The sequence below is a fragment of the Balaenoptera acutorostrata genome, chromosome 16, assembly GCF_949987535.1.
Source record: "Balaenoptera acutorostrata chromosome 16, mBalAcu1.1, whole genome shotgun sequence".
In the NCBI taxonomy this organism is placed as follows: Eukaryota; Metazoa; Chordata; class Mammalia; order Artiodactyla; family Balaenopteridae; genus Balaenoptera; species Balaenoptera acutorostrata.
The window spans coordinates 81,486,708-82,640,140 of NC_080079.1; the positions used below are offsets into that span (position 1 = coordinate 81,486,708).

General features: G+C 39.2%; 4 protein-coding genes, 1 long non-coding RNA gene, 1 other non-coding gene and 1 pseudogene across 16 annotated transcripts; 3 read left to right on the top strand and 4 right to left on the bottom strand.

Annotated features, from left to right (window-relative positions):
- Nucleotides 1–43,109: 43,109 nt before the first annotated feature.
- Nucleotides 43,110–348,433, top strand: BICC1 (BicC family RNA binding protein 1). 4 transcript variants are annotated; one of them, XM_057531575.1, is made up of 22 exons: nt 43,112–43,612; nt 145,702–145,748; nt 222,418–222,487; nt 299,257–299,336; nt 301,087–301,245; nt 302,520–302,573; nt 303,019–303,213; nt 303,442–303,693; nt 305,788–305,919; nt 308,321–308,507; nt 310,349–310,510; nt 311,111–311,307; nt 311,446–311,578; nt 312,108–312,264; nt 323,813–323,978; nt 326,620–326,659; nt 327,034–327,188; nt 333,068–333,224; nt 337,226–337,386; nt 340,067–340,166; nt 342,911–342,989; nt 345,762–345,898. In XM_057531575.1, the coding sequence occupies exons 1-21, from the start codon at nt 43,126–43,128 to the stop codon at nt 342,964–342,966; spliced, it is 3,147 nt and encodes a 1,048-aa protein (XP_057387558.1). In that variant the 5' UTR covers nt 43,112–43,125; the 3' UTR covers nt 342,967–342,989; nt 345,762–345,898. The 4 variants fall into 4 exon arrangements, with proteins under 4 accessions (XP_057387557.1, XP_057387558.1, XP_057387556.1 ...); XM_057531574.1 differs by lacking the exon at nt 342,911–342,989 and having other exon boundaries at nt 43,110–43,612; nt 323,816–323,978; nt 345,762–348,433; XM_057531573.1 differs by lacking the exon at nt 342,911–342,989 and having other exon boundaries at nt 345,762–348,433.
- Nucleotides 190,900–194,767, top strand: LOC102999329 (5-hydroxytryptamine receptor 3C-like; annotated as a pseudogene).
- LOC130705078 (uncharacterized) lies at nt 333,544–748,795 on the bottom strand. Of its 2 annotated transcripts, none has more exons than XR_009005739.1 (5): nt 748,544–748,795; nt 669,744–669,819; nt 403,742–403,831; nt 336,011–336,084; nt 333,544–333,604 (listed from the first exon to the last, which is right to left on the bottom strand). It is a non-coding gene; the product is annotated as an uncharacterized LOC130705078 (long non-coding RNA). The 2 variants fall into 2 exon arrangements; XR_009005740.1 differs by lacking the exon at nt 333,544–333,604 and adding an exon at nt 335,068–335,365.
- Nucleotides 405,147–405,253, bottom strand: LOC114236379 (U6 spliceosomal RNA). The gene has a single exon (XR_003622358.1). It is a non-coding gene; the product is annotated as a U6 spliceosomal RNA (small nuclear RNA).
- On the top strand, nt 748,785–838,026 carry PHYHIPL (phytanoyl-CoA 2-hydroxylase interacting protein like). The gene is made up of 5 exons (XM_007170826.3): nt 748,785–749,211; nt 826,193–826,389; nt 828,299–828,473; nt 832,490–832,607; nt 837,277–838,026. Exons 1-5 carry the CDS (start codon nt 749,106–749,108, stop codon nt 837,809–837,811), a joined length of 1,131 nt encoding a protein of 376 aa, XP_007170888.1. The 5' UTR covers nt 748,785–749,105; the 3' UTR covers nt 837,812–838,026.
- On the bottom strand, nt 818,786–821,210 carry LOC103013018 (HAUS augmin-like complex subunit 6). The gene is given in 3 exon segments (XM_057531361.1): nt 818,786–818,853; nt 818,856–820,045; nt 820,147–821,210. Coding segments are annotated over 3 exon segments (2,322 nt in total).
- Nucleotides 838,027–838,215: 189 nt separating the features above from the next.
- FAM13C (family with sequence similarity 13 member C) lies at nt 838,216–972,188 on the bottom strand. 7 transcript variants are annotated; one of them, XM_057531578.1, is made up of 16 exons: nt 971,864–972,165; nt 971,688–971,726; nt 971,037–971,158; nt 965,227–965,283; nt 961,548–961,743; nt 910,310–910,428; nt 892,938–892,995; nt 880,119–880,203; nt 863,918–864,128; nt 862,417–862,555; nt 857,430–857,511; nt 855,491–855,702; nt 846,270–846,365; nt 844,748–844,947; nt 843,105–843,206; nt 838,216–839,951 (listed from the first exon to the last, which is right to left on the bottom strand). In XM_057531578.1, the coding sequence occupies exons 5-16, from the start codon at nt 961,620–961,622 to the stop codon at nt 839,828–839,830; spliced, it is 1,503 nt and encodes a 500-aa protein (XP_057387561.1). In that variant the 5' UTR covers nt 961,623–961,743; nt 965,227–965,283; nt 971,037–971,158; nt 971,688–971,726; nt 971,864–972,165; the 3' UTR covers nt 838,216–839,827. The 7 variants fall into 7 exon arrangements, with proteins under 7 accessions (XP_057387561.1, XP_057387562.1, XP_007170887.2 ...); XM_057531579.1 differs by lacking the exons at nt 971,037–971,158; nt 971,864–972,165 and adding an exon at nt 972,172–972,188; XM_007170825.3 differs by lacking the exon at nt 971,037–971,158.
- Nucleotides 972,189–1,153,433: the final 181,245 nt, after the last annotated feature.

Consider the following 1,153,433-nt stretch of genomic DNA (forward strand, 5'->3'; position numbering starts at 1 on the left):
TCTCCGAGCCTTTAATACATTAAATTAGCACAGTGAGGCGTTAAGGGAGTAACGTGGGTAGCTCTCCCCAGACCCCTTTCAGCACAGAACTCTTTTTTCCAGGGGAACATCTGCAGCAGGTGTCACAGAACACAGTTTGGGAAATCTGGGTCTAAAATAATGAAATTTATCCCTCTCCTTCTGTACATTTAAGCATCAAAAATTTTGGAAGCTTCAGAGAAAGATGAAAAACAGTCTTTATAGTGACGATGATGATCCTCATCTACACCAAATGGAGGTACCTAGCTTGATCATTCCTCTAATCAAGTAAAGACAAATCAAATCCGATTTGTCTTCAAGTGACTTTTCCAGTATTCAAAACTAGCCTCACATGACTTATCACCAAGGGCATTCAAAAGACTATGTCACAATATATACGCTACCAAATGTAAAGTAGATAGCTAGTGGGAAGCAGCTGCATAGCACAGGGAGATCAGCTCGGTGCTTTGCGATGACCTAGAGGGGTGGGATAGGGAGGGTGGGAGGGAGGCTCAAGAGGGAGGGGATATGGGGACATATGTATGCATATGGCTGATTCGCTTTGTTGTACAACAGAAGCTAACACAGTACTGTGAAGCAATTAGACTCCAATAAAGATCTATTAAAAAAAAAAAGACTGTGTCACAGTCTACAGGGACTTAGTTATCAATGGGGATTTGCCAACTTCCTACTATATGGACAGCGTTGTTGGCACAGGGTGTGAGCATCAGAGAGATATTAAAGGGTCAACCCTCACTGGGAATTGTATATTCAGCGATACTAAAAGCCCAGCAGTCTCACCAAAGGAACACACAAAAGTGTTAACAGTGATTATGATTGTTATTTTTCTTTAAATGTATCTGTATTTTTAAGTGGGTACAATATTGTTATTTTTATAATAAGAAAAGTACTTTTTAATTGAGATGTAATTGACCTATAACATTATGTTAGTTTCAGCTGTACAACATAATGATTTAAGAAAAGTATTTTTTAAAAAGGAATCTTGTAACCACTTAAAAGGGCAGATACATTTTAAAAATTTCAGAATCTGAAGCTCAGAGAGGAAAGTGACTTTTCCCAAGTCATGCAGTCTGTCAGAGGTCAAATTGGAATTCTGAACTCCCTGGTCAGGACACTCCTCAGGATACTCTGAATGACCCCATGGTCACCCAGGGTGAGGCAGTGCCGGGAATGCTCCTCCTCAGGAAAGGAGTCCCCCGAAGAAGAAAAACATGTGTCTTCTGGGTGGATGGGTTCCCTCTCTCCCTCCCTCTCTGGGCAAACCGGAAGCATACTGCCAATTCCACGGATTCTCTTGTCCGTGCTTCAGGGTTGCGACCATTTCTCTCGCCAGAGGGGTGTCCTGAAAGGAAGGGGAAGGGTTTGCAATAGGAGTGTGGGAGAATTCGTCTCTCTCTCCTGGACGCTATCCTATAATCCGCGGAGCTGCTGTTTTTTTTCCCCAGGCTGTTTATTCCTGTTGAGCACCCCCCGGAAGACGTGGAGAAAGAATGTTACTTGGCTTCCCCTCTAGGGAAGAGGAGCCACCTAATGTGAAAGTTTGGGGAATCTTTGGTTGCTGAGGTTGAGAGATTGGGAGGTCTGTGGTGATTCTGGAACTCATTTTACAAAATAGACAATGAAGTAATTGATTGATTCACTGTTTTCCATTAAGACTGCATTTTTGTGGTTTTTCTTGTGGAAATAAGAGCTCAGAGGGATGATGGTATAACATTGGAGAAAGGATGTTGGAACCTCACACACCTGTATTTGCCTTCCCGTACAACTTGAGCAGTGGAAGTTGGAAAGTGGGTGATGAAATGAGGACTGAGTGCATAGATCCTCTCACAGTGACATAGAACTGGAAGGAGTACCGAGAAAGCCTTGGTGCCAGTCTCCTCAGTTTTCACATGGGGAAACTAAATTTTACAGATGAGGCAATGGTAGATATTTAAACATCCATTGAATATCTAGTATGTACTAGAGACTGAGCTAGGCATTGAAGGAACATCAAAAAACAATATAGATGAGTCCCTGCCCTCTGCAATCTAGAGACCCAGGAGGCGAAATGACAAGACAAACCCCAAACCAGAATCCAGATCTTTTAGGTCCCAATTGGTGATCTTTCTTACATCTTCCATCTGTTATACTTTAGGCACCTAAGTCTTCAATATGATTTTGGGCAACTCACTAAACATACGCAGGCTTCAGTTTTGCTAACATACGAAAAGAAACTTACACATTTATTCGTTCATTATTTATTTATCAAATATTTACTGAGAACTGTCTATATCCTAGGTGTATAGAACTCAGAATAGGATCTTTTTTTTTAACTTTTAATTTTATATTGAAGTATAGGTGATTAACAATGTTGTGTTAGTTTCAGGTGTACAGCAAAGTGGTTCAGTTATACATATACATGTATCTAGAATAGGATCTTTTAAAAAAAAAATTTATTTATTTGGCTGCGCCAGGTCTTTAGTTGAGGCATGCAGGATCTTTGTTGCCACGTGTGGGATCTTTTAGTTGCGGCACGCGGGATCTTTGGTTGAGGCATGTGGAATCTAGTTCCCTGACCAGGGATTGAACACAGGCCCACTGCATTGGGAGCGCAGAGCCTTAACCGCTAGACCACCAGGGAAGCCCCTAGAATGGGACCTTTTTGCTGAGAGTTAATTTCCATCTGTCAGTGAGCAGTTCTTTCCAAACAGTAACCAATAGGTAGCTGGAAATTCCAGAGTTGGGTTTATTTTCTTTTTGCCTTTCGAAGTTGTCTTACTCCTCCAAGTACCTGAATCCCAACTTGGATTTCTTACTCCCTCTCTCTCTCTCCCTCCCTCCCTTCTTTTCTCTCTTCTTTGTTTCTATCCATCCATCTTCTTTCTACCTGATGTGTAAAACAATACCAGTAAATTGATTTACAATAAGATTTCAAAGTCATAAAGCTGAACACTTGCATTGGCGACAGTTTGCGGCTGCTCCACATTGTGACTTTTATTTATTATTCTTAAATGAGAACTTCTCTTAAATCTCAAGATTTTATTTAACATTGGGAATGTCAATACTGGATTATATCCACCACCCTATTAGGAAAACATGTTGCTGGCATTAATCCCAAAGAGGGCAAGGTTGAGGGAGAGAAAAAGGAAAAATGCAAAATGACATGACTGATTCTTGACAAGTCCAGATAAAAAGGAAGAAAAAAGCACTGGTCATTATCAGAGCAAAAAAAGTACTGGTCCTTATCAGGGCAAATAGTGTTATCTCCCAAAGTACATAAGAATTTCCAATATTAACCAACCTGTACCCTTCAAAAGACATTTTCTCATAGCTGAAGAATCCCATTCATGTTGGCAGCTGATTAATAAAGGCAGGAATGTGTTTTCTTGGACCTCATTAAAATGGAGAATGTGTAGAAATAAGTGGTGCTCATCTGTTTGTTTTTTCAGTTCCCTTGCATGTACGTTTTTGTTTCAACTTTCAGGAGATTATTGGATGGTAGTTACTTGAAATTAGTAAGTTTATGGGCATAGTTCTAAACGCTGCATAGTAGCCCTTTCAGGGTCTTATTTCAATAAGTAAACAAGGTGAATCTGCATACTTTTTTTGAAGATCATTGTTATATCAGCATAAAGACTGACCATCTCACTGAGGCATTCCTCCTGTTAAGCTGGTAGCTCTCCCAGGCACTCTGTGTCCATTCACTGCTCATGGTGTGTGTGTGTGTGTGTGTGTTTCAGAAGGCCCTGGGAGACCTCAGCAAGTACAGGTGATGGATCTGTGGTCTAACTGGTAAAAAAGACGAGTCCTAGCTGGAGAAGCACAATCTGCACCCCTCTCTTGGTAGGATCTTGATGCTGCCAGGACTTGGCTTTTCTCAGGCTGGGAGCACTTTCCTGGAGACCAATTATGTGCCATTTCAGACATTTTCCTATGGGTGGGAAAAAATGGCAATTTTTTTAGTTTTAGTCTATCCAGAACAAGAGGATCACAACCAAACAGTAGGCTGGGAAGAAAACTGTTCTCCAGAAAATCCCACTTGATACTCCATTTCACTGTTTTGTTTTGTTTTGTTTTGACCTCGTGTCTGTACTTCTGTTTCTTCTATTGGGTTGGCCAAAACGTTTGTTCAGGTTTTTCTGTAAGCTCTTACCAAAAAAATTACAGAAAACCTGAACGAACTTTTTGGCCAACCCAATACTGTGCTGCCCATTGCAAATGTAAGTGTTTTGCAGAGTGCCGCAGATAAGTGCTTTGTATCTCTTAGCCACAATTCTTCTTTTTTTTTTTTTTTTTTTTTGGCTGCACCACACAGCATGTGGGATCTTAGTTCCCCAACCAGGGATCGAACATGTGCCCCCTGCATTGGGAATGCGGAGTCTTAACCACTGGACCACCAGGGAAGTCCCACAGTTATTATTATTATACTCTAATACTACTACCACACACCACCACTAATGATTGCTGCCACTCTTTTATAATTACTAGTCTGGGTCATCTCAATATTGTATTTGGACACTCAACAACTATAGTATTATTTTGAACCCCAGAAAATTATGTTTTAGAAGTCTGTCTTTGTGCTTCCCTGGTGACACAGTGGTTAAGAATCTGCCTGCCAATGCAGGGGACATGGGTTCGAGCCCTGGTCTGGGAAGATCCCACATGCCGCGGAGCAACTAAGTCCGTGCGCCATAACTACTGAGCCTGCGCTCTAGGGCCCGCAAGCCACAACTGCTGAGCCTGCGTGCCACAACTACTGAAGCTTGCGTGCCTAGAGGCTGTGCTCTGCAACAAGAGAAGCCACCGCGGTGGGAGGCCCGAACACCACAACGAAGAGTAGCCCCCGCTTGCCGCAACTAGAGAAAGCCCACGTGCAGCAACGAAACCCAAAGCAGCCAAAAATAAATAAAATAAATAAATTTTAAAAAAAGAGCCTGTCTTTAAGTAACAGAAAATTCAGCTCAAATTGGTGTTTAAAAAAAAACCACTAGAGTTTCACTGCTGGCAATACAGTGAACTAAGAGAACCTGAAATCTTCCCACTACAAACAAAAAGAAGTGCTGGATAATTTGTTTCTAGATTTTAAACCATGAATTCGATTTCTTAAATAGTTTTGGGCTATTCACATTATTTGTTTCATCATGGATAAGTTTTAGTATTTGTGGTTTTTGAGGAACTGGTCAGTATCATCTAAGTTGTCAAATTTTTGTGTGTAGAGTTGCTCACAGTATTGCTTTATTTTTTATTTTTTCTTATGTGCAGGGTCTATAGTGATATTTTCTCTTCTATTCCCGATATCAGGATTTATGTCTTCTTTCTTTTTTTGTATGTTTCACTATAGGTTAATTTGTATTTTATTGTTTTTACAGAACAAGATTTTGGTTGTTCTGACTTTATTATTTTTCTTTTTTTCAATTTTATTTACGTCTACCTTTATGATTTCATTCTTTCTGCTTGCATTGGGTTTAGTTTGCTCTTCTTTGTCTAGTTTCTTAAGGTCCTTTCTGTAAGCATTTAATGGTATAAATTTCACTCTAAGCATTGCTTTTAATCATCACACAAATTTTGATGTGTTGTATTTTCATTTTTGTTCAGTTTAAAATATTTTCTAATTTCCCGTGAGATTTATTTGATGCATGGGTTTATTTAGAAGGGTGTTTCAGATTTCCAAGTGTTAGGAGGTTTCCTGTTATCTTTCTATAATTATTTCTATTTTTATTCCGTTATAGTCAGAGAGCATACTTTATTTGATTTCAGTTCTTTTAAATGTGTTGCAGTTTGCTTCATGACCAGAAATATAGTCTGTCTTAGAAACTGTGCCACATGCACTTGAAAAAAATGTGTATTTTGCTGTCGGAGGCAGAAGATTCTAAAAATTTCAGTGAGATCCAGTTGTTTGATGGTTTTCGGTTCATCTACATCCTTGCTGATTTCCTATTAGTTCTATCGGTTACTGAGAGAGGCAAATTGAAGTCTTTAACTATACTTGTGGATTTGTCTGTTTCTATCGTAGTTCCATCAGTTTTTGATTCATGCCTTTTGAAGTCCAGATAAAGGTACAAACGTATTTAGAATTGCTATGTCTTCTTGGTGAAATGAGCCTTTTATCATTATAGGGTGCCCTTCTTGATCCCTAGTAAATTATTTTGCTTTGCAGTTTACTTTGATATTAATGCAGCCACTCCAGCTTTCTTTTGATTAGAGTTTGCCTAGAACCTCTTTTTCCATCCTTTTTCTTTTAACCCACCTATGTCATTACATTTGAAGTAAGTTTCTGAGAGACAGCATAGAGTTGGGTTATATTTTTTCATCTACTCTGACATACTCTGTTTTTTAGTTAGTGTGTCTCAACTGAAGATGATTTTGTGACATAGTTGTGACAACCCAAAATTTCTCCAGATACTGCCAAATCTCTCTCCCTCTCTCTCAATACTTCTCTCTCTCTCCTTCTCTGTCAGCTATCTATCTATGTATCTATCTATGTATCTGTCTATCTGCCAAATGTCTCTTGATGGGTAAGATTGCTCCCAGTTGAGTGCCATTGCCCTGGAGACTTCAATACACATCCTTAATTCATTACAGTCTCCCTTGCCAGTACATTTCCTGAAGAATGTAAGAATCTTCTAACTTGATTCCATTTGCCACGTCCTACCTTTTGTGCTGTTGTTGTCGTATATTTTATATTATATGTTTTAAACTCTAAAAGGTGTTACTATCACTGTTGATTTAAAGAGTTAGTATTCTTTTATGTTTTTCCACAAGTGTATACTCTTTTCAGTGCTTCTCATTTCCTCACAATTTTCTTTGTTTCTACCTGGGAAAATTTCCCATCTGTCTAAAGAAGTCTCTGTAGTACTTACATCAACGGTGTGCTGCTGCAGTTTTCTTTGTTTTTGTTTGACAAAAATATTTTCACTGGTAAATAATTCTAGATTGGCAGGGTTTTTTTTTTTCTTCCACCACTTTAAAGAAATCATTACATTGTCTTCTGACTTCCATTGTGTGTTCTATGAGAAGGAAACACCAAGATGGGATTAAAAATGCAAAGAAGATTTATTGGAGGAAAAAAGCCTGTGACAGATAAATGAAGAAGGAGAGGTGTAGGTAGGGAGAAACTTCAGACAACCAGGAAGTTCTGACACCTGTGAAAGAAGAGAAGGAAGAAAGAACTGGGTCATAAAAGCCTCAGACTATGGAACAGTTGTAAGAAATGCTTGGCCAGGCCAGTGGAAATCTCCCAAGCTTAAGTTGTCTGTTAGAGAAATCCACATCTACGGATGTGGCTTGGTTCTAATTCCTTCATTGTGGTCATTCATTGGCTGGAAGCAGCCCAGAGGGAGCGTGACTTGGCATGAAGGTTTCAGTGGATCTGAAAGTGCAGCAGCTGTCAATCAGGTATGCTCCCTGCAGCAGCCTTTCTTGAAAGAAGGTCTGAGGAGTGCATGTCCATGGCCACCACACATAGTTTCTTTTGAAAAGTTAGCTGTTAGTCTTAAGATAACGGGTGTTTCTCTCTCTAGCTTTTAAGAATTTCTCATTTTTTTTCAACAGCTTCTATAATATGTCCAGGTATGGGTTTTCTTTGTATTTATCATGTTTGGGGATTATTGAGCTTCTTGAATTGGTGGGTTTATGTCTTTCTTCATTACTGGAAATTTCTCAGTCATATCTTTTCAAATATTCTTTTGCTCCATTCTCTCTCCCACCTCTCCTTTTGGGACTCCATTCCATGTATATTACACTGTTTGAGTATGTCTCACATTTGGACATACTGTTTCTTTCTTTCTTTTTTTTTCTTATTAGTCATCCATTTTATACACATCAGTGTATACATGTCAATCCCAATCTCCCAATTCATCACACCGCCACCCCCACCCCCTACCGCTTTCCCCCTTTGGTGTCCATACGTTTTTTCTCTACTTCTGTGTCTTAATTTCTGCTCTGCAAACCGGTTCATCTGTACCATTTTCTAGGTTCCACATATATGGGTTAATATACGATACTTGTTCTTCCCTTTCTGACTTACTTCAGTCTGTATGACAGTCTCTAGATGCATCCATGTCTCTACAAATGACCCAATTTCATTCCTTTTTATGGCTGAGTAATATTCCATTGTATATATGGACATATTCTTTCTTTCCAGTTTAGTTTCTCTCTGTGGTTCAGTTTGCATACTTACTATTGATTGACCTTTGAATTCACCAATCCTGACTTTTATGTCCTGTTTGCTCTTAAGGCAACCTAATGAGTTCTTAAATCCAGAAATTCTATTTTTCAGTTCTAAAATATACATTTGTTTTATTTTGTGGATTCCGGTTCTCTCTTTAAATCCTTTGTCATTTCTTTTGTTTTCTTTAACATATTAGGCATACTTATTGTATTGTACTTTTATTATAACTTCATTATCCTAATCCTCTGTGGGTTTGTGTTTATTTTATTTTATTTATTTCTTAAAATATTTATTTATTTATTTGGTTGCACCAGCTCTTAGTTGAGGCAGGTGGGCTCCTCAGTTGTGGCTCGTGGGCCCCCCAGCTGCAGCACACTGGCTCCTTAGTTGTGGCATGTGAACTCCTAGTCACAGCATGCATGTGGGATCTGGTTCCCTAACCGGGGATCGAACCTGGGCCCCCTGCATTGGGAGCGTGGAGTCCTATCCACTGCACCACCAGGGAAATCCCTATTTTATTTTTTGATTGTTGATCACTGTTCCTGCTTTTTTCAATATATGATACATTTCGACTGTATGCTGGGCATTGTGTATAAAAGAACAGCAGACCCTTCTGATGATATCTTTCACTAGAGAGGTATCTTCTTTTTTCTTTTTTAGGAAAGTAAGGCTAGGGGCTAATTACCTCAATTCAGTCATAGACTGAGTTGCTGTAGGGCTGGATTTACAATTTTAGCAAGAGTCTATCAGTCCCTGGTTTGTCTCTGTCCTTTAGGACAGGCTTTTGATTGAAAGCCTGGAGTATCTATGTCTTCCCAGCCCTAAGAAGGGCTTTTCCCTCTGGACTTTTACTTCATCCAATTCTCCACAGCTCTTTGATGTCTTTAACATGTTTCTTTCCATTTATTCATTTGTTTTCAGTTGTTGCAGCAAGAGCTTTGACCTCCTGTGACCTCTCCTACATTGTAACCAGGAGCAGAAGTGTCTCTAACCTGTTATTCTTACTAATAGTATCACAACAAATAATCTTATAATGCTTCATTTCATACAAATGTGGTACAGCTATAGAACAAATTCTTAGATCAAAGATATGTACAGTTCATAATTTTAATAGACATTTAGAAATTCTCTCCTTAGAGACTGTACCAATTTACACTTCCACCAGCAATATATGAAAGTGCCTGTTTCACAGCACTGTTACCAATACTGTGTGTTAACTTTACAGGTCTTTGTGCACAGAATGACATGACCAGAGCTTTGCATTAAGAAGGTTAATTCAGTGACAGTTTGATAGATGGATAGGAAAAGGCTGAGGACAGAGTTTACTTACCCCATAGTTTCATTTTGTTTCTAATGATCTACCAAGTGAAAGCCGACTGTATTCATGCTTGAACACATTCCCAAACTTTTCCTATCAGGCTTCTTTTTAGCTGAAGTGTTGATGGCTCAAAGTCTTTTCATGGACTCAGTACAAATGTTAGGAGATTTTTTAATGGCTGCAGTATAGTACATCTGTTTGTCACGCCAATCTCAGCATTGGAGTCAGGAACAACCAGTTTTGTGATTCAGGAATAGAAGGGACAGAGATGGCTGTGGTTTCCCCTTAGGGCTCTAGCAGAGGAGACAATCTAGGGACCGTAAAGCACATGAGATGTTGTCTCTGTTCAGAAGAAATCTGTTCCTGCCTCATTCTTGGCCCAAACAGCCATAAGCCTGATAAAACAATATTGCATGTTAGTTTCAGGAATGTAACTCAGCCATTTCAGTGTTTCCTTTCTGGGTCTCTGTGGACTTCTAACCCTCATTTTAACAGTAAGACTATATTATCCTCATTTTCTCCTGCCATCACTCAGCTGTTTTTCTTTCTCCTGCGTTCAGTGAGTCATTTCCTCAAGTCTTCCCTGGTTTGGCTTCAACAATTTAGGATAATCATCAAGAGCTGTCCTCTTCTCCCCTTTAGGCTGAAATTCCTCTCAGTGTTGGAGACCTTTTGCTTCCCAGTGTGTGAGGTGGGTGGGCTCCAGCTAATATCCTTCCTTAAATCTTAGTATGTGTGCTGGAGAGAGCCCCACAGAATGATCGTAAGAAAGAGGTAACAAAATGAATGTTACAGAGAGAGAGAGAGAGGCAGACCCATGCCTCATCCAAATTGCTGATATAGATGCATTGTTAAAATATATAAACTACTGGAAGTTTGCTTCAGAATAACATGGAAACATTAAATGCTTTGTGAGAAACTTCACGCAGTTTCTATTCTGCCTTCTAGGTATTTATATTCTTTTATCTGATGTTGTTAAGCACACTTGAGTCCTTAAGTGAGATGGATCTGGGTTCAAATACAGAAACTACCACCTCCTAGCTGTCTGACCATTGGCAGGTTATTTGACCTGCCTGTGTTTTTCATTTTCTTATCGGAAAACATGGAGAGCATATAGTATCCATCTCACAGGACTGGTGGAGCAATTAAGTGAGGAAAGTCACATAGGAAGTGCTTTATAAATTGTAGCCATGATTACTATCACTCCTGTGGGAATTTAATTGATACCCACTATTTGCTCATATGTTTTTCTGGGATGTTCACATGGTGTTTAATAAATAACTAGGTCTAGATCAGGTGTTGACAAACTGCAACCTACTGGCCAAGTCTGGCCCACACCTTGTATTTGTAAATACAGTTTTATTGGAATAAAACCATATCCATGTGTTTATATATTGTCTATGGCTGCTTTTTTTCTACAGTGGCAGAGTTGAGTATTACAACAGAGACCATATGGCCCTCGACACCAAAAATATTCACTAGATGGCCCTTTGCCAAGCCCTGGTTTAGATAGTCATATTTTAAGTGTCTTAAGGTATATAAATAGATAGATGTGGACAAATGTGTAATTCTGTGTCTCAGTTTCTCTAACTGAAAAATGCATATATTAGGTAAGATGACTCCTAAATAGGATCTTTCTAGAACTATTCAGTTATCATTGTAACTTGTGGAATCTGGGAATTTGCAGTTGGTTTGTTCTTTCTGGTGGGCTCTTCTATAAGCTGTAAGGAGAGAGAAAAAGCAGAAGACAACCCTCAGTGACTCAGATGTCAAATATCATGGTAAATCACGAGAAGCGATTTATCAGAGCGGGGGAGGGCAGTTTTGTGAGGCTTTTACTTTTTTTTCTCTGCAGCCAGGTGCAGGAGATCTTGGTAACCACTGGGCCCCTTCCTGGCTGATTTAACAATTTCGCCAGTTCTTTAGCTTCAAAAAACCCCATTCTTCTGTCTCCTCACTGCCTGCCCTCCATAACACTTCCTCTCCAGGCTGGCCCCTGACTTTTTTTTTTTTTAATAATTATTTATTTATTTTTGGCTGCGTTGGGTGTTCGTTTCTGTGCGAGGGCTTTCTCTAGTTGCGGCAAGCGGGGGCCTCTCACTATCACGGCCTCTCTTTTTGCGGAGCACAGGCTCCAGACGCGCAGGCTCAGTAGTTGTGGCTCACGGGCCTAGTTGCTCCGCGGCATGTGGGATCTTCCCAGCCCAGGGCTCGAACCCGTGTCCCCTGCATTGGCAGCCAGATTCTCAACCACTGCGCCACTAGGGAAGCCCAGGCCCCTGACTTTTTGTCTTCCTCTAGCCTGACTTATTCTCCAATGGTTTCTCAGCCCTTGGTTCTCCACTCCCTCCCCCAAATGTGATGAAGGTGGGCTGCCAAGTCTCCTGGCCTCCCTCAGCTATGCCAACTGTCCTGCCTCCAGCAGGGCCTCCAGCTCAGGGCCTGAACTCCCAGCAGCAGGGGGACCAGCAAGTCCTATGAAAGGGAAATACCACCAACCAGTAACCTTGTGTCCTTTGAACTTTTGGATTGGGAAGTAGGGAAGGCTGGGAGATGTTTGACGATTTCCATTGAGCACCTAGGGAACAGCCTTAGACAGTGAATCATGACCCTGTCTCAGCTCTGCCCCAAACCCAGTGCGAAGTCCTTGGGCTAGTCCCTTATCTTCCCTGAGTCTCAGCTTCTCTGTGTAAAATGAAAACAGTTCCTTTCCTGCTCTCCTCATAGGGCTTTATGCTGGTCGCATGTATGTGAAAGAGCTTTCTTTTTTTCTTTTTAAAATAAATGTTTGATTTATATTTTTTCCATTTCAAAATTACCTCATGCTCAATGGAATATAATTCAGCCATCAAAAAGAATGAAATAATGCCATTTGCAGCAACATAACCTAGAGATTATCATACTAAGTGAAGTAAGTCAGAAAGAGAAAGACAAATACCATATGATATCACTTATATGTGGAATCTAAAATACGAAACAAATCAACATATCTGTGAAACAAAAATAGACTCACAGACATAGAGAATAGACTTGTGGTTGCCAAGGGGGAGGGGGTGGGGGAGGGAAGGAGTGGGAGTTTGGAATTAACAGAGGGAAACTATTACATATAGGATGGATAAACAACAAGCTTCTACTGTATAGCACAGGGAACTATATTCAGTATTCTGTGACAAACCATAATGGAAAAGAATATGAAAAAAAAATTGCCTGATGATTATGTGCTATAAGAACATGTGTCATTTTATGGCCACCCAGAAGCATACACACCCTTCATTACAGAACCCTGATTTCCTCTGGGAGAGTCAGCCTACAACCATTGTGTATCATCTTGATGAGATTAAAAAAATTCAGCTGCCTGTGCTCTGAAGGCCCAGATTATTTCTTTCTTTCTTTAAAAAAAAAATTTTTTTTTATAAACAAGAATTCTTAGACTCTTTTTTTTTGTTTTTAAAGTTTAATTTTTATTTATTTGTGGCTGTGTTGGGTCTTCGTTTCTGTGTGAGGGCTTTCTCTAGTTGTGGCAAGTGGGGGCCACACTTTATCGCGGTGTGCGGACCTCTCATTATCGCGGCCTCTCTTGTTGCGGAGCACAGGCTCCAGACGCGCAGGCTCAGTAATTGTGGCTCACGGGCCTAGTTGCTCTGCGGCATGTGGGATCCTCCCAGACCAGGGCTCGAACCCGTGTCCCCTGCATTGGCAGGCAGACTCTCAACCACTGCGCCACCAGGGAAGCCCCCTAAAATTTTTATTGCAGTATAGTTGATTTACAACATTGTGTTAGTTTCAGGTGTACAGCAAAGTGAATCAGTTATATATATACCTATATCCACTCTTTTTTAGATTCGTTTCCCATATAGGCCATTACAGAGTAGTGAGTAGTGTTCCCTGTGCTATACAGTAGGTCCTTATTAGTTATCTGTTTTTATATAGTCGTGTGTATACATCAATCCCAATCTCTCAGTTTATCCCTCCCCCCTTTCCCCCCTGGTAACCATAAGTTTGTTCTCTACATCTGTGACTCTATTTCTGTTTTGTAAATAAGTTCATTTGTATCATTTTTTTAGATTCCACATATAAGTGATATCATATGATATTTGTCTTTGTCTGTCTGACTTACTTCACTTAGTATGATCATCTCTAGGTCCATCCATGTTGCTGCAAATGGCATTGTTTTGTTCTTTTTGATGGCTGAGTAGTATTCCATTGTATGTATGTACCACATCTTCTTTATCCACTCCTCTGCCGATGGACATGTAAGTTGCTTCCATGTCCTGGCTGTTGTAACTAGTGCTGCTGTGAACATTGGGGTGCAGATTGTTTCTTTCCTGCCTCCTGTGGCCAGAAGGTGGGCTGTGGCTTCAGCTCAGCCCATAGAAGCTCTCTGCTGGGACTTTGATTTTGAGTGTGTGAAATTGGTCAGTGAAGGGATTGGCATTCTTTTATCAGGGCAGCAACGTCTCCACCAGGCTGCTCCACTACAAGACCAGTCCTGTAATTCCTGCTTTCTAGTCCCTGAAGCTAAATTGGTTTCTGCCTATTTCTGGTTGGAGGCCTAGCTCTCCAACTTTCCTGCATTATTTTCAATAAATTTTGTTTAAGTTGGCCAAAATTTATTTCTGTTACCTGTAATCAAAAACCCCAAATGACACACATGTTGAGAACCATTTATGGAGCACTTATTATATGTAGGGCCATGTACTTAGGGCTCTGCATCCATTATTTAAATTAATCTTCCTAAGAACTGGACATTATTATTTCTACATAACATATGAGGAAACTGAGGGTTTGTGAGGCTGAATAACCTATCCACATTTGTGTAAGGAGAAAGTGACAGAACTGGGAACCAAGGAACCAAGGTTTGAACCAAAATGTCTTTGACTCTAAACATTTTAACCTTTATACTATGTGAAAATGGTATAATAGCGAGAGTTTTGTTTTGTAACCTGTCTTTTTGGTTTAGAAATTTATTATGAACATCTCCATGTCAATAATATTCTTGAACAATATGACAATAATGGCTGCCTAATAATCCATTGTTTGGATTCACTAACACCTAACCAAATTCATATTGATTGAATTATAAAATGCACTTAATGAATATTCTTAAACTTTTCTACCTATCTCAAATTTTCTCCTTAAAATAAGATCTTAGATATGAAACTTCTGGGTTTAAAATTCCTGCATAATATTAAGGTTTTTGATGCATATTGACACAGTGCCCATCAGAGAAATCTTATCAAGTTTTGTTCCCATTAAGCAGTGTGTTTGGGTACCAACGAAAGGGTTTTTCCATGGGGAAAATTGCTAAAAAGTTACAAAGAGCTCATAAATTAATGCCCCTCTTATTTAAAAAAAAAGGTAAAATGCACTTCTAAGTTATATCTACCACAGGGAAATAATATAGAAATAAAAATAACTAAGGATCCAAATTAAGGTACAACCCGAAATGCAATTAGTATTCAAAGTGTAGGCACTGGGTTCCTATACAGATCCTTGGAGAAAGGGAATTACTTTAATTTTGAGGGTTTTTTTTAAAGGAGCGAAATCAAAGAGGGAAGCAGGAGGATGATTATGATGATGACGATGATAGAGGGGAGGAGGGAGAGGCGGATGGTCATAGTAGCTGCTTAGATTTTCTTTATTTCCGAGGCTTTGCATCTGCATTCCTGCAGGAGACAAAGGAAAGTGAGGTTTCTTAGACTTCTGGTAGCCCCTGTGGTAAGAAGGCAGCGAGGCCACCCAGACTTACATATTTGAGGCAATAAATGGTGATCAAACGGTATGACTTAAAGGGAACAAAACTCTTCTTCTCCATATACCACCCTTTTTATTCCTCAATAAATACACATTGGTTTCTTTTGTAAGAACGCCTACATTAAGATGAAAGCTGACATCTGAAAATTTTATTGCCCATCATGAAAACTCTAGCTGTAATTACGTCATAAATTTTATTCCAATCATTTAACAAGACCTAAGAGAATGAGATACAGGACTGAATTATTTTCAAAGGGACAGGGGAGCTAGAAAAGTTAAAATTATCATAATGAGGAGGAAGAGATACTTCTAGGAAGTTCTGGAGACATTTGGGAAACAGATGGGAGCTTGAGGCTTCAGGGAGCCTGGAGTGAGGGTATGAAGAGCCATCAATAGCTAGGAAGTGGGATGTATCACAGGGAGAAATAAGAATGAACTTTGCACTATTTGATAGAGTAGTACAGGTATGTTGTAGCAAATGCTAATAATATGTCAGAGTTTAATGTGAGAAGTGAGTCTCCCAGCACCTCAGTGTATTTCATTGATTTTAGGATCCATCTCAATATCTTTGAAAGTGAGATGCATCTTACAATCAATGGTGTGTCATTTGGCAGCACTTTTTTGTTTATTAATAGTACATAAAGGAATGGTGCATATTAAAATCTATGATGTCTTCAGCTTGTGTGTGTGTGCACGTGTGTGTGTGTGTGTGTGTGTGTGAGAGAGAGAGAGAGAGAGAGAATACTCTTCATAACAGGAAATGTCTGACAGAATATATGTTGACTACTTATTCCATTTACATTAATAGTTGCTATCCTCTTAGTTTTCATTTATTTTATTTTATTTTTTTTTGAGAAAGAACCTTACAGATCACTGAACCTGGTGTCTTCATTCTACCGAAGAGGAAATGGCTCTGAGGTATTAGGTGACTTTGTCCCCATCACATGTGTTTTGGGAGCAGTGGTCTGAGTGAGCATTCGCAACATCACTTCTCAAAAATCACTTATGAATTACAGGGGGTTGGGAGCCCCAGGCAGTAGGATCTGTTTGGAGCTGGAAGGACCAAGAATGGTGAGGGTTGTGCTGGGTGGAAAGTGCTCCTTGATAGCAGCAAACCACGGAAGGGGAGGGAGATGAAGACACTGATCATGGCCTGGGCAGTCAGTATGTACGAGAGTGGGGGGGCTTCCCTGGTGGCACAGTGGGTCAGGATCCGCCTGCCAATGCAGGGGACATGGGTTTGATCCCTGGTCCGGGAAGATCCCACATGCCGCGGAGCAACTAAGCCCGTGCGCCACCACTACTGAGCCTGCGCTCTAGAGCCTGCGAACCACAACTACTGAGCCCGCGTGTCACAACTACTGAAGCCCACACTCCTAGGGCCCGCGCTCCACAAGAGAAGCCACCACATTGAGAAGCCCCCGCACCGCAACGAAGAGTAACCCCCGCTCGACACAACTAGAGAAAGCCTGCGCGCAGCAATGAAGACCCAACGCAGCCAAAAAAAAAAAGTGATTCTGTTTTACTGACTTTTTCTCCTTCCTCCCTCCCTCCCTCCCTCCCTTCCTTCCTTCCTTCCCTCCCTTCCCTCCCTTCCTCCCTCCCTTCTCCATCCCCTCACTTTAAAAGGCTGTGAGGCATAAGATAGTGAATTCAGTTATCCCTTTGAATGAGCAGGGTGCCTCTTGCCTTCTTGGGCATGGAAGAGACACCTGTTCTGTGTTCTCTCCCTAACTTACGGGAATCAGTCAGAGTTGCACTTGTTATTTAAGTATAGATTTGTGCTCAGGTGGGCCTGGACGAAGCAGACTGGTCACATTTTTCCCTCCTGAAGGCCCTAAAATTGTCCCACCTCATTTTTAGCCCCCTTACTGATATAGTAAACTCCCTTCCCACAATTTTCTCTCTCTCCAATTAAATGATATTCTGACCATCCTCAGGTCTAATTGGGACACAGCTGAGTAGTATTTTCAGGAACTCTTTTCCGGTCCCCATCCTCTTTGAGTCTTGGTGCTGCCATTTGAGCCATGTGACCTTGGGAATGTGGAACCAAAGTTTGCTCATCACACGTAGGGATAGTGAGAAGATGAAATGAAATAATGCACACAAAGTCTTTTCGTTTCTCAATGTCAGACACATCACTAATATTCAGTAAATGATAGCAATTTTTATTATTTTTTGTGGTACCCCCACTTCCCCTTCATCAAGCACTATATTACAATTCTTTCACCATTATAGCAAATTTATTCTCTATAAATTATAGCTTTTAATATTAATTCATGGTATTTGTGTAATTTTGAGTTGTTACTCTCCCAAGAGTGTTTGCATTCTTCACTTCAATTTTACTTTTGCAGAGCGTAATGGCCCTTCTTATACTGAAAGAAGTTCAGTGAAGTCATTTCATGGGGTACGCTGATGGGGAGGAGAGGAGGGATGCCTTCCTATCCCCTTTCTCTCCTACTTCCACCTTTAGTTAAGGCTGATCTTATTGTCTACATAAGTATTTCCCCTGGTTCTCAATGCCTTCTTTGTGACAATCCCAGTCTTGTGTACACTGATTCTAGTCGTGGTCTTCCCGAAGTCCCGTCCCATTTAACTTATCTGTTCCAGAAAACCATTCTACACTTTTGAAAGCAGGGACTCTTTTCTTTTTCTTTCTTTCTTTCCTTCCTTCCTTCCTTCCTTCCTCCTTTCTTTCTTTCTTTCTTTCTTTCTTTCTTCCTTTCTTTTCTTTCCTACCTTCCTTCCTTCCTTCTTTCCTTCCTTCCTTCCTTCCCTTCTCTCTCTCTCTCTCTCTTTTTTTTCTACTACCACCTACTTCCTTTCTCCTGATAGTGATACGTTGGATACCCCAGCCAAGCTACATTTCGGATATTTCCACCTCGGACAACTCTCTCCCATGTCTCAAATCCTTGTTAGATTTCTCTCTCTTCCCATGTCTGTATAATAAAATGTACTCTTTCTTCTCTTTGTGAATCCAAAAATGACTATGATCATAAATCATAAGTATAGGAGACAACAGTATCCAGTAAAAGGAAGCTGTAAAGATTTTTGTCTTTTTATTGCTTTTATTCAGATTATAAAAGTAAGACAGGATGGCTTAAAAAGTTTGACGGATTTAAAAATGTATGAAAGAGAGTCTCATATAACTTCACCTACAAGAGGCAACCTCTGATAACAGTTTGGGGCATATTGGTTCAGGTTTTTGTTTTTGTTTTGTTTTGGTGGTGGTGTTAAATTTTGAGGTGTATTTAGGCATAATGAAGAAGAGTTGGTTTCCTGAAACTCTAAAAAAATTTTGAGGTGTATTTAGGCATAATGAAGAAGAGTTGGTTTCCTGAAACTCTAAAAAGCCTTTGAAAATACCCAGACCTGCTCTTAGGAATCTGCATTAAATCTCCAATAAAATCTGGTCTTCCTCAAACTGAACATTCAAAATACATAAAAAGAATTCTTATTCGATTTACTATTTTGTTTAATAACTACCATTGCTAAAGTATTGTATTGCACTATTTTCTTAATAAACAAAGTGGGGTTCAGATTCATGATAGGTAAAACAGGCCTAATCTTGAAACTTGGCCACCATTAAAATATTATTTCTGTAAGAAAATGTGTACCAGCAAACTTTGGGAAGATAATTTGGGAACAGCTAGTATTTACTTCAAAGGGAGCGAAGCTTTTGGTCAGAAGCATGCAGAAAAGGACCAGATTTGGAGCAGATTTCACTTCATTAGGTGGTAAAGGAAACCTGGCTTAGGATCCAGCTCTGGCTTAGATGAGAAAACCTTGGGCAAGTCAGTGAACTTTGCTTGGCTGTCTGGACCTTGCTAGGTAATATTGTAGCAGATATCAGCTGTATGCATGAACATTGCATTGTGGCTGCCAGGAAGGCAACAAATAATGGCTTGAGAATGGAAAATGGGACTGTTTTGTTAAAAAAAAAAAAGTGCAGTCAAGTTATTTTAGAGGAAAAAAAGAGTTGATTTTAGGGCTAACACTAGCAAAGGGCAGCAAATTAAGAACAGCTGAGTTAAACAGGCAGTGAAAGTGAAAACTGGGGAATTGAGGCTATTCCTTTACTTTTCAAAGGCAGCAGGACCTGCATTCTTGTGCTCCTCTCTGAGCACTGGCTATCGCTGCTCTCCCATAATTTTGCCTTCCAGGTGATGGCTCTGGCTGTGAGCTTGACTCTGAGCCAAATTTTAATGTCCTTGAAACTTGTCTCCCCCAGCTAATTGAGCCTGTCTTTCAGTGTCCCAGTGGCAAATTCCCAGAATGGAAAAATCTGATTGGCCGGATTATTGTCAGGTGTCCCTCCATCATCCAATCAGCTGTAACTGGAGATGCAGTAAGCGCTGGGGTTGGGAGTAGATTCTCTCAGGAAAAGCTGTGGCAGCACTGGCTGCCATCTTTGACATAACAGGAAAAGAAATGGGGCTTTGTAACTTCTAATTGTTCCTTGGCAGCTTTTATTTCAATTTAATTCCATTCAAAAAATACTCAAATCTCTTCAATTCTAAGGACATGCTTTTTCATAAGTTAATGTATCTGATATCTAGTCATGCCGCACAATCATTGTGTTCATTTAATGATGTATGTTGTAGTATTTCTTCTTCCTCCTCCCCTCCCACAGCCAAAAACTATTATTAAACTGATGAGATTTTTAAACCGAGGGAATATTGCATATATTATCGACAGGGCATCCATTGCTTTCCATGGAGGATATAATGCCCCTACATATGGGGCAGCGTTGGAAGATGGGGAAATATTACAGTGTCTTCTTTCCACCACATCTTTGTTTGTTTTTTTTTTAAATGGCAGTGCCACACTTTTATTTTTTAAAATCAATTAATTAATTTATTTGTTTTTGGCTGCGTTGGGTCTTCATTGCTGCACGCGGGCTTTCTCTAGTTGCGGTGAGCGGGGGCTACTTTTCGTTGCGGTGCGTGGGCTTCTCATCGCGGTGGCTTCTCTTGCTGCGGAGCACGGGCTCTAGGTGCGCAGGCTCAGTAGTTGTGGCTTGTCAGCTCAGTAGTTGTGGTTCGTGGGCTCTAGAGCGCAGGCTCAGTAGTTGTGGCTCAAGGGCTTAGTTGCTCAGGGGCATGTGGGAATCTTCCCGGACCAGGGCTCGAACCCGTGTCCTCTGCATTGGCAGGCAGATTCTTAACCACTGTGCCACCAGGGAAACCCTCCACCACATCTTAAATCCTGCACCAAAAGAAAAAGGAGGCTGTTTTCCTCTTTGCTATAAGAGATGAAGTTGATTAAAGATTCTGAGGTGGTCTCAGGATTTATAGCCCTGAGAAGCAAACATTTATTTTATAGAATAATAACTATCAGTGCTGACTGAGCAGGAAACCAACACTAGAGCACGTGTGGGCACAAAATGTAGCTTTGTATGCAACCAAATTCCAGGCAATTGCCTCGTCTAATTCACTCAGAATTTTTTTTTTTAATGCTTCCTTTGGAACTGAAGTTCTTTCTGTTTGGTTTCAGCCCAAAGGTGAGCATTTTTTTGAGAAGGTTAAATCTTTTCAGATGTTTTTGAGGTGTACAAAGAGGATAAGCTAAACCATCTTCTATTTTGCATACTTCTAGCTTCCATTACCCAAAAGGGTTTGAACTTTACTATTTTTATTCTATTTTGAGAGTCTCATCATCTGCTCAAAAAGTAGCTTATGGAAAACAGTTCTCAGATCAGTCCTGAAAATAGCTACTTTTGTATTTGCTTAGGTGAGTAAACTTTTCAAACTATGTGAGAGGCCCACATAAGGCCTATATATAGAAATTCATCAACTGGAGAACTGGCAGAATGAATCTATTAAAATCCAGAAAAAACTTGAATCAAGTTTTTAAAAAATAGTTAATCTTTAAAGCATCCATGAATCGGCAAAACAGAGCCTTCAAGCAAATTATTGAGGCAGCAGATATAGTGGGTCAGCTTTGATGCTTATTAGCTGTGTGTGGTTGGTTACGTTGCTTCCCCTTTCTGTGTTTTAGGTTTCTCATTTATAAGAGCATGATAATAAAAGAACTTATTTCAAAAGATTGTTGTGAGCAATAAATCAGATAATAAACCCAAAGCACATAGAACAGTAAGTGACACATTATAAGCTATCAATAAATTGTTTTCTATTCATTACATTGAGACCACCTTAAGATAGCTACAGAGCTTCCCTGGTGCCTCAGTGGTTAAGGATCCGCCTGCCAATGCAGGGGTCATGGGTTCTAGCCCTGATCCCGGAAGATCCCACATGCTGTGGAGAAGCTAAGCCCATGCGCCACAACTACTGAGCCTGGGCTCTAGAGCCTGGGAGCCACAACTACTGAGCCTGGGAGCCACAACTACTGAGCCCACAGCCACAAGTACTGAAGCCTGTGCACCTATAGCCCGTGCTCTGCAACAAGAGAAGCCACAACAATGAGAAGCCCGTGCACTGCAATGAAGAGTAGCCCCCACTCGCCGAAAGTCGAGAAGGCCCACGTGCAGCAGCGAAGACCCAACACGGCCAAAAATAAAAACAAATAATGAAATAAATTTATAAAAATAAGAGCTACAAATACCATTTAATTAAGAAATCAGCATTGCCATTTTAGTGATCACTTGGTGTTTCAACTCATTATTTTCAAACTCAATTGCAATTTTTTTTTCTTATTTCAGTGATTTCAAGTGTTTCTTTACAGTTGAAGCGACCTGCCAAATGCAGATGGATTGGACCATTTGGAAATGGGACAGTTTCTGAGTATGAGCATTCAACATGCATAGTAAAAATTCCATGCTACTCATAGACAGCACATTTGGAGATACTCTTTCTGACATTTGATATGTCTCTGGAAAAACAAAAGATGACTCATGTAGAAATAGTAGACTCTGTTGGCTCCCAGCAGACCCTCCTCGGCCTATCCACACCCCACCACCCCCAGTGTTAGCTTTGCCTAAGAACCATACAACATGGGGTATCACTGTGATGCCACCAACAGTTTTTAAATGGCTTAATACACTTCTTTTGTATGATGCTAATGGATTCCTGGTATTTCATTTTAAGGCTGGCTAGGCCAGAGCTCCACGCTTACCATCAGTGAGCATTTCACAAAGTGCCTGGAAACAAGGCAGACACTCGATTTGTTCAATGTATAATAAGCGAAGGACAGATTTCCACTACAGATGAATGTTGATTTCCATGTTATATATGTTCCTAAAATTTGTGCTGTCAACTAATTTTTTATAAATTGAATATTCATCATATTGCCTTTTTCATAGACATAATTTCAGATACCTTTTTACTCATCTACAGATATTTAACACTTAAGGTTTAAGTATTTCTTCCCTCTTGTGATTTCACAGCTTTCTAACACCCACTCCCTCTTCTCTGTAAGAAATTAATGGTATGTGGGCATCTCTTTTGAATAGAATAATCAGCTGCCCCCCAGTGTACTGCTTGCAAATTTTAATTCCCAAGGATAGGTTGTCTTCAAGTCAGGGCATACTTATAAATACGTTTATTTCACCATCAGGAGGCAAATAGAAAATAAATTTCAAAGGTAGATAATGTCTCAAATTTTATAACCCTAAAATTAGTGATTAGAGACAATACCAAGCCTGAGAAAATAAAAGATGAAAATTTTGGGTTAAATCTCTTAAATGTAACAAAAAACCTTGTTACATTTATGACTCAAAAACCAAGGTACCTATTTTTCCCTTGGTATAAATAATATGTTGGCTAGCTAGGAATGGTTGTAATTATGTGGTATACAATAAAGGGATCCATAGATGCCAAAAACAGAAAAATGCAACCAGACCAGAAATCATGTACTGGGTAAACAGCTTCCCAGACAAATGAATTTGGCTGATTTTTTAAAAAGTAGTTTCTTTTACTTTCAGTTTTATGATCTTTATGGATAGATCCAAAATCTTTATTTAAAAATTGAGGCACAAGAGTTAGTATCATATACTTCATTCCATGAAATAGTGTAGTCACATATTTAACAGAATAAATTGACCAGACTTTGGGATACTACTTTTAGGACTTTAAATACCAAGCAACTTAAAGCTAACCTTTGTACAAGTTATAAAATAGAGTAGGAAGCTACTTTCTTGATTGATATCTTGAGATTTTTTGTTTTTGCTTTCTGGGTTTTTGTTTTGTTTTCATCTCGGGAGAAAAATTTAATTCAATTTAAATTTTAATTCAACTTTAAATTCTCTTTGGTAGGAAGATGCCCAATAATTATGATTGTGAGAAATGTCTAATATTTTTAAATTTATAATGTTTTTCACCCAGAGATAATCACTCTTAACTATTATCTTCAATATGAATATACCCCACCTCTTATTCCCCCGTTTACAATCAAGATTTTTAAAGGAATAGCATGTATATAATGTTGTTCTGAAATAAATATTGTTCTGAAAGCAACTTTTTTAACCTAACAGTATATAGAATAGACATGTTTCCATGTCAATCTTCAGAAGTTCTGGCATTTCTTATTTATGTGTAGGACCCAGCCGGTCCAGGAGAATTGATGGCTTTGGAGGCATCCTGTTACTGTAGACTTGGCAAAGACATTGGCATTGAGATGTCTTCAGAGCAGTTTTATGAGAAATGGAAATGAATAAGTGGGAGCTGGAACATTACTTTGTGGATGTCTCATAATGGATTGTGCTAATAGATTGATGTGTGACAATGTATAATGTCCTCTTTGAGGATTCCTTTGAGGTGGCACTAAACTGCTGCTTTAGCTGGTAAAAAAGTGCTTGGCTAAAGATAGACGTAACCCTTATTTGCAGTCACAGTCTGATGAAGGGGAAGCAGATATCCTTGTTTCCTTAAGTATGAACGATGTATTAACCACCACAGTCAAACAAGACATCAGAGCCCAGTCAAGAAAACAAAAAACACACTAGTTATTTTTAACAAAGAGTATTGTTTTGACTATCTCATCCAATAGGTATTTTATTTATTAATGATCTGCTAGAGCACTCCACTGATTATTTTTCATACATTTCATATTTAATCATCATAACAACCCTGTAACCTAAGTATTTTTCCTATTTATTTATTTATCTATATGAATTTCAGGTGTACAACAGTGATTCAATGTTTTTTCTCAAAATATTTATTTATTTATTTGTGTTGCGCTGGGTCTTAGTTGCAGTAGGCAGGCTTCTTTGTTGCGGCTGGCGGGCTCCTTAGTTGCGGCTCACCAGCTTCTTAGTTGTGGCATGCATCTGGGATCTAGTTCCCTGACCAGGGATCAAACCTGGGCCCCCTCCATTGGGAGTGCAGAGTCTTAACCACTGCACCACCGGGGAAGTCCCGTAATATCTTCATAGATTATATTCCATTTAAAGTTATTATAAAATGTTGGCTATATTTCCTGTGCTGTAGAATATATCCTTGTAGCTTATTTATTTTATACATAGTAGTTTGTACCTCTTAATCCCCTTCACCTGTCTTGCACCTCCCAGCTTCTCTCTACCCCCCCACCCTGTAACCACTAGTTTGTTCTCTATACCTGTAACTCTGTTTCTGTTTTGTTATATTCATTCATCTCATATGTTAGATTTCACATATACGTGATGACATTTGGTATTTGTCTTTTTCTGACTTATTTCACTGAACATAATATCCTCCAAGTCAATCCATGTTGTTGCAAATGGCAAAATTCCATTCCTTTTTATTTTTTAACATCTTTATTGGAGTATAATTGCTTTACAATAGTGTGTTTGTTTCTACTGTATAAAAAAGTGAATCAGCTATACATATACATATATCCCCATATCTCCTCCCTCTTGTGTCTCCCTCCCTCCCTCCCTGTCCCACCCCTCTAGGTGGTCACAAAGCACCGAGCTGAGCTCCCTGTGCTATGCGGCTGCTTCCCACTAGCTATCTGTTTTACATTTGGTAGTGTGTATACGTCCATGCCACTCTCTCACTTCATCCCAGCTTACCCTTCATTCAATGCAATCCCTATCAAACTACCAATGGCATTTTTCACAGAACTAGAACAAAAAATTTCACAATTTGTATGGAAACACAAAAGACCCTGAATAGCAAAAGCAATCTTGAGAAAGAAAAATGGAGCTGGAGGAATCAGGCTCCCTGACTTCAGACTCTACTACAAAGCTACAGTAATCAAGACAGTATGGTACTGGCACAAAAACAGAAATATAGATCAGTGGAACAGGATAGAAAGCCCAGAGATAAACCCACGCACATAGGGTCACTTTATCTTTGATAAAGTAGGCAAGAATATACAATGGATAAAAGACAGCCTCTCCATTCTTTTTTTTAATGGCTGAGTAGTATTCCATTATGTAGGTATGTATATGTATATGTATGTAAATATGTGTGTGTGTGTGTGTGTGTGTGTGTATCTTCTTTATCTTTATCCATCTTCTTTATCCATTCATCTCTTGATGGACACTTAGGTTGTTTTCATAGCTTGACTATTGTAAATAATGCTGGCTGCTATGGACATTGGGTTCATGTATCTTTTCAAATTAGTGTTTTTATTTTCTTCAGGTATATACCCAGGAGAGGAATCACTGGATCATATGGTAACTCTATTTTTAGTTTTTTGAGGAATCTCCATGCTATTTTCCATAGTGCCTGCACCAATTTACATTTCCACCAACAGTATATGAGGGTTCCCTTTTCTTCACATCCTCTCCAGCTTTCATTATCTGAAGACTTTTTGATGATAGCCATTCTGACCAGTGTGAGGTGATTACCTCATTGAGATTTTGATTTGCATTTCTCTAATAATTAGCAATGTTGAGCATCTTTTCATGTGCTTGTTAGCCATCTGTATGTCTTCTTTGGAAAAATGTTGATTTAGGTCTTCTGCCTATTTTTTGATTGGGGCTTTTTTTTAATATATATATTGAGTCGTATGAGCTGTTTGTATATTTTGGATATTAACACCTTGTAGGTTGCATCATTTGCCAATATTTTCTCCAATTCCATAGGTTGTCTTTTAACTTCTTACTCTCTTCATTCAATCTTCTCCTGAGTTCTCTGATCATCTTTACCATCATTACCTTGAAGTCTTTATCAGGTAGATTGCCTATCTCCACTTCACTTAGTTCTTCTGGGGTTTTATCTTGTTCCTTCATTTGGAACATGTTCCTTTGTTTCCCCATTTTGTCTAATTTGCTGCTTTTATTTCTATGTATTTGGTAGGTTTGTTATGTTTTCCGACCTTGAAGAAGTAGCCTCTTGTAGGAGATGTCCTGTGTGTCCCAGCAGTGCACTCCCCGCTGGTCACCAGAGTTATAAGCCCTATATGGGCTGCATGGGTCCTTCTGTTGCAGCAGGCTGACTACTGTGAGCAGGCTGGTAGATGTGGCTGGCCCCCAGTCTGGTTGGTTGCTGGGCTCTGCCTTCTGCAGAGGCTGCTGGCTGCTGGTTGGCATGGCCAGGTTCACAAGGCAGCTGGCTGCAGGGCCCCACAACTACCTTATTATGCTGGCCCACTATCCTGGGATAGGTGGTTACAGGGCCGGGGTTCCCAGTGTCTGCCTGCTGGTGGGTGGAGCCAGTTCCTGACACAGCTGGCTCTGGGTTCTGGGGTGTCCCAAAGCTGGTGCCGGCCTGCTGGTGAGTAAGGCTGTATCCCAGGGCAGCTGGCCAAGGGGTCTAAGGTGTCTCAGAGCTGGTGTTGGTCTGGTGGTGGATGGGGCTGAGGCCCGGAGGTCATGGGGCTAATGCTGTCACTGGTGGGTGGAACTGGGTCCTGTTATATCTGGCTGTGGGGCCCTGGGGTTTGGGGGCTAGGGCTAGTGCACTGGTGTGTGTGGCCAGGTCCTAGGCCCTCTGGTGGACAGGGCTGTGCCCCAGAGTAGGCTCAGGGGTCTTAAAAAGCAGCCTGCATACTGCAGGCTCAATACTGAAGGCCTGCATACTGAATAGGGTATGTCCCTGCAGGGCTAATTGCTTGGCTTGGGGCGTCCCAGTATCAGTGAGGACAGACTGGTGGGTGCGGCTGGGTCCTGGTGCTGATAGGCTCGAGGGAGGGTTCCAAAATGACGCTCCCCAGCACCACTGTCCAGCTGGTAGTAGGAGCTCCCCAAATGGCTGCAGCCACTGTCTGTGTCCCTGGGGTGACCTCCAGGTGCCTCCTGCCTCTCCAGGAGGCTCTCCAAGATCAGGAGGTGGCTCTGACCCAGGCTCCTTTCAAATTATTGCTTCTGTCCTGGGTCCTGGAGCATGTGGATTTTGTGTGCATCCTTTAAGAGTGGAGTCTCTACTTCCCACAGCCCTCTGGCTCTCCCCAAAGTAAGCCCTGCTGCGGCCTTCAAATCCAAACATTCTGGGGGTTCATCTTCCTGGTGCAGGACCCCTGGGCTGGGGAGCCCAGTGGGGGGCTCAGACCCCTCACGCTTTGGGGGAGAACCTCTGCAGTTGTAATTCTCCTCCCAAATGTGAGTCATCTGGGGGTATGGGTCTTGACTATACCGTGTCTCCTACCCATCTTGTTGTGTTTCCTTCTTTATATCCTTAGTTGTAGAAGACCTTTTCTGCTTTTTCCCAGTCTTTCTCATCAATAGTTGCTATGGAAATAGTTGTAATTTTGGTGTGCCCATGAGAGGAGGTGAGCTCAGGGTCTTCCTGCTCCACCATCTTGCCCACCACTCCAACAGAGAAAATTTAATAAAGGAAATTGATTAAATAGTATTGAATGTAGGCAAAAAGGGAACATTAAGGTAATGCAGGTAAACACTTTCGGGGAGCAACTGTGACCCCCATGGCTGGGGGGAACAAAAGGAAGAGTTAGATGTGCAAAATCTGCAAGCTTGGAGGGTCCCTAAGAAGCTGGGTATACGACCTCCACAGAGGGGGTGCTGCCACCTGCTCTTGGTACCTCTGAGGCTGAGGCTGGTTCCAGCAGTGATGGGAGGAGCTTGAAACTGCATCTAACCTGTGCTGCTGGGGCCAAAGGACATTACTGGGGCGGTGATGACAGTGGCAAAAGGGATGGAGCAAATTCCTTCTTCCTCCTCCAGGTTTTTTGTCTCCCTCTATTGTTTCCATTCGCAGAACCTAACAGAAAATGCTCTCCCAAAAGAGAAATGCCAGTCCCAGCATCATGGAGCATGTATACAAGGGTGGGTTTGTAGCTGAGAGACGGGAGCTTAATCCCTCACAGAGAGTGCTAAATGAGATCTGGACATTCCTGTTTCTCTGGTTATGAGTTATTAATCCATAACCACAAGCAAAGAAGCCTATGAAAAGACAAGTTGTCTAACTAAGTAAGCCTAAGTTCATGGTAATTGAGTTCTCCATTAATCTATGCTTAGTAAGGAAATCCAATTGATTTTGTCAATAAACAAATAGCTGTAGTTTCCAAAATTATTTTAAAAACCTTTCTGAGAGGGCTTCCCTGGTGGCGCAGTGGTTGAGAATCTGCCTGCTAATGCAGGGGACACGGGTTCGAGCCCTGGTCTGGGAAGATCCCACATGCCGCGGAGCAACTGGGCCCGTGAGCCACAATTACTGAGCCTGCGCGTTTGGAGCCTGTGCTCCGCAACAAGAGAGGCCACTATAGTGAGAGGCCCGCGCACCGTGATGAAGAGTGGCCCCCGCTTGCCACAACTAGAGAAAGCCCTCGCACAGAAACGAAGACCCAACACAGCCATAAATAAATAAATAAATAATAATTTAAAAAAAAAAAAAAACCTTTCTGAGAGAAAAACTTAAAACTGAAGAAATTCATATATCAATTTGGTATTTTTAAATAAATTTGGGGGAAATGTTGCATTATTCACTTGATAATTTGAACAACTCTGCATTCTACCAGACATATTTAGAACCAGCATCAAACTGGTAGTAAATGGCTGTAAAGTGTAAATAGACACCATATATCAAGGGCTATTCCTCTTTTTCTGCTTCTGTTATTTAATCCCTTCCTTGAAGTAGCTCTCCTTTTAAAGTCCTTGAAAACAATCATGTAAAAACCATGTATATATGTCAAAACAGCCAGTCACTTAAAAAAAAGGGCAGGAGAGAAATCATGTTGGTTATTTTGTGCTTGAGCAGAACTCCTGATTGTTTTATTTTTTTCACTTTTTATTCAGTTTTGTTGGAAAGTAGAACATTAATTCATTCACTTTATTTAGTGCCTCCGGTGTGTTAACTTTATTTAGTGCTGGAGATATAAAGATAGAGAGATTGAGTCTGCTTTTTTTTTTTTTTTTTGGCTGCACTACCACGCATCATGCTTGATCTTAGTTCCCCAGCTAGGGATCGAACCTGTGCCCCCTGCAGTGGAAGCATGGATTCTTAACCACTGGGCGGCCATTGAAGTCCTGAGCCTGTTTTTACGGGACTTAATGATTAATAGACAAAGATGGGTATGTATACAGTAACTGAATTGTCAGATACCATGATAGAATCAAGTAGTCAGTGCCATAAAGACACTTGAGGAGTGGTCAGTTCTGCCTTTGGGATGGGGATGGATAGGAAAGTCTCCCCTGAGGAAGTGACATTTGAGTCTTAAAAGTGTGAACATGGAGATCAATCAAGTAGACAGTGAACACAGGTAAACAGCCTCCATTGATTCTTTTTCTTTCCATCCCCTGCCATTTCTTTTTTTTGTCGATCATATATAGTATGTGGAAATGTCAGAGATATTGTACCAATGGACGAGTAAGAACAAACCACAGTGATAACAGGGCCAAAAGAAAGAAGAAAGAATTCAAAAATATAAAGATTTTTGCCAAGATGAGCAAATTTTTTTTTTATTGTTGTTTTGACCTTGAGCTTTTACAATACACTATTTCCTCTTCTATCTACCTGATCACATGTTCCCTTTAAATGTTATTGTAGCCATGTTGCCTTTGGCCTTATAAAATGCAAATTATACTATGCAAAAGCAATTTTAATATAGGAATTAAATACAGACTCCATTTGTTTTCACTAAGTATATGCTATATAATCAGGGAATATTGATTGGTATAACTGATGGTAGAATTTAGCTTGGAGTTAAAATATGGCAGAAACTGAAACATATTTGAGGGAGGAATTCAATCACAAATATGTGGGGTTTGGGTGGTTTGGATTTTTGAATAATGTATTTGAACATGGGTTGAAGGATGGGTCTGGGAGTTTTTTTGTTGATTTTTAAGAGGAAAAATATCATCTAAGTGTTTAATTTATGTTTTTATTTAAAAAAAAGAATATGTAATTGGATACCTTATTACTTCAGTGAAAGGCATATGCAGGGACTGACTATATTCCACTGTCATTTGTGTTCCAGTCACCAAGACCCAACTGTAGAGAAAAGGGATTACACCTGCATATAGAGATTATGTTTTGTTCGAGTAAGAATTTAGAATAGTGATTTTCAAATGACTTCTGGATCTTCCAGAAAACATGTTAATGTGTAGATTTTCAAGCACTCTTCCTCCATCTCCCACTGTCAGATTCAGATATACCTGGTCTGGGAAGAGTCCCATAAATCTGCATTTTTAATAAGTACTCCAAGTGATTCGGGTATAGATGACCTTGGACTATACTTTAAGAAAGGCACCGTAGGGAATTCCCGGCAGTCCAGTGGTTAGGACTCGGCACTTTCACTGCTGTGGTGCCGGCTTCCATCCCTGGTCAGGGAACTAAGATCCCAAAAGCCGTGCAGTGCAGCCAAAAGAAAAAAAAAAAAAAAAAAAAAAAAGGACCATAGAAATTTCATTCTGAAATTTTTCATATATGAAATTTCATAATGCAGAATATAGAGCTATTAAGAGGCAAAAGGCTTGGAACAGTTCTTATAGATAGTCTTCTTACTGACTTCTGCTAAAGAGAGATGACTTCCCTAACTTAATTAATGCCTGTAAGCATGAGGGTGATGATTATATATGGTATTGTTAGTTATCCTGTTCTTTTTCTTCTCTCTTTCTCACTCTCTCTTTTTTAAGATTTTTCTATTTTTCATATCCTCTCCTGATTTTTCCTCCTGTCTTTCAGTTGTTCTGTATCTACATTGAAAGTATATAGAGACATTGCATACTATACTATCTCCTTTATAATCATAATTTAGCCTTAGGTCTTAATCATAATTTAATGTTCAGTCCTTATGTTGGATATCTCCCAAATCATTTTGTGTGATGAGAGCTTAAAGTAGATTCTTTAGAAGACTTTGTAAGAAGGGCTCATGGGAGCAATATTTCCTAAGTATATTCATAACAGTTTATCTGTAGCCTTGTTATACTAGTAAACAAGTTTAGCTGGATATAGAATCCTTGATATGGGAATTTTCTTATTTTTTTCTTGAATGCCTCAATTTTTCTCTTCTTGAATACTTAAAATATATTATTTCTTTGTCTTGTGGCATAAGTATAGCTGTTGGAAAGTCTAATTACAATCTTATTATTTTTCCTTATAAATGACTTCATCTTTTTTGCCTGGTAGTCCAAAGAATTTTTATCTTTTCATTTAAAATATAATACCTTTTACTAGAATAGTCTCAGGGTTGGCTATTCTAAGTTGATTGCCCTAAGTTCTGGAAATTTGACTTAAATATGTAGACTTATATCATCTTTTATTTTGTGAACATTTCTTTAAATTTATTTATTTATTTATTTATTTATGGCTGCGCTGGGTCTTAGTTGTGGCATGCAGGATCTTTGTTGCGGCATGCAACAGTTTCTTAAATTGCAGTTTTTAGTGTTGTTCTGCCCCATTGCTTTGCTTTTCTTCTTCAGAGACTCCTATTATGTGGAAGTCCCCCTCCCCTTGTTCTATCACTTTCTCTCAAATCTCTTTAAAAACATATTTTTATTTTTTACTTAAAATATTTTTCTCCTTCCATTTTCCATTTCTCTTCAGGCATTATTCATTGTGTTCATTTACTCTTTAGTTTCTTCTAATTTAGTGTTAATTTCTTAATTTAAACTTGTTTGATTCTTTCCTGAGTCCTTTATCCTCTCTTTCAAACCTCCATTTCCTCCATTCATATTAGAGTTGTTTCAATTCTGATTTATTTCTTATTTTATAGTTCCTATTATTTAAAAACATTTCTTTTCACTTGTTTTGAAATTTTAAGTTCCAGTTTTCAGCTTTTTGTAAGGATGTCTTTCTGACATGTTTTCATTATCTCTAGGGATATCTTCTACATTATTTAAATTCTCTTTCCTTTTTTTTCCCATCATAATTCAATCTCAATTTATTTCTGTTGCTCATTTTAAAGTGAAAGTAGATTTCTTTAGCAAAGAGGTAAAAACACATGGCCCCATACTCTTAAGATTTGCTTCCTCTGTTCCCTTCTTCCATTTGTGTCTTGAACTTCTCTTTCCTTTGCCCCATTTCTCTGTCCTCCTTAATTTGATCCTATTTCCAGAAGTTTCTCCTCAATACAGGGATTTGACTTGAAAGAGAGTTTTGTTCACAGGAGCCAGACTGCTTCAGCACCAACACTCAGACCTATCGCCATCCCATTGTGCTCACCTACAGACTGGATACTGCAGGACTCCCACCTGGTTTCAGCTGAGTTCAGATTAGCTTTCTGTACTTTCTAATGAGTCCTTGATGGTAGTTGTGCGGTTCTCCTGATGCTGTCCCCACTAGCCTCTATTCTGAGGTTTGAGGGAATACTTAGTCATCTAGTTTTCTTGTGTATATTCTTGGTGAGTTTTTGATTTTGCAAACTAATTGTTCTGTCTGGGTTTTTTTTGGGGGGGAGCAGGGCAGGGAAGAGGATTCAGAGAGTTTCAGAAAATAAACCACTAACCCCACCTCAATCTTCTTTTATTTATATTTTTCAGGTATATGAATATGTCTTCTCAAGTAGATTTCTCAATTTCTCTACAGAAAACAATTTTTAGAAATAATATCCACCATGTATTGAGTACTTACTACATTCCAGGTACTGAACAAATTAAATGTTTTATAAAGTATTCATTGATTTTTACAACAACCTTTGGATGTAGTTACTTTATGCCCATTAAATAAGGGTAACCACGGTTTAAAAAGCTAAAATATTTGATCCCAGTTTGGGGTAGGCAGCTTCTAAGATGGCACTAATGATCCCTGCCTCCTGGTGTTCATGTGCTTATGTGATCCCTTTCCCTCCGTGTGGACGGGATCAAGTGACTTGCTTGTAATAAACAGAGTATGGAAAATATGATGGTATGTCACTTCTGAAATTAGCCCACAAGAAGACTGTGGTTCACGCACTCACTCTCTCTTGCTTCCTTGCTTGCTCATCCTGATGGAAGCCAGCTGCCATGTTGTGTGTTGCCTTAGGAGAGGCCCATGTAGAAGGATCTGAGGGACGCTTCCAGACAACAGCCAGCAAGGAACTGAAGCCCTCCGCCCAACAGCCCATGAGGAACTGGATACAGCTAACAACCACATGAATGACTTGGAAGTGGATCATGGAGCCTTTGAATGAGACCACAACTCCAGCTGACAATTTTTTTAAAATTAAATTTTATTGGAGTATAGTTGCTTTACAATGTTGTGTTAGTTTCTGCTGTACAGCAAAATGAATCAGCCATACATATACATCCAGCTGACATTTTGACTGCAGTCTTGTGAGAGATTTTGAGCCAGAGGCACCTGGCTAAGTTATACTAGGATTCTGGACCCACAAAAATCCACAGATAATGTTTGTTGTTTTAAGCTGTTAATTTGGAGGTAATTTATTATACAGCAAGAATTAACTAATGCACAGGTCATAAAAGTAATAAGTGTTCCAGTTGACCTTGAACACAGGGGTTCTCATTCCAGGGTCTATATCACCTCTTTGTGACACTGACTTTGAGTAGCCTTTAACTTTATGAGCTACTATTTCTACCACATTGAATTTGATGGTCTTCCTGCTCTTCCTTTGTTCTATTAATTTTTCTTTAAGAGAACCTTTTCTATGTAGAAACTGCCTGTTGCTGAACTGAGTAATAAGTGAGCACTTTCTTTAAGTCATGGAAATTTGGAGTTAAAAGGAACTTGAAAATTCATATAGTCCAAACCAAACTGTTCCCAGTTTTTACAGGTAAGGAAATCAGGTCCAGCAAAATTAAGAGACTTGCCTAAAGTTACAGAATTAGTGAAAGAATGGCGATTAAAATCCAGGTCTCCTGATGTCCAGTTTAGGACTGTGAGCCGGTACGTACTGGTGGTTCTACATGGTCATAGCGCACTACCACATTCTGAACGTGGAGTAGATTCAATTTGATTCCCATTCGTTTTCTCTGTACAAAAACAGAGGGATCATGAAGGGAACAGCCGATGATGAGTAGGATATTTACTTCGTTTGCTCTTAGGCTCACCTTCTCTGAAGGAGAGGTCAACAGTCTGGGTCCAACTGAATGACTATTCGTCTTCCAATCCCTTAACCACAGCACTGGCTCCAACATGGCAATGAAGTTTCATATCCAGAGCCAACCCCACATGATTTATCTTGGCTCTTTGGACTCACTGAGAAGCATTTCCTGAGCTGGAGTGGAAGGGGCTGTGATCAACTAGTAATGTCAGCCATGAGTGGAGGTTGAGGGTGTGGTAGACTTTGTGCCATGTATTTGCCCGCTGGTGTTTCTGTAGTTTTGGGGCCTGGTCCTTCCTTTGATGGCCCATGCTTTTCCTGCTATGAACCATTCTTGCCACACAAGCTGCCCAGGAAGGCCCTCGTTTCTGGGATCTTCTTCTTCTCATGTGATGTGAGGTTTAGCACGTAAGTGACGTTGGTGAAATTTACCTTGTAACTGAGTATAGTGTTAGCAGAGGAGCCAGCCAGTTCTCACATCCCTGAAGGCTGGATGCTTTTATGGCTCCATTTCTGGCTAGATCTGAAAGTCACATTGCCAGCAACCTGCCAGTACGTCAAAAAAAAAAAAAAAAAAAATGCAGGAAGGTACAATTTTGCACATGCTTACTCTGTTGTCTTTTGCTAAACATTCCATCTTCTTCAGTCCCAGGGGCTCGTGAGGATAAATTTGCACGTTACTGTTAGTCCAGTTATCCTGGATGACAGGGTAAAATATTGGTATTGTAGATCAAAAGCACAATTAACATGTGCCTTGAAACTTGGACAGAAACTTGTAGGAGCCGTGAGGCTGAGGCTTATATATCTCCATGGGTGGTAGTTTCAACATGGCACTGCTAGCTTTTTTTTTTTTTTTTTTTCCCTTTCCCATTTTGGTAAGTGGAGTATTGGGCAATGTTGGAATTCAGTGACTGGGAAAGTTTGTTTCCTTCTTCTATTCTTCTGTCTGCTGTTTAACTTCCTTCTTCCATTTGGATTCATTCTATTCTCTTTTCAAGGACCTACGTTTTCTTTTTTCCTTTTCAGCATTGGGGTGTTGAAACCCCAATGAAAATTTTTACTTTTCATAATATTCTTTATCAGAAGCCTATTGTATTGACAGAGTAAGAGAATCCAACATGCCCTCTGGCAACTAGATAGTCTCTTCCCTTGACTTCTGGAAAACACAAAACCATTCCTTTTCTGATGAGAAAGCTGTAAAAACCTGAACATGCCTTGATACTTTGAGCTGTGGAATTTAGGCAAGTCACTTTGGTTCTATATGCTTTATTTGTACCCAGATATAAATGTGTGTGCCTGTGTGTGTGTGTGTGTGTGTATGTGTGTGTGTGTGAGAGAGAGAGAAAGAGAGATCAGTAGTTTTGTGAGCCTTTGGAACCCTGGGATCATGGGAGGAAAAGGTGAAAATTGAGCTAGTAAGAATCCCCTGTCCTTTTTCGACCAGAATAACTCTGTTATTATTAGTTTTCTATAAGAGCTTTCTGCATTAGAGTTTATGTGAAACACAGATTCTGTTTTTTAAATGTGAAAACTACCAGCATCGATGTGCCTCAGGTTCCTTCCACCTCTAACAGTTTGCATTAGCTACATGTAATCAGGCCCAGACAGGAGAGAAAGCCAGTGTGATGGAACATCATCTGTCAGGTGTCTCTGTGTTTCAGTCCCAACCACTCCAGACTGTGGGTCTCCAGGCATGTTATCCTCGTGAGGTATTAGCTCTTCTCTTCTGTAAAATGGAGATGATAGTTGTACCAACCTTATAGGATTGTGGTGAGAAACAAATGAGATAATTAAGTGTCCAGCAAATTATAAATACTCAATAAGTGTTAGGCGTTATTGTTAGTCTGAAAAGACTGAAAGACACGCTACATGGCATGCTCATCTTCCTTTATTCATTTGTGTTTATGTCAAGTAAGCCTCCTCCTAGAACCAAATATAAAGGTATTAAAATAGAATATCAAATACTTTGCTGCTCTTTTAATTTGACACTACAGGGAAATGTTATATAATTTTAGAATGTTCACTTAAGATCTCTGAAATATACTGTACCATACCATGGCTATAATTTTGGGCCAAAAAGTTGCAGTGAAAAGTTAAAGTGAAAAAAAATGAGATGAAACAAACAGTTTCTTGGATGATGCTTTGCTGAAAATCAACTTTTTCATAAGTTTTAAGCATATCTTTGCACAACTTCATTTTTCTTTGAGTTTTTAGGTCTCAGATTTTTGAACTGTGAAGTAAAAGGACTGGACCAGATAATTTTTCAGGTTCAACATTGATGCTTCTAAGTTGATTTTCACACAGTGTGGCACTCTAATCAATTTGTCTCTTTTCTCCAGACCTCTGTTTCCTCAGCTGCAAATTAAGAAGAGAACGTTCCTACCTATCAGCTGCTTTTAATTCTAGCATTAGAGTTTTCTAACTTTTCTATTTATGCTCTTCTTCAACTTGGTTACTCTCTGGTTACATAATCATCCAAACTGTATCACAAAATAATTTCTAAACATATGTTTCTATGTGCATGGTTAAAAGCTTGTTAGACTATATAGTACCAGGCAATTGCTGGGTGTTGGAGACACAGTGATATAAAGATACGTTTCTTGCCTTCAGGAACTGAGTCATCAGGTGTATAATAATGATGCCGATAAAGACAATAAATGCAAAGATAATTGCTTTAATGGGAATGAGCACAGTATTCATGGAAAAAAAAAGGTAAAGAGAACCTAGATCAGCCTGATTGTGAGGTGTTTGTGAAGGTCAGGCAAACAAAAGGGGAGAGAGTGTTCCAGCTGGAGGAATACTATTTGCAAAGCACAGAGCTCCAGATGAGAGAGCAGGACTAGACCAGGAATTACAAATTGCTCTGCACTGTTGGAGTGTGAAATGTACAAAGAGAATGAGCGGGGATTGCTAAGCGAGGGGACTTCTAAGAGCTTTGTAGGCCATTTAATTGAGTAATATCTGTCCGTGTATTGAGATTATTCAAATGTAAGTGAAATGCCAAGGTTTTAAATTAAAATTGAAAAGTAGTTATTAATATAAATTTCTGAAACTCTTACAAAAATACATCAGTTTAGGATCAATAGTTTTGTATTTTGTCTTAGAAGAAACAAATTCAGGGAAACTAATTAAGAGAATCTGGAAAAGAACACCAATCCATTTTACTTTAAAAGTTCTCAGAGGAGTTTTTTCATTAGATGACACTAATCAAAGTTTGGCGTGCATTTCTAAAGTAAATGTAAGATAACACTCCTTGTTTGTTTTTTTTTTTTTCTTTTAAAGTCTTATGGATTTTCTTGTTTTGTAAACTTGAAGATTTAAGGTGATCTTAGTTATTTAAGTTTTTCCCAAGGATTTAAAAAAATATTTTATTTATTTATTTGGTTGCTCTGTGTCTTAGTTGCAGCAGGCAGGCTCCTTAGTTGTGGTATGCAAACTCTTAGTTGCAGCATGCATGTGGGATCTAGTTCCCTGACCAGGGATCAAACCCTGGGCCCCCTGCACCGGGAGTGTGGAGTCTTATACACTGCGCCACCAGGGAAGTCCCAGATTTTTTCTTTTTGAGAGCTTTACTCCATTTAAAAAAAAACACAAAAACCTGCACAATTGATTACCTGGCATCTGATCTGTTCCTATCCTTCCGAGTAACTGAAATTTATTCTTTTCTTGAATGAAATAGGAAGATAAAGACAAACAAAACAAATATACTTAATGGAAACAAAGATTTTCAATTATTCAAACTGTGGTTCAATTTTTGTAGAAAGAGCACAGCACTCAAAGTTGTGAATTCAAGGTTCTGTTATTTATATACCACTTCAATAATGGTATTATGTATTACTTCATTACCTTTTCTATAATCAAAGTTGTACATCCGTATGGTTTAAAGAATCAACTTGTTCTAGAAGACTTGTGTAACAACCGGAAGTATAACATATGCCTTCCCCCCATTTCCCATTTCATACAGGCAACCACTTCCAACACTTTCAGCTCCATTCTATTTTTACCTCATATCTCCACATAACATGCTTATATTGCTACTTCTTGATTTTAAAAAAGCTTTAGTCATTATCTATTGGTGTTCCCCTAGAGCAGATGAGGTCTCACTTTTTTACTACTGCCTCCCCAAAGCCCCCACTACCCACATGTATACTTCCCAATCCTCAAATTCCTAATCTAGTTATATTTATAATTTAGGTTAGATCAGTATCCAGAGTTTACATTATTACAACTACATAAATACTAATTACAGCTCAGCCATGGAGAATACTGTTAATTTTTCAGCACAATGTTTTGTTATATCAATACTCGGAGTTATTAATAGTTTTCTATGAACCAATCATGAATTTAACCCCAAAGTCTCCAAAAACTTTCTTAATTTCTGAATATGTTCATAGTCAAGAATTCTATCTATTTAATCTAGAAGAAATCTCAACCCTGGAGATGTCTGACCTATTCCAATTTTTGTTCTCCTTTCACCATCATTCTGGGGAGCCCCTTTGCCTCTATCATGTGCTGGATCTCTTATTTCCCACGTTCCATGTTTTTCTCTTCATCTTGATTTACTCTTTTGTTTTGGTGGCACACAACCTTCAGCAGCTTCTTCAGATAGAGTATAAGGAGAGGTCTTTGAGACCCCTCATATGGATGCATGAATTCGTCCTCATGTTTGATTGATAGTTTTGCTGGATTCTACTTCTACGTTGGAGAAGTTTCAACTTCTACGTTGAAAATTATTTGCCATCAGGCACTGTTCCATTGCCTTCTAGCTCCTGGTGTTTCACCTACTTGGCAGGACTCCTATGTTTTCTCTGTGCCTGTACCCATGAAGCTTAGCACTCACTGGTGGAGAAAGTCAGGACAAGCAGAGTGATCCCATTATAAATTTGGGAAAATTATCAATCCCATTATAAATGACTACCAACATGAAATGGACTCTGAACAGTACCAATTTATTCTTTTAAAAAATTTTTATTGAAGTATAGTTGATTTAAAGCAGCAGCATTCTAATTCATTCTTTTACAGATGCAGAAGCTATTTTAAAACCTCTAAACACACACACACACACACACACACACACACATGCGCATACACACCCCTCTCTACTTTTCTCAAACCTCTGGCAGCTCTTCTCCCACACTCTCAACAGATAACTCTGACTTTTACTTTTTTTGGAAAATAAAACCCATCAGATGGGATGCCCTTGTGTTCCAGAGATGAAGCCTACAAACTGACCTATATTTATACTCATCTATTCATCTTTTGATGAACTGTTTCTCCTCTACTTGTATCTTAAAGTCTATTCTGTTCCTGTTTTCAAAGCCCTATAATAATGATGACTCCTTTTCTTTTTTATACATTCCATTTCTTGTCAACTGGACCATGTATAGTGGTTTTTCCAGTGCTCAAACCTCACCCATTAAATCATCATCCAACCTAACAGCCATCCAACCTAACAGCCAACCAACCCGATAAACAAGAAACATCTACCCACATTATCCTTCAGCTACTACTATTTCCTTCTGTTCTTAGCCAAACTTCTCCCAGATTGCTGTCTTTACTCCTCATTTCATTAGCTATATTCACTTCTCTACCACTCCATTCTGGCTTTCTTGCTAAGGTTCCAGTGACCTCCATCAAAACTTTTTGACCTCTCTTATTGTACAAAGATGATCACACTTTCCTGTTTGAAACACAATCTTTCCTGGGCTTACATGATAAAACTTTGTTTTGTTTTTTCTTCTCATTACTTTTTCTATTACGTTTCCTATTATACTGTCATCTACTTGATCACTTAATGTTAGAATTTGTGAAAGGCTCTTTCCTTGGTCCTCTTTAATTCTCTTCTCATTCCTTAGACGGTGGTACCCATGCATATGACTAGAATTACTACCTATAAACAAATAAATAACACATTTTAATCTATAGTCAAGATCTCTTTTCTGAACTCCAGACCCATATATCCAATTGCTTACTTGACATATCTTCGTGGAGGTTTCAATGGCACCGTAATCTCAATATATCCAATTCAAGGTCATCTTGCCTCCAAGGTAGTCAGTCCTCTTCCGGTGTTTCCTATTTCAGTTAATGGTACCTCTCTCTCTCCAATTATGTTAGCCAGAACCCTAGAGTCATTCTTGGCATTTCCCTTCCTACTACTCCATATCCAATCCATCACCCATCTAGCTGATGATATTTACAATCAAAGTGTTTCTCAAATCCTCTCACGTTTCTCCATCTTCACCACTCTAGGTAAGCTACCAGCATTTCTTATCTAAACTTCCTGGGTAGTCTCTTACTTGAACTAACTACTTCTATTAGGTCTCTCAATCTGTTTTCCATATTATAGCCACTGTCATCTTTTTAAAATGTAAATCTAAGTACATCATCCTTTGCTTAAAGCCTCTACATGGCTTCCTTCTGCTCTAGGGATAAAAGCAAAAACTCCTTAACTTGGCCTGCAGGGCTTACAAGCTGTACTCCTCACATACCTCTCCTGTCTTGGCAAACACCATCTAATTTCTCATTCTCTTGTACCAGCTATGCTGGTTTTCTTTTAGCTCCCCATGCCGCCACCTCTAACTACATGAGCTTTGCTTACACTGTGATCCAATTGAGAGCCAGTACAGCTTGGCGGCTAAGCATAGCACACTTCACACCTAATTTTCAAGGGAGATTGCCTGGGTTCAAATCCCGATTCTACAACTTACTTATTTGTGCAAACTTGGGCAAGATACTTTATCTCCTGTACCTCAGTTTCCTCAACTGGAAAATAAGGATAATTGTAATAGATTTGAGCATAATCGTGTTATTATGATCAAATGATCATTTTCAGGGAAGGCTCTTTCCTCCCCTTTCTTGCCCAGTTAATTTCTTCTCAAACTTCTGTTCTCAGCTCCAGAGTCACTTTCTCAGAGAAGCCTCCACTGACCTTTCTGACTGAATCCAATTACTTCTTTACAGCTTTTCTCGTATGTTGAGTCTCTTATTTGTAATGCTTAATATAGGTGCAATTTTATATTTTTCTGAGTGATTTATGTATTTATTTTTGGTTAACATTCTGTCTTTCTCACTGAAATGTCAGCTCCAGGAAACTAGGATAGTGTTTGTTTTTTTGTCACTATTCTTCATGCCTAACACAGTGTTCATTACTTAGTAGGTTTCCCCCCAAAATGTTTGTTGACACAAAAAACGGTAAACATCCCTGATGGAAGGCTCTTTGATAACCTCTTTTGCTGCTTAAATTAGTGTTCTGCACAGTAAGTAATAAGTTCTGAGAAGGAACACGGAGGGTGAATCAAAGACCAGTTAAGCTGTACATCTGCTCCTGGTTCTTCAGGAGGTGACTCTGAGCAGGGGGGTTCCCTGTTCAACAAGGCAGGGTTTTGTGGAGATTATGTGCCGGATACCCAGACCTGGGTTCAATTCTTGGCTCCGTTATCTGCTGCTGTGTGACCTTAATCATGTCACTTGACTTCTTACAGTCCAAGTGTCCTCATCTGTCAAATCACATCACAGTACTCAGCGCAGAGTCAATTCTTGGTAACTAGGCAACGGAACTGATAAGAATTTCACTCAAGCACAGTACATGATTATCCACAGGCTAGCCCCTTATGTAGGCCAGTAAGTCTCCTTCTGTGGTCGGTGACAAACAGCTATCCCATCCCCAGCCCCTAAAAATGTCAAAAAAAAATTTGTGCTTTTGGTCACAAGAGAGAGTAAGAATCAATGTGAACTGGAAAAACAGAGTTCCAACAGGATTTCCTGGTGCTTCAAGTGCAAGTTTGAGAGTGGCAGTGGGTGAGCTGGTGTGCTCAGGTAGGATCAGAGGTTCGTTTGCTGGCCATCACCTGTGAGGGACTGACCTTGGGAACAGAGAAAAGCCCTCAGTCCCTGACAAGACAGCCCTGCCCAGATGCCAGCGGGATCCAGCTAACCGCCACTGCAATCTCAGAGCCTCTTTTCTCCTGAGCCCTCCTTTTTTTTTTTTTTTAAATCAGCTGAATCCATTCCTTGAGAATCACATAGAAAATGACTCCCTCCTCACCTCATTCAAGAAGAAAATAAAATCCCATTCCTCACAATAAAAAGAGTAAGCCTCTTGCCCGCCTCTTGTGCAGCTGGCCACTTTGCTGGGATGAGAGGAGAAATCTGGTTTTAACATTTGGTGGAGGAGTGAGCTGCCTGGAAGCAAGGACCACAGTGATGTCTGAGAGAGATGGACGTTGTTTCTTCCGCAATCCTCTTTTTCTCCTTCCTCCTGTTTCAAACTTGTGGGACCGACCGGGGCTGTGACTTTCAGGGTGTAGTGTGCGTACGTCAATAGAAGGGGCATTGTGTGTGTACTTCGAGCGCGTTCAGGAGGGTGCTGTGCTTGAACTTGCGAGTGTCTGTGACGGAAGAACTGTGAAAGCATGTGTGTGGGACAAGATTTAGACGTGTAAGCGCAGGAAAGTGGTAGCGTGTACGTGGTGAGTGTGTGCGCGCGAGTGAGTGCGCGAGCCAGGGGCCGGCTGCCCGCCCGCCGCGGCTCCCCGTGGGCCGGCCCGGCCAATGAGCGCGCGGCTGCAGGGGCGGCGGGCGGGGAGGGGGCGCAGGGGCCCTGCGGATGGAGGCGCGGGCGGCGCGGCGCGCTCATTCCGCGCGGGCGTTGCTGGCGGGGGGCGGCGCAGCCACTGGCCGGGGACCGGGGCCCGGACCAGGGGCGGCGGGCGGCGTAGGCGGCGCCCGGGGCTGGGATGCGCAGGGGGCTCCGTGGCGGCGGCGTTGGCGTCGGCGTCGGCGGCCGCGGGGCCACGAGCTAGCGCCGCGGCGCGGGGAGCCAGTCGAGCCCGGCGGGCGAGCGGAGGCGGCGGCGCAGGCAGAGCGGCGGCCGCAGCCGGAGCCCGAGCGCCGCGCGCCCACCATGGCCGCTCAAGGCGAGCCCGGCTACCTGGCGGCGCAGTCGGACCCGGGCTCCAACAGCGAGCGCAGCACCGACTCGCCCATGCCCGGCTCGGAGGACGACCTGGTCGCCGGAGCGCCCCTGCACAGCCCCGAGTGGAGCGAGGAGCGCTTCCGCGTGGACAGGAAGAAACTTGAGGCCATGTTACAAGGTAGGCATCCACCCCGCGTTCTCGGACTCCCGGGCTGCGCCCGCGACTCCTTCCCGGACATCCCCGCCCCGCGTCCCGGCGCCCGCCGCTCCGGCCCAAAGCCGACTTAGTTCCCCCGTCCCTTCCCCCGCGGAGCCGGAGGACACCCACAGGGAGTGCAGACCTCGCGGGAGTCTCCACCCTTCCACGCCTCCCAGGTCTCCGGGCACCGAGAACCCTGTGCTAACTTGACCGGCTTCAGAAAAGCCGAAGGCCGTGTTTGTACCCGCGCGCCCAAGTGGCGTTTTTGGACTTTGGAGATGCCAGCTTTAGTCCGGACACCTGGCCTATGCCATCCGGATCCAGTCGGACCGCGCAGAGTATGCGTGACTCCCTCCCCACTCTCTGGCACTCTGGAATTCTAGCTCCGTCTCTGTTTCTCTCCCTCCTCTTGTCAGTATTCACTTCCTCCAGCTGAGGGGCCTTGTCTCGCTATTGGGAAACGCTCTGCAGATGTCAAAGCTTAAGACAGGAGTTCCCGCCCGGCACCCGGAGTAAGAGGGGCCAGCATGGGGGTGAGCGGCCAAAGCGTGGGGATTGTGTCAGGGCAGTGCTGCTGGGTTGGGGGACAGTGCGTGTTCATCGCCTGACAGGCTTATAAAACACATCTTGAGTTACACTCGGTTCATAAAAGTCTTCCCGTATTATGGGTATCTTACTTTGTCTTTCACAATTTGGGTTTGTTTTTTGTTTTTTTTTTAAACGCCCTCGTTTCTCTGGGACTTTCCCAGGCGTAACAGCTTTAACCATACAGGACTGGGAACAAATTTTGACTTTTAATGGGAGGATTGGAGTTCTCAGAGTGCATGCTAAAATGTCCAACGTCATTTTGATCTTCCCTAAAAATGTTAATTACTAGCTTACCTGTAGTCCCCAGTGTGGTTCTTTTCCATCATCCAGAGAAATAAGGTAATTTGAATGACTGTTATTCTTAAAATATTGTAGAGGGACCAGGCATTACTTTCACTAAGGGTGCAGTGGTGGATTCATTCAGTAGCTCGTATCCTTATATGAAGGGAGGATTGGAGCTTTCCAACTTTCTTTTGTGGCTTGGTGCCTAATTTACTTTGACTTTATCAGTCAGTGCATCGCAGTGTGGGAGCTGTTTAGCCCTCCATGGAAATGCAGTGGTTTTTTAGAACAATTAAACAGGTTATTTTAAGACAGAACAAGATGTTTTCCAAAACAATAACTTGGTGGAAACAAATAGCAAGAGTGTTTGGTAGGCGTTTTTGGATGAGTTACAAACTCATCTCGCTTGTTGCTTATTTTTATTGATAAACATCCCCAGTGCTTATCATGTCTCTGTCTTACTCCCTCTTTTTTTCCTCCTTAAATTATGTAACTTTCTAGGAGAGTTACTTATGTGATAAACTATTCAAATAGGAATATTGCAAAGTGGATTTGGAAATTAAAGCCCCAGTTGCCTTTCAGTAACCTATTTTAGTTATTCCATTTGTTCCGTGGTTCTTTTTTGCCTAGTTCCTATTATAAAACAAAATATTAAATTTATCCAGAAAAATATTGCTGTGAGATTGTTTGGGTTGAACTGATAACACACATACCTATCCTTTCAGCAAGTTTCTCGTTTATTTTGTACATTTGGAGGGTTGTGAAAGATGGATCTTCTACGTCTTCCTTACCTGTCTTGCCTACGCACATGCAAGTAACGACAGTGATGTTAGATCCTAGGAAGCCCTCTTGCATAACCTGAGCTTTAGAAGTGGTTTTCTTTTTTGAATTAATTAATTTCCATTTAGAATGAAACGAAATATGGGTAAGGCATTTTTTAAAATTTGAAGGCCATTCCCTTTGTAGATATGATATTCTGACATGAGATAGTTTAAAATTGCTTTGCTGTGATGAAGTTGCTTTTACAGAAACTCTTGAGTTAGTATTTCTTCAACAATGTATGTATTAATGAAATATTCACACTTCGACTCCAAAGATTTCTTGAATAATTGAACATAGTGCTTTGATTAACTTTCCAAAATCACTAATAAGTGAGTTGTGCCTTCTAAGAAAGTTTGAACACATTTGACAATAGAACCCAGTGCACTGTGTACCAACGCATTTTGTCATGCATGCTTCCTAGTGTCAAATTTTGTTAGAACCACCATGTTTGAAGGAATAAGACTAGTTTCTGAACCAAACATAATCATGTGTCTCATTGCTCGATACTAGGTGGTTAAAGCAAGCGTGGGCAACTGGAATCACTCAGACCTAGGTTCAAATCCCTGTGGAACCTTGGGACAGTTCCTGGGCACCTCCCCGTCTCAGTTTGTCCGTCTGTAGAATGGGACTGATATTAGTACCTTTCTTTTAGTTTTGTGAGAATTAACAGAGATAAAGCTTAATAAGCTAAAACTTGCCACACTGTTTTATAAATGCTAACAGCTTAATATATATCAGTTGATTTTATTATTACTAATAATAAATATTATAGCACGGATTCAAATAACTTCCAATGCCTATCACAATTTCTGACAGTAGTCTATATCTAAATATCTAGAGAACAAAAGAATTTTGCAGTTTCATAATTGAAGAAGTAAAATAGAGAACAAGGTAGGAAGTTTGGAAAGTCAACAAATATTCTAATATTGTTAGATATCCTTGGGCGGAAAGCTTTTCATTTGAAAAGTGCCAATTAAGAAAAGTCTGTATTTGCCTGGTTGGGTTTCTGATTATTGTGAATTTGGTTTTGCCATTTTTCCTCACACAATCGCCTTAAAATATGTGCAGGTTTCCAGTTTAAATCAGGATAAATAAGATTCTCTGCCTTTAAGTCTACATAGTGCAAATTGGTGATTATAATGCTTGGAATTTGTTTCCAGAGAGACTGTCCTGGGGGTAAGTTAATCTTTAATGGGTTGTATTTTTATTAGTAGAGAAATTCTTCTACGCAATGGACCAAAAATTCAGTGAGGTTAAAATATGGGCAGTAGGGTAGTGGTCAAAGAAATGAAATACCATTCTTGGATGAATCCCCAAAGAATTGATACACATAAAATCCACCAGGCCAAAAATGTAGGAAAAAAGATCACTAGTTTTTTATTTTTTGCTTTTGTTTTTTATCTAATAACTACTTTGGAACAGCCGTGCAGAGTATCTGACACTTCTGTTTGAATCTAAATGAAGATTATTGATTATATTAGTCAACAGTTTTGTAAATGGGAATTGATTTTCAAGTTTAGTTTAGGTTTTTGATGGGGATGGTAGGCCTTGGAATAGACACGACGGACAACATTATAATAATGAAGAAAAATTGTTCTTGATTTACTTAATACGGATCTTCAGAATTTAGACTTCATATTTCATGTGGGATAGTAGTATTGATTCATTTCAGTCAATTAAATGTGATTTATGGTATGTAAAGAGGGAGGAGAGTGGTCTAGAGGAAAGTCTGGGAGAAAGTAGCAAATAAATGGGTCAGAAGAGTCAGAAATACAGCCTTGGTGTTGGCCAGTGTCCTGAGAGACAAACATGGAATTTGTACATTTATACTTTTCCTTTTTTTTTTTCCTTTTTCTTCTTTTGGGGTTGTTTTCCATTTTATGATTATACTTTTATTTTTACACTGAAAAACATATACGCATGCTGTACAGTTAAAAATCCCTACATAAAATTTAGACTCATAGGCATTTTCAAGGTTCGGGATCCCTTGTATTTCATCATAGAAAGAATTGTAGTCTGGGGGCAGTGGCCTGTTTTTATGAATTGAGGTTGATGTCTGGTGGGCTTTTAGGATATTGCTGTTAAAGACATTAAGAACCATGGTTTGGGGACTTCCCTGTTGGCCCCGTGGTTAAGACTCTGTGCTTCCAATGCAGGGGGCACAGATTGGATCCCTGGTTGGGGAACTAAGATCCCATGTGCCATGCGGCGTGGCTAAAAAATTAAAAAAAACAAACATGTTTTTACATGTTCACAGTGATGGGCAGAACAGGAATCATTGACCACTGCTTGCTTGAGGAGTAGAACTAGCCACTAAAACAGCTGATCACACATTGATTAAAAGTAAGAGCAGCAGTTATGTAATTACATATCTTTTTTCTTTTTTTAATTAATTAACTTATTTTTTTGGCTGTGTTAGGTCTTCGTTGCTGCGCGCAGGCTTTTCTCTAGTTGCGGCGAGCGGAGGCTACTCTCCGTTACGGTGCGCAGGCTTCTCATTATGGTGGCTTCTCTTGTTGCGGAGCACAGGCTCTAGGCGCGCGGGCTTCAGTAGTTGTGGCACGTGGGCTCAGTAGTTGTGGCTTGCAGGCTCTAGAGCGCAGGCTCGGTAGTTGTGGAGCCTAGTTGCTCCGCAGCATGTGGGATCTTCCTGGACCAGGGCTCGAACCCATGTCCCCTGCATTGGCAGGCGGATTCTTAACCACTGCGCCACCAGGGAAGTCCCTACATATCTTTTTAATTTGGCAAACTTTAGTGAAGATTGTCTTATAATTTGGTAAATAGATAATAATCTTTTAGATGCTTTTGTGGGATCAGGGAGAGAGATGAAGTAAAAATATATGAGAATGGGGGAGTGCTGAAAAAGAAAACAAACAAGAGCTAAGCTGAATGTAGTTTTCTAGCTAAGGCTTGATTAAGGCTAATAAACAATAAGAACAAATCCAATAACTTTATGAAGCTTAATGGTTGAAAGCAAAGTGTTCTTGGCCAGATCTGGATTTGAGTCTTGGTCCTACCTTTAAATAGGGAACTTGGGAAAATTCATTACCTGCAGCCCCATTTATGAAAGGGGGTGTTAATCATCGTGCCTACATCTGAGGTGGTTGTGACCATTAAGAGAAAAAAAGATGGATGCAAAACATCACAGCGCTGGCCACGGAGTAAGTGCTGAATAAATCACTAATAACCATATTTATTATAAACCATAGTTCATAAAATGCACATTCTCATATTGAAAATGAAAATCAGGTATACTTGAAAATGAATTAAATGGTTTATAATAAATGAACATTCACAGCTATCTAAATATTTTTATTGGCCTTCCTGGTAGCTCACCGTACGCCCAGTGTATTAGCCCCTTGTAAAGGTGGAGGAGCAGGTATGAGTAAAGCTGTACTGGATGCGAGTGTGGAGTTTTCGATTTTGTGCAGGAGGAGAGGGCTTTGCACTCTCTTTAGCTGTCATTGTTCTTGCTTTGAGTATTTTTCATTCTTTGAACGGTCCGGAGCCCGTCACTTCTAATATTTTTACTAGAGACTAGCCGCAAAAATCCATTAATCTCCATTGTAGTTTGATGTTGCTCTGAACTTGTCATTCACTGGTGTCTCGAAAGAGAGTTTTTCAAAGAAAATGTTGCGCCTGGGCTAACGTGTTCTGTTTGCTCACCTGTAAGATGGGGACCATGACGGTCCTATCTTCCAGGGGTGTTGTGAGCGCAGAACGAGATGATGTGTGTGAAAAGTGGAGCTCAGTGCCGGGCACGTGGTGTTTGGTGGACGGTACTGCAGCAGCCCCGTGCCATGTGATGCATAAGGATTTCAAAACACTGGAAAGCAAATGCTTGCCAGGTTTTTTTTTTTAAAAACAACTGCATATGAATCTTTTCTTTTTTTATTCAGTGAAAGTCTTCTTCCAATCAGAAAAGTGTATTAGGACAAGTGTAGTAGACTCAGAGAGCAGAACTGAAGGTTCAGATTGTTTTAGAAACGAAATGAATAAAATCCATCAGAGGTTGTGTAGCCTGGCGGTGAAGAGTTCAGGAACTGCTATCAGCCTGGCCTGGGTTGGGGTCCTCACTTCACCTCTTGCAGAGCCCCACGAGGATGCTGTGAGAGGCTGTTACAGCCCTGCACTCGTGGGCAGGGGGTCAGCGCTCTCCGTCAGTCTTATCTCTGTGAAGACTTCGGGGGTTTTGCTTAAGTTGATCATTGATAAGTTAAAACATAGAAAGGGCTTGTTATATCGATGATTTTAACAGGCAGGAATGTATTTATTTGGCTGTGACTAACAGAAAACCCAACACAGAGTGACTTAAACAAACCAGGGGTTTATTTTCCTGTTGAAGCAAAAAAATCTGGGACTAAGAGGGCCAGGCCCCAAGAGCTGCTCAGGGGCTTCAGGGAGCCCAGCAACCTACCCCCTGACCTCGGCCATCCCGGCTGATGGCTTTGGCCTCATTGGTGCAGTCCGGCCAAGGCTATGCCTTGAGATGCGCCTGTGGTCTCTGCAGGGAAAAGGGAGGGAAACAAAAATGTTTTTTTTAAAAATTTTTTATTCAAGATTTTGCCTTTTTGTGTGACAAAGAATTCTGTCTCCTGGAACTTCCATCTGTATTTCTTTGGCTACTCTTTGCTACAAGAGATTCTGGGAAAGCGACTTCTTTTCTAGCTTCTCTTGTAGAAGCAGGCAAGGAAGAAGGGAGTCAGAATGGATGCCGAGTGATCCAACCCGTAGTTTCCCCACAAAGGGCAAAGCAGAGAGCACTGTGACAGAAGTTCCAAGTTGTGCCTGATGCAAAAGCTTCCCTGTGTCAGAGACTTTGGCCTGCATTGATAACCCCTAGAAATCTAGATGATTTGGTAATGCTTATGTGGGTGGAATTTCTTCTTGGCATAGTCCGGGAATAAACCTAATTCCCAAAGAGAAAACAGCTTTGATCATGGAAAGCAGTTCTCATGTTGTTACTCCTTTTACAAACAAGACCTAGGACCCCTAAGTACTGTAACTGTCTTTTTCTCCTCCACTGTTTTCTGCCTGTCAGGTGTTTTTTTCATTGAAAATCATACAACACAAAACAAATGTCCATTTTACCTTTTTTTTTGTTTGTTTAAAAGAATTTCACTTATTTATTTATTTATTTATTTTATTTCTGGCTGTGTTGGGTCTTCGTTTCTGTGTGAGGGCTTTCTCTAGTTGCGGCAAGCAGGGGCCACTCTTCATCGCGGTGCGCGGGCCTCTCACTATCGCGGCCTCTCTTGTTCCGGAGCACAGGCTCCAGACGCGCAGGCTCAGTAGTTGTGGCTCACGGGCCTAGTTGCTCCGCGGCATGTGGGATCTTCCCAGACCAGGGCTTGAACCCGTGTCCCCTGCATTGGCAGGCAGACTCTCAACCACTGCGCCACCAGGGAAGCCCCATTTTACCTTTTTAAAAATTTTTATTATTTTAATTTATTTTATTTTTTTATTGAAGTATAGTTGATTTACAGTGTTGTGTTAATTTTTGCTGTACAGCAAAGTGACTCAGCTATACACATATATTCATTCTTTTTTATATTCTTTTCCATTATGGTTTATCCCAGGATACTGAATATAGTTCCTAGTGCTATACAGTAGGACCTCGTTGTTTATACATCCTATATGTAAATAGTTTGCATCTACTAACCCCAGACTCCCAGTCCTTCCCTCCCCGACATTTTACCTTTTCTTACTCTAAGATATACTTTCTCCCCTCCTACTTCCTCCCCTCCCACCACCCATCTCAGGTTGCTTTTAGAATAGACCGGTTCAATGTAGCTCTGGCTTCTGCCCTTTAGGGTTTTCTTGGAGTGGCCACTGCAATAGCATCTGGCCAACGAAGCCAGAATTTGTTCAGAAGATGAAGTCATTTTGGAGGCAGTTTGATAATAAAATTATCATCAGATTTGTGCCATGTTTTGCTGTTTGAAATTGTCCAGAATGATGAGCTAATAAAAATACCAGTTGGCTCATCCTTGGTTCATTCTCTTTATTTAAAAATCTAGTTCTTTAAAAATGCATGGGATAATAGTGACCATGACTATTCCTTTATGTAAAATGCTTAATAAACTACCTGGGATGAGGCACAATTTTTCTTTTAATTTATATTTTAGTTTTTTGGCTGTGTTGGGTCTTTGTTGCCACGTGCGGGCTTTCTCTAGTTGGGGCGGGCGGGGGCTACTCTTTGTTGTGGTGCGCGGGCTTCTCATTGCGGTGGCTTCTCTTGTGGTGGAGCACAGGCCCTAGGCGTGTAGGCTCAGTAGTTGTGGTTCGTGAGCTCTAGAGCGCAGGCTCAGTAGTTGTGGCGCACGGTAGCTTAGTTGCTCCGCGGCATGTGGGATCTTTCTGGACCAGGGCTCGAACTTGTGTCCCCTGCATTGGCAGGCAGATTCTTAACCACTGAACCACCAGGGAAGTCCTAAGGCACAATTTTAATGCTAACCTATCATGTCTTTTGCAGTGTGGGGATGATCTTGGCAAGAAACCCTTGTTGTTATGCTGCAAAAGCCACCACATTTGATTTTTAATCCTTATGGTATTAGTATTTAGGGAAGTATCCAAAATGCACAAACCATTAATAGAAACATTTTGTAGATGTTATACACTTATAAATCCATTTACTACCTAATAAGCTACTAATAACTGTGGTTGATGAAAGCATTTATATTTGTAACACATATTAAATCCTGTTCCCATTTATGATGCTAGCATATAAAAAGATAATGCTCGCTTTCTAGCTATAAAGTAGTTTCTCTGTTACAGTGAATAAGGTAAACCACATATTAGTCTGCATACTGAGTTGATCTGGAGCTTATCTCTCTTGTATAGGAAGATGCTTAAACATAAGATTTGAAAATTAGCCATTGTATTTTTTTTTCAGATTATGAAAGTAATCAAACTTATTATAGAATACTTGAAAATACAAACAGATATAAAAAAGAAAAACCAAAAGTCACCCCTAAGTCCAGAATCCAGCAATAACCACTGATAATATTTTGGGAATTTTTTCCTGGTCTTTAAAAAGTACGCTCACACATAATTTATTTTTGCAACAGATATTGAGTTCCTACTATATGTCAGGTACAGTGTTGGGCTTTGGGGGTGCAGACAAAACCAAGATAGATATGGTTCCTACCCTTGTGTGACTTGTGCCCCTTAAATTCTAAACTGGGATCATACTTCCCTTCTTTTTCACTTTACATTGTATCATGGATATTTTCCATTTCATTAAAGATTCTTGAAGAACATGGTTTTATTGTTATTTTAAAAATTTTTATTGGAGTAGAGTTGACTTACAATGTTGTGTTAGTTTCAGGTGTACAGCAAAGTGAATCAGTTATACATATATATATATCCACTCTTTTTTATATTCTTTTCCCATATAGGCCATTACAGAGTATTGAGTAGAGTTCCCTGTGCTATACAGTAGGGTCGTATTAGTTATCTATTTCATATGTAGTAGTGTGTAATGTCAATCCCAATTTTCCAATTTATCCCTCCCCCGCCCCTTACTCATTGGTAACCATGAGTTTGTTTTCTACATCTTTAACTCTATTTCTGTTTTGTAGATAAGGAAGAACATGGTTTTAAATAGCTATATAATATTACCTTGACATGTCATGATTTGCTTAAACATTATGATATTTTATAATGTTTTTAGGTGGCCAGGTGGTGGAAAGAACCTAATGTTTCTACTCAGAATGTCCCAGATTCAGGTCCTGGCTCTATCATTTATTGGTTGTGTGGCCTGGGGCAAGTTAATAATTTCTCCGAACCTCAGTCTTCTTATCTCTAAAATGGAATGAATATCATTTCTAGGTTGTGAGGGTTAAAAATACTGTATGTCAAGCATGCACCAGTGCCAGATGTAGTGCATATACTCAAGAATTGTCAGGTGATGAATGTTAACACTGCTGCCCCAAATACTTTTGCCTAAAAACCTTTTTTTTTTTCTTTCCATCCTTAATTATTCTCAGAGGAAAAATTCTTACTAGTGAAAATTTTAGCTCAAAGGGAATAGATATTTTTAAGACTTTTGATAAAGTTCGCAAGAAAAATTTCTGGAAAGATTCATATCGTAGGCAGAAGAGACAACAAATTTGTAGGCTCTCTTCTCCTTGTACCTGTGATCCCACATCCTGGCTTATTTGAGCTGGTGGTTGTGAGAAGTTAGGAAATAATTGAATCACCAATCTAGAGTTAGAGTTCTGTTTGTTTCTTTCATAGCAAACTTTGAATTATGTTTATCATACCTGAGTAGCATGTCTGGGAGTCACTAGTTCTTAAAATCTGTGTGCATAAAAATCACCTGGGGAGATTGTACAAAATGGCAAACTCTGGGCCTCTCAAGAGATTCCAACTCTGTAGGTTTGAATCTGTATTTTGTGGTAGGAATCTGTATTTTGAAAAGAATCTCGTGTGAGTCTAATGTAGGTGTTCCCAGGAGTAAACTTTGAGAAATATTGCTAGATAGTTAGATGACGGTGATCAAAATTAAGAATGTTCAGGCCCTTTTCTTTCTTTGATTCCCTTTACCCCTTTTTTTAAAAAAACTTATTTATTTTTGGCTGTGTTGGGTCTTCGTTGCTGCGCGTGGGCTTTCTCTAGTTGTGGTGAGCGGGGGCTACTCTTCGTCGCGGTGCACGGGCTTCTCATTGCAGCAGCTTCTCTTGTTGCAGAGCACGGGTTCTAGGCACGTGGGCTTCAGTAGTTGTGGCACGCAGGCTCAGTAGTTGTGGCGCAGGGGCTTAGTTGCTCCGCGGCATGTGGGATCTTCCCGGACCAGGGCTTGAACGCATGTCCCCTGCACTGGCAGGCGGATTCTTAACCACTGCGCCACCAGGGAAGCCCTGATTCCCTTTACCCTTGAACCTAGTACTTTCTCCATGTTATTAAACCACCTTGAAGCATTTTAGTCTAGGAGCATAATTTATAACTGGCACAACGTTGTTTAGAGAGTGGCTTATTGTAAGGAACTTGGGGGAAGAGCGCAACCCTGTATATTTCTGTGGAGGGGATATACTGTCTTTATTACGGCACAGCAGGCTCAGAATGCATTTAGTTGTCCTACAGACTCCTATAAAGTCAGGTGTAACAGACATCTGTTTAATATATTATCAAATAACTTAAGAGCACACATTTTTTATTGCAGAAATTTAAAAAGCAGTATGAGGGGAAACTTTTAAAAGAAAAATAATCATTGGTAATCTCACCTTCCTAACAGCTATTTTCATTTTTCTGCCTTGAAATGTAGTCCTTGAAATACAGTCCTTGACTATTGGCATAGGGGTTATGTAGCTGTTGTTGTAACATTGACTACTGTTTTGTATTCAGCATTAATCTAATATATTAAATGTTTTTGTGTTTCTAAGCAAGTTTTCAGAATTAAAATTTTAGGGTTGGATAATGGTACCTTTGATCAAAAAAAATTTTTTTTGCAGTTATAGACTACCTTATGGTGAATGCGAATTACATAGCTTTTTTCTCCTTTGAAACTGTATTCCGAGGAAAAACTTTTGAGGAATATGGTTACTGAAGAATAGCGGCGATTTTGAAAGCAGCGGCCAACTTTAATTGAGCAGTTACTATGTGTGAGACACTGTTCTGATGCTTTATGCCTGTTCAGTCATCTCAGCCTCTCATGCAACAACCCAATAGATACAGATGCTGTTTGGGTCTTTGTTTTACAGACACAAAAGCTGTAACTCCTTTATTTTATTTTATTTTTTAATTAATTAATTTTTATTGGAGTATGGTTGCTTTACAATATTGTGTTAGTTTATACTGTACAGCAAAGTGAATCAGCTAGATGTATACATATATCCCCTCTTTTTTGGATTTCCTTCCCATTTAGGTCACCACAGAGCACTGAGTAGAGTTCCCTGTGCTCTACAGTAGGTTCTCATTAGTTATCTATTTTATACATAGTAGTGTATATATGTCAATCCCAATCTCCCAGTTCAACCCTCCCCTCCCCCCCCACTTGGTGTCCATATGTTTGTCCTCTAGTTTGTGTCTGTAAGTCCTTTAAATCTGGGGCCTGGGTTTCTTTTTGGAATTCTGAGTGGACCTAGACACTGGTTTTCCTCTTGGGGTTGTTACAGAGTCATAGCTGTTACGTAGTGTGGAGACATATCAAATCTGAGTCTAGGATGATAAACTGTACTCCAAAAAAGGTTTTGTTGCTTCCTCAGTTCCCTGCCGAAATGCAGAGGGCTGTGGTGGTAGGCACAGAGGTGGTTAGAATTCTTGGTGAGAATGCAGACGTTCCAGAGGGCTGCCTTCTGCTAGCTTTGGTTAAGTTTTCTCTGTTTCTTCCTTTGTGGAACTGGGATAATAATACCTCTCTCCTAGGGTTTTTGTGAAGGTCATATGAGAATGTATGTAAAGTTGGCTTGCAGTTGGTGCCCTGTACATGGTCTACATGTTTCAAATTCATCTCTTATTCCTGTGCAGCCTCCAGCCCAGTGCTGTGAAAATACGTGTGTGTGTTTACAGAGTAAATGGCTCATGATGGATCTGGATTAAAGACTGTACCATTTTGGGCTGGTGGACCTGGCATTGACCTCATAGAACGGAACTTTAAAGCTAGGGCATGTGCTTGGCCTTAAGAAACACCAAATAGTTCTGCCTTACATAAGTAAGTAAGGCAGAGTAATTCCCTACATGCAAGGTCGTCTTTCTTCACCCTCAGTCTAGGGCTTGTGTAGAATGTTGTGTTATTAGTGATAGTGCATTAGCATGGTGTTTTGAATGAGGATATGCAAAACTTAATTCAAGTGAGGTTAATGTGGGATAATTTGTGGCTGTGTCTGATTAGTTTTATAAATTGAAATTTGTCACGGTGAATATAATTTTTCAATTTATTCGGTTACAGATTATCTTATTCTTAGAATAATACATCTCCAGATACTTGTTTAAATATGCTTTTAAAGCATCTCAGATAAGAGATTTTTTTTATGTTAGTTTGTTCATTGCACTAGGATACTCACTGAGGTATTTTGGGTTAAGGGAAATAAACCACTCCTCGCAGCAGAGCGGGTGACTGGGAACTCAAGGCAACTTGAGTTCATGACCTGGTCTTTCCACTGACACTGTCATCTTGTATAAGTTATTTAACTTTTTAGGGTTTGGATTAGATGTCCCCTAAAATCCTTTCCAACTCCAGTATTCTGAGTCTTTTGCACAGTGTACAGTACAAGCCCAGTAGTACTTGGCATGTGGTGTTAGGGTCTGACTCAGCTCTACATCCATGAGTAGCTTTGGTACAAATTTGCCTTGATCTGAACCACGCACATGAGCATTCACAGCAAACGGGGAAGATGCTGGAATGAAGACAGTTGGAGTATCTTTGGAGGAGCAAGTATTCCCAAGGCAGCTGACCACAAGCTCTGCTTTCTGACATCTTGGCAGTCAGGTTTACAGTGCCCTGTATTCTGTGGGCTAGATGTGAGCTAATTTAAGGTTTTCTGCAGTAACTGAGCAGGAATGACAGTGTAAACCATAGTTGAGACTTGCTGGTGTTGACACACTGTGTTAGATGAGCAAAGGAGATCGTATGCTTCCCCAAGTAGCATCTTTTTTGTCACATTTTCCTTCCTCCTTTGCCATTGTGTCCAGTTATCAAGTTCCACGTGCCAGGGTTTATATCTGTCATGTAAACCACTAGAGAAATGTAGCAGGGAAACATAATAGTGTTCATTAGAGTAAAATCTCAATTGAAAAGACATCTGTATGTTCAGATTTTAAGTATTTTCAGAATCGCTTTAATTGCTTATCGATTATTGAGAACTAGCAAAATATTTCTCTTGTGTTGTACAGAATACCACTAAAGCTTGTATTATCTATGTTTTGAGTTGATTCCTTTATCATATGCTGAGCTTTTGAAGTGCCATTCAAACAAAGTCAATATTTTGCATATTTGTCTTTTTTTTTTTTTGGCCGCGTGGCATGCGGGATCTTAGTTCCCCGACCAAGGATTGAACCCATGCCCCTTGCATTGGAAGCACAGAGTTTTTACCACTGGACTGTCAGGGAAGTCCCAAAGTCAATATTCTGACAAGCTTTTATAATCTTTTAAATTGCTTGATTATAATGATTTAATTTTAAAAAGTCAGGAAAATATATGTTTAGCTTTAGTATTGCAGGAGCAATCCTATAAAGAAATGTTTATTTTAGTCCGGGAGACTGTTTTTCTTAAATTAAAAAAATTTTTATATGGGAAATAGAAACCCAAGATAGCATAGACCTATAGAGTTTTAATTTTATTTTACAGGGATCTGTAATTTAGTAAAACATTGCTGGCAGTCATACTGTCACCTAAACAGAAAGATAGCTTCAAAAATATATTTACTGGGAATTCTCTGGTGGTCCAGTGGTTAGGACTCAGCGCTTTCACTGCTGGGGTTGGGTTCAATCCTTGGTCGGGGAACTAAGATCTTGCAAGCCACATGGCGTGGCCAAAAAAAAAATTTTTTTACTACCAGTGATTGAGTATCTGGGATGCATTATCTATGAAAGTTTATTTGACTAAGTCGAAACAAGTAGGCTTGAGCAAAAAATATTATTAAAATGGATTTGATTTTGAAGTTCTGTATGAATCATTAGCTTTCAACCTTGTGAAATTTGTCTCTCATTATAAATTATTCAGGAATAGTGAAGCCATTTGAAAAACCCAGTTGTGTTAAAATCATGAAGTCATGTAATGGGACTGCATAAGTGAATGAGGCCCTTTACCTTTAAGAGGAATACAATCTAGTGGAAGAGAGGAAACCTACCTGAATTTGTTAATAGAAAAGAAAAGGAGATCCCATAGAATAAGGCTGTGCTTACTTAATGTGCATCATAGTCTGGGGTTGCCTACCTCTCTCCCACAAGATGAGGCCTTGCGATAGCTAGTTTATTTGGGAGGTACTCTCAAGGAGAGGAAGTGAGGGAATAAGAGTCACATGGGGAAGAAGGCAAAGCCACTACAATGATGTATAATTGAGTTGGTTACCTCTGAGGGTGATTGCTATTTCTGGTGAGTCGCAGAGTCTGTATCCATAAATCATCCATATAAGGGACTCAAAGAATCATTTGTCTATCAGCTTCTGTCCCTCTTTGAAGAGGATTGAGGGTTGCCCCATGAGGTTTGCCCCTTCTGTACTTCTGGGTTACATACATGTGACACCTACCAGCCCCTGCATACATCCAGCAAACTCCCAGAGCAGGACATGAGAAGTCTGTCTGCTGTAAGCTTGAGGTGAGGCATTGTCAGTACAAAGTGGGTTTACATGTGATCAGAGCCATTTACTGTAGCCTGACTGGAATCAGAGATGAAGTGTAGTGGGGGTGAGATGGTGTATACAGTACAATATCTTTATTTTATTTATTTATTTATTTAAATTTATTTTTTATTTTTGGCTGCATTGGGTCTTCATTGCTGTGTGTGGGTTTTCTCTAGTTGCGGCAAGCGGGGGCTACTCTTTGTTGTGGTGCACGGGCTTTTCATTGCAGTGGCTTCTCTTGTCGCAGAACACAGGCTCTAGGCACAGGCTTCAGTAGTTGTGGCACGTGGGCTCAGCAGCTGTGGCTCGCAGGCTCTAGAGCACAGGCTCAGTAGTTGTGGTGCCCGGGCTTAGTTGCTCCGCGGCATGTGGGATCTTCCTGGACCAGGGCTCAAACCCATGTCCCCTGCACTGGCAGACAGATTCTTAACCACTGCGCCACCAGAGAAGTCCCTACAGTGCAATATCTTTATATACTTTGAATGCAAAAAAAAAAAAGGGAGACAGAGAAGTGGATGTTTAAAATGTGACATACTCTTTGTTTTAAATCAAAGAAAAGTCTTTACTGTAAATTTTTGATGACTTCTATTGTGTATGTTTCTGTTGAGTTTGCTGTAATGTGAGATTACAGAAATAAACCTTACTGTGGCCAGAAAGATGGTGGAGTAAGGAGCTCCAGAACTCACTGCCTGACAGGAACGCTGACTTATCAACAATATACAGTTCAGAAAGCCATTATGAGAATGCCCAGGCAAGCTCAAAGGCAAGAACAGCTGCAGTGAAATGGGTTAGAAAAGTGGTTTCATTTCACCTACACCAGCCCCTTTCCCAAGCCGGCAGAGCTAGCAATTGAGAGAAAAAGCCCAATATGTTGCTTCTCCCTTGGAAGGCAAAGAGAATAGTGGAACATACATTCAACCTTCCAGCTTTTTTGGGGACTACCCGAGGGATTGGTTTCTATTTTGCCTGACTTGGAGTACTGATGGGGGAACTGGCATAGTTTTGATGCCTGGAGGTTGTTGAGAACTAAAGAGAGCTTAGCAGCCTATGGCAGTGCCAGAGAACCTGCAGTACTGCAGACAGACATCAGAGGGAGTGAGAGACTCATGAAAAAGAAACCAGCAGACCTCCCTTCACCCAGCATGCCTGGAGAAGAGGCATGCTTGTAAAAGGTTTGAAAGGCCCCCAGAATCTCTAGCTGGGCTGATTGATATGGAAGTCTTCCTCTGTACGAAGCCAATCTATAAAGGTTGGGAGAGGTGGCTGTTTTTTAAGTGCAAAAATCATTAACAAAGATAACAAGGCACACAAAAAAGCAAGAAAACGTGGCTTAATCAAAGGAGCAAAATAAATCTCAAGAATCTGACCCTAAAGAAATAAAGATCTATGAATTACCTGACGAAGAATTCAAAATAATCATTTTAAAGAAACTCAGTGTACTGTAAGAGAACACAGTAAATTAAATAAGGAAAGCAATATATGAACAAAATGAGAATATCAAAAAAGAAAAACTATAAAAAAGAACCAAACAAATTCTGGAGCTGAAGAATACAATACTGAATTGAAAAACTCACCAGAGGGGATCAATATCAGACTCGGTCAAGCAGAAGAAAGAATCAGTGAATTTGAAGACAGTTCATTTGAAATTATTGAACCAGAGGAATGAAAGGAAAAAAAATGAAGAAAAGTGAAAAAAGCCTAAGGGACTTATGGGACACTATCAGAAGGACTATATATACTATATGGGTGTCCCTGAAGAGAAGAGAGGGATAAGCAGAGAGCTTCTTTGAAGAAATAATGGCAGGAAACTCCCCAAATCTAAGGAAGGAAATGAACATCTAAACTCAAGAAGCTTGAAAGAGTCCAACTAGGAAGAACCCAAGAAAGTCCATACAAATTGATCAATCAAAAGTCAGAGACAGAGGATCTTGAGAGAAGCAAGAGAAAAATAACTTGTTATGTTACAAGGGAGCTCCTATAAGATAACGAGCGGATTTCTCAGCAGAAACATTATGGGTCAGAAGGGAGTGGGATGATCTATTCAACGTGCTGAAAGAAAAAAACTTGTCAACCAAAAATGCTATATTCAGCAAAACTGTCCTTCAGAAGTTAAGGAGAAATAAAGACCTTCCTGGATAAATAAAAACTGAGGGAATTCGTAATCACTAAAGCATATGAAAATATAAAGCTCTCTGGTAAAGAAAATCCCTATAGAAGATGCACAAAAGAAAATGAGAAAGGAATCAAAGCTTGTCACTGTAAAAAATCAACAAAACACAAGGAAAGGCAGCAAAAGAGGAAAAGAGGGACAAAATACTGACAAGACTTACAGAAAACAGTTAACAAAATGGTAATACTAAGTCCTTCCCTATTGGTAATTACTTTAAAAGTAAACAGATTAAACTCCCCAATCAGAAGATGTAGAGTGGCTGAATGGATAAAAAAGAAAAAAAAGGCCAATTATATGCTGCCTACCAGAGTCTCACTTTAGGTATAAGGACATGCACAAGCTGAAAGTGAAAGGATGGAAAAAGGTATTCCATGCAAATGGTAACCAAAAGAGAGTAGTGGTTGTCATACTTATATCAGACAAAATAGACTTTGAGTCAAAAACTGACACGAGACAAAGATCATTATATAATATGAAAGGCTTAATTCCCTAAGAAGTTATAACAATTAAAATATATGCACCTAACATCAAAGCATCCAATTATATGAAGCCAACACTGACAGAATTGAAAGGAGAAGTAGGCAGTAACACAATAATAGGAGGAGATTTCAACACCCCACTTTTAATAAGAGATCAGTCATGCAGAGGTTAACAAGGAAACAGAGGACTTGAACAATATGATACCCCAGTTGGACCTAACAAACAAATATAGAACACTCTACCCAACAACAGCAGAATACACATTCTTCTTAAGTATGCATAGACCATTTTCTGGGATAGATCACATGTTATGCTGCAAAACTGGTATTAACAACTTTAAGAAAATTGAAATCATAGCAGGTATCTTTTCTGATCATAATGGATGAAACAGTGAATCAATAGCCAAAAAACCACCCCCAAAAAACAAAATTGAAAAACTCACAAATATGTGGAAATTAAACAACACACTTCTGAATAATCAGTGGATCAAAGAAGAAAACACAGGGGAAATCAGAAAATATCTTGAGACAAATTAAAATGAAAGTAATTATGTACCAAAACTATGGGATGCAGCAAAAGCAGTAGTAAGAGGAAAGTTTATAGTTGTAAATGCCTCATTAAAAAAGAAGAAATATTCAAATCAACATCTTAACTTTACAACTCAAGGAACTAGAAAAAGAAGAATAAATTAAACCCAAAGTTAGCAGAAGGAAGGAAATAATAAAGACTAGAGCAGAAATCAAAGAGATAGAGGATAGAAAAACAATAGAAAAAAATCAGTGAATTAGGAATTGGTTCTTTGAAAAGATCAATACAATTGAAAAGTTCTTAACTAGACTAAGAATAAATGAAGTCTCATGTAACAGAAATCAGAAATGAAAGAGGAAGCATTACAAGTGATGCCACATAAATAAAAAGGGTCATAAAACACTTCTGTGAACAATTATATGCCAACAAATTGGATAGTCTAGAAGAAATGGGTAAATTCCTACAATAATAGGATCAGTAATCAAGAACCTTGCAACAAAGAAAAGCCCAGAACCAGATGGCTTCATTGGAGAATGATACCAAATATTTAAAGAAGAATTGACATCAGTTCTTCTCAAACTCTTCCTAAAAATTGAGGAGGAGGAAACACTTCCAAACTCATTCTACGAGGTCCGCATTATCCTGATGACAAAATCAAAGGTTTTGATTTTTACAAGAAAAGATTTTATTTTACAAGAAAAGGAAGCTACATACTAATATCCCTGATGAATATTGATGCAAAACTCCTCAACAAAATATTAGGAGACTAAATTCTAGCAAGTTAAAAAGATTATACATTATGACCAAGTGGGATTTATTCTTGGAATGCAAATATGGTTCAGCATATGAAAATTAGTCAGTCAGTGTAGTATACCACATTAACAGAATGAAGGACAAAACCCACATGAGCACCTCAATTGATGCAGTAAGAACATTTGACAATATTTAACATCCTTTCATGATAAAAATGTACAACAAACACAATAGAAGGAAATTACCTCAATGTAATAATAAAGGACATATATGAAAAGCTCACAATTAATATCACTCAATGGTGAAAAACTGAAAGCTTTTCCTCTGAGATCAGGAAATAGGCAAGGGTGCTCACTCTCACTACTTCTATTCAAAATAGTACTGGAAATCCTAGCCAGAACAATCAAACAAGAAAAAGAAAAGACATCCAAATAGATAAGGAAGAAGTAAAATTATCTATGTTTGCAGATGACATGATCTTATATATACTTGATATTGTGTAAACCCTAAAGATTCCATGAAACCATGTTAGAGCTAATAAATGAATTCAGCAAAGTTGCAGGATACAAAATGAACACACAAAAGTCAGTTGTGTTTCTATACATTAATAATGACCAATCCACAAAGGAAATTAAGAAAACAGTACCGTTTACAATAGCATCAAAAAGAATAAAACAAGAATCAATTTAATTAGGAGGTGAAAGACTTGAACATTGAGAACTACAAAAATTGTTGGCAAAAAGACAAATGAATGGAAAGACATATTGTTTTCATAGATTGGAAGACTTAATATTGTTAAAATGTTTATATTACCCAAAGTGATCTACAGATTCATTGCAAACTCTATCAAAATCTCAATGTCATGTTTGAAGAAATGGAAAAAAAAATAAAAATTCATACGGAACCTCAAAGGACCCCAAGTAGTGAAACCAGTCTTGAGAAAGAAGAACAAAGTTGGAGGCCTCACACTTTCTGACTTCAAAACTTATTACAAAGCTACAGTAATCAAACCACAATGGTACTAACATAAAGACAGACATATAGACAATAGAGAACCCAGAAATAAACCTTCTCATTGGCAAAGGTGACAAGGCTATACAATAGGAAAAGGATAGTCTCTTCAGCAAGTGATGATAGGAAAACTGGATATCCACGTTGAAAAGAATTAACTTGGACCCTTACCTTTCACCATATATAAAAATTAACTCAAAATGGATTAAAGACTTAGGAAGATAGAAATTATTTCAAGCATCTTTTCTGACCACAGTGGTATGAAACTAGAAATCAAACACAGAAAGAAAAATGGGAAAAGCACAAACACATGGAGACTAAACAACATGCTACTAAAAAACCAATGGGTCAACAATGAAATCAGTGAAGACAGCAGAAAATACCTTGAGACAAATGAAAATGAAAACAACCTCACAAAGTCTATGGGATGCAGCAAAAGTAGTTCTAAGAGGGAAGTTCATAGCAATACTAGACTTCCTCAAGAAACAAGAAAAATCTCGAATAAGCAACCTAACCTACTGTCTAAAATAATTAGGAAAAGAAGAACAAAGAAAACTCAAAGTAGGAGAAGGAAGGAAATGATAAAGATCAGAGAGGAAGTAAATAAAAAAGAGGAAAAAAACAAAAGGAAAGATCAATAAAACCAAGAGCTAGTTTTTTGAGAAAATAAACAAAATTGACAAACCTCAAGCCAGGCTCACCAAGAAGGGAAGAGAGAGGACCCAAATAAACAAAATAAGAAATGAAAGAGAAGTAATAACCAATACCACAGAAATACAAAAAAATCATAGGAGGATACTATGAACAGTTATTTGCCAACAAATTGGGCAACCTAGAAGAAATGGACAAGTCTCTAGAAACATAGAGCCTGCCAAAACTGAGTCAAGAAAAAAGAGATAATTTGAACAGACTGATCACTAGAAGTGAAATAGAAGTTGTAATTAAAAACTCCCTGTAAACAAAAGTCCAAAACTGGATGGCTTCACTGGGGAATTCTACGAAACATACAAAGAAGAAGTTAAAACTATCTTTCTCAAATTCTTCCAAAAAATTGCAGAGGAGGAAATACTCCCAAATTCATTCTGTGAAGCCACCATTACCCTGATACCAAAACCAGACAAAGACAGTACAAAAAAGAAAATTACAGGCCGATATCTTTGAGGAATATGGATGCAAAAATCCTCAACAAAATATTAGCAAACTGAATCCAAAATTACATAAAAAAAGATCATACACCATGATCAGGTTGGATTCATTCCAGAGTCTCAAGGATGGTTCAACATATGCAAATCAATCAATGTGATACACCACATTAACGAAAGGAAAGACAAAAACCACACGATCATCTTAATAGATGCAGAAAAAGGATTTGACAAAATTCAACCTACATTCATGATAAAAACTCTCCCCAAAGTGGGTGTAGAGGGAACATGTCTCAATATAATAAAAGCCATTTATGATAAACCCACAGCCAGTATAATACCCAATGGTGAAAAGCTGAAAGCTTTCTTGCTAAATTCAGGAACAAGAAAAGGATGCCCACTCTCACCACTTCTATTTAACATAGTATTGGAAGTCCTAGCCACAGTAGTCAGACAAGAAAAAGAAATAAAATTATCCAAATTGGAAGGGAGGAAGTAAAACTGTCATTATTTGCAGTTGACATGATACTCTATGTAGAGAGCCCTAATTAGAACTAATAAATGAATTCAGCAAGGTAGCAGGATACAAAATTAGCATACAGAAATCTGTTGCATTTGTTTAGTCTAACAATGAAATATCAGAAAGAGAAAGTAAAAAAAAAATCCTGTTTAAAGTTACATCAAAAGTAATAAAATACCTAGGAATAAACTTCACCAAGGAGGTGAAGGACCTATATGCTGAAAACTACAAGACTTTAATAAAGGAAATTGAAGATGATTCAAAGAAATGGAAAGATATCCCCATGCTCTTGGATTGGAAGAATTAATATTTTTAAAATGGCTATGCTGCCTGAAGCAATCTAGAGATTTAATGCAATCCCTGTTAACATACCCATGACAGTTTACACAGAACTAGAACAAATAATCCTAAAATTTACATGGAACCACAAAAGACTCAGAATTGCTAAAGCAATCCTGAGGAAAAAGAACAAAACTGGAGGTATAACCCTTCTAGACTTTAGATTATACTACAAAGCTACAGTAATCAAAACAGCACGGGGGTGGGGGGGAGGTGGGAGGAATTGGGAGATTGGGATTTACACATATACACTATTAATACTATGCATAAAATAGATAACTAATGAGAACATATTTTATAGCAACTAATGAGAACATACTTTATAGCAGAGGGAACTCTACTTAATGCACTGTGGTGACTGAAATGGGAAGGAAATCCAAAAAAGAGAGAATATATGTATATGTAAAGCTGATTCATTTTGCTGTACAGTAGAAACTAACACAACATTGTGAAGCAACTATACGCCAGTAAAAATTAATTAAAAAAACCCACCATGGTATTGGCACAAAAACAGACATATAGATCAATGGAACAGAATAGAGAGCCCAAAAATAAACCCACACACCTATGGTCAATGAATCTACAACAAAGGAGACATAAATATACAATAGAAAAAAGACAGTCTCTTCAACAAGTGGTGCTGGGAAAGCCAGACAGCTACATGTAAATCAGTGAAATTAGAACACTCCCTTACGCCATATACAAAAGCAAACTCAAAATGGTTTAAAGACCTAAATATTAGACATGACAGCGTAAAACTCCTAGAAAAGAACATAGGCAGGCAACACATTCTCTGACATAAATTGTAGCAATATTTTCTTCGATCAGTCTCCCAAGGCAAAAGAAATAAAAGCAAAAATAAACAGATGGGACCTAATCAAACTTAAAAGCTTTTGCACAGCAAAGGAAACCATAAACAAAATGAAAAGACAGCCTACAGACTGGGAGAAAATGTTTGCAAACAATGCGACTGAGAAGGGCATAATTTCCAAAATATACATACAGCTCATACAACTCAAGAGCAAAAATACAGCCCAACTGAAAAATGGGCAGAAGACTTAAATAGATGTTTCTTTGAAGAAGACATACAGATGTCCAACAGGCATGTGACAAGATGTTCAACGTCACTAATCATTAGAGAAATGCGAATCAAAACCGCAGCGAGGTATCACCTCACACTGGTCAGAATGGTTATTATCAGAAAGTCTAGAAATAATAAGTACTGGAGAAGTTGTGGAGAAAAGGGAACCTTCCTACATTGGTGGTGGGAGTGTATATTGGTGCAGCCACTATGGAAAATGGTATGTAGGTTACTTAAAAAACTAAAAATAGAGCTATTATATGATCCAGAAATCCTACTCTTAGGTGTTTGTCTGGGAAAGGCAAAAACTCTAATTTGAAAAGAAATGTGCACCCTAATGTTCATAGCACTATTTACAATAGCCAAGACATGGAAACAACCCAAGTGCCCATTAATAGAAGTTTGGCTTAAGAAGATGTGACACCTATCTATCTGTCTACCTACCTATCTATCTATCTATCTATCTATCTATCTATCTATCTATCATCTATCTATCTATCTATATCTCACACAATGGAATCTTAGCCATAAAAAAGGATGAAATACTACCATTTGCAGCAACATGGATGAACCTAGAGAATATTATACTTAGTGAAGTAAGGCAGACAAAGACAAATATATCCCTTATGTGTGGATTCTAAAAAACAATACAAATGAACCTATTTACAAAATAGAAATAGACTCACAGACATAGAAAACAAACTTCTGGTTACCAAAGCAGAAAGGGAGGGGAGAGGGATAAATTAGGAGTATGGGATTAACAGATACAAACTACTGCATATGAAATAGATAAACAACATATGTATAACATAGGGAATTATATTCAATATTTTGTAATAACCTGTAATGGAAAATAATCTGAAAAAAATATATAACTGAACCACTTTTTTTTTTAACATCTTTATTGGAGTATAATTGCTTTATAGTGTTGTGTTAGTTTCTGCTGTATAACAAAGTGAATCAGCTATACATATACATACATCCCCATATCTCCTCCCTCTTGCGTCTCCCTCCTACCCTCCCTATCCCACTCTTCTAGGTGGTCACAAAGCACCGAGCTGATCTCCCTGTGCTATGCAGCTGCTTCCCACTAGCTATCTATTTTACATTTGGTAGTTTATATATGTCAGTGCTACTCTTTCACTTCGTCCCAGCTTACCCTTCCCCCTCCCTGTGTCCACAAGTCCATTCTGTACGTCTGAACCACTTTGCTGTACACCTGAAACTAACACAATATTGTAAATCAACTATACTTCAGTAAAAAATGGATTAAACACCTAAATGTAAGACCTGAATATCCTGGAAGAAAACAGGGGAAAAGCTTTATGACCCTGGATTTGGCAGTTATTTATTGGATATAACATGAAAAGCACAAAACACCAAAAGCAATAATAGACAAATGTTTGATCTATTTGATCTAGATCAAATAGATCAAACTTTAAGTCTTCTGTGCAGCAAAGGAAGCAATCAACTGAGTGAAAAGGTAACCTATGGAATGGGAGAAAGTAGTTGCAAACCATAGATCTGATTGAGGGACTAATATCCATAGTAAAGAACAAAAACCAATATAATTAAAAAGTGGATAAAGGACTTTAATAACCCCTTTTCCAAAGAAGATTTTCAAGTGGCCAAAAATAATGAAAATATGTTCAACCTCAAATAATCATTAGGGAAATGCAATTTAAAACTGCAGTGAGATATCACCTCTCATCCATTAGGTTGGCCATTATCAAAAAACTGGGAAATAACAAGTATTGCTGAGGATGTGGAGAAATTAGAACGCTTGTACACTCTCAGTGGGAATGTAAAATGGAGCAGCTGGTATGGAAAACAGTATGAAGGTTCCTTGAAAAATTATAAATGGAATTGTCATATGATCCAGCAGTCCTACTTCTGGGTATATGTACAAAAGAATTGAAAACAGTATCTCCAAGAGATAGCTTCACACCCATGTTCATTGCAGAATTATTTGCAATAGCCAAGAGTTGGAAGCAGCCTAAATGTTCATCAGTAGATGAATGGACAAAATATGGTATGTACATATAACAGAATGTTATTCAGGCTTAAAAGGAGGGAAATCTTGTCACATGCTACAACATGGATGAAGCTTGAGGACATTATACTAAGTGAAAAAGTGAAGTAAGCCAGTCACGAAAAGACAAATATATACTGCATGATTCCACTTATATGAGGTATCTAAAATAGTCAAAGTCTTAGAAACAGAAAGTAGAATGGTGGGACCAGAGGCTGGGGGGAGGGAAATGGAGAGTCGTTGTTCAGTGGTTATTGTGTCCATTTTGCAAGATGAGAAACTTCTAGAGATCTGATGCACAACAATGTGCATATAGTTAACACTGCTGTAGTGTACACTTAAAAAAGGTTAAGATGGTAAATTTTATGTTTTATTGACCACAATAAAAAACCAAAAAAGAACAAAATCCTGTGTGCTGTCATCTGATTTTTAACCTAATATGACAGATTCGCCTTAGGTAAACCTTTATGAACAGTTGTGATCTTTTAAAAACTCTTTAAAAGTTTTCAAAATGAAAGAGCAAAGGCACTTGAAGAATCCTAACTAGTTCTTTATCTTTCGTTAAAAGTTTCAAGAGGGGAGCACTTTGTGTATTTCATAAGGGTGAAAGCATTCATCCATTGAAACCTGAACCATGAGTATTTCCTTCTGAGAAATGCATAAAAATAAGTCAGCACGAAGGCAGAGTCCTGCGGTAACTGGAACCTTGTCATAGCATTTACATTTGGTGTTAACATGCACATAACAGGAAAAAGGATTCAGTTATTTTCAAGTTCTCAAGTCCCAAATGTGCTGAATAAACATTTCTTTAAAAAAATAAGTGTACGAAATGGATTTGTATGACTTGAAGTTTAAATGTGCTTGCATTCCATATTTAACAATTGTAGCAGTATCACTTTCTCAAATTTCCTTATTTTTCAAGTGGACTATCATGGTTTGGCTCAGCTACTAAATTAAATTATTGCCTGCTTGCACATTCCTGTTGGTTACACTATAATCTTTACCTCCATTGGAAAATATGCCCTATTTTGAATGTTTGTTTCAGGCTGCTTGGCTTGAAACACCTCTGGTTATCCGTGAAGCATGGATATATATGTGTGATCTGCATTATGAATCTAGAAAGGAAAGAATTAAAAATGTCATACACTGTGTTACAAATACACATTACTAGGGATATGAGACTTCAGAAGTGGAATGAAAAATATTCAGTACAATTAAATTGTCTTGATAATTGATTAGAATGGTTCTAGTTATATACATACATGTAGCATATATACATGCATATATATATAATATACACATACATACATATCTATGTATATGTTGTAGAATGAATTGTGTACACCCAAAATCCGTATGTTGATGTTCTAACCCCTAGAATCTCAGAATGTGACCTTGTTTGGAGACAGGGTCTTTACATAGGTAATCAAATTAAAGTGAAGTCATTAGGGTGGATCCTAATCCAGTATAACTGAGGTATTCATAAAAATTGGGGAAATTTGGACACAGAGACACATAGAGGGTAGACAATGTGATGACACACAGGGAGAACCTGGCCATCCTTCACAGCCCTCAGAAGGATCCAACCCTGCAGCACCTTCATTTTGGAATTCTAGCCTGCAGAACTGTGAGACAGTAAATTTCTGTTGTTTAAGCCACCCAGTTTGCGGTACTTATGGCAGCAGTAAAAAGCTAATATAATATGTTTCCCTATTATGCAACACATCAGGATACTTATTTAGCTGTAATACATGATTAGTCTTTGAACATTTTAACATTTCTTAGTGTATCTGAAACACTCTTAAGAAATTAGTTTCCCAGGCAGGTAGAGAAATTAAGGTTGGCCATGATGATGAAGCAGTTAGATTTGGAAAGTGGATCTAGAATCTCTGACCCTGTACTGTATAAATACCAATCAGACCGTATTCAGGAGTTTATGAATTTGTGCAGTTTGTAGCAGTGCCAGAGTCCACTAGAGACCTAAACAAATCTATTGTTATTCAGCACCAAAAAACCAACCGACCAAACAAAAAACCCTCAAAATTACACATACTGGAATTAAATTTTCTGGAGATTAGCAACAGCTGTCTTCAAATGACCATTTTTTTCCACTTCCCCAAGGTGTACATCCCTTTTTCTTGTGCTCATTTTGTCATCAGTAGAAGGGACACGAGTTCAGCGCTAGGAAAAGTGGCAGAGGAAGCGTTCCTTCAGCTTTTTCCCTCTGCAATCCATGGCATACCCAGGTTTCCCATATCCCAAATCCAAGTGAACCCATATCCGAGTTCACTACCTGGCTTACCCAGATCTCTGACTGGGGAGAATTGGAGTTAGTGATAGAGAAGAAGAAAGCTATTTTAAAATGTTAGGTATTGATACTTTTATTGTTGCTATGGAGGTTGAGAGAGGTTAATCTTTGGGTGAAAAAGTTTTATACCTACTTGAATTTTATAGATTAAGATAGTGTTTAAAAAAAGCTGTTAAACTGGCCTGATCAATGATTTTCACAGTAACTTAAAAAAAAAAATAAATTTATTTATTTTATTTTTGGGTGCGTTGGGTCTTTGTTGCTGTGCGCAGGGCGGCGAGCAGGGGCTACTCTTCGTTGGGGTGTGCGGGCTTCTCACTGCGGTGGCTTCTCTTGTTGCGGAGCGTGGGCTCTAGGCATGTGGACTCAGTAGTTGTGGCTCGCAGGCTCTAGAGCACAGGCTCAGTAGTTGTGGCGCACGGGTTTAGTTGCTCCTCGGCATGTGGGATCTTCACGGACCAGGGCTCGAACCCGTGTCCCCTTCATTGGCAGGTGGATTCTTAATCACTGCACCACCAGGGAAGCCCCACAGTAACTTTTAAAAAAAATTGTATTGAAGTTGATTGACAATGTTGTGTTAATTTCTGCTGTACAGCAAAGTGATTCAGTTATGTGTATATATATTCTTTTCCATTATGGTTTATCACACGGTATTGAATATAGTTCCATGTGCTATACAGTAGGACCTTGTTGTTTATCCATTCTATATATAATAGTTTGCCTTTGCTAATCCCAAACTCCCAATCCATTCCTCCCCTCCCCTCCTCCCCCTTGGCAACCACAAGTCTGTTCTCTATATCTTCACAGTAATTTTTCATTAAGAATACAAAAGAAACTATGTTCTATGAAGCTAGCATTCTTTCAGTCATGTCATTGACTATGTTGTCCAGTTACCTAGTAGCTCAAAATATACCAAGGTATGTCACCGAAAAGGTTTTACACTTAGTGTTGAAGATAAGACTGTACAGTTTTTGGAGTGATGAATAACTCAGACCTTTTGCAAAAATTGACCTAGTCATTGGTAAACTTTTATTATCTATTCCAAAAATGAATTTCATGTTTAGAAAATAACTAATCAAGGGACATTCTATGATATTTATGAATTTGAGAATTTTGTGACACTGAATTTTTGGGATAGAATTTTCCTGTGTGTTATCGCCATGAGTGTGTTTTCAAAATACACTTTTTTTGGGTGCTTTTATTATGTCTGTTTCCATCCTAACACTTCAAACCCACAGTTTTTAGTTATAAAATAATCTAGTCAGTTAAGAGTAATTTTTGTTTTTGTTTTTATTTTTAAGCTTTTAAATTGTGAAGTGTAATAGAGATACAAGAAATGTACCAAAAATGAATTATAAATTATTTACACCACTCAGGTCAAGAAAGAAAACATTATCAGCATCTCAGAAGCACTCCCTTCATGCCCACTCCTTTGAAGCCACAACTCTCCTCATTTGGATGGTAGTATCTGTCTTAGCTTGCCATATAATTTTACCACATGTATGTGTGTATGTGTGTATATATATATATATATATACACACACACAGAGGGATCCTTGTATACTTTGTTGGGTTTTGCCTTCTTTTAAACTTCATGGAAATACAGTTATACAATATATAATCTGTTGCGTCTGGCTTTCTCTGTCAAAATTTGAAATTCATCCATGTTATTGTATATACTAAAGTTTATTGATTTTCACTGCTGAATATTTTCTGTGGTGTGAACATATCATAGTTTATTCTTTCCACTCTGACAATCCTTGCCTTTTAATTGGACTGCTTAGTTCCACAGATATTCAATGTGATTATTGATATAGTTGGATTTAGATCTATAATTTTACTATTTTTTTGTTTGTTTCATCTATTTTTTATTTTATTTTCAGTAGACTTTATTTTTTAGAGCAGTTTTAGGTTCACAGGAAAATTGAGCAGGCGGTACAGAGCTTTCCCATCCATTCCCTGAGCCCACACATGCAGAGTCATTAACAACATCTCCCACCAGAGTAGTACAGTGGTTCCAGTTGCTGAACCTACATTGGCTCATCATAATCACCCAAAGTCTGTAGTTTACATTAGGGCTCACTTTTGATGTTGTACATTATATGGGTTTGAACAAAAATACAATGGCAAGTTCTTTGATTTTTCCTGTCCAGCCCTCTTTTGGCTTAATTGATTACTTATAAAATTTCCATTTAACTTATCTAATAGCTTTTTCGCAATAGGTCTTTCCTTATTTTTTTAATGGTGACTGTAGTATTACACTGTGCATCCTCAGGTTGTCACAATCTATTTAGAGTAATTTTTGACCACTTCATGTAAAAGGAAAGGCCTTGCAACCGTATACATGCATTTACCACCATCCTCCATCCTTTATTATATAGTTCCTCTATGTGTTATGGCTACTTAAATTATAAACCCCACAGTACAATGTTACAAGTTTTTGTTTTAAACAGCCATGTGTATTTTAAAGAAATCAAGAAGATAAATTTATTTGTGAATCTATTTACATATTTGCCTTTTTTGAGCTCTTCATTTCTTCCTTAACACCCAAGTTTCTATGTAATGTTTACCTTCATCCTGAAAAAAAATCGCTTTAAGATTACTTGTAGTACAGTTTTGCTGGAGACCAGTTTTCTTAGTTTTATTTGAACATGTTAATTGCTGCATATTTGTTCTTTTTTTTTTACCCTGGAGTATTCCATTGTATGCACATACCACAATTTACTGTACTGACAGTCATTTATGTTATTTTTATCTGTTGGCTATTATGAATAAACCTGCTGTGAATGTTGCTGTGCATGTCGTTTGATGGACTAATTTCTCTTGGATGTGTGCCTCGGGATGAAAATGATATATGGTAAGAAAACGTTTAGTTTTAGAAGATATTGCCAATTAGTTTTCCAAAGTGGTCATACCACCTTGCACTCTATTTGCAATCTAAGAGTTTCCCAGTTGTTCTGGAACTTTGCCAATAATAGTTGTCAATCTTTTATGTTGTAGTCATTCTGGTGAGTGTGTAGTATTTCATTGTGGTTTAAATTTGCATATCCTTGATTACTAATGAGGTTGAGCATCTTTTCACGTTTCCTGGCTATTTGGCTGGTCACTTTTGTGACACATCTCTTCAGTATGCCATCTTGCGTAACTCCAGTGCCTGACTCTCTAGCTTCTAGTTGAGAGGTTGTCCAGCCCATGATGTGAGTTCTCAGATGCTCCTCTTGAAATCAGCACAAGTTCCCATGGAGAAGGCCCCACGTGCTGCCCTCCTGTTCCCCACTGTATCCTGGCTTGGCAATTCTTCCATCTCTTGTTAATACTCTAGTGCCTCCAAGCAGATTAAAAAAAAATATGTCCATCTTTTTTAGTTAACCACAATGGGAGGGTCTCTATATCTGGTCTGCCACTACTGGAAGTGGAATTTCTCAGAGTTCTTTTTTTTTTTTTTCGTCAAATGATCCCTATTTTTCTAATTTTAATTTTAAGGATGTGGAGGAAAACATGCCATGAGACGTTAAGTTTTAGAGGGAATAACTTTTAAGGTAATTTATATGGAACTTCATTTGTGGTTTTGTTGCAAATTATTCCTTGGCTTTCAATGAATTTTTCATACAAGAGCTGTACTTACATTTTTGGTTTTCATTTTGCAATATTACTCCTTGATGTTTTAAGAGAAAAATATTTTGGCTAGGATTGAACTTTAAAATAGTCTAGATATATAATTATGGCAACAAGTAAAAAAGCATATTCTCTCACAGTAACTTCTTAAATATCAAAATATCTGCCCTTTCAGTTGATTTGCAATAAATAGAGTGGTTCTTTGGGTCAACGTGGATTGTGTTCTCATAGAATTTACGAAATGGAATGCAATGGACTGGGGGAGCTAGAGAGAAGATGGCAGAGTAGAAAGCTCCAGGGATCTGTCTTCCCACCTAGACAGCTGTTGCACTGGCAGAATCTGATGTAACTATTTTGGAACTCTGGTGTCTGACACATGCTACAACATGGATGAACCCTTGATGATATTATGCTAAGTGAAATAAGCCAGTCACAAAAGGACAAATATTGTATGACTCCTCTTATGTGAGGCACCCAGAGTAGTCAAGTTAAAGGAGACAGAAAGTAGAATGGTGGTTGACAGGGTATGGGGGTGGGGGAAGGGAAGTTGAGCGTTACTGTTTAATGAGTAGCTTCAGACGGGAAAGATGAAACAGTCCTAGGTGAAAACCACCTGGTGGATGGTGGTGATGGCTGCCCAACAGTGTGAATGTACTCAATGACAGTGAACTGCACACTTAAAAATGGTTAAAATGGTAAATTTTATGTTATGCGTATTTTACCACAATTAAAAATAAATAATGTAGTGATACACAGCACTGGAAAGCATTAACTCTCGCTCCTCAAATATCAAAATTAAGCCACAATTTGAATGCATTAGATGATGTAGCTATTCAAAGAAATCATATAGTGAACTATTTTCCTAAAGTGAAGCCTACTTTTGGAATGGAAGCTCATGCCTGATTTTTCTTTCTGTAGATTTAGAGTTTTATGTATTTAGTTTCTGTTAGTGGGACCCATTGTCTTGATATGACATACAGCTTTTTTAGGTGATGGACCCTCCTCCATCTAATAAAGTAAGTCCTTGACTACTTGTAAATTATTACAGAAAGCTTATTTTATTCTAGATTGTAAATTATCCAGTGAATAGTGTAAATGTGCATTCTTTTTTTTTTTTTAAATTTTATTTATTTATTTATTTATGGCTGTGTTGGGTCTTCGTTTCTGTGCGAGGGCTTTCTCTAGTTGTGGCAAGCGGGGGCCACTCTTCATCGCGGTGCGCGGGCCTCTCACTCTCGCGGCCTCTCTTGTTGCGGAGCACAGGCTCCAGATGCGCAGGCTCAGTAATTGTGGCTCACGGGCCCAGGTGCTCGGCGGCATGTGGGATCTTCCCAGACCAGGGCTCGAACCCGTGTCCCCTGCATTAGCAGGCAGACTCTCAACCACTGCGCCACCAGGGAAGCCCTAAATGTGCATTCTTAAACATGATATGGCTGTAGAAAGGATGGTGTAGGATGTGCAGTTGTAGTTTTCCTAACCACAGTACTTTTCAGGAGAAGCTTTATAAAGACTAAGCAAATGAATAAATAATTGGAAAACAAATTTCGTTGATCCAGATTATTCAGCACCAAATTAAAGGCTTGGAAACAATTTGAAAATATAGCTGAATTATTCAGAGCGTTCTTAGGTACTGCAGGCTTTTTATAAATGACACTTGTTTTACTGTAACGGTAATATATGGCAATTATGCTGCTTACTTTATCTTTGCCTTTTAGATTATTTTAGTCATCTCTTAGTTTAAAATGTATAGATGTGCTGTTGTAGTATTGGTTTTTAATTCAGTGCTTACACTTACACTTTCATAGATCTCTTGCAGGTTGATTCAAAAGTTATCCTTTGGATATATTTTGAAGAATAATTTCGTTCTTAAAGTTTAAAATGGAAACTTTCAACTTTGATTTATCCTTAGAGTATATATCACTATGGCCGTGACATGTTTGGCTGTTTTGTGACTCCTTTATTAGATACGAGTATAAGGTTTGATAATAACTTGTAGTGTTCTTCTGTATCTGAGGTTTGCTCATGATCTTGTCTCTTGGATTTGAATGGTTGTGACTAACTTGAACTAGCTTGATTTCAAAGTTTTTCTTTAAATTTACTGGATATATGTAATGGAAATAGAAAATGTCAAGAAAAGTGAGTGCTCCAGGCTCACGGTTTGGCCCAGATTCTTTAGGTATTTGTTGTATGGATAGTGCCTGGAGAGGCAGGGCAGTGCATGGGGGAAGGGTGAAGTCAGCCCTCTGGTGGCAGCTCCAGGCCTCTTTTTTCTTGTTTCAGGAAATTTTGCTGCTGCCCAAACTTGCATCTTCCACCTTAGTGAAGCAAACCCACCCACTCGTTAGTCCTGCTCTCTCTAGAAGACTCTTTACCTGTCCTTTGTGGAGTTCACTGTTTATGCAAAGAAGGTTATCAAGTCATTTTCTCTGGAACGTGCAGCATCCTCTCTGAGCCGGGTTCTGGTCAATACTGTTTTCTCCATCTTATTACATCGGGTGATGTTTTAGTGCCCTAGAGGTTTTATTTTATTTATTTTTATTTTTATTTATTTATTTATTTTTTATTTTTATTTGTGGCTGTGTTGGGTCTTTGTTTCTGTGCGAGGGCTTTCTCTAGTTGCGGCAAGCGGGGGCCACTCTTCATCGCGCTGCGCGGGCCTCTCACTATTATGGCCTCTCTTGTTGCGGAGCACGGACTCCAGACGCCAGGCTCAGTAACTGTGGCTCACGGGCCCAGATGCTCCGCGGCATGTGGGATCTTCCCAGACCAGGGCTCGAACCCGTGTCCCCTGCGTTGGCAGGCAGACTCTCAACCACTGCGCCACCAGGGAAGCCCGCCCTAGAGGTTTTAGAGCCTCTGGAGGGTTAGCACTCTAGCGAGCAGCCCAGTTGGGTTGTCCCTTATTTCAGCTCCAAGACAGGAAGCCCACACAGTGCCCAGAGCCTTGTTCCTCTCTGTCTCACTTAATGAGCCCATGACCGTCCCATTATTTATTCTGGATTCCTAAAGGTAAATGGGAATTAGCAGAGTGTGTGTATTTGTATCTTGTCTTATCTATTACATACCCTTCCTAATCCATGATTTCTTTCTTGAACCAGAATTAAACAATTAATGCTGTGTTGGTATTTTTAGTAGGGTTGCCCATTATTACCAGTATAATTCAGGATACTTCTGGGTCATGAAACCCCCAAAATAATAATATTTGTATTAGCTTATGGATATCGTTGCTGTGTCTCCGAGGTTATTGTTTTTCAAATTTCAGGGGTAATGGGGTGGCCGGTTGTAGAGCTGTAAGTAATAAGTGAAGTGTGTTGGGATATTAAAAATAGGGAGTGCTGGGGGGTCCAGGCAAACTCTAGAGGCGGTGCCTGGCCTACAGCGGACAGCTCTGCTCTGCTGCGTCAGGTCGCTGCCCTGTGGAAGTGCAGCCAGGTGTGGCCAGATCTTCCTAATGTTCAAACAGAAAGGTAGAAATTTGATTTCTCAATTTTTAAAAAATTTTATCGAAGTATATCTAGTTGAACAGTCTCCCGATTTTTATTATGGGTACCAAGTCCAGATTAAAAAGAAATATTTATGGGCCGAATAATATAGTACCTGTTCTCAGCCTTCAGTGTAGAGTGTAGGAAGCTGGCCTGTTGCTCCTCCAGGTAGTGGGTGATGCTTGTAGAACATCACCACCCTGGTGACCAGTCCTGGAGGAGTCACCTCTGCAACTCAGTATTCAATGGCTCTTGTAGCTGCAGGAAAAACCTAGCTCCAAATGACACCCACAGTTGACCACAGTTTTACCTAAAATGAATGGTCCTCTTATTATTGTAATTTAATTTGTTGTCCTGTTATCAGTGGTTTCAAATACTTAAGAAAAAAAATCAATATTAAAGTATCAGTTTTGCAATCCAGAGGATGTTTGTACTTTTTAGAAAATGATAGGCTTTAAAAAATGATAATGTATTGGCCTCCTGCCTTGTAAATGTATCAGCTTTTATTTTTATTTTTTTTAATTTTATTTATTTATTTTATTTATGGATGTGTTGGGTCTTCGTTTCTGTGCCAGGGCTTTCTCCAGCTGTGGCAAGCGGGGGCCACTCTTCATCACGGTGCGCGGGCCTCTCACTATCGCGGCCTCGTTGCGGAGCACAGGCTCCAGACGCGCAGGCTCAGTAATTGTGGCTCACGGGCCCAGTTGCTCCGCGGCATGTGGGATCTTCCCAGACCAGGGCTCGAACCCGTGTCCCCTGCATTGGCAGGCAGATTCTCAACCACTGCGCCACCAGGGAAGCCCCTATTTTATTTTTAATATGTAAGGAATGTGTCAGACTTTTAGATGTGTTTCAATTGATACCTAGGGAAATAATGGAGGATTCTTATTTTCCCCACTGGTGAGAATTTTTAATTCATTTTAGTCGAATTTTTTAAAGTAAACTTTTTATTTTAGAGCAATTTTAGATTTACAGCATAGTTGTGAATATAGTACAGAGTTCCTGTATATCCCACACCCAGTTTCCCCTTATTATTAACATCTTACATCAGTGTGGTATATTTTCATAGTTAGTGAACCAATAATGATGTATTATTTTGACCCAGAGTCCTTAATTTTATTCAGATTTCCTTCTTTTTTACCTAATGTACTTTTTCTGTTCCAGGATCCCATCCACAATACCACGTTACGTTAATTGTCACGTCTCCTTAGGCTTCTTTCGGCTGACAGTTTATCAGACTTTCCTCGTTGTTGATGATTTTGACAGTTTTGAGGAGTACTGGTTAGGTATTTTGTAGAATGTCCCTCAGCTGGGGTTTGTTTGAGTTTTTTCTCATGGTTTGGCTGGGGTGATGAGTTTTGGGGAGGAAGACCAGAGAGGTGAAGTACCGTTCTCATCACATACCATCAGTATGACCTGTCACTGTTGATGCTAATCTTGATCACCTGGCTGACGTAGTATTTGTCAGGTTTCTCCACTTTAATATTATTCTTTTAAACATTTCCCCTTTCCATACTGGATACTGGAAGGAAGTCCCAATGTGCAGTCCACACTTCAGTAGGGACTTCTGCTGCACCTCCCTGAGAGAGGAGAGCCCATGTAATATTTTGGAATTCTTTCGCGTGGGTGATTGGTCTCTTCTCCCCCTTTTATTTCTTTATTCAATCATTTATTTATATCAGTGTAGACCATGGATATTTATTTTATACTTTGGGGTAGAAGGCAGTACTTCTTTATTTTGGTGCTCAGATTGTTCTAGCTTTGGCCATTGGGAGCTCTTTGACTTGGCTCCTGTGTCCCTTTCACAGACCCCCATTGTTGTGCCTTTTTTTTTTTTTTTTTGAGCACTTTCTTACTTTCTAGCACTGCAAGATGGCTATGCTCATCTTTTATATTCCTTGGTCAGCCCTAGAACCAGCCATTTCTCTGAGGAGCCCTGGTTTCTTTTATTGGAGAATGGTATTGGAAACCAGGATCTGGTGTGCTCATTGCCACTAAATCTGTGATCTGTGTTGCTTCTAGGCTCTCTCAGCTGACAGAGCAAGCAAGGAGCTATATTGTGTATAGTAACCCGTATACACTCGTATTTATGTGTTTCTGTTTAAGCTAAACATGAGATCAGAACCGATGGCTCCAACTCTCATCTGTTACCATGTGGGTCACTGGAGCTTTTTTCCCCTGTTGGTGAACACCTGCTCCAACAATGAGAAATCTGGCTCTCAGGACCCACCATTCATTTATGTAATTGTTCAACTCTAGTATGCAGTATATAGTGGTTTTAGAATTGTTTACTAATACCGCCCCCCGTGAGAAATAATTTTATCAACAGAGCTTATGTGCAGTTCCTTTTGCCTTTACCCTTACGCACTGCACTTATTTCTAAGGTCAGCACTTCCCTCTTCCCCCTTAAGTGAGTTTATTTCACACATTTGTTAGATCCCTTTGTCACAGTCTGCATTCCATCCTGGGATTCTCCATCCTCATAAATAATTTAAAATTTGCATACATTAGGTTTTCTGTGTATGCTGTAAAGTTTTATGGGTTTTGACAAATGCACAATGTCATGTGTCCACCATTATAATATACAGAATAGTTTCACCATCCTAAAAATCCCATGTACTTTACCTATTCAACCCTCACCTCTTCCCAACCTCCTGGCAATGACTGGTGCGTTTACTATCTTTATAATATTACCTTTTTCAGAAGGTCACATGAATGTAATCACATAGCACGTGGCCTTTTCTGACTGGCTTCTTTTACTTAGCTGTGTGCATTTGATTCATCCATGTTTTTGCATGGCTTTACATAGTTCACTCTTTGTTTTTCTTAGTAGTATTCCATTATATGGAAGACAATTTTTTTTATACATTTACGTGTTGAGATTGTTTATATTTTTTGACCATTATGAATAAAACTTGCATAAACATTCTCATGCAGGTGTTTGTATGGACATATATTTTCAAATGAATTGGATAAATTCCTAGGAGCAAGATTTCTGGGTTGTATGGTAAGACCACCTTCAGCTTTATGACACGCCAAACCATATTCCAGAGTGGCTGTGTGCCACTTTGCCTTCCTACCAGCAGTGACTGAGAGTTCCTGTTGTTCTACATTTTCATCAGAACTTCGCATTGGAAGTGTTTTGGATTTTAGCCATTCTAGTAGATGTGTAATGGTACCTCATTATTGTTTTAGTTTGTGTTTTCCTACTGATGTATGATGCTGACCAACTTTTCTTTTGTTTATTTGCCATCTATATATCTTCTTTGGTGAGGTGTTTGTTCAGATCTTTCGCCCATTTTTTTTTTTTTTTTAAATTTTTCTTGTGTCTTTCCTTTTTTTTTTTTTTTTAATTAATTAATTAATTAATTTATGGCTGTGTTGGGTCCTCGTTTCTGTGCGAGGGCTTTCTCCAGCCGCGGCAAGCGGGGGCCACTCTTCATCGCGGTGCGCGGGCCCCTCACCATCGCGGCCTCCCTTCCTGCGGAGCACAGGCTCCAGACGCGCAGGCCCAGCAGCCGTGGCTCACGGGCCCAGTCGCTCCGCGGCATGTGGGATCCTCCCAGATCAGGGCCCGAACCCGTATCCCCTGCACTGGCAGGCAGACTCTCAACCACTAGCGCCACCAGGGAAGCCCTCGCCCATTTTTAAATTGGGTTGTTTTCTTATTGTTGAGTTTTAAAAATTCTTTGCAAGGGCTTCCCTGGTGGCACAGTGGCTGAGAATCCGCCTGCCAATGCAGGGGACACGGGTTCGAGCCCTGGTCCGGGAAGATCCCACATGCCACGGAGCAACTAAGCCCGTGTGCCACCACTACTGAGCCTGCGCTCTAGAGCCCGCGAGCCACAACTACTGAGCCTGCGCTCTAGAGCCTGCGAGCCACAACTACTGAGCCCACATGCTACAACTACTGAAGCCCACGCGCCTAGAGCCCGTGCTCCACAACAAGAGAAGCCACCGCAGTGAGAAACCTGTGCACTGCAACAAAGAGTAGTCCCTCTCACCGCAACTAGGGAAAGCCACGCACAGCAACAAAGAACCAAAGCAGCCAAAAATAAATAAATTAATTAAAAAAAAAATCTTTGCATACTTTGTATACAACTCCTTTATCAGATATGTGTTCTGCAAATATTTTCTCCCAATCTTTGGCTTGTTTCTTTGTTTTCTTAATTGTATCCTTCACAGAGAAGTTTTAAATTTTATTAAGTCCAACTTCCCTATGTTTTCTTTCTTAGATTGTGTTTTTGGCATGTAAAAACCTCACCGCTAAACCCAAGGTCATGTAGATTTTCTCCTATCTTTTCTTCTGGAAACTTTATAGTTTTGCATTTTGTATTTAGGTCTATGACTCATTTTGTGTTAATTTTTTTGTTAAGTTGTTAAGATCTAAGTTTAGGTTAGATAGATATTGGATATCTAATTGGATATCCAGTTGTACTAGCACCATTTGTCGAAAAGACTGTTCTTTTTCCATTGAATTGCCTTTGTGCCTTTTCCAAAAGTCAGTTGTTTATATTTGTGTGGGTCTTGTTTCTGGGCTTTTTATTCTGTTCCATTGATCTATATGTCTGTTCTTTTGCCCATTCCACTCTGTCTTGATTTTGATTTTAATTGGTATTAAGTTTTAGTTAGGAGTTGAGAAAAGAGTCAGTTTTATAACAATACTTGTGTGTTTGAGTTTTCTTGAAACATTAGATCTTTTATCTCCATCTTGTCATAAACTCTTAACATTGCACATCGTGTTTGTTTTCAAGTGATGTTGAGCATGCATGTCTGTAGGCTTCCTTCCTATCCCTGTAATAGTAAATAGAGCCTCTCCCTGACATATGATACACTTATTTAGCTGTTTTTCATCTGTTTCCTGATTCTTCACAAGAATTGAAGATCCATGAGAGCAGGACTTTGTTGTTGTTGCTGTTTGCTGCTGTATGTCTTTCGCGCCTAGGACTTGCTTGGCACGTAGTAAGATCTCAGTGACGTAGTGTAAACTAGATGAATGAAATACGGGGTCTCAAATGTATAACATCTTTGAGCAACAGGTTATTGTACAAAGGTGAATTTGCTAAATGGCTAAACATTCTAACCATTTAAGCATTAAGCAGAACTTATAATTGGAAAGGTCTGCAGTCAGTATTTTCAAATGTTACTTTGATTTCTTAAATACACTATACTGAACTTAATTTATTCTTTGTGCTGTCTCATATAATATTTTGACCAGGAATCAAGAAATTGGGCTAAAGGCCTTTTTGTGAAATGACCTAACCAAGTGATCTTATAAAAGTTATAATCTCCCTGCGTCTCAGTGGACCACTAGTTTCAGTGACTATATGATCTCTTAAGATCCCATCAGTTCCTAAAGTTGTGACTGATAATGACCTCATTTCTTGTGGCATATTATACTAGGTCTTTCCTCAAAATAATGTTCAAGTATGTAGGACTCTTATCTCTGACAGCATGTGGCTTCAGTCGACCATATTTTGAATTATTATTAAAAAATATTCCCTATACATCTGCCTTTTGTTGCTAAGTGTTCTTGTGTTTATATTTTTTCCCACTGAATTATAGTTTTATCTTCTTTGGCATCCCCGTTAAATTGATTCCCACAGGGCTTGTCCGTCTTGCAGTCTGTCGGTAGGCTTTCTCAGCACTAGATAACAGATGTTGTGCTAGGTGGAAGTCTCCTAAAGTTGTCCACATCCTAATCCCCAGAACCTGTGACTCTGTTACCATGACAAGGGAAAATTAGGGTTACAGGTGGAATTCAGTTTGTTAAACAGCTGACTTTGAAGTCGGGGGATTACTCTGGATTATCCAGGTGAGCCCATTGTAATCACAAAGGTGATGAGTGAAACAGGGAGGCAGGAGAGTTAGAGGGACACCTGTGAGAAAAACACAGTTGACCCTGATTGGCTTTAAAGATGGAGGGGACTGAGAGCCAAGGAATGTGTGTAGCCTCTAGAAGCTGGAAGACGCAAAGAAACAAGATTTTGTGCTGGAGCTTCCAGAAAGAATGCAGCCCTGCCAACACCTTGATTTTAGCCCAGTAAAACTCATTTTGGACTTCTGGCCTTGAAAACTGTAAGATTATGAATTTGTGTTGTTTTAAGCCATTAAATTTGTGGTAATTTGTTATAGCAGCAATAGGCAACTAATGCAAATACAGATGTCTAGTGCAGAGAGCACTGTGTAAATCAATTTTGGAAATTAACATTCTGAAAACATTCATAAAATGTATCAAGACAAATAATTTTGGGAGTGGGGCCCCTATTTTTAGGTTTCTTTAATGAACATCATGAATTATAATACTCATTTTTAATGCTAAAACTTCTCGTGTCATTTTCAAGGTTAGCTTTCTAGAAGTTTTGGCAGTAAAGTACAAAAATTGTAAGAAATTTGAAGGTGTCAGTCTACTGGGTCTGGATGAGAGGGGGTTCACTCCTCATGAGATAAGAGTTTTAGCTTCTTGGTTACCTACAATATTTGAGAGGAATGCTGACCTATAGAATTAAAAAAAAAATTTTTTTATTTATGTATTTATTTGGCTGCACTGGGTCTTAGTTGCAGCATGTGAGATCTAGTTCCCTGACCAGGGATTGAACCCAGGCCCCCTGCATTGGAAGTGCGGAGTTTTAGCCACTGGACCACCAGGGAAGTCCCTGACCTATAGAATTAAAAACATTGAATAATTTGTATTTGAATTTGGACTACGTTGGATGGTTTAGAATAAGGATTTTATTTTAAAAAATAACTAAAATTTATATTATGTTATGTGTATTTTAAAATAGCTAGTTTTAAAATGAATTCCATTTTCTCGACATTTGAATGGACAGATTTCTTATTGGGTGGCAAATGGGAGGCGGGATTGATTGAATTCAGAGTTGTTAATCCCTTATAAGAAGCAGAAGGAGCTATGAAGATTTGTTGAGGTCATAATAATTCCACAGTTAAGGAAAGCGGAGATTCAGAGAGGGTAGTTTAAGGGATTAGTTCAAGTTAGCTCACCTGGTTTATTTTAGAACCCTGAGCAGAACTTAAATCTCTGGGCTCTAAATCCACTCTTCTTTTTCCGTCTTGCTACACACAGAGGTAAGGTGAAAATGAGAAAATTTTAAGCTCTTGAAGTTGAACTTAATTGTTTCAGTCAATTCTGAAGTTATATACTTTTTATAAAGAGACTGCAGTATTCTCTGTTAAAATGCAGTAGCCATTATAAACATGTCAGACAAACAGGCATTCTTATTTTTCAGGCATATTCTTATCGTTCAGTTTCTGAATTTTCTCCTTTTGTTTGTTTTTTCTTTTGATGCAACCCTAAATAGCAGTAGTTTTGAAAGTATAAAGGAAGTATAAAGGAAGGGCCAAGAATCAGCTAAATGCTTATTTGTTTGCCAGGACAGCATATACAAGATAAGAATTACTTGTGCTTTGGACCCATGAAATATGAATATTTGATATGCCAAAAACGAAGGACCTAATTTTTAAAATTTAATATTAATGTTGGCTTAACTATGTGATTTTTAAAGTTCCTACATGAATTACATGTGGATTTTTTGCTTCTCCGACTTTGTTAGAATTATGTTTAATTTTGGTATAAATTCTGCTACATATACTTACCTCTTTTTCTATAATGTATATTAATATGCTCTTTTATTTCCTTATAAGCTTAATTCCATTATGTTTGTTTCTTTTTTGGCTTTGTGTCTGATCAAGAACATGACTAAATGTGTAAACTCTGAATTCATTATTTTCAGCTGGCATGTTTGACCAGCTTTTGTGATAGATACTTCAGAGTCCTTTCAAAGGTAAAGGAACAAATAATAACTAACTCACACAAAGTGGGGAAAGTAAAAATCGTTATTTTAGTTGAAATTGTTTAGATCTCGAATAATTACTTGGGGAAAAGTGCATTTTTGAGATTTTTAAAAGCATATTTTTGTTTGAATTATCTTTAGATGGTGCAAACTTCTGAAACTTGGTATAATGCACTTTCTTGATTTCCGTTGTTGTGACAACTTCATGGATATCAGATTTCTATTTTATAGTTGAATGCAGTGGAGGCTGTTGGACTCTTTGAGGTGGTTGGCCCTAGGACATGAGCAGCATACTGAATACTGCAACCTGTGGCCGTAGATAGTTCACCTATTGGATTAATTACTCCTTTGCAGCATTACTTTTGTGTCGTCTCTGGGAGAGAGTTGGTTAGAAAGTAGGACCTAGAGATTGTCATACTGAGTGAAGTAAGTCAGAGAAAGACAAATATCATATGATATTGCTTATATGTGGAATCTAAAAAAATGGTACATATGAACTTATTTACAAAACAGAAATAGAGTCACAGATGTAGAAAACAAACTTATGGCTACCAGGGGGAAAGGGTTGGGGGAGGGATAAATTGGGAGATTGGGATTGGCATATACACACTACTGTATATAAAATAGATAACTTATAAGCACAGGGAACTCTTCTCAATCCTCTGTAATGGCCTATATGGGAAAAGAATTAAAAACGAGTGGCTAGGGACTTCCCTGGCAGTCCAGTGGTTAAGACTCCGTGCTTCAAATGCAGGGGGCGCGGGTTCGATCCCTGGTCAGGGACTAGGATCCCATATGCCGTGTGGCGCGGCCAAAAAAGAAAAAAAAAAAAGAGTGGATATATGTATACGTATAACTGATTCACTTTGCTGTACAGCAGAAACTAACACAACATTGTAAATCAATTATACTCCAATAAAAACTTAAAAAAAAATTGTGTAGTAATCAGTAGTCCTGGCAGGAGTCCTAGAGACATCAGTGTAAACGGGCACACTTTCTCTTGTGATCATCAAGCTCGAAAAAGGGAAGCTGAGGTTGAGGTAATGAGGTTCTCTGTATGTGGAGTCAGTTAATTTTCAGCGAGCCCATCAGCATTCTCATCTCTTCTCATGATAATGATTAGCAGCCCCTGGTAAGGGAAGTTTCAGTGTGTGCTTGTCAGTGGGGTCTCTCATGTGAAACTAAATGTTGGCCTGGCATCTCTGGAACTCAAACGATGGCCAAATGGGTTTGGCCTCTGTTAAACAGAGTTTTAATCATTAAATGGAAATAGATGAAGTCGGTGAACAAATACAGTGGCTTCAAAGCCCTGATTTTGGTTTTTAAATAGCCCCTAACTTTGCTTGGAGGAGAGTCAAGTGAAATATTTCACCACTGGTGAACCTGGTGTTATCAATAAAGAGAATTAGTTCTGTAGATGGTCCTTGTTTCTCTAAATGTGGTGTTCTACACTAAGGATGAGAACTGTTATTCCCAGTTAGGTAGTATTTGGATGGAGAAGTAATATTAAATTGTATGTTTTTAAAAATGTCTTCCATTTATTTGCTTAATTATGGTTATTTAGATAATTTATAAAGTATAGGATGAGAAAGCCTATTTGTAAGACTGTGGAACTTCTATTTAGATGTGTTGGGGGATGGTTAATACCAGGACAAATTATTAACTTGGGATGAAAGTTATACCTCCAAGGTTGTGTTAAAAATGTGACTTTACTGTTGAATGGGAAGCCTTGATTCTAATTTTTACTGGCATGGGTATATGGATGCAAGTGGAAGATTAATTTTACTCATTTGCAGCTTCTCAAATTCTGAAATTGCGTTACTAATTCTAAAATGTTATAATAGGTCAATTTGGTCATGCATTGAAGCATTTCATGTAAGGAAAAAATGTATATTAGAGTTACTGAAATTCTTGATGGGTCATAAATCCACTTAGCATAAAAGTCTGCAAATTGGTTAAGAGTATGAAAGGGAAAAGAAAGTTATCAAGAAATACCACATACAGAACATCGCCGTAGAGTTAAATTAGCTTAATTTCAATTTGTCCTTAAAATTAATTTGATTGATAGAGCACTTGATGTAAGAAGGCAGGAGCCTTGGGCTTTCTTCAGATCACTTTTTTGGATTGCTTTTGAGTTCTTTTTTAAAAAAAGAGCATTTTGCAATATTATAAATATGTAAGTATTGTTTGCTGCAGAATCAAGTAGTATGCTTGGAGTGGTTAAGAAAAAGACAGTTTTTTTTTTTTTTTTTGGATGGTCATTGCTTGAATGTTTAGTCTCCTTTAATTTATTTAAATTCAACTCAGTAATTTTTATTTATAGCTCCATTACTAATATCACAAATACATTTGTTCAGGAAAGTGAATCAAACAAAAGATTGTACTTGAAACCTGCAGAAATGTCCTACACCTGGTTGTGTTTGCACTTCCTTCATGATCTTTCAGAGTTACTGCTACTTCTGGGGCAGATGGCATGATCGCTCGTTTTGCTGGGCTGAACTCCATAACTTGGTATATGGCAGAGATTTGGAGGTTTAGTGCAGATGCCCAAATATTAGTTGCCCTTGAATAGAAAGCATTGTTAGTGAGAGGGTTCTTGAATTTTTCCCCTCTATCTTGAACATATGAATATTTGGGGATATAGATAAAATAATGAACTAACTAAAAAATTTAATAAATTTGGTACTATCTACACATTTAAAGTACCATTATTACATAATAATTGAGCAGTATTCTAAGAAAAAAAAAATCTTAAATTACTAAATCTGCAGGTTAAAAGAGAATGTTCCAGGAATCAAAGTCCAAAGGAGTCTCAATTTTTTTTATATGTTTGTTTCTTCTCAGTCATACTCAGTTTCCATTGGTTTTTTAAAAAAAATATTATGTATTATCTTGCATTATTTTTTAATGTAACATTTTTAGTAATTTCTTCATATGGGGTGTATAGTAGGCAGAATAATAGCCTCCAGAAGTGTCCATGTCCTTATTCCTGGACCCTGTGAGTGTTACCTTACATGACAGAAGGTTCTTCAGAAATGTGATTAAGTTAAGGATCTTGAGATGGTGAGATCATCCTGGGTAATTACTTTTCTCCTGTTTGAAAAATTTCTTTTAACATTTCTTACCCTTGAGTATTCTTATTTTGCCTTCATTTTTAAAGATAGTGTCATTGGATAAATAATTATAGGTTGGCCTTTTTTTTTTTCTTTCATTACTTTTAAGATATTCCACTGTCTTCTGGCTTACTTTGTGTCTGGTGAGAAATTGGTGATCATTATTATCTCTGTTGCTCTGTAAATAATGTGTATTTTTTTTCTTTAGTTATTTTAAAGATTTTCTCTTGAACGCTGGTCTTAAGCAATTTGATGTGTATGTCTGTGTTGTTTTATCCATGTGTCTTATGCTTGGAGTTCATTGAGCTTCTTAAATTTATGCATGTATAGTTTTCATTTGATTTAGAAAATTTTCAACCATTATTTCTTCAAATATTTTTTCTGTTCCTCCTCCTTTGGAGACTCCTTTTACATGCACATTAGACAGTTTGAAGTTGTTCCACTGATGCTCTGTTCATTTTTTTCCAGTATTTTTTTTTTTTTTAATTTTGTCCTGCTTTGTTTTTTAAAATTTATTTATTTATTTATTTATTTTTGGCTGTATTGGGTCTTCGTTTCTGTGAGAGGGGTTTCTCTAGTTGCGGCAAGCGGGGGCACTCTTCATCGCGGTGTGCGGGCCTCTCACTATCACGGCCTCTCTTGTTGCGGAGCACAGGCTCCAGACGTGCAGGCTCAGTAGTTGTGGCTCACGGGCCCCGTTGCTCCGCGGCATGTGGGATCTTCCCGGACCAGGGCTCGAACCTGTGTCCCCTGCATTGGCAGACGGACTCTCAACCACTGCGCCACCAGGGAAGCCCCTTTTCCAGTATTTTTTCCCACTGTGATTCCTTTTAGTCTCTATCACTTTAAATACACTAATTTTTTTTTTTTTCCTGCAAATTGGTTAAGAGTATGAAGGGGAAAAGAAAGTTATCAAGAAATATTACTTATAGAATGCTGACATAGAGTTGGCAGTCTGTGACTGTCTGATGTACTGTTTATCCCAGGCAATGTGTGTTTCACCCCAGACATTGTAGTTTTCATCTCTAGAAGTTCAGTTAGGGTATCTTTGATATCTGATCTAATCAAATATCTAAGATATTTGAATATCTTAAAATTTTCAAATTTTCCTTGAGCTTTTTGAACACATAGTAACCATTTTTTAATGTCCTTTTGTGTTAATTCTAACATGTTAGTGCTAGTTCTGGGTCAGTTTTACTAATTGATTTATCTCCTTGTTGTGGATTGTATTTTCTTGCTTCTTTACATGCCTGGTAATTTCTGATTAGGTGCCAGACATAGTGAATTTTATCTTGTTGGGTGCTGAATATTTTTGTATTCTTGAGCTTTGTTATGGGATGTAATTAAGTCACTTGGAAAGGGTCTGACCTTTTCATGGCTTGCTTTTAAGCTTTCTTAGGTAGAACCAGAGCAGCATTTACTCTGATTTTACTGCCTACTGAGGTAAAACCCTTCTTAAATACTCTACCTAATGTCCTGTTAGTTATGAGGTTTTCCCACTCTGATTAGTGGGAGCATAAGGAGGCCTTTCCAGCCTGTGTGAGCTTTGGGGATTATTCCCTCTCATCCTTTCAGGTAGTTCTTGAGTGGTTTCCTCACACACGTGGGTTGGTCAGCTGAAGACTCAAGGGGGGGGCCCCAGCACATCTCCAGAGTTCTCTGTCTTTGCAGCCTTCTCCTCTCTGGTACTCTGCCCTGCAAACTTCAGGCATCTTGGCCTCCTTGAACTCCTGGCTGCATCTTCTCCACTCAGCGAGAGCACCAGCCTCTGCCTGGCTCCCTGTTATTTGGGCCCCAGTCTGAAAACTCTATCCAGGCAGTAAGCTTCGTATGGTTACCTGGCTTGTTTCCTGTCGTTCAGGAATCACTGTCCTTTGTTGCTCAATGTCCAGTGTTTTAAAACCATTGTTTAAAATATTTTGTCCACTTTTGAGTTGTTAAAATTGTGTGGATAAATCCGGTCCCTCTTTCTCTTGCCTGTGAGATCTTAATCATCTCCAAGCAACATTCATAGGATTGCCTTATTGTTCTTGTTAACGTCACAATGCATCTTGTTGAATAAAAACACCCAGACTTTTATTGTTTTACTTAGGGCTTGACAAATATTATGTCTTTATATATTTAGGATGATAGATGATGACTTATCAGAAGGTGTATAAAATACAGTAGAAATCTTCAGAGTTCAGTCATAATCCTGAAATACATTAAACTTCGAGTTCTAAACAGCTTACAAAACTGAAAAATGGTAGCACACTTATTCACTTTTTGTGTTTTTCTTTAAAAACTTTAATATTGAAGTGCAGCCATTAGATGGGTGCTATGTAACTGTTTTGGAATACATGAAAATTTAAATTCAGAAACAATGGAGTGTTTCCTTTGGTGTCTCTTAGTGACAGCAAACACATAATTTTCTTTGGATTGCATTTTTATGTGTGATAAAATTTTTAGTGATGTGATGAAGTTATTGAAATTTCTTGGAAAACAGTTGCCACAATTTTTCCTAATGTTTGCTATAAGAAACAGGTTGCATATTTGAACACCCAAATGCATTTATTTAATTACTAATGGAGTCCTATTCCACATTTTATTACATACAACTTTTGCTTTTGGCTTTCAAATAGAAAAAATAAAATAAAAGCTCTGTGCTATTTTGTGATAGCAATGTGATCAAAGTTTGAGGTGAGTGAAAGCTGGCTTATTTTAAGCTGATTTCACGTAAAAATCTCTTTGTTTTAGCTTTATACTTTTGTTGTATATCTAATAATTTTGGGTCATTTTCAATCTTTTCCCCTTTCTCTTTGTGGGCTGTTAAAAAAAAACAGAATGGTTTTGAAGCAAAGTCTTTCGCAAAGTGCTTTGCTCTCAGTTATTGTTTATTTGCCATGGCTCTAAATCAAGTCCATAAATGAGAAAATGGTTTTGGCTCCCTGAGTGAGGCCAGAAGTGCCGATTGCTGCATTTGAACTCCTGGGGCTCTCCTGGGGTTTGCAGGCGGCAGGCACTTTATATTGATCATCTCAAAAGCATTGGGAGCACATGCAGCAGTGTTACGGATGAGGGACCTGATCCTCAGTGAGGTCACAGGAAGCTGTCCCTCAAGTCACCCCGCTAACAAAGGGCTGACTCTTTGGAATCCGTAGCACCCACGACATTATGCTGTCTTCCAACCCAACCCCTTGGACTGCTAGAGGCAACTATTGGCTGTTCTAGTGCCCTTGTCCATTGTCACAGAGGTCATTGTACCCTCATCCAGGGTACAATCAATTGCAGTCTGTCACTTACAGTCTTGAACTGTCTGTAGGGAATTTCTGCCGCTTTATAAAAAATGGGCTATGATAACCATTTTATATGACTTTAGAAAATGTGGCTGTGCATGGCTCTGGCTGTTGACGTACTTTTAGGAATAATTGAAAAGTATCTATGAAATGACAAATTTCTTGTGTAATTTTGTCCTTTCCATTTTAAATATCAGTAGTATCAGCAGAAAAGGGGACTAGGAAAGAAGGAACTATTTAAGAATCTGGGTGCCGGCCACTTCTGACACCCTCTTCTTTATGATTCTTATCTGATTTACCTATGTACAGTTTTCGCCTCATTTTATTATAAAAGCCAAATCTTTCCAACACTTTTCAGAGTTACTGATTCATCTCTTCAGTATAATATGAATATTCCGTTTATGTTCTTGAGTTAGAAGGTGACATAACTTGCAAATGGATAGAAATGTGCACTTTAAATTTAGGATTTTATTGGCCCTTATGCTTATTAATAGGTGGCATTTCAGCAGATAGGTGCATGTGAAGGACCTCTGTTATGTCTATTATGTCCCCGATTCTAGGGACACAGTGTAAACGGGACAGACCTGGGCTCTCATCTCCAAGGGCTTGCTGTCAAGGATTGCAGGAGTCTGGGAACCTTGAACAGTTGCTGAGCAAAGCCTCTTTTCCTCCTGCCCTCAGGGGAGCTGGTCAGTTACGTGGTCTGAAAAGCCCTGCCTCTGTACACCATGTCCGTTGGGGGTTTAAGAAAGAGAACAAGCCTCTGAGTGAGAAAGCAGACTACCCCCCATCCTCACTGTAGCTGGAAAATACTGTCGCCCACTCCAAATTACCTGCCTTGGGAGGATAGTAGTAAATTCTAATGGAAAGACAAAATACTTTAGCAGGGAGCCCTTTGTCATATCAATATTATGTAGATCTCTCTTTGGTTTGGTTGTAAAGTTGATTAATATTCTGAAAGTCCTTGCGAAATCTGTGGTAGCTTCTTTGACTAATCTATCAAAGGAGGGGGGAGATGGTGTTTTTAAAACGAAGTGTTGCTGTGTAATGCTGGTCCAGGTAAGTATCCAGGGCAAAGCTTGATTTTTCTCTTGCCTGCCTTTTAAATTTTTCTCCTTTTCCTGTTTTTCTTCCTTTTCCTCTCTACTCCTCTCTCTTTCTTCCCCCGTAAAGCAGGAGGAATGAGAAATGCATGAAAAATGTGCTGTTTAAATTTCCCATCTCTGAATGGAGAAGTGTGCATATATGAATGAAATTTCAATGAGTAAAAATGTAGAGTATTGCTTTTATTATCTTTTGGGGGTGTGAACATACTAATGCTAAGCTTACCTGTGTTGCCCTTTTTTGGATCTTAACTATCGATTGATTTTGTGATTTACACACATAAAACTGTTAACTATTGTGTGTATATGTATACATAAGTCTGATTTTAACCATATTAAAATGCATTAAAAATCTGTAAATGGTCAGTGATTAAAGTACTAATTCCAGGATATCCATTTCCCTGCAGCTGAGAGGGTCAATTAATAATCAGAATGTTACTTCGTAGCATTATAGAACAGATCTTTAATTAATAAATAAAATAGTTAACACACAAATGTGGGGACTTCCCTGGTGGTCCAGTGGTTAAGACTTCGCCTTCCAATGCGGGGGGTGCGGGTTCTATCCCTGGTCAGGGAGCTAAGATCCTACATGCCTTGTGGCCAAAAAATAAAACATAAAACAGAAGCAATATTACAACAAATTCAATGAAGACTTAAAAAAAAAATGCGGTCTTATAGCTGAAAGGTGTATTCTAATTTAATTGAATATTTCCAGGGAACTGAAGCCTATACTTTTAACTACCAAATCATTAAAAATTATATTTCAGCATATATTTTTCTGGTTGAAATGATAATGTGTGTTCATTATAGAAAAAGTTAAAAAGGAAGGGTAAGAAAAAAAAGTACCTCTATTTTTAACTCTTCAGCAATACTTTTTAGTGATAATCACTGTTAATCCTTGGTTTCTCTTTACATCTTTACATTTTTTTTCTGTGACTATATACATAGGCTTATGCACTTTAAAAATCAGTATCAGATTGAGCATATTGTAAAACATTTAAAAGTTGAAGTGCTTCTAAAATTTTTCATACACTTTTCTGCCTTCTTGAATACACTTTCTTGTTTTTTTTTAAGATTACGGTTTTGTACTGTAGCAAGTCTGCATTTTATTTGTATGTTTCCTGTTCCAGTGTTAGTATATATCCTGAAGTTAGGACCCTAATATGTCCTCCATTCTTCTACATTGTGGTGCACTGTGCTGTGACATCGTTTAGCAGGTAACTAAGCTTTTTAGGAATTTTGTTAAGAGTCAGTAAGATTCAGAGAGAGGACTTAAAGAATAAAGAGTAGAATCTCTTGCTGAGATTCATGGTTTTATTTCCATCAGTCTTCTTATGGGAGGCGGATTAATGGCTCCCCCGAAGACATCCATGTCCTAATCCCCAAACGTGTGAATATATTACCATATATGGCAAAGGGACTGTGCAGATGTGATTAACTTAAATTAAGGACCTTGAGCTGGGGAGATTGTCCTGGATTATCCAGTGGGCCCTGTGTAGTCATCAGGGTCCTTATAAGAAGGAAGGTCATAGTAACAGAGAAGGAGATGGGAGGATAGAAGCAGAGGTTGAAATGATATGCTTTGAAGATGAAGGAAGAGGCTGTGAGCCAAGGAATGTGGTGGATGGCCTCTAGTAACGGGAAAAGACAAGGGAATGATTCTCCCTAGAGCCTCCGGAAGGAACGTAGCCTGGCCAACGCTGTGGTTTTAGCCTGTAAGACCCATTTAGGATTTCTGACCTCTGGAACATCTAGATGATACATCTGTGTCGTTTTAAGCCACTGAGTTTGTGGTAATTTGTTACAGCAGCCATAGGAAACTATTGATAATATATCCCCCAAACGGTGAGGTTTTCGGAGGGCAGAACTGTATCTCTTACATTTTAAAATCCAGTACAGAATACAGCGCATGCTAACTAAAGGTACAAACAAAGGAAAGAGTGAACGAATAAGTAAATGAATACTGACTTCAACACTTGAATTTTTAAACTTATAGTCTAGGGGTTGTCAAAATTGACTGGAATGAAATCTTGAGGTAGTAGGTTTAAAAAAATAGCCTTCCCTAAATTTTGAGGAATTACTCACGGGTATCTGTTAATTCATTACAACTCAGTTGTGCTCAGGGATAAATTCCCTACTTAATTAAACAGTGCTTATGAGTTTTACAAAGCCCTTGCAGCACAACAAGTGAAACAGTTTTTTTTAAAACAAATTTATTTATTTATTTATTTTTGGCTGTGTTGGGTCCTTGTTGCTGCACACGGGCTTTCTCTAGTTGCGGTGAGCGGGGGCTACTCTTCGTTGCGGTGTGTGGGCTTCTCATTGCGGTGGCTTCTCTTGTTGCGGAGCACGAGCTCTTGGCATGCGGGCTTTAGTAGTTGTGGCACACGGGCTCAGTAGTTGTGGCTCATGGGCTCTAGAGTGCAGGCTCAGTAGTTGTGCACGGGCTTAGTTGCTCCGCAGCATGTGGGATCTTCCCGGCCCAGGGCTCGAACCTGTGTCCCCTGCATTGGCAGGCGGATTCTTAACCACTGCACCACCAGGGAAGTCCGTGAAACACTTTTTTCAGGGGAGAAAGTCACCTTAATAATGAATCTTCTCAAGTCTTACCAGGAAGTGGCCAGGGACATCGAGAACGGAGCTTACCTTCTCATTGCCAGCTGGTGCAGAAACACTATCAATAGCTTTAGCCGGAAAAAGACGCTCAAGACCTTCTCCTATTTCATAGGTCATTTGAATTAGCTAAGCAAAAAGTTCTATGTCCGTAGTAACCATCCATGCCCGTGAGATTCTGGCTGCCTAGAGAAGTAATGAACAGGCGACAGTGCCATCTTGACATGGCCATTCTTCCTGGCAGTCACACACTGCGCTGCCTCTGCTTGCTTTGTTGGAAGATAACCCTTTCCAGTCCATGTATTTATGAGCAAGGCACTTCCTTGGAACCTGTGTGTTTTCTTCTCTTGCTCAGTTTTAGAAGTTTGCTTACCTGGCACTTAAGTCTATGGCCAACTAGAAGTGGCACATTAGAAGCTTGGAGAAGGGATACTTAGGCCAGCTGCTCTGACATCGTCAGCATGAAACACAGTTGAAAACCTGACGGGAGGATTATAAAAAGGTGTAAAAACTGATAGTTGTCTGGGGCTGCTGCCACTCACATCTCCGGAGGCCGTGTAGCATTGTCATTCATGTTCATGGTGATGACCTGGGTTAGACCATGTCTCTTGTGCCTTGAAAGATGTGGAAAAAGTGTTTAACATGTTCATAGAACACGTTCTATACTCAGTGGTTAACTTAAATTTTGCTGTAGTTGTTTTGCTCAAGAGCATAAACTTTAGTGTTCTATGGTGACTCATTAAGTGCCATAAAGCTGAAGTTTTAGTGCAGCTCTCATGAGTCAGCCTTTACCATAAGCCCTCAAAAACAATTTGAACTTGGGAATTCCCTGGCGGTCCAGTTGTTAAGACTCCCCCCTTCCACTGCACGGGGCACGGGTTCGATCCCTGGTTGGGGAACTAAGATCCCGCATGCTGAGTGGCACGGCCAGAAAAAAAAAACAAAACTGAACTCTTTTCTCCCTTTAGGAGAGCTGTGAAGAGAAAGAAAAGTGATTTGTCGTTTCTTAAAAGAGAATATACATAATCTCTATAAATTATATATAATGATATATAAAAATATATAATATATGTATTTCCTTTTCCTCCCCCCGTAATTGGCTTATTTGACTTTGATGCTTCAGTATTTGACTGTTTTTTTTTTTTTTTAATTTATTTTTTTAAACTCTTGCTCAGTGCTATAACCAGAGTTGTATAGCCAACTAGGACCTAAGACAGCCGCTGGCAGTGGGAGATAGACAGATAAACGAATGGATAGTTTATAGTAGCATTTTTCAAGTTCTTAGTGTCCAAGGATCCCCTGACCACCTGTGCCTGGAGAGGTGCTGAAGGCTGCCCAGGGGAGGAGTTAACATCATCTGATTCTGAAGTGAGCTTCTTTAGAACATTCAGGCAGAGGCACCTTTTAGCGTAAAGGCTTGGATGTTAGAAAGGGTATGGTCTCCTCAGAGAATACTGAGAGGTGTTATGTGATCAAAATACTGCAGGGAGGAAACCTGGGGCAAAAAAAGAAAGAAAAGGTTAGTCTTCTTTCTTGGAGTGGGAATTTTGCAGCCAATGAGATTCTAATCCCAACAACTTTCTGGCCATGTGAGTTTCGGTAACGTACCCCATTCTCTACCTTGGTTTCCTCATCTGCACAATTAATGGTGCTAATAGTGTCACTCTCTAGGAGAGCTTTCATAAGGACTAGCAGAGAAGATATAGGAGCCTCTAGGACACTTCCTGGAATTAAGTCCTCTACATGGGATATCCCTCTTTTTCTTCAATCTCCTCAGGACCCCAGGCAACCATCCCTGGTACTTTCAGCAGGCCAGACCAGACTGGCAGGTGCCAAACAGAGCCCCAGACTTCTATGGGAAAAGTCTGGCTTGGGAATGCCCTTGCATAAGCAACATTTGGTTTGTTCCCTTCAAAGAGTTCCCCTTGAGAGCATCACACCGTAAACCTGAGTCAAATTTGTTCCAAGGCCTTCTAAATCTCATTCTGTATCACACAGCACTTATTTAAATGTTCCAGCGGGTTATCTCTTAACCCCAAAGTTTAAACTGAGAAATCCTTCTGGCAAGGGTGAAAGGAAAGGAAGAAGGGTTGCTGGCCAGCAAAAACAGAATAGAAAAGAAACTTGTGCAGAGATCGCCCACATCAGCACCCCACATCCACTCCAAGGAGGCAGGAGGTTTCTCAATCCCCAAAATCCAGCCAGGGATTTTTTTAGGTAAGGGTTGGTATTTTTTGTTTGTTTGTTTGTTTGTTATGATTTATTTTATTTTTGGCTGTGTTGGGTCTTCGTTGCTGTACGCAGGCTTTTTAGTTGCGGCGAGCGGGGGCTACTCTTTGTTGCGGTGCATGGGCTTCTCATTGCAGTGGCTTCTCTTGTTGCAGAGCACGGGCTTCAGTAGATGCGGCACGTGGGCTCAGTTGTTACGGCGCGTGGGCTCCGTTGTTACGGTGCGCAGGCTCAGTAGTTGCGGCGCACAGGCTTCGTTGCTCCATGGCATGTGGGATCTTCCCGGACCAGGGCTTGAACCCGGGTCCCCTGCATTGGCAGGTGGATTCTTAAGCACTGCGCCACCAGGGAAGTCCTAAGGGTTGGGCTTGGACTTCTTTATATTCTTTCCTACTCCTGGTGCTCCATCCCCTTCTCCCTGTCTCCCCTGCCCTCTCTCAGCTCAGTGGATTATCATAAAAGAGAGAGGTAGGAATCACATCTGACTACCTTTTGTCAGAACTACATGACAATACCGGGGCCTTCCTAAAGAAGGGGAATTTCACCCTAGAGCTGCTGGGCTGTGGGCTCACCAAGCAGTGAGAGGCAGAGACTGCTCAGGTTGCCCCTGTTTTTCTGTGTTCCTACGGAAGGATTTTTGCAAAAAGATGAGTCAAGACATTGCACTTCTTAGGTTATGCTTAAGAATTCTCAGTTTGGGCTTTAACATTTTTTTTTTTTTCCTTCTCCAAAAAGCACAGGTAGGGAAATAAACCTGGATGGGCTTGGTAAAAGAGCAGTACAAGTGCTCTTTTAACTTGAAAACAAGTGTTTTTCAAGTTACACTGAAAGAGGAAAAGAGCACCTCAAGTGAGTTAAGTGTAGAATACAGTTGATAGAGTTTATATAGCCAGTGGCATTCGTTTGGAGATGTTGTAGCTGAGCATTTGTCTACACAGTTTCCTGGAGGTTCTCCAGTCTCAACCTCTTTAATTACATAGTATTGCATTCTCCTACTCGTTGCTGTTCCCCTCAGCACCGGGAACAAGTGTCCATGTCATAACATTTAAATGTCTTGAGGGCTCTATACTGCAATTGAAATGGAATGTCAGGAATCCTTCTTGGGGGAGTATTTATTTTTTATGAGTATCCTTCAAACCTGTAGCCTTGGGAATTATAACTGTAGATGATTTCTTGATCCACTGCAGTAATGAGTAAAGAAACACATGACTGCTTAGCTCAAGAGCAATGATAAGATGAATGTTTATGTGTTTGTTGGTTCTGGGAAGCTCAAAGCGCCTTCGTAGGAAAATTTAGTTAAAAACAATAGTCGCAGCGTCTAGTTCTGATGGCAGAGTAGAGAAATTATCTTTGGCTAAGGTTATCTTCTATCTTGCCTTGTAACATTGAAATGCATGCTGGATCCAGCGTGATGCCCCGCATGTGCTTTTCCTGGCTTGCTGCTCTCGTAAGTTTGGCCCTGGTAGACTTAAAGGTTCTCCAAGTTGGCCAGCCCTCGTGATGAACTCTTTGAACGTGATAGGCTGGGGGCGATGGCAGGAGCAGCCAAGATAATTGGAGCTAGGATTCTGGTGTTGAAAGAGGATGAAGTGGAGCTATTCCGAACAGATGCGGAGTGACTTACTGCAATTGATCCCATCTTTGTAGGCTTCTTTTCAAACTTTTGAACTGCTTCTTACTTTGGCTTTGTGTGTTTATCTTTCCTTTAACTTTCTAGCCATACTAGATTTGAGCCAGCAGAACTTAGAATTCTTGCTTCATTTGTGCAAATACAGTTTGGAAACTTAAGGTTAGGAAAGTTATGTGTCAATAGAAAATTTAACTTAAACCATAACTGTGTGTGTATTTCCCAAACCTGAACCCATTTAACCTGGAATCACTAAGCCAACTAGTAATTGAGCATGGACCCAGCCTAAACAGAAACAAACGGGTAGCAACTGTAGTTTTGGTCAGACTCTTCCAGATGCTCTTGCTTTATGTGAATCATAAAGAAGGATCTGAATCACCTTTGTTTGTGAAATGTTTCATGACACCATTTCCGTTTTGGGTTTGTAAAAATACTGCTGCCGATTTTTTTTTGTTCTTCTTGCATAGAAAGATTTTCTTGACTCTGGCCATTTTCAGTACCCAGCAAAGGTATCCACTTCACCAATTTCTCACTTCTTTTACCTTCATCTGTCATATCTTTGTATCCAGGACATTCTAGATTTGTTTGTAAGCAGTACATTAAACAATTTGAATTGTGAATCTGACTTCCCAGGTTTTCTTTTTTAAAAATTTCTTCTTCATAGACTGAAAGTTTTTAAGAAGGCACTCTGGTTAGTTCTGAGCGGAGTAATGAGAATTCAGAGACTTGCATAATTTTATTGGAAGGAACCTTTGTCTTTCCACTGGGCCTATCAAAGGACCTAGCTAGTGGAAATGCTTAATTAAAAACTTGTTGCATAGAACTGATACAGCCAAGCAGTCCATTATTTTTATAGATGGTCTTGATGGAGATCAGATTTTTGGAGATTACCTAGAGGCAAGAATATATAACTGCTATGGGATTTTATTATTAATCTAATATGAAAACATTATTTGTCAATTTGAACAAATTTCATTAAAAATAATGTTATAATTCTTAATATATGCATAAAACTGAAAAGCACAAAAAGTCACCCTTAAACATTTATATCTCATATCTGTATCTGTAGATAGATATTTAGCATATATATTTATATTTAAAGATGTAGAGAAAACTAGAGGGACAGTATGTCAAAAAGGATTATCTCTGGTGTTGGGAAGTGTAAGAATAAACTGCCAGAGGAAGAAAACACCGTGCTGTACATAGCTGCCTGCCCCTCCGCCCCCGTTTTGGGAGGAGAGGAAGATAAAATGTGGTGAATGTTTTGATAGTGTGTTTTTCTGTTATTTTGTGGTATTCCATCCTATGGATGTTTGGTTTGTTTTGGTTATTTGGGGAGTGAGAGAGAAGATTTGGTGCTTACTCTTAATAATTCTTCATCAGGATTAATGGAAGGAAGCCCAAACAGATAATTCACATCTGACTTTGGATTCTGTATTATCTGAAGTTTTACCTCAAGCAAAATGACAACACAACACCTGGGTGTGGCTTGAATTTTGGAAACTGCGTGTTTTCCCTTCTCGGCTCCCTCCTGCTCTTATGATACTTTCTCTTCTCCCTTGCCTGCTTCCTCCAGTTGTAGGTGGGGCTGTCTTAGTGATCGTATAGTGATGCCCTGAGCTGATTGCCTTCCCATCTTCTCTGGCATTGGGTCCAGTTTATAGCATTTTTTTTTTAAATTATTTATTTATTTATTTATTTATTTATTTATTTATTTATTTATGGCTGCGTTGGGTCTTCGTTTCTGTGCGAGGGCTTTCTCTAGTTGTGGCAAGCGGGGGCCTCTCTTCATCGCGGTGCGCGGGCCTCTCACTATCGCGGCCTCTCTTGTTGTGGAGCACAGGCTCCAGACGCGCAGGCTCAGTAATTGTGGCTCACGGGCCCAGTTGCTCCGTGGCATGTGGGATCTTCCCAGACCAGGGCTCGAACCCGTGTCCCCTGCATTGGCAGGCAGATTCTCAACCACTGCGCCACCAGGGAAGCCCTATAGCATTTTTATAAGGCGTAGCTCAGTGTTGGCATGTGAAAGTAGTCAATGGATGTTTGTTCCATTAACTACTTTTCTTGCAAGAAGATGTAGCTAGATTGCTCATCAAAAGGTAACTAGAAAAAAAAAAAAAAGGTAACTAGACTCTGCATTTCAGTCATTGAAAAATCATATCTAGCCTTTGTCATTACTGAGGAGACTGGCTTTGTAAGGCGGAATCTCCTTGCAGCTCTTGAGCCCGTCTAGGCAGTTCTCAGCAGTTAGATGATAGAGCTGGACGAGAAGGCCTAGGCATTTCTGAGGCCCCAGTGGTCTGAAAGAGGTTTTGCTAACACTTCTAAACTAATTGGATGGTTTGTAATTTTTCGGTTCTTTTTTGAAGGTATTCATAACCTAACAGATAGCGTAGGTGAGGGCTGTAGGTTTCCTCTTCAACAGCCTTACTGCCAGGTAATGTGTAACCACTAAAAAAAATTTTACAAGGAATTCTGCCTCACATGCAAGTCCTTATTCATGAGCAGGGCCCAGTAATGCTGTTTAATAAGCTCAGTGAAGTCCTAGCTCTCTGTCCTTCTGGCACTCCTACAGTCCTTGTATGAGACGTTCCTTGAGCCAGAAAGGCAGTTGTGCAAGCAGCGTGACTGACTTCTGGTCAACCCTTACACTGGAAACCCTGAGCTGAGGGTCCTGACCCAGAGGGGCTGGGCCACTGGACTTTCTCAGTTCACGTGCTCTGTTTGGTCAAGGGTTGGAATACCCTACAGTCTTTGTAGTCAGTCCACATGTTAAAAACATCACTATTTCACCCATGAAAATATTTTTTAATGTTCATTTTGCTAACTAACAAAGCCTTTGGTATTTATGAAAGAGAAAGAAAGATTCAGACACCTACTGGCTGACCCTAGAGTGTGTCCTTCTAAGTGGAGGCTTTCAGATGCTAAGGAAACACGCCTGAGTGTTCTCAGCTGGAGTAATCAACCATTCCTGGGGTGTGGGTCAGAAACAGCCGATATGCATTTGTCACACGAGCTGTGCTGAAGTATTTAACATATAATTACAGACAACACAATAGGAGGATGTTTTGTGATTATTCTTTTATGTGAGAACCAGGTTGGGAGATGCATTTGGACACAAAAAAACTGAAATATAAGGAACATTTTTGTGGTTGATGGGAAAAATTGGAAACACATTTGACGTTAAGATGGGCTGGGAAAACCTGGACACATGGTTGCCAGAGAACAGGCCCTTTCAGTGCTTTTTCCTGGGCAGAGGCAACTTGGAAGTGAGATACAAACACAGAATGCAGTCTAATAAACTTCTTCTTTGCATAAAATAGAAATGCATACTGAAGCAAGGTATACTTATAAATACAAAGTTGATTTTATGTATGGATCACATATTAAAGTGTACATAACCCTTTCACCTTCAGCAACAGTTTTTAAACATTTGGTCTCATGACCCTTTTACATTTAAAAAATTATTTGAGGACCCCAAAAGAGATGTCATTTGTGTGGGTTATAGCTGTTGATACTGACTGTATTAGAAATTAACATTGAGGGACTTCCCTGGTGGTCCAGTGGTAAAGCATCCGCCTTAAAATGCAGGAGACGTGGGTTCGATCCCACGTCAGGGAACTAAGATCCTACATGCCGCGGGGCAACTGAGCCTGCGTGCCACAGCTACTGAGCTCACGTGCCTCAACGAGAGAGCCCATGTGCCGCAAACTGCAGAGCCCACGCGCCCTGGAACCCGTGCGCCACAACTACAGAGCGCACGCACCCTGGAGCCTGCGTGCTACAACTAGAGAGAAGCCTGTGCGCCGCAACAAAAGATCCCGCGTGTCTCAATGAAGATCCCGCAACTAAGACCCAATGCAGCCAAAAATAAATAAAAAATAAATAAATCTTTAAGAAAAAGAAAGAAATTAACACTGAGAAATTTTAATGTATTTATCAGTACATAGAGTTTAAATGTAAATTCTATGTTTAACAGAGTTTAACAGTTTATCAGAGTTTAAACATGACTCCAAACCCATTGCATATTAATTAAAAAATTTTTTTCATGAGAAATTCTGTCTTTTCCAAAACAAGACTTGCAGTGAGAAAGTGAGTGACATTGTTTTATATATATATATTTTTTAATTAATTTATTTTATTTTATTTATTTTTGGCTGCGTTGGGTCTTCGTTGCTGCACGCGGGCTTCCTCTAGTTACGGCGAGCAGGGGCTACTCTTCGTTGTGTTGCGGCGACCTCTCATTGCGGTGGCTTCTCTTGTTGCGGCGCACGGGCTCTAGGCACGTGGGCCTCAGCATTTGCAGCACGTTGGCTCAGTAGTTGTGGCTCCCGGGCTCTAGAGTGCAGGCTCAGTAGTTGTGGCACATGGGCTTAGTTGCTCTGCAGCATGGGGGATCTTCTGGGACCAGGGCTCGAACCCGTGTCCCCTGCATTGGCAGGCAGATTCTTAACCACTGCGCCACCAGGGAAGCCCTGTTTTATATTTTTGCAGATCTCTGTAGTATTTCAAGTACTGGGAAACAGCTGGATTCTAATGCCTGCTGTACTGGAAAATAGTTAGTAGTATTATGAAAATAGTTTTGATCTCTCAGACCTCCCACCCCCACTGCCCCTAGAAAGGATATCAAGGATCCCCAAGGGTCCTGACAACACTTTGAGAACTTCTGCTCCAAAGTTTCAACAAGTGCCCTCCCAACCACGACTTGATTTGGTCCTTATGCTCCCCCTGAGGCGTCAGTTATAGCTCCATTTTATAGTGGAGGAAAACTGAGGTTCCTGCAGGCCTACCCTTGAGTGCGCAGCATTGTGAAAGTTCCTCCGCTGCTAGTGTGGCCAATTTTTACTTTTATTGTTTTATTGACATATAGTTGATTTACAATGTTGTGTTAATTTCTGTTGTACAGCAAAGTGACCCAGTTATATATATATACATTCTTTTTCATATTCTTTTCCATTATGGGTTTATTGCAGGATATTGAATATAGTTCCCTGTGCTATACACTGAGACCTTGCTGTTTATCCTTTCTATATATAATAGTTTGCATCTGCTAACCCCAAACTCCCAATCCATTCCTCCCCCAGCCCCCCTTCCCCCTTGACAGCCACAAGTCTGATCTCTGTGTCTGTGAGTCTGTTTCTGTTTCGTGGATGTGTTCATTTGTGTCATATTTTAGATTCCACATATAAGTGATACCATATGGTATTTGTCTTTCTCTTTCTGACTTACTTCACTTAGTATGATAATCTCTAGTTGCAGCCATGTTGCTGCAAATGGCATTATTTCATTCTTTTTAATGGCTGAGTAGTATTCCATTGTATATATATACCAGATCTTCTTTATCCATTCATCTGTTGATGGACATTTAGGTTGTTTCCATGTCTTGGCTATTGTAAATAGTGCTGCTGTGAACATTGGGGTGCATGTACCTTTTCGAATTGTAGTTTTGTCCAGATCTATGCCCAGGGGTGGGATTGCTGAATCATATGGCAACTCTATTTTTAGTTTTTTGAGGAACCTTCATACTGTTTTCTGTAGCGGTGCAGCCAATTTTTAAATGAGGGTTTTCTGATGGTCCTGCTTGTGTGATTTGTTCTTTTTCAGTGTATGTCCTTGTTTACCATAACTTGTGTCTACCTTCTAATCAAACTTAGATTTCAGAGAGAGGGAAGCATTCACCATTATTGGGGCAACTTCATGATAAGAGATGAGTTGTTTGCAGAGAGTTATTGCTTTGGGTGATTTTCCAAACGTTCGTATATGAAGTTTTCACTGTAATATTTTAATGCTTGATGACCACTTATGATAAAAACACAGGGTACTATTTACTATGGTTTTTTGAGTGTGTGCTTTAAATAGGTTATTTCAGGGCAGTCATTTTACTTTCTCACCTTATGTGGATTATGTTTCACACCTTAGAAAGGAGAGTGGACTTGGCCGAGTGTCACCTAGCCCTAATTAACTATATTTATACTCTCCACAAACTTGTGCCGTCTATGGAGGTCAAAGCAAGTCTCTCTCCCAAGCCTTTCAGGAACAAATCTGTTGTATAGGATCTGTGTTTTGAAATTTTAAACTCGCAGTAGACTTTTTGTTCCATGTACTATTCTTTTAATAGTCAGTGAAAATGAATTGTGAGGAAAGTGAAAATTGCTAGAAAAGCAGCAAAGATGGGTCCCAATTTTTACTATTATTCCATGTACATATGACTACCCTTTCAAGTTTCTGTAAGAGTTTCTAAGTGCTTACCCTCAATTCTGTATTATTCAGTGTCATCGCCTTGCTGTCTGGGAGCAGACCACACTTCAAGTAGCACCCATGTCCATTATAACCGCTGTGCCTTCTCACGTAGTTCAAACCTGGATTTTAGTCATTTTACATCCTGCTTTCCATCCTTAACCTCAGTTTAAACTAGAGAATTCTTATATATTCTTCTCTGCCTTCTCAAATAATATTTAAATAGTGTTGTACCTTGGAAATGATGTTGCAAAAGTAAGGTATGTATATTCAAAGTATATTATTAAAAAGGATCACTGCTGTTCCCAAAATATACTCAAACTTAAGTTCAAATAACATTGTTCTGGACCTTATTTTCTCACTGAACAAGATACCAGCACTGGCTTACTAGTTTGAGGGGGACAAAATAACAAGTTAGCGAGAGAAAGAGGTTATCCCAGATGGCTTGAGTTAAGGGAAGGAATGAGTGGTTGCTTATTTTTTCTTTACGGGGTTCTTAGAGTCATTTTACTGAAGACTTGTGGGTGAGGGGAGCAGCACAGGTACAGTCGGTCAGAAGGGGCCGCAGCTGAGAAAAAGAGGGCAAACAGAATCCAACAGGTCGGCCAGGGCTAGAGGAGGATCTAGCAGATAGAGAGAGATGAGATTGGTTTCCCAGCTCTCAGCTGGAGCTGTGATTGTCACGGTCAGGGCTGGGATTTCTCTGGGCACTTAACCATTTACTGGGTGCCAACCACAACCATGTGCCAGGCAGGAGCTGGTTTCTTTTCATGGAACCTCAGTTCATCCTCATGACAGATCCAAGAAGGCGGATAAGAGGACCGTGAAGCCCACGGAGGTAAAGTATTTGTTCAGGGACACACAGCTAGGGAGCAGTGAGGCTGGGATTGGAACCCACGTCAGCGTGATGCCACAGCCTCTTGCTCTTCCCAGATCAGCTGCAAATTGAAAAGATCAGGAGGTGAGACTGACGTGGGCCCACCCGAGAGCTGGAGCATGTGGGTGCTTACTCGCTCCAGTATAGTTTCCTACCAATTCCTCCAGTACTTCTCCAGATAAAGAAGCTGGATAATGAAGTATCTGTTTCCAGAAACATTTTGAAGGAAATCAGAGAGAAGCCAAAAGGGACTTAAGTTTCTCCAGAGAGGAAGTTGAGAAACTCAAGGATAGCAAACCACTAATGCCAGATGTTATTTATCCTAAGGTTTTTGGCTACGTTGCAATACTTTCTGGATCTCTGCTAGTTCTCTGCAATCTTTCTGAAGCTGCTTTGAGTTTTAAAAATATACGTACCTGAATTTGAAACCGTGGTCCTTTAATCCAAAATATGCTCTTAAAACCCTAAATTCTTTGTAATAACAATGGTGGAAGCACAGAAGGAATCACTCCAAATGATTATTTGAAGTAGTATTTTATTCCAAGTGGAAAAAATATTTCTGAATTGGCAACTGTTTCAGCTAGAGTAAGCTGTGTTTTTGCTTTAAAGAAAGATTACATTTAGTGCTCCCTTACTACATACACATGGAATGTTTTCTACTTAAATGTTTAATTATTGTTCCTTAATGGAAGGCCCAAAGGAGGTTTCACTGTAGCTGTCTTTGACTTTTCTACCTAAGTGATAACAAAAGCTTTTATATTCAGTCATAAGGCAACAAATAACGACCTAGTCCCCTGTAATGGGTATGGAGAGGTGGATGTGGGAGGCTAAGGACAGCTAAAATGTTCTCTTATAAAAAGGACTATTGATTTGTGACCTCAGTTCCCTAATTATGCTTTTTTCCCTGTATGACATTTTCAGTAACATTCCAACTTTAATATCTTTACTTTTGATCATTTTTTTCTTTTCATTTAGAGAGTGTTTTCAAGTTACTATTTTTTGTTCCTGAGACTTGAGTCAGAGAATCTCTTCGAATTGTTTGCTTTGTTTTTTCTACCAGAACATTCTGCAGCCTGCCTCTCTATTCCCCAATACAATCCAACAGCCCGTGGTTTAGCGCCCACATTGTATTCCAATACACTTCCCTAATTGATAGAAAACTTGGAATGGATTATTCCGCTTAATCTCTTTCTCTTCTTAATAAGGAGGGATGCAGAAACTTTTCTTTTTGACTCAGGCTGTTGAAAATGTTCCTAAAATAATAGCCCACATTCTTGCCTCTGTGAGCACAGTGGAAATGATTGCCTCCCGATGGCCGAAAACTTTGTAGTGTTTGAGAGCGGCTTTTCCTGATACCACTTCTCCTTAAATGTGTGGGAAATGGAGATTTGAAAGGAGTGGAGGTAAACAGCTTCTGGCGTAGTTGCCAGAGGCCAGGGGTCCGGTTGCTGTGTCCCCGTCCCCTCCCTCCGAGAGGAGCTCAGGATCCTGTGGGAGCCGGGCTGCCCTCCCCCATGCGTGGGGGAGTGACAAGCGTGCAGGATTCTCTCCGCGCCCCCGTGCTGCTCCTCACCGAGCGCCAGAGTCCACTCTGCTCTTGTGCACGTGGAGGAGGGGGGGCCTACCTCGGCAGTGCCTCTTAAGACCCTGAACGGCCAGGAAGTGGCTGTTTTGCAGTAAATCCTCATGGTACCTACATTTCTTGAGTCGATTCCTCATGGAAGTTCTGGCTGATGAGGACCTGCTGCGGCACCCAGAGCTCCCCTCACACTGTCCCACTGATGGTCGACCCCTCCGAGCCCCGCCGTGCTCCCCTGGGACCCGAGGCCTTAACTGCTGCCCTGACTCGGTCATGCCTCTGGCTTCACTGGAACTCTCCTTACAGCAGGTTTGAAAGTGAAGCTTAGTGGGTAAGCTTCCATGGTGGGAATGAGCTGCTCCCTGCTGGAGAGAAGACACTTTGACCCGACTCTCAGGTTTTGCCGGGGTGGTCTCACACCCGTGGTTAAAAGGAGAACTTTCCTTCCTAAGGAGTAGTTGTCTGTGTGTGGGCGCTCATTGGTGGCCAGCGCCGTAACAGGGGTGATCCATGTAGCAGTGGTCACACCCCAGAGCCTGGCCTGGCGGGGAAGAGCGTTTCCCTGGCTGCACTGCTCTTGTTATACAGTCCATCCCAGGCAGAGAAATTCAGGGCTGTCACTGAATGTCATCCTCTCATTGCCAGGTGATTATTTCCTTCTCTCAGGAGGGAGGTTGAGTGGGAAGTGCTCATTCCTAAGCCTTCCTGATGTTTCAAGTGATGGGAGTTTTCTAATTCCCCACCCCTGAGCCGGTTGTGAAGCGCGGGCACCTCCCCATTGCCACCTAACCTGCTTCTGGATGCCTCAGCCCCGTCGGTTGAGTCGGTGTGTTCTCAGAGGGAATGCAGGCTAACTTAGCTTAAAGGGAGTATGATTAGAAAGGTAAGTCTACAGAGCAAAGAAAGCCCTGGATGTTTTCCACAGTATAAAAGAACAGCCTTTTGGATTATCCATTATTTTGGATAATAGGCCGTTTACACTGTCGCTCACTCTTTTTTTTTTCTTTAAATTAATTAATTTTTTTTGGCTGCGTTGGGTCTTCACTGCTGTGCGTGGGCTTTCTCTAGTTGCGGTGAGCGGGGGCTACTCTTCGTTGCGGTGCGCGGGCTTGTCATTGCAGTGGCTTCTCTTGTTGCGGAGCACAGGCTCTAGGAGTGCGGGCTCAGTAGTTGTGACTCGTGGGCTCTAGAGTGCAGGCTCAGTAGTTGTGGCGCACGGGCTTAGTTGCTCCGTGGCATATGGGATCTTCCCGGACCAGGGCTCGAACCCATGTCCCCTGCATTGGCAGGCAGATTCTTTTTTTTTTTTTTTTCTTAAGATCTTTATTGGAGTATAATTGCTTTACAATGGTGTGTTAGTTTCTGCTTTATAACAAAGTGAATCAGCCACACATATACAAATATCCCCATATCCCCTTCCTCTTGCGTCTCCCTCCCACCCTCCCTATCCCACCCCTCTAGGTGGTCACAAAGCACCGAGCTGATCTCCCTGTGCTATGCGGCTGCTTCCCACTAGCTACCTATTTTACGTTTGGTAGTGCATATATGTCCATGCCACTCTCTCACTTCGTCCCAGCTTACCCTTCCTCCTCCCCGTGTCCTCAAGTCCATTCTCTACGTCTTCATCTTTATTCCTGTCCTGCCCCTAGGTTCTTCCGAACCATTTTTTTTTTTTTTTTTTTTTAAATTTTAGATTCCATGTGGCAGGCGGATTCTTAACCGCTGCGCCACCAGGGAAGTCACTGTCGCTCACTCTTAATCACTCCAGTTGAGTTCCATGGCTATGTGAGAACTGATTCTATTATATTTTTCTCTGAGTTTTATGCTCTGGATTTTTTGGCACTCCCTGCCACCAGCCTCTCCTTCCCAGCGTCAAGCAACATTTCCATTAAATTTGAAAACCTCTTCCGAATGGAGTACATACAAGAGAAATGAACCTCAGTGTATAACAGAGGTGGTGGTTTTTCAAGTTCAAACAGTGTGAGAGGAATTTTGTGTCTGCTTAGGATGGGAGTAAGAACAGAAGAATTTATGTGACAGCTATTGTATTTGATTCTAGGAAAGGTTTTAATCAGGGAGAGAGATGTGGTATTCAGAGTTTGAAGTTGTGCACAGAAAGTTCCTACAAGTGTCCTAGAGTTTTAATTTGTTTGGTTTGTTTCTTTTTTAAAATTGAGGTATAGTTTACATGTAACATTGTATTAGTTTCAGGTGTACAACATAATGATGTGGTATTTGTATATATTGTGAAATGATCACCACAATACGTCTAGTTAACATCTGTCACTATACATAGCTACAAAAAAATTTTTTTAAATAAAATTTATTTATTTATTTATTTACGGCTGTGTTGGGTCTTCGTTGCTGCGCGCGGGCTTTTCTCTAGTTGTGGTGAGTGGGGGCTACTCATCATTGCGGTGTGCAGGCCTTAGAGCGTGTGGGCTTCAGTAGTTGTGGCACATGGGCTCAGTAGTTCTGGCTCACGGGCTCTAGAGCGCAGGCTCAGTAGCTGTGGCGCACGGGCTTAGTTGCTCCGCGGCATGTGGGATCTTCCTGGACCAGGGCTCGAACCTGTGTCTCCTGCATTGGCAGCAGGATTCTTAACCATTGCACCACCAGGGAAATCCCAGATTTTTTTTTCTTGTGAGAAGGACTTTTAAGATCTATTCTCTTAGAAACTTTCAAATATGCAATACAGTATTATTAACTGTAGTCACTATGCTGTATTATTTTCCTTTTAGAAAATAAATGGTAACTTTATTTCTTGTCCTAAAAATCAGTAAAATCTTTCTACTGTTCATACTTATTAATTACAGGAGGAATAAGAATCTCTTTATAGTCTTGTTTTTATAAGGATAATGCAAAATCTTGGATAATTGTGCTTAATAATATTGAAGGTTTGGAAATTCCTTGGCAGTGCAGTGGTTAGGACTCCACGTTTCCACCACAGGGGCATGGGTTCGATCCCTGCTCTGGGAACTAAGATCCCGCATGCCACATGGCATGGTCAAAAAAATAAAAAAATAAATATTGAAGATTTCATATGTTGAGGCATCTTTTGAAGTGTTAATTGAACTATTTTTAATAATGGTGCTTTCCTAAATTCGAGTACTTCACAGAGCCACAAAAAACCTAAGTGGTAGTGGTAATATTTGTATTTAGAATATTTATCAGTTTATTATAATATTGTTATTCATGATCAACTTCTTTATCATCATAGGTATACATGTTTAATACTGTTTTAAAATACCTTGTTTCTCTTAATCCACAGATATTGATTGATATGGTTCTTGGGAGCATATATGAAAAATACTCCAAGTTTTTTAAAGAGGATATTTCAACTTTTCATGTGCCTCTTTGTGGTGTGGTGTGATGATGTTATATATTCCTATTCAATTACCGTCTATTTAGATGTCTCAAAGGCCACTTGTATTTGCTTCCGATTGCTTCTGTAATAAACTGCCACAAACTTGGTGGTTTAAAACAACACTAAATTATTATCTTACAGTTCTGGAGGTCAGAAGTCCAAAATAGACCTCTCTGGCCTAAAAATCAATGCTTCGGCAGGGCTGTGTTACTTCCAGTGGCTCTGGAAGAATCCCTTCCAGAGGAGAGAGGGGGAGAATCCCTTTCCTTGCCTCTCCCGGCTTCTAGAGGCTGCCTGCGTTCTGTTCCTTGGGTCACGGCGCCTTCCATCTTTAAAGCCAGCAGAGAAACCTCGTCAAATCTCTGACACTAACTCTTCCATCTTTTAAGGACCTTTGTGATTACACTGGGCCCACTCAGAGAATCAAGGATAATCTCCTTATTTTAACTCAGCTGTTAGCAACCCTAATCCCATCTGCAGCCCTTATTCTCCTTCCCCCTGTAACCTGATCTATTCACAGGTTTCAGTGATCAGGATATGGGGGCCATTATCCTGCCTATCGTACCACTTAAACTGCACGTAGCCAACACAAAATTCAGTTTTCCTACCCTAAACTTAGTCTTCCTCTGTTCTGTGTCTTAGTAAATCACTCCACTATCAGTTGAGCAAATAGATACCTCAGAGTTATCTTTGATTCCATCTTTTGTTTTCTTAATATGTAATCTGTCATCAACTTTGTGTATTTTGCTTCCAAGATAGCTTTCAGATCAAAGAAAGACATCTGTCTCTGCCATACCTATACTAGGGTACCTTTTAAGAGTAGGTACCCTAGTATAGTAGGAACTTCCTAACTACTCTCCCAGTATGTTTTTTTTTTTCTTTTCTGCTTTATTGAGGTATGATTGTCGCATAAAAATTGTGCAGTTGGTCCTCTGTATCCACAGGTTCACATCACGGATTTAACCAAACGCAGACTGAAAATATTTGTAAAATAATTCCAGAAAGTTCCCAAAAAGCAAAACTTGAATTTGCAGCTTGCAGGCAACTATTTATATAGCATTTACATTGTATTAGGTATTACAAGTAGTCTAGAGATGACATAAATATATTGGAGGATGCATTAGGTTACGTGCAAATACTATGCCATTTTATATAAGGGGCTTGAGCATCTGTGGATTTTGGTATTGGCAGGGGTCCTGGAACCAATCTCCCTATTGATACCGAGGGGTGACTGTATATATTGAGGTTGTACAACATGATTATTTTTTTAAAGTGTATAGCATTTGGGTATATTCTTTTGACCTCTAGACGTTTTCCACACTTTAGCTAGAGTGGTCCTTAAAAATGCAAATATGCTAGTGTCATTTCTCTTCTTAAAAGCTTCAAGACAAAAAAAAGTCTGTGATGTGGCCTCAAGATTGATCCCGTCATTCTCTGTGGTCCTCTTTCCAGTTCCCACTCTGCCTCAGGGCCTTTATGTGGACTCTTCTCTCTGCTGTGAAGCTCTCCCATCTCCCTGACTGCTCATCACCTTTGCTTTGTTAACTCACGTTCATTCTTCATATTTTGATCAATACCCTTCCTTACAGAAAACCTTCCTTGTGCTCTTTGCTCTGTGTCAAGGACTCCAGCTGAGTGTTCTCAGACTTGCCTGTAGTTTTTCTTCATAGCTGTTGTCACAGTTTGCAATTTGAACTATTTTCTTGAGTAGTTAAGTATCTCTACTCTGAATGTAAACACAAAACTGTCATATACACACCACACACGTGTACACACATAATTTTTCAGTAACTGTTCTTAGCTCTGCTATGTTGAAATTCCCTTTTCTGCGCGGTAGAATATAACATATTCCTGAATGATGTTTCAATCAGATATTATAACTTTCCATTCTCATTTCTGTGTTTAAGTCTCAATCTTGTTCTTTTTACATCTTTTGTTTTCAGATCAGGAATGGGAAGAAATAACTTCTTCCTCCATGAATTCTAGTCTCCTTAAAATGTGTGACCATCGCTGTGTTCTCAGTCCCCCTTTTGTATTCCCCGGGGTTGGGTGGATGGTATGATGCAGGGCGGAGTTAAGGTCGGTCCTGGTGTCTCTTAGTAAAATCTGGGAGGAGGGCTTCCCCAATATCTGGTGCTTTGCAGGCTGCCCTCTGAACATGTACTGTGGTGTACTTATCTCTGGGCCTTAGCCATAATTTAGGATTCAGGGATCATTGCCATGATGCTATTACGTAATTTCTCTTTGTGATTGTTAATTAATTTCTCTCTCCTTTATTGGGCAGTAAGGTTCATGGGTAGTAATCATACCTGTTTTTCCTCTTTGTTTATTTCTCAGCGTGGGTGACCAACTATTCCAACTATTAGTTTAGGACTGAAGAGTTTCTGAGGAAATAGGACTTTCAGTGCTAAAAATGGGAAACTCCCGGGCAAATTGGGGTGAATTAGTGTATTTCAGTGTTTTCTTAGCATAGTGACTGACAAAGTGGGTATAAAACGGTTTTTGAATAAATGAGTACATAAGAGTTTGACAAAGGCTAACGTGATTGCAAGATGTTTGCAAGTGTTTCTGCTTCACTCAGTTAATAAATATTCAGAATAAATACAGCTAGTCATTGTGCAACCTCACCTGTACAGTTATTAATTTCCTTCACCTTAGATCTCTAGCTTACAGTTGTACTTGGCAAGTGTTAATGAGTTATAGAGGTAGAGTATGAAAAGTGGAATTCAGTTGACTCAATGCTTTGTGAAGCAGATCAGTAATTTGTGATATTAAATAAGACTGGAGTCATGTGTTTATATAGCATTTTTTTCTTTTGATTTTGAAGAGTGTTTTGCATTAGCAAATAAGGATCAGGTAGTCTGAGTGGTCTGTTCCTATCCAGGACCGTATGCCATAACTCTTTGTGTGGTCATTTTGAAATCCAGTTTTAAAAAAATCAGCTATGATTCTGTTTTCTCAATAATTACTATTAACTGATTAGTTCATTTAATCATCAAAACTCTAGACAATGTAGGTAGCATTCCACCAATGTGACAGATAATGATATATTTCAGAGAGGTGGTTAAGACGTATTGTTACTATATATTAACAGACATACAACTTTTGTTCTGAAAGGTAGGGGTTGGTATGCTACACACAAAATACACAATATTGTTGATATTCATTTACTCCAGTTAAGCTTTATCATTTAAGAGATATCCTCACCTTATTATTTAAATTTTTCTGAAAATATAAAATGAGTTTATACATGCTAGTAATCAAAATGTAGTCACATGCAATTTTCTCTATGAGGATTAAATACTCTTAAGTAGAGTAACTAAAAAAATGCTAGTTATTTCTTTTATTCTTTGGTTTCTTAACCCATTTATTCATTCATCCACCCATCCATCCATTTAATGTGTTTTATATGTCTGCTGTATTTCAGATATGTAGATTGGGGGATTGATGGGTAAAAAAATAAAGTGATTAAAATCCAATTTCTGTCTGGGTGAAATTCAAGGTCTATAGTTGAATGTTCTTGGTAACTCCTACTGACAAGCAGTTAGCTTCACAAATATTTGCTGAGTACTTAGTGTCAGACTCTGTTGTTAGGTGCCTGAAATACAATGTGAAAAAGATCACAGATTTCCTACACTCACATGTCATATAGTAGATGTAGACACACACATACACTATACACAAACATATGCACACTACACACTATATATGTGTGGTTCGGGTTTTTCTGCAACCCGAACTAACTTTTTGGCCAACTCAATATATGCAAGTACCTATATTTGTAGAGGTATAGAAGCATGCAGTTGCATACAAACATGTATATATCATTTGGAAATTGTGTGTGTGTGTGTGTTTGTGTGTGTGTGTGTTCACTCAGTTGAGGTTGACTTCAGCAAGCAGGCATCAACCAAACATTTTTAACTTGCAGCCAGGGTCTTCTCTGGTCGTTTGCCCACTGCTTCTCTGTGGGAGAGACACAGGGATCTGCCAGTCAGCCTCTTCACAGCTATGGGTTTTATTTGTGTGTATTGTGCAGAAGAATGTTACCCCGGTGGCCTAATTAAGACCTCATGAATAGTGAGTGCCACATGGCTCATGTATAATTTGTGTCTCATGAATACTTAGTGTGCCTCAGGTGCCTTCTGCACATTTAGTGCCTTAGTGCCTTATGAATATTAGCTGTCTTTTGCATATTTAGTGTTTCATGAATTTTAGGTGTCTTTTGGTCCTTCCATCCCTTTCTGTGTTCACATGCAAATGTTCAACTTTGTCGTGTCTCATTACTTATCTATGCTTAACACATCTGAGGAGTTTTATCTATGCATCTATTTTCTTGTGTTATTGAGCAGAATTTCCAGCCCTTTTGAGCAGAATTGAATTTTCTCAAACAATACAGTAGGTGTACATCACAGATGTCCAGTTGTAAAGTTCCCTGAGCCTTGTACCAGAAGCTTCAGGGAAAAGAAAAATATTTTTTTTATTGTTTTTTTTTCTTTTTTTAATTTATTTTTTATTGAAGTGTAGTTGAATTACAGTGTTGTGTTCATTACTGCTGTACAGCAACAGACTCAGTTGTACAAATGTATATTCTTTTTCATATTCTTCTCCATTATGGTTTATCACAGGATATTGAATATAGTTCCCTGTGCTATGCAGTAGGGCCTTGTTGTTTATCCATCCTATATATCACAGTTTGCATCTTCTAATCCCAAACTCCCAATCCAACCCTCTTCCACCCCCCAACCCCCTTGGAAAAATATTTTTCATATTCGAAATTTCAGGTCAGTATCATGAAGTTTGTGGACGGAGGTGGCAATGCTGTTGGAAACTCCTTTCTGTCTTCAGGGTTTTGAATTTGGACTTGCCAGTTTTATTCCTCTGTGTTGTAAACATTTTTAATATAGTATGGTCCAAAGTTATAGTGTATGGAAATGTTATTTTGTAAGAAAAAGCGTTAGACTAAGGTAAATAGGTTTTGGGTGGCTAAGAAGCTCCATTTCATTCTGACCAAGAGTTAGATATTCATGATCTAACTCCTGGCCTTTGAGTAAACCTGGGAGCATGTTTAAGGTTAGCAGTAATTGATAGGATTGTTTGCATTTTCTGTGTATTGTGGGAAGTAGTTCATTCCTTTTCATTAATAACTGGTCAGGTGTCTCCTCTGCCACCTTCAGAGAGGAGCTCCTCTAGATTGTTTGGGAAGCCATCTTTGAACAGACTCCCCAGCCCCCACATATACTACCTAGAGAAGTGGTTGTATACAGTAGAAGGGCTTTTCCAGGGACTTCTCTGGTGGTCCAGTGGTGAGGAATCCGCCTTCCAAGAGCAGAGGACGTGAGTTTGATCCCTGGTCAGGGAACTAAGATCCCACATGCCTTGGGGCAACTAAGCCCGCGCGCCACAACTACTGAGCTCGTGCGCCTCAATGAGGGAGCCTGTGCGCTGCAAACTACAGAGTCCACGTGCTCTGGAGCCCGAGCGCCACGACTAGGGAGAGAAAACCCGCATGCCACAACTAGAGAGAAGCCAACGCGCCGCAATGAAAGATCCCGCACACCTCATTGAAGACCCCGCATGCTGCAACTAAGACCCAATGTAGGCAAAAAAATAAAGAAAATAAATAAATTTTTTAAAAATTAAAAAAAAGAAGAAATTTGCCTTTTTTTTAAAAAAAGGTGCTTTTCCAAAGTGATTGAAACCAAATAAACTTGGATAAATTGGGGAAATCATCAAAAAATATACACATATTATAAATATTTTATTATACCCTTAAAATATAAATATCCATTTACTTTTTTTTATTTTTTGTTACAGGGCCAAGGCCTTTTCTGAATATGAGGGATTAGAAACAGTCACATTTTTTAGGATTATTTATTTGACAGACATTTGGGAACAAATACAGCTGGGTCTTGGTAACAGACAACAGAGTTGATGGGAGCGGAGGTGCCCAGGGTGCACGCGTGTATCTCATCAGCCTCGAGGGTTCAGGGTCCTCTAGTGCGTGGGTCCCTTCATCTCGCAGAAGGGCGGGGAGAGCGATGGAGATGTGGAGGTTGATTAGGAGAGCTGCTCCTATTGGTGTGACACCTTCAGTTCTCTTTTATGTCTAACTTGAATTTCAAGCTGAGCTTCTCTGCTCCAAGTCAGAGACAGAGCAGGTGAGAAGTGCATTTCTTGTATCGGAGGCTCCCCTTTGTGTTATTCTGGAGCCGCCTAAACAGGCAGGGCCTGGCAGCCTGAGCAGTGGTGCCCAGCGGACCCAGCTCCAGAGGGCACGGGCCCCACGTGTGTCCTGTGTGGGAAGAGCGGATCCCGTGACTCCTGACGCTGCTTTGAATACGCAGAAGCAGCTAACATCCCACTCTGAGTGCTACACCCCGGGCTGAGCGCTCTGCCTGGCGGAGCGCATCTGACCCTCGTGACGTTGGACGGCTGAGCAGACGCTGGCAGTGCTGTGCCCCCACCCCTCGCCACTCGAGGACCAGGTAGGGTGACCAGTTGTCTTAGTTTGCCTGCACCTGAGGGTTTTCCCGGGAGCCTGGACTTCCAGCGCTAAAAACCCGTTGATGAGTGGGTCCTCCAGCCTGTGACTCCTGCCTGAGGGCCCTGCAGCCCGAGGAATTTGCTCAGAGCAGAAGCTGCCCTCCACCAGTGACAGGCTAGAATTGGGGGCGGTGAATGTCCGCCTCCAAGCCCCTTGAGGGACAGCCCTGAGAGGTCCCCTGCGGAACTGGCCCTGAGGCTGGCAGAGGGCCCCGCTCACACACCTGGACCAGCTTCCTCCTTTGCTGTCTTTCCCTCCCCCCTTCCAGTGACCCCTGGGATCAGCTTCTGCATACATGCCTTTCACTCAGCTGCTTGTCACAGAGTCTGCTTCTGGGAGAATCCAATTAAAAACATAGGGCTGGGAACTCTTTTTGCCCCCTTTTCACGTCGGGGAGGTTAGGTCATCTTGCTCAGAATCGTTCGGTGGGCGCACCGTCGAGCTAACGAGGAACTTTTCATTATCACGTCGTGTACGGCTTTGTTTCCATCCTTGCCCACTGGCCACTATTTCCAGAAAATCTAAAATTTTATTTATTCCTGTGGAATTAACAGTAAGCAACCATCAACCCAGTGGGTTGATGGATGGTATGATATTTTATCTGTGCTACACTTAATGTCAGAGGATTGAGCGTGGAGCAGAAAACTTGTTGTAGAGGAGTTTGGAGCTGTTTTGACTAAGGAGAAATCCATCTTTCATACACAGTTTCCCAAACCAGCGAGTTGCTGACTAAGGACGCAGTGCTTATCCCTTGCCCTAGTGATGCTCAGCCTGGCCTTGGCTGGAAGCAGGACGTTGACGTCTCCGACCAGATTGGATGTAAACGGCCTGCTTGTGCTGAGGAGTTGTGTCTCCTGCTTCTTGGCTCTCAGCCTGGAGCCTTCTATCTATGAAATGACTCATTATAAGGAAGTCTGTTAAAAACAAATCCCTCCCTGTCTTAGAGCATCTCTTAAAATTTCTCTTTAATTAAAGAATTTTGTTGCTTTCATTTCTAGTTGCTGCCAAGAAACGTAGTGTGCATTGAGAATGGCTGTGATACTTATGGTACTTGAATTTCTTGTCAAGATGGATGCTTTGGGGAAAGAGTGTATTTCCCTCTTATTTGAAAGCGAGAGGCTTGGGAATCATAACGGACTTAAAACTCCTTTCACGGCAAACCTACAGCCTAACTGAAAGCGCTCCAAGTTTCTCTAGTAAAAGTGACTCCCGTCTCTGAGCATTTAAGTTTCTTTCCCATTGTTCTCAATCCCTTGTAGTTTTATAGGCTCTTTAGATTACCCATTGAAAAAAAGGCAACTGCCTGGCAGATGATCCCCAGAAATAAAATGAGATTATGCAGAAGTGTAGAGTATAACCAATGCCCATGTTTAGGAATCAGTGGGGAATAGTTTACTTGGAAAAAGACGTAGAAGAATTTTGCCTTTGAGAAACTGACCTTTGACCATAAGTGCTCGCTTGCCTTTTCCAGTCCACTAATCCTTTCTACTAGTGCACTTCTGCCTTCCCTCAAAGATCTAAACAGACACTCCCTGGTTTGGGGAAATATGCTTTCATTCATTCATCACATCTGGCTCCTCATTTCCCAGCTTCACATCTGCTTCACATCCTGTCCCCTGAAGGTGCCACACACACGCGTGCTTGTTCACGTTGCTTTAGGTGCTGTTGAGTCGTAAGAGGATAAGAAATGCTGGGAAGGGTTAAACCCAGTGCGAGTGTGACTTGGGGGCCTCTTCCCTTGGTGAGACTGAAAAGCAGATTCCTTTCACCTGTTGTTGCAGAGTGAAGAGAATGGGAAGGTGAGCTGAACTGGTGCAGAGGTTGTAAGATGCAGCAAGAAGATGCCAGTTCTCTGAATATGAGGCACCTAGAGTTGTCTCAGAAAGGCTGATGTGTCCTCAGGAGTCGAGCTGTCTGCTCTTTGACCCCGTGGACACCCAGCTTCTCCAAACACCCTCCCTCCTTGTGGACTGTGGAGTGAATGAATTGCTCTGAATTCTTTCCGCACCTAGTTCTGTTTCTCAGGTCTGCCACCAAGTTTTGTAGGTTTGCTAACCGCATATAAAGTAGTGCTTAGCAGTGTTTCTCAAGGTGAGGTGGTGGTGCATGTATTTCTAGAATACATAGAGTATATTTCCCAGAACTTGACAAACCTTCGTATTTTCTGCATACCTTTTATAATTTTATAGATGCGATTTTATGGTGTCCTCAACTTCTCCTCCCTAGAATGAAAGTTTCCACGGAAAACTTTGTTAGAGGAAAAATAGTCTCTAATAAATATCTTGTTCATTATATGAATTGGTCTTATCTGGACACAGTCCTTTCTTCAGGTGTCCTGATGAGAAATACATGCAGTATTCCACATATGGCTATTTGTTTGGGATAATATTCTTTGCCCTCTCTTTTGTCATTGTTCATTTTTTTTCTTTGGTGAGGGCTGGGGGGAAGATGGTGGAGAAAGTTGGGGGCAGTTAGGTTTTGAATCACTTGATACCGACCAGGGTTCTTGGCCTTCCCAGTCAATAGAAATTGACCAGAGACCAGACAGGAAATTCAGGCAAGGCTTTATTGGGTCCCCTGCTGCAGCAGTGGGGAGCGAGTCTCCCTTGCGTGTCCCCACCTGAGGGGGGACCAGCTTGTTCCTTGTATGGGGTGGGGTAGGGCTTCGGTGGCTTGCCCACCTCTCTCGTGGTGCGGGGGGCATGCACAGTCCCCTCCTTTTGCTCCCTGCTCTTCGGAAGTGGCATTTGAGGTTTTTTTGGTCTTTTTGTATCTTTCGTCCAGAATTTGCCGGCATGCATGTGGTTATTTTTAGTCGCTTATAGTTTCTTGTATTTTGTTGCTGAAGGAGAGGTTCATCCAGGTGCAAGCACTGCAGCAAAGGGTTCCAGGTCCCAGCCTGTCTCATTCTCCCCTGAGAGACTCTACACCCTTATTCTTAAGGGGTAAGGGACCAAAGGTCTCTTCTTCTGAAACTTCTTTCTGCTGGACAGGGGCCACAGACCCTAGCCTACCCTAGAGGTGTAGAAGTCCCTTGCTAACTGTTCCAAGGACCTATAGGGACCTGGGCCACCCTCTGCTGGAATGGATTGAATTCCTTGAGCCATCATGAGCCTTCCTTCAAACTGTTGCGGCCTAGAAGACACAAACTCAATCAAAAGGTTAAATAAACAAGGGCTAAAAAGGAGAACAACAACAATAGCCATTAAAGAAAGGGCCTACCGGGACTTCCCTGGTGGCGCAGTAGTTAAGACTGCACGCTCCCAATGCAGGGGTCCCGGGTTTGATCCCTGGCCAGGGAACTAGATCCCACACGCATGCCGCAACTAGGAGTTCTCATGCCACAACTAAGGAGCCCGCCTGCCGCAACTAAGACCCGGTGCAACCAAATAAATAAATAAATAAATACTAAAAAAAAGAGGGGGAGCCTAGAGAGGGAAGGAACCAGGTGAACTTTGGGGGCGCGTCCATAACTGTTGAGCAGACAGGGAAAGCCCCAGTAAAGCCTTGCCTGAATTTCTTGTCTGGCCTCTAGGCAATTTCTGTTGATTGGGGAAGACCAAGAACCCTGGTCAGTATCAACTATCTTTAGAGAATAGTCTGCAGTGATGTTGATTTTCTTCCTAACTGTAAGTCCTTCAAATAATTTTTAAACAATTCTTCTTAAGTTTCTTTTGCTTACCTGTCCTCTTCTCCCATCACTTCCACCTGGAAGAGGGAAGGACACAGCAGCAGATCAATGGGGATTGCTTGGCCAAGGAGCATCTCCATTTAAAAAATTTGAGACCAGTTTTCCCTCCATTTCAGGGGCAGGACGGTGACAAGTACAGGAGACTTTTTTTTCTCATGGGAATATTTCTTCATACACTGTAGCCGCTTGAGTGCCTCCCAGAGAGCATTCTTGCTTGAACCAATGCAATTTTGATTGTCTTTCGCAAAATCTAGTAGAACAGGGATGGGAAGGAACACCCGCGCTTCTGTTTTGCGATTCCTTACACTTTGAGACGTTCTTTGGGCAAAGATTGGTTACGAATTGCTTCAAGATGCATCCACTGAAGCTCGAGATATTCTTTGTTCAGTGCTGGAGGTGAACTCTTTGCTCTTCCCTTGGCCCTCATTGTCTCTGCTCGTGAGTGTGAGGGGGGTTTCTCTTGGTGTGAACAGCAGCGCTATTTTGAGAAGTTGACGCTCAGCCCTTGCTGCTGTAACAGGCACGTAACATAGCACCCCACTTTTCAAAACCGTTTTTGTTGGCTCGTGATTTGTGCTCGTAAAACGTGCTTATTTGGAAGCCCCACAGCTGTAGAGTTCTGTTTATAGACACTGAGCAGGTACAGTTAAGCTGACTGCCTTGTACAGGGGAAGAGTCTGTGTGGAATCAGGACCAGGGAATGGGAAGGTGGAGGCTGTTTCTACCTCACAACAGTGGGAGGAGCTTGGCAGCACCTACTAGAAGGCAGGCATTCTATAAGACTTTGGAAGAATTTGGGCAAGATGTACTGTTTGGTACATTTGTTTTGACTTTGTTAACCTTTTTTGTTAAATTGGAGTATAGTTGATTGACAATGTTATGTTAGTTTCTGCTGTACAGCAAAGTGAATCGGTTATACATATACATATATCCACTCTTCTTTAGATTCTTTTCCCATATAGGCCATTACAGTACTGAGTAGAGTTCCCTGTACCATACAGTAGGTCCTTATTAGTTATCTGTTGTATATATAGTAGTGTGTATATGCCAATCCCAGTCTCCTAGTTTATCCCTCTGCTTGACTTTGTTAATCTTAAATAGCCTTTGTAAATAGAGTCTTTACTGGGTTTAGTTAGATATATGAGTTAATACAAATTCATAAAGTTCTTGTTTTTTCAAAGGAGATAATTTAAAAAATGATTAGACTTACGATAAAAAACTCTTAAGTGGTTTTACTTTTAGGTATGTGTGTGTCTATACTTTTTTGGGGTCATTTTCAGAGTACTGCAGCTGTAGCCCAAGAAAAATTGGGAAATGAAAAAAAATCTATAATATAGTAATCATATTCTTTCATAGCATACACATTTTGGCCTTTTGATGAACATCCCTAGTTTTTGTGTGTATATTTAAAAAATAATAGTTGTAATCATATTTCACATACAATTTTATGACCCATTTAAAAATCATGCCTATTTAAAATTTTTATTTTTACTGGATAGTTTATTATAATCATTTTTTCCTTACTGCTTCACCTTTTGCAAATCATCAAAACCATCTTTTCAAATAACTTTAAAATGTTTAGATAAGTGCCTATATCTAAATTTTCTTAATTCTCAGATGGCTTTTGCCATGCCTTTTGCTTATTGTAAATATTACTAAAATGAACACATTTGTGCTGATAGTTTTTCCTCTTTATTTCACGTTTTGGATTATATTCTTAGGACCTAGTCTCCTAGAAATAGAATAACAATTCTTTTTTTAAAAAAATAAATTTATTGATTGATTGATTGATTGATTGCTGCGCTGGGTCTTTGTTGCTGCTCCCGGGCTTTCTTTAGTTGCGGTGAGCGGGTGCTACTCTTCGTGGCGGAGCGTGGGCTTCTCACTGCTGTGGCTTCTCTTGTTGTGGAGCACGGGCTCTAGGCACACGGGCGTCAGTAGTTGTGGCATGTGGGCTCAGTAGTTGTGGCTCGCGGGCTCCAGAGCGCAGGCTCAGTGGTTGTGGTGCACCGGCTTAGTTGCTCCGTGGCTTGTGGGATCTTCCCGGCCCAGGGCTCAAGTCCGTGTCCTCTGCATTGGCAGGCAGATTCTTAACCACTGCGCCACCAGGCAAGCCCTACAATTATTCTTTATATAAACCAAATTACTTTCCAAAATGATTATGTGAATTTATACTTCACTCTGCAAGCACTATATTCTTACGCTCACGGTATTACTGAATTTCATGGTTATTATAACATAGTTTTAGAAATTATAAAACCTTGAGATAAAATCTTTAAATTCTCTGGGAAAATACACCATTTAAAAAAAAGGATGGATTCAGGTATTATATCTGACCCCTTACATATCAAGAATTTATTTTCAAACCATTCTGAAATTAACCTAAACAGATTTAGCAAAATCAGAAAGATAATCTAGAGTATTTTACACTTTATGTTTCAGGATAGGTGCTTTAAGCATGAACACCCAGAGCTTGACAGAGCATTGCCAACTGTCAACCCAGGGCTGGAAAAGAAATTTTCATTACCTTTTTAGAAAAGCTTGAATATTTTGAGACTGGTGAATAATCAAGGCCTGAGACATTTAAGTTCCTTGAACTTAAGAAAAATGAGTTTAAACTTTCCAAAGTAAACAGAGTACAAAAAGCTGCTGAGAAGATAGAAGAAAATGAATACATCCAGGCCCACGTTGCTATTACAGCAGATTCATTTTAATTGAGATAGAATGTGATCCTTAACCAAAGTTACAATTCTGGGAAGAAGAATAAAGCTATGGCTTAGGATATGACCACCATGTTTGCATCGTAAATATACGCACATATTTTATGAAAGGAAATCGAGGTAACGGTATCGGTTATAACTTTTATCCTACGCCAAAGACTATTACCTTAAAATTACTCCTCAAGCATTGTTTGAGATGAAAACCACATTTAAAGGTAGTTTTCTGCCTACTGATGAAAAATGAATTCATGTTAACCAACCATGGCCTTTAAATGGAATAAATTATAATCAGATGTTAGATTTCAATCAGCTTTAACAAAAACAAATGATTCTTTTCAGAGATGAGAATTGATGGCTTAGCCCTCAAAGAGTTTATCTTTTTTCAGACTAAATGTCTTGAGAGGAGGGCATCTGCTTAATTTCCTAAAAACAGGCTTGTGATTTATCGGCAGCAAACTGCTGAGTTTAAGAAATAAGAGCTCCCCTAAATGTTTTCCTAGGCGTTCCGAATGAGGATGCCTTGATCTGTAGTAACTTGATTATGCAAAGCCACGTTTTACAGAAGGTGGAATTGTGCAGCTGGCTGTGGAGGAAGGACCTGGTGGGGTCGTAGGTCAGATCCTCTCTGAATGACTTCCTTTGCTGTCTTGCATATCTGAACTCGTTCCATAAGCCTGTAGATCATAGACCCAGTCCTCTTGAGTGGAGGAAAACGTTCTCCAGACCTACTGAACACCTGCTGATTATATTAGCACTTGATACCTCTTCTAATGAGATACAGTGTGAGGCAGTGTTGGCTCAACAGGCCTTGAGTAGAGCAAGTTTAGAAAAGGCTGGAAGCAGTTTTCACAGTAACATGCAAGTCTGTGACTACTTCTACCATCCTTTAGTTAGCCCTGAAAACTTCTCTAGGCTGTAGTGAATTATGCTGCATATCCAGAGCGCTGGCATGGCCTTAATGCCGAGAATGACTTCGGTTGTCAGATTCAAATCCTTTACTTGCCTCAGAATAATTGCATTTCTCGGTAGCCCTGGGGTTCAGGTGAAGAGTGCAGTGGATGGCGCTGGGCAGCTGGCTAGGATGATAGAAAACCAATTTGACTGAGAGTTTGGAAGGAAAAGCACTGACATCACCACGTGATTTTGGGGATGTCTCAGTGCTCGAGACTTAACTGTGTGTGAGAATCATCTGATGTGTTTATAAAAATGCAGATTCCCAGGCCCCCACAATGATTAAGATTCACTGGGATCTGAGGGTAGGGCCCACGAATATGATTTTTTTCCATGAGCACCCGTCTCCCCCCGTGTGTCTTTGAGTTGATATAACTGCAGTCCACTGGAATATTAGAAAGCCCTTGTCCAGTTGGTTTGTTTGCTTCAGCAGGTCATTTGAGCTAGTGGGAGTATCCAGTGAAAAACAGGTAAATTTTGTGATATAGTTAAATGTATCGACAACTTAAAAGATTATGGAAAGACCATGTGAATTAATTGTCCATTTGGTAGTTCACGGGTTACTTTTGTGGAGCAAGTGAAAGTATATAGATGGTACACTGACAGAGGTGGAGTCCTCCTTGTAGTGAAAATGACAATCTTCCATAATAGTTATTAGAGTGGGAGGACAACAGCATTCTGTTGGTACAATTTCTAAAGTCACAGAAGAGTGGACAACTAGACACTCATTTAGTACTCGATTTCGTGCATAAGTAATATGAAGCATCACCAATATTGGGTAGGCCTGTGTAATTGTTCTTAATGATCTTCAGATACGTTCAGATCTGTCTGTTATGTGCAAAGACCTGTCTTCTTTTTTGACTGCTGCGGGCGTCGTCTGCCCCACTGCCTTTCCATTTGTCTCACTGTTTTCTGCTCTGTCTTCCCACTGGATTCTGTACTGCCAAGAAGACTTCAAAGCAAAAGGGCTCCTTCAGTCTGTTGCCCCTTGAGTGGTTCACTTAATGCCACCATTGTCCCCTGACATTCCTAGTGTGGTGCTGCCCAGTCCCACTCTGGGGAGGTGGGAAAGCGGAACCCACTTGCAAGAAGCCTTGCTACTGCTGTCTTTTTTTTTTTTTTTTTTGGCTGTGCCACGCAACATGCGAGATCTTTGTTCCCCGACCAGGGATCGAACCCGCGCCTCCTGCAGTAGAAGCACGGAGCCCTGACTGCTGGACCACCAGGGAATTCCCGCTACTGCAGTCTTGAAGGCTGCAGTGAAAAAGTAACATTTTCTTTTTGCTGCTGTTGTTTCATTGTCTGATACTTAGACCACTCAACTTTAACCAGAATCTTTTAAAATAAGATGTCAGTATAAATACTATGAGGTCAAGATAAGAAAAAATTAAGCAAAAGCATAATTACTATCTTTACAAATCATGGAAGAACATTAGGTCAACTTTGTACTTAGCAAGTGTAGTCGTAATGGTCTTAGGCCAGATTTTCACACTTGCCCTTTATGTTCTTTCTGTGGCCAGAGTACTGAAATTGGCCAGTATATTAAAAATGAGCATCAAATAATACATACATATGGTTTAAAAATGAAATTGTATAAAAAGGCTTATTAAAAAATCATAGTACCCTTACCTGCAACACCATGTTCTGTTCCTTAGATGAAGCCACTTTTTACTCTTTGAGCTGTTTCTCCTAGTATTGTTTCTCCATTTTCTAAATAATCTATTTTTATCGCTTTCTCTTGATTCATTTCTTTCATACATATTCTGCTGCACTCTTGTGTGGTAGAAAGGATTTAGTTGTTCACTTTTCTCCTCCCTTCTCTTCCCAATAAAGTTAAATCACAAGTTTTGGTTAAATCAATATTCAATATTCAGTGTTTATATTATGTATGCTGTTGCTGTTCCCTGACAAGCCCAGGAATATACAAAGATTTCATTTCCTTTTTTGACAGAATTTTGTTTTCCCTGGAGTTAACAATTGCCTTGTTTTTTCCCTTGAGCTTAATATTTTTATACTTATCACAGGTTCTTTCCACAACCTCTGTATCCTCTCAGTGTAGTTTTCTCCATGGTCAAGATGTCAGATAATTAGTTCCTTTTTTTTTTTCCCCTGATAATCTTCTGCCTGAAGTTGGTTGTCATGATCCATCCTTTATAAACATTTGCCTTCTGGTCTGGCTGTACAGCTGTCATCTTGGGATGCCCTTAGCATCCGAGGAATTTTTTCTGCTTCCATCCCTGGAATTCTTTTTTTTCCCCTCTTTTCTGTCTTTAACTCTCAGTTTTCTATATTCAGGAAAGTCTCTCACTTCCTTGGCTGAGTTCCTCATTTTGGTAGCATGCAACTTCGTATAGTGCCAGGAAGTAGTAGGGAAGTAATTTTTTTTTCAACTTTGCATGCCTGAAAATGTCACTGTTTCCTTCTGCTTGACTGAAATTTTAGCCATATAAAGAATTTTGGGTTGAAAATCATTTTCCCTTAGAATTTAAGGCTTTACTTCATTTTAATGTAGCTTTCTATGGCATGAATGAGAATTATGATACTGTTGTAATTGCCTATGACTTGTTATAGTCTCTCTGGAAGATTTTAAGATGCTTTTAGTTCAGGCGTGAAATTTCAGTAGGCTGTGCCTTGATAAGGGTATTTTTTCATTCATTCATATCAGCTTAGATACTTAGTTTGCTTTATCAATATAGAAACATTTTAAGTCTGGAAATTTTCTGGTATATCTCTTTGATATTTTCTATCCAGTTTATATATATATATATTTTTTTTTTTTTGGCTGCGTTGGGTCTTCGTTGCTGTGCGTGGGCTTTCTCTAGTTGCAGCGAGTGGGGACTACTCTTCGTTGCAGTTCTCATTGTGGTGGCTTCTCTTGTTGCGGAGCACAGGCTCTAGGCGCACGGGCTTCAGTAGTTGTGGCATGTGGGCTCAGTAGTTGTGGCTCACGGGCTCTAGAATGCAGGCTCAGTAGTGGTGGCACACGGGCTTAGTTGCTCTGCGGCATGTGGGATCTTCCTGGACCAGGGCTCGAACCCGTGTCTCCTGAATTGGCAGGCAGATTCTTAACCACTGTGCCACCAGGGAATCCCCTATCCAGTTTATAGTCTATCTGTTTTCTTTCTTTCTGGAAATTTGGTTAGTTGGTTTTGGACTCTTGGATTGAACTTTTTTAAAAAAGTTATATTATCTTTCCTCCTTTATTTTACATACGTATGTCCTCTTGTTCTCCTTTCTGGGAGATTTAAAAAATTTTCCAAATTTTGGATACTGTTGTGTTATTTTTGTTTTATTTTTAGTTTACAGGATTTTTTCTTGTTCGCTAAATATTTTTCTTTTAAAAATAGTATCCCATTTTTTGGAATGCGTAGTTTTTCTTCTCATTATGATAATACTGCAGGTTTAAAAAAATGCCCCTTCTCCTTCCTCTATCTTCCCCTGTTCCCTACCCTGTCCTTCCTTACTGTCACCTCCTTCTTCATCTTTCTCCTCCTCCCCCCATCCTCCTCCTGCCCTGTTCTCCTTTCCTCCTCTCCTCCTCTCCCCTTTTCCCTCTCCTCCTCTTCTTTTCCCTCTCCTCCTCTTCTTTTCCCTTCTTCTCCTTCCCCTTCATCTCCTCTTCCCCCTCCTCCTTCTGTCATTTTGTTTTGCTCTTGTTCATATTTTAGAGTGAGGCACTAAAACATTTTGCATTGGTGGGATTTGTTGACTGGTGGACCTTGCCAACAAGGGAATGACCTTGTACGCTGATACATTTCAAGGTAAATAACTGCTCTATGGCCGTCTTATCACAGTGCAGTCCCCACCACGTAGAGCAGTACCTCAGCTGAGGTCCTGAATTAGAATATCATGCATTAGAACCACACATGTGGAGCACCTAGGAGGAAATTCTAACCCTAAGTAGGAACAGTTTTCATGGCAGTGAATGGTCCTTGAGTAAGTCTGAGTCATGGACAGTATAGAAAGGAGAAGAGGCATAGATATGCACTATTTAGATCATTTACTGAAAAAAAGAACATGTGAAAAAGAAACACGCTTACCAGTATTGCTCAACTAAGGGTCTTGGCATTAATGGGTGGGACACTTCTTTATTGAGCTGGATTCTTTGTGACTGCCCTGGATGGGTGCTAAATGTCTGCACCACTGCCGCATCCTGTGACGACAGAAAACACCCACATATTTCCGAACGCGCCTCTGCGGAGTGGTGCTTCCTCAGGAGCATTGCTGTAAGCCGACTTAAGGAATTCCTGCCCCCAGTCACTGGAGAGCTCCCTTCCTCTCTGCTGTGCTGCACCTACAGCTCCTTTTAGGAAGAGGGGCTATTTTAAGTGCTCTGAGGCACATAAAAGGGAAACTAAAGTTTCTGACAGACAGACGTGGGTAATCACAGCGTTCTCCCTGCCCAGATTTTACTTTGCACATCTCCCCATGTCTTAGTCCTTCCCCATGTTAAACAGTCAGCACGGAAGCTCCCTACCGTGTCCATACTTTGAATTCCTGTTACCTGTGACTCCTGTATGATGTTCAACCTTTCAGAGTCTTGTCATGTTAAATTACTAACTTCAAAGAACTTGCAGGTAAGGCCGTAAGTTCTTTGAGGTCAAAGTTGCACGCTTCCATTTATTAAATTCTTACAGAGTGCCTGTTTGCGTTTTTGGAGGTGAAAATAGAGCCTTTGGGAGGCTCAGTCACTTGGAGTTAATCTACTAGTCAGTGGCAAACCTAGAGGTGAACCTAGTTTTCCCTGACTCCACAACTTTGATCTCCTCTTTATATGCCTCAGGTGCGAAATAAGTATTGTTTAAATGAATCAATAAATGAGTCTTTCAGCGTTAAGATGAATTGGAGTAGCCCTGATGAAAGGAAGCACATCTTTGCCCCCTCCCACCCCTGCACCCATTTTGGTGGAGGAGAATAGCAAACAGATTGCCCTGTATCCGATTTCTGCACATAACCTGAACTTTAAACATGCCTGGAACACATTTGGTTCTGATTTAAAACAAGTTGGCGTGCTCCATTGCCATGTTATTACAAACACAAAAGAAATATAAACTTCATTCTGTTAAATAACCATCCACATAAACTCTTAAATAGCTTTGGGTTGGGCCAAAGCTGGCTATTAAGGAAATGGTTATTAATGTTACATATTTTATTCAAACTACTCTAATTCCTTAACCCTCCCAGCACCTCCACAAACACCAGGCAACCTTTTTCTTCTTCCCTCAAAATGTTCCCAGGGGTTTAAGACAGATACAGCTTGGATTTCAAGCTGCTGACTCCTTCTCTTTGGAAGTATTCCTTGTTTTCGGTCCTTCGGACCTGTCACTATGCTGTCTACTTGAATCTCTGCAGCCCTCTTGGGGTAGTAGCAAAGTTATTATTCCCTGTAGTAACACAGTGACATGGAAATGTAATGCGAACCACCGTGTAATTTAAAATTTTTACAACCACACGAGAAAGAAACAAAGCAGGTGAGGTTAATTTTAATATAGTTTTCTTTAATCCAATATATGAAAATGGTATCATTTCAACATGTAATCAAAAATTATTAATGAGGTTTTACTTTCTTTTGTACTGTCTTTGAAATCCACTGTGTTTATTCTTTCAGCACATCTGGTTCAGGAGCAGCCATATTTCAAGCACTCGGTAGCCGCAGCAGCCAATGGTTATCACTTTAGACAGCACAGCTCAATGGCAAGACCCATATAAGCTATATAAAGGCCATGAACATCCTTTAGCTTTTCATAAAGCTAGAAGAGTGTTGCTTTAAAAAAAAAAAAACTAACATTATGTAAATACTCCAAAGTTGTCAAATAGTGTTTGTGACCACAGGCCAAACTAAATGGTGCTTCAGAGGTTGCTTAGGTATGAAGAAATAGGGTGTGAACACAAGACATTTGACGTGACCAAAGTTTCTGTTCATCAGTTGGACTCAAAGTCCATTGATGTATGTCAGGGTCATTAGCCCACAAGGAAGTCTTCATTGCAGGCCAATAAATTTGAAGTCTGAATAAACCCTTAGCCAGAGTTGCTTGAAGAGTTCAAGTTAGCTTGACGCAATGAATAATGTAATTTTGATGTTCTCAGATTTTGGTGAATATTTGTTTTCTTACGTTTGACAGTAACAGATGCTTTCTGAAACTATATAGCCTGTAGATTACAGAACGCTGGCCTTTGCTCCAGGCTACTGCTGTGCCCTGAGTGTGGCAGGGCCACCACCAGCTTAGATTGTCCCCAGCACTGGAATATTAGCAGAGGTTTATTGCCCTGAGAGATTTAACGTGGAAAAAAGAAATCCCCTGAAATCTGAATTTTGAGACGCGTAGTCTGGCTAGGACTTAATTGTTAGAGTTAGCAGGTATAAACTTTAAAGAGGCAGCAGTGGCCCCCATTGTTAGAAGAGATCAGGACTCCTCTCCTCACCGCCATCATTATCTATGTCATTTCTATTAGTTCTGTTGAAAATTTGTTGGGAAATGGAAAAAAAAAAAAAAAAGCCTCAGTGGATGTCTTGGATTTTTGGTGTACGTGACCCATGCTCTTAGCTCAAATTATCATAGATAATCCATCTCTTTTCTTTCAAACTCTTAGCCATTGAGCCCTTTTAGAATGTGGTAAATCTAAATATAACAGAAATATAATAGGTGTTATCCTTTTTATTTCATGTTTTATTTGATGTGACCTTTCGGTAAAAACGGCCTTCTTTTAATGTATAATTTATGTATAATGAGAACTATATAGTAAAAATTTTCTCCTTTTGATTCATGCATTTTAGAGGGCATCTCTTTCTGTCTTTTGGCTAGCTATTAAATTTGGATGTGACTCACAGAGGTTTTCCAAATATTGGATTGTTTAGTGTTTTCAGCTATGAAGTTTTCTCTTTCTTTCTTTCTCTCTCTCTGTTTCTTTCTTTCTTTCTTGGCATTCCATCCACTTTTTAAATTTAATTTTTATTGGAGTAGAGTTGATTTACAATGTTGTGTTAGTCTCAGGTGTACAGCACAGTGAATCAGCCATACATATACATATACATATACATATACATATACATATACATATACACAGTATCCATCCCTTTCCAGACTCCCCCCGCCCCATATAGGCCATCACAAGGCACCGAGTAGAGTTCCCTGTGCTATACAGTAGTAGGTCCCCATCAGCCATCCATTCTATGTATAGTAGTGTGTACACGCCAATCCCAATCTCCCAATTTATCCCTCCCCGCCCCTCTACCCCCTGGTAACCATAAGTTTGCTCTCCACATCCATAACTCTATCCGCTGTGAAATTTCTTACTGTAGGCGTTAAGTTGTTAAAACTTCTTTACTCAGTGTTAGTTGCACATAATCAGAATTTCAGTCTAGATAGTGCTAGGTTGATTAAGGCGTATGATGTTCAACACTGGGCATGATTTTATGGACTGCTTTCTGTCTCTGCTATTACATTAGTGATTTGTCTCCTTTGGTAGCTTATGTCTACATTTGACCTTTAGACTTTTGCCAGATTGCCTTACACTGTGGGCTGAAAATGAAGCTGTGACAAACCAGTAATGGTAAAAACTTGGTTCACTCTCAAATAGGCAGAAGTATTTCAAATGATTTTAACTGATTTTTTTTCCTAATTGGAGGCTATTAAAAGCTATTTATTCAAACTATTTAAAGACATTCTGAAAAATGCAGGGCTTCCCTGGTGGCGCAGTGGTTGAGCATCCGCCTGCCAATGCAGGGGACACAGGTTCGAGCCCTGGTCCGGGAAGATCCCACATGCCGCGGAGCAGCTAAGCCCGTGCGCCACAACTACTGAGCCTGCACTCTAGAGCCCACAAGCCACAACTACTGAGCACGTGTGCCACAACTACTGAAACCCGTGCACCACAACTACTGAGCCTGCGCTCTAGAGCTCGTGAGTCACAACTACTGAGCCTGCGTGCCCCAACTACTGAAGCCCACGCACCTAGAGCCTGTGCTCCGTAACGAGAAGCCACAGCAGTGAGAAGCCCGCGCACTGCAACGAAGAGTAGCCCCCGCTTGCTGCAACTAGAGAAAGCCCACGCGCAGCAACGAAGACCCAAAGCAGCCAAAATCAAAATAAACAAACAAATAAATAAATGAAAAATGCAAAGGAGGAAGCCATAAATGACCCAATAATTCAACCACTCAAATAACACTTGTTCATATTTTGTTTATCCTTTAAGTCTTTTTTTCCCCTAACATGTACATTATATGTATATGCACACATGATACTTCAATACAGAATTGATCATTTTGTACGTCTTGTTTTATAGCCCCCTCAAATATACACAATTTATTGCATTTTTGAACATGGGAATTTTTTTAACTGCAGAAATAAAACAGTATTTAAGGAAAAAAGAAGATGAGGAAAACCATCCTTAAATATCCAGCCACTGTAAAGATAAATTTAATTTTTGTCTGTTTCTTGATTTTTCTCTGTAGGCGTACATGATTTTTTATTTTTCAGGGTGAGTGAATTTGATTTTGTTCTCAGTTGACTCTGGGAAGCAGGTAGGGAGTTTTAGGAATGGTGAGGTCTGAACATCTTCCCACTTACTGTGATAAACAACCTTCAAATGACACTATTTATTACTAGAGTTTAAACTTGGAGATGTTCTTCAGTTGGCTACAGTATTTAAATGTTTTTTTACTGAGAATTGAAGAAACTTTATAAATTGACTTAATGTCCACTATTTCTTCAATCAATTCTCAGAGCTTTGCAGGCCAGTCTAGAGTGTTAGATATGATTGCTGAACATAAAAAGTTCTCTGGGAGTATATAGAAACTGCATGTTCTACATCTTTTGCTGATTCTTCTTTCAGTAGACTTGTAGGGAAGTTTTCTGAAAACAGTAATATACAAATAAAATATATGGTAAAGCTCTTTAGCATATGGATTACATCGATACAATAAGTGAATGTTTTAAAAAGTTGTTAGTAAAATATTTTTGCAGGAGAATCAGACTAGCTAAATGGTTACATTTATCTTTCAGGTGAACTTAAGGTGCAGCAACCTTCTTAGTTGCAAATGTGCTACAGTTGGGTTGTGTGGAAAAAAAAAAAAAAAAAGGGAGGAACGCCCTGAATCTTCACAGATTTTTCTTTTTTTAGATTTTTATTTTTATTTTTATTTTTTTTTTTAGTTATTTCTGAGATATACATTTTAAAGTAATAACTAGAATTATGACATAACATTATATCAGAACATATAAGATTTTTAGAAATTTCATGTAATGTCTGAAACATTTGTATTAACATATTTCCATACAAATAACCCAAAGAAAGTTTAGTATTAGTTGTTTTTGTTTGTTTGTTTTTTTATACTGCAGGTTCTTATTAGTCATCAATTTTATACATATCAGTGTATACATGTCAATCCCAATCGCCCAGTTCAGCACACCACCATCCCCACCCCACTGCGGTTTTCCCCCCTTGGTGTCCATACGTTTGTTCTCTACATCTGTGTCTCAACTTCTGCCCTGCAAACCGGTTCATCTGTACCATTTTTCTAGGTTCCACATACATGCGTTAATATACGATATTTGTTTTTCTCTTTCTGACTTACTTCACTCTGTATGACAGTCTCAAAATCCATCCACGTCTCAACAAATGGCTCAGTTTCATTCCTTTTTATGGCTGAGTAATATTCCATTGTATATACGTACCACATTTTCTTTATCCATTCATCTGTCGATGGGCATTTAGGTTGCTTCCATGACCTGGCTATTGTAAATAGTGCTGCAATGAACATTCGGGTGCATGTGTCTTTTTGAATTATGCTTTTCTCTGGGTATATGCCCAGTAGAGGGATTGCTGGATCATATGGTAATTCTATTTTTAGTTTTTTAAGGAACCTCCATACTGTTCTCCATAGTGGCTGTATCAATTTACATTCCCACCAACAGGGCGAGAGGGTTCCCTTTTCTCCACACCCTCTCCAGCATTTGTTGTTTGTAGATTTTCTGATGAAGCCCATTCTAACTGGTGTGAGGTGATACCTCATTGTAGTTTTGATTTGCATTTCTCTAATAATTAGTGATGTTGAGCATCTTTTCATGTGCTTCTTGGCCATCTGTATGTCTTCTTTGGAGAAATGTCTATTTAGGTCTTCTGCCCATTTTTGGATTGGGTTCTTTGTTTCTTTAATATTGAGCTGCATGAGCTGTTTATATATTTTGGAGATTAATCCTTTGTCCGTTGATTCGTTTGCAAATATTTTCTCCCATTCTGAGGGTTGTCTTTTCGTCTTGTTTATGGTTTCCTTTGCTGTGCAAAAGCTTTGAAGTTTCATTAGGTCCCATTTGTTTATTTTTGTTTTTATTTCCATTACTCTAGGAGGTGGATCAAAAAAGATCTTGCTGTGATTTATGTCAAAGAGTGTTCTTCCTATGTTTTCCTCTAAGAGTTTTATAGTGTCCGGTCTTACATTTAGGTCTCGAATCCATTGTGAGTTTATTTTTGTGTATGGTGTTAGGGAGTGTTCTAATTTCATTCTTTTACATGTAGCTGTCCAGTTTTCCCAGCACCACTTATTGAAGAGACTGCCTTTTCTCCATTGTATATCCTTGCCTCCTTTGTCATAGATTAGTTGACCATAGGTGCGTGGGTTTATCTCTGGGCTTTCTATCTTGTTCCATTGATCTATGTTTCTGTTTTTGTGCCAGTACCATATTCTTGAAGACTGTAGCTTTGTAGTATAGTCTGAAGTCAGGGAGTCTGATTCCTCCCTCTCCGTTTTTTCCCCTCAAGACTGCTTTGGCTATTAGGGGTCTTTTGTGTCTCCATACAAATTTTAGGATGATTTGTTCTAGATCCGTAAAAAATGCCATTGGTAATTTGATAGGGATTGCATTGAATCTGTAGATTGCTTTGGGTAGTATAGTCATTTTCACAATATTGATTCTTCCAATCCAAGAACATGGTATATCTCTCCATCTGTTGGTATCATCTTTAATTTCTTTCATCAGTGTCTTATAGTTTTCTGCATACAGGTCTTTTGTCTCCCTAGGTAGGTTTATTCCTAGGTATTTTATTCTTTTTGTTGCAATGGTAAATGGGAATGTGTCCATAATTTCTCTTTCAGATTTTTCATCATTAGTGTATAGGAATGCAAGAGATTTCTCTGCATTAATTTTGTATCCTGCAACTTTACCAAATTCATTGATTAGCTCTAGTAGTTTTCTGGTGGCATTTTTAGGATTCTCTATGTATAGTATCATGTCATCTGCAAACAGTGATGGTTTTCCTTCTTTTTTCCAATTTGTCTTCCTTCTATTTCTTTTTCTTCTCTGATTGCCGTGGCTGGGACTTCCCAAACTATGTTGAATAATAGTGGTGCGAGTGGACATCCTTGTCTCATTCCTGATCTTAGAGGAAATGCTTTCAGTTTTTCACCATTGAGAATGATGTTTGCTGTGGGTTTGTCGTATATGGCCTTTATTATGTTGAGGTAGGTTCCCTCTATGCCCACTTTCTGGAGAGTTTTTATCATAAATGGGTGTTGAATTTTGTCAGAAGCTTTTTCTGCATCTATTGAGATGATCATACGGTTTTTCTTCTTCAATTTGTTAATGTGGTGTATCACATTGATTGATTTGCGTATACTGAAGAATCCTTGCATCCCTGGGATAAATCCTACTTGATCGTGGTGTATGATCCTTTTAATGTGTTGTTGGATTCTGTTTGCTAGTATTTTGTTGAGGATTTTTGCATCTATATTCATCAGTGATACTGGTCTGTAATTTTCTTTTTTTGTAGTGTCTTTGTCTGGTTTTGGTATCAGGGTGATGGTGGCCTCATAGAATGAGTTTGGGAGTCTTCCTTCCTCTGCAATTTTTTGGAAGAGTTTGAGAAGGATGGGTGTTAGCTCTTCTCTAAATGTTTGATAGAATTCACCTGTGAAGCCATCTGGTCCTGGACTTTTGTTTGTTGGAAGATTTTTAATCACAGTTTCAATTTCATTACTTGTGATGGGTCTGTTCATATTTTCTATTTCTTCCTGGTTCAGTGTTGGAAGGTTATACCTTTCTAAGAATTTGTCCATTTCTTTCAGGTTGTCTATTTTATTGGCATAGAGTTTCTTGTAGTAGTCTCTTAGGATGCTTTTTGCATTTCTGCGGTGTCTGTTGTAACATTGCATTTTTCATTTCTAATTTTATTGATTTGAGTCCTGTCCCTCTTTTTCTTGATGAGTCTGGCTAATGGTTTATCAATTTTGTTTATCTTCTCAAAGAACCAGCTTTTAGTTTTATTGATCTTTGCTATTGTTTTCTTTGTTTCTATTTCATTTATTTCTGCTCTGGTTTTTATGATTTCTTTCCTTCTGCTAACTTTGGGTTTTGTTTGTTCTTCTTTCTCTGGTTCCTTTAGGTGTAAGGTTAGATTGTTTACTTGAGATTTTTCTTGTTTCTTTAGGTAGGCTTGTATAGCTATAAACTTCCCTCTTAGAACTGCTTTTGCTGCATCCCATAGGTTTTGGATCATCGTGTTTTCATTGTCATTTGTCTCTAGGTATTTTTTGACTTCCTCTTTGATTCCTTCAGTGATCTCTTGGTTATTTAGTAATGTATTGTTTAGCCTCCATGTGTTTGTGCTTTTCACGTTTTTTTCCCTGTAACTGATTTCTAATCTCATAGTGTAGTGGTCAGAAAAGATGCTTGATATGATTTCAATTTTCTTAAATTTACTGAGGCTTGATTTGTGACCCAAGATGTGATCTATCCTGGAGAATGTTCCATGCGCACTTGAGAAAAAAGTGTAATCTGCTGTTTTTGGATGGAATGTCCTATAAATAGCAATTAAATCCATCTGGTCTGTTGTGTCATTTAAAGCTTGTGTTTCCTTATTTATTTTCATTTTGGATGATCTGTCCATTGGTGTAAGTGAGGTGTTAAAGTCCCCCACTATTATGGTGTTACTGTCGATTTCCTCTTTTATAGCTGTTAGCAGTTGCCTTATGTATTGAGGTGCTCCTATGTTGGGTGCATATATATTTATAATTGTTATATCTTCTTCTTGGATTGATCCCTTGATCATTATGTAGTGTCCTTCCTTGTCTCTTGTAACATTCTTTATTTTAAAGTGTATTTTATCAGATATGAGTATGGCTACTCCAGCTTTCTTTTGATTTCCATTTACATGGAATATCTTTATCCATCCCCTCACTTTCAGTCTGTATGTGTCCCTAGGTCTGAAGTGGGTCTCTTGTAGACAGCATATATATGGGTCTTGTTTTTGTATCCAGCAAGCCTGTGTCTTTTGGTTGGAGCATTTAATCCATTCACATTTAAGGTAATTATCAATATGTATGTTCCTATGACCATTTTCTTAATTGTTTTAGGTCTGTTTTTGTAGGTCCTTTTCTTCTCTTGTGTTTCCCACTTAGAGAAGTTCCTTTAGCATTTGTTGTCGAGCTGGTTTGGTGGTGCTGAATTCTCTTAGCTTTTGCTTTTCTGTAAAGCTTTTGATTTCTCTGTGAAATCTGAATGAGATGCCTGCTGGGTAGAGTAATGTTGGTTGTAGGTTCTTCCCTTTCATCACTTTAAGTATGTCATGCCACTCCCTTCTGGCTTGTAGAGTTTCTGCTGAGAAGTCAGCTGTTAACCTTATGAGAGTTCCCTTGTATGTTATTTGTTGTTTTTCCCTTGCTGCTTTCAATAATTTTTCTTTGTCTTTAATTTTTGCCAATTTGATTAATGTGTGTCTCGGCGAGTTTCTCCTTGGGTTTATCCTGTATGGGACTCTCTGCGCTTCCTGGACTTGGGTGGCTATTTCCTTTCCCATGTTAGGGAATTTTTCGACTATAATCTCTTCAAATATTTTCTCTGTTCCTTTCTCTCTCTCATCTCCTTCTGGGACCCCTATAATGCGAATGTTGTTGCGTTTAATGTTGTCCCAGAGGTCTCTTAGGCCGTCTTCATTTCTTTTCATTCTTTTTTCTTTATTCTGTTCCACAGCAGTGAATTCCACCATTTTGTCTTCCAAGTCACTTATCCATTCTTCTGCCTCAGTTTTTCTGCTATTGATTCCTTCTGGTGTATTTTTCATTTCAGTTACTGTATTGTTCATCTCTGTTTGTTTGTTCTTTAATTCTTCCAGGTCTTTGTTAAACATTTCTTGCATCTTCTTGATCTTTGCCTCCATTCTTTTTCCGAGGTCCTGGATCATCTTCACTATCATTATTCTGAATTCTTTTTCTGGAAGGTTTCCTGTCTCCACTTCATTTAGTTGTTTTTCTGGGGTTTTATCTTGTTCCTTCATGTGGTACATAGCCCTCTGCCTTTTCATCTTGTCTATCTTTTTGTGAATGTGGTTTTTGTTCCACAGGCTGCAGGATTGTAGTTCTTCTTGCTTCTGCTGTCTGCCCTCTCCTGTTCTCTTTTTATTAGCTCTCCTTCAAAATCATTTCATCTAATTCAATCCTGGGTGGTCTTCCTGTTCCTCTCCTGCTTTCCAGATCTGTGCTGTCCAAAATGTTGGCCACAAGTCACCTGTGCACCTGCTGGTCTTGGACGGTCTCCTGGGGAGGCAGGGGGCAGCTTTTTTCTTTCCTCAGTGCTTCGTCTAGTTTCACTTGCTCATAGGGTGCCACGTGCAGAGGCCTCACCTCCAGTGCTTCAGAGCAGAGTTCCTCTTGCGAAATGGCTGCGCCCGACACTGCGGTTCAAGATGGCCTCTTCACAGATTTGAAGAATTATTTCTCAATTAGTTTTTGTAATTTGAATTTGGTTTTTTTCTTGCTCATATTCCACAAGGGTGAAAAAAACCCATTGCTTTTCAAAGGAATGTTTAAAGATATTCTATACTATATTTTAAATATGAAATACATAGTTCTTGTGTTTTTAGATTTGGCTGTGTAAAGAAAGCATCAGATGTTATGGAAAAGCATTTCAGAATGAATTTAAATAAGTTTCCATTTGCCCTGTGAAGAACTGAAAATCGAGCTTTTTTCCCCCATCTTTAATTCAGTAATTAACTAGACTTTCCCTGTAGTTTGGGGGACTGTAATAGTTTACACCTGTTTCAACTTTTGCTGTGTTTTTTGGCTGTGGGTTTTGCCATCCCGTATTTCTTATGAAGCAAAAATATGAAATAAAATAGGGCAAAGCATTGGAGAAATTATAATAACCATAAAAAATGAATTGTTCAGCTTAAAATATGAAATGCTTTACCTGCACATGAAGCCATGTTTCAGTAGTATTGAAGTAATTTATTCCTGGAGTTCTGTGTCATGAAAATAAAGACAGTTGCTTTCATTGGCAGGAATAATCCAGGGTTTTTACAATCAAACGATTAACTTTTGGAACATCAGGCAGAAGTCATATTGTAAAGACAGTTAGTAAAAGCCTACTAAATCGTTATGTGTGTGTTTATGTTACTGTGAGTAAAAAAGATGAGGGTGTATCAGTGTATAAGAATGTGTGAAGGCTCGATAGAACTGTTCTACCGCAGAATACAATCAGACTTCAAAGGTCAGGGCACGCCATGACATCAAGTATGGGTTGGCTCATTCCACAGGTGATGTTTCCCCCTCTAAACATAATAAAAAGAAAATCATTGGGTCAAGAAATTACCATACCTCCTATTTTTTCTTGCAATCCAACTCTCAAATGGTCTCCCTGGAAGCACCCTTTCTTCTTTAGTCCTAACAGTAGCTACCCAGCTCTAGTGTTGGGTTAAGAGTAAAATGACTAGCTCTTTAGTGCGTTGTCCAGAATAAGAATAGCTAAATTAAATTTCTAATACATTTAATTTGGATAGAGTTGTGACTGTGGAAAGATCTTAGGGAAAGTTGTTTCTAGAACTGAATTTCAATTCTGTCTTGATCTCACTCGTTGGGTGGCTTTGAATATATGGGCCAAGGTTGTAAGTTGAATGAAGGTCTGTATTGCCTATTTTGAGTCACCAGCATGGGACTTAAATATTTGTGGAATGAAAGTGAACTTCTCTTTCTTTTCTGGGTCCGTAGAATGAACATCTTATATGCCTGAGTTTATACTGAGAAAGAAATACTCCGCAAACCTCCTCCCTCCCAGTCTCTCACTTCTTCAAGAACAGTTGATATTTTAATACTGAGGAATTTAGAGTAAGTTTGAGAATGGAACTCTCAAATTTGAGCTCAGAAGGATCCCTCTTGGGGCGGGGAGAGAATACTTTTGGTGAAATGTTGCTCTCCCTTGATTGGCTTCTGTGGCCTTGACAGCTTTGTTTGGGTGGAGTCAGTAAAAGCCGTGCAGGAGACCCAGCAACCTGGGAATGAGGTAAGCATGCTCCCAGCAAGGACTGATGGCAGACTCACCATGGTTTGCACTGGAGACAGTGACTACCCCAGAGTCCAACCAGAGGCTTTTACCAGGTCCTTGTGGGCTTGGGAAATGGACATGTCTCAGGATTTAGGGGAAAATCAGGCTCAGATTTGGAGTTTCTTGTGTGTAAACATTTGGGATGAAAAAAGCCAGAGACTTTTGGTGTCAACGAGTCTGCCATCTCTGGCTCCCTCCCTCCTGTTCGCCCTCAAATCATAAGGTTGCTAAAGGTACAGGTTTCTGGTTAAGTTTTAGATGTTTTTCTGGGAACATAATTATAATTTGGGTCTAACTAAGGAAGTTCCCCCCCTTTTGTTCATCCAGCGATTGAAAGGCCATTCTATGAAGTCTGTTTAGCTGGACTTGGCATGAAGGGGCATTTCAAGGTTGTGACATAATGCGTTTGTCATGAGCAAAATAAGTGTCTAAAGGAAGTTTCTGTAATAAAACATTAATTGTATCATGAAATTGAAACTGATGAATTTTAGTTTGTGAAGAGGTTCCCTGTGGGTGAAAGGGGTGTTTATCTGCCTTGATAGGCCTTTGAAAATACGTTTGATTCTAAAATTTCTTTTAAAAGAAGAGTTCCCTCGATGTCACTAGAATTTTTTTTCCAATCTTTGTGCCCTAGTATGCAATTTTCATTGCCAAGCAATTGTGTCATCGAGCAGGGGTGCCTTTAAGCTATTTTTGGCTTTAGAGATAAAGCCAGCCCAAGAGGTAGCTGAGTTGAAGTGCCCCCAATGCATTTGTGTCATTAGGTTAGGGTGCCAACCTTTTATCTTCCGGGCCCCTCTGGCTAGGACCAACCAAGTTTGCCAGTTTATTTAGAAACAGTGAGCTTTGCTTATTTTGTTGTTGTTCAAAATTGCTTTTTATGTTCTTTCAAAAGCTTTACTTTTGGTATATTTCCTAGTTGGAGTGAAAATCATAATTTGTAGAGTTAACTACAAAGAATCTATTTGTGCAAGTGTGTGACTCACAGGCTCACGTCGGTTTCTGTGCTTATTTAGTTCATGCTGTTGATGATGTGGTATTTGTGCAAAAAGTAAAGTTAAAATGGTATTGGTGGGCTTCCCTGGTGGCGCAGTGGTTGAGAGTCTGCCTGCTAGTGCAGGTTACACGGGTTCGAGCCCTGGTCTGGGAGGATCCCACATGCCGCGGAGCGGCTGGGCCCGTGAGCCACGATCACTGAGCCTGCGCGTCTGGAGCCTGTGCCCCGCAACGGGAGGGGCCGCGATAGTGGGAGGCCCACGCACCGCGATGAGGAGTGGCCTCCGCTTGCCGCGGCTGGAGGGAGCCCTCGCACAGAAGCGAAGACCCAACACAGCCATAAATAAATTAATTAATTAAAAAAAAAAAAGTGGGACTCCTGATATTCATCCCACTTTAAAAAAAAATGGTATTGGAATTGTTAGTTTCCTTTTGCTGCTGTAACAAATCACAAGTATAGTGGCTTACAACAACATAAATTTATTATCTTACTGTTCTGGAGGTGAGAAATCAGAAATGTGTTTCGTTGGGCTATACCAAGGTGTTGGCAAGGCTGCACTTCCCCCGAAGACTCTACGGGAGAATCCATTTCCTTGCCTTGGCCAGCTTCTGGAGGGCGCCTGTATTTCTTGGCTTGTGACTCCTTTTTCCACCTTCAAAGCCAGCAGTGTAGCATCTCTGTATCTTTCTCTGCTCTGACCCTCTCCTTTTGCCGTCACATGTCCTTCTTCCTCCCTCTTCTTCTGTTGTCACATTGCCTTCTTGGACTCTGACCTTCATGCTCCCTTCTTAAAAGGGCCCCTTGTGATTACAGTGGGTCCACCTGAATAATTCAGGATACACTTCCCACCGCAAGACCCTTAATTTAATCACACCTGCAAAATGCCTTCTGCATATGTAAGGTAATATATTCACAGGTTCCAGGGATTAGAACATGACATCTTTGAGGGGCTGTTTAGCTGCCACATATTAGAATACAGTTTTTAATTTAGTATTTCTTTCTAGCTCTTGTTTTCATACATTTCCCCAAACTCTCTTTGGAAATCACAGAAACATGTACTCTGCTCTGTTTTTTTATTTTTTTAAATTTTTATTTATTTATTTATTTATGGCTGTGTTGGGTCTTCGTTTCTGTGCGAGGGCTTTCTCTAGTTGCGGCAAGTGGGGGCCACCCTTCATCGTGGTGCGCGGGCCTCTCACTATCGCGGCCTCTCTTGTTGCGGAGCACAGGCTCCAGACGCGCAGGCTCAGCAATTGTGGCCCACGGGCCCAGTTGATCCGCGGCATGTGGGATCTTCCCAGACCAGGGCTCGAACCCGTGTCCCCTGCATTGGCAGGCAGACCCCCAACCACTGCGCCACCAGGGAAGCCCTCTGCTCTGTTTTGTAAATGAAAACATGTCAATAAAATACACATTTTTACAAAATTATAGAAGATATCTTACATTTAACTGTGAAATTAAAGTTGGTGACGAAAGAATTTAGACGTTAATACTTACTACTTTTTGAGGGCAGAGAGGATTTCTTTGAATTTTGAATTCTCTACTTAACGGAATGATCTGCCACACTTATTGGGTCTTTAATAATTTTAGCAAGTGCCCTTGTTACACACACACACATACACACACTCGTGCACCTACAGGTAGGCCCCTTGACGGTATTACCCACTAGGTGTTTGGGGTACCACAGTGTTCCGGATTTCAGTTTCCAGAAGTTCTTGTTCCTGCTCGTTTCTCTGTCCTGGGCAGGGAGGGAACTCGTCCACACTGTGCCTGAATCTGAGACCTGGTGTTTGCCTTCTGAAAGGTGCAATTTGATGCTATTGCAAGCAAGATGCCATTAGCTCTTTGTTCCTGTCTCTCCACAGATTAAAAAGAAAATGTTCACAGAACCGTAAAACTTTTGCGCGTAAAGACCTGGGCTTGTCCTTTATTTATAGGCTACCATTCAGATATGAAAATGATTGTTCAAATGCAATGACCTTGAAATTAATCTCAGGTGAAATTTTGTTGTCTGGGACCTTCACCGCGGCTTTTTAACTCTCTTGTTGTTTTGTCTCTCTCGTAAATGTGAAAAAGGAGTGAGTTAAAGTGTAGTGTGTGATGCCAGCTGAAATCCAAGTAGATTATACAGTCATTGCAAAGCATAAAACTGAAATTGCTCTGAGTAGGCCTTGTCGGATGAGCCATCACTTGAAAAGGCAACCTCACGCCTGGGACTGATTACAGACAGGAGGTGCTCACAGCACTACAGCTGATTCTACTGGTAGTTGCATTTGTTCATGTATGTAGTTCCTTGACTATGAGAAAACAAGATTACTTTCATCTATGTGTGAAGATAGAGACTTGTGAGGCTTTCAGACAGAAAAAGGAGTGTGGAGTTATCTAAAGATGTCTGATTGATTGGATTAGTATTTTATTCTGTATCCATTCTGCGTTACAGATGAGGCCTATCGACAGGCACTGAGCTTTGGGGGAGCAAGGCTGGTATCTTGTTTACCTTTGTATTCTCATACCTGATACTCGAGAGTTTTTTAAATACATAGATTGAAAAACGAAACTATTTTAAATGTATACATTTTTATTTACAGCTGCTGCTGAAGGAAAAGGCAAAAGTGGGGAAGACTTTTTTCAGAAGGTAAGTCACTTTTTACTCGTGCCTTGGCGATAATTAAGGAGAAATGTACCTGTCTCAGCAGCTACACTGGAAGCCCCTGAAAGCGCCCCTTCCATAGGAAGGAGAGTAGGTTTTGATAAGATAGCTGGAGACGCTTGGGGCAAGGAAAGGGTGGTAGGCTGTTTGGGATGTAACCATTCAAAGGGGGCTCCTTCTGGGCAAATTTAATGAAGTTTTCCCTTGGAGGCAAGGAGGCAGTGAGGACTGCCAGATCTGCTGCCCAGATTATCTTCTTTACGCCTGTTTCCTCCTTCCCCAAACACGTACCTGGCCTAGGGGGCTGGAGAGAAGGAGTCCCTCACAGCTTCTTCATTTCTGGTAAGCATGACCATGGGCGAGGTAATAAAATTGGCAAAAGATGCACCATTAGACCTGCTTGCTCACGACTGGTAACCATGTCCATTCTGTCCCTGGCTGCCCTCCGGAAGTTCTGACCTTCAGTGAAGCCAGCCTGGCCAGTCATAGAGGGAAATAGGAGTGGAACTGATGGAAAATGATTTGAGATAGTGGGGAGAGCAGTTGATTAATTCTGGTTAGCTCTATTTTAAAATAAGTGTTTTATGTAAGGGAAGATGTCTGTCTTTTCAAAGAAATTGACTCGAGTTCCTGTTCTTCTTTCTTTTGTTCAGTTGAATTTATTATATTTGTGTGTTTGTTGTTGGTTTCCAGAAGGCATGTGTGTAGGAAGAAATACACAGTTTGTCCCAGAGTGAAATACAGCAGCAACTACGGATGAGGTTAAATATCACTGTAGAGGGTCATCAAACTTTTGGAAAACACCTGTGTGACCAGATGTGACTTTTACAGTCCTCCTCATTCTCTTGCCTTCTGTGTGATCTGTGTTTTTTTTTTTTGTTTTTTTGTTTTTGGTCAACTTCATCATTCATCTGCATTCTCTTCCAAGGATATTGAAAGCGAATATTTTCAGAGCTGATACTGGCATTGCCATTTCTTCATTCTGAAAATATTTGTTTACCACCTGCTGTGTTGTGCAACACACTGGAAAGACCAAAATGAGCAAGGCGTAGTCCCTGCCCTAAAGGAATTAGTCTGGTGTTTGATGATAAAGCCGCATAAATAGCAGGAAAGTCTGGGCCGTACAGGATTAAGCACTTGACTGGCACTTGAGGAGATTAAAAAGGACTTGTTGAGGTCTTTAGAAGAGTAGGAATTAGCCAAGTGGAGGTAGGCTTGGGTGGGTGGGGAGGGCATTCTAGGTGAAGAAACAGAATGGAAAAAGGCTCAGATGTGGAAGAATTCACGCAGCATTCATACTTCAAACATTTGGCCGGCATATGACATCGGAGAGTTCATAGTGCAAGGTGAGGTGTACTATCCTATATGATGAGGTACCTTCTTTGTTTGGGCGGCCTTTCTTAAAGGGATTTAAATTTTCAAAATTTAAAAGTGCTGTGCTGGCCAAATAGCATGTGCCAGACCACAGTTTTCCACCCCTGCTTTTTAGGCTCATGCTGTTGAAGTTTATGTACTGTGTCTGAATCCGCCTTCCTTGGCATTGTCTGACGTTGGTTCATGTCCAACTTGTACTCAATACTTGGGCAATTCAGAATACTCTGCTTTTAGCTGGGGCAGGCTTGCCACAAGGGGAAGAAAAGAGAAGACAAATAGCAGATTTGCCTTGGGTTGGCTGTGGTGGTACAGATAGACGCAATCTGTGGAAGGATTTTTTCTTTCTTTTTTTTCTTTTTTTGAGTTCTTCTTTAACTTGCAAAGCGATGTAAAAAGCAGCCTGTTGAGCTTTGTGTGACTCAGACATTTTAAAACCTGAATCGAAACACAGTGTATGTGGTCATAAAGGACCTTCATTCTTAGAAGATTTGCTAATATTTATCACTCTTTGCAGAGCCATATATACATTCCAGCAGTTTAAATGGAAACACATGTTTGAATCCAGGAACATGTGTGCATCCCACAAACTGTGCGTTGGAATCATAGATTACATTCTTGGTCACAGGTTAATGAAGTCTCTGAGTAACTAAATGGAGTACTTTTTAATATCCTCATTTTCTTCTTTTGTTCAATAAAGTATCTTCCTGATCGACAAGTGTCAATATAAGATTTGGATACTTACCCTGGGAAAAACCCTGCAGCTTACTAAAAGGCAAGCATCCCAAATTTCGGAAAAGTAATTTTCAGTGTTTTGACCGGACAGAAGTAGACATTATGGTCTGTCTCCAGTAGAATGAAGGAGCGGAGAAGTATTGAATTCTCCTCCAGGGACTTTCTTCTAGTCACACATCTTCCATTAAAATTAATGGCATTTTGGGAAACATTTGGGAACAAAAAATAAACCACATTGCTGGTCATTAGCATGTTTGAAAAAATGCTTTTCTTCTCCCAGGGAAATGCAAATATGAAGTTTCTATATGCTTATTGTTAGAATATATTTTGGTTTTTTACTCTGGGGTGTGTATCACAAACCAAAATTAGAACCTCTCTTTGAGCTGAGTTTAAAATTTGACTATCCTGACTTTAAAAATATCTAAGTCTGGAAGGATACCTCCTGGATTCATACTGGCTCTCCCTAAGGAGAGGATTGGAAGAGGAGGATGAGACTTGTGTATGTTACTTTGGTTTTTTTGGACCATCAAAATATATGTAAAATCATAACAATATGATTATAGTTACTATTTTCATTAGTAATTTTTGAAATTAAAAAATAAAAGAAAACTTTAAATATCTTTAAGAGTAAGAATGGGTAGATTTCTACAAAGGGTTGAAATTGTAGTTTAACAACTACTGGGATCACCAAATGTATTGTCTCAAATTTGGAGCTATAATTTGCAGTTGTTCAGTTTACTGTACACTTAGACTTTTGCCAGGAGTCACAGTTATTGTTTGTTTCAGAGATCTCCCTGGTTTTCTGTATACTGTTTTACTGTATGTGTTTAAAATGTTTTATTTACACTGATATTCTATTAGGGTAAAAGTCTAACCTGTTACAGCAGATAATGCCAACAATATCTTGCCTTAAAGAACAGTTCTTTAAAATTAGAAGCATCTTAAAAGTGCGAAAATAGGGGAATGGTTGAATAAATTTTGGTGTATTCACATCATGAAATTATATGCAATGTTTAAAAAAAACTAAGTAAATCTTTACCCACTGACACAGAAAGATACTTGCAATGTATTGCTGAATCAAAAAGCAAACATATAAATAGTATGATTGCTGTTTTGCAAAATACATATAAAAACAAGATAAAATATAGGTCTGAAATGGTACACATTTCAGATACATAAAACCATCAACAGAGAGCACACCTTTTTATTTTGTCCTTTCCACATAGTACAATTTTTAAGTAAGTGTGTACATCTTTTGTAAAATTTTTAATGAAACAATAACAAAAAGGAAAAAAAAAAGAACAGTTCTTTATTTTACTTTCATGTAACATTCTAAGGAGAGTATTCCCGCTTGGTGGGTGGCATTGTCCCAAGCTGTCAGTGAGAGACCCAGATTCCTTCTAAGACAGAGCCCTGCTGTTCCTTAAGGCACGATCTCATCTGTATGGTTAAAACTGGGTCATCACCATGGCCAGATGGGAGCTGGTGAGAAGGAGGGAGTGTGCCGTGGTCTTAAGGCAGGTCAGGTCTGGGTCTGGCATGTGTCACTTGTTCTCACATTCTCCTGGAGAAAACCCCTTTATGTGGCGTTATGTAACTGCAGTCATAGTGGTGGGAGGAGGAGCATCTGGAGGAAATACTGATTTTGCAAACGCTATTTACCAAAAGACAGATTAAAGAAAAATGAACGTGGTCGGAGGGTAATATCTCTGTGTGTTAAGGCTTTGAAACGTTTTGTATTATCCTTTGGGGATGCTCTAAAAATTTGTACCACAAATTGAGTGGCTTCCACACTAAAAATGGGTTGTCTCACCTTTCTGGAGGCTAGAAGTCCAGGATCAAGGTGTGGACAGGGTTGGTTCCTTCCTAGGGCTGCGAGAGACAATCTGGTCCACGCCCCTCTCCTGGCTCCTGGAGGTTTGCTTGCCGTCTTTGGTGTTCCTGGCTTGTGGAAGCGTCGTCCCCATCTCTGCCTTCTTCACATGGTGTTCTCCTTGTGTGTGTCTCGCTGTGTCGAAACATCCTCTTTTTATAAGGACACCAGTCCTATTGGATTAGGGCTCACTCTAATGATTTCATCTCTCTAATTACAACTGCAGTGACCCCGTTTCCAAGTAAGGTCGCGTTTGAGGTACTGGTGGTTAGGATTGCAACATATGAATTCTGGGGGACACAATTCAACTACTAATACCTTTTAATGGAGGAAATAAAGTTTGTAGAACATTTACTATAATTAGAAAAATTTGGTAGAATTGTTGTGTTATCATGTTTTGATACTCAATTTGATCTATAGATTTTAACTTCCTAATCATTTGTACTAAGTCGTTTTCTTTCCTTATAGCAAGTCATTTTTAAGTTGTCTATAACAAATACGTAATTAACATGCAAGAAAGAAAAAAAACATCCACTTAGTCATCCCACCTTTGAAGGAGAACTACTATTTATACACCCTTAGTCCTTTTTTCTATCTATATTAAAAATGTAAAGTGCTTTTTAATATTCTCTGATTGGCTGATGAGATTACAAATTAGACTCTTTGTATTGGGTACATCCCAAATGTTTTTCTATGTTGAAATTTGCAAGTTCTCCAGTAATTGTACTTTTTATTCTTTGGCTCTAACTATATTTACAAAAGGAGGGAATGGATACAACTATTGCTGTTCTCTCTAGTTCTTTGTCCACTTCTCATGGAACTTTAATTGAAACACATGGAAATGATCTGCCAGGAGTTTTACAGTTCTTTGGCCAGTTGTTCATGGCTTACTCACTGTCTGTCCTGTTTCCTTTAATCACTTCTTTTTTTCTTTCTCTTGTGAAATGACTACTTTTTTTCTTTCTCTTGTGAAATGACTACTTTTTTTCTTTCTCTTGTGAAATGACTATGGCGAGATCTTGGAGGGGAAAATGTGTTACAGTGTATTAGGTGGGGATGAGTAAAGTGATTGTATTACAAATGTGATTCATCAAAGCAAAATGCTTTAGGAATCTCGAATCCCAATGGCTGAAGAAGAGAAAATCCATTCGGCGTCATAATTGATGAAAGCCAAGTTTTCCATTACATTGGGTTATATACATTGTTTCACCACAAAGTACACATCACATATTTTAAAGTAGAGATATTTTATACCCTTAAAATGTGTCAGTTTAGAAAAGTGACCTTTGAACTATGGTTTTTCAGAAGGGCTTATCACTAAGACTAATATAAATAAGAAACTGTTTGATGGTTTATGTGGTATATTTTTATTACCCTCAAGCTCATGTTGTTAGGCAAATAGATTTGTCATTTTGAGACTGGAAGGTAGCAAGTGTTGTCTTCTGGGATAAATTGCTTGGAGGAATATCTGTCTCCCTTTGTACCTCGAAATGAGTGCATTAGTTGGTCTTAGATGGGGACCACTTGAATCTTTTTATTGGAGGGGGGGAGGCAGAAATCTCTAAGTATAATTGCTTCTACTTCCTCCACTGACCATTATTTTGTATAGGTTGAATAGGTCATAGTCCTCTGGTCATAGAAATAAGTTTTGATTTAATTACTTAAAAGTGAATTCACTTCATTATAGCCCATGATATACTTTCTCTAGCACTGAGTCTTTATGCTTAAACATTTAAAATCAAATTTGATTTAAGTGAAATTAGGATATTTAAGGTTTTAATCTCGGTATGTGTTTCAATAGGTAATATATTCACGTGGTTCACAATTCAGACATTCCAAGAGGACGTGTATATACAGTGAAGAGTATTTGACGTCACAGTTCTGAAGATGGGCTGAGGAGGCTGCAGAATGAGTGTTGATTTTGATTCCAGACTTAAATGTTGTCACCACTGGATGTCATCACAAATGGACAGTTAGGCCTTAAAGCCAACATTCAGGGACCCTGAGTTCTTATTTCTGATGACAGCATTATGGACTTGAGCATAAGTTTCATTGAGAGAGTCTGTGATCACTGTTTTCTCCTACAACTGTCTAAATAGGGGTAACTGGCACGTACAAGACTTAGAAAAAATGGACAACCCCCCAAACAGGTTATTCTGGTCATCTCTTAATTAATTAATTATATTTATTTTTAAAAATTAATTTTTATTGGAGTAGAGTTGTTTTACAGTGTTGTGTTAGTTTCTACTGTACAGCAAAGTGAATCAGTTATACAGATACATATATCCGCTCTTTTTAAGATTCTTTTCTCATATGGTCATCTTTCAGAAAGTTGTTAAGGGTAAGAATCTGTCCTGTTTTTATATCTTCTAATTTGCTCTCTGTCTTCTATCAGAGTCGAGCAGATAAGGGTTAGTGAGAAAAGATTAAGAAAAAGACTGTCTTAAGTGATTTGCTCATTCTCTCTTTTTCTTTTCTAAGTTCTGTCTTTGTGTTGACTTGAATACGAGGAGCCTGGGTGTCAAGCTCATATTCTCGAGCATGTTGTACAGTCACCTGTTGAGTTCTGTCATCATATCAGGTACTTGGCTTTTCTTTCGGCAGTCATTTCACACAACTGCTTTATGAAAACCACATTTGCTGTTTTATTCCTCTTTCAGCATCTACGGAGGTAGGGGATGTCATTGGGGTTCCTTTAAACTGTGTGTTTGATGGCAGTGAATGTACCCTAATTGCTATTGTGATTTTTTAAAGTGAATAATAATAGTTAATTTAAATCAATACCCTGTGAAAGTTTAGTCATTACTGGTTAAAATGTCTCTTGAACCCAAACTCAAAGCATTGGATCATGTGGGAAATCACATTGAGTTTATGATGAGATTACTATGTAGGCCTTAAAAATCATGTAAACATTACTAGGGCAGAAATTATTCCAAAATGTTAAGTGTCTGTCTCAGTGATGAGATTATGGTTGATTTGTATTCTTTCTGTATACTTACTATGCAGTGAACCCTTATTATTTTTAAAACCAAGATTAATCATCACCACCACCTCATGGAGAGAAACAGATCGTAATGGCTAAAGTAGGTTGAGGTTGCCCATGAATGCATAAATTATTGCCAATTTGTAGAACATAAAGTATTTTGTTGAAAGAAGTGTAAAAGGTCATTTGGTTCTGCCACCCATGAAGTACGGAAGTTCCTTCTGTATCTTCTACAACAGGTATAAAGACAGTACAGGTCTCAGATGTATATACAAGGCAGATCATTTTTAGTCAGTGCTGATTTTCAGAAAGTTTCCCCCTTTCTTTTCATCCATGTGATCTTTTTGTTTTGCCATTTGGAGGTATAAAAATTTTTTCGAAGATACTTTTTATAAAATCTGTATGTCTTCTTTTCTTCAGACTAAAGATATTTAGATTTTATTTATCATATAACTCAATTTTCAGATCCCTTACCATGCTATTCACTTTTAGGAGCAGGATTTTACATGTGGCAACAATATCTGGGTACAGTATTTTGGGTATAACCTGACGAGTACAGCTATAGTGAGGCCATGATATCCATGATACAGATGTGATCCAGAAGTAGCTAAAGATTATATAATTTTCAGGCACTGTTAATTGGTCACAGACGTGAAGAATTGGCTTTTTTTTTTTTTTTTTTTTTTGGGCCATTCTTCATCCAACTGAAGAGGAATGTTTGGCTCCAACTGTCATTACTAGGTGTATAATATAAATTAAGGATACTAGAATCCTGACTGACAGGTTAAAGCCCACTTATAGATAGCTCACATGCTCTGTCACTCTGAACTCTTGACCTGACATTTGGCTTGGAGACCATGTGGCAGTTAAGGTGGCCAGAACATGAAAGTGTGGGAAGCATCCCTTTGAAGGAGTTCACCTGGTTCTGGGACTGTGTAGTCAGAACTCCTGCATGATTTTCTTTCTTCATTACGGACTTCACAAGGTTACCTGGGAAAAGGACTCAACCACAGCATGACAGCCCATAAAATGACGGGGCCAGTGCAGTGCCTTTTAATGTGACTCCAGTGAATGCTGTGACATTTAGTAAAGAGCTTTAAGCTTGACTGCTTTAAAATGGGTTTACAGAAGAATTAGTACATTTAAAAATTGGGGGTGGTGGTCATGTCCTTTTCTTCTAGACAAGGATCTGAATGGTCTTCGATAGATTTTTTTTTTTTTTTTTTTCAGGGTCAGAGACCTAGTTGGTGGCAGCCAGGACTTGAGGAGTGCTTTTCTGACTTTGTTTGACCGTTGTTCATAAAATATAAATCATTTTCTGTAAATCGGTGATTATCATGCCGTCTTGGGGGGACTGTGCTCCTATAGTGAGAAAAGTTCTGTCTAAAGCTGTTAAGTTTTGCTGAGTAGGACTCTGAATTAGAGTCACTGTGGTGCATTAGAGGGACAGCCAAAGGGCTGAAGCAAATTAATACAGTAAAACAAATGGTATGGATTTTGTAGTCTTTTATATTTTGTTTAAACAGTCACATTTCAAAATCATATTAAGGTTGGTTGGTCTGATATTTCACTATTTTATTTTATCCAGGAGAGTTATAATAGTGGCTTATGGTCATCTCATGAATCAATCCTTTCTTCAGTTTAGGAACTCTTGCTGTTTTTTAAAGAACAGCCTTTTGCTTGATGGCGTTTAAAATTTTGCATTTTATTTAGACAAAATAGATTGCTTTAGAAGTTGTACTTTGGCTAATTCAACTCTTACCTTTTGTCTCTGAGTAATACCTTTAAATTTGTGGACTTTGGCATTTATGTGATTATATGCCTGCCTTTCCACATACCCTCCCATGAGAAAAGGAGAGGAGCCAGGTGTTTTGCATCACCCGTTTCGCTGCTCTTCCAGCCGCAGCTGACAGGCCTAGATGTGGGCCCAGACGCGATGAGGGACCTTCTGCAGACACTGGCCACGGCCTGTGTGACGGGCTCTGAAAACTCACTGCGCGAGACTTGTCTCTAACAAATCGGGGAAACTAAGACCTAGAGTGGTAGTGGGGACGCGGAGGGAAAGGTCGTGGTGTCGGGGGCGGGGGGTCGGGGAGAAGCCGGGGGTGACCGTGTGGGCCACGGGAAAATGCTGGGGTCACAGGGGGAAGCGGCTGTGAGGCAGCAGACGAAACCCATCCACAGAAGGGAACATGGAACAACAACAACCGCCAAAAAAAAAAAAAAAAGAGAGAGTGAGAGAGAGCGAGAGAACGAGAGCGAGAGAGCGAGAGCGAGAGCGAGAGCGAGAGAGAGAGAGAGAGAGAGAGAGTGAGTAATGCCTCTTGGGGAGCTGGCACAGTTTGTGATGCTTCTCAAGTTTGGCTCAGTAGGTGCTTTTGCAAACTTCTTCCCTTCTCTTGATGTGCTTGAGAAACTTTGGTGTCTGTGTGTAGAATAGTTGAACCCCTCGATGAGTATCTCAAATTAAGTTATATCATTAAAGGAGCAGTGCTCCCTAGATAAGACCTAAGATATTCTCCCCTAACGGGTCATTAAAATATGTATACAGCAGCACATATATATATATATGAATTCTATTCAGAGAGAATGTTCATCATATACTGGTATAGTATATTTTCATGTTTTACAATACATACCACAGTGTATTGTAAAACATGAAAATATACCATACCAGTATATGATTAAGACTCTTACTGAATAAAATTCATATATATGTGTGTATATATATGTGTTTGTATATATACATATATATATGTTGTGTGTGTGTGTGTGTGTGTGTGTGTGTGTATGTGTATGAATAGTATTCTTATTCAGGGTGTGTTTCTTTTTGCTCGTCAGTTGCCAGCATTATTCAAGGAATCATAAGGTCATAATTGCTGTTAATATCTTCAGTGGAAAAAGCTTGTGCTGGCCTTATTTTCCAAAAAGATTTAGCTGTGGGCTTTTTTTGTACGTTTTAGGATTTCCTCCTTCTCCTTGGACATTGGCACTAATATATTGTTTTAGTCAGTGTTATGCTTTTTGTGGGAAGTTTGTAGTCAGCCAATGTGAGGAGGGGTTAGTACAGCATACAACATTTTCTGTTTTTCTTAGTAATGGTTAGGGAGAACACTTTGTTACTCTTTGCCTCTTTAAGTAACATGATCCTTGAATTAAATTATTAAATATCCTGAATGTTACTCTCTTATTTTGTATGTTCAGCAGTTGTGGATTGTCCCAAACTAGTTCTTTTGCAGGTTTTTATTTCTTTGGAGGCAAGTTCCTTCTTGAAAGGAGCTGCCTTTTGTCACTTTAAGAGGTGAAAAAATAGATTTCATTACCGTTTTTTTCCCCCTTGGTGAAATCAAAATGATCTAGGATAAGTGTATAAGTATGTCTTTCCTTCCTTAGCATTTATTACCATTAGTACTCTTGTCATTCTAGATTATCATTCAGTCATTCAAATTTTCTGCTTCTTAATAGTTAAAGTGATGACGATTGGGAATGAAGGAATTTAGCCAGAGATGAAACCAACTACAGGCAAATATATAGAGGCTTCTGTGTTTCCTTCTCGGTTTTCTTTCTTGAGTTTTCCATCAATTACTTTTTTGAGAGAGAGAGAGAAAAAAAAAAAACAAAAAACCCAGCTTCAATTCCCATGTGGCTGTTTACTTTGGAGTTGCCAAGAAACCTTAATCCCATGTGAATAAGAAAACCGTAAACTCAGTTAGCTTGGAGTTGTTTTCTTAAATAGAACTTCTTCCTGTTATATTTGTCTATGGGATTTTCCAAGACAATTGTCCAAATCCATGTGTAAGTCAATAGGAGATGCTGTTTGAGATGCTCTGTGGCATGGTCCTTAGGTTGATAGGTTGGGAGAGCCTAAATGTTTCCTGGTTTCAGCCAGTATGTTGAGAGGGAGTTACTAACAAAATTGAGGACGTAGTATATTTTAGTATTTATTTGGAACATGGATGTTGTGTTTCTTCTCATTTGTGAGTACCACTTCACTTTAACATCCCTCTCACACATTGAAAATATGGTGTGCTAGGACTTCCCTGGTGGCGCAGTGGTTAAGAATCCGCCTGCCAATGCAGGGGACACGGGTTCGAGCCCTGGTCCGGGAAGGTCCCATATGCCACAGAGCAAGTAAGCCCGTGCACCACAACTACTGAGCCTGCACTCTAGAGCCCGTGAGCCACAACTATTGAGCCTGCGTGCCACAACTACTGAAGCCTGCATGCCTAGAGCCCGTGCTCTGCAACAAGAGAAGCCACCGCAATGAGAAGCCCATGCACCGCAACGAAGAGTAGCCCCCGCTCGTCGCAAGTAGAGAAAGCCCGTGCACAGCAACGAAGACGCAACGCAGCCAAAAAAATAAATAAATGAATAAAAAGAAAATATGGCGTGCTACCTCATACTCTGTCAGTCTGGAAACTCTGTCTTCTAGTTTCATGGGAATACTAAAGAAGAAATAATTTCTACCTTCAAAGAGCTTTCAAGCAGAAGGAGAAAGATGTTTATAAGAAAGGGTTAGAATGAATGATGAAGTACAGGCTTTACAAAGATGCCAAGGAGGCCATTCATGAGACACTTACCACCCTCCCTGTGAGCTACACACTGTGCAGGTGCAGGATCGTGGAGGGGAAACAGGCGACATCTGGTCCCTGTCCTCAAAGGGGTCACACTCTAAAGGAGAAGTGGCACAGAAGTGCCACCCAGGGTGGCGAGAGCATGTAACAGAGGAAACAGAAGAAGTGATTTGTTCTCCTCTGAGGCATCAAGAAAGGCTGCCCTCAGGAGAAAGCGTTGGAGCAGGAATTTGAAGGAAAGGTAACACATATGATTAGTATGTTGGGTAAGATTAGGTCAGGCTTTGTGGAAGAGTTTCTGAGCAGAGAGCAGGGTTGAGATTAGGTTAAGATGTCTTCTAGACCTGTGATAAAGTGACCTAAATGTCTTAATGGAGGCAAGATGGAAAGGCATTCCTCACGGAAAGAACCCCCTGAGTGCCTTTGCAAAGGCAAAATAAGAGACGGTGGAGAATGTTTTTCTGTCCTGTGGTCTAGAAAGCAAATGAGTTAAAAGTGATATATATCATTATATCATCTTTTTCTGAGTTAATTACTCAGAGTCAAGTGGAAGGTTGAGAGGATGAATAGAAGGTTTGGAAATCCAGATTAAATTTAGGAGATCATACTGTTTGTATTCATCGTCTTTAAGACGATAGCCAGGATAACCAAACATTTTGTGTTATAGTTTGTTTTGCAGCTTCTGACTTCTTTGTAAGTGCTGGCTTTAGGGGTGTATTATTACTTTTTTCTTCCCTCTACTTTCCTGGAGGAAAAATGCATTCCCAGGAAGATTAACTTTTAACTATGCTTTGAAACATGAGTTTTCAACTGTTGTAATACTTTTGGACGATAAAACTTCCAAGTTTGGAATGATGGCTATAAAATAAATAACATCATTTGACTAAGTCCCAAACCTTCTATGATAGGCAGTTTTTAAAAAATGTATTTTCCAGGAGGACAGTTGAAAATTTTGGCTTTGCAGTTTACTTCTGGCTGTGTTTTATGGGAATCAGACTAAAACTTCTGAGACCAATGATTCCAATTTGGCAAATAATAGAAAATTTGGTTCTACGTGTTCAAAATTAAAGCTTGTCTTAAAGAAATTGTTGGCTATCAACCATTTAGCATGTTCTAGTGTTAGCATTAAACCACCATTATACAATGATGAACACGTACAGAGAAGGCCAAGAATATTCGAGATCGAGTATTGTATGCAGAATAAATATAGCCAAGTCTCATTTTTTCAGGGGAAGGTTTTCTAACTGAAAGAAGTGGAATTCATGTTCCCTTTCCCATTTCCCTAACTCTACCGTGAACCATTTTAGAGTTAGTAAATTCTTAATATACAGCAGTATTCTTAACCCTCATTGGTGTAGGTTTGCCTGTGGATCTTTTAAAAGCTATTGATGTCCAAACTAAAGATTCTGATTTAATTCTTCTGGAAGGTTAAAGCTTGAGCATTATTATTATTTTTTAAACTGCCCAAGTGACTTAAATATGCAGCCAAGGTTTGGAACCACTGATACAGCATGTGGGCAAGTGCAGAGAGAAATTCTAAATTTGTGTTGGTCTCTAATGCTGATTAAAAGGAAGGAATTGTGTGTATTTTGTGTGCGTTTGTGTCAATTATGAATGGATTTCACTTTCTGTTGAGTTTCATTCTCTTAGGACTAAGTGTTCCGTGGTACAATTTCCAAAAGGATATACTCTGGAACACTAGTTCTGTATTATGTTAATAAATACTGTACTTTTAAAAGTTCCATGATGAGGTAAGTTTGAGGAATGCTGTTATATACGGTTAAAAAAGGCTCTTTCCTTCAGAACTGCTTGCAGCCACTAATGTGTTAGTTATTTGCATTTTGTGAATTTGTTAGAGGAATATATATTATGCAGCACTTCATAATACTATTTGATCATTTTTTTTCCTTTTGGTGACAAGATAGTCTGTAGAATTAAACAATCAGTGAATTATTTAGAAATTCCTTCTTTTCCACTGACCAAGATTTGTATTAGGGCTGGACGTGATACACTTATACAACGGAGACTTTCTTAAAAAGTGTATTTCCTCAGTGAGCCTCATGATAGGGGGAAGGGTGTAAATCATTGCAGAGTACATGATTCTTTCCTAAAACACATCTGTTATCATTTGATAACCATGCTCAGAATTTTTTAACATCTTTCCATTGCCTCCCAGATAAAGCTTAAATGTCTTTAAGCTTTGGCATTGAACGTTCATTACAGTCTGGTTCCTTCCTGCTTATTGACCTTTGTCTCCCAGTGCTCCTTAAACCAACCCCCCTGGTATCAACCAGTGGGATCCCCAAGCCGTGATCATTCCTGACTTTTGTGGCTGGAGATAAAAATATCTACCCACCTAGAAAGTCTTTTTCTCACCTTGATCTCTGACCCTTTCCAGTTGTATAGCTAAAAGTCCCACCATTCTGTGGCATGTTCCAGGCTGGCCCAGCCTCTGTGGACAGTTTTCATTTCTTTATACGTTACACACCTGCATCACTTTGGATTTTATTAAAAAGTTAATTTTCTTGTGTTGTTGTTCTGTTCTCTGGAGTTGATATACTAATAGTCCAACTAGTTTCTGACTTCTGAATTGAGAGAGTCAAGTATTTTGGGGTCTAACCCATTGGTCTCTGTGCATGGTTGGGGCTAAGTAACTTCTTAGAATCATGTTATTGTAGGACTGAAAGAGACCTTAAGAGATTTTCTAGTTTAGCATAGAAATGAAGAAAGACCTAGAGAATTTAAGCCATTTGTCCAAGTCATATAACTTTCTAATTGTTGAAGCTGGAGAGGAAACCCAAGTCACTCTTCTTTTCACTGCACTGACAGTTTATGTCTTTTAAAAAAATCCATGCGCTCTTTCAAGAAAAATTAAAATCTCCTGGCCTGGGCTTCCCTGGTAGCGCAGTGGTTGAGAATCTGCCTGCCAATGCAGGGGACACGGGTTCGAGCCCTGGTCTGGGAAGATCCCACAAGCCGCGGAGCAAATGGGCCCGTGAGCCACCACTACTGAGCCTGCGCGTCTGGAGCCTGTGCTCCGCAACAAGAGGCCGCGACAGTGAGAGGTCCGCGCACCGCGATGAAGAGTGGCCCCCACTTGCCACAACTAGAGAAAGCCCTAGCACAGAAACGAAGACCCGACACACCCAAAAATAAATTAAAAAAAAAAAAAAAAATCTCCTGGCCTTCTTTCTTGTTAATGGCAAAACAGTTAATATCGTTACTTAAAACAGATCAAAGTAATGAGAGAAAGTGCTGTCTTGTTCCTCACTCTTCCAACCTACCCCCAAATTTTGATGCTTTGGAGGTTCTTAGGGAACACTTGTTTGAGATGGTGTTTAGGAAGCTGGGTTTTTAAAACTTGGATGTCCCAGAGGTGATTACAGTGTGCATTCCTTCATACCATCCCCTCCTTATTATCCCTTCTTCCCTTTCCTGATGCTATGCCCTCAGTCTGAACCAATCAGTGAAGGAAAGAAATAAGAGATGTCAATATTATGAAGAACACTAAACTAGGTACCATGAGATCTGAGTTCAAGTCCCAGTGCAGTCACCAACGATGAAATCTTATGCAAGTCATTTGGTTATTGAGACTAGTACTCACTTAACAATGGAGACAGTTCCTCGTAGAATTAGTGTTAAAATCAGTTGAATCTGAGCAGTTTCAAATTGGTTGAAATTGAAAAGCTTTGAGCAAATGTGAGAGATGATGGGATTCTTCTGAGACCCTTCCATGTCAGTGCTTGCATCTTTGAGGTTGAGGGGAGCCTGCAGGGCTTTATTGTTTTAGGATGGGACCCCTTGTTTTTATTATTGTTATTTTTTTGGCCATGCCACGGCTTGTGGGATCTTAGTTCCCTGACCAGGGATTGAACCTGGGCCCATGGCAGTGAAATCAAGGAGTCCTAGCCACTGGACCACCAGGGAATTCCTGGGATGAGACCTCATGTCTTTAATTGCTTGGGGCAAAAACCACACACATGTCTATAATATCGTTGGTAACTCTTTTCAGTTTAGAATTGAGTGATAGTAACTTTTATTTGGGGATACTACTTTCTGGATTCTTATGTTGAGAAAAGATCCCATTTGTTGGTTTGTTTTTTTATTGAACTATGTTAAATTTTTTTGGTATTTGACAGTAAAAATATTTTCTTCCTTAGTGACTTTCTTTTTCTTGAGGTGCTGTTGATGGTGTTAAGTGCTCATGCAATGGAATAGTTTGCACTATTAGAAATCCTAGTCCTCCCTTGTTATGGGATGGAGAATTGTCAGGGAATGAAGGCCTGTGGCTGGGTGAGGTTTGCTACCAATAAAGAATCATCAGGGCAAACCAAAGTTTCATTTTGGATGAAAAAATATTTCTGTTCTGCTTGGCAGAAGAGGATAAAAAGAAAATCCAAGCAATTTTTTGATTCAGGGGCTGCCAGTTCTCTCTGGGTGCAAGGAACGTTTCATGTCTCAGCCACAAGAATTTGCCATTTTGGTTCAGATGTGCATTGTCTTCCCTCCTCATGCCTGCTCTGCTTGCAGCTTGTGGCTTCGTGGCTCTTGGCTCTGAGCCATGAGAGTCCTTTGAAGACCACTCATGAACTCCTTTTTCTACAGCCTGTTGGCCTCTTGGTAGGGGAAGTGGGAGCCATGAAACATGATTGTTTTGAAAGATTTATTGAATATTGAATGTGGGGCACTGTTAGGCCTCTGCAGGGACCTGATAAGACAGTGATTCTCTTGGTTGCTGATTGTAAGTGGAGGTATTTATTTGGGGATCAGTATAGGTTTGGATGTTGTAACTGACAGTTAAATTGGTACAGGCATGGTGGGGCTGTGCTGTGAGGGCCAGGGGGAGCCACTTACATAGGACCTGTAAGGTGAAGAAGACCGGGAACTTTGGGCGGATATCAGACAGGATGATTACAGGGCAGATATAAGGAAATGCGAAATGAAGAGTCTTGCTAGCATCTAGCGGTGTGGAGAAGAAGAACATGAAAGAATTAAGGATGACTTCAAAGTTTCAAATACGAAAAGGGACAGACATAGTACCGTCTAGCAGGAGAGCTGTTTTGGAGAAGCGTGCTGACTTTGAAACCAAGGTGGAGATGTTTGGTAGAGTGTCGCAGAGAGATCAGGGCTGAAAATAGTGACTTGTTTGGAATCACTTGCATTATTCCAGCAATAGTGAAGTGGTTTGTGTAAAATTGCCTATAAGCTAGGAGTTTTCTTTTTTTTTTTTTTTTTTTTTAAATCTTTTTTTTTTTTTTTTTAAAGGATTTTCTTATTTATTTATTTATTTATTTTTGGCTGTGTTGGGTCTTCGGTTCGTGCGAGGGCTTTCTCCAGTTGCGGCAAGCGGGGGCCACTCTTCATCGCGGTGCGGGGACCGCCCTTCATCGCGGTGCGCGGGCCTTTCTCTATCGCGGCCCCTCCCGTCGCGGGGCACAGGCTCCAGACGCGCAGGCTCAGCAATTGTGGCTCACGGGCCCAGCTGCTCCGTGGCATGTGGGATCTTCCCAGACCAGGGCTCGAACCCGTGTCCCCTGCATTAGCAGGCAGATTCTCAACCACTGCGCCACCAGGGAAGCCCTAGGAGTTTTCTTAACCATCTCCTTAACATTATGGAAAATAACCATTACATTTTATGGTAAGTAATTATGGAGTTTGTTTTTTTTTTTTTAAAGGAGATTTGAAAAAAATGGCTAGAAGATATCCAATAGGAAATGCGAGCATATGTGTATTCTTTTTGAAATGTGGGTCTGTATTTGGAAGAGCTCAAGCTGCAGTGAAAGACAGAAAGCTTCAGTTCTTTGTCTCCTGCCTTCATTGCTCTCTTCCTGTCTCAGGCTCCTCTCCCCTAACTCTGCTGCCCTCATTTTGGTCTCAGTGCTTCTGAGATGTAGACCAGTGTCTCACTGCCACATATGCATCAATATGTGGTCACCCAGAGTTCACAGACTTGAAAGTTCCTTCTTCCAAAGAGTCACTTGTGTCACATCAGCCTCCCCAGTGGTTCTGTGGTATGGTCGTAAAGAGAAAGGAGGCCCAAGGCTACTGTACCAGTTTATTAACAGCTGGTTATTGGGAAAAGAGCATTGGATGAGGAGAAAGAAGAGGGAGATAATCCCAGTGTTGGATATCTTTTCTAAGTCTCTGGGTCCTTATTCATTAAGGAAGGGGCAGAACCATCTGGTCTCAAAAGCTGTGATATTCTGCTTTTTTAGTGCACAGAAGTAAGATCCGTATCCATACTATGTGTTGCCAATAAATCAAGACAGGGTCCAAGTAGCAGCTCATAGAGTATATTTGTTCGTCATGGGAGATTTATGTAGCACTCTTATATTTGCCAAGGCTTTTATTTTCCTGAACTCCCCAGTAAGATAGGGCAGGAGGGAGGTCTTCAGTTGTTAAAGCAGTCTCAATAAGCAAGCCCACCATTGAAATTAATCCAGGTTCATCTTCTTGGAAACCACATGGTAATGACAAATGGGAGCATGTACAAAAAGCTTTATGCTTTGCCCCAAGCCTCATGACTAGTTCTCGTTAACTGAATTTTGGACAGAAATGGTAATTTCTCATTAAGCATAAGGAAACATTATTTTGTACTCCCCTTTCTGGTTGAGGCAGTATATAGTAAGTTAAGCAATATAAGTGTCTCAGAAAGGATTGGGTGAGAAAAAGAATTGAATCCACAGCCTAGTTTTTGTTGTAGGTTCACAACATATGCCCTACCTTTGTTTAGTGACAACATTCCTTGCAGATTTTGTTTACTATTTGTTACTTGTACCAAAATGTTTACCTGTAAACAGGTAGGAGTGTCATGAAATGTAATAACTAGTCTTGATTCATACTGAGGAATGCTGAATTGTGACTTCTTTACATGTGAAATTTTAAGGTGTTTTCAGTCATTAGATTCTAAAGAAATTACAAACTGCCTGTCTCTCCTTTTTGTGAGTTTTTAATTCCAGAGACCAAAAAAGTTTACATACGTAGCTTATAGACATTTGCTTAAATCTTAAGATGGTTGTTGAAGCCCTGGAGTAAAGTTATTCAATACATATTTGTTGATTGAGTGAATGAAATGATTTACTCATTAAAATTTTTTTTGAGTTTTTTTAATGTGTGCCAGGTACTGTGTTGGGCGTACAGTGGCGAATGATTTAGATGTTAAGTTCTGCCATTATGGAGCAAACAATTTTTACTGAAGGATACAAACACAATACAAGAAAATAAGCAAATAAAACCATGATTGATTGTAATCCATCTATGAAAGAAACATGCAAAGTACTAAAATGGGGAAAGGCTTATTAAATGGATGAACATATCAAGTAAAAAAGAACTCAATTTTTTTAAGCTAAGTAATTTCAGGGGACAGCTAAATTTTAATCATTTCCTTGGAATATACAAAAAGCTTTTTATAGTGTTTACTTCAGCTTTCAAAAGCAATCCTTTACCCTCCCACTTACACTAGCACATTTAAGAAATCTTACCCATGAAGGATACGATTGTGTTTTCTTTAGTTGTCTTTATTGGAATTCTTTTACAGTTCTTCCAAAACAGCACTACATTCCTTAGAGCTAAGCCTCAGCAGGAACAATGAAGCATCTCATTTGATGTATTATTCCATTACCTATGATGTCAAGACAGTTGGTAAAAAATTTCTTTTTATAGAGCAACCAAAGGGGGGGGGGAGGGGGAGGGAGAGAAAGACCGATTTTAAGCCAATCTAAACAGTCAGATCCCGAGGAAATGATTTAGGGAAGCTTTATCATGTGATGGCTGCTATTCATTATCTACTCTGTGTTGGACAGACTCGGGGTTTTGTTTGCCTTTTAAATCAGGGCAACACTTGGATTGTGGTTTTGCTGTCGTGCCCTTTCTTCGTGTCGGAATTTTTCTAGGGCTTGTTGCAAATTCCAAGGCAGATGTTTGTCTTCCTGAAGTTCGGGGGTGATTTGGCGCCATCTAGGTTGATCTCTTGCTTTCCCTGGAAGAACACTGTTGCTGAATAATTTCAAGCAGTGACAACTGCTGGAAGGAAGTGTGTGGTGGTGTCTTCATGCCCCGAGCTAGTCAAGTCTTGATTCGTCTTAAAGAGACGAATCATTTATAATTTTAAGTTCTAATAATATAGTAAAGCTTATCACTTGTATTTTAGGAAACCAATAGCTTCTACACTTTCTAATGAAGAATGAGTTGGCCACGTGGTTAATAATATGGTTAGACAGAGGAAGCCTCACTCTAGGGATTCTTTGTTTTTTGTTACTGTGGTAAAATACATATACCATACAATGTATCCTTTTCACCACGTTTAAGTGTATAGTTCAGTGGCATTCAGTACATTCACGTTTTTGTACCGCTTAGATTCTTGCTGTGAAAAATCAACCCATCTGAATTGTATTTTTGACATTAAGATAAGTCACTTGTTTATAGGGGAAAAAAATTTCATGTTGAATCACAGAAACGAAATATTTTGCTGGAAAGATAAAATTTGAAGTTGTAATAGCTTTGCTGCATATTTATCTCGAATAGCCAGGATTCTTAGAGGTCAGCTTTGCACATTTCAGTGAACAGTATCTAGTCACTCTAAAGCCGGCATTTAGAATTACTAAATAGTTGATAGATGCTGGGTGCCTAGGGAAAAGCACAAGGAGTTCTTTGCATTTTGTGAGGGATTAGATACTCTGCGCTTCAGGAGTCAGCGAAAATGCACAGCAGATGCTGATCGTGGCTTCTTTTTTTTCTTTTATTTGTACTTTATTTGATGCATTTTAATAACCAGTGAACTGGAATGTCTTCTGTATTTGTAGATATCCACGTATACACGCAAGTAGGTTACAATTCCACAGTGCCTGGGTGACCACAGCAGCTGCATGCATACAGGTGTGCCCGTGCTTCGTGGGGAAGCGGGTAATTTCCAGACTTGTTTCTCAGACTTCAGCAGATCTGATCACTTCAATTTTTAATCCATGCTATATCAGCGATTTTGTTTCTTTATTGGTCCTCTAACATGTTTCTACATTTCACAGTCTTTACTGTGTTATTTCTTACTCCGCATTGTGAAAGATGCTTGTGGGAAACAGCACTTGTGTGGAGCTCCGTCCATCTTCCCTGAAATGTTTATTAAGTCTCTGTGTGTGTTGTGTTCCAGGATGGAGAATAGTGACTCTGGTAGGGCAGAGGAGGAGGTCAGAGAGAGGAGTTCTAGGCTGGCGTTATTCCTGGAACTTGGTGGAACTTTTTCTGTAATGAGTTCCTGGTGATTTGAGAACACCTGCAAAACCTTTCCCTCAAGTCTGGGCTGCGCAGTCACCATTTCTGTTCCACCAGTCTGGCCCTTTGTCCTCTCCACAGCCCGTGGTCTTGCAGGAAAGTGTGGTTGACTGCACGACCCATGATTTAATTGGACAAATCAGCAAGAACACCTACGCTCCTGAAAATATGGACCATTCATTTGTATTATTCTTAGACCACAATGCCTACGAGGTGACATTGACTTTTGGGGCTTGTCAACCAGGTCTCTCTTAGATACCACTGAACAAAATTTTGTGTCGTCTGGCTTTCTCAACCAACCGGTTACCTAAAGGAAAGCCAAGTTGAATTTCTCAGCTTAAAGACTGGAGAGTTTAAATCCCTGTGGTTGGGTCTGTCTTCTGAAGGCTTTGTGATGGTGCCAGTCTCAGATCGGGACGTGAGCCTTCGAGGGAGGCGTGATAGTCTCACTCACGTGACGTCCTTGTGCATCCAAAAGCATTTGGCTGCATCCGGTGTTTGAAGCACCCTCCTTTGATTACAGAGCTCTTTGCTGTCTTCTTCCTTTGCATCTGATTTTGTCAAGCTTCCCAGATATTTCCTGAAGCGGTTTCCTCCATAGTCATCTGTCACCATCTGTCCATCAGAGAAACCTTTCCATTACCTCCAGATGCAAACTTGGCTGGCCTGCGTTGAACACAGCACTCTTCTGTTTTCAGGGTGAGTTCTGAATGGCACAGTGGTCAAGCTTTAAGGTACACTGTGTCATCCCTTGTTTCACAAAGTGTGACGGGAACATAAGAGTTTGGAAGTAATCTGAGGTGAGGAGCATTAGGGTTTGTATACAAAACACACCTCAGAATCGGAGCTTCCCCCATGGTCAAAGCTGAAACGCTGACCGGTTATGAGAAGCACAAGTTTCAGAAGATTAAAACTGTGTCAGTGGCTCAGGAAGATCACAGGTTTTATGGCTACAGGAGCCTCAACCTCAGAAGATCTTTTGTGAATTTGCTGAAGGAGACCCTGCAGTATGTGTCTGGTAGACTGTGTTGTCAACAGCAACTACTCCCAGCTGCTGTATGATTATTTCTGGTTACGTCTCAGTGTGGGAGAAATAGAGTTGCTTTTGTGCTACTATGAGTTAAAGCAATTCTACAAAAACTAGGAATTTAAAGTATCTAGGATGGGGGCTTCCCTGGTGGCACAGTGGTTAGGAGTCTGCCTGCCAGTGCAGGGGACACGGGTTCGAGCCCTGGGCTGGGAAGATCCCACATGCTGTGGAGCAACTAGGCCCGTGCACCACAACTACTGAGGCTGTGCTCTAGAGCCTGGGAGCCACAACTGCTGGAGCCTGAGTGCCACAACTACTGAAGCCCGCATGCCTAGATTTCCGTGCTCCGCAACAAGAGAAGTCCCTTCAATGAGAAGCTTGAGCACCGCAATGAAGAGTAACCCCCGCTCGCCGCAACTAGAGAAAGCCTGTGCAGCCGTGAAGACCCAACACAGCCAAAAATAAATAAATAAATTAATTAATTTAAAAAAAAAATCTAGGATGACCTATACAGCTGTGAGACAATCCTCGATGAATATTCCTTCTCCCAGCTGAGTTAGATAAGGTGGTGATCGAGCTTTTATTATTACTTATTCGTTTTTATCCTTACTAATAATTCTAGCAATAACACCACTTTCTAACACGTGGCTACCTTTTTCCTAGTCCCTATAATGTGTCAGACATGGTATTGAGGCACTTGCTGCAGAAGACATCTTGTAATCCTTGCAGAAACCTGGCGGAAGCTTTATTCTGACTTCAGGGAAAGGAAATTGGCTCAGACAATTTGACTGACTTGGCCCGTGCGCCTTGTACAGATTCCACTACCTGAGACCAAGAAGTTGTGAAGAGAGGGCAGTTGAGCTCTTTTCAGCCAAATCTTAAAAACAGTCCAGGGAGTAGCCTTTTTTTCACATTAGCCCATGAGACCCCCCGGCCGCCCCTGCACCTGGGCGCCTCTGGTTTCTTTGTGTCCCCCTGTGTGTTGCAGGCGTGCTTTGTGGCATTCCACAGCTGGCTCCCTTTAAGACTCAGAGCTGTGCATCCAGAGCCACATGAGAGTGATTGGAAAAATTAGATAAGAACAAGTATTTTCTTGCTTTGATTTTTTAAATATTCTTAAGCTTTGAAAACATAATTAAGTTTAATTCGTCTAATGTTGTCAGGAAGGGCAGTCTTTTAAGGAGGAAAAAGAAAAAGCCTTCCATGTAAAGATATTTGAGATCTGATAATATTTCTACCACGTCCTCTTGATTAAAAATTTAAGTGAAAAACAGTGTATAGGTTCTCTCCTTCCATCATTTTGACAGTATAGCATATGTTGAAAACTAGCTTTAATATGCCTATATATATTTTAAGCCAGAGGCAAAGTTACTTTTAAATGTCAATTTTTAGTAACGACGTTCATAGGATAGTATTATGTCTACACTCTAAAAGGTTGAATGTGTGTTGAAACAAAGCATTTGCTTTTTATGGACAGAAAGGGACCCCCCCGCCCCCAACCACTACCCCCCAACACACACACAATTTGTGGTACCTTAGGTCAAGGTGGAGAAGCTGATGATACGTTTTAAAGAGGGTGTGCAATTAGAACCACATTGGCATTTTGGCGGTTATTTATTTTTCCAGGGTGAACGTGCTTTCAGAAATTGCCAGTGGTTGCTAGGCAGACTTCAACAAACACAAAGGACATTACCCAAGCATCCAACCTGGCTGGTTTCTCAATTTGAGTTTTGTGATCCTGGCTGAAAATGTAGTCAACTCTATTACTGTTTGAATTTGGAATACAGAATTTTGCCAGCAGTCACATTGTCATTTGAGTCAGTAGTGAAGTGAGTTTTCTCCCCAGGAGGCCAGGTGACTGACTTGAAGTGAGGGTGTGCTGTCCAAGACTGTGGGCCAGGTCATTTGAACTGCCTCAAAGGTGAAGAGAAACTATATAAAGAAAACAACTCCATCTTGCCAGGAGGAGTGGCCTTTTCCTTTGGTGCTCTCCTTTCTGATGACTGGATTTTCCTGCTGGAGATATGCTGGCTTTTTTTTTTTTTTTTTAATCTCTTTCTTCTGGCAAATGAACAAAATTTTCACACACCCAGGTACACTTAAGTCCTTTACATACACTTAAGTCCTTTACTTAAGCAGCTTTTCTAGATAAATTTGGAGCAATGCCAGTGAAACTGAAGAAATACATGTTTTTCTGGACTAGTGATTAGACGTGCAAAGCTGTTGAAAAGTAATTGTTGAACCATAGGTCTGTACATTTACTTATCTTTGTTTTTGTTTTGCACTGACTCTCCGGGCCAAGAACAGTACTGTGCTATTTACTATGAGATGGAAAATGTAGACCAATTACGAAGGCTAAATGTTTCAAAGACAACACCTTTTAAATGTGTCAATCATGCTGGGGGCAAGATGCTGATAAATATAACTTTCCACTTTCCCAAATAGAGTCAGTATGCACGTTTGGGATGTTTATAAGAATGTGAAATATGAAATTTACCTTTACCTGTAAAAGAAGTATATATGAATAACCCACTGGGCTAAAATTCTCCATAATACACGAACAGAATTAGCTTTACCATGCTTCCTGGTGAGGTATGACTATCATATATCCTTCCAAAAAGCCGTAGGGTCTCGCAGGCTGCCTGCATTGTCTGTTTGGATATCATTACATAGAGGTGAGGCTGTGGCGATTACTGTAAAGATCGACATCCTTCTGCGTATAAACGCTCATTGCTAATAACCCTTTTCAATTTGGCCTCATGTGTCTAGAACATTTTGACTGAGACTCGCATGGTATCTGTGCGCCTCTTGCACAGAACCTCTTAGGAAACTCACAGTGGAAGTAATGGAAGTTCACAATTGTATTTTAGGCCGTGGGAGACACTTCTGTGAAAAATGCAACAGGTAGTGCTGCCTTTGGGAGATACAGGGTCTCTCTTGCCTTGTCTGTTTTAGGGAGTTCACATGTTAGTTTAAAATACAACAGAAAATGTTTCTTTTTATAAGTTTATATTCTATTTGGAGAAATAGCTTTTTCTTTTTTTTTTTCCCCCCCAGTAAAAATGCTATGTACTCGTTGACAGAAAAAAAGAGTGCAGAGAATTACAGAGCAGAAACTAAAGACAAGCCACATTCCTGCCTAAAGATACTACATGCATGTTGGAAGTATCTCTCTAGTCATCTTCCTATCATAGATAAGCCTATATATATAATTTCATTTCATTGTCATTTACTCTGCCAAATAGTCTGTATTGTGTTTTTTATAGTCATCAACTTTTCTTGTTCATAAATATCGGTTTACAGTATCCTGTTTGATGATCATGGAATCACTTAATAATTTTCTCATTAGAATACGAAAATGTTTTATTTAATTAGAAAACTAGCATTAAACGTTGAATATTTGTCTATAGTAACCGTTGAAAGAGAGGATGCCAACTTTCTGCTGTAAGAAGTTTAGTTTATAAAAGCATGGAAAGGATACCGTTTTAGGAAAGAGCAGAAATGTCAAAGTCTCTTTGCTGCTTTAGAGAATCAGAAATCCTTGGCCTTTAGCTTAGTTCAGAAATTTGAAAGAACTTAAAGATCATTCATGAGTTTAGGAAGTATTTTAATACCATAAAATACTAGTTATCTGGAATCCAGAGGAATGCGTCATAGTGGTTATAGTATCAAAGACTGTGAAGGAGTGATTTTTCCCAAGGTGACTTTCCACACTCCTGAAAACCATCATCTTCACCATAATCTGTGTCTTTTGGCTTGTCAGCACTTTGAAAACATAAGACTTTTCCAAGTCACACAACCCTCTTTGGCTGTTCACAACTACTTTTATGTCTTGTTGATGGGGTATAAAGGATTATCCCTCACCATTACAAGAATGTGTGCTTAAGGGATTTGGGGAGTGCCTTCTCAAAAAAAAAAAAAAAAAAAAAAAGAGTGTGTGTGTAATCACGGGAGAGAAGCACAGCTCTGCAAACATGAAACTGGCTGAAGTTTTCTCCAGCTCCCTTTGGTGCTTTGCTTTGACCAGAACTACAGAGAAAAGTTGACAAATGTTGCCATGATTGACTGATTTTATGAAGTGTTGTAAACTGTTCTGAGGACACACTGCATTCAGCAATGTATTTTCCAGAAATCACAACATTTTTTTCCCCCAGCTTTAGGGCACCTTGAGTTCTTTTCCAACTTGATCTAGGGTCTGCATGCCTTATTTTAATTTGAAAAGGTTTTCAGAAATAAACATGGCACAGCCAACTGCATTAAAAAAACACTTTGCTTATTCAGCAAGCCACAAGGACATCTTGAAAGGCGGTGTCATCTCTTTTGACTGAGACCTTCTACAGTAGAACATGGCTGAAGTCATCTGCTGTAGGAGTGTGTGGTACTTGGAGGTTTTAGATGCTCACAATATACAAAAATATCCCAGCGCGCATGTGTGCGTGCACACACACACACACACACACACACACACACACACACACACCCCATGCTACGTCTTTAACTGCTAGAGCGCTGAGGGACAGAATGGCTCATTGTTGTTGGAAATCTCCATTGTCTGAGGATAAAGCTACGTGTTACTCTTGCCTTTCCTCCTACTCAAGATGACCTCTGATCTCTTTGCTTCTCTCTTTCCTTTTTGCTTTTCTTTTTTTCTTGGTAGTTCCACTACACGAGATTTGAGTAGGACCTTTTCCTGTTACCCCACAGTTGGCAACTAGGACTCAGAGTGGAGGGCTCTGTGGCCCTGGCACTCTGAAGAGAGAGTCAGAAGAATTGCCAACACTTGAATCTGTACGCTGCTTCACATTTATTAAGAGGTGGCAGAGACTGCTGTTAATACCAGCAGCCACCATGACAAGCCACCCCTCTTCCCTGCAAACCCCCTACCCAATAAGAAGGTTGGAGTGGGAAGGAAGAGTTAGAGAGTCATTGGGCATGTCGGGCTGGTGGGAAATGGGGGTGGTCCCCATAAAAACAAGATGATCCCTTGGGAGAAGGGTCTTTCCAAGGAAGTCTCTCATAAACATTGGGCATGTCTGCAAGAGGAAGACTAGTGTCTTATTACCTGGTGGCATAACTATGTAAGCAGCAGTCTTGCTGATGTGCCCCAGTGTCTGTGTGAGATTTGAAAAGAGCACTGGGGAGAAACTCTCCCAAAGTTTACTGTGAGTCAGGTTGATACCCCTGAGGGTAGTTGGGCTGGAGAGCTGTCTCTCTGTTCACCCACCCATGAAGCCTGATCGCTAGGTGAGGAGAGCCCAGCATCTAGAGACCACTGGCTATTCTCCTGGTGTCGGTGGGTAAGGGGAGGCATGGAGGATGTTGGTTTTCTCACGTCAAGGAAGTGTGCAGTGGAATCCTCATGGCTGCCTCTTGAAAACTCATATAGACTCCCCACAGGAGAGCCACACCTGCAGACCTTCCCTGAGAGGTTGTCAGCAGCTGGTTAGCATTAGTCAGAGAAGCCCTGGAAAGCAGTGGTGAGAGGATTGCTGATGCACCCAGGTCAGTAAGGAGGCGTTTGCTTTTTCTTTCATCCTTTTTCTCCCCCTAAATAGCTAATCTGCACTGGCATGTGCTGCACACTTTCCATGTGTTATTTCATCTGATCCTCCCAACATGACCCTATGATATAGGTTCTATTATTGTTCATATTTTACATACACAGGAAACTAAGGCACAGAGAGATTTAGTGTCTGGAATTTGGATCGAGGTGGTCCGGCTCCCAAGGCCATGCTATAACCACCATCTTGTCATACCATCTGAGATGAAAAGATGTGACTTTCAGTTTTTTACTGTCACCAGCAGGAAGAAATACATTTTACATCCTGACCCAGTACACACCTACATAAAAATAAATAAATGGAAAAAAGTTAACGAAATAACATTTACATGTAATACAACCTGAATTTTTTCTGTTCTTTTCTGTTTCGTTAAAAAAATGCTAGTTACCACCTACTGAGTAGGTGCTCTGGAGCTTAGAAGAGGTTTGGAGGGAGGAAAGAATAGCGCCCATTCCCTGTGTGCCTTCTTTCTGTAGCTCTCTCCTCTCCTCTCCCCTGTCCACACCACCCGGAGTTTCCTGAGCTGTAAATCTGGCTGGTCACGGAGAGTGGGGTTAACAGAGTTGGTTATGAGAGTGGAGAGTTACACTGCTCTGGACTGAGTTTCTAATACTGAAAGTGACCAGAAATTGATGGATTCTTACCTTCCTGGTAAGAGATGGGGAAGAGGGATTCCAGAGAGCACAGTTGAAAGTAGTGATGTCGGGGTTCATGTTACTGCCCCCGCAATCCGTGATTTCTTTGTGAGCTGGTTATATCAGCCTTTGACTAAACGACAGTGTGAGGGGCTTGCAATTCAAGTAGGATGACCTTGTCCTCTGTGGGTCTTGCCTGTCATCCATGGAATATAGGCTATCCTCTTCTTATTCACTGCTAATGTGGGGCTGTTGGGGTGCTGATTTCAGACCTCTGTCTGTCTATTTTGTATTACTAGCCCAGAGCAGATTTTATTGAAATGACTTATTTTGCTAGTTCAGACTTATTTATGACTGCATTTATTACTTACAGCACATCATATTCATTCATTCCTCCTTGGTTTATAATTTATTTTCAATAAAACTCAGCCTCTTTATATCCTTTTTTAAAATATATCCTTTAAATAAGCTTTTGAAGTCAACCTGGAACTCCCTTTGTTAAAAATAAGTCAAGATGAAAAAATGTCTCGGTAGGAAAAGATGAAACCAATGGCAGTTAGTCCTTGAAAAAGAAGTACAAGTGTTAATGGCAAAACTTCTGTTAGAGTTAATTGAATCATGCTTTCTAGAGACCAAAAAATTACTAGGCTCCCTCTTCACCCCACTCCCAATTTACAAATTACTTCTGGAGGCGATGAAGAATGCCTGCCTTGAACACTTTCCAGGCTAAAATGATTGTGACCAGGCTCTGAGCTTTGTGACCTTAATTGCCCATTTGTCTCAGAGTTGGAGTGGAGGCCAGACTCTTCTCTAAGGGAGGCTTTGGCTTTCTTCACGTGTACTTCTGCACCCCAGTGTGATGGGTTGTTGGTCTCTCCTTTACTTGGCTCTAGGCCATCATCCTGTACTGAGAGTCTATGAGCGGAAAAGAGCCACACACGCCAGTATTGTGGAGGACAGCCACTACATCACAGACGACTTTTGATGAGGAACTGCTGGGGAAATCGCTTACAGATCTCAATACCCGCAACCTTGGTGCTCCTGCCCTGAAAAATTGGCGTACTTCTTAAGCTTTATGGACACTGTTGAGTAGTGTACAAATGTGGTTTCTCTCTTCGCTTGAGGGAAGCAGGGATCAAATTTGCAGCCCAGGACAGTGACCATTCAAGCCCTGTGGTATGAAATTCTGTGTCCCAATCCTTCCCTTGGTTTTATTCTTCTCCCATCCTAGTTTTCCTTCTGGGATTCTCTCGATTCTTCATGGGATACTTTTGTTTCATACGTGCTGTTTAATAAGACACCTCCAGTTCTCATCGTGGATCACGTACATCCGGAGTGCCATTGCCGAGTAAATGTAACATGTGTTTTGAAAGCTTTAACTTTGCTTATCTACTGCCTTAAATAGTGGTTGTAATTGAAAACAAGTTATGGCTCCAAATTTATAGTGGGAGAGCAGGACCACAGCTTTTCTGCAGACCTTGAACTCTTGTTCTAGGTTTGGCAAGGGTAGGTGTGACTAAGATAAAAGTGGATTTTTCTTGAGATAGCAGGATGAAGATGATTGGAAGGTCATCTTAATTACTCAATAGAGTTAGCTGATAGGAGATTTTAAGGAACCATCCACAGGGCCATTCCACATTCAGTAATGAATTGGGACAGAAAGCATATTAAAAAGTCATACTTGGGAATTCTCTAGCAGTCTGGTGGTTGGTACCCTGCGCTTTCACTGCCGAGGGCGCAGGTTTGATCCCTGGTCTGGGAACGAAGATCTTGCAAGCTGTGCAGTGCCAAAGAAAAAAAAAATCATCATACTTAATATCTCAGAAGAAGCGGGTGGAGTGTGAGGTGTTGATCCTGAGAAGCAAGAGAACTGTTAGCCAGTGATGTTACTTTGAGAAGCCGTTTTCCCTTTTCTAAATTAGTCTTCCCCTCTATAAAATGAAGGAGCTAGACAAAACGAACATAACTCTGCCAACTCTAAAGTTCTGTGATTTTCCGAATGCAGTTAAAATAGAACCTTGAAAAGAGCATTCACCATCACAACGTGTGTAAGTAGACATTTGGGAGTCCTGAGATTTGAGGCCCTTAGTGGTGGCTGAATTAACTTTAATCCTCACACCGTCATTGCAGTCTCTTGGCAGAATGATCGGCGTTCAGACCCAGCAGACAGGTGTTTTCCTTATAATTTGGAGTAAAGCAAATGGAAGTAATTGTGTATGCACACACATGCACGCAGCTGTGATTATAAGTTACCAAGAAGGTTACTTACTCATAGTCATATTCTTGGTGAGTTTTGATATGCCCATTGTAGCTATTTTAATAAGCATTGATTGTTCTGACTTGGAATTTTATAGTATCGTCCATTAAAAATGGTCGGTTACATAATGCCTTGCTACCTTCTATAAAGACACACCATTTTAACCTTGGAGGAGACCTTGGAGTCTGCCTTGTTAAACGTTTTTGTTTTATGATTTTGGGGAGAAGGATGTTGAATGTGGTTATTGTCTGGCAGGAGGTAGCTGGTTTTTATTTACTTATTAAAGAACTCTTAAACTTATTCTATATGTTGGGTAGAAGAGGACAAGCATTTTGCCTAGCACATAGTTGGAGCTTAGTAAGTGTTAAGTTTTTTTCCTCCTTTCCTCAAATGAGTGTTTGCTATTAGTGGAAGGCTTTGTAATTTGAAATCTGTACATAGGGAGGCTGAACACAGGTTTCCTTGACAGCCTGTTGCATACACTAGAACATTTGGGCCATGCCAATAAAGATTTTAGCCACTAATACAAGAGACAAACAGGAAGCTAATAGACTAGTCACAGTAGTGCATAGTTACAGCCTTAGAGCTAATCATTGAGTACTTTTAATAAGGTTATTGAAATGTTGTATTTAAAAGGCTGGTTATTCTCTACAATTTGGTGTATATTTAGTCAGGGTGAATGATTTTAATGATTTGTCCTGCTAATAGTAGCTGCCATATTTCATGTAAGAGATTGCATTTTCACTGAGATGGGCAGACACAAACACTTGGCCCCGAGTTTGGGTAAGTAGCCAGAAATAGTTTGGGGATTCATAGAGTTGTCTCCAAAATTCCAGGGGTATTGCATCATCTTCATGGGTCTGGTTAGTTTTCAGTTCTTTTTGAAACTGAGCCCCACTGGTGGGACAGATGCTCTGAGACTCACGCCCACACAAAGATGGTGCACCCCAGAGGCAGTAGCGGAAATTGAAAGCCGTTTTCGTAAGCATTGAACTACGCACTTCTCTTCTGAAGGGTCGCTTTATTTCCGTGAAAACGTCGTTCAGCATTTCTTCAAAGTTTGAACTCAAAACAGTCCAGCATGGAAAACACTGGAGTCCAGCCTTCATTTGCCATCTGTTCAATCCACAGGTCTGTTTGAATCAGGGTACTGTGTATCCTTAACCAAGTGTCACCGCCCCTGCTTTGTTCCAGCAAGTATATGTTTAGCCTGTATAGATTGTGACTTCAGTAAGAAAACATAGTTGTTTAAATCGTAGAAGCCCTAATAAGTTTGGTCTTTCAGAATTCTTAAAGTTCCTTGATCTGAGAATACAACTCTAGAATTCACAACCAGCTGAACGAATTAAAGTAAATGACATCTCCACACACTGCCAGGACTACTTCCAACCTTCAGTTAATTGCAGACGGTTGACTGCATCTGGGTGTGCAGACAATTTATAATCTTGACAACATCTCCACCATGACTTTCCATGTTAGACATTTATCGAACATCTATTGTGAGCTAGACACTAACCCGGGCCTTGGATTTGCCTGTAATTTAAGTGTCTCTGCTTTCTGCGCTAGCCTCACTTTCCAGCCTCTTCAATTTCAGCTTTTGTATACTAATCACATGCTGTTGCCAAATGGGCTGCTAGCTGCTCCCAAATGCAACAGTCTTGCCATTTCATCTACCTGAATGCTCTCCTTCTATCCCTCTTTTTGCCTATTGATGGATTATTCTTGAAAGGCCACCTGCCATGTTTTTTTAGTGAAGTCATCCCTGATCACGGGGAGCTGGAACTGATCCTTACAAATGTGCTATATGCACCATCTATCCCTCCTTGGAGTTTTTGTTTGCATGCAACACTGCATTGCAATATAATAGACATGCTATATCCAGATAAAGGCAGAGGTGGTTGTTTTTGCATTTTTGATATGTTTCAAAGGAACATGCACTGTGGTAATTGTTGTGTCCCAGTAGGAGCTCAGTGTCATTGAATGAATGAACATTCCTGTGATTTAAGTGGCACCCACTTAATGTACACAGTGATTTTGGAGAAGAGTGGGTCTGGGTCCATGAAAGTTACCTTAGTGCTGGAGGATTTCTTGAAAATAAAACAGTTCTGTGTATAAGTTAATTTAAATTTTGGCTTAATTAATATGCTTACAGGATTCAGGATTCGAAACATACAAAAGTGCACATACGAAGTTAAAAGATCTTCAGTCTCTTTTCCCTTCCCAGCATGTAATTAATATTTCCAGTTTTGCAACTTGCCTGTTGTCGTCGTTTAACAATATATCTGGGAACTTATTACAATTGAATGCATAAAGATGACCCTTGTTCTTTCTTCCTGCTGCATGTTACATGTTATTAACGTTATATGGAGGCAGTGTAATTGTTCACCTGTCCCCGACTGGGGAAGCTTTAAGTTGTATACAACTATTTATTGTAACAGAGATGAATTTTCAGGCATTTGCAAAGCTAGAGGAGGAGGGAAAATAAACTAGAAGAAGTATAAGATCTTGAACAAAGAGAAGGGTATTCTTTGAACATAGAGACAATTTTAATAGGTACAGTTTGTTTTATACAAATTCTTTTTTTAGTGAACAAAATAACAAAATTTAAGTTTTTTAAAGAGCCACTTAAAAACCCATTTGGTACAAGTAGCTCTTAGTTGAATATGCTTCTTTTTGTTTCCAATTTAAGTTGATATTTTATTTCCAAGGATTCTATAGGAAAATAATGTTTGTAATAATTTATATCCTTATCTGAGATCAAATTTAGTAATTGTTTTGAGATGTAATAAGCGTTTGAGAGATTAAAGACTTGCTTTCCCATCACTATTAATATTTTACTTACAGTTTTCTTAGTGCTGTCTCTGCTAATAGTAGCCACCTCTTCACTTGTGTTGGAACTTTGCTGCTTAAGATAGGAGGTTACAGTTATTCAGGATTGCTGTCTTAAAGAATAGTTTTCAATATATGGATTATGTTCTGCATATAGACATGTGAGTTTCTGCTAAATATAATAGCTTGAGCAGCAGTATCAACCATTTATTGAGCAATCACTGTGTATCATAGAGTGCTAAGTTGGTGGATTCTCCTAGGAGCATTAAATACTGGCCCTGGATTCTCCCCACCCAAAGATTTAGTTGGTGGAAGGGGAAACTTGGGGTGTTGGGCTTTTTAACAAGCTCCCCAGGGGATTCTTTGTTAATAGAGTAAGTTTCCCTTTTAAATAATGTTGGAACTCCAAAAATGTTGCCAAGAACTCTTGCACTCCTGTCACCTAGATTCCTAGTTGTTAACCTTTTACTGAATTTTCTTCCGTTTTATTAACCTGTCTAATGTAAACTTTTTTTGAAATAATGCTCCATCACCGTTAAATGCTGTGGTGTGTACCTTCCCCAAAGAAGAGCCTTCCCCTACATACTTGCCATATTTGTAATGACCCTGTAGTCTCCTTCCCCCTTCACCACCATGCTTCCCCTTCACTGCCCTCCCCACTCCCTGGGCTGTTAGATTTGCAGTCTATCCCCTTTCCTGCCCCACTTCCTTGGGTGTCAGTGTCACCATGCTGGGAGGGTAAGACAAAGGAAAGTAAGGGAGGATGGGAAGGAATGGAAAAATTGTCTGTCAGCCATCAGGAAATCAACATTTTACATAACCCACTATACAATCCACACACCCTGTTCAAATTTCACCAAACGCCCCAGTAATGTCTATCTTTCCCTTTCTGGTCCAGGATTGTATATATGAACATAGGTTGAATTTAGTTGTCATACGCATCAGTCTTCTTTAGTGTGGAACCCATTTCTACGTCTCTTCCCTGTTTCTCATGCCCTTGACGGGCTATTCATTCTATAGGGAAACCCTCAACTGGGATCACTCAGTGTTTTCCCATGACCGGACTCAGGCCGTGCGTTCTTAGCAGGAATGATGCCAGGCTCTTTAAAGTGTTATCAGGTCAAGAAAGATACTGTCGGTCTGTCCCACCACTGGGGTGGGAACTGTGATCACCTGATGAGGTTGGGGAATGCTGAGTCTGTCCACTGTGCAACCACCATTGTCCCCATTGTATTTAGTTGTATTTTGTGAGGAGGTTTTCCCATATTGTGCCTGTATCCTATTCTTCATCACGTCTCCGCCTGTAAGCCCTAGCATCCATTCATGACTCCTTCCTTTTTAGACTACCACTTGATAGCTGCTGAATGGTGATTATTTATTTTCATGATCCCATCTACATTTATTAGTTGACATTCTGTAAGAGCTTTCTTTTCTTCCTTATCTGTCAATGAATTTATCCATTTAACTTAGTATGGATTTATGAATTCTCATTTTATTCATGGGTTTTACTCTGATAATTTCATTATCCTGATACTCAGATTGTCCCAGATTTGGGATCTTTCACGTTGACCCCTGTGTTCTTTTGACAATTTCCCATCATTCCTTGAGCATTTTCCTACCTTCAGGCACAAAAAGATGTTCCAGGCTTATCTTGTACGTTCCCGACCCTGACCCCAGCCCTTGTTCTTTTGAGTGGAAGATGGTAGCTACAATCATGATCTGGGCATGAGTGGTGCTGTTGTTTCCAGGCCCTCTCAGCAGGCAGAACTAGGAAATATATATGTGTCTACATTCATACACACATGTATATCTATGACTATTTCTATATTTATCTGTCTGTATAACTTTACAAAAATGAGTTTATTCTGTTAGTTCAATTTGTAATCCAATTCCTCGGTATTCTTTCTAGCCTTCCTTCTTCTCCAGAAATTGAGAAAGCTGGCTTCCATTATCCGCAGTTAATTGATTTTATGCCCAATTAATTAATTAATTCTGCTTAATGTAGCCAGTATTCCAGCCGCTCAGAAATCCTCTTTTCTGCCACCGTTGTGCTCCCCCATTCTCCTCTCATCCTGGCAGCCAGGCACGCTGCCACCCATGTCTCTGCATGGCATTCCCTCCCCGTCACGGTCCCACTTCCTCAGATTTCAATATCTTCATGCCAGGAGGGAGGGAAAGGGAATGTAAAGAGAGGACCCCCCCCCCAACCCCTCCGCCGTGATTTCATGTGCTGTCAATGTTGAAAATCACTGTATTTAACACATTGCATACGTTATGTCTGATTTAAATATTTCAAACCATATATTCTTTTCTCATGAAGTAGTTGAGGTTTGAGAGATGTATCTTTGTTATCAGCTTGTCTTTTTCTAATTTCTTCCATAAGTGGAATAGACATAAATTCTTATTAATTGTGAGACTCTAGCAGGGTATTGATAGCTGGATTTTATTCTGATGTTTTTAATTTCCTTTGCGGTAGTAGGATGTGGTTTCCAAAATGGCCTGATCTGGTATATTGGTAGCAACCTGGTACGGTCAATGTTTTTAAGGGGAGAGATGCTTTTCTTTTCTTTTTTTAAAAAATGTTATTGGGGTATAGTTGATTTACAATGTTGTGTTAGTTTCAGGTGTACAGCAAAGTGAATCTGTTATATATATATATACATATATCCACTCTTTTTTTTTAGATTCTGTTCCCATATAGGTCATTACAGAGTATTGAGTAGAGTTCCCTGTGCTGTATAGTAGGTCCTTATTAGTTATCTATTTTATATATAGTAGTGTGTTCATTTTTAGAAAATTTTATTATTATTTTTAAATTTTTAAATTTTTTATTTATTTATTTTTGGCTGCGTTGGGTCTTTGTTGCTGCGCGCGGGCTTTCTCTAGTTGAGGCGAACAGGGGCTACTCTTCGTTGTGGTGCACAGGCTTCTCATTGCGGTGGCTTCTCTTGTTGCAGAGCACAGGCTCTAGGCATGTAGGCTTCAGTAGTTGTGGCACGTGGGCTCAGTAGTTGTGGCTTGCAGGCTCTAGAGTGAAGGCTCAGTAGTTGTGGCGCACGGGCTTAGTTGCTCCGCAGCATGTGGGATCTTCCTGGACCAGGGATCAAACCCATGTCCCCTGCGTTGGTAGGTGGATTCTTAACCACTGCGCCACCGGGGAAGTCCCTAGTAGTGTGTTATTTAAATGTATGACTTTACAAGGGCTTGCATATTGAGCTTGGATTTCTCTCTTAGTCTCTGAAGTTCTCTCATGCTTCTCTCTGCTTCTGCTTTTTCACTAAATTCAGAAGCACTGATATCAAGATGGTCCCATGTCTTTCCTCCCTTCAGTTTAGAAATGGCATTTTAAAGAGGTAACGCATCTCCTAGACCAACCCCATCCCTTTTGGGAAATCTGGAGGGAGAAGTAGTTGGGAGCCAGTGGCCTAGATTATAAAAATCAAAGCCCCAAACCTGATTATAGTCAGAAGAATCCTAGGAGTCATCTAAAGCTAAGTTCCGTTGCTTTGTGATTCATGATGATCTAAGACTTTTCATCTGTTTTTCATTTTCTGCAGATTGTTAAGTTGGTTGCTATTATCGACAGTGTTTAGGTTTAAACAATTAAAATCAAGGTATAGAGTTACCTACGTATGCTGTGTTCAGATTTTGCTCATTTGTTGGCATATATTCATTCTGCAAAAGTTATATGGCGCAAGTTTACTTCAGATGATCTCTTACATAGTGGAAAATATCTGAAGTCAGTTGGAGGGTAACAGAGGACTTTATGTAAAATTTCACTTTTACTTAAAAAATTGGATTAAGTATTATGGAATTTATATGAATTTCAAATCTGATATAATTTAGATTTTAAAATATTAGGCTTTGTAGTAGTATTCATTTGACTAAAGATTAAATTCCATAGCTTGAAGATTTCGTATAGTTATAAATGATGAAGAAATCAAGAAACAAAAGCATAAAAATTAGAGTAGAGTTTGAAGAAAAAAATTGGAAACAAAGAGAACTAAACTTTTAACTTTGAGAACTTGCATATTTTGGAATTCTAAAAAATTGTTAGGAGCAAGGGATAAAAAAAGTTTCGTCCCCTATGTTCTGAATTTCTGTTCGTTGTGTTTTCTCTGTGATGAGGTTCTTTGTGAGACTCATCGTCCTACAGCTCTGTTGTCTTGGTGTGTGGGTGGTCCCTCCAGGCCAAAATGCTGTCCACACAGTGCGTGGAAATAATCTACTAGAAGTGTATAAATGCCCCAATGGCTTGTAAAAAAAATATTAAGATAGTGTTAAAGTATGAACTTTGAAATTTTTTTCTAAAGTTATCTGCATGAATTATGCCACGTAAAATTGCTTCTTCAACAAAAGGATATTCCATTTGATTTTTCTGATTCTGGAAAGTACATTAATTTTTTTATAGGTATATTCCATTTTAAAATGCCTCAATGAAATAAACCTTTTAAGAAGGATTGTCACATGTTTTCCACTAAGGATAAAGAAGGAGGTTAAATATAAGGCTTTTAACTGAAAACGGGAGTAATTTTGTTGTCCTTTAGTTCTTACATTAGAAATAGGAAACCAGAAGTCAGCTGAATCTCCATAGCAATCATCTCTGTTTGTGAGACGAATAACACATTTCAGTCGGGATTTTGGGAAGAATTCTTGAAAAGTGGAAAAAAAGTTAGCCCAAAATATCTGGTGTGTTGACTTGAAATTCAGTCATTGATTATTTTGCATTACAATGAGAAGGTGTGACATGACCACTGATTACTTTTACAGCTTTCCTATTTGAATTCTTATCTGTGGGAACATAGGAAAAGAACGATTTTGTTGATTATACTGCAGTTTCATATGGTTAACTCTAATGTATAATGAATTATGATAAAATACAGGATATTCGTAATGATCTGGTAAGAAGATGGAGAAGATATTAAGAGTTCTGACCGATAAACATTGTCAACACATATGGAAAACCTGGATCATCAGTTACTTTTCCGAAAATTCAAACATGTGCAACTAAAAGAACCTCTTTTTTGTGCAGTGTCTAGAGTACTGCCCGCCCCATTGTAGGTACTCAGTAAGTGTTTGTTGAGTAAATAAATGAAAGATATTTTAATTTGTAAGTTGGTTTTGAAAATTCAATTTATAAGTTTTAGTTAAAAGAACAGTTTCCTTCCCCTCAGCTTCCAGCACCTGACAACCCCTGATCTGTTTCTCTCGCTACAGTTTTGACTTTTTCAGAATGTCATTTAATTAGAATCTTGTGGTATTTAGTCTTATGTCTTCTTTCACTTACAGTAAATCTTGTGAGATTCATCTAGGTGGTTGGGTATATCAGTAGTTTATTGTTTTTGTTCTGAGTCGATGTTTGTTGTATACTTTTTTGTTGTTCATTCACCAGTCCTTAGGCATTTGAGTTGTTTACATTTGATGGCTGTTATAAATGAAGGTTCTATAAAATTCACGTACAGGTCTTTGTGTGGACATATGCTTTTGTTTCTCTTGGGTAAGTGCCTTGGAGTGGAATTGCTGGCTCATATGGTAAGTGTATGTTTCACTTTATCAGAAACTGCCAAATTGTGTTGTAAAGTGGCTGTACGATTTTGGCTTCCCACCATTAATGCATGAGAGTTGCAGTTGTTCCACATCCTTGTCAGCATTTGATATTGTCCATCTTTTTATTTATTTATTTTTGGCTGTGTTGGGTCTTCGTTTCTGTGCGAGGGCTTTCTCTAGTTGCGGCAAGTGGGGGCCCCTCTTCATCGCGGTGCGCGGGCCTCTCACTATCGCGGCCTCTCTTGTTGCGGAGCACAGGCTCCAGACGCTCAGGCTCAGTAGTTGTGGCTCACGGGCCCAGTTGCTCCACAGCATGTGGGATCTTCCCAGACCAGGGCTCAAACCTGTGTCCCCTGCATTGGCAGGCAGATTCTCAACCACTGAGCCACCAGGGAATCCCTGTCCATCTTTCTAATGTTAGCCATTCTAGTGGATACCTTAGTAATTTTTCCTTGTGGATTTATTTACATTTTTCTGATCACCAGTGTTGCCGAGCAGTTTTTCATGTGCTATTGGCCATTCATGTGGCGTCAGTGTCTGTTCAACATTTTGCTAACTTTTTATTGGGTTATTTATTGAGTAGTAAGTGTTCTGGACACAGGCCCTTTGTTGGAGATACGTTTTGTAAACGTTTTTTTCCCAGTCTGTGGCTTTGTTCTGCATTTTAAGCATTTTCATTTGACTCTTTTTATATAATTTTCATCTCTGTAGTAAATCTACCTCCCCCGCTTATGTACACGTTGATCATTTTTTTTTCAGTTAGATCCTTATCATATTTATAACTATTTTAAATACCCTTAAATACTTGATACTTAAGAAAATCTGGGTCATCTTGGAGTCTGGTTCTGTTGACTATGTCATCTACTAACAGTGGCTCTATTTTTTTTCATTTTGTGTCTAGTAATTTTTAAATTGAATGTCAGGTATTGTGTGCTAAAGGACAACGGAGACTGAGGTAAATAATATTAATATCAATAAATGGTAACTTCTCTTTTTCCTTCAGGCCCTTAATGTAGGTGTTTGTGTCAATATTGTCAGTAGTTGAGCTGAATTTGAATTTTGTTGTTGCTATATTTACTATGAGTACAAAACAGGCTTCAAATTTCCCCAGTGGTGGCCTGCTGCTAACTTGAGCTTAGTATGAGGCCTGGGGCACAGGAAGGTTTTCTCAGTGTTCCTGATCCACCTCGATTTTCAGGTCAGTACTGCATACCTGGGCCGCAGGGCGCTCTCTGTGTTCTTGCCTCTTCCCCTGCAGTAAACTGCTGTTGCTTGTTACTTGGTTCAGGTTCACAGTGGGGTAGAGGGTGAGTTGATATTCTCCCTTCTCCCTCAGCCTCAGTTTTAGGCAGGCCCTCTGTGCCTGAGCCTCAGGAAAGGGGCTTTCTCAGTGTTCCTGCCCTCTCATTTTAATTATTTTTGAAATCTGTATGATTAATTTTGATAGTATCTTGTTCCTTCAACATACTTTTGATAAATTCTTTTACATCTTTAAGCATAAATGGTCTATGTCAATTATTATAATATCTGTATTATTTTGGTGGTCTTTTTCTGTAGCTTATTGTTTCTGTTATTCCTCACTACTCATAGGTTTTCCTCTCACATCTTTAGTGATTTTTTTTTTTTGATTGTGAGCTCATGTTTGTTGGAATTTTATCCATGAGATTTTTTTGAAGACTATGTTTAAATCCCTTTGCTCCAAATAGTATTTGTCTCTCTGCCTGGGAGCACAGCCTTAGCCTAAGGCCATTTTAAACTAATTTGTTTTGTTTGTGAATTCTGTCACCAAGGGTGTATGAATATAGACTTGGGTTTAAGAATTCTCAGGGGATAGGGGAGGGAGGGGGCGGGAGGTTGGGGTTAGCAGATGTAAGCTTTTACATGTAGACTGGATAAACAACAAGTTCCTACTGTACAGCACAGAGAACTTTATTCAATATCCTATGATAAATCATGATGGAAAAGAGTATTAAAAAAAGAATGTATATGTGTATAACTGAATCACTTTTGCTGTATAGCAGAAATTAACACAACATTGTAAGTCAGCTATACGTCAAAGAAAAAAAGTGTGAACACTGCTTTATTCTTTCAAAGGAAACAAAATTTAATCAAAATCCTATTTCCAAAACAAAATAAAAATCTAATTTACTAGGGAAAGAAAAAAGAGTGACGAGTCCACGTGAGGTCTGAGGAGTCAAATTTAACAGAGAAACTGCTTATAGGAAACTTGAAAAATGAATTTGAACTGCTAGATGAATACACTCGAGAAAAAAACGCTGTTGATAATGTTTGTTGTACTCTGGTGTTGTGTCTTTGTGCTGGGCAGTGGGAAGTGTGCTGCTTAGAGGGGAGTCCCAGGCACACTGCAGTTCTTAGCTCTGCTGGTCATACAAACAGAACCATGAGCTAAAAGCCACCAGCGGCCTTGGGCTTGGACAAAAGGAAATGCTGTTTTAGATGCAAGCTAGTATATATAGGGTGGATAAACAACAAGGTCCTACTGTACAGCACAGGGAACTATATTCAATATCTTGTGAGAAACCGTAATAGAAAAGAATATGAAAAAGAATATACATATGTATAACTGAGTCACTTTGCTGTACAGCAGAAATTAACACAACATTGTAAAGCAATTATACTTCAATAAAATTAAAAAAAAATTATCGGGGAGACTTTCTCTCTTTTCCCTTGTTCCACCAAGGAAAAGCCAGGCACTCATCACCATGGTCCATCATTAAGGGGGAGTTTTATTTTATTTCAACCTCTGGGGCTTTATGTGAGTGTTTTTGATGTGAACTTTATTTTCTATTCTCTGATCGTGGTGTGTTAAAATCCAGGCTAAAGGCTACCAAGTAATAATGGACATTTCTGTGGCAAATGCTTACTCCAACTTCTGCTTATCTCTTTCTGTATCATTTCTGATCTCTAAAGAATTTCCTTACGTTCTAAAATACATTTTTATTTTTTAAGATGTTTTCTACTTAAATGGCTTTATCTGAGTATCCGGTTTACCTTATTGCTGGAAGTGCAAGTTCTATATGCTATCCTCTCATCCCTCTTGCTGTAGCAGTTGATAAACTGTGTCATAATCATGTAGTTTTGAATCCTTAGCCAAGCACAGAAAAGGTGGGAGGAGGTAGTATAAAGACTTTTCATTCCGTTTATATTCAAGTGTATTTGAGCTGGAGACATCATCAGTATTTATTAGCTGTGTGACACTGGGCAAATTACCTAGTTTTTGAGTCTCTTTCTTTACCTGTTAAATGGGATAGTAATGCCTACCTTTTACAGGACTAAAGACCTGATTAAATGAAGCAACCTACAGAAAACCTCCCACTTGGCGTTTCCCATATTAGGCATTCAAATGTTAACCTCATGCTTCCTCTCAAATACCCAGTGAATTATTCAGTATACGCTTGTTTTTCCCTTGAGTTCCCCTCTGCAAGGAATTTAAAATACAGAAACCTCAGCCATTTGCTCTATTTGCTCCTATTTGCTCCTGTCTTCTCTATTTAATATTTAAGCTCCTTTGACAGATATATTGGAAGTGATAGCTTACTCTCCCTTTTCAATAATGAACTAGAAAGAGAGGTTCACAATTAGGCCAGATGGAAAAATCTCAATTCAGTGCAGCTTGACAGTTTCAAGGAAGGCACAGATGACTACTTGCCAAACTAGGATTTTATTTTCTACCTAATTGCGATGAGTTTTGTACCTCTGTGGATTATAAACAGGATACAGAAGAAACTACTCATTTATTCCCTTTGGCCTTCTAGTTCTTTAAGAGCTAACTCACAAAGAATGACATTTAAATATAGCCTAGACATTACAATTTCTCACTTGCTATTAATGATGCTTCTTTACCAAACTTTTTAAAAAAATTTTTTATTGGAGTATAATTGATTTACAATGTTGTGTTAATTTCAGGTGTACAGAGAAGTGAATCTGTTATACATATATCCACTCTTTTTTAGATTCTTTTCCCATATAGGCCATTACAGTGTATTGAGTAGAGTTCCCTGTGCTATACAGTAGGTCTTTATTAGTTATCTATTTTATATATAGTAGTGTGTATATCTCAATCCCAGTCTCCCAGTTTATCCCTCCCCTCCATTCCCTGGTAACCATAAGTTTATTTTCTACATCTGTAACTCTATTTCTGTTTTGTAGATAAGTTCATTTGTACCTTTTTTTAGATTCCACATATAAGTGATATCATATGATATTTGTCTTTCTCTGACTTACTTCACTCAGTATGACAGTCTCTAGGTCCATCCATGTTGCTGCAAATGGCATTGTTTCGTTCTTTTTTATGGCTAATATTAACATTTCATTGTATATATATACCATATCTTCTTTATCCATTCCTCTGTTGATGGACATTTAGGTTGCTTCCATGTCTACCAAACTTGTTACTGTGAAATCACCATAATGATTTCTTTATTTTTTTGTAGTGAAGATGTGAGGCACTTGAGGGAATTTTATGAAGTCAGTTCTCATTTGTTCACTGTAATCATGAAAAAAATATAGCAAAAAGTGGAAGTAGTTTTAATTTCTCTGTTCATGATGTTTTTTCCTTTAAAAATTAGATGTGTTGTCAAGTATCAAAACTTTTAAGTACTCTTTTAGGGTAGGAGAGCTGTTCCTTTTACTGCCTTCTTGTGGAATGGGTGAAGAAGAGTGAAATGGGACCAAGGCATGGAAGACAGGGTAGAGGTGGAGGAGGGGTTGGGGGGAGAAAGAAGGCTGGGCATCCAGCATCAGTCCCTCAGAAACCAAATTCACCTTTTAACGTAATGGAAATGTTTAGTTGAGTCTTTTTATTTTGCATATGAGAGAATAGAGTGTCAAAGAGGTGACTTATAAATATATAGGATTTATAGCTAGTTGACGACAAAACCAGGAGCGAAGGATACTCCTGACTCACAGCTACATGATCCAAGCAAGCTTTTTAATCTCCCTAAACTTCCTCTTCAAGTGTTAAAGGGGATCACGCCTGCTTTATAAGGTTACATGGCTGAAGTGGAGCTCGTGTGTGTGTTTATGAAGTGCTGATGTATACCAGGTGCTCCATCAATGTTTTTTTCCTTTGTCTCATCTTGACTTACTGTAAATTACTTTTTGGTGTGAACGTAATAAGTAGAAAATTGGCAGTAAGCACAGAATTAAATATTTTATGGTCTTCCACTTTTTAACAAAATGCACAGGGTGCAGACTGGAAGTAAAACTTCTTTTGGAAGATTCCCTGAATCATTTTAGCTTGAGAAAATGGAGTTTTATATCATCTTTAGATGCTCTGATTTCAGTCAGTGCATATTATTGCCTTGGGTCAGGTACACCAATTTATACAAAAAGCTGTTGTAACGACTTTTCCTTGCGTTTTCTTCTGTGAAGTCCTCTTGTTGTGGGCTTCTGATCTTCACCGAATGTCCTTATAAAAGAAAGGGAAGATATCGATAAAGTTTCACACTTCAACTTTCTGCTCAGTGTTTTTCCAGATGAATTCACAGCGCTCTGAGTCTCACCTTTAGGTCTGACCCCCGTCGCAAACAATCTTGACATTTTCCTTTAAGCACAACAGCCTGTACCCCAGTAGCCACATTTGAGCTTTACATGACTTCATTTGCCCTTTTAATGAACACGCATTCCAAGCATTGCATCAGTTTAAATGGCTGGCGTGTGTAACTCGACATTCTCTTGTTTGGGAAAACTCAGTTTTATTGATAACATTGAGTCCTGGTGTTTGTTTACCCCATTTATTGAAAGCACTTTGCTTTGGGCCAGTTTCAGTATGCAAACCAGGACCCATCAACTTGTAAAATAAGATTTCTCTTCCCTCTCTAAAACTGGGGGGGGGGGGGGGGGGGGTGTAACTAGTTCAGTATTTTTCCTGATCAGACCAGAGAAGAATTTACAAACTGAGGACTTGCGACCAGCCTTGTGGTCACTTAGCCATTTCTTTCTCCTTTACTTTAATAATGGGGCTCTAAGAAGAGATAGTGGTTAGATGTTTTCTTGAGGGATTAATAAACCTTTCTTTCGGAGTTTAAAAGGATTATCAAAAGTTTTGTACAGGAAAGGTCCAAGCTGATAGCATGTACAGTAAGGAAAGCTACTTGTCTTATAATATTCCCCAGACTATATGTTAAAAACTTCACTGCTGAAAATGAGCAATACATTATAGTTTCCCAAGCAGTGAGTATGTAATTAAAATACTTATGCTACTAAATGAAAACTCTTTTCCTATATAGTATTGACAGTAGTGCTTGCCACATAAGAAGCTTTCTGTAAGGATTGGTTGAATACATGAATGAGAGTTGATATTGAGTGTTTTAATTTGTTGTTGGTTTTGAAAATACAGTTTGATTAAAAGTTTTAATTAAAAGGATAATTTGAGCTAGGGCTCAAGGTGTGGCCTGTGGTCTGTTAAAGTCAACATCATCACTAAGTCTCCAGAGAAGAGCCTAGGAGAGGAAGATGGAAAGAGGTTGGCTCCACGGGAAGGATTTTTCCTCTGCCTCCTTCTCTACCTGCTGCTTCAAGAGAAAGGAAACACTTTGTCAGTCACTCAGGCTCTGACCAGCACGGTGTAGATCCTGTTGTTTGACAGAAAGCCTTCCATCCGGTCATCAGCTACAGCATCCCACTCGTGTCAACAATCTCCTTCACCCTGTCCACCATCCTGGAAGTGGATGCACAGCTTCAACGGATGACGTCGTTCCTGTGACTAAATATGATCTCATACAATCCATTCATCAGGTGGAACCCAGAGGAATATGAGGGCATCAGGAAGCTCAGCATGGCAACTGAGAGCCTGTGGCTTCTAGATTACCTTCGTTGAGGAGTTCATGGGTGTGGATCAGGTACCTACAGGTCTCATGGTTTATGTCAACGGTGAAGGTCCATCAAATACGAGAAGCCACTGTGAGAGGTCCCCATCTGTAACCTGGACATCTTCTGTTTCCCCTTTGATGAACAGAACTTCACACTCCTCTTCGGCCCTTTCATCTGAACAGGTGGTCATCAAGCACAGGTCCAGCCTCTGCATGATGAACCTTCTGGTGCCTGGTGGTTTTCTGTTTGTCATCAGTGCCTTCAGCTTCTTCCTGTTGGCAGAAAGATGATGACACTTCTCCTGGGCTACACCACCTTTCTGCTCACGATGTATGACTTATTCCTGGCCACTGGCACCCCCTCATCCATGTCTGATTTGTCCTGTCTATCTCAGCTTGCCAGAGACCATGTTCATCACCTACTTGCTGTACCTGGCCCCCACCCATGCCTCGGTAGCTCTATTTTCTGCTTCTGCACTGTACCGGCCCAAGAAAATGCTGCCCTATTGCACCCCAGAAAGGAAATAAGGGTCTAGGTCTCACCCCCGCTCGCCTGCCTGGCCTGAAGGAGCCAGTGGAGTTGGTAGGGAAGGTGCCAGGTACCGGAGAGGCAGAGTTAAGTGGATGCCCTGCATCAACAAGGGCCAGTAGAAATGTGAGACTCAGAAGCAGCACTTGGTGGGCTTGTGGGTGCTGTTGAGCCACATGACGGGTACCCTTCTCTTTCACCTCTCCCTGCTCTTCTCGGCCTCTTGCATCATCATGGTCATTGTCTTCTGGAACACCTCAGCAGGTGTCCACGTGCCAGCCCTAGTCTGGAGCTTCTCTTGCCTCTGGAAACTGGTCAGGCGCTCATGCCTGTCCAGATCCCAGCCCCCAGCCCTGGCAGCCACCTTGTTTTTAACCCAGGCCTTCTATGCAGCTTCAGACCAGGCCTGGATCGTCCTCTGCGCTCTCCAGAAGTCACGTCTTTGCCCCTGCATGCCATCGGCTCCCCTCAGCCAGCCCTGGAGCTCTATCTGGCTCCTCAGGAATCAAGTTCCTGGACTTCTTTTGTTGAATCATCTCCCGTCAACCCTTTTGCAGGGGGGAAAAAAGGGGACAGTTTGACTTTTTTTTTTTTTTTGAAGGTATATTTTTAGTAAAATTTAACTAAGCCTTTAATAATTTTATAGTTACTACTTTTTGCAAAGAATGACCTAGGAATTTTCCTTAAGTAAAACACTTGTGTTTGGTAGTGGAAATTAAGGATATAAGCAGTATTCCTAGGGAAACAGTATAAAAAAAAAAAAAACATTAATGAGTAACACAGTGTGACATTTGGTATGCCAGTGTTAGTTACCTACTTCTTAAATAGGTCCTAAAGACCTACCAATGTATGAAAATAAGAAAACAGTTTCCAGGAACTTCCTTGGTGGCACAGTGGTTGGGAATCTGCCTGCCAGTGCAGGGGACATGGGCTCGAGCCCTGGTCCGGGAAGATCCCACATGCTGCAGAGCAACTAAGCCCCTGTGCCACAACTTTTGAGCCTGCGCTCCGGAGCCCACGAGCCACAACTACTGAGCCCACGTGCCACAACTGCTGAAGACCGCGTGCCTAGAGCCCGTGTTCTGCAACAGAAGCCACTGCAGTGAGAAGCCCGCGCACTGCAACAAAGAGTAGCCCCCGCTCGCCGCAACTAGAGAAAGCCTGTGCAGCAACAAAGACCCAGCACAGCCAAAAATTAAAAAAAAAAAAAAAAAGGAAGAAAATAGTATCCATTAAAATGTTACATAATTCAGAATGACCATTATTTTCCCTGTATTAGCTGGAACTTCCGCAGTTTTTTTCTTGAATTATCATGGTTTCATTGCTTAAAATGCATTACAGTAGTTCTGCTTAACCCTTTTTCTGCGAAGTCCATATTTTGGGCCCTTGATAATGATTTCATATGGCATAAAATATTAATTTTCTTGGTGATTGAATTGGTTACAAATTCCTTAGTAGTCAACATTCATGGATTCACAATAAAAGTGAAGATGTGAAGGAAAGTAAGGAAGAGTACATTTGTCTATATTATTGTAAAATTTTAGTTAATGCTTTTATAGAAATGCATTGTTTGGTTACTTAAGGCTTTTCTACCGTTTTATTATAAAAATACAAAAATGTTGAAAGGATTATGCAGGGAATACCATATACCCACTACTTACATTCTACAGTTTTTAAATATTTGCTTCATCACACATGGATCATCTATCCAGCCTTCTATTTATTCATGAATCCATCTTTTTGCTGCATTTCAGACTGATGTGCAGACAGCACATGCATACCAATAACTGGCATTCAGTATTTGTTCATGGTGTTTTGTTGCTTTCAAATTTAAAATAAATGTAGCATTCACTGTGTTTTGACAGACGTATAATATAAATCCGTGTAACCCAAACTCTTATGAAGATATAAACCGTGACTTGAAAAAGTTTCCTCCTACCCCTTCCCCTCAGCCCACTTGAATATCACACCCCAGCCGTTCTGGAAACCACTCTTCTGAGTTTTTTTTTAAATCAAAGATTAGTATTTTTTTGTTCTAGAACATATCTTGAAACATACAGTATGTACTCTGTGGTGTAAGACTTCTTTCACTTAGCATAATGTTTTGGGGTTTCATCTGTATTGTTACGTATATCAGTAGTTCATTCCTTTTTATTAATAAGTTGTATTACATCGTATGGAACCCACCAAGGTTTATCTATTTCCTGACTGTTTCCCATTTTTGGCTATTATGAGTAAAGCTGCTGAGAACAAGCCATTTACTTGCTGGGTATTTCCATCTGATTAACTCAGGAGCTTAAAAGTTAGTGTATTCAAAATTGAGGTTACCCAACTGTGTCTTCTCCCCAAGTCCCTGTGTCAGTGAGTGGCACCACCCTTCAAAGTGCTGTCCAAGTCATGACCTTGACTGCTTCGTGTCCTTGAGCTCTCACACGTCATCATATACAAAGTCCTGCCAGTACTGCCTTCTTCACATTTACTCACTTTGCCATAGTGCTGAATCACGATCCTGTTGGAAGCCATCACCATTTTCATCCGGGTTGCCAAAGTAACCTAACTAGTTTTCTTGCCACCTCTCTTGGCTCTCCCTCTATTACTTTCTCCAAACTACTGTCAGGGATCTTTGAAAAAGCACACATTAGATCATGTTACTTACGTATTGAAAAATGTCTGGTTGTTTCCCATTGCTCTTAGGATAAAAAAAGTAAAATCCTGACCGTAGTTGGCAAGGCTCTGCAGGATTTGACTCTTGTCTCTTCGCTGGTTCTCACCTTTCTAACCACACTGGGTTTGCACGTCGCACGTGCTTCGCGCCTTAGGCTGTATCCTCCTCTGTCTTGGCTCAGTCTCTCTAATCGGATCATTCCCATTGACCCACAGTTCTGTTCTGGTGTCTCCCATTTTGAAGACAGACAAAAACTGCCTGTATCAGTTGGGATTAGAATTGTCTGTGGCGGCAGAAAATCGAAGCAAAGCAAAATGATCGTTTTTAAAATAAGTTGGAGGATTACGTCTCCTGGAAGAATTGTGTAGCAGGACAGTGCAGGTCTGGGGTGGTACCAGCGCTCCCCCAAGACCTCAGTAAACCAAATCGATTCTCCCTGTACAGTTTCCCACTCCTAGGTTATGGTCTTTTTATCTTCATAATCCAAGTTGGAACTTCAGAAATCACAGTCCAATCAGCAGAATGGAAGAAAGGACAAAAGACGTCCACTCATTGGATGATGAGATTTCTCAGAATCTGCTAACATGTCCCTGGGCAGAACTGAGTTACCTGGCCACACCTATTTTTCAAGGAAGGCAGCTAAAAATCGGAGGTTCTGATTTGGGGAAAGTGGACAACTGGGGTAGGTATTTGCCGTTGCCATACCTCCCTAGACCCCCACATTCCTCTCCAGCCACTGTTGTGTTTTTCTGCTGCTTTTTAGAAACAAAACTTGAAAGAGTTGTCTATTAATGATATTCTACTTCTTCAAAGCCCCTTCTCTTCTCAACTCACCCCAACTCCTGTGCTCACCCTAGTTGGTTGTGTCAAGGTTACCTGTGATCTCGGTGTTTCAAGAATATAAGGAATACGTACAAGTCTTATCTGATGTCATTTCTCAGTAGCTTTCAGTTCTTTTTCCCTTGAAGGACTTTCCCTGTATGTGGCTCAGTCTTGAGCTTTTCATTCATCTTCTGTGACTTCATCGTCTGCCATCCTTCTGGAAACTCGTTATCCTCTTATTTTTTCAGCATCTCCTATTCTACCCAATGCGTGAATGCTGGAATTTCTCAAGGTTTAGTTTTTCTGTTTTTTTTTTTTGTTTTTTAATTGTAGTAATAGATGCAAAGCATAAAATTTACCGTAAAAATTTCACCATTTTTAAGTGGCATTAAGTATAGTCACATTGTTGTGCAACCATCGGTCACTATCCACATGTAGCACTTTTTCAGCTTCCCAAAGTGAAACTCTGTAACCATTAAACAATAACTAGCCATGTTCCCCACCCCCAGTTCCTTAGAACTACCTTTCTACTTTGTCCCTTTGAATTCTCAAGGCTGGTTTTGCATCTAAATTGGGAGCACCTTGGGAATTCCCCGGCAGTCCAGTGGTTAGGGCTCCACGCTCTCACTGCTGAGGGCCTAGGTTCAGTCCCTGGTTGGGGAACTAAGATCCCATTCCACAAGCCGAGTGGCATGGCCAAAAAAAATAATAATAATAATAAATAAAAATAAATTGGGAGCACCTTTATCTCTTCTTTGTGTCCTTCCTATGCGAGAGCCTCAGTGTCCATGACCTTAAGTATCGTCTGTAGAATTCCAAATTTATATTTTTGATCAGATTTTTTCCCCTTCAATCACTAGATTCTTCAAACTTTAGCTTGATATTTCCACTTGGATGGAAATCCACTTCAACAGCTCATAGACTTTAAAAAATATATAACTTATCTAAAACTTTTATTTTCTCAGTCTCATTTGTTCTTCTCCTTTCTTCTAAGCTCAGCCATCCAGTTATTTAAACCAGAGACATGCCTGATAACTTAATAACTTCCTTTCCCTCCCCCCACAACCCCAATCAAACCAGTCAGTAGGCTTCTGAGTTCTACCCTCAGTACATGTTGATTTGATTCACTTTTCTTCGTTCTACCTTCCTAACCTTCACCACGCTCCCATCATCTCTTGCCTGATAACTGCAGTGTCCTCCTAACTCATCTCTCTCCTCCCGGTCCTGATCCCTTCAATGTGTTCTTTTAAACACAAATAGAGTCATGTTCCTTCAAGTCTTAAAACCCTTCACTGCCTTCCTAGTGCTCTTAGAATAAGATCTAAACTCCTTACCATGGCTTTCCGGGCTTTGATGAGTTGGCCCTTACTGTCCTCTCCACCTCACGTGTTGCCACTTTCTCCTTCCAGTCTGGTCTTCTTTCAGTTCCTTTAACACCGAGTTCCCTCCTGCTTCAGTGCTTTTGGGCTGTACGGTACTCCCCTCCTGCAATGTTCTGTACGTATTCTTGACATCCTTCAGGACTTGGCTTAAATGACCCTTTAGAGACCCAGAGAGATTGCCCCAGCCAGTGTTAAGTAGAAACCCTCTTATTGTTCTGATTCAGACCATCCTGTTCTTTTTTAACCCCTCCCCCATGTTAAACAATGATTTCTTCCCCTTCTTTCTTCATTTCCCCCAGTAGGTTTACTTTATTATTATTTAAAAAAAATTGTTCCTTTTCCCCAGTAGATTGTAAATGTTATCAGGGACTGTTTAAATTCTATTCCCTATGACATAGACCTAATGTTTAACACAATGACTGACACGTATTTGGCAGGCAGTACATATTTGTAAATGAATGAAAGCCAATCCCTCTCCTTGGCATGGTTTGGTTTGTGTTACCATGCTTCATACTGTGGCTCACTTTTTTGAAGGTTGCCTTCCCTCATTAACAGACTACATGGCATCTCTCTATCAGATGGTATCACTGCAACTTTTAAGTTTCTTTCTTGAAAATTCTTATGCTTTCTAATTATACATCGGGCAGGGTTGTTTGCTTGTTTGTTTCCCTGACTGTACTGTCAGCCTCCTGCGAGCAGTGGCCGTGGCTGTTTTCATCAATCATTGTTTCCCATCAGATGAGCATCTTGCTCCACACTCATCTTGTTTCGTGAATGAGCTCATAGTGGCGAAAATATACCTCACCGACTGGTTGACATTTCATACTATGATAGTTATTATACCATTTTATCAGGTGTGACTAGGTGCTGGAGATTGAGGATGTATGGAGAGAATCTTAATTTCTTGAAACCAGAATTTGGAGAGTTGAGTGATTTTTAATTGGATTCTCCTTAGATGTTAAGAAACTAAAAATTTGCAGGAGAAAAACTGTTTTGAAACTTTCATCCTGAGCATCACATGAAGACATCTGAAATATTGCCAAGTGCAATTCTGCACTGTTGAGGATTAATGAAATCCTGGTCCATCTGCATGTTTGTCTTCCCAAGTCTCCCTTGTGACATCATTAGTGAGCTTAAGCCTCCAGAGAAGCTTCTTTGGAAATTTTCATAATCAGTAAAATTCATTTTTGAAATGTGTAAATTCTTTGAATGTTACTCATAACTTTTTATGGGCACCACACATTTTCCTATATCAGAAAGATTTAAAATTACTTTTGCAGAAAAATACATTTGGAGTACAGTAGATATTTTCTACCATGCCATATAAATTCAGTGGGGTAACACTTTCTTTTTCTGACATGTTCTTGGAAGGAATGATTTCCAACATTAATTCAGGGAAGTCTAGTGGTTTTAAAAATCCTACCAAGTGCAAGGGGATTTGCCTATCACCTTGTGTTAATTGGCCTCAGTTTCCCAACAGCTTTGAGCCCTAGGCCTCTCCACCGTATACCCTCAACCAAAAGTCAGGTGCTGGGCTATAAAGCTGTCTGTTCATTCCTTCTTCCTAAGATCAAAGCCTAGCTAGTTATAAAATGCCTGGGGCACCAGCTTTTCTGATTCTGGTAGAAGTACTGTTTACTCACTCTGAGTTATTACCACAGTCCTGATATTTTTCCTTGAACCCATTTCAGGTAAACAGAAGACGAATGGATCACTTGCTGGTTATATTTGGCATACAGCGTGTTTAGTTTAGGCCATATCATATTCATTCAGACAGTGGTTTTGATATAAATGATGTGTCTGCCAACATTTTAAAATTAAGGAGATTTTACATAACCAATCTGTTTTGGTAGCTTTTCTTGAAAAATCTGGAAGGCTGGCTGTTTTGGGCTGGCTCCTGCATATGCTAGTTGGAGCTGGTGATACCAAGCAACCACCTTGGGCAAGACAGGTGGTCTCCTGTTTGGTACACCCTCTGTCACTCCCTGTTGTTTCCCTGACACTGAGGTCAAGTGTCAGTTACCATTTATCCTTGTTGTACTATTGGTTTTCTCATGGTACAATAAAATAATTCTTGTACCCCTGTCTGTCAGTCTAGGGGAAATGTGAGTGAAGGGGCAGACAGTGAATTCCAAGAAAATGAGAGAAGGTATATTTCTTTGGGGAAATGAATAACTTTTATGTGTCTAGTTTTTTCTTTTGTGGAATGTATATTTGAATTAGAAGCATGCACTATGCCCCTTAACAGTTCCTTTCCTGGCTCCTATAGACATATGAATCAGGGACTCTTGATTAGATGTATGATCCTATAAAAAGAAAGTGACTCCACCTTTGGGTCCCTCAGAGGACAGTATATTGATCTCCTCGAAGCTTACGACTCTCTTGGAATGAAATTCCCAGGTATCCTGTCTGTGACTTGTCAAGAGGGTAGCTGTTTCTGGCTTTCCCAATGATTAGGCCTTATAGGACCTGGCAAGTTCAGTATAAGTAAAACAAACTTTGCCGTAAGGATTGTATATTATAAAAAGGAGATTGAACCATTTTTAAAAATAGTAACGTCACATAACTGGCTTAAGAGAGACGATATAGCAGCTCTGAGGAGGGAAAGATTACCTCTGATTGAGGGGATCTTGAAGTTGCTTTTATGTTTCGCCTTGAACAACGGGTAGAAAATCAGCAGCAGGAGACAATGAAACCGTAGAACAGTTTGAATCAAGGAAAAAAATTGTAGGGATCAGGTGTGGATAGGACAGTGGCTAGAAGTGTTGATGAAAGTAGAGGAAACGGAGGAAAAGCAAAACCAAAAAGGTGGGTTGAGGCCTGGTTATGGACAGTCTTAAATGCTAGGCCAAGAAGTTTGCGCCTAACTTAAGGGATAATGAATAAGCACTGGCTGACTTTTGAATTAGGGGAGGGACTTATCAGAGCCTATGACTTGAAGGGGGAAAAGCCGGAAGCGCTGCCACCAGTGGTGAAACCCAACGTGGAAGTGTTCACGAGGGGCGATGATCTGGATGGAAACTTGTCTTAGATTCTGGGCACAGATTTGGAGAGAGAATCACTAGGTCTGTGCAGCTTCTTGGTTATGGTAGTGTGGGGGGATGGGCAGTGGGGAGGGAGGAGCTGGAGGGGAGGGGACGGGATAAGGTTTTGAACAGATGGAATCGAGTATGGATGTCCGAAGGAGGACCTGGTCTGGAAGGTGTATCCGATAGGATGCTTTCAGTTTCAGGTAACAGGTGGGCTCCGACAACATGGACATGCGTGGGCTTACGTTACTGAAGAGTGCAGAGGTAAGTGGGCTTCAGGAATGGTTGATCAAGAAGCTTCATGATGTCATCCAAAGCTCAGATGTTCCCTGACTCTCAGCTCTGCCTTCCACATGGATGGCTTTATCCGGAAGCTGATCCTCCTCATGGTCACGGGTGGCAGCCTGTAGGAGTCAGGCTCCGTTTGTCTTTGTTCACATCTAGTGGGATAGAGAAAACCTTTTCAGAAATTCTCTTACAAAAGCCTGAAAGCTTCATTCTCAAAAGCTTCCATTAGACCACTTCCTCCCACTTGTCTTTGGCCCAGATTAGATTACATGACTGACTATTCTTTTTATTAATTGTGGTATAAAATTTAATATCCTAACCTTTTTTTGAGGTAACATTGGTGTATAACTTTATGTAAATTTCATGTGTACAACATTACGTTTTGACTTCTGTGTATGCTAAAGCATGCTCACCATCAAAAGTTTAAATTTTCTGTCCCTGTACCGTTGACCCACTGTAGCCATTTCGCCATTCCCCCCACCCCCTTCTGCTCTGGTAAGCGCTAACCTATTCTTTGTATCTGTGTGGTTTTTTGGTTTAGATTGGTTTGTTTATTTTGTTTTTGTTCTTTTATGTTCCATATATAAGTGAAATCTTACGGTATTTGTCTTTTTCTGTCTGACTTATTTCACTTAGGATAATACCCTCAAGCTCCATCCATGTTGTCGGAGATAACTACGTTTTCTTTTTTTCTGGCTGAGTAGTATTCCATTGCATATAAATACCACATCTTCCTTATCCATTCTTCTGTCCATGGGCACTTAGGTTGTCTCTATATCTTGGTTATTGTAAATAATGCTACCATGAACATAGGGGTGAATTTATCTTTTTGAATTAGTGTTTCATATTCTTTGGATAAATACCTAGAAGTGGAAAAGCTGGGTCATATGGTAGTTCTATTCTTAAATTTTTGAGTCATCTCTGTATTGTTCTCCATAGTGGCTGCTACCAATTTACATTCTGCCACCAGTGTGTGAGGGTTCCCTTTCTCCACATCTTCTCCAACACTTGCTATTTCTTGCCATTTTGATACTATCCATTCTAATGGGCATGAGGTGATATATCATTGTGGTTTTGATTTGCATTTTCCTAATAATTAGTGATGTTGAACATCTTTTCATGTGCCTGTTGGCCGTCTGTATATTGTCTTTGGAAAAATGTCTATTCAAATCCTCTGCCCATTTTTCAATCTGGTTTTTTTGTTGTTGTTGTCGAATTGTGTGAGTTCTTTATATATTTTGGATATTAACCCCATATTGAGGATATGATTTGCAAATATGTTCTTCCATTTGGTAGGTCATCTTCTCATTTTTTGGTGGTTTCCTTTGTTGTGTAGAAGCTTTTTGATGTAGTCTCATTTGTTTATTTTTGCTTTGTTTCCCTTGCCTGAGGAGACATACTAACAAAGATATTCCTAACACTGATGTCAAATACCATACTGCCTATGTTTTCTTTTTTTTTTTTAAGCATTATTCATTTTAATTAATTAATTAATTTATTTTTGGCTGTGTTGGGTTTTCGTCTCTGTGCGAGGGCTTTCTCCAGTTGTGGCAAGCGGGGGCCACTCCTCATCGCGGTGCGCGGGCCTCTCACTATCGTGGCCTCTCCTGTTGCGGAGCACAGGCTCCAGACGCGCAGGCTCAGTAATTGTGGCTCACGGGCCTAGTTGCTCCGCGGCATGTGGGATCCTCCCAGACCAGGGCTCGAACCCGTGTCCCCTGCATTAGCAGGCAGACTCTCAACCACTGCACCACCAGGGAAGCCCGCCTATGTTTTCTCATAGGATTTTTATGGTTTCAGGTGTTACATTCAAGTTTTTAATCCATTTTGAGTTAATTTTTGTGTATGTGTAAGTTAGGTCTGGTTTCATTCTTCTGCATGTAGCTGCCCAGTTTCTCCAACACCATTTATTTAAGAGGCTCTCCTTTCTCCATTGTATGTTCCTTGCTCCTTTGTCATAAATTTATTGTCAATATATGTGTGGGTTTATTTCTGGGCTCCCAGTTCTTGCTTGATCTGTGTGTTTGTTTTTCCACCAATACCATGGTGTTTTGATTACTATGGCCTTGTGATAGTATAACTTGAAATCAGGGAGTGTGCTACCTCCAACTTTGTTCTGTTTTCTCAGAATTGCTTTGGCAATTTGGGGTTTTCTGTGGTTCCATAAAAATTTTAGGATTGTTTGTCCCAGACGCGTGAAAAATGTTGAGGTTGCGTTGAGTCTGTAGATTATACTTTGGGTAATATAGACATTTTAACAATGTTAATTTTTCCAATCCAGTGAGCATGGACTGTCTTTCCATTTCCTTGTATCGTCTTCAATTTCTTTCAACAATGTCTTACAGTTTTCAGTGTACAGGTCTTTCACCTCCTTGGTTAAATTTATTCTGAGGTATTTTATTCTTTTTGTTGTGATTGTAAATGGGATTGTTTTCTCAGTTTGTCTTTCTCCTTGTTCATTGTTAATATACAGAAATGCAACAGATTTTTGTATATTGATTTTGTACCCAGCAACTTTACTGTATTTGTGTATTGTTTCTAGTAGTTTTTTTGTAGAGTCTTTATGGTTTTCTATGTATAAAATCTTGTCATCCACAAATAGTGCCAGTTTTACTTCTTCCTTTTCAATTTAAATGCCTCTTATTTCTTTTTATTGCCTAATTGCTCTGGCTAGGACTTCCAATACTTTGCTGAATAAGAGTGACGAGAGTGGGCATCTGTGTCTTGTTCTTGATATAACTTTTAGTTTTTCACCAGTGAGTTTGATGTTAGCTGTAGGTTTGGCATATATGGCATATATACATGTTGAGATATGTGCCTTTTATACCCATTTTATTGAGTTTTTTAAACGTAAATGGGTATTGAATCTTGTTGAGTGCTTTATATGCATGTATTTGGATGATCATATTATTTTTATCCTTTATTTTGTTAATGTGGTATATCATGTTGAATGATTTGCAGATGCTGAAACATCCTTGCATCACTGGAGTAAATCCCACTTGATCATCATGTATGATCCTTTTAATGTATTGTTGTATTTGGTTTGTTGTCATTTTGTTGAGGATTTTTACATCTATATTCATCAGAGATATTGACTGGCCTGTAATTTTCTTTTTTGTGTGTTGTGTTTGTCTGCTTTTGGCATCATGTAAAATGAGTTAGGAAGCATTCCCTTCTCCAATTTTTTGGAAGAGTTTGAGAAGGACAGGTATTAAATCTCATATGAATGTTTTATAGCATTCACCTGTGAAGCTGTCTGGTCCTGGACTTTTGTTTTTGGGGAGGTTTTTGATTACTGTTTTAATCTCCTTACTGGTGATTGGTTTATTCAGATTTTCCTTTTCTTCATGATTTGGTCTTGGAAGGTGGTATGCCTCTAAGAATTTATCCATTGCTTCTGGGTTGTCCAGTTTGTTGGCATATAGCTGTTCATAGTATTCTCTTATAATCCTTTGTGTTTATGGGGTATCTGTTATCAGAGTCTCTTTTTTTCTTAGTGTAGCTAAAGGTTCGTTAATTTTGTTTATCTTTTCAGAGAACCAGCTTTTAGTTTCATTGATCTTTTCTATTGTCTTTTTAGTCTCTATTTCATTTATTTCTTCTCTGATATTTATTATTTCTATCCTTCTACTAATTCTGGGCTTTGTTTTTTTCTAGTTCTTTCAGGTGTAAGATTAGATTGTTTATTTGTGATATTTTTGTTTGTTTTTTGAGGTGGGCCTGTATTGCAGTATAAACTTTTTTCTTGCTTCCTCTTTTGCTGCATCCCATAGATTTTGGTATTTTCATTTGCCTTCAGGCATTTTTTGATTTTTCCTCTGGTTTCTTAATTGGCCCAATATTTGTTAGTAGCATATTGTTTAGTCTCCACACATTTGTGATTTTTCTAGGTTTCTTCTTATAGTTGATTTCTAGTTTCATACCACTGTGACCAGAAAAGATGCTTGATATGATTTCAGTCTTCTAAATTTATTTAGAATTGTTTTGTGTCCCAACATATGGTCTATCCTTGAGAATATGCACTTGAGAAGAATGTGTATTCTGCTGCATTTGGATGGACTATTCTGTTTAAATCTGTTAAGTCCATTTGGTCTAATGTTTTATCTAAGGCTGATGTTTCCTTATTGACTTTCTGTCTGTATGATCTATCCCTTGATGTAAGTGGAGTATCAAAGTTCCCTACCATTATTGCACTGCTGACAATTTCCCCCTTTAGATCTGTAAATGATTGCTCTCTATATTTTGGTGCTCCTAAGTTAGGTTCATATATATTCACTGTTAATATTAAGTATGTCTTTTTGATGGATTGTCACTTTTTTTTATTATATAATGTACAGTTTTGTCTCTTGTTGCCCTTTTTGGCTTGCAGTCTGTTTTATCTGATGTAAGTATGACTCTGCTCTCTTTCTTTTGGCTGCCATTTGGTTGGAGTATCATCTTTCATCCCTTTACTTTGTGCCTATGTTTGTCTTTAGAACCGAGATGATTCTCCTGGGGGCCGCATATGGTTTGGTGTTGTTTTTAATCCACCCAGTCACTTGTCTCTTTGTATTGGTGAATTCAATCAATTTACATTTAGGGTGATTATTGATAAATAAGAACTTAGTACTGCCATTTTATCTTTTGTTTTCTGGTTGCTCTATTTCTCCTTTTTTTCTTTTTCCTTGTGTTTCTGTCTACCATTTTAGTTTGGCAGTTTTCTATAATGTTTTTCTCAGTTTCCTCTTTTTCATGTCTCTGCTCTAGATTTATTTTTGTGGTTATTGTGAGATTTGTACGAAATGTCTCAAAGCTAAAATAGTCCTTTTTATGCTGAGATAGCATCTTGTCTTCATTTACATCTAGGGGTTCTGTTCTTTCCTTTTATGTTTTTGTTGTTGCAAGTTATCCCTTTTTATGTTGTGAGTTTGTTACCAAATTGAGTAGCTATAGTTTTTTTTTTTTTAACTGCTTTTTTTCCCTTTGACCTTTATGTTATAATTAAGTGCTTAACAACCTACTCTGACATAGAGTTGAATTTTTCTGATTTTTCCTTTCTGATTATTACCTTACTCAGTTTTGTGTACTTTTGCCTTATCATTTCAGGTAGAAGAGCTCCTTTCAACATTTCTTGTAAGGCGGGTCTAGTGGTAATGAACTCCCTCAAAGTATGTTTACTGAGAAGGCCTTTATTTCTCCTAAAAATCTGAAGGATAACTTTGCTGGATAGAATATTCTTGGCTGATAGTAGTTTATCTTTGAGTATTTTGAGTATGTCATTCTACTCTCTCTTGGCTTGTAGAGTTTCTGATGAGAAATCTGCTGATAGCCTAATGGGGATTCTTTGTAGGTTGCTGTCTTTTTCTTTCCTGGCTGCTATTAAAATTCATTCTTTGTCATTGACTTTTGACAGTTTTAATATAGTGTGTCTTGGTGAAGGTCCTTTTGCGTCAACAGATTTAGATATTCTTTTGGCTTCATTGACTTCGTATCTAGTTTCTTCCCCAGATTTGGGAAGTTCCCAGCTATTATTTCTTTAAATAAACTCTCTGCTCCCTTCTCCCTCTCGGATACCATTATCCTTATTTTGCCTTTCCAACACGTCTTGCCTTTCCTAATGGATAGTTCTTTTAGAATTTCCTCATTTTAAAAAATCATAGCTCTCTCTCCTGAGTCATTTCTAGATTTGTATATTCAAGTTCACTAATTCTGTCTCTCATATGGTCTGCTCTGTTTCCAGTGCTTTCTTTTCTTTTCTTCTTCTTTTTTTTTTTTTTCTGACTGTGTCACGTGGCATGTGGGATGTTAGTTCCCCAACCAGGATTGAACCCATGCCCTCTGCAGTGGAAGTGAGGAGTCTTAACCACTGGACCACCAGGGAAGTCCCTCCAATGCTTTCTAATGCATTGAAAAAATGTCATTTATTGAGTTCTTCAGCTCCAGAATTTCTGTTTGGTTCTTTAAAATTTTCCAGTTTCAGTCTCTTTGGCAAAGTATTGTTTCTGTTCATTAATTTTATTCCTGAGCTCATTGAACTGCCTTTCTGATCCTTCTTATAGCTCATTGAGTTTCTTCATGACAGCTATTTTGAATTGTCTGTCATTTAGATTGCAGTATTCGATGACTTTAAGTTTGAGTTTTGGAGGATTGTCATTTTTGTGTGTGTGTGTGATACTATGTTGTTATGGTTTTTCATGGTGCTCGGTGAGTTGTTCTTCTGCTGGCACTTTTGAAGTAGCAGACACCTTTCTTCTTTAGGTAAAGCTTTTTTCATTTGATTCTAACAATTCAGCAGGTTGGTAATTAGAGGCTTTTCTTTTGTTTTTCAGTAGGTGGTGCTATATTACAAGTTTTGAATTTCTCTTACCTGAGCTGCCTCTGGCTATATTTGAGAATTGGCACTTTCCATCCTCCACTGCCTCTCTGTCAGATGTGTTTCCTGGTGCCCTCATTGTCACTGCTTGTGCCTTTGGGGTTGGTGGTGCCTTGCCGCTGCTGGTGTCACTGCTGGGAACACTGGGATGGTGGGTGTCACCACCATGTCTAGGGTCGCCTGCGTTGCAGGCAGCTGCTGTGGCAGAGCAAGTAGGAAGGATGGGGTGATGAGTTGGGTGCCTCTGCTACATCCAGGGCTGTTGGGTTCATGGGCACTGTTGCTGTGAGTGGGAGGGGGGCTGGAGACGTGGGTACTGCAGCATCTGGAAGAACCAGGGTCGCAGGTCCTGCTGCTGCTGCCCAGTTCCCTGGCTGTAGGTGCTGCTGCAGCTGGGAGGCCAGGGCCATGTACCCTGCTTCCCCTCCTGCTACTAGGTTCTCTGGGGTTGCAGGCTCAGCTGCCATGGCTGGGGGGCCAGGATCATGGTCACTGCCTCTGCTGTTCCCCTGGTTCCACCTCCTCCATGTGTTCCAGTACACCCACCTATAGGCGTACAGATGTGTGGAAGTCTGGCATCCTGGTGTGTTGGGCAGAGGAACCTTTGTTTGAGTTATGGATGTTTCACTAGTTGTAGATTAAAGGCGAGAGACAAAGGGAGTGTCTCATGCCACCATGATGCTGACATCACTTCGTTTTAACCATTTTTAATTGTACATTCATTAATGTCATTCAGCCATCACCACCATCCATGTCCATAGTTCTTTTCATCTTGTACAAATGAAACAATAACTCCCCATTGCTTTCTCCCCATAGTGCCTGGAAACCACCATTCTACTTTGTACCTCTCTAATTTTGACTCTCTACTTTTCTCATATACATGGAATCACACAGCATTTGTATTTTTGTGACTGGCTTATTTCACCTAGTGTTATGTTTTCAAGGTTCATCCATGTTGTAGCATATGTTAGAATTTCCTTCCTTTTTAAGACTGGATGATATTCCATTGTATGTATAAACCACATTTTGCTTATCCGTTCATTCTATGATGGATACTTGGGTTGCTTCCACATTTTAGCTACTTTGAATAGTGCTGCTATGAACATGGTTGATAGTTGTACAAATATCTCTTTGAGACCCTGACTTCAGTTCTTTTGGATATATACCCAGAAGTGCTAAATCATATGTTAGTTCTATTTTTACTTTTTTGAGGAACTACCATAGTGTTTTCCACAGCAGTTGTACCATTTTACATTCTCACCAGTAGTGCATGAGGGTTCCATTTTATCCACATCCTTGCCAACACTTCTTACCTTCTGTGTTTTTTGTTTTTTTGATAGTAGCTATCCTAATGGGTATGAGGTGGTATCTCGTTGTACTTTTGATTTGCATTTCCCTAACGATCACTGATGTTGAGCATCTTTTCATGTGCTTATTAGCCATTTATATATCTTTGTTGGAGAAATGTCTTTTCGAGTTCTTTGCCCATTTTTGGATGAAGTTGTTTGTTTCTTTGTTGTTGGGTTTTTAACATGACTGTTTTTAAACTAACCCCTGGCAGTGGGAGTGGCATCACTCTTAGATAATTGGGTCGATTTTGGATCCTGGTAGACAACGTACAGTGTCAAGCTGCACGGAGGAGATTGTGCTCAGTTTAAACATGTCTGAGGAGCTAGTGAGATATCCAGGTAGAGAGAGCTTAAAAGGCTATGTGTATGAGTCTGGATTCTGAAAAGAAAGAGCAGAGGGAGGTTTTACTTCAGAATAAGTTATTCAACTAACTGATGTTGAAGCTTTTAAAGAACTATCTGGCAGAGGCAGTCATGCCCACCAAATATTCTGATTGCCCCTTGCATGTCCCTGATCCCTTTGAGTTGGCAGAGGTACATATGTAGTCGTGGCCAGTGGGCTGTGGGGGAGGTAGTGTGTTTCTCTTCTAGGCCATGGCAGTAAAAGAGTGATGCAGGATTCTTCCTGTTTTTCTCCCAAAGGGAGACTGAGGAGGCCACGGATTCCAGATGGGCGACTGTAAAATGCAAGGGCCTCCGTTTAGCTTGGGTCCCTACGTGTGTAGAGCCAAGCCCCTTGCCGACTCATGCAGGCCATTTAACATGAGAGAGGAATCAAGTTTTGTTGTGTTCACCTCCTGAACACGCTCCATTTGGAGTTGTTGCAGTAGCATAGCCTGCATGGAATTTTCTCTCTTTTTGATGTCTCAGGGATGCCATTATAGAGCTGCTGTTGTGCTGATCTGTTATTCCTCATCAGCGTCAATGCCATTGGGGATTACTGAGCTAAGTAAGATTGTTGACTTTGAGAAGATTAAGATGAGCTGGGTGGTAAAATGTATTGCCTAAAAAAGCATAAAAGTGGATTCGTGTAACTGGAGTCACTAGGCACATGAAAAATCAGAGGCTAGAAAGTTAACAATCAAAGGTTGGTAACTTGATTTTATTAAAGATATCAATAGTATTACATTTTCCCCCAATTTATATACTGTTCCACTCAAGTTACACAGAAGTTATACACTGATAGTTCAAGTTTAATAAATCTCTTAGAGATCTGGTTCATCTTTCTGAGGAATTATAATAAAGCGATACTTGGAGAATGGAATAGCCTTAAGAATCACAGGTCCTTATGTCCCAGGGGAACCAAGAAACTGGTTTTTCACTAACATTATAGGTGATCGTGAATAACCCACTCATACCCCATGAAAATTCTCCTTGGTTTGGAGCACAGATGGGGAAGTGGGGACCATGCTTTTTTTTTTTTTTTTTTTTCCCACAAAGTGTTTTTTACATTATTGAAATAGGTGCCAACAATTAGAAATCATATTTTAAAATGGGTGGGTGTGCCCTGTCCTCCCAAGCCTGTGCCAACCATAGGCTGGAACAGAAATGACAGAACTTCCCACCTACGCTTGGCCCAACTTGCCACGCACTGTACTTACCCCGCCACCTCAGACATTGTGGCTGGAGAGTTTGTTTATTATAATGCAGATATCCCCTGGGAGAGTGAATCTTGTCAGTGATTTAGTATTTACTTTCATTTAATGACTGTTCACTCAGTTCATTTATTCTATAAGCATACTCTTCAAAAATGCCATGCTTTGGATGAGTTAAAGGAGACTTTGTAGATGGAATGGCTGTGCTCTGTGCTACACCATGTGTTGTATAATTGGAAACTCTTCTTTTGTTTTTTGTTTTTGATTGAATTTTATTATTTATTTACTTAACTTTTTTTGAAGTTTATTTTATTGAAGTATAGTTGATTTACAGTGTTGTGTTAATTTCTGTTGTACAGCAAAGTGACCCAGTTTTTAACATATATATATATATATATATGTATATATATATATATATACATATGTATATATGTATATTTTAACATATATATATATATATATACACACACACACACACACACACACATTCTTTTTCATATTCTTTCCCATTATGGTTTACCACAGGGCATATTGAATATAGTTCCCTGTGCTATGCAGTAGGACCTTGTTGTTTATCCATTCTATATATACTAGTTTGCATCTGCTAACCCCAAACTCCCAACCCTTCCCTCCCCCACCCCCCTCCCTTGACAACCACAAGTCTGTTTTCTGTGTCTGTGAATCTATTTCTGTTTTATAAATAAGTTCATTTGTATCTTTTTTTTTGATTCCACATATAAGCAGTATCATACAATATTTGTCTTTGGCTTACTTCACTTAGTGGGATAATCTCTAGGTCCATCCATGTTGCTGCAAATGGCATTACTTCATTCTTTTTAATGGCTGAGTAGTATTCCACTATATATATGTACCCCATCTTCTTTATCCATTCCTCTGTCAGTGGACACTTAGGTTGCTTCCATGTCTTGGCTATTGTGAATAGTGCTGCTGTGAACACTGGGGTGTGTGTATGTTTTTGAATTAGAGTTTTCATCTTTTCCAGATATATGCCCAGGAGTGGGATTGCTGGATCATATGGTAACTCTATTTTTAGTTTTCTAAGGAACCTCCCTACTGTTCTCCATAGTGGCTGTACCAATTTACCTTCCCACAAACAGTGCAGGAGGTTTTCCTGAGAAAAGTGATTTTAAAAAGCTGAGGAAAATGATAAGAGAAAGAAGGCAGATTCAGGAAGTCCAATATCTGTCTTAATAGAGAAAATAAGTGCAGAAAATATTAATGAAAGATGAGGAGGAAGAATACTTTCTATGTCCAGAAAAAAGAAAGTCTCCTTTTCCCTTCATGATCTCTTCCTTATCTCTGCTAATTCCTTTACCAACGCTTATTGAGATCCTAAGTGCTAGATTCTAATGTTTAAAAATGAACAAGATACAGTTGTTGGTCACCAGGAGCCCAATTCATTGGTGGGATTGGCGACCTAAGCAAAGAAAGCAGCACGATAATGTTGCCACACCAAAGTGAGGATGAGGAGGGAGAGAGAGCGCTGACATTTGCCTGGGAAAGTTGGAGGAGTTTTCACAGTGGAGGGCACATTTGAGCTAGGTTTTGATTGATAAGTAAGTGCTCTCCGAACTTTCTGAAGTAAATGAGCTAATAAACCTGCCTATAGTGTGAACAGTTTGAAACTCCTTATCAGTGATTTTCAATGGGGAGAAAAAGGTAGTCTTCACCTTGCATAGTGATGTGGGACCCTAAAAACAACCTTGCAAGCTGAAACTGTGCAAAGCCCTTTTAGTAATCAATGGGAAAATGGAATGATATGCAACCTTTAAACATTTTTGTCAGAACATTAAAAAAATCTCTTCCTAACAGTCATAAATGTATAGGAAAATGAAAAAACAGTAAAATTAATATTTATTCAGAACACTATATTTAAACATTAGAAATATCGAGAATTAAGTAAAAAGCTTGTCAAGTTGCAACAGCGCTAGCTTTCTTTTTGTTGTATAACTTACAGCAGCGGTCCCCAACCTTTTCGGCACCAGGGACCGGTTTCACGGAAGACAATTTTGCCACGGACTGGGGGTGGGGGGGGTGGTTTTGGGATGATTCAAGTGCATTACATTTATTGTGCACTTTATTTCTCTTATTATTACATTGTAACATATGATGAAATAATTATACAACTCACCATAATGCAGAATCAGTGGGAGCCCTGAGCTTGTTTTCAGTTGCCACTCACTGTGAGGGTTTTGATATGAGTCCGCAAGCAATTGATTTATTATGGTCTCTGTGCAGTCAAACCTCTCTGCTAATGATAATCTGTGTTTGCAGCCACTCCCCAGTGCTAGTGTCACCGCCTCAGCTCCACCTCAGATCATCAGGCATTAGATTCTCATAAGGAGCGCACAACCTAGATCCCTCGCATGCGCACTTCACAGTAGGGTTCGTGCTCCTATGAGAATCTGATGCCACTGCTGACCTGACAGGAGGCGGAGCTCAGGTGGTAATGCGAGCGATGGGGAGTGGCTGTAAATACAGATGAAGCTTCGCTGGCTCGCCCACCGCTCACCTCCTGCTGTGCAGCCTGGTTCCTAACAGGCCATGGACCACTACTGGTCCGTGGCCTGGGGGTTGGGGACCCCTGACTTACAGTATGGAGAGAGCATCTTTTCTATGCCTTGAATTGTCAGAATCGTAAGTCTGGATCAAATTCCAACATTTCTTCTTTTGTACTTTGGAAGTTGTGAAATGTCTCCCAGAGTTTTTTTTAATGTGAGTTATTTTGCTGGCATCACCTCCCCTGGGACATCTTCATCCTTTTTGTGACTACAGCTTTTATTTTTTAATTTCAATACCTTTGTCTTCACTAAGTTCCTCTGGCTGTGTATTCAGAGTCTCACACACAGTGGTAGTCTCATTATTCCTGCTGTCACCTACTGATTCTTTTTAATTTAATTTTACTTATTTATTTTTGGCTGCATTGGGTCTTAGTTGCTGCGTGAGCTTTCTCTAGTTTTGGTGAGCAGGGGCTACGCTTCATTGCAGTGTGCAGGCGTCTCATTGCGGTGGCTTCTCTTGTTGCAGAGCACAGGCTCCAGGTGCGTGGGCTTCAGTAGTTGTGGCGTGTGGGCTCAGTAGTTGTGGTGCATGGGCTCTAGAGCTCAGGCTCAGTAGTTGTGGCGCACGGGCTTAGTTGCTCCATAGCATGTGGGATCTTCTCAGACCAGGGCTCGAAGCCGTGTCCCCTGCATTGGCAGGTGGATTCTTAACCACTGTGCCACCAGGGAAGCCCTCAGCTATTAATTCTACATCCATTGACACTGGATTCAAATTCCAATTCTAGCAGTATAATTTTTTATTTCTTTGCTGCACTTTCATCTTCGTTGGCCAATTTTCACTTTGGGTTATCCATTTTCATGTCACTTGGTTTTATCACTGGAAGACAGGAAGTCAGCACAGTTCCTTGCTTTGGTGTCTGTGCATGAACTGATTACAGACGTCCCATGAGTAACCACAGACAGACTTTGAAAGAAGCAACATGACTGATCACTGATCAACATGAGCATCTGTTATATATGAAGTGATTTGTGCACTGAAGAGCTGGCAGTGGAATTTCTATTTGATGCAACTACTCACAATCACAATGAATAGAATTTGGTAACTGGAATGTAATATTGGGGAATTGGTGGCGTTGAACTGAGCTGTGGTAACTAAAATCCATGCGTATCAAAACTTTGCAAAGCCAGGACTGTCTCTGTGGATATCTTGAGTGGATTTTCCTGCCCTTTGTGGGAAGTACAGCATCTGTAGTGCTGGCCGCTGAGTGCCAGTGTGGCCCTCTTTTGTGTCACTGTGACAACCAAAATGCTTCCCACGTTCTCCATATGTGCTTGGGGTGGGGATAGGGCCACTCTGTCATTAGTTAATTGGAATGTTGAGGGCCAGCCACTCTGCTGCTGGTGAGCAGTTCAGTGTTCATGGCAGAGCTCTGGAGCCATTTCCCCATGAGTACGTGGTGCCTTCCCTCCCTTCGTAAGCCGAGTGAGGCAGAAATTGCCCTTGCCTGGGGAGTCACGTGACTAATCGTCTAGCCGGGCTTTGCCACATGCCTGTCTGCCGCTTAACCTCTTTGAATCCTGATTTCCTTATCTATAAAAAAAGGTTTACAAGATGATTGTGAGTACATGGGAAGTGCATGTGAACATCAGGCAAATGTGAGCAGTTGTTCTGACAGTGATGAATAACCGAGATCACTGAGATGCATTTCTTGGATTTAAAATGCAATATATCAGAGGCCTCTAATGTCTCAGCAAAATCAGTATCCTCAGCTTTTCAGACACCCCCTCGTGTGAGAAGTTCACTACTTTCCCATCTCCACTTTTCAGTGTCTTCTAATTGCTCTTTTCTCGCTTTGCTCCCCTCATGGTGAAGTTCAGCAAATTGACTCCTAATCCGTCAGTATGTGAAGTACCCTGAAACAGCTTCCTCCCTGAAGATAGACCTTATTTCTCTAGTGGTACGAGGAAAATAGAGCACACAAGGGTTGGTCTCTTGGAGAAGCGGGCTGCAGACGGCGCCCAGCTGGTAGCCATTTTGAATGATGAATTTTCAGTAGTTTAGAGTATAAATGTCGAGCATTCTTTTCCTGGTCCAAGAATAAATATTTCAAGTAAAGTCAGCATAAATAGACTTGTTTCAGATTGATCTGAGATGCTGATTACTTACCTGTGGATTTTTAACTTTACGTCTGGATTGAAGAATTTGGTGAAATAAGCACATTAGTAAGAATGTTGTTGGTTTGGCACAGGTTTCCTTCATCTGTAAGATATTATCCTATAATTGCTGCAGACTTGCAGAATGTTGTACTATAGTGAACATTCATAGATATGTTCTCTTTACACGTGGTGTGCTAATCTGGAATTTGTTGGAGATGGAAAAAAATCTACTATGACTTGAGCATTGAGGAATATAAATGGAAATTATTTTTATCATGGGTGAAACTACATGTGGAATTTAAGTTATGCTTGTTTATTCTAATTTTGGCAGGTTATTTAAGGAAAGTGAAATTATTTAAATGATTCCATGTAAATCTGTGATAATTTTTTTCAATAGCTGATAGAAGTTTCTTCCAGTTGAAAAAAAGCTTCTATATTCCAGCTTATATAAACATTACCCTCCTTTCCTTCTTTCCCTCCCTTACTCCACAGAAACTAAAACCAAAATAAGAATATATGATTCCAGGGCTTCCCTGGTGGCGCAGTGGTTGAGAATCTGCCTGCCAATGCAGGGCACACGGGTTCGAGCCCTGGTCTGGGAAGATCCCACATGCCACGGAGCAACTGGGCCCGTGAGCCACAATTACTGAGCCTGCGCGTCTGGAGCCTGTGCTCCGCAACAAGAGAGGCCGCGATGGTGAGAGGCCCGCGCACCGCGATGAAGAGTGGTCCCCGCTTGCCGCAACTAGAGAAAGCCCTTGCACAGAAACGAAGACTCAACACAGTCATAAATAAATAAATAAATAAATAAAAGAACGTGAATTTCTTAAAAAAAAAAAAAAAAAAAAAAGAATATATGATTCCATGTTTATTAGGTACCTTTTTAATATAAGAAGCAGTGCTATTATTCTTTGATCAGGGAAACTACTCCCTGTTTATGAAAAGCAAATATGAATTAGAATGTTAAGATGGCTCTTTAGTTTCCAAAGCTATTATCAGCTTCTATCTTCATCAGATTTTTCATGATGAAGTACCCTTTAAAGATAAACTATAAAAATAGGTATTCTTCCTAATATCCACAATCTTAATTTTAATTGCTTCATATATTTCAAAATTGGTATTCTTAGGTCAAATACTCTTGTTAGTATAAGTATTTGCAATTCATTATATCTGAGATTAGCATAAGAATTAGGTTACGGGGGCTTCCCTGGTGGCGCAGTGGTTGAGAATCTGCCTGCCAATGCAGGGGACATGGGTTCGAGCCCTGGTCTGGGAAGATCCCACGTGCCGCGGAGCAAATGGGCCCATGAGCCACAACTACTGAGCCTGCGCGTCTGGAGCCTGTGCTCCGCAACGGGAGAGGCCGCGATAGTGAGAGGCCCGTGCACCGCGATGAAGAGTGGCCCCCGCTTGCCCCAACTAGAGAAAGCCCTCGCACAGAAACGAAGACCCAACACACCCAAACATAAATAAATAAATAAATAAAATTATAAACTGCTAAAATTTGGAGTAATTTGTTACACAGCAAAAGATAACTAAGGTATCAAGACATAATGTAAACATTAAAAAAAAAAAGAATTAGGTTATATTTTAATAATTAGTCCCCTGTAAGTAATGAGTACAGTAAGTCTAACAACAGAAATTTAAAAGTTATTTTTCAAATAATTATATTTTTAGATGGACTCCTCCAAAATCTCCTCTCTCCTTATGACATGTAGAATTGCTGCCTGTTATGAGAGCAGCTAAAGAAACCTAGCAGAAATTGGTAGGATTGAGAAGAGATTCTTCTGAGAGTGAAGCTGTCCAGAAGTTGACACTGACCTATTTGAGATGCTATAAATATATGGCGTCCAGAATTGTGAGTTAGAACAAGTCTTTAAAATATTGAAGGTATCATTTAATGTTTATTGAAAATGACTCAACATCAGATATTTGTTCTTCAAGCTTTGATTTTGTGAAGGTGGAAGCCAGAACAATAATACAATTTAGGAAAAAAAACACTAGCTGGAACTCACTTTAGGTTTGTTTTTTCCTGAGACCGAGGATAGTCATTTTCTTCTCAGAGGTTTTGTGGCTTTGTATACCTAGGCATTCCTAGCATAACTGACATCAGGGTATTTATAGATTTTGTTTCACAAGGAAGCACTAGTTCATTTTAAGCATGTTTCCCAAATTTCAATTCAAATGTCACACAACTGGAGGACATCCAACAACTTATTTTTTGGAGAGGGGTTGGTCAGTGTTAGCCACTTAATTGAATTATTCCTTGAATGCAAACTGAAGTTTTTGGACATCATCCTGATTTGCTTAAAAATTAGGGCATATCATGGGTTTCTGGGAATTGATTTCATTGTGAAGTTTTGCAGGAATTAATTGGATTGTGGGAAGTGTATATTATCCTCTTGAAAAGGTGTCAGTGTTTTCATACATTATAAGATCCACAGAATGAACTGCTCCAGTGTTCCTGTTTCCATGCTTTTAAAAAAAATGTCACTTTAATTCTCACTTCTCTCTTAAACCTGTCTGGATTTTGTGAAGACAGTGAGAGATTGCCCGCAGCTCCTGTGATAGTCGTTCCTGCTCATCTCCTTTCCCAACGTGCTGACCCTTTAGATGCACTAGGAACTTGTTACATCCACAGCCCAGTCTTCTCAGCGACTTTGACATGACTTGTGTCCACACCCAAGCTATTGTTCAACTCAAGGACATGGCCTCTGTGAAAAGGAAAGTAAGCCCTTAGGTCAGGGTCGTCTGGTAGCCCTGGGACATCTTTTTAAAAACTTGTAGAATTCACCTGTAAGCTTTCTAGCTCTTTTTTTGCCTCTAGGAGAAATCCTAGCTTTATCTCTGACCTCCATTCATTAGCTGCTTTATTAAGGTTACAGCATCCAGAATTATGAGTTAAAACAAGTATTTAAAATATTTAAGGTGTGATTTGATGTTTATAGAACATGATTCTAAATTAGTAGTTGTTTAAGCTTTGGTTTTGTGAAGGTGGAAACAGGGGCCATAATAAGAGTAAAAAAAAACTCGATGGAACTCACTTTAGGATTTTTTTTCTTTTTTTTGAGATGTAAGATAGTCATTTTTTTCCCAGAGGTTTTGTGGCTTCTCTGATTTCAGCCACAAGCTTCCTGACCTCACCTTTTCCAGTTCCCCTATCTACAATACTTGTCTTGATGACCATTCAGGCCATCTTTTTAAGCATAACATGGTAGAGACAGAGCCTCGGACTTGCTGAGTGCCCTGATTTCTGCCTCTGAACTCCCCGACGCCCACCCGTATCCTGTTTCTACCAGGGGACATGCTTGTCAGCCCCTGTTGCAGTAATTCGGCTTCAGTCCTGGGATTCCTGGAGCAGTCGCCACCCACACCCCCAGGGGAGAGCTGCGCTTCCGCCGCCTCCTCCTGAGCATGCGCCCTACTGCGACTCTGCTCTTCTGCTAGTGCTACTCCCGTAATCGGCAGAGGTGAAAACCAATGAACAGTGTGCAGTGTCGGAGCTGTGGGAACTGACTTGGAGTCACCGGAGAGGCTGGTTTGAAAAGCTTCATTGATAACTTCCTATGGGGAGTCTGACTGCCTGTGGGTAGTTACCCCGCTGGTTCTCAGAGTTTACCTGTAGCAGGTGACAGCCGAGCACAGGTCCTGGCGGACTTTGTGTCGTGTCTTCAAGTCTCTACTGCGCATGCCCGTGTGCGGAGCCGTGGGCGGCTGGAGAAAACGCGCGACAAGGTCCCTGGCTCGGCCGCGTGAGGGGGCTTCGAAGCGCCTCTGCTGCACTGAATCCCCCTCAGCCCTCCAGGGTACCTGCTCTCCCTCCTTCTAGAACTCTCTACACACACACACTCCTCTTCTGCCTTGGTCACTTTCTCCCCTCTTTCCCCAACTAGCCAACTTTTCCTTCCCCTTTAGGCCACAGTATTAATAGGTATTTCCTTGAGATAACTTTTCTTGACAGTACACTGCGGGGTGAGGATCCCTTCAGTACTCTTGTTGCCGTTCCCCATTCTGCAGCTTGGCACCCAGTACCTAATGGTGGGTTAACTAGTATTCTCCTCGCTAGACCACGAGCTCCTGGAGGACAGGTCTTGTTTGCTCTTGTATCCCTAGTGTCTAGGACAGTGCCTGGCCAGAGGTCATCAATGTGGAATGAACACAACAACGGTATTACGGAGCAATCAATACGTGCCACGCTCTGTGCTTTGGGTTTTCCACGTATTTTCTTAGCGAAGCACAACAACTCTGTGAGTCATTAATTGTACAGAGGAGAAAAGCGAGGCTGCTGAAAGTAATTTGCCCAACATCATGGCTAGAAAGCAGCAGAGCTGGTCCTTGATTCTCGAGCCAACTGCCCTTCAAGACTAGATTCAACACAGTGATGAACGTATAAAGGGATGCCGGAGAAGGCATCCATTCAGAGCTCCGTGTGGGGACTGCAGCCTTGTCAGTGACCTGTGAGTTTGGCCTTGGCTGGCCACAGTCATTGGAATTACTTTTTTTTTTTTTTTCTTTTTCCTAGTCATATGGGAAAGGTCAGCTCCAGGTGCCAAATTCCAATAATTAATAATTTGTTTTCTCTGAAAAATTTGACATTTATTGTAGCTCATTGGACTTTGGAGATCATGTGGTACAGAAGATAGAACTCTGGTTTTAGAATTAAGGATACAAAGCTTAGGATATTTTCTCTTCCTCTCAAAGACAGTGTGGATGTGGGTAGGTTGAATGTAATTTTGGGGGGCCCCATCACTTCACTACACAATAGAGACACTGGACTGGTGTGAGGTCTAGAGGGAGTGTGTGTAAAGAAGGCATTTCAACTTGATGGCTGTTACCTGCTAATAGGATATTTTCTGTGGCAAATGATTTTCTGTTACATGCTTCTGTTCTGGAGCATCTATTGGTGTTTATTTATTTATTTATTTTTGGCTGCGTTGGGTCCTCGTTGCTGTGCACGGGCTTTCTCTAGTTGCGGCGAGCGGGGGCTACTCTTCCTTGACATGCACAGGCTTCTCATCGTGGTGGCTTCTCTTGTTGCGGAGCACGGGCTCTAGGCACGTGGGCTTCAGTAGTTGTGGCACGTGGGCTTCAGTAATTGTGGCACGTGGGCTCAGTCGTTGTGGCTTGTGGGCTCTAGAGCACAGGCTCAGTAGTTGTGGCACACGGACTTTGTTACTTCGCGGCATGTGGGATCTTCCTGGACCACGGATCGAACCCACGTACCCTGCATTGGCAGGCGGATTCTTAACCACTGTGCCACCAGGGAAGTTCCTCTATTGGTGTTTAATAAAAAGAGATGATCATATGCAGGATGATTTCTGGGAAGCTCTCCAGCTGATTAAGATTTCAGAAAGTTATGTCTTCCAACCATATTTGACAAGGAAGCTTCTTTATTAAGTCTTATAGTTATGGAACCTGATGTAATTTACTGGATTAAATGGCCAAATTATTTCATTCACAAAAAGTATATAGATTATTTTCTTTCTGCTTCCCCACCAATAGCATTATAAATAGTAAGATCTTAATTTCCCATTTTATCTCTTAAGGTGCCTTAGTCACCTTAGAGGAAAATGCGCAGTCTAATTTTAGTCACTTTGAAGATATGTGTACAGTAGCTGGAGCTAACAGGTGATAAAATGTGACCAATGAGAAAGCCCTCCTAAATGGGCCTTCCTGCCCTCGTTTAGTGACTGATGAACTCATTCATAAATTTGCTTTAACTTGGCTTTCAGGACTTGAGTGGCTTTGCAGGTTATATTTTGGGGAGCCCTTTACTAACCTTCCCCCTACCCTGACCTTTCGTGATAGGAGCCAGAGCCACCTCTGTGAGTTGGCACTGTGCCAGCACCCACCCCATTGTCAGGTAGTTGCCTTTTTTGTCTGTCTGTGTCCCTGACTTGACTGTAAGCTCGTGAACACCAGGAATTGTTTCTTATTCATTGCTATGGGTCCTGGCTCTTAGGGCACCTAGGGAGGCTTTTGACAAATATTTATAGGTTGTTAAAATAAGTCAGTCTGCACAAATCCTAAAGCATGTTTTCAAATGTGTATATACACATTCTTTAAAGATAGAGGCCTTATATTCAGTACAGTATGGTGGTTAAAAGAAGGTTTTTGTCAGCAGTCTGGGGTTTTTAACCCCACTCTGCTGCTTCCCAGCTGTTTGAGGAATAAAGGAATCCACTTCCTAAGGGTGTTATGTAGATTCATTTGCCCAAATAAATCTGCGCTTGCTGTGTGCAGGGCAGAGCGCTTTTATTTTGCAGAGACAAACTATAAACAAGTAAACACAAAACAGGAGAATTTCAGACTGTGCTAAGGGTTAGGAGGGAAACGAACACAGTGACCTGGTTGGGCGGGTGCTCGAGTGGGAGGGGCAGCTGGGGAAGGGGGCAGCTGGGGCCCTGAAGGGGGGTCTGCTGGGCGCCTTCCTGGGGAGACCGTATGGCCGCAGTCGAGGAAGTTGAGGGGGGGGGTGATAATAATTTATTTTATTTTAAAATACGGATTTATGTGTCAACCCCAATCTCCCAATTTATCCGTCCTCTCCCCTTTCCCCCTGGTACCCATAAGTTTGTTTTCTACATCTGCGACTCTATTTCTGTTTCATAAATAAGTTCATTTGTACCTCTTTTTAAGATTCCACATAGAAGCGACTTCTTATGGTATTTGTCTTTCTCTATAGATAACTCATAAGGACCTGCTGTATAGCACGGGGAGCTCTATTCAGTATTCTGTAATGACCTACAAGGGAAAAGAATCTAAAAAAGAGTGGATATATGTACATGTATAACTGATTCACTTTGCTGTGCAGTAGAAATTAACAACGTTGTTAATCAACTATACTCCAATAAAAACTAAAGAGACGGATTTACAGTTAACTAAGCAATTTCATGGAGAAGACGATGAAACACATGAACAAGGACAGCATAGATGGGAGGAGAAGGGGCAGGGGCCAGATCCAGAGAGTTGGGGCAAACAAGCTTCAGGGCCAGGCCAGTCCCTCGACTTTGTAAAGACCTCACTTTTGTGTTTCAATTTTTAATAGCGATATGGGTGTAGGGAGCTATTTCTCTTAAGAAAAACAGCAGTGCCAGCACCATGATAAATGACAAGTGAGTAATACAGACACGGTGATGAGAATGGTAAGTGGCTCCTGATCTCATTGTGGGAGACCCAGTGGGGGTTGGAGGGCAGCCCAGGGTCTCTTGACCCTGACTAAAGGGGGCATCTGGTACTCAGTGCCAGCCAAGTGTTGCCATGTGGGAATGTGGGCTCCAGGTGCTAAATCTGCCACGTTTTCCAGAGAAACAGAAACGTCTCTGTGAAGTTCCCAAATTTAAAAATGTTGGCTTACATTTAAAAAAAACTTATGGTGGATTGCATAAGAATGCATCTGTGGGCTGCCAGGCCGAAACATCTGCTGCAAGCCCTTTGCTGCTGTGATTAAAGGGGATTAAGTGAAGTATGATGCATGTTAACATGTTAACCATTTAGCCTTGTGCCCAGAACGTAACCGATACGGAGGTACTTTTTATTAATTGCGCTGTTCATGCGTTTCATTGCCTTCACCATTAATTTGTTTAGTTACCTCTAAATCCATAAGTGGTAGTTGCTGTCATTTGCCTACTGATTTGTTCAGTTCTTTGCTTTTATTCATTTGTTGGGTGAATTTTATGTTCATGGTATGAAAGTACACATTAAACTAGGCTAATTTAAGTAATAACAGTGGAAAAGAATGAAGGGTGAGCCTTTCTCGGTTGCTCATTTTTCTCACATTTACTGTCGACTTCCTTTGCTCTGCAGATGCCTGAATCACTTGTTCTTGGGCTTCAGCACGTTTGGGTCTCAAGTCCTTCTGGCTAGCGTTAGGTGTGTGTAACTGCAAAAGAACTGTGGCAAAAATGCCATTTTAGATGAGGCGAAAGATGACGGGACATGCAGCCTTACGACGTGATTTCCCGTTTAGAGGCTTTTCATCAGTTTTAATGAAACACAAATGTGTCCAAAGCAAGTTAATTTTTTTTTTCCCCAGAAAAAAAACCCACTTCATTTAGTAAGGGCTAACCCACATCGTTTTGTATTACAAGGATCATGTTTGGTGTGTTGCAATCTGTTGGTGATTGCTTTATTCAGCACAAGCATCTCGGATGGTTTGGCAACAAGTTGGGTTAATTACTTGTTCATGTACTTTTTGGTCTCGTCTCTACGTTAAAATTTTGGAGCATCACAGAGAGGAACGCTGGGAGTAATAAAATATATGTGAATATTTCTAATAGATTAAAGGCTTATAAAAATGCATCTCTTTCCTTCCCCCAAGGTTTTTTTTTTTTTTTTGCATTGTTATAAGGAGATCATTTTGTTGCATCAACGTGAGGCTAAGGACTTGAAAATAATTTTTTTCTCGGGAAAAAAATCTGTAAATACAAGTTCTTAATTGAATCAATAATTTTCTCTTAATATTTGCTACAGATCATGGAGGAAACAAATACGCAGATTGCTTGGCCATCAAAACTGAAGATTGGCGCCAAATCCAAGAAAGGTAAATCCTGAGAGATGGAGACATTTTTGGTAATGGAGACTGCGGAATTCCTGCAGGTTTCCTGGGGAGAAAAATCAACCTTTATCCTTATCATATTTGTCCCCAAATATTTGCTAAATAGCAATATTTGGGGAGGATTATCATAATGAAAAATAATGTACAGCCTTTTATCCAACAACAGAATAATATTTTTAAGTATTCTGTTGTAATAGAAATGTTATTATAGAAGATATCGTGGCAACTTACGATTTCAAGGATGACTATTCATTCGGTGGCTGTGAATCATGGTCACTCTCTCCACATGTAATAATGTGTTTTCAACACATAAACTCCCACTGTGTACACTTTAGGCTTCTTGATTATGTACCAGATTTAACAGCTGATTATTTTCCCCTCCAATATGCTAGGAACTTAGATTTCCTTTTTTGATTGCTGCTTCTCCTCTTCGTCTGTTACACAGTGAAGAACACACTTGATTACTCTTTTAGGCCGAGCGTTTCCCTTGTCTGGCCTTTCCTCTGCCTTAACCTAGAGGCCACTCACTAATGTGTGGATGGTCAGAAAGGGAAATACAGGACCCTTATTTCTTCCAAAATTACATAGTATTTTCTAATGATCTGCCAGTATATACTTTTATGGATGGCTTCTCTTTTTCAAGGATAACCTCAGTGTCAAGAAACTTTGTTGTGTATACTTCATTAAAAATGCATGTAGTCTCTAGGAGATAATGGAAAACTATCACCAAGCAATTAAAAAAACAATGATTGTGTGAGCTGAGCATTATCTCTTGTGGTCTAGCTTTTTTGTTGTTGCTGTTGAGTTTTGTGTTTGCTGCCCCTTCTCCCTATGACTTTTATTGCTAAATGATACTAAACACCACAAGATTGGTCAATTTTCTTGTTTCTTTTCATCCAGATTGTCTTCTTTTAATCGCATTTTATTTGAGCTACTCATCACATGGAATGTAAATTATTTTGCAGTTCTTGTTATGAGTGTGGTTAACTGGACGACAGGGGACTGGAATTCCTACTGAAACTCTGACCTTGTTACTTTCTTATTTGTGACCATAGTGGCGAGGGAAAGGGAAGCTTATGTGCTAAACGGTGAATTTCCAAGTGGAATTCCCCAACTTTGTAGAAACCTTGCATTTGCTAAGTGCTATAGGTTATATTCTCAATTAATCTTCAGTGTGTTGAGATGTTTTATACTCATTATGCAGAAGGAGAAACTGCTGTTAGTGGGCTATCTACCTATTTGGTTGTTTGCTGCCGTACAAAAATCCCTGGCCGGCCACTCGAGTAAATTGGAACTTGAACATGAACTGGAGCCTTTCCCTGTTGTCAGGTATTTTTACTTAAAGAATGACATGAGCTTAATTACTAGCTTAAAAAAATGTAATTTGATCAGTCCCTAAAGAAAACCCCCTAGGAAACATGAATATTAAAACAATCCCAGATAATTTTGGATGGCTTATTCTCTTGCATTATCCATGCTATGGTTTTACCCCCACTATCATGAGAAACTGAGAATTGATTCATTTGTTTTTAGTTTAAAATGTGGTTACAACTTTAGAGATGTTAGATAATACGGAGATGGATAGATTAAGATAATGTTTTAGTTTCCAGTCATTGACATATTAAACCCATTCAGAATGGCCAACTATATTCCACATTATGATTATATACTTTGCTTTGAAAATAAGAATATCTCAGCACTACATTTGAGGGCATTTAGCATAATTTCCACATGGTTAAAAGTTAACCTTTGGAATTGTGCCTAAGAATTGATCCCTCCAGGCCTAGGTCTACAGACATCATTTTATTTTTTATTATTTATGAAGTGCTATAAATGTACACAGTACTGTATGATGAGCAGAATGTGCCAGAAGAGAGAGGTGGAGCTCAAGGAAGAAAGAAAAAAATGAAAAGGTTTCCTCAGAGGAAATTACTGTTGAGAATTGACTTGAGTTGCCCTTATTACTTGAAGACGCAGCTGCTGAATCAGATCTTGACTAACATCCCTGATATGTGTATTCCTATATTATTTTCTAAATGGTCTAATTCAGAGATGAAGTTTGTTTGACTACAATTCGTATTTAGTAAAAGTAAAATGAAAACGGCAGGGGGAATTTTAGAAGGTAATTATTTGCTCTTTCATCTGATCCTTTCTTATCTCTGAATGTTGTAGAGGAAAGAGTTAGTGGTCTTTATTTTAAGCCTTCTTCATTCCAAACTATTATTATTCAAGAGACCAAAGAATATAAAAGTATCTAGGGACTCATGCCATGTTTGGGATGATTATTCAATTCTAAATCCCATGGTGATGTGACGGTTTAGAATATACAGATGATCCCTAGTGTGCCAGAGAGGCAATGCAGCCATCTGTTTGTGTTGTATTTCACCTTCTAGATTTATGATGCTTATTGGTTGAATATTTGAGCCTAGACAAACATTTTTCATGGCTACTGTTACCATAGTCTGTCCCCTTCTTTACCTTACTGGAATTAGTCCTGTGTTTTTCAAATAAACTTCTAGTAGTCCTGCCCAAACTGTAATTTTAAAGTCATCAATCCTTTATCAGAGCAGCTGTATGGCTCCTTTGGTTGATGTGCTGTTAGGATCCTGCCCGGCAGAAAGGCAAAAAGCCAACAGCCTGAATTTGACATCATTTAGAAACTTAAGATTCTTCTCTAGAGATTCTGGCTCAGTAAGTCTGGGGTGGGACTGGGAATCCATATATTCAACAAGTTCCCCTGGTGGTTGTTAAGGTTGAGTTTGGGAAACAAAAATCTCACCATCCAACATGGAAATATCATGATTTAGTCACTAAGGAGACCATGCGTTCAGAAAGCAGTGGATGGAGGATGACTGCTATTGAAAAAGAGGCAGAACTGTTTGAAGGTAAACTACTCCTGGATCTTCCTCTGCTCTCTTCCCCTATCTGCCCCTGCGATCAGCTTATATTCTGGTGCCTGGTTAAAATAAACATTTCATCTTTGGGGGGGGAAAAAAAACCAAAACAGGCAGAATCCTTCAGCAGTCACTTCTCTTGGATAATGTCCATCTTGGTTTCGAAAGAACTGCACCTGCATGGATTCATTAATCTTAAGTTTCTGTCATCTTTGCAGTCAGTTAACGTGAATGAGTTTAGAACGATGGTAACCTCGTTGTTCATCGCCTGTGTGAAATGTAATTTTGGGTAAAAGACCGTCTGGTGTTTGTCCCCTCCCTCTACCCCTCTTCCTCCCATGCCACCCTTCTCCCCCTTCCTTCCCCCCCTTCTCCTTCCCTTTCCCTTTCTTCCGTTCCCCTTTAACCATAGAGAATACACTGGAAAAAAATGTACTAGGAACATTGTCATTTAGTAATAAGCAGGGCATTTTGGGGAAGTGCACATTTTATGATATAAACTCAGGGACTAAAGAATTTTTTAAAAAATTCCCTAGTATTTGAAATTATTGGGAGATCGAATCCTTATTAGAGTCAAAAAGAACTAAGAATTTAAGATTCAGTATAATGGCATTTAAATAGGGAAGTCTAGGATTGTCTTAATGGGGATCATGATGAAGAAAAATAAAGCAATACTTAGTATTTCTTCTGTATAACATAAATTTATATATATATATATATATATATATATATATATTTATTTATTTATTTTTTAAATTTTTATTTATTTTGGATGCACCGGGTCTTCGTTGCGTCACGCGGACTTCTTAGTTGTGGCATGCGGACTTCTTAGTTGTAGCATGCGAACTCTTAGTTGCGGCATGCATGTGGGATCTAGGTCCCTGACCAGGGATCGAACGCAGGCCCCCTGCATTGGGAGCGTGCAGTCTTACCCACTGGACCACCAGGGAAGTCCCCATAAATTTATTTTGAGTGGAAGAAAATAAAACTTTCCAACTGTTGGAGTCAGAATACTAGAACATTCTGCTTTCCATAGAAAGACCTGAGGTTTGTGCCTGTGAGAGCAGTATTTAAGAATTAAGGTGGGGACTTCCCTGGTGGTCCAGTGGTTAAAACTCTGTGCTTCCAATGCAGGGGGCCTGGGTTCGATCCCTGATCAGGGAACTAGGTCCCGCATGCTGCAACTAAGACCTGGCGCAGCTAAATAAATAAGTAAATACTAAAAAAAAAAAAAAAAAAAAGAAGGTGCTGGGAGTTCCCTGGTAGCCTAGTGGTTAGGATTCCAGGCTTTCACTGCTGCGGCCCAGGTTCAGTCCCTGGTTGGGGAACTGAGATCAACAAGCCGCATGGTGTGGTGTGGCCAAAAAAAAAAAAAAAAAAAATTTAAGGTGTATAATACTGTAAGAGCTTACTAACAGAATAACTTCAGGCACTCATTAAAATTTTGAATGTTTTTCTGAATCACAGCCTATTTTAAAGTAAATGCAGCTTTACTGAAGTACAAATAATATTTTGAACAAGTTTGACTGTTTCGCCAAATACAAGTCCTGCCAAAGCTGCCTTAACAAATAGATAAAAGTGATTGGTAATGAGAATTTATTGCACTGGTATTATTGTGCTACACGCTCTGTGATGTTAGATGAGTTTATTCTCTCAAATAAGGTAAACATTTTTCGTATAGTCTTCTTCTTGCTCTTAATTTGCTATCAGTCTCTTTCTTCTTAGACTGGCAAAGGTAAATGTGGCTAAAAATTGTTTAAAGTTTTATGCCAAATTCCAAATAACTAAGGTCAGCGTTAATGAAGCTTTATTGTCTTTTGTTCTGGGAAGAGTTGCCCTGCAGAGTTTAGCGATAGAAACTGTTGTCTGCAAGTGTTTCTCTTACGACGCTTTCGATGCCCCAAGACAGAGGGAATGAAAGGTGTTGACTGGGGTGCTTGATGTATTCTGTTTTGGAGGCCATTTGGCACCAAGTTTGGCCATTCTCTTCCGCCTAGAATAGACAAGAGGATCATCAAAATTCCATGAAGTTTTATTATTTTTGGTTGTCTTCCATCAGAACAAGCAATATCTAATACAAAATCTTAGCATGAGAAAAATTGTAGACTTTTCACTTTATTTTTTCCAGAGGAAAAATGTTTTGCTGAGTGCACTTAAACCTTTGTTGTGTGTTCACATTGGACTAGATAAGGATTTTAACGTGGTATTTATTGCTCAAAGGGCAGAGGGCAGAAAGGAGGCCTGGCATAGCATATGGACCACAGTATTTCCAGTGGTGGCTTGTGACCTATTAGTGTATCAAAAATTAATTTAGGGGTCACAACCAGCATGTAAAAAAACCACTTCTAGATTAGAAAACATCAGAGTGTAAGAGTATTGTTTCATGAAACCTTTAGTCATATATGTCACTGTTTATATATACAAACAAATACACACATATATTACTAGGTCATGATGTAAAATGGGTGATAAAGGTCAAAGAACATTGTTCTAGGCAGTTAGTTCCTCAGAGGGTAAAGAGTACATGCATTTTGTTCATCACTATGTTTCCAGCACCGTAACCGGTATACAGTTGGCGATTGGTCCCTCAACTCAACTCAGTCGTGGGTATAGTGGAACTATGTGTAGAGATGGGTATGTATATCACTAAGGTGTATTGTGTAGGGAAAAGATTTAGAATCACAGCCTTCACAGAGGAGTGGCATTCACTATTGAGAAAATTATTGACTAATAATTTTGGAAAGAAACTTAAGGAAAATGATCTGATGGTTGTCACTCATGGGACCCTTGAATGAGTAAAACTCTGGTACTATTCTTAGTGGGTGTGTAAATGAGACTTAAGATGCAGCCTCCTGGTTGTCTTCCAGACCGGAACTGTTTTGATTGTGGTTATTTTAATTAGGATTTGGTTATGTAATTGATACATCAATAGTAGTATTGACTACTGCCATTTGTTGAGACCTGCTGGGGCCAAGCACTCTGCTAAATATTTTACATATGTAATCTTATTTACTGATCGGAGCAACCCGTGAGTTAGGTGGTGATAGTCTCATTTTACAGGTAAAAAAACTTAAGGTACATGAAGGTCAAATAACTTGCTCAGGGTTTGACAGTAAGTAGCAGACTACAGACTTGAACTCAGATCTGTTGTCAGAACCCCACATCCAAATGACTGTACTCTAATGCCTTTTCTCACCCACAACGTGGGGGAGAAAATACCTTTCTTGATGCCTTTTTTTAATTCCAGGGTGTTCTCTCATGTAGCATACCTTTGTCAACCGTTTCCAAGAATAGCTGATTATAGTCAGTAATAACAATCAGTTTCATAATGCCTCAGTCCTTGGGAATTCCAGAGGCTTGAAGATGGGCTAAGTTTAGCATGTCTTTACTCGTATAGATGACACTTCAGTTTTCAGGGCAGTTAGACCTGACAGTTAAAAAAAAATATGAAGGGAATTCCCTGGTGGTCCAGTGGTTAAGACTCAGTGCTTACACTGCTGGGGCCTGGGTTCGGTCCCTGGTTGGGGAACTAAGATCCCAGAAGCCACGTGGTGCAGCCAAAAACAACAACAACCCCCCCCCCCCCCCCCGCGCCCGCCCCGTGAAACTGCTCCTAGCTGTGTGCATGTAGAAAAATGCCTGCTTCTGAATTTTAACTTGATATTTCCTGCCTTCATGTGCTATTTCCTTAGGAAGAGACTTTCTGATTTGTCATTAAGCTAAACAACTTCGAAGATGGATTTGAAAGGAAAATAAGCTCAGAATATGTTATAAATTGCTTGGGGGGTTTTTGCTTGCCTTTTTGCTTTCCATCTTTGATAGTAATTTCTACGACCTGTCCAGGAACCTTTGTATTTCTGCTGGGTAGAAAGATTTTGTACTTTACATTTTTGCATATTATTGATGTGACTCACCATCAGTTGGTGAATGCTAATTAGGGACCACGAGTAGGAATTCAGCCAAAGAGCTGAAAACGTTGTATGCAGTGTACTAATTGTCTGGTTAGAGAGAGCATGATGTAACTAGGACCTCTCAGAGGAGGATAGAGCCCTGGGGTATTTCTAGTTCTTGAAGCTTCCAGTATACTTAAACAATGAAAGGCTTATAAAAATTAATATGTATTTTAAATATACAATTTGTCAGTATATATCTCTTTCTACATGAATAACCTCATTTGTAGATAGTACAAAACATCCAAATATGAGATCCTTTCTGATTACGTGTGCTCTTGACATACAACATACACACACATCATTTCACAGGTGAGATGATTCATGCTCTGTGACATATTATCAGGACTCAGGACCTGAGCTTGGGTTCATTTCTTTCTTTCTTTTTAATTAATTAATTAATTAATTTTATTTTTGGCTGCATTGGGTCTTTGTTGCTGCGTGCGGGCTTTCTCTACTTGCGGTGAGCGAGGGCTACTCTTCGTTGTGGTGCATGGGCTTCTCATTGCGGCGACTTCTCTTGTTGTGGAGCATGGGCTCCAGGCACGCAGGGTTTAGTAGTTGTGGCGCGCGGGCTCAGGAGTTGTGACTCACGGGCTCTAGAATGCAGGCTCATTAGTTGTGGCGCATGGGCTTAGTTGCTCCGCGGCATGTGGGATCTTCCCGGACCAGGGCTCGAACCCATGTCCCCTGCATTGGCAGGTGGATTTTTAACCACTGTTTCACCAGGGAAGTCCCTTGGGTTCATTTCTTGATCTCTAGCTGGTTCCCTTATCTTCCCTTCTGAAGGCCCCAAGGATTAGCTTACTTGCTCATCTTATAACTGCCACAGGCTAGCTGCTCTTTCCAGTCTTTTCTCTCTTTCCTGTACCAGGGGCCAGAGAGGAAGATGGTTTTAGCTTTTCAGCTGTCCTCTCAAACTTGAAATAAGCAAATATACCTGATGGTTTTTTAGAAACATATTTTTCATTAACTTAGTAAGGAAACAAATTTGGAGTAGAATGATGAGGTTAGAAAGTTAAGTGGAAAAGTGAAAGCATTTAAAGAATAAGACAAACCAGAGACTGGGAGAAAATATTTGCACAAGATATATCGGCTATTACCCAAAATGTACAAAGAACTCAAATTAGGAAATGAACAACCCAATTAAAAATCAGGCAAAAGACCAGAACATACACCTCACCAAAGAAGATACACAGATAGCAAATAAGCATATGAAAAGATGCTCAATATCAAAAAAAAAAAAGATGCTCAATATTATATGTCATTAGGGAATTGCAAATTAAACCACTACACATCTGTTAGGATGGCTGCAGTCCAAAACACTGACAACACCAAATGCTGCTGAGGATGTGGAGCAACAGGAACTCTCATTATAATGCTGGTAGAAATACAAAGTGGTACAGCCACTTTGGAAGATGGTCTGGCAGCTGCTTATAAAACTAAACATAATCTTACTATACAACAGCAGTTGTACTCCCTGGTATTTCCCCAAATGAGTTGAAAACTTATATCCATGCAAAAACCTACACACAGATGTTTATAGCAGCTTTATTGATAATCAAACTTGGAAGCAACCAAGATGTCCTTCCGTAGGTGAATGGATACTGCCAGACAATGGAATATTATTATTATTATTATTTAAACATCTTTATTGAAGTATAATTGCTTTACAATGGTGTGTTAGTTTCTGCTTTATAACAAAGTGAATCAGTTATACATATACATATGTTCCCATATCTCTTCCCATGGAATATTATTATTAACTGTGGTACTGCCAGACAATGCAATGTTATTCAGTACTAAAAAGAGATGAGCTCTCAAGCCTTGAAAAGACTTTGAGGAATTTTAAAATGAGTATTAAATGAGTATTAAAATGAGTATTACTAACTGAAAGAAGCGAATAAGACATACTGTATGAGTCCAACTATGTGACATTTTAGAAAAGGCAAAATTGTGGAGACAGTAAAGAGATTAGTGGTTAGTATTTGCTAGGGGCTTGCGAGGAGGGAAGGATGAATAAGCAGAACACAGGATTTTTAGGGCAGCTAAACTGTATGATCTAAAATGGTAAATACATGTCATTATACATTCATCGAAACATTATACATTCATCAAAACCCACAAAATGGGTTTTGATGTCGATGTGATGTTGACGGTGGGGGAAGCAGTGCCTGCGTGTGGCGAGGGGCATATGGGAACTCTGTGCTTTCCATCAGTTTTGCTGTGAACTTGAGACTGTTCTAGAAAATAAAGTCTTTATTAAAAAAATAGTCCTAGATATTGGGCACAACACTTTATAATCAGCATTTTAAAGTGTATTATATGCAAAGATAATGTTGTATGAGCAATAACTCCTTAATGTATAAGTTTAAAAGCACCGTGAAATCTCTTAAGAACCAGTGAAAAGTTTTGTAAAATAAAAAAAAGAAAGTGAGAAGGATGATTAAATGGTAAATCACACCTTTTTGTTCCCCAGAAGGTGACTGGAGCCAAGCCATAATCTTTCTTTGTGACCTCTGTCTCCTGGGGAGCGCTCCTTTTCCCTCAGTTGTCTTCTTTTCCTGAACAGATGTTTTATTTTTATTATTATTTTTAAATTAATTTTTATTGGAGTAGAGTTGATTTACAATGTTGTGTTAGTTCCTGCTGTACAGCAAAGTGAATCAGTTATACATGTACATATATCCACTCTTTTTTAGATTCTATTCCCATATAGGTCATTACAGAGTACTGAGTAGAGTTCCCTGTGCTATACAGTAGGTCCTTACTAGTTACCTATTTTATATATAGTAGTGTGTATATGTCAATCCCAATCTCCTAATTTAAGTTTGTTTTCTACATCTGTGACTCTATTTCTGTTTTATAAATAGGTTCATTTGTACCCTTTGTTTTTGATTCCACATGTAAGTGTTATCATATGATATTTGTCTTTCTGTGTCTGACTGACTTCACTCTGTGATAATCTCTAGGTCCACCCATGTCGCTGCAAATAGCATTATTTCATCCTTTTTAATGGCTAATATTCCATTGTATATATGTACCACATCTTCTTTATCCATTCCTTCTTCGATGGACATTTAGGTTGCTTCCATGTCCTGGCTATTGTAAATAGTGCTGCAATGAACATTGGGGTGCAGATGTTTTAAGTCCATTGCCTTTAGTGAAGAAATTGCTATCCCAGGATCCCTTCTAACTACAGTTCTTTTTTCCTTGTTAAACCCTATAAGGAGGAAGAGAAAAAATGTTTGTCTACCTTGTAATAGGCCTTGTTCTAGGTGTGTTATCTCTCATAATCCTCACAATAACCCTATATGAATGACCTTATTATCCCTATGATACACGTGAGTAACTGATGGAGAGGTGGTATAACTTGTTCAGTGTCATACATAGGATTTGAAATGATGGAGTTAGGCCATAAACCTTGATTTCACAGTTCAAGGTAATTCCCTCCACTCCCTAAGCCTGAGCATAGGTGCTCATGATGAGTTTGGTCACCAAAGGAGTGAAGATTCACCAGCACGTTCATTTGGGGAAACCCAGGTTGAGAATATGTTTCTTAACTATCTCTTTAGGAAGAAATGCAATCCTAACTCCTTATACCCACACTTTAGAAGCTTGCTGGATGTCCATCTTTAAAATTTTTTTCAACCTAGATTTTTAATTTTTCTTTGTGCTTTTTGCAGTGTTTTTCCTTCCTTGTCTCCTCATTTAAACCCCATTAATGGTTTTACTAGGATTTGCATAAAATAATTATCTGGAGTAGTGGTTCTCAAGGTGGGATGGTTTTATGCCCCAGGGGACAGTGTGGAACTGCTGAGATAGTTTCGGTTATCACATCTGAGAGGTGGTGCTACTGGCCTCTGGTGGGTACAGGCCCGGGATGATACTGCAGCACACGGGACAACCACCTACAACAAGCATTATTTGATGCAACACGTCAGCAGCGCAAGGCTGAGAAACGCTGAGCTTAGGGGAGCAGGCGTGCTATTGGGAGACAGCTCTCTGCACAGCCCTGGATTCTTTTTTATTATTTTGTAATTTATTTTTATTGTTAAAATTTTTACTGGAGTATAGTTGATTTACAATGTTGTGTTAGTGTCTGCTGTACAACAAAGTGAATCAGTTATACATGTACATATATCCACTCTTTTTTAGATTCCTTTTCCGTAGAGGTCATTACAGAGTGTTGAGTAGAGCTCCCTGTGCCGTACAGTAGGTCCTTATTAGTATCTGTTTTATATATAATAGTGTGCATATGTCATTGCCAATCTCCCAATTTATCCGCCCCCTCCTTTCCCCCTTGGGAACCATAAGTTTCTTCTCTACATCTGTGACTCGATTTCTGTTTTGTAAATAGGTTCATTTGTACCATTTTTTTAGATTCCACATATAAGCGATATCATATGACATTTGTCTTTCTCTGTCTGACTTCCTTCACTCAATATGACAACCTCTAGATCCATCCATGCACTGGATTCTGACTAGACCATTTCATGCAACCCTTTGCCTTGTGTAACTGGTTTCCTTTTGCAGCATTGGAAACGGGATAGTTGATCTATATCAGTGACTCCTGAAGAAAGGGCGTACGTACGTACGTAACAACACAGTGACTCCTGAAGAAAGGGCGTACGTACGTAACAACATAGGTGAAGCGACGGAATTTCAGTAAGAGAGATAAAACACGGTAAGGGGGCCAGCCTGTGCATTTTAAAAGCTAGTTTGCAGTCAAGTTTGAATTGTATAGTTTGTGCAACTTGCACTGTTTGTTTATTCTCCATGAGTGTTTCAGCCCAAGTTTCAAGTTGTGCCTGTAGCTCCGGTGCTGGGGGATGGGCCAGCCGCCCTCCCAGTTCCTGCTGTCTGTGTCTTCCATTCCTCCTTTCTGGAACGCGTGGTTGTGATAACTGTGACAGTTGCTAAGGTTTTACGACCATATTTGAACACCACGATGGTTCCATATGCTCCTAACTTGGCCTGGAGATGGGCACCAGATTTTGATGGTTTCCCAAGCCATGTGTGGCCTCTCCCTGGCTTTCCTCTGTCAGTCACGGCACTGCTGGACAGAACTCGGTGACGTCTGTCAGGCCTGTCAGTAGCAATTAGATTATTTTCAAGAAGACTTTTGCAGTTGCAAACATGACCGAAGTACCATGTGGCATTTCTCATAAGCTAAGGAAAACAACATCATAGTGGCAGCCTCACTTCTTCAAATGGTCTTTCTGTGGCACTAAAACATGCTTTGTGGCTTATTATAACATTTTCATACAAACCTTGGTACTAACAGACGTTTTTATCAGAAGATATCAGAGAGATTTCAGGAATGAGGAGTTACATTCTCTTTATATCTTGTTGCCAGAAATTACTCTTTTTTTTTTTTCTTTTAAAGACACCAATTGTACTTGAACATTTGTTACTTTTTTAAAATTTATTTATTTTTGGTTCTGTTGAGGTCTTCGTTTCTGTGCAAGGGCTTTCTCTAGTTGTGGCAAGTGGGGGCTGCTCTTCATTGCGGTGCGCGGACCTCTCACTGTCGCGGCCTCTCTTGTTGCAGAGCACAGGCTCCAGATGCGCAGGCTCAGTAGTTGTGGTTCACGGGCCTAGTTGCTCCGTGGCATGTGGGATCTTCCCAGACCAGGGCTCGAACCCGTGTCCCCTGCATTAGCAGGCAGATTCTCAACCACTGCGCCGCCAGGGAAGCCCCTAGAAATTACTCTTAAAGCAAATATGTCTTGCCCGAAATAAAAATAAAATGAGAACACAGCATACGTATGTTTTTGGCTATTTGGTCTATGCAGAATTATATATTATCACTTTATGAAAATGGGCTCATTCTATACACACAAGCATTTTTGCAATTGGACTTTTCCTCTTAAAAAATAAGAGGATGTCTTCTGTGTAGGCACAGAAATGGTAATATTCTTTTTTTGTAGCGGTATGAAATGCCATTGTGTGTATGTGGGGTATGGATATATCATAATGTGTTTTGACACATCTGTTTTTTTTTTTTTTTTAAACATCTTTATTGAAGTATAATTGCCTTACAATGGTGTGTTAGCTTCTGCTTTATAACAAAGTGAATCAGTTATACATATACAATATGTTCCCATTTCTCTTCCCTCTTGCATCTCCCTCCCTCCCACCCTCCCCATCCCACCCCTCTAGGTGGTCACAAAGCACCGAGCTGATCTCCCTGTGCTATGCGGCTGCTTCCCACTAGCTATCTATTTTACATTTGGTAGTGTATATATGTCCATGACACTCTCTCACCCTGTCACATCTCACCCCACCCCCTCCCCATATCCTCAAGTCCATTCTCTAGTAGGTCTGTGTCTTTATTCCCGTCTTGCCACTAGGTTCTTCATGGCCTTTTTTTTTTTTTTTCCCTTAGATTCCGTATATATGTGTTAGCATACTGTATTTGTTTTTCTCTTTCTGACTTACTTCACTCTGTATGACAGACTCTAACTCCTTCCACCTCATTACAAATACCTCCATTTCATTTCTTTTTATGGCTGAGTAATATTCCACTGTATATATGTGCCACATCTTCTTTATCCATTCATCTGTCGATGGACATTTAGGTTGCTTCCATGTCCTGGCTATTGTAAATAGAGCTGCAATGAACATTTTGGTACATGACTCTTTTTGACCTATGGTTTTCTCAGGGTATATGCCCAGTAGTGGGATTGCTGGGTCGTATGGTAGTTCTATTTGTAGTTTTTTAAGGAACCGCCATACTGTTCTCCATAGTGGCTGTGTCAATTTACATTCCCACCAACAGTGCAAGAGTGTTCCCTTTCCTCCACACCCTCTCCAGCATTTATTGTTTCTAGATTTTTTGATGATGGCCATTCTGACCGGTGTGAGATGATATCTAATTGTAGTTTTGATTTGCATTTCTCTAATGATTAATGATGTTTAGCATTCTTTCATGTGTCTGTAGGCCATCTGTATATCTTCTTTGGAGAAATGTCTATTTAGATCTTCTGCCCATTTTTGGATTGGGTTGTTCGTTTTTTTGTTATTGAGCTGCATGAGCTGCTTGTAAATCTTGGAGATTAATCCTTTGTCAGTTGCTTCATTTGCAAATATTTTCTCCCATTCTGAGGGTTGTCTTTTGGTCTTGTTTATGGTTTCCTTTGCTGTGCAAAAGCTTTGAAGTTTCATTAGGTCCCATTTGTTTATTTGTGTTCTTATTTCCATTTCTCTGGGAGCTGGGTCAAAAAGAATCTTGCTGTGATGTATGTCACAGAGTGTTCTGCCTATGTTTTCCTCTAAGAGTTTGATAGTGTCTGCCCTTACACTTAGGTCTTTAATCCATTTTGAGTTTATTTTTGTGCATGGTGTCAGGCAGTGTTCTAATTTCATACTTTTACATGTTCCTGTCCAATTTTCCCAGCACCACTTATTGAAGAGGCTGTCTTTTCTCCACTGTATATGCTTGCCTCCGTTTATCAAAGATAAGTTGACCATAGACACATCTGTTTTAATAGACTTTGGCCTATGTTCTTTTTTTTTCCTACAATGAATGTCAGATTTATTTGTCCATTTGTACAGGCTTTTTTGTTGCATAAATTCTTATAAGCAGAGTTCCTAGGCCACAGGCAATGAGCAACTTTGATAATTTTTAGGATTGCCATCTTGTCCTCCCAATGACTATTGAACTCCTACCAGAAGGGACTGGCTTCTGGAAAGGAAACAACTCTTCCCTCCCATCTTCAGGCAGCCTAAATAGTGAAAAATACATTGTCTCATACACTTCCTTAATTAACAGAAAAGGTAAGCATGTTTCATCTGTTCATGGAACACTTGTTTGTATTATTCTGTGAATTGCTTGTCCTTACCTTTTGTTGGTTGATTCATATCATTTACTTATTCTAGTGAGTAGTTCATCTTTTCTTTCTAATGAAATAAAGACCTTTAAATTGTTTTTTCTACTTGGAAATTTAAGATTACTTATGCTTCTCTCTAACTGTAGTGTCCAAATGGCTCATTTCTCACTATTAATATTTATTTACAGTAATTCATGGATCATGTCTATTCAAAACTAGAAAGAAATGAATTGACCTTAAGTAGTAATAATGTATTAATTTTTGAAGGACTGTACAAAAGTATGCATGAACTTTTAAGACATTGGATTTCCAAAGTAAACTACTTAAAGATTGGATTGTCAATATTAATAGCATGGAAATTATATAAATATATAGATATACTCACACATATATACACACATACATATAGATATATATTTATGTATGTATATGGATGTGTGTGTGTTACTTGGCAAGGCATGAGAAGTAATTATACTATTATTCAAGAAATCATTGAACTCCTGAGTTTTCTTGGTGTAACAGAAATAAGACCCAGTAAGTCATTTGCCTGTATTTGCATGTATTGAGCTTTAGTTTTGTATTTTAGTGGGAAAAGTTTCTGAAAATTTTTCCATTCCCCCTTACATTCAAGGGAAGGACACCTAAATATGTTATTTTGGATTGACTTGTATTCTGTTTCTACACTGTCTCCACTTTTAGAGTGGGATCCATAAATAAGAGTATTTAGGTTTTGGAAAAATTTACTTCTTCAACCTTCAGTTGACTTAACGGAACTAAAGTCTCCTTATGCATTGCACTGTTTCAGAAGTGCCCCTTTGCTTTCTTTGGGTGGTCCTCACTCTTTCTCAAATCTGATACAGCACCAAGGAGTCCAGATTTATTTCACTTAGCTGGGAGATATATATGAACTCAGCAAAGTGAGGCTGAAGAAAGGAAAAAAGACTTCCAGCCACTGAGGATATACATGCTTGAGATCAAACTATATGCCCCTATTTCCTTTGCTTTCACCATCAAGTGGGTATATTTTAATCTATTCCTCTCGGGTTTTCTCCCTAGGTCAATGCCGAATCGATTTTTACACCATAGGCAAGTTATGTTAACACTCTCTCTTTCCACACCTGCACAATGTAGTATCTGTATAGTCTAGGTTTGGAAATTCATTCAAGTTCATTGCAGAATTTTTAGTTTTCAGTAAAGTTTTTTTCAGCCACATTGACTTATGTTCTGTTCCCCAACCCATTAAGCCATTTCACACCTTTGCATCTGCTGTGTCTGGTGCCTCTCCACCCTTTGTTCTCCAACCGGTCAACTCCTAAGTCATCCTTCCACATCCATCTCAGATGACATGTCTTCCTGGAAAGCTTCACCTACACTCCAGATGCAGTTTATACTCAGTTCCCTATGCTAAGTCAGTACCTTATGCATTTTTACATTTTGGCACTTTCCAGGCTTGTGTTGTGTCAGCCTAGACTTTTGCCTTTCCTCCTGCACTGTGAACTCATGGACCTGTGTCAGAGGCCAGCATGGCTTATTCCCTGCCGTGTGCACACTGCCTGCCAGGAGTGGAGTTATAACTTAGGAGTTAAAGTTTACATTATCATTTAGCGTTAGAACAAATTTGAAATTAATTCAACAGTGATTTAAGTCATTCTGGTATCTTTCGAGTCACTTTGGAGAAAGTGAAAAATGTCCCTGGCAGCTCGGCCGCAGTGTTCCCAGTTGAACATAAATAACTCTTGCAGCGTATAAATAATCAGACAAGTCTACTCCTTCAGTATGTCTGAAGCAAGATTGAGACAAGGACACTCTGCAGCCACAAAAGTAATTAAACATCCGTCTTTTATGACTGACCTGAGTGATTGCTGCTGCTTTACCAACGATGACTCCAACTCTGCTTTCATCCTCTGCCTTGTGTGTTAAATTTGCCAAGATACTTATTCAGTAAATTTCCCCCACTTCCTGACAGCTTCCAGCCCAAATCTGGCCACCACTTTCCTAAGACCTCCTTGGAATCACCCAGAACAAACCCAGGTTCTATAATAAGCTTCCTTCAGTTTCCTTTTCGGATGCCCCAGTCCCTTGGGTGCACTCTCTCTCCTGCTGTAGCAAGCTAAAGAAAGCTCGGTTTATTCACTGCAATTGTGTTCCTGGTGGTCTTTAGCTAGTGGGCCCTATAGTGAGTGTTGGAGGAATTTAAAGGAGCATTGATCTCAGTCTCTGCCCCTTGGAACCTTAGAGTTTGGCCAGCGTTTCCTGCCCTCTCACTTTAAACACATTTTTAAAAATGGCATTGTTTGCTGTCAGGACTAGAATAGTTCAGAGGAGGAGGAGAAGAGTGCAAGCCACAGCCAAGGAAAATATTCCTTACGAGTCGATGCTTCCTAGTGTGGATTTCCAAAGGGCAGGTAGGGTTGAGGCATTCTGTGTGGGAAAGGCTCAAAGCTGAGAAGGATCATTGTTTGTTAGAGGAAGAGAAGGTGAAAGGGAGAGAGTGGGAAGAGTTGGTGGCCAATAAGGCTGGGCAGGTAGGGCAGGTCAGTGAGGGCCATGACGTCATGTGAACCTCGTCCATCCTGTAGTCAGTGGGAAGCCTGGAGTAGGGGATGGTCGCAGGAGATAAGTGATAAATGTGGTAGGAAGGGGTTAAAGACTGGGAGACGAGCGTAGTGGATCATATTTGATCGATGGGATCAAGGAGACTTCTTGAAAGGTGAAGCAGCAGAACATGGTGGCTTGATAAAAGTAAGGAACTGGGGCTGCTGTAGCAAATGGTGTCCTTTGGCTCTCGGCCTCCCTCTGAGTTTACCTGTGGTGGGCGTCTCCCACGCATGCTGACAGCTTCCCACCTCGAGTGCTGGGTTGCTGCCCTTCTCCCCACCTCCGCCCCAGCCCGCCCCGGGGTCAGCCCTGTGGGAACTTCCTCCTCTGGTGCAGAGCAGCTTAGAAGTGCTGGCAGTGATGCTGGCAGTGAACTCTCCCAGGGACAGCCTTCAATGTTAGTGAAGGACTGGAGTCAGAAAACACACGTCCAGTGTCCCCTTCTCTCTGTGGGCCAGTGCTGCGACGTATTATTCACGTCTCCTCAGGATGCCCCAGGGGGGCGGAACCCCAGCAGTGGGTGCTCCGTGCCACTCCCTTTACTGGCTCTCCTCTCTCCTCACCCATGTTTTCCCAGCTCCCTAACTTGTGCTCCCTGGGATCGCCTCCCGAATAAACTATCGCAAGTAACACACACTAACCCAGGTTCTTGTCTCAGGGTCTTTTTTGGGGGAACCCAAGCTAAGATGGCTATCCTGGTCGATTGAACAGTCATCATGCCATGGACAAGTGGAGTTGGCCTTCTCTCCCAGTCGTTAATTAACAACTCTGTTTTTTAGTGAAGAAAATGACTGCGTTCATCTCAAGTGTATTTTATATATCAGTGCAGAAATATGGCAAGATGATTTAGAGTTCAGGGCTCATTTTGAGGAAAAAAATGCTCCAAACCATCTGCAAAAGTATTAAAATGATCCCAAGTAGCACATAGGCACTTGAAGCGGTTTCCAGGCACATTAGATTGTTGTCAACAAAGAGAAAAAATATACACTATGGGGAGAAGCAAGAAGAGAGAAAGGGTCTGGAAACCCGTGATTTTAGCAGGTCAGGAAAAGGAATGTCAGTGGGTGAGCAGAGCAGGAGCCCTGAGCTTCCTCACCTGGGTGTCATCCAGGTGGCTTAGGAATCCTAGGCCATTGGCAGCTGTGATGTGATTCTTGCCAGGTTAGCACTGACGTCAGGGAGCACTGACGATCAGTCACAGGGAGAGGACCCACCATAGGATCATCTCTGTCCATTTGTTGTGTTCTCCTGAAAGTCACGCTGAGTGGCTTCAGCCAAGTTAGGGAAAATATTTCCGTTACTAACAATATAGTTGTTAACTATGCTATGCTCCATGGGGATTCTGAAATATTTACTTGACAGTAATCAGAAGAATTTCATTCTTTTCCTATTTTTTCCTCATGATCATATTAGCATCCAACTATTTTAAAAGTCAGCCCTTGATGGAGTTTTATAGACAAATGGCAAGAAAATTGCTTAAAACTGAAGGAAGCAGTGAATCCATCCGGTTTCCATGAACAGTCATACCTGCACTCTTCAGCATTTGGAACTTGATGGTTGACTGAAAAGATGCCTGCACAGGGGTGGTCCTGTCTATTACACTGCCTTAGAAAATGAAACCCTGGCTTTACTTAGCCCTGTGTTCTGTATTGGACCTTATTCTAGAAGGGAAAGAAAGTATTTACTAATGTTTTTCTCTTAAAATCTATTAATTTTATTGAAGTGAATGTAAAGCATGGATTGTTTGTTTTCCATTTAATAAATTTTGGAGAGCTCATATGCATTATTACTTTATAATCTCATCAGTCATATGAATTAAGGAATAAAATAAAACTTGAATACTTTTTAGGAACATTTATTTTTTTTATTCAGAAGATCATCACCTCCATTGAATAAAACATCATGTATAGGAAAGTAAAATTAAGTAATGATCACATTAGTGACCTTTGAGAGAACAGCAGACTCTAGAATACAACAAGCAGGAAAGGAAGAGGCAGCAACTAATATTGAAGGGTGTCTATCTATGAAATGAAAGAAAATGGTAATAGTTGGAGTGGTTGATTGACACGTCCGTGGGTTGAGGTGAATTGAGTTTATTTTTCTTTTACTATTTCATTCTTTGCTTATAAAAGTCAGTTGATTGAACTTCTAGGCTGAGAAAGTGTAGAGAAAAGAATGCCACTAGGGAAAATAGGAGAGCAGGGCTAGATTTAAGGTGACAGGTGTTGGGGCTGAAGTCAGTTAGCCTTGGGGTATTCACCTCACTGTGAGTCCTTCTACTGACATTATTATGTTCATTTTAGTCAATAACCTGTTTCAGTGTTTGCTTCCTATCTGTAGTCCTCAGTAGACTCTGCTAGGTATGGTCACAGGTTTAATGCCTGAGGTCGTTGATTCTGCCAGATACATGACTTGTAGAAAGCTTGTCTTGGAGTATGTCCTCGATGAATGTCTGTTAAACGGGTTTGAACATATTTTCCTGAGTTTGGTGAGAAGAAGGAGAGAAGAGTAAAGATTGCGATGGATTTAAGAGACAGGGGAGAAAATTGAGTGTAAATTTCCTCTACTTTGCTCAGTCTGTTTGGAGATGAAGTCATCTCTTGGGAACATAGGAGGATGCTTTGGAGACCTGAAGAAACTGGGGAGCGTTCAGAACATCTGCTTATGGAAAATGCAATAGAGATGAATAAAAAACTTGCCAAACCAAATTAGTATACAGCTGAGGCTGCACAGTATGAATTTGTAGTCAGATTTCTTAGGACAGTTATATGGCTTTTCCCAGTTCTTTGGTCACTCAGAAGTGGAGGACACAGATTAGGGGGATTTTAGGCTGTGTGATGAGAGGGTGAAATGTTCGACCTGGGGGTGGGATGGCACAGGGAGAATCGAAGCCAGCAGGAAGCTAGAGAGAGGGCAGGGCACCGGGAGACATAATATCCTAGAGAACTTGCAGGGTTGAGGGCATTCAAGAATTGCATTGGTAGGAGATTGTAGCCACAGGAAGAAATGACCAGTTAGAAGAAGTCTTAGAAGTGGCATAGTCTGGGCTGTGATGAGATCCAATTTATGGCTGGGTTTGTGGGTTACTAATGTATAATTAGTTTCATAATTTAATAATTCTTAGCAACTTTAGGATTGTTTAGCAAAATTAAATTGGATTCTTTAAACAAGCAAAAAAGAAACTTGTTAAGGAGTTAAAACCAAGTAAGATGGAAACAGTTAGTGTCAATATGACTCTAGTTTACTGAATTCTGTGTGATTTCAAAGCTGGGCAGCCAAGCTCGTACTCCTTTAGTCATTGACTTTCATGTATGGGAAAATGACTTATGTAAGAGCCGATCAATGCTTTTGCTAGCCAGTTTTAAAATGTTACATGTGCAAACACCTCATAACTTATGCATGTTTTCCAGTGAGAATTACATCATGGGTCGAAAGAAAATAAAGGCATCCATGATTCTTAGATGTTACACAATCTAGGAACTTCATAACTTCCTAGTTATATAATTTGAAGTCATTATGTAATCTCATGGCTCCTTACAAGGGGGAAAAAGTTATATTTCTTATAGAAATTCAACAGGATGATTGGCTGAAGAACATTTGTGTGTGGGTGTAATTTTGCAAATACTCAAATATTAATTAGAATTGAATTGATCTGACCATCTCTCTGGCTGGTCCCTCTGGACCACCCCAGTGACCATCTAGGTCACCTTTCAGTTCCAGAACATCCAAAGCTGTGACCTGTGCCAGCCTGGAGCTATGCACAGGATTCCTTGGAGTCACAGGGAGTGTTCTCCACCCTCCCAGCCATTCCTTCTGTTCCAGGCCTTTGACTCTGCCTGAGTGGCCGTTTATGCTCAGCCCTCCTTCCCCTCCAGCATCCCCTGAATTGCTGTAGCAGCAGGGTCTGTTGGTGACTTCCAGGATGTGGAGGCTTTGGCTTACAGACGGGCAGTCTCTGGAGCACGTCTGCCGAAAGCCATGGCTGCCTCTGTTCTGATGAGGCAGACAGCACACCTTCAGGTCTCTGATTCTTGTACCCCCAGTTACTCATCATGGGGTCTGGCCTCCCTTACTGAGAAGTGAGTTCAGGGGGTGAAGGCAGATAAGAGTCTCTAAGGATCTGGTTGCCTGTCCTGGCTGTCTGTTTTCTCCCTTTACTAGCCAGAGTCTTATTTGAACTCAGGTCCCTGCCTGGTGTAGATATAAGCTGAAGTCCACTATTCCCTTTGAAATGCAAATACATTTTGCTCAAAATACTCCCCATTTGCAGTGAGAGAGAATCCGTAGTTCTCTAGAGCAATTTGGTGGGTGTGGGTTTCGGGAGACTTGAGTCTAGTCATTTCTACCTTATTTAAAGTATGGCCGAATTTCCTGTCCTGTGCCCTTTATTACTCATTAATGGCAAGGAGCACAGCCTTTCCTTTCGGGTTTGCGTCTTGTACATATCAGCCGTGCAAGGCGTTTGTGGCTGACTTAAATGTGTGAGGGAGCAAGAGAGTTTGCTTAGCCTGCTCTTTTCCTTGGAGACTCTGCTTCCTGGCAGCCTCCTCCCCACTGCAATCCCCGCCTCCAGGCTCTGCCCTAATGTAATTCAGCAAACATTTAAAAACATCACATGATCTCTCTGCCTTCATGTTGACCCTGGTCGCCATTTGGGCTTCCTTGAAGTATGGATCATCTACTCTAAGTTCTGGCTTGTGAAGGTACCTTTTCCCTCACCTGCCAGTCTTTAAGAGGGGAGAGGAGCAAGGTGCAAATGTATTTCACCACCGGTGTGAATACATCGTATCCAAAGGCAGAGATGGCTCCTTTGGGGAAGTGACCAGCATGTGTTTTTGTTTTTGTTTGTGTGTTTGCTTGTTTTACTTTTACAAATCCACATGATTCTCTTTTTTTTTTTTTTATTAATTTATTTTATTTTTGGCTGTGTTGGGTCTTCGTTTCTGTGCGAGGGCTTTCTCTAGTTGCGGCGAGCGGGGGCCACTCTTCATCGCGGTGCGCGGGCCTCTCACCATCGCGGCCTCTCGTTGCGGAGCACCGGCTCCAGACGCGCAGGCTCAGTAGCTGTGGCTCACGGGCTTAGTTGCTCCGCGGCATGTGGGATCTTCCCAGACCAGGGCTCGAACCCGTGTCCCCTGCATTAGCAGGCGGATTCTCAACCACTGCGCCACCAGGGAAGCCCCCACACGATTCTTGAATCTTTCACACTGTGGACCTGTGGACCCTCACCTAATGCTTGGGACCTTCCTGGCCACCTCAGGCTTGGTAGGCAGCTTGGATTACCAGTCGTGATACCATAAATTTAGCACCATCTGAGGAGATACCTTATAGGTGCTTGGTTTCCTGAAAACATGTTTTTAGGGGAAAGTTAGTAAAAAAAAAAAAAAGTGTTTTTTTTTTATGCTGAAGTAAGTTCTAGAAGACTTGCCTTATTGTTTTGATTGATGTTTTGTAACAACTTTGTGGGGAATTGGTTGCACACTCAGTGCATTATAAATGCCCTTTATAATTGGGGATGCCAACATCAACTTTAATGTAGATTGTTAGCGGCATTTTTACTTATAAAATTTAATTAAGACATTTCTACCACTTTCTCTCTCATATCCACAATGGATGAGAATCTGTTCCTTGCGTAATATAATTTTAATTAGACTGAAAATTCAGTGATTTGACCAACTCTTCCTGCCCATTAAAATTAAGTCTTTGTAGCCTCGAATGGGAAGAATTAAAAATGAGATCAGATAATACGCATGTCTATTTTCATCCAGATAAGACTATCCACGATGGGTTTAATCTTTTAACCTGTTTCAATAACAACAATTATCATTTATTGAACACCTGTTACTAAGTCAGGCATTGGATTACAGTATATGTGTTTTCTAATTTATCTCACTCTAATGAATTCTGTGACCTAACATCTCATCTCAAATGCAGGAACAGAGGCTTAGGGTTATGCAGTTAGTACGTGTCCGGACTGGAAATTTGCACCCACAGTTCATTTAGCCGGTAGTCCATCCTCTTGACGGTGCTTAGGGCTTCTGGTATAGAACCCTGGACCTGACCTGTTGTACTTGGATGACACGTGTATTTTTTTGAGCACTTTAATAGTTAAATCTTTCTGATTTTAGAAGGTGATGTTTTTATTACACGTCATAAGCATAGATTAGAGGTGGCTGTGTGACCCCCATTCATCCTGTGTCTCTTACTTACACATAAGACATTAACTGGTAGCCTTTTCCTCTGGAACAAATAACATTGGCCTCCTACTTTTTCTTTTTTTCTTTGGGTCATCATCTTAAAAATATACACCTATTACCCCGGAATGTTCTGCAGTTGTTTCTTAAGGTTGAATAACTCAATTGATGGTAAATATCTTTTAATCAGTGTACAAAGGAACAAGTTTACCCCAGGGAAAATCAGATCTTCAGACTGTTGTTAGGTAAAATGAAACTTGTTTTTTCCCCCTGGAACTTGGCAGGGTTTAAAGTCCAGGAGGAAAAGAATATGTGTGCGGGTGGGAGATTGAGAAAATGTGAAGAAGGTGACTGAGAAATGTAAACAGTTGATTAAAAAATAAGCAGAAATGTTAACCTCACAGAGCTTTGTAACTTTATCTCACTAACGTTAATGTTTGCCTTTAAAAGGTGATAGAATTCATTGTTGCTCTTTTCGGTGCAAAACCCAACTGAATTTTACGGAGAGAAAATGGAATTTTCCATGGAACAGTAACAAGGTAATATAGACATGATTAGAATGCTGATTCTGGGTATGTTTTACGTATTCACTTCTCCTTGAGAAAACTTTATGCCTAAGTGTCCAATGTCTCTAACTAGATAGTTAAAAAAACCGTTTTCATACTTTACAATTGCAAAAGGATTCATAGCAAAGTTCTGTGAAAAAGCGAGTCTCTTTTTGTATTGAAAATATAGTCTTTAGAAACTGGATTTATATTCACTTAGCAGTACACCTGAGTGATATCAGTTAACAGCTTTTTAATCAAGTAATAAACTAGTAATGTATAGGGAGATTAGATAGATAATCATGATGTAGCTAAAATAAGCATAACTCTGTAAACACCTGTAATTCTTCTAATTTTTATGGATCGCTGAGAATAGGACTTTGTGAAACAGTTACCAGCCCTTGAGGTAGTGCCTCATCCATAGTAGGTGTTCAGAATGGTGTGTGTGTGTGTGTGTGTGTGTGTGTGTGAGAGAGAGAGAGAGAGAGAGAGAGAGAGAATTGGTGCATGTGTGGTTGATGCCTGGATCAGTGGGTTGATGTGTGAATACACGAGCTTAACCCCTCCTTTTGCTGTCAGTGCAATTTCTTAGGATTCTAATAAACAACCAGTGGTTCCTCTTCTATCCCCTACCTCCTTACTCTGGTATACTTAGAGAACATGCTGGATTAAAACTAGAATAATAATCCCAGGCACAAAGTCCAAATAAATTTCAGTGGAGATTGATAGCCTCAGTATTCTAGACATTATCAGTCCCCGACACCATCAGACCTGCTTCCCTGCCTTCCCAGATTCAGCTCAAGCCGAGAGAGTCAAGTGGCTCATTGGCTGCTGCAGCTGCTACATGATCAGTCAGCCTGGCCGGGTAAATGCGTGTCAGGTTGGTCTTGATTGTCTTGGAAGGACTTTCTTTTATGCTCTAAAGATCTCTACTCTAGTACAGGGCAATGGTTAGGAGCGTGTTGTCTTAATCCAGAACTGCCTATGTTGGAATCTTGGCTCAGCTACTTACTAGTCATGAAACAGTGGGCAGTAGGCCCCCTTAAACCTCTAGATTCCTCATCTGTAAAATGGGAACACAAGTAGTAGCTACCTCTTAGGGGATTTGTATTGATGTCTACCTCAGATTGTGAGAGCTTCACTTCCAACCACGGGAAAAGTTTTTGAGTGTGGTCACTAACGTGCACAGGGGTCTGGACAAAAATGAGGGTGATTCTAACACATAGCCAGGGCTGTATTTAATTATTCACCTGCCACCCTGCTTCTTGTCATCTGCACCTGTTGGGGAGCAAGCACCCCCCTCTCTGTGACTTGTAAGCTTGGCAAGGACTTCAGGTCACTGTTTCCATCTAGGTGCCAGTGTTTAATTAAGCTCTTCAGAGTCTGTGATCATTATGATAAAAATGTTCATTCTGGAAAAGTTTGAAAATGCTTTCTGGTTAGCATGAGATTTCTGGCATGTGTTGACTGTGGTTTTTGGCTATAAATTCCTGAAATGCTGACAGAGTTGAATTTATTTTTGTTTTAAATACAATTGCTAACATTTCTAAGCGTCCATATGGACTTGATAAATACTTTGCTTCTGCTCGCTGGGTGTTTGAAGTGGATGAAGAGGAACGATTATGATTTGGGGAATCCTGAACATTTTCCTTCATTTAGCTTGATGCCGAAGTGAATTGGAAATATTCCTTTGGCATCATAATTTTGGGGTTTCAAAATCGTGTTTGGATTTTCAGGAAATTGGTGGTAACTTTATATTAGCTGAGAAAAGTGAATTTTAAAATTCTCAGTGAAGAGGCGAATGATCCATTTTTCATAGGGAGAACTCCTTTTTCAAGGGAATTCGCTGCCAAGTTGTCTGCAGTGGCTTTAGCCAGTACTTGACCTTTTGGTACATCAAGAAATTGTTTTCTTTGTCTAAATATTAAATCAGCATTTGAGGAAGGCTGGGTAGTATGTGGTATGTGGTGCAAGGGCACGAAAACAGTCGGCCATGTGTATTTCCACATCTGCAAGCAGATTTGGTTTCTATAACTGTCAGTCAAGCAGATCTCATGGAATGAATTTTCATTCTCTCACTAGTTGCCATACAAATTCTGGTTCTCCAGGAAATAAATCACAATGGCCTTTCTGATGGAGGTAGACGGTGAAAAATGATATGAGGATATATAGTACATCCAGTCTTAAGCAGAAGTCAATTGCTCTTTAAATTTCTTTTATACTGTGAAAAAGAAAGCATTTTTTTTCCCCCTAAACATGCATTGTCTGTGATGTGATAGGCTATGTTCTCTTCATGACTGTTTTTTTAAATTTCTCCCTGCAGCAGGGTCTACTTGGAACATGTGGTCTCCTGTTTGGATTCCGTTGTCTGGGGCTATTTTTTCCTTCCTGCTCCCAGAGTTACTGGAAACACTCACTCTTTCTGCATTAGCTGCCACGCAAGTGGAGGTGCCTTCAATTGGGACATGCCACACGCTGTTCAAACCTTTGAAGCCAGCCAGGTTTCACAGGGCCCAGAGCCTTCTAGGATGTTTTTCATCTAACCCTTCCATGCGCATGTCTATCTATTGAAGGGGTTAGTGTTGCTTGTGCTTAACAAATGTGTCCACTGAGATAGGAAAAAGAATACGAAATACACCTTTGAAAGTGCCTGGTATATCTCAGCCATTGTGCTAGATCACAGCCACCCAGCCAGGCAGGGATTACCACCCCAAGTGAAGATTTGGAAGCGGACCCTTGCGGCACTCTTGGGAAACTATCCAGCTAATATGTGCTGGTATTTAAACCTGTATCTTTTAGAGTCTAAAGCCTGCCTACCACACCAGTCACCTCACTGAATTTTACAGTGAAGTGAAACATTCAGGATCATCAGTGAATATTGTCAGGCTGGAAAGAAATTCACGAAATTCCAATCTGGGTCCCAAACTGGGTTCTTTGTACCATTAGGTCCCTGGATGAAAATGCATTTCTCCAAGGTACCTTGTTCTTATCCTGACTCAAAGTGACTTTATGATCTCCCTAAATTTGTCCCCCTTTCAGAGTTCCCGTTTCAGATGCTCAAGCCAGAATCCCAGGAGTTATCCTTGACCCCTCTTTCTGTCTCACCCTCCACGTTCCGTCAGGCACAAAGTACCATTGATTTTACCTGTTAAGCATCGCTGTGTCAGTTGGAGGAATGCCTGGGAGAGAAGCAGGGTGGAGGCCCAAGTTAGCTGTGACACCTGTGAAAGGAAGCATGCGGGGAGAGGAGATGGGGCCAGGAGAGCCTTAGACGGCGATGCAGACCTGACAACGCCTCTGCTGGTCCAGCGGCGGCTCTGGAGGGAAAGTTGCCTGTTATAGAAGTCCCATTTTGAGCAGAATTGACAGGATCCTAATATGCCTCTGGACTTAGTCTTTGGCTGGGGGCTCCTGGGGAAGAGTGTGGCCTGGGCTGAAAAGCTGAGGTAAATCCTGAGGCCCTGTAGCCGGAAGCAGTCGGCTAACTACACTGTTGCAGCTGCACTGCAAGTTCTATCTGAAAGGGTGGTCTGAACAGCGCCCCCCGGTGGCCACCACCTTTGCTTCAGTCTGTCCACCCCTGAGCCCCGTTTCTTCACCCACACCCCAGTCAGCTGCCTTCCCCTCTCATCTGGACTATACAGTACTCCGACTGCTCTAGTTCCACTCTGATCCATCCCTACAGCCGTTTTGTTTTGTTTTGATTTTTCAGAAGGTGGCTTTATCCAACAAACACAAATTTAAAAGTTGCTTCTTCTTGATAGGCTACGTACGTCTAGAGGTAAGACGGTATTTAAAATGGATTTGTACACGTCACATTGAATGAATTATCTTTGGCAGAATTATGGCTTATTTGCTACCACCTTTTAGGTAACTTGTAAACCAAGAACTAGAGCCCCCAAAGGAGTTACATACAAAAATACCAAAAGGTGGCAACAGGGAGATATTTTCAATAAATTTTCTCTGGTGTGACTTTTACACGGCAGGAAGTATTCAAATTGCAAAGTTTTACTTAACACGAAAGGATTTGTTTCTTTGTCCTTCTTTTTCCTTTTTCTTTTTCTTTTTGTTACAGTGTTTCCACTAGAATACAGCTGCTGTGACACATGGAATGGGATATGTTTTATTCTCATGTGGTTCCCTATAAGAATTTTTTAAATGAATGCTATCCTGGGGCTCTAGTATTTCTAACCTAAGGCTTTTGAGCGTCACAATCCCTGTATGAAGCCAGGGTTGGATGACCACCAGTACACAAACTGAGGTGTAATCCTATTATGTCAGCATTTCAAGATAATTTCCTTTCCATGATCACCAGCCCCAAGGTCTGGGGAGAAATTCTCTAGTGGGTGATTTTTTTTTTTTCCCCTGATGTTCTCTCTTTGCATTCTCTTGTCCTTCTTTAGGACTCACCTCTAATGATGTAATTAGTGATCTTGTCACACCTTTATTTTAAACCCTTAGGCTAGATTCCAGGTGGGGTCCTGAGGGAGCTGTCCTCTGTCTACCTTTTCACCTCTCATCCCGGCTCACACTAGATCCCAGAGCTGGAGAGCAGACTCTCAGAGGGAGTTTCCTGGTTGATACATTTTTCGAGGAATGCCCTTGCCCTTGAGATCAACCCGTGTGGGAGGGAGGGGTGGAGAAGAAGGCCTGGCTGGGTGCAGGGAGGAGGGCGCTGCAGTGCAGGGCCCATGACAGGTCCCCCCGCCCTCAGTGGAAGCTTTGGCGTTGGGAGGCCCTTCAGAGCCGTCCCAAGTTGGGTCAAAGGGCCAGGCCTCTAGACCATGAGGTGGATAGTCCCCCAATGCCGCGGGAAGAAGCTGTGACCAGGCAGGGGAGTTTTCCTCAGTAGAGGCTGAAGTGGAGGCAGAGGGGGCTGACCCCTCCCAGCATTTTAGGGGAGTGAGTCCTTCGATCCCGCAGGGAGATCTTCTCGGCTCCCTGCGTGGGCTCCTCTCCAGCCGCGCGTGACGTCTCCCTGCAGCCTCTGGGCCTGCTTGCCTGTTACTGATGCCGAAATTTGGCCTCTGTACACTGGTACCGAATTGAATCTTGGAGACGGAGTTTTGGGCAAAGTACAAAAGAATAACTTTATTGCTTTGCCAGGCAAAGGGGGACACAGCAGGCTAATGCCCTCAGAACTGTGTGTCCCAACCCGGGGGCGTTTGTGAGGCGTTTTGTAGTCAAGGAGTGGGGTTGCTAATAAGGATCAGGGTGCGTGCAGGGCCCACATTCCTTCAGCCCAGAGATCTTCCGGCGTCATGTGGTCTCCTGATCTGTGGTTCTCGAGGTTACTGAACTGTGACCTTCTCTCTGGAACATCTTCCATTTGGTGGGGCTTTTAGTTCTGCAGAAGAGCTCAAAGAAATCGTCATGTGTGTCCCTTGAGGAGGAGCCAGGACCCTGCCCCAAGGCTGCGCTATTGTTTCCTGACTGCTCCTCTCTCGTCTCGTCTCCGCATTCCCTCCTCTTCCTGATTAGCAGCTGTTTGAACCTGCCCTTTGGAACTCAGGGAAGGGGACACAGAAAGGCTTTTGTGCCCAGGAGCCCCACAGGGTCCTGCTCAGTTTCATTATTTCTTTCACCTGGAAACTTCTTGTTTGCTACTCTGCCTACTTCTGTTTACTCTTCAGATCTTACCTTATGCAAAACCCAAAGCACCCTATATTTCTCCTCCTTTGTGGTTTCCATATCACACTTGTCATTATTTGTTTACTGTCTTTATTCTCTATGAGAGGCATAGCCCACTACATCCCTGAAGGGGGGTATGTGGTATATACCAGGCATTCAACAATAGGTGTTGACTCACTAAAATGGGACAGAGTGTTAAAATTTTTTTTTTATTACTTTGCTTATCATATATTCTCTCATAAATAATTTAAGTAATATGTAGAATTCTGTGATTACATTTGGTACTTGCTTTATTCATTACTTCATCCAACGTAGCATGCTCTTTTTTTCTTGCACTTCTTATTCTTGTGAAAAATCAAGTACCAGATAACTTGTGTGAGTCATCACAGAGGTGAAAATATTGGTCAGTTTGGAGCATTTATGACTGACTAAATTTCCATAAAATTCAGGAAGACTACAATGCTGTCTTTCCAGTGCATATATCTGTGATTTATTGATGCATTTTTTGGAAAGTATAAATAAGCAAACAAATTTTAAAATTATCTCCATTCTTATTAAAGAAAGACTGTGTATGAAGATAAATATGTATTTACAGAGTAGTTACAATCAAGGTCAGTGTTATGATATAGAATTCTCGTGTTAATGGGAGACTTACTAAAGCACAGTACTCTTTATGATTACCTAGTACTTGACAAAAGAGAAGTGAGCCGAGTAGTTTGAGGGAAATGTAAGTCTAAACTTTTTGTCATGTTCAGCCAAGATGAGAAACATTGATTTGATTGGAGAAGTAAAGAAAAATAGAACTGGATTTACAAAACCTTGGTTTAATATTTTCTATAGTTTATTTCCAACAATTCTTACATGAACTGCAAGATTTTCCCCCTCTTGTTTGTTTTTGAGATAATATAAATTTTAGCTCCACAAACTCCTTTGTTCTTAGAATCGACCTTCCTTAAATTGAGTTTATAGTTCTGTCAAATTAAAAAATATTTATATATCATTTTCTAAGGAAATTTTAAAGTTTCTCCCTTTAAGAGGAAATAAAAATACTTTTGATAACTTTTTTTAGTACTCTGGAAGATTAGTATATAAATCCTAGGCGAGTGGCTCATGTTAAAGCCCCCTGGTTACAGAAGGCTGCCCCTTTGAAGTGGGCAGTCTGAGCAGGTGTTTGGTTATTTGCTCCATAGAGAAGTCATCCAGTTGGCCTAGCTTTGATTCTGTATCGTAGCTTAGAGAATGTGTGTCTGGGCCAGGGAGTCAGAGGGCCTGGATTTGAGTCCGCACTGGATAATGTCTGTTTGGGTTCCCTTAATCTTTCTGACCAACTTCCTTATCTGTAAAATAGGAGTACTGACTTCTACTGCATGGAGGAGCTGCAGGATTCACGTGCAGGAATCTGCAGGAAGTGCCCTGAGGAGCCCTAGCACAAGGCCCCCAGCAAATGGTAGCGATTATTATTATGACCAGTGCCTGGAAATAGCATATGTTTTGATTTCCCAACTTCAAAGTTAACTTTTGAAATGAAGGTTTATTTCCCCATTGAATTCTAAAAGTTTTACACATGTGTAAAGAAAAGACTTACAATTTAGGAATTATATTTTGGAAACTTAGAGTCTTAAAATTTTTTGGCTGTTCCCCGAAACTCCTTTGACATTTAAGAGTTGCAGGTATTTCAAAATGAGATCAGGTCTGATTCATTCGGATGATTCTGATGGTTTCTGAATTTATTTGATTATATTGAGGCTTTTTGTTCCCAGTACTTCCCTGGATTGTGTGTTTGTGTGTGTGTGTAATCAAGAGTAGATATGGAGTGCCTGGGATTTTGGTGGAAAAAACTCATCAGGAATTAATAATTTCGAAATCAGTGTTTATGTCTTTCGCTTTTGTTCTTGAGTTTTAATAGCTCCCCAGGACAGAGCTGAGAACAGAGTGCCATGGGAGTCCACAGAAGGAGTGACTAACTCATTCTGGAAGACCTCATAGAAGAAGTGACATTTGGGTTGGCTTTGAAGGGTGAATTGTTTGCCAGATAGAGAACAGGATGGGTGTGGGGTGGCTTTTACAGACCAAGGGAGCCATACGTGAAAAGGCAGAGCCCTGAAAGCACATGTATTTCATTAACGGTAAAAAAAAAAAAAAAAAAAAAAAAAAGCTGCTGGGACCATAAGAAATGACAGTGTGAAAGCTGCCCCCAGACTTGTGCGAGAGTGGCCGCCAGTGGGCAACGGTGTGTCAAGATACTGGAAGAGGATTTGGGCCAAATTGAGAAGGGTGTGTATCTTAAGGAATGTGTTCTTCACCTGGAAGGCAGTGTTCACATCTGCATTTTTTTTTTTAAACCAGATTTTATATTTTATTCAAATCACATTTATTTTAAATTTATTTACTTACTTATTTATGGCTGTGTTGGGTCTTCGTTTTTTTGTGCGAGGGCTTTCTCCAGTTGCGGCAAGCGGGGGCCACTCTTCATCGCGATGCGCGGGCCTCTCACTATCGCGGCCTCTCTTGTTGCGGAGCACAGGCTCCAGACACGCAGGCTCAGTAGTTGTGGCTCACGGGCCTAGTTGCTCCGCGGCATGTGGGATCTTCCCAGACCAGGGCTCGAACCCGTGTCCCCTGCATTGGCAGGCAGATTCTCAACCACTGCGCCACCAGGGAAGCCCCACATCTGCATTTTTAAAAACATTTTATTTTATTTAAAAAAATATTTATTTATTGGGCTATGCCAGGTCTTAGTTGCCGCACGTGGGATCTTTTAGTTGCGGCATGCGGGCTCTTAGTTGCGGCATGTCGGATCTAGTTCCATGACCAAGGATCGAACCTGGGCCCCCTGCATTGGGAGCGCAGAGTCTTAGCCACTGGGCCACCAGGGAAGTCCCACATCTATATTTTAGAGAGGTGTCTGGGTGGAGGAGGTGAGAGGATAGATATAGATGAGAGATGAGACGTGGTGACAGAAATAGGAACAAAAGAGGTTAAGAGTGGGATACTTAGGCAATAGGATTGATTTGCAGGAGAAAGGATTTTAATTAATATGGGATGTGCATGATATTACACGAGCTTTACCCTCATATTTAAACCTTTTTTTTAAGCATAGAAACAGGAGCTTTATTCTCTAATGTGCATTACACACTCAAGGGAATGGTTTCTCTTTCTGGTATCTGACTCTTTCATCAAAAGAAAATCTGTCCTAGTTGCATCCATGTTGCTGCAAATGGCATTGTTTCGTTCTTTTTTATGGCTGAGTAGTATTCCATTGTATGTATGTACCACATCTTCTTTATCCATTCATCTATTGATGGAAATTTAGGTTGTTTCCATGTTTTGGCTATTGTGAATAGTACTGCTGGGGAGGGAAAGACCAGGAGTTTGGGGTTAGCAGATGTAAATTATTATATATAGGATGGATAAACAACAAGGTCCTACTGTATAGCACAGGGAACTATGTTCAATATCCTGTGATAAACCAAAATGGAAAAGAATATAAAAAAAGAATGTATGTGTATAACTGAGTCACTTTGCTGTACAGCAGAGATGGGCACAACATTGTTTTTTTGTTGTTGTTGTTGTTGTTTTTATAGCTACTTTTTTAAAATTTATTTATTTATTTATTTTTTGACTGTGTTGGGTCTTCGTTTCGCGCGAGGTCTTTCTTTAGTTGCGGCAAGCGGGGGCCACTCTTCATCGCAGTGCGCGGGCCTCTCACTATCGTGGCCTCTGTTGTTGCAGAGCACAGGCTGCAGACGCGCAGGCTCAGTAGTTGTGGCTCACGGGCCCAGTGGCTCCGCGGCATGTGGGATCTTCCCAGACCAGGGCTCGAACCCGTGTCCCCTGCATTGGCAGGCAGATTCTCAACCACTGCGCCACCAGGGAAGCCCGGGCACAACATTGTAATTCAACTCTACTTCATTTAAAAAAAAAGAAAGAACACACACACACACACACACACACACACACACACACACACCCCACACACCCCTCCCCCCGTCCTGTTTAGTCCCATTCTGGGCAGAAGCTGCCCTGAGCAGCGTTTTGGACCCAAAGTGAAAGGCTAATGGGGAGAAAGGGTGGGCACATACTGCAGAGCCCCCAGACACCCTAGGCCTGGTGGGACATCTGGGAGGGGATGCAGCGACACCCCAAAAGACCTACGTTTCCCCACACACAGTCACAGAGCCAAGCCCTAGAAAGAGGTTAGTAACGTATTTCACAAGTGATTTTTTTTTTTTTTTAGAAGAAAAAATGTCAGTTCATTCCTTAAAAATAAGTCAGGTACGGGGAGGGGGAAGGGTAAGCTGGGCCGAAGTGAGAGAGTGGCATGGACATATATACACTACCAAATGTGAAATAAATAGCTAGTGGGAAGCAGCCGCATAGCACAGGGAGATCAGCTCTGTGCTTTGTGACCACCTAGAGGGGTGGGATAGGGAGGGTGGGAGGGAGACGCAAGAGGGAGGGGATATAGGAATGTAAGTATACGTACAGCTGATTCACTTTGTTATACAGCAGAAACTAACACAACAATGTAAAGCAATTATACTCCAATAAAGATGTTAAAAAAAAGAGGTCAAATAAGTTTGTGAAAGAGTAATTAAAGTGAAACAGCTTTTGCTCTCATTATGTTATTTCCCATCACCTTTAATCTGTTAACATGTTCTGTGAGTTCCAAGAGAACGATAATAGCATAATAGAAATCTATCTCAAAACCTATTTTTTTAAAGTCTTAGACTAATCATATCCTCACTGAGAGTTACAAAGATTAAATATGTTGTCCAAGGATTTAATAGTTAATAAGAAGCCCTTATATTTAAATCTGTGCTGTTTATTTTATGTGATACTGTTTCCCTATTGAAATCGTAGGATTTAGGGTTTGAGGCTGAGAAACAAGTCGAGGCTGACTTATCGGCTTCTGGTCTGACTGACCACAGTTGCTGGTGCTTCTAACTGAAATAGGAAATAGGAGCGAAGGGGCAGTTCTGGTTTTGTTTTGTGTGTGTGGAAGCCATTTGGGTTTGGACTTGTTGCATTTGAGGTGGTTGGTGGAGATGTTGGGCAAGCAGTTGGAATACAAAAAAGACATGAAAAGCATAGTTTGGACCAGACAGAACTGTAACTTTTTCTGTTATAAAGCGGGCCATTAAAGTTTGGATATTCAAATTTTTTTTAACATCTTTATTGGAGTGTAATTGCTTTACAATGGTATGTTAGTTTCTGCTGTATAACAAAGTGAATCAGCTGTACGTATACTTATATCCCCATATCCCCTCCCTCTTGCGTCTCCCTCCCACCCTCCCTACCCGACCCCTCTAGGTGGTCACAAAGCACGGAGGTGATCTCCCTGTGCTATGCGGCTGCTTCCCACTAGCTATCTATTTTACATTTGGTAGTGTATATATGTCAACGCTACTCTCACTTCACCCCAGCTTCGCCCTCCCACCCCATGTCATCAAGTCCATTCTCTACGTCTACCTCTCTATTCCTGCCCTGCAACTAGGTTCATCAGTACCATTTTTTTTCTTTTTTTTTAGATTCCATATATATGTGTTAGCATATGGTATTTGTTTTTCTCTTTCTGACTTACTTCACTCTGTATGACAGACTCTAGGTCCATCCACCTCACTACAAATAACTCCGTTTCGTTCCTTTTTATGGCTGAGTAATATTCCACTGTATATATGTGCCACATCTTCTTTATCCATTCATCTGTCGATGGACACTTAGGTTGCTTCCATGTCCTGGCTATTGTAAATAGAGCTGCTATGAACATTGTGGTACATGACTTTTTGAGTTATGGTTTTCTCAGGGTATATGCCCAGGAGTGGGATTGCTGGGTCATATGGTAGTTCTATTTTTAGTTTTTTAAGGGACCTCCATACTGTTCTCCATAGTAGCTGTATCAATTTACATTCCCACCAACAGTGCTGGAGGGTTCCCTTTTCTCCACACTCTCTCCAGCATTTATTGTTTGTAGATTTTTTGATGATGGCCATTCTGACCAGTGTGAGGTGATACCTCATGGTAGTTTTGATTTGTATTTCTCTAATGATTCGTGATGTTGAGCAGCTTTTCATGTGCCTGTTGGCCATCTGTATGTCTTCTTTGGAGAAATGTCTATTTAGGTCTTCTGCCCATTTTTGGATTGGGTTGTTTGTTTGTTTGTTTGTTTGTTTAAATTTATTTATTTATTTATTTTTGGCTGTGTTGGGTCCTCGTTTCTGTGCGAGGACTTTCTCCAGTTGTGGCAAGCGGGGGCCACTCTTCATCGCGGTGCGTGGGCCTATCACTGTCGCGGCCTCTCCCGTTGCGGAGGACAGGCTCCAGACGCACAGGCTCAGTAGTTGTGGCTCACAGGCCCAGTTGCTCCGCGGCATGTGGGATCTTCCCAGACCAGGGCTCGAACCCATGTCCCCTGCATTGGCAGGCAGATTCTTAACCACTGCGCCACCAGGGAAGCCCCTGTTTTTTTAATATTGAGCTGCACGAGCTGTTTATATATTTTGGAGATTAGTCCTTTGTCCATTGATTTGTTTGCAAATATTTTCTCCCATTCTGAGGGTTGTCTTTTCGTCTTGTTTATGGTTTCCTTTGCTGTGCAAAAGCTTTTAAGTTTCATTAGGTCCCATTTATTTTTGTTTTTATTTCCATTTCTCTAGGTGGTGGGTCAAAAAGGATCTTGTTGTGATTTATGTCATAGAGTGTTCTGCCTCTGTTTTCCTTTAGGAGTTTTATTTTTATTTATTTATTTATTTTTTAATTAATTAATTAATTGTTTATTTTTGGTTGCATTGGGTCTTTGTTGCTGCGCACGGGCTTTCTCTAGTTGTGGCGAGTCGGGGCTACTCTTTGTTGAGGTGCACAGGCTTCTCATTGCAGTGGCTTCTCTTGTTGTGGAGCCTGGGCTCTAGGCACACAGGCTTCAGTAGTTGTAGCACATGGGCTCAGTAGTTGCGGCTCATGGGCTCTTGGGCATGGGCTCAGTAGTTGTGGCGCACGGGCTTAGTTGCTCTGCAGCATGTGGGATCTTCCTGGATCAGGGATGAAACCCGTGTCCCCTGCATTGGCAGGCAGATTCTTAACCACTGTGCCACCAGGGAAGTCCCCCTCTAAGAGTTTTATAGTGTCTGGCCTTACATTTAGGTCTTTAATCCATTTTGAGTTTTTTTTTTGTGTATGGTGTTAGGAAGTGTTCTAATTTCCTTCTTTTACATGTAGCTGTCCAGTTTTCCCAGCGCCACTTATTGAAGAGGCTGTCTTTTGTCCATTGTATATTCTTGCATCCTTGATCAAAGATACGGTGACCACATGTGCGTGGGTTTATCTCTGGGCCTTCTATCCTGTTCCATTGGTCTATATTTCTGTTTTTGTGCCAGTACCATACTGTCTTAATTACTGTAGCTTTGTAGTATAGTCTGAAGTCAGGGAGCCTGGTTCCTCCAGCTCTGTTTTTCTTTCTCAAGATTGCTTTGGCTATTTGTGATCTTTTGTGTTTCCATACAAATTGTGAAATTTTTTGTTCTTGTTCTTTGAAAAATGCCATTGGTAGTTTGATAGAGATTGCGTTGAATCTGTAGATTGCTTTGGGTAGTAGAGTCATTTTCACAATGTTGATTCTTCCAATCCAAGAACATGGTATATCTCTCCATCTGTTTGTATCATCTTTATGGATATTCAGTTTTATTATGGCTTTAAGTAAAAGTTTCTAAGTTGATGTCCCAAGTGGCCAAAGTAGTCACTTTGAAAATTTCTGTGTTTTTTTTTTTCTAGTTGCAGTATTATTGATACTTCATGCCCAAGTATCATACTTCATTTTGTATGTGTATATTTTGTCAGAAAGCTGTCTGGAAAAAAGCTTTAGGAGAAAAATATCTTTAATCATTTTCTTTAGAGAGAAGTATACTATCTCTAACTCCTGGGAGTATTTTAAGGATTTCCTGATACCAGTAAGTATCCATGTGAATGGATTGTTGTATCTCAGTGGTGTTTTCAAGAGTTGCTCATCTCTGCCATGAGGTTATGTGTATGATTTTTTTAAAAAATTTCTGTTCTAATAGTGTCTCATACAACTCTGGCTTCATCTGCTTAAAGGTTTATACGTCAGTATTATTAGATGCTGGTTGCTATCAATATTCTTTAATTTTCTGCCATTCCTTCTACTGTTGTTGTCCAAGGAAGTGGAGCACCAGCTATTAGATCAAGAACTATTACTGCTTTCTTATGTAACAGGCTTCTCAGAGTATGGGGAGGTGAGCTAGACCCCGGAATACTCTGGGAGGCATAAAGTTAATGTGAAACAAGCAATATGAATAAAAGAGTGATATCAATGCAGAAGGCACTTTTGCTGGATGGGGATTGGTCATGGTTTCTTTTTTTTTAAGATTTTTTTTGATGTGGACCATTTTTAAAGTCTTTATTGAATTTGTTACAATATTGCTTCTGTTTCATAATGTTTTGGTTTTTTGGTCGCGAGGCATGTGGGACCTTAGCTCCCCGACCAGGGATCGAACCCGCACCCCCTGCATTGGAAGGTGAAGTCTTAACCACTGGACTGCCAGCAAAGTCCCTGGTCATGGTTTTATAGATCATTTACTCCTTGTAGGATGATGGCTCAGAGGGTATTTAGGTGTTGGGTATGGCGAAGGGTGTGTCAGAAAGGTACACAGCATATTTATAGAATGACAATCAGGCAGATTTGGCTGGAATGCAGAGTTCATGGAATAATGTAGTTAGAAACAGACTTCAAATAAGGTGGCTTGGTACCAAACTGAGGAGGACTATACAATCTCTGATTTCTTAAGAAAATACACTCTCCCAGTCTCTTAGTATGAGCCTGGCTAGGATGCTTCCGTGGGCTGGTGTGAGACTACCAGGCCAGCTCATAGCATGGTGCATACATGCTTCCAACTAGTTGGGGATCAGGGCCTCTCCCCTTCTCCCCGCTTGAATTTTTGTTTCTCTGATGCCATTTAATTTCACCATTTGGACAAATTGTTATTTTGATGGTGATTTTCAGGTAGGCTTAAAGGAAAAGATGAAGGTTGCTGAATTTCTTTTAAAATATCAACAGAAATAAAACAAGGAGACAGCAGCTGTGAAAACATATGCCAAACTTCTCAACTGTGGTCTTATCATGCTAGCTTCGGTGCAGGCTCACAATGTGTACTTCAGTTGCCATGACTACCTGCTACGCAGCAGAATCCCCCCCCCCCCCCCCCCGGTTGGTATGCTCTAGCATCAGAATTTTCATGGAAAGGAAATTTAAGACTTTTCAAAGAGTGAAGTCAGTACTTCTTTTTCTGTAAAGCAGATGGGTTATACATTTTTTAAAAATAAAAATGGTCACTACAGTTTTGATTTCCAAGTTATAAGTGAAGCCAGACTTGAAGGTAGTGTTTCAAGGGGTTTGAAATTCTGGCATTTAAATGGTTTCTCCTAGATGGTCCCCATGACAACAAAAACTGCTTGCAGGTATTGAGTATCCTCTTTGCTGTAAAATATTTGTCGCAAAAATGCATTTGATTCTTATCGCTACCTAATAAGCTGAGGCAGAAGACTTTAGCTAGTTCAAGGTGTTATATGGACAAATATTTCAAAATCATTTTTTGTTGTTAAGAGCTTAATAAAATTACAATTATAAGTGAACTGTTAAAAAACGTGAGTGATGTTAAATTGATGTTTTGTTCACTTAAAAACAAGTAAAGATTATTTCAGTTGCCAATTGGAAAATATATATCATAAATTTATGATTCAAAAATTTAAATTTCTTAAGCATAGCAAAAAATTGCTGTTTTAATACTGGCGATTTTGCAGTGTGATAAATAATGTCTCTCCATGTTCTGGCATACACCCTCTCCCCCTAATTTTTCCACCAAAGAAAAATTTCATTTTCAAGTTAATACCTGATGAAGCCATATATTTATTAAAAAATTTAATTGAAAAATAGTTTTAGTGTTTTAGTTCAGTGGCCGTTGTGCTGTGTGCTTTTTGAAGCTTTGTGAAGGATTTAGACGTTACCCAGGTATAATGAATGAAGCGTCATTTAAGGAATAAGCTGTTTTATTCATTCACCAATATCACTTGAATTTTAATAGGATCATTTTTTTCCCCAGAAGTGACAATTATTCTTCTTGTATTTGTTTATTGTTAAGTATTCTGTTTTATTTACTGACATTGAGGGGAAAGCATGAAATCTTAAATTCCATGATGAACTTTTCATGATTTGGCATCTTTATTCTTATCTTGGGTAAGAAACCATTTGCTAAGTCCCCCCTTTGTGAAATCCAGATGTCTCTGTCTGGTGCTCAGGACAGTGTCCACTTCTGGACCTTGATCCCAGGAGAAGGATGCAGGGAGTCATGGCAAAGATACTGGGAGATGGAGGACACTTGAAGGTGAGCAGGGGTAACTTCATAAGAGCTGAACCACGGAAAGAAAGTTAATTACAGCAAATGGATGGGATTGATGGCCTGGAAGAAATGAGAAAGCTAGACTAATCCTGAGAGATCTTACAAGGGTGTTTTTATTTGGTCTGTTTCCCAGATTCAGTCAGGCCTTAAATTGGATTGTCTCTTGTCTCCGGTTATGACCCTATTTTGATACATCCACATTCTTGATTAAATGTCATAACAAACCACTTCACTTCCTTTGACCACATGATGACTCTAATCTTCCAATGACTCTTCGTCCCAAAACCTTAAATTTTAGCCACAGGATGTGGTTGTCCGTGAGGTGTTCTCTGCAGCTTCACGTCTTTCACAGCGTAAACTGTTGCTGACAGTGTGGGCACTGGATCCTGACTACCTGGGCTGGAATCCTGGCCCTGCTACTTACTAGCTCTGTGACCTTGGGCAGGTTATTAACTTCTCTTGTCATAGTATCTTCCTCTGTGAAATGGGAATAATAATGGCACCTGCTTCATACAATTATATAAGAATTGATAGGGACTTCCCTGGTTAAGAATCTGCCTGCCAGTGCAGGGGACAAGGGTTTGAGCCCTGGTCCGGGAAGATCCCACGTGCCGGGGAGCAGCTAAGCCCGTGCGCCACAACTACTGAGCCTGTGCTCTAGGGCCCGCGAGCCACAACTACTGAGCCCACGTGCCACAACTACTGAAGCCCGGGCGCCTAGAGCCTGTGCTCCGCAACAAGAGAAGCCACCACAATGAGATGCCCGCGCACCGCAACGAAGAGTAGCCCCCGCTCGCTGCAACTAGAGAAGGCCTGCATGCAGCAGTGAAGACCCAATGCAGCCAAAAAGAAAAAAAAGAATTGATATATCAGAATTGTGTAATATGTTAGTTTTCTATTGCTGCTGTAACATGTCACCACAAACTGAGTGGCTTAAAACAACAAAAATTTATTTCCTTGTGGTTTTATAGGTCACGGTTCCCACACGGGTCTCACTGGGTTAAAATTAAGGTGTCGGCAGGACTGTGTTCCCTTGTGGGGTCTCTAGAGGAGAATTCATTTTCTTGCCTTTTCTGATTCCAAGAGGCCACCCACATTCCTTGACTCAAGGACCGTTCGTCACCCTCAAAGCCTTTCTATGGTGACATCTCCATCCGACTCTCCTCTTCTGCCTCCCTCTTCTAATTTTAAGGACCCTTGTGGTTATATTGAGCCCACTTAGATAATCCAAGATAATCTCCCTGTTTTTTTTTTAATTTTTATTTATTTATTTTATTTTTGGCTGTGTTGGGTCTCCGTTTCTGTGCGAGGGCTTTCTCTAGTTGTGGCAAGCGGGGGCCACTCTTCATCGCGGTGCGCGGGCCTCTCATTATCGCGGCCTCTCCCGTTGCGGAGCACAGGCTCCAGATGCGCAGGCTCAGTAGCTGTGGCTCACGGGCCTAGTTGCTCTGCGGCATGTGGGATCTTCCCAGACCAGGGCTCGAACCGTGTCCCCTGCATTAGCAGGCAGATTCTCAACCACTGCGCCACCAGGGAAGCCCAGTCTCCCGGTTTTTAAGATCAGCTGATTAGCAACTTTGATACCATCTGCAACCTTAAATAGCCTTTGCCATGTAACCTGACACCTTCACGGGATCCAGGGAGTTAGGAGGTGGAAATCTATGGTGGGCAAGTGATTATTCTGTCCCTTTTCCCTTTTCATCTCATGCTATCCTAGTGTTACAGAGTAGATGCTTATATTTTCCCACAATTTTTTTCAATCCGGAGCAGATATGTTACCACATACAGAAGAGAGGGGCCAAAGAAAGAGAGAAAAGTGGGAAGAATTAGGTGGTGAAGCTCTTTTTTGCATCTACATATATTAGAGATAATTCTGTTGTCATATCTTTATAACCATCCAAATTGACCTTCCCCTTTGGTTAGTGCCTCTGAAGGTTTGCTAACAGCAGCTAAGAAGATATGAACAACATTTAATCCATTTATCCATGAGAGGTCGTTTCCCTACTGAAACTTTTTTTTGCTTATATCCATAAAATATGACCTAATTACATCAAATATTATGATTTAGAGTGGGCAGAGACTTAAAACAATGAAATAAAATGTATTAACATTTGCGAGGTGGCTCACAGTTTACAAATGTTTTTATAAAAATTATTTTATGACACCTATCAGCATTTTGAGAAGTAAAGCAGCCCAGATCTTTCAGACAACAAAGTCATCTCTAGAGATCTGCCTGCTCCTTGCTTCTGCCAGAGGATGGGGTAGGAAAAACACCTACCTTCTTCCTTAATTAAAGTTTGGCAGAGGTAGGATCAGTGGGAAGAGGGAAAAATGAGTTCCCATTTCTACAGCCCAGGAAACTACGGGGACACACGTGATGGCTGCTCATTGTTTGTGCTTGTGTTTCTATGTCAGTCTGGTTCTCTTTGGTCCTTGATGTGACTCAGTTTGCAGGGGTGGGATGGGAGAGAGAAGCATTCTTCTCCTTTCCTAAACCAGGCCAGGAATATATTAAGCCATTGTTTTCTAGTGCAGTGTACATTTACCAGCACACTCAATGATTACATTTAATAAAAAGGGGATGGAGGGAAAAATGTGTTCTGAATTCATGGAACTCGCTAAACAAAAAATTTTAAGTCAGCTGATGTGTCAACAGCAGCGAAATAATTCATTCTCTCTTCGAAAAGTGAATGCCAATAACAATAGCCATGGTTCTGGCAACGGAATAATGCTCCGGAGGGTGACTTCCAGCTCTTGGCTGTCTTCTTTCCCTCTGTTTCCAAAGGACATTCTCCCCAACAATAGCACCAAGTGATTTATCCTTGCTCATGTCAGCCGCTGAGGTTCGAGGGACCACACAGTGTGGTTCATCGGCCAGGTCTGTCTTCCTGTGGCTGTAATTACAAAGGAAGTACTCTTTTTTTTTTAAAAAAAGAGAAGTACAAAGTGACATATTTGTTATTAAAGCCTTTTGGGGTGCTGTGGAGAAGATTACCCTTATAGCCTTGGGGTGCTGGAGTAAATTGTGTGTAATAAAGTCATGCCCATTTTCCTACTGACTTCCTTGGCCCTGAAACTTACAAGGTCAATGAAGTGAAGGAGGCAGCCCTTCCTTAATGTTCACCTTGGCTATAGCCCTGTATTAAAGATGTTAAAAGATACCGGAATGAACTTTATGTAGACCAGCTTCTAAGTCAATAAATAATTGATGTAAGTCTCTACAACTTTTTTCATTTTCTGAGAGTATATAAATTTTAAATAACAGGCACTAATGTGCTCTTTCTAAAAATAGGTATTGGAAAGCTGCTTATAGCCTTTAATTTGTATCTGTCAATTTAATTAGTCTTTAAAATATTAAAGTAATAACAGTTGTTAGCTCTTTTGCTGTGATCAGGGATCAGCTAACTACATTCCGCACGCCACATCTGCCCCGCCGCCGGTTTTTGTAAATAAAGTTTTATTGGGATGCGGTCACATCCATCATTTACGAATTGTCTGTGGTTACTTTCCTGCCACAGAGGCAGAGTTGAGTAGTTGAAATAAAGACCTTATGTCCTGCAAAGCCAAAGATATTTACTCTCTGGACCTTTACAGAAAAAATAGTGTCAACTCTTAGACAGGTAAGGTACATTACACCATACTAGGTGATGTGGGTTCAAAAATTGTTAAAGGGTGAGTCTCTAGTAACTTAGTACATAGTTGGAGAAAAGATATCCCTGAGTTTAAGTGATGGCACAAGTCAAATTTAAATTCATTTATTCATTAACTCAAATCGAGTGATTTTTGACTGCCTCCGGGGAGCCAGGCATTGTTCTAAAGTGGAAGAAGTAGAAGTAAACAAAGAAGACAAAATGTTTGCCCTCACGGAGCTTGCAGCCTAGTAGAGCAGGCAGATAATAAAGAGATGAACATATTGTGTAATGCCTGGAATGTGCTATATTTTTGTGTATATTGAGGGCACGCTAGTGGTCTTATTTGTCATTAGCAATACATTGGTTAATTTTCCCTAATATCTGAATCTCCAGTGAGGTTCAGAGTTTTAAAAAAGGGGCGGGATGGAGAATGAAAATATCTCAAACCGGTAATTCTCTGAGCTTTTTACATATGGTTCAAAATTACATTTATACATGGATATAACAAGGCAAATAAGATATACGTGTTTTGGTATGGTAGGGGAAAATTTGATTAGGCAACAGGAAACCTGCTGTATTAGTCCCTGTTTAGTCTCTTTTTGGCTGAATGGCCTTTAAGGGTTCTTAACTTCTCTGCAACATGGAGGGGACTGTACTCTCTAAGTGCTTGTCAAAGTTGAGTGTGTATCAGAATCATCTGGAGGGTTTGTTAAAGCGTAGATTGCTGTCCCGCCCCCTGAGTTTCTGATTCAGTGGGTCTGGGGTGGTGCATGAGAATTTTCATTTCTCACATAGTCCCGGGTGAGGCCAGCTCTGCTGTTGGCCTGGGAAACTGCACTTAGAGAACTGCTGCCCTCCAGGATCCTGGAGGCCCGTCCAGTTCCTCCAGTATTTTTAAGCTCCCTGAAAAAGCTTTATAGCTCTTTGAAGGAGACTAGAAGTTCCCACTAATGATTTGACCACGGTGACTACTTAATATTCAGGACTGTTTACTGAGGAAAAGCTTCCAAAGAAGTGAGAATCCTAAAATCTCTTCTTATGGTCACTTGGATTGATGTGCATTTAGTAAATTTTATATAGTTTCTTTGGGAAAATTAATGCACGCTCAATTCTAAGGGTGGAGGCCATGATTGTTCATGATTTTCTGTTTGTATCCCAAGTCCACAGTTGCAGTAAGTGCTCTGTACTGATATGTTTAATTGACCTAAACTTAGAGGACAGAATGCTTTTTTAAAATTTTTATTGGAGTATAGTTGATTTACAATGTTGTGTTAGTTTCAGGTGTACAGTGAAGTGAATCAGTTGTACATATACATATATCCACTCTTTTTTAGATTCTTTTCCCATATAGGCCATTACAGAGTAGTGAGTAGTGTTCCCTGTGCTATACAGTAGGTCCTTATTATCTATTTTATATATAGTAGTGTGTATGTGTCAATCCCAGTCTCCCAATTTATCTGCCCCCCGTGTCCCTGCCTTAATGCTTCTTAAGGTCATCTTCCTGAGTTGCTGCTGGCTTTCTGTAAAATTCCATTTAGAATTAAGGAGCATTAATTCCACTGGGTGCCAGAACTCTAAAACTGTTCATAACATGTATTGTGTCTGCAAACTGTAAGAAGTGTTTTGACACAAGAAATATGAAAATATGAACCTCTGTGTCCCAGTTTGCACAGACAATGGAACTGTGCCATCCATGATCACTACAGGACCAAGAGCTATTATGGCTGCGATTTTAAAAAAAAATTTTATTGAAGTATAGTTGATTTACAGTGTTGTGTTCATTTCTGATGTACAGCAACATGATTCAGTTATATATGTATATACTTTTTCTTATTCTTTTGTATTATGGCTTATCATAGGACCTTGAATATAGTTCCCTGTGCTGTACAGTAGGACTTTGTTGTGTATGCATCCTATATATACTAGTTTGCATCTGCTAACCCCAAACTCTCAGTCCATCCCTCTCCCCCCGCCGCCTTGGCAACCACAAGTTTGTTCTCTATGTCTGTGAGTCTGTTTCTGTTTTGTAGATAGGTTCATTTGTGTCATAGTTTAGATTCCACATATAAGTGATATCACATGGTATTTGTCTTTTTCTGACTTACTTCTCTTCATATGATAATCTCTAGGTCCATCTGTGTTGCTGCAAATGGCATTGTTTCATTCTTTTTTATGGCTGATTGATATGCCACTGTATATATATACCACATCTTCTTTTTCCATTCATCTGTTGATGGACATGAAGGTTGTTTCCATGTCTTGGCTATTGTGAATAGTGCTGCTGTGAACATAGAGGTGCATGTATCCTTTCAAATTATAGTTCTATCTGAGTATATGCCCTGTAGTGGGATTACTGGATCATATGGCAACTCTACTTTTAGTTTTTTGAGGAACCTCCATACTGTTTTCTATAGTGGCTGCAGCAATTTACATTCCCACCAACAGTGTAGGAGGGTTCCCTTTTCTCTACACCCTTCCCAGCATTTATTATTTGTAGACTTTTTAATGATGGCCATTCTGACTGGTGTGAGATGGTACCTCATTGTAGTTTTTTGGGGTTTTTTTAATAAATTTATTTATTTTTATTTTGGGCTGTGTTGGATCTTCGTTGCTGCACGCGGGTTTTCTCTAGTTGTGGTGAGCGGGGGCTACTCTTCGTTGTGGTGCGCGGGCTTCTCATTGCGGTGGCTTCTCTTTGTTGCGGAGCACGGGCTCTAGGTGCGTGGGCTTCAGTAGTTGTGGTGCACGGGCTTAGTTGCTCGTGGCATGTGGGATCTTCCCGGACCAGGGCTTGAACCCGTGTCACCTGCATTGGCAGGCGGATTCTTAACCACTGCGCCACCAGGGAAGCCCCTCATTGTAGTTTTGATAGCTGTCAATTTTAAGATGCATCACGGCCATCACAACTTTGTTGGTGTTGAAATGTACATCTTACAGTCAATTAAATAGAATAGATGAAAAATTCTATGTGCTAGATATTATGTTCCTGCCCATAAACTGGATTGAGTAGAAGATTCTTGAAATGAAACAGGTCGATCATAACTAACATTACCATCCAGCTGTTAGCATTTCCATGTGAGAAGTTTTTTAAGGAAGACCTAAGTTCTAGAAATCTGAAGGGCACCTGCTTTTTAATTGGAATCAGTCTTTATTCTTTTTTTTTAGTCTTTATTCTTTTGAAGCCACAAATATTTTCTTACATGAAGGGTTCTCACTGAACACAGCTGATTCCTATTTCATGTTTGTCTTCTTTTCTGGAAAAGACTTTTGCTTCCCCAATTTTTTTCTCTTTCTCTCTAAAAAGAAATGTTAAGGCTTTGTGAAATAGAAGCACAACTCTAGAGAATAAACTGTTAATCACAGGGCTCATTGAAGAGGTTTAAAATGGAAGATGCACACACTCAAATCAATAGCAATAGAAGTGTAGCAGGGCTACAGGCTTCCAGAAATGATTCTTAATTCAGGAAGGGCCATGGGCTGCAAATGATTAAAGTTGTTTTTCTCTTCTCCACTAATTTTTTTAAATCATCTATTCCTGTAACTTATGTAAAATCTCCTTTTAAATTTCTCTACTAGTAAAGTGATTCTAGCATAAATGGTACAGTTTCCAAAATATTGATCACACCCATTTCCTAATGTCTCTCCTGTGATTTTGACAGATGTCACGCAGCCTAATGTGCTATCAGTTTTGGGATGTTATTGGTAAATATTTGTAATAAAAATATAGATATCAGGGCTTCCCTGGTGGCGCAGTGGTTAAGAATCTGCCTGCCAATGCAGGGGACACGGGTTCGAGCCCTGGTCTGGGAAGATCCCACATGCCACGGAGCAACTAAGCCCGTGAGTCACAACTACTGAGCCTGCGCGTCTGAAGCCTGTGCTCCGCAACAAGAGAGGCCGCGACAGTGAGAGGCCCGCGCACCACGATGAAGAGTGGCCCCTGCTCGCCGCAACTGGAGAAAGCCCTCGCACAGAAACGAAGACCCAACACAGCCAAAAATAAATAAATAAATAAATCTATAAAAAAAAAATATAGATATCAAAAAAACTATGTCAACCATAGATGATTTCCTGAAATTTTAACTGAGACTTTCATTAGTAGCAGCTGGGACCCAGGTGCTGGCATTCTCTCTGTTACGTGCTGGTCGTCTTCTTGCTTGTCACGTGTGGTCAGGAGGGAGGGGAGGAAGGCCTGCCACGTGTTCATCACTCCTTCCTCTGCTGATGGAAAGTTCGATGGCCTGTGCTGGTCTCCCCCCCGCCTGATGGCTCAGAGTTATCTTGTTTTTTTCTATTTAATTTTACCTTTCAGGTGTAGGTCTTTGATCCCTCTGGAGTGTGTTTTTGTATATGACATGAGATAGGGATCCAAATTTATTTCCATAAAAGGAGTCAGTTTTCTCAGCACCAGTTTCTAGGTAATCTGTGCTTTCTCACTGATTTGTGATTTCCCTTGTTAACCAAGTTGATGTACACACACACATGCACGCTTTTCCTCCTTCCCTCATATTTTTCTGGAACTTGTTCTTGTTGTCTCTTAGATATCATAATATGTCTTAGTTTGTGGTAAGCAAAGACCTTTTTTCTTGTCTTGTCCTTGTCCTTCGCATTTTCTGTTCTCTTCTGTACTGATGTTTTCCTTTTTTCGGTTTCTTGCTTTTCCCATTTTATCATTGACAGTGCGGTGGAGATGTTGTCTCTCCGTACGCACCATGTGAAAGAGCTTATTAACGTTTGTGTTTCTGTTTCATGGGTCACCAATTTAAAAAGCAGTTTTGAGGTACTAGGTGTGTAAGAAGCCTAGATTCAACAGTTGCACACTAAAAACAGTAATATGAAAATCTTAATACACTGTCCACCACAGACGTTTGTGGCTTGGTTTTGCTTTGTCCTTTACTGCCAGGTGGACCAGTGTGTTCACCTAAAACTACAACATAGCCCTGAACAGTGTTGCCATTTTAGATTTTTGTCTCTCTCACCCCTTATCTGACTAAAAATAATTATTGTATTGGGAATTGAGAGTGAAGAACTTTGAGAGGAAGTGCTTATTTTCTTGTATTCCAAGGACAAAGTGACTTTTTTGATTCTGTTGAATAGTACTTGAAAGATGCTGAATAAATTTAGTCAGTTCCATCAGCAAACTGGATAATCCTGAGGTTGGAAACGTGGGGGTCTGCACAAGTTAGTCACGGAGGAATAAAGTACCTTTGGTCACAAGTTGTTTAGAAAAAAGCAACACCACCAAACCCTGCAGCTGTTTTAAAGTGGGCGTTTCCTCTTGGAGAGAAGTCCAGAATCTCTCGGAGTTCTATTCTGATTTCTTCGTAACTTGCCAAAGGTTGGCAACCTCTACCCAGCTGATGGTACATACTGCAGGGAGCAGGAAGGATGTCTCATCTGTGTCTGGGGTGGGTGGTCCCCCCGGAGGAGCCCAGGGATACCTCAGGCGTGGCTGGGAAATTTTCCTTCTGTGGCTGTCTGTACTGTACCGGCTTTAGGGACGAACGTGTGTGTGTGTGTGTGTGTGTGTGTGTGTGTGTGTGTGTGTGTGTGTTTGTGTGTGTGTGTGTGTGTGTGTATAACACTCTACTTGAACTCGAATTTCCAAGTTGAAATTGTTTACCTTCCAAATAATCGAGAGAAAAAAGAGGAAGCCTGAAAAGGGACTTTGGATGTGTAAATGCTTTTCTTGTAGCAGATCAGAATTGCAAGTGGGTCCCCTGCAGACCTGAGGTTTATTGCTTGCAATTCCAGACGAATTACAGTATGTATTGCAGTCCCTGTATTTAGGTTACATCTGCTTTCTCTTAAAGGTCCCTGGTAAACCGAAACTGCTAGTGAGTAGAAGCCTGACTCTGAAAATTTTGAAAAGCAGCTGTGTCCAGATCACAAGATTTTTCTTTGTTTTTGTTTTCATGGAGGAATTGTTCTGGGTTTGGTGACTGTTTATTTAAACCAAGTACAAATGCAGGGAGCTAAGTAGACAGCCTTATTTTAGCCTTATGAACTTTGGTTTGTTTGATTCCTTTTTTTTTTTTTTCTGAACTGCCAGGGCACATGTTTTAGTGTCTACCCCGCTTTTGACCTCCAGCTCTACTGTTTTGTGTTTGGTCATCTTGGGGAAAGAGGGAGCTGAGAGCATTTGTACTTAACTTGTACTCAGCCTCTGTGGTCCCAAAGTCAGTGGGGCTGTCAAGTTAAAAACAGAAAAGCTGGTTGCTCGGTAGATAGCTGAGACTTCATGTGATTTCGGTTTACACTTGGTTGGGTTTCACATTACAGTACATTTGGGGAATGATTTCTTGGGCCTGGCAACTCTGCACCACTTCCTCCATGTTGGGGATTTTCCATCTGAGGTCTTCAGGAAGAATTACACAGAGTTTGTGGAAACTCACAATTCTGAATGGACAAAGGAAGAAACACCTTAGGTTTGAGTGGATGTTTTTCCGTTACATTCCTGGATTGGATATGTTTTTTTCTTTTTATTTTTTTTTCCTTTTTGCTGTGAGTATTAAATGCCATTCTGGAAGGTGAATTTCAGTTGAGTTTTGGGGAAACCTTTGCAGCGGCGGTTGAGTCTGGATTAGACTCTGGGGTTTCCAGCGGCAACTTCCCTGCCCCGGCCGCTCCTGTCTCCTGAGCAACCTGAGAGACTGCGCCTGTGGACACTGTGCTAATGGGTCACCTCTCAGTTCTGCCGTTTTCGTCGTGAGATGATCTCACTTTCCCCGTTGGCGCTCATGAGCCCTCTGTCCGTTTTTGCCCGCCTTTGTTTTTTTCTGTTTTCCCTCTAGATTTTGTTCCCCTCCCATTTCCGTATACCTTTGCTTCTTCTCACCCTTCCAAGGTCATACCTCTTCTTGTTCCACTTTCACTTGTGTCTTCACGTCTTGCATCTTTTCCTTTGAAAAAAACGTTCCTTTTTTCTTCCGTGGCCTGTTCCGACATCATCAAGATGGAGACCTTTTTTTCAGTTCCCTTTCATCGTGTGGAAACCAGTAGCTCTTCTCGCTTAAAGACCAGTTGGAAAGGCTTCTTTTTGCTTTTCCTAAGTGGACTGGGTTGCTTCTTACTTAGAAACCACAAGCATTCCTGTGTGAAATTAAACTCGCTGTTTTGAGATTGCGTGTGGGGTTAGAAGAGGGGGACATGGTAATGTTTGGAGTCTCTGGCCTCTACCTCCCATAGGTTTTTCATTAACATTTTGTTGATTTTAAGCTATTCCTATATTTGGGACTAGTTTCCTGAGTTAACCTCTGGTTCCCTTTCTAGCAGGACACCCAAGGGCCCTGTGGGTTTGCTTTTTTCTCTTGCCCTGGTTCTACCCCAGATGTTTTCCATATGATCATACCTCTTTCCACAGAGGTTCTTGGTCATCAGGACTCTTTAGCGTCTACTAGTGTTTTTGCCAGAATGTTTTCCATAATAACTCTAGTCACATATTAAGTTAACAGTTAATTCCTTTGTGAAGAAAAGCAGGTATTTAATCAACAAAATCATATTTGCGCAAATATATCTGATTTAACACTCTGGCAACATTGAGATGCCTTCTAAAATGGCTTCATCTCACAAAGAAAAGAAATAACTTTCTAGCCTTTGTACTGTACTGTGTAAACCATGCTATCAGAACTTACCTGTCTGAAACTCTGGGACCTAATAGAGTCAGATAACATGAATTTATTAGATTTTGATAGTGAGGAATGCTTGTATGGTATTTGCAAAGGATTTTCATAGGTGCTTACATTAAAAATTGCAATTTATTTTCTTGGTGCTTTAATTTAATTGCTGTGATAAGAAAACTTATTTTGCATTGAAATAACCATATGTAATTAAAATACACACTGCTGAACATAAGTCACATGTATAATTAGATACCTCACTTTAGAATATACAAGGGATGCATATAAAATAATGTCAATTCTCTGGCCCTGGTGTGAAATTAGCCTCCACGTTGGATGTTACACTACCTGAATATTGTGGTCTGTGGATTTATATTTGCTTATGAGTGTGGACATTTCTCAGTTGTGAAATATAGATTTCAGTAAGTGCTTTGAAATCATAGCACATTATCTGTAGGAAGAGTATTTGGCTTTACCAATTCATTGCCCGACTATTGCATTTCTGTGTTTCTGTTGGAAAATGCACCCCTAATTGAGATGTGAGTGGTGAAAAGTACAACAAATATTGAAGTGCCTCTGTGTGGGCCTTGATTTATGCTTGAAAGATACAAAAATAAATATCAGAGAGTCCATTGCCAGAGTGTAGCTTATGATTAATAAATGGATGTTTTGTTTCGGAGGATGAATATTCAGGATTTCTGACTTAGGTTTCAGTTGCTTCAAGAGGTCTTGTGCACAGAGAGGGGCAGGAAGGGTACAGGCCTTTTTTTTTTTTTTTTTAAACATGTTTATTGGAGTATAATTGCTTTACAATATTGTGTTGGTTTCTGCTGTATAACAAGGTGAATCAGCTATATGTGTACATATATCCCCATATCTCCTCCCTCTTGCGTCTCCCTTCCACCCTCCCTATGCCACCTCTCTAGGTGGTCACAAAGCACGGAGCTGATCTCACCGTGTGATGCAGCTGCTTCCCACTAGCTATCTATTTTACATTTGGTAGTGTGTATATGTCCATGCCACTCTCTCACTTCGTCCCAGCTTACCCTTCCCCCTCCCCGTGTCCTCAAGTCCATTCTCTACGTCTGCGTGTTTATTCCTGTCCTGCTCCTAGGTTCATGAGAACCTTTTTTTTTTTAGTTTCCATATATATGTGTTACCATACAGTATTTGTTTTTCTCTTTCTGACTTACTTCACTCTGTATGACAGACTCTAGGTCCATCCACCTCACTACAAATAACTCAATTTCGTTTCTTTTCATGGCTGAGTAATATTCCATTGTATATATGTGCCACATCTTCTTTATCCATTCATCTGTCAGTGGACACTTAGGTTGCTTCCATGTCCTGGCTATTGTAAATAGAGCTGCAATGAACATTTTGGTACATGACTCTTTTTGAATTATGGTTTTCTCAGGGTATATGCCCAGTAGTGGGATTGCTGGTTCATATGATAGTTCTATTTTTAGTTTTTTAAGGAACCTCCATACTGTTCTCCACAGTGGCTGTACCAATTTACATTCCCATCAACAGTGCAAGAGGGTTGTCTTTTCTCCACACCCTCTCCAGCATTTATTGTTTGTAGATTTTTTGATGACGACAGGCCTTTTCTTAACTCCACACACCTAAGTCACTTCTCGCCCTATCAGAGAGGCTGGAACCCCATTCAGGTCAGTCGTTCCCAGGTATTCTGAGGAAAAAAGGAGGTGGCAGGACAGGGACCAGTATAAGACTTTGGTCAAAGATTATTTGTTGATTTAGGTTGCTCGTGGGTAAAGTTTGTTAGAACCGAGGTGCCGTAAATACCGATGTAGTCTGTCCTTAAGCCTGAAACCCCCAACTCAGGTCAGCTGCGAGCAACTGGCTGTCACGTGAAAGGCTTTTCTTTTTGCTGACACAGCAAAAGGTTTGAAGTTCTTGGAAGTTGGCAACACTGAGAAGCTGCACTCGCTGTGTCAGAAACAACCCCAGGAGAGAACCTTACGAATGGTGCTTGGTTTCCATCGCCATTCGGTAGAAGACAAAATGTCCTGACATGCATTTGCAATATGTTTTCTCTACTGTCTTAAAAAAATTATATATCCAGTTTTTTTTTAACTGGGACCAGAGCCATCATGTAAAAAAAAATTTTTTTTGACTGGCAAAATATATTGCATATTTCGTACGAGTCCAGAAAAACACTTATAGAATGTTACCTGTTCCAAAGTTTGTAGTCCCCAGTTGTGTGTTGAGCACGGGCCGCATATTAGATATTAGATTATGCAGGAGCCCTCACAATAGGTACCTAAAGGTTGCTGGATCGTTTCTCATGCCCTCCTGCCTACCAAATTCTATGAATTCTACTGAATAAAAAATGGAATTTGTGGCAGATCCTGGTAGAGGCAATTATATTGCTATCATGAGTATGACACTCAGTAACGAAGCAGTTCCTGGCACATGGTTCATTTGCTTCTTTTCCCCCTCCCCTTTGAGAGCTGTGACAAAAAGCCAGCCCATTATTCCTTCCTGTGCCTCATCTGGCAAAGGCAAGATTACTTCTAATAACCAAACTATTGGACTAGATAATAATTCCATTTCAACCCTTTAGATCATTACCAAAAGCTGTCAAGCATCAGAAATACTTCATCAGCCATTTCTTCTCACCATCTGTAGGTCCAAGATAATGAAACAAATGGGACTAGCTTCTATTATTTCTTACTTGTTGAAAATTTCTGTTGCTCTTGGGAATAAAAACTATTAAGTTCTGTAAAGTGTGATCAGAGAAAAGAAACTGAAATTAAAATAAAAACTGAGCATTTGTTCCAATGGGATTTTTTAAAATAAAAGCTGGCCACTTACTGAAAGCCCAGCTTAGATTCCAAGGACAATAGCTTTGGGCATTAAAATAGAACTGTAAATATTTTCAATATGAGCAAGATATCTGTAAAACCTGAAATCTTTGTGAAATTTTCTAGAGGAAAAACATCAGGCTAAATATCTGGGAAGTAGGCATTTTCAGCCCTTTTGCTGGAACATGGAAAGGATTAATTGATATGAACAGCTTTGGGTATTCACCATATATATTGGTATAGTGCCACAGAACATTCTTCACCCGGTTAACAAATCACAATAGGGAAAGAATGAAAACTGCAAAATCGTTCTTTCATTGTTAAGACAGTACTTTCTGTTTCCTCTTTTTCTATAGTGTGAAAGAAACTCAGTGTTGGCCCTCTGTTTTATGGAAACTAAAAATAAAATTATACCAAGAAGAAGGGCAAAGGAGTGAGAAAAATTGTTCATTTTTGAGGGAATTGGGGTCATTTGAAACATGACATAATGCTAGCTGTTTTTCATCAGTACGTTTTAAGCGAACACATTCTTAGCTCTGTTTTTGGTTTTGATCGTAAGTCCACTGTGAATTCATATATTGTGGGAAGAGGTAATGATGCTAACAGAAGCCTGGTCGTTGCCAGGTCTGAGAACGGGATTGGTTTTCTCAAGGAACCCTTATTCCATCAAGGGTGTTAAATTACTGTAGGTTACATTCTCGCAGCAGATTGGTGAGTCCCCAGGTGATGGTTTCCACTATTTTCCAGCTCTGTGGTGTGTCTGTACCCAATAGTTTTGCTTCTTGTTAAACTGTAGAACTCATATATTATGTTACCTTCCACAGAGAAGCTCACATGTACATTCCAGGTGAAATCTCATCACCGTAAATACATCACCACCAAACACCATAGAATACATTTTCTAAGTCTTTAAATACATTTATTTAAAGTAAAATTGAACGCAGAGAAATTTCTGTTGCAAAAAATGCTTTTCAGAATCTATTTTAATGGTATTTAAGTTGTCTTTATTAATGGCCTTGGGAATTACTTGTTTTAGAGTTCAAGGATAATTTTCCCCCCAAATGGAAAATCCTGACTCTCATACAGATATAAATTGAACACGTGTTAGAGATTTTATTTATCTAATTATTAGTGAGAGAACCAGACAGATGTTATAACCTCTCACAGGAGAAGCACAAATTTATATGGAATAAAGGAATGTCATACGAATTTACAAATGTTATCTGATGCTGGCTTTTTCTAATGGGAAGGAGAAATGAAGTTAATTGAATCACCAGGGGACAGAATTTATTTGCATGTCTGTAGACAACACTTGTTTTGCTTTGCTCTTAGTTATATAAAATTTAAGGAGTTATAAATAGTTCAAAGGCAGTGAAAGGCTAGCATCAGAGAACCTGGAAAGATGAGCGCTAAACCATGCATAGTTTTCCATTGGAGACTCTGGTAATCTGTTTTGCTTATCATTTCTTTACATTAGTTATGATCAACATAAGTGAACATTTGTTGGAACCAGAGGAACTTGCTGAGAAGTAACACGCAGCCTTCCTTAGGTTTTTTTCCTGAAAGGGCAAAGGTTATTTTAATTCCTTTACAGACAAAGGCTTCTTCATTCTCTGTTATAAAAGATGTGAAGTTCATTCTTTAGGGGTATGATTTAAGATTTTGTAAGGTAAGATGCTAAGAATTTATGAACAGAAAGATGAGTTTGTGTGAAACTAGATCACGCCGAGACACAGATGGAAGTCACTAACTCTGTACCAGCTGTCTATAGATGGGGCTGGGAAGAAAGTTGTTTCCTTTGTAATTACAAGAGGAGATGCACAAATCCTAGAGGATGAGACACTGACAAAAGTTTAAAATCTACGTGAGATAAACACTGAAAAATGAGCCAGTGAAGGACTTTAAGCTCCCTGGGGCCTAAATCAGTTTCCATTGGAAGGAACCGGCAGAGAAACCCATCAATATAGAGTTTTTAAAGTAAATTTATTTATTTATTATTTAATTAAATTAATTAATTAATATTTGGGGCTGCTTTGGGTCTTTGTTGCTGTGCACAGGCTTTTCTCTAGTTGCGGCGAGCAGGGGCTACTCTTCGTTGCGGTGCGCGGGCTTCTCATTGTGGTGGCTTCTCTTGTGGAGCACAGGCTCTAGGCGCACAGGCTTCAGTAGTTGTGGCTCGTGGGCTCAGTAGTTATGGCTCTCGGGCTCTATAGCGCAGGCTCAGTAGTTGTGGCGCACGGGCTTAGTTGCTCCAGAGCATGTGGGATCCTCCTGGACCAGGGCTTGAACCTGTGTCCCCTGCTTTGGCAGGCGGATTCTTAACCACTGTGCCACCAGGGAAGCCTGAATATAGAGTTTTAAAGATGATTTATTGTGATTTCCCTTGTGTGTTAATTAGTTCCATCTGTCTCTCTATTTATTTTGATAAAATCACTTAGAAAAATTTAGAAGTGTTTGTGTGCTTAAATATTATAAAAGGCATTGTGCTCCTATGGATAAGGGTTGTCGAGAGTAGATGATTAACAAATGGTTCAGGCTATTGATTCCTTAAGTCTGTCTTAGAAAAAAAGTACTAACTGAAGGAGGTGGCTGGGCTACTCTTCTGGAGACTGCAGAGCAAGCGTTGGCATGGGACTCTGATTCCTGGGAGCACGTCCTCATCTTCCAGGAGTCTGGAGTAAAGTGCCTGTATAATCCTTTTCATCAACACACTTCAAGAACTCATGGGTTTTGAAGTTCATATCAGCCACTGATAAAAGCAACCATTTCCATAATGACTGGAAAAAATTTCTTAGGAAATATTTCCATCAGGAAAGAATTGGGAGCCTACAGTCGGATGAAAATAGGTCAAATGGTAGAAGTCAACTTTTTGTAGGTGTGAGTCCAGGATTCAGTTGGAAACCAAACTCTTTTTCAAATGTTTGTTTTTAAGTTGGCACTGCTTTCCCTGATGACACTGGTTTCCCCACGTGTCTTTTTTTGTTGATTTATGTCAGAAAGAGCCTGTACGTGCTGTGTTCCCAACCTGGGATGGGCCAGTTCCTCCTCACTCTAAGATAACTTTGTGGCCAGGAGACTCTCAGAGCTGATCAAATTCAAAGCCAAGTAAGTGAAAGCTGAAAGAATGTACAAACATAGGAAAACAAAAATCATGGAAACTTGAAGAGAACAAGAGACTGTAAGAGGTGCCACCAAAGCGAGGAAATCTGGTCAGACATTGAGATCTGATTTGCAGCCAAGCTTGATGGGAATGTCTGTGAAATATTGGAGAATGCACTTGTCAGTTTTGCTGAATACAGCAAAAAATGTCTAAAGTATACAGTGGAAGTGCCAAAATCAAGATCCATAACGTTTTACATGATATATTTATATCGTGGTATCTGGCCAAAAATGTGGTCCACTTTGTTTTCTTTTGCTTCCACATCGTATGGTAAAAGAAAGAGGGATAGGTTATTAAGTGGCCGGCATTCTTTTTTACAAACTCTGGGGTCTGTGGTCAGCCGCTGCAGGTAAGGTCCAGCCTGTCTGGTTAAATGAGTGGATTGATTGTCGTGATGGGCCGTTTGTGCCAGGAGGTATACGTGGCATTAAGCTTCTGTACGTTCTCTTTTCAAAATTTTCTTTACATGGCAATTGACTTGAGTTTTTATTGTGAGATGGAAGTCAAAAGGCTTTGGCCAAACTTGCAAGTGTACTTTGGAACTTTAAAATACAAAGAGTATTAATCTCTTTGCAAGTGTACTTTGGAACTTTAAAAAACAAAGAGTATTAATCTCTTTTTAGATTAGCCCCTACAAGTATATCGCAGTATTTGAGTGATTTCATCCTTATAAACAAAGGATGAACTCAGCATATTCTTCATTGCCACAGCACATCCCCATGTATTGGTCAGACTCAGCGAAATAAAAAATCTATCGGGGCTTCCCTGGTGGCGCAGTGGTTGAGAATCTGCCTGCCGATGCAGGGGACACGGGTTCGAGCCCTGGTCTGGGAAGATCCCACATGCCGCGGAGCAACTGGGCCCGTGAGCCACAACTGCTGAGCCTGCGCGTCTGGAGCCTGTGCCCCGCAACGGGAGGGGCCGCGATAGTGAGAGGCCCGCGCACCGCGATGAGGGGTGGCCCCCACTCGCCGCAACTGGAGGGGGCCCTCGCGCAGAAGCGAAGACCCAACACAGCCAAAAATAAATAAATAAATAAATAAATAGAGTAGCTAAAAAAAAAAAGTCTATCAGAATTTCATAGGTTCTAAATGTGAAATGAAGCCAGCTCTATTATGTTTGTTGTTTCAAGGCCCTGTGATCTTTTTAATTTTTTTTTTTTATTTTTTGGCTGCTTTGGGTCTTCGTTGCTGCGCGTGGGCTTTCTGTAGTTGCGGTGAGCGGGGGCTACTCTTCGTTGCGGTGCACGGGCTTCTCATCGCGGTGGCTTCTCTTGTCGTGGAGCACGGGCTCTTGGTGCGCGGGCTGCAGTAGTTGTGGCTCGCGGGCTCTAGAGCACAGGCTCGGTAGTTGTGGTGCACGGGCTTAGTTGCTCCGCGGCATGTGGGATCTTTCCGGACCAGGGCTCGAACCCGTGTCCCCTGCATTGGCAGGCGGATTCTTAACCACTGTGCCACCAGGGAAGCCCCCTGTGATCTTTCATCAATACTTTTTTGAATGAGGAAAGATAGAGGAAGCCATTGAGTATTGACTTGTTAACATGACATGATTTGCCTCCTTACACCCAGATGTAGTTCTGTCAGATCTTCAAACTTGCACAATCAAGACCACCTCTACCAAGGATAAAAGTAATAGTTATCCAATAATGAATAAACCCTGAAAAGATAGGATGGTTACTTTAAAAATATTGGAGGTCTTGGGAAAATTATTTCCTAACATATATTTAATCTTTTTTTTCAATGTTGGTACCTAATACCAGCCACTGTAGCTGGTAGCATGAGTTGGTCAACTTTTAAAGGTGATTTTAAAACTATGACTGTATAGTCCTGAGCTTTCCCTAAGACAGCATCCCCAGAGGACAAGTTAAATCTGGTTTAGATGAAGGAAGGAAACGTTTTCAGATATAAGTGAAGCTCATAAATTTTGGAATTATTCAAAGCAAAAAATAAGCATGATGATTCCTAATAGTGGGCAGTGCCACACTGACTGGTACTGCTGAAGAGGAATTACTCACATGGGAGAGAACCAGGAGGAACTTAGTTCTGAGCACAGACCTTGTCAAGTAGGACAGGATCACATGCTGGTGATCTGTTAATCTTTGAATTGCTTTTTGCACAAGCATGTTCCTTCCTAAGCTGAGATCCCCATTTCTCCCAAAAGGAGAGAGGACAGTAATACATTTTGGACCTGCCATGTTGAAATTGAAGAGTGAGAAGTTGTTTACTGGGTGGCTGGAACCGCAGGGAGGCCAAAGCTGGGAAACCAGAACTGGAACGCGTCAGGGTGCTGGGAGAAGTTAAAGCTGCATGAGGAGATGGATTATCCAGGCAAAAGACACAGACAAATGCCAAAGGGGATACCCTGGGAGCAGAGGCAGAGAAGGCAGGAAAAGAGACTGAGGAGGAATACCAAGCAAAGACTCAGTCATAAAATTGCTGTAAGTTTAGTGGTGTTTGGGGGTACAGGTGTAATAACACATACTAATGTTTACTAAGCATGTATTAGGAAATAGGCAATTTATCAAAACCATTTTATGAGTGAGGAAACAGAGTTCACATCAGTAGAACCAGGACTCATAGCGATTTTACCTTGATAATAACCATTTGCCCACTTTAAGCTTCTGAATGTTATTAGATAAATGATCAAACAAAGAGAGCTGGAAGTGACCACAGATTACCAGAAACACAATTCCATCAAGGATCCATAAGAATTTAGCGTACTTACCCAGAGACTTTAGACGTGAGCAGCAGATGTGGAAAAAATCTGGTTTATGTGACTGTGGGGAAAATCTGTACTTGGAATGCTGTATCCTTTTCCGGACACCTTATTGGCAGAGAGATCCATTAACTTGGAAGGGACATGAAATTCACTTGAGGGTGAAAAAGCAAAAGAAATGCTTAAGGCAGTAAAAGCATACAGAAAGTGAAGAAGGTGATACATGTGTATGTGCTGATATAGCAGAAGGGCAAAAAGATCTGAGTAAGCATAAAACCCACTCCAGACTTGGGGAACAGATACATTAAGCCTGGAAATTGATCCATAATTCCCATTTTTTTTTTGGTTCCAGGTAGGGTGTTTTCCACTTTCTTCCTAAAACAGGAAAACGGGTTGGTTTTAAATTTTATGCCTTTAATTTTCTTTAATCCTTGTTTGATGGAGATAAAAATATAAAATCATTGAACTGAAATTCAGGGACCCTGAGGAAACGAAAATGGAATAAAACTGGGCAAGTTCATTAGCCTGTCTGGGAATCATCAACAGATTATGTGGGAACAAACATTTCAGTAAATCATTGCTGATCTAGAATAATCAATGGGATATCTGTGTTATCTAGGGGAAAATTTGAATCCAAAAGCTATTATTAGAAGAAAGCTTTCTTTCCCTCAGGATTGCATTATCAAATTATGACCTAATATTCTTGAGACCAGTTTAATGATTTGCTATTATGTTTTTATAGGTATTATATGGTTTAAAATGTGTAAATTTGGCTTCTAAAGGACCTGCTGGTGTGTGAACAGCATTTCACTTGCCCAAACATTTTTATTTACATTCATTTACTTATTAAACACCTTCTTCATTCCCAAAGTAAAGGTAAAGCCCAGCCTAGCTCAAAACTTTGATATTGTGAATGAGTGACATCCACATGAATGAGGTTGCACATAATAAACTCCCAGTGGGAATCCTGAAACATGTTCTTTGTCAAGGCCATGAGAATCCCCTTGCTCTCTAAGATTTGAAAACTTACCTAAGCAGCAATTCGGGATAGGCCAGAGCACAAATGAAGCGATCTAACCTTTCTCCAACTAAAATCTTGGATTCTAAGACAGCGAGTCAGAGGGGAAAAGACTTTTCTCCTGCTCTGTAAGGGTACTTCTAATGCTTCTGTACTTATTAATACTTACGTCAGAAAAGCTGGTGCCTGTTCCACGTCTCCTCTTGAACTCTCTATCAAGAGAAAAAAGCCCCGTTAAGGTTTAATCAACGGAAGCAGGTGTTACAGAGAAGCGTAGGTCCGTTGAAAGCTGCCAGCCAATCCAACTCCCATCTCTTTTCCAGGCACACAATAAAGTTAATCCACAGGGCACATGAAAATCTTTCCAGTCCACAGTAACATTAGAGTGTGTGTGTTGCTGGATGCAGCACGGAAATATTCCCTTTTGGCTCAGTTATGATTCAGCCTCACAGCCCCACTCCCCAAAGCTGCCTCCTGCTGGTTTGAAAATCTTGGTCTTTTCTGGCCGGACTGTAGGACTGCTCTCCAGTTATATTGCTGTTTAGTGTCTGGTAGTTGCAGAGGTGGTTCATGCTGCACTATGTTCCAGGAAAGACCAATCTGTGAACCAGATTAAGGCCAAATCTAGTCTTGGATGTCGGGCAATGGGGCGGGAGTGGAGAGGGGTGGCAGGGGCACTGCCTGGCAGGACAGCTGGAACTTGCCGGAATTATACAGTAGAAGAATGACCCCATGTGTGTATTTTTAAGCTTCATTGCTCCCCTTGAAATGGATTAGGGAGAGTAATTGAGTGTTGGTGCAGGGAAATGTTTTACGTCGGTAGCACATAATATTTTTGTTTGTTATGTAAATCATAATAAAATTTGGATCATCTCAGAGTTATCAACTGAAGGTGCTAGTAAGATATCTTCTTCAACAATAAAATCTCATAATTTTCAAAGCAATCCCCCCTTTCCTGCTCATATTTCATTAGGGAAGGGTTTTATACCATTAGGCATATAAGTACCATGCCACATATTTTCTTTGATTTTTAATTTCTTATTTGTCTCTGTCTTTTAACAAGTATTCTCTGAAGTACTGTTGGCCCAACTGTATATACATGAACAGTTCTGAACTTGAGAATTCAGTAATTGTTATTTGTCTTTGGAAAATATTTTTGTGAATATTGATGGCTTTTTGTTTTGAGGTTTTACCTTCATCATATATTTTACTTCAGTAACAATATGCCATGGTTTATATTTTAGTAGCTAGGAAGCTGAGAGGATATTTAAGATTTGTCACCTAAACTCCTAAAAGTGGGCAGTAAAATAGGAAATATTAAACAAAGTAGTGTGGATTGGAGACTTTTGTACTGATTAGTATGAACATAGGAGAATTTTGAAAATAGGACTTGAAAAAACTTTCATGTTTCCGTGTCTTTATTAAACGTTCTTTCCAAGCTGTCTAAACTAGTGGTTAAGTATTTAATTACAGTTGCAAAATGAAAATTCCTAAAATTTCCTGAGTAATCATTTATAATATTTAGCAGATATGACCTAGTTTAACTTTCAGAAGTCTAGCTTCAAACTCCTTTGCTGTATTTTCTAATTTATAAGTATCATTGAGAGACTCTGCTGTGAAAAATATAACTTGTAGAGATGTGATGACTTTATGCTAAATTTGCTGTCATTGATTTCCAGGTTTTAGAATTTCTCTTGTGGCCATAACGATCTAAGCTGGTATTTTGCCTTTTTTTTTTTTTTTTTTTTTTTGAGCGGAACAGTGAAGTGATGGCAAAGTGAATACATCTCATTTTAATTCTTGCCTTTCTCTTTTCAAGTGTTATCCTCTCACAAGCTGCGGAGAGCATCGGTTTTCACTAAGGAGTTACCATGCTGCTATGCAGTACATTCCTAATACTCCTTAAAAGTAAGGGAAAACAAACAGATCAAGTGTCACATCGCATGTAAAAGTTTTTCTAAAAAGCCAGGAGTAAGAGTTTATCGCATTGTTGTTTATCTTCTCTCTTTCTCGGGGCGATGCCAGCGGTCCAATAGAAGTTTCCCATTGAAAGACAAATGCTAACATAATAAAGCACATCAGAGACATTTTAATATAGTTTATATTAAAACCATAGTGAAAAAGAAGAGAAGTTGTTTGCACTTGTTGGGACAGTCTGGGGAAGGGAAATGCAGAGCTCACCCCAGTTGATGTGAGAAGGCTCTGGGGTTTCGGTTGCTCAAAGTCACTGAAGCAGCCGTGATGTGTCCTTGGTGCTGTTACAGAAGCCAATGCTGTCAGCTTTAACAGAGGGATGGAAAGGCTCTACAGACCTAAATCCGTTATGCTGTCCCACTTACTATCATTTCCTCCTCACAACTGTGTGTGGGGGACACCTGCTTTGTTCCAGAGATTGCGCCAGAGATTGAGGATTCAAACAATTAAAGTTGCTTCTCTTAAAGTCAGTTCCTAGCCGAGCAAGCAGGGGCGACTGCCCCAAAATCTGTGCCAAAGTCTGGAGGGCTGTGATGGGTGAGCCAAGGGGAGTGGGCTGTGTAGTGTGGAGGAGGAGGGGTAAGTGCTTAAGAGAGATCGGGAAGCAGATACCTGTCACTCTGGTGAAATCCAGAGTCATCTAACACCTGTATTCTAAGATGCAGTAAACAGTATGTTCTGCAGAGGATATAAAAAGGTGACACAGTGTGTCCCATCAGATCGAGGAGCTTGCAGACTTCAGGAGAATGGTAGGTTTGTGGGTGATAGCGGAGCCCGTGACAGGGCCATTCGGGGATCAACGATGATATGTATACTTCGTGCTGGAGGGACCTGATGAAAAGTGACGTTTGGGTTGACCTTAGGTGGCGCGGATTGGCCAGGTGGAGCTGAAAGGAGGAACAGTGCAGTGTCTGATGGCTTCAGGCACAGAGGCGCGGAGATGGGAGGTCGTAGGACATGCTGGTGTAATGGTGAGTGTTCAGGCTGGGCTGTAGTGCAGGTTATATACAGGCAAAGAAGGGAAGTGAAAGAGAAACGGCTGGGTGTGGTCCCAATCCTGAGGGCTTTGGAGAGTACAGCCAACAGTCCATGCTTTTACTTCTGTAAGGTTGGGGAATCATCGGAGGTTTGTGATGAGAAAGGTGGTTTGAAGAGAATTATTTTTAACAGCTAACTTCTGCTGTGTGAGAAAGTAGCACACTTTCCGTCACTAAAAATGTGGCAGTCTTGATGACAGTTTGGGAGGCGTGTTCTACAGAGAAAGCATCCTGGGAGTGGGAAGTTTTAGAATCTGTGGTCACCTACACGGCTCGGACTGTGGTGTCATCTCCACTGCAACTGGGCTCTGTAGGATGTGCCCGGCCCAGTGGGGACCCTCAGGGAACCTTGATGCAGGACAGGAAGGAAGGCTAGAAGTCTGTTCCATTCCAGGTCTGAAGTTCTTTGATAGAATTCTAGGAGTTCTTCTGAAATAAGATTTCGTATCATCTGTTGAATGAAGATCTATTTCTGTAGCAGAATGATAAAAGGATTTTTACTCTAATAAAATATATAGGATTTTTAAAGAAGGAGAACTTGATTCAGTTGTGTCTTCTTTCACAGACCTTGCATTCTTTGTTACTATTTTCTCCTGTGTCTCTTACGATAACTGAAAGAAAGTAATGCTGAACACAAATTTGGTGTCATCTTATTGGTTAGCATTCATGTGTTAAATATTCCTGAAACCGTATTCTAAAATTTTACCAAAGCAGATGTACACATTCTTTGAATGCAATTCCAGGTAGGTTCACAGGCTCCACAGGGGTAATCCATCGACCTCGCCTCCCTAATAAGAAACTCTGACTTTAGAATGAAGCCATGGTTTACGGAAATCCCACTTCCGTAGATTTGAAGTTGGCACAAAAACAGATGCATGTATGTATTTAAAACAGTGGTTTTTGGGGAGGAACATGCAAACAAATGCCTTTAGAGGTAAAAGTTGTGTAGAAGCCAAGGAAATACTAAAGAGATTTTTAAGTGCTGTTGAATCCACTCATATTTCTCAAAGGTCTGATAAACATTACAGCACATTTATCAAGGAACATCATAAGGTGCCAAGATACTTCCAGTAATGTACCGGAGTAAACATGACCATGTGGTGAAAATGCTTCGGCAGAGCCGGTGGGCGGGGAGAGAGAGAGAGACAGAGACAGAGACAGAGACAGAAATGGGGGTAGGGTGGGGAGAGAGAGGGAAGAGGAAAGAAAAAGAAAAGAGAAAACTGTATTACGGTTCTACTGTAGTTGTAAAATGGACTTGTGTTGAACAATAAGAAGTCAGTCTTTTCAAAACAACGTCTGCGAAGATCTAAGGAATATGATTTTTTAACCTACGTAAGGCACGGAGCCCGCCGCTAAAAGTTGGTGCTTTTGTGGAGAAGGGGGCAGCCCCCGTGCTGAGTGCGGGGTTCTCCACCGCCTCAGCCTCAGGCATACTTGCCCATCAGGAGAAGATGAGGCCTTGGTGAGGCAGGTGTTCTCTCAGTCTTGGCCTGAGGGAAAACAGAATGAACTCCAAATGATTTAAATGAACTTGGATGAAGGAGCTACTTGCAGTAGACAGAGTCAAGGGTTAGGCACCGAGGCACGGAAACTGGCAACAGCTGGAAGCCGTGACCGCGCAGGGGCCGAAGGGGCAAGGGGAGGGCCGAGTAGGGCAGGAGCCCCGTGAGAAGGGGACCACGACAGAGGCTGCTCATGCAGTCCTGGCCGCGGAGCCAGACAGCGACTGCCGCAGGTGCTGCTTCAGCTTCCCGGGCGCGAAGCCGTGGGGAGGAGAGACAGAGCGCAGGCCCGGGGCAGGGCACGCGGAGCATATCCACGTCCCGTTTCCAGCTCTTTGACTTCTCTCCTGAGAAGACGAGTTGTTATTGCCTTGCTGGTGAAACTCTTTGTCTGGAGGACGCTGTCCTTTGAGGTTATTATGTACTTATATTAATGGGTGGTTTAATCACCCCTGAGAATGATGTGTCCTTGCTCGGTGGAGGACATGGGAGAACTCTTTCAAGAAAGGGCACTATACTCCCACTACCAGGATTGCTCGTTTCCATTTATTTTGGAAACAATTGCTGAAGAAAAAGAGAGATGTGGCCGTAATTGTTTGAAGGAATTCCATGTGTCGTTAGTGGTGGCCATAAACATATGGGCTTCGCCCGACCCTCGGGACGCTGTTCCAGCTGCGTCTTTCAACTGCAGTCAACCCTGTCATCATATTCCTGCTCCGGTTTCACGGGGGAAGTCTGTGTTCAGAGCCAAAGTACGCTGATAAAATATTAAGGGTAATGGCACAACAACAGAAAAGAGGTAGAGTTCAGAAAATGCCTGGCAAGAAGCCTGTCTCAGAATTGTAAAGGAGAAAGAAGGAACTTTTCGAATTGAGAAAGCACTTTGTTGTTATCATTAACATTTTTAAAGGTCTCAGTTTTTAAGAGAATTCTTTCGAAATGTTGTGCTTGGAAAACAGGGAGCTCTGACTTAAATACATTTTGTTTTAAAGTATAAGGATCTAATTGGAGCAAATAGATTTCAGATTTTACTGATACAGATAACCTTTTAAGGTATGAGTATTTTTCCACATTATAAATGTATACTTCTTCATGGAAGAAAATACAGAAAAGTTTGAAGCATAAGATGAAATAAAAATTACTGGTGACCCTGTTACTTAGGAGTAATCACTATCAATTTGGTTGTTTTCCTTTTTATTCCGCTGAATATATGTGTATCTTTAAAAATGAAATTATGGTATTATGAGTCTTTGTTAATATTTCTGTTGCAGGAAGGGGGACCCCTTCCAGGGCCCAAGAGTGGGCTCTTGTCTAACACTCGGAAATGAATGGTCCGAGGAGACACACGTGCTGACAAAGCAAGAGACTTGATTGGGAAGGGGCGCCCGGGTGGAGAGCAGGAGGGTAAGGGAACCCAGGAGGACTGTTCTGTCATGTGGTTCGCAGTCTCGGGTTTTATGGTGATGGGATTGGTTTCCAGGTTGTCTCTGGCCAATCACTCTGATTCAGGGTCCCTCCTGGTGGTGCACACATCACTCAGCCAAGATGGATTCCAGTGAGAAGGATTCTGGGAGGCTGGTAGGACATATGGACTGGAGTCTCCTATCTCCTTTTGACCTTTCCTGAATTCTTCCAGTTGGTGGTAGCTTGTTAGTTCCACATTCCTTACCAGGGCATCCTGTTTAAGATAACTCATGCAAGTGGTTACTGTGGTGCCTGGCCAGGGGGGGCGGTTTCAATCAGTGTTTCCCCTAGCATTTCCAAATTGCTCTCCAGGCATTTTGCATCAATTTTTATTTCCATCAAGAATATGTTAGTTTGTCTAACTCAATCCTTATTAGACTTATAATTTCAAAAATCTTTCCCAATTTTATAAATAAAATATGATTTAGTAAGGTTTAATTTTATTCATGTTTATACATTTATTGGCCATTTTTCTATTAAGTTATTTATCCATGTCTTTTGCCCATTTTCCTGTGGGACAATTAGTGTTGTTTTTGTTTGTTTATTCCCCCTTGCTCTAGAGGACCTCTTTGTATGGAAACAAATTAAGAAGATCAAATTTCTTGTTAGAAAAAATAGGGCAGATTGGTCACCCTTATTAGGTGATGTTTATTTTCTGTGATTTTTGGTGAGAAGGCCCTACATTCTTGCTCTCAAAAGGCAAGCCAGTTTTAAAATACTGAACTTTCAACTTTTTCATTAATTAAGATATTTAAGCAGGAGTATTACCTTTGGATAAATGTTTAGTGAATTCTGATTTAGAAATTGTTGGGCCTCAAGGTAAGTTTAGATATTTTTATTAAGAATAATAAAGGACCATTTTAAAGTTATTTGATAATTGAAATTATATTTCCCCCCGGAAGATATAAATCTCTTAGGACTGAGAGATTAAGACCCTTGGTTCCTACTTACTTGAGAAACAGTTACCAAAAAAGTATGAGAAAAACAAGCACCATTCAGAATGATCCTGAGTTGGAGACAGGGGTATGACTGTTGTTTCAATGTGTGTACATAAATAACTGTCAACAATCAGCTGTTCAGCTAGTCTGTAGAAAGTGGGAAGAAGAAGGGATTGGTAGATAGGCATTTTCCAGATAATTTTCTTTCAAGCTTATTTACCAAATATTAGGTACTTTCAGTTTTTGTGAGAATTACTTTCTCGAGATCATGAACAAGATTGAAACAGTCTTTAACCCCCAGAGTTGTATGAACCCTTAATTAACTGCTCTTCAGTGCATTCTGTAAAACTTCCTCACTAGATCTTACAACACAGATGAGAAAGGTGGCGAATTTTAATGCCACCCTCAAGCTGGTAAGTTATTTTTAGAACTGAACTCCCAAGAGTTTTGCTGTTTCTTATGTAAACCCTTAATTGTGCCTCAAATATCTTCATAAGGCAGTTTCTGTTTTTTAAATTTCTCCTCTCAGTAGGCCAGAAGTAAAACAAAGAGACCATGTATGTGGTGTGACAGGGTCACATCTCCATTTACGGGACTTCCCTCGTGTACTGTGTGTGAACTCCTCAATGCATGGTTACTTTTCTGTGACTGCAGCTAGCAGCTATGCGTTAAGACTGCACGAATGGTCCCAGCTGTCGTAAGAGGGAACAGTCTGCCCTGGCCACAGATTACAGAGTTTTGGGTTTTAGACCACAGACAATACCGCTGGGACCTGCCATGTACACTGTGAACATCAGTATTCCTTGGAGAAAGAATGAAGATTAGTCACTTCTGGCTCTGAGAAATTCTTGCATAACTTGCTTTTATCTCAGTGCAGTTTCCTGGGGATGCTTTATCCTGGCACAAGCCTCCGTCCCCACTTCAATGCTCCCTCTTCTATCAAATGGACCACTGAGTATCGGACTGGAACTCGAGTTGCACTCCAGAGGGCCGGTATTCAGTCCAGCTCTCTTTTACATGCCCCTTCCTCATCCCGGGTCCTTGCATTATTGCTTTTGTCATGCCCTGCGGCTTGGGCTTTTTTTTTTTTTTTTTTAAACATCTTTATTGAAGTATAATTGCCTTACAATAGTGTGTTAGCTTCTGCTTTATAACAAAGTGAATCAGTTATACATATACAATATGTTCCCATTTCTCTTCCCTCTTGCATCTCCCTCCCTCCCACCCTCCCCATCCCACCCCTCTAGGTGGTCACAAAGCACCGAGCTGATCTCCCTGTGCTAGGCGGCTGCTTCCCACTAGCTATCTATTTTACATTTGGTAGTGTATATATGTCCATGACACTCTCTTACCCTGTCACATCTCACCCCACCCCCTCCCCATATCCTCAAGTCCATTCTCTAGTAGGTCTGTGTCTTTATTCCTGTCTTGCGGCTTGGGCTTTGTTCCTGCTGTCACAAGAGTTGACCATACAAATGTGAACGTTCTCTCTCGGAGTAACCTAGAACTGCTCATGCTTGCTGTAGACCTGTTTTGTACCAACGCTTCAGACGATTCCAGATCTCTTCCTGGCACTTAGTTTCCTTTCCTCTCTCTTCTCAGAATTCTCTTACTTCCTTCTGAAGTATAGAGCTCGGATGCCAAAGGCTTCAGGAAACTAATTGAGTTAGGCTTTGTGTTGTTAACTTTCTTTTTTACCCTCCATATTCCAAAGCGAGATCTCTCTTGTGCTTTGGATTTTTTCTCCCTCGCTCTACCTGAACAGCAACTCTGCAGTTACGCGTGAGGTTCAGGTTACACTGCGTAAGATAAGGGGGTTGATAAAACAAGGTCAGTAACCCTTTCCCAGTTCTCAACACTCCTCAAATACATCTGTCCTTGATTTTCTCATCTCTTACGCTTCGAGCTTGCTTTATACTTTGTTTGCATTTCATTGTTTTTCTCTGAGATTATTTCTGCGTTTTTACTGAGCTCCTAAAACTCTGTTTCTGATTAAATTAATAGCTTTGATAAAGCACATAGAAATCTTAACAGAAGAGAAAGAGGTGCCTGGTATACTTCCTTCCTCTCTTATGCCTTATTTCCTCCTAAAGTTGAAACATCAGTAGAGAACAATTATAACAGCATTATTATTGTATTTTGAATTCTTCTATTGCTGCTTTTGTTGGAAATGCTGGTATTTCATCAGCAAAAGCTCGTGTATATCTTCTAGCTAGCTTTGGATTTTCTCAAGCTGATAGCTCTGTCCTACCAACTTGATAAAGAGTCCATATGGTCCATCTTGGTATGTGAACACACCCTTTCCTTGTGTTCAGCAAGAACTTGCTTCAAGTGCTCGTTACCACAGTGGTGAGGGCACTTCATTACAATCATTGCCGAATAGTTGAACTGAAAAGTGTCTTGAGGAACTTGCCGTACGTTCTTGTCTTTTGATTTGCTTGTGTCGTTCATGCCACTGTGAAGTCAAGAACACCCTTTCTCTGTTGAGTATTGTTTCATTCTTCCAAATGGAATTTTGATAGGAAGTTATCTAGGGGCATCATGGTATATAAACTGATGGTGGGTACCAGTGGAAATATTTTTTTCTTGTGAAAACTAGGTTTTTAAATTTAAAATACATTTGCTTTTTCATGTCTCACTGCCCATCCCTCTTCTCTTCTAGTTGAGTAGTAAAGAGATTATTTTTTTGTTTTAAAATAAGGTAAATAAGGTTGAGCATATGCCATATCCTAAAGCAGCATAGTTGGTTTAGGGAATGCCTACAACAGGTGAATTTGTTCCTCTTGATCCCAGTTATAATATTTGAATGTTATGGCTGTTCACCGACATTTTGCCTTAAGTACTTAGAGCTTGGGCTTTTCCACCCCCTGTCCAAATATACTCCTTGCTCTTTTATTTTTATTCTAACTCAGTTTATTGGAATTCTTGTTGTCAAAGGAGCATTCCTTGAAATAATCTGGAGTCTGTATTACTGGCTACAAAATAAGCTTAACGTGCAATTGATTTCCTGTTACTCTGTTGCGTTCTTTTAAAGTCATTTCCAGTCAGGTTTAATGAGTCAGTTCAGGTTTTCCCTATCTCTTGATAAAATATATATCTTTACTTCAAAAAAAGTGATACTGGTATGTTATTTGACCCCGTATCACATTTTTGTCTAAAAAGCAAAGTCTATTTCTCAAGAAGTTAGAGGGAAACTCTTTAATTTCACAGAAAAATAAGGGCTGTGGCCAGTTGACTGTAAGTTTAGTTCACTTTCGCTGATCAGCAAAGCGACTTTCCAGCCTAAAGGAAAAGTGATCAAAATAGCAGACGTATTGGATGGTGTCTGACTTTGAATGGTGACATGGCTCAGTAGGGTTTGAGGTAGAATCCCATCTCCCTCTGGGGTCGTCACTGCCTTTGTTTTATGGCTACAGGCAGCTTCTGCAGGACGTGGCGGTGAGGTGAGCACTGAATTTCACCTGCTTTGATACACAATTCCACATTCCTAGGGTGTCCCGAACAGAAGGAAAGCCTGAGCTGCCATCTGTGAAGCTCATCTCCCTCCACGTAGAAGCAGGTTGCAATTTCAGACACATTTGTGTTGCTCTCTGCATCTTCAGCTTCTTGGAAACATTTTAGACGGTGGTGTCTTTGGTGTGAGCCACTTCATGAGATGCCAAAAAAATTGGAAAATACACCTGTTTATGAGGTTAGTTTTAGTTAAGAACCCGATAGTACTCCTGCTTTACACCAAAGAAATTCAGATTTATAAGACAGTGTAAAAATGATCTGACCAAACTCCCTCTTTTTTTTTTTTGGAAGAAGGTATACTCCAGAGATTCAGTGATCTTTCCAAGGTAACAAAGCTTGTTTATGCTGAATCGGGATTCACAACTTAGTATCATGACAGTAGAATCCGCGTATTCTCCCCACAACATGAAGGTAATCTGTAGCCTAGGTAGAAGATACTGAAACTTAATCCCTTCTCTGTGGTATCTGCTCTCTTCCCCTAGCATCTCCCTGTGTGATCCAAGTCAGCCAGTGCCCTTGAGATGTGTGGGGATTTTTCTGAGACGATGTATATTGGCTGTTCGACAGAATTCCTACTCTAGAGCCAGAGTCTTCCTTCCATAAAACATTTGGCCATACTACTTTGGAACTACTTGCCGGCGGAGGATATAGTCCCAGTGGTTGGAGGGAATTACAGAGGAAGTTGAAATTCTCTGCCTGTCAACACTGACCACTCCTAACAGTGTTGACAGACCTGGCCCCAGCCAGTGTCCTTGGTTAGACAGGTTTAAAGGCTAAGACTCTTTAGGAAGAACATGAAATAAAAGTGAAAAGAGTTCCAAGCCAGGAGAAAGTGAATTCTGTCCAGTGGTCTCTTCTTATGGATTTAAGGCCAGTTTGACACTTTTGTTTACATGCATAAATGTACCAAAAGCCATCCTGATTTTAGGCCGTGATATGGAACTTTTCCCCATAAACAAAAAAAGCAATTTTAATATGATGTCTTTTATTTTGGGGTGTTGAGGGTGGGAGGAGTGAGTTTAGTCAAACAAGGGATTTTCTATTATTTTCTCTCTCCAAGAGAACATGCTGAGAATGAAAGCATTGCTTTGAATTTTTCTGAGGCAGGAAAGTAGTTACAAATGGATCATTGGTGAAACATTGATGGCTTAAATTCATCACGTGTCAGTAGTATCTTACTTTCTGTAGCATAATAAATACAATGAAATGCCTAACATGAGTATTCTCTATAGATTTTTGCTGTGGGATAGGAATGAAACGGAAAGGATGTTTAATCTTGAGGAGAGCAGGCAAAGACAATAAAATATTCACTAATGCTTCCAGGAATGGGAATGTTTCCAAGGATAGAAAACCAGAAGAGGAGAAACCAGAGTTTGAAGAGATAATCTTTTAAAACCATAATTTAAGCTCGTATAAACATCCCAACTCTTTGAAATATTTATCTTTCTGAAAATACGGTTTTTAGCATGTTCTTATGAAAACATTTGTTGCTTTACCAAGTCCTTATGAATTTCCATATGGAGTCATAAAAAAACCTCTTTGTGCCCAAAGGTTTAGCTCTTTTGCAGGGTACACATATAAAATACCCATATCATACCCATGTCCGTACAGCTTCATATTACTTATTGAAGGTTGGATCACTGTCTGGTCTTCATAGGATGACACCAGAGAGATAAGAGCAGATTGATGGGACAGGAATCTAAAAACCCAAAATCTGGATGAATATCTGACAGTTCTTTGTATTTTTATAGAGGTACTGAAATCAGAATATTTGAAATTAAAACTATTGGGAATATTTTGGGAAGTGCAGGACATACGGTCACCTTGGTTGTGAGGTTTAGACTCCACAGATTTGGATCTCCTCTCTCTGTATTTTGCCATCTCCAAAAATAGGGGCACCATCAATCTATTCCACAACAGTTTACTGAGTATCTACTACTTATTTTGAACTGTGGAAGTTACAAAACCAGTTAAGACAATTCCTGTATTCAGAGAGCTTGAGGGTTGGTTCAACAGCAATCAATATTATTTTTAGAGCAATGTCTTAAAACTTTCATGCCCAAATCAGAGTTGTCCTTCAGAGCAATTAGTTTTGGGGGAGGAGGAGACTGCATACTTATTTCCTGTTTCTCCACCATCTTCCAACAGTTCTTTTCCTGGTTTTTATGTTTGTTAAAATAGTTCATACTTTGATTTTTCATCTCTCCATCAAGTATTACCAGAATGGGTCTGAATGAAACCTTAGTCCCTTGTGGTGCTACATGGACAAGCTTGAAGGGTAAACTGTAGCACTTACTGAAAGCAGAGAATAGTATTTCAGGATTTGAGATGAGCACATTAAGTTCAACCTGGAAGAAGAGCCCACTCACATCCTGTAGATACCTTTTAAGCAAGAGCAAAGAGGGAATGAAAACTCCAATACTACAGGCTACTTCAGCAATCTAAACCGGAATTTTGTCATCTTTTGCTCTGTACTTACGAGACTTGATTATTTAAAGCACCATTTTCCAAGTGAGTGCTGATTTGGGTCCTGGAGACAGTTTGATGCTGTTGGTGGCTAGCTACTGTGTCTCTCTTTTGTGTCCATTGATAGTTTATATTTTTGGCCACTAGATGGTGCTGTTTCACTTTGAAATAAAATGTATACATATATATTTTAATTGAGTCTTTTGCTTTTTATTTTGTTTATTGTTCCTTTGATGCAGAGATGGTGGAAAATCAAATTCCTTCTTAAATTGGATCTGAGGTTTCCTGTCCCTCTACAGATGCATAGGAATTGTAATGTGATTATCCAGCCTGTAAAGTAATAGGTTTTCAGATTATCATACCACTCAATACATAGTGTTAATTTATTTTGTGAGAAAATACATTCTTTTCCTATAGAAGCATTTTATGTTATATATACTTGGCTGATACATAAGAGATTCCAAATACACGTTTTATGTGGCTTGATCTGCTGTGTCCTATTCTTGATTTAGGAATCACTTGGGAAAACAACAAAATGCTGATTGCCGGGTCCTGGAGACCCAGGAACCTATATTTTAGTAAGTGCTACAAGCGAGTCTGATGAGCAGACATGTGGGTCTGGATTAGAGCAGCACCGAGCTCTAATCCCCCACTGCAGCAGTGAGCATTTCTAGTAGACATTAATGTCAGAGCCTACAGTAATTCAAACCAAAGTTCAAGAGAGCTGAGACCAAACTTTTGAATGTAGACAGCTCTTTATGTAAATATTGCCTCTAGGAGCCATAACGGATATAATAAGAATTATTAAAGAGAATGTTTGGTTACTAAAGTATGCTAAAGTTGGTGAGAGTCTTGCACAGAAAAGGCGGTTCCTGTTAGGACGCCTGAAGGAGCAAGCGGACACCACATCACGCAGCGGTAGCGCGGAGGCTCTCCCAGCTTGCGGTGGTTGGACAGCCGTTTTGCCCTACGTTTATTTAGCCCCTCACCTTGTAGTACTTGATACTTAAACACTTTAGAAAGTTTTAGCCAGCATTAAGGTCTTTGATCTTCACAACATCCCTTTGACAGGGCGACTGTCAGAGGAGGGATTAAAGAACAGACTAAGGAAAAGCGCCTGAGCCAGAAGCAGCCCCCAGGAGACACAGTCTGGGGCGGGGGGGGGGGGGGGGTGGGCCGGAGGTGAGGGCGCCGCCTCCGACCAGGCCCTGCTGCTGGAAGGCCTCCCCGGGGGGCCAGACGTTCCCGAGCTCTGAGGCTTCACGCGCACTCTTGTTGACTAGGATTGCTCCATCCTATCCTAAGAACAGGGAGCTTTAGAAAACGGTTTCCTCCCTCTTCCCATCCTTCATTCCTTTCTCTGTCTCTCTCCCTCCCTCTGTCTTTCAGTCACACCTTATGAGTCATGGCCTTGATGACTGTGAGGTGGAGATGGGTAGGTTAAATCACAATATGAGGATGTACGTGTAGTTCGATAAAATCTACCCCAGGTCAGTTTACTTTCTTATCCTAGTTTGTCCTGGTTTAGAAGGACTCAGGCAGAGCTGCTTGCTAATTGTGAAAGTTGCTCAGCAAACACTGGCTGACTCTGTAGTTGACCTGAGTCTATGAAGTGTGCTCAGCAGAGAAGGCAGTATGTTGTAAGCAGTCAGTAAGCTTGGCGTTATTAACGATGGTGGTGATGATGATTGATGATGCATTCTCTGTTATTCAGCTTTATCACTAAAGCTAATCGCATAGAACGTTCAGCTTACCCCCTAGGATGGTCTTGGTCTCTGTCAGGCTGACCTGTGGGGTAATAAAACACTCAGATTGTTGGGGAGACTTGAAAACCTGATTCAAGAGAGAACCCAGGAGGCGCGTCCCCACACAGGCGTTGGCTCTGATGTCTCCTACTCCTGGAAGATCAGAGCTTGGCCAGCTGCCTCCCGCCCTTTAAGCCTTCCTTTCTCAGTGCGGCCTGACGCCCCTGCCCCGTCCACAGCTGGTCTTCTCCATCCTTCGTCTTGTTCTCCTTTTTGTCATAATATTTACCTTCTAATATACTAGGTCATTTATTTATTTGATTGATTTTTGCCTCCCTGCACAGTGGACAAGGGTCTTTTTTTGTCACTCACATATCCCCCAGTCCCTGGAATAGTGCCTGGTACATAGTAGAGGTTCAGAAAATATTTGCTGAATGAATGAATGCTTTCCTGTGCAACATTCCCTGGCACTAATAAGCAATAGACATAGCAGATATTTAGTTCAGGTAGTACTAATTCTGAATAAATATTAAATATTCCTGAATGAAGATTAAGTTTTTTTTTTCTATTAACCTTGACTGGTAAGAATATCTTCTAAATTATCACATGGTTTAAAGTATGAATCCAGAGTTGGAAGACACTGGATTACAATAAACAAGCCCTGAATGGTTTTCTGGGGCAAGTTACTAAACTGCTCTGTGCCTTAGTTTCCTCTGTAAACAACCTCACAAAACTGGGGTGTAGATTAAATGAGTCCATGCATTTCAAGCCTTAGAACAGGACCTGGAATGTAGCAAAAGATGAATTAATAAACTGAATTTATAGACTCTTTACTTGTTTAAAAATAATTATATGATATTTTGCAATTAAATTTAAATAGGTTAGCCAGTGTTCAGAAGGGAAAAAAGCATCGATAAATGCACAATTTGGGTATTTTCCATATTCCTGTTTTTATTACAGTGACAACACACCTGGAATGAATCAAATATTAAATTTGTTATGTAATCTCTTTTCTTATAGTGTAACAACAGTTTTGAAACAGAGCCTGGGAGTTTCATAAGAGCCCTTTGTTTTTGATTTCTTATAGATCCCCATATTAAGGTTTCTGGAAAGAAAGAAGATGTTAAGGAAGCCAAGGAAATGATCATGTCTGTCTTAGACACAAAAGTAAGTGAATGTTAAGGACACTCAGATGTCAGAACCTTGTCTCTGCAAGGGCTACTTCATGCTGTTGTGAAAGAACCATTTGGAGAAGAAAAACCAGGAGAAAGTAATGGTGGGTTTTGAAATAAGCACGTGTGATTCTACAGTGGATTAAAGTTCTGTTTAAAATTTGAATAGGTTCTCTCATGCTGGGTAATTGAATAATATTCTCCCCCCCCCCATATATATATATTAAAAAATATTGACCTGGATTAGTATAGGGCAAGTAATAAAGATTGCAAGAATTAGCATATTTGCCTTTATGATGTCAGTAGAAAACCAGAATAATCTTCTATATAGCTCTGTGTGTGTGATGGCATGAAATTTGACAATTTCTCTTGTACATTCTGTCTCTCTACAAGTATATGTAGAGAGAGACAATAGAGAAATTAAAATATGTAAAAATGTATACTCGTTTGTGAGAATATATTTTAATAAACACGTCAAAATCACTTACTATATGCCAGGCACTTAGCTACACCCTTTACAAATATTAATTGGTTTAACCCTCATAACTATCAGCACAGAGATATTAGGGAATTTGCACAGGATTCAGTAGCTGAAAAGTGGGGAGGTGGGATTCAAATCCAGGCCGTCTGGCTCTTAACCACTATGTTTTGCCACCTGGTATTTCACTGAAGTGGTTTCTGATCTCTTCCTCTTTATTTCCTTTCCCGTTCCTTTTTGTTGCTGTTTTTTTAATTTTTAAGAAATATTCACCTGATAATTATTAAATATTTCAGGATATCCAAAAAAGGATATCTTTTTTTCTCTTTTTAGAGGTTTAACTAAAAGAAGAACTAAGTTTAAAAACCAAAGTATTTAATGGATATAAGTTTAAAATTTAAGAATTCAGAAAATGTAAACCTATTGATATTTTTAACATCTTGTTGTATTTGACTTTTTAATTTTACTTTGTAGGGACTGAAGAATTTCAGTATCAATTTTATAAATGAGAAAACATTTCATGTCAGTCTTTATAATTTTACAGCACTACATTTTCCCAAATTAAATACATGGATTCCAGTCTGACTGTAATTATTCATTATGTTTTAGAATTTTACATTTTGCTTTAATGTAACTAACAAATCTTACACTCCATATTGATTTACTTAAGCCATTTTACTGCTAAAGATGTATACTTTGTGGTATCTTCCTCACTCTTATTTCTACTGGCAAGAATAATTTATCTACTTTGTAAAATTTGACATACAGTGATAGAGAAGTTGTGAAAATGTTTGTAAATATTTTTTTATTCCGTTTTGAATTTTATTGTTAGTTCCTGTTTTCTATCATTGTTCAACGTTTCTACTAACATACATATATTCACTCTTGTAATTGTTTTCATCTGTTTTTAGTTATTTGAATTCTGTTTCATGAATAATATCTATTAAAGGAAAAACAAGTAATTTTTTTGTAATTATACCTAATTTTACTTAAATACTACTGTCCCCAAAATTATCTTGGTAAAAAGTATATCTTTCTATTTTTTCTGACAAATTTGTCTTTAAATGAAAATTTCTTTTTTATTAGCCAAGGAGAAATAGATAGAAATTGAAAAATTTATAGATTAAGATGATCTTATTAAGAAATCTGTAAGATTTTCCACTGGGTCACTTTTTGTTAATCCTATTCCTTTGAGGGAAAAGTGTTTTTTAAGAGTTGTTCCTTCCTTTTTTCATGCATCAAGAAATAATACATTATTTCCACGTAGAGCAACCGGGTCACCTTGAAGATGGATGTTTCACATACAGAACATTCTCATGTGATCGGCAAAGGTGGCAACAATATTAAGAAGGTGATGGAAGAAACAGGATGCCACATCCACTTTCCAGATTCCAACAGGAATAATCAAGCAGAAAAAAGCAACCAGGTGCTTTGTCTTTTCACGTGAACTTTTATGGGACAAATTAAAGCTTGAATTTTCTGTATGCATAACTTTTTTGGGAGATGAGAGCAAAAGCGTAATCATGAAGTTGGCATTTAGTATGGATTGTGTGTCCCTCTCCAAGGAGACTGCAGGTGCTCTTCTTTTCTGAGGAGATGAGTTGTAGATAGGCCATAAATCCCTGATCTCTAAACAGTTTGTAGAAGAGAGGGAAGGATATCATGGCAACAGAAAACGAAGTCCCTACAAAAGGCTCGGAAGTTAGGAAAGGACCTGAAAGCTTGCCTAGTCCAAGCACCTATCGATAGCTGGGATTCTGTCTGCAGCATCGCACAAGTGGCCCTCCAGGCTACACCGGATCACCTTCTGAGAGGCAGTGTATGAGTGTCTGACTTCCTCACATTGACTGAATTATGGCTCTGTTTTATACACATTTTTTTCTAGTTCTTGGGTTTGGAAACAAATGGAACTCACCTGTCTACATGAAAACGCTGTCAGTGCTTGAAGAACAGATGGTGTTCTTTGTGTTATTTGGAAGTTTTCTCTCCTCTAATCACAATATAGAAACTATGTTGGCCACAAAGATGAATACGATACAGTTTTTTCTCTGTGGGGACTAATGGTGACAGTGGGACACATACATGAAGAACCAGATAGGAAGCCATGGTAAAAAGCAAGAGCAGTAATCAAAATATTTGACAGCTGATATGGCATGGGCGTGGCCCATGAGAGAGCACTGTCCTGGAGCCCCACCCGCTTGCCCTAACGCCAAGAGTAATTCTTTAGTTGATGGATCGTAGGAAAGCCCAGGAGATCCCAGGAGAGGGCTGTTGGAGCAGCAGTTTTTTGCCAACTAGCATGGAAGTAGTTCATTACTTTGAGAACTTAGTGTGGCACTATCATTGCACATTGATATCCATCTCGTAATTCAGAGAGTTTTTATAAAAAGGGAGAAAGTGCAGTGAACATGAGAAATTGTGAAGAGGGCAGGATGGGCTCACGGGGGCTGGGAGGTTTTAGGTAAGTCCAGCAGGTGACGTTGATCAGTTGACACACATCACCAGAGCTTGTTAAAATCCAGATTCTGATTAAGTAGCTCTGGGTTGGTGCCTGAGGTCCCTCATCTTTAACAAACTCCCAGCTAGGCGATGCTGTTTTATCCTGGACGACACTTTGCGTTGTGAGGGTGTAGATAACCGGGAAAGCAGATGTGGGTTCAAGTACAATAACTCTAACTCTGTGTTTTCTTATTTTTGCAGGTATCTATAGCAGGACAACCGGCAGGAGTAGAATCGGCCCGAGTTAGAATTCGGGTAACTATTTATTACCTTCAGTTCTGTAAATCAATGTCAGCGATGTCTGCATTATAAGGCAATAAAAATACCATAATTTATCAATTTATAACCAAGTCATATGTTCAACATGTAGGAAATAGTGACAGAAATATTGTATGAATGTATTGGAGGTGTTTCTTAGAGACGTTCTGGATTTTATCTGGCTCGATTTCTCTGGTGATTTTGAAATGATCAAAAAGGCGCCTGAGGAAAAATGCCACAGGCAGCTTAAGTTACAAACTCTCAGGTTTCACAAAAGGCTCCTTTCATTTAAAAAACTTTATATCGTCTACCCAAGCTTGTGGCTGTAATAAAAGCATTATGTTTTAAAATTCCATCTTCAGAAAAGAATGAATGAACTACACACATCTCTAAATGTACAATGACTTAACTATCTGCCCTGGGTTCTGTAATCTCATTTTAGGAGCTGCTTCCTTTGGTGCTGATGTTTGAGCTGCCGATTGCTGGAATTCTTCAACCAGTGCCCGACCCTAATTCCCCCTCTATTCAGCACATATCACAAACGTACAACATTTCAGTGTCATTTAAACAGCGGTCCCGAATGTATGGTGCTACTGTGATAGTACGAGGGTCTCAGAATAACACAAGTGCTGTGAAGGTAAGTGGTTCAGGTAATTCCGAACATTGTAGGTGTACACATCATGCGAGTTTTATTTTTAAAGGATTTTAAAACTAATTTGTTTTCCAGAATTTGTTCTCATAGTACGTTCTGGGTTCTTAGAATGTGTTGAGTTTTTCCATAGCTGGCAGAAGTGCAGTAGAATCTTTCCCTTCAACGTGGACGGTTACTGTACAGGCCTACTTCCTTCCCACCCTTTTCTCCCAGGAAGGAACTGCCATGCTATTGGAGCATCTCGCCGGGAGCTTGGCGTCCGCTATCCCCGTGAGCACACAACTAGATATCGCAGCTCAGCATCATCTCTTTATGATGGGTCGAAATGGAAGCAACATCAAACATATTATGCAGAGAACGGGTGCTCAGATCCACTTTCCTGATCCCAGTAATCCACAAAAGAAATCCACCGTCTACCTCCAGGGCACCATTGAGTCTGTCTGTCTTGCAAGGCAATATCTCATGGTAGGTTTACTGAAGTTAATGGTACAATTTTTTTTTTTTTTTTTTTTTTTTTTTTTTTTTACTTCTTTGGGTACAGTGTTTGTTGCTGCCCATACTGTACCAATGTGGTATTTATGGGAGCACTTTGAAATCCTGGTCAAATAAGCAACTTACTTGGTAAAAGGAAATAAAAGAATAAGGTACATGGTGCCTCACAGACTTAATTTCATTAGATAGGTGAGTAATTTCCTTTTAGTATTTTTTTTTAACTTACACTAAGCAACAGAAGAGGTGACATTGAAATAACTGGCTGTATTTTGTGGAAGGTGGTTATTTTTATCTGACGTGTAGTATTAGTGTGCGTTTGCCAAAAAAGTCTTCTGTTTAAACAGAAAAGTTAAAAATTAACACATTGAAAATTTTACCCTCAAAGATGTAAATTTTGGTAGCATGAAACATTTGAACATTTCATAAATCTCTGATACAATTTTAAAAATGCTGTTTAAGCCATGAATTTGAGTGTCATGCATTGAAGAAAAATAAGTTATATAATTTACTACTGCTTCCAGTTTATAATTTTCAATATTTCTATCCTTCCTATATTCATTTAAAAACCCAGTGTGTAGGTTGATGTGTAGTAACAAAATAGACTGACATACTGTGGACCCACAAGTATTCTTATTAAAAACACCATTATATTCTCCTGTTGGGCTAGACCTTTAGTGACATTTGAATCCATAAGCTTCAGGTGTGACATTTGCTATTATTAACTTGCAGAATCTGTTCTTGAGAAACTTTCAGAAGATCCAGATTTGTATTGTTGATTCCATTCCTCTGACAGAGGAGAACTTGTTATAATCATTAAGGATTATGATATATAATTTTAAGAAATTAATTTTTAATTTTCTTAAAAGCCAGGCTTACTTAGGCTACTTTTAATATACGGCTAGTTAGAGAGCATATTTGTATTCAAAGATTATTATGATTACTCTTCATATTTTCTTTTTTGCGCTTTTCAAGTTCTTTAGATATTAGTTTGAGTTAGTAAACTTTTCAAGCGATCAGCACAGTTATGAACTCATATTCATACTTTGATCACACCTGCCAAAAATACAGGTGTGCAGTGAGACATATTATTATTATTAAACAATACTGAAAGATGTGAGGGAGAGATAAATTAAATGGCTTTAACTTGCATTTTAAATACCATCACCATTTTTTTTATAGCAGTGTCCTTACAAACATCACTTATCCAGAAGAGAAATGGAACATGGTGATTTCATTTTAATGCTAGTATGTTTGATGGTAACTTCTTCTGATACTTATGTACAAATCCATCAATCTGTACCTCGTAAAAATGTATGGGATCTGGTTCATATACTAAGTCGATTAGGGGCCAGGAAGACAGCATCAGAGAAAAAAAGTGCTAAACTCTGCCATGCTAAAGAGTGAGATAGTGAAAAGAAGGGGTGATAGTAACATTTTACTCCAGGAAGGAGGTAAGGTTTGAGCTGTGTCAGAAGAGAAGTAGGACTTGGGTTGGCAAAGAAGCCTTTTGATGAGTTAAGAGACCAATGTCAGAACCTGTTTAAAAGGTAGTCAAGAGGCTGGTCTAGCCTGGAGGAAGGGGCAGACGTGTACACATAAACCTGTGATTGCACCAGCAAAGCTGAGCTGAAATGTGGAGATTTTTAAAGGCTGATACATGTTTAGAGTTCATTCAGGAGACAATAAAAAGCCTCCGCTGTAGGTCTTTGAGCCAGGGCACAAGATTAGTATCCTTGATGTGGTTGAGAATGTAGTTTCTGGCGTCACTAACAAAACTGAAGTCAGAGAATGGGGGAATTTTCCAAGGTGGAGAGTAGATAAAGAATTCAGGGCCAAAACCAAACATAAGACACATGTTTTTGTCATCCAAAAAATAGTTTCTACCCCTCAACATTATTTGCACACCAGCCTTCTAAGCTGTGTGAAGGTATATAATTTAGCTTTAATACTTTGGTTTTTACTCTTTAAATCTATAAAAGATTGTATTATCTGTAGGCATGTTAAATTATTGGATGTTTTAATGAGTAACTTTTTACCTCTCACCCTTTCCACTGTGACATTTCCTAGGGTTGTCTTCCTCTTGTGCTAATGTTTGATATGAAGGAAGAAATGGAAGTTGATCCACAGTTCATTGCTCAGCTGATGGAGCAGCTCGACGTCTTCGTCAGTATTAAACCGAAGCCAAAACAGCCGAGCAAGGTTGGTTCAGAGTCTGGGCCCGAAGAGAGCCGTGTATCACCTCACGTTCTGTCTAGTGTTATTTTCGTATAAATGTGTATTTGCATATACATGGAACTGAATATTCTGTATAATATACATCGTTATGTATTATATTTAGTTATTTTATATAAATGTAAATTTGTAACAGCATTCGTTATTGATCTTTTTTTTTAATATACGTATTGGTTTTTGGAGTCCATTTGTGACCGTTATTTTAATTACCTATATGGGAAGGAAAGAGAAAACATTTTCTTATCAATTTGCAATCTGGTAACTTTAAACGTTACTAACTTGCCGGAGAGTTGGTAAGGCTAAATGCTGTGTTATGTGCCTATGTGTATGTGTACATATCCAAGGCAATTAAAAAAATACTTAGTTTACTTACTAATTGTGAGCCACTGTGCTAGCCCTGGAGATTTAAAGAATAGGCACCATTGTCTGTCATATATACTTTAAATAATGAAGTATCCCCAGTTCAGCCTTCTTGGAACTTCTCCTCTAAGATGCTGCAAAGTTTAATGCGATAATTCTGGCGTTCTTAAGTGCTAGTGAGAGTGTGAGGAAAGAGGAGTGTTCCCACATTAAAGCACGTAAGTTGACACAGACACTTTGAAAAGCAACTTGTGATCATCTGCTCACACTGATAACACGGATACCCTACCCTCAGCGATGCTACTTCTACTTATACATGCCGAAGAAACCTTTGAGTCAGCAGCCAAAGGACAAGAACGGTGTTGAATACGAAAAGCAAGTTGTGGACTTCCCTGGGGGCGCAGGGGTTAAGAATCCACCTGCCAGTGCAGGGGACACGGGTTCGAGCCCTGGTCCGGGAAGATCCCACGTGCCGAGGAGCAACTAAGCCCGTGCGCCACAACTACTGAGCCTGCGCTCTAGAGCCCACGAGCCACAACTACTGAAGCCCACGCACCTAGAGCCCATGCTCCACAACAAGAGAAGCCACCGCCATGAGAAGCCCGCAGACTGCAACAAAGAGTAGCCCCTGCTCGCCGCAACTAGAGAAAGCCCGTGAGCAGCCACAAAGACCCAACGCAGCCAAAAATTAAAAAAAAAAAAAAAAAAAATTAGCAAGTTGCATAATAACATGTACTAAATGATAACATTTATGTATATTTTAAATTATAGTAGGTAAAACACCAAACAGTTGTGCCTTCCATTTTTAAAATTTCTAAACTGAATTTTATCATATATGCATTTATGCATATGGTATATGTATAACATGTATTACTATATACAATTTTCTCTGTATGTAAATAATGTGGTATTTAGTGTCCAACATAAGAAAAAGAATCATGCTTTCTTCAAAAGAAAACTTTAAAGGAAAAGATAGGATTGATTCTAAATGAACTTGATATATTGAGCTTAAAGTTAGAGAATAGAACATTAATTTTATGTATTGTGAAGCTTTGTACTTTACTAATTTGAGTTGACTAGAGTCACTGTACGTACCAGAACGAAAAGATACAGTCAGAAGAGACTTTGCATGTAAAGATAGACTGGCACAGGAAGGTTTCTGAAGTTCAGCAAGAAGTGAGCAGAGGTCAGGGGAAAAGAGATTTTAAGTGAGATCTCTGAAACCTTGCAGCATCCCAGGGCCGTTGAATTATGCCTCACAGGCCCCGAGGCTGACTGCTGCTTTAACTGCTGTCTCAGCCACACATTTTCTGTATTGTCCACTGGAGGCTTTCCCCCTCGGGTTCACATTTCCAATTTTCTAGATGAGTCCATTGAAGAAAAAAAGAAGATGTATGGTTTGGAAATTTATTTTACTATAAGCTTTGCCACAGATATGTCATCAATGCGGAAGAGTGGTACCTCAAGGTTCATTAGTTAACTAGTAGACTGTAAATGTCAAATGTAAGTGACTATTTTTATGCAGTCTGTATATGGTGACATGTTTGATTTGTTTTATAAAGATGAGATAAAGGGGGGAAAGCTTTAATGTAAAGACAAGAGGATATAAACGAGAATGGGCTGTAGAGACAGAAGGACCCAAGTTCCAATCCTCTAGCTGCTCCTCCACAGCTGGGCCGTGACCTTGGGTAAGGCCCTTGTCCTCACTGAACATGAATAATAATTCCACCCCATGAGGTTTTGCAGGAATTAGAATATATGTGCAGCTTCCATCACAGTGCCTGGGACACAGGACACACCCAATAAATGGTAACTAACATTTTATGGTTTTACCAAAAGGAGTAAACTTAGGAAATACGTGGTTAGAATTTGCAGTTGATTTTAAAGCATCATTCATCCATTCCCTGAGTGGAATTCTTATTACCATATTCATTTCTCACCCCCCTCCCCAATTCATTGTCGACTACTTGCATGTCACTTTTTTCTTTCCCATTATGTGTTTTCATAGTCTGTGATTGTGAAAAGTGTTGAGCGAAATGCGTTAAATATGTATGAAGCAAGGAAATGTCTCCTCGGACTTGAAAGCAGTGGGGTTACCATAGCAACCAGTCCATCCCCAGCATCGTGCCCTGCCGGCCTGGCGTGTCCCAGCCTGGATATCTTAGCTTCCGCAGGCCTCGGACTCACTGGACTAGGTATAAAATTTATTATTATAGCCCTTCTCAGCCACTGGGGGATTGCTTATCCAGTTTCCTTTCTTTCTACTGTTTGGGGCTACATTTTAAAGGCTGTTTTTTTCCTCTTCAGGCCCTACTATCAGGTGAAAAGCAACAAAACTCGAATCAATCCATTCTGATTTTTTTGTTAGACTCTATGGATTTCTGTTTCCCACATTCTTTTTATTTTGGCATAAATAATCAAGGTCTGGCGGTTGTATTTTCGGTGGCTGTGTTTGTTCTTCTAAATTAAGAATGCCATTGAGAGTGAAGTGAGCCGGCTGACTGTAATTGATGTGTTTGCTCGCTCTCGCATTTGCAATATTACCATTAGTCCCTAGAGATAAAGATTATCCAGTTTGCTTTTCAAGAAGTAATTGCAGACCTGCATGAGGGGTGGGGAGGGGGGAGGTGAAAGGAAGCAGAACCCTCAGTCCCAGTGGTTAGGCCTGCCTTGCCCAAACACAAAGGAGATCTGGCCTGCGGCCACCACGGGAAACAAACCGACCTGCATTTATGTCTCAGGTGAAGAAGACAAAGATGAAAGAACAACATCATCGTGGTGCTTTAGTTCTTTAAGAAAGCAGGGTGAGCCACTTAGTAGGCATGATGTGATATGTATTGCCTCATTTACGGATTCCCATCTTGTAGGATGAAGTTCATTGCTATATTACAGTTATTCTAGGTTCATTACTTTTTTGCACATTTTTCAGTAGCTATTATATAAAAAGCTAATGCAATAACCCTCGCAGATCATTCTACCAAGTTCAGTGTTGAGACAGAAAAAGATACTCTCAGCAGTCTTTAAAATTTTTAATAGCTATTCTTGCTTTTTAAAAATGTAATATGGTTATAATATGATTAAGATTCCAAGTATCCCTGCCCAGACACCATTACAAGTAAAGACAGATTTTCCCCCTTGGACCCTAATCTCCCAAAGTTGTCCCTTCCACTGGAGATTCTGAACAGAGTTGTAATAACACAGCAATGCATGTGAGTCAGGAAATGCCAATCAGGCAACTTAGCAGGAACTGAGTTCTTCCTGTACTAGAGAGAAAAAAAGTGAGCTAAGATCAGAGTGATTTAATTTTAAAATGTTTTCATGGCTATCTCTAGCCTCTAATACTTAATGCTTTAAGTATTCCTGGGAACTTATTTATACAAACTCACATTTCACTTTAGAACATATTTGAAATGCCCGAAGGGAAATTTCATTACTAAATCAAACATTAAATCCTTAAAACAAGCAAAAAGCCGAAAAAAAAATTCTTTTTTCTGAGAAAAGTCTTCATACGCATTGAGATGGACCCAAAGATGTCACGTATGGACAGTCATACATGGTATGAAAACTGTTCCAGGTGGGCCAGCCTCTGCAAATGGACCAAAGGGAGATATTCTGTTGCAGGAAAACGTCCCCCAAGTCACTGCTAATTGTAAGTGGTTTAAAAAGAGTTTGTTTGGAAGCAGATGACAAGTGAATTATGCAGAGAAATACAAAATGGGTCTCCACGTGAGCACAATTTTGTTCATCCTGGCTAGCTGAAGTGATTATGAAGCAAGTGACTGGTGTCCGGGCCCCTGACTGCTGTCCTGGTCTGGGCACATCTGTCTTCCATTTCTGTTTGTGGGCAAGTGGGGTCCTGTGTTGGAGTTGTATCATGCAATATTTCATGTGAATATTTGAAAGAAGGTAATCTGTCACTCTTACATTTGGAACATATCAGATTATATGAATGTGCATTCCAAATGGCAATATTGAGGCCATCTGTATTTCTAAATCTTGAGTTTATGTGTATTGACTTTACATTCATTCATTACAGGTCTTTTGGGACCCACTGCCTTATCTCTCAATACTTCAACAACCCCGAACTCACTTTTGAATGCTCTCAATAGCTCAGTCAGTCCTTTGCAAAGTCCGAGTTCTGGTACCCCTAGCCCCACATTGTGGGCACCTCCACTTGCTAGTACTTCAAGTGCCACAGGTCAGTATTATTTAAGTACAATCAAAGGTGTGTATTCTTAGGAATTAATCAGTTTTTTAGTAAAATTTACTAGTAGTTCCGTTTCCGTAGGAAAGGACTATGGTTCAAAGAGTACTGCAGCCAAACAGATTCTCCAGAGTGTAAATCAACTAAAATGAAGCATAATAGAGCAGGGAGATTTTCATAAAAGTAATATGTAATCTTCAAACGTGACAAGCAGATCAGGAAAAAGAGCATGGTGTGCAGGGAGCAGTGGCAAAAGCACGCAAGGGTCACTGACCTGGTAATTAGGAAATGCACGTTCTAGTTTGACAAGTTTGCTTGGTAGTCATACGCACGTGCTAAATCTAGCTAGTTTCCTCATTTGTACAGTGAAGAGCTTGGACTAAATACTCTCTAAAATGTTGTTCCATTTTAATACATCTTCTATGTTTTTATAGTCATGTGTTAAACCTGTTAACAGAGAGGTATGAAAATTGAATTCTCAGTTTGCAGCAACAAAAATGACTTTTTTTGTTGTTACTGAAAATAATAAAATAATGCTTCTTGATTCTGAGTTTATTCCTGTCTAATGTCTGTCTTCATGAAATGCTGTTGTAGGTTTTTCTGCTATACCACACCTTATGATTCCATCTACTGCCCAAGCCACATTAACCAATATTTTGTTGTCTGGAGTGCCCACCTATGGGCACACAGCTCCATCTCCTCCTCCTGGCTTGACTCCTGTTGATGTCCATATCAACAGTATGCAGACAGAAAGCAAAAAAATCTCTGCTTCATTAAATGGACACACACAGGTAATGCCCTTCAGCAAGAGTCATGTGCTCTATGCTGTTTGTAAGAGATAAGCCACTGGTAACGCGTTTAAGCTTTCACCTGAGGTGAATTTTAGAATTGTGACCATATCTCTGTGTTGTTTTCTATTATTATTTCAGTCTCCGAATATAAAATATGGTGCAATATCCACTTCGTCACTTGGAGAAAAAGTGCTGAGTGCGAATCATGGTGACCCATCGAGACAAACAACTGCATCTGAGCAGGCAGCTACCAAATCAAACCCTGCAGAAGGTATCTTTCCTTCTGAACGTCAGCCTGCTCCGTTGATTGGATAAAGGGGATTGTAGAAAGTCTGTGGAGTGATTCTGAGTGGGTTTTTCTAACTGGTTATGATTCACCCTGCCTCAAGACTGCAGAAAGACAGTATCTTGAATGAAATTCCAAAGAACATGGTGAAAGAGCACTTTGCCATAGAAAGAACCACTTTCCCATTACATTGGACCTTCCTAAATTAAAGTGACTGTAATTGTGCAGCAGGAAAGCGTTAACTTACTAAGTGTGTGTGTTTGTAATTTTTTCCCAAGTAGAGTATTTCTTTTTATAACACCTTCATCCTTAACAATCTTTAAAAAAAACATGAGGGTCTTCAAATTTCATCTTGAGTTTTTGAGGTAGCCTGAATTTAAGGCATCTTCTCTGTAGCTGAAAGCTGTTATGCTTTTGTCTCCATAGAATTAGATTCTGATTTGTTTCCATTGCAGGTGATTGTTGATAGTAAGGTGATGTCTGGATTTTTGCTTTTTCCTCTCCCCTTCTGCAGGTTGTAATGATGCTTTTGTTGAAGTAGGCATGCCCCGAAGTCCTTCCCATTCTGGAAATGCTGGTGACTTGAAACAGATGATGGGTCCCTCCAAAGTTTCCTGTGCCAAGAGGCAGACAGTAGAACTATTGCAAGGCACGAAAAACTCACACTTACAGTATGTATTTTAATTTTAAAATCCCTTGATCCTTTGAAAGAAAGTGTATAACAGGCTGGATTTGTGTTAAACTCAATAGTTAGTGCTCTTTGGTTCAAGTGCATTTGACATTATCCGTGGGTTTTTTTCATTTCTCTTTACGATTACCTTCTCTTTTTACTTTTAAAAATGTTATTAAGAATAGTATCTGATAACTTTCACCCTTGTTATAAAACAAAATTCAACTAAGTAAATTTAATGATCAAATTGACTTTATTCAATCCATGAATTGGCAGCTTCCCATTTAGCAAATGGAAAGGAGCTCCAAAGAGCTGCAGAAAGAAGAGGTTTTTAAAGGCAGAAAGGGTGCAGGACAAGGAAGTCATAAAGAAAGGATTATTTCAGGCAAGGTCACCTTCCTTTGGGAGAAGGCAGGGGTCTATCAGGTGGGTTACCTCACAAGTGTTGGCTAGAAAATTCCAGACAGGACTGGTTAAGATTACATTCCTAGGAGAGGCTGAAACTGCAGTTAGGTTAGGTATCAGGTCTTGGTTTGCTGATATGGGGCTTAGTACAAGTGACTCCATTTTGGGCCTGTTGTCCCTTTTTTTCACAATTCTTTCCTTTTGATCAGACTTTCAGCCCAAGTGAGAGATGTGATCAAAATTTAAGGCATTAGCCCCACTCTCAGCTACCTCTCTGTAGTTTAGTTCTTATAGCTTTTACTGATCCTCTGTGTGGTGTTCACAGGTCGTGATTCTTTTTTTTGCTATTGAATCTCTGTGGTATTCACAGGTCATGACTTCAGGCTCACAATTGTTTTAGTCAGTCATTTTCTTCATTTCTTTTCTGGCATTCCAGTTATAGGGAGGTCATTTGCTCAGTGGTTAGTGGCTGCAAAAATACCTTTAAAGCTTTTGAGAGAATACAATGCACCAGGGAGACTACTATGACTGTTATAAGTAGAATAATTTCCAGTGTTTGGAGGGCAGTTCGGAGCCATAGTCCCCCAGACCCAAACCAATCAAAATCAAATAAGTCAAAGAAAGACCCTGCTGAAGGAGTCATTTTTTTTAAGCCAGGTGGCTTGCTCAGTGATCTTAGTTAACTGAGTTTCCACTTGCCCAGAATGTTAATCCAGGTTCAGCATGTAGTGGTGGCCATAGCACAGACACCCCCTTGTTCAGCTAAAAGATAATCAAAGGCTATTCTATTATCAAGAACAACTTTGGCCAGAGAATCTAAGGAATTTTGTTGGGCAGCTACTGTCTTGGTAGATTCTGCAGTATTTTCAAGAGTTAAGGAGAGATTCCTGATTATAGTTTCATTTACATTTACTCTTAACCCTGGGAGTAGGGCCCTGCTATGGAATGTGAATCCTGAGCCATGAAAGCCTCCTGGACTTTTCTAACTCTGCAATATAAATTCAGGGGAGTTGTCCAATGAAGTGTCTCAGTTTGTTTGTAGATAGTTAGGGGCACAGTTAGATAACTCAAGAGGCATTGCCCTGCTACGCGCCAGCCATCTAGGCATCCATACGCCCGAGGAGAATGATCACCACCACAGACAAAGATAAATACTGTTGGGGCACAGACCACTTCCACTAAAGTGGTGCTGTTCATGGATTCATTTGCAGGGATTGTTGCGTTTGCCCATTCAAGCCATGAGTCATTTAAGTTTTCAGTGCATTTGGGAAGTAAATCTCCTAACCTGAAATAAAAAGTTCTGAATTACAGAGGTTACCTCCCTTAGCAATGGCCTGAGAGATTCAGATGACTGCATTATCTTTCTGGGTCAATGCCAGACACAGTAAAGGAAAGAAAAAGAGAAGAAAAAGGTTTCATATTTAGTTAAAGTATGAAGTCTTGATCTGGGGTCTCAGGAGGAAGCAGTCTACCTCAGTGTCAGCTACTTCTCCAACTAGTCAGTTTGATTTTCAGGTCTCCAGCTGGTGTACAGGACCAGATGTCAGGTGGAGACTTCTTCAGCTGTGAGATGTGTACCTAAGTCTCTCAAGTTTGGCTGCCATCTAAGTAGTGAAGAGGATCTGATATAGTCCCTTCCAAGGAGGCTCAAGGACCATCTTTGTTCTTAGTGATTCCAAATCAGAAGGGTGGGAGAAAATTGGAAACATAAGTTTGGAGAATTGTGGCTAGTTATTTGAAGGGAACTAGAAGAATTCAGGATCCAGTCCAGTTTGCAGGAATATAACAAAACCTCAAAGAAAATTAATAGCACTAGAATCTAATATGTACAAAAGTATATTTTTCTCTCTACAGTTACTTCCATTTTTTAAAAACAAAAGATAATTGCAGTTAAACTAATTTGTTTGCTTTAAAATTGGCCTGAGTATTTACATAAGTGCAGCAAGAATAGTGATTATGTTGTATGAGTTCTTTTTAAAACTGCTTTGCAGGAACTTTTCATAAGGAATCTCAGATTGAACTCTTAAAAGCCTCTGAGGCCAGAAAGCCAAGCCAAGAACTCGCCATCAGATTTTACCTGCAGTACCTATAGTTTGGGTGAATTCCTCTCTTCATAAGGTCCCAAAAATAACCTGAGGTTCCTGGGCCTGCCAGGAAATGACCTTCCTTACTCACTGGGTAAGGCTGCCAGGAACCCTGTAAGCAGAGTACCAGGCCAGTTTTTTTCAAGGGCCTTTATTGGCTTTATTAAGTTAACCTTAGTTCCTTAAAGTTGTCAGATCATATCTGAGTCTGTGTACATCTCTCTCAAATATGACATTTCAGTCAGAGCTTTGGTAATATAGCCAATGTTTCCAATGTATTCTGTTACAAGGAGAACAGATTCTTATTGACCTTTGCAAATAACTAACTGTATTGCTGTGCAAAGAATACAGAAGAGTTTCCAAATTCTGGAGGGATCAGGTAGGGAGAAAAGTAAATGTTTCGTCTTTGTTTACAAAGGTATACTTTACCAAATTGCTGTAAGTCATCGATAACTTAGGAAAAAAGGTTTCCTTAAATCTGGAAAAACAAAACATTAAGGAACTAGCAATTTTTCAAACAAAAAAAATCATTAAAAAATTATAATCATCCTCCTCCTCAGTTCATTTAGTCCCATGTACAGTAATTGATATTTGTTCTGCTTGAATCCAGTTCAGTTTTATGACCTTTATGTTATCAGAAACATGCACTTGTTAAAATCCTTTCCATGAATCTCCTTGAAGATGAAGCACTTCTGTAAGAACACTTCTGCAGAAGCATCTAAGACAATAAGTCTCTGTAAATGACAAAGACTTAAAAATGCCCATTGTTCAAGATCTGATGAGATTTCATTTGATAAAGAAATGTAGTTATTTCTGTGATATACACCAGTTTACATTAATATTAATTATGACTGATAATATTATACCTGGACATATCACATCTCTAGGAATTTCACACAGCTCTGGAACACTTATATACCTATACAAATACAAAATAGAGAGGGCTTAGTATTACTTTTATTTGACAATACTTCCCATGTAATTTAACACATCAAAGAAGCTTAATTAGTTTAAGATCTCTCCTTTTATAAGGAGAGGGAACAAATCTTTTGAGATGTGTCCCAGGAGCCCTCTGGAAAATCTCAAAGTTAGTTTGAGGTCAGAAAGATTTCATTTGGGATTTGATTTGGGGGAAGTTTGTCAAAAATATCAAAAGGTTTAAAAACACTTGGTCTGGGCTTCCCTGGTGGCGCAGTGGTTGAGAATCTGCCTGCTAATGCAGGGGACACGGGTTCCAGCCCTGGTCTGGGAAGATCCCACATGCCGCGGAGCAACTAGGCCCGTGAGCCACAACTACTGAGCCTGCACTCCGCAACAAGAGAGGCCATGGTAATGAGAGGCCCGCGCACCGCGATGAAGAGTGGCCCCCGCTTGCTACAACTAGAGAAAGCCCTCCCACAGAAACGAAGACCCAACACAGCCATAAATAAATAAATAAATAAATAAATAAATAAATAAATAAGTAAATAGAATACCATGGCCAAAAATTAGTAAAAATTAAAAAAAAACAAAAACAAAAAACACTTGGTCAGATAGGATCATAGGTCACTGTGAAACAACATTTAGTTATCCATTTAACCAAAGTGACAATTGAAGACTACACAGGCAAATATAGAAAGTTAAATCATTGTTACAGGAAATTATTTTGGTAAAGCACAAAATACTTGCTTTCTAGGCAGATTACTTAAAGGTAAAGAACAACCTTTTACAATCTCTTATTAAGAGCAGACCAGTAATTCAAAATCACTTGTTCTTTTAACAGAGAGAAAATCAATTCTGATTTTGCACTTATGTACTTTTGATATTAAAACTCATTTTTTTTCCACTTAAATAAATTCATTCTAATTTTAGCCTGCTTGACCACACATAAAATTCCTTTCCCAAGATTCCTTTCCCACAAACCTTATACAGTTTGGTCTTATGTTTTCTTCTTTCCCATTCTGAAGTAACCAGTCTCACTTCAGGACAAAATTAGTTTCTTTTTCATCAACAAAAATTCCTCTCCATTCCTCATACCTTCTTTTACTGAAAACACACATCCTACTTTCCTTGCATATGGAAATGTTTCCTTATTATTTCTAGTAACTTTAATTATATATATATACATATATATATATATACACACATATATATACTATAAACATATTTATATAATATATATTTAATTTTTAACCCTAAACATCCTTTTTAGTGAAAAGAAGTAAACAATTGTGTGGCTTGACAAATTAATATTTTTTAATTTTTTTTATTTATTATTATTTTTTTTATTTTTATTTTTATTATTTTTTAATATTTTTTATAATGTCTAGAAACATATGCTTTTCCATAGTAAATTTCTCAGTGTGGCACAAAACACGTTTATTAATGTATCCAAATATCTTTGGTTTCTCTGTAAAAAAATAAAAAGGCCAAAAGTGGTAAACCTGTGTTCAGTAGTTAATGTTTTAGTATTTTATCTTATTTGGAAATGATCTGGATATTCAATGACTATCCATCATTTACTTTAACTTAGCAAAACTTCAAGGTTTTAGGTTACCAAAAAGATTTTAGAGAAACTGTTTTAAAAGTTTACTGAAAAACTTTTATCCCATTTACATCTGTAGTAATCCCCTTTTTTCTGTGGGGGATATGTTCCAAGACTCGCAGTGGATGCCTGAAACCATGGATAGCCCTGAATTCCTATGTATACTATGGTTTTTCCTATACATATATACCTATGATAAAATGTAATTAGAGATTAACAACAATAACTAATGAACAATTATAACAATATATTATAATAAAAGTTACGTGAATGTGGTATCTCTCTCTCACTTTCTCTCTCTCTCTAAATATCTTATTGTACTGTACTCACCCTTCCTCTTCTTGTGATGATGTGAGATGATTAAAATGCCTATGTGATGAACTGAAGCGAGCTGAGTGATGTAGGCATTGTGATGTAGTGGTACGCTACTATTGACCTTCTGATGATATATCAGAAGGAGGATCTGATCCTGGATCGTTGAGCTATGATGATGTTGATGGTTGGGGAATTCCACGATGGGGTGGAGTGGGGTGGCAAGAAATTTCATCACACTACTCAGAACAGCAAACAATTTAAAACTTATGACTTATTTATTTCTGGCATTTTTCATTTAATATTTTCAGACAGAGGTTGACTGTGGGTAACTGAAACCATGGAAAGTGAAACCACAGATAAAGGGGGACTACTGGATTCAATTTACTTAATTTATATAAGCACTTAATCTTTTAAAGCCACTTAAATAGAGCTCTTTTACAAATTAATTTTGGCAATACCATCCGGAGGTGGAAAATTCAATACATCTGCAAAACATACATAGACACACATAAATTGACAGTCATAAACAGAGACCTTTTGGGTTCCATTTTTAAATTACTGCTGTGAATCAGGTACAATAATACAAAATTTCACTAGTTATTAAAAAAAAAAGTTGGATTTAAGTTGTTTTCTGGTGGATGGAATAAGTTAAGTTTACCTGCTCAGATGGCTGAAGCTTTTTACTGTATTTGTGGGGAAGACACTTAAAAATTCTTTGTCCACCTAAGTTTCAAATGACCTTTTCCCTTTTGTTCATCTTCTGATAAGAATTACCTCCCTGAAGTTTGTAGAACATTTACATCTCCAAGGTACAGGGAAAGAATGCAAGTTCCTCCAAGGACTTTGGCTTCTTCCTATAAGGCCAGAATTTCTACAATAATTACAAGCCTTCTGAATAGGGGAGGTTTTAGGATTGGTAAAAGGAATAGGTGGACTTTGAACTGCCTCTACAGCTAGTTTCTAGTTTTGCAAAGATTTGTAAGATAAAGACAGTTGCTCTCAACTCCTCAAAGAATTGGGTTGCAGCCTAAATGACGTTATAGTTTGAGCCACCCATCTAACTACATTATCCTTAATTTGCTTTTTTTTTTTTTTTTAAATATCAGGGAGAAGATTTCTAACTAAGGTGGGAATCACAGGATTTCTGTGTTCTGGATTTAGAGCTGTTTGCCTTTGGAATGTTTTAGTAAATCCTTTCACAGAGGCTTTAGAGGGTTTTTCTTCCCCTCTGAGTGCACAGTTTAATTTTAGTTTAAGGGAGGAGACGTAAAAAAAATTCCCATCAGCCTCTGAATATCAGCTTCCAATTTTTGACCAACTGTTGACTGCAGAGCTACTTAAAAAAAAATCTTTTAACTATCTTGTCAGTTTTCAGTGTGGACAAGCAGTAAATATTTCTGGCAGTATTGAACAACCCCTTAGACTTAAGAGGTATTCCAGAAGAGGGTGCAAAAAATATTTTCCTCTCTTTATTGGGTACTACAGACAGAGACCCAGGAGAGCTGACTCTGGTAAGAATTTTCTCCCTTCGTGGGCTTCTGCCAGTTTTCCCAGGATCCCACCTACAGGCTCCAAGTGAGGTTTAAAATAGAGGGTGTAGCTCTAGTATCTACCAGAATTTGGCAAGGTTTTTCATGAATTTTAATTTAGTTTCCCTTAGCTGTTTAAGGGAGTAATGTAGCAGTTTATAAGAAAATCCCTCAGAATCTCATCAATTCTGGGAGGGGCTCATTCAGGGGCCCTCCTTTGAGGGTAGATATGAGGGTGTCTGTTGATGCTGAACACTCAGCCTCTGTGCACCAGTGCTGAAGCAAATCTTGGAGACAGAATTTGGGGTGAAGTAGAAGAGAACAGCTTTATTGCTTTGCCAGGCAAAGGGGGACACAGCGGGCTTGTGCCCTGAAAAACTGTGTGTCCTAACCTGGGAGGATTAGGTGAGGACTTTTATAGCAGTGGTTCAAGGATGGGGTTGCTGATAAGGAGCAGGGTGTGTGCAGGGCCTGCACTCCTTTAATCTGGCCTCAGGTGGTCTCCTGATGAGCTTCTCTGGTTCTCAAGGCTGTCAAACCGTGAGCCTCTCTCTGGAATGAGGATTGCTTCATCAGATAGTTCGTCTTCCAGTTGTTGGGGTCTTTAGTTCCGTAGAAGAGCTCAAAGATGTTGTTATGTGTATCCCTTGATGCAGAATCAGCACTCTGCCCCAAGGCTGCACTATTGTTTCTTGACTGGTCCTCCCTTGTTTCTGTATCCCCTCCCGTCCCTGATTAGCAACTGTTCGAATCTGCCCTTTGGAACTCAGGGAAGGTCATAGGGGCTGGAGTCTATTCCCTACAAACAAGAAACAGGGGACACAGAAAGGCTTCCAGGCCCAGGAGCCCCACAGGGTCCCAATGGTTTCACTGCATGACCACTAACATGTCAGACATTTGTTTGTGATCTTCTAGTCTCTTCAGAGTGGAAAGGCAATTTAGACAGGATTACTGGAGTGAGTACTCATATAAAAGAGGATAGGGAGTTCCCTCTTGGTTAGGACTCTGTGCTCTCAGTGCTGAGGGCCCGGGGTTTGACCCCTGGTTGGGGAACTAAAATCCCATATGTGCAGCACGGCCAAAAAAAAAAAAAAAGAGGATAGAGGGGAGCAGTAGTAGTTATGTCAGTCTTATTGTCTCTTGTTTTAGGTACCTCTTGTGTCTTTAATTTTTCATTAGCCTTTTTGCAATGAATCTTTCATTGAAGCTATTTTGGAATTTTGAAGCCTTTTGGAGTCTTCTGCATGCCAATTAAAATAGGTATCCCATTTTTTTGGGGGGGGGGAGTGGGGAGCCCTTGCTTTTAAGTGCACTTCTTAAATGATCTTATATAATTGGAACATTCCTCATAATGTCCATTCTAATTGTAGATCATCTTTAGTAACACTTTGCCATGTTTATAGATATTTATAGCTTCCAGGACCATAGTTCTTAGATGTAAAATAAGCAAGTGTACCAGAAGGTAGCGTGCTTAACTCTTTGAATTTTAAGGATCCCATTTCTTTCAGCTAAGCCTTTTTGGGTTTGGGGGAGCCAGATCAATATCTAAGAAGGATGTGCTGTGGGCTTGGGGATTGTGTGGTGTTTTACAGTGAACCTTGTTGCACGGAAATCTTCTTGAGGTTGGTGGATGACCTAGTGTCAAGCTAACCTGTTCCGTGACCAGCTTATTTGAACACGGGAGTCCTTGAGTTAGGTGGAGGGTACTTTATCAGCTCTTAAGTGCTTCACCCATGCCCGCGAATTTTTGTGGCTTTTTGGCTTCTGAGATTCCTATTAGTGGTAGCTTTTATCTACAGAAAACAAGATAAACACACACATGCACCTTAACAAATTGGCAGTAACCAAAGGATTTTGCTGTGTCCCAGCCAGTTAAAGGTCTCGTGTATACCACCACCAATTCCTGCCATGGGACCTTGGCCTGGGGAAAGACTTGAACCAGCTGACCTCAACAAATGAAGACTGAGGACTAGGGGCTCCACATACATGGAGAACTAATAGTTCCCACATGGATCTTGGGACAGAATCAAGGCCTGGGGGTTTCCACCAATTAATTGACTATTGTGGTCTGAAATAAAGGCGAGGGGCTTGAGTTCCCGGCAGAATCATCTGCCGGATCCAGCTGACCTGCCCTGTATTGGAAAGCCAATTAGATTGGGAGCTCAGTGCCAAGAGAGCAGAGCTCAGAACTGAGAGGAAGTTACCTACAGTCCTCAGAAGCAGTGAGAGAGACAGAGAACTCAAAAGGGTTTGCAGGTGCCACACCTGTGTTTCTCATTCCCAAAGTTTTTGGAAGTCTCCTTCAGTCCTATTACTGCTATCAAATCTGTTAAAAAAAAAAAAAATTCAACTGAGTAAGTTTAAAGATCAAATTTACTTTATTCAACAATTCATGAATCGGCAGAATCCCATCTAGCAAATAGAAAGGAGCTCCAAAATGCTGCAGAAAAGAAAACATTTTAAAAGGAGAAAAAAGGAGGGACAAGGAAGTCATAAAGGAAAGAAAGGATTATTTCAGGCAAGGTTACCTTCCTTTGGGAGAAGGCAGTGGTCTGTCTGGTGGATTACCTCACTAGTGTTGGCCGGGAAATTCCAGACAAGACTGGTTAAGATTACATTCCTAGGAGAGGCTGAAACTGCAGTTAGGTTAGGTATCAAGTCTTGGTTTGTTGATGTGGGGTTTAGCACAGGTGACTCCATTTTAGGCCTGTTGTCTCCTTTTTAGTACCCTTAAATCTTCTCTGTCATCTCTCCGCTTCCTTTAGCTGGTTGGGTTTATTTCTGGATTCTCTAAACCATCTCTTTTGCTCTGAAACTTTAGCATTCTCTCTGCTCTTCAGTAGTCAGCAGGGCAATTTTAACTCTCCGACTTTTGCTGTAAGAAATTTTCTTAGTGTGAATTCTCCTTCCTTTGGCTTTGAATTTCCAACTTAAACTATGGCTCCCTTGTTCCAAGGTAGTGAATTGTTCACTTTGGTAATAAATACTTGGCAGTATCATGATTTTACTTATTACAAATCACAGTGAGTATAAATGCATATGTTATATTAAATATAATTCTCCCTTACCATAGCACCATTAGGGATAACAAATGTGTTATCCTTACTTCTTCCATTTATTTTATTTTTTTCAAAGAGGCAGTCTATTCGCATTTTAAAAACACAAAACAGTGGAATGCTGCTGCATCGAAAGGTTTTGTTCCCATCCACTTCATCTACCCAATTTCCTCTACTGTCTTTTATATCATTACAGAATAGAGTGTGTTTAGGCAAATATAACATATATATATATTTTTAACTAAAAAATTGTTTTTATTGAAGTATAGTTGATTTCCAGTGTTGTGTTAATATATATTATTTCCTCTTTTTCTCAGCAAAATCTGTTTTGCTTTTATAAAAAGCAAAATGTTTTACCTTTATAAACTCTTTGATTAACTACCATTGTTCCCATTTTGTCCAAATCTGCTTTACTTGTGTTTTTCTTAACATGATACTAATACACTAAATTAACATTATTTATTACAGGTTAGAGAAATGATTTTGTTTTCCCTCTGTGTTGATGCATTTGAAGTATATACCTGTTCCTTTCATCATTAAATGTGTTCATTGAGTGTGTAAGTGTGAACTGATTATCTCTCATCTGAATTAAGCTGCAACCTCCAGAATGGTCTCCCTGCCTTCAATCTCTTATCAGCTCTATCAATCCTTTATTTTGTTCCAGTAATTTTTGTCACACTCTGACTTTAAAACCACCAGTGACTGCACACTTCCTTTCCTTTGCTTATGCTGTTTCCTCTGAGTTGCTGTTACACAATGGCGAACCTGCAGATGCCCTTTAATTTCCAGGTCACATGCCTGTGTGAAGCCTCTCTGAACTTTTGTCGAACAAAGTTCTTTGCTCCTCCTTTTGTATTCTAATAGTCCTTTCTAAATTCCTCTGAATTCCCCTGGCACAACTGAAGAGTGAATGATAAAAAGAAGAATGTGTGAGCAAATCAGCTCTTTGACTAATACTGTTTGTTATTTCTGTTTTACTTGAGCCTAACGTGCAGTTGGATGTGAACTTGAGGTGCATGTATAGGGCATTATAAATTCTTATAATTCAGATAATTGCCCCCCATTTTAAGAAGCACTTTCGTGTTCTTTCCCTGCACCCTGAACAGATGTTAAAGAATATTTACCTGCTGCCTTTATCATAGCAGATTTGTTAGCAATATCATGTATATTGCACACAAATGAATTGGATCATCTGCATGCCTTCGGATTGACTCAGTTTGTTTAGACTGCGTAAACATGGGTCAGGGATATCTCCTTGATGTATATAAATTAGAAATCTTGTCTGTATGTCTATTTCATATGTACTGCATACAGTGTATCATACATGCTATACTCAATGTGTGTGAATATAGATCATGAAATAGTTTCGGCACCATCTCTAGAGTCAGAAAGTCTGGGTTCAAATCCCAGCTCTACCATTTACCAGAGGTGTGACCTTGGACAAGGTACTCCCCTCGTCTGAAAAATAGGGATAATAAGACTGCCTTCCTCATAGCAGTACCGTGAGGATTAAATGAGATAATACCTGTAAATGGCTGACGGTGGTAAACCTACATAGTCAATGTGGCACCTAGGGAAACGTGTGCTACATTTGTATGTAAGGGTGGAGTGTTCAATCGTAAACTCTCTTTCACAGCAGCACTGACAGGTTGCTCTCCGATCCCGAGCTGAGTGCTGCAGAAAGCCCGCTGGCTGACAAGAAGGCTCCAGGGAGTGAGCGTGCTGCAGAGAGGGCTGCGGCTGCCCAGCAGAGCAGTGAAAGGGCCCGCCTGGCCCCACGGCCGTCATATGTCAACATGCAGGTAACGATAAGAAAGAAAAAATGGACAAGTCATCCAAATGTAGGCTGCCTAGGTTGGGGAATGGGGAATTCAGTGAGCTTTTAGCAGTAGAGCAGAAATTAAATTTAAATATATATGCAGTGCTTAGGAATTGGTTTTGCTATAAACATTAACAATGAAATGCAGGATTTAGCTTGAGAAGAATTCTTTAAAATATAGTATTAAAAATGACATAATATGGTCTATGTCACTGTGTCTTATGCAAATGACATTTTTCATCTGTTGAAAAAAATTTAGATAAATATGAGAGCTGTTATTTCTAAGCATTTACTATCTCATGACGTAGTCTTGGATAAATAGATATAATATTCTTCTATCTGTGAAATGGAGAAGATAAATTTGGTGTTCCTTAGACAGTTATAAAAATACCTAATGTGAAGCTTTAGTGTTTTGAAAGGAGATGCTAAATATTATTGATGGTTATGTTGGTTCACAGATTTTTATGATTATTTTGAACAATTTCCTCAGCAGGGATTTTCTCTGTATCATTTTCAAAGTATTAGGCTAATTACTCAAAATAGACTATTGATCATGAAATTCAGAAATCTGATTTTCATATAGATCACAATATGAAAGATAAGGATTTTGTGCTTTTAGAGATGCCTGTAAACATTTGATTTCAGTATCCGAATTACTGGGTAGACTTGCCTACTTTGTAGAAAGAGATTATCATCCCCATCCCCCCACTTCCAAAAAAGGGAAAAACTTCACAAAACCCTAGAAATAAAGAAGTTGTCACAGATATGTCAAAGAAATTAATTCATGGGACTAAATTATTCTTACGTAATTCCAGTGAAAACTACAGTACAATCCTGCTTGTCTGTTTTTCTAATCCTTTGCATTTGAACATTTTCAAGAGTTTTTAGATGAATGTTTTTTACAAAAGCCATAGCCTTTATAAAGTGCAAAGTTAAAAAAAAAGATGTTTATTACATTTTCTCTGGCGGATTTATTTTCAGTTATTATAAATTAAAGTTCTCTCATCTAAGAAGTGTCAAATTCCTTTATGATCCCTTTATAGTTTTCATCTATCTTGTGATTCTTATCTTTTCCATCAGTTATATACCTATAGTGAACCATTTTCATGTTCCTTTCTTTCAGGATGGATGTAAATGTTCTTGGTGATAGAGTTTCAATTTGAATAGATGTATTTACGCCATTAGTGAAGAAGTGACTCTTAAAATCACCAAGAAATCAATGATAATAGTTTGAAGACTTCCCTGATTGCTTTAGCTGAAGATGATCTTTGTCTCCTGATCATTCTTGGACTTCTCTATCTCCAGCTCTCTCTTCACACTTATCTCACTTTCTAATTTATTTTGTGGTTATTTCTCTTACTTATCCCTGCTAAGCCTCTATATGATTTGAGGCTATAGATTATTTTTGATTCATTGTAATATTCTTCCACAGACTGCAGCACAGTCCCTTTAGCCAGAAGGCACTCAATATTTACTGAACAAGTAACTTCAGCATCTCCCCACATCTTGCCCTTAGACATTAGTCATTACAAGTTGATTTTAACTCCCAGAATCATTTTAGACCTAGGATTTCAAAAACATTATCAAACGGTGTTATCTAAAAATCTGACTCTCCCAATTTACTGCCACGTTCCTTCTGGTTGGTCTAGGTCAGCCTGTTTACTTTTATTATTTTGGCCTAATCATTTGCAGTACATTTCACTTTCAGAAGTATCCTGTTTCAGACCGTAAATTATATGGACACCCTACATATGATGGTATAGTCCTCCTGGGAGGAAGGTCCAAAGGGCTCTTGCCAGTGGGTTCTTGACCCATCTGATAGGCCTTTGAGACATTCTTTTTTTTTTTTAACTTATTGAAGTATAGTTGATTTACAATATTGTGTTAGTTTCAGTTGTACAGCAAAGTGATTTTGGTTATACATATATGTATATATATACTTTTTAAAAAATTCTTTTCCATTATAGTTTATTACGAGAGACACTCTTAAATCAAGTCTAAGCTAGTTCCTGAATTGGCGAGTTGAGAACCCTGGGTTAGCAGATGTAGCTATATCTGGACTTCCGTCTTCAAAATGACCTACCTTGGTCCCTGTGTAGACCCGACTGTGTCATAGTCACTCATTCAACGTGAATGGGAAGAATAAAGGGTGGCATCCTAGTCCTGTGCAATAAAAGATAACTAAGTTTTATTTTTTAAATTTAGGTTTATATTTTTATTTAGGTTTAATTTTAATGTACTGCTTAAGCATTCTGATAATGCATTATTTTGAAACTTAGCATAACTGTTATTAGGTTATTCACTATACGTTAGCATATATTGGTCCTGGTGTGTTAAATATTTCATAGTAAGTAGGAATTTTTTTCTTTTTGAAGGAAAATTTCTAACTTTTGTCACTGTCATGACTTAAAGTTGGAAGTAGTACTTTATTATTATGATGAATTAGTTTTGAAAACATGTTTATCAGACTTGCATGGATTACCGTCCCATGATGGTGCAGAGCTTAGCGTTTGTCCCAGGCAGATTCATGGGCTGTAGTCAAAATCTTTTCATGAAGTTTTGGCATAACATTTGGACAGACTGACAATAAAGATATTTTCTCTCTGTTTTTTTTTTTTCTTCAGGCATTTGACTATGAACAAAAAAAGCTATTAGCAACCAAAGGTATGTGATACGTTAATGATCTATACTTTGATTTTTATTTCAGTAAACACATAAAATTTTTTCAGTGTTGATGTTGAACTGAGAAATTGGACCGTCATAAAAGGAATCCCAGAATGTTTAAGTTCAAGTTGCACAAACTTTGTTGAGGTTGAATAGATTAGCATTAGATCAATTAAGAAATAATGTATCATTTTAAAGTTTACCATTACTTTGTATAAAATGTTTTATGAGGATATTTTAAGGTATTTTGTGTTAAGAAATAATATTCAGTGATAATTTCTTTACATATATCAAAGAAACGATACTCATCAATATTTTATTTAAGAAATTCATTAAAAATACCAAGCATTTGTTTTACGTTCTGTTTTCCAAAGCTATGTTAAAGAAACCAGTGGTGACGGAGGTCAGAACACCCACAAATACCTGGAGTGGCCTCGGGTTTTCTAAATCCATGCCCGCTGAAACTATCAAGGAGCTGAGGAGGGCCAACCATGTGTCCTATAAGCCCACAATGACAACCACTTTTGAGGTTTGTAGAGTCATGCCCTACCTATTCTACCTGTCTGTTCTCTCAGCAGACGAGAACAATCTTCTCTCCTCTCCCATTCTCTATTTATAGAAGGACAGTCTATTAATGGTGATTTGTTTTAATTTCTATTCCTGTAAACGTATTGCTATGGAATTGATACACTCCAAATATATTATGATCTTTTATGCGTCTTCTCTCACAGTTGTTGATCAGCTGTGAAGGAGGTGTAAATTTGGATAAACTTGTTGTTGTTAGGCGGAGAGTGTCATAAGTGATAGAGCAGGGCTGAGATTAAGCAAAGGACAGATGTAACATTCCATAAAAAAATGTGTAAAGAATCCCTTTATCCAAGGGTATCACTCGCAAGCCCACCATAGGAGGAAAAGGCAAGTATTCAACAAAAACAAGTTCTCAGATACGAGCTAAAAATTCAGTGTGCTCAAATGTGCCAGGAACACGGCAGGAAGGATCGCAAACGAGAGCCCCAACGTTATGCTTCCCAGATGTTGGCTGTAGTGCTCAGGGTGAGACTGGGAAGCTGGTATCCTCACCACATGGAGAAGAGATCCAGAGTTCCTTGCTTCTAAGCTAGGCTATACGACTCACTCGGCAAGGCCTTTTCAGCTGGAGAGTGTCAGATTTTGGCTGTAAGCCTTTTGCGAGTGGGGTGGAGTCACAGCACGTGCACACACACTACTGGTGAGGCCGTGCAAACCCAAACGTGGATGAAAGTGATTAATCCAAGAATCACAGTGTTCAACCGGAACACTGTAGGCTGAAAAACAAATAGTGGTCAAGGGTTTCATAATTGTTAGTCTAATAACTAGCATTTGTAGATTGATCTTCTTTTCTCCACCCATTTTCTTTGTAATAAGTTAGAATGTTGATGAAAGGCAGAAGCAAACATGACATTTTTTCCTTTGTCTCTTTGAGTAAGTGAAAAAGAAAGAAAATACTATTGAAATACTGAAAAGAACAGTCTCCTGTGAATTTCATTGTCCGACTTAAAGTAGCAACCTAGCGGCTGTATTTACAGATTGAAGTGACCGTCAGCAGCTAGAATGTAGGAACCGTTGTGAAAAATCTGAGGCTCTAGGAGGCACACCCCTCTTTCTGCCGTTGTAGCTTTGAGAGAAAATAAACATCTCCTTTCACTGGCAGAGACCTTAAAACTGCTGTGCTAATTCTTAGGCTTCCACCCTATGCATTGAATACCTGCAGTCTTCCATCCTGCTCACCCTCACCTTTGGCGGGGTGGAGTGTTAGGTGGTTGATTGTGTTTCTGTAGTTTCAGAGATGAAATGTTTCACTTTAGAAATGCTAATTCAGTTCTCTTCTCAAAGACCAATAGTGTGACAGGTTGAAATGATGATCATTCTAATAACGTAGTTGTCAAGTGCAGGGGCTGTGGGGCCTGACAGCTACCACCGACACACGTACAGCTTTGATGAGTGACTTCACGCCTCTGAGCCCATTTTCTCATTGCAGTTGTTTCAGGATGATGTGGGAGAGGGCATCCAGTGCTCAGCGTGGTGTGCAGGAAGTTCTCAGCAATATTTAGCAGCTACTGTTATTTCCACTGAAGAACTTTACCCTGAAGAAAATCAAGAGCCTGATGAAAGATGTGATTCATATACATATATGAATGCTTATTGCTGGAAGTATTTCTGCACATTCAAACTAGATATGCGTTTTATATCCAAAGGAATAGCTTAGAGTGTTATATGAACACATAATGTGCTAGTAATAATTAGCAGATCACACTCATTTATTTCTTTGTGGGTTTATACGGTACATTTTCATCCACAAGCTTATTTGATACCTATAAACTCCCAGTGAGGGAAAGGGGCCCAGATCAGTTAAGTGTCTTACTTGAGGTCATGGTAGTAGTTGTCAGAGAGAGGACTTGAATTCATTTTACAAAATTTCTTTATACTCCTCTTCCTAATGGTTTAACTCAAGAGGGTACATAGCAAGGCGATATATAAATGCTGTAGAGCCATGTTACTGTACCTTAAAAGACATAAGAATCATTTGGAGCACTTAAAAATGCAAATTCTTCCTCCAGGATCTCACTCATCAGGGAGGGAGCCAGCAGGAACAGGTAATCCACATTTTCAGCAAATGTCTAGTCTGTCTCTGATGCAGCCCCCCTTCTGGAAACATTGCTCTACAGGGACGTAACGTAAGGGGGATGGCACAGAAATCATGTCAGAAGCTGGAAGACTCTTCTGCTCTGGCACTTGTCCAAGGACAAGTAGACCACTTTCTGTGGGCAGGAACGTGCAGGGTCCTGACTCAGTGGCTGAATCCCCTCCTGTGGCTTTTCTTGCTTTGGCTCTCTTGGGCTAGCCTGTTCTACCTTCCTGGCTAATGTCTAACAGCTCATTCACATTGAAAGGTAGGGGAGAGGATGTAACCAGCGAGATCAGTGCAAGGGCATTCACCATGTAATCTGCTTTTATTCACGGCCCCTTTAAACACTGCTGATGAAGAAATATAACCAAGCTTTCTTAGGGAATGGTTCTAGATTCTCCCAGGTGTGTAAGACTTAAACTTTTCTTCTTGTATCCGAAAGCCATTGAAAGGAGGTGAAAGGGCCCTTACAAAGCATGATCTGATATTCTGAAGCAGCTGCTATCTGCAGGTGCCCTCCCTTTTCTTTATTCTGTTATAGCTCAGAGGGATTAAAAACTGGGCAATTAGTGAAGATTGTTTCTTTGGGTTAGAACACAGGGACAGGGTTGGGTTGAGAAGGACCTGGGAAAAGTGAAGAGAACTTAAACAATTTTTATTAAAAGATTGACCACATCTCTGCTTGCAGCACTATTTTAAAATTGGAGCGTAGCTAGAAACACTCTTTTTCCTTAATCTTTTCCAAAGAAAAACAAAACCAAATAGACAAGTAGAATGCTGCTCTAGAGAAGCACACTTAGCCAGTAGGTCCTGATGGGTGTGGGCTGTTCGGTGTGTCGGGGATCAAGGCACATGAGTTTCCTGCTCTGGGAAACTTGCTTAAGGGAAGAAACCGAGGCTTTGAACATCTTGTTCAGATTTCTGAGAAACCAGATTTGAGCAGTTGTTTCCAGTTTTAAGGCATTTTTGAGAAATTAGCCTTTTCCAAAGAGCTCCTTTAGAGAAGAAGTAGGTAGCTTGAGGCTTATTTTTGTTTTCTTCAAGACTCAAAAGTATGACCCTATCCACTTGATGATATACTGGGACAGCAAAGGTCAAACAAAAGGCTACTTGACCTGCAATATTTGTGTCACATCAACAGAACTACAAAAGGTTTGGGATTTTCTTTTTCTTTTTGCTAGTCATCTCTTAAAGGCATTAGGAATGGTTACATATTCTCTGGAGCAAATAAAACCTGCATTGGGAATCAAAAAATGGTTTTTAATTTCCCCAGCACTAAGAGTAATGAGGTTGTCTGGTTATTTTACGTCTTACAGATCTAAGAGTGGAGGTGAGCTGCCCTTCATGATACTCTAGTTAGTAGATAACGAAGTGGTAAATATCACAAGACTATGTTTTGCTTAATGTTTTTAGAAAACATCGTTTAGCCAGGTCTGATATAGCTGTGTGAATTAAATCAGCTTAGATCTCAGATGAGTGGTTTTTTAATACTCAAAAAGAGTTTAGATATGGAAGTTTTAAAATATATAGAAATACTACATAATAATCTCATTAATGCTTCTGGTAATTACCAGTTTTGAGCATGTTCTTATTTCCCTTGCTGTATGGGATTTATCTGGTTGAAGTATAATGTTAAAGATGGTTTTAATTGAAAAAGAGCATTTTTTTTGGTCTTAGGAGCCTTCCTTTCCCTATGCCCCTTCCCACAGTTCAGCAAAGGGGATCCCATAGATGTAGGAAAAGGTATCTGTGAGATCCAGTATTCTGCAAATATTTATTATTAAGGACCTTCTGTGTTTCAGACACAATTCTAGACACTAGAGATACAATGCTTGAATATAGATTCTTCCCTTCAGGGACAGAGCTTTCTTTTTGGTGGGTAGAGAGAAATATGTAACGAGTTAACAAGAAGGCATTAAGTAATAAAAGTCCTTGATAAATGTGAAGCAGAGGCTGCTTTATACTGGGTAGTCTTAGCTGGCTTTAATGAGCAGATGATGGTTAAGGTTAAGACCTAGAGGGCAGGAAAGGGCCAGCCTTGTGAAGATCTAGGAAAAGAGTGTGTTAGGCCAGGGAAACAGCCGGCATTATCATCTTGAAGTCAGAGCGGACTGGTAAGTTCACGGAGCAAGGTGGATAGGGTAGGGCGGTGGAGCACTGACGATAAGGCTGGAGAGACAGGCAGAGACTCAGCTATGGGGCCTCTCAGCCCACGGTGAAGTACTAGGAAAGCATGGTAAGACTTTATACTTAGGAGAGGCATGATTTTGTTCTAATTTGCATTTAAAAGAACAACCTAGTTGCTTCATGGAAAATGGATTATTGGGGTGGGAGGCAAGATGGAATCAAAATGTCCATTAAGGAAGCTATTGGTGACAGTCGTGGAGATGGAGAAAAGTAGGTAGATTTGGGGTATGTTTAGATATGACATTGATAAAACTAACTGATAGATTGGATGTAGTGAGGGGAGGAGGAACGAATATGACTCTTAGAAGTTTGGCTTGAGCAACTGGGTGAATGGTTGTCACTGAGATTTAGGAATTCTGGGAGAGGGGTAGGTTTGGGTGTAGCTGGGGGAGATGGTCATCAACAATACGATTTCAAGCACTCTAAGTTTAAAATACCTATGAGACAGTAAAATGGAGGTGTCAGATTGGCAACTCTGTGATGCTAAATTTCAGTAGGGAATTCAAACCCAGAGGTAAAAATTTGAGTCATGGCTGCTGTGAAGCCTTGACAGAGGTTGTGATTACTGATTACTTAAGGAGAAAGTGTAGCGCGAGATGATAAGGAATGCGAGGACCAAGTCCCAGGGTAATCTGACATTTGGAGTAGAAAAGGGGAGGAAGATCCTACGATGGCTACAGTGAGGTAGGTAGAAAGCCTCGAGAGTGGTGGTATAACGCCCTGCAGAAAGAAGCATTACAGCCCCGCACGGTCAGCTGTGGTTATGCTGCTGCGGGATTGAATTAAGTGAGTTTAGTGACCTGAATAGTAAAGGATTCTCTTGGAATTACCCAGTAAACATAAAACTTTTAGAATCAGAGAATCTTGACTTTAATACAGTACAAAGTATGGTACCTGTAATACAGTGATTAGATAAATGAATAAAGAATGAATAAATGCAAGTTCAGTGCAAACTGTGAGATCTTTTAAATTACTATTTTTATTTTGATTTGGGGGAATTAAAAAAGTTAAAATTTCCAGGTACTTGTAATTTGTTGGAGAGATCATGTACTTATTTGAATGAGAGTAACACAGGACAAATGCCAGATTCCTCTCCACCCTTCCACTCTGTGAGCCTGGGAGCTCGATTCCTGTCAGAGCATTGGGTGTAGCTGCACCGCTTCCCTACTCGTCCTGTGTGATACAAGGCAGAGAATCTCTGCTATACCAGATGGAGGATTTGCCTTGTTCCCCAAAATAGGAATCCTCTAAATCTTATAGGAATGAATCTTTATACTGGGGCCTCTCAGAACTCCTCTGGGCACCCTCATTATCAACGCCCTCATAACGAAGGAAAAACACTTCACTGTGTGTATTTCCAAGTGTCCTTGGTAGCTGGAAGACAAAGACTAGAGACAGGTCCCATAGCCTCTTCTTGAGAATCAGCATTTGTGGGTAATGGCATTGGCCAGCAATCGAAATAAATGATAAGTGGTCTAATGTGTATTCTTTTCTCCTCCCACCCCGGGAAACCTACCTTATTAAACATTTCCTTATCTGGCTTTGATTGTTTTCAGGGTTCGTCAATGTCCCTCTCGAGGTCCAACAGTCGTGAACACCTGGGAAGTGGAAGCGAATCCGATAACTGGAGAGACCGAAATGGAATAGGACCCGCAAGTCATAGTGAATTTGCAGCTTCTATTGGCAGCCCCAAGCGTAAACAGAACAAATCAAGTGAGCTTTGACTTTTCGTCATACTTTTAGATGTAATCAGCTTGGAATTTGTTTAGTTGGTTTAGGGTAATGTTCGAGTATGAACTGTGGACTCCATGCCTTCAAGTGTTTTGGATTACTCACAGGCCACCTCTTGTGAGAAGCCTTCCCTATTTTTTTCCAGTGAAGCAGGGCACATGGTTCTCTGCTTTCACTGCATTTTGTATATGCCTTCATTTTAGCATTTGTCGTACTGAAGTACAATTACTTACTTACATAACTGTCTCTTCCTGTAGAATTTGAGCTCCACAAGTCAGGGACTACATTCATTCAGTAAACACTTACTTAGTGCCCATGTGCCGAGCATTCTTTTAGGCTGTGCCTTCTTTCTTTTTTCTTATCTGAAATATAGTTGGCGTACAATATTATGTTAGTTTCAGGTGTACTACCTAGTGATTTTACATTTGCAGGCATGAGGAAATGATCGCCACGATCAGTCTAGTAACTGTTTGTTTCTGTACAGTTATTACAATATTATTGACCATATTCCTTACGCTGTGTGTTACACTCCTACAGCTTATTTATTTTATAACTAAGGAGGTTTGTACCTCTTAATCCCCTTCATCTCACTCCCACCCCCACTTCCCCTCTGGCAACCACCCATTTGTTCTCTGTATCTGTGAGTCTGTTTTCACTTTGTTTTGTTTTGTTTTTTGGATTCCACATATGAGTGAGATCATACAGCATTTGCCTTTCTCTTTCTGACTTATTTGACTTACCAAAATACCCTCTAGATCCCTCCATGTTGTCACACATGGCAAGATTTCATTTTCTTTTATGACTGAGTAATATTCCATTGTGTGTGTGTATATATATATATATATATATATATATATATATATATATATATATATACACACACACACCACCTTTTCTTTATCCGTTCATCTGTTGATGGACACTTAGGTTGCGTTCATATCTTGACTATTGCAAATAATGCTGCAGTGGACATAGGGTGCATATATACTTTTGAATTAGTGTTTTTGTTTTCTTTGGGTAAATAGAAGTGAAATTGCTGGATATGGCAATTCTGTTTTTAATTTTTTGAGGAATCTCCATACTGTTTCCCATAGTGTCTTCATCAGTTTACAATCCCACTAACAGGAGGCTGTGCCTTCTTTCTTAATTTATTACTTCCTCTCAAATGTCTAACAGTGTCTGACACCTAGTAGGTGCTCGGTAAATGTTTGTGGAATGAATATACGAACGTCATGCCCACACGAATATCAGAATGATGAGGAAAAGGCAGGGATGTAAAGGAGTTGAGCAGAATGTGATCAAATTAGTATCTTAGACAATAGAAGAAAGTCTGCCCAGCCACCTTTGGCTACCAAAGGTGAAGAGCAAGATTTTTCAAATTGACAAGATGTAGCTAAATGACATAAACAGGAAAAAAAACGTTTAAAGCATAGGCTTTGAACAAATAATGATTAAGACGCAGCATGAGTCCAGTGGTTGTGTCTGTAACAGCACCCACATGTCTGTATAAATAGGTAAACAGACAAGAACTGACACAGTAATCACAAGATATTCCCGTAACGCCTTATTTCAGGGTTTTTGATGAATTTGGAATCGTGAAGCACATACCCTGGAGTGTTTGAAGAATACTTGGAGAAAGGCAATCTCAATGAGCATAGTAAACAGTAACAGCCAGTTGTTACCATCAATCAAGTGGGCCGTGTTGTCAAGAGTCTCAGATTTGAAAAGACCAGTCATGGTGTCGGCCACGTCTAAATAAGAAAGCACGGTCTACTCTTTCATTCCCAAGCGTACTGTCACTAGTAGCCTGGAGTCCTCCGGTTAGTCCTGGGCTAGGTCCTCCACCGCTGACAGGACAGTGGAGCTGAGAGGCAGGCTGGTGCCAGGTGCGCATCTCGGGGTGGAAATGATCTCCGTTTTATATTCCAACATCGGTTAGCTTTGTGCCTCTCTTCTTCTATCTTTATCCCCTTTCCCTGCACCGAACCCTGGATGATTAAAATTGACTGTGCGACGTAGCTGCATTGAAATTCAGGATTAGGGTTACGATAGGGGATTCATTAATTTAAAAAGATTGATTAAAAAAGCACTGTTCCTTGGCCTTTGTCCAATGTTTTAAGAGCCTAGGGAGTTTAAAAGAGAATATAGACACTGTAAGTAGTTAAGATGAAAAGAAATGTAAAAGAAAGTTGTGTACCATAATAAATATTTATCACTAAGAATATTTTAAAACACTTTTTTCACTTTTTGCTGATCTGTTTGCTTAACTCAACATATGTAAATTATTATCATTTAAACATGTAATCAATGTAAAGATATTTTACATTCTCTTTTTTTTTGTACTAAGTCTTTAAAATATGGTGTGTGGTATTTTACACTTAGAGTACATTTTTAATCCACACTAGCACATTTTAGGTGCTCAATAGCCACATGTTGCCAATGGCTAGTGTATTGAACAACAAAGTTTTAGAAAAGTTTTCTTGACACCCTTGTCAAGGTCACCAATGTCTAGGTTTTCTCTGGGTATCCCTGTTTCATCAGTTGTTCCACTGTAATTCTTCCGTAACTCCCTCTTTTTTTTTTTCCTCAAAGAAAGTAAATTTATCATTCGGACAGTAAATTATGTGGTCAGCCTGACAGTCACCTCCATGTTGTCAAGTCCAGTGGTCACTCCAGGGTGCTCATCATACTCTGCTTTGTGTCACCCTCGAACCGGTACCTCACTGGTCATTCCTCCTCAATCTTTTTTGGTGACTTTGGGGCCTTACCTTCATTTGGTGGCGTGTTCCAGGGCTCAGCGCATCAGGGCTTGGTCCTGGGTCCTTTTCTCTACACATTCTTCCTACAAGAGATAAAATATCTGTTTTTAAAAGAAAGAGAAACCTTATCAAGAAATTCCTTCCACTTGAAACATATATAGGATTTCTCAATTGGGAGATGAAAACAACCAGAGAAAGTGATTAGTGGCACCCAGTGCAATGCAGAACAAAATTCTTAGATTTGCTGAATGCACTGATCCCAGAGGAGATTAGATGGATCTGATTACCTAGGTGAGTGTCCTCTGCCCTCATCAATCTGGGAATCCCCCTGAAGCTGCATCTTTAGTATAAGAGGATAGAATTTCCACATGGATGAGAGTCAGTTGTTGGTCAGGGTGGTAGGAATGGCTGCATAGCTCTGCTAGATTCTCCAAAGCAGCTCCTGAAGAGTGTTTGAATATTTGGTCAAGTACTTGGTGTGGCTTACTAGTCTGTCACCCAGCTGTGCATGTCCTTGGGTCTGAGAACCACAGACAACATGGAGAAATCTTTGCCCACCAGATCAGTAGCAGAGCCAAGGCAAAGCTCGGCATGGCTGTCTTAGAATTTCCCCTAAGAGATGGATTTGTTTTTGTTGTAAGTTAAATCCAGGAACTCCAGCATCATTCTTTTCATTCATATGTTACTCTTAATTTTGGAAGCACTCTTATTTCATAAACTCACTGCCCAATTATGTTTGAGGGAAATGAGATTTATATGTGGTAATATCATAGTATTTCTTTGACCACAGGAAAGCACAAGTGTGGATACAGAGGGCCAGCCTGCACCTAAAAGGAGCCTGTAACTTTCCTTACCTTTATTGTGTCCTAGGGATCCTGCTTCCACTTCCCCGTTTAATTCACATCAACTCAGTTGTGAAGAGCCAGTGCTCCTGAATGCTCAGGGAGAATATGCTTAACGATTATTAACTACGGAGGCCCTGTTGCCGAATTGCTCCCTCCCAAGCGTAACCTTTTAAATGGCGAGAGCCTCCCTGAAAGCCGTAACCAGCATTTCCTTAATGAAAAGCCAGTGTTTCAGTAAAGGACTGCTGCATTTCTGCAGCTACTGATCTATTCAGCCCAAAACACTGAATCTGAACTATTTGAGTGATTAAGACTTTTAATTAAACCATGCTGTCTCTGGGCATTTACACTTCAGGCCTGTCTTCCCTCTGCCTTTCAGCGGAGCACTATCTTAGCAGTAGCAACTACATGGACTGCATTTCCTCGCTGACGGGAAGCAACGGCTGTAACCTGAACAGCTCTTTCAAAGGCTCTGACCTCCCTGAGCTCTTCAGCAAACTGGGCCTGGGCAAATACACGGACGTCTTCCAGCAACAAGAGGTCGGTGGTTATTTACTTATCTTCCCAGGCATCTCTGTTTCGGTTGTGTGTATGATGACTTCTAGAATGAAATCACTCATTTACCTATGACTGTGCTTTCACTGAGCATTTATTCAAGTCTCATAGCTTATTTTTGCTGCCAAGAAAATTGTCGCCATCTTATTTCTTACTTAGTGCTATTGGTAAACATAGGATCGCAGAAATACAGGAAACTGTGTTTGCCAAAACACCTTCACCAGTTTTAGCTAAAAGACCTAATGAGTGTCTTGATTTATAGGAACTTTTGATTCACAAATTCCCTAAGGTCAGCAACAACTCTCTATTTAATCAGATTTTACTCTTTCATCTGTTCTTATCTTTATTTGTGGCACTTAAAAGTAAATAACAACGTCTGAAATAAATAACTATGGTTGTTTGTGACACCATCCTAATCATGTTACTGAAGTTCTCACAGAAGATAATGCGCTTTTTATACATGTTAACTTATTCATTAATTTACTGTTTGGGTTTTGCCTGAACTGAGGCAGAACTAAGATGTCTTCTGAAACATCCCTACCGTGGATTTTGGCCAGACTGATCAGCCGTGGCTGTGACGCACTGGCATAAAGAAAAGAGCCCCTAAGTGTGGTTCTTTCTAATTGTGTTGTCATATTACCAGGGCACAGCTAACTCAAGGCAACAGAAAGTTAGAATAGTTCTCTAAATGTACCTGTTTTTCAAATCCTGACATGGTCCAAGTTTCATGCTAGTTGGCTTCATTTCATGTTAGATTACATGCCAGTAATTCCCTGGCATGCATCAGTCAGTAAATAATCTAAGATTTTTATTAGGCACTTTATATCATAAATCTAATGTATTGCCCATAACTTAAGTTTAATTGCTGAACTTTTTTTGTTCTTTAACACCAAGAAAAATGTTGTCATGTGTATTTTGGACTTTAGGACAATGATTTTGTTTTCTTTTCCCTAAACCTAAATTAGTGTTCATTTAACCAAGGATTTTCTAAGTTGAATAACACGTTCATCATCAGTGCATTAAAGAACTGCATTTATTTATTTAGTCTTCCTGGTTAGATGCAGGTGGCTGATTGAGAAGCTCAGGGCAGAGGTATTTTAACTTGCTCATGCACAGAAGGTTTTAGAAGTAAGTGACTAGATGTTATTCAGTGATATTCTGGGTTTGTTTTAAATCTCTATTTCCTATTTGAAGAAGCACAGAAATTTATTATGGGTACTTCTTATCTAGTTCCTTCAAAAAGGAAGAAAACATGATAATATAAAGTCAGACTGGCTTCATCTAATATTAACTGGAGCAGGGGTCAGTGAACTGTGGCCTGCAGACCTGCTGCCTAATTTTGTAAATAAAGTTTTATTGGAACACAGCCACACTAACTCAATTACCTCATATTGCCTGTGGTTGCTTTCAAGCTAAACCAGCAGAGTTGAGTAGTTGCAACAGAGACAGTACGTGCACTAACCCTAAAATAGTTATTCTCTGGCCCTTTAAAAAGAGTTTGAGGATCCCTGAAATAGTCTCCATTGGACAGAATTTCTAAAAAACATATCTCTAGATTTGTGATAAATGGTAAATGAAAAGGTTTTTCAAGATCTGGGTGTAATCTTCAAAATCAAAACAGAAAATTTCAAATTAATTTCTATATAATTTGAATAAAAAGTATATTTTACTGTTTTCAGGTGTGTTGAAATTTGGTACTATTCCCTTTATGTAGGATATTTTCTCATATACAGATATGACTTAACAAGAATCCCCCATTAAGTAACCTTGTGAAATTTAATATATTGTAACCAGGATGAAGATTTATTTAGCAACTTTCACAGATGATATGTCTGTATACATTATTACTAACTATAGCTGCCAACTATTTTACCGCTTTGGTGAGCACATTGCATTATATCTAAGATCATATTTAAGGCCCAAAACAACCCTGTGAGGTATAGGATTGTCTACTCTCAGTGCCCACAACTAGTAATGGCAGAGTCAGAACCTGAACCCAAGTCTCTCTGGCTTCAGAGCCCATTGCCTTTCTGTTCCTCCACACAGCCTTCACAAGGAACGGTGGGATTCTTGGGCTACTTCCTTCCACACATTGTTGCCAGGAAGTACATTTATACTGTTGCTAGAAATACTTCATGTATGCCACTTTCAGAGATAGTCTGCTGGGTTAAGCGAAGTGAGTCATGGGTCTGAGGTAGACTGTGAATTCTGCTATCATTTTTATGTAGAATACAATGGAAGATACCCTTTATGGTATTATTCAGTCTCTTTTTATGGAGATAACCAAGTCAGAATCTAAAACTAAGAATTATTTTCTCTCTTCTGGACAAGTATGTATTCTTCCTTTCGTCAGATCACAAAACTGCAATTTCTGTTTCCCTTTTTGCCCTGGCTGCCAGGATGCTAAGACCTTAGGATGCCTAAGTTTATATCTCAATTGCAGTAAATCATTGGCTTAGATTGTCTTCTGCTAGAATCATCACTTTCATTTTACCACCTTTATTACTTAACTCTTGTCCCTTAGGTTTGTATTGTCCCCACCATTCTTTTTTGAAAGTAGACAGAGCGTAGTTAATAAATAAAATAAGTGTAGCAATGAGTTGAATTTACGCTGAAGAAGAAAAATACTTAATATATTGATTATAGATTACTTGTTCACCCACAGATCGATCTTCAGACATTCCTCACTCTCACAGACCAGGATCTGAAGGAGCTGGGAATTACAACTTTCGGTGCCAGGAGGAAAATGCTGCTTGCAATCTCAGGTGAATATAAATGTTCTTATTCATATTTTAAAGTCTGAAGAACCTCTGCCATTGGTCTCCAGCCAATGGGGCTGGTTCTGCCCATCAGCCCCTTGCTTACTACCTGGCAGCTTTGTGGTTGTGGGTTCACTAACAGTGTGACAGATGCCAAGAACATGCCCACTCCTTTGTCAAGGCATTGCCTGAAAACCTGCCTTGACAGTGTCTTTCCTTAAAACAGATCTCTTTGGAAAGATCTAACCAAAACTGCCCTTTGCAGAACATGGGGATGAGGGAGCAGTTTAATTCTCCATTTTGCGGTTGTGTTAAGCAATGATCATTGCGTTCGTGAATAACTATTCTGGACTGGCTGTCATGCTTTAAATGCATGTGTTCCTGTATAGCAGCTGAGATCATTGCACCAGAGAAAAAGAGAATTGGTACTTCTTGTCTTAATGCTTTTTAACTTTACCCCAAGTTTTAATAGAATTTGTGAGTCACAGAAGAGGGTAGTATCGTAAAAGTAGTCACAGAATGAAGGAAAGTCTGAAGGCCTGTCTCCCAGACCACCGCCTTTGTGCATCTTTTGCATGTTCTGTGTATAAGAAAATGCTCTATACGTATTTACTAGGTACCTGCCACGTGGAAGGAATGGGCAGATGATGAATTGGCAAATACATAACAATGTACCTCAAAAAGGTTTTTAGAGAAATATGAGGAAGGAATCTGGGGGACAAAAAAATGAGGTTACTTTTTGAAGTCTTTCTGATGAAGTTCATGAATGTCAGTTTTATATGTGTGCCAGTCTCTCAAAAAGACAGAGCCAAACGTCAGGCGTGGTGAGAAAATGACGTTGCTTTTCAAAACACTGAATTTGTAGGCTATGCTTTTATGAGGTCAGCAGCGGCATCCAACTGGTGAAAGCCCTTTCTAAACAGCATTCGCTAATCGAACCATCAAACTAAAAAGCCTCAGTGGTTTTCCGTTTTCTTTCAGCAGCAGATTGCTCTTCCATTATTTTACAGCAGCTGATCAACCCCGCCCACCTCCCCACAGGAAATCGTATATATCTGAAGCAGATATAAGCAGAGTAGCCTTGAAATAGGTGTAGAAATTCAGCCGTTGAGCGGCCCGTTAGGCCTGTCCGTGGATAGAGTCCTGCACACGTCAGTTTGAGAACTCTTCCTCCGCCCTATATACCCAAGCGGCTGCATTGATGGTGCTCCACAGGGCAGCCATGGTTTCCTGTTCACTCATCAGATCAGCTTGGTTATAGTGCAAAGAACACTATATTCACATAAGGAGATCTGAGATTTGCCCCTCCAAGTCATGTACCCTTGGGTGAGTTTCCAAACCTCTTTTGGTTGTGGTTTCTTAACTGTGAAGGTGGATTGGAGTAGATGATTGTGTAAGGTCACCTTCCATTTCTAAAATCTGTCCTTCCATGTGGTATATCATCAGGCACAGTGAAAATAACCTATATTTTTAATGATATGTATTATTATTGTTCTTTCTCTTTTTTTACTATCTGTGGCAATAGGATAGTTTCCAACTTCTTTACCCTAAAGCTCAGCCTCAGAGGGTTACTTCTGGACCCAAATTAACTTTATATATTTTTACATTATTTTATTAATTTGAAAATGGAATTGACATACTACTTGAAATTTTATTAACTCAATCACCATGCCTATGCTGTTAAAATATGTCTATGGGGCCGCACATTTATACCACAGAAGTGTATGTTTCAGAACTCCATAATCTTTCACTAGAGATTTGTGGAATATCCGTGACAGTATAATGAAAATTAAGTCTTTTCTTTGTGTACCAACCCAATTCCAAACTCTCTAAAGCTTCCAGCAACAAGCAAATACTCTAAATATTTTCATAGATTCCAAGTGGATCTTCAGTACTTTTACTCTGGGATACATTGGTGATATATTCTAGGTGGGTTTTGGGGAGTAGAGTGCAAAAACAGGAGGGGTTTTGAGTCCTCGTTTAAAAAAATGTTGTCTCTAATCATCATCTTCAATGTGTTCTATTGAGGTCATGTCCTACTTCTACAGACTGCCTCTCTCAGTGAGGTTCACAGGTCCTCTTGCTTTTAAAGGGAATTAGAGACTTTGAATAAGATGCCTTATGAATGCTCTGTACAGTGGGAAGTATTTGATTATTTAAGGATGATTTTGCCTTACTTTGTTGAAGTGCATTTGTTTGAACTTGGTAAATCATTTTCTCTGCAAGGAATGAGTTTTTATTGAGAAACCCTTCATCAAAAAGCTTCTTTTTCCAATTCAATTCCTCTGATAACAAAGACATTCATTTAAAGTCTCAGAATACTTCATTTCCAGATAGAGGCAGGATATCAGGTCAGCCTTGACTTAGGTCTGTCTTGTGGTTACATAGTTTGGTTAGATACAGAGTTTGCTCAAACTACTTTTTAAAATTTTGTAGATTTTTAACTTAAAATCGGAGTTGTTCTTTCAGTATAAGGTTTTGGTTTGCTTTTAATCTTGGGCCAGAAGACATTTATTTTAATGTTATAGGAGGAGATGAGATTTATCTCTAATAGGAATGAATCAGAGAAAAAATTTCATCTTTTTTTCAAATCCACGATTTTTTGAAAATTCATGGATTTCTCTCTGAGTATTTTAGTGATTGGTTAACTAAATGTACAGGGACTCAGTGAAAGGAAGTTTAGCATCCTGTTGACAGGCTTTCCGCCACAGCCTCAGGTAGATCTAACATTTCCCGACCTATTCTTTTAGTTTGTGACTCTGTTCAGATCCGCAACAAGATCCTGAGAGCTGCCAGGATTGTGTGAACCTTGGAATTTCAAAGAAAAAGGTTGGTATTTTCTCAAACTATCCCTTAGGCTTACTGAAAAAAATCAGAAGAGGGAGTTTGCTTTCTAATTTAAAAAACAACAACAAAAACTAAAGTCTCTTCAGTAGGACTTGATCCTTGATAATCTTAAAGATTTTTCTCTGTGCTTCACACTTGGAATATCTCTATATATGTACTCTTAGAAATTACATCTTTAGGGAGTGGCTGAATTTCTTCATGATCATTTGTCCTCTCAAAAATCTAGCTGATGTGACTTTTCAGAATGAAGTTTTCAATGTCTGTTAAAAATTTTTGTCTTCAGTGGCCCGATTGTTTTCATGTGCTCATGGAGAATGGTGTTTGACTTACTCCTTTCTTTTCCTTCTCTATAGTGTGGGAATGTCCTCCTGATTCATGGGTTATTTCCCCATGAGAAAACGGAGGCCAAAGAAAGTCTCCTCATTTGAAGGTGATAAAACTTTCCCAGGCTGTGTTTAAGGGGATTCATTTATTCTCAACTCGCCTATAAGTTTGCCTTTAAATATATTCAATTCTGTCTTGATCTCTGAATTTTACGTGTTTGTTTTTTAAACAAGATACACGTGATAGGAATGTCACTGCTACTGCGTTTCTGCAGGAACTTGAAACAATAGCCATCTATACGCATGCCTGCATGTGTCTTTTGCTTGTAATATCTTCCTTGCTTCTTCAGAGTTTCTAAGCTTTATCTATTTAAAAAGTATATTTGATATCCATATAAAATATGAAGGAAAGCTCTGTTATCTACATACCTGAAACTACCAATTTCTCATATTTGTATTCCTGATACCTCGGTTGATCTCCGCCCAATGGATGGACCACTGAAGCCCATAGCATAGACCTTTGCATCAGGCAGGCAGGGTTTCAGCTCTGTCACTTAACAGGCATGTGGGCAAGTTACTTCGTCTATTTTTAAAACTCAGCTTCCTTATCTATAAAATGGAGGATGGTAATATTATCTACCCCTTAAGGAGGACTTAAATAGGACACAACGAATGTAAAATGCTTGTCGTATAATAGGCTCTAATAAATTACTGTTGGTTCTCTTCTCCCCTAAGACTTAAATGTGAACAGAAAAGAGGTGTCTTCACTCATGCGTCACCCCTATAGGGCAGACAGTTAAATTTTGGAAAGCAGTGGGGTGAAATGTTAAGGGTATTGATCCCTCTTCTAGCACTTGGGAGACAAGAGCACGTCTGGCCATATGGCTGTCCCTGGCCACCTACGACCCACTGCAACCGCCTGAGCCTCTGTTCTCATCCTCAGCATTACTGTAGCAGGCCGCAGCTTGCTGTGTAATCTCAGAGCTCAGAATGGGGTTGTGTGTGTGTATGGTTGAAAAAGTACTGAGTTCCATGCAGATAATTAAAGGTGCTGAATCACCACCCTCCCAGAGAAAAAGACAACAGCTTTAAACACATCAGCTATATATTCCGTCTACTTGAGATTGAATAAGTTTGAAGATACAGTTGACCCTTGAACCACACAGGAGTTAACCCCCATGTAACTTATAGTCACCCTTCGTATCCATAGTTCCTCTGCATCTGCAGATTCCACCAACCGTGTAATACTGTACTATTTACTATTGAAAAATATCCATGTATAAGTAGACCCACTCAGTTCAAATCCGCGCTATTCAAAGGTCAACTATATTTGCATTTGGTGGCTATCAGAAACGCTGCTTTCTAGAGTCTGACAATTCTGTTTACTTGTATGAGTTCGTTAGTAATAATTACATCAGTTGACTTGAGAATTTGTGAATGTGTGTATGGAGGGGAGGATGGGGTATTGCAGAGTCATAAACAAGGTAGGCTGCTTCCATTTTTCACCTTTCTGGTTAATAATTTTTAGTTGGGAAAAGACAAACTAAACAACCAGTACTCTGGTTTGTTTCAAATGAAAATCGAGGATCTTAGTTTTTCCCTGAAAATCTGGATTCACGTATTGGTTGTTTTCAGTTGTATGAATTTCCGTAACTGTTGCTATGTTTACTAAGTCGGTTTTTTGTTCAAAGAAACCTCCTGCTGATGCGATATGTGTCTTCACAGACCCCTTTCTGACTCAAGGAGCGTAGGCATCACGAGTCGGTGGGGCCACAGGGCTGCAGATTTTTTTTTTTTAACATCTTTACTGGAGTATAATTGCTTTACAATGGTGTGTTCGTTTCTGCTGTATAACAAAGTGAATCAGCTATACATATACATATATCCCCGTATCTCCTCCCTCTTGCGTCTCCCTCCCAGCCGGGGCTGTGGATTAACAGATCAGTGTGCTTCTCCAGTATTCTTGTGTTTAGAAGTGGGATCCTCTTTTCATGTCGACTTAAATAATTTAATGATCACCGTGTTTGACATGGATGAGTTTAATGAGCTGTAATAATTTTCTGTATCACTGGTAATACATCCTCTCATATGCCTTTAACCAGCTTTGATGGTGCCTCTCCCTTTGCCTCTGAAATGACATTCGGGATCGGTGGAACTATTTTGTATGTTTAGACTTGAGAGTGTTCTGAGGATGACATATTCCCCAGATACTTTACGAACTGCAGTAAAAACGATTTGCTATCCTTGGTTCTCTCAGCTACAAATGGCTACCTTTCATATCAGACTTTCTAGCATTTCAAAAATGTCTTGATGGTCAACTTAAAGGTTTTCCTTTTGCTACCTACTTGACTTTCCCCCCAAAACCTACCACATCACCATTTTCTGAGCTGAGCCCTACTGCCATGTGCTGATTCTGTCTCTCTCTCTCCAGAACTAAATAAAAACCGAAGAAAGCTCTTTGAACCGCCAAATACACGCACCTCTTTCCTGGAAGGCGGAGCAAGTGGGAGGCTACCCCGTCAGTATCACTCAGACATTGCTAGTGTCAGTGGCCGCTGGTAGCGGTACCGTCCAGGCACACGCCCGCCAACTCTGTCAAGTTGGACGCAGGAGATCTGTGAACAGCCTTCACTGCACACCGTCCTCAGCACTCGGGTGTCTGGTATCAGGACCAAAGCATCTTATTCGCACCTGAACTTTGTGCCGAAAAGAGAGAAGATGACATTCTTATGTCATCCTACAGAATGCCACACGAGGATTACTTTTTTTTTCCTAACGGCAATTGGACAGAATTTGCAATATGAGGGTAGGGCTTTATTTCCTGTTTTTATTTACCTATATAATAACATATGCACTGATTTTTTTACTTAACAAGAAGGCTGAGTTGACATCTGGGATGCCAGAAAACACAGAAGTTATTTTGTTTGTTTGCTTATTTTGTTTTGGTATTTGGGGATTTTTTTAAAAAAATAATCAAAGTGGAATTTTCTGGTACTGCTTTAAAATAATTATTGAGGTCTTTCAGCACTTTACACTTTCTTACTTCTTGTCCTGTGGAAATTATCTCTCTTTCTCTCGTTTTTATGTCACCTGATGTATTGGTACAAATCAGACTCCGTTAAATTTTTATTTGACATAGTAGTACTGGATTATTAGTTTTTGTGCAGAATAGTCTGTGACTTCGGGAAATGTAAGTGACTCCACTTGGTTATGGACCAGTTCTGTTCATGTATGTCAGCATCCTAGAAACACTTAGCAATGAACCTAGTTCACTGTAACAGGTGCGAGCAAAGAAAGACCAAATGGACTTTGCAATATTAACCCTTTGCAGTCATCATATTTAGCTGCTGCCTTTATTGCTAAAATGTTTTTAATGGTTGTCTGAAGGCAAAGGGCTATTTTTAGTATACTGCCACTAAAGGACACTTATTTATATCAAACTTTTATTTTTAGATATTATAAGCATACCGTACATAACTGATTAAATTGATATCTACTAGAGATTTATGGTAGAGAATGGACGGCATTCAATAACTGGAGCCCTAGATTGTCACTTTATTTAAAAAAGATAACTAATCATCTGACAAGACAGCACTGTTGCCATGAGGAGGAGAAATACATTACTGTCCTTATGTACACATTAGCTGTGCTCCATATGGTCACAGGACTTCCCTAAAACCGTATCTGTCTGCTTGAAGTAGACTTGGGTTTGTTGAGAATGGAAAGGCTTTATTTAAGTCTCCAGGGTGACAGTTTACAAAGACAGCAGAGTTCTGAAGGAGGAAAAATAAAAGACTATTTTGTAAGTGGCTAAACTCGTTGTTACAATCTTGATACTGTGAAAGTCCAAGAAATCAGGCAACATTGTTTCCTAGGTCTTTTCAGACATCTTATTATGGATTTATGAAGGGTTTTCAATCCATGAAGACAATCACTAAGTGCCTCTCTTTCTTCAAAGCAATATTATTTCCAAGTGTATTAATTTGTTGGAAAACTTTCCCATAGGACATGTGGTGACTTACCTGTACTGTAATGACTTATTTATGTTCAGTATTCGAGACTTTCTACATGGACATAAACCACTGTCACGTGCTCTCCACAGAAGGCATTAGATTCATACACAACAATTGGGGACTTTCATACAAATGTGGGATCAGAAATACTTGTCTTATTTTTTCCATGGTTAAGTAAGTCTTATCATTAAAGTAAGAACAAGAATTGGAGAGAAATTTTGCACACTGAAAAATTTTCACTTATAAAAAAAATGAGTATTGGTTACCGTGAAGGCATAGATAATGGACCTGTCATAAAATTATCAATTATAACAGCACTAAGGAGATGCCTGTTCCCAAACAGAACTGTATGTGCTTAAGGATGTAGAACTAAATCGCTCCCTTCACAAGTACAATGGAATGATCCTGCATGTATGTCACATGTATGCAGGTCATCACATGGAGCTCCCTGCCTTATATGGCTATATGAACACATCATGCTACACATTCAGCAACAGAGTAAGAATTCCAGATCAGTTTCCTGTGCAACAACTCAGTGCTCTAAATTTTATCATTTCCTTAATAAGACCTCCTCCCCAAATAAAAAATAATCATTTGGAGTCTTTCCCCCCAGCTCTCTACCATGCATTTGCAACAGGAGGAAGATGGAATGATTTGCAGTATTGAGTTGATATAGGTTTTATGAACAGTGCTTTGATATTATGCCAAAGGGAAAACTGTCCCAATTAAACCAGATTAAATAGGGTGGCTAAAAAAATAAATAAAAAACACTGGAAATTACTTTTCTCACTTTCTCTTGATGCAATGAAGGGATTATGACACTACAGTATACGGTGTTGTCAGTGTTGTATGATGCACAAAATATTTGGATTATTTGAATAAATGTTTTTAATCAATCTGTGCCTTAATAGTGACCGGTTATCTGTAAATATAGAACAGATACAGATTGTATTTTTGTGTGGGTTTTTGTCCTTTTAGTGACTTTTTTTTAAAAAATGAGAGATGGAATTAAACATTGAAAATGGGAATTTTTTCTAAACTAATCAATTGTTATATGAAAAATAAATTTATATAACCCCTTTGTATTGCCCTTTCTAGATGAAATGTGTCTTTGTTTTCTAGCTTTTCAAAAAATATTTTCAGCAGAATTGAAAGACATTTCTGCAGTAGAATTATATATGCACTCCCTGTCCTGTTGTTTTGCATTGACAGTCCTCATTTTCAACCAGAAACTAAGGCACTTTATTTTAGCCAGAGAATCCAGGACCAGTAATCAATCATTGTTTCTGTGGCCACCCACAGGTACATAGAAAAAGAGTAAGATGATGGAACAGGTTTCATTCTTGTTCATTCTTTTTTTTAATAAAGACTCAAGTCTATGACTGCTTTGACGACCTCATCCATAAGCAAAGGAGCTCCTTACTAAAGTGATGCAGGGTTTCTTGACCCAGGTTCCCATTTCAGAGGCTGACTGTGCTATCACACCGAATGGTTACTGTGCCTTGCTCTGAGATTGTATCTGAACTTATTCTCAGATGGAATTGGCACTATACTATTAATCCTGAGATTTGTCTAAATCTCAAAGAAACCCTAGCCCTCTACCCATTATGCTCCCAGAGTTATCTCCACTTAAATTACCTGTGCTAGTGGTTCTTAAAAATTGTTTCTAGCAAATAGTTCTTTTGATGATAACTGAAATATTACTTGTGAACCCAATATTAAATTATTCATCCATTCACTCATTCATTCATTATGTAAATACTTAAATGAGGGCTAAGTACTAGGCCCTGTTCTAGGAACACCAGTAAATGAAACATAAACCCTTGTTCTCCCTAATCTTACATTCAAACTGGAGAAAGATGGAACTGATGAAGAGGGAATGAAGGATGGAATACCCTATGCTTCAACACAGGCCTCCTTGCATTTACAGCATGCCAAGGGAGCTCTTGAGTGCTGTCTAGAAACCCCGGTTTTTGACAAAATGGTTGAAAGTACCCATCTCATAGAAACAGGCCTGTGCTTTCAATGCAAAATATTATTCACAGCCTCCCTTTCTCCTTTTTCTAGGTTTCATAGATTTAATCACATTCTTGAAAGGAGTGTGTAAGCCAAAAGGGTTATGACACAGCTTTGTTGATGACCCATCACTTCCTAGATTTGACTCCCAGTGACTTTGCAGTATTCAGAAATGAGATTTACCTTGAAAGAACATGAGGTCGCTTCCCCTGAGGATACTCCAAGAAGGCAATCATAGAGAATGATGTCACCAAGATGGTGACAGGTCATTCCTGACTTCACTTCCCCTAACTAAAAGAAAAACCAGCAACTGTTCATGGATAAGACACCACTAGGGAGGGGCTTGCAACAACCAGCCCTTGAATCTTGGCAGTCTGAGTTCCTACCTGCAGTGCCCAAGTAGAAGTCCCAAGCAGCGGCTTTGCTTATCTGCAGAAACAAGACGGTAGCACAGTCTGACCAGGGAACTTAGAGGAGTGCAGGTCTGCCTGATTCAAGTCCTCAAATGAGGAGTTTTTCGGGCCCTGGAGCCTGGTCTGCCCACACTCAGGCAAGGGAGCTGAGCCATGGCCTCGCCCTCTGTGGATTGTGAGTCCCCACCCCGTCTGACAGGAAGGGCTGGCAGAGCACCTGGAAGCTGCTGCATCACCCAGTAACACGCAAGCTGAGAGGCAGGCAGCAGAGCTGACCTCCAGGGCAAAGCAAGCGGCCCTCTTTGGCCAGGGAACTTGGGGCATGGATTGGCTTGAGTCACCACCACAAACAAAGAGACTTATCATGGTCCTGGAGTTGCTTCTCCCACTGCACTGGGGAAGGGAAGTGAATTCATAGTTCCGTTCATAGCTCCTTCAGGCTTCCTGATTGGGGAGCCTAGCCAGAGCACACTCATAGCCGCTCCAATAGCTCCGCTTACAGTGTCACTTGAAATCCATGAACACAATCCATGGCTGTTCCCATCTGCAGAGCAAAACTGGTGGCCTTGCCTGACCAAGATACTCATTTTACACTCTTCCCTGATTCACGTCCCCAAACAACAAGCTGTGCAGCCCCTGGGTCCTGACCTGCAGTCCTGCAAGGCAAGGTAATACATAGCCCTACCTACTGCTGAGTAAAGAGGCCAGTCATGACCACTTAACAAGCATCACCAGAGAATCCAAGCAAATGTGGAGCACATCCTATAGCCTCCCTTGGGCAGGGAACCAAGTAGCAGTCTATCCAGCTGTTCGCAGCTAGGGGCACATGCCTCACCCTGACCTTAGAGCTCAAACAGTTGCCTTGCCCCAAAATAGACCCTTAGCAGCTCCCCACCTGCCCAAGGATGTTACCAGCAGACATGCCTGGAAACCCAACTGAGCTGACCGGTGAAAAATTTTCTCTGCCAAGGTGAACCAGCAAAGTCTGGAGGAGGAGACCACTTATTCAAATATACCAGTGTAAGAAATCAAGGACCATAAAACATCACATAAATATGACACCATGCAAGGAAATTAATAAAGCACTAATAAAGGATCCTAAAAAAATGGAGCACTATTAAATGTCAGGCAAAGAATTCAGAATAATCCTCAAGTTACTGAACTACAAGAAAACACAGGCAACTCAATGGAATTAAGAAAGTAACACATGAACCAAATAATTTTAACAAAGAAATAGAAACCACTAACAAAAACAAAACAACAATAAACAAAACCAAAACCAAAAACAAACTCAAAATGGAAATCCTAGGGCTGAAAAACAGAATAAATGAATTGATAATTCAATAGAGAGCTTCAAAAGCCCACTTGACCATGCAGACAAAGAATCAGCAACCTGGAAGATAGGACATTATCTAGTCATAGGAGCAAAAGGAATGAAAGAGAGGCAGGTCGGCAGAGTAGGAATATTCTGAGCTCAACTTCTCCCATGGACACACCCAAACTACAACCACGTATAGAACAACTTTCTCTGAGAGCAACCTGAAGGCTAGCAGAACATCTCTTCTACAATTAAGGATATAAAGGAAAAACCCATCAAGACAGGTAGGAGGGGCACAGATGCAATCTAGTCAGGACCAACACCCCAATGGGTGACCCACAAGCAATAAGGGGATATCACAAACTTGGAAGTCCTCCCTAAGAAATGAGGCGTTCAAACCCCAAATAGAGCTCCTTAGCCCTAGGGACTAGAATTGGGAATATGAGCCCCCTTGGGGTTTACAACCAGGAGAGCCAGAGGACAACAAGAAACCAAAACTTGCTCCTAAAGGGGTTACTTGCTCTGAGTCCAGCATAGAGGCAGCAGATTGAAAAGCACCTGGCACTCTAGCCAGCCTGCTAAGATAGCATGCCCCCCAGCCTGTTCTGAGCTCCAGCTCCAGTCCCTCCTACCCACCAAGGCAGTAGCCCCTGGTGCACCACAGGAGAAGTCCTGGTCCATGCTGGGCTCCAGTGTTCCCCACACCCATCTATGTGGTGGCTCCCAGTGTAACCTGGGAGAAGCCCTGGCTTGCACCAGGCTCTGGCCCCAGCCGCGCCCCCCCAACACCCACCAAGGTGGCTGCCCTGGCATGCCCTGGGAACAGCCCTGGCCCATGACCACTTCAGCGCCAGTCCTCCTGCCAAAGCCACAAGACACATGCAGTCTGCATAAGGGTGCTCCTACACAAGGACATGCTTTCAAGACTGGTAGAGTAACTGTTTCATCTAATTCATAAACACAGAAAGTCAAACAAAATGAGAAGACAGAGGATGTGTTACAAATGAAAGAACATGACAGAACTCCACAACCCCCCTAATGAATCAGAGATAAGTGATTTACCTGATAAAGAGTTCAAATCAATGGTCATAAAAATGCTTACTGATCTTGGGAGAAAAATGGAGAATATGGCAATAACTTCAAAAAATTAGAAAATATAGAAAAGAGCCAGTCAGAGCTGAAGAATATAATCAGTGAAATAAAAATACACTACAGGGAATCAAGAGCAGATTAGATAAGACAGAAGAATGCACAGGTGATTTGGAAGAAAGAATAGTGGAAATCAGCCAATCACAATGGCAAAAAGAAAAAAATTTTAAAAAATGAGAATAGTTTAAGGGACCTATGGGACAGCATCAAACATACTAACAGTAGCATTACAGAGGTTCCAGAGGAGAGAAAGAAAGGGACAGAAGATGTATTTGATGAAATAATGGCTGAAAACTTCCCTAACCTGGGGAAGGGAATAGATATCTAGATCCAGGAAGCACAGAGATTCCCAAACAAGATGGACCCAAAGAGAGCCACACCAAGGCATATCAAAATTAAAATGGCAAAAGTTAAAGAGAATTTTAAAGGCAGTAAGAGAAAAATAAGGACTTACATACTTACAGCCCCATAAAGCTATCAGCTGATTTTTCAGCAGACACTTTGCAGGCCAGAAGGGAGTGGCATAATGTATTTAAAGTGCTAAAAAGAAAAAACCTACAACCAAGGATACTCTATTCAGCAAAGTTATCATTCAGAATTAATGGAGAAATAAAGAGTTTCCCAGAAAGTAAAAACTGAGAGTTCATTGCCACTAAACCGGGCTTACAAAAATGTTAAAGGATCTTCTTTAAGTGAAAAGAAAAGGTCATAACAAGAAATAAGAAAATATATTGAAAGAAAAAAAATCTCACTGTTAAAGGCAAACATATAGTAAAGGCAGTGGATCAACCACTTACAAAGCTAGTTGGAAGGTTAAAGAAAAAAGTTGTAAAATCAACCATAACTACAATAAACAGTTAAGGAATACACAAAATAAAATGTAAAATATGATGTCAAAAGCATATTTGCAGGGGTGTAAAAAAAATGTAGAGCTTATAGAGTGTGTTCAAACTTAAATAACAGCTTAAAATAAATAAACATATATGTCTATATATATGGACCACGTGGTAATCACAAACCAAAAACCTATAACAGATACACAAAAAAACAAAGAGAAAGGAACCCAAACATAGCACTAAAGAAAACCATCAAACCACAAGGGAAGAGACTAAAAGAAGAAAAGGACAGAGAAGAACAACTAGAAAATAAGTAACAAAATGGCAATACGTATATACCTATCAATAATCACTTTAAACATAAATGAACTAAATGCCCCAATCAAAAGATACAGAGTGGGTAAATGGATGACAAAAAACAAGACCCATCTATATGCTGCCTATAAGAGACTCACTTCAGAGCTAAAGACACACAGAGAGAAAGTGAAGAAATAGAAAAAGATATTCTATGCAAATGGAAATGAAATCTGTGGTAGCAATACTCATATCAGACAAAATAGACTTTAAAACAAAGACTATGACAAGAGACAAGTAAAAAAGGGGTCAACCCAATAAGAAAATATAACACTGGTTAACATATATGCACATAATATAAGAGCATTTAAATATATAAAGCCAATATTAACAGACATAAAGGGAAAAATTGATAGTAGTACAATAGTAGCAGGGGACTTCAACACTCCACTTACATCAATGGATAGATCATCTGGAAAGAAAATAAGGAAGCAGTGGCTTTTAATGACACATTAGATCAGATGGACTCTCTCTCTATATTTATTTATTTATATATTTATATATTCAGAGAGAGAGAGAACATTACATCCAAAAACAGCAGAATGCACCTTCTTTTCAAATGCACATGGAGCATTCTCCAGAACGGATCACAGGCTAGGCCACAAAACAAGTCTCAAAAATTTAAGACTGAAATCATATCAAGCATCTTTTCTGCCCACAGCAGAATGAAACTTAAAATTAATTATAGGAAGAAAACTGGAAAAAACACAAACATATTGAGACGAAATAACATGCAACTAATAAACAAATGGGTCAACAAAAAAAATCAAAGAGGAAATAAAAACATACCTTGACATGAATGAAAATGGAAACATAAATTTCCAAAATCTAAGCAGCTCTAAGAGGGAAGTTCATAGTGATAAAGGCCAATCTCAAAAAAACAAGAAAAATGTCAAATAAACTACCTAATTTTACATCTAAAGGAATTAGAAAAAGAAGAACAAACAAAGCCCAAAGTCAGTAGAAGGAAGGAAATAATATATACCAGGGCAGAAATAAATAGAGACTAAAATACAATAGAAAAGATCAATGAAACTAAGAACTGGTTTTTAAAAGATAAACAAAATACACAAACCTTTACCCAGACTCATCAAGAAGAGAGAAAGCCCAAATAAATAAAATCAGAAATGAAAGAGGAGAAGTTACAACTTTTATCACAGAAATACAAACAATCATAAGAGAATACTACAAACAATTATATGCCAACAGATTGGACAACCTAGAACAAATGGATAATTTCCTAGAAACATAAAATATTCCAAGACTGAATCAGGAAGAAATAGAAAATCTGAACAGACCAATCACTAGTAATGAAATTGAACTGGTAGTCATTCCCCCACCCCCCGCCCCAAATAAAAGTCTAGGACCAGATGGCTTCACAGGGGAATTCTACCAAACACTTAAAGAAGAACTAATATTTATCCTTTTCAAACTATTCCACAATATTGAAGAGGAGGGAACATGGCCAAACTCATTTCACAAGGCCAGCATTACCTGATACCCAAACAGAAAAAGACACTATCAGAAAAGAAAACTACTGACTAATATCTCTGATCAATATAGATGCAAAAATGCTCAGTAACATACAAGCGAACCAAATTCAGCAGCACATTAAAACTATCACTCACCATGGTCAAGTGGAATTTATCCCTGGATGCAAGGATGATTCAAAATACATAAACTGATCAATGTGATACATCACATGAATAAAATGAAAGGGAAAAAACTATATGATTGTCTCAATAGATGCAGAAAAAGCATTTGACAAAATCAACATCTTTTCATGATAAAAAGTCTTAACAAATTAGGCATGAAAGAAACATATCTCAACATAATAAAGCCCACATGTGATGAGCCCACAGCTAATATCACACTCAGTGGAGAAAGATTAAAAGCTTTTTCTGGAGCGGCTCCCGAGGCGCGAGGCTTCCGACAGTCGTGCCTGGCAGCAGCCCCGTAAAAACCCTACATAGAGGGGTTCCGAGAGCTTCCGGGTCGGGGAACCCATCCACACGTTGGGAGAGTGATGCCCCCCAAACTCCACAGAGACAGAAGCTCCCACGCTTGGGACCCTCCCAGGCCTCGCCCTCCACCGTTCTCTCTGGCTGTTCGTCCCTTTCTGATAAACGGATACAGTAGAAATACATCTACACGTGGAACTGCTCCTACAGAACACCCACTGAATGCTGGCAGAAGATGCCAGACCTCCCAAGAGGCAAGAAAATCCCCATGTACTTGGGTAGGGCAAAAGAAAAAAGAAATAACAGACAAAAGAATAGGGACGGGACCTGCACCAGTGGGAGGGAGCTGCGAAGGAGGAAAGGTGTCCACACACTAGGAAGCCCCTTCGCGGGTGGAGACTGCGGGTGGCGGAGCGGGGAAGCTTCAGAGCCACGGAGAAGAGCGCAGCCACAGGGGTGCAGAGGGCAAAGCGGAGAGATTCCCGCACAGAGGATCGGTGCCGAGTAGCACTCACCAACCCAAGAGGCTTGTCTGCTCACCCGCCGCGGAGGGCGGGGGCTGGGAGCTGAGGCTCGGGCTTCAGTCGGATCGCAGGGAGAGGACTGGGGTTGGCTGCGTGAACACAGCCTGAAGGGGCTAGTGCGCCACGGCTAGCCGGGAGGGAGTCCGGGAAAAGGTCTGGAGCTGCCGAAGAGGCAAGAGACTTTTTCTTCCCTCTTTGTTGAGCAGTGCGCAAGGAGAGGGGATTCAGAGCACCGCCTAAACGAGCTCCAGAGACAGGCGCGAGCCGCGGTTATCAGCACGGACCCCAGAGACGGGCATGAGACGCTAAGGCTGCTGCTGCTGCCACCAAGAAGCCTGAGTGCAAGCACAGCTCACTCTCCAAACCGCTCCTCCTGGGAGCCGGTGCAGCCCGCCACCGCCAGGCTCCCGTGATCCAGGGACAACTTCCCCGGGAGAACGCACGGCGCGCCTCAGGCTGTTGCAACGTCACGCTGGCCTCTGCCGCCGCACGCTCGCCCCGCATCTGTGCCCCTCCCTCCCCCCGGCCTGAGTGAGCCAGAGCCCCCGAATCAGCGGCTCTTTTAACCCCGTTCTGTCTGGGCGGGGAACAGACGCCCTCAGGCGACCTACATGCAGAGGCAGGTCCAAATCCAAAGCTGAACCCCGGGAGCTGTACGAACAAAGAAGAGAAAGGGAAATCTCTCCCAGCAGCCTCAGGAGCAGCGGATTAAAGCTCCACAAACAACTTGATGTGCCTGCATCTGTTGAATACCTGAATAGACAACGAATCATCCCAAATTCAGGAGGTGGACTCTGGGAGCAGGAGATATTAATTTTTCCCCTTTTCCTTTTTTTTGTGAGTGTGTATGTGTATGCTTCTGGGTGAGATTTTGTCTGTATAGCTTTGCTTTCACCATTAGTCCTAGGGTTAGGTCTGTCCGTTTTTTTTTGTTTGTTTTACTTAAAGTTTTTTTCCTAATAAATGTTTCCTTAATAATTTTTTCCTTATTTTCTATTTTTAAAAATTAAAAAAAAATTTTTAATAAGTTTTTTCATATTTTTATTTTAAAAAATTAAAATTTTTTTCTTTCTTAATAAATTTTTTCTTAATAATTTTTTTCTTATTTTTTATTATAAAAAATTAATAAATCTATTTTTAAAAATTAAAAAAAATTTTTTTCTTAATAAATTTATTCTTAATAATTTTTTCCTCATTTTTTATTATAATAGCTTTATTTTATTTTATTTTATTTTATCCTCTTTCTTTCTTTCTTTCTTTCTAGTTTTTCTCCCTTTTATTCTGAGCCGTGTGGATGAAAGGCTCTTGGTACTCCAGCCAGGCATCAGGGCTGTGCCTCTGAGGTGGGAGAGCCAACTTCAGAACACTGGTCCACAAGAGACCTCCCAGCTCCACGTAATACCAAACGGCGAAAATCTCTCAGAGATCTCCATCTTAACATCAAGACCCAGCTTCACTCAACGACCAGCAAGCTATAGTGCTGGACACCCTATGCCAAACAACTAGCAAGACAGGAACACAGCCCCATCCATTAGCAGAGAAGCTGCCTAAAATCATAATAAGGCCACAGACACCCCAAAACACATCACCAGACGTGGACGTGCCCACCAGAAAGACAAGATCCAGCCTCATCCACCAGAACACAGGCACGAGTCCCCTCCACCAGGAAACCTACACAACCCACTGAACCAACTTTAGCCACTGGCGACAGATACCAAAAACAACAGGAACTATGAACCTGCAGCCTGTGAAAAGGAGACCCCAAACACAGTAAGATAAGCAAAATGAGAAGACAAAAAAACCCCCAGCATGTGAAGGAGCAGGGTCAAAACACACCAGACCTAACAAATGAAGAGGAAATAGGCAGTCTACCTGAAAAAGAATTCAGAATAATGAGAGTAAAGATGATCCAAAATTTTGGAAATAGAATAGACAAAATGCAAGAAACATTTAACAAGGATGTAGAAGAACTAAAGAGGAACCAAGCAATGATGAAAAACACAATAAATGAAATTAAAAATACTCTAGACGGGATCAATAGCAGAATAACTGAGGCAGAAGAACGGATAAGTGACCTGGAAGATAAAATAGTGGAAATAACTACTGCAGAGCAGAATAAAGAAAAAAGAATGAAAAGAACTGAGGACAGTCTCAGAGACCTCTGGGACAACATTAAACGCACCAACATTCGAATTATAGGGGTCCCAGAAGAAGAAGAGAAAAAGAAAGGGACTGAGAAAATATTTGAAGAGATTATAGTTGAAAACTTCCCTAATATGGGAAAGGAAATAGTTAATCAAGTCCTGGAAGCACAGAGAGTCCCATACAGGATAAATCCAAGGAGAAACACGCCAAGACACATATTAATCAAACTATCAAAAATTAAATATAAAGAAACTATATTAAAAGCAGCAAGGGAAAAACAACAAATAACACACAAGGGAATCCCCATAAGGTTAACAGCTGATCTTTCAGCAGAAACTCTGCAAGCCAGAAGGGAGTGGCAGGATATACTTAAAGTGATGAAGGAGAAAAACCTACACCCAAGGTTACTCTACCCAGCAAGGATCTCATTCAGATTTGATGGAGAAATTAAAACCTTTACAGACAAGCAAAAGCTGAGAGAGTTCAGCACCACCAAACCAGCTTTACAACAAATGCTAAAGGAACTTCTCTAGGCAAGAAACACAAGAGAAGGAAAACACCTACAATAACAAACCCAAAACATTTAAGAAAATGGGAATAGGAACATACATATCAATAATTACCTTAAATGTAAATGGATTAAATGATCCCACCAAAAGACACAGACTGGCTGAATGGATACAAAAACAGGACCCATATATATGCTGTCTACAAGAGACCCACTTCAGACCTAGAGACACATACAGACTGAAAGTGAGGGGATGGAAAAAGATATTCCATGCAAATGGAAATCAAAAGAAGGCTGGAGTAGCAATTCTCATATCAGACAAAATAGACTTTAAAATAAAGACTATTACAAGAGACAAAGAAGGACACTATATAATGATCAAGGGATTGATCCAAGAGGAAGGTATAACAATTGTAAATATTTATGCACCCAACATAGGAGCACCTCAATACATAAGGCAAATACTAACAGCCATAAACGGGGAAATCGACAGTAATACAATCATAGTAGGGGACTTGAACACCCCACTTTCACCAATGCACAGATCATCCAAAATGAAAATAAATAAGGAAACACAAGCTTTAAATGATACATTAAACAAGATGGACTTAATTGATATTTATAGGACATTCCACCCAAAAACAACAGAATACACACTTTTCTCAAGTGCTCATGGAACATTCTCCAGGATAGATCATATCTTGGGTCACAAATCAAGCCTTGGTAAATTTAAGAAAATTGAAATCGTATCAAGTATCTTTTCCGACCACAACACTATGAGACTAGATATCAATTAAAGGAAAAGATCTGTAAAAAATACAAACACATGGAGGCTACACAACACACTACTTAATAACGAAGTGATCACTGAAGAAATCAAAGGGGAAATCAAAAAATACCTAGAAACAAATGACAATGGAGACACGACGACCCAAAACCTATGGGATGCAGCAAAAGCAGTTCTAAGAGGGAAGTTTATAGCAATACAAGCCTATATCAAGAAACAGGAAACATCTCGAATAAACGACCTAACTTTGCACCTAAAGCAATTAGAGAAAGAAGAACAAAAAAACCCCAAAGCTAGCAGAAGGAAAGAAATCATAAAGATCAGATCAGAAATAAATGAAAAAGAAATGAAGGAAACAATAGCAAAAATAAATGAAACTAAAAGCTGGTTCTTTGAGAAGATAAACAAAATTGATAAACCATTAGCCAGACTCATCAAGAGAAAAAGGGAGAAGACTCAAATGAATAGAATTAGAAATGAAAAAGGAGAAGTAACCTCTGACACTGCAGAAATACAAACGATCATGAGAGATTACTACAAGCAACTCTATGCCAAAAAAATGGACAACCTGGAAGAAATGGACAGATTCTTAGAAATGCACAACCTGCCGAGACTGAACCAGGAAGAAATAGAAAATATGAACAGACCAATCACAAGCACTGAAATTGAAACTGTGATTAAAAACCTTCCAACAAACAAAAGCCCAGGACCAGATGGCTTCACAGGTGAATTCTATCAAACATTTAGAGAAGAGCTAACACCTATCCTTCTCAAACTCTTCCAAAATATTGCAGAGGGAGGAACACTCCCAAACTCATTCTACGAGGCCACCATCACCCTGATACCAAAACCAGACAAAGATGTCACAAAGAAAGAAAACTACAGGCCAATATCACTGATGAACATAGATGCAAAAATCCTCAACAAAATACTAGCAAACAGAATCCAACAGCACATTAAAAGGATCATACACCATGATCAAGTGGGGTTTATCCCAGGAATGCAAGGATTCTTCAATATACGCAAATCAATGTGATACACCATATTAACAAATTGAAGGAGAAAAACCATATGATCATCTCAATAGATGCAGAGAAAGCTTTCGACAAAATTCAACACCCATTTATGATAAAAGCCCTGCAGAAAGTAGGCATAGAGGGAACTTTCCTCAACATAATAAAGGCCATATATGACAAACCCACAGCCAACATTGTCCTCAATGGTGAAAAACTGAAACCATTTCCACTAAGATCAGGAATAAGACAAGGTTGCCCACTCTCACCACTATTATTCAACATAGTTCTGGAAGTCCTAGCCACAGCAATCAGAGAAGAAAAAGAAAGAAAAGGAATCCAAATCGGAAAAGAAGAAGTAAAGCTGTCACTATTTGCAGATGACATGATACTATACATAGAGAATCCTAAAGATGCTACCAGAAAACTCCTAGAGCTAATCAATGAATTTGGTAAAGTAGCAGGATACAAAATTAATGCACAGAAATCTCTTGCATTTCTATACACTAATGACGAAAAATCTGAAAGTGAAATTAAGAAAACACTCCCGTTTACCATTGCAACAAAAAGAATAAAATATCTAGGAATAAACCTACGTAAGGAGACAAAAGACCTGTATGCAGAAAATTATAAGACACTGATGAAAGAAATTAAAGATGATACAAATAGATGGAGAGATATACCATGTTCCTGGATTGGAAGAATCAACATTGTGAAAATGACTCTACTACCCAAAGCAATCTACAGATTCAATGCAATCCCTATCAAACTACCACTGGCATTTTTCACAGAACTAGAACAAAAAATTTCACAATTTGTATGGAAACACAAAAGACCCCGAATAGCCAAAGCAATCTTGAGAACGAAAAATGGAGCTGGGGGAATCAGGCTCCCTGACTTCAGACTATATTACAAAGCTTCAGTAATCAAGACAGTTTGGTACTGGCACAAAAACAGAAATATAGATCAATGGAACAGGATAGAAAGCCCAGAGATAAACCCACACACATATGGTCAACTTATCTTTGATAAAGGAGGCAAGCATATACAGTGGAGAAAAGACAGCCTCTTCAGTAAGTGGTGCTGGGAAAATTGGACAAGAACATGTAAAAGTATGAAATTAGAACACTCCCTGACACCATGCACAAAAATAAACTCAAAATGGATTAAAGACCTAAGTGTAAGGGCAGACACTATCAAACTCTTAGAGGAAAACATAGGCAGAACACTCTATGACATACATCACAGCAAGATTCTTTTTGACCCAGCTCCCAGAGAAATGGAAATAAGAACACAAATAAACAAATGGGACCTAATGAAACTGAAAAGCTTTTGCACAGCAAAGGAAACCATAAACAAGACCAAAAGACAACCCTCAGAATGGGAGAAAATATTTGCAAATGAAGCAACTGACAAAGGATTAATCTCCAAGATTTACAAGCAGCTCATGCAGCTCAATAACAAAAAAACGAACAACCCAATCCAAAAATGGGCAGAAGATCTAAATAGACACTTCTCCAAAGAAGATATACAGATGGCCTACAGACACATGAAAGAATGCTCAACATCATTAATCATTAGAGAAATGCAAATCAAAACTACAATGAGATATCATCTCACACCGGTCAGAATGGCCATCATCAAAAAATCTAGAAACAATAAATGCTGGAGAGGGTGTGGAGGAAAGGGAACCCTCTTGCACTGTTGGTGGGAACGTAAATTGATACAGCCACTATGGAGAACAGTATGGAGGTTCCTTAAAAAACTACAAATAGAACTACCATACGACCCAGCAATCCCACTACTGGGCATATACCCTGAGAAAACCATAGGTCAAAAAGAGTCATGTACCAAAATGTTCATTGCAGCTCTATTTACAATAGCCAGGACATGGAAGCAACCTAAATGTCCATCGACAGATGAATGGATAAAGAAGATGTGGCACATATATACAATGGAATATTACTCAGCCATAAAAAGAAATGAAATGGAGGTATTTGTAATGAGGTGGATGGAGTTAGAGTCTGTCATACAGAGTGAAGTAAGTCAGAAAGAGAAAAACAAATACAGTATGCTAACACATATATACGGAATCTAAGGGAAAAAAAAAAAAGGCCATGAAGAACCTAGTGGCAAGACGGGAATAAAGACACAGACCTACTAGAGAATGGACTTGAGGATATGGGGAGGGGGTGGGGTGAGATGTGACAGGGTAAGAGAGTGTCATGGACATATATACACTACCAAATGTAAAATAGATAACTAGTGGGAAGCAGCCGCCTAGCACAGGGAGATCAGCTCGGTGCTTTGTGACCACCTAGAGGGGTGGGATGGGGAGGGTGGGAGGGAGGGAGATGCAAGAGGGAAGAGAAATGGGAACATATTGTATATGTATAACTGATTCACTTTGTTATAAAGCAGAAGCTAACACACCATTGTAAGGCAATTATACTTCAATAAAGATGTTTAAAAAAAAAATGAACATACGGGACCTAAGCACAGCAAAGAAAACCATCATAAAATGAAAAGACAACCTACTGAATGGGAGAAAAACATTTGCAAATGATATGACCAGTAAGGGGTTGAAAATCCAAAATATATAAACAGATCATACAACTCAACGTCAAAAAAACAAACACCTGACTAAAAAATGGGCAGAAGACCTGAACAGACATTTTTCCAAAGAGGATATGCAGATGGCCAACCAGCACATGAAAAGATGCTCAATATCACTAATCATCAGGGAAATGGAAATCAAAACCGCAATGAGATATCACCTTGCACCTGTTAGAATAGCTAACATCAAATAACAAATGTTGGCGAGGATGTGGAGAAAAGGGAGCCCTGGTGCACTGTTGGTGGGAATGTACATTGGTGCAGCCACTGTGGAAAACAGTATGGAGGTTTCTTCAAAAACTAAAAATAGAACTACCAAATGATCCAGAAATTCCATTCCTGGGTAAATATCCCCAAACTGCAAAAAGACTAACTCAAAAAGATACATGAACCCCAGTGTTCATAGCAGCATTATTTACAATTGCCAAGATATGGAAGCAACCTAAGTGTCCATCAACAGATGAATGGATAAAGAAGATGTGGTACATATACACAATAGAATACCCCTCAGCCATAAAAAAGAATGATATTTTGCCATTTGCAACAACATGGATGGACTTGGAAGATATTATGCTAAGTGAAATAAGTCAGAGAAAGACAAATACTGTATGACATCACTTATATGTGGAATCTAAAAACACAGCGAACTAGTGAATAAAACAAAAAAGAAGCAGACCCACAGATATTGAAAGCAAACTAGTGGTTACCAGTGGCGAGAGGGAAGGGGAAGAGGGGCAGTACAGGGGTAGGGGATTAAGAGATACAAACTATTATGTATAAAATAAGCTACAAGGATATATTGTACAACACAGGGAATGTAGTCAATATCTTATAATAAGAAAAAAAATAGACCTCCCTAAAGACACTGGACAATGGAATAAATGGAGTCTCCTTGGATGACTGTTTCCAAGGAACTTTCACTCTCTTGGCTATGTAAAACTTGTTATATATTATTAAATTGGCTTAGGATTTGTCCTGTCTTGAGTATTAATTAATTAAATATATTCGATTACGTTAACGTGCATTTAAGCTAATTTTGATAATACACTGAAGTTTTTTCAATGTTATACAATTGCAGTCCTCGCCAGAGGCCATGAGCCTGTTTTTTCTCTTATAATCCTGCTCCAGGTAAGTCACTTCCTTTCCTCACCTCAAACAGCCATTCAGATAAATTTCAGGCAATTTGGCTGAGTGGTGAAGAGGCTGGACTTTGTAGTTTGACAAACATGCATTTAGATCTTGCCTTTAGATCTCAGGAGAATCCCTCTTTGCCTCAGAGTCCTCACCTGTGAGATGGAAATAACACCTACCTTCTAGAATGGTTGAAAGGGTAAAGAGAGGCCCTGTGTCAATCATCCCACATAATATGTGACACATAGTGAGCAGTGCATCAACAGCAGCTACTATTATTACTAACTGGGTGTTCCTTTCACCGCATGGGTGTTTCTTTGCCCATCAGGGATCTTCATTGTGCTCAACTGCCTTCTGCATCAGGAGGAGACTCCCATTTCCTGTGCCAGAACATTAGTCATGAGAACTGTAAACTCCGGTCTCAGGGACCTGCCTCCAAGACTGATTAAGATCGAAGTCAGAACACTTTCCTGAAGGTGAAGGTCGAGGGCCTTACACTTTGTACAGAAATCTGTACTGTATTTGATTGCTCTTTATTTTGATTCTTTTAAATCTGACTCGCCAGAACATTGATAACAGAATTCTTCAAATGTGTGGAGAGGATTAGTAGCTAATTCTAAGAGTCATATACTTCGGGCCCAATTGTCATGTTCCCAGAGAGTTCTCATTACTTCCTGATGGCATTTCTCCCCCCTAAAGTCAATGCTACTCCCTGGTTTTGCCCAATTTCTCCCACTCTCATTCCTTGGGGCCCACACCACCCCAGGGTTTAATACCAGTTTCCTTTGTGTGTGTATAATGAGCTTTTCTTTTCTTCTGGAAGGAGTCATTTGCCTGGATTTGTGCTAAGTTTAGTTGTTTTCCACTTTAAAAAGTGAACTGAGTTAGATAATATTTGACCATTTCTACAGACGTGGCCAGGACACTTCAAAAACACTTCATCAAGGGATTTCACATTTTTGTTGCTTTTTAAAATACTTTGACTCATTCTGCAAGGAGACAAGTGGAGCTTGAAGTTTCCTTTCTCAAGGGTTAGGCCGTGAATGTGTTTTGGAACAGATTTTGGGAACTGGGTTCTGAATCTGACTGTGGAGGCAGAATTTCAGTGTGGGAACCAGAATCTTTAGGAAAAAATTACAGTAACTGAAATGTTTCAACTTCACAATAGACTGTTTGGATGGGCTACAAGAGGAAAAAAAAGAGTAGCTCAATAATTTGGTGTGTGTGGCCCCCTTCTTTTTTCAAGGCCAGAGGAAACAAATGACTCTGAACTCACTGTGTTCACTGGTTCTTAATCCCTCATAGAGAGGTTGTGGGAATTGGACATTAAAAGACTTTAGCAAAACATCTAGAAAACAATTTATGTTCAAACAAAATTTTCACTGAAGCACTACTGACTCTTTGTCCAAATGGCTGATGCAATTTGATATAAAGTCACTGTGAATAAAGTTCTCTAGCTTTTTAAGTTTGGTGATGTGCGTGGGTGACACTTCCTTTATTTTTCCCCCTCTTTGCCAGAATCTTTAACTGACACTAATAACAACCAAATGAAGTTGCTCTACTTAAATTCTTCCTATGGGCTGAAAGAGTCTCCACAGTGAAAAGTCAGGCTACCTTCTGTTTCACAAACCTGAGTTAAATTCCTAAATGAGGGGGTAAGTCCATCCTATTACATTTTTTCTATATTTAAAATCTTTTAAGAATACATAAAACTATGTTAAAATTTTCCATAAAACATGTTGGGACAGGGTAGCTTTAAGGAAAGTTACAGCTTTTACTTGTCATAAAATAAATTTTAAATCAGGCACTCCACTATAATGATGTCTTTAAAGAACTGACTTGTTAAAAATATCAGCGAACACAGAACTGAGTTAGAAACTGAGTATTGCAGGAATGATAAAGGTAATACTTATTTCCCTTGTATTTTAAAAGCCTAGTATATACAAACTTTTTGGAATATCCATGTATTAGGAAGTGGAAATATGAAAAATGGATCCCTTACTTTCGGTCACACTACTTTCAAGGCAGTGATAAGCTAACAAGACAGAGAAGCTAGTTAGAAAGTTAATGAAATAATTTAAAAGCAAATCTTAGGTGCATAACTTTGTGTCCTCTTCATACAGTATTTCTCTATGAAGTATTCTGTATTTCTCCCAGTTTGTTAGAAACAATTAAATCTAGGTGATACAAACATGGGTGTTATTCCAGTGCCTTCCAAACCATATGTGATTAAAATGCCAGTTTTTAAAAATTCATTTGAAAAAAATGAATTCATTTAACTAATACAGTTGTAAAATATAGTGAAAACAATGTGGCAGTATAAAGTTATAATAAACATTTCTAAATGCTTACTCTCACTTCCTGTACTTATTGTAGACCAGGAATAAACAGTTCTCAAATGCACACCTCTCCACAGACCACTCTTAGAGGAGGACTCAATTGTAAGTTTTTTGTAATAGAAAATTTTAAAATGTATTAAAAAAAGATACACACGGAATTACTGAGTGTCGTCCACATGTTTTAGCAGCTGCACCAGCCTAGAAAGAACTTGGATGTGCTTTCAAGCATCTTTAAGATGCAGTAAGTTGAATAAATCTGCTGGAGAAACAGCAAATGTGCCTCCCATGTACTCAATGTCAACGTGATTTGCTTTTGATTTCTGTTCTTTTGCCAGCCCTGTGGCTACTACTGCTGCTTCCCATGTGTTTAGTGTATTAAATTCTCCCTCTGCTGGTTTCTCCATCTCACGCTGTCCCATTTATTTATGCTTTCCCACAATTGAGGGGAAATAGCATTTTCAGTCACTTGGAGGAGAGTTTATTTTGTGTGGCAGTACCTCTAGGATCCGGCACGCTCTAGAAGTGAAAAATATCTCCTTTGATGTTTTCAAGATGGTGGCTTGTAGGGTTCCAAGGCAGAGGCTGGCAGGGCACGCATGTAATGTTACAGCATTTTGGAGGGAGGCCCATTTTCATTTTCACCCTTGCAAGGCTAATCCAGGCCACTTTGTTCGGAGCCATTCTTTAGTAGCAGACGTTAGAACTTTACCTTTTTTTTTTTCAACATCTTTATTGGAGTATAATTGCTTTACAATGGTGTGTTAGTTTCTGCTTTATAACAAAGTAAATCAGTTACACATATACGTATGTTCCCATATCTCTTCCCTCTTGCATCTCTCTCCCTCCCACCCTCCCTATCCCACCCCTCTAGGTGGTCACAAAGCACAGAGCTGATCTCCCTGTGCTATGCGGTTGCTTCCCACTAGCTATCTATTTTACGTTTGGTAGTGTATATATGTCCATGCCACTCTCTCACTTTGTCACAGCTTGCCCTTCCCCCTCCCCATATCCTCAAGTCCATTCTCTAGTAGGTCTGTGTCTTTATTCCTGTCTTGCCACTAGGTTCTTCATGACCTTTTTTTTTTCTTTTTTTCCTTAGATTCCATATATATGTGTTAGCATACTGTATTTGTTTTTCTCTTTCTGACTAACTTCACTCTGTATGACAGACTCTAACTACATCCACCTCACTACAAATAACTCAATTTCGTTTCTTTTTATGGCTGAGTAATATTCCATTGTATATATGTGCCACATCTTCTTTATCCATTCATCTGTCGATGGACACTTAGGTTGCTTCCATGTCCTGGCTATTGTAAATAGAAATGCAATGAACATTTTGGTACATGACTCTTTTTGACCTATGGTTTTCTCAGGGTATATGCCCAGTAGTGGGATTGCTGGGTCGTATGGTAGTTCTATTTGTAGTTTTTTAAGGAACCTCCATACTGTTCTCCATAGTGGCTGTATCAATTTACATTCCCACCAACAGTGCAAGAGGGTTCCCTTTTCTCCACACCCTCTCCGGCATTTATTGTTTCTAGATTTTTTGATGATGGCCATTCTGACCGGTGTGAGATGATATCTCATTGTAGTTTTGATCTGCATTTCTCTAATGATTAATGATGTTGAGCATTCTTTCATGTGTTTGTTGGCAATCTGTATATCTTCTTTGGAGAAATGTCTATTTAGGTCTTCTGCCCATTTGTGGATTGGGTTGTTTGTTTTTTTGTTATTGAGCTGCATGAGCTGCTTGTAAATTTTGGAGATTAATCCTTTGTCAGTTGCTTCATTTGCAAATATTTTCTCCTATTCTGAGGGTTGTCTTTTGGTCTTGTTTATGGTTTCCTTTGCTGTGCAAAAGCTTTTAAGTTTCATTAGGTCCCATTTGTTTATTTTTGTTTTTATTTCCATTTCTCTAGGAGCTGGGTCAAGAACTTTACCTCTTTAGGATGCTCTTGGGAATTGATTTCAATGTTCTGCTAAAGCAGAGGAATCATCCCAATACCCACAGCAGGCAGTGACACAGATACACTTTCAGTAGCAAAAAGGGAAACCAAATCCCAAACAGTGGCCACTCCGGCCTACGGCCTAGAGAAACGAGTTGACAGCTATGTGAAGAGGATGTCCAAACCAATGTGCCTGCTGGAACCGAACGCAGCGACCATGTGGAATGACGGTAACAAACCAACTACAAGCCACCTGGGGATTATGAGGACCAACTGCTCACACAGAAGGGAAAGGAACCAAATAAAACACTAAAAAGGGAAAGAGGGAAATTGGGGGAACATGCTACAGTAAGGCTTACATGCCACAGCACAAGAGAATGAAATCCCTGGTCTGTCTGTGGGCCCTGGATGTGTTCTGCTTCCAGACCCTCCAGCCATGCAGCGGAAACTGCTTCAGTCAAAAAAGGAACTCCTGAAATGACAAGGCTCCAGGAACAGGCTTCCTTTCCAAGGGCTGCTCAGGCCTTCCAGGATTTCTCCCAGTTAGCTGGGGGAGAGAGAGGGGACAGACAAGAACACCGCTGTCTTCATGATGGGAGGAATGGGGAAGATGCCACGGTAAGTTTGAAGTTAAGTGATGATCAGAGCTTGCACACAAAGTCTTCCTTTGTAAATAGATATATCTGCATCCTGCAGCCACACGTAGACAGTCTTGCTGGGTTGTGTGGGCTTGTGTGTATACAGTGCCCGTGCCAGCTTGGAGGGTCCTGTAGGGTGATACTTTCACTCCTGGCTCTCAGACCCAGGTCCGTCTATGAGTTACAAAGATTAATTCCTACTTTGTGCTTGGTTTTGTGACTTGTGATGCTTATGCCTATGTACTTCTTTTTAATGTTTACTAAATTGCAACCAGTAGTTTTATAGAAATACAGATTTCTCAGCTCCACTCTAATGACTGAAAAATTTCTGGGGAAAATTTCAGGGAATCTGTATTTTTCTACGTTTCCCAGATGGTTCTGTCACATCAGGGCTGGAAGCCCAGTCTTTGGAACCAATGGACCAGATCATTGTTAAATAATCATTTCCAATTTAACACTTTTCTATTCTAAATTGACGTCTAACACCATCTTTTGAATAATATTGAAAGATTTTGAGTAGGGGATGAATTGCAATTTGCTTTTATTTGGCAAATCCATTCTTCAAAGTGTAAATAACAAGGGGCAACTAAGAGCTCTAAATGGGGCAATCCTAGGAAAATGCACTTTTAACTCCCTCAAACTTTAAAAACATTTACTATGTACACATCAGTTGCAAGATAATCCATCCAGTAATCAGTCACAGATTTCCTAAAGATTTGTATAAGGCAGTGGTTTGAAGAACAGATTAGTGGGTTGGACACTGTCCTTGGAAGGAATAAAATTACATTATTAGAATTTTGCCCTTCCCCCAGTTCGTGAAGTCCCCATTCTACCACTTTAAAACTGAAGTTCACGTTATTAAAGTTCTTTTTGTAAGCTAAATCTAACCTCTCATGTCCTAAAGTTCATCATTAGAAGTAATGATTTGCCATATTCTGTCATTGCCATATTCTTTCTCTTCTTTTGTACACCAACAACTTTCTTCCTGTGAAGGGGAGATGTTAGTTGTGACCTATAGCAGAAAATGGCATCTGGGTGCTGAAAACACTGAGAAGGCAGCTCCCATTGTGGATCTGGGAGCCCACACTCCCCTGGGGCTTAAAACATTTCTCTTCCGGGACTGTCATGGTACTTGAAGTCCACCATTAAATCTGCCTCTTTGGGCTAAGACAGGTATGCTCCCTAACAAAGAAAAGTAAGATGTGGAGACCGGAAATATGTTTCATTGTGCCTCCTTTTATACTTCCTACCTTGCTGGATCCCTTGATTCTGGGCACAGTCAGTTTCATGGACATGCTTAGATGGGCCTTGCACTTGGTTTAATGCTCTGCTATTGCCATTTTGAAATTCTTAATACATTTTGAATAAGAGACTCCTCATTTTCATTTTGCACTGGGCCCACAAATTATGCAGCTGTTCCTGCCTCTAAGGTTGATCCAGCTCCCTATGAATGCTCAGAAACACTTGGCCAGTCCAACTTCCTTTCCATTTTTGTGGCTGTCACATTAAACTGTGCAGCAAGATGAATGAGGAGAGGTGACCTGATTTGGGGGATTAGACATAGGTCTTCTCACTGGAACAGTGATAGGGAGAATGCTTCCTTTGGCCCACTGCCCCTTCTTGGCAAGACACATAGAGCTCCCTCTAAGCCACACTTGGCCCACAGACTGGGCTCCATTCAATAAACAGCCAATTCGGCATATAATTTTATCATTATTGTTTTTGTGGAAAGTTTTAGGGAAGCCAGAATCATAAAAGAATCCTTTCTCCCTTGCCTCCTGCTTAGGCTGGGCCATGTGTGTGTGTGAAGTTAATGACTGACTTAAGGGCCATGTGGTCTGGCCAGTGACTGCCATTAAATTCTTGCTCACTCTGCCTAGTGCCTTTGCAAAGGAGCCTGCGGGTCTACTCTTCTTCCTCCTTGGATCATCTGCTTTTTTGTGATCTTTAAGCTAAAACTCACTTCTTTTTCTCCTAACCAGCTTGATACTCCCAGCAAATATCAAATGGGTCCTCACGAATAAAATTCAAGGTGGGAGTATGGGGTGGGGGGTGGGGGGTGGGGGGAAAGAGATGTTAGACTAGGACAGAGCAGGTGAGAGGAGAGGGAAAATTGTTTTCTCTTGCCTAGGGCATTGGCAGGAAGGAGGCAGTGTTTAATCAAATGAAGGTTCAAACCCTCACCCGGAATTGCTTTCTGAACCCTTTAAGTAGCCCACTTTATGTTCTAAGATATCCTGGATTTGGCATGACATGTGTCAGGGAGTAGAAAGGTCAGATGAAATAGTCAACATGACAAGAAGTCATGGCACTGAGAGGTACCGTACCTGGCTAAATTCTGAAAGTTGCGGAGATCAGAAGTGATTCAAAGGAGAAAAGGGTGATGTAAGTGTTTTGGTATTTACCAAGTGCTGAGGATTTCCTGCAGAGGGGAGTCAGTCCCTTCCAGACAGCTTTGCACTCACCAGGATCTGAAAATGGGTTGGCTGGCTTTCAACTATTTACTGAGCTTTTGCCATGTACCATGCATGCACTGTGCTAAGTACTTGACATAGATTACCTCATTTACACCTCACGATAACCTTAGGAAGGTATTAGTCAGCACTCCTTAGGTTGCAAGTGACAGAAACTCATCTCAAATGTATTTAAAGCAAAAAAGGGAATGCACTGATACATACAACTGGAAAGACCAGGGGATGCTTCAGGCATGGCTAAATCCCTGTACTCAGTATTCTTAGGAATCTGGTTTTCTCCAACTCTCAGGTTTGCCTTTCTTTCCGTGGGCTTTATTCATTAGTTCTCCTCAAGATGGCTATTAGTACCTCCAAGTTTATAGCCTATGGAAAGATGTCTTTCACATTATTCTAGCAAAAGTCCTGAAGCAGACTCTTACTGGCTTACATTGGATCACATGATGATTTCTGACCCAGTCTTTGACTTTAATTAGCCAGGCTTGGATTACATGCCCACCCATGAAGCCTACTGGTGGGTGCATCCCAAAGAGCCACATGGACTGAATTGGGGAGGAGTAGCTCCCCAAAAAAGAGGGGCTATTGTTGGAAGAAGGTGGAAGAAGTAGCAGGGAAAACAGAAAACTTCCATTATAGGGAGGCACTATTGTTATTCCCTCTTGCAGATGGTAAAAACTGATGCAGAGTCATGTTACCTAATTTGCTAGGGGTCATAGAGCCAGTGGGGGATTAAACATAGGCTCTTCTCCAGTCGGCTGAGCTGCAAAAGATCTGGGGCAACATGGGCTGATCTGGCTGATCTTAAGTTGCCTATTTGTTTTCAGAGGGGAACTGTGGTCAGAAGACTGACTTGAAAAGAGAACATCTTTCTGTCTCTGGGAGCAGACAGGATGGTGGGATTCTGTGCAGCCTGCCCTCTCCAGGCAATGCTGAGAAGTGCTGTGAGAGCACCTTGTACAGGAGAGGAGCACAGCTGAGCATGCACAGCTTAGATGTGGCAGCACCTCCTCGAGACTGCGTGTTGAAAACACTTGACCTGGGGGAGTCACATGGGGAACAAATGTGGAAAAGTGCTTTCCTGACACTTCAGCCCTCTTGGGAGATTTGCAGGCTCTGATCTCTCTAATCGCCACGGAACCTAAAGAAGCCTTGACATGGAAAATAGTGTAACGGCTGTGGCTCCCGCATGCCTCATTCTCAACCAATCAAGAAGAAACTGCAATTGTAACAGGAAGGGGGGAGAGGACATGGAATGAGCCAGGTCTCCCCATCCCACTTGCACTCCCACCCTCCATTCCCAACCCTCCTTCGGGGTGGGGGAACATGTCTGATGTACCTTTGAATTCCTCCAGGGGTGCTTTTGGGATAGTGTTTGATCACAAATGTTCTGCTGTGCTCTTCCTAGAGATCTGATGGAATTGAGCTTTGCTACTGACTAAATATTGACCATTGGATTTAGCTTACTTATCAGCTTGTCATTACTTTGGGGCAAGTTATTTGGCTTCTCTGACACTCAAGCTCCTTGTCTGTAAAATGTAGTTAACAAATATCTACTGGCCAGGGTTATCCTGAAGATTAAGTAAAAGAATTGGGGTTAACCTAGTACCTTTCAATTAGCATTGCTCAGTAAGTGTTCATTTATTCCTCCCTCCTGTCCCAGTACTCTTTCCAGGGCAACACTTCAAAAGCTGTTGGAAAAACAATAACTAAAGCTATCTGCATAGAATGACATGTTTCATAATCTGACAGGCAGGGCTCCTTGCCTCTCCTGAAGTGAATTTTTCACATAAGGTAGTTGTTGGTGCTCTCCAGCCAGACTGGAGACAACTCCAGCTGACAACTGGGTTTATCCTCCCGTGCAGAGAGGGAGAAAGCCCCTATGGGGAACTGTGAGGGCACCTCAGTAAGTGGTATTAAGGCCTTCTTAGGATTTGGGCTGGTGTTAGGTGATTTGGGGGAAGAGTTTAAAGGAAGAGGGGTTTTGCTCTGGGTTGGATGCTGTCAGGAAGCAGGGGTAATTCTGATTGGGTTTCTTAATGCATTTGATCTAGAAGGATGCAGGATAGGATAAAGCTGTGATACGTAAAAATGCAACAAGCAGTGACCCACATGAGCTAGGAGAGTGGGATGTTTGGAATTCTGAGGCTTGGACAATGTTCATGTTTTGTCTGTGTTCAGACGTGGTGATGGAATGGTCTTGTTTTTGTCTTGATCCATCACGGTCACTGAGCGGCCTTGTCTGATGTTGATGCTGTGCAAAACTGTTTATGTTGCACAGGAGAACACCAAGTTCTGGCTGTGAGTTCCAGGCAGCTGTCCCACATATTAGGGGGCTGCCTTTCTCTTTCTCATGACTTCCATTTTTTTTTCTAGTTAAACAATTTATTTGACTAATTTACGTACAGCATTGACTATTTAGTCCTTGCCAGGGATTGTTCTGAGAGCTTCCCAGATATCGACACATTTAATCCCATAATACTCTGAAGAGATTAGTCCCTTTTTTAGCCCCATTTTACAGATGAGGAAACTGAGGATCAGAGAGTTGAAATGACTTGCCCAATAAATTTCCCACAGCTCGTAGATGACAGAGCTGGGATTCAATCCCAGGCGATCTGGCTCATGAGTCAGGGCTCCTAAGAGTCACCAGTGAAGGCAAGTTGTGTTTATCCTAGAAGGCAGTCATCAGGGTCCTTTCAGCAACCCCCCTGCCCTGCACTACCCCATGAACTTTACCTGCCTGCCCTTCGGGATGGCTCCTGCAGTACATAGAGGAGGGAAGAGATTTTGAGGGGGCACTTCTCTAGTGCCCTGATATCTGGGAATGACTCTTGAGAACCAGTCCTGGAATAGCGTGGGAGAGAGAGGCCAGAGGGGGACAGAAAGAATATTAACCACAAAAAGTTCTAATGGTCCAACTATGGTTTTTTTAAAAAGTTATTTTTTGAATTTCACTCTTCTTTAGCCCTTCTCATCCCATCATTGACCCTGGATTCTGTACGTTTATTTATTCAAAATTCCTTACTTAGCACCTACTGTGTGCACACAGTGTATGTGTGTGTGTGTGACTGTGAGTAACCCAGACATTGCCAGGCCTCCTGCGGGCAGTCGACAGTCTCCCTTCTCTGCTGCACCTGCGTGGAAGAATCTGCACCCTGACACCTGTTTATACCAAAGCAAGATACAGGTCACTCTCTCTCAGGTTAGTTGTTGGCGAGGGAGAGAGTGAATCTTGAGGGCAGGTCAAGTATTACAGCCTCCCACCAGCCAGCACTCTGCCTGTGTTGCCAACACCTGAACAAATGGGATGAGACGTCCCCATCCCAGAGAGCGCTGCAACAATTCCAGGTGTTGCTCAACCAGAGTGACAGAGCGGAAGATGAACTGATTAGGCTGGGGATGGCTGACTACTGTTTTGACACTGAGGTCAGAGAGAGTGGAAAGAGGCAGATCCGTCTTTACATGGTCAGTTTATGGACAGCGTGGCATTTGCTTGAGATTTCTCTTGGCAGTGCATGCTCCAAAGGAATTATAATCAAGATGCCTCCTAAAGCTATAATCTAAGACTATTAACAAGCTCTGCTGTTTGTAGTATTTCTTTAGAAGAAAAAATGCAAAGACCCAAGAGGAAGTGGGAAACACATGTGGAAGTGGAAAAGATGAGCTCAAAGCTGGTAGAGACTCGGGATTCTGCTCCCCGGTGGTCAAACATCAGTGAACAAAAACTACTAGGAGGGAGTTCTTCTTTATATCCCAGTTAAATCTCTCCTGTTATAGCTAATTCACCTCCTCTTTGCATGCTTAGTTCTTTTGCATAGGAGAGAAGCAAAGTTATCCGTGGGAAAAGCTGTAGAATAAATACTTCATCCCTGACAGGTTCTGAACTCAGCTTTCCCTCGGTCTTCTAGAGCCTCCAGTTTCCCCTCCTACATCTACTTTTATAGGTTCCCCAACATGTGTCTGTCCCCTTCCTCAACAAATTAGTTTTGCTTTCAAATCAAATAAGGTCACCTGGGGAAGAGAGGGGAAAAAATGCTGCTTAGGTGTGAATGGCAAGAATTTCTTTTAATTCTCAAAGTGGCTGTTGGTAACTTGTCCAGAAATAATGACTTAATCTAAAGGAATGAAGAACCAATGGTGGCAATATTAGGCACCAGCCATTGTCCTTTCTAGAAAAGATTTTCAGTACGGTTTTCATAAAACTTTGAATGGTACCAGGGAACCAGGTACTTGCTTTATCCTCCTAAGAGGCCTTCTCTGTGGAGGATTGATGATCATCATTAAGTTAAATAATGGATATGTGAAGTACTTATCACAGTTTCTGTCACATGGTTAGTGGTTAATGAAAGGCAGCCATAATCATTATGATCTATTAAATTGCTCTTTACATACTTTGGTTATTACTGATATGGGTGGGGTGGTCTCAAGCAACTGAACCTGCAATTTGAGTCATGACCTTGTAGAGTAAAAGATTCAGGATAGGTTTAATGTGTGGGAGGGCCATGTGCCCCTCATCCACTCCAGGGTATCCTGTCCTCACAGGACAACTGGGTGTATGTTTGGGCCTTGCTGTGCTTTTTGTAACCGACCATGTGATCCAAATCACTTTTTATTAGTATATGACCCTGGTAACTTAGGCTTTGACAATCTGAGCTAAAATACTGTGTGAATGCCATCCAGGACAGAAATTAACAGAGCCTCAGAAACTCACATTGACACACATCATAGATGCCTCGAACCAGACACTTTTATAGAGATCTCTGTGGATTTGAGGCAAGTCATGGCCCAATTCTGACCTAATTATCAGGGAGATGAGGTTTCACTGGATCGCTTTGGGGGAAGTGAAGCCCTCCTTGCAGTGCTCTGAGGTCACTCCAGAGCACCATCTGGAAGACGGGGTTGGGACAGTTAATATTTTAAAGAATTTAGAGGGAGGGATTATAATAACAGGATCTTAATAATTATCCTATTAATATTATATTCTTTTTGCAATGTAATATAACAGAAAAAGACAGGAAGAAGAATAAATAGGAAAATATCATGAACGGCACCTTTTTGGAGGAAGCTAAGGTATTTAGGAAGATAGGTGCGCACTACTGAGAAGGTAGTGTTGATCAGACTGATAATCTTGAGTTGGAAGGAGAAATGTACCAGGGTTAGTAAGAAGAAAAGAATGAGTGAAGCCTGTGGATTCAGAGTAATGTGTACAGATTACAAAAGACCTTGTGGAGAAACAAAATGAGAGGGATCTGCAGAATATTTGAGCTGTGCAACCACAAAGTAAGGTAAGCCGAGGACACCGTGAAGGTTAATGGAATAGATGTGCTTCTGCCACGGGTGACAAGTGGGGCTCCTCCTCGTTACCAACGTGACCGTGAGAAAATCGCCTACACGGAAATGAAGTAAACAGGCATTAGAGGTGTTGCCAGAGATGGGAATTCTAGGATTTAAGAGCTATTTATCGGCAGATAGAAAAAAATGACGTTGAGGGAAATAATATGAGTTCTGTAAACAGTTAAATGGATGTGTGATCATAGGGTTCCTGGGTACATCTCACAGCCTGTTTTTTTTTTTTTTTTTTTTTTTTTACCACTTTCATTGAAGTCAGGGTAGGTATTAAGAATACTATGCAGTTGCTTATCCATATTGCTTCCCAGTTATACCTAACAGCACTGCTGCCTGAAGGAACCCTGGGACGAGGAAGTGATAGACACGTACTCTCTGAGTTGCAGTGAAAGACGAATGGGAAGTACAGATGCTGATGCTTAGATTTCCCTGCTTTTATTATCAGGAGGATGGTTTGGCTCACTCAGAAAGGAAAAGTGAGAACAGAAGAGGAAGGCCTCTGGGAATAGTATCTAAATAGGAAATGAAGTGCTTCTTTTTATTAACAGCTGAGTACATGCCTAATATTAACTCCAATTCCCCTTCCCAAAGAGGATTCTCTGATAAAACTGAGTTTGGGAACATGGTTGAACCAAGAGGTAAAGTGAGGGATGTATTCCTTCCCCCCTTGACACTGGATGGCTGGGTCGACGGAGCACAGTCTGAGTTCGTTCCTAGGGGCCGAGCCCTGGGTACACATCACAGAAAGTGGGAAGAGGAAGTGAAAAGAGGGCCCACTGGGCAGGGACCAGAAATGACAAGAGGCAAGCTGAAGTCTGCATTCCATCTGTGAAGCTCAGCACTAGCCCACTAGAAATAACAGATCCAATGAGTGATAAAAGACACTGCAATTAGATTTCTAACTTTCCCTTTTGTTGGGAGGAGCTACAGGGAGGAGTATATGGGAAAGAATATCCAATAACACTTTTTCCCCAGACGTTAGCTGCCCTGGAAATATAAAGTGATGGTCAGGAAAGTCATCCCCACCTCAACACTCCCCAGTTCCTCAGATCACAGTTCAAGTCCTTTATCACAGTTTTTAAGACCCTCCACACTTCGTTTCTAGTCTTATCTTCCAAGACTCATGACACACACTTCTGTTCAGCCTAATTAAACAGCTGGACATTCCTTGAGCACATTCTCCATGTCTATGAGTCCATGACCATGTTCCCTCAGCCTGAAATGCCCTCCCTGACACTCACTGGTTGGAGAAATCTTATCTGTCTCTGAGGGCCCAATTCAGAAGGCAGCTCCACCATGCAGATTTCTTGATTACCTGGGTAGAAGCATCTCACTCCTCCTTTGAATTCCTGTCGCTCTGTGTACCTCTCTCACATGGTTGATCAAATGCTGCCTTGTATTACAATTTGAGGATAGATGCTAGCTTTCATTCTTCTTTCTAGTTCCTCATTGGTGCCTAGGATGGTGCCTAAGATAATGAGTGGAAGAGTAAACGTCCAGCAAATATTTGCCAACATGAACTGAGTTCAAGGGTACTTGACGGAAAATAAGGAGAGGCTACAGAGAAGTGGAAATGACCAGCATTTCTCTTGTGCTGCTGTTCAGTAAATATCATTTCATACCCAGTTATACTGGAGGAGGTCCTGGAGGTGACTGAACTAAGGCAGGAAGTAGAAGGATGCAAGACATATTAAGATACAATTATTTTTTTTTCCAAATGCAGAATCTGTTGTTCTTGAAATGGACAAAATGCATGCTCTGCTGCAGCTCTGTGTCATTTCACAGCATGGCCCATCTGCTATAATTGCTCTGTGAATATTTGTGCTGATATTTGGTCTGATGTGTGTCAAAGACCAAAGCATCAAACTGGTAAGAATTAGTGAGAATAGCCTCAAACTGGAAAGGGGATATAGAACAAAAATGAAACATCAATAGAGCAACTGGGGTAGTAGCTGGCAGGTGAAGATCATTCTGGAGTGTACTGGGAGTCAGATCTGCTAAATAATAGAGTTAGCAGTGAGGACTTTCACTGGCCCGAGAAGGGGTTGGTACTAGAAACCAGGAAGTCTAAGCTCTTTTCACAGCTCTAATCTCCTCTAGCAATTAACTTCGATTGGCCTCAGGTTTTCCATCTATGAAACAGATAGATGGAAATGATATGCCACAAAGCATCTGTCTCCCAGAGAATATGGAACACACCCTGACTTTTAATTCTATTAGAACAGCAGCTCAACCAGGACAAGTACAATTTGTATCAATCCATCACAAAATTATTTCATAAGTAGCTATTGTGTGCCAGGCTGTGCAACATGTTCTGGGAATGGAAAAACGAACAAGACAGACGCCTTTTGAGACCAAATAGCATTTGATAGGATTCTAGCCAAGTCCACTTTAGGTGTGTGACATTGGGCGCCCGGCTCACCATCACTAAGCCTGTTTCCTCGTATGTAAAAATGAGCTGATGATAAAATTCAACTTAAAGGACTGTTGTGAGGATCATAGAACATGAAGATGTCTGGCACATAGGAGGTCACTAACAAATGGGAGCAGGGATGATGATAATCGTTTGACTACGCCTGAGTGACAGAGAAACAGGTATTTGGAGGGAGGCATATAGATCAATCTGAGTCACTCACATGATAGCTTTAAAAATTCAGATGAACCATGGTACATTCAGACAACGTAATATTAATCAGCACTGAAAAGAAATGAGCTGGACATGACTTCACCAAGATGGTGACACAGGTCACCCCTGATGTCATTCCCTCTCACAGAAGAAAAACTGAAAACTATTCATTGACGACACACCCCTGAGAGAATCCTAGAGCATGGGGATGAGGCTGAAGCACCCCCCGCACCACAGAGACCAAGATAGACTGCACAGAAGGGAAGAAGTGGCTACACGCTGACCACACTGCCCCCCCGCCCCCAGGCCAGCGCAGCACCGTGTGGAGAGGTCTCCCCTGAGACCATTCCTCCAGTGGGAAGAGAGAATCTGGGAGGGACTTCACCCAGCCTCCCCAGTGCTGCGGGTTGCTTGGTGGGAGCCACTACTCTCTGGTCTTGCCCCACGGGGACTGCAGGGCTCAACCACTGGGAATCTGACTGTGACGGAGAAGAGGGGAGGGGCTTGCAATAACCAGCACTCAAATCTTGGCAGACCAAGTTCCTTCCTGTAAAGCCCCAAAACAGCAGCTTTGCTCATCTGAAGAATCAAGTCAGGGGTACACTTTGACCAGGGAACTCAGTGGGGGGTGGAGGTTTGCCTGATTTAGGTCCTCAAACAAGGAATTTTGCTGGCCCTAGAGACTGGTTTGCCCACATCCAGGCAAGAGAGCTGAGTCATAGCCCCATCTGCTGCTGCGGGCATGACTCCTGGCCCCAAGAGACCAGAAGGGCTGGGGAGACCTGTGTAACTTAGCAACATTTCAGCTGAAAGGTGACTGGGCAGAGCTGATGTCCCCAGAGCAAAGCCAATATCAGGTGTAGAGGGTTCCCCTTCCACACCCAGGCAGGGGAATTAATCCACATCCTCACCCGAGGTAGAGGGTAGCTCCTGGCACCTCCTGACTTTTCCTCCTGACTGGAAAGCCAGTTCAGAAAAAGTGTGAGTTTCCTGGAGTGGACTCTCCTTGTCCCATCCAGACAGGGAAATGAGTCATGGTCTCATCTGCTGTGGGGCCTGGCTTCTGGCCCCATCTGACCAGAAGTGCCAGAGAGAACATCTGGAAGTTGGTAACCCAGCAATGGTCAAGCCAAGAGATGGGCAGGCAGAGCTGATCGTCTGCAAAGCCAAGCCAGTGGCCCTATTCAACCAGGGAACTTGGGGCATGGGTCAGCTTGAGTTAAGACCACAAACAAAAAGCCCTTAGAGCTGCTTCTACTGCTATGCCTAGGCAGGGAAACTAATTCACAGACCCACTTATTGCTGAAAACAGCTTTCTGACTGCCCAATCAGGGAACTTAATAAGAGCACATAGGTGGTTGCATAGCCCGTCCAACAGTCCTGCTTACAGCAGCACTTGAACAGAGAGCACTGCATCTAGTCTCCCCATCTGCAGAGCAAAAACCAGTGGCCTCACCTGTCAGGAAATTCAGTGCACACACTTACCTGATTCTGGTCTCCAAACAACAAGCTGTACAGGCCCTGTGTCTTGTCCTCCTGCCCTGCCAGGGAAGGGAAGCTAATTCACAGCCCCACCTACCAGTGAGTATAGTACCCAGTCATGACCATCTAAGTAAGCATTACCAGAGAAATCAGGCAACTGCAGAGCCCATCCTACAGCCTCACTTGGGCAGGGAACCAAGGTAGAGTCTTACCCAGCTGTTCTCAGCCAGTGGCACACCCCTCATACCAAGCTCAGAGCTCAAATAGTTGCCTTAACCAAAATTACATCCTAATAGCAGGCCCCATCTGCCCAAGGAAATTGCTAGCAGACACACCCAGAACCCAATCTGAGCGGACTGGTCAAAAACCGCCTCTGTCAAAGTGAACCTGTAAAGTCTGGAAGAGGAGCATACATAGATACCAATGTAAGGAATCAAGGATCATAAAAAATTAGATAAATATGATACTACCAAAGGAAACAAATAAGGCTCCAGTAAATGACCCTCAATAAATGGAGATCTATGAACTATCAGACGAGAAATTCAGAATAATCCTCTTAAAGAAGTTTAGTGAACTACAAGAACACATGCACAAGTAAAAAATTAAAAAACAATGAATAAACAAAACGAGAAGTTCAACAAAGAAAGAGAAACCATAAAAAAACAAAAACAGAGATCCAAGAGTTGAAAAATAGAATAACTGAACTTAAGAATTCAATGGAGGAGGAGGAGCTTCAAGATGGCAGAAAAGTAAGATGTGGAGATCACCTTCCTCCCCACAAGTACATCAGAAATACATCTACATGTGAACAACTCCTAGAGAACACCTACTGAACGCTGGCAGAAGATCTCAGACTTCCCAAAAGGCAAGAAACTCACCACGTACCTGGGTAGAGCAAAAGAAAAAAGAGATAAAAGAATAGGGACGGGACCCGCACCAGTGGGAGGGAGCTGTGAAGGAGGAAAGGTTTCCACACACTAGGAGCCCCTTCGTGGGCGGAGACTGCAGGTGGCGGAGGGGGGAAGCTTCGGAGCCACAGAGGAGAGCGCAGCCACAGGGGTGCGGAGGGCAAAGCGGAGAGATTCCCGCACAGAGGCTCGGCGCCGACCAGCACTCACCAGCCCGAGAGGCTTGTCTGTTCACCCGCCGGGGCAGGCGGGGCTGGGAGCTGAGGCTCGGGCTTCGGCGGCTGGATCGCAGGGAGAGGACTGGGGTTGGCGGCGTGAACACAGCCTGAAGGGGCTAGCGCGCCACAGCAAGATGGGAGGGAGTCCGAGAAAAGTTTGGAGATGCCGAAGAGACAAGAGACTTTTTCTTGCCTCTTTGTTTCCTGGTGCGCGAGGAGAGGGGATTCAGAGCGCCGCTTAAAGGAGCTCCAGAGATGGGCGCGAGCCGCGGCAATCAGCGCGGACCCCAGAGACGGGCATGAGACGCTAAGGCTGCTGCTGCCGCCACCAAGAAGCCTGTGTGCGAGCACAGGTCACTCTCCACACCGCCCCTCCCGGGAGCCGGTGCAGCCCGCCAAGGCCAGGCTCCCGTGATCCGGGGACAACTTCCCCGGGAGAACGCACGGCGCGCCTCAGGCTGTTGCAAAGTCACGCCGGCCTCTGCCGCCGCAGGCTCGCCCCGCCTCCTCTGTACCCCTCCCTCCCCGCGGCCTGGGTGAGCCAGAGCCCCCGAAGCAGCTGCTCCTTTAACCCCGTCCTGTCTGGGCGGGGAACAGACGCCCTCAGGCGACCAACACGCAGAGGCGGGTCCAAATCCAAAGCTGAACCCCGGTAGCTGTGCGAACAAAGAAGAGAAAGGGAAATTTCTCCCAGAAGCCTCAGGAGCAGCGGATTAAATCTCCACAATCAACCTGATGTACCTGCATCTGTGGAATACCTGAATAGACAACGAATCATCCCACGTTGAGGAGGTGGACTTTGGGAGCAACGATATATATATTCTTTTCCCTTTTTCTCTTTTTGTGAGGGTGTATGTGTATGCTTCTGTGTGTGATTTTGTCTGTATAGCTTTGCTTTTACCATTTGTCCTAGGGTTCTGTCTGTCCAGTTATTTTTATTTTTATTTTTTTAATATAGATTTTAGTGCTTGTTATCATTGGTGGATTAGTTTTTTGGTATGGTTGCTCTCTTCTTTCTTTCTTTCTTTTTTTTTATTACTTTTAAATATTTTTAATATTTATTTTAATAACTTTATTTTATCTTTTTCTTTCTTTCTTTTTTTCTCCCTTTTATTCTGAGCAGTGTGGATGACAGGCTCTTGGTGCTCTAGCCAGGCGTCAGGGCTGTGCCTCTGAGGTGGGAGAGCCAAGTGCAGGACACTGCTGCACAAGAGACCTCCCAGCTCCACATCATATCAAATGTCTAAAATCTCCCAGAGATCTCCACCTCAACGCCAAAACCCAGCTCCACTCAACGACCAGCAACCTACAGTGCTGGACACACTATGCCAAACAACTAGCAAGACAGGAACACAACCCCACCCATTAGCAGAGAGGCTGCCTAAAATCATAATAAGGTCACAGACACCCCAAAATACACCACCAGACGTGGACCTGCCCACCAGAAAGACAAGATCCAGCCTCATCTACCAGAACACAGCACTAGTCCCCTCCACCAGGAAGCCTACACAACCCACGGAACCAACCTTAGTCACTGGGGGCAGACACCAAAAACAACGGGAACTACGAACCTGCAGCCTGTGAAAAGGAGACCCCAAACACAGTAAGTTAAGCAAAATGAGAAGAGAGAGAAACACACAGCACATGAAGGTGCAAGGTAATAACCCACCAGACCTAACAAATGAAGAGGAAATAGGCAGTCTACCTGAAAAAGAATTCAGAATAATGATAGTAAAGATGATCCAAAATCTTGGAAATAGAATGGAGAAAATACAAGAAACGTTTAACAAGGACCTAGAAGAACTAAAGAGCAAACAAACAATGATGAACAACACAAAAAATAAAATTAACAATTCTCTAGAAGGGGTCAATAGCAGAATAACTGAGGCAGAAGAACGGATAAGCCACCTGGAAGATAAAATAGTGGAAATAACTACTGCAGAGCAGAATAAACAAAAAAGAATGAAAAGAATTGAGGACAGTCTCAGAGACCTCTGGGACAACATTAAACGCACCAGCATTCAAATTATAGGGGTCCCAGAAGAAGAAGAGAAAAAGAAAGGGACTGAGAATATATTTGAAGAGATTATAGTTGAAAACTTCCCTAATATGGGAAAGGAAAGAGTTAATCAAGTCCAGGAAGCATAGAGAGTCCCATACAGGATAAATCCAAGGAGAAACATGCCAAGACACATATTAATCAAACTATCAAAAATTAAATACAAAGAAAAAATATTAAAAGCAGCTAGGGAAAAACAACAAATAACACACAAGGGAATCCCCATACAGTTAACAGCTGATCTTTCAGCAGAAACTCTGCAAGCCAGAAGGGAGTGGCAGGACACTCTACCTAATAAACAAATAGGACCTAATGAAACTTAAAAGCTTTTGCACAGCAAAGGAGTCCATAAACAAGACTCAAAGCCAATCCTCAGAGTGGGAGAAAATATTTGCAAATGAAGCAACTGACAAAGGATTAATCTCCAAAATTTACAAGCAGCTCATGCAGCTCAATATCAAAAAAACGAACAACCCAATCCAAAAATGGGCAGAAGACCTAAATAGACATTTCTCCAAAGAAGATATACAGATTGCCAACAAACACATGAAAGAATGTTCAACATCATTAATCTTTAGAGAAATGCAAGTCAAAACTACAATGAGATATCTCACACCAGTCAGAACGGCCATCATCAAAAAATCTGCAAACAATAAATGCTGGAGAGGGTGTGGAGAAAAGGGAACCCTCTTGCACTGTTGGTGGGAATGTAAATTGATACAGCCACTATGGAGAACAGTATGGTGGTTCCTTAAAAAACTAAAAATAGAACTACCATATGACCCAGCAATCCCACTACTGAGCAGATACCCTGAGAAAACCATAATTCAAAAAGAGTCATGTACCACAATGTTCATTGCAGCTCTATTTACAATAGCCAGGACATGGAAGCAACCTAAGTGTCCATCGACAGATGAATGGATAAAGAAGATGTGGCACATATATACAATGGAATATTACTCAGCCATAAAAAGAAACGAAATTGAGTGATTTGTAGTGAGGTGGATGGACCTAGAATCTGTCATACAGAGTGAAGTAAGTCAAAAAGAGAAAAACAAATACTGTATGCTAACACACATATATGGAATCTAAACAAAGTAAAAGGTTCTGAAGAACCTAGGGCAGGACAGGAATAAAGACGCAGACGTACTGAGTGGACTTAAGGACACAGGGTGGGGAAGGGTAAGCTGGGACAAAGTGAGAGAGTGGCATGGACATATATACACTACCAAATGTAAAACAGATAGCTAGTGGGAAGCAGCCGCATAGCACAGGGAGATCAGCTCGGTGCTTTGTGACCACCTGTAGGGGTGGGATAGGGAGGGTGGAAGGGAGACGCAAGAGGGAGGGTATATGGGGATATATGTATACGTACAGCTGATTCACTTTGTTGTACAGAAGCAACTAACCCAACAATGTAAAGCAATTATACTCCAATAAAGATGTTAACAAAAAAGAAATGCTAAAGCGAGTTATTTGAGTGAAAGTAGAAGGACACTAATTAACATCATAAAAACATAAGAAGGTAGCATAAAACTCACTGTTAATGGTAAATATATAGTCAACATTAGATTCTGTAATATGGCAATGATGGTGCAGTATTCACTTTCAGCTCTAGTTTAAAAGTCAAAATATCCATCATAACAATAATCTCTTATTAGTTGCACAATATAAAAAATATGTAGGGAATTCCGTGGCAGTCCATTCATTAGTATTTGGCACTTTCACTGCCTTGGCCCGGGTTCAATCCCTGGTCGGGGAACTAAGATCATGCAAGCTATGCAGTGCGGCAAAAAAAAAAAAAAAAGTAAATTGTAACATCAATAACCTAAAATATGGGGGAGGGGAAGTAAAAGTATAAAGTTTAAGAATTCTGTTGAAGTTCAAATTTAACACACCATTTTAAACTGATAACAACCTAAGATATATGATGTAAGCCTTGTGGTAAACATAAGGGAAAAACCTATAGTAATTACATAAAAGAACATGATAAGGAAGTCAAAGCGTATTGATACCAAAAGACATCAAAACACACAAAAAGCAGGATAAGAAACAAGGAACAATGGATCTATAAAACAACCAGGAAAGAATAAAATGGCAGTAGTAAGTCCTTGCCTAACAATAATTACTTTAAGTGTAAATGTATTAAAATCTACAATCAAAAGACATAAAATGGCTAGATGGATTAAAAAAACAAAATACAACAATGTGCTGCCTATAAGAGACTCACTTTAGTCTTAAAGACAGACATAGCCTGAGACTGCAGGATGGGAAAAGAAATTTCAAGCAAATGTTAACAAAAAAAAGCTGGGGTTGCTATACTTACATCAGGCAAAATGGACTTTAAACTAAAAGTGCTAAAGAGAAACAAAGAAGGTTACTAAGTCATGATGAAGAGGTCAATCCATCAAAAAGATATAGCAATTGTAAATATTTATGTGCCTCACATTGAAGTACCTAAATACATAAAGCAAAAAACCAAAAGTTAAAGGAGAAATAAACAGCAATACAATAATAGTTGGGGACTTTAATATCTCACTCTCAACAATGGATAAATGATCCAGACAGAGAATCAATAAGGAAATAGTAGATTCAAACAACACTACAGGTGAAACTGACCTAACAGACATATTCAGAACAATCTATCTGACAATGGCAGAACACACATTCTTCTCAAGCACACATGAAACACTTTTTAGGACAGACCATATGTTAGGCCACAAAACAAATCTTAGGAAATTCAAGAAGATTTAAATCATACCAAGTATATTCTATGACCACAACAATATGAGATTAGAAATTAATAGCAAGAGGAAAACTGGAAAATTCACAAATACGTGGAAATTAAACAACACTCTTCTGAACAACCAATGTATCAAAGAAGAAATTAAAAGGAAAATAAAAAAGTATTGAGACAAATGAAAATGGAAACACAACATACCAAAACTTATGTGACACAGCAAAAGCAGTTCTAAGAAAGAAGTTTGTAGCAATAAACCTACATTAAGAAGCAAAAATGGGAAGACGGGATGAAGATGGTGGAGGAGTAGGATGTGGAGCTCACCTCCTCCCACAAAAACATTAAAAATACATCTACAAGTGGAAGGATTCACACAGAACATCTAGTGAATGCTGGCAGAAGACCTCAGACTTCCAAAAGGGCAAGAAAACCTCCAGGTAACCAGGTAGGACAAAAGGAAAAGGTAAAAGAAAGGAATCAGGACAGGGCCCTCCTCCCAGGGAGGGAGCTTTGAAGAAGGAAAGGTTCCTGCATCCTGCGAAGGCACCTCACAGGTGGAGAGATCAGCCTGGATGAAGGGGGAGCTTTGGAGCCTAGGAGGAGAGCACAGCAACTGGTCTGTGGAAGGCAAAATGGAGAGTAACTGCACAGAAGGTCAGCACCACCACCCTGCACGCCCCAGCCTGAGACGCTAGTCCATTGGTGATGGTGGGGTCTGGGTGCTGAAGCTTAGGTGTCAGAGATCAGACCCGGGGAGAGGACCAGGGTTGGCTGTGCAGAGACAGCCTGAGGAACTGAGGGTGCACTCAGAAGAAGCCTGGGCCCACCAGAGAGGCAAAGTGCCGTTGATGGTGGGTGTACAAGGAGAGGGGTGGGACCACCATAAGATCTTCCCTCCCCGTGTGTGTGCTCTCAGGCAACAGGACACTGCCTACAGGAGCTCCAGGGGCAGGCACGAGTTGCTGCCACCATTGTGGGCTCCAGAGGTGGGCACGGGCTGCTGCCACCACTACGAGACCCATGAACAGGCACCAAGCGCTGCCCCCACTGTCCCAGGAGTGCGTGGGCTGCAGCCGTCCCTAAGAGATCTGCGAGCAGGCGGCAAGCCCTGCCCCCACTGTCCCGGGACTGCTCAGGCTGCAGCTGCCCCTAGGAGACCCATGAGCAGACACCAAGCTCTGCTCCCACTGTCCCGGGAATGCACAGGCCACAGCTGCTGCTACGAGACCTGTGAGCAGGTGCCAAGTGCTGGCTCCACCATCCTGGGGGCACGCAAGGGCCACTGCACCTGCATACCCCATATCAAGGGGATAACAGCCAGCACACACTGAGAAATTGGAAGCAAGCATCCAAACTAAGAGCAGCCCCTTGATTCCGGACAAGATGGTGGAGTAGAAGGACTTGAGCTCACCTCCTCTCATGAAAACATCAAAATCACAACTAATTGCTGAACAACCATTGACAAAAAGACTGGAACTTACCAAAAAAGATATTTCAAATTCAGAGACAAAGAAGCCACAACAAGATGGTAGGAGGAACGCTTTTGCAACATAATCAAATCCCATACCTGCTGGGTGGGTGACCCACAAACTGGAAAATAATTATATTGCAGAGGTTCTCCCACAAAAGTGAGAGTTCTGTGCCCCACGTCAGGCTCCCCAGCCTGAGGGTCTGGCATCAGGAGGAGGAACCCCCAGATCGTTTGGCACTGAAGGCCAGTGGGGCTTGAGTGCAGGAGCTCCACAGGACTGGGGGCAACAGGAACTCCACACTTGGAGGGTGCACACAAGTTTTCATGTGCACTGGGACCCAGCACAAAGCAGTAACTCCATAGGAGCCTGGGACAGACCTACCTGCAGGTCTTGGAGGGTCTCCTGTGGAGGCGGGGGTCAGCTGTGGCTCACTGCAGGGGCAAGGACACTGGTGGCAGAGACCCCAGGGAATATCGATAGCTGTGAGCTCCCCCAAAGGTTCCCATTTTGACATCAAGACCTGGTCCTACCCAATAGCCTGGAGGCTTTAGTGCTGGAACGCCTCAGGCCAAACAACCAGCAGGATAGCAACACAGCCCCACCCATCAGCACACAGACTGCCTTAAAGCCATACTGAGCTCACAGCCACCTCTAAACACACCCTTTGACACAGCTCTGCCCACCAGAGGGATAAGACCCAGCTCCACCCACCATTGGGCAGGCACCAGTCCCTCCCACCAGGAAGCCAGCACAAGCCCCAGCACCAATCTCACCCACCATGGGGCAGAAACCAGAAGCAAGAGGAGCTATGATCCTGCAGGCTGCAGAAAGGAGACCACAGAGAAAGTTAGACAAAATGAGATGGCAGAGAAATATTTTCCAGAAGAAGGAACATGATAAAAACCCACAAGAACAACTAAGTGAAGTAGAGATAGGCAATCTACCTGAAAAAGAATTTAGAGTAATGATAGTAAAGATGATCCAAGATCTCGGAAAAAGAATGGAGGCACAGAGTGAGAAGATACAAGAAATGTTTAACAAAGACCTAGAAGATAGAAAGAACAAACAGAGCAGAACAATACAATAACTGAAATGAAAAATACACTAGAAGGAATGAACAGCAGAATAAATGAGGCAGAAGAACGGATAAGTGAGCTGGAAGAGAACATGGTGGAAATCACTGCTGTGTACCAGAATAAAAAGAATGAAAAGAAATGAGGACAGTCTCAGAGACCTCTGGGACAATATAAGACACAATGACATTTGCATTATAGGGGTCCCAGAAGGAGAAGAGAAAGAAAAGGGCCTGAGAAAATATATATTTGAAGATATTATAGCTGAAAACTTCCAACATGAGAAAGGAAACACTCATTCAAGTCCAGGAAGTGCAGAGAATCCCGTACAGGATGAACCCAAGGAAGAACACACCAAGACACATATAAACCAAACTGACAAAAGTTAAAGACAAAGAAAAAAATATTAAAAGCAACAAATAACATACAAGGGAATCCCCATAAGACGACTGGCTGATTTTTCAGCAGAAACTCTGCAGGCCAGAAGGGAGTGGCATGATACATTTCAAGTGATGAAAGGGAAAAACCTACAACCAAGAATATTCTACCCAGGAAGGCTTTCATTCAGATTCAATGGAGAAATCAAAAGCTTTACAGAGAAGCTAAAGCCTAGAGAATTCACCACCACAAAACCAGCTTTACAACGAATCCTGAAGGAACTTCTCTAGGCAGAAAGGAAAAGCCCACAACTAGAAACAAGAAAATTATGAATGAGAAAGCTCACCAGTAAAAGCAAACATAAAGTAAAGGTAGGAAATCATTCACTCACAAATATGATATCAAAACCAGCAATTGTGAGAAGAGGAGAGTATAAATGCAGGATATTGGAAATGCATTGGAAATTAAGAGATCAGCAACTTAAAACAATCTTGTATATATAGCGACTGCTATATCATAACCTCACGGTAACCGCAAACCAAAAATCTACAATACATACACACACAACAAAGAAAAAGCAATCCAAACACAACACTAAAGATAGTCATCACATCACAAGAGAAGAGAACAAAAGAGGAAGGGAAGAAAAAAGATCTACAAAAACAAATCCAAAACAAGTAACACAACGGCAATAAGAACATACACATTGATAATTACCTTAAATGTAAATGGATTAAATGCGCCAACCAAAAGACACAGACTGGCTGAATGGATAAAAAAATAAGACCCATATACATGCTGTTCACAAGAGACCCACTACAGATCTAGGGACACATACAGATTGAAAGTGAGGAGATGAAAAAAGGTATTCCATGCATATGGAAATCAAAAGAAAGCTGGAGTGGCAATATCAGATAAAGTAGACTTTAAAATACAGACTGTTAGAAGAGACAAAGGACAGTACATAATGATCAATGGATCAATCCAAGAAGAAGATATAACAACTGAAAATATATATGCACCCAACATAGGAGTACCTCAATATATAAGGCAAATGCTAACAGCCATAAAAGGAGAAATCAACAGTAACACAATAATAGTGAGGGACTTAAACTCCCCACTTTCATCAATGGACAGATCATCTAGACAGAAAATCAAAAAGGAAACACAGGCCTTAAATGACACATTAGACCAAATGAACATAATTGATATTTATAGAGCACTCCATCCAAAAGCAGCAGAATACACTTTCTTCTCAAGTGCACACGGAACATTCTCCAGGATAGATCACATCTTGGGCCACAAATCAAGCCTCAGTAAATTTAAGAAAACTGAAATCATAGTAAGCATCTTTTCTGACCACAATGCTATGAGATTAGAAATCAATTAAAAGAAAAAAAAATGGTAAAAAACACAAACATGTGGAGGCTAATAAACAACCAATGAATCACTGAAGAAATTAAAGAGGAAATAAAAAAAATACCTAGAGACAAGTGGCAATGAAAACATGATGATCCAAAACCTATGGGATGCAGCAAAAGTAGTTCTAAGAGGGAAGTTTATAGCTATACAATCGTACCTCAGGAAACAAGAAAAATCTCAAATAAACAACCTAACCTTACACCTAAAGCACCTAGAAAAAGAAGAACAAACAAAACCCAAAGTTAGTAGAAGGAAAGAAATCATAAAGATCAGAGCAGAAATAAATGAAATAGAGACAAAGAAAACAATAGAAAAGAGCAATGAAACTAAAAGCTGGTTCTTTGAAAAGATAAACAAAATTGATAAACCTTTAGCCAGACTCATCAAGAAAAAAAGGGAGAGGGCTCAAATCAATAAAATAAGAAATGAAAAAGGAGAAGTTACAATGGACACCGCAGAAATACAAAGGGTCATAAGAGACTACTACAAACAACTATATGCCAATAAGATGGACAACACAGAAGAAACGGACAAATTCTTAGAAAGATGCAAACTTCCAAGACTGAACCAGGAAGACACAGAAAATCTGAACAGAACAATCACAACTACTGAAATTGAAACAGTAATTAAAATACTTCCAACAGAAGTCAGGACTAGATGGCTTCACAGGCGAAGTCTATCAAACATTTAGAGAAGAGTTAACAGCTATTCTTCTGAAATTCTTCCAAAAAGTTGCAGAGAAAGGAACACCCCCAAAATCATTCTATGAGGCCGCCATCACCCTGATAGCAAAACCAGACAAAGATACCACAAAAAAAGAAAATTACAGGCCAATATCACAGATGAACATAGATGCAAAAATCCTCAACAAAATACTAGCAAACCAAATCCAACAATACATTAAAAGGATCATACACCATGATCAAGTAGGATTTACCCCAGGGATGCAAGGACCCTTCAACATATGTAAATCAATCCGTGTGATACACCACATTAACAAACTGAAGAATAAAAACCACATGATCATCTCAATAGATGCAGAAAAGCTTTTGACAAAACTGAACAGTCATTTATGACAAAAACTCTCCAGGAAGTGGGCATAGATGGAACTTACCTCAACATAATGAAGGCCATATATGAGAAACACACTGCTGACATCATTCTCAATGGTGAAAAGCTGAAAGCATTCCTTCTAAGTTCAGGAAAAAGCCAAGGATATCCACTGTCTCCACTTTTATTCAACATAGTTTTGGAAGTCCTAGGCACAGCAATCAGAGAAGAAAAAGAAATAAAAGGAATACAAACTGGAAAAGAAGAACTAAAACTGCCACTGTTTGCAGATGACATGATACTATACATAAAAAATCCTAAAGATGCTACCAGAAAACTATTAGAGCTCATCAACGAATTCGATAAAGTTGCAGGATACAAAATTAATACATAGAAATCTCTTGCATTCCTATACACTAGCAATGAACAATCAGACAGAGAAATTAAGGAAACAATCCTCTTTGCCACTGCATCAAAAAGAATAAAATACCTAAGAATAAATCTCCCTAAGGAGGCAAAAGACCTATACTCTGAAAACTATAAGACGCTGATGAAAGAAATCGAAGAGATACAAACAGATGGAGCGATATACCAAATTCTTGGATTGGAAGAATCAATACTGTCAAAGTGACTATACTACCCAAGGCAATCTACAGATTCAATGCAATCCCTATCAAATTACCAGTGCCATTTTTCACAGAACTAGAACAAAATTTTTAAACATTTGTATGGAAACACAAAAGACCCCAAATAGCCAAAGCAATCCTGAGAAAGAAAAACAGAGCTGGAGGATAGATCAGTGGAATAGGATAGAAAGCCCGGAAATAAACCCACACACCTCTAGTCAATTAATCCACGACAACGGAGGCAAGAATACACAATTGAGAAAAGACAGTCTCTTCAATAAGTGGTGCTGGTAAAACTGGACAGCCACATGTAAAAGAATGAAATTAGAACATCCTCTAACACCATACACAAAAACAAAGTCAAAATGTATTAAAGTCTTAAATGTAAGGCCAGACTCTGTAAAACTCTTAGAGGAAAACATAGGCAGAACACTTTGACATAAATCACAGCAATATATTTTTGGATCCACCTCCTAGAGCAATGAAAATAAAAACAAAAAATAAACTAATTAAACTTATAAGGTTTTGCACAGCAAAGGAAACCATAAATAAAATGAAAAGATAACCCACAGAATGGGAGAAAATATTTGCAAAAGAAGCAACTGACAAGGGATTAATCTCCAAAATATACAAACAGTTCATGCAGCTCATTATCAAAAAAACAAATAACCCAATCAAAAAATGGGCAGAAGATCTAAATAGACATTTCTCCAAAGAAGACATACAGATGGCCAAGAGGCACATGAAAAGATGCTCAACATCGCTAATTATTAGAGAAATGCAAATCAAAACTACAAATGAGATATCACCTCACACCAGTCAGAATGGCCATCATCAAGATATCTACAAACAATAGATGCTGGAGAGGGTGTGGAGAAAAGGGAACCTTCCTACACCAGTGGTAGGACTGTTAATTGGTACAACCACTATGGAGAACAGTATGCAGGTTCCTTAAAAAACTAAAAATGGAACTACAGTACTATCCAGCAATCCCACTCCTGGGTATATATCCAGAGAAAACCATATTTCAAACAGATATATGCACTCCAGAGTTCACCGCAGCACTGTTTACAATAGCCAGGACACAGAACCAACCCAAGTGTCCATCAAGAGGAATGGATAACGAAGATGTGGTACATATATACAACGGAATATTACTCAGCCATAAAAAAGAATGAAATAATGCCATTTGCAGCAACATGGATGGATCTAGAGATTATCATACTAGGTGAAGTAAGTCAGACAGGGAAAAACAAATATATCACTCTTATGTGGAATCTAATTTAAAAAATGATACAAATGAACTTATTTACAAACAGAAATAGACGCATAGATTTTGAAAACTTACAGTTACCAAAGGGGAAATGTTGAGCAGGAGGGATAAAGCAGGAGTATGGGATTAACATATACACACTACTGTATATAAAGTAGATAACCAACAAGGACCTAGTGTATAGCACAGGGAATTCTACTCAATATTCTGTAATAACCAATATTGGAAAAGAATCTGAAAATGAATATATGTATATGTATAACTGAATCACTTTGCTGTACACCTGAAACTAACACAGCATTGTAAATCAACTATACTCCAAAAAAATAAAATAAAATAAAGAAAATGTGGGAAAAAAAGAAGAAAAAATTATCCCAAATAAACAACTTAACTCTACTCCTTAAGGAACTAGAAAAAGAACACACTGAGCCCAAAGTTGGCAGAAGGAAAAAAATAATAAAGATTAGAGCAGAAATAAAGGAAATAGAGAACAGGAAAACATTAGAAAATGTTAATAAAACTAAGAATTGGTTCTCTGAAAATATAAGGAAAATTGACCAACCTTTAGCTAGACTAACCAAGGAAATAAGAGAGAGGACCCAAATCAACAAAATTATAAATAAAAAAGGAGACATTACAACAGATACCACAGAAATACCAAGGATCATAAGAAGCTATTACAAACAACTATATGCCAACAAACTGGACAACCTAGAACAAATGGAAAAATTCTTAGGAACATACAACTTACTAAGCCTGAATCAGGAAGAAATAGAAAATCTGAATAGAATTACTAGTAGGAGATTTTATCAGTAATCAAAAACCTCCCAAGAAAGAAAATCCCATGACCAGATGGCTTCACTGGTGAATTTTACCAAACATTTAAAGAAGAATTAACACCAATCTTTCTCAAACTCTTCCAAAAAAAAATCAAAGAGGAAGGAACACTCCCAAACTCATTTTACAAGGCCAGCATTATCATGATACCAAAAGCAGAAAATGACACAACTAGAAAAGAAAACTACAGGCCAATATCTCTGATAAATATAGATGCAAAAATTCTCAACAAAATACATGCAAACAAAATTCATTAGCACATTAAAAGGATCATTCACTATGATACAGTGGGATTTACCCCTGGGATGAAAGGATGTTTCCACATTCACAAGTCAATCAGTGTGTTTCATCACATTAATACAGTGAAGGAAAAGAATCATATGATCATCTCAATAGAGCAGAAAGAACATTTGACAAAATTCAATATCCACTCATGATAAAAACACCTAACAAATTAGGTATAGAAGGAACATATCTCAGTATAATTAAGGCCATATATGAGAAGCCCGCAGCTAACATCATCCTCAAAGAAGGAAGATAGAAAGCTTTTCCTCTAACATCAGGAGCAAGACAAGGTTGCCCACTCTCTCACCACTCCTATTCAACACAGTACTGGAAGTTCTAGCCAAAGCAATCAGACCAGAAAAAGAAAGAAAATCCATCAGAATTAGAAAGGAAGAAATAAAATTGTCTCTATTTGCAGATGATATGATTTTATATATAGAAAATCCCCAAGACTCCACCAAAAGCTGTTATAGTAGTCCCCCCACCATTATTTGTAGGGGATATGTTCCATGACCCTTAGTGGATGCCTGATTGTACTGAACCCTAAGTATACTTATTATGCTTTTTTTTCCCTATTCACGTACTAATGGGTGGATTGTGTCTACAGAATGGATACACTGGACGAAGGGCAGGATACTGTCCCAGGCAGGACAGAGAGAGATGGCACAAGACTTCATCACATTACTCAGAGCAGTGCACAATTTATAATTTATGAATTATTTGTTTCTGGAACTTTCCATTTAATATTTAAGACCATGGTTGACTGTGGTTAACTGAAACCACAGAAAGTGATACTGTGAATGAGGAGGGACTACTGTATATCTAATCAAAAGATTCAGTAAAGTTACAGGATACAAAATTAACTACAAAAATCAGCAATGTTTCTATACACTAAAAATGAAATTTCTGCAAAAGAAATAAAGAAATTGATCCCATTTACAACAGCATCAAAAACAAACAAACAAAAATACTTAGGAATAAATTTAACCAAGGAGGCGAACGATCTCTACTCTGAAAGTTACAAGACACTGATGAAAAAAATCAAAGAAAACACAAAAATGGAAAGGTATACTGTGTTCATGAATTGGAAGAATTAATATTGTTAAAATGTCCATATTACCCAAAGCCACCTATGGATTCGATGTAATCCCTATTGAGATTCCAATGGCATACTCTGCATAAGTAGAAGAAACAATCCTAAATTACATATAGAACCACAGAGATCCAGAACAGCCAAAGCAATCCTGAAAAAGAACAAAGCAGGAGGCATCACTCTTCTTGATGTCAAGCTATGCTCTTCAGGTATAGTAATCAAAAGAGTATGGTCCTCGATAAAAACAGACAAATAAATCAATGGAACAGGATTGAGAACCCACAAATAAACCCAAACATACATCAACTAATATTTGACAAGGAATCCAAGGATTCTCAATGGAAAAAAGACTTTAATAAATAAATGGTCCTCAAAATTGGATATTCATATGTCAAAAAATGAAACTTACAAAAATTAGCTCAAAATGGATTAAAGACTTAAATATAAGACCTGAAACTGAAGCCATGAAACTCCCAGAAGAAAATATAGGAAAAAAGCTCCTTGACATGGATCTTGGCAATGATTTTTTTGGATATGACTTCTTAAAGCACAAGCAACAAAAACATAAAAAATCACATATCTTATAAGAGATTAATATCCAAAATGTATAAAGAACTCAAATAACATCAGCAAAAACCCAAATAATTCAATTAAAATAGGGTAAAAAAAACTAAACAACATTTTTCCAAAGAAGATACGTGAATAGTTCACAGATACATGAAAAGATGCTCACCATCACTAGTAATTAGGGAAATGCCAGTCAAAACCACAATGAGATATCACCTCATGCCTATTAGAATGTCCATCATCAAAAAGACAAGAGAAAAAAATTGCTTGCGAGGATGTGGAGAAAAATGTACCCTTGTGCACTGTTAGTGGGACTGTAAACTAGTGCAGCTGCTATGAAAAACAGTATGGAGGATCCTCAAAAGTTAAAAATAAAACTACCATATAATCCAGAAATCCCACTTCTGGGAATATGTCCAAAGGAAAAGAAAGCTAACTCAAAAAGATATTTACATCCCCATCTTCATAGCAGCATTATTTACAACAGCCATTACATGGAAGCAACCTAAGTGTCCAGTGATGGATAAATGGATTAAGAAATTGTTTTATACATACAATGAAATATTATTCAGCTACAAAATGAGGAAATCCCGTCATTTGCAACAACATGGACGAAGCTTTAGTGCATTATGCTAAGTGAAATAAGTCAGACAGAGAAAGACAAATATTGTATGGTCTCACTTACATGTAGAATCTAATTAAAATTTTAAGAACTCGTAGCAAAAGAAATGAGATTTATGGCTACCAGAGGCAGGGGTTGGAGGAGTGGGAATTGAAGGAAGGTGGTCAAAACGTACAAACTTCCAGTTATAAGATCCCTCCAGTACTAATAAATAAGTACTAGGGATGTAATGTACAATGTGATAACTACAGTCATCACCACTGTATGATATATATATGAAAGTTATTAAGAGAGTAAATCCTAACAGTTCTCATAAAAAAGAGCTATAGCCATGAAAAGACATGTAGGAAACTTAAATGCATATTACTAAGTGAAATTAGCCAATTTGAAAAGGCTACATACTATATGACTTTCTGGAAAAGTCAAAACTATGGAACCATAAAAAGATCAGTGGTTGCCAGAGGTGGGGGAGAGGCAAGAGCGATACACAGGTGGAGCACAGAGCATCTTTAGGGCAGTAAAAATACTTTATATGATATTATAATGATGAATACATGTCATTATATATTTTTCCAAACCCACAGAATGTACAACAGCAAAGTAAACTCTAAGGTAATCGGTAGACTTTGGGTAATGACGACGTGTCAATGTAGGCTTATCATTAATAACAAATGCGCCATTCTGGTGAGGGATCTTGATGATCAGGGAGGTTCTTCATGTGTGAGGGCAGGAGGGATATGGGAAATCTCTCACCTTCCTATCGATTTTGTTGTGAACCTAAAACTACTCTAAGAAAGATGAAGTCTTTAAAAAAAATCCCAATGCCCTGAACAGAATCCTTTTCTTGAGTTTGGTGACTTTGAAATTCTAAATATTTCTACTCTTGGCTGGCCCTTGCTGCTATGTTCAATGTTCCTAAGGGCCAGGATTCAGTGTTTCAATGTTGAGTGTCCAGCTTCTGCTGGAACTTTGAATAGACATGACCATGGTTCATGGTAATATCCCATTATGGAGGAGGCTGAGGAAGGGTGAAGGATTGAGTGGGAGGCAGCCCATGAGAGACACTTTTGTTTTCAGCTTCCAGCTTTCCCAAGGTGCCATTTTCTGTATTTGAGAATAACAGACTGCCAGAAGTGACAAAAATTAAGACTCAGAGAGAGTAAATGACTTGTCTAAGGTCATTCATCAGTGCCAGGATTGGAACTCAAATCTAAGTTTGTTAACTCTCACTGTTCTCAATACTAACTCAATGTTAACTCTCAATATTCTCTCTATTGTGGCACCTTTCACTGAGCTTCTTGCATGGTCAATGATGGGAAAGAAAGTAGAACTTGGTGGTCTTAAATATGTATCTCTCTTGATATGTTTTGTCATCAACAGGTTCAAATAATTCTGCTGCTACTATGTGTAGCATCCAAGATAGTATGGTCCTACTCTGCATTCTAAAGGGCCTGGCCAGTCTCCTTCTGTGTACTCCCAAAGCACCTGTGCTTTTCTTTCCATCGAGCAGCAATGCACTAAGGTAAGATGGGTCCCTCCTCCAGGCCCAAGGAATGACCCATGGTATGTCTGAAGCAATCACAATCATCTCAATGACTGGCTTAGTTTTGGCCAATGAAATATAAAGATAAATCTGTTGGGGACTTGTGGGAAAGAGTTTCCTCTCTGACAAGGAAGAAAAAGGCTTCTAATCAAATTCCTTTTTATACCCCAGGCAAGGGAGAGGCAGGGAACCTCTTGTTTACTTCCTGTCTTTTGATATTTTCATGATGATAAGATGCTGTTACAGCCATATTGTGATCATGAGACAAAATCAAGAGAATTGGAGAGAAGCCACTGCATTGTTGAATTGCTCAACTTGGGAACTCTCTAGTTTCATGCTTCTTTTTATGTGAAATAATAAGACCACTAATTGTTTTAAACATTCTACTACCTACAGCGAAAATCATTCAAGCTGATTTTGAAAACTTCCTGGAGGAGATGAGAACTAGGTCTTAAAAGATACCAAGATTTACATCGGCAGAAAGGAGGTAGGGAGATCTTCTGTTGGAGGATAAGCTAAGGCAAAGGAATGGGAATTAGCTTGGCCCATGTGGCTGGTGGTGAGAGGACTCTCCAGGCTGCCATGGAGAATGCCAACTGGAATAATTGTCTCTTTCTCCGAACTCACAGTATTTACTCTTCGTGTGTGTATATCGATTTGCAAATGTTTATTTGCTTGCAGAATTTTGTCCACAGGAGGAGAAAAGTGGTTGGCTCAGGTACCTGAGATATGAGAGGATAACGCAGTCTTCTTCCAGGTCTTCATCTGCTGGCCAGGCCCCACGGGCTTGTATTGGAGAGCGGCTGCAGGCAGAAGCCAAAGGAACTCCGCTCATAGGGTGTTGCGCGAGACCGACCAATGGCAGTGCTTTGGTTTCCGGGTAACTAGACTCCACAGAGCTATGGCAGTGTTGACACTGAGGACAGCACCAGCCAGCTATGGGGGCATCACACGGTGGTGCACTGGGCCTCATCATCACCCCCTGGGGGGGGGGCCTGAGCAGCTGTGCGAGGTGAGTGGCCGCTCCCAAGAGATTTCTCTCTGAGCTGCCACAACGTGGGCAGAAGCTGAGGGAGAAAGCCTACATGAACCACGCATGAATTCACTCGAGACAGTCCCTGAGACACAGAAATAACAGCATGAGACTCTGAGGGGACTAGAGTCCTTCACTCTGCAGCGGGGGCCTGATTCTATGAAACAGTCATCACAGTCAATGTGGCTCTGCTAGGATCCTCTGGCAAGTGAGGCTAGATAGGGTTTCTCACGGTCGGCACTATTGATGCTTTGGGCCAGACGACTCTTTGTTGTGACAGCCATCCTGTGCATTGTGGGATACTTAGCAGCACCCCTGGCTTCTACTCACTAGATGCTAGTGGCACTCCTTCTCCTGAGCTGTGACAAGTGAAGACATTTACAAATCTCAAAATGTGACGAGACATTTTGAGAACCGTTGGTCCAGAGAAACATGGGAGGAAGTGTGCCTGTGCATGTGTATGTGTGTGCGTGTGTGTGTGTGTGTGTGTGTGTGTGTATGAGAGAGAGGGAGGGAGAGGGAGAGAGAGACAGAGACAGAGAGAGAGAGAGACAGAGAGAGAGAGGATGTGCATGAGAGAGAATATAATGTATCTGTTAGTTATTTACATTTATGTTTGTTGATCATTTAGATTTTCACATTTTCACTTTAAAAAAGCTTCAGTAAACATTTCCTTAGTTTAATCTGTGTCAGCATTTTAAATTATTTTCTTGTGATAAATTCCTAGACAGAATTGCTTGGTGAAAAAGTGGCAAGCTTTAAGGCTTTTTATATATATTGAATAAATGACCTCTAGAAAGATTTTTCCAATTTAAATTTGACATTTCTTTTTAATCTTTACAGAATTTAGGACCTAGTTTTACACATGGTAGCTGTGTAATGAGTACTTTGTAGTTAGTTGATTGAATGTTGGTTGTGAGTTTCCATCCCTCTTTTTTCAACAACTATCTGGGTGTGTTGGTATATGACACTTCACAACAATTTCTATGTGGGCTGGGTCTGCAGAAGGAACTTATTGCTATATGGATTATTTCCTGTAGACCCATGCCTTTTAAAGTGTGGTTCCGGAACCCATGGTCTCCACATGTGAATGTGTTAAAAATGCAAATTCTCTGGTCCCACACCTGGACCTACTTTGGGTTTTAAAATCCTTCCAAGTGATCTTCTGAAAGCTAAAATTTAAGAATGACTGTCTACAAACAATAAATGCTGGAGAGGCTGTGGAGAAAAGGGAACCCTCTTGCACTGTTGGTGGGAATGTAAATTGGTACAGCCACTATGGAGAACAGTATGGAGGTTCCTGAAAAAACTACAAATAGAGCTACCATATGATCTAGCACACCGACTCCTGGGCATATATCCAGATAAAACCGTAATCTGAAAGGATACATGCACCCCAATGTTCACTGAAGCGCTATTTACAACAGCTAAGACATGGAAGCAACCTAAATGCCCATCGACAGAGGAATGGATAAAGAAGATGTGGTACATATATACAATGGAATATTACTCAGCCATAAAAAGAATGAAATAATGCCATTTGCAGCAACATGGATGGACCTAGAGATTATCACAGGAAGTGAAGTAAGTCAGACAGAGAAAGACAAACATCATGTGATATCACTTACATGGGGAATCTAATTTTTAAAAAATGATACACATGAACTTATTTACAAAACAGAAACAGACTTACAGATATCGAAAACAAACTTATGGTTACCCAAGGGGAAACACTGGGGGGAGGGATAAATCAGGAGCGTGGGATGAACATACACACACTACTGCATATAAGACAGATAACCAACAAGGACCTACTGTATAGCACAGGGAACTCTACTCAGTATTCTGTGATAACCTATATGAGAAAAGAATCTAAAAAAGAATGACTATATGTATATGTGTAACTGAATCACTTTGCTGTAGACCTGAAACTAACACAACATTGTAAATCAACTATACTCCAATAAAATTAAAATAAAAAAAAAAAGAATGACTGCAGCCGACAATAAAAATGAACAAACACTGCTCTCATCAGCATGAAAACTGCTGTTTCCTAGACATTCCGTCTATCATGGCATCTCTCAGGTGGGAGCTGGGCAGCCTGCTCTTTGTTCATAAGAGGTTGGGAGCCTTCGCAATCTAAATGCACGTAATGCTATCTAACTCCATCTGGTGCCCTGGTTGGTCTCTGAGAGGCTCTTCCCCTGCCCACACCTTTACATATACGAAGGCCCAACGCATCCTGCCTGACAGTCCATGGCCTATGAGCCAACAGCTTGGATGATTAAATGAAGAATGATGCTTGCATGTTCAACCTCCTTTGCTAGATTGCTCATTAGATAGATAATGGTCTATCTTGGCCAGATATGAAGTCCATTGTAAGTGAGGTGGCCCATCTGTTCAGGGATGGATCTTATTAGTATAATCAGAGACCATGGGGCTCTGGCAGGCACCTTTGCCAGACAGAAGAGCAGCAAAGTCCCTGGGGCTGAACTGCATGGGTGGATGTGAGCAGAGTAGAGGAGATGATGGGGGGTTGCACACACCTTCCAAGGCTGAGTCACTCAGTCCTCCACATGGGACAACCCCAGGGCATCCAGATGCCTTCCCCAAGTGTAGAAGACACAAAGCCAGGAGGTCAATTTGGAAGGGAACTGCTGCAGTTGGCAGAGACCTTGGTGCTTGAACTCACACCTGGTTCCCCTCCTCCTCTGTTAGAAATGAGTTTCTGTCTAACAGCTTCTGACATCTGTAATCCCTGGGGCTTGCAGGAGGGTGTGTGTGTGCAGTTCCTTAATTAGACTGCACCAGCTCTTATAAGCAGGGGCTGTGCCTGTCACTACATGCTTAGCTTTACTTACAATGGGGAATTTTAAATGGGACTGACTGCACTCTAAATGCTCATGCACTAAGGTACCCCATCTTCAGGTTTCCAAGGGAACATTGGGTGGTCCTGCCCACAAGACACATGCTTCTGAGAAGCTGACTATGTAAGGGATTGAAAAACTTAATGAAAAACAATTAGTCAAAACTCTTCATTGGGGCCAGTCCAGCTACTGCTTTGTAACTGAGAAGCTTTAAAATGGTGAAATGCATCATTATTCATGTCTGGCATCTTTATCCCAGGTTGATAGCAGCCTATCTGGTGATGAGTTCAGAGAGTCAGCAGCTCAAGGAGACTGGGTTAAATTCTAAACAAGCCAGGAAGCTTTACATCCCCTCTGGCTGGGAGGCACCAACTAGTGAAAATAATCCCCTCTTATTTAAGCAGCCCAGCTCAGTGAATAAAGCAGCCATTCTAAGGAAATGGGTGCTGGGGTTACAGCAGTAATAGCTGAAGGGGGAGTCAAAATAAAATGCTCACCGTCAGAAAACACATTTGCATGACTGGATGCCTCTGTATCTGTGAGTAGCACAGCTTGGCATGAATGGAATGCGCTGGAATGAAGAAGAATCCTAGGGGTCCTTGCTGACCCTAACAAGAGTGAAGGGTGATCAACTGTCCTGGTTTTAGCAATCGAAGTCCGTGTCCCTAGAAGTCCCCCAGGCCCTGGCAAACCAAGATGGTGGATCACCCTACCTGGCTTCTGGAGGTCTTGACTCACACTCTCTTCCCAAAGAAGTCCTTCAGAGATGGCTGAATTCCTCATGAGATACATTTTAGGCAGCTCTGGAAAATAAGAAAGCCAAGTCAGCTGTTTTGATCTGAACTTTGCTTCTCCCTATGAAGTGTGTGCTCAGCGTATGAAGATTTTATATGTTTTTCCTACCTCTCAGATCTAAGGCCAAGAAGCAGCAGGTATGGTGGTCCTAAAGGGGGGCAGCTACTCGTGTTGGAAGTAGAGTCTGTCTCAACACTGGAAGCCAGCCTTCCCTAGGTCCCTTGAGGCTTTTCCAGGTGCCTGCCCTTAACTTCTGGGGTTTCAGCAAGAGGTATTAGGTGAGGTGAGGTGTCACAGTGGGGGATGTGTATTATAATGTTTCAAGAAGTTTTGGCGTCTTTCCCACTCAGTTACTTAGGGATGATGAGTTACCTCTCTCATCCCTAGGATTCTGGTCAGGCATGTTTTCCTTTAAGGGCTTATTAATGCCATTTTGGAGTTTTGACATTGTCTGGCTACAAAGTCTAAAGTTCTGAAAAGCACTTAGTTCCAGAATATTTGAAAACAGAACAGTAGAATGTGTTGAGAGTATGGTTTCTGGAGTCAGACTTCCTGGGTTTGAATCCCATTTCTTTCCCTTTTTAGTATGTATGACCTTGGGCAAGTTATTCAAATTCTCTGACCTTAGTTTCCTTACCTATAAAACAGGGATAGTAATGGTGTCTTTCTCATAAAGTTGTTGTGAGAATAAAATGAGCTAATTTATAAAACAGTGATTTTTTAATTAAAAATATCTCTTCCAGCTTTACTGAGATATAATTAACATTAATGTTGTGTAAGTTTAAGGTGTTCAGTGTGTTGATTTGATATACTTATATATTGCAAAATGATTACCACCATAGCGTTAGTTAACACTTCCATCACGTCATTACCATTTCTTTTTGTGATGAGAACATTTAAGACTTACTGTCTTAGCAACGTTCAGGTATATAATACAGTGTTATTAACAATAATCACCATGCTGTACGTTAGATCCCTTCGAACTTATTCAATTTTTTTTTTTTTAGTTCTAAGAAATTTATTATTTAACTCTTTCCATATGCATATTAAGGTAGCGTTAGTTTATTACTTACATGAATTTATATTTTATAGATTTATAATATCCACAACTGAATTTGCAAAGGGGTAATTTATAACTCAAATTTAATTTCTACATGATTTACGATAGCCATCAAGATACTAGAGTTACCATAAATATCTGATATAAACTAACAAATTACTAACATATTATAATGCCATAAAATCATTTATTTTAACAATTTTTAATTTATAGTCAAGGTACACTAGAAAATACTGGGATTTTGAATCTGACAAATGTGGATGAAAAATATGGAACGCTTCACGAATGTGCGTGTCATCCTCGTGCAGGGGCCATGCTAATCTTCTCTGTATCATTCCAATTTTAGTATATGTGCTGCTGAAGAGAGCACCTTATTTATCTTGTGACGGACAGTTTGTACCTGTAGCATAAGCCCTAACGGTTGGTTTTTCTTTTTGTGATGCAAGTGTCTGACTTAAGCTTTGATTGCCAAGGGCGCCACTTCAAAGAGGCATCCACTTCAAAGACAGCTATCTCTTATAAACACCTTGCCAGCCACGTGACTAGATAAAGAGCCAGCCTGAGCTGCCCCCAACTGCCCCAGGCTCCTCTGTTTCAGAGATTTAAAAAAATAACAGCTTGGGCTTCCCTGGTGGCGCAGTGGTTGAGAACCTGCTTGCCAATGCAGGGGACACGGGTTCGAGCCCTGGTCTGGGAAGATCCCACATGCCACAGAGCAACTGGGCCCGTGAGCCACAACTACTGAGCCTGCGCGTCTGGAGCCTGTGCTCCGCAACAAGAGAGGCCGCGATAGTGAAAGGCCTGCGCGCCACGATGAAGAGTGGCCCCCGCTTGCCGCAACTAGAGAAAGCCCTCGCACAGAAGCGAAGACCCGACACAGCCAAAAATAAATAAATAAACTTGAAAAAAGGCCACAAGCAAAAATTGTATATATATATAAAAAAATAACAGCTTTATCGAGACATAATTCACATACTATAAAGTTCACACTTTAAAGTATACAATTCAGTGGTTTTTAGTATATTTACAGAGTTGAGCAACCATCACCGTGATCTATTCCAGAACATTTCTGTCATTCCAAAAAAAAATCCCATACCTATTAGCAGTCAGTCCCAATTCCCTTTCTCCCATCCCCTGGCAATCACTAATTGACTTTAAGTCTCTACTTATTTGCCTATTAGGGACATTTCATATAAGTGGAATCATACAATATGTGACCTTTCGTGTCTGGCTTCTTTCACTTAGCATAATGTTTTCAAGGTTTGCCCATATTGTAGCTTGGGTCAGTATTTACTTCCTTTTTACTTCTGAATACTATTTCATTGTATTGCTAGACCACATTTGTTTATCTACTCATCAACTAAGGAACACCTGAATTGTTGAAAATACTCTTTTAAAATTACACAGCATAAAACAATCCCACATAATGTATACGTGTACTAATAATGATTGCTAATATTTATTGAGCACTTACTATATACCAGGGGTTGTTCTAAATGCTTATATGTTTTACCCCATTTAATGTTCACTTCAAACCTATGAGGTTGCTGTCACTATTATTCCCATTATTTTTATGAGGAAATTAGGAAATAGGGAGATTAAGTAACATATCTCAAGATAAAGAGCTAGTACGTGATTCAAACCTAGGGAGTCTGTCTGCAAAGCCTGCACTTTATTTTTCATTAAAAATTATTATATAATAAAACTGACTTTTTTGGGGGAATATACATTTCTATGAATTGTAACAGACACTGCCACAATCAGATAAAGAACTATTCCATAACACCAAAATACTCTTTTATATCCATCTTAACTGTTGGAGGAGGTCATTGAGAGGATGTGACAGCTGGTTTCAGAGATCTTGATTGATTTCAATAACTGACCATTTGGGCTGCTTGTTTATTCTCTTCCCACGTTTTAAATTCCCATTCTGTGTTTTAAATTCCCCAATAAAAAGAAGGCCCTTGAAACCCTAGGTCCCCATACTTGATCCCAATAAAAGCAGAACCCTAGGCCTGCTGCCTCTCTTTCTCTACCCCTGACTTCACTGTGCGGCCCGAGGTGTGCTGTGTAATTTCCAGAACCTTTGAATAATAAACCTTTTTTCCAAAGTTTCCTGTTGGTTATTGCTGAGGGCATTTTACAATCATGATAAGAACCACAAGGGTCCAGCAACAACACTAGTTACTGATAGGCTGAGACCGGCATAAAACAGTACTCTTGACCAAAATCTCCCCATTTCTCCTACCTCTCAGCCCTTGGTAACCACCACTCTACTCTCTGTTTCTATGAGTTTGGCTTTTTTAGATTCCACATAAGTGTTACCATGCAGCATTTGTCTTTCTCTGACTTATTTCTCTTAGCATAATGTTCTCAAGGTCCATTCATATTATCTCAAATAGTAGCATTTCCTTCTTTCTCATCAGTGAATATTTTTCCATTGTGTATATGTATACTACAACTTCTTTATCAACTCATCCCTTGAGGGACACTTAGGTTGTTTCCATATCTTGGCTACTCTGAATAATGCTCCAATGAACATGGGAGTGAAGATATCCCTTCAAGGTCCTGTTTTCACTTCCTTTGGATACATACCCAGAAGTGGAATCACTGGATCATACAGTGGTAGTTCTATTTTTAATTTCTTGAGAAACCTCCATACTGTGTTCCATAGTGGCTGCAATAATTTACTTTCCCACCAACGGTGCACAAGGGTTTCCTTTTCTCCACATCCTCACCAACACTTATCTTCTGTCTTTTCAGTGACAGCCATTCTAACAGGAATGTGGTGATAGCTCGTTGTGGTTTTGACTTGCATTTCTCTGTTGATTAATGATGTTGACCTTCTTTTCATGTATCTGTTGGCCATTTGTAGGTCTTGTCTTCTTTGGAAAAATGTCTATTCGTTCCTCTGCCCATTTTTAATCAGATTTTTTCCTGCTATTGAGGTGTATGAGAACTTTATTTAGATATTAACCCCTTATTAGATATGATTTGCAAATATTTTCTCCCATTCCACAGGTTTCCTTTTCATTTTGTTAGTGTTCATTTTGTTGAAAAGAAGCATTTCTTTTGCTGTGCAGAAATTTGATGTAGTTCCACTTATTAATTTTTGCTTTTGTTGCTTGTGCTTTTGGTGTTACATACAAAAAATTTCTGCCAAAACCAATGTCAAGAAGGTTTTTCTTATGTTTTCTTGTAGGAGTTTTATTGTTTCAAGTCTTATGCTTAAGTATTTAATCCATTTCGAGTTAATTTTTGTGAGTGGTGTAAGGGGTTCAATTTCTTTCTTCTACATGCGGTTATCCAATTTTCCCAGAACTATTTATTGAAGAGACTATCCTTCACCCATTGAGTATTCATGGCTTCCTTGGGAAATATTAGTGGACTGTATATGCTAGGATTTATTTCTGGTTCTCTCTTCTGGTCCATTGGTCTATATGTCTATTTTTATGCCAGTACCATACTGTTTGGATTACTATAACTTTGAAATTAGGAAGTGTAATGTTTCCAGTATTTTCTTCTTTCTTATGATTGCTTTGACTATTCAGGGTTTTCTGTGGTTTCATACTAATTTTAGGATCTTTTTTTCTATTTCTGTGAAAAATGCCATTAGAATTTTGATAGGGATTGCATTAACTCTATAGACAGCTTTGGGTAGTATGGCCATTTTTAACAATATTAATTCTGCCAATCCTTGAGTACAGACTATCTTTCCATTTTCTGTCTTATTTAATTTCTTTCATCAAAGTCTCATGGTTTTCAGTGTACAGATCTTTCACCTCCTTTGCTAAATTTATTCCTAAGTATTCCATTATTTTTTATATTATTGTGAATGGGGATTGTTTTTATTTCTCTTTCAGATGCTTTATTGTTAGTGTGTAGAAATGCAAGTGATTTCTGTATGTTGATTTTGTATCCTGCAACTTTACTGAACTCATTGATTAGTTCTAACATTTTTTGGTGACGCTTTTAAGATTTTCTATATATAAGATCATATAATTTGCAAATAAAGAAAATTTTACTTCTTCCTCTTTGATTTGGATGCTTTTTATTTCTTTTTCTTGCCTGATTGCTCTAGCTAGGACTTCCAGTACTATGCTGAACAGGAGTGGTGAGAATGGATATTCTTTTCTTGTTCCTGATCTTAGAGGAAAAGCTTTAAACATTTTACCACTGAGTATGATGTTAGCTGTGGGTTTGCCCAAAGCTTTTATTATGTTGAAATATGTTCCTTCTATACCTAGTGTAGAGAGTTTTTATTGCGGGGATGTTCAATTTTTAAAAAAAATTATTTTATTTATTTTTGGCTCTGTCAGGTCTTAGTTGTGGCATGCAGGATCTTTGTTGAGGCATGTGGGGTCTTTCATTGCAGCGCATGGGCTCTCTGTTGTGGTGCGCGGGCTTCTCTCTAGTTGTGGCATGTGGGTTTTCTCTTCTCTAGTTGTGGCGCGCAGGCTCTGGGGCGCATGGGCTCTGAAGCTGTGGTGCGTGGGTTCCAGAGCGTGTGGGCTCTGTAGTTTGCAGCATGTGGGCTCTAGTTGAGGCATGCGAGCTCAGTAGTTGTGGCACGTGGGCTTAGTTGTCCCACAGCATGTCGGATCTTAGTTCCCTGACCAGGGATCGAACCCACATCCCCTGCATTGTAAGGTGGATTCTTTACCACTGGACCACCAGGGAAGTCCCAAGAGGATGTTCAATTTTGTCAAATGTTTTCTCTGCATCTACTGAGATGATCATATGACTTTTACCTTTCTTTTTACTAATGTGGTGGAATGTTGATTGATTTGTAGATGTTGAACTATCTTTGCATCCATGGGATAAATCCCCCTTAATCATGGTGTATGATCTTTTTAATGTGCTGTTGAATTCAGTTTGTTAATATTTTTTGAGAATGTTTGCATCTTTATTCATCAGGAATATTGGTGTATAGTTTTCTTTTCCTGCAGTGTCCTTATCTGGCTTTGGTATCAATGTAAAGCTGGCCTCCTAGAATGAGTTTGGGAGTGTTCCCTCCTTCTCCTCAATTTTGCGGAAGAGTTTTAGAAGGATTGATGTTAATTTTTTAAATGTTGGTTGGGGGCTTCCCTGGTGGCGTAGTGGTTGAGAATCCGCCTGCCAATGCAAGGGACATGGGTTCGAGCCCTGGTCTGGGAAGATCCCACATGCCGCAGAGCAGCTGGGCCCGTGAGCCACAGCTGCTGAGCCTGCGCGTCTGGAGCCTGTGCTCTGCAACAAGAGAGGCCGCGATAGTGAGAGGCCCGCGCACCGCGATGAAGAGTGGCCCCCACTTGCCACAACTAGAGAAAGCCCTCACACAGAAACGAAGACCCAACACAGACATAAATAAATAAATTAATTAATTAAAAAAAATGTTGGTTGAATTCACTATCGAAAACATCTGGTCCTTTTTTTTGTTGGGAGGTTTTTGATTACTGATTCAATCTCCTCACTTATTATTGGTCTGTTCCAATTCTCTGTTTTTTCATTATTTAGTCTTGGTAGGTTGTATGTTTCTAGTAATTTTTCTATTTCTTCTAGGTTGTCCATTTTCTTGGCATAAAATTGTTCATAATAGTTTTTTTTAAAAAAATTTATTTCATTGAAGTATAGGTGATTTACTATGTTAATTTCTGTTGTACAGCAAAGTGATTCACTTATACACACACATACACACACACACGTGTGTGTGTGTGTGTGTGTGTGTGTGTGTGTGTATCCTTCTCCATTATGGTTTATCACGGGATATTGAATAAAGTTCCCTGTACTTTATTCAGGGAACAGTAGGACCTTGTTGTTTATCCATTATAATATATATACATATATATACATATATATACATATATATACATATATATACATATATATATATATATATATATATATATATATAAATAAAATAGTTTGCTTCTGCTAATCCCAAACTCCCAATCAATCCCTCCCCCACCCCTCCCCTCCCTGGCATAGTAGTTTCTTATGATCCTTTTTATTTCTGTGGCATGAGTTGTAATGTCTATTCTTTGATTTCTGATTTTATTTGAGTCTTTTTTTTTCCCTTAGTCTAGCTAAAGTTTGTCAATTTTGTTTCTCTTTTCAAAAATCAACTCTTAGTTTCATTAATCTTTTCTGTTGTTTTTCTGATCTCTATTTTATTACTGCTTGCTCTCATCTTGTGTCTTGGAAAGGATTGTTTGGATTGAAATTTTGTGCTGACCAATTAGCTTCATGAACTTGGAAATATATATCTCTCCCCAGATTTGGGAAGTTATTAGCCATTATTTATTTAAATAAGCTTTCTACTAATTTCTCTTTCTTCCTTCTGGGACCCCAGTGATGTAAAACTTTTTTTCTTTTAATGGTGTCACATATGTACAGTAGGCTTTATTCCTTTTCATTTTTTCCTTTTGCTCCTCTGATTGGATAATTTCAATTGGTCTGTTTTCTTGTTCACTGATTCTTTCTTCTGATTCATCAAGCCTACTGTTGAAGCTCTCTATTGAATTCTTAGATTCAGTCATTAATTCACCAGCTTCAAGATTTCTGTTTGGTCCTTTTTTATCTCTTTGTTGAACTTCTCATTTTGTTCTTGTACTGTTTCCCTGATATTGTTAAATTGTTTATCTGTGTTCTCTTATAGCTCTCTGAACATCTTTGGAAAAATCATTTAGAATTCTTTGTTGGGAAATTCCTGGATCTCTACTTCTTTGGGGCCAGTAACTGGAGACTTACTATATTCCTTTGGTAGAGTCATGTTTTCCCAATTCTTCATGATCCCTATAGCTTTGCTTAGGTGTCTGTACATTTGAAGAAGCAGTCATCTCTTCCAGGCTTTATAGACTGAATTTGGTAAAGGAAGACTTTCACCTACAGGAAGGGGCATCCTGGAGCATGACACCAGGTCCAATGGTACAAAGTGCTACATGAGATGACACTGGGTCCAAGGTGGCATGATGTTCATTACGCTCAGTCTGCTGAGGTCCAGAGCATTGATGAATGTATGGTTCTTGGTGAGGACTGCAGGGAGTCTTCAGTGTCTGCAAGAGCTTTGGGGATCCTCAGTGGCACCTTCAGGTCCAGCTAGTATGGACTAGGAGGGCAGGCAATGGTGGCGCCTGGAGCTGGTGGCGTGCATACACTTGGCTGTGGGGCCAGCTACAGGTGCCTATGTAGTGGCAGGGTCTGGTTACAGACAAATGTAGTGGTGCAGCCCAGGGCAGTCAGAAAGGCCAGGGCAAACTATGGGCTTACTGGAAGCTGTAGGGGCTTTGCTGTCAGTGTGCTCACTTGTGACTGCATAGTTGTCCCTCCACAGCCAGGCCCTGCACTGGGGGCCTGTGATGAGGGTTGGGCCAGGGCCATTCAGGTACACAGCTAGAGGGGCTTGCTGCAGGTGAACACGGTAGTGCAGGCCAGGACAGAAAACGGCCTGATCTGGGCCCGTTGCAATTGCAGGGGCCCTGGCTGTCAGCATGCCATCCTGTAGCTGCACAGTCTCCCCCAAGGTGTGCTCCCAGTAGTGGAGGCTGGTGACAGGTGTCAGGCAAGCAGCATACCAGTACATATCTGGAGGGTGATTCCCAAGCATATGCACAGCGATGGGTTCCTCTGTGGGAGTCTAGGCTGGAGTTTTGCATTTGCATAGCCACAGAGGTCTGGACTGGCTGCAGGTGTAGTCCCTGGGCTCTAGTAGGGGCAGGAGGGAGGGAGCAGGGAGGTACTCTGGCAGCTGGCATCAATGAACATGAATACCTGTGGGGCAAATTCTGGTGAAATCTGTAAGGGGGGTCCACATCAGTTGTGCTGACCAATGGCTTCTTCAGCGGCCAAATCTGCTCAGTTTGTCCGCAAAGCAGGTCACTGTGAACCGAAATGGCTCCTCCCATGTGGCTGCTATTGGTAGCCCCTGCTTTTCTCCCTTGGCTCTTCTTTTCTTAGCTGGCTCTACACATCTCATCTTTGGCAGCCTGGGCAGGGTAAAACTGAACTGAGGCCTTCATGTGGTACCTGGAAAGGCTGGGGAAGCTGGTTGCTCACCCTGCTCTACTTCTCCTGGCAAGGGGGACTCTTTCTACCTGGGAAGTTCCCTCTTGGCATGGAGCAATGCTCGCTTGGGGGATGGGACGATTCACGCAAAATGAAGCTGTCTTTCTTCTCTTGTGTGGTTATTCTCAGGGTTTCCTCCCACTGTGTTGCTAAAGTTCCTTAAGCAGACTCCAGAGCTTTCCCAGAGCTGCTTTTGTTCATGGATAGCTGTCTAATTGTTGATCTTTGTGAGGAAATGGAGGCTGGAGTGATGTCACCTCCAAGAATGTATATAAAATGCTTAGAGCACAGAATGAATGCTATATAAACATTTGCTCTATTACAGTGATTACTGTTAATGTTGCAGGTGGAAAGAGTTTAGCAGACATGGGTCCAAAATATACCTTTACTATTTGGTAGCTGTATGGTTTAGGCAATTTATTTCACCTTTCAGGGTCTCGGTTTTCTCATCTGTAAAGTCATACCTCTTGGTTTGTTATGAGAACCCAGTGAGATAACTAGTTAAAGTATCCAGCAAAATGTCTGGCACCCTGCTTGCTCAATACATGTTGATACTTTTCCATCCACAGTAAGTTAACATAGATTTGGTGCCAGAATCACTTAGTCACATTATTCGGGTAGTTACATACAAGGCACTAATAGGGATGATCAAAGCTGGTCCTTGCACTGTCATTGCTTCTGGTTGGGTGCAGTATGTGCTAACCGTTCAGCTTGATTAAAAGTAACATCCAAGGTCTCTTTGGAACTTCAATGGCAAGGGCTACTGAAAACATTTCTGTGAACCCCGTAGCTCCTGAGAATATATAGTCTCACTTCAGAACACAGTGTATTTTCATAAGAGGCATGGAAACTGTTTACCAGCTCCTGGAGGATTTGGTTACAGCCCCAAGATTGCTTACCAGCCATAAATGAATGCTTTTGTCTCACTGGAGCCAGCTCCCTACCATGCGGTAACCGGAGGAATGCCAACTAGGGCGCGGAGACCTTTCCCCGGCTGCCGCCATCACTGCTTGCCTGGCTCCGGAACGTTCCTTGTGTCTTCCGCCCCTTTTATCCCCTGCTTCCATGGCATGGCCTCACACTCCCTCTGCTCTTTTCCTCTGATACCTTTTCTGGCTCACAAAAGCGCATCCCCAGCCCTCCCTGACCACCCCCCCCCACACACACACACAAGGCAGCTTCCACATAGCATCACATTGTCTATTTGCTCCTCTTGCTCTTATTTCTCGGAAGAATCTAGCTTTCAGGCTTGATCTCTTATTTCTTGAGCGGCCAAGAAATGAGACCCTTCCTGATCCATGAGTAGGGTTCGTGCCTCTACCATGGTTCGAAGGAAAGTCCACAGTTGTCCTGGGGCACACATGAGGCATGAATGGGCCCAGTGCCAGTCACCACACAAGAAAGGCCAATGGTGTAACTATCTTTACCTTTATCTTTACCTTTACCTTTAGTATATGTATACTCTCATTATTTTCACTAGCTTCCATTTTTATCAGAAGGTCAGATAAGTGGACCATGGATTCTAGCCAACTGTTCTAAGTCACATTCTTGAGTCTTAAATATAGCAGATCATGTCCAGGTGATATCATTTGCATCCTTTCATTACGTTAAACAGTTCACGCTTCTGGTTATCTGATATGAATGTAAAGCTGAATAAACAACATGGTTGTTTCATGGGTATGAGATCATGCCTTTTTACCCTAATGTTTGAACTTTTAGTAGTCACCTAACAGCATGCCATGTTTGTGCCAAGTGCTGTGAGAAAAATTCACAAAAGATATGACATATGTGCATGACACGTGCATTATGGTGACAGAGAGAGATAAAGTTATCAGTGATGACAGGACACAGTAAAAATCTATGACAAAGACACACTGAGGGGAGCACGTTGAGTCCTAGTTGGAGGCGGGGGGGTGGGTAGGACAAGGAGGAGATTTTGGAACACTCACACTACGCTGACTGGAGCAGTGGGTAAAAGCCAGATGGATGAAGACAGGTGGGAGAGATCTACAACTCCCTTAGTCCTTTGTCCCTTCTGATTTTGTCACCATAGACTATACTTTACCCCGTTCTCTCTGTGCATCAGGGACTCTGCAATTGTCACATAAAGGCATAAAGGAATGCAAATCCCTGCTTCTCATAGTGTAATTTAAAAAGTAAAATCTCTATCCTTTAGGAAACAGTGACTGTTTAGGGTAGTTTTGCTTCACCCTATATTCAGGCATGGCCTGTAATTTTAGTTTTTGGTTTGTTCTGAACCAACACATCATGATACTAGGGTTGCAGCTGGAGTAGATTACCCTGGATCTCTGAGCTTTAGAAGACATACCATTTCTACAATGCCCTGCACCCTCATCTTTGGCCCTGCTCAGGGAGTCTGTAATCATGGAAATGGGACAAGAAAACTTCATGAGGGAAGTTTTCTGCTTGGAGAGTTCAGGCCTGTGTAAGTGGCAGGAGAAATGTCTGGGTTGTCAGAGAACAGTATAAGGGTTTGGGATTCCAGGAGAAGGTAGGAAGAGACAAAGAGGGAACTTACAAGGGAAATGAGGTAGCTTCAAATATAAACTTGGTCTTCCTTGGGGCATTTTTGTGGGGTTCTGATTAGGTCCTTAACTAAGTTGCTCTGGCCAACAGGAAATGAGATATCACATTTCTCAAGAGGTAATCAGGCCTTAGCAACACCAGCACATGTAGTGGAATTGCAAGGACTCCTATCCAAAAATGCCAGACTTTATTTTCTGGAAATATCTATTGTTCCTGGAAAACTAAAAGCCCTCTGCAGTCTTCAAGGCCTGACTGGGTCTGAAGGTTCTGTGCTGCTGAGCTATAGGTCAGGATGGGATGAACCAGCAGCTGGGGTGTGGGGTACCCCTGTCCACTAGGGTTTGATTTCACTCTAAGTTCTTTAACACCAGCTTCTTGCCAAGGCTTCACCAGCTGTTTATTATCATAACCAACCATTATCTGAGCTGGAGAACCTCACATAACCTTACCCAAAATTCAGAGCTGGGATGGAATTTTGAGTACAGTGTTAGAATTTCAGACAAGGGCCAATTAGAGAAAATGTTGCCTCGCCCCTCACAGTTCATGTTGCAGTAAGTCCAAAACAAAAACCACAGACTGTTTGTGATTACTTAATATTACTCTGGTACATAGTCTACTCAAATGAAAAACAAAATGCAATTTATTCCATTATACTGAGAAATAAAATAAAACTTATTGTAATCATTAGCAGAATATGTTTGAAGAGAAGATAATTTACTTTTAAAATTTTAGTCAAAGTAACTTTTTCCACTGTACGTACTTCAAAACTACATAACTGATAACTATTCTAATTCTTTTAAGCAACACAGGGAGGAAACAGTGGGTGAAAAAATAATTTCCCTTTTGAAGAATAATCCAATCAAAAGAATGTTGCACAATAATGTTGAAAATAACTCTGAAATTATTTGGGATAATAAATTTAAAGTACTGTAATATAAATTATGATTATGCAAGAAAAAACAGAAATAAGATAGTTAAAAAGTAAGTAGCATATTTCTGTAAGAAATTTTCAAAGAGTGTTTCAAAAACAGAATCAGAGTTATCAATCTAAGGGAATAGATATAGCTGACATTTCAGCACCTCCGGAACCTGTTCTGCTCCATTTTTGCTTCTGTCAGAGTCTGTCCTAGAGACTGAGTAAAGATTTCATCCCCTCTTCTATTATCTATTTATTTAAAGAGGAATTAGGAAGCTAGCTGAACATAAGAACTGAGTGTGACCTCCAAAAGAAGATGAGTTAGAAAATAAAATGGGGAGTACCTTGAATAATGGCAGAAATATACTGACTGGGGAAATTTAAGCAGCTCCTGCTCAGACACTGAAAACAGCAAGCCCTTATTTGTTATCATCGGTGAAATGGTTTCCCAAACATAGGCTGATGGACCTGGGAAAGCTGAGCTCTCACTGGTTGTTATCTCTTTCCTTCTTATGTATCCAGAACTCTTTCATGGGCATAACTACTTTTCTTCCTGGCTGGGCACCTCCAGTAATTACAAGGACTTGAAAATGAGACAGCTGTCAGCCCTCTGATTGCTAGGGTTGATGTGACTGACCCGGCTGGCATATCCTCTTCCTTACTCCTCACACCATGAGGAATCCTCCTGAAGTTCTGAAAGGATGACTTTTGCAAGTAGAGAGGATTATTTTTCAATAAAAGGAAAGCAATCACAGCACTCCCCTGTAATGAACTTTGTATCAGTTGGCTAATTTAAGCAGAAATGGTGCTTATTATGAGGGTATTGGGAATATTTTTATTTTTTATTTTATTATTTTTTGGGGGGGAATATTTTTAGATGAGAATATAAAAGAATATATTCATGATTTTGGAAATAGTGAGGAAAGATTTCTAATTCAAGACAAAGCACAAACTACACAAAACGATAAATTTGACTACATAAAAGTGTAATTAAAATCTGTATCAAAAGACACTGGAGGCACTTGATATCCAGTGCAGGCTCTGGTCACCACAACACCAGTCACACCTCCTATCAAGGGGATAACGTCCAGCATGCACTGAGGAAAGAGGTGGCAGGCATCCATACTAAAAACAGCCCTCACACCAAAAAACATTAAACCCATAGAGACTACACAGGGACGTTCCCACATTAAAAAAAAACCTCCAAGACCACAGTAAATAATTGTTTCTTCTCAACTCATTGAGCAAGAGAAAAGTATGTAAAATGAAGAAGCAGAGGAACCACTTTCAATTAAGAGATTGAGAGAATTCCCCTGAAAAAACAAACAATGAAACAGACCTCTTCAGTCTAACAGACACCAAATTCAAAAAGGAGATAATAAAAATACTGAAGGAATTAAGAAAGGCTATTGACAGAAATGCAGATTATTGTAAAAAAGGAACTAGAAACTATAAGGAGGAGCCAAGAAAAATTAGAGAATTCATTTGAAGAGACCAAAGCTGAACTAAAGGTTATGAATAGCAGAATGAATAATGCAGAAGAATGAACAAGTGATCTGGAAGATACAATAATGGAAATCACCCCATTAGAATGGCAGACAGAAACCCAAATAAAAAAAAAAAGAATAAAAGCAATATGAGACCTATGAGATAATATAAAGTGTGCCAATCTATGCATAATAGGGATCCCAGAAGGAGAAGAAAGAGAAAAGGGGACTGAAAATGTATTTGAAGAAATTATGGCTGTAAACTTCCCAAACCTAAAGAAGGAAACAGATATCCAGATACAAGAAGCACAGAGGGTCCTGAACAAGATAAACCCCAAAAGACCTATACTAAGACATATTATAATAAAAATGGCAAAAGTTAAAGAGAGGATTCTAAAGGCAGCAAGAGAAAAACAAAGAGTAAATTACAAGGGAACCCCCATAAGGCTATCAGCTGATTTCTTTACAGAAACATTGCAGGCCAGATGGGAGTGGCAAGATATATTCAAAGTCCTGAAAGGGAAAACTCTGCAACCTAGGACACTCTAACCATCAAGATTATCATTTAGAATAGAAGGAGAGATAAAGAATTTCTCAGACAAGCAAAAACTAAAAGAATACAGCAATACTAAACCTATCCTAAAGGAAATATTGAAAGGTCTTCTCTAAATAGAAAAGAAGCAAGAATCTATAGGAAAGAGAAAATCACATTTGGAAAGTAAATCACTTAAATAAGCCAGCACACAGATTTAAAAAAATAAAATCAAAAAATTTCTGTGAAAGCCATGATAACCACAAAGAACAGCAGAAGGATGAACATGAAGATGCAAAAGAGGACATCAAAATTATAAAATGTAAGGGAGGAGAGTAAGACAATGTGGATTATTTTTCTAGAATGTGTTTAAGCCTATATGACCACCAGTCTAAAGTAAGTATATATAGAAACAGGTTAACATACTTGAAAAACAGGGCAACCACAAATCAAAAACATACAATAGATTCACAAAACCAAAAAGAAGAGAACATAAGCATAATACAAAAGAAAATCATCAAACCACAAAAGGAAAAAGAAAAAGAAAGGGACAAAGAAGAAATATAAAATCAATGGGAAAACAAGGTTTAAAATGGCAATAAATACATATCTATCAATAATTACCTTAAATGTCAGTGGACTAAATGCTCCAATCAAAAGACATAGAGTGGCAGATTGGATTAAAAAAAAAACACAAAAGACTATAATATGGTGCCTAGGATAGACCCACTTTAGAGCAAAGGACACACATAGATTGAAAGTGAAGGGATGGAAAAGGTATCTCATGCAAATAGAAATGACAAGAAAGCAGGGGTCACAATACTCTTATCAGACAAAATAGACTTCAAAACAAAGGCTATAAAGAAAGGTAGAGAAGAACACTATATAATGATAAAAGCATCAATACAAGGAGAGGATATTACACTTGTCAACATATATGCACACAATATAGGAGCACCCAAATACATAAAACAAAAACTAACAGACATTTAATAGTACAGAAATTATTTCAAGCGTCTTTTCTGACCACAATGGCATGAAATTAGAAATCAACCACAGAAAAAGAAGCAAGAAAAAAACAACAACAATTATATGGAGACTAAACAACATGCTACTGAAAAACCAATGGGTCAATGATGAAATCAAAGAAGAAATTAAAAAATACCTTGAGGCAAATGACAATGAAAACACACAATCTATGGGATGCAGCAAAAGCAGTTCTTAGAGGGAAGTTCATAGTGATACAGGCCTTCTTTAAGAAATAAGAAAAATCTCAGATAAACAGTCTAACCCATCACCTAAAAGAATTAGAAAAAGAAGAACAAACAAAACCTAAGGTCAGCAGAAGGAAGGAGATAATAAAATCAGAGAGGAAACAAATAAAATAGAGATTAAAAAACAATAGAAAAAATCAATAAAACCAAGAGCTGGTTCTTGGTTAACAAAATTGACAGACCTCTGGCCAGGCTCACCAAGAAAAGAGAGAAGACCCAAATAAACAAAATAAAAAATGAAAGAGGAGGTATCACAACTGATACCACAGAAATACAAAAAACCATAAGAGAATACTATGAACAATTACATGTCAACAAATTTGACAACCTAGAAGAAATGGACAACTTTCTACAAACATACAGCCCACCAAAACTGAATCAAGAAGAAATAGATAACATGAACAGACCAATCACTAGAAATGAAATAGACTATGTAAAAAATAAATAAAAATAAAACTCCTACAAACAAAAGTCCAGGACCAGATAGCTTCATTGGGGAATTCTACCAAACACACAAAGAAGAACTTATACCGCTCCTTCTCTAACATTCCAAAAGACTGAAGAGGAAGGAACACTCCCAAAGGCATTCTATGAAGCCACCATCACCATGATACCAAAACCAAACAAAGACACTACTAAAAATGAAAATTAAAGGCCAATATCTGATGAATATAGACACGCAAAAATTCTCAACAAAAATATTAGCAAACCAAATCCAACAACACATAAAAAAGGTCATACACCACAACCAAGTTGAATTCATCCCAGGGTCACAAGGGTGGTTCAACTTACGCAAATCAATCAATGTGATACACCGCATCAACAAAGGAAAGGACAAAAACCATATGATCATCTCAGTAGATGCAGAAAAAGCATTTGGTAAAATTCAACATCCATTCATGATAAAACCCTTATGAAAATGGGTATAGAAGGAACATATCTTAACATGATAAAAGCTATTTATGACAAACCCACAGCCAATATAATACTCAACAGTAAAAAGCTGAAAGCCTTCCTGCTAAAATCTGAAATAAGACAAGGAAGCCCACTCTCACCGCTTCTCTTCAACATAGTATTGGAAGTCCTAGCCACAACAATCAGAAAAGAAAAAGAAATAAAAGGTATTCAAACTGGTAGGGAAGAGGTAAAATTGTCATTATATGCAGATGACATGATACCATATATAGAAAACCCTAAAGACTCCACACAAAAACTACTAGAACTGATAAACGAATTCAAGAAGGTAGAAGGATACAATATTAACATACAGAAATCGGTTGTATTTCTTTACACTGATAATGAAATATCAGAAAGGGAATGTAAACAGTCTCTTTTAAAATTGCATACAAAAAATAAAATGAAATACTTAGGAATAAGCCTCACCAAGGAAGTGAAAGACTTATTTTGCTGAGAACTACAAAACATTAATAAAGGAAATTAAACATGATTTAGAGAAATGGAGAGATATCCCATGCTCTTGGATTGGAAGAATTAATATTGTTAAAATGGCAATACTACCCAAAGCCATCTACAGATTTAATGTGATCCCTATCAAACTACCCATGGCATTTTTCACAGAACTAGAATAATCCTAAAATTTATATGGAACCATAAAAGACCCAGAATTGCAAAGCAATCCCCTGGAAAAAGAACAAAGCAGGAGGCATAACCCTCCCAGACCTCAGACAATACTACAAAGCTACAGTAAACAAAATGGTGTGGTATTGGCACAAAAACAGATATACAAATCAATAGAACAGAGTAGAGAGCCCAGAAAAAACCTCACACATCTACGGTCAATTAATCGTTGACAAAAGAGTAAGAATATAAAATGGGAAAAAGACAGTCTCTTCAGGAAACGGTGCTGGGAAAGTTGGACAGCTGCATGTAAATCAATAAAGTTAGAACACACCCTCACACCCTGCACAAAAATAAACTCAAAATGGCTTAAAGACTTAAATATAAGATATGACATCATAAAACTCCTAGAAGAGATCATAGGCAAAACATTCTCTGACATAAATCATACCAATGTTTTCCTAGGTCTGTCTCCTAAGGCAATAGAAATAAAAAGAAAAATAAACAAATGGGACCTAGTGAAACTTACAAGCTTTTGCACATCAAAGAAAACCACAAATAAAATGAAAAGACAACCTCTGGTGATCAACCAAATGATGCGACCGACAAGGGCTTAATTTCCAAAATACACAAACAGCACATACAACTCAACAACAAAAAAACAAAGAACCCAATCAAAAAATGGCCAGAAGACCTAAATAGACATTTCTCCAAAGAAGACATACAGATGGGCAAGAGGCACATGAACAGATGCTCAACATCGTTAATTTTTAGAGAAATACAAATCAAAACTACAATGAGGCACCACCTCACACCAGTCAGAATGGCCATCATTAAAAATTCTACAAACAAATAAATGCTGGAGAGGGTGTGGAGAAAAGGGAACTCTCCTACACTGTTTGCGGGAATGTAAATTTGTACAACTACTATGGAGAACAATATGGAGACTCCTTAAAAAACTAAAAATAGGGCTACAATATGATCCAGCAATCCCACTCCTAGGCATATAACTGGAGAAAACCATAATTCAAAAAGACACATACACCCCAATGTTCACTGCAGTACTATTTACAATAGCCAGGACATGGAAGCAATCTAAATGTCCATCAACAGAGGAATGGATAAAGAAGATGTGGTACATATACACAATGGAATATTACTCAGCCATAAAAAAGAACAAAATGATGCCATTTGCAGCAACGTGGATGGACCTAGAGATTGTCATACTGAGTGAAGTAAGTCAGACAGAGAAAGACAAATATCATATGATATTGCTTATATGTGGAATCTTAAAAAAAGGTATAAATAAACTTATATACAAAACAGAAATAGAGTTACAGATGTAGAAAACAAACTTATGGTTAGCAGGGGGTAAGGGGGGGGGAATAAATTGGGAGATTGGGATTGACATATACACACTACTCTGTATAAAATAGCTAACTAATAAGGCCACACCGTATAGCACAGGGAACTCTACTCAATACTCTGTAATGACCTTTATGGGGAAAGAAGCTAAAAAAAGAGTTGATATATGTATATGAATAACTGATTCACTTTGCTGTACAGCATAAATATAACATTGTAAATCAACTATACTCCAATAAAAATTTTAAAATTTGATACAAATCAATATATCTACAAAATGAAAACAGACTCACAGATATAGAAAATAGACTTGTGGTTTCCAAGGGGGCTTAAGGGAGGGAAGGAATGGGAGTTTGGGATTAGCAGAAGCAAACTATTATATATAGGATGGATAAACAACAAGGTCCTACTGTATAGCACAGGGAACTATATTCAATATCCTGTGACAAACCATAGTGCGAAAGAATATGAAAAAGAGTATGTATGTGTATAACTGAGTCACTCTGCTGTACAGAAGAAATTAACACAACATTGTAAATCAACTATACTTTAATAAAATCTAAAAAAAATACACTGGAGGCAAAATAAAACCAACCATAATCCTTGGAAAAATGTTAGCAAAACATACACTTGACAGAGGATTAGCATCTAGAATGTGGACAGAACACCTGTAAGTCATGTAGAAACAGTATATTTCCCCTTTTCTCCTCTTGACCTTTGAGTTATTGTTATACATTTTACTTCTTCATTGTTCTAAACCCCATATTTCATTGCTGTTTAAGAGGTCAATGATCTTTTATAGATGTAAATAAGAAGAAAAAAGTATTATTTATTTACATACATATTACCATTTTGGGTGCTCTTTATTTCTTTGCTCAGAAATATGATATCATCTACTATCATTTTCTTCCAGTCCAAAGGACTTCTTTTAACATTTCTTACAGTTGGGTCTGCTAATAAAATATTCTTTCAGTTTTTGTATGACCCAACAAATCTTTGTTTCACCTTTGTCTTTGAAATATATATTCATTGGATATAGAATTCTACTTTTTTTTTCCTTTTAGTACTTTAACAATGTTGCTCCAGTTTCTTGTCACTTGCATTATTTCCAGATGAAATCTGCTGTCATCCTTTGTTCCTCTGTAGATAAAATGTTTTTGCTCTGGATGCTTAAGATATTCTCTTTACTGCTGATTCTAAGATATTTACTATTTGCCTTGTTATAGGTTCCTTTGTGTTTCTTGGGTTTCGTTTCAAAGTTGCTTGAAATTATTGCATAGCTCACTAATGGTTTATTTATTTATTTTGCTTTTTTAAAATGAGCCGTTTTCTTTGTTTCATTTTGGATAGTTCCTATTGTTATGTCTTCAAGTTTAGTTATCTTTTTGTCCACAATATTTAGTCTGCTATTAATTCCATTCAGTGCATTTTTCGTCTCCTGCACTATAATTTTCACCTCTAGAATTTCAGTCAGGATATTTTTTTATGTCTTCCATACTTATAATGTTTCATTTTCCTCTAGTTTTCTGAAAATATGGAATACAGTTATAAAAGCTTTTTTTTTCCAATTGCTTGTATGCTAATTGAAGCATTTATGTGTGGGTCAGTTTCAATATTTAATTTTTCTTCTTACTGAGGGTTTTTCTGTTGTTTTTATTTATTGCCTGGAAATTATTTAATTAGATGACAGACTTTGTGAATTTTACCTTGATAAGTGGGAGATACTTTTGTATTCCTGTTGGAAAGTTTGATCATTTTAGGCCTCACTTTAAAATTTTTAGGTGTGACCATAACCACATTCATTTTGGGATTATTAATCCCTACTGCTGAGGTAGGAGCCTTCTGACTACCCAATTTCTTCTGAATTATAAGATTCTCCAGTCTGGCTGGTGGGAACAGGAGTCAGGAAAACAATGCTAAATGATCAGGGCTTTCTTAACAAAGATTGCTGGTACCTGGATGAATGGATGTTTGAATGATAAACAAGCCTTGGGAGTTAAAGACTCTTGGTGTTATTTCTATAATTGACTTAGGGACCTTCACACTTTACCCCCCAAGGAGCATTTGTTTATGTTAAAAGGCAAAAGTCTCTCTCCCTCTCTCTGGAGGAGTGGTGGGAGCAGATGTGTCAGCTCTCTTGTATAGGTCCTATGTACACACAAGAGATTTCTGCCCTCACTGCATTGCCCTATGGGGAATTGGAGCATGAGAGACTGACAACATATGTTCTCTGAGTAATTAAACATTTTCCTCTGATCCAGAAACCTCATGTTTCCTGTCAAAAAAACTCATAAATATAGATATAAAAACTTAATAATAGGCACTATTCCCAGTACTGTGTGAGCTCTGAGTACATTTCTTTTAATCCTTTTGCATGTTTGTTCCCCAGCCTTGGGTATTTTCATCACAAGCATGCACTGATTAGTATTCTCCTGTATCCCTTTGCAAATCTCCACAGTTCTCACTCTGTTTATATTTCTCTCCTCTGGTATTCTGTCCTATGAATCCTAGCTACTTAGGATCTCCCTGGACCCTCAGCTCTGATTCCTCAGCTTAGGGAGCACACCAAGCTTTACCTGAGTTAGTCCTTACTGTGCCACAACATGAAAATTCTCTAAAAGCAATAAACTATGGCATCAGAGGGCTCACCTCATTTTTTTCTTGTATCTCAGGGATCACTGTTCTTGTGTCCAGTGTCGTATATCTTGTCTAGTGTTTTAATTGTTAAGGGCAGGGGAGCAGGTAAATCCAGTACTCTATCTTTGATGGAAGTAGAAGTGATATTGCAGCATTTTCAACAGAGAAAATTGTAAAGAGAACAAACTGCCCATGTCAGGAGAATAAATAAAGACATTTTCAGATAATCATACAGTGATATACACTATAGCCTGAATTTTAATTAAAAAAATCACACATACAATTTTGAGTGCCAGAGAAATACATACAGCTGCCTCCTTTATCTCCACTTAGTAAAAGTGAAAAAGTTGTAGAATAATATACATTATCATACAAGATAAATATGTTTCAGAAAGAGGCAAATCAATACTATATATTAATTTTGAATACCTACACATGGAGAATGAGTATAAAAACTCCTATTAGAATGATAAGCATCCAACTGAAACATGTTAATCAGATACCTTTTGGGAATAGCATATACTTACAGTTTTATTTCCTAAGATATTTGTTCAGTACATAGATATCTGATTGTGGCCAAAGGAGCAGCTGTCTTCAAAATGTAGCTCTGTGGTGTTTTGTTTGAAATTATTCCAGGAAGCTAAGATTTTCATCTGTTTTTTTTCAACAATGATTTTGTAATCCATATAATATCCTACATAAATCCCTTTCTGCTTATAGTAGCTAAAGTATATTCAGGTCCCTGCAATTAAAGCTTGACTCGTATAAAATATCATTCAAAAAATGAAGAAATGGAGCATGAAGGATGTGTAAATTTAAATAGGTAGAGATGGGGTAAGATATTTTAGGTAGAGAGAACAGTAGAAACAGAGGAACTGGAACCTTTCCATTTACATTCAAACATTCTCAATTCACTCACATCTTAGAAGAAAGACACACTTTCCCCTCTATACACTTACACCTGGCTTCTGCCAACTAACTTCCATTCCATTAAAATTATCAGAGAATTTCAATCTTCCACTTACTTGACCTCTAAGTGTGTTCATTATTCCCACTTGTAACATTCTCTTTCTTGAGCTTATAATACTATATCTGCTGGGTTTCCCCTTTCTATCTGGCCTTCTCTTCTCAGCCTTCAATGCAGGTTCATATATTTGGCCACTTAATAGTGGATTTCTTAAAAGTTTGGTGGTTGGTCCTTCTCTCACTTTACTCTATATCCCTAAGGAATATCATTTATGCCTGTGGTCTCAAATACATTAATGTAAAAATAAATTTCAAATTTCTATCTCTTGCTGTGAAATTTCATATGAACCCCATCTTATATATACACAAAACTACCTACTAAGTATCTCCAATTAGTAAAGGCTCCTCAAACTCAACATGTCAAAAATCAAAAACATAATTATTTGCTTTTAGCCATCTGCACAAGTTAAGCCCTAATTTTAAAGATGAGGATGATGATACTTGCCAAAATCAAGTAATTTGACAAAGTCACGAGACCCAAGAATTTAATGAAAAAATATAGGTCTTGACATTTGTCATAATTGGTTAAATATATCATGAATGTATGGATTACAACCCCATTCAGAACTGATCATCACTCTCTAACAGTAAAATTACTGGTGCAGTGATGAGAAAGGTTGTTGAAATTCTGATTTCCATGAGGGAATCTGGTGGGAATTATAATATTTAAATGAGTGAAGGCAATTAAAAGACATACATGTATACATTTTTAAAATGGACATCCTTACGATGTCCACCCTCACCTCAACATAGTCTTAGAAGTCCTAGACAAAGCAATTAGGCAAGAAAAAAGTCCTCCAAATTGGAATGGAAAACGTAAAACCATCACTATTTGCAAATGACATGATATTATATATAGAAAATCCTACAGACTTCACCAAAAAACTGTTGGAACTAATAAACAAATTCAATAAAGTTGCAATATACAAAATCAATAAACAAAAATCTGTTATGCTTCTGTATGCTAATAGCAAACTATCAGAAAGCTCATTTACAATTGCATCAAAAAGGATAAAATACCTAGGAAAAATTTAATCAAGGAGATGAAAGAACTGTTCAGTGAAAACTACAAGACACTGATAAAAGAAATTGAAATAGATACAAATGCATGGAAAGATATTCCATGCTCATGGATTAGAAGGATTAATATTATTAAAATGTCCATACTACCCAAAGTGATCTACAGATTCAGTGCAATCCCTATCAAAATTCCAATGGCATTTTTCACAGAAATAGAAAAAACAACCCTAAAATTTGTATGGAACCATGAAAGACCTCTAATAGTCAAAGTCATCTTAAGAAGAACAAAACTACAGGCATTATTCTCCCTTATTTCAAACTATTTTACAAAGCTACTGTAACCAAAAGAGTATGGTATTGGCATAAAAACAGACACATAGAACAATGGAATAGAATAGAGAACCCAGAGATAAACCCAAGCATGTATGGCCAATTAATTTAAGACAGAGGAGCCAAGAATATGCAATGGAGGACAGTCTCTTCAATAAATGGGGGTGGGAAAGCTGGACAGCCACATGCAAAAGAATGAAACTGGACCACTACCTAACACCATACACAAAAATTAACTCAAAATTGATTAAAGATTTGAATGGAAGACCTGAAACCATAACACTCTACAAGAAAGCATAGGTGGTAAGCTCCTTGTCATTAAGTCTTGGTGATGATTTTTCAATCTGACACCAAAAGCAAAAGCAATAAAAGAAAAAATAAACAAAGGGGACCATTTCAAATTAAAAAGCTTTTGCACAGAAAAGAAAACCATCAACAGCATGAAAAGGTAGCTACCAAATGGGAGACAGTATTTGCAAATGAGACATCTTATAAGGGGGTAATATCCAAAATATATAAAGAACTAATAAAACTCATAAAAACTCAAACAATCCAATTAAAAACTGGACAGAGGATGTGAATAGACATTTTTCCAAAGAAGACATACAGAGGGCCGAGAGGTACATGAAAAAAAAGCTCAACATCACTAATCATCAGGGAAATTCAAATTAAAACCACCAGTGGTGATATCTCATCACCTCACACCTGTTAGAATGCCTATTCTCAGAAAGACAAGAAATAAATTTTGGCAAGAACACGGAGAAAGAACCCTAATACACTGTTGGTGGAAATGTAAATTGGTGCAGCCACTATGGAACACACTATTGAGGTTCGACAAAAAATTAAAAATAGAACTACCATATGATCCAGCAACTCTTCATCTGGGTATTTATTAGATGAAAACAAAAATGCTAACTAGAGGGCTTCCCTGGTGGCGCAGTGGTTGAGAATCTGCCTGCCAATGCAGGGGACACGGGTTCGAGCCCTGGTCTGGGAAGATCCCACATGCCACGGAGCAACTGGGCCCGTGAGCCACAATTACTGAGCCTGCGCGTCTGGAGCCTGTGCTCCGCAGCAAGAGAGGCCGCGATGGTGAGAGGCCCGCGCACCGCGATGAAGAGTGGTCCCCACTTGCCGCAACTGGAGAAAGCCCTCGCACAGAAACGAAGACTCAACACAGTCATAAATAAATAAATAAAAGAACGTGAATTTCTTAAAAAAAAAAAAATGCTAACTAGAAAAGATATATAAAGCCCTTGCTCACTGAAGCATTATTTACAATATCCAAGATATAAAAATAACCTAAATATCCATCTACATATGAATTGATGAATAAAATGTGACACACACACACACACACACACGAATACTACTCAGTCATAAAAAGAATGAAATCTTGCCATTTGTGACAACATGGATGGACCCTGAAGGCATTATACTAAGTGAAATAAGTTAGACAAAGACAAATACCGTATATCTCATTTATACATGGACTATTTAAAAAAATCCAACACTCCCAAAACAAACAACTCTCCCACCCCTGAACTCATAGAGAGAACAGATTTGTGGTTGCCAGAGGTGAGGTTTAGAAGGTGGGCAGAATGGGTGAAGGTCAAAAGGTATAAACTTCCAGTTTTAAAATAAATTAAGTCCTAGAAATGCAATGTACATCATAGAGACTAGAGTTAAGAATCCTGTATTGAATATTTGAAAGTTGTTAAGAGATTAGACCTTAAAATTCTTATCACAAGAGAGATTTGCAACTATGCGTGGTGAGGAATGTTCACTTATTGTGGTCATCATTTTGCAATATATACCAATATTTAATTCTCATATTGTACACCTGAAACTAATATCATGCTATATGTAAATTATATCTCAATAAAAAGGAACATCCTTAGGATGGTTTAATTTGGGGAAATTATTAATAAATTAGAAATGTTACAGGAAAAGATGAGAAGACAGGTAAGAGCAGATATTATTTAGGATCTTATTAAATATAGGAATGTAATAGTTGTTTTTTGTGTTGTGTTGACAAATAGCTTGCTGTCATGAATGATTGATTAATCTGTGATGGAGTAATAGTAGAGAATTAATATACGTTCCACGTAGAGATTAGATTTTTTTGAGGAAGAATATCAAAGAAAATTAAAAATTACAAAGAACAATTAAACAAAACTGTATTTTCATAACACATAGATAACAATGCTTTGCTATGTTTGCTTTTTAAAGAAATTAAACAATATAGATAAAACTAAAGTCTCCATGTGTTCACTGTTCTTATTTGTAGACAACAGAACCCACTCTATTGAGTTTAAACAGAAAGGGGTTTTTAAAAGGTTAATAAGGTAGTTCACAGAACCTCACAGAGGGTGGAGTACCAGGCTTGGACGCTACATAGCCAGGATCAATGCAGCTAGAATACCTGACCAGCCATACCACGGGGCTCTTATAGCAGAAGCATTACTGCTGTTGCCACCTGTTACTCAGTACCCATGATGTTAGAGATTTGAAGCTAAAATTTTGCTAAATTGAAGCTAAATTTGCTAAATTTGAAGCTAAAAATGCCTCAGAAGAATCACATGCTTTCACCATCATGCATTTCCCCAGGCAGAACTGCCATCTCACAAAGCTCACTCCCCTGTTGCAACTGCACACAGGGTCTCTGCTTGGCAGAACCTAGGCCATACAAAGAATATCGGCTGCAAGACAAACTAGAAATGGATGGCATGAGTGTGGAGCAGCCAATCAACAGTATTTCTCTAGTCCCTTTGATCATCACTACTAGTCCCTTTTTCCCTGTAACCCTATACCCTCCCTCTCACAGAAGTAACCAATGTACACATTAATCTGTAAATAATATACATTTTAAATTTACATACACTGCATTTTGTTTACATGTTTCTATAACTGGATTTCTCTTTTTCACATATTTCAGACCTATTCATTATGATATATTATTTATTGGTAACCTCCATCTAAATGTATCCCATTTTTTCATTCACTTTTGATGGATAGTTTATCTTTTTTATTATTATAAAAACTGGTAAAATTAATATCATTATACATATTTCCTCGGGCACATTTACACAAATAACTGAAAAAGAAAATTCCCGGGAGGTAAAATCACCTAAGGCCATTTATTACAAATATAGCTTCCCAGCCTCCTCCGTAACAGTCAAGGGGCAAGGAGGAAACGTGGAAAACTAAAAAAAAAAAAAAAAGCTGCAACAGGTTAAATTACAAGGAGACTATTTTCAAAAGTAAAGGTATAGGTCGTGGGTGGGATAACTTTTTCTGTAAAGGGCCAAACAGTAAATATTTTAAGTTTTGTGGGCCACAATCTGCTGTAGTCTTCCTTGTTTTCTCTTTTACAACACTTCAAAAATGTGAAAAACATTCTGAACTTAAAAGGGCTCTGCAAAAGCAGGTTGGTAGTTTGCTGACCCCTGGTTTGGTGAAGCGAGGAATAGCACAGTTATTTGGAATCAGTAGCAACTGAGCTTTTACTACCCAGATCTGAAGGGAAGAGACAGGTTACTGGGACCTGAAAAGAGAAAGGGTATCCTCTGGAGTCAGATACATGGCTTGAGGGGAACTGTGAGAGGGCCTGCCTATGGAGACCTTCCAGGAAGGAATTAAATATCTGAACCTCTCTCCTCTGAGTTCCTGCCAGTGCTCTCCATTCGGCTATGCCAACCCTGAAGCCAGGGGCAATAGAGCCCTGTTATGCCACCACGCTGTCCAGCCTTCTGGAACAGACGGTAGGGTGGGCTAAGTGGAGAGTGGGTTTGGAGGAATGAACAGAAGGTATCTAGGAGGCTTCCATTCACTATTCTGAGACAGTATAGCTGGGATGGAACCTGAGAACTGGTGGTTTTAACAAATAACCCAGGTGATGCTTACTAAAGCTTGAGAAACACTGTTCAAGGGTATACAACTAGACGTGAAATTGCTGGATCACAGTGTATGTGAATTATCCATTTTAGAGCTAAATTATTCTTCAAAGTGACCATATCAATTTAATTTACACCATCAACATACAACTAATTTCCCTTTTAATCTGACCAAATACTTAATATTGCCAAACTTTTCAATTTTTGCTGATTTAATGGGTGAAAAATGGAATATTCTTTGGTTTCGTTTTCAATAACATTTATCTGATTTCCAGTGAAGGTGAACATATTGTCATATATTTGTCATTCCAATCCCTCTCCTTTTTCTTTTTTTTTTTTAACGATTTATTTTATTATTTATTCATTTTATTTTATTTATTTTTCGCTGTGTCGGATCTTAAGTGTGGCATGAGGGATCTTCGTTGAGGCATGCAGGATCTTTCGTTGGGGCGTGCGGGTTTTTTTGTGGCGCGTGGGCTTCTCTCTAGTTGTGGCGTGTGGGTTTTCTCTTCTCTAGTTGTGGCGCACAGGCTCCATGCCACGTGGGCTCTGTAGTTTGTGGCACGCAGCTCTAGCTGAGGTGCACGAGCTCAGTAATTGTGGCATGCAGGCTTCGTTGTTCCACAGCATGTGGGATCTTAGTTCCCTGATCAGGGATCGAACCCGCGTCCCTTGCATTGCAAGGCGGATTCTTTACCACTGGACCACCAAGGAAGTCCCTTTCTTTTCGAATTTATGTTCTTTGCCAATTTTTCTATTATATTATTTTTCTTGTTATATTATTTTCTCAATTGGTCAAAATTCTTTACATATTCTGGATATAACCCTATGTCTAATATATACTACAAACACCTTTTCCTCGTCTGTGGTTTATTTTTTTTCATTCTGTTGATGTTGTCTTTTGCCATATAGAACCTAAAAATTTTTATGTATTTTTTTGATTTATACTTTATGACCTGTTACGAATTTTCCTATTAAAAGTTCATTAACGTGTTCCACTACTTTCTTATAATGTCATAGTTTTTTTTTTTAATTTTATTTTTATTTATTTTATTTATTTATGGCTGTGTTGGGTCTTCGTTTCTGCGCGAGCGCTTTCTCTAGTTGCGGCAAGTGGGGACCGCTCTTCATCGCGGTGCGCGGGCCTCTCACTATCGCGGCCTCTCTTGTTGCGGAGCACAGGCTCCAGACGCGCAGGCTCAGTAATTGTGGCTCACGGGCCCAGTTGCTCCGCGGCATGTGGGATCTTCCCAGACCGGGGCTCGAACCCGTGTCCCCTGCATTGGCAGGCAGATTCTCAACCACTGAGCCACCAGGGAAGCCCAATGTCATAGTTTTATTTATCATTCTTAATATATCTGAATTTTTTTCCAAAAATAAAAATATACTAAAAGGCATATAAAATTATGCTGAATTAAACTACAGATAAATCAGTATTCCTTGAATTTAAAATTCATTTGAAAGACTTAAATTTTTCTTAGGGCCAACATGAACAAATTGTCATACAGCAGATGTTTGAAAATGCCAATTAAGAGAATTTTGAAAGAAAGGAGATACTCGGTTTTGGCAGTCTTTGGTTAAAACAAAAAATAATGTACTAAAGTAAGAGAAAGTAAAAGCAATTTATTCCAGTTAGTATTAATAATGAAAAAATATTTCTCAATGTAGTATTATTATCATGTATTGTAAGAACACTCTAATATAAAGATGTGCAAGTTTAGCCAACTAGCCAATAAATAACCTGTTGTTTCTATTAGAAATTATGGAAAAGAGGGTACTTTTAAGAAATGGAAAATAATATTAAGATAATATTTTTGGAATCTTGTCAAATTCTGCACTGAGCAGCTACATCTACCTCAAACATCCCAAGTTTCTACTGAAACAAGAGAGTGAATTGAAAATTCATGTGATAATAAGAGTTCTGGAATAAAAAAGAATTAGCAGTAAACCAGAAAATTGTGAGGAAATCCTGGAAACTATAAAGTAGATGGAATCAGATAAATGAAAGAAAAGGAAAAAGATCAGGGGATGCCACACGGTTTTCCCCCAAACACAGGCATAAACACTCCTTCTTTGGGGAGCACCCTTACTGCTCCAAGTTCAAAGTCAGCAAAGTGCTGGATAATTGTTTATAGACTCACTGTGTTAGTCTGTTTGGGCTGCTATGACAAATACCTTAGGCAAGGTGGCTCAAACAATAAACATTTATTTCTCACAGTTCTAAAGGCTGGAAAGTCCAAGATCAAGGCGTCAGGAGATGCAGTGTGTGGTGAGGGCATGCCTCCTAGTTAATGGTGGAAGAGGAGAAAGAGCTCTCTGGGGTCTTTTATAAGGACATTTATCACCTTCCAAAGGCCTCACCTCAAAATACCAACACAGTAGGGACTAGGTTTCAACATGTAAATTTTGTGGGGGACACAAATATTCAGTCTGCAGCACCCACACTCTGTAGTGTGGCTTCCTGGTACCTCTCCTTCACAGGCAATCTTCTATCTTCAGTTCTGTATAGCACTCTGAATCTTCCTAGTGAATTCCTTATTTTGCTTAAGTTAACCTTTTCCTTGAAACCAAAATATCCTAACTTTACAGAAAACCAATCCAGGCATTTATGGTAATCAACCTAACTCGTCAATCATTAAAAACACCTGAACTGAACGAAGATCATACAACAATTGGAGAAAGCTAACAGCAGAAAAGTTATTAACCAAGATGAGCAAAAAGAAAAACTGACCTCAGACTTAACAAAAGCACAAAAGACGAAGTTATGATTATAAAACATAAAATAAATATTATAACCTTGACTGTGAAAAAATACATATAACTAACAAAAATAAGGCTAAAGAGATGGAAGTGGTTGGATGTATAAAATGTGTTCAATCTTTTGTAGTGGGAAGTCAGCAAACTCATTTTTTTTTTTTTTTTTTTTAACCAATGAATTTTTTTTTTTTTTAAATTTTATAGCTACTTTATTTATTTCTTTATTTTTGGCTGTGTTGGGTCTTCAGTTCGTGCGAGGGCTTTCTCTAGTTACGGCAAGTGGGGGCCACTCTTCATCGCGGTGCAGGGACCGCTCTTCATCGCGGTGCGCGGGCCTTTCACTATCGCGGCCCTTCCCGTTGCGGGGCACAGGCTCCAGACGCGCAGGCTCAGTAGTTGTGGCTCACGGGCCCAGCTGCTCCGTGGCATGTGGGATCTTCCCAGACCAGGGCTCGAACCCGTGTCCCCTGCATTAGCAGGCAGACTCTCAACCACTGCGCCACCAGGGAAGCCCCCCTCATTTTTTTTTTTAACTTGAGATATCTGGTTTTCTTTAATTAACAGTAATCTTTTGATGTTCCAACTATCTGGTCTTTGTTGCAAAAACTCCTATATATCCTGGTTGCTGCCTTTGCCTTTTCGGAGCAGTCTCTCAGAGTTATCTGAGACGCTGTGTCCCTGGCTTAAGTCCTCAGTTTTGCCCGCCAAATAAAACATAACTCTCAACTTCTAGGTTGTGCATTTTTTTCAGTCAACACCTAGTAGCTCCTCTCAGCTAGACAGAAAGTCTTCTAAGACTCTTAAGAATGTCATCCCACAGCCCTCACATTCTGTGCAAGGTAGAGAGGATACTGTCTTGAGAAATCATGCATGTGGCATGTTGGGGCACATAGTGACTTCCAATCAGATCCACAGGGAAACACAAAGTTTTTAAGAGAATTATAAAAACTCTTTGATATTGAAATTCAAGCCAGAGAAGTACTAGTATGTTATTTAAACTTGTAATAGTCAACACCAGAAAAATCTAGAAACCAGGAACTGCCTAAAGCAACTACTTCAGGGAGACATGGATTTGAAGGTGGGAAAAAGAGGAGGATTTTAAACTGTAGGCTCTTTTGCATGGTTTGAGTTTTTCAAACTACATCTAGCTATTAATTTAATGGGTCATTTGTAGAGATGTGGATGGACCTAGAGTCTGTCATACAGATTGAAGTAAGCCAGAAAGAGAAAAGCACAAGGAGCTCAGCTTGGTGCTCTGTGATGACCTACATGGGGGCGGGAAGGGGTGGAGGGAGGTCCAAGAGGGAGGGGATATAGATATACACATACCTGATTCACTTCATTGTACAGCAGAAACTAAGACAACATTGTAAAGCAATTTTACTCCAAAAAAAAACCTAAACCTAGTTTAAATTTTAAAATATAACTTGTATTATACAAATGATGCATGTTATTTGTTCACACCTGCTTATGTTTATTTATTTTTTTAACATCTTTATTAGAGTATAATTGCTTTACATTGTTGTGTTAGTTTCTGCTCTATAACAAAGTGAATCAGCTATATGTATACATAGATCCCCATATCCCTTCCCTCTTGCATCTCCCTCCCACCCTCCATATCCCACCCCTCTAGGTGATCACAAAGCACTGAGCTAATCTCCCTGTGCTATGCAGCTGCTTCTACTAGCTATCTATTTTACATTTGGTAGTGTATATATGTCAATACCACTCTCTCACTTCCTCCCAGCTTACCCTTCCCCCTCCCCGTGTCCTCAAGTCCTCTATGATTATTTTTTAAATAAAAAATTATATCAATTTAGGCTAGGATATCCAGAAACCTCGTTCTTGACCAATGACTCTTCCCCAAGGGTCCACAAGTAGGAAATATGCACACAATAGGCAAAGCAAAGCAAACAGAAGGCAAAGTAACACTTTAGTCTCAGCTGTGGTCTTATTCTACAAACTAGTACTCAACATGGTGACGCTAGCTATCTGGGCTGTGACATACCTGGTAGACACTTCCTTCCTTAAATAATCTGGGAATCAGTCAAACAGGCTGTGAGGCAGGCTTGTTCTGTTTTTCCCTACCTATGCCAGAGTCAGATCATACACACTGATGTGTCAGAAGTTCAATCCCAAGCCCACGTGCCATCACCAGAGAATTGGAAGCCCCAGAGTCAAGAGCCCAAGAGAAAAATAATTCCCCTCCTGCCAAACTGATGTGGGGAGGTGAAGCTTACCTGGGAGAGCGAGCTGCCTGTACCTCCTCCACTTTGAAGCGGCTTCCAGCCTTCCAGTTTCAGTCACGTGGAAGCAAACAGCAGGAGGAGAAAGGTAAGAAAGATCCCACTCACGTGTTGCAACTGTTTTATCCAATGGTTCTCAGCCTGGCTATACATAGTAATCACCTGGGAAACGTTAAGCTAAGGCCTGGGCTGTATCCCAGAAGTTGATTTAATTGTTCTCAGGTGCCTTGGACATTAGGCGCGTTAAAATTTCTCCAGGTGGGGTATGGATTGACAATTCTGAAACTGCTTTTTTCTGTATACTGGAGCCAAAAAAATAAGTAAATGTTTGGTGGATGGCGGCTGTCACTTTTCTCAGTCGGAAAGGAAAGTTATAGATAAGCAAGAAGGGAAGGCTAGAATGAATCTTGTGGGCTGGAGTTGGAGACATCACTATGAAGTCATGTTTAGCTACACACAGCACACAGAGAGAGAGAGACAGGTGAACAGCACAGAATTACAGATATGTGTTTATACATAGACTAATACAAATACATATTAGTTCTGTTCGCTGAGGGCAATGAGCATTCCCAGTTCCTAGATCTTGATTTCTAATTATCATTCCCCCTATAAAAGCAACTAGGTCACTTTAAAGAAATGGCAGGGAAAATACAAAATAAACCTAGGGCATTTTGTACTACCACAAAGTCAGGCAGTGTTCAAAAAATAAAAGGATGGGGTCATGCTAAAGGGACATAGGAACCAACCTGAAAGGACTCCCAATGGCCAAAGCTGGAAATATTTAAGAAATAAAATAAATAACATAGTGTTAGATTATGACTCAAAGTGTGAAATGAACACACATGAGTCCATACTGATACAATTAAACAAATGAATTAATAAGTAAGGAGAAAAAGACAAATCTTTCTTACAGAATAGTTCCAAGTAATTTATTTAGATACTACCCCTTGCAGGAGGTGGAGCTTGAATTCTTCTCTCACCTGCTTGAGGGTGCGCTAGACTTTGTGACTTGTTTCCAAAGAATAAAATAAGGAAAGGGAAAAATAATAACTATTTAAGTGGAGGAACCCGGAAAACACTAAGTGATGAAGGTTAACATTGCCTGTGATGTCATGTGGCTTTCAAGGATCCTCTGATGTAATGAGAAGGGCATTTCACCCCTGTGGTACCCTTTTCATAAACTATAATTCTAGTCTAATTGTGAGAAAAATATCAGACATACCCAAATTGAAGGATGTTCTGCTAGTACTAGAACTAGTACTAGATGACCTACTAGTACTCCTCAAGACTTTCAAGGAAAGCAAGGAAGAGAGAAACTTATAGACCAGAGGAGATTGGGAGACATAATATCTCAATGCAGTGGATTGGATCCTAGAAGAGAAAAAGTAAAAACTGGTGAAATCTGAGTGAAGTCTGGATTACAGTTAATAGTAATTTACCAATGTTAGTTTCCTAATTTTGACAAATGTACCACAATAATCTAAGATGATAACATGAGAGGAAACTGAAAGGGGGTCATGGGTATAGTAGAACTCTCTGCATTATGGCTGCTGCTTTTCTGGACATCTAAAATTATCCCAAAATAAAATTTTATTTAAACACCAACAACAAAAACGACAACAAAACAAAGCAGATTAAGTATTGACCAAAAAATGCCCATGCCAGAAGAATAAGTAGAGATGTGTGCAATGATCTTAGTAAAGTTCTGATAATGTGGGAAAAGCAAACACCCCACATGATTCAAATAGCAACTAAATTTGAGAATCCCTGTTTCAACCCCTTTGAAAGTTCTGTCACTAGAACATGTGACCAAATGATTGATCTCTGATTTTGACCAAACATTTCTCCTCCTGTTGAAGCGGAAAGAGGAGGAGGCTTGGGGAAGTGAATATAAGGTCCTTGAACTACTTACTACACAGGCCAGCAATCTATATCAGGGTTGTGGAGGCACATTGAGGGTTGTAGACATTTAATTTTTCTTATTTTTACCTGACAGGCTCTTCAGGCATATTTAGGAAAACATAGGAGAACTCAGAATTAAATCAGCACTGGCTCACAGTGGGAAACAGTATTGATAGTAAGGAGATATCCATTTCAGCAATTTAAGCAGGTTCCAGAGAAACAGAATGAAGGAGCATGCTCTGTGTGTGTCCAGTGGTTAACGTTTCCTTGTCATGGCACATAGAGAGCATTTAATGCACATTTACTGAATAAATGGCTTAACGTCTTCCAGTGGCCAGTGCAAGAGATTAGAAAAAAAAAAAGATTTCCTGAACTTGTATCACAAAGACATTACTCGTGAGATAAAATGGCAGCATGCACTTTAAAAAGATGTACAGTCTGGCATGTTAGAAATGCATAATAATGTCCTATTTATACTACTTCAGCCAACCTTTGTAATTATGTACTGTTTTATGGGGGAAAGAAGAAATGCTCTTAAGATGAGGAAAAGCTCCTTTTTTTCCCCCAAGGATTTATTTAATTTCACTTCCTGAGGTACAGAGGTATTTTCAGAAAGCACAACCCTGCCTCTTTACATATCAGTGAAAAATACACTTTCTTAGAGCTTAAGAATTCTTGCCATCCCCTGGGAAATGTGGTAGGACACTTAAAAACTTTATTCCAAAGGCCAAACCCATCTTGGCAGATGATATCATGGCTTAGGTTTTCTTGGGGAGAAACAAGATGAAAATACATCAGAGAGAGGAAAGAAGAAAGAGGAGGGAGAGTGATTTAGGAATGAGTGGTGAGCTGTGAAGCAGGAAGAACCAGACGGTTCCAAAGGAGAATTAAGAGTCAGCCTTTCATCAGGGAAACTGGTCCTGGCCTCAGAGGAGGTGTGGAAAGGACAAGGGGCAAGGAACATGCCTTGAGAAGATTTGGTCCAGGACCTCTCCAAGGAAAATATTTTATAAAAGTTAAACAAGGAAAAAATATCTGGGATTTGTCATTCCCCCAGAGCCTTTTGTATTTTGAGCTGAGAAAAAGAGGATTGAGGCAAGGTAGGTTCACCACAAATAGGAGTGCTCATAGGGTGCCCACTCCCCAAATTCCTGAGCACATTGAGCACACAGGGCATATGTGGGAAGCTGGAGGGATGGAAAATGTAACCCAAGGATGAAAGGAGGGAACAATGGGTGTATTTATCAACCTCAAACTAAGCATTGTAGAATCTGTTTTCCCAGATCTTGACCATAATGGAAAAATCTTTCATTATCAGAAATGAGATCTAATAAATGGTTCCTTTTTTTCACTACTGGCAATTTTTTTTGACATACAAAAAGCTGTGTATAATTAATGTATACAATTTGACAAGTTTGGAGATAAGTATACTTCCATGAAACCATCACCACAATCTATGCCACAAACCTATCCATAACCTCCAAAATTTCCTTCTGCCCTCTTTTATTATTTTGTAATAAGAACATGGAACAAATGTATCCTCTTAGAAATTTTAAAAATAATAAGTGGTTCTTTATAGGTCAGGTAAGTGAGTTAAATGGAGGGCTGAGGGCTAAATAACTGTCAAGTGTATGGAATCACTGGTGAAGTCTGAGTAACAATATGAGAATCCAATGGATATGAGTCAGTGTCTTCTTTCAGGACAAACTGCAAGAAGGTAATTTCTTTTTAAAATTAAACTAAAAGCTCAATTCCTTGGTTCAAAGTATCCTATCTCCCTTTTTCTGAAGGCAATTTGGCAAGCTTAAAAATTCAATAAAAGATTATATTAAATCACACTGGAGCTTCAATACTAGGCTTTGTTAATCAATAATTATTTGCTGACTATCCACTATGTCTCAGGCACTGTATGAGGCACAGGGGATACTAGGGCAAACAAGAAAGAACACCATCTCTGCTTTCCTAACTTGCAGTTATCTCCCAATTAGCAACAGAATCTTTGAGAATGACATGGATTTAGCTCTCATTTCAGAATCTGTAGAAAGTATAGCTCCAAATTCCTGGTAGTGCGTGTCTGGGATTCTGACCTAATCATAAATGTTATACTTGGAGAGAAGGTCTGAGTTATAAAAAGATGAAACATACGCCTCTATCCATCTCCATTAAGAACACAGACATGTTGGAATTGTGCAAATGGTAAGAACAGTTCTACTAAACTTGATTGGTCTCTTACATTTTAGAGTGAGTATATCACCTTTGGAGATCATTGCTTTTTTTTTTTTAACATCTTTATTGGAGTATAATTGCTTTACACTGTTGTGTTAGTTTCTGCTCTACAACAAACTGAATCAGCTATACGTATATTTATATCCCCATATCCCCTCCCTCTTGCGTCTCCCTCCCACCCTCCACATCCCACCCCTCTAGGTGGTCACAAAGCACGGAGCTGATCTCCCTGTGCTATGCGGCTGCTTCCCACTAGCTATCTATTTCACATTTGGTAGTGTATATATGTCCATGCCACTCTCTCACTTCGTCCCAGCTTACCTTTCCCCCTCCCCGTGTCCTCAAGTCCATTCTCTACGTCTGCGTCTTTATTCCTGTCCTGCCCCTAGGTTCTTCAGAACCTTTTTTTTTTAGATTCCATATATATGTGTGATCACTGCTGTTTTAAATAAAGCTGTGGGAGCTTGTGAAATTATTTATCCTCTGAGCCTCAGTTTCCTAGTCTGTAAAACTGGGATAATACCTACCTTACAGAGTAGTCATATGACTAAGTATAATATCAGTCTAGTGCTGGGTGCACAGTTGATCCTCAAAATGGTTGATTTTTCAACATTAAATGGCCGATTGATGAAATGGCAATTCTTCTGTATTTGGAAATATTCACACCTGAGGGGCTGGAATGAATAATCACTGACAGAGACGATGTAGAGACAAATCATTCATCAGGAAGGACTAGAACACATCTGTACTATTTTCCAACTCTGAGATTCTATAAAAGCCTTAATTGGATGTTGCCATGGCACTACGGTTTCTTCTTTCTTAATAAGCCAGTGTGGACACCCAATCTCCTTTAGAGGTTCAGATGGGCCTAGTTGTTTATTAAGCGTCTGACTTGGGAGGAACATTCCAGGTGCCTCTAATACCTTATGTCATTCAATCCTTCCAACACCCTAGTGGGAAAGGGATTTTAAAGATGTGAAAAAAGGCTCAGCAATATAAAAATTCAATATAAATTCAGTATAATAATATTTAATGTAAAAATTCAGTATCAACTCAATGAGTGAAGGAGTGAGAGTCTGAACACAAGACTTTCTACTAATTCAGATCCACATCTTTCCCTCTCTTCAGTATTCAGGTTAAGATGTGGTTAAATTGGAACTTGATTTATTTGGCAGAAGGGGCCATAAGTAATGGGTATTTTTAAACTTTTAGCTCTTGGTAACCAAATTCTGCATATTCACTGCTAATTTCATGTCAGCAAGGGCCACCTGTGTTTCTTGCTGTTGCTGAGGCTACTTGGACAGTATTTTGCCCATTGGGTTCTGGGAGCACAGGTGTGGGAACTAGAGTAAAAGCCAAAAAATCTAATGACTTTGAACTCCCAAAGCATGGGGCTCTGGGCTCTCAAGCCCTCAACTGACGACACGGTGGAAATAATGAGAAGCAGCTGCATTGTTTTCCATCACTTTTAGGTTTATAAGCGTTCAGGGCAAAGGAGGTCATTGTAAGTCATGTATTTTGTAAGTCACTGGTGTACTAGAAGAGACTTTTAAATATTTGTCATGTCATAGTTGAATATGAAATGTAAATTGCAGTTAAATTTTCTCATCAAGGCTGAAGAAAACAGTTTTGCCCAGAGGTGTCCATCTGTAAGTTTAGCAAACCAGGCACCAGCTATATTTCATAACAGGCTGGAGAGATACCCCAGAAAACAAGGGTGCTCTGGCAGAAGTGCTAATTCTCATTAGGTCAACTGTGGATGGGAAGAATTCCTCTGTGAGCCTTTGCAGCCCATTTAGCCACAGAGGAAGCTCAGTATAAGGTTCTCTTTTCCTAAGTGACCAACAGAGGCTGAAAAAGTTGAAAACAAAGGAAACCAGCTCTCTTTTCAAAGGTCAGCTGGGTTCTGGTTGTTAAACCCACAACATCTAGCAGATTATAGTTAGACACTATTTTGCATACTGAACTCTAGTTTTGCATGAAACATTTGTAGCACAGAAGGCATTATGTGTAGAAGACAAAACCCTCAAACAAAATAATTTCTACTGCCTCTGTGTAAGAAGTAAACGAATCCTACTCCAGTATTTGCTATGATCTGTGTGTTGTTGGGGTCTTGTGCAGTTACTATGGAAATGCCAGGTTCCCAAAAGAGCATAATTTCCACTAGTACTACAAAAATGACCCCACTTAGTACAGTGAATTGATTGATCTCTGCCCTGTAATTTGGCAGCAGGCTTGAAGGCCTCCCATCTCTCTCACTGTTCTTTCTTATGAAATGCAGTTGGCTCAAAGAGCTTGTGTTAGAGAGTATTAAAGAAATGCAGTGGTTGAGCTAAAAGCTAAAGCATGTATTTAAGGCAGCACATTTCTTTAGAATTATAATATCAAGTGATGTTTCATTTCTATTGTAAGTTTAGGGATGTGAAATGGTTAACCAGCCTCGATTGGTAGCATGCCATTTATTTTATTTCTCAATGAGAGACTATCATTTGTTATCCATTGCAAATTTATTCTGAGGCTCCAAAGGTAAGCAGAGGAAAAAAATGTTTAGTGTCTAGGTCACGTTTGAATTGGCTAGGAAATCACAGAAGCAAAACAGATGACTTGTTACCAGATTTGGTATTTTCATCATTTGACATACGTCTAAACTCATTACTGTTCTTACTGCACTTTTCATCAGAGGAATTATATACACAAATTATATACCACAGTGATCTGAATATTAGAGAGCTGAGATCCACTCTTCCCTATTTGCTGATGGGCGGTGAGCTGTCAAGGAGGCAAAGAACCCTGCCAAGGAATGAGGGGAATAATGTTTTGTTTCAAGTTGTATTGTTTTCTTCCATACCTGGGCTACCCAATTACTCTCCAATGTCTTTGACAGCCTCCCTACTTACTTTAAAGATGTAGTCCTTCTTTGCCTGCCATTTCATCACAGCTGCCCTCACCCCCTGCCCTCAGCCACCCAGCACACACCTATTCAGATTCTACCTTCTGTAAGTCCCAGATCAGACTGCAAGTTCTTTGTGATGCTGTCTCAGCTAGTACAGCCAGCATCATTAAAATTTCTACATATAAAACTTTTTTCCAAGCCACCAAGCCACTTATACTCTATGGCATTCACTGAGTTTTTCCCCAGTGAATCTAACAGCTTCTTTTAGTTTTCAGTCTTATCAATATCTCTGCATCATTTAGCATCATTCCCAGACCTCTGTGCCCATGACTGTTGTGATTCTGTCCTCTCTTATTGCCCCTTATCTCTGTTAATGCTCTTTCTCGGGTCCCCTGCTGTCTTCCCGTCCTTTCCACAACATTTGTTCATTCATTCATGAAACAAACATTTACGGGGCGCTTATCAAGTTCCAGGCTAGGTGCTGAGGATCTGCAGATACAATGATGAACAAGGTGTGTTCCCCTCCATCAAGAAGTTTATAGTCTAAAGTAGAAGAAAGGTCAGCAGATCAGCAATTGTAGCTTGATGATTCCTTTTGTAGACATGTGTGAAGTCTACTGCTAATGAGAGCACAGGGGAAGAGGTTCTAAAATCCAGGTAGGAGAAGGAACCAAGGAAGGCTTCCTAGAGAAGGTGACCATTTAGCTGAGTCTTGATGAAGGGGTAAAACTTATTCAGATGAAGGAGAGAGTATTTTTCAGGTACAAGGAACAGAATGTGACAAGACATAAACACATGGAATAGCACACTGGGGAAATAAGGAGCTTGTGGATTGGGAGGCAGTGTGGTGTAGCGGGAAGATTATAGTCCCTGGAGTTGGAAATGGAATTGGATCCTGGCCACATGACCATGGACAAATTGCTTAATCTCGGAGACCCTCAGTTTTATCATCTATAAAATGGGAATAGTAATATCTACTTGTGGTGTTCTGGGGGGTAGTTTAATGATAAATAACATAAGGCACCTGCATCAGACCTGGCAACATAGTAGACACCCAGTAAACTGTAACTATGATTATTATGGTGATGATGATGTGATGGTTAGTTTTATGTGTCAGCTTGGTTAGGCTACAATGCCCAGATATTTAGTCAAAGGTTATACTGGATGATTTTTGCAAAGGTATTTTTTGGATGAGATTAACATTTAAATTGGTGGATTTGAGTAAAGCAGATTACTCTCCATAATGTGGGTGGGCCTCATCCAATCAGTTGAAGGTCTTAAGAGAACAAAGACTGACCTTCCCTGAGCAAAAGGGAATTCTGCCAGCAGGCAATCTTTGGCTTGAACTTCAACTCTTCCCTGAGTCCCCAGCATGCTGGCCTACCCATCGGATTTTGGACTCATCAAGCCCTCCACAATAGTGTGAGCCAATTCCTTAAAATAAATTTCTCTCTCTCTCTCTCCACACACACACACACACACACACACACACACAGTTGGTTCTGTTTCTCTGGAGAACTGTGACTGACACAGATGGGTTACCTGAACCCCCAACCGCCTACTTGAAATCTCCACTTGGATATCTAATAGGCATTTCTAGTTTAATATATCCTAAAACGAGCTTCAGATAACCTCCCCTCCAAACCCTACTCTTCTTGCAGTCTTTCCTATTCCAGTCAGTATCAACTCCATTCTTATAATTGTTTGGGCCCCAAACCTGATGTCATTCTGGACTGTTCTTTGTCTCACGTCATACATCTGACTCACTGTCAAGGCCTCTTAGCTCTATGTTCAAAACATATCTAGAATTCACCATCTCCACCACTATCCTCATGGCCCATACCACCTGGATTATTGGAATACCTTTCGAAATGGTCTTTCCTCATCTCCTTCTCAGAAGCCAGAGAGATCCTGCCATCCTCTGCTCAAAACCCTCCAGGGTCCCTCTGAGAGTGAAAAGGCTGAAGTCCTTACCTGGCCCACAAGGCCCTACACAGTATAGCCCCGTTCCTCTGGCCTCTCCTCCTACTACCCTCTTCTTGCTCATTATTCTTGGCCAATCTGTCCTCCATGTTGTTCCTCAAACTCACTGCATCACAGATGTCTGAGGGCCATTCCACTTGGTATCTCCTCTGCCTGGAATGCCTTCCCCAGATTTCCACATGGCATTCCCCTTCTCTCCTAAAGGTCTCAGCTCAAGGCAGTGAGGCCTTCTCTGAAAATTCCGTCTAAAATGGCAACTTCCTTCTCCCATTACCTTCCCCACACAGAATTCCTGTCCTCCTTCTTTGCTTTATTTTTCTCCTTAGCACTTAATACCATCTCACCTACTACTTCTAGATTTTACTTATTAACTTCTTTACCCTCTGTCTCTCCCCACTAGAATTAGGCTGCATGAGAGCAGGGTTTTTAGTATCTTTCGTGCAGTGCTGCATCCCCCAGTGCCTAGAACAGAACCTGGCACTTAATAGGAGCTCAATAAATATCTGTTAAATGGTCAAGTGATCAAGATGATGATGACGAGGAAGAGGAGGAATACCTAAAATAGACGTAGAGTCCTAATGTGTTATTTGTGATATGGGAACATGTCCATCAGATCTCCCAGTCTTAGAAAATCCAATACCTGAATGTTGGGCCAATCTCCCCTATCATTTTCACCAAGAATGTTTACTTAAAATGCTGGGTCTTAATTCTGGAGACTCTGATTCAGTAGGTTTGGGGTAGGCCTGTAAATCTTCATTTAAAAAAATGACATTGATGTAGGTGCTCCTCGGACCATACCTTGGGAAACAATGACTAGGACTGAGTCCCAAATTGTATAAGCCATGTCTGGCTCCCAGATGTATTTTATTTGGTCCAGAAAGTACTGGCTCACAAAATGTTTAAGAAAAGTACATTACTTATCAACACTTAAAAAATTCCTATACCATCATTATTTACAGATTTCTATTTTAATTTGATGACCTGACAATATTGGACCTATATTCCTAGACGGCAATAATTGGCTAAAGCTGGGTGGCAGCTGCAGATTTCTTTTAAAAAGGACACATCTAACTGTCTACTCCAGGTTACCACAGATACCATCCTCCTCATTATGTCTTGAACACTGCACTCATTTATCAAAGCCCCAGAAAACATTTGAGTCTGGGACACCCTTCCTAACCAAGCCAAGCCCAGGATGGGACTGGTGTCAGGTCAGCATAACTCTATACACATCCTGAAACTCAAAAAGTCTGTTGGCCACTGAAAATCCAGGAATCCCAGAACAGGCAACACAAAGACCATTTCTGTGAGGAGCATGAAGAAAATTGCCCTTTTCTTATTTTGCTGATGATTCTGTTCTAGAGGAAATATAAACCACTAGGTAGTTTCTACATCAAACTTTTAATACATTAGTCAGTCATTTTACTGGTAAGGAGCAATTAGATTTACATAAAGATGTACATTGGGTTTTTCATCATTCTTCCAACAGAAATAAGTGATCAGGTCTTGGGTCCTCAGAAGAACTCTGCTCATCTCACCAGGAGACAGACAGACACACATCAAGAACCATGCTCCAAAAGGAATATTCTGATTGGACCAGACACCTGCTCTGTAGCAGAGTTCTCTCCTAGGATACTCTCTTATGGTCAGCTTGGCAGGACGGTTTTGGTTGTGATCTGGGCTGTGCCACCCAAGTGTAATCCAACTCATTCCTAAGTAAACTTGTCCATTTGCCTCAAGAGTGGATTAAAAGAAAACAGGCAACCACACTTTGGAGAGCCCAGTATAAACATACGTAAACCCTAGTCTGGGAGTCCTAGCCTCTGAGAGTTGCAGTCGTAGGGCAGTAGGAGCCACAGCTGTGACACTGAAGGACCATTACTGGCAGAACTAGTGCCTCACCAGTCAGGCTGGCAGGCAGTTGGTGAAACATGACCTTGATGTTGACAGTAAATAAAGGTAACGGCCTCTCAAGGGGTACACTAAGACATTTGGGATCATGCTAAAGGAAGGGAGGATACTCTAGTTCCTAGTGACTATAATTGATGGAGACTTGGTCAAAGATATTTTCCATTGTTATTGTTACCCCGGGATCTTCACTATCTCCCCACAGCTTCTACGGTCCAGGAAGTAGTGGCTCCACAGATAGTAGAGCCAGCATTAAATATGAGTTCAAATGTCACTTTTTCCCTATTCAAAGGCGAAAACACTGAAGATACTTATTCCTGCAGTTTTACAGAAGTTTTAAAAAGTTATTGGCTCATGTCAAACCCACGGTATTGAAATGGTAATTGACTTTTTTTTTACCATCTAAGTATCTGTTGTAGAATTCCCTAAGACTACTAAGTGCATTAGATGAGTGTCTAGTCAGATGTGATCGTCAGCCATAGCTGGCAGCCCCACCCCAGTCAATCAATTTGAAGATGGGTGCTACTTTTGTATTACAATTGGTCACAAAAGGAACTCAACAAATGAGTGTAGACCAATGAGAGGAAAGACATTCCTCCCCTGGAAAACCATCTGAGGACAAATGACTCATTTCCTGTTTCCATATAGAAGTGTAAAATATTGGAAAGAGCGCAGGCTTTGAGGTTTGAAGGACTCAGGTTAAGATTAAACCTCTGCCACTTCCCAGGAGTATGGCCTCTGGGACTTTAGTTGCTCTCCTGAGCTTTAGTTTTCTCATCTGTAAAATGAAGATAATATTGATAATTCATACTTCATAGGGTTTGGACTTGAATAAAAAATGACATGTGTAAAGGATCTAGTCCACTGCCAGACTCACCGAGGCTCCATTAAGCATCACGAATTTGGTTATTGTGATTGTTCTTACACTAAGAATGTCATAGGGAATCAGAGAGCCACAGAATTGAAAGGGATGTAAAGTTTTCTAATCCTACTCTGTTTAAGAGGCACAAAGCATTTCAGATAAGGGATTATGCAGTTTTTGCTTTAGAGTGTCATTTCCATTAATTAACATTAATACTAATATCACCTAACATTGTTTGAATACTGACTAGGTGTTAAAGTCTAGTATTTAATGCTCACTGTAACTACTATTATTATTATCACCTTGCTTTACAGCTGAGGACTTGGAGGTTTAGTCAAGTTCCATCACTTGCCCAAGGTCAGACTGCTGGCCTTGATCCCTGATGCTCTCAATACCATTCTATGTTGTCTCCCATGTTCAGACTCCCAAGGTCAGTCTTGCTGCCCACAAAAGCCCTTCTTTTTTTGTTTTTCTAAATAAAAACTAGGCAAATGGAACACACATACCTTCCAGGCTGATACCAGAGTCTCAAAAAAGTAAGCACACCTGACTCATTAGCCTTCTGTTTTTTGACTTCTTTTCACCCTAGCTGTATCTCACCAAATTCAGAGGCTAAAATAGTTTTAAATGCCCTTGGCTTTTTCTGTGATGATGTGCAGTAGGACACCTTTTCTGAAATCTGTCTCAGAGATTCTGGTCTAAGGTTCCACTTCATAATTGTACATGTTGAGGTTGCTACATGACAATATTCAACTGGGTTAGTCCAACATGATATAGTGTGACACTGTTCCAGGTGTAGCTGTGAAAATGTGAGCAGGGAATTTGAGGGACAAGGTGAACCTGACAGAGCACTTAAGGGTGGAGTCTGGTTAGGATGCTAAGGGTCAGATCAGATGGCAAGGAGGTAGAAACATTCATTTGAGGGTCTTTTGCTGGTGCACAGGCAGAGTCTGGGTGATGGGGGTGGGCAGGCAGCTCTTCTGTAGGGAGCTTGTGTGTCTTCAGCTTCAGAGGTTAAGTTCATCAACAGGGATAGTGGTCTGGTTCTTTGGAGGGAAGAGCGTCTGGCTTACACCAGCAATATGTACTCCATGAATATTTGTGGGATCAATGAATAAGAGTAGCTGAGGAAGGAAGGGAAATGTGAAGACAAGGAGACATTATCAGTGTGACATTAAAAAAGAGATGCATTTGGGGTGACAAGCAGAGAAGGAGGTGACTCTTCAGGTCAGGTGGGCAGTCGTAAATGAGAGGTTTACTACAAAAATAGGACACAAAACTCCATAGTAAGTTGTGGATGGATAAGTGGATGGATCCAACTGTTAAAAGTCTGTAGTGTTTATAACTGTGGGGTGGAGATTATGGACAGTTTTATTTCCTTCTTTTTGTTTATCATTGTTATATTATTTCATTGTTTTATTCAGGTTTGTTAGAGTTTACCTACACATTATTCTTGGGTCTGTCGCATCTTGCAATGAACTCTGACAAAGCCTTTGTCCTTTTGTCACATGAGGAACTGACTAAAATCTGTAGGTCAGTTGAGCCTAAATGAGACTTTTTCGTAACTTATCCAAGGTTCATTTAACTCTGTCTGCTTATCCACATCAGCCAGGAGTTGACAAATGTGCCTTTCTCAATGAATCTTTCTGCCAGTTCTTCACAGTCCTTGTTCGAGTGCTTTTCTCAGCTTACCCAGACATCAGTGAGAAAAGGGAGATTTACACTATCTCTTTGAATTGACAGTGCCCTATTTTCTGTTCTTGTATGCAACCCCATGTATAATTAAAATCCTATTAAGTTTTGGTAGCTATTACAGATACTTACAACAATATTATAAGAAAAGTTGTTTCCCAGCCCAAATGATTACAGAATACTGCTGGCTTTGCCAGTGAAATGTATCTAGCACAAACATTGACTTTGGTATTTTCTTTCTTCTGTGTCTTGCATTTCTTTTTTAGCTTTAGAGGTGGTGTCACCTGGGGCTTGATGCCAACCTCTTGGTGCTCAGCAGGATAAAGAAGCCTGGGGAGAATGTTGTTTGACATTAAAGAATGTTTAAAGTTCATTATTTGTGAATGTACTGTTGTGTACAGAGCAATTATGCTACACCCTGCTGACTCCCTTTTTGCTTGGATTAAGTCTCAGCTCTGATTTGTCTGATGTTTATCTACATTAAGCCTCTCTTTCTTTCTCTCATTCTCACTCTTGTTTCTTTTGTAAATAAAATATCTGAAGAAAACAGAGGTGAAGAATGGTAATGGGAGGAACGTTGTCTGGAGACTTTTCTGTATGATTACTATAATTTGAGGAACAGATGTGGGGGAAGATTCCCCTGCTTTCTGAAGAATCTAAAATTTAGGCTTGTGTATAAACAGTTTGGAACCCATGTAATTTCAGTTTTTAAAGAATAAAGTCCTGGTGTAACCAGCCACATTTTTTGGTGAACTCTCCATAATCTAGGTCTAGGGGTGACGAGTCCAGAGGATGAAGTAGTACAGGTTTGGCTGTTTGCTTCCTCCGGGTTTTCCCTTTCTATGCCCTCTTTGTCCTCCAAGGTACTCTTGTCTTCACCAAGACCTCCCCCTTGGAAGGAACTGATATCAGGCATGGAATGGAAGTGAATGGACATCTTTGTGTCAGCATTTGCTGGAATTCTGAACTTCATTTCTCATTTTGTGTCAAAAGAGAATACTCTGAGAAAGTATTTAGTAAAAGATAAGAGGTACAAGTCAAGTCTGATGAAAGTTGATTAACTCCTCCAAGCCCCTATGTCTGTTAAAGTGGGTTCTATCAAAGGTACCAAGGGAGCAGTGGGTAGGTTCTCTTCAGGTGGATAGGTGAGAAAAGCAAGGTTATAACATACTCTCAGAAGTGTTTTTTATATAAAAGAAGTACATATTAAGAAAAGGATATGTGCTTATTAACTTATATTCCATTATTACAAGCCAAGTGTAAGAGCAAGAATTAAAGGAAATGTAAACCTTATGTACAAACTAACGGTTTTGTTTCTTTTGTTTTGTATTGTTTTTACTACTTCAAATCAATAAGCTCCATCAAGCTGAATATTTTTTTACACCTAGAAGAAGGATATTATTACATATATCTCTGTATCTGTGTATTTGTTTTCTCAGGGATAATAATAATTAATATTAATATTCCATCTCTCTCTCTCTTCCCCTCCACCCTGGTCTCTCTTTCTCTCACTTATTAGCCTCTAATGAAAATTCTCTTTGAGTACTGAGTTTCTGGGTCTTTGTAATGCAGAAAGGAACTGCATCAGATATGGCCAGTTTCACTCTCAAGAGTAATAATTTCAGGGAAAATGATGGAGGTTAAAGAAAGGAGTAATGAAGAAGACTGGGAAAAAAAGGGAGAATAGGGAAGGGTTGAAAACAAGCTTTGGAAGCACGGAATTGGGAAAGAGAATTTTAAGAAGTAAACTGGGGTTATATATTGATGTCCTTTGAGAGAATGGAATGAAAATTTTGATTAGTTTTGATTACTAGAGTGTTTTCCTTTGAATACAAAATAGTAATAAGAGAGAACCATGATAAATCCTCCTAAATATAATTAGAGCTTCACAAATGCATACATATATATTCTGTATTTCATGTCTGAAATGATTACCTAATCTGTGGTTACTGATTTTAAGATGCATCATCATTTCATATACCTACATTTAAGAAAGACAAAAAGTCTTTCAATAATTATTTTAACAAGTCTCCAATTATAAGATGCATCTGTTTCAAAGATGTTAAAATGTGAAAAAAATGTGTATCAGTAAAAGAGTATAGAAAATAATAGAATAGAATACACCAAAATATTAAGAGTACTTATCAGTAGATTTTGAAATTGTAAGTTATTTTTGTTTTCTTCATACTTTTATGTGTTTTCAAAGTGTTTTATTCTGATCATGAGTTACTTTTCTAATTACAACCAAAAACATGGTTCAGATGTAGTTTTGCAGGAAATTAACAGGGAATGAAGCCCTATGCTTCTGGGAACTTCTGATCTCATTGGCAAAATGCTACAACTGCTACCATCATCAGATAATTCTGTTCCAAGGTCCAGCAAAAGAGTCTTTGAAATTATTGTTACAGTTTGTTCTGTGGATTTCCTAGGACCTAGCGAGTGTCCCTACCCATAAAACAAACATAACTTTACTTAGCATAAATTATTTGTACATCTATAAATGCAGGCATATCCATTTACAAAATGTAATAGTGGGTGAATTTCTAAATAGTGTAGCACACAATTTCTTTTCAATGGCCAGTAAAATGTTGAAGTCTATCCATATTCCTCAGGCCTTTTTGCTTCCCATGCTTTCTTAGCTCATTTGAAGGCCAGTGGGCTCAAGGTTTGAAGAATCTGCCATGTAACCTGAGGGTTTAACTCTTCCAAAAGACTGGATTCAGGGGGTTAAAGGGTATATGTGCCATCTACCACCTTCCCTTAGTGAACAATCCAATGGAAGAAAGAAGTTTAATAAGGAAAAGACTTTCATATTTCCTATGGCAGGGTTTCCAGGTCAGTGTGCCTAAGGATACAGATGATTTTGAGTCAGAAGGAGGTAGCTTGGGAGGGAGAAGGACAGTGATTGCATTTCTGAAAAACTTTCTCCCAAATCATCATATTTTAATGATTTTTAAGATAACTATCAAAAAAGCTCTAGAAGAAACTACATGAAACATGCAATAAAACATTAACAGTTAGATAGTGAGACATGCAATCAAAGGGTGGTGGCTGTTTTATGTGCTTTCTCCCAACTCAAAGTGCTCTCACTCCCAGCACCAACAGAACCTCACTTTGCTTAGAGTCTGGGCCTGTCCAGAGGGCTTGGAGGGCTGATCTCCAGGGCGCTGAATAGGAAAGACTCATCCAACTGGAAGGGGGAGTCGGGTTCACAAATTCAAGCCAAGAAAAATAGGTTGGAGTCAGAGGTCAGAGGTAACTTTGAGTCCAGTGTAGTGTCTGCCTCTTTATATGTCCTCTGGATCACCTCTTGCACAGTCATGGATTGTTTCTGGAAAGAGACTGTTTCAATACAGAGGCAGTTTAAGGGGAAAAGAAAACAGCTCTAATAAAACCTCAGTGAGACTGGGGGAGCAGAAGGCAGTGCTGTGTGGCAGGGTGTGTGCAAGCGTGCAAGTGGGGATGAAGGGGACCTTCTTGCCTTCTGGAGGCCTTTGGCACATGGAGCAGTTCGGCTTACATTTGGACTGGAGACAGAAGCCTTGGACTTAAACCTTGGGGCAGCTCCCACACAAGAAGAGACAGCCGACTGCAATAGCTTGAACAGGAGCAGAGAGAGGACAGGAGTTAGTCTGCGGCCCAGAGTTTAGGCTAAGGAGCATGTGATGCATTCTGTAAGGAAGTTTGCAGAGGCAGTCAGAAGTGGGAGAGGCTGGCATCGCAAAAATACCAGTGAGGGCAGAACCAGAGAAATACTGTTTTGTTATTCTTTTAATGATGCTGTTATGACTTACAGAATTTAGGTTACACGGTTAAACTACTGCTCTGGCACAAAGTGACTCCTGACTTTGCATTTGATCACGGAGGCTAGAGACTGAATCTGTCCAGTGATCATGGCCCTGAGGTGGTATTCTGTGTCAGATATAAGACCTATTGCTGGGTACTGCCCCTCTTCTAATATATGGAGGCTGATGGACTTCAGGACTCTAAACTTGGCAACCTTCACATAATTAAGCGTGCCCCAGATTTCCATGGGTTCTCCAGCCTTCAGAAGGAATCCTTTCCCCAAACCAATATTCTTATCTCCCATCTGGTGAACCCTGAGAAATGCATTTATTTTTTCAGAATGGAATCCACACTTTCCAAGTATTTCCTGGGAATTTCCAAGGAACAATTAAATATTCTGGTTGTTTGTCACCTGAGAAGAGAACTACAATGCAGGAAAAAAAGCTTGGAACTGGATATAGACATCACTCTTTCTAGACCTGTTGGAAATGCCCTTCCACAAGGTTCTTTATTTGACATTGTCCAGCCGCCAGGTTCCAAAACTAAGCCTACCCCCTCTCAGAAAAATGCCTTTTATCAGAAGTTCCCAATTTAGGCTCATCAGCTCACAGCCCATTTCCTCCTCCAGACTAAAGCCTTCTCCCTTTTCTCCCTTCAGGTGATTTGACAGAGGAGACATATTTTTCTTTACGGGAATGCCCCGCCCTTGTTTATAAGATTTGGTCTAGCTCCCAAGTCATGGGATAGAGCAAGTAAAATATTTGACAAGAGTTGTTATAGTTGGAAGTATGTCACTTTTGGGGGTTTTAGAAGATTAGCAGGGACATCCATTCTTTTTTATTTTTTTTCTCTTTTTTTTTTTTTAAACATCTTTATTAGAGTATAATTGCTTTACAATGGTGTGTCAGTTTCTGCTTTATAACAAAGTGAATGAGTTATACATATACATATATCCCCATATCTCCTCCCTCTTGCATCTCCCTCCCTCCCACCCTCCCTATCCCACCCCTCTAGGTGGTCACAAAGCTCCGAGCTGATCTCCCTGTGCTATGCGGCTGCTTCCCACTAGCTATCTATTTTACGTTTGGTAGTGTATATATGTCCATGCCACTCTCTCACTTTGGCAGGGACATCCATTCTTAATGATCCAACCACCAGCATGAGGCGAAGACATGCCAGAATTGTTATCTCAACTTTCCTGCCATCAACGAGTCTTAGCTTCTAATTTCTTCCTTAATCACACACACACACACACACACACACACACACACACACCCTCATAAGAACAACACAGTACTTCTTTGTAGACAGGGATGTCTAGATAAAAACAAAAAAAGTCTTAATCTGTAAAGGTACAATCATACATCCAGTTGATAGTGCCAATTGCTGGTCAGAAGCAGTGTTCTAGAAGAGAAATGGGTGAGTACCTGTGTTATATCTGCATAAGTAAAAGACCCTGCCCAAATGGCCATTCCCAAAGACAAATTCTGTTACAGAAATTTTGCTACAGAATAAAAAATCTGCACTCAAATTGTCATTTCTAGCTTTGATGTTTTAAATTTTCATCCTCCGTTGGCACCTTCCTTACAAAAATAAATTAATAAATACAGTCAAAGAAGATCTTGAGAGGCTGTCCAGTTTCAAACAATTTTAAGGCACATTTGAATAATTTCAGTTAAGAATAGTCTACTAAGGTAAATATTTGGATAAAAGTGGTATTCTTCGTCCTGCTTCATTTCCAGAATATTCTGAGTTAGGATCTATGAGGAGGAAGAGGATAAGCACTTGGATTTCACTCTGGAATAACTTTCTTACAAGCCAACACAATTCGGTGAACCAGCAAATATTTCTACCACCACTACTTTTATACTTAGAAAAGGACTTTCTTCTTGTCTTTTAAATGATTCTTTGGAAAAATATTTTAAATCCTCCTGGGTCTTTTTAATATTTCAATTCTTAGCCTAACCTTTTGAATCACTACTTTCTGGCTTACCTCTGGGATCATGTTTTTCTGTTTGATCGTCAGAGTTCCAGTCTAGTAAAAGGTTTACCCAGAATGAACATAGTAGAAACAACGGAAATGGCTACCTATATGGAGTTCTCCAATTTAATGCTCATCAGGACAAGAAGGGAACTTCTGAGGTTATGCCATCTGGACCCCTCATGGCCTTGGAGATAAAGTCTTTGCATTTTATTTTTATTCACTCTCCTAGATTTCATTCTACTTTCATTTTTATTCCTCTAGATCCTCATTCGTTTCTCTGATTTTTGTCTATCACTTAGACAATGATATATCTCTTAGCAATGGTATATCTCCTACACAACGACATAGCTGCCTGATTTTATTGTATTAAATAAACATTTATACAATGTTTTGCTCACTTTCCCTTTCTTATATTAGTTTTCTCTCCCTTCTCCTTTATCTGGTAAAGACCTAAAGAAGATAAGGGAGCCAACCATAGGGATAAATATCTGGTAAGAAAACTTTCCAGAAGAGGAAACAGCAAGTTCAAATCCTTGAAAAGGAGCATGGCATGGCTGGCATAGATTGCGCAAGAACAAGAGGGTAGAAAAGATGAAGTCAGAAATCAACTAGACCTTTATAAGCTATGAAGGGGCTTTGGTTTTTCACTCTGAGTGAGATGGAAAGCCCCTGGAGGATGTTGATCGGTTTAATCTTTATCTTTAAAAGCTCACCCACACTAGCAGATATGTTGAGAATATTATGACCAACAAAGATCAAAGAAAGGTACAAGGGTGGGAGCCAACTGAAATAATCTAGGAAAGGGATAATGGTGACTTGGACCAAGTTACTAGCAGTTAAAGAGATTAAAGAATTGTTTGGATTCTGGATGTATTTTGAGAGGGGAGCCCACAGGATCTGATAACCAAATTGATGTGTGATGATGAGGGAAAGAGAGGTAAAGGGTGAATCCAAGATTTTGGCATAATAAACTGGAAGAAAGGAGTTGCCACTAACTGAAAAGGGAATGGCTGAGGGTAGAACAAATTTGGGATAAGAACAAGATCAGGAGCTCAATTTCTTTGGATATATTCACACTGGGATTCCTAATAGCTGTCCAGATATAGATGTCAAGTAGGCAGGTGAATTTACGGATCTGGAATTCAGGGTAGTATTCCAGATTGCACATACAAATATAAGAATGCTCATTATATATAGTATTTAAAGATGGGAAAATGAATGAAATTTCCAAAAGAGTAAGAGTGTAGCTTAAAAGGAGAGGAGGTTCATGGATAGTAAGTAGTCTAATCTACCCAAGAGTTTTCATGGATTATGTCCCGTTACTGTAAAAGTCTCACTGGCATAGCAGTCTGTCCTTGCTTTAAGGGAAAATGCCCAGAGAATAAACATCCCGTTGAAGGTTTTTTTTAAATTTCCACAGAGCATACACATTCACTGGTGGTGATCCAAGAACAGGTGTGTGTTGTCTGTGAGCCTGTATGTTTGTACATTTTTTCTTCTGATTTTGAAAGATGTTGAGTGCACCAACTTGTTGGAAGTGTAATCTACTGGAGGAGGAAAACATACCAGGATTCGTTAGAAAAAATAAGTTAATTAATAAACCTAGAGAAAACTGTACAGTTCCTGAGTCCTTGTGGAGAAACTGATGACATATGGAGAAGGATTCTGCTGAACATGTATTTCTTGCTGCCACAAGAGTGAGGTGAGTAAGAATGCTATTGCAGATGGGAGAAATGCTTGACTGACTGCACGAGTGCCATCCCTGGTTGCCTTGGTTACAGGCAACTTATTACACATGCAAATGAAGTAAGTGGTAGTTAGCAGTGGAGCAACAGGTGACCTAGCTAGCACTACCTTGGGGGTAGGCTGTGTGGCAGGGATAGGATGAGGACACGAGACAAAGAACTCATTGTGAATAACAAGGGCAACATTAGGTCTTCCTGTTCAGGAACCTCTCAGTGTAGCAGAACTTTTTATATCCTCCACTAAGTTTGGTCAGCCCCAATGTAGATAACCTGCATCACTGCCACCCTGGTCCTGTCTAATGGCCTTCTAATGCTGAATAGAAGGACACCCTAGGGAGAACAATGTGGGCGGGTGAACAAAATCATTTAAAAATATCTTTCTTCTCACAAAAGGGAAGAGGACATTCTGAAATTCATCTGAGCATTTTTTAGCATTAATTTCTTCGTAAATCTCTGTGGGTATATACCCCCAGATATTAGTTATGCATTATTCCAAGGTAAAGTGAAATGGAATATAAATCATTAATAGAACCTATGAACATGGTTCTGATTGCTCAAACCTTCATAATAAATCCAAATCTCACAAGTAATACAGGTAACATTTAAGAAAGGAGATTGTTACTCCCATTATATGGATTTGGTTGCTTGATCTGAAACAACTCAGAATTTCTTTGGAAGCCTGGATGTGAAATTAACTCCCTCTTCCTCATCTGGCAGGCTTCACTGGGTTAATGAAGTCCCAGGAAGAAGGCTGCCCACTTACCGTAAGGGTTGTGACACAGCCTGATAATCTAGAGCTATCAGAACCCACGATGAGTAACAGTATTATAGCTGGGTCTCCTTCTCGAAGCATTTAGAGCCAATTTGATTTTTATTCTGCCTCTGGCACAAAGGTACTTTGGAAGCTCTAATGTGGACATTTCAATATTGGTTTTACAGGAATCTTAAAATGTTTCGAGGGTTGGATTGAGGAAATAAAGGAAGCAAGGAAACAAAGACCCTTATTTCTGTTTCTAAAGTTGATTTTCTGCCACCTGGATAGAGCATTCATGAGGGGGAAATGATGCACAGTGTAGATTTGGGCCAGCAAAATCGGGAAGTCAGTTATCTTGTTCCATGTGGTTTCACAGGGGAAGAAGAAGATGAGCTAGTTAAGGACCACTGGGGAGAATGCCAGATGTGTAACATGCACCCGCAGGTGATGATCTCGTTGGTCGTGTCGTCTGAGCAAGGGCAGAAGCTCCAGCTATGAGCACAGGCAGATGGAATTCCAGTTTTTATTCTTGGCAAAATAATAAACTCAACACTTCAGAGGTTTAAAAGCTTTTCAATTATTTTTCATCTTCAGGTATTCACCCAAACACCTATTCTTCCTATTAATGTTTATGCCAATAGGAAGAAGTACCTCATGGCTAAATGAAGCCCACAGATTGGCAATTACCATAGTACATTAAGGATGCTCTGTTTAAGGGAATACTTTAAATAACTAGTGTCTCTTTGCACTGATACAATATATCTTTTCCCCCTATAATCTGAACAAGAATACCAACAACCTGCTTTCTCAGAAATAGCATTAATAACAGCTTAAAGATGAAATTCTTATATGGAGACACTAACTGCTTTGAGAAGACTCATTCCTACTCAAAGCAAACAAAAACATTTGGAAATCAAAGGCAGAATTCTTATTTTCTTTAAATAAGATGGAAGGAAGCAGAGAGTATTTATTTAAAGCTTGACTTTGTTGCATATATACTTTCAAAGAGAAAATGTTGAAAGATGACATTTCTCTACAGATAACAAATGCTGGAGAGGGTGTGGAGAAAAGGAAACCCTCCTACACTGTTGGTGGGAATGTAAGTTGGTGCAGCGACTGTAGAAAACAGTATGGAGGTTCCTCGGAAAACTAAAAATAGAATTACCATATGATCCAGCAATACCACTTCTGGGCATATATCCAGACAAAACTATAATTCAAAAAGATACATGCACCCCTATGAACATAGCAGCACTATTCACAACAGCCAAGACATGGAAACCACCTAAATGTCCATCAACAGATGAATGGATAAAGAAGAGGTGGTACATATATACAATGGAATACTACTCAGCCATAAAAAAGAATGAAATAATGCCATTTGCAGCAACATGGATGCAACTAGAGATTATCATACTAAGGGAAGTAAGTCAGAAAGAGAAAGACAACTATTGTATGATATCACTTATATGTGGAATCTAAACTATGATACAAATGAACCTATCTATAAAACAGAAACAGACTCACAGACATAGAGGACAGACTGGTGGTTACCAAGAGGAAGGGGCTGGGGGAGGGATGGAGTGGGAGGTTGAGGTTAGCAGATGTAAGCTTTTATAAATAGAATGGATAAATAACAAGGTCCTATAGCACAATATCCTATGATAAACCATAATGAAAAAGAATATTAAAAAAAGAACATGTATATATATATATATATATATATATATATATATATATATAACTGAATCACTTTGCTGTATAGCAGTAATTAACACAACACTGTAAATCAACTATACTTCAATAAAAAAAAAGAAAGATGACATTTCTTTGTCAGGATATTTTTTTTAATAGAAATGGTACACACTCGTGTAACCTACACATTCTTTTTATGCAGCAAGCATTGATTGACTGTTTATTATTATTTATTTATTTATTATTCTCTTTATTAAAGATCTGTACCAACCACTTTGTAATAGGGGTGACCCTAGCCCCTGCCTCTTGGATATGCCTTAGGGAGGTATCAGCTTTCCTGCTGATTGCTTTCTTCCACTTCCTTGCTGCATGAGAGAACTTAGCGCAGTTAGCTTTCTGACTAAACTCTAGGAGATAAACTCTTTACAAACTTATCCTACTTGGAAATTACTGTAATTAACTACGAAATTACTGTACACACTTGTTATTTAGAACTTCTTGTTTAGATCTATATGTAGGTCTTGTTATTCAGCACATTGATAAACATATCACTATATCATGAATTTGATTTTTTAGATATTTTGTATTTGATTAAAATTGGTTTCCTTTGTGATTTTACATATTTTATTTTATGTTTTTAAGGACCTTATTCTGAGAAAGTAGTCACAGGTCTCACCAGAGTGCCAAAGGGGCCATGACAGAAGAAAAGGTTAAGAATTCTGAGAGACTTTTTTGCGGTTTCATTTGTCTGAAAATGTTTTCCTCTTGCCTTTGTTTTTGGAAATTCTTTTTTTTGCTGGATATTAAGCTCTAAGTTGGCTATTATTTCTTTCAGCATACGGAATATATCTATCCACTGTGTTTTGGCTTTCATGATTGCTACTGAGAAGTCACTGCTAATCTAATTTTCACGACTTTGAAGATACACTCCTTTTTAAAACTACTATTAAGTAATTCATTCTTTTGTTTTTCATTTTCAGTGAATTGGATTTAGATGTGTTTTTTTCTCTTTTTTGATTTGTTTGGCTTCTTGAAGCTATGGCTTGATGTCTTTCAATAGCTCTGGAAGAATTCTCTGAAAATTCTCTGAAAATTTTGCATCCACTCCATTATCTTATTTCTTTCAGGGACCTTCTCACTCTATGCCCTACACCTTTCACTCTTCTGTATTTTATAACTTTTTGTCTACTGTTGTGTTATTTGGTTATTTTCTCTGGTCTACCTCCCAGTTGTCTGATTATTTCTTCAGCTGTGACCAATTTGTTGTTATTATTGTCCATTGAATTCTTAATTTAGGTTACTGTATTTTACAGTTGTAGAATTTCTCTTTGGCTTATTTTCAAATCTGTTATGTCACAATTCCAGAGTCCTTGAGTTACAGCTTTTCTTTTACCCTTCTATTTTCTCTTTTCCAATCATATTTCCTTTCTCTACATTCATCAGAACGACATGTAGATTAAAAGGCACAATTAAACTTTACTTTTAAAAATAAGTTTAAAATCATTGAGGCATTACATAGAGCAGAACTTGAGTACTGGAACTTCTCTCTGGGCCTCAGTTTCCTTATCTGCAAAGTGAGGGGACTGGGAAAGATCAGTGGTTTCCAGAAATTGTTGGATTTTACAAGCCAGTAAAATTTCCAAAAATAATTTGATATGCATTAAAGGGTTGTCAAAGTTTTATGTTTCTAAACGACGATATGAGCAAAACAAACCACCATTATTTCTGAAAAGAATGGACATTTAACACAAACAAATTTTAAAATAATGATCAATTCTTCCAGAAGAAAATCAGCTTGCATCTGCTATGTTGTCCTTATTTTTCTGCTGACCAGTTCTCAGACCCAAGTTTTGGAACCAGACTAATTAAGGATATGAAGTTCCTTCCAGAATTTACATTATCTGACTTCTAAGATAAAGCACTAATTATGTAGAATTTTTAATGAACACAATAAGAGATTCATTAGAGAGATAAGATGGCTTAACTTTGTTGAGGAAAGTTTCATAGCAGAGTCAGGACTCTCACTGGACCTGGTTTAAATCAGTCTAAGAATGTCCTGATGAGTTTAAAAAATTCCCAAGGCTCAGGCCAGTGCCATTCTCATTTAATTGGTCTGGGGTGGAGCCCTGACATGGATAGTTTACAGCACCCAGGTGATTCAAATGAATAGCAAGGGCTGAGAACCACTGTGGAAACCTCATGGGCTTTGAAATCAGAAAGTTTGAAACCTTAAACAAAATGAAAAGACAACCCACAGAATGTGAGAAAATATTTGCAAACAATGCGGCTGACAAGGGATTAATTTCCAAACTTTCTTGTGGCTAAATATCAAAAAAACAAAGAACCCAATCAGAAAATGAGCAGAAGACCTAAATAGACATTTCTCCAAAGAAGACATACAGATGGCCAGGAGGCACATGAAAAGATGCTCAACATCGCTCATTATTAGAGAAATGCAAATCAAAACTACAATGAGATATCACTTCACACCAGTCAGAATGGCCATCATCAAAAAATCTACAAACAATAAATGCTGGAGACAGCATGGAGAAAAGGGAACCCTCCTACACTATTGGTGGGAATGTAAATAGGTACAACCACTATGGAGAACAGTATGGAGGTTTCTTAAGACACTAAAAGTAGAGCTACTATATGATCCAGCAATCCCACTCCTGGGCATATATCTGGAGAAAAACATGGCTCGAAAGGATACATGCACCCCAATGTTCATTGCAGCACTGTTTACAATAGCCAAGACATGGAAGCAACCTAAATGTCCATCGACAGATGAATGGATAAAGAAGATGTGGTACATATATATGATGGAATATTACTCAGCCATTAAAAAGAATGAAATAATGCCATTTGCAGCAACATGGATGGCCCTGGAGATTATCAAACTAAGTGAAGTAAGTCAGACAGAGAAAGACAATTAGGATATCACTTATACGTGGAATCTAAAAAAAAATGATACAAATGAACTTATTTACAAAACAGAAACAGGGGGCTTCCCTGGTGGCGCAGTGGTTGAGAATCTGCCTGCTAATGCAGGGGACACGGGTTCGAGCCCTGGTCTGGGAAGATCCCACATGCCACGGAGCAGCTGGGCCCGTGAGCCACAATTGCTGAGCCTGCGCGTCTGGAGCCTGTGCCCCGCGACGGGAGGGGCCGCGATAGAGAAAGGCCCGCGCACCGCGATGAAGGGCGGTCCCCGCACCGCGATGAAGAGTGGCCCCCGCTTGCCGCAACTGGAGAAAGCCCTCGCACGAACCGAAGACCCAACACAGCCAAAAATAAATAAATAAATAAATAAATAAAAATAAGAAAATCCTTTAAAAAAAAAAACAGAAACAGACTCATAGACTTAGAGAACAAACTTATGGTTACCAGGGGGTAAGGGTGGCAGAGGGGATAGATTGGGAGTTTGGGATTGACATGTACACACTGCTGTATTAAAACTAGATAACCAGGCTTCCCCGGTGGCGCAGTGGTTGAGAATCTGCCTGCCAATGCAGGGGACACGGGTTCGAGCCCTGGTCCGGGAAGATCCCACATGCCGCGGAGCAACTAAGCTCGTGTGCCACAACTACTGAGCCTGTGCTCTAGAGCCTGTGAGCCACAACTACTGAGCTCACATGCCGCAACTACTGAAGCCCGTGTGCCTAGAGCCCGTGCTCCACAACGAGAGAAGCCACTGCAATGAGAAGCCCGCGCACTGCAATGAAGAGTAGCCCACGCTCGCAGCAACTAGAGAAAGCCTGCGCGCAGCAACGAAGACCCAACACAGCCAAAAACAAAAAACAAAAAAAAAACTAGGTAACCATCAAGGACCTACTGTATAGCACAGGGAACTCTGCTCAGTACTCTGTAATAACGTAAGTGGGACAAGAATTTGAAAAAGAATAGATACATGTATATGTATAACTGAATCACATTGCTGTACACCTGAAACTAACACAACATTGCTAATCAGCTATACTCCAATATAAAATAAAAATAAAAATAATTTAAAAAAAAGAAATTTAGGCCTAACCCTACTGCTTACTATGTGTATGATCAGGTCACTCAAGATGGTGGTTCTCTTGCTCTCTGTACATCCCCTGCTCGACCACTCCCTGCTTCACCTACACCCTACTCACATGAATATCCAATCCTCTTAATCATAGTGCTTAATCAGTAACTACCTACAAGCTTGCCACCTGCCCCAGCCGCTGGTTTCCCAGATAACTGATGAGCCAATCTGAGGTTAATTCCCCCTATAAATGGTAGCCTCCCTCTCCTCCAAGCAGTGAAGACTGTTGTCGTGTCCTGCCCACCCGCCTGCCCGCCCTCTGCCTTAGGTGGTGGGGTATCGCTCTGGGACCTTTGCTTCTGACTTGTAAGATTCCTTATCCAGTGAATCGTGAATGTCACTGTCACTGTCTCTGGGTTCTTTCTTCACTTTTGTGGCTGGGCCATTACAAGGCTCCTAGGCTTCAGAGTGCAGCTCAACACTATGTAACCTTAGCAAGTTATTTAAACTTTCTGGCCCTCAGTTTCCTCATCTGCAAACTAGGGATTATAAAACCTGTTTCACTGGATCAAATGAGATAATACACGAAAATTCCTCTGTAAACTATAGAATGGTATATAATAAATGATGTGATGATGTTATCATCATTCATTGTCCCAATGAAGGCAGAGAGGCTAAAGAGAGCCTAGTGTGTGTGGAAGTGATAGAACAAGACAACTTGATTGTGATGGGAAATAGTGAAAAACAAAGATTTATTGGCTCTTCAGTATTCGGCATTGAAGTTTCAACTTAAAGCAGAAGTTTTGTATTACTCATCAGGTTATTGAAAATATTCCTGTATAATAGCTATGATCAGATACCTATGTTATTTATAATCCTCAAAATAACCCTACAAAATCTTCTTATCAAAATTTGACAAATGAGGACACACCTCAGGAAGCAAAATTACCTTATCATCTAAAGGTTACCTAGTGCCTAAAGAGCAGAACCAAGATTTGAACTCAAGTCTGGCTCTGACTCCTGTGCTCTTTGCATATGCGAGGACACCAGGGTGGCAACTCAGTTCTGGTTTGGTCAACGGTCACTTAAACACCTTATTTTGTAAGCTAAGTTGTCAGCTCTTAGAAGAGAAAAATGTATTTTAAGCCAAAGCATACAAGCTAGGTGAAAATATGACCTGCAGATGGACCCAGCCCTGGTGTCTGCTGAGGCCAAAGTTTACAGGATGGAGCTGACCTAGGAGAGTCCTCCTTCCCTTCCCCCCTCAGTTAATCCTCCCATTAGGAGGATTTTTTCCATCTCATTCTCATGAGTTTCACTAGCAAATAAAACAAAGAGGTTGTTTGGCAGCAGTTCAAATGTCCCCCTTCCAGGTGTACTTGCATTTTAACAGGGAATTCATCAAGCTTGAAATACATTCAGGACCCAAACAAATGAATCACCTATTATGGAATTTTAGAAACTATGGTCAGCAGCTGGGGAAGATATTTTAGGACAAAACACTTTTATTGCGAGCCTCTGAAATCGTAGCCCTGAAATGTACAGGAAAATGCACAGTTTATTTCTATTAATAGTGGTTTATTAGAAGGAAAAAGATAAGAAAGATGAGAAACATTTTAGTATTGAGTAGTCAGGCTTCAGTGAAAGCAAGGGTGTCATCATCATAATTTAAGATAGAAGAGTAGACACAGGAGTCTGAAGCCAGTGGTCTGAACACGACTCAAATAGTGCTTGATGCTCTAGAGTTAACTCTTCAACGTGTTACTCTCCATGGGCTGCTTCTTCCGGTTCTGCTGCCAGCTACCTCTTTGTTGACTCTCTCTACTTCTACTTGTGACCTTCTCTTTCTGAGACTTCCTACGTGGTACTACTTTGGTCTCTGCTTACTCTCACTGTAAATTCCATTCAAATTCTCCAAAACATGATCAGGTTGATTTGAACTGTTACCAGCTGGTATAAAATGCCCCTGCTGGGCGGGGGTCTCAAGATAGAGCACACCAAAGGGCACAGACCACAGACAATTGTCTCTAGCTCACATGTTAACTCCTGGTCAAATTGGGTACGATTAAGTTAGCTGGAACCCATGGTACAAAGTGGGGGTGACTTTTGGTCAAAGAACCACCAAAAAGGGGATTAGAAGAATGACAGGCACTCAGTATGAACTGTTAAATACACCCTCCATGTAGACACATGCCCATTCCACCAACTTCATACCTGAGTACTATTCAGATGTCCTACTGAGCAGGGCTGGATTAGGATAAGGCAAGAGAGGCCTGGGTGAAGAATTTTAGAAGGCACTCATTTTCAGGGATGTGCAAGGGCAGAATCAATGGCTAAGAGTGAATGCCTCCTTAAATTTTGTACCCGAGGCACTTCATTTGCCTCACCCTAGTCCTTGTCCTGCTATTGAGAGGCAGTTTCTTTTGTTTTGACTTCCTTCTACCATCTATTACTTGAGTTTTAATGGTGTGTCTACCACTAATACTGGTATTTTGAAGACAAAAATCCATAGGAGTTCCAAAAACCTGACCATAGGGGTGCATTTTCTATAGAGAGGTAGCATTTACTAAGTCTTCCTAAATGAATCCTAAAGAAAAAAAAAAGATCAACCACAGGTTTTGTTTCACATTGATAAATGTTAATTAACAAAAATAGTTTGGAAATTTTGTCATCAATTTTGTTCCTTTCTGTATTGAAAGGATTATAACAAACAGCCCATGTAGTTATTTTCTGAGCTGAGCTTCAGTGAACTGTACAAATCTGAACTCTCTTTCCGAGGTGAAGAATGAAATATCTTGTGGGTGGAGGGTCAACTATTTTTCACAGAACAGAAAAACAAGGAAATTTTTCCCCCCAATGGATTGCTTCAAATTTGAATCGTGTGGTGTGCAACTAGAATTATTTGCATCAGGCTATAAGCTGTTACCAGTATCTGTTGGATTCCTACAGAGATGAGTCATTATATAATACTTCAAGTGGCATATCTCAAACATATTGGACTTGAAAGTAAACCAAATGGCAATTATAGAGCAAGCACTAAGGGTAAGTGGCAATTTTCTTCCCTAGTAAATTAAATGTGGATCATAAAAACTTACTTTGGTAAAAAAATAATAATAAGACCTGTAGTGAATGCACCAACCAGATCCCCCTTTAGGAATTCATTCCTCCAGCTGTCAAGAGTGTTAGCTGCTGAAGGCTCATGACTATGTCCCTATTGGGGGAATTGCCCTCTGTTTACTTATATTGCTTAGCCCAAGGTTATGCCCCTTCCAAGGGAGCAGACTGCATTCAATAACCGACTGAAGCAGGGGAACAAAAGACTGAAACTTTTACCTCTGTTACAAGCATCTCTAAAGGATCATCCCATCTTCGGAGCAACCTGTAGGATCCACGAGGGTACTGTAATTGCAACACAGTTCAACTTCTCCCTCTGCCCAATTCTTATTACCTTATGTTCTCAGAGGTGCTGTTCCTGAAAGCGTCCCTCAAAAACTCTCTCACATGCAAATGTCAGAATTTCAGTATTTATTTCCTGGGAACCTGATCTGTGACAATTGGAACCAGAAGTTGTCCTAAGAGATTTTGAGATTTTGGAGCTGGATGATCCCCTAGTTGAGTAGCAGAGAGAACTCCATCACTGGTGGTAGGTGGAGGATGAGTGGTGCCTGACATGCTACAGGAACGCAATTGTTAATGATTAATTGGCACGGAACTGGGATACGATACTGATAGAACAAAATGCACTGAGAGGTATATCTCAGATTTATAAGAGATATGGGTTATGGTGTCTTTAGAACATGGCTGGAAATTTTTTTATACTCCTTCCATTAATAAGTAGGAACTATGTCCTCTATCCCTGAATTTGAATGAAACTTTGACTGCTTTGATCAATAGATTATGGTAGAAGTGATCCTATGTGATTTATGAGAATCTATCATAAAAGGCCATGTAGCTTTTACTAGACTTGTTTACTCTTTTTTTCAAACAATAGATTTTTATTTACTTGTTTATTTAATTGTACCATTTTAATCATTTAAAGTCTATGGTTCAGTGACAACCTTGTTTATTCTTGAAATTTTGTGCCGCTATGTAAAAAGTCAGCTGCCCTGAGGTTGCCATGCTATGAGGGAGCCCGTCCTCTGGAGAGGTCCCAGAATAGCCCAACTTTTTAGCTGTCCTCGCCCAAGTGCCCAGTGTATGGTGGAAGAAGCCTCCAGATTAGGATTTCCCAACCTCAGTACTATTCACATTTGAAGCCAGACAATTCTTCATTGTGGGAAGCTGTATCAGTGTACAGGACTATCCTGTACACTGTAGGATGGTTAGCAGTATCTCTGACCTCTATCTACAACCACCAGTAGTACCCCCTTTCCTGCAGTTGTGACAAACAAAAATGTTTCTGACGTTGCTGTATTCCACGGGGACAAAATTACCCGCAGTTAGGAACCAATCCTTCAAATAAATTCAGCTCTCAGGCCTTTGAGTAACCTTAAGATATGCGAGCCTTCCCAGTATATATCCCAGACATCATGAAACAGAGAAAAGCAATTCCTCCCTATCGTGCCATCTCCAAATTCCTGTCCTGCAGAATCTGTAAATATACTAAAATTGTTGTTGTTTACACCAGTAATTTTGGGGGTGTTTTTAAACACAGTATTAGATAACCTGAGCAAGAGAGAGAATAGTTATAATAACTGTGGAACTGGATGACTATAGCATGGAGGCAATCAATACATTGGAAAAGATAATGAAAATTGAGGACGTTTAATCACCAAATTAAAAAGTGAGTATGAAAGCCAGAGGTTCTTGGTGGCAGCATATAAAGAGACTCTTATCTCCAGAAAGCTGAGGATTGCGTCCCAAACCTTAATGATAAAAGTAGCAGAACTATAGAGACAGAGCTCTCAAATTTGGCATGTTTTCTATGCCAATGGCAGGGCTATATTTGGAGATGTAAGACCCTGAGACATGGCACAGGGAAATCTGGGTTGATACTCTAAAAAATCTTGACTCCCCATATTCTCCTTAACCCTTTGGGCCTGGAAAAGTGGCCCAAACTGCTCTGTTAAAGTTCAGTTCTCTCCACTTGGTGGAGTCCTCTGCCTTTCTTTCACTTTCATCCTTGGCCACTGGGTGAGTAACTGGCACTAAGTCACCACTCAGTCCTGCTATGGAAGTGCGGGGACTGATGAGAAAGGAAAGGAGCTATACTGTGAGGAGCTGTGGGTTCTAGCCCAACACGTGCCCCAGGAATTGGGAGAACATATATGGAACTTCATGCTGAGGCTGCTGGATCAAGCAAGGGAGAACATAAAGGCAGAGAAGAGAGAGTTTATGTAGGAGCACTTTTGAGTAATACAGGATTTAGCACCCTGGAAGGTCCCTTAGATGATGTTGATGCTGTCTTGGAGGATGGCTCTTAGAAGCTTGGAGGAAGACAACACCAAGTAAAAAATGCCACACCGACCATGGCAAAAAATAGAAAAGATATCAAAAAGCTAAGTGAACTGGACATGCTTGAGTGGATGTATCATATTATATAATTTAGGAAAACCCACCAGCCCAATATGTTCTGTGGTAGGGCCCAGAAGGTACCCCACTTATCAATGTCATAAGGAATGCACCAGTAAATGGGGAATTGCACTGATGAAATGCTTAGTTATGATCTTCCTCTGTAGGTCAAGCTGACGGTAAGAGATGTTACGTAGAACTGGGCCCCTTGATGGCAATGAAGTTGATAGAAGAGTGATTTCTGAGAGTGATTAGTACATTCCTAGATTCCATTCAATGTCAGTAATAAAGAGTTACTGTAAGTATTAAGTTACATAAAATGTCAAATTGTTTCATAAACTATAAATGCTATTCACATAAATTGTCCAGGATTATTATTATTAAGTTATGAGACTGAGCTATATTAACTCTGTATCTTAGTCAAATAGCACAGTGCCTGGAGTGTACAAGGGACTTAATAAAGGTTTGTTAATTAAATGATTCTGAAAATTGATTATTAATATGCCAAAAAACTCAGATATGTGGATGACGAGTTAAAATACTTATATTTAATATTAAAAGTACCTTGGCAACAATTAATCCACATGCTTACCATTGTAGAGTCTACTCAGTTCAATCAAAAATTAACACGTGATTTTTAATCTCTACCCTTGAAGAGATTAGAGACTATAATTGGAGAAACTAGAGTCACAGCAAAGACAGTAAGAGAACAAAAGAGAGCAAGACAAGAGCATATTAAGTGTTCTGTAGATCAGAGACTTCGAAGACGAATGCCGGTTGAAATGGCCATGAAGGCTTCCAGGAGGAAGTAGGATGGATTTGGGGTGTGTTTAAATGACAAGAGAAGACACTGGGCAGAATGGGTGAAGTTGGGGTGGTTGTAGAGAAGAGGTGGGATGCAGAAGGTCAACTGGATTGAAGGCCTAGAGACAATGTTGAGTCTGGTGAGCTTATGGACAGAGAGGAGACAGATTCCACCAGAAACTCTGGTAGAGTGTATGCTGAAGAGCAGTGGATGATTTGCTATGGTAAGAAATGAGGAGTCACTGAAAAGTTTCATGCATTGGAGGCAGCGACGTGCTATTTCTAGCTCCATCATTTACCCCTGTCCCTACACAATATTTCTAAGGCACCTCCACTCATTAAGATAAATCATTCAGTGCATTTTAAGATTTCCCTGTATTTTTCCTTTATGTGTGCAGCTTTTATGATGATGCCTAGTCCTACATCATTTGAGGATAAAATTAATGTATTTTCTCTATTTCTTCTGTATCTTGCAGCTCATCTATAAAGATGTGATGAAAATGGCACTTAGCATCTATCTTTGACCTGCTTCATCAGATCTTTCTCACTGGCTGGGTATATTTCTATTTATAATGATCATCACTCTGCAGTTGCAGTGAGCTCTTCTTTATCTAGTTATTATTCTTTCTTTCTGTGCATTTTCACTAAACTTTTCTGGGGTAAAGCATTAAAAGGCTATTGAAATTTAGAATGGTCAATGTCTAATACAATACTTAGAAATTACCTCATCAACCAAACTGGTTGTTTATCATATGTTAAAAATATGCACCCTATTATATTAATTTCCCAGGCTTGCATATTCTGTAGAATGTATAATTTGTGAATAAAAATATTACTTTAAAAATGTCCTGAAACTTAATAGCAGCTTTTGCTTGAAGGAAGGGAGGAAGGGAGGAAGGGAGGAAGGGAGGAAGGGAGGAAGGGAGGAAGGGAGGAAAGAAGAGATGGAAGGAAGAGGAAAAGAGATAGGGAGGGAGGGAGAGAAAAAGAGGTAAAGAAAAGTCATGTCTGACATGGAATCTATCAAGCTCCTGCTATTCTGCCTCACGTATGGTTGTGTGTTGGTCATTATATATTAAGGCTGCATTAGCAGATTTATCTTTTAGTGCTAGTTTTGCTTAGGCAATATTCATGGAATTTGGTTGAAAGACATCTGGTGGAAGATTCTGTCTTTTTAGGGTAGAATAAATTGCCCTTTTCAAATTATTCCAGGCATGGAGGGTAACTGAGAGACACCAAAGTGTACACTTCTGTGTTCAAGCATATCCTTAAAAAAATTAAAATATAGCCTTTTATTGTTTGAATACTGATTAAACGGAGAAAAGATGGAACATGACTTAAAGAAATGCCATTTGGAACCATGGATTGGCATATTCTCTAATCTCAACCATTTAAAATTATTGATCATCTAAAAGTGGTAGTCTCTGTAATCTGAGCCATAAACCTCTAAACCTTCTTCATGGTTATTACTCTCTGGAATAAGTCTTCTTCAATGGGTGGGTGACTGAGTTCTTTCCAGCTGCTTGGTCACTTGCATTTCATTTGTTTACTTAAATCTCTTAGTTTTTGGACCCTATTTTATCATGTTAGTGTGGGGATCCTAGTGGTCTGATGAAGAGAAATGCATTTTCATGAATGGCTTATTTATTCAAACTCTGACTGAAATTTGACATTTTGTAGTTTGTCATCTCAAATAAAATGGCAGTCTACAGAAGCAGAAAATAAGGACAGACGAGTGATGAAGACCTTTAGACATCTATAGTTCACATCTTTTATTTATACTGATAAATGAGAGACTAAGATCTGGAGATTGATCCACAGAGATGGGAGAAGAACTCAGAGTTCTTAACTCCTGGGTTAATTTATCTTTCCTGTCTTTATCTTCTCCTCTACTTACTAAATGTTTCTCTCTTCAACTCACTCTCATTTGCTTTCCCCCTCACACACAGATGTCACCACAGGGATGATTCTGTTAAAACATTGATCTTGGCACATTCTAACTTGGCCTTATCAAATATTAGTGGCTGAGATAAATTTCTATTTGGAATATTTTCTGAAAAGGGCCTCGCTGTCCACCATAATTTAAATACACAATATTTATATATAATATACAAAATATATGAGTTTATATGTGGCTTTTTTTTTTACAATAGTCTAATCACAGAAAACTCTTAAAGTGCTGTTTGATTCTGATGCCTTCAGATAACTTTTTAAAAATTTTAGGATCCTATATTAACTAATCTTCAGAAGTTCAATACTTTTCAGGTTACCCAAACTAAAATTCTCTTTTATTTAAACACTTGCCTACCCCTGACGCCCCTTCCTTACCAAGCATAAAATTTGGACCATTGATTTTGACTGTCAATCTCCTTTTGTAAAACTTCCATATCAATTTTAACCATTATTTAGGACTGGTTAAATACATGGATCTTTGGAATTTTGGTGTTACTGACAGAAGACAGATAGCTTTTCATTAACTCCATTGTTCTGGAATAGCCCTTCTATGATTGCCTTTCTTGTATACCATAGAACTTCTTTTTTATTTTGACTTTTAGTCCTGTTAACCTTGAATCACACTGGCCCAAGTCAACCATGTCAACAATTCAATGAATTCCAAGTTATACCTAGCAGCCAGACTGAAGGAGCATTAACTGAAATAAACTGCCCTGAGGGTATGGGTAGTACGCGGGAGACAAAACAAAAAGCCACAATTCTATTCCAGTTGTTCTGCCCATACTGAAGGGCACTTGGCTAGGGGAATAACAAAAAACTAAAGTGCATATAAAGCTATATTTTTGAATGCCTCGGTTGTCCAGTAGTTTAACACCATGATGTTTTTCTGTAGATTTAGGAGTTTCACTTGATTTAAGTTTTTATTAACCAGTTTCACAGGTGTTTCTATGATTACGAAAGATATATATTTTCTTTGTAAAATGCCCATAGTTTACTGAAAAGCATAAAATAAATCACTTATTCTATCTTTCAGAGACAACAACTGGTAATACTTTGATGTACAGCCTTTCTAATGTCCTCTATGCACGCACATGTACGCACATTACAAAAAAATTGAAACATACTGTAATAATGCTGTTTTCTTTTGATCATCTTTTCTATATAAAATCTATCATCTTCATGAATGATTCCACGGAATTCTACTTTATGGACCTGATCCAATATCAATAACTTGTACCCCTTTTTAAGTAGCTTCTAATTTGAAGCTGTTATAAATAACACTGCAGTGACTGTCCTGTTTATTCATCTTTGCCTCTTTGTCTAATACTTTCTTAGGGTTAATTTCTCTATGTTGAATTTCTGGATCAAAAGAATATAAGTTTTATGGATTTGGATGTATACTGCCAAATTGCCTTCCAGAAAGTCTGTGCCTATTTAGACTCCTAGAAACAGTAGAAGAAGACCCTTTCCTCACAGCATACCCCATTCCAACAATGAGATTTAGAATCCCTTTTACCTTTGCTAATTTGAGAGGTAAAGAAGGAATTTTGATATTTCAATTTGCTCAAATATTGGTAAGGTTGGAAATCTTTTCATGTATGTTTTGGGTTAACTCTAACTAGAAAGCAACTTAGAGCAACTTAAGTACCAACTGTGTCTAAAATTGATTTTATTGAACTGAAATAAGTAGGATGGTGAATGCATTCTTTGAGTCTATTAAATTAACTGAAAGTAGGAGAACTTTTCATTGATATGCCTTTTACATCAATAGGTGATGTTTACTGAGTACTTGTTTTATGCCAGGAATTTTTCCGCATTTGTTGAATTTAGTCTTTGTAACAATGCTGTGCAGTAGGTACACTATTTTATTCATTTCATCAATGAGGAGATAGAGGAACAAAGAAGGTAAGTAACTTATCCAAGTTAAGTAACTGGCAGAACTAAAATTGAAACACAGGTCCTGCCTCTAAAACTCACACTCTTAAACTCTGTATATTTCTGGCATTTTTACATGCACATATACCCAAGGTACCTTGGTGGAAGACTTTAATAGTATCTTCCTCTATATTATATGTTATTAACAAATATGTTTTATTATTAAAATAAAATGAATAAAATAGTTTTCTTCTTAGAAAACTTTTCAGAAAATATTTTAATTTTACTTTAATTTTAAGTTCTGATTTATATATATAACTAAAATTATATATAATTAAATTATATATAAATTTATTTATATAAATAAAACTAAAATCTGTGTTCTGCTTTTGGGGCTGCATCTCCAAATATTCAGAAATACAGATTTAAACTTTCATAAATTTAGTAGTTTAAGCTAAGTGTTAAAGCCCTCACTGGAAAACAAAGCTCTTTACTATTTTTGCTGCCTTCTCTTCTGCCCACTAATGAGCTAGTTTTCTGTTTTCATAAATATCTGAATTATCAAGCTGAACTTCTATTTTTTGAGATTTGGAATGCATACCCAAGGCTATAGGATTGGATGTGAATATATAAAACAAGTTTATGCTTAAAAATATGTAAATGCATAAGCAAATGTGTACGTGGTTGGTGATACATAAGTAATGAAAAAGCTGCTACCATGAATGACAGGAAAAGTCAGGATGAAAAATTACTTGATATTGGTTTATGGTAATGAGGATTAAAAAATGAAAAACATGGTTTTGATTTAAAAGGCCAATCATCCAACGAACGCCAGAAAAGACTAATTATTTACCCTAAACCAGTACAAAGTAAGAGACCTGAGTTCTAACGGAGAAAGATACGCTTTATAAGAAGCCATACAGTTCATGTCACTCAGGCCTCACTGAGTGTGTTAAGTGCTTCCTACACTCATGGCAATCCATCTTCTCTTTGGATTTAGGAGCCTTTGATGCCACTTCTTGCCTGACCCTGCTGGGATTACAGGTCGCTATAAATATAAGGGGGGGGGCTCCAGTCTATTTGTGCCAGTGATACTTCATTTTCTAAGTTTGATTTACAGATCTGAGAGGGGCAGCAAGTGATTTGTTTTGAGTACCAAACAGTAAGATATTTAACTCACAGTAACTCCATGGGCAGGTCAGAGCACTCTTATTTATATATGTGGACACTCAGGTTGAAGAGATGAACTCCCTTCACTCAAGAAGCAGAAAGACTGCTTGGGAAATTGGCAGGCACTCCCTTTGTGATACTCGCCCCTCTCACCATCATCCTGCTAACTTCTTAATACTTAATGCCAAAAAGCTTGGCCACAAAAATGTGATAAAAATAAATGTAGCTAAGAAAAAAGGACAACTCTACTGATAGCCTCAGAGATATCCTAGTTATCTTACTGAGCCCAGAGGAGGTGAATAAGATGCAAGGACTCTCATTTTAAAAATTCATTTTTTTACAAGACGTACATTTCAGTTAAGATATGAACTTTATACAAATTCTCTTCCAAATTCAATTACTTCTCCCTTCTTCATACCACACAACTAGTTAAAATGTGAAAATTTACGTGGTCATCTCTTGCTCTCTCGTTTTATAGATCAAGAATCCCTTTTTCAGTCTTAATGTTACACAATAGTTTATTTGACTGCTTTTCTTTTGTTGTTGCAATGAGATGGACATATAGAAGTGGCGAGTATTAGCCTCAACATTGTCTCTTTTTCCCAGAGGATGCACAGCAATGGCAGTAACTAACAGTTATATATGTAGTTCTACTTTGTGTTCTAAGTGCTTTATTTATATTCCAAAATCCTTTTCTAATGCAGTTAGTGGGGGCCAAATAATGCAATATGCCAGAGAAGCATGATTGAAAGTTTATTGTTAGTTGGCTAGGAATTCCCTGGGACAATTATAATCTATTCTTATTTCTGGCTATGGATTGATGCCATCTGGGAGCAATGATTTTGGGTCCTGAAATCCTTGCTGAGACTTCCAAGACAGCATGAATGATTCCAGGAATCTCTTAATTCGGTGACACCCATTTCTTTAGCCCAATCCTGGGATATGTGGCCAGTAGAATTCTGGGGACATGGGCTGGACAGAGGATGGGAGTGAATCAGGTTATGTGCGAATGTCCATTACTATCACGGGGAGAGTTATTCCAGGAATTATTTTCTATGTTAACTCACTAAAATCCCAAGGTAAGTACTATCATTATTCTCCCTCTTTTCAAACCAGTATACTGAGGCATTGAAGGCTGAGGAATTTGCCCACAAAACTAGTAAGTGGAGGCGCTGGGATTCTAACCCAGGCAGTCTGACTTTACTGCCCCTTTTATTTTTGTCTAACCCATGATTCTCAAGGACAAACCATGTATTTACCTTGTGAATTATTATCCGGGACCCTCCACCAGTGTTCTTCAAGTGTTTGGTAATGGCAGATGGATTTATTATTGATGTAGGCAACAAAAGATGATGTTTGCTTCTCTGAGAGAAGAAAGAGGAGAAGGAGGAATGGTCACCTCCCTAATTCCAATACCTCAGTGGAGATTCAGGAGGCCTAGCGTTGGTGAGGACTGACTCAGGAAGTCTGTAAAAGCCAATCTGCAGTTTGTGAAGAGGAGCCATGACCCTGTCATTAGTTGGACCAAACTGCCCCAGAGTCAGGACCATCAATATCTATGTAGCATAAAACACCCAGCAAGGTTCCAGAATGCTAACCAGGTAATTATTACTGCTAGGGCTGTTCTTGTTTTCTTTCTTTGACTGAAAAACATGAATGAAATTACGACGCCATTCCTTTTGTTCTTTGTGTCCTCTTACTGTTAGGTTCTTTTTTAAATTATTTTTATTTTTTTACTGTTAGGTTCTTTGTTTCTACTCTTTCCCTGCTGTTAGCAAGATGAAAAAGGCTTCGTATTCCAAGGCTTTCTGTTGACCTTTGAGACTTAAAAGTCTCCCACAGGGGAAAGAAAGCATCCCTGAAATTTGGATTCATGAAATACCTCAGACTTCTGGAGGAAGCAAATGACTCTGGGTTCTTTTCAACTCACAGCACACAGCAGACAGAAAAGCAGCAATTTGAGAATTCAGTGAGTCTAGGAGTCTCACAAGATAGTGCTTGTGTGGGGCGTTGGCAGTCTAAGGTACTAGTGGAGTGTTAGTGCTGCAAATTTAAAATGTTCATACTTCCCAGGATTTAAAAACATAAGCAGTCATAGCTTATTAAATTTGGGCTATCAATGGAATTTTTAAAAAGTTATCAATTTGGGGGTATTTCCCTTGTTTTGATTTGCCAAACAGACATCACCAAGTGCACACATTCATAAAGAGTTCTAGAGAAATAAAAATGTCATGCTGTAAAGGAGAGGCAGTGTAATATAGTGCAAAGATCATCAGCTTGGAAGGAAGAATTGTGTCTGAACTGACGATTGAACAATTAATAATTCTATCTTCTTGGGAGAGTCATTTAATACCATCACTGTTCCTGAATTAGCACAATCGACTCCTAACTTGTTTTCCTTCTTCTACCCTTAACTGTCACACTTATTAACTAAAGTTAAATATGACGTACTTTCTATGTCCCATGAGGATCGACCTCTCTCACCTTACTTCTAATTAGTCCCCCTTCTCCCTCTGCTCTGGCCACACTGGCTTCCTTGTTCTTTACACACACCAAGCCCAGATCCACCTTGGGGCTGTGGACTTGCTGTTTCCTCTGCCTGCAATTTTTACTCGGCTGGCTTCTTCACTGCATTTGGTTCTCTTCTCAATTTCATCTCTTAATATCAGGCTTCCCAAAATTATTTATCTAAAAAAAGGACCTCTTATCATTCTCGATTACCTTACTTTGCTTTATTTTTCTTCTCAGCTCTTATCTCTGTCTGTAAGTGTATTAGTTTACATGGTTGCCAGTCTCCCCAACTACAATATAAACTCCACATGGGCATATTTCTAGTCTGTTTTGTTCATCACTCTATCCCAAATGTCTAGAACAGTATCTAGTACATAAAAGGCATACAATAATTATCAGATGTGTCTTGGTTTCTTTCTCTTTAAAGTGAAGACAGAAAAAACCTCCTTACAGTGTTTGTAAAGATTATGAATAATGTATTAAATGGAATCTCAAAGTCCTTTAGTTCATTGCAGCAGATCTGTCTGTGCTTGTCCTTTTCCTTCAGACTTTACCAATTGCATGTACTCTGGTGGACTTCCAACTACCAGTGTATGCTGCTCCTTGTCTGAGGACTATTTCTGAAGACTTGGAAGGACAGAAGTGACTGGGAAATAACATTCTCACCCCAGAAGCCCTCAAATTGTGACTCCTGGGTGTTGGTGCATAAATACCCCAATTCCCTAGACACCTGGGATAACTCTGAGGCTTCCCAGTGTTTCTCTACAAGATTAAGCTCTAGCCAGTCACAGTGATAGCTGGCTTGACCACGCATCCTTTATTGGCTGCTTTCTCTTTCTTTTATCATTTCTCCACTTCTCCTGTTGTTTCCCAATAAAATAATTGCATTGAATTATTGTCTTAGGATCTGCTTCTGGGGGAACTCAGCTAAGATTTTAAAAATGGTAGCTATTAATATGTAATGACTTCTTCTAGTCTACTAGGTAAAATTCAGACCTTTTAATGTAAAATAACTGTACTTGTGTAAATGTGTGCTATTCTACAGATCTTAACACGTTATTGACCGGGAGATTTTTGCAGAAACTAATGCCTGTGGCCGTAATACGTCTCCGGTCAAAAATGTGTTAATAATTATTAAAAGTAATAGTGTATTTCTCTGATATTTAGCTCATTCTCAAATATCTTACATTGTAGTCCTCATTTCTGTATTGCATATTTATTTTCTTATGCTCCTTCCAAAATGATAAATTGTGTTTTATTTATTGGTATCTGGACTGTTTGGTTGTTATGATTCTCAAACTAGCCCTGTTCCAAAATAATCCATATCTTTGGGGTTGCAGATCAGGTATTGATACTTTAAAAATCTAATGGTCTCCTGTGTAACTAATGTGGACAACTCTGGTAAGTCTTCCATAAATTCTCCCTTTTCCACAATTACAGTAACTTTTTTTTTTCTAGAGTTCTCTGCAGTGCTGTATGATCATAGAGCTTTATATATTTTTTTAATCTTGAAAGACTCTTTTCTATGTTTTGTTAGCATCTGTTTATGGGTTATCAGAGTTTTAAATTTAATGACTTTTAAAATGTTACTTGAGTCATTTAAATCTTTAAGCCTTAAAATTTTGTAACCCAACAAACTATTGATTTCAAAGTATGTGAAATACATTAATTTATAGACATTTTAACCTTCATTTCAAAAATATTAAGCATTAATACAATGGGGTACTGGCATAAGGATAGAAATATAGATCAATAGAAGAGAATAAAGAGTCCAGAAACAAATCAATATGATATTCAACAAAGGTGTCAAGGCAACGCAGTGGAGAAAGGAGAGTCTTTTCAACAAGCAGTGCAGGAATATTGGATATCCATATAATATATACAAAACTTTGACTCATAATTCGTACCAAACACAAAAATTAACTGAAAATGAATCACAGATAGACCTAAATGTAAGAGCTCAAACTATAAAACTTCTACAAGGAAACATTGCAGAAAAATTTGCAACCTTGGGTTAGGCAAACATTTCATAGATATACATTAGACGTATGATCCAAAAACATTGGTAAATTGTACCACATCAAAATTCTAAACTTCTGCTTTTCAAAAGATAAAATTAGGGCAATGAAAAGACAAGCCACATACTTGAAAAAGATATGTGCAAAACATATAGCAGATAAAGGACTTACTAAGAATAAATAATTTTTATAATGAAATAAGAAGACAAACAACCCAGTAGAAGAACTGAGCAAAAAAATGTTCAGAAACAAGTTCTCATAAGTGGCCACTGACTACCTTCACCTGTCAGTAGCAGTATCATCATTTCTTAATTAACCCCTGTGATTTTCAAGTGGTTACTGGATGCTTTCATATTCATTGGTTAGCATGCTCATGTAAAAATTATATTCAGATGAATATTGGGTAAATATACTTAAGTGGTTTGCACATAAAGATATGTTGTTGAAAGGTAAAGAAAGTAAGTGTCTAGATAAAGGTGAATCCTGTGGAAATTCTCATTTACCAGAGCATTTCTAAAGGGCCAATTACGATTATATTCTAAAGAATGAGTCAGGTGTCTTCCATTTCCAAACAGGATGTAGTTAAGTAGTTCATGATAGGTCATGTCAGGATGTAGTAAGTTATGCTCCAATAGACAACAACTAGAAAAAGCCAGATGAATAATAAAAGTCATATGTTAAAAATCAGAGAGATGTGGAAATCTAAGGAACTACTTGGACTAAAATTCCAGAGTGGGGAGAATCATTTAGAGGTGAGTAGACAATTAGCTACCAGTTTTTCCCTGGGGCACTTATCAATTTTAGGTGTAGGCTGATAAATGGAGCTTGACCCATGTATAAGGCTGATAGAGAAATCATTAAATCTTTTAAAACTGGAGATTTTAGAGGCCCCAACTACTTGGTCAGTTTTCTGCAAAAGATATTTGCAGTAATCTGAAGTGGCATGGGGTGTTAAGAGATAAGGGAAAAAAATCTGACAGGCAGAGTGAAATCTCTTGCAGTACTTAAGAAACAAACATCAACCAGGGCAATCTTGAAATTAAAATAGGCAAGAGATGAAATCCCTAGAGGTAGTGAACTGACATTGAGGATCTATATCCTTTTTTTACCTGGGGACACCTCTGCAGGGAGTGGGAAGGACACAAGTAGAGGCTGAAAACCCAGGTTTGGCCCTGGCAAAAGGCTGCTGTTTGGGGAGATTAGCATAGATTTTGTCGTTTATGTAGGGACTAGGGAGTAGAGAAGCCTCAGACCCATTGCTGGTCTCCCCCTCAAACATCTGATGTATCTGAAGCTATATCAGGAGGATAATAAGCTAAATTGAAAAACTCGGAAGAGTAGAACTACTGGAGTTTTATAGAGCCAAGAAGACAAAGACTCAGCAGCTTTAAAATAAAAATCCTAGTGGACCACATCCTAGAAATACTGGCAAATATGAGTAGACTGAACTTTAGAAAAACTGAAGTCCAAAGAGGATGCATCTCAATTCCTGAATGGATTCAGGTGAGTTAGTCCCTTACCCTATCTAACAAAGGAAAACACCTTTGTGCTGAGACATAACATCAGCTGGGGACTTTACGGTTCTTTCATACACACTTTGTAACAAGAAAAAGTATGAAATATGTGAAGAGGTAATACCATACAATAGATAATTGAAAAAAAAAAAAAAAAACCCAGGCAATAGAAGACCAGATATTGGGCAGGAATAGAAATGCAGACCTAGAGAACAGACATGTGGACACAGGGTGGGGAAGGAGAGGGTAGGATGAACTGGGAGATGAAGTTTGACATAAATACACTACCATGTAAAATAGATAGCTAGTAGGAACCTGCTGTAGAGCACAGGGAGCTCAGCTCGGTGCTCTGTGATGACCTAGATGGGTGGGATGGGGAGTGGGGGTTGGGAGGTCCAAGAGGGAGGGGATGTGTGTATATATATAGCTGATTCACAAAACTGTACAGCAGAAACTAACACAACATTGTAAAGCAACTATACTACAATAAAAAAAAAAGATCAGATATTAGAGTTAGCAGACGAGAATATAAATGAGCTTGATAAATATGTTCAAAAGAAAAAGAGAGAAAAGATAGATAAAAGAGATGAAAGGATGAAGAATTTCACCAGGCTACTGTAATTCTAAAAAGGAATCTAATGGATATTTTAGAACTATAAAATATAATTGAAATTAAGAACTGAATGGATGGATTTAACAGCAGATTGGACAATGAAGAACCCAGGATCATTGAATAAAATAGGTAAGTAGGAAATATCCAAACAGACTGAAAGAAAAAAAAATGGGGGAAAACTCAGATGTGACATAAAAGACAGGTGAGACACACTCAAAAGGTTTAACGTACATGTAATTGCAGCATCAGAATAAAGAAAAGGGAGGGGAATAGTAGCAATAGTCTTAGGTGTTTTATCCAAGAATTTCCCTAAACTGATAAAAATCAACTCAAAGATTTAAGAAGTTTAGCAAATGTCAAGCAGGATTAAAAAACAAAAAAACAAAAAACAAAAAACAAAACCTATCAAAAAACCTAGACATATCTCAGTCAAAATACTGAAAAACAAAGGTAAAGAAACAAATTTAAAAGTTGCCAGAACTTAAAAGACAAATTAATTTCAAGGACTGACAAGCTGAAAAGCTAATTTCTGAACAGAAACAATGGAAGCCAGAAGAAAATAGGAAAATGCCTTTAAAGTGCTGAAAGAAAATGAAGTGCCAACCTGGAATTCCGTACATAGCAAAAATATCCTTCAAAAATGAAAGGGAAGACCTTTTTAGACAAGTACTGAGGGAAATCACTGTTATTATGACTGTATTAAAAAAATAAGAAAAGGGTATTTTCCAGCAGAAGGAAAATAAACACAGACAAAAACATGGAAATGTAGGAGAAAATGAAGAATACCAAAAAGAGTAAATATCCAAGAAATAGAAATAAATATTGAATATTATAAAATAATTGTAATGTTTATATAGTTTAAAATATAATTAGAACTAAATGCATGAGAACAATAATAAAAAATTTGATAAAGGGGGATTAAAGGAGTGAAAATGTTCTAAAGTAGAATTTGGGAAGTGATAATTATTTGAGCTAGCTATAATAAATCAAAAATGCAAAAAAAAAAAAAAAAAAAAGGGGGCTTCCCTGGTGGCACAGTGGTTAAGAATCCACCTGCCAATGCAGGGGACACGGGTTCGAGCCCTGGTCCGGGAAGATCCCACGTGCCACGAAGCAACTGAGCCCGTGAGCCACAGCTACTGAGCCTGAATTCTAGAGCCTGCGAGCCACACTACTGAACCTGCATGCCTGGAGCCTGTGCTCTGCAATGGGAGGGGCCACCACAATGAGAAGCCTGTGCACCACAATGAAGAGTAGCCCCCACTCGCTGCAACTAGAGAAAGCCCGCGTGCAGCAACGAAGACCCAATGCAACCAAAAATAAATAAAATAAATAAAATTTAAAAAATGCATACTGCAATCTCTAAAGTAGTCATTAAAGGAATAAAAAATAATGTTTTAATACATATTTACGGTTTAAAAGAGGAAAGCTGAAATAATAAAAAAGGGGTTGATCCAAAACGATAGAAAGAAGACAAAAGGAAACAAAACAGATGGGAAACGAAACAAATGGAAAAATTATAGCTAAAAAATCAGTTATATCAGTAATTAAATGTAAATGGATTAATACTTCATTTAAATGATGAAGATTAATTAGATTAAAAACACAAAACCCAGCTATATGCTTATGAGTAAAACATTTTAATTTTCAATAACATTACAGAAAAGTCAAAAATGAAAGGATGGGCTTGGGGATCTTGAGACTACAAAGAGTGCTACTCCCACACTTACAATAAGGACATAAAAAGCTGGGCAATTTTCAGGACTTCCCTGGTGGCACAGTGGTTAAGAATCTGCCTGTCAATGCAGGGGGCCCGGGTTCGATCCCTGGTCAGGGAACTAGATTCCACATGCCACAACTAAAAGATCCCACATGCCGCAACTAAAGATCCCACGTGCTGCCAATAAAGATCCTGTGTGCCGCAACTAAAGATCCCATGTGCTGCAACTAAGACCCGAATAAATAAATAAATAAATATTAAAAAAAAAAAAAAAAAAAGCTGGGCAATTTTCAAGTTCACGAATTTCCTTGGACACAACAGAATGCTAACACTGCATGGTGAAAAACTAAAGCTGAAATATGGACAGAGATGAGACACGAGAGCTTGCTTACCTGGGTAGATGCAGCCAGACACCAGTATGGAGAATTCAGCTATAATAGTTGATAAAGTGGCAAAAGTGAGTGTGGGCTAGAGAGATAGTTGGAAGACCCTGAGGTCCACAGATCTGGGAGAGGGGAGGAATTTACATCTGCTTGCAAGTTTTTTCTCTACAAATCACAACTACCCACCAGGAAGGCTAAGGAGAATCCTAAGAAAGATTCCTTCATGGAGTAGGTCAGGGGAGGAGAAGAGCAGCTGCTGTGGAAGGGGCACAAAACTCTGCCGAGATCTTTCTCTTCTATTTCCCCTATTTCCTCTATGGAACAAAGCCTTACTATACAGAGTAGGGGGAGGAGGGCAACAAAAATTGTTGCCCCTAGAGCAATGGTAAAAACTCCTTGTAGCTGGAAGAAGGAAACAGAAAAAGTACCTTCTACCCTGAGGAAGGAGCTTGAACATATGCTGGGTCCAGAACTACAGTTGGAGGATAGGCAAAAGGATTTTAAAGGCTACGTTCCCCGAACTCAGGGAAACAGTACCTATCTAAGACTAAGGTTTAATCAGGATATCAGAGCAGACCACCCCTACCGCACTGCCTTCACAATGCTAAAAACCACTGAGTAATAGAAACAGTGGACTACTGCCAGGAGAGCTGTAACATTCAGGCCCTCTATACAGTAGAGTATAAAAGAAAACCTAAGGCTGAGGGTAGAACAGATAATGAGAAACACCACCTTGGCAACCAGCCCTCAAACACGAGTTATCATTAGAGAAACCTTGCATGCATTGAGAGTAAACAAGCAACAACAAACCTCAAATTCAAGTTGACTCTGATTAACACAAACCTAAAGCCTAAATACTAAAGGCCTAGCAGAAGGAAGGCTGTGCCCATTTCCAAGCTCAAAACCTACTTACCTCAGTCTCTATTGCCCTACACAAGTCAAACACACACACACACAAACACACACACACTCGCAAGAAGCAGAACAGTCAACAGAACAAGATGTGGCTATTATAGAGATGCTGGAATTGTCTAACAGAGAATTTAGAATAACTGTGATTAATAAGGAAAAGGCTCAGTGGCAAAGTTGGACAATGGGTTAGATTATATGAGTAATTTCAACCAAGACATGAAAACTATAAGAAAGAATCAAAATGGAAATGAGAGAAATGAAAAACATAATAACAAAGATCTGGACTGCTCTGTGTGGACTGATCAGTAGACTGGACACAGCCAAGGAAAGAATCAGTAAACTTGAAGATATGTCAATAGAAATGACCCAATCTGAAACAAAAGAGGAGTAAGTGCAGGAAAAAACCCCAGGCATCCAAGAACTGTGGGATAATATCAAATTGTCTATATGCATTATTGGAATGCCAGAAGGAGGAAAGAGAAAAATGGATAAAAGAAATATTTGAAGAAATAATCGCTGACAATTTTCAAAAATTAATGACAGATACCAAATCACAGATTCAAGAAGTTCAGAGAACACCAAACAGGATAGATACTAACCAAACAAACAACAGCTCACACCTAAGCATATCATAATTAAACAGTTGAAAACAAAAGACAAGAAAAATTTTAAAGTTAAAAGAGATACTTTACATGCAACTGTACATCCATAGGCGAAAACAAAAAAACAACTCGAAACCATATCTCATATCTTATACAAAAGCTAACTCAAAATGTTTTATAGACATAAATATAAAACATAAAACTATAAAACTTCTAGAAGAAAACTTAGGAGAAAATATTTGTGACCTCAGGTGAGGCAAGGAATTTAAAAATATTATACCCAAAACATGATCCATAAAAGAAAAAAACTGTAAGTTGGATATTATCCAATTTGAAAACTTCTGATCTGTGAAAGACACTGTTAAGTGCATAAAAAGCTAAGCTCAAGACTAGAAGAAAATATTTGCAAATCACATTTCTGACAAAGGCCTGTATCTATAAAATATAAACAATTCACAAAATTCAGTAATAAGACAACCAACAACTGATTTTTTAGCTCTGTAGGTGATTCAAACATACAACCAAGTTTGGAAACCTCTCTTCAATGGCCTCCTCTCTCACTTATCTGAGAATCAAAACTACCCTTCTGTCTTAGACTAGAGTTGGCTATGAAATATAAATCTAAACCCCAGGCTCACTCAGATTCCTTTGAATTTATGGTGGCTTTCTGGTGTGTGTATTGGCAGCCTACAGGCAGCTGGGTATTTCACTTCTGTTCCTTTTGTTACTTCTGTTTATTCTATTCTTTCTTGGCACCTATAGATTTAGATTTGGCTTATCAAGCATGCACATCTCTTGAAAGACAAAATATGGAATGTAAAAATTTGCTTTAAAAGATCATTAAATGAAAACGCATCTCGACTTGTCTTTATAAATTCTACATTGATGAAGTTAATACACCTTTGAGCACCGTTCCAGGAGCAACTTGGACATGCCTTTTCATTCAGGATAGACCTTCAGGCAAACCCACTAAAGGTGGATAAGTTGTGGTAAGTTAATTCTTCTAATATTTAGTTTTATGATTTGCTCATCAGTTTGTTTCTAAGGAAATCTCCTATTAGAGTGATGATATTCAGATTTTAGTGGGCATAAAAATCACCTAGGGAAGAAGTTATAAAAATGTAGACCCTTGACCTCCCACCACCGGAGATTGTATGTAGTTAACATTGGGGTGAGTCCCCCAAATCTATATTTTTAAATCAGTACCTTTCCATGATTCTAATGTAGCCAGGACCATAGAAGACCCGCTTAAAAATCCTGGTAAGAAGATCATTCCTGAAAATTTTGTGTTTATGCATGTCCTGTAACTGAAAACTAGCATAGACATTGAACTTCACCAATGCAGACACTGTGAGGCAAAAGAGAGCTTGCTAAAATAGAACGGGAGAAAATCTAGCTTTGAAAATGACTCTCCCTTTCACTGACTCCTTTTTTTTTTCTTTTTTGTAAATGACAAGTTTTGTGCAATGATTCACTGGAGAGTTATTATGGGCCAAGTACGATAATAGTCATTCATATTCTGGCCACAAATGCAATTCATTTGGTAAACGCCAAGCTCTTCGAAGCTTGAAGCACCTAATGTAATTGCATTCTGCAGCTAAGAAGTGGCAATGGATCCCTGGGCAGCCATGTGGATCTCTCTCTTGCAGCACTGGATAGAAACCTCAACGTGTGGCCCTGCAGTGGAGCTGTTTCAGTTTTCATCCTTCCCTCACTGCATTTTCTTTAGACTACTGAGGTTACATTCAGTGGGGTCCGGATTGAATGTGAAAATATTTAGAAAATGTGAAATGTTTAGAAGGTTGATGTAAAAAACAATTTAGTTTCTCACATGTAAATAACAACTATTATGAAACCAGCAAGGGAAAATGTGAACTCAGTTTGGTTATCACCACTATACTGTATTGTCTTTTGCTTTTTCCTCAGATTTTAGCCTTTTCTTTAGTGAGGAACCTTGGGATACATTGTCATCATATCTACCCCCAAATACTTACCCCATCAAATGCATTTTCTTTTTTACTTCATTTGCCAATTAGCTTTTGCTAAGTACAACTGGGAATGGCATTATGGTCTCAGATAACAGAAGAAAAATTAAATGTGTTGAAAAGCTGTCTGGTGCCTTTTCTAGGAGGGTGAGGCCCATTGTCATGTGTGAGCCTATTGGCTGACTTCTCATGGAGGGCATGGGAGTGTGATTCTAGAAAATCTTATTTTGAGTTTTGGGAGCTCAAGCAAGTCGCACACTCACCACTGCTCAGGCGTCCCATCCTTTGCATTTGTTAAATTGTATTTTTCATTAGAGATAACACTTGTCACAAGCCAGAGGAAAGCAGGTCTTGCTGCAGCTTAATTTGAGGAAATTGATTAAGATAAATTTTAGATTGTGCCCATCTTAGAGAAAAATGAAATAATTCATTATGAAAAGAATAGACTGCTTGCTATTATTCTGATAGGGAGCAATTTAATGAGCCAATTTATGAACTGCTGAAGCCAACTTATTGGCATTTGCAATTTGCCTGGTGGTTCCTAAAGAAAAAAAAATAACTCACATGAGGAGGTGAGCAGATGTTAACACAGAAGAACTTGGAAAATACACAAAATTATAAAAGAGAAATAATATTATTATTAACATTTTAATGCGTATGCTTCCAGCCAGTTTTCTATGTGTACATGTATATGTTTTTTGACATCACATTTTATAATTCCTCTGTAAACTGCCTTTTTTCACCCACTCTTAGATTATAAGCATTTCTCAATGCTATTAAAATATCTTCAATACATAAATTTAATGTTTACATAATGCTACCCTTATTTATGCACTATATTTTAATTAACCATTCTTTTATAATTGGACATTAAGTTTATCTATAATAAATATTCTGATAATCTTGATTCATCACAGAAGGCTTAAAATATTTGTGGAAGATCTCATATTTCCAACAAGTAAATTAAATGGCAGATGGTGGATTCTGGATCTCCCTGTTTATATCAACTAACTCACCTCTTGAGAAAATATAAAATGTTGAATAGGATTGTAGGCCTTAAGGACTGGTTATCTGGGGAATGTCTTTTTGTTATATTTGGGTTTTATTATTTCCAGAGTTGCTTCCATGTTTGAAGTCAGTGGATTAAAGCAGTAGTTCCAGTCTTTTTTGCAGGGAGGGGAGGAGAAAAGGCAGGGAAGATGGATTATAGTTCCAAATCTGCAAAGTTGTGGAAATTCATTGTAAAGTCTCTGAGCTGGGTATTGAGGAACTCCAGCCTCATCGACTTCTCTGATTAGGTAGAGAAAGGGAGCAATGGACCATGGTGAGAAACACGGAAGTCTGTGAAGTGAGTAGGATTTGACATAGACATACTTTGGGGAGAGAAGTGACAAAGTCAAGTGTTTACCAGATAGAAGTTTGATATCTAACACTACTACAGATTTTGGCTGGCCACGTTAAAGGCTAATTTTGGAAAGGGGAGGAGGACTCAGAGTCCCAAACTGAAAGCCTGAGTAAAGTGTTAAGCATCATGAATAAATGAATAGCTCTTATTTCCCAATTCTCTGACACAAACTGGGTGTCCAACATTTCAATTCAATTCTGATACTAACTCCCAGATTTAGCATCACACCCCACAGGTTAAGGGTTCAGTCTCACAAGACTGCCCCCTACCTCAGATGCCAGTTGCAATGGGGTGCCCAGGATACCTGCACTTCTGTCTAGCTTGGCTGGAATGAGTCACAGAACTTAGGAAAATTCTATACAGTAGTCCCCCCTTATCCACAGTTTCATTTCCTGTAGTTTTAGTTACCTGTGTTCAACCTCAATCCAAAAATATTATATGGAAAATTCCAGAAATAAACAATTCATAAGTTTAAATTAAAAAAAAATTGCATGCTGTTCTGAGTAGTGTGATGAATCGTCCCTTTGTCCAATGAATCCACACTGTATATGTTACCTGTCTCTTAGTCAAGTTAGTAGCCATCTTGGGTATCAGACTGACTTTCGCAGTATCACAGGGCTTGTGTTTAAGTAACTCATACTTTACTTAAAAATGGCCCCAAAGTACAAGAGTAGTGATGCTGGGAAAACCATAGTATGTATAGGGTTTGGTACTATCCACGGTTTCAAGCATCTGCTGAGAGTCTTAGAACTTATAGCCCATGGGTAAGGGGGCACTACTGTACTTACTATTACAGTTTATTATAAAGGATAAAAATAAACAGCCAGATTAAGAGGTACAGAGGGTGAGCACCAACAGGGTCCTGAGTGCAGGAGCCTTTATCTCCATGGAACTGGAGTATGCCACCCTCCTAACACTTTAATGTGTTCATCAGCTTGGAAGCTCTCCAGACCACCTGTCATTTAGTCATTTTTATGGAGGTCTAATTATGTAGGAACGATTGATTAAATAACTGGTCATTGGGGGGACTGAACTCAGTCTCCAGTCCCTATTTCCACCCTTCAAAGGAATTTTATTTTAATTGAGAAAGCAGCTTAAGTCAGTTAAGCTTCATCCTACAAACAGTCCTTGAGACTGCCCTATAACACAGGAGGGGATCTCTTCAGCCCTTGCCTGCTATCTTTCCTCCCAAACCCATTTGCTCTGCCTCAGAGGCAGCAATTCCTGCTTTGATGCATCAAAAGTAAGCCTCTTCTTAGTAACGCTTTGATCTCACTCCTGATTCATCCCACAGGATGGCCCCCTGGATCTGCCTTTGGCCTTTACTCTGCATTCACTGGCAGTCCCAGGCTCCTATAACCTCCGCCTCCTCTGGGGCCTTGTTTGTCCAGGAAGGGAGAAAGGAACACATACCAAGTAACATACAGAACAAGTTCTACTCAGAATTGCTAACTGGCACTTTGCCATAATATTAACAATATTAATAACAACAACATTAAAAACCAATAATAGTTATAAGAGCTTACTAAGTGCCAGGTATTGCTCTAAGCACTTATATGCATTATTTTAATTAATTCTTACAATATCCCTATAAGTTGTTATCACCATTTACAGATGTTAAGTTACAGAGAGGCTATTCAGATGGTAGGTGGAAGAAACAGGATTCAAATCCAGCCATTCTGATGCCAGTACTAAGGCCACTTGAGGCTACACTGATAGATCAGAAAAGAAAAGGAGTGGATTAAGAAAGGTTTCCTGGAGGAAGGTTTGTAATTTCTTTAAGCAATGGAGGACATAAGCCTGATGACTGGATGGGAGGAGGCATTCCAAATCAAGAAAATACTCTGTAACCAAGCTCCAAGAACCTAATGTCTCAGCTTAATGTTTTTGCACATGCTAGTTTCTGTACTTGGAATGCTTTCTCCTTTTTATTCATTTGACTGATATCTGTTCATCTTATAAAACTTAGCTTGGATACTATCTTGTTTTGAAGACTTCCTTGCATGCAGTGCTCTTGGTTTATTGCTCTCTGCTCACCCTGTGTTGACTTCTGACATAGCTCATGGTAGACTGATTGTAAAAAATGTCCCCAATCATCCACCTCTCTCCGTATTCATGCACTTTGCCACGTACCTTTGCAGCCCTATCAGGAGGTGGGCTCTATTTCCCCTGACCTTTGAGCATGGGCTGGCCTTGTGACTTGCTCTATCCAGTAGATAGTGGTTTGACTGATGATGGGCCAATTTCAGCCTGGATCTCTAGAGATCTTGTGACTCCTAGTGTCTTAGAGCCCTGCCTTTTCCATGTGTACAGGCTGGGATGCCCTGTTAGAGGGGGAGGAAGCACATGGAGGAGAGCTGAGCCAACCCCCAGAAATAGAGCTCTTGGCTGACCCACCAGTTGATCACAGATGTATGAAGGAGCCCAGAAGAGAACTATCAAGTCTGGCCCAGATCAACAAGTCAAGTCTGCCTAGTCAACCTGGAGTCACAAGAAATAAAAAATGGTTATTGTTTTAAGCTGCTAAGTTTGCAGATGATATATTGCACAGCAATTACTAAAGGATACAGAAATTGATGCCCATAACAACATCCTAAAGTATGTGGCATTGGCTTTGTGTCTGAGTGGCGAGTGGCGGCTAGAAAAATGATGGGCAACTGCAAACTCTGGTTGGAAAAATGATGAGGAAATTTTTAGGGGAGCCTGGAAAAATAGCAACTCGTGTTATATAGCAATGAAATGACCAGCAAACTTGGAATATAGAACGTGTCCCTAACGACCTTTTGGATTTGGCTAAGAAGATCTCTAGGCACAGTGCTTAAAGTATCAGTTAGTTGCTGCCTGATGGAAAAGATAAGGTACAGAAAAAGAAGATGAGCTTAAAACAACAACACAACAACAACAACAACTGGTCAGGTTGCAAAATGTGAAGAACAGAAAACAAAAATGTTTCTCATCTCTAGCCTCTCAAGCCAAAGATCAAATACAGGGTGTATCAGAAAGACATGGCCCTGGGGCAAAGATGGACATGGAAACAGGAAAGCAATTTACAGAATTTAAGGCAAACCTATTTTGATCAACTAAAGAAAAAACATAGTTGGTTAGTAGGGAGAAATTAATATAGCAAGGAATCTAGAAAGCTCTGAGATACCTTTAAAATTTGAACATGCTCTTATTTCTAAACCTGCCAACTTCTTTTCTCTCTATAATTGTCACCCTTTTCTCCTTCTCCCTCATTTGCTCTCTATATTTCTTTCTGCTTACTACTTCCCTGTCTCTCAATGAAGGCAACGTAGCAAGTTAAATATAATAACTTTGTAACATTTCCCAAACCATCCTTTTTTATGTGACAGACTGCATGATGAGTTTTAAAATTAATTATGATAATTGAATACCTGGTAAATGTATTATTAAAAAATTGTATACCTTTAAAGAAGAAAGTATAACTTAATACCCATTTATTATTGTGGTAGGCTATCACTTTTTAAATTGGAAACTAAAGGCAAATCAATTTATCAAGTCCTAGGTGTCAGTTGAAATTCCCTTAAATAGAACACTGTGGATTTCTTTCTTTTTTATTTTTTGGTAAGCAAGAGAGCTTCAGACTACTTTTTTTTTTTTAACCACTTGTGGATTTGGGCAGAGTTTGAAGCCTTGCCTTTTGGGCTTTTGCTTTCTACAAGTCACAGGGTGGGGATGTTTGTGTTTGCCAAAATTGAAAATGCCAGAATCAAAAAAATCATATGTTGCAATATTCTGTTTCCATTTCCAGAGCAGGCCCAGATCCTTCCTGGTTCGACGAGGTCAAATGGAGACTTCCTTTTGAGTCACTTCTAGAAAAAGCTATTTGCAGTCTCTACATATTTTCAGTAAGCAGATGGTGATAATGATGATGACGATGATGGTGGTGGTGGTGGTGATGCTAATTAAGACTTTTCTGAATAATTCCTGGAAAACTGTTTCCCACTGCACAAAATGGATGAAAAATATGCTATTTGGATTCAGAATAGTTTACCAGTGTGGTGTGGTGATTAGCAAGGCAGAAGCCATCATGGGATCCACCAGCAAAAGGAGGAGAAGTGAAATATGATAAGCAATTCTCTCTTTTCAACCTCATCGTGGTTGGAATTTCACCCAAAATAGCATCCAGTTGTGAGTCTCTGTGCTCTGAAAGTTTTGAATATGTTGGAGGGGTGTAGAAGTAAGTAGGCAGTGTCAGAAGTTCAGTCCATATGTGATTGAAAGAAAGAGTATCTAAGACTACTAAGAGTATTTGAGTGTCTACTAGTTATAAGCAGTGGGTCAGGAAGGCTGTGTGATCATTAGAACTTGTGTTTCTGGCATTATAGAATGACTTGTATCAAACTAACTCTCCTGCCAGGACAAATTATAAAAGCTAGATAAAACAATAGCTTGAAGATACTGGGGAGTAACTGCCCTAAGGGCTAGGACTAAAAAATAGCATTAGGGCTTCCCTGGTGGTGCAGTGGTTGAGAATCTGCCTGCCAATGCAGGGGACACGGGTTCGAGCCCTGGTCTGGGAAGATCCCACATGCCACGGAGCAACTGGGCCCGTGAGCCACAATTACTGAGCCTGCGCGTCTGGAGCCTGTGCTCCACAACAAGAGAGGCCGCGATGGTGAGAGGCCCGCGCACCGCGATGAAGAGTGGTCCCCACTTGCCACAACTAGAGAAAGCCCTCGCACAGAAACGAAGACCCAACACAGTCATAAATAGATAAATAAATAAATAAAAGAACGTGAATTTCTTTAAAAAAAAAATAGCATTAAAGGCAATCCTGAAGTAGACCATGTTCCCATTACCTATTACTGTTTTGCAAACCTTCTCAGAACCAAGAGACTTAAGACAATAACTAATTATCTCTCATAGTTCTAGAGGTTGACAGATTCAGTTGGGTGTTTCTTGTTTCATGTCCTTCATGTGCAGCCAGATAGTGTTTGAAGCTGGACTCACTTGAAAGCATCTTCACTCAAGTGTCTGGAGCCTGGGCTGGGAAATATGGAATAGGTGGGGAGTGGTTGAGCATTCATCTCTATAGGTGTCCTCTCCACGTGACTAGTTTGGGCTTCCTCACACTTGGAAGTCTCAGCGTAGTTGGACTTCTTATGTGGTGACTGGCTTATATCAGAGTGGGCATTTTAAGAGACAGGAAGCAGAGCTGGAGGCCTTTTAAGACCTGGGCCCAGGCACAGCATCACTTCTGCCATATTATATTGGTCAAACCAGTCCCCAGATGTACCCAGCTGTAAGGGAAGGAGAGCGTGAGGGGAGTGTCAACTCAGTGAGAGGAGTGTCAAAGAATTTGAGGTCATCTTTATTATGCCACAAACTAGCTCTTACAAAGCTTTGAGCCCAGCCTTGACTGAAGTTGATCTTCACATACTCACTTGCCTGTCAGACAAAATTAAATCCTCCAAGGAGAAAGATTACTCCACCCAGAGATCTTACAAGTTGTTCATGCAAAATGTTTGATATTCAATGAAAAATTACTAGGAATGCCAAGAAATAGGAACAGACTAAAAAGCAAAATAAAAAGCAAACAATAGAAACGGGTCCAGATGTTGGAGATATAATACAGGAAATTTAAAATAACTATGATATAGGAAATTTAAAACAACTATAATATAAGAAATTTAAAATAACTATGATTAATATGATGAAGATTTTTTAGAAGATAGTTTTTCCAGAAAACTGGTATCTATAAAAAAGAATAAAGTAGAAATTCTAAAAATTAAAAATATAGTATCAGATACTATGAATTCTAACATGGAATAAAAATAGATCATTAAACTAAAATATAGACTAGTAGAAAATATCCAGATCTAAGAAAATATCGCACAGATAAGAAAAGAATTGAAAATACAGAATGAATGTAAGAAATATGTGGTAGATGGTTAAGATGACTACCATATATGGTTGGAGTTCCAGGAGACGAAAAGATGGAAGAAAACAAAAACAATTCATTTGAAAAAATACTGGCTAGAAATTTTCCATAAGTTGGAATACATTAAGTTTACAGAGTCAAGAAGTGCTATAAACCCCAAGCGGGATCAACACAAAGAAGACCATTTCTAGAGACAATATATTCAAACTGATAAAAACGAAATACAAAGAGAAAAATCTTTAAAGTAATCAAAAAAAGACATTCTCCTTCAAAACTACAAGATTGACAGTTGACTTTTCAACGGAAATGTTGAATGCCAGAATTCAATAAAATGACTGATTATCTTTAAAGAGCTGGAAGATGATAACAGTCAATTTAAAATGTTATGTATAGTAAAGATGTCCTCATCAAATAAAGACAGATTTAGACAAACAAAAATGAGAGAAATTGTCTTCGGAAGACCTGGATTAAAAGAACTACTAAAAAAATTTTATTTTATGCAGAAAAAGAAAAGTATGACCTCATATGGAAACAAAATAATGCAAGAAGAAATGAAGATCACTGTGGGTGGGGAGAGAGTAGAGAAATCTAAATAATTATTGATGATTGAGAAAAATAATTATAAAATGGTTTATGGTTTTAAATATATAGAGTCCTATAATACATGAGAACAATAGCACAGACAGCAATGGGGAACAATAAAGAGAGTTGAAGTGATATAAGACTGCCCTGTCATAATAGCAAAAAAAGAAAAAAAGACTGCCCTGACTGGGAGGTAGTAAAAGAACTAATGTTAGGAAGACTATCATAATTTAAGAATGCACCTTGAAATATCTAAGATAACCTCTAAAACCACTATTAAGGAAGAAAATAGAAAAATGGTTTTAAAGATATTGATTCAAAAAAAGGCAAGGAAGGATAAAAACAACAAAAACTAGATGCAATGAAGAGAAAAGAAATATCATATAGTAGATTTATACCTAAATTTATTAGTAATTACATTAAATGTGAGGTAAATACTCCAATGAAGACACAGAGGTTGCTAGAGTGTATAAAACAAAACAAAATCCATATATATGCTCCTTACATGATACAAACGTTAAATATAAAGCACAGGTAAATGTCATGCAACACTAAGCAAAGGAAAGCTTATATAACTATTCCAATATAAGACAAAGTAAATTTTAAGGCAATAGCATTACTAGAGATAAAGAGATATTTTAAGAGATATTTTATCACGATGGGTATACTTTATTTATTCTTTCATATATGGCCTTTATTATGTTGAGGTAGGTTCCCTCTACTTCTGGAGAGTTTTTATCATAAAAGGGTGTTGAATTTTGTCAAAAGCTTTTTCTGCATCTATTGAGATGATCATATGGTTTTTATTCTTCAATTTGTTAATATGGTGTATCACATTGATTGATTTGCATATACTGAAGAATCCTTGCATCCCTGGGATAAATTCCACTTGATCGTGGTGTATGATCCTTTTAGTGTTGTTGGATTCTGTTTGCTAGTATTTTGTTGAGGATTTTTGCATCTATGTTCATCAGTGATATTGGTCTGTAATTTTCTTGTTTTGTAGTATCTGTGTCTGGTTTTGGTAACAGGGTGCTGGTGGCCTCATAGAATGAGTTTGGGAGTGTTCCTTCCTCTGCAACTTTTTGGAAGAGTTTGAGAAGGATGGGTGTTAGCTCTTCTCTAAATGTTTGATAGAATTCACCTGTGAAGCCATCTGGTCCTGGGCTTTTGTTTGTTGGAAGATTTTTAATCACAGTTTCAGTTTCAGTGCTTGTGATTGGTCTGTTCATATTTTCTATTTCTTCCTGGTTCAGTCTTGGAAGGGTGTGCATTTCTAAGAATTTGTCCATTTCTTCCAGGTTGTCCATTTTAATGGCATAGAGTTGCTTGTAGTAGTCTCTTAGGATGCTTTGTATTTCTGCGGTGTCTGTTGTAACTTCTCCTTCTTCATTTCTAATTTTATTGATTTGAGTCCTCTCCCTCTTTTTCTTGATGAGCCTGGCTAATGGTTTACCAATTTTGTTTATCTTCTCAAGGAACCAGCTTTTAGTTTTATTGATCTTTGCTATTGTTTTCTTTGTTTCTATTGCATTTATTTCTGCTCTGATCTTTATGATTTCTTTCCTTCTGCTAACTCTGGGTTTTGTTTGTTCTTCTTTCTCTAGTTCCTTTAGGTGTAAGGTTAGATTGTTTATTTGAGATTTTTCTTGTTTCTTGAGGTAGGCTTGTATAGCTATAAACTTCCCTCTTAGAACTGCTTTTGCTGCATCCCATAGGTTTCGGATGCTCGTGTTTTCATTGTCATTTGTCTCTAGGTAGTTTTTGATTTCCTCTTTGATTTCTTCAGTGATCTCTTGGTTATTTAGTAACATATTGTTTAGCCTCCATGTGTTTGTGTTTTTTACATTTTTACCCTGTAATTCATTTCTAATCTCACAGCGTTGTGGTCAGAAAAGATGCTTGATATGATTTCAATTTTCTTAAATTTACTGAGGCTTGATTTGTGACCCAAGATGTGATCTATCCTGGAGAATGTTCTGTGCACACTTGAGAAGAAAGTGTAATCTGCTGTTTTTGGATGGACTGTCCTATAAATACCAATTAAATCTATCTGGTCTATTGTGTCATTTAAAGCTTTTGTTTCCTTATTAATTTTCATTTTGGATGATCTGCCCATTGGTGTAAGTGAGGTGTTAAAGTGCCCCACTATTATTGTGTGACTGTCGATTTCCTATTTTATAGCCGTTAGCAGTTGCCTTATGTATTGAGGTGCTCCTATGTTGGGTGCATCAATATTTACAATTGTTATATCTTCTTCTTGGATTGATCCCTTGATCATTATGTAGTGTCCTTCTTTGTCTCTTGTAATACTCTTTGTTTGAAAGTCTCTTTTGTCTGGTATGAGAATTGCTACTCCAGCTTTCTTTTGATTTCCATTTGCATGGAATACCTTTTTCCATCCCCTCACTTTCAGTCTGTATGTGTCCCTAGGTCTAAAGTGGGTCTCTTGTAGACAGCATATGTATGGGTCCTGTTTTTGTATCCATTCAGCCAGTCTATGTCTTTTGGTTGGAGCATTTAATCCATTTACATTTAAGGTAATTATCAATATGTATGTTCCTATTACCATTTTCTTAATTGCTTTGGGTTTGTTTTTGTAGGTCTTTTCCTTCTCTTGTGTTTCCTGCCTAGAGAAGTACCTTTAGCATCTGTTGTAAAGCTGGTTTGGTGGTGCTGAATTCTCTTAGCTTTTGCTTATCTGTAAAGGTTTTAATTTCTCCGTCCAATCTGAATAAGATCCTTGCTGGGTAGAGTAATCTTGGTTGTAGTTTTTTCTCCTTCATCACTTTAAATATGTCCTGCCATTCCCTTCTGGCTTGCAGAGTTTCTGCTGAAAAATCAGCTGTTAACCTTATGGAGATTCCCTTGTATTTTATTAGTTGCTTTTCCCTTGCTGCTTTTAATATTTTTTCTTTGTATTTAATTTTTGATAGTTTGATTAATATGTGTCTCGGCGTGTTTCTCCTTGGGTTTATCCTGTATGGGTCTCGCTGCACTTCCTGGACTTGGGTGGCTATTTCCTTTCCCATGTTAGGGAAGTTTTTGACTATAATCTCTTCAAATATTTTCTCAAACCCTTTCTTTTTCTCTTCTTCTGGCACCCCTATAATTCGAATGTTGGTGTGTTTAATGTTGTCTCAGAGGTCTCTGAGACTGTCCTGAATTCTTTTCATTCTTTTTTCTTTATTCTGCTCCCTGGCAGTTATTTCCACCATTTTATCTTCCAGCTCACTTATGCGTTCTTTTGCCTCAGTTATTCTGTTATTGACTCCTTTTAGAGTATTTTTAATTTCAGTAATTGTGTTGTTCATCACTGTTTGTTTGCTCTTTAGTTTTCTAGATCCTTAGTAAATGTTTCTTGTATTTTCTCCATTCTATTTCCAAGATTTTGGATCATCTTTACTATCATTACTGTGAATTCTTTTTCAGGTACGTTGCCTATTTCATCTTCATTTATGTGGTCTTGTAGGTTTTTACCTTGCTCTTTCATCTGTAACATTTTTTTTGTCGTTTCTTTTCCTTCCTTTTTTTTTTTTTTTGACCGGTGGGGCTGGATTCCTGTCTTACTGGTTGTTTGGCCTGAGGCGTGCAGCACTGGAGTTTGCAGGGAGTTGGGTATCGCTGGTGCTGAGATTAGGACCTCCAGGGGGCTCAGTCCAATTAATATTCCCTGGGGCCTGTGGTTCCCTGTTAGTCCAGTGGTTTGGACTCGGAGCTCCCACCACAGGAGCTCGGGCCTGACCTCCGGCCTGGGAACCAAGATCCCCCAAGCTGGTCGCTGGGGGTTCCTCCCGTCCCCTTAGGTGTCCGTGGTCCCCCACCGGTGCCTGGTAGGTGCCCTAGTTGTGTGGAGACAGGAATTCCACGTCCTCCTAGTCTGCAATCTTGACTCCACTCTTAATTGATTATTGATGCCTACAACCTATGTTAAAAAGAGGTTTGGCTTTACCTTCTCCTTCATGATGTATGACTGAGCCTCATCAAGCTGACCAACAAATATGAAAGAGATGATTTTGGAGACAGATTCCCAATTTGGTGGCTGTGCAGCCAGGAATCTGTCCCAAATATGAAGAATGTTCAGAGGGTGGGTAGAAGACCAGAGAATTGTGCCAAGTACACAATCAGGTTAGTTATTCCAAGAGTGAAGGAAATCATTAAAATACTAGGGGGTGTGGGTCAAATGGTCTGGTAAGTATCTCGTAAGTATGGTCTGGGAGCATGGGACACATTGAATGGAGAAGAAAGTCTGAGCTGAAAAGAACACTGGTAGCTCTCAAAATTGTGAGAGAGTGAAGAAATTACTCTGGGAACAAAAGTGGCTCAGTTTAGTTCTTTTTCAACTTTGATCTTAAACATAAACTCTAGAAACAGATTTGCTTATAAGACTATGCTGTTTCTGTGAATGATCATGTACCTCCAGGCATGGAGGGTGGTGGTATCTTGTCTTCTAACAGAGTTCAAAGCCAAACAGAGCTGTACTAAGGAAGTGTTTCAAAAATGTAAACAAAACAAAATAACAAAAACCCACTCAATAAAATGCAGTATTTCTAGTAAAGTGGGAGTATTTAATATCTGATAATCCCCATCTGGTTTGAGGATATAATTAAAGACATGTGATTCCCCAAAGCTTAGTTCTCATTCATCTTTCATCATGGGCCTGCTGATGGGCAGTCTGCTAGGATGCCAGTCCTGGAAGGATATCCATTTCAAGAAGTAGAAACAGACTATAAATAGACACCTTGAATACAGTCTTGTGTTAGGCATTTGTGCTTTGTGTGGTAGGAGCAAAGAGATGGGAGTGATGGAGTCCACCCTGGGTTTGGGGAAGAAAGAGATTGTTTTGGGTTTTTAGAAATGGCTCTATAGAGAGGGGATGCTTGAGCTAAGTCTTGTTCAGCTTCTAGAGTTCACCTATATTCCTTGGCTTGTGGCCCCCAGCTTTGATCTTCAAAGCCAGCAATGTAGTACCATGTGACCCTGTTTTTGGTACATATCTTTCTCTGACCAAAGCCTGGAAAGGTTCCCCACTTTTAATGATTCATGTGATTAGAAAAGGCCTACCTGGATAATCCAGGATAATATAATTATTTCAATGTCTGTAACCTTAATCATATCTGAAAAATCCCTATGTCCATGCAAAGTAACAGGTTCTGGGGATTAGGGTGTGGGCATCTTTGGGTGGGTGGGTCATTATTCTGCCTACCACAGGGAGGGATGACTCTGATGAGGTATGCAAGGACCACATCATGGATGGAACACCCTGTGTGGCTGCCACGTGTTCGAACAAGGTTCTGGTTTTCTTTTCCAGTTTGGAATGACTCCCTCACCAGTGCTCTGCTATTTGGGGGCTGAAGCTGGTCTCTGGTCTCTGTGGTTCATTGACAAAGTGAGTGATTGAGGACTGATTGCGTTTCATTACCCTCAATGGTGCCCCCAACCCCAGGCAACTTAACCCCTGTATGACATTAATTAAAAAGCAATTAGAGCTTTGAGACTACGGTGGCGCGAAAGCCATGTGGAGGACAGGCTCTTGGTGCTCCAGCCAGGCATCAGGGCTGTGCCACTGAGGTGGAAGAGCCAAGTTCAGGACACTGGTCCACAAGAGACCTCCCAGCTCCACGTAATATCAAACAGCGAAAATCTCCCAGAGATCTCCATCTCAGAACCAAGACCCACCTCCACTCAACAACCAGCAAGCTACAGTGCTGGACACTCTATGCCAAACAACTAGCAAGACAGGAAGAAAACACCATCTGTAGGCACAGAGGCTGCCTAAAATCACAATAAGGCCACAGACACCACAAAACACACCACCAGACGTGGACCTGCTCACCAGAAAAACAAGATCCAGCCTCATCCACCAGAACACAGGAACTAGTCCCCTCCACCAGGAAGTCTACACAACCTACTGAACCAAACTTAGCCACTGGGGACAGACACCAAAAACAACGGAAACTATGAACCTGCAGCCTGCGAAAAGGAGACCCCAAACACAGTAAGATAATCAAAATGAGAAGCAGAGAAACACACAGCAGATGAAGGAGCAAGGCAAAAACCCACCAGATGTAACAAATGAAGAGGAAATAGGCAGTCTACCTGAAAAAGAATTCAGAATAATGATAGTAAAGATGATCCAAAATCTTGGAAATAGAATGGAGAGAATACAAGAAACGTTTAACAAGGACCTAGAAGAACTAAAGAGCAAACAAACACTGATGAACAATACAATAAATGAAATTAAAAATTCTCTAGAAGGGATCAATAGCAGAATAACTGAGGGAGAAGAACGGATAAGTGACCTGGAAGATAAAATAGCGGAAATAACTACTGCAGAGCAGAATAAAGAATAAAGAATGAAAAGAATTGAGGACAGTCTCAGAGACCTCTGGGACAACATTAAACGCACCAACATTCAAATTATAGGGGTCCCAGAAGAAGAAGAGAAAAAGAAAGGGACTGAGAAAATACTTAAAGAGATTATAGTTGAAAACTTCCCTAATATGGGAAAGGAAATAGTTAATCAAGTCCTGGAAGCACAGAGAGTCCCATATAGGATAAATCCAAGGAGAAACATGCCAAGACACATATTAATCAAACTATCAAAAATTAAATACAAAGAAAAAATATTAAAAGCTGCAAGGGAAAAACAGCAAATAACACATAAGGGAATCACCATACGGTTCACAGCTGATCTTTCAACAGAAACTCTGCAAGCGAGAAGGGAGTGGCAGGACACATTCAAAGTGATGAAGGAGAAAAAACTACAACCAAGATTACTCTATCCAGCAAGGATCTCATTCAGATTTGACGGAGAAATTAAAACCTTTACAGAGAAGCAAAAGCTAAGAGAATGCAGCACCACCAAAACAGCTTTACAACAATGCTAAAGGAACTTCTCTAGGCAGGAAACACAGGAGAAGGAAAAGACCTATAATAATAAACCCAAAACAATTAAGAAAACGGTAAAAGGAACATGCATATTGTTAATTACCTTAAATGTAAATGGATTAAATACTCCAACCAAAAGACATAGACTGGCTGAATGGATACAAAAACAAGACCCGTATATATGCTATCTACAAGAGATCCACTTCAGACCTAGGGACACATACAGACTGAAAGTGAGGGGATAGAAAAAGATATTCCATGCAAATGGAAATAAAAAGAAAGCTGGAGTAGCAATTCTCATACCAGACAAAAGAGACTTTCAAACAAAGAGTATTACAAGAGACAAAGAAGGACACTACATAATGATCAAGGGATCAATCCAAGAAGAAGATATAACAATTGTAAATATTTATGCACCCAACATAGGAGCACCTCAATACATAAGGCAAATGCTAACAGCCATAAAAGGGGAAATTGACAGTAACACAATCAGAGTAGGGGACTTTAACACCCCACTTTCACCAATGGACAAATCGTCCAAAATGAAAATAAATAAGGAAACACAAGCTTTAAATGATACGTTAAACAAGATGGACTTAATTGATATTTACAGGACATTCCATCAAAAAATAACAGAATACATATTCTTCTCAAGTGCTCATGGAACATTCTTCAGGATAGATCATATCTTGGGTCACAAATCAAGCCTTGGTAAATTTAAGAAAATTGAAATCGTATCAAGTATCTTTTCAGACCACAACGCTATGAGACTAGATATCAATTAAAGGAAAAAATCTGTAAGAAATACAAACACATGGAGGCTAAACATCACATTGCTTAATAACCAAGAGATCACTGAAGAAATCAAAGAGGAAATCAAAAAATACCTAGAAACAAATGACAATGAAAACACGATGACCCAAAACCTATGGGACGCAGCAAAAGCAGTTCTAAGAGGGAAGTTTATAGCAACACAATCCTACCTTAAGAAACAAGAAACATCTCCAATAAACAACCTAACCTTACACCTAAAGCAATTAGAGAAAGAAGAACAAAAAACACCAAAGTTAGCAGAAGGAAAGAAATCATAAAGATCAGATTAGAAATAAATGAAAAAGAAATGAAGGAAACAATAGCAAAGATCAATAAAACTAAAAGCTGGTTCTTTGAGGAGATAAACAAAATTGACAAACCATTAGCCAGACTCATCAAGAAAAAAGGGGAGAAGACTCAGATCAACAGAATTAGAAATGAAAAAGGAGAAGTAACACCTGACAGTGCAGAAATACAAAGGACCATGAGAGATTACTACAAGCAACTATATGCCAATAAAATGGACAACCTGGAAGAAATGGACAGATTCTTAGAAATGCACACCCTTCCGAGACTGAACTAGGAAGAAATAGAAAATATGAACAGACCAATCACAAGCACTGAAATTGAAACTGTGATTAAAAATCTTCCAACAAACAAAAGCCCAGGACCAGATGGCTTCACAGGCGAATTCTATCAAACATTTAGAGAAGAGCTAACACCTATCTTTCTCAAACTCTTTCAAAATATAGCAGAGGGAGGAACACTCCCAAACTCATTGTATGAGGCCACCATCACCCTGATACCAAAACCAGACAACAATGTCACAAAGAAAGAAAACTACAGGCCAATATCACTGATGAACATAGATGCAAAAATCCTCAACAAGATACTAGCAAACAGAATGCAACAGCACATTAAAAGGATCATACACTATGATCAAGTGGGGTTTATCCCAGGAATGCAAGGATTCTTCAATATATGGAAATCAATCACCATGATACACCATATTAACAAATTGAAGGAGAAAAACCATATGATCATCTCAATCAATGCAGAGAAAGCTTCTGACAAAATTTAACACCCATTTATGATAAAAACCCTCCAGAAAGTAGGCATAGAAGGAACTTTGCTCAACATAATAAAGGCCATATATGACAAACCCACAGCCAACATTGTCCTCAATGGTGAAAAACTGAAACCATTTCCACTAATATCAGGAACAAGACAAGGTTGCCCACTCTCCCCACTATTATTCAACATAGTTTTGGAAGTTTTAGCCACAGCAATTAGAGAAGAAAAAGAAATAAAAGGAATCCAACTTGGAAAAGAAGAAGGAAAGCTGTCACTGTTTGCAGATGACATGATACTGTACGTAGAGAATCCTAAAGATGCTACCAGAAAACTCCTAGAGCTAATCAATGAATTTGGTAAAGTAGCACGATACAAAATTAATGCACAGAAATCTCTTGTATTCCTGTACACTAATGATGAAAAACCTGAAAGTGAAATTAAGAAAACACTCCCATTTACCATTGCAACAAAAAGAATAAAATATCTAGGAATAAACCTACCTAAGGAGACAAAAGACCTGTATGCAGAAAATTATAAGACACTGATGAAAGAAATTAAAGATGATACAAATAGATGGGGAGATATACCATGTTCTTGGATTAGAAGAATTAACATTGTGAAAATGACTCTACTCCGCAAAGCAATCTACAGATTCAATGCAATCCCTATCAAACTACCACTGGCATTTTTCACAGAACTAGAACAAAAAATTTCACAATTTTTTGGAAACACAAAACACCCCGAATAGCCAAAGCAATCTTGAGAAAGAAAAATGGAGCTGGAGGAATCAGGCTCCCTGACTTCAGACTATACTACAAAGCTACAGTAATCAAGACAATATGGTACTGGCACAGAAACAGTAATATAGATCAGTGGAACAGGATAGAAAGCCAAGAGATAAACCCACGCACATATGGTCACCTTATCTTTGATAAAGGAGGCAAGAATATACAATGGAGAAAAGACAGCATCTTCAATAAGTGGTGCTGGGAAAACTGGACAGCTACATGGAAAAGAATGAAATTGGAACACTTCCTAACACCATACACAAAAATAAACTCAAAATGGATTAAACACCTAAATGTAAGGCCAGACACTATCAAAGTCTTAGAGGAAAACATAAGCAGAACACTCTATGACATAAATCACAGCAAGATCTTTTTTGACCCACCTCCTAGAGAAATGGAAATAAAAACAAAAATAAACAAATGGGACCTAATGAAACTTAAAAGCTTTTGCACAGCAAAGGAAACCATAAACAAGATGAAAAGACAACTCTCAGAATGGGGGAAAATATTTGCCAATGAAGCAACTGACAAAGGATTAATCTCCAAAATTTACAAGCAGCTCATGCAGCTCAATATCAAAAAAACAAACAACCCAGTCCAGAAATGGGCCAAAGACCTAAATAGACATTTCTCCAAAGATGATATACAGATTGCCAACAAACACATGAAAGAATGCTCAACATCATTAATCATTAGAGAAATGCAAATCAAAACTACAATGAGATATCATCTCACACCGGTCAGAATGGCCATCATCAAAACATCTACAAACAATAAATGCTGGAGAGGGTGTGGAGAAAAGGGAACTCTCTTGCACTGTTGGTGGGAATGTAAATTGATACAGCCACTATGGAGAACAGTATGGAGGTTCCTTAAAAAAACTAAAAATAGAACTACCATACGACCCAGCAATCCCACTACTGGGCATATACCCTGAGAAAACCATAATTCAAAAAGAGTCATGTACCACAATGTTCGTTGCAGCTCTGTTTACAATAGCCAGGACACGGAAGCAACCTAAGTGTCCATCAACAGATGAATGGATAAAGAAGATGTGGCACATATATACAATGGAATATTACTCAGCCATAAAAAGAATGGAACTGAGTTATTTGTAGTGAGGTGGCTGGACCTAGAGACTGTTATTCAGAGTGAAGTAAGTCAGAAAGAGAAAAACAAATACCGTATGCTAACACATATATATGGAATCTGAAAAGAAAAAAATATATGGTCATGAAGCACCTAGGGGCAAGACGGGAATAAATATGCAGACCTACTAGAGAATGGACTTGAGGATATGGGGAGGGGGAAGGGTAAGCTGGGACAAAGTGAGAGAGTGGCATGGACATATATACACTACCAAAGGTAAAACAGATAGCTAGTGGGAAGCAGCCGCATAGCTCAGGGAGATCAGCTCGGTGCTTTGTGATACCTAGAGGAGTGGGATAGGGAGGGTGGGAGGGAGGGAGATGCAAGAGGGAAGAGATATGGGGACATATGTATATGTATAACTGATTCACTTTTTTATAAAGCAGAAACTAACACACCATTGTAAAGCAATTATACTCCAATAAAGATGTTAAAAAAAAAAGCAATTAGTCTCCTTTTCACTGCTTATCTGAAGACACACACCAAGATAAAAGGGACTTTGACTTCCTCCAGATTCTGCGAAGCCTTTGTTTCTGCCAGCTACTGCCATACTTTCCTTATATTTGATTTTCAGTTAATTGCACATAAAAACATATGATAGATTCTACATATATCCCCTTTAACTGACTTAATTATATGAATTTCTAAAGGTGAAATTGGTCCCAAACCAGTTCTTTAAATTATCTTATTCTCTATCACATAGAAGAAATCTTTGAGACAGTCCAGTATTTCTCAAACTTCTGTCCTCTTTACACATTGGTCCCATGCTCAGTCAATCTTCCTCAGTAACATCTCTCGTTAAAATAAGTGCTTCTTAATGGAATCACAGCTTGAGAATAGTGGATCTAGTCAATCTCCATAACTTTATGAACTAGCAAACTGATACTCAGATAGGTTAAGTGCAACTTGACCAATATCACATAGCTACTTAGCTCAAAATCCAGGATTTGACCCCAATACTACTTCTATCTACACTTTCAAGCTTTAGACTCCACATCAATTTAGATCCAAATCTAATTTTATCTCACTCTTTTAATTATTCCTTTGTTTAAAGCAAAATAATTTTTCATTTAAGTTTCTTGGGTTTTTTGTTTTTTTGGCTTAGTCCTATATTTTAGAGGCTTTACTATCTTTGCTGGAAAAGTAACATTCAAGGACCAAACATTGACATGTAGTCTCTTTCTACACACATCACCTCTTTTTACAAGGAGAGATTAGATTTGTTGGCCCATGTTTCTTTTTTTATCTGTTCTTATTATCTTCCTTGTAAGACTCACATTCCCCTCACTTCCTCTTCACTTCTAGTTCTCTTTCTTTAATAATATTCCACACTCTACATGCCTCCTCACTTCCCCCTGGGTCTAAGACTAACAAAGGACAGATACAAATAGCTGCAGCAGTGGATGTTGATTTAGTTGCTTGACGATGTTCTTACTTGGGTCTTCTCTGAGTCTTTCCTCCAGATGCTTACCTAATTTTCCTCCTCTTTGCTCTGTTTTTTCTCTTCTAAAGAGAATGTACCCAGCCCCATCCACATCACAGTTTTCTGTCAGCTCAGGCAAGGAGTTAGCTTCCCAAAAAAGATGGCTATATCGAGCATTTATGTAGCACCTTCCCCCTCAGCTATTGAAAACCTTCCATGGGAGAGGGATTAGCCATCTTTATTAAGTTGCAGATGAGAAATGGAGGCAGGAAATAGAAGGAGAATGCTTCTAGAAGGTGGGAAGAAGGTATATTATCAGTTACACTTACTGATGGAGCAACCCACATACAGATTAGGTCTACCCAACTATTTCCCTTTAGGGGCCTTAAGGGAAGCCATAATGCTGGAGCATTGATCAGCAAATTGGCTTGCCAAGAAGCCAATCCAATCCTGTAATGAATATACCTAAAATAGAGAGATCTACACAGCCCACAGATGAGAGCTTAGGCAGGACCAGCTGCTACAGAACATGGCATGACACATAATGAAAGGCATTGTATATGGCTGTAATGTCCTGGGTTTGGACCCTACTCTATCTTTTCCTCATTAATCTCCATGAGCCTCCATTTTCTCATCTGTGAAATCGAGAAAGGCAAATGATTGTTTTCAGGTTTAAGTGATAAAAAAAGTCTTGGACATATTTAAAAGCTGATGAGAAAGATTCAGTATAGAGCAAAAGGTTTAAGATAGAAGAGAGAGGAGATAATTTATAAAGCGTGGTCCATCCTGGATAAAGCATGGCAGGGGACTGGTGGACAGTTAAACCCTAATTAGAAGTGAAGGGTGCTTCTTATATAGCGTCAGGAGACAAGGGGGAAGAACAGCTGCATAAGCACATAGGTTTGTAAATGTGATGGTGGGAAGTTGAAGAATGTCCCCTCTGAGGGTCTCTATCTTCTCCGTGAGGTAGGAGTTGATGCCACCTGCTTTGAGTATGGAGGGATGTGAGGAAATTGGAGGATCAAGGACAATGGAGAAATCCTCATGGTAGAGAAGAGGAGAAAGAACTGATAACAACTCAATAAAAGAGAAATGCAAATCAAAACTACAATGAAGTATCACCTTACACTGGTTAGAACGGCCATCATCACAAAGTCTACAAATAATAAATCTTGGAGAGGGTGTGGAGAAAAGGGAATCTTCCTACATTGTTGGTGGGAATGTAAATTGATGCGGCCATTATGAAGAATAGCATGCAGGTTCCTTAAAAAACTAAAAATAGAGCTACCATAAGATCCTACAATCCTACTCTTGGGCATATAACCAGAGAAAACCATAATTCAAAAAGATACACGCACCCCAGTGTTCATAGCAGCACTATTTCCAAGACATGGAAACAACTTAAATGTCCACTAACAGGTGAATGGATAAAGAAGGTGCGGTATATATAGAGAGAGTGGAATATTACTCAGCAATATAAAAGAATGAAATAATGCCATTTGCTGCAACATGGATGGACCTAGAGATTATCATAGTAAGTGAAGTAAGTCAGTCAGAGAAAGACTAATACCGTGATATCACTTATATGTGGAATCTAAAAAATGATTCAAATGAACATATTTACAAAACAGAAACAGATTCACAGACATAGCATACAAAGTTAAGGTTACCAAAGGGGAAGGATAAACTGGGAGTTTGGGATGAACATATAAGCACTACTATATATAAAACAGATAAACAACAAGGACCTACTGTACAGAACAGGGAACTGTATTCAATATCTTATAATAACCTATAATGGAAAAGAATCTGAAAAAGAATATATATATAAAACTGAATCACTTTGCTGTACACCTGAAACACAACTTTTAAAATCAACTATACTTCAACTAAAAATATTTTTTAAGTTAATAGAATTTCTTGGCAGTGTATCATGTCCTGTTGAATATGCTGACCATGAACACATAATGACAACACCCTGCCCTGCTGCTTTTTCTGCAATGATGCTCAGCAACCTTGGTCAATAGTTGGATTCACTGAGAAAGGCCAAGTAGGTGTGTTGAAAGGACAGTGGGGCAAGGGAATTGAGGAAATTAGCGAGAGTGATCGAAGTAACAGAACATTGAATATGAGTAGGATAGGGAAGGAAGTGAAGAAAGGAGGACACTGATAAGTGAGAAATTGTAAGGGTAGTCCAATGAATTCAAGGAGCTGGTTTAACAGAAACAACTGAATGAGCCACCTGGAAGGATAAGAGTTGTAAGGTGTCTGAGTTGTTGATTTTGAAGGTAGAACTGTTCTGGGTGATAACAAAGTCTAGAGAGTGGCCATAAAAACACACGACCAAAGTTGGGAGTGAAGTTAAGGTGACTGGAGACGAAGAGTGCAAGGAACCCAGCAGCCAGGATACTGGGTATTAACATAAATGAAGTCACACGAGATGCTGATGTTAGAATCTGGGTATAGAGACCAAGATTTGGTGGATAATAGTGACAAAGAGGAGTAGAGGGATGGTAGAGCCAAAAGCAAGAGTCTTAATGGAGCAGGGGTTTTTACAAGAGGGTGCAAGAACAGTAGTGTGGAAATGTCTATGTGGAACAAGGAGGCCCCTCCAGACTCTAGGATATGCGGTTGAGCAAATTCTCCTTGGGAAAGCTCTGTAGAAAGTTATATCTTCAGGAGTGAGCCAGCATTCTACAAAATGGAAACAAAATACAGTCGGCCCTCTCTATTCACAGGGCCAACCAACCGTGGATTGATCCACGGTTGGTTGAATACTGGGATGTGAAATGTGTGAATTTGGAGGGCCTGCCCACTATATTTCACCATCTTATATAACCGACTTAAGCATCCAGGGATTTTGGTATCCATGGGGGTCTTGACACTAATTCCTGCAGAAACCGAGGGAGGGCTGTGCCTACATTATGGAGTTATCAGGATTAAATGCAATAGTGTATGTGGAAATGCCTGTCATATAAAATAATGGTTTTATTTATTAAAAAATACAATTTACAATGCACATGATACTATGCTAAGTACATTTTGTGCATTATCTCATTTAATCCTAATAGTTGGATAGGCAAACACTATTATTATCTGTATTCTAAAAATGAAGAAGCTGGGTTTTAGAGGGGTTAAGTAACTTGCACAGGTCTCCCAGCTCAGAGGTATCAAATGTGAACCCCAGCAGTCTGAGGTCAGAGCCCACACTTTTAAATACTAGTATAAGCTGACTATTTGTTTTGAAAACAGCTTTATCATGTTGTTACATATGAATGAACTCAAGAAAGAAATTTCTTTTGAAATCATTTAAACTTAGCCTAAATTAAGTTAGGCAAAATTAGAGGGTAAATATAATAATTCTCAAAATTGTAGTGTTTATGTTATTTTCAGGATGAAAATCACACTACCATCATACCCTACTTATAGGGCCAGGAAGGGGGATTAAAGCCAGTTAATTTTTTTGAGCTTTGTGCCTCAAGGCAAGTCTGCAAAGCTATTTTGGACTGTTTGATCATGAATGATGACTCTGAAATAACAGGGAAGTCAGGGAAGCGATGAAGTCAGGGAAGAGAGAAAAATGAATTTGGACTAAATGTAGCTGATAGTTGGAGTAGGTGGAAATAAAAGGAACTCTTCTGGCAGGTGTGGAATGACGGGAGGGCTAGAAAGGAAGAACCAGGGGTTCTAGTTGCCTGCATCTCCTTAATGTGGATCAAAGAAAGCGGAGGTGCTGTCCCATCCCTCATGGATCTTGTAAGGGGAGAACTGTCACTTGCATTGAGCAGTGTCTCTAGGCTACTGGGGATATCCAAGCATAATGTACAGTCCAGGAATTCCAAGAACTCTGAGTTTATCCCTAAGAGGGAAAAGTTGGCAGTGGTAATTCATGATCAGTCACAAGAACTTTCACCTGGCCTTGAGCGCTCATTTGGACCTCCTGGTCCTCATATAACCGCCACACTGAAATTCCGGGTAAATGTTCTCATTCTTTCCTTCTCTCAGGAGAAAAGTCTTCAGTACCTCAGTGCTGTGCTCTAGAGTTCTGCCATCAGGATTGTGCCCTCAGCCATGGGCACTGTGGGGAGATGGTAAGGGTGCACAAGGATTCAGATTCAAACTAAGGACGTTCTAGATCACGTCTAGGGATGGTGTAGTGGTGAGCATTACTCCCCACACTAGTGGTTGAGACTGGAGGAGAGATGATCATAGGAAAGAATTAATTGAGTATTGACATCTTCCTTAGCATTTTTTTCTTTTTGTTTTTCAAGGGGAAAATGTTTTTTGGTCCCATCACTGAGGGACTAAAATGGTACCTCAACTGATCCTTAACCCTCCAGGACCCTGTACTATTTTCCTCACCAGGCTTGTCCCAGGAATATGAAGTAAAAGAGTTACTTTTCCAATTTACGGAATGAAATGATCCGCCTGAACATGCTCATGAGCTGGTGGTACTATCTTAACTAAAGAAGATTTTAAAAAATACATTCAGAGCCGAAGAATTCCAGGGAAATTTTTCTGAAGTACCCAGTGAGAACTCCAGATAGCCACATCTTTTTTCCTTTGTTTTAGAAGCCCAGGCCCTGAAGTGCTCGGTTCTAAGAATCATTAGGAAAAGATGAAACTCTTTCTGGCAGGTACTGAGATGTCTGGTTTGTTTTGACTCTGCATTGATCCCAGGAATGTTAAGAGTCATGTTTTCATGCAAACCACACTTTAATAAAAAGATGACTATTGTTAGATCCAGTCCCATGGGGTAGCTAAAAAATAAAAATATGTGTATGTTGGAAAAACTAATGCTTCTGTAGCCAATTCTGCCAGGTTCACAGAGGGGGGGGGCGCTTTCTGGAAGGTTTTTACACCAATCCTGTCTATTCTGATTAGAGTGGCAGTTCCTAGCTTTTTCAGTTATGGTTTGTCAGTTTTTTCCATTAAAGATCACAGCTTCTCAGAACACAAACTTCTGGTGTGTTTCTAATCCCTCCAAGTCTTGCTGATGGCAGGCAATCCAATGGCATGCAACACACCCGCTCCATATCTTTGCCTAACTTTTTTGATGTGGAATTCCAAGTTTTGTGAGTCTAGTCTTTCCCACATCATCCCATACAGCTGTCCTCAGATCCAGGAAATCTATGGACAGAACGCAGAAAATCAGATACTCTGCTTTTTGGAATGTGAGGAGCTTTATACAAGGGGGTAAGAGATTCCTGGCATGTAACCTGGAACAAGTTTTAATTGCTTTATTTCTTTTTGGAAAAAGTCAGCATTGTTGACCAGATGTACTGCTGTGAGCATCTGGAACAAAAAGGAGCTTGATTTTGTCAGGAAGCCTAGATTAGAGTTCAAGCCCTTTCACTGACTAAGCTGTACGGCCCTGGGTGATCATATACTCTTCATGGGAAATGGCTTCCCCTTTGGTAAAATGAAATGGTTGGGTGTGTTGGAATCTAAGCCTCTCATAGCTTTTAGACCCAGAAGATTACGGAGAAAATGAAAATACCTTGTCACAAGTTTCACAGTGCTACCCTGTATCACCAGTAGATGGCAGAGTCGCATTGTAATCTGAAATTGATACTGTGATGTGATACTGGTAATCCTAATGGTGATGAAGCTTATCAAGGTAGGTACAGTATAACGACTAATAAATAAATAAATAAATAAAAGGTTGTTCCTAACCAGCAGATTCATGGACCCCTAGGCAAAGGTCCTTGGTTACCATTAAACCCGATGGGGACTCCACACTTAGACAACTGACATCTTTTCAAACTATATTTTGAAAGGCAATCTACCCACTGGAGCAAATTATGTATTTCTTCTCTTACTCTCATTTATTAATTAATTCAATGACTATTTGTCAAGTCCACTATGTTCCAGGTCCTGGGATAATCCTGAGGACACAGAGATAAACAAAGACAATATAATATCAGCACTCAGGAAGCTCATCCTCCAGAGAGTTACACCATTGAACAAGTACTTATCATTGAGGCAAAAGTCTACAGAGAAGTCTATAGGTAGAATATGTAACATGGGTGCTGAGAGGTAAAGAGTGTTGAGAATAACTTCCTTGGTGAAGTACTGGATATTTGAGAACAAGAAAAGTCTGATTTAACAAACAAAAAAATCAGTTGGGGAAAAAAGTGGTCCAGGCAGAAGAACAGCATGTGCCAAGATTCACAGGCAAGAGAGGGTGAGGAGCATTCCAGGAGCAAAAGAAGCCAGACGCTTGTGGCATAGAACCAGGCAGAGAGTGATATATTGATGAAAAGAAGAAAACTGGTTTCACAGAATTCTTAACTTCCCCATGACTCCATCGGCAAGGGTGCTTTTGTCAGACTAGTTAGCTGGCATCTTGGTGGGTAGAGAAGCCTGGTCCAATGATAGTAAAAAAGAGAACAGGTTCATTTTGACTGGGAAGTAGAAGAGAGGAACGTGGAGATCTGAGAATCAAAACTGGCTTGTATCAGTTTAGATCAAAAGAATATTGATTGTATTTCTGGGATTCACTAAGCTATCCCTTGCTGGCCAGCACCCAAGATGGCAGCAGTTAGCCTGTCAAAGTGACACAGCCAACTCTATCATGTCTGTGTACTCTTGGCTCTATTCTCCTTAACACTAATCATAGCTACCTGTGTGCCAGACACTGGGATTGACACTTGCAATGCAAGAATTTGCAGCACTGTGGAACCACAGAGGTTGGCTGAAGAGGCCTGTGTCACCCCTCATTTGCCCACCATCCCCTCACTCATCATAACTCGGTGTCAATTAAGCAACTGTTTTTCTCTGTAAATCTCAGTTCTTTAATAGCATGGTTGCTTAGCAAATGACACTGTGAATTAGCTCCTGAAGTGTTTCTACGCAGTAGAGGGAACAAACAACATGTCGGTATAGATTTTCTGGCCGTAAAACCAAGACAGGTATTAGATTTTAAAGAACTACAGGCTGCAGACAGGCGATCACTTAGTTTTAAAAGCCAAGTTAGGTTTGTAATCTGCTATGAGTCTTGGAATGGCCACAAAGCTGAAGGTAGACAAAGTTATGTCTGTGAACTCAGATGACTAGTCCAGTCACTGCTCCTCCCCCAGGTCTGTTTAAATGCCCAGAACAGTGAGTATTGTGTACCTAGACATTTGCTTGAAGGCATGCAAAATCCAAAGTCAATGAATCTTTCTCCACTGCCTTTATGTGGAACTAAGCACATTTACATAACGCAATTCTGTGTGTGAGAAATCAGAGATGCTTTGGGGCTACTGGAAAATTTTCATTTAGCTTGTAGTGACATTCTTAGACCATGCAGCAAAAAATCAAGAACTATTTATTTTCAGGGCCTGGCTGCAGTTTGGCAGAATACAGTGGGCAGCCATTTATTTTTGCCCATCTCCTTGCTTGATCTAACCATACATCTAACTGCAGGTTACTATAAATATAATGAGGATCACTTGGGGATGTGAGCCCAGAGTCTTAGACAGTTTTATTAGTATTCATAAATGTTTATGTTCCAGATATAATCGTATTATTATAGTTTTGTATATATGCACATAAAATTCACAGGCTACTAATTTTATTAACTCAACCATGCCCCCACTCCTAGGCAGAAAAATATATTAGAGATGATAAAAATGAAGACCTATCAGTATGTTGGCCACCATGCTTCAAATAGAACCCATTTTTAATAGAACCATAGTGCTTAGGGTCAGCCTGACCCAATGGTGGATCAAAACGCCCTCCTCCCCCCCATATCACTCTTCTTCCTGGCCTGAAATCACCTTTAGAGACAGTCATGGACAGTACCATCAGTTAAGAGACTGTTTTTCCACTGAAGGAGACATGAGGGATGACCTTCCCTTGTATTACACACAACTATGGGTTATCTAAAGTTATGTACACTTCTCTGTGTGTTAATTAAACACCACTTTCTTTCTTTCCCACTCAAAAAATATAATTGTGTTCACTCTCATTTACATAAAAAGTGAACTGTTAGCAAGCTAATACATAAAGGAGGAGTAGTAAAAAATAATAATCTCTAATATATCCCATGTTATTGATGCCAGGTCAGGGTCTTCAACACCGAGATAAGATTCCAGAAAGGAGCCTAAAGCGCTTCACTGACTATCTGAAGAATAATGAATAATGAATAACTTCGTAGCAGTTACTGTCACTGGAATGCTGAGGGGGCAGGGACAGAAGCAGCACTGGGTAGCTTCGTAAAAATCAGAAATGAAGATCAGAGAAATTTCCCAGCAGAACTGTGATCATCAAGGCAGTGGAGTTTTCTCTGCATGTCCAGGTGTCCCTGGCTGGACAAAATGGGGGCACATGTACTGACCAGATGACTTTGAAAGGTTGGATACAGGAGGGACCAACGAGAGCTATTTTCTACATCTTGTTTCACCAAGGCTGACAGAACATTAGAGCTAGGGGGGACTTATTTTAAGAAGTCCCCCTCACTCTCCAGATAATTGAACCAAATCCAGAGAGGCTGATGGCCACACAGGGGTTGTGACACAGAGCTGCTAGGGCTGTGGCTTGAACCAGCTTCTCTTAACTACCGGTGAGGTCCAATTTCCTTCACATTGCATATTAAAGCAAGCAGGAGAAGCCAGGAGAAGAAAGAAACCACAGTTTAGTGGCATGCCCAGGATTTCCTTAGCTTGCTGAAATGGATGCTTTCAGAAGAAACAGTAAAATGCAATCCTCAGACCACCCTTGGCTAAATGACATAAGGGACACCAAACCTTTGGTGTGAGCTGTTGGGTACAGTCCTCTCCTAAGTTAGCCCCCCGTCTAGCACCAGTTCTCTGTCCACCTGTTCATACTCACACAATCCTGGACCCCATGTGTCTGCTGGAATTCCCCACCTATGCCTGATCTCTTCCTTCTTTTGGCCAAAACAAATAGTTGCTTCCATAACATCTTTTCCATTTTATCCTTCAAGGTCAGATGTCTTTTGCCCAGCAAGTCTCTAGCTATGTAGGCTGTTAATCCTGTTCAAGTCACCATGCTGAGGGGGTCTAAAAGGCATTCCTAGAGCCATCCTTCGCTACCTAGCTTTCATGCCCTGCCTATATGTCCGGAAGCAGAACGGAAAAAGGAATTGGAAGATAGAACTTGAGTCTTAGCTATAATGACCTTTGGCAAGACTCAATGTCTTTGAGTTTTAATGTTCTCATCTATAAAACACAGATTAAAACCCCCCACTTGCCATGCGTTCCAGAGTGGCGGGGTCCCAATGTGGAGAGATATGTGAAAGTGCTTTGGTAAACTTAAAGCACCTTGTAGATTCAATGCATTATTAGTAGCTCCTAGGAGTCATGCCATGGTAGGAATCTGAAGCCAGGTATGGAGAACTCCTAAGTATTCTTAAGATCCAGGCCCTGGTGACTCCCTGCTCAACCTGCACACACAGTCAGCTGTGCTTCTAAGTCTTCTGACTAAGAGAATCACCATCTTCGTGGAGATACACAATATTACACCATCCCTAATACATAGAGATCGCCTCTTGCCACTGCTGCTACTAACCCAGAAGCAGAGGTGATTCAGGAAAGAACCAACTTTTCCTCACTATCAGGAAACCATGTGGGTTGTCCTTACAGTATTTTTCCAGAAGATGTTTGTTTGATGCCTAAAAACTTTCCTGTGGCTTCCTTGACTATCTTGCTAATTCTCTGACAGAAACTTCATCTACTATCTCCACTTCTTCACCTGTCATGTGTACAGTGAAGAAAAATGTTTTTTCTCATTGCCTTTTGAGACAAGAGTACCAAACTTTGGTGTCTGCATTCTCTGAACAAATTTCCTCTGAAACAAATTTTTGTAGTAAATCTCTCTTGAATCTGGCATATCCGTTTCTTTTCACACATTTACCCTATAAACTCACATCTTTGTTTTCTCACCCATCTGAAATCCTGACAGATGGTGTAATTTACATAGTGAATTAAATCTGCTCTGCCTTTACCCTCCATGGGATGCCATCTGAAACATAGGCCATGCACCTGCCCCTTTCTTACCTGTGACATTTATGGAAAGAGCTCAACTAATCGTGTTTACCTCCTTCCAGATCCAGTTTATGCTGGAAAATCTTGGAATACAAATCAGATCAAGTGTTGATCACTTGGCAGATCATCTGAACTCAGTCGTGCGGAACCCTTGGGAAATAGACATTTCCAGGGAGAGGAAAGGATTTGAAAAATATTAAAAGTTTAGGTAAATGTGTGTCCAGTAAATGTTAGAGGGGACCTGTTTAAGATCAGGTAGTGGCCCAGAAAATTGCTAGAAAGCATCCCATATCTCCTACTACCTTTGATCAGGGCTCCTCCGAGACTATGATTTTTAAATTTTTTTGCCCTGTCAAAAGGATGGGCTGAATAGCTAAACAACATTCCATAATAAGAACATATAGATGGATTGGACATTCCTACATACAATAAATTAGAGAGAATGTGTAGTGGTAGTCGATTTTAGTTTTTCATTCCTCTTACTGAGGAAATGATGGCTAAGGGAATTTTTTTATTATTTTGAATTATTTTTACCTCAAATTTTCATTTTGAAAATTTTCAGACATACAGAAAAGTTTATAAAAAGTAAAATGAATTACTGTCTATTGATCACCCAAATTTACTAATTGTTAAATTTTGCCACATTTGCTTGATCTCTCCCTTTATATTTCCCCCTTTTCCTCAGAATGATTGAAAACAGACATCGTGATGCTGCTTTACCCACAAATACTTTACGGTATTTCTCCTAACCTCAATATCATTGTTACATCTATGTCATTTAACACTGATATATTTTCAATAAATTTTTATCGTGATAAAATTTATATAGAGAGAAATATATAAATATGTGTACAGTCCAGTTGGTTTTTACAAATGCATATAATCCATGCCCCTATCAAGATATGCCTCTATCAAGATAAAGGGCATTTCCATCACCCTAGAAAATTCCCTCATGCCCTTTCCCAGTCAATCCTCTTCACCCCTAGAAGCAACCACTGGTCTGATTTCTATCGCCATAAATTCATTTCACCTCATCTAGAACTTCATATAAATGGAGTCATACAGTATACATATTTTAGTTTAGCTTTTTTTTGTCTCATAATATTTCTGAGATTCATTCATGTTTTATGGTGTATCAGTGGTTCATTCCTTTATATTGTTGATTAGTATTATATTATCTATATAGCTCAGTTTATTATCTATCTCACCCAGACTGTTTTGAGTTTTTAGGCTATTATGAACATTCTTTTTTTCTTTTTTAATGAACATTCTTGTACAAAGTTTTATGGACATTGATACAATATTGCCTAATACATAGTCTATATTCAAATTATCCCAACTGTCCCCCAAATGTCCTTCATGGCTTTTTTTTTTTCTCATTCAAGGATCAAATCAAGGATCACACATTACACTTGGTTGTTTCTCTTTGGTGTCCTTTAACTGAGAACAATCCTGCTTTAAAGAAATAGCTCCTGTATCATTTGGAAATATCCACACTGATCTTTGAGTATTTTGAGGGAATAATCTTAATGCTGGTTCAGTCTAGGTCTTCTCTGTGGATCCCACAGAGATCTATTCAGCCCTGGGATTTCTGTTTCTTGCTTCAGATCCCTTATTAATAATTGCAGAATTCCTTTAAATAATTATTTATTGGGTACCTATAAGCACTAAGCATTGTTGTAGGCACTGGAATACAGGCCTAGACAAAAATGTGAAGAAAGAGGGGAAAAAAATCCCTGATGTTATAGAATTTACATTCTAGTGAGAATGTTCTCACATTTTGCTTACATAGTTTTTTATGTTATTCAAAAGACCAAGGCTTCATCTTCTGCTTCTGTAGAGGTTTTGTGTTCTGCTTTTTCAAATGCAACCTGGGCTTCCCTGGTGGTGCAGTGGTTAAGAATCTGCCTTCCAATGCAGCGGACATGGGTTCGAGCCCTGGTCCGGGAAGATCCCACATGCCGCAGAGCAACTAAGCCCGTGCGCCACAACTACTGAGCCTGCACTCTAGAGTCCGTGAGCCACAACTACTGAGCCCTGTGCCACAACTACTGAAGCCCGCACGCCTACAGCCCATGCTCTGCAACAAGAGAAGCTACCGCGATAAGAAGCCCGCGCACGGCAATGAAGAGTAGCCCCTGCTGGCCACAACTAAAGAAAGCCCCCACGCAGCAACAAAGACCCAATGCAGCCAAAAATAAATAAATAAATAAAATGCAGCCTGTTTGGAGAGGACTGGGGTTGGCTGCGTGAACACAGCCTGAAGGGGGTTAGTGTGCCACAGCTAGCCGGGAGGGAGTCTGGGAAAAAGTCTGGAGCTGCCGAAGAGGCAAGAGACTTTTTCTTGCCTCCTTGTTTCATGGTGCACGAGGAGAGGGGATTAAGAGCGCCGATTAAAGGAGCTCCAGAGACGGGCGAGAGCCGCGGCTATCAGCGCGGACACCACAGACGGGCATGAGATGCTAAGGCTGTTGCTGCAGCCACCAAGAAGCCTGTGTGCGAGCACAGGTCACTCTCCACAACTCCCCTCCCGGGAACCTGTGCAGCCTACCACTGTCAGGGTTCCGTGATCCGGGGACAACTTCCCCGGGAGAACACACAGTGCGCCTCAGGCTGGTGCAACAACATGCTGGCCTCTGCCGCCGCAGGCTCGCCCCGCATCTGTACCCCTCCCTCCCCCAGGCCTGAGTGAGCCAGAGCCCCTGAATCAGTTGCTCCTTTAACACCGAAGAACAGACGCCCTCAGGCGACCTACACACAGAGGCGGATCCAAATCCAAGCTGAACCCCGGGAGCTGTGCGAACAAAGAAGAGAAAGGGAAATTTCTCCCAGCAGCCTCAGGAGCAGCGGATTAAATCTCCACAGTCAACTTGATGTACCTGCATCTGTGGAATACCTGAATAGACAACGAATCATCCCAAATTGAGGAGGTGGACTTTGGGAGCAATGATATATATATTTTTTCCCTTTTTCTCTTTTTGTGAGTGTGTATCTGTATGCTTCTGTGTGTGATTTTGTCTGTATAGCTTTGCTTTTATCATTTGTCCTAAGGTTCTGTCCGTCTGTTATTTTTGGTTTTTTTTACTATAGTGTTTAGCACTTATCATTGGTGGATTTGTTTTTTGGTTTGGTGGCTGTCTTCTTTTTTTCTTTCTCTCTTTTTTTTATTACTTAAAAAATTGTTTTTAATAATTATTTTTTATTTTAATAACTTTATTTTATTTTATCTTCTTCTTTCTTTTTTTTCCCCCTTTTATTCTGAGCCATGTGGATGACAGGCTCTTGGTGCTCCAGCCAGGCATCAGGTGTGCCTCTGAGGTGGGAGAGCCAAGTTCAGGACACTGGTCCACAAGAGACCTCCCAGCTCCACATCATATCAAACGGCGAAAATCTCCCAGAGATCTACATCTCAACGCCAAGACCCAGCTTCACTCAACAACCAGCAAGCTACAGTGCTGGACACCCTATGCCAAACAACTAGCAAGAAAGGAACACAACCCCATCCATTAGCACAGAGGCTGCCTAAAATCATAGTAAGGTCACAGACGCCCCAAAACACACCACCAGACGTGGATCTGCCCACCAGAAAGACAAGATCCAGCCTCATCTACCAGAACACAGGCACTAGGCCCCTCCACCAGGAAGCCTCCACAATCCACTGAACCAACCTTAGCCACTGGGGACAGACACCAAAAACAACAGGAACTACAAACGTGCAGCCTGCGAAAAGGAGACGCCAAACACAGTAAGTTAAGCAAAATGAGAAGACGGAGAAACTCACAGCAGATGAAGGAGAAAGGCAAAAACCCACCAGACCTAACAAATGAAGAGGAAATAAGCAGTCTACCTGAAAAAGAATTCAGAATAATGATAGTAAAGACGATCCAAAATCTTGGAAATAGAATGGAGAAAATACAAGAAACGTTTAACAAGGACCTAGAAGAAGTAAAGAGCAAACAAACAGTGATGAACAGCACAATAAATGAAATTAAAAATTCTCTAAAAGTGATCAATAGCAGAATAACTGAGGGAGAAGAACGGATAAGTGACCTGGGAGATAAAATAGTGGAAATAACTACTGCAGAGCAGAATGAAGAAAAAAGAATGAAAAAAATTGAGGACGGTCTCAGAGACCTCTGGGACAACATTAAATGCACCAACATTCAAATTATAGGGGTCCAGAAGAAGAAGAGAAAAAGAAAGGGAATCAGAAAATATTTGAAGAGATTATAGTTGAAAACTTCCCTAATATGGGAAAGGAAAGAGTTAATCAAGTCCAGGAAGCACAGAGAGTCCCATATAGGAAAAATCCAAGGAGAAACATGCCAAGACACATATTAATCAAACTATCAAAAATTAAATACAAAGAAGAAATATTAAAAGCAGCAAGGGAAAACCAACAAATAACACACAAGGGAATCCCCATAAGGTTAACAGCTGATCTTTCAGCAGAAATTCTGCAAGCCAGAACGGAGTGGCAGGACATATTTAAAGTGATGAAGGAGAAAAAGCTACAACCAAGATTACTCTACCCAGCAAGGATCTCATTCAGATTTGACGGAGAAATTAAAACCTTTACACACAAGCAAAAGCTGAGAGAGTTCAGCACCACCAAACCAGCTTTACAACAAATGCTAAAGGAACTTCTCTAGGCAAGAAACACAAGACAAGGAAAAGACCTACAATAACAAACCCAAAACAATTAAGAAAATGGTAATAGGAACATACACATTGATAATTACCTTAAATGTAAATGGCTTAAATGCTCCAACCAAAAGACATAGACTGGCTGAATGGATACAAAAACAAGACCCGTATATATGCTGTCTACAAGAGACCCACTTCAGACCTAGGGACACATACAGACTGAAAGTGAGGGGATGGAAAAAGATATTCCATGCAAATGGAAGTGAAAAGAAAGCTGGAGTAGCAATTCTCATATCAGACAAAATAGACTTTAAAACAAAGACTATTACAAGAGACAAAGAAGGAAATTACATAATGATCAAGGGATCAATCCAAGAGTAAGACATAACAAATGTAAATATTTATGCACCCAACATAGGACCACCTCAATACATAAGGCAAATGCTAAGAGCCATAAAAGGGGAAATCAACAGTAACACAATCATAGTAGGGGACTTTACACCCCACTTCCACCAATGGACAGATCATCCAAAATGAAAATAAATAAGGAAACACAAGCTTTAAATGGTACATTAAACAAGATGGACTTAATTGATATTTATAGGACATTCCATCCAAAAACAACAGAATACACTTTCTTCTCAAGTGCTCATGGAACATTCTCCAGGATAGATCATATCTTGGGTCACAAATCAAGCCTTGGTAAATTTAAGAAAATTGAAATCGTATCAAGTATCTTTTCAGACCACAACGCTATGAGACTAGATATCAATTAAAGGAAAAAATCTGTAAAAAATAAAAACACATGGAGGCTAAACAATACACTACTTAATAACCAAGAGATCACTGAAGAAATCAAAGAGGAAATCAAAAAATACCTAGAAACAAATGACAATGAAAACACGACAACACAAAACCTACGGGATGCAGCAAAAGCAGTTCTAAGAGGGAAGTTTATAGCAACACAATCCTACCTTAAGAAACAAGAAACATCTCCAATAAACAACCTAACCTTACACCTAAAGCAATTAGAGAAAGAAGAACAAAAAACACCAAAGTTAGCAGAAGGAAAGAAATCATAAAGATCAGATCACAAATAAATGAAAAAGAAGTGAAGGAAACGATAGCAAAGATCAATAAAACTAAAAGCTGGTTCTTTGAGAAGATAAACAAAATTGATAAACCATTAGCCAGACTCATCAAGAAAAAAAGGGAGAAGACTCAAATCAATAGAATTAGAAATGAAAAAGGAGAAGTAACAACTGATACGGCAGAAATACAAAGGATCATGAGAGATTACTACAAGCAACTCTATGCCAATAAAATGGACAACCTGGAAGAAATGGACAAATTCTTAGAAAAGCACAACCTTCTGAGACTGAACCAGGAAGAAATAGAAATTATGAACAGACCAATCATAAGCACTGAAATTGAGACTGTGATTAAAAATCTTCCAACAAACAAAAGCCCAGGACCAGATGGCTTCACAGGAGAAGTCTATCACACATTTAGAGAAGAGCTAATACCTATTCTTCTTAAACTCTTCCAAAATATAGCAGAGGGAGGAACACTCCCAAACTCATTCTACAAGGCCACCATCACCCTGATACCAAAACCAGACAAAGATGTCACAAAGAAAGAAAACTACAGGCTAATATCACTGATGAACATAGATGCAAAAATTCTCAACAAAATACTAGCAAACAGAATCCAACAGCACATTAAAAAGGTTATACACCATGATCAAGTGGGGTTTATCTCCGGAATGCAAAGATTCTTTAATATATGCATATCAATCAATGTGATACACCATATTAACAAATTGAAGGAGAAAAACCATATGATCATCTCAATAGATGCAGAGAAAGCTTTTGACAAAATTCAACACCCATTTATGATAAAAACTCTCCAGAAAGTAGGCATAGAGGGAACTTTCCTCAACATAATAAAGGCCATATATGACAAAACCACAGCCAACATCGTCCTCAATGGTGAAAAAATGAAACCATTTCCTCTAAGATCAGGAACAAGACAAGGTTGAGCACTCTCACCACTATTATTCAACATAGTTTTGGAAGTTTTATCCACAGCAATTAGAGAAGAAAAAGAAATAAAAGGAATCCAAATCGGAAAAGAAGAAGTAAAGCTGTCACTGTTTGCAGATGACATGATACTATACATAGAGAACCCTAAAGATGCTACCAGAAAACTACTAGAGCTAATCAATGAATTTGGTAAAGTAGCAGGATACAAAATTAATGCACAGAAATCTCTTATATTCCTATACACTACTGATGAAAAACCTGAAAGTGAAATTAAGAAAACACTCCCATTTACCATTGCAACAAAAAGAATAAAATATCTAGGAATAAACCTACCTAAGGAGACAAAAGACCTGTATGCATAAAGTTATAAGACACTGATGAAAGAAATTAAAGATGATACAAATAGATGGAGGGATATACCATGTTCTTGGATTGGAAGAATCAACATCGTGAAAATGACTCTACTACCCAAAGCAATCTACAGATTCAGTGCAATCCCTATCAAACTACCAATGGCATTTTTCACGGAACTAGAACAAAAAATTTCACAATTTGTATGGAAACACAAAAGACCCCAAATAGCCAAAGCAATCTTGAGAAAGAAAAATGGAACTAGAGGAATCAGGCTCCCAGACTTCAGACTATACTACAAAGCTACAGTCATCAAGACAGTATGGTACTGGCACAAAAACAGAAATACAGATCAATGGAAGAGGATAGAAAGCCCAGAGTAAACCCGTGCACATATGGTCACCTTACCTTTGATAAAGGAGGCAAGCATATACAGTGGAGAAAAGACAGCCTCTTCAATAAGTGGTGCTGGGAAAACTGGACAGCTACGTGGAAAAGAATGAAATTAGAACACTCCCTAACAACATACACAAAAATAAACTCAAAATGGATTAAACACCTAAATGTAAGGCCAGACACTATCAAACTCTTAGAAGAAAACATAGGCAGAACACTCTATGACATAAATCACAGCAAGATCCTTTTTGACCCACCTCCTAGAGAAATGGAAATAAAAACAAAAATAAACAAATGGGACCTAATGAAACTTAAAAGCTTTTGCACAGCATAGGAAACCATAAACAAGACGAAAAGACAACCCTCAGAATGGGAGAAAATATTTGCCAATGAAGCAACTGACAAAGGATTAATCTCCAAAATTTACAAGCAGCTCATGCAGCTCAATATCAAAAAAACAAACACCCCAATCCAAAAATGGGCCAAAGACCTAAATAGACATTTCTCCAAAGAAGATATACAGATTGCCAACAAACAAATGAAAGAATGCTCAACATCATTAATCATTAGAGAAATGCAATCAAAACTACAATGAGATATCATCTCACACCAGTCAGAATGGCCATCATCAAAAAATCTACAAACAATAAATGCTGGAGAGGGTGTGGAGAAAAGGGAACTCTCTTGCACTGTTGGTGGGAATGTAGATTGATACAGCCACTATGGAGAACAGTATGGAAGTTCCTTAAAAAACGAAAACTAGAGCTACCATACGACCCAGCAACCCCACTACTGGGCATATACCCTGAGAAAACCATAATTCAAAAAGAGTCATGTACCAAAGTGTTCATTGCAGCTCCATTTACAATAGCTAGGACATGGAAGCAACCTAAGTGTCCATCAACAGATGAATGGATAAAGAAAATGTGGCACATATATACCATGGACTATTACTCAGCCATAAAAAGAAATGAAATTGAGTGATTTGTAGGGAGGTGGATGGACCTAGAGTCTGTCATACAGAGTGAAGTAAGTCAGAAAGAAGAAAACAAATACTGTATGCTAACACACATATATGGAATGTAAAAAAAAAATGGTCATGAAGAACCTAGGGGCAAGATGGGAATAAAGGTTCAGACCTACTAGAGAATGGACTTGAGGACACGGGCAGGGGGAAGGGTAAGCTGGGACAAAGTGAGAGAGTGGCATGGACATATATACACTACCAAATGTAAAATAGATAGCTAGTGGGAAGCAGCCGCATAGCACAGAGAGATCAGCTCGGTGCTTTGTGACCACCTAGAGGGGTGGGATAGGGAGGGTGGGAGGGAGGGAGACGTAAGATGGAAGACATATGGGGACATATGTATATGTATAACTGATTCACTTTTTTATAAAGCAGAAACTAACAGATCATTGTAAAGCAATTATACTCCAATAAAGATGTTAAAAAAAATGCAGCCTGTTTGCTTCTTTCTTAATTAAGATGGCTGCTTATTGCCAGAGATTCTCTCTTTCTATCTCTGTTTGTCTCTGTATCTCTTTCATCTTCTGAGTTTTTTTTAAAAACATTTTTAAAATTAATTAATTTTTATTTTTGGCTGCATTGGGTCTTTGTTGCTGTGTGCAGGCTTTCTCTAGTTGTGGTGAGCAGGGGCTACTCTTTGTTGCAGTGTGCGGGCTTCTGATTGCAGTGGCTTCTCTTGTTGCGGAGCATGGGCTCTAGGCGTGTGGGCTTCAGTAGTTGCAGCATGCAGGCTCAGTAGTTGTGGCACGCAAGCTCTGGAGTGCAGTCTCAGTAGTTGGGTCACACGGGCTTAGTTGCTCTGCGGCATGTGGGATCTTCCCAGACCAGTGATCAAACATGTGTCCCCTGAACTGGCAGGCAGATTCTTATCCACTGCGCCACCAGGGAAGTGACGGATCACTCATTTTTTGTGAACTATGACAACGAGAGAAGTCTTTTGAACATTTTGGACATGGAAATAGTCATTTCCATCTCAGAGTTCAGCTGGAACTAACTTCTGTGTTCTGCAGCTTCATGATACTTTCTGTATAGCACCATAAAATCTCTCCCATAGGCAGTCGTTTGGGGCATTACTGTTTAATCACCTCATTCCAATAGTGTGTAGGCTGCATGAGGACCTAGACAATTCTAAGCACATAGTCAAAGCACAGATGATACCTACTGAATGTAATTTAATAAACCCTTGATGTGACTGAATTGACTGACTGGATACATGGCTTGCTGTTTTAGTATTACATAGGTCTTTTATTTTATGTTGAAGGTTAAAATCCTTCTCAAGACTATGGTCACTTGAGGCATCTTTCCTGTACGGAAACTGCTAATTCTAAGCAACAAAGACTATTGATTCCTCTTGTGTTTTCTTAGAAAATTTCCTATCAAAACCTTCTTCTACCTTTACTCTATGCCAGTATTTCTCAACGGCGGGGCGGATGGCGGGGGGAAATTTTACCCCCAGGAGACATGTGGCAATGCCTGGAGATATTTTCAGCAACATGACTAGGAGATGCCATTGGCATGGGTAGAGGCCAGGACGCTACTTGAACATACTACTATGCACAGGACAGCCCCCTATGACAAAATAGCATGTGGTCCAAAACATCAGTAGTGCTGAGGTCGAGTAATCCTGCTCTATACGCATGGTCTAAGTCACACTACAATATATAAAAGTGCTAATACCCAGAGGGTAACGGGCAGTTGATTAAGTGATGCCTGGACATGGCCTTTGAGTAACATAAGCAACTGTATCACTAATAATGGTAGCAGAATCAAATTTTAGGAGCAAATTAACAATCTGAGTTACTGGGGGAATTGAGTTCCACAAAAAATGATCTTGAAAGAGTTTGAATTTTTGCTTCTCTCTATAGGCTTTTTAAGGGAATTCTACCCTGCCACCTGTATTCTTTCTTCACTGTCTCCCTCTTGGGTACATGTGAAGAGGACTGGTCCAGGGACCCCAGCAAAAGATGCCTTTATCTTCCCCTTGCCTTGCAGAGCCTTTGTTTCCTTAACCTGGCTTGGCCTAACAGTCCTCACCTTGTGCATTACAAAGTACCAACTCCATTCTTGAACAGCTGCCATCCTCACTCTGCTTAGGGACCCTGCTTCGGTTGCTGGGCCATCACCTGCCTCCACAGCCAGTGAGCAAGTGAGGTCACACAAGCTGTGGTGGCAGAGATTACACCAGCTTTTCGCATTTGGCCTGGAATCCCATGGGGCATTCAATCCCCTCTCCTGTGGTGCCTTTGTGGGTCTTTCCCTAACAAATGCCTACTTGTTCTTCCTCAAAGCTCACAGGGTGTTAGAAGCTAAGACTGAGCCCTCGTTTGCATTCCCGGCGCCCACTGGCATGACCTCAGGAATCCTGCAGCTGCAGGATGAATGGGGCCATTGGATGGTTTAGCTGAGGGCTTAAGTGGAGTTGGATGGCACAAAATCCTCCCATTTAACAGCACTGTCAAATCTTCACCCAGCCTCAAACTAATGCTCTTTGGAAAAATCACTAGCTTGTCTGAGTTCCCCACCTTGCAACTCTGCAAGAGAGAGCATCAGGGATCAGGGCTCTGCCCCACAGTGCCAGCACTGGGCTTGGTACACAGTGCTCAGTAAATGTTGGTTAAACAAAATGATTTAAGCCAAAGTGCCAAAATAATGTCTTATACATTGGTTGGGACTCTAGGGGAGGGAAAAGAAATCTTTTTCCTCTACCTATTTTAGCTTTTCTGCCTGGAGCCCTGTAAATTAGACTGACAAAAGACAGATTAACAAGAGAAAAACAAACACAAGTTTATTAACATGTGCATCACGCATACACGCGGGATACTCAGAGATGGGTAACTCAAAGGAGTGGTTAGAACTTGAGCTTATATATCATCTTGACGAAAGAACAATACATTTTAGAGAAAGGACAAGACAAAGGAATAAGACTGTTTATAGTGGTGGCAAATTGTGAGAAGACAAATACATGGGGAAACTAATGGCAGATGAGTGCTAGTTTTAGTAAGGTTTGTTATGTGGATTCCTCTGGTGCTGTCTCTGGGCTGATAATGGTCTAGAGTTGTCTCTATTGATTAACTTCTGTCCTTCTTGGTTATGGGTGCACTTTTACAAATGTATACCCCGCTTTTAGGCAAATAGGGAGAGGGCAGAGAGCTTTTCTTGTATCTGCTTCTTCTCAATTGCTTCCTCTCAAAACAATTCTCAGGCCGAAGTGGCATATATCGGGGTAACATATTCTGCTACCCTTCAATACTGTTTTTCTTTGTCCCCACCCCCATCCTTTTGCCCCCATTTTTAAACAGCAGAGTTTTTCAGTTAGAGCAATAATATATATTTCATGATAATCAAAGAAATCCCAGCCTAACACCAGGCATATTGTTCCCATACAGCCAACAGAGTGATCACTTTTAAAATGCAAATCTGAGTCTGTCCAGCCCTCAGGGAAAATCCAAAGTCCTCGGAAAGGTTCTGGGCTTTTAAACCACTGGCCTCTGTAACCCTCTAGCCTCAAAATTCATCACTTCTCCTCTATTTCTAACACTCCACTATGAGCTCACCAAACCCCTTTCCAGTCACCAAACCCACTTTGCTCTCTCTGCCAGTGAGCCTTTGCATAGTCTGTTTTCTATAACAATCTTCTTGCCTTTCTTTATGGGGCTAACTCCTACTCAGGCTGCATTTACCTTAGGTCAGTGGTTCTCAAAATTTGCTGAATATTAGAATCACCTGGGGGGAACTTTTCACACCCTATACCAATTAAACCAGACTTGCTAGGGGTGGAAGCCTGGCATCACTAGTTTTTCAAACTGCCTAGGTGATTCCAGTGTGCAGTCAAGTTGGAGAACCAGTGGTTTCCATACTTTAGTGTGCAGAGGTGTCACCCGGGGTCTTGATGCAGACTCTGACTCAGTAGATCTGGGGTGAGACTGGAATTTCCACATTTCTAACAGGTGTCCAGGTGAAGCCCATGTTGTGAGGCTGCTGGTCTGCAGACCACGCTTTGAGTAGTACAGGTCGAGGCTTTGGTTTCTCCAGGACTGTGGTTCTCAAAGTGTCATCTCTAGACCAACAGCATCAGTACTGCCTGGAAATGTATTCGAAATGCAAATTCTCCGGTTTTGCCCCAAAACTACTGAATCAGAAACTCTGGGGTGAGGACCAGCAGTCTGTGTTTTAACAAGCCCTCCAGGTGATCCTATGCACACTCATCTTTGAGAACTGCTCCTCTGGGAAATATTTCTGCAACCCCAAGATTAAGTTGATTTCTCTCTCTTTGCAGCCTCCTCTGCTTTTTTTCAGAGCATTCTGTGCTTCCCTCTGCTGTAGCACATTTTATACATACTGTTTAGTTGTCTGGTCACTGCCCTGTAATCCCATGGAGGGAAAAGTCTGTGTTGTTGGGCGCTTGGCATCCCCATGACCTAGCAGCTCAGTGGCAGGCCCTAATAAGCACTCATACATATTTGTAGAATGTATTACATAAGGATAGAAAGTTAAATGCACATTATTGTGTCACTCCTTCCAGGTAGTTTCCTCTGTGGCTAGCATAAAGAACGAAGAGAAAGAACAGATTATAAAATACCATCAAGGTCACCTTGGTGCGTGAACTCTGTTCCAAAGACTGGCCCTTAGAGGGTAGGGCTCAGATTTCCATAATTCCTCTTTCAAGCAGAGCTACAAATGGCAGTTGAACAAATGTCTTTCTGTGAGGAGGCTGAGTGAGTCTGGCAATAATAAAACTTGGGGAAGGGGGAGGGGCAGTTGTCAGATAGATTTTCGGCACTACATGGCAGTAGTTTCTTCCCTCTTATGCTGCAACACGATGAAAAGAAAGAGTGATTCCGATTCCTTTCACACTCCACTCTCTGAGGTTTTCTCCCTTACCTGATGGGGTCATCTCCCTGATTGTTCTCTCAATAGGAACATCTCCATTTCTGTCAGGGAACAAGGTGGGGGTCTTTCGATTGCTAGGGACCATAGACATCATTTTTTTTAGCAGTAAGATATAGGGAGAGAGACACTTGCCATCCCTCAGACACAGCTATCAGCAGGTTTCAGGGAGTATCCCTAGCAAATTCATTTTGGTTGGTATAATTCTGTTGGAAGATGTAAAATTGCTTCTAATCTAAGGAGAGACACAGTGGACATCCATAATTCTCCTCCCTGGAATCACAGAATCCCAAGGCAAATGCCTATACCAACAAATTCAGAATCTCTAAGAACAGGGCCTGGGCATCTGCATTTTTAAAGTTCCCCTGGTGACTTTAATATGCAGCTAGAGAACCACTGGCTTGGTGTTAAGACCAGGTATGGGCTTAGAAATCCCCTGACCCAATGCCATACAGTGGTGAACATGAGTTCTCTACACAGAACAAAACATTACAGTACAGAGTGGAAAAAAGCAAGTTGCACAAGTACAGAAAGAGACAAATTATAAAATGCACCCCCAATATTATATATTCTTTTTTTGTATAGGCAAAAAAAACCACAGTCTGCAAGTGGATTAGATGGAAGTGCTTTAATTCCTTTCAGGTGCTTTTCTCTGAGGGAGAAGAAAGGGCTAAGGAGGGAGGATAATAGACTAGAAGGGGTGTCCATCTTGCTGCTGTACTTCATTTCTATTTTAAAAACAGGTCTTGAAACAAACATTACAAAATGTTACCAATGTTCTCTTTTGGCTGGAAGGTATGTACATAATTATATTCTTTTGTACTTTTCTATTTTTTTTAAACGTTCTCAAGACAAAAATGATAATTAATTAAAGAATAAAGACCTAGCACCTAGGTTTTTCTCAATGAGAAGTATGAGGCCCTGAAGAGCACCTGAAGTGACAACCATGTCAGAGGCAGGGCCTGGGCCTCTGGGCTCCCAGCACAGGGCTCTGCCACTGACCTCTGCTGAGTCACAGGTGGTGCTGCGGGGAAATCCCTTCTCAGCGCGCCACCTCAGCATCCCCTCAACTGCCTCCTCTGACAGACGTTACAGCCTCCCTGATGCAGGGACGGCTGCAGGCTACTTTCTCCCTCTTGGTCCCTGTCCAGCACGGGGGGTGCGGCAGCGGCGGTACGCTCGGAGCCCCAGCCGGGTGCATCCTTCTGGGCAGCTCGGCTCCCGGGCACCGTGGCCAGGCTGCAGCAGTTGCCTCGCAGAGCCGGCGCTCAGGTGGTCTTTCGCAGGCGGGAACGCCGCAAGGAAGGCAATCAGGCTGCTTGTACCTACGCTGAAAAGCCCCCTCTGAAGGCAGCGATTCAGATACAAAGCTGGATGAATGTGCTTCGTGGCAGAGCGTGCAGCTGCATTATTGACTGGGGCTGAGAAAGGCGTTGAATCGGGAGACTGAAGAGATCTGCTCTTTTGATTCGGGTTTCCAGGATTTTGCAGACTCGTGATGGCTCTGGTCCAAAGCAAAAATCTCCCTATGATCCTAAGCTAAAATTTGGGGGAGTGAGCTGCATAAATAATTTTCTCTTAATTAAAAGCAAGCACACGGTAGCACGTGGTTTTACTCCCCTCCCATGTCTGATGTGGCCGGCTCACCTGTCACTGAGCTGTCTGAATGGGTTTTTCCCATTGCTAGGAAAGGGTTTTTCCTCTTTCGTAGCCAGCTCTGGTGTAAAAGGAAGCCTGTGCCCGAGCACAGTTGAGGGGCCATGTTCATGGCGCAGGAGTACACTTGCAATTAAGTCAGGCAATCAGAGGCGTTAATGGATGAATAGCTGTCAAAGCACAGTGGGGTGGCTGATAACCTCTAAGGCTGCTTATTGTGAGTGGAAACCACAGGTGAAAAAGGAGACAGGGATGGATGAGCTTGTGCTTCTCTCCCCTCCTCGCCTTTGAAGAGTTTGACAATACTGCTGAGTACTCCTTGGGGAGGGTACTCTTGGGGACCTAGCAGGCTTCTGGTTTGAGGAAAGAGGAGAAGAGCCACATAATTAAGGAAGAAAAAGCAGAAATTGGGGGCAGGGCTGCACATTTAATGCAGGAATTCAAAGCACAGAAGTTCCATGGAGGGGAAAGGGACCAAAGCTCCATTACCCAGTATCCCCAGAGGAGGAGCTGGAGACATTGAGATAGGATCCCCACCTAAGGTCTCCAAACAGAAAACAGGGAGCCGGGAAGGGGAAGCATCTGCTTCACTTTGAAATCAGTCTCTCTCAGGATTTGGCCAGCTCCAGAAATTGAGTTCAAGTGGTGCTCTAGGCACCACGGTGTTTTATTGCTAGATTGTTGTAGAAGGAATTTTCCTGAATGTCTGGAAACAAGAGGGCATTGGCTCTCTAACGTAGGGACGTCAGATAGAGCTCCATTTACTTGCCAATTCCACTTGAATGGCAGTGGCTGGCTGGAATATTCAGTCAGGAATGGTTTTTAAAGGCAGATCCAAGCTCTGTGGAGAAATAGTGCTTGATTGATTAGTGATATCTGTCTTTGGTGTTGAATGATAAAGGCAGTGCATGGGCTTCCTATCTGTCACCTCTGCTTTGGGATGCTTTTCCTTCTGTAGGGGCACCACCACCACAGACATTAATGTAATAATCTCGACGTAATGATCTTTGCTTTAGACTCTTCTGCTAAGGAGCTTTCAATCTAAAAGGGAAGTCAGCAATGGTATTTTTTTCTAGGTCCTTTAAGGAACTGGCCAGTGTATGATTCATGTGGCATCGAAATGCTCTTCCACTGGCTTACCTCAGTTACCTAAATGTCTGCAGACCTTTTGCCAGAGAGAACATACCTTTGTTGGTAGGTTTGTCCTCTGAAAATTAAATGGATCTCCACACTTAGGCTCATCTTCCCAAAATTAAGCAACCAGAAATTTGCAATTATATGGCTAAAGTAAATGTTCAGTGACTAAGTCTCCTTTCAAGAGTCTTTAGTAGGTAGTTTTGAGCACAAATCCAATTACTCAATGTGTCCTTGGGCTTCTCAAGCAATAATAATGGTTAGGGTGAAATAAATAAGGAAGAGTAGCTGGAACGAACTCTTTTACCAATGTCTTGCTGCAGGCAGCAGGAAGAAAAAAGCCAGAAAGGATGACTCAGTATTTGAATCCAGACAGAGCTGAGTAGAAGGACAGGAGAGGGACTGTGGAGAGAAGAGAGAGAAAAGTATGTGGGAGGGACTCAAACCCTTATTGCAGACAGCCCCACCTCAACAAAAATGTGAGATACTCAAGCTTGTCATTATAGCCTGTGGTAGGCCAAATAATGACCCCCCCAAAGACATCCAGGTCCTAATCCCTGGTCCCTGTACATGGTAAAAGGGAATCTGCAGGTATGATTAAGTTTCTTGAGATGGTAAAATTATCCTGGATTATCTGAATGGACCCACTGTAATCACAAGGTTCCTAATAAGAGGGAGACATGAAGACCACTGTCAGTGAAGGAGATGTGATAATGGAAGCAGAGGTCAGCGTGACCTGGGCTGTGAGCCAAAGAATGTGGGGAGCCTCTAGAAGCTGGAAAAGGTAAAAAGATTCTTTCCTAGCCCCTCCAGAAGGAACACAGTCCTGCAGACCCATTTTAGACTTCTGACCTCCAGAACTGTTAAGAGAATAAATGTGTAAAGAGAATAAATTATGAGGACATAATTAACCTCTCTGACTCTCAGCACTCTTCTCTGTAAGAGAAGGGGATGGAATTTGGAAAACATTTAAGATTCCTCCCTGCTTTAAGATGTTATGTGTTTTTTCATTGGAAACTTTCTTTTGAAAGATACTTTTGTAAAATTCACTTTTTAAAAAAATGAACTACAATCTATTGTCCCAGATGAATCTGGGAACATAATAAGAAAGATGCTGGTATCTGGTCAATTGTCTCTGGATCTCATGTACAAGGCTAGAGGTAGAATCTAATTTTTGTTGTTGCTGCTTGAGAAAATTAAATTGTATTTGTCTTGGAAATGGACTAAAGAGTGAGGAGGGCTAAGAATTTTAAAAATCCATGTATTGTTCAAGAGAGTGAGAGGTAACCATTTCAAGGTGAACCATAGCTAACTTCGTGATGGAGAACTTTAAGACTGTACCTGACTAAAATGAGTAGTAACTTTTTGTTTTACAGATGAGTGTTGCATAGCTGCCCAGGGCTACCAATTATAGTGCCACCTCATCTAACCTCTCATTCTGTCCCTTTTCCTCCTCATCAAAACTTACCAGCCCAGGGTAAGTTTCAACCCACTCCCCCCAGGGCCATGCTTCTAGTTGCTATGGTAACAGCTAGCTAATCCGAGCTTAATGTGCCCTTCTTGCCTTCTCAGGCAAGGGAGACTTCTGGAGACATCTCTTCCTGGAAGTGAAATGACACTAATGGGGGAATCTCAAACTAAAAGTTAAGACTGATATTTTGAAACAGGTAGCCTGTGGTACCTCTCAAATTACCACATGGAAGCAGTCTTCCTTCCTACCTACATGTATAGCCAACCTGGTACCTGTTATTCCTGTTCTTTCCTTTTGCTAAACAACTATGTCCTATGTGCTATGATAACAGTGACATGCTGGCTGTGGTCTATCCTATGGAGAGGTACTGAGTGCTGTGACTGTACAGGTGATATTCAAATCCAGTTAGCTAGTACCTTTTCCTGGACTCTCACTAATGCAGAAAGAATCGACACTGGAGTTAAAACAAAATAAAACAACCTCTGGCAATTTCTCATCTTGTGTCTGATTGCTTCTTTTACACCCAAGGGAGGTATTGTCAAACCAGCAATCCCCCAGAGCCGTGCTGTCTTGGAGATGCTAAATTGAAAAGGGAAAACAGCTTAGTGTTAAGGAAGAAGAGCGCTCTGGATGTGGAATGATTATAAGGTGGAGTAACCTTTGGAAAATTGCTGCAAGATCTCAATATTCTTATATGCTAGTATTCTAAGATTTCCCATCTCAGGTGCTCAGATTTCCAACCTCTGTCTCCTTCTCCCCAACTGTATTTCCTAGCATGTGAATGCACCAAAGAGTGTAAATGACTAACAACAGTTTAATGTTACCCATCCCTACAGGTATTTGCATTTTGACATGCAATAGAAAGGCAGTTTAAAATACAGTAGAATTTAAGTGTAGAAGCAGTAAGGGATGGGAGGAATTGAAAATGCAGATGATTCTATAGTCCAATAACCTAGAATGAATCCCATCTGCACTCTTGCCTTTGGGCAAGATACTTCACCTCTTTAAACTTTAATTTTCTTACCCATATTAGGGGATCATAATTATTCCTATCTCATAGAGGATGTTCAAAAGATTATATTATCCATATAAAGTGTCAAGGGATCAAGTGAATGCCTAATAAATGATGGTTCTTGCTATAAATAAAGCTTTAAGGGAAAGAAATTTAGACTAATTGTGGAATTTAAAACATCATTATTTATTTATTCAACAAGTTCTTATTGAGCACCCATCAAATACTTCCACGCCCTGTTCTAAGGGCTGGGCTGGGAGAACAGCTATGAACAAGATGGACAAACTCTGCCATTACTGGGCCTACATATTAGTGGGGGAAGGCAGGGAGCAAACAAATGCATGTATAATATAATTTCAGGTACTACTAAGTGCTGTGAGGAAAAATAAGCAAGGTAAGGAGATAAAGAGTGATACAGAGGAGGACTATTTTAGATAAGATGGTCAGGGAAGATATCTCTAAGGAGTGGACATATGCACAGAGCTTTGCGTGAAATAAGGGAGTGAGTCAGGTAAGACTCTGTTGGAAAGGATCAGCAAATCAGTCATGTTTTGTTGGAATATTTATTTTTCTGGGAATTTCCTGTTACCTCTAAAATTATATCAATAGCTGCAAATTTACTTGGCTAAGGGTAAGACTGATCTTGAATCTGAGATTAGGGCTAGATGAAAGAAGGAAACCAGAGTTTGCTGAGTTTCTATTATGTGCTAGGGGCTATACTCCCTTTGACCACAGTCATTTTTGTCCTCTAACTACCTAATCACCCTGTCATTTTTCATAACAGCCTATGTTGTGATTATTACTCTCCCAATGTGGACAATGAGCCTTTAGAATTTTCAACAACTTGCCCCCAAATAGTAAGGGGCTGAAATGGAATTTAAACAGATTCCACTGATCCCTGGTAGGATCTCCTCCTGACAGTACCACGACACAGCAGGACTGTGCCCTGGAATGCCCTGGAATGCCCTCCATCCCCCATAGAGCCTTTAAAAGCCATTAGCCCTCATGTGGTCATTGAGAATGTATCCAAAACCCCAAACCGAAAATCTTCACACAGCACAAGCACAGATTACAGTAGGCGTTGAGCCATCTTTAAAAAGAGTATGGATCCTACTTGAAAGCACAGAACTGCCCATTTCTAGATTCACCCAGGGGAGAGCTAGAATGTAGGCATTCTATTGCTACAAGATGACAGTCTGTCGCTACCCTCCAGTGCCAATATTTGTGGGCTCAAAGAATTTCACAGAAGACCAGCTGTTCTGCTCTGTGGGGAGTTTTCGGAGGAGTTAAGGATTTTTTCAATGTGCAGTTAAGTGGCAGATTGCCAACATACGGGTCTTTGGTCACTTGTAGTAGGCATAACTATAAAGAATATCAACTTTTTTGTTGTATAAATGAACATACAAGAAAGTAATTGTAAAAAAGAAGGTTGACCCTTGGGAAACTTTTCACATATTTAAGATGCTGCCTTTGCTTAAAATATTCTACCTACCGGGCTTCCCTGGTGGCGCAGTGGTTGAGAATCTGCCTGCTAATGCAGGGGACATAGGTTCGAACCCTGGTCTGGGAAGATCCCACATGCCATGGAGTAACTAGGCCCGTGTGCCACAACTACTGAGCCTGCGCGTCTGGAGCCTGTGCTCCACAACAAGAGAGGCCGCGATAGTGAGAGGCCCACGCAGCGCGATGAAGAGTGGCCCCCGCTTGCCACACTAGGGAAAGCCCTCGCACAGAAATGAAGACCCAACACAGCAAAAAATAAATTAAAAAAAAAAAATTCTACCTACCATTTAATTTTTGTCTATTTAATCTACAAGGTAGATAATTTTATCCTCTTTATGCAGATGGGGAATCTGAGCCTTGGAAATATTTGCTGAGTTACCTAAACTTAACCATTTAGCAAGCTTAAATTTGAGCTGATATCTGTCCAGATATGCCAAAGTCTGTGCTCTTTCAACTAAAGAAGCTATCTCTTTTGAAATTTACCTTCAGAATTGGTGGCATATTCTTTTAAATAACTCCACTGGTAGCAGACCATTGTTCTTTCTAAGTAGATTTAATTTTGGAGAGTCAAGTTCATTTGAAGTCAAGACTGAGTGGATGACCACATTACATGATGTCATTTTTGTTATTTGTACTAAAAAAATAAGAGAGATGAAGGACAAGATGACTTCTTATTTATCTTTGCTTTTCTCCATTACACGTACTGTGTTTTACATAGTCAATCAGTGTATGTGTTTTTTTATTTAAAATTATTTGTTAGAGCTAATCAATGAATTTGGTAAAGTAGCAGGATACAAAATTAATGCACAGAAATCTCTTGCATTCACCTATACACTAATGATGAAAAATCTGAAAGAGAAATTAAGGAAACACTCCCATTCACCACTGCAACAAAAAGAATACAATACCTAGGAATAAACCTACCTAAGGAGACAAAAGACCTTTATGCAGAAAACTATAAGACACTGACGAAAGAAATTAAAGATGATACAAAGAGACGGAGAGATATACCATGTTCTTGGATTGGAAGAATCAACATTGTGAAAATGACTATACTACCCAAAGCAATCTACAGATTCAATGCAATCCCTATCAAACTACCACTGGCATTTGTCACAGAACTAGAACCAAAAATTTCACAATTTGTATGGAAACACATAAGACCCCAAATAGCCAAAGCAATCTTGAGAAAGAAAAATGGAGCTGGAGAAATCAGGCTCCCGGACTTAAGACTATACTACAAAGCTACAGTCATCAAGACAATATGGTACTGGCACAAAAACAGAAATATAGATCAATGGAACAGGATAGAAAGCCCAGAGATGAACCCACACACATATGGTCACCTTATCTTTGATAAAGGAGGCAAGAATATACAATGGAGAAAAGACAGCCTCTTCCATAAGTGGTGCCGGGAAGACTGGACAGCTACATGTAAAAGAATGAAATTAGAACACTTCCTAACACCATACACAAAAATAAACTCAAAATGGATTAAAGACCTAAATGTAAGGCTAGACACTATCAAACTCTTAGAGGAAAACATAGGCAGAACACTCTATACTCTATGACATAAATCACAGCAAGATCCTTTTTGACCCACCTCCTAGAGAAATGGAAATAAAAACAAAAATAAACAAATGGGACCTAATGAAACTTAAAAGCTTTTGCACAGCAAAGGATACCATAAACAAGATGAAAAGACAGCCCTCATAATGGGAGAAAATATTTGCAAATGAAGCAACTGACAAAGGATTAATCTCCAAAATCTACAAGCAGCTCATGCAGCTCAATATCAAAAAACCAAACAACCCAGTCCAAAAATGGGCTGAAGACCTAAATAGACATGTCTCCAAAGAAGACATACAGATTGCCAACAAACACATGAAAGGATGCTCAACATCATTAATCATTAGAGAAATACAAATTAAAACTACAATGAGGTATCACCTCACACTGGTCAGAATGGCCATCATCAAAAAATCTACAAACAATAAATGCTGGAGAGGGTGTGGAGAAAAGGGAACCCTCCTATGTTGTTGGTGGGAATGTAAACTGATACAGCCACTATGGAGGTTCCTTATAAAACTACAAATAGAACTACCATATGACCCAGCAATCCCACTACTGGGCATACACCCTGAGAAAACCATTAATTCAAAATAGTCATGTACTACAATGTTCATTGCAGCTCTATTTACAATAGCCAGGACATGGAAGCAACCTAAGTGTCCATGGACAGATGAATGGATAAAGAAGATGTGGCACATATATACAATAGAATATTACTCAGCCATAAAAAGAAACGAAACTGAGTTATTTGTACTGAGGTCAGTGGACTTAGAGTCTGTCATACAGAGTGAAATAAGTCAGAAAGAGAAAAACAAATACTGTATGCTCTCACATATATATGGAACCAAAAAAAAAATTGTTCTGAAGAACCTAGGGGCAGGACAGGAATAAAGACGCAGATGTAGAGAATGGACTTGAGGACACGGCGAGGGGGAAGGGTAAGCTGGGACGAAGTGAGAGAGTGGCATGGACATATACACACTACCTAATGTAAAACAGATAGCTAGTGGGAAGCAGCCACATAGCACAGGGAGATCAGCTCGGTGCTTTTGGTCCACCTAGAGGTGTGGGATAGGGAGGGTGGGAGGGAGATGCAAGAGGGAGGGGATATGGGGATATATGTATATGTATAGCTGATTCACTTTGTTATAAAGCAGAAACTAACATACCATTGTAAAGCAATTATACTCCAATAACTATCTTACAAAAATAAAAAAATAAAATTACTTGTTGAAATATAAACATTGATCTATCATCAGTCATCTGTACCTAGCATTAACTTGTTGATCACATTTTCTGCTAGAGAGGAGAACCCTGAAAGAATAGGATATAGGACAGGCGATTTTTTAAAAAATAAATTTATTTATTTATTTATTATTTTTGGCTGCATTGGGTCTTCATTGCTGTGTGTGGGCTTTCTCTAGTTGCGGCGAGTGGGGGCTACTCTTCTTTGCAGTGCGCGGGCTTCTCATTGCAGTGGCTTCTCTTGTTGCGGAGCTCGGGCTCTAGGCGCGTGGGCTTCAGTAATTGCGGCACACAGGCTCTAGAGCGCAGGCTCAGTAGTTGTGGCGCACAGGCTTAGTTGCTCCGCGGCATGTGGGATCTTCCCGGACCAGGGCTCGAACCCGTGTTCCCTTCATTGGCAGGCGGATTCTTTTTTTTTTTTTAATTAATTAATTAATTAATTTATTTATTTATGGCTGTATTGGGTCTTCGTTTCTGTGCGAGGGCTTTCTCTAGTTGCGGCAAGCGGGGGCCACTCTTCATCGCAGTGCGCGGGCCTCTCATTATCGCGGCCTCTCTTGTTGCGGAGCACAGGCTCCAGACGCGCAGGCTCAGTAATTGTGGCTCACGGGCCCAGTTGTTCCGCGGCATGTGGGATCCTCCCAGAGCAGGGCTCGAACCCGTGTCCCCTGCATTGGCATGCAGATTCTCAACCACTGCGCCACCAGGGAAGCCCGGCAGGTGGATTCTTAACCACTGTGCCACCAGGGAAGCCCAGGACAGGTGATTTTTGATGGTGGGGTTAGGAAGCAGGAAGGTCAAACCTCAGAGGACTAGTTCCGGGAAGGGAGGTGGGGAGGCTGAGGGGTGAAGGGTGAGGAAGCTAGGCAGAAGAGGTGGGGAGACTGTGGGTGGAAGGTATAGGTAGGTTGGGAGTAGAGGTGGCAGTATGAGAGCAATGAAGACTTGAGTATAGGATTAGACCCCAGAAACAGGGCTGGTGGGGAGAGACTAGAAAGAATAGGGAAACCTGTCTTCACGGTCTTATGAGAGAAAAGCACTCTGGGAGTAAAATATAATAAAATGTTACATAAAACTATACTTCCAGGACCACTTAGTGCCTTGGAAGAGGTCATGGTAACCTCATTTGCCTCAGGGAGAGCTAAGTATTTTTCTCACTTGATTCACCATGGAATTAACTCCAGCTAAAATGTAAATCCCTCTGTTTTCTTTAAATTAATTAATTCATTTATTTATTTTTGGCTGCGTTGGGTCTTCGTTGCTGCACGCAGGCTTTCTCTAGTTGCAGCGAGCGGGGGCTACTCTTCGTTGCGGTGAATGGGCCTCTCGTTGCGGTGGCTTCTCTTTGTTGCAGAGCACGGGCTCTAGGCGCGCGGGCTTCAGTAGTTGTGGCTCGTGGGCTCTAGAGTGCAGGCTCAGTAGTTGTGGCACACAGGCTTAGCTGCTCTGCGGCATGTGGGATCTTCCTGGACCAGGGTTCGAACCCATGTCCCCTGCCCTGGCAGGCAGATTCTTAACCACTGCGCCACCAGGGAAGTCCCCCTCTGTTTTTTTGAGAGCCTTAATAACCCTCCTGCCTCAAATGTAGTTGTGGCCATTGTGGAATGATGATCTACCTTTAACCTCATCCATCATCAATAACCAGCAAAAGGATAAGGACAGTAATTAATAAATGTCTGAATATGCTTTAATTTATTCAGGCTGGGCAGGCTTCTCTTTCTAGTTAAGTATTTACTGAGAGTAAACAGCTATGTGTTAAATCATGAAATTCTAAAAACATACATATAGAGGCATGTACATTTTACCTCAAGCAGGGGATAATTCCCAGAAATGGAACTGCAGTAACATATCCACCCTCATTTGTGCATCTATAAAAAACAGGTCCAATTTTAGCAAGGCACCTAGAATATGTTATAAAATGTCTGCGTATAATTAATTCAAAATACTCTGTCATTAAATCATGAAATGATGCTTTGTGAGCACACATGAGCTTAATTGGGAGTAATGAAACCAAGGAGACTGCAACCCAGAGTGACGTAAATAAAATAACCATTAGCAGCTCCTGCAATATGAATTTAGGTCATCAGGTAATCTTGCAAATGTCCCAAGGTTTGTTCTGGCTTGACCTTCTCTCTCTCTGTGTGAAGACAACAGAAAAATTACTAAGTCTCATAACTGGAAGATCTGAAGAGTTCCAGCCCTGTTATTAGCAGGTAGAAGAATTATATGTCAGCTGACCCAACAGTCAATAAATTTCTTTCAGTTTGCAGTGGATGAATGGATATAGCACACTCAGAGGCCCCTTGAGGGTGGGACATTATAATGTAGTGAAAAGAGTTCTGCAGGTTCAAGGACATTATATTTGACCTCAATTATTTCAGTTTCCTCATCTGTAAAATGGACAGAGTCTACTGAGGATGAAAAGAAAAAGGTCAGAGAGTACCTTGATACGGTGCTTGGCACGCAGGAAGTATTCAATAAATGCTATTGGTTTTCCCATGCCCCCAGCACAGAGTGTCCTACATAGTGTAAGAACAATAGATAATTGTTGATGTGACTGAAGTGTGTCCTTGAGATGAGTTCCCTAAGGGGGTTGCCTAAATTTTCTAGTTAGACACTGAGGAAACAAGTGGAACTCAAATCAGATTTAAGACACAATCAGGCTAATGGCAATAGAGATGCTGGAGAAACATCACAGGGTTAATAGTGGTAGGAGTCAGCTCCTTGCTTTCCCATGATGGGATTCCAAAGCTGAGCAAAGAAAAGCGGACGTCTGCCAATTGTTCTGCCATTTCTCTTCCTGAGCATGTAGTCATTACTAAGTAACAACAGCTATCTCCCCTCTTTACCCAGATGGGTCCTCAGATTCCTGAATGCAGCATTTGGGCAGCCATTCATAGCCTGTTAGTGGTGGCACGTGTGATATCTGCTATTCCAGCAGAATAGTGCAGCCCACTGCCTGACTGACCTGATCAGTTGAATCTGAAAAGGAGAACAGCTGCTATTCTTCTGTACCCTTCCTGAATCCCTCTTAAAGCAAGAGGAAAGGACTCTGTTTCTTTCTCTTTGTAGAGTGACTTTTTAGTCTGTTTCTTTCTCTTTGTAGAGTGACTTTTTAGTCTGTAGATGATTCCTTATATCTGATATTTGGATACCACTTCACAGTTTATATAATATTTTAAAGTGCACTTAACCCTAATAATGATCATGGGTGAGAAGTGGGTTAACACAGTATCACCCTCATTGTATACAGGAGAAAACCAAGGCTCTGAGAGGTAATGAATTTATCTACAATGACAGAATCAGTAAGTGGTATAGCTGGAACTTGAAGACTGAGATATCCAACTCCAAAATCTGGCGATTATTTAGAAACAAATGCTACCATTAATAAGTAATATCAGGGAGAAGACTATAGACGACGATGGCACATGAATTCTTCATAGAGGAGAAGCCAGTCTTCAAAGAGAGGGTAAGATTTGGAATTGACAAGACCCAGCAGGATGGCATTCTAGGCAAGGTAACGTGGGCAATGGATGGAAGTTCAGCTTTGTGGGCATGGCAAGTAGTGGTGGTGGATATCAGCCACAGCATGGAGCCTGCCGTGACCGTACGGGAGATCACATAGGGATGCTGAGGAGTATCAGGAGATGAGTGGACAAGGAAGCTATGTCCTGCAGGGAAAGTTCTGAATGCAAGGCCAAGCGTGATGCATTACTTGTTTTGGTTATTGAGCTATAATCCATGATTTTATCTAAACCCTTTTGGAATCGATTTATATTTTCAGTTTGTCAAATATGGTCACTGTCTAAATTGCCTTGCCTTACCAAGTAGTATTCCATTGTAGATATATACAACGGAATACTACTCAGCCATAAAAAGAATGAAATGATGCCATTTGCAGCAAATAATAATACCTTTTAAGAAAGGTAGAAAGGAGAAATCTGATGTTCTTTAGTTGGCAAACGTGTCTATCTTTTCCTCTTACTCCCCTAGTGACTTTTTATGTTGCTACATCTTGGGGCTATTGTTTTATCTGGAAAATAAGAATACTGAGTAAAATTTAATATATGAAAATCAATAAGGTTCATATATACAAATTTCAGCAAGTTAAATTTTATAAGGGAAGAAATTATCTCTTTCAAAATATCAAAGAAGGAAAAGAACCCAAATCCATGAAATAACTAAAAACTAGGCTTAAACAAGATATGTGTAAGATTTATGTGAAGAACATTTTTAAATGTTAAAGAGGGATACAAAATACGACTTGAACAAATGAAAATACATATATACCTTGTTTTTGGAAAGACTCATCATAAATATATCAATTTCTTTTAACTTAATGTATACATTTAATGTAATTCATGATCAAAATATTCTCAGGACTTTTTTTAAGAACTAGATAAGCTGACTCTAAATTCATATGGAAAAACTAGAAAGCAATAATGGCCAGGATAAATTATGAAACAGAATAGTAATGAGTTAGACCTAGTCCTATCAGATGTAAATTATAAAAAGACAATAATTAAAATAGAACAATTAATGGACTAAACTATAGTCCAGAAATAGACTCCAATACATATGTAGTATATGATAAAAGTGGCATTGCTTATCAGTAAGAAAAAGGGAATGTTCAGTAAACACTGAAGAGTAGAAAAAGAAATAAGAAGTACTAGAAGAATGTTCAACATTACTAATTATTAAAGAAATGCAAATCAAAACTACAATGAGGTACCACCTCACACTGGTCAGAATGGCCATAATTAAAAACTCTACAAATAGCAAATGCTGGAGAGGATGCAGAGAAAAGGGAACCTTCTTACACTGTTGGTGGGAATGTAAGTTCATACAGCCACTACGGAAAACAGTATGGAGGTTCCTCAGAAAACTAAAAACAGAATTACCATATGATCCAGCAATCCCACTCCTGGGCATATATCCAGGCAAAACTCTCATCCAAAAAGATACATGCACCCCTCTGTTCACAGCAGAAGTATTCACAGTAGCCAAGATACTGAAACAACGTACATGTCCATCGACAGGTGAATGGATAAAGATGTGGTACATATGTACAATGGAATACTACTCAGCCATAAAAAAGAATGAAATAATGCCATATGCAGCAACATGGATGCAACTAGATTATCATACTAAGGGAAGTAAGTCAGAAAGAGAAAGACAAATACCAGATGATATCACTTATATGTGGAATCTAAAATATGACACAAATGAACCTATCTATGAAACAGAAACAGGCTCATGGACATAGAAAACAGACCTGTGGTTGCCAAGGGGTGGGGGGAGGGATGGGTTGGAAGTTTGGGATTGGCAGATGCAAACTATCAATATTATTTATAGAATGGATAAACAACAAGGTCTTAATGTATAGCCCAGTATCAATATCCTGTGATAAACCATAATGGATAAGAATATGAAAAATGGGAGGGGATTGGGGGAGGGATGGGATGGGAGGTTGGGGTAGCAGATGTAAGCTATTATATATGGAACAAATAAGCAACAAGGTCCTACTGTATAGCACAGAGAACTATATTCAGTATCCTATGATAAACCATAATGGAAAAGAATATAAAAAAAAGAATGCATATATATGTGTAACTGAATCACTTTGCTGTACAGCAGAAATTAACACAACATTGTAAATCAACTATACTTCAATTAAAAAAAGAAGTACTAGAAGATTACAGTATATATATAAAAACAGATAAAATGTGTAAAATATAGTCTCTATGTAAGTTATTATATATAATATATATTACTATATATTTGTAGAGAGGGGTAGGCTTTGTTAGGTATGAAACAAAAATCCAGAAATCATAAAAACTACCAATATATTTATTGAAATAAATCTTTAATCTGCAAGAAAAAACAGCACAATAATGTTAAATGGCCATCCAAGAAAAAGTATTTGTATCATATCATACTCATTTTCCTAATTTATTAAGTATAAGTCAATATGAGAAAAAAACTAAAAATTCAATAGAAAAATTGGAAAAGATGAAAAAATAGTTCATAGGAAAATCGTTCTTAAACATTTAGAAAGATGTCCAGTCTCACTGATCACAAGAGAAATGCAAATCAAAACTACAGTGGTATTTCTTCTTCCCCCATCAGAATGGCAATGATATAGCCTGCTACTGCACTGCATTAGTGCAGACATGAGGAGTCGTCCACATCAGACATCAGTGGTGGGACAATTCTGTGGAAAAGTAATCTGCAATATCTTTCAAAATTATAAATGCACATTCCCTTTGCCTCAGAATTCCACTTCTAAGAATTTGTCCTACAGATATACTAGCACATACATATGTAGAATATGTAGAAACATATTCATTCCATGATGGTTTACAATAGAGATTGAAACAACCTACATGTCTGGCAGTATGGTGCTGGTTAATTAAACTTGGTGGATGCATGTAACGTGCAGCTATTAAAATTTATTAAAATTAATGAATTTTAAATATTAGCTCTGTTTTGACCACTGCACAGCTCCAAGGTCTCTTTTCTTTTTGTCAAAATCTCAAAAAGTTATCAGGAAGATGGGAGGGACTATGAGTGGTAACTTCTCTCCCCAGTTAAATTCATTATAATAAAGAATAATTCATTAGAAGGATAATTCATTAAATTTTAGACAGGCAGAATGCATAGACTGTGCCTGCCCTTTAATGTACATCCCTGTGAGTGACAAGGAGAGGATGAAAAAGATGTATGTCATAATCAGGAATGTTCCTGGAAAATCCCTAAGGAGACATAAATGGAAAATCCCTAGGTCCGGTTGTATAACCTGCAACACAGAAAGAAGAGAGGTGGCCTCAGTACGGCATAGCAAACTGTCAGGACCAGGACTCCAGAAGTTAGGCCTAGGGGCCATGGCTTGCTGGAAGCACAATGCTTGTCTTCCCGGTAGCCTAAGATATTTCCAGGTGCTGATGTGGATGGGAGGAGGGGCAAGGGGTAAAAGTCTGAGATTCCTTTGCAGAGAGCTTCTCAGCCTTGGTTGACTCCTTACCCCTCAGCAGCTGCCCAATGTCACTATGGTGGGAGCATCCCTGTGGGGAACAGGGGGACACTGTGGACCCACATTTACGCAGACATATCCTTTGATTACTCCAAGGTTCTCAGTCTCAACCCTGCCTCTTCCTTACCTGGGGAATCACCTGGGTTGCTAATAAAAACTTACCACTGACTAGGCTCCCCCACCAGCGGTTCTGATTTAAGTGGTCGGGGGTGAGGCCAGGTGTTGGTATTTGTTAAGTGTTCCCCAGATGATTCTATTGTGAACTGGTGACTCTACAAGGTCCGAGAATCTTGGGACTGTGCTCGTATATCTTTTTTTTTCTATGCTCAATAATGCTTGTGTATAGAAACGTTTAATGTTTGCGAGTTTCATTTCTATTATTCCCCAAACTCATTTGGGTCTCTCATCAGGCTTAAGAGAAAGAGGCAAACAAAAAGGGAAAAAATAATTGAAAAGGACAATTGGACAGAGAAATTTAAAAGAAAAAGGGAGTGAAGGGGAAATGTTGAGTTCTTCACTCCAAACTCACTCAAGAATCTTTGAGCACAGTACCTAAAAATCTTCAGAAGATTATAAACTTCTGAGTTGATTTTTATGCACACGTTAAGTCTGAAAGCTCAGATGCATTAGGATATCCATTTAAAGTAAAATCAATGAGACAGCAGATAAGGATCATGTGCTAACTGGTGAAGGGCGATGGAACAGAGGATTCCATCATCAAGGAAACTTGGACTAAGCAGAGGAACTTGTGTAGGCTGCTTGTATTTTGCCTAAACAACCCCATGAAATTGCGGGGCTTCACGTGAAAACTGAAGCCTAACGACATCCATTTTTCAATGGTAAACTTAGCTGAGTCAGGCACACAAGTCATTGGATTTAGGGCCCATTCTAATCCACTATGACTTCATCTTAATTTTATTGCATCAGCAAAGACCCTCTTTCCAGATAAGGTCACATTCACAGGTACCAGGGTTAACACTTCAACATATCTTTTTTGGGGAACACAATTCAATGCTCTACAGATAATCTTGTGCAAAGCTGTCTTCCATTTTGCTTAAAGCTGTTTTACCCACGAGACCAGCAGTGGCCACACTTTTGAGATCCATTTTTCCTACCTCTTCATTTACAGACCTATAAATTATTCTTTCTAGAGTTGTACTTCTACTTGGTAAGAGAATAGCTGAGTAGCAAGGGATGGTGACACCTCATCACTTCCTCCATCATCAGACTGACAGGCATTAAATTACACTGACAAGACAGAGGCCCTGGGAGCACACGGCCAGTTTGTAGGGAAAAAAGAGTAGCAATCAAAGTACAGGTAGAGACAGCTCATTTTAGAGCTCTTTTTCCTGCCCACACATTGGAATACTTATTTGACCACAAGACGTTATTCGGCTTCACAGAGCCACACAGTCATCAGTTTTTTTTTCTGTCCTCAATACCTGAATGTCAATGTGAGAAAGCACAGAATTCCAGAGAAGCGGGTTAAGTGGCCCCTTGGGATTCCTTGGGAACATTTTGATCTGGTTATTATTATTTTTTTTTTCTGTTAAAAGAATTGTTAGAAAATTTCCTAAATCTAGTTCCAACCCAACTGCCTTTAAGTCCATGTAACTACTCGAAACAAAGAAACATCTTCGCTATTTGGTCCTTGACTAGGAATAGACTGAGTTCTTACTCAAAGAGCTTTTATTTCCACTGGGATCTGTAGGCATGATACATTTTACGTGGACAACTCTAATTCCAAGCTCTCAATGAAGACAGGTTGCCAGGATCTAGGATCAGGATCATGGAGATAAAGATGTACACAGTAGAGGAGAAGTAGAGATAATAAAGAGAAAGGGAGGTCAGGAGCAACACATATGGAACTCAGAAGAAAGGTTATTGAGCTGTATGGGAAAAGGAAAAAATACACAACTATACCCTCATGCCCATATGACTCTATGACTCATATGGGATGAATATACTCAAAAGTTTTAGGTTGCAACTATGTTGGCATTAGTTACTAAGAATTGGGAGTTTCCTATATACTGAAATTTAAGACGTCCTAAGAAAAGGTCCCTGCAAAAATTTTTCCACTAGGGCTCCACAAAATTCTCACAGCCTGCACTTCCTAGCAGAAAGGCAGGGCTCCCCAGTTAAGAGATGTAAAGCTACCGATAAACTTTGCACCCTACATGGTAGCTCTCCAAGCCAGCTGCCATCACCATCTTCACTGCTGTTCTGTCTTCCCTGGTTGGAAATCTCAGGGAGTGCCGTGCAGGTGCAGCACTGCGCTCTCACTTGTTCTATTGCCCGGCTCCTGTGAGCACCATCCCTCCAGCTTTCAAGGAAATGAATAGAAACTTCTATACAAGAAAGGGCTCCTTGAGTTAATGCATTTAAATCACCAGATAACTTCATATAAAACATTTAAGGCTTAGCAATCTTTAATACATTAGTGTAAATTTAGAAGCGACTTGACATAGAAGCAAGTGGATATAGACTTGGACTGAAAAGGCCTGATTTTAAACCTCAGCTTTTCATGTCGTGGCTGTAACGATCTGGGGCAAGTTACATAACTTTTTTGATGCTCGTTTTCTTCATCTGTAAAATATGTATCTCACAGCATTGTTCTAAGGATGAGATGACACACGTGTAGCTATGCCTGGAACATAGTAGGGAGTTGACAAATATTTATCTAAAAATAATCATTACTTTACATTTTTCAAAAGGCTTTTATATATATTATCCACTATTCTTCTAAGTCTTCAATGAGATAGGCAGGGTAATGAGGGCAGGACCAAGATTAGAATCCAGGACTTCTGACTTCCCAGGAGTAGATCTGGTGTTTCCCAAGAGTGTAAATGTAATGGGAATAATGGGATAGCGCATCCATCTACTTAATTACTTAGAAAATTAAAAAGTTAGATTGAGACAGAGGGTAAATGGACTGGCCATTTGAATAAAATATTCAGCTGTCTCTCCTTATTTGGTAAATAAATTCATTTGCTCCCAGGTATTGGGCTATGTCTTACCACTGTTCAATTTGGGAAGCTCATTTCAGGAGCTTAGCACAGCAAGTTTCCCCTATATAAGTCCCGAGAGGCCATATGAAGACTCAAGCAGTATAGCTTGAAGTCAGCGCTGTCAGGCTCCTCTGGGGCAGTTGACACAGTGACTGACTTACTCACTGCCAGCTCATCTGTATCAAGTCACAGGTTTTCTCAATTCCCAAGATGGACTCATTTTTTTCTGCAGTTACTGTGCATTTGGAACAGTTCTTTTGAAGGGATGCTAGTCCTTTTCCTCAATCCAGGAGATTCAGAGAGGCACACTCACGTGGCTCTAACCTGAATTGCTGTCTTTGCTAGAAATGGTTATTCTCTTCCAATGCCAGGGTGAGCAGCCAGGAATAATACTGCTCTGTTGGGGTATCTGGTAAGTGAGAAGTGTGCCTGTCCTAGGGGAAGTTCTCTTCTATCTTAAAATTACAAGAATTTACATGAGTTCATGTGATCATATGTGCATTAATTAATGTGCCTATGAGTCCATCTTTTGGAATATTTAGTTAATTGGAAGTGAGGATTTATCAGGTAATTCCAGAGTAGCAACTCAAAAAAAGGGTAATTTAGGTTTCTGAAGATATTTTTATTTTAAAGGCCATCTAGCAAAAAATTTCAACATAAACTTTTGTTCTCTTTGAAATGGCTCTAAATAGTGCTAGAAGTGTATAACTTGTTTCAGATATGCTAATTTGAGCCTCAGACAGCTGCAGTATTTATTAATATGAGCACAATGGCTGACAATGTGACAACAGCCTCTACTTTTCATTTACTGCTTTCATACTAAATATCCCTTTTGTGTACAGGGTGTAAAAACCATGGTCAGATGACTGAATTGGGAGACACGCCTGTAGACTGACCAGCATTTGAGAGCCTTTTTTTTCTTTTGAAGAAAGTGATACCCTTTACATAGGGAAATTGGTAGTCTTATACTAGACTATAAACCTTTATCATTAGTCTTTCCACATCGCAGTGAAAACTCAGTGAGAAGAAACTTTTTAATAAAATTAGTGAGGAGTGATGTGTTCTTAACGCACATTTACTCTAGATAAATTGACCTATAAAAGCGTCAGAGGGGCTTCCCTGGTGGCACAGTGGTTGAGAATCTGCCTGCCAATGCAGGGGACACAGATTCGAGCCCTGGTCCGGAAAGATCCCACATGCCGCAGAGCAACTAAGCCCATGTGCCACAACTACTGAGCCTGCGCTCTAGAGCCCGTGAGCCACAACTACTGAGCCTGCATGCCACAACTACTGAAGCCCGCAAGCCTAGAGCCTGTGACCTGCAACAGGAGAAGCCACCGCAATGAGAAGACTTCGCACCGCAATGAAGAGTAGCCCCCGCTGGCCACAACTAGAGAAAGCCTGAGCGCAGCAGTGAAGACCCAACACACACCCCCCAAAAAAAAAAAAAAAAAAGCATCATAGGACATTGGCCTAGCGTTAGAACAAATAAGCAATTCTTTATCATTCATTTGAAACGTGATTTAGAGGTGAACATTTAAAATCAGATATATTTTGCCTGCTTATTCTTTGTAATTTTCAAAAAAGTAATGCTATCTAAATGAAAAAACTAAAAACATCCACAGAAAAACATCTGATGACATGTATTTTCTTTTCATAGTTGAGTTCTATGGGTCTGAGCCAGATGGATGTGTATTTGTATGTGGTCTGTGGGTTTCTACTACAGAGCACCATTTTGCTTGGTTGAACTTTGTTCTGTAAATGCACAAAGGCTTAAATCATCCTGTGGGCATCTCTGCATGTGTCACATTCACCAGACAACTTGTCTAACTCTGTGAATGTGTTTCTTCTGAGGGATTCAGCTGAGCCATTTTGTGAATAAAAGCAAAGAACCAGCTATATACTGAAAGATGTACAACTTAATATTTCTGACCTACGCTGTGTCAAAGGCAGAATTATAAAATATAAGCATTTTTCTATAGTATATGACTTCACAATTTAAACTGGGTATCTTAAAAAGTTACTACAAACAGATTGCTTAACTAGGAAATACACCTTACATCAAGCACCCTGTCTTCCCAGCCAGAAGATAAGTACTATAAGGTCAGAGAAAGTGTTTTTTCACTGCATCAGGTTTGGTGTCTGTCACATGAATGAATGGATGGATGAATGAATGAATTCTCACAGGACTTGAATATTTATACAGGACTTGAACGTAAGTTGTTTAATTTAATTCTCACTACCAACATGCAATGTACATGTTATTATCTCATTTTACAGAGAAAGAACTTTAAGTGCAGATCGCAATGATTTGTCCAATGTTATCCAGCTAAGGAGAGACAAGGTGAAACTTGAAGCCTATCTTTTCATTCCTAAGTCTAGGCAATTTCTAAGTCCTCATAATATCAAATCCCTGTCCTTAGAATTTACTTCTGCTCCTATGTTGATCTTATTCTAGAAAATCCTTTATCCTTTACATGTCAGCAATCTTTCTGTGAAGGACCAGAGAGTAAATATTTAGGGTTTTGCGGGCCATACGATCTCCATCATACAGCTCCTCGATTCTGCCATTGTCCAGGCTATATTATGAGAAGTGGAAATAGTAAGTCAATAAAAACAACAACAGCACATTTATTATGCAATTCAGGAAACACATGTGCTTCACCCAATTTATCTCATTTAATAAACCTATGTACAGAAAAGTTATCCCATTCATTCAACGTCATTGAGCTATTAGTAGTAGAGCTGGGTTTAAACCAAGTCTGCCTACTTCACCAACCCCTCAAGGCTTTGGAACTATGGTAGGAAGCTCCTTCTCTCACCAAGCTCAAAAAACTGTGCTGCAGAATCTGAAAGAAGAGAGTCCATCATCTTCGTTGACATGAAACTCAGCGAGAAATGATGCCTTGTGTTCCCATAGGCTGGAGCATGTGGATGCTGGCTGCCTAGCATGAGCCCACGGCTGCATAATGTGTCTAAGGGTGACACAAGACTCTAGAGAGAGCAGGCTTTGGGGGATGTCTGCTGCTTCTCCTGGGATTTATTAACTATTCTCTCTGGGCTCTAATTGCTTTCTCTCTTTTTTTTTTTAATTTTTTTTTAACATCTTTATTGGAGTATAACTGCTTTACAATGGTGTGTTAGTTTCTGCTTTATAACAAAGTGAATCAGATATACATATACATATATCCCCATTTCCCTTCCCTCTTGTGTCTCCCTCCCTGCCACCCTCCCTATCCCACCCCTCTAGGTGGTCACAAAGCACCGAGCTGATCTCCCTGGGCTATGCAGCTGCTTCCCACTAGCTATCTCTTTTATATTTGATAGTGTATATATGTCCATGCCACTCTCTCACTTTGTCCCAGCTTACACTACCCCCTCCCCGTGTCCTCAGGTCCATTCTCTAGTAGGTCTGAGTCTTTATTCCCGTCTTGCCCCTAGGTTTTTCATGACTTTTGTTTTTTTTTAGATTCCATATATATGTGTTAGCATACGGTATTTGTTTTTCTCTTTCTGACTTACTTCACTCTGTATGACAGACTCTCGTCCATCCACCTCACTACAAATCACTCAATTTCGTTTCTTTATATGGCTGAGTAATATTCCATTGTATATATGTGTCACATCTTCTTTATCCATTCATCTATCGATGGACACTTAGGTTGCTTCCATGTCCTGGCTATTGTAAACAGAGTTGCAATGAACATTGTGGTACATGACTCTTTTTGAATTATGGTTTTCTCAGGGTATATGCCCAGTAGTGGGATTGCTGGGACATATGGTAGTTCTATTTTTAGCTTTTTAAGGAACCTCCATACTGTTCTCCATAGTGGCTGTATCAATTTACATTCCCACCAACAGGGCAACAGGGTTCCCTTTTCTCCACACCCTCTCCGGCATTTATTGTTTCTAGCTTTTTTGATGATGGCCATTCTGACTGGTGTGAGATGATATCTCATTGTAGTTTTGATTTGCATTTCTCTAATGATTAATGATGTTGAGCATTCTTTCATGTGTTTGTTGGCAATCTGTATTATCTTCTTTGGAGACATGTCTATTTAGGTCTTCTGCCCATTTCTGGACTGGGTTGTTTGTTTTTTTGATATTGAGCTGCATGAGCTGCTTGTAAATTTTGGAGATTAATCCTTTGTCAGTTGCTTCATTGGTAAATATTTTCTCCCATTCTGAGGGTTCTCTTTTCGTCTTGTTTATGGTTTCCTTTGCTGTGCAAAAGCTTTTAAGTTTCATTAGGTCCCATTTGTCTATTTTTGTTTTTATTTCCATTTCTCTAGGAGGTGGGTCAGAAAGGATCTTGCTGTGATTTATATCATAGAGTGTTCTGCCTATGTTTTCCTCTAAGAGTTTGACAGTGTCTGGCCTTACATTTAGGTCTTTAATCCATTTTGAGTTTATTTTTGTGTACGGTGTTAGGGAGTGTTCTAATTTCATTCTTTTCCATGTAGCTGTCCAGTTTTCCCAGCACCACTTATTCAAGAGGCTGTCTTTTCTCCATTGTATATTCTGGCTTCCTTTATCAAAGATAAGGTGACCATATGTGTGTGGGTTTATCTCTGGGCTTTCTACCATGTTCCATTGGTCTATATTTCTGTTTTTGTGCCAGTACCATACTGTCTTGATTACTGTAGCTTTGTATTATAGTCTGAGGTCAGGGAGCCTGATTCCTCCAGCTCTGTTTTTCTTTCTCAAGATTGCTTTGGCTATTCGGGGTCTTATGTGTTTCCATACAAATTGTGAAATTTTTGGTTCTAGTTCTGTGAAAAATGCCATTGGTAGTTTGATAGGGATTGAACTGAATCTGTAGATTGCTTTGGGTAGTACAGTCATTTTCACAATGTTGATTCTTGCAATCCAAGAACATGGTATATCTCTCCATCTATTTGTATCATCTTTAATTTCTTTTATCAGTGTCTTATAATTTTCTGCATACATCTTGGGACCCAAGATGTGATCTGTTCTGGAGAATGTTCTATGTGCACTAGAGAAGAAAGTGTAATCTGGTGCTTTTGGATGGAATGTCCTTTAAATATCAATTAAATCTACCTGGTCTATTGTGTCATTTAAAGCTTCTGTTTCCATATTTATTTTCACTTTGGATGATCTGTCCATTGCTGTAAGTGAGGTGTTAAAGTCCCCCACTATTACTGTGTTACTGTCAATTTCCTCTTTTATAGCTGTTAGCAGTTGCCTTAGGTATTGAGGTGCCCCTATGTTGGGTGCATATATATTTATAATTGTTATATCTTCTTCTTGGATTGATCCCTTGATCATTATGTAGTGTCCTTCCTTGTTTCTTATAACATTCTTTCTTTTAAAGCCTATTTTATCTGGTATGAGTATAGCTGCTCCAGCTTTCTTTTGATTTCCATTTGCATGGAATATCTTTTTCCATCCCCTCACTTTCTGTCTGTATGTGTCCCTAGGTCTGAAATGGGTCTCCTGTAGACAGCATATATATGGGTCTTGTTTTTGTATCCATTCAGCCAGTCTATGTCTTTTGGTTGGAGCATTTAATCCATTTACATTTAAGGTAATTATTGATATGTACGTTCCTATTACCATTTTCTTAATTGTTTTGGGTTTGTTTTTGTAAGTCTTTTCGTTCTCTTGTGTTTCCTGCCTAGAGAAGTTCCTTTAGCATTTGTTGTAAAGCTGGTTTGTTGGTGATTCCTTTCTAATACATCAATGTAAATGTTTTCCTTTCTTTGAATATTTAATAAACTCATTTAAACAGAACTATGCAAAGATTGTATAAGACAAAGTTACTGTTTCCAGATTCAAAGTTGTGTGAACCTGCACTTCAGGCCACAATGCCTTCTCACTGTCTCATCTTCATGGAATGCATGTCTGATGCCAGGGACAGACAGCATCACTCCATGGGCATGGCCACGAGGCAGAGCATGTGTATGTTACTCTCATGGAGATTTGGAATGGTGCTGTTGCTGAGGCTGCAGTGCTAAAATCTTGGCTGCAGGTGTGTGGAGTGGCAAACTGAGAATTTTGGACAGGAACAACTGATTTCTCAATGCAATGGAGAGAGCTTCCCTTAACACAGGCAGACTGTGCAGGTAGGTTCCAGAATTACAAGATCCAAATAGTCTTCTCTTGATTTTCTTCCACTGGCAATCCATTCTTTGTTGCTTGCTTCACAGACTCCATAGGGAATGTACCACCCTGTGACTTTAGAATCTTTAGGCCACTTTCCTCATTGTTGAGATATACCAGAGCTGCAAAAAGTATATCGTACCATGAGAAGGTGGAGAAAGTGGAAGAAAGGTAAGGAAAGAGAAAAAGATGAGCAAAAATACTGCCTTTGATTAGTTGACAAAGAAATTGGGGGAAGGATGGGTAGGTGGTGTTCAATGGGTATAGGGTTTCAGTTTTGCAAGATAAAAAAGTTTTAGAGAGCTTCTGCAGTGAATACACTTAACACTACTGAGCTATATACTTAAAAATAGTTAAAATGGGGGCTTCCCTGGTGGTGCGGTGGTTGAGAATCCGCCTGCCAATGCAGGGGACACAGGTTCGAGCCCTGGTCTGGGAAGATCCCACATGCTGCGGAGCAACTGGGCCCATGAGCCACAACTACTGAGCCTGCGCGTGTGGAGCCTGTGCTCTGCAACAAGAGAGGCCGCGATAGTGAGAGGCCCACGCACCGCGATGAAGAGTGGCCCCCGCTCGCTGCAACTGGAGAAAGCCCTTGCACAGAAATGAAGACCCAACACAGCCAAAAATAAATAAATAAATAAATAAATTTATTTAAAAAAAAAAGTTAAAATGGTAAATTTGATGTTATGTTTTTTACCATAATTAAAAAATTTAAAAAAGAAGAAAAAGTCATTCAAAACCTAGCTCCATAACTAACTGTGTGAATCTGAGAATGCCTAGAAGCCTTGTTTCCTTTATTGTTAAAATCAGGGTTAGAATTCTAACCTCATTAGATTGATTAGGTTAAATGAGATAATGTACATAAAGTGCCAAGTACAATACTTTCCACCAGTAGAATCTCAATAAAATAATCTCAATAAAAGCTAGTGTTCTTTTCCCACTTCTATCACTTTCCTCCAGCGATTCCTTTCCCCACTGCTTTGGTATCAGATTTTATCTTCCTATGGAAAAATTTTCCACAAGGTTAAAAAAATATTGCCCACTTAATTGAGCTTGCTTCTCTTGCCCCTCATTAGTTAGCCAGTGTGCATATGTGTTGTGGTGTCTACCTAGTGCAATGAGTAATAAAATAACAGTTACCTTTATTCAGCATTAACTCTTGAGGCCATTAGATTGCAAAGTATGGACTCAAGGAATGTGGGATGAAATGAAGTAGACAAGCATTTCCTGAGGGTCCTAAGGAAAAACATGGGTTGTTGAACAGCACTAAATCTTTAGGCATGACAGGATTAAGGAAAGTTAAATATAGAATGTGAAACAGGAAATGTGATGCTAACAGATTGCCAGATGTCCCTTCAAGGACAGCAGTGGAAGCTGGGGACCAAGTTGGTGAAAGCTACCAGTAGTGTCTACTAAGAATTTATATTTTACTTGATGTTTTCTAGAGGCAAGGTAATTTACCTCAGTCTCCTTCCCAATAGCATCAGATTTAATTTGACATTGTCTGTTCTGTGGTAGAGACATGCATGATACAGTTTTATAAAACCTATTTTTTTCAGTGGCCCTTCGCTTTTTGCATAAATTTGTACCTAGCACCTACTCTGGGCATAGCCTAGTGCTGGGTGCCAAGAAGAATAGTGAGAGAATGCCAGGAGTCCCCTTATGGTCTCCTGGGTGAGGAGGCAAGAATGGAAATGTGTGAGTATACACAAACACACAGGCACATGTATCAGCACGGTGCAGGGCAGGTACATTCATGGTTACCAAACCCAGAGCCTTGGACAGTCAGTGCTTCAGATGTTTATGCAAGTGAGAAATCAGGGTAAGGTGGATTAGTGTTACTCATACTTTAATGTGCAATCAAATCTCCCTAGCATTTGTTAGAATGCAGATTCTGATTTGGTAGGTCTGGGCTGAGACCCAAGATTCTGCATTTGTAACAAGCTTTTGGTCCAGTTCGTTTATTCATGCATTTGTTCATTATTGAATCTGCCACACACCATGCATTGTGCTATAAACTGGGGATAAAATAATGACTAAAATACAGCCTATCCCTCAAGAAGAGGACAGGTAAAACAAAGATTATAACTTCATGATTGATAGAACTATTCTCAAGCTTCTTTCTGAGCCTAGAGGTATAGAATGCAGGCCGATTTATGAGGGATGGATAAGAGTTTCCTTGATAAATAAGTTGTTGTGGGGAGTGAAGGGATGGGGCAATTCAGGCAGGAGAGGCAGTGAGGAAAGACAGATGTGTGAAGGTCTGGAAGTGTTCAACAGCATCCTAAAGGTTGTTTTAAGTCTTGGATTTGGTCAAAGCACAGGCTCTGGGTAGAAGCGTGGAGGGAAAAAGAGCTGCACAGTGGTCAGGGCCCAGGTCCGGAGGGCCTTGTGTGCTAAGCATAACATCCTGAAAGCTAAGGTGAGGTGGGGAAGGGAATCCAGAAACAGCTCAGAGGTCCCCTATCTAAGTGGTGTGTCCTCCACCTTGTCCTCTCACTTGCAGGTGACCATGGCGACTCCTCTCTAGGACTTCAGCCCTTGTTTATTCTATCTGACTTGGTGCCCACTCCCCAGCCCCACCCAAACATGGAAAGCTCTGCTGCTCCAATGATTTTCTTTAAAAGAGGATGTAACGCCCAGAGTACGGCCTCTCAGAGGTTCAGAGAAGCACCAGCAGCTTCCAATATTTGAGTTTTCTGATTTATTAAAAAAAAAAAAAACACGAGTCAAAATAAGGTGACAAGTTTATAGTATATTTTAAATATTCCCTTGAATAATTAAAACATTTACCGTAACAAGTAGACCACAAGTATATGCTATTTTAGAGATAATTATAGTTTTATAAACATTAAAGTACGTTAGAAGCAGAATGGGGCGTGAGATTACTGCCTGCTTTCAATTCTGTATCTCCATGGTTCTATATATAACTCAATTTATAGACAAAAAGTGAAAATATGAGGAGTTTTGTGTAAGGCTAGGGCAAACTGCCACCCCACCCCCTGCCCTTCCTACCCATCCATCCTAATAGTCCCTGATCCAGGAGCTTTGGAAATCCTATTTTCTTGTTTAATTATTGGAAAAAACAAAGCATTAGACCGCACAGGAAAAAGCAGCAACACTGACTGAAGGGTATGCAAGGTCAATGACCAAACATCAGTGACCTTCAAAAGACACCTTGAGGGCCAACCAAAGAAGCCACTGTGTTGCTCCAACCTAATGCCAACATGGGCATTTTCAGCAAAATGACAAAAACCACTGAAGAGAAAACAGGCATGCCATCGTGTGAAAGACAGACTAGCTGGCCTTCTATCGTCATCCCTCATTTTTTTTTGGCTTAGTGGAAGATTTCCTGATTTGAAGAGACAGGTTTATTTTGGAGTGAAACACAAATGAATGCGCAAACAAGAGGCGTATCTGGCAGCATAAGAAGCAGTTTGCAGTTTAAAACACAATGACACAAACCAAATTTAGCTCCCATTCCCTGAACCAGCTGAAAAAGCAGCCACTGCACGTGCCCAGCAAGCCACATCCAGCATGCCAATCCATCTCTGGGGTGCATTTGCTGGCCCTGTACATTTGGACTGCAGATATTGGTAGGAACTGTTCCTGTGCTATAACGATTTTTTACAGAAAAATAAAACAAGATCTTGATCCCTACAGAGTCCTATCAGAGAGCTTACTGAGAGAAAGAGCGGTATCGTGAGTTATGAAGAGCAAAGGGGATCCCAACAAAATTAAACTATTGCTTAGTCACTTTGATGAATGAACATTGTCCAGCCTGGGCAAAGATCTGACTGTCCAGAGTTAATTCTGGAGTGACGTTTCATGGTTTTGTCTTTTAAAAGCCACGTGTATTGGCAAGCAGAAAGCTGACAGGACCTGCAGGCTTCCCAGAGAACACGCTGTCCCTCTCATTTATGTAAGAGAACGCTGCCCCTGCTCAAAGGCCTCCAGCGAGCCGTGCCAGAGCGTTCTGCTTGGGCCACGAGTGCTTGATGCAGTCTGGCGGGAGGATGGGGTGGCACAGAGAGCATCCAAATGAGAAAGGATTCTGCTCTGTAGAGACAAAGGAGCCACAGAGCCATAGACACCGGACCTGGAGGATTCACAATTTGCTGCCCTTCCTGACGTAGCAAGAAGATTTCTGGCATGGCTGAGAACTTACACTTTTCCCCTGAGAATTCTGAACTCTTGTTTTTGGTATTATGTTTTCAGGGCCTGACAAAACTGTAATGATCAGAATAGGTTAAAAATTGATCACCTTGATCCATCTGTGATTCAATGCCCTGAAGGATATCGAGATGAGTGCCTGGTCCAGAGGATGAAGAGGAGGTTGGAAACTATGGCTGAAATGGGAACAGAGAGATTTGCAGGATGACTATGAGGATGTCAGAGCAGAAGGGGCTTCAGAGGTAATCGGGCTGGATGCCCTCATTTATACTGATGAGGCAGTGGAGGGAGACCCCAAGTGATTTGCTTAGGGTCACACAATGATATGTTGTTAGGGTAGAGTTTTTACAGCAAGTAGAACTCCTGGTTCATGTGAGTGTGGCAGATTTATTGCAAAAGTGGCTCCAATTCTTCCCCTCTCTGTATCCCTCTCTGTAACCAGACAAATGCCCAGCCAGGCCTGACCAAGATCAGCAGAAGCAGCCAGCCAACTGCAGATTGTGAGGAATAATAATGGATATTGTTCTAAGCTCCTCGGCTTTGGGGTAGTTTGTTTGTGGCAATAGGTAACTAGTCAGTGGCGCTGCAATGAGAGGTCGGTCACTGAGGAGAGAAGGAAGGAGCAGGATAATCCCCCATGTTTAATCCTGCAGTTTCCAGCATTTGGGAATAGTGGCCAATTTAGAGGATGAGAATATGTGCTGGAAATGGAATTCCAGAAAAATCTGCTCAGAGCCATTGTGGTCTTGTGCTCCCTCAATGCCAGATGATCCTGGGGCATTTGTGTCATCACACAGTGAAGTTGAAACGATGCTGGAAATCTTCCAATCCTGAATTTACAAGATATGCAAAAAGAGGCTAGGCAGTGTTAAGGAAGAATCGACCTCAAAATTTGAGGGACCCAGTGCAAGACGAAAATGTAATGTCCCTTGTTAAAAATTAAGAATTTTAAGACTGATGGCAGAGCACTGAACCAAGTGCTAGTTCCTTCTAGGTGTGGGACACTTCTGCAACTCGTGGGTTGTACTTCAGCTCTAAAGCCAGCCTGGGGTTAAGCAATTGGTTTAATAATGCCCCTTCAAAAGTCCATCTGTTTAATTTTTGCCGAAACTTAAAACTTATTTGTTAATAGCTAGTTCAAGATGTAAGGCAAGAATCTAAGGCCTCTAGTTCCTTCTGCAGTGATTTATTTTCTTCATTTTTTGACAGACTGATAGAAAGAAAATCTGAACCAGAAACAGTATGGCTGGCTTGGGGTCTGACTCAGAGGGAAGAATTTACAATTCTTCATAGGATGTGCTGAAGCATGGGAATTTGGATTCAAGCAAGGAAAGTCTGAAATTAGAATTCTTACATTGAATATTTGCTGTGTCCAATTATATCTTTATGATATTTTCTTTGTGGAAGTTGACTGCTGTTCATTACAATAAATTACTTGAATCGTCTATTTAGCTATTTCTTTTCCTGTCTTTGCTTTCTTTCTTTTTCTTCTTTTTTCTCTTTTTTTGTAAGTAAAAAATTCTCAGGTGTTAAATAATGATTTAATTTTTTTATTTATCCTAAGTTTTGCCTTACTTATGATGTTAATGATTTTCCAACAGCTCTGAACTCCTCTCTTTCCTTTAGAGCTCTGGAAAAATGGTAGCTTAGTATGTGCGTTACCCATCCTTAACCAACTTCATCACTACTTTGAACACTCTTTGACTTATGCAAGACCCTGCAGTTAAGTGCTATTCGAATCTTTCTTTCTGTAGGAAACCCATCTCCATTATTTTATTTTATAATTAATTAAAAAGAAAATAGAACTGGGCTTTCTTTAAGGCTTTCTAAGTTTTTTCTCATTCTCTCATCAGGGGGAATTCAGAAGGGCCTCTTAGGTTACAGAGATGAGTCTGTGAATTTAAAAAAATTTCTTTGAGAAAAGACAAGGTTTTTGTGACCTCCTTTTTTCTTTAAAGACAATGAAAGTGACAAGGCAAGGTCTTAAATGATAAAGGCATCACTAAAGGCAAAAGTCAGAGATGAGAAACAACTGTGAGAACACACATGAAAGCCAGTGGCGATGTCATGAGGAACAGAGCTCAGCTTTGCATCAAAGGTTAAGCTAACTGAACACTAATACTTGAATCCAGGCAGAGTTGCTTTCTGCTGTGTAGAGGCTGGTTGCTTTCTGCATTGACACAAGTTCTTCTTGCTTTAAGGATTACTTGCTAACTCACCAAAGACACGTCCGTGTTATCTGCGTCCCTTTGCCAAGGCTCCTATCCACCTGGCTTTGTCTACGCAGCTACAAAGGAAGGCTAGATTCTCAGGGCATTTGTCCCTGTTCCCACCTCTTTTCCTTCAAAAATCACCATAATGGGCTTATATTTAGCCAATGACATCTAACTGGACTAATGAAATGTCTAATTTAATTTGGAACAGTGAACCTCAATTCTATTTTGGTTTGTTCTTTTATTGAATCAGAATACATTTTCATGGTCCCTAATGGAAATGCAAACTTTCTCCATCAAGGTGGCAAAGGGCTTCCATTATCAAAGAGGTTTTCAAACCAGTTTCCAGAGGAGGTCCCATAGTGGTCAGAACTGGTCAGAGAACTATGGGTTGTAATACTCATGACCTGGTTCTGGTTACTATCTTTTTAGGCACGGTTTCTCTTCCGCTATTTGCTCTTTCTCCCCAATCTATTTCTTATCTCTCTCCCTCTTTTTTCCCCTATATTTCACCCCAAATGCCAAAGCTGTGAGCCTTCTTTATGTTTGCCAAGGTCACACTGGCACAGAAATCTTTCTGCAGGTTTCTCTAGAGGACTAAATCAAACTGAAACTTTCTGCCCTGAAGCTAAAAGCTGTATAAACTTCTAGGTACTTGGCTTCCGTTTGGCTTTATTTTCTCTTCCTATTTTACTCACTCTTTCCCCTCTTCTCCCAAATACCAGGTACTCTAGATTCCTTTCTCTGTCTCTCTCCTGCTTTCTTTCCTTTGACCCTGAAAGACAAAATGCTAATAAGCTCCCGTCCTTTGTCTCATTAAAAAATTACAATAAAATTTATAGCTGGCTTAGGCCAGCCATCACTGATCTCCTTGATTTAGTTACTGCCAAGAAGTGTTTTATGACTATCCACTGACTTATTTACAACGCACACCACAAAGTCCTTGGTGTTAGGAACCTGGATAGACCTTCTGACTTGTTTGGAAAATAGAGTGGGTACTTGAAGTTCCCTGTGTAGAATGGGGTGGGTTGGGTTGTTTGACTTGCACATTTTTATATGAGAAGATAAAATCCCCAAGCCTTAAAATGTAATAGTATCAAATCATTTTGCTGCTGTGTAGAAAATGTATACAGCCCTCAGACAATACAGGAAACTTTCCAGTACTTCCCTAAGCATTAATTTCAGAAGGCCATTAGTGAAGCTGGTAATTGAAAACAAATTGTATTGGTGATGCTAAAATTGTATATTGGTGGAAGCTGTTTGAATATATGAATGTGATGAGGTTAATTGATTACACAAGAGTGATTTAGAGGCTGATGTAATAACCACCAGTCTTGAGTCTGCTATTTGAAGGATGAATCAGAGTGGCAACGATTTAAATGATTTGAATTGTGTTGACTATTCAGTTGTGTATTTGAAATATATGAAATTGATCTCTTCCCTCTGTAACCCCTGGTATCATATTGGTCACTATGTGAATTTAAAGTGTTCAGTAGTACCCAAAGCTCTCTAACAGGTGATAGTTTGTTCTGAGCAAAATAGTAATTACCTGGAACAGATTCATAAAAAAGAGTTCTGATGTGTGTTTCTGAAGAGAAACATCAACTGTATCTTTTGGAAGTTAACTCAAAACTATGATGCCAGTGATTATTTGAGCACTTCACTGTCATAGAAGGAATCGGAGAGGAACAGCTGTATTATTCTGCCTTCTCTAGTCACTTTCTCCAACCTGGCTAAAGCTAGGTTTGGGATCTGGGGTAGTGGCAATAAAGATTGGGTGTCTAGAACTGGACCACTGACTATTATTTATTTGTTCCTTTGATGAGCCAATGCTATTCTATGGGGAGTTGCTGGTGGAAAAGATCTCGGTGGTGAAGGTGGGAGACTAAAGGCTCACTTCTTTAAGTTTAAGGTGTAGTTCCCCTAACACATTGGAAGCTGTGAGGAGGAGCAATCATGTCAGGGTAAACGTGTCACAGCACTGTTAGGGAAGTACCACTTGATAATTCAGGAAATGTGACGGCATGAAGTACAAACTGTGGCTCCACATGGCCTAATGTCCTCATGATGCTTCATTAAGAAGCATGGTTCAGGGACTTCCCTGGCGGTCCAGTGGTTTAGACTTTGCCTTCCAATGCAGGGGGTGCGGGTTCAATCCCTAGTCAGGGAGCTAAGATCCCACATGCCTTGTGCCCAAAAAACCAAAACATAAAACGGAAGCAATATTGTAACAAATTCAATAAAGACTTTAAAAATGGTCCACATGAAAAAAAAATCTTTAAAAAAATTCATGGTCCAAAAACCAAATTACAACAGGAAGCTAATTGTTACTTTCATTTCTTAAAGATCATGAAAGTAGATTCAATTTATAATCCACAGTAAAATATCTTTCAAAACTCCCTTTGCTTCCTTCTCAGTGTTTCAGACTCCAAATATATGGCAGAGACCCCCCCCCCCCAAATGCTTTTCTCAGGTAACACGTGGACTTTCATCCCCTACCCCACCCCTTCAGCTCTTCATTCTGCAGGTTTACTCAGCCTGTTGTTGTTTTTTTTTAATTCTATCTTTTGTTTAATGTGGTTCTGCTTATACTTACAAAAAGGTTAGGAACTACTTTGGCGAAATTCTCTTAGAGCTTAAGGCAAGGGCAAGGGAAGAATCTGAGCAGATAAAGACAAAGTTCTCTTATTAGCTGGGGTGGGACCAGGAATATGAAATTACTTCTAAGATATCTTGTGCCTAACACAATCTGTAATAAGAGCCGACATTATTAGTAGTTAACATGTTCCACTTATTTTGCTAATGTTTTTATACTAATTATGTCATAATAAGTCTAATATTTTACAGATTTGTAGTAGCACTGTAAATACAAGGAAACTGTAGTTTAAGGGGCAACAGAGTGACTTGCCCAAGGTTACATAGCTGGTTAATGGCAGAACTAGGATTTCTTGGCCTTAGTCTCCTTCCAAAGCCCCTGTTCTTAACCATCACAAGTTCAGGGATCAGCATCCTCAATGGCTGAAGTTATACTGAGAATAAAGCAATCATTTAAACACAATGACACTGGGTTGTACATAAGAAATATAATTTAATGCCATCCTTTAAATTTTTTTTCCTTTTTACACGATTTTTTAGCTGAATGTAACATGGACCCAGATCTGCATTAGCATACTAGTGACCAAACGTTGGACAGTTGTCTGCAAATTAGCACTAGAACTTCCCAACTATAAATGCTTGCCATTTGGGGAGGCAATTCAAAATTTTAATTAATTCATTAATTAATTCTATTTACTGTTTTCCTCCTGAAAGATCAGAGGAAATTCTGTGGCCCGGAGTTATAATCTTGAGTGCGTTCCCTCTGAGTAGTTCACTCCTCTCCCCTGGGTCTCCTCTGTGAGGCTGGAGGAAGAGTTTAGGAGGAAGATTAGGAGCTCATCAGGGCGTGACAGTGATGAATGGTACACAGAGCGCATGTAAGGAACTCCAAATGCAGTTGTTGGCTCCTCTGTCGAGTATACAACCTCCAAAATGACCTTTATATTAAATTTCTACCTTTTGAACAAATTTACCTTTTGGTATAAATGTTTCTGTACTAGCTCTGAATCCTGATTGAAAGTAAAATGCTATGCCTCTGATGAGATTCATCATTATTCTTTGCAAGACAGGTCTTAAATCAACGTGTCCTATTTTTCTTTTTGGCAGATGCCTTCAACATGGAGTACGTGTTGAGTCGGTCACTTTCACTTTCATCTTCTAGAATTGGTTGTAACTCATTATCTTGGTAGTGATGGTCAGTGTAAATTCCCTTGGCAGCTAGTCAGTTCTCTCCCAATTGAAATTAGAGTTTGAGCTAGTTGTTTAAAGGAAATGTAAACAGAGGGTTAGAGGATGCTGAATGTGGGACTCTGATCTTACATTTGGAGGCCTGGGCCTTTACAGTTAAGACAAACAGCAGAGCTATAAAAAGAATCATTCTAAGTCATCTGTCCCCAATTTCTTGACCCTATTAAAGAAAGGGTTTATGGAATTATTATAAGAAATCTATATATCCCTATGTAGATTGAATACATATTATACCTTGCACATGCATATACTATTCATTTTCACATGTGTTGTAATCAATGTGATACAAATTGTTTCAAAAATATTAATTTTACTAAATTTATTTGATATTATGTATTTTTAGTCAATATATCAATATAGGCAAGACATTCAACTGCTATCATGAGACATTTATAAACTCTTATGTTCGAAAGGAGTTCTCATTTTTAAAACAATTGGGAATCACTAATCTAAATAATGATGGTTCCCGTGTGATCAGCAAAATGGGAAGAAACGTGAAAGAGGTCAGAAATATGAAGGCATTTCCACAATAAAAAAGAGCAGGAGGTCCCTACCCAAAGCTATTAATTCCTGTCAGGAAATTGGCTGACACATCCTTGCTTTACCTTGGAGCTATGGAAGCCTGCTGCTTGATTTACCACGGGTGTTAAAGTACCCTGTGTCAGCAAACTCACAGGAAGAACTTGTCAATTCTACTGGTATTCTGTCCAAGTTACAAAATGGCATGGCCCTCAGGTACCCTAGTATATCACAGTGTCTTTGACATTTTCCTGAGGAAAAATCATAGATTACGAGTCAACGTACAAAAGGGAGAATAAAGGCTATCTCTGATTGTGAAATTTCTGCTTTTAGTTGATGATCAAAAGGATCATCCAAGGGGCATAGCAGATAAATGGTTTTGTTGGTTTTTACAGCCCCAATTTAATCTCCCCTGCTTCTGGTAACAGAATCTGCTTTCCTTTAGAGAATTTTCCATACCCACTGCTGGCGCGTGGCTCAGATTTAGTCTCAAAACTGCTGCTAGAATTACTAAGAAAGAGGTGAATTCCTCTGGATGAAGTTCTGAGGTCAGTTTAGTGCTGCTTATAGTCAATTTCACCATCACTGGGAAGCGCCTGCCGAAGAATAGAGCAACATAGGGGACAACCGACCCAAAGGTGGAGAGAGCCCAAAAAAATAACATTTGAACATCTGATCCAGGTATTCTGATTTTGACTTTTGGGTAATGTGAGACAGTCAAGTTTACTTTGTTTCTTACATGTCTGAGTTAGGGTATTGTCACTGGCACCATAAAGAAACCTGATTAAGGCAGGGTTGTCCTTCAGCCTCCAATGGAGTTTACCATTCTCTTTGCACTGTTGTTTTCCACATTCGAAGTCCAAGAAAACTACACTCTGCCATGCCAGGACTGCTCTAGCCTTACTCCATTATGGACCCTCTCAGTGTGGAGCAGAAAGATTTTTCCTCTAGCTCACCAGCTGACTCGTAGGGACAAGGCATTCACAGCCCTGACAGGGTCCAAAAAAACTGGTGAGAGGCAGAGACCCTGTAGTTCTGAAAAATTCAGCTCTCAGATGTCATGGAAAAGTCACCTCAAACTAGAATATTTTAAATGTAACTGAAGATTTCTTTCCAATTGGCAATAAACAGTGAATGATGCACTGCAGTATACAAAGGTTGCCAATTTTTGATAGAGCAGCCCAGTAGCTCAGCTGGAGATTCTACTAAGAGGCAAGACTATAATAAGCATTGTTTTATGGAGATGGGGTATTTTGATGCTGACGCTTCAGTTTTGCTTTTATTGTTTTTTTCTGTTCCTTTTTTCATTTTTGTTTACTCTGCTGTGTTCTTTTCCATTATAACTCTTTTCTTTGTCTGAAATTGGACCCACAGAAAGAAGCCTGTAATAAGGGGACATGAGAATCCCTAAATTTCCCTTATTTTGATTTTCCACTTTATTAATATTTCAGTTTATGAAACATACAGGAGGTATTTTAGCTCATTGGCTCTTCAACTTAGTCATGCTACTTTCTAATCCGTTGCACGGAAAATTTGAATATGCATCATAGCATCTAAAACCGACATTTCTAAATCTGTTTGTGGTACATTATGTAGGAAAATACTTCAATCTCACTAGCACTTGAAAACCCTCATCATACACCATTCCATCCTAGAAAAAAAAAAAGCAAGTGGGGATATTTGTATATAAGGGAAAAAGAGGGACAGTAATATTGCAACCCACTGATAAAGATTAAACTGTCTTCCTTAGCTTAACTGGACGTGGCTTAGTTTTGATTTTGGGGTCTCCTTGCACTGCTTAATATACAACCAAGTAAGATAATTTTTCTTCAGTGATCTTTGCATAGTATTAAACAAAGTTTGAGTTTAAAGTTGTTATAAACTTTATGAAGTTTAAATTTTTTTTTTTCTCTATGAGGCTTTCTGTGTTACTCCTGAACTAATTCAACGCTGTTTTGTTTGTTTGTTTGTTTGTTTTTGGTACATTTGGCTGTAGTGTCTTTTTACTTTTACCCTATAAACTAGGTTATAGTATATCGGGTTGGTCAAAACATTCATTTGGCTAGTGAATACGTTGTTCAATAAAATTCTTTGTGAAAATGACAAATGTCTTTCATTTTTACCTAAAACCAAATGAATTTGGCCAACCCAATACTACAGGACCCCTCACACATGCTGATGGAGAACTTACTGCTTTAGTTGTTATTGTGTGTTTGATGTCTGGTCTCCCCATGGGGTTGTAAACTCTTAAAGGGCAGGAACTGTGTCTTTTGCTCACCATTGAACCCTCTGTCCCTAGTATAATACCTGGAACATAGTAAGCACTTAATAAATAGTTGTTGAATAAGTGAACAAATAATGAAACAGCTCAAGTTAAGTCACTGTCATTGAATATTAGCATGGATCAATAAGTAGTTATCAAACTGTATGTGACCAGGTGAAACTAAAAACAACAGCGACAGCAACAGTAACATTATCCTTGCCCTTAAGGATAAAACAATGTGACATATTACTTGGAAAGGAAGAGAATGATCATTTACCGAGTACCTGTTATTTAGAAAGAGTATAATGCAGTGTATGTAAAATTTTTCATAACCTACAGTAAAAAAATATACTCTACAGCAATACCCAGTACACATGCACACACAGCTTAAACAAAATTTTCACAGAATATTTACCTTTACTGTGTGGGATATACTGATATTTCTATTCTAATCTATTTTATGCATTCTCTTATATTTCATTAAAAAATGCTGGTCATGACCAACTAAATTGATCTCATCTCTCTCTCTCATAGTTCTGAAGAACTCCCTAATAGCAGTGAGGAGTGTGGGTTTTGGAGTCAGACTGCCCACTCGCTCTGCCACTTACCAGTGGTGTGACATTGGCCCAACGTCCAATGTTGTGAAGCCTCACTGCCTCATCTACAAAATGGGGATGGCGTTAGTAACTACATCATAGGGTGGCTGTGAGAACTAAGTGAAATAATGAGTGGAAATCTCTTACCACAGTGTCTGGCAAAGAGAAAATCCTCAAAAAACATTAGCCACTAGCATGTACCAGACACTACATGCATGCTTCTCAGGCATCTCCTTTTATCCTCTGGAAAGTCTCATGATGTAGTATTATTACCCCCATTTTACAGTAAGGAAAGTAATGTTTAGAGAGGTTAAATGAATCATCCAGGGCCAAATGGTCAACAAATGGCAGAGCTGGGGTACTCAAACCAGGTCTGTTCGACTCTGACTGAGGCCTGTGTGTTTTTTTTTTTTTTTAAGGAAATACTCGAAGAAGCCTCCATGGAAATGGTGGAACTTGAGATGGGCTTTGAAAGATGAGTGAATTGTATAATACCTATGCCCAAATGCTATTGCCCACGGTTGAAAGAAGATGGAGTTTGGGATCAGCCACATCTGGGTTCTATCCTTGGTCTACCATTTGCCACCTTAGTAACTGGGTGCAACTTTACCTGGCCTCCCTGAGCCTCAGTTTCCTCAGGTTTATGCTACTGATAAGACCAACTGTGCAGAGTTCTCATGAATAATGAGCTACACAGGATACTTTTTTTATTGTCTGGCATATAGGTGCTCAACAAATGTAAGCTACTTTTATTAGATAGAATTTGCTTAGAGGGTATGTGAGTTGGAATTTAATCTCTCACCTAGGGCTTAATTACATTTGTAATTTGTAGGTTTCAATAGATGTAATTTGTAGCCATATAGAGAGCAGGGGTGAAAATATACTGTATGAATGGGTCTGATAAGTTTCATCATTAATCATCTTAAGCAGTTCCAAATAGAATGACTGTGAGTGACACTGAGACTGCAGCTACTGATTATACTTCTGGTAGTAGAGTTTGTCCAACATAATCTCTTCCGAGTTACTAGCAATACTGTTTAGCTTTCCAGGGTTAATGTAAAGTACATTTGCCTCACCAGGAGACACCAGGACTTTACAAGTATTGCACAGCATCAAACGACAATGGGGCCAACTTGGCAGCACTATTCATTTCCATTGTAGTTTAATTACCAACTCTGCTGCCTGCTCTTCAAGCCTTGGGACCAAAGTTGAATCAAATACTAGAAAATATAAAGTTGGCTTCTGTTTATGTCCCCTCTCATTTCTACCTTTGTGGATCTGAAGATTGAGAAAGCCAAATTTCTTGCTCCCTAGGGTACCAATGAAGGCATGGTTTACGACTTAAGTAGGCATGTTGCTTCAACTGCGATCAGCTCTGATTATTATGAAATCATTCCGTTTAATACTTCCCCTGTGGACTCCATGGTGTGTTAGGTGGTCACTAAACCTCTGGACATCAGAAGTGGAGCACAGCTGTGATTCTAAAAGGTTCATTCATAGGTAGAGAATGGTGATGGCAAAGCTTATGAAGTTGGGATGCACTGTTAATGCTCTTAGGTGCCCAATCAACCCTGGAGAAACTCCATCCTGCAAGTGAATTACAGAGATGCAGGGAGAACGCATGTTTTAGCCTCTTGGGAACTAAATTACTCCTGAGACAAAACTACCAGGAGAGTAGAAAGGCAATTTTATACACATATATTTTCTTAAGTAGGAATATGATCCCATATATCAAAGAGGATCCTGGGAACTTTTAGTGTGTTTGGTGATACAGTGATAAATGCTTTAGTAAAACATATGCCCTTAAATAGTTTATTAACAAGTAGCAGTAAAAAGCACTGAAGTTGGGAGAATGGAATTTGAGCCCTGATCCTACTACAATGCTTTGTGTTGACCTGAGTAAATCACTTACATTTTAGTCTTTTTTTCCCTTATTTGTAAATTTCAGATTCATATCCATGGAATAGAGAGTCCAGTTCTAAGATTATTTGTCTGAGATTCTTAAAGTCTCATGTGATCAAGCTGAGATTTTTTGATTGAGTTTAAACTCCATTAACCTTTCTCAAAAGGAAGGAACCTTTTGCACTGTGCTAAGGGACTCTACTCATATAAGTCAGCATGTGATTTGCCAGGTAAAAGAATCATGTATGGAATACTTCAATAAAATATATCCTTTCAAATACTATATTTATTAATGAGTAGCAATAAAAGAATAAAAACTAGAGTTTTCAAGATTTTCACACATTATCTGATCCTCATAAAAACTCTATAAGGTGGGGCTTCCCTGGTGGCGCAGTGGTTGAGAATCTGCCTGCCAATGCAGGGGACACGGGTTCGAGCCCTGGTCCGGGAAGATACCACATGCCGCGGAGCAACCGGGCCCGTGAGCCACAATTACTGAGCCTGCGTGTCTGGAGCCTGTGCTCCGCAACTAGAGAGGCCGCGATAGTGAGAGGCCCGCACACCGCGATGAAGAGTGGCCTCCGCTCGCCGCAACTAGAGAAAGCCCTCGCACAGAAACGAAGACCCAACACAGCCATAAATAAATAAATAAATAAATAATTAATTAATTAAAAAAAACAAAAAAAACCCCCACAAAAACTCTATAAGGTAAGTCATCATTCCAGTTTAACAGAAGAAAGTGAGATTGTAAAAGGATTAATTTCTTGCCAATATTTACATAATTAATAAGTAGCAGAGATGGATCTTAGCATTCATGCTCTTGATTTTTACCCCACTGTGAAATACCAGTGGTCATGATGATACTAGGAATCTTTTTGTATTTTGTCATGTGCCTTTCAACCAAATGCTCCTGATCATACACATTTTGGAAGAGCTAAGGCAGAAGCTGTTAATCTGTAAGATGCAGACCCCTGGGGAGGCTGTTGGAAGGTTATTTCTGAAGGCATTTGAATCCTCACGGACACTAAGAAATATCTGTTCATTAAATGTCTTAGTCAGTTCCAGCTGCTGTAACGAAGTACCATAGACTGGGTGTCTTATGAACGACAGAAACTCATTTCTCACTGTTCTGCAGGCAGGAGATGAGGGTACCGTACCAGTATAATCAAGTACTGGTGAGAGCCCTCTTCGAGGCTGCAGTCTGCTGGAGAGCAGAGAAAGCTCTCTAGGGTCTCTTTTTATAAGGACATTAATCCCGTTAATTAACTAACTATACCTCCCGAAGGTCCCACCTCCTAATACCATAACACTGGGGGTTAGGAATTTCAACATATGAATTTGAGGGGACACAAACAATCAGTCCATAACACGAAAAAAGTAAGATCTCAAATACATGTGAACAGTTCTTTTAATACTCAAATATTTCCAAACGATTATGATTACTAAAACAAATAATTATGTAAAAACATGACTGAATTACTAACAATTTTCTGTCAATATGTATTTTCTCAATCAATGAATACTGAGAATACAACTAATACTGTTTGGACTCTGTGAAACTTTGGATATTAAAGCGAGCCCCTGTGAACTTCCTGGAGTTATGAAAATGTTCTATTTCATAATTTGGGTGTTGGCCATATGGGTGTACACATTTGTCAAAATGCATTGAATTATATGCTCAGGATCTATACATTTCACTATTATGAACCTTACCTCAATTTTTAAAAATGAGGCCTCAGGCACTTGGAAAGTTGACAATCCAAAAGTACAACAACCTCTCAATCCTAATTAGCATTCCCCTTTTGGCAGTATTTGGGGTGATAGTGAGGTGCCCTTCCCCATGTCGCCCTCTGTGCGCTAAACCACAATACTAAAAATCACCATTGGTGGGTGAAATTGGACATCTGCGTGTGAAAACCAAGAAATTTCTTGCAAATATGCCTCTGGGAAGTGTGAAAACAGTAATATCAACCAAGATGATCAGGGCATAGATTTGTGAAGGCAGAAAGAGAATGTGATTGCAATTTAGGAAATGGAATCTAATTGAATGTTCAGAGAAAGGAAAGAGTCAAAACAATTGATTAGGTTTTATGACCAGAAGAGGTGTAGTCAATCTGACGCATAAAAAGCAATTCTGAGGATTAACCAATGCTGCCCAAAGAAGAAATGTCCTAAATCTAGTAGGTTCAAATTCAGATGTTCTCTTGGGCAGCAACTTGGATCATAAAACTTCATGTTGGTCCAGATAAAATAGGTCCAAATTAGCCACCTATCTTTGTTCTGATTCCCAATCTTGGGGCAACCTTTTGTTTGCTGATTTTGGCTTTTCAGTTCACCTAATTCTGGGAAATAAGTGCCCTAACTAGAAGATGTGAATATTTTAGATACTTGCAAAGGTCTATACAATCAATATTTTGTATTACACATCAGTCTTTTTTTAAATAATTAATTAATTTATTTATTTATTTTTGGCTGTGTTGGGTCTTCGTTGCTGCGCGTGGGCTTTCTCTAGTTGCAGCCAGTGGGGGCTACTCTTTGTTGTGGCGCATGGGCTTCTCATTGCGGTGGCTTCTCTTGTTGCGGAGCATGGTCTCTAGGCGCGTGGGCTCAGTAGTTGGGGTTCGCGGGCTTAGTTGCTCCGCGGCATGTGGGATCTTCCCGGACCAGGCCTCGAACCCATGTCCTCTGCATTGGCAGGCGGATTCTCAACCACTGCGCCAGCAGGGAAGCCCCACATCAGTCTCTTTTAAAATTGGTTAATGCAAGTCAATTCCTTTGTGCCCAATCATTTCTAAAGACATCAACTTTAAGTTTATGCATCTCAAGACTGTGATGACTCCTTGTGTTAGTCAAGAATTTTTAGTTTTCAAGTGACAGAAACACAACTCAAACTTGCTTAAGCAAAGGCAGGAATTTACCGGCTCATTTCACTTAGAAGTTCAAGGTGGCACATCCTTCAGACAAGCTGGATCCAGAGGCTTGAATAATTCGGTTAGGAATATTGCAATCTTCATTGCTAGGCTCTGCTTTACACTCCATTAGCTCCATTTTTATTCAGGCTTTCCTTCTGTCTTGATAAAATGGTTGTCAACAGATCTAAATTAGTCCTAAATTCTAAGACATTCCAGTGAGAAATGAATCTCTGTTTCCAACAGTTACCCGCAAATCCTGGACCCATATCTAATTGGTTTGACTTGGCTCAAGCGACTAAGCTTGAACTAATCACTGGGGCTAGGGAAACAGAATGTGCCAGTTGGCCTGAGATTTGGATCCTAGACCTCCACTGCAGCCGGAGGGTTGGATGGCCTCTTCCAATACATGAGGAATTAGGGGAAGGGGAATTCTCAAATAGAAAGTAGAGGTACTAATGCCAGGTGAAGGAAGAATGGAAGTTAGGCAGGTAAAACACAATAAATATCCACCATGCCCCCTCAAAGTCACACTGTGATGCTTTGCCTGGCCTTTCAGCTGGTAATCCCTGACTAGTCCTTGTTCCCTCTTTCCTTTATCCCCTCCCTTTCTACAACCAATATAGGAGACCAAGGAAGTATGAGTGGGTCACAGTTTGTAAATGTCTTTTTAAAACCAATCTATTCTAAATTTAATTTAGGAAGTAAATCAGATATAATGTGGGGCTTGTATCTTAAGGTTATGACCCCAGTACTTATCCTTTTATAAATGAGGATCTGCTGAAAGCAAAAAGATATTCTGAAACTAAAATAATATTTTTTGAGATATGATCATCTGCTTTCGATTTTCTATTCTCCTCCTTTAGTTTGCTGAGACTAACTGTGGTTGGGATTTGTATTTTCTTTGATCACAATAAATAAACAAGCAAACAAATAAAGTCTGCTTTGCAACAATGGATTATCTATTCATTCTGCAACTATTTATTAAGCACCTACTGTGTGCCCAGAACTGGTTCTAAAAGAATATAGTATTAAAATTTGTTTATGTGATTGTAACTATGTGAGAGATAGTAATGATTTTGAGGATAATAATAATACCCTCCCCCTCCAACTTGGGTTTATAGATAAGGAAACTAAGGCACTAAAGTATTAAGTGTCTTGCTCTCATATAGGTAATGATTCATGGAGCTACAATTTGAACCTCCCCTGCAGAGTCAGTCTTCTCAATCACATCACTGTATACTACCTATAGTGAGGTAACCACCAGTTTTGCTGTCTGATACATAATTGATGCTCAAGAAATTGCAGGGCAGAATTATCAGCACTAAGTCCAGGAGTAGGTGATTTGCAGTGATCCAGGCAACAGGCTAGTCACTGATATTAGGGAGGATTGAAGCAAAATCCCAGGTGCGTGGTGAAAATCTAGTTCTTAGGAGATTTTGACAGGAATAAAAGTGAGTCTCCATCCTGGAAAGCTGTGACATCTTACAGGTTATAGGCATAACGACTGTAGCACAGGAGACCAAAATAAGGGCCTGGGTCCTGGAAAAGTGTCACAAAGTGGCAATGAACTCAGAAACAAGGCAGAATCCAAGCAACTAATTTGTAGCTCAAATTTAGAAACGGGCTAGCAAGAAAGCATGGCATGATTCCCTGTCACCCAGAGAGCTCTGACCAGCCTGGGGGATACCGAGTTGCAGCTGGGCATCAGGTGCTGCACTAAGAGGAGGGAGAGAAGGGCAGTGGGAGAAGGCACCAGGCAAGATATACCAGTCACGTTTATTGATGACAGTAAATTGCTGGCTTAGCAATTCCGAGAGAGAGAGAGAGAGAGAGAGAGAGAGAGAGAGAGAGAGAATGTGTGTATGTGTACACGTTTGTGGTGTTAATCAATCTTCTAGTGTGTATGAAGCTATTTTTAGAATGCATCCTTCCTAAGCTTCCTCTGGATTCCTAAAACATGTCGACAGCTACCTTATCAAGATGATTCTTTAGAAAAATAAGCTCATTACTTGCAAGCAAACAACCAACAATAACAATAAGTTTTAAAACCCTCACCCAAATCAATCATTACAATAAAAATAAAAAGCCCTTTTTTAAAAAAGGCAGACTAGATTTTCAATGGAGTGGTTATTTAGACATCATCTTTGTAATATGTAGGCTTTCCCTAACCTTTCATCATATGAGAAAATAAATGCAGCACCATGAAGTGTGACTAACCAAGGGATATTCTTAGGAAAAGACTGTGAGGAAATCAGCCAGATAACAATAAAGGGCTTTCCCCCACCCCATTTTCCTTTTTCTTTCTTTCTTTTTTTTTTAAATCCAGATTTTGAAAAGAAAAACCTGGCCTGGACTTCAGAAAGGAGCACTGGATCCTAGTTCTTCAGGCTACTTCTTCTGGCAACCCTTGAGGGAAAATGTGGGACTGAGCTGATACCATCCGGGTGAAGGACAGATTCATTTCCATTTAAATTTACATCTGTTTCAAACTCACATCACAATTAAATGTGTTTCTTAGGTATCTTACTAAAGTTGAGGCTCTTTGAGTCTTATGTAAGTTTTCCATAAACTAGTTGTTAAGGAATGAGAAAATCCAAATTCTAGTCTGCAATCTATTTTGGCAAGTATCTTAAATTTTCTGGGCCTGCTTATTCCTCTGCAAACCAAACACTTTTGACTAGATTCAAATTTTTTAAAATCCTGGCACTTTGGCAACATGGTAAAGTTTTTATATTCATAGGCTAAATATAGACAACATGCTCACATATGGCAAATTATAATGAAGCAAGAATTATACCAGTTTGAATCCTATGATCCATGAATTAAAAAAAAAATTCTGCAGAAACGGTTGGGAGACTCCAAAAATAATAATAACAATGTTAATGAAGTACTAAGTATAAGGTTAGGGGTGGATGTTGTAATATTTTTCTCCTTCCTTTTCATGTCATTCCTTTTGTGAGGTGTGTCAAATTAGGCATTGATTTTCCACTTCCAGGTGGCAATGTATAGTGATCTGACTCAGACACTTGGGCCAACAGTAATCATAATAGCAGGCATTTCTTACCATATAGCGGGCACTCTCCTAAACAATGATCTCACTTAATCCTTCACATACCCTCCCCCAAACACACACACCATTTTACAGACAGGGAAACTGAGGGGCAGAATTAACAGTACCAGGCTAATGAATGGCAGCCTGGAGAACGGAGCCTGGTTTTCTTGCCTTCAAGCCTATGCTCCTTCCACTGTGCCACGCAGCTTCAACACTGGAGATACAGCGAAAGAAAGGCAAGAGCATAATTTGGGAACTGAAGAGGAGAATGAGGCTGTGAACAGAACAAGAGCCCTTGCACAAGTATATAATTTATTAAAGATTTGTAATTTCACAAAAGTGCCAAAAGCCCAAGTCTTTTTGCAAAACAACTCACAGATCCCTAGCAAGCATCCAAGGAGGCCTTGAGCACCACAAAACAGTTTTGAAAATTCCTATCTAGATGATCTCTCATTAAGGACTTTTCAGCATTAAACCTGCATCTGTCCTTTGCTAATCTTTAATTATTAATATAGGATGGTTCCTATTTTTAGAAGGGCAGATAGGTTACCCTTCTTAGTTTTCCTTCTAGGGCCCTAACCTTCTCTTAGAGGTTTGTCTTGTGACATAATCATTATATAAACCCAGGTGAAGTTTGGAGTGGGTGAAGCAAAAAGACGAGAGATGACCACTGGATTTAGCTATCGGTCCAGGAGTGAAAGAGGGCTGGACTAAGCAACTGAGCCTCTCCAACCCTGTCAGCCTCCCTTTGGACAGGGGAATTGTTGTGTAAGGGACTGGCTGGGCCTACCCACGGAAGGGGGCTGGAGCCATGGCTGAAAATGAGACTGAATGTCTGCTTGAGACTCCACTAGGGCCCGTGCCTGGTGGAGTAACCAAACCAAGCAGACACTGATTGCTGGCAATCCCTGAAGAGGAAATCGGCTCTTTCCGAGACTGGGCCCTGAAGGGTTTATATGATGTCTGAGGCCTTTATTTGAAAGATTAAGTCCTAAGAATTGCTTCTTGATCCCATCTTCCTGATTGGCTTCCTAAGAGCCAGCTCCATCATGGGGTAAACCTGATAGAGGTTTAGATGTTTTGAGACATTTCTGGCTCATGGAAGTACAGACTGTAGCATCCTTAAGGAAAAAAATATATATATAGTCATGTATGTATGTATTGATAAATATATACGTAATTTCTCTCACTTTTTTCTCTCTTTCTATGCACATGCACACACACATGCACATGTTCACACACACATTGTTTTTTCCAAGGCTCGTGCATACCAATACCCAAAGCAACAAGGGAAGAAGGAGAAGCCCAGAGGTAACATGGAGTCAAGGCTTCCAGGTTCATTCTGCCACTAATTATGTGTGGCCTTGGGCGAGTCTCTCTGAAAAGTGACTTCCTCTTCAAGTAGTATGTTGCTGTATGTTCAGAAAGACTGGGTGTTGAAAAACTGTAAATTCAAAATTAGACAACACAATTCTACTGAGAAGCCATCAAGAGCACAAAGTACCGGGGAACCGGAGGGATGGGAACCCTGATCTCTGACAGCTTTGGTTTTTCTTGGGCCTCATGGTAGATCCATTATTTCTGCCTGTGAAATAATCTAAGTCCAAGAGGCATTTTTAAACTTGGAAAGTACAATTCAATAGGAGGTATCACTATGCAGAAACGATCACTGTTAACATTTTTGTTTTTTCCTAATCATTTTTCGATGCACGTGTGTGTGTGTGTGGTGTGTGTCCATGTGTGTGTGACTATTCTCTCTCATAGTTGGAGCCCATCAGCAGCCTGTGGCTTTCCCCACACTCATCTTGTATGTAGCATTCCACACACGAGCAACTTCTATTTTACTGATAATTTCAAGCAGATGAGATAAAAGGGTAGAAACTGCCTCAGAGAGCATGTAGCATTTTGCTCTAAAAATTCCTTTCCTCTATTTAGCTTCTAGCTAAATCCTCTCTCCCACTCTATTTTCCCCCATGTAGGAAGTTCTGCTTCTCTTCTCAGCTTACAAACACCACAATCAGAAATAAAAGGCTGGTATCTCGCTGAACAGCTACCACGTAATATCCAGGTGAAGGCAAATATGACGCCAACAAGTATCACGTACATAAATGTATAGACATATATTATTTTCTGAGAACTATACTTATATTGTATACTTTATCTCCTCTTTCACTAATATATTCTGTTCATTTCCTCATATCATTAAATATGCTTCAAGAAAACATAATTTTCAAAGGCCTCCCAACAAGAGTATGAACTTTTGATGTAAGAGATGCAATGTGGAAGTGACATGGACTCTGGAAGATGTAAGATGACCCTCGTCACAGGAGACCACAAGGAACTTTGTCATCTACAACACTACATGAGGAAGCTGAGCTTCCTTGGAAGGAGCAAGAAGGAGATAGGGAACCTAATACTGTGTGCTTTATATTCATTATCCTACTTAGTATTCCAAAAAAAACCTTATGAACTATTACTATCTCATTTCACCTATGAGGAAACTGAGGCCAGAGATCAAGTTAGATAATATGAAATAGATTTTGGATTTGGGACCAGATATGCTTGAGTCTAGACCCTAGTTTTTTTCAATTTCACTACACTGCACCTCTGAGAGGTAAATGGAACCTTAAAGTCAAGTCATACAAAATGTCTCATAGAACCACATGAAGAAAAATTTTTAACAAATGTTATGAGCAAGAATAGGACGTTCGGTTACTGAGAATCAGAGGGAAAAAATGCAATGTCAATATACTTCATATTTAGTTCCCTAAGTATAAAGTAGGAGTCTGGTGGGCCAGGCAGGGAAGCCCCTCACTGCTTGGGTGGTCAAGGACCAGGGGACTGAACAGGGGTAGAGGAGCTGCTGAGATGATGTATATATAGCTCAGGTTGGGAGGAGTGGAGCCAGCTCAGCTGCCTATGAGCCAAGCACTGGAAAGGACTGAGAATCTTTGTAAACTCTTCATCCCATCTAACAAGTAGATGTGCTGGTCTAGATAGTATTCCAGCAATGTTGGGGTGAGCACATTATGAGGAATCTTTTAATGTATGTCGGCCAAATGTCTTTGGCAATATTTAATAATCTCGGCAATAAAGTCCTATACTCTATAAAATCCATGATCTCTTAGACATTTTTAAAAATTTTATTTGCTCAGTTTGTATTTTTCCCCTTTGTCTCTGTTGACCTACCCTTTCTAGCTGGGCCTGGCTCTCTGATACAAGCAAGGAACAAGACAAGCATTCAAGTAAGTGAGCTACCAAGAAGGCCAGCAACCCAAGGCATCTGCCAAGAGCCACCAGGAGGATGAGTTTCCTATCTTCACTCCAAGGTTTCTGCCAGCCAATGATGGTGGCAGGCAGGACAGGGAATTACAGATACCACTGTACTTATGCTGTTCCTTAAGCTGATGGACAAATAATAGGCAGGCATGATGCCCAGAAGTTCTCAAGTATGTCACTCCGGGCATCCTTTTATTCACAGCCCCAAATGTTCTCTATCAACTCTCAGTAATGGAGCCCAAACTCCCCCCAAACCTACCACAGCTCTTCAAGTCCTCTATATAATCCTTCTTCTTTAATAAGCCTGTGTACCCGTATAGGTGGGAGAGATATGTTCTTATTACTGATGAGCTAATTTTTTGCTTAATTCTTCCTCCTTAATATATTTTATTCTACCAAAAAATATAACGTAAATTATTTCCAATCATGAACAACCACATGAATCATGCCTTTTATGTAGAGAACATACATTTCTCTTCGTATTGCTTAGAGTAACAATCTCTCTATCTCAGGATACAATAAATAGCACCACTGCCATCTGCATTCATCTTTAACCAAGCTGAGGGGAAAGGTCGCTAGGAGCCAGGAAGGTGACAGCAGCACCAGAAGGTGCAGTGCCAGGTGTGGGATAGGGATAAAACCAGTGGCACTGGGACAATTCCCGTGGTGGGCCTTCAGTGCTGAGGTGGGCGGGAGGGACATCTGTATCAGCAACTTCCTCCCTCCTTGTGAGTGTCCTTAGCAAGCCATAGCTGCCTTGCCCTACCAGCCTCATCCCAATGTCCTTTATTTTTCCCTCAGTGGCTCCCACTGCTGGAATGATGGCCTTGGCAGCTGGCAGGGTCAAGAGATGTGCACAGTTATATAGTCTCTCTGCACTCCTTTCTGAGTCCTTACATAACCTCGTAGTCTCTTGGGCTGAACAGAAATCCTGTCAAAAGCAAAAGGGATCAGAGAAAAGGAGGCAAAGAAGAGTTACAGGGCAGACTCCCTCATTCCCTCAAGCCTTGTCACTGATGTCTGTCACCTGGCAATAGTGTGAATTCCCCCTTTCCCAGCCTGTCCTCCTCCAGAGGCACTCACAGCTCTGTGGCCCAGACAGCAGCTACAATGAGCTGCCCACATGCGGGTCAAGGGAGGACTGACAAGATTAGCCTCATGTCCTAAGGACAGGGTGTGTGAGAGAGAGAGAGAGAGAGCCAAAGGCTTTCTTTACTCCAAAGCAGAATTTTATTTCTATTAAAAGAACAGTTACTCAAATTCTACACTTAGATATATACCCGAAAGAACTGGAAACAGGGACTAAAACAGATACATGTATGTTAGTGTTCACTGCAGCATTATTCATAATAGCTAAAATGCAGAAACAATACAAAAGTCCATCAACAGATGAATGGATACATAAAATGTGGTATGTATATACAATGGAATATTTTTCAGCCATAAAAAGGAATGAAGTTCTAATATACGTTACAATATGGATAAACCTCAAAAACTTTAAGTGAAATAAGCCAGACACAAAAGAACACGAATTTCATGGTTCCACTTATGTGAAATAACTAGAATAGTCAAAATCATAGACATAAAGTAGATTAAAGGTTACTAGGGGCTGAGGGCAGAGAGGAATGGGGAGTTAACTGTTTAATTATTACAGAGTTTCTATTTGGGGCGCTGAGAAAGTTTTGGAAATAGAGGTGATGGTCGCACAACATTGTGAATGTTATTCATGCCACTGAATTGTACCCTTAAAAATGGTTAAAACAACAACTTTTAGGCCATATATATTTTACCACACACAAAAAAAGATCAGTTAATCAGTGAGCATTCATTTTCCTTGCTATTCACAAGCAAGCAGCCTTTTTAGATTCTGCCAAGTCACTGGAAATGTTTTTGACGTCATCAGATGGGCACACATTTTCCTTTCTCTTTCTGCATTTCCCCATTGTCCAATCCTCTGAATGACTTTTAGTAAAAAAATAATTACATCACATTTATGGAGCCCCAGGCACTCTTCTAGTCCACATGAACTTATTCATGTGAAAAGTACTATAGTTATCATCCCTATTTTACTGAAGGAGAAGCATATATCCTTCCCCAGCGTCACCCAGCAAGTACGAGCAGAACCAGAATTCAGTCAGGCTCCAACACTCACATTCTTAACCACTACTCTACGGCATCCTTGGAACTCTGCAACAGACACTTTTAGGGAACTTGTGAAAAATCAAACTCATATTCTACCTCACACTGATTGAATCAGAATCTCTGAAGGTGGGGTCCAGGAATCTACATTTTAAAAAAGATTCTCATATGTTCCAATTTCAAAACTTACTAGAAAGCTACAGGAGTCAGTGCCAGTATGGTACAGGCATAAGGAGAGACATATAGATTAATGGAACAGAAATGAAAGTTCTCTACACTCTGGCAGAGTATAGAGGATGGACTGACAATGGTTAGAGATGATTATATGAGATTGTAGAAGGAAAAATTCTTAGGAAACTATACTAAATTATCCAATTGAGAGATGAAGAAGACTGAACTATGACAAGGGGTAAGAGAGAGGAACCACTGAAAATAATTCCGTGGCTTCTAGCTTGGGTGACTGCTAATAGAGTAATGACATTTTCTAACAGAAAATATGGGAGAAAGAGCAGATTTTTCAAGATGAGAAACAGGACAATGAATGATTTCAGATTTTCTGAATTTAAGCAGCCTGTGAAGCTTTCCAGAGTGGCTTGGCAATACTAGTCAAGAGGTATGGGCTAGAGATATAAATTTGGGATTCAGGCGCTTGCAGGTATTAACTGAAACTGGAGGAGGTGAGATTCTCTGTAAAGGTCAGAGAGACAAAGAGATGGGTTGAGCACAAAGCATTAGGGAATTCCTATATTTAAGGGGTAGGCAGAAAAAGAGGCACAATTAATGGAGGTTGAGAAATAGATGGAGAGGTAGGAGAAGAACTAAAAGAGACTGAAAGGCAGACATTTCTAGGAGAATGTGGAACCGACACACCCATCAATAAAGTACTTATTATGATACTTTCAGTTGCAAGTAGCAGAAATCCACTTGAGCTAACTTAAGTGGAAGAGGAGAATTTAATAACAGGATTCAGGAGTGTTTCACTCAATCTAAAGGCAGACCGTGTGGCTGGGCCTCACAGGGGGCTAGAATCAGGAACTGGACAGCTGTCAGGCACCAAGGGGGATATCTGCTCAGTTCTCTAAGCAAATGCTTCATTTATCTCCCTGCAGACTCTTTGCTTTTGCCCACCTCACAGTGTCTGATTTACCTATTGAGTAGTTCTCTGAATCCCAGTTCCAAGTCATTAGAAAAAGAGTCTGACTGGCCCCAGTTGGGTCAGGTGTCCACCCATGATCCAATCAACCATGGCCATGGGGGGGATAAAGGAAGATACACAGAACAAACGTGGCAGCCATGATTCACTTCTGTGAATAAAGGTAGTAGTTCTCAGAGAAGAACTGCTCTGAATTTGGCAGAAGTCCCCAAAGATATCTACTTCAACCTTAATCAAGATTTAGTTGCCCATTCATGGAGGCCCATTCATGGAGGCATTAATTATAAGGAAAGTTGTGAGAACCCTGACTTGTTTTCTCTCGTCTCTGTTCCTATTTCCTTTCTTAGCTCAGAGGGAAAGTTTCATTAATGTCCTTGTGGGTTTCTCCATAACAGAGACAAGAATAAAAGAAATTGCTTGTGAAATGCCTTGACATCCTTAGGACAAAGGATCTAAACAAATACCAAGGATTTTTTATTTTTTTCTAGGGAGAGCTAGAGCTTTCCTGTTGTTTTTGCCTTTGGCTGGGTCTCATTGATTTCCCAAATTGTACTTGCTGCTTTCTGGCTTTCATTAATCAAACTGCCACCTGTGATAGACTGCTGGTCCCTCATCTTATTCTGATTAATTCCATTCTCACATTCATCTCTCTGGCACAGTTTGCAGTGGATGATTTGCTAGGGGCAGAGAGGGATGGGAGATGACTAGAGATTTGGAGTAGTGGAGTCTTCTCCTGAATCTGACTGAGTCTATCTGTTAACAGAAATACTCTGCCCCCCTACCCCATTCCTTCCAGTTCTAAGAATAGCAGTACCAGCTGTACTTGCCCGAGCCATATCTAAATTAATAAAATAAAGTGGGATTATTGACATTTTCTTGCTTCAACTAGCAAATGTGCATCTTTGAATTTTTATCAACTAAAATGCTCTTATAATGGAACATTCACAGAAATGGGCTTGACATAAAAATGATAACGCACACTTTACTAATGCTAATTATGCATTTGTAGTCCTCTTATTTATGATGTTCTTTTATCTATTTTGCATTTTAGAAATTAGTATTAAACTAAGGCAGTTATAGGAAAGCAATGTAACTTAGTAGTCAGGAAAGGGGTTTTGTGGTCAGACTTGTGTCTTATTGCCAGTTCTATTACCTAAGACCTAGGTGACCTGGGGGAAATTATTTAACCTTTCTAAGCCCTCCTTTTCATATCTGCTATTATGCTCTTTCGAGGTTTAAATGATACATGCAAAGAATGCACCATTAGTATCTGACACATAGCAAAGGCTAATTAATGTTAGTTCAAAAAAGGTGTTTTGGTGAGGAGAGTGACTTCTCAGCCACACTGTTCAGCATCTTTGTTTCAGATGTCGAGATAGAAGAAGAGTTCAATATGCGGATAAACCCAAGAGAGATCTGGGAGCCTGGTTTAGCAGGGGAAAATAGTGAACTTCTTGTTGGTGGAAATGGGGTCAAGCTCTCTTTTGCATCACATAGGAGAGTGTGACAGAATTAACAGTTTTGAGAGCCGGCACATTCTTTACACTTGGGATTGAGCACATCTGAAGGTCTCAGGGGCTGGTCCACCACTGTCTATTTGCGTGAAGGCCTGAGGAGGCTCCTGGGCAAGAACTCTTCCAGGTTTGAGTGACTGGAAGCTGCAGGCCAGGCTCTGTAAGGAAGGCGATATTGAATGCATCTGCTACTCAAACGTCCTGTGGTCCAGACTATGGGTCTCATGCTTAGACTAAGATTAAAAGATAAATGACCTTCATTTACACCTTTGTTGGACATTCAGAGCACAAGGTCACATGGCTTTGTAACCAGCTTAATATTACAAATCAGGGTGAACTAAACTTTTCCCCTTGAGAAAACTCCTAGAACCTAAACAAGTCAAGGACACGGTAGCCTGAGCAGTGCACTTGATCACTAAGAAAATGAAACAGCAGGAGAACAGGTGAGGGCCCTTGGTGGCTGGGAGGACCAGTTCACAAACACAGGCAACACCCAGGGGTGGGAGCTGCTGTGCTGGGGGTATGGATAGAGTGAAGGAAATGCCATTTGTGGCTGTTGCTGTGATGCTAATTTTACCCTCTTAAGATGTAGCCTCGGAAATAATCTGCACCTAACAAATGTTTGTGGAATAAATTTCTACTAATTAAGCAATTTATATGTATCATACTTGCGTATTGTCCTTTTTTATTTATTTTGCTTCTAGGGATTAATATTGAAGTTAAAAAGTTCAAAGGAATCTGCGTGGTGTAAACATGGGCTTTGGCATCTGAGAGGGACTTGGGCAAGTTACTTCATGTCTCCATGCCTTTTTTATTTCATCTATAAAATAGGATTATTGGGAGATCTAATTGGACGATGTGTGAACGTGGGCCTGACCCTAATAATGGAGTTTTCTGCATAGCAATAATCAGCCATAAATCGCTTAGCAAGGATTCATGTATACAATTGCTTTTCCCTCTTCTCATTGTTGAACATAGAAACATAAAAAGTAGAATTCAAAATTAATGTAAAATTAATGAGGAAAGACATCTGCAATGAGAGGAGCAATTTGATTCATTTGTGTAATAAATTATAATAATTTAATTGTGAAGAACGTGCCTCATATTTAATACTTTCCAAAGTTTTTAGCAGTTCTAGGTTCATTTAGGTAGGTGCTCAGTAAATACATACTAATGTGTTGATTTGGGGTGTCCCTCACAATTTCAGATAATAATAATGCAGTAAAGCCATTGGACTAGGAGTCAGGAGACTTGGGTCAAGACCTAGTTTTGCCACTAATTAGCCATGTGACCTTGGATAAGGCTTCAGGCCTTAGCATATTCTTCCTTAAAATAAAGAGTTTCCTCCAAATTCTTTCCAGGTTGAATATTCTATATTTTTACATAGCCTCTGAAGACCTAGAAGAGTGTTTTTCATGAGGGACATAAGGAGCATAGAAAGCGCACAGGAGGGCCCCAATATGAAAATTCACAGTATCGCGGGCACTAACACTATGTGAGAATCAGAGAAATAATAACAGCATGAACAAATATTTGAGCGCCTATCAAGTTTCAAGCACTGTGCTTAGTGCTTTACATACATTATTTCATTTCATCCTTACAATAACCCTGTGAAATAAGTATTAATAGTCCAAATTATAGATAAGGAAACTGAGTTTTAGACACTCAAAATTTTCAGTGACCACTTGCCTCATATACTAACCTGAGAATCTGGTTTGCCCTTCTTATTAACAAAGAGAACTGAATTTGGTATTGGAATTATGTTCATAGCCTTGGTTTGTTTATCATGGTTCTTAACATTTATTGAATTACAAATTCCTTAGGGAATGTGATGAATGTTGTATGGATGGCAGCAGAAGTCACAGACCCTTTGAAGCACTTTTATTGTTTAGAACATCTCTCAGATAAAGAGACAAATTCTGCCCATGATCTTTAATGGCAGCCTAAGAGGCTCCAAGAACATCTCAAGTAACTGTTCAGAGAGTGCTTCAAAGATTAGCAAGGTGATAAAAATCCTTGCCACTATTATCCTTTCAGGATATCATGCTTTCTCATTTCTTAAGTCTCCTTCCACCCATATATCTATTTCACTGAGGCTAGAGTGCTTACCTTGGAGCAATAAAAGGTAAATCATTTGTGCTAGATTATTGCATTGCCTTTGATCTACTTCTCCATGGGCTTCAATTCTGGATCTTTACCACATGCCCCCTGGATTAGGTGGGTAGAGATGATTACTTCATACTTAACGGGTATTTATGATAAGCTTGGTGATAGCACTTCAGCCTGCTTATTCCAACAACTGCAATCTGTCCAGGCTGAATTAGATTATAAGGGGCTACCACCCTGCCATTTAAAGGCCCTGCAAATGAAAACGGCCAAGAGCCAGATGATGCAGGACCTTACTTGCATTAGTTTGAATTATATACTGAGGGAAACCATTAGAGTTTGAAGCAGGGGAAATATGACCTGATCAGATTTGATTTTCCAAAATGGCACTATGACTACAGGAGGAAAAGGCTTGGAGAAGATTCTGAACCGGCAGAGTAAAACTAAGTAGGAGCCTTAGGTCATCCCATTTCCCTTTGAGCTCCCTGAAGGAGAGACCTTGTAGATCTTTCTCTTGATGGGTGTCCACAGCACCTAGCACAGAGCCTAGTACAGTGTAGACTGTTGAATTAATCAGTGATCAAATAAAGAACTAAAAGCTCCTTGAAGGCAAGAAGAGTTCTTTGTCACTGATCAATTTGTGAAAGGCTACTATTTACAAAGAATGGTTTTGGTGCAAAAAGTGCAAAGTAGCACAGCATCATTTTCAGTAAATTATAAGCTCCTGAAAGGCAGCAGCTGTAACTAATTTTCTTTGCATCTCTGCTTGCGCTTCCTCCTAGCACCTAGCACTGTTATTTGTAAACAATAGGCTAGTAACAAATGTTTACTGAATGAAAATGCTATTTGTAGGCTAGTAGAGTTTTTTTTTAAGCCAACTGCTGAAACATCATTTTCCACATTCTTAGATCCTTCTACAATTACCAGTGCCTCTTAGTGGGGCTGATTCTAGAGTTACAACAATGAAAACCTGAAAGAAGTAGAAACAAAGAATGCCCAAGTTGGAGAACGCTTTAGAGGTCATCTGATCCAACTCCTTGTACTGTGAACAACAGTATAACTACTTTGGGTATTGCTTTCTAATTTGGTCTCATGCTTGACCCCCGTGCTTGACGTCTCTGAGCTCTGTCCTCATTTCTTTCCAGCTCTGAGTAGTGCACATCTGTATGACTCTACTACATTCATTTGAAAATATAAAAATAGGATGAATTCCTGGTGTGATGCAGTGACTGTCATTCATCTTGGCTCAGATCAACTTCTTTAGCATTACTTAAAGGAGGGCCTTCTGGGTCAGGAAGTGCTGAGAGTTCTACAAGTAAGAATGTATAATCAGTATGTCTGGGGCTTCTTTGTTGGATTTTGCTGAATGTGTCACTTGCCCCTCCCAAGTACTTTAATAAGCAAAGCAAAGGCAGCTAGGGTGGATGTTGGGATTATGTAAATTCACTAGTTAATAATTTGATCATTAATATAGCATTCCTGAGCTCTCCAGTGGAATTTTTATACCTCTTATCTATTTATGACATGCTTCCGTAGATCCTTTTTCTTTTGGTCAGTGCTTGTTTTTCCATTTAAGCTCTTTAGAATGTCACTAATGAACACTTACCCTGTGACAAGCACTGTGATTTGTGTGATGGGCCATGCTAACAAGTATAGGGTTTGCCCCTGTAACAGAATGTTTGGGTTGCCGGCAACAGAAAAATTGACTAACTTGTTGCAAGGCTATCATGTTGTTCAAAGAAAAGCTAGAGTAGCAGGCTTGACTAGAACAGGATCTGGTAGATCTAGGGGGCCAAGTTAGCAGAAAATAGACAACTTCCCCAGGACACTGCCACTAGAACAAATCAACTGTTTTTCCCTATGTCTGTGATACTTTGTTCAAGTTTCAAAGCCCTGGGAAAGAATTCCAACTAGCCTTTGAGTCACTTACTTACCCTTAGGGAAAGGAAGTGCAGAAAGCTTTGATAGACTGTCCTATCAAGACCACACACGATGGAAGAAAGATAACTTCCCAAAAGAGAAACAAGCTACTGTTTCTAAAGTAGGAAAATGGATACTGTAGCCAAAAACCAACATATGACTACTACAGCTGGTTTCCCTGAAGATTTTACAATTGGGCTTGGAAGATGTCACATATGCTCATGAAGAGTTAAAGGGATAAGGGTTGAATAGCCAAACAAATTAACAGCACAAATACCTCAAATTAATGGTCTGATTAAATCTCATATATTGCATAAATAGTCATACTGAGGAAAAAAGCTGTGAGTTTAGAGAAAAATAAATGACTAGGGAAACTCAGGCAGCTCTCACAGAGAAAGAGCAATTTAAGCTGGGCATGGTAGGATGAGTAGAATTTGACTAGGTGGGGTGTTGTTCATCAGGTATTCACTCCTGGATAGATTTAAAATAGAAGGTTCACTTGAGGACACGGGGAGGGGGAAGGGTAAGCTGGGACGAAGTGAGAGAGTGGCATGGACATATATACACTACCAAACGTAAAATAGATAGCTAGTGGGAAGCAGCCACATAGCACAGGGAGATCAGCTCGGTGCTCTGCTTCTACCTAGAGGCATGGGATAGGGAGGGTGGGAGGGAGACGCAAGAGGGAGGAGATACGGGGATATATGTATACGTATAGCTGATTCACTTCGTTATAAAGCAGAAACTAACACACCATTGTAAAGCAATTATATTCCAATAAAGATGTTAAAAAAAAATAGAAGTTCCAAGGTTAGAATAGTTCCTGGAATTAAGTGCAAATACTAATTATTGAACAGCAAAAGATAAGACATATAGCATACTTAGAACACAGTCTTTCCCACAGTAAGTACTTAAAAAATGTTAACTATTGTTATTAACATTATTATCATCATTATAAAACTATTCTTCCAATTATACATCACATTGATTTTTATATGTCTCCAAAAGAGTATATATCTCTGCCTTATAGGTTTTAGGGTCTGATATAAACATCTGCCAAAGACTGTGTCCCTGAACTGATTGAAAACTTATCTCTGGGACTCAGATTTAAAAGATCAGCCAGGGCAGCTATAACTAGATTTTCACCTAAATTAGCCAGGATATTTTTAGATGCACCAGGTTGATATAACCATACCTTCTCTAGCACGCTGTTCTAGTGTTGTCACTCTCCCTGACAAGAGATCCTTATTTGTGTCAAATCAAGTTATTCTGCTGTAGTATTTACATTGCTAACCCCTGTAGAAATGGAAAACAACCGGTCAGCCTCCTCCTCGTAATAATTCTTACACTTGAATGCTATTGTCACTTTTTGGCTTCTTCCTCTCCAAGCTAAAAACACCCTGGCTCCTTCCATCTTTCTTTACAGCTTCCCAGCTTTTAAAAATGCCATTGTTGTTGCTTTATTTCGGGATCACTTTCAGTTTCTCCGTATCCCCTTTTATACTTACTAGAACAAAATTATATAGAGTAGGTGATCATAGGGAGTTCCCATGAATAGGGCCAAGAGACCGCTCAAGAAATAATAATAATGAACAATTGTGGAGTGCTTATTATGTCCCAGGTATTGTGCTGTACAATTTACATACATTCTTTAGTAGTCAAAATACTTCTATGAATTAACTATTATTATCTCTATTTCAAACGTATGCAAAGTATCTAGTAAATGGATACACAGGACAGTTATTAGGTCTGTTCAATACCAAAACCTGTGCTTTTAACCCCCATGTTATATTCCAGTCCGTTGAATTTGGGACCATGGTAACAAACAGATGATTGGATGATCAAGGCCCCAAAATGCTCTACCTTAGAGCAGTGCTTCTCCCATTTTTCCCACCCTAGTATTCAGAAGACATGGGGAGAATCACTACTTAGTGTATCAGAAATGGGAGAGATTCTTGGAGAATTCATCTTTTCTTTTAAAATTTCATGTATATTTGGTATTCCATTTAATAATATATTCATGTTTATTCAAATATAAAAAAGTTAAAATTATAAACACCAAAGTAAAATTGAATCTCTAAAAAGGTACATCATATTTATGACACTTTGAGTTCTCTAGGACTACGGGAAGCCCAAATGGAGAATTAGAGCCATAGCACTGGCTATAATAACTTTAGCATGGGAAATATTTCAAAGAAGTTGTAATGCTTTTCCTTAGAACCCCCTCCCCAATCATCTTAGCAAAGCACCATAAGAGATCAAGCATCACTCAGAATTACATCCTTATGTGCCCTCTAACATACACTGTTTGCAAAATACCTGCTAATATAACTCAGTGTCTATGGTATGGGGTTGTTTAGAATAATCTAGGCAAAATTTTAGGGACATCTACCTAAAATGATGATTGTCATTTTAAAATGATTGATCTGTTGTTGCCCTTTCATTGTGGTAATAATTAAATATTATGGAAGAAGTGGCTGTTAAGTTCATTCTGAGTTTGCAACAATAGTGTGAAGTTAAAAGAGAAGGAAAATGTTTTCTGCTTCATCACCCTACTTTCATGGTAGTATTAGTGGTATCAGTAGCTCTCCATGAGTACTGGTTGTTGGAGCAGGGAAGAAAGCCTACACTGAGCTCCTAAAGTTTGGCCCCGAACAAGGGTGATCCTATAATCTATCATTCAAACTGGGGCATTCTGGAGAGAGAAAGGGGGCACTATTAATAATTCGGCCTAGGCAACAGTCATAAACTGGGACTGTTCTGGGCAAGCTGGGAGACACGGTCATACTACCCATAACCAATTCTTCACATGGAGTTAAAGGCCAAGGATGGTTGATTATACTAAAAACCTAATGTTATCCTATCTAATTTCAGGTTGCTTTTTGGTGACACTTATGACTAATTTTTAGATTTGGGTGAGAGCTGTGGGCTCTCAAATTTAAAAAAGCCCTCTGCCCCACCCCTGCCAATTCCTGTACCAATGTGACTTTCTCCTTCCCATACCTTAGGTGTTCGTGTGTATGTCTATTTACCAAAAATTACATCTAAACTAGCAACATCATTATTTATTCATATCCAATTTATGTTCCATTTTGACCATGGGATTTTTTTTTTCAGCAATAAAGTGGTTAGTCACTTTCTCATCTTATATCTCAGTATGTGTGTGTTTGCTCCTAATTGTACTCTATATAACTATTGAATTCCCATTTTATTTTTGAAGGATTTTTTCAAAAACAATTTACAGTAAATTTGATTCCTGTCTTTTAAAGTGTTGGTAATCCTTGTCGAGTTAATCCAGATGGCATCTTAATTAATAGTTGTTGATATCAATCACAGGACTGCTTAGTGTGACACCAATGAAAAAGCCTTCCAAGGTCACTCTAATTGCCATAACAGATAAACTCTCAAATCTCAGTGATTTAACAAAATAGAAGTTTTTTTCTTTTCTTTTTTTTTTTACTTTGGTCAAAACTAAAATAGTTATTCCTAACCAGCAAGTTGACTCTCCTCTGAGGAGTGATCGAGAGACCTAATTTTATTTCACCTTATTGTTATTAGGCTAGGCATGGAGATGGTACACATCACGTCCAGCCATCGTCTATTGGCCAGAATTTAAAGAAGTTTTGGAAATGTAGTCTAGCTGCAGTTCCAGAAGGAAGAGGAAATAGGTTTGGTGAACACCTAGGCATTCTATGCCACAGAAGTGATTTTTCTATACTATTTGCTTGGCACATTGAGCAAGAATTGTACTTAGTAAGGTAAGTTCAGAACCTAGTCTGTACCATATCTCCTTAGTGTGCAAATAGCACAGATCCCTAAGCTTTATTAAAGTCCTTGCAGAAGCAATAGATCAAACAGAGTCGGGTACGACCTTGAATAATTCACTTAATCTTTATGAGCCTCAATTTTCTCAACTGTAAAATTTAGGCAAAAGTACCTAACGCCATTCCTGGCACATAGAAAGCTCTGGTAGTTAAGACTATTTCTTATGGTTTCACAAGGGAATACGCTATACACCAGTATTTGATTCATTGTAGTTTTTGTTTTGTTTTGTTTTTGCAGTATCTTTCCTATCAAGGAAGCTAAATTAACTGGTATCTAATGGACATACCCACCCTAAGACATAATATTACCTTTCCCAGCGCCCAGGGCTTCTTTCAGTCCTCCAAGAGTTATCACGCAATAACTGATGGCCCTAATGCCACCTTATGCCTGCAAGGTCCTACTGATAATCTATCTATTTATCAATTCATGGTTCAATTATTTCCTTATTCTAATCAGAAAATTTCCATTTTCTCTTATTAAAAGCACTTTATTCTGGTTTATCTCAGAGTTCCTTCATCAGATACTTTTATAGGATACAGTAAATACTAGTTCAAGAATTACTGTCAATAACAATTGTAAATTGTTCAAAATCAAGAACTGTCTCCAGGCCAGATTCCCATTAGACATTGTTTTCTGGCAGTGTATACACTGTCATTTTTATTTTTACATTTCCCTTCAGGAAAGAGAATGTCATGGGCTTATGCATATAATAGAGGAGGGAGGGAAAAACACACAATAATAGGCACTTACCTACATTAACTCATTTTTTCCCAGTTCTATTGAGATATAATTGACATATTATATTAGTTTAAGGTATACAACATGATGATTTGATATATTTATATATTATGAAATGTTCATTATGAAATGAACATTAAATTATTTTATTCTCACACATATAATCCTATTAGGTATTGGCACCCTCATTTTAATAAAATGAGGAAGCCAAAATTCAGAGAGATCCGTTGACTTGTCCAGCTTTGAGGGAAGCTTTAGGTTTTACAGGAAGACACATGCTCCTTTCTAATCCAGAGTTTCTCAAGGTGTGTTCCAGGTGCTGTAGACTTTCAGAATCCTCAGAGCCTCAAGCAAGATCTATGGGACCAAAATCTTGGAGGGTGGATATCAGAAACCTGCATTTTAAACAATCATCGCCGGTAATGTTGGAGCCATAGTACAAACCAGCTGGTCTCTACCACTGCTCTCCCTACTAAAACCTACTGCTCCACAGAAACCAGTCTAGCTGAGGTATGCTATGACCTGCTGCAACTAACTCCAACAGACATTCTCACTCCTAATTTTAGAGTCTCTCACCTTCATTTGATGATACTGATCACTCCCTTCTTGAGAATTTTACTACACTGGCTACCAGGAGTAGCAATTCCTGCTCATGATTCTACATGCTATTTCTTTTCTATCCTCTACACAAGTCCTTCTTCTGCCTACACTTTAAATGCTGATATTCTCCAGAGTTATATCCAAGGCCTACTGCTCCCCGCATTCATACTCTCTTCCCACAGGGTTGCTACGACCTCTTACCTGCTGTTTGCTTTTCCTGCCCAGAGATTCACACACACCAACCCACTGATCCATTACTTCAATATGCAACATACCCCAAACAGAACTAATCATTCACACACATGTACTGAACTACTTTACTTTTGAAAGGAATCTATTAAACTTTTTATTGAAATATACACCCTGAAAAGAGCACAAGTCATAAGCTTGGATCACATATCAACGAACTTCCAGAAAGTAAACACACCCATGTAAGCAGCACCCACATCAAAAAAATAGGCCAATAAATACCGGCAGCCAGTAGCCCTCTTCATGACCGCTTCTAATCACTATCCTCCGCATATTAAAAGTATCGCTATCCTGACCTCTAATGCCATAGATTAATTTTGCTTGTTTCTGAATATCATATAAATGGAATCATAGAGTACACGTTCCATTTGTACCTGGCTTCTGTAACTCAATAGTATGTTTATGAGATTCATCCATGTTGTTGTATGTAGCTGTAGCAAGTTTATTCTCATAATTATGTGATATTCTATTATATGAGTAAATCACAATTTATTTTTCCATTCTGCTACTGATGGACTTTTTTTGTTATTTCAACTTCGGGGCTATTATGACTAGTGAAGCTGTAAAATTGTCATACATGATTCTTGGCGAACGTATTACACATTTTTGTTAGGCATATATCTAGAAGTGGGATTTCTGGCTCAAGGTTATGTATAAGTCTGACCTTAGTGGATATTTCCAAACACTTTTCCAAAGGATTGTGCCGATTTATACTACTACCAGCAGCATACGAAAGTTCCAATTTTCCCATCCTCATCAACACTTGATATTGTTTGTCTTTTTTTTCATTTCAGCCATTCTGGTGGGTGTGCATTTAATTTGCATTTTTCTGAAGACTAATCACTAATCATTTTTGCAAGTTCTGTTTCATTAGATTGGTGCTAGAACTAGAAATCTGGGCCTCATCTATGACTCTCTCCTTCCCTTACCCTCATATGCTAATTTTACCACAAAAATACTTCTCAAGTCCTTCAGCTCACTGCTATCAATTAATTTCAAAACCTTCATTCAGAGCTTCATTACTTCTCCATTTGTTTACCTCCATGGCCTCCTAAGTAGTTTCCCTTCTCTTAGTCCCCAAATAAATCATCCATAAAGCCATCAGAATGATCTACTCTAAACCAGAATCTGCCATGTTTAACCATTTCCATGGCTCCCCGCCTCCTCTAAAAGAAAGCCTAAGCCTCTGAAAATAGCATATAAGACCCAACAGTGTCTGGCTTTTTTGTCCTCCCATTTGGCCTCATTGCTCATTATATTCACTACTATCTCCACACTCCAATGCCGAATTTTCTTCCTAGTGTCTCTTTTCCTCAAGAAGTGCTGTAACTTCCACTTTCTCACTTCAAAATCCATCTTATATGTCCTGCTCTGCTCCTAGAAAAGTTTCAGTTTACACTAAGTCAAAGAAATGGTTGCTAAAACCTGGAGGTATTTCCTCTTCATAGGATGTTTATATTTTAATGGAGACTGAAAAACTAGTCTCTAATTGTGGAATTTCTAGCATTAGTGTGCATGTGAAAGAAAAACAAAATTACACCATGAAGCTTGCAGTCTATACATAAAAAAAAGCCCTGTGAAATAACAATTCTTAAGTATATTTAGGAAAGAATAAATCTGTAGCCTTAAGTAAATCATTACACTAAATTCCAGATGGATCAAAGGCTTAAATATAAAAAAAGAAACCAGAAGATTGTTAAAAGAAAATACCTTTTAAGATAAGGTGATCATATGGAAAGCCTTTCTAAACATCACAAAAAAGAAACTATGAACGAAAAGATGGATAAATTTGATTCCATGGGGGAAAAAAAACATGAATGTAAAGAAAAAACATTACAAATACGACTGAAAGACAATGGTAAACTGAGTGTGGGGCACTAAGTTCTCTAACCATAGTTGTTGCCTGCTATAACTGGTACAGCCTTTGTGGAGAACAGTGTAGCACTCTGTGCCAAAATATAAAACGTTCGTTTACTGAGCAATCTCATTTTGGCGTCATTAAGATGGTGATATATATTGATGGAATGTTTATGGCTTATTACTGAATGGAGGAAATAAGTAGATTATAGGCTGATTTTAAAGCAATTTCATCTGTGTATAATTATTAAAATGATATATGTATATAACATTATATATACATAACTCTATGTGTGTGCTTATGCACAGAGAGGTGGAGATCCTTGAGGACCGTTAGATTCTAAGGCACAAGGACAGAGACACTATTCTCTCTTGCAGTGCCTGTCACATAGTAGGTATTCAATAAGTATGTGAGGGAGGAAAAGGGAGGGAAGGAGGAAGGAATGGAAAAATTATTTGTCAAAATGTTTATATTGGTTTATAGGCTTTGGGTTGTTTTTACTTTTAACATTGTACTTTTCTATAGGTCCTTGATTGTTTTCCTCCATGGAGCATATATAATTAGAAAAACAATAACAAAGCTTTTTTTTTTTTTTTTTTTTTTAAATAATCCTATTTTTTTAAATTATTTATTTATTTATTTTTGGCTGTGTTGGGTCTTCGTTTCTGTGCGTGGGCTTTCTCAAGTTGTGGCAAGTGGGGGCCACTCTTCATCGCGGTGCGCGGGCCTCTCACTGTCGCGGCCTCTCTTGTTGCGGAGCACAAGCTCCAGACGCGCGGGCTCAGTAGTTGTGGCTCACGGGCCTAGTTGCTCCGCGGCATGTGGGATCCTCCCAGACCAGGGCTCGAACCCGTGTCCCCTGCATTGGCAGGCAGATTCTCAACCACTGCGCCACCAGGGAAGCCCAAGCTATTTTTAATAAATAAAAGCTTTGTAGCTGGATAAATATTGGTCAGATGCGGGGGATGTGTGAGAGATCCCAGAGTAGTCCAAGTCTGAGGAGGAAGGGCTTTCACACAGCCAACCAGCAAGAATGGGTTTTCATTTCAATGGTAGATCAGTGCTCTCTTGCCACCAAAAAAGGTAACCACTTCATCCTCAGGAAAACAGGAGACCTTCACCCTAAACGTGGCACGTGGTGCCAACAGTTCTCAAAGCCTGCTTTCCTGTGCCAATGGAAATCCCTTGAGCAAGCTAGATCCACCTCGGCCTCTTTGTAGAGGCCCTTTGTCAGTATTAGCTTGTCTCATGGGATATGCTTTGCTGATCTAAAGTCATCTTCGCCCTCCTTCCTCTCTCCCTGCCCCCCAATAACCTCCTTTGCAGTTTTTCCCTCAATCACCGATTTCCATCTTTTAGGTTCCTAGGCACATAATCCAGTTCTTGTTTCTACAACAGACAAAAAGAAAAATGTCCGCCTGCCAGGAGAGGAAACAGGATGCTAAAGTAGTGCCTCGTTGCCCCACATAAAGTGCTTCTGTCTGGATCTTCTCCCAGAATTCTTAGGCGAAGAGGCTGCTGCCAGTGGGGTATGCCTTTTCAGATGGATTTGGCAAGTCAGAGAGAGTCTCACGTCCCTCTGTGCTGTGGGAACACTCAGGCCAAGTTACAGGAATGTGGTCTCTTTGGGGTTTGCCCTTGAGAATCGGAGGCCAGTGCTTTGGTGTGTTATCTGCCCAAGGCTCGAGACAGCTAGGCTCCAGTCAGCTCAGTTGGGTAATTCAGCACTTTGCTTGCAAAGGCCTTTCCAACCTGACCCCTAATGTTGACAGAGACCACCTATTTCTTTCTAAATGGACAAGAAGCCAAGTTTAGTTCCAGGGCACTTTTTCAAGCAATTGGTCTTTAGCATAGAAAACGAATGCACTTTGATTTGACATCTCAATATATATCTTGAATACTTATTTCTGTATTGGTCAGTGTTTCTTTGGAAATAAGAATGGGTGTTTTTTTCCCCTATCAAACTTCATTTTTAAGTTTAATTTTTTAACCCTGTGTCCCTGTCTGCTTGGTGTTTTGGAGTTACAACTGTACTTCTGCTTCTTGTGCAACTGGTTTCGTAGCTTAAGGAAACGATCAGGACTATCCTTACGATAGCTGTTGCTTTTTGTTGTTAGGGTTCTCTTTCCGAGAATGGCATTCTTCCCCTAAGTATTCTTTTGACATGGAACTTTTGGACATGGATTTATTAAGACATATAGGGGCTTTAGGTAAAACCCCTCTTTCCTTGCAGGGTGGGGAGCTGTGGGCATTTCTAGTAGAGGAGGGTGAATGAGGACCTCATCACTGGTCAGTGAGCCTGGGTGCCCCTGCCAAAAATGGACTCAAAGTAGCTCAAGCAATAGAAGACTTGGGGAAGGGGTGTGGGGGAGGAGGTGACACAGAGTAGAAAAAAATCCCTGAAGAACTAAGTTTTAGGAAGGGGGAAACAAGGCAGCTTTGGAGACCACCCAGTCTAGAAGGAGGGCATTAAAAGCTGTCACAATTCTCTCTTTCTCTCAGTGGCTCATGTTTCTGCTTCTCTGTGTGTGCCCCAAACTGTATATTCTCTTCTAGACAGAAATGACTTTCCCTACCAGGTAGGGGAATGTCCTCTGGCAGCACAACCCTGTGTTCAAAGCTTTCTCAGGATCAAGTAAAGAATGCCTCCTCTGAGCCTGCCTGTGTAACTATGCACCAAGCCCCTGGTCAATCCCTGAGGCAGGGGAGCTGAGGTCCTGTGAATGGTGCATTGCTGGTCAGTCCTCCACCTCCAGACCAATCACGGGGACCAAGGAGGCAGGGTCATGAGGTCTTGGGAGAAGATGGCTGCTCTCATTTCAAGGACTTGTTAAAGGGGTTCCCCAGGAGCAGGGTAGTGCTGGAGGGACTCCAAAAGTCCTCTGCAACTCTCCTACAGAAGACCCTTCAGTGGCTCCCCGCTCTACAGAATGTTCCTCACAAGCATGCTTGTGTTCCTCTGGGTCTGCCTTTGTATTTTCATGCCTTCCTCTGTGGTTCTGAAAGAATTTCAGTTCCTCAGTCAAGCCATTCTGTTCCCCTCTGCACGCCTCTGTCTCATCCGTTAAGCAAACTGCTGTTTAACTTTGAAGATTCCATTCCAGTGTCACTTCCTTGGAGAGACATTCCTGCATTTCTTCATCCTGTGGGTCACCATGACTTACGGTTCACATTACTGTAGTTCTTCGGACTCATAATCATTTGTTTATGTGTTTTATTCTCTCTCTTCCTCCAGACCAAGGGATACATTGAGCTCTATTCATCTTTGTATTCAGGGCCTAACACAGTCACTGGCACTTCCTAGACGTCTGTAGAATGTGCAGGTGAATAAATTAATGGAAGGTGAGGGAGGGAAAAAGGAAAACCCTTGAAATCTGACCAGGTTTGTAAGTGCTTTAGAAAAGAATTTATACAAAGTTCTATAATTCCAAAGCTTACATCATCAAAGCAGTTTGTATTGGAGCCATGTTTGTAAATTGCAGGGCAGTAGTTGCAGAGCAATCCCCAACATTGTGTTTAAATAATTAAGCTACACCTAGCAGCTGGTATGCTGGGGGCGGGGCAGCAGGGGAGGCAGCTTGGAGCAACTGAGAGATGTAACTGAGGATAAGAAAATCACAGGATTTCAGACAGAGGAAAGCATATGTTTTGCATTTTCCAGGGCAGTTCTGATTTTAAACATTCTGTCCCATTGTCTCCATAAACATACTAGTTTCTGTTAGATTGTTGTTCTGATATCTGGGCAGGGAAATATGGGAACAATATGTAAAATTAATCTCTCTGTCTAGTTGCTAAAAAAGAAAGAAAAGAGAGGCATGAAAGTGAAGGCACAAAGGGACTGAAGGGAAGGATACGAATTTCTCCTAATTTGAACCTTTCAGCTAGTAGAATAGTCTGTTGATACGAGGCAGAGAGAAGCAAATTGATGGAAATTATTAAACATCCAATGTTATCATTTAATGATAAAGCATCAGCGTATCACATTTGACTGAGGTACTTGATATCTTAAATAAACACTCATTTTCACGAAGAAAAGCCTACTGTTTCCTTCTGTTTTTGCCAGACTTATTGGAAGCCTGGACCCCAAATCAAAGAATTTCCACATGTTGATAATGATTTTTAATTTCTGGGAAAAATGAAACTAAAAATGGTGGTTCCCATAAACTAGACGAAAAGACAACCCTCGGAATGGGAGAAAATATTTGCAAACGAATCAACGGACAAAGGATTAATCTCCAAAATATATAAACAGCTCATTCAGCTCAATATTAAAGAAACAAACACCCCAATCCAAAAATGGGCAGAAGACCTAAATAGACATTTCTCCAAAGAAGACATACAGACGGCCACGAAGCACATGAAAAGATGCTCAACATCACTAATTATTAGAGAAATGCAAATCAAAACTACAATGAGGTATCACCTCACTCCTGTTAGAATGGGCATCATCAGAAAATCTACAAACAACAAATGCTGGAGAGGGTGTGGAGAAAAGGGAACCCTCTTGCACTGTTGGTGGGAATGTAAATTGATACAGCCACTATGGAGAACAATATGGAGGTTCCTTAAAAAACTAAAAATAGAATTACCATATGACCCAGCAATCCCACTACTGGGCATATACCCAGAGAAAACCGTAATTCAAAAAGACACATGCACCCGAATGTTCATTGCTGCACTATTTACAATAGCCAGGTCATGGAAGCAACCTAAATGCCCATCAACAGACGAATGGATAAAGAAGTTGTGGTACATATATACAATGGAATATTACTCAGCCATAAAAAGGAACGAAATTGAGTCATTTGTTGAGAAGTGGATGGATCTAGAGACTGTCATACAGAGTGAAGTAAGTCAGAAAGAGAAAAACAAATATTGTATATTAATGCATGTATGTGGAACCTAGAAAAATGGTACAGATGAGCCGGTTTGCAGGGCAGAAGTTGAGACACAGATGTAGAGAATGGACATATGGACACCAAGGGGGGAAAACTGCGGTGGGGTGGGGATGGTGGTGTGCTGAATTGGGGGATTGGGATTGACATGTATACATTGATGTGTATAAAAGTGATGCCTAATAAGAACCTGCAGTATAAAAAAACAAACAAACAAAACAACTAATACTAAACTTTCATTGGGTTATTTGTATGGAAATATGTTAATATAAATGTTTCAGACTTTACATGAAATAAAAAAAAAAAACAAAAAACAAAAAACAAATGGTGGTTCCTAATCCTAGAAGTTCTTTTAAGTCTACTGAAGAGATACTCTACCAGTATCCTACCTCCTGTTCTCACTAGATTCTGGCTCTAGATAGCTCTGGAGTGGGACCTATGTGAAGGCATTTAAGAAAAGCTTCCCAGGCAGTTCCAATCCAGAGGACTGCGCTCATAAACCAGAGTTTCTCAGGATATGGTTCTGATCTAACCCAATCAGAGTCATCTGAATGCTTAAGAGGAAGCTGATTCTCAGGTCCTGCCTGGGGCCTATTGAATCAGAGCTTCTGGATGGAAAGGTCAAGAATCTGCATTTTTTTTTTTTATGGTAAGTTACCTTTTTATTTATTTATTTATTTATTTATGGCCGTGTTAGGTCTTCGTTTCTGTGCGAGGGCTTTCTCTAGTTGTGGCAAGCGGGGGCCACTCTTCATCGCGGTGCGCGGGCCTCTCACTATCGTGGCCTCTCTTGTTGCGGAGCACAGGCTCCAGACGCGCAGGCTCAGTAGTTGTGGCTCACGGGCCTAGTTGCTCCGTGGCATGTGGGATCTTCCCAGACCAGGGCTCGAACCCGTGTCCCCTGCATTAGCAGGCAGATTCTCAACCACTGGGCCACCAGGGAAGCCCCCAAGAATATGCATTTTAAATATATTCCCCAGGTAAATCTCATGCACTCCATGAGAATGCATGGGTTTGGGACTCACAACTAATACATTTCTGATTTAGAATCAATAAGTATTGATGACTAGTAATATATATATAGAATCTTGATTAACCGGAATGCTCAGAGAATTGGGAACTCTAGTAAATTTAATTTTGCGGCAAATTCATCCTTAACTGAACAAAGAGGGCTCCCATCTTCTGTGCCTAATCATAAATTCTGAAATTTCCAAAATTTCCAGAACAGGCCTACCATGCTTTTATTTACAAGCAGAACCCATGAGCCTCCTGGGAAAGACCACCTTTAAGGAAGAGAAGTTGAAGAAACCAAACTTGGTCCAAAGGCAATGGGCTGATGCCAGAAGGGAGGGCAAGCAGGGAGAGGGAGGAGGTAAAAATAAGAGCTTTATTCACCAAAAAATGAAAACCAGTAAATATGGTTGATTTTCAGCGTTGAGGGAGCTGGTTAAATGCACACTGTAGCACAAAGAGAATGGTGGCTTATGCTTGTCCAGTCGTCACCAAGATGGAGAAGCAGGAGGGGATTCACACATATGAACACTGAGAAAGTCAGAAGAAAGTCCACTGTGGCTAGAATTTGAAGGAACAGCATAGTGAGCCCTGTGCGATGCTGAAAGGATAACATTCTTCCTAGCACATGAGATGGCAGTGCTAGGGACTTTCGGAAATCCTTGGGGGAGATTTTTGGAGTGGGTGGTTTTCTTGTGGATAGCAGATGTGCATCAAACTGGGGAAGTACTCCTTTGTCACTGTCTTCATGAGATTCATAATGCCTAAGGAAATAGGGATTGTCCATGGTTTCTTTGTTGGAAATCATTCTAAAATGCTGTGTTCCTACCATAGTAATTGGAGTAGAAAAGGTCAACTTGCAGTGATAAGAAAGAACATCAGACTGGACATCAGAACCTAGTATTCTAATTTTGGGCTCTAATCCTGGGACTCATTTTCTGCTGTGCCACTTTGAGCAAGCCTTAGTTTCCTTTGTGTTCTACCACCTAGGGTTCTGCTATGATTAAATTAAGTAATAAATGGGAAAGTGCTATAAAAATGTAAGGTGGACTGACTGTAATTGAATTTGCTCTTGACTAAGGAGCCTTGGTGATTAGTGAACAGTTCTCTTTAGAGCAGTTGTTCTAGGGGTTGTACCTAAATGCCTGTAGACTTTGAAAAATATAAAGTATTCCTTGGCCCTGACCCTGGATATTATGATGTGGGGAAGGGAAGGTATCTATATATGTACTTAAAATTCTTCAGGTGACTCTCAGGGACATCAGAGGCTGAGAGCCACTGCTTTAGCATGGAGGTCAGTGGTGACTGGACAGAGCCCTGGCAACCTGAGTCCTTGCTCTGCTTCAACAAATATTTCTGTGCTGCAGGAGGAAACTCGGCAGGATCTTGAAAGGGTCACTAAACTCTTCACACTTCATTTTTCCTATTTGTAAAATGCCGAGCCGGACCAATCACAGACTCCTTTATTCAATGAGAATTTTACTTGGAAGCTTTAACATGTAAAACAAAAAAACCAGCTCTGCTTTGATTTCTGCTCAGCAGCCCCTACAGGATTTCAGAAACCACTGGCCCGGATGGTTGATAATGTCCCTTCTAGCACTAGAATTCTGTTCAAGGCACAGAACATTTTAATAAATTTGTACTGGCTCTATTCAGGAGGCTGGAAGTTTCACGGTATATATATTCTGAGGACTGTGAATTCAGGCAAGTAGGCAGACAGAGCTGGACTTTTACCTGCCTTCTATCTTATCTTTTCCCTGCCCTGCTCTGTGTTTCAGATGCACTTGCCAACTTGCTGCCAGCTAGGTTTGGCCAAAATGATGCGCTGGCAGGAGACTGGAAGACAGGAAAAAATGTAAACCAGAACATTTCAATCCTCTTTCTCTGTGTTGGGTGATGTCTCAGGAAGACAGAGGCTGTCTCTTCCCTCATTCCAGAGCCAGCCAGCTGGGGACAAAAGTGCACAGTTACCTCTTGACTCTAATACCACTGTTCTTCCCACTGTCCCACCAGCACCAGGGATGGTGGCAGCTTCTATCTATGTCTGTGTGCTAACATCTATGTTGCCTAACCACCACCTCTTTTGGTCTTTCAGTTCTTTCAACACCTATGTAAAAAGTTTCCTGTATGAGTCTCCCTCGTTTGAACTACCTCGCAAGGACTCTCTTTTTCTGACTAGATCCTGACTGAGTTGGGTGTTGAAATTACATCATAGGACCTTGAAAAACATGCCAAGGAGTTTGCATTTTATGCTTTAATGTTGGGAACATTGTGTTTAAGGAAAATGAGTGGTCCCAGTGTGGACACCGGACAAGAGAAACAAATGAGAGGACATGAGGAACAGCAAATGTTACCATGATACAATGGAACTGTTTTAGTATTCAACTTTATGATAAAATGTTTTACCCATTTCTGGCTGTTTTTTTCTCAGGGAATATTTATTTCTAGCACCTTGGGGGAATTCTGCCCCCAAGTATCTTTTGGCTACCTGATCCACCCCCCTTTTACACTTTGACTTTCAAAAGGAGGAGTCAGATGGCACATAGAGTGATTCACCATGCTAAAGGAATTCCATGGTAAAGGAGGTGAGGATAACTCAAGAAAAACAATTTCACTCCTAGGTATATACCCAAGTGAAACGAAAACATATATCCACACAAAGACTTGCATGGTAGTTTCTTAACAACATTATTCATAATAGGTCCAAATTGGAAACAACCTGCAGACCCATCAACTGGTGAGTAGATGAACAAAATGTATATATCCTCACAGTGGAATACTATTGAGCAGTAATAAGGAACGGACTGACGATATATCCCATAATGTTGATGAACTTCAAAAACATTATGCTAGGTGAAAGATACCAGACACAAGAGACCACATATTGTATGATCCCATTTATAGGAAATGTCCAGAAAAGGCAAATCTATAGAGACAGGAAGTAGGTTAGTGATTGCCTGGGTAGGATGCAGATGGTGAATGGTGTAGGGGAATTAACCCATAAAATTGCATGAGCAATCTTACTGGGGTGATAGAAATGTTCTAAAATAGATTTATGCTGATGGCTGCCCAACTTGGGAAATGTACTAAGAAATCATTGAATCGTACACTTGATGTGAGTGAATTATATGATACGTAAAATATGCCTAATAAAGTCATTTTTTAAAAGGAGGAAGGTAATAGGCAGCAGCACTGTTGTTAATCTAGGCCTTTTTAGAAACCAGTTAGTTAGTTACTATGTCACTTTCAGCTATATTACCCACGTGACTATGTCGTTTTCATGGACTTTCATCCCAAAACAGTGTCAAGAGCTTCACTAAAGTCTAAATAGATTATCATTAGTCTGGTACTCCTATGCACCCATTCAGTTCCATTAAAAGGAACAATACAATGTATGGTTCAGGCTCTGATAAATGTGTGCTGATTTTAAAAAAGGATCATTTTCTTGGAGGTTCAGCACTTTAAAACTCCTACCACTATCTAACTGCCAAAAAGCTCAGAGGTTGGTAGTCTAATACCAATTCCTACCAGAGGTTTGGGGAAATACTATCTGGTGCCGGATAGTCTGCACTTCGAGGTGTGTAAGAGAATGCCTGCCTTTGTTCTCTGTACCCAATAGCTGGGAGATAGGTGATAAACAAATTCTTTTAAAAATAATTTTTGCCTAACATGGCAATAGCTTTAATTCCTATGATCTGGAGAATAAGAAGCCCTGTTTATCTTGTTGTGTGGTGGCAAGAGGGTGCTTGCTGTGAAAGTCTGCCGTTCATGACAAAGCTCAATGACTCACATAATAATCTATTGATTCTTCCCACACTGGGTTTGTCATTACCCTCAGATTAAAGCCCCCTTTCCTGACTTCAGTGTTCACAGATCTGCCATCAACAGCCTAGTGAGTATCGGACCACAATCTCTGAAATGACTGAGCTGGACATTTAGTTTCTTACTTTTATTATTCTTTCATGCTTTCTCTCTGGGAGGGAAAATAATAGGCCTCCACCTCTGCACATTCCAAGCCTGCACCTTCTAAGCCTGGCTAGAAGAGGGGAGATTTCACTCAGCCATAGTTCTGCCATCATTGAGGGACCTCAGGAAAATTACTGAACCTTGGATTATTCGTTTGCAAAACTTCTTACTGTGCCTGTCTCCTTTAAGCATGGTTGTGAAGAGGGATGCAGTAGATGTAAATATCTTCTAAAAATACTTACTGGAGGAGAGATTCAGACATATTTTGATTCTGGGCTGAAATCAAGCTGAGTTTCAGACCTTTAGGGGGATATAGGAGGGAAGCAGACTATAGAATTAACCTGAAATTTTTCAAGTGCTGTGTCACTTTCAGATTTTGAAACCCCTCCGCTTGGTGCTCCGCACACTGGGATCTTTGCAGCTGATTGGAGTAAAGGAGGGACAGCTTCAGGTCCTTTGATAATTGAATCTTAAGAGAACTGATAATAGATGCCACTGTGTCCCCCTCCAGACACACATTGCTCCCACTAGCGAGAGGTCTATCCCCAATCAAAATCCTTTCCTCTGCACTTTTCTCCATTGCCTCTACTCTGCCCACCACATCTAATATCCTTTCATCTCCCTTTAATAGATGCCTAAATGCCTGACATGTGACGGCAATGCCTGTTCCCACGGGGCCGCTGCTTCCAAGGAAGCTCACAACAGACAAAGACAAGGCAGAAAATGGCCTCCTGGCTGGAGAGAAGAAGAAGCTGTCCTGACGAGGAAGTCAGTTCTCAGGTCTTGTCACTAAAATCTCCCTCTTCTGCCTCTGATCTTCTTTACTGTGCACCCCCAAAAGCACCCATTCCCTCAGAAGGCAACACACATAATAGAGAAAATATTGATTCTATAACCCAATTTTGATAAACACAACCAAAGTGGAAAAAGTGATCTACACAAAGATAGGGCCTGCTGATTACTTTAAGATTTCATCATCTCCTGTTGTGCCTCTATGTTGCTAAGAGAACTCTAAAGGTCTAACTTATACTTTATAATACTTGGAAGAAAAAAAACCCTTTATTTTGTATCTGTTTGTGCAGGTGTATCATATACCTGTAGCTGTATGAGTTTATTAGAATTAATGCATTTTAAAGTACCTAACATAACCGATACGATGCTGGGCACTGAGGAAACAAAGATGACTGGACCCCTGCCTTCCAGAAGTTCACACACTAGAAAGGTAGGCATATGAAGCACTATCTGTAGAACACTGTGCTGAGTTGTCTAGAAACTGCAGTAGGATTGCAGATGAGGTAGCAGAGAACTGTGGTGGAGAAGAGGAGAAAGTTTCACAGAAACCTATAGGAGAAATGACACTTTTGCAGGCCTTCAAAAGGTGAACTGAAATTTTCCTGGTTGGACCAGGATGGAAAGGGCATTTCAGCAGAGGTAAACTGAATGAAGACCTCGAGACATGGAAGTGCGTGGCATGTCCAGAGAACTTGTAAACCTGAAGGGTTAGACCCCTGGGTAATATTTTGCCAAGTGTGGTCACCCGCATCACTATCATTTGGGGGTATTTGTTTAATGTTTCAGCTTCTTTAGCCTCAGCCCAAACCCAGTGAATCAGAATATCTGAAAGTGGGAATCAGGAATCTGAATTTTAGAAGTTCACTGCCCCCCTCTCAACCCCGAGAGTGTGATGAGTAAAGGTTAAGGATCATCTGATTTAGGCTGTTCTAGGTAGGGTAGGGAATACAGGGAAGGACACTGATTTATGACTCCAATTTGTCCTGTGGTTATGTGCCTATACACTGTCAAACAGATTGGTCAATTCAGTTCCAAATGTGTTCAATCAAACAAACAGAATTCACTGTTTGTAAATTTATTATTGTAAATTGTAAAACTTCTGTAAACAGAAGCGCATTTACTGTAAATTGAAAGAGTCAAAAGGCAAATATCCAGCTGAGCCTGTCTGAAAATGGGAAAATGTTTTCCAGACTGTTCTCAGCTCCAAAGAGAATCTTCTTCTCATATGATACTGGGAATCTTGATTAAAATCTCTCCCTGCTCAGCAGCACTAAACTCTCCCAAGGAGTCTCAAAAGAGATTCACCTCAGAGCTGCTTACCCCAGTCCTTCCACGCTTGAGCTCAGTTTTATCACTACACAGGCTTGTGTGACAGCAGAGTCACTGTGAGGAAGGCAGAGAGCAAGCTGGGAAGTTGACGGACTTCCTTGTCTGAGGCCCAGAGCCTGGCCTAGGAGGACTGGATGCTTCAGCGAGAGATGGACCGCTTCTCAGTGGGGGCATCAGCATCAGGGCAAACTGATGATCCCAGATAAGAAGCGGACGACGTGAATCAGGCAGAGCAGCACAATAAAGCCAGAACGAGGCAAATATTGGTAGCTACTCAGAGCTCTGTGCTTCCCCAAGCTGTTCTCAGAGAGATTTGCTGATTTCAGGGCCATACTGTAGTCCTAGCTACCGATAACCCCAATAATTGCACACACAAATACCTACAATTAGGTTATACTGGTTTAAAAGTGATACACAATTCAGCCGGTGTTGACAGTGTTTCTCGACAAAACCTTTCCCCCCAACAAAGGTAATATTTCTCATATAATCACCAAAGAACTCCTCCATCAGACTCTTACCTGAGCTTGTTAAAATGCAGAGACTTGGGTGCCACCTCCAGCCTTCAGAATCAGACTCTCTCAGGTGAGGGCCCAGGAATGTGCATGTTCATAAGCTCACACAGGTTGATTCTTACGCACATGAAAGCTGAAGAACCCCTATTCTCATGTTTCTGGTTAAACAGCCCTCTTCAGGTACTGTTGAAGTAAGATACTTGAACTAGGAACCCACTCTGGGACCAATCTGATGGGACAGAACTGGTATGAAAGTTGAACAGAACTGGCCCCTAACCAGGTGCAGTTTCATTAAGGAAATGAATAGAACAGGCCAGCTGTAAAAAATACCTGAATATTTGGTTAAGTGAATAAAAAGAATCAAGTTATTTTGATCTTCTGAAAACACAGTCAACATTCAGCTCTTTATAATGCCTTGCATCATTGGAGCTGTTCTGGGGTGACTAATAAATCAAACACGGCTCATAAGGACTAAGAAGGAATTATAAAACAACAGAGCTGGAAGAGGCCTTAGAAATGGCCTCGTCTGGTGTTTCATTTTACAAATGAAGAAATCAGAGCCTGGAGAGGACTAGTGGCCGAGGTCGTACTGCTCATTAGTGGCTGAGAACCAAAGTGTCCAAGCTTCTGGCCTAGGGTTCTTTCTATGGTGCCTCCTCTGAGACTAGAATCAATTCCCACTACTAAAAAGGTAAAATAATCTTTTCCCCCTTAACAAGTAGCCTCACCTTCTCACTGAAAAAGTCACTAAAATAAAAAATACAAACAAATATGCTGACTCAAGGACCAAAAGGAAACGTAAATGATTTGATGATCTCAGGCTGAAATAGTCATTGAATCATTTATTCATTCATTCAATAAGTATTGTGGAATGATAGTTCTCCTCACACCTAGAGAGAGCAGGAAGTGCTCTCAAGAGAGAGGCAGTGACATTTAGGGAAGACGACACTGCAGAGAGCTTGCTACTTGGCTGCCAAGGCCTCCCTCACCTGTCTTCACCTACCTGTCTTCTCTTACTTCCTCTCAAATTGAACTGTCCGCCCCAGGAGGCCAGGCCCATTCTCCCTCTTCACCTTTCTTCCTGCTATGCTCCACCTGGTATGCCTTCCCAACCTCTCTTTGGTTCTCTAAATTCTGTCACTCAAAGACCAAGCTTGAGAGTGTGCCTCCTTCTTTAAGACTGTTGCCTCTTCTCAGATCTCAGGACTTTCTCTTCAGTGAACTCCTGTTATACTCGGTACGAAATAACATACTGGTATTTTTGTTGTCCATTAGTTAGAATTTTGCTAGTGTGGCTTTGGTAGGTAAAAGGATGTTGTTGCAAGAGCACAGGGATTGAAGCCGACGTCACTCAGTGCCTGGGTCCCCTGTGATACGTCTAACAGGTATCCCCAGCGCTGCAACTCTCCCACCCTCCATACACCCCGACAAAGCTGCTCCTCCTCGCCTTTTCCCTGTCTCACTAAATCATGTGCCACATCTAGCCAAAACTGGGGGTCATCTTTTACCATCATCTCTCCCTCACATAGTGACAATTATAAAGAATAATTTTCCCTCCTAAACACTGCCAGAACCCACCCACTTCTCTCACCACCACTCCTGCTAGGCTGCCACCCCTTCTTACCTAGATTATTTTAATAACTTCCTAACATTTTTGCTCCATTCTGCAACCAGGATGATCATTCTTAAAATCTCATACTGTCACTGTCCTTCATACTATTAATTCCCTGCTTAAACCTTTTGGCTCTCAGGATAAAAGTCCAATCTGTTCAAAGCCCTTTCATGATCAAGTCCCTTTCCAGCCTTCCAGCCCCATCTCCTCCTTCTTTCCCATTTTGAATTTCATCTCCAGCCAGACCGAACTGCTTGTACAGTACATCAGATTCTCCATTGCTGCTGGACCGCTGCACATGATGGTTCCTCTGCTAAAATACCTCTTTCATGTTTTCGCTTGACTGTCCACTGTTGGTTTTAGAGGATTTAGCTTAGACATTATCTCTTCTAGGAAGTTTCTCTGACCCAAGTGTCACTCCTTTGTATTTTTCTAACATTCTGGGCTTACTCCTTGTTACAGATTGAATTGTATCCCCCCGAAAGATATGTTGAAGTGTTAACCTTTGGTGCCTGTAACATGACCTTATTTGGAAATAGGGTCATTGCAGATATAATCAAGTTAATACAAGATCATTAGGGTGGGCCCTGTTCCAACACAACCCATGATCAGTGTCTTTATAAGAAGAGAAATAGGGCTTCCCTGGTGGCGCAGTGGTTGAGAATCTGCCTGCCAATGCAGGGGACACGGGTTCAAGCCCTGGTCCGGGAAGATCCCACATGCCGTGGAGCGACTGGGCCCGTGAGCCACAATTACTGAGCCTGAGCATCTGGAGCCTGTGCTCCACAACAAGAGAGGCCGCGATAGTGAGAGGCCTGCGCACCGCGATGAAGAGTGGCCCCCGCTTGCTGCAACTAGAGAAAGCCCTCGCACAGAAACGAAGACCCAACACAGCCATAAATTAATTAATTAATTAATAAAAAAAAAAAAGAAGAGAAATATTCCACTTGAAGACATAGACACACAGGGTGAATGTTATGTGATGAAAGAAGCAGAGACTGGAGTGATTCACCTGCAAGTTAAGGAATGCCAAGGATTGATGGCCACCATTAGAAGCTAGGAAGAAGCAAGGAAGGATTCTACCCAGAGCCTCAGAGGAAACATAGCTCTGCTGACACCTTGATTTCAGACTTCTGGCCTCTAGAACTGTGAGAGAATACATTTGCTTTTTAAGCCATCCAGCACTTTGTTATAATAGCCCTAGGAAACTAATATACTCCCATTGTGGTACTTACTGCATTATATTATACTGACTGGGCATTTTTGCTTATCTCCTTCTTTCCTCATTGAAAGGTGGTATTGAGCCTGAGACATCTTTGAAATCCCATGCACATCTCAGTCCTTAGTAGGTGCTCAATAATTAGTTGGTAAATGATAAGTCCGTTAATATAAAAATGAACTAAAATATTTTAAAACCTCTAGCAAATTATCTGACATGAAGAAATACTTGGTGAATGTCAATTGCTTTCCCTTTCACCACCCTAACAGTTAAAATCTTCTCAGGGGCAAGGACCTGGCCTTTGTCTTCCTTGTACTCCTTCTCAGCACATGAACAATTCAACAAAGACCACTGGGGCTCCCCAACCATCCATGTGCTCCCCCATATTCTCCAGCTTCCCTGGCATTTAGGGTTAGGGTCTTGTACTAGATTCTGGTCAGTTTGCTATGGATAGAAGTGATATTAGCCCAATCCATCCTCTTAACCCTCCAGGGGCTCCTTCCCATGCCATGGCAACCTTGGGAACCCCATGCCAAGCTTGGGGGCCCACAGACTAAGTTAGATACAAGATGAAGGAGCTTGACTCAATCTATGTAGGATTCTGTATGAGTGAGAAATAAAGTTTTACTATATTAACCACTGAGATTTGGGGCGGGGGGAGCAGTATTTATGACCACAGCAGAACCTAGCCTATCTTGACTAATGTACAAAGCAACATGGACACAGGGGAGGTACCAAGAAGTCCCTGTTGGTTGGCTAATTAAATCATCACAACAAATAAAAATATCAGAGAGTCCTGAATGAATAAAGACTGTTTGAGAAAAACAGGCATCTTTATGTTTCCTCTTGGCATGCTTTGCTAGTTTTAAAAAGTGTCTGGAGCTTGAATATTTTGATTGAGAAGAAGCTGCCCAGCCAAGACAGCTGCTGTGGTGAGGCTGTCTCGCCATGACACTGAACTGGTTCATGTTGCTTGGGCTTTAAAAGAAATTAGTTCAGTGGGACCAAACTCAATTGAATGCTGCCTGCCCTGCTGTCCTCCTCTCCCTGCAGGTGAAAGGGGTATAATATTTTTTTATCATCAAGCATGTCTTTGTAAGAAATTATTGTTATGCTGCAGCTCTTGCCATAAAGTTAATAAGGATAGTTAATTAAGACATTAAAATCTAAGTCACAGTAATTATCTGGAAGTAAAGTAAATGTCTAGTAAGCTAGAAAACAGAACATTGCCAATAAAAGACACAAATTGAGCAGGCATTTTCTAGTAACACAATTAAAATTTCACAATGTAAACAGGAGAGCCACTTGTTACTAAGATATGAATCTAAAGCTTTATTTGCACAGAGACATAAACCTCAGAACATTTGGGCAAAAGTTCCAGGGCCTAAATGGTGAACTGGATTCACTTTACTTGACTGTGCATTGGATGTTCCTGGGATGAGAAAGGGGACTTATCGACCACAGTGGGTCACTGATGCCCAGAGGGCAACATTTATCCACATCCGTTTATTATGACTGACTCATGAGGGGCAAGTAGGAGTGTATCCTGCTAAGACTTCTCACTCTTAGAACTAGGACTATAGTGATGCTCATCAATCCAACTATTCTTCTCTTGTCCCTTCTCTCTCCACACACGTAGATGAGTATTCTGTAAACTTTTTCTCTCTCTTTAGCCTCAAATACCTCCTCTCCAACTTCATTCTCAGCTAATGATGATGCTTCTGATTTCACTGAAGAAACAAGAGCAATGACGAGAGTATGTCCATACACTCCCATAACCACACTAATTCACCTACCTGCATCAGTTCCCATTTATTCTGCCTTCTCTTCTATTACTATGACTGAAATGTCTGAGACTCTGCTTGTGCACTAGATTCCAGGCCCTTTTACCTACACAAGGTATTACTTAAAAAATTCTCCCTTCTTGCTCCTCCATCAGTGGCTTTTTCTTCTCTACTTATTTGTTCTTATCAATACACAAATATCAAGAACTATGAAAGTTCTGTGATTTTACCCTACTTGCAAATCACAAATTAGCTTGCCACGGTTTCATGGCTGCTGGCAGGAGCCACAAGGCTCCTGGGTCAGAAACAAGGGACTTTATTACCGACAGCAACAGCAGTAGCCAGAGGATCAGCATTTTATTGTGCTGGTTCCGAGCCCCAGTCCCCACAGGGTGATGCAAAAAGAGCCAGGCAACCCCTGCACACACAGTGAACTGCATTACAGGAGAGGAACCCAGAGCTTAGGGAACTTGAATTATTTATTATACTGGACAATAAACATGCCTGCTCTTTGTTCTAGAGGGAAACACCCTCTTTGTCTTCAAAAGCTATTCATTATGCAAGTATCCTTGAAAAGAAAGTCCAGAAGAGAAGAAACAGTATTTCTGCTCACAATACATACAGAAATGCAAGAGACACATGGAAATTTGCCTTCCAACAACAGCATGCTTTAATTTCTCCCATCATTAATAAAAACATCTTTCTTGACCCTCATATTCTGTCTACCCACCACCCCATTTCTCTGCTCCTCTTTATAGGGACAATCCTCAAACGACTTGCCCATGATTGCTGACTCAGACTTATCTCCTTCTGTTCTCTCTTGAACACATTACCATCAGGCTTTCATCCCTACACTGCTTTGTCAAGGCCACTGATGATATTTGTGTACTAAATCCAAAGCTCAATTCTCTTTTCATATTTCTTGACCCATGTGCAGAATTTGACACCGTTGATCACTCCCTCCTCATTGAAACACCTTCCCTGAAATTCCAGGACAACATTACCTTCCTATTTTTGCCTTCTACTTCACCTATTGTACCTTCTCAGTTTTCTTGACTTTTTTTTTTTTTTTTTCATCTTCCATAATGCTGGAGCTTCCAGGGTCGGAACTAGAGCCCCTTCTCTTTTTTATTTACCAGGATATAGAAGGATATCTATGTCCAGCATATATAACCAGGATTGAATATATATCACCCTTGAGTATCCAGAATTATCACTTTAAAACCATCAATGAGATGATGACTCTCCAGTCTGGGCCTGTCCTCTGAAATCCAGACTAATAATCTAATGGCCTATTCCACATTTCCTCTTGAGTGTCTCCTAGACATCTCAAACCTAATGGGTACAATACAGAACTCCTGACTATCCTACCCCTAAACCTGCCCCTCCCATAAGCTTGCCCATCTCATCAAATGGCAACTCTATTATTCCAGTTTCTTAGGCCAAAATCCTTGGCACTATTCTTGCTTCTTCTCTATCTCTTATATTTCACATTTTATCAGCACCAAATCCTGTTGGCTCTGCCTTCAAAATATAGCCCCAATCCAATCATTCTTTAGCACCTCCACTGTTACCATCCTGGACAAAGCCACCAATACTTCTTCCCTGGATTATTATATGAGCCTCCAAAATGGGCACCTGCTTCCACTCTTGTTTTCTTTCACTCTATGCTCAACACAGAGGACGCTGTTAAAAATATAAGTCAGATCATATCACTCACCTCATTCAAAACTCTCCACTGGCTTCCCATTCAGAGAAGATGCCAGCCTTTACAGGATCTTCTGCTCCCCATCAAGTCTTCGACTCCAGCTTCTACCACTTTCCCCTTTACTCCGCTGGCCTCTCTCCATTCCCCATCTTCAGCCATGCTCCTGCCTTACAGCCTTTGTGCTTACTCTTCTCTCTGCCTATTGTGCTCTTTCTCCCAGATATTCTGACAGTTCCTTCCCTCACCTCTTTTACATCTTTGCTCAAATGTCACCTGAACATATAATTGTAAATGAAAAGCACACCCCCGCTATGAACACTTCCTATACAACTTGTAACCTTATTTTTTTATCTGTAACAGTCACTAAAATCTGATCTAATATATACAGTGGATTCTTGTTATTCATGGTAGTAACATCACTGTGGATGCTAAATTAGCAAACACTGAATCCTTGTTCTTACTGTGAGCCTCAGTTATAATACTTTCTTCAACCACTAATGCATAACCTTGTTTTATGTGTGCTTCTGTTTATGGTCACTTTACTTAATATATATTGTAGATTCATTAACATTGAACTTACAAGTTATGCCTGAACAAAGCTTATCTAACACATGTATTTTCTCTGAAAGGGATATCACAACCTCCTTGCAGTAGGTAACAATAGACGGCACCTTGGCACAATGTTTGTGGGGCCATTTTAAACAGTGAAACTACTAAGAACACAAAAATGAGAAAAATGTGGTGCTAAATAGACCAATAAAAGTACACTTGTTAGTATGAGATAGTATGAAAGTAGAAACAAGAAGGCAGAGTGTTGCCTTGTTTGACCTCACCTAGGAACATGCCTGTCAGGCGACTCAAGTTTTTCACTCCTCTGGCATGTTTACAGATGACCATGAAATGCTGTAAGTACTGATTTGGGAATTACAAATAAATTTTTAGCAAGTAGGCGGATTTGCAAATATGGAATCCTCGAAAAATGGGAAGGGACTGTGTTTAGTTACATGTTTGTGTATATAACTATTATGTATTTATTGTGTTTCCTCCTACTAAAATGTAAACTCTATGAGCCTGAGGATTTTTGTCTGTTTATCTCACTGATGTATTCCCAGTGTCTAGAATAGCACCTGTCACGCTCAGTACTGCTGACTGAAGGTGCTTTTCTCTCCAGGTTGGGAAATGCAGTCCTACTGAAGGTTCTGAAGGCCAGGACTGTTGATGTTGAAGGCCAGAGCCCCAGGGGCACCAAAGTCATGGGAGCATTTAGAGCCAAATGTCCAGGGGAAATATGAGGTTGGTATACCAGAGAAAGAAATCCAAATGAGTCATCAGACTCAAATGGGGAGATACAGGTATGGAGAACTAGGGATGGAGCTGGGGAGCTGAGGACCAATAGAAGAATGTACTGAGCATTGGGCTGAAAGACAAAATAGGATAGCAGTCAGGAAATTCTCTGAAACTACAGTTAATATCTTTGGCTGGATATTTCACAACCATGATAGTGATATTTATGAGAGGGCCAGCTGGGTATAAAAACCCAGCAATATGGAATATGTCACTAGCTGTGAGTTGCTTGAAATCAGAACATGTGTCTAATCTATCTTTATACTTCCAGCTCTTGGCAGTACCTAGCATACCATAGGTGCTAAAAAAATGTGTACTGCATCGAAGTAACCTCTATTACCTATTACAATCCTTTTGGGCCAGAGAGAAGAAGAGTTTCTGCACACTCCTGGGTCTAGGGATCTTAAAAAATAGCTTCCATTCAGACTATGCTCCACGTTAACCGGGGCCCTAACTCAGGGATGAGCTTCCTCCTCCCAGCTCTCAGCCCACTCTAGCTCTCTAAGCCAGACTTCTCCATATTTCCTTAACCCTACTGTGTCCTGTGACCCATCACAACAAAACGTTTACTGAAGTTGGCTGACTCAGTTATCTTTCCCAGGGCAACGGCTCTTAATCTGGTATATACGAATTGGCCTTAAGTCTGTGAACCTCATGAAATGTAAAATGTAAATGTGCATATGTGCCTGTGTGAAATTTCTTAGGGAGAGAATTCATAGATTTCACTAAAGGGGACTCATTATTCAGAAAAATTAGAGAACAATTCTTTAGAATGATTCTGATGGTTCCTGCAGATCAGGGATAGAATTAAATATGATCAGAGAACTCTAAATAGAGTATCCATCCAGGCAACTGATTATCCATTCATTCATATATAGAGAGGTTCTAAAACCTTGGCATGCGTGGAAATCTCTTGGAGAACCTCATAGAGAAGACATTTCTGAGACACTGAAATTCAGGTTCAGTAAGCCCAGGTTAGGGTCCTAGAACTGGCCTTTTAAATTAGCTTAACAGAGAGAGTCTTACGTTCCCCAGAGCATACTTCTGACTTTCTAAAGTGTTTGGCTAAGTAAAGGCATGGCGCTCCTCACTTTTTCATCAGCTGGGACCATTTCATTGCTCCGGGCAGTGGTTCCCAAACCGGGCTGGGTACAAGAATTACTCAGTAAGCCGGTGGTTAGTGGTGCTGGTGGTTTTAAAATACAGATGCTTAGGTCTCACCTTAGAGACTCATATTCACTACTGCTGTGGTGGGAACTGAATATCTATACTTTCAAAAATCTCCCAAGGTTGTTCTACACACAGCCATGACTAGAACCTCTGCAGCAGAGGCCAGGACCAAGAGCAACCATGTTTAAATAATGCCACACAGTGGGGAAAGCTTTCCTTGTGGATATGATCCCACAAACAAACTGCAAGTTAAATATTACAACCAAGCTTTGTTGAGAAAACAGTTCCATTTTTTTAACCTTTGGATTCCTCTGAAAATGGCAAGTAAGCAAGTAACAATTTGGTACTTGTTAATGTTTCTTTTTCACAGAAGTCAGTGAAGGGAAACATAACCCATGGATTGAATTTCAACATGGAGTATTAGCTATGTAAAGGCCAAAGTGAGATCCATACTAGGATTTCCTATGGTATTATCATAGCTCCAAGCAACAGTTTGATTAAAATGAAAATAACTCAATTAGGAGCTAAGTGAAATCCCAAAAGGAACAATGGTGCCAGGGACTCAAACTTTTAGAACAGTATGTTCTCCTAGCACCAAATAAGAATAATTCAAATGCATCATTAATGCTCAAAATCACCTCCAGTTACAGACAAAGACTCTTCAGTAATTACTTCTGTAATTACTACTCTCAAAGTTATGAAGAGAAGCTAAACATCAATATCCAATAACAAAGAAAAACCACAACTATGTACCATTTGTGCAAAGGACAGGCTAAAACTATAACCCTGAATGAAGTTTTAGTATTAGCTTATTAAACATTCAATTTAATTGAACAGATAACTCATTTGGTGCTTATTTACTATAATTCATTTGAGATAATTTCTACCTTATCATGGTATCCCTTGCATATTAAGTGTTTAGTAAATTAGCCTAGATCGGTCTACAGACAGGCATCAACAGTGGGGCCTCCTGGGATTGCACGACAGGCCGCAGATGACCTCAGCGCATCATCAGTGAGAGGGGCAGGGCCAGCCCCCAGCCCTGCCCTTGCCCAGCTCGCTGGCCGCAGCCCTCCCACCTAGCCCACCTCACTCACACCTGTGCACTTCTTTCAGCCCCGGCCAAGCTTTGAGGCTCCGTCACTAAGCCAAGATGACTGGACTTGGGCAGCCTGCCCCCACCCCTCAGCCTCAGCCTAACTTCTTACCCCAAAGCGCTGCTCCCCTGGCCCACCCTTCCGGCTCCCCCACTAGCTGTACTGTCTCCCTTCCCGTCCCAGGCTCAGCAGGGGGGACATGGGCTGGGGGTGGCCTCGCTGTGGGCAAGTCCACCATCCTTGGCAGTGGATGTCCATTGAAGGAGACCCAGCCCAACTTCTCCCCCATTTTTTGCTGGAATATTTTGGGGGTTGAAATTCAAAAAGGGAAAATAAATAAATGTCAATCTTTTCTCAGGGGAAAAAAACCAAACAACTTAGGATTCTGGAATCTTATAACAAGTCTGATGTGCATGAAAGCTCCCAGGTGAACTTGCACTAGACTTTGTGACTGATGGCCAGGCTCCTAAATAACACAATTAAAATTCTCAAACCAAAGAAAGATGACTGCCCTAACCTCCACCTCAGGAAGAAGGAAGTCTTCTCTAAAGTATAAGAGAGTCAAGGCATATACTCCCTATCTGAGAATACTGCTTTAATGTTGATGAAAAAGGCTCAAGGGGTCTCAGGCTATTAGTTCCAAACTTGGTATGAAGTATCCGGACAGAGAGAAATGTGAACCATAAATAGCAAGTCAAATACTGAGCCCCTCTGGTTGTGTCTGAAAGAATGTCACATTTAGAGGGGAAATCTCTTGGGAATCTCTCTGGATTTGTTCATCTCTTACTCCTAGTTTCTATTGGAGCCCTTCACTGGCTTTTTTTTTTTTTTTCCTACCTGCTCCTACCCCACCCCCAGGGATTTAACGCTTAACGCTCTTCTTTGCTTCCTTAATTCTCATCACCTAAGATCTTGCCATGGCCCTGCTCTGAACAATACCATCCCAGGCCTACTGAATCAGAACAACATTTTATCAAGATCCCCAGATCATGCATATGTGTATTAAAGTTTGAGAAGCACTGGCTGAAGACACATAATTTAGTTTCCCTTTGCTTCACGGTGTCTACAGAGAGCTTTAAATTGCACATTAATAAGTTTGTGGTTATTCAGTAAACAGGGAGTCATGGAAAATTTCCGAGCAGCAGAGTAAAAGAGCACATAGCTGAAATTTGTTCATTTTGATGACCAACAGTAATCTTGTTGCACTAAGTTTTCTAAATTGCTTTGACTTGAGAGAGAATCTGAGTAGAAGCTGATAATTTTCTATTAGAGCAAATATCATGCACCATTTAAAAAAATTAACTGGTTTAAAATCTTATCATCGAGAACAGAATACAGCTACAACAAATTGTGTTCCAGTTAAACCAGCATCTAACCTAACCCTAACCCTCCTGGCCAGAGGAAGTATCCTCACAATAGTGTGTTAATCATTTTCAACCACAACCTGAAGAGGTCATAAGAGTTAGGTTTTCTGACATGCTTATGATTTAGTCTTATGAATCATCCTTCTCAGCAAAACAGAAACTGGATCCAGAGCCATGGAAATGTACAGAAATAGCTCATGGTTCACCTTCCCAGATCTCTCACTCTGCCTTGACTTTTTTTTGAAAAGCAAACTCTCCTAACTATGATTTGACCCTAAAAGAACCAAGTCTAGATCCACACCATTTGATCCATATCATGTTTTCAATGAACTGGCCACTTGAGTCAGCAAACAAAAGCCAAGTCAACCAACAGCAGACACCAATAGGTGGTAGGCAGAAATAATACTTATGAACAACGTGAAGAATCAGAAACAAAAGGTGAAGCATCAGAAGACGAAGGGGAATAAGGACATTCCCAACCCACTCAAAGGTTAAAACAGGAGCAGTGGCAATATTATAAGTTAAAATTCTGAGGCTCCCTAATGCAAAATTAGCAGCTATAATTTGTTGCTTAAGTACTAGACACTTTATATATATTTCCCCTAACTCCCTAACCACCCTGCAAGGTGGGCATCATTACTTGCTCTTCACAGATGAGCACTCTGAGACCCAGAGTTTACCTAACTTGCCCCAATTTGTAGACATACCAAGGGCAGAATTAGAATACTGTCCCAGATTTGACTGTCTCTGAAGCCCATGACCTGTCCACTCTACCCTAATGGTCTTTTGAGGAAGGGGGGTCTCCTTCCATTTCTCTGTCTGCCAAGAGTTACCTCACTGTGAAGAGGAAGAGCTCCTGGACCTCTTAAACCAGGATTTCCCAGACTGTGCTTAATGGAACACTGGTCTTGAGACATCCTCTGTGAAAAAGGGATCCTAGGGCTGGGTAACTCAGAAAACAGTGTCCCAATACACATTTAAGAGGACCTCAAGAACTTGTTTGATCTCGAAACATTTTTCTACCTATATTTAGTATTTTAAAGAACTCTATAGGGAGTCTTGTCTTAACTTCCTTGAGTTACTTATGTCTAGGTGCTTCATAACAAAACACCTTAAGCATTATGGGAAAACCACAGAGCATTACCCTGACAGCCAGATAAAAGACACACATTTGTTAAGGATCTTCAGGCTAATAACTAACTCCTGAACTCCCACTTCCCTCTCTCCCACTTCCTGAATCCATTTGGACTCTAGCTTCTGATCTTTCTATGCCCTCAAATCTGACCTGTTCAGTAAGAACAGAGTACCCCTGTTGCCAATGCTTTGTTTCAGAATCTTCATTTCTACATTTCATCTTCCACGCTTCACTTTTCCAATCAACTTCATTTTCCACACTTCATCTCGACATCTTTCTAGAAAATTAAATCTTAAAAAAACACATCTGCTTGTGCCACATTTCATTTTAACACCTCTACTCTCTCTTTGCTGCTGACTAGATGAAGTTCAACTTTTTAGTTGGCACATAAAAACCTCACACTCTGGTTCCAACATATATCTTGATACTCTTCAATGAAGCTGAGCTCAACATGGTTCCCAGCACATTCCAGGTCCTTCATGACTCCTTAGTGCATGGTGTTGCTCTGCCCAGAATATTCTGTCCTCCCTTCTTTGTATGTCAAACCCCATTCCTCCTTCACACCCAGTTTAATTACTACATCCTTATGAACACCTTTTTAGCTCTCTGAGGCAAAGTTTGCTACTTTCTTTTTTATGCTCTTATAGATTTTTGTTCCTCTCTCTATAGGTTTACCAGGTAGCTTTTTAATTAGTTGCTGTCCTGTTTCTCATCCTCACTAGACTATAAACTCCTTGAAAATAAGAACGCTTACTTACTTTTTCATTTATTTACAGTCTTGTTTTTGATAGGTGTTCATTAAATGTAGCAAAAACTGAGAGCTTGCTACGAAGCACCTCAGATATAAAGATTTAGCTATAGCAGCTTCTCTATTTTCTCTCTCATGCGCTCTCATTTTGAAGTGAAGCTTCATCATACTTAAATCTCTTAGATTTTCGTGACTTTCCCAGTTTCGCAATTATTTCTTTAGGACTCCTGCCTGAAATGTGACAGTCCATCATACCACTTCTTTGATCATCTAGAGCCTCTCGAACCAGGCTTATCACTTCTCATACAAGTGCTTATGATCTAAACCTTGTTTTCACGCAGAAGAGAAGTCTTGCCTTTTGAGAGGCATCCAAGCTGTTTCTCAAGAACTTGAAAGTCAGTGAATTGGACACAGCTTCCCCCATAGTGAGGCGTTTCTCCTTTGCGTGTCTCAGAGACTCCTGGCAAGACAGCACAGTGTATGTGTAAGACAGCAATTCTCAAAGTGCGGTCCCTGCAGCAGCATTGGCAGCATCACTTGCGAACTGAGAAAAATGTAAATTCTCTGGTCCCACCTCTGACCTACAGAATCAAAAACTCTAGAAGGGGAACTCTGTAGACTGTGTTTCAACGAGCCCTCCAGGTGAGTCTGATACTTGTTGACATTGGAGAACTACTTCTGTAAGAGTTTGGAGCCAGACTACCTAGATCCAAATCCTCATTCCGCCTCTGCACCTTGTGTGCTTTCTGACACCTCTGTGCCCCACCTCATATCCTCCCAGCTTGCATGGTGACTCCTGCATTTCTATGGTAACTACCTTGACCACACTTTGCCTCAGCTGCACTCTTACCTCTTGCTTTCTGCTCTGTCATTACCCTCATGGGACACCTGTTAGAACCTGTTAAACTTTCTAATGCATGTGCAAACCTGAAAGTGCAGGGGAGTGAAACACTTATGAAGAGAACTTCGACCAATGGGAAGATGGGAGCCAGTTATTGAAGAGTCCCTTCTTCTGTCCTTTGAGGACAATTTTGTGTCTTCTTCTCCTCAGCTCCTCCTCCCAGGTTAATTGAGGCTCTGTTGCCCACTCGGTTACCATGTCAGTTATACACCTTGGACTGGCTTTCCCTGCTTCCCTCTCTAATTTTTCTCAGTCTTCCATTCCTGTTCCTTGGGGTCACTTTCCAAAATAAGCTACTTGACAGGCAAGCACTTGTTTCAGATTCTGCTCTTGGGGGATCCCAGCCTAAGGCATTAGGCAAGTTTCTTCACTTCTTCAAACAAGCCTCAGCTTCCTAACATGAATGAGCATAATACTTACATTTACCTTATAAGCTTTTTCTGAATATTGTGATAATGAAGGTGAAGTGCCTAGAATAGCACCAAGAACAAAGTGAGGATCAACTAAAGTTAGGGTTACTATTATTCCCTTCTTCCTTTAATTTTTTTATTTTTAAAAATTTTTATTGAAGTATAATTAACATATAACATTATATTGGTTTCAGGTGTACAACTGTCACTGTTTGCATATGACATGATATTATACATAGAAAATACTAAAGATGCTACCAGAAAATTACTAGAGCTCATCAATGAATTCGGTAAAGTTGCTGGATATCAAATTAATACACAGAAATCTGTTGCATTTCTATACACTAACAACGAAATATCAGAAAGAGAAATTAAAGAAACAATCCCATTTATCATCGCATCAAAAAGAATAAAATACCTAGGAATAAACCTACCTAAGGAGGCAAAAGACCTGTACTCCAAAAACTATAAGATGATGATGAAAGAAATTGAAGATGACACAGATGGAAAGATAAACCATATCCTTGGATTGAAAGAACTGATGCTGTCAAAATGACTATACTACCCAAGGCAATCTACAGATTCAATGCAATCCCTATCAAATTACGAATGGCATTTTTCACAGAATTAGAACAAAAAAAATTTTTAATTTGTGTGGAGACACAAAAGACCCTCAACAGCCACAGCAACCCTGAGAAAGAAAAACGGAGCTGGAAGAATCAGGCTCCCTGACTTCAGGCTATACTAAAAAGCTACAGTCATCCAAACAGTCTGGTACTGGCACAAAAACAGAAATACAGAACAATGGAACAGGATAGAAAACCCAGAAATAAACCCACACACCTCTGGCCAATTAGTCTAGGGCAAATGAGGCAAGAATATACAATGGAGAAAAAGACAGTCTCTTCAATAAGTGGTGCTGGAAACTGATTTTTTTAAATTGAAATATAGTTGGTTTACAATGTTGTGTAGATTCTGGTGTACGGCAAAGTGATTCAGCTTTTTTTTCATTAAAAACCATTCAGTTTTATTAATCAACATATAATAAGTTCACATGTAGTCTAAATAAAGCCTTTCAAAATTCACTGTAGGATCCAAAATCAAAATATATATATTCTTTTCCAGATTCTTTTCCATTATAGTTTATTACAAGATATTGAATATAGTTCCCTGTACTATACAGCAGGTCCTTGTTGCTTCTCTATTTTATATACAGTAGTGTGTATCTGCTAATCCCAAACTCCTAATTTATCCCCCCCTTTTCCCTTTGGTAACCATAGTTTGTTTTCTATGTCTATGAGTCTGTTTCTGTCTTATAAGTAAGTTCATTTGTATCATTTTTCAGATTCCACATATAAGTTATATCATATTATATTTGTCTTTCTCTGTCTGACTTACTTCACTTAGTGTAATAATCTCTAGGTCCATCCATGTTGCTGCAAATGGTATTATTTCGTTCTTTTTTATGGCTGAGTAGTATTCCATTGTGTGTGTGTGTGTGTGTGTGTGTGTGTCTATATATATATATATATATATATATATATATATATATATATATGGACACACACACACACACACATATATATAACCATGTACAAATGCAGGGGGAGTTATAGGAGTATATATACACGTATACATATATTCATACGCCATATCTTCTTTATCCATCTGTCAATGGATACACTTAGGTTGCCTCCATGTCCTGGCTATTGTAAATAGTGCTGCCATGAACACTGGGGTGCATGTATCTTTTCAAATTAGAATTTCCTCCAAATATTTGCCCATGAGTGGGATTGCTGGATCATATGGAGTTGAATTTTTAGTTTTTTAAGGAACCTCCATACTGTTTTCCATAGTGGTTGTATCAATTTACACTCCCACCACTAATGTAGGAAGCTTCCCTTTTCTCCACACCCTCTTCAGCATTAATAATTTGATATTTTTATATATTGTGAAATGATTACCACAATACATCTCATTAGCACCCGTCACCATAAATAGTTAGAGAAAAGGATTTTTTTGTGATAACTTTTTAAATCTACTCTCAGCAACTTTCAAATACTCAATACAGTATTACTAACTATAGTCACCACACCGTACATAACATCCCCATGACCTATTTTATAACTAGAATCTGTTCTCTGTATTTATGAACTTATGAGGTTTTATTGTTTGTTTTTAGATTCCACATATGAGTGAGATCACATGGTATCTGTCTTTCTCTGTCTGACATTTCGCTTACCGTAATGCCCTCAAGATCCATCCATGTTTTCACAAATGGCAATATTTCATTTTTTTTTATGGCTGAGTTTTATACACACACACACACCACATTTTCTTTATCCATTCATCCACTGATAGACACAGGTTGTTTTTATATCTTTCTTTAATTTTTCAGAACTATTTTATCTCCATCTATGACACCATTTTTATTTCTTATATTATAGGTAGTCTCTAGAAATCATCTTTTTTTTTAAAAAGGAGAAGAAAACTATTTAATTCGTACACTCAGAGGCCTCATAGAAATGGGATTCCTGAAGTGGCCAAAGCAGGCCGTTTATATATCATTTTTAGAAAAAGAAACAATTGTTTGTAAAGATTTAACAAAACAAAGGAGCTTGTGCTTGGGATAGCAGGCTAATGGAGAAGTAATAAAATCTGTCTATTCAGCCGGGAATCATCTTTTTATTTTGAGGAAGATATCAGCTTTGAGAGCAAATTTCACCTTTTCTTTTTTTCTGTCAGGAGAGCGGAAGTTGAAATGGGAAGGTCATAGTTTTTGGAGTTAGAAAGCAGTGAATTTAAATCTTGGCTGTTCATAGTAGCTGAATGAATTTCTAAAAGTGTTTCCTATTCTACTTTATCTGTAGACTTGGGATAATCTTACCTACCTTTCAAGGTTGTCATGAGCAGTACATAAGATAACGCATGTAAAGGGTCAGGCACGTGAGAGATGCTCAATAAATGCTGGTTCTTTCCTTCACTGAAAAATATGCCCTTTCTCTCCATTTTTATTGTCATCACCCTGGTCCCAGACCTCCTCGCCTCCTCACCTCACCTCTTGCTGTACTTTCACAACAGCTTTTCGTTTCTTTCCTTGCTGTTATATTTATGGCCTTTAATCCATACCGTATACTCCATAGACCCTTCTGGAAACAATACTGCATTTTTATGGCCTTTGATAATCTAGTCCCAACCTACATATGCGATTTCAGTTTTCACTATTTCAAATTCTATTTTTCACACATTCTCCATTTCCGATCACACTAGATACCCAAATTTTGTATGCTCACTCCTCCCCGCCATCCTCACGCTCCTCCCAGACACTTTCTTTACTGACTAGTCTTTCCTCAAGTTCCCTCACCTGGAATGTTCTTCTCTTTCCTTATCAAACTATAGTGTTCTCATTTCCCAATTGCCACCATCTTCAACTACTCCTCTGGTCTCTCCCTCCTATAACTCCCCCAGCATTTGTACATGGTTACATGCCTAAGCGGCCACAGTTAAGGCCCATTCTCCCAGGGCTCAGTGTTAGGGCACTGGGATAGCACCAAGGAACAGTGACAAGAGGTCACCTAAGTGTGGGCAAGTTAGAGTAACTTATCTTCATTTTCATTTCAATTTCACATAGCCATTCAGTCTAACAGCAGGAGTTGAAATAAGAAGTAATTGCTCATCAAACAAAAACATCTTAAAGAAAGCTGACCAGGCTGAAGAACATGCCAGGTATTGTTCTCATTTCACTGTTGTTCATCTTAGAAGCAGTTCTAAAAACTGTGAAACTGTTTGTATTCATTTAATTTGAGGAGAAGATAAAGCCACAGTTTTCTGCTTCCCTTTGCAGGGGGAAAAAGGTTAAGATGTACAATTTCATGGCTCTCTCTCCATGCTCACATTGGGTCACTGGGTCTGAGTGCCGCCCAAGGTACAAATAATTTGTTCACGAGATAAGAGCTGTAGCAGCTTAGTGCTTTTTGGCGCTCCTTCATGGCCACTTTGTTTTGGTGGTGGGTTGAATGCATGTCTCAGGGAGATAACTTATGATTGCTGAAATATATTTATAATTCATGACCATTTATGTATAATTTATAATCTTTCTTCTTCCAAAAGTAATTTTAAGCATCTTGCAATAAAAATGAATATATACTCTTACATGGAGTTTAAAATAAATAAGAAAAGGACAGCAAATGTCACACAGAGGAAGGTCCAAAGTCTCCAAGGGCTTCACTGGGAGAATAAACGCTGCCTTCATGTGGCAGTCCAGATGATCATCCAAAAAACAATTGCCACTTTTGGGGCCTTGGCTGACTCCCAGCCTCAACTAGATGATCACTCCATAGATGACCCTTTCTTCACCCAGGTCATCTGGGAAGTTAGTGGGAACAAGATAAAGAAGTAGAGAATTAAACTGAGGATGAGCTATTAACAGGTATTGACTCTAAACAGGTACTGAGTCAACTCCAAGCTCTTGAGAGCCAAACCAAGAAAGGAAAAAAAAAGGGGAGGGGAGATAAACAAAGTTAGATATAACTCTCGTTTTAATAAAAGGAAAAAATACCTGATTTCAGGAGAAATTAACTTTCTTTCTGGCACTGAGTTTTGTAGAAATTAATCATAAGAGTGTCACAAGCCAAATCATGTGAAATATCTTCAATAGCAGGTACTCAGAGGATGATTTTTGAGGGCCATTTCTCACATGAATCCACAATTCTTAAAAATACAATATTAAATTGTGGTTCAATAAAGGCAGTTCTATAGGGAGATGTCTAGTACAGACACATTTTGGTGGTACATTCAAAGTTGTTCTTTTTTTTTTTTTTTTTTTTTTAATTTATTTTTGGCTGTGTTGGGTCTTCGTTTCTGTGCGAGGCCTTTCTCTAGTTGTGGCAAGCGGGGGCCACTCTTCATCGCGGTGAGCGGGCCTCTCACTATCGCGGCCTCTCTTGTTGCAGAGCACAGGCTCCAGACGCGCAGGCTCAGTAGTTGTGGCTCATGGGCCTAGTTGCTCTGCGGCATGTGGGATCTTCCCAGACCAGGGCTCGAACCGTGTCCCCTGCATTAGCAGGCAGATTCTCAACCACTGCGCCACCAGGGGGAAGCCCCAAAGTTGTTCTTAATATATGGAAAATCATGACAATAACCCTTGAACTGTTTGTGAGGGAAGGGCAGATTTGTGGGAGCAAGACGGATCAAATTTACAATCTGATGGTCAGTGATTGAGGAAGGCATCTAAGAGTAGCAGGGACTTTGTCACCATGGGCTAGCAAAGAACAGTTATACACAACCAAGCCTTAAAACTGCCCAGGATCAATACTAAGGCAAATTCATTCCCCAGCAAGATTTTTTTCCTCCTGAAATCTGCAGGGTACTCCTTCGGGACAATTTCCCCTCTGGTCTTTATGTTCACTTTGTACTTAATTTTATCTACGTGGGAATGGAGGTGGGGTTTGGAATATGGTCATGCAGTGAAATTTTGCCCCAGATCCACACCCTTGTGGAGCTGATTCTGAGTCCTTAAAAATTTAAAACATTGGATTCCCAAGGACCCATTGTGGTATGATTTGTGAAATTTGAGCCTGGATTTTAGAGGCAATTCATCAGTGCCAGAATTTTCTACAGGTACCTACAGACTTTTAGAGGAAAAAGCTTAGTTGGAATACTCTCAACCTGAAAGTTTTCCAGCTTGGCCAACAGCAGAGTAATAACAATGGAAAAAATGTTAAAGAAAGTGGTGTTGTATGATGGAAAAAAAAACAAAGTATTTGGAATCAAAAGATATGTAGTAACTACTTGTATTATCCTGGTTAAATCACGTTACCCCTTTGGACTCTATTTCCTCAACATTAAAATAAAAGGCTTGAATTATACTGTCTGTAAGCCCTAGCTGTATTATGCCATGATTATTTGTAAATTATGGATATGAGTGTGTGTGCGGGGGGTGTGTGGAGTGGATGGGGGGTTGTTTGTGTGTGATCGTATTACTCCAATATATAACATCCTTCAGCAGCTCTTGGGGTAAAATCCAAACTCTTCAGATTTGGCTTATAAAACTGTTTATCATCAGATGTGGTTTACGTCTCCATCTCATCTCTTGTCACTTACCTTTTGTATATAGGTATACATGTATATGTATGTATACGTGTATACTATGAACATACTATACATGTATACTATATACTATATATATTTTCTATAAATATTAAATGTCCAGTTATCCCAAGCTCTGATGACTCTTGACTGTATCTCTCACACATTCTGTTTCTCTGTCTGATATGATCTCCACCCTTCCCCTGGTTCTCACCTACTCATCCTTCAAGTCCCAAATAATTAAAAGCAATAAAACAATAGTAATAGTATATTACTAATAATAGTTTAAGAAATAATAGTTTAACAAAAATAATGGTATCAACTATGTCTTGGCAGAGCTTACTATGTCCAGCAACTATGTCAAGAGCTTTACATATGTAATCTCATTTAATCTTCACCTCAATTTTATAAGGTAGTATTATTATTCCTGTTTTAAAGATAAAGAAACAGAGGCCCCAAAAAGTGACTCACCCAAAGTTATTTCCTCCTGGAAGGCCTTCTTGATCTGATCTCTCAAATCTCCATTAGCTGCCCATCTTATGGACCCCCATAGCACCAATAATAGCAATTAACACACTAGATTATGACACCCACAATGCTCCACAAACGAGGCTTGTTTACGACTATATTCTCAATGCCTGGTATAGTACTTGGTTCATAATACACACTTAATAAATACCTATTAAATGGATGAATGAATAAACTCAAAGCTCTCTGTACACAAAATTTTAACTTCAGCCAAATTAGGCATCACTGTATCTCATTCTCCATTCATTTGCTCATCTGCCCTTTCCTCTTCTGTTCCTAGTCACTTAGTGGATACTCATCAGTTTTTGCTGCTCAGCATCTGAACCCTCTTCAAGACTCAGTGGAAGGTATGGTCCTATCTCTCATTACAGAAGCTAACGGCTTGTACAAATGTTACTTTGACCATGGCTAGACACTGGTTGCCAATGTAGAGACAGGATGGGGAGGTGCTCCTGGGTCTGTTGCTTTCTGAATCATAATAATTTCTGTAATATTACTTCCTGAGCTGTGGATGACAGTCAGAGATTCAAATGTAGGGGTTTCCCACATGTTCCATATTGTTCCCTTGTCTGCCCGCCCCCTAATGAATAGGACAATATGAGAACTTGAAGATTCTGCTCGCCTTGTCTCTGGAGTGGTCCTGGGTGCTGGCCACCCATCCCACTTGGCGTAAATGCCACATAGATCAATGTGAATTGTGAGAAGGATACAATCAATTTTTCAGTAAAGAAAAAAATAACATGCCAAGATTTGTCCTCATTGGAGATACTCTTTCTGGATCCCACAACTTGATGGGATGATCCTCCCCATTAGTCATCAGAGGCCCCAATTAACTGTGGAGTCTGCAATAGTCAAAAGGAAAGTTGGCAATCTCTGATAAAAGCTAAAACTTCACTTAAATATGTTCTCTTTCAGAGATACAGGTGTAACACAAAAGGGTATTTCAGAATCCACAGTTCACAAGGCATCATTTCCCTGTGTATGTGGACTCATTCACTTAGGGCTCTACCACAGCAGCTGGTTCATATTATGAAATTGAAGCCAAAAAGGAATTTTACCAAGAAGAAGGTGTACTGTAATTGGAACTGCTGGGTGGGATCTGGGGTTCTAGATGTTGTTCGTGACTATGCTGTGGATCTGATGGTTCTAGAAACGTCCTGGCCCCCACCGTTAGCATCTATTTCCATGTGAAGCTGGGCTACAATAAGGGTCTAGAGCAATCCCTGAAAGGAAAAAAAAAATTTTTTTTCGAACATAGTCTGATAAATTTGGAAGGAGGAAGAAGGTCAGCTGCATACCATGTGGTCACGTGCAGGACCTTCTTTGCAGCAACTGCAGCTCTAGGTGGCCTAAGTCTGTGGTATGTGGGAATGGACCTAATTTTCCATCCTGCAGGACAGCTCTGAGTACAAGTCAACCTTAGTAGGAGAGTACTTTTGTAAACTATTGAAAGTAAGAAAAACACCGTCTCTGTGATACTAAACTTTCCATTCAAATGGGAATAAAGAGCCCTGAATCCAGGTGTGTTGCCCACAGGGAGATGTTGCGAAACAGCTGTCTCTCAGATTGATTAGTCTCTTCTAATTTTTATCCAGATGTGTGCCAACACCAAGATCCAGCTGGAAAGTATTTGCACAATCTTCCCTTTTCTCATAACTACTCTGCAAATGCTGGCAGCAAAGTATGGCAAGCCATAGCACTAATATGCTTCCAATTAAAAAACTGGTCAGGACGCTGATCACCACTGCTCTGCCACAGGACACCTTACAGGACAGAAAAGGCCTGGGATGCCTGACTCCTCCGAACTTCCTCACTGTAGTCAGTAACTGTTTGGGGCATGTAATCTCAGCTTCAAGGCTTCAGAGACACAATCACCCAGAAGTTCTTGCTAAAAACACACATTCCCCGTTCCTGCCCTTAATATATGGAATCAGAAATTCTGCACAGGGAATCTGCATTTTAAACAAGTTCCTGGTAAGATTCTTATGTACTCCAAAGTTTAAGGACTTCTACATATTTTAGAGTCCAGACACAGTGTTCCAAGTGCTGTGAAGATCCACTCGACTACTTAACCACCATAAGCCAGTATTTATTTAATAGCTCCCAAGTCACTGTCCTGATAGAGGCTCTCCATTCTGCCAGCTCTGACTCCTAAATTCCAACCTGCCGTGGCCACCTCTCATTCACACGTCATTCCTGGTTCCTGACCAGCCTTCTTACCTGGTTTCCTGGCTCTGCTTAGTTTTGGGAACATAAAATCTTAGGATGTCAGAGCTAGAAGGGACTTTAAAGATCACCTCTTCTGACACCATGTTCCGTGAAGGTTTGGCCTTGGTGGGGGACCCACTGAATCGTCTCTTGAGAGATTCTATTTTGGGAAAAATCAATACCTGCACAACCAAACCCACATTCTTCTAATTTGACAGTTAGGTACTGAGAGTCCAGCACTGTGTTAAAAGGCTCAGCTCTGAGAAGCCAGAGCCATTTCAGTTCAGAGGCGACATCATCTAAAGCAAGCCATACATGTATTGTTCTCTTTTTACTGTTTTTGTTTTGTTTTGTGATTAGTTATCCCTGAGTGCAGGTTTTATGTATCATCAGCATTATATACTCTTGTGTACTTAGCACAGGCCTGCATAAGAGAGGAAGGAAAGGAGGAACCAGGGCAAAGATTCAAATCCAATTCTGTCAGGGTCTCAAGGCTGAGCTCTTCCTACTTTCGCATACTACCATTATTGCATTATTGTGTCTCATCCACTAGATTGTAGTCTACTTGACTACAAGGTTAACATCTCATTTATATCACCAGTGCTTTGTGAAGTGGCTTCCCCATAGCAGATATAGTAGATAACAGATATTTGTGGAATTAACAAAATTAACAGAATAATAATTTATGTGAGTGGAGACTGAGTAATAAGAATATGCCAGGGGATGTTAGTGAATTTTATCTGGCACTAAGCCTCCTCTGTGTAATTGTCCTTTATAAATAATTGCCCTCCTCTTAGCATCATAGAGGGGAAAAAAAGCTTATCTGGTCTCTTAACCATAATGGAGTGTAACAAAAACTGACAATAAGTGGGTTCTCTGTATGCTGATCATCTTCTATCTCCCCCCTGATTGGCTGAGAGCTGGGGGCAACACACAATGGAGCTTGCTCTCCCTAGTCCTTCCTCCATGACTTTCCTTCTGAGCTGCCATGCCCCTTTCTGATGGTTCATTTCTCTTTCCCTTTCACTTAACTCAGCTTTTATACATCTGTCCATCACTGACTCTCTAACTACCAGCTAGGATGGCCTGGCTCTTTTTTAACTTTCAAAGGAAGCTGCCTGCTCTGAATGTGTGATGCTAGAGAATGGGTTTGGTAAGTCCTTAAGAACAGTTGTTTATATTCTTTCCAAGGTTGCCAAGTAATAAATAGTTGTCTGAAAGTGAAGGGTAAAGTGGTATTTCATCATCCTGTTCTCTGGTGTTCTAGTGATGGCTCAAATCATAAAACATTGTGTTTCAACCTCTGTAGGGAGATCTCATCAGTCCAGGGTTACTTAGTGGACACAGACACTGGCTTCCCTACTCAGTACCCAGGGCACTACTCAATTCCAGCCTAGCTGGAACTCCACTGGTTGAACCTTTGAAACTCTGAGGCTGATTGAAGCTTCTAAGCCAACAAAAAGAGGCAAAGGGCCTTTGTACTTCAGCAAGGAAATGTTCCAGTTCTTTTGCACTTTCCTAATGAAAGCAGCCCAGCAGCCCTAGTGTCCCTGGCACACAGAGGGGGGTTGTAGGGAATAAAGGGAATTTGACTCTTTGGGGTCACTCCTCTCTTCCCAGGGACTTTTATAGATGGCTTTCCAGCCATTGAGAGGTTTGCTACTCATTCAGATTTCACAGCTTCGAATCTTGGGGGAAAAAAAAGAAGTGCTATTTTGTGTATTGCTGAACTGTATCAAATGTTCCAATGCATCTCACACATGCCATGTCTCGTTTACGTTAGTACCCACCTAGCTTCATTCATTTAGGTCAACTGACCAGGCTTGTAGGGATTTCGGTTTGCCATCTCAAACTGAATTTGTAAATTACAGGGCTAGGAAGATGTAAATTGTTCACCATTGTTGTTACTGGTGGATCAAGTTAAAGTGCTTTACAGTATGAATTCAGGTATTAATTCCAGTACCATGTAATGCCTCCAGTAAGCTGAGTGAAGGGAGTTTTCCATTCCTTCCTGACACAGTATTAGAAAATGTGAGATTTTAAAAAGTGCAGGACCCAAATTCCAAATTCCACTGTGACTAGTTACGTTAGATATCTGGATATGGAAATTGAGGTAAGTAGAATTGCAAACAGCAGGCCTGAAAGGAGCTTTTCAATTTGATCCCCAATCCTTGACTTTATAAATAAGCTATCTTATTTATAACCCAGAGTAATTACTGGATATGAGTTAATGCATGAGATGACAATAGTGTCCTCCTGGTCATCAATTAGAAATCTCCAAATTTGCTGAACCCATTAGAATAATTACGGTATAGCATCTGAGCTTGCAATGAAAGAATGCAATGTAAAAGATGGTTCTGGTACCGCTTAGAAGCATCTGGCCCTAATCAGACTCCAATTTTAGACATAGTCCTACCTAAAGTTTCCTATAATTTATTACATCAGAAGACTGAAAGAGTTATTTTTATGCAGAGAAAATTGGACTCAAGTAAAAGTTATTTTCATCACTTCATCTAATTACAAAGCTGAGCATAGAACCATGACTACTGAAACATATTACAGATATAACAAAGAGAGTGAATAGCAATGAAAGATGGTCTTGACTAGCTGCCAAGGCAAGCAAAGATGGGGGGAATGATTCTCATGATTAGAGGGGAAAGTAAGGAAGCAGTAATTTCTTTTCAGAATGTTTACACACTACTCTGTTCAGTTAGATATTTTAAGGGTTCATGTTAACTATGATATTGATTATTCCTTAGTAGCATGTAGCTCATCTGAGCAATGAAGTGTGTTTTTATTTCAAGTGACTTCAAGGGATATGGTCTCCCACTGAGAAAATAAAGAGAAAGACATAGTTGGGCCAGGGAATGTGAATTTGAGCAAAGAGACATAGAGTCTAGATTTAGGCTACAGGTCCATATCCTTTTGGGTGATTCTTTCCTTCCTTGGGATAACACAAAACTACATTAGCATTGAGGAGGAAAACATTAGCACTGAGAAGAGAAAATTTAGGCAAAAACAGTACCTTGTGTTTAAAAGTGAAGCAAAAGAAAATTTAGCATGATGAAGGAGAGCTCATAAATCAGTCAACGATTCTGAGTTTTTTATAAAAGCAAAGAACTCTATTTGGTTCAGAGAAAAACTTCAACTTCCTCTTAATTACCTGTGGCAGGTTAAATAGATTTAGCTTATCTAGTTTCTTTCTAATACTTTGCTGCTGAGAAGCAGTTTGCGTACAAGTCCAAGAAACCTGGAATTAAATCCAAACCATGTAGTTTAGAGCCATGTGACTTCAAGCAAATCACAATCTCTCTAAACCTCAATTTCATCATCTGTTAAATAGTATAAATCAAGGCTATTTTTAGGGTTGGCATGAGAGGTAAGTGCAAAAAGATAAACCTCAATAAACAGTAGTTTTAAATTTCTGATGAACACATTGTTTTCTAAGACTCAGCACTGTCAGTATATTTCCATTGTCTCTGGAAGTGACTGGAAGAAGAGTTATTTTCTTATTCATTTAGTTACCCTTGCTGCCCAGGGAACAAACAGCTTGGAAAAAAGATATCTCTACTCCAGATGAGGGTTTGCACTAGCCCAAGATATATTACTTCCTAGAAAATGGAAGAGGCAGAAAGAGGTTGGAGCAAGTAATTTTCATGCTCCTGTGAGCTAAAAGCTTATTGTACTTGCAGTTTGGCAAACCCCTAGAATTTCAGACACAGTCATATATAAATATGTTAGTATATAAACATAAATACCAGTGGCCAGTTGAGGAGGTGGTGAAAGGCATCACTCCATAAGCATGGACATTTTTATTTTGTTTTAAATTCTTATTACTGAGCATCCACTATGTGTTCAACACACACATAGTGTTTAGGTGCTTTATATATGCCATTTCATTTAATTCTCCCATTATCCTATGGAAAAGATGTTATCCTCATTTTGCATTTTAGGGAATTAACAGAGAGGTTAACCTGGATTCATGAGCAATGTTTACACTATAAAGCAGAGGTAGGGAGGCCAGGTAGGACTCATTTGCAGTAATCTAGTTGAGAGGAATTATTTTTCTGTAAGAATGGAGAGAAATAAATCTTTTGGAAAGAGTCTACGATGTTGTTTTTGCCCCAAATGGCATATTACAGAAATCAATTAATCCAGTTAAATTGCAACAAAATGTGCAAACATGTTCTTATGACTCATCTGGATCATATCTTGTACTTTCCCTTTAATAAATGTCATTTATAAGTAAATTAAAAGCACTTGAATTCAGGGATAATGTCCAAACACCCATCTAGTCTCTACTTTAAAGACTTTTAGATAGCGAAATTGAGAAATGTGCTTTGCAAAGTGTTCCGCAACCCTGACTGCCAGGACTTGCTTTTGGAAATCTGAATAAAACTGAGCCTTTGGTTGGTGAGCATTATGTTGGCCCTGAAGGAATCACTATCATCTCAGTAATTTAGCCTTATCATGAATCTACTAAATGAAAATAGCCAATATAATCTTGTATTATTTAGCTCTTTCTTTTATACTGCCACTCCCTTCTCTATAGTGAACCATGTGTACAAAACAGCTGTAAAATAAAGGAATATATTTAAAATATATATGTCTATGAACTCCATTTTGAATGACTTCTCTATAACTAATAAGTTACATTGTTGGCCACTAAAAACATTTCCTCCACTAATCTGACACTGAAGTCTTGTATTTTGCCATCAGAGAGGCTTCCAGTATCAAAATGCTAATTACTCTAGAGTGGGGTTTCTCAAACTTGACACTCCAATTGTCATTTTGGACCAGACAATTCTTTGTTGTAGGGAGTTAATTGTCCTGTGCATTGTAGGATGTTTGGCAGCATTTCTGGCCTCTCCCCACTAAATGCCAGTGGCAAATGCCCCCTACTTTTCCAAAATTATGATAATAAAAATGTCTCTAGACATTTTCAAATGACCCCAAGGAGGCAAAACTGCCTCCAATTGAGAACCACAGCCCCAGAGACAAGACTATATTATTCCACTTTCAGTCACAGACAAAATGATAGTATTTGTTTTTCCATGTGACAAATAATAAGACTCAATAGACAAGTCTGTCACCATCATTATTAAAAAAAAATTTACCTTTGTTAAAAGAAAAAGCAATATATGTCCATTGCAGATAAAAGCAGAAATACAGGTAAAACTATCAGAAAGTATTTACTCACTCTTTTTCCATGTTTCAGAAACAACCAGCATTATTATTTATGTATTAATCTTTTTGATCAAACTTCAAAATGAGATTATATTGTACACATTGCTTAGAAACTTGATTATTTTTAAAGTAATAATATAAAAAATTTAGTTATCTACCTACAGCATAATTTAAAATAGAACAGCATTCCACTGTATGGCTTTACAATTAGTGAGTCATTCATTCATTTAATAAATATAGTAAACCTCTATGTGTCAGACACTGTGCCAGGTGCTAGGGATAAAATATGAAGAAGATAAGTGGGCAAGAAACTGCCTAACTAAGTTGGAGAGACCAACAAAGAAAATAAATAAAGTAGGAGAGACTAGGCAATAGCCTAACACTCTCTAAGAAAACAGGCCTTGGCAGCCAGGTTAGACAAGACAAATGAGAATAGAAAAGTGAAGAGTAGCTAGTGCTGAAGACCAGCTGTTGTCCTATTGATCTATTTTTCTCTCCACTCAGTTATCATTATACTGCTTAATAAATGACTGAAGAATTTAAATTTTTATACAGACTTGAATATCTCCAATCATTCCTACCCCTGGTTTGGTAACCTTTCTGCTACTCTTCCTCCCTCCCTACTTCCCTAGATGTGCAGGCAAATGTTTGGTGTCTTGCATCTGTGTTCTTAACAGGTCTAGATAGGCAGAGTGACCCTCAGACCCTAATGGAAGCACTCAATAGGTAAAAATTATGATTAAAAAGGTGTTTGAACTCAAACTGATACAGTGTTTTAGACTAAAGGTTTTCTTGTTTGTTTTTTGTGTTTCTTCTAAGTGTAATAACAGCCCTAATCTCTTCCTGATTAGTGTTGATATTCCTGCCAGAATGGTAATTCCTCTTTTTACCAGCTGATCCCTTGACAGAAGTAGCCTTGGAAGAAGGAGTTCAATGGGACTTTTGCTATTCCTTCTATAAACTTACAGAATCCAGAGCTGTAGGAATGGTAAGCAAAACTTCTCTGACTGGGTCACTAGGAGTGATGGGAAACAGGTAATCAGGACCATTTCTGTGTCTATTTCTTGGTTCCTGGACCCATGTATTTTGCTAATTGAAGAAACAGAACTATGTAATAGTCATTGATTTAGGATATATACTGTTCTTGGAAATGGCATCCCATCCTCACTGGGTATCATTTCTAAGCTGGCACTATAACTGGTAGTTCTGTCACTCCTTCAGGCCAGCAGGTCCAAGGCGGTACAGTGTGATGGGACTAGTAGATCCCATTGTAATACGCCCATTGCTGCACTTTCTTTGCTTTAAAATAGGTCCTTTGATCTGTGTAATGTCTTGTGGTCAATGGATCAGGCTGTAAGCCTGCAGATAGTGGTGCTGACTGAGGACCTATAGGCAAAAAAAGACAAAACTCATACCAAGAATAGAAGTCAGTTTCCATCAAAATGGAAACTTCTATTCAACAGTGTACTGTAGTTCCTAGCCAATGCAATATGAGAAAAAAAAAGAAATAAAGGTATTCAAATTAGGATGGAAGAAATAAAACTATTTGCAGAAGACATGCTTATCTGTGTAGAAAGTCCTAATGAATCCACAAAAAACCCTATGAGAACCAAGAAGTGAATTTAGAAAGACCATAGAATATATATATATATATATATATATACACACACACACATATATATAAACTTTCAGCTTATGACACTTACATAACAATGGGATCAAAATACATTTACAAATGAAATAAAAACAAAATATAATAAAATTAACAATTAACAGCATCATTTTTATGTGATGGGTTCTTTTTTTCTTTGCTTTATCATGAATATCAGACCACTATATCATCCTACATTGTTTTGAGATGATCATGTCTACTACCCTGTTCCATGTGATAACTCCAATTCTTCTTCCGCTCTTTCTATTTCAGCTATTTATACAGCTTTCTGCAACTTATTTGCATTTTAATTGGCTTGAATACTTCATTTGTTTGTTAACTCCTGACTAGTAAGCATAAAAAAGTGATACAACTTGGACTCCATGCTATTATAATCACAACTACAAATATAAACTTTGGCACTGAAATGTTGTGGCAGTACTCAATTATATGTTATGCCCCAAATGATCCAGAATATGATTATATTAATTAATTTTAAAAGATTTTCATAAAAATATTAAAAAATCACACAGGGACCTTCCATAATAATATAACCATGGATTATACAGAGCTTCATGGATCCCACTTTTGAGAAACACTGTTAAATACCACTCATTTGGCAATAAACTCTATAAAGTCTGGTAGTACCTCTTATATTGTGTGCTATACATTAGAGCTAGGAACTTTTCAAGCTTTTATGGTACACTGAGAGTGTGCTCAGTGAGGGTTTATTTCTTATTTCCTAACACATAGAGGATATTCTTCTGATATTTATGGGTTAAAATATACCCAAATTCCTCTTCAGTGGACAGAATGCCTGTGACCTATATAAAATTCTAGGCTTCAAATTTCGTTTTCTCTGACTGTAAAAATGAGGACATTTCATATGTGTCATCTAGTTTAAGGAGATGCTCAAATTAATATTCCCTGAATACTAAGCATTAATGCTTTTATACAATGCATGGGAATATGAGCTGTATCTCATTTGAACCTACCACAGCCCTCTGAAGAAGGTTATGCTGTTATCCCCACTTACAGTAATACTTAGGAAAAATAAAGCCCTGAGGCTTAGAGAGAGACAACAATTTGTCTAACATCACGTGACTATTAAGCAGCAGAGGAGGAGTTTGAACTCAGGCAGATTGGTTTTGAACCAGAATACCAGAACCCCATGTTCCAATGCTCAGTGAATCCTGGAAGCTTCCTGGGTATCCTTGCTTCCTGAGTTCTACAGTTTGCTCCCCAGCTGATTAAGTTGCTTGGAATGCCTGTTACATAAACATTAGTAAGGAAAACTCATCTTCGGTTCACGAAGATCCATAAGAAAATGATCTTATTTCTCAATGGGAGTTTAGTAAGTGTATTTGTACTCTGGAGTTTCATGCATCTATTTTTTAAAATATTTTGACTTAGGCAGCTGTGGCTTGCTAGGAGCATTAATGTACTTATGTAAGGATACTGACTTTTTATAGTAAAGAAAGATATGATTCTCAATTTCTTTGATAAACAAAACTTAGCACTCCCCCTTAAAATACCCAAGAAAAGGAACTGCTTCTCCTCCATTTTCTACATTAACTCAGATGGAACTGAAGGAAGTTCACAAGCCATCTGGATTTAATTAGACAGTGCACTGTGTAGATATGCTGGTAGCAGCATTGCTGAGGGGAATTAGCTTTAATGGAAAGAACCTCAAATTTGGAGTCAGGAATTCTGGTTTCTCTCTGGCCTCTGTCACTAACCTCTCACTCTATGTTTTTCTTTTCTTAAAAAAAAAAAATTTATTTATTTATTTTTCCTGCGTTGGGTCTTGGTTGCTGCACACAGGCTTTCTCTAGTTGCAGCGAGCGGGGGCTACTCTTCGTTGCAGTGCGCGGGCTTCTCATTGCGGTGGCTTCTCTTGTTGCGGAGCATGGGCTCTAGGCACGCGGGCTTCAGTAGTTGTGGCACGCAGGCTCAGCAGTTGTGACTTGGGGGCTCTAGAGCGGAGGCTCAGTAGTTGTGGCGCAAGGGTTTAGTTGCTCCATGGCATGTGGGATCTTCCCAGACCAGGGATCAAATCTGTGTCCCCTGCATTGGCAGGCGGATTCTTAACCACTGCACCACAAGGGAAGTCCCTATGTTTTTCTTTTATCAAAAGAAAAGAATATCTCCTCTGGTAACTCACTGAGTTTTACTTTTACTTTGGAGATCAGATAATATCTCAAAAAGCACAAATCACCTCCGAATACAAAAGATTCTTTTATTATTATTATTATAGTACTACAGAATTTAAACCATGTTTGTTGTTATTGTTGTTTTTAACAACTTTTATCAATATATGATAATTAAACGTCTTTGTCATTTGTTACTATTTGGTTGGACCAAAAATGGTGAGCAGGACATTTTGAAGCTCTATTTTTGGAGTCTAGTATCTCTGTATAACCTCCCTGAGCCACAGAAGCCCTCAATCATGCAAGCAGAGTTTGCCTTTATTTGCAGACTTCCTCTCCCCTTCCTATTTCCCTCAGGTTTCAGAAGTTGAAATATTCAGGCATGCACACAGGAAGTCAAAGAGTTATTACTGATTCCATAATGGGATGAGGATTCCAAAACAGTTCAAATGAGAGAAAAATAATCTGCAGATAGCATGTAATTAGCCAGCTGTGGCTGAGGGGAACCAGCTTCTATTAGGGGAATCTTGTATTAAATAATAGCAGCGTGCATTTAGCTGATTTTGGCCCTAGTTAGGAAACGTAGTGACTCTGCACAGAGTTTGCTCTTATAAAGATACTAGTAGCCATCCTCATTTCATGACCAAATATTTGGAAATTTGGGACATGCAGTGTGTTTCTGAAAAACGGTCAACTGTTCGTTAGGCAGTTTGCAGTAGGAGGGGTGGAAAGATTCCATATCTCCATTTATATTAGACTCTCAGCACCAGTCTTGCTCCTTTGGGAAGTCAGAGGAAGATAAATAGACAAAAAACAAACAAAAAAAGCAAACAAAAAACTAGCACATGAGCACTGAAAACCTAAAATCATCAAGAATATATATATATTTTTTTGCCAAAACCACTCTTCCAGGAGGCTTAGTCTGATTTAGTAGCTGAAAAACAGATTTTCATTAGTTTTCTTCCCCATCATCAAATTTTAATTTTGTATTTTTCTAATTTCTTTAAAAAATATTTTAAAGTATTATTACAAAGATGGTATGTGGTTTTAGTAGAAACATTTTATAGTTATTGCTAAACAGAAATGAAATAAGATGAAAAAAGCAATAAACTTGTACTAACCATGGGGTTTATCATCATCCTTGCTGACCTTAGCTTACTGACCAGTGAAGATTAAATCAGGTAAGTGGGGACATCCCTGGTGGTGCAGAGGATAAGATTCCACGCTCCCAGTGCAGGGGGCCTGGGTTCGATCCCTCATCAGGGAACTAGATCCCACCTGCATGAAGCAACTAAGGAGCCCAGGAGCTGCAACTAAGGAGCCAGCAAGCCGCGACTAAGGAGCCTACCTGCCACAACTAAGACTTGGTGCAATTAAAAAAATAAATAAATATTAAAAAAATAATAAATCAGTTAAGTGATGTGATAGTCCTTTAAAAGGGTCCAGTTGAATACAGAATAATAAGAGCTAACCCTCACTGAGTGCTTACCATGTACCAGACATTGTTCTGACCACTGTGCAAGTATCCTTCTGACAACCCCAGATAGGTACTGTTATCCCCATCACAGAGATAACAAATGTCAAAGATGTTTAGTAATTCACCCAGGGTCACAAAACTAGTAAGGGACAGAACCTGAATTCAAACCCAGCAGTCTGACTCCAGAGCCCATACCCTAAACCAAGAGTCATCAAATTACATCCCAAAAGCCAAATCTGGCCCTGCCACTTGTTTTTGTTAATAAAGTTTTAGTGGAACACACACACATCAATCATAATCTTAAAACTAAGAGATAAACCTTGCTGATTATCAGTAGGTATGTCCATGGTTTTCCAATTCTTTCCTTTTTTTTTTGATGAGAAAGGGAAGAGATGATAGTGTCTAAGAGTAGGGCATTTGTTAAACTTAATATTTATTACCAATTCCAGACAACTACCACTCAAAGAATTTATAAGACAGACGTGTTCTACATTACCTCAAAGAGAACAGAACATAAATTCATTAAACCTTTTGCATCTATCTATTAGATAGGGCTAAACCCTCAGACAGATTTTGATCATGTTGGTTTTGATAAGCACAGCTAGCTATATTGTTGTATAGCTCACGACTCAATTTAAATACTGATTTATGCCTTAACACTCAGTAGGACTCTGAAAATGCTACTAAGTTTTAGACCCTGGTTTGGAAGTCAACAACTGTGTGATGTAAACATATATTTTAAAATATATACTGAATCCTGCGCACCTAGAACCCCTGCTCTGCAACAAGAGAAGCCACCACAATGAGAACCCCGCGCACCTCAACGTAGAGTAGCCCCTGCTTGCCGCAACTAGAGAAAGCCCATGTGCAGCAACGAAGACCCAACGCAGCCAAAAATAAATAAATAAATAAATAAATAAATTTTAAAAATAAATAAATAAAATAAAATATAAACACCAGTCATTCCTGAAAACAAGACAAAAACAAAACTCTAAAGGCCAGCAATAAGTGAACATCAACATGTGTTTATTAAGCCCTGCTATGAGAACTATAAAATAGATATTAGAAAGATAACATCTCTATTTTTAAGAAGCATAAACCTCGCTGTAATAAAGTTTACTCTCTTCACGAACAGGGCTCCTTGCCAGTATATATGCATTGTTTAAAGCACATATCCCAGCTTATCCTATTCTATGGGGACTGTGAGTCTTTCATTGCCTTTGAACTATAACACTGTTATAAAATAACAGCTAATCTACAATAAGTTGATACAATTGTAGATACAATAAGTTGTAGATAACTGAAAGCAGTACAAAAGAATTCTTCTCTATAGATACATAAATAAATTCTGTCCAGTGTAAGTTCAAAGACTTCCCTCCTCCACTATGGAGGCCAGTTGTGGCTGTTTCCATAGTGGAAATTTGCAAATTCATTTCAACATTCCTGATCTATAATAATGTCTATTCTTCAGATACTTTTTTGAACTGGTTAAAACGTTACCAGTTCTCTTATTTATTTAATGAGTTAGGTAAAAATCTTTGACATGTGTTCATTGTATACTTGTTAAAAAATTATCCCTTAACATGAGCTTAGGCTCTAGAGTCAATCAGTCATAGATCCTAATCCTAGTTTAGCTATTGCTAGCTGTGTAACATTAGGCAAAAAATTACCCTCCCTATTAATAATACCTGCCTCATTAAACTGTTGTGGGATTATGTGACATGTTACTTCTATTCTGAAACTTAAGACACACGTGATGAAATAAAATTTGTATTTTAAGGCAAAAGAATTTTTTTAAAACAAGAAATATAGTTGATTTACAATGTTAATTTCTGCTGTATAGCAAAGTGATTCAGTTTTATATATATATATATATACCCATACACACACACACATTCTTTTTCATATTCTTTTCCATTATGGTTTATCACAGGATATTGAATACTGTGTTATAGAGTAAGACCTTGTTGTTTATCCATTCTATATATAACATTGATAGTTTGTATCTGCTAATCCCAAACTTCGAACCCATCCCTCCTCCACACCCCTTGGTAACCACAAGTCTGTTCTCTATGTCTGTGAGTCTGTTTCTGTTTCATAGATAAGTTGATTTGTGTAATATTTTAGTTTCCATGTATAAGTGATGTTTGGTATTTATCTTTCTCTGACTTACTTCATTTAGTATGATAATCTCTAGGTCCATCCATGTTCCTGCAAATGTCATTATTTCATTCTTTTTTACAGCTGAGTAGTATTCCATTTTATATATATACCACTCTTCTTTATCCATTCATCTGTTGATGGACATTTAGGTTGTTTCTATGTCTTGGCTATTGTGAATAGTGCTGCTATAAACACAGGGGTGCATGTATCTTTTTAAATTATAGTTTTGTCTGGATATATGTCCAGGAGTGGGATTTCTGGATCATATGGCAACTCTATTCTTAGTTTTTTGAGGAACCTCCATACTGTTTTCCATAGTGGCTGCACCAACATTCTAACCAATAGAGTAGGAGGGTTACTTTTTCTCCACACCCTCTGCAGCATTTGTTATTTGTAGACTATTTAATGATGGCCATTCTGACCAGTGTGAGGTAGTACTCCATTGTAGTTTTTATCTGCATTTCTCATATAATTAACGATGTTGAGCACCTTGTCATGTGTAAGGCAAGATAAATTTAAACACAAATTTTTTTTCTCTGCCTGTTTGGGCCTCCTCCCTCCCCTGTAGTGTGCATCGTGCATCTGCACTATGCATTAACCAGACCACCCCAATGGCAGAAATACCTGATCAACCATAAAGATCCATTTTTCTTCTTTGGATGCCAACGATGTAACTCCCGAGAACACAACACTCCTTTATCAATCCTGTAAGGGGTCCCGATGGCCCACCACTTGCCTTGTACGTGCAGATATCTTTGGTGAAATTTACGTACAGGTATAAAGACACAGATGTAGAGAATGGACTTGAGGACACGGGGAGGGTTCCCAGGGTAAGCTGGAATGAAGTGAGAGAGTGGCATGGACATATATACACTACCAAATGTAAAACAGATAGCTAGTGGGAAGCAGCCGCATAGCACAGGGAGATCAGCTCGGTGCTTTGTGACCACCTAGAGGGGTGGGATAGGGAGGGTGGGAGGGAGGGAGATGCAAGAGGGCAGAGATATGGGGACATATGTATATGTATAGCTGATTCACTTTGTTATAAAGCAGGAACTAACACACCATTGTAAAGCAATTATACTCCAATAAAGATGTTTAAAAAAAACGTACGTACCATGCCAACATATCATTTCCCTTAAAGATAGCGACTGGTATGGAACAGACTGGGTCAGACAACCTGGGGAAATTCTAGACCCCACCTAATGGAAGTTCCTGGCTTAAACACTTACTTATGACCTTATTAATGTCACTAGCTATGTTACTTGTATTCCGCCTATTTTATAAGATTATTGTTCCTTGAATTACCAAATATGTGACTGAGTCTCTCATAAAAATAATGATGACCAGGTGACTTGAAATGACTGACCAAATATATAGTCTTATAAGATCATTAATTGTAATAGTGTAACTCTAGATATGGGAAGAAGCAACAAGAGGGAACCATATCCTGGAACATAATAGACTAGTAAAACAGGGTGTCCAGAGGCTTTGGGCTACGGTTAACAGGGTGTAGTCCAATAATAGGACACTAAGTGGCCTATCAATGAAACACTTGCTTGACCTGGGAAAGAGCATTCCTAGCACCATGGAACACATTGGTCACAAAATGTCTCCCAAACCTTGGACAAAATGAAGGCAAAAAGGGAGGGGATTGTAAAATAAAGAATACTGCGCACCATTCAGTTCTATAAGAATCAAGTCATTAGCTACTGCAGTTGCTGACCTATGATACACTCTGACGGGTGAAGATCAGGATGAGTTACTTTGTGCTCTAATAAAACTGGCACAACTAGCCCTCAAATAGTTAAATATTTTCAGGAGAAAATTTTATGAACCCAGTTTCTTGCATCTTCCCATACTTAGGAAAGTACTAAAACCATTAACTAAGATATCTGTTCCTCACGAACAGCAGTAACCTACTATCAAGACGTGTGTTTGACTGCATGTACCTTTTTACCAAAATTACATATATGCCTCCCTCTCCCCTTACCTCTTCAGAACAGTCTTCAGAGCTTTCTGAAGGACTGTCTCCCAGGTTATAATCCTCAGGTTGACTAGAACAGGCTGATCTATTTCTTTCTTAGATTGACCATTAATTACTTTTACATTGACACACTCAACAACAATTAAAACAATGTTTTTTAAAGAATTAGCAGACCCACCACCAGAGCCTCCCATGAAGCCTCTTAGATAGCCTCAGCCACCAGAGGCAAGACAGCAGAAGCAAGAAAAACTACAATCCTGCAGCCTGTGGAACAAAAACCACATTCACAGAAAGACAGACAAGATGAAAAGGCAGAGGGCTACATACCAGATGAAGGAACAAGATAAAACCCCAGAACAACAACTAACTGAAGAGGAGATAGGCAACCTTCCAGAAAAAGAATTCAGAATAATGATAGTGAAGATGATCCAGGACCTCGGAATAAGAATGGAGGCAAAGATCGAGAAGATGCAAGAAATGTTTAACAAAGACCTAGAAGAATTAAAGAACAAAAAAACAGAGATGAATAATACAATAACTGAAATGAAAACTACACTAGAAGGAATCAATAGCAGAATAACTGAGGCAGAAGAATGGATAAGTGACCTGGAAGACAGAATGGTGGAATTCACTGCTGTGGAACAGAATAAAGAAAAAAGAATGAAAAGAAATGAAGACAGCCTAAGAGACCTCTGGGACAACATTAAACGCAATAACATTCGCATTATAGGGGTCCCAGAAGGAGAAGAGAGAGAGAAAGGACCAGAGAAAATATTTGAAGAGATTATAGTCAAAAACGTCCCTAACATGGGAAAGGAAATAGCCACCCAAGTCCAGGAAGCGCAGCGAGTCCCATACAGGATAAACCCAAGGAGAAACACGCCGAGACACATAGTAATCAAAGTGGCAAAAATTAAAGACAAAGAAAAATTATTGAAAGCAGCAAGGGAAAAACGACAAATAACATACAAGGGAACTCCCATAAGGTAAACAGCTGATTTCTCAGGAGAAACTCTACAAGCCAGAAGGGAGTGGCATGATATACTTAAAGTGATGAAACGGAAGAACCTACAACCAAGGTTACTCTACCCGGCAAGGATCTCATTTAGATTTGATGGAGAAATCAAAAGCGTTACAGACAAGCAAAAGCTAAGAGAATTCAGCACCACCAAACCAGCTCCACACAAATGCTAAAGGAACTTCTCTAAGTGGGAAACACAAGAGAAGAAAAGGACCTACAAAAACAAACCCAAAACAATTAAGAAAATGGTCATGGGAACATACATATCAATAATTACCTTAAAAGTGAATGGATTAAATGCTCCAACCAAAAGACACAGGCTTGCTGAATGGATACAAAAACAAGACCCATCTATATGCTGTCTACAAGAGACCCACTTCAGACCTAGGGACACATACAGACTGAAAGTGAGGGGATGGAAAAAGATATTCCATGCAAATGGAAATCAAAAGAAAGCTGGAGTAGCAATACTCATATCAGATAAAATAGACTTTAAAATAAAGAATGTTACAAGAGACAAGGAAGGACACTACATAATGATCAAGGGATCAATCCAAGAAGAAGATATAACAATTATAAATATATATGCACCCAACATAGGAGCAACACAATACATAAGGCAACTGCTAACAGCTCTAAAAGAGGAAATCGACAGTAACACAATAATAGAGGGGGACTTTAACACCTCACTTACACCAATGGACAGATCGTCCAAAATGAAAATAAATAAGGAAACAGAAGCTTTAAATGACACAATAGACCAGATAGATTTAATTGATATTTATAGGACATTCCATCCAAAAACAGCAGATTACACTTTCTTCTCAAGTGCGCATGGAACATTCTCCAGGATAGATCACATCTTGGGTCACAAATCAAGCCTCAGTAAATTTAAGAAAATTGAAATCATATCAAGCATCTTTTCTGACCACAATGCTACAAGATTAGAAATGAATTACAGGGAAAAAAACGTGAAAAGCACAAACACATGGAGGCTAAACAATACGTTAATAAATAACCAAGAGATCACTGAAGAAATCAAAGAGGAAATCAAAAAATACCTAGAGACAAATGACAATGAAAACACGACGATCCAAAACTTATGGGATGCAGCAAAAGCAGTTCTAAGAGGGAAGTTTATAGCTATACAAGCCTACGTCAAGAAACAAGAAAAATCTCAAGTAAATAATCTAACCTTACACCTAAAGGAACTAGAGAAAGAATAACAAACAAAACCTAAAGTTAGCAGAAGGAAAGAAATCATAAAGATCAGAGCAGCAATGAATGAAATAGAAACAAAAAAAACAATAGCAAACATCAATAAAACTAAAAGCTGGTTCTTTGCGAAGATAAACAAAATTGGTAAACCATTAACCAGACTCATCAAGAAAAAGAGGGAGAGGACTCAAATCAATGAAATTAGAAATGAAAAAGGAGAAGTTACAACAGACACCACAGAAATACAAAGCATCCTAAGAGACTACTACAAGCAACTCTAGGCCAATAAAATGGACAACCTGGAAGAAATGGACAAATTCTTAGAAAGGTATAACCTTCCAAGACTGAACCAGGAAGAAACAGAAAATATGAACAGACCCATCACAAGTAATGAAATTGAAACTGTGATTAAACATCATCCAACAAACAAGAGTCCAGCACCAGATGGCTTCACAGGTGAATTCTATCAAACATTTAGAGAAGAGCTAACACCCATCCTTCTCAAACTCTTCCAAAAAACTGCAGAGGAAGGAACACTCCCAAACTCATTCTATGAGGCCACCATCACCCTGATACCAAAACCAGACAAAGTTACTACAAAAAAAGAAAATTACAGGCCAATTTCACTGATGAATATAGATGCAAAAATCCTCAACAAAATACTAGCAAACAGAATCCAACAACACATTGAAGGGATCATACACCACGATCAAGTGGGATTTATCCCACTTATGCAAGGATTCTTCACTATACGCAAATCAATCAATGTGATACACCATATTAGCAAAGTGAAGAATAAAAACCATATGATCCTCTCAGTAGATGCAGAAAAAGCTTTTGACAAAATTCAACACCGATTTATGATAAAAACTCTCCAGAAAGTGGGCATAGAGGGAACCTACCTCAACATAATAAAGGCCATATATGACAAACCCACAGCAAACATCATTCTCAATGGTGAAAAACTGAAAGCATTTCCTCTAAGATCAGGAACGAGACAAGGATGTCCACTCTCACCACTATTATTCAACATAGTTCTGGAAGTCCTAGCCACGGCAATCAGAGAAGAAAAAGAAAGAAAAGGAATACAAATTGGAAAAGAAGAAATAAAACTGTCACTGTTTGCAGATGACATGATACTATACATAGAGAATCCTAAAGATGCCACCAGAAAACTACTAGAGCTAATCAATGAATTTGGTAAAGTTGCAGGATTCAAAATTAATGCACAGAAATCTCTTGCATTCCTATACACTAACAACAAAACATCAGAAAGGGAAATTAAGGAAACAACCCCATTCACCACTGCAACAAAAAGAATAAAATACCTAGGAATAGACTTACCTAGGGAGACAAAAGACCTGTATGCAGAAAACTATAAGACACTGATTAAAGAAATTAAAGTTGATACCAACAGATGGAGAGATGTACCATGTTCTTGGAATGGAAGAATCAATATTGTGAACATTACCATACTACCCAAAGCAATCTACAGATTCAATGCAATCCCTATCAAATTACCAATGGCATTTTTTACGGAACTAGAACAAATCATCTTAAAATTTGTATGGAGACACAAAAGACCCCAAATAGCCAAAGAAGTCTTGAGGGAAAAAAACGGAGCTGGAGGAATCAGACTCCCTGACTTCAGACGATACTACAAAGCTACAGTAATCAAGACAATATGGTACTGGCACAAAAACAGAAACACAGATCAATGGAACAAGATAGAAAGCCCAGAAATAAACCCACGCACTTACGGTCAACTAATCTATGACAAAGGAGGCAAAGATATACAATGGAGAAAAGACAGTCTCTTCAATAAGTGGTGCTGGGAGAACTGGACAGCTACATGTAAAAGAATGAAATTAGAATACTCCCTAACAACATACACAAAAATAAACTCAAAATGGATTCGAGACCTAAATGTAAGACCAGATGCTGTAAGACTCTTAGAGGAAAACATAGGAAGAACACTCTTTGACATCAATCACAGCAAGATCTTTTTTGATCCACCTCCTAGAGTAATGGAAATAAAAACAAAAATAAACAAATGGGACCTAATGAAACTTCAAAACTTTTGCACAGCAAAGGAAACCATAAACAAGATGAAAAGACAACCCTCAGAATGGGAGAAAATATTTGCAAACGAATCAACGGACAAAGGATTAATCTCCAAAATATATAAACAGCTCATGCAGCTCAATATTAAAGAAACAAACAACCCAATCCAAAAATGGGCAGAAGACCTAAATAGACATTTCTCCAAAGAAGACATACAGATAGCCAAGAAGCACATGAAAAGCTGCTCAACATCACTAATTATCAGAGAAATGCACATCAAAACTACAATGAGGTATCACCTCACACCAGTTAAAATGGGCATCATCAGAAAATCTACAAACAACAAATGCTGGAGAGGGTGTGGAGAAAAGGGAACCCTCTTGCACTGTTGGTGGGAATGTAAATTGATACAGCCACTATGGAGAACAGTATGGAGGTTCCTTAAAAAACTAAAAATAGATTTACCATATGATCCAGCAATCCCACTACTGGGCGTATACCCAGAGAAAACCATAATTCAAAAAGACACATGTACCGCAATGTTCATTGCAGCATTATTTACAATAGCCAGGACATGGAAGCAACCTAAATGCCCATCGACAGACGAATGGATAAAGAAGAAGTGGTACATATATACAATGGAATATTACTCAGCCATAAAAAGTAACGAAATTGAGTCATTTGTTGAGAAGTGGATGGATCTAGAGACTGTCATACAGAGTGAAGTAAGTCAAAAAGAGAAAAACAAATATCGTATATTAATGCATGTACGTGGAAACTAGAAAAATGGTACAGATGAGCCGGTCTGCAGGGCAGAAGTTGAGACACAGATGTAGAGAATAGACATATGGATACCAAGGGGGGAAAATTGCGGTGGGGTGGGGCTGGTGGTGTGCTGAATTGGGCAATTGGGATTGACATGTATACACTGATGTGTATAAAATTGATGACTAATAAGAACCTGCAGTATAAAAAAACAAACAGGGCTTCCCTGGTGGCGCAGTGGTTAAGAGTCTGCCTGCCAATGTGGGGAACACGGGTTCGGGCCCTGGGCCAGGAGGATCCCACATGCCGTGGAGCGGCTGGGCCCATGCGCCACAACTACTGAGCCTGTGCTCTAGAGCCCGCGAGCCACAACTACTGAGCCCACGTGCCACAACTACTGAAGCCCACGTGCCTGGAGCCTGTGCTCCGCAACAAGGGAGGCCGCCGCAATGAGAAGCCCGCGCACCGCAACAAAGAGTGGCCCCTGCTCGCCACAACTAGAGAAAGCCCGCGCACAGCAACGAAGACCCAACACAGCCAAAAATAAATAAATAAAATAAATAAATTTATTTAAAAAAAACAAAAACAAACAAACAAAACAACTAATACTAAACTTTCATTGGGTTATTTGTATGGAAATATGTTAATATAAATGTTTCAGACATTACGTGAAAAAAAAAAAAAAAGAATTACCATATGATCCAGCAATCCCACTACTGGGCATATACCCAGAGAAAACCACAATTCAAAAAGACACATGCACCCCAATGTTCATTGCAGCACTATTTACAATAGCCAGGTCATGGAAGCAACCTAAATGCCCATCGACAGACGAATGGATAAAGAAGAAGTGGTACATATATACAATGGAATATTACTCAGCTGTAAAAAGGAACAAAATTGGGTCATTTGTTGAGACGTGGATGGATCTAGAGACTGTCATACAGAGTGAAGTAAGTCAGAAAGAGAAAAACAAATATCATATATTAACGCATGTATGCAGAACCTAGAAAAATGGTACAGATGAACCGGTTTGCAGGGCAGAAGTTGAGACACAGATGTAGAGAACAAACGTATGGACACCAAGGGGGGAAAGCCGTGGGGGGGTGGGGATGGTGGTGTGATGAATCGGGCGATTGGGATTGACATGTATACACTGATGTGTATAAAATTGATGACTAATAAGAACCTGCTGTATAAAAAAATAAATAAAATAAAATTCAAAAATTAAAAAAACAAAAACAAAAACAAAAATTAGAATCTTTAGACCTGGGGCTGGACACTGGTATTTTATGTAATGTCCTCAGATGAAAGTAATGTGTGGGTAGATTTTTGGCAATCACTAACTACAAGGAGATGCTCCTTTGAATAAGAATCGACAGGCAGTGAACAAACCTGCATTGCAGGGCATTGTTCTAGGTACCACAGAGGATATAAAAAACAACCAAAACTTGTCTCTGTACTCAAGGAGCTTTCAGCTACTTGTAGGAGAAAACTTCCCCTGGGAAAAAAATAAATAGCCAAAGGCTACAAGTGCTGGGTGTATGTGTGGGTAGAAACTAAATGCTGCAGAAATTTAGAGGTGAGAAGTCAATGGAAGTTGGAATAGCCAAAGGTCTCATGGCAGAGGAGGGAGGTCACTGAAGATTTAGAGGGATATGAAGTCAAGAAATGCCATCCTTGACTTTTTCACATCAACTTTGGGACATATTTTCAGGAGTATGGTGGGCTTCTTGAAACTCTCGTATGTTTGTGGCCTATATTTTTAAGACACCACAAAACCTTTGTAAATATAATTCGTTATTTCTGTAAAATTTCAATTCTCAGAACAGCTCTTGAATGCAATGCTACTGCTACTCTCTGTTTAAGAAACTGACACTTAGAAGTAAGTGATAGCTATGAGGAAGTGTGGTATATAGGCAGGTGCGTATTAGACTTGAGGGAACAAGCATGTAACCTCTGAGGATCCTATATTCAGACAACTTGCCAATGTTTCTCAGAAAAGTCAGTGTTCCTTTTGCCTTTTTGGTCTCTTCCTAGGTCACACAGGAAGGACAAACTTTCCCATAAGCAGCTGGGCAAAGCTCTAATGGCCCGATCCTCCATCTAGCAGCCTACAGCCTCCTTCTCTGTATGTGGAATTGAGATTAGTCCTTGACTGTTCTCTCGGTAAGAACCAGTAATTTCATTTCTACTCATTTCGACACAGTTTCTTTGCTGTTTGACCTAAGGGTTTTATACAGAAAAGAAAAAGCATTGATATTAATGTACATTTTGTCTCCTTTCAAGAGTATCCTTTTTCACACATGGAGTTCAAGATATCTAGACTTTAATTTCTGAGAATCACACCTTTGTAACACTTTTGTCAAAAGAAACTCATTAACTTTTCCGAATGGAAATGTTAGAGGCATCACATGCTTATTTGAAGTTTTATTCTAACAGGGTTGGCTTAAGATCCTTTTTTTGGGGGGTCTGACTGAACACTGACCCCAATTACTGGCATTTTTTGTGCTTCAGTGCTGCTGTTTCAGAATAAAAACCAATAACAACCCTACAGAAAAGCTTTATAAACTTCCCTAGTGAGTCTATAGCTCATTTCTCTTTCTTTCATGGTCACTGAATTGATTTTTCCTTGTTGCTTGTACATGGCATTCAATTATAGTGCATTGCCAGAATCAGATGACAACCTGCTATCAGAGAAACTGTAGAACTTGAAGGGAAAATACAGATTTTTAAGCCTTCTCCATGGATAACACCCCAGTCTTTGGCTTTCTATTCTGGAAAGCTTGTCACAATTTTAGGTTGCTCTATCAGGTAGTTTTGATCTTGCCTTTTTTGAGAACATATCAGTTGCCACTATTAAGAGTAATGTGTAAAATTGGTTTAATTTTCTATTTGGGGGTATCTCTAAAATATAAATGGAGTAATTGTTTTTTCAGGGGTCCTCTGGAGTTGATCTTTAAATCAGGCTATTAAAAATGAGTTAGCCTCCACCAAAAGAAAAAAGTAAAACAACAAAAAAAATTGGGTAGCCACTATGGAAAACAGTATGGAGGTTTCTCAAAAAGCTAAAAATAGAACTACCATATGACCCAGCAATCCTTCTCCTGAGTATATATCCAAAAAAACCCCCAAAACACTAACTTGAAAAGATACATGAGCCCCAATGTTCATAGTAGCATTATTTACAGTTGCCAAGATATGGAAACAACCTAAGTATTCATCAACAGATGAATGGATAAAGAAGATGTGGTGTGTGTATATACATACATACACACACACACACACACACACACACACACACACACACAACGGAATACTACTCAGCCATTAAAAAGAACAAAATTCTGTCATTTGCAGCAACATGGATGAACTTGGAGGGCATTATGCTAAGTGAAATAAGAGAAAGAAAAATACTGAATAATACCCTTATATGTGGAATCTAAAAAATACAACAAGCTAGTGAATATAACAAAAAAGCAGCAGACTCACAGATATAGAGAATAAACTAGTGGTTACCAGTGGGGAAGGTGGGGTAGGGCAATACAGGGGTGGGAGAGTGGGAGGAATAAACTATTGGGTATAAGATAGGCTCAAGGATGTATTGTATAACACGGGGAAGATGCCAATATTTTGAAATAACTGTAAATGCAAAGTAAATCTCAAAATTGTATAAAAAATAAAAAAATTTTAATTAAAAAAATGAGTTAGTCTCCTCCACCAAAAGAAAAAAGTAAAACAAAAACGAAGACATGTACCCTGGTTACAGGATTCAACCCAGTGGAATGACAAAGGATAAGAGCTGTGAAGTTTCCCTTTCAGGAAACCAGTTCAAATTGAAACAGAGGCCCAAATTGACTCTAGAAGGAAAGTATAGAAAAAAATGGAAATAAAGTATATGACAGGTTGCATTTGTGAGCAATTCTATTGAAATGCTGGGTGCTAGAGGATGTAAAAAGATGTTAAGTGTAAACACAAAGAAAACCAAGTGAATTCTTTTAAAAGAGGTAATAAATAACTAGGAAAAGCCAAAATTATGTTCAGAGAAAGAAGATAATATCATGACTCGGCACAGCAGTGAATTATATTTATATAATTACATTAACCTGAAGTTAATTCTTAAAAACATGGACATAAATACCATAAGAAACAGATAAGATACTTGAAAGTAGCTGCCTTTGGAAAATGGGGTTGATGTTGCTAGGGGTGGAGGAGCAGCTATTTGTTTGCTTGTTTTGTTTTAGTGTAAGCTGCTAGCACTATTTGACTTTTAAAACTTTGTACCTATATGATTTTGATTTAAAAATTAAACATTTAAAACACAAGTTTGTATTTCTAGCCCTCTTAGCATAAGTACAAGCTTGGCATGTTTTCCTCAGTGTTCGTGGAGCAGTGCTGAAGGAGGGAATTGGCTTTTTAAGCATATGGCCTAGCAAGACTTTGGTGGGATTGGTAGGATGGAGGAAGAGCCTTAGGACTGGGGTTCTGTCTGGAAGAGCCCTGGACAAATTTTGTTATTAACCTCTGTTGGCATTGATCCAGCCCTGATGAATAAGGAGAGAGGATTTCATCAACCTCAGAGGGCTGCGTTCTGTGTGTTCCTCTGGGCTGCTGAGCTTTTCCTTGCCATTATTGGCTATTGGCCCAAACATAATTCTCATTATGAAAAACGTTCTTCCAGGCCGCCTGGGTGTGCAATGGGCTTGTGTTTAACTCTTGGATGTGTCAAAGCACCTTGCTGGATCTAAGGTCTTTGGATGAATACGGATACAAGAGGCTGAGGAACTAGAACGCATTTTGAAAAAAAATGGACAAGGATTTATCTTGAACACCTGTCTGTGAGCAGACATGCTCTATACCTTCTTATTCATCCTTAAAGCAATTTTTCTCAGTTTGCAAAATAGCACCCAAGGCATGGTGATAAGTTTGGGTTAGTAATGACATTTTTTTCACTTGAATAAGTTTCAAAATCTTATATCAGCTGGCTTTTGTAGCATGGCTAATTATATGCATGCATTAATGTTCTGTCATGCCTTAGTCACTCAAACACAGCAAAAATGCTTCTGGGACTGGAAACTGGTCATTTGAGTTGAGGCATGTGATTTTTTAATGATCTGAAACAGTGGAGTTGTTTACACTCAGGTTAAGAATTAAAGGAGAAGCACATTCTAGTTTAGGCTCAGATTAAGAAGGAACATGATATGTGTTTGGGGAAAGAAATGAACATTAGTTAAATGTCTACAATGTACCAGGCACTTTACATATATTACTTCATTAATCCCCGAAAAAACACTGAATTATTCTTAAAGTCAAGATCCAGAAAGGTCATGTGACTTTTCTAAGGACTTCTAGCTAGTGAGTTGCGGAGCTCGAATTTTAAACAAAGTTTGGCTAGAAACCAAAAAAGAAAGAGGTTGAACAATTTTTACCAACATAAGTCCACATGCAACAAAATCACTCGTAAAACTTGCTAAAAAGTGGAAATTGTAGGGCTCCATTCCCGACCTACTAAATCAGAATTTCTGGGAGAAAGGCCAGGGAATACCCGGTGACTTTTATGTACCCCAGAGTTTGAGAACCACTATATGGTAATTGTAAACTGTGCTCCAATTATTTTGCAGAATATATGGTATTACCCTTCAATTAAACTTCCTTCAAGATTAGCCTTGTTTTATCACTTCTATTTCTCATTCTCCATGTATGCAGTCACAATTTTGGGGAACTACATACAGAAAATACCAGAAGATCACATTTTAGACTCAAATGGGGCCACAAAGAATTAGCATTTTCTCCTTAGACTAAGTTTATGGGGTAGTCATACAAAACAACAGTGGAGTAGGAAGAATAAGAGCTGAGGAATTTTCTGTGTGTGCATTCAGGGTAAGAACCGTGACTGTGCTGCGTCTGTTTACTGTGGCCTCTTAACTATTGATACTTGTTTTAACACACAAGCATAGATTTTCTCCCCGCCCATTCTGATGGATCAGTGGCTGTGTGCTAGTCCTATTTTATTCTTTCTTTCTCTTTCTTCTGTGCTTATGCATAGGTTATTCCTTGAATAGCTTAGAACTTGAGAAGACTAAATGAATGTTTCCAGAACCCCTGGAAAGGTTATTACCAGAAATTTAATAAAAACCTAAATACAGACAGAAATCAAGTGCAACGCAAAATTAAGAAAACATAGGAAAGGGGGTGAAAACAATGGGAGAGTTTGTACTGGGCCATTTTTTCCATAAACCCAAATAAAAGGGCCATGCCCTAAATATAACAGAGCAGAAACGATAGGATGAAAAGAGATAAGGGCAATGTATTCTCTTCCTACTGCGTCCCTTTCCAAAAAGGGAAATTGTTCATGTAGAAAGGTGGGAGGTTTAGATTTTGGTACCAGTTTGGTTTTCCTTTTCTAATAATTCAGTGTATTTTAAAATAGGAGAGTGTAAGGTTACCAGTTCAATCTGGGATATTCATTCTGAATTTAACAAATATTTATTGCATGGCTTCTATATTACAGTCCTCTGAGTTTTGAAATACTGAACTCCTACTCAGGGAATCAGGACACACCAGTTCTAATCTCAATTAGTTGTATGACTTCAAAATGGTCACTCATTTCCTCTGACCCTCAACCGCTTTCTCTGTAAAAGTAAAGCAGATAGTACTGAGGCTCTTTCAAGCTCTGTGAGTCTGTGTCTCGTTTACAATTGTGCCACAAGGAGAGTCTGAATATCTTCTTTGGTGGATTAGGAGATTCTGAGTGAGGTTATCATAAGTTTGTTTAAATTGATGAAAAATTATAATTGTACCAGAAGATACTTAAAGCCAAGTTGATAGTGATTATTTTAGATAATATATTCAGTTAATAGGAGTCCAATCAAGGCTCCTAGTCAGCATCTGTCTGTTTCTGAGACAGTTATCAAGTTAGTTGCTCTGCTGATAAAATAAAATGCTAACGCTTAATGTGTAAATTGGATAGGAGAAAGTGGTAAAATATTTGCACCCTCATCACCCTGAGGTGAAAACTTCTGTGCATACTATTGTATTCCAGTTGTTTCTTAACAGCTTTATTGAGGTATTTATTGATGTACAGAGAGTTTTATTGATGTACCATAATCTGCACATATTTAAAGTGTACAATCTCATAAGTTTTGACATATGACATATGTCCACATGTTAAATACGACCTATGAATCCATCACTAAAGATACTGAACATGTACAGCACTCTCAAAAGACCCCTTTTGCCCCTTTGTCATCTCTCCCACCCTTCCCCACAACACCCCGTCCTGCTCACCCACCTGGCAGCCGGTGATCTGCTTTCTATCACTATACATTAGTTTGCATTTACTAGAATTTTATATAAATAGAATTACATAGTAGTTTGTATTCTTTTTTTGTCTGGTGTCTTAAGCTGAGCATTTATTTTGAGATTCATCCATACTGTTGCATGCATCAAGAATTCATTCCTTTTATTGCTAAATAGTATTTCATTGTATGGATATAATATATTTTATTTTTCCATTGACCTATTGATGGACATCTGGGTTGATGACAGTTTGGGGCTGTTACAAATACAGCTGTTATGGACATCTGTATACAAGTCTTTATATGGACATATACTTTCATTTCTCTTGGATAAATAAACACCAAGGAGTGAAATGGCTGGGTCATATGGCAGGTATATGTTTAACTTTATAAAGAACTTCCAAGCTGTATTCCAAAGGGACTGTTGCATTTAACATTTCCACCAGCAATGTGTGATCCATTTATCATTATGAAATGATAGTGTGAGTATGGCATATCTTTTTCCATACTTTTTTTAACTTTTAACTTATTTGTGTCTTTATATTTCAAGTAGGTTTTTGGTATGCATCATATACTTGGGTCTCAGATTTTTATTCAACATGATAATCTCTGCCTTGTAATTGAGGTATTTAGATAATTTATACATCATGTACATCATTAACATGGCAAGATTTAAATCAACCTCCTATTTAATTTCTCTTTGTCCTATATGTTTTTTGTTCCCCTTTTCCTCTTTTTCTGCCTTCTTTTGGATAAGCTGGGTATTTTCTATGATTCCATTTTATCTCCTTTGTTAGCTTATTTGCTAACAATTCTTATTCTTTGTTCTGTTATTTTCAAGGGATTCTTTAGGATTTATAGTATACATGTTTAACTTACCAATTTATCTTCAAGTAATAAATATCATTTCAAATGATTTTATAAGGACCTCATAACAGTTTTACTTCCATTTCCTCCATATTAGTCTGTGTGCTATTATAGTCATATGTTTTACTTCTACATATCTTATAAATACCACATTCCACTGTTATTATTTTTACTTACGCAATTATCTTTTAAAGATATTTAAATAATAAAATACAAACGTTTATTGCCTTTGTGTAGATCCAGATTTCCAGTTGGTATCATTTTTCTTTGACCTGAAGGGTTTCTTAAAACATTTCTTGTAGTACAAGATTACTGCTTATGAATTATTTCAGTTTTTGGATATTGGAGAAAGCCTTTATGTAACATTTCTTTTTGGAAAGATATTTTCACTGGGTATGGAATTCAAGATGGACAGAGTTCTTTTGCTCTTTCAGAAATTTAAAATCGTGCTTCACTGTGTTTCCACTGGCATTGTTTTTGACAAGAAAGCTGCTATCATCCTTATCTGCATTCCTCTGTATATAATGTAACACTTTTCTCTGGCTGCTTATAAAATTTTCTCATTATCACCAGTTTTTGGGCAATTTGGTTAGGATGTACCTTGGGGTAGTATTCTTTCCATTTCTTATTCTTGGGGTTTTTGAACTTTGTGAAGGTTTATAGTTTTCATAAATTTGAAAATTTTTTGTTCACCATTTCTTTATCTTTTTCTGGTTCCTACCTTCCTGCGAACTCCCATTATGCATATATTAAGTCACTTGAAGTTGTACCACAGTTTACTGATTTTTACTGTCTTTGTAATTTTTTAGTCTTTTTTTCTCTCTGTTTCATTTTTGGATATCTATTGCTATGTCTTCAAGTTCATTAAACTTCCACACTGTTTAATCTGTAATAACCCCATTAATGTTTTTTTCATCTAGGTTTTATTTCTAGGATTTATTTTTCTGTTTTTTTGTCTCTAGAAGTTTGACATGGGTCTTTTTTTATATCTTTATCTATTTAGAATGTTTAATTTTTCCTCTGGCTTTTTGAACATATAAAATATAGTATAATGATTTTCCAATGTCCTTGTCAGTTAATTTTAACATCTCTGTCAGTTCTGGGTCAGTTTTGGCTGATTAGTTTTTCTCCTTATTATAGGTTTTCCTGTTTCTTTTTATGCCTGGCAATTTTTGATTGGATGCAAGATACTGTGTTTTACCTTGTTGGGTGCTGGATATTTTTGTATTCCTATAACGATTTTGGGGTTTTGTTCTGGGACACAGTTAAGTAATTTGGAAATAGTTTGATCCTTTCTGCCATTGCTTACAAGATTTATCAGGCAAGACCTGAGCAGTGTTTTGCCTAGGTCTAATTATTTTCTACTACTGAAGCAAGACTATTCTCAGTATTCAATCCAATGGTTCATGAATTATGAGTTTTTCCTCTCCGGTAGGGGATGGATCTAGTCCTATTCCCTAGTTTATCCTGCTGGCCCTGGCCCCATTTTGGGATCTGAGTGCTGTTGTCTCTAATCTTTTTGAGTATTTCTTTTCCTAGACTCAAAACAGTTTCTGCACATGTATGCCCTGATCATTATTTGGTTGAATACTTGAGGAAGACCCTCTGCCAATCTAGAGAGAACTCTCTCTTTGCAGACCTCTCCTCTCCAGTATTCTGTCTGCCAAATGTAAGTGCCTTGGTTTCTCTAGATTCTCAGTTCCATTTCAACTCCAGAGTTTTGCAGCCTCTGCCTGTGTTTCTCCTCAGTGTGCAATGGTCCAGAAACTTTCTCAAAGCAACAAATTTTGGCAATCCTGGGGTTCCCTCATTTGTTTGCCATCTCTTTGAGATCACTATCTTTCATTGCCTGATATCTAATAACTTGAAAATCATTTCTTAACTTACTCTGATTTTTTTTTGTTGTTTCAGGCAACGGCATAAATTCAATTCTTATTACTACTTCTTAGCCAGAACCAGAAGTCTTCCCCACTTTTTTTCTTTTAAGAAAGAGCAACCTGACTATACTAAATAGAAGAGAGGGTAGGAGCACAGAAATCACTTAGGAAAAAAATTCTACAGCATTCTGGAGAAAGAAATAACCCTAATTAATGTAAATGAGCAAATGTTTGTTTAAATATATATATGAAATAGGAAAGACTCTGAAAATCCATCTTGCAGAAAGGCTCCAGAGTAGCTTCTAGAAATATATCATTTACAAGCATGCCAATATCATTATTTTTATATATTCTCAATGCAAAAGAGAAGAGGGAAAATATCATCCCAGTCATAAAACTCTGTGTGGTTTTAAAACATGTGACTATTCCCCCTGCCCCAATGTGGCTGTGTGGATCCATTTACTATGCCCTGGGTAACTGCATCTAAGGGCACTGTAGATGGCAATGAGGTTTTTGTTTTCTTTTGTTTTTTTTAACATCTTTATTGGAGTATAATTGCTTTACAATGTTGTGTTACTTTCTGCTGTATAACAAAGTGAATCAGCTATACGTATACATATATCCCCATATCTCCGACCTCTTCTGTCTCCCTCCCACCCTCCCTATCCCACCCCTCTAGGTGGTCACAAAGCACTGAGCTGATCTCCCTGTGCTACGCAGCTGCTTCCCACTAGCTATCTATTTTACATTTGGTAGTGTATATATGTCCATGCCACTCTCTCACTTCGTCCCAGCTTACTCTTTCCCCTCCCCGTGTCCTCAAGTCCATTCTCTACATCTGCGTCTTTATTCCTGTCCTGCCCCTAGGTTCTTCAGAACCAATTTTTTTTTAGATTCCATATATATGTTAGCACACAGTATTTGTTTTTCTCTTTCTGACTTAATTCACTCTGTATGACAGACTCTAGGTCTAGCCACCTTACTACAAATAACTCAAATTTCGTTTTGTTTCTTTTCATGGCTGAGTAATATTCCATTGCATATATGTGCCACATCTTCTTTATCCATTCATCTGTCGATGGACACTTAGGTTGCTTCCATGTCCTGGCTATTGTAAATAGTGCTGCAATGAATATTGTGGTACATGACTCTTTTTGAATTACTGTTTCTCAGGGTATATAACCAGTAGTGGTATTGCTGGGTCATATGGTAGTTCTACTTTTAGTTTTTTAAGGAACCTCCATACTGTTCTCCATAGTGGCTGTACAGTCCCATCAACAGTGCAAGAGGGTTCCCTTTTCTCCACACCCTCTCCAGCATTTATTGTTTGTAGATTTTTTGATGATGGCCATTCTGACCGGTGTGAGGTGATACCTCATTGTAGTTTTGATTTGCATTTCTCTAATGATTAGTGACGTTGAGCATCCTTTCATGTGTTTGTTGACAAACTGTGTATCTTCTTTGGAGAAATGTCTATTTAGGTCTTCTGCCCATTTTTGGATTGGGTTGTTTGGTTTTTTGATATTGAGCTGCATGAGCTGCTTGTATATTTTGGAGATTAATCCTTTGTCAGTTGCTTCATTTGAAAATATTTTCTCTTATTCTGAAGAGTTGTCTTTTCGTCTTGTTTATGGTTTCCTTTGCTGTGCAAAAGCTTTGAAGTTTCATTAGGTCCCATTTGTTTATTTTTGTTTTTATTTCCATTGCTCTAGGAGGTGGGTCAAAAAGGATCTTGCTGTGACTTATGTCATTGAGTGTTCTGCCTATGTTTTCCTCTAAGAGTTTTACAGTGTCTGGACTTACATTTAGGTCTTTAATCCATTTTGAGTTTATTTTTGTGTATGGTGTTCGGAAGTGCTCTAATTTCATTCTTTTACATGTAGCTGTCCAGTTTTCCCAGCACCACTTATTGAAGAGGCTGTCTTTTCTCCATTGTATATTCTTGCCTCCTTTATCAAAGGTAAGGTGACCATATGTGCGTGGGTTTATCTCTGGGCTTTCTATCCTGTTCCACTGATCTATATTTCCATTTTTGTGCCAGTAACATACTGTCTTTTTTTTTTTTGAATTTTTGAATTTTATTTGTTTTTTTATACAGCAGGTTTTTACTAGTCATCCATTTTATACACATCAGTGTATACATGTCAATCCCAATCTCCCAATTCATCCCACCACCACCACCACCCCCCCGCCGCCTTCCCCCCTTGGTGTCCATATGTTTGTTCTCTACATCTGTGTCTCAATTTCTGCTGTGCAAACCGGTTTTCTGTACCATTTTTCTAGGTTCCACATATATGCGTTAATATACGATATTTGTTTTTCTCTTTCTGACTTCCTTTACTCTGTATGACAGTCTCTAGATGCATACACGTCTCTACAAATGACCCAATTTCGTTCCTTTTTATGGCCGAGTAATATTCCATTGTATATATGTACCACATCTTCTTTATCCATTCGTCTGTCGATGGGCATTTAGGTTGCTTCCATGACCTGGCTATTGTAAATAGTGCTGCAATGAACATTGGGGTGCATGTGTCTTTTTGAATTATGAGTACCATACAGTCTTGATGACTGCAGCTTTGTAGTACAGTCTGAAGTCGGGGAGCCAGATGCCTCCAGTTCCATTTCTCTTTCTCAAGACTGCTTTGGCTATTCAGGGTCTTTTATGTTTCCATACAAATTGTGAATTGTTTTGTTCTAGTTCTGTGAAAAATGCCATTGGTAGTTTGACAGGGATTGCATTGAATCTGTAGATTCCTTTGGGTAGTACAGTGATTTTCACAATGTTGATTCTTGCAATCCAAGAACATGGTATATCTCTTCATCTGTGTGTATCATCTTTAATTTTTTATCAGTGTCTTATAGTTTTCTGCATACAGGTCTTTTGTCTCCTTAGGTAGGTTTATTCCTAGGAATTTTATTCTTTTTGTTGCAATGGTAAATGGGAGTGTTTCCTTAATTTCTCTTTCAGTTTTGGCAATGAAGTTTTGAAAGCCTTCACGAGACCCAAGTCTCATCTTTGCAGAATGACGCAAGAGCTCATTACTGTTGATGAATTTTAAATAGAACAATCATTTTGATTGCTTAAGTCTGACTCAGTAAGCCTGCAAAAGCATTTCTCCCCTCATGCTGAATCCTCAACAAATCTCAGGATTCTACCAGACATTTTCATGAGAAAATATGAAAAATGTCCAGAGTTTCACATATTACCACCAGGCCAAAATGACTCCTTTTTCTATGCCATGGTCTATGGGCATTAACTAGAAAGAAAGAGTACTAGAGAATAGTTAGGGAGATTAAAATTAAACCTCGAACTTCATAGTTGGTTCTAACACTTCCTTTCTGCTTTTCATATATTTACTCTCATTTCTCATTACCTTTTCTGAATTCTTTTTTTAGCTTTTAAAAAGTATTTATGGTACCTCAAATTCTTTAGGAAAGAAATGGACAATAATACATGCAGTGCATGTAAATAGTATTCTAGTCTATTATAGCAGGTGGCTGACCTCTTTGGAGGGCAGACACTTCACATCTTCAGCAAGTAGAGAATCAGTCATAGCTTAATGTGATTCCAGAACTATAAAGACCTTAGTGATTTCGTGGTCTAGAGATGTTAAGATTCTGGCATAAGGGCCCTCATTCCTCTATCCCATGCTTATGGCTAATTTATCACAAAACACTCTCCCACTGCGTCAGGTTTTATCTTCGTTGTCTCAACTCAGTACCCCAGTTAGCTACTACCAACCACTCAAAGTAGGACTGTAAAATAAATCCTATTTGCAGTTCAGCACCTAGTCCATTCTCTTACTGTTACAGATATGGGAACAGAGGCTTCCAATCAGCTTCAGGGCTTAGACCAATACCTAATTCTGAGCACAGTCATTCCAGAATGTCTCCATAGTCCTAGAGGCCCAAATATTTTCATGTGAATACACAATGACAAAGTAGATATGTAGAAATAAGATGACAGAGCTGGCCTGGAAAGAAAGATTAAGAGACTTTCATCCTGTTCTGCTTGTTGCCAGACTGAAAATTTACCAAAATAACAAAAAGATTTTCAACTGATTTAGAAACTAATCTTGTTTGTCAAGCAACCCAGAAAGAAAGCGTACCATGAAATGTTTGTTTGCTTGTTTTTCTTTTTGTTTTTTTCTTATCCAGCTTTATATAGAGGCAGAAAAGAAGAATATACATATAAAAGTATTCCAGAGGCATTGGAAGTCTCCACCCACTTCAAAACCCTTCTCTCATCATCAGGTCTTGATACGTGACATTCCTTTAGTAGGTCTATAGCTCATCATTACTCACTGAATGACTATACCAAAAAACAAATTCCTGTGGAAAGAAGGAATTCTTGGTTAACGTGTCAACAAGTATCAACAGATTATTTTCTCAGGGAAGTTTGTGTAAAGAGGGGAAAAAAGAAAGAAAATACATAGTGAGAGATGTGAAAAAGGAGGCCAAGTAAGTGAGTTGCCAAAGGTCTTCCAGGTGAAATAGAATTTTGAATCCTGAATTCCTTGACCTGATTGACATTACACTCTCCTGCATTGCACACAACCCTGGCGGTTCTTCAGAGACCCTTTCCATGACCAAAAATTATCACTCCAAGTTCCAGATAAAAATCACTAATATTAAGGGAACACTTACTATGAGCTAGGCTATATGCTTACTGTTTCTTATGTGTATTACCTCACTTAGTACTCAAAGAAAACTTATGAAGTTCATTCTTTTATTATCCCTACTTTGCAGATAAGAAAATCGAGTCTTAGAGAAGTTAAGTAATTTGCCTAGGGACTTCTGGCTAGAAAGTGACAGAGCAGAGATTTGAAGCACAATCCATCTGATTGCAAGCCATACTTCTAATCACTACAGTAACCTGCTTTCAGTTGTTCCAGGGCCGAACAGAAGAATCTTAGCCTGGATTTGTATGTTCTTCAGTATTAAGAACACAATTATGGGACAATATATAAAAATTCTAAATAATTCTTATTCTTTCTTCAGTTTTGCTAAAAATCAGCAAAACATGTGAAAGGACATCTGATGTAAGATTGTGAGAGACAACTTACTGCAGAAGTCAACCACTAATCCAAGGCCCTTGATCAAGCTAACCCTCGCAGGGAGGGTAGGGATTTTAACATTTAGTTGTTCTCCTGGGCTTGCTTACTGGAGATATGCTAAATCTTAGGCCAACTGTCCCATCTTCAACAGTTGATCAAAAATGAGAAGTCTGACCAACTTCTGTTGTTGGACTTGCAAGGACCTGAACTGAGTCACAGACACTTCATCCATTAAAGCCATTCTTTCAAATGACATTTATTTGAATATCTACTAAGTTCTAGAAATGATGCTAAGTTTTGAGGATTCAAAGGTAAAACGATATGATGACAGAATTCAAGAGCTTCCTCAAGTGACAGGCTGATTGCGTCATAAGTAATAACAAAACTAAGGGTAATCGTTATCATGGAAATCAATACACACTGCAGTACAAGTATCAGAAGAGGGGTTCCTGTCCTAGTCCACCAGGGCGATAAAAGGATACCATAGACTGGGTAGCTTATAAACAATAAAAACTCATTTCTCACATTTCTGGAGCCCGGGAGTTCAAGGTCAAGGTGCCAGCAGATTTGGCATCTGGTGAGGGCCCACTTCCTGTTTTATAGACAGCTGTCTTCTGTGTCCTAACATGGTGGAAGGGACACAGGAGCTCTCCAGAGCCTCTTTTATAAGGGCGTCGTTAATCTCATTCATGAGGGCTCTGCCCTGATGATCTCATCACCTCCTAAAGGCTCCAGCTCCAAATACCATCACATTGGGGATCAGGATTTCAAAACATGAACCTTGAGGGGGAAGACAACATTTAGTCTATAGCAGTTCCTAAGTCTACCAACACAGTCTGGGAAGGCAAGAGAGAATATCATAGAAGGCTTAGGCAGAAGACATGTCTCTATTTCTCTCTTCTGGGCAGTGCTACAAAAAAGATAAAATCGCAAAGGGTAGAGGGTGAAGTTACCACCCAGGAAAAGGCATTACTAACTCTCAAAGTTGGTAAGGCCTATTCTTGTCTATGAGGGAAGTATTAAGACCCTAAATCTCTAATTACACAGCAATTTAAACATGTAAGTTCAATGATCCCAGGTCTCTCTCTGTGAATTCATATAAAATCACTTAATATTAATATTTTCATCATTTGTCCCAAGTTGCAACTGTTAATGGAGACTTCTGGTTCCTTGCAAGATTCCTCAAAAAGGTGATGGAAAGTGTGGAATTAGATAGTAGTGAAGGTTGCACAACATTAAGAATATACTAAAAGTCACAGTGTACACTTTAAAATTATTAAAATGGTGAATTTTACATTATGTAAATTTTATCTGAAAAAATAATTCCCTAAAAACATTTTCAAAACTCAAAGGATGTTATTAAAATGCTTACAAAAAGAGTCCAACACTCTTGCTCACTTCTGGCTTCTACTACACATCACTGCTTTTCAAATTTTTAAAACTCCATATAATAAAATAATTCAAAAATGCAGAAAACTGCACAAAATATCCACCATCCAGAATCATATCACCACCAAAAATCAAGAATTATTAACATTTTGCCATTTTCAGATTATTTTCACTTAAGTTTTTTTCCATTAAAAATCAAATGTAACTTACATTTGAAGACTTTTCCCATCTCATTCTCTGCTCTCTCCAAAGACAGTGATTTTTCTGAAACTGTTATGCTTCCCTTCTGTAACACATTTAAAAATATTAACCACCTGTAAGTTTTTTCACAGATTGTATACAATACCACTTCACAAGTTTAAATTTTTTTTTAAACATCTTTATTGGAGTATAATTGCTTTACAGTGTTGTGATAGTTTCTGCTGTATAACAATGTGAACCAGCTATATACATACGTATATCCCCATATACCCTCCCTCTTGCGTCTCCCTTCCACCCTCCTTATCCCACCCCTCTAGGTGGTCGCAAAGCACCGAGCTGATCTCCCTGGGCTATTTGGCTGCTTCCCACTAGTGATCTATTTTACATTTGGTAGTGTATATATGTCAATGCTACTCTCTTACTTCGCACCAGCTTACCCTTCCCCCTCCCCGTGTCCTCAAGTCCATTCTCTATGTCTGTGTCTTTATTCCTGTCCTGCCCCTAAGTTCATCAGAACCATTTTTCTTTTAGATTTGATACATATGTGTTAGCATATGGTATTTGTTTTTCTCTTTCTGACTTACTTCACTCTGTATGACAGACTCTAGGTCCATCCACCTCACTACAAATAACTCAATTTCGTTTCTTTTTAGCCAGACTCATTAAGAAAAAAAGGGAGAGGGCTCAAATCAATAAAATTAGAAATGAAAAAGGAGAAGTTACAACAGACTTACAAAGGGTCATAAGAGACTACTACAAGCAACTATATGCCAATAAAATGGACAACCTAGAAGAAATGGACAAATTCTAAGAAAGGTACAATCTTCCAAGACTGAACTAGGAAGAAATAGAAAATATGAACAGACCAATCACAAGTACTGAAATTGAAACTGTGATTTAAAAACTTCCAACAGGGGCTTCCCTGGTGGCGCAGTGGTTGAGAGTCTGCCTGCTGATGCAGGAGACACGGGTTCGAGCCCTGGTCTGGGAGGATCCCACATGCCGCGGAGCGGCTGGGCCCGTGAGCCACGGCTGCTGAGCCTGCGCTTCTGGAGCCTGTGCCCCGCGACGGGAGGGGCCGCGATAGTGAAAGGCCCGCGCACCGCGATGAAGAGCGGTCCCCGCACCGCGATGAAGAGTGGCCCCCACTTGCCGCAACTGGAGAAAGCCCTCGCACGAACCAAAGACCCAGCACAGCCAAAAATAAATAAATAAATAAATAAATAAAAAAAAAAAAAAAAAAAATTAAAAACTTCCAACAAACAGAAGTCCAGGACCAGATGGCTTTACAGGCAAATTCTATCAAACGTTTAGAGAAGAGTTAACACCTATCCTTCTGAAACTCGTCCAAAAAACTGCAGAGGAAGGAACACTCCCAGGATCATTTTATGAGGCCACCATCACCCTGATACCAAACCAAGACATAGATACCACACAAAAAAAAGAAAACTAGAGGCCAGTATCACTGATGAATATAGATGCAAAAATCCTCCACAAAATACTAGAGCAAACTAAATCCAACAATACATTAAAAGGCTCATACACCACGATCAAGTGGTATTTACCCCAGGGATGGAAGGATTTTTCAACATCTGCAAATCAATCGGTGTGATACACCACATCAACAAATTGAAGAATAAAAACCATATGATCATCTCAATAGATGCAGAAAAAGCTTCTGACAAAATTCAATACCCATTTATGATAAAAACTCTCCAGAAACTGTCATAGAGGGAACTTACTTCAACATAATAAAGGCCATATATGACAAACCTACAGCTAACATCATACTCAATGGTGAAAAGCTGAAAGCATATCCTTTAAGATCAGGAATGACACAAAGATGTCCACTCTCACCACTTTTATTCAACAGAGTTTTGGAAGTCCTAGCCACTGCAATCAGAGAAAACAAAAAAAGAAATAAAAGGAATCCAAATTGGAAAAGAAGTAAAACTGTCACTCTTTGCAGATGACATGATACTATACATAGAAAATCCTAAAGATGCTACCAGAAAACTACTAGAGCTCATTGATGAATTTGGTAAAGTTGCAGGATACAAAATTAATACACAGAAATCTCCTGCATTCCTATACACTAACAACAACAACAACAAAAGATCAGAAAGAGAAATTAAAGAAACCCATTTGAAGATGGCTCTTTGGGACATGAGCCCACCATCTTCTCAGTCTGCTGGCTTCCGAATAAAGTTGCTATTCCTTTCCCCAGCAAAAAAAAAAAAAAAAAGAGAAAGAAACCCATTTACCATCACTTCAAAAAGAATAAAATATCTAGGAATAAAACTACCTAAGGAGCCAAAAGACCTGTACTCAGAAAACTATAAGATGCTGATAAAAGAAATCAAAGATGACACAAACAGATGGAAAGATATACCATATTCTTGGATTAGAAGGATCAATATTGTCAAAATGACTATACTACCCAAGGTAATCTACAGATTCAAAGCAATCCCTATCAAATTACTAATGGCATTTTTCACAGAAGTAGAACAAAAATTTTTACAATTTGTATGGAAACACAAAAGACCCCGAATAGCCAAAGCAATCCTCAGAAAGAAAAACAGTGCTGGAGGAATCAGGCTCCCTGACTTCAGACTATACTGCAAAGTTACAGTAATCAAAAGAGTATGGTACTGCCACAAAAACAGAAATACAGATCAATGAAACAGCATTGAAAGTCCAGAAATAAACCCACATACCTATGTTCAATTAATCTATGACAAAGTAGGCAAGAACGTACAATGGAGAAAAGACAGTCTCTTCAGTAAATGGTGCTGGGAAAACTGGACAGTTACATATAAAAGAATGAAATTAGAACACTGTCTAACACCATACACAAAAATAAACTAGGGCTTCCCTGGTGGCGCAGTGGTTGAGAATCTGCCTGCCGATGCAGGGGACACGGGTTCGAGCCCTGGTCTGGGAGGATCCCACATGCCGCGGAGCAACTAGGCCCGTGAGCCACAACTACTGAGCCTGCGCGTCTGGAGCCTGTGCTCCGCAACAAGAGAGGCCGCGACAGTGAGAGGCCCACGCACCGCGATGAAGAGTGGCCCCCGCTTGCCACAACTGGAGAAAGCCCTCGCACAGAAACGAAGACCCAACACAGCCAAAAATAAATGAATAAATAAATAATTTTAAAAAAAAATAAATAAATAAACTAAAAATGGATTAAAGACCTAAGTGTAAGACCAGATACTATAAAACTCCTAGAGGAAAATGTAGGCAGAACACTCTTTGACATAAACCAGAGCAACATCTTTTTGGATCCACCTTCTATCATAATGAAAATAAAAACAAAAACAAATGGGACCTAACTGAACTTAAAAGCTTTTGCACAGCAAAGGAAACCATAAACAAAACAAAAAGACAACCTACAGAATGGGAGAAAATATTTGCAGACAAAGCAACCCACAGGGGATTAACCCTCAAAATGTACAAAAACAGCCCATACAACTCAATATCAAAAAACCAAGCAGCTCAATCAAAAAATGGCCAGAAGATCTAAATAAACATTTCCCCAAAGAAGACATACAGATGGCCAAAAAGGACATGAAAAGATGCTCAACATCTCTAATTATTAGAGAAATGCAAATCAAAACTACAATGAGGTATCAGCGCACACCAGTCAGAATGGCCATCATCAAAATGTCTATAAACAATAAATGCTGGAGAGGGTGTGGAGAAAAGGGAACCCTTCTACACTGTTGGTGGGAACATAAATTGTACAACCACTGTGGAGAACAGTACGGACGTTCCTTAGAAAAAGAAAAATACAACTACCATATGACCCAGCAATCCCACTCCTGGGCATATATCCAGAGAAAACCATACTTAGAAAAGATACATGCACCCCAATGTTCATTGCAACACTATTTACAGTAGCCAATACATGGAAGCAACCTAAATGTTCACTGACAGATGAATGGATAAAGAAGATGTGGTACATACACATAATGGAATATTACTCAGCCATAAAAAAAGAATGAAATAATGCCTTGCAGCAACATGGATGAACCTAGCGATTATCATACTAAGTGAAGTAAGTCAGACAGAGAAAGACAAGTATCATTTGATATCACTTATATGTGGAATCTAAAAATATGATACAAATGAACTTATTTATAAAACAGAAACAGACTCACAGACTTAGAAAATAAACTTATGGTTACCAAAAGGGAAAGGTGGGTGGGGGGAGGGATACGTTTGGAGGCTGGGATTGACATATACACACTACTATATATAAAATAGATAATCAACAAGGACCTACTGTATAGCACAGGTTACTCTACTCAATACTCTGTAATAACCTATATGGGAAAAGAATCTGAAAAAGAATACATACATGTATATGTATAACTAAATCACATTGCTCTACACCTGAAACTAACACAACGTTGTAATCAACTATACTCCAATATAAAATTAAAACCAAGAAAGGAAATAATTCCTCTATCTTGATAAAATACATGGCAAATTTGATGTATTCTTATTCTTTCTCTAATAAGAAATATTCCATTTGTCTGTAAATTCACTTGGAATTTTCAAGTAGAGAAAAATATCATCACTGCTATTTCTTTTTTCTTAGTTATGACAATAAAGCACAAAATTGAATAGATTCAGCAACAGTTGGCATTCCTATTCTGTTCTCAACTTCAAAGAGAATGCTAAATAATCTTAATGAGATTAAGAAAATAGGCTTCAAATCCTATTTTTTTCCTAAAAGGATTCTTTAAATCAATGTACATACTAAACATTTTAGAGATAAGATATTAATAAGTTAAGATTGATGAAGCAGGCACTTGATTAAGTAAGGACTGTTATTATCTAATTTTACCAATGAGAAAATTAAGGGAAGTAACTTGTTGAAGACCACACAGCTAGTAAATGGTAGAACTAGGATTTGAACATAGAAATCTGTCTTAATTGCACAGATGTTCTTAATGGTACACTTACTGCCTTTCTCTCAAGCTTGCTAGCAAGCTCACCTAACTTCCTTGTCACTTCACTTTGATTGTGGACTTGCCCACTCTCTGCTCGAGCCCACCAAGACCCACTGACTGGTCTGTACCAAAAACAAACATGTTCTTAATTGCACACTTACTGCCTCTCTCTCAAGCTTGCTAGCAAGCTCACCTAACTTCCTTGAAATTATTTCCTAGTATTTTATTTCTACCTTATTTTAATTTTGTCCCCTAATTTTCTTTTTTACCCAGAGTCCCAGACTAATTATAAGATTCCTTGCCACTTCCAGTCTCAGTTTTACAGAGGGGGAAACCCTTATGGCATACCATCTTTGAAATCTGTGTAAGAATCTCAGTTCTAGCTCTCTGCCTTTGATGGGGCCAAGACTAGATTTCTGCCCCTTGCCTGGGCACTAAAACCCAACTTCCTGGCTATTAGGATTGTATTTGGGAACAATACCTCATGGTCAGTCATCATGGCATTAGCTCATGTGCTTAGCATTTTGTTTTCATGTTTCTTCTTTATTTTCAACACCTAATATTTTTTCTTTTTGATTGTATTTCATTCTAATTTTTTTATTATATTTTTACCCAGTGTTTCTATGTGCTTGGAGCCATGGAAGTGGGAGGGGAGAGAGGGCCCCTCAGTGTCATGTCAGTCCCAATGTTGGCAGAATTTCCACCTCTTGTTTTGTCCCTTCTACACTCTTCTTAGCATTCACCCGGCCTCTGCCTCCAGTCACTTTGTTAACCTGGCTCAGTCACTCCGAATTTACTTAATGATGCACAGCTTTGCAGTCCTTGTGATGCCAGAAGGAGAAGATTCTCTCCTCTGTGTAACACTCAGGTGCTGGCAAAGGGACAAAGCAGTTCCCTGGGCCTAAAGATGATTCTTTCAGTGTTCTCCACATTGGAGTACGTTTCAGCCACTGGTCTGTACTCCGACCAACTGCTCCTCTCCTACCCTCAGGTCCTGTTGCTGACTCTCACTGGACCAGATTTTTCTTATCTAAAGATAAATTGGATTTCAGAGTCCCTGTCATTCCTTCCAGCCAAGCTTCTGCTAGCACCCATCCTTCCCTCCAGTCAGCATCCCCACCCACCTCCAGAAGACTCAGCAGATGCAAAGAGATACTTGAGCAGGGGCAAGGGTTGGGTGGAGAGGGGTGTCACTTCACTTTGACCGTGGACTTGCCCACTCTCTGCTCTAGCCCACCAAGACCCACTGGTCTGTACCAGAAACAAAGCAAATCAAACATGTGATGTAAATTTTGTTTTAAAAGAATATATTAAAATTTTTGTTTCAAATGGAGCTGTTTTCTATGTAGTAATGAAATCACCCATTAGTTCTCTGTTCATGAAAGATATAATAACAGAAGACCTGAATCTGGGTTCCACCTTTACAAGGCCTTAAATCAGCATTCCAAGTCAGAATGTTAAGTCTAGATAATGTGTGAATATCCACAATTAAGGAACTAATCTGTGTGGGGACCACTTCTACTTACTTGGTAAAGACAAACTTCTTCAACATTATTTATTTATTTATAACGTATGTACATTAAAACTCACCCATTCTTGAGGCGTATACAGTTCTATGAGTTCTAACACATGTCTGGATCACACAAGCATGATGATCAGAACAGACAGTGCCGTCATTGCCCAAATTCCCTCGGGCTACCTCTTATAATCACACCTTTCCCTGACCTCGTAACCCCAGCAGCCACTGATCTGTTTTCCATCACTATAGCTTTTCCTTTTCTAGAATATCATACAAAGCAATTGTACAGTATGTACTTGTTTGAGACTAGCTTGTTTCACTTTGCAGAATACATGTGAAGTTCATCCATGTTGTTACAGGTACCAGAAGTTTGCTTCTGCTTAATGCTGAATAATATTCCATTGCATGAATTTATTATAGTTTGTTTAGTCTTTTACCTGTTGTTTCTAGTTTCGGGTGATCATCAGTAATGCTGCCTAAATATTTTTGTAAAAGTTTTTTTGTGAATGTAAGTGTTCATTTCTCTCTGGTAAATACGCAGGAGTGAGACTGCTGAGTGATAATGGTGAGTGTACGTTCAACCTCACAAGAAGCCACTAAACCATTTTCTAGAGTGGCTGTGCCCCAAGCAATGTAGGAAAGTCCCCAGAGCTCCTCACCCCTGCCAGACCTTGAGAGTGCCAATTTTGTAGTATTTTGTTACTATTTTTTTTAACTTAGACATTCTATAATACGTGTGTATAGTATGGATAGTAATTAAGCACACAAAAAGATGAACACCATTAATCATTAGGAAAATGCAAATCAAGCTCTTCTAACACTCTCATGAAAAGGGTATTAGGTTTCACACTAAAGAGACAAAAAATATTTCTTTCCAGGAGGTAAATAGTATAGCAATGTCGGCAGTATGACTCTCAACTTGATGGTCTGTGGATGTGAGAAGAAAACAAGGATATTCAATAAAGATTCTGGAAGAATGCCTGGTCCCAAAATAAGAAAATACACTCTACGGTGTGCTGAAAGTCACTTGCTGGGTATCTCTAATCTGTTGTTGGAAATCGGGTGTAGAACTGATTTCCCAATAATGGATTTTTGACAGTTGTTAGAAAAAAAAAAAAAAAGGTATTACATTTGCAGTTGAAAAGTGTAACTTTTCTGTGCTGTCTGAAAATTCAATGGTCCCTTCACTACAGGAAACAATGTGTTACATACAGATAAATAGAGGGAAACTGAATTCTTGGGCATCAGTCCCACCAAAGGGTTCCATAAAATTGAGAGAGACCCTTCATGGTTTGCATTGATATAAGTGCCAGAAACTTGAGGTGAATTTATAGCCACAGACTTAAAATCCTGCCAGGAGACCTGGCCTCCTATCAGTTATCCTCCAACAAGTTCCTCTGTTTCCCTGGCCTTCTCTAGTTTCCCCTCGGCACTTTGGAATTATGAACATTATCCTCTTCCTACTTGCTTCCTTCTGAGACTTGAAGGACTTCCAATTCCAGGCCTCCTGATCTCTGGTCTTCTTTTGTATCTCATCCCGCCTCCAACTCTCCCCAAACCTTAGCCTCAGGCTTCGAGTCAAGGACACTTCCCACTCTCTCAGCCAGGCAAGGTTTGCCAAGGCTGAAGGGGCTATTTTTCTCTTTGTGGCCTCTGAAGGCCCTCACAGAGCTCCTCCAATTTTGCCTTCCTCCATTGATGATTTCATCTCAGTTTGTTGTCAGCCCTTAAGACACGTTTCTCTACTTTGAGCCTTGGCTTGAGTTACTTTTCTTTTCCTCCAGATTACAGTAAGTTTTCAATTAGTTTCTTCCTAACTTATTTCATACCTTTCTCAGCTATCCTTGATCACTTCTGTGCCAATATACACTATGGATTATTTATTTAAAGTCATTTAAGTCTAATCCTAAATTGAGGGCCCTACTGTTCAATAAATGATAAATGCAATAAGAATGCTTTCATTTTCCATTTGCTTCATTATAGGTCATTTCTACAGTACACTGCATCAGGAAGGTTCTTTGGAGTCAATTATTTTGATCTATTCTTTCTGGATATAAGAGCTAATATTCTTTAAGAGGAAGGATGGCCTGAGAGAATTTATGACAAAAGGTTGGCACTTCAAGCACAGACACATTCTAGCCCTAATTCTGTTGTTGACTCATGACAGGACCTCAAAAAAGCCATCTAGAAATACGTTGCCTGTTAAGTGAGGATGAACTGCCTCTCAGGTTTCAGTTGAGGAATAAACTGCTAAATCACTTTCCTAACGTATTGTGTTTTGTAGCTCATCCATTGTCAGGAACCTGAGCTAAAAAGGAGGGAAATGGCTCTCTGGATATCATCACACATCACTCATAGGTTGAGTCCATTCTTCTAGGCAACAGAACTCACGCATGGAACCTAGGAAAAAAATTTCAACTAAATCATAAGTGAATCAATTCTTTCAGGCCACAGAACTTACACATAGAAACTTTAAAAAGTTTTATCTAAAATGTGTTAGCTAAATTTCAGCTTAACGTAACTTATGATGTTACAAAATCGGGTTAATCTAGCCTGGAGCCCATACGGCCAGAAGTATTTAAGGATATTTCTCCTTGTACCACTGAGTGACACTGTAATTAATGAACAGATGATTTAATACCTATCTTGCTAATAGACTGCAAGTGCCATCAAAGCAGAGTTGGTGCCCTGTTGTGTTCCACAGATACCTGTTAAATGAATAAGTGAAAAAATGACTTTTTAATTAAACAGCCAAAATATGGTTTAAACGTAAAACTGATGATCAGGATTTTGCTCTGTCAGGGATTCCAAAACACTCAGGAGCTGAACATTCAGTTCCACTTGTCAAGTGCTGTTGGCACGTCTGACAACTACCATTTGGTGTGTGCAGGCAGGCACCGACTTTTTAGAGGCAGTTGGTCTACTCTTTAGTGAGATGGAAGGTTTCTGGGTTTTTTGTTTTTTAATTTTTTTTTGGAGTTTAAGTGTTCTAAGTGGAATTTATATAGCCTACAAATGTTGAACCTGAGGTATAAAAATATAAATAAAAGACTCTATTTACATAGGCTAATTAGATTGGAGGTCTGAATTGGGTTAGGTTCACAGAATTGAATCATCAGTAAAATATACCCATGCCCCTCAATCTGGCCTAGACTAATCAGTCCTGTAGGTGGAAGCACCTAATTTTTTCCAATGTGCACTTAAGTATACACAACAGCAATAGTCTCTGCCTACCTCCAGAGTTTTGTTGTATTGTGCCACTGGAACTACATAGGAATCCAACTGTAGCTACTGAGTTCCCTCTGGACATAGCTGAGGCTCTGTTGGAAGTGGATCATTACCCAAGGATCAGAGCTAGACTTGTTTCAATCTCACTGCTGTAGTAGTTGCTGACTTGGCAGCTCAGGAATAACCTCTTCTGTGGTAATCTGTAATGGCAATCCCGTATCAAAACAGAATCTTCACTATGTTGTATACTAATCTCTAAGACATTCTCTCACCTTCCTCAAATGCCTGTCAGGCAGGTGGCTCAGTTTTTCCCTCTGCCACCATTTTCCCTTTCATCTTCATAATAAGTTTTGATAACTCTTCCAACTCTCTGGTCTAAACCCTCTAAATTGTAATCCCCAATTTAGAGATCAAAATTATTAAAAACTGCTTCAGATCCTGAACCTCAAACTCCAGTATGTGAAGTGTCATTCACGTTGAGACATAAAGAATGAATAAAATCAGAGAGCCCAAAGGAATAACAATTGAGGGAAAGGAATCTGCATCTCTAAAGAATCACCAATGAATGAAAGAGAGCCCTGCTCTTTTAAGAAGCTGAAAGGCACTCAACATAGCAGGCTAAAGATGAGGGAGTAGAATCAAGAGTTTAAAGAGGAAGACAGTGCAGGGCATTGGGAGCCTTAGAAGTCACACTAAGGAGTTTGAACTTTATCTCAAAGCTATCGAAGGATTTCTCGCAGGGCTGGAACAAGATAAAATTTATAATTTTGGAAAGATCGATCTGGCTCACATATAGAGTAGGAATTTAAGGGGAATTAAGACAGGTGGCCAAGAGACCTATTGGAGGATGTTGTAGAAATCTGGGAAAGACATGTTTGCCTGAACTTGGGCAGTAGGAATGGGAGAAATGGATGAATGGATGAATCAGGGAGGATTCCAGGTAGGAGAAATGGCAAGCTTTAGTAATAAACAGAATCAAAGGGTAAGGGAGAGGGACTTGCTAAGACTGACTCTCAGGTATGTAGTTTAGGCAGTTGGATGGTGGAAGGTGGTTAATTTGACTTTAGAGAAGTTTGAAGTACCTGTCAGAAATCCACGTAGAAGTACTAGTAAGACATTTAAACAGCTGTATCTGGCTATTAAAAATAGAAGGGTTTGCTGTGGCTTGGAAATATGTCCGTACATAGATGGTATCTGAAACCAGGGTAGTGGATGAGGCTGCTAATTACAGAGGGAGAGAGACAGAGGTAGAAAGAGAGAGAGAGAGAGAGAGAGAGAGAGAGAGAGAGGGGTAGAGAGGCAGAGAGAGAGGGGGAGAGGGGGAGAGGGAGAGGGGGAGAGAAAGAGAGAGAAAGAGAGAGAGAATATTTGTCTTAGCCTTAGTTCTCCAGAAAGTAGAACTCAGGCAGAAGCTTCTGTGCTACTATGTTTTTAGCATGCACAATCCAATGAAAGCATGAGCTGAAAAAGGGAAATGAGTCAAGGAAGAAAGAAAGACTAATAGGAGTTTGCTTTACCCAGCTGGTTGTCGCTTAGTATCAAATTGGACTATTTTTCAGGAGACTGGAGATCAGCACTGTATGGGGGAGGAGTGAAAGGGAAGAAAAATGTGTCAACCTCAAATCATAGTTCCCACCTCCCACTGGTCAAAGGTTTCCCCAGTGACTTCAACTTTCCACCTTTCTCACCCTCCAATACATACATCTCCTCCACTTCTGGGTTGCTCCTTGCATAGGTGACCACTAGGATCTTTGTGGTATCTTATGAGTCACTGGCCATAAGGAAGCCCCAGATTGGGAGGCAAGAGGCACACAGTGGGCATGAGGCAAGGAACTGCAGGTCGCACCCATGTGAAGTCAGTAGTGTAGCAGCTGGCAAAGCCCACCCGGAGTTGGTCACTACAGACTGGCAGGGCTGAAAAAATTGGGCAAGGACTTCAGAGACAGGTGAAGTCAAGAAGGCTTAAGCTGGTTTATAAAAAGTGTCTGTACACTCTAGGAAAGAATATAGCAAACACCATAACCAGGGGGATGGGCAGAGGAAAATAAGTGGTATAGGGTATTAAAAAGGCTGACAAACTGCTAGAAAGGTGGGGAGTGGCAAGCAAATAGATAGGTATGCTACATTCCAGCAAAATGAGTAATTCCACAAGTTTTTCCCCTTCTGCACTACTGCTGACGATGATCCCTCTTCTTAAAGTATCTTCCCCCTCAGTTTCACTGCTAACCTTGTAATTTTATCCACTTGGCAAATAATGAATTACTTCCGCACTGAAAAAGTCTTTTATTATCCCTCTCCATCCAAACCAGAGGTCATTTCCCCTCTTCAGCCCACTTAGGGTACTTGCAAGACCTTTCCCTTTGGGCTATTGCTACCTATGTATATGCTGTAAACTCCTGGTTATCTCCTCCACTGCTGTGCCAGTCCTAGAGGACCTAGGGATCCTTGTTGGTTGTGGATTATTTGAACGATGAAATCATCATTGAAAAGCTGCACTTAGAAGTTCTCTAGCTAATCATGTCAAAGGACTGAATGTCATAAAGACAGTTCCCTGAAGCTCAGACTCTCAAGTGAACAGTAAGTTGTCTGGGTCAGGAAGTTAGATGAACTGGGCTTTACTCCCTTCATCTTCCTGTCTCACTTTCTGTCTTTCTCCTTTTGCCAGCTGCTTTTCTCTACTCTTTCCCCACATACATACTCATTCCCCATCATTTTCTTTCTTCCTTCTTCATAGCTCTCTCTCATTCTCTCTTCACTTCCTTTTTAGCCCATCTGTCCCTTCTCCTTCCCCTTTTCCCTTCCCATTTTTAGACTGTTTATTAAGCACCTATTAAGTGTAAGACACTCAAAAGGAATCAAATTACTGACCTCAAGGAAAAGAATATCTAACTAAGCAAATGGAACACAGACATGTTATTATAATCCTTCAGTAAGTGTCTGGAACATGCCTCCTACTATTTCTGCTGTCCCTTCTCCCTCGCCTGGCCACCATCATTGGTCTCCAATTTCTAACAACAACAGCTCTTTCAACTGGCCATTAAAATGCACTGTAGCTTTGGGTTTGCAACCTTGGGACTCAACCACAAGCAGGGCCAGCTCTACTACTTGCCAGCACAGTAACCATTGGCCAATTCAGCCTTGGCTTCCTCATTGGCAAAGCTGAAATAACAATAGTGTTTCTTTCTTAGGACTATTGTTAGATTTAGAGGTAATGTATATAAAGCACATAACAGAGTATCTGATACAGAAGTACTGCTCAATAAACAGAACTATGCTAATGATAATCATAATATACCGCATAGTACTGAGTCATATTTTACACTTTATGTTTGGAAACCATATTTGAGATTAATGCTTTATCGCTGTTAAAAGTAATGCACAACTAAATGAAGTTGCTTATATACCACATGGTTTTTGATAGGGGTTGGGGTGGGTAGGGGAGTTACCCATTCTATGGGAACCAGCATAGAAGCATTTTACCTAAATATGGATGAATGAGAGGCAATATCCCATCCTTTATCCCCTTAACCTCCCACCCTTTCCCTTCCAATGACTAGGGAAAGTATGCCTTCTCAAATAAAAAGGGAGAGTCTGTTTTCCTTAGGTTTAAATTTAGTTCCATGCTATAAATTTCTAACGCTACCCTGGGACATGGGCTGCTTTCTGTTAAGAAGATCCCATGAAAGGGTCAGGCTAATGTTTTCTCCAGAACTGTGTTTTTGGTATGCTATTGGCACTGACAGTCCCTATGGTTACACACTCTGTTAGCCAGAGCACTTCCTGTGAGCAAGCAGAGGAGTAGGAATCAGAGAGGAGGTGGTGGGCAAATGTCCAGCAAGCAGTCTTGTCAAGGGACAGCAATGGGGTAGGAATGAGAGACGAAAGAATGAAAGAGATGAAAGAATGGCTTGTGAAACAGAGACAAGCAAAGGCAGGAGGAATAATGACCAGGCTTAAAAGGACTCTGGAAATAAAGGGAAAAAGAAAGAATTTACCATAAAAGAACATCAGGATAAAAATACAATAATTATTAATACAAAGATGGATCACAATGAACTTTAAGCTCCTAAATTATTATGTGGAGAAGAAAGAATATTTATTTTGTGAATTTAAGACATCTGGAGTTACTTCATAGCTCCAAATATTTTTTGCATTAAAATTTGGAATTCAAATCTGATGATACAGATTCCCCTACAACTCCTAGTCCAGAGAAATGGCTCTTCAGCTTTTTGGAGCCATGAGATGCTTTTAAGAATCTGATGAGAGTTGTGGACCCTCCTCCTTAGAAAAAACCCACACTTATCAACAAAATACTACACACAGAATTTTATTCATTTATGCATATGGACATGATAAAGCTTATTCATGGATTCTAATATTCTCAGATAAAGTAACTGGAATAACATCTTTTACCCTCATTTGACTGATGTCTTAGATAAAAGAAATCAACATTTTCAGAAAGGAATCATGATATTCTCAGATGGTAAATAATGGGAAGGACAGAAAGTTTACTTAGTCCCAAACTTTAAGAAAGTATTCAAACCTTCACCCTGCTTATAATACAAATGAAATATAACATTAACAAGGCTTTCAGACTGACTTGGCAACCTCTGCTTAAGTGTTTTCTATAAGGGTCTGAATTGTGTCCAGTAAAGTGAAACCTGTACATTTCAGCTGACCTACTTTATGTACATTGCTTGCCTGGTCAGAGGCACAGGGTCTTCAGAGACAACAGGCAGGGCAGAAAGAAAGGGGGACAGAGAGGGACTGTGAATTGGAGAAAGATTTACAAATCTACTGTATATGGTGAATAAATGATAAACACAAGACATTCAGAGAATTAAAATCAGGAAATCTCCAAAACGCACAATTGACTTGATATAAGGACTCTGTAGAACATAAACCTTAAGACTCAAAAATGAGATTTTTTTTTTTAACATCTTTATTGGAGTATAATTGCTTTCCTATGGTGTGTTAGTTTCTGCTGTATAACAAAGTGAATCAGTTATACATATACATATGTTCCCGTATCTCTTCCCTCTTGCGTCTCCCTCCCTCCCACCCTCCCTATCCCACCCATCAAGGTGGTCACAAAGCACCGAGCTGATCTCCCTGTGCTATGCGGCTGCTTCCCACTAGCTATCTATATTACATTTGGTAGAGTATATAGGTCCATGCCACTCTCTCACTTCGTCCCAGCTTACCCTTCCCCCTCGCCGTGTCCTCAAGTCCATTCTCTAGTAGGTCTGCGTCTTTATTCCCGTTTTGCCCCTAGGTTCTTCATGACCTTTTTTTTTTTTTTAGATTCCATATATAGGTGTTAGCATACAGCATTTGTTTTGAAGAAACACGAATTACTAAATGAAATGTAGAATTCTAGGTTGGATCCTAGAACAAAAATAGTTCATCAATGGAAGAACTGGGGAAACCTGAATAAAGTCTATGGTTTAGTGAATAGTATTGTGCCAAGGTTAATTTATTAATTTTCATAAATATGGTCATATAAGATGTTGAGATCGGGGAAGTTGAGTACTATCTTTGCAACACTTCTGTAAATCTAAAATCCAAACTGAGAGGTTAAAAAAATTTTTTTAAAGAATCCTAAATGGAGGAACTAAAATAGATCTTGAAAAAAAATCATCAAGTCTTCAAATATGATTTTAGAAAACTAAGTGCTGACCCATCCCAGTTTGAAAGAAAGATTCCACCTGGTTCCTCAGTAAGTCTACTCTCCCATTTCATCTCCCTTATTCTCATAGTCCTCCTTTACATTTACCTTGGTATCCCTCTGACCAGGTTTCTTTTCACTCATGGGGAAAGCAAAATGCTTGGATGACCATGATTTAGCCTTTCATATTTTCGAGTTAGTGCTTCTATTTCCTGGAGCAAAAAGATTCCTTTTTAACCTTTTTCAGAAACTAAAGTAATCTAGCAATTAATCGTTTCCGTGCTGTTCAAACTTGCTTCAAAATGACAGTTTGTCCTAAGATCCTGTCTATGCACACTGAGTTTAAGTAGGTGGCAAAATATCTAACATATGTTACTAAATGGATGACTTGGAGTGTGAGCAGTCGAGGAAGAAAATACTGCTTTTTTCAATGTTTAAGCAATATATTGTCTGGCTTACTAAAAACAGATCCATTGAACATTTCTATGCAATCCAATACAACAAATGTTTATTGAGAGTCTTTTATGAGCCATGTGCTGAGCTGAGTGATGGGAAAACAAGGCTGACTAAAATGAAATCCCTGACTTCAAGGAGACTCCATTTGGGGGAGAACACAGAGAGGGAAAGAGTTAATTTCAATGTATTAAGTGCTATCAGAGAAGTACCTATAGGGTCTCATGGGATTGTACGAGAAAGGTGTAGGGACTATGGCCAAATGCACGTTTAATCATTCTTTTGCCCAGTGTTAAAACACCTGTAAAACAGATTAAAATGGTGTCTTTCCCATGGCTTTTTTAAAAAACAGATGCTTTTTCCCTACACACAAAGGATCTTTAAATTGTTCTACACTAGACACAATGCACCTATGACATGCCGTTTTCTGTGAAACACATGGTTGCATTTTTGTCTAACACGTTGTTTTCCCAATGACTATTTATCATCTGCTCTATGTTTGTCTAATGAACAAAAAGTGTGAGGCAATGAAATAAACCTCAGCAAAACAATGAAAAGGCAACCATGCATCACCGATTTAGCAGGGTAAAAAAGGAACAAATAAAAAGAACATAGAGACTCAGCTGCTTCTGAATGCCAGGAAGAGGCATCTGTGTTTCTCAACAAGTTAATAGCACCAACGGTGCCAACTAGCTGGAACCAATGAGGGAAACAAAAAGTCAGCCAGAATTTAACACAAAAAAACTATTCAGCTGTATTCAGGTGCTCCAACAGTATGTAGTCAATCAAGAAGCCAACAAAGCAGCCATGATAAGATTTCACATGTGTCCACGCACAGTAATTTCTCCTACCACCACCACTAATTCAACCAAGGAAAATATATTAGTATTTTAATATAATGAATAAAAATCTGGAACTACTCTTCATGTATCTATGGGATTTTGTTATGGCCACTCTGGATGCCACAACAAAATACCACAGACTAGGCAGATTAAACAGAAATTTATTTCTCACAGTTCTGGAGGCTGAGAAGTCCAAGATCAAGGTGCTGGGAAGAAAGGCTTCATTCTGAGGCCTCTTCTCTTGGCTTGTAGGCAGCTGTCATCTCACTGTGTGCTCACATGGCCTCTTCTTTGTGAACTGGGGTAGCTCTCTGGTACCTCCTCTCATAAGGACACTAATCCTTTCAGACCAGGGCCCTAGCCTTATAACCTCATTTAACCTTAATTATTTCCTTAAAGGCTTGTCTCCAAATAGAGCCACACTGGAGGTTAGGGCTTCAACATATGAATTTGAGGGGGACACGGTCAGTTCTTAACAACTTACAAAAGAAGAGGGAGTTGTCGGGGGGGCTGAAGAACGCACAACATCAGTCAGAAAGAATACAAGACTATAGGTTAGCAAGTTAGCTCTGGGTGCACATGTTCTAAAAGCAGTGTCAACTACAGCAACATCTCTGGAGATGTCAGTGCCTTAGGCGTACCTTCCTGAGTGTCAGAAAGAACAGTGTGTCCTGGGAAATCCACATATCACACATGATAGGAAGCAATGTAGTGGTTGAATTAGGGCTAGAAAAAATGCAGTGGATGCAAAGAAGGTGCTAGTAGAAGAATAATATTCTCCAAGAGAATATTTAAAAATCTGAGAAATAGTAACTTTCTAAACTTACATTTGAATTAAAGTAATATGTTGATGAATTTCTGAAAGTAGCTTTGGAAGCACGTTTAAAGGGGTCTTAAGAGGAGGGGTGTGTGTGTGTGTGTGTGTGTGTGTGTGTGTGTGTGTGTGTTCCCCCAGTTATACCCTGAATGTGCAGAGTGCCCTAAGGGGGAACATGTTAACTTCTCTGTGTCCAGGCCTCCATATTCATTAAGTAGAATGGCACTGATAAACATTTTCCCATAACTTATCACATTGAGACAGAGTAACATAATACATTAATAAAGAATGATTTTTTCCAACTAGGGAAAAAGGGACCCTAACACAAAAATAAATACAGCTCATACATTTGAACAATGAACTTATCATCACTAGTCATTAGATTCTTTGACTGTAAAACAAGGATGTTAAACTAAAATCTGATATCTAAGATTCCAATGAATTTTAAGACAATGTTTTTTACGTGATCAAAGTTATAAGTGTAAAAAGACTTCAGGGAATCTTTATTATTAGATAAAACTTTAACCCTATTTTCTTCCTGTTCTAACCTAAAAAAATTTCACTTTTGCCTATATTTTAGGCTTTTAAAAGAAATTTCTCTCATTTTATATTTTTTCTCACTACACTCTGTGAGAAGGATTTTAGTCTCCATTTTCAGACAAGGTAACCGAGTCCAGAGAGGTGAAATGACTTGCTCGAAGCTACATCACTAGTAAACGGCAAAGACTGAATCCATCCTTTCTACTCTACCTGTCTTAACAGTAAATTCTACTCTTCAGTCCACATAAATACCATTTTCAAATGGAAAATGAAAGTATTATTCTTCAGCCAACCATATTATTTCATTAGCATTTACTGAGTACTTATCATAAACCTGGACTGGGCTTTGAGTTTATGTTAATCGTATCCGAGTCACCGCAAGATCCTTCTCTACAAAGCAACTATGAATCCACAGACATGTTTGTAAAACTGAAGTTTCCACCAATTGATAATACTTTGCCCTCACTTACCCACCTTACTAATTTTTAGTCTTCCTAATTTCTACCCCTTCCATATGCTATGAGATAAAAGATGCCTTCTTTGACATTACTTAGAGTTTACTTATAGGTATGCACTGATTTAAAGATGGGGTAAAAGGTAAATATAAACAGGAAAGGTATAGTATTATGTATTTATTTTCTGTGTGTGGCTGCTTGGCTCTTATACATGGGAATTGGCTGCTTTGTGCTGTTAGGCGAATGTAAAATGATAGACGGTAAAGATAAAGTCTTGGTTGTGCTGGCACCTATCCAATGATGGTAGGCATGAGAGAAGTTCTGATGAAATAGAGCAATTTCACAAATAAGAATAACTCACTAAAGGAGATTCCATAACATTGTACTGTCTTGATGTGATAGAAGGATCACCTAATCTTTGCATGTTAGACCACTTGGAGTTGAACATGCTGTGTACCAGTATAATTACTGTACAGCGTTTCTGCTGTTTGAGCTATCTGTAGCTGGGAAAAGTTTAGAAAGACAGTTCCTAAATGATATTTCTCTTCATTATTAATAGAGAACTGAAAATATAGGGACCTTGAGAAAAGAATAGCTTAGTAGTTAAGAGCACTGACTGGGGAGACATGATGATATCTGAAACCATGGGATCAAAATAGAGTTGGATTTGGAAGTAGAGGACTGAATTCGAGACTTAAATTTAACAAGCTGAGAAGAGTGAAAGCTCTCTGGGTCTGGACCAGGCTGTGGCATAGGGCTGACAGGAAGGGATGGCCTGGATTTGAGATAGGGGTCACCAATGAGGCTATATAATTGGGAACTCTCATATATCCTCAATTAATCACTTGTTAAAATTTACTGAGGAAGGCCACATTCTGTTCCAATACCTCCACATGTCTAAACCAAGCTTTCTAGCAGGGTTTATTCTCAAGTCCTTCAGGCAAGACAATTACATTCTTATGTTAATTTGGTAACTGAAGTCAGAGGAAACATTCTTATGTTAATTTGGCAACTGAAGTCAGAGGAATGGCTCCATGGGAGTCTCGGGGTCAGGGAGTATTGCTAAACATACATCTCATTTCTGGCCCAAAGGACCCTTAGCATTAAAAAGAATTACTTGGTTTCACTTATATGAAAAGTCACATTTTACATTGCTGAAACACAGTTGAGAGACATTTGTATCAAATAATTCTTAGGCATAAGAGAAAATGTATGAAAAGTACCTTCATTAAAAATTAGGAGTTTGCCAATCCAATTAAAAAGTGGGCGGAAGACCTAAATAGACATTTCACCAAGGAAGACATACAGATGGCCAAGAAACACATGAAAAGATGCTCAACATCACTAATTATTAGAGAAATGCACATCAAAACTACAGTGAGGTATCACCTCACACAGGTCAAAATGGCTATTATCAAAAAATCTAGAAACAATAAATGCTGCAAAGGGTGTGGTGAAAAGGGAACCCTCTTGCACTGTTGGTGGGAATGTAAATTGATACAACCACTATGGAAAACACTATGGAGATTCCTTAAAAAACTAAAAACAGAACTACCATATGACCCAGCAATCCCACTGCTGGGCATATACCCTGAGAAAACCATAATTCAAAAAGGGACATGTACCACAATGTTCACTGCAGCACTATTTACAATAGCCAGGATATGGAAGCAACCTAAGTGTCCATCGACAGATGAATGGATAAAGATGTGGCACATATATACAATGGAATATTACTCAGTCATAAAAAGAAACGAAATTGAGTTATTTGTAGTGAGGTGGATGGACCTAGAGTCTATCATACAGAGTGAAGTAAGTCAGAAAGAGAAAAACAAATACCATATGCTAACTCATATAACGCATATATATGGTACTGATGAACCTAGTTGCAGGGCAGGAATAAAGATGTAGACACAGACAATGGACTTGAGGGCATGGGGTGGGAGGGGGAAGCTGGGGCAAAGTGAGAATAGCATCGACATATATACACTACCGAATGTAAAATAGTTAGCTAGTGGGAAGCAGCAGCATAGCACAAGGAGATCAGCTTGGTGCTTTGCGATGACCTAGAGGGGTGAGATAGGGAGGATGGGAGGGAGGCTCAAAAGGGAGGGAATATGGGGACATATGTATGCATATGGCTGATTCACTTTGGTGCACAACAGAAACTAACGCAGTATTGTGAAGCAATTATACTCCAGTAAAGATGAAAAAAATTAGGAGTTTGCGATTTAACATATACACACTACCATATATAAAACAAATAATCAACAAGGACCTACTGTATAGTACAGGGAACTCTACTCAATATTCTTTAATAACTTAAGTGGGAAAAGAATCTGAAAAAGAATAGATATATGTATATGTGTAACTGAATCACTTTGCTATACACCTGAAGCTAACACAAGATTATAAATCAACTATACTCCAATGTAAAATAAAAATTAAATTAAAAAAAAAAGGTAAGGGTTATTTTACTAGTATTCACTCTTTGCAATCATTGGTTCATAGAAAAACTGGGAAGAAAAAAATGAGGCAAGGAAAAAGAAAATGCTAATGGTTGTTATGTTTGTTTTGTGTTTTTACAACACTGTACACATGCTACACATCCCTAACTACGCTTACATAATATCAGGTTATATAAAATCTTACATGATCATTAGCTAGATTATATAGTCTTATGTTTACCATGGAAAAATCTATATTCTGCTCCTTAGGCTATGAAATGCTATTTTATGCCTTGGAAAAAGCAAGTAATGAACAGGCTAGAAATACATTTTAATTTCCTTAGAATTCATAACTAATACTGATGATTTGTTGGATTCCTCCAACTCCTCTAACAACAGAAACAGTCTAATTAAAGCAATTTCACCCACATAAAAGACATGTTTCCTCTCTAAAACAACATTTAAATTTTGTTCTAGTATGTTTAACATAAATATAAATGATCCTGTGTTTTAATTTCAGTATATCTGTATTTCAACTTTTTGATTTATTAATTGGATCTATCAGAACTTTAAGATTTCTTTGAGCTTATTTGGTTTTACTTACTTACATTTGAAAACATTAAAGCAATATGTATTTTGATTTTGCTTTTTACCAGATACACTTTGTTTTGTAACATAAATATTGAACTACTACTTTAAAAACTTGGTAAAATAACCATGAGTGATAATATTTAACTAAGCCATTCTTAGAGAAAGATCCTAGGAATAAGTTACTTATGTAAATTCTGGAATAGCATTCTCTGGAGATAATCAACTAGACTGTTAATGCCATAACCTAGGGAATCTAGCTATGTCAAATAATGATGCAGAATGGTGAACAGGAGCCATGACCACAGCTTGGTCAGATCCTATCTCCGCAGAGAGATGAGCAGGTTCTGGTTGCTATTTTGTAATCCAAGGATATTTTCTAAACATGAAATGCAAAAATCATGGGTGACTCTCATGCAATTTTTTTGGTTCAACTAATGACACCTGTGGCTTTCAGTGTTAAAAATGAGAAAGTCCCAGGCAAAATGGGTTGAGTTGGTCACCCTACTAATTATCCTTGCCTCTTCTCCTATCCCAGAAATGAACGTAATGTCTAGGGATATAGCTTTCATCTTGAGACAATAAGGGCAAAAGCTTTATGCAGACAGAAGTAAAAACAGATAGGGAAAAACCTAGGTCCCTAATTCCCTATCTGAGCAACCATATCAGCTTTGATTCGGCTACCTCTAAATTTCATATCAGGTGAGGAAATCCAACCTGGTTTTGTTCAAGTCACTGTAGTATGATTTCCTGTTAAATGAAGCCAAATGCATTTCAAACTCATGGACACATTCAGTTGGATCTAGAACTCAAAGAAACTTCTTGGAAAAGTTGATGATTAATCTGAATCTTGATCAATGAGTAAAAATTAGCAAGGCAAAGAAAAGCTTTTAGCTTGGGGTCAAGCCACAGTAGGCACTTCATGGAGTGACTAAAACTCCGCAGAAAACCCATACTGTCTCTGGCACGAAGAACCAGAGGACAAAGTCGAGGAAAACCACAGCCACTAGAAAGTAGCTATGAGTATCTGAGGTGGGGGTAGGAGGGTTGCAAAATCAGATGGAAGCTCAGAACTTGAGGAAGAAGTGAAAAAAAACTGAAACTGTAAATATATTGGTAAATATAAAAGACTATATTCTCCTCTTATTTATTAAAATAAATGACTATTTAAAAAAATTATACCATTGTGTTATGGGGTTTAATTCTGTAGATGTAATAATGATGCCTACAGTACAAAGGATGGAGAGTTACAATAAATGGCCTATATAGGTATAAGATTACTACATTTTATACAAAATAATGTTAACTCGAAGCATATTGTAAAATGTTTACTGTCTATATTTAGAAATATATCTAATAAGTCAATAAATAAACTAAAATGGAATTCTAAAAAAATTCAAGTAATCTAAAAGAAGGTAGCAAAGGAGAAACAAAGGAAAACAAAACAGAAGGGAAAAGCAAAAATCAAATAATAAAATATGAGATCCAAATTCAATCATATCAATAATTACAATAAATGTCAATGAACTAAATGATCCAATTAAAAATTAGCAAAAAACCGTAAAGGATTAACCAAAAAAGGCACAAATATATGCTCTCTACAAGAATGAACTTTAAAATACAGACACAAATAGGTTGAAAGTAAATGGATGGGAAAAATTTACTATGCAAACAGTAAGCATTAGAAAGCTGGAGGGACTCAATATCTGATAAAATAAGCTTTAAGACAGAATACAACCAGAGATAAAAAGGACACTGCTAATGATAAAGCTCGTAAGAAGTAACAATCATTAATATGTGTATACCTAATAATAGAGTTTCAAAATACAGTGGACCCTTGAATAATGCAGGGTCGCTGACCCAGAGCAGTTGAAAATCTGTGTATAGCTTTATAGTTGGTGCTTGGCACCTGCAGTTCCGCATCTGTGGATTCAACCAACCGTAGATCATGTAGTACTGTACTATATATTTACTGGAAAAAAAAATCCACATATAAGTGGACCCACACAGTTCAAACCTGGGTTGTTCAAGGGTCAACTGTATATGAAGCAAAAATTGACAGAATTAAAGGGAGATATAAACAGACAATTTCATTATCATAGTAAGAGATATCAACACCCTTCTTTCAGCATTTGATAGATCTAGGGAAAATTCGATAAAGATATAAAGATATAAGTGATATGAATTACCTGGACTTACATGATACCCCCAATAACTACAGAATACACATTATTTTCAAGTGTACATGGTATGTTCAACAATAAAGGAAATAAATTATACAAAGCATTTTTTCTGACCACAACAGAATTTAAAAAGAAATCAATATCTGTAAGATATCTCAGAATTTACTGGGGGGAGACCAGATGGATATGAGAACACAAGCTACTACAGGATGGACTGAAAGATAGTAGTGTTGAAACATATGTTCAAATATTGTCACCTGGAATTATTATTTATCAAAATAATACAAAAGTATTATAAAATGCCCAAACTCCAATTTTAGGTAATAATCAAAGCAAGGGATATCGAAATATGAAGATTCCCAAATTAAATGTCGAAGGAAGAGAAACTATCAAAAATATTAATTAGAACTTATGATAAAAATGTACATTTCTAGGAAAGGACAACTGTGGCCATTTCATTCAGAAGCCCTTGTAGAGTGTCTATATTTAGAAAAAGGAGCTTCACAACTGGTTCCTGTTCAGTTTGGGGAAACCAGAGGGCATCAATTCAACTCTTTGTATTTTACTTTCCTGTTTATTCTTTTCAACCTTGGCCATGAGATCTCAGAAGAATTAATGAATTAACAAACTGAAACCATTTCAGGTTATTTGAGAAGATGGTGTTCATTTGGGTTTTATGTCCTTAGAGTACAAGTACTACTGTATGTTCAGTGGTTATATTGTATGCTTTTCCTCTAGAGCTGAAGTCTGTGAATACAATTCTTATCTGATCACAGTCTCTTCTATCTGGTGGTGCATAAAGCTAACATTTACACCAAGAAGTCTAAAAAAAAGGGAAACCCTAGGGATTAGAAGCACAGACTTTAATCATCTCCTAGCTGACAGGCTATGAGTCGTACTTTCAGAGTTGAGCAAGTTAGTGGTGGTTAAATTCTCATGACTAAAATGGGCTCCCCCAGCCTCCACCTCCCCAAGCAACCTTGTTAGCTAGTTGTTGACTAAAGGTTACAAAGTATAGAGTCCTGATCCAATAAATCATGGCATCAGAAGCACACAGTGCTATGCATGAACCTATCTGCAGGGCAGGAATAGAAACGCGGACACAGACGTGTGGACACGGTGGGGGGGGAAGAGGAGGGTGAGATGAATTGGGAGATTAGGATTGACATAAATACACTACCATGTGTAGAACAGATAGCTAGTGGGAAGCAGCTGTATAGCACAGGGAGCTCAGCTCGGTGCTCTGTGATGACCTAGATGGGTGGGATAGTGAAGGGACGGAGGTCCAAGAAGGAGGGGATATATGTATGTATACATATAGGTTATTCACTTCTCTGTACAGCAGAAACTAACACAACACTGTAAAGCAATTATATTCCAATTTAAAAAAAAAACTAAAAAACTAAAATAAAATAAAAAGAAATAAAGCAAAAATTTCATTTCTTCCTTGGAAAACTTGTTTAATTAAAAAAAGTAAGAGTGGTTTGAAAGTGGTTATTGATTACTTAATGTACAACCATACCTGGGTGAAATATATTCATAAAACAGATTCAAGCAAGGTAACTGCAATTTGTTTGCCTTAAAAAACTATAATCAGCATTATCTGACTGGATCAAACCTTTTTATTCTACGTTTCCATAGTACCATGTTCCTGGAATTGGTTGCAATTTTAGAGTTTTTTTTTTTTTTTTTTTTTTTAAACATAGGTGTAGACGATCCTGCCCTAGACTGCACCTTTGCTCGGGGAAGGTTTTTTGTTTTTGTTTTTTAATTAATTAATTTATTTATTTTTGGCTGTGTTGGGTCTTCGTTTCTGTGCGAGGGCTTTCTCTAGTTGCGGCAAGTGGGGGCCACTCTTCATTGCGGTGTGTGGGCCTCTCACTATCGCGGCCTCTCTTGTTGCAGAGCACAGGCTCCAGACGCGCAGGCTCAGTAGTTGTGGCTCACGGGCCTAGTTGCTCCGCGGCATGTGGGATCTTCCCAGACCAGGGCTCGAACCCGTGTCCCCTGCATTGGCAGGCAGATTCTCAACCACTGCACCTTCAGGGAAGCCCTAGAGTTGTTTTTATCATTATTTGAATAATACTGTTTTCCTCTACTAGACTTTAAGTTTTAAGTGCACATAGCATGTTTATTTTCCTAACAATTATATTTCCAGCACTCAGCATAGTGACTGGCACAAAGTATGCATTCAGTAAATATTTTTAATGGAAAAAATTAATGATCAGTTGTATTCTTTCAACTCTATGTTTCCTCATCTACATAATGTGGATAATAAAACATCATTAGCAAGTATTAAAAAGATTAACTTAGATAACATATATTAATGTTCTTTATAATCAGCAAATTGTTTTGCAAATCTTATGCCACTTTATTTTTATGATATTACCCCCACCACCACCTCTCTCACTCTTTTTTTTTTTTTTTTTTTTTTTTGGAGCAGAGAAAGTTTTATTGCAGGCCCAAGCAAGGAGAATGGGTGGCTCCTGTTTAAAAACCCTGAACTCCCCAATGGTTTGGGGGAAAAAGTTTTTATAGGCAAAATTTGGAGTGAAGGCTGCAGGATGTGTGACTTTCTTCTGATTGGTTGGTGGTAAGGTAGCAGGGTGGTGCTCTGGGAATCTTGGGCTCAGCCTGAAGTTACCATCCTCCACATGGGTGGAGGCCTTAGTTCCTGCAGAAGAACTCAAAGATATTGTTATGTATATCCCTTCAGGAGGAACTGGGACCCTGCCCCATCGCTGCACTGTTGTTTCTTGACTTCTCCTCCCTAGTCTCTGCATCCCCTGCCTTCCCTGATTAGCAAATGTTTAAATATGTCCTTTGGAACTCAAGGAAGGTCAAGGAGGTTGAATGAAGCCTATTTCCTACAAGCAAGAAATCGGGGACACAGAAAGGATCTGTACCCAGGAACCCTACATGGTCCTGCTTGGTTTTAGTACCTCAGAATACGATTGTATTTGGACATAGGTTTTTTTTTTTTTTTTCCACACACACACTGTATTTTATTTTTACAAGAGATAAATAGACTGACACCAAGCATTGTACATGGATGACCACAACCAAAGCAACAATGATTGCAATTACCAAACATGAAACACACTCATACTATGTCATAATATTGACATTCAGTCCAGTAATCCTCCACTGTAACAGCTCCTTTACTTTGCAGTGAAAATTGATTTGTATATTCTTTGCCTCTGAGTCCTTGTGGGATTTTTTTTTTTTTAATTCAGACAGAAAGTCACAAAAATTATACTCATCCTCATCAGTTCACTCAGTCCCATGTGATTAATTTTTTTTTTCATCTTGATCTTTTGTTAGCACTTTTATGAGTTCATCAGTTTTTCATTAGAGTTCTGAAAATGCTTATTCATTCAGTTCAGCAGTACAGTCAGTTACCAGAAACCTGTACTTGTCAGAGTCTTTTCCATGAATTTCTTGAAGATGAAACCCTTTTATAGGAACATATTTGCAAAATCATCAGAGTACACCAAGAACTGTCTGTAAATGACAAAAGACTTAAAAATGACCATGGTTAAAGATTTGATGAAAGTTCATAATAATGCAGTTGACAAGAAAATTAGTTATTTCTGAGATATACATTTTAAAGTAATAACTAGGATTATTACTTATAACATTATACCAGAACATATAAGATTTTTAGAAGTTTCCTGTAATGTCTGAAACATTTATATTAACATATTTCCATACATATTTCCATACAAGTACAAATATAAGATTTTTAGAAATTTCATGTAATGTCTGAAACATTTATATTAACATATTTCCATACATATTTCCATACAAATACAAATATAAGATTTTTAGAAATTTCATGTAATGTCTGAAACATTTATATTAACATATTTCCATACAAATAACCCAATGAAAGTTTAGTATTAGTTGTTTTGTTTGTTTTTTTATACTGCAGGATCTTATTAGGCATCAGTTTTATACACATCAGTGTATACATGTCAATCCCAATAGCCTAATTCAGCACACCACCATCCCCACCTCTCTCACTCTTTACCGAGCATTATTGTTCCATTCCTTTCTCCACCTCTTCCCTTCCTCTGTTATGTCCCCTTCTCTGCATCCTTATCTTCTCTCTTTGGATTCATTACCTCCCACTTGGGTCCCCCTCCTTGAAATGAAGGATGATTATGGTGGTGATGGTGATGACAACAACAACCACCGCCGCTAAGAATATAAGATCATGTGGTGTTTCACCTGGATAATAAGGGTGGGAATACTAGAAATGAAAGTACACATGGTCATGGTTCCTTAAATATAGAGAACTGTATTTTTTTTGTCCTTGGAAATTTTTCTAAATCCTATGATATTATTTAATACCCACATCTTTCTCTTTTTGAGAAATGAAAGAAAAAAAAGAAAACTGTACAGTGTTAATGTCCCACCATCTCAGCACATCAGAAAGAGAAGGCTATTTTATAGCCATGTTTCTGTTCCTCCCAACTGCGTGCTATTGTGTAAGACTTAAGATTAATCCAGGTAGGGACCATCTCACTCACTCAAACCCAAAGAGTAAGTCCTTGCAGGGTGTCTTTGGATTCAGTGTTATGACTCTTTCCTCAAACTTCACATATCTGTAGCTAGTTAAATGGTGAAGCAAACCCTTATTGGTTCAATATGTAAACTGTGTCCATTAGTTTATCGGCATTTTTGTGTGGGGTTTAAATCAGGCTTAAGTATAGGTTAAAGACTCACAGAGGCCAGTACATCTTGTCATTTTATCATGTGTACATCAGGTTTTCTAATGTAATGTTACTGCACTGCAAACTACTCCCAAATTAGTAACTTAAAGGAAAAACCATTATATTTGCTCAAGAATTCAGATAGAATTCAGTTGAGTACTTTTTCTTCACCTTGTAGCATCAGCTGGGGTCATTCCCTTGGTTGCATTCAGCTAATGGATCAGTTGTATGCTACGCTTAATTGCAACGCTGAAATAGCTGAGGTTTTACTGTCCAAGACGGCTTCACTGACATATCTGGTCACTCACTTGGGATGCCTGGAACAGTTTGGGTATGGACGGGCATCTCTCTATCTGATCTCTCCAGTAAGGTAGCTGGATCTCCTTTAATGGTAGTTCAGGGCTCTAAGAAGGATGAAGCAGACACTCTCTTAAGGTCCAGAGTTGGAAGTTACACAGACCTGCTTTCAACACATTCTGTTTACCAAAGCAAGTCACAAGGCCAGCTCAGAATCAAGCAGCAGAGAAACAGGCTTTGCTTCTCAATGGGTGACTGGAAAGGCCTCCTTGCAAAAGAGCACGTGGAATGAGATATAGTTGTAACCATCTTTGGAAACAAAATCTACCACACTTGTGTTCATTTCCTGTTGGGTAGTTTTCTTCAAATAACTTTGGGATCAGTACCTTCAAAAACAAAGGAATCGGAGACCTTCAAGATGGCGGAAGAGTAAGACGTGGAGATCACCTTCCTCCCCACAAATACATCTACATGTGGAACAATTCCTACAGAACACCTACTGAATGCTAGCAGAAGACCTCAGACTTCCCACAAGGCAAAAAACTCCCCACATACCTGGGTAAGGCAAAAGAAAAAAGAAAAAACAGAGACAAGAGAATAGGGACGGGACCTGCACCTCTGGGAGGGAGCTGTGAAGGAGGAAAAGTTTCCACACACTAGGAAGCCCCTTCACTGGCAGAGACGGGGATAGCGGGGGTGAAGCTTTGGAGCCACGAGGAGAGCACAGCAACAGGGGTGCAGAGGGCAAAGCGGAGAGATTCCCGCTCACAGGACTGGTGTCGACCAGCACTCACCAGCCCGAGAAGCTTCTCTGCTCACCTGCTGGGACAGGCCGGGGCTGGGAGCTGAGGCTCGGGCTTCGGACGTCAGATCCCAGGGAGAGGAGTGGGGTTGGCTGCGTGAACACAGCCTGAAGAGGGCTAGTGCGCCACAACTAGCTGGGAGGGAGTACAGGAAAAGTCCAGACCTGCCTAAGAGGCAAGAGGCCATTGTTTCAGGGTGCACGAGGAGAGGGGATTCAGAGCACCACCTAAACAAGCTCCAGAGATGAGCGCGAGCCGTGACTATCAGCACGGACCCCAAAGACGGGCATGAGATGCTAAGGCTGCTGCTGCAGCCACCAAGAAGCATGTGTGCAAGCACAGGTCATGATCCACACCTCCCCTTCCCGGGAGCCTGTGCAGCCCGCCACTGCCAGGGTCCCGTGATCCAGGGACAACTTCCCCGGGAGAACACAAGGCACGCCTCAGGCTGGTGCAACATTACGCTGGCCTCTGCCGCTGCAGGCTCGCCCCGCACTCTGTACGCCTCCCTCCCCCCTGCCTGAGTGAGCCAGAGCCCCCTAAGCAGCCGCTCCCTTAAACCCCTCCTGTCTGAGCGAAGAACAGACACCGTCAGGCAACCAACACACAGAGGTGGGTCCAAATCCAAAGCTGAATCCCAGGAGCCATGCAAACAAAGAAGAGAAAGGGAAATCTCTCCCAGCAGCCTCAGGAGCAGCGGATTAAATCTCCACAATCAACTTGATGTGTCCTGCATCTGTGGAATACCTGAATAGACAACGAATTATCCCAAAATTGAGGTGGTGGACTTTGGGAGCAAAAATATATATATATTTCTCATTTTTCTCTTTTTGTGAGTGTGTTTGTGTATGCTTCTTTGTGTGATTTATCTGTAAAGCTTTGCTTTTACCATTTGTCCTAGGGTTCTGTCTGTCCGTTTTTTTGTTTGTTTGTTTTGGTTTTTTTTAGTATAGTTTTTAGTGCTTGTTATCATTGGTGGATTTGTTTTTTGGTTTCATTGCTCTTCTCTTTCTTTCTTTCTTTTTTACTTTTTTAACTACTTTTTAATTTTTAATAATTATTTTTTATTTTAATAACTTTTATTTATTTATTTCCTTTCTTTCTTTCTTTTTCCCTCCCTTTTCTTCTAAGCCGTGTGACTGACAGGGTCTTGGTGCTCCTGCCGGGTGTCAGGCCTGTGCCTCTAAGGTGGGAGAGCCGAGTTCAGGTCATTGGTCCACCAGAGACATCCTGGCTCCACGTAATATCAAATGGCAAAAGATCTCTCAGAGATCACCATCTCAGTGCTAAGACGCAGCTCCACTCAACGACCAGCGAGCTACAGGGCTGGACACCCTATGCCAAACAACTAGCAAGACAGGAATACAACCCCACCCGTTACCAGAGAGGCAGCCTAATATCATAATAAGCTCACATACAACCCAAAACACACCACCTGCCCAGCAGAAACACGAGATCCAGCCTCATCCACCAGAACACAAGCACTACTCCCCTCCACCAGGGAGCCTACAAAACCCACAGAACCAATCTTAGCCACTGGGGGCAAACACCAAAAATAACGGGAATTACGAACCTGTGGCCTGTGAAAGGAGACCCCAAAAACAGTAAGTTAATTAAAATGAGAAGACAAACACACAGCGGATGAAGGAGCAAGCTAAAAACCCACCAGACCTAATAAATGAAGAGGAAATAGGCAGCCTACCTGAAAAAGAATTCAGAGTAATGATAGTAAAGAGGATCCAAAATCTTGAAAATAGAATGGAAAAAATACAAGAAACATTTAACAAGGACCTAGAAGAACTAAAGAGCAAACAAACAATGATGAACAACACAATAAATGAAATTAAAAATTCTCTAGAAGGAATCAACAGCAGAATAACTGAGGCAGAAGAACGGATAAGTGACCTGGAAGATGAAATAGTGGAAATAACTACTGCAGAGCAGAATAAAGAAAAAAGAATGAAAAGAACCGAGGGCAGTCTCAGAGACCTCTGGGACAACATTAAATGCAGCAACATTCGAATTATAGGGGTCCCAGAAGAAGAAGAGAAAAAGAAAGGGACTGAGAAAATATTTGAAGACATTATAGTTGAAAACTTCCATAATATGGGAAAGGAAATAGTCAATCAACTCCAGGAAGTGCAGAGAGTCCCATACAGGATAAATCCAAGGAGAAACATGCCAAGACACATATTAATCAAAGTATCAAAAATTCAATACAAAGAAAAAATATTAAAAGCAGCAAGGGAAAAACAACAAATAACATACAAGGGAATCCCCATAAGGTTAACAGCTGATTTTTCAGCAGAAACTCTGCAAGCCAGAAGGGACTGGCAGGACATATTTAAAGTGATGAAAGGGAAAAACCTGAAAGTAATCTTTAAACCAAGATTACTCTACTCAGCAAGGACCTCATTCAGATTCGACAGAGAAATTAAAACCTTTACAGACAAGCAAAAACTAAGAGAATTCACTACCACCAAACCAGCTTTACAACAAATGCTAAAGGAACTTCTCTAGGCATGAAACACAAGACAAGGAAAAGACCTACAATAACAAACTCAAAACAATTAATAAAATGGTAATAGGAACATACATATCGATAATTACCTTAAATGTAAATGGATTAAATGCTCCAACCAAAAGACATAGACTGGCTGAACGGATACAAAAAAAGACCCGTATATATGCTGTCTACAAGAGACACTTCAGACCTAGGAACACATATAGACTGAAAGTGAGGGGATGGAAAAAGATATTCCACGCAAATGGAAATCAAAAGAAAGCTGGTGTAGCAATTCTCATATCAGACAAAACAGACTTTAAAATAAAGACTATTACAAGAGACAAAGAAGGACACTACGTAATGATCAAGGGATCAATCCAAGAAGAAGATATAACAATTGTAAATACTTATGTACCCAACATAGGAGCACCTCAGTACATAAGGCAAATGCTAACAGCCATAAAAGGGGAAATCGACAGTAACACAAATATAGTAGGGGACTTTAACACCCACTTTCACCAATGGACAGATCATCCAAAATGAAAATAAATAAGGAAACACAAGCTTTAAATGACACATTAAACAAGATGAACTTAATTGATATTTATAGGACATTCCATCCAAAAACAACAGAATACTCTTTCTTCTCAAGTGCTCATAGAACATTCTCCAGGACAGATCATATCTTGGGTCACAAATCAAGCCTTGGTAAACTTAAGAAAATTGAAATCGTGTCAAGTGTCTTTTCCAACCACAACACTATGAAACTAGACATCAATTACAGGAAGAAATCTGTAAAAAATACAAATACATGGAGGCTAAACAATACACTACGTAATAACCAAGAGATCACTAAAGAAATCAAAGAGGATATAAAAAAATATCTAGAAACAAATGACAATGAAAACACAATGACCAAAGACTTATGGAATGCAGCAAAAGCAGTTCTAAGAGGGAAGTTTATAACAATAAAATTCTACCCCAAGAAACAAGAAACATATCAAATAAACAACCTAACCTTACACCTAAAGCAATTAGAGAAAGAAGAACAAAAAAACCCCAAAGTTAGCATTAGAAAAGAAATCATAAAGATCAGATCAGAAATAAACGAAAGAAATGAAGAAAACAATAGCAAAGATCAATAAAACTAAAAGCTGGCTCTTTGAGAAGATAAACAAAATTGATAAACCATTAACCAGACTCAAAAAGAAAAAAAGGGAAGAGACTCAAATCAACAGAATTAGAAATGAAAAAGTAGAAGTAACAACTGACACTGCAGAAATACAAAGGATCATGAGATTACCACAAGCAACTATATGCCAACAAAATGGACAACCTGGAAGAAATGGACAAATTCTTAGAAAAGCACAACCTTCCAAGACTGAACCAGGAAGAAATAGAAAATATAAACAGAACAATCACAAGCACTGAAATTGAAACTGTGATCAAAAATCTTCCAACAAACAAAAGCCCAGGACCAGATGGCTTCACAGGCAAATTCTATCAAACATTTAGAGAACAGCTAACACCTATCCTTCTCAAACTCTTAAAAATATAGCAGAGGGAGGAACAATCCCAAACTCATTCTACGAGGCCACCATCACCCTGATACCAAAACCAGACAAAGGTGTCACAAAGAAGGAAAACTACAGGCCAATATCACTGATGAATATAGATGCAAAAATCCTCCACAAAATACTAGCAAACAGAATCCAACAGCACATTAAAAGGATCACACACCATGATCAGGTGGGGTTTATCCCGGGAATGCAAGCATTCTTCAATATACGCAAATCAATCAATGCGATACACCATATTAACAAACTGAAGGAGAAAAACGATATGATCATTTCAAGAGATGCAGAAAAAGCTTTGACAAAATTCAACACCCATTTATGATAAAAAAAAAACCCTCCAGAAAGTAGGCATAGAGGGAACTTACCTCAACATAATAAAGGCCATATATGACAAACCCACAGCCAACATTGTTCTCAATCGTAAAAAACTGAAACCATTTCCACTAAGATCAGGAACAAGACAAGCTTGCCCACTCTCACCACTATTATTCAACATAGTTTTGGAAGTTTTAGCCACAGCAATCAGAGAAGAAAAAGAAATAAAAGGAATCCAAATTGGAAAAGAAGTAAAGCTGTCACTGTTTGCAGATGACATGATACTATACATAGAGAATCCTAAAGACACTACCAGAAAACTACTAGAGCTAATCAATGAATTCGGTAAAGTAGCAGGAAACAAAATTAATGCACACAAATCTCTTGCATTCACCTATACACTAATGATGAAAAATCTGAAAAAGAAATTAAGGAAACACTCCCATTCACCACTGCAACAAAAAGAATAAAATACCTAGGAATAAACCTATCTAAGGAGACAAAAGACCTATAGGCAGAAAACTATAAGACACTAATGAAAGAAATTAAAGATGATACAAATAGATGGAGGGATATACTATGTTCTTGGACTGGAAGAATCAACATTGTGAAAATGACTATAGTACCCAAAGCAATCTACAGATTCAATGCAATTCCTATCAAACTACCACTGGCATTTTTCACAGAACTAGAACAAAACAGTTCACAATATGTATGGAAACACAAAAGACTCCGAATAGCCAAAGCAATTGAGAAAGAAAAGCACAGCTGGAGGAGTCAGGCTCCCAGGCTTCAGACTATATTACAAAGCTACAGTAATCAAGACAGTATGTTACTGGCACAAAAACAGGAATATAGATCAATGGAACAAGATAGAAAGCCCAGAGATAAACCCACGCACATATGGTCACCTTATCTTTGATAAAGGAGGCAAGAATATACAATGGAGAAAAGACAGCCTCTTCCATAAGTGGTGGTGGGAAAACTGGACAACTACATGTTAAAGAATGAAAGTAGAACACTTCCTAACACCATACAAAAAAATAAACTCAAAATGGATTAACGACCTAAATGTAACACCAGACACTATAAAACTCTTAGAGGAAAACATAGGCAGAACACTCTATGATATAAATCACAGCAAGATCCTTTTTGACCCACCTCCTAGAGAAATGGAAATGAAAACAAAAATTAACAAATGGGACCTAATGAAACTTAAAAGCTTTTGCACAGCAAAGGAAACCATAAACAAGACGAAAAGACAACCCTCAGAATGAGAGAAAATATTTGCAAATGAAGCAACTGACAAAGGATTAATCTCCAAAATTTACAAGCAGCTCATGCAGCTCAATATCAAAAAGAGAAACAACCCAATCCAAAAATGGGCAGAAGACCTAAGTAGATATTTCTCCAAAGAAGACATACAGATTGCCAACAAACACATGAAAGGATGCTCAACATCACTAATTATTAGAGAAATGCAAACCAAAACTACAATGAGGTATCACCTCACACCAGTCAGAATGGCCATCATCAAAAAATCTACAAGCAACAAATGCTGGAGAGGGTGTGGAGAAAAGGGAACCGTCTTGCACTGTTGATGGGAATGTAAATTGATACAGCCACTATGGAGAACAGTATGGAGGTTCCTTAAAAAACTAAAAATAGAACTACCATACGACCCAGCAATCCCACTACTTGGCATATACCCGGAGAAAGCCGTAATTCAAAAAGTCAGGTACTACAATGTTCATTTCAGCATTATTTACTATAGCCAGGACATAGAAGCAACCTAAGTGTCCATCGACTGATGAATGGATAAAGAAGATGTGGCACATATATACAATGGAATATTACTCAGCCATAAAAAGAAACGAAATTGAGTTATTTGTAGTGAGGTGGATGGACCTAGAGTCTGTCATACAGAGTGAAGTAAGTCAGAAAGAGAAAAACAAATACCGTATGCTAACACATATATATGGAATCTAAAAGGAAAAAAAAAAAAGCATGGTTCTGAAGAACCTACGGGCAGGACAGGAATAAAGATACAGATGTAGAGAATGGACTTCAGGACACGGGGACGGGGAAGGATATGCTGCGATGAAGTGAGAGAGTGGCATGGACATATATACAGTACTAAATGTAAAACAGGTAGCTAGTGGGAAGCAGCCGCATAGCACAGGAAGATCAGCTCGGTGCTTTGCGACCACCTAGAGGAGTGGGATAGGGAGGGTGGGAGGGAAATGCAAGAGGGAGGAGATATGGGGATATATGTATATGCATTCACTTTGTTATAAAGCAGAAACTAACACACCATTGTAAAGCAATTATACTCCAATAAAGATATTTAAAACAAAAATCCAAAGAACCCTAAGTTAAAATTAAAAAAAAAAAAAACCCAGAGGAATCTTAGAAGTTGCCTAGCGTAACATGTAAACTATCAATAATACTATATATAATGTCCCTGGCAGATTGTTAACCTCTCCATGCCCAACAGTTACTGTGATAGAGCAAGAAACATTTCAAGAAGCAGTTCGCATTTGGACTACTGTAATTTCCTCAGAATTTAAACAAGATCTACAAATTGCATTTAGTTGAGAAGTTCACCTTTTAATCAATAACAGAAAATTTTTTACCCTCGTTATTACTTGCCATTTATTTGATAAAGAAACTGGCTCATTTATCTTACAGAAATTCCCCCATTCTGAACTTGGCTTACTGCTTCCTTGGGATTGTTGTTTCGCATGTTCCTCTATCCTCTATATTTCCTGCAAAATGGTAATTCATGCCTAATTAAATTTCCTTTAATTTACCTGAATACATCATTGGTGGTGTTGGATGCTTATGATCAAATCACTTCAGGAGGCACATAATCCCTGGCTGTCTCTCTTTGTGTGATTTAAAATTTATCAGTGGGTTCAGGTGCAATCAGCCTAATCTCCCAAGTATTGATATGAAGTTCCCCATGAATCTTTCTTGTAGTTGTTTTAGCATTCAAAATGCATTATTTCATTAGGTGTTGCAAGCTGATTACTTCCTAATTCTATAATTCTGCGTTTATTAGCTGAAATTCTTCTCTTAAGATTATTGATTACACAGTTTGTATAGCAAGAGAAAAATAAATGCTTCATTTTTTTCCTTTTATTTTCCAGTTTTTAGAATTATGATTTGGTGACCTAGCAACCTTTGAAGGTGACCAGCAGGTTTTGTTTTGAACTCATGCATTTTAATGCATTCGCTTTAATCCATTGGAGTCATTATTCTTTTGATGCACAAATACCCATCTTTGGCCTGTAACAACCCTTTCAAAGTGGTATCCTGAGTCCTCCTGACATAACCACAGTGGTCTTGGATCATGTTCATGCTTTCCAGCATAATAAGATGTCCCAAGGTAATCTTGTACATTTCTTGCCAGGATGTGGCATTAGCCATTTCTCCTAAAAGTTTCTCCTAGTCTTAGTAAGAACAGGTATTTAGAGATCTCACTCCAGGCTCAGTGATCTATTTCTACTGTGTTGATATTACTTCCAGGAACTTTTCCATGGATAGTGCAAGGAACTAAATTTTTTTTTTTTTTTATTAATTTATGGCTGTGTTGGGTCTTCGTTTCTGTGCGAGGGCTTTCTCTAGTTGCGGCAAGTGGGGGCCACTCTTCATCACGGTGCGCGGGCCTCTCACTATCGCAGCCTCTCTTGTTGCAGAGCACAGGCTCCAGACGCGCAGGCTCAGTAATTGTGGCTTACGGGCCTAGTTGCTCCGTGGCATGTGGGATCTTCCCAGACCAGGGCTCGAACCCGTGTCCCCTGCATTGGCAGGCAGATTCTCAACCACTGCGCCACCAGGTAAGCCCCCTAAATATTTTTTAAAAGGAAAAATGCATCATGAATCTATAGTGGTATTAACAATCCAATTTAAGATTAAGGATTTTTCCTTAACTCATTTAGTATCAGTATTTGTATCTCTTTTCACTTACTCTGAAATAATAATTCCAGAAGATATGAACATAACTATTTATGGATAAAGAAAATAAGTAATGAAATTAATGAATTATATGAGAACCTAATACATATACATATTAATTATAAAGTAGCAATACCAATATGATTATTAAGTATGGATTTTTTTTTAATTTTTTTTTCTGCCTTTATTTTTTTATTTTTTATTTTTAAATTATTTATGGCTGTGTTGGGTCTTCATTTCTGTGCGAGGGCTTTCTCTAGTTGTGGCAAGTGGGGGCCACTCTTCATCGCGGTGCACAGGCCTTTCACTGTTGTGGCCTCTCTTGTTGTGGAGCACAGGCTCCAGATGCGCAGGCTCAGTAGTTGTGGCTCATGGGCCTAGCTGCTCTGCGGCATGTGGGATCTTCCCAGACCAGGGCTCGAACACGTGTCTACTGCATTAGCAGGCAGATTCTCAACCACTGCACCACCAGGGAAGCCCTAAGTATGTTTTAATTTTCTTTTTTATCTTTTTGTCATGAGGATAAATCTCCTAGGAATGTACATTCAAATTACTGAGTGTTGCAGATACTTGAAAGATTTCTTCTATGTGTGACTAAACTACCAACATGACATAGAGTTAGTCTTACTTATTTCATTTTGTTATTGACTTTTTAAAGGTATTTCTTTGTTTTTCAGATTACTTTGACCTATGATGAGTATATGTATTTTGTTTATACAATTATCTTTTCAAAACAATTTTAAGATATAACTCATATAACAAAATTCACCCATTTAAAGTATACAATAAAATGTTGATTAGTGTATTCACAGTGTCCAACCACAACCATAACCTAAGTTTAAGTCATTTTTGTTCACCCAGAAAGAAAGCCTGTATTCATCAGCAGTCACTCCCCATTCCCCACTACTTCCACGCCCTTAAGCCCTATTTAATCACCAATTTACTTTCCATCTCTATAGATCTGCCTATTCTGGACATTCCATGTGGATGGATTCATTGAATATCATTTGTGACTGGCTTCTTTCACTTATCATAATGTTTTCAAGGTTCATCCATGTTGTAGTGTCTATCAGTACTTCATTCCTTTTTATTGATGGATAATATTCCATCATGGAGGAAAGGATCAAAATGGAAGAGTAAGAAGACACTGAACTCACATCCTCCCACAGGCATACCAAAATTACAACTACTTACAGACTAACTGTCTATGAGAATGACCTGAAGACTAGCAGAAAGGATTGTCCACAACTAAAGATATAAACGAAAAGCCAAAACAGACATGTAGGAGGGGCACAGATGTGGTCTAGTCAGGACCCACACTCCCAGGCTGGCAACCCAGAAACAGGAGGGCTATCACAACCACAGAGGTCCTCCCAGAGAGGGGTCCAAGCCCTGAATCAGGTTCCCTAGCTCAGTGGTCCTGCACCCAGGAAGTCAGGCTTTGAAAACCAGCAAGGCTTATGTTTGGGAGAGCCCTAGGGCTATAAGAGACTCTGTTTTTAAAGGGCACACACAAAATCTCACATATATTGACTCCCAGAGCAAAGACAGTAATTTGAAAGGCACCTAGGTCAAACCCATGTGCTGACCCTGAAGAGCCTCCCAGAGAAGCAAGTGGTAGCTGGGACGCCCCCTGGGGACTGAGACAATGACGGCACAGCCATTTGGGGGATCTCACTCTACCATGCTGACACAATGCTGGAAAGTGTCATTTTGAGATCTCCCCTCTAGCCTTTTAGCACTGGGGGCCTGTCCCACCCACCCACAGGCCCACAGCAGTCACACACAACCAGACTGCAAGGCCAGATGCCCAAGGAGCCAGCCCCACACTTCAGCACACCTGCAGCCACTGAACAAGGAAGGGCCTCAGAGCCAGCTGGGCTAGGGGACAACACCACCTACCATCAGGCCCATAATAGTTGGCCCCATAACAACAGAAGCACACACACAGCTCACAAAGGGGACACTCTGGGAGCATCTAGCTCAGGTGGCAAGAGGGGAGTGTGATTTGGGGCCCCATAGGACAATTCCTACATAAGGCCAATTCTCCAAGATTGGGAGATGTGATAGACATAGAAATACAAATACATAGAAATAAACACAGAGAATTAGGCAAAATGAAGAGACAGAGGAATGTGTTCCAATGAAGGAATAACACAAAAACCTCAGAAAAAGTACTAAAGGAAATGGAGATGAGCAACGTCCTTGATAAAGAATCAAAATAATGATCATAAAAACGATCACTGATCTTGGGAGAAGAATGGATGTCCACAGTGAGAACTTCAACAAAGAATTAGAAAATATAAAAAAGAACCAATCAGAGCTGAAGAATACAATAACTGAATGAAAAATACACTAGAGGAAATCAATAGTAGATTAGATGATATGGAAGAATGGAACAGTGATCCGGAAGACAGGGTAGTGGAAATCACTCAAACTGAAAAGAAAAAAAAGAATTAAAAAAAATGAGAACAGCTTAAGGGACTTCTGGGACAACAGCAAGTGTACTAACATTTGCATTATAGGAGTCCCAGAGGAGAAAACAGAGAGAGAAAGGCAGAGAACTTATTTGAAGAAATAACGGCTGAAAACCTCCCTAACTTGGGAAGAAAACAGACATCCAAGACCAGGAAGTACCGAGAGTCCCAAACAAGATGAAGCCAAAGAGGTCCACACCAATACATTGTAATTAAAATATCAAAAATTAAAGATAAAGAGAGAATCTTAAAAGCAGTGAGAGAAAAGCAACTAGATACGTAAAAAGGAACTCCCATAAGACTATCAGCTACCTTTTCAGTAGGAACTTTTCAGGCCAGAAGAAAGTGGCATGATAAAGTCAAGGTGCTGAAAGAAAATTAAAAAACCTACAACCAAGAATGCTTTATCCAGCAAGGTTATCATTCAGAATTGAAGAAGAGATAAAGGGTTTTACAGTCGAACACTAGCACAGTTCATCACCACTAAACCAGCCTTAAGAAGATGTTAAAGGGACTTCTCTAAGTGGAAAAGAAAAGGCCACAATGAGAAATAAAAAAATTATGAAAGGAAAAATCTCACTGGTAAAGGCAAATATATAGTATAGGTAGTGGATAAACCATTTATAAAGCTAGCAGGAAGGTTAAAAGGCAAAAGTAATAAAATAATCTATATCTATAAGTAAAGAATACAAAATTAAAAGACGTAAAATATGACATCAAAACATAAAATGTGGGGAGTGGTAAAAATATAGGGCTGTTAGAATGTGTTCAAGCTTAAGAAATCATTAACTTAAGATAAATACCTATATATAGGTTGTTATATATGAACCTCATGGTAACCAAAATCCAAAAATCTGTAATAGATACACAAAAAATAGAGACAGGAAACCAAACATAACACTAAAGATACTCATCAAATCACAAGGGAAGAGAGCAAGAGAAGAAGAAAGGAAGAGAGAAGAACCACAAAAATAACCAGAAAAAACTAATAAAATGGCAAAAAGTACATACCTATTAATAATTACTTTAAATGAAAATGGATTAAATGTTCCAATCAAAAAACATGCAGTGTCTGACTGGATTAAAAAGAGGAAGACCCATGTATATACTGCTATAAGAGACTTACATCAGATCTTAAGACACACACAAACTGAAAGGGAGGGGATGGGAAAAGATATTCCATGCAAATGGAAATGAAAAGAAATCTGGGATACCAATACTTATATTAGAAAAAACAGACTTTAAAACAAAGACTGTAACAAGAGACAAAGAATGGAATTAAATAATAATAAAGGGATCAATCCAACAAAAAATATAATACTTACAAATATCTATGCACCCAACATAAGGGTACCCAAATTTATAAAGCAAATATTAACAGACATAAAGGGAAAAACTGACATGAATAGAATAATAGTAGAGAACTTTAACACCTGACTTACATCTGGAAAGATCATCCAGACAGAAAATCAATAAAGAAATATTGGCCTTAAATGACACATTAGACTAGATAAATTTTATAGATATATACAGAACAGTTCATCCAAAAACAGCACAATACACATTCTTTTTAAGTGTACATGGAACATTCTCCAGGATAGATCACATGCTAGGCCATGAAACAACTCTCAGTAAACTTTAGAAGACTGAAATCCTATCAAGCATCTTCTCTGAACAAAATGGTATGAGACTAGAAATTAAGCATAAGAAAAAAATGAAAAAAAAAACCCAACACATAGAGTCTAAATGATATGCTACTAAACAATGAATGGGTTACTGAAGAAATAAAAACTGAAATAAAAAACTGAACAAATGAAAACGGAAACACAACATTCCAAAATCTATGGGACACAGCAAAAGCAGTTCTAAGTGGGAAGTTTACAGTGATACAGGCCCACCTCAGGAAAATAAAAAAAAATCTCAAATAACAATCTAACCTCACACATGAAAGAAGCAGAGAAAGAAGAACAAACAAAACCCAAATTTAGTAGAAGAAAGGAAATAATATATACTCAAGTAGAAATAAATGAAATAGACTAAAAAAATAAAAAATAAAAAATAAACTGGTTGACTGGTTCTTTGAAAAGATAAACAAAATTGATCAACCTTTAGTCAGACTCATCAAGAAAAAGAGAGAAGGCCCAAATAAAAATGAAAGAGAAGTTACAACCAATACCACAGAAATATAAAAGATCATAAGAGATTACTACAAACAATTAAATGTTAACAAACTGGATAACCTAGAAGAAATGGATACATCCTTAGAAATGTACAATCTTCTAATACTGAATAAGGAAGAAACAGAAAATCTGAACAGACCAATCACTAGTAATGAAATTGAATCAGTAATCAAAAAATTCCCAACAGACAAAATTCCAGAAACAGTTTCACAGGTGAATCCGACTAAACATTTACAGAAGAGTAAACACCTATCCTTTTCAAACTACTCCAAAAAACTCTTAAGGAATGCTTCCAAATTCATTCTACAAGGCCAGCCCTGATTCAAAAATCAGATAAAGCCACCACACACAAAAAAATTACAGGCCAATATCACTGATGAATATAGATGCAGAAATCCTCAACATCATATTAGAAAGCCAAGTTTAACAATATAGTAAAAGGATCATACATCATGATGAAACGGGATTTACCCCACGGATGCAAGGATGATTCAATAACTTCAAATGAATCAATGTGATATACTACATTAACAAAATGAAAGATAAAACTCATCACCTCACTAGATGCAGAAAAAGATTTTGAAAAAATTCATCATCCATTCATGACAAAAACTATCAAAAAAGTGGGTATACAGGGATCACACCTCAACATAATAAAGGCCATATATGACAAACCCAAAGCATATATCATATGCAACAGTGACAAGCTGAAAGCATTTCCTCTAAGATTAAAAACAAGGGAATGATATCCACTCTCACATTTTTATTCAACAAACTATTGGAAGTCCTAGCCACAGCAATCAGACAAGGAAAAGAAAAAAAACACATCTAAGTTGGAATGGAACAAGTACAATGGTCACTACTTGCAGATGACATGATATTATATATAGAAAACACTAAGGACTCCACCAAAAAACTATTTATAAGGATGCAGTAAATTTCCAGGATACAAAATTAATATACATAAATCTGTTGCATTTCTATACACTAATAACACACTAACAAACATAAATTAGGAAAACAATCCCTTTTACAATTACATGAAAAAGAATAAAATACCTACTAATAAATCTAACCAAGGGAAAAAAAGAAAAAACACCATGAAAGTATCTTTTAGCAAACAGTGGTCTGTGAATTTAAAATATTGACATCTAGTGTTGAAATACATTGACATAAACTTACTAAAATTAAAAATGTAACATATTTATCTGCAAAAAAATAAATCTAACCAAGGAAGTAAAAGACCTATACACTGAAAATTATAAGATATTGATGAGAGAAACTGAAGATGACACAAGCAAATGGAAAGACATACTGTGCTCATGGATTGGAAGAATTAATATTGTTAAAGATAGTTACTGGACTTATTGTGGTGATTTCACAGTGCATTTAAATGACAAATCACTAGGCTGTACATCTGAAATTAACGTAATATTGCATATCAACTATATTTCAATAAAAAAGAATTAGTAAAACATTTCCAGTTCAAAATATATTTACTAAGTGCTTTCTCATTCTAAATAAAAGTTATTAATTAAAAATATTCTGCTATATGAATATTCCATTATATAGATATTCTGTATGTATCTTATTTATCCATGTATCATGGATATTTTGATGGATGATGGGTATTTTGGTTGTTTCCACTTTTTTGCTATTATGAATACTACTACTATGAACAGAACATTTATGTACAAACTTTTGGGTAGATATATGTTTTCACTTCTCTTGGGTGTTTAAAAGGTATGTTTCTTTCTTATTGAGAAAACAGTAGTGACTCTACTGTTTGTCATGTTATACCAGACCCAGTACTAAGAACTTACATACCACCTTATGCAATAATACAGAAAAAAATATCTTAGGTAGTTGTCCCCACTTTTTCTTACTTAGTAGATGTCCAAAGTTGCCCCCACAAAAGGGCAAAGCAAAGTAAAATCAAATTTCAGTTATATCATCTATGCCTCCTTTGATTTCTTGCCAACACTTCACAACTACCTCAACTCAGGTTTTTGACATGATTTTAGCTTTCTACCCACAGCTCAAAAATATCTTTCATGGATATTCATTTGTATATCTCTTCCTGATTGACCCAAACAATCAAAGGGTACTTACTGATAGAGGTAGAGGAAGAGGAGAATTACATAATGGGAAAAGCATGCAGTTGAAAGTCAGAGATCTGCACTCAAATCATGACTCTAACTCAGTAGCAGTCTAACCCAGAACAAATTACTACTTAGTTTCTCTGTGCCCAGGTTCATTCTCTGTAAAAAGAAGGCAAACAGAATGGAAACTACCAGAGGGTTTCTCAGGCGTGCTCTCTGTTTGCGATGTTTCTGTTTGGCTGAAGGCTTCCCTAAGAAACAAGTTCACAGAGAGACTGCTTCAAGATGGCAGAGTAGAAGGATGTGCTCTTACTCCCTCTTGCGAGAGCAGTGGAATCACAACTAACTGCTGAACAGTCACTGATAGGATGACACTAGAACTCACCAAAAAAGATACCCAACATGCAAAGACAAAGGAGAAGCCGCAATGAGATGGACTTCGACAGGACTGGGGGAAACAGAGACTCCACTCTTGGAGGGAACACACAAAGTAGTGCATGTGTCAGGACCCAGGGGAAAGGATCAGTGACCCCACAGGAGACTGAACCAGACCTACCTGCTGGTGTTGGGGGGTCTCCTGCAGAGGTGGGGGGTGGCTGTGGCTCACTGCGGGGACAAGGACACTAGCAGCAGAAGTTCTGGGAAGTATTCCTTGGCATGAGCCCTCCCAGAGTCCACAATTAGCCCCACCAAAGGGCCTGCAGCCTCCAGTGCTGGGTCACCTCAGGCCAAACACCCAACAGGGAGGGAACTCAGCCCCACCCCTCAGCACACAAACAGATTAAAGTTTTACTGAGCTCTACCCACCAGAGCAACAGCCAGCTCTACCCACCAACAGTCCCTCCCAACAGGAAGCTTGCACAAGCCTCTTAGATAGCCTCATCCACCAGAGGGCAGACAGCAGAAGAAAGAACTACAATCCTGCAGCCTGTGGAACGAAAACCACATTCACAGAAAAATAGACAAAATGAAAAGGCAGAGGACTATGTAACAGATGAAGGAACAAGACAAAACCCAAGAAAAACAATTAAATGAAGTAGAGATAAGCAACCTTACAGAAAAAGAATTTAGAATAATGACAGTGAAGATGATCCAGGACCTCAGAAAAAGAATGGAGGCAAAGATCTAGAAGATGCAAGAAATGTTTAACAAAGACCTAGAAGAATTAAAGAACACAGATGAACAATACAATAATTGAAATGAAAAATACACTAGAAGGAATAAATAGCAGAATAACTGAGGCAGAAGAATGGATAAGTGACCTGAAAGACAGAATGGTGGAATTTACGGCCATGGAACAGAAGAAAAAAGAATGAGAAGAAAATGAAGACAGCCTAAGAGACCTCTGGGACAACATTAAAGGCACCAACATTCGAATTATAGGGGTCCCAGAAGGAGAAGAGAGAGAGAAAGGACCTGAGAAAATATCTGAAGAGATTACAGTCGAAAACTTCCTTAACATGGGAAAGGAAATAGCCACCCAAGTCCAGAAAGCGCAGAGAGTCCCAGGAAGGATAAAGCCAAGGAGAAACACATCAAGACACATAGTAATCAAATTGACAAAAATTAAAGACAAAGAAAAATAATTAAAAGCAACAAGGGGAAAACGACAAATAACATACAAGGGAACTCCCATACAGTTAACAGCCGATTTCTAAGCAGAAACTCTACAAGCCAGAAGGGAGTGGCATGATATATTTAAAGTGAAGAAAGGGAAGAACGTACAATCAATAACTCTACACAGCAAGGATCTCATTCATATTCAACAGAGAAATCAAAAGCTTTACAGACAAAGCAAATGCTAAGAGAATTCAGCACCAACAAACCAGCTCTACAACAAATGCTAAAGGAACTTCTCTAAGTGGGAAACAAGAGAAAAAAAGGACGTACAAAAACAAACCCAAAACAATTAAGAAAATGGTAATAGGAACATACATAACGATAATTACCTTAAATGTGAATGGCTTAATTGCTCCAACCAAAAGACATAGGCTCACTGAATGGACACAAAAACAAGACCCATATATATGCTGTCTACAAGAGACCCACTTCAGACCTAGGGACACATACAGACTGAAAGTGAGGGGATGGAAAAAGATATTCCATGCAAATGGAAATCAAAAGAAAACTGGAGTAGCAATACTCATATCAGATGAAATAGACTTCAAAATACAGAATGTTACAAGAGACAAGGAAGAACACTACATAATGATCAACTAAGAATACTACGTCAATCCAAGAAGATATAACAATTATAAATATATATGCACCCAACATAGGAGCACCTCGATACATAAGGCAAATGCTAACAGCTATAAAAGAGGAAATCGACAGTAACACAATCATAGTGGGGGACTTTAAAACCTCACTTACACCAATGGACAGATCCAGACAGAAAATTAATAAGGAAACACAAGCTTTAAATGACACAATAGACCAGACAGATTTAATTGATATTTATAGGACATTCCATCCAAAAACAGCAGATTACACTTTCTTCTTAAGGGCACATGGAACATTCTCCAGGATAGATCACATCTTGCGTCACAAATCAAGCCTTGGTAAATTTAAGAAAACTGAAATCATATCAAGCATCTTTTCTGACCACAATGCTTTGAGATTGGAAATCAATTACAGGGAAAAAAATGTAAAAAACACAAATACATGGAGGCTAAACAATATGTTACTAAATAACCAGGAGATCACTGAAGAAATCAAAGAGAAAATCAAAATATACCTAGAGACAAATGACCAACAAAAACACGACGATCCAAAACCTATGGGATGCAGCAAAAGCAGTTCTAAGAGGGAAGTTTATAGCAATACAATCCTACCTCAAGAAATAAAAAAATCTCAAATAAACAATCTAACCTTACACCTAAGGAACTAGAGAAAGAAGAAAAACAAAACCCAAAATTAGTAGAAGGAAATAAATGATAAAGATCAGAGCAGAAATAAATGAAATAGAAACAAAGAAAACAATAGCAAAGATCAATAAAACTAAAAGCTGGTTCTTTGAGAAGATAAACAAAATTGATAAACCTTTAGCCAGACTCATCAGGAAACAGAGGGAGAGGACTCAGATCAATAAAATTAGAAATGAAAAAGGAGAAGTTACAACGGACACCACAGAAATACAAAGCATCATAAGCAACTAGTACAAGCAACTCTATGCCAATAAAATGGACAACCTGGAAGAAATGGACACATTCTTAGAAAGGTAAAACCTTCCAAGACTGAACCAGGAAGAAACAGAAAATATGAACAGACCAATCACAAGCACTGAGATTGAAACTGTGATTAAAAACCTTCCAACAAACAGAAGTCCAGGACCAGATGGCTGCACAGTTGAATTCTATCAAACATTTACAGAAGAGCTAACACCCATCCTTCTCAAACTCTTCCAAAAATTGCAGAGGAAGGAACACTCCCACACTCATTCTATGAGGACACCATCACCGTGATACCAAAACCTGGAAAATATACTATAAAAAAATGAAAATTACACACCAATATCGTTGATGAATATAGATGCAAAAATCCTCAACAAAATACTAGCAAGTAGAATGCAACAACACATTAAAAGGATCATACACCATGATCAACTGGGGTTTATTACAGGGATACAAGGATTCTTCAATATATGCAAATCAATCAATGTGATACACCATATTAACAAATTGAAGAAGAAAAACCATATGATCCTCTCAATAGATGCAGAAGAAGCTTTTGACAAAATTCAACACCCATTTATGATAAAAACTCTCCAGAAAGTGGGCATAGAGGGAACCTACCTCAACATAATAAAGGCCATATACGACAAACCCACAGCAAACATCATTCTCAATGGTGAAAAACTGAAAGCATTTCCTCTAAGATCAGGAACAAGACAAGGATGTCTAACCTCGTCACTATTATTCAACATAGTTTTCAAAGTCCTAGCCATGGCAATCAGAGAAGAAAAAGAAAGAAAAGGAATACAAATTGGAAAAGAAGAAGTAAAACTGTCACTGTTTGCAGATGACATGATACTATACATAGAGAATCCTAAAACTGCCACCAGAAAACTACTAGAGCTGATCAATGAATTTGGTAAAGTTGCAGGATACAAAATTAATGCACAGAAATCTCTTGCATTCTTATACACTAACAACAAAACATCAGAAAGGGAAATTAAGGAAACAATCCCATTCACCACTGCAACAAAAAGAACAAAATACCTAGGAATAAACCTACCTAAGGAGGTAAAAAACTGGTACTCAGAAAACTATAAGACACTGATGAAAGAAATCAAAGATGACACAAACAGATGGAGAGATATACCATGTTCTTGGATTGCAAGAATCAACATTGTGAAAATGACTATACTACCCAAAGCAATCTACAGATTCAATGAAATCCCTATCAAATTACCAATGGCACTTTTTACACAACTAGAAAAAAAAAATCTTAAAATCTGTATGGAGACACAAAAGACCCTGAATAGCCAATGAAATCTTGAGCGAAAAAAACGGAGCTGGAGGAATCAGACTCCCTGACTTCAGACTATTCTACAAAGCTACAGTAATCAAGACAATATGGTACTGGCACAAAAACAGAAATATAGCTCAAAGGAACAGGATAGAAAGCCCAGAGATAAACCCACACACCTATGGTCAACTAATCTATGACAAAGGAGACAAGAATATACAATGGAGAAAAGACAGTCTCTTCAATAAGTGGTGCTGGGAAAACTGGACAGCTACATGGAAAAGAATGAAATTAGAACACTCCCTAATACGATACACAAAAATAAACTCAAAATGGATTCAAGACCTAAATGTAAGGCCAGACACCATCAAACTCTTAGAGGAAAACATAGGCAGAACACTATGATATAAATCACAGCAAGATCCTTTTTGACCCACCTCCTAGAGAAACGGAAATAAAAACAAAAATAAACAAATGGGACCTAATGAAACTTAAAAGCTTTTGCACAGCAAAGGAAACCATAAACAAGACGAAAAGACAACCCTTCAGGATGGGAGAAAATATTTGCAAACAAAGCAACTGACAAAGGATTAATCTCCAAAATATACAAGCAGCTCATGCAGCTCAATATTAAAAAAACAAACAACCCAATCAAAAAATGGCAGAAGACCTAAATAGACCTTTCTCCAAAGAAGACATACAGATGGCCAAGGGGCACATGAAAAGCTGCTCAACATCACTAATTGTTAGAGACATGCAAATCAAAACTACAATGAGGTATCACCTCACACCAGTTAGAATGGGCATCATCAGAAAATCTACAAACAACAAATGCTGGAGAGGGTGTGGAGAAAAGGGAACCCTCTTGCACTGTTGGCGGGAATGTAAATTGATACAGCCACTACAGAGAAGAGTATGGAGGTTCCTTAAAAAACTAAAAATAGAATTATCATATGACCCAGCAATCCCACTACTGGGCATATACCCAGAGAAAACCGTAATTCAAAAAGACACATGCACCCGAATGTTCATTGCAGCACTATTTACAATAGCCAGGTCATGGAAGCAACCTAAATGTCCATCGACAGATAAATGGATAAAGAAGATGTGGTACATATATATAATGGAATATTACTCAGCCATAAAAAGGAATGAAATTGGGTCATTTGTAGACATGGATCGACCTAGAGACTGTCACACAGAGTGAAGTAAGTCAGAAAAACAAATTTCATATATTAATGCACATATGTGGAATCTAGAAAAATGGTACAGATGAATCGGTTTGCAAGGCAAAAATACAGACACAGATGTAGAGAACAAACGTATGAACACCAAGGGGGGAAAGCAGGGTGGTGGTGGATGAATTGGGAGATTGGGATTGACATATATACACCAATATTTATAAAATTGATAACTAATAAGAACCTGCTATATAAAAAAATTAAATTCAAATTTTAAAAAAAAGGCAAACAACACAGAACTCCCTAATCTTATAAAGATTAAATTTAAATATCAGGAAGTCCATAGCAGGATGCATTGCTTTGTCTATGTACCTAACAAATGCTGGTCATAGTTATTTTTTATTACATAATTTCAGTTTAAGAGTAAATGATAATAAGATTTAGTGAAAAGAGTTTAGTAACTGCATTGAATTCTTATTCTACAGGCTATATAATTTATTATCACCAACTCAACAGAGGTTTAGAACTGTCATAGTAGTGAGTTGTACACTGAGTTGCCTTGACAAATTATTGTGGGAAAGTTGTAAATGTTCTTTTTCCGGCAATTTGGTTTTTTTCCCCTTCCTTTCACGTACCATAATAAAACACTTGGAACATGACTCAACGGGACAGATGAGAAGGTGTCCTTAAAAGTGACTACAGGGCTTCCCTGGTGGCGCAGTGGTTGAGAACCTGCCTGCTAATGCAGGAGACGCAGGTTCGGGCCCTGGCCTGGGAAGATCCCACGTGCCGCGGAGCGGCTGGGCCCGTGAGCCACAGTTGCTGAGCCTGCGCGTCTGGAGCCTGTGCTCCGCAGCGGGAGAGGCCGCGATGGTGAGAGGCCTGCGCAGCGCGATGAAGAGTGGCCCCCGCTTGCCACAACCGGAGAAGGCCCTCGCACAGAAACGAAGACCCAACACAGCCAAAAATAAATAAATAAATTAATTAATTAATTAAAAAAAAAAAAAAAAAAAGTAACTGAAGTGAAAAACCAATTGAGGACACAAAACAAGGCAAAAATATTAAAAAAAAAAAAAAAAGTGACTACAGATAAGACTCCCGAAGCTTGGCCTCTGCCCCCAGTTTCTTGATTAGTTAAATATATGTACCCGCATTTGGCTTTCTCCATTGAGACTTAAATCTCTTCTAGTAATAGCATCTCCCATGCCTGTTATCCTTAGGAGAAATAAAATTAATTTCTCTAGGTTGAGTTCCTATTAATATCATTATAATGGGTTTCTCTCTTCAATCACTGAACCTAAATCAGTTGGTCATGACCCAGCCCCATTTTTTTCAAATTATATTTGCCAAGTTAAGTTTATTCATAAATTTTCCCAGGTGTCCAAGGGTCTATATTATGCTCATAAATTTGTTAGGATTGCAATGCAAATGTAAGCTTAGCAACGTTTTAGATTATATTTGCATTTATTCCATTTAACATTGTGAATTGCAGGGCTAGCAATAAGCCAAAACATCTTTCATAATTCTGACAAAATCACTGTGTTTTACAAAATTGCTCTCTAGTTGACATTTCCTTATTTGCTAATGGGAAATGACCAATTTTCTAAAATAACTATTCTATAGCAATAAACTTTCCAGAGACTTTATTCATCGCTACTGTTTTCGTAACTAAAAACGTAAACAAATCTGTAATGCCCTATAGCTGGGGTCCATTTAAAGAATCATTGTTTATCTCCTACAAATAAAATGTGTTGTAAAAAATAACATTCGCAAGATCAAAATGCATAATTTAGTAGCTTTTTTGAGGTATAGTCAACATACAATAAATGTACAAACTTGAAACATACAACTTCACACATTTTGACATATGTATATATTCCCCATGAAACCATCAACATAATAAAAAATCATTCCCAATGGTTTTCTCATGCCCCTTTGTAATCCCTCTCTTCCACTCCTCTCCCACTCTCCCACTGCCAACTCATCCCTTGGCCATTACTGATTTGCTTTCTGTCCCTATAAATTTGCTTGTAATATAAATGCATTATATAAATAAAATCAGTATTCCTTTTTTGTCTGTTTTCTTTCACTTAGAATAATTATTTTGAGATTCACCCATGTTGTAATATATCACAGTTTCTTTATCAATTCACCTGTTCATGAACATTTGGGTTATTTTCAGCTGGGCTATTTTAAATAGCGCTGCTGCGAACATTTGCCAGAAGTCTTTATACCGTCAAATCCTTTTGTTCAACTTAGGTAAACAGAAGAAGTAGAGTGGCTGACTCATATAGTACATGAATGGTTAGTTTTTTAATAAACTGCCCATTTTTCAAAGTGGTTGTACCATTTTACATTCTCATCAGCAGTGTATCAGAGTTCCAGTACATCCACATACTTGTCAACACTTAGTACAATCAGTCTTTTTAATTTCAGCCATTCTCACAAGTGTGTAGTGGTAACTCATTGTGGTTTAAATTTTCATTTCCCTAACAATTCATGATGTTGAGCATCTTTTTGAATACTTATTTAGCATTTGCACATCTTTATTTAGTTGTCAGTTTCCTTACTACTGAGTTTTAGGGAGTAATTTTTTTTTTTTTTAATTTTTATTTATTTATGGCTGTGTTGGGTCTTCGTTTCTGTGCAAGGGCTTTCTCTAGTTGTGGCAAGCGGGGGCCACTCTTCATCGCGGTGCGCGGGCCTCTCACTATCGCGGCCTCTCTTCTTGCGGAGCACAGGCTCCAGACGCGCAGGCTCAGTAACTGTGGCTCACGGGCCCAGTTGCTCCGCGGCATGTGGGATCCTCCCAGACCAGGGCTCGAACCCGCGTCCCCTGCATTGGCAGGCAGACTCTCAACCACTGCGCCACCAGGGAAGCCCCGGGAGTAATTTTTATATTCTGGATACAAGTCTTTTATCAGGCATATGAATTTAAAATATTTTTCCAGAGTCTGTGGCTTTTCTTTTCATTTGCCTAAAAGTGCCTTTTGAAGATCTGAAGTTTTTCATTTTGATGAAGCTCAGTTTTCATGGATTGTACTTTTGATGTCATGTTGAGGAAATGTCTGCCTAACGTGAGATCACAAAGATTTTCTCTGAAGTTTTCTTCTAGAAGTTTTATAGTTTCAGTTTTTACATTTAAATTTATGATCCATTTTGACTTAATTTTTGTATATAGACGAGGTATGGATTGAGGTTCCTTTCTTTGTTGGGGGCGGGGTATAAACTTCTAATTGTTCCAGCATCTTTTGTTAAAAAGACTATTCTTTCTCCACTGAATTACATTTTAGCCATAGTCTAAAATCAGTTTCCCAAATATATGTACATCAATTGCTGTCAGAAAAATGAGAAAGTTTCTTTCCAATCTTTTAGCTCATAAATTTTCTGATTTCCCTCTTGATCTTCTTATCCCTAGGTAAACACACCAGTTATTTCAATTGTTATTCCCTGGTCACAATACAATGATGGATATTTTTCCAGGTTGGGAGTGAGAAGAATGAAAAGCAACAGTCTATTGCCGACTTTAATTCTGTTTGCTTTTGGTACTGTTTGTTGTTTTATTACTTGTCTTAGAAATACAACAATTTGGAAAATGTTGCCCCCATGTCTATGATTATAACTGAGGTACTAAGTCCATCATTCGTCAGTGAGACACAAACTAAGGCATCAAAAACCCTCTTGTGCACATGTAACGTCTCTTCAGAAAAATCAGGCTGAAATGGCAGGAGGGTACACATTTCACGAACCTTTCTACACATCTATTGTGCCTGAACCAGCCAGGCAGATGAGTCCCCCTTTATCAGGACAGGACAAAAACATGCACAGAATTAAAAGCTTGCAGACAGAGAAGTAGGAAGACAGGTACAAAAAAAGAAAGACAAAGACAATAATAGGGGCAATGGTAGGATTGTGCCTATCCCTACAGTATGTTCTCCTATAGTCTATTCCTAGAGAATCAGCAATCCCTGATATCACATGTAAATATTCAACCTTTCACAGGACAATGATCAGATCATGAGGCTACTGTAAGACACCACTCAGAATACCTATGTGCACACACTCACACACAACCTAGACTGAGTTTCTGAAACAATCATTTAGCTTTGACTCACAAGAAAGCTGCTGAGTCACTTAAGGTAAAATTCTAACAATGACATTAAATTGATAGCTAACTGGTTTTCAGGGTCTTTGCCATACTGCTATATCTTATTCATATTTTTTTTTATAAATTTATTTTATTTTATTTTTGGCTGCATTGGGTCTTCATTGTTGCGCACGGGCTTTCTCCAGTTGCGGCAAGCGGGGGCTACTCTTCCTTGCAGTGTGCAGGCTTCTCGTTGCGGTGGCTTCTTTTGTTGCGGAGCATGGGCTCTAGGCATGTGGTTTTCAGTAGTTGTGGCACGTGGGCTCAGTAGTTGTGGCTTGCGGACTCTAGAGCTCAGGCTCAGTAGTTGTGGCACACGGGCTTAGTTGCTCCACGGCATGTGGCATCTTCCTGGACCAGGGCTTGAACCCATGTCCCCTGCATTGGCAAGCAGATTCTTAACCACTGTGCCACCAAGGAAGTCCCCTTATTCATATTTTTAAAAATATTTTCTCCTTATATTCAAATACCTACTTGATGAGGTATTTGAATATACCTCAAATATACCTATAAAGAAATAATTACAGAACCCAACAGGTGAAACAAATTAAATAATTTCTTTAATTCTTATTATCTGCTAAATGCTGGTACCAGTGGAAAAGACTCTATGTAAATAATATAACTAACCCTTCCCTACATCATCCACATGAGTCAATGGCTGTACTTATAAATTCAGCCCTAATTGATTTGTGTGGGGTTTTTTTCTTATCTATGGTTTTCATCATGTAAGGTATTTTTGCTCCTTCGCACAAAAAGCTGAGGGGAGGGGGTCAGAATTTTTAAATCTTGCATTATCATTAGAAATCAATAATGATAATGAGTTGGCCTACTATTTTTATATGTAAACTTAGGTGATAGTTATATGATCAGAATAACAATGCATGAGATTCATATTTGATACAACTTAGTGAGCAAATGTCCATAATTTTCCTCCTATGGAAACACATCACCTAGGAAGCTACATACACTCAAGCCATACTAATAATCGTATTTGCTAAATAATAGAATAAGAATAGATTATAGTCGCAGCCAATGGGTTTCTCAATAGCCTAGAGCGAAAGTAAACAGTACACTGCAATTGTCATTAGTATTTTATAAAACACAACTAAATTGTCCTTTGCTTTATACAGTTCTCTATGTTTTTAAAGCTTGGTTACATCTAAAACCTCAAATCAAATTATTCTCACCCATAATTACTTCTGAGTCACTAGATAAAGAGACATGTAAGAAATTAGGGACAACTCCATTGGGATCCTGTATATTTAATTATACAATAAAATACTCATAGTTCTTTAATTGTATTTAAAAAATATAAGCACCATACACCTTAGGGCAAGGTGCCTTTCTGGGTTTTGATCCCAACTAGGTCATCCAAAGGGCTTTGGCCAAACAGCCACCTGCTCACACAGGACATCATTTAGTTGGCTCTCTTAATGATCCAAATAGGTCACTGCACAATTGATTTGTATGAGACACATTCAGATAGACTGAATAAATTCCCCAGTTCCATTATGTTTGGTCATTTTTCAATTGCCAAAAGATCGTGCAATGTGTGCACAATTAAAAATTGAGGAATACCAGTTTGGGACACACTTGCCCCAAAGTTTAAATTTTTCTGAAGAATGAAAATATAAGTTACTTTAAATATTATTAACTAAACAAAGTTTTGACTGAAAATGTGTAAGAAATGACAGACCCACCTTTCTGTTGCTTTGGGGAAGAAAACCCCTATCTTTTGATACAAAGAGGGAATAGCTACAAATATTTAAATAATACCTACCATGTACCAGGTAATTTTCTATACATTTTACATTCATTACATTCATTATTGCACAACAACTATATGAAATGGATCCAATTATTATCCCATTTTACAGAGGTGGAAACCAAGGCACAAAGAGGTTAAATAACTTGCTCAAAGTCTCACAGTAGTAACTGGCAGAGCTGGAATTTGGATCTTAACAGTTTGACTTCTGAGCCTGTGCCCTCAACCATTAGGCAACACTGTCTCTCTTTCCTTTTGCCTCCTTCTTCTAATTTCCCTCTTTCTAAGTTTAAGCTTCACTCTGATTTCCAAAGAGACTTTTCACCACTGCTATCCCTTTATCAACGTGCCCTCTTGCACACAGGATGGGGTGGGGATGGGCCAGAAAACAGTTGGGTTGAGAAGAAATGAGCTCAACGATCACAAACGGTTTTTATTAATTAATATAAGGAGCTAACAGATAGTGAAATTTCAAAGAGTAGCAATGGCAAAAGTTTTAGGAAGTCAAAAAAGTTGGAGATTCATTTCTCCAAACAAGAGGATACACTATCTCCCTGGATTTGAAAGAATATAACATGGGCAATTTAATGATCTATCTGTGATCCCTGAGATGGCACAGAAGTCCTCATTAAGCAATGTGAATCTCTAAAAACACCAACTACTGGCAAATCATATTTTAAATATATTTCTGAAATCCTACAATTGGTAGTTCAAGTGACAATACTAGGGTGCAGGACTAGCAGTGGCATAGAGCAACAGCCAATTAGCTTTGCGGTGGTGTGTTGATAAAGGTTTTAACAACTAGCTGGGAGGGAGTAAGAGGATTCCTGATTTGTAGCATTAGTTAACTGATTTCTGTGGAATAAATGCTCCCACTATGGCCAATTTCAAGCTACTAACCTGACATCACTGAACACAGAGTTTAGAAGAGACATGCAACAGCACACTGTTTTACGGTGCTTCCTCCATACAGATAAAATCTGTATTTTACAGATAAAAATATGGTGCTTCCTCCATACAGATAAAATAGATGTCAATAAACTCAAAAACAAAGATAATAGTAAAATGTAGCAAAATAATGTTTTTTGAGTATTTATAACCTTTGTGTATACTTTATTTGTATGTTTATATAATTTAATTTTTAATAATGGCTGTGTTTAGCAACCAGCTTGCAAAATTCCTAAAAATTTACTAATCATCTCTTGGGAGCTGATATGAACTGACTACAACACTCTACTGCCACCAAAAAATGTACAGATGACTTTACAGGGCATAATGTCAAAAAATAAAAGTCCACTAAATTTCACGGGCCTGATATCAAGTACCTAATTACAGGTAGGACACATCTCCTAGTTGTCTTACTCTGGAATCCAAAAACAAATTCTGTATTATAATCAATCCCTGAGAAGGCAAAAATGTTTATTAAGAATGCTCTCCTAGGGCTTCCCTGGTGGCGCAGTGGTTGAGAGTCTGCCTGCCAATGCAGGGGACACGGGTTCGAGCCCTGGTCTGGGAAGATCCCACATGCCGTGGAGCAACTAGGCCCGTGAGCCACAACTACTGAGCCTGCGCGTCTGGAGCTTGTGCTCCGCAACAAGAGAGGCCGCGACAGTGAGAGGCCCGCGCACCGCGATGAAGAGTGGCCCCCACTTGCCACAACTTGAGAAAGCCCACGCACAGAAACGAAGACCCAACACAGCCAAAAATAAATAAATAAATTAATTAATTAATTAAAAAAAAAAAAAAAGAATGTTCTCCTAGCCAAGAATATTTAATGTAGAAGATGTTGTTTGGCAGAAAACTATTTTCCAGAATTGTCTTAACTGAAACAACTCAGTGTTTAGAAATTCTATAATCACTAGAAAAGGAACATAGATGTGCTATCACAGACTATATAACTGGCTGATAACACACCACTGATTCTAAAAGAGACAAAGTGTAGCATAGTATTGAAAACCACAAACACCAGAGTTAGATAACCTGGCTTCAAATCCTGCTTCTTGCACTCATTATCTGTGTGGAGTTGAGCAAATAATTGTGTCTATTTTTTTCACCTGTCAGGTGGGAATCAACATAGTATTGTATCTACTGCAAAAGACTGTCGTCAGAATTAAATAAGTTAATACATGTAAGTTCTGAAAACAGTACCTGGCACATAGTAAGCACTCATTTAGTGATCGCCTATTGTTAAGAAAAGAAAATATATCCTTGCACTATTTTTAAACATTTTTTCTGATCTTTTTTCTTCATTTAGTGTCATACAGCAGTAGTAACAGCCACCACTGACTGAGCACCTATTTTTGCTAAGCCTTTCATGTATATATGTGTGTGTCACGAGTGTATTCGTGCATGGTTGCTCATAATTTACAACCAAACTTAAGAAAAACATATATTACCTCTTCTTTATAGGTGAGAAAAAATGAGCTTTAGTGAGGTAACATGACTTTCACAGCTGACACAGCTAGTAGGTGGTGAAGATAATTTAAACTCAGTTCTCTCTGCCTCCAAAGACTGAACATACCTTTACCCTATTTAACACTGCCTCTCTATAATATCCCATAATTTGATGCTCTTGATCACAACCTATTTCTTGAAATATTCTTTCCATGGTTGCTGTGACACAACTTTTCCTGATTCTCCTGACTCTATTTCTACCTAATCATCCCTATCTCAGTGAGTCATAGTCACACATTATAAACCATGTTCACATGGTGTTTACTCTGTGTGCATGTCTATCTCTGTGTCCAAATTTGTCCTTTTTTATAAGGACAACATTCATATCAGACTAGGGCTCATTCTAATAACCTTAACTTGACTACATCTACAAAGACCCTATTTTCAAATAAGGTCACATTTTGAGGTACTGGGGGTTATGACTTCAACATATGAATGTTTTAGGGGAGACACCATTCAAACTATAGCAATGCTTACCCCTATACTTATTTTCTCACAATCAGAATTTTCTCTTTGGGATTTTATTGTCTACCCATGCTTTTTATCTGGGCTTTCATTGAAAAATATATAGATTGGCAAAAAAACGTAAACTTCTCAATTGTTTATTTACATCCTACCTCTTCCAAAGTGAATTAGCAATTATTTAAAATACAGCAAAATGGATAGACTAGATATATAAAATAATAAATGTGACGATAAAATGAGTATGGAAGTATAAATACAGAAGTTTCTTTTTTACTTTTTATAACTTTCAAGTGTACAGCATTATAATTTGACATCTGTATACACTACAAAGTGATCATCACAAGTCTAATGACCATTCATCACCATACAGTTGACCCCCTTCACCCATTTTGTCCACCTCCCAATCCCCTTCCCCTCTGGTAACCACTAATCAACTCCCTGTATCTATGAGTTTATTTTTTAAAGTTCTGTTTGTTTGTTGTGTTTTTTTAGACTCCACATGAGTAAAAAATATGGTATTTATCTTTCTCATCTGACTTATTTCGCTTAGCATAATACCTTCAAGGTCCATACATGTTGTTGCAAATGTCAGGATTTCATTCTTTTTTATGGCTGTATAATATTCCATTGCATATAAATACCACATCTTCTTTATCCATTCATCAGGTGATGAGCAGTTAGGTTTTTCCACTTCTTGGCTATTGTAAATAATGCTGTGATGAACATAGGGATTAATATATCTCTTCAAATTACAATTTTAATGTTCTTCAGATAAATACCCAGAAGTGGAATAGCTGGGCCATATGGTACTTCTTAATTTTTTGAGCAATCTCCATACTGTTTTCCATACTGGTTGCACAAATTTACAGTCCCACCCATGGTGCATGAGGGTTCTCTTTTCTTCACATCCTCTCCAACATTTATTATTTCTTGTCTTTTCAATAATAACTATTCTAACAGGTGTGAGGTGATACTTCATTGTGGTTTTGATTTGCATTTCCCTAATAGTTAGTGATGTTGAACATCTTTTAATGCATCTGTTGGCCATCTATATTATGTCTTCTTTGGCAAAATGCCTATTCAGATCCTTTGCCCATTTTTTAATTGTTTTTTGTTGTTGTTGTTGTTGTTGTTGTTGTTGTTGAGTTGTGTGAGTTCCTTATATATTTTGGATATTAACCCCTGGTAGTTTCTTTTTACTTTACATGTCATATATTATGCTCAACAACTAGAGATGAGTTTCAAGTATGGATTATATCGATTCAATATTTTAAAGAAATTTCATGATTGTAAAGTAACACATTAATTGTAGAAATTTGAAAAATTCAAAGAAAGCATTAAACCCATATTCAATCCCACCACTATGAACATTTTGATATGTATCATCCCAAACTACACTATATCAATAAATAGACATATATTTGTAATTTGGAAGTTAATGCTGTATATAATTCTGTAGGCTTTTTAATTTATTATATTGTGAGCATCATTCTATAGTTTATTACCACTAAAATTTATTTAACTCATGTGATTTAAATTTTATTATAAATGAGTTACTAAGGGCATTGTACTTTTTTTAAGAGTTTGACTAAAGATTATAAAATCAACAACTAGATGTTAAAATTCAATTTTATCCAAACAGAATAGGCAGAGCTGAATATAATTTAGCAATACTCCACTGAAAAACATAAATTACCAAAGACAGCATTTCAGTTGAATCTCATACAGCAAAAGGGCACCAATAATTTTTGAAAGACCCTCACTCTATCTAATCCATTGATAGCTTTCAGGACATAGATTGAGCAAAATTACTCATGTTCAGTAACTTCTTTTTGACACACACTGTTCCATTCTATTAGAACTGCTTCTTATGGAGAGATATATGCTATTACTGTCAAAAAGTACAAAAGCCCTGAGATTTTTACCCTGCTTACAAGCTAATAAGCTAATCTGATACTGTTTCACGTATGCTAGCAGAAGACACAAGATTCCTAGATCAGAGACAAAGGACTTTATTACTCATGACAAAGCAGTAGCCAGAACTTCCTGTTGGTTTGCTTTCATTCCCCATGCCCTTCCAAATCCCACAGGGATAATGCAAGTGGGCCTAAATGGATGCCTTCATAAACAGGTGCTGCATTTCTGGAGAGGAACACTGAGCTTGGGGAATTTACTACTTTCATAGTAGGTAAAAGTAAACTTGTTCTTTGTGTGAAGAAAGACATCACCTAATCCCTCTAGGTTGTTCACTGCAAACACAAAGCTGAGGAGTGGCCTGAGCAAAATGCAGTCAGGGTCTTGCATTCTTTGCATACCAAGTCAGAAAGTACAGAAACCTTCATGGCCCATGGCAGATGGCTCTCCTAACAATCTCCATTTTCTAGTTATAAACTCAATCTCACCAAATCTTGGTATTTATGAGACTGTGTTTCTCCCCTTTGTTTAAATGTTTAGATTTGCTTTTGTACAGGCCTTTAAAAATAGGCTTTATTGATATTTTAAAAGTTTTTTGAAGCTCTATATATACATTTACATTAATAACTATAAATAGTTATTGAGCACCTATTATGTCAGGAAACGTGGGACATCTGAACTAGCCTTGCTGCTGATTCTCACCTCTATTATTTTCTCTCAAGAATTACTAGACATGCAATATGTTTGTTTTTCCTTGATATTTACCAAAGTATCAGATTTTATAGTTTTTTTCTTCATATATTTTCTTCCTCAAATTTGATCTTTCCTAATCAGATTAAATTTTTTTTCATGTATGCTCTTTCCAGTCTTTCACTGCCTACTATCCTACACCCAATCAGGAATCCATCAAAATAGCATAACAAATCATCACAAAGAAAATAAAACCCTATTTTTCAATAGCATCTGCATAAGCAGTATATGACTTTTGCATTCTGCTTTTTGTGCCAAAGTCACAACCTTCAACTTGATATCTAAATCCATCTGTGCTCCCCTTAGTCTTCCAGATTCCCTCTGCAAATCTCCAAGTCACTACAACTATGTTCCAGGTTCCTTCTGGCTCCCTCAATACTTGTGTAAACTTGTCTCCATGAAGAGCAGTTGGCAGGTTTCATGTATCCTGGCAAGCTTTCTCATACATCTTAGGTGCTTACTCCAGGAAGCGGGCACACATTCCAAATGACAATTCAATTTCAGGCTTATATATGCCTACCTCACTCCACTTTCCATTGAAGAGCTACATACTACACTATTTTTCTCTTCCTCCAAGAAGTGGTAAGTTGATTCCAAACACCTGTAATTGCCCATGGCCCTCCTTTTCTTGGTCTGTGAAGCAAGGAATGTCGAGTCATCTTCAGAATGTACAAATTCACAATTAACGTATTGCATTTCTACCCCTCCTTCTACTCTGTGGCAGGTTCTACTCCATGTTACCCTCTTGGCACTGAGTTTGATTGCTTTTTACTCCTTGAATCTTTCTTCTTTCTGACTTGCTTTCTGATTTTTTTCCCATCTTATCTAAGAAGCCTTTGTCCTAACATGTAAATCAGGTGTTTACAGGCATCCCTCAATTCCCTCAATTTCACCCTTAGCAAGAAAGCTAGCTTGCAAAAATATGCTAGATAGAAAAGCAAAAATTCGTATCTCTGCTAGTAATTTAAATAGATCCCCTAAATTTACACTTACGGATCCCAAGTTGAAATTTTCTCCTTAGAAACTGTTGGAGTAATGATTTGGGGGGCCTGTTTTCTGGAGATCAAAGGGACCCTACAAACATTGCCTTAACCTTGCTTGGCCACTCTGTTCCCCTTCCAGATATCTCTGCTAACACTTAAAAATAACTATTATAAAAAAAATAATAACTATTATAACTAATTCTACCAGAACATCAACTTCATTTTTCCTTAGTAAACAAATAGCTATGTTACATGATTCTGACATTTAATGAATACCTACTGTGTCCCAAGTACTTTATTTATCAAATTCTAGTATAGATAGCTCTTACAATGTGTGCTGTAAGTGAAAACTACATAATTCTAAGTGCTTTCAAGTATTAAAATGGTGGAGCTGGGAATCAACACCAGTCAGTCAGATTCCAGATCTGTGCTCTTAATCACTGATATATATTTAATTTTCACAATAACCCTGCAAGGCTAGTTATCCACAATTTAAAAATGAGAAAACTTAAGCAGAAAGGGGTTGAATAAATTTCTCAGGGTCATCCACCTATAAGTGGTAGATCTCAGATTCAAACCTAGGTTTCACTGCTCTCTTTCCACAAGCATATTGCCTCTTGTGTAAATTATTTTATTCCTAATTAAAACTTGACAACTAACAGCATTATTGTATCAGTTATCTATTAACAAAATATTGCTACATAACAAAGAACCACAAAACTTCAGTGAATACATTAAAAATGTATTTATCTCCTATGTCCCTATGGCTCCACGTACTTGGGCTGGGCTTGTTCATGCATCTGTACTCATCAATAGGTCAGGTAAACAAATTTGTGATTCTGGCTGGGCTCACTCACGTGTCTTGGGATTGGCTGACTGTCAGCTGACTTAGGATGGTATTAGTTTCAATGCAGGAAAATTTGGCTTTGCTAGACTGAATATGTTCTAATGGCAATAGCAGAAGTTCAAGAGAAAGAGTGGAAATATGGTCTTTTTCAAGCTTCCACTTGTATCATGATTGATAACATCCCATTGGTCAAAGCAAGTCACTTGGCTGGTTCAAGAATATCAGTGGCAGCACGTTACAAGGCCACATGGCAAAGGATGTGGATACACAAGGGGTGAAGCACTGGGGCCATAACATAATCAGTCTACTGCAGTTACATCATTGGGACTAAGTAACCAAGTCATATAATTATGCATTTAGTTGTATGAGAGTACTAAATTTTCATAAATTTTGCAAGGCAGTTGCTAAACCATTAGTAGCTTGAAATCAACCCATGATAAGAGTATTTATACCACAAAACTAGTCAAATGTTACAAATCAAGGCTTTGTATAGCCAATTTACCAGCACACTTCTGTATGCATCTCAAAACTTTAAGTCTAATGCTTCTCCTAAGTATAGAAAAATTCAAGTGATTGTGATCAAGTTACATTTCTATTTTGCATCAAAAAATTATATATGTATTATTATCAGGGTGCTGTTATATTTTCTTTTCCTTAGTTACCTTCTATGTATGCAGATAGCTTAAGATAGTTCTAAAGATAGATGGCTCATCATTCCTTAAAAAGGTAGGGTAACAACAGTAGTTAAGTAAACATCATCAAAGAAATTACTTATGAGTCTAAAGATTCCAATTTGCTATTTTTAAGGGTATTTTAATTCTCATTCATTCTGTTTTCAGCAAATCTGCTGTAGATAATCCCAGGGGCAGCATTAGGTTACAGAATCTATTAATTATGTCTGAAGACAGTTGAAATAGTAATTTAGACTGACCTAGAATCACAGATCATATGTGGAGTTCCTTCTATCACTCAAGGCTTTGTGCATAGGTGTGTCTTTCTTCATAAACAAAATAAAAATTCATTCTATTTCAAATACAAGTAAAACTTTCACAAACTGTGCCTGATGAAGCTGGGGAGGCAGGAAATGAAAACTTTTCTAGCCTTTTAGCCATTCCCCAAGTCTCTAGTATACCATCACTGTCATCATCAAGGAAGGAAGGAAGGAAGGAAGAGGGGGAAGGGAGAAAGGGAAGGGGAAAGAAAAGAGAAGAAAAGCTGCCAACAGGTCACAATTCAAAACATTAAATAATACTGAAAAGAGTTGAAAATGACTATGTATTAGTGTTTTTCTTTCCTCAGTGGTAAGGAAATTGTGACGTGAGTCTTCTTTCTCTATGAAATTTTAACTATGGTAGTAAGTTATGAAATTGTACCCAGTATTTCTTTCTTATTAAGAAATGATAACACTGAGTTTGAGCACATATACATATTCTCTCTTCCTCCCTTTCTTTCTCTTTCTCTTTCTCTGCCTGTATGTGTGTGTATCTTTCTTTTCTTTTTTATTTTTTTATTTTTAGCTGTGTTGGGTCTTCGTTTCCGTGTGAAGGCTTTCTCTAGTTGCGGCGAGCGGGGGCCACTCTTCATTGCGGTGCGCGGGCCTCTCACTATCGCGGCCTCTGTTGTTGGGGAGCACAGGCTCCAGACGCGCAGGCTCAGTAGTTATGGCTCACGGGCCCAGTTGCTCCGCGGCATGTGGGATCTTCCCAGACCAGGGCTCGAACCCGTGTCCCCTGCATTGGCAGGCAGATTCTCAACCACTGCACCACCAGGGAAGCCCCTGTATCTTTTCTTTTCTTCCCTTTTTTGAATATAAAGATACAAATTATGCCTGATATACCCAGAGAAAACCATAATTCAAAAAGACACATGCACCCCAATGTTCACTGCAGCACTATTTACAATAGCCAAGACATGGAAGCAACCTAAATGTCCATCAACAGAGGAATGGATAAAGAAGATGTGGTACATATATACAATGGAATATTTTGAGTCATTTGTAGAGACATGGATGGATCTAGAGACTGTCATACAGAGTAAAGTAAGTCAGAAAGAGAAAAACAAATATTGTATATTAACGCAGACATGTGGAATCTGAAAAAATTGGTATAGACGATCTTATTTACAAAGCAGAAATAGAGACACAGGCATAGAGAACAAATGTATGGATACCAAGGGGGAAGGCAGGGGGTGGGATGAATTGAGAGACTGGGATTGACATACATACACTATTGATACTATGTATAAAATAGATAGTATCTAATGAGAACTAATGAAAATCGATTATATAGCACAGGGAACTCTACTCAGTGCTCTGTGGTGACCTAAATGAGAAGGAAATCCAAAAAAGAGGGGATATATGTATACGTATAGCTGATTCACTTTGCTGTACAGTATAAACTAACACAATATTGTAAAGCAACTATACCCCAATAAAATTTTTTTTAAAATTATGCCTGAAGCCAAACTATTTCAGTTCAGATTCAAGCTCTGGGACTCTGAGCAAGTATTTAACCTCTGCGTTCATTTTCTTCATTTGTAAAATGTGGATAAAAATAGTATTCACTTCAAGGGTTGTTATGAGTATTAAAAGAATTAATACATATAAAGTATTTAGAACAGTGCCTATAAATTCTGAAAAAATGTTGCGTGCATTATATGATACCCAAACCATTTTCATTCAAGTCAGTTTTAAAAAGCAAATCAAACTAGAACATTCTCTAACACCACACACAAAAATAACCTCAAAATGGATTAAAGACCTAAATGTAAGACCAGATACTATAAAACTCCTAGAGGAAAACACAGGCAGAACACTCTTCTACATAAATTGCAGCAATATCTTTTTTGATCCACCTCCTACAGTAATGAAAATAAAAACAAAAATAAACAAATGGGACTTAATTAAACTTAAAAGCTTTTGCACAGCAAAGGAAACCATAAACAAGACGTAAAGACAACCCACGGAATGGGAGAAAATATTTGCAAATGAAGCAACCGACAAGGATTAATCTCCAGAATATACAAGTATCTCAATATCAAAAAAAACCCACAACCCAATCAAAAAATGGGCAGAAGATCTAAATAAACATTTCTCCAGGGAAGACATACAGATGGCCAAAAAGCACATGAAAAGATGTTCAACATCGTTGATTATCAGAGAATTGCAAAGCAAAACTACAATGAGGTATCACCTCACACTGGTCAGAATGGCCATCATCAAAAAGTCTATGAACAACAAATCCTAGAGAGGGTGTGGAGAAAAGGGAACCCTCCTACACTGTTGGTGGGAATGTAAATGGTACAGCCAATATGGAGAACAGTATGGAGGTTCCTTGAAAAACTAAAAATAGAACTACCATGTGATCCAGCAATCCCACTCCTGGGCATATATCCAGGGAAAACCTTACTTAGAAAAGATACATGCACCCCAACGTTCACTGCAGCATTATTTACAATAGCCAGGACATGGAAGCAACCTAAATGTCCATTGACAGAGGAATGGATAAAGAAGATGTGGTACATATACAATGGGATATTACTCAGCCATAAACAAAGAATGAAATAATGCCATTTGCAGCAACATGGATGAGATTATCATACTAAATGAAGTAAGTCAGATAGAGAAAGACAAATATCACATAACTCATATGTGGAATCTAAAAATATGATGCAAATACAAATGAACTTATTTACAAAACAGAAAGAGACTCACAGACTTCGAAAAAAAGGGTTACCAAAGGGGAAAGGTCGGGGGTAGGGATAAATTAGTAGTTTAGGATTAACATATACACACTACTGTATACAAAATAAACAACGAGGACCTACTGTATAACGCAGGGAACTCAATGTTCTGTAATAACCTATATGGGAAAAGAATCTGAAAAAGAATGGATATATGTATATTTATAACTGAATCACTTTGCTGTACACCTGAAACTAATACATTGAAAATCAACTATACCCCAATATAAAATAAAAATTAAATTTAAAAAAACAGTTAACTCTGAAACTTTAATCATATTAGTTGTCATTTTTAAAGATATTTCTTTATTCCTCAATATTTCTTTATTTCTCAATATTTCTTTAGTTCTCTGTGTTACACCACTATAGTTTAGGAATGTGTAGACAGTCTGAGGAGGGCATCAGCAGCTCATACTCAGGGTAAAGACAAGGACCTCCCACTTCAGCTTTGATGGTCATGTATATTAATATATACAGAAGTATATATAATAAAGACTTTATGAAAACATGTGGTATCTGTGTCACTTTATAACCTTATATCCCTGAAATTATAGGATATAGAAAAGATCTACGTGTGCTTATTATTTATTCCTACTTTAGATATCTTTTAACTAGGAAAATAATCTTAGATGTATTAGAAATATTTACATGTATTTTTATCTTTTCATAAATGTAATTTCACACTGGGGTCAAAGAGAAAGTGTGAACTGTTATCTCTTGATGGTATATGCTTGGCAAAAGCCCAGAAGACATAATGGGAAAAGAGAAGAGTGAATGGTCCTGGTAACAGAATATGAATTATTATAAAAGATGATTTTACAATTTTATAATGTACTGAGCTGAGATAAAAAAGACTTTTATATTTTGTAAGTGTGGAGCTTAATTATATAGAATAGATAGTTGGAAATCTCACATTAAGACAAAGACATGCATATCTCAATGAAAAACTCACTGAGGTAAAAATTGGCAATTGAAAATTTATATCCTCTAAAATTATTTTATTATATACACTGCTTGCAGTTAGAGCAAAATATAGACTAGTGATGCTATTTATAAATCTGTTTGGAAGTCATGTGCTGTGGCACTATTAGGTAGCACCTATAAAACAGGTCCTATTCGTTTTTCTAGGCTTTATTTGAAGGCATGGGCAGAGAATAGAATTATTGAGGTTATAAACATGGAAACTGCTATGGTTTTAATTAATATAAATATATACTCTTATGTGGTATATAGAATTATATATAGATATATAATATATATTTATATAAATTATAGAATATACATTTATTCTTATATTTTAGTTAAGAGAAATATAAATCATATTTATATTTATAGGAGATTAAATAGCCTCAGACACTTTTATTATAATAGTCACAGAATATATCGTAAGAAAACAATATTTGATAATTTTAATTTTAATTTAAAAATTAAAACTTATGGCATCATAGGTTATCACTCAGAATCAACCAGAGTTGAGTCAATATTCAGAAGCCCAGATTTTCAAAGAATAGCACTGCCAGACCAATCTTATAATGTAATGTCATGTAATCCTTATAGGTGAAACAAGAAAATAAAGACTTTAAATATAAGCCTTTATAATAGTATGGAGGTATTTTATGGTATATACAATACTTTCATTACATTAAATGAGATTAAAGTTGTCTGTATAACTGACCTCATTATTCACCATTGTTAAATGGCCTCTGCACATAGAGCACTCATCCCCCCTACTCATTAAAAGGACCCAACCTGGGCTTCCCTCGTGGCACAGTGGTTGAGAATCTGCCTGCCAATGCAGGGTATACGGGTTCGTGCCCTGGTCTGGGAAGATCCCACATGCCACGGAGCAACTAGGCCCGTGAGCCACAATTGCTGAGCCTGCGCGTCTGGAGCCTGTGCTCCGCAACAAGAGAGGCCGTGATAGTGAGAAGCCCGCGCACCGCGATGAAGAGTGGCCCCCGCTTGCCACAACTAGAGAAAGCCCTCGCACAGAAACGAAGACCCAACACAGCCATAAATAAAAAGGACCCAACCTGAAAGAACATAACAGGTATGTTGACAATGGGCCATTTAATCAGTCTGTTTTTTCCTGATATATGTATAAAACAGAAAAAAAATGTTTTGGGGATAAGAGGAATGCTTCTGTGGACGCCTCTACAGATTACAGCGGTTGACTCAGCAGCACGCTGAGTACAACATGGAGCCTAGAGAAGCAACCTGATGCCACTTTAGTTTACTGTACTTAATGGCACTCAGGGCAAGCATTTTATTCACATAGATTTCCCCTAGCTGAAATTAATTTCTTCCTTCTTTGTGCTTGCACAGCACACAATTTCTTCCCCTCCTACAGCATTTGCCACATTTTGCCTTATTCTAAGCTCTACTTTTTTGTGTAAAAAGGTGAAACATCAATACTTACAAATATCTTGATAAAAATTTTAAGGTTTTTCTGTATCTTCCCTCCTTCTCCATATGCCCTTCTCCTCTAAATCAGTATTATAAAGCACATGCTTGCTACACAGAATTCAAGTATAGATCAATTATTACCACTATAAAACAAACCAACAACATGGAAAATGAAAGAAGAGTGAATTAGGAGGAAGTGTCATATTTTATATATATTTTAGGCTATATACTGGCATACCAGAAAACTATTAATGTCTTTCTTTCTGACCAAAAATTGGTTATAGCATATACTATATCATACTATATCATGAAAAGCAAATTATTTGTGTGAATTTGAGGTCTCTTCAATAGCAGGAGACTGTTACCTTCTCATGAGTAAATTCAATCTCAGAATAAAGTCTTATACTCTGTGTCCTAGTTCTTAGTGCCCTACATAGGAAGTACTAAAAATCTTTGTTAAATTGCATTAATCAAACCAATGGAGTTTACTTTTGTTGATTCTAGTCTATAAGTCAATGATCTGGCAAACATTCTCCTTCTACTCAGTATCCACAGGCCACTACCATCCAAAACAAAAAACAAAAACAAACAAACAAAAAAAGTGTTTAACTGATTTAGCTTTAGCTGCCTTCTTTGTAGTCTGAGGAACTAAAGGATAGAGAGCAGATAGATATAGTCAAGGGGTCAAGGATGAAACCTGAAAGCTAAATTATCTTATAACTCAGCTATAAAAACAATTCCACAAGTTTACCCTTTCAAATCATTCAGAGGCCATTATCTTGATAAAGGCACTGAAGCCTTAGTAGTGAGAAAGAAGAATACCTTGAAATAGAAACTTAGTATATCCAAATTAAGTCTTCATGTGAGGTGGCAGAAGAAAAAAATCAATCATAGGTTTTGACCCATAAGGGTTTTTCTGCTCATCCATAAGAAGGTGAATGAGATCAGTAAAAATATCATTTGTACCATTTACTACTATAGATTCTCAGCCTCTTATGAAGACATGAGACAGAGTCATTATGAGCTGTGTCTTAAGAAACTCTAGCACAGTTTCAATAAGATGTTCAAAAAAGTATTTTAAAACTATAAAACAAATTAGATACTTGATTTGTTCATATGACACCAGACAAATTAGTTTGAGTGAATACATATTAATATATTTCCTGAAGTAAACAGTTGTTTGGGCCACCTATAAAGACATCCTTAAGAAAGAGAAATAGAGGAGCTGACTACTGAGGGCCTACAATGGTCCTATTAAGTATCATAACTGTTTTGTTTTGTCTTCTTTTCCTCCCCCTGCCCCCATACCACTAGGGATATTTAGTTTCTATGATATAAAAGAAAGAAAGAAAGAAAAAGATCTAGAAAGAGTGACTGATGCATGGATGTAAAACAGTGAAATAATATGGAATAGAAACCAGGGCAACAAAATGTAGTGTGTGGCAAGAATAAAACTAAATGTGCCTAGTCTCTTAAAAGCTCAATTTTGCCAGGTGATGGCTTAGACTTTAACTTTGTATTTGTATCAGTCTGGTTCCTGGGAGTATTAGGACCTTTTCAGTAGGCTTACTGTCTATGTAGTGTCTCTGTAGACAGTCTCTCTCTTGGCTATGTTTGATTATTCCCTTTATTCCTCAGTTCTGTGATATCTTAAACAGTCAAACTACTAGTTTAGTTGAGCAACATTTTTGTGGAGGAAAAACTAAATGCACTGTCGGACTACACTGTAATAAATAAGCATCACATAAGAGACTAAAGAAATATTCTCCCTTATCATTATAACAGTATCAACTAAATCCTTATAAGGCTGTCAGGTTTTTCCTGTGAATATCTGAAATAAGGCTTCTTTATTGCATTTCATGAACTGTCAACACCTTCCACACCATGGAAGACTAGCCCACGATCTGTCCCACAAAATGTGTGAATCCACAGATACTGTGTGGTTATACGACACTTATCATAAACAGAAAATCTTATTATCAAATTTCATGACATACTGTGTCATTTAAAGGTCTTAAGGACCACAGAGTAATCAAGAGACTACATAAAATATAACTATATTGCAGTAGTTATCCCATTTTTACATGTTATGCATAATTAGCTTTAATATCATCTGTGATTTGTAAAAATGAGAACAGTAGGCATTTCTTTCAGCTTAAAAAACAAAAGTTCAAGAAAGTTGTTGTGAGGAATAATAAATGAAAGTTACTGGGAAGGACTTTCCAAATATGAATAGACATACACTGTCAAATAATAATCAAATAACATTTTTAATGTGAATGCACTGGCAATTTATGTACTTATTTATAATTAAACAGTTCAGATAAGTTGCTCTATTGTAATCAGACCTCCTCCATTATATTGTGTTTAGTCCTGGACATTGTATTTTCAGAATGAAATATATAATTTTAGAGCATATTCAGAGGAAACCAAGGACTCAATATGCTTTGAGTCAAGCTGCAATATGAGAAGATTCAGACTAGAGAAAAGACGAATCAGAAGAGACAACAATGTTTTGAATTATACACATACGGCTGTCATGTGAAGAAGAATTAACTGTTCTCTGTGTCTTCAAGATAAGTGGGGAAACATTGACAGTGGAGGAAGTTTTGGATTCCATACAATGCTGACTCTGGAGCTCTCTCTAGATACAACAGACTACTTCAAGAGGAAATAGTTTTCTAGCTGCAAGGCATAATCACATACGATTTGGCTTAGCTATTGTGGAGAAGTTTCAAACAAGGAAATGGTAAAACAAATATTCCAATCTTTAAAGCATTTAACACCTTTACAAATATTATACAATGAATATGAACACATATTGGGACAATAAATAGTCTCATTTATGTGTCTGAATGATGGGGATTTATTAGGAAGAGCAGAAGGTGATAGTTATCTGTCTCCATGGCTTCACTATTGCCACTTTCTAGTTGAAGCCCCTCCTGTGAATAGCTGCTGCGCTAATTTTTATGATGCTATCTACTCTTGCTAAAATTAGCTAGAAGCAACTCCATTTATCTGTATTATAGGATAACAGCAATAACATGGTGTAAGGGGAAATGTTGACATGGGCAGTGTCTTTGTATCATCACAGAAAATCTAATGGCACTCAATAATGTGCACTGACTTGGGTTTAAAGACGGAAGAAGTATGTTCAATACATTTTTCTTGCCTCATTTGCTATAGGATGCTGTACTACAATATTAATATTTATAGTATATAACCATCAATAATATGAGTGAACAATTGAATCTTTTAAAGTGTCAAAATATTGAAGGACCTCTCCTTTTTGTGATTTTTAAAAATAACCTCAGAAAACAACAGTATAACACCACTCTCTCAAATCCATTGCTTCCTTTACATTACCAATTCTAATGTCTTAGTCTATAATACATTATGTTTTTTGCCTGGACTATAATAATCTCCTAAACGCCTGTCTTCCTCCATTACGTTTATCCCATGAAACATGGACAGATTAATCTTACAACATTGCTTTGCAATTGTCATATAACTGCCTGAAAAACTTCAGTAACTGCAGAACAAAAATAAGTAGCCACTGTAATTTATAGAGCAAGTTCTGATCAATAAAGTGCTTTAGCGGGTCAATCTTAGTAGCAGCATGATTGAAGAAGGGAGGTAGGAAGACTATGCACATAGTAATTTCAAAAATCTGGTCAAAAATGATGAGAACTTAATGTGTTAGCAGTACTTATAATTCAGGAAAAAATCACACATCCAAGAACTATTGCAAAATTTTAATTATTTTCAGGATAGTTTCATTGAAAGAGGAAAAGAGAAAATCAGAAAATTGGGTAATACTGGGTGACTAAAAGGATACTGTTGCCAGTGATTACAATGGAAGAAATCAGAAAAGGTAATCAGCTTTCAAGATGAACAGATCAATTAGAAATGGTTATGGGAATGTAAATAAAAATGTTCATTAACATTTTTAGGGCAATAGGGAAATAGGGCAATGGCTTTTATTTATAGTTGGGAACTTGAGATACGGATTTGACGTTAAAGGTGAGAATTTAAACATTAAGAAGACATTAAAATTCATGGGAATGCATGCATCCTCAGAGGAAATGGCTTTAAACAGGGAAGAACATAATGTCAGAGGCTGAACTTTAACAAACACCTACACTCAAGAGGGTAGCTTAGAAGCTAGATAAACATTAAGCACACGTGAAAGAAGAGATGCAATAGAGTTCAGTGCTAAAGAAGTTCAGCAGAAGTAAACTGCTGAAATATCAAAGAGGATGCAGATGCTAAAAGGCCTTTATACTTGGTGATGTGAAAAATCTTGCAGAAAAAAAAAAAAAGAAAAATCTCATGAAATCCAAAGATGATTTTGAAGAGTAAGAATCAGAGTGGTAGAGATGGGTGATAAACTGTATGAGGATTAAAAGGAAATAAAGGCAATGAATAACACTTTTATGACACTTCACAATTTATAATGGGATCCTTATTTACCTAAGAAAATTCAAATATTGGATAGTAACAGGTTGGTTCAAGTAAGATAATTTTTTAAATCAAGGAGATTTGGAACAAATACTGTCAGTAAACACATACTCAGAACTAGGCTTTATTTGTTTGAGAAAAATAAAGCAAGGTGAAATTAGATGACATTACATAGTGGAGCAAATTATTTTGTGTGTGTGTTATTTATAAATGTACATATATTTATGCACACATATCTATGAGATGCTGGCAGAAAACACACTGAAATATTAACTGAGTTCTAAAAAGAAACCCTGCCTTCGTTACTTTCCATCTGAGGAAGCAGCTTTTGGAACTGAAACCTTGGGAAGAGCAGCTCCCCTAGATGAGTTTGATGTTCTTCCACATTTATCTTGGGATTTATAAGATCTGATGAGCATCAGGGCCAGCGTTGAAGATGAAACATTTCCATCCTTTCCATTGACCTGTGTGTGGTATGTCCCCTTCCATTCAGCCCTGGAGAGCAAGGCAGAGTGAACTGACCTGAAGTGTGTTGTGGGAATCAAAATTCAGTTATAATCCAGCATACTGTGTCAGTGTTTCATGGTACCTAGTTTTAAACGTTGAAGTGTTTCTGGCAAGGGTGTATTTTATGTTTATGTATAATGCTAACATACTAGCAAGGGATTTAGTTGTGACCATTCAGAAATAATTTATCTGTTAAACCCTAATTTAAAATAAAATGATGTTTAATCAAGAAAAAAGAATCAGGGAGATTTGGTAATGTTTAAAAACAAAAAAGAGAATCAGAGGAAAGAAAAAGACCAAAACAGGTGGAGGGGGTAAAAACAGGGAGTTAACTATATTCTGCAATACACAGGCACTGAATGGAGAGCACAGATGAAGGAAGGCAAAGTAGCAAGTTTTACCAGGACCTACTGAGCTAAAGGTAAGAACAAAAGAGAAACTTCACTCTGCCTTCCTTTTTTTTTCCAGGAAAGAGAGACAGAGAGATCATCTTTTGAAAGTGAGAGTAGAGCTGGGGGATTTCAAAGAGAAGTGGTCTGCAATAGCCATTGAATTGTTAAGCAAGCTGAATTTTGACAGCATGGATTTATAATGGATCAGGTCATTATAGTTCTCTACGTTCTCCCATCAGTGTTTGGTGATACAGAATTAGGAGTGTAGAAATCAAATACTGGGCAGGGATTCAATGTTGAATATTTGCTTATGGGTTTGGCAAAAATCTATCACTAAGATAAAACCCAAAGCAAACAAAACGAGGCATAATTTTTAAGGGCCCCAACATACTGAATCATAAAGATATTCTAAATATGGAAGTTCTTAATGTTTTGAAATAGCTATTAAAATATATCCAGAAATTTGTACTGTAAAATTGACAGGAAATCCTTTCTTAATGGCATTCTTAGTGCCCAGTAATAACAACATCCTAACTTTCTGAAGTGCCTCACAGCTCACACAACACTTTCATATGCATTATCTCATTTGATCTTCACAAGTCCAGACTCTACTCAACTTGAATCAAATTAAAGAATTTAGAGTATTTGAGTTGCTTTCAAGTTTGTCTCTATCAATCATGAGTTTTCTTTCATGCTACCATTTATAATAAGAGCTTAGGAAAAGTTACAGTAATGTTATGAGATAAAGAAAAAACACTCCTTCATTTACTATGCATTTTTTTGAGTTTGCTTCTACCTATGGTTTTGGTTCTCACGCTTTGCCTTCTGCCTAATAATAAAAAGCTGGGTTGTGCCTACAGCTGTGGGTCCTATAAGAATGACCTCTGCACTTAAAAACTTACCTAAAGGACTTTTGTAACCTACTCTTTCTTTGGGTTTGAGAAAATCCTAGGCTAGTTGCAACAATTTAATTAAACACATTAAAAGTACTGAATGAACTTCAATCAAATAATTTAGCAAATTGTACTGAGTATCTTCTCTATGCAAATACTATAATATGTACTCAAAACTTACAACATCAAGGGGGGAATTAAGAAATGTTCAGGGAAGAAGGATAGGTTTTATCTGACTGTAAGCTCAGGACGTGTAAGCAGAGTGATAACACTGTCAGAAAAGCTAATGTGTTCCTGGGCTGTGTTACAAGATGTCTGGCATATAGAGCAAAGACAGTGATAGACTACTGTGTATTTCCCTATATATATTTGTAATATCATTTATAATATTTGTATTATATATTATTATATTTCTACCCCTAGTGTGTTCACCTATGAACTCTTACAAAAATTAGAGCTATCCAGAGGACAGTGTCCAGAGTGAGAGAGGGACTCAAAGCAATGTGATATCAGAAATGTTTGAAAGAACTAGCAGCATTTACCCAGAGAATTGAATATATATGTGCAGAAGGAAGCAGGATTATCATGATTGTGTATGACTGACAGAGGGGAAAATTAAGGCCTTTGTACTGACCTTACAGTAGGCATGTTTGGGCTCAGAATGAGTAAGACTTTAGATTACTTCATTAGGATTTTAATTTACCATTTATTCAAAGGTAAACAACTTCTTGTCAAGGGCTTCAGCACTGGATAAGGGATTGAATTAGGATATATTTAAGATCCTTTTCAAATTTGAGCCTGATTTTTCATGTATAATAATAACTTATAAATCATAGTGTGACTATGTCTGTAGATAAATATAAAGCCCCATGTAAATAAAACAAAAAGATTTTTGGCAGTGGGAATACTCTTTATAGAGAATGTACCATTTGAGTTCGAGCTTGAATGATTGGTAGGATCTTGACTGTAATAGTGGGCACCTCAAGCTAACAATTAAATGATGTAAGTGTATGGGGATTACAATTACTCCCACTGCAACTTAGGTATGAGAAGAAAAGAATTTTCATTTTCTTATGTAATAATCTAAATCCTCAGCAGAAAGGTGCTTAGGATTGAAGAGGTCTTATGCCCAGAAAATCACATTACTATTTCTCAAAACATTACCCCCTTTCTCATTACACACATTTTCTGTGTAATGGTAAAAAATCTGATCATGGTAATTTCCTTTTTAAAGCCTTTCACACATTTCCCATTCCTTTAACATAAAATCCTTTTAGAGGCTTTCCTAACTAACCAAACTACGGTGGGGTCCCTGTGTGCACTTCCACAAGCTCCCATACTTCCTCTTCCGTAACACATCATTTTACTTTTTCAATGTCTATCTTTCCTCATAGATATGAACTCAAATTTTCCAACATCTAGTGTATTGTCCTTGGACACAGCAGGTGCTTCCTAAATATCTGTATAAGTTATAATTTTAATTATATGCATGAATTATATGTCTCATCTGTAAATCAATAAATTGGTCATCTATCTTACATAGTTCCTTTTAAGATTTGTAAGTTTACCACCACTCCGAAAGATGAACCCACTGTGGTTGGGCTGACAATATCAATTTCTAGTTGAAACCGTGTTCGTCTTTGGAACACAGGAAATTCACTAATAAGCCCCATCTTGTCATATTTCTTGACAAGTAAAAATTTATCCTCTCCTTGGGGACACTCCTACCTTGACACAAAAGTTCTCTCAAACTACACGAAGGCAATCCATCTTCATTAATACCTAAGTTCATAATGAGGACGTTTCCCTTTAAGAGACCCAGTTATCTTCCACAGATTTTTAACAACTTGCAGTCGTGCCAAATTGTCTCACAGGCTTGTTTTACCCTAAGTTGGTTCATCTGTTTTATGAGGCGTCAATTAACTAGATTTAGTCCTGTTATGGCTAAATGGATGTGACTAGAAAGGGTAGTATACAGCAATCTTTATGTAAATTGTTACTCTATTGGTTAACATCTAGGTTTGAAGTTGGAAAATCAGTGAAAAGGAACTTTAATTTCAAGTAAGAATCCACACTCAGAAGGGGAGCGGTCACTACTTTTGATCCCCAGATAGCAACGAAACTAAAAACTATTCCAAAGACGCAAATGGCAACAGAGATCAACAGGCTGTGACCTCTGTTTTCTTTTTAAAAATCATTTGCACCTCCACTGAGTGACTTATTGCTAAATCTTAAGTGACATTTTAAAAAAATGGGCAGACAAGTGTAGGGTAGCTTAAGGAAGCACATTTTCCACGTGGAGAAGGTTCCTTCCATATCCTTGAGGGCAGGTACCGTCTCTTCCACCTTCACTGGCGCCCAGAACAAAGCCTGGCACAGAGTAAGCGCTTATCACTTATTTGGTGGGTGAATAAATGGATGAATGAATGAAGACAGACTGAGAAGTTTGGGGTGGGGAGCTGGGGCCCCCAAAGCACGTCTGCTGCCTTTCCAGCAGGCTGGCGGGCATCTCCTCATTCCCTCACTTTCCTGGCAGGTCTGAACTCCCCTGTCTGCCCCTCCTTCGGGACGACCAAAATCCTGTCCCTAAACCATGCCACTCAGTTAATCCGCTCATTTCTCACACAGACGCAGCTGTTTCTGAGGAATGGCTGGCGGAACACGTTAAGTCTGGGCTGCGCGTAGCCCGGGACCTTGAGGGGGCGAAGGTAGCCTGCTGGCTCCAAAACCCTATATAAAAGGGTCTGGACCCTCATTCTTCCAATCCTTGATAAACAAACAAACTGCTCACTCTCACCTCCTCGTGCAGACGCCGCAGTGCCAACCTGGTCCGACTAACACTGTGAGGAGGGAAAGAACGCCGAACCGCCCTCGCCAGCAGAGATGGACAGGCGAGCGCCTCCGCCACGCCCCGCCACGCCCGCCGTTCCGGCGCGCTCAGCCGTCCGACGCCTCACGCGCGGGGTTGCGAGCGCCGAGGCACGAGGGGCCCCCGGGCCGCGTACGCGCGGAAGGCCGAGGGGTTGGGGGGCAGGGAGCGCCGCGCGCCAGCAGGTGGGCGCGTCCTCTCGCGCGCGTGCGCGCCCCGTGCCTTCTCCCTCACGTTCCCCGCGCGCCGCGTCCCCTCCCCGCCGGGAGCGCGCCGCCTCCCGCCCTCGCGCCGGGTCTGTCTCGGCTTCTCAGAGCCGCACGCTCCGTGGAGCTCCCGCCACTGCCGTCGCCTCGGCTCCTCGGTGCCGCGTCCCAGGCCTCTTCCCCTCCTCCGCCACTCCCTTTCCCTTTCCCGCCCTTCTCTCTCACACGGTCCACGGAGAGAGCCTGGATACGAAGCAGGCGGACGTGAGAAGGGGGTTAGAAAAATGGAGGTGCCGCGCCTGGATCATCCCCTCAGCAGCCCCACCAGCCCCTGTGAGGAGGTGATCAAAAACCTCAGTCTGGAGGCCATTCAGCTGTGCGACCGGGACGGTAAGAGTGGCCGGGACGGTGAGGAGCGGGGGGTCGAGCCCACGGCCAGGCACCGCGGCCGCTCTGGCTCAGCCGCCCCTGCCCGCCCGGGCGGCAGGGTCTTTTGTTGTCCCCCCTGTGCAAATGAATGCCGGTGGGGGCTCCCCTTCGCCCACCCTCCGGCCCCTCAGACCCCAAAAACAAAAGCACCTCGGGGCTCGCCCGTTGGCGGGGAGAGTCGCCGTCGTCCCCGGCCTCGGCGCCCCTCGCCGGCCTCGCCCCCCGCCTGGCCCCGGCCGAGGGCTGCCCTCGCGAGGGCGCCGTTCCCGCCCGCGGCTCCTGCCCGGGACGCGGCGCTTTTGATCTTTGCCGCAGTCCCGCCGTCCTGGGTCTCCCGGCATCGAAGGGGAGATGCGCTCAGGGGGTTTCCAGCCTGCGCGCCCCCCCGCCTCTCCCCGCACACACACTAGTTAGCGGTCTCTGCCCAGAAACTTACCGGTTCCTTTTTCGAACATCTACATTTACAAGTGTTTTTATCCTCTCAAAATGGGATTGGGGTGACAGTTTTTTCAGTTAGGGGGCAGAAAAAGAGTGCATTTCAGCACCAAGGACAGCCACCAGCTTCGCCGTTTGGGGCTGTGATTCAGAAACTGTCCAATATCTGTGAAGGAAGTGGCCTCGTACATCTGCCGTGATTCAGAATATGGGGCGAGTACTCGCCATTGTGTCCTGATATTATACCGCTTATTCTGTGGTTAAAGTTGGCAGTCTCCTGAAGAAGGACGTTGATTAAACGTCGGTCTGAGCGTTAAAGAGAGAAACCGGTGGTAGTACGTGCAGCACGGGTAGTCACAGTGCTTCTGTCTTAGTTGGAGTAGTTGGAGAGTCAGTGCTATTTCAGTAATGCGGAAAAAACTTCATTTGTAAAGAAGCCATCTGATTCGTATTGATTGGCCTAATAATTGTAAAAATTATACATGTGACAAAGGAAAAACAATTTATGTGTTGTCAAGATGAACAGTTTTGGCCATACATGAAATTAATGTTTAACTGTATATAGAGACGATGATTTGAAAATGGTTTTTTAGCCAAGGTTATGTAGATATACTAATATACTCACAATAAGGTCATAAAATTGATCAGTATGTAATCCAAGTAGAGAGCAGAGGTTTTGTTTCAGTCCATTAAAATAGTAATAACTTGGTTAGGCGTTGCTATACAGTACGGTTTAGGTCAACTGAACACCGAGTTTCCGTTTAATAATAACTTTAGGACAATGGGTCTTTGATTAATTGCTCTTTGAAGCCAGAGCTGCTTTAAATAATTATGAAACAGGTGTAGTATGGATAATAAATATTCTTGCAAAAGCTGCTTATATTTTCTTTATCCTTAAATTGTTTTGGTCACCATAGTATTAAGTGCACATATTTATGGTATTAAAAAGATTCATTGTTTTGTTATTCCATATATAAGGTTGCATTATTAGACTATACAGATTATTTTTAACATACCACATAGGAAGTCCTGTAGTCCTATGGGTTTGTTTATACTTTTGTGAAATGACTTTTTGTAATGTTACCACTGTAAATATTTTTATTTTCCTGGACTGGTTTGACAGAAAACCAAGAATCTAATAAAATAAAGGCAGATTTTATTTTCATTTACTTCAGTGATTTATCAAAAGCTCATTACTGTAGTTATTGGAAATGGGCAATTCATGGTTGCTCCTCAGAAGCCAGTAATCAATACTTAAAATTGCATTTACCACCTGTTTCCAAGATACTAAGAAAAATAAAGTTTTTAAAATGACCTTTACAGAGTTAATAATGTAGAGTACAAAACTTAATGTGCTGCATTTACCATGGTCTCTCCTCCTAGAGTAGAAGTTATTTTATTTTGGTAATATTTTTTAGTTGTTTTAGTTCACATTACTAATCCTTGCAAAATGAGCAAATTATGTAACATTTAATGGGGGGGGTATTGGCACTAGGCAGTATCTATGAAAATTAATACTTATTTGCAGACTTCTGAGTCAACACAGATTAATTAAGTAGGGTTTCATTTTATAAAATAGCTTATGCCAACAAATACAGAGGGCTAACTCTTCTATTAAAAGATGTGTAAAATTTGAAAATAGCTAGTGTAAAGATGTTGTTAAATGCCTAACTTTTCATTTTGTGACTCTACTTTATATGTCAATTCCAAAAATGTTAAGTTGGTGTCATAGGAATAATTTAGAGAAGGTGATATGGTTATTTTTACAGAACAATTTTTAAATGCTGCATTAAGTTTTTCAACCAGATCTTATTTATCATAATTTTATATTGAGAAATTTTCAGCTAGATGCATTTGCTTCCTTCACTCCCTTACTTTCACTCCCTCTCAGGTCTCATTATTTTACTGCTGAAAATATATAACATAGAAAAATTAGTATGTGGTAGATCTATTATGTGCTTAAGTACATAATAAGTGCTATATTTTCATAATTTTATTATAGAAATAGATTTGTCTTTTTTGCTCTTTACTTACTTTATTTTACCCTAATATTAATCTGATGATGGGAAAAATTAGAGCAATATTAATTCCTTAGAAGTGGAATAAAGTAGAATAAGAGAAAGTATCATATGATTGTTTAATAAACATTTCCTTTTACCTTCTCCACTGATAGACATTTTTAATTTTATAATGTTTTGCATATTGCATCAACCAAGATCTATAGCTGCTGGTAAACATAACTGTATGTCTTATGCTTCCCTGGCTCTCGTCTTTTATGTTTTTTTTTTTCTGTCACTTGCCTTTTTTCTTACAATCTGTTTACATTATTAGCAACAATTCACAATGCTTCTTTTTCTCATCGTTCCTCAAAATATTTAATAGTCTCTGAAGAATATGGAATAGAGTCCAAGTGGTCATATAATTGGATTTTTTAATTAAGCAAGAGGGTTCTTATACACACATATTATCTCATGTGTGCTTTTATCCTAGGCATGTGTGCTTTGGTTGCTAATACATGGCCCTGCCTAGATGTTACTTGTAGTTCAAAATGAGGATTCTGGATCGACTTCTATTAGGAAACCTCTGAAGATGTGCTGTAAATCTAGTAGTTTCTATAATCTCTGTTGTAAGTAAAAGAGTGTTTCTGTTATTCGCCTCTGCTGTGCTGAAGTAGCCTCAAGTTGCATATATGATGTACTTTAATTGTGGCTTTTCAAAAAAAATCCAAGAAAAAAACATTAATTTTTCATCGGGAAGCATTAGTAATATGGGAACTTATTTCCAGTTTGTTTCTTCACATAGATACTTCAGACCCTCACTGACCTGTGACACGACAAAACAGCTCTGACCCCACATATAGAATTCTACGTACTTCTCTTCATCTTTTCTCATCATACATATACATATTGAAGCTTTATTTCCTTGCCGAGAAGGAAAGATTTATCTTTATGTTGCTTTATATGCATCCAAGCTCCCTGCACTCTTGTTATAATAGTAAAGAAGAAAATACAAAGTTAATTTGTTGTATAGCATTTAATCCACCCCCAAGGCTTTCTAGCTTTAATAAGTATTATTTCCATGATTCGGGCATTTTATGACTGCCTAGATACGGTTTGTGGAGTGTATGATGCTAGTCAGCAAGGGAACACATTTTAAAGGAATTGCACAGGCAGAAGCTGACAGATTTCCCTGTCTTTGTCTAACAGTAGTTTGCGGAAGAAAAGGGAAAAGGTTTTCTCTTTTTTTAACATATTTTAAAAGGTAAATTCCTTTGAATTTGGACTCTATCATATTTATTTAAATTATAAATCAGTTGAGACTTTCTTTATGCTTACTGATGTGTGAATTAAATTTTAATTTTGGAAACAAATGGTAATACAGGAGTGCTTAGTAACACAACGCTGTATTAGATAATTCTTGGACATATTTTCTAAAGCAGACATCTAGGACAAATACCCTTAACTATTACCTTTCATAGTACAAGAATGTAAGGTAGGCATTACTCAGTCTCACTGACATGCAAATAGCATGGTGGTAATACCATTTTAGAATCAGACCTCTCATACAATATTTACTCTTGATAGATATGTTATCTTAGGCAAATTACTTAACCATTTTTTAGCCTCAAGCTTTCTCATGTAATATGGGTATAATAATGTCAGTCCTGTAGGATTGCTGAGATATTCAGTGAAGTATTATATACCATTTCTCACAGTTCTTGACACAAAATAGAGAATAATAATTATTTTTAATGGACTGTTATTCTCCACATACCTTCTTGAGTTGAACTGCTTTTTAATTCTTATTTTTTGGCCAATGTTTAGATCTTTTTTTAAAATTTCAGTTGTGTTTTGTTTACATAGTAAATCCTTCTTATGTCACTTCAACTTCATGAGTAGTCAATGGAAACTGTAAATTCTGAATTTGAAAAGAACAGTAAAATCACAGTTACAGTACTCTATCCTTTGCTTATATTTTTCTATCGCATCAGTAATATCATTCTCAGCATTAATCCTAAAAGCTATTTTCAGCTTCTATTTTGAACCTACTGTTTGCTGTTTTTCATGTACCTTGTGACCTTGATACCTGCTTTGGTAGGTATTTGCATCAGAGCCCTTCTCTGTTCTTGATTTAGCAATTGTTTTCTTTATGATTTTTTTCTAAGTATAGATCTATACCAACACATGTGATCTCTGGGTTCATTTCTTTGACCCTGATATGACTATAGAGATGCTGTAAATTTTCATTAGTGAGTATGAAACAAAACAAAAAGAAAAGAAAAACTAAAAGAAACAAGCAAAAGGCTTGAAAACCATCACATTATGTTAAACGAATTTATATTCTTGGTAGGGGTTCTAATTCATTCCCAGAGGAGACCAGGAAGTTTTTAAAGTCACATCAAAGGATATGTGACCAGGCTCCCTCCAGTGGTAGAATGACCGATATGTCGTAAGTGGTAACATTCTTGCCTAGGTAAGTAAGCCAGTTAGAAATTCACTCTATAGAACACTATCTAGGCAACTTCCAAGTCACTTTTTTTTTTTTTTCCAAGTCACTTAAAAAAAAAAAATTGCTGCTGATGTTTCCCTCTGTTTAGGCCTAAGCTTGATTTTTCCCTTAACTTATGTGAGTATAGTTTCATGATGACATTTATGTTTTATCCTGGGCTTTGGTAATAACAGCAGCTGCATCAGTTACTGCAGTAAGCATGATCCTTCTAGTTTTTGGTTTTCCTTCTCTGCCCTTAAATGTATAACTTAAGTTCTCCTTATAGCATTTGCCTCTTTCTTGGGTTTGTTTTACATTTCTTTTAACTTTCTCTATAAAGAATCTTTTTATTATTTATAAATTATTTAAATTCTGTCTTTACTACTCTAAAGCATTTGCCTCATTTTTAACTGTTTTAAGTATTTTATTATTACTAGACAATAGTTAAACTGTCTTATTAAGAAGACTGTATTTTATACACATACATTTGAGAAGTAAAATTAGTATTGGGGGAGGACTTCTAGCAGAAATGTATTAGAAGATTTGAAGAGTCTCAACAGGAAAAATAGGCAGCCTCAGCCTGTTCTCCATGGGAGGATAGTGAGTGGCAATGGTATAAGAAAAATCTAAAAGTAATTACCAATAATTTGTGATTGATTGAATTTTCAAGCAAAATGAAAAGTGACCGGGGGTAACTTTAGGATTTTACGTCTAGGAAATCTGAAGAATCATTGACAAGAATGAAAAAAAGGAGAAAGGAAAGAGTATTTAGACATTGTGATGACAGTATTTTACATCTCAAATTTTAGGTCTCAGTGGACATCTAAATATGTCCCTAGCCCTTTTCCAGGGGTGCTTCCCTCTCAGAAAAATCATTCCCAGAACAGTATTATATACTGCGTTCTCATTATTGTTTCAATGTGGATCCCCACAAGAGAACCCATTTACATTCTTCTTAGACTCTCCTTTTTCTTGATTCCCACTATTCCCACTCTTTAGGGCTACTTAACATCCAGTGATAATATTTTGAGAATCATTACTAAACCACTTGATACCTTATAGAGGATTATGACATAGAGATTTTTGAGTCATCTGAATAAAGGTAGTTTTGGAGTCTTAGGAGACTTTTCACAGGGATTTAGTATAAAGTGAAAAGAACATGTACATAAAGACATTTGAAATCTAACATAAGAGACTTCCTTGGAAACTTATATTAAACCTTTAGCAGTTCCTCTTATGTTCTGGGGAAAAGAGTTCTAGAATGAGGAAGAGAATTGTTCATAGAACTATGTATTTCACTGGGGAGGCTAGAACTTAGGTGAAAAAGGAAGTCTAGAATTTGACTTCAGTTTTAGAGTGACCTCTGATGAGCTTTGTGTCTCACCCCTTGAAGGTAAGGAATTATCACATCCTGGGGAAGGCCAATTTTGAACCCCAAAGATGAAATAAATCTACGATCCAGGCTTGTTAATGCAAACAAGTGCTCTACATTTTGAAGTCCCTCACTAGATGTGAGTTGAACAAAAAGCATCATACTCTGAATCGTGGTTAGTTTTGTTTGTGATATTGTGACTATCTGGGCCAAGTTTGTGGTTCATTTTAAACGGGTTGTGGGAGTTTTGCATATACACTACTAGTTGCAGCGGTAGTGGCAACTACTGTAAATAAATCTGTCTTTTTGTTTTCTATAGCCTATGCGAGTGTTGCTATCTAATAATGGTATGAAAGGCTTATAACTTTCCTAGACGCATGCCATTAAAGACAAGCTGCAAAATATTTTTTCAATATACTTACTGTGATTTTTCTTGAAAAATAGTGTCTTACCTTCTCTAAGACTGAATGTTGGTAAATCTCTCAGTCTTTAAAGTTTTTAAAGCTGTTGATAAATGCAAAGAAAAATGACAGTTTTTGAGCATCAGGTATGTGATATGTTCTTTATGATTGCATTTTAGAGTTGTGTCTATGATGTAGAACAGGGATCAGCAAGTTACAGTCCTTGGGCCAAATCCAAACACCTGCTGCCAGGTTTTAAAGTAAAATTTTACTGGAATAAAGCCATGCTCATTTGTTTATATATTGTCTATGGCTGCTTTCTTACTAAAACATCATTTAGAAAGAAATACTAGTTATACATTAGTATTTCCAGGTATGCTTACAATTCCATTAATAAATATGTTTTAAAGTATCAAAAATGATAACATGAACTTTGAGAAATACTGATAGTTATATTGATACATATTATAAAATTTTATGTGTATATCATATTCTTCCTTCTAAACTAAATTCTCATTGAAAAAGAGGCAAGATCTTACTCATCTTTCTATTTCCATAGTTTCATACACTGCTTCCCAATCTATCTGTATTTTGTTGGGTTTTTTTGAATATTCAATCTATCACTTAGACATTATAAAAATACAATAAAAATGAATTATTAGAAAAATGAAATTTAAAAGATCCAAAAAGATTCAGCAGACATAAAACTTACTGTCAGATTCCTATAAAAGTTTCTAAATGCTCAATCCTAATTTTTATATTTATCTCATCACAGACTGGTAAATAGTTTGCAGACCTCACTTTGAGTACAATAGCTAGAGGACAGTGCCGTTCTATTCTTGTTCAAAGGTTAATTTTTAGGTACTAAGCCAGTTAATATTTGCACTTTGTTTCCTTCTGTTTTTTTACTTGCCTGGTATTTTTACTGTTTATACATGTATCGCAACTTTAGGGTCTATATTAAGAACGGGGAAAAAGGACCCAAGAATGAATGGAACTTGGATCCTGCATTCAAAGGAATTGCTGACAATTAGGGAGATGATATATTTAAATAGATGAATATAATATGGGATAAGGATATAATAAGAGTAGATGCAGCTCAGTATCAAAAAAACAAGCAACCCAATCCAAAAATGGGCAGAACACCTAAATAGACATTTCTCCAAAGAAGATATACAGATTGCCAATGAACACATGAAAATATGTTCAACATCATTAATCATTAGAGAAATGCATATCAAAACTACAATGAGATATCATCTCACACCGGTCAGAATGGCCATCATCAAAAAATCTACAAACAATAAATGCTGGAGAGGGTGTGGAGAAAAGGGAACCCTCTTGCACTGTTGGTGGGAATGTAAATTGATACATCCACTATGGAGAACAGCATGGAGGTTCCTTAAAAAACTAAAAATAGAACTACCATACGACCCAGCAATCCCACTACTGGGCATATACCCTGAGAAAACCATAATTTAAGAAGAGTCATGTACCAAAATGTTCATTGCAGCTCTATTTACAATAGCCAGGACATGGAAGCAACCTAAGTGTCCATCAACAGATGAATGGATAAAGAAGATGTGGCACATATATACAATAGAATATTACTCAGCCATAAAAAGGAATGAAACTGAGTTATTTGTAGTGAGGTGGATGGACCTAGAGACTGTCATACAGAGTGAAGTAAGTCAGAAAGAGAAAAATACTGTATGCTCACACATATATATGGAATCTAAAAAAAAAAGAAGAAGAAAAAATTGGTCAGAAGAACCTAGGGGCAAGACGGGAATAAAGATGCATACCTATAGAGAATGGACTTGAGGATATGGGGAGGGGAAGGGTAATCTGGGAGAAAGTGAGAGAGTGGCATGGACATATATACACTACCAAATGTAAAATAGCTAGTAGGAATGAAGCAGCCGCATAGCACGGGGAGATAAGCTCGGTGCTTTATGACCACCTAGAGGAGTGGGATAGGGAGGGTGGGAGGGAGGGAGATGCAAGAGGGAAGAGATATGGGGACATATGTAGATGTATAACTGATTCGCTTTGTTATAAAGCAGAAACTAACACACCATTGTAAAGTAATTATACTCCAATAAAGATGTTTAAAAATAAATAAATAAATAAGAGTAGAGAAGAAAAAGTGGTTAATTCTGTCCTGAGCCTCTCAGATGGCTTCATAGAGAGAAACAACATTTTTTCTGGGTATTAAAAGTAAAGTAAAAAATTTCTAGAAGCAGGATAAAGGAATTTCCAGCAGGATAAGTGCATATATAAAGGCATAACACCATGTATGTCCTAGGAATACATAGCATTTAGTATTGCTGAAGGAAAGAAGTGCTACTTGTGAGAAAATAAACTAAACGCTAGTTAGGGCTAGCTAGATTATGCCATGATCTATAGTTTGGATTTATCTAGTTTGAAATCTTATTAGTAGATTTCAAATTTTCTAATTTGTAGAGAACCTTTTAAAACAAAAATACCACATTTTACAAAACTCTAACAAGTAAAAGTAGCATTTTATTAGTATACATTTATCCTGGAATTTCAAACATGCATCGTTTTTCAAATTAAGTCGATTAAGTGAGAAATTAAAATTAGCGGTTATACTTTAAAATTGTTATTTAATATCAGCCTCAGCATCCACTTTATTTCTGAATTTTATTTTTATTGCATTGTCCGTAGGAAATTCTGATTCATACAAATAAGTAGTGGCAAATGGTATGGTTTTTCTTTTAAACTTATTTTGCCTTCTCAGGATACTCTTCAAATAAATTGATTCAGACTTTAGAGAAATAGTAAGATTTCTTCCCCCAAAATGAATCAAATTAAGTCCCAATTGAATAAATCCTTTTGGAGGGAAGTGATAGAATTGATTCATCCATCAGTTCATTTTTTCATTGTTCAGTGCAAAAATAATGTATCTTAAAATATTCTAAGATATTCATTGACAACATTTTTAAATGCTCATATTTTTTCACTGGTCTCTTAAAATTTCAGAACAGCTTAATTTAATTTACTTGAATGATGACTGTTAACTGTAAGGATCAGTTTCATTACTGATACTTTATCTGCATTTATAAGCTTGGTAATGTTTGTGACTGTTTTGTCAGATTGAGTTTTTCAACTTGTTACAAAGCTATATAATCATATTAGTGTGCCTATTATTTATATTTGAAAGATTTATAAAAGGGCTTTTTAATGAATAAATAAAGTATTTCTTGTTTCTTTCGAAATATTCATACCTTGCTTCAGGACACCTATCTAAGTTTGGTGTGAAAAAAATGAATTTTGAAATTTTCTATCTGTAACATTACAGCTAACTTCAGAAAAAAAAAGGAGAAAAATCCATCAATTTAAATGATAGTCTGTATGTGATGAGGAAAAACTATTTTGAAGTATCTTAATAGCCATTCCTTATTAGTGAACAGTTGCTACCTAATGAAAGCTGACAACAGCTTTTATAGGAGCTACCACCTGAGATTTTAAAAATTTTACCTGCTTCCTTTAATAGAGTTGTCTCAACAATTCTGACAGTTTAGTTGATGATGTGTAAAAACCTGATGCAGACATTAAAATTGTCTTGTCCATTGTGTGTTGTTTTAGCATCCTTGAATTGACCTATTTGAGAAACTTCTACAAAAGTAAATGGAGAGATCTGCCACATTCATATTCTAATGCAGTTAAATTGGAAAGATTTTATATAATTTCAGTATTTGAATTAATCAAGCATATGTGATGAATAATATTGTATTCTCTGCATTTTTAGACATGTACCAATATTTATTTCAGTTTTTTGATAAGTTTACTAATTTAACATATTTGTTACACTGTCATGCAGGATTTAATAAGATTTTCCTCCAATCATATATGCTGTTGTTCATGGGTAAAATGGTGACTTTGTTCTGAGCACATTTTATTTTAATTCCAAGATTTACAATAACTTCAGGCACACTTTTTTTCAAAATTATGGAACTTGTCAAAGACTGTATCATTACAGGTTCCTCTCGATATCCAAAAGTAGAGCTTTCTTCTGAAAGCTTTAGTAAGCCAAAATGGTATAAAGTGAAGAAGCAGTTACCTTAGGACACATCTTGCTAATCATGCACAGAATAAATCCAGATAAAGCACAGATGCTCACAGACACAGTTCAGAGCTCTGCAGGCTTGATGCTGCGGTTCAGAGTGTAGTTCCCAGGGAAGGAACTTGGCAGTGCAGCTCTCCTGGTTTGGGGTGCACACTGCCTCAATAATGGCTCTCTGCAAAACAAACGCTGAAAGCTATTCTTTGCTTTTTGCCTCTTTTTGTAGAAGGGAAAAATCCTCTTTGGATTTTTTTTGGTTGGCAAAAACAGGTACTAGTGTAGATATTTCGTGAAAGTGAAGTGACATGAAGCAAACTTTTGGAAGGCAAAGGGTATCTTTATTTGCAAACCTTGACGTATGAAACCCAATGAAAATTTATCATTTAAAATTTATCAGTACATGGGGCTTCCCTGGTGGCGCAGTGGTTGAGAGTCTGCCTGCCAATGCAGGGCACACGGGTTCGAGCCCTGGTCTGGGAAGATCCCACATGCCGCGGAGCAACTGGGCCCGTGAGCCACAGCTACTGAGCCTGCGCGTCTGGAGCATGTGCTCCGCAACAAGAGAGGCCGCGATAGTGAGAGGCCCGCGCACCGCGATGAAGAGTGGCCCCCGCTCGCTGCAACTGGAGAAAGCCCTCGCACAGAAACGAAGACCCAACACAGCCATAAATAAAATAAATAAATAAATTTATAAAAAAAAAAAAAAAAAATTTATCAGTACAATGTACATTCTACTGACCAGATGACTATCATTGAAATTTAGCATCATGTTTTAGCTTTGGTGAGAGCTCCCAAATGTTAGCTGAAAGATCAGCTGTTACTAATTAGTAGTAAAACTTTGAGACGTCTTGAACCAAATCAGTCTCAGTACATCCATGTTAACATTTATTCAGCATTCCTGCTTTTAACTAGGGATCCATTTCTAGTTTTATAGGTAATTATTTCATAACCTATACTGGAAAAAAGTGTAACTATAACCCAAACTTAGAATAACTTTATCACAAACATCAAGAAGTACACAAAATTCATAATAAGCCCTTCTATTTAATTTGTTCTGTTGAGCTGAAGGGACAAAGAGATGCACCTGAGCCTTGCCTGCAACTAATTGAACACTGCATGTAAACACATAATGTTTGCAAAATTTTACTTGAGTATATACTTGCTGTCTTGAATTTAAAAAACAAACATGAAACATGATCAGAGCCGTAACCTTTTTATACATTGTGCCATTTCGTGCACTGAAGTAGCAGGCAAATTTTTATTTTGATGTTTAACCCAAATCACATGATACAGCACAATTTGATGTATGCTATTTGTATTCAGTTTTCAAAATAGTTCAAAAATTAAGAAGAAAGTTAAATGATAATGCTTGCTGAACATCTTAATCACCTTTGTGTTAAAAATAAATAAATAATTTGTCAGAACCAACTTAAACCATGGAATCTCAACATTTATCACCAAGAGGGCTTCTTAAAACAGATTGCTCGGCCCCACCCCCTAGAGTTTCTGATCCCTTAGTTCTGGGGTGGAGCCCAAGAATTTGCATTTCTAACAAGTTTCCAGGTGATGCTAATGTTGGTGATTCGGAGACCACACTTGGAGAACCACTGCAGTAGGCAGCACGACCAAAGAAGTTCTTAGGTAAGGAAGAGATATTGCATATTTTGTTTTAATAAATATACTCATTTGGGGAATGAACTGAGATATTGAGCTCAGGAATCTAACCACTTACAGAGCAATTATAGATAATAGGATTGTTAAGAAGAAGATAAAAATTGGGGGTGGAATTGAATAACATTTTTGAAGTAAAAATCTGTTGACTTTGTGATTAAATTGGAAGTGTGAGACGTGAAAAAGGAGTTGTTGTTGATGGCTAAATTTTCTAGATTGGGAGATTGGGTACATTTTGATGCCAGGAAATAAAGTAGTAATTGTTGGTTGGAGTGAATGTGAAGGCGAAGCCTTGTTAACAAGCTATTAACAAGCTATTAAAGTCTTTTCTGGGCAAGCTAGGTTTCAGATATTTGTGGAATACCTAGATGGAAACATCCAGGAGGCTGTTAGAAATATCTGTCTATGTCTCATAGGGAGTGCGTTTGAGGATAAAGATGGAATTTGGTAGTCCTTTTCAAGCTGTTTTCTATTGCTCCTTTATCAAGTGTTTTTTCCTTCATCTTCTAGTCAGTCTTTTAGACTCATGCCAAATTGTTGAACTGCTCGTTAGAATGAATAAATTCAAATGTTGGTGTCCTTTTTTGTGGTGTCTAAAAGGAGCATTTGAAAATTAATGACTTTTATATAATTAAATTTGGCTTGGGAGTAGTTTTTTGGGGCAGTTAACATGGAGGAAATACAATTGACCTAAGCTCTATACTTGATAGATTTCTCTCTCTTATATCCACTGGAAAGAGAGTTAAGTATATAATTTTCTGTGCTTACTGTGGAAATACACTGGACTAATTTTTCCCTCCTTGACAACAGTCTACAGTGCATAAAGTAAACACTTGAGACTACAGAAACTAAAATCTTCACCAAAGCTATTTCTAAAACTTTCATACTGAACATGTATTTCCAAGATTTTCTTTTGACTTCGAACCTACTAAATTTAATGTTTGCTATGGTATGTATTGAATGCTAGCCTAAATAAGACATTGTCTTTTTTCACTTAATTTTTGTTCCTTGCAGATTTTTTGGTATAAGTTTAGGTAAACCTTCCATTTTAATACATATAGTTTTGTATAACGTTTTCGAGCTGTGCTAAGGTTGGGTATTTGAGCCTATTTTTACATATTTTAGTACAGTTCAGTATGTCCAATATTAATTTCCCTGGAGCTTGCTATGCTTTTTTGGTTGTTATTTTTAGTGATTAAAGAAAAATGAAAACAGGAAAGCCTAATGACTAAAAAGGCAGTGATTCTGGAATTTGCTGTTTGCATTATTTGTTTTGCTAAAAGCTTTATTCATTCAAATTCTAATAATAAAATTTACAGTAATAAAATTTGAGGTTGAAATAATGATAAATGTTCCAAATACAATCTAGCCACCTCTACCAGAATTTTTATTCTGCACTATGTATTATAGAAGAGTATCTTCATTTATATAAATATTTTTAAGAGCTTCACAGATATTTCTAAAAGCTTCATATGGGTCAGCAGTCACTGAACTTTTTCTTCACTGATTTCACAGTAATTTGAAAAATATTTTTACCAGTAATTTTGCTTTTAGTATTAATATATTACTATTTAAATTTTTTGACATACAAGAAGACCACTTAGTTTCATTATGATGTATTAATATTTTAATGAAAAAATTAAATGTATTTTCCTGGATACATGCATGATGCTATTTAGCACAAACAAAATGTATGTATGTGTGTGTACTTACTTATATTCATTACACTTTAAAATGCAGATATGCTGTCCTTTAAGAAAATCTAAAATATGAAATCTAAACTTACAAAACACATTAATCAACCACTGTAGTGCTCGCTGTCATTTCTCTAGTGTTCTTGTTTCCTTCTGAAAAATTTGACAGAAGGGCAAAATGGCAGTGAGATGTAATACCAACTAAATTGTCTTAAACTATGCTTTCTTAAATTATTTCTGAAATTTTTATGAGGGAAAGTAAATAGTAGACATTGGAAATACAAAGATATAACATTTTTATCTTCATCTATTTATAGGCCATGTCAAAGATAGCTAAATTGTTACTGTGCTGATAGTTAAATTTCAAAAACACTCTAGAATGCTGCATTTGTATCATTTACCTAAGAGTTTGCAAAGTTTTTTGCCCAGCATTTCTATCAACATTTCTTTAATTTTTTCTCTGAGCACACAGAACTGTTGTGAAATGTCAAAAACGTTGTTTTTAAGTAAAAAATGACTCCTAGGAAAGCGAAGTGTGATGATGTAAGGAAGCAGAAAGGAGAAGAGGGATTTTTACCCAGAATAGTTTTTGTTAAATTGAAAAGTAGTTTTGCAAAATTTTTGCATTGACTACTGTTATTATACTAACAGTATAAGGTATCATAATTTATTATGGTGTCAAAATTTACTTTAGTTGCTTTTAAAATGACTTTCACAGTCCTGTATTATCATTAAGAGTCTGCAAATGGCTTACTTACATTTTTCTGTTATACTCTGCTACTTTTTATGGGAAAGTTATATGGTTTGTTTCTACAATGTAAGGACTTTCAAGAGTGTTGTGTAAATGCTATGGGTATACTGTGTATGAACGCTAGAGGTCATATAAGATAATTAATTGGGCCATGGAAGAAAGTAATAGAAGTTCTAGTAATATTTATTTTTATCTTATCTAATATAAGAAAAAGTAAGTTCGATTAATTTTACTTATATAGATTAATACTTGGTATATCAAACTGTCATCTATACTGTATGTGCCTGGGGTGCCTTTATATGATTGGTGTATGGAATTGAGAAATAAAAAAATATTAATATTTAGTAAGACACCTACTGATGCACTTTCTCCATTCTGATGTACCCATTCTTGTGTGATATCTTTTGCAAGTGTGACAGCCCTCAAAACAGGTAAAAAATAAATCAAGTTTAGAGGTTGTCATTTGAATTGCTATGTCACAAAATATTAAAATAGATTATCAAAATAAGAACACATACTCATATACTTATTTTAGTAATAAAATTTTTAAAATATGTATTTTATTATTTTAAATTTCTATTTTGTCCTTAATCTATAATGTTCGTAATACGGTTGACCCTTGAACAACTCAGGTTTGAACTACACAGGTCCACTTATACACAGATTTTTTTCAATAAATACTACAGTTCTATACCATCCACAGTTGGTTGAATCCCAGATGTGAAACCTCGGATACAGAAGGCTGACTCTGGGACTTCAGCATCTGTGGATTTTGATATCCACAGTGGGTCCTGGAATGAGTCTCTTTCAGATACCAAGGGGTGACTGTATATTTCGTACGATAGTATTTGTGTATTATTTATGAAGAAATACCTGCACTTATGAGTACACTCTCAGCACTTTTTTGTATAGGAGTACAAGATCAAAAAAAGTTTTAAGAATGAATTTTTATTATATTCTGTTTTTACACATCTTGCTTTACATAGCAAGGTATATCTGTATAAATCCACTCAATGTTCAAAGGTGGATATTAAGATTACATAACATAATTAAGTATTCTTTACCATCAAAAACATTCCTTAAATGTATTTTATAGAGGTATAGTTGACATAACATTATATTAGTTTCAGGAATACAATGTAATGATTTCATATTTGTATATATTGGAAAATGATCACAAAATAAGTCCAGTTAACATCCATCACCATACTTAGTTATAATTTTTTTCTCGTGATGAGAACTTTCAAGATCTAGCTACTTTCTTTTTAGATTTTATCATATTATTTATTATATTTTATTTTTGGCTGCATCTGGTCTTAGTTGTGGCATGTGGGATCTTCACTGAGGCATGCAGGATCTTTCGTTGCAGCGCGGGCTCTTTGTTGCAGTGCGTGAACTTCTCTCTAGTTATGGCGTGCGGGTTTTTTTTTTTTCTTTTCTCTCTCTCTAGTTGTTGCCTGGGGGCTCCAGAGTGCATGGGCTCTGTAGTTGTGTCGCGTGGGTTCCAGAGTGCATGGGCTCTGTAGTTTGCAGCATGCAGGCTCTCTAGTTGAGGAGCGCAAGCTCAGTAGTTGTGGCGCACAGGCTTAGTTGCCCGGCAGCATGTGGGATCTTAGTTCCCTGACCAGGGATCGAACCTGCATCCCTGCATTGTAAGACGGATTCTTTACCACTGGACCACCTTGGAAGTCCTGATCTGGCTATTTTCAAATATGCAATAGAGTATTATTAACTACAGTCTGTTTTTTGTTTGTTTACTTTTTGGTTTAGTTTTTGTTTTTTAGATTCCACATAAAAGTGAGATACGGTATTTGTTGTTTTCTATCAGATCTACTTCACTAAGCATAATGCCCTCGCAAACCATCTATGTTGTTGCAAATGGCAAGATTTCATTCTTTTTTATGGCTGAATAATATTCCAGTGTGTGTCTGTGTGTGTGTGTGTACACACATTTTCTTTATCCACTCATCCATTGATGGACATTTAGGTTGTTTCCATGTGTTGACTATTGTAAACAATGCTGCAATGAACATGGTGATGCATATATCTCTTTGAATTAGTGGTTTTGTTTTCTTCAGATAAATTCTCAGAGATGGAATTGCTAGGGCTTCCCTGGTGGCGCAGTGGTTGAGAGTTTGCCTGCCAATGGAGGGGACACGGGTTCGAGCCCTGGTGTGGGAAGATCCCACATGCCGCGGAGCAAATGGGCCCATGAGCCACAATTACTGAGCCTGTGCGTCTGGAGCCTATGCTCCGCAACAAGAGAGGCCGCGATAGTGAGAGGCCCGCGCACCGTGATGAAGGGTGGCCCCCGCTTGCCGCAACTAGAGAAAGCCCTCGCACAGAAACAAAGACCTAACACAGCCATAAATAAATAAATAAAAATAAAATAAAAAATAATCAGGTACTTATTTTAAAAAAAAAGAAATGGAATAGCTAGATCATATGGTACTTGTATTTTTAATTTTTGAGGAATCTCAATACTGTTTCCATAGTGGCTACCCCAATTTGCATTCCTACCAACAGTGCCCAAGAGCTCCCTTTTCTCCACATCCTCACAAACCCTTGTTATTTCTTGTCTTTTTGATAATAACCATTCTGACAGATGTGAGGCAATATCTCATTATGGTTTTGATTTGCATTTCCCTGATGAATTGTGATGTTGAGCATCTTTTCATGTACCTCTTGGTTATTTGTATGTCTTCTTTAGAAAAATGTCTATTGAGACTCTCTGCCCATTTTTAATTTGTATTGTTTATTGTTTTGCTATTGAACTTTGTGAGTTTTTAATATATTTTATCAGATACCTTATCAAATATATGATTTGCAGGTTTTATCTCCCATTCAGTACAGTGCCTTTTTCATTTTGTTGATGGTTTTCTTTGCTGTGAAGAAGCTTTTGTTTATTTATTTATTTATTTATTTTTGGATGCTCTGAATGGCTTGTGGGATCTTAGTTCCCCAACCAGGGATTGAACCCAGGCCCTTGGCAGTGAAAGTGTGGAGTCCTAACCACTGGACCACCAAGGAATTCCCAGAAGCTTTTTAGTTTGATGTAGTCCTGCTTATTTATTTTTGCCTCCATTACCAAATCAAAAAAATCCTTGTCAAGATGGCTCTCAAGGTGCTTACAGCCTATGTTTTCTTGTAAAGTGTTAGGGTTTCAGGTCTTACATTCAAGTCTTTAATCCATTCTGAGTTAATTTTTGTGTATGGTTAAAGATAGTAGTTTAGGCTGTCCAGTTTGCCAACACCATTTATGGAAGAGACTGTCTTTTTCTGATTGTATATTGTTGACCCCTTTGTCATAAATTAATTGACAGTATATGCATGTGTTTATTTCTGGGCTCTGTATGCTGTTCGATTGATCTGTGTCTTTTTATGCTCAATATCATAGTGTTTTGATCTCTATAGCTTTGTTATATAGTTTGAAATCAGGGAGCATTATGCCTCCAGCTTTGTTGTTGTTTCTCAAGATTGCTTTGGTTAATCAAATTCCTTTGTGGTTCCATATAAATTTTAGGACTGTTTTTTTCTACTTCTGTGAAAAATGCCATTGATCTTTTCATAGGGAATGCATTGAATCTGCAGATTGTTTTGGGTAGTGTGAACATTTTAACAAAATTATTTCAATCTATGAGTATAGATTACCTTTCCTTTATTTGTATTGTCTTAAATTTCTTTTTTGTTTTGTTTTGTTTTAATTTATTTTATTGAAGTATAGTTGATTTACAGTGTTGTGTTAGTTTCTGGTATACCACAAAGTGCTTCACTTTTATTTATATATGTATATGTATATACATATATTCTTTATCATTATGGTTTATTGAATATAGTTCCCTGTGCTATACAGTAGGACCCTGTTGTTTATCCATTCTATATATAATATTTTGCATCTGCTAATCCCAAATGCCCAATCCATCCTTCCCCCCACCCACCCTCCCCCTTGGCAACCACAAGTCTGTTCTCTATATGTGTGAGTCTGTTTCTGTTTCATAGATATGTTTATTTGTGTCATATTTTAGATTCCACATATAAGTGATACCATATGGTATTCGTCTTTCTTTTTCTGACTTCACTTAGTGTGATAATCTCTAGGTCCATCCATGTTGCTGCTAATGGCATTATTTCATTCTTTTTTTATGGCTGAGTAATATTCCATAGTGTAAATATACCACATTTTCTTTATCCACTCACCTTTTGATGGACATTTAGGTTGTTTCCATGTCTCAGCTATTGTAAGTAGTGCTGCTATGAACATAGGGGTGCATATATCTTTTCAGATTAGAGTTTTGTCCAGATACATGTCCAGGAGTGTGATTGCTGGATCATATGGCAACTGTATTTTTAGTTTTTTGAGGAACCTCCATGCTGTTTTCCCTAGTGGCTGCACTACTACATTCCCACCAACAGTGTGAGAGAGTTCCCTTTTCTCTGCACAGTCTCCAGCATTTATTGTGTGTGGACTTATTCATGATGGCCATTCTGACTGGTGTGAGTGATACCTCGTTGTAGTTTTGATTTGCATTTCTCTAATAATTAGTGATGTCGAGCATCTTTTTATGTGCCTGTTGGCCATCCATATGTCTTGTTTGAAGAAATGTCTACTTAGGTCTTCTGCCCATTTTTTGATTGGGTTGTTTGGTTTTTTATTACTGAGTTGTATGAGCTGTTTGTATATTTTGAAAATTAAGCCCTTGTTAGTTGCATTATTTGCAGGTATTTTCTCCCAGTCCATAGGTTGTCATTTTGTTTATGGTTTCCTTTGCTGTGCAAAAACTTGTTAGTTTGATTACGTCCCATTTGTTTATTTTTGCTTTTATTTCTATGGCCTTGATAGACTGACCTACGAAAACATTGGTACAATTTATGTCAGAGAATATTTGCCTATGTTCCCTTCTAGGAGTTTTATGGTGTCATGTATTATATTTAAGTCTTTAAGCCATTTGAGTTTATTTTTGTGTAAGGTGTGAGAGTGTGTTCTAACTTCATTGATTTACATGTGGCTCTCCAGCTTTCCCAACACCACTTGCTGAAGATAACTGTCTTTTCTCCATTGCATATTCTTGCCTCCTTTGTTGAAGATTAATTGACCATAAGCGTATGAGTTTATTTCTGGGCTCTCTGTTCTGTTCCACTGATCCATATGTCTGTTTTTGTGTCAGTATCACACTGTTTTGTTTACTGTAGCTTTGTAGTATTGTCTGAAGTGTGTGAGGGTTATGCCTCCAGCTTTGTTCTTTTTCCTCAGGATTGCTTTAGCAATTCTTAGGGGTTTTTTGTGGCTTCACTGGGGAATTCTACCAAACATACAAAGAAGAACTTAAACCGATTCTTCCCAAACTCTTCCAAAATATTGAAGAGAAGGGAACACTCCCAAATTCATTCTATGAAGCCACCATTACCCTGATACTAAAACCAAAGACACCTCCAAAAAAGAAAATTACAGGCCAATATCTTTGAATATAGATGCAAAGACTCTCAACAAAATATTAGCAAACTGAGTCCAACAACATGTAACAAAGATCATACATCACAATCAAGTTGGATTCATCCCAGAGTCACAAGGATGGTTCAACGTATGTAAATCAATCAATGTGATACACCATATCAACAAAAGACAAAAACCACATGATCATCTCAAGAGATGTAGAAAAAGCATTTGATAAAATTCAACATCCACTCATGATAGAAACTCTTACCAAAGTGGGTATAGGAGTAACATATCTCAACATAATAAAAGTTATTTATGACAGACTCACAGCCAACATAATACTAAAAGGTGAAAAGCTGAAAGCCTTCCTGCTAAAATCTGGAAGAAGAGGATTCCCACTTGCATACAACATAGTATTGGAAGTCCTAGCCACGGCAATCAGACCAGAGAAAGAAATAAAAGGTGTCTTAAATTTCTTTCATTAACGTTTTATAGTTTTCAGTGTACAGATCTTTCACCTCCTTGGTTAGATTTATTTCTAGGCATTTTATTCTTTTTGATGGAATTGTAAAGGGGATTGTTTTCTTAATTCCTCTTTCTGATAGTGTGTTATTAATGTATAGAAACGCAACAGATTTCTGTATATTGACTTTGCATCCTGCAACTTTAGTGAATTCGTTTATCAGTTCTAACAGTTTTTTGGTGTTTTCTATATATAATATCATGTCATCTGCAAATAGTGATAGTTTTCCTTGTTCCATTACAATTTAGATGCCTTCTATTTCTTTTTCTTGCCTAATTTCTCAGGCAAGGATTTGCAATACTATGTTGAATAAGAGTGGCAAGAGTGGGCATCCTTGTCTTATTCCTGACCTTAGAGGTAAAGCTTTCAGGATTTCACCATTGAGTATGATGCTAGCTGTGGACTTATTATATATGGCTTTATTATTTTTGAGGTGCATTTCCTCTATATGCACTTTGTTGAGAGTTTTTGTCATAAATGGATGTTGAATTTTGTCAAACACTTTTTGTACATCTATTAATATGATCATACGATTTTTATCCTTAATTTTGTTAATGTGGTATATTATATTGATTTGTGAATGTTGATACATCCTTGAATGGTATATGATTCTTTTAATGTATTGTTGAATTTGGTTTAAAAATATTTTGTTGGTGATGTTTGTATCTATGTTCATCAGTGATACTGGCCTGTAATTATCTTTTCTTGTGGCATCCTTGTCTGGTTTTGGTATCAGGGTAATGCTGGCTTTGTAAAATGAGTTTGGAAGTGTTCTCTCCTCTTCTATTCTTTGGAGAAATTTGAGAAGGATTGTTATTAATTCTTTGAATGTTTGGTAGAATCCACCAGTGAACCCATCTGGTCCTGGACTTTTGTTTGCTGAGAGGTTTTTGATTACTTATTCAATCTCCTTACTAGTAATCAGTCTGTTCAGATTTCCTGTCTCTCATGATTCAGTCTTGGTAGATTGTATGTTCCTAGGAATTTACCCATTTTTTCTAAGTTTTCAAATTTATTGGCATATAATTGTTTATAGTAGTCACTTACTATCCTTTGTATTCTTGTGGGATCCACTGTAATGTCACCTCTTTCATTTTTTATTTTATTTATTTGCGTTCTCTTTTTTTCTTGGTGAGTCTAGCTAAAGTTTTGTCAGTTCTGTTTATCTTTTCAAATAACCAGCTTAGTTTCATTAATCTTTTCTGTCTTTTTAGTCTCTACTTCATTTCTGCTCTGATCTTTATTTCCTTTCATCATAACTTTTGACTTCATTTATTCTTCCTTTTCTAGTTCCTTGAGATGTGAAGTTAGGATGTTTGTTTGAAATTTTTCTTGTTTATTGATATAGGTAGTTATTGCAATGAACTTCCATCTTAGAATTGCTTTTGCTGAATCTGTAAGTTTTGGCATCCTGTATTTCCATCTTCATTACTCTCAAGGTACTTTTTATTTCTCTTTTTTAAAATAAATTTATTTATCTTATTTATTTATTTTTGGCTGTGTTGGGTCTTTGTTGCTGAGCACGGGCTTTCTTTAATTGCGGTGAGCAGGGGCTACTCTTCATTGTGGTGCACGGGCTTCTCATTGTGGTGGCTTCTCTTGTTGTGGAGCATGGGATCTAGGCACGCGGGCTTCGGTAATCGCGGCACGTAGGCTTCAGTAGTCGCAGCACGCGGGCTCAGTAGTTGTGGCTCACAGGCTCTAGAGGACAGGCTCAGTAGTAGTGGTGCATGGGCTTAGTTGCTCCACAGCATGTGGGATCTTCCCAGACCAGGGCTCAAACCCGTGTCCTCTGCATTGGCAGGTGGATTCTCAACCACTGCGCCACCAGGGAAGCCCTACTTTCTCTTTTGATTTCTTCTTTGACCCGTTAGTTATTCAGTAGCATGTTGTTTAATCTCCACATATTTGAATTTTTCAGTTTTCTTCTTCTAATTGTTTTCTGATTTCATACCATTGTGGTAGGAGAAGATGCTTGATTATGATTTCAGTCTTTTTAAATTTATGAAGACTTGTTTTACGGGCTAACATATGATCTGTCCTACAGAATGTTGCATGTACACTTGAGAAGAATGTGTATTCTGTTGCTTTTGGTTGGAATGTTCTGTGTATATCTGTTACATCTATTTGGAAGAAGGTGTCATTTAAGGCTGATGCTTCCTTATTATTTTTCTGTTTGGATGATCTATTCATTGATATAAGTGGGGTATTAAAGTCCCCTACAATTATTGTATTGCAATCTATTTCTCCCTTTAGGTCTGTTAATATTTGCTTTATCTATCTAGATGTTCCTATGTTGGGTGCATAAATATTTACAAATGTTATATCTTCTGGTTGGGTTGACCCTTTTATCGTTTTGTAACACTCTTCTTTGTCTCTTGATATAGTCTTTGTTTTAAAGTTTATTTTGTCTGACATAACTATAACTACTTCAGTTTTTTTGGTTTCCATTTGCATGGAACATCTTTTTTCCATCCCTTAACTTTCAGTCTGTGTGTGTCCTTACATCTGAAGTGAGTCTCTAGTAGGCAGCATATAGATAGGTCTTTAAGTTAGCTTCACTTTTTTTCATTCTTTTTTTTCTGCCCTGAATGGGTGAGTCCCACTGTCCTGTCCTTGAGTTCACTGATCCTTTCTTTGTTTCATCTGGTCTGCTTTTGAACCCCTCTAGTGTATTTTTCAGTTCAGCCATTGTATGCTTCACCTCTATGACTTCTATTTGGTACTATCTTACATTATCTCTCTTTGTTAAAGTTCTCACTACATTTATCTATTCTTTTCCCACGTTTAGTTCGCATTTTTATGATCATTACTTTGAACTCTTTATCAGATAAATTACTTATCTTTGTTTCATTAAGGATTTTTAACGTTTTTTCTAGGTACTTTATTTGGAGCATATCCCTGTGTTTCTTCAATTTGCTTGACTGTCTGTGTTGGCTTTTAAGCATTAGATTAAACAGCTACCTCTTCCAGTCTTGTAGGAGTGGTCTCATGTGGGAGATGAACGCTGTCATCCAACCATGCCCTAGCTCTTGGTTGTTTCTCAAATCTTTGTGATTGTTCAAGTAGACTATTTTATTTTTAATGACTCCCAGTAGTTGAGGGTGTCAGTGTCCCAAAGGGGAGGATTTCAGTCAGCACCTAGATTCAGGCTGATTTGGAAGCCAGACCCTCAAAAAGCAGCTTTTAGAGTATGCAAATATATACAGTCCTGTGGGACCACTAGTGTAAACCCCACTGGCCCCCAGAACCAGGTGATCTGGAGGTGTGACCTCAATGGCAGTCACAAAAGTTGGGGCTCCAGATGAGTGTATAAGTATAACCTCCTTTCTAGGACATATTGGTGACGTGTAGGAAGGTAGAGGGAGACTGCAAAGGTGGCATCCATTGGCTTTTGTTCCCTGTGAACACCTCCGTAGGTCCCTGTTGTGTGCCAGTCCTGAAGCCTGCCCCTTAGGTCAAAGCCCTAGGACAAATAAGCCTCTTTCACAGAAAGACTGGAGTGTGTTCCAGTCAACTGTCTGCACAGTACCCTGGGAGTAGTGGCCTGCCAAGAACTGTCTCTCTTATTGGAACAATCCCATAGGACCCAAGAACACAAACCCCCTTGGCCACCAGAACCAGATCATCAAGGAGCATCCACTGGGTGGCAGCTGCAAAAACTGGGGCACCAGAGTTGTGTAAAAGCTCACCTCAGGGAGATACTCATGGTCTGGAGCACAACAGAGGGAGAGCGTGAAGATGGCACCCACTGACTGGAATGAGGCAGAGGGAGAGTATATAGATGGCACCCACCAGGAAAGAGGGTAATAGAAAGATGGTACCTGCTGGCTAGAGAGAGCGCAAAGATAACACTTGCTTCCTGGAATGAGACAAAAGGAGAGCATATAGATGGTGCCAACAGAAAAAGAAAAAGAAAAAAAGCATAGCTTAAGAAAAAAAAGATGGCACCCACTAGCTAGAGCAAAGCTGAGGTAGAGTGTGAAGATGGTGACCCCCAGCCGGCAGGCCCCTGGATGTGTGGTAAATTAGATGCCTGCATCTAAAGCTCAGGCCAGAGCTTTATGATTAGCAAATGGATGTCATTCACATAAAGTCTGGGTGCTTCTCTAGTGGCTGCCACTTGCTCTGAGCCCTGGGGTGGGTGAGTCTGAACACTTGAGCCCTTTAAGAGCCATTTCTCAAGTCATTACAGTCTTGTGGATGCAAGTCTTGTTGGTTTTCAAAGCTAGATGCTTTGGGGCTCATCTCTCAGGTGCAGGACTTATAAGTTGGGGTGCTCAGTGTAGGGTTCAAGCCCTTTACTGCTCAGGGAGAAGCTCTGGGTTCTAAGTTCCCTCCTGATCGTTGGTCACTGCAACAGGGATGGATTTCATGGCAAAATTGTGTCCCAGGCTCTCCTACCAACTTCGATGAGAGACTTCTTTCATTCATCCGATGCACAGGAGTCACTCAGACAGCTTTTAGGTTTTTTCCAGAGGAAGCTGTTCTATATTACGTGCAAGTTTGGTCTGTTTATGGGAGGAGGTGAGCTTAGGATCCTCCTAAATCACCATCTTGAACCGGAACTTTAAATGTGTTTTTTTTAACATGATGCTGTATGATGAATTCCCTGGGTTAAAAAAAAAAAAAAAAACATTAGTTATGTGTATGAAATCAAAGTTTAGCTGCTCATCAAGGAACTAAAACACCACAACAAATTTAGAAACATCTTGCTATCCACTACTCCCATTAATAGTTCTCTTTTCCAGATGTTCTCATTATCCTCCCCAACTACCAAGGCATTGATATTTAGAGACATGTTTAATATAAAATCTTAACATAATATCCCTTGAATTATTTCTCTTCATTGGCCTAATCTGATTTTATCTTTCATAACTTTGTAACTGAATAACTTTGAAAGCCTCCTTGACGATCTAATATCACTAGTCTTTCTTCCAATCATATCTTATTCTTGGTCTAAAAGTAATCTTTTTTTTGGCAAGAGGTTTTCAGTATCTGTCTTCCCTGTTAACAAACTTTAATTGAACTGCAATACACTTGCAGAGTTTCATGAAGGCTATTTCAACCTTCCCTCTTTTAGGGTTATTTGGTTTGGACACATGTCACCCCATTGTTCACCAAGCTCACCTAGCTGACTAGTCACCTATGCTGTTTTTCCCCCTACATTCCATGTGTTTTCTTCCAAAATTTTGCCAAGTTCGAAGTGAACTGCTTTACCATGTACAAGTCATTGTACCACACTGCCAGGGCCAGCATTGCCTACTTTCACTCTTGTCCCACAATTTACCAATGTCGTCTTCTATTCTGGCTGTGCTACCAGATCTATTGTCTTTTGCTTAAGGCTTTACTTCCTACTTCTGTGGGATTGTACATGTTTGATCCCCTCCATAATTCAAGAGGCTGCTTTCCTTTAAATTCAGTCTTAAAACACAGTTATCCCTATTTTAATTATCATTTATTTTATTGCCAAAATTATTTTGTGCTCCTCTTGCACCTTACTTGTATTCATTACTTTTTGTTTTATCTTAGGTCAAATACAGTTGCATTTGTGTGTTTTTGTTGCTAAGTACTCAGGGTTGTATCTGAGGCTTGATTTGCATTTGTGCCCTCTTGTGGGATGAAACACTAAGGAAGAGTGAGCATAGGAAGAAGAGTTGGAATTGGATCTGTATGATACTTGCCTTCTCATTTTTGTAGTAATCTGGCTATGATACAATGATTTTGAGGAATCAGAATGTCATAAAGCCTTTCCCATTCCAGTTTTAGCCTTTGAATAATGAAAGTTCAAATTAAACTGAAAAACTTAATGATTTATGAAAATTATAAATTGAAAATATTGGAGGTAAATCTGGGCCTTTGTTTTTTACTTAAAAATGTATGTGAAATCTTATTTGAAGATTAAAGGTTTATCATTTATTCTTTATTCATCTAACAGAAATAGGTAGGAAGGTCTCCTAGATGACTTGTTGGGGGAGGGTCAGGAGAGTAAAGTAACTTGAAGGATGAGTAGAGATTAGGATGGCAAAAAATTCCTGGAGATGTTGATAGGGAGAGAGAAATAAGATAGGCAGTACTAAGCCAGGTATGAGAAATCACTCCAACAGAGGCTTAATAGTGACTGTTGAGAGTGAGAATGGGAGTTAGAAGAGCTTAGGCCAGAGAGGACAATATACCAGATCTTGAAGGGTCAATTTAGATAGTTATCCCATATTAATAACTATATCACAAGGTTATCCAAGGAAGGATTTAAAGAATGAGAGTAACATTATCTTCACATGAATGGTTAAGAGGAGAATTTAAACAATTGATGTTCAGATAATTAAAACTAAGTCATTGATATCTTCACATGAATGGTTAAGAGGAGAATTTAAACAATTGTTGTTCAGATAATTAAAACTAAGTCATTTAGCAATGACTTAGCTAATTTAGGGATGTGTGTGTGTGTGTGTGTGTGTGTGTGTGTGTGTGTGTGTGTGTGTGTGTATGTTTCCCTGTTCTGAATGATACTACTTCACTTTTATACCATTTTGGTGCATTGAGTGCTTAAGTAGTATTAAATTTATAACTAGAATTAAGGAAACAGAATTTTAGAGCTTAGAGAATACCTTTAAAATCATCTAATTCAAACTTCCATTTTTTAGATGTGAAAATCAAGGACTACTGAAGTTAAGTAACCTTTCTAATGTTGTATAGCTAGTAAATAGCGGAGTCAGGATTTGTATCGGTTTTATCTAATTCCTATGCTCCTAACCAATATATCATCCCACAAAATAAAATCAATAATAGGTATACTTAAGACATTTTTTTTCAAACTGTTTTATTAATATGATTTTATTTTGCAATTTACACCACTATGTACATATTGTAGTTCACAGATTAAAAGTCACACTAACATAAACTGCAGTACGCATCTCAGCTTTGACAGACTAGTGATTACTTAAGAGACCATAGATTATGGTAAATTGTTCAGTTGGCTGCATGGAGAAGAGTTCCTTTCCGGTGACTAGAAAGGGAGCAAAAGAGGGCTAAACGGTTTCATTGTTATAGAAATCTACATCAAGGTCAAATTCCATGAAAAGTCTTTATATAGCTATAGAATGTGTAGTGTTTATAGAATGTTGATAGGGTTTATGCCAATAAACCAAGTTTCTGATAAACTTTATAAAAAGACCTATCAAAAGAAGGTAAAACAAGTCACAAAATATGCTTTCAGTATATCCAAATATTAAATTTTAAAAGTTCTAACTTGCTGGGAGACCAGACCTTAAGTTAAACCTGAAATATGAAAATTCGTAACTAACTGCTGCTATTTAAATTGTATGTAACTATTAGGGTACATGGTATTTTTTGACAGGCCAGTTCATAACCATTCTAAATAGTCTAAGTAGTTACAATGTTAAAAGTCATATTTTATTATATAGTGAGTCTAGGTGTGATGACTTTTAACAGATCCCTTTTTTATGAGGCTTTAAATTTCCCCTGTCAGTCAAATGAGAATTCATTTATTTAAAAAAGAAGAAGAAGGATGAAGAGTTTCATTAACTTTAAAGTCCCTGGGTTAGTACAAATTTAATTTGGTTCTGTTCCCATGTCATCTGGGGGAACTGGAGGCCCAGCTTCTCACTTAATGTAGATTTCTTTCCCTTTTGAGTAAATATCTTCTGTGTGACTTTTTATTGGCTTTTAATCTCAAATCTTTTTCTTAACATATTAAGTACTGCCAGCCTTGGTGGAGAGTGCCATCTCCAGTATGCTTTAGTCGTATATTCATGTTTTCATATTCCTCATTCATGCATTTATTTTTTTAAATTTATTTATTTATTTATGTATTTATGGCTGCGTTGGGTCTTCATTGCCGCGCGTGGGCTTTCTCTAGTTGCGGCGAGCAGGGGCTCCTCTTCATTGAGGTGCACGGGCTTCTCATTGCAGTGGCTTCTCTTTGTTGTGGAGCACGGGCTCTAGGTGTGTGGGCTCAGTAGTTGTGGTTTGCAGGCTCTAGAGCACAGGCTTAGTAGTTGTGGGATATGGGCTTAGTTGCTCTGCAGCATGTGAGATCTTCCTGAACCAGGGCTCGAACCCATGTAACCCTGCATTGGTAGGCGGGTTCTTAACCACTGCGCCACCAGGGAAGTCCTCATGCATTTATTATTCACTCAACAAATATTTATTAGTGCCAGGCACTCAGGGTCAGTAGAAAGGAGTCTCATAAAGTTGTTAAAAGAATATAAAGTCATTGTACTTAAAGTTAGACTATGAGAAGATGTTCCAATTCCTTGTGGTTGCTTATTGTCTATATTCTTAAATATTAACTCTGTAACATTAAAAATACTCTGTGATTTTATCCTTGTCTCCTAAACCAGCCTTATTTCCTGCCATTTCTCCTGTCTTTTTCTAACCATATCATAATGCTTGGTTTGCCTTCAACACCCCATGCTATCTTTTAAAGCTTCAGAATATTTCTAGAAAAATAATATTTAAAAGGTAGTTTCAAATGTTAAGATAACCAACTGTAGGTATATTTACCCTCTGAAATGAATATATATATATATATAAAAATATATATATATATAATATATAAAATGAGGTGATATGAGCTTATGGTTAGTGATACATGTTAAGAGTCAATTACTAAAGATAGTAGTGAAAATTCTGGTAATTATAATTACAGACATGAGTTTCAGCTACAGAATGTAGAGCAGAGACCCATAGGCTAGAGTTTTGGGAATACTCACCATTGAATTATGGGAGAAAAATCATATTGTGTAAGTTAGGCTTCTTGGCTGCATACAGCCAAAACTACTTTGATTAAAAAACAAAACACAATATATTAGAAAAAATTCAAGTGACTCTTAATCAGTGTTAAATCCAGAGGATCTAGGTTGGGCAGAAAACAAAGGATGTAACACAGCTAAGATTCTGCCACAGCAATAGTCTACTTTAGGTACTACTACTAGTGCCATTGCCAGTAGATACTCTCAGCCATTGTCACTAACTCTCCTGCCACTAGAAACTCCTGCTGTGAGTCTGGACTCCTAATAAATGGTGATATTTCTAATCTATGAGGAAAAATATGGATTATTCAATAAAATAAACTAGGTAGCCATTTGGACAAAAAAATAAATAAAATGGATTCCTCCTCTACCATAATTCCATACAGATCAAAGTTTTAAACGTTTAGAGAATAAAATCATAAAAGTACAAGGAAAAAAGCATGAATGAATATTTTAAAATATGTACTCTTGGAATGAAGAAGACGCTCAGGGATGACACAAAACCAAGAAATCATAGGAAAGATACCTTTTACTACAGTAAAAACAAAAAGAGCCCTAAAATTTAAAATAAAGTAAATCAATTTGAACCTCAAAATTTATCCAATTGGTGGCATAATCACACAGAGAGGAAGTATTCCAAGTGATTTAAAAACACAGCTGTTAGAATGCACCTCCCTAGTGACATATACCCTACAGAAAAAAGAACTGAAAAAAGAAACAACTGTTTAACAACTATTTACAGAAATCATATAGTTGATATAATGTTAGTATTCTTATTCTCAGACTGTTATGTGTGGATTGTGGGATTTTTAAAAAATGAGTAAATAAGGAGTATTCTAATTTTATCATCCTGGTCCCCTTGAGAACCAGGCATGGGAGAAAGGAAATATGAATATAAGATGGAAGGGTTAAATTAAAACCCTGTAGTACTGAACTTGAATTAGAAGTATTAGTAGAACTCATAATAACTTTTCTCTTTAAGAATAAAACAATTATTTCCTAGCTCTGTCAAATGAAAAATCCTAGAAACAAAGATCCATCCAAAGGAACGAACATCCTTAGTGCCCAGATTATGCTCTTAAAATGTCATTTTCCATGAAAAACCTCTAGGGATCCTAGAAAAAATGGTTGATTACAGACCTGGAAAGGGCAGATAACAAGACTATGTGTGTAGAATATTCTGGAAGAATACACAGAAAAACTGTTAATAACGGTTGTTGCTGGGGAGGGGAATTGAGGGCTTTCTATCCTTTTTTGCATATTGTGCATTCTTTGTTTTCAGCATGATAAAATCATTAAAAATTATTTGGAGAGATAAATTCTTACTCATTGTTATTGTATGCCTGAAAGAGCATGTTACTTGGGGTTGAGGTTGGCAGAATTTACCCATTTAATGTGATAGAAAAACATTGTAGTGTCATATGTGTGTTTTAAAGTATACTTATTAACTTCTTTATTGGATCTACAGAAGTGAGCATTACCTTCTAATAGGTTACCACATGAGTAGTACAAGAAAAAATTTGGATAATTTGTTATGAACCTTTGGGAATCAAATGATTAATAATTAAAATTTCCTTTGTCAATTAATAAAGTGGTATTTTAGAACCATAAAAATAATGTCCTATTTCTGAATTTGAGGAATGGATGGATTCCTTTACTTAAGTAGTCATGTATTCAATAAATATTTATTTTAACACTGTGAAAATATTGGTAACAGGATGGACATGATCCCTGCATTCATATCTTATGATCAAGTTGGAAAAACAGATTAAAGATAAAAATAGACAAATACAAATTATGGAAGTGCTGTGAAGAAAATAAATAAGGAGCTTATGGAGAGTATCAGTACTATGGAGACAAACTTGCTTTAGATAAGAGACCTGAAGGCTGAGAAGTAGCTTTTAAATAACTGGAGGTAAAGCATTATAAGACAGGAGAATCAGCCTTCAGGGAGAAAGGAGCTTAGATTTTTAAAGAATTGAAAAAAGATTAGTTAACCTTTATTAGTTGTTGAAGTATAAAATTTCTAGATGGAGCATCTGGGTAGATGCTGATGCCGTTTACTAAAATGGGAGAATACTGGGTTGGAGCATAAGTCTGAGAAGGAAAATCAAGAGTTCTGTTTCAGATATTTTAAATTTTAGATGTCTGTGTGACATCCAAGTGGAGGTTTAAATACACTTTAGATTTTGAGATATAAATTTGGAAATTATAAGCAAACAGATGATAGATCACTTTTAAGGAGAGGAAAGAAAAGCAGACATTCTTTAGAGCTGTGTTGTCCAGTGTAGTAGCCATTAGGGTCAAATGGCTCTTCAAATTTAAATTAATTAAAATTACATCAAACTTAGTGTATTTCATCATCAACAGTAGCCACATTCCAAGTGCTCAACGGTCACATGTGGTTGGTAGCAACCATACTAAACAGCACATATAAAAAATTTTCATCATTGCAGAAAGTTCTGTTGGACAGCACTAGTGTAGATCCCTGAGAAACAGTAACTTCTGGTTAGGCACAAAGGTCTGGAGAATATGAAGGAGTAGTGAAAAAGAAAAACTAAGAGCATGTTTTAAGAAGCAGCAAATGGTCAACTGTGTTAAATGCTGTTGAGAGGAAAAGTCAGGGGGAGTATCCATTGGATTTGCTACCATGTAGTTTATTGGCAACATGACAAGAAGACTTGTCTGAGCTGGTGGAGGCAGAAACTAGATTTAAATGGGTTTAAAAGTGAATAGATGGTGAAGAAATGGAGATAGCGTATTTTGACAGTTCAGAGAAGTTTGGTTATGAAGGGAAGCAATGAAATAGATCACTATCTGAAAGGGTATATAGGACTAAGAGCTTTAAAAATTGACATATATTTATAAATAAACACACAAACACTTATGTACATATATATGCATATATATGTGTCTACTAGATTGTAATGTAAGCTCCTTGAAAGAATGAACTCTAGTGTCTCATTGAATCATGTCTTTTTAAATTTTATTTTATATTGGAGTATATCTGATTTACAATGTTGTGTCAGTTTCAGGTGTACAGCAATGTGATTTAGTGATACATATATCTCTTCTTTTTCAGATTGTTTTCCCATAGAGGATATTATAGAGTATTGAGTAGAGTTCCCTGTGCTATACAGTACATCCTTGTTGATTATTTTATTTATAGTAATGTGTATATGTTAATCCCAAGCTCCTAATTTATCCCTCCCCACCCCCACCTTTCCCCTTTGGTAAGTGTAAGTTTGTTTTCTAAGTCTGTGAGTCTGTTTCTGCTTTGTAAATAAATTCACTTGTATCATTTTTTTGATTCCACGTATAAGTGATATGATATTTGTTTTCCTCTGTTTGACTTCACTTAGTATGATAATCTCTAGATCCATCCATGTTGCTGCAAATGGCATTATTTCATTCTTTTTTATGGCTGAGTAATACTCCATTGTGTATATGTACCACATCTTCTTTATCCATTCCTCTGTCAATGGACATTTTGGTTGCTTCCATGTCTTGGCTATTGTAAATAGTGCTACAATGAACATTGAGGTGCATGTATCTTTTCAAAGTATGGTTTTCTCTAGATATATGCCCAGGAGTGGGATTGCTGGGTCATATGGTAGTTCTATGTTTAGTTTTGTAAGGACCTGCACACTGTTCTCCATAGTGATTGTACCAATTTATATTCCCACCAACAGTGTAGGAAGGTTCCCTTTTCTCCACACCTTCTCCAGTATTTACTGTTTGTAGACTTTTTGATGATGGCCGTTCTGACTGGTGTGAGGCGATATCTCATTGTAGTTTTGATTTGCATTGCTCTAATAATTAGTGATGTTGAGCATCTTTCCATGTGCCTCTTGGCCATCTTTGGCCTGCTCTGTCTTCTTTGGAGAAATGTCTATTTAGGACTTCCACCCATTTTTCAATTGGTTTGTTTGTTTGATATTGAGCTGCATGAGCTATTTGTATATTTTGGAGATTAATCCCTTGTCGGTGGCTCTGTTTGCAAATATTTTCTCCCATTCTGAGGGTTGTCTTTTCGTTTTGTTTATGGTTTCCTTTGATGTGCAAAAGCTTTTCAGTTTAATTAAGTCCATTTGTTTATTTTTGTTTTTATTTTCATTACTCTAGGAGGTGGGTTAAGAAAGATACTGCTGCGATTTATGTCAAAAATTGTTCTGCCTATGTTTTTCTCTAAGAGATTTATAGTATCTGGCCGTAGATTTATTGATAGGTCTTTAATCCAATATGTATTTATTTTTTGTGTATAGTGTTACAGACTGTTCTAATTTCATTCTTTAAATGTAGCTGTCCAGTTTTCCCAGCACCACTTACTGAAGAAACTGTCTTTTCTCCGTTGTATAGTCTTGCCTCCTTTGTCATAGATTAATTGACCATAGGTGTGTAGGTTTATTTCTGGACTTTCTTTCCTGGTCCATTGATCTATATTTCTGTTTTTGTGCCAGTACCATACTGCTTTGATGACTGTAGCTTTGTAATGTAGTCTGAAGTCAGGGAGCCTGACTTTCAGAGTACAAGTCTTTGGCCTCCTTAGGTAGGTTTATTCCTAGGTATTTTATTTCTTTTTGATGTGATGGTAAATGGGATTGTTTCCTTAATTTCTCTTTCTGATCTTTCATTGTTAGTGTATAGGAATGCAAGAGATTTCTGTGTATTAATTTTGTATCCTGCAACTTTACCAAATTCATTGATAAGCTCTAGTTGTTTTCTGGTGGCATCTTTAGGACTTTCTATGTATAGTATCATGTCATCTGCAAAGAGTGACAGTTTTATTTCTTCCTTTCCCATTTGTATTCGTTTTATTTCTTTTTCTTCTCTGATTGCTGTGGCTAGGACTTCCAAAACTATGTTGAATAAAAGTGGCGAGAGTGGACATCCTTGTCTCATTCCTCATCTTAGAGGAAATGCTTTCAGCTTTTCACCATTGAGTACGATTTTAGCTGTGGGTTTGTCATATATGGCCTTTATTATGTTGAGGTAGGTTCCCTCTATGCAGACTTTCTGGAGCGTTTTTATCATAAATGGATGTTGGGTTTTCTCAAAAGCTTTTTCTGCATCTATTGAGATGATCATATTGCTTTTATTCTTCAGTTTGTTACTGTGGTATATCACACTGATTGATTTGTGGATACTGAAGAATCCTTGCATCCCCGGGATAAATCTGACTTGATCATGGTGTATGATCCTTTTAATGTATTGTTGGATTCTGTTTGCTAGTATTTTGTTGAGGATTTTGCGTGTGTGTTCATCAGTGATATTGGCCTGTAATTTTCTTTTTTTTGTGTTATCTTTGTCTGGTTTTGGTATCAGGGTGATGGTGGCCTCATAGAATTAGTTAGGGAGTGTTCCTTCCTCTGCAGTTTTTTGGAAGAGTTTCTGAAGCATAGGTGTTAACTCTTCTCTAAATGTTTGATAGAACTTGCCTGTGAAGTCATCTGGTCCCGGACTTTTGTTTGTTGGGATTTTTTTAATCCCAGTTTCAATTTCAGTACTTGTAATTGGTCTGTTCATATTTTCTGTTTCTTCCTGTTTCAGTCTTGGAAGTTTGTACATTTCTCAGAATTTGTTTATTTCTTCTAGGTTGTCTATTTTATTGGCATATAGTTGCTTGTAGTAGTCTGTTAATGATCCTTTGTATTTCTGTGATGTCCGTTGTAACTTCTCCTTTTTTATTTCTAACTTTTTTGATTTGAGCCCTCTCCCTTTTTTTCCTTGATAAGTCTGGCTAAAGGTTTGTCAATTTTGTTTATCTTTTCAAAGAACCAACTTTTAGTTTCATTGATCTTTTCTGTTGTTTTCTTTGTCTCTGATGTTTATGATTTCTTTCCTTCTGCTAACTTTGGATTTTCTTTGTTCTTCTTTCTGTAGTTGGTTTAGGTTTAAGTTTAGGTTGTTTATTGGGGATTTTTCGTGTTTCCTGAGGTAAGACTGTATTGCTATAAACTTCCCTCTTATGCTGCATCCCATAGGTTTTGGATTATCGTGTTTTTGTTGTCATTTGTCTGTAGGTACTTTTTAATTTCCTATTTGATTTCTTCATTGATCCATTGGTTGTTTAGTAGCATATTGTTTAGCCTCCATGTGTTTGTGTTCTTTACAGCTTTTTTTCTTGTAATTGATTTCTAATCTCATAGCGTTGTGGTCAGAAAAGATGCTTGATGTAATTTCAATTTTCTTAAATTTATCAAAGCTCGCTTTATGGCCCAGCATGTGATCTATCCTGGAGAATGTCCTATGTGCACTTGAGAAAAAAGTGTATCCTGCTGCTTTCATATGGGATGCTCTATAAATATCACTTAAGTTCATTTGGTCTAATGTGTCATTTAAGGCCTGTGTTTCCTTTTTGATTTTCTATCTGGATGATCTGTCCACTAATGAAAGGGGTGTTAAATCCCCCATGATTATTGTGTTACTGTCAATTTTTCCTTTAATGGCTGTTAGCATTTGCCTTACATATTGAGGTGTTCCTATATTAGTTGCATATATATTTACAATTGTTATATCTGCTTCTTGGATTGATCCCTTGATCATTATGGAGTGTCCTTCTTTGTCTCTTGTAACATTCTTTGTTTTAAGGTCTATTTTGTCTGATGTGACTATTGCTACTCCAGCTTGCTTTTAATTTCCATTTGCATGGAATAACTTTTTCCATCCCCTCACTTTCAGTCTGTATGTATCCCTAGATCTGAAGTGGGTCTCTTTAGACAGCATATATATGGGTCCTGTTTTTATATCCATTCAGCCAGTCTATCTTTTGGTTGGAGCATTTAATCCATTTACATTTAAGGTAATTATTGATATGTATTTTCTTATTGCCATTTTGTTAATTGCCTTGGGATTGTTTTCGTAGGTCTTTTTCTTCCTTCCTCTTTTGTTTTCTGCTCTTGTGATTTGATGACTATCTTTAGTGTTGTGTTTGGATTCCTTTCTATTTTTGTGTGTGTATCTATTGTAGATTTTTGGTTTGCTGTTACCATCAGGTTTGGATACTGCAGTCTATATATATACAGGATTGTTTAAAGTTGCTAATCTCTTAATTTCAAATGCATTTCCAATATCCTGCATTTGTACTCTCCTCATCACTGCTGGTTTTGATATCATATTTGTGTGTGGATTATTTCCTACCTTTACTGTATGTTTGCCTTTACTGGTGAGCTTTCCCATTTTTAATATTCTTGTTTCTAGTTGAGGCCTTTTCTTTTCTGCCTAGAGGAGTTCCTTTAGCCTTTGTTGTAAAGCTGGTTTGGTAGTGCTGAATTCTCTTAAATTTTCCTTGTCTGTAAAGCTTTTGATTTCTATGTCAAATCTGAATGAGAGCCTTGCTGAGTACTGTAATGTTGGTTGTAGGTTTTTCCCTTTCATCACTTTAAATATATCGTGCCACTCCCTTCTGGCCTGTCGTTGATTCATCTTTTAATCCTCTTACCCTTAGGCATTCAACCAATATCTGTTGAACATAGCAATTAGCCTTCTAACTGTATCTGAGAAAACAGTTTATAATATTTTATTTTGCTATTCTTGGAGTGAGATTCTCATCCTCAAAATTTATATATTTACTTACGGAGAACTGCCTTTTCATATTCTTGAGATGACAAGTAATAGTACACTAGACCACCTTTTACAAAAACACATTTTCTCCAATATTTATTTTGCAACCAAATGCTTTTTAGCCTTCAAGTATAAAGGGAATTTGAAGTGAGAAGGGAAAATGGTCCTTTTTTTTCTTATTTTTAGGAAGATAAATTTCATTGTGCTGATCAATTTTATAACAGTGCTCTGAATCCAGATAGAGGCTCAGTTTTAAAAGAAAACACTGTTTGATGCAGTAGCTTCTCTAGTGTTTACAAGCATACTTGCTGGTGAAAACTGGAATAAAAGAAAATGAGTAAGTAATTTGCCAATCACTATTATGTATATTTTTTTCAATTTTTCATTTTTTGAATTTCTAATGCTGAAAAAAAATACACCTTTTTTCCTCATAAATTTTCTTTTTAAAATTTCCTCATCTATCTTCTCTATAAAACACAGTTGTGGTATTTGTAGTTGAAAGAAATATTTGCTTTTGAAATGTTTTAGCTCTTTCTGTGCATAGTGATACCTGTGATGGTCTTCGTTTCTTAATGTATTTTGCATTTTTAAATATTTTTGCATAAAGTTATTATGCATCACAGTGAAGGGGCAGATGTGGAGAAAATATATAAAAATATGGTACATAACAAATTACATCTTATAAACCATTATTCACTTTTAAAAATGAAATTTGGATAATTTTAATGTACGATGATTCATAACCAAAAATGTAAGGAAAACTGAATGTATAACACTTCCTACTAAATGGATGTAATAACATGCCATCATTCTTACCTTTATTTGAGAAACAGTTCTTTTTAAGGATGTTTACCAGAAGAAAGAGAGATTCAGGTATGGTGCCAGCATAATCCTTTATGACCTTGATTTAGATCAAAAATTTATTTTATCTTCACTCAGTGTTACCTTCCAGTTGACTGTGTAAAGAATAATTTTCTGAGAAGCAAGAAGAACTACAATCCTGCAGCCTGTGGAACAAAAACCACATTCACAGAAAGATAGACAAGATGAAAAGGCAGAGGGCTATGTACCACATGAAGGAACAAGATAAAACCGCAGAAAAACAACTAAATAAAGTGGAGATAGGCAACCTTCCAGAAAAAGAATTCAGAATAATGATAGCAAAGATGATCCAGGACCTCGGAAAAAGAATGGAGGCAAAGATCGAGAAGATGCAAGAAATGTTTAACAAAGACCTAGAAGAATTAAAAAACAAACAGAGATGAACAATGTGGTAACTGAAAGGAAAACTACACTAGAAGGAATCAATAGCAGAATAACTGAGGCAGAAGAACGGATAGGTGACCTGGAAGACAGAATGGTGGAATTCACTGCTGCGGAACAGAATAAAGAAAAAAGAATGAAGACAGCCTAAGAGACCTCTGGGACAACATTAAACGCAACAACATTCACATTATAGGGGTCCTAGAAGGAGAAGAGAGGGAGACAGGACCAGAGAAAACATTTGAAGAGATTATAGTCGAAAAATTCCCTAACATGGGAAAGGAAATAGCCACCCAAGTCCAGGAAGCGCAGCGAGTCCCATACAGGATAAATCCAAGGAGAAACACGCTGAGACACATAGTAATCAAATTGGCAAAAATTAAAGACAAAGAAAAATTATTGAAAGCAGCAAGGGAAAAATGACAAATAACATACAAGGGAACTCCCATAAGGTTAACAGCTGATTTCTCAGCAGAAACTCTACAAGTCAGAAGGGAGTGGCATGATATACTTAAAGTGATGAAAGGGAAGAACCTACAACCAAGATTACTCTACCCAGCAAGGATCTCATTCAGAGTTGATGGAGAAATCAAAAGCTTTACAGACAAGCAAAAGCTAAGAGAATTCAGCACCACCAAACCAGCTCTACAACAAATGCTAAAGGAACTTCTCTAAGTGGGAAACACAAGAGAAGAAAAGGACCTCCAAAAACAAACCCAAAACAATTAAGAAAATGGTAAAAGGAACATACATATCAATAATTACCTTAAACGTGAATGGATTAAATGCTCCAACCAAAAGACACAGGCTTGCTGAATGGATACAAAAACAAGACTCATATATATGCTGTCTACAAGAGACCCACTTCAGACCTAGGGACACATACAGACTGAAAGTGAGGGGATGGAAAAAGATATTCCATGCAAATGGAAATCAAAAGAAAGCTGGAGTAGCAATACTCATATCAGATAAAATAGACTTTAAAATAAAGAATGTTACAAGAGGCAAGGAAGGACACTACATAATGATCAAGGGATCAATCCAAGAAGAAGATATAACAATTATAAATATATATGCACCCAACATAGGAGCAGCTCAATACATAAGGCAACTGCTAACAGCTATAAAAGAGGAAATCGACAGTGACACAGTAATAGTGGGGGACTTTAACACCTCACTTACACCAATGGATAGATCGTCCAAAATGAAAATAAATAAGGAAACAGAAGCTTTAAATGACACAATAGACCAGATAGATTTAATTGATATTTATAGGACATTCCATCCAAAAACAACAGATTACACTCTCTTCTCAAGTGTGCACGGAACATTCTCCAGGGTAGATCACATCTTGGGTCACAAATCAAGCCTCAGTAAATTTAAGAAAATTGAAATCATATCAAGCATCTTTTCTGACCACAATGCTATGAGATTAGAAATGAATTACAGGGAAAAAAACGTGAAAAGCACAAACACATGGAGGCTAAACAATACGTTACTAAATAACCAAGAGATCACTGAAGAAATCAAAGAGGAAACCAAAAAATACCTAGAGACAAATGACAATGAAAACACGAAAATCCAAAACCTATGGGATGCAGCAAAAGCAGTTCTAAGAGGGAAGTTTATAGTTATACAAGCCTACCTCAAGAAACAAGAAAAATCTCAAATAAGTAATCTGACCTTACACCTAAAGGAACTAGAGAAAGAAGAACAAAAAATACCCAAAGTTAGCAGAAGGAAAGAAATCATAAAGATCAGAGCAGCAATAAATGAAATAGAAACAAAGAAAACAGTAGCAAAGATCAATAAAACTAAAAGCTGGTGTTTGAGAAGATAAACAAAATTGATAAACCATTAACCACACTCATCAAGAAAAAGAGGGAGAGGACTCAAATCAATAAAATTAAATGAAAAAGGAGAAGTTACAACAGACACCGCAGAAATACAAAGCATCCTAAGAGACTACTACAAGAAACTCTATGCCAGTAAAATGGACAACCTGGAAGAAATGGACAAATTCTTAGAAAGGTATAACCTTCCAAGACTGAACCAGGAAGAAACAGAAAATATGAACAGAGCAATCACAAGTAATGAAATTGAAACTGTGATTAAAAATCTTACAACAAACAAAAGTCCAGGACCAGTTGGCTTCACAGGTGAATTCTATCAAACATTTAGGGAAGAGCTAACACCCATCCTTCTCAAACTCTTCCAAAAAATTGCAGAGGAAGGAACACTCCCAAACTCATTCTGTGAGGCCACCATCACCCTGATACCAAAACCTGACAAAGATAACACAAAAAAAGAAAATTACAGACCAATATCACTGATGAATATAGATGCAAAAATCCTCAACAAAATACTAGCAAACAGAATCCAACAACACATTAAAATGATCATACACCATGATCAAGTGGGATTTATCCCAGGGATGCAAGGATTCTTCAATATACGCAAATCAATCAATGTGATACACCATATTAACAAATTGAAGGAGAAAAACCATATGTTCATCTCAATAGATGCAGAAAAAGCTTTTGACATAATTCAACATCTATTTATGATAAAAACTCTCCAGAAAGTGGGCATAGAGGGAACCTACCTCAACATAATAAAGGCCATATACAACAAACCCACAGCATACACCATTCTCAATGGTGAAAAACTGAAAGCATTTCCTCTAAGATCAGGAACAAGACAAGGATGTCCACTCTCACCACTATTATTCAACATAGCTTTGGAAGTCCTAGCCTTGGCAATCAGAGAAGAGGAAGAAATAAAAGGAATAAAAATTGGAAAAGAAGAAGTAAAACTGTCACTGTTTGCAGATGACATGATACTATACATAGAGAATCCTAAAGATGCCACTAGAAAACTACTAGAGCTAATCAATGAATTTGGTAAAGTTGCAGCATACAAAATTAATACACAGAAATCTCTTGCATTCCTATACACTAATGATGAAAAATCTGAAAGAGAAATGAAGGAAACACTCCCATTTACCATTGCAACAAAAAGAATAAAATACCTAGGAATAAACCTACCTAGGGAGACAAAAGACCTGTATGCAGACAACTATAAGACACTGATGAAAGAAATTAAGGATGATACCAACAGCTGCAGACATATACCATTTTCTTGGATTGGAAGAATCAATATTGTGAAAATGTCTATACTACCCAAAGCAATCTACAGATTCAATGCAATCCCTACCAAATTACCAATGGCATTTTTTACGGAACTGGAACAAAAAATCTTAAAATTTGTATAGAGACACAAAAGACCCAGAATAGCCAAAGCAGTCTTGAGGGGAAAAAACGGAGCTGGAGGAATCAGACTCCCTGACTTCAGACTATACTACAAAGCTACAGTAATCAAGACAATATGGTACTGGCACAAAAACAGAAACATAGATCAATGGAACAAGATAGAAAGCCCAGAGGTAAACCCACGCATCTATGGTCAACTAATCTATGACAAAGGAGGCAAGGATATACAATGGAGAAAAGACAGTCTCTTCAATAAGTGGTGCTGGGAAAACTGGACAGCTACATGGAAAAGAATGAAATTGGAACACTTCCTAACACCATACACAAAAATAAACTCAAAATGGATTAGAGACCTAAATGTAAGACCAGACACTATAAAACTCTTAGAGGAAAACATAGGAAGAACACTCTTTGACATAAATCACAGCAAGATCTTTTTTGATCCACCTCCTAGAGTAATGGAAGTAAAACCAAAAATAAACAAATGGGACCTAATGAAACTTAAAAGCTTTTGCACAGCAAAGGAAACCATAAACAAGATGAAAAGACAACCCTCAGAATGGGAGAAAATATTTGTAAACGAATCAACGGACAAAGGATTAATCTCCAAAATATATAAACAGCTCATGCAGCTCAATATTAAAGAAACAAACAACCCAATCCAAAAATGGGCAGAAGACCTAAATAGACATTTCTCCAAAGAAGACATACAGATGGCCAAGAAGCCCATGAAAAGCTGCTCAACATCACTAATTATTAGAGAAATGCAAATCAAAACTACAGTGAGGTATCACCTCACACTAGTTAGAATGGGCATCATGAGAAAATCTACAAACAACAAATGCTGGAGAGGGTGTGGAGAAAAGGGAACCCTCTTGCACTGTTGGTGGGAATGTAAATTGATACAGCCACTATGGAGAACAGTATGGAGGTTCCTTAAAAACTAAAAAAAGAATTACCATATGATCCAGTAATCCCACTACTGGGCATATACCCAGAGAAAACCACAATTCAAAAAGATACATTCACCCCAATGTTCATTGCAGCACTATTTACAATAGCCAGGTCATGGAAGCAACCTAAATGCCAATCCACAGACGAATGGATAAAGAAGTTGTGGTACATATATACAATGGAATATTACTCAGCCATAAAACCGAACAAAATTGGGTCGTTTGTTGAGACGTGGGTGGGTCTAGAGACTGTCATACAGAGTGAAGTAAGTCAGAAAGAGCAAAACAAATATCGTATATTAACGCATGTATGTGGAACCTAGAAAAATGGTACAGATTAACTGGTTTGCAGGGCAGAAATTGAGACACAGTTGTAGAGAGCAAACGTATGGACACCAAGGGGGGAAAGCCACGGGGTGGTGGGTGTGGTGGTGTGATGCATTGGGCGATTGGGATTGACATGTATACACTGATGTGTATAAAATTCATGACTAATAAGGACCTGCTGTATAAAAAATAAAAAAATAAAAAGAATAATTTTCTAAGATTAACATAAGTTTCATTGAAATCTAAACCAAGGGTGCCACTCCACTGCCAATGCTCTGAGTCATCCAAGTCCCTGAGCTAAGGATTTTTGCTTAACTAGCTATTCTTGTTTTTGAACATGTTGGGTTTGCATATTTATATATATATTTTTTACTCTAGAGAGGCATGGATCCAAATTTCATGGTGACTGAAGTTTATACAAGTTTAGATGTCTTATTTGAGAAAAAATAATATAAAATTATGGGTGTAAAATCAAGTACCAGAAACAAGAACAAGTAAAGAGCCTTAGAAGCTTAAGTTTCATTAGTTTCCTGGTAAATTCCTCTCATGATGTAGTGTTATTCTCCCCATTTTCAAGGTGAATCACTTGAGGCCAAATAATTTAATATCCCCAAGATCACAGAACTAGAAGTGACAGAGATATCAAAGTCTTGTCTAATTTCAAAGCCCATATAATAGAGAAATAGGGTAGCCTAGAAAAATCTGTGGACTACACAGTTACAACAGAAAGTTCTATAAGAGTTCTGAGAGAAGCCTTTTGTAGATCCTGGAGTCATCAGGATAGACTTTCAGAGATGTTGTATAAGATCAACTTTGAAGAATAGGTTACATTTTTTGAGGAACCTTCATACTGTTTTCCATAATGGCTGTACCAATTTATATTCCCACCAACAGTTTAGAAGGATTCCCTTTTCTCTATATCCTCACTAACACTTATCTCTTTACTTTTTCATAGTAACCATCCTAACAGGTGTGAGATAATATCTCATTGTGGTTTTGATTTCCATTTCCCTGATGATTAGTGATAATTGAGCACGTTTTCATCTACCTGTCTGTTAAGTGTGTCTTCTTTGGAAAAATGTCTGTTCAGGTCCTTTGTTCATTTTTAATGGAATTACTTGGATTTTTTATTTGTTTGTTTTTGGGATTTTGTTTGTTTGTTTTGCTATTATGAGTTCCTTACGTATTTTGGATATTAACCCCTTATCAGATACATGGTTTGCTAATATTTCCTCCCTATCTGTAGGTTGCCTTTTCATTTTGTTGAATGTTTCTTTTGTTGTTCAGAAGCTTTTTCATTGAATATAGTTCCACTTGTTTATTTTTGCTTTTGTTACCTGAGCTTTTGGTGTCATATTCAAAAATAATTGCCAAAGCCAGTGTCAAGGAGCTTTTTCCTTGTGTTTCCTTCTAGGAGTTTTATGGCTTCAGGTCTTATGTGTAAGTCTTTAATCCATTTTGAGTTGATTTTTGTGTATGATTTAAGATAAGGGTCCAGTTTCGTTCTTTTGTGTGTAGACATTCAGTTTTCCCAGCACCATTTGTTAAAGAGACTACCCTTTCCTCATTGTGTATTCTTCATGCCCTTGTGGAAAATTAGTTGGCTATATGTGCTTGGGTTTATTCCTGGGCTCTCTGTTTTGTTCTGTTGGTCTATGTGTCTGTTTTGATGCCATTACCATACTGTTTTGATTACTCAAGCTTTGTGATTTAACTTGAAATCAGGAGGGGTGATTCCTCCAACCCTGTTGTTTTTTCTCAGAATTGTTTTGGCTATTTGGGGTCTTTTGTTGTTCCGGATGAATTTTAGGATTGTTTTTTCTATTACTGTGAAAACTGCCAGTGGAAATTTGATAGGGATTATTTTGAATCTGTGTATTGTTTTTGGTAGTGTGTACATTTTAGCAATATTAGTTCTTTTAATTCTTGAATACAGTATATCTTTCCATTTATTTGTGTCTTCTTCAATTTCTTTTGTCAGTGTTTTATAGTCTTCAGTGTACAGATATTTCACGTCCTTGGTTAAGATTATTCCTAAGTATTTTATTCTTTTCGATGGTATTGTAAATGAGATTATTTTTTTGCTCTTCTTTTCAGATAGGTCATTATTGGTGTAAAGAAATGCATCTGATTTTTGTATGTTGATTTTTATGTCCTACAACTATACTAAATTCATTTATTAGTTTGAACCATTTTTTTGTTGATCCTTTAGGATTTTCTACATATAGGATTTTGTCATTTGTAAACAGAGGTAACTTTACTTCTTTCTTTCTGATTGGGATGCATTTTATTTTTTCTTGTCTGATTGCTCTTGATACTGTATGATCCAGCAGTTCTTCTCTTGGGTATATACCCAGAGGAAATGAAATCAGTACCTCAAAGAGATAGCCACATTCCCATATTTATTGCAGCCTTACTCACAGTAGCTATGTTATGGACACAACCTAAGTGTCTGTCAATGAATAAATGGATAAAATAATTGTGCTATACATATAAACAATGGAATGTTACTCAGCCTTAAAGGAGGAGATCTTGTCATTTGCAGCAACATTGATGAACTTGAAGGACATTATGCTTAGTGAAATAAGCCAGACACATAAAGAAAATAACTACAGATTGTCTCCAACTTTCAGTGGTTCAATTTAGGATTTTTTTTTTTTTTTACATTATGATGGTGCAAAAGCAATATGCATTCAGTAGAAGCTGTACTTCAAATTTTGAATTTCAGTCATTTCCTGGGCTACCAATATGCAGTACTATACACTCTTATGATGTTGGGCAGTAGCATTGAGCCACAGCTCCCAGTTAGCCACAAGGGTAAACAACCAGTACACTTAAAACCATTCTGTTTTTCACTTTCAGTATAGTATTCAGTAAGTTACATGAGATATTCAACACTTTATTATAAAATTGGCCTTCTGTTAGATGATTTTGCCCAACTGTAGGCTAAGTGTTCTGAGCATGTTTAAGGTGGCTATGCTATGATGTCCGATAGGTTAGGCATATTAAATGCATTTTCAGTTTACAACATTTTCAGTTTACAATGGGTTTATCAGTACGTAATCCCATTGTAAGTCGAGAAAGATTTGTATATGATCTCACTTATATGTGGAATCTAAAAAAGTTGAGTACATAGAAGCAGAGAGTAGAAGGAATGATGGTTACCAGGGGCAGGAAGGTAAGGGAAATGGAGAGATACTGGTCAAAGAGTAAAAAGTTACTGTTATGTAGGATGAATAAATCTAGAGATCTAATGTACAGCATGATGACTATAGTTAACAATACTATATCAAGTACTGGAAATTTGCTAAGAGAAGATTTCAGGTTTCACCATTAAAAAAAGAAGGTAACTATGAGATGTTATGTTAATTAGCTTGACTGTAATTATCATTTCACTATGTATATGTGTATCAAATAATCATGTTGTGTACCTTATATAAAAGTGTATTAAAGTATACACCTTGTGTACAGTTGTATAAAGGTGTATTTTTATTTTAAAATTAAAAAAAGAATAGGTTAAAAATTGGCTAGATTCATTCAAAAAACATTTAATCCTACTCTGGAGGAGTGGATCTAAATATTGTGTCACCTCAATGTTATATTTATAATTTGGAAGACCCTCTTTAGAAAAAAGAATACATAATTATAAATAAAATATTATGTATTGGGCCATGTAAGAGGACCATGAGAATGAGGGGCCCTGAATATTAAGCTTCATTAACCTTATGATAAAGCATCTCATTACAATGTAGAAGTACAGATTTTGTATGCAGTGTTCTGGTGGGAGGGGGCAGGAAAGCTGTGGAATTATCATACTGTGTAAGCTTGCTTGAAATTAGCTGGTGTTGACCACATGCAGAAAAATTATATTCTAAGTATTTTAAGAGACTTTTTGATATCCGTTTGTCATGCTGGGACTGTTGCCTGCATGTATTCATAAATAAATAAGAAAGTGCTATTTAAAAAATGATAAAAAATAGAAAGCCAAATAAACAGAGTTACAAATAAATTATAGTGTTAATAGCATAATGCCTTGCATATGTCAGTATTTTTTAGATAGTTTTATATTTATGTTCTGAAGTGTGATATGTAAAACTGAAGTATCCATGTATAGGTTTCCTACAATAAAAGTGTTTTTAGTTATACCTAGGTGGGAATAAGTAAATTAAAATTTGGCTCACTAACTAGTCTCTCCACATAGTTTCATGCAGCAGGCTTATTTTATACCCCAAACTGTTCTATCCATAATTGCTTTTATAAGTCACAACATAATGCTAATTGGATCCATTTATATGTAAAGTTATTAATTTATTTTCATTTTGATATGAATTGTGACCACTATTTTGCTGGAAGTTTTAGACTTGATAATTGATGCTCATTTTATTTTACTACATGGAAGTACCTTCATATATGTCAATTAAATGAATTTGCTTATAGCTTGATAATTTTTCAAGATTACTAATACACGGGGGGAACAAGGGTCATTATTAGAGAAAGGGAAAGAGAGAAGAACTCTTAGTTGGCATCCATAATGGACAGTATCTATTTCCCTAAGAAAGGATTATTTCATGCAGTAATTCCACTTCAAATGCATATCTTCCTCTGAGTTTCTAGTATACTACAAGATATTAAGCACAAAACACAGGCCTTACTGAATTCATATAAAAATAACAAAGGGCCAGGTAAATTGAAAAAAGCAGAGAATAGGATTATGCAAACAAATTGTGTTTGTTCTGTAGTCTTGGCAAAAGGAGCAGCAAAAGCAGTTCAGACCTTAAGTTTAATGTAAATTCTGCCTCTTTTCACACCATTTTTATGCCGAATTGCTAATAACTAACAAAATAAATTGATATGCCTCTTGCCTATTTTACCGGCCCCTGGGTGTCCTTGTAGAGTATTTAATACTATAAAATGGCAAAAATCAGGCATAAATGGTCAACTTTTAAGTAAATTAAAGTTGATCAGTTCTGTTTTTTGTCATTTAAGACTTTTCAAATCAAGAACAACAATATAATATCTCTAAAAATAATGGAACACACTGACCAGTCCCCTCAACTTAAAGAGGAACTTGAGTTCAAGAGAAGTTAAGTGACTTAGCTAACGAAGATCGTTGTCAGTAAGAGAGCTTGGACTAGATACTAAGCTTCTCTATTCCTACTGCACTACACCATGGTGTCCCAATTAGTTGCCCTATGGCAAGGAAATATAATCAGAAAAGAATTGAGTTCCTGGATATAAAGATATTTAATTTGGTCATGAGGTAATGGAAAGTACTGTTAACTAATAATACATGCAAGAAGCTTAAAATTGCACTTGAGAAAAATAGTGATAGCTAAGTGTGGAGTTGTAAGTGACTTTAGAGAGAATCTATTGCAGATCAGTTCTCTTATTTTACAAATGAGGAAACAATGAAGGTTAGGTGATTTGCCCAAAACAATACAAATAATTCTAGAACAACTATCAGAAGGCAGCTGTAGTTACAGTGGTTAAGAGCCTACAATTTAATGCCTGCCTCCTGGGTTGAAATTTTGGCTTCTACATCAGTTATTTGACCTTGGGCAAATCCTGTAAACTCTTTTTATCTCAGTTTCCTCATCTGTTAAAATGGGATGATAATGATAATAATAATACTAATTCATAAATTTTATGAGGATTAAAAAATATATTCAGAACACTGCATAGCAGGCATGTGTTCAATGAATGTTTCTGTTGCTAAAAGATTTTGATTGAATGCTTTATTTAAATATTGTCTATTTTAGTTAACCAAAAAACCTTTTATACCTTGATTTGCCTAATTATTGGGAGAACCTAGGCTAGACCCTTGATGTCTACAGTTGTCATCTAGTGTTTTTCTTTTCAATCATATAAAATTTTTTCTTTTGTTACAGATTTGTTTTATTATGTAATTATTTGCCAAGGTTTTTTTCAGTTTTACTCTCTGAATACTTTTAACATTTGAGTAGTGAAAAAAGTGAAAAACAAATTTATCTTATCTTTAAAACTTGTTTAACAAAGTGCGCTCATTTTCTCATTGCCATTTTGGCTTTTATAAGGAGAAATGACAAAAGAAATCATTGGTATTTTATTTACTGTTTTTAGACCATGTATATATATTTTGAGTAATTTAACTGCACAAGAGATACCGAATGAGTTTCACTTTTTCATTTACTACTCATTTACTAGTGTTTCAGTTCAACTTTAGTGGCAGGGATCACATCCATTTTAAAACTGATTAGACAGTTTAATTTGGAATTTAACACTGGATATGGCCAAAAGAGATAAGCCCACAAATAGTGTGAAACATTAATCTTGTGCTGCTTCTTATGTCAGTGAAAGCCAGCATCTTGTGTTTCTGCTGTGAACTGGAGTATCCAGTGCTATCTGTGAAGGGTCAGCACCACAGAGATCAACCGGTTTTCTTGGTTTTACACAAAACATCAAAACTCTGTAAAGTCCATGAGCATTGTAATTAAACTACATTCGGATTCTTTTGAATATTGGTGACTTGGACTTCAGAGTCTGAGGTTCCAGGGTGGTCATATTCCCCTGCTTTTGACCACATAGATTTCCTTTACAAAGAGGAAAAGTTTTCATTAATATTCAGGTGCCAGTGTTCCCTGTAGAATAGTTTTCCTAATATTGTGACAGTTGAATTTTTATGTCCTCCATTTGTAACTCCTAACCTCTAGAGTAATGAGAAGCTGTGAAAAAGTATTGGTATCAAGAGGTTTCAATAGCCCTGCAGCTGGTTCAGTAAGTGCAGTTTCATCATTGGTGAAGAATAAAATAGTACCTCATAAAAGTTTCTTGAAAAGTGAACTGGAATTCCCTTAATAAAGAAGTGCTGTTACGTGGATTTAAAAGAACCCCAGGAACGATAATCACAGAAAAGAGATTTAAGATCCAAAATTGGGGTGAAATGCTATTTGGATACTATGGTTATTGGGAAATATGCTTTCAAAAAATCTCTATTAATGATTTGGATGTGAAATAACCATGAAAAAGGTACAGATAATTAGGATGTGCTATAAGCATTAATCTAAGAGAAATAATTCAGAAAGAGAGGTTTAAGGATTAGGTGCATAGAAAAGAAGTTAATAAAAAGTGATATACTGTGAAAAAATAAAAACTAGAAGCCTGTGGAAAGAAAGAATACTGCAAGCAGGGTGGCAAGCTGTAAGATTAAATAACACTTTAAAAACAGGAAATTAGATATGATCTACAGTGATTTGGTTTTAAAAAATGGTTAAGAGTATATTTGAGTGGGAAGCATGAGGTAATTTAGAGATTATTTATACTCAGATATCACATCAAGATTAGGAAATTATAGCCTCTTTCAGCATATATGGATTTATTCAAAAATACTTGCATATATCTGGACACTAATGAATGTCAGCATATTTAAAGGATTTCGAAAGAAAATAATCATTCAAGACTTGAAGGAATAATCATTCAAGACTGACATTCTGGAGTGAATTAGAAAAGTTATTCATTAATTATACTAAAGGATAGAGTCAATTAGTATTGCTTTTTCTATCAAAGTAATGTTAAGTTAGCTAACATTTATTGTCTACTACATGCTAGATACTATCTATATTAAATGTTTTCTATGTCTACATTGCCTCATTTAATACTCATTGACCCTCTGAGAAAATGGAGGCTTAGCAGGTTATAATATTTACACAAGATCAGACAATTCCTTGTGGCATAGCTAGAATTCAAACCCTTGTCTGTCTAACTAGTATAAACAATCTTAGCCAATCTGTAATTAATAGTTGTATACTTATTTATATGAGATATAGCTATCAACGTAGGAAATTAATTTGAGTATTAGCACAATGGAGATGCGTAATTTGTGATAAATATTCAGAGATATACAAACAAATGCAGTTTACCTTATTGAAAATGAGACTTAAAAAATTTGAATTGCTTTTGGCCCACCTCTGAGATTGCTCATGGGTTCTATTTCTTTTCTTAACTGTGTCCTGTTTCACATTTCCCTTCCTGGATCAGTCCTGCAATTCATTCTTGGCTCTTCCCCTTTGTCCTCTTTTGAATGCTGCCTCAGTATGCAAGCCTATTCTTACCTCTCTTGTGTAGTGTAGCATAATCCTTGCCTCCTGTCCTCCATCTTATCTTCTGTCTATTTTAATACCTAAGGAACATTTATTCTCAGTTCCTAGATTCCTTTAATTCTGGAAGTTGGATATCCATAATTGTAATTTATCTTAAATCTGAAAAACACATATTCAGGTAGATGGGCTACCACTAAATAATTTATAGTAAAACAATAATAATATTAAAAAATAATAATGAGTTCAATGATATCAAAAACAGCAGTTAAATTATTAACTGTTTAGTTTATTTTCCAAAGGATATATACATTAACATTAAGCAATTGACTTATTTGAGGTTTCTAACTTAACTGACTGAATTGATTAGATATTTTATTTCATAGACTGATGAAGCTTCAAAATGTAAACTCACCAGATGCCAACAGCACCCTCCCCATGTTGTACTGATCAAAAATACCTCCAGACATTGCCAGATATCCCCTGGGTGGGGGCTGAGGGGTCAAAATTAGTAAAGGTATAGACTAATATACATTTTTATTAGAAACTCATTCAATTTAATTCCAGACTTAAGAAATTAATGAATTCAGTGAAAGAGTCAGAGAAACAGTACCATGTGAAATTAGATGAGTTCAGTATGAATTACCATTAAGCTGTTCAGTTAGATTGCAAAGATGTTAAGGGCTGTGATCATCTTTTAGGCTTCATGCAAAACAGCCTCTAGAGCACCCAAATAATTTAGTTGATCTTACCACTGTCATCTTTGCCCACACTTCCCTGATCACACATATAACACACAATGTTCAAAATAGAAAACCAGCAAGAAACTAAACTGGGAAAGACAACATAATGTAATGAAAAAAATCCATGGACTTGGATTAAAAAAAAAGCAAAAAACATGGATTTACATTTTTTTGTGTTCGTTTACTTACCCAGTCTTTAACTGTAGCCCCATCATTTAGTTTCCCTGAGCCCTAGTTTATCTATCTACAAAGAAGGGAAATTGAACTATGTATCAAATGGTTGTCAAATATCAGTGCTTAGAACTAGTACCAAGCCATAGAGAAGTTTTCATTAGTCTTCTGTTAAATGCGAAAATATAGAAAATTTAGTCATTTCTTCATAAAGTTAATTTATTCAGTTTTAGAAGACTTTTTATTCTGAGATCAGGTATTTTGACATTTGATGTTAAAATGTAATTTCTTTTATTATAATTGTGATTGTAATAAACTACAGTTTTGTTTTTACTCTTCACAAAATAAAAACAATTCTCTTAGTTTTGTATGAAATTTTGCTAATCTGTTGAATGAAAAGATTTGAGAACTATTGACTGGATCTCCAAGGCCAGGCTCAGAAAGAAGAGTGTATAATTCTACAAACATGTAAATATAGCTCTACTGTTTACTTTTATCTGATAATATTATAATAAATTGCATAAGGGTAGTCTGGTGAATGCTGCCACAAAGAATTCAAGTTAAAAAAACAAAAAGGATGAGAAATTACTACTTTGTAAGTGAATTAAAGAATCTCAATAAGATGGTCATTTTGAGCATAAATATCAAACTAATCTTGTCTACAAGATCTTGGCCAAAATGAATAAGGAAAAATTAAAATAGAGGAAAAATGTCTTTAATACTAAACATGATGGAAAACTTCCATCGGCATTCCACTCACTGGGGTGTCTCTGTTATATAATTTACACATGAAATCCCCATTGTAGAAAGGAGCTTATAATTTTGACTCCTTTTCCTCAGAAAACCATGTGGTATTGCAGGAAAAATAGTGGAGAAGCTCTTAGAAGGGACCTGTTCTAGAACCCTCTGATTTGGTGGATAGCGGGGTGGATAGGGAGCACAACTCCACTTGAATTTTCCCTTGTTGCTGTGGGTCAGTAGTTCTTGAAAGCAGGTGTGCTGGGGGCCACAGAAAGTGAAGTTATCCACCAGTACCACCTGGTGGGCAATGAGGCATATCCCTAAAGTAGTAAGACACTTTTCTAATGTGAGAACCAGCAATTTAATAAAAAGAATCCAAACTTAGCTATATATTGTAACTGGAGGAAGCAGTCAGACCACACAGAATGCTAGAGGTGGCAAACCTGCCCCTGCTCATTCGTTAGCCAAAACCAAGAAAATAAGCTAAGATGAAGTTTCTGTCCTCGAATTATCCATGCCTCTGGTTCTTTTCCTCTTCACACAGACTTCAGAATTCCTTAACCAGAAAAATAAACATACAATTGCCCCTTTAGATTAAGATCTAAGAGCAAAATTTTGATAGTGTTCTCTTACAGCAAGTGAGGAGATCTATCCTATGCCAAACCTAAAGATGTGTTCTTGTTCAAGGATAAATACACAGAAAAGTTAAAATGAGACCTAGCTATGAAAAGAGTCTACAAAGAAATAGGTGGAGAAAAATTTAGCAATTAGAAGCAGAATAGCATTTATGAGAAAGATTTTCTGTAGTAAAACCATGTAAGTTTTATAGATTCTGATTTATATATTCTCAGTAAAATTCAAAATTAGATTTAATAAAACAAAAAAATGAAAGATTAGATAATAAACCAATATATAAAGAGACCTAATTGTGAACAGGAGAGAATATAAGAAAATTAATAATGCTATACCAACTAAAATTCCATTAGCAGCAAAGAATGGAAGGCACACTGAAGAAAATAAATCAGAGATATGGAGGAAACACTTAGGATTTTTTGCTGAGAATGTAAAGGAAAAGTCAAAAATGAAAATAGAAGATAGTATATATATGGAGTTCAGAAACAGATGCACCTAAACAAAAGATACACCTAAAACAAATTTACCCAAAAAGATTTAAAGTGAAAAATAAAATGCAGGAATGAGCAAAAATTTTCATACACATGCAAATTGAAATAAAACAGGATATAAATTATTTCAGAGTATAATTAATATATTACACTTACTAAGATGAAAATGGTCATTTTTAATTAAAAAGGCTATAATGCCCAATGAAGCTATAACTATATGCAAACACATACACACACACACACACACACACACACACACACACACACAATGTGGCATCAAGATATAGAAAGTAAAAAGGAGAAATTAGCTAAAACAATGGTAGAAGGGCACTTCTGTGGTTTTTATGTTTTACATTTAAGTTTTTTAATCAATTTGAGCTAATTTTGTGTAAGGTGTGCAGGTTAACTAAAGTCTCATTTTTTGTTTTTTTAAGATAAAGATTCCAATTTTTGCCCATCAAAACACGTGGACATTGTAAATAGTAGTAAATGGAATTGATAAAGGTGCAAAAAATAGACACTCAAAAACTAGTTGCGAATACAAATCGATGAAACCAAATGTGATTCAACATTTGCAGTTTGTGGGATTTATCCAAAAATAAATAATCATAGATATGCACAAAAATTTACATAGAATAGTGTTAACTGAGTGTTATTACAGGAAAACACTGGAAACAATCAATCTACATGTCCAGTATTAGGATGACTGATTGGTAGAATAGAATACACAAGATTAGAATGATATGTAGCCATAGGAAATTGTTCATAATATAGTAAGTGAAAAACAAGTTACAAAACAATATTCTATAATATGTTAATAGTATAGGGAATTAAAAATGATTTTTATTTTCTTTGTGTTTTTTCCTAAGAGTTCCAACAATATTCAATGCTACCACTAAGAGTATTTTTATTTTGGGAGTTTATTGTGAATAAAGCAGAGAACAGTTTCAGGTTTTGTTGTGGTTACTATTTTGAGTTTTATTACTGTCTTAATGAGTTTTTCTTTCATGACTTTAAAAGTACTGCAACATCTTAAAGTTGTTTTTATGAAGAGAAAAGTATTTTTACCCCAGCAGACTGTATCTCTTATTTTTATAATGAAAATTATTAACATATATATTTATTTAAACATATATACATATATAATTTTAATTATAAAATTATAATAAGTCTTCCTTTTTGTACTATGTTAGCTGATTTTTCATCACTAAAACTTAAGGAAGGAAAAAAAGATATGGTATGAGGAAATTGCTCCTAATTGCTGTTTTTAAGGGAAGTGAACCTAACACCTGCAATTTTTTTCTTAGAAGGACAGCCCAGCACTTATTTTTAAAAGTAACTACATTTATTAACTTTTTAAAACCCTCTTACTTTATTCAAACTGAGTCACTTATGCCCTTTTATCTACTGTAACTAAGATTTTAGATTGGCTTCTATTATAGCACTCTAGAGAAGATAATATGAGGAAGAAAAATTACTCATTTTTACAAAACTTGGGGGGCCAAGGGACAATGGTGTAAAATTCTTGCTAAAAACATAGAGGTCCTCAATAAATAGAAACATGTTCTGTTGCAATGTTTGTCCGAGTACATCTGTTTATTAGGTGGGTGAAATTTTTAATCTTTATTCAAGATAAAACTGCATTTTTGGATTAATCAAATTGGGGGATATACTTCATGAGGTAATCTTGATAACCGAGTAACTTTTTTCTCTTATATATCTTTCAAAAAGATAAATATAAAGACATCTCAGGTTGTAAGGAATTTAGCTAAGGACTTTGATAGGTAAATAATTTAAATCTCTGTCCAAAGCTATCAAAAAGAAAAAGTATTACATATGTGTGTATTATATATTCAAACAAATGAATGTGCATACATGTATATAATGAGACAAAAAGATTATGTTGCAAGATTTCTATTCTGAACATGGCCCTAAAATGAAGGAGTAAGGGTTATAATGTGTAATGTTTGTTAGAGTAACTTTTCTACTTCTTGAGAGGGAAAAGGAAAAATATGCAAACTTGAAGAATCTCTTTCTTATAAAATGGATAATTTATGGAATATATTGACAGTATTCTAGCGATATATATAAACTCATAATGATGCAGTAACTGGTTTTATATGCATAGATTGTAGTATGTGATACTAAGTGTAGATGCAAAGTGAGTTTATTATCCTTTTATACACTTAAAAGGTTTTAGTCTAGATCCTTTTAAGTTCCTTTAGATACAGAGTTTGTGTGTGCACTTCACAGATATCTTCTTAAATACATGGAATTACACTGGATATTCATGGATATTTAAAAATTGCTTTCTTGGTATATTTGAAGGGCACATTTGAACTAACTATGAGTCTGAGGATACATTTTAGTGAAATTTTATCTTTTGTGCTGTACCTGTTGAACTCCACGTTAAGCAACCATTAGTTTTTTCTCTTAGAAATAATTCCTCAACTTTGTTGACAACATTTCTAGTCTCTTTTAGAATTCTAACTCAGTATTTTCTTCATATACAATATGCTGAATTAACTAAAATGAAAATACACTTTTTCTTAATGCTTTTTCTGTTGCCTCCATTTAGAATGCCATGTCCTCAGCTTTTTCACTACTGTCTTCAGCTGTTGAAATTCTGCTTCTCCCACAGCATTGTTATTAGAGCTAATAAGACTGTTATGTACTTCAGAGTTGCTGAGAAGCTAGATCTTAATTGTTCTCACCACAGAAAGGAAATGATAATTATGGGACATGATGGAGGTATTAGCTGACTCTGCAGTGGTAATCATATTGCAATATATAAATTATATTAACATATGTATCAAACCAACACAGTTGTACACCTGAAACAATGTTACATGTCAATTATATATTGATATTAATAAATTGTTTTTACTTCTCCTACAAGGAAGAGTGTCACATATTTTCTGAAACACTTCTTGATTCCCTTAATGTTGTCTTTCAGTTAGATTATGTGATAACTTTTAATACTGCATTTTCCACATTCTTCCCCATTTTATATTCTTGAGACAGTAGCTAGTTTATACATCTTTGCACCTCTTCTGTTGTATGCTCTTGATATGTAAATAATTGGTACTTAATAAAAGTTGTAATAAGTAAAAAATATATATATATATGAAGGGACACACATTTAAGTAGCAGAATGGTAAGCATCCTCAACCAGTTTTACAAATCTGAATGATTTGTCAAAGTCAATGTGAGAAGCCACTTAGTTCAACCACCTGCTAAAAATATAGCTAAAAATCATCCAAGGTAGAGATTTCACTTCAAAATCTTCCTTTCAGGAAGTTTTACTAAAATTAAAAATACAAAAAATTCTTTCCAACAATGATTCAACTTAACACAAGATAAAAATAAGTGAATGAATCTGATTTCTAAATAGCTGAATCTGAATCTCCCAACCCAGATATTAGGTAGAGATTAACAGCAACAACAACAAAAAATATATATCATGACCTAAATCCCACACCTTCAGAATAACTTTAAACTGAGAACGTATAACCTTCAAATTACCTCTAAGTTAAAAAAAAAAAAAAAAAATCAGTGCAGCTATTTCTCAAACTCCTTTCCAAAGTCCATCCCTAGAGCAACTGGAAAGAGAAGGGGAGATGCAGCGAAACTTGAGGAATGAGAAAAGAGGAGAATGGAGGGTCTAAGATGGAATAATTGGAGAATCTTTAGGAAAGATACGGGAGCACTTAGTACTATTCTTGCAACTTTTCTGTAAGTCTGAAATTATATATATATATATATTTTAATGATAACTATTTTTTTAATTAATTTATTTATTTTTTGGCTGTGTTGGGGTCTTCGTTTCTATGCAAGGGCTTCCTCTAGTTGCGGCAAGCAGGGGCCACTCTTCATCGCGGTGCGCTGGCCTCTCACTATCGCGGCCTCTCTTGTTGCGGAGAACAGGCTCCAGACGCGCAGGCTCAGTAGTTGTGGCTTGCGGGCCTGCTTGCTCCGCGGCATGTGGGATCTTCCCAGACCAGGGCTTGAACCCGTGTCCCCTGCATTGGCAGGCAGATTCTCAACCACTGCGCCACCAGGGAAGCCCTGAAATTATATTTTAAAATACCATCAAAAAATTAAAAGGTGAATATAAGTAGGTGGTAAATAGATGAAACAAAACTGGCAAAATGTTAATAATTGTTGAAGCTGGGTGATATGTACATGGGGATTCATTATATTTGTTTCTAAACTTGGTGTATGTTTGTTAACTTCCATAGTAGAAAGACTTTTAACAAGGAATGAATTTACAGTGATCTTTTCATTGATAATGTAAATTTACTTCCTCATTAAATACTTTTAAGGCATTTAGATCTGGTCATGTTGAAATAAACTGAAGACCTAAATAAATGGCAGTCATCTTTATGGATTGGAATACCATATCATTAAGATGACAGTATCACTCAAATTGATCTATAGGTTCAACTCAGTCTCTATCAAAGTTTCACCTAACTTCTTTGCAGAAATTGAAAAGCTGATCCTAAAATTCACGTAGAAAGTCAAGGGACCCAGAATAGCCAAAATAATCTTGAAAAAGAACAAAATTAGAGGACTCACACTACTCAATTTCAAAATATACTACACTGCTACTACAGTATTCAAGACAATGTGGTAATGGAATAGAATTGAGAGCCTAGAAATAAATCATACAATAGCCAATTGATTTTTGACAATAGTGCCAAAGCAATTAAATGAGGAAAAAAATAATCTTTTTAAATAAACGGTGCTGAGATCACTGCATATGCACATGAAAAAGAATGAACTTGGACCCCTACTGTACACCATCTATAAAAATTAACTGAGTATGGATCCAAAACTTAAATGTAAGTGTTACAACTATAAAACTCTTAGAAGAAAATTTAGGTGTAAATCTTTGTGACCTTGAATTAGGCAGTGGTCTCTTAGATATGACACCAAAAGTACAAGTTAGATAGTAAGAAGTGTGGATGAGGCTGTGGAGAAATTGGAACCCACGTACACTGCTGGTGGGATTGTAAAATGGCGTAGCCACTTTGAAAAACAGTTTGGCAGTTCCTTAGCGAGTTAAACACAAAGTTACCATATGAACCAACAGTTCAACTCCTAGGCATACACTCAAGAGAAGAGAAAATATATGTTCACACAAAAACTTGTACATGAGGACTTCCCTGCTTGCGCAGTGGTTAAGCAATGCAGGGGACATGGGTTCGAGCCCTGGTCGGGAAGATCCCACATGCCGCAGAGCACCTAAGCCCGTGAGCCACAACTACTGAGCCTGCGTGCCACAACTACTGAAGCCTGTGTGCCTAGAGCCTGTGCTCTGCAACAAGAGGAGCCACCGCAACGAGAAGCCCGTGCACTGCAATGAAGAGTAGTCCCTGCACGCCACAACTAGGGAAAGTCCACACAGCAACGAAGACCCAATGCAGCCAAAAATAGATAGACAGATAGATAGATAGATAAATTTATTAAAAAAAAAAACTTGTATGTGAATGTTCATAGTAACACTATATATAATAGCCAAAAAGTAGTAACAAATCAAATGTCCATCAGCTGACAAGTAAATAAACAAAAGCTGGTATATCCATACAATGAAATATTATTCAGCAATAAAAAGAAATAAAGTCTTTTTACAACATGGATGAACCTTGAAAATATTATGCTAAGTGAAAGAAGCCAGTCACAAAAGACCACTTATTATATGATACCATTTAAATGAAATACCCAGTATAGGCAAATCCAGAGACAGGAAACTGATTAGGAGTTGAGGGAAGAGGGGAAATGGAGAGGTTGGGCTTGGAGAGTGACAACTAAGGTGTGCAGGGTTTCTTCTGCTATTAAAAAAAAAAGATGTTCTGTGATTGATAGCGGGGACGGATGCACAACTCTGAATCTACTAAAAGCCGTTGAATTGTACACGTAAAACGAATGGCTGTATGGTAAGTGAATTATATTTCAATAAATCTTTTTTTAAAATATCTGATCATTTTTTGCAAGGCAACTTAAGTTCAGTGAGAGAAGAGCCAAACATATAAAATATATCAGTATAATTTGGCTATGTTTTCAGTTTACATTTTAATAATTGCTGTTGTTGGAAAAGTGCTTTTGAAATGTTTGTTCTGAAAAAGCAGTTTTCATCTTTTGGATGGATAGAAAGTGCCACTTATTTGTTCTCCATTCAGTATTACCAGTGAGCAGCATAGCCAGAGTTATTAGAATTATTTGGCGTGTAAAGTAGAGAAATGTAGCTAGAATTACCTTTAAGATGAAGTCTTACTAAAAAAGGGAAGCTGCATTTGGAAGTACACTTGATCGTATAGATCTAAGGTAGTATTGGCTGGTTATTGAATATTAACATCATGTGGATCACTGTTGTTTCACCGGTTTTAAAGACAGAATCATTGTCTTCTTTCACTTATCTCAAAATCTCAGTTAAAAATTGATTCACACAGCATGAGTAGGAAGCAAGTTACGTGTAAACTGGTAGGAATTATTAAATTAAATTCTTATCTTTTTCATCCCAAGTAAGAAAGCCGCATAGAGGCTAAGTAGGTTTGTTAAGAACTGGGATTATGATAAGTAGCTTGAAAATGAGGGATCTTGATATAGCATATCCTTTATAGGTTTGAGCTTTATATTCTGAATAGCAAAATATGATACAAGCAGAAGTTTCCACCTTTCAATAAAGGTAACAAAATTTTAATCAAGTTTTAACAGTTAAGTAGAAGAGAAACCATATAAAACAAAGTATTATATTCTAGAAAATAATTGTTTATAACTTTAAGGTTGAAAAGATAACAATACTGGAAGTTTAAATGGCAAAATATAGTATTTTAGATACTGTCAATATATTGAAGTTGTATTTTCATTAAATTGGATCAAATGCTAAATAGCTTTATTTTTTTCTTAAAAAACAATTTTTTCACTGTTGTTTGAAAGTATGTAGACAGTCATAATGCATACGATTTCTTTTTTAATTTAATTTTTATTTTATATTGGATAGTTGATTTACAATGTTATGTTAGTTTCAGGAATAGAGCTAAGTGAGTCAGTTATACATATACATATATCGATTCTTTTTCAGATTCTTTTCCCATATAGGCTATTTCAGAATATTTGAGTAGAGTTCCCTGTGCTGTACAGTAGGTCCTTGTTCATTATCTATTTTATCCATAGTAGTGTATAAATGTTAATCACAACCTCCTAACATATCCCTCCCTACCACCTTTCCCCTTTGGTAACCATAAGTTTGTTTTCTAAGTCTGTGAGTCTCTATTTTGTAAATAAGCTCATTTGTATCATTTTTTGAATTAGTTTCCACGTATAAGTGATATCATATGATATTTGCCTTTCTCTGACTTACTTCACATAGTATGATAATCTCTAGGTTCATCCATGTTGCTGCAAATGGAATTATTTCATTTTTTATTTCTGAGTAATATTCCGTTGAATATGTGTACCCTATCTTCTTTAGTCATTCCTCTGTCAAGGGACATTTAGGTTGCTTCCATGTCTTGGCTATTGTAAATAGTGTTGCAATGAACATTGGGGTGCATTTATCTTTTCGAAGCATGATTTTCTCCAGATATATGTCCAGGAGTGGGATTACTGGATCATATGGTAGCTCTATTTTTAGGTTTTTTTTAATCTTTATTTTATTTATTTGTTTATTTGGCTGCATGGGGTCTTATTTGCAGCACACAGGATATTTGTTGCAAGGTGCAGGATCTTTGTTGTGGCGTGTGGGATCTTTTTTGGGTTTTTTTTCTTTTTTTTTGTTTTTTTAATTGCGGCATGCAGAATCTTTAGTTGTGGCATGTGAACTCTTAGCTGCGGCATGTGGGATCTAGTTCCCTGACCAGAGATTGAACCCGGGCCCCCTGTATTGGGAGTGCGGAGTCTTACCACAGGACCACCAGGGAAGTTCCTCTATTTTTAGTTTTTTAAGGAACCTCCATACTGTTCTCCATAGTGGCTGTACCAATTTACATTCCCACCAAAAGTGTAGAAGGGTTCCCTTTTCTCCACACCCTCTGCAGCATTTATTGTTTATAGACTTTCTGGTGATGGCCATTCTGACCGGTGTGAGGTGATACCACATTGTAGTTTTGATTTGCATTTCTCTGATAATTAGTGTTGTTGAGCATCTTTTCATGTGCCTCTTGGCCATCTGTATGTCTTCTTCTTTTTTTTTTTTTTGTATGTCTTCTTTGGAGAAATGTCGGTTTAGATCTCCTGCCCATTTTTTGATTGGGTTGTTTGTTTTTTTGATATTGAGCTGCATAAGCTGTTTGTATAATTTGGAGATTAATCCCTTGTCAGTTGCTTCATTTGCAAATATTTTCTTCCATTCTGAGAGTTGTCTTTTCATTGTGTTTATGGTTTCCTTTGCTGTGTAAAAGATTTTCAGTTTAATTAGGTCGCATTTGTTTATCTTTGTTTTTACTTTCATTTCTCTAGGAGGTGGGTCAAAAAAGATATTGCTGCAATTTATGTCAAAGAGTGTTCTGCCTATGTTTTCCTCTAAAAGTTTTATAGTATCCGGCCTTACATTTGGGTCTTTAATCCATTTTGAGTTTATGTGTGTGTAACGTGTTAGGGAGTGTTCTAATTTCATTCATTTACATGTAGCTGTCCAGTTTTCCCAGCACCACTTACTGAAGAGACTGTCTTTTCTTCATTGTATATTCTTGCCTCCTTTGTCATAAATTAGGTGACGATAGGTGCGTGAGTTTATCTCTGGGCTTTCTATCCTGTTCCATTGATCTGTATTTCTGTGTTTGTGTTAGTACCATACTGTTTTGATGACTGTAGCTTTGTAGTATAGTTTGAAATCAGGGAGCCTGATTCCTCCAGCTCCGTTTTTCTTTCTCAAGATTGCTTTGGCTATTCAGGGTCTTCTGTGTTTCCATACAAATTAAAAATTTTTTTTGTTCTAGTTCTGTGAAAAATGCCATCGTTAATTTGATAGGAATTGCATCGAATCTGTAGATTGCTTTGGGTAGTATAGTCATTTTCACAATATTGATTCTTCCAATCCAAGAACATGTTGTATCTCTCCATCTGTTTGTGTCATCTTCAGTTTCTTTCATCAATATCTTATAGTTTTCTGAGTACAGGTCTTTTGCCTCCTTGGGTAGGTTTATTCCTAGGTATTTTATTCTTTTTGATGTGATGGTAAATGGGATTGTTTCCTTGATTTCTCTTTCTGATCTTTCATTGTTAGTGTATAGGAATGCAAGAGATTTCTGTGTATTAATTTTGTATCCTGCAACTTTACCAAATTTATTCATAAGCTCTAGTCGTTTTCTGGTAGCATCTTTAGGATTTTCTATGCATAGTATCAGGTCATCTGCAAACAGTGACAGTTTTACTTCTTCCTTTCCCATTTGGATTCCTTTTATTTTTTTTTTCTTCTCTGATTGCCATGGCTAGGACTTCCAAACTATGTTGAATAATAGTGGCGAGAGTTGACATCCTTGTCTCATTCCTGATCTTAAAGGAAATGCTTTCAGTTTTTCACCATTGACAGTGATGTTTGCTGTGGGTTTGTCATATATGGCCTTTATTATGTTGAGGTATGTTCCCTCTATGCCCACGTTCTGGAGAGTTTTTATCATAATCGGATGTTGAATTTTGTCAAAAGTATTTTCTGCATCTATTGAGATAATTATATGGTTTTTATTCTTCAATTTGTTGATGTGGTATATCACACTGATTTTTGTAGATATTGAAAACTCCTTGCATCCCTGGGATAAATCCCACTTCATCATGGTGTATGATCCTTTTAATGCGTTGTTGGATTCAGTTTGCTAGTATTTTGTTGAGAATTTTTGCGTCTGTGTTCATCTGTGATATTGGCCTGTAATTTTCTTTTTGTGTGTTATCTTTGTCTGGTTTTGGTATTAGGGTGATGGTGGCCTCGTAGAATGAGCTTGGGAGTGTTCCTTTCTCTGCAATTTTTTGGAAGAATTTCAGAAGAGTAGATGTTAACTCTTCTCTAATGTTTGATAGAATTTGCCTGTGAAGTTATCTGGTCCTGGACTTTTGTTTGTTGGATTTTTAATCACAGTTTCAATTTCAGAACTTGTTATTGGTCTGTTCATATTTTCTATTTCTTCCTGGTTCAGTCTTGGAAGGTTGTACGTTTCTAAGAATGTGTCCATTTCTTCTAGGTTGTCCATTTTATTGGTGTATAGTTGTAGTAGTCTCTTATGATCCTTTGTATTTCTGTGGTGTCCGTTGTAACTTATCCTTTTTCTATTCTAATTTTGTTTTTTTGAGGCCTCTCCCTTTTTTTCTTGATGAGTCTGGCTAAAGGCTTATCAATTTTGTTTATCTTCTCAAAGAACCAGCTTTTAGTTTCAATGATATGAGATTTTTCTTGTTTCTTGAGGTAATATTGTATTGCTATAAACTTCACTTTTAGTACGGCTTTTGGTGTGTCACATAGGTTTTGGATCATCGTGTTTTCATTGTCATTTGTCTCTAGGTATTTTTTGATTTCCTCTTTGATTTCTTCAGTGATCCATTGGTTGTTTAGTAACATATTGTTTAGTCTCCAGGTGTTTGTGTTTTTTACATTTTATTTTCTGTAATTCATTTCTAATCTCATAATGTTGTGGTCAGAAAAGATGCCTGAAATGATTTCAATTTTCTTAAATTTATCGAGCCTTGATTTGGGACCCAAGATGTGATCTATCCTGGAGAATATTCCATGTGCATTTGAGAAGAAAGTGTATTCTGCTGCTTTTGGATGGACTATCCTATAAATATCAATTAAGTCTATCTGGTCTAATGTGTCATTTAAGGCTTGTGTTTCCTTATTAATTTTCTGTTTGGATGATCTGTCCACTGTTGTAAGTGGGGTGTTAAAGTCCCCCAGTATTATTGTATTACTGTCGATTTCCCCTTTTATGGCCATTAGCATTTGCCTTACATATAGAGCTGCTCCTGTGTTGGGTGCATATATATTTACAATTGTATCATTTTCTTCCTGGATTGATCCCTTGATCATTATGTAGTGTCCTTCCTTGTCTCTTGTAACAGTCTTTATTTTAAAGTCTATTTTGTCTGATATGAGTATTGCTACTCCAGCTTTCTTTGATTTCCATTTTCATAGAATACCTTTTTCCATCCCCTCACTTTCAGTCTGTATGTGTCCCTAGGTCTGAAGTGGGTCTCTTGAAGACAGTATATATACAAGTCTTGTTTTTTTTTAATCTATTTAGCCAGTCTGTGTCTTTTGGTTGGACTCTAATAATCCATTTACCTTTAAGGCAATTATCGATTTGTATGATCTTATTGCCATTGTGTTAATTGTTTTGGGATTGTTTTTGTAGGTCTTTTTTCTTCCCTTCCTCTTTTGTCCTCTTCTCTTGTGATTTGATGACTATCTTTAGTGTATGTTTGGATTCCTCTTTCTTTTTAGTGTGTATATATCTATTGTAGTTTTTTGGTTTGTGGTTACCATGAGGTTTTGATATAGCAGTCTATATGTAAACAAGATTGTTTTAAGTTGCTAGTCTTTTAATTTCAAATGCATTTCCAATATCCTACAGTTGTACTCTCCTCTTCTCACAATTGCTGGTTTTGATATCATGTTTGTGTGTGGATGATTTCCTTTCCTTCCTGTATGTTTGCCTTTATTGTTGAGCTTTCCTATTCGTAATTTTCTTGTTCTATTTGTGGCCTTTTCTTTTGCATCTAGAGAAGTTCCTTGAGCATTTGTTGTAAAGCTGGTTTGGTGGTGCTGAATTCTCTTAGCTTTTGCTTATCTGTAAAGCTTTTGATTTTTCTGTCGAAGCTGAACGAGAGCCTTGCTGGGTAGAATATTCTTGGTTGTAAATGTATTGTGCCACTCCTTTCTGGCCTGCAGAGTTTCTGCTGAAAAATCAGCTGATAACCTTATGGGAGTTCCCTTGTATGGTTTTGTTTGTTTGTTTGTTTGTTTTTGGTATAATACTGAATGTTTATTCAAGACTAGTATGTAAAATATTTACAAATAGTCCCATGGAGGATTCACAAATATTTTAAATTCAAGATGTGGGTTTAACATTCACAGTGCATAAGGCGAAAGGTATATCAACTATATATCTGCAACTTAATGTGAAAGAGAATTTTACTTTAGCAAATACTTTCTCTACATTGAGGAAAATATCGTTAAACATATCTTCTTTAATTTTAGTATACTCAGAGTAGGGATAAAACAGAGTTTCCTTTTATACAGGTCTCAAGAATTAAATAAAATTGACTCCATAGATCAGGGTTAAGAAACACATGGTAAAGTATGGTTTCAAAATACTTATATTTTTGTTTTCAATTAAATTCCCCCAAATTTATTTTCTTTAACAACGAATAGTCTTTATTCCACTTGATAACATTTTTCATGTTAAGCAACATTATATGCTTGTCCTCTTTAAACATTTAAAACAATTAGGACATGGGACATTATCTAAAGTTTCAAACTGACAGAGAAGTCAGTTTACACACCTCCATCTTATGAATAGTTAATAAAATAAGGTATATTCTGCTGTGAATGTAATGAGAAAAAGTACTCTTACAGCAATAAAGTAGCCCTCCCTCTTTACCATTACTTGAATTCCATCACACAGAAGGCAAAGAAAACAATTCCAATACTTCAATATCTGCTAAGGATGATCTATGGCCCTTGGAGTATGTGTATATATGGACACACCCCACACACACATCTATGTAAGTATGTATGTCTGGATGCATTTAATCAATACAACTGGAGAAATCACATACAACCATGAAAAAATACAATAAAAGCAATAAATGAAAAATACTAAGTGAATAAAAGTTAACATAAGCCATAGGAGATATCAGAGAAGGGACAGTCCCATGGATAAGAGATTAAGACTTCAAGGTGAAAGTGAGACTTGTTCTGAACCCTAAAGGACAACTATAACTGAAAGGCTGGGAGATGAAGGTAGGATATTCCAGCTTCAGAACTGTGAATTAAGATTTTTAAAGATGCATGCCCACCAAAGCATTTCAGTGAAAAAAATAAAAAAATGGGGAGATCATAGTGGAAGGGGGAAAAGAGCAATCTATGGAGGAGACCTTATATGCCTTTAAATTTGAACTCAATTCTGGAATTAACAATGAACCATTAGTGGAATTTTAAACAAAGAAGTAATATGGTCAAAGCAGTCCCTTAAGGTCAAAAGGCAGGTATGCAGGCAATATTGGATAAGGTAGAGGCTGAAGGCAGTAAGTCATAATCAAAATGGTTTAGGAGAAAGTGACAGATTTAATATACTTTTGTTTATACTACTGGCATACAAAGGACAGGGAAGAATGCCAAAAACTCTCAGCCTATCACAGGTATGACTCACTTAACAGCAGTGCGGTTTTTGTAAATCCATTAATATCCAAAGATATTTTGATCTTTTGATTCTCAGTTATTCAGAGCCCACACTTATGGGTGAACTTCAGCTTCCTCATCAGAGAGCTAAAATCTCTAAAGCAGTATGTATGTAATAGTGTATCTAGCTTCTTTAAGATACCCCAGGGCTAAATGTGAATCTGTATCCCCTAGCAGTGTCTCTCAAGCTTTTTATTGAGCCAAAGAATTACCAGGGAAGCTATTTAAAATGCAGATTTCTAATCTTCATTTTAGACCTACAGAATATACGTTTTTTTAAGATGTATCCCAGGTAATTCCTCGAGTCCATCTTAGACAAGTCATTTAAGCTCCCTAGCTTTGATATCATTACCTGTAAAATAGGTACAATATCACTATCTTACAGAGGTGTAAGAATTAAATGATATAATATGTATTATTAAGTATCCAGGAATAGCTCTGGCACTTTGTAGATGCTAATATGATAGCTCTACTGTCTCCTTAACGTGTTAATTTTGGATTTACCGATACTAGGTTTCTTAAGACTGGAGGACAGTTTCCCAGTAGACTTACAGGCTCCCTATTTGTTCTATTAACTAATAAAGGAATATGGCACCTTAGGAGAAGCTTTTCTCTTCCTCTTTCTTTTCCACTCCAAAGAAGGTAGTTACTTGTGGTTTTCTTCTGTCTCTTCTCACAAAAAAAGACTGGCCTTCAAACTTGGATCAAATAAGCAACACAGAGAAAGTAAGCCAAAATGAGTGAGGGAAGATGAACTATTAAGCCCATCCACTTCCAGAACTCTTCCCTAAAACTTTTCTCCTCTTTTGCCAGTTTCTTGGCAAATTGGACCAAGGCTGTGATGGTTAAGAGTTGAGGCTAGACACAGGGGTGCTGTAGGTGCTATCACCCTTCCAGAGTGTGCTTAACCTCCTGGTTCGCAGAGGGCAATGGCATGTGTTCACTTGGATGCTAAAGACAAGCCCGTTTCTTGGCCAGGGGGTCTGACTACATGAGGCAGGACACTGTACCAGAGGCCTCACATCTGACTCCCATTTAGAGTACAGAAGGTCCACTCTTGCAGCCATATCCTACATCCTGGCCCTTTAGTTACTTCTAGGAGGTCTTGTTGGTATATTAAGGAAGGAAAATAGGGTCAAATCCTAGCTTCACCACTGACTTAGCTGTGTAACACTGAACAAGTTATTTAACCCCAAATTCAGTTTTCTCAAGTTAATTTGAAGCTGTTCTGTAGGCAGTGGGGAACTGATGGTTTTTGAGGAGGAAAGTAACAATCAAAATTAGCTCCCTTAACCTGCTGTATAGCACAGGGAGCTCAGCTCGGCACTCTGTGATGGCCCAGTTGGGTGGGATGGGGGGTGGGGGGGAGAGAGGCCCAAGAGGGAGGGGATGTGTGTATGATTATGGCCCATTCACTTCACTGTGCAGCAGAAACTAAGACAACATTGCAAAGCCAACCATACTCCAACAAAAATTTTTAAAAAATAAAAAAATTTTTAAAAATTTAGCTCCCTTCCCCCAAAACAGTGGCCCTACAAAAAAACCAAACACAGACTAATTTTTTAATTTACATTTTTTCTGTTAAAATAAAAAACTAGAGTTAAATCCTCAAAGTCTAAATTAGACTAAATATAAAACTGCTATACAACCCACTGAATGGATTTATAGTTAGTGTCCCTCAAAAGTATCTAGTCATCTTCCACCTTCTTCCTATTTTCTAAATTCATTCTGCTCCAGTCTTCACTATCATCACATGCACTTTATTCCATCAAACATCATTTTTCGGGATCAACCTACCTGAATAATCATTAAGCCTCTTTAGAGCTTTCCCAAACTTAAATATTGTCATTTTGATTATACACCCCAAAGCATTACTTTCCTCACGTTTTTTGTTTAGTACCAGAATGTTCTAAAAAGAAACAATAAAAGTTGTTTATTTCCCTAAAAAGAAAGATCAGTATATCCAATGACTATTAAGTTAACCACTTAATAAAACACATCAAAAACTACTCCTCCTTATGTTAATTATCTGCAATTAGAGCATAATGAATTAGTTAACCTAATACTTTGCCATTTACTTCATGCTTACAAGATTATGTAAGAAACCAAAATGGCTTCTCATAACTTGTTTGCTTTCCAAATACTTCACATTTCAACCCCATATCCATACAGAGAGAGAAAATCCAAACATGCTCTCCTTACCTAAAATCAGTAGAGAGGGCTAAAAAGCATTATTTAGGACTTTTTTAGACCTTGAAAAACAGTTACACTTCCAATGTGTATTCAAATTACACTGTGCATAGGACTATTTGGTTCCAGTTTAAAATTGGCCTCTGTACTACTGGAGCTATAAGACTTAAGTGACCAACTTCTTATGGAAGAGTTTCATGTAATATGCCAAAATCACTATCTTTAAAACTGGAACTAATTCCACTTGATATCTGAAAAGAGTTCCATAACATACTTTTATGCATGGAAAGATCTTTGTAAGAAGCTTTCGAGTGGTCTGATATTTTAATATACTCTTCTTCACTGCTACCTATCACATCTCTCCTATTGCCTACAGCAGGGGAGAATGTCTCTATTTGGCTAGTTTCTAACAGCTTGTTCTGTAAAGCTGTACATTCCAAATCTTGCTTACAAATTATGTCCTTATTTAACAAATCTGACAGATTTTGTGTTGTTGGTTCACCTATGCAACTGGTCAGCACAGGTTTCTGAAGCACACACTTGAGGCAATCTGAAAAAACTTTCTCTTCAGGCAAATGAGAATGGCTAGAATCGGACACAGTGGTTGCTGAGAAAAAACTGGCCATGTTAAACTCTTTTTGATTATGCACCACAGGTAAGGATTCTGGCAATACTTCTGTATGTTCAGTATCCATTTGAATTGGTTCTGTACTTCTGTTATCTTCTATTTTAACAGCTTTTCTCCATGAGCTCCTGCTTTCACTTATCAAGTTTTCTGGAGTTTGGGGGATTTGATTCCTTGTTAAGAATGGGTTAGAAACTAGAGAGTCAATTAGTTCCTCTAATATTACTTCTTTTCCTTTAGAAGACTGTGGTGAATCAGATAAAACTGCCCTTGCAACCTCTTCTACCAGATGATCTTGCTCTTTTAGGAATGGATCACTTTTTTTAGCTGGCAGAGACCCTCCAAATGCACTACTCTTTGAAATATTTGATGATGAAGAGTCTTCCACTTCAGATTCTGGTGTTTTCTTAGAAACTGTTTCATTTTTCTCTCTAGGAGTTGTGGACTTTGTGTCCTTTTCAAGTAGTGTAACACTGTTTCTATCTAATGGTGAAATGGGCTGCCACAGGAAAGAAGCAGGGCTGTTGGCTAGATCACATTTAGTTTCCAGTATATCACTTGCCCTTCTGCAATCATTTTCCTGGATATGTTACTTAGGTGTATCTGGAAGTGAAGCAGGGTGCTGCAAAAGAATACTCTTCATATATGCTTCTTCTGAGGCAGGATCAAATGAAAGGGTAGACATAGGTGATAAAAGATCCACAGCTGGAGTCCAACCTTTAATTAGACTGAAAGGAGGCCGAGAAATTCTTTCCAATTTTTATGCCATTCTTCTTGTTTTTCAACAATAGAATGTCTTATAGTTGTGAGATCTTCTTTTATTTTATACCTCATATGCTTCAGATCTGACAGTCTTTCTCTCTGAAATTTGGTCTCTTTTTCAAGGAAGTGAAGGTCTGTTGTCAGTCTTGCTTGGTTAGCCTGACAATGTTCATATTTCGTTACTTTCAAGACTTCATTTAATAACTGAATAACTGTTAAGAGATTCAATTTTCCAGCCTCTTAAACATTTCCTATGTGCAGCTGACACATTTGTTTCTCAATTTTGTCAAGTAAGAGCCTTGGAATATTGATAGCAACATTAGTTCCATCTAAAGTATATTGGTTAACAAGACTAAGGACTGAACCAGCAACTTCTCTCTCTTTTTCCAAAGCTGTGAGTGTTTCATTCACTGAAGCCCACAAAGACCGAACCTTTTGGATTTTCTCTTGTATATTACTTTGGTCATCATAGGGTTCCATTTTTTTTATTTGGTTTTGCTGTCTTATACATTCTGATCTCAAATTTCGTATTTGTTTAACTGACAATTGTGCGTTTTCCTGGTATTTTCGGGTAACACAATCTTCTCTTTGCAAAATTTGTAAAAATCTGTTACGTGCTACATGGCATCTGGCAATGCACTTGCACATATCTTGTGGCTTTACGTTAAATGTCTATGTAAAATGTACAGAAGAATTTTTAGAATGGGTTTTTATATAATTTATTGCAACAAATCTTGCAAAGTGATACATCAGATGAATAAACTTAGGACCACCAGGAGAAAGAAATAGTGAACCAACAACTTGAGGAAAGCTACTTCCACATTCAGCAGAAATCTTTCTTAACCATTCACAGCAATGTTTTCGGAATTCATTGTCACTTTTTTGGTCAAATGGAGGCCAACAAAGTTTGAAAACTTCTTTAGTGAGAGACTGGTCAAGCGTTTGAAACAAAAAATAAGAAGCTATCTGAAAGGCATCACTGTTCAACTTGTCAAACATGTTCACTCCGAGGTGTGTGTGGGACACGATCCTTCCACCGGCTACAGTCGCCGAGCCCGGCTCGAAGCTAAGTGCCTGCAGATACATCCAGAGATGCTCCTTCTCAAAAGAAGTGACCCAGGCCGAACTCATCTTCGCGGTAGGCAGGGCCCGGCAAAGGAAAGCGCAGTCTCCAACGACTGAGAGGGCCCCTCAGGCTTTTTCCCTACGGGCATCCTGAGATGGCAGCAGCCCCTCCATTGCCACCACCTGATCCTCTCGCCCGGAACCATTTCGCCTCACATGCCTCAAGTGGCCTGAGACTCTAAAGTCTCAGGGAATTAGAGCCTCTAACGGTAGTACTGCACAGCGGCCAAAGAGAAGTCACCACCCCTTGTATGTTATTTGTGCTTTCTCTTGTTGCTTTTACTATTTTTTCTTTGTCTTTAATTTTTGTCAATTTGATTAACATGTGTCTCGGCCTGTTGCTACTTGGGTTTATCCTGCATGGGACTCTATGCTTTCGAGACTGAATGTTTCCTCTCCCACGTTAGGGAAGTTTTTGGCTGTCATCTCTTCAAATAATTTCTTGGACCTTTCTCTTTCTCTTTTCCTTCTGGGACCCCTATAATGTGAATTTATTGCATTTATTGCTGCCCCAGAGGTCTCTGGTACTGCTCACTTACCCGTTCTTCTGCCTCATTTATTCCACTATAGATTCCTTCTAGTGCATTTTTCATTCCAGTTATTGTATTGTTCATCTGTGTTTGTTCTTTAAATCTTCTAGGACTTGTTAAACATTTCTTGCGTCTTCTTGATCTGTGCCTCCATTCTTTTTCTAAGATATTGGATCATCTTTACTCTGAATTATTTTTTGGGAAGATTGCCTAACTCCACTTCACTTACTTGTTCTTCTGGGTTTTTATCTTGTTCCTTCATCTGGAATATACTCCTCTGCCGTCTCATTTTGTCTGACTTTTCTGTGTTTGCGGTCTCCTTTCCACAGGCTGCAGAATCATAGTTTCTCTTACTTCTGGTGTTTGCACCCTTGTGGGTGAGTTTGGGTCAGGGGCTTGTGCAGGTTTCCTGGAGGGAGGGACTGGTGCCTGCCCACTGGTGTGTGGAACTGTGTGTTGTCCCTCTGGTTGACAGGGCCACGTCAAGGGGTGTGTTTAGAAGTGGCTGTGAGCTCAGTACCACTTTAGGCAGCCTGTCTGCTGATGGTTGGGGCTGTGTTCCCCCTTTGCTGGTTGTTTGGCCTGAGGCATCCCAGCACTGGAGCCTGCAGGCTGTTGGGTGGAGCCAGGTCTCAGTGCCGAAATGGCCACCTCTCGGACAGCTCGTGCCAATCAATATGTTATGGGGCCTCCACCTCCAGTCTCCTTGCGCCCGCTCTGCACCACAGCCAACCCACACCTCCCCAGGAGACCCTCCACACCACACAGGGTGGTCTAGCCCAGGCTCCTGTGGAGTCACTGCTTTGTTCTGGGTCCCAGTGTACGTGAAATCTTGTGTGCACCCTCCAAGAGTGCAGTTTCTATTTCTCCCAGTCCTGTGGAGCTCCTGCACTCAAGCCCTGCTGGCCTTCAAAGCCAAATGCTCTGGGGGCTCCTCCTTCTGATGCCAGACCCTCAGGCTATGGAGCCTGACCTGGGGCTCAGAACTATCACTACTGTGGGAGAACCTCTGGGATATAATTATTTTCCAATTTGTGGGTCTCTCACCCAAAGGGTATGGGATTTGATTATATCACGTCAGCGCCCCTCCTACCGACTTGTTGTGGCTTCTTCTTTGTCTTTGGGTGTAGAATATTTTTTTTGGTAGGTTCCAGTGTTTTTTGTTGATGGTTGTTCAGCAGTTAGTTGTGATTTTGGTGTTTTTGTAAGAGGAGGTGAGCTCAAGTTCTTCTACTCCACCATCTTGTCCAGAATTGAGGGGCTACTTTTAGTTTGGATGCTTTCTGCCTCTTTCGTCAGTGTGTACTGGCCATTATCCCCTTGATATGGGGTGCATAGGTGCAGCGGCCCTTGCGTGCTCTCCTGGTATGGCAGGGGCATTGGTCCGCCCCCAACCATGGGTCTCTCAGTGGCAGCACTGGCCACGCGCCCCCAGGACAGCAGGGGCATCGATTGGCATCTGCTCCTGGGTCTCCCAGTGGTGGCTACGGCCCACGCATTCCCGGGACAGCAGGGGCAGTGATTGGTGCCTGCTCACCCCCCGTGCGTGCTCCCCATACGGCAGGGGCAGCAACTAGCTTCTGTTCCCAGGCCTCCTAGCTGCGGCAGGGCCCACTCACCCCCAGGACAGTGGGGACAGCAATTGGCGCCTGCTCACAGGTCCCCTAGTTTCGGTAGCAGCCCATGCCCACTTCTGGAGCCCATGATGATGGTGACAGCTCATGCCCACCCCAAGAGCTCATATAGTTGGTGTTCTGTTGCCTGAGAGCATGCACACAGGGAAAGTAGCTCCTATGGCAGTCCCACCCCTGTCCTCGTGCACCCCCCAGTAATGGTGCCTTGCCCCTCTGGCACGCCCAGGTTCTTCCAAGTACACCCTCAGTTGCCACAGTCCAGCCTCTTCAGGCTGTCTCCCCACAGGCAACGCTGTTCCTCTCCCTGGGTCTGACCTCTGAAGCCCAAGCTTCAGCACGCAGCCCCCGCCCATACCAGTGGATGAGCATCTCAGGCTGGGGAGCACAGGGTGGCAGTAGGTTACTCGGTTTTGCCTTCCGCAGACTGGTTGCTGCACTCTCCTCAGAGGCTCTGAAGCTCCCCCTCCAGGCTGATCTCCCTGCCGGTGAGGGGACTTCCTAGGGTGCGAGAACCTTTCCTCCTTCACAACTCCCTCCCTGGGGCACAGGTCCCATCCCGACTCCTTTTTCTTTTTCTTTTTTCTTTTCTCCTACCTGGTTATGTGGAGGTTTTCTTGCCCTTTCGGAAGTCTGAGGTCTTCTGCCAGTGTTCAGTAGATGTTCTGTGCAAATTGTTCCACTTGAAGATGTGTTTTGGATGTGTTTGTGGAAGGAGGTGAGCTCCACATCCTACTCCTCAGGCATCTTGATTCCTCCTCATAATGCATATAATTTGTACAAAAATTTCTGCTATTAGTCCAGAAAGTTTTTCATTTAACGTTGCTTACATTTTAAAGATAACTGCAGTCAGAATAATAGGTTAAAATGTGAGCTTTTATAAATAGAACAAAAATTACTGTTTGTATATTTATTGCCTTTCCCTTTCCCAAGGCCACTAAAGAGATTCCACTTTGTTTCTTCCCTGCACTTGACTTCTGAAAGGCTTTAGCAGGAAGCAATTTTGGGATTCTACGAGGGCGGGTGGGGAGGGAAAAAAGGGTGAGGGAGGAATTTTTCTGGGAGCTTTATGGAGTGGGAATCTGGGAAAGCCTGGGTGTGAAGGGACTACATGAGAGAAGAAAGAAGGATTTTTAAAAGTATTGTTCAAGAAATGACAATAAAGAACTTCAGTTATTTCGAAATTAGTCTTTGACTGTCATCGGGTTCCTCTGGCCACAACACAGCTTGTGATGAGAGAACATAGGTGAATGATTTAATAAGACTGGGAATATCAAAAGATTTATATCAGTAATTGAGATGGGAGTGTGGGGACAGAGAGCACAAGCTAATATGGAAGTGGAAGGTGTTGCTACATTGATTACTGTTCCTTTCAGTTATTGTCGATCAAGATTTGTTTATTCTTTTTTTTTAATTTATTTATTTTTTATTTATTTATTTTTGGCTCTGTTGAGTCTTCGTTGCTGCACGTGGGCTTTCTCTAGTTGTGGCGATCAGGGGCTGCTCTTCATTGTGGTGTGCGGGCTTCTCACTGCAGTGGCTTCTCTTGTTGCGGAGCATGGGCTCTAGGTGCGTGGGCTTCAGTAGTTATGGCATGCAGGCTCAGTAGTTGTGGCTCAGGGGCTCTAGAGTGCAAGCTCAGTAGCTGTGGCACACAGGCTTAGTTGCTCCGCGGCATGTGGGATCTTCCTGAACCAGGGATCGAACCCATGTCTCCTGCATTGGCAGGTGGATTCTTAACTACTGTGCCACCAGGGAAGTCCCTGTTTATTCTTTTAAGGAACAAATTATGTAGCTGATTTATGACCTACAACTTTTATAATATAAATAACAATTACACTTTTTTTTCTTGGGCACTGAATTTTATGTTGGCTTTGGGGAAGGGAACATAGGAAGGAGAAGTGGAGTAAAATTTCACTCAGTATGTCTTTCCTACATATGAAACAAACTTGGCAAGTCTATATTTTCTCTTTTTGTCCTGTCATCCATCATATTCTGCTCTATAATATTAGCCAAAGTGATAACATTTTCTCTAATTGGAAATGTAGGACATAGTCTGTAAAGTAACTAGACGTCAGATGCGTTCTTCAAGATTTTAATGATATCAATCAACATGGCAGTCATTTTCTTTCTTTTAACCTTATCTGTTGTTTCAGCTTTCAAAATTAAATTTAGGAAGATACAACAGGTAAAAAGATTCCTAGAAGATTCCTAGAGTAATCCTTGACATAGTAACTGTTAAGAGAATGGTCTTTGATATTATTTATGTATGTAGCATAAACATTACATGCTATTTCTATATATAAATTTCCAAAAGGGGGAAGGGAGAGCAATTTTTATAGACTCACTGATACCTCACATTTTTTTAAAAGAAACATTCCCTTTATTTGACTGGACTGTTTCATTTCATTATCAACATTTCTGATTTCATCTGGCTTAAAACACCTAGTATTACTTTAGAGAAGAATCGATTGGTCATGTAAGAAAAACGGTTGCTTGGGGCCTTTCAGCAGAACCTACCATGTAAGGCTAATCTTTCATAGATTAGAAAGATGGATCACCAGTGTTCTTGTTTTTATTTCTGTGAACGCAGAAAAAGGAATTGAAAACGTAGAGGTGATAAGGACTAATTAATTTATGCATTTTGTTGGTAATATGATCTTATAATGATAGTTTTACTATCATTAACACTCAAATTACTTCATGAACAAAATGAAATCTCAAATTTAGTAATTAGGTGAATTCAGAAACAGGTACACAGCTAATGGTCTTGCAAACTAGAAAAAATCCATTAGTTGGAAATTATCTGTGCATTGTTTTCTTGCAGGGAACAAATCACAAGACAGTGGCATAGCAGAGATGGAAGAACTTCCCGTACCACATAACATCAAAATAAGCAACATTACATGTGACTCATTCAAGATTTCATGGGAAATGGATTCAAAATCAAAAGACCGTATTACACACTATTTCATTGACCTCAATAAGAAAGAGAACAAGAACTCCAATAAATTTAAACACAAGGTAAAATTCTAACACATCCTTATATACATTTGTATCTTAAAACTTTCTAAGTATGAGGACATTTTGAAAGAAGGAATAATGTTCTATTAATTACTAATATGATATATTTGACATTGAGAAGAATAAAAATTATATGTCATTTAAAAGCCCTATTCCTTCAAGAAATTGTGTAAGAAAATGAAATGCCAAACATATGGGTAAAATACATTTTTTTCTGGGGAAGCTGAAATCTTGACTCTCAGACAGACATAAAAATTAACATGTGTTAAAGATTTTCTTTAACACATTAATGAGGTAACTGATGAGGTATTACAGCCAATTCAAAGGATGATCCAGAAAAAGACATTTTTATGGATCAGGATATTGAAATAAATGTTTAAGTGGAGGCAGAACTGGTATGGGGTGGGGGAAGAGCAAGGGCAGGCGAGGAGGGTTTTACTTCCACTGGGCAAAATTCACTTGCATGTACTTAGACAAGAATAACTGAATTGTTATCAGTTGTCTACAAATTACAGAGTTGTAAAATAGATTCCACAAAATCAGAAGATAGCCAGAAGAGTGTGCTGTAAACAATTCATAGTTTTCCACTGAAGCACACATTGTTCCCTGTAATAACTGCCAAATGAAGAATGTGAGGGCAGCTTATAAACTGTAGGATATTTGTTAAAATACTTAAGGGCTGAAAATTGCTTTATGTGGTCAATTTTATTTTATGGTTTGAGAATAAAAATTAACCTTTAGGTGTTTTAGACATGTAACAATTCTCTGATATTTATTCTCTTACCTGTCTGCTTATCACATATCTTTTCTGATACATACCTCCCTTCAGAAGTAGCTGTAGAGAGGATAATAGTTATCTGGCTTAAGAATTCTTTCTTATGTTTCAGTATTTTCACTGATATGAAACTGATCTTATTTTAATAGTGATACTAAATTTTAACTTGGCAAATCTTTTGGAAGATTTGTCTTATCTTGTCTGGAAATTATGCATTTTACTAGATGTGTAATCACACATACTAATGGTAAGTGAGGCTTTTACACACAGATAAGTGTGATAGAGAGAACAAGATTGATGTCATTATTTTCCCATGTTCCAATTTTAATTATTCCTTCTAGTGTTGGATATCCTCTTTGCTGACATTTGCTTTCTTAAATTAGCTTTGAAATATTTAGTATTAAATGGTGAGGAGTCAAGATTTGACCCCCTTTCTTCATTCCACACTTAGAATACCATATCTTTGGAAATATAGTGAATACTCAACTAGCAGGTTTATTTACCTTATTAATCATTGTTTAAAAATACCTAAACTTTTCTGTGACACATAGGCTCCATACTTGAATACAAGTAAAGCAAATGTTACCTCATTTGTATGTAAAACTGAATCATTTAAAAATATTTATTTAAAAAACATTCTGTCCCTTCACATATAAAATATTTAGTAATGGGCTACTCTGATAAAATTATTGTGTAGTATATATTAAACAAATATAATATTTTAAAATGCTAAATCTGTTAAATTTTTATTTCATGTTTCTGTTTTTATATTGTTTTATCATTTAGGTTTACAATATTGCATTTTAAGGAGCATATTAAGGAGTGTACAGAGAATAACATTATACTAGAAATCAAGTAAACAAATCCAAGTACATTTATGTCATTAGCTTAGCTGTATGATCTTGGCATGTCTCTTGATCAAATTGGGCCTTAATTTTTACATCTGAAGAATAAGAGATTTGAATATAGTAATTGCTAAATACCTTTAAAAAGGAAACTTGTGTCATTAGCCAGGAATTTAATAAGTTACTCCACATTGTTTACAATTGATTCCAGTTATACTACTGAATTAATTCATTTCCTTCCTCCCTCCCTTCCTTCCTTTCTTTCTACTTTTCTTTCTTCCTTTCTTAGGATGTTCCAACAAAACTGGTGGCAAAAGCTGTTCCCTTGCCGATGACTGTCCGTGGACACTGGTTTTTGAGCCCAAGAACTGAGTATACAGTAGCAGTGCAGACCGCCTCAAAACAAGTTGATGGTGATTATGTTGTGTCTGAATGGAGTGAAATTATAGAATTCTGCACAGCAGGTAAGAGAACTGGGTACAAATACAGGAAAAAAAAAAACACCTTATTTAATAGTTCCTGGAAAACTAATTATAGAAAATACATTCTTTTTTATAATTATGAAGTGATATGTATTGCATTGGTCATTTTTGCATTGCTAGTAGCATCGTGTGACAGAACAAATTGATTAGAAGGAGCGGAGGTTCTCAGCAAAAACTGGGTAATGGCATAAAATTATTTCTGTGCTACATGCACAGTCTGATTTTTCAAAGTAAAGGCTTTGCAAATAAAAATTGATGCAGTATAAAAATATACTCAGCATATTTTGAGATTCATTCTGAGAGAGAGAGAGCTTTTTCCTTCCTCTTTTTTTTTTTTTCATTTCTTACTTTCACAGTCTTGAAAGAAAAAAGCCAGGAACATCATTCTCTAATTTAAGGGAATGGAGGCAGATTGCAATGACTTTACCTAGCAGATATGTTACTGGATTTTTCAGTTGAATGCTGATAATCTATCTCTAAACTAGTGTCATGTGAGAGAGAGAGAGAGAGAGTGTGTGTGTGTATGTCTTTGCATCATTAGAAAGTACTGCATAGGTTCCTCAAAAAACTAAAAATAGAACTACCATACGACCCAGCAATCCCACTACTGGGCATATACCCTGAGAAAACCATAATTCAAAAAGAGTCATGTACCACAATGTTCATTGCAGCTCTGTTTACAATAGCCAGGACATGGAAGCAACCTAAGTGTCCATCAACAGATGAAGGGATAAAGAAGATGTGGCACATATATACAATGGAATATTACTCAGCCATAAAAAGAAACGAAATGGAGGTATTTGTAATGAGGTGGATGGAGTTAGAGTCTGTCATACAGAGTGAAGTAAGTCAGAAAGAGAAAAACAAATACAGTATGCTAACACATATATATGGAATCTAAAAAAAAAAATTGCTTCTGAAGAACCTAGGGGCAGGACAGGAATAAAGACGCAGACGTAGAGAATGGACTTGAGGACATGGTGAGGGGGAAGGGTAAGCTGGGACGAAGTGAGAAAGTAGCATGGACATATATACACTACCAAATGTAAAATAGATAGCTAGTGGGAAGCAGCTGCATAGCACAGGGAGATCAGCTCCATGCTTTGTGACCACCTAGAGGGGTGGGATAGGGAAGGTGGGAGGGAGACGCAAGAGGGAGGAGATATGAGGATATATGTATATGTATAGCTGCTTCCACTTTGTTATAAAGCAGAAACTAACACACCATTGTAAAGCAATCATACTCCAATAAAGATGTTAAAAAAAAAAAAAGTACCTCATAGCCATTTGGCATTGGGATATCTGATGTAGAAAGCCCATCCCCTTTGATCTTGAACTGTACCTTCATAGCCCACTGGGTTGTAAATGTTACCATTCATCTTATGCATTTATCTATTTTTTAAATTCATTCACTCAAGAAACAAACATTTATCGAGCACTTAAATAGGTGGTGAAGGGACACAAAGATCTCTCTACCTGAACACATCTGTCATCCACTCTTTTTGTCTCTTAGAGAGAGAGGCTGTTTCAACACACAGGAGCTCGTAGAAAAAGTCATAAAAACAGTTTGCCTCACCTATTGCAGGTTGCCTAGCAACTTTCCCCAGCTGAGGCATCCTTCAGATAAATCAGCTGTTTTTTTCCCATAGCCTCACACTAGATTTATTTCAGACTCAGGATGTGCTTAGCTACTGCTTTATCTCAATATCTTCTGTTTTCTTCTTAATTTCAAACTCAGTATAAAACTTCTCATGTGGATATGTAGAACAGATGAGAGTTTAATTCTAAGTTACTGTGAATTTATCTTCAAACCCCTTTTGTTTATTCTATGAGGAAGTTGCTAAGGATTGCAACATTCTTTATTGCTAAGGATCTCAGTGTATTAGAGCAAGGAAAATAGTATCTCTCTGGTACTATATTTCTTCCTAAGATGTCATTGATTATAAGATCCACCATTTTATGTATTGCTAAGAAAAAATTAAACTGCCAGTTAAACTATGAACTCTTTTCTTATCACATTTATTGTCAGACTCATGCCAGAGATGCTAAAATGTGAAAAAAATACATTTTATAATAGATGAAATATCATAGTCCAGTAATCAGTAATTAAATAGTTAAAGATTTCAATGCTGTATTAATAGTGTGTAAAGAATTCTCATGTTTACCTGCATTTGGTGTGTCACATTAGAATTAATATATCCCCTTAACTTTTTTCCTAAATTAAAATTCCTCCTTGGAATCTACCTTATGCTTCACATCTTTCCATTTACTTTTATTGCATCCTACCAGAGAGGTAGACACAGTAAAAGACATGGTATCTTTTGACATTATTTTAATACATGCTATTTTCCATAGGACAGCACCAAACAGCATCATAGTATTTGTTCATTTTTTTAAAAAAAGAGCTATTATTTACTTGCTAAAACCCCATTTGACATTAGGGAAAGGCATGAAATAGTATTTTTTCTTTAGCTTAAGGAAGACCTTTGGCATTTTCAGTTCAGAAATATCCATCTATCTAGATGCACACATTCACTCTTTTCTATAATCTATATAACTCCATGAGTACATGTTTTATTTCTATGTATATAAAGAAAAACCTTTTTGTCTTCTTTCTTTCCTTTAGATTGATCTCCCTATTGCTCTTTTATTCAAATACATCCCATAATTCTTCTAAGGAATTTATGGGGTAAATAATAAGGAAAATGCCAGCTTATTTTAAATGTTCCACAATATTTTTCTGTAAATTATTTTGCATTTTTATTTTTATGAGTAAAATCTAAGGGGAACTTAGGCTGCTCAAAGCTTGTTGTTTCAGTTTATTAAAATAATTCAGAGCCTGTTTCACCTAAGCTTTATCAATAACATTGACTCTGTAAATTTTGAGAAAGCTATTTTATATATATTATCTTTTAATCTAGACATCTAATTCACTCAAAATTTATTGAGCACATATTGTATGCTATGCACTGTGCAAAGTATTGGAAATAAAACAGAATGCCACTGCCTACTTCTAGGCTAATCCATGACAGAGATGAAACCCCATAATAAGTCATAGTTGTCTATATATTTACTTCTTCCCTTAGACTGTGAATTCTTTGAGAGAAAGAAGAATAATTTTTTTTATCTTTTAACCTGATCATTTAATTTTGCATGATGCCTTGTACATCATGTTTTGATCTAAATAAATATTTGTTGAACCACTGAAGCAGTTAGTAAACAAACTATGCTGCCATGAGTAGTTCAACTAGGTTGCTTTTGTTTGAAAAGTCTTAAAATCTTTATAGACCAAAATTTTTGCTTAGATTCTAGTACAGGAGTTTGGCAACAATCCTCAATTTTCAAAACAAAAAGTTGGTGAAAAGATCAGATTACTTTGAGAGATGCTTTAAACTTTCACGAGTCTTGTGTACTCAGAAACTACCAGCTAGGAGCCAGAGACCTAGTCTCTAAGTTACTAGCTTTATGAACATTTGGCAAATCATTAAACTGTGACAAGCCTCAATCTCTGCATCAATAAAATGGTCATACTTAATCTACCTTGCCAACCTCATAGATTTAGGGAGTAAATTAAATGAACATTATTATTATTACTCCTTTAAATTCTATTTGCTATTGCTTGCAGCTTACAAGCTTCTTTTATTTGATTCATCAGCTGATTGAAGAAAGGCTACTATGGTGCTGATTGACATTACTCGGGTTATGCAGAGGCTGTATTCCTTATTTAACATTTTGGTTTCAGGATCTTTAATTTCAACGAGTGAAAAAAATGCAACGGTATTCATAAAAGCAACCGTAAACTATAACAAAAATATTTTTGTAGAAAGAAAAAATGTGCCACACAACGACAATGAATGTTTTCTTTTTTAAGTGCAGTTTCCTATTCACTAAGATGAATTTCCTAAAAGTAAATTTTAATAATCTACAATTTATTAAGCATGTAGTTGATACTTTTGATAATGTATTTTTAATAACAGACTGCTTTTTGTTATTTTCAGACTATTCAAAAGTTCATCTAACACAACTGTTGGAGAAGGCCGAAGTGATTGCAGGACGGATGCTTAAATTTTCTGTTTTTTATCGTAACCAGCACAAAGAATATTTTGACTACATTCGGTAAGAATCAAAAAATATATATACTGATTTGCTTTACTAAGTGCCATTCCAAATTCTAGGCTCAGGTTTCTCTTGAGTCTGCTTCTGTGAAATAGCAATTTTTAGTTTTCTTCTCAAAATAATTATACTGTGACTTTATTTCCCAGAAAAATTAAGTAGAAAAAATCAGATCATGGGATTTTTTTCCACTTCACTTAGATTCCTTTCCGTGACTGCTTGTAATACCAGTTCCTGTCTATTTGAGTGGACGATCTTGAACCTCCAGGGTTAAGGTTGATGAGCGTGGCTTGTACAGATACACGCTCCTCTAATTCCCAGTAACCCAGTACCTTCTGTCTCATACCAACTACTAAATTTTCTCCTCCTCCTGTGGGTCATTGAAAATGAGAGAATAAAAGGGTGACTGGTTCATGAAACATGGTGAGTCACGTGGGATTTTCGGGCTTCTGCCTACGTAGAAATCTCTCAGCCATTATCTTGGGTTAATTATTCATGAGGAAAATCTCCTTTGTTTACCTTTGAATTCTAGTGTTCAGTAGTATTTCTAAGATATCCTATGTTTGTCCCTGAAAGCAGTTTCCAAGAATTCAAAAGAATTCCATGTCACAAGTAGTATAGCCCTTTCATATTTGTAGAAGAAAATTTCAAGAGAGTAAATAGGCAGATGTGTGTTTTAAAGTGAGACTGAAGCTTTTAAATTGATATAGGTTCTAAAACTTTTACACAGCAATCCCTATAATTTGTCATTTTAAAAGCCTTGATCTCACTTTGTAAACTCTAAAGTATTCTTGACAGGATTTTATGTGAAAAAAAAATTAGGAAGTTCTGTTGTGGTTTTTTTGTTTGTTTCATAACTCTCCAGTTTTTCTTAAATCAAGATCATGGTTACAGATCTAAATAAACTCCAAGCTGTGGAAAATGCAAAGAGAATCAAAGAGAGAAAGGTGAATTTAGGCATGTGTGTTCTTCAAATTAAGTACTTTGCAATATCATGTATTTTGATATATTTTGATCATGAAAACTATTCCTGCCTTATGTTTGAATATCCTATAAATACAGAGTTCAGTCCATAATTCCCTTTGCTGGCAAATTATTTACCCTTGAGTCTATATAATTCATAGTAGATGCCATTCACTAAATTAAGTGAATATGAGCTGAGAGATAGAACACAAATTATTATACTTGTCAATTGTTGAATGGGAATGACCATATATGACTTAACAAAAAAGGTACTTTTTTATATTTGTTAAGGGTAAAATTAGAAATAAAAAAGATCCACAGTTGCTATTTTGTTTAATAATAAATATGTCAATAGAATAAATAAATACATATTTGGTACTAGGTTTAGATTCCCAGAACATTGCCAGTGTCTATTTTAGGTGGCCACTGGAGGTCACTATTTCTCTGATTTTTCTCTGTCCTTTGGGTGGGAATTGACCTTCTGTTTTCAGGTCCTTAGATACTCTAGAATTTGCTCCATCTGTCTTCAAAAATTCTTCCAAGAAGAAAAAAGATAAAGACGGGGAGCATGGAAAATGGAAAAAAATTATTGTATATATTGTATGATTGATTCTAATATACTAGTATAAAAGATGTATTTACTAACAAGGAAATTTACCTTTGTTGGATTTTCAATGATAGTTGTAAAATCCATGTAAATTATATTTTGATGCAGTATATATACATATACTGCAGTATATATACATAAAAAAATATACTTGCCAAGGCATGGGTACAGTTTTTCAACATTGCTTTTTTAAAAAGCTCTATTAACTGAAGCCATCTTAGCATCAGTGGATCTTGATTTTCTTTAAATCTTCTAGGACTTGTTAAACATTTCTTGCGTCTTCTTGATCTGTGCCTCCATTCTTTTTCTAAGATATTGGATCATCTTTACTCTGAATTATTTTTTGGGAAGATTGCCTAACTCCACTTCACTTACTTGTTCTTCTGGGTTTTTATCTTGTTCCTTCATCTGGAATATACTCCTCTGCCGTCTCATTTTGTCTGACTTTTCTGTGTTTGCGGTCTCCTTTCCGCAGGCTGCAGGATCGTAGTTTCTCTTACTTCTGGTGTTTGCACCCTTGTGGGTGAGTTTGGGTCAGGGGCTTGTGCAGGTTTCCTGGAGGGAGGGACTGGTGCCTGCCCACTGGTGTGTGGAACTGTGTGTTGTCCCTCTGGTTGACAGGGCCACGTCAAGGGGTGTGTTTAGAAGTGGCTGTGAGCTCAGTACCACTTTAGGCAGCCTGTCTGCTGATGGTTGGGGCTGTGTTCCCCCTTTGCTGGTTGTTTGGCCTGAGGCATCCCAGCACTGGAGCCTGCAGGCTGTTGGGTGGAGCCAGGTCTCAGTGCCGAAATGGCCACCTCTCGGACAGCTCGTGCCAATCAATATGTTATGGGGCCTCCACCTCCAGTCTCCTTGCGCCCGCTCTGCACCACAGCCAACCCACACCTCCCCAGGAGACCCTCCACACCACACAGGGTGGTCTAGCCCAGGCTCCTGTGGAGTCACTGCTTTGTTCTGGGTCCCAGTGTACATGAAATCTTGTGTGCAGTTTCTATTTCTCCCAGTCCTGTGGAGCTCCTGCACTCAAGCCCTGCTGGCCTTCAAAGCCAAATGCTCTGGAGGCTTCTCCTTCTGATGCCAGACCCTCAGGCTATGGAGCCTGACCTGGGGCTCAGAACTATCACTACTGTGGGAGAACCTCTGGGATATAATTATTTTCCAATTTGTGGGTCTCTCACCCAAAGGGTATGGGATTTGATTATATCACGGAAGCGCCCCTCCTACCGACTCATTGTGGCTTCTTCTTTGTCTTTGGGTGTAAAATATTTTTTTCATCTTTTCCAGTTATATGCCCAGAAGTGGGATTGCTGGATCATATGCTAACTCTATTTTTAGTTTTTTAAGGAACCTCCATACTGTTCTCCATAGTGGCTGTACCAATTTACATTCCCACCAACAGAGTAGAAGGGTTCTCTTTTCTCCACACCCTCACCACCATTTATTGTTTATAGACATTTTGATGATGGCCATTCTGACTGGTGTGAGGTGATATCTCATTGTAGTTTTGTTTTGCATTTCTCTGATAATTAGTGACATTGAGCATATGCTCATGTGCCTATTGGCCATCTGTATGCTTCTTGGGAGAAATGTCAATTTAGATCTTCTGCCTATTTTTTGATTGGGTTGTTTGTTTTCTATTGTTGAGTTGTATGAGCTGTTTGTATATTTTGGAAATTAAGCCCTTGTCAGTCGCATTGTTTGCAAATATTTTTTCCCACTCTGTAGGTTGTCTTTTCATTTTGTTTTTGGTTTCCTTTGCTGTGCAAAAGCTTATAAGTTTGATTAGGTCCCATTTGTTTATCTTTGCTTTTATTTTATTGCCTTGGGAGACTGACATAGGAAAGCATTGGTACAATTTACATCAGAGAATGTTTTGCCTGTGATCTGTTCTAGGAGTTTTTGGTGTCCTGTCTTATATTTAAGTCTTTAAGCCACTTTGCATTTATTTTTGTGTATGGTGTGAGGCAGTGTTCTAACTTCATTGATTTACGAGCCTGTCGAGCTTTCCCAACGCCACTTGCTGAAGAGACTCTTTTCTCCATTATGTATTCTTGCCTCCTGTGTCAAAGATTAATTGACCGTAGGTGTGTGGGTTTATTTCTGGGGTCTCTATTCTCTTCCATTGATCCATATGTCTGTTTTTGTGCCAATACCATGCTGTTCTGATTCCTGTAGCTTTGTAGTATTGTCCGAAGTGTGGAAGGGTTATGCCTCCAGCTTTGTTCTTTTTCCTCAAGATTGCTTTGGCTATTCGGGGTCTTTTGTGTTTCCATACAAATTGTGAAATTTTTTGTTCTAGTTCTGTGAAAAATGTCATGGGTAATTTGATAGGGATCGCATTAAATCTGTAGATGGCTATGGATAGTATGGCCATTTTAACAATATTAATTCTTCCAATCCAAGAGCATGGGATACCCGTCCGTTTCTCTTATTGTGTCTCCCATTAGTATAACTGAAATGAAAGGGACCAAGGAACAGGAAGAACTGGATGATACAGTCCTAGCCCACAGTGGAAGGTGAGAAGGGTAGAGAATAGATATAAGAGTGGGGTAAAGGGAGATAACCAGCTCTATTCTAAGGAAAACGCAGGCAAGAGGACCTGATTAGTGAACTGTGTCTGGGTAAAAAAAAACTAAAGCAAAAAAAGAAACAAGATGCTTTTGTACCAATGTACATGGACAACATTCATTTTAGATCTAAATTCTGGCATACTTTAAAGAAACATTCAACATATTTAACCAGTGTTGTTAATCCAGTTTTCTCTTTGCCAAGCCACTTCTAAAATCCAGTAGGCATATAATGGATGTGATTTCAGCCATAAGATTTCTAATTTCACTTTGGTTTTTCTGGTCAGGAAATTTATTATGTAAAAGACCTCTGAGGTTTGTAGCAGAGGATCCTTACCTTAGGGTCAAGGCTAAAATTTAGCCTTCTATAGGAAATGTTAAAAGACGTACTCTCCTTGATCTGATGGTAGGATGGATGAGCACTCAGGCTTTTAATAGTAGACAGTTGACCTTTAGGCCTATCACCATTAAACTCTGTAAATCAGTAGCTTTACCACTGTCATACCAAGCAGTGACCATTTATTTTCTCTTGCAGAGAACATCATGGGAATGCTATGCAGCCCTCTGTCAAGGATAACAGTGGTAGCCATGGCTCTCCTATCAGTGGAAAATTAGAAGGCATCTTCTTCAGCTGCAGCACTGAATTCAATACTGGGAAGCCACCCCAGGATTCACCTTACGGAAGATACAGGTTTGAGATTGCAGCAGAAAAACTTTTTAACCCCAATACTAACTTATACTTTGGGGACTTCTACTGTATGTACACTGCTTATCATTATGTGATTCTTGTCATTGCCCCTGTGGGATCACCAGGAGATGAATTTTGTAAGCAGCGCCTTCCTCAACTAAATTCCAAGGATAATAAATTTTTGACCTGCAGAGAAGAAGATGGGATGCTGGTTTACCACCATGCCCAGGATGTCATTTTAGAAGTCATTTACACTGACCCTGTGGATCTTTCTCTAGGCACCGTGGCAGAAATCACTGGTCATCAGCTCATGAGTTTATCTACTGCAAATGCAAAGAAAGATCCCAGCTGCAAAACCTGTAATATTAGTGTTGGACGTTAATGCCCACTTTTCTTATTCTTAGTCCCCTTTCTTCCCTTAGGAGCATTGATCCTCTGTTGTCCATTTTCATCACCAGATGTTTTCCACTGAAGCATGCACATGCCGCTCTCACCAAAAGCAAACTGCCACTTACCAAATTTCATTCAGAGCTGTTTTAGTGTTTCCTATTCCCTACCCTTCCCCCTCCTTTCAATGCTGAAATATCCTAAGTTGTCCTTCTGACACTCTGTTGCCTAGATGCTGCAATGTTTTAATTTTTCCTTTATGCCAAACAAACATAACCAATTATATAAACTGCTTTAGCAAAGTACAAAATAATGGAAAATAATGGCTTATAAATGGTGTTTAAATATGCACTCATTTTAATCTACTGAGCAAATATTGGGATTATTCCAAACCGCATGAAAGGGTGTAATTGCAGCATGAGTTAAATCTTGAAGCCTAGAATTGTCAGCACTTCCAACTTGTTGTTTGACAGTGTTATTTATGTTATTTATATGAGCTAACAGGAAACAACTACTGTGTTTCAACATAATAAATATAATAGAAAAATATTTTATTTGTATTGTTGTATAAAATATTTACAATCTTATAGAATATATAGAGTTACATTTTAACAGCAATTGTATACATGTCACGAAACCATTTTCCCTTATCAAAGATGTAGTTTGTAAACCTCAAATAGTTGTGTATCTATCTGTTCTGTTACAAGTAGATGCCTTTAATTAAACAAATTTATGAAGGACATTATGCTGATTTATAAAATATCAGGTAAATACAGAGAAAACAATAAGCCTCTGAAATAGTCTGCTTCAGAAATAGTCAATATTCTTCCCATCCAAACTATGTGAAAGTGTGAATTTGTTCAACATCATGCTTAAACATTACAGAAAAGAGAAATATAAACATGGTTGGTACAAGAGAAAATGTGGACCTTTTACTTATTTTTACAAAAGCAAAAGTAATAAACAGGTGGTTGGTTTAGTACAAAATAACAAAACTGCACACGCTAAAGTGGATGAAGCAAATAAAATATCCTGGCTTCTTTCCCAAGGTGTCGTAGCAACAATTTCTAAACCTTTCATTTTATACAGAATGGAGAACAACTATATAGTTCATGGGAAAGTTTTTTGACTTCACAAAGTATAGACCTTGGAACATTAAAAAAAAAATTTCCAATGGAAAAATAGTTATATAATCTTATAGTAAACAAAGATTAGCAATCATAACTATGATCACATTAGATTATATACTAGACACATCTATCCAAAATACCTATTTTCAAATTTTAATACAATATTTTATTTTAATATAAACATCTGTTATATAGACAAAGATAATTCACAAAGTACATGCTATCAGAATGAACTTTGGTAATCAGAAATGTAAAATTTTAAGTAACAGATAAAATAATGTGCTATTTTTATATAGAAATAAAAAATTATCAGTGACACATTCTAGTATATTTTAGGGTGCTGAAAGCCTAGCAAATTTAAGGAACAAGGTAGTAGATTTTTTTTATCACTTAAAAATCTATTAGAAGTTTCAAATAAATTACATTCTTACTAGCTGTATTCCTTCCTACATAAAATAAAGTTTCTTTTCTTCCTCTTACTGATTTTTTAAAATTATGCTCTCTTCCATATGTCAATATAAGCAATCTTTGGACACTAAGTAGACTTTCTTAACCAGTAGCCCATTTAAACAGGTGGATTCTTTGTGTTATTTAGATTTGATAAAATAGATGCTTTCTGAAATAATTATATTGACTGTGCATTTTCTCCCTGGCATGGAGAAGGCTGAATTTTATCTTCCAATTATACTGTTCCTTGTTGTATCTCCTCCCTTTTTAATCCCTTCTACTCATTTATAATTACACTTGCCATTCATTCTTAAAAACAGCTAATACACTAAAGTGCTTCAATTTTCATTTGTCATAACTACTTAGCAAGAACGGCAGAGGAAAATAAACTTGACTTATCTTGGGTCAAAGTGATCACAAACATTTCCTGAACCTCAAATAGTTTTGGCCACATCTTGCTTGCTGATGAGGACCTCTAATAGTCTCAGTTTGGCTTTTATATGCTTGTATTCGTAGTACTCATCTGCCATTGGTATCCTATCTTCCTTTTGTGGACTTCTGCAAAAAAGAAAATATCGTCCATTAGTTAATAATGAACCAAGTCATTAAAAATCCTTTTCTAACTCTTACATGAGAAAAGTACAGGGTAGCAGTTTCCACTTGATTTTTTCATCATGTCTTTTTTTCCCTTCCCTTTTACCTTCATTCACTCCTTCTTCCACGTGTTACTAGGTTTCAATATAACAGTACTCTGAGAAGTTAAATATTCTAAGTGTTTTGCAAATATATCCAGTGCATAAACATACAATGTTGGGGCAAGTGAAAAGTTCCGAGGGAAATAAACAAAAACCAGAACCCTCAAGGCATTCTTATCTAGTCATTCTCCCATGATCCATGCCTGTGTAGAATGTTCAGCCCTTACTGTGATAGTTGTATTTTAAAATATCAACCTAAAGATACTACAGAAATTACATTAACAGAAATAACTTATAAATTTATGGTAATAGGAGAAGAAACTAAGTAGTTACCTTACAAACATGAAATATTTTCTAAGTTTTCCTGTAATTATAATACCTAACTCTGCTAATGTATAGTAGAATCAGATAAGTTTTTTTAAGGAATTTGAGTCTAAATTCCAGTGGTTCTCTTTGCACACTAATTGTACTAAGACTAGGCATATGATGATGCATATATTTTTATACATATGCCTTCTAACTACCAGATGTTCTTGACACTTATTTTGAAGAATAATTGGATAGCATCTGGAGTTAAAACCATTGCCTTCCCAGAAAAATACATTGCCAGGATATGTTTTCTAAAGGAAAGTAGTTACTTCAGGATCTCAGAAGGGTCTTTCCTCCTTTGTTAATAAAGATGGCCAATTGCTTTTAAAATATTTCCACCATGACTTTGAAATACAAGGGGTGAGTACACAGGTGAAGTCACCACAATTGCCACTGAATATAAATACAGATACTCTCCAATATTAGTATGGCTGAAAACACTTAATATTTTACCTATACCCCTTCTCTTTTCCCAGTACTGATAAAGATATATTTATATTACTTCCAAATAAAAGAACAGCTAATCTATAAAGATTCCCTACGAATGTAGTTACCTACTTATGTTGTAACACTACATATACTGCCCTGAAATTTCTAGTTCAGGACTCAGAACAGCACACAAATCTTTAGACAGGGTTCCTCTTCAATGTTGTCTCAATTATTTAACATAACTGCCTTGCCTCCCTTCAATATTCTGAGCCAGACTTATCATAACTGGGTGTCTAAATACCACCTTAATTTGTGTAAACATATCTAAGTGAAGAAATGTTCTAATTTATAGGGAAATACTATAAGCCATTATGCAATTGTCCCTGGTCCTGCATACTCCGTTTTGGCTAATAAACAAGAGATCATTGGCCAGAGTGAAAATTTTTGCTAACTATTTCCTTAAGTAGTTTTCTCATTATATAAAACATACTAAAGTGTTTAGCACCATTCCTGGCTCATAACTGTTAATGTCATATCTAGATAATTATGCTTCTCACATGGTGAATGTTACCAAGAACACTTATAGTACCTTAAAATTTTTAGTAATCCATTTGCATGGTTATTTTAGCTATATACAGTTAACCCTTCCCAATGAAATGTTTTAGGAAAACAAGATCCATATTTCCTAGCCATTCAACTATTTGATTTTACTTGTAATATAGCACTACTTCTGCATTTAAAGTGTATTACCACAAGAGGGCATATAACCTCAATCAAGTATTAGGCATATCTGAAGTGAGTTTAGGACTCACTGGTGCATTAGAATACTATACACATAACATAACTAACTTCCCTGTATGTCAAAGGCATGCCAAGTACCAGTGCAGACCCATTTGGCAGGACTAGTAACACACTGGGAAGTTCTCAAACTCTTTAAATTTCTGGGTTCAGATAGGTTAAAAAAAAAATGTAAAAGTTGTATGGAAATTTTGTATATGAAAAAATGGAAATGGAGAAAGAAAACAAGAAATTATGTTTTATATTCTAAATTTAACAACCGTGTAACATTTCTCACTAGATAATATCAGCAGAAAGGTAAGTAACTTGGACTTATAACAGTCAACTTGAAGATTCCCCTAGAAAACTAGGTGGGTTACATCTGTACTTGCTAAATGCAAAAAGTTTGAGAGGTCCAGTCCTAGTGAACAGCCCTGGAGGACTGAAATAGAAAGTTACTAAGAGGTGAGTAGACCAAACTTGCAGGATGCTTTTAGAAAATAGTCTCTTCTCCATCAGGGCAGCCCTCAGGCTGCTGAAATCAAAGCAATTCAAGAAAGGCAGATACCTAGATGGAGAAGAATACTGAGGAGCCAGTGTATCACTGACTCCTACCTCTGCCAGCCTAATAACTCTGTGACTTTGGGAAAGTTACACCCTTTAAAATCTTTTTAAAGACTGACGTCCCACACGACAACTATAGCTTCCCAATGTATCCCAGGAACTCTAATTATTTCCTCTTACAACTGTGGAAACAGGCTCAGGATAGCTAATTGGCTTGTCTCTGTCTCTTCCAGAAGTAGATTAATAATCCTTTTCTCATGATTTTATATATATGCATATATATAATTTTGTTCACAATACACCAAAATTTAGAAGAAACTAATGGAGTGCATAGTGAGACTGGGTTGACACAGAAAAAGAGAGGATATAGCTAAACATTTATTTAAGGGATAGAAAGAATAGGAATGAACTCTTGACCAAATCCTGAAATAAAATAATTAAGGGCAGATCCTGAAGCTTAAAGAATATATTTAAAGCAAATGAAGAATTATTTAATAAAGTAGGGAGTAACCTGTGGAACTAAGTAACCGAGAACAAAGAAGTTATATGGGCTGAAAAATCAAATATTATAGTTTTTTTTTTAAAGGTTTAGGTACATTCAATTGTAATGAGATTTATTATGCAAAGTTAGGGATTTGGGGAGTTCATCTTTTATTTTTTAAAGCTTTGATGTCTCATACTTGATAGCTACAGCCTCCCATAAAACATACCCAATAATGGTACTACCCAAATGTTGCATTAGACAAATCCTGGGTCTAAGTCACTTTGGAAATTATTTGTCTTGTATAAAGTCACTGTTCTGAAAACATTACAGCTCACTCTTAACAGCAGTTCTCTAGGAAATATTAGCTTAAAAAATATCTCTGCCCACACTTACCTTCCTGTTTGTTTAAAAAACTGTTCCTCAAATTCTCTTAAGGCTTTCCGAAGTCTCTTCTTGTCAGCCCTAGTTTCTCGGAGATGGTCAAGAAGTACAGGCCTGTATCAGGTAAAATATATATGCTCTGGCATAACTGAGAGCTCATCATGAGCAGAGTTACCTATTTAGCAAAAGCATATTATGATACAGAAGTGTTCTGCCTAAAAGTGTGTCTTTTGATTAAATATGACACATGTAGAGCATGACCACAGGGGAGCACATCACCGAGGACATTACTTGATGAAAATAATGTCCTAGGAAAATGGAAAGGGCAGACAGGAGGCAAGCAGACTGAGTCCATTATAAAAAGTGGTGAGGGTAAAGGCCACATGAATGCATGAGGGAGAGACAGACATTTTGGAGGAATACTCGTCAGCATTTGGTGATAGACTAAACATAAGAGGCACAAAAGGGAGAGATTTGAAAGAAAATTCGACCCTTAATCTAGAGTATAGGGGGAATGGCAAAACCCTTGGGAATGAAACAAAGACCCAGAGAAAGCTATAATTATGTCACAGATTCTACTCACTTCATTCTAAGACAGGAGAGAAAAGTCAGATACTTCAGAGCAGGAATTTTTATCTGGGGAACTAGTGTCTGGTTCCAGAAAGTTTGTGAACTCCCTGAAATTACATATGGGCATTTTCTAAAAAGTAAAAGATTCCATTGCTTTCAAAAAAGTCCAACATCCCCCAAGAAGTTAAGAACAGCTGCTTTAGAACAGCCAGCCAGCCAACCAACCAACCAAGAAAGAAAGAGAAGAAGAGGAGGGAAGAAGAAAAGGAGAAAGGGAGCCAGGGAGGGAGGGAAAGAGGAGGAAAGGGAGGGAAGAAGGAAGGATTGATGTTCTGCTTCCAAACAGGTCACTCTTCTCTGAGCTGAAATTAGGGTACCAACTGATACAAGCACACTAAAATCTCAGCTTGCAACTTAGTGCTTGGTCTTGCCTCATATTTATGGGGATTCCATCCCTATCTTGGGGCATATACTCACCACACTATTATACATGTTAAAGAAAATCTCATGATCTGGCCTGTAATATACAAACCAAAGAAGGCCAAATGATCAAGAGGAGTGCCAGCTACTGAATAATGATAATAACAATAACGATAATACTAATGAAAATCCAAACGGCCCCTGACTGAGTGGCCATTAGGAGGAAAAAGGTCAGCTCATTTACTTAAGTCCCAATCTGGAGAAACCATTTTATCTAAATAGACTAGACTAGGATAAAGGCCCTGACAACTGCTGAGCCAACACAGGATCCCAATTCCTTTTGGTCCAGCATTTTCAAAGGCCAACTCCGCTTTACACGCTGCCAAGCATTAGATTGGTGCCAGACCCTGCTGAAAAGATGTGCAAGTGTAGCAAATGGACCATTAGCATTTATGACATCTTTGGGACCTTATTGGGAGCCTTGGTTCCTCATGGTTTTGTCTTCTCAATTTTCCTGTTAAAAGGATAACCAGATTATGCTTTCTGCTGGATAGCATTTTTTAGAGCGTGTAATAGCTCTTCTGAATTTTGTGTGTACGGACATATAATGTCCCCCAGACCAGAAGGAGTTAAAAGGAGACTCCACACTTAGGATTCACACTCACATGGTGGCCTCATGTAAATTGGACATGGAGAGAGCTGGTTGTTTGATTTCTTTCTTTTCATCTGGTAGCAGGAGCCTAACAGGCTCAGTCTCATTAGAGTAGGTGAGGTGGTCGCCAACAGGAAGGTGGGATGCTGGGTTTGGCAAAGAAGGTTGTTGGCTTCCCTGTGGACAGTCTTCATCAGAGTCTTCTTCCTCCTGCTTATCATAGGAAGAATTAAAGTTACAAAATGCTAAGTGCCTCTTGAGGAAGCAAAAACAGGAAGGGGAACCATAAATAGACACAATGAAAACAGTAGATGATCCCTGTGCCTACTGAGAACCAAGAAGGAGGCAACCAAGAGGAAGTCTTGCTCAGTTGCATCAAAAAACTTGCAGAAGTTAATGAGCAAAGAAGCACCCATCCTGGGCTAAAATGCTCACCAAGCTCAGATCTCTCTGCTGGGCCAAAGCAGGCACAGACATCTAGGATATGTTCCAATCTGGGCTGCATTGCCTAGTAATTCTTCCCTTTCACCCAGGCCTTCTGGGCCCCAGCTTCTTAACAGTTACATGGGTTAGGGTGAGATGGACCAGAGACTTCTTTTGTCATCCAGAAATACCCCAAATCAGGTCCTGGTGTGGGCCACTCTCAGATACAGAGAATACTCAGATAATTGACAAATTCAGGGAAGAGCTCTATGAAGGCCAAAACAAAATGGAGTTACTGCTTAACCTGTTCAGGTAATGCTTATCACAACCAAAAGATTTTCTTGCAAGGAAATCTGAAAATCATACCCCATTTAAAATTATGCTTCCTTAATTGGAACATTTCAAAGAGTATGAATCACTATTGTCTTTGTCTTTAGAGTTGTGGAAATACAAATGTACTGAAGTATACTTAAATTTGAATTTGTTAATATTTCTTTTAATATTGATATCTTGAGCAAGTGACTGTTCTAATATTGATGGAGTAGGATCTGTGGTGCTTTTCAAGTTCTGTATTCCCATAAATCATTCTTTATTAAAAGTAGTCTAACTCAGTTTCAGTATTCATATTTTCTATTGAAATAAATCTACTTATATCTTGCACAGAGATGGTCAAATGGTACCAAAAACAAATGCTGCATTATATCAAGGAACATACTATCAATTTTCTTATTAAAGGAGAAAAATTAACAACACGCAGACTAGAACAGCTCTGTTCTGTCTAGCTGTGTTGTTGTAAATTAGGTAATGCCAAACTGAAATCCATCATGTGTTCTCCTCACCCAAGCAATGAAAGCAAGTGTAATAACTGGCTTCAAAAATAGAATTGCTATCTATTCCTGTTTCACAATAGTTTTAATTATCAGCCACTGTTAAGTGTAGTATTGGAGTTGAGGGAGACCACGTTTCTACTTTGTGAAATAACAACTGGCCTTGTTAGCAGCATATCCTGCAAAGAAGGCTCCTTTATAACTCTCATGGTGCTGCCTCCCTAACTAAACATCAATACAAAGCACAAGGACAGATTTCTAGTTCATGCAAACATCCCAACTTACAATTGTTGGAATAAGGGAAGGCGTGGACAAGATTTGCTTGATAATTCTGTATCTGTCATAAAGAGGCTTTATGAGGTTCTTGTCTTGCTTAGTTACCTGGAAAACATGAAATTAATTATTGTTCCTTTCTCGAACAAGAATGAAAACACATCAATGTTTTTAGCAGGCCAAAAAAAAAAAATTTTGAAGCCTCTAAGGGATTACAATACTAAAATGCAACAGTAATTTTCAAAAGGTAAGTCATTTATAAGACACTGTATGAAGCACACGCCAATTTTCTTCTAGGAAAGTTTCTTTAAGGATAGGTCCAAGTTTAGAAATACGTTTTTAAAGCTTACTGAAGGAGTCCTCAATGTTTAAATGGTAAGGAGCCTGTTCTTTAATTACTTCTTTATTCTTAAAAGACCAATGGGTGATCCAAGAGCTATTGATTTTTCTTCTGAAACATGTATTTTATCTGACTTTCAAGATCTTTATATCCACAGACACCAACCTTGTCCAGGTCTTCATCACTACATACTTGGATTATATGCTAGCTTACTGGCTAAATCTGACATAAACTAAATATTTTGGATAAAACAGTTAACCTCTCTGAATTCTCAATTTCCTACCTATACAACAAGGAAGTTGGAGTTAAAAAGTTCCTTCCAACCAAAAAGTTTCATAACCTCTTATTTACTAATGTATTCTATTACCCTGCTGCTCTTTGACTCATCCCTAAGCACCATTTTTAACATGTCACAAAGTACATAAAATTTTAAATAGTTTCCTACTTATCTATTAATCATCTACCTACCTACCTATCCCAACCTATCTACCTCTCCAGCCAAAATGACCGAACTCCTCTGCTTGCCTTCGTTTTCCTCCCTGATGTGTGTCCTGCATTAAGTTTTCTACATATTTACTACACACAACCTCCTTTTCATTCTAGTCCAATGGTTCTCACTCAGCAGGTAGTGGGAAGGAAATGGTAGAAATAGCACATAGCATAATTGCCCAAGTGTCCTATCTGACTCTGCCTTCCAGATCCCCTCTGAGAATCCTGAAGGAAAAGAAAATGGCTCAAGCAGGTATATTTTTTAAGCTTTCTAGTTATTCTCATGTTACCTTACCCCATCCCAGTTGAGAACCATTCTGGCCTATTTGATCTTCCTTTTCTCTGAACTTCTCTGTGTCTCACTGTCTGGGCCTTAACTGTTTTCTGTGTTTCAGTCTTGTCTGCCCAAATAAATTATATCACATATTTCTTCAAATTCTCACAGTACCCAATGTATCCCCTTTCCTACTACCCATCTAACAACCCAGGTTCATATGCAAAAGTAGTCTAATTTTTAGAGGTCTTCATATAAATTCCACAGGCTATATAACCCAAGGCTCTTTTATTTTCAGTAGAAAGAAAGACCACCTCTCTCTGTAGAGCATTTTAAGTATTGGTTAAGTAACTCCAAGAGCCTTTCATTTTCTAGCTCAATCATTCCTTAAACATTTTCTTAGTCATGACACATTTTTACACATAAAATAAAAAATTCTTTCATGTATTCCATGGGATTTTAATAGGTGACAAAGAAAAAGAAATCTCTAAGTTCAGAAAACACTCAAATAATGTTTTTTATTCATTATCTTATTGGGACTTATATTCCAGAGAAAGCACTTCAGAAAATGATGCATTTAACTATTATTGGCATCTCTATTGCAGTTTGATTTTTTTTGTTTTACTTATTTTTAGTATATTGTCTGGATTCTAGAAAAGCTAAATTTAGTCTTAAAAGAGAAAAAGAAAAGAGTGACCAAAAAGCAAGTTAGAATGATGAATGCCATTATAAAAAAGTTCCTTCCACAGATGCTAGATAAAAGTCAGGGTACAGGTACAATTATGGCACTCATCTTTCACTCTCATGATTCTATGATTTTACTTTTAGGATCATTATTAAAGTAATCCCCAAAGACAGATGTGAGGGTTCAATGGCCGTAAGTACAGGACTTCAATGCCGTAAGTGCTTATCCTCAAATATATGTGCACAGGAAGGCACGCTGCCTGAAGAAGAAGAGTTAGTGGTGAGATTATGTGCCAGGAGCTGTCTTCTACTCAGGGGCCTACGGACACCAGCTATTATGAGGCCTGCAATGTCAGTCTTCATGGTGGAAAATGAGTCAAGATGTAGGCTCTGCAGGATAGGTACCTCAAATCTAAGGGGCAGAAATACATTAGACTTTGCTATTCCTCGGCCACTTTCTACTAAGAATCAGACCATTCTTTCCTCTTAATTCAATGGCTCTGTTTCTGAAATGCATCCTCCCCCCCTAATTCTGCATATTGGTGGCTGACTGTGGTATGTTAGTAGTATCTAACTTATGATTTTTATTTAAATGGGGAAAACAAGGACTGTGTAGAATAACCTGCAAGAGCCAGAGAGAGATATCCAGCGCATGAATGGGGTTGTCAGATTTTAAAGATAAATATAAGGAGATAAACCCCAAAGCTAATTATCCTTACTTCCTGCTCCTCCATTTTATATGGCATCAGAAGAAATGAAACTTAAAGGAGGTTGAGCAAGAAGGGGCTGTGCATAGAACAAAATTTGATATACTTTGTTGATAGCCTGACAATTCCGTCATGAAAAACTCCTGGCCCCCTCTGCAGTAGGTTACTCGAATTATCAAGATCTGGAATAGTACCCCCCAAACAAGCTGGCTTTCCAAGCAGAACTGCTGCTGAGTGGTCAGCCCAAATCTTATTTCTTTCTAGCCCTGGTCAGAAAGTTGTTTGGGGAAGAAACTGCCACAGCTTAAGTGCTTTTACCACCACGCTTGTTTTCCGCTCTCCCCATGGCACTGGTCCCATGTATTCTTTCACAGTAAACCATGAAAACATAAAAATCAGTCAAACCGTCACCATAAACAAGCTCTCTCCTTGAGAGGGAGGTAAAACTGACGTTCTCCTCTCTGGACAGTGAGTGATGAGAATCTATTACTCTTTAGCTTTAGGGACTCAAGTCTTGCCAAACTTTCCCTGTGCCTAAGTCTCCCCAGCCCCTCACTGAGGGAGACAGTATACGTGGAACAAGTCTGACAGCTTGAACTAACCAGTCAGTCCAACAACATGGGAAGTCAATAATGAACATAATCATACAAAGCAACTGCTGAAGAGAATGGCTTGGTCAATTCAGATTTCTAAGCATACTGCCAATTAATATTGGCCTTGAAAAGATAGGTCATGAGTTCAGATAACTGGCTTCAAGAATTACACACTATTTTACATTTGGTAGTGTATATATGTCCATGCCACTCTCTCACCCTGTCACATCTTACCCCTCCCCCTCCCCATATCCTCAAGTCCATTCTCTAGTAGGTCTGTGTCTTTATTCCCGTCTTGCCACTAGGTTCTTCATGACTTTTTTTTCCCCCTTAGATTCCATATATATGTGTTAGCATACTGTATTTGTTTTTCTCTTTCTGACTTACTTCACTCTGTATGACAGACTCTAACTCCATCCACCTTACTACAAATACCTCCATTTCGTTTCTTTTTATGGCTGAGTAATATTCCATTGCATATATGTGCCACATCTTCTTTATCCATATATACACTACCAAATGTAAAATAGATAGCTAGTGGGAAGCAGCCGCATAGCACAGGGAGATCAGCTCGGTGCTTTGTGACCACCTAGAGGGGTGGGATAGGGAGGGTGGGAGGGAGGGAGACGCAAGAGGGAAGAGATATGGGAACATATGTATATGTATAACTGATTCACTTTGTTATAAAGCAGAAACTAACACACCATTGTAAAGCAATTATACTCCAATAAAGATGTTAATAAATAAATAAATAAATACTTCTTGAATATCTTTAAAAAAAAGAATTACACACTATTTTTAATTTGGAAAGTTATGGAATCTCTGAACCTTAGATTCTTAATGTGCAAATTCTTAATATACAGAATGAGGATCATTTTTAATTATCTTATGTAAATGTCCCTGGCACAGAGTCAGGCATACTAAATGTTATTTAAGCTATCAAACTAGTTGATTTGAGGGTTACTATCAATGTTGTAAATTACTAATAAAGGAATAATCATGGTGCTATTAAAGCATAAATTTTAAAGATAAAAAAATTGAGAAGCACTCTATGTCTTGATATAAAAAGCTATCTAGAATATGCAAAGTGAAAAAAGGATACATAATTATGTAGCCTGCTACCTTTTTTCAAAAGGGGCAAATTAAGAATGTGTATTGATACTTTCTTGTATATGCTTTATATAGAAACTCCAAAAGGACACCTAAAACATTCATAACAATAGTTACACCTGCTTAGAGTGGGAGACCTCAGAACTGGAGCTGGCAGATGGGGTGGGAAGGAGTCTTTTTAATGTGTAACCTTTTATATTTTTTGAACTATGTGAGAAAGTATTACCTATTCAGCAAATTAAATTTCTGTTGAAAGGGTAAGTAGAAGAACTTGACGGGATCTTCCTTTTGGTGCATTTTACCTGTAAGTCTTCTCTCTCTCCAATGCACAACTACTCACTAATCAGTTACCAAATTTTTACTTGATTTAAAAAAAATAAAATGAATTGTTATGTTTTTTAAAAATCTGCTTTTCTACACGACGCCCCAAAACCTATGGGATGCAGCAAAAGCAGTTCTAAGAGGGAAGTTTATAGCAATACAATCCTACCTCAAGAAACAAGAAACATGTCAAATAAACAGCCTAACCTTACACCTAAAGCAATTAGAGAAAGAAGAATGAAAAACCCCCAAAGTTAGCAGAAGGCAAGAAATCATAAAGATCAGATCAGAAATAAATGAAAAAGAAGTGAAGGAAACGATAGCAAAGATCAATAAAACTAAAAGCTGGTTCTTTGAGAAGATAAACAAAATTGATAAACCATTAGCCAGACTCATCAAGAAAAAAAGGGAGAAGACTCAAATCAATAGAATTAGAAATGAAAAGCAGTATGGAGGTTCCTTAAAAAACTTAAAAATAGGACTACCATACAACACAGCAATCCCACTACTGGACATATACCCTGAGAAAACCATAATTCAAAAAGAGTCATGTACCACAATGTTCACTGCAGCTCTATTTACAATAGCCAGGACATGGAAGCAACCTAAGTGTCCATCGACAGATGAATGAATAAAGAAGATGTGGCACATATATACAATGGAATATTACTCAGCCATAAAGAGAAATGAAATTGAGTTATTTGTAGTGAGGTGGATGGATCTAGAGACTGTCATACAGAGTGAAGTAAGTGAGAAAGAGAAAAATACCATATGCTAATACATATATATGGAATCTAAAATTTTTTTTAAAAATCGTTCTGAAGAACCTAGGGGCAGGACAGGAATAAAGACACAGACGTAGAGAATGGACTTGAGAACACAGGGAGGGGGAAGGGTAAGCTGGGATGAAGTGAGAGAGTGGCATGGACATATATACGCTACCAAATGTAAAATAGATAGCTAGTGGGAAGCAGCTGCATAGCACAGGGAGATCAGCTTGGTGCTTTGTGACCACCTAGAGGGGTGGGATAGGGAGGGTGGGAGGGAGACACAAGAGGGAGGGGATATGGGGATATATGTATACGTATAGCTGATTCACTTTGTTGTAAAGCGGAAGCTAACACACCATTGTAAAGCAATTATATTCCAATAAAGATGTTAAAAAAAAAATCTGCTTTTCTCCTCAAAGATGCTGCAGTTAATGAAGGGCCAGAAGAAGTAACTGCCATTACTCATCCAGTTGGTAATGTGTGCTGTGCACCTGACTCCACCTACAGTTCTTGGAAAGGACAATAAAAAGGGGATATATGCCAGTACCAATTCAGGATTTTCAAAAGAAAAGGACATAAATAAGCACCACAGTCAGACCTAGGGTTGATTCATTCATTTCCAGTGCTCAACGGATGCCCTGTGACCGAAAAGTGATTATCTCCAAAAATCATCCATAGATGATGGAGGAAGAAGATTACTCGGTAGCAGTATCTGAACTGACAAGGCAATGCTGTAGGGTTTATCAGCTTTAGTATGAGCTCTGACTAAACACCAAATGCAAAATTTTCAAGAGGAGTCATAACGAAGGTCTCTCTAGAAAAGAAATAACTTCATCTTGGAAGCTTAATATTTAATGCATTTTAAGCAGCAGAGCAAAGACTCCAGATGAAAATCATCCATCAGTTTGAGTTTAAAGAATTGGGACCTAATGAGATAACCTCAAATGTGAATAAGCTCACTGAGGAGCCAGGAATAATACTATTGTGGAAATTTTCAATCCTCTCTTTGCTTCTTCTGTGGCTTCTGGACTCCCCCTTAGGAACCACCTACTAGCTGCCTAGCCACTTCATGGTCTGCTGTGTTAAGCTCTCCCAGGAACAATACTGCAGCTCTAGATATTGAGACGTACATGTTCTACTGCAGATGCTCTCTATTTAAAGGGCCTCACTTTAGCCTACTGCAAAGATAGGTTTATTTGAAGGGGCTTCTGACACTGAACAGTTTAATGGCTATTTCTTTTAAAATAACAGAAATAAATTGCCGTTTAAATAAAGATGACTTCTAAAGAACTCAGAGTTTTTCTCTGACCTTCAGATTTTCATTTACATGTTTTTATTTGACTTGAATACCTCAGTAGGGTGATCGACCATCCCAGTTTTCCCAGGACTGAGGCTTTTGGTGGGCCATGGAATTTTCAGTGCTAAAGTTAGGAAAGTCTAGGGAAACCTAGGATGGTCGGTCACCCTGTTCCTGAAAGATCTTAAAACAAACATGTCCAAAACAGACCTCCTGAGTTTTCACTCTCACCCTCAATTTGCTCCTCCTCTAGTTTTTCCCCATCTCAGTAAATGGATCCGTCTTCCTTTCCTTCACTCCCTACCATCCAATGATTCAGCACATCCTTTTGATTCTATATCCAAAATATATTTTGAATGTGTCTACTTCTTTCCATCTCCAAGGCTACCATACTAGTCCAAGCCACCCATTTCATCTTCCCTTTTCCACTCTTTTCCCCTATGATTAATTCTCCATACAGCAATCAAAAAGATCTTTAAAGTGTGAATCACACCATGTCACTTTCACAATTACAACCATTCAACAGCTTCCCAATACTTTCAGTGGCCTAAAAGGTCCTATGTTATGTGCCCTGATCTACCTTTTCTGACTTCATCACATGCCATCCTTGCTCCAGCCCTCAGACCTGAGAACTCCAACTACAAACAAGCTCTTCCTTCAAAGGCCTTCATACTTGCAGTTCCGTCTAGAATGCTCTTTGCTGCTGCTCTTGGCCTGCTGATTCTTCTGCATTAAATGTCATCTTATTGGCCTTCCTAATCACCCTATATAAAATAGAAACCATCCATACTCATTATTTTCTATCATATCATCTGTTTCTTTGCACAGTACTTATAAAAAATTTTAATGATTTTGTCTATTGAGTTATTTCTTGTTGTATCCCAACTCCCAGGAAAACATGAGCTCCGTGAAGGCGGTAACCCACATCACTTTTCTATCTTGTTTATTTTTTATGTCCAGCATGGATCATAGTTCACAACACATAGTAGGCACTCAGATCTTTTTGCAAATGAATGGATTGCCCACTGGTCACCAGGCATCTCTTTTTATTGCCACAATAATTATATAAATAGGTATTATCTGTATTTGATAGATGAGGAAGTTGAATATCAGAGAATTAGTTCACTTGCCAAGCGTGTATGATTAGAAAGTGTCTTGTTCAAGGACTGAGTCCCGCTCTAAGTTTATTATACCAGTCCCAACTCATCCCTCACTCCTTAGTCAACTGAGTAGAACACAGAATTAGGACTTGGGTGTTGACCAAGCTGCTTTTATAGATGTGGTCAAAGTAACTGTAAAATACAGGGAAGACCATCAGAAGCACTGAAGGATGGAAAACCACAGATGTGCTTGACTATGTGTGTGTGTGTGTTTATACACACACACACACACAGAGAGAGGTTAGTTATCCACTTATCCACTGACTATCACAAAGTCTAGAATATTTGGGGGTGGGAGGAGGGGACAGGTTAGCTGAGTGGATGAAAACCACTGGTCACAACATACATTGGTTATTTTTAAGTTTAAAGGTATTTCATAAAGACAGAGGTAGCCAAGGGCCCATTTCTACTTGTAGATCACGTGTCCCAATGTAAAGGACTAGTCCGGGGGCATATGGTAAGCCTTTTGGGATTTGATAAATGTTGCCACCTTACGATCAAGACTAGATAATGTAAAATAGAACAGGTGAAGCCAGCATTCTCCTCAAGAAGACTTCATTTCAAAGTCAAACATGCTCGTTTGTTCTTTCATATATCCATTCACTCTGCCAACATTTATTCAATACTTACTTGTACAGACACTGAGGATCATGAACAATAAACAGCCTAAACTCTACTCAAGAAGTTTCAAGTACTATAATGAGAGACAGAAAATGGCACAGAGCATAGTTAGAGCTATGTTAGGGTAGCTACAGATTATTCAAGAAATGAAAGGCGACCACGTCACTCAGAGTTCAGACAGGAAGGACTACAAGGAAGGTTCCTTGGCGTAAGTAAAATGTAAGCATAGATATGCAGGAGGAGGACGGATTAACCAGGTAAATACTAAATACTAACTGCTTTCATCATCATTTTTGTAAAATATAATCTTTTCTTTGAGCTCCAGGTGCCCATATCCAAATGCATAATTGACAACTCTATCTGGGTATCTCACAAAGATTTCAAAACCAAGATGTCTAAGCTGAAGTCTTTGGACATCTCATCTAACATTCCTCAAGAAACCCTACGTCTCTATTCTTATCATATAAAATACTAAACTGCTTTCCTTACTATTTATACCTCATCCCTGCTTTATTATTTCTTAATAAAACATACAGTAAAATGAGATTGTACTCCTAGTCTCGTGTTCATTTGCTAACTTATCGGGGGAAGTTGGGGAGAAAGGAATATGAAATGCCCTAGTGTCTTTACCATGCGTCTCCCATCAGCATGCGACACTGTAACCTCCAGAATGGCAATGCCCTAGGTCATAGCTAATAACCCACTAGGAACTCATCTGACTGAACGTTCAGAGCCAGTCTCCTAAAGATATTTATGTGGTACCGAAGTGCTCTTACAAATTGGTCAAAATCATGATCTCAGTGGCATCATGTGGAGTGGTGGGGCCCTGTGAAGGTTGGCGAGGCCCTGTGAAGGTTGGCGAGGTACCTTAGAAACGTCCTGAGAAGGAAGCTGCTCTCTCTTCTCCTTCACGCATGTCAACACAGCATCTGGAGTCTCCTCTCCAGAGGAGCCTGGCTCAGGGCCCACAGCTTCCGGCTTCCCATTCTCTTGGGGGACTGCGGGTTGCTCACAGGATGGATTTCTAGGTGGGCCTTTGGGAGCACTCCCTTGTTCTTCTGACAGCTTCAGCTTTAGTTCTAAGAGAAATGCCATGAGTTACCAGGAGCAAGGAGGACTCATTGGCCCTAAAAAGAGCAGAGAGCCTTTCAGGAATTCCTTCCCTGATGCCAAGTGAGTGGAAATGAACAGTGCCGATGATGGTTCCCCAGATGTGAAAATAGAGGGCTCTTGAGGCTGGGATCTCATGGAGGTGGAAGATCATCTGTGGGAGTAACTCAGTGGTCTAGATTTCCGAGGAGGATTCCTGGAGAAAGACCAGTGGTACCTGGCCCCAAAGTTTTCACCTGTTATCTATCACAACACCTGAAATTCTATACTCAAAGATTCATTTACTTGGGTTTTGAAAGTTGTGCAGCCATTAAGAGCCCCTGCAGAAATGCAAGTACTTCTGGAAGGCATTACACAGTGCAGACGTCTGAGGATACATCGGAGGGGTGGGGAAGGGGACATGGGAATGCCAGCCCCAACTTGACAGATTTCACAATTTTGTCTAATGCCAGTATTTAAAATCCAGAAATCACCATTATTGCAATGTGACTTTATATAAACCTACGTAATTAAAAATAAAAAGGCCACCTGGGACTTATCAAGAAATTAGATTTCAGAATATGCTAGGGGACTGCTTGTTTGAATGAGGCCATTTATATTGATTTCTCAATTACATACATACCTCATCTTCTCTGATGTTTGTTTTTTAGTTAGGCTCTGGCGTGGTGTTTAAACACCGTGTATATTATAAACCTGCTACATCACTACACTTCAATACCACTGAATTAATATTCCTTTCAGTTCTTTATCACCATCCTTCTAGAAATCTGGAAAAAACTCCCATGTCTCTAAGTATTGAAATAAAAAGTGTAGAGAGAGGAAGAAAATAAATTTTTATTGGTAAATAACCATCATCCCTTAAGATAGATTTTAGACTTAATTAATACTCACACCACCATCTCCAGAGAGACAGAGAAAGAACACTGGATTAGGAGGAAGGAGAATCAAGTTTTACTCCTAGGTCACCACCTCCCAGCTACGTCACCTTCCCCTCTCTCTGGACATAAATGTCCTCATCTGTGCAATGGGGTGTGTGGAATAAATGATTGCTCAGGCCTCTTCTGTTTCTAACATCCAAGAAACCAATAACCCAGGGAAGTGAATACTCCACATGTTGAAATGTTCCTGGCACTGAAGTGAATCACTCCACCTGGGAGTCTGGAGTTCCTCAGTCTCTTTATAAGGAGATATATTAAATGGGATCAAACAATGAAGGGGACCTAGGACCCTTTATTTCAAGATGGGGCCTCTGATCTAGGCAGGAGACAAGGTTAAAGAGGGCACAGGTGGAAGAGAATCAAGAACTCCTTGGAGGGCTTCCCTGGTGGCGCAGTGGTTGAGAATCTGCCTGCCAATGCAGGGGACACGGGTTCGAGCCCTGGTCTGGGAAGATCCCACATGCCGCGGAGCGGCTGGGCCTGTGAGCCACAACTACTGAGCCTGCGTGTCTGGAGTCTGTGCTCCGCAACAAGAGAGGCCGCGATGGTGAGAGGCCCACGCACCGCGATGAAGAGTGGCCCCCGCTTGCCACAACTAGAGAAAGCCCTTGCACAGAAACGAAGACCCAACACAGCCAAAAATAAATAAATAAAAACAAATACTTTAAAAAAAAAAAAAAAAAAGAACTCCTTGGAGCACATTATCACGATTTTATCTGCTTCCTTCCTGAGAAAGGAGATCCTTGGCTGGCATTTACCTTTGAGCTGTTTACGACCTTTAGCCAAATCATTCATCCATTTCAGGACTTCAGGATTAGATGTCTTGTCACCATGTGAAGGCTGTAAGGGAGGGAAAATGGGGATGGAAGGAGGTAAAGGGAGGGAGGGACAGAAGAAAGAGAAAAAAAGGAAAAACAAAATTTTAAACAGCTAAGGTACACGAAGGTAGTTCAGGAACATATAAAGCTGGGAGAGAGATTCAGGTGTGATACCTCCAGGTGATGGAGTTGCCTCTGAAAAACAGTGAACATTCTTGACCTCCTCCACTCTTTCATCCTTGCCATGGACACTGTTTCTAAACACACCTGGTCACCCAGCATTTTTTACATAGTCCTAACTATGTCAGTGCCCCCTACAGTCTAACCCTCAATCACCTTGTGGGCTACCCATACCCGACACCCCATTGCCAGGTCATTCTTTGTATCAATGTAGACGGTTCTACTGATACAAACCAGCACTTCCTCCCTTGCCACTGCTCATAACTTATGACCAAAACCTGCCTGGGGAACACTGATAAACTGGAAGCTTTAGCTCCTATCAGTCATATCCTCCAAGCTGAAGAAAGGAGACCCCAGGGTCTCTAAAACCTGACAACAGTCTGAGAAGTCAGTATGTAAGGGGGATACCCAGATTTCAACTGCTCTCACTGTTTACAGACTCAGTATTCTACTGGGCTAGCATTAAAGTAAAAATTAACTATATGAGTATGGACTTGGGCAAATTATTTAGGCTCTCCATGCCTCAGTTTCATCTACCAAATGAGGATTATAATAGCATCTCCCACATAGGGCTGTTGTGAGGGATGAATTAGTGAATATACGTAAAACACTGAAAAGAGTTCCAGGCACATGCTAAACACTATAGAGGTGTTAGCTAGAATTAAAAATATTATTATTGTTATTATTACTGGCAGAGGTGATAGCAGTAGTAGTAGTAGTGTTACTACCAGACCTTCAAAGGAATGGTGAATAAGTCTTCACAAACAAACATACACGTAGGGGTATGTATGTCCTACCTAGTAGCTAATCGCACTTGGATGTGGCAATAAGAATATAGTTTTAATTCTAGAAGGATATGACTCTGTTCATACAAATCATTCACCTTAATTTCTGGATTTCTTTTCAGAGCCTAAAAGTAAATTTTCTACAGAAAGAGAAACTGGGAGAGATGAGTAGCCAAACATACCTAGCCTCCAGCCCCACAGGTCAGTAGGAAACTTTCTTAAACAAGTTGAGGCCACCCTGGTAACTTAAATGGAGGCTCAAGAAGATTAGTGGTTACTTTGAATTGGGGATATACAAGGAGCTAAATAAGCATGCTCAAGAAGACATCACAAACACTGTAATAGTAGCCAGAAACGTGTATAATGTTAGTGACAAGTCTAGTGGCTCTGCCATGTTTAAGAATCCATTAAATCCATATAACATCAGCAAGATGTTGGTGAGAGAGAGACATAGGGAGAGGAGTGTGGTCCTCTCAAGGAATTAGTTCGAAGGAAAAAACAGTGCTTGTGTAAGAGGATCATCAAATGTACATGGGATTAGATGTTTTAATTGTGAAACACAAGACATGGTTCTATCACTTCTATAGTGATGTAAAAACCATACAGTTTAAAATCAAGATGGAAAATAACACTGAGGGAAAATGACAGTGATTTTTTCCCCTAGGGGAGCCCAGAAGGGAGACTCTGGTTTCCAGTAGGGAAGCCCTGGTTTCAGGACCACGGACAGTGACACACCGAGGGCACACCTCCAAACTGCTGTGCCTGGTCCTACCCATGGTCTGCTAGAATGATGCACTGTACTACTTCCCTGATATAACGTTTAGTACTTTGGCTTTGGGTAACAGTCTGGTTGTATGAACAGTCAATGTTTTACACGTGATTTCTCGAAATCCTCACAGAATTCTTCACTCTGATCTGAAAACACATCTTGTTCTCTGGAACACATCTTTTTCACTGGATATGTTCCACACAGTTAATGCAATCTTCTGAAACACTGTTAAAAACAAAAATGAAAACCTAAGACCCTAAGCCAATGATCATCAAAGAAGCTTTCACTACTGCAAACAGGACTTAATAGAAATTGAAGGCTGAATTTTCTGACAAAATATTTTAAAGCCTGAAATCATTTTCTGAAATGAATTTTGTATTTCCCTGCTCTTGGGCGAGCTTTCAAAAGAGGTTAAATCAAGTTCACAAGGATGGCAGCTCTCAGATCATATGGAAAATTTTTATATACAAGCTGTGGATCTTCAAGCCTTCTAACGTCTGAACTATTCCAGTTTAATAGGCCCCAAGGGCCATACACCCAAAAATTACACAGTGTAGATTTTGTTCAGTGTAATTAAAATGGAGCTCATGAGTCACATAACTGAGGGTACTACTGGACCAGATTTGTGGTCTGCCAAAGATGATTCAAAAGACACTTTAGAAAGATTTATGGATCAGGAATCAAAGGACCTATGTTGCTGTCTTGGCTACATCAAGTCTTTGCTGTATGAACCTGGAGAAGTTACTTCCCTTCTCTGGGCCTCAGTTTCTTCAATGGTCAAATAAGATAAGACTGACTGATCCCTTTTAATTCTAACATTCTCTAATTCTACTGAAAGTGAACATCTGGCTGAAACAGCCTTTTCTAAGTCCACGAGTTTAACAATAGTTAAATGTAAAATCAGTTGTAGGGAATAAATACAGTTCTGGATATGAAGTGAAATGGTTACATTCAATAGAGAAGGAAAGATGTATGTCATACCAGGGCATCAGACTAGCATGGAGGCCCAGCAGGAGCTCGGATTCAAAAATTGGCAGCGGGTGCTATTGACCCCACCGTCAGGCTGCCAGGAAGGAAAGCCATACACACAGCAACCAATTAAAGCCCATTAACATGTCAAACCTCTAACCACAGCCTGGCACCCAGACAGGAAGGGTGAGGGGAAGCCCTGTTTCCTGAGACATGGAAGGTTCTGATTACTTCAAAGACTTTAATACACACGGAAGCAGTGACCATGAAGCCTTCTTCCTTTACTGCTCCCAAATTCATCCATCTGCATGTTGAAGTGTGTGGGCATCTGTCTACTATGGCCCTAAAGCTTCTCCTGACAAAGGCAGGAGGTGCCAGGAGAAATTCTTCTCTAAAATACTCAGCTGCTGGGTGGCTCTTATAGTTGAGAAAAGTAATCCAGGGTCTGCAGCTGCAGGTAGAAAAATCCAATGGAAAATTAATGTCTATCATTTTCCTTTATTTTTTGACAAGGCAGAGGTTGCCATGGGATAGCCTATTCAAATATCACGCAAACAGACTAAAAAGTTAATAATATCTGAGACCACTTACTTCCTTTGTGCCAAAACCGTAAAAAGCATTATATATGCACTCCCTCATTTAATACTCACAAACTTAAGAAGTCACTACTAATATTAACTCCACTTTACAGATGGACAAACTGAGACTCAGAAAGATAAAGTAACAAGTCCAAAGTCACAGAGTTCCTAAGTGGCTGTGCGGATTCAAATCCAGATCAGTCTGATTCAAAAATTGCCTGGTTAGAAATATCAATAGGCCCTGGGGATGGAGCCCCTAATTGTTTCTCTACAGATTCCAATATGAGGGCATCACAGATCCAATAAAACTCCAGCAGCAAGTAAGGAAAATCAGTTTCTCTCAGGCTATCTGGAGCTTTCAACTTTCAGTGGACACTTAATGAATTTTACTTGTACTTCTCCACTGCAAAAACGATTCATCTTTAACCACCCCAAGCCTGAGCTGATAGAACACAACTACCTTAGGAAGGTTATAAGTCTTTGCTGGGCCTCCGTCTCCTTATCTGTAAAATAAAGGCCCGTACTCACAATGTGTAGAGCACCCTCCTGCTCTATAAAAGACAATAAGTAGTTGTGACTGCCTGACCTCAAGGAAGAGAAGAATCTTCAACACCTTAAGGTTGTCTTGAAAGCCAATCTGATTTTTTTTCCATTTTTAGCAAAGCTAAAACTCCCTCCTTAAAACCCCTCTTTTAGTGAATTTGAAGTCACTGTGGGAAACACAGAACAAGAATAACAGGAGAGTGGAATATTACCTACCCTCGCCTGCCTCCCCAGAACTAACCCACACTACAGGGACCTGCAGATTGCCTCTGGACCAAGAGCTTAGTGAGCCTTTAAATATTTAAAGATGTTTGAGACATTCCCTGGTCTCATTTATTTTAATAACAAGCTGCTCTGGACCCTCTGCCAAAGACCCAGTATCTTTGTGCAATTCTACATGGATATGATTCTTCTCTATGCCACAGTCACCAGTAGAGACAATAAATAAAATGAGCATTGGCCATCAGGACACTTACCTCTGACTCTATTGTTTCTTAAGTAAGAAAAGGAAAGGTTCATGATTGTAACACTGCAGCACCAGCAAGAAGGCTGGTGTCTCTCCGACAGGAAAGGATGGGATCAGGGTTTGTTCTTAAGAGTGGCCTGAATAGATGTCACTTGATAGGTCCTCACCCATCAACCAGAAAGTACTTTATTGTCAAAGACAACTCTCCCTCATTCTGTTCCACAATGAGAGATTCTGCCCTTTGAGTCCTTAATAGGTTCTTATCAAATGCAAATGAGAAAAGGCTAAAGAAAAAATAAGACCGTAATTCAAAAGCTTTCCAAATTTTAGTCCTAGGAACACTAATGATGGTAAGGTTCCTCAGAAAAAAAAAAAAAAAAAAAAGGAGAGATCAATAATCAAATCAGTTTAGAAATAAGAGTTGTAATTTGCTACTAGGAATTATCTTAGCAGAGATCAGCTAACAGCATGTGAGAACAAGACAGACCCAGAATGGAAACTCAATTTATGATAGGTCCTGGGTTGGCCAATGGAAACTGAGCTGTCCCCTGGCACAGAGATGTACTCAAAAAGGAAGGACAGAAAAGCCCATGCATTTCTGACACAATCCACTCATTTCAAACCACAGGGTCCTTACCCGGTATTTCTTCTCTTGTTCAAATTTTTCTTCAAATTTCCGAATTTTCCGCTTGAGGCTCTGGATGTGCTTGGTGAGCTGGGTGATGGTCTGTGGCTCTTTGCCGTCACCACAGCTGCACCGTGAAGAACTTCGGGGCCTGCGGTGATTCCAGAGAGGGAAAGAATCATCAAAAACAGTACTATATATAAAAGAGGTTACTAATAAGGACCTACTGTATAGCACAGGGAACTCTACTCAATACTCTGTGATGGCCTATATGAGAAAAAGAATGTGAAAAAGAGTGGATATATGTAAAACTGATTCACTTTGCTGTATAGCACATACTAATACAACATTATAAATCAACTATACTCCAATAACATTTTTTTTTAAGATATAAATTTTTTAAAAATGGTCTTCCAGTAAACACTGCTGCTGGTCTACAAACCAAGCTTCCTAGATGATCAGAGAGGTCCAGAGGCCAGCTCATTATCTGATGAGTCTACTGTGGTAGCATCTGCTCATTATTGGAAATCCCTGATCACAGAACTCCATTATGGGCAAACGTCGTCAGGGACTTTAGTCTACAAATGTCAGAATATTAGTCTAGGAAATGTATTTCCTAAAGCTTGGAGGACACCAATTTCAGACTAATGAGAGAGCCCTATTGCACCGTCATCCTCAGTAAGTTGCATGAGTCCCACCTAAAAACAATTTCAAGGAAGATTTAGATGAGTAGTTAACTCTTCTTTATATAACAGAGCCTTTGTGAATCTAATGAAAGGAATGGACCCCCTTTCCAGAAAACGCGTTCACCTTCTCACCTGACACACTTTACAACAGTAATAATTCACTAAATCCCTCAAGTCCACCAGTAGACAGTCCGTGGACCCTGGTCTAGATAAACTCATGAGTAACAGCAGGAGTTATTAAGGAGAAACTAGGAATTCCCTGCACGTATTTTTGGTCAAGGGAGACTCATTTTAGCTACGCATCAAAACTACTTACGCAACTTAAAAAAAAAAAAAAAGAACACATAGTTTCACATTTTTTTTTTGTCTGGGGGAGCTACTGTAAGCTACCACTTTTCTAGAATCCAAGGAGAAATTGAGATGTACAACTCACAAGCATTGCTACAATCCATCCATCGAGGCCACTGCTGGACATGGAAAGAATACTTATGAGTTCATCAAGAATTCCTGGTACTTGCATGTTCACAGACTTTCTTAGGATTCTGGTCATTTCACCAAAAATGTTCAGACATGTGAGCCGTAGGGCAGCCTGTGTCTCGAGACCATCTCCTCCTGATTCAGGAAGGCCTGAAACAGCATTCTTAACTAGAAAGTACTCTGATTTTTTGCCATTTATTGTTCAGGGCTTGCAGTTGCTTTTGGTAGGCATGTTTGCTCTATTTTGGACACACCCTTCACTGAATTTATAAATGTATTGGGTTGTATTGTAAATGGTATTTTTAAAAACTGCATGAAATGAAGACAAGAACAAAACAAGGTTTCCTTACATCATAAACTGCTGAGTGCTGGGTGGAGAAGGGGCTGATTCAGGGTCTAAGTTGAATCTCTGGCTTTGGCTGAAGATGGAGCATCGTGGTGACAGAAGCGGGTTGTCACCATCAGTGATGTGACAGAGCAGCCTGCTAGTCTCAACAGACTGGAGGTCTTCTGGTGCACTGTCCGCTCCATTCTGTACATCTCTGTGCGCTGGCACAGGGTCTGAGGAAACAAGATAAATCACCGAGACTTAGAAGTGACAGAGGGCTTGAGACTGTCATGTTCTTAAACAAAGATTATAAACATTCATTATAATGTCTTGCCTCTTTGTCATTTCTTCCTTCTGGGGATATGAGAGCCTTTCAAAATTCTGTCATGTTCGTTCTCACAGAATCTGGACAGAAAATATTACAAAGCCAACACACACCAAAAGACGGAAACACAGATTGTTTCGGTCTGAGTTACACAAGTCAGCACGGTCCAAAACTACAAAAATCCTCTCTTTATTTCATATTATTTGCATATGTCAGAGAGTATATAACAACATGTTAGAGTGAAAAAAAGAAAACAATGACATGGAACTGGAGAAAAAGATAGATTATGAGGGAGAATAGTTATAACAGAATTGCCAGTGAAGGAAGGGAGAGGAGGGGGTAGGGAGGAAAAGAGAAGAGAAAACAAAGGAGGAAGAGAGGGGCGAGGAGTCCCCAGATAGAAAATTACTCAGCACTCATTAAAAATGATGGAGAACTCAACATCAGTATGGAATGATGTTCGGAATAAACTAAATGAAAACCACGCATTTCAACACAGAACAGTAATGATTCCATTTGATATAAGCAGCATACATTTATGTCTACAAATAAATGCACTAAAAGATCAAAGAAGCTACATAGCAACTACAAAGCATGGTGGAATTAGGAATGGTTCTATTTCTTCTCCAAAATTTTAGGTAGCATTTTATTTGGGACAAAAACAAAAACCAAGAACAAAACCTGCTCTAAACCCTCTCCCCAGCTTGGCAGCTCTCTGCCTGAATGCTCACTGTGATCACTCCCCTTTTAAATGAGCTCACTGGCTCCCCAACCAGGTCAGTCCAGAAAGTGGGCACCCCTGTGCTACAGAGGTGAGGGCAGGGCAATGAGGAACGTTAGGACGCTGAGTCACGGTGGCCGGAGTGAGAGTCTCTCCATCCTGGCGTGCTGTCCAGAGCTACTCAAGGAGCAGCCAAAACCTTCTCAGTTTTGCCCAGCAAACAAGTGAGGGCAACCCAAGGCTTTCTCTTATTCTGACTACCCTAAAGAAAGAGCAAAAAACACAGATTTTCTGGGTGAATAAGTGAATCTGAAAATACCGACAGTCCACTTTTCCAAAATAACATTTATCACAATTTGGTACCGGATGAATCTTAATCAGGTTTAGAATGGCTCGAGCTCTCTAGAGCTTGAAATGCAATTTGCTTTGCGTAACATCAAAGTTCTGATTAGATCCTTGTGTGTTTTCAGTTGGCTTCTCCGCTTTTGGGCTGTAGACTGGGAGGGTGGACAATGTCTCCGATCGGGCCTTTAAAGCCGATCGACAGCACCTCTGTCAGTGGCTGAGGCTGGTCAGAAGCGGATGGGGTGAGGACTGGGGAAAGCTGGAGCCAGACGAATGCCAAAGCCCAGGCCCACAGGCAAGTGTGCTGGTGTGCCTGACACAGCTCGCCACAGGCAACACCCTGGCTAAGAATAATTTAGCCAGAAAACACTGCCATTTGGCGGGAGCCCTAAGAAGAAACACGAATGATAGTTACTGACCAGCAAACGACAGCATATACTAACAATGACCTTCAACACCCACCAGGAAGTGTCTGAGTCCCTCACCAAACCCTTTTCTCAAACCATTAGACGCTAAGAAGAAACGCATTTTATTCCTGTTACCCTTTTCGGGGCAGCATCTTTTGGTAATAATGATGGGGAAGAAAAAGATCTTTAGCAAGCACCTGGGACCAGCATAGTTTTGTTGAAATTGTCAAGACAGGAGGCCTTCTCTTCAGCTCATCTGTGGTGCCAGGGTCAAAACTAACAGGAGTCTCTTGGTGCTGTCTTATAATGACAAACTTGGGGCACTTGGGTTCCTAGCCATATGACTAACGTGGATGTAAGAGCTTAGCTTCTGAAACCCACAGAGACCTAAGATATGACTTCACAGAATCACAGGCCACTACGAACGCCACTGCAATAGTAACTGTAAACCTCCATTTACATGGCATCTGTTTTTTGTGGGCACTCAAAAAACCAGTGCTGCCTAACTAACATCCTGACCTTTCTTCCCCCCAATTCACCACTAAAGGAAGCAGTGAGCCCGAAAGATCCCAAAGTAACCAGTTGAAAAGTGACAGTCAACCTAAGTGTCCATCGACAGATGAATGGATAAAGAAGATGTGGTACGTATATACAATGGAATATTACTCAGTCATAAAAAGAAATGAAACTGAGTTATTTGTAGTGAGGTGGATGGACCTAGAGTCTGTCATACAGAGTGAAGTAAGTCAGAAAGAGAAAAACAAATACCGTATGCTAACACATATATATGGAATCTTAAAAAAAAAGGTTCTGAAGAACATAGGGCCAGGACAGGAATAAAGATGCAGATGTAGAGAATGGACTTGAGGACACGGGGAGGGGGAAGGGTAAGCAGAGACGAAGTGAGAGAGTAACACTGACATATATACACTACCAAATGTAAAAGAGATAGCTAGTGGGAAGCAGCCGCACAGCAGAGGGAGATCAGCTCGGGGCTTTGTGACCACCTAGAGGGGTGGGATAGGGAGGGTGGGAGGGAGACGCAAGAGGGAGGGGATAGGAGGATATATGTATACATATAGCTGATACACTTTGTTGCACAGCAGAAACTAACATACCACAGTAAAGCAATTATCCTCCAATAAAAATGTTTAAAAAAAAGAAAAACTGGTAATCTGGTAATGCCTGAGTTCTTTGTCTAAACTAACCTTTTGAGTTGAGAAGTGGCTTAATTAAATCAGTGGGTGCATGCCTATGTGTGCGCATTTGTGTAGACAGGATTATTGAGCTCCTTGCTCAGAAGAGACCAGGGTAGATTCAGAGCCAACCAGCGTTGCTGCCATCCTGGGAACAGAGCCCAGGCCACCACTTACAGACCCTGCTCCCCAAAAGGGAGAAGCTTATGGCAATATTAAACTCGAGTGGCTTCTGATGGGACCCTGGGAGCACACTGCTTTTTCTTCCAAAGAAAGGCGCAACTTGCAGAGCCCAGGCTGTGATGCACTATGCTTTAGAGGGAGGGCCTGGGAGCCAGGGCTCGGGGTGCTCACACTTTCTTGTGGGGCTCCAGCAAGTTCACTGATCTCTCTCTGTGTCCTTGTTTGGACCACCTGACAGGGCTGTGACAGGAAAGTCAAAGGAGATCTGCTGTACAACCTCATGCCTTTAGTTAACAGTATTGTATTATACACGTAAAAAGTTGTTATGAATGTACATCTCATGTTAAGTGTTCTTACCACAATAAAAAAAATTTTTTTTCTTTTATCCTTCTTTGTATTTTCTACAATTTCTGTAATGAGTGTCTTAATTGTATAGGAAGAAACAACCAATAAAAGTTAATGTAAAAATTTGGAAAAAAAAAAAAAAGCATTCCTGGGAAGAGAAGTGAGAAACAACGCCACAGGCAGAACAAGAGAGAACAAAGATTGTGAATTTGAATCCCAGGTCCACCACCTGTTAAGAGGCACTTGAGAAAAAATGGGCCTTTTAAACCCCAGTTTCTTCATCTGTAAAATGGGGAGAATAAGACTAAGGGAGGCCTCTCCCTGCCTCTCAAGACTAAGGGAGGATGAAATAGGAAAACTGTATCCCCTACAAATTTTTGCCATACCCACATAAACCTATTTTTAATATATATGTATATATGTATGTTGTGTGTGTATATATGTGTTTATGTGTATATATATAATCTCAATTTCTTTGTTTTAATTTATTTTTTATTGAAGTATAGTTCATTTACAATGTTGTGTTAATTTTAGGTGTACAGCAGTGATTCAGTTATTCTTTTTCAGATTCTTTTCCCATACAGGTATATTACAAAATATTGAGGATAGGGGCTTCCCTGGTGCCGCAGTGGTTGAGAATCTGCCTGCCAATGCAGGGGACACGGGTTCGAACCCTGGTCTGGGAAGATCCCACATGCCATGGAGCAACTGGGCCCGTGAGCCACAATTACTGAGCCTGCACGTCTGGAGCCTGTGCTCTGCAACAAGAGAGGCCGCGATAGTGAGAGGCCTGCGCACCGCGATGAAGAGTGGCCCCCACTTGCCGCAACTAGAGAAAGCCCTCGCACAGAAACGAAGACCCAACACAGCCATAAATAAATAAATAAATAAATAAAATTAAAAAAAAAAAATATTGAGTATAGTCCCCTGTGCTATACAGTAGGTCCTTGTTGTTTATCTGTTTTATATATAGTAGTATGTATATGTTACTCCCAAATTCCTAATTTGTCCCTCCTCCCTTATAATATATATAAGATTATATATTAAATATAATCTTAATTTCAATCTACAGTTTTCCAAAATTTCAGCTTCATCTTAGGCAATAATGGCCAAGAAATCATAAATTTGATGTGCTAGTTACATTTCTTCAACTAATACACATTAAAATAAATTCCTATTAAAACAATGTTCACCCATGCATCCTTTGTATAGTATATTTGGCGAAACATTGAGATAAGGCGTAGAAACTGCTAAATCGGTAACCATGAGAACGATCATTTTAACAATTATTAATATCAAAATAAGGAAGTTGAATATTATCTTCTCTTACTGACCACCAACTCCACTAGGAGTCCTTATGGGGTTAATGTGGGAAATGAGGACCAATACACCCCTCAACATATTGTACCTCCTACCAGTTATTTATAAATAAGGAAGAAGAATAATCATATCTAATACTCATGCAGTGAGTCACTATGTCCTCAAGCTTGTAATAAGAGTTTTTGCAAGTATTTAATCTTCATAATAACCACAGGACGCTGGGAGTAATGTGATCTTCATTTCAATTTCAGGAGGGAAGGTGGTATGACTATGTGAGCTCCAGTCAGGGAGGGTTTGACCAACGCCCGTGGTAGAAGACTCCACATCTCCGACCTTGGCGGCCAGAGAGTATTTCTAGCAGGCCACTCACTGAGCAATAGGGACCACAGCTTAGAGAAGTCATTATCATCAGGTGTGAAGGCCAGAGCCCACTTCTGATCTGGCTGCAACCCCAGACAGGAACAGATGCTGTATTACAGTTGTTAAATGAATCAGTCAGATTTTAAAAAACATTTTTCTAATGTGAATTTTTAAGTGATTCAAATGTAAATCAACTATACTTCAATAAAAAAATTTTAATTAAAAAGTAAATTAATAAATTGATTTAAAGTTTAAATAAATCTCTATCTGCAACCACTTGAGATGGACTGCTGAGATCTGAGTCACAAATTAGCCACAGGCTTGTGGGTTTGTTAATTTGCACTTTTGGGTTTACCCATCACGGTGGGCCCATAGGTAGCATTCAGATACATTCCAAAATGCCAAACATCATGCCTTTGATGGTACTAAAAACTAAAAGAGTCAGAAACATGTACATGATTCTAATGAGGCTCAAGCATCAGAGTTCTCGGCCAGCCTCACACAAAAAGGGCCACCAAAATAAAACCAAAAAACAACTCAGAAACATCTGATGGATACACAATGGATTTAGTTGCAGGTGTGTTGAATTTAAGTTGAATTTAACCTAAGGCACTAATGGTTCACAAGAGAGAGAATACAGGTAGCCTGAAGTCATCCCAGTAACTAAGCCTGGGGAAACAGATGGGCTTACTTGCTCAGAGACCACTGAGAGGAAAGCAGTATCTGTGAGGTTAGGATGGGTGGGTAGGAATGAGGGCAGATGAAGACGGATTTCTGGTAGATGAGGCCGACCGAGCCACTGAGTGGGACAAGGTTCTCACTCCAAGCAGGCTTCTATGTGCCAGCTTCCGTGGAGGACCACCAGACACCTCAGTGAGCTAGAGGGGTGAGGAATTCGTCACCGTGAAAACAGGGGTTGGCTCCATGGCAAGCATCCTGCAGATCCCAAGAGGCAGTTTGACATCATGAATAAAAGCATGGGCTATAGTTCCAGAAACACCTGGATTCAAGTCCCAATTTTGTCAGATGTGTGACCTGGGACCCATTATTCAATCTTTTTCAATCTCAGTTCTCCCATCTGTTTCAGTGAAAATGACATCAGTATCTACCTCATAAATTGCTGGAAGGATTTTAAAAAGATAAGGAATCTCAAGTGCTTCATATAGTGTCTGGGGGAGAGGGCATAATAACTCATCAATAAATGATAGCTGTTGTTGTTTATATTTATGGTGGTACCTCTGACCTAGTTAGGGAATTAAAGAGGGGAGCCGAAGGGGAAAATGAGTTCGGTTCTGGATGCACTGAGTTAAGAGGCACTTTCGGTCATCCAGGTGGAGGTGCCCAATAGCCCCTCTATACGTGTAGGTATGGAGCTCAAGAGACATAATCTAACTGGGTCCGACCTCATCATGCACTTCCCCGTTTAAACGCCCCTTCCAGAGTAGGGGGTGGGACGGTGAGCATCGTTTTTATTTTGAAGGAGCCAATGTACTGATTTCAATTAAAATGAACAACCGGTAGATTAGGGCACTGGGTTAGCTGGGCGATGAGAAATTCCAAAATCCTTCCTGGAAACCAGAAAGCTACACGGATCAAGAAGCCTCAGCTCAGATCTAAACTTATTCCTTGCCTCTGCGTTTTTGATTACAATCTTCTATTTAAATTTCCATCAGTAAATACAGATCCAGGTTTTAGGTTTTTGAGTAGTTCTTAAGGCAAACTTAATACTATCATTCCTGTTCGCTAGAGAATTATGGAAAGACAATTTTGGAATATTGTTTTCTTGAGTCACTGCTATTATTTCTAACATATGCAACACTTTTTGCCAAGTAAACGTAACATTTAAGTCACAGAAATACATAAATACATAAATCTTCAGGGTATACTGTCACTGATTATTTTAGAAGTCCAATAATAACTTCTATGCACTCTGATAAGAGACTTCTGCAGTTCTTTTTAAGTATTTTCACTGTCTCAATGGTACAAATAAGGAATAAATGACCTCCAGTTTAAAAAAGGTAGTATCAACAAAGGCCCAAGCAAAGGAAGATCACAGTATCATTTTGGGAGGTGTAAACGATTTGAACTCACCCAAATTTTCAGTATTATAGTGATATTCAATAAATTTAAGTGTCTAGATGAAATTCAATAACTATCTTAAATATGCTTTCATTTCACATGGAAACTGGCTTAGCAAAGTAAAGTGCCAAGGGAAAAGGAGGGCGTAGAGACCACTAGATTGAATGGAAACAGAGGAAGACAAAGTGGCAAGGTAGTGGGTGAGAAAGAGGAGCAGCCGGAAAGCTGTGGGGGAAGAAGAAGAAGAGAAACACAGACACCACGATGGTGAGGGTGGGTGAGGAGGCAGGCGCGGAAGGGTGACAAAGGCTGAGTTCGTTCTCAGGAAACACGCGGTGGAAGCAAACTTCTAGCCCAAGGCAGACTGAGGTCTTCAGACGTTAGTGACTTCTACCAGAGCTCAGAACCGTGCTGTGGGCTACAGCAGTGTGAGCCACACGGAGGACAGGGTCAGGTCGCCAGATCTCTGTTGTATGGGGAAAGGGAAGAAGTCTATTCTTTGCATTGTTCTGGAGAAGCACATATGAGGCAGGGATCATTCATATTTTTGGAAGCAGCTTCTACACAGCACCAAACCAAATGCACCACTTGGGGAGAAAAGAAGAAATGATCTTCTAGACAAATCTACCGAGCGACTACAGGAATGTCTGCACTTTCCTCTGATTATTCAAGACTTAACTTCTTTGCCTATATGCACACTGTTGAAGAACCACTGAGAAATAACCAAGGGAAATAAATGGCCGATGGTGTCTGATCTCTGAAAACATCTTTTCCCCTCCCTGTGTCACAAAAGAGGAGCCAAGCGCTCAGCTAAGCTGTGAGTGTGGGGAAGGGGAAGAAAGAGCAAATATCACCCATGATAGTGTCCAAGATTCAGAAGCACCCGGCCGGTGCAGAGAGAAAGCTGGGTGCCGGCACGCTGATCATTTTTCAGCCCAAACAACTTTCCGTGTCTTCTAGTTGATTCCTGTGCAACTGAGCACCTCAGCGGGAAAGCTGAGAAAAATCTGCTAGGAAGGTAACAAGAGCCATTTTCAAAAGAGGGTTTTCATTTACGAGCAGACGTGCTTTGAAAAGCAAAAGGGAACTTATATACAAAGCAAACAGGAACACTACAGAAAGAAATTCCAACCTTCGATGCAGGCCGTACCTTCACAGGCTCATTCAATGTCAGTAAGGAAAAATGAATCAAAAAAAGTTGGACCCACAGTTCCACATAGAGACATGGAAAAGTATAATTCTAGGTTACTGGAAGAGTCAGAAGAGGTTGTCCACTTTGGGCCTGGGGGCTGTTCAGAGCAGTGTCAGACACTGAGCATCTAGGCAAACTGTCTGATCACTTCTAGACTCTCCTTCATAAGCATGAAAGAATAACCAGAAAGAAAGGTTTTTAAATGACTGTAATATATGAGAAATTATGTGCAGGGGAAAGGGGGCATATGGGAACTCTCTGTACTGTATGCTTGATTTTCTATAAACCTAAAACCTCTTAAAAATAAAATCTATTAATTAAAAAACTAACATGTCTATAAGCCCACTGGTTAAAAGCCTGGGCTATGGAGTCAGAGCCCTGGGCTTGGTCCAAGATGCCACTTACTAACAACTATTAGGTCCTTGGCCAGATGAGCCTCTTCACACTCAGAATCCTTTGTAAAAAGTGTGGCAAAGACAAATAGGACAATACATACACCACAGTCTTTGGCCTGTCTTAACAACTGAATTCAAAAAAAAAAATTTTAATAATCACCTGGTGGTTTAGGCCATAGGACTGATTTTTTCCTTCCTTATAAGGCAGTTATAGAAATGGCATCAGAGAATTATACTGTCATCTATGAATTTTGAAATCATTTTTTAAAATGCTTTCTTTGGAAAACAAGGGGTTAATGTGAAGCTCCCTCTTTCAGAAACTATGAAGATGGCGATAAAAGCATCAGAGAAGAATTACTAACAGTAAAGATCTTTTCCAGCCAAGTTATGTCATAGGTTTAGCACAGGATAGATTTTATGGTAACAAATGTAGTTTCACCTTTAATAAGAGGTAGTTACTCAACCATCAGCATTGTAGATTATCGCTGTTATAAATAACCTTTTGTTTAAGAGAACTAGTGTAATGTCAATCAAATGCGGGACTCTAGAGAGGACCTAGAGAATAAACAGTACTAAATGTCATTTCCACACCTTGAAAGTCATTAGAAATTATGATAGAATAGACATTTAAAGACAAACGTAAGCATTATCAACTGGAGGAAAGGCATATAAGCTCTGAATGCCCAGCTTTTAAAATAATGATGGCTGACATTTACTGAGCATTTACCACAGGTGATGTGTTAAGACCCTGATAGGTATTATGCTGTGTCATCCTCACAAAAACCCTAAAAAATAGATACTATCTTTTTCCCTTTTTAAAGAAAAGTAAACTGTGGCAGAGAGGTCAAATAACCTGTCCAAGATCACCCAACAAGCACATCAAGTTCTACAAAGAGCTATGTTTCTGAACAAAGTAGGGCCAATGAATACAATTTATTTGGGCTTTCAAGAAGTCTATGGCATGGTGCTCATACCAAGAGTTATTTAAAAACAAAACCGAATGATGATTGGGCTAAATGTTTTGTAATGGATAAAAAAAAACATATTCACTTAATAATATGCCCCAAAGAAAGAGCTGAATTAGTATCTTGATGACAGATGTGTCAGTACTAATCCTTGCAGATGGATCCTGGATTAATGTTATTTCACATTTCAGAAATAACAATGAAGTGGAAGTAGAGTCACAAGTCTGAGTTTGTGGATGACGTTAGTATTTTTCAAAGAGTAAAATGCAAAGCAACCACAGAAGAAGCTCACAAACCATGAGGAGACTCCATAGTGGCAGATGACCTTCACTGTGGGCCAGCAGGCTCTTCAGCTGGACAAAACTAAGCCATCTACACTTAACATGTAAGAAGCACTAAACTATTAGTTTTATGGGAAATGGGATTTTTGGAGTTCTTACAGACTATATTGATATGACAAAAAGGTCTAGAAGATAGTGTACATTTCTAGGAAGAGTATGGAAAGCAATCCAACAAGCATAATTACTTTGTAACTAGATTATGAAACACTCCCGCTGCCCATATTTTTTAGGTATTAATTCATCTCTTATTGAGATCACTGTAGTTCCACATGTAGTTGTGAGAAACAACAGACAGATCCCTTGTACGCTTTGTGCAGTTTCCCCCAAGAGTATCATTTTGCAAAAGTATAGGACCTGTGCCCATATTTACAAACAAAATTCTACTATTCGACTCCATCTGGAAAACACTATGCAGGTCAGGGAAATACACATCAAGAAAGGCACAGGGGCCTAGAGATGGTTAAGATCAGAGGAGCTGAAACGACTAGAGGAACAGAGGAGCTGCAATAGGTTAATCAACTACAAATCTAGAGGCCTCCAGTCTAACAAAACAAAGTCAGGGATGGACTTTTAAAATGACTTTAAAACCTATTAGTTATACAGAGGGCACATAGGCTGTCTTTGGGCTTAATTTCAGATTCTAGAATATTAGAATCATGTGGACTTAACATTTAGACAGGATGGCAAATGATATCGCGTGAAACACTTAGACCACGGAGTCTGATTGAGGAAACTCCCCCAACTCCTCCCCTTTCCTCCCAACCCTCCACCTCTCAGTACTGAGGGACCGCCCACAAGGTACATTAACTCCCTAAGTTCATTTCCTCATCTTTCATCTGGGGATAATAATGGCACCTTCCTCCTAGGGTGGTTATGGCCATAAGGTAAGAAAATTCATGCAACAACGCCTGGTGCAAACGAAGAGGTTATTGTTAGCTAAGGTTGATATTATTCATTTAAAGACCTTTAAAGCACGGTTTCTAAACTTTGGCACTCTTGACATTTTGGACCAGATAACAATATGTTGGGGCAGTGTTAGGGGCAAGGGGTGTCTTGTACATGGCAGGGTGTTTACCAGCACCCCTGGACTCCACCCACTAGATGCCAGTAGCACTCACACTCCAGCTGTGGCAAGAAAATAATGTCTCCAGATATTGTCAAATGTCCCGAAGGGGGCAAAAAAACAAAAACAACAAACAAACAAAAACACCCAGGTTGAAAACCACCGACCACTGTTTTAAAGGAACCAATTTAGGACAAAATGAAGTACTACTTTCTACAGTGATAGCCATTTTCTAGTGAAAGCAACCAGTGCTACATACTAAAAACATAAAAAGGTTCAAGAAGGATTTAGAAATAACACACACACACACACACACACACACACATACACAAACTGAATGTATAAAGTTTCTAAAAGACATTTGGAGTCTGGGTACTTCTGACGCTGAGGTTATGTAGACTCTCTCTTACTGACTTTAAAAGACTGTCTGGGGCTGCTGCCAGATAGGATGAGACATTACGCGGATGATCAGACCCACCTAGTAGGAGACCTGAGATGCTCCCTGTTCCTGAAACCCACTTATAAACTGCACCTGCAGCAAAAACACCTTTCGTGGAGCCCTTGGAGGGTACTGAGTTCTACAAAGTGTTCCTGAATCTCCCTGAACATCAGAATCATCAAGGGGAGCTTTTCAAACATGGAAAGTTTCAGGCCTCATCTCTACATTTTAATTTTGCATCTTAGAGTGGGGAGCGCAGACATCTGTACATTTAATAAGCACTGCCAAGTAATTGGGAACATCTGGTCAGGTAGACAGTGTCTTAAAATACGACAGAGAAGGTCAGGTTCTCTTCGACTCTGCCCCATTTCAACTTCAACCTTAGGAAGAGACCTACAGACCATACAGTATTCTTTATGGGAATAATTATAGACTGTACCTAGATATACTACATTAGTGTTGTCAAGCAATGTTAGCAACAAGGCTTTTACCCAAATGGAAAGTTCAATGTGAAAGTCAAGATTTTATAATAAAATAATTAATTAGGTATTGCTTTAGAATTATTACTTACTGTAATAAGTCTTCAGTTATCTCCAGTGACAGCTTTTGCTAAAAATGCCATCACCTGTGCTCAGACAGAACAGGGGTTACTAAGCTTAGTCATGGGGAGCAACATCAAATGGTCCTTGTACATACATTGAAAATGACAAGCAGGTGAAAAGACAATCCTCATTGCATTTTCCCATCAACAACACCAGAATAGATGCTTACTAATGTCCGGTGGAAACGTTTGCTTCAGCAGTAAGAGAGGGCTGCTGATTCAGTTAGAGGGATCTGAGCCTCACTATCATGTGGGTTTCCATCTCGCATTATGCAGTTTGCAACCTACAGGTAGGGTGACCAGCTGTCCTGGATTGCCTGGAATTGAGGACTTCCCAGCATGTGGAATTTTTCGTGCTAAAACTGGGCCAGATGGTTACCCTCTGTACAGTCCCGAAGCTGCCTTGCAGCTGGTACCTTCTGTATCGCTTTTCTCTAAAGCCCTCTGCATCCCTCAGATCTGTCCCTGTCCCCATCCCGCCCATCTCGAGCTCTAGCTTGAGCACCTTTCTCCTGAAGTAAATGGACTGAGCCAACTGGTCACAGACCCTAAGGTATAAGTCCATGTGGTCTGTGAGCTTCTTCCCATTGATGAAACTGAGTCAAAGGAAACCTAAGAGAACGTGCCCTTCTTTCTCTCTTAATTCAAGACGCTGTCCACTTAAATAGTGGCTCCCAATACTCAAAAATGTTTATGAAATATAAAGATTCCAGGACTTCCAACCCTAGACTGTCTAGAGATGAGGACTGAAAATCCCCAGGTATAAAAGCTTCCTGGTAATTGTGATGTGCGGGAAGGTTCAAGAACACTCTCTAGAACACAGTGTCCCTTCGGGGTGTCATAAAATCTGCTCCTGCTGCAAGTGCAGTTTGTCATTGGATTTCTAGAACAAGGGAGCATCTCAGGCATTTTACTAGGTGAGACTAATCTTTGTATCCTGTAAACTCAAGTTAAAACACAATATTTGATCTCAAGACATAGAGAATACGGTACTTTGCTCAGACCAGCATTTCAGATGCCCCCTGCAAAAGTTAAACAACTTTAGGGACTTCCCTGGTGGTCCAGTGGTTAGGGACTTGGCGCTTCCACTGCCGAGGGCCCGGATTCAATCCCTGGTTGGGCACCTAAGATCCCATAAGCCGCGTGGCACGGCCCAAAAAAATAAAAATTAAAATAAATTAAAAAATTAAAAATCTAACCTTGATGTTTAAAGAAAAGTTAAACAACTTTACTTAAGTCATGCCTTAAATCAAGTTGAAAGTAAGGTTGAAACCTACTTAAATCACTATTTATATTTCTGAATGTTTGCTTTGAATGGTTAATTAATAGCATATTATATCCAGATATTCCTGTAAAAATCCCTTGTTGGATTTTGTCCTTCTTATACCAAATATTAACATCAACAATTACTAATCCAGTATTTATAGACATCCAAGGCCCAGGGCTAGATTCTAGACTTTAAGAGAAAAAATACTTTTTTAAGTTACTGTAATCTTTTACAGACTTATGGCATCCGTGCTAATCTAGGCAATCACACTATCATCAGGGCTTTATGCACACACATAAAACTATAGTTTCCAGGTGTTCAAAGATCACTCAAGAAATCCATTCACTGGCCCTGAGTTAAGAACAGCTGATCTAATATGAGCATAAATTTCTCCCTTCTGAGTGACACGTGGACTAGAAAATGCATGGCCTTCCTAGAAGAGTGTGTCTTGGAAGCCAATGAGACCTCACTATCCCATAAATTGAACTGTGAAAGCCTCTTTCAAATGTTTATCACTTTGGCAATATTCCTGCCAAATGAAGAAACTCCTTAGGTCCCTGAAAACATCTAGTAGGTGGTTTATAGATTGTGTCAAAGGTTTTTTTTTTAAATAAAATTACAGCGAAACATGGGCCAAATAAAGCATTCCAAGGTCCAAAATAGAGGCTGGGACTTCTTCACTTTCCCTGCATCAATTCCCATGCAGTCATTTTAGCTAAACGAGACTCCTTATTCATAAGCTCTGCAAAGGCCAAAAACATCAGGATGGGTTTTATCTTTGAAAACTTGCAGGAGCTGTTCTTGCCTAGTGCACGTGTGCACGTGCACGCACACACACACACACACACACACACACACACACACACACACACACACCCCAGAGTGGAAACCTCTCTTTTTCATAAACTCTCTTGGAAGGACCCTGGCATATCTCAGATTCACCTACATTTTGGAAAATCCAGCATCCAGCCTACAGGTCTCCTCTAGAAAGAGCCTTTTGCCCATTTCTGCCATTTGACACCTAACATGGAATATATTGATGGTTCCTTTGTGTGGGTGATCCCTACATAAACTTAGTACATATTTCTATTTTATAAAGAATGTGTTAATAAGTTTATTCAAAATCCTGTCCATCCAGGATGAGAAAACGTAAAACTATTATCGACCTTTGGAAAAAATAAGACACATACGCATAAAAGTCATGATAAAAAATGTATATATATACATATATGTATATGTGTGTGTATATATCTATATATGTATCTCCATATCCAACATGCAGCAAATATTTTATTAAACAGTCTTTGCCAGATACTTGTGAAGCTATACAAAGCATCAGATAATTCAAAAGTTAATTCGTATTTGGCTTGGGACTTCTCTATGTGTTTTGTATGTTGTTTACAGGGTGTGGAATATGGGGTTGGTAGAAGAAGAAGGGCATTGTCTAATAATCTGACTCAAATCCCTAACTGGCTTGACACTGGCTCCTACCTGATGGTACTTGCATCTCATCCAAACACAATGGCCAACAGAGCAGAGGAGCTCACCAGGCGACAAGGACAGCCAACTGGCCACCTGCACCCATAGGGAAGTAATTTACCACTTACCAGCAGGGCCACACTAGGCCTCAGCGTCCTTACTATGAATAGTATTAGTTCACAGGTTTAAGGATTTAAATTAATAGCTATGAAGTGCTTAGAACAGTGCCTGGATCACAGAAAGTCTTCCATAATAATAGTAGCTACTATTACTAGCTATCATTAGTCACTATTATTAATACATATTCAAACACTGGAGATGGCCATTTTGCCTACTTAAACCATATGGGTCTGTTTTAAACAGTAATATCTTCAATGCACTATTGCTAATGGTACGGATATAGATTACCTTCATAAATCTCTTCCTTCAGTTCCTGGAGATAAAGGACATCTCATGAAGCAAGCTCACCTAAGCCTATTTCTACCATCCACTCAGAAACCAGTGTGCAAACCTGTGACCCACTGGTGTTAGAAAAGATAAGCTGTGCTCTCATTTCTACCCATATAAATTTAGTATTTCTTTCCCATCAAAGTCTTCCTGGGAGCATTGATTTCCCTTCTGCTTGCTAACCAACCTACTATCCCCGAGATTAAAACTAGAGGAACTAACAGCCAAATGAGACCCAAGTTTGAGACTTTTCAACACAGAAATTAATGCTAAAAAAAATGAGACAGAACAAGACAATATAGGATCGGAAGGAGCTGTGTCACTCACCTCCACCTTCCCTGGGCTGATGGATCATCTTACAAGCAGTTAACAGAAGAAACGAAGTAGCAATGTTGAAACTCCCCTAATCCCTCAAAAATATCATGAGCTGAGTCTCAAGACAGCACAGATGATCTAAATCCAGTGATATATAAACATGCCACTTGTGTGTCACAGGAGACCAAATAGGAAAACGGAGACCAGTTATTATGGGTGCTTTTCACCTGACACCACGTCTGGAAGTCTGACTCTTGGCCCCCGGCTAGAGAGGGAGACCTAGATTCCGGCACACCTTCATGCCTCCTGCTCCCTCTCAGCTCCCCGGTGCACCAGGCGCCGTTTCCCACGGGGCCAGGTTTAGGAGGAAACAGCAAGAGGTAGAACTACCCTGAGGGTACAGACGGGGACCCCGCCCCCTCGAGCCCAGGCTCTTACCTGTGGCATCTGCCCCCTCAGCAGGTGCACTCTGGCTGGATGCTGGGGCCGGATCCTTGACTCCGTGCACCTGAGCGGCTTCTTCCTGGTGTGTCAAAAAGGCAGAGCACAGATCAGTTTCCAGGGCTTGGAGCTTCAGCAAGGGATTCTGCCAGCAAAAGCAGAACATCGGGCTGGCTCAGTTAGATCCTGAAGCAACGCTGGGTCTGCAGCTCCTTTCTCCGGCGCCTGGCAGGAAGGGGGTCTCGGCCTCAGCTGCTTCAGGCAGGGCTGGTTGTGCCAGTATCAGAGGCGTGTTCTTCCACAGGCAGTCTCTGTTTCTGCTTCATATCAATCCTAACGTATATTGATTATCTGTGACACATGGGACTGGTGATTTCGTCAGCAAGAGACACTGCACCCGGAGAACCAGTCTGAGAAGGTATCTGCTTCCCCAGTGGTTGAGCCTTTACGCTTTGCAAGTGTTTCATTCATTGTGCTGACATCAGGAGCGAATGACATTAGGCCCCTCCCAGGCTACCATTCATAAAAGCCCGCAGTGCACGGAGTTACTGCTGCAGAGGCCGCCTGGCAGCTGGGAGGTGCTTCGGGGCTCCCTTATCTGCATCTGCGTGTGGGGTGTGTGCGTGCCTGTAGGTGTGTAGGGGTGTGTGTGTGTGTGTGTGTGTGTGTGTCTGTACGTGTGTCTTCTGAAGTTACTTTTCTCACATGGAATGGATACAGCTGCCTTTTACCAAGAACAGAGTGGAGGGACGGAGGGAGATGATCTTGGTCCCTTAGTCTGACCCAGCCACTGAGGGAGAAGCAGTTTACCGTTCATCACTGCCAGCACAAACTCCCCACTCCCCCTCCTCCTTTCTCATTTTAAATTCCTCCCGCGGTTCTTAATAAGAGCAAAGTCAGACAGACTGACGCACGTATGCTGCCGTGATGCAGACGCCCCGGCAAATTCATTCCCCCAACCAGGTGAAAGTGAGTCACGCCGAGTCCCTGGCTGGGGCCCCAGTCCCCTGCGACAGGGCAGCTCTGCAGGCCCCAGAGCTCCTGGTGGGGCGTGGGGGGGCCACCCGGAGCGGAGCCGTGCGTCCTTTTCCCTGCTCTGACCCTGCAACACACGCATGCGCACACACGCACCCAAGCACCTGCTGACAGCCCGCCTTCATATAACCTATTCCCCACACACCCTCAAAACCAACACCACATCCCACTCCAGACACAACCCCCCCCGGCCCCTGGCCCACACACACCCTCACACCCTATCACACACACACTCCGTCCCAGATACACCCGCATTCCCATCTCCCACTCTCACACCCTACCCCACCCCTCGTGCCCTGACACCCTCACACCTCACCTCACATACACACCCCCGCCCCGCACCTCCTCACGTCCCAACCCCTCCCCGCACACATACCCTCATCATGCTGTTGATGTGAGTACTTATGAACCCACAGCAGTGTTTTAAAAGCTGCTCACGAAGAAGAGAAAAACAAATACCGTATGCTAACACATGTATATGGAATCTAAAAAAAAAAAAAAAGATTCCGAAGAACCTAGGGGCAGGACAGGAATAAAGACGCAGATGTAGAGAATGGACTTCAGGATACAGGGAGGGGGAAGGGTAAGCTGGGACGAAGTGAGAGAGTGGCATGGACATATATACACTACCAAATGTAAATAGATAGCTAGTGGGAAGCAGCCACATAGGACAGGGAGATCAGCTCAGTGCTTTGTGACCACCTGGAGAAGTGGGATAGGGAGGATGAGAGGGAGACGCAAGAGGGAGAGGATATGGGGATATATGTATACGTATAGATGATTCACTGTGTTATACAGCAGAAACTAACACACCATTGTACAGCAATTATACTACAATAAAGATGTTAAAAAAATAAAATAAGTAAAAAATTTTAAAAAACAGCTGCTCACTGAGGAATGTCTTATATCTGCTGTCTCTCGGCCAGTTGGAAAGTGGCAGGTCCCTCGCAGGCTCAGGACCCCTCCTCTGCTCAGCTCAGAGACGGAGCAGGACCTAGTTCAAACCTCCCTGTGCTCAGGGGCTGCTGCCTGGGAGCCCACAGCTGGGATGAAGCATCTGCCTGACACCAGGCCATTTTTTTATAGCTTCTTCTTCCTCTCTGGGATGTTTTCCCAGAAGCTAAGTGTGGAAGCAAGAGCCCAAGGCTACTGACGGGAGGTACAGAAGGAGCAAGGGCACCAAGTTTCTGGAAAGATTTACTACCCAAGCATCTGGGAAGCAAAAAGAATGATTCCAGGCAAGCTTCCTACTGAAGGACTTTGGACATTGGAGTGACTGCAGTGACCTCTCAAAAAGAGCAAAACTATTCTGAAAATTAAGAAATAGTGCCATGAGAATGTAAGATGGTACAGCTGCAACAGCAAACAGTATGGTGGTTCCACAAATAGGTATTTCTAAAAATAGGCAGTTCCTCAAATATGGTAATTCTGAAAACAGAACTACTGTATGATCCAGCAAACCCACTGAAAGAATTGAAAGCAGTGACTCCAATAGATACTTGTATACCCATGTTCATGGCAACATTATTCACAATAACCAAGAAATGTATTATGGACTGAATTGTCTCCCCCAAATTCATATATTGACGCCCTAACCCCCAATGTAACTATATTTGGAGACAGGGCTTTTAAGATGCAATTAAGGTAAAATAAGGTCATAAGGCTGAGGCCCTAATCCAATATGACCAGTGCCCTTATATAGAGAGAGAGACACCAGGGATGCACATACACAGAGGAAATGCCATGTGAGGACACAGTGAAAAGGCAGCTATCTGCAAGCCAAGGAGGAGGCTTCAGGAGAAACCAATTTTGCCGGCACCTTAATCTTGGACTTCCTACCTCCAGAACTGTGAGATAATAAATGCTGTTTCGGCCACCGAGTCTCTGGTATGTTTTTTTTAATGGCAGTCCTAATAGGGTATTAGCAGATTAATACAAGGTGGAAGCAACCCAAGTGTCCATCAGCAGACGAACTGATAAATAAAATGTGATATATACATACAATGGAATATTATTTTGCCTTAAAGAGGAAGAAAATTTTAACACACGCTACGACATGAATGAACCTTGAGGATATTATGCTAAGTGAAATAAGTCAGTCACGAAAGGACAAGTATCTAGAGTAGTAAAATTCATAGAGATGGCAAGTAGTATGGTGGTTGCCAGGGGCTGGAGGGGAAGGAAAGGGAGTTAGTGTTTAATGGGTACAGAGTTTGAGGTTGGGAAGATAAAGTTCTGGAGCCGGATGGTGGTGATTGTTGCACAACAATGTGAATGTGCTTAATGCCATTGAACTGTATACTTTAAAATGGTTAAAACGTTAAATTTTATGTTATATCTATTTTACCACAATTTTAAAAACCAAAAAGTAAAAAAGAAAGAAAACCAGTCCTTCTCTACATTTAGAGGGAGGACGTGGAACCAGCCACCTCCTGTAAACTCTACATGCTCTTGTAGATTCTACAAAGCAGGGGAGGACACGGCCTTCACACCGAACCAGAGGCCATCTCTGCTACATACTATGCAGCTGACTTGGGGCAAGAATCTTGGCTATTCTAAGCCTTAATTTCCTCATGCATAAAAAGAGGCAATAATGACAGTGACAGTGGCACCTGCTCGAAGAGTTAAACAAGGGAAGGCACACAGAGCACTTTGCACAGCATCAGCACGTGGGAAACACTCAAGCACTGGACTCTGTGGTTATTACGTTCATCTCCAAACCCCGGGGGCTGCTGGGCAGAGGGCTGGTGGTGTGGGAGGCCAGACCCCATAGCATCTCTTGACCTTGACTCATCACTCTACTCCCAGGGCCTCACTCTGCATCTGCCCAGGAAGGACCTGAGACTACGGACATGTACTGAGGCTGGTGCACAGAACCTGACAGAGTGGACGCTTGGAAGGTGTTTGTGGAACTGAACCACGTGTTCACACAACACAAATCAACAGCAAAGAATTTCACTGCAGAGGAGCTCGTCAGGTCACGTTCAGAGGACTCTCTGCTCCCCCGGAGAGCGGGGTGTAATGCTGAGACCCAGTTACCGCTGGGAGTAGTCACAGGTGGTTCTCACCCGTCTTCCCCGCCCTCCTCCTCCCTCACTTGTACTCATACTGAAGCCGAACCGACGCTCCGAGCATCGAAGGAGGTCCATTTGCACGGCTGGTTTGTTCCTCTCTCAGACACCAGATAGGAGGAAGCTTAAAGGAATGGGGGAGAACAGAGTGGCAAATGGAACAGGAGAGAGGAGATGAAGGTCTCGAGGGACAAGAAGACATCCAAGGAGAAAGGAAAACATAAACTTCTGGAATTGAGGACCAGGAGGCCGAATGGAAGAAACTCTGCACACCAACTGTCATCAACTATGTCCCTCCCCATCCCTCACTGACCCCTTACCTGAGGACCACCTGCTGTTCCTCAGCACAGGGACAGAGAGTGGAGGCTTGGACGCCCTGTGTGGGATGGAGCCTGGTGACCAGAGAACGCACGACAGGGGAAGCTGGAGGCTTTACCTATGAGCAATCTATGCCACTGTCACATACATGTCCTTCCAGTGGGCAACAGGAGGAATCCAGCCTGTCCCATCAGGGCTGAGCCCCACAGAGCCTCCCCTGAGAAGGCTGGAACACAGCTTGCACCACACACGTGAGGGTCATGCCCCCAGCAGCTGTACCAGCACACGTGCAGCTCCCAGGCTCTGGCAGCTCTCAATGCACAAAGAGATACACTGGGCTCTGGAGCATGAGACTGATGTCAGCCCCTTCCTCGTGGGGCTCCAGTCTAGTGGGGAGATGGCTACTACACAAGCAAATAAATCAAACAATAATGCCAGTTATTACTGTCATAGGGTGATGGAGGAAAGATACCACAAGCCCGCAGACAGAGTGAACAAGCAGCTGTTTCACTCTCCAACCTTGCCTGACTTGGTGACCTTTTATGCAGGAATAAGCTTTGCCCCTATAGAAAAATGAAGGGCAGCCAACCCCTGTGGCCCTAGTGCTACCTCTGGCCCTTCTCTTGCTCGGGGGCCGGGGGCGGTGGAGGGGGGGGCCTCCTGCTCCCTGTCAGGCTGCCCCCAGCCCCTCCCTGAGGCCAGCCAGCTGGCTTTTCCAGGTTTACATCCAAAGTCTCCCTGAATGGGTCTCTACGATCTGCAGGAAAACTGAACAAAGGCTGATGGATCCTCTAAAGAACAATGCCTACCTCTGCTTCCCCAGTTCTCCCATCTGGTCATCAAAGAAACCAGAGAGACGTCCGTGAAACCTAGGTGTGGTTTTCTACAAGCTAATTTTTCTCTTTTACATAATGGAAAATACGCGACTTGTTTTAGAAAATACACTACTCATTTTCTCTCCTCTACAATTACCGGGTCCCACTTTAGTTGGCTGGAGTGGAGAACACCCACACAGGCTCGATGGTGGAACACTATTTTAGGATGCCTTTGTCTGCAATTCACCAGTTGCAGAGCAGAGACAGCTTACTTTTAATTTCTGTGAAGAGGTTTCGCGACCCTCTCCCATCCCTCTATCTATCCAAGAACTGTGCATAGATTCTCTGTGGCAAAATCAAACTGGAAATCTGCTCAAAACTGAGGATACAACAGGGTCCCCAAACAACCCCATTTCTACTTACCACTCTCTTCCCGGAGCTTTCCTGTTTCCTGTGTAGGCTCCACCCCAACACACACACACACACACACACACACACACACACACACACACACGCGCGCGCACGCACGCTCACATGCACACACACACACGCGCGCGCGCGCACACACACACACGCACACACCCCACCCCTCCTTTCCATCTGCCCCCTGCCCCTACCTCCCCAGGCCTTGAATTCAGCTGTAGTTGCTTCACAGTCAAATTTCCATCAAATCTTGAGCCAGTTCTGATTACCTCATCCAAAGAGGGCCCCCCAATGTCTCTTTTAGCATTTTGTTTTTTTCCTTCCCAACACTCACTATAATATAGAATTTTATTTATTTCTCTACTTGTTTATTGGCTCTTTCCAGCTCCAGAAGGGCTGGAAGCATGCTGCCATTGTTCACGGCTGTACCCAGCACAATGAGTAGAATAGGAGCCAACCATGAAAAGCCTGCCATTGAATATTAGTTTTGTTTGCCTGGACCCTTTAGGCAGTACTTGGGAGGCCCTTTTGAGTATCCAATTTCAAGCCTCCTTGCTGCCCTGGTTCAGAAATTTTAAAATGCTTACGAATCACTGAGGAGTTTGTTAAAGATGTACGTTCCCAGGCAGGGACAGACTCGGATTCTGTGGCCTGGGGCAGGGTCACTTCGATGCAGGAGGTCCAAGGTCCACACTTTGAGAAATACTGCCCTATTCCCTAGGGACTTGACCCACCCTAAATGCTGCCTTGGTTGCCTGTTTAGCTCTACCTGTCCCAGGAACAATAGCTTTTTCCTGACCTCCAGCCTTCTGACATCCTCACTGGCCTCCAGCCCTGGTACCCCGCTCCTTGGAACGGGACCTCCACATCAGGAAGTATAAAGTATGGGGTGCTCTGAAGCAAGGCAGTGTTACCTCCTGAACTGCTGCTGCCGTCCTCTGGATGTTCTTGCCAAAAGAAGTGGGACTTCCTCCAATGGTGATGGCTACATAAAAATGCCAAATTCACCCCATCCCTAGGGACACTGGGCATTTGGCTAATCCCTGTGGGGCCTGTGTTGCTTATGTCCCAGTGTGCTTTGCAGCCAAGTCTAACTGAAGACCAGCACACCTCGGCTCAGCCCATCCCAGCTTCCTCAGGATGGTCAGCCCTCACTGTCCTGCACTACCCAATGGAGAGATTCAATATAAGAGAACAAGCTATTCACTTCAAGTAGTCCTCTGGTGACAAGAGGATCCAGGTCCTATTCTGATAATAGCAGCACTTCTTTCTTACACAAGGGCAATCTTGCCACCACACATGATAACTCAAACCAAATTTTCTTCCAGCCAGATGATTTGATTTCAACTTAGGAAGAGGGAGTCGTGTACTTAGTTTTACCTGTTTGTGATATCCTCAATATGTTTACTTTATTAAATAAACAATAAAAACAAGATGTTTGGGAGAGAATAATACAGTTCTATAAACTCACGTTTTAATACAGGACTCTGAACTTTTCTACATGATAAGACGTGGATTTTCGAAAAATAGAATATGTCTCATTTTCAACTCATGGAATGGACTTCAATAGTTTCCCAAGGTCATAATGATTGGTTCAAGAATGGGCTACAAGTCACAAGCCAGATAAATGAGACTCAAGTATGGAACTTTATGGATCTAGAAAGGACTCCATTTCTCCTGTGTGATAGGCAAAATCGTAAAGATGGCCCCCAAGATTCCTGTACCCTGCTTACTCAATCAAACATGAATTTAGATGCTGCTATGAAGAGATTTTGCAGATATAATTAAAGTCCTAACTCAGGTGACCAAGGATACAGAGATTGCTTGGATGGGCCTGACCCAATCAGGTGAGCCTTTTAAAAGCAGAGTGTTTCTTCCAGCTGGCAGAATACAACAACACAGAGATTTGGAGCACAGAAGAATTTGGTGCTGCTGGCTCAAAGATGAAGGGGCCCATGTGAGAGGGAACGCAGGCAGCGTCTAGAAGCTGAGAGCTACCCCCCAGATGCTGACCAACGAGGAAATGGGGTCTACAGTCCTACAACCTCAAGGAAGTAAATTCAGGCAATGACCTGAATGAGCTTGGACATGGACTCTTCTCTGGAACCTCCAGATAAGAGTCTATCACAGCCAATGCCTTGTTTTCATTTTTGTGAGACCTTGAGCGGAGAATCCAATGGAGTCTACTCAAATTTATGACCTACACAACTGTGAGCTAATAAATGGGTGTTTGAAGCTGTTAAGCTTTTGGGAATTTGTTTCACAGTAATAGAAAACTAATATACACTGGAATTACTAGCTGTAAGAACAGTGTGTCCCTAGAGAGGAGTCAACCCAAAGATAAGGTCAATATAGGAAAGCAGAGTCAAAATGGAAAGAGACGGCATCTACATGACGAGTCTTTAATCCCTGGATCTAGCCATTTGGTAAACCTATCCTGATCCTGAAGTTTCAGGCGTGTGAATCAATAAAATCCTGTTATTTATGAAAGCCAGCTTGAACTGGCTTTCAGTCACAAGGAAGAAAACCCAGATACTGGAAAAAAAATTCTCAGTCAATTCTGATCTAAGGCCCAACCCTATAGACTGGGTTTGCATTTCAATAGAAAAAGACAGCTGTCTATTCCTACAGAAAAAAATACCATTCAGCCAACTCAGGAGTATCAAGGGCCTGAATAAGCCTCTTGCTAGACCATTTTCTCAAAATTAAAACAATTTTGAGGGAGAAACACATCTCAAACAAAACAGTACCATCTGGAGGTGTGATATGGCTTGATGCCAAAACATATCTATATGCTAAACTATGGATGGTAATAAAAAGACAATCAAATCCTTCACATGGAGACCCACACGTAGACATGTGCACATACACTCAAAAAGGGGCACAATTTGCCTCATTCCAACCATCATGGGAACCTATGACTAAATTCTACAAGCGCTGGGAAAATGAAAAAAAAAAAACAAAAACAGGTGGAATCAGTGAGTGTTAAAACTGAAAGCAGTCCTAGAGTTAACCCAATTCAAAACCTGCCTCAATTTCACAAATGAAAAACTAAAAGAAGTTGATGGGATGCTTTATGATATGCAGTCTGGGAGGTGGAAAAAGTAGTAGGAGGACCCAATATGGCATGTTTTCTCAGGGAAGGGGAGATCCATTCATTTTCTTCATACATCTGTTATTTTACTTAAATGAAACTGAAGCCAGGAATGGGATCTACTAGGATGTGGAGAGGGAAAACAATATTTTTTCTCATTTTACCCTTCAAGCAACTTTTTGAACTATTGACTGCTTATTGATTATATGGACATGGGGAAATGACTAAAACCAAGGATCAAGGTGGATTAGACATTGACGATCTCAAGTCTAGAATATTTTCCAATCAGGATCTATGATACCCCAACAAATAATATCTTCTGATGTTTTACAGAGGCAGATATTTTCCAAACAGGATCCAGGGGACCCCAACAAATAAAATCTCCTGATGTCTTATAGAGGCAGAGTGTGAAAGTTCAGCTCAATGCCAGAATGGACACTTAATCAGGTTTTCAGAAACCAACTCCTGTAGTATACTCCCAGAGACACCAAAACTCATGGAATGGAGAGGCAAGTCCTATCAAGAGACCCAAGGTCAAAAACTAGGAGCTTGAGACTGGCAAAAGAAAAGCGAGGCTGGCAGGAATTAGATCTATACTCACACCCAGTAGAAATAAGAAATGAGTTTTTCAGTTCACTGGGAAAGTACTGGGAACACACCCAGAGACAGATGCTCATAGGTAGCTATGTCACATCATGTATCACCTTACTACATAGAGGAGAGCTCGGGTCAAGCACCAGCTCTGGAATCAAATATAGCTGAGCCCCATCTATCTGTGACAGAGCAAGTGGAATTAAGAAGTTTAAAAAGTAGATGTGGGGGCTCCCCTGGTGGCGCAGTGGTTGAGAGTCTGCCTGCCAATGCAGGGGACACGGGTTCGAGCCCTGGTCTGGGAAGATCCCACATGCCGCGGAGCAACTAGGCCCGTGAGCCACAACTACTGAGCCTGAGCGTCTGGAGCCTCTGCTCCGCAACAAGAGAGGCCGCGATAGTGAGAGGCCCACGCACCGCGATGAAGAGTGGCCCCCACTCGCCGCAACTGGAGAAAGCCCTCACACAGAAACGAAGACCCAACACAGCCAAAAATAAAACATAATAAATAAATAATAAATAAAAATTAAAAAAAAAAAAAGTAGATGTGAAATATGAGATGTGAAATTTGGAGAAAATATAAAGCACATATGTAACATCTTAAAATTGCTATAATCGACAATTACAACATTAGGGTCCATGGAAACATCTGGAAAGTACTTGTGGACCATGCTTCTTACAATGCTCAAGAAACTGTTTACTTTAGACTTGCAAGTTGGAATGGAAGGAAGAGAGCAGATATGGAACTAGTGGGTTCTTTTTAAAGAACTAGAAGGCTGTGTGTTGGAGGCTGTGGTATATAAATAAAAGGGACAGGGGCTTCCCTGGTGGCACAGGGGTTAAGAATCCGCCTGCCAATGCAGGGGACACGGGTTCGAGCCCTGGTCTGGGAGGATCCCACATGCCGTGGAGCAATTAAGCCCATGGGCCACAACTACTGAGCCCATGCGCCGCAACTGCTTTGCCCACGTGCCTGGAACCCGTGCTCCGCAACAAGAGAAGCCATTGCAACAAGAGAAACCCGCGCACCGCAACAAAGAGTAGCCCCCGCCCCGTCGCAACTAGAGAAAGCCTGCACGCAGCAATGAAGACCCAACGCAGCCAAAAATAAATAAATAAATAAATTTAAAATAAATAAATAAAAGGGGCAAAGAACAATGAATATAGGTAACATAACAAAAAATTCTACCTTACATATCCACCTGGAGATGGAAGGAATACTCTTATAAAAAATCAGCTGTACAAAGAGACTGAAAGAGAGTTCATTTTTTAAAAGTACAGTTAGTAGCAACTGATCACGAGTCAAAAACTAGAAACCACCATACAATGGGCTACAGCAAGGAGAATGAAAGCTAAAACTACGTGCCAAACATGTATGAATCTCATAAACAAAATACTGAGTAAATGAAACCAGACACAAAAGAGTACATCCAGCCCATTTATAACAAATTCAAAAAGAGACAAAACAAATCTACTTCAGTCCAAAGAATAGTTATCCTTCCAGGGGAAGAGTGACTGGAATAATTAAATAAGGGTGTCTGGATGCTAATGATGTTCTGTTTCTTGATGCTGGTTACACACTTTGTGAGAATTCATCCAGCCATACACTTATGACACGTGCACTTTTCCATATGTATTTTCTATGTGCATTAAAAATATTAAGGTAGTATTTCCCACCTGTATTCCATAGGAGTCTGTTGCCTAAAGAAATGTTATTATGGGGTTATTCCATGAAAGAGTTTGGTGTTCTCTAAGTTTGGGAAATGCTAGGCAAGACCGCGTTTAATACGTTCCCACTCTATCGGACGTCTCCATCAAGGAGTCTGAATGAGTCAACCCTCCCTCCATGGCCTTGGGCCATGAGCTGCCCCTGCTCAAGCTTTCCTAAGGTTTCCTCCAGCCCCCAAATCTTAGCCACAACATGATCTGCACGTCTGATTTATCCCGATTGGAACAGTTCCACTTGAGCACACACTGTTATCAACCAGTCTGGAAAAGCATCACCACTTTTTCACGGAAGAGCGCATATTTACAATCTGGTGCTGACTGCTCTTTCAGAGGCCTGTCTCCAATCAGCACTCTTGCACCCATGTAATCCCAGAGCAGTGAACTAGCACATTTCATGTAATTTGCAAGTACAATAGCATGAAGGAATACAGAAAAGCAGGTTTTCAAAGAGCGCATTTTGCAACTGTAGTTTGAGAATGCTCAAGTCATCTTCACATTCTCATGGGGTTGCAGCTCACAAATCAGAGTTTCTCCCAAATACTTGAAACCTATCACAGCTTGACTCTTACAATCACCTCATTTTTCTAGTCACTTATGTCAAAACAAGTCAGTGCTTCTTTACAAACAGCATTTTGCTTATTCCCAGTGGGGCAAACAGCTGTGCTCACTGATTCAGGCTCTTGCCTTTTTTCTCTCAAACCTTTTTTCACTCTTTTTACCACAGGCAAGATTGTGGAATCTGAAGACTGTCTCCAATGCACAAAGGAATAACAAGCAGGGTTCTGTGTTGTTATCTTTAGGACATTTTCCACAACTTCAGTAATTTATTTAACTGGGTTTAATTAGGCACCTGGTTTACCTTTGGCTACTCATTTACGCCAAGTTCTACAGTAAAAAAGAAAAAGGAAAATCACCTAAGTTCAATCAACTGTCATATTTTTGGAGGCGGAGGAGAGATGGCATCAAATGACGAACAGTTTGCCTGAAGCCCATCATTTCTCTTCCTGGCATCTGAACATCAAGTCTTTTCATTCTTTTTGCCATGATCTTAGTCAGACATACCACCCACTGCTCCTTAATTATACAATGAGGGCAAGAGAAATTAGAGTATTCCAAACCAATGTCTTAAGCTAAGGCATTCACAACAACAGGGATCCTAATTATATTATACTGATTTCCAATGGGAGAATTAAATTATATATTTCAAAGAAAATCTAGAACAAGCTTAACACTGTGATGTCCAGTTCAGTGGGAAACCATTTGCATTGGAAAATGTGGCTTCAATGTCTCAAAGCATACTAGAGGACCATTTTGCAAATACCAAACTGTATCACACTCCATGGAAAAATGGTAAGCATGATCATATATGAGACTGCAGAGGGCATTAGAAAAAGCAGGGGTTGGGAAGATAAAATAAAATTAAGAGAAAATTTTACAAATGTAACTGTCACAGCCATGGTTATATAATCCTGAAGCAAAGTTGAAAGAAGCATAATGAAATGACTGCTGGTCTTGGTTTAGTTCCAAGACATACTGTGCAGTCTTGCAAATTATATTTTAAATGTATCTGCTCCAGAGCAAGGAGAAACAGCACCCAAAGAAGTGCAAGGAAAACACGTTCACTTCAGAGCAAAAACATTTAAAGTTTTAATCAGAATAAATTCCTAGTACTAAGAAAAAGAATAATAAATTTCACGATTGGCTAATTCATGTTCATACAACCAGCAATGACTGCACCTACCTCATTGAGGTCCTGCCGAGTTTCATCCTTTGGCCACACGGCCGCCCTCTGGTCTATTCTATAAAACACAAAGAAAAAGTATTTCCATTTAAAAGAAATCTTTCAACAATGTACATTTGAAGTTGGCAGCTATAGATCTGACCACACCCCTGTTAAAAACCCTCAGTGGTATCCCACTGCCCGAAGAACAAAATCCAGACTCCCTATAATGGTCTGCAACACATTACAGTGTCTGAACTCTGCCAATCCTCCTGTCCCACCTCCTATCGCTCTCACCCTTGTCCTCTACCCTCCAGCCTCTCTGGCCTTCAGTTTCTTGAACACACAGTGCTGGCTCCCTGTTCAAATCTTCACACTTGCTTTTCCCCCAGATTTTCACAAAGCTGACTCTGCCCAGCATGAAGCATCAGCTCAGCTCCTATGTCACCTCCCAATGAGTCCTTCCGGATCTCTCTAATCAAACTATCCCTCCCCTTCACTCTCTACTGCACTGTCTTTAGATTTTCTTCTTAGCGTTGTCACTACCTAAAGTTATGATGTTTATTTGCATTTCCATGCTAAAATGTAAGCTCCAAGAAATCAGTGATTCTGTCCATCTTCTACACTGCTGAATCCTCAGTACCCAGTGCAAAGTTAGTATTTTTATGACCAAATGTGATCTGATACAGTTGTTACAGAAAGATACCATTTGTTCACTGAAGATAGTTTTTGGAAATTTCATTCTATCACTTACCTAACAAAATAAAAGTTACAGCAATTTCTGGGTAACACGATAAAGCTAGGTTTTGCCATTTCATAGCTTCCAACAGAAGAAAAAGGACTTAAGGCAAATCTACTCTGAATAAATTTCTTTAGGTTAAAAACAAAACAACAAAACTCCACTACTGGCAGATGCTCAGCTCCAAATTATGATTCATCAAATGCTATGGTCCAATGGCATCTAACACATAATATTCAAGTTTTTCTGCAGCAGTTTGCATGCTATTATATAATAAATAAATTATAATTATTCTTTTTAAAAGGCCTGCTATCTTAAGGAATAAAAGCTTTAGTCAGTATTAAGTCATTTATAAAAAGATTTATTTGGGGACGTAATTATTTACAGTTATTATTCTGCTTTGGTTTGAGTCCTGAAAAAAGTATGTATGTCCTCTGAATGGTCATCAAGATGAATGATTTCTGAAAGTAATGATGCACACTTAGGAATGCCATGAGCCTAACTTCTTCAAAGTATTCTTAAGAACGAAAAGTTCTTTCAGTCCATGAGTACTGTTAACTGTGCAAACAACTTACTTCTAATGAGAAATGGAGGAGATGTTAAAACAGAATTGGACGGTCACGCTGATGTTGACCAGGTCTGCACAAACGTCCCTCCTGGGTGTGAGAGAAGACTAAGGGTCCCAACCACGAGCCCAGGGAGAGATGGCCCAAGTGAGAAAGTTAGTTAGGGGAAGAAAGCGCTGGCACGCCCATCCTCTGCCCATCAGTTCACTGGGCCACAAATAGTGACTCCAGGGCTTCAGAAAATACCAAGTAGCTCTTTCCTGCAAAATGGGAGAAACCCTCTTGGGGACAGGGGTTACCCTGACCTATCCAGTAACATCTAAAGTTCTGAATGGCTCATAATTTCCCTGTAACCTAAAGTGGTTCTCAAATTGTGTTTTTATAGAGTTATAGTAGCACCAGAAAAATGAAAGAATTGTGTTCTCTAATGGAAAGAATATTTATCAGTTTACAGTTTTCAACCATAAATTTCTCCAGGGCTCTGATGCCAGCAAATGGTAAAACAAATGCATGGTAGCAAATATTAATGGAAGAAAGCAGAAATAAGACTTTTTAAAAAATATATAGTATATATTATTGAGATGGAGAGAATAGCTACATGTAATACACTCACATGATCTTCAATGAAAACTACTTGTCATCTCCAGATAAACCTCCAGATCAAGTTTAAGAACTGTGGTCTAAGCATCAAAGACACTTTAATTTAACAGCCATCTGAATGTCTCCTATGTGACTGGTACACTGTTGGGGAATAAGAATCAACGAGCAGACTCTAGGCCTTTAGGAGACTTACAGTCGAGTGGATCCTGAAGCAGAGAATAAAACTAATTAAAACCCAGTCTTGAGGTTCTTTCCATAAATCAAGGAATGAGGGCACAGGAGCTGATATTAGAATGGTGGAGAGGGACTGGGGAAATAGAGACAGATGAAAGAGACATTTTCAAGGAGAAAAACAACAAGAGGTGTTGGGTGTGTATTCAAAGTATGGAATGAAAGAGATGGTGTAATGAAAAGTAATCCAAAGTTTTGAGCCTGTGTGACAAGAAAGATGATAGGTGGTTTTTCCAGTGGAGAAAGAAAAATAGGTCATTTGGGAGGGGAGAGCAGGCAGCTGGCATGAGTTTTGATTTAGACATTTGAAGCTTGAACTGAGGATAAAATAGGGAGGTGAAAATACCTGAGCCGGGCTCATGGTAGCATGGGGCACTTGACGGCGTGTTCCAGAGGGTGAGGGCGGGGATAACAAAGTGAATCACAGTGGTCACAGGTTCTCCATCAGTTTTTCACTTGCTGTGTGGCCAGAGCCTAGCACACTGCTTGGCACATGTCACATGCTCTCTACATGCCTTTCGGATGGATGAAAAGATGAAGAAACAGAAGGACCCAGACCCAAGAATGACTTCTTGATCTACCACTTACTAGGTGTGTGTACCCACTGGCAAGATATTAACCTCTCTCAGCCTCAGTTTCCTCATCTGTCAAGTGAAGATAATATCAGCTAAAGCACAGGATAATTCAGGATGTGAAGGACAGTTCACAAAAAATGTTTATGACTACTGTTGGCTATATTAAAAGTAACACATGGATTCTATAATCAAATGTAAAAAAATACCATAATAGAATTATACATGATAATTAATGGCATACTTAATTATAATAATTGAAGCCTTGTGAATAAGCTGAAAGAGATAAAAAGCTGAGTCATCCTTACTCAGGACCACTGGGCAGGTTTCTGAAATTGGCCAATTAGGGGACAGAAGAAAGAAGGGCTGTGAAGAAAATACAGATGCATCACTAAGGAGATAAGAAGGCAACCAGAACAGCACTTTGAATAGTGAAGAGAAAGAAGTTATAAGAAAAAAGAGTGTCAAGAAGAGCCTAACAGAAATATACTCAGCCATTAAAAAGAATGAAATAATGCCATTTGCAGCATCATGGATGGACCTAGAGATTATCATACTAAGTGAAGTAAGCCAGATAAAGGCAAATATCATATGATATCACTTATATGAGGCATCTAAAATATGACACAAATGAACTTACCTACGAAACAGAAACACACTAACAGACATAGAGAACAGACTTGTGGTTGCCAAAGGGGAGGGGGGCGGTGGAGGGAAGGGTTGGGAGTTTGGAATTAGCAGATTCAAACTATTATATATAGGATGGATAAACAACAAGGTCCTACTGTATAGCACAGGGAACTATATTCAGTATCCTATGCTAAACCATAATGGAAAAAATATGAAAAAGAATATATGTTTAACTGAGTCACTTTGCTGTACAGCAGAAATTAAACACAACATTGTAAATCAACTATACTTCAGCAGGACAGGAATAAAGATGCAGACATAGAGAATGGACTTGAGGATACGGGGAGGGGGAAGGGTAAGCTGGGACGAAGTGAGAGAGTGGCATGGACATATATACACTACCAAATGTAAAATAGATAGCTAGTGGGAAGCAGCTGCATAGCACAGGGAGATCAGCTCAGTGTTTTGTGACCACCTAGAGGGGTGGGATAAGGGGGGTGGGAGGGAGACGCAAGAGGGAGGGGATATGGGGATATATGTATATGCATAGCTGATTCACTTTGTTCTACAGCAGAAACTAACAAACCATTGTGAAGCAGTTATACTCCAATAAAGATGTTAAGAAAAAACCCACTATACTTCAATAAGATTAAAAAAAAAAAAAAAGAAGAGCCTAACAATTTCAGGTAAAATGCCAGGCACTTTACTTACATTATTTCATCTAATTCTCATGGTAACCACATGATATTAGCATTATTAGGCCCATGTGACCTAACAGGAAACAGTTAAGGCAATTAAATAATTTTATCCATGAATAAACAAATATTTATTAAACAGCAACTTATGTCAAGTATTATTGCAGGTGCTGGGAATAAAGCAGGGAATAAAACAAGTCTCTGCCTCACTGTCATAGAAGCAGAGAGAACATAAAGAAATAAACCTGGTGCACCAGATGCTAAATATTATGGAGAAAAAGAAAGCAAGGTAAGGAGAACAGGACGTGCAGGAAGACTGCCCAAGCTCACGCTGCTAGAAAATCGCAGTCATCCGGAGATAATGAGAATGAAAGCAGAGAAATAAAAAGGCCACTGGATCAGGAAAGATAAAGGTCATGGCAGAAGAGGAAACAGAAACAGAAGCTTCTCACTAGAGAAGTTTAGCAATGAAAAGAGAAGAACCGGAACAGGAGCTAGGTGTCTCAAATTCCCTTCTTCATAAGATCTTTAAGGGTAGTGTTTGAACCATTTACAATCCTGCCAACTCCAATACAACCCTGCTCTCCAGCCCAGGCCCAGGAAGCGGGAAATTGCAGCCTGGGCTCAGAGCTCTCAGCACTGATGCCTCCCATCATCACCACCCCCGACACCCCCATCACCACCACGCCATCACTGTCACTACAACCCCAGCACTGTCACCACCACCACCATGACCGTCACCACCACCACCACCACCACTGCCACCGTGACGACCACCACCATGACATAGTTCAAAACAAAACACTTCTTAACAGAGGAACATAAAACATAATTGTGTGCTGATATTAAACGAGCTTTTTCCTGGACTCTGTGGCTGCAGAACTGTGGGGAAGGGTAAGCTGGGACAAAGTGAGAGAGTGGCATGGACATATATACACTACCAAATGTAAAACAGATAGCTAGTGGGAAGCAGCTGCATAGCACAGGGAGATCAGCTCAGTGCAACTTTTCTAAAACTTGTTGGTGTTCCCACGTTGCTGGAACCCCAAAGCCTGTGCTGAGCCAGCCCGTAGGCTCATCCTGCAGTGACCTTCCCTTGGGAGGTGGACTGAAATTCAAAACAGCACAGTGAACAAAGCGTTAAGATACTTTTCTTGGCCTACAGATAATGTCAAACCCCAGATGCGATCATTTGTGAAGAAGCAGTATTTTAGCATAGGATATTTGATTTATATCAACTTACTGTAATTAATTTAGCAGATTAAAATGTTCCCTGTCTCAGTAAAAAGCTTCCCCGCCTATCCAATTGCTCACGGAAGATATCTGAGAGTTACCTGACACTCTCCTCTCTCTCAAGTCCAACAGCCAAGCCATGACCAAGTCCTTCAATTTCTTAGCCCAAATCATGTTTAGATCTGTCCTCCCACCGCCACCTTAGGCCAAGTCGCCATCATCTGTCTTCTGGGCTACCTTCCTGGTCTCTCTACTTCTCCTCTACCTTCTCCAAACCACTGCCCACACAACCTTGTCGCTACCCTTCTGCACACTTAAAATAAAGATCGAAATTCTTCCAGCATCCTGTGACGTCCTGAAGGAGTTACATCTGTCCACTTCTTCAACCTCAACTCACGCCATTCTCCTCCTCCGTGCTCCCTTCCGCCTCAGACCTTCTATGTGCTGTCCCTGTGCCCAGAACGCTCTTCCCTCTCCACTTTCTCTCCTAATTAACTCATGCATCCTCTAGACACCAGGTAGGTACCAGACCAATCAGGTCTCCCTTTCATAGGTCTTACTGTATTCTGATCTTTCACATCTGCCGCGTAGCACGTCTCAGTCCCTAATTGTGTATTTGTCTAACTATTTGATTGTCTCTTTCTCATGATGGCAAGCTCTGTGGGGCAGGGATCATATGAGTCTTGCTCAATGTTTTCTCTCTAGAGCTAAGCCTGGCATTTGGCACAGAGCAGGCACGCACATGTTTGCTAATAAAGGATTAGTCCCAGGGTCATGGGCTGCTGTCAATTCCGGTATATTCCTGCATGTGTTTAATGATTAGGATGAGACTCATACGCCCTCCTGCACCTGTGGCACGTAGCAGGACTGGCACCTCATTCCCACAAGCAGATGCATTTCTCGCCTGAGGAGACCTGCTGAAGTTGAGCAAGTGGCTTTCCAACCCATGTTAAGAAAATCTGGGCAGAAAGTAAAAGCAGAGCATCCAACACGCTTCTCAGAGTCCTTCAATAAAGAACCAGAACCTGGAAGCTAACCAGTGTCTACCATGGGTCACATCTTAAGAGTTCAAGATATTCCACTGCCTCGGATGAGCCTCTGTATTAGAGAACAACACAGGATACACTAATGTATACCCGGATGAGTGTCTGCTGGCTGGACGACTGTTGTTTCCTGAAACTCTTTTGAAAACAAAAGGTATATCCCAAGAGGACAACCCTCTGAGCACAATATTCATTATATACAAACAATCGCTCTATATGCAGACACAGGCAAGATGCCAAGGAATTCCAGTAATATTATCACAAACAGTAACAGCCCTCGATACCAGCAAATATAAAGCTCCTTTCCCTGCAGAGTGCAGGCTCTGTTAAAGACATTCTCTTACTGGTTTTTACCAAATTGCTACACTAAACGACTGAGATCAAATATTGGGCAGCCAAGTCCAAAGCGAAAGAAACCGAGGCACAGAGTTCAAAATGGCTTTCAAAGAGATGGCTGACAGAAAACAAAACTAGACGCCGAGAGCTGACTTTTCCATCCACGTAGCTCCTCGTCCAGGCCAGTGAACTCTCAGAGGCGGACAAGGGTGTTGGGGCTGGAGGTGGAATGCTGACCCCCAGGAATAGGCCCCCCAGCAGCGGGGACCCAAGCTTGGCTCCCTCCTCCCACTGTACTTCTCTGAAGACTAGAATCAACCAGTGTTATTAACAACAGATTCCTTATTACTCAGCCATGAAAAGGAACGAAACTGGGTCATCTGTAGAGACGTGGATGGACCTAGAGACTGTCATACAGAGTGAAGGAAGTCAGAAAGAGAGAAACAGGGACTTCGCTGGTGGCGCAGTGGTTAAGAATCCGCCTGCCAATGCAGGGGACACGGGTTCGAGCCCTGGTCCGGGAAGATCCCACATGCCGCGGAGCAACTAAGCCCGTGTGCCACAACTACTGAGCCTGTGCTCTAGAGCCCACAAGCCACAACTACTGAGCCCACGTGACACAACTACTGAAGCACCCATGCATAGAGCCCGTGCTCCGTGACAAGAGAAGCCACCGCAATAAGAAGCCCGCGCACTGCCACAAAGAGTAGCCCCCTGCTTGCTGCAACTAGAGAAAGCCCGCGCACAGCAACGAAGACCCAACACAGCCATAAATTAATTAATTAATTAATTTTAAAAAAAGAAAGAGAAAACCAAATATGATATATTAACCCATATATGTGGAATCTAGAAAAATGGTACAGATGATCTTATTTGCAAAGCGGAAATAGAGACACAGACGTAGAGAACAAACATAGGGACACCAAGGGGGAAAACGGGGGTGTGGGATGAACTGGGAGACTGGGAGTGACATATATACACTATTGATACTATGTATGAAATAGATAACTAATGAGAACCTACTGTAGAGCACAGAGAACTCTACTCAGTGCTCTGTGGTGACCTAAATGGGAAGGAACTCCAAAGAAGAGGGGATATGTGTATACGGATAGCTGATTCACTTTGTGTACAGTAGAAACTAACACATTGTAAAGCAACTATACTCCAATAAAAATTAATTTAGAAAAACAAACGAACAGAGTTTCCTGGACCCACTCTCACCAGGTCAGGATTTCCCGAGGCGTGGGCTGGTCATGTGAAATTAGCAAGTACTCCAGGGCACCCCCAACCGGAAAACATCATCCTAAAGGTTCAGGTGCAACCACATGCGAGAAGACCAACGGCTGAAGGGCGCGGGCTGGGGACTTCTGGGAGTACGGGAGTGACCTGGGTGTTTTTGGCCTGGCCTCCCAGGGGACACATTCCAGAAGAGGGAAGGGCTAAGTCCCTGGAGACGCTCTGAGAAACTCGAAACACAAGGCAGCCCAGCCGCACTGGAATAGGCACCCCTCCCTGGTGGGCTGGAACAGAGCCCAGAAACAGCCAGAACCACACTAATGCCTGGAGAATAACTGAGCAGTGAGTCAGGCCCACAATATCGGGACTGGAAGAGGTAAGAAGGTAGAGTTGGGACAGGATATTGAGGACAGGAGACCCAGCAGGAGCAGACGCCCCAATAATGCATTTTCATTAATAATGATGATAGCACCACCCGGTTTGCTGAGCAGGACACAAGGCTCTCTGCTTCCATCATCGCACTATTCCACTCACTTAGTACAGAATGATCAGACACCTGCTCCTGGGGCAAGGAACGCTCAGCCCAGGGGGCAGAGTGATCTCAGCAGACGCTTCCGTACCACAGACAGCTCTGCTCACTCGCATTACCCGCCTCAAGCACCTGCCAAGTCTCTTCATTTTTCTGCCTCAAGGCAGAGCTCAATCCCTTAGCCTGAAAGTGTGGGAGAGTTAACCTCTGCTGGGGACAATCCTTAGCCAGCGGAGCACGGAGGAGAGCGTGTGGATAAACACTGGGATCCCCAACTTTCAGAGGGACACGTCTGAGGACTGTCTCAAGATCACAATGTAATACTGTTACGTAATTGCTTTTTTCCCCACTAGATCATGAACATGTGCCCGTGTAAGTAAAGACTCCCACAAAATGTGGTTTTAAATATCTATCATGCAGATTGGCATTTCTTAAGCGGGTGGTGGTATGCCCTCTAGGGAGCATTTAGGCAACTGAGGGTTATTTGTGATGGGCACAGAGGTTGGGGTGCCCCTGACATGCGTGGGGAAGCCCCACACAACAAAGAATTGTTCCACCCCCGCAGAACTTCCAAATGCCCTCTGGGAATGTGAGAGTCACGGGCACTTGCTCTCAGCACAATCTGAACTAGAAAACGACGATAGCTAGTGGATGAAATAGAAGTATCCAGAGTATCCAAGTATGGAGAGGGGGATTGGATTGAACTGTCTCAAGTGTTTCACCCAGAGCCACTATCCTATGATTCCACCATATATAGGAATCCAGCCACGTGACTTTCTATCTAGTTCTCTCAGAGGTATCAATTATCCATTATGTTCCTATCTCCTTCCATGATCAGATAATTGAAAAATTTACATTCTAAGTCTCAGCTGGGTTACCCATGTCAAATCCTACACCTAGACAGCTATTACCCTTAAGTACAAACCAAGGAAACTACAATGGATGTACATAAAAATATTTTTCAACAATTGTTACTACAGAAATATCTACAGATATAAATCCTAGAACTAACCAAAATATCAAATAATTTGGAATTAGTTAAATCAATGGTGGTATATCCATAGAATAGAATATTTCCAGCCATGAATATTTTAGAATATTTTATGACATTGAAAAATACAGTATTAAGTGGGACAAACAAGATACACAGAAATATGTCTCTAAGATTTCACATATATGAAGAAAATTGATATATATATATTTCATATATATACATATGTATAAATTACATCAAAAATGTTTTATCTAGCACTGATAAAGGAAAAAAATAGAGGGGTGTGGTGGGAGCTGTGTGTGTCATTATATAGGACGTGTGTGTGTGTGTGTGTGTGTGTCATAATACATCACAGAACCATTGCCTCATTGGGAAGATGAAGAGTAAGCTGAAGAACAGCCTATGGCCTCAGGAACACGGAACACTTAAACAGCTAGTCAAAGTTCTAAATTAGATTTAAGTTTAAACACACACTGTCTCCTATAATCATTATTGAAATTTCTCTCTTAAATCTATTCCAAGTTAGGCCAAGAAGCTTTCCAAGATATTGAGATGTTAAGGACAGTTTTTTGTTCAATCTCCTAGAAATATCATTTCTAGCACAGGGCTATAATGACACCAAAGTTTGTAAAACAAGTTTCTTATAGAAAATTGTATGTTAAAGTATTTGTTATAGAAAATCAAATTTGTTCACCTTAGTTATAGATGAACTCAGCAGCCTTGGAATAATTAAACCATTACTCTATTAGCTTCTGTATAAAGACTGTATCATTAGAATGCATTCTAGTCTAGCTTTATACTCTGGGGCCTGCTTTAAATAAACAGTACTTCTAACAGATTCAAACCCTAATGAATCAGGAAGTCCCTTTCACACACCATTCTTTTTTATGCCCACATTAAAACAATAGCAACAACATAAAAACATATACTACAGTAGTAACAGAGGTTATATATGAGTGGTACGATTACAAGAAATTTTTATTTCCTTGGAATTTACTGTATTTTCCAATAAAACCATGTTTCACTTATTTTATTATTATTTTTTTTTAATGAAAGAATGAGTTTCCCTTTTATCTTTATGCTAAACATTGTCCAGCGAACGAGCTAACATTTTTTCAAGTGATCAAGGGCAGACTCCTTCAGAAAAAAAGAAAAAGAAAAGAAGAAGGAAAAGAGGGCTTCGTTCCCAGAATAATCAAGTGTGGGCTCTTTTTCAATCAACAGTTTAAGGATTTGGTGTGGGATTTTTTTGTGCTCTACAGCAGGGAGGATGAATTATTTTTATCTGTGACTGCAAGAGCTTGTATTATTAAGCTAAAGTCTTCCTGTGTCTAATCCTTTAAACATCCAGAGTGTTGAGCATTTTCAGTGTTAGAGCCAGAGGGGAATTTAGAAATCATCTGACCCAAACTTGTGTCTGGGGAGGGGACTTAGGGATTTCAGGGACGTGACCAAGGTCACCTGATAGACATGAGATAAGACCCTGCATTTCTTTTTTTTTTTTAATTTATTTTATTGAAGTACAGTTGATTTACAATGTTGTGTTAATTTCTGCTGTACAGCAAAGTGACTCAGTTATACTTATATATATTCTTTTTCATATTCTTTTCCATTATGGTTTATCACAGGATATTGAATATTGTTCCCTGTGCTATACAGCAGGACCTTGTTGTTTATCCATCTTATATATAATAGTTTGCATCTGCTAATCCCAAACTCCCTGTCCATTCCTTCCCCCCCCCCCCACCAACCTCCCCCTTGGCAACCACAAGTCTTTTCTCTATGTCTGTGAGTCTGTTTCTGTCTCGTAGATAGGTTCATTTGTGTCATATTTTAGATTCCACATATACGTGATATCATATGGTATTTAAGACCCTGCATTTCTTAATTTGAATGTTTTTTCCATTCCACCAGCTTGCTTCTGCACCCATGGGGGTGAAGGCAGGATGGGGAGATGAGAAGAGCCCTCACTACACGGCTGCCTTCCTATGCAGTATAAGCAAAGAAAGCTATTTTTAGAACCCACTCATTACCCAACTGCATACCAGGGACTCTCAAAATATTGTCAAGACAAACTAATGTTTTTATCTTTACTATACCCCTACCCCCCATTTAAAAAAAGAAAAAGAAATCCTAAAAGCACACTAACAAGAAGAACACGCTGACAGCACACAGAGCCCCTGCTCTGCTATGGTCCAAGAAGGCAGATCTTAAGCTCTTTATTATTAAAACTCTCTGGGTGCTCATTCCCTTACTCATTCTTTCTCTTTTTAGCAGAGCCCATTTAGACTCTGCCTACTTCTCAAAAAACATTTGAACAAGAAACAAGTAGCTATTAAAACAAACACAAGTTGTCTATCTCAAAAACAAAAGATGAAAGGATTTATCCCCCATGGAAAAGTTGCTGGCAACAAAACTCCCTCTTTCCATAAAGCAACAAAGCTTTTTCTTTCATCTGGAATGTTACAAAAATAGTCACAGCCATCAAAGGCCATTATCCTTGCTAATACCCCAACCTTCAACCCACCCTAACTCGGGACTTTCCTATAAAGAGGCTAATGAACTCCAATTCACAAACGTAACCACCAACTTAATTAGTAGCAACACATTGCTACAGGATAGCTCCTTGTTTATACAGGCGAGGTCTTTAACGACATTAAAAGGCTTAATGCTGTCATAAATTTTAATACAATATTTTAAACACAAGGGAGTTAATCACTCTCAAAAGTAAATTTACTTAGCTGGGTAAGAAATCCCCAACTTCATTGTATTCTCTTACATTCATAAATTCCCCTTTGTCATATCTGAGTGTTTACAGAATTGGCGCTGGCTTTAGCCATAAAAATCAATCAAACTGATGCACATTCATCAACTGACTGCTCTAAACAGATTGATGGTGCTTATCTCGGTTCTATTACAAGGGAAGTGAGGGCTTAACGGAATCACAGCCTCACTGGGGGTCAAACTAGAAAATGAGAGGATTGTATTAAATGATTACTAAGGCTGCATTACTAAATGCAGTTCTATACTTTTACGTGTTTTGAAAAGCTCCAGGTATGTAAGAGCATGCCAGAGAAGAGTAACATGCAGCCTCACCACTCAGATGCACTGAAAATCCAAGTTAAAATGTAAACACATCCGGATATATATGTATATGTATATGTATAGCTGATTCACTTTGTTATACAGCAGAAACTAACACACCATTGGAAAGCAATTATACTCCAATAAAGCTATTTAAAAAAAAATGTAAACACATCATCTTGGAGAAGGAGGCATTAAGGTATTATCAGCCTTCACCTTATTAGGGCTTAGCTCCAGGCTGCTAGAGTCCTAAGGATGAGCAGTTGCTGGGAAGAAAAGGATGGAAGCAGGCATTTTAAATCAAATGCCTATAGGAGCCAGGCAAAAGCATAAATTAATAAAGAGATCTGGGTCGGAACTGTGAAAAAATGGAGAGCTGCCCCTCAACTCCAGCTATCTGCTGCCTTGTAGGAATGTATGTCCTGGGTTATCCCATTTTCAGATTTTCCAAAACAATGTAAAAAAGCCATAAAGACTCTGATATTTAAACACTGAATCAAAATATTTTTACAACAGTCTACAAGTCAAATATACCTCCACACTAGATAAACGTGCAGGACACTGAGTTTGAGATCTCTGATGTGGGGCGCTATACTGCCAAGGAATATAATAGAAAGATGAGGGGAGCTGGTAAATAGAAGGAAGGGTGCAAAGAAACAGGACAGAGTGGGCTACATCAATATCTGAGGTTGGCTCTGTTGAGGGAATTCAGAAGAGCAAGCAAACTTGGAGGTAGGAAGAGATTAAGACAGTGAGTCTAAACCTTTTGGGGGATCATGGGTAGCATAGGAAATTATGATAAATGCTTTAGAGATTTTTCCCTGGAAAAATAAACATATGTAGTAGGCAGAATAATGTGGCCCACGAAGATGTCTATGTGCTTATCCCTTGTCCCCCTCCCCTTGTTACCTTACATGACAAAAGGGATTCTGCTGATGTGATTAAGCGAAGGACCTTGAGATGGAGAGATTACAGTGGGCTGAGTGGACCCAAATCTAATCACTTGAATCCTTAAAATCAGAACATCTTTCCTGCCCTTGGTTGTAAGAAAAGAACAAACCTGACCCCATATTGAATCTGTTCCTTTAGCTCTAACCCTTGTGCTCTGTTGGCTGTGCTTAGTCATGTTGGCTCTGCACCTTTGTAAAAAAAAAAAAAAAAATGTTGCCCACAGCCTGAAATATTCATGGTAGCCCATTCTCAAGGCTCTGACCTTTAAAGGTTTAACACTTCTCCATTCATACAGAGATTAAAAATTGCAGAACAGAGACTAACCTTTGTCTTGTTGGAGGTTTATGGGAACACTGTGATCAGACCTACGTCGGCAGCTGCAAGAGCAAAGGATTCCGGCACCAAGAAGCATGCACCAACCAGCCACATCCTCTCCTCTTTAGTACAAAAGCAGCCTGAATTCTAACTCAGGGAAGATGGTTCTTTGGGACACGAGTCCACCTTCTTCTCAGTCTGCTGGCTTTCTGAATAAAGTCACTCTTCCTTGCCCCAACACCTCATTCTCGATTTAACGGCCTCTCATGAGACAAGCAGTAGGAGCTTGGACTCAGTAATATGGTCAGAAGGAAACATACGGAAGAATGCTAAGAGAGATGCAACGTTGCTAGCTTTGAAAATGGAGGAAAAGACCATAAGCCAAGCAATGTACGCAGCACCTGGAAACTGGAAAAGGCAAGGAAATATATCCATTCTCCCCTCGAACCTCCAGAAAGGAATGCAGGCCTGCTGACACCTTTATTTTACCCCAGTGAGACCCATGTGGGTCATCTATCCTATAGAAGTATAAGATTATACATTTGTGTTGTTTTAAGTCACAGGTTTGTGGTCATTTGTTACAGTAGCAACAGAAAACCAATATAGTATACAGAGACTCAAACTTTGGCAAAAACATTCACAGACCTCCCTAAAGCGCATTTAGACACACAGATAAACGTCCCTTGCGCTAGGAAGAGCTCAACAACATGCCCTCCGAGCTGAAGGTATGAAACTATTTCTCTTTGGCACGCGTGAGAAGATCAGTACCACCCCACGACACAAGCAGCTCCAAAACCTCACTTCTACAAGGAGGGATTCATTCTCTGAACACTAGCTACCCTTCTGAGTCTCACCCAAACCACATGTGACCCCGTGACAGCTCCCTGCTGCAGAAAGACCTTTCCTTCCTTTCTCAAAGTCTTCATATGATAAGATCGTGCTCTTCCCCAGCCCCCCTCCCCAAGAAGGTGGCATTTTACACCTGCTGAGATTTAGCCTGGCTTCTTCCCTCACTTTGAGCCAGACTTAGGTCTGGAGTGCTCTATTACAGTCCTCACGTCTCCATCGAGATCTTATTGGACACAATATGCCTGCACCTGGCCGTTTGCTGGTTTTAAAATGGAAGAGCAATGTTATCAGGGATGTGAGCTACCCGACTCAAAGTTGTTTTTAGCCTCAGCTCTCGTTTCACCAGTTCATCAAATTTCACAATCCCTGTAATATTTAGAGTTTTCTTTTTAAGTTCCATTAGAGTGATCCTAGGTGACGCCACCATGGCTGTGACAAAAACAACTCTGTAGTTTAAAGGTTACCATCCCGATCTAAGTACTCAACCTAATATACCAGACATAACTGGCCTCACAACTCCTGATCTGCAACTTAACACCAGACGCTGTGACTGTCAACTCTGGTGCACAGGCAATTCTGGAATGCTGCTAGCTCAGAAAGCTACATCCTGCAAAGTAGAACATGGAGGCTAGAAAGGAAAAAGAAGAAAAGAACAACAAGGTATTTGGGGTCCTATGGAGGTTTGCTAAAGCATAGAGGGAGACAGGCCAGATCTGTTTTGGAGGAGACAAGCCTGACTCAATGAGGAAGGCTGCCCAGTGACCATGCATTCGGTTCCTTCTCCTGACATGCAGAAGAGGTCTAGCAACCGCCTAAAATGTTACACAAGCTTTTGTGTGTATGTGCATCTCTTTTTTTCTGAGGAAAAGTGCCACAGATCTGAGAATCCGAATGAACTATAACTCCCCACCCCCAAGTGTAAGAGTTGCTGCTCTGTATGTTTCCTCATGAGGACTTTTCTAATTCAATACACTTAGCTCTCCCTAGTCATATGTGAATGATCCCCAGCGAAGAATCCTATTAAATTTCCGACTTGCCCTCTGATAACAGTAATATTACCATTTACCTTCTCCACTGCAGATGGGAAATAGAGTGGTTTTAAGTTTACCAAACATCGAGCGTCTTTGAGAAGGTAGATTGCTAATGTCCTTTTCCCCTATCAGCCTCTGTGGAGTATCCAGCCCAAAGGACACCATGCATTTCATACGCAAGCATGAAGGATTTCATCTTGTTTTTTGTGTGTGTGTTTTTCTGCCTTTTTTATGATTTTGAAATATGCATGGGAATATAGTTGGCCTTATTCTTGCTGACAGATGCAGTCACCAGTCTGGTGGGGGGAGACAGGGTCACTGCCTAAACTGATTCTAGTCAACCTAAAACAGCTTTGTTATAGTAAGGCCTCCAACAGGAAGGTGAGTGTCCCGATTAGCAGAGAAATCACAGGGCTGAGTCTTACCCGATCTGAGATCAAGTAAGAATAAACAGACAAGAGATGGCAACCAGTGAGGAGGTGAGAAAAGGTGTCGAAGAATTCAACTGGATAATGGATCACCTTATTTTGGGGTCTCCATCAACCCTTTGGGGCTCTCTGATTCTAAAATTAGTACGTTGAATATTTTAAAGCACAACTTCACTATATATAAAATAGATAACTAATAAGGACCTACTGTATAGCACAGGGAACTCTTCTCAATACTCTGTAATGTATATGGGAAAAGAAGCTAAAAAGGAGTGGATATATGTATATGTATAACTGGTTCACTTTGCTGTACAGCAGAAACTAACACAACATTTTAAATCAACTATACTCTGATAAAAAATTTTTTAAAAAGCACAATTTCATAGCACAGCCAATTTTGTCTGTCGTTGTTGATTCATTTAGACTCTGCTGCCTTAGAAAAAATTGTGAAAAGTCATGCCCAGAAGCAGAGCCCTCCCTTCCCACTGAGTGAGAGCTATGATTACACTGTACACAAGATCCTACAAAGACAGCTGACACAACTAGCAGTTGAATTCTTTCTTCTGTTTATTTCCAGAAGAGACTTTCCATAGACAGCTGCAAGGCCAGGCTCCCATCCGAATGCCATGCCAACCTTGCTTCAGACAGCCTCCCACCCACATTCTTGCCCTGACCCAGGGCCATCTCTAGCAGGTCTGGGAGACCAGAGGGGTCAGCCCCAGGGCCACCTCAGGGCTTAGACACACCACCTGGATCAGCATAGGAGCCACGGCTGCTATGCTGTAATCAGACATGTGTAGGTTCAAATTCTGGCTCAGCCTTTTTCACTTGTACAATATCAGTCAAGTGCCTTGACGTCTCAGCCTCAGGCTCCTTCTCCATAAAATGGGGCTAGGGGTACCATTTTACCCCTAGGGGAAGGGGTGAAGGCTAAATGACAGAATATGCGAAAAGCAATTGGCTTGACTTCTACACTGTCATCGCCAATTACCATTATCACAGAAAAAGACCCAGTCCTCTCTGGCGTGGAATGAAAGAGGACAAAATGGAATCAGCGTTTCTCTCTCTCAGGGCAGTAGAGTCTCCGCTCCTCTCTGAGCCTTAAGGCTGATTATCTTCAAACTGAAGGCAGAGAAAGTAGGTTACTTACATTTCCCTTAGACTCAATGATTCTCCTTCTAGGCCCCTTTAAGGAGCTTCTCTGACCTTCAAGGGATGCCAACAAAAGTCAGAAAGCCTTGCCTCCTGTGCAGGGGTAGCAAGCACAGGTGTTAGCGTTTCTGGGAAAGGACCCCAAGGCCCAGTGCAACTTCTGACAGCAAAGGACCCACCTTCGTTGAGCTCGCACGGTTTCTTGGCACCTGAAAGCGTGGTTCTGTGGACTGTCCTGAGCTGGCGTTCCTGTTCTCCCCCGACACTCTGGCTGGCTGGGTACCACATGCTCTGTCTCCTGCAAGAAAAATAGGAAAAGTAGATGAACTGTCCGCAGCCATCAGTTCCACAGTGTTCTCCGGCGGGGTGTGGGTCACAGGGCAGGGCAGCAGCCGTACAAAACACACGCTACCAAGGGCTGTGGGGAAGGGGGCCCATGAGTGATCCGAAACTTAAAAAGCCTCTTTCTAACAGTCAGTTGCTGCAAGATTTCAGAATAAAGAAAAAATAATAATAACCTAAAATTTCCAATTTATTTTTTATATTAAAAATATGAGAGAAGAGTATTTAATGAATAGATTTGCAAATACAATTTCTAGAATATTTATAGCATAAGCTCATTTTTGCACAAACGTGTATGAATGTACACACAGACACACACACACAGACACACACGCACACAAATTGGCATCAAGTAAAACAAAATCTTAACAGGGACTAACACTTAAGATGTCATTTCTTTTTCCTTTTGGGTACTCATCTATACAATAATCATACATTATTCCTATAATAAGAAAGAACTTTAAGTTAATCTGAAAACCAAGGAACAAGTCATTTTTATAAAATCCAAATCCCAAGTATGCTTGGTACTCTCCCCTCCCCTCCCCTCCCCCCCCAAACACACGCGCACACACACCCCTACACCTGTCATTGGCTACCCTGAATCCAAAGAAATCACTATGTTGGTCCCATTATCCCATGATAAACCCCACTCATTAATTTACAAAAACTCCAGAAGCTAATTCTAGAGAGTATCATAAACACACCAAAGCTAAAATGAATCTGTATTCAATACAAGGACACACAAACCCAAAATGAAAGATTTTTATATGTTCAGCAGTTGAACCACTACAGTATTTGAACAATGCCAAACCTCTGACAAATTTTCCATAGGATAAAACAGCCCCTCTTTACCTGATAAATGAATTACTAAAACCAAAATCAGTGAGAAACTCAGAAAATCCAGATGGCTACTGTCATGCAGTCAAAAAATTCATGTGATGCAGTGAACTTGGGTCTGACGGTGCAGTACACTGCCGTGACAATACAGACGAAGTTCCCCTCTTAGGGGTATGGGCTGAAGTCAGTACAAGTGCCAATATGTCAGGTGTCTCAATATGTCAGAAACCATTTTTCTAAAATATTGTACTAGAATAATTTGGTGGGGCTATTTGCCAAGTAGCCATCACAAGCTTCTAGAGCAAGATCATAGGAATGCCTTCTTATTAGAGGGGTAAAATGGAAAGTGGGAGCAGAGTTGAGGAAAAGGAATGAATTAGAACTACCAAGATCCTTTCTTTAATTTTTCTAAGCCTCTAGCTTCAGGCAAGAAGACACACCACATGAAAGGGTTCCATTAGTATCCAATAGTTCCCTAGACATAGTAGTTGCTTGTGAAAAATTCTACAGCTATTCAAATACTGGCCAAGTTTCCCCAAACAATGGTTTTCAAGTGAGACAGCTCTGCTTGCAAGTATGCTAGGTATGTGACCTTAGGCAAATCACATCCATTATCTGGACCTCAGTTTCCTTGTCTGTAAAATGGAGATAATACTCCAAGCTCACAAGGTTGTTGAACAAGAGGCTCTTTTACTACTTACCAACTGGAGGCACACAGTGGATGGGAGCTATTGATGATGATAACAGTCCTTTTACAAAACTTCCCTCGAAGCTCAGTATTCTGAAACTGGTGTTAAGGAAATCCTTGGAGACTTAACCCAAGTGAGTTCAGCAAAAGCAAACTTATTTTTGTGGTGGGATGCTTGTTTCAGGTTTCTATACTAATAATATTATTTCAAACATCGTATTTAGAAGTCACCCTACTTGTAGACCTAAAGAAATGGCCCTTCTCATTTCTAAACAATTTAAATCAGAAATTTCCAGAAATTTCCATTCCTTTAAAACTTAACCCTTTTAAGAAAGAGTAGTTTTTTTTCCCCCAAAGACAGTGCTTTATCTAATCCTTTGAACCCACGGAGGTTGAGAAGGGTTACAGGCCACACACTGCTGGATTCCCATGGATTTTACAAACAAAAGCAAAAATAAATAAGTGGCAATATGTCAAACTAAAAAGCTTTTGTACAGCAAAGAAAATGATCAACAAAATGAAAAGGCAGCCTACTGAATGGGAAAAGTTATTTGCAAATCATGTATCCAATAATGGGCTAATATCCAAAATATACAAAGAACTCACACAACTCAATAACAAAAAGAAATCTGATTAAGAAATGGGCAGAGGACCTGAATAGACATTTTTCCAAGGAAGACATACAGACGGCCAACAGACACAGGAAAAGATGCTCAACATCACTAATCATCAGGGAAACGCAAATCAAAACCACAGTGAGATATCATCTCACACCTGTCAGAATGTCTTTTTGATAATAGCCAACAATAAATGTTGGTGAGGATGTAGAGAGAAGGGGACCCTCATGCACTTTTGGTGGGAATGTAAATTGGTTCAGCCACTATGGAAAACAGTATGGAGTTTTCTCAAAAGATTAAAACTAGAACTACCTTATGACCCAGTGATTCCACTTCTGGGTACTTATCCAAAGAAAATGAAAATAGTAATTTGAAAAGATATATGCACCCCTATGCTCATTGCAGCATTATTTACAATAGCCAAGCTATGAAAGCAATCTAAGTGTCCATCGATAGAAGAAGGGATAAAAAGGATGGTATAAACACACACACACACACACACACACACACTGAATATTACCCAGTCATAAGAAAAGAATGAAATCTTGTCATTTGCAGCAACATGGATGGACCTAGAGGGCATTACGTTAAGTGAAATAAGTCAGACAGAGAAGGACAAATACTGTATGATTTCACTTACATACGAAATCTAAACAACAAAACAAATGAACAAGCAAAACAAAACAGAAACAGACACGTGGATACAGAGAACAGCACTGACGATCACCAGAAGAAAGATGGGTGGGAGATCGAGCAATATAGGTGAAGGGGATTCAAGAGGTATAAACTTCCAGTTATAAAATAAGTCACAGGTAAGTTATGTACAACATAGGGAATATATTCAACAATATTGTAGCAACTTTGTACAGTGACAGATGGTTACTAGACATATCATGGTGATCAATGTGTTATACATACAAATGTTGAACCACTATGTTGTACACCTGAAACTAATACAACATTAAATGTCAACTATACTTCAATAAAAAAAGCAATCACCTACTACATATCAAGGATGTTGATAGTTAGGAGGGTTATATAAAAGTGAATAAGACATCCCTGTCCCGAAGAACTTTAAAATCTGTTTCTAACAAAAACTAAAGTGTGAGAGGGAAGACACTAACTTGCCTACTTCTGTGTTAATGTGTTTGTCAAATGGGCAGGTCCAAACTGACCAAGGGAACAAGGGAAGTAGAAGCCAAGAACTTCTCCAGGTTTGTCTTCCTGCCACCTGCTCAGGCATAGTCTGGATGGGGCATCTGTAAGAGGAGTCATCCTACAACTTTTCCTGCTCCCAACCATGCTCTTCTACCCTTCAACCTCACCTCCCGCATGTCCCAAGCCCAGCCTCAGTAAAGTGATTTGTGGGTTTTCTGCTTATATGCAGGAACAAACAAATTGATTAAGATCTGAGATATTTCATAAGAAAGATATTTCTCAGAAGAAAGATATTTCATACTAAAACAAAAGTTACTTTGGTTATATTCTGATCCATGAGCAGAGACTAGGATAGTATACACAATGACAAGAGCAAAGCTGTCTACTAATCAGGTTCAGAGGCTCAAAACCCCAGCTGAGTTAAGGAAAAAAACAGGTGTCCCTAAGTAGAAATGGTGAAATATGATATTTTGTCCTTGTTGGGATTTTAGTGAGTTCAGCTGGCTCATAAAGAACTTGAGAGAATCTAGTTTTAATCCAATGGCATGTCCACTGCTTCAGGCCCTTCCAAGTTTTCCAATTGGTACAAATCCATGACCCAGGAGAAAGAATTTTCCATCCTCATTCCAGTTTTTGCCCATCTGCTCTAGTGTGCCCAGAGTATTACCCTTGGGCCTCAAAGAAATATGCATCTTCTAAATCTTCCTTCCAAGATGTGGCGAGTCAAAACAGTCACTTTTTTCAATCTTCTCACACTTGAGGGTTTATCTATGACCATTCTATTCTGAAATTGATTTAGAATGTTATTTCCTCTGATTGCTGGCTTAAATTTTAAATTAAATGGCTTTATAACTAATCACTCCATTGTTAATAAAAATGTCTTGCATTTATGAGAGCGTGTTCTTCCCAAGAGCTCTAATTACTACATGATTAATGCATCTGATATCTCCATAGTTCAGAAGAGCACATATTTTCAGCTCTTAGAACAAACAGGAAAAGTGTTATAAATATACCCTATCCTATAGCACCCTAAAGTTCCTATTATCTTAAACCTGCACATGTCTGTGAAAGTGACTTAAAGTCCTTCTGAATAATTGGGAGTTTTAAAGACTTTCACCCCTGATTAAAAGAACTATTTGTTATTATCACATTCATTTCATAATTGGGGGAAAGGAAACCCTGGAAGAGATTATTTAAATTTCTTTTTAAAAATGTGCATCTGATTATTAATGTTCTGACCCCTTAAGAAACAGGGAACGTAGATCACTATTTCTTCAGTCCTATCAGTCCCATTTTAAAAATAATTTCTGCCTACCTTAGTCACTATTTCAACAAAGAATAAAGTAAGTCATGTAGGAAGGCAGGCATTGGTTCAAAATCCACACGTACCCCCAAAGTAGAATCTCCTCTGATCCTATTTCCTTACCTGTAATACAGAGATATCACCTAGTTTACTGCTTAGAGTTGTAAGAATTTCTAGTAGAAAACACACATTCAAATTATATTGTCTATCTTGTCCACTTTCCAAATAACATTCACTGAGTGCCTGATCTGTACCAACACTAAACTAGGCATGTTTAACCTATATTTCCTCATTTAAAACTAGAAGGTGGATTTTACTCTCCCAGTTTTCTGCAGTGAGAATAAGAATAATCAAGAGAAGACAAGACAGATGACTTACCTAGGACAGAAAGATTGTCTTTTACACAAGAGATGTCTTCCTGAAGACCCTGAAAAATCTAACTGAGATTTATATATTTTAAGACCATTCCCATAACAGAAGATAATGGGTACTTCTGTTCACTAGCTAAAGTGGAAATATTTCAATAAAATAGACACAGCTTATAATTCAATAGACCCAAACAGCTTTGAAGTTATGCAAATCTTGATAAATCTAGGGGGAGAATTACACTATTTCAAATTGTTTGCATTGACAGATTTAATACTTTATATTCAATATTTAATTCAAAATTGCATGAAATAGGACCATACTGTTCCACTTGAGCTAGAGAACCCAGATCCTAATCCCAATCTCCTAAATCCAAATTTGGAGTTCTGTCCACTATGTTTCAACATCCCAAATTTACTATTGTCAAATGACAAAACTAAAACAATTTGTAACTAGTTTGATGTCCTTTACTCAAGAGGAAACAAACCATGGGTTGGGGAATACAGTACCTATTAAGAAACAGAACACTGTTCCTGAGGGATTTTAAGCAAGAGTGAGTATTATAGAGCATTAGAAGAGGCAACACAGAAACAGGGCATGATTGGCTAAGAGGATGGGGATTTCCTTATAAGGCTAGCAGGGCCTATCTTCTTGTGTAAGGTAAACTAACTGAAGATGAGTTGGAGGATTGTAATTGATGTGTGTTAGGTTTCCTGGACAGGTGCTTCCAGTAAGTGCAGGCTGACTTAGGCATTGGAAGTCCTGGCCAGAGCCATTAGGCAAGAAAAAGAAATGAAAGTCATCTAAATTGGGAAGGAAGAAGTAAAACTGTCACTATTTGCAGATGACATTATACAGAGAAAACACTAAAGACTCTACAAAAAGAGGAGACCTTCAAGATGGCATAGGAGTAAGACGTGGAGATCACCTTCCTCCCAACAAATACATCAGAAATACATCTACGTGTGGAACAACTCCTGCAGAACACCTACTGAACACTGGCAGGAGACCTCAGACTTCCCAAAAGGCAAGAAACTCCCCACGTACCTGCGTAGGGCAAAAGAAAAAACAGACAAAAGAATAGGGATGGGACCTGCATGTCACGGAGGGAGCTGTGAAGGAGGAAAGCTTTCCACACACTAGGAAGGCCCTTCACTGATGGAGGTGGGGGGTGGGGTGGGGGTGGAAAGCTTCAGAGCCACGGAGGAGAGCGCAGCAACAGGGGTGCAGAGGGCAAAGCAGAGAGATTCCTACACAGAGGATCAGTGCTGCCCAGCACGCACCAGCCTGAGAGGCTTGTCTGCTCACCCGCCAGGACGGGTGGGGGCTGGGAGCTGAGACTCAGGCTTCGGAGGTCGGATCGCAGGGAGAGGACTGGGGTTGGCTGCGTGAACACAGCCTGAAGGGGGCTAGTGTGCCACAGCTAGCCGGGAGGGAGTCCAGGAAAAAGTCTGGAGCTGCTGAAGAGGCAAGACACCACTGTTTCGGGGTGCGCGAGGAGAGGGGATTCAGAGCACCGCCTAAATGAGCTTCAGAGACGGGCACAAGCCATGGCTATCAGCGCGGACACCAGAGACAGGCATGAGATGCTAAGGCTGCTGCTGCCGCCACCAAGAAGCTTTTGCGCAAGCACAGGTCACTATCCACACCTCTCCTCCCGGGAGCCTGTGCGGCCCACCACTGCCAGGGTCCCGTGATCCAGGGACGACTTCCCCGGGAGAACACACGGTGCACCTCAGGCTGCTGCAATGTCATGCTGGCCTCTGCTGCCACAGGCTCACCCCACATTCCATACCCCCTCAGCCCCCGTGGCCTGAGTGAGCCAGAGCCCTCTAATCAGCCACTCCTTTAACCCTGTCCTGTGTGAGCGAAGAACAGATGCCCTCAGGCGACCTACATGCAGAGGCAGGGCGATATCCAAAGCTGAACCCCAGGAGCTGTGCAAACAAAGAAGAGAAAGGAATATCTCTCCCAGCACCCTAGGAGCAGCAGATTAAATCTCCACAATCAACTTGATGTACCCTTCATCTGGGGAATACCTGGATAGACAACAAATCATCCCAAAATTGAGGCGGTGGACTTTGGGAGCAACTGTAGACTTGGGGTTTGCTTTCAGCATCTAACTTTTTTCTGGTTTTATGTTTATCTTAGTTTAGTATTTACAGTTTATTATCATTGGTAGATTTGTTTATTGATTTGGTTGCTCTGTTCCTTTCTTTTTATATATATATATATATTTTTTTTCCTTTTTCTCTCTTTCTGAGAGTGTATATGTATGCTTCTTTGTGTGATTCTCTCTGTATAGCTTTGCTTTTACCATTTGTCCTAGGATTCTGTCCGTCTATTTTTTTTTCATTTATTTATTTTTTCTAGTATAGTTTTTAGCACTTGTTATCACTGGTAGATTTGTTTTTTGGTTTGGTTACTCTCTTCTTTCTTTTGTTCTTTTATTTCTTACTTTAAATTTTTTTTATTTTTAACAATTTTTTAATTTTTTATTTTAATAACTTTATTTTATTCTTTTCTTTCTTTCATTCTTTTTTTCTCCCTTTTCTTCTGAGCCATGTGGCTGACAGGGTCTTGGTGCTCTGGCCAGGTGTCAGGCCTGTGCCTCTGAGGTGGGAGAGCCAAGTTCAGGACATTAGTCCACCAGAGACCTCCCAGCTCCACATAATATCAAACAGCGAAAGCTCACCCAGAGATCACCATCTCAACGTTAAGACCCAGCTCCAGTCAACGACCAGCAAGCCACAGTGCTGGACACCCTATGAGAAACAACTAGCAAGACAGGAACACAACTCCACCCATTAGCAGAGAGGCTGCCTAAAATCATAATAAGGTCACAGACACCCCAAAACACACCACCGGACAAGGTCCTGCCCACCAGAAAGACAAGATCCAGCCTCATCCACCAGAACACAGGCACCAGTCCCCTCCACCAGGAATCCTATGCAACCCACTGAACCAACCCTAGCCACTGGGGGCAAACACCAAAAACAACAGGAACTACGAACCTGCAGCCTGAGAAAAGGAGACCCCAAACACAGTAAGCTAAGCAAAATGAGAAGACAGAGACAGACATAGCAGATGACGGAGCAAGGTAAACACCCACTAGACCAAACAAATGAAGAGGAAATAGGCAGTCTATCTGAAAAAGAATTCAGAGTAATGATACTAAAGATGATCCAAAATCTTGGAAATAGAATGGAGAAAATACAAAAAAACATTTAAGAAGGACCTAGAAGAACTAATGAGCAAACAATGATGAACAACACAATAAATGAAATTTAAAATTCTCTAAATGGAATCAATAGCAGAATAACTGAGGCAGAAACACGGATAAGTGACCTGGAAGATAAAATATTGGAAATAACTACCGCATAGCAGAATAAAGAAAAAAGAATGGAAAGAATTGAGGACAGTCTTAGAGACCTCTGGGACAACATTAAATGCACCAACATTTGAATTATAGGGGTCCCAGAAGAAGAAGAGAAAAAGAAAGGGACTAAAAAATATTTGAAGAGATTATAGTTGAAAACTTCCCTAATATAGGAAAGGAAATAGTCAATCAAGTCCAGGAAACACAGAGCGTCCCATACAGGATAAATCCAAGGAGAAACATGCCAAGACACATATTAATCAAACTATCAAAAATTCAATACAAAGAAAAAATATTAAAAGTAGCAAGGGAAAAACAACAAATAACATACAAGGGAATCCCCATAAGGTTAACAGCTGATCTTTCAGCAGAAACTCTGCTCGCCAGAAGGGAGTGGCAGGACATATTGAAAGCGATGAAAGGGAAAAACCTACAACCAAGATTACTCTGCCCAGCAAGGATCTCATTCAGATTCAATGGAGAAATTAAAACCTTTACAGAAAAGCAAAAGCTAAGAGAATTCAGCACCACCAAATCAGCTTTACAACAAATGCTAAAGGAACTTCTCTAGGCAGGACACACAAGAGGAGGAAAAGACCCACAATAACAAACCCAAAACAATTAAGAAAATGGTAATAGGAACATACATATCGATAATTACCTTAAATGTAAATGGCTTAAATGCTCCAACCAAAAGACATACACTGGCTGAATGGACACAAAAACAAGACCCATATATATGCTGTCTACAAGAGACCCACTACAGACCTAGGGACACATACAGACTGAAGGTGAGGGGATGGAAAAAGATATTCCATGCAAAGGGAAATCAAAAGAAAGCTGGAGTAGCTATACTCATATCAGAAAAAATAGACTTTAAAATGAAGAATGTTACAAGAGACAAGGAAGGACACTACATAATGATCAAGGGATCAATCCAAGAAGAAGATATAACAATTGTAAATATTTATACACCCAACATAGGAGCACCTCAGTACACAAGGCAGATGCTAACAGCCATCAAAGGGGAAATCAACAATAACACAATCATAGTAGTGGACTTTAACACCCCACTTTCACCAATGGACAGATCATCCAAAATGAAAATAAATAAGGAAACACAAGCTTTAAATGATACATTAAACAACATGGAATTAATTGATATTAATAGGACATTCCAGCCCAAAATAACAGAATACACGTTCTTCTCAAGTGCTCATGGAACATTCTCCAGGATAGATCATATCTTGGGTCACAAATCAAGCCTTGGTAAATTTACGATAATTGAAATCATATCAAGGATCATTTCTGACCACAACGCTATGAGGCTAGATATCAATGACAGGAAAAAATCTGTAAAAAATACAAACACATGGAGACTAAACAATACACTATATAATAACCAAGAGATCACTGAAGAAATCAAAGAGGAAATCAAAAAATACCTAGAAAAAAATGACAATGAAAACACAATGACCCAAAACCTATGGGATGCAGCAAAAGCAGTTCTAAGAGGGAAGTTTATAGCTATACAAGCCTACCTCAAGAAACAAGAAACATCTCAAATAAACAACCTAACCTTACATCTAAAGCAGTTAGAGAAAGAAGAACAAAACCCCCCAAAGTTAGCAGAAGGAAAGAAATCATAAAGATCAGATCAGAAATAAATGAAAAAGAAATGAAGGAAACAATAACAAAGATCAATAACACTAAAAGCTGGTTCTTTGAGAAGATAAACAAAATTGATAACCATTAGCCAGACTCATCAAGAAAAAAAAGGAGAAGACTCAAATCAATAGAATTAGAAATGAAAAAGGAGAAGTAACAACTGACACTGTAGAAATACAAAGGATCATGAGAGATTACTACAAGCAACTATATGCCAATAAAATGGATACCTTGGAAAAAATGGACACATTCTTAGAAAAGCACAACCTTCCAAGACTGAACCAGGAAGAAACAGAAAATATGAACAGACCAATCACAAGCACTGAAATTGAGACTGTGATTAAAAATCTTCCAACAAACAAAAGCCCAGGACCAGATGGCTTCACAGGTGAATTCTATCAAACATTTAGAGAAGAGCTAACACCTATCCTTCTCAATCTCTTCCAAAATATATGAGGGAGGAACACTCCCAAACTCATTCTACAAGGCCACCATCACCCTGATACCAAAACCAGACAAAGATATCACAAAGAAAAAAAACTGCAGGCCAATATCACTGATGAACATAGATGCAGAAATCCTCAACAAAATACTAGCAAACAAAGTCCAACAGCACATTAAAAGGATCATACACCAAGATCAAGTGGGATTTATCCCAGGAATGAAAGGATGCTTCAATATATGCAAATCAATCAATGTGATACACCATATTAACAAATTGAAGGATAAAAACCATATGATCATCTCAAGAAATGCAGGAAAAGCTTTTGACAATATTCAACACCCATTTATGATAAAAACCCTCCAGAAAGTAGGCATAGAGGGAACTTACCTCAACATAACAAAGGCCATATATGACAAACCCACACCCAACATCGTTCTCAAGGGTGAAAAACGGAAACCATTTCCACTAAGATCAGGAACAAGACAAGGTTGTCCACTCTCACCACTATTATTCAACTTAGTTATGGAAGTTTTAGCCACAGCAATCAAAGAAGAAAAAGAAATAAAAGGAATTCAAATTGGAAAAGAAGAAGTAAAGCTGTCACTGTTTGCAGATGACATGATACTATACATAGAGAATCCTAAAGATGCTACCAGAAAACTCCTAGAGCTAGTCAATGAATTTGGTAAAGTAGCAGGATACAAAATTAATGCACAGAAATCTCTTGCATTCCTATACACTAATGATGAAAAATCTGAAAGAGAAATTAAGGAAACACTTCCATTTACCACTGCCACAAAAAGAATCAAATACCTAGTAATAAACCTACCTAAGGAGTCAAAAGACCTGAATGCAGAAAACTATAAGACACTGATGAAAGAAATTAAAGATGATACAAACAGATGGAGAGAGATACCTTGTTCTTGGATTGGAAGAATCAACATTGTGAAAATGACTATACTATCCAAAGCAATCTACACTTTCAATGCAATCCCTATCAAACTACCAAAGGCATTTTTCACAGAACTAGAACAAAAAATTTCACAATTTGTATGGAAACACAAAAGACCCCGAATAGCCAAAACAATCTTGAGAAAGAAAAACGGAGCTGGAGGAACCAGGTTCCCTGACTTCAGACTATCCTTCAAAGCTACAGTAATCAACACAGTATGGTACTGGCACAAAAAAAGAAATATAGATCAATGGAACAGGATTAAAAAGCCCAGAGATAAACCCATACACATATGGTCACTTTATTTTTGATAAAGGAGGTGAGAATATACAATGGAGAAAAGACAGCCTCTTCAATAAGTGGTACTGGGAAAACTGGACAGCTACATGGAAAAGAATGAAATTAGAATAGTCCCTAACACCATACACAAAAATAAACTCAAAATGGATTAAACACCTAAATGTAATGCCAGATACTATAAAACTCTTAGAGGAAAACATAGGCAGAACACTCTATGACATACATCACAGCAAGATCCTTTTTGACCCAACTCCTAGAGAAATGGAAATAAAAACACAAATAAACAAATGGGACCTAATGAAACTTAAAAGCTTTTGCACAGCAAAGGAAACCATAAACAAGACTCAAAGCCAACCCTCAGAATGGGAGAAAATATTTGCAAATGAAGCAACTGACAAAGGATTAATCTCCAAAATTTATAAGCAGCTCATGCAGCTCAATATCAAAAAAACAAACAACCCAATCCAAAAATGGGCAGAAGACCTAAATAGACATTTCTCCAAAGAAGATATACAGATTGCCAACAAACACATGAGAGGATGCTCAACGTTATTAATCATTAGAGACATGCAAATCAAAACTACAATGAGATATCATCTCACACCGGTCAGAATGGCCATCATCAAAAAATCTACAAACAATCAATGCTGGAGAGGGTGTGGAGAAAAGGGAACCCTCTTGCACTGCTGGTGGGAATGTAAATTGATACAGCCACTATGGAGAACAGTATGGAGGCTCCTTAAAAAACTAAAAATAGAACTACCATACAACCCAGCACTCCCACTACTGGGCATATCCCCTGAGAAAACCATAATTCAAAAAGAGTCATGTACCACAATGTTCACTGCAGCTGTATTTACAATAGCCAGGACATGGAAGCAACCTAAGTGTCCATCAACAGATGAATGGATAAAGAAGATGTGGCACATATATACAATGGAATATTACTCAGCCATTAAAAGAAACGAAACTGAGTTATTTGTAGTGAGGTGGATGGATCTAGAGTCTGTCATACAGAGTGAAGTAAGTCAGAAAGAGAAAACAAATACTGTATGCTAACACATACATATGGAATCTAAAAAAAAGAAAGAAAAAAATGGTTCTGAAGAACCTAGGGCCAGGACAGGAATAAAGACACAGACGTAGAGAATTGATTTGAGGACACGGGGATGGGGAAGGATAAGCTGGGACAAAGTGAGAGAGTGGCATGGACTTATATATACTGCCAAATGTAAAATAGATAGCTAATGGGAAGCAGCCACATAGCACAGGGAGATCAGCTCAGTGTTTTGTGACCACCTTGATGGGTGGGATAGGGAGGGTGGGAGGGAAATGCAAGAGGAAGGGGATATGGGGATATATGTATATGTATAGCTGATTCACTTTGTTATAAAGCAGAAACCAACACACCATTGTAAAGCAATTATACTCCAATACAGATGTTTAAAAAAAAATTTTTTTAAAAGACTCTGCAAAGAAATAGAACTAATAAACAAATTCAGTAAAGGTGCAGGATGCAAAATCAATACACAAAAATCTGTTGTGTTTCTATACACTAGTAAGAAACTATTAGATAAATTAAGAAGACAATCCCATTTACAATTGCATGAAAAAGAATAAAATACCTAGGAATAAATTTAACCAAGGAGGTGAAAGACCTGTACCTTAATAAGACACTGATGAAAGAAATTGAAAAAGACACAAATAAATGGAAACATATTCAATGCTCATAGACTGGAAGAATTAATAGTGCTAAAATTTCCACATCACCTGAAGCAATCTACAAGTTCAATACAATCCTGTCAAAATTTCAATGGCATTTTTCACAGAACTAAAACAAGTAATTCTAAAATTTGTATGGAATCACAAAAGACACCAAATAGCCAAAGCAATCTTGAGAAAGAAGAACAAGGCTGGAGGTATCACGCTCCCTGATTTCAAACTATATTGCAAATCTTTACTAATCGAAACAGTATGGTATTGGCATAAAAACAGACACATAGATCAGTGGAACAGAACAGAGCCAAGAAATAAAGCTACGCATATGTAGCCAATTAATTTATGACAAAGGAGAGACAACAATGTCTCCTTTGGGAAAACTGGACAGCCATGTGCAAAAGAATAAATTGTGTTGGGAAAACTGGACAGCCATGTGCAAAAGAATGAAACTAGACCACTATCTTACACCATACACAAAAATTAACTCAAAATTGATTAAAGACTTGAATGTAAGACCAGAAACCATCAAACACCTAGAAGAAAACATACATGTAAGTTTCATGACATCACTCTTAGCCATATTTTTTGGATCTACTCCAAAGACAATGGTGACAAAAGCAAAAGTAATCAAATGAGACTACATCACACTAAAAAGCATCTTTACAGTGAAGGAAACCACCAACAAAATAAAAAGGCAACCTACTGAATGGGACAAGATATTTGCCAATCATGAATCTATAGGCGGCTAACATCCAAAATATAGAGAACTCATACAACTCAATAACAAAAAAACAACCCAATTAAAAAGTGGGCAGAGGATCTGAGAAGATATTTTTCCAAGGAAGACATAAAAATGGCCAACAAGCACATGAAAAGATGCTCAACATCACTAAATCTCAGGGAAATGCAAGTAAAAACAACAAGATAATATCTCACACCTGTCAGAATGGCTATTATTAGAAAGACAGGTAACAAGTGTTGAGGAGGAAGTGGAAAAAAGGGAAGCTTTGTGTACTATAGGTGGGAACATAAATTGGTGCAGCCACTCTAGAAAACAGTATGAAAGTTACTCAAAAACTAAAAATAGAACTATCTAATAGTCCAACTATTTCACTCCTGGGTATTTACCTGAAGAAAAGGAAAACACTAACTTGAAAAGATGTATGCACCCCAATGTACATAGTAGCATTATTCACAATAGCCAAGATACGGAAGCAACCTAAGTATCCATTGACAGATGAATGGATAAAGAAGATGTGGTACATATATACAATGGAATACTACTCAGCCATAAGAAAGAACGAAATCTTGCCATTTACAACAACATGGATGGACCTTGAGGGTATTTTGCTAAGTGAGATGAGTCAGGCAGAGAAAGACTAATACTGCATGATTTTACTTATACGTGGAAGCTAAAAACCAAACCAACAAACATACAAAACTCAAATACAAAGAACAGAACAATGATTATCAGAGGGGAAAGGGGTTAGAGGTTAGCAAAAATGGTGAAGGAGGTCAGTTTTATGGTGATGGATGGAAACTAGACTTATTGTAGTGATCACTTTGTAGTGTATGCCAAGGTCGAATTATTATGTTATACTCTGAAACTAATATGTTATATACCAAATTTACCTCAATTGAAGAAAAAAAAGATTTCTTTATAGTGGAGGATTCCCTGATGGCTTTTAATAGCTTACTTGTGCCTACTTAGATTTTGATGTTCCCTTGGTCAAAAAAGTCTGAATTTCTTCTCTTTATTTATTTCCCCAAATCCCCCAGCAGTTTATGCTGTGGAGGCTTACCTGGCAGCTTTGTGAGTTCCCTAACAGCTGCCATCTTGCTTTCTTTAGATTGAGGGGTAACTATTATTTTCCCTTGAAATAATCCTCCCTAATTCAACCAGATTTACTGTTTCTGGCTGCCTGTGCACAGTTCCTGAGACCTTAAGCCTCACCATGAAAACCTAGAGGCTCTCACACCCCAATTTTCCACCTGGAAAAAGTAGGACAAACAAACTCAAAGAGCTCAGAATGCAAAAGAAGCAGAGCCCCACCTGAGAGAAGCTTCCTGGAGATCCCGCAGAGAGGCCCAAAAGGCAGCAAACCAAGATGGCTCTGTTGGTACCTTCATCTGCATCTATGGCGCTGTCCCCGGAATCTTCAGCACCTGTTTTCCAGTCCCATCTCATCACCACTGTCCAATGACCAAACTAAAACAACTTGGTAACGAGTGTGATATCCTTCATCCAAGGGGCTACAATCCGTGGATTGGGAAAGTAGAGGGCCTCACGATCAGTGGACCTCTCTTCCCAAAGGATACTGGGCAAGCGTGAGTTTCAAAGAGCGTTCGAAGCAGCAACGTGGAAGGGGCGCATGATCGGCTAGGCGGACGGGAATTCCTTATAAGGCTGGTGGGTCCTATTTTCTAGGGTAAGATAAACTAGCTAAAGCTGAGTTAGAGGATTGTGATTGGTTTGTGCTCAATTTCCTTGACAGGTGTTTCCCATAAGGGCAGGTTTAGGTTTGTGAGGTGGTCTGGGCCCCTGGGCGGCCTCTATTTTATGGGAACTGATAAACAAATTAACGTTATCACTGCAGGCCTGAGAAGTATCCCATGCAAATCAGCGTGAAAGCAGTCACATTTAACAACATGTAACAGCTGGGGTGGGTGGTATTGAAGTGTAAAATCAAGAGAGCATACAACAGAGTATCAAGAGGGTCTCCAGGCATTTGGGTTCTCAGTGGTACTGATTTTTGTTCCTCTGCAGCATGTGGATAAAGGACACGGGACTCCAAAGTGAGAGAGGTTCATAAGGAAATGAAGGTCTTCCGATAATGAGTTTACACAGGTTGTAGCCAGCGGGGAGTGGCAGGTTTAACCAGCTGCACGAGAGGCAAGATTAGCCGCCTTGGGTGTTGCGACTGCCCCAAACCCAAGTACCCCCGTTCCAGGAAGCCTCACGTCTGCTCCTGCCCCACCGAGGAGTTAGACCTTGTACAAGCCTCCAACTCCCCCACTCACTCCAACTGTAACGTGTCACTGAGTCTACAGAAGGCCGCAAACAGGACGAAGCTCGAAGGAAAGCAGAAGGCAGGTGCTGGTCACCATTACTTTGCTCTACTCCCTAGTAGCACTGGTATCTCAAACTGCCACGCCCAGGCCCTGAAAAGTGCTTATGCTGACCTTTGAACCCGCCCGATCCCTCAAGGCGTGTGAAGCTTCTGACTTGACCATTCTAACCCCTAGGATTCAGGGACAGTCCACGTCTTCAGCATTAGGGGCTTCCTGGGTTTCTGACTCCAGTGGATCCTTGAACAACACAGGGGTTAGGGGCACCTGACCCCCTACTCCCACCCCCAGTCGAAAATCTGTGTACTATTATCTCTGCCTCAAAAACCAAGGAATTGATAAGTGACTCACCCAAGGGCAGGAAGTTGAAACCATTTGGATGGAATGAGGACTTGCACCCTAGTTCATCTGATTCCACATATTGTGCTCTCTAATCAACACAAACTTTTCCCCACACTTAGCTCATTTAAAGATCTGTAAAATGAAAACGGAGGTACTATATTTTTTGAAAAAGGTCTGCATATAAGTGGCCCAACCCATGCTGTTCAAGGGTCATCCGTACATTCATTTATCATTCACATATGCTCATTCACATATGTGGCTTCTATCAGGGGCTACATTCTGTGCTCTTCCTCATTCTTGCCCTCAGGGAGCTTGCAGTCTAGTGGTGGCAATGGTGGTGGCAGCCACACACAAGCTACTACGGAACAGTATGAGCAGTGCTGCAACAGGATACAGGTTTGTGTGAGATGCTCTGGGAACAGGTGGGAAAGACACCAAACCCAGTTCATGGGAGAAGCATCCCTGAAGTGGTCTAAAGGATGAAGCAGAAACAGGGAGGCAGAATGTACCAAAGCAAACAGGTGTCAGCTAGAAATTGGCATGTTCCAGGAACTCAGAGTGGTTGGCGGTATATGCGGTGAGAGTCACACAGGTGGGGAGGTGACCTATGAGGCGGGCAAGGCACAGGCAGAGGCCAGATCGTATGAGCCCTATGAGAGTTTGGGCTTTATTGTGAAGGCACTGGCAAGTCTCTGAATATTATAAGTAAGACATGTTTAGATTCGCACCGGAGAAGGATCATCTGGGACCTGTGAGGCAAGTGAATTAGAAGGTGAGGAGGGAAAGTGACAGAAAGGAGGACAGTTAGACAATAGGGAACCCCAAGCAAGAGATGACTGTCACTTGGCGTTACAGAGGTGGCAGTCAGAATGGAGAAAAGACTGACTGGTTTAAAAGATACTGAATCAGTGGAAACAATAGGTCTGGTGATTGACAGGATGTGGTTGAATGAAAAAGAGGATGGACTGAGGATGAGGCCAAATCTTGAGCTTGGAAAATGGGGTGAATAATATCGCTGCTCCCTGAGATGGAAACAGGAAGAGAAACGGTGTTCAGCACAAGTCGGGTGTCGTGCCTGTGCAGCATCGAAGCGGGCAATGATAAATAGATGGGCTGGGGTCCCAGAGCCAGACAGGGGCTGGGAATAAATGTTTGGAAATAAGCATGAAGGTGACTAACACTACAAGCGGAAGAATTGCATTCAGTATGTGCAGAGAGAGAAGAGAAAACCTAGACGAGAACCCTAGAAACACCAGTACTTATGGGACTGATGATATACTGTTAAATTAAAAATTAAGCTAAGAGTCTAAGTGTCCATCGACAGATGAATGGATAAAGAAGATGTCGCACATATATACAGTGGAATATTACTCAGCCATAAAAAGGAACAAAACGGAGTGATTTGTAGTGAGGTGGATGGACCTAGAGTCTGTCATACAGAGTGAAGTAAGTCAGAAAGAGAAAAACAAATACTGTATGCTAACACATATATATGGAATCTAAAAAAGAAAAAAATGGTTCTGAAGAACCTAGGGGCAGGACAGGAATAAGGACACAGATGTAGAGAATGGACTTGAGGAAATGGGGAGGGGGAAGGGTAAGCTGGGACAAAGTGAGAGAGTGGCATGGACATATATACACTACCAAATGTAAAATAGATAGCTAGTGGGAAGCAGCCACGTAGCACAGGGAGATCAGCTCAGTGCTCTGTGACCACCTAGAGGGGTGGGCGGGAGACACAAGAGGGAGGAGATATGGGATGTATGTATATGTATAGCTGATTCACTTTGTTATAAAGCAGAAACTAACACACCATTGTGTAGCAGTTATACTCCAATAAAGATGTTAAAAAATTAATTAATTAAAAAATTAAGCTGCAAAATAGTATATACAATAAGACCCCATGGAAGGGAATTCCCTGGTGGTCCAGTGGTTAGGACTCCATGCCTTTCACTGCCAAGGGCGTGGGTTCAATCCCTGGTCGGGGAACTAATATCCCACAAGCCATGCAGGTCAGCCAAAAAAACCAAAAACAAAAAAACAAAAAAACCAAAAAACAAAAAAACAAAAAAACCGGTAAGCACCCATGGGAAAGGTGGAGGGGATGATCAAATATGTGTGTGTATCTGACAGTGTGTGTACTGTTGTGTACTTATTTTTTTGTGGGACATGTTAATTTATACTCTATTGTTTGAATTGTTTAATGAGTATATATTGTTTTTATAATTTAACATAACAGTATTTCATTTTACAGACCTTTAAGAAGCAGGAAGATGCGAAGGAAACCGCAAAGAAGACCAAGAAAGAGAAATGGGAAGAAAATGCAGAGAGGAGGCTTATTGCCTGACCCTACTTACGTCTTATCTCACTGTAATGCTAAAGGATTTTAACTCTATGTGGGAAATCAGGGTAAGGCGAAAAAGAAACAATAAATATTAGTAAGAGTTCACCCAACCATGACTTCTGTTTGAAAATGTTATAAAAATGTTCTCTAAAATAGATGCCACTGTTTCTTACATTCTAGGTATGTTAAATTTTAATAAAGACACACAATTTCCATCAGCAAGGAATCAAAAATTATGACCAAATGGGACAAGGGGTGCAGTGAGTCAGCACCTATAAATATGGTGACACAAGCATAAGCCCTCCTCCTAGAACCCGGTCATATCCACAGGGCAGAGGCATGAAAGAAAGACAAGATGGTACCTTTATAAAGTCTACACTCCCTTCTCTGCCCCATTGCCTCTTAAGCCTATCACTTAAGCTAGTGTCTCATTTTGACTTTAAAAGATTACTATAATTTCTGTGATTTTAGTATAAATTAAATATTTATGCATACTTTAAATCATCTCCCTCTGAGTTGAGATTTAAACTCCTCTAAATGCCTCTTTTTTTACTATAGAATATTTCCTTCCCAGGAAAAAATCACCTTTTATTCCCCTTTTCACAGAGAAAGTGAGCAGCCTGTTGATATGGAAACTCTACCATGTTATTTTCTGAAATGATGAAACTATGTCTGTTATTCTTTGCTTTCAAATATCCCTCAGTGTTCCATTTCACAAGCTCCCTTGTTTATTTTATGTAGTTTAGCAAGAATCAAATTATTCTTCAGTTCCCAAAGCAGCCATGAGAAAAATCCAAAATTACCATCACAAAAATGACCCCAGTTCCTCAAGCTTCCCCACTGATGTCAAGCACAGGAGAACTAGGGCTCCTCAAATTCAGAAAAAGTTCCATACTCAATGAGTAGGTGGCAAAGGGGGCCTAAACTTTGTGGTTTCTTGATAGCTACTTATTCAAATACATACTGAATACTTTCTACAGTGCCAGAGATGGTTCTAGCCGTGGGACCACAGTGGAAAATAAAACAGATCATCACTCGGGAAAACAACAACAACAAAAAAAAAAAAAAAAGAAGAAGAAGAAGAAGAAAAAAAGCAGAAGACAGTTCTAGTTTTTGCCAAGTCAATGCATATTCCTCCCCATTTCCAACCTTCTACTGTAATAACAGATGATCAAATCAATCAGCCTAAGAGCACCACAAGATACATAATATCTTCTGAGAAGATCCCTCTGTGCCCTGATCACCTTTCAACTCATATCCTTTGCCCTCTCAATGCAGTTTCCTCATTCCCAGGATGTCTGCCTCATTCCAGTATTATCTATATCCTGTCTTAGTTCAGGTAGATGTAACACGAATACCACAGATTAGGTGGCTTAAACAACAGAGATTGATTTCTCACCGTTCTGGAGGCTGGGAAGTCCAAGATCAAGGGGTCAGCCAATGGGGTTCCTCGTGAGGGCCCTCTTCCTGGTTTACAGATGGATGCCTTCTTGCTCTGTGCTTACACGGCAGAGGTAGAGGAAGCAAGCCCTCTATTTTCTCTTCTTACAAGGGCACTAATCCATCTCCCAAAGGCTCCATCTCCAAATACCATCACATTAAAGATTAGGGTTTCAACATACACATTTGGGGGGGTACACAAATATACAATCCATACCATATCCCACGGATCCTGGGTGGTCCTCCTCCAATCCCATGTCCTCTGATGACCTGAGGCCACATCAGCAGCCCTAGCTCTCTCCTTCTGGACTCTCCTCTCGTCCTCTGTGTGCTTAATCCAGTACAGCCTTGTTCCACAGTCTATGCAGAATGTGTGCTTAGCTTACGTCCCTCGAGTTAAAATGTAAGCAAGCACCCCAAGGGCGGATGTCTGTGTCTCGCATTTCTTTCAGTCTCTCAAAGTGTTTCAGCACTGTACAAAATGTTGTGGATTCATTCATTCAGTCATAACATGTCCATGAAGCACCAGAGCCTGCTGCTGTGGATTTGGGAAATCTAAACACACACACACCACCCTCCACAAGATAAAGAACTAAATATTCTTACTGAAATGCCACTGTCTCACTGCTTGCGTGCTCATTTCTGTAACTGGAATGAGGCTAAGAGAGTTTGGCCTAGGGAAGGGCCTTGAACAGCTGTTTCACTGAATAAATCAGAGACTGCCAGACACTAACAGCAGCTTGCATTTGCAGTATGTAAACTTCTCAAATTGTTTTCCCATCCATTAGCACAATTTATCAAGTATGTGTCTTAAAATAAGGACATCTAAGTACTTGGAAAGAATCCGTTTTACACATTATTATTATAATGTTTATAATAATGTTATAATATTATAATTACTATAATCCTGTCTACATCATTATTATGTTGAATTGCTTTTCATAGCTGATGGTCATGTCGAATTCAACCCAGAATTTTTCTTACAAATTCTGAACAAATGAAAACTTCAGGTCTTCCTATGGAACACTGAACTGCTACCCAACTGCTGAACAAAACACAGCATTCGACAAGGGTGTTTCACAGCTTTCAACACCGGGCTCTAAGCACCTTCCTGTATTAACAAGGAACATGTGTCTTTCATCCTGTTGAACCAGTCATTGAGGACTTTTAGGGAAGTCTAACTGTTCTCACAAAATGTGGGACAGTTAACAGAAAGGAGAATCATGTCATTCCAACATTCTCCTTTTAAAGACTTTGTGGAAGCACCAGATCTCTCCCATCTTTGAAACATATGGTTCTGTTTTAGACTTTTTTTTTCTTTCTTTTGAGGGAGGCTGTAGAAGGCAGTGGAAAGAGGAAGAGAAATAATGTTATCTCAGAAACCAGAAATGCCTGGATGGATTTTAATTTCACAGAAACTTATTTTAAAAAGCATTTTACAACTGGAATTAAAATAAGCTAGAGTGAAAATGAAATACTATGATGTACTATACTAACTCAAATTTAAAATAACAGCAGTAAGACAATAAATCCCAACAAAATTATTCTAAGATAGCTAAAGAGAACAGACACATGGAAAATAGTGGTGTCTTGTGAATACCTGACATTCACTTGCATTGTGGCTTCTGGTCCATTTTAACAGTGATCGAAAATGCCAAGTCTTTGATGCTAGCTTTCCTTGGTAATACCCCACATACCAGACTTCAGGGGATCCCACAAAGGTGTAAAATATTAGCTCCCTCTTAAAAGATCTCCATCTACAATGTTAGTACAAACCAAGACCAACTCTCTAGAAGCCAAGACTTGTCTTATCAAAGGCCACACAAGCAATCTCTATGTCTAATTTCTCAGTGAACTTAGACTGATACACTACGACTGTTTATTTCTAAGTCCTTTATCAGACTTTTTAGCCACTGTAGAATATGTAAAGTTTTTGCTTCAAAGGGGGGCTCTGTTTAGGAAGAATGTTTCCTTCCACACAATAAGATCAGATGACACACGTGGACTGAATATTCCAAGTAAAAGCAACTCATGAAAAAGTTTTTATGTGGACCTGGGAGAATTCTAAGGATCTGTTAGACCCAAATACTTATTGTAGCACAATTCATGCTTGAGGAAGTTTTTAATTTGGAAACCCAGCAATTACCTGGAATGAAAAAAAAGCTTAACATCCAGAACATTTGAACTCAAAAGCACTTGGAGCTCCACAGATATCTGGCATCTCAAACCCAAAAGTCATAGATCCCTGCTCCGAATTTGTTTCCATAGAGCTTCAAGATACAGGAAACCCTGAAGGGAGACAGGATTCCACCAAATGAGTGATGATGAGAATAACTGAAGAAAGCCCCTAAGAAGCAATTCTACAAATCAGGTCACATCAGTTCTTCAAGTTAAAGCATCTACCAGCTCTCCATTGCCTGCACTGTGCTTCTTAACCTGGGTCAAATACCCCAGGATAGGAATGGCAGGTATTAGGTGCTGTGCCAGGGGGGTGCAAACCCACAAGAGACATGTTGGAATAACAGCTCCATTATGAGCTCATTCTCCATAATATCACACAGAGGTTGTCAATAAATATTGGCTGAATGATGAGCTATTAACATGGCATAGTTTCTTGGGACATCAAATTTAAGTGAAGATTTGGGGAGAAAAAAAACCCTGCTTCCATTAAAACCATTATATTAATAAACTGCAGCATTCTTAAGACTTTTTAAGATGACGTGCATGTACCAGTCAGGATTCTTTGCTTCAAACAATAAAAACAAACTCTAATTTAATCAAAGAATAAATTTCTTGGGAAGCTTACAAAATAACTCAAAGGCCTGGAGAACGAGTTGTAGGGCTATGAGGCCAAAACTGTGCTCATGAACTGGTCCAACATGGACACTTCTGCCACCACTGAGTATCTCCAATGTTGCTGACCCTAAGACCATTATGTTATTATTTTATTTTCTTAAGGAAAAAAGTAGATAATACAGCTTATCAAACTCTATCACAACACTGATTTTCAGGATCACCCTGATTTCAGCAATACTAAAATTTTGGGAATATGTGAATTTCTGGATTGATGAAGAGCACCGGATTCTGCAGCGTGCAATGCTCACCCACAAAGGAGCAATGGGCACCACCGCCATGACCACAGCACACAGCCCAGGTCTCCTCTCCTGTTGTGTCAGCTCCCACCCCGGGTTCTGCCCGTGTCCTAGCTGAAAGGGAGGATGGAAAAGCAAATAGTGGCATTTTTAACTTCTATAGTGGAAAAAAAGATTCTGCTTTTTTCCCTCATGTGGGAAACTCTCCAAGCTCAAGAACAGAGTTCAGAGGCTGGAAAGCCAAAATAGAATGACAAATATCCCCTATAGGGAGATTTCAAAGAAACGCCCTCTTATGGAAAAAGTTCAGTCTCTTCTGTGGTTAGGACTTAGAAAGTTAGAAATATGTTTGAGAGGAACAGGAAAACTGCTTAGGCCGGGATCCAAGGCCCTTCCAATCCAGCCCCTAGAAACTTTTCCAGTCCTAGTTTCCATCACCCTACCCTTTGCACATCCTACAGTCCAGGGATGACAAACTAGGTAGCAGCCCTTAAATTGCCATTATCACTCATGGTGTGTTCCCTCAAGTCAGAAGACCTCCCTCCTCCCGTGATTTTTCTCTATTTAACTCCTATCAGACAACTTGGACCAGAAATCACCCCTCATGTGAACTCTTCCTTATATCCCCATCTTTATGATCCCTTAGCACATAACACACATCTCGACTGTTGAAGGCAGAGATCTCAACTCAATATCTGAACAAAAAGTCAAATTGATAGCTTGCCGAGCATGGGAGAGCTGCACTTTAACAGACCCTCTCCCTAAGCGATGCACGGAGAGCTGGTCTTATATAGGGTCTGGAGACTCTTTGAGTCCGAAGGTTGGGAGACTTCCAGAGGCTGGCATATGAAGGCATTCGCTGACCTTTAGGTGCAGAAGCAAAGCTGGAGTGAGAACGGAGTTGACCGGCTCACCTGAGTTAAGCCGTTGCTGACTGGCTTTACAACTGGGTGTGTCAGCGGGGTGGTCACTGCTCAGCTAGCTTACCGAAGCAGGAACGACTGCTGTTACTGATCAGCTTAAACAAATATAAAAACAGGTTCTGAGGGTTACCGGTAACCATGGCCACAGAACAATCAGTCTTTTCCTAAAAGGATAGGAACTTTTCACTCTCTTACAGCAATGTATTAGGTATAAGAACCATCCTGACAGCTGACATGCTAATATTTATCGAGCTTTTACTACGTACCAGGCATTCCAGTAAGTACTTCACAAGGATTATCTCAATCCTTGAACAACCTTATCGGCGGGGGAGGAAACTATTATCCACCATTTCACCTATGGGTAACCTTAGGGGCCTCAATGGGATCCAAGTACAAACAGAATGACAACAGAGGCTGCACTCTCACCCAGGGCACTACAGAGACCCCACTGTGGCTCTTGTCGCCCTCTCCCCAGTAATAATACATTCACCTCGAGCAAAGGAGTCCCACAGCTACCCTGGTTCGGGGCCTCTCCTGCAGAGGCACCCTCAAGGCCTGCTGTTACAGGAAGAAAGAGAGGGTCCTGCATCACTCCACGTGTTCACAGCCTGATCTGAAGGTCAAAAGCTCTGCCTCTTGCCATCCAACCACAGCCAAGGTAGACAGTAAACCAACACCTGGTACAAACTGTCAGCAACATCTGTGATGTTAAGAAATCCAGGCTTGGGAATTCCCTGGCGGTCCAGTGGTTAAGACATGGGCTTTCACTGTTGTGGGCCCAGGTTCGATCCCTGGTAGGGGAACTAAGATCCCACAAGTGGTGCGGTCAAATTAATTAATTAATTAAGAGAAAGCCAGGCTTGAAGATAATATATTCTACCTGGTTTCTAATTACTTTGGAGCCAATTCTCCATCTCTGATGCAACTGCTAAGCCTAAAAGATGGGTCACCAACATGCCTCAGATTGCCCAAGGTGGCAAGGTTCCAGGAACCCAAACACAGTCAGAAACACCAGTTGCAGCAAAGTGGCAGCTGACTGTCTTGCCACTCTCTGCTCACATGCCTACAGCCAAACAGGACTGCCCCAATCACATGCCTGAAGAAAAGCACTCCCACACTGCCTGAAAAAATTAAGTCGTATGAAACATACCAACCGGCATCCAAACCACAGCATTCACCTGACAAAGGCCCTGTCATTAACGACAAAGATATGCCATTAAAATATCACTATTTCCCTCCCATCACTCCTCAGTAAGCACCAGGAAATCCCTCTGCAATTGATTCCTTTATTAAAAATTATATATTCTTCTTATCCCAACAAGTTAGAGGAACGTTGGATCCCTCCTTTTCTTGAGCCCAGCCAGGTCTTATCCTACAAGGCCCCGGACACATTCAAAATCTGCGGTAACCATTTGCTGTGTATATTGAGGACCCAGATGTGGTTAATCCACTCCTCAATCAATAAAAAACATAAATCAATTTTAATACAACCATAATTAATACCTAGTAATACCATTCAGTTAGTCATTCCATTTTTGTAGTCTTGAGCAAGTTACTTAACTTCTCTGTGCCTCAGTTTCCTCTTCTGTAAAAAGGAATGAGTACCGGCACCTCATAGGGTTGTTATGAGAATTAAATGAATTCTTATATATTGTTTACTATATACTAAATATCATATAAATATTAAATATAAATTTATTACTATGATAAAGCACTCACGACCAGGCTGTTCCCATGGTGACTATATTTAATAGTATAGTGTTGTACTGGTCAGAGTGGCCATCATTAAAAAGTCTACAAATAGTAAATGCTGGAGAGGGTGTGGAGAAAAGGGAACCCTCAAACTGTTGGAGGGAATTTAAGTTGGTACAGCCACTATAGAAAACAGTATGGAGATTCCTCAAAAAACTAAAGATAGAGTTACCATATGATCCAGCAATCCCACTCCTGGGCATATAACCAGACAAAACTATAATTTGAAACGATACATGAACCCTTATGTTCGCAGCAGCACTATTTACAATAGCCAAGACATGGAAACAATGTAAGTGTCCACGAATGGAAAAGAAGATGTAGTACATATATATACAGTGGAATATTACTCAGCCATTAAAAAGAATGAAATAATGCCATTTGCAGCAACATGGATGGACCCAGAGATTCTTATACTAAGCGAAGTAAGTCAGAAAGAGAAAGACAAATACCATATGATATCACTTATACGTGGAATCTAAAATATGACACAAATGAACATATCTACAAAACAGACTCACAGACATAAAGAACAGACTTGTGGTTGCCCCAGTGGGGCAGGGGATGGGGGAGGATTGGGAGTTTGGGATGAGCAGATGTACATTATTATATATAAGATGGATAAACAACAAAGTCCTACTGTATAGCACAGGGAACTATTGATATATTCAATATCCTGTGCTAAACTATAATGGAAAAGAATACGAAAAAGAATATATGTATGTATAACTGAATCACTTTGCTGTACAGCAGAAATTAACACAACATTGTAAATCAACTATACTTTGATAAAATTTTTAAAAATAATGCAGTGTTGTAAACTTGAAAGCTGCTGAGAGTAGATCGTAAGCATTCGCATCACACACACGCACACACACAGTTTTAACTATGTGAGGTGATGGATATATTAGTTCTCTTGACCTTGGCAATCATTCCACAATGTATATGTATTTTAAATCATCACACTGTACCCTTTAAATGTATACAGTTATATTTGTCAATTATTCCTCAATAAATTTTTTAAAAAAGACAAGGCTGTGCGTGGTCATTACCATAGAAGTAATATTTTCACAATTAGTACAGCTCTCCAGTATGACCTAGAAGGTCTGAACCAGGGCTGCTGCAGTAATATTGTCAAGAAAACGACACCTGGGCTTCCCTGGTGGCGCAGTGGTTGAGAATCTGCCCGCCAATACAGGGGACACGGGTTCGAGCCCTGGTCTGGGAAGATCCCACATGCCATGGAGCAACTGGGCCCGTGAGCCACAATTACTGAGCCTGCGCGTCCGGAGCCTGTGCTCCGCAACAAGAGAGGCCGCGATAGTGAGAGGCCTGCGCACTGCGATGAAGAGTGGCTCCCGCTTGCCGCAACTAGAGAAAGCCCTCACACAGAAAACGAAGCCCCAACACAGCCAAAAATAAATAAATAAATAAAATTAAAAAAAAAAAAGGACACCTGGGAGCGACACTCTGGGGTTGAAGACAAAAGCCTTCAACTCAACCACTATCCACTTCTAAAAACGCATGGAATACACACAGCGCTAAACAACTGTGCAAGTAGTGAACACTTGATTGTACATCCAGAAACTTCCAGTTATCCCACTGTTTCTTGTGATGGGCTGCTTCGCCCCCTTGCTCCACCCCTAGAAGGGCCCATCTGCCCGTTGGCCTCTGTCAGGTTCAGCTCTAACAGGACCCAGGGCAACTCTGTCCTCTGTCAAAGGAAAGGAAAGTCAGTGTGGGTAACGCGGCAACAGATGTGTCCTGCTGCAGCTGCCGCTCTGAAGTTTTACTCCCTTTGTCTGCCTTGCTCCTGTCTCCAAATGCCACTCTGTACCCCACTGTAGTAACTGGATCCCAGTTGTAACACTCTATGTCTGTGTCTCTGCCCTGCCAGTCTGCTCGGTGCCCCGAAACCACCAGGACTGGCATCCCATCCAGCTCTGGCCAGGTCCCCTGGGGCACAGAGAAGCCAGCCTAACACAGCCTAACTTCAGGAAGCCTCTTGTGTTCGTTTCCTATGGCTGCTGTAAAAATTAACATAACTTGGTGGCTTTACATAGCACTTATTCTCTCACAGTTGTAGGGGCCAGAAGTCCAAAGTCATGGTGTCAGCAGGGTCACGCTCTCTCCAAAGGCTCTAGGGGAGAATCCTTCCTTGCCTTTTCTAGGCCTGGAAGGCTCCTGGTGCTCTTTGGTTTGTGGCAGCATCACTCCAATCTCTGCCTCCATCTTGCCATGGCCTCTTCCCTGTGTGTCTCTCTCTTTCCCCCCTTCCCCCTCTTCTTAGAAGGACACCAGTCATTGGCTTTAGGGTCCCATCCTATATCCATGATGATCTCATCTGAATTCTTACCTTAATTACATCTGCAATTGCCATATTTCCAAATAAGGTCACATCCTAAGGTTCCACGTGGACATGAATTTTGGGGAGTCAGTACCCAACACATTACACTCCTCAAGTTACAAGAGGGGAAACAGAGGCCCCCTCTGGTATACTCAGCCCAGCATCACTGATGAAACACCATGTTACTGAGCCTGTTTTGGCAAATCAAGCAAAACTGATAGATGATGTTGCCCAGGAAGGGACTATTATTGAAACCGACAGCCTGGGAAGTGAAAGAAAAGGCCAGGTCAGTCTGCATAGATAAGGCCATCTTTGAAATAGAATGTAGGTCCTGAAATCGCTAAGGCTAAAGAAGATGACATTAAAATATCCACTTCGAAATAAAGAGGGACTTCCCTGGTAGTCCCGTGGTTAGGACTCCGTGTTTCCACTGCAGGGGGCATGGGTTCAATCCCTGGTCAGGCAACTAGGGGCATGGGTTCAATCCCTGGTCAGGGAACTAAGATCCCACATGTGGCGCCGTGCGGCCAAAAAAAAAAAGAAGCAAAGAAAGAGACAGAGGATCATTTGTATGTGTGTTAAAGACTCTTTAGTACTGTTTGCAATGGAAAAACCTCCTTCTAAAGAATACAACTTGAAAAGGCTCTGAGATAAATCGCTTTTAGCAGTTGGGTCACAAGTAAGAGGAAGCCAAAATAAACAAACTTCAAAAGTACCCTAGTCTATGACAAAATGTGTTCAGAGTTACAGCATTGCAATCAGACACTGTAATAAATTCTAGAAGTGTCATTTCAGAAATTTTAATCAAATAATGGAATTTTCAACGACAGGAAAATAATGCTCAAGTACAGTTGCAGCTTCTGCATTTTCTGATGTAAAAGTCTTTTAAAATAGTATCTGCAATAGTATCTTTCATTGTTTTGTGAATTCGAATTTTATCTCCACTCCCAGAGGTTAGATCCCTGTCTCTCATCTAGGGTGAGCTCCCTGCTGCCCTCTCATCCTGATGCCTACTTCAAGCCCACCCCAGTATCTGCTTTCCTCTGGGGTAACTGTCTGCTGGGTCTCTCACTTGCCTCTAAACCCTAGAGACCCAAGACTGCATCAGCTATAGCAGAGCTCACCAGATTCCTGCCCTGTAGATGGCCCAGGGAAGGCTCTAACATCCAGATCCTGGTTCCTCCAAACTCTATCACATTGGGAACCAATCACTGACTTCCCATTCTCTTTTTTAGCATTAGGTGGAAGTGAGACAGTCAGAGATTTAATAGGGTGTTATGTTTTGATTTGTTCTCTATTTCCATCTTGATGTTTGACATCAGGTAGAAAAGATTACAGTTGTTGAAGTCTTTGTAAGTAACCAGTAAAAAAAACAAATAAACAGAATTTTAAAAGGAGCCTTAAATCATGAGTATCTGCCTGTTTTTTATTTAGAGGTAAACTAATTCAGTCTTTTTTTCAGTCCTCTTGTCTTTCAGAGGAAGCGGTATCTGGACCAGGCTGTCCCGGTGTCTGAATCAAATGTCCGTTTCAATATAGCTGAGAAGACAGCAGAGAGAACAGAGAAAAGGTCAGGGGGGTGGAGGGAGTGCCCTTCTACGGATCCACAAGCACAACATTCAACAATTTTCCCCTGGTGGATTTTAAACCTGGTAGGTCATAACTTCAGTACAGTTGGCGTTTTCTGGATTAAACCACACTAAAAGCCAACCCCTTACGCCCACGGCGCTGGCAGACTGATTAAGAGAGCTTTTTAAACCTTGACAGTAACCCTTTGGTCATTTAATGTTAGTTACAGCTGAAAAGTCTGAAAATCTAACACTGGGATGACCTTTTCTACTGGAAATTTCCCTGGCACACAGCAACATTACCAAGCCAAGTAAATCATCATATTGTAGTTCTGCGTGTGAAGGAACAAAAGACGCAGAGTTGAACATCTCTGTTCCTGCAAGAAATCCCCTAATTGTGGCTACAACTTATTAAGCAATAGTTAACATTGCAGAGGACTCAGCTATTTAAAAAAAAAAAAAAGATTCATAACAAAACTAAGCAGGGTTTATAATTGGGTGGGAAGGCAAAGTGCCATCATGACTCAAAAACCACCTGTGCCAGAGTCAATCAACTACATGATAAAAGAATGCTTGAGATAGAAAAGCCATTCTTATATGTGGCACTAGCCTCAGGCTAGAGCAGCAATGTTCAAGGCGGCAATCCTCTGTCTCTGCGTATCTCCAGGAGGATTAATGCTCAAAACACAGCACTATTGTTCTATCTGCGTCTGACATCAATTATGTTGCTTTTGATCATTTTAACATGGAAACGGGCTCATTAAAGTCAGCCTTTCTATTGACTTGATGACAGCTACTACTCACGGCAAGGAGGGTCCAGTGGGATAGTCTGCAGACTTCGAGGGCAGATTTTCAAACTTTTTTGCACTTCTATCCAGTTTTTAAGGCTTTATCATCTGCTTTTTCCAGAATGTTTCAAGCTATTTGAAAAATAGCTATAGATGTAAAATATATATAGCAATAAGCCTCTAGATCTGGACAGGATGCTGACTTCCCTTCCTATGCCTGTTTTAACTATCTTAGAAGGATCGAACTAAAAACAAAATTTAATCCTGATACTCTCAGGCTACATGGGAGCAACTGTTACTTCTACCTTGGAAGAGAAGGTGAGTGAGGCTAAATGTTCATGCCATTCATTCTTGATACAGTCACCATCTTAGTAAATAAAAACTCATAATGTCCAGTTAAATTTGAATTTCAGATAAACAATGAATAACACTGTAGTATAAGTATATCCCATATAGATATTTGCTTGCACAAAACTCCCATTCCTGTTCAAAGCAATATCTACATGGGACATACTTACACTGCAAAATTATTCACTGTGTATCTGAAACTCAAATTTAATTGTGCAGCCCATATTCTATCCAGCAACTACATCTCTTGCAAAATATGGAGCCTAAAATTGCAGGCTTGAGGTTGATATGTTATGTCTCAGTCCCAAAGTGATATTTAACCATGTTTGATAAAGTTTAGATTGGCAATTCTTAGTTCCCCAAAATGTCAGTTCATTATGTTTCTGCTCTCCAGACTTCTCAAACAGCTTCGCTTCCAAGCTCCAAAACAGCCTGGCTAAGTCCTCACTAAGCTGTTTTCTTTGCCTATAGAACACCCTGCTCTTGGATAAATACCACTGAATACATGAGGATGTGAATTTGCATATCTGTGTGTATGGAGAAACCCAGCTGACAAGACCCCAATTGTCAAATCCACTTTCTATACAAAGGATTATTTGGGGATCAAATTTTAAAATGCCTCTTAATCATAGTACCACACGTTTAGCTAGCATAACCCAAAGTCACTACCATCTTCCGGCAAGACTAAAACCACAATTACTCCTAAATAAAAGTTGATGAACTCTGAAGTTTCATTTGGCAATGGAGGAAAAATCAATAACTAAACCTACTTTTTTTTTTCCTGATAATAATGAAGCAGGTGTTTAGCAGATGGGATGCTTATCTAAAACTCCAATTCCTGTACGAAACAATAGTATAATGCCATGTATCTCCTTTGGTGAATTAGCCTAATTAGTGCTCTCTTTCTTCATCCAGTCCTTGACATTAAGAACATTAATACCTCAGTATTTTGAAGAACTGGAAGAGAAAAAGACCAATTAACTTCTTCTTGCCTTAGGTTATATGCTAGTTGGAGAGGAGATGTGGAAGTCATTAGTGCTGCTGGCCAGGATTTCAGTCTCCCCCTGGGGACACATTGTAGGATTAGACTGCCTTGTCTCTATGTTACAAAGCTGTGGTCACAGGGGAAATACATGACCAGCTCTGGCCAATTAGTAGAGAATGGAAATACCGCGTGTGGCTTCAGGCCTAAATCTTCTAATTATTGGTCCAGAATCCTCCAGAGCTCTCTTTTTGCTCTGACTCAAAACCAGCAGGTTGAAGATTGTCACTGTTTGGTTAGTTTGAGTCCTTAATTGACTGCCATGAACACACTTCCTGGTAACTAATGATGGATATATAACGTGTATAAGAAATGTACTTTTGTTGGTTTAAACTACAAAGGTTTGGGATTATTTGTTATTGCAGCAGAGCCCAGCCTAGCCTAACTCAGAAGACATGCAATTATTGAAGTTTTAGTGTATGTCCAGCCAAATGAGTCTATAAGAAAACATTCTATACGCTCTTTTTAGCCCCCTGAAACTTGCTGAACAGTTAAGGTTGTATGGTTATCACTTTTCTCAACAAACTCTTAAGGTAAATACAAATCATCATCTTTGCTTTATAGATGGAAAACTAACACAACGAGCTAGTAAGTAGATGCTTAAATTCACACAGAAAGTAAGTGACTGAGAAGGAATTTGAACCCATATCCATCAGGAACTATAGACCATGCTTTCCACTACCACACTATACTGCCATTCAACTGTTTATCTCTGGGAGTTATTAAAGGAAAATCCTCCATAGTAGACGGAGCAAGTCTTGGAACGCCATGGAAGGGCAGCAAGTGCCAATAGGGACAATGGTATCCCATGGATGCTTTACTCGCCTTTCTATATGTTGATAGGTCTTGACTATGGGCTGAGTTTATAGGGCTACATGTATAATGTTAGACACCATCTTTGGAACTACGTAAGGGAATCAGAGATTCTTTAAACCAGAATTTATTTACCTAGGCAAAGGATGCAGAAGAAGAAGATAAACGAGTTTAAGAGCCATCCTATATGGGAGCCATCTGCATCTCTGCTAAACAGTACAGTCAGTGTGTCAGCGGAGATCATTCCTTGCCATCTTCCATTGCTATACTCAGAAGAACCAATACCATCAATACCATCTTGTTCATGTTTTTAAGGGGAATTACTGTTACTTCCATCATAGGTGGAATATCAATTAGATAATGTGGCCTTGAGCACTACAATGCCGACATTTAAAATGTCCCATTGCTCATAAGCTTGTCTCAAACCAGTTACGTAAACACAGACTCCCTCTGACTGACAATTTTTTTTAACTTTTGAGATTCAGTGCCCAGGCAAAACAGGCACATCGCTTAATTTTAAGATTCCTTCTTCTCAGTATTAAACTAAATATAGTCGTTCACTTGAAAAAAAGTAATCAAGTTATATTACAGACATTGCAGATTCCTTCCTAAAAATATCTTTCTTCATCAGCTTAATCACTAAGAACACGCTGGTTGTTATTTCAAGGAGGAGAATCAGAATCTGATACACCATGAGAAACAAGTAAATCCAAACATTGACTCTGATGGGCTCACTTTCAAGGACCCTGAATTTCGCAACGCTCTATCCCCCTGAATATCAACCATTTGACTCTCGGAGGAGTGATGGGGAACCTGGAAAAAAAATCCAGAGGACCACCTTTCATCCTGACCAGCAACAGGTCTTCCCAAAAATCCATACCTCAACAAGAATTGAAGTAAAACCTCTACACCAGAGCTGCAAAACCACACAAGAGGAATAATGCAACACAAACTAATGTGTCAAAACAATTATCTAACTAAGACCAATTGTTAGAATCACAGTGAATTCATGCTTTTGACACACTGCAAAAAGCCTTCAAAGGCATATTCAGAACCCAGACATCTTCCTTTTACTGAAAAGCAGGTGAAATTCTATTTGAAGTTCATTTTAGCTTTCCAGGGTTCTCAATTTCAAAGTCAATCAGCTGTACCGGTTTTCTTGCTTTTACCATTTGCACTAGCTCAGTGGTTCAGTAATATATTAAGAACAATGTACATAAAGTAGATTTACAATTGGAAACAGAATCCTAGTTCCTTTTTGGGTAAAAAAATGATGCAGAATTAACTATTGTCTTTCTTTTAATTAAGAGTCGAACACAGTAAGAATAAGGGCTATACTCTCCAAAAACAGAAATGTAGTAAGGACTTCAAAGTTAGGTTATTTTGCCTGAAAAGTGTTTAGGGGGTTTTCATTTCTGCAAAAAGATAAAAATGCAGTTTTCACAATCAGACCTAGATCCCTTTCCAGCTTCTTAACACATCTACTGGAGCCAAGTGGAAGAAACCTAATGCTGATGTACACCAGACCGAACAGCTGGTCTCCCCAAGGAAGTAGATTAACAGCACGATCACAGCACACAGCTCACTGCAGAAAACTCTCTATATAGCCTCCTACTTTTTGTCTTCTGCTAAAATAGTCACCAGAGGGGGAGGACAGAAGGATGGTGCATAGCCTGATGCCAGCTGGAAGGAAGTGAAGATGGTTAGACTCGATCTACCAGGGCTAACTCTAAATGCCCTCTGGACACTTACGAGGTCCAATACAAGAAGTTGGCTCTGTTAGTCAAATCTAATCATCCCCAAATCAGGTTATTAGGGATTAATACTATAGCAATACAGAAGTGATTTTAATTTTTCACAAAGTATTACAACATATAAAATCTACTGCCTTTTTAAAAACCAGTATAGGTTCATTGTATTTTACTTTTTTTTGGAATAATGATAAATTGTACTTATTTATTTATTTTTGTTTGCCTTTTTTTTTTTTTTTTGGCCATGCCACGCACCTTGCGGGATCTTAGTTCCCCGACCAGGGGTTGAACCCAGGCCTCAGTATGAAAGCACCAAGTCCTAACCACTGGAAGGCCAGGGAATTCCCTATTTTTTTCAATTTTTACTTTATTTTGGAGTATAGTTGATTTACAATTGTTTGTTAGTTTCAGGTGTACAGCAAAATGAATCAGTTATATATATACATATATATATTCTTTTTCAGATTCTTTTCCCATTTACGTTATTACAGAATATTGAGTAGAGTTCCCTGTGCTCTACAGTAGGTCCTTGTTGATTTTCTATTTTGCATATAGTAGCGTGTATATGTTAACCCCAAACTCCTGTTTAGGATATGTTAATTTAATCAGCAGAGGAATGTCAATAAATAGGGATTTTTAAAATTAAATAGTAGGTTTCTACGTTTTTTACTAGGTAATTGGGAAACTGTGAATACAAAAGATTAATGTGAGACAGATAGTTCTAGAAAATGGTAGAAACTGTACCCAAAACAGGAAAGACTGATCAAGACTGGTGGTGACACACAATAAATAAAAAGTATATGTGTTGGGGCTTTTTGGGGCGGGGGTGAGGGTCTCACAGTCAATCAATTCCAAAGTTTTCCAAGATGAAGAATTACCTAAATATTCTAAAGGGGAGAGTTGAAACCTCCAGAGCTCATTGTTCATCATGAGATAAGGCACACATATTTTTTATAGAGATATAATTGACATAACATTATAACATAATGAATTGATATATGTATATAGTGTGAAATGATCAAAATAAGTCAAGTTAACATTCATCACCACACAGTCACAAATATTTCTTCTCTTGTGATGAGAACTTTTAAGAGCTAATCTCTTAGCAACTTTCAAATATACAACACAGTATTATTCACTACAGTCACCATGCTGTACATTACATTCCCAGGACTTATTTATCTTATATCTGGAAGTTTATATCTTTTGACCACCTTCACCCATTTCACCCACTCGCCACATGTTGTGTAATTTTTCACAAAATATTACAACATATATACTCTATTGCCTTCAATTAGTTCTCCTCCCTAGAAAAAGTGTTTGCTATTTAATATGACATTCCACAGGATAGCAAACTGTTCACTGGATTCTACTTTGATGAACCGTTCCTGGTCAGCACAAATTCACAAGTCTTTTAACTTCAAGTTCATCATATCAGTAAACTCTAATATCAGCATCAATAAAACTTGACCTTTCAGGAGACAGGTCATTAAATGGTCCTTATCCAAGCCATTCTTTCACAAAGCCCTCTAAGGAAGACAGGAATACAAAAGCAGAAAGGAAACCTGCAACTGATCCTGGTCAAATGAACAGTCTCCTTATTCTAAATACCTCAACTTTTTCTTTTCTTGAAGTATAGTTGATTCACAATGCTGTGTTAGTTTCAGATGTACAGCACAGTGATTCAAATATATATATACATCAATATATTCTTTTTTCCAATTCTTGTCCATGATCAGTTATTACAAGATCTTGAATATAGTTCCCTGTGCTATATAGTAAATCCTTATTGTTTATCCATTTTATATATGGTAGTATGTATCTATTAATCCCATATTCCTAATTTACCCTTCCCCCCTTCCCCTTTGGTAACCATAAGTTTTTTGTTCGTTTTTTTAAAAAATATATTTATTTATTTATTTAATTCTGGCTGCATTGGGTCTTCACTGCTGCACGCAGGCTTTCCCTAGTTGCGGTGAGCGGGGGCTACTCTTCGTTGTGGTGCGCGGGCTTCTCAGTGAGGTGGCTTCTCTTGTTGCGGAACATGGGCTCTAGGTATGCAGGCTTCAGTAGTTGTGGCGCGAGGGCTCAGTAGTTGTGGCTTGCAGCCTCTAGAGTGTAGGCTCAGTAGCTGTGGCGCATGGGCTTAGTTGCTCCACGGCATGTGGGATCTTCCCGGACCAGGGCTCGAACCCGTGTCCCCTGCATTGGCAGGCGGATTCTTAACCACTGCACTACCAGTGAAGTCCCATAAGTTTGTTTTCTGTCTGTGTGTCTCTTTGTGCTTTGGAAATAAGTTCATTTGTATTAAATTTTAGATTCCACATATCATATAATATTTGTCTCTCTCTGTGACTTACTTTACTTAGTATGATAATCTCTAGGTCCATCCATGTTGCTGCAAATGGCATTATTTCATTCTTTTTTATGGCTGAGTAATATTTCATTACATATATATGTGTGTGTATATATATGTATGTATACACACACACACACACACACACACACATACATTACATCTTCTTTATCCATTCATCTGTTGATGGACACATAGGTTGCTTCCATGTCTTGGCTATTGTGAATAGTGCTGCTATGAACATTGGGGTGTGTGTATCTTTTTTAATTAGAGTTTTTGTCTTTTTTGGATATATGCCCAGGAATGGGATAGCTGGATCATATGGTAACTATATTTTTAGTTTTTTAAGGAACCTCCATACTGTTTTCCATAGTGGCTGCACCAATATACATTCCCACCAACAGTGTAGGAGGATTCCCTTTTCTCCACACCCCCTCCAGCATTTATTATTTGTAGACTTTTTGATGATGGCCATTCTGACCGGTGTGAGGTGATACCTCATAGTAGTTTTGATTTGCATTTCTCTAATAATTAGCAACGTTGAGCATATTTTCCTGTGCCTGTTGGCCAACTGTATGGCCTCTTTGCAGAAATGTCGATTTAGGTCTTCTGCCCATTTTTTGATTGGGTTGTTTGTTTTTTTGATATTGAGTTTCATGAGCTGTTTATGTATTTTGGAAATTAATCCCTCATCAATTGTATCATTTGCAAATATATTCTCCCAGTCCACAGGTTGTCTTTTCATTTTGTTTATGGTTTCCTTTGTTGTTCAAAAGCTTTTAAGTTTGATTAGGTCCCATTTGTTTATTTTTGCTTTTATTTCTATTGTCTTGGGAGACTGATCTAAGAAAATATTGCTAAGATTTATGTCAGAGAATGTTTTGCCTACATTCTCTTCTAGGAGTTTTATGGTGTCATGCCTAATATTTAAGTCTTTAAGCCAGTTTGAGTTTATTTTTATATTGATCTATGGTGTGAGGGGGTATTCTAATTTCATTAATTTACATGCAGCTGTCCAGCTTTCCCAACACCATTTGCTGAAAAGACTGCCTTTTCTCCATTGTATATTCTTGCCTCCTTTGTTGAAGATTAATTGACCACAGGTGTGTGTGTTTATTTATGGGCTCTCTATTCTGTTCCATTGATCCATATGTCTGTTTTTGTGCCAATACTGCCCCATTTTGATTGCTGTACCTTTGTGGTACTGTCTGAAGTCTGGGAGGGTTATGCCTCCAGCTTTGTTCTTTTTCTTCAGGATTGCTTTGGCAATTCTGGGTCTTTTATGGTTCCATATAAATTTTAGGATTATTTGTTCTCATTCTGTGAAAAATGTCATCATAGGGGATTTGATAGGGATCACATTAAATTTGTAGATTGCTATGGGTAATATGGCCATTTTAACAATATTAATTCTTCTAATCCAAGAGCATGGGATATCATTCCATCTTCCCATTTCCTTGAATCATCTTTGATTTTCTTTATGAATGTTTTATAGTTCTCAGTGTATAAGTCTTTTACCTCCTTGGTTAGGTTTATTCCTAGATAATTTTTTAATGTGATTTTAAATGGGATTTTTTTTTTTACTTTCTCTTTCTGATATTTCACTGCTAGTGTAAAGAAATGCAACAGATTTGTGTATATTAATCTTGTATCCTGCTGCCTTGCTGAGTTCATTTATCAGTGCTAATAGTTTTTGTGTGGCATTTTTAGGGTTTTCTACAGAGTATCATGTCAACTGTATATAAAGATAATTTTACCTCTTCCCTTCCAATTTGGATAATTTTATTTTTCTTGTCTGATTGCTGTGGCTAGAACTTCTAAAACTAGGTTGAATAGAAGTGGTTAGAGTGGGCATCCTTGTCTTATTCCAGAATTCAGTGGGAAGGCTTTCAGATATTCACCGTTTAGTACTATGTTGGTGTTGGTTTGCCATAAATGGCTTTTATTATGTTGAGATATTAAATATCTTAATTTCTTTGAGGAGACTCTTGCCTTGCCTTCCTGGTTCCTGAACTTTTATTGGATCAGCAAATACACCTAAAGCCCCCCTCTTTTACATCATTCATAGTAGGTACAAAACTGAAATCACATTCAGACATACACACAAAACCTCAGATTCTGCTACTCTATGGATTAAAGGAAAGTTGCTCTAAATTAGATTTAATCTGACCCTCTATAAGTAGAATTTCTGATTCTGACTTTGGGGTTGATCAGAAAGGTAAGACTGATCAAAACTTTCAATGGTTCCTATCTGGCCGTTTCTCCCTTGCCCATACTGTCATTCCCAACCTGGTTAGGACCAGACTGAAGATCCACTCTGGGGTCCTGAATACAAACTCTGTGACAACAGAACCCAGAAGTGGCACTAGCTAAACCTTCAGCTTCAAAGAGGGTTGCTTCTAAGTTATAAAAGTTGTGACCATCGGTTCTTCACAGGTACATTCGGGGAATAATGCTCTCATAACAGACCAGTTAGAACTGTGTTTTGATGACAACAAGTCTCAGGCAGGATTTGTAGCATAAGCTCAAGTTCCCCAAATAAACCCAGCTTTATGAATAGAACTACTCTCTCTACCACAGTGGATGGTAAATGTAGTTAATGGGTCACTTACCCTTTGATCAAAACTCTTATGAAATACATAGTTCTATCAAACTCTTGTATATCTGTTCTGGTCCTGTGGAGCTTTGCATGATGATATTAGACAGCAACACTCTAATATTATCAGTGATAACTGCAGTTATTATTTAAAACATTGACGTGTCCACAGCCTTACTTCTTTCATTTGAATCTAGCACCATCCAGGCCAGTGGTTTTCAATTAGGGATGCACTGCAGACTTGTCTGTGGAGTTTAATAACAATGCAGATGTCTAAGACCCACATCGGACGTAACGAATTTTTTACTTGATATTCTTGGCATCTTCTTTTAGGATTATTATTCTATATTTCAAGGATTTTTTCATCTGTAAGAATTATATTCCTCCATTTTTGTACAACCAGAACTAAATTCCCTGAGTTCTTTAAAAACAGGCTTATTTATTATCTTTTGAAACATTCTAACTTGGGGGGAATGGTTTTATTATCGTGTTTTGCATGTCACATTAATGTACCATTTTTATTATGAAATGTCATTAGACTTTTCACATTTGAAAATTACTAGTAGTAAATTAACCAAAATCACTTTCAGTTTCTGTCATCTACAGATGTTTGTTTTCCTCAGATACTTGCCTGAAGGTTCTATTATCAGTTTCATGCCAGAGTTTGTGTCTTCAACAAAGAAGAATACTCTCAGGAGTCCCATGGTAAAGGCCCAGATATTTTAAATAATTGACATGTCAAGGAACAGACTCTTGGGTATAGGCATCTGATGACACCAATGGGCTGAGTCAGGACTTGCAGAATTTCAGTCAAGAAGCAGACAACTTCATGCTACTGCTAACCCAAGATCAAGTGGAACAAGAATTAATTACACAGTCCATAGTGAATGGACTGATAAGGGAAATTTTACACTGGTTATCTGACTGGAATATAGTTGTTTTAATGTTCTCTATTCTGGATCTATAAGAAAGTCCTTTCTCTCTACTTCAGTGATTTGCTACCCATACAATTTAGTAGATTCTTGTATTAACGGTTTTTGATGATTTTCCTTATCCTTGATGCTCTGGCATTTCCAGCCTCAGTGACTGGGGAGAGACTGTCTCTCCCAGGACAAACCAATTCTTAGGGATAGCAAACATGACAAATGACTTGTCCCAGAGTGTGCCTTTCACATGCAAACTAACCAGTCCAGAATCCATACTCTCAACCACCTCCTCTATCTGGTTCATATGCTCCAAGAGGTAACTCTCCTCTACCTTATCACCCAGGGCCAGGTACCAGACCATGAGCGAGAACCCCATACCTCAGAGTCCGCTGAAATCATTCAGACCAGCCAATTTTAAACCTGCTTACTCTGCCTTGCCTCACCTTTCCAATAAAAACCACAATAAAGTCTCCACCCATGCTGTCTCCTTGCCCCATCTTCCTCCTGGATCAACCGTGGTGCTTCCCCATGTGGCCCTGCATGACATGGCATGCCCCATCCCTCTTAAGAACTGCAAGTAGAAACCTTTCCAAATGGTAGTCATCTTCTGTTCTGTTGGCCTCATCATACCTGAATGATAATAGAACCTACATTTAAGAACCATTCTGTTTATATAAACTGAAATGAAATATTTAAAAATGATATCTGAGTCTCACCCCGAGAGTTCAGAAACTCATACCAAATGTCCTTACTTTCAATGGTGATCAGGTTATTTAATATATTCAATAATAATGTCTTCCTTTTTACCACGATATAATTGGAGAAATCTGTTACATAACTAACATCTTGCCTAGAATGTCATATTGAGAATGATGCTCCTTGTATCACGTAGAACAGGTCGATTGTGAGGAACTAATGTGGCTTTATTATGGCGTCAACGCCTACAAAGGACTCTCAGGATAACTGCCCTGCTATCTAGTTCACAGGGTACAACCTTACAGGTGGTAAGGACCATCACTCCCTGGCAGTCCAGGAACATAAAGTTATTTCAGGGACTTCAAGAAAAGAGGAATTTACCCAAATGCATAAGTACTGCAGGTGAAATAAGGTGGAGAGAATTTCTTGAACTTGATTTGCCTTAGGAGTGCAAATAATAGAGGCATTTAAGGTCCAAGCTGAGATTCCTTATGAAAACCTCCAGAGAGAAGTTAATTTTGTAATTATTCAAAACCGTATGGCTCTAGATTTTGCAAAGCATATGTAAGAATGCCTATATGATAAATGAACACTCTTGCTACACTCAGGTAAATAATAAGGTCAAACCTAATGAGACTAGTCTTACCTTGTGACCAAGGTTAATATCTCTTTGAGATTATTATGACAACAAGGAAGAAGGAGGAAGGGAGGGAGGGAGGAAGAGAACATAAGAAAAAATTATAAAAGACTCTGAAATTTAGTGGATGTCCTGGCTAGCTCACCCATCTGGATAATCTCAGCTTTTGTTCGTCTATGACTAGGCTAATTTACAAGGTTACGCAGATAGCAGTTAGCTTGTAGAAACCAGTGACAGTGCAAATAATTTCCCTCCACAGAAATGCAAACTGTGTTGCCAGGAAAGTAGTTATCACCCTATAGATATTCCAAGTTTTGCCAATTTTGTGTGCATCTAAAAATTTATCTCACCATTCCTTGTCAGACTATAAATGTGCAATACTTTGCATTCTTTTTTGAACTGGTTGTAATATCTTACTTGTTTCCTCATTAATTCATGATTTAAATGAAATTTTTGATATGTCTCTACTTCATATCTGTATAAGAGTTATGATTATATGCTTTTTTCTTTTATATTTTATTTTATTTTTTTTTTTATACAGCAGGTCCTTATTAGTCATCAATTTTATACACATCAGTGTATACATGTCAATCCCAATCGCCCAATTCATCACACCACCACGACCACCCCCCGCCGCGTTCCCCCCTTGGTGTCCATACGTTTGTTCTCTACATCTGTGTCTCAATTTCTGCCCTGCAAACCAGTTCATCTGTACCATTTTCTAGGTTCCAGATATATGCGTTAATATACGATATTTGTTTTTCTCTTTCTGACTTACTTCACTCTCTATGACAGTCTCTAGGTGCATCCACGTCTCTACAAATCACCCAATTCTGTTCCTTTTTATGGCTGAGTAATATTCCACTGTATATATGTACCACACCTTCTTTATCCATTCGTCTGTCGATAGGCATTTAGGTTGCTTCCATGACCTAGCTATCGTAAATAGTGCTGCAATGAACATTGGAGTGCATGTGTCTTTTTGAATTATGGTTTTCTCTGGGTATATGCCCAGTAGTGGGATTGCTGGGTAATATGGTAATTCTATTTTTAGTTTTTTTAAGGAACCTCCATACTGTTCTCCATAGTGGCTATATCAATTTACATTCCCACCAATAGTGCAAGAGGGTTCCCTTTTCTCCACACCCTCTCCAGCATTTGTTGTTTGTAGATTTTCTGATGATGCCCATTCTAACTGGTGTGAGGTGATACCTCACAAAATGACAATATTTTGATTTGCATTTCTCTAATAATTAGTGATGTTGAGCAGCTTTTCACGTGCTTCTTGGCCATCTGTATGTCTTCTTTGGAGAAATGTCTATTTAGGTCTTCTGTCCATTTTTGGATTGCGTTGTTTGTTTTTCTAATACTGAGCTGCATGAGCTGTTTATATATTTTGGAGATGAATCCTTTGCTGGTGATTCGTTTGCAAATGTTTTCTCCCATTCTGAGGGTTGTCTTTTCATCTTGTTAATGGTTTCCTTTGCTGTGCAAAAGCTTTTAAGTTTCATTAGGTCCCATTTGTTTATTTTTGGTTTTACTTCCATTACTCTAGGAGGTGGATCAAAAAAGATCTTGCTGTGATTTATGTCAAAGAGTGTTCTTCCTATGTTTTCCTCTAAGAGTTTTATAGTGTCTGGTCTTACATTTAGGTCTTGAATCCATTTTGAGTTTATTTTTGTGTATGGTGTTAGGAAGTGTTCCAATTTCATTCTTTTCCATGTAGCTGTCCAGTTTTCCCAGCACCACTTATTGAAGAGACTGTCTTTTCTCCATTGTATATTCTTGCCTCCTTTGTCATAGATTAGTTGACCATCACAGCGTGAGTTTATCTCTGGGCTTTCTATCCTGTTCCATTGATCTATATTTCTGTTTTTGTGCCAGTACCATATTGTCTTGATTACTGTAGCTTTGTAGTATAGTCTGAAGTCAGGGAGTCTGATTCCTCCAGCTCTGTTTTGTTCCCTCAAGACTGCTTTGGCTATTTGGGGTCTTTTTTGTCTCCATACAAATTTTAAGATTTTCTTGTTCTAATCCTGTAAAAAATTCCATTGGTAACTTGATAGGGATTGCAATGAATCTGTAGATTGCTTTGGGTAGTATAGTCATTTTCACAATATTGATTCTTCCAATCCAAGAACATGGTATATCTCTCCATCTGCTGGTATCATCTTTAATTTCTTTCATCAGTGTCTTATGGTTTTCTGCATACAGGTCTTTTGTCTCCCTAGGTAGGTTTATTACTAGGTATTTTATTCTTTTTGTTGGAATGATGAATGGGAGTGTTTCCTTAATTTCTCTTTCAGATTTTTCATCATTAGCGTATAGGAATGCAAGAGATTTCTGTGCATTAATTTTGTATCCTGCAACTTTACCAAATTCACTGATTAGCTCTAGTAGTTTTCTGGTGGCATCTTTAGGATTCTCTATGTATAGTATCATGTCATCTGCAAACAGTGACAGTTTTACTTCTTCTTTTCCAATTTGTATTCCTTTTATTTCTTTTTCTTCTCTGATTGCCATGGCTAGGACTTCCAAAACTATGTTGAATAATAGTTTTGAGAGTGGACATCCTTGTCTTGTTCCTGATCTTAGAGGAAATGCTTCCAGCTTTTCACCATGAAGAATGATGTTTGCTGTGGGTTTGTTGTATATGGCCTTTATGATGTTGAGGTAGGTTCCCTCTATGCCCACTTTCTGGAGAGTTTTTATCATAAATGGGTGTGGAATTTTGTCAAAAGCTTTTTCTGCATCTACTGAGAGGATCATATGGTTTTTACTCTTCAATTTGTTAATATGGTGTATCACATTGATTGATTTGCGTATAGTGAAGAATCCTTGCATAAGTGGGATAAATCCCACTTGGTCATGGTGTATGATCCTTTTAATGTGTTGTTGGACTCTGTTTGCTGAGGATTTCTGCATCTATATTCATCAGTGATATTGGTCTGTAATTTTCTTTTTTTGTAGTATCTTTGTCTGGTTTTGGTATCAGGGTGAAGGTGGCCTCATAGAATTAGTTAGGGAGTGTTCCTTCCTCTGCAATTTTTTGGAAGAGTTTGAGAAGGATGGGTGTTAGCTCTTCTCTAAATGTTTGATAGAATTCACCTGTGAAGCCATCTGGCCCTGGACTTTTGTTTGTTGGAAGATTTTTAATCACAGTTTCGATTTCATTACTTGTGATTGGTCTGTTCATATTTTCTATTTCTTCCTGGTTCAGTCTTGGAAGGTTATACCTTTCTAAGAATTTGTCCATTTCTTCCAGGTTGCCCATTTTATTGGCATAGAGTTGCCTGTAATAGTCTCTTAGGATCCTTTGTATTTCTGCGGTGTCTGTTGTAACTTCTCCTTTTTCATTTCTAATTTTATTGATTTGAGTCCTGTCCCTCTTTTTCTTGATGAGTCTGGCTAATGGTTTATCAATTTTGTTTATCTTCCCAAAGAACCAGCTTTTAGTTTTATTGATCTTTGCTGTTGTTTTCTTTGTTTCTATTTCATTTATTTCTGCTCTGATCTTTATGATTTCTTTCCTTCTGCTAACTTTGGGTTTTGTTTGTTCTTCTTTCTCTAGTTCCTTTAGGTGTAACGTTAGATTGTTTTTTTGAGATTTTTCTTGTTTCTTGAGGTAGGCTTGTATAGCTATAAAGTTCCCTCTTAGAACTGCTTTTGCTGCATCCCATAGGTTTTGGATCGTCATGTTTTCATTGTCATTTGTCTCTAGGTATTTTTTGATTTCCTCTTTGATTTCTTCAGTGATCTCTTGGTTATTTAGTAACGTATTGTTTAGCCTCCATGTGTTTGTATTTTTTACGTTTTTTTCCCTGTAATTGATTTCTAATCTCATAGCATTGTGGTCAGAGAAGATGCTTGATATGATTTCAATTTTCTTAAAGTTACTGAGGCTTGATTTGTGATCCAAGATGTGATCTATCCTGGAGAATGTTCCATGCACACTTGAGAAGAAAGTGTTATCTGCTGTTCTTGGATGGAATTTCCTATAAATATCAATTAAATCTATCTGGTCTTGAGTCATTTAAAGCTTGTGTTTCCTTATTAATTTCCTGTTTGGATGAACTGTCCATTGGTGTAAGTGAGGTGTTAAATTCCCCACTATTATTGTGTTACTGTCAATTTCCTCTTTTAGAACTGTTAGCAGTTGCCTTACGTATTGAGGTGCTCCTATGTTGGGTGCATATATATTTATAGTTGTTATTTCTTCTTCTTGGATTGATCCCTTGATCATTATGTAGTGTCCTTCCTTGTCTCTTGTAACATTCTTTATTTTAAAGTCTATTTTATGTGATATGAGTATTGCTACTCCAGCTTTCTTTTGATTTCCATTTGCATGGAATATCTTTTTCCATCCTCTCACTTTCAGTCTGTATGTGTCCCTAGGTCTGAAGAGGGTCTCTTGTAGGCAGCATATATTGGGTCTTGTTTTTGTATCCATTCAGCAAGCCTGTGTCTTTTGGTTGGAGCATTCAATCCATTCACATTTAAGGTAATTATCGATATGTATGTTCCTATGACCATTTTCTTAATTGTTTTGGGTTTGTTTTTGTAGGTCCTTTTCTTCTCTTGTGTTTTCCACTTAGAGAAGTTCCTTTAGCATTTGTTGTAGAGCTGGTTTGGTGGTGCTGAATTCTGTTATCTTTTGCTTGTCTGTAAAGCTTTTGATTTCTCCATCAAATCTGAATGAGATCCTTCCCAGGTACAGTAATCTTGGTTGTAGGTTCTTCCCTTTCATCACTTTAAGTATATCATGCCACTCCTTTCTGGCTTGTAGAGTTTCTGCTGAGAAATTGGCTGTTAACCTTATGGGAATTTCCTTGTATGTTATTTGTCATTTTTCCCTTGCTGCTTTCAATAATTTTTCTTTGTCTTTAATTTTTGCCAATTTGATGACTATGTGTCTCGGAGTGTTTCTCCTTGGGTTTCTCCTGTATGGGGCTTTCTGTGCTTCCTGGACTTGGGTGGCTGTTTCCTTTCCCATGTTAGGGAAGTTTTCGACTATAATCTCTTCAAGTATTTTCTTGGGTCCTTTCTCTCTGTCTTCTCCTTCTGGGACCCCTATAATGCGAATGCTGTTGCGTTTAATGTTGTCCCAGAGGTCTCTTAGGCTGTCTTCATTTCTTTTCATTCTTTTTATCTTTATTCGGTTCCACAGCAGTGAATTCCACCATTCTGTCTTGCAGGTCACTTATCCGTTCTTCTACCTCAGTTATTCTGCTACTGATTCCTTCTAGTGTAGTTTTTATTTCAGTTATTGTGTTGTTCATCTCTGTTTGTTCTTTAATTCTTCTAGATCTTTGTTAAACATTTCTTGCATCTTCTCGATCTTTGCCTCCATTCTTTTTCCGAGGTCCTGGATCATCTTCACTATCATTATTCTGAATTCTTTTTCTGAAAGGTTGCCTATCTCCACTTCATTTAGTTGTTTTTCTGGGGTTTTATCTTGTTCCTTCATCTGGTACATAGCCCTCTGCCTTTTCATCTTCTCTATTTATCCGTGAATGTGGATTTTGTTCCACAGGCTGCAGGATGATAGTTCTTCTTGCTTCTGCTGTCTACCCTCCAGTGGATGAGGTTATCTAAGAGGCTTGTGCAAGTTTTCTGATGGGAGGGACTGGTGGTGGGTAGAGCTGGCTGTTGCTCTGGTGGGCAGAGCTCAGTAAAACTTTAATCTGCTTGTCTGCTGATGGGTGTGGCTGGGTTCCCTCCCTGTTGGTTGTTTGGCCTGAGGCGACCCAACACTGGAGCCTACCCAGGCTCTTTGGTGGGGCTAATGATGGACTCTGGGTGGGCTCATGCCAAGGAGTACTTCCCAGAACTTCTGCTGCCAGTGTCCCTGTCCTCACTGTGAGGCACAGCCACCCCTCCGCCTCTGCAGGAGACCCTCCAACACTAGCAGGTAGGTCTGGTTCAGTCTCCTATGGGGTCACTGCTCCTTCCCCTGGGTCCCAATGCACACACTACTTTGTGTGTGCCCTCCAAGAGTGGAGTCTCTGTTTCCCCCAGTCCTGTTGAAGTCCTGCAATCAAATCCCGCTAGCCTTCAAAGTCTGATTCTCTAGGAATTCCTCCTCCTGTTGCCGGACCCCCAGGTTTCGAAGCCTGATGTGGGGCTCAGAACCTTCACTCCAGTTTGTGGACTTCTGTGGTATGTGTTCTCCAGTTTGTGAGTCACCCATCCAGCAGTTATGGGATTTGATTTTATTGTGATTGTGCCCCTCCTACCATGTCATTGTAGCTTCTCCTCTGTCTTTGGATGTGGGGTATCTTTTTGCTGAGTTCCAGTGTCTTCCTGTCAATGATTGTTCAGCAGTTGTGATTCCAGTGTTCTCGAAAGAGGGAGTGAGAGCACGTCCTTCTACTCTGCCATCTTGAACCAATCTCTCTATATGCTCTTTTGAAATGTGACTTTTTATAACTGAATAAAGATATAATGCTTCCATTTTACAGAAATATATATATATATATACCATTTTACAAAAAAATTATATATGTAATTGTATATATAAAGTGTGTATGTGTACATATATATAAACAGTTTTGAGTCATTCATTGAATAATACTGAGTGACTGAGTGCCAGAGATCCAAAGGTGGACAAGAAAGACTGACTCACTGACCTCAAGGAACCTAAGTCCTAGTGGAGCTAACATTCACTCAATGTTTGTCGAGCTTATGTGACCAACATCATAAAGCTTTAAGGCAGAGAAGAAAAACACACTTATAAAATTCTCTCCAAAGTAATCCTTTCTCAATAACTAATTACTGCTTAGCAACACAATATATGACCAAAGGAAAAAAATTCCAGAGTGAAATAAAAGGTTTTGTATAAAAATGGGTAAGTAAATCACCAGAATCATACTTGGAAGTTCTGGGTACCTCTTGTTAGAAATACTGTGCTTTTATGGAAGAGACATTCCACTCAAGTTCTTCCAAATCTGACTAAAGAGGTTATGTAATCCCTCTGAGCTTTCGTTTTCCCATTCGTACAAAAAGATAATAATAGCCATTCCACGGGATTGTCATAAACATGGTACATGCCTGGAGCACAGTAAATGCTTAAATAAGTGTCAGCTGATTTTATTAATAATAGTATTTATAGATGCTCAGTTCTTGATCAGTACTCAACCAGTGTTAATTATATCTCTCCAAAGAAAATGGGAAGAATGAAATCTCTTTCAAATTTCTCCAAAATATGGAAGACCTAAAATGATATTATTGAAGTTCTCTTAGTCATTACAGGAAAAACAATCTCATTGTGTATACAGGGATGTTAGGAATGAACTGGGATTTTTACATGCAGTCCCGGATTCCAATGCTGTATTATCCGCAAAGACTGTACAAGCATCTCACTCTCCTGGAATCTTCCTGTGCATGAGCAACATGTTGGAAATTACATGCCCCATTAGCACCTTATTACAAGTGACGACTGTGTAATTTCTCTGAGGCCAGACTACAGGATGACAAGAAAGAGGGCATTCTAGGAGAGATGGCTGGTCACCCAAAGCCCACAATGTCACAGGTGACCCTTAGTAGGAGATTCAAGGTCAGAGTCTCTCCAGACCCAGTCAGACTCTGCAGGCAGCCCTTTGGGTACCTGTGTCCTCCCCAGCACCAGACTCCTAATTAAACAAGTGTTGGGTACACTCAGTAATAGGCAGGGTCTCAAGTTAATCATAACTCAAATGATATTTCACACTTAACCTCTCTCTACAATTCAACTCAGTTTCAGAAAATTACAACAGAACTTCATAAATGCTGACGGCATTTCATCTCACTGCAAAATTAACTGACTAAATAAGAGGTCACAATGCCAAAAAAGAAATGAGATAAAAAACACAAGGCAAATAAGAAAATTACAAGGTCAAATAAACTGCCCAGCCAAAGTTGTTCTACCAGGAAGATCACCTGATGCCCATTTGCAAAGTTGGACTGGACTTCAAGTTATCAGATAATTAATGTATTACACTGAGAGCCTCCCACATTATTTTTAAAGTCAACAGTTAGGTGTTAACAAAAAAGCAAAGGTCACATTAATGAAGCACCTATGTCCCCAAAACTGTGTTAGGTGCATTACGAGTATAATCTTAATGCTGGGACCATTAACCTCCCAGTAAGATTAAAATGGATTATATTCGTTTCATCTCTTTTAAAAGCACCATAAATTATTTGTGGGGTATTCAAGAGTTTTTAAAATCACATTCTTTGATACATCCCTCTACAACTAGAAGAGTAAAATAAGTAAGTGTGTGTGTATAAAATGTATTACTTGAATGAAGTTGGAAAGATGCTTCATTCATACATTTAAATACTTATCTACCTCAAAGAACCAGATTCTACACACACGTACAATCATGCACATACACGCTTGAGTGTTTTTCCAAAGCCACTAAACTGCAGCCTAAGAAGAATGGCTCTGGATAAACCTGGGACTTCTGATTTGCCGAGAAGAGGCTCCAAGTTTGGGGCCAGAGTTACACACCCTGGATAAGTGAAGCTCATTGGAAATCCTCCTCCACCCTCCCCCGCAAAGGACGCAGCAGCTCCCCTAAATCAATGTCAAAGTCTGGCATTTAAGAATATCCGTTTGAAAGGGCGTTAAGTGAGCAGCCTGCCCAACGCACTCCTCTATTAACCCACGGGAGGGGAGTATGCACGCGCCCCAGGTCGCAGGTGCGCAACGACAAGTCACGCTAATCTCCGCCTGCAAAATAGCGTGCTCAGACCATCACGGTCACCGTAACGGTGCTCTCGCCAGAGGAGCACCTGTCTTGGCAAAGGTCTGAGGAGGTGGAGCCCGCTACCTGACTTTCTCCGTGGCTCCTCCCGTTCTCGGCCTTGAAGATGGACTTGGGCTTCCGGGACTTGAAGTTGCCCATGCTGGGTCGCAGCACGTCCAGCCTCGCGGGCTGCTCTACATGCTGCGGCGGCTCGCGGGACGGCACGGGCTCCTCTAGCGGAGCCCCGGCATCGGGATAATTTTCTTTATTGTCTTCATCTCTAGAACAGGAAAGACCCAATTTAGAAAGCACCAATTTTGTAGAAGGTGGAGATGCTGGCAACAGGGAAGACCAGATCAACAGGCTTATTAGAAGGATGAACTAAGGTATCTACCATGATTATTTTTGTAATCTGGTCAGTTAATAAACACTGACTGCTTTCAAATTGAAAACAACAACAAAAAAAGAGTCTAATAATCCACCCTGGGAAAGAGAGGCTGGCGATACTCACTGCTGCTCATTTACACGGTACCTAGCAAACTTTTTAGTATAGACTGCTTCAGAGGAACTGAATGTCACTTTTTAGATCACGCCACATTCCCTTCCCATCTTTGCTAGTGGATACATACTTTCTGTAGTTGTAGCTTTGCACATACTATCATATTTGTTTTTCATTTTTCACTTCAAGATGGTTTCACATATGTCATGTTTTTCTCTCACAATAATAATGTGAGATATTCCAGTTAGCTATTGTCATTCCTACATTATAGATTGACACTCTAAACCCCAGAGATTAAATAAAGGGCTAATTGACCCAGACCTGGAGTGGTCAGGTGGGTTCCCAGTCTCTCATGCATGTGTCCTTGGTTCAAGGCATGATGCTTCCTCCTCACTGGCAAGTCTTTAACCATCTCCTTACAACTTTCAGACACATTTAAGAGTCTAACTGGGGTCTATTTTAATAGAATACATACTGCCTCAATAGAATTAAGACAAGAGCCAAGTTTTACCCAGCCAAGCCATCTTTCTGAACAACCCTCTCAATGCAAAGCCAAAGATCCCAGTATCTGGGTCCTGAGGGTGTGGAACGGCTGGAGAAGACTGACCCGGCTGCTCACCTCCACACACTCAGCGCTGGGAGGGCAGTGCTCATTTTCACGCATCAATCAAATTCAACACAGCATCGCCCTGCCCCTTCAATTGTCTCAAAAACAGTGACATAATTACACTCTTATTTGAAGTCATTTGTCCCTCTTAAATCTAGATGCATTTTATTTTCATATTTTGCTAAGAATTCAGCAACTACCATAGCCAGATGGAGCATTCCCTTTATACGATCAATATGATTGTCCTTAACCCACTGGCAATCATTCAGTACTAGATCATGCAATTCTGTAGGACTGGCCACTTCCCCCAGGTGGTGTTTTTCCCTCCTGTGCCCTGACCAGAAGTACCCATAAAAGAGATTTTGGCAAGGTCAGCTAGCAAGCAATTCCTCATGGCTCAAGGATACATAAAGCCAAGAGACAAGATCAGCAAAAGAAGGATTTCTATGTCGACTGCTCAGGATGCCTTTTTACAAATAGAAGATTAAACTCACTAAGCTGATATCAGGAAGATGAGCTCCAGTGAGTCTCTGGGATAAGAACAAAGAACACATTGGGCCAGGAGGTCTGGAGCATGGCCGAGGTGCATGCAGTTGGACAAGATGTGGAAATAAAATTATGTGAAAGAGTTAAACTTAAGCCTCAGGACAAACTAAGTATCTGGTAAAGGAAAACCCAACAGGTGAAATAATTCTTCATGATAGTAACTGAAAACAAAAACAAAACAAACAAACAAACAACAAAACAATGTCAGTGACACTGGTTAATATTTTCCCTTAAGATCATCTATAACCAAAAAAATTGTATGTTACTAATGGGTTTGGAAACCAATATCAAACCATGAGTTGGAACTACACTAGTTCATTTGAAATGCATGTCTCTCACTAGTGACAAATACTACTCATCCACACACCCTGTGCTCCTGGGTGAACAACGAAAGAAGCAACAGCGACCTCTACCGTAACCTAAATGTTCTTCATTTCGAGGAGGATCCTAGAACACTCAAGAATAAAAATGATTTTTCAAATCTAAAACGACCCTTTTGATAGACTCCTTCCTAAAATAATACCTGAATTTTGTTTTATATATCATATTTTCAAGGTGCCCAAAAGGTATAAATGTCATCCTTGACTTCAAAAATGGGGCAAAAAGCATCTTTCTCTCATTACACAAATATAAAATCTAAATAGAAAAGTCATCTTTAGAAAATACATTTCCAACCTATTACTGGTTCCTCAGAATCCCCAAAACAGAATACAGGTAATGTAATGTAATGTCACCACTTACTGGAATCAGTCATAACTGAGAATGAGCCCGGAGTTCTGAAAAGAACAAGAGTCCAAAATATCCTCCTACTTGTTAGAAATGCGGCCGAAGCCACACCACCTCACCTCTGTGACCCTCATCCATAAGATGCCGGCATCTCTACCTGACAGAGGCAGTACAGCCTCTGTGAAATGCCTACCAAAGAAAGTTGGCTCAAGACCACAATCCAATAAATGGGGGCTACTCTCACTTGAGGCCTTGGGCGAGTGGTTATTTGCAAAGAAAAAACTGAAGGTTATTTTTAGTCTTCCCAATACCTCCAGGATAAATTCCAAACTCCTTAGCAGGGTATATAAACCCTTTGTAATCAGGTCTTTGTTCATCTCTGGAACTTTATTTCTTACCACTCCTGGCATCCTCAGCTCTCAGGGTTCCTGCCATCCTGAACTGCTTGCTATACCTTCAAGTTGAATTATTTTCTCTGCTCTCTGCTGGCTTGCCAGTAAGTTGCTTGCTCTGCTTGGTTTTTTGGCCTTATATTCCACCAAAAAAAGAGTCATGTGCCATGTGTAATTTTCTTCAGGAATCCATCCCAGAAACCTCACTGGGCTATTTGGCCATTCTACGTGAGTCCTCTGTTTCCCGCTAGTAAAACAGCACTTAATGCACTGTAGCACTGTCATCTATATTCTTGCCTATCTCCTCCAGTGAACTGAATTCCTGGGAGCAGGGATTGGTTTGTCTCTCTCCATCCCGTATCTCCACTGGTTTCTGGCACACAAAAATGTGTGAAACAAAGGCCTTCAACAAATGTCTGTTATCCAACAAGTGTCACACAGACCAGTGTCCAAATTCTGCCTCATAGCGGCTGTGCTATCTTGGATGAGCTATAATCCCTCTGAGCCTCAGTTTCTCCATCTAGGATGAGGAGGGAAACACCAGCTTCCTTTCAGTTGTTTAGATTAAATAATAAAATGCATGTGAAAGTGCTTGAGTGAAGCAAATGTAGAAGAAATGGTTAACGTGAAGGTTCTGCCATCATATCATGAACCCGGTGATGACCAAGATCACACTCCAGACACTCAATGCCATGTTTGGTGAATAGAAGCTCTTCCTTAAGGTCTATGATGGGAACAGATGTGCTAATCAATGTTGAATTCAATAGGCATTTCCTGAGCATTCTCCATAGAAAAGGTACCGTCCTGAGTGCTAAGGGGGGGGGGGGGGTATGCAAAAGTGGACAAGACAAAACTTCCTTCAACAGCTGATAATCTATTAGAAGAAATAGAACATGAGAACAAATTATTAGAATTCAAAGGAGAGACTTAAGATACCAGACCCAGATGGTTTCTGTCCTTCATAATTAAGAACCAAGCAATGGTGGGTCCTACCTGAGACTAGAGCAGTCAGTCTGATCTTCATGCAGAGAGACTGTGTCTTCGTCACACCTGGAGAGAGGAGATAAGACCACATCAGACCCAACTGTCTGCTGCAGCAGAAGCAGCAACAGTCTAAAATTATCTGAAGATTAGCACAGGAAACTAAAAAATGGAACAATCTTTACCACTCTCACTCAAACCGGCGTCAATTCCCCAACGTCCACCAGGTAATGATACCAATGTTGTCATATCATGTGAGCTTAAACGCTTAGAACCAGAGGTAACACTCCTTTTTCGTCCACTACTCTGCATCACCTAAGCAAACAAGATCTTAGCAAGAACCTAAGTGTTCACAGCACTTGAGGGAACATCTGACACCAACACTGGTGGACTGTTGTTGGCTCAAAAGAGACTCCGCTACATGCCTCTTGGCATTTCTTCTGCCTCAAGGCAGTCCCAAACCACACCAGCTGCCCTTTGGCTCACTCCGTTGGCCTCCAGACTTTCTTGACATCCTTCCTTTTCACAAAACTTCTGAAATAACCTTGTGAAAAATTCTTGGCTCTTCCATATTGAAAACTCTCCAGTGTTCCACACTGCCTAAGTGCCTCTGGAGGAGGACCATTCTCTCACTCTAGTGTATGAGGGAGCCTTTGTTCCTATTCTCAGCCCTTCCCACCCCACCTCACCCCATCCCACTCCAGCCTGGAATGCTTTTTTCCGTCTTCAACTCCTACTCAGCCTTCACTGCTCCAGCCTCACAAGCTCTGTGAACTTTTCTCGCCAAGTTCACCCACGTGCCATGTTCCCATTTTAACCTTAGTACAGAACGGTTTACTCTTCATTCTGAGGTTTCAGTAACCAACTAGATCTTGCCTAGCACTGTTATGTAATTCCTTTGTACCTCTGAGATCTTTTAAATTAGTTGTTAAATTCCATGAAAAGAAATAACCATCATTTCTTTTTCTAGATACACTGCCACAGTGCCTACAATGTTACCCCAGAGTAGACACTCAATAAATGCTTGAATCAAATCATTAACTCGGGCCCCTCAGCAAGTCTGTTCCCTGGAATAATTGAACAAGCATTTATTGAGCACTCGCTGCCTTCCAAGTACTGCCTTAGGCATTGGAGCTGTACTTCTCAAACTTTTTGGGATTCACGACTGACCAGTTGGTTTTCTATTTCCAATCCACTGTGGAGAGATAATCTGGTAAAAAGGTCGCAGGAATATCAAATTCCTATAAAAGTTATTAAAGGCATACTCCCTATTTCTGTACTGTTCTCGTCTCAGACAAGTTACAGACAATTTGTGAACAACACTTTGAGTAGCACTACTGCTAAAGGACAGAAAGTTGAGAAAGACCTAGCCCCTGCTCTGACAGAGTCCCAGTGTAATGAGTAGACATAACTAAATAAATATCTACATACGTAGATATAACCCTAATACAGTATCTATACTACATGAAATCATTTAAAAATTTAAAATATTCCTTACCAGCAATGGTGTATAATTTACCCACAAAACAAATTGATGAACGCTTCAGTCCTCTTCCCTTACTATCCCTTTTAAATTATGGTTTTGTAATGAATTAAACAAAGGCCACCTATAGACCCTAACCCTCTCTACCTGCTGGCAGCTGGGAAAAAAAAAAATCCATCGACTTAACAAAATGCTCTCCTTAACAAAATGAACTCAATTTCCTTGCTTTCCCTTTTTTTTTCTTTTTTTTTTTTGACGCTCAATAACCCACTTTGTCCATCTCATGGAAAACAACAATTAAATTCCTAAACGTTGTCTTGTTCTCCTCCATTAGAGGCATTTACTGTAATAGATCATCTGAGCTGTGTAATGAATAAAAATATTTCCCAATAAAAACAACCTAGCTAAGTAGAAAAGCCAATGAAAAACAGAAATCTAGAATTGTTGCTTCCGAAGAACTAGGGTTCAAACAGAGTTTCAACCTTAGAGCTCAACAATACCTATTGTTTGGGAATTTGGCAAGAACTTTTTTTTCTCCCCCTCAGTTGATTTATTAATTTTTCTTCCCAAAGCACAATTAGTTAAAAATGAGAAATCGGCACCAGAACATACAAAGTTTCAGATGCTTTCTGAAATATGAAGCCAGACCTAATTAGCTGATCCGATTTTAAGGACTACTGAACAACTCCAGTCATCACTCAAGAAAACACAATTCCTAGCTTTCAGACATAGCGATGAAATAGATCTCCCTATGGCTTCCGTGGCACACATATACAAGCTCTTTTACTTCAATTTTCATTTGCTTTGATGAAGACCATCAAGCTCTACTCAATTAACATCTTCTTTCTGATTGTTCTACTGATTCCTCGCCCAGGAGTCCCCCGCAAATGCACAATACTGGCCCAGTTATAAAACTGGATTCCACACTGGGAACCCGTATCCGAATATTCCTACTCCTCGAAAAAAAAACAACTCAGATCAAGTGTCCAACTGGTCTTGGGCATGAGATTCTCTTCCTGCATGTTATTCCAATAAAATAATTTAAAGACCAACCCTTTAATGATGTTTTTTGTCAATTATCAAAACCAGGCATCTTCTAGTACAAACTTTTTCAAACTGTAAATTGTGACCTATTAGGAGGTCCTGAAATTAGACAGCAGCTACCAGCATTTTGTTGTTACTGCTGGTAGAGAAACAGAATAGAAAATGTCAGTATAGTGAGGATTAAGTGTTATTTCACGAAACTTGTTTAAATAAACCATGTCTATACGTTTGTACTGGATTGCAACATAAAATGTGTTTATCGTTGTTCACAGTAAAAAATGTGAAGACACCTCTATTAAATGACTTCCTTTGAGGTTCTCATCAACTAGATTCTAAGTTCCCAGAGTTCTTAATTTGTGGTTGCCCAGACAATACACGGATAATTTGTCCTTGCCATCATTTCTTTGTGAAATGCTCAGGGTTGTAACTTTTCTCTCTATGTGGACTTTTGCTTCCTCTATCAACCACAAACAAGAAAAAGTTAGATGGTACTTTATAGCTCACCTTCTCTTTCATATGATCTCAATTAAGCCTGACAGTGGTGTGAGGTAGGCATTACCTTCACACAGGGGCTAAGGAATTTCCCAGGATTCCGAGGTGTAAAGCAGTGATGCCTGAGTCGTTTCTGCTCCACCACACTAAGCCCACTGGACAGTCTCTTCAGTCTATGTTCCCAGGGGTTCACAAGAGAGAGAAAGACTTGTTTCTTAGAATAATGGTGGAGAAAGAAGCACCCATGAGAGGTTCTCTTTTTTGTCTTGGGGTAAATAAGAAGAGAGATCTCAGACTGGTGATTAGATAAAATGCAGTTGTACCCGGAAGGGGACTTCTATTCCCTGCAGTACCATGTCCCTTGAAGGCAAAGTTGCAGGGGTATAGCCTGCAATCCTGTGGGATTTCTCAAAGTGTGTCTGATTAAAATACAGGTTCCACTATATGCAATATCCTGGGATAAACCATAATGGAAAAGAATATAAAAAAGAATGTGTATATATATATATATACATATATATATATATAACTGAATCACTTTGCTGTACAGCAGAAATTAACACAACATTGTAAATCAACTCTACTTCAATTTTTAAAAATAAATTAATTTTTAAAAATGGAAAAAAAAATAGCAAGTTCCAGCCTCATCCCCACCCCCAGCCCCACTAGATCAACTCTCTGGGGGTGGAGCCCAGGAATGCGAGTTTTTAAATTAGATTGCCCTTCTCCCCACATAACTAGTATGCTTCTAAACAGTTCAACACTGACCTAAAGGTTTAAAAACCCAGACCAGCAAGTGGGCTGACTCCAACATAATCACCCATTTCTAGGTTCCCACTTGGGAACAAAGCCTGGGAAGCTGGATTTTTCACAAGCCCCCATTCCCTTCCCCAGTTGATATTGATAATCAGTTGGTTTTGAGAATTACTGCTTTGGATGTTAACTAATTTGTTGCAGAATTCATTGCTGGGCAGGCTTCATTTCAAATAACGGGTTAGCCAGGGCAACAGAGGAAATGACCATGGAAAAATAACAGATGAAAGGGCGCTGCAGATACAGAAGGGAAGGCCAAGGCCATTCTGATCTCAGAAGAATTTGGGTAGCAAAAGAAACTGAATTGGTCCAGAGCTGCACAGACAGGGCCAGGCATGGGAGAAACTGAGAAAAGCATAAAATATGTCCTTGAGTCCCGCCCAATTCCCCTTTTATAAGACCCCCAGCTGGCCAAGCAGAACCCTCTTAGGTTAGACTAGCTGATAACATAATTTATATTAAAGTATTAATGACAATTTGAATCCACCTCCCAGGGGCACAGACTTTTTAATTTCCATTTTAATGAGGGTCGCCACCAGAGTTCTTCATCCAAAAACAAAATCATCTCTAGGTAGAATTTCAGGCACTAAAAAAGATAAGTACATGTGGGTAGGAGGAAGTAGGAGTGGGGTGGGGATAGGAGAAAGGGGATGTTTTCTCATATCTAAAACATATAAGAGAGGCCAGTGCCTCCTCTGTGCATGCCGAGACCAGACATGAACATTTACTGATTACATGCTACTTCTTTGTCTCAGTGTAGTGCATCCTGGTCCTGCTGACTTTAGGGTCATGCCCAAAGAACCACGGAAAACAGTTCATATTACTGAGGGGAGGAGAAAATACTATATTAGACGATGACTAGTTTTAAATGACCCTCGTCTGTACTGTTACACCTATGAAGATATGGTATGTTTCAAATGTTCTCCTCAGATTTTTAGATTAGTCAGATGGCATTCCCATTGTCACTCAGTGCCTTTTAAAATAAATCACTGTCACTTCTGTGAAAACAACAACAGGATCTTATGCAATCAGAACTCTTTGGGGAGTGTCCAAAGACAAGGTACCAGACTTTCCCCAGCATCTAACTATAAAACCATTTTTTAAAAATTGTCCATGTGAAATCTAGAACTAAATAACTCCATTTTGAAGCTGCTATGCCTATGGCTGACTTTGGGGATTCAGCCACACACGGGTCCTGAGAATCAGCCCAGATAGCATCTGGTGCTGTAAGCACAGCAAAAGGAGGAAAGCAATACCTGTGCACCTGAACCAGGGGGTCACAGCCTCATCTTTGGCCTGCATACTTTGGCCTGCATCTCTCTCCACTCTTAGGCTTTGAGAAAAGCCAAGTTGTAGCACGGTTACCAAGCAATCTCATTAACGGGACACAGCAGGTCCCAATGAGTATTATACATTGGATCTTCTAAAATCAACCCTGGGCCTTTTTTTAAAAAAAAGTAACTAAACTTAAGTGAGCCCAAAGCTCAACACTGAGAGAGCAGCATATCCAAACAGAGAAACAAAGGAATGTGAAAAACAAGAGGGCCTGGGAAGCCCTGTAGCCCTCCATCACCAAGTCATTGTGACAGTGACTTGAAACTCACATAATTTATTTGCCTTTTAGGGAACTTTAGCAAATAACTCCCAAGTTACCGGGACTTCTGTATCAAACTTGCAGCGTTTTTAAATGTAGTTGAGTATACAACCTTATACCCCCTTTTTCCTGAAAAACTGTTTAGAGTGACTTCTATCATAAGGTCCCGGAAGTAAACATAATGAGTTAGCCTAGAGAAAGACTACTAAATAAAGTATAGATATTTCATACATATATGGATATATGTAAATTATATATCAGTTACATATAGTATTAGCATAATATACTACCTGTTAATTTTTAACATATACATATAACATAGTATTAGAAAAACATATTAAGGAAGGGATGACAAGAATTAAAACCACAAACTGTAAATATCTAATAAAAAAATACCATGCATGCTGGCCTTGAGTAAAATATTCACTCCTTCATTCCATGTTTGAACGGTGTTAGTCGTCCCAATCGAAAGCTTTAACCATGAGACTAGATAACGCATTCTTCCTATAGCCAGATCTCTGAGGGCAGAAGACAAAATTGACAAAGGGCATGCAAGAAAAGTTTACTCTACTGTGTCTTAAAAGTCTGTACACAGCAGAGGGTGAGACTAAGTTTAGCCTATTTATCACATGCTGGAATCCAACTCATTTCACATCCATCTCCTATTTGCCGTAAATGTACACAGCACGCTCCACGAAAACAGACACCAACGTTGGCAAAATACAACAAAGCTTCCCTACTGACATGTCAAAGAGATTTATTTTTTTTAAAATCTGAACTCCAAGAACACATATTTTGGAGCACTGAGCTCCCGCAGGCCGTCAGTTTGTTTTAATAGCTCTCCCGTAGTTGCTAAAAGGCTGATTTCAACCTGTAAAGATTTCTGGGCCCCATCAGTCCCCACGTCTCGCGGTCTTCACAGCCCCAGATTACAGGAGACAATGCATCTAGTACCCAGAGCGGCTGGAAACGGTGGAAGATACCTTCCCGATAGTTGCTTCCTGAGAAAGGCATGCAAATCTTATTTTAGTGACAAGAATCACTTACTCTGTTACAGCGGTGCTGCTGAAGGAATTATCCTGAAGGCTGAAACAGAAACAAGAAAACATCAGCCAAGTCCGGCCGGGGAGCCGTCCCCCTGACTGCTCTCCGGGAGTTAGAGCACATACACAAACATGGCATTGCAAGGCAAGTCTCAGGGCTCCCCGGCACACTCGCTCTACCTTGGGCTGCTGTCTGCACATGCTCGTAACGACACCCCCAGCAGGGGCCCGGCCGCACGGGCGAACCACAAAGCCCGGCAGCCCGCGAGGCTGCGGGGACAGAGCTGGGCGGGGCGCGGCGGCGGGGCCGGGACCCCGGGACCCCCTCGAGGGGCACCTGGAGCGTGACCGCGCGACCCCAATCTCGCCAGCCGGGCGCCGCGCTTTATCCGGGCCTCCCGGTGCCCGCCACCCCCGGGAAAGCCTGACTGTTTCTGCCTAGGTGCTGAAATCCGCGGGGGACTTGCTTTCTTCCAGACGTCTCCTACCAGTTTTACAGAGCTACCTCCCTCTAGGGATGGAGGCGCGCAGAGATTCAGAGACCGTTCAGAAAAAGCTGGAAGGGAACGAGAAGGGGGAGGGGAACATAGCTGCTGTTTTGGGGGTGTGGATGTGTGGGTGTGTGTTTATTGCCCAGGAAAAAGAAAAGCCTCTGAAAGAGGGCTAGCTGCATCACACCAGATCTGTCTGCACTCTGTTATTTCAGTCCCGAAGAGGAAGCGCCCAGCCCCGGACTGCAGAGCTGTGAATGAGTGAGCCCACGCAGGGCGGGTGGAGAATTTGTTCCAGGCATTAGCTGGTGACTGGGGGGGACCGTACGCGAGATGGGGTTTCCTCTGCAAGAGCAGCCCGCCCGAGCTCCACTCCCAACCACCTTTACAAAAGATGAGAGAGCGAATGCACCCACGCTACCGCCTTTAAATAAAGGCAGCCTTGCTGGGGGAGGGGAAGGCTGTTAGCCCGTACTTGCTTCGTTCCCCTGGAGATGTTTGTCTTGCACTCTTTCCATTGTTAATTTCTCCTGCCCGTTGACCTTGATATGGAGTGAACAGTCACCTGGGAAAGATGCTTATTTTGAATTTCGAATTAAGAAGATTCCCCATTCCCTTCTTTTAATCTCTCCACTCCCAGAAGCAGCTGAGATGGTTTTTAGTCAAAATTATATCAGACGGTGAGTTAAACGATAGCAAAAAATTTCATTTTCAGATTATCAGAAAAATTACTCAAAACTTGGTACTAAGGGGAAAAGCGAGACCTTTCAGTGTCACGACACATTTTTCACAGGTCCACCCAAGGGCTGCTTAATTCTCTAAAAAAAAATGGACTTGTGTTTGACATGCTATTCACTCTTAGTTAGATTCCTGACAGTGTGGAGTTACGTGTTAACACGGCACATTTTGTCCAATCTGTCCAGAGGAAAAGGTAACCTCAGCGTGGATGGTTTTATTGCATTGTGCAGCTTTAACCAATTTTGCATCTAACCTAACAATCTTATACTAACATTCTTTCTAAATGCCTGCAAATGTTCAGCTCCTCAAAACGCTCTTGGAACCAAGGGCATCATCTTATAGATCCCCTCATTAATCATCATCTTATAGATCCCCTTATGGATGCCCTTATTAAAGTTAACAGATCTCTGATATGTCCCTATATTTGTATCAGAGTCATATCTTTAACTTTCAAAGTTATACTTTGAAAAATCAAAATTGAGTTTTCAAAGAACAACTTAAGGTTTCCTTAAGGTCCTTTGCAATTTTCCTTTCCTCTCTCTAAATATTTTTTAAAGTAGCTGAATAAAAGCCTAACACAGGCATGCCCTGGAAATATTGCAGGTTTGCTTCCAGACCACCACAATAAAGCAAATGTTGCAATAAAGCTCATCACACGAATTTTTCGGTTTCCCAGTATGTATAAAAGTTATGTTTACACTATACTGTAGTCTACTAAGTGTGCAATAGCATTATGTCTGAAAAAACAATGTACATACCTTAATTAAAAAATACTTCATTCCTAAAAAATGCTAACCATCACCTGAGCTTTTAGCAGGTTGTAATCTTTTTGCTGGCGGGGGGAGGGTCTCGCCCTGATGTTGATGGCTGCTGACTGGTCAGGGTGGTGGTTGCTGAAGGGTGGGAGGCTGTGGTCATTTCTTAAAATAAGACAAGGAAGTCTGCCACGTCAATTTAAGCTTCCATTCACGAAGGATTTCTCTGGAGCATGCAATGCTGTTTGATAGCATTTTCCCCACAATAGAACTTCAAATTGGAGTCAGTCCTCTCAAACCCTGCCACTGTTTTCTCAACCAAGTGTGTGTAGTATTCTAAATCTTTTGCTGCCACTTCAATAATCTTCACAGCATCTTCACCAGGAGTAGATTACATCTCAAGAAACCACTGTCTTTATTAACCATAAGAAGCAACTCTTTCGTTAAAGGTTTATCATGAGATTGCAGCAGTTCAGTCACATCTTCAGGCTCACTTCTAATTCTAGTTCTCTTGCTATTTCCACCATATTTTCAGTTACTGCCTCACCTGAAGTCTTGAACCCCTCAAAGTCATCTGTGAAGGTTGGAATCAACTTCATCCAACCTGCTGTTAATGTTGATATTTTGACCTCTTCCCATGAATCACCAATGTTCTTAATGGCATCTAGAATGGTGAACCCTTTCCAGAAGGTTTTCAATTTACTTCGCCCAGATCCATCAGAGGAATCACAACCTAGGGCAGCTACAGCCTTACAAGATCTATTTCTTAGACAACAAGACTTGAAAGTCTAAAGTAGTCCTCGATTCACGGGCTGCAGAATGGATGCTGTGTTTTAATTTCCTACAGGAACATCTCCTTTGCATTCACAGCTTGGCTGTTTGGCACAAGAGGCCTATAGCTTTCACATGTCCTCCTCACTAAGCTTAATCATTTCTAGCTTTTGAGGCTAGTGAGAGATGTGCAATTCTTCCTTTCACTTGAACACTTGGAGGCAATTGTAGAGTTATTAGCTGGACTAATTTCAATACTGTTGTGTCTCAGGGAATAGGGAGACCCAAGGAAAGGGAGAGAGACAGGGAATGGCCAATTGGTGGAGCAGTCAGAACACACAGAACATTTATCAATTAAGTTCATCATCTTCTGTGGGCGCAATTCGTGGTGCCCCAAAACAATTACAATAGTAACATCAAAGAGCACTAATCACGTATCACCATAACAAATACAATAACAATGAAAAAGTTTGATATATTGTGAGAACCATCAAAATGTGACACAGAGTCACAAGATGAAAAAATTGCTGTTGGAAAAATGGTGCCATAGGGCTTCCCTGGTGGCACAGTGGTTGAGAGTCTGCCTGCCAATGCAGGGGACACGGGTTCGAGCCCTGGTCTGGGAGGATCCCACATGCCGCGGAGCAACTGGGCCCGTGAGCCATGACTACTGAGCCTGCGCGTCTGGAGCCTGTGCTCCGCAACGGGAGAGGCCACGATAGTGAGAGGCCCGCGCACCGCGATGAAGAGTGGCCCCCGCTCGCCGCAACTAGAGAAAGCCCTCGTGCAGAAACGAAGACCCAACACAGCCAAAAATAAATAAATAAATAAATAAATAAATTTAAAAATGGTCCACATCAAAAAAATCTTTAAAAAAAAAAAATGGTGCCAAAAGACTTATTTGACACAGGATTGCCACAAACCTTCAATTTGTTAAAAAAACGCAGTGTCCGCAAAGAGCGATAAAGGGAAACACAATAAAATGAGGTGTGCCTATATGGTCTCAGATTTGAACTCTATGGACTAAAATAACTTTAGAAGTATTCAGCCCTTGAATGATTTAATATATAGCGTGAATACATTCCTAAGCCACCTACTGCCTCATACGAGTTATGTTCAGGAGTGTCAGACATGGCCTCTTCACTATGTATGTGTACACATTATTTAAAAATCACAAAACGAGGTTTATTCTTTCTGTTTTATTGAGACCAAAAAAGGTAAGTTTATATTCAGCATTCTTGGCTCTAAAAATTCAAAGGTGGCCAGTTTTCAGAAACCTCTTTTACTCATTGTCTATGGTGCTGATTCCAAATGTTCTAATGCAGAGAAAGCTCATACTTTTCTCATTTAAGTATTCCTAGTGATCTATTTGGAATGGAAAAATATAACACTCTCAACTTTGAAACAGGACTTGGACAAGTATATGAAGTAATGTGGGCCCTTCAAAAATAACATGAAATAACAACTGTATAAAATAAGTGCAGGTATTCAATAATGCCCATGGATAAGAAATAAGGATTTTCAGCAGCTCCATGAATAGTATGGACTAAAATTAGCTTTTAGGTAGTATTCTCATTCAATGAAACAATTTTTTGATATAGTTGATTACGGTTAAAAAAAACACAAAAATGTCCCAGAAAAAAAAAATACTTGTTTTTCACAGCATGTAAAAAACTCAACCATTTTAATTCTTATTTTTAACCAATTCTTCTAACATTATTTGTTTTCATTTTAAATCAGGTTTAAAGTTTATCTTTATAATGTCTGGGGCTTTGTTTTGTTCTGATATTTTGTATTATTCAACTTGGAATAGGAAAATACTGATGAATAATCATACAACATCCAGTTATTTTGGAGACACTAATTGACTAAATAGTAGTTCAAGATGAGTTTAAAAAGAGAAGCAGAAAACCTACAGTCCTGGAGTTCTAGAAGTAAGTTGTAGATCAGTGTTTCCCAAAGTGTCCTCAGTGGAATTCTAGTCTCCCAAATGGTCTAAGAAAAGAAAAGAAAAAAAGAGAGTTACATGATCAGAAATAAGTTTTTGAAAGGATGTATATTATAACTTCACAATGCATATTAGGCAGTATTTTGTTTTTCAACCAACATTTCTCAAACTCAATGAAGACCAAACAGTTTTTTGTTCAGTGTTATCTATTAACATCATGTTGAACTGGGAATTTTGAGGAAAAAGTTCCAGAGTGTGTATAAGGGAAAAAAAAATGCAAAACAGATTAACTGGTATAATTATTAATTGAAAAAATGATGCTACATGATTGTCACTATTCCATAGCTATGAACAAGCCAGACACCGTCCCTGTCATCATGTTTTTAGAGTAATTATGAACGTATGTATACACATATAATATATAGTATATATTTTATGTACAACCCTATTTTATACAATATAAGTAGAATAAGGGGGAAATAAAGATGCTAGATTTGAATATGGTTAATTCACTTAAATGTTAAAAGTTTCAATGTTTTACTTTTTCTATCAGTACTCTTAAAATCAACATCTGAATTTCAGACTTAACAGTCTTTATTATAATTGAAGATAAATTAATTCTAATGTATGGACTTGGCTATATGCAAAATATAAAGCAATAATATAGTGGTCAAGAAAGAAATGTCTAGAGTTGCCAGGATTCAAGACCCACCAGTTACTAGTAGTTTGAACTTGGACAACCACTCCATGCCTCAGTTTTCTCAACTGTAAAATTGGAGGTAATAATGACCTACCTCATGGATTTTAATGGAGACTAAATGACGTAACTGAAAATGACAGAAAAAAGTCAATAAATGTTCTCATCACTATAATTTTTATTATTATTACAATAAATAAGAATATATAAACAAAGTTTGGAACAGGATGAACCAACTGCTGTGCTTGGGTAGTAGGTTTAAAAGATGATATTTTCTTTCTATTTCTCATAATGGCACAGTGTTTATATAGGGTTTTTTTGTTTTTGTTTTTGTTTTTAAGAACAATAAAAATGAAAACTTTACTAAATGTAGATGGGCTGCTCTTAAAGATGAAATGAGCTCCATCCAGACTGGCTCTGTGCTCACTTTACAGTTCTTTGATGTAAAATACCCACACGTCCCTGGAAGAACATTCCATTCTGAGAAATCACCTTCTGCAAGCTCCTGCGGCAAGCAGCCAGCATCCTAACAATGCCAGGAAGCCAGCAAAGGCCTGCTCCACTGGTCGGCACACAGCGACTCGTAGCTTCCTGCCAGCACCCTTGGGAGTGAGCAGGCTTCCCTGTGCAAAGAGAGCACTCTTGCCTGAAAAGATAGAGTTCCGTAAACGAAACTCTCCCTAATTCTCTGTCCTCTTGTCCTTTCCCTCTCCAGCCCCAGTACCTGCTGTGGCAACCAAAGAGGCCTCATTATCTGAGTGATCGACCTCTCTGAGCTCCCGAAGATTCAAAGATGTCCAGCGAAGCAAAGTTGAGATACCAAAAATATAAACCAAGGGAGGACTGGTTATGATACTGGTTTCCATTCAAACATCCCCCCACTCTCCAATTAATGCTAGTGTACAGCAAGTCCACCTCTGTGTGACAATCTCTCTCTGATTCACATCTGACAACAAAATGCAGATATGTAAACGGATTGCTAATCAAAGTTTTAATTTGTGTAAAAGATTCAGGATTCCATGAAGTCAGTGGAAGTGATGGTGGAGACTGGTTTGAATCACATTCAAAACCAGTGATAAACGAGGTTTTGGCAATAACAAGTAAAGAATAAAAAACTGACAAGGATGGTGACACATCAATACCGAAGGGAATGAGTTAAATATCAAAGGATTAAGAGTGGTTCTTGGAAAAATGTATGAAGCCCTTAATTAATTTTGTAAATGTTACCTTTTTATAATTATGTAGTACATGTCAAATGTCAAGTGATCATTCTGAGCTATTAAAATTTTTGCAGAAAAATTATATATAAATCCCCTCCAATGGGCATAATTTATTCTTGATTGTTTCTAAGAATTAGCTCACTATGACAATTATATCCATAATGGAAAGTAAGAACATTTTTGTAACATATTTGCTGTTTACCATGACCTACCAGGCCCTATGCACCCTGGCCCTGAGACAACTCTGAACTTCCCTCCAATCATATTGGTCTCCCTGCTCTTATTACAACAGGTGAACTTGATCCTTCCCTAGGCCCTCTGCACTTGCTATTCCCTTTGCTGGGAACACCACCCCCAGATCTGCTCAAATGTGCTTCCTTGAGGAAAATGTCCCTGACCACATTGCCTAAATTAGCAGCTCCCATCACTTTATTCTGTCTTATTTTCTTCATAGGACCTGCTGTTTAATAATCGTTCGTCTATTTGTGTTATAATTGCCTCCCCCACTAGAATGGGAGCTCTTTGAAGACAAAGATTTGTGGGTCTTATTCACTACGGTACCCCCAGGGTTGAAAATGGTGTCTACCATGGTAGCACCCAGTAAATGCTTGTGAAATGAAATGAATGAGTGAATATTCACTTCCACTTTTTTTTTTTTTCAAGATAAAGCTCTATTCACCCCTTATTTTTTCTATTTACTTTGAAATGTTAGCTCCTGTTTTAAGTGACTCACCTTAAGTGGGTTTTTCCAAGACAAGTTACCTTCGGGTAATGAGGCTTTCCTGTTTCAGACCTTTCTTCCTTGGCTTTGCAGGGATAACAAACAGATTTCATGCTGTTATGCCAACACAGTTGATGGTACCCGTTGCCCAGAACACTGTTTGTTCCTGAGGTGTGGTCCCAGTCCAGCCAGAAAGACAATAGGGGATCGATCAATCACCAGTGTTTGCTATGGGACAAGATGGGGGCATGGTAGTAGAATTATTGATTTAGAACGCCTTAGTAAAACAAAAATTTTCTTGGGAAAAAACACATTTCATGATTAACACCTTAGCTTGAATTAATTTTCAGATGATCAAATACATCCTTCCTATTGATGGGATTCTTAAGAACCTCAGGAGTTAACTTGTCTAATTCTTTTTTAATATCTAAACTTGTACCAGGACAATCCCCCAACTGCTGCTTGGAACCTTCAGGAACAAGAAATTTACACTCCACAAGCTCCTTTATTGGACTCCTCTAATTCTTGAAAAACATTTCTTTCCACTGGAGCCCTTCCCCGCCTCTTGTTACTTTCAACCGTGAATGAACACCCCTAAAAATGAATCTACTCCATCTTCTGGTCTCCTGGCCAAATCTTCCCCATTCCTTCAGTACATTTTCACATGGTGTGATTTAGAATCCCTTCAGCATCTTTCTGGGTTGTGTAGCACTGGATAAACTGTGAAAATGTCCTCGTAAAGTGCACCTACTACCCTGAACATGTTACTACTCCAGGCATGGTTTGTTCAGTGAAGACTGAAATGGGATTCGCACCTCCCTCTTTTTAACATTATACTCTTTGCACGTGGCCCAAGATAACTGTGCGTGGTTCTGGTGGTTACATCACCCCACGGACCCAGATTGTTGGAGTCAACTGCTACTCCAGATCCACATCTGTGCCTTCCAGAAAGAGAGCAACTGGTGTGTGGAACCCAAGTCCCAGCTTTGCATACATTCCTATGAAATTCTAGGTTGTTTCGTCTGACATTGCATACAATCAAATCCAACCTTTCACGTCTTTGTAGAACATATATTTTTAGCAAAGGTTATGTTGGCTCTCTCTTCCGGTGTCATGGAATCAGTGTGCTGTAGATACAGCCCTCCCAAAAACTGGAGCATACAATAAATATACTTTTAGTCAATCTGTAATTTTTTCATTTATATAAATCAGGAGAAATGTATTAAGTAATTATTTAATAGAGTAAAACTTAGAATATTTGAAGTTATGTTACTTTATGGGCAGAGTAGGGTCGGTGGGCAGAGAAGAAATGAGAATAAGGGCTTGGGCCCAATAGTTAGGGTGCTACTAGGGTGAGAGACAGCAGAGTAGGGGCCCCTCGGTTACCAGGTAGCAGCCTGAAGTTGTAAACTGATTCAAGGTAGGAGGGGCAGTTCCACCCTCTTCAGCACCCTCTCCCTCCCAGCAGAGTGGTATAGCTGTTAGTTGTACAGCAATTATATTCCAATAAAGATGTTTAAAAAAATTTAAAAATTTTAAAAAGTAAATAATATTAAAGAAATTTTTTTAAAAAAGTGGTATAGCCGAAACTCTAGTCAGACACAGATAGCAATTTAATGAGTCATCCCGTTGAAGAAGGACATCCCCACACTTCCATGGGTACCCATGAGCAGAACACATTTCAGCCACCTGGGGCCCACTCAGTGAAACCTCCTTTGTTCTAGGAAGGGGAAAGTGTATTTTTCTCCCCGTAATTCCTCCTACACTTTCCAAGAGAAATTTCTAAGTTTTTCTTTCTCCTCCCACGGTTCCATTTAACTACTCTGCTTTTCAGTCTCAATAGCACCCTCTTTCTTTGTACATGTTCTCTGAGCTTTGGTCCGTAGAAATCTGCTCACATTTCCACTGGTAATCTCCTTATATAAATGCCAAGGCTTGCAACACAATCTTCTATGTCTCTTTAAAATTCTCAACCTAGGTTGTTCTGATTATCTATTGTTTTAATGGCTTTAAAAAAAAAATTTATTTTTGCTCATGATTTTGAGGGTCAGAAATTCCAAAAGAGTTCAGCTGGGCAGTTCTGATCCGTGTGCTGTCAGCTGGGGCAGGTGGGATGGGAGGACCACGTGCCAAGCTGGCTTCTTCACTCCAGTAGCCAACAGATCGATGTGCCCGGCCTCTGTCTCCACATGGCATCTCTTCGTTAAGGGCCTCTCCATGTGCCTTGAACTTCCCACAGCACTGTAGTCTCAGGGTCATCTATCTTTTTACACAGTGGCTGACCTCCAAGAGACCAAGGTAGAAGGTGCCAGCCCACTGAAAGTCTTCCCCTGGACAGGTATAACATCACCTCTGCCGTACTCTATCACTCAAAGCAGATATGAGTCAGCTCACTTTCAAGGGCAGGATAACAGACCCACCTCCTAATGAGAGGAGCGTCAAAGAATTCGTATCCATTTTTATTCTGCCACAGACACTTACATTGATTGTTGGTTTCCTCATCCTTAGAGCCATGACAGTAGATAGGTATACTTCTCATTTCAATGGACCATTAATCTAGAATTTGGGGGGGATATATCATATATATATGATATGGGGTATGATATAAGTATTAATTAAGAAGAGAGACAAGATTTCTGATATTCCCAAGGAACAAAATGCCTGGCTACTTAATTTAGCTAATTCAAGCAACAGTCCTCACCAGTGCTGTTTCAACACCCTGGTATGTTGCAACTTGCAAGTCATTTGTCAAATATTGACAGTTGTGAATAACTGAATTTCTAAATAATAAATTAGAGCCGATCCACGCTTTTTTCTCTAATGGCATCACTCTGTCTCCCACGCGTTCCCAGCTGCATTCTTTGGTGGAGATTAAGGGGTGGAGTTGTTGCAGCTCTTCCACTGGGAACTGCTCATAACCCTGGCACACGATGGGAAAATTCCACACCCCAGCCATCACGCATCCTGCGTGGCTTAGAGGAAAAAAAAAAAAGATTAAGAACTCCCAGCTTAGAGCATGTTGCTAATGGAGCCAGTATTAGCTAGCTAGATAAAAGCTGGGTAAAATCCAAACATGAAGCAATTTTGAATTTTCTTTTGCTCGGTAGCAACAAAGAAAAACCTTCTAGGCATATCCTCCCTTGTCTCTTCGGCCTTCTCTCTCCTTCTCCCAGCCCTTTCCCCAGTGGAAATGTAGGCTAGTGAAATGTAATAAAATGTACCAGCTACCAATCATACTGGAAAAAAAATAACTCAGAAGTCATACATTGCTAAGATTGGGCAGGAATACTGTTTGCTAATACTAAAAACAGCAGATATTTATAGTTCCAAAAGCATAATGTCTCACTCTACAACTATTTCTAATGACTAAGGACATACTGTTATAAAATAAAATTTGCCCTTATCACCTCCTTGAGACAAGGGCTTAGCTCCACCTTCCATGGACCTTGTGAGCTGCCTGTCATTTGCAAGTGGTTTACATACATCCAGAGAGAACGCATTCCCTTGGGCCCTGGAGCAGACAGGGCTGCTCTGTATCTATATTTGGTATCAATAACTCAGTGCAGGATTCAACTCAGATCGCTGCTGGGAGTGTTGTTACTGGACTGGACTTTGCACAGAAACCACCTAACTTCTTAATGGTCCTCAAGAAATCATTAAAAATTCATGTGTGATACTGTGCCTCTCAGCTACAACAGTAAATAGCAAATCCCGGAACAAGAGGACGTGAATTACTACCACAAAACTGACCAGAAATGGTCGATCTAGTGAGCAAAAATAGAATATCCAGAATCAACTTACAAAGAAATATAAATGTTAAAAGGCTTATCACCCATTAGAGATACTGTTCTTTTAATAACTAAAATGCTGAAAGCTGAAAAGCCTAGAAAGCAGCATAATGCAAAAAAAAGTACAGGTGGAGAGCTCTGGGGCTTGAAAGCTGCCTCTGGTCTACCATGAATACACTCAACCGTGTGTGGTGAGTGGCTAAACTTTCCTAGAGCTCAGTGTCCTCAATTATGAAGCAGCTAGACTGACAGTCTTTAGTGACTTGGCCAGCTTTAAAATTTTGTGATTCTTGGGAAATGTGAAAAAGTTGCATGGCCTGCTTTTGGAAGGGAGGGAAGAAAACAAAGAAAAAAAGAGATGGAGAGGAAGGAGGGAAAGAGGGAGGGGGAGGGAGGGAGAGGGAGGGAGGGAGAGGGAGAGAAGGAGGGAGGGGGGAAAGGGGGAAAGTGAGAGGGAGAGAGGGAACGGATATAGAGAAGAAAGAAAGAAGAGAAAAAAAAACTGCACAGATATAGGGAAAAAAATTTTGAAGTTAAAACTCTATCTAGGCAATGACCACATCAACACAATAAATCACTTAATGAAAGTGGTAAAGGACTGGCCAGGGGATAAGAATCTGAACTAATGGTATTACAATACTACTAAACATTGTTTGGCTTACTACTTGGTATGTTGACTTGTGGGTGCTACCTAACTTCTAGGAAGCCTCAATGATCCACTCAGAAAATTGGGCTCTGTTTTTGGAAATAGAATGGGACTGTTTCAATACTGTCTTCCTGCAGCTGCTGCTACATTATGGGTAAACTGGCTTCTGTGGGTGGGTCTGGCTGCCTACAACTCCACCCTTCCTGGAGCTGTTTCTTTTTTCTTTTCTTTTTTTGCCTTTTGCCTTCTTTTTTTTTTTTAATTTTTATTAGAGTAGAGTTGATTTACAATGTTGTGTTAGTTTCTGCTGTACAGCAAAGTGAATCAGTTATACATATAACTATATCCACTCTTTTTAGATTCTTTCCCCATATAGGTCATTACAGAGTATTGAGTAGAGTTCCCTGTGCCATACAGTAGGTCCTTATTAGTCATCTGTTTTATACATAGTAGTGTGTACATTGTTAATCCCAGTCTCCCACCCTCCCCCCATGTCCCCCCTGGTAATCATAAGTTTGTTTTCTACATCTGTGACTCTATTTCTGTTTTGTAAATAAGTTCATTTGTACCATTCTTTTAGATTCCACATACAAGCACTATCATATATTTGTCTTTCTCTGTCTGACTTACTTCACTCACTATGACAATCTCTAGGTCCATCCATGTTGCTGCAAATGGCCTTATTTCATCCTTTTTGATGGCTGAGTAATATTCCATTGTACGTATGTGCCCCATCTTCTTTATCCATTCCTCCGTCGATGGGGACGTAGGTTGCTTCCTGGAGTCGTTTCTACGGGAGGAAGCTGAAGGGAGTAAGAGGACAGCTCCCTCTCCCAGCACCCCATCCCCACGATAATTACCAAAGGTCTGGGGGTAGATGTGGAGGAAGGGAACTGCTTGGAGGCTGCTGAGGTCATGGAGAAGGCTCAGAAGGAGAAAACTGAGGATTATGAGAAGTATGAAAGGAAATGGGGAAAGACATGGCAAAGCACGTGCGGATATTAAGAGTCAGTGGGGGTATCTGGATTTCCAGTCAGGCCCTGGGATTCTCCCAACTGCCTCGCTCCTATGCTGTTTCACACGCTAACAATCCCCTTACTGATGTATCTACCTTCTTCCTACAATAGTAAGAAATAACTGCGAAACAGAAACAGACTCACAGACACAGAGAACAGACCTGTGGCTGCCAAGGGGGAGGGGGGCGGGGGAGGGAAGGGTTGGGAGTTTGGGATGAGCAGAGGCAAACTATTATCTATAGGATGCATAGACAACAAGGTCCTACTGTATAGCACAGGGAACTAGATTAAGTATCCTGGGATAAACCATAATGGGAAGGAACATGAAAAAGAATATATACAGGTATAACTGAGTCACTTCGCTGTATACAAGAAGTTAACACAACACTGTAAGTCAACTATACTTCAATAAGATTTAAAAAGTAAAAAGTAAAAAGAAATAACACCGTGGAAGAGGGTTTACCTCCCACTCTCCAAGCTCTGGAGTGAGCACCACCACAGACAGAGAGCACGCTCATGAGAACAGGAGGCTGGCCTGGGGTCTGCCTTGCACCATTCACGAGTGAGCTTGGCTGTGCTGTACATTGTCAAGAACGGGGTTGGGAGTTTCATGTTCTCACTCCTCAAATTGAGGGAGACCCTGTGACGGGGCCACAGGGAGCTGCCACCAGGACTCCATTTTCTGCCTTACGTATCACATTGTCTTGAGCTCTCATTACTCACGCATCAGTTCCTTTTCTCGGCCTGCAGCCCAGCTAGGTTTTAACTCAAGCATTTTAATTTTTTTTTTTTTTAAGTTTTCCAACACACACAAAAGTAGAGAGACCAGTATAACAAACACCATATGTGTTTGTTATATATTCGGCTTCACCAGTTATCAGTGTTCAGTCATTCTTCTTTTGCCAAATGCTGGCTCCCCCCAAAATATCATCAAAACGGCTTTTCATAAGACAAAGGTGATTATATTCTTACCTGATAAGGGAGAATACCACCGTCCCAGAGTCTTACTACCCTTTTTAAGGGAGGATGGCAAAGTTGGAATATTTAGGAGATTGTGGGGTCTGGTTTAAGGTGGATCACCCATTTCGCCTCTTTTCTTTTCTACTCGTAGTTCGAGAGACACAAATTAGTGTGAGGTGCTGGCAGCTGAGAACCATTTTACAACATGAAACAATTCAAATAACTTAAAGACATATCAGGTTGAACCGTACAAAATTTTCCCTTTTTTGGTAGATTAACCTGCATGGTTCAAATATACACACACATACACACACACGCACACACACACACAAACACACACACTCTGCCATATCTAAAGACATATATGCATGATAGCAACTCTTTAGTTTACTGTGTGGATCTAAAATTGCTGTAAGATAGGGTGAAAATTAAGGAATAAGTATAATAGATTTATATAATGAAATTAAAGTATTTTATAATATTTTCTGTGATCATATTTTACCACATGCAATTCTATTACAATGTTTAAACATGATCTGTAAATTCATGGCTTGTACATGTAAAGTTCATGATTATTTCCAAGTCGAAATATTGCCTTAAGCATTTTTTGGACAATTCCACTTGCTACTGCTTTAAGAACATAAAGTTTCTCTGAAATAAAGTTAATAAAAAACTATGTAGAACCACAATAACTCACAAAGATGGCATGGCCGAGAACAGACCACAATTATTTGAAAATCTTGTTTTAACAACATAAGTATTTGTTTTGCTGAAATAAAAGCAGAAAATAAATTTTATGGGATAAATATAAAGCAATTCATAAATTCTGTAGGTCTTTATTTTACTGCTCCCACTATCTCATTCAAAGAACCACCAGACATGTGCAAAAATAATTCTAAAAAAAAAAAAAATCAGTCATCTTTGGCACATTGCCGGATTTAATTCTATGAAAGCTTAAAGGATATTCTCGATTTATTATTACAAAGATATGTGTGCCGCAGGGGGAGGGTAGAATGGATTTTACTTGACGGCCTGCTAACTCGCTTTACTGCTTTTAGATACCTGTATTGCTCCAGGCCCCTCCGATGTTTGGAGCAGGCCTGTTTCCAGCAATATCTCTATGCATCAGTGACAGTTAGTCATTGGCACCTATGATGTGCTGAGTAGATTAGAGAGAAAAGTATTTAAAGGTGATTAGACCATAGAAGAGATTCCTGCAAAGGTCTTTAACTCAGAAGCCCAGAGAGGCCAGGCAGCCATCCTAAGCCAGCGAAGCAGGTGGGAAGGAGTCACTGCGGGGGGGCGGTGACTGCGGAGAAGAGGACGGAGCTCCTGTTCTGTCTAAAGGAGCTGCTCACCTGCAGCCCGTTGCCCCATCGTTGCCATGACGGAATGCGGGTCAAAAGTTGCCAGAACATACGCTTTTTTAAAAACAAGTTACGAATATGGATCTTTTATATACAATCTCTCAGTTGCAAATTATTTTTTTAAGCTATGTAGATCAAACAAAATGTTTCTACGGGCTGGATCTAACCAATGAATTTCCCTCTGCAATCTTTACTTTAGATACAAGGTACAAGGACATGAACTAACAGTTGCCTCGTGCGCTTCTGCCATTTCTCGTCTGTCCTCCTCAGGGCTGAGTCTGTTTTCCCCTTCTCCTCCTCTCCTCTCCTCTCCCCTCCCTCTCCCTTTCTTCCTCCCCCTTCCCTCTCCCTCCAGTTTGGCTTTCTCTGTTTTACTGTCCCCATTGTGAAATATGGCTGCCACACACACTGTCACTTCAGTTACAATTAGAAATAACTAGCCACAGAGAGAAAAGTCTCTCGGCACCACTGATGTATGAACAGGGAGAGGAGTTTCTAGAGAACGTGGTTTGGGCACCAACGGTATCCTGCACAGGAGGATGGCAAATTGACTGGTTGGAGAATAAACTGCCTTAAGAAGGCATATTTGGATTTTAAAAAATAAAAATAAATTTTTGCACCCAAATGACCAAATATCTGCTATTTCTCAAGTTTACAATTTTATATGCAAAGTTACCAAACCTATCAATCTCACATACTCTCAGACTGGAATAACAGAGCCAACTTGCCATGTTAATACCAATACTTATTATTATTCATGTATGCATACCACCTATGGCATAATCTCCTTATAATTGTTACATATACTCAGACCTGATGATCATTATCTAAGAAGATGTATTCTTTCTTATAGCTGGCAGTACATTTAGGGCTAGATTCTGTGTGCTAACACATCTACTCCCACACAAGGGCAACAGGATAGAAAACAACTGGGACAAGAAGAGAAAGGTGTGAAGAAAATTATCACAAAGAACCCGGAAAGAGAATTGGCAAACATTTAGTTTGCCAATTCTTATATGCCAGAGATCTTATAGTGTAGTCACAAAAGACAGAACAGGAGAGGAAAACTGCATCTCACTTAATGTTCCAGCAGTTGTCCTTTTCAAATCTAGTTCCATTTTCAGTCTTTCTCATCCCATTCAGTAAATCAGGAGGTTCTGCCATCTAGCTGACATAAATTTATCTTGCTTTACAAGTTTACATAGATTTCTTGTGTTTGGCTTTAACTGTAGGTAGACTATGGCCTCTAATCTCTTTATAACACAGCTTTTGTAGGTAAGTACCAAGAATTATATAATCAGAAAACTTTGGACTTATAAAGTCCTTAGACATCTAACCCCACATTTTATAGATGAGGAGCCCAAGACCCAAAGGCATAAATTGACTTACCTAGGGTCAAAAAGCTAATAACTGGCAGAGCCTGGGCTTGAATTCAGAACTGCTTAAATACCTTCCTACTGTTTCACATAGAATTTTCCAGCAAGACAGAAGACCGCTTTTGATGGTTAATTTTATGGGTCAACTTGATGGGGTCACAGGATGCCCAGATATTTGGTCAAACATTATTCTGAGTGTTTCTGGACGGTGTTTTTTTAGATGAGATTAACATTTAAATAGCTAGACTTTAACATTCCATTAGATTAACATTTTAATAGTAAGAGTAAGCAGATTGCCCTCAGTAATGTGGGTGGGCCTCGTCCAATCAGTTGAAAGCCTGAATAGAACAAAAAGACCCTCCCCCAAGGTAAGAGAGAATTTTCTAGCTGACTGCCTTCAGACTTCATGTGACATTGGCTCTTTCTGCCTGACAATCTCAAACTGAAACATTAGCTCTCTGTAGGTCTCCTGCACCATCGGACAACCTGCAGATTTTGGATTTACCAGCCTCTGTGATTGTATAAGCCAATTCTTTATAATAAATCTCTGTACTTATATGTATGTTGATAGATAGACATACAGATAGATGTAGATGTAGATATAGATATAGATATCTCCTATTGGCTCTGTTTCTATGGAGAATCCTGTTTATGAATAAGTCTATTTTCCTAAACATTTTCATGCTTTTTCTTCTATATTTTTACTTTTTCTAAAGTTCTCATGTTACAAAGTTTCAAATTGGACAGTAGGATTTTGTATCACGTTGAACCTTATATGCCGACTCCAGTGGGCTGACTGCCCTCTGCTTTCTAAGGCAATGGCTATCTCCTGGGCCACACCACTGCTCCACTAAATTCCCCGAGATGGAAGGTATGAGTTAAATTCTCAGGCCTCCATGGCCCCATGACCCTCATGCAAATTACTCCTGCCTTTTAGGACATAAATGCCATGCAGTGGCTTCCTCAGCTTCCCTGGGGACTGATGGCACAATCCAGAAATGTGGAGAGTTAAGTCCCTACATAGTGAAAATTGACCAGTGGGAAATGGGGGACAGGAGAGTGTCAGATGGATAATCTGCCTTCCTTTCCCACTTGTCTGGACCACCTTGAGGTGCATGTCCTCCTCACAGCCCTTCGGGAGGCTCCTTCATGCTAAGTGAGCATGCTTCCTGAATGACTTGCCAATTCTCTTTGTGACTCATTGGGACATGGTAGCCAGTATGAAAATATATCACGTCACACAGCATTACATCTTTCTTTGGCTCACTTGCCTTCTTCCTCAGCCTTGCCACCCCAGATTTATACCTCTAAAAGTTTCAGCACTTCAATTCTCGCCTTAGGCTCTGCTTGCTAATGGATCAAGGAAAAGAGACATTTTCTGAGTTAGGATTGATGATCGCTTAATAACAGATCGGTGTGGAGGTAAAGAACAGTTAAATTTGTCCAACAACTATCTATCTGAAAAATCAAAATAGAAGTTGGATATTTTTATAATAGCCAGATAATATCTTGCTTAAATATTCAGGGAATGAAGGATATTGTATATATAAAATTCCCAGCTTGCTTGTAATTAAAATCTTTTCACTCCAAAACAAATTGAAAACCTTTGTGGTTTATGAGTCTGGGTTTATGAATGTGTTTAGAAAACATACTGTATGTTGACTGACGAACACCTTAAGATATTTCAGTGTTTGATCAACGTTCTCACCATTAATCATAATGGCTTGCTACCAAACACAAAGATGATACCTGATGCTGGGTGGATGAGCATCTTAGGGCTACTTAAGATACCTTCTAGCCAAGTCAATCTGTGATGTGTCTCCTTCTCTTAAAGTGACAAGTTGAGAGTTAGTTTGTTAAGTTCTAACTAACCAAGGTTTTCCTGACTATTATGGGCTGAATATTTGTGCCCCCTGAAGTTCATACATTGAAGCTCTAACACCCAATGTGATGGTATTTGGAGATGGGGCCTTTGGAAGTAACTAGGTTTGGATGAGGTCATGAGGGTGGGATCCTCATGATGGGATTAGTGCCCTTATAAGAAGAGGCCAGAGGGACTTCCCTGGTGGCACAGTGGCTGAGAATCTGCCTGCCAAGGCAGGGGACACGGGTTCGATCCCTGTTCCGGGAAGATCCCACATGTCGCGGAGCAACTAAGCCCATGCGCCGTAAGTACTGAGCCCGCGTGCCACAACTACTGAAGCCCGCGTGCCTAGAGCCCGTACTCCACAACAAGAGAAGCCACCGCAATGAGAAGCCCATGCACTGCAACGAAGAGTAGCCCCTGCTCACCGCAACTAGAGAAAGCCTGTGCGCAGCAACAAAGACCCAACACAGACAAAAATAAATAAATAAATAAATAAATAAATAAATTTTAAAAAAAGAAGAGACCAGAGGACTATCCGCCATGTAAGTACACAGCAAGAAGACAACCATCCACAAGCCAGAAAGAGGGCTCTCAGTAGGAACATGAATCAGCCGGCACATTGACCTTGGACTTCTCAGCCTCCAGAACTGTGGGAAATAAATGTCTGTTAAGTCCCCCAGTCTATGCTACTTTTTATAGCAGCCTGAGTAGATGAATACACTGACACTGATAACTTATCTCACCACCTGTTTCTCTCTAAACCAGTCTGCAAAAACAGAATTAATGGAGAGAATGAGAGCAAGAAAGGCAAATGATCAATGAAGGGTTCAGAGTAAATTTGAGACGCAGTAATTCTGCTGAAATCTTCTCTAAACACAAACCATTAGAGAAATAAACTTTCTCTGAAACTCAGAATTGCTTATGTCGACCTTGGCCTCTCCAAATACCTTAGGACATCAGACCTGAATGCTCTAGACTGAATCCCATGGAAACAGGATTTAATAGTTTCATCCAAAGTCACAGTTAGGACATACTCTAATCAGCCAAAGGAACAAAAATATCATCTGCAGCTCCTTAATTATATTTGCCCCAAGAGTTAATTTAAATTTGTTTAGTTGATTATGCAGAGAGAAAAACATAATCTCAAAATCCCAGCTCTTCAAAAGCCAGGGATCATAGAAGTCAAACCACAGATTTGGCCATTTACATCACCAATAACAGAGATTCTATAATTAGAGGTGAGCCGCTGCAATCAGTTCTGATGCTGCAGACAGCTGGATCAAGTTGATTTCCTCTCAGTTGTGTCAAGCTAGAATGTCCCATTTTCTTCTTTTTTAAAAGAAGTCGGCGAAATAGTGTGATTCAGAAACACAGAGAATCTCTTTCCGCCACCTGAAACTCTAACAAAGTATGCTTTGTACCTATACATTTTTTTTCTAGCTTCACACATCTTCCAGATAAAATGCTTTTATTTCCACGTAGCTGCTGGGTGAGATGCCTAGAAAACCTTTCAACTAGACTTCAAACTGATGGCATTAGGAACGGTTCCTCTGAACTAAGACCTAGCTCCAATCCCACACAAAAAGAACCACTCGGTTTATTTTCTCCAGCAGCAGACAGCTGAGAAACCTTAAGATTAATAACCGTGATAAGAGTCAAGATCATGATAACGTCAACAGTTTCATTATTAATGGAAAAGTAAGCATTCCAGGCTGGACGCTCCTTCCTCCTAATTCTAACCCATCGGGGGTTCCCACCCAGCCGGCACTCTGTACCTCAAAATCCTTTCTTCCACTGACTACTGGAGCTGCTTCTTCTCACCAGTTTTCTGTCTTGTGAGGTGGGAGGTTGGCTCCACATTTGAATGTACAAGAGAAGACAAGGCAGACTGTAGCAATCAAGTATTCCTCTCTTGTTTGTTTCCAAGATGGTATCAAAACACTAAAGGTCTCCCACAGCTTAGCAATGTCTCTATTTCACAGTTGGCAGAATCAGGGTTTGTAGGAATAGCCAACAGCATTCTAAGGCGACCCAAGAATATTCGCTAAAAATATATTCTTCCCTTCCTTATTACACTGCCAATAACATATTCACCAATTGACCACCGCAAGTTAAGCAAAGCCTAAAGAAATGTACATTGACTCCAGGACACACAAACTGCAGGAAAAATAATGAGTCTAACCCAGATCACTTAAACAGTTGACAAAATAAATGTTTAACCTTTGAGAACACGGGTCCCATTGGTTGGCCTATTATTTTTAAAGACTTTCACACAAGAGCAAATGTTTTAGTTATCTAGTCAATATGACTTTATGCTGTCTCTTCCACCAGGAAAATCTCTCTCATGTTTGCTGGTAGAACTGCATCCATGACCTGGTTCAGATGATACTGAATTGAATATTAGCATTGGAGGCATGTTTCTTATCATACGGGTTAGTGTTTCCTAAACTTTGTCAAGGCCAGGAGTTCCTTTTATTAATTTTCTCCATAAATCTTATATTGCACAAGGTTGTGAATCTTACAAGATATTTTTATTAATAACTAATTTTCCTAATTTTTCTTAAAGTCACATCTACTGTCACTCGAGGGAGGAGATGGGTCAGCTCTACGGAAATGACTTGAACTAAGAATAGGAGAGAGAGTTCACTTAGTTGCTGGGCAGACAAAAACACATCCACCCCAAACTCCAGACTCAAATCCCTCATTTCCTACAAAATTTTCTTTTACCTGCTCTGTTCTAGGCTTCCCCGTTATTCCCTCTTTCTTCTCCAAGCATGGCTTCTCTGGCCTTTGCATACGTTGTCCTCCTAGCCAAGAAGGACAACTCTTCATTCTTTGTATATATAAGACTTATTCCAGTGCCGCTTTTTTTTGGGATCTTCCAAGCCCTCCTCCCCACCACTGCTACTCAGAATTGACTGTTTCCTTACCTTCGTTTCCCCATAAGGTCGTTTGCATCAGTACTATGAACGTAAGATTGTGCTTATATAACTGTTTCCTACCCCTGTGTGTACTCCTGAAGATCAATTTCTATGCCTTACTTACATTGTATCCCTAGAGTTTTGCACAGTAACTGACACACAGTAAGATACGCATAATATTTTATTTAATGAATACACGAGTAAATGAACAAATGAGTTAATGTATACTATTTAACTCTGCTGCTGTTGCTTACAAAGGTAAAATTTCCACAAGATTCTAAACCAGTGCTGAAAGTGGACAAGGTCTAAAAGATGAGTCAGCATTGCAAAACTCAAACTTTCCCTTAAATGGAAGAAAGTATTGGATTCGAGGCTTTTGTAGCTAAGAGTGTCCTGATATTTGTTTTCACATGCTGCTCCCACCATTTTTCCACTTTAAAAAATCTTTTAGTTCTTAGTCAACAGGGCTACAGGGCCGAACAGGTCACATTTTGCTTTTCATATCCATTATTCCATTTGATCCACATGTCAACCCTGTAAAGTAGCTATTATTATTTATTTGGTTTTATAGGCCTAGAAACAAAGGCTCTGAGGGGTTAAACTTTGTCCAAGGTCACAGAGTTAGTAGATGGAGTTTCAATTTACCTCTGCCTTCTTCGTGGACCACAAAATATACTTCATGCACCAATTTCATTATCATTGTCACCCGATCGTATGATTGGCAAAGTGATAGAACACAGTGCAAAGAGATGGTCCACAGAAAACAAGAGTTACTCACACACCCAGATGTGAAATTGATACCACCAGACTGATCACTCCAGGATGACTTCCATGAATACAATGTATATAAAGTACAAGTCTGATTATGTGGGGCAAAGTACAAACACACACAAATACCCACTGAGATAAAAATATATCAAAAGGTTAAACGCAGTACAGTTACTGATCATTTTAACTTTAACTTCCTTCTTCAGAATTTCCAATGTTTTTCATATTTTTGCAATAAACGTGTTCTGTGTGTATATAATCAGAACATGTTAGCTGAATAAAAATAAGGTACAAAATTGGATAACTGGGGAGCACTAGTGAATAGCACAGAAGCAAATTCAATATCTAAGAAATCAGAACATAAACTCACCAGCTCATGAATGTTCAGCCTAGAGACCTAGACAAAAATAAATAAAACCACCAGCCAGAGCAAGGTCCCTTGTCGTTGCCTACTGGCAACAGATGGCACTAATTTTTGCTGGGTTTTTTGGACGTAAAAACAAGTGGACTAAAAAAAACCAAAAAACAAACAAAAAAAAACAAGTGGACTTACACACAATCTTCAGAACTAACCTGTCTTTAAGTAGGACAGTCTCCAAATATGGCAAAAGAAGTGCTACAAATACACAGGAAAATTCTTTATAAAGAGTGCTAGTAGTGACTTGAATGAAAAAATTGATCACAACGTTATTTATAAGAGCAAAAATTTGGAATTCACCTAAATATCTAAAAATGGGATAATGATGAAAGATAAAAGGTATGCCTAGATTATGAGCTATTACACAGTCATGAGTTATATTTGCTAAGAATTTTAATGACTCTGGGAAATTATCAAGATATTATGCTATTTAAAAAAGCCAGGATGCAAAATTGTATATACATAGAAGCTCAACTATACAAATACATTATGCACAGAAGAGAAATTTACAACTAGCAGTGAGTGTTTCTACACAGGAAAGTTATGGGATAAATTTTTTTTTTTATTTTTATTTCTTTAAATTTTTTTTTTATAGCTACTTTTATTTTTATTTATTTATTTATTTTTGGCTGTGCTGGGTCTTCGGTTCGTGCGAGGGCTTTCTCTAGTTGCGGCAAGTGGGGGCCACTCTTCATCGCGGTGCGGGGACCGCTCTTCATCGTGGTGCGCGGGCCCCCCACCATCGCGGCCCCTCCCGCCGCGGGGCACAGGCTCCAGACGCGCAGGCTCAGCAGTTGTGGCTCACGGGCCCAGCCGTTCCGTGGCATGTGGGATCCTCCCAGACCAGGGCTCGAACCCGTGTCCCCCGCATTAGCAGGCAGATTCTCAATCACTGCGCCACCAGGGAAGCCCTGGGATAAATTTTTTAATGAATATTTTCTCTATATCCCATAATTTTTTTGAATCTATATCCCATAATTTTTGATGAACACTTATCAGAAGAAAAAAATTAAGATCTTTCTTCTCTGTCTGTCTCTCTCTCACACACACACACACACACACCCACACACACACACACACACACACACAGAACCCTAAAGGGAGAAATCCAAAGTTGGGACAGAATAGATTTAAACTGGAAGCAGACAACATGCTGATAACCAAATAAACCCTTGGACGAGCCAAATTAAATGATTCTGCGGTGAACACTCAAACCCCTGGCTGACCTTGGTTTTCATCTGCACAAAGCGCCCAGAGCCCTGGGCTTGGAGCTAGATGGCAGATAAAAGATCTCCATCAGCCCAGGCCAATGGAACTTCTGACCCATCTTGCCAATATTCTTGACTTTTTTCCCACAACCTACTCCTCGTGTCAAGGTGCAGATTTCCACAAGCAGCAATATTCAGAGCTCTAGTGCAGCAAGAAAAAAAGGGTTGAACAAGGTACCCTGAAATTCACATGATAAAAGTGAGATTGGAATTAATGAATCACATTTATGATTTATGGTTCCTAATTCAGAAAGCACTTTGCACATATACTGGCTTATAACCACAATGTGAGATATGTAGGCATATGTTGTGTATCATTACTTCACAAACGTACTTTTTGAAAGAACTCACAACTTTTTTCCTTTTTTAAGTATAGTTGATGTACAGTATTATCTGTTATAGGTATACAATATAGTGATTCACAGATTTTAAAGGTTATACTCCATTTATAGTTATTATAAGATATTGACTATATTCCTCATGTTGTATAATACATCCTTCTAGCTTATGTTATACATAGTAGTTTGTACCTCCTAATCCCCCCTCTATTGCCCCTCCCCCTTCCCTTTCTCCATTGATCACTGCTAGTTTGTTCTCTATATTTGTGAGCCTGCTTCTTTTTTGTTATATTCACTAGTTTGTTTTATTTTTTTAAGATTCCACATCTAAGTGATATTGTACAGTTTTTTTCTCTGACTTATTTCACTTAGCATAATGCCCTCCAAGCCTACCCATGAAGAACTCACAACTTTTCTAAGTGCCAGAACCTCATTTGAACTCTAGGGTTTCATATTCAATCCTATGCTCTTTCACTAAAGCATGATGTTATTCCTCAAAAACAGTCTTAGTGCCTCCATTTATCTTGTTCATCTTAAGAAAAGAGATACTATGTCATGTACAATTTCCCTAAGATTCTTAGGATAATTACAACAGTGTTAAGGGGTTGCTCCTGATATCATGCTGGAGCACAATTTTATGTAAGTTTTTGGGGGGATGAATGGGCTGCATACCCATCAGGCAGTGTGCTTATCTCATCAAATGTTTATGAGTCCTGAGCACCATTAAGCTTGGAAGTCATGCTCCCTGTATTAGGCAGAACTTAAAGCTGGAAGTGACACAGACCCAACTTAAACTAGCTTAGGCTAAACGGAATTAATAGGCTCATCCATGAAATTACCAGAAGGAAAGAGGTGCAGTTGGGCCTGCAAAACAACTGGAATCAAGGCCTTGACCACAATCAATACCCTCTCCCTCTCTCATCTCTGCTTTTCCAGGAATATTAGCTTCATTCTTTCAGACCAATTTCTTTTGCCTAGATCCTGACCACTGGGAACTACTGGATCTTAAAGGTCCCACCCTGTGACTTCATTTAACCTTAATTACTGCCTTAGTGCCTCCATCTCCAAAAATAGCCACACTGGGTGGTTAGAGCTTCAACATATAAATTTGGGGGGGACGCAAACATTCATTCTATAACAGGGTGGGCCAGTAATTTTCTAATAAAGAAGGTTGCTACTTCCAGAAGAGGGGAACAGTGCTTGACAGACAAAGCAATAGATGGCCGGGTGCCTGCTGTCAAGACCTGGATTAAATGTGGAAATGTATATTTTAACAACCAACTGAGATGGAGTGGGGCTAATTTTCTCCAATGAAAAATGTGGAGACTGACAAGCATGTATTGCTCTACTTCCGAGCAGAGAGAGGATGTTTACACCGGCCAAGCAGCCCCTCAAAATGTTGTATTGGAATTGCTGGATCATATGATGGCTCTAAACAGACTCACAGATAGCGAAAGCAAACTTGTGGTACCAAAGCAGAGAGGGAAAGGGGAAGGGACAAATTAAGGGCATGGTATTAACAGACACAAACTACTATGTATAAAACAGGATATACTGCATGGCACAGGGAATTATAGCCATTATCTTGTAATAACCTCTAGTGGAGTATAATCTGCAAAAATACTGAATCACTATGCTGTATACCTGAAACTAGTATAATATTGGAAATCAAATATACTTCAATATAAAATGGGAAAAAAGTTGTATTGGTTCTTCTTTAGTACACACAAGAAAAGGTGGTTGAGACCCCAAATTCTACACCACGGATTACAGCCAAAATATTGTTAGCCGGGAAAACAGTTAAAGAAATAGGTACCCACCTGTGCAATTAAAAACATAACTGTCAGGAAAGCCAGAAAATATTTAAATTGTGCACTCTGATGTCTCCTCCAAAATAAACCAGTTGCAAACTATAATATAACATAACTGAAGAGTTAAAACTTGCCGTAGAGAAATGTCAACTAAAACACAGTTAAATGTCAGGGTACATCTCACCCTCCCAAAATAAAATCTTTGGTATTAAAATATTTGATCTGAATTCCTTTTTTCTCAGCAGTAATTACAGAGCCAGTTTGGTTACCTAGTAGAGCTCTGCTGGTTCATGATAATAAAATTATGACAGCTGATCAGAGAGCAGCTTCTGTTCCTCAGAGTTTGGAGTTCTGAGTTTGATCTGCGAAACTGAGAAAATGAACCCCTCTTGCCAAGCAGTCATCAAGACCTTAGCTTCACACGTCCAGTACCTGCTCCCAGAGGCCAACGATGCTTCCCAAATTCAGTTCTTCCTATTTCCATTTATTAAATCTGAGGGTTTCTTAAAGTGATAAGAAAATTGTAATAACATTTACATTTGAGTTAAAAGAACGTGAAAGTCTTTTCGGGTCACTCTCAACCGGCCACCATTTATTTTAAAACAGGCACTTGGATGACCCACGTTTGCTGTGACATAATGAAGATGGACCTATTTAAGCTCAAATAAATCACTGATAAAAGGGGAAGGGATAGACTTTCCACTGAGGCATCCAGGGTGGAGTTTTAAACAGGCTTTGAGTGGCAACAGGTCAGAACAGAGTTTATGGGGTTCTGGGGTGGGGGGCGGTTTGGCAGCGCTGCAAGGCATACAGGATCCTAGTTGCCCTACTGGGGATGGAACCCGTGACCCCTGCCGTGGAAGCACGGAATTTTAACCACTGGCACCAGGAAGTCCCCAGAACAGAGTTTGAAAGCTTTGGTCCACCTTACTTCTCTCAGCTCCCGGCCTGAGAGCGAGTAATAGACTCTGGGAGACTTAGGCTATATATTGAAAATGTTGTGTTTATTTTTCCCAGGAAAAAAATAAATCATACTGAGATGATGATAAGTAGAGAGGGCAACCCGGCACAATGAATGGTGCTGACATCAGAATTAGAGACACAGGTCGCCGGAATCACACGAGCCCAGGAGGCATCACTTACGTTACAGCCTGTGTGAATGACACACCCTGGAAGTTCTCTAATGTGGCGGCCCTGGGATGGAAATTCTCTGGAATTTTTTCCTAAGCTACCATATACACCACCATCATCGGTTCTTAGGTATATTTTGTGAGAGATTTTTCATTTAGAAGTCCAAAGCCCCCCTATCCATTGCATCATGGAAACACCTTGAGAAATTTTTCATTTAAAGTAATGCACCTTATGCTAAAAAATGTTCCTACACTGGCTCTTTGATTCTTAAGGTTACTTGGAGGGAGAACAATTTTGTTCTGGTCTGGTATAGTCCCTAATAAGGACATTAATCATCAGTAAAAGAATATATTTCAGGGGGTTCCCTGGTGGCGCAGTGGTTGAGAATCTGCCTGCCAATGCAGGGGACACGGGTTCGAGCCCTGGTCTGGGAAGATCCCACATGCCGCGGAGCAACTAGGCCTGTGAGCCACAATCACTGAGCCTGCGCGTCTGGAGCCTGTGCTCCGCAACAAGAGAGGCCGTGATAATGAGAGGCCCGCGCACCGCGATGAAGAGTGGCCCCCACTTGCCGCAACTAGAGAAAGCCCTCGCACAGAGACAAAGACCCAACACAGCCATAAATAAATAAATAAATAAACCCAAAGTTTAAAAAAAAAAAAGAATATATTTCAAAGTAAGGAAATAACTATTAACAAAATCAATTGCTGTGTGTTTGTTAGGTCTTTTATATCCATAGACTATTTGTATTTAATTATAAGCATATGCTTTCGTTGTTTCTATAAGCTATGAAGGTCAAAATTAATTCTTCTGATCAATATACATGCAATTTATTTAATATGATTTTTAATTGGCTGGGAAGAAAAGGAAAGGGAAATTTCCATTGAGAAGCTACTATAGTTTATGCATTTGCTATTCATAATTACATACATTTTTCTCATTTAATTCTCATTGCAAGCTTATAGAGTTAGAATTATAATACTCATTTTTACAGATAAGAAAAGAATGAAAGCAAGGGTAAAACAAAAGTAAGAGAGAAAAAAACTAGAATTATTTACTTCTCTTGTAATACTGCATTCAGAAGATATTAAATTTTAAAAACCTTTTGTTCATGTTTTCAAAAATGATGAATTACACATTAAAGATGAAGTATTTGAAATAAATAAATGTCAATAAAAGAATGTTCCATAGGGAATCAATCTTCTTGTTCCCCTTGATTCTAGGTGAGCCCTGCAAGACCACTGCTAACTTCAAAATTCAGTTCCCCAGAGAAAAATAACTCTGCTGCAGGAAACTGAAATAAATAAATGTTGAACACTCTTATGTAATCATAAGAAAAAATGACGAACCGTTCAGGAGAAAGACAAGCAAATGATGTTACTAAGAGCAGACCCGTGAAGGCAGCGTGGGCAGAAAGGAAAGCTTCCCATTCCCCCCACTTCTAGTACAGGTCTTGTCTGTGGCTCCTACCTCTATAATCACACTCCTTCAGCCATGATTTTAAAAATTAATTAAGGAAAAATATAAGATCAATTTTTAATAATTAAGGAAGAATGGGAGGTTAGAAAGACAGTAACATTATAACACTGAGAAGGGAAATAAAAAGAAAAAGGAATAAAATACAGATTAAAATGGGAGACTAAAAAGCCTAACAAAGGCAAAAGATTAACAGTCAAAAATAATAAAAGAAAATAAATGACATTTAAAATAAAGTATAAAAGGCTAGAGGTCAATGAGATTAAAGACTAAAAATCTAAAAGCAAAAGAGATAAAGGATAAAAATCCATGAAATAAAATTTTAGACAAAACCCATATAAATGTAGGAGATTAAGGATTAAGAGCAGGAGTTAGGAGATAAAAAAGTAAAAGTAAAAAATACACGGAAGGGGCTTCCCTGGTGGCGCAGTGGTTGAGAATCTGCCTGCTAATGCAGGAGACACGGGTTCGAGCCCTGGTCTGGGAAGATCCCACATGCCACGGAGCAGCTGGGCCCGTGAGCCACAGCTGCTGAGCCTGCGCATCTGGAGCCTGTGCCCCGCAACGGGAGGGGCCGCGATAGTGAGAGGCCTGCGCACCGCGATGAAGAGCGGTCCCCGCACCGCGATGAAGAGTGGCCCCCACTTGCCGCAACTAGAGAAAGCCCTCGCACAAACCGAAGACCCAGCACAGCCAAAAATAAATAAATAAATTAATTAATTAATTAAATTAAAAAAAAAAAATACACGGAGGGCTTCCCTGGTGGCACAGTGGTTAAGAATCCACCTGCCAATGCAGGGGACACGGGTTCGAGCCCTGGCCTGGGAAGATCCCACATGCCGCAGAGCAACTAAGCCCATGCGCCACAACTACTGAGCCTGCGCGCCCAGAGCCCATGCACCACAACTACTGAGCCCGCGCGCCACAACAGGAGAAGCCACTGCAGTGAGAAGCCCGCGCACCACAACAAAGAGTGGCACCTGCTCGCTGCAACCAGAGAAAAGCCCGTGCACAGCAACGAAGACCCAATGCAGCCAAAAATAAAATAAATTAAATTAAATAAATTAAAAAAATATATATATGGAAAAACATCACTATAAAGGGATTAAGGGAAATTATGTGTAAAGGTCTGAAAATGAAAAGTTGAAGTTTAGAAAAATCATTGGAAAGAAATGGTAGAGCATGAGGGTGTACCCAGTAGAGGGTGATGTGGAAACTGTCAGCAGCTCTTAGGCTGAGCCTTTCTGCCCTCAGAAGGAGCTTCCCTTTAAGTGGGGTGGTCTTTGCAGGTAGGCTGGAGATATCTTGCAAACATATTCCTTGAGTCATCCTAAAGCATAAAAAAGAAACCTAGAGCAGATTGACCTCTAGACAATTCCAAGCCAAGCCCCAAAGAGAGGTTAATGTTCTTCAAAAGACAAAGGCTGGGCACTTCCCTGATGGTCCATGGGTAAGTCTCCACGCCCCCAATGCGGGGGCCCAGGTCTGACCCCTGGTCAGGGAACTATATCCCGCATGCATGACACAACTAAGAGTTCACATGCCGCAACTAAGACCCAGTGCAGCCTAAATAAATAACTAAAAATAAATCTTAAAAAAAAAGAAGACAAAGTCCAGAGGAGAAATGACCAAAGCATATTTTTAAAAAGAGGTCATAGAGAAAGGGTGAATATGGATTTTTTTAAACCAAACCTCTTTATACCATCCTTGCAAAGAGGCAAAATTAAGACAAGTTATGAGAAGGCATTTTCACACAGAGGTTAACAAACATGGAACTCATAGCTCAAAGAATCAGTATAGATAATATTTAAATATTTAGTTGTCAAAAAGATTTGGAAGATGTAAAGTTTTCACAGTGGAATGTAAAAGAATTGGAAGACATGCCTATGTTCTAGTTCCAGCTCTGCCATTAGCTGGCTTTGCGAACTTCGGTAAAGCACTTTATATTCTTGCATCTTACTTTACTTATACATCTGCAACAGGAATAAAAAGGGTTGGATTTGATATTTCCTAAAACTAACACTTGAGGCTGATATTTAGAAAATGAGTTTTTGTCATACACTGAATATTGGACTGAATGGGTCATGGATCTAGGTCTGTTAACAAGGATTGAAAATATAATTCTTAGAAGGGCTGGAAGGTTGAGTAAATGGAAGAAATGATCAGGTATAAGACAACAAGGCTATGAACAACTAGAAATACATGTCTCCTCTGAAGGTCAGGGTCCTTCTCAGCTGTGCCTAATAGTTGTCATGTTGAAATGTAGTCAGCTAAATCTTCAGATTTTTCTACAGAAGAAAATTTTAAATGTGCAATCTCCTGATTTTTACATATCATTAACTTATTTAAAAATTTAAAAAGCACTGAGTGATTCAGCTAAAAATCATCTGCTAGTTCAATTTGGCTTGTGGATCACTGTTTACAAACTCTACTGATTTGTAATACTTTAGTCATTACACCTCTGTGAAAGGGTCAGCATTAAGTCTTACCTAAGCTTGGCTGGCCCAAGGCAGAAGTAAACTTATGGAAGCTTCATCACTAGATTTATTTCTATAAAGTCAGAATTAATGTCCCCACTGTTATTTCTGACTTCAGTAATTTGAGCATTAGCTCTTATTCTCTTTGTCAATCTAACTAAATAAAGGCTTGTTGATTCTATTGATCTTTTCAAAGAACTAACTTTTGATTTCATCTATTTTCTATTGTTTTTCTATTCTCTATTTTATTTCGGCTATAATATTTATTATTTTTTTCTTTCATGTTGCTTTGGGTTGAGTTTTTTCTTCTTTTTCTAGTTTTTTTTTAAGATGGTACATTAGATTATTGATTTAAGATATTTCTTCTTTTTAAATACAGGTGTATACAACTATAACTTTCTAATAACTGTTTTAGCTGCATCCTGTAAGTTTGGCATGTTGTGTTTTTATTTTCATTCACCTCAAAGTATTTTCTAAATTCTCTTGTGATTTCTTTTCTGACCCATTTGTTATTTAGGAGTGTATTATTTAATTTCCACATATCTGTGAATTTCCAAAATTTCCTTTTGTTATAGATTTCTAATATTATTCTTTGGTGATGAGAAAACATATTTTATATGATTTTTGTCCTTTTAAATTTATTGACATTTGTTTTATAGTGTAACATACCTATCCTGAAGAATATTTTGTGTGTAACCTAAGAGTAATGCGTATTCTGCTATTGTTGGGCTCTATAGATATGTTAAGTCTAATAGGTTTATAGTATTTTCAAGTCTTCTGTTTCCTTGTCAATCTTCTGCCTAGTTGTCCTATCATCTTTTTCTCCCTTCAATTCTGTCAGTTTTCACTTCCTCTATTTTGAGGCTTTGTTGTGAGTTACATGTATGTTTATAATTTTTATACCTTCTTGATGGATTGACCCATTTATCATTATAAAATGTCTTCCTTTGTTCCCTAGTAACAGTTTTTAACTCAAATTCTATTTTGTCTGTTCATTTGTGCCATTTGTCTATTTTATCTTTTCAATGATAAAATATATAATACAAAATTGCTCAAGGGAATTCTCAAAGTGGAAAGAAGTAAGGGCAGAGGTCACATTTCTGCATGGGGACATATAAGGCTTGAACAGACGAAAGCTATAGTTTAAAAAATGTTTTCAGTGTTATGCTTGGGTAAATGTTTACAAATAGAATGGCTGGATCCTACAGTAGATATACTTTTAATTTATGAGGTAGTTGTCACAAGGCATTCCAAAGTGCTTCTACCATTTTTCATCCTGACCAGCAGTGTGTGAGAGTTCGAGTTTCTCCACATCTTCAACAACACTTGTCATGGTCAGTCTTTTCAATTTTAGCCATTCTAGTGAAAGTGTAATAGTATCTTATTGTGGATTTAATTTGCATTTCCTTAATGCCTAATGATGTTAATATTCCTTCATGTGCTTATTTGCTGTCTTTATATCTTCAAAGGTGAAGTGTATGTTCAAATCTTTTGCCCATTAAGAAAAATTTTGGATAAAGTCCTTTTTCAGATATATGATATGGAAATATTTCCTCCCAATGTATGGCTTGCTACTTCATTATCCTATAAGAGTCTTTCAAGGAATAGCAAAAATCAGAAGTTTATAATTTTGATAAAGTCCAATTTATCAATTTTTTTATGGATTGTTGTTTTTTCTCTCTCCTCTCTCTCTGGAACTCAATTACCTGTATGTTAGTTTTCTTGATATTTTTCCATATATTACAATGGTTCTCTTCTTAAAAAAAAAAAAGGTTAGTTTCTATTGTCTTGTCTTTGTCAATGATATTTTTCTTCAGCTGTTAACGCACCTACTGAATTTTTCATTTCAGTTATTTTATTTTTCATTTCTATAATTTTAATTTGCTTCTTTTTTATTGTTTGCATTTTTCAGTTGATATTCTACATTTGTTTGCCTTTTTAAAAAAATACTCTTAAACATGTTTACAATAGTTGTTTCACGGACCTTGAAGCTAATTTCAACATGTGTATCATTTCTGATTCAATTACCTATTTTTCCTCTTGAGTATGCATCCCATTTTAATAGTCTTTGTGTATGTAGTAATTTTTTATTCTATGGGAGACACTGTAGATGCTATACTGCTTAAAGTAATTATGGAGATGTGAACAATTCTGACATCAGCAAGATGACAGAAGAGAAAGACCCAGACTTTGTTTTCCTATGGAGACACCAACTTAGCAATAATATGTGAGACAAATTGCTTTTTTGAGACTGCCTGGAACCAGTTAAGAGACTTCAGTACCCCAGGTGAACACAAAGCCAAGAAGAGCTGCATCAAAGTGGACAGGAAAGTTTACTGCATTTGTCCACCATAATCCCTTTCCTTCCCTGGTACAATGTGGTGTGATTGATGAAAAAACTCCCAATTCTCAATTTCTCCCTCAGGAGGAAATGGGAAGAGTGAAAAGTGAGTCAAACATTCGGGATTTTGGGAGAGATGCCCAAGGGACTGGTTTCTAAACTGTCTTACTTAGAGGGCTGAAGGAAATGGAAATATACTTTCGATGACAGGTTGGGGGCTGCTGAGAACAAAGATGAGCATTATAGCTTATGACAGCACCAGAGAGACTATAATACTGCAGACAGACATCCAGGTGAGCAAGAGATTACAGGTTTATATTAGGGTTCTCCCAAGAAACAGAAGTAATTGGATATATAGATATACATATATAGATATAAAGATATTTATTATAAGAAATTGGCTTGCACAATTATTGAGGCTGATAAATCTGAAGATCTACACGGTAAATCCAAGAGAGCTGATGGTGACCCAGGATAGCTGATGGTGTAATTCCAGTCTGAAAGCCGAGAGGCTTGAGACCCAGGAAAAGCTGATGTTTCTGTTAGCATCCAAAGGGAGGAAAAAGCCCATGTCCAAATTTGAAGGCAGTCAGGCCAGAGAAATTCTCTCTTACTAGGGGGAGGATCAGGCTTTTTGTTCTATTTAGGGGTTCAGCTGATTGGATGAGTCCCACTCACATAGAGAAGTCAACCTTCTTTACTCAATCTACTGACTCAAATGTTAATTTAATCCAAAAAACTCTCTCATAAATACCATAATATAACTATGCGCTCTGTGGCTAGTCAAGCTGACACATGAAATTAACCATCACGGTGTTCTTCGGGAAGCAAAAAAGGAAATCTGTTAAATGATGTAATTAAACACATAAGTCCAAAAAGGATATATACCTGAATATATTTAAGATAATCTCTAACTGGGCTGATAGAAGGTCTTCTCCCATATGAAACCAGTCCATAAAGACTGGGAGAAGTGGCTGTGTTTTCAAATGCCCAATTCTCAACAAATATCACAAAGCATACAAAGAAACAGGGATATATGGCTCAACCAGAATATCAAAATGAATCTCCAGAGACTAACCCTGAAGAAATAGAGATTAATGAATTACCTGACAAAGAATTAAAAATAACCGTCTTAAAGATGCTCAACGAGCCAAAAGAACACAGATGGAAAACTAAACAAAATTGGGACAACAGTGCACAAACAAAATAAGTATATTAACAAAGAGATAAAAGCTGTTAAATAGAACCAAACAGAAATTCTAGATCTGAGGAATACCATCATTGCACTGAAAAATTCTCTAGAAGGTTTCAACAGAAGACTAAACCAAGCAGAAGAAGGAATCAGCAAACATTAAGAGAAGTCCTTTGTAATTACAGAGTCAGAGAGGCAAAAGAAAAAAGAATGAAGAAAAGTTAAAAGAGCCTAAGAAACTTATGAGGTATCTTCAAGCAGACCAATATACACATCATAGGAGTCACATAATGAGAAGAGACAGAAGGGAAAAGAGTCTATTTGTAGAAATAATGACCCCCAAACTTCTTAAATTTGAGGACAGAAATGTACAAATTCAACAGGCTCAACATACTCCAGCTAGGATAAACCCAAAGAAATGTATATCAGGACACTTTCAAATGTCTTTCAAACTTTCAAATGTCATAACGAGAATGTTGAATGCAGCAGGAGAAAAGTAACTCATTAATATAAGGGAGTTGCTATAAGATTATAAGCAGATTTCTCAGCAGAAGTCTTGCAGGCCAGAAGGGAATGGGATATTATATTTAAAATACTGGGAGAAAAAAAAAACTGTGAACCAATAATACTGTATCAGGCAAAACCATTCTTCAAAACTGAAGGAGAAATTAAGACTTTCCAAGATAAAAGGTGAGGGAGATCATCACCACTAGACATGCACTTGAAGGAAGCCCTTCAATTTGAAACAAAAGGATGCTACATAACAAAATTAAGCCATATGAAAACATAAAGCTCTCTGGTAAAGACAAAGATTATACATATATAGAAGCTTACAGTGTTTTAATGTTGGTGCATAAATCACTCTTAATTCTGATATAGAATTTAAAAGTCAAAAGCATAAAAAATAACTATAAACCTATGTTAATGGATTCATAATAAAAAAAAGATGTAATTTGTGACATCAATAACATAAAGTGAGAGAAGCAAGAGATGTGAAGGAATAGAGTTTTGTATGTGTTTGAAAATAAGTTATCACTTTAGGATAGGTTGTTATAACTTTAAGTTATCACTTAAAACTTAAAGTTATAACTTTAAGATGTTATATGTATCTCCACAGTATCTACACAAGAAAATACCGACAGAAAGTATGTCACTGCAAAAAACTCAACAAAACACAACAGAAGGAAGTGAGGGAGAAAAAGAGAAACAAAATACCTATAAGACATACAGAAAACAATTAACAAAATGGCAACAGTAAGTCCTTGCCTATGAATAATTACTTAAAATATAAATGGATTAAACTCCCCAATCAAAAGATATAGATGCACTGAATGGTTAAAAAACTAAGACCCAACTATATGTTACCTACAAGAGACTCACTTTAGATCTCAGGACACAAATAGGCTGAAAGTGAAAGGATGGAAAAACAAATTCCAAGAAAATGATAACCAAATGACAGCAAAACTGGTCATACTTATATAAAATAGACTTCAACTCAAAAATGGCCACAAGACACAATAAAAGACATTATATAATGATTAAAAGGTCAGTTCACCAGGAAGATATAACAATTATAAATATAAAAGCACCTAACATCAGAGCTCCTAAATATATGAAGCAAACTGACAGAATCAAAGGGAGGAATAGACATCAACACAATAATAGTAGTAGACTTCAGTAACCTACTTTCAATAATGGATAGAACAATCAGACAAAAGTCTAATTAGGAAACAGGCAACTTGAACATTATAGACCAATTAGACCTAACAGACATATACAGAACACTCCACCCACAGTAGCAGAATACACATTTTCTCAAGCACATATGGAACATTCTACAGGACAGACCATACACTAGGCCACAAAACAGGTTTTAACAAATTTAAGATTGTAATCATATAAAGTATGTTTCCAATAACAATGGAATGAAACTAGAAATCAATAACAAGAAAAAATAGAAAAATCTACAAATATGGAAATTAAACAACACAATTTTAAACAACCAATGAGTCAAAGAAGAAATCACAAGAGAAATTATAGCGTATTTTGAGACAAATGAAAATGAAAACACGACATACTAAAACTTAAGAGCTGCAGCAAAAGCAGCACTAAGAGCTAAGTTTATAGTGGTGAATGATTATATTAAAAAAAGAAGAAAGATCTCAAATCAAAAGCCTAACTTTATATTGCAAGGATCTAGAAAAAGAAGAAAAAACTAAACCCAAGGTTAGCAGAAGGAAGGAAATAATAAAGATCAGAGCAGAAATAAATGAGGTAGAGAATAGAAAAAAATCAATAAAACTAAGTTCATTTAAGATCAATTAAATTAACAAAACCTTAGGTAGATTAACTATGGAAAAGAGAGAGAAGATTCAAATAACTAAAATTAAAAATGAAAGAGAAGACATTATAACTGATGCCACAGAAATAAAAAGGATTATAAGAAAATACTATGAACAACTGTATAACAATAAATTGAATAAACTAGAAAAAATGGACAAATTTATGACAACATACAACCTAATAAGATGTAACCATGAAGAAATAAAAAATTGGAACAGCCCATAAACAGTAAAGAGATTGAAACAGTAATCAAAAACTTCCCAACAAAGAAAACCTCAGGTCCAAATGCCTTCTCTGGAGAATTCTACCAAAGAGAATTAACACAAATTCTCTTCAAGCTCTTCCCAAAAATGGATGATGAGGGAACACTTCCAAACTAATTTTATAAGCCCAGCATTACTGTGATACTAAAGCCAGACAAAGATACTACATTAAAAAAAAAAAAAAACTGATAACCAATGCCACTGATGAATACTGATGCAAAAATTCCCAACAAAGTATGAGCAAACAGAATTCACCAGCACATTAAAAGGATTATACACCTTGACCAATTAGGATTTATTTCTGGGATATAAGGATTGTTCAACACACAAAAATCAATCAATGTAATACATCATATTAACATAATGAAGGATAAAAACCATAAGATCATCTGAATAGATGCAGAGAAAGAATCTGACAAAACTTAACAACATTTCAAGATTAAAAAAAAAAAAAAAGAATGAAAGGAAATTACCTAAACATAATAAAGACCCTATATGAAAAACCCACAGCTAACACTATATTCTATTCTATATTCTAAGACTAAAAGATTTTCCTGTAAGATCAGGAACAAGGCAAACATGCTGTCTTAGTGTGTTCAGGCTGCTGTAACAGAATACCATAGATTGGGTGGCTTATAAAGAACAAAAATTTACTTCTCATAGTTCTGAAGACTGGAAAGTCTAAGATCAAGGCACCAGCAAATTTGGTGTCTCATGAGAGCCCAGTTTCTGGTTCATAGATGGCAGTCTTTTCACTGTATCCTCACACAACAAAAGAGGTGAAGGATCCCTCTGGGGCCTCATTTATAAGAGCACTAATCCCATTCAGGAGGACTCATGACCTAATCACCTCCTAAAGGCCAAAATGTAAATACTCTCACATTGGGGATTAGGTTTCAACACATGCATTTTGAGGAGACACAAACATTCAGTCTATAGCAGATTCCCTCTCTGGACACTTCTATTTAACATATTACTGGAAGTCCAATCCAAAGCATTAGGTAAGAAAAAAAAAAAAAAAGACATCTAAATTGGAAAGATAACATAAAGTTATTTCTATTCACATAGGACATGATCTTATATATAAATAACCCTTAAAATTCCACCCCCAAAACTATTAGAGCTAATAACAAATTCTATAAAGTTGCAGGATATAAAATCAACATACAAAAATCCATTATGTTTCTATACACTAACAATGAACAATCTGAAAAGAAAACTAAGAAAACAATCTCATTTAAAATATCATGAAAAAGAATGAAACACTTAGGTATAAATTTAAAGAATCAAAAGATATATACACTGAAAACTACAAAACATTGCTGAAAGAAATTAAATAAAACTCAAATAAATGAAAACACATCCCAAGTACGTGGATAGGAAGGCTTAATGTTAGTAAAATATCCATGGTTTCTAAAGTGATCTACAGGCTTAATGCAATACCTAGCAAAATCCCAGAAGTGCTTTTTGCAGAAATAGAAAAAAAAAAATCCAAAACTTCATATGGTACATCAAGGCACCCCCAATAGTCAAAGCAATTTTGAACAAGAACAACAAAACTGGAGGCCTTATAATTCCTTATTTCAAAGCATATTACAAAGCTACAGAAATTAAAACAGTATAGTACTGGCATAAATACATATATATAGACCAATGGAGCACAATAAAGAACCCAGTAATAAATCCTTACGTATATGGTTGAAAGATTTTAGACAAGGGTGCCAAGATCACAAAATGGGGAAAAACAGTTTTTTCTCTGTTGGGAAAACAGGATATCCACATGCCAAAGCATGAACTTGGATTCTTACCTTACACCATACACAAAAATTAACTCAAAAGGGACTAAATATCTAAATATAAGACATAAAACTATAGAATTTCTAGAAGAAAACAGGAGAAAAACTTCATGACTTGGATTTGGCAATTATTTCTTGGATATGACCACAAAAGCACACACAACAAAAGCAAAAATAGACAAATGGAACTATGTTGAACTTAAAAACATCTATGCATTAAAGGAAATAATCAGAGTGAAAAGGCAACCAATGCAATGGGAGAAAATATTTGTGAATCATAAAGCTGATAAAGAGTTAATCTCCAGAATATATAAAGAACTCCTTAAGAATTCTAATCATCAATTACAATGTGCAATTGTAATTTCCAATACCACCAAGCAATCCCCAGGCACCAGCTGGGTATCCTACAATAAAACTCAATTCTGGCACTATCTACCTGGAGAGAGGATCAGATTCCACAGGTAAAGAGTTCAGTCCCACAAGACTGCCCTTCACTTCAGGTGCCAAGAACAAGCCTAGGCTTTTACCTGTACTTCTGACTGACTGGCTATAGGTTGGAGGGTCCAATGACCCCTTCCTTGGGTTCAATCAATTTGCTAGAGTGCCTCATAAAACTCAGGAAACTAGTTTACTAATTAGTGGTTTATTATAAAAGAATATGACTCAGGAACAGCCAGATGGAAGAGATGCAAAAAGCAAGGTCCCTCAAAAAATTAAAAATAGAAGTGCCATATGATCCAGCAAAGAACTGAAAACATAATCTTGAAGAGGTATTTGCACACCCATGTTCATTGTAGCATTATTCACAATAGCCAAGAGGTTGAAGCAACCCAGAAGTCCGTCAAAGAATGAATGGATAAAGTAAATATGTATTTAGAGTGTTTGGGCCAAGATGGTGAAGTAGAAAGACACTGAGCTCACCTCCACTCTTGAGTGGACAACTATCTGCAGAACAATATATATGAAAAAGACCAAAAGATACCAGAAAATATCTTCTACAACTAAAGATATAATGAAGGTACCACAATGAGATGGGTAGGAGGGGTAGATTCATGATATAATTAAATCTCATACCCCTGGGTGGGTGACCCATGAATTGGAGAATAATTATAATACAGAGGTTCTCCCACAGGAGTGAGACTTCTGAGCCCCACATCAGGCTCCCCAGCCCAGGGGTCCTGCACTAGGAAGAGGAGCCCCCAGAGCATTTGACTTTGAAGGACAGTGGGGCTTAATTTTAGGAGTCCCAAAGGACTGCAGGAAATAGAGACTTCACTCTTAAAGGGCATACACAAAATCTCACGCACTATGGGACCCAGGGCAAAAGCAATAATTCGATAGGAAACTGGGCCAGATCTACCTGCTGGTCTTGGAGAGTCTCCTGGAGAGGTAGGGGGTGGCTGTGGCTCACCCTGAGGAAATAAGACACTGGCAGCAGCCACATTTGGGAACTCATCCTACCACATGGAAGCCAGTGATGGCGGGCACAATTAGCTCATTAGCGCCAAAACCTGTCCCCACCCAAAAGCCTGTATGTGCCACTGCTGGGATGCCTCAGGCCAAACAACTAAATATTAAAAGCAGCAAGGGAAAAGCAACAAATAACACACAAGGGAACTCGCATAGGCTATCAGTTGATTTTTCAGCAGAAACTCTGCAGGCCAAAAGGCAGTGGCATGACATTTATATTCAAAGTGATGAAAAGGAAAAACTTATAAACAAGAATACTCTACCCAGCAAGGTGCTCCTTCAGATTTGATGGAGAGATCAAAAGCTTTACAGATAAGCAAAAGTTAATAAAAGAGTTCAGCACCACCAAAACAGCTTCACAACAAAACTTAAAGGAACTTCTCTAGGCAAAAAAAAGAAAAAGAAAAAAAAGAAAAGGCCACAACTAGAAACAAAAAAATTATGAAATGCAGAAGCTGACTGGAAAAAGCAAACATACAGTAACGGTAGGAAATCACCCAAATACAAAGCTAGTAGGGAAGTTAAAAGACAAAAGTAGTAAAATCATCTATAACCACAATAAGCAGATAAGGGATACACAAAACAATTAAATGTATATTATGACATCAAAAATAGTAATCATGAGAGGAGGAGAGTACAAATGCAGGGCTTTAAAAATTCACTTGAAATGAAGACATTAACAACTTAAAACAATCACATATATATATGCACATACATATATACATATATATATATAAAGAGAGAGAGAGAGAGACTGTTATACAAAAACCTCATGGTAACCACAAACCAAAAATCTATAGTAGATATACACATAAAAAAGAAAAAGGAATCCAAATTTAACAGTAAAGTTGGTCACCAAATCACAAGAGAAGAGAACAAAAGAAGAAAGATTTTTAAAAGACTGACAAAAACAAATATAAAACAATTTTTAAAAGGCAATAAGATATACATATCAATAATTACCTTAAATGTGAACAGACGAAATGCTTCAACCAAAAGAAATAAAGTGGCTGAATGGATACAGAAACAAGACCTGTATGTATTCTACCTACAAGAGACTCACTTCAGATCTAGAGACACACACAGACTGAAAGTGAGGGGATGGAAAAAGACTTTAAATAAAAAATGTTACAAGAGACAAAGAAGGACATGAGATGATCAAGGGATCAATCCAAGAAGATATAACAATTGTAAATATATATGCACCCGATATAGGATAAGGCAAATATTAATGGACATAAAAGGAGAAGGTGACAATAACACAATAATAGTAGGGGACTTTAACACCCCACTAACATCAGGGGATAGATAATCCAGAAAGAAAATCAATAAGGAAGCGCTGGCGTTTCATGGTAAATTAGACAAGATGGACTTAATTTATATATAGGGAGCATTCCATCAGAATACACATTCTTTTTGAGTGCACATGGAATATTCTCAAGGGTAGATCACATGATAGGACACAAAACAAGCCTTGGTAAATTTAAGAAAACTGAAATCTTATCAAGCATCTTTTCCAACCACAATGCTATGAGACTAGAAATCAACTACAATAAAAAATTTGCAAAAATCATAGACACGTGGAGGCTAACCAATATGCTACTAAACAATCAATGGATCACTTAAGAAATCAAGGTGGAAATAAAGAACTACCTAGAGACAAATGAAAATGAAAACATGATGATACAAAATATACGGGACATGGCAAAAGCAGTTCTAACAGGGAAGTTTATAGTGATAGAAGCTAACTTCAGGAAATGAGAAAAATCTCAAATAAACAACCCTACCTTACACCTAAAGGAACTAGAGAAAGAAGAACAAACAGAACCTAAAGTTAGTAGAAGAAAAGAAATCATAAAGATCAGAGCAGAAATAGATGAAATGGAGACTAAAGAAAACAATAGAAAAGATCAATGAAACTAAAACCTGGTTCTTTGAAAATATAAACAAAATTGAACAACCTTTAGCCAGACTCATCAAGAAAAAAAATCAATGAAATTAGAAATGAAAAAGAGAAGTTACAACCAACACCACAGAAACATAAAGGATCATAAGAGACTACTATGAACAACTATACACCATTAAAATGGACATCCTAGAAGAAAAGGACAAATTCTTAGAAAGGTACAATCTCCCAAGAGTGAACCAAGAAGAAATAGAATATATGAACAGATCAATTACCAGTACTGAAATTGAATCAGTAATTTTAAAACTCCCAACAAACCAAAGTCCAGGACCAAATGGCTTCTCAGGTGAATTCTACCAAACATTTACAGAAGAGTTAACCCCTATCCTTCTCAAACTATTCCAAAAAAATGCAGACGAAGGAACACTTCCAAACTCATTCTATGAGGCCAGCAACACCCTGATACCAAAACCAGACAAAGATACCACACAAAAAAGAAAATTACAGGCCAATATCACTGATGAACATAGATGCAAAAATCCTCAATAAAATACTAGCAAATCAAATCCAACAATATATTCAAATAATCAAACACTGAGATCAAGTGGGATTTATCCCAGGGATGCAAAAATTTTTCACTATCGCAAATCAATCAATATGATACACTACATTAACAAATTGAAGAATATGAACCATATGATCATCTCAATAGATGCAGAAAAAGCTTTTGATAAAGTTCAACATCTATTTATAATTTAAAAACTCTCCAGAAAGTGGGCATAGAGGGAACATAACTCAACATAATAAAAGCCATATATGACAAACCCACCACTAACATCATGCTCAGTGGTGAAAAGCTAAAAGCATTCCCTCTAAGATCAGGAACAAGAAAAGGATATCTACATTTGCCACTTTTATCCAACATGGTTTTGGAAGTGTTAGCCACAGCAATCAGAGAAAAAAAAAGAAAAAGGAATCCAAATTGGAAAAGAAGTAAAACTGTCACTGTTTGCAGGTGACATGATACTATACATAGAAAATCCTAAAGATGCCACCAGAAAACTACTAGGGCTCATCAATGAATTTTATAAAGTTGAAGGATACAAAATTAATATACATAAATCTGTTGTATTTCTATACACTAACAATGAACTATCAGAAAGAGAAATTAATGAAACAATCTAATTTACCACTGCATCAAAAAGAATAAAATACCTAGGAATAAACTTAAGGAGGTAAAAGACCTGTACTCAGGAAACTATAAGACACTGATGAAAGAAATTAAAGATGATACAAACAGATGGGGAGGTATACAATGTTCTTGGATTGGAAGAATCAACATTGTGAAAATGACTATACTACCCAAGGCAATCTACAGATTCAATGCAATCCCTATCAAAATAGCAAAGGTATTTTTCATAGAACAAGAACAAATAATTTTTAAAATTATATGGAAACACAAAAGACCCTGAATAGCCAAAATGATCTTGAGAAAGAAGAACAGAGATGGAGGAATCACACTTCCTGGCTTTGGACTACACTACAAAGCTACAGTAAATAAAATATTATGGTATTGGCACAAAAACAGACACAGAGATCAATGGAACAGAATAGAGAGCCCAGAAATAAACCACATACTTATGGTCAATCTATGACAAAAGAGGCAAGAATAAACAATGGAGAAAAGACAGTCTCTTCAATAAGTGGTACTGGGGGGAATTCTCTGGTGGTCCAGCGGTGAGGAGTCCTCACTCTCACTGTGGAGGGCCCAGGTTCGATCCCGGGTCAGGGAACTAAGATTCCACAAAATGCATGGCACGGCCAAAAAAATATATGTATATAAATAAGTGGTACTGGGAAAACTGAACAGCTACATGTAAAAGAATGAAATTAGAACATTCTCTAACAACATATACAAAAATAAACTCAAAATGAAATAAAGACCTAAATGTAAGAGCAGATACTATAAAACTTCTAGAGGAAAACAAACATTCCTAGAGCAGAACACTCTTTGACATAAACTGTAGCAATATTTTTTGGATCTGTCTCTTAAAGCAAAGGAAACAAAAGCAAAAAAAAAAAAAAAAAAAAAGACATGATTAAACTTAAAAGCTTTTGCACAGCAAAAACCTTCCGCAAAACAAAAAGACAACCTGCTGAGAAGATATTCGCAAACAATATGGCTAAGAAGGGATTAAAATCCAACACATATAAACAGCTCATAGAACCCAAACATCAAAAAAAACAAACAGCCTAATTAAAAATGGGGAGAAGAACTGAATAAACATTTTTCCAAAGAGGAAATGCAGATGGCCAATAGGCACAAGAAAAGATGCTCAATATCACGAATCATCAGGGAAATGCAAATCAAAACAATGAGATATCACCTCACACCTGTAAGAATGGCTATCATCAAGAAGAACACAAATAACAAATATTGGCAAGGATATGGAGAAATGGGAACCCTCCTACACTGTTCATGGAAATGTAAATTGGTGCAACCACTATGGAAAACAGTATGGATGTTTCTCAAAAAAGCTAAAAATATAACTACCATATGACCCAGAAATTCCACTCCTGAGTATATATCAGAAAAAACAAAAACACTAATTCAAAAAGACACATGCATCCCCATGTTCATAGCAGCATTATTTATTGTTGCCAAAGTACGGAAACAACCTAAATGTCCATCAATAGATGAGTGGATAAAGAAGATGTGGTATACACACACACACACACACACACACACACACACACACACACACACACACACTGGAATACTACTCAGCCATAAAAAAGAATGAAATAATGCCATTTGCAGCAACATGGGTGGGCTTGGAGGGCATTGTGCTAAGTGAAATAAGTCGGGCAGAGAATGAAAAATACTGTATGCTATCATTTATGTGGAATCTAAAAAATACAACAAACTACTGAATAAAACAAAAAAGAAGCAGACTCACAGATTTAGAGAACAAACTAGTGGCTACCAGTGGGGAAAGGGAAAGGAAAGGGGCAAAAAAGGGATGGGAAAATAAGGGTTATTATGGTACTATATGAAATCATGCATGTGAAACTTTCGAAAATTGTAAAGCACTATAGAATTCAAAGAATCTTTATTCAATAAAAAGTATGAAAAAAGAAAGTGTGTATTAACATATACTGGAATATTATTCAGCTTTAAAAAAGAAAGAAATCTTGTCACATTATACAACACTGATGAACCTTGAGGACACTTTTCCAAGTGAAATAAGTCAGTCACAACAAGACACATATTGTAATATTCCACTCTTACTAAGTATCTAAATCAATCTCATAGAAACAGAAATAATGTTTGTCAGAGATTGAGAAAAGGCAGAAATGGAAAAATATTCAAATGGTATAGAGTTTTCAGTTTTGCACAATGAAAAATTTCTAGAGATTTGTTGCACAACACTGTGAATATAGTAAGCCCTACTTAACTGTACACTGAAAAAATGGTTAAGATAGTAAGTTTTATGTTATGTGGTTTTTACCACAATTTTTAAAACATTTTTTGAGGGTTTTTTTATTATAGTTGATTTACAATATCGTGTTAGTTTTAGGTGTACAGCCTCAGATTTACCATAACTTTTGTTTTAAATCTCTATGGTTTTTTTTTTTTTTTTCTTGAAGAGTACTGAGTTTCTTTCTGGCTGGTAGTGGCTCCAATTGATCCTTTTGAGGCTTGGTTTTAGGCTTTGTTAGAACATGTCTAGAGGAACTCTTGCTCCAGGGCAAGAATAGATGAAAGCCCTAATAGGTGGTTTCCTTGGCATCTCAGCTGAATTCCCAACACCCAATGTATTCATTCAGAACAAGGTCCCATTACTCTGCCTCAATGGACCTTTAATGTTTCTCAGCACTATTCAACCTCTAGAATCTCCATTCATCTCACAGCCCGTAAGTAATTCTCTTCTGAGTCTCATGGAGTCTTGGCCCTGAGTGCAGAGCCAGTGGCTCAAGGGAATCTTGGTAAAGATTTCTGAAGTTCCATCTTGAAACAGCTACCTTCTCTCTACTCACCTGCTTCAAAATTCCATCTACCACAAATCTCTAAACTCCTACTTTGGACACTGCTGACCTCTGTTTTCTATTTCACCGTGCTGTGGTTTGGAAAGTGCTCCTAACCAGAAAGCCAGGGTAAATGTGTTGTTCACCTTATGTGTTTTGTTTTTTTTTAAGGATAACTGTTCAGTAGGTCTATTGTTAAATGTCTGAAAAGAGTTGCTGCCTATTATCTTGTTGACTTTCACATTTGTGTGTGGCTTAAGGGTAAGTCTGATACTCATAACTGTCATTGCTGGGATTAAGCATTTGCCATTCGATGTCTATTTTCAAATTCTATACCTAACATTCATCATTACAGAACATTTTTTGCTTCTTTGTGAGATTTATTTTTTCTGTCTCCCCCGACAATAACATAATCTCCGTGAGAACAGTGACTCTGTTAGCCAATTCGTATCTCCAGTGCTGAGAACAGGGCCTGGCACTAGTGATTAAACAACAAAATATTTACTTAATAAAATGAAATAAAACAAATGAGTGAGTTATTAAATAATTATGCATTGCCAAAATTTGCTTTAGAACATGTTCAACATTTTACAATAAAAATACAAAAGGACAGGTGAATAAATGGTGGGAAATACATGTTAAATCCCCAATAGTGAAGATGAAAATAAGGAGCAGCAAAAAAAGAAGCAAGTGAAGGAATGGAAAAATGAATGAAGGAAAAAAAAATGGAAAGAAAAAGAGGAAAAGGGAAAAGAAGAAAGTTTGTAGAATTACAGAGGGAAAAAAGAGAGCCCACAAAATTGAGAGAAGACATGAAGGAAGTAAAGAAAAGGAAGGAGAAGGAAAGAGAGAAGTATTATTTTATTTTCTAATACAGCAAACATATTACGAACTGCCTTTGTGTTTTAAAGCAAAATCCTAGGGATACAATGATTGAAAAAAATCTAGTTATTCTCTGTAAACACCTTTGTTCTCTACTAGGAAAGATGACATGTAAAAAATACAAATATTAATATAATTAATATAATGAGTGCTTAATTAATATTACAGCACTCATTAGAATGAGTGCTATAAAACAGTGATGTGGGAACACAATAATATCCAAACCCCACTGGGGATATTGGAAGGTTTCTTAGAAAAACTGACTACATTTGAAGAACAGAGAGAATTTCAGCAGATGGTGTGAGAAGAAACAGTTTGCGAAAAGGTTTGGGGAAGAAAAAGAAAGAGTATGAATCAGAAATTGTGAAACTTCCTGATTGTTTAACAATTTTAACAATGTCTGAAGGGCACTAGTGGGAATAAAGGTTGGGAAGGCAAGTTTAAATCTCCTGTGGAGATCTGAATCCTTGAATATTCAAAATTACCACCTTGAATATTACGCTAAGAGTTTGAACTTCATGTGTTCTTTGCCTTTGGGAGCCCCTGAGAGTTTTTCAATGGGGGAATAAATGTCAGAGCAGTGATTTTAGAACAGAAAGTAGAAGAGAATAGGGGAGAAATAAATAGAAAAGAGAGAGAAGGCAACTTTAGGTGAACTTCTTTTCCTGAAAAAGTGCTTTAAGCACTGAGGTCTAGAAATAATAGAAAACCAGATGGAAAGATGTTGGTAGTGAGAATTATTTTATCACTGTTTTCATCCTGCTTGAAAGGGCATGCCTTTTTTTTTTTTTTTTTTAAAGTTTTTTTTTTTTTTTTTAAGAAATTCACGTTCTTTTATTTATTTATTTATGACTGTGTTGAGTCTTCGTTTCTGTGCGAGGGCTTTCTCTAGTTGCGGCAAGTGGGGACCACTCTTCATCGCGGTGCGCGGGCCTCTCACCATCGCGGCCTCTCTTGCTGCGGAGCACAGGCTCCAGACGAGCAGGCTCAGTAATTGTGGCTCACGGGCCCAGTTGCTCCGTGGCATGTGGGATCTTCCCAGACCAGGGCTCGAACCCGTGTTCCCTGCGTTGGCAGGCAGATTCTCAACCACTGCGCCACCAGGGAAGCCCAGGGCATGCCTTTTTATTGCACATGTAAGAAGCGCTTTGGCTTGGAGCCATCTTCACTTGGAGACACTATAGCCTGACACTGATGTTACTGATGGCTACCTCTCTAGGTCCCTTTGTCCCAACAGGAATTAAAGCTTGGTGGTCTGGGTGTCTGAAAACTGTGCTAAAGTAAAAAATCAAATCAAAACAGAACAGAAAACCACCAATTCTCATGAATCAGTTCTTCTCTGCAGCAAAATAAAGTGGAGGATCGCATTTTCCCACTCAACTTTATTTATGGGAATCAGGTTGGATTTGGTGTACAGAATACATCTATCTCAATAAAATTTAAGTGCTGCACAGCAGATACAGGGTTTTTGTTTTTAAATGAAATTGCTGTTCATTTTGGTGTCAGGGTGATTGGACATTCAGGTATATTTTTGCCTCGCTTTTCTCACATAGTCATTCTAAAGGTGTATTTCAGCTAAGGAACTCTTCTATATGAAAGGAGGACCTTAGGGTTAGCTCTTGAAGATTACTTTGAAGTCATTTCAAGTATTTGGAGTGTCTTTCAATTATATTCATTCAGAGTGATTTGGTAATCCATGGGCAATAATTGTTTTAGGTAATAATCCATAGTGTTAAAAAATAATCACTGTACCCAGAACAATTTGAAAAGAGAGTTAATGGGGTGTTGGGTTACTTACTCTCACATGCCTGAACATTACCTGAAAATTTTAATATTTTTGTTGCTTCTTGTCCTTGAACAACTTTCTACTGGCATCACTTAATTTACTAACATAAAACGATGCCCACATAATTTCTGTTATAGATATATAAAATAAGTAAATAGCCCCTAGCACATAGGCATGCCTATAACAGGAGAGTGTTAATGATGATGATAAAACACACTTTACATTGGTACATATGCTATTTCAGTATTTGGAGTTTCTTATACCACATTTTACCTTCCTCTCTTAGCCACCATCTTTATATTCATGTCTTGACCATAAATCAGTTGCAATCATTCCTCTCTATGGATAAGTACTCTTTAATGTTTTCTCTATTAGGTGAGTCTATTTTTTATTGACTACATTGATCAATTATCTAACTTAGGGATCTCTTCAATTCAATGTCTGAGTCGATTACATAATTTAAAAGGTTCCTTACGGAAAAATATAATTTGACAAATATATAGAAAATCTAATGGTTGGAGCATTTAACATTCATATCAAATTCACTCTGTGCCCAATTCTATTAACTAGGCAGACATTACCTGTCAGGATAGCCAATAAAAACAAAAACAAAGAACCAAGAGTCACTGAAAATGATTGATTCAGTGACTGTACAGAGGGTTGTAACTGTTCTTTGTCAACTGAACCTTTTTTTTTAATCTCCAGAAAGGCAGTTGCTGGGAGTCTTGTAGTCAACTATTCTGGTAGAGCGAGGGTGAGAAAACCACTGCATGCCTCTTGTTTTCATACTAAGAGTGATTTTTACATTTTTAAATTGTTGAAAAAAATCAAAAGAATAATATTTCAAGGTACATGAAATTCAAATTTCAGCATCCATAAACAGTATTTATAGATTTTTTGACTGGGCATATACCCTGAGAGAACCATAATTCAAAGAGTCATGTACCACAATGTTCATTGCAGCTCTATTTACAATAGCCAGGACATGGAAGCAACCTAAGTGTCCATCGACAGGTGAATGGATAAAGAAGATGTGGCACATATATACAATGGAATATTACTCAGCCATAAAAAGAAATGAAATTGAGTTATTTGTAGTGAGGTGGATGGACCTAGAGTCTGCCATACAGAGTGAAGTAAGTCAGAAAGAGAAAAACAAATACTGTATGCTAACACATATATATGGAATCTAAAAAAAAAAAAAAAAAGTGGCTCTGAAGAACCTAGGGGCAGGACAGAAATAAAGACACAGACGTAGAGAATGGACGTGAGGACACGGGGAGGGGGAAGGATAAGCTGGGACAAAGTGAGAGAGTGGCATGGACATATATACACTACCAAATGTAAAATAGATAGCTAGTGGGAAGCAGCCACATAGCACAGGGAGATCAGCTCGGTGCTTTGTGACCACTTAGATGGGTGGGATAGAGAGGGTGGGAGGGAGACGCAAGAGGGAGGAGATATGGGGATATATGTATGCGTATAGCTGATCCACTTTGTTTTACAGCAGAAACTAACACACCATTGTAAAGCAATTATACTCCAATAAAGATGTTTGAAAAAAACAACAGTATTTATAGATGAAATATGGTTTCTTCTACATAAAAACAAATAAGTCTGACACAGCCACACTAATCATCTCTGTATAGCCTAGGACTGCTCTTACTACAGTGGTAGAGATGGAGAGTTGTGACAGACTCTGTAGCCCACAAATTCTGAAATATTTCCTACCTGGCCCCCGACAGAAAAAGTTTGCCAAACCCTGCTATAGAACAGCAGCCAGCTGTTCATGGAATTCTTTTTATTACTTTCAAGCTGGATTCGTAGGAACTCTCTTGTCCATAAGTGACAAAACCCAACTCAAATACAGTTTAAGCGAACAGGAGGATTTGTTGTAGCTTAGGAATAGATCTGGCAACAAGCATGGCCAGATTCAAGGATGGCAGGCTCCTGACCCAATCAGGGCCAGCCAGTGATCTTTCCTATGACTGACAGGCAGATCCCCAGAGAAAGAAGCTGATCACACCCTTCTGCTGGTGTTGCCAACCTGGTGTCTTAGGCCTGTAGTTCTCCGCAAGTGGTGGCAAATGTGGCCACCGGGCACGTGAAGTTACCAGTGGAAAGAGCTCACTTCTTTTCTAGTAGTTGCAGCAAAAGTCCCCAGACTAACTCGAACTGTTCTGAATTGAGTGGGGTCCAGGGTACCATAAAGCAAAGCACATGGACTGAGTGTGGGAAGAGGTATTTGTGCAAAGGAAAATCGAGAAGGAGGGGAAATATCTGCCAAGCAGGCATAACCAGCAGATGGCCACTGCAGTGAGAAAAGAAAGCACTGGTTCTTCCTTTTTTAGAGGTAAGAATACCTAATCTCAAAAACGTTAAAAGACTTATTCAAGATTACCCAGATGGAGAAGACAATCTGTCTAACTCCTGGTCCATACTTTGTACCAAACCGTGATGCTTTTCCAAATAGTAGTTATTCAGGTGCCAAGTATGCAAATATTGGCCGGAAGGAAAGTTTTGAGTCTTCCATAAATTAGGTTTTTCTGATATTATGTAAATATCTCTTATCAACTACCTAGCTCAATACGCAAATCCATGTTTATCAGATTAACTTCAACCACTTAGCAAGGCCCAAGGGAGAGGAACTTAGAGGATTAGTTTGGTGCAGAGGAAGGGAGCAAGGGACTGGGGAAAGTTTCAGGGCAGAAGGTGTCATCTGGTGAGAGAACCACAATGTCCCGCCATCAGAGCCCAGGAAGTGATTGGAGGAGAGAGAGAGAGAGAGAGAGAGAGAGAGAGAGAGAGAGAGAGAGTGTGTGTGTGTGTGTGTGTGTGTGTGTGCGCGCGCATGCATGGGGTGCGTGCGAGAGAGAGAGGGAGAGAGATAGAGAGGGAGACATAGAGAGAGAGGGAAGAGGGGAGGAGAGGGGAAAAGCTTGGGTTCTGAGAGGTAAGGGGTACATATGCACTAGAAGGGGGCTTGAGAAATGCTGCGGGAAGACAATTTCTGCCTGTTTCACAATTTTGCCCGAGCAGGATCCTGGCACATTCCCCAGGTGTAAATTGGTCTCTATCCAGAGCGTAAACTAGGAGTGGAATCGATATGCTAGATATTTCCATTTGCATTAGGCAAGTGATGAGACAATTTCTCGATAGTTTTCTGAGGATAATGAAAGTACACGGCTAAGCAAGGGTGACTCACTCCGTGAGTCAGTTGTTTAAGGTTGTCTCTTTATAAGTCATCACTCAAATCAAGTTCCAATGTTATACCAGTGACTGGGGCCTCATCTCAGCGCAACGTAGGAAGAATCTTCCAGTTCAACCCACTGGCCACCTGCCCAGTTCATCCTTTACTTTGGGAGAAGGTACTTGGCATGTGTATACATAGAACATGACAATCTTGGAAGCTACAGCCAAAAGAAATTCAAAATTGTCATCTCTGTGGTTTTGCATTCAGTTTCCAGATGAGCAAAATGCCTTAGCACCTTCGTTGTGAATTCAATCCAATTGCCAAACATTTAAGACAGCAGGGATGTAACAAAGTAGACATTATCTGAACAGTGAGCTGAATTCTGGTTTGCACAGAAAACACGAACTACATGTTAAATAAATGTCAATATTCATCAAGCTGTTTTCCATTTCCAGACCAGAGAATTTCAGCTCCTCATAAATTCCTTAGGAGTAAAAGTATAACCATCAGCAGAGATTTTGTTAATTCAGCTGCTCCCACTGTCTCATTTGATTCTGAGCTCTATTTCTTGAAAGGATTTAATTCTTTTAAATCTAAGAAAAATGTTTCCACACCTATTACACACAGGTAAGTCCAAAGGCACGGCATGCTACCGTCCCATATCTAATCCTTTAGCCACTACAGTCTCTTGTACTTGTGTTAGAAACTCCAGTTTGATGGGGGAAATTTGACTCTTTGAGAAAAGGAAATGTAACCAACATGAATTCGTATAATATTGGGAAGAAAAAAGTATTTTTCCTCTTCACTCTCTGCTAAGCTTCTTTCCTCTCAAGTTTAATAGTGATATACTCCAGGCAGGTTAAAGAAAATGGTTCTTCTGTAGGCAAACTGGGCTGTGATGAAACCAGCAAGGGGCAGGCTATTAAGAGAGAATTTGGGTCCAAGATTGGGGCACAGCAGAGGCTGCTGAGAGGAGGATACATTTTGCCCCTCAGGAGCAATGTCATAGGGAAGAAGAGTTTGCTCTGGACCCTAGGGAACACTTTTGGGTTCAAAACATGGTAACCAGCAGGTTATACAGTAAATATCAATTGCTTTTGCCTGCCCATCTCTTTTTCCAGTAACAGAAAACATGGCTCTCCTCCCCTGCTTTCAGTCCGTGGGGATCACATCAGCTGACCTCACCTCTTTGCCCCACTCCTCTCAACCATGGTAGTCACATGACCCCCAGGGTTGACCGTTAACACAGTCTATCCCCTTAGCTTCAGTGATTGATTCAGGGTGGGGAGTTCAACACAAGCTGGTCCAATGGGAGTCTAAGTGCTTCTCTGGATTTATTGGAAAAGATCCAATAGAAATTTTCCCCATTTTCCCTAAGCTTGATAAACTGGTATATTGGAAATTGGGTTCAGTAAATCTCACTTCCAGGGAAGAGTCTGCCTCAGAACAAGACCAATATGGAGAACAGTAGTCCTGAGTGACAGACGCCCACAGACATAAAGACACTAGCATCCTTTGCGTCCCTGAACTAAACCATGCCTGATTTCCTTTGAACTCTCTAGTTACATAAGCCAATAAATCAGTCACTTTATAATCTAGTCTGGGCTGAGTTTTTGTTGATTTTGTTATTACTTGCAACTGACTTGATTTACACAAGTTATCTATTTTCATTTTCATCCTGGATTATAATAGGAGGCAGACAAAGGAAAAAGAAATATGAAAAGGATAAGGAGAGATTCTGCATTGGTGTCAAATAACAGGAATCCTTCAAATAATCTCCTAGCTGGGAAACCAAGAGAAGATGTACTTTTTGCAGTGAGCTGTTTTTCTTTCCCTTGAAGCTGTTGTGGGGCGGTTTATTATCTTGAGAGAATTTTCTTCTGCACATTTTATTACTCATCCCATCATCTAGTACACTTTCAGTCTAAATGAATTCTGATACCCTCTCCAATTTGGGTTATGAGAAGCTAATCTTTAAGATACGCTGCAGGTTCTGAAAGACACCTGGGTTAAGACTGAGTCATAGCAATGGAGAAGCCTATAATGAGTAATGGTGATGTTATAATGCACTCCTAATCCTTATTTTTTAAAGCCTCTCATCAATAGCTATTCTTTCCAGAAATAACTATTATCGGTTCTCTCAGATGTATGAACACATCAGAGAACTTCTATTATCACGTGATTTAGGTAATGAAGTTTATATATTGATGCTTTTTAAAGCATTCTACCTGGCTGTAGTACTCCTGTTGTTGTTTTTCAAAAAGAAGGAGATGAAAGTGTTTAAACAACTGACCAGATCTGAATAAAAATCACTGTTTCCTTGGAATCTTGTTCTTTTCCATGAGCTATGAGTCATGATGCAAATGAGCTATGAATCACTCTCCCTTACAGAGATCACATTTATAATAAGTTTGTCTTCAGTTGCATTTATTATTTATATTAAAAAGATTTTCTTAGAACAATCCAAACCCTCACCATAACCCATCTACTATTCTTAAGCATTTATTTGATTGGCTTGGAGGAATAAAAGACTAGTTAACAACAAGAACCTAACGTGAGAACATAGGTTCAAGTCTTGGTTCTCGGTAAATTCCCGAACATCTTTGGACCAATTTCCTCTGTGAATGTGATATAGGACCAAATTGTGTACTGGACTTTGTATCCATGACAAAAATCAGAATATGGTTGGCCTGGTTTTTGTGGCTAAGACAGTGGTATTTAAATATTACTTTTTGAGGAGCTGGGGAGAAAAGTCAGTAACATATCTATAAAACCTATAGGCTCTGTCTGCATAATAACAAGCATCTATTTTAAAAGTAAGAAAAAGAAAAAAGTTAATTCAATTGGTTTTTTACAGAAACCCCTATTCAATAAAATGACTGACATTTTCCTCTGACACAGTGAATTTAACTGTAGTAATTAATGTTAAGTAGAATAGTTTTGTTTAGTGAGGGTGTGAGGGTCCTCCCCAATATTGACCTTAAAATCTTTTCAGGCATGAAATCACAATCTGAGGGCTTTTCAGCTTTTTGCTGACTTTCTTTCTTGGATGATAGAAAATTTCTGGCTTACACCTTATTTCCTACTATTAATCTTGGTGTCTTAGGTGTTTCTGTTTGTCTCCTCTGTCCCTCACGTGAATTCCCAATCCTTTGCATTCTGTACCTCTCTAGTGACCTGTCTTACTCTTGTTCTCATCTGTAGCTCCTTGACTCTGCTTTTGGACATGCCCAGTTCCTTTCTTGAGCAAATTTTCTTTTAATGAGAACACAGGATTCAGGACAAAGAGAACTGGATTCTTATCATGGCTTGAACTCTGTTCTCTATTGGCTTTGTGACATTAAGCAAGACGTTTTAGCTCACTGAATTTTGGTTTCCTTATATAGAAAACAGGGATAACAATGCTATGCACCTTGTAGCAAAGTTAAAAATGTTCATTAAAGTAAAAATATGTTATATGGCATTAGCAATGACTGGGTGGTGGACACATACTAACCAAAGATCATCAAGATCTTTAGTTCTTTTCTCAGCTTTGGGATTTTATGCCTTTCTCTTCAGGTCAAAAATCCATTGACCCTCTGATTATTACTCCAATCTGACAGGCACATGAGCTCATGAGCCAGAACCTAGGGCCTCACTTTCAGTTTAATTAGCATCTCTATTCTGCAGGTGTAGAAAGGGAGACTCAGAGACAGGTGAACTGCCTAAAATCAGAGCAAGGGGCAAAGGTGTGACTCAGATCCTGATTTCCTCATGACAAATCCCTGCTCTTTCACTACGTCCGTCACACGATGCTCCTCCTCCATCCAAAACATCTGATCACCCTCACATGGTTGACAAGTCCACAGTCACTGTGTCCAGGTCAATGGAGAATTTTACCCCCTCTCCCTAAACCCCAATCCTTACCCACCACAGATAACCAGGGGGTCTCAATTCCATCTAGGAAAACATCAGATCACTCTGAAGAGACCAAGAAAAAGAGATACACTGTCTAATAAACTTTTTCTCAAGGACCTCCCCCCAACATGTATGATCAGGTTTGATTTTCTACCAAACACTTTTATACCAGTTGGTCTGATAAATTGGAAAAATAGTATATTGTCCCATTTTGCATCTTTTATTATGTTAACTTCAATGATTTTATTTTTGTTTAATTAAAGTTGTGTTGATATTAATTTTAAGGAAAAATTATTTTAAATGTTCTATCACCTTTGCTTGTGCTGACCTCATGATACTTCTGGAGCTAACAAACATCTCAGTTGCTTTGGGAATCCTCAGTTATATAATCGTATAGGTGACCCATACATTCAAATTAGTGAAGTAACATATCCAGTACTTAATAAAACCTTATACACAGATTTGTGATTTTACTTCACCTTAAGCCTCTTTCCCACTCAGAAATTTTAAGTCAACAACTGCCAGTGAGCATAATAATAAATATTTAAGTAAATCAGCAGGGATTAAAGGCTTATTTGAAAATTACTAATAGTTATAAAAAACACGGTATCTAAGTAATGGATGGAAAAATCAGTCCTTGAGATCACAAAATTGCTCAGTTATTAATGAAAAATTCTGCCAATAATCTGGATTCCCAATTATAATGTAGTGAATACCACTTAGGGACAAGGATTGATCCTGTACAATATCTTAGTTCTTAGTGCAGAGTTGGTCACAGGGAAACTTCTCAATAAATGCTTTTTTATTAGTGTATTTATTATTCTATAGACAACAAATCTGATTAACTAAATTTTTAATTTTTCAGCTGACTGGCATATGAGTGGCACTCATGCAATGAGAAAACCACTATGTTTTACACTATCCGTTAAGCCCTTTCCTTGGAGTTCTTCCCCATTTATTCATTTATTCTTCCCCATTTATTTATTACGAAATCTAGGGCAGGTCCCATGACTTTCCTGGTGACTATCAGAGTGTAAATCATCCTCTGGTCACTTTGAGTCCCAAGAGTATTCATTTCAGCCATTAAAATGCTCAGTTCTGGCAAAAGTAAAACTCGAAACTCCATTCAAATGTTGAGCTTCTCCCCTCCTTCAGCTTGGGGCTACTGCAATATTAGAAGTCTTCATACAGTGGGATTCTCCTGTCTCCCAGCAGGGTGTTGTTCCTCCTCTCTCCCCACCTCCAGGACTCAAGTGGGAGGAGGGGGATGGGTGGGGGGCAACGGCTGTCATTGCTCTGCCATCACCATCACGCTCAGTGCAGGGCACCCTCAGCTTCCACCTCCAAGTGCCATGAGTCTACACGTGAGGAGGACTTTCTTTGGCCACTGGAGCCCACTCCTTGTGCATCCAGATCAGGCCAGAACTTCTGAGGAATTCATGCTCCGAGGACCATCCCTCAACGCATGACTGACAAGAATTGATGGAGACCCAGCTCCCTTGGTCATGATAACTCTGGGGTACATTCTTCACTGTATCCAGAGCAGGATTGAGCTTCAGCTCCCATAGCAGAAACCTACTCAGTTTCTAATGTGTTACTGGCTTCCTTCCCTTGCTTATCTCGCTACCCATTCCCCTGCCTGTGTTTCTTGGCATCACCTCCCAAATAAACTATATGTGCTCATATCCATGTCTAAGAGCCTGCTTCTGTGGGAACCCAAACTAAAAGAAGAAAAGGGCAGGCAATATCTTACTTGAAAAACAGAGATACCTAGTATTGCTTTCCTTTGGCTACAGCAAAGGAAATGAGCTTGCTGAATGCTTAAAGGGATTCTCTTTCTTGGAGCCTATGTGTAATACAAGTTCTTCAGAATCCCCTCTATTTCAGAAGGCATCTCATTCTTTATTTGAGGTTCCTATATTTGGGTGGCACTCCCCTGTAGCTGGCTGGTTATGACTCTGTATTAGGGTTCTCCAGAGAAGCAGAACGAATAGGACAGTTGTAAATAATATTATATATAGTAAAATATATAGCTATATAATATGTTATTATATATGTTATATGTACATAAATAATAAAAAGATACAGTATAAAGAATTGGCTCACAGGATTATGAAGGCTGCAAAGTCCCACAATCTGCCATCTGCAAAATGGAGACTGAGGAAAGCCAGTGGCGTAGTTCTGGGCTGAGTCCAAAAGCATGAGAACAGGGAACACTGGTGGGGTAAGTCCCAGGAGAAGACTAATGTCTCCGTTCAAGCTTCCAACCAGAGAGAATTCTCCCTTCCTCTACCTTTTGGTTCTATTCAGATACTCAACAGATTAGAAGATGCTCTCCCACACTGGGGAGGGCCATCTGCTTTACTCAGTCTACCAATTCAAATATTAATCTCTTCTGGAAACACCCTTACAGACACACCAGAAATAACATTTAACCAAATATCTGGTCACCCCTAGACTCATTCAAGTTGACACACAAAATTAACCATCACAGACTGTCAGCCCTTGGTTTTTTGGTAGACCACGTCATGCAAAAGTTAGAGTTCCACTGTCCCTTGAAGTGCTTTTCATGTCCAAAGTCCCTTTAAAACGACTCCAGGTCTGCTCTCTATATCAAGATACCCATTTCTCATGCATTTTTCACCCTGACGAACCCTGCGACCACAGGCCATTTCCAAGGCAATAATCTCTCTTTGCTTGCCAACCTCACTTTCTAGTCTTTAGGCTTTTCCTTGCAAAGATTTTACATTAGCCTACAGTCTTCATGGGTAACAGGTCAAGTTTTTCAAGTCATCTCCTTGAAACAGCAAAAGCTCTAAGCTTTTGTGGTGAGAGAGGTTTTTCCTTCTCTCCATCCTCAAAGGAACACACTGCAACTCCCCCTGAAGACACCTTATCTCTAAATCCCCATTCCTTGGTCACTTTGTCTTAAACATGCATATACCCTCAAGGGGTGAGTTCCCTGAGGTTACAAAACTGACTTTTAGCTACCTCTTTTCAAATGCAGCACTAGTGGTCCAGGAATATGCATATGGGAATTCTCATCAACTATTGTCTTGGAGCCTCAGCCAAAACTGAGACAGAATGAGCCTCATTTGAACATTTTGTTATGTATATATTCTAATTAAATTTTTATGAAGTTCAGTAAATGTAGGTGCACATATTATGTGTAGGCATTGTGCTAGGTGAAAAGTAAGACTGTGTTCCTGCCCTAAAAGATCTTCTGGTTTAAGAGAAGATAGATATGTAGATAAATAAATATAGCATCATAAGGAATACAAAATAGTAGAATTTTATGAGATTTAACATTATCCAGACATAATGATAGATTCTATCAGAGAAAGGTGAGGAATCAGGGAAAGCAGGATACTCAAAGAGCTAATAGGACTTTTCCAGGCACACAGAGAGGAAAGTCTATGCAGACACACAAAGCAATGTTTATGCAACCACAAAGGTTTAGTGTTGCTGCTGCTATATCAAATTTGCAGGAATACTTGGAAAGAAATGAGGCTGACGAAGCAGATAGGAAAGGAATTAAGGTCTTTTTAAGAAGCTTAAATTTAATCCAGCAAGTTATTGGGAATTCTTTAAGCATATTAAGCAGGATGTTGGCTTTTAAAGATTTCAAGTTTAAAATAATTACTCCACTTCTCTGTGAAGAATGAATTGGAAGAAAACAATAATAGGGGCAGGGAGGCTAGGGGGCCCAGGAAACTGGTACCATGGGCTTGACTAATACAATGACTGTGAAGATGGAAAAGAAACAGCAAAATATACACACTTGAAGACAGGGACTTTGTTTTATTCGTATCTATATCCACAGTACTTAGTAGACTATCAATAGAAATTGTTGAATGATTAGTGTATAAGTGAGTGACTTGTTGATTGACAAACACCCTACATGAGAGATTAGAAATCTAGATTGGATTACCTAGGCAGAGATGGGCTGAAGTTCAAGATTTACGTAAGGAACGGAGATACATACTTGGGAAACTATGGAAGCAGATGAAATCACTCATGGAGAGCTTTTAGTGAAGAAATAAAAAAAAGATGCTTAGCGCTAACAAATTTGTCCATGATCACCAGTTACTGATCATGTCCTATCAGCTCTGTGTGAAGAACTTTATACTCATCTAGATTATGCCCATAGCACCAAAGAAGGAAGTACATTTTTACATAAGAGGAAACCTAGCTTTAGAGGTTTAAGAACCTGCCAAGGTCACACAGCTGGTGGGTGACAGAGCAGGAACTGAACTGCTTTGATGGACTCTGGTATGAGAGATCTAGAGTCTCAAGTCCACTGCGCATGTACCCCACTGCCCTCCACAGGCACAATCTGTACTTATCACTCAGGGTGTGTTTTCTTCTGGTTACTTGGGAGGAGCAAGTCATATGAACTGCTCCTAGGACAAGACTTAGGTGCAAGCCCATAAGTCTAGCAATCCTGACAGGAATTCCCTGTCCTCCAAAAAAAGAGAAGTAATAAATTCAAATGGACTGAATGGAAACACTGTTTAAGGATTTGGCTTTGACCTGATAGGGCATGTGTTTCAGAGATCTGGGAAAATGAGAGAAGAATGGATATAGGTCAGTGGATCCCAGCCCGGGCTGAACATATTGATAGAATAGTGTGGGAAGCTTTTTAAAAATACCAATTCCCACCCCAGACCAATTAAATCAGGATCTCAGGGCAAGACAGAGACTTAAAAAAAATTCTCCAGTTAGTGCTAACGCACACCTAGTGTTGACAACCACTGATACAGATGGAGGTATGTTTAAGGTGGGGAAGACAAGATATTTAGGTATTTCACAGTAGATGGCTTCCATTTTCTCTGAGAAACTAGTTGCCTAGGACACATGGTGAGACGGAGGAGGTGAACTATGGATATAATGCTTGAGGAGAATGGCTAAAGTTGAGAACAGCACTAGAGGCAAATGGGAGGGGAACTGACCAAGACAAGAAAGCTATAAAATAGACAGTGAGCCCAGGTAGGATTGAAAGCTCTTAATCCTGGGTGGCCCCAATTGCACTGTGTGATGATCTCTAGGAGCACCTACACGTAGGAGCAGAAAAGGGATATGTTTTGGATTATCCAGGAATAGACATGTACAAGGTTAAGGAGGCAGAAGGACCAAGGGAACCAAAACAATCACTGAGGTGCTGCACTCTGTAGTCTAGATTGTAGTTCATGTAGCCTAGACTGAGAAAAATTCTAGTGAAATGAAATGAATCAAATGCTCAAATATATGTTTTCTTTTGGAGTTATTGATATTTCTTTGCTAGGATACCAGAAACATCTAACACTGATGATAGCAAATGGTCACCTGCAGACCCACTGCTAGTTAGTTTTACCTGGCTACAGGACCCAGGACCCTCAAGTCCCTGGAGACAACATAATGAGATGAAAAATTAAGGGCGTTTGGCTTGTGTTGTACCAGATCCCACTGACACTCCTGATACACTATCTCAGTGGGGTCCAGTGCTCTTACCTGGAGTTGCTTTTGACTGTCAACTTGCTATGTGCATGAATTCTTCTGGTTACTGTGATGCCCATTTCTTGGATTATCTCCTCCAGTCACCATCAGGCTCCTATTTCAAACAGCTTTAGAATTACACCCAGAGTATAACCCAGGCTTGTAGTTACTCAATTCAACAACTGTTTATTGAGCACATATTATGAGCCAAGTATTGTGCTTGGCTATTTATTAAATGTTTCTCCTCATTCAACAATTATTTCTTGAGCACCTTGAGCAAGGATAATCTGCAAGACCTTCAAAGCACTCACTCACACACACACACACACACACACACACACACACACACACACATTCTTCTTACACAGCATTGGCTCACCCTCCGACCACTCAGAACCTAATACTTTATTCTAATCATGTTTTTATCCCAGATCTGGTAAGAATATCCATCCCCAAAAGTTCAATTCCTCCCAGGAAAGAGGTTCTTGAGCATTCAAATTTATGATCAAGAGTGAAAGTTTTGTTCATCCCTCATTTATTCTGGAAATACCCCTTCTCTTTTTCTTGACAATTTCTGTAGAAGCTGTTATATTCCCAAGTGACCCAGACATACCCTCACCTCAGCCAGAGTTGATTCAGACTTGGGGGTATGGGCACCTGAGCCAAGCTAGGTCAAAAAGCCCTTTCCCTATTTGGACTCAGAACATGAGGGAACCTGTCAGACACTCTCTCCTCAAAAACTGAAATTGTAAGGTGTAAAATCTGGGGGCTTTTGGTAGGTGTGTGGGGAAAGTCCACCTGTAGAGAAAGAGAATGGCACTCAGACGCAAAGATAGGAGCTGATGAGAGAACATTCTGGCAATATCAGGATTGAGGGCTTCTGTACTTAGAGGCCCTGCTAGACCCCTGCCCTTTCTTATTCCTCACTATTCTACCCTTCTGTTGGTAAATTCCACTTTTTGCTTAAGGTAGTTCAAGATGGGTTATGAAAAGAATCCGTCATTAGTATATATTTGTTCCTTATGCACACAGACCAGGAAATGAACTCAGTGTTCATCTAGATCATGAACCTAATTTTATAGGTTAAAATTAAAATAATAATAGTTATTATTTACTGGACACCTGCCATGTGGTAGTAAGTATTTTATATACATGATTTGTCATACAATAGGTATCCAGGGTACACATTCTCATCTCCAGTTATAGATCAGGAATCAAAGCCCAAAGAGGTTTATTATCCATAGGTCGTAAAGGCAGTTTTGAGGAATTAAGAAGCCTCAAGAGTTACCATCGATGATTTTTCTCTGCTGGTTTATATTAAATGATGAAAATCTATGATGAGGTCTGGAAAAGTCAAGTGACTTTTCACAAAAGCACATAAAGTTCACCTTAAAAATTGTAGGTAAACTAACATTTAAAAAATATTAACTCTACATCAAGCTATAATTTTACATCTATTAAATTTTAAAACAGAACAAAACAAAATTTTGCATGAACAAAGATAGTGTTATGGGGAAATGCTACCCTCATACATTGCTCATTGCTGTAGAAACTGGTAAAAGCTTTTTTGGAGAACAATTTGGAAAAACATTTCAATAGCCATTAAGTGCTCATATTTTTTTTGGGGGGGGTAAAATTTTTTATTGTGATAAAATATATATGACATAAAATATGTCATTTTAATCATTTTCAGGGTTAAATTCAGTGTATTAATTACACTCACACTGTTGTGCAACCATCACTGCTCTGTGTTTCCAAATTTTTCCAACATCCCGAAAAGAAACTATAAACCTAAGACAATATCTCCCATCCCCCTCTTCTCCCAGCCACTGGGAACCTCTACTCTACTTTCTGTCTCTATTAATTTGCCTATCTAGTTATGTCATATAAATAGAATTAACAATATTTGTCTTTTTGTCACTGCCTTATTTCACATAGCATATTTTCAAGTTCATCCACGTTGTAGCATATATAACAAATGTATTCCTTTTCATGGGTGAATAATATCCCATTGTATGTATAGACCACATTTTGTTTATGCATTCATTTGTTGATAAACACTTGAGTTGTTTCTACATTTTGGCTACTGGGAATAATGGTACAATGGACACAGGAGTCAAAGTGACTTTTTTTTTTTCTTTTTGTGGACATACGTTATTCTTTCACTAGAAGTGAATTGCTGGGACATAGGGAAGGTGTACATGTACCTTTTTTTTTTTTTAAATAGATCTTTATTGGAGTATAATTGCTTCACAATACTGTGTTAGTTTCTGTTGTACAACAGAGCGAATCAGGCATATGCATACACGTGTCCCCATATCCCCTCCCTCTTGAGCCTCCCTCCCCTCCTCCCTATCGCACCCCTCTAGGTCATCGCAAAGCACCGAGCCGATCTCCCTGTGCTATGCTGCTGCTTCCCACCAGCCAACTATTTTACATTCGGTAGTGTATGTATGTCGATGCTACTCTCACTTCGCCTCAGCTTCACCCTCCCACCCCATGTCCTCAAGTCCATTCTCTATGTCTACCTCTTTATTCCTGCCCTGCAACTAGGTTCATCAGTACCATTTATATTTATTTATTTTAGATGCCATAAATATGCGTTAGCATACAGTATTTTTCTCTTTCTGACTTACTTCACTCTGTATGACAGACTCTAGGTCCATCCACCTCACTACAAATAATTCAACTTCATTTCTTTTTATGGCTGAGTAGTGTTCATATCTTTTGACCCATGTAATTTTACTTCTGGAAAAATAACCTTAGGAAATAACCCAGAACTCTATTCACCAAGATGTTTACTAAAGCTAAATTTATAACAAGACAAATTGGATACCTCTGAAATGTGTAAAAATCAAGATTTGTTTAAGGATAAATTTGTGGATTTATTAAACTCATTTAATCAGCAAATAATGAAATGCCCATTGCATGCCAGACACTATGCTAGACACAGAGGGGAACAAAGGTAAACAAGCAGATGCACAGTCCTGCCCTGTGCAAATACTGTTTGCTTGTGTGAACAGAGAGAATACTAGAACGTGAAAAATGTTTTTATATTTTTTATAACTCTTTTTCTCCCTCAAGGAATGGGGAAGAGGCTATAGCACTACAAAATAGAATAAACAAATGCAGGATCAGGGAAAATGCACATTTTGATAGAAAATCAAGTTCAGGGAGAAAGCGTACAGATATTACTTGGTTATTAAAGTTGGAGCTCAAATTTGGTTCTGAGCTTTCAGGCAGGCAAAGGAAATGGGAAATATTAATAGTGAGTGATTTACCTTGTTAGTGAAAAGAAAACAGCAAAGCTTCTCAGGAGAAATCAGTTATTACTTGTATTTTGATCTAAAATATATCTCTATTTTTGTAAATGTTCAATATGTCATATTATTGGCATCTCTTAGGGGTTTGGAAGATTTTTAGAAATAAAATATTTCAAGCATACGAAAATGTATATAGAATAAGGTAATGAGCATATGTGTATCCCACACATGGCCTGAAAATTTTAAATATTACAGCTAAAACCCTTTTGCACCTCTCTACAATTCTATTTCTTGGTATCCCTACCCAGAATTAATCATTCTCCAAAATTTGTTGTCTCTCATTTTCAATTTAATTTATTCAATTTTTTAAAAATTGTTCAATTTAAATTTAATTTAACTCAATTTTCATTTCAATGTGTATGCCTCCATTGAAATATGTACCATTATTCTCATATACATATGCATTTCTATGCATACATAGTATTTCTATAAATGAGAGGTGTGGAACCTCTAGCTGGTTCACTTTTTACTGCTGAATAAAACTGTATTCTATCAACATGTCAAAATTTATCCATTTTCCATTAATAAACATTTAGGCTATTTCCTTTTTTTTTTTTTTTTTGCTATTACAAAGCTGCAACAAACTCTCTTGTATGTACCTTCTTATGTGTGAAAGCTTCTCAAGCACTACATCTAGAGTGAAATTGCTGGCCAGAGTATATATGCATGTTTATCTTTACTCAATATAGCCACATGACTCTCCAAACTGGCCATACCAAGTTATATGGAGGACAATTAAGTGTGAAGGAATTCAGTGATAGTACAGCCAGGGAGGAAACAATGCTCTGCTGACCACCACCTCTTTCCTGCCCCTGGAAGTTTCCTCTCTACTCAAGAGACAATAGTGGGATTGAATTTAAAAAGTACCCTTCACACAGAACTAGAGCAAATAATCCAAAAACTTATATGGAACCATAAAACACTGAGAATTGCCAAAGCAATCCTGAGGAAAAAAAAAAAAAAGCAGGAGGCATAACCCTCCCAGACTTCAGACAATACTACAAAGCTACAGTAATCAAAACAGTGTGGTACTGGTACCAAAACAGACATACAGATCAATGGAACAGAATAGCCCAGAAATAAACCCACACACCGACAGTCAAGTAATCTTTGACAAAGGAGGCAAGAATATAAAATGGGAAAAAGACAGTCTCTTCAGCAAGTGGTGCTGGAAAAGTTGGACAGCTGCATGTAAATCAATGAAGTTAGAACACACCCTCACACCATGCACAAAAATAAACTCAAAATGGCTTAAAGACTTAAATATAAGACATGACACCAAAAAACTCCTAGAGGAGAACATAGGCAAAACATTCTCTGACATAAATCATACCAGTGTTTTCTTAGGTCCGTCACCCAAGGCAATAGAAATAAAACCAAAAATAAACGAATGGCACCTACTCAAACTTACAAGCTTTTGCACAGCAAAGGAAACAAAACAAAAGGAAAATAAACAAAAGGAAAAGACAACCCACAGAATGGGAGAAAAGATTTGCAAATGATGCGACGAACAAGGGCTTAATTTCCAAAATATACAAACAGTTCATACAACTCAACAACAAAAAAACAAAAAACCCTATTCAAAAATGGGCAGAAGACCTAAACAGACATTTCTCCAAAGAAGAAATACAGATGGCCAATAGGCACATGAAAAGATGCTCAACATCACTAATTATAAGAGAAATACAAATCAAGATTATTAATACAAGGAGGTATCAGCTCACAACAGTCAGAATGACCATCATTAAGAAATCTACAATTAACAAAGGCTGGAGAGGGTGTGGAGAAAAGGGCACCTTCCTACACTATTGGTGGGAATGTAAGTTGGTGCAGCCACCATGGAAAACAGTGTGGCAGTTCCGCAAAAAACTAAAAATAGAATTACCATATCATCCAGCAATCCCACTCCTGGGCATATATCCAGACAAAACTATAATTCAAAAGGATACATGCACCCCTATGTTCATAGCAGCACTATTCACAATAGCCAAGAAGACAAGGAAGCAACCTAAGTGTCCATCGACAGATGAATGGATAAAAGAAGATGTGGTACATATATACAATGGAATACTACTCAGCCATAAAAAAGAATGAAATAATGCCATTTGCAGCAACATGGATGGACCTAGAAATTATTATACTAAGTGAAGTAAGTCAGATAAAGACAATAACCATATGATATCACTTATATGTGGAATCTAAAATATGACACAAATGAACCTATCTATGAAACAGAAACAGAAACAGACTCATGGACATAGAGAACAGAACGGTGGTTGCCAAGAGGGAGGGGGTTGGGGGAGGGATGGAGTGGGAGGTTGGGATTAGTGGATGTAAGCTTTTATATATAGAATGGATAAACAACAAGGTCCTACTGTATAGCACAGAGAACTATATTCACTATCCTATGATAAACCATAACAGAAAAGAATATTAAAAAAGAATATATATATGTATAACTGAATCATATTGCTGTACAGTAGTAATTAACACAACATTGTAAATCAACTATACTTAAAAAAAAAAAAGTACCCTTCAAGCCAGCATCTGATGACCCCTGAGGCAGAGGTGAAGGAGTGGAATTGGAATAAAAGGCATAGGTCTTCTACTGCCTTCTGACTCTAAATCCTAAACTCTCTCAGACACATGTGTAGAGAGACCCAGTTTGCAGGATAGGGTCTGAGCCCACACGACCTGGGAAGAGAAGTCCAAATCTGGAGAGTAAAACCTCTCAACTCACCTACCCGCTGCCGGCATAGAGCAGACGGAAGAGTGAGAGAGAGGCTGTAAGATGGGAACCATTTGGTAAATGTGGTCTAATTTATGATTGAAATACAAGAAACTGCTCCTCCCTGAAAGGAAAACTGACACCTCGGGTGTCGGGAAGAATACTGCAGAATTGGGCAAGGCATGTGACTTGCTCTTGTGACTGTGGATATTTTCTTTTATCACACTGATAAACAACCAACGTTTTTAAACTTTTTTCTTAAAGCATGGTAGTGGTTGAAACTTTCATGTCTTCTTGCTTCATGAAATTGTAAAAACCTTCAGCGATGGAAGGGACTCATTGGGATATGCAGGCAGTGTTGAATGCCATGTACAGGCGGCCAAAGTTTCTGCTCTGGGAAGCTTCCTTTTTAAAGTTATAGTAAAGGGTGGAATTAATGTTTAGTGTTACCGTATTTATGATCCTAGAATACCTTCAAGGTAATTCAGCCTATTTTTTCAAACCGTCATTAACTTGGTTGATTTCAGGATTATTAGTTTATGTCCTCTTATTTTCTGAAAATTGCCAATATTCAATCTCTCCTTATCTGTGTATTTATGAGTTCACCATATCTGCAATATAATAAGAACTTTAAAAGATTTTCAGACAGCTGTGTATAATTATAAAGGAAAAACTTTTGTATAAAAAAGCTTTTTACTCTGCTTCCTGCCCATATGTGACCACCAAAGATGACCTAAAGGCTCTCTTCTTTTTTTTTTTCTTAAGATATTAGAGAGAAAGGAGATATGGTCATTGCCAAAAATCACTAAATAGCCATTAAAAAATACATTTCCTATTCCTCACACCTTCCAACTCCAATGGCAGATACAATCAATAGACAGCAAAAGATCTGAAGTGGTCCAAGACTGTGAGGTTTATACAAGTCCTGAGTTTATAGTTTGCCTTCTCTCAAGGTCATTCAAAGGATGGTGAGGACCTAGTCAAGTATCACTTATTGTTGAGAAACACCTGAAAGTTCCTAAGGGTAACATTCTTCCAGCCATTCCATTTTGCAGGGGTAACATTGTTTATTTTGTATTTACATTTCCCACTTTATTTCAAAAAGATTGTTCTAACTCCCAGTAGCCCAATACTCCCACCTGGGTTTTGCTCAAGAATTTTTCATAGGAAAAATCGTTTATGTGAATTCACAGCCACCTACCTTCAGTCTCTATGTTATAAAAGAAAATAAATGACTTTAATTACATTGGAATTTATATTCCTTGTAGCACAAATACAATTAACCTTTTTTAAAATTTAATTTAATTTTTTATACAACAGGTTCTTATTAGTTATCTATGGTACACATATTAGTATATATGTGTCAAATACAGTTAATCTTAACAGTTATACCCCCTTATAGTGACTCAACTATTAAATGCTGGCAATTCTTTATTCATATTGTTTCAGCTTCTGTCTTGTCATTCTTAGGACCACTCCAGCTAAGGCTGAAACCTCAGTGTTTCATGGCTGGATTGCTGAAGTCACCTCTAAATGTATATCCGCCTCCAATATTTCCTCTCTAATTTGGTTGGTATTCACCAGATTAACCTTTAATCAAAACCCCCTCTAATCATTTATTTCCCATAATCAAAAGCCTTTAATAATTCCTCACGAGTTTAAGTCTAAAAGCCTGATATTTGCGGTACTCAGCAATGTGGCCCCAACCTGCCTTTCTACTCCAGTTTCAACCCCCCTTAACGCTAGAACCCTTCAGTCCACATCTAGCAATCTAGTCAGGGTCCAGGCCACATACTGCTTACTCCCACCTTTGTACTTTTCCTCCTGTCCTCTCCTCAATTTGGCAAATGCATATTCACCAGGCACTGAGTATAGTGCTAAGCATGGAGAGAGCAAAGCTGAACAAATCCAAGTCCCTGCCTTCTCCTCTCTACCCACCTACTATAGGCTGAATCATGGCCCTCAAAGATGTCCTAATCTACAGAACCAGTGAATATGTCACTACATGTGGCAAAAGGGTCTTTGCAGAGGTCATTAAGTTAAGGATCCTGATTTGGGAGATGATCCTTGGATGACGTGGGAGCCCTAAATGTAATCACGAGGATCTTTATAAGAGAGAAGCAGGGCTTCCCTGGTGGCACAGTGGTTGAGAATCTGCCTGCCAATGCAGGGGACATGGGTTCGAGCCCTGGTCTGGGAAGATCCCACATGCCGTGGAGCAACTGGGCCCGTGAGCCACAACTACTGAGCCTGCGCGTCTGGAGCCTGTGCTCCGCAACAAGAGAGGCCGCGATAGTGAGAGACCCACGCACCGCGATGAAGAGTGGCCCCCGCTTGCCGCAACTAGAGAAAGCCCTCGCACAGAAATGAAGACCCAACACAGCCATAAATAAATTAAATAAATAAATAAATAAATAAATAAATAAATAAATAAAAGAGAAGCAGAGGGTTAGAGGGGTAGGGATAGGGGGTGTTGGTGATATGCCAGTGGATGCAGAGATTGGAGCGATGCAGCCAGGAGCCAAGGAATGCCAGAAGCCTCTAGAAGCTGGAAGAAGTAAGGAATAGACTTATTCATGGAGCCTGCAGAAGGACACAGCCCTGCTAACACCTTGATTTTAGCCCCATTAGACTCATTTTAGACATTTTATCATTCCAATGAGATCCCTCATGCTCATTTACAGTTAATCCCAGTTGTATCCCCAGCTTCAGGAACAACTAATCTACTTTCCACCTCTATAAATTTGCCTTTTCTAGACATGTCATCCCTCCTGTGAATCTTTAGGGTACTAGCAATAATGTTTTATATGAGGAGTATATATCTGAGGACCTCACATAATTCAAAACTGATATATTTTCATGTGAATATTCTCACAGAGGAGATGTATATTTTAACATATAAATCCATAACCACTGTAGATTTTCTTTAATTCTGCTTATTTTTTCACCATCATCTCTACTCTTTAGAAGAAATTCTTGGAGGGTGGGGATTACTTTAGCTTCTTTTATATATTTGATTCATCACCTTTAATTTTTTGTTCCAAAGATCTTGGTTTTGGGCATTTTTTTAAACATTAGCATTATCTCTTATACCAGCATGACCACATAATGAATACTTAAACGACTTTGTTACAGAAAAAACATTTTAAATTATAATAATAAGAGTGTGAAAATGATAGTACAGTAGTCATCAAAATGACATGTATATAGACAATAGTAAGCAACTCTGACAGTGTTGGGTATTTCTATTTACCAACTAAAGTGGTACCAACATTTTGCCACAGTCAAAACATGAAACACAATTTACAGTACGCCCAGCCAGCTGTGAAAATTGGGCATATTTTTTAAAATTTGGAGGCCAAAACATGAGTGTCATTAATGCATTGTTCAATGTCAAATTCATGTAAAATGTGACCTCATTTACTCTCTTTACCACTCACTTGACACATAATAGAAGACCTTGATTATTCTAACTGCCCAGTCTCCTTCGGTATACTACAAGCCTTCTTAAATCTTTTATCTTTCTTCCTCCCACTACCTGCTTCCTCTTCCCTCACTTCCAGCATGTATTACAATGTTCTGTCTAGGCTACTGCATAGTATTCTGCTCAAAATCTATTCAATCTGTTGAAGACAATTACCTCTTTGAAGCTCTACAAATAATCACTCTAAGCAAATGCAATTGATGTTATCGTAAAATAAAATTTCCTTATTTCACTCATGTGATTCTAAGAGAGAAAAGAGGGAACAATGGATCAATGTCAACTTAAAAATATTTTAATTTATGTGGCTCTGGTACCCTAATTTGGAAGACTATTTCTAACTATTACCCAGTATCAGTTCCCCATATTCTTACCTTTTTTGGTATGAAAAATTAAGTTAATAAAAATCTAAGACTCCTTTTCCTTAATAATGATAATGATTTAAGCTGTTTCTAGTTCCTTCAGTACATAGCCAATGTGGAATTAATTTTGGTGAATGGAAATATAAGCTTTATCTCAAATTAAAATTTCCCCCATAGGGCTTCTCTGGTGGTGCAGTGGTTAAAAATCTGCCTGCACAACAAGAGAAGCCCCCGCAATGAGAAGCCCATGCACTGCAATGAAGAGTAGCCTCTGCTCGCCACAACTAGAGAAAGCCTGCACACAGCACCGAAGACCAAAAGCAGCCAAAAATAAATAAATTTTTTTTAAAAAGGATGCAAAGAAAATAGTCTTAAAAAAAATAAAATAAAAGAATCCACCTGCCAATGCAGGGGACCCGGGTTAGAGCCCTGGTCTGGGAAGATCCCACATGCCACAGAGCAACTAAGACTGTGCACCACAACTACTGAGCCTGCACTCTAGAGCCCGTGAGCCACAACTACTGAGCCCCTGAGCCACAACTACTGAAGCCTGTAAGCCACAACTACTGAAGCCTGTGCGCCTAGAGCCTGTGCTCTGCAACAAGAGAAGCCACCACAATGAGAAGCCTGCGCACCACAATGAAGAGTAACCCCCACTCGCCACAACTAAAGAAAGACTGTGTGAAGCAATGAAGACCCAACACAGCCAAAAATAAATAAATTAATTTAAAAAATTTTCCCCCAAAGACTTTGCTTAATAGATCTCAAAAGAAAAGTGAGTCAACAAGGTTATATGCAGCAAAATGAAGTGATGCCATTTTAATTCACATATGTAGTTCTCCAACTATAATAAAATCATTTATTAATGATTTATATGTGTAATTCAAAATACTAAGGCTAAGTAGAAAAGGATGCTTGTGATTAGTCTTTCAAATGCTATTCCCAATGAAGCACTTAAAGGTGGTATATCATTTTCATATCAGAATATTTTTGTTCAAATAATCTTCAGTAAAATAGGTAGAAATAAGATTATAAAGTTATTTAGGTACTAAATTATGGCTTTTGCCATTCAGCCTTGAGTCCAACTCCAAAGGTCAAATTGCTACATATTTTTAATAGATTTTTATCTGTTTCTGTTAACTAGGTCACATAAAGGGTATCCAATTACTATGTTCCATGGACTTAGACATCTTGCTTAAAATATCATTAAACTCATGGTTACTACAAAGCTACAGTAATCAAAACAGTATGGTACTGGCACAAAAACAGACACATAGATCAATGGCACAGGATTGAAAGCTCAGAAATAAACCAATGCACCTATGGTCAATTAATCTATGACAAAGGAGGTGAGAATATACAATGGAGAAAAGAGTCTCTTCAATAAGTGGTGCTTGGAAAACTGGTCAGCTATATGTAAACGAATGAAGTTAGAACATTCTCTAACACCATACACAAAAATAAACTCAAAATGGATTAAAGACCTAAATGTAAGACTGGATACTGTAAAACTCTTAGAAAACAACATGGGCAGAACACTCTGACATAAATCACAGCAATATCTTTTTTGATCCATTTCCTAGAGTAATGAAAATAAAAACAAAAATAAACAAATGGGACCTAATTAAACTTAAAATGGACAGCAAAGGAAACCATAAACCAAACGAAAAGACAACCCACAGAATGGGAGAAAATATTTGCAAACAAAGCAAACGACAAGGGATTAACCTCCGAAATATGCAAAAAGCTCATGCAGCTCAATATCAAAAAACAAATAACCCAACCAAAAAATGGGAAGAAGATCTAAATAGACATTTCTCCAAAGAAGTCATACAGATGGCCAAAAAGCACATGAAAAGATGTTCAACATTGCTAATTATTAGAGAAATGCAAATAAAAACTACAATGAGGTATCACCTTGCACTGGTTAGAATGGTCATCATCAAAAAGTCTAGAAACAATAAATCCCCTCCTACAATGTTGATGGGAATGTAAACTGGTACAGCCACTATAGAGAACAGTATGGAGATTCCTTAAAAAACTAAAAATAGACCTACCATTTGATCCAGCAATCCCATTCCTGAGCATATATCTGGAGAAAACCATAATTCAAAATGATACATGCACTCCAATGTTCATTGCAGTACTATTTACCAAAGTCAAGACATGGAAGCAACCTAAGTGTCCATCAACAGATGAATGGATAAAGAAGGTTGGCACATATATACAATGGAATATTATTCAGCCATCAAAAAGAATGAAACAATGACATTTGCAGCAACACAGATTGACCTAGAGATTATCATACTAAGTGAACTAAGTCAAAGACAAATATCATATTATATTACTTATATGTGGAATCTACAAAAATGATGCAGGTGAACTTGTTTACACAACAGAAACAGACTCACAGACTTAGAGAGTGGGCTTGTGGTTGCCAAGGGGGGAAAGTGGGGGAGAGGGATGAATTGGGAGTTAGGGATTGGCATATACACACTACTATATGTAAAATAGATAATCAACAAGGGGCTACTGTATAGCACAGGGAACTATACTCAATACTCTGTAATAACCTATATGAGAAAAGAATCTGAAAAAGGATATATGAATATGTATAACTAAATCACTTTGCTGTTCACCTGAAACTAACACAACATTGTGAATCAACTATACTTCAATATAAAATTTTAAAATTTTTTAAAAAAGAAAAAAACTGATAGAATAGAAAAGTAAATAAATAAATAAATAAACTTATGGTTACCAAAGGGGAAAGATTGGGGGGAGGGATAAATTAGGAGGTGGGGATTAACATATATACACTACTGCATATAAAATCGATAATCAACAAGGACCTACTATATAGCACAGGGAACTCTACTCAATACTCTGTAATAACTTACATGGGAAAAGAATCTGAAAAAGAACTGATGTATGTATATGTATAACTAAATCACTTTGCTGTACAGCTGAAACTAACACAACATTGTAAATCAGCTATACTCCAATATAAAATTAAAAAAATTTTTTAAGAGTTTATAAGATTGTTAGAGCAATGGAAATAAAATAGAATAGATTCTCTTTGGGGGCTATAGTTCTCAGAGACAAAGTTGCTGTTATTGTTGTTTTTTAATCATACACCCAAAGAAGAACAGGTCACTTGTTTGTAAACCCCCTTTTATGAAATGGGATTCTTAAATTATGGAGTATGGTAAGTGAAAAAAGCAGATCTTCATTTCCTCCATCCCAGTGGTCAAGATAACCAGAAAGATGACTTTGGGAGAAACGATACTAACCTTCCAACAAGGTTGTTATAATACTTTTTAAAATAAAAACATCTGACTTTTATTTGGCTCTTACTAAATGCCAAGCACTCTTACATGTATAATCTCATTAAACCCAAAGAGTAACCAATGAAGTAGGTAATATTGTCATCATCTCCTTTTTTGCTCTATGGAAACACAATTAAAGTGATTAGATAACTTGAACAGCATCACAGAGCTAGATGTGAAGCTTGTGAAGATGTAAAGAGCTAGGATGTTAACCTTGGCTTTCTGTCTACAGAGCCTGAGCAGGTGATCATTGTGTTACAATTGTGTGATGATCAAAAGGACACAGAGCTGCTTGTCCAGTGCTCATATACCACCTTCCTTTCTGATTTTGAGATTTGTGTTAGTCTTCCCATAATGCTGTTATTTGCTCCAAAAGATTCACAGTTATATTGTCATTGTGAATTGTATTGGGTTGGCCAAAAGATTCGTTTGGTTTTTTCCCATAAGATGGCTCTAGTAGCAATTCGTTGTCCTTAACTGCATTCGAAATAGTTTGTTAGACTGTATGTGACAGGTGTCATATCGGCGTGCATTTTAAAAAAGACTTAAAATTGGTGAATTTTTGTGTAGCCATTGTAATATTGAAGATGGAAGAAAAAAGCAACGTTTTCAGCATATTATGCTTTATTATTTCAAGAAAGGTAAAAAAGCAACTGAAACACCAAAAAAAGATTTCTGCAGTGTATGGAGAAGGTGCTGTGACTGATCGAACGTGTCAAAAGTGGTTTGCAAAGTTTTGTGCTGGAGGTTTCTCTCTGGACAATGCTCCATGGTCGGGTAAACCAGTTGAAGTTGATAGCGATCAAATCCAGACATTAATTGAGAGCAATGGATGTTATACCACGCGGGAGATAGCCCACATACTCAAAATATCCATATCAAACATTGAAAATCATTTGCACCAGCTTGGTTATGTTCATTAATTTGATGTTTGGGTCCCAAGTAAGTTAAGCAAAAAAAACCTTCTTGACCAAATTTCCGCATGCAGTTCTCTACTTAAACATAATGAAAATGTTCCATTTTTAAAACAAATTGTGACGGGTGATGAAAAGTGGATACTGTACAATAATGTGGAATGGAAGAGATCGTGGGGCAAGCGAAATGAACCACCACCAACCACACCAAAGGCCGGTCTTCATCCAAAGAAGCTGATGTTGTGTATATGTTAGGATTGGAAGGGAGTCCTCTATTATGAGCTCCTTCCGGAAAACCAAACGATTAATTCTAACAAGTACTGCTCCCAATTAGACCAACTGAAAGCGGCACTCGATGAAAAGTGTCCAGAATTAGTCAACAGAAAACGCATAATCTTCCATCAGGATAACGCAAGACCGCATTTTTCTTTGATGACCAGGCAAAAACTGTTACAGCTTAGATGGGAAGTTCTGATTCATCCGCCATATTTACCAGACACTGCACCTTCAGATTTCCATTTATTTAGGTCTTTACAAAATTCTCTTAATGGAAAAAATTTCAATTCCCTGGAAGACTATAAAAGGCACCTGGAACAGTTCTTTGCTCAAAAGGATAAAAAGTTTTGGGAAAATGGAATTATGAAGTTGCCTGAAAAATGGCAGAAGGTTGTGGAACAAAAGGGTGAATATGTTGTTTAATAAAGTTCTTGGTGAAAATGAAAATTTTCTTTTATTTTTACTTAAAAACTGAAGGTACTTTTTGGCCAACGCCAATACTATTTATCAGTATAAACTCATCTTTATACTGTTAAAGACTTTTACCCATGAATGGAGGGTTGCCTGATATTAGTCATGTGATGTCTGGGTTCCTTTCTTTTGTAGTTGCCTGATTATCTTTGTCTATTCAACCTTTCTGAGTCACTGTTAAGGTGTATGGAAGAAAAATTAGCTTTGCTGCAGTAATTATACAGGCTCAGATAACTGAAAGAATGCATGGATTCCTCAAGTTGTACTCAGGAAAGGTTTCAATGAAGGTAAGGGATTACAGTACAGTAGCAGAAATAAAGCCCAGGCAAACATCAGAGAGGAACAAGTTCCTAGGCACAGATTCTAGTGTCCTTTCCCAATTTCACAGGATGGGCTTTGTCTTCAGGTCCAGAACCTCCAAGATACGTGCGTGATACTTGGTCTCAGAAGAACGACTTACTCAAAGAGGAGTCTTTTGTACCCTTCTGGTCACATAGCCAAAACCAGGACATTGACCATTCTCAATAGCAGAACCAAGAAAATACAAGTCAGATGCAAAAAAATCTCTCAGTACGTTTTCTATAAACAATGCTGACTAGCTGTTTACCCCTGATCTCAGTGCCCAGGAATATAGTACACTGCATTTAGCTTTAGCCAAGGTCAGCATCATGGTTTCAGGCATGTCCAGAGATGAGCACAGCTGAGAGTAACGCAGTACTGACCCAGCGCCCCCCGCCCCCGATGCTTGGTCAAGCCTTCTTAATTATAAATTGCTCATCGTTTTTCTTTCTGCAACTTTTACACCACTTATGAAAAGGAAAAAGGAGAAGGATAAACATCAAAATAATAATCATTTGTACCATCCAGTGAGGTTTAGGATGGCTTTAAAGAAACATTTAAGTTTAGCAAGTATTCTAACACAAACTTATTCTTTCTTTTTAATTGAAGTATACTTAATTTACAATGTTGTTAATTTCTACTGTACAGCAAAGTGACTCAGTTACACACATATATATTCTTTTTAATCTTCTTTTCCATTATGCTTTATTACAGGATATTGAATATAATTCCTTGTGCTATACACTAAGACCTTGTTTATCTATTTTATATACAGTAACACAAACATTCTTAATCGTGCATAAGCTGGGCAACTCTTATATCTCCCTCCACTACTGAATTTGAACTTCATGAAATTATCAATAGTTTGATTCAAAATAATAATTAACTGATTATTAACAAAATCTCATTCTTTCTCTAGCCAACCAGTTTCCCTCAGAAGACTATCTTACGGGAATTTTAACTTATTCTTCCGATTTGCTTGATCATCAGTATACTATCAGCATAGGTTTGAATTAAACTTTTTCTAATATTAATAGTGCGACACGTACTGTGCTTTGGTTTTCAGTTGCCAGACATATCTTTTCTGTTCCTTCACTGTCAGTCTTTCTAAATTACTTTGTTTCTGAGTGTGGAAGCAAAACGGACACATTGCCCTCTGTCATTATAAGTAAGTATGTACATCATGACCCATCTTCAGAAAGGAAGAAAAAAACACTTTGCACTGAGATAAACCAAAAATAACAGGTCAGTTTGTTAAGTTCTGCTCCCTGAAATAAATGAAACATTGAGCATTTCCTGTTCAAGGAAACAATTTTATTCCTGGTGTTTATAATACTATCGCCTGAAGACATGCCCTGGCCTTTGCAGCTATCATTGTGAGAAATTTCTAGTTTTCTCAACATGTGCAGTCCATTATGAATTAGTAACCATTGACATCTTGCGTTTTTTCCTTTTAATGAATGTTATATTTTTATTTGGTGAGAAAATGTTTCTGATGTCCAACTCCCTTGTACCTCTTTGAAAATAACATTCTTCTCTTTTCTAAAATGCTGTTGATGTTGACGCTTTTTGTTAAAATGGTTAAAAGAACCAAGAAGGCAGAGCAGCTGATTATGGCAACAGGAGTTTTTACTGCTAGCAAGTCTCTTCTCCCCAGCACAAAGGCTGCAGGCTTCTCGACAGAAGCATATCTGCTTCTCTATGTTTCAGTACCAAGGAAATTTCTTTGGGATTTGTCTCCTGCTGCCTTTTAGAATCGTCTCATTTTCTTACTCCCTATGGATATTCCCTGGTTATAGACTCTAGGCTTCCTACCATAGTTTTTGGACCGTTTCTTTGTTTATATTTTGGCTTAGTCCTTCATTTTTTTTTCTTTTTCTTTCTTTTTTTTTTTTTTTTTTTTGCCTTTGCCATTTCTTAACGTACAAAAATTCATTGAAAAACAATGGTAATAAGTAAAGAGTAAAAGTTTTCCCTCTACCTAACCAGTTCTCCAGTTAGACACAGTTAATAGTTCAGGGTGTATCTGTATATTGACCTACACACACACACACACACACACACACACACACACAGTCACAGACACTTAAAAACAATGAGTTTTTATTGGTAAGTAAACTTTTTACTTCCTAATAAGTTATGGACAGCTTTCTCCTTTAGTGCTTATAGATATATCTCATTCTCTTTAATAACGTCTCGAGCACTTAGAGTCTCCTTGACTGTAGACCCTGTCTTTGCCACACATACTGTTTTGATTCCTTCATGCTTCATAATCCTGGGACTCACTTAGCCCAGCTTTGCTCCTTTTCCACCTGCAGCCCAGGGCCTCGAAAACCACTGCAGGGACAGAACCAGGGGTGGGCTGGACTTGACTTTAACTGCATCATGAAAGCCAACTGTTAAAATTTCAGGAACTTTGAAAGTTCGTCGTTAAACTCAGTCATTACTAAAAATTAAATCATACAAACTTACAATGAAATAAATTACATTAAAAATAAGGGTAGGGGCTTCCCTGGTGGCGCAGTGGTTGAGAATCTGCCTGCCAATGCAGGGGACACAGGTTCGAGCCCTGGTCTGGGAAGATCCCACATGCCACGGAGCAACTGGGCCCGTGAGCCACAATTACTGAGCCTGCGCGTCTGGAGCCTGTGCTCCGCAACAAGAGAGGCCGCGACAGTGAGAGGCCCACGCACCGCGGTGAAGAGTGGCCACCGCTCGCCGCAACTAGAGAAAGCCCTCCCACAGAAACGAAGACCCAACACAGCCAAAAATAAACAAATAAATTAATTAAAGAAAAAAAAAAGAACAGTATAATAAAAATAAATAAATAAATAAGGGTAAAAAATACTAAAAGATGATCACTTCTGAATCTTTTATTACATTTTACTGTTATCTCTGCTATGAGGTTATTTATGTCTATTGTTTCTGAACAGTGAAGACACTACATAATAGTGTGCTATCAGGCATCTCTTCCCAACTCCTCAGCCAGTGAGATTTCATTGCTAGCTTGAAACCTGCCATGATGGGAATACTTACACTATGGAAAACAATAAATAATGCAAATTGGGGCTTGAAGTATATAGTTTTGATTGTTTAGGCTAAAAAAGTGATGAGGAATATGTTAATAATTCAAATTAAACTGAGAAGTGTGGGTGTCTATAGTCATTAGATTGTCAGTATCACAGTATTTGAAAATAACTGTCAGCTTCAGCCAAGAAGTGACGCACCTCACTGTCAAATGGGTGACTTCACTTTTGTATACTCACCATTTATGTTGGAACTACACTTGACTGTCAGTGAGGTAAGTGACTTCTTCACTGGATAGTCGTCACAGTTTGATTTTGTGACACTACTGTTGGCAAGTTATGAAAAGGATAGACTTTGCAAGAAATAACAAGTCACACTGAAGTTATAGGCACATGGAACTTATAAGGAAGTATATTATACTATTTCATTATTTGTACATGATGTGATATACATCCTTTATGCCTATAAAATTTCTAATAAAGTTATGTTTTTATATATATGCATACTTTTTTTTGAGAGCTGATTGTTAAACCTTGACCATCACACCACGGCACAAAACCCTGGACTCCACTTGCCTAGAAAGAGAACTTAGGAGGAGGATACAACTTGTCCTTTGCTATCAACTAGGTCTCTGACCCTAGGCAAGCTTTCTGGATTTCAGTTTGTTTTCTTTTAAAATGAGGGCTTTGGACATTTTTTAACCATTTTTTCCATCATGCATTCCTTTGGGAATCTAATGAAAGCCTTGGACATTGTCTGTAAGAAAAATGGATACACACACACATTTGTCCGTTATTTCTAGGGGTTTATGGACTCCTTAACTCAAGTACCCCAGGTTAAGGATCTATGCACTCTCTAAATTCCTTCTGGCTCCAGAAGCTAAAATTCTGGGATGTCAAAACGCAATCTGATAAAATATTTATAAAAATATTTAGAGAAACTAGTTTTTCCTCCTGCTTCAGCAGCAAAATCAGAGTAATCCAAGTTGGAGTTAAATCAGAAAATGGATTTATTTCCAAAAAAAGATAATTGAAAAACAACCCACAAGCTGAACCCACATGGCAAGTCTTCTTGCAGAAAAATTCTTGTTCCTAAATTTGAAATGTCCCACTCCTACTGCACATAAGATAATATTATTATTAGTAGGCAGAAAATTCATCGTGACACAGATTTCAACAAATATTTACTTGGTATTTCTGAAAAGTGGAATGTTTCTGTAGGAAAAGTAAGAGCTATGTAGATAAATGTGAAAGGATTTCCAAATCCTTCAGGGTAAGCATGATATGAAAGAGGGGATGGGAAGAAAGATACACACTTTTTCAAGTTGCCTGAAAAACCAATTTCAGTTTCTCAAAGTGCACTGCCCCGTTTGTGAGGGCAGCATGTTTCTTCCTGATGAAGGCAGGGGTCTGAGAATTCAGATATTTCTAAATAACCAGAATCAGTAGCAACCCAGGACTAGCATATATGGTGATTGCTCAGTGATTTATAAAGTTCACTCAACATCCTCACTTCAGGGGCCTTGAAAGCACATTCTCAAAGCAGGTCAAGAGCAAGAAGTTTCAACAAATGTTGTGTTAGTAGTAGTAAAACTATGATAACAGCGAAAAGGCCCATCTGCCTCTGTAAATTTCTGTCATGGAATTTCCATGTGGCGATTTAAATCGCTATCAATCAATATGCAAAGCCAAGTGTACGTAGGACAAGAAGGTTGGTTACACAACTGTATGTTTTAACATGATTCAATCCATGTAAAAATCGAAAAAGGAAACACATGTCAATATTCACTGAAAAAAATGGAAGGCTATACAGCAAAATACTAATGGTGGTTATTTTGGAACGATAAATTTAAAAAAACGTTTTTTCTGGATTTTAATTTTTTTTCTCCAATGAATGTGTTATTTCCATAATTAGAAAGAAAAATATATAAAATGCTCTCATTAGAAGGATAAAAGGTCATATTACATCTAAACTATTAATGTCTAGGTTTTTGCTTTTGTTTTTGTTTTATCAAAAGGTTAGAAATCCAAATAAAAAAAATTTTATTGGAGTATAATTGATGTACAATGTTTGTTAGTTTCTGCTATACAGCAAAGAGAGTCAGTTATACATACAATATATCCACTTTTTTTAAGATTCTATTCCCACATAGGTCATTACAGAGTATTGAATAGTTACCTGTGCTATTCAGTAGGTTCTTATTAATTATCTATTCTATATGTAGTAGTGTCTATGTTAATCCCAATCTCCCAATTTATCCCCCCCCCAAATTGTTTTTAAAATATATTGGTTTTTAACTCTATTTGTATACTCTATTTTGAATACTTAAGTACTAATCTTCATCATCTTTGATAAGTTGAAAGGAATCATTTTTGGTTTACTGGTGCCTGATGTTTGGATTCACACAGATACAAAAATGAGGACAGATATATTCTCTTTGATGAAGAGAACAACCACTAATTTCCTTTATACACTCAGTCATTAAGGAATTATTGAGCACATATTTGAGTAAGTTGTACTGAAGGATACTTAGGTTCATAAGAGAGCCTCTGCTCAAAAAACACTATAAAATCTATAACTACCAGATGTCAAACTTGGAGCTGGTGCAAGCCCAAAAGTATCCAAGCCCAAAAGAATCTGCTCCCAAGAGAATTAATACTTGGACTCTTAAATATAACTTTAGTGACTTCTTCCCTTCCTCCTCTATCTCAGATGAATGAATATACTGCATCCAGAAGGTGCGCCTGCCAGAGTCTGAAAAAAATTTAGCTGTCAAATTCTGTAAACAAAGAAGGTCAAGTGTGATTTCATTAGAAGTAGAATGGGTGATGGATCGCTTGGTGTGAAGTGACATGTGACGGGCTGTCTGCTGGCCGAAACGAAATCTATCTCCACCAAGACCTCAAGTAACCTGAAATTCTGATATTAGAGATGTATTGCCTTGAATTTCGAAGATTTTATACCCTTCAGATGTTCCCCAGGAGTAGGAAATCATCCTTTGGGTGACAACAGCTAAGCCACTATTAGCTTACATCTTGGAAAGATTAGTCAAGCCCTTTGAGTCTGGGATACAGGTATTCAGCAGAGAAAGGAAGAAGAAATTGGGTACCAGGAGAAGGTATAGTTGGAAATGCTGAAAGCAAGGCGAATTGATTCACACACACACACACACACACACACATTTTTCCTAAACCCCAGGATTGTGCCCAGGACAGACTCAAGCCATGGAAAGGTCTACATTTATATTCTCTTATAGTGTAACAGTAAACACTTGCTATTTAACAGATAATAATGAATGCCAGAAATGATTAGGGGTTATTAAGGTTTACCTGAAAAGAGAATGTGGATGATCAGGGAAAGGGGAGAGCAGTCATGCTGTCAGTGCTTTGCCTAAGAAATACTTATTGAATGAAAAAAATTAAATACATGAAAAAACCAGATGAAGCCAGACATGATAATGGTAATATTATTAATAATAACAATAATAATCACCTCAAAATGCAAAAGGTTAAAGACCTATAAGCAGCTTTTTATATATCAAATTAAGCATACTGTTGTCTTCACATTCATGTTTTGAAAGAGTGCAAGACATGTCGACTCTTCCTCAAGGGAAAAAAAAAGTCTAACAAACAAATAAATCAAAAGACCAAGTCTTGAACACCTGCCTCTATCTTTGTTATTTGCTCCCTTTTTCAAAATGAAGAACTACAGACATTCTGGGGCACTCATAAATTGGCCTAGAGCTCTTATTTCCACTGGTTGACCTTCACATGAATCAGAAGCAACCAAAGCTTTTTGCTTTTGTTAATTAAAGATTCTGGACTGATCAAAACCTTCATTTGGGCTAAGGCCAGCTGGTGTAAAGTCTGCAACCCAGACTTAAGTGAGACATCTGTCAGAATAGGAAAAACATACTTCTCCATCACAGTGAAATTTAAGAAGAGGCCCATCTTCCATTCAAGAAAAGTGCTTTTGCACGGGTCAAGCAGAAACCAAGCAACTCAAACCAGAAAACCTTCTGCTATATTTGAATGCCTGGCATCTGGAAAGCCTGAACCTTAAATGAATAAATGAATAGATTTGGCAGTCTCTTCAAGAAGTCTCTAAAATTTTCCAAGCCAGAGGAAAAGAATAATGGTGAATATAGTGACTTTCATCCTGAATTTTCTAGGAGAGACCAACATTTCAAATAATTGATCATTCTCCATAAAGGTATTACCATATAGCCTGATTTAGGGTTCAGAAAAACTGGCCTGTGTATTTATGGATCAAGTCCCTTCCTGTACAACAGCTCATGATTATAAAATGATGCAACAGGAATGTTAGCTTGGTTTAAACTTGTTATGTTTTTATAAACTAAAGAGAATTTATCTTGATGTTGACCTACTTTTTTCATAGACTGAATGCTACCTCCCCAAATGCCCTTGAATATAACTGACTTTGTACTTGACTATGGTCCAAGCTAAAGGACAACAGATAAAAGGAAAACATTAACTAAAATACTAAACAATAATAAAATGTTCACGCTAATCAGATTTTCTGATTACCTAAGGATTAGGCAGAAACAACTTTTGCAAAAATAGAGTTTCCAAAATGTATGAGTCATTCTTAAAAATATAAATATGGGGAATGGAATTAAGTCTATTTTTATGGGTTCAGGATCATCGTTCTAGACTTTAATTCTTCAGAGATTATTTCTGAAAATAGACTGGCAGACAGTGCAGGCCATTGGACTAAAGGTGAACGGACTTTAAAACAGTTTCTAAAAGATATTTGTGGCAATGAGCTTTAAAAAGTTATACCTGTACAATAATATTTTGTTTTTTAACTTGTCTAAAAGGATTTCAGCTCTGGTTAGGATTGGAGGTTCTATTTAGTAGGATGCTATTTAATACATCTGCCTACCTTCTATATATTCAGTCTTCTGCTACTTGCTATGATCAGTCGATCAAAGTTTTACTGCCATTTTTCAGATAGCTTCTCAATTTTAGATGTTTATTCTTATTCTCATTTGAATGCCTGACTATATCTTTGTCTGGTTTTTGTGGGAGGTGTCTGTGAACCTTGAATAAGAAACACCATCTGTAGTTCATTTCTTTGGCATAAGGGTCCATTTAGAGAGATTTTTGGCATTTAAAACCAAACTGCTGTGCTACCCTCTGGCTGCTTCTGATAAAATCTAACAGAAGAAATTGGTAGCATGTTCCCCTACGGGTCTTTCTCTGTGTGGAATTTCATGTTTGTCTCACAGCCTAGTTGAATGTCTACTCATCTTATCAAGTTGACATGATTTATTTCTCACTGATAGGACAGCAGACACATTTGAAATAAATTAGGGTGATCCAGCTTTCTGTTAAAGTTCTCTGTGTGTGCACGCTTGTAATTTTCCAGCCAGTAAGCTTGAGTGTATTTTCTAACAGTTCAGATATACCATTATTTTCCATTTTCACTTCTCTTTTTTTGATGTCTGCAGATTGGGGAAGGGCCAGGGGAAATGCCACTTTATTTGCTCTACATTTTGCCAAAGGTGGAAGATTTTTAATGGTTCCTCTCTGCAAGCTTCCAGAGGGGGATAAATGACCCATACAGCGATACTTATAATCTAATTAAGATAAAATGTCACATCTTTCCAATTAACTTCACTTCAGATTCAGAAGACCCAAATGTGATCTATACTGAGGACACATCTTTATCAAGCCCACGCAGACAGCAGAAAAAAGATATCCTCTTTCATCATTCAAACAGCAATTCCTTCCTTTCTTTTCCAAGATGACAACAGTCTAACAAATTCACAAAATTTTAACAACAATTGTACCTTAGGTTCATAGAGGGCCATTTATCAAAGCCTCTTGTTTGAAGAAGCTTTTAAAATATAAAAGGTAAATATTAAGAGACTTCTGGCTTTATCTCTGACACATAAAGAGCTTAGATGTTGTCACTTCCATCCTTAGAATAAGAAAAAGTTGAATAAACTTAAAATCAATGAGTTTTCTTGGACCATCAGAGAATTGAGGTCACAGGGCAGACAGCCACTCTGAATTCTAGAGAGACAGAAGAATACAAAGAAACACAGCCAACGTCAGCTTATCCAGAGCAAAAGCCACTAGAGCCATAAATTGGTAGGAACACTTCAACAGTTATTTTGATGAATTGCTGGAGGCTGAGTGTAGACTAGCATGGAAAATGAGAAGTTCCTGGGGGCTGCAGTTTTAGGCAGACCCTCACACTTTCATGGATTATACCTCCAGGAACCTCACCAGGTTCTTACCATGGAGAGCCAAGAAAAATCATCTCATGTATTTGGCAAGGGTGGGGGAAAATAATCGTTTAAAAATATGTTCATTGTGTTCTCCATAACAAAGGGCTACTGTCCACTGAAAAGGCTTCAGCAGAGCCTTATCTTACACAGGCCTAAGAGCAATTACCCAGCCCCAGTCCTCGCTAGCCTCCTTTCTCACCCAAAGAGGGCAGAGAGAAGGGAAAAAAGTTAAGAAACTCTTGTGAAGCTCACATCCCAGTAACACAGGCCCACTAAAAACTGAGATTTAATCTTAAGATTATAGAACACTACTCCTAATCCACTCCTAACCACCACATCAACAGAGCTCCAGTATAACAGTAGATTACAACTCAAAGAGCTGCAAGGTTCAGATTCTTTAGGAAGGGGTTCTCAGGGAAATGCAAAGGTAATAGGACAAACTCAAGGACACTAGAGAAAGTTGACGTCCATGTCACCTACAGTTACAAACAAACATTAAATACAGCCTGATAGCCAGATTAACATAAAATCTAAAGATCTATGTATCTTATTTCTTACTATAAGTTATGTCTGGCTTTTAACAACAACAACAACAAAAATCACAAGGAATGCTAAAAGTAAGTCTGAAGAGATCAGAACCAAACTCAGATATGACACACATTTTGGAATTATCAGCCCAAGAATTTAAAATAAATTTGATTAACACATTGAGGGGTCTAATGGAAAAAGTAGACAATATGCAAGGGCAGATAAATAATTTAAGCAGAGAGATGAAAAGTGTAAGAAAGAATCAATATAAATGTTAAAAGAAAAAAGTGTAACAGAAATGAAGAATGCCTTTGACGGACTCTTCAGTAGACTAGACACAGCTGAGGAAAGAATCAGTGAATCTGGAGAAACATCAGTAGAAACTTTCCAAAATGAAATGCAGAAGGGAAAAAAAAAAAGAACAGAACAACCAAGCACTATGGGGCAATCCCAAAAGGTATAACATAGAATAATTGGAATACCAGAAAAAGAAGAGACAACAGAGAAGAAAAAAATATATGAAGTAATTATGGCCAAGAAATTTCAAAATTTAACAAGAGATACCAAATTATAGATCCAGAAATTCAGAGAACACCAACAGACTAAATACCAAAAACTCTGCAGTTAAGAATATCATATTTAAACTCCAGAATAAAACAAAGAGAAAATCTTGAAAGAAGGCAGGGGAGAATAAAAACCTTACCTATAGAGTAAAAAGGATGAGAATTATAGCATAATTTTCTTCAGAAAAAAGAAGAAAAATTTTCTTGCAAGCAAGAAGATAGCAGAGTGAAATATTTTAAATGATGAAAGAAAAAAAATCTAGAATTATATACCCAGCAAAATTATCCTTCAAAAGTGAAGGAGAAATAAAGATTTTCTGAGACAAACAAAAACTGAGAATAGAGGGATGGTGACACATGAGGCTCCTGAACTTCTCTTCTTCCACAGACACACTGAATATACCACTATACATGAGACAATTCCCTCTGAAAGAAGTCCAAAAACTAGCTGAGTGACTCCTATACATTGGGCAGATGAGAAAATACCCACACAGAAATAGGTAGAAAAGGCTGAGACCCACTCTCCCCACCTCCAGCATAACATCATACAATTGGGGGAAAACCCTAAGCCCTACCTTCCCCCTGAGTGAATAGTTTGGACCCCACATTTAGTGCCCCAACTTTCAAGACTCCTACCTGAAGAATGGGCCCTTCAAAATGCCTAGCTCTGAAAGACAATGAAGCTTGCATTCACGAGACCCACAAGACTATAGCAAACTAATGGGCATGCAAGGACTTGCTGTGACTATTCCCTCAGGGTTCAGCTCAGAAGGAGCAGGAAAAATTGCCCATCTCTCAGTCTTTCCCTAGGAAGGTTTGCGTCTAGATACTTCAAAAGCTGCTGCTTGAAGGTCAAGATTATAATTTAAGCACACATCTAGGGGCTGGGTGCAACACTCCCCAGAGACTGCAAAACTGATGGACACTTCCACTGCCATCTCTGTGTAGCCCACTCAAAGTTGCCAGACTCTCCCTGGAAGGAGCCTGCACGTGCATCTGCACCCTAGCTTTTGCACTGCCAACTGAGGGATGGATCCTCAGATTGCTTGGCTCTAATATCCAACAGGGCTTCCATCCATGAGATACAGGGACTACTGCAAAAAGGAGTTCTTAACCAGCTATTGTCTCAGGACTCAGTGCAGAGGGAGTAGGCAAAAATGCCTGTCTCCCAATGTATCCTGAATGGGACCCATCTGCATACTTTGAGAGCCACTGCATCAGGGTCAGACTTCTAATATAGCACACATCTAGGGACTGGTTATTATATAATGATACAGAGGTCAATTCATCAAAAGAATATAATATTAGTAAATATATATATACCCAACATAGGAGCACCTAAAAATATAAGGCAAATATTAACAAATCTGAAGGGAGAAATAGCAATACAACAATAGTAGAGAAATTCAATGCCCCACTTTCAACAATGGATAGATCATCCAGACAGAATATCTGTTAAGAAAACAGTGGGCTTAAACTAACATTAGATCAGATGGACCAAATAGACATATCATAACATTCCATTTAACAGCAGCAGAATACACACTCTTCTCAAAGACACATGGAATATTCTCCAGGATAGATAATATGTTAGGACACAAAATAAATCTTAAAAAATTAAGAGGCAGAAGTCCTATCAAGTATCTTTTGCAATCACAATGGTATGAATCTAGAAATCAATTACAAGAAGAAAACAGGGAAATTTACAAATAAGTGGAAATTAAACAACATCCTAATGAACAACTAATGGGTCAAAGAAGAAATCAAAAGGGAAATCAAAAAAAAATCTTAAGAGAAATTAAAATGGAAACACAATACATCAAAACTTATGGAATGTAGCAAAAGAAGTGCTAGGAGGGTAGTTTGGGGAGATAAACAACTACACTGAGAAAAAAGGGAGATCTCAAATAAATAACCTAACTTTATAATCAAGGAACTAGAAAAAGAGTATAAACTAAGCCTGAAGTCAGTAGAAGAAAGAAATAAGAAATATCACAGTGGGAAAAAATGAAATAGAGACTACAAAGACAATAAAAAATATCTATGAAATTAAGAACTGATTTTTTTGAAACCATAAAAAAAAACAAAACAGATAAAACTTTAGCTAGATCTAGAAGGAAAAAAAAAAGGACTCAAGTAAATAACATTAGAAATGAAAGAGGAGACATTACAGTATTACATACCACACAAATACAAAGGATCATAACAGACCACTATGAACATTTATAATCCAACAAATTGGAAACCTAGAAAAAAAAACATATACCTTACTTGAAACATACAACCTACCAAAAATGAGTCATTAAGAAATAGAAAATCTGAACAAATCAATTATTAGTAAGGAGATTAAATCAGTATTCAAAAACCTTCCAACAAAGAAAAGTCTTAGAACAGATGACTTCACTGTTAAACTCTACCAAACATTTAAAGAAGAATTAATACCAATCCTTCTCAAACACTTCCAAAAAATAGAAGAGGAGGGAATACTCCAAACTCACTTTTCAAGACCAGCATTATTCTGATACCAAAGCAAGACAAGGACACTACAAGAAAAGAAAATTACAGGCCAATATCACTGATGAACATAGATACAAAAATCCTCAACAAAATACTGTCAAACCAAATTCAGTGGTACATTAAAAGGATTATACACCATGATCAAGTGGGATGTATTCCAGGGGTGTAAAGATGGTTCAGCATCTACAAATCAATCAATAGGATACAGTGCATCAATAAAATGAAGGATAAAAGTCATATAATCATCTCAATAGATGCAGAAAAAGCATTTGTCAAAATTCAACATCTTTTCATGATAAAAACTCTCAACAAACAGGGTATAGAGGGAATGCACCTCAACATAATAAAGGCCATATATGACAACCCCACACTAACATCACACTTAATGGTGAAAAGCTAAAAGCACTGCCTCTAACATCCAGAGCAAATCAAGTATGCAAACTCTCAGCACTCCCATTCAACACTATACTGGAAGTCCTAGCAGAACAATTAGGTAACTAAAGAAATAAAGGGAACCCAAATTGAAAATGCAGAAGTAAAATTGTTTTTCTCTGCAGATGACATGATAGATAACCCTAAAGACTCCATCAAAAAAACCCTGTAGAACTTATAAATAAGTTCAGTAAAGTTGAAGAATACAAAATAAATATTAAAAAATCAGCTGCATTTCTATATACTAACAAAGAACTATAAAAAAGAGAAATGGGGAGGACCTTCAAGATGGCAGAGGAGTAAAACATGGAGATCACCCTCCTCCCCACAAGTACATCAAAAATACATCTACATGTGGAACAACTCCTACAGAACACCTACTGAATGCTGGCAGAAGACCTCAGACTTCCCAAAAGGCAAGAAATTCCCCACGTAGCTGGGTAGGGCAAAAGAAAAAAGGAAAAACAGAAACAAAAGAATAGGGACGGGACCTGCACCTCTGGGAGGGAGCTGTGAAGGAGGAAAGGTTTCCACACACTAGAAAGTCCCTTCACTGGTGTAAACAGAGGGTGGGTGGGGGGGAAGATTCGGAGCCACGGAGGAGAGCGCAGCCACAGGGGTGCGGAGGGCAAAGCGGAGAGATTCCCGCATGGAGGATCGGTGCCGACCAGCACTCACCAGCCCGAGAGGCTTGTCTGCTCACCCGCCGGGGCGGGCGGAGCTGGGAGCTGAGGCTCGGGCTTCGGAGGTCAGATCATCAAAGTCGTCCAGTCTGTAGAAACACTGTGTGGTTTTACAAAAACAAACAAACCAACAAACTAAAGTTTTTACTGAATGTTTTCAAAATAATTCATCCTTAGCTTAAGGAAACAAATTCCACTGTACATTAAGATAAACTGAGATATTCTGAGATATGTCCTCCAAACTCTTAACTATGAATTCATCAGTTCACTTGGAACCATAATTTAACTCCTATGAATTGAACACTGTGGCATGTTTCAGGCTGTAACTATCAATCGAATTCAGTGTATAACTTCACAGAGCTGAGTCTGGTGGGGGAAACCAATTATAAACAGAACACTACAATGATACAAACAGATCTCTAACCGTAGGATGAAACTGTGCTGTGGGCACACAGAAGAGGAAGAGACAAAGAGAGGGCAGAGGAGGCTTCACGGAGGAAGTGACATTTCAACCGAGCCTGCAAGGCTGAGTGGACGCACACAAGACCTCACAGGTGAGACTGGAAGGGTCTTTACCGTCCAATTGTTTGGGCACAGGGAAGAATGTGTGCAAAGGCCTGCAGCCTGTGGGAGCAAAGGCCATTTGGGAAACCTGCATTGAGGTGGGGTGGTAAGGTGGCCGTCTCATGAGGGGGCCTGCCTGATCAGTATCAGGCTGCTCCCCATTTCTCACCAATGTAACCAACAGCAGAGGATTCTCAACCTGTCTTTTGCAGTTAAAGTGAATGCCTCTCTACAACGCTGGCTATTTTTGCCTCTATTAGAATGTATTTTCTTTCTGTAACTACACACATGCTAAAAATACAATTCCTTTCCATTATTGTAAAAAGAGTGCTGCAATTGACTTGCATGCTTTCTCCTCTGTGGGATGAGAGAAACTTAATTGAGTTCCATGCTTATTGTCAGATAAACGACAACTTCTGATCTGGGTGCCACCTGGAAATACTGTCTCTTAATATTCAGAAGTAATTTACTCTATGCTTCATTCCTGTGTTGTTTTTCCAACAAAACCTTTCTCTGCAACATCTGTGGTTTTACTCATTAACCACTTGCTGTCCCTTTTATGTAGATTCATTAAACAAATTTCCAAAAGAAAGTGCATTCATTCATGAATTCAAAAACATTGAGCACTTATTACTTCCAGGAACAAACTTGGATGGCTATAGTCATTAAAATAACACTCTCGGGCTTCTGTGGTGGCGCAGTGGTTGAGAGTCTGCCTGCCAATGCAGGGGACACGGGTTCGAGCCCTGGTCCGGGAAGATCCCACATGCTGCGGAGCAACAAGGCCCGTGAGCCACAATTACTGAGCCTGCGCGTCTGGAGCTTGTTCTCCGCAACAAGAGAGGCCGCGAGAGTGAGAGGCCCGCGCACCGCGATGAAGAGTGGCCCCCGCTTGCCACAGCTAGAGAAAGCCCTCACACAGAAACGAAGACCCAACACAGCCAAAAATAAATAAATAAATAATTAAAAAAAAAAATATGGGAAAATACCAAGGTATAAAAAATTAAAAAAAAAAAATAACACTCTATGCTGGAGAAAGCAAACTACAAAATCTGAGTGGCCTAACATAATGGGAACTTTGTTTTCACCCATTTAACTCATGTAAATGCTGGAGCTGGGCAGGCTGTAACCCAGGAACCAGGTTACTTTAATCTTGTGGCTACACTTTCTTTTAGGGTCCCTAAGCCCTTCATTTCCAGGTGGTAAATGGGAAGAGGATAGACAAGGCACACCTGCTTCATCACCATGTCAACCTACAAGGGACATATCACTTCCACTCATATTCCATTAGTGAGAACTAGTCACATGGTCACCAGCAGATTTGGGGGCGGGGGAGGGAGGAGGGTGAGGGCAGGCTGGGAAATGTAGTTCCCAGCTGGGCAGCAGGTTCCAGCCACTGGTCCATACCACAGAGGCAGAATATGCATCTTTGGTGGATGGCTAACCATCTCTGCCACCCTGCTGGAGATCCTAACACTCGTTCTTATACGTGGAAGAATCCCCAGCCAGAGAAGACCGAAAAAAATTAACATGTAACCAAATTCTTTCCATCTCTGCTGGTCACACCTTCTGAGAGTCAATTAAAATAAGCAAGGAGAACCCAGAGAGCAAGTGTAAAAGCTGTTTGCTAAAATCCACAAAATAGGCACTGATTGGAATAGAAGTCAATAGCCAACAACTTATCTTTCTGCCACAGGATACAAGAAAAAAGGTGTGTGGACCTAGTTTATACAGCAGGGTAATCTATCTCTGATAGTAAGTCCCCAGATTGCAGGAATTAGACACCTCATTGCCTCAAGCCCTGTTACCACAAAGCATGAGGTCAAGCCCAGCATTGCTTTGACTACATAAACAGATGAGAGCCCTCCGCTTTTTTTTTATTATAGGTGATCTGCTTTTTACTTGCTTAAGATGCTTGAGATTTCCAGGAAGCCAAGGGCTGACCGGACCCGTGCTTGAGCAGCGGAAGGTAACGGGGGAATCATCATCTATCAGCTATGCCATCTTGCCCCTGGGAGTTCCAGCAAAGCGTCCAGAGAAGAGTGTCAGCACAGGAGTTGCCTTTGAGATCAACCTCACGCTGCTCCCTTAAGTTCTAACTGTGGATTCCCAACCGCTGGTTGAGGATTTTTGTGTGAGATAGAGCCACAGCTTGTATATCATGAGAAGGACAATAAATCTATAATCCTTGTACAACGGGAAACGTGGGTTGTTATCATCGAATGCCAGTGTGAATAGGAAAATGAAATTCAGACTCCTAGGAGGCTCCCGCAGATCTGGATTCACATTTCCGCCGGAGGGGAATCGGCTGCTCTCCCTCCTGTGTTCCTCCTCTTGCAGCGCTGTGTCAGGGGGTTTTACTCAACTACCCACTGAGGCAGGGAGAGTTACCGTTTCCCATCTTGTTCCTTGCCAAGGGAGGACGAGACACCCAACTAATGAGCACGTGGTATCTACGGAGGCATCTTCCTGGCACCTTGTTTTCTTTTTATTTCTTGATTTTGCTGCTGCTTTTGTTATTTTTACCAGGGTGGACGGGTGGAAGAGGTGACGTGGGCCTTCTTCTGCCTGCTCTGTGTGTCACCTCACACATCAGTCACAGGTCAGGGGCCCTTCTCTCTTGCTCCAGGCAAAAGGCCCACCTGGGTGTGGCTTCTCTTCCAGACCCAAGGCTGAAGGCTGTTCCCTGGGGCTTCTGAATCTGTTAGCAGCACCATATGTGAGGGCCATGATCCTCCAGTTTTAGGTGAGTGAATTCAAGGTCTATTTTTGCTCCACTTTCCCCACCAGTGAGTCACAAGCAGATGTGAATAGGATGCCCCCGTTTTGATCTCAGCCTTGGCCTCTTTCTCCGTTCTGCTTTCCCAGGGAGCCCTGTATTTGGGGGACCGTTGGATCACCATTCATGAAACTGATGTACTGATTCTCACTGACTCCTTGGGTCTGTTCCCTACAAGTTAGAGCACAATGGGAGGACTGATGAGGGGTTGGAACCCCTACCTTTAAACATAGGTAAGTAAATAAAATAAGAAGTCCAAAAGAGTCCTATTACATATTGCTGTATACCCCAAATTCCAAAATATAATCAATTATATAGAAACAGTACCAGCTCAAGGCACTTCTTTTTTCCATCCCTTTTTCTTACCAAAAAATGTGAACCATATCCTCTGTCACTCATCTACTTCAGGGGAAATAGAAAAACGATAGGGGAATTGTGAGATGTATGACCTGGGTTTTCTGGATGTCAGTTCTAACGTTTGGTGAAAACCCAGTTAGGAGGTGACATCTGTCTCCAGCAGCAGCGGTTCATCCCCCGTGCTCTCTTGGAGGCAATGCATCATCCCTCCCTCACTGAGCTGGACCTTTTCACATCACAGTGTGTCCTGGAGCATGAATAATACCCTTAAGCAAAATTCAAAAGGTGAACTCTTGCCTGGAGTGGCAGGAGGAGGAGGGAGATGGGAGGCTAAAATAAACTGTGTCGAAGTTTTCCATATTCAGAGAAAATCTCCTGATGGATGACTCCCTCCACTGAGCATTCGGAAGAGAATGCTGGATTCTGTTTCTCTATTCTAGGAGGGCATCCAGAAGCAGATCTGCACTTGTAGATAGAAAACCAAGCAATCAGACCACACCGGCTATATCAGACGCCTCAGATGCCCTGTTGCTCACACCTCTTCTTCCAGCTCTGGCTGTGGCAACCAGCTGTGCATGGATGCAACCTGACAGCACCTTGCTCTGCTGCACATGGGGCTTCTTGGCATCTGCTGGAATCTCCTCAGCCGTTCCGATGCATGTGCATATCTGGGAGTATGAGCCGCCCTGCACCAGTAGAAGTCCCTAGATAAACACTGCCCTCTTTCCTGTCTGGAGGGAACAATCCTGGCATGCATGCTACCCGGCTCCTCAGAGGGGGCTCAGCAGGACTGAGGTCCATTTGCCCACAGCCATGACCAGTTTTCTCAGCTTCCCGATTACACTCTTCCCAGACTCCCACTCCCATTCCTTGGGTGCACTTACGTAAATAAATGACCTCCACATAAGACCTGGATGCAGGCTCTACCTTGTGGGGGGAACACAGGCTAAAACACTAGTTTAATGGGCTTTTCAGATGACAATACTAAATGATCCTGAAAACTTGGGCACCCTCAAGATGACAAGATAGATAGATAGATAGATAGTTTATTTCTTTCCTTTTTGTTATGGAAATATTGAAATACGCACAAGACTCAAGAAAATAGCTTAAGGGACCCTCAAGTATCCATCTCTAAGCCTTAATAATTGTTAGCATTCTCCCTTTTCCAGCAGATTGTTTTAAGGGTACCTTGTTTGCTTATAATAAATGTTAAGATCCTCTGATTACCACGACTGCCTAAACATTAGCATTAGCGTACCTGGGTGCTGTAACAATCAGAAAAGTTCTAAGCTCTAAAATGAAAACTAATGCTACCCTCCTTGCCACAGTGATTGGATCAAGGACTGGTGTGTACTAGAGGCCTAATTCAGGGCATGGTCTTCTCCCCGCCAATCCCCTCACCCCATCCCCACCCCAGTCACAGGATGGCATTTGGAGAGGTAGACTTGACTTATTAGTCTCCTCAGGCTAGAGCCCAGCATTCTGTTAGATAGCTGTGTAAAGCGACTTTCTTTCTCCTATTGGAGCAAACAAGGCAGCATGCATCCCCACAGCTTACCGGCAGCTACCCTGTGTTCATGAAGCAAGCTGGCCTCAAGCCAACACCACAGAGAACACAGTAGGGACACAAAAAAGCACTCAGTGTTCCCTGATATCACTGAGCCATTGGATCAACTCTTGTCTGACACGCCCATGCTTTAGAGTTTTCCGTTGTAAGAACCAATAAATTCCTACTGCTATTTAAGACAATATGGGTTTTCCATAACTTTCATACATATACATTCTAAATAATGGATTTCGTTTAGAAGTCATGGCATTTGCAAGGGTTTTCAAAGTCTTTTCATCAAACAGGGTTATAATAAAATTGAGAGTTTCAGTTATCAGGAATAAATTTATAAACATAAATTTATGTTTATGTTTCTATTTCAAGGTTACTAGATAAATGAAGTCTTGTTGGATATGACTAGAGCATATCAGAACTTGTCATTTTTTTAACCATAAGATCATCATTACCAATGACTATTTCAAGAAGTCTCAATAATTGTTTCAAGAAGGTTCATGACCACCTAGAGGGGTGGGATGGGGAGGGTGGGTGGGAGGGAGGGAGATGCAAGAGGGAAGAGATATGGGAACATATTGTATGTGTATAACTGATTCACTTTGTTATAAAGCAGAAGCTAACACACCACTGTAAGGCAATTATACTTCAATAAAGATGTTTAAAAAAAAAAAAAAAAAAGAAGAAGGTTCATGAGTTCCCAAGCATTATGAAAACCTTACATTGAAAAACGATGCATATATTTGCATGAAGGTCTCCTCATTATTGTTGCTATTTTTGCCAACCCCAAAGTATCACTGCCACCCATTCCTCTGCTGCGGGAGCAGCAACTCAGTCTGTGACATTTTCCTGGTGCCATCCTGAGTCCTAACTGGAACACTGACTGAAGGCAGTTGAATAAAAGAGCGTGGGGTTTACCCGGCTCATCTTCATCAAGCTAATGTTTTCAGACGTCAAAATACTTTCCAAACTCAGATCTTCCTTCCTGGATTTTCTTTTTTTTTTTTTTTAGATTAATTTATTTATTTTTGGCTGTGTTGGGTCTTCGTTGCTGCACGCTGGGATTCTCGAGTTGCAGCGAGCAGGGACTAGTCTTCAATATGGTGTGCGGGCTCTAGGCGCACGGGCTTCAGTAGTTGCAGCATGCGGGCTCAGCAGTTGTGGCTCACGGGCTCTAGAGCGCAGGCTCAGTAGTTGTGGCGCACGGGCTTAGTTGCTCCGCGGCATGTGGGATCTTCCCGGACCAGGGCTCGAACCCGTGTCCCCTGCATTGGCAGGCGGATTCTTAACGACTGTGCCACCAGGGAAGCCCTTCTTTCCTGGATTTTCTACAACCAACAATTTGTAGTACTAAACCTGAAAGAAAAATTCTACAACCTTAAGAATTTATGTCATAAGCTTTATGGGATAAAAATAGGCAGAGCAGCAGTTGAAATTTATGTTTCTGCAGAAGGTAGCAAGAATAAGATCAGTTCAGAATACCCTCAGGAGTCCTGAAGCCAGCTCTCCCCATTACCGTACTGATGCTTTTATTGCTTTTATTTCTCAAATGTAGAATGTATTTGCAAAGTCACTGTATACTCTATTTGTAGAGAAATAAGGGAAGCAAAAAAGATTCCCACTGTGACACAAAGACATGAAATATACTGTCAACTGGAGAAGCTTATCCATCCCTTGCTGGAGCAAGACAACCATAGCTCTGAAGAGTAGGAATTAAGACAGAGGAGGGAAAGGCGGGAGCCTACTAGAAGGGCCAAGATGAGAGAAATAGCGAGAAAACAGGAGTAGGGGAATGAAGGGAGACAGAGAGAGGGAGGACTCAGCTGGAAGAAAGAGAGTGTGTGTTCAGTGGGACAAACTTAAAATCACAGAAAGCATCAGTGTCTGCCTATAAGACAGGAAGAGACTATATAGTGATAATTTGTTCCTATGCAGGACAAATGCCATACAGTGATGCGTTACTAAACCAGGGGATAGAATCCATTTTCTGTCACTCTTTGCTGGGAAAATTTTAGTGGTTTCACATGGCCTATGGACTCCAGGGACAAACACTAAAGTGACAGACACAGAAGGTGTTTTATAATATGTCTCCATTCTTCCTAAACAACTGGATATCCCTTTACTCCTTACAACTGGATATCCACTCTATTCCCACCACATGATTCCTTTTTACATCCACAGAGAGTCATTTTACCACCTTACCTGCATCCACACTGCTGCCTCTCCCTGGAATACTCTTCTCATTCTTCACACACATCTCCATAGAAATCCTACTCAAAAAAGAGGACTCGCCTCACATTCGGCCTCCTCCCAGAAGCCTTCCTTAACCACTCCAGCCTCAACTGATCCCTCCCACCCAATTTTCTGAAGGCTGGCTAAACTGAGCCTGGATCATTTTCTTTCTGAAACAAGTTGGGGAATGAATGAATGTACTCAGTAAACGGTTTGCACCATTAATGTCCATTCTTAATCACTCATTGCCTTGCTTTACTGATTATTTCATGCATCAATCTTTCTCTTTTCATACAAATTGCACACTCTAGACAATTAAGAACATAATAGATCCAGGGCTTCCCTGGTGGAGCAGTGGTTAAGAATCTGCCTGCCAATGCAGGGGACACAGGTTCAATCCCTGGTCCGGGAAGATCCCACATGCCGTGGAGCAACTGAACCTGTGCACCACGACTACTGAGCCTGCACTCTAGAGCCCACGAGCCACAACTACTTAGCTGGCATGCCACAGCTACTGAAGACTGTACACCTAGAGCCTGTGCTCCTCAACAAGAGAAGCCACTGCAATGATAAGCCCACGCACCTCAACGAAGAGTAGCTCCCACTCGCTGCAACTAGAGAAAGCCCACGCACAGCAACGAAGACCCAATGCAGCCAAAAATAAATAAATAAATTTATAACAAAAAAATAAGAATAATAGATCCAACATCAGAAAAAAGATTTTTAATACTGGGAGTCTTCTGCACCTCTCCCTTCAATGGGGTAGCATTTCCCTACCCCACTTTCTCCCCAAAGGAGAAGGGTGCTCTATATGAGAAATTCTTCTTTGTCTGAACATGTTTGTGGAATTCAGATTCTAGTAGATTCACTGCTTTAAAGAAATGTCTTATGCTTCAACTTTTAAGAGACAGGAAGCAATTTCTGATAATCAAAGGAGGTGTCTATTCTACACTAGCACTCCTTCTAGAAGGAGAGACAACTCCTGGCCTGACAAAAAGAGATGCACTGTCCACTGAGCCATGGGGAGCCAAAACTTGAAGCAGCATCACGTGAGAGCTGTCCCACTGGTGTGGCACTGCTTTGTGTTATGCTATTTTTAAATGGTGTTTGAAGATCCACAGTCCCTGAGACTAACTAGCACCAGGAAAGCCCACTTAGAGTAAACTTATAGCACGGGACACACTTCATTGTGAATTTTATGATTTAAAAAAAAGCTTTGAGGGAGATCAAGATGGTGGAATAAAAGGACGTGGAGCTCACCTTCTCCCAAAATACATCAAAATACATCTACATGTGGAAAAATCCTCACAGAACACCTACTGAATGCTGGCAGAAGATCTCATACAACCAAAACTGCAAGAAAGATCACCATATAACTGGGTAGAACAAAAGAAGAAGAAGAAAAAAAAAAAGAATCAGAATGGGCCCTGGGAGGGAGCTGTGAAAGAGGAAAGGGGACCCCTATAAGGCTATCAGCTGATTTCTCCAGAGAAATGTTGCAGGCCAGAAGGGAGTGGCAAGATACATTCAAAGTCCTGAAGGGGAAAAATTTGCAACCTAAGATACTCTACCCAGAAAGATTATCATTTAGAACAGAAGGAAAGGTAAAGAATTACTAAGAAAAGCAAAAACTAACAGAATACAGCAATACTAAACCTATCCTAAAAGAAATATTGAAAGGTCTTCTTTAAATAGAAAAAACCCAAGAATCTACAGGAAAGAGAAAATCACAGTGGGAAAGTAAATCACTTAAATAAGTCTGTACACAGATTAAAAAGAAAAAATTCTTGTGAAAGCAATGATAACTACCATGAACAGCAAAAGGATAAACGTGAAGATGTAAAAGAGGACACCAAAATCATAAAATGCAGGGGAGGGGAGTAATAAAATGTAGATTTTTTTAAAAGAATGTGTTTGAGCCTATATGACTACCAGTCTAAAGCAAGTAGATATAGTAATAGGTTAGCATACTTGCAAAACAGGGTAACCACAAATCAAAAACATACAATAGATTCACACACAAAAAAAACCCAAAAAGAAGAGAACTCAAGCAAGCAAAACAAAAACGAAAATCATCAAACCACAAAAGGAAAAACAAAAAGAAAAAAAAAGAACAAAGAAGAAATACAAAATCAACTGGAAAACAAGGTTTAAAATGGCAATAGGTACATATCTATCAATAATTACCTTAAATGTCAATGGACTAAATGCTCGAATCAAAAGACAGAGAGTGGCAGATGGGATAATAAAACAAGAGCCTACAGTATACTGCCTACAAGAGACCCACATAGATTGAAATCAAGGGGTTGGAAAAAAGATATTTCATGCAAATGGAAATGACAAGAAAGCAGGGGTAGCAATACTCATATCAGACAAAATAGACTTTAAAACAAAGGCCATAAAGATAGATAAAGAAGGTCACTATATAATGATAAAATAATCAATACAAGAAGAGGATATTACACTTGTTAACACATGTTCACCCAACGTAAGAGCACTCAAATACATTAAACAAATACTAACAGACATAAAGGGAGAAATTGATGGGAATACAATAATAGTAGGAGACTTTAACACCCCACTCACATCAATGGAAAGATCTTCCAGATAGAAAATCAGTAAGGCAACAGAGATGCTATGATACAATAAAACAGTTAGACTTAATTGATATTTTCAGGACATTACATCCAAACAAAACAAAACAAAACGCAGGATACACCCCAGAATTTTTTTCAAGTGCACATGGAACATTCTCTAGGATAGATCACATACTGGGACACAAAACAAACCTCAACAAATTTAAGAAGGTAGAAATTATTTCAAGCATCTTTTATGACCACAACAGGATGAAACTAGGAAGCAACCACAGAAAGAGAAATGAAGAAAAACAAAGATTACATGGAGACTAAACAACATGCTACTAAAAAACCAATGGGTCAACCATGAAATGAAAGAGGAAATTAAAAAATACCTTGAGACAAATGACAAAGAAAACACAACCATACAAAATCTAGGGTATGCAGCTAAAGCAGTCCTAAGAGGGAAGTTCATACTGATACAAGTCTTCCTCAAAAAACAAGGAAATCTCAAATAAACAACCTAACCTACCACTTAAAAGAATTAGAAAAAGAAGAACAAATAAAACCTAAGGTCATCAGAAAGAGGGAAATAATAAAGATCAGAGAGGAAATAAATGAAATAGAGATTTTTAAAAAATTAGAAAAAAAGTCAATAAAACCAAGATCTGGTCTTTTGAAAGGGTAAACAAAATTGACAAACCTCTGGCCAGACTCACCAAGAAGAAAAGAGAGAGGGCCCAAATAAACAAAACAAGAAATGAAAGAGGAGAAATAACAACTGAAACTGCAGAAATACAAAAAACCATAAGCAAATACTATCAACAATTATATGCCAACAAATTGGACAACTTAGAAGAAATGGACAAGTTTCTAGAAACATACAGCCCACCAAAACTGAATCAAGGAGAAATAGATAATTTGGACAGACCAATCACTAGAAGTGAAATAGAATCTGTAATTTAAAAAAACTCACTGCAAACAAAAGTCCAGGACCAGACGGCTTCACTAGGGAATTCTACCAAACATACAAAGAAGAGCTTATACTAATCTTTCTCAAACTCTTCCAAAAGACTGAAAAGGAGGGAACACTCCTAAATTTATTCCATGAAGACACCATCACCCTGATACCAAAACTAGAAAAAGACACTACCAAAAATTACAGGCCAATATCTTCGATGAATACAGGTGCAAAAATTATCAACAAAATATTAGCAAACCGAATCCACCAACACATTAAAAAATCATACACCACAATCAAGTTAGAATCATCCCAGGGTGACAAGGATGGTTCAATATATGCATATCAATCAAGATGATACACCACATCAACAAAAGAAAAGACAAAACCCACATGATCATCTCAATAGATGTAGAAAAAGCATTTGATAAAACTCAACATCCATTCATGATAAAACAACTCTTACCAAAATGGGTAAAGAGGGAATATATCTCAACATAATAAAAGCTATTTATGAAAAACTCACAGCCAACATAATACTCATCAGTGAAAAGCTGAAAGCCTTCCCACTAAAATCTGGAAGAAGACAAGGATGCCCACTCTCACCTCTTCTATTCAACATAGTATTGGAAGTCCTAGCCACAGCAAGCAAACAAGGAAATGAAATAAAAGGTATCCAAATGAGAAGGGCAGAGGTAAAATTGTCATCATATGCAGATGACATGATACTATATAGAGAGAACCCTAAAGAATCCACACAAAAACTACTAGAACTGATAAATGAATTCAGCAAGGTAGCAGGATGCAAGATTAACATACAGAAATCTGTCACATTTCCTTACACTAACAAATATCAGAAATGGAAAGTAAAAAAAAACAAATCCATTTTAAACTTGCACCAAGGGAACCCTCCTGCACTGCTGGTGGGAATGTAAATTGATACAGCCCCTGTGGAGAACAGTATGGAGGTTCCTTAAAAAACTAAAAATAGAATTACCAGATGACCCAGCAATCCCACTACTGGGCATATACCCTGAGAAAATCATAATTCAAAAAGATACATGTACCCCAATATTCACGGCAGCACTATTTACAATAGCTAGGACATAGAAGCAACCTAAATGTCCATCAACAGATAAATGGATAAAGAAGATGTGGTACATATATACAATGAGATATTACTCAGCCATAAAAAGGAACGACACTGAGTCATCTGTAGTGATGTGGATGGACCCAGAGTCTGCCACAGAGAGTGAAGTAAGTCAGAAAGAGAAAAACAAATATCATATATTAAAGCATATATATGGAATCTAGAAAAATGGTACTGATGAACCTAGTGGCAGGGCAGGAATAGAGATGCAGATGTAGAGAATGGACTTGTGGACATGGGGGGGAAGGGGAGGCTGGGACGAATTGAAAGAGTAGCATTGACATATATACACTACCATGTGTAAAACAGATAGCTAGTGGGAAGCTGCTGTATAGCACAGGGAGATCAGCTCAGTGCTTTGTGATGACCTAGAGGGGTGGGATGGGAAGGTTGGGAAGGAGGCTCAAGAGGGAAGGGATATATGTATACATATATCTGATTCACTTTGTTGTACGGCAGAAACTAACACAAAAAACAATTATAATCCAATAAAGATGCTTAAAAAGATATTTATTCATTCAAATGGGCAAATTAATTAGATTTATTGCAAAAGTTTAAAAAAATTGCATCAAAAAGAATAAAATATTTGGAAATAAAGCTGACCAAGGGGGTGAAAGACTTATATGCTGAGAACTATAAAACATTGATAAAGGAACTTGAAGATGATTCAAAGAAATAGAAAGATACCCCATGCTCTTGGATTGGAAAAATCAACATTGTTAAAATGACCATACTACCCAAAGCAATGTACAGATTTCATGTGACCCCTATCAAATTACCCAGAACATTTTTCACAGAACTAGAACATGTGTTCTAGTTCTATAATCCTAAAATTTATACAGAACCACAAAAGACCCAGAATTGTCAAAGCAGTTCTGAGGAAAAAGAACAAAGCTGGAGGCATATCCCTCCCACAATTCAGAAAATACTACAAAGCTACAGTAATAAAAACAGCATGGTATTAGCACAAAAAAGACATACGGATCAATGAAAGAGTATAGAGAGCTCAGAAATAAACCCGCACACCTATGGTCAATTAATCTTTGATGAAGGAGATGAGAATAAACAATGGAGAAACCACAGTCTCTTCAACAAACAGTGTTGGGAAAGCTGTACAGCTGCACGTAAATCAATGAAGTTAGAACAGTCCCTCACACCATACACAAAAATAAACTCAAACTGGCTTAAAGACTTAAATATAAGACAGGACACCATAAACCTCCTAGAAGAGAATATAGGCAAAACATTCTCTTACATAAATCGTATCAATGTTTTCTTAGGTCAGTTTCCCAAGGCAATAGAAATAAAAGCAAAAATAAACAAATGGGACCTAATCAAACTTAACAAGCTTCTGTACAGGAAAGGAAACCATAAATAAAACAAAAAGACAACCTACAGAATGGGAGAAAATATTTGCAAATGATGCAACCAGCAAGAGATTAATCTCCAAAATATATAAACAGCTCATACAACTCAATAACAAAGAACAAACAACCCAGTCAAAAAATGGACAGAAGACCTAAATAGACATCTCCCCAAAGAAGACATACAGATGGCCAACAGGAACATGAAAAGACGCTCAACATTGCTAATTATCAGAGAAATGCAAATCACAACTACAATGAGGTATCACCTCGCACCAGTAAGAATGGCCATCATTAAAAAGTCTGCAAATCAATAAAGTATACTCCAATAACAAATTTTTTAAAAGTCTACAAATAATAAATGCTGGAGAAAGTGTGGAGAAAGGGGAACTCTTCTACACTGTTGGTGGGAATATAAATTGGTGCAGCCACTCCAGAGAACAGTATGGAGGTTCCTTAAAAAACTAGAAATAGGGCTTCCCTTGTGGCGCAGTGGTTGAGAATCTGCCTGCCAATGCAGGGGACACGGGTTCGTAGCCCTGGTCTGGGAAGATCCCACATGCCGCGGAGCAACTAGGCCCAAGAGCCACAACTACTGAGCCTGCGCGTCTGGAGCCTGTGCTCCACAACAAGAGAGGCCACGATAACGAGAGGCCCGCGCACCGTGATGAAGAGTGGCCCCCACTTGCCGCAACTGGAGAAAGCCCTCGCACAGAAACGAAGACCCAACACAGCCATCAATAAATAAATAAATAAATATTAAAAAAAAAAAAAAAAACTAGAAATAGAGTTACCACATGATATAAAAATCCCACTCCTGGGCATATATCCAGAGAAAACTCTAACTGGAAAAGATACATGCACCTCAATGTTCACAGCAGCACTACTGACAATAGCAAAGACATGAAACAACCTAAATGTCCATCAACAGATGAATGCATAAAGAAGATGTGGTAGATGTATACAATGGAATATTACTCGGCTATCAAAAAGAATGAAATGATGCCATTTGCAGCAACAGGGATAGACGTAGAGATTATTATACTAAGTGAAGTAAGTCAGACAGAGGAAGACAAATATCATATGATATCACTTATATGTGGACTCTAAAACATGATACAAATGAACTTATTTACAAAACAGAAATAGAGTCACAGACATAGAAAACAAACTTATGGTTACCAAAGGGGTAAGGGGCTAAGGGAGGGATAAATCAGGAGTTTGGGTTTAGCAGATACAAAGTACTATATGTAAAACAGATAAACAACAAGGACCTACTGTAAAGCACAGGGAACTATATTCAATATCTTGTAATAAACTAAAATGGAAAAGAATAAGAAAATATATATATATATATATATATATATATAAACTAAATCACTTTGCTGTATCCCAGAAACTAACACAACATTGTAAATCAACTATACTTCAATAAAACAATAAAATAAAATAAAATCTTCTTCCACTTTATTTATAATTTATTTGTAATTCACATTTTATTGTAAAATAAGTTTCTTAGGCTTAACACCCCAGCACAGATTTTCAAATAGTTACTCAGCCTGAGGCTGTCACCTACATCCAAAGGGTGACACCTCCAGGCAGCCCATATAAAAGCAGTGCCAATGTGAGGCAGACATAGGACCACAATTATTATCCCAAGGCTGCTAGAATTCTTGTGATTCATTTCCATTTCCATTCCTGAGGTGGCAGCAAGAACCACAGGTCAGACAAGTTATTTCCTAATGTCATTCTTTCTCTTAGACCATGATCTCCTGTCAAGTGCTATTCACTCATCAGCTACACAATGGAATGATCGCATTTGGGTCTTTTCGTTGTTGTTTTGTGCTCTGTTTTCTGCGAATGAGCAGATGATATACAGGTCATGCCCTGGAGAGATTCCTACCTGAAGCCTTTGCCACCAAACCAGAGAACACAGCAAATCATATGCAGGAAAATTCAAGGCCAGGCTGATTTGGGAAGGGCAAGACCAGAGTAGGTTCTTTCTATTGGTGCAGAAAACCATTTGCGGGCTTCCCTGGTGGCGCAGTGGTTGAGAATCTGCCTGCTAATGCAGGGGACACGGGTTCGAGCCCTGGTCTGGGAAGATCCCACATGCCGTGGAGCGGCTGGGCCCGTGAGCCACAACTACTGAGCCTGCGCGTCTGGAGCCTGTGCCCCGCAACGGGAGGGGCCGCGACAGTGAAAGGCCCGCGCATCGCGATGAAGAGCGGTCCCCGCACCGCGATGAAGAGTGGCCCCCACTTGCCGTAACCAGAGAAAGCCCTCGCACGAACCGAAGACCCAACACAGCCAAAAATAAATAAATAAATAAATAAAGTAGCTATAAAATTAAAAAAAAAAAAAAAGATTAAAGAGACAGATTCTTAAAAAAAAAAAAAAAAAAAAAAAAAGAAAACCATTTGCCCTTGGAAGCACCATCAGTGAAAATGAGAAATGAGGAATTAATTTTGACTGTTAAAAATTTCCTCCGTCTTGTGGAAATCAATTTAGGCAGTGACTAAGCACTCAATCAACGTTAGAAATCATTTTTATTATTATAATTTCCTACCAACCATAGGGAATTTTCTATTTTCTCCTTTATAAATTTAACATTACGGGGCCAGTCCTCGATAAGGTCATGAAATAAAAGTTTGTCCTAAGCATTTGTTAGCACTTTGTTCTGTTCTGGGCCTCCACCCTAGTTTCAGGCTCCCGTCTCCTCCACAGTGACCCACGTGCCTCAAATTCCCAATTTTGTGCCACCTGGATAAGCACTATTGCTGGTCTAAAGTCCTGTTCAGTTATTTCCCAAAAATGTTTGGGTTCTGCAGCAATAAGTTCAGGAAAGTACTTGGCCTTGGGCAGGTGTTAGTCTACGTGGTAGCTGGGGGGAGGAGGGTATTGAGGGCCTTCAATGATGACCGTCTCTGTTCCTGAGTTAGGTGCAATGGACAAGACCTACTCTTTCATCAGATTACATAACTCTGAGGTTGCCGGGGCGCTCCTGACTCAGTGAGGTGGTCTCCATGATTGATCTTGGCCAACCTCATTCGTGGGCCCAACCTTCCATCTTCTGACCAAGATTTTCTAGGGGAAGGACCCAGGAATCTCGACGTTTAATGATCTTATCACGCAAAGTGGGAAACCCTGCATTAGGGGCACTGCCTTTCGTTTTGGCAACCATTTTACAGAAAAGAGGTGCCGTAACAGCCACCAAAGCCCAAGGTCTTAGGACTAATAAATGGTAGGGCTGAGCCTGAGCCAAGGGCAAGCTCTCTCTGTGCCTGGGTCTATTCCCTCTGCTGTTTTCATCCCCGTTGGTTCCCTTCCTTTAGGAAACAGAAGCACGAGCACTGAAACACAGGGTCCTATGTGCTGTGAAAATTCTCTTCTTTCTGAGGGTGGCATACCAGTCACCACGACAAGCCTCAGTGACACTGTCCTGACTCACAGTCACATTGGAGGAAATGAGGAGAGACACCGAGGAACTCACCTCAGTTGTGCCAAGTGCAATTGACATTGCAGACTCAACAATCACAAGCACTACACTGAGCCCAAAACACCTCCTTTGAACTTGACCACTGCTACCGGAGAGGAGGTGGAGAAGAACAGACAGCACAGGCTGTAATCATAGGCTCTACAACTGGCTGGACCTGGGCTCGACTCTCGGCCCTGCCACTTATTAGCCTCCCAACTCTTAGTCCCAGTTTCCTCATCTATAAGATGGAGGTAATAGCACACAGCTATTCCATTGCATTATTGTGTGCCCAGCACACAGTAGATATTCAACAAATTCTTTCCCCACATCCAAGACCCAGGTTGGAGAAAAGGGGAGGAAGAAATGTTCTGTGGGACTTGGGGACACACAGGGTCATGAAAAATTGAGAGCATCTGGATGGACACCCTGTCTTCACAGCAATGAAACCATCCTTTCCCTCCTGATATAGATCCAGACTGTAAAAGTATTAACAGGATCTGACTCTGTTGACTATACAGGGATCTCCCGAGTCCAGAATAAACGAAGGTGCCCAGTGGTGTTTTCCTGTCCCATATATGCAGACAGGGAGATTATTAAAGAGCTAATGACAGCTTTCAAGAGCTTGCACGCAGTGATGCCCTAGCTGACATCTCCGATGGCAGAACAAAAGCCCTGGAGGATAATAAAGCCCCTAGATTTGGCACGAGGGTCCAAGACTTGTGCTTCTGGTTATTCTGCCCTCCCCTCCTTCCCCACCATGGGGCAGGGCAGAAGCAGTCTCATTCAGAGTCCTCCTTTACCAGGCGCTACCTGGCATGCATACTTCACATTTAACCGGAGCACTAGGAGATAGAGGTGAAGCGAATTAACATAAAGCCTTTGATGGACAATTTCACTTCTGGAGCTCCTACAGCAGTGGTTCTCAAAGCGTGGTTCCCCAGACCAGTTGCACCAGCATCACCTGAGCACTTGTTAGGAAAGTAATGTCTTGGGTCACACCCCAGCATGACCTGAGCACTTGTTAGGAAAGTAATGTCTTGGGTCACACCCCAGCATGATCTGAGCACTTGTTAGGAAAGTAATGTCTTGGGTCACACCCTACTGAATCAGAAACTCAGGGGGTGGAACCCAGCCATCTGTGTTCTCACAAGCCCTCCAGATGATTCTATACATGCTAAAGTTTGAGAACTATTGCTCTAGACATATCCTTGTTCCTGTGTGAAAATTCATGTAAAGAAAAGTATTGTGCAGTGCTATTTATAATTGTAAAAATTTTTTAAAAGGAAATAGCCTAAATATCCATCAAAAGGAATACATTAAATGATTAGAGCACATCTATGCAATGGAATACTATGCACCATTAAAAAGAACAAAGCAGGACTTCCCTGGTGGCACAGTGGTTAAGAATCTGCCTGCCAATGCAGGGGACATGGGTTCAATCCCTGGTCCAGGAAGACCCCACATGCCACAGAGCAACTAAGCCTGTGTGCCACAACTACCTGAGCCTGTGCTCTAGAGCCTGCGAGCTAGAGCCCAAAAGCCACAACTACTGAGCCCACAAGCCACAACTACCGAGCCCACGTGCTGCAACTACTGAAGCCCGCAGGCCTAGAGCCCATGCTCCACAACAAGAGAAGCCACCGCAATGAGAAGCCCTCGCACTGCAATGAAGAGTAGCCCCCATTTGCCACAACTAGAGAAAGCCTATGCACAGCAACGAAGACCCAATGCAGCCAAAAATAAATAAAAATTAAAATTTTTTTTAAAAAATTAAAAAAATAAACAAATAAAAATAAAAAATAAGAATTAAAAAAAAAGAACAAATAAGCTTCATCTGTTCTTATATCAAGAGATCTCCAGAATATGGGACTTCCCTGGTGGTGCAGTGGTTAAGAATCCACCTGCTAATGCAGGAGACATGGGTTCCACCCCTGGTCTGGGAGGATCCCACATGCCGTGGAGCAACTAAGCCCGCGCACCACAACTACTGAAGCCCGCACACCACAACTATTGAAGCCCGCGTACCTAGAGCCCATGCTCTGCAACAAGAGAAGCCACTGCAAGGAGATGCCCGCACTCTGCAATGAAGAGTAGCCCCTGCTCACTGCAACTAGAGGAAGCCTGCGCGTAGCAATGAAGACCCAATGCAGTCAAAAATAAATAAATAAATTTAAAAAAAAAGAGATCTCCAGAATATACAGTTAATGAAAAAAAAAAAAGCAAATTGCAGAACAGTGTGTATAATGTCCTACCATTTGTGATTAAATACATGTTTAGATATTTAGATATTAAATATATATCTAGACATTTATATTTAGGTATGTTATCTAAAGTAAGTTACGTACCATGAACTAAAACTTCTCAAAGTTCTAGAAACTGGAACTGTAGGTCCTAGAGGTAAAGTGAAGTAGACATTGAGGTCCACACAGGAATTGGGAAGAAAATGAAATGAGTGTCACCTAAATGTCTTTGGATTGGTTGATAACTGTTAACATTGTACACCCTGTACTTCTCCTTAGCACTCTGCAGCAAACCAGGCCAAGAAGACTCAGCCTCATCCTCTTATCAGCTCAGATGTAAATGACCAGGGTTCTTCGCTGATTACAACTTCAGTTAAGAGATAATGTGAAAATGGACACACACACACACACATTCACACACAAAATAAAATGTCCTATCCCCTTAGGCTCCTTTGATTAAATGTAGAAGAATTGAAGATGTTTAGCTGAAGAACAGGAGACTTAAGGGGATGTGACAGTTTCCTTTAAGTACTTGAAAGGAAGATGGATTGGACAGATCTATGTTTAGACTCCAAAGACAGAACTGGGATGATAAATTTTAAAAAGTTAAAAGAACACGGATTTCAAATCAGTATAAAAATGTTTCTAACCGTGAAAAAAAATTAATACACCTAGATGCCTCATCAGGTAGCGAGTTCCTTGTCACCAGATGTATTCAAGCAAATCTGGGGTTGTTTTAAAAAAAAACTAAACTCTTGGGAAGATAATTGGATTATGAAAGCTTCTAGGTCCTTTCGTTTCTGAGATACTTTGATTCTGCTCTGTGCTATTGCCACAAGATCACATGTGAAAGCAGTCAATTATAAAACATTTGCTAAGTAGAGTGGAAACATCTTGTTCTTACTTGTCTTGTTCTTACTTATTTTGGACAAACCCTGCTTTCCCCACTCTGATAGCACAGAAAGTATATCAATGATTCATAAATCTTTCAGCCACATGATGACTGATGCTGAGCTTCCCTGAACGCTTGGGAAACGTGGCTCTCAACTGAGGCATGACCCTGAGAAAGTCATATTCAGCTTATGAATTAGGGATACTTCTCCAATGAGAGTGAGAACTCTGCAGAAGCAGCATTTTAGGTGTTTTGCTTTGTTCTTTTACACTGAAGAATAATGAGGAGACCATATGAAAATGTTCACAGGGACACAAGTGAGGTCTATTTGGACCATCATTTATAAGAGAACTCCAGTGATCCCAAGGGCCAAGCTGGGGCTGACAAGAAGTTAAATTTTAGGAGAAAACTTCAGAACAATTAGAGCTGTCTGAAATGGAATGGGGTCCTCTGTGGAGCAGTGAGTTCCCTGTCATCACTGAGGATGGTCACACCACTTATAAATTAGAACCAACCCCTAGGGGATTGGACCTTCTTCAACAATACAGAATTTCTCAAGCATGGAAGAGCCCCTCTTGCTTTGAATATTTGACTTTTTCTGCCTCTGACCTCTAGACCCAGATTTAAAGGGCTCTTGTGACTAGGTCGGGCCAACCTGGAAAAAATCTCCCTTTCTTAATCAACTATGCCATGAAACATATACAATAAGTCCCCTACATACAAACGAGTTCCATATACAGTAAGTTCCCTACATACAAACCAGTTCCATTCTGAGAGCGCGTTCGTAAGTCCAATTTTTTCATAAGCCCAACAAAGTTAGCCTAGGTACCCAACTAAAACAATCGGCTATATAGTACTGCTCTGTAATAGGTTTATAATACTTTTCACACAAAAAATACACAAAAAATGAAATATTTTTAATCTTGCAGTACAGTACCTTGAAAAGTACAGTAGTAGAGTACAACAACTGGCATACAGGGGCTGGCATCAAGTGAACAGGCAAGAAGAGTTACTGACTGGAGGAGGGAGAGGAGGTGGGAGATGGTAGAGCTGAACGATTGTCAGCAATAGGAGACGGAGGGCAAGTTGCAATTTCACTCATGCTTGTCATTGATGTAATGCACGTTCGCATCTTTCAAAGTTCGCAATTTGAAGGTTTATATGTAGGGGAATTACTGTACTAATCATGGAAATAAAATCCATCAAATTCATAGTCCCAGGGATTATGCAAGATGTGTACACTAGAGGGCAGGTTCTCAGGAGCCATCTCAGATTTCTGCCCGCCATATTTTTTTCTAAAGTTAAAACATTAGGAAAAGACTAAAGTTCTGACTATTAGCCACAGCTACTAGAGACGTCCACTTTATCAATTTGACATTTATCCTTCTAAATCTTTTACTATGGGCTTATATACATATATAGGTATATGTAAAACATGTGGCATGGTTTTCAAAGGAAAATTATCATACTGTTTTATAGTTATTGTATAATTTTATAGTTTGCTATTTTCACTCAAGAGTATAACTTGAGGATATTTTTGTGTCAATACATACAGATCTATCTCATTTCTTTTGCACTGTATGACTATGCCATAGTTTATATAATCATACTTCTACTGATGGACATTTCTATTGTTTGCCATTTGTAACTACTATGAACAACGTGCAATGAGCATCTTTGTAGGTGCCTCCTAGTATCTGAGTATGAATGAGAAATAGAATGTCCAAGTCTTAAAATATACACATTTTAAATTATAGTAGATACTGCAAAATTGAGTGGCAGTATTTTTAAATATAAAAATCTGTGTTAAAGCTTAAAACTTCTCTCTTATAAAGCAACTCATGTATGTGCCTTTTTTGATTCTTATTGTCATCAAATTTCTTTTCCATTGGAAACTGTGAAAGCATGAGATAAGTGGGCCATACATAGGACTTGCTGCCCTACCTAAATTGCCCAAGATTCTATAAGTTAAAACATAACCAAATGCCTGGGCTCTATGACCACACTTTACTTGTGAGTTTATTATTAACTTATAAAATATGTGTGTTTTGGTACAGGTGATCATAAGTAGCCCTTAAAATGTGAGAGGCTCACTTTCCCTCTGGGGTGGGGCAGGTACCCTCATTGCACATGGTTTCTCCCAGCTGGGAGTGTCTCTGGGTGCCAGATGCCAAATCTTGCAGTGGTTCTGACAGCCACAAGGGTGTTCCAGTGGGGCTGGCAGCAGGTTAGCCATAACTTAAATTCTATCTGCCAAAATTTTTAAGACTACATCAAAAAACTATTAGAACTAATACATGCATTCAGTAAAGTTGCAAGATACAAAATGAATATACAAAAATTAGTTGCATTTCTGTACACTAACAAGGAACTGTATAAGAAAGAGAAATTAAGAAAACGATCCCATTTACAATAGCATCAAAAAGAATAAAATGTTTAAAGTAAATTTAACCATGAGTAAAAGATCTGTACACCGAAAACTATAAGACACTGATGAAAGAAACTGAAGACACAAATAAGTGAAAAGATACTCCATGCTTATGGGTTGGAAAAGTTAATATTGTGAAAATTTCCATACTACCTAATGCAGTTTACAGATTATAATCCCTATCAAATTTCCAATGGCATTTTTCAAAGAAATAGAAAAAACTTCTAAAATTTGTATTAAACCACAAACAACCCCAATTGGCCAAAGCAATCCTTTGCTTTGAAAGAATAACAAAGATGGAAGCATCACAGGTCCTGGTTTTAAACTATATTACAAAGCTACACTAATCAAAATAATATGGCATTGGCATAAAAATAGACACATAGATCAATGGAACACAACAGAGAACTCAGAAATAAACCCATACATATATGATCAATTAATTTTTGACAAAGGAGCCAAGAATATACAATGGGTAAATGATTGTCTCTTCAATAAATAGTGTTTAGAAAACTGAATATCTACATGTAAAAGAATAAATCTGGACCATACATGAAAATCAAAACTCAAAACAGATTAAGGAGTTGAACATAAGGCCTGAAACCATAAAACTTCTAGAAGAAAACATAGGGAGTAAGCTCCTTGATATTGGTCTTGACGATGTTTTTTTTGTATTTGACACCGAAAGCAAAGGCAACAAAAGCAAAAATAAACAAGTGGGACTACATCAAACTAAGAAGGCTTCTGTACATCAAAGGAAACCATCAACAAAATAAAAAGGCAACCTATGGAAAGAGGGAAAATATCTACTAATCATATGTCCAATAATGGGTTAATATCCAAAATATATAAGGAACTTATACAATTCAGTAGCAAAACAAACAAACAAAAAACAAATAACCCAATTTAAAAATGGGCAAAGGACCTGAATAGACATGTTTTCCAAAGAAAATGTACAAAAGGCCAACATGTACATGAAAAGGTGCTCAACAATAATTGTTAGGGAAATGCAAATCAAAACCACAGTAAGATATCACCTCACACCTGTTAGAATGGCTATTATCAAGAAGACTAGAGACAATAAGTGTTGGCAAGGATGTGGCAAAAAGAGATCCCTTGTACGCTGTTGATGGGACTGTAGACTGATGCAGCCACTATGGAAAACACTATGGAGGTTCCTCAAGAAATTAAAAATAAAACTACCATATGATCCAGCAAAAATCCAGCCTTTAGAAATATGGAAAATCCTGCCATTTGCAATGACATGGATGAAACTGGAGGCCATTAGGCTAAGTGAAATAAGCCAGACTGAGAAAGATAAATACTGCATGATATCACTAATACATGAATCTTAAAAAAAAAAAAAGGAAAAGGTCAAAGTCATAGAAACAGAGTAGAAGAGTGGTTGCCAGGGGCTGGGAGGTGGAGGAAATAGGGAGAAGTTAGTAAAAGGGTACAGATGTTCAGCTGTAAGAGGAATAAGGTCTGAGGATCTAATATGCAACATGGTGACTGTAGCTGATAACACCCTATTGTATACTGAAATTTGTTAAGAGAGTAGAATATAAATGTTCTCACCAAAACAAACAAATAAAAAAGTAAATATGATAAATATGTTAATTAACTTGATGGTGGGAATCTTTTCTATATCAAATCATCTTGTTTACACTTTAAGTATCTTACAATTTTGGGACTTCCCTGGTGGTGCAGTGGTTAAGAATCTGCCTGCCAATGCAGGGGACATGGGTTCGAGCCCTGGTCTGGGAAGGTCCCACATGCCATGGAGCAACAAAGCCTGTGCACCACAACTACTGAGCCTGCGCTCTAGAGGCCACAAGCCACAGCTATTGAGCCTGCATGCCACAACTACTGAAGCCCACGCACCTAGAGCCTGTGCTCTGCAACAAGAGAAGCTACTGCATTGAGAAGCCCGTGCACCGCAACAAAGAGTAGCCTCCGCTCGACGCAACTAGAGAAAAGCCCGCACGCAGCAACGAAAACCCAATGCAGCCAAAAATAAATAAATTTATAAAAATATATATATATATCTTACAATTTCATCAACTAAACTTCAATAAAGTTGAAGAAGGAAAAAACCCCCAAAAAACAGAAGAAGTCTCTGAAGAAGAATGATCAGACTGTAGAGCCACTTACAGGAAGAAAACATAAATTATTTTCCCCCAGAGGGCTTAAGAATCCAATAAACACTCATTACTGTATGAGACAAAACTGAGGAAGGAAAAGTAACTAAAAGCCTTTGATAGTATGATCCAATAACCAGACTGCATCCAATTTCATACCCAGCCAAAGCTGCACAATATGTAATTTGACCTCTGCAGAACCTTATGATTAGATTACATGTGGTCCCAAACACCAACACTCTCTCTCCAACAGTGGCTTACTTGAAATGGATAGAAATTGACACCTTGGGTCCTTGTGGATGGATCAGGCCTCCTCTCTCACTACCTCCATTCCTTTGTGTGTAAATGCATATCAAAGCTCAAACGAACTTGAGTTTCACTTGGCACACGTGTAATTTTCCTCAGAGGGAACAGTAGGTTGTCACCGTGAATTTTATACTCTAGGTCTCTACTAACAGTTCTCAATCTATACCAATATTAATTATTTATAATCTGTCATTTTAATATTTTCATCAAGAGAAAATAGTGAAGTCAACAGAGTCTCACCTTTGAAGCTGATTAGGGACTATACTGTAATATTCAAAGACTGCTAAACACCTGTTCATTCGAAACTGTAGCTGGCCCAGTTGCAAAATAAAGAAATGTTTAATATATTACTTTAAAAATTAAGATAGAAACATAAATAGCTCACAGGTGCTGTCAAAAAATATTCCACACTGTCTTGTAAACAAACATTTGACAGAATTTCAAAACTTTAAGTTCTTTCTTTTTTCTTACAGAGACTTCATCAGTAGAAGGAAACAAATGATAAATTATGAATAAGCCAGAAATTCATATTCCTTGAGCGAGACACTTAACTTCTCAGGGGCTCAGATTCCTTTCTTGAATTGTAAAATTAGGGAGTGATTAAATTTTTCAAAGTTACTTTCAGCTTTAATAATAAAGAGACAAAAAATAAAGCTTTTCAACCTTTAAAAAAAAATGTCTTATGACCAACATATGCAGAATTTCATCACGATATGCATTCACGTTTCTGTTACAAGAACAATCACATGTTAATGGCAATTACATTTAAGAGGCCAAAATGTAAATGCACTGACGTTTTCCCACCAATTCACTCACTATTTGGGGTTTAATCTAATGAATACTTTAAAAAAAATAACACTAAGCACTTCTGCTATAGACTGAATGTTTGGGTCTCCCCCAAATTCATGTTGAAACCTAATCTCCAGTGTAGCGTTATTTGGAGGTGGGGGTCTTTGGAAAGTGATTAGGTCAAGAGGGTAATGCCCTTGCAAAACAGGCTCCAGAGAGTTCCCGTTCCCCCTGCTGCTGCCATGTGAGCACACAGCAAAAACATGGCCATCTATAAACAAGGAAGAAGGCTCTCACTAGACACCAAATCTGCTGGCACCTTGATCTTGTACTTCTCAATCCCCAGAACTGTTAGAAATAAATGTGTGTTTTTTGTTTGTTTGTTTGTAAGCCACCCAGTCTATGGTAATTTATTATAGCAGCCCATACGAGCTAAGACAACTCCCAAATCCTCCCTGCATACTCTTCCATTTCTCTTTTAAATGACTCTGATAAGATGGTGAAATGATCTAAATTATCTTTTTGATGTTTTAAGAAACACCCATTTCAACAAATACCTCCCAGTTTCTCCTATGGTTCGAGATACTGTGCTCTGCAAGACTGATGGTGAGAATTCGCAGTGGCAGCAATTGACAATATTTGACCCTTGTCAGAAATTAGATGGACAACAGTGAAACATCACGCCACCCAGCATTCCTAACATGATTTACAGTTTCTAAGCTGTATTCTGGATAAATGTGGTCCAAACAGGTCATCAAGGCCTAAGATTAGGCAGTAACAGAGCACTCGCTCTGCTCTGGTGCTCATTTCACTGGAAAGAATTGACAAGAGAAAGAAAAATTGAAGGAAAGGGTCAGGGGTAGGTAAATCAGCAGCTACAACTCACAGTATGAGAATCAGGGCAAGCTGCTGAGATCCTGACTGTGTTACTGGATCCACAGCGTGTGCAATGCTTACTGCTCACAAAACTAATGCTTTGACAAGCCTCCTGTGCTGTTTTCTATGCTGAGTTCTTGGATTTGTGCAGCAAAAATTCCTGCAGTCTGTTTCTTCATATCTTTTTTTGCATTCATACTACTCAAGCAGTTTTCTTGGTCGTCCAGTTTGGGCACCTGGGCTGAATTTGGGTCAAGTGACTTAGGTTATACTTTTTCTCTCCTCTGGAAAACTGTGGTGGGGAAGTTTTATACAATCTACGTTTTTCTTACATTTGTGGTCAATACTTGTACTGAGTTCTGCTCTAGATAGCATTCCTGAATGAATACTAAACCTGAGAGAGCACCACAGCCCCCTGGGGAGCTATTCTACAATACAGGTTTCCTAACCCCACTCCAGACCTGCTCTAATTCAGAACACGTCAAGTCTGCCAGGGCATCTGTTTGCTTCTTCTTGTTGTTGCTGCCACTTTTAAACAGCTTCCTAGGTGGTTAGAACGTAGACATGGGATCTGCTGGGACTTGACTGACACACAGAAGACTTTGTCTCAGCCCTGGTGCTTAATGCTGTGTGACCTTGGCTCAGTTTTATGTTCTCTGGGAGTCATTTTTCCCATCTGTAAAATAAGAGACGTGAACGACCTGCCCTTTATGATTGCTCCAAATCTAACTTTCTCTAAAGCTAAAAAAGTCCATAATCAGGATGCTAAGGACATCGACCAGTGCCCTTTAAAAAAAGCAATGCACTAAGTCATTTAATGAAGACATTTTCAGTGGCACAGGGAACTAACTAAAACTGTTAGCATAATGGGTCAAGATGGATTCATCTGCATTTTTATTAAAACTTAATTGAACTGTGGGTGTGTGAGTCTATGGAATTTGCATTACGACTCTGGTTATACATTTGTCTTATTGGAATGGATGATCTTTTACTTTCACCAAGGTATATGCGTTATCTTGTAAATCAAGAAATTCTTAAATATTAGCACTAAAGAGTCCTCAGAGCTGAGAAATAGTGGATACTTTTTAGTAGCTCAATGGCTTCATTTTGGATATTAAATAAAAAGTAAACATATTTAGAGTTAAGTGAACAGAATCTGGCCAGCAGGTGGGGTCAGGAGGAGTTGCTTATGCCTTACTGGGGAAATTCACAGGTGTTAAGCTTAAAGGGAGTCATGCTTAGAAGGGAGTCTATAAAGAGATGGGCTTTTTGTTATGTGACAATCAGTGTCCTTATTTGTTAAGCAAGTTGTATTTTCTGTTCCTTGTAGGTAAAAGCTTTCTAATTGATGCACCTACTTGTGATTTTGTTTCAGATATATGTTCTTTCAGTTAGAAAAAGGAGAATCTAGGAGTAGTATTTCTCATTTTGCTGCTATTATCATGTAAAATTATAATAAACTATTAGTCCTTAAAAAAAAAAAACAGAGATGGCTACATGCTGGGGGTTCAGGGAGAAGGGAGGAAGGGATAGGGGTGATGCCAGACCCTTTTTGGAAAATAAAGCAGAAAGAGAAGGAAAGTACTTGAAATTGGGCCTCAGATGAGAGGAGCAAAGCAGGAATGAAAATTTTTTTAAAGGGTCAGCAGCAAGCCACAATTTGAAGCATGGACACCCAAAAAGGGTTACTTAGTACCATCTACCAAATAGCAGCCTTATGCATAGGCCAGCAGAAACTCCAAGACCAAGTATAGATTCCTAATGGGACCAAGCTGTCAGACAGACTTGGCCACGGTCTTTTCACTTGGGATTGGAAAATAACCCAACAGTCTGAGATCAATGACCCAAAAAGGTAGGTGAAATTGAACTGAAACAAATGAAAAATCTTACAAATGGGAGTACAGAATGGGAAAAACAGGCCATGTGAAACCAACTTTGATTTTCAGTCAAGGCAGATGGAGATGAAAACTTCACAGGGGTTCTGCCTCTTAGCCAGTGAACTCATGGAGACCAAAGCATATGGCGAGTCTGTATTGACAAGTCATAATCATGGCTACTATTTATTTGGCCCCAATTATGTGCCAGACACTTGACATCATCTCATTAAATCCTCTGGAATAGGTACTGCCATTAGCCCCATTGTACACATGAGGAAGCCAAGGATGGGCAGGGATGAGTTTCTTGCTCAAGATCTCACAGCTGCTATGTGCCGGGGCAGGGTTCAAGTTCAGGCCACTTGGCTCCAGAGGCCACATGCTTGTCCATCATGCTCTCTTGCCTTCACTGGGCAGCAGTGGTAAAGTCGTGAGAAGTCAAGCTTCACATGCTTGATTAAGTGATCCCAACTGCCCATCCATAGGAGTCTATGATTCCAGGCCCTGCTCTGTCACCAGATGGATATGCGGACTTGGAGTCTTTTCCCTGTATCTCGTTTCCATTTTCTATGGAACTAGAAATCAGAGGAACCTTAAACATTTGTTAGCTGCTGAATTCTTCGAACAAAGTCTTGCTGAAGCCCAGTGTACACGTCAGATGAAATCAGGGCTGCCCTGACTGAAGCTGAGGTGGGAGCCCACGCAGCCCAGTTTAGAACACGTACCCCACCCCCACCCACTTTCCTCCCGTGGTTGCTCCTGAGGTCCCTGCTCTGCAGCTCTAGATTATACTAAACACATTTGAAAACCACTGGCCTGGATTGTTTCTAGGATGTCTTCCAAGTGCAAGATGCGCAACTTTAGTAAATTAAAGTTGGCTCTTCAGCATTCGGAGTAAGCACTAAAGGTGTGACTTGGAAAGGTCGCTCCCTCCCTTCTTTCAAGAGCCTGGGGAGAAAGCTAGTGGCCCAGTGTGTTCTGAGAGATACTTGTAAAAAAGATTGTTTTGCACCCTAGAAAAGTGATTTATCGGAAGAGCAGCCAGTTACCAGGAATTCGTGACAAGGGAACATTAATGTTAATGAAACACGGTAACATTCATGTCTTTGATGATAGTGCACAGAGTAGGAGTCAGCAGATTACAACCCAATGCCTTCTTTAATTTTTTTGGTAATAGCTTTATTGAGATAGAATTCACATACCATACAATTCACCTATTTGAAGTGTACAATTCAATGATTTTTTCAGTTCCTTCAAAGAGTTGTGACACCATCACCACAACCCATTTTAGATCATTTTCATCACCCCATAAGGAAACCCCGTACCTTGCAGCAGTCATCCCCAATCCCCTCAGCCCTAGGCGACCACTGATCTACTCACTGTCTGTATAGATTTGTGTAGTCTGGCCGTTTCATTTAAATGTAACCATTCGATATAAGATCTTTGTGACTGGCTTCTTTCCTTCACTTTACATAATGTATTCAAGGTTCCTCCACGTTGGAGCATGTCTCCGTACTCCATTCCTTCTCCTGGACAAATATACCACTGACATTGTGCAGAGGTACCATATTTTGTTTAGCCATTCATCAGCTGACAGACACGTGGGTGGTTTCCCGCTTTTGGAAATGGAGCAAGTGTTCATGGCTCCACGCTGTCCCCTCCCCATTTGCTGTCACAGCTGCCTTGGGAGATCAGCTTGGGAGAAGGGAAGTCACTTCAGACAAGCAGGCTCTCTGTGTCTTCTGCCCAGAGGAGGTTTATGGCCTTTAAGATCTTTTCCTTTCCTGGCTGTTGTTTTCAAAAGCCTAACCTCCCCTATCAGATGTGCTATACATTCCAGGGGGAGAGAAGCAAGCACAAGAAAGAGGAAGGCAAGTCTCCATTTCTACGTATGAGGAGGACCAAATGGAGAGAGACTCTGGGTCTGGGGAGAGGTGGAGCCCCACCCTGGCAATGCCCTGGGGCTCGCAGCAGGGAACGGGTAGGTTCCCTGGAATGCAGTCAGCAAGCAGCAGAGGAGGGCCCTGGGTCAGAGGGCAATTCCTTGAGGCGAGCTCCCCAGTGGGGACTGAAGTTTAATTCCCCCTTGACTGCAGGCTTACAGGCTCAGAATGAACACCATCTTGATTTAAATTTTCATTCAAAGCTGGGTTTGTGGACTGAGATTCATACTCACAATTAAGACACAGAAATGAGTCAAGAAGGAGACTAAGTAAGTGTGTGATTAGGACTCAGAAGACCAGTGTCTCAAGCCTCCCATATGTGTGTGTGGCAGGGGGGGCAGGAGGGGTCAGCAAGAGCAGAAGAAAAGCAAGTAATGCAGACAACCCAGAACGGCAGCCACTCTCTGACACTTAGGATGAGATGCGCAGAATACCAGGGAGAGAGTCTGCAACAACCAAAGGATGCCCAACAGACCGCTAGGCACCCTGAGCACGTCCTCCATGTTAAGTTCTATTTGTAATTTGTACTTTATCCTGAGCGCCAAGGTGGGCTTTTTTGTTTAAGTAAAAGACTGTAGTATAAAAGCTATGTTATGTTGGAAAATATATATATACATATACACATACACACATATACACACACACACACATATATACATATACATGACCTTGTGACCATAAGCGATTCCTTTGATCTATTATAGTGATGGATTTCTATAATCACAACTCATTTACTCCTGCAAAAACCTATTTCACAGCCAGCTTGCAGCCACTGAAAACCAAAAGTGGGTGGATAAATGTGAATTTGGAAGTAAATTTTAGTAATGTCTTCAGATGTGCTTTTTAACAGAAAATTTTCTTCCCACAGGAGGCAAAGTCATCATTTTTGTTCTTTTCACCAAAGGAGAGCTTATGTATTTATTTATAGTTTACAGCTCTTACCTTTCCAACTGTGTCACCCATTACTCCCCATCATCCATAATTTATCAGCCAAAAGGACCTGCTTAACATTTCTCACAGACATACCAGTCCTCTGTGTCTCTGTGCAGAATGTTCTATTTGTTCCATCTGTCTATACAATCTTTCCCTTCTTGGTTCTCCCAGAGCACTTGTTAAGTACTTCTGTCCCTGTCCAGATTTTATTGATAAAAGCTAAATTCTCATTTTAAAAAAATCCATTTAATTGAAGACACAAATATAGGTCTAATTTTAGGACTATTCTAAAAACAAATCAATTCTAACTATGTAGCTAGAGACTATAAGATCTTGAGGGCAGAGTCTTGTTCTGTCTTGTTAATTGCATCTCCAGTGCCTAGAAAGGCATCTGATGCATAGTTCAATAAGTGCTTGATGAATGAATAATTTAAGACCCGTGCTTTACTCTGTCCTGTTGCTTTACTCTACTCTGTTTTGCCCCGTAAGAGTTACAAAAAGAACATATTTTATATTTCCTTTTTTCTAAGCCATCATCATGGATGTTTTGCATGACCCACCCTTCTCCTTTCTGCTCCGCCCCTTCCTTTCCTTGAGGAAGCCTTGGGAATCTTAGCATTGTGCAGACAGATGGCAGCTAATACTGGGAAGCTGATTGTTATTACAGAAATGCGAAGTTCAATACCATGACCAGATATCTAAGAGCACAGGACTTTTCCTATTGCAAAAGTATGTCTTTGGCTTTCCTGACCTCATATATACTTATCTCCACCTCATTAGTGTCCCACCAATACAAGTCTATTTCCATCTCGGTGGCTTTTCTCATAGCTCAAATTATCCTTCATTACTTAGAGACCCATCACCCAGTTAATGCACTTTATTAACATGCAGCAAACCAGGAAGAGTATTTTAACTTGTCAGGCACCTCAAAGGGAAGGAATAATTTGCAGTCTTCTGAGCAACCCAGAAGCATATATTGCTTTTCATTAGAGAAAGGCAATTTCGGCAGGCATTTTGTTGGCTCCACATTACCTTCAACAAAACCTTGATGCTAATTTCCAAATCTATCATGACAATTAGTCTGCTCAGCACTTCACTTTCCAAATAGCAATACAACCTGAGAATTCTCCTACAAGTCACTTCCTAAAAGCAAAAATTCTGGCAGGCAGTTGGGCTTGGGGGTGTGCCTTGGGGGGACCCTGAAAGGCAGGTGGTCTTGGTCCATGAGGTAGGGAAGGGATGTAAAAGCAGCTTTCTAGCTCTCTCTTCTTGGCATGGTGAGTGAGATCCTACTGAGCTCAAAGACAGGGAAACAGGCAGCAGTGGAGGCCCTGGGTAGAATTCATAAGGCCTGTGTTCCCAAGGATAGTTCATTAATCTCAGGTCTAGAGTTAGTTCCCAGATGAGAAATCTCAGGCAAGTCACTTATCCTCTCTGAGACACCTCCATTTCTCATCTATAGAATGGAGACAGTAAAACAGACCTTGTGTTTTGTTAAGAGAATCGGAACAGAACATGAAGTTTAGTAATGAATAATTATTATTAGCCGAGGTCCCTGCTAAATGTGGCTTCTGTAAATTTAATGGGACCTCAAAAAATGATGCTACTCTGTTCTATATAGTTCTTTTTTAAAATAGAGCTATAATTCACATACCATAAAATTCACCATTTTCGAGTGTTTGATTCATTGGTTTTTAGTATATTCACGAGGTTATGCAACCATCACCATTATTTAATTCTAGTTCATTTTACACTTAATTATAGTACATTTAAAAAGAAACCTCATACTTATTAGCAGTCACTCCTCTTTCCTTCTATCCCCTCAGCCCTAGACAACCAATAATTTACTTTCTGTCTCTATGGATTTGCCTATTCTGGACATTTCATATAAATGGAATCATAATATTTGGCTTTTGCATACAGCTCTTTCATGTAGCATAACGATTTCAAGGTTCATCTCTGTTGTAGCATGTATCTGTACTTCACTCCTTTTTATGGATGAATAATATTCCATTGTATGGACATACCACATTTTTTGTTTATCCATTCATCAGTTGATAGACATTTGGTTGTTTCTACTTTTCACCTGTTAGGAATAATGTTGCCAAGAATATTCGTCTACATGTGGATATATGTTTCCATCTCTTTTGGGATTATACCTAGGAGTGGAAATAGTGCATTATATGGTAACTATGTTTAACTCTTTCAAACTGTTTTCCACTACTACTATACCATTTTACATTCCCACCAGCAATATATGAAGTTTCGTTTACTTTTAAGATCTAATTTTCCTAAGGTTATGGAACATTTCTAAGGGGAATAGAAATTTCACCTTTTTCTTATATCCTGTTTTTCTTTCCTTTTGGTTCTTCTTTTTCTCTCTTTATCCTTCCCTCTCTCTCTCCCTTTCTTCCTCCTTTCCTCTGTCTCACTGCAAAACACCTTCCTAAAGTATGATTTAAGCGACACCAATGCTCACTGAATTGTAGATGAAAAAGCATGGAAAAATTTGTAGCTTACACAGCAGAGCAATTTTCCTTAAAGTTAATGTAACTGAATGACCTACTTCAAAAAGTAACTACCTTGTTCTCTCTGTTGCAATCACAAATTAGAGGGAGGTGTTGGAGACTTGGGGATCTGTGATTCTCTCACCCCCTGTGAAGAATGACCAGATCTTTCTTTTTTAAAAAGACCTTTGATTAGCCTGAGTAGATAGGAAGGAGGCTATAATATTGAAGGGCTATAGGAAAAGGAGCCTAATCCTTGAATACGGTTCCCCCGAGAGTCTGGGGGACAGGAATGGGAGGGCTGCAAGTCCTACAGAGGGGCAGACCCTCTGGAATGCGAGCTGCAAGGATCCCAGGGGAGCATTACTGAGGGCCCCTCTGACTACCCAGTACAGAGCAGAGGTCTCTACTATGATTAGAGCCAGTTACCCGCATAAACTCCAGTAATGATGATAAGAGACTTATAACCCATGGCCTCTACTCTCATTGTCTTAACATTTGGACTTTCAGAGACCTTGGGAAGTAGAGCCCAGAGCTAGATCTGACTTGCAAAATAAAGAAGTCATCTTCACATTTAGCATCATGCAGCAGCTCACAGCTGTTTACATCTGCATAGCTTGGGGTGGGGGTGGGGGAAATGTCATCCTTGTTTTTATAAAAAGGTAATAGAGGTTCAGAGAGGTTAAGGAATTTGCAAAGCTCACATAACTAGCGAGGGGCAAAGGCTAGAATTCACATCCTGGTCTGGTGAAATACAAAACCCTTTCCCACCATATCATCCTACCTTAGGATGCTAGGGTCTGCAATCTATTATATAATCTGAGACTCAGTAATATTTCAGAAAGCAAAGAACCCCCTGTCAAGCAGCATTTTGGTCTCTGGGCTGCACTTTCTCTATCTATGCAATACCATTGGTTGTTTGATTCATCCTTCTTTAAGGGGGTAGGGCACGTTGGAACTTATTTGCAACCAAAGGACAGCTAACTTCATCTCAGTAAGGAGAGAAGTGATAAACAAGTAGGACATACTTTTTTTTTTTTTTTTTAACAGGATCAGGAAAATGTAATGCTTTGAAAAATCAGCATCTACTCTACTAAGTGTTCTCCGAACTAGGAATAACCTTTAAATTTTTTCTGTAATTGCATCCATCAACTTAGATTACACATTTTAATTTTGTTTGGAATTTTATCTACTGCTTATTTTTTTCTAAATATTCTAATAACACTTCCAATTTTCTTTCTCTTATTTGACTCAAATTAAAACCAGAAAGATGCAGTCATTTTTCAAGTTACATTGCTTCATTCATCACTTTCGTAGTTCACTTTCCTTTTGCCTAAGCAGGAAACCAGATGGCAGGATCTTAACCCTGGGAGAGAACATTAATCAAACCCCAAACTTTGAGATGAAACATGTATAATGCAACAACAAATGATTAATAACATCCTCTTCATGAAACAGAGTAGGACATTAACATGAAAAAAAATTAATGAGAGAAATATAGGAGAAACAGTCTGGTTGTACTGAAATGGAATGTAAGATTAACTTTACTTGTTAGAAAATGAAGATTTTTCCCTAAAAGTTTACATCTTTCTACATTTACATCACTTTCATCTTTAATCAGCATCTCCTAGAACCTATATTGGCCCATGTTTTCATTTAGTGATTTAATAGTTTTAATATTTCCTTTTATTTCACTTTGAATTTTCATCAGCTCTTTTCTGGGAGTTTACAATATGATGCCTTCCTCATGTTCACCCAAGGAAGGGCAGAGTCACAGTTGGCATTTATGACATTTGATGAGAGGGGAACTCTGCATGAGGACACTATTTAAACACATGAGTTGGAGAAATTCCCACTAGAAATGTACCCCTAATTCTTTAATTACACAATTCCATGCAGTGGAATAATCTTTGTAACACCTTCAAAGGAATGGTGAATTAACCACTTGCAAGGGACAGAAACCCAATTTAAAATAGGTGAAACAAAAGAGAATGAGAGAGAATTTACTGACCCATGGAACTGGGAGGGAAAATTTCTGAGGGCAATAGAAATTTTTCTCTCTTTACTTCCTTCTTTTCCTTGTTTATTCCTTCCTTTCTTCCTCCCTCTCCCTGCCTTCCTCTATTTTACTAGAGAATCTCTTCCCAAGTGTTAAGGAAGAATGTTTGTGTCTCCCCAAAGCTCAAATGTTGAAGCCCTAACCCGGAATGTGACAGTATTTGGAGGTGAGGTCTTGGCGAGGTGATTAGGTTTAGATGAGATCATGAGGGTGGCACCTCTGTCATGGAATTTGTGTCCTTATAAGAAGAGGAAAAGAGATCAGATCTTTGTCTCTCTCTGCCATGTGGGAACACAGCGAGAGGGTGCCCATCTGCAACCCAAGGAGAGATACCTCACCAGACACCAACCCTGCTGGCATCTTGATCTTGGACTTCCAGAGCTGTGAGAAATAAAAGTCTGTTGCCTAAGCCACCCAGACCATGGTATTTTGTTATAGCAGTATGACTTAAGTCGCCAAACTAAACCAGGTTTCTTTATCGTACTAATCTGAGCAGTTGATATTTTCACTGGATCATAGCTGAAGTATGAAAATTAGTGAACAGCAGATCAACTTCTGAAAAGTTAATGCTTACAGAGGATGAGTTTCAGAAGCCTGGACTCTGGAACGAGAACTGGGGACTGAACTCAACAGCTCTCTCTTATCTCATCTCATCTTAACTTGTTTTTAGATGTTGATCAATCTCCTTACCTCCTACCACAGACAGGACTTTCCTGGGTGGGTTGCAGAGACATGGCCACTGAGAGTTTGGCAACCCTACCAGAAAGAAAGAAGGTTTTTTCCAGCCATCAGAAATCAATGTAATCCCAGGGAAGCCCTCTAATTGTCCTTGCTTGGGTCACATGGCCACCATCTCTGTGGCCAGAATCTTTCCCAGAGGCCTGATGCACAGGTCCAGTTAGCCATCACAGTCAACTACAAATGGAAGGTTCGTTTTGTTCCCCCCATGCAGGCTAAGTATATCACATAATTTTAGGATGTGAAGAATCTTAAGTAAATACCCACATTTTCTGATAACTTGCCAGCCTTTATACAATATTCCCATTGTAAATTCAGGCTCTGCAATGAGCCACACCACTTTAACAAACCCTGGACATCCTTTCCATGCACTAACTGCCACTGTTTATGTTAAAGTAGCAGAAGTTACTGTAACCTTCAAAAATGTACAAATTTATATCCTTATATATAAATCACTGTTTATGTTAAAGTAGCAGGAGTTACTGTAGCCTTCAAAAATGTGCGAATTTATATACTTATATATTTCTTTATATTTCAACAAAAACTGGGTTTTGCTGTATCTTTTAAAACAAGACAATGCATGATGAGTTTTTAGGCCTCCAGCTATACAATTCATTGAGAGACTTTTTTTTTTAAGATTTCTATCACAGAAGCTAGCATTATGAGAACCCAGCCATGGCTACTTGACCCATCTGCTTATTGTGGGTGGTGGGAATTAAACAAACCAACAGAAGCAGAAGTGGCTTCTGTACTAGGACACCACTTTGAAGCTTTACATCACATGTATTTAATCATCGTTATGAATTTATGAAATTTCTACCAAACTTCAAAGCAACCTGTTAGTTTGGTAACTGGTTGCCTGGCCCTGATCAAACGAGAGACTGGCTTTTTCACCTAGTATTTGGTGGGTTTGGAGCTATCTAAATGGCACCAAGGGTGAGTTTAAAGTCATATTTCAGGTTGGGTAAGACTTGTAATTTAGACTCAACGGTAGCAGAACATAGCTCAATGGTAAACATTGGACAATGGTGTGGAAAACACAAATTCACCAGCTACTAGTAATTTTATCTTATACCATACTCCGCTAGTTGAGAAGCAATATAGGAAACATTCATGAAATCTGCTCCTCAGAAAACATATAAACTTTTTGGAAGGCAATTACCATGGAGAAAAGAGCACAGGCTTTGTGTCAAAAAACAAGATGGAGGACTGAATCTCAGCTCCATCACATACTAATTGTGAGACACTAAGTCACTTCACCTTTCAGGGACCCTGAAAAGTAATCATAGTTACTTCCCAATGTACCTGTAAGGAGTAAATGAATATGTGAATGTGCTTAGTCCCATGTACAGCATCTTGAACCATGGGAAATAAAACAGTTGTGCTCAAATATTCAAGAAGGGCATCTGCCTGATGTTTTTATCCTATTAGAAAAGCCCTCACTTGATCCAACTTCTAACTCCAGTGATTGCCCATTTCTCGGCTCCACCTTAGAGAAGAACCCAAAAGAATTAACTATCTTTGTTGTAACCAATTTCTTTGCTCACATTTCTTCTCAAGCTCACTGTCACGAGGCTCCCGCACTGAGAGAAGACTCACGATGAGGTCAGTCATGACCTCTTGTGGCATCCTCCCCTTCTCTATATAATCACTCCCTTCATGATTTCAACCAACCCTATAACTTTATAAACTACCAACTCTTGCCATATAATCCAGCAATCCCACTCCTGGGCATATGCCCAGACAAAACTACTGTTCGAAAAGATACATGCACCCCTATGTTCACAGCAGCACTATTCACAATAGCCAAGACATGTAAGCAACCTAAATGTCCATCAATAGATGAATGGATAAAGAAGATGTGGTACCTATCTACAACAGAATATTACTCAGCCATTTAAAAGAATGAAATAAGCCATTTGCAGCAACATGGATGGACCTAGAGATTATCACACTAAGTGAAGTCAGAGAGAGAAAGACAAATAACATATGATATCACTTATATGTAGAATCTAAACTATGACACAAATGAACTAATCTATGAAATAGAAACTGACTCACAGACAAAGAGAACAGACTTGCAGTTGCCAAGTGGGAGGGGATGTGGGAGAGGGAAGGATTGGGAATTTGTGATTAGAAGATGCAAACTATTACATATAGGATGGATAAACAACAAGGTCCTACTGTATAGCACAGGGAACTATATTCAGTATCCTGTGATACACCATAATGGAAAAGAATATGAAAAAGAATATATATATGTGTGTGTATATATATGTATATATAACTGAGTCACTTTGCTGTGCAGCAGAAATTAATACAACATTGTAAATAAACTACAATATAATTTTTTTTAAAACCCTACCAACTCTATGCTGATGACCCATGACCCCACAATTTTTATCTCTATCCTGGTCCTCTCCCCTGAACTTTAGTTTCTTATACTCAATGGCTTACTCAATAGCCATACCTGAGTGTTATGACAGACACCTCAAACTTGATGCGTTCAAAACTAAACTCCTCACCTTCCCTTTAAAACCTTCTCCTCCCATAATCTTTCCATCTCAGTGAATGAAAATTCTATCTTTTCCACTGCTCAGGACAAAATCCTTGCAGGCATCTGTATCCATGAGCTTTCACTTAGTTATGTTACTGTAACGACAACAATAAAATATCTCAGCATCTCACAAAGCAATGTTTACTACTTGCTCATGTTACATATCAGCAGAGGGTGGGCTATGGCTGTTTCATGCCTTCTTTGCTCCAGGGTCCAGGCTAAAAGAGCAGCCCCATCTAGGGCTGTGACTTTCTCCTGGCAAAGGATAGAAGAGGTCCAACATGGTGGCATTTAAAGATTCTGCTAGACTCGGTGCTTTGTGACCACCTAGAAGTGTGGGATAGGGAGGGTGGGAGGGAGGGAGACGCAAGATGGAAGAGATATGGGGACATATGTATAACTGATTCACTTTGTTATAAAGCAGAAACTAACACACCATTGTAAAGCAATTATACTCCAGTAAAGATGTTAAATAAAAAAAAATGTTCTCACCACACATTAAAAAAAAAAAGAAAAAAAAGATTCTGCTAGAGAGGGCACATGACTTTCCATTCCCAATTCACTGGCCAGAGAAAGTCACATGTCCAAGTCTGATATCAGTGGGGTGCCAGGATAATTCTCCCAGAGGGATGGACCCAGTAGGTAGGGTCAGTAAATATTTTGGCAATACTACAAGAATCTTTGACTCCTCTCCTTCCTGTAGGCCTCATATCCAATCCATCAGAAAATCCTGTAGGTTCTATCTTCAAAATATATCCAGAATGCAACCATTTCTCACCACCTTCACTGCCATCTCCCTGGTCCAACACACCACCATCTCGTGCATGGAATATTGCAGTAGCCCCCAGCTGACCTCTGTGCTTCTGCCCTTGTCTCCTTACTGTCCATTCTCCACACAACACCCTGGATAAGTCTGCAAAAATGTAATTCAGATCATGTTGCACCTCTGTTTGAAACACTTGATGGGTCTCCATTTCTCTCAGAACAAAGCCAAAGTCCTTAAAATGGGCAACGGTCCACAAGACTTTTTACACACAAGACTTTTTACACTGTTTGTCTAAAATCCCTCATTTCTTTTCTGACTTCATCCCTTGATCTCCCCACCCACCCCAAATCCAATCCAACCACGCTGAACTTCTTGCCGTTCTTCAAATTATAGGTACACCTCAGTCTCAGGGCCTTTGCACTGCTTCCTTTTGCTTGGAAACCTCCTCCCTTAGATGGATGCCTGGCTGGCTCCCTCCATCGGGTCCTTCTTAATGAGGCCTAACCTGGTTACCTCATTTAAACCTTCAGCCCCATGCTAATTTTTATTGTGAGATGATACATTTAAAATATAACTGCAAATTATTAATAACATCCTCTTCATGAAGCAGAGTAGGACACATCTCTTTTCAATTTACTATATAGTTTACTTGTTACTTATTCTATTACCACACCTTGCTAAAATGTGTAAGCCTCTCAAAGGCAGGAAACTTTGTTTCATTCTCAGATGCATCTAGAGGCATCTAGACCCCTAGACACATCTAGCTAGACTCCAACTAGAACAGTGTTGGGCACATATAGGGAATTCAATATTCACTGAATGAATGAATGAATCTTGCGTAATTTCCTTACTCTGCCTCCTCAATTTCCCTCCCTAATGTTGTAAAGTTTAGGAGATATTCCAATTAAGTATCTACAGCTGACATCAAAATTTCTTCTTCATTAGGCTTTATTATACCTCATTAATTTCCCGAAGAAAAAAATAAGGATTGGATCAACTAAAACTGAGAGTCATTTTAGCTGAGCAAAAATCTTGCTATTTCTTTACCTGCATTGTAACAGTAATATTAACATTTAAAACACTTGTTTTCCTTTATTGTTATTTCAGATGTTTTGGGGGGTGGGGATGGGTGGAAGAGGTGGGGGCAAGTATTTTAAACCAAAGCTTAAGTCTCAGAGACTTTGAAAAAGAAGCCCCCAAAAAAGTCATCTAAAAAGAGTGACATGTTAATTATAAACATTTTTGAAAGCAACAGCAGATATATACAAAATAAGTAGCTCAGGAAAAAAAAATGCTTGCATAAGCATTAAAACAAAAAGTAACAAATAGAAGAAAAAATTATACTAGTAGACACATTGGTTCTACATATATTAAACAAGTTTCATGAATAGATTACTGAAACTGACTAAGACCAAATGTATGTCTTCTTTCATAATCAGAAATAAATAAATGGAAATATTTTGATGGGAATGGGGGTGGGGACTATTGCACAAAATGTATCAAGTCATCAAAATGAACACTCATCAGGCCACTAAAAATCTATAATGGCAGAGAAGACTAACTGTCCACCCAAAATTCATGGTCCTCCTTTGAGAGTATACAGTTGTTTCTGGAAAAGTGTCTGCCCAGCCAGGGACTACATTGCCAGAACCTCCTGCAACCAGGTGGCACCATGTGGCAAGGTGTCATCAGTGGAATGGAGACAGAAAGGCTGGGTGCCACCTCTCAGCCATGTGGTTAGGAAGCAGGTGCCTTCCATGCTCTTCTCCCTTCTGTCCACTGGAAGCAGACCCAGAGGCCATAGGGGATGGGCAAGCACAGATGGAAGGGGCCTGGGTTCCTGAATCACCATGAGGGGAAAGCCTAAAGACCAGGAACTCATTTGGACTGTTATCTTTTTTGAAAAATCCAAATTTGGAAAAGTCATGAATAGGTTCCTTTGAAGCATTATTTATAATAAAAATGGAAATAAACCTGAATAGCAAGAGAATTAAGGAAATGATGGTACATTCACTTAGATTAGTTATTATGCATTAAATCTGCAAAAACTTATATAAAATATACCTCAGAGCTGGTGAGATGAGATTGTTGTTGGAGAGGTGGTGAAGATAGATAGGTAGATAGATAGACAGATATAGATAGATAAAAGAGGGATGTGGGAGAAAGGTAGAAGGCAAATGGCCAAAATGGACACATCACTAAAAATCTGAACTTCAGGAGAAGAATCGAGGAAACTGACACAGCCTCTTAGATAGCCTCATCCACCAGAGGGCAGACAGCAGAAGCAAGAAGAACTACAATCCTGCAGCCTGGGGAACAAAAACCACATTCACAGAAAGACAGACAAGATGAAAAGGCGGAGGGCTATGTACCAGATGAAGGAACAAGATAAAACCCCAGAAAAACAACTAAATGAAGTGGAGATAGGCAACCTTCCTGAAAAAGAATTCAGAATAATGATAGTGAAGATGATCCAGGACCTCAGAAAAAGAATGGAGGCAAAGATCGAGAAGATGCAAGAAATGTTCAACAAAGACCTAGAAGAATTAAAGAACAAACAAACAGAGATGAACAATACAGTAACTGAAATGAAAACTACACTAGAAGGAATCAATAGCAGAATAACTGAGGCAGAAGAACGGATAGGTGACCTGGCAGAGAGAATGGTGGAATTCACTGCTGCGGAACAGAAAAAAGAAAAAAGAATGAAAAGAAATGAAGACAGCCTAAGAGACCTCTGGGACAACATTAAATGCAACAACATTCGCATTATAGGGGTCCCAGAAGGAGAAGAGAGAGAGACAGGACCAGAGAAAACATTTGAAGAGATTATAGTCGAAAAATTCCCTAACATGGGAAAGGAAATAGCCACCCAAGTGCAGGAAGCACAGTGAGTCCCATACAGGATAAATCCAAGGAGAAACACGCTGAGACACATAGTAATCAAATTGGCAAAAATTAAAGACAAAGAAAAATTATTGAAAGCAGCAAGGGAAAAACGACAAATAACATACAAGGGAATGCCCATAAGATTAACAGCTGATTTCTCAGCAGAAACTCTACAAGCCAGAAGGGAGTGGCATGATATACTTAAAGTGATGAAAGGGAAGAACCTACAACCAAAATTACTCTATCCGGCAAGAATCTCATTCAGATTCGATAGAGAAATCAAAAGCTTTACAGACAAGCAAAAGCTAAGAGAATTCAGCACCACCAAACCAGCTCTACAACAAATGCTAAAGGAACTTCTCTAAGTGGGAAACACCACAGAAGAAAAGGACCTACAAAAACAAACCCAAAACAATTAAGAAAATGGTAAAAGGAACATACATATCGATAATTACCTTAAACGTGAATGGATTAAATCCTCCAACCAAAAGACACAGGCTTGCTGAATGGATACAAAAACAAGACCTATATATATGCTGTCTACAAGAGACCCACTTCAGACCTAGGGACACATACAGACTGAAAGTGAGGGGATGGAAAAAGATATTCCATGCAAATGGTAATCAAAAGAAAGCTGCAGTAGCTATACTCATATCAGATAAAACAGACTTTAAAATAAAGAATTTTATAAGAGACAAGGAAAGACACTACATAACGATCAAGGGATCAATCCAAGAAGAAGATATAACTATTATAAATATATATGCACCCAACATAGGAGCACCTCAATACATAAGGCAACTGCTAACAGCTATGAAAGAGGAAATTGACAGTAACACAATAATAGTGGGGGACTTTTAACACCTCACTTACACCAATGGACAGATCATCCAAAATGAAAATAAATAAGGAAACAGAAGCTTTAAATGACACAATAGACCAGATAAATTTAATTGATATTTATAGGACATTCCATCCAAAAACGGCAGATTACACTTTCTTCTCAAGTGTGCATGGAACTTTCTCCAGAATACATCACATCTTGGGTCACAAATCAAGCCTCAGTAAATTTAAGAAAATTGAAATCATATCAAGCATCTTTTCTGACCACAATGCTATGAGATTAGAAATGAATTACAGGGAAAAAAGACGTAATAAACACAAACACATGGAGGTTGAACAATACGTTACTAAATAACCAAGAGATCACTGAAGAAATCAAAGAGGAAATCAAAAAATACCTAGAGACAAATGACAATGAAAACACGACGATCCAAAACCTATGGGATGCAGCAAAAGCAGTTCTAAGAGGGAAGTTTATAGCTATACAAGCCTACCTCAAGAAACAAGAAAAATCTCAAATAAACAATCTAACCTTACACCTAAAGGAACTAAAGAAAGAAGAACAAACAAAACCCAAAGTTAGTAGAAGGAAAGAAATCATAAAGATCAGAGCAGAAATAAATGAAATAGAAACAAAGAAAACAATAGCAAAGATCAATAAAACTAAAAGCTGGTTCTTTGAGAAGATAAACAAAATTGATAAACCATTAGCCAGACTCATCAAGAAAAAGAGGAAGAGGATTCAAATCAATAAAATTAGAAATGAAAAAGGAGAAGTTACAACAGACACTGCAGAAATACAAAGCATCCTAAGAGACTACTACAACCAACTCTGTGCCAATAAAATGCACAACCTGGAAGAAATGGACAAGTTCTTAGAAAGGTATAACCTTCCAAGACTGAACCAGGAAGAAATAGAAAATATGAACAGAACCATCACAAGGAATGAAATTGAAACTGTGATTAAAAATCTTCCAACAAGGTGTTAGCCACAGCAATCAGAGAAGACAAAGAAATAAAAGGAATACAAATCGGAAAAGAAGAAGTAAAGCTGTCACTGTTTGCAGATGACATGATACTATACATAGAGAATCCTAAAGATGCTACCAGAAAACTCCTAGAGCTAATCAATGAATTTGGTAAAGTAGCAGGATACAAAATTAATGCACAGAAATCTCTTGCATTCCTATACACTAATGATGAAAAATCTGAAAGAGAAATGAAGGAAACACTCCCATTTACCATTGCAACAAAAAGAATAAAATACCTAGGAATAAACCTACCTAGGGAGACCAAAGACCTGTATGCAGAAAATTATAAGACACTGATGAAAGAAATTAAAGATGATACCAACAGATGGAGAGATATACCATGTTCTTGGATTGGAAGAATCAATATTGTGAAAATGACTCTACTACCCAAAGCAATCTACAGATACAATGCAATCCCTATCAAATTACCAATGGCATTTTTTATGGAACTAGAACAAAAAATCTTAAAATTTGTATGGAGACACAAAAGATCCTGAATAGCCAAAGCAGTCTTGAGGGAAAAAAACAGAGCGGGAGGAATCAGACTCCCTGACTTCAGACTATACTACAAAGCTACAGTAATCAAAACAATATGGTACTGGCACAAAAACAGAAACATACATCAATGGAACAAGATAGAAAGCCCAGTGATAAACCCACGCACCTATGGTCAACTAATCTATGACAAAGGAGGCAAGGATATACAATGCAGAAAAGACAGTCTCTTCAATAAGTGGTGCTGGGAAAACTGGACAGCTACATGGAAAAGAATGAAATTAGAACACTCTCTAACACCATACACAAAAATAAACTCAAAATGGATTCGAGACCTAAATGTAAGACCAGACACTATAAGACTCTTAGAGGAAAACATAGGCAGAACACTCTTTGACATAAATCACAGCAAGATCTTTTTTGATCCACCTCCTAGAGTAATGGAAATAAAAACAAAAATAAACAAATGGGACCTAATGAAACTTCAAAGCTGTTGCACAGCAAAGGAAACCATAAAGAAGACGAAAAGACAACCCTCAGAATGGGAGAAAATATTTGCAAATGAATCAACGGACAAAGGATTAATCTCCAAAATATATAAACAGCTCATTCAGCTCAATATCAAAGAAACAAACACCCCAATCCAAAAATGGGCAGAAGACCTAAATAGACATTTCTCCAAAGAAGACATACAGACGGCCACGAAGCACATGAAAAGATGCTCAACATCACTAATTATTAGAGAAATGCAAATCAAAACTACAATGAGGTATCACCTCACACCAGTTAGAATGGGCATCATCAGAAAATCTACAAACAAATGCTGGAGAGGGTGTGGAGAAAAGGGAACACTCTTGCACTGTTGGTGGGAATGTAAATTGATATAGCCACTATGGAGAACAGTATGGAGGTTCCTTAAAAAAATAAAAATAGAATTACCATATGATCCAGCAATCCCACTACTGGGCATATATCCAGAGAAAACCATAATTCAAAAAGACACATGCACCCCAATGTTCATTGCAGCACTATTTACAATAGCCAGGTCATGGAAGCAACCTAAATGCCCATCGACAAACGAATGGATAAAGAAGGTGTGGTACATATATACAATGGAATATTACTCAGCCATAAAAAGGAACAAAGTTGGGTCATTTGTTGAGACGTGGATGGATCTAGAGACTGTCATACAGAGTTAAATATGTCAGAAAGAGAAAAACAAATATTAATGCATATATGTGGAACCTAGAAAATGGTACAGATGAACCAGTTTGCAGGGCAGAAATTGAGACACAGATGCAGAGAACAAACTTATGGACACCAAGGGGGGAAAGCGGCGGCGGGTGGGGATGGTGGTGTGATGAATTGGGTGATTGGGACTGACATGTATACAGTGATGTGTATAAAATGGATGACTAATAAGAACCTGCTGTATAAAAAAATAAATTAAATTAAATTTTAAAAAAAAGGAGAATAATCATATTATATTCTGATCCCACAGTCACATTGAGAGACAGAGGATGGCAGGGACAATGTTGTACTGCCTGGGGAGGTTTCATGTATTATGTGGAAGGCCACCTCCCTCACTGCAGTTTGAGGGACTGATATTTTTTTTTCCCTACCATTTCCTGGAAGCCAGACTTTACAAATCAGGCTAAGACCAGAGAGCTCAGGTTTTCATCATCTACATTTCAGTGGCTTAGAAATGAGTACATTTCCCTTTAACATGTACCCTTCTCCATCAGTAACTCCCTTTCAGGAATAATTCCATTCTATTTCCTTCAAAAAGTTAAGCTCTTTGGGAGCAGGGCGATGTCTTGTGTACCTCTGCATCCATACCAATGCTAGCACACAGTAGACTCTTCACAAACTCATTTAGGCATTCGTTCTCCAAATGCTTCCATGCCTACTATGTGCTACGCCTTTTTTTAGACTCTGGGGACACAGTGGTGAACAAAGTCACTTTCCTCCTGCAGCTCATGTTTGGAAACGTGTGGGCTGGTGCTATCTGTTTTCCTCTCTCACTCACACAGAATCCATCTGGGCTGAACGGCATCACTAAAATACTTTCAAAATAGTTTTAAGGAGGTTTCACCACCACACACCCAGTAGGATGGCTATAAAAAAATTTTTTTAAAAAAAAGACATAATAACAAGTTTTAGAGAGAATGTGGAAAAATCGGAACACACACACTGCTGGTGGGAACAGAAAATGGTGCAGTCACTTTGGAAAACAGTCTTGCAGTTTCTCAAAAGGTTAAACACAGCTAACATATGATGGAGCAATTCCAGTCCTAGGTGGATACTCAAGAAAAATGAAAACATATCCACACAGACTTGTCCATGAATGTTCACAGCAGCACTTGTCATAAGAGCCAAAAATGGAAATAACTCAAATGTCCATCCATAGATGAATGGATAAACAAATTGTGGTATAACCATACAATGGAATATTTTTCCATTAAATATTATTATTAATTATTATTAATATTACTAGCCATTAAAACAAATGGAGTGCTGAGAAGAGCTAAGACATGAGTGAATGTTGAAAACATAATGTTAAGGGACCACATATTGTATGATTCCATTTATAGGAAATGCCCAGAATAGGCAAGTCTACGGAGACAGAGGGTAGACTCCTGGTTACCTAAGGCTGGGGAGAGTTGGGTACTACATGGGGTGGGTAGCTAAGGGGAGCAGGGTTTCCTTTTGGAGTAATGAAAATGTTCTAAAATTAATGGTGGTTACGGTTGCACAACTCTTGTAAATATACTAAAAAAATCATTGAATTGTACACTTCAAATGAGTAAACTGTATGCTATGTGAATTATATCTCAATAAAGCTGTTTTAAAAAGGAGGAAAAGGAAGAAGAGGAGGAGGAGGAAGAGGAGGAAGAGGAGGAGGAGGAAGAGGAGGAGGAAGAAGAGGAGGAGGAAGAGGAGGAGGAGGAAGAGGAGGAAGAGGAGGAAGAGGAAGAGGAGGAAGAGGAGGAAGAGGAAGAGGAGGAAGAAGAGGAGGAAGAAGAGGAAGAAGAGGAAGAGGAGGAGGAGGAAGAAGAGGAGGAGGAAGAGGAGGAGGAGGAAGAGGATGAGGAGGAAGAAGAGGAAGAACAGGAGGAAGAGGAGGAGGAGGAAGAGGAGGAGGAGGAAGAGGAGGAGGAGGAAGAGGAGGAGGAAGAGGAGGAGGAGGAAGAAGAGGAAGAAGAGGAGGAGGAAGAGAAGGAGGAGGAATAGGAAGCAGCAGCTGCTGCTTTCAGTGCATAAAATATCAGTGTTGGGTTCGGAGGTTGGGTATTTGGAACCACCATGAAAGCTTCGGCATGAAGCCCGGCAATTATTTGAGGATCTGAAGCTCCTTTCAATACAACTCTGTCCTGGTTGCAAGAAAGTAATTCATCGTGAATTTTAAATCTTTCTGAAAAATTGAAAAGTGGCACCCCATGACAAACTATCTTTCTTAATGTAAGGAACATTAGAAAAAGTCACCAATCCTTCTTGCAGTAGAAATATGATTTCCAAAGTTGCACAGCTGGAACACATCAATTGACTGAGAAGGTTTCTGCTTCCCTAACAACTGTTAGCAACAATGACTCAGACAGAAAACAGATCTGTCTGAACAGATAGATCTGTCTTTCCATCCAGCTGGAAAACACTCATTGAATAATAGATGAGAAGAGCAATAATGTTAGACTTCTTTCAGTATAAGCCTCAAAATAAAATAATCAAAACATCCTTATTCAATATTGCAATATGAATTATTACAGAAAAGTGTTCGGAGCAAGCTGGTCTCTTTTACAAAACTGCAAATGAAAACATGAGTCTGATCGCTTGCAGCAATCTAAAATTAATGCATTGGCTGAATTATTATGCTAATCATTCATGGCCAGAAGGCTGGCCATCATTTGTATCCTGACCACTTACAATTCCCAAATGACAGGGGCAGGAAGGCACCGTGGCTCAGTTCAGTGCCTGGCATGGCTGAGCTTTCCAGCAGGCTCTGGGGGTTGGTCCCTCCCGTACCCTGGGCCATGCCAAGCTGAGGAACGCTCTGTTCCATCCCCACCCGTGCTATCCTGTTGCAGCAAGCCCTGCTAATATTTACTTTTTAGTTTCCTTGATATGATCTCAACATTGTTTCCACGTTTCATTCTGAAAGGGCCTTTCTCTGGGTTCTGTATTCTGTGTCTGTTGGGTTAGAATTCCACACCATGCAAGCAAAGATCACAGAAAACTCTCTTCAGAAACAAGGCTGCCTAGGTCACCAGGTGAATTCATTCAAATAGCACACTGGCTTTCGCATTTTATTTAAACAAAGAGGTCTTTTGGGTGCTGTTGCTACACGTGTGACATGATTTCTCTATTTTCACCTCTTAGGTCCAAGGAATGAAATCTCATCCTTGAGATATTCTTATGTAAATAATGGCAGGGAGCCTCGTTAGTAACAGTCAGAAAGGTCAGAGAATTGACTCGCCTGAGTGAGCACGGGATGAAACGCAGTCCTCCCTATGCACCCACCCTGCTGTGTGCTCTCGGGCCAGGCTTTCACCCTCTCTGATCCCATAAGAAGAAGGGATTAAATTAGGTGTCTCTAAGACCTTTTCTGACTCTAAAGTATTTGTCTTTTAACTCAGCTAAAATTGGCCTCTGTAGAACGCAATTAATTCTGTTTCTCATTAACAGGCAAAAGTATTTTTATGTGAGAAACAAGCTCTTGGCTACTCCTTCAAGGGAAATAATCAGAACTCATAGCAAAAGACATGTGATTTATCTTTCTGCACTTAGGATTTTGGCTTTCATTTGAGAGTCATTTCCCAAAATGCAAAATGAAAGAATTTAGAACCAGAAGCAGCCAAAAGATTCCTGGCCAAGAAATTGCCTAGGCAGCATCTTGATTTCTCGAGTCGCTTTTTAGATTTTACCCTGCAGCTGTGTTCTGGCAAATCTGATTGAATCCATATGTCTTTTATGGCCAGACTGCGTCCTGGCTTCATCTATCATGCGTTCTAGAAAAAGCCATCAAGTCAGTAAAAAAAAAAAAAGTTGGGGGAAGTTTTACTGCAGAGAATGAGTCTTTTTCAATACAAATACTGACCCTACTGGAAAAGTGTGAATGTAGCAGTTTCAGAAATCAAAGTCAAGGTCGTCTCAACCATTAGCAGAATAAGTTGTGGCCCTGGGATGTGAGTACTGGTCTAATGGAGACTCTCCCAATAAAATCTCCTTCTCGGGCTTCCCTGGTGGCACAGTGGTTGAGAATCTACCTGCCAATGCAGGGGACATGGGTTCGAGCCCTGGTCTGGGAAGATCCCACATGCCGCGGAGCAACTAGGCCCGTGAGCTACAACCACTGAGCCTGCGCGTCTGGAGACTGTGCTCCACAAGAGAGGCCGCGATAGTGAAAGGCCCACGCACCGCGATGAAGAGTGGTCCCCGCTTGCCGCAATTGGAGAAAGCCCTCGCACAGAAACGAAGACCCAACACAGCCAAAAATAATAAATAAATAAATAAATAAGAATTAAAAAAAAAAAAAAAAGAGTAAATGTGCAGGGGAAAAAAAAACAAAAAACCTCCCTCTCTCTGATCCTCACCTAACCTCAGACCTCAGATAAGAGACATCTCCTTTACATCAGCAAGCAACCAATTTTAAAATGCAAGTTTTCTGCTCGGATGTCAGAGAGCAGAATGAGAGCGGGTGGGGAGCGCAGGTCGTTGCCAGGAGGGCTCACGCTATGGAGCTGGGCATCTGGAAACCGCCCCCCAAGGGCACCAAAGCGCAGGGAAGAAAGTCACTCCTGAGACGAACCTCCCCGCAATACTCAGCAAGCTTGACATTTGGTTTTTGTTATTTCAAGCCATGTTCTATACTTCTGGGAAGCAGGCAAAACACAAAAACGAACAACTGACTAGGGTTGGGTGCCGGCTGAAGCAGAAAGATTGCTGCTCTTTTTTAAAAAGTTGAAAGGAAAAGCCTTCATCCTCCTTTATTAGACAAGGCTCTGTAGCTACAAGCGCCTGTTAAGGCCCAACCTTGGAAGAGAATTTCTTCCCCACCTTTCCTGGCAGATGCACCTCTCAACAAGCCAACACAACAGCTCTGTTTAAGCAGAGGCACCGTCTGTCCAGATTCGACGTCGGGAAACCTGCAAGCAGTGTACTAGGAGGCTCAGGCCTTCCAGGGCAGACGTGGTGTGAGCCACACATCTTAAGGTGCCGATTCATGGCGCAGTTGCCCTGGGATTCTGTGACCTCTGAAACCCACATCCGTCTCCTCGTGACTGCCTTCCTTCGCCTACTGATACCGGCGGTTTAGTGTGGCTCTCTGGGGGTGCGAGTGGGGAGACATCCTGAGCCAGCCCGGGGCTTAGCAGGAAACAGTGCCCCGGCTGCGCGCTGATGCCTGCCCTGCGGCCGGGAGGTGCGAGCAGGGATGTCCGTACCACGCTTCCCCGCAGGCAGAAAGCTGCCTGCCGTCAGGTGGACCTTCCCTTCCCAGGGGAGAGTGAGGTCCTTCAGCCCAACGGCGTGGATTCTGCTTCTCCTCAATTCTCTCCCAGTGCCCAGCCCAGAGCTAGGTGCATGTATCTACTTGGCTTAAACTATCACAAACTTCCAGCAGTTCTAGAAACACTACAGACTCTGCAGGGCCATCATGTAAATTTGCTACACAATCTCCGGAATTACAGCGGAACCTCTTAATCGCATACCCTTTCTGTCTCCTACTCTCTCCCACTCGTTCTCTGTGTTAGTATAGATGACTGGGGTGATAAAATGACAGACGTTAGAGAACACTGCCCTATAGTATATAATCAAGTGCTCACTTATGTGGCACAGATTGTGGGAACTCAAGGATAATGAATATCAACATCGTAGACAATACCCTGTTTGCAAGTGGATTCTCTTATGCCACAAGTATCTATTGAGGGACACACATTTATGGGCCAGGAACGGTGGCAGTCCCTGGAAAATGACGGTCCTAAAACTGGCATGGTCCCTGGCCTCGTGGTATTTATAGACTCTTCCACTCCCAGCTGTGTACACAGAGACGGCTACCCAGTGTATGAGGAGCTGCGCTTGGATCTGTCTCTGTCCCCCTGAACCACCAAAGGTCAGGGACCTCGGCGTCAAGTTCTCCACAGAGAATCTACGACAGAGTTGGAAACCACTGTTGTTATTTTTTTCCACTACGTACTAGTTTTTCCTATTCTAGAACTTTGGAGAGAGGGAACTATCAATATACAGTATGTACTCTCTTGTGTGTTGCCTCTGTCACTCAGCAGAACGCATTAGAGATTTGTCCATACAACTGCCTGCTGTGGCACTCTGCTCTTCTGTGCCCCTGTAGCAGCCCATCCTATGGACGGACAGCAGGCAATTTCTCCGTATAACTCTTCACGGACACCTGGGCTAGTGCCAGCTTCGGGGTCTGTCCCCTCTTGCCTGTCATTTTGCCTCCTGCCTGCCATATGGGCTTCCTCCCATGGTTAGGCGAATGGTCACTGGAGTAAAATTGACAAGGGTTAGAGCCACTTGCTGAGTGATATTGAGCAAGTTGTTAGGCCTCTCTTGCTCTCTGGTTGCTCCTCCGGGGGTGATGGTGAAGATACCTTTAGGGCAGAAAACAGCTCAAAGACAGGGGACCTGGAATGTAACCGGCGCGTAATAATAGGAGCTTTATTTTTTATGTCTATTGTATTCGTTTCTTAAGGCTGCTATCACAATGTGCCACAAACTTGGTGGCTCAAAACAGAGGATATATATTCTCTCACAGGTCTGGAGGCTAGAAGTCTGAGATCAAGGTGAATGGAGGGCCATGCTCTCTCTGAAGGCTCTAGAGCAGGATCTATTCCATGACTTTCTCAGAGCTTCAGCTGTGGCCAGCAAACCATGGAGTTCTTTGCTTATAGACTCATCACTCCAATTTCTACCTCCATCTTCACAAAGCATCTGTGTCTCTTTTCCTTTTCTTATAAGGACACCAGTCATATTGGATTAAGGGCCCACCCTATTCCAATCTGATCTCTTCTGAACAAATTACACCTGCAACAACCTATTTCCAAATAAAGTCACATTCAGAGGTTTCAGGAAAGATCTGACTTTGGGGGTGCGGATGGGAGGAACACTATCCAACAAAGTACAACCATCTCCCCAGATAAATTATAAAATCATTTATTTAAAAGATTGTGTCTTATAAAATATTGCTCTGCATCCCTTGCACAGACTCAATGGTCAATAAATATTTGATAAAGCAGAAACTGAAAATGATGATGAATTTAATCTGTACTCTGAGGAGAGGTAAGAAGAAAAGATTTCATCACAGGATAAAACATAGATATTTAGCCTCAAATTCTGTAGGTTTTGCTGTATCATTTTGGAAGCTTTAAAGTCTAGAGACTAATGTGCTTCTTCCACAAGAAATTAGCAATTTCATATAACTAATCAGAGATCCATGTTGTTCCATCCAGGAGACTTGATTAAAAATAAAGTTAGAAAGAGATTGAAGGTGATTTTCAGATTTTATTCCACCTATAGTAACACATTTCTTTAATATCTGTTCTCAGCTACAACAGTGCTATGACATTCTGCTAGACCTGGCAAATTCCTCCTGGGAGGCAGATGGCCGAAATACACAATCACTTCCCCACAGAACCATCCATTTCTCAGTTCTTTAGCTAAGAAGGAAAAAAAAACAAGTTCAAATTTCTCATTTACACAAGTGTAGATATTAACAGGGACCACGTTTATTCTAATTTCCTTTGTACCCTCTCTGTTGTTTATGTAACTTTGTCCTCATGGCCTCAAATTCCATATGGGTAGAGTTCGTCAAGCATCAGAATCACAATTAGATATAAGTTAGATAATAAAGTTTACCTTTATTATCTATGACATCCAAAGGGTAGGATATATGAAGCCTGCCTGGTTTCCTCTTACAGTCATCAATCACTTTTTAAGCGAAAAATTACCAAAACTCTCCAATGTTGGTATATCTCAAAGATGCTGAAATGCTAAGATTTTAGTGGCTCAAAAAGTAATGACTATTTTCTCATGGCAGTCTTCTATTTAGTTCCACAAGCAACCTGGTTGTAGGAATATACATTTTATCCAAAGGATTCAAAAAGGTGCTTTCATTTTGAATGTAAACCAGATAAAACTAAAAGTCATTTTTATTTTTTCTGTACTCACTACAGTTCTAAAGCAGTTTCTCTTCACCCCACTAAAATTATTGCTTGACACCTAAAGCAAATAGAGAAAGAAGAACAAACAAAACCCAAAGTGAGTAGAAGGGAAGAAATCGTAAAGATCAGAGCAGAAATAAACGGAGACGAAGAAAACAATAAAAGAACAAAGGTCAATGAAACTAAAAGCTGGTTCTTTGAAAAGATAAACAAAATTGAGAAACCTTTAGCCAGACTCCTCAAGAAAAAAAGGGAGAGGGCTCAAATCAGTAAAATTAGAAATGAAAAAGGAGAAGTAACAATGGATACCACAGAAATACAAAGGATCACAAGAAACTACTACAAGCAACTATATGCCAATAAAATGGAAAACCTAGAAGAAACAGACAAATTCTGAGAAAGGTACAACCTTCCAAGACTGAACCAGGAAGAAATAGGAAATATGAACAGATCAGTCACAAGTACTGAAATTGAAACTGTAATTAAAAATCTTCCAACAAAAGTCCAGGACCAGATGCCTTCACAAATGCTACCAAACATTTAGAGGAGAGTTAACACCTATCCTTCTAAAACTCTTCCAAAAAATTGTGGAGGAAGGAATACACTCAGACATTCTATGAGGCCACCATCACCCTGATACCAAAAACCAGACAAAGATACCACAAAAAAAAAGGGAAGTTACAGGCCAATATCACTGATGGACATAGATGTAAAAATCCTCAACAAAATACTAGCAAACTGAATCCAACAATACATTTAAAGGGTCAAACACCATGATCAAGTGGGATTTATCCCAGGAATACAAGGATTCTTCAATATATTCAAATCAATCAGTGTGATACTCTACAGTAACAAACTGAAGAATAAAAAACATATGATCATCTCAAAAGATGCATAAAAAGCTTTTCACACAATTCAACACCCATTTATGATTAAAAACTCTCCAGAAAATGGGCATAGAGGGAACCTACCTCAACATAATAAAGGCCATATATGACAAACGCACAACTAACCTCATTCTCAATGGGGAAAAACTGAAAGCATTTCCTTTAAGATCAGGAATGAGACAAGGATGTCCACTCTCGCCACTTTTACTCAACATAGTTTTGGAAGTCCTAGCCATGGCAATCCGAGAAGAAAAAGAAATAAAAGGAATCCAAATTGGAAAAAAAGAAGTAAAATTGTCACTGTTTACAGATGATATGATACTATATGAAGAAAATCCTAAAGATGTCACCAGAAAACTACTAGAGCTCATCAATGAATCCAGTAAAGTTGTAGTATATAAAATTAATACATAGAAATCTCTTGCATTCCTATACACTAACAACAAAAGATCAGAAAGAGAAATTAAGGAAACAATCCCATTTACCATCACATAAAAAAGAATAAAATACCTAGCAGGGCTTCCCTGGCAGTCTAGTGGTTAAGGCTCCATGCTTCCATTGCAGGGGCTGTGGGTTCAATACCTGGTCAGGGAACTAAGATCCCACATGCCGTGTGGTGCAGCCAAAAAAAAAAAAAGAATAAAATACCTAGGAATAAACCTACCTAAGGAGGCAAAAGACCTGTACTTCGAAAACTGTAGGACACTGATGAAAGAAATCTAAGATGACACAAACAGATGGAAAGATATACCATGTTCTTGGATTGGAAGAATTAATATTGTCAAAATGAGTATAATACCCAAGGCAATCTACAGATTTAATGCAATCCCTATCAAATTACCAATGGCATTTTTCACAAACCTAGAACAAAAATTTTTTTAATCTGTACGGAAACACAAAAGACCCTGAATAGCCAAAGCACTCCTGAGAAAGAACAACAGAGTTGGAGGAATCAGGCTCCCTGACTTCAAACTATACTACAAAGCTACAGTCATCAAAATAGTATGGTACTGGCACAAAAACAGAAATATAGATCAATGGAACAGGATAGAAAGCCCAGAAGTTAAGCCCATGCACCTATGGTCAGTTAATCTACAACAAAGGAAGCAAGAACATAAGATGGAGAAAAGACAGTCTCTTCAGTAAGTGGTGCTGGGAAAACTGGACAGCTACATGTAAAATAATGAAATTAGAACATTCCCTAACACCATACACAAAAACAAACTCAAAATGGATTAAATACCTAAATTTAAGGCCAGATACTGTAGAACTCCTTGAAGAAAACATAGGTGGAACATTCTCTGACATAAATTGCAGCAGTATCTTTTTGCATCCACCTCCCAGAGTAATGAAAATAAAAACAAAAATTAAAAAATGGGACCAAATTAAACTTAAAGGCTTTTGCACAGCAAAGGAAACCAATAAACAAAATGAAAAGACAACCCAAAGAATGGGAGAAAATATTTGCAAATGAAGCGACCGATAAGGAATTAACCTCCAAAATATTCAAACAGCTCATGCAGCTCTATATCAAAAAAAAAAAAAAATCAAAAAATGGGCAGAAGATCTAAATAGACATTTCTCCAAAGAAGACATACAGATGGCCAAAAAAGCACATGAGAAGATGTTCAACATCACTAATTAGCAGAGAAATGCAAATCAAAACTACAATGAGGTATCACCTCACACTGGTCAGAATGGCCATCATCAAAAAGTCTACAAACAGTAAGTGCTAGAGAGGGTGTGGAGAAAAGGGAATCCTCATGCACTGTTGGTGGGAATGTAAATTGGTGCAACCACTATGGAGAACAGTATGGAGGTTCCTCACAAAACTAAAAATGTAACTACCATGTGATCCAGCAATCCTACTCTTGTGCATATACCTGGAAAAAAACATAATTCGAAAAGATATGTGCACCCCAATGTTCACTGCAGCGCTATTCACAATAGCCAAGTCATGGAAGCAACCTAAATGTCCACTGACAGAGGAATGGATAAAGAAGATGTGATACATATATACAACGGAATATTACTCAGCCATCAAAAAGAATGAAATAGTGCCATTTGCAGCAACATGGGTGGACTTAGAGATTATCATACTAAGTGAAGTAAGTCAGACAGAGAAACAAATATCACATGATAATACTTATATATAGAATCTAAAAAAATGGTACAAATGAACTTATTTACAAAACATAAACAGACTTTTCTAACAAACTTATGGTTACCAAAGGGGAAACGTGGAGAGCAGGGATAAAATAGGAGTTTGGGATTAACATATACACACTGCTATATATAAAATAGACAATCAACAAGGACCTACTGTATAGCACAGGAACTCTACTCAATATTCTGTAATAACCTATATGGGAGAAGAATCTGAAAATAATGGATATATGTGTATGTATAACTGATTCACTTAGCTGAAACTAACACAACTAACACAACTATAACCCAGTATAAAATAAATATTAAATTAAAAAAATAATATGACTGCTTGAAATTTTGTCCAAGCATCCAAACAAATTTTCATACTCTGTATAAGACAATAGGACCAACCGTACAAATAAAGAACAAAGCCAACTCCCTACATAATGAGGTATACAGCTCAAAGGGGGGCTCACTGGAGCCGAAATATGACCAAGGTATGTTCCTCCACCTTTCCTGAATTTCCTCCATTATAATCCTATTGGATTTAAGTTTGCAAATGCTTGAGTTAAATGCAAACGCTTGCTGAAAGAGATAACTTAAGACAAAAACACAACACCTGCCCAGTTAAATGTATAATATTAGATTATGCCTAGGTAGGGACATGAGGGAATGGGGCCCTAGACAGGTTATGTTTTTACAAGTATGAGAACAATATTTGCAACACTCCTTATGGGTCACAGATCACATCTTTCTTCTTTTCTATATCTTTGCAATAATCCAACAGAAGATTTTTTTAAATTGAGGTTAAATTCATGTAAGATAAAATCAACCATTTTAAAGTACACAATTCAGTGGCATTTAGTACATTCACAATGTTGTGCAACTACCACCCCTATCTAGTTCCAAAACATCATCTCCCCAAAACAAAACCCCATACCCATTAAGCATATGCTCCCCATTCCTCCTTCTCTCCAGCCCTGGCAAACACCAATTTGCATTCTATCTCTATAGATTTACCAATTCTGGATATTCCATATAAATGGAATCATGCATATGTGGCCCTTTTGCATCTGGCATTTCTTACTTAGTATAATGTTTTTGAGGTTCATCCATGTTGTAACATGTAGCAGTACTTCATTACTTTTTATGACTGAATAATACTCCATCATATGGATATACCGCTTTTTGTTCATCCATTCATCTGTTGATGAACATTTGGGCTATTTCCACCTTTTGGCTAATGTGACTGGCGGGGCTAAAAATATACATGTACAAGTATTTGTCTGAGAACTTGTTTTCAATTCTTTTGTGTAGAATTGGTAGTGGATGCTTTCATCTCTCTAGAAGTGGAATTGCTAAATCACATGGTAATTCTATGTTTAACTTTGAGGAGTCACCAAACTGTTTTTCCTAGCAGCTGAACAATTTTATACTCCCTCCACAATGTATAAGGGTTTCAATTTCTCCACATCTTCCCCAAAGCTTGTTTTCTGATTTTTTCTTCTTTTTAAATTGTAGCCAACATCATGGGTGTGAAGTGATATCTTAATGTGGTTTTTATTTACATTTCCCCAATGACTAATGATGTTGAGCAGAGAAGTCTTTTTTTTCTTCTCAGCCTGTTCTCCAAAGGTGCAAAGCCTCTGTAAAAACCTATATGATGTCCTATGCATTTTCTGGTAGCATTACTCAAGGAGAGCCAGTTAATAAATACGTGCTCTTGATTGTCAAATATCATCAAGAATCTTTTCTAGTTGCCTAAGTATTTTTAAGTGTATTTTTCAAGGGTTAGAATTCACCTAGTAGAGCTCTTTTGTAAAACAGTATATATATTTTAGATATTTAATTATACATTATATATAATAATCTTATATGTTTAATTATATAATATAATTATATAAATAAAATTATTGTTAATGTTGATTTCAATATTTAATCTCAATAAATCTTCTGTCAGGGATCACAGTATTAAAACTGTGCTGTGGTTCATAGCAGCACTATTTACAATAGCCAAGACATGAAAGCAGCCTAAGTGTCCATCAACAGATGAATGGATAAAGATGTGGTAAAAATATACAATGGAATATTACTCGGCCATTAAAAAGAACAAAATAATGCCATTTGCAGCAACATGGATGGACCTAGAGATTATCATACTAAGTGAAGTAAATCAGAGAAAGATAAATATCATATGATATCACTTACATGTGGAATCTTAAAAAATGATACAAATGAACTTATTTACAAAACAGAAACAGACTCACAGACATAGAAAACAAACTTATGGTTACCAAAAGGGAAAGGAAAGGGGTGTGGGATAAATTAGGAGTTTGGGATTAACAGTTACATACTACTATATATAAAATAAACAAGGACCTACTGTATACCACAGGGAACTATATTCAACATCTTGTAATAACCTATAATGGAAAAGATTCTGAAAAAGAATATATGTATGTATGTATAACTGAATCACTTTGCTGTATACCTGAAACTAACATGGCATTGTAAATCAACTGTACTTCACTTAAAAAAACAAACAAACAAAAGAACCGCAAAACTGTGCTGTGAACACACAGAGGTGAAGACCACTAGGCTAGTCCTTGTTTTTCAGTGTATTTCCCTCTCTGGAAGTAGTTTGTGTTTCCATTTATGTAAAATTTGGAAAATGAAAATGAATCAATAGTAACAGGAAAGAGATCAGTGATTGCCTCAGAACAGGGCAGAGAGGTTGTAAAAGGAGAGGTATTAAGGGCCACTAGAGAAGGATTACCTTTGGGAAATGCTTTGGGGTGATGGATATATTCATTGCATTGATTGTGGCTATGGTTTCACTGGTGTATAAATATGTCAAAATTCATCAGATTGCATACTATAAATATGTACAGTTTATCATATGTTAATTACATCTCAGTAAAACTGGGGAAAGGTTTCTAAAAGAAGGAAAAATATTATGTATACCATGATCCCATTTTCATAAAAAATTATACCACACACATGTATGCATTCATAAAGAATTGGGAGAAAATATTCCAAAATATTAGCAAATTCAAGCTAAGAGTTTCTCCTATGTCTTCTTCTAGAACTTTTGCAGTTTTAGGTTTGACATTTGGGGTCTATAATCCATTCTGATTTTTTTTATATATGGGTTGAAGGTGGGTTTTTTGCATATGAGTATCTAATTATTTCAGCACCATTTCTTAAATCATTCTTTCCCAATTTGATTGTCATGGCACCATTACCAAAAATCAGTTGCTATGTATTGATTATTTCTGTACTCTATTTTGTTCCACTGATCTATTTGTTTATCATAATACTGAATACCACACTGTCTTAATCATGGTAGCTATATAGTAAGTCTTGAAATCAGGTAGTGTTAGTCATTCAACTTTGTTCTTATTTTTCAAAATTGTTCTATTTGATGTCTTTTGCTTCTTCATATAAATTTTAAAATCAATTTAACAGTTTCTACAAAAAATCCTTCTGGGATTTCAACTAAGTATGTTGGATCTACAGGTCATTTTACAGAGAAATGACAACTTAACATTGAGTCTTTCAATACATGAACATGATATATTTTCCCCCATTTAATTAGGTCCTCTTTAATTTCTCTCAGCAATGTTTTGTAGTTTTTAGTGTGCAGGTCATGCACATCTTTTGTCAAATTTCTTCCTAAGTATTTCTTATTTTTTTATATTATTATAAATGATATTTCAACTTTCAGTTGTTGATTATAGAAATACGGTTAGCTTTTGTATCTTGACCTTATATCCTGCAACCTTGATAAACACATTTATCATAGCAGCTTTTTTGTCAATTCATAGAATTTTCTACATACACAAAAATGTCATCTGTAAATATATAACAGCTTTACTTCTTCCTTTCCAATTTATTTGCTTTTAATTACTTTCCAAGCAGCTTTGCTCTCAATATTTGAATTAATTAAAACGTGTGAGGTTTTGTGGGTCAAGAAGACTTCACTCAAGGTCGGTAGGATTCAGTCGTCTTGCAAGGAACCACCCAGGAGTCTCAGCTACAGAAGGGAATCACAGTGACAACAGGATGGGAGGTGACAGTGAATGACCTGGAGCAGGAGCTGGGAGCAGGGAGACTGGGAGAAGTTCAATCATAGTGAGATCTCCCACAACAAGGAACCAACACTGGGGTGGATTTCCCCTTTAGGCATCTTACCCTACAAGACCCAGCATTTAGACACTTGCCACACAGTGGGCTTCAGTGGCCCCACAGGCAGTGTTGGCCAGAAAAGCATCACCAACCAACAGAGAGAACAACACAACCAGTCACTTAGATAAGAGACTCCTGTCCTCTTTCTCTTTCCTCCCTGTTCCAACACAATGAAGGGTTAGAGCCCAAAGGGAGAGGAAAGGCTAAATGAGCTCATTCAGTCCCCCAGTATGAGGAAGGGGATACAGAATAAAAGAGCACGTCATAACCCTCTCCCTCACCCACACACACACACTACAGTCCCTATAAAAGGAAAATTTTGAAATCAGATATGAAATTGAAGTTTCAAACAAATCAGCCTTCTAATAACCAACGACCAGGAAATTATTATTTTTCCTGAGATGCTATTAAGGAATCTGCTGTACAGGAGGGAAGGGAGATTTAACATAGGTCTTGAGGGGTGTGATAACAGAAAAATAACAATTCAATGTTGTACCACACTAACTGAGATAGGTCAATAAATCAGAAATATATTGTTTAAAGATATCTAATAAATTAGTTGACTGAATACAAATAATGAATTTATCTGGATAAAACCTGTTGGAAAGACCTTCCTATGTGATGCCAGAACATCATGAGTGTTCTAGCAGATCCCATGACCTGGGACCTGTTGAACTGGGCTGAAGCACCTTCAAGCTCTTGAAGCAAGTGGTCTTACCAAATGAGAAGATTCATTTAAAATGCACTTGTTGGGCAGAACACTCTTTGATATAAAATGTAGCAATATTTTTTGAATCTGTCTGCTAAAGCAAAGGAAATAAAAGCAAAAATAAACAAATGGGACCTAATTAAACCCAAATGCTTTTGCACAACAAAGGAAAACATCAACAAAACAAAAAGATAACCTACTGAAGGGGAGAAAATATTTGCAAATGATATGACTCATAAGGGGTTAATATGTAAAATATATAAAAACCTCATACAACTCAACATCAAAAAACCAAATAATTTGATTTTAAAAGGGGCAGAAGACCTGAATAGACATATTTCCAACGAAGACATACAGATGGCCAAGAGGCACATGAAAAGACACTCAACATCATTAATCATCAGAGAAATAAAAATCAAAACCACAATGAGATACCACCTCAAACCTGTCAGAATGTCTATCGTCAAAAAGAACACAAATAGAGTGAAGACTGCCTCCATGTCCTGCCTGCCATCTGCCGCACACGGTGGGGTGTTATTCCAGGACCATGCTTCATACAGGTCTGGACTCAAAGAAGGCTAAAAGTCCTCAACAGAAACTCGCCGGTAATTAAGCAGCACCCAGCAACAACTGAGCACAGGTCCCTGGCACACCCTCAAACTTGCTTTTCACTGAGTACCATCATTTCTCCAAATACCTCCTATATGAACTGAGAATAATGTAACTCCAGAAAAGAGGAACCTCAGAGGCCTGCTCCACCCTTGCTGTGAGACCTGGGAGGCCCAGACAGAGTTTCAAGCTACAGACCCTCACTTCACCCTCAGGGTCTTGGTGCTCCGGCCGGGTGTCAGGCCTGTGTCTCTGAGGTGGGAGAGCCAAGTTTAGGACATTGGTCCACCAGAGACCTCCTGACTCGATGTAATATCAAACGGTGAAAGCTCTCCCAGACATCTCCATCTCAACGCTAAGACCCAGCTCCACTCAACAACCAGCAAGCTAAAGTGCTGGACACCCTATGCCAAAAAACTACCAGGACAGGAACACAACACCATCCATTAGCAGAGGCTGCCTAAGATCATAATAAGGTCACAGACACCCCAAAACACACCACCGGACACAGTCCTGCCCACCAGAAAGACAAGATCCAGCCTCATCCACCAGAACACAGGCACCAGTCCCCTCCACCAGGAAGCCTACACAACCCACTGAACCAAACTTAGTCACTGGGGGCAGACACCAAAAACAACGGGAACTACGAACCTGCAGCCTGTGAAAAGGAGACCCCAAACACAGTAAGTTAAGCAAAATGAGAAGACAGAGAAACACACAGCAGATGAAGGAGCAAGGTAAAAACCTACCAGACCAAACAAATGAAGAGGAAATAGGCAGAAATTCTATTTCTACCTGAAAAAGAATTCAGAGTAATGAGAGTAAAGATGACCCAAAATCTTGGAAATAGAATGGAGAAAATACAAGAAACGTTTAACAAGGACATAGAAGAACTAAAGAGCAAACAAACAATGGTGAACAATACATAAATGAAATTTAAAATTCTCTAGAAGGAATCAATAGCAGCATAACTGTGGCAGAAGAATGGATAAGTGACCTGGAAGATAAAATAGTGGAAATAACTACCACAGAGCAGAATAAAGAAAACAGAATGAAAAGAATTGAGGAAAGTCTCAGAGACGTCTCGGACAAAATTAAACACACCAGCATTCGAATTATAGGGTTCCCAGAAGAAGAGGAGAAAAAGAAACGGACTGAGAAAATATGTGAAGAGATTACAGTTGAAAACTTCCCTAATATGGGAAAGGAAATAGTTAATCAAGTCCTGGAAGCACAGAGAGTCCCATACAGGATAAATCCAAGGAGAAACACGCCAAGACACATATTAATCAAACTATCAAAAATTAAATATAAAGAAAACATATTAAAAGCAGCAAGGGAAAAACAACAAATAACACACAAGGGAATCCCCATAAGGTTAACAGCTGAACTTTCAGCAGAAACTCTGCAAGCCAGAAGGGAGTGGCAGAACATATTTAAAGTGATGAGGGAGAAAAACCTACAACCAAGATTACTCTACCCAGCAAGGATCTCATTCAGATTTGATGGAGAAATTAAAACCTTTATATACAAGCAAAAGCTGAGAGAGTTCAGCACCACCAAACCAGCTTTACAACAAATGTTAAAGGAACTTCTCTAGGCAAGAAACACAAGAGAAGGAAAACACCTACAATAACAAACATAAAATATTTAAGAAAATGGGAATAGGAACATACAGATCGATAACTACCTTAAATGTAAATGGATTAAATGCTCCCACCAAAAGACACAGGCTGGCTGAATGGATACAAAAGCAAGACCCATATATATGCTGTCTACAAGAGACCCACTTCAGACCTAGGGACACATACAGACTGAAAGTGAGGGGATGGAAAAAGATATTCCATGCAAATGGAAATCAAAAGAAGGCTGGAGTAGCAATTCTCATATCAGACAAAATAGACTTTAAAATAAAGACTATTACAAGAGACAAAGAAGGACACTTTATAATGATCAAGGGATTGATTCAAGAAGAAGATATAACAATTGTAAATATTTATGCACCCAACATAGGAGCACCTCAATACATAAGGCAAATACTAACAGCCATAAAAGGGGAAATCAACAGCAACACAATCATAGTAGGGGACTTTAACACCCCACTTTCACCAATGCACAGATCATCCAAAATGAAAATAAATAAGGAAACACAAGCTTTAAATGATACATTAAACAAGATGGACTTAATTGATATTTATAGGACATTCCACCCAAAAACAACAGAATACACATTTTTCTCAAGTGCTCATGGAACATTCTCCAGGATAGATCATATCTTGGGTCACAAATCAAGCCTTGATAAATTTAAGAAAATTGAAATCGTATCAAGTATCTTTTCCGACCACAACGCTATGAGACTAGATATTAATTACAGGAAAAGATCAGTAAAAAATACAAACACATGGAGGCTACACAATACACTACTTAATAACGAAGTGATCACTGAAGAAATCAAAGGGGAAGTCAAAAAATACCTAGAAACAAATGACAATGGAGACACGACGACCCAAAACCTATGGGATGCAGCAAAAGCAGTTCTAAGAGGGAAGTTTATAGCAATACAAGGCTACCTCAAGAAACAGGAAACATCTCGAATAAACAACCTAACCTTGCACCTAAAGCAATTAGAGAAAGAAGAACAAAAAAACCCCAAAGCTAGCAGAAGGAAAGAAATCATAAAGATCAGATCAGAAATAAATGAAAAAGAAATGAAGGAAACAATAGCAAAGATCAACAAAACTAAAAGCTGGTTCTTTGAGAAGATAAAAAAAATTGATAAACCATTAGCCAGACTCATCAAGAGAAAAAGGGAGAAGACTCAAATCAATAGAATAAGAAATGAAAAAGGAGAAGTAACAACTGACACTGCAGAAATACAAACGATCATGAGAGATTACTACAAGCAACTCTATGCCAATAAAATGGACAACCTGGAAGAAATGGACAGATTCTTAGAAAAGCACAAACTGCCGAGACTGAACCAGGAGGAAATAGAAAATATGAACAGACCAATCACAAGCACTGAAATTGAAACTGTGATTAAAAACCTTCCAACAAACAAAAGCCCAGGACCAGATGGCTTCACAGGAGAATTCTATCAAACATTTAGAGAAGAGCTAACACCCATCCTTCTCAAACTCTTCCAAAATATTGCAGAGGGAGGAACACTACCCAACTCATTCTACAAGGCCACCATCACCCTGATACCAAAACCAGACAAAGATGTCACGAAGAAAGAAAACTACAGGCCAATATCACTGATGAACATAGATGCAAAAATCCTCAACAAAATACTAGCAAACAGAATGCAACAGCACATTAAAAGGATCATACACCATGATCAAGTGGGGTTTATTCCAGGAATGCAAGGATTCTTCAATATACGCAAATCAATCAACGTGACACACCATATTAACAAATTGAAGGAGAAAAACCATACGATCATCTCAATAGATGCAGAGAAAGCTTTCGACAAAATTCAACACCCATTTATGATAAAAACCCTCCAGAAAGGAGGCATAGAGGGAACTTTCCTCAACATAATAAAGGCTATATATGACAAACCCACAGCCAACATCGTTCTCAATGGTGAAAAAGTGAAACCATTTCCACTAAGATCAGGAACAAGACAAGGTTGCCCACTCTCACCACTATTATTCAACATAGTTTTGGAAGTGTTAGCCACAGCAATCAGAGAAGAAAAAGAAATAAAAGGAATCCAAATCGGAAAAGAAGAAGTAAAGCTGTCACTGTTTGCAGATGACATGATACTATACATAGAGAATCCTAAAGATGCTACCAGAAAACTACTAGAGCTAATCAATGAATCTGGTAAAGTAGCAGGACACAAAATTAATGCACAGAAATCTCTTGCATTCCTATACACTAATGATGAAAAATCTGAAAGTGAAATTAAGAAAACACTCCCATTTACCACTGCAACAAAAAGAATAAAATATCTAGGAATAAACCTACCTAAGGAGACAAAAGACCTGTATGCAGAAAATTATAAGACACTGATGAAAGAAATTAAAGATGATACAAATAGATGGAGAGACATACCATGTTCTTGGATTGGAAGAATCAACACTGTGAAAATGACTCTATTACCCAAAGCAATCTACAGATTCAATGCAATCCCTATCAAACTACCACTGGCATTTTTCACAGAACTAGAACAAAAAATTTCACAATTTGTATGGAAACACAAAAGACCCCGAATAGCCAAAGCAATCTTGAGAACAAAAAATGGAGCTGGAGGAATCAGGCTCCCTGACTTCGGACTATACTACAAAGCTACAGTAATCAAGACAGTTTGGTACTGGTACAAAAACAGAAACATAGATCAATGGAACAGGATAGAAAGCCCAGAGATAAACCCACGCACATATGGTCACCTTATCTTTGATAAAGGAGGCAAGCATATACAGTGGAGAAAAGACAGCCTCTTCAATAAGTGGTGCTGGGAAAACTGGACAGGTACGTGTAAAAGTATGAAATTAAAACACTCCCTAACACCATACACAAAAATAAACTCAAAATGGATTAAAGACCTAAATGTAAGGCCAGGCACTATCAAACTCTTAGAGGAAAACATAGGCAGAACACTGTATGACATAAATCACAGCCAGATCCTTTTTGACCCAGCTCCTAGAGAAAGGGAAATAAAAACAAAAATAAACAAATGGGACCTAATGAAACTTCAAAGCTTTTGCACAGCAAAGGAAACCATAAACAAGACTCAAAGCCAACCCTCAGAATGGGAGAAAATATTTGCAAATGAAGCAACTGACAAAGGATTAATCTCCAAGATTTACAAGCAGCTCATGCAGCTCAATAACAAAAAAACAACCCAATCCAAAAATGGGCAGAAGACCTAAATAGACATTTCTCCAAAGAAGATATACAGATTGCCTACAAACACATGAAAGAATGCTCAACATCATTAATCATTGGAGAAATGCAAATCAAAACTACAATGAGATATCATCTCACACCGGTCAGAATCGCCATCATCAAAAAATCTAGAAACAATAAATGCCGGAGAGGGTGTGGAGAAAAGGGAACACTCTTACACTGTTGGTGGGAATGTAAATTGATACAGCCACTATGGAGAACAGTATGGAGGTTCCTTAAAAAACTAAAAAATAGAACTACCATATGACCCAGCAATCCCACTACTGGGCATATACCCTGAGAAAACCATAATTCAAGAAGAGTCACGTACCACAATGTTCATTGCAGCTCTATTTACAATAGCCAGGACATGGAAGCAACCTAAATGTCCATCATCGGATGAATGGATAAAGAAGATGTGGCACATATATACAATGGAATATTACTCAGCCATAAAAAGAAACGAAATGGAGGTATTTGTAGTGAGGTGGATGGAGTTAGAGTCTGTCATACAGAGTGAAGTAAGTCAGAAAGAGAAAAACAAATACAGTATGCTAACACATATGTATGGAATCTAAGGGATGAAAAAAAAAGTCATGAAGAACCTAGTGGCAGGACAGGAATAAAGACACAGACCTACTAGAGAATGGACTTGAGGATATGGGGAGGGGGAAGGGTAAGATGTGACAAAGTGAGAGAGTGGCATGGACATATATACACTACCAAACGTAAAACAGATAGCTAGTGGGAAGCAACCGCATAGCGCAGGGAGATGAGCTCTGTGCTTTGTGATCGCCTAGGGGGGGTGGGATGGGGAGGGTGGGAGGGAGGGAGATGCAGGAGGGAGGAGATGTGGGAACATATGTATATGTACGACTGATTCACTTTGTTATAGAGCAGAAACTAACACACCATTGTAAAGCAATTATACTCCAATAAAGATGTTAAAAAAAAAAAAAAAAAGAATGACTCTGCCTGCCCTTCTCTGACTCCCACTGTACAAAGTTTATTCCTCCATGGCACAGGTTTTTGGTTTTGTTTTTGTTTTTAAAGGTAGTGGGTTGTGTCTGCTGTCTTCTTCCTAACCCATCTCTCCTTTAAGGACAAAACCCAGCTTTTAGTCGTTTCCCAAGCAAGTCTTCATCATACAAAACTTAAGTGATGGAAGAACAAGAAAAAGGAAAGCAGAGAGGTTAAGGCAATCACTATAATAAAGAGATGAGATTGAAAGGGGACTGGAGAGCAACTAGACAGACAGCATGGGCCAAGTTTGTGAGACAGTTTGGGGAAGCCTGCAGTGAAAGAGGGGAGAGCTTTCAACAAACGGTGCTTGCATCATGCGGAAACGGTACCTTGGTGCCATGGCAGCTATTGTAGGCATGAGATATGTGGGGGAGGGGAGGAAGCAGATGTGTTGCTAGGCTGTACCAAAGGCATTGCCTTTGGCATTCTTAGAGAAACGGCCATAGAGTTTAAATTGTTTTTCAGTCATGCTACATTCAGGGAAGGGGTGGCGGTGGGATGAACTGGGAGACTGGGATTGACATACACACACTACTGTATATAAAATAGATAACTAATGAGAACCTACTGTATAGCACAGGGAACTCTACTCAGTGCTCTATAGTGACCTAGATGGGAAGGAAATCTAAAAGAGAGTGGACATATGTATATGTATGACTGATTCACTTTGCTGTACAGCAGAAACTAACACAACATTGTAAAGCGACTATACTCCAATAAAAAAATTAATTTGTAAAACATACCAATAATTACAATAGAGATAATAAGTAGAATTTATGTTTCAAATAAAATAGCCTCTATATAATAAAGAAATACAGTCTTTCAGTCATTCTACATTCAAGCTTATCGTGTCTTTAAACATGACCGCAGGGCTTCCCTGGTGGCGCAGTGGTTGAGTATCTGCCTGCCAATGCAGGGGACACGGGTTCGAGCCCTGGTCTGGGAAGATCCCACATGCCACGGAGCAACTGGGCCCGTGAGCCACAATTACTGAGCTTGCGCGTCTGGAGCCTGTGCTCCGCAACGAGAGGCCGTGATGGTGAGAGGCCCGCGCACCGCGATGAAGAGTGGTCCCCACTTGCCGCAACTAGAGAAAGCCCTCGCACAGAAACGAAGACTCAACACAGTCATAAATAAATAAATAAATAAATAAAAGAACGTGAATTTCTTTAAAAAAAAAAAAAAAAAAAACATGACCGCACAGTGAGGATGGAGCTTTAAGCTAGTGACATCTGTCTTGTAAGTCTCAGCAACTTGTAATTATACTTTCATGTCTGTTTTCTCCTCTCACCCGCCCCCAACCCTGCCCCCAGCCTCTCCATGAGGACTGCACCTTCTTTATCCACTTGCCCTGCTTCTATGAATGAATGATTCACCTAGAAAAGGAGACTTTCTCTGGAACCCTGCACACAACCCCCAGGCAGGTTCTAGAAGCATACGAACTGATACATATGGAAGGCTTCAGAGCTCTGGGGTCAAACAGGTTTGCGTTCTAATCCCAGCTCTGCCACTTACTAGCTGTGGGACCTGTAACTCCCTAAGGCTCAGGTCCCTCAACTGTAAAATGGTGGACATCCTGGAACCTGCTACATAGAGCTGTTAAGACAACTAAATGAAATAACACATATTAAATACTAAGTACAGTACCCAACACAAACATACGTGTTATAGAGATATAGACATAGCCTATCTAAATATATTCAAACATATACAGACACATTCAGCTTCCATTCTGAACCTTCCCTGAGAAACAGTCTTATCTCTTAGACATGTATATATTAAATCCAGCATTTTCCAAAAAGAGACAGTAACACTATCACAGTTATTATAAGTATGTTTAATTGACTGAAAGAGAGCATTGGGCACAACCTAAAAGTATATGCATCACTTTAAACTATTAATCTAACTTATTTACATCATATACATATCTATCTGTCAAGCAAAGGTTAATAGAGAGTTTATGAAATTGGGAATGCAATTAAGTCTCCCGGGAATCTCAGTTGGAGGCCATGCCAGTTTCTATGGTAACCAAAGGGCTCAGGCAAAAAATGGGGGGAAGGGAGGTGATTTAAAGGCAAGATAAGCACATAAATACAGCTCTTTCTACCTTTTCTTTTGAGTTCCAATAAACAGTCTTTGCTGCCTTTAAATTATTATACAAAGGAAAGTATAAATCAGATTAGTCTTTCACCTCCTAGAATTAAATACATTTTTGCAAAATGTTTAAAGTGATTCCAGTTTTTAAAAATGTATCACTTCTCAGTTTATGAAGTGTGTCAGGTATGTCTCAAATTCCCCAGGGGAGAGAATAAGGAGAGGGGATTGAAAGAACAGAACAGATGTCCAAGATGTCCAGGATGATTAGAGTATACTGTGAAGAACCTTCTCAACACCAGCTAATTAGGTTTTACTTATGATTTCAGAAACTGCAATTAGGCCAAAGGGAGAAAATGTGAAGAACTGGTTTTCCTGTGACAAATTTCACAACATCAATGAATTGAAGAAGAGTTTAGTAATCACCTAGTCAAACCCTTGATTTAATCACCAAAAACACTTCCCTTGAGAAATTAACGTAGCTCCCTAATTTAGGTGAGGGAACTAGATACCAGCAGAACCATGGTTAGAATCTGAGCTCCCTGACTATAGCTCGTACTGTAGTCTACATACCACTTCCTTCTCCTTCACTTCTTTTTTACATGCAAAACTTAGGAACACTCTTAACCAAGTCATTCCCAACTGCTGAATTGTCTGATCTCTAGATTATTGCAGGTGGTCTGATTTGTTTTGTAAAACCAAATGAATCTTATTTTGGTACACTTCACCTAAGTTCTTAATTTCATTCACATTTAGAAGCAACTTCACATTTTCCATTAAAAAACCACTTTATGGAAGTTCTGTGAGTACCTACCTGTTTTATCTGACAGTCCAGCAGCTACGTGTTCATTGCCAGCAATGTGCTCCTGTATGTATCCCACGTAGTCTGTGTTAAGAAGAGTCTGAAAGAGAGAGGCCACGAGAGAAATTCATACAGGATCCACACAAGATATTGATTAAAAACAAAAAAAATCAGGAAAATCCTATTGCATAGCCTCAAATTTTCATTCTGCAATCTCAAGTGATTCCTTTGTAAAGGGGAGATAAAATGGGATAAAGAAAAATAGAATAGCGTTATAATTCAGCCAGCATTGTTAAAACAGTGAACTCCTGCTACTCTCCCAAGGTTTGCATTAAATGAAATCTGAAGTTTCTCATTTTGTTTCAAATAAATATAATAGATTCCATAGTGGACATGGTGATCTCTCTGGGTCTCTGCATACATGTAAAAATGGTGCTTGGTGCAAATGAGGAGACAGGTGGCTGGACTAGATTCTAATTCTCCATCTCTAATATTTCGAGACTGAGAAAGGATATCAAAAGTACAGATGAGATGCTGTACTTGCCTCTACAAACCACATTCTCTCTGAAATTCTGTCTTCTGATTCACAAACTGGAGATAATCCCAGCTAAGCATACCTCGCAATGTTATCATGTGGATGAAATGAGGGTGTCATTGGAAATTTTGATTTATTGTGAAACTTACCCTGGGTGTAACAGCCACTGTGCTTGCCCTGCCTCTCTGTCCTCCTACGGGACACTTCTCCACCCACAGCCTCTACGAAACAGGCAGCCATGTTTTTTCATGTAACCCTACTGACTTTCACATGCCCATTCAGCTGATGCAAAGGACCACCGCTCCAATGCCTGGCCAAACACCTGTGTGGCCTTGCTCACAACAATAAACCAGATCAATCAGAAATTTGAACCAAGACACATGCTAAAAAAAAAAAAAATAGTGTGTGAGCAGTGGGAAGTGTAGTGAAAAGGTCCAAATGGACGGAGTGGGTCAAGAAGCAGGAAGTACTGGGAAGGAGGGGTCAGTTGATAGCAGGACAGAAAAGAGACCTGAGGAGGGTAACTGAGTTTCACTGAGAGGAAAACACTGGAGTAGAGACCCAGGAGCTGTCATCACCAGGTCTCCCCAAAGCTTGCTGGAAACAAGATTCACCAATCTTTTTTATCTAGCTTCCTAAATAGTTCTCTGTATCTCCTCCACTGCCACTTTGGTCCATTGTTATAAAATTCGTCAATTAATTGGTTAATAACCCCCAATCATTCAACATCAAGTATTATTTTTTTAATCTTAAGAGTTTATTTGAGCAAAAATTGATTCAAATCGAGCAGCCCAAACCAGAAATTGTTAGGAGGGCTCCACCAACAGGATCTTGGAGAGAAACTTTCATAGAGAAAAGGCAGAAGCAAAGCAAGGCAATTATTAATTGGCTACAGCTTAAAGCCTGGCTGGCTATTTGTGATCGGTTGTCCTTGGTGTTTTGAATTCATAACCTTGAGGCAGTTACAGGCTGAGACTTTGGTTTGCTTTCAAAGGCTGCCAAGGCATTAGAGTCACCTCAATCTAATGGTTTCCTTGTTTAATTAATTTAACAATTCCCCCCTTTGGATCATCCACTCATATGTGAGAGATTGGCCCAAAATGTGCTATTAGCACCACTTTCAGTCACTATCAGAGTTAAGTTGCCCTTGTCTAATTGTGAAACACATAGGTTATGATATCATATCCGTGGAAAATTTGTTTTTGCTGTTTATCTCACTGATCATCTGGTTTTGGTTTCTCCAAGCACAGTGAGACCATCTGGTTTACTGCTGATGGCTATGAACACGCATTTAAGACCTTTGAGAGAACATAGTGCACCAGGGAGACTACGATGAAAACTATTAGGAGGATAACACCAGGAACTGAAGTACACTCCTTAGCCAGGGCCCCCATGAACCAAATCAGTTGGTGTCAAATAAATCAAAGAATGTACCCAAAGAGGCATCAACCTCTTTTAGTCAAGTGGTTTTTTCATTAATTTCTTGTATTTGCTACAATACCAGAGGTGTTGATCCAGCAGGTTGTATTTGCTGTGCACAGACTCCTTCTTGCTCAGTTGGTAAATAATAAGACAATTCTATTGTCTAAAATCACCTTAGAAAGAAAATATAGGGGCTTTCGTTGTGCAGCTATGGCCTTAGCAGTAAATTCAGCAATAGTTGCCAGAGTTAAGGAACATTATCTTCCCATGCATTAAAAGAAAAAAAGCAAGTAGCAAAAAGGCAAAAGGAATAAAGGTTTTAAATTGGAGATGAAAATTTTGATCTATGATCTTGGGAGAGCTGTCTACCACAAGATGCAATCTGCTTCTGGGGAGGAATCTTCCTAGTCATTTAAATTTTAGATCTCCAGCTGGCGTGCACTTCCAAGAGGCTGGAGGGCACCTTTTTTTTTTTTAATTTTTATTTATTTATTTGTTTATTTATGGCTGTGTTGGGTCTTCATTTCTGCACGAGGGCCTTCCCCAGTTGTGGCAAGCGGGGGCCACTCTTCATCGCGGTGCGTGGGCCTCTCGCTATCGCGGCCTCTCTTGTTGCGGAGCACAGGCTCTAGACGCGCAGGCTCAGTAGTTGTGGCTCACGGGCCCAGCTGCTCCGTGGCATGTGGGATCTTCCTAGACCAGAGCTTGAACCCGTGTCCCCTGCATTGGCAGGCAGACTCTCAACCACTGCACCACCAGGGAAGCCCCTGGAGGACACCTTTTTAATTGGGGGATGTGGAACCAAGGTTCAATTCTCTGCTGTTTGGCTGCCATCTGGGTAGTGAGGAGGATCTGGTATGGTCACTTCCAAAAAGATTCTGAGGCAGTCTTTGTTCTTAGTGATTCCAAATCAGAAGGGTGGAAGAATATTGGAAATGTAAGTTTGGAGAGCTATAGCCAGATATTTGAGGAAACTAGAATTCAGGATCTAGTTCAGTTTACAGATATACAATAAAACCTCAAAGACAATGAACAAGGCTAGAATCTGATATACACAAGATTGTACTATAATATTTTACTGAAACCTATTTTTTCCTCTACAATCACCCACATATCTATCAAGGATAATCACAGTAAGACTAATTTGTTGGCAAAATAAGTCTAGTCTCATTAAACTTGGCCTGATTATTCACTTAAATGTAGCAAGAATAGTGATTGACCATATAAACTTTTAAAAATCTGCTTTGCTAGAACTTTTCATAAGGAATCATAGATTGGACTTTTAAAAAGGCTTCCCCAGGCTAAGAAGCCAAGCCAAGAACTCACCATCAGACTCCATCTGGAATACCTACAGGTTTGGGTGAATTCCTCTCCTCTTGTAGTCCCCAAGATATTCTGAAGTTCCTGGGCTTACCAGGAAGTGACCTTCCTTATTCACCTGGTAAGGCTGCCAGGCACCCTCTAAACAAGGTACCAGGCCATTTTTTCCAAGGTGCTTTTATTGGCTCCATAAAGTCAACCTTAGTTCCTCAAAACTATCTGGTCATATCTGATTTTATGTGTATTCTCAAATGTGACATTCCAGTCAAAGCCTTAGTAATATAACCAATGTTTCCAATCGTCTCCTTTTATAAGGAGAACAGATTCTTATTGAACTTATGCAAATAACTACATTGCCGTGAAAATAAGAATATTCAATAAGCTTCTGCATTCTGGAGGTATCAGGTAGGGAGAAAAGCTAAATGTTTCAAATCTGTTTACAGAAATGGACTTTACAAAATAACTGGAAGCCATAGATAGCTTAAGAGAAAATGATTTCCTTAAATCTGGAAAAATAGGAAGAAGAGATCAAAATGGTAGAGGGTAGAGGGTGCTGAGCTCACCTCCCCCTAAGAATGCATTAAAATAGATACACACACGGAGACAGATAGCAAGGAAGGAGTTGGGGTGTGTGGTGGCACGGAGACGCAGAGCCTGTAATACAATATTTGAATTTCCAATTTTGTCTTGAAAAAATGAGTCAATCTGAGGATGGCTCTACAATCTCCATGGCTGCCGGTGACTTGTCAAAAGGCCCCTGTTCTGTCTCTTTAGAGATAGAGCCCTATGGCCACAGGAGACCTTAGCACTGAGATTAATCTCCCATATTTGGAAGGCAGAAGTGGGCAAATTAAGCAATGTGCATGACTGAGCAGGTTGAATGCCAGAGGCCAAAGAGAAAATGATGTCAGCAAGCAGCAGTGTTTCTCATCATCCTCTTCCCAGGATCCTGTTCCTTTCAACACATTGTGTGTGTACTTCATGGGATGATTTTTGTAACACTCATTTATAAAATACACTATACTATTAAAAAATACATCTACGTGTGGAGCAATTTTCACTGAAACAAACTGGAGACTGGCAGAAAGACTCCTGTACAGCCAAGGCTGTAAAGAAAGATCCACATGGTGTCACATAGGAGGGGAAGAGAAGCAATCAGGTCAAGACCTGTGCCCCTGGCAGGGGACACATAACAGAAGGTGGATTACATGAGCTTAGAGATCCTCCCTGGGGAATGAGCAGTTCAAACCGCGTATCGGGCACCCCAGCTCTCGGGAAGACAAGTCCCCTTAGGTGATTTGAAAACCAATGGGACTAAAAGGACGGCTGTTAGAAACCTAGACTCCACTCCTGAAGAGTGCCCAAGTGCTTGCCTAATCCCAGGAACAAAGTGGAGGAAGCAGATTCAAATTGCCTGGGACTCAGATCAGTTTCCCACGACCACCCCAGCATGCATACCAGCCCATGCCAAGGGCCCATCTGGCCCCTTGAGCACAGCTCCCCACTAGGGCAAACGGTGCCACTGTTAAGAAGCGTGCATAGTTGGGGGGATGGAGCTGGCTTAGACCTGGCACTACAACTGAACAGGGTGAGGGTGGCCATTACTGGCATTTGTAGAGGCAGCAGATTGAAGGTGGTCTGGAACTCTGAATGGTGTGCCAGGACCAACGCAGCACACAAACAGGACCACACCGAACACATACTCTGGACCCTCTAGCTCCAGCACTGCTCCCCAGTGAGGGAAAAATGCCAACATTGGGAGGGGGAGAGCACACACTTAGAAGGGATGGAAACACCTTGGACCCAAACTAAGTGCTCTGCTCCAGCACCTTGGGACCCCTCCCCACCAGCCCCCAATATATTGCTGTCAGCCATTGAGCATAGGCGACGCCTCATCACACCTGGCTCTGGCTCTAGCCCCTCCATCTCCAGCCTACCTCTCACCAAGGTGATAGCTGCCAGCACACCCTGGGGGAAGACATGACCCATGCTCACCTCAGATCCATCTCTCATAACAAAGCCACTGGGCACACACAGACTGCATAGGGATGTTCCCACACAAGGACACCCCTTCAAGACTGGGATAGGTAACTGTTTCACCTAATTTCATAGAAACTGAGAAAGTTAAACAAAATGAGAAGACAGATGCATTTGTTTCAAATAAAAGAACAAGAAAAAACACTGAAAAAACAACAAATGAAATGGAGATAAATAATTATAAGACAAAGAGTTCAAAGCATCAGTAATAAGAATGATAACTGAACTAGGGAAAAGAATAGATGAACACTGAGAATTTTAACAAGGAACTAGAAAATATTTTTTAAAAAACAAGTCAAAACTGAAGAATACAATAAATTCCTCCTAGTATGTTTTTCACTTCATTAACAGCAGACTAGGTGATACAGAAGAACACATAAATAATTTGGGAGATAGAATAATGGAAATCACCCAATGAGAACAGCAAGAGGAAAAACAAGCTTTTTAAAATGAGAACAGTTTAAGGGACCCCCTAGGACAACATCAAGCATACTAACATTCCCATTATAAGGGCCCCCGAAGGAGAATCGAGAAAGGGGTCAAAAATGTATTTGATGAAATTCTGGCTGAAAACTTCCTGAACCTGATGAAGGAAACAGATATCCAGGCACAGGAAGCACAGAGGGTCCCAGGCAAGATGACCCAAACAGACCCACACCAAGACAAACCATAATTAAAATAGCAAAACTTAAAGAGAGAATTCTATTGTAAAAGCATCAAGAGAAAAACAAAGAATCAGTACAAAGGAACCCCCATAAGGCTATTAGATGATTTTTCTGCAGAAGCTTTACAGGCCAAAAAGGAGTGGCATTATATAATTCAAATGCTAAGGGAATTCCCTGGCACTTCAGTGTTTAGGACTCTGTGCTTCCACTGCAAGGGACACGATTCGATCCCTGTTTGGGGAACTAGGATCCCGCAAGCTGCAGGGCATGGCCAAAAGAAAAAAATGCCAAGACAGGAAAACCTGTAACCTAGGATACTCTACCCAGCAAGATTATCATTTAGAATTGAAGGAGAGATAAAGAGCTTCTCAGTCAATCAAAAACTAACAGTTCACCATTACTAAACAGACCCTAAAAGAAATGTTAGAGGGTCGTCTCTAAGTGGAAAGGAAAAAGCTACTGCAAGAAGAATTCCTAAGAAAGGAAAAATCCCACTAATTAAGGGAAATATACAGTAAAGGCTGTGGATCAACCACTTAAGCTAGCACTAAGATTAAAAGGCAAAAATTGTAAAATCAACTATAACTACAATAAACACTTAAAAGATAAACATGAAGATGTAAAATGAGATCAAAACCACAAAATGTGGGAAAAAAGAGTAAAAAATATATAAATCTTTTAAAATGTGTTTGAACTTAAATGATTGTTAGTTTAAAACAAGTAGATATATTTACAGGTCAACATATATGAACCTCACAGTAACCACAAATCAAAAAACTATAATAGATACACAAAAAACAGAGAGAAAGCATACCACTAAAGAAAAACAAAAACAAACAAACAAAAAAACCACAGGGAAGAAGCTAAAAGAAGAAGAACAGAGAAGAACTACAAAAACAACCAGAAAACAAGTAACAAAATGGCACTAAGTACATACCTATCAGTAATCACTTTACATGTCAATGAACTAAATGCTCCAGTCAAGACACTGCATGGGTGATTGGATAAAAACAAACAAACAAAAAACAAAAAAAATTTAAAAACAAAACAAAACAAAAACACCAGACCGAACTATATACTTCTTACAAGACACTCACTTCATACCTAAAGACATACCCAGGCTAGGGACTTCCCTGGTGGTGCAGTGGTTAAGAATCCGTCTGCCAGGGGCTTCCCTGGTGGCGCAGTGGTTGAGAATCTGCCTGCTAATGCAGGGCACACGGGTTCAAGCCCTGGTCTGGGAAGATCCCACATGCCGCGGAGCGGCTGGGCCCGTGAGCCACAATTACTGAGCCTGTGCGTCTGGAGCCTGTGCTCCGCAACAAGAGAGGCCGCGATAGTGAGAGGCCCGCGCACCGTGATGAAGAGTGGCCCCCGCTTGCCACAACTGGAGAAAGCCCTAGCACAGAAACGAAGACCCAACATAGCAATCAATCAATCAATCAATTAATCAATAAAAAAATAAATCTTTAAAAAAAAAAAAAAAAAGAATCCGTCTGCCAATGCAGGGGACATGGGTTTGAGCCCTGGTCCGGAATGATCCCACATGCCGTGGAGCAACTAAGCCCATGAGCCACTACTACTGAGCCTGTGCTCTGGAGCCCGCGTGCCACAACTACTGAGCCCACATGCTGCAACTACTGAAGCCCACGTGCCTAGAGCCCATGCTCTGCAACAAGAGAAGCCACTGCAATGAGAAGCCCGCACACCACAATGAAGAGGAGCCCCTGCTCACCGCAAATAGAGAGAGCCCGTGTGCAGCAACAAAGACCCAATGCAGCCAAAAATAAAATAAAATAAATAAATTTATAAAAAAGAGAAAAAAAAAAGACATACACAGGCTAAAAATGAGAGGATGGAAAAAGATATTTCATGCAAATGGAAACAACAAGGCAGGGGTAACAATACTCATATCAGACAAAATAGATTTTAAAATAAAGTCTATAACAAAAGACAAAAAGGACCTTATATAATGATAAAGGGATCAATACAAGAAGAGTATACCACACTTGTTAACATATATGCACCCAAGACAGGAGCGCCTAAACATATAAAGCAAATATTAACAGATATAAAGGGAGAAACTGAGAGTAATACAATAACAGTAGGGGACTTTAACACCTCACTTACATCAGTGGACAGATCATCCAGACAGACAATCAATAAGGCAACAGTGGTCATAAATGACACATTAGACCAGCTGGAGCTTATATATATATATATATATATATAGAGAGAGAGAGAGAGAGAGAGAGAGAGATAAAGAGAGAGAGAGAGAACATTCCATCCCAAAACATCAGAATACATGTTATTTTCAAGTGCATATGGAATGTTCTCCAGGATAGATCACATGCTAGGCCACAAAACAATTCTCAACAAATGTAAAAGGATAAAAATTATAGCAAGCATTTTTTTCAGTATGAAACTAGAAATCAATTACAGGAAGAAGAATGGGAAAAGCACAAACACATGGAGACTACTAAAAAGCCACAGTCAATAAAGAAATCAAAGGAGAAATGAGAAAAATACCTTGAGACAAATGAATATGTAAACTCAACTTTCTAAAATCTATGGGATACAGCAAAAGCAGTTCTAAGAGAGAAGTTCAGAAGTTGGAGAGAAAAATCTCCAACAACATAACCGATTATCTGAATGAATTAGAAAAAAAGAACAAAGGCCAAAGTCAGCAGAAAGAAGGAAATAATAAAGCCTGGTTTTTATTTGTGGATCAGATATTCCCCCAATCCTCAGAAAAGGCACAGAAGAAAGCATCATTGAACATGAGAACCAGAGGAGACCTCTGAGGTCATCTATTCCACCTCACGCCATGATCAGAAAATGGACATGACAGGCAGGTCACATGAATTGTCTAAAACATACCATCATAAGAAGAAGCCTCATGAGCAGAATTCAGGTCCATCTGCTTCCCCGCCTGAGACCCTCCCCATCGCTCCTCACAATCCTTGTCAAAACCCAGCTCCATTTCACCATCTCATTTAGCCATTGACAAAATTTTATCAAGATCCCAAAGTTTTAGAAACAGGGCTTGCTGAAATAACTGTGAGTACCTCATCTATATGAGCACACTGGTATTTCAAAAGCAAAAGCGTGTTGCTTCAGAGACATATTAAGACTGACAGAGCTTTTGTAATGCCACGTTTCCCAGCCTGACCTTTCACAACTGGGGACACCATCCACGGTTATCTGCAGGGATTGACTTACGTTTACATTTAGATAAAGGATAGTGAATAAAATCAGTCCTTTCTTTTATAGAGTTTTCACCTCTCTAGCTCTGAGCAGAGCTGCTTCTGTCATATCTTATTTTTAGCTAGAGAGAAAAGGAGATAATGACTGTGAACTTTCTGGTTTTCTGATTTGAATCTCCCACTCAGTCTCTGCTGATACAATGAGAGTTCTTGGCTTTTTTCTCCACTTTCATTTTTTTCTCCTTCATTACTCACAGGATGGTGACTTCCTCCCATGGCTGCTTCCATTTTCCTGCTTCTCTATGTCACTTGTACAACATACAAAGAGACACCCTCACTCTGCTCTGCAATCTCAGGTTTTCCAGCAAAGAGGTCCCTGAAAAGTTTTCTGAGTGTTTCAGGACACTTTCCAGATGACTCTGTGTGATTCATACTGTTAACTATTTCACATTTCTCATTGTGCCAAGCTTCTCTACCAAAAGAATTGTAAGAATAATCCTCCAAACTCTGAGTTTTAACAGCATCGTGATAACGCTCATGGTGGATAAACTGCAAAACGTCCAAGGCAAATCCCTTTGATGAGTCCTAAATATCATTCAAGAATATTTTCAAGTCTCCTGAAAAACTTTAGTTGAATTTGCAAAGTTGTTCAATAACTGTCCCAAAACCTGCAAATATTGGCTAACTGCCTTCGTTTGGTAAATCTGTACTAGGTATGCCTCACTTCAGTCTGTTTCTGTGGAAGCTGGCACTTGACAGAACGCAAAGTCTCAGTTAACTACAATGCTCAGTCTTCATGAAGAGTACCAAACCAAGAGCCTGGACACTAAGCTCTCAGTGTCAGCTTTGGCGACCAACTAGCTGTGTGATCTGGGGGAAGATATTTAACTGCTCTGGGTCTCGATTTTGTCATTTTCCAAATCATGGGGAATTTTTAAAGTCTCTGAAGTTCCTTCCAGCTGTATAATTCTACATGATGAGACTCAGAAAAGATTTTAGGATCGCACAGGGCATATGAATCAATTATTCCATGCAATAAATGCTTATTGAGGACTCTGTAAAGAAGACTATTAGAGAAGAAACTATGAGAGAACAACCACCAGGGCAGGACATGTTCCCTGCTCCCCAATTTTCCTCAGTCTCGTGGAGAGGAGGATGGCATAGGAATCATCAGCCACAATGCTTTGTGTCCCCACTCAAAAGAGCATCGTGGGGAGGCAGCACTAGCCCATATCGGCGTCAGCCTGACGCCTCCACTGCTGTGTGCCAACCTAACCCCCTGATCTGGCCCGTGTGGGCTCAGAAGCCAAGGGGTTGAGGCTCCAGTTGGAAATCGTATAGCACAGGGTGACAGAGTGTCATCTCCCTGACAGTTACTCAAGGATTGCAGAAGACAGAATGATTAATGCATTTGAAAAATTGGCAAAATTGGGAGGGGTGGGGAGAAGAAACTGCATTCCTGATCTGAAATTTAGCTGGTCCCTAACTTGTCCAGGAACATGAATAGCCAGGGATGTGACAGTAATGAAGAGGACTCTGACCCAAATTGAGAGGAAGAGGGGGAGGGGGAGGGAGAGGGGGAGGAGGGAGGGAAGGAGGGAGGGGAGAGGGGGAGGGGAGGAGGGGGAGAGGAGGAGGGGAGGGGGAGGAGGGAGGGGAGAGGGGAGGGGAGAGGGGGACGGGGAAGGGGAGGGGAGAGGGGGAGGGGGAGGAAGGGGAGGGGAGGAGGGGAGGGGGAGGAGGGAGGGGAGAGGGGAGGGGAGAGGGGGAGGGGGAAGGGGAGGGGAGAGGGAGGGGGAGGAGGGGGAGGGGAGGGGGAGGGGGAGGGGAGGAGGGGAGGGGGAGGGGAGGAGGGAGAGGAGAAGGAGGAGGAGGAGGGGGAAGGCATCAATCCTGGAGACATAGAGGACTACTATGGAGCGGTAATCAATGATTTGGGTCCACAGGGAGCTGGTGTCTTTGATCCTGATGCCTACAAAGAGTCTGAGGGTGCCCTCAACAAGCACATGACAGGCTTAGTCTCTGAGATAAAGGCTGCTTATGCTCACTGCCACCAGCTGTGTCCTCCCTATGGCACTGGACAGCTGATTGCAGTGACGGGTCCTAGTAGGAGGAGGAGGAAACACATACTGAATAAAGTCAAAGCATAGAGCTGGGCAGCTTGTCACAAAATTGCTAAAAGATAAACCCACAGCCAAATCACTGCTGGAGTTGTCTTATATGAGCTATTGGGAAATCCTGGCGCTATCTCCTTGTAGAGAGCAGTTCAGGGACCACACAGGTCAGAAGTTTCATCTTGCCAAGGTAATCTCCTTTCCAAGTCAAAAGACTGATGTTAACATTCCCGCCATTCTCTAGTCTCTGAAGCCATTAGATCATTGCAGAAAGCATCACATGAATATCTTATGAAATGCTGTAGCTTGGATTTGTGTGCTGTTTACCGTACCAGGAACAGCCTGCCAGCCACAGCAGCTAAAGCATTCACCTACAATTGAACTTCATGACCTCTCTGAGAAAATCCTAGCATCACTGGCCTGCATCCTGGATCTCCCCCCTGGTTCCTGACCCCCACCCTACCTGTGAATCTGAGATAGAACTGTGGGATACATTTACTATGTTCCTGAAGGGAAAATGGAGAACTTCACTCTTCAGAAGCTTTGGGAAAGTGATATAACCTTCTTCAGTGTGTTTTTCCTAAGACAGAGATGTTCTCTCACGTAACACAGCACAATTACAGAAAGAGGGATGAGATATGGGGATATATGTGTATGTATAGTTGATTCACTTTGTTATACAGCAGAAACTAACACACCATTGTAAAGCAATTATACTCCAATAAAGATGTTAAAAAAAAAAAAAAAGATTACACACACACACACACACACACACACACACACACACACACAGGAAAAAGCAAATCTGCTCCTGACATTCTCTTCCAACCTCCTGCTCTTAAGGTAAAGACCAAAATCCTTAACCTGGCCTGCAAGTTAAGCATGACCTAGCCCATCTCTTTCTCCAGCTTTTGCCCCTTGTCATTTGCTTTTGATTTACTCCAGCCATACTGGCCGTTCTTTGGTGCAGCAATAGCCTTGTTCCTTCCCACCTTCAGGTTGTGCCTATGGAAGTCTTTCTGCTTCACGCACACATCCACCCATGGTGCCTGCCTTCTTTCTCCTAGCTAAGCTCTGCTTATTGTTCAGGTTTTGGTTTCCTCTTCTGTTTACTGTAGTATGCAATCACTTTCTAAAGTGTCTTTGCCATCAAATCATGAGCCCCTTAGAAAAGAGATTTCATCTTATGTGTCTGTCCCTGGTTCTCCCAGATCCTAGAACAGTGTTTGGTACATGTTGGATTCTCAAATAATCCCTGTGCGTGACTGAGCTAAAAAGTCTTTCCAGATTGCTGAGCAATGATTATTTACTTAATGTCATTTTCCATGGATTGCAAAACTCCTTGTGATTCAGATTCAGATTTTTTAATTAGATTTTGTGTATCTAGTTTTTTGTACGTGCCCTAAGCATGTAATATGATACTTGCTTAGTATCATATTTATTGAACACATGATAGGTGTTCAATAAATATTGAGGGAATGAACTAATAAATATGCATTTATTGAATGCTTAGTATGTACCCAGGCTGCACTAGGCATACTGATGGGTAATGTATCCATGATCCCTGGAAAATTTGAGATCTTGCATTTTTTACATAGAGTATTTTTGAGAATTAAGTCAGTTTGTAAACAATATTTCTGTTTTGTTTCAGGTTACAATTTTCTGATTGAGGACTTGAACCCAGAGCAGTATCAGTTCAACGATTTTGTGGGGATATAGAAATTTGATTTCCATAACTTTAGTACACATATGGGTTTGGTTCTAACTAGATTAGTCAGATATCTTGTTTACAAATGAAAAGTAAATCTGTAACTATTTCAGGCAAAAATGAGAAATTATCTAAAAGCCTCAGAGTTCAAGTGCATTGTGAATCTTCAATGAGGACAATATTATTTATAAATTCCCCTATCTTATTTGAACATGAAATTATAATTTGTGGTTGGTATTTTTCCTGAATACTTATTAACATCATGTGAAACACTGGGTTTCATGTAACACACACTAGGAAATACTATATTAGAGAGGAACCCCTTTATCATTTCTCAACTTCCCACCCACCTTCAGGTCACTGATATGTGTTTGGACTGTCTCAAATACTCAAAAAGCAAACCTACCAGATCAGTACGTGATCTTATCCCAGTTTGTGTGAAGGCCAGAACTAAGGATCAGATCTGGCTAATGTGGAATTTGGCTTCACCTTATTAAGCAGCATGATGTTGTGATTCCTTTTGTTTATTCTGTTTTGCTTTGCTTTGGGTCATGATCAAGTGACCCCTACTTTCTACATCTGAAAAATTTACATATTAACGATGAATCAACCTCTTTCAACAAAGAATGGTTTTGACGTATATTAAACATTTACTTTAATTGCGTATTGCTATGGATGCTTGTGTCCCTCCAAAATGCTTATGTTGAAATCCTAACCCCCAATGTGATGGCATTTGGAGGCAGTGCCTTTGGGAAGTGATTAGGTCCTGAGGGTGGAGCCCTCATGAATGGGATTCCTGTCCTTGTAAAAGAAGCCCCAGAGAGATCCCTCTTGCCTTCCGCCATGTGAAGTTACAGCTAAAATGTGCCATCTATGAACCAGGAAGAGGGTTCTCAACAGACACTGAATCTGCCACTGACTTGATCTTGGACCTCCCAGTCACCAGTACTGTGAGAAATAAATTTCCGTTGTCCATAAACCACCTAGTCTACGGTATTTTGTTATAGCAGCCCAAATGGACTAAGACACATACGCTTGTAACATCTGTAAAGGATCAGCGTTTTGTGGATTTATGGTGCAAGAAAGATAGCATTCAACCTCCCACATAAAACAACTAAAAAATGTACAAATGATAAGAAACAATGGTTCCCAAGACATTCAACACTAGGCAACAAAAGACTGATCCCAACTGTCCCAGTTTACTACTGGAGAAAGTTTTCAGGCCACAGAGCAGAGAGGAGAGACTCAGGCAGAGCCCAGCAATATTTATGAGCTGGAAAAACTGAAGTGGGTCTGAGAAGACCACAGCAGCTACAGTTTGTAAGTCACAGTGCAAGACAGAAGACAGATACACAAAGAGAGAATTCTGAATACTTGAAGAGGGTTGCCCTTAAGTATTTATTGAGTACTGATCAGTGCATGAATGTGGAAAATTATCTGAAGCCAGAGGGAAAAACTACCCAAATGGATGAGAGGGAATAATCTCTTGCATTCACATAGGGCCAGGAATAGTGGCTGTTCCTAGCAGCCAGAGTAGAAAGCTTCATAATCCATGGAGCATTGAGCTTTGCACTCAAAAAGTATAGGTTACTTCAGTTATGAAAAAAAATTAACCCTAGAATAAATGCTGCTCTGGTTCCAGCCAAACATCTTAAAAAGCAATACCTAAAAGGATCAAACTATTTTCAACTAACTAAATTCTAGCAAATGTAAAATTCACAATATCTGCATCCAATAAAAAATTACCAGGCATTCAAAGAAGAAGAAAAGTATGATCCATAATGAGGAGAAAAATCAATCAATCAAAATGGACCCAGAAGTGATGCAGATGATAGAATTAGCAGACACAGACATTAAAACTGTGATTAGAACTCCATCCATAGATTTAAGAAGCTAGAGGAAACACTGAATAGGTAAAGACATGAAAGACATAACAAAAGATCCAAACTGAACTTCTACTGATAAAACCCACAATGTCTGAGATGAAAAATACAGTGGATAGAATCAAGGACAAACTAGACATTGCAGGGGAAAAAGCTAGAAAAATTGAAGACAGCAATATAAACTATCCAGAATGAAGCAAATAACCAAAAAAAGACTAAAAAATAAACAGAGGATCAGTGAATTGTGGGAGAGTTTAAAGCCACGTAATATATGTATAATTGAAGTCCCGAAGGAGGAGAACAGAAAAATAATATTTGAAGAAATAATGGGCTGAAATTTTCCCAAATTTGATGAAAGCTATAAACCCACAGATTGAAGAAGCTCATTGAAGTCCAAGAAAATGAAACATGAAGGAAACTACAAGGCACGTCATGAACAAATTACTTAAAACTGTAAGTATTTGGGTACTAAAAAAACATGCTTCTAAATAACCCATGGGACAAGGAAGAAATAAAAGAAAAATTATGAATAGAATTAAAATGAAATCAACATATCAAAATATGTGAGCAGATAAAATAGTACTTAGGAAATTTATAGCACTAAATGCCTATATTAGAAAAGAAGCTTTCAAATAAAAAACCTCAGCTTCCACCTTAAAAAACAGTAATAGAAGAGCAAATAAAACTCAAATAGACGAAATGAAATAATAAAAATGAGAACATATAAAAAAATGAGAACATAAATCAATGAAACAGAAAACAATCACAATAGGGAAACTTAATGAAACCAAAAGGTTGTTATCTGAGATCAATAAAACTGATAAATGTCTAGCCAAAGTGATCAAGAAAAAAGTAGAGAAGACACAGATTACCAATATCAGAAATGGGAAAGGTGATATCACTTCAGATTCTATAGATATTAAAGGAATAATAAGGAAATACTATGAATAGCTTTATGCCAGTAAATCTAACAACTTAGATGAAGCTGACAAGTTCCTTGAAAGACAAGTTACCTAAGGTGACTCAAGAAGAATTATACAGTGTTGGATGTCAATTATATCTTAATAAAACTGGAGGAAAAAATGTGAAAAAAATAATTAGGTTACCTAAATTGTCCTATATCCAGTAAATATATTGAATTTGCAGTTAGAAAACATTCTAATAAGAAAACTACAGGCCCAGAGAGCTTCACCAGTAAATTCCCCAAAGGAAGAGATAATACCAATTTTACACAAACTCTTTCAGAAAATCAGAGAGGAGGGAACACTTCTCAACTCACTCTTTGAGGACACTATTACTCTGATACCAAAACTGAACAAAGACATTACAAGAAGGAAAACTATGGACCAATATCTTTCATGAACATAGATTGCAAAAATTCTTTTTAAAAGTTAGCAAATTGAATTCAACAATATATTGAGAAGATAATACCTCATAATTAAGTGGGGTTAGTCAGTATAAGTTTTGAAAATCAACGAAAATCACAATATGAAGTCTAAAAAGAGAAAAATCATACAATCACTTCAATTGAAGCACAAAAGCATTTGACAAAACCCAACATCCATTCTTCATTAAAACTTTCAACAAACTAGGAACAGAAAAGAATTTCCTCAGGCTGAAAAAGAGGGCATTTTTGAAAACCCTGCAGCTAACATCACACTTAACAGTGAAAGACTGAATGTTTTCCCCCTAAAATCCAAAACAAAGCAAGAGTGTTCATTCTCAATGCTTCTGTTCAACATTGTACTGGAGATCCCAGCCAGCACAATAAGGCAAGAAAAAGCAATAGAAGGCAGTCAAATTGTAAATGAAGAAATGTAATTCTCTTTATTCACTGACATATGTTGTCTACATAGAAAAATTTGGTGGAAACTACAAAAAATGTAGTGGCACTAATGAGTGAATTTAGTAAGATTCCAAGATTCAAGGCAATGTAGAAATATCAATTGTATTTCTATATACCAGCAACAACCTAAAATTAAAAATTTTAAATATACATTCACAATAACATGAAAAAATGTGCAATACTTAGGAATAAATCTGACAAAGGATGTTCCAGATCTTATCCTGAAAACCACAAAACATTGCTGAAATAAATTAAAACACCCTAAATAAATTGAGCAATATACCAATCTGTAGGGACAAAAAATAGGTCAGTGGTGGGTGGGGGAGGTGGGTAGGAGTAGAAGAGAGGAATTACCAAGGGGCAAAGGGAAACTTTTGGAGATAATGTTCATTATCTTGAGGTTGTGATAGTTTCACAGGTGTAACATTTGCTAACACTGATCAAATTCTACACTTTAAATATGTTGTTCATTATATGTCAATTATCCTGCAATAAAGCTAGAAAAAAGATCAGTTCAGAATATACCACTAACTCAGATTGACTGTGTGTAGAAATTAGGAAAGTCCCATATAGTACTAAGAATTAAGTCAGGATGCTCCTAATACGTAGAAATACAGAAAAAAAACCACAAGGTTATTTTTCTTTTCTGTACATTTTTCTTCTTATTCCATTTCTATGTTCAGTCTGCTTTCTTGGTCTTAAAGGAAATCAAATAACAGCAATGGAGATAATTAAAATAATGACAAAGAAAAGAAAGGGATTATTTAGACTGAAGCAGAATCTCAGCATTATTTTGCTAAGCATGGTGAACATGGAGTATTATCTAGTCAGAGAGGACTGATCATCTGTCATCTGTTCTCTATCCTCTCAAAGGAAAAGAGACCAGTTTTCACAAAGGTGAAGTGCAAAAAAAAAATTGCAATAAAATGATGGGGGGTTTTTGTGCAGGGGTGGATGCCCAAGAGAGCAATTAATTTACAGGCATGAAACACATGATCCTGATGGGAGGCAGAAGAATGGACAATAGGACTCATGTTCCCTTCCAGGCTCTGGATCTTACTTCTTACATCTTTTATGGCCATGGATTGCAAGTGTGTGGCTTAACACATCTTTTCACAGTAGCCAAGAAACTCAACCTGAGTACGCTGTCTTTTTATTTAGAATTTGTATTTGCCAAGGCAGACAACTCAACCTCTAGATAATGCTCACTTGGAAAGTCACTCAGGCTAAACCCTAATCCATTTGTTGGTTGATATCACATTTCGTGACCAAAACCAATTTCCTGGGTTGGGGGTGGAGTGAACAGCCGTTGTGCCGTGGCAGCACTTTCTCACTGGTTATTGGGGGTGGAATGGAAGATAGGGGGCTCTGGAGATTCCAGCCACCCTTTCTAGGGATTCCTGTTACACCGCACAAAATAAGACATGTCCTCAGCATCCAGGTTCACCTGTCTAGAACGTACCTCAAAACTCTCTACTACAGAGGTCTTAGATTTTTTCCTGAAACAATGTATCACTGCGTGACAGTTACATTTTATTCACGTGGCTCATCATCCGTGCCCTCATCTGCTGTGTGATCACATTAGCCGACAACGTCCTGACTTCTCTCAGTGATGATCTCATCTCCCATTAAGTCTGGATCATGACAGTCCCTAATTCATTACTATCTCATCTTTGAAGCTACAGCTGATATTTTAAAATCCCGCCACAAAGCTCCTCCAGTCTATTGATCATTTTGAAGATCCACTTGATGGTGTAAGGGAAAGACACTGAATTGGGAATCCAAAGCTACTGCTGCCACTGGCTCAGCAAAGCCTTTTGTTATGAAAGGAGGAGAAGAATCACCTTACTCATCCATCCTGCATAAGCAAATACAGAAAGACCAGGAAAAACAGACCCAAGAGCCTCAGTTCTATTGTTTACTCTTTTCCTTCCTAAACCCTACCTGCTCCCGGTAGCAGATTAAATAGGCTTTTGCCAAAAACGACATCTATACGAATAAACAAGGTCAGCCATCCACTAGCCATACTTAATGTACCAAGTAGAGTGTGGCAGAGGAACATTATCAGGATGGGACTGACCTGACCCCCAGCTTCCTGTCTGGAAGATCACCCAGCATTTAGAGAATGGCTGAGTGCCCAGAAAATTTTGGACAATAGAGCAGTTACCTTAGGAATCACCAGGGGGCTGGACTAGACTAAGAACAATTCTGCTTTTGTTTGAGAAACATCTTAGAGTCTGAAAAAGGAAAACTTGATAAGAAGCAATGCTCCCGCCCCATTCCCAGGGGACAAGTCAATCTGTGTCAATTTAGAAGATTGAGAAGATGAGGTGTCTAGGTAACAATTTGTCCAGGTACATCAGCAAACATTCGTGCTTCTCAGTG

What these genes read in the sequence shown, in the direction of transcription:
- FAM13C (XM_007170822.2), bottom strand. Translation starts at nt 971,749, where the DNA reads ATGTTTTCTTGTTTCTGTTTCAGCCTTCAGGATAATTCCTTCAGCAGC. An exon ending in ACCGTGCGAGCTCAACGAAG is followed by an intron (nt 892,996 to 910,309) that starts GTGGGTCCTTTG and finishes TGTGTTTTATAG; the next exon opens with AATAGACCAGAGGGCGGCCG. An exon ending in TGAGGGGGCAGATGCCACAG is followed by an intron (nt 864,129 to 880,118) that starts GTAAGAGCCTGG and finishes TTGTTTCCTCAG; the next exon opens with ACCCTGTGCCAGCGCACAGA.
- PHYHIPL (XM_007170826.3), top strand. Translation starts at nt 749,106, where the DNA reads ATGGAGGTGCCGCGCCTGGATCATCCCCTCAGCAGCCCCACCAGCCCC. An exon ending in TCAGCTGTGCGACCGGGACG is followed by an intron (nt 749,212 to 826,192) that starts GTAAGAGTGGCC and finishes GTTTTCTTGCAG; the next exon opens with GGAACAAATCACAAGACAGT. An exon ending in CCAATAAATTTAAACACAAG is followed by an intron (nt 826,390 to 828,298) that starts GTAAAATTCTAA and finishes TTCCTTTCTTAG; the next exon opens with GATGTTCCAACAAAACTGGT.
- BICC1 (XM_057531573.1), top strand. Translation starts at nt 43,126, where the DNA reads ATGGAGGCGCGGGCGGCGCGGCGCGCTCATTCCGCGCGGGCGTTGCTG. An exon ending in TTGCAAGGCAATATCTCATG is followed by an intron (nt 303,694 to 305,787) that starts GTAGGTTTACTG and finishes GACATTTCCTAG; the next exon opens with GGTTGTCTTCCTCTTGTGCT. An exon ending in ACGTCTTCCAGCAACAAGAG is followed by an intron (nt 337,387 to 340,066) that starts GTCGGTGGTTAT and finishes GTTCACCCACAG; the next exon opens with ATCGATCTTCAGACATTCCT.